General features: G+C 39.2%; 18 protein-coding genes, 2 long non-coding RNA genes and 14 other non-coding genes across 58 annotated transcripts; 12 read left to right on the forward strand and 22 right to left on the reverse strand.

Moving 5' to 3' along the window:
- Positions 1-408: 408 nt before the first annotated feature.
- On the reverse strand, positions 409-53566 carry st8sia1 (ST8 alpha-N-acetyl-neuraminide alpha-2,8-sialyltransferase 1). Of its 3 annotated transcripts, XR_005991564.1 has the most exons (7): positions 52974-53566; positions 47879-48023; positions 38503-38612; positions 35095-35187; positions 33261-33944; positions 1473-1607; positions 409-523 (listed from the first exon to the last, which is right to left on the reverse strand). XR_005991564.1 is itself a non-coding variant. In XM_041780795.1 (5 exons), the coding sequence occupies exons 1-5, from the start codon at positions 53150-53152 to the stop codon at positions 33479-33481; spliced, it is 993 nt and encodes a 330-aa protein (XP_041636729.1). In that variant the 5' UTR covers positions 53153-53566; the 3' UTR covers positions 25756-33478. The 3 variants fall into 3 exon arrangements, 1 of the variants encoding a protein (XP_041636729.1); XR_005991563.1 differs by lacking the exon at positions 409-523 and having other exon boundaries at positions 1404-1607; XM_041780795.1 differs by lacking the exons at positions 409-523; positions 1473-1607 and having other exon boundaries at positions 25756-33944.
- A 13554-nt stretch (positions 53567-67120) lies between these two features.
- Positions 67121-70901, forward strand: LOC121505479 (troponin I, slow skeletal muscle-like). Of its 2 annotated transcripts, none has more exons than XM_041780856.1 (8): positions 67121-67186; positions 67470-67474; positions 67647-67688; positions 68127-68168; positions 69808-69939; positions 70022-70111; positions 70302-70484; positions 70566-70901. In XM_041780856.1, exons 3-8 carry the CDS (start codon positions 67668-67670, stop codon positions 70665-70667), a joined length of 570 nt encoding a protein of 189 aa, XP_041636790.1. In that variant the 5' UTR covers positions 67121-67186; positions 67470-67474; positions 67647-67667; the 3' UTR covers positions 70668-70901. The 2 variants fall into 2 exon arrangements, with proteins under 2 accessions (XP_041636790.1, XP_041636789.1); XM_041780855.1 differs by having other exon boundaries at positions 67122-67186; positions 67470-67479.
- Positions 70902-74631: 3730 nt separating this feature from the next.
- Positions 74632-96630, reverse strand: LOC121505700 (proline-rich protein 5-like). Its single transcript, XM_041781213.1, is given in 11 exon segments — positions 74632-75130; positions 75133-75441; positions 75568-75882; positions 76011-76155; positions 81673-81813; positions 82074-82165; positions 84365-84471; positions 86243-86323; positions 87066-87239; positions 91630-91719; positions 96373-96630. Coding segments are annotated over 10 exon segments (1467 nt in total). The 5' UTR covers positions 91656-91719; positions 96373-96630; the 3' UTR covers positions 74632-75053.
- Positions 96631-109408: 12778 nt separating this feature from the next.
- wnk1b (WNK lysine deficient protein kinase 1b) lies at positions 109409-230253 on the reverse strand. Of its 3 annotated transcripts, XM_041780635.1 has the most exons (39): positions 229717-230253; positions 223574-225167; positions 175009-175181; positions 167017-167237; positions 166104-166261; positions 155578-155666; positions 154847-154986; positions 154609-154688; positions 154185-154391; positions 153803-153872; positions 151960-152153; positions 148919-149230; positions 144733-146151; positions 141905-141997; positions 141027-141101; positions 137791-138060; positions 136889-136959; positions 136611-136758; positions 136289-136405; positions 135978-136088; positions 135447-135498; positions 135049-135195; positions 133504-134410; positions 131945-132267; positions 131787-131857; positions 131406-131462; positions 130354-130437; positions 130216-130252; positions 130055-130137; positions 129112-129402; positions 128734-129011; positions 128284-128359; positions 128062-128191; positions 125529-125726; positions 125169-125261; positions 122307-122348; positions 120487-120659; positions 120343-120399; positions 109409-116972 (listed from the first exon to the last, which is right to left on the reverse strand). In XM_041780635.1, exons 2-39 carry the CDS (start codon positions 224480-224482, stop codon positions 116529-116531), a joined length of 8400 nt encoding a protein of 2799 aa, XP_041636569.1. In that variant the 5' UTR covers positions 224483-225167; positions 229717-230253; the 3' UTR covers positions 109409-116528. The 3 variants fall into 3 exon arrangements, with proteins under 3 accessions (XP_041636569.1, XP_041636568.1, XP_041636567.1); XM_041780634.1 differs by lacking the exons at positions 144733-146151; positions 148919-149230 and having other exon boundaries at positions 141905-141994; XM_041780633.1 differs by lacking the exons at positions 144733-146151; positions 148919-149230.
- A 22167-nt stretch (positions 230254-252420) lies between these two features.
- LOC121505273 (ninjurin-2-like) lies at positions 252421-300075 on the forward strand. Its single transcript, XM_041780431.1, has 4 exons — positions 252421-252784; positions 299404-299540; positions 299625-299704; positions 299921-300075. The coding sequence occupies exons 1-4, from the start codon at positions 252689-252691 to the stop codon at positions 300073-300075; spliced, it is 468 nt and encodes a 155-aa protein (XP_041636365.1). The 5' UTR covers positions 252421-252688.
- LOC121505274 lies at positions 255967-304289 on the reverse strand. 2 transcript variants are annotated; one of them, XR_005991549.1, is made up of 6 exons: positions 303791-304289; positions 302196-302311; positions 299902-300097; positions 271074-271160; positions 261527-261584; positions 255967-256051 (listed from the first exon to the last, which is right to left on the reverse strand). It is a non-coding gene; the product is annotated as an uncharacterized LOC121505274 (long non-coding RNA). The 2 variants fall into 2 exon arrangements; XR_005991550.1 differs by lacking the exon at positions 261527-261584 and having other exon boundaries at positions 255973-256051.
- A 1597-nt stretch (positions 304290-305886) lies between these two features.
- Positions 305887-311117, forward strand: LOC121505195 (E3 ubiquitin-protein ligase TRIM39-like). Its single transcript, XM_041780294.1, has 2 exons — positions 305887-305986; positions 307970-311117. The coding sequence occupies exon 2, from the start codon at positions 307972-307974 to the stop codon at positions 309805-309807; it is 1836 nt and encodes a 611-aa protein (XP_041636228.1). The 5' UTR covers positions 305887-305986; positions 307970-307971; the 3' UTR covers positions 309808-311117.
- A 106-nt stretch (positions 311118-311223) lies between these two features.
- Positions 311224-361749, reverse strand: adipor2 (adiponectin receptor 2). The gene is made up of 9 exons (XM_041780707.1): positions 361619-361749; positions 339269-339338; positions 338896-339170; positions 320878-321051; positions 317822-317993; positions 314952-315138; positions 314677-314864; positions 314368-314561; positions 311224-314266 (listed from the first exon to the last, which is right to left on the reverse strand). The coding sequence occupies exons 3-9, from the start codon at positions 338980-338982 to the stop codon at positions 314138-314140; spliced, it is 1131 nt and encodes a 376-aa protein (XP_041636641.1). The 5' UTR covers positions 338983-339170; positions 339269-339338; positions 361619-361749; the 3' UTR covers positions 311224-314137.
- Positions 361750-376441: 14692 nt separating this feature from the next.
- Positions 376442-504892, reverse strand: wnt5b (wingless-type MMTV integration site family, member 5b). 3 transcript variants are annotated; one of them, XM_041780640.1, is made up of 8 exons: positions 504283-504377; positions 432266-432362; positions 393882-394039; positions 392113-392200; positions 391765-391924; positions 386559-386851; positions 378112-378270; positions 376442-378020 (listed from the first exon to the last, which is right to left on the reverse strand). In XM_041780640.1, the coding sequence occupies exons 3-8, from the start codon at positions 393995-393997 to the stop codon at positions 377721-377723; spliced, it is 1116 nt and encodes a 371-aa protein (XP_041636574.1). In that variant the 5' UTR covers positions 393998-394039; positions 432266-432362; positions 504283-504377; the 3' UTR covers positions 376442-377720. The 3 variants fall into 3 exon arrangements, with proteins under 3 accessions (XP_041636574.1, XP_041636573.1, XP_041636572.1); XM_041780639.1 differs by having other exon boundaries at positions 393882-394042; XM_041780638.1 differs by lacking the exon at positions 432266-432362 and having other exon boundaries at positions 393882-394042; positions 504283-504892.
- trnak-cuu lies at positions 405029-405101 on the reverse strand. The gene has a single exon. It is a non-coding gene; the product is annotated as a tRNA-Lys (tRNA).
- On the forward strand, positions 419294-421368 carry fbxl14b (F-box and leucine-rich repeat protein 14b). Its single transcript, XM_041780642.1, has one exon. The coding sequence runs from the start codon at positions 419924-419926 to the stop codon at positions 421124-421126; it is 1203 nt and encodes a 400-aa protein (XP_041636576.1). The 5' UTR covers positions 419294-419923; the 3' UTR covers positions 421127-421368.
- On the reverse strand, positions 464029-464101 carry trnak-cuu. Its single transcript has one exon. It is a non-coding gene; the product is annotated as a tRNA-Lys (tRNA).
- On the reverse strand, positions 464791-464902 carry trnal-caa. Its single transcript has 2 exons — positions 464865-464902; positions 464791-464836 (listed from the first exon to the last, which is right to left on the reverse strand). It is a non-coding gene; the product is annotated as a tRNA-Leu (tRNA).
- Positions 465401-465512, reverse strand: trnal-caa. The gene is made up of 2 exons: positions 465475-465512; positions 465401-465446 (listed from the first exon to the last, which is right to left on the reverse strand). It is a non-coding gene; the product is annotated as a tRNA-Leu (tRNA).
- On the reverse strand, positions 465837-465948 carry trnal-caa. Its single transcript has 2 exons — positions 465911-465948; positions 465837-465882 (listed from the first exon to the last, which is right to left on the reverse strand). It is a non-coding gene; the product is annotated as a tRNA-Leu (tRNA).
- On the forward strand, positions 486726-486798 carry trnak-cuu. The gene has a single exon. It is a non-coding gene; the product is annotated as a tRNA-Lys (tRNA).
- On the forward strand, positions 487380-487452 carry trnak-cuu. Its single transcript has one exon. It is a non-coding gene; the product is annotated as a tRNA-Lys (tRNA).
- Positions 488219-488291, forward strand: trnak-cuu. Its single transcript has one exon. It is a non-coding gene; the product is annotated as a tRNA-Lys (tRNA).
- A 170-nt stretch (positions 504893-505062) lies between the features above and the next one.
- On the reverse strand, positions 505063-505174 carry trnal-caa. The gene is made up of 2 exons: positions 505137-505174; positions 505063-505108 (listed from the first exon to the last, which is right to left on the reverse strand). It is a non-coding gene; the product is annotated as a tRNA-Leu (tRNA).
- A 2535-nt stretch (positions 505175-507709) lies between these two features.
- Positions 507710-507821, forward strand: trnal-caa. The gene is made up of 2 exons: positions 507710-507747; positions 507776-507821. It is a non-coding gene; the product is annotated as a tRNA-Leu (tRNA).
- A 307-nt stretch (positions 507822-508128) lies between these two features.
- Positions 508129-508240, forward strand: trnal-caa. The gene is made up of 2 exons: positions 508129-508166; positions 508195-508240. It is a non-coding gene; the product is annotated as a tRNA-Leu (tRNA).
- A 693-nt stretch (positions 508241-508933) lies between these two features.
- trnal-caa lies at positions 508934-509045 on the reverse strand. The gene is made up of 2 exons: positions 509008-509045; positions 508934-508979 (listed from the first exon to the last, which is right to left on the reverse strand). It is a non-coding gene; the product is annotated as a tRNA-Leu (tRNA).
- Positions 509046-518284: 9239 nt separating this feature from the next.
- On the reverse strand, positions 518285-706754 carry LOC121505523 (ELKS/Rab6-interacting/CAST family member 1-like). Of its 4 annotated transcripts, XM_041780920.1 has the most exons (23): positions 706488-706754; positions 686398-687256; positions 683467-683544; positions 683090-683245; positions 660085-660341; positions 659829-660000; positions 652329-652403; positions 650026-650181; positions 649363-649455; positions 646977-647144; positions 646698-646865; positions 642128-642265; positions 639147-639287; positions 634905-635045; positions 630275-630468; positions 624766-624777; positions 611394-611529; positions 606956-607087; positions 599754-599914; positions 572099-572246; positions 557856-557963; positions 543356-543541; positions 518285-520260 (listed from the first exon to the last, which is right to left on the reverse strand). In XM_041780920.1, exons 2-23 carry the CDS (start codon positions 686908-686910, stop codon positions 520123-520125), a joined length of 3471 nt encoding a protein of 1156 aa, XP_041636854.1. In that variant the 5' UTR covers positions 686911-687256; positions 706488-706754; the 3' UTR covers positions 518285-520122. The 4 variants fall into 4 exon arrangements, with proteins under 4 accessions (XP_041636854.1, XP_041636856.1, XP_041636855.1 ...); XM_041780922.1 differs by lacking the exon at positions 649363-649455; XM_041780921.1 differs by lacking the exon at positions 624766-624777.
- Positions 561232-561304, reverse strand: trnak-cuu. Its single transcript has one exon. It is a non-coding gene; the product is annotated as a tRNA-Lys (tRNA).
- trnak-cuu lies at positions 562276-562348 on the reverse strand. The gene has a single exon. It is a non-coding gene; the product is annotated as a tRNA-Lys (tRNA).
- Positions 706755-712181: 5427 nt separating the features above from the next.
- LOC121505341 (protein PHTF2-like) lies at positions 712182-769534 on the reverse strand. Of its 8 annotated transcripts, none has more exons than XM_041780567.1 (22): positions 769368-769534; positions 763077-763139; positions 747645-747725; positions 733551-733607; positions 733198-733209; positions 726531-726600; positions 725918-726076; positions 724720-724885; positions 723536-723697; positions 721666-721813; positions 721323-721469; positions 719906-720062; positions 719709-719779; positions 718950-719078; positions 718775-718860; positions 718440-718632; positions 718221-718352; positions 718001-718087; positions 717575-717730; positions 717404-717499; positions 717163-717288; positions 712182-715204 (listed from the first exon to the last, which is right to left on the reverse strand). In XM_041780567.1, exons 3-22 carry the CDS (start codon positions 747687-747689, stop codon positions 715184-715186), a joined length of 2220 nt encoding a protein of 739 aa, XP_041636501.1. In that variant the 5' UTR covers positions 747690-747725; positions 763077-763139; positions 769368-769534; the 3' UTR covers positions 712182-715183. The 8 variants fall into 8 exon arrangements, with proteins under 8 accessions (XP_041636501.1, XP_041636495.1, XP_041636494.1 ...); XM_041780561.1 differs by having other exon boundaries at positions 721585-721813; positions 763077-763136; positions 769368-769533; XM_041780560.1 differs by having other exon boundaries at positions 721585-721813; positions 769368-769533.
- A 397-nt stretch (positions 769535-769931) lies between these two features.
- LOC121505496 (transmembrane protein 60-like) lies at positions 769932-772673 on the forward strand. Its single transcript, XM_041780885.1, has 3 exons — positions 769932-770073; positions 770365-770495; positions 771378-772673. The coding sequence occupies exons 2-3, from the start codon at positions 770412-770414 to the stop codon at positions 771693-771695; spliced, it is 402 nt and encodes a 133-aa protein (XP_041636819.1). The 5' UTR covers positions 769932-770073; positions 770365-770411; the 3' UTR covers positions 771696-772673.
- A 4590-nt stretch (positions 772674-777263) lies between these two features.
- Positions 777264-840786, reverse strand: LOC121505401 (lysine-specific demethylase RSBN1L-like). 2 transcript variants are annotated; one of them, XM_041780699.1, is made up of 10 exons: positions 839460-840786; positions 836637-836681; positions 827689-827838; positions 816694-817208; positions 816446-816604; positions 798076-798213; positions 795442-795584; positions 787433-787603; positions 787245-787353; positions 777264-783577 (listed from the first exon to the last, which is right to left on the reverse strand). In XM_041780699.1, exons 1-10 carry the CDS (start codon positions 840106-840108, stop codon positions 781955-781957), a joined length of 3702 nt encoding a protein of 1233 aa, XP_041636633.1. In that variant the 5' UTR covers positions 840109-840786; the 3' UTR covers positions 777264-781954. The 2 variants fall into 2 exon arrangements, with proteins under 2 accessions (XP_041636633.1, XP_041636634.1); XM_041780700.1 differs by lacking the exon at positions 836637-836681 and having other exon boundaries at positions 839460-840784.
- A 10484-nt stretch (positions 840787-851270) lies between these two features.
- Positions 851271-915628, reverse strand: ptpn12 (protein tyrosine phosphatase non-receptor type 12). 3 transcript variants are annotated; one of them, XM_041780509.1, is made up of 18 exons: positions 915084-915628; positions 889355-889463; positions 886321-886397; positions 886110-886205; positions 885598-885636; positions 883937-884008; positions 883722-883781; positions 882109-882251; positions 880926-880992; positions 880726-880803; positions 878242-878340; positions 872529-872614; positions 865729-865909; positions 863892-864837; positions 856639-856710; positions 854210-854263; positions 851786-851869; positions 851271-851448 (listed from the first exon to the last, which is right to left on the reverse strand). In XM_041780509.1, exons 1-18 carry the CDS (start codon positions 915183-915185, stop codon positions 851387-851389), a joined length of 2427 nt encoding a protein of 808 aa, XP_041636443.1. In that variant the 5' UTR covers positions 915186-915628; the 3' UTR covers positions 851271-851386. The 3 variants fall into 3 exon arrangements, with proteins under 3 accessions (XP_041636443.1, XP_041636444.1, XP_041636445.1); XM_041780510.1 differs by having other exon boundaries at positions 851782-851869; XM_041780511.1 differs by lacking the exon at positions 856639-856710.
- An 11584-nt stretch (positions 915629-927212) lies between these two features.
- Positions 927213-933705, forward strand: LOC121505265. Its single transcript, XM_041780405.1, has 10 exons — positions 927213-927378; positions 927539-927622; positions 928290-928415; positions 928507-928581; positions 929199-929324; positions 930607-930699; positions 930867-930899; positions 931102-931173; positions 932431-932505; positions 932611-933705. The coding sequence occupies exons 1-10, from the start codon at positions 927286-927288 to the stop codon at positions 933082-933084; spliced, it is 1251 nt and encodes a 416-aa protein (XP_041636339.1). The 5' UTR covers positions 927213-927285; the 3' UTR covers positions 933085-933705.
- A 17506-nt stretch (positions 933706-951211) lies between these two features.
- zgc:113263 (uncharacterized protein LOC503753 homolog) lies at positions 951212-968434 on the reverse strand. Of its 2 annotated transcripts, none has more exons than XM_041780264.1 (24): positions 968238-968434; positions 965700-965902; positions 962844-962948; positions 962588-962683; positions 961626-961736; positions 960696-960819; positions 960158-960521; positions 958603-958670; positions 958275-958521; positions 958000-958178; positions 957630-957852; positions 957401-957552; positions 956886-956977; positions 956472-956629; positions 956216-956358; positions 955385-955637; positions 955185-955300; positions 954861-955098; positions 954640-954776; positions 954264-954513; positions 953624-953754; positions 953160-953403; positions 952214-952320; positions 951212-951949 (listed from the first exon to the last, which is right to left on the reverse strand). In XM_041780264.1, the coding sequence occupies exons 1-24, from the start codon at positions 968257-968259 to the stop codon at positions 951942-951944; spliced, it is 3771 nt and encodes a 1256-aa protein (XP_041636198.1). In that variant the 5' UTR covers positions 968260-968434; the 3' UTR covers positions 951212-951941. The 2 variants fall into 2 exon arrangements, with proteins under 2 accessions (XP_041636198.1, XP_041636197.1); XM_041780263.1 differs by lacking the exon at positions 968238-968434 and adding an exon at positions 967697-967965.
- A 1893-nt stretch (positions 968435-970327) lies between these two features.
- LOC121505226 (zinc finger protein 436-like) lies at positions 970328-980568 on the forward strand. The gene is made up of 9 exons (XM_041780346.1): positions 970328-970530; positions 970853-971055; positions 971135-971239; positions 971321-971416; positions 971523-971633; positions 972997-973114; positions 973222-973443; positions 973638-974545; positions 980442-980568. The coding sequence occupies exons 1-8, from the start codon at positions 970515-970517 to the stop codon at positions 974510-974512; spliced, it is 1746 nt and encodes a 581-aa protein (XP_041636280.1). The 5' UTR covers positions 970328-970514; the 3' UTR covers positions 974513-974545; positions 980442-980568.
- A 20408-nt stretch (positions 980569-1000976) lies between these two features.
- LOC121505286 lies at positions 1000977-1087776 on the reverse strand. Its single transcript, XR_005991551.1, has 4 exons — positions 1087710-1087776; positions 1071210-1071287; positions 1037466-1037493; positions 1000977-1001726 (listed from the first exon to the last, which is right to left on the reverse strand). It is a non-coding gene; the product is annotated as an uncharacterized LOC121505286 (long non-coding RNA).
- Positions 1087777-1114186: 26410 nt separating this feature from the next.
- Positions 1114187-1146321, reverse strand: rassf8b (Ras association domain family member 8b). Of its 3 annotated transcripts, XM_041780792.1 has the most exons (10): positions 1145952-1146321; positions 1139324-1139424; positions 1128770-1128940; positions 1125985-1126335; positions 1125692-1125897; positions 1125360-1125563; positions 1125153-1125227; positions 1122926-1123048; positions 1122121-1122241; positions 1114187-1120643 (listed from the first exon to the last, which is right to left on the reverse strand). In XM_041780792.1, the coding sequence occupies exons 3-10, from the start codon at positions 1128879-1128881 to the stop codon at positions 1120528-1120530; spliced, it is 1308 nt and encodes a 435-aa protein (XP_041636726.1). In that variant the 5' UTR covers positions 1128882-1128940; positions 1139324-1139424; positions 1145952-1146321; the 3' UTR covers positions 1114187-1120527. The 3 variants fall into 3 exon arrangements, with proteins under 3 accessions (XP_041636726.1, XP_041636727.1, XP_041636728.1); XM_041780793.1 differs by lacking the exon at positions 1139324-1139424; XM_041780794.1 differs by lacking the exons at positions 1139324-1139424; positions 1145952-1146321 and adding an exon at positions 1134999-1135122.
- Positions 1146322-1153433: the final 7112 nt, after the last annotated feature.

Raw genomic sequence — 1153433 nt, forward strand, 5'->3', positions numbered from 1 at the left:
ACTGCTGAAAAGCTTAGTTTAAAATGTTCCTGGTATTCCCTTCAATATCCTCCTTCCTTCCCTTGCATTCTCTGTTGCAGCAATGGGAATAACTGCACGCATTTTTGTGTGAGTGTTTCTGTTTGTGTGTGCAGAGGTTGCAGTCTTGTGAGAGTGATCCAGGTCTGCTCCAGGATATTTATAGCTCTCATTAGACACATCCCGCTAGAGCCAGGGTCACAGTACAAAGAGGTGAGCACTACATTCACCAGCCAAACACAAACCAGTGCACTACACGCGTAGAGTCACCCTGTTTGAGTCTGTCACTCCTACAGGCACAAAGTAAGAGTTTTCACCAAAGTCCCTGCCTTTATATTTAGACTGTACTTCCTCCAAACCCATATTTAAAGCACATGTTAGCACAGCAGATGCACATATAACCCACTGTCTCTGCTCATCATCTGTCCAATCTGTCTGCTAGAGAGATCCCAGCATGCATTTGGTACAGCAGGTGGCCAGTGGGCGTAGGGATTGGTGTAGCCAGCTACGGTTGAAAAGACATGTTAGAATGAATGGGAGCGATTGCATTGTGCTCACAAATACACATCCAAACACCTATGCTTCTACACATGAAGAGATGGCGTAAATCCTGTGTAAAACCAGCACAAAGGGTGCTAATGACAACCCAAAAGAAGGGAATTATTTAACACTTGTATCACATTTTTTAGCGAACAGTCTGATATCAAAAAATATTCAGTGTAGCTCTTTCAAAGCTTTTCTGAAACGTAGCTATCACAACACATTTTTCAAGTATTTTCATGGAAATCTTAGGAATATGTTTGTACATTTTGAAGAGTTTCATTGGAAGTTTGGAGGACATTTTCTTTTAAATATTTTGGTAGAAGTTTGTTCTCTTTAAACCATATCTATGTAGCTTTTACTGTATGCTTCAGGTCATTGTCTTGCTGAAAAACAAGTCTACTTCCAAGCTGCATTTCTCTTGCAGTTTGGGTAAGATTGTACTCTCAGATTTTCCAATATGTTGCTGCATTCATTTTTCCCTCTACCTTTACAAGCCTTCCTGGGCCAGGTGCAGAGAAGCATCCCCATAGCATGATCCCGCCACCACTGTGCTTTATGGTGGGGTTGGTGTGTTTGTGGTAATGTGCACAAATCATTTTCAAATTTCATCATCAAATTTATGTCTTGGGGAGCTGGTCTCTAAATTGTTTTAAAAGTAGATTGAAGGCATTGGAGGAAGATGCATCAGGCTGTAGATGTTTTGACTGATGACTTTCTGATCCTTGTAATTCTGTTAATTGTTAAGCTGCCTGTCTTGTAAATGAGCTTCTCAATCTCAATGAGGCTTTTCTGGTCAAATAAATCTAAATAAATACAATTAAAAACACGAAACCTACCCTGATTTAATATCCCATGGATTTTAAAAGAATATTATCAGGATGATATTCATAATCAATGATGTCAGAGTGTACCCCATGGTTGACTTCGGAGGTGCCTGCCAGTGACGAGGGGATGCAGAGGGAAATGGACGGTGCTGTGAAGCAGAAGAAAGTGTTCCAGCTGGTGGCGTAGCGTTGCCGTCGCCAGCCAAGTGAGGTTACAGCTGTCTGTGGAAGAGCAAAGGATTGGGGGTTTACCAAATCAAGAACTATACCAAACTGTACTTAGTCAAACCAGACCACCAAGTGGAAACACAGTTTTTAAGAAAGACTGCAAATAGTCTGGCAGATTATGAACATCACTCAGTATGTAATTGTAAGGAATTAAAAGAGTTCATCAACTACAGTCCATAATATCATCATTGGATTCAAAAAACCAGGAGAAATCTCAGCACGTAAAGAGCCAACACTAGATGCCTGTAACCTTCATCCCTCAGGTGGCTCTGCATTACAAAGTGACATTGTTCTGTGATGGATATCATAGTGTTGGCTTGGAAACCTTTTGGAAAACTGTCATCACTGTGGATGGCATCATCTACAACTGTAAGTTAAGACTACCATGCAAAGCAAAAGCCACATAACATCAAGAAGCCCCACTAACTTCTCATTGGAGATGGGCTGACCTTAAGTGGAAAATAGTAAAAATAATGGCCGCTGGGGCTTCGAGGCTAGAGTGGAAAAGGACCATTCAGGTTTCTATAAACGCAAAGATCAAAAGCCACCATCTGTGAAGATGTGGGGGTGTATTAGTGCCCAAGGAATTGGTAACTTGCACATCTGTGAAGGCATCATTAATGCTTATGATAGTTATAGCAAGATAATTCAAAGCCACATGCTACATGGGTTGCAACCCCATGGCTTCACAGTGAAGACGTGTTGGTACTAGACTGGCCTGCATTTAGTCCAGACCTGTCCCCACTGAAATTATATGGGGCATTATTAAGCACAAAATATGAAATTAGTAACCCTGCACTGCTGAGCAACTTTAGATGTTCATCAAGCACAAATGGGAAACAATCAGTGTCCTTGGTCTCCAGATGCACACAGTGTTGTTAGAAGAAAAGGTGGCGAGCATTCAGAATGTGTATATTTTGAAAAATTATACTAATTAAGTGTATCAGTCAGAACGTTAAATATCTTGTTCTTGTGCTGTATTCAGTTAAATATAGTTTAAAAAAGGGTTTCACTGCCGTCTGGCCAAAACCTCGTGTCTTCGAAATCCCCACTTTATGCTTTCCCAATTAATTTTAATGCAGAATTGTGATGGTCAGCATTTGTTTGACACTTTTATTGGTTTAAAATTTGTAATGGCTCACTAATAGATGTAAAGGGTGACCAAGAAGTGATTTATGAAAATAAATATAAAATAATGAAAAACGGAGATACAAGGTTTTGGCTTGATGCTAATTGCAACACACAAATTTGTGTGAAATTTGTGTTTTCCCTGCTAATTTTCATCATTTTAATAACTTGTCATTAAATAAAGGATGTTTTTTTATTCTGCTATTTGGCTTATCGAGTAACACTGCCAAACCTCCACTGGTTCTATCTAGGTGCTCATACTCTGCAAACATCAGGCAGTTTTCATGAGAGGAAATGAGAAATGGTGCCCCAGACTTTCAGGGCAAGCATATCTTATAAATCATTCATTTTGATATTCAGATGACCTTTCTGGTCTGCAGATAAACAGGAGAGCTGTAGGCTCTGAGAATATAAGGAAGTGAGACATGATGGAGGCTTACAAAAAAACAAAACAGACTCACCCGTAAAAGAGAGTTGTCATATTTTAACAGTTTTATCATGTGGGACTTGATAATGTGTGACTTCATCTTGTGACATGTCAGACCAGATTGTCTAGTGTAACAGTAATTTCCTGTTTATTTTGGACCCTCACCCTTGCCTTCTTGATCCTACTCTCGTTGTTTCTCTTTGTGTCTCACCCTAATTGGCCTCACACTGTCTTTGGTTCGCCTTTTGCCTACCTCTTTTGGATAGGTGTGTTTTTGTGTATTTACCATGCACCAACCTGGACTGAATAAACACACCGCTCTTGTTTTCTTTCGTGTGTTGCATCTGAGTTCATTGCTCAATTACCACTGATCACGTCAACGCTGTTTCAAATGAAGGGCATCAAAAGTCAGAGCACAACTCCATATCTTGGATACACACATGCAAAGTCACATCAAATGATACACAGGCGCGCTTGATAAAGCTGCTGGTGGTTTGTGAGTGCAGTGAGTGATGTGTTTTTAGGGTGTGCAGTAGGGCGATTTAGCAGAGTGTCCTCTCTCTCCCTCGCTTGTCTGTCCTTCCCCCTCTCTTTCTCTCCCTCTCTCTTGTGCCCTCTCTCCTGAGCCTCTGCACTGCGGAGGAAACTTGAACTGTGCCCAGCTCCTGAGAATATCAGTCACATTCTGCTCCTTCACAAGCACATGCATCATACAAGCACCCTTTCCAACTACACTGTCACTTTCTAAATGATAGTTGGGAAAAACTGATTTACTGGAATTTTGCAATCATGTTTTAATTAGATGTTGAAATGTTTTCATTGGATTATGTGACATGACTTCAACATCAAGAAGAGGGAAAACTTACATAGAAGAGATTAATTCATCTCCCTATGACGTCTAAACATATTAAATAAATAACACAGCCATTTTCAGGTCTCTCCAGAGGTGTTTGATAGGGTTCAAGTCAGGGCTCTGGCAGAATTGTCCCTAAGCCACTTCTGTGCTGCTTTGGCTGTGTGCTAAGGCTTCCTGTCCCTGCTCTTGACAAGCACCCCCACAGCATGATGCTGCCATCACTTTTGGGATGGTATTAGGCCCTATCCACATGGAGACAAAAACTATATATTGCTGTTTCGTTTTGAAAAAGTTTTCCGTAAAGACGGGATTGTTTCAGGAAATGTCCGCGTAAACACAGAACCACTGAAGCGACTGAAAATGCTGTAGTGCATATGCCAAGCCTGTATGTGGCACTGTATTGCTGCCATGGAAATGCACCAGAAGAGAGAGAAGAAGATGACAGAAAACTGACACAAAGGCTGTTTTCAAATTCGCCTACTATACTAGCAGTGCGTACTGATTTGCCCAAAATGTAGTATGCAGTATGCGAACAAATGCAAAAGTTGCAGTATGCCAAAAATACCCGGATGACATACTGATTCGGGAAAATTTCACAGTGTGCATCGGACCAGTCTGCTTTGCCTACTGTTGCCCACAATGCAAAGCGCCGGGTCAGAGTTCATAATAGCGGAGAGTGGCAGAACTTTCATCAGAGCGACTGATGGCTATAAAAAGTGCCATTACCTTTTACCCTTACCTTTTTAATGTGTGCTATAGCGAAATAAGTTGTAATAAGGTCACTGTTGTTTTTGTTTTGCCGTTAAGGCTCATAATGGCTGGAAAGGTGGTGTCAGGTGTGTCCTTTCCCTGCACTATACATGCTAAGCTAAAAACAAAATTCCAAAAAATCAAATAAAAAATGCTTCCCAGATTCTGTATGCAAATGGATGGAAAACAATGTGTATACCGGAAACAAGCTAAACCGGGCCACGCATACTACACAATAACGTCTGACTGGCATTCATACTGCATACTACTGTTGAATGCAGTACACAGTGCGCAATACATACTGCATACTGCGTTTGGCAGGAGTATGCAGTAGGCCAATTTGAAAACAGCCAAACTGTCTTCTAGTTGCCTGTCTGGTTGTTCTCCACGTTGGATTTAAGAACATATGGTGTGTGCGTTTCGCGGTGGTGTAAAGGAGCATCAGATTTTGCTGTAAGAGCCATAACAAGCTCAGTAGCTTCTGCAGCACAGAAGCTACTGAGCTGCAACCGGGTTGCAACACAACCCTGTAATCAGCCATTATTGTTTTGGTTGGACCCGCGCAGGCGTTTTAAGAGAGCTACGCCATGTGTGATGTAATCGTTCAGAGGAAGATGCGGATAGCCGTCCAAACAGAGACGAAACGGTAGTCGTTTACGGGGTTATGCACCCTGGGATCCGTTTTCCAAAAGTATCATTTACAGTCACCCAAAATGCTGTTTCCGTGTGGATAAAATGCCGATACGAAAAAAAAACTTTTGCGTATACTCCTGAATTCATCTCCGTGTGGACGGGGCCTCGGGCTAGGGTTGTAAAGTTGCACGTATTTGTACCATACCGATTTGGTATGGTACAGACATGTACCAAACAAATACACGCGGAACGAAACTCACGTGCAGATGGGAAAACGAAAGCAAACCTACACTGTCCTGGTAACAACACAATCACGGGAAATGATAGCAACAGTTTTAATATTCCCAGATAAAAGTCTCCTGTTTGGCATCACTTTGTTTCCCAATGAAATACAGCAGTGCACAAGGCAACTGACAGCCCGTCTTAAATGCGGTGCCTTCGCCTGTTGGCGTCAGGGAGGGGGAGAGGGGGACTCCTCAGGTCTGCAGCTGGGTCATAACAAAGGTAACAGCTATTCTCAAACTCCACCTTTTCATCTGCTCAGGTGGGCTGTAAAAAGTGCTCCCAGACGTTGTAGTAGGTCCCATTGGTTAGAAAAGTAATCCAGTGCTGAAGTCCGTGTTGAAATTGGCAGGATAGATGTTGATTAGCATACTTAACAAGCTAACGGTTGTATTCAGGTCGGCTGGGCAATGTGAGAATTAGAAGAAAGGGTATAAATATATCAATAAAAATAATCTAGTATTTGGGAAAAAATATTTATTTATATGTATTCATTAAAGTCTTTTGGAAGGAGGTTGCAGCATTATTAATAATTTAAGTAAAATTTATTCAGCCTGTTTATTTTATTTGAATGTAATATATCACGGATGTCAAACTTAATCACAGCAGGGGCTGAATTCTGAGTTTGGGTCCAACTTGAGGGCCGAGCAGAGTCCACGTTTAACCATAAACTGTCAACCTCATTTTCACCAGCAATGAATTATGGGGGAAAAACCTTAGTACTGATGATAAAGGATTTTGAGATTGAAAAGGTCAAAATGATATGTTTAAAGGCTCAAAATCTGAGATAAAAATTCAAACTTATTAGCTCAAAAGGTTCAAAACATGGCATTTAAAGTCAAAATAATGTTTTCAAAAGGCAAATATGTGAGATAGAAAGTTGAAATCATGATTCTTAACAGTAAAATTAGGAGATAAATTCAAAATCATCAGTTTAAAATGTCAAAGCCTGACAAAAAAAAAAGTTTTAAACATCAAAATATTACTTAAAATTTGAAATTGAGGATCTTAAAGGTCAAATTATGAGACAAAAGTCCAAGTAGGGAGCTACAGACGTCAAAACGTTAGAAAAAAATCATAATCATGAATTTAAAAAGGTCAAAATATTATTTAAAAATTCAAAATTGAGGATCTCAAAGGTCAGAAAATAAGATAAAAAGTCAAAATTGTGAATTGAAAATGTCAGCATTTGGAATTAAAAGTAAAAACCATAACTGTGTCATAACTGTGAGATGCAAAATTAAGAATATGAAATGAAAACAAACGTATTTTACAACATTCCTGACTTTTTATCTAATTATTTTAACTTTTTCTAATGACTTAACAAGGATATTTTAAATCATCATGGTTAAGTTTACATTTTTAAAGTGGGGGAAATCTGCAGACTTCAAACCAGTGGGCCAATTATAATAAAAATATGATAGGATCTGGTGTGTGACTCTACCACAGGCTGGATTTGGCCCCCAGGCCTTAAGTTTGACACCCCTGTATTATATGTCTTAAAAAAGAAATTCTGTGTTTTGTTCACTTGTTGTCTTGTCTTGTTTCTTTCAGTCTGAGAGTCCTTCGTGGGCTTTTTTGCAAACTCTAAGTGGGCTTTCATGTGTTTTGCACTGAGGCTTCCCACAGATCAGTGGAGGGCTGAGAGCGACCATCAGTAATAGGCTCTGTTTTTTCAAACTAAAATAAAAGAGATGATTAAACTTGAATGCACTTTAGGCATGTGAAGTAAGTGAGTACGAATTCAAATTTTGTCCTAACTGGTTGAAATTCATGTAAAATAGTGAATCTGTCAGGGTTCAAAGGTTACAGAATCAAAGTTCATATGTCCACATGTGGAAACTTGTGAATCTAAGTGATTCATCAAAGTCATGCTGCTGATAACAACCACTGCTCTGCTTTTTAGTCACATGACAGTTATCGTTTGAGTCCCTCCCATTTAAATTGACACTACATTATCAAATATTTGATCAAGTTATGATGCTGTGTGTAAAGTTAAGATATCAAATCTGTATGCCGCAGCATTTCATTACATTTAACAGTGCCAAATTCTGATGTAAAATCAACTTTTCCGTTGCTGTGTTTTAAAATTTCTTTCTGGAGAAGGAGACGACATGTGACTGTGGTTTAAGGACAGATTTAAAGGCAGGGTATCAGGATTACATGCTTGTTACATGGTCCGTTCCTTTCCCAGATGAGCCATCAGATGCCCTTTTAACCCTGGTATGACTCACACTGATATAAAAAGGACGGTTTTTCAGGCAAGATCTCACATTAACAGAGAGAATCAATCTGTTTCTGCCAAGTCAAACATATGTCAACAAGGCAGCCCATCCTGCAAACAACATTTCAAGCTGGGAAGCCACTTTAAAACTACTTAACTTTGTATATGTTCTAGTGCTGAGTAATTTTATGCTGCTATGAAAAACCTTTGGTCTATGTTTATGTTGACTGGAAAATTTAAGAACCAAATGACTCATTCAGGAAGACAGTTGTTTCTTATGAAATGTGTAGAGATTAAAGTTTTTCACACTACCGTATAGTACTTAACTCATTCAAGTTGACTACATTTGCATCCCCACTATGCATGAACATTCATCTTTAGTGACAACATGCAATCAGAACTCACTCGCAGTCTCTTGTGCAAAAACCAGCCCATGTGTCATTTCCATGTCTCTCCAGCTTCCTGTGCTTTATTTAATTTTAGCCTCACTGGCTACTTGTCATCTTGAGCCAAGTCATCATATCAATCATACCAGCATTTTACACGGTTTATATTTTAAATACTATAGCACTGTTGCCTTCTAAAACATGCAAAAAGAGGGAAAACCTGTTGGAGAGGCTCCGCTAGCTTCTTAGCTGTAGGCCTGGCAGTAATAGGAGATTACTTAGCCATGAGATAAGAGGCTTATGGCACCAATTTAACAGCTTTTCTCCCTTGTTTTGTCAAAACCATCTTTGAGTCCTTGCTTTGTGCACTGAGGCACAGTCACGTTGGAAGAGAAAAGGGACTTCAGTCAAACCAGAAGTCAGAGAAGTCTGAAACCAGACTCAAACATTAGGAGAAACTCTCCTTATTCCATTTTTTTTTTCATTTTTGATCAAAAGTGGAAAAAAATAGAAAAACAAGCTGTTTGCTGTGTTTTTTTTTTCATTTTGGTCACAATAAAAGAAAAACAATTAATAGGTTTTCTTTAATATATAAAGGGCCCAATTTTTTTTCAATTCTGTTATTTTGTTTTGTTCATTAAATGAAAACTCGGGGCAAAGGAATCATGTGACCCATTGGGACAGGTGTGCGTTTCAAAATAAAAGCCTCCTGCTATGTATGGACCTGAAATGAGAATAAAAGATAAGAAAAGATAGTAAAATTACTGTCCATTAAATCACCAACACGTTTATAATTTACATAATTTATCATACATTGTATTAAAACCATTTAGGCCTATTATAATACTGTAAAACACAATGGATGGCTCTTGTTTTGACATTGAGGCTATTATTTTGAAATGCTCACCTTTCCCAATGGGTCACAGGATTCCCTTTTCCTCAAGTATTTTATTAAATGAAGAAAACAAAATAATGGACCTGAACATCAAAATTGGGCCCCTTCTTTTTATCTTATTTGTTTTTCCGTTATTGTGGCCAAAATTTAACAAAAAAAAAAAAAGAAAAACTTCCCTATACTGTTGCCACAAACTTGGAAGCATAGAGTTGTCCAAAATGTCTTGGTATGCTGAAGCATTAAGGTTGGCCTTCACTGTTAATAAGAGGCATAGCCCAAACCTTGAGAAAACAGCCCCAACAGATCATGTTGATGGTAATGGTTTAAGAATTCCTATGTGAAAAGAATGTAAGTTATGTGATGTTGTGGCTGCAACTAAACATAAGATTGCTCCTGTTTGGAATTTATGTAGCAGGTAGAAATTTGTAACCTGACACGCCAGATGCCACTCACAGACAGCATTTGGGAAAGTGTAGCGCCTTTGAAAAAAAATTTGGAGGGCGATTGGATGAATGTTCTGTCTGTCACATCTTTACGGGCCAATCAGAGCAACAAAACACGTGACATAGCTGCTAACAAGCTGCGCCTGCGCCCTTACCGAAAGATTAAACTCCATAAAGAACTACATAACGTGAACCATGGCGACTGTAGAAATGTCAGTACACAACTTTTGTTGTTTTTGAAAAGCACACAACTCACTGCTGTTCTCTGTTCTTCATTTAACAAAGAAATATCATCAAGTTCTGATAAAACTGGCACTTTAGCAGCATACATGATAATGTCTTTCGCCATAACTGCACCGACCTCTTGTTGCTGCTTGCTCACGTCACGACTCCACTGCGTCCGAAAGTACTGCCCCTCATTGCTGATTGGTCCTGTCACTTTTTAAGCAGGCCCAAATGGTTCAGATGGGAGCTTTGCAAGATGGATTCGCCAGTGATAAACATGGAAACGGACGTGTCCATCTGCTTTGAAAGGTTAAGAAATTTGTACAGCATATAGAAAAGAGGAAGATCTATGAGAAAGGAGTTGTGGGTAGATTGAACGGTGTAAATGAAGCGTGACTGGCAGACGGATTAATAACCGTAAGTATATGTTTGGCACACAAGACAGTCAAGGTGGCTGTTTTGTTCTAAAAAAAACTTTTGTGATTTGATGCATTAAAGCAGCCAAACAAGTAAAGTTAAATCTATTCAATTCATTTGCCGCACCTATTTCACAGACCTGGAAAACATTAAATATGTCACATGGTCTGATGCACGTGCCAGTTTCATGGATGTTAAGGGCATGTACTACAGGCACATCTCAAAAATTAGAATATCATGAAAAAGTTCAATATTTTTTGTCACTCTTTTCTGAAAGTGAAACCCATATATTATATTGACTTGTTACACATAGAGTGAAATATTTCAAGCCTTTATTTCTTGAAATTTTGATGATTATGGCTTACAGAAATAAAAACCCAAAATTCAGTATCTCAGAATATTGTGAAAAAGTTCAATATTGGAAAGTCATGGTGTCACACCCTAATCGGCTAATCAACTCAAAACTCCTGCAAAGGTTTCCTGAGCCGTTAAATGGTCTCTCAGTCGGGGTCAGTAGGCTACACAATCATGGGGAAGACTGCAGACTTGACAGATGTCCAGAATACAGTCATTGACACCCTCCACAATACATTACAATACAATTCAACAACTTTATAATCCCCGAAGGGAAATTCATTTGTCTGGAGTCTCATCTGTTTATGGTAGAACTATATAGTCTTATTGCTGATGGTATGAAAGATCTTCTAAACCTTTCTGTCCTGCAGCGAAGAGAGAGGAGCCGTCCACCACCACTGTTTCTTTGGTGATTTAGGGAGATATGAAGTGGATGATCCATGTTCCTCAGAATGGCCTCCACCTTCTTCATTGTGCGTCTCTCTACCACATACTCCAATAAGTTTAACTTGATCCCAACCACGGAGCCAGCTTTTTTCACCAGTTTGTTTAGACACCTTGCATCCTTGTGTTTTACACTGCCTCCCCAGCAGACTGTAGCATAAAACAGAACACTTGCCACCACAGACTGATAAAACATCTGCAGCATCTTACTGCAGATGTCTACTGATCAGAGTCTTCTCAGGCAAAAGAGGCGGCTCTGCCCCTTTTTGTAGATGAAGTCTACGTTTTTAGACCTGTCCAACTTATTATTCCGTAAAGACGGGATTGTTTCAGGAAATATCTGCGTAAACACGGAACCCCTGAAACGACTGAAAACGCTGTAGTGCATGTGCCAAGCCTGTACGTGGTGCTGTACTGCTGCCAGGAAAATGCACCAGAAGAGAGAGAAGATCACAGAAAACTGACACAAACTTTCTTCTAGTTGCCTGTCGGGTTGTTCTCCTCATTGGATTTAAGAACATATGGTGTGTGCATTTCACGGTGGTGTAAAGGAGCATCAGATTTTATTGTAAAAGCCATAACAAGCTCAATAGCTTCTGCAGCACAGAAGCTACTGAGCTTCAAACGGGTTGCAACACAACCCTGTAATCAGCCATTATTGTTTTTGACTGGCAGACGGATTAATAACTGTAAGTATGTGTTTGACACAAAAGACAGCCAAGGTTCAAACCTGATTTCCAAACATGACACATCAGGCAGGCTTTCTTTGTGCTGTTTGAATGAGGAGCAGGTGATGCTTTCAGCTTTGGGCATGTTGCCATAGCAGAGACAGGTGTGGCTGTTTTGTTCTAAAAAAAACCTTTTGTGATTTGATGCATTAAAGCAGCCAAACAAGTAAAGTTAAGTCCATTCAGTTCATTTGCCCCACCTATGTCACAAACCTGGAAAACATTAAATTTGTCACATGATCTGATGCAAGTGCCAGTTTCATGGATGTTAAGGGCATGTACTACAGGTACATCTCAAAAATTATAATATCATGAAGAAGATCAATATGCTGTTTGGCATTGGCAGAGAAGATTTGGCACATTTTTCATAGGCGCAACCCACATACTCAGCTCTGCTGCTCATCCCACAAATGCATGATCTTTACAAATGTGGCATCATTTAAAAGGTTATTAAACAGGCTTTCCAATGGTATAAGATTTATTACCAAGAAGCATTTTTACAACAAAGAAATAATGTACCAAACACAAATTGCCTTACTTTTTAAGTTTATGTTAAGTCACTTTTTCTTCCATTTTTTTCCATAAATATAAAAATAGTAAAGTAATATTCATATTAGCAGGAGTGTTGATATGTTTAATCACAGTACAGCTGTGAAACTTCATTTACAGCTTAACAAAACCACATCACTATTGCAGTACCCCTTCTATATTAGCATTAGCTTCCATACTAGCTCTACCTGATGTTATCTGTTGGATTTAAAAGCTTGAATGAAGCCAACTCTCTATCTCCCTCTTCCTCTGGCTCAGAGTGCTCATTGATTTAGAGATCTGAGACAGATGGCTGATATATTTCATTGGCTGTGTTGTATTGATCTCTATTACCAATGCTTTTAAACACATTGATTTTTCTGCTTGGCTCTATACGACTGCACTCCTCTCGGAATTAAATGAGCAATTCTTATTTCATGCCTAGCTTCTGTTATCAAGCCTACCCATATTCCATCAGTCTCGGTTATGAGGGGTTTCACTGTGCCAAAAAGTGCAGGACAAGTCCTCAGGCTGATCTGTCTTCCTGCTTAACACATCCCCCATTTTCTCCTGGCTCTCTTACTTGCTAAGGAAGCTACAAAAGCAACAACAGCACATATGTTTGGGCCTGAATGGTTACACAAGAGAAAAGTTGAGTGTCTGGGACTTTTGCGGATTAAAAATAAACAAAGTAAGACAAAGAATAGGAAGTTCGAGGTCACTCTCAGTAAAGGTTGACAGTCTGGAACTCTGGTTTGAGATTTGTGACATCAAGAACTGAATTACAGATATGGCTTTGTGCAAAGTTCCTTTTTGAGGCTACCCTTGTTAAAAGTATTACCCAAGAATCCAAATCTGCCAAATCAGCTCATTTCTAAAGTGGTCAAAGTTATACTGCACCCTTCAAGTCTAATTTACTTAAAGCCAATTCTAATGGGCAATCTCCAAATTACCCTCAGCTCTTTGGAAAACATCCCAGAGGCTTTCTGTTTCTCCCCCCTGTTGGCTATTTGATACATTATGGATTGGATGAAGGAAAAATGGCATGCCACGTGGGAGAGAGCTAGCTGACAGAAAATATTTCTTTTTGCTGTAATCAAATGATAACCTTTATTAATTGCAGCAGGGGGAAAAACATTTCATTTCACTGAAGAGCTCTCATTTGTCATGTAGAGACACTGAGGGCCTCAGCCAGTGACCCTCTTGTAAATAAACAAACTGGATACTAAAGTGAGTCTTTCTTTTGAATCAACTCTTGTGATTCCAGTGTAAAACAGAGCATCATACTCATACTTTGTACTTGTGTTTGAAGATTCATTTGAATAAAAAGCTTTTTGTGGTGACACTATTTCTTAGTTTCTTTTAAGCATTACTGTAACAGTTCAGTTTAAAGTTTGAATATATTTTGTGCTAAATATTCAAATATTGTCAAGATGTCACTCTTTGCTCAGGCTTCCGGGCATGTGCGGCCCATGCATTACCACTAGCCTGTGGCTGCCATGCTCAAGGAAAAGGAGGCGGGCCTTACCTGTTGCTGCTTCTCTTCACGTCCAGTGTGTAACGTCCCTTCACTCAGCTCACTCTGCTTTGGTCTGACGCTTCCCTCTCAGAAGGTTACGTGACAACTACGTTGTTTTATGACATAAATATGCAACAAAATCTCAAGGAAAGCAGTCAGCATTTCGTTCACTTAATCAATTCCTCATGAGGTAGCTCACAGTCCTGCTGCCACCCTCTTGCGCACCTGCATGCCTCGGCTAATCAGGACAGCAGCCCCTCTCTCCTCTCATTAGTCACTGGCTGTTTGAACAGGAATGCCCGCCCCCTCTCCAGCTTGACAGCCACACCATACCTATCAAGGATAACCATCAAAGTTATCATGCTAAAGTAAGAAGATATCGCAAGAGGGGGACCAATTTGAAATTGTTGCGAACATTTAACTTATTTTAAAGGAAAATAGTGTATTACCAATATGTCCACCACAGTGTATTACTGGGCTGGAATGCATGTTTTCTATAGGGATTTTGCTCTGATGTAATTCTAAGAAAGGTGGCAAAAGGGCCACAAGTCATGGTCAACCAATATTTATGCAAATTAGTAAAAATGAATCCAGAAACTCAGCTACATTTTTTAATCACCACAAACATTTGTTTTGTGCAGCATAAAATGATAAATTATAAAGAATTAGCAAATAAAAAAGTCTACATTTGCTATATGGACCGAGAGCGAATCAAGACCGAGACAAGACCAAGACTTTTGGGGGTCGAGACCGAGTCAAGACCAAGCCACCTGAGACTGAGACAAGACCATAAAAATCCATTTTAAAAAACCACGACAAGGTTGAACAGTAAAAGAGCATTCTCTCATTAACTTTAGTTTTCTTTAGAATAAATCTGACACATAAAAACAAGGTATCTGAAACTCTTTCACAGCACAACATGCAAAAATCTCAAATCTTAACACATTTGTTCAACTAACCATAAAAAAATAAATCCTTGTATGTATTTAAAAGTCCCTCACAAGTCTGGAATAATTTATTTTTTATCTAGATATGTTGGGTGAATGAGGCCTAAAGTAAGTGTTCAGAGGTATTTCTGTGTAGAAGTAAGATGAACTGATGTCCGGTTTTTGCAAGTGTAGCTATGTGTTGTTTTAGCAAGTGCATTTCTTTAGAGTTAGGGTTCAGGTTAGGGTACCAAGACAAGACAAAGACATTCAAAATGTGGTCTTGAGACTGGTCTCAGAACCAAGACTGTACCAGAGTAACCTTGCAAAGCAGATGGATACGCCCATTTCTGTGTCTCTCTCTGGCAAATACATCTTTCAATGTTTATCTGAAGAGATACAGCACTGCTAATAAACTGAGTTAGGCTGATATCAGCTGACAGTATCAGCCACATAATAGCTGCTGGAGTTCTACTAATGGTTACAGCATATAAAAAACTGTCAGCCTCTGAGATCTTGAGTTTAACAAAGCATCTTTACATGTGGATGGTATCTACATTTAAGAGATGTTCCATGTTTAAGAAGCTTACAGAGTTGCTCCACAAGCATGTTTGTTGCCTTGAAGTCTCTCCTGACACTAATTGAAACATTCCTGTCCACTCACCTCCCAACAGCCCCCCTTATTATTCCTCCATAATGTCAACACTAGGAGGGTACACAGTTCCTCATGAAGAGCCAATCCTGCAGCTCTTAGCAGTGCAGCCCCCTACCCTAATTGGCCCGCGGGGCCTACTGCTGGACGTAATGGGAGCTGACATTGGGCACCAGTGGGGAAACATGTTTTCATTTGCATGTCCCCACGGCCTCTCTTTGGGTTTCGCCGTCTCCCCCGAGCATTTACTGGCTGCCAGAGAGCTCAGGCTAGGCCACAGTGCATGTGTGCGAGGGTGAATGTGAAGGGCAAAAGTGGTGCTTCATATGAGCAAAGAATATTAAACATAGATGAGGAGGCATGAAAAATGAAAAGACTGCAAAGGCATTAAAGAGAAACCTTTTGTTTGATTCTTCCCTGTATTCCCTTTAGTGATATATCCCATTACCTACTGTAAACAAATGGACTGCTATAATTGAAACATGCAACCTGCTCCATCACTGATGCATCATATATCTGACATACAGTAAGAACTTTAAACTTTATGTCCCATCTGACTGAATAGGAAGCGCAGGCATCAATAGCAATGCTATGAGCAAATGTGTAAGGGCGTGTCTAATGGGTGGTCAGGGGGGGCCGTGGCCTCCCTTGAAACCAAACTGGCCGCCTCTATGGTCAACCTAAAACTCTCAAATATGACTGGCTATGTGTTATATCTGGAAAATATATACTTTTTTCAATTTTCAGGCTATGATGCAGATTGCTTGTGGTTGGATAGTTGAACGTTAATTGTCTGATTTAAATTTATTAAATGACAGTTGAGCAAATCAGACAAGGTACATGATATTTTTCATTCTTGAATGTGACATGCACACTCCATGCCAACCCTGCAAATGTCACGACTTTTTTTCACAACATTGATATGTTTCATAACAAGGCGCCTCACTGGTAATGGAGAGCATTTCAATACCTTGCCATTGAACTAGAGGTTGGTGCAACCGCCCTGTGAAACTTCTGATTTACTTCAGATTTCACATGTATGATAAAGGACCATCTCTATACCTTTAAATGTTAACTTCATTGTTTTGCTGCAACGCCACCTACTGGGAGAAATCAGTAATACCTCTAACATAAAACGTCCTATCTTCTTCCAAATTTACAATGCAAACATCAGTACTTTCTTGATCACATCTACGCACTAGCTAGCATCTTGCTCTGTCATACTGCCACCTACTGTTGACAGCCAGCACTAACCCATTTACAAACTGCAATATGCTCATTATTTTGCAGCACACTCCAGGGGTTGCCAACACCCAACTATTGCTACACAGTTGCAACACAACCTAACATGCACTGGGGTTCAAAGGTCCTAGTTTTTGTTTTGAATTAAAGACTGAACTGCATTTCAACAGTAAACTGCTAGTTTTGGTTCATAGATAAACCTTAGATAATAAGGGAGAAAAGCTGTGAGTGGTGGCCTTCTGATACAAGCTGCAAGCTTCTTGCAAAAAATTCTGGGATTGCCTCTACGTCTAAACCAGGGAGATCACCTTAAACATCCTTTTCCCCTTAAGTATGTGAGATAAATAGCACAAAAAGTGAAGAAATGTATGTTAGGTCAATTATTTCTTGTTTGTGGCGATGCTTCTTGGTGATAAATCTTATACTGTTGGAAAGCCTGTTTATTTCCCTTTTAAATGGTGCCAAATTTGAAAGGAACATGCATTTGTGGGATGAGCAGCAGAGCTGAGAATGTGGGTTGCGCCCATGAAAATGTGCCAAATCTTCTCTGCTAATCTCAAACAGCTTATGTTGCTGCTGCCAATGGCTCTTGATTTGAGCTTCTGGTACCCCAAGGTGGCACCTCATTGTGAGCACCTGGGCCTTGCTACAGTGGTCAGCAGGTGACTGACTGATCTGGGTAGAGCTTGAGTGATAGGGCAACTTCAAGCTGGTGTGTCACCACACCAAGTTGTGGCATTTTTTGGAGTGAGCCCTAGTACCATCTCCAAACTGGAGGCCAAGTTCTATATAATGGGGGATGTAAAAGACAGGCAGCAAAGTTGGCGTCCCAAGAAGACGACACCTAAGAAGACCATTTCCTCGCTCAAAACATGAATGAGGTACAGCAACAGAACGGCAGCTTCCAATAGCAGCTCATATCCTTATTATCAACAACCAGCATATCCACAGCAATGATAAATATGGACTTCAAGAACAAAAAAACATATTCAGCAGATCTAAAGACATTTAGACGTATCCTCTAGAGCAGGCTCAATACTAGAAAATTTTACTTTAACAGTCGAATAGGCACAGATGAAAATCTGAAAGATTTATAACTGCTGCTCAGTGTATATACTTTGGGCACATTGTTGCTGTATTTTTCTCCTCATGTCCACACAAAAAGGCAAAAGTCAACTTACAGCAGATAAAAGGGAAAGTAGAGTGCAGGTGGCTGTTGCAGGACTGTGATAGTGCATCTGCCTGTCTGCCAGTGTAATCATATAGTACAATGATAAGATAAAAGGTCGTCTATTTGTAAAATGACAGCTGCTCCCTTTATTCCGTTACAGAAACAGACCTTTGGTCTTAAAGCAATCCTAATCTCAGGTCAAAGTCAAGGTGTTATAAATGCATCACTTCCCAGTTTCTACATACATTTCTGAAATTCCCAAGACGCTCCACATTTTAGATAAAGACGAGGCTGCTTGCGTTTGGTTCTTTTTGAAAAGGGATAAATTTATATGAGCGAGAATGATGAGAAGACAGAGAGAGCTTTCCTGTGCCAACCCACTGATCTTGTATGCAGGAGAATGGAAAGATGATCATTTCAGCTCTGCAGCTTGAGCTTGTCTGTACAGAAATATGGTGCAATAAAAAAATAATATTAATACTGAAATACATCTTTGTGTGACATGTGCACCATCATCCAGAAAAGTCCAGCAGCTGGGATGTTCTGCTCAAAGGCACAGATGTCATGAACGCATGAACACACCAGTCAAAAACACACACAGATGGTTATCTGGCCTGCAGTCCTCAGTAGCCAGAACCGACTTTCAGATGACATTTAAGAGGAAGACTTCGGTTGTTTTTCTGAAACATAATTTTTAACTAGATATACACAGTCAAAGGAAGGAGACTTTGTGTATGCTGACAGCATCTGCTGGTTTAGAGCTAGCTGAGAAAAACAAGCTATTAATGTAATGTTTTTCAGACTTTCTGCTTTTGCAACCATAAAAAACCACAAATACGCACCTCTAAAAGATGAGACGTGAGGCATTGTTTTTAAGCGTTTATCAAATTTTGAAAAAAAAACATCCACTCTAGCCAAAAGTCCCAGTCGTTCTGCCGTATTTTAAGTTTTGTGTTAGTTCATGCAGGGCATGGTAGTCATACTTCCCAAAGCTGATCCCAATCATGCCAATTATCCCAGCTCTCACAGCCAATCACAGCTCTTTCTTTCAACACAGTGGATTATGCAAGTATGATGTACTTCTCACTAATCCCTGCTTGCATTAATGTTGATGCATCATACTGCTGCTGCTGCTGGTAAAGCTTATCCTCCTCCACCCCAGCCTCCTCCTTTATAGCATAAAGCATATTGCAGCCTCATATTCAGATTCATGCTACTATGGATCATTAGATTTTGGGGTCTGAAGTTGAGGTCATGAGGCCTCACGTGATACATCAAGAATGCTTTCAGGGATTTTCTTCACACTCTACACTAATATCTCACTTAAAGATCAACTGTCTCATTCATGCCTTGCTTGTAAGATTTTTACCAATCACCCTACCCCATAAACCACCCCAGCCCTTTGTCTTCACCCACCCCTGTACTTTCACTACATATCTAAGTAGGCAAATAACCACCAGACAGATATTTATTGTTTTACAGCGCAAAGTATCTGAGTTTCAACCTGTATTCAAATTAAGCCCCCTTGAGCCTGTTTTTGTTTGTGCATCTAATAATGTAAGTTTAAGAACAGCTTATGCAAATACTCAGGAATCTCATTCAAATAAGCCTGCTTGTAGACAAAAGGGGTTGCAACAGTCGAGGGCAGCAGAAGGACAGCTGTATGGTGAGATTTTTTCTGCGGTTATTTGAGGTCTGGAACCAGTGAGAGGGAAAAGGAGGGGTGGAATCCAGGGGAAATCCATGGGCTAACTTCCAAACCCAAATGTTTAAATGGTCAAATCCTTCATGGGCAGTTTGGTGCAGAAAAAGTGTGCATGCACCTCCTGTGAGATTGTAAATGCATCACTATACTTTCTAGCACAATGTGAGTAGTCCTCATAAAGTGCTATTAAAGGACTGATAAGATCTGAGAAACATAATCAAATGTGACCCAGGCACTGAAGGGCCACTCTGTATAACTGGAGGGTACTACACTGGCAATAAAGGAGGATATCAAATTATATTTATTTGATTATTGTGCCACAGAAAGCACTTTTAAATAATCAGGTGGTTTACTCAGACACCTAAAGGTGGTGATTTCCAGACAGCAAACTCTGGGACAGAAAAATGAGTCATGCATGAAGTTTGGTAATGCCAAGAGCTGCAATACCTTCAGTGGCCTCAAGAGGCTTGCCCCAAAATGAGTTCATTTCTGTTAGAGCCCAAAGTAACAACTCTACAGCCAAGGCTGCCTGTCAGGGGGCACAAAAGGGAGAGCTTTCTGGGGTCCAGCCTAACTGGGGGCCAATGGAGGTCAGCAAAATCATAGTTCATAGTTTTGATCTAACCTGAATGATAACAACTTTTTCAAACAAAACAAAAACTGTACCTTATCTATATTACATGCTGTAAAATATAGGTTTTTTCAAAATGTAAACCCCTTTTCTCAAAACATAATTATCTTCTATTGGTGAGTTTTCCAGTGTGGGCTGGGCACATTTGGAAAGTAATGTCAGACTTGTAGCTAATCCATATGTGCATAAATGCCGGGATGCCAGAGAATAAACGGACCTGAAACACTTTTGAGGGGAAGATCATAAATATTTGAAAAAAAGAGGGTGAAAAGGTAAAAAATAGGCCTGTTAATATTAACGTGTTAAAAAAATAACGCAATTTAATCATATGATTAAGTTTGGCCGCAACTTCCTCCCATAGTCCTCCTGTGCGGATGTTTACATTCCTGGGGTGAAAAGGTTAAAGGCGGGTCAAACGCAGCCAGCAGTGATGAGTGAGGAGACAGGCCCAGGTCTGCTTCACGGCAAATTTCGATTTAAAAAGCTGCCTAATGGAAGTCTGGATGAAACAAGCTGTGTGTACATACTGCGGCGGTGAACTGTCTCGAAGCACAGCGAGTCTGAAGTACCACCTCCAGGCAAAACACATCATTGCTAATGTTAGCAAAGACGCTAACAACAACACGGGATCAAGCCATATTGCAAGCTACATCGGCGCAGTCCAACAGACCCGGATTTGTCCCCAGAACGACAACATCTAAGCTGATTAATGCAATCGACATCATTGACGACATCAGGCTTCAATACATCATCCGGGTCGCCTCGGATGACCCTTACCAGAGAACACCTACAAGAGCTATTGTCACAAGAACCCGTGAACTGTATGACAGCTAAAAAGGCAACTAAAGTGGAGCAGCTTGCCCGAGCTACATTTATCACACTGGCAGGAGACCACTGGACATCAGTCAGCAACTTCAGCTACCTCGGGGTAACAGCACACCTGATCATTCACTTTACAGCAGAAGTTAATTTGTACCTGATGTGTTTGTCTTCTGGGCTTGTTTGCAGTTTATAACTAGAAAAGCACTCAGCACAGACCTCCACCATTAGCCCTATCGCCCAATAGTACAGAATCCTTTAAAAAATTCCTGGATCCAGACAGTGATCTGGATCAGTCCCAAAATCTAATCAGTTCTTCCTTATGCCATTTCTGACACTTCCTGAAAATTTCATCAAAATCCGTCCCCAACTTTTTGACCCACTTATGGAAGAGTGGGGTAGTAACACAAAATCTAGAATTTCATACAATCTATAAAGGTTAATAAAAAAAATCTAAATGATATGATATCAATAACATGTTTTGAGGAATAGCTGGAATATAAAATGATAACAACTTTTCATTACAAAGATATTGCAAGAGAACGACCCCCTCAGGTCATTTTTGACCCACTTATGCATCTAAGGGTTAATGTATGTAGCATCAGTTGGTAGAATCACAAGTATTTATCTAATGGAAGACTCTGGCACATGCAGGTTTAATCCATTGTTGAAGTGACAGTTATAATTAAACACTAAAACAGAAGTCTAAATTCTACAATAAACTACGGAGCAAAGTCAGCTACCACAGGAATGATGTAAACAGTCTGGGGTAGAAGAGTTCTGCACCAGTTGGAGTCACTGAAGGAAGCAGGCGCCTTTGATTTATGCAACTGCAAAAAACACCATATATAGAATCACCTGGTAAGATCATGATTTGATCTTAAATATCAAAAACAGGCCTTAGCTTTTACCTCTGTAGTTTATCATGATCAGGATCAAACAGGTCCTCCATTCCTGTGTCATCCTTTGTCTCCTTACTAGCTCATGTTCTGGGTTTTCTGAGCACATTTGTAGTGTATTCAGCCACACAACAGCTTTTAAGCACTTTTCTGTTGTTTGCCAGACTACAATGAGGAGGCGCTTCAATGCAGAACAAAATCAATGAAAAGCAAGGATTTGCTCTGACCTTTGGTGTCTGCCAGACTTAATTATGCTCTTTCCCAAAGACTCTGTGTAGTGGAATTAATGTGTGTGGAAAGGCAGACTGCAAAAGTACTTTCACTCTTTAAAGCTTGCTTTTATTGATAAAGGCAGTCTTGTAATATTTAAATAGTTTTAACCACACTTTAAGATCGCAATTGTGTATCTGGCTACAGACCCTTCAGACAACTACAGTGAAACACCGTCTTTGGCGGAACAGAAATACACACTAAAACTTTCAAAATAAAATCATTTTAAACTTCTGGTTAGGGACACAACATTATGAAATTACTAAACATTTAGTAAAGCTGAGTAAACGGTCTGCTAACAGGAAAAAGTTTGCCTTCCATGAGAACACTCTAACACAGCTAACATAGGCTAAAGCCAACAAAGCTATACTACCTAAGCAGATACTGTAGCTATGTAGCTAATATAGCCAGATCTAAAGCTATTAAAAGCTATATTAGCTACATAAGCTACATAGGTAATGTAGCTACATTGTTAGCATAGTTAAATCTAAAGCTCACAAAGCTATGCAAGCTACATAGATAACTAAGCTAATATATATATAAAGCTAATAAGACTACTTTAGCTAGAAACATAACATAGAATAGCAACATAACAAACAGCTAAAGCTTAACAATGTTATGTTAGCTACAATAGATAACGCTATGTTTGCTAAGTCTTATCCTGTTTTAGAGTATCAAAGTGTGGCTTAGCTTAGTTAGCTTTAGCCAGACCTAAAAAGTAGCATCACTGGCTTATGTGGTAACATTAACTACATAGCTAGCAAAGTTATGTTAGCTTTTGCTAAAGCTAATGAAGCTAAAGTGAGCCACTGTTTGCGTAACAGCTTCTAAAAAGGGTATTTACATGATTTCATGTTTGCAATGTGGTTTTTTCCATGGATGTAATTGCCAGAATTTGTTTATGAATAAAGCTGAATTTGAGAAAACGTCTTCTAAAACATTAAACCAGCACATAACGTCCCTTCCATTTTGGAAAAAAAAAAAAAAAAGTAGCTTCTGAGATCTGCGGTCCCTCTCTGATGTTCTATTTTGTTAGGTGCTCCTGTAAGTCCTCAACCTTTTGTTAGACAGGTGACCTGAGGGTTCTTTTTCATTGGTTTGTCTACAGTTTAGTTACTGTTAGCACCAGTCTAACCCCCCACCTGTCCATCAGTGGGAAACTGCCTCCTGCGCTACTGTTTATGTCAACAATGGTGACCATGTGGACAGAAGCTGTGTATCTTTGGGAATTTTGTCTCTATTGTGCTAAGTGTCAAATAAAAACATATTAAGAATGTAAAATTTGTGAAATGTAAATTTCACAAATACAAATACTCATTGGCTCAATATTCATGAAAATAAAGCTCCTATAATCAAATACAATAAGCTACATCCCTCACACGAAAGGCCAACAAGTACGTAAATATTGAATTACTGAATATCAAACAATGCATGATTCCTGCAGCTTGTGCAGGTGCTGGCTAAAGCAAATAATAACAAGACAAGGCCAGACAGCCGCTCACTCCCTCTTTCATTATCGCCTTACAGTCAATGATCTGACCCGCTAAAATAATGTTTACTGATCCTTCACTGTCCAGTCACAGATACACCAGATCATACTCTACTACTCTATATTTGTCCTGTACCTCATCTGCAACAAGAATTAACCGAGAAAATGAAGTAATTGAGTTTGTGACTAGAACAGCTAATAAGGACTAAAGAGTAACAACACAAACATTCATTCTTGCTTATTTAACGTAGACGTCACACATCATGTCAGGTTGTGCTGTGGAAAACGCTCACCCGTGTCCAAGGCTGCTATTATAAGCTTTAATAGGGCAGAGGCTGTGTGCAAGGGAGAGAGACGGATAGTTTCCTAATCCCCCTGAAGTTTGAACATTTGCTACTTTCTTTGGGTTGGTTGCTAGAAATAGAAATAAGAACTAAACAAGGCAGAGGGAGGTAAAAGGGAGACTTGACTGATATTTTTGTGAAATAACTAATGAATACAGCAGCTTAGGTTTAGGTTTATTTCATTAAATGTTGGTTTGGCAGTTTAAGATAATGACCACTAACACGTTACTACTTGTCAGACATAGCTGATTATGCTAATATGTTTTAATACATGCACTGGATTGGGAAATTTTCTGCCATTCTTCTTTGCAAATCCTCTAAAGCTGAATGGGGACTGTTAGTGCACAGCCATTTTCAGGTCTCTCCAGAGATTGTTTGATGGGGTTCAAGTCAGGGCTCTGGCTGGGCCACTCTGGGACTTTCATGGAGTCGCCCCTAAACCCCTCCTGTGCTGTCTTGTCTGTGTGGTCATTGTCATGTAGGATGGTGAACCCAGTCTGACGTCCTGAGCAGAACAGGTTTTCATTGAGGATATCGCTGTACTTTGTTCCAGTCCCTGCTGCTGAGACACACCCCACAGCATGATGCTGCCACCGCCATGCTTCACTGTTGGGATGGTAATGGGCAGGTGATGAGCGGTGCCTGGTTTCCCCCAGATGTAACCTTTAGAACCAAACAGTTCAATCTTGGTTTCATCAGACTAAAGAATCTTGTTTCTTACAGTCTAAGAGTCCTTCAGGTGCTTTTATTTTTGCAAACTCCAATTGGGCTTTTTATTTGTTTCTGCAGCTCCTTTGACCTCATGGCTTGGTTTTTGCTCTGATATGCATTGCCAGTTAAGAGGTCTTCTGTAGAGAGGTGCGTGCTTTGACAAATTACGTCCAGCCAATCTAATTTACCACAGGTGGACTCCAATCAAGGTGTAGAAACGTCCAAGCAACGATCAAGAGAAATGTGAGGAACATGAGCTAAATTCACAAAGATTTCTAAAATGTCTATCTTGATTGTCAGATTGACACTGCTGGCTGTGAAGCTATGCTCCTGGCATGGCAAAAAATCTCATCCTTGGTATCTAGGTCTGGTTTGATTAAATCAAGCTTCACCTCCTAATTTCCTTCTGACCCTTCATAAGTAAGGTAGCTCTCATTTTATGCCACAGCCCTCTAACACTCCTTCACTTTCTTTTAACCTCAATAAATAAATCCCTATCATCATTAATACACCCCGTCCTCTCAGCTATCTCTCCACACCAGATAGACAAATTAGGGCTTTGATCACAAATGTGAAGCTGAAAGGTCCGGTGGGGAACCAGAGGCCTGGGAGACAGCTGTGTAGCTTCTGCTGATGCATGTTTAAAAATTTATGGCCCAGAAAACAGGCCATGCAGACAGAGCTGTGGCAAAGCACGGGGCTGCTTTGATGCCGAGTAGCAGAAATGTTTCTAACCACTAAAACAAACTCTATGGGCAGCAGAATTCCTCTGCAGCCACACAGAGGGAATCACAGGAATGGTATGAAAAGCCTTGAAAGAATCTGTTTTCTGAGAAAACAAGTTATGAATTTTTAAAGCTGTAAAAGTAGAACGGTTTTCCTACGTCTGCGTTTACTCGTATCTGCTGTTTGACTTTACTGTAGCGTTTAATCAAAACCTTATCAACTACATATGAACACATCAGCTCATACCTTGAACATCTGTTTCTACATTGCAGGAAAGAAAACCACACTGCTGCACATGGTGTCATTTCCCTCATTTATTGGACGTGTTTGTCTAGGGATATGTTTTTTTTTTTTTAATCACTAATCCTCCACAGTTTCATCCAGGAGGCACATACAATTAGTCCATTTTGAACAGCACTTTTGATTTATTTTTGACATGCTCAGGCAGGGTTTTTCACAGTAGATGACTGAAATGAGCAGAAATGGTGACAGTTGAGGTGTCTGAAACAGCAAACAGAAAGTTTTATTTTTCCTTCAAATGTTTTCAACAAAAATTCAGCCTCTCAAGGACAAAATAGCACATTTATACATGTCTAAAATAACCAATCTACCAATCTGAGGATAACATCAAATCTTCAAATATATGTAAAGAGTCCTCTGGCGCGGCATGGATCATAAACGAATCAAACAGTCTTTGCAAATGTTTTTTGCATTTGTTTAAATAGAATATAAAGCAGGATCAATCATATCAATCATAAAAAGATGAAACTGGAAACAGGAGAAGGGGAGCGTACCATAAACTCATGGAGTGCTGCAGGAATGAGTCCTAAACAAAGCCTTAAACAAAGGAATGAGTTAGCAGTTTAGCATACTTGGTTTGTTATCTCGTACTCTATGAGCTTTTTGAATATTTGAATAAAGGTCTGAGGCATTAGAAACATCTGGAACTAGGACTACAGACATGCCTGTTAGGGGGTCTGTTCAAAGCCTGCATTTCTTAAAGATATCCAGATCCCATTTAAGAGCTTTTTTTGTTGTTAGAATTTGATTGACAGAGAAGAGATGATCTTTTCTCCACATCACAGTGTATAGTATGTTACTTTGTAAACTAATGTAGCTAAGTTAGCCTTAGCAAAGTGAGCTTTAGCCACATGAGCTCTAGCGACGTCAACTTTAGCCACATCAGCTTTAGCCACATCAGCTTTAGCGACGTCAGCTTTAGCCACATCAGGTTTAGCCACATCAGGTTTAGCCACATCAGCTTTAGCCACATCAGGTTTAGCCACATCAGCTTTAGAGACGTCAGCCTTAGCAAACGTAGCTACAGCTTACGTAGCTATATAGAGAACATAGCTATGTAGCTTATGTAGCTTAAATAGCTGCTTTGTGGGCTTAGCTTTAACTAGCCACATTATCTACCTAGCACAAAACAACGTAAGCTACGCTTGCTGTGTTAAAATATCTTCATGGAGAGCAAGAATTTCTTTTACAGAGGGAGTGAGAGCACAAAATAACAGTAAGGGACTTAGAGGGGACCTAACATTACATTTTTACCTTTGCCAACTAGTTCAAAAGCCATGAAATGTTGTTCTTTCATAAAGATTATGTGGAAAATGTGTAAGTGCCATGCATCTTTCTTAACAAAGAGCTAAGGTAGCTAAAGCTAATGTAGCAACGTAGAGAACATAGCTACATAGCTTATGTAGTGTATATAGCTTATGTAGATAACATAGCCACTTTGTGAGGTTAGCTTCAACTGTGTTAGCTACCCTGCTATGTTATCTACATAGCACAGAGCTACGTAAGCAATGCCTGCTGCACAAAAGAATGTCTTTTACGAAAGAGGTGAGGGCACAGAATAAAAGTTGAGGGCTCAGTGGTGCTGAGGTTTAAGTCAGTCAGCCACGGTGTAGCTCTTTTATGGCATTATATTAGAGTTTTATTTTTGAAAAGTCATGAAGATAGTGTTTATTCGTAAAGATTATCTTGAAAGTGCCATAAATATTTTCTCACCATACAACTTATTTTCACTGATGATCCAAAAACCCATCAAAAAGGATATTTGTCAAAGTATCCTGCACAATTCTAACTACAGGGTTGCCCTACAAAAATATATCATCCCTACAGCACTCTATTTAAGACTGGGATTCAGTTTTATTTTTTTTTTAAGACCTCAAGTGTTGGGATACAAAAACACAGCAATGTCCAACATTGGTCACCATCATGTACCAATTCAACTCAAGTTTACTAACTCAAATGAGCTAAAAGCAACACATAATAATAATAGTAATAATAATAATAATAAATAAATAAATAAAATCCCCCAAAAAAGAAAAGAGATGCAAAATCCTTTAGCAAGGAATAACTTGTTAATTTTAACCATTCTGCAGTTTTATCATGGTAAAACAAAAGCCAAAATATATTTATTTTTACTGTTTGACCCAGAAAACAGAAAACTTAAATTTGTAAATTGACATCTCTGTTGTTTTACACTATCAATAACTTGCCTTTTTTTGCAACAGTAAAAGCTGTTATTATGAGGTGAAAGGAAGCCGCAGTGCTAACACAGGGGCAGGTTTTAAACTGGAATCATGTTGGAGTCCAGTGTTTTGCCTACATTGAGGGCGCTCATATGGCTGCTACAGTTATTAGAGACGTGACCTTTCCATGTCTAAACTTTAACCAATAGGTCACCCTTCAGTCACATGATTTGAAGTTTGACAAATGAGGCCAGTGGGCAGGAATGATCAGGCAAATAGATGACAAGAACTGCCTTGGTGCATCTGTCGGAGTCAAGTTTGTTCTGCCATGTTCGGTTACTCCCAAAGTTTTCTTTAACTCTAGTAAGGACTCAGTATCTAAGAAATATTGTATGTTTAGGGAAATGTATTTATTTGCTTTCATTGCTCGTGTATGCCTAATATGACAGTTAGTTTAGCCTGTTGGCCCATCTTTAATAAACAGAAGACAAATAAAGAGGCAGTTAAACCGTTGTCACTTCCTGTTAGCGCTTAAGGGCAGTGCACAATTTGAATAAATACTAACCTACTGTGATAAAATGCTTTTTACTGCATTTAATTGTACTTTAATACAGTATAGAAACAGAAGTATGCAATTTGAGACACGCTGCTTGTTCCAGTCTTTTTTTAGGCTAATCTGCCAATAGCTGCAGCTTTTGTTAGCTTCATGCTCACCAGCTCCTGCACTGTGCTCATATCTTGTTTTTATATGAATTTGCATGACCTTTATATTAAATGCACATAAATTATGATATCTAAACTCAAAGGCATCACTTAGCATGCTGTATCCTTTGGTTTAGTCTTTCTGCTGAGCTAGGCTAACCCTATGCTAGCTGTAGCTTCATTTACAACTACCAGACATGTTTGGTATCAATCTTCCAATCTCATTTTTTCTATTTGCTTGTCATTCCCGAAATGTGACTCTCACAGTGTGTGATAATTTTATAATGAAAATTGCAGAGTAGGCTATATCTTGGAGTGAGGGTTTAATCTGAAGCCTGTAGTTTGAACCTAAGTATCACTGATGATGTGCTTTCCCTTCAATAAATCTGTTGTAATGGCAAATCAGTAACAAAAATGGTTGAAAATGTATGTCATTTTTAAATATTGTCTTGAAAAAGGAATGCTCAGAGGGTTTTGAGCCTCTTGAATATAAATGTAAGCTGTTTAGGTTATATCAGGAGGAACACAGTGCCAAGACATCCAACATGTTTTTTCAGCAATAAAAGCAGTTTATTTGAACCTGTGTAGCTATGAAGTCCATCAGAAGCTCCTGAAAAAAAACGAGTGTTTCTAAACTAATTTGTCTCAATGCTAACAGTCCATTATGTACATAAGTGATTCGTCTCCCTTTTGGTAAGAAATCTAAGCTTTGTAATGTTTTGTGTTTTTTTTTTTCAAATTGCTCAGATGGGATGGAATGAGGCCACTAATCAGAAGATAATGAAAATAGATACAAACCAGTGTACCAAAAGCACATACACATTAAAAATCATCATGCTTACTTACAACTCACACTATGTCACATCTCAGTCATTCACAATACTAGGCAGGAAAGCAGATAACAAAAAGGTGCAAATAAACATCAATTCCAAAAGCAAATTGGTCAACATACTTCAGGACAGTACTTGCAGAGCCAGATGTCCATTTGGAACAGGAATATTACAAATTTAACAGTCCAAAATTTTGTGTTTTTTAAGCTGATATCACTTGATGTAAGGGGTCATTTTCAGATATGGTCCAACAGAGCCAAGTTAGATACAAAAAAATCACAATTAAAAGACATTTAAGTCCTCAATCAGCATCGGAAAAACTGTTTGTTTCAGTTATCATTGTGCCTCCATTAGTTGCAAAGGCACTGGACCTTACTTAATTTAAAATAAAAGCAACAAGAATGACCTTAATGTCATGTTGGGTATCTGGAGTCAGAAGAGTATTTTGCAGGATTGTGGTACGCTCCATGCACATTCCATGCAGAGTCATCTGTTAGTTGTGGCATTGACAATATGGCACAGTCCCATGTATCACCCTTAAATAACATACAAAAACAACAATTTCTAATAAAGTATTGTCAAGGCCTTCAAGTACCAAAAATACACTAGAACAAAATGTTATGTTACACTGAGTGCATTTTTTCCCTTGTGCAAGAAAAAATGGAAAAAATTCATGAGCACAGAACAGAGGCTCAGTTCTTCCTGTGCTCTGATGCAAAATTTAACGCTGGAAATCACATTAACAAACCACAAATTATTCAATAAAATGTCCAACACCCTTAAATAAAAAATAAATCACTGTATTTACACAGTTGTCATTTTCCTGTGGCATCGCACTCAGAATGGCAAGCACTACAGTTTTTAACATGTTGTACTGCTACTGTTGTAAAATAAAACTAGGGAATTAGATTGATATCATTTGACTGCTATTGCATGGCTAAGCAACAGCAAAGTTATGAAAATATTATTTACTGGCTACGTTAGGCAACAGCCAAAGTAAGCAACCACTTCCAAGTCAACAGTACAGTTGGAAACACTGTAAGAAGTATGTTAAATCATCCCTAATGTTCTTAGCATATAGTCATGTAGGCTACAAATTGTCAAACCACGTTAAAAATAATCATTAACATATATTAAAGAATGTGTTGTTGTATTCCTTGAAATATTGCCAAATACCCCTCCATTAGGTACTTAACTGACATGAACAAGGGATTGTGCAGCTAGCTGGCTAAACAGTAAAATTCTGATCCCTTGCTTGTAAGCTCCAGACATAATAAAATAGTTTAACTAATTCTGTATATTTTCCATCAGTTAAGGCCTACATTCCTGCTCAAACACTATATTTAAACTCTAACACAGCCTCCAGCCACTAGTAGGCACTGTAGTTCTTAATGACTATTGCCATGTGCCACGGTGCTCTTTAATCCAATGTTAACAACAGAGAACTGATAGAATTGATAGCAACTCTTAGGAATATGCAGTTTAGCACTTGTTTGATCTGGAAAATGGGGATAAAATTATCCAAAGGCTGTGTCAGGTCATACTCACATACTGTTTAACCAAAGCAATGAGTGACAACATTCAGGAACAAGTATGTTAACCTGCAAAGAGGGTCGAAGGTCAGCATTAGCAGCGCTAAGTTTGGCCAAATTCTGTAAGCCAACTTTACACCGTTATGGTCTGAAGTTATTTTAATTTAGACTCGTCTTTGAAACACAATTTTGATTTGCAGTAATTGGATGAGAAAATGTTTGCCTAGAAACATTCCTCATTTAGACACATTTTAAGCTAACTTCACCATTTTGCCAACAAAAATTATGGAAGCTAAGTTAGCTTTAGCTACTTTTGTTACAGCTCACGTTGCTAAAGCTAACGTAACTAAAGATAACAGAGCAGGAAAGCTAAAGCTACGCTCACAAAGAAGCTATGTTAGGCAGCTAAAGCTAATGTAGCTTCGTGGCAACATTAGCTGTTGTCTGACTATATTTCACAACATACAACGACATGTGTTATAAGCCAAACAACAGCAGCAAATCTGTGCATTTAACTACTTCCTGACTAAACATGTTTTGTCACACAGTAAAACTAGTATGTTACCTTGGTATTGGTTAAATGCTAGAATTAGGTGTTCAACAATAATTTCTGTTAGCATTACATACTTAACAACCCCTTGGCTGAATTAAGATAACCGTTTGCTAGTAGCTTGTCAAAAACGTAGCTTGCCTAAGGAAGTCAAACTGGTCCCTAGCTGTCGGCTTTAGCTGAATTTTCCAGGGTAAGATGTAATGATGGCCAAGAATTTGGTGAAAGCTACCCTTGGCTTTTATCTGATCTTTAGGCTACATATTTTATAACCCATTGGCTACTGTAAAACTACAAAAAGTCTGCACTGGACTATTTCTTTCTAACAATTGAAAATCTTGTTTTGCTACAAAAACTGTTAGCTAGGTGTTGGGTGAATGCTAACATTATCTGTAGTCTTACAGTAACTTGAGTTACAACAGAAAATTCAGACAGTCACAGGCTAACATTAGACAGAAGCTAACAAGTCAGAAGTATGAAACAGAAGCAAACTATTTAGCTATAATTTAGCTGGGAATTATTGACTTAGTTCTTGGTTTAAATTAAAAACGGCCCAGGCTTCCTCAGTTTTGAGCTACCCATTGTGACTAAAACTTGCAGATCTACGGAGAAGAAATTAAACTATTACCCCTCTGTAAAGATTTACAAACATGGAACACAGAGGTTCAGCATTTAGGGCAGGCAAGCTTCCCATCCTGAGGGTGATACTCGGGAAAAATGAACAACTTGTGAATAAACTAAATCAGAATCCCATTTTGTGACATCAAGTCCTGAAGGGTTTTCTCGTCACTGTCTCTCTTAATATCTCGCCATTCATGAGCACAAGGACAGCGTAAGAGCTCGATCAAAGAGACCACTGTTCCCTCAGCTTGGCACTTGGCAAGTATAGAAACATTACTAAGAGATTTCTTTGTAACTGCACTCTCTACCGCAGTAAATCAGACTGTTTTCAACCTAAGAAGTCTGCTTGTGACCAAATTGTACCACATAGTCAGCCTGTGAGGTACCTATGTGAGATTTTTTTTCTTTTTTTTTTTTGCGCTGAATGCTTTAGTTTAGATTTCTCCCTTCTGTTCATGGCCACAGATGAACCCAAAAAAGAATTCACATTTTAGTCACATTTGGCAAATAAAAAAACATATGAAGACTTGAATGTTCTTATGTTCCCTTTTCAGTGAAGGGTCTAAGAATGCAACTTGGCTAAACATTCGACAGTATATAGTACTTAAGACGCCGTTTCTAATGGCTCCTGCTTTGAACTAAAGCTCCATTTGGCACCAGAGAATGCCAATCAAGCGCTTGGTTGGTTGAAGAAAAGCAGAGGAAATCCTTTCATACACAAACCAGCCAGCTTTCATTCTTTCTCCCCCCTGCCTATCTTTTCTTAATGTCCTATTCAAGCTACTAGGTACCAGGACGCCACTATCCCTCCCTCTTTCCTTGCATTTCGCCAGCCTTTCAGTGCGTTTTATCACCCCCTCTGGTCCTCTTCTCCTTCTGTCTCTGATTAACAAAGACCCAGAGGGGGAGGGGTTTGGTCCAGCTGCCATATATGTCAGTCAAATACAGTAGTCAGCATACAAAAAGAGAAGAACACATCCCCCACCCATCCAACCCTGCAGAATTTCACAATTTTTTAGTCTTTCCATAAACCACATCCATGCACACACAAATTTAAGAACAAAACAGAGAAGATATGGCATGTTTGGGGAATGTGTGAATATTTTACATTGTGTGTGTCCCTGATGCTGCTGGTCTGGGTGGAGGGCATTCTCATGGAAACCAGGGATTAGCTGCAGGAGCGTGAATGAACACAGATGCAGTGCTGTAGGATCCAGAGAGGAAATGTATGCTCAGGGTTTTCCCACAACTTCCTGTCCTTATCCGTTTCCTGCGGCCCAACTGAACTCCAAATGACTCCATAAACTGGCTTTAACCTCTTTCCTTCTACGAGTGGCAGCGTCCCACTCTGATGCGAAGCGTGCCACTTTTGTGCAGGTACCAAAGCTGGACGAACTCCTCTGGCATGGCGTGGAACCATTTATCTGGCAGGATGTCGTCGTAGTAATGGTGGCTGATCGGCTGCTCGTCCAGGTCGACAGAAAACGGCCAGAAGCCATATGCCGTCACTTCCTCGCACAGCCCCAAGGCCAGACTGACCTGGAAGAGCCCTGTTGAGAGGCGTTTGGCATGGACACCGCGGCTTTTCCAGAATCTACCCACTGTGCGGAGGAATTCAGGATTGGCAAAGAGCATGGTGAGGTTAGAGGAGGTGTCTGCCAGGGCGTAATATGCCCGCAATGACGGATCAGTGCCAGGCTTCATGGAGAATGCCGGCATGTAGATGTAGCTGGAGCCGTAGACTTTCATACTGTCTACAAAGGCCTTTCTGGACCACAAGAGGTTCTGAAATCTAAGAGAGACAAAGAAAAAAAGGGAATTAACACAAGTGTTGCTGAACTGTCTGCTCCCTCTTCCTTTTCAGTCTCTTACAGGAAGGAAGTTTCTGGTGCTTTCAAGGTAGGCTATGGAAGAGGTCACTGCTACTGGTTGGATTGCATCACTTGGTTTTTTTCAGCTTTATCAGATGGAACAGGCTTCCTGGTTCTTATAAATGAACTTAAACCCTTGTAAGTTAAATATACTATTATTCACATATAGCCCAGTTCACAGTGCTATTATTGCCCTTGTGATGTTTTGATTTCACTATAAATTTTGCAGAGGCATAATGGGAGGAATTGCTAGGAAAATTAAAGGTGAAAATTATCAGCAGAGGGCTGTGTTGTTCATGTGTGTGTGTCTCTCTGAGTGCTTGCTATGCTTGCTTCCCATCAGTAAAGCGGAAACGCACTTTGAATTGACAGAGACAGGCAAAGACATGGCAGTATCAATATGAATGTCATATCTGGTAATGATGGTAAAACTTCATTAAAGTACTGTTGTGAAGATGAAATGTGAATACCCCTTTTTCATACAGCAAGTAAACTTTGTTCACCTTTTATTGGCAAAATCATACTGTAATTATTATTTAAGGACTTTTACGCATTTTAACTGAGAGTTTTCATAACCAAACTCACACACACCACCCTACTCTTAGTTCTCACAGTGCTGTGGGTAATGTAATTCATCTGGTGCATAATATTGAAAGTCTTTCAACCTCTGCAGAGCAATTCAGAGGAAGTGGAATGGTTCTCTGCCATTCTTTTAAGTCGATTATTTTCTCTCAATCAGGGAGGTCAGAATTGTTTTTTATTTTTTTTGTGATGCAAGGAAAAATGTATCAATTTCTGAGTTAAAGTCTGGGTTTTGTTGGTTAATTTGGATCTTTGAGTTCCCTGAAGACATTGCCAATGACTGCTATTTTCTGTGTTAACTTTTCTTATTCTAATTTGAGTTCAACAAAATTTAGAATGTCACTCCTTTTCAGTTAACCCTGGGACACTTCAGGTCATAATTGCCCCTCCCTTGTCCCTCATAAACATCACTGTCTAAAAGATAAATGTGATGTGGTTAAACTAAGACCAGATTAGATTCAGGAGGTTCTGAGGAGACATGCTGATTACCTTTTCTCAATGATGCTGGGGTTGGCTGTTACAAGATGTGTTCTGGTTCCCACATCCTCCACATATTCTTTAGAAAGTGGAGGAAGGTTGCACCTAAATGAATAAAATTGAGACAAAATCAAATCAATATTCACATTCTCCACCAAAAACACTAGATTAGACTATGATAGCGCATGAGTCATTGTTGCTTTTACAATGAAAACGATTTGAGTCAATGATTATGATCTTAATATGGTTTTATGATTGCCAGTTCAGCTTTAACAGACAGAAGAAGCTTCCTGGTTAAAGCCTTCTAAGATAGTTTTATCACTTCTGATGAGAAAGGAATGGAGTGGGAGTTTATGATTTTATTACGGTCATCTGGAGAATGAGATTACCACACTGAGAACTGATTTACTGAACTCTAAAGGAGGCAGAGTAAAATCACTCATAATGTGTCACTTGGGCTCATTCATCAATAACTTCCAAAGATAATTCATGAATTTGTATTTATGAAGAGCCTCAGAAAAGTCTTAGGCAGATTTATGAGCTGCTCTTGAACTGATGAATACCCAGTCTTCTTGGTTTGAAGTTTTTTTTTTCCAAATTAACATGGAGAAATTCCCCTTCAATGTGACTGCAGGGCTATGTGCAAACACAGAAGATTTAAAAGAGGAGTAAAGAGACTTTGAGAATTAAACACAATTACCACAGAATAATGATAGTATCACTTATTTAGATAGCGCTGTCTTCAGGCATAGACATCTGGTACATCAGAACAGGATGTACCTGATAATGTGAACTGTTAAACCTTGAGGGGTAACAACCAGAAAAACAAGAGAGATGCTGATGATATCTTATTTGTTTTCATTTCATATCGATGGTGCATTTTTTCTATGAGCTGCTTCTGTAAAACAGGACATGCGACAGATTAGTCATTAATATATGTCTATGAGGGCAGGTTTTGTTGTTCTGAAAAAGTGTTTTACTTGATTTTCAACATATTTTTAAAACTTCGAAACCAAGCTTGATATTTTCATGATTTAACATGCTGTAGTTAAGTTCATAGACTTCACATGAAGCATGTATTTATTCATGATATTCAATTATCAAAATGTGCTTAGTGAAGAAAATGCAAAGACCCATCATTCCTGATCACATTGTGCCAACTGTAAAGTTCTGTGGAGGAGGGATAACGGTATGAGGCTGTTTTTCAGGGTTTGGGCTAGGCCCCTTATCTCCAGTGAAGGGCAATCTTAATACTTCAGCATAAAACATTTTGGACAATGCTATGCTTCCAACTTTGTGGCAACAGTTTGGGGAAGGTCTTTATCTATTCCAACATGACTGTACCCCAGTGCACAAAGCAAGGACTATAAGACATTGTTTGATGAGTTTGGTGTGGAAGAACTTGACTGGCCCGCAGAGTCCTGACCTCAGCTGGATCTAGCAGCTTTGAGATGAACTGAAACACAAATTGCTAGCCAGACCTTCTTGTCCAACATCAGTGCCTGACTTCATAAATGCTCTACAGAATGAATGGGCAAAAATCCCTACAACACCCAAAAATCTTGTGGAGTCTTGCAAGGATAGTGAAAGCTATCCCTGCAGTAATCTGTGTAGTGCACATTGTGTACAAGAAAAGTTCAGTAGTTTTCATTAAATACATGTAAGATGAACATATTTTGACATTTTAATGAAAAACTAAAAGAAATATTTGCATGGACAGCTACGTAGGCATCAAGGCTTTTATTTGCTTTAAGACCACTGCCTATGTACAGAGAAACACCTCTCTCAGCCCGGTCTTTGCAACTGTCTGTAGTCTGACCTACCACATATGACAAACTCACTGACATTTGAGTTAACTAGGCAAATTCTCTCATCTTATTTCTGTAACGTTTATACCCCCAAATAAAAATTCAAAGTAGCCACCAGTACTGTCGTCCACTGTAGTGAGTGGTGTCATGGTGAACCATGTGTCTATAAAAGGTCAGTGGTTCAGCTCATTCCTCTCATCAGTTGTCCTGCAGTCTTCAGAGTTTTTGACATATTTAACTGCACAGGCTGTTTCATTTCTTTGGCGTTTTGTATTCAGTAGAATAAAGAGTCCTGGCGCAGAGGGCTGGATGACCACTACAGAGCTGATGAGGTTGAATTGTATTCTTTTTCTCAAGCTAAAGTTTTGGGGAATGTGCAGTGGATAGTCTACAACTTTCAAACATAATAAAGTGATTTCTAAAAGTTTTATTGCTAAAAAAAATGTGGATGCATTAGGAATATTGTGTTTCCTGGGTCACCCTTAAACAATATAACCCACTATCCTTCATCCTGTTATGTGGGGGAGTTTAGGATAACATCCTGCACATACTTGTATTTAAGGAGGTTTCTGAATGACATGACTATCATTTGAACTGTGAGAGTAACCCAGAGCACTAATTAAAGAACCTATGCACATTCAGACTGAAAGTAAAGTTTATTGGTCCATAAGTATAAAAACACATACAGCCTGATTGTGAATGTTATTTACTATATCTCACCATTCTCCTGATGCTTTCCTTTATCCCCTCTGCTGCTGAAACAGTGCACATTTCCCCATGGTGGGATTAATAGTGGATTATTTTTTTCTTATTTTGTATGTTATCAGTGGATTTGTTTGGAGTTGAAGCAATCATGGCCACCCCAAAGTAATGCTCCCTGCAGAGTTATACTGACGGTGAAGAGAGTTTGTAAAGCTTGTTGCATGAATAACACAGAAAAATCTTTGTATAACACCTGCTCTGGATTGCCATGCATCTCTGTTCTTTTCTGTTTTGAACAGTTACTGGGTGGTAAGCTTTTGTTTTTGTTCTTTGTGTTTTTTTCTTTCAAGAAGCTGCATTAGTAAGGTAAACAAAAAGAAAAACCACAAAGACTGCCTAGCATGTTTCCTTGACATCAAGGTTTAATCTGCATCTCACTCCAACACATTTCGCATTAGCTCTACTTCAAATTGTTTTGTTGCAGCCCTGTGGCACAAGGGAGGCGCTAAAGGAGGCTTTCAGCTTTAGAAAAACACCTTTATTTACTGGTGATAATTAACATGGATGACTGATTCTCCGCATGTGACCTCTTTGTCACCTTGTAGGTTTTATCTACTTTCTTGTTTGCTTTACAAGTAAAGCTTTAAATGCTCTCCTGTATTTTGCAGTTTTTAGGTTGCATTCTGCTTTATCATTGTGTTTTCTGATTTTGCTTTCTCACGCCTAACCTCTTTTCTCCCTTGCCCTCACTGTGACCCATTTTTCCGTCTCCTGGCTTCAGTCCACACCAGCTTTCATTATCACTGATGGCTAATGGTGTTTGGCTGTCTCTCGGGTACTGCTGATTCACATTTGAAGGAGCAGTGAAGAAGCTCCACAGAGTGCCTTTTTGTTCTTTTTTTCTCCTCACCGCATGATGAAGTCGGCCTTGTCAATGTCCTGTCCACATTTGCTGTTTCTGAGAATGCCACCATTGCCCACCACGGCACACTTCTTCAGGGGCAGCGGCAGAGGGTTGTCCTGGAAAGACGGGAGGAAAAGTGCAGCTCAGTAAGTGTAAAAACAAACAGTCAGCCATCTGTTCATTATATATCAGAGCTGTTTACACATGCACAGATATAAATATTAATTTCCTCTGAGCTTAGATCCCTTAATTGAGGCATGTGCATGAGTCACCTTGTGCTTGGCTAAGTGCAGGAACCAGAACTAGTGTCAAGATCCTTTCACAGCTTTGTGGGCGCACCAGTTTAAAGGGTGAAAAGGTGTATAGAAGCAAACTAAGGTCAACCAAGGCTATCAATGATAAAAAAAAAATAACTTAAAAAATGTACCCATTAGCTTTAGCTCCATATTTCATCTTATTGTCTTTTTTCTTGAAGCTAAATATTTTAGGTGTCTATTTTTTTTTAGTTAATTCAATGAACTGTTTTTCAATAACATTTATCAAATTCGGCAATTATGATGTACACATTTAGCCTACTATTCATTCATTTTACTATTTAAACCATTGAGCTATTCTTCAAGCCACTTGTTTAAAAACTTAATTCAATACTTATGCTAACTTTTTTTTCTAATTGTAGCTAACTATTACACCGTTACACCCCATTTACAACTGTGGGTCTTCAGTGTTGGCTAGCGATGTCAACCATTTGCAACTTCCTTCATTCTATCTAACCACTAAGCCTCAACTAGCTATCTACCAGTTCATCCAAAACCTTAAATAATACAGCTTTTATTTAGCAAACAATTTAAACTTAATGATTTCAACATTTACCTCTAGCTAACTATCAACACTAAGCCATAATTTTAAGCTAGTTTTGTTACTTAAGACATTTAATAAATGTTAGTCTTCAGTTTTGACAAGCTAATTTAGACAAGCAATTTTTATTATTTATTGGTCATTTCAACAAATTATTTCAACTGTTATCACATAATACCTAATACTACCTGCTAACTTATTACAAAGTGTGTTCATTACCTCTCATTTACTCTTCAAGCTAACAGTTTTAATTATTTATTGATGAGTATAAGCCTGCCATGTCACCTGTTTGTTCCTTACTTTTACTTTCTTAAAAAGTTTAGAAATGACGTTTGGCTAACTACTTCAAATGTTGACCCACATTAAGTCTAACCTGTTACTTCACTGCTTTTAGATAATTACTACAGTAGTAAATTTTTAAAACTGTTCAACCATTTAGCCTTTTATTTTTTATCTTATAATTCATAGGCAGTTTTAAGATTACTGATTCAGCAATTTATCCTTCATTTTTAAGTAAACTTGGTATGTTTGTTTGCTTTAAAACTTTAGCTAATCAAGTCAAGCATCTTTTATGAGCCTCTTGTGCATTACTTGTTTTGAATTCTTCTTTTAGAAATCTTAATCACATTTTGCTTTACTATTCTGTACAGATGAGGCCTCCTCCTTATCCAATTGGGGAACCATGTTTCTTCCAAATCAAATGAATTGTTTTAAATCAATTGAACTACCAGCAGTCCTTCCACATAAATGCTGGCAAGAGAAGTCGTTTGTAGATGTTCACTGTCCTATCATCATCTAAATGAAAGCCTGGTATAAGACAGTATCACAGCAGTTTCTGAGAACACTATAATACCACGCTTCAAGAGGCAAGAGCCAAAAATGTCCTTTTTCTTTGCCCGGGCTGCATTTAAGTCAGAGGCATGGATTAGGGGAGATGGTGGAAACAATTGTGCCCATTATTCCCCTTTGAGTGCACAAAATTGGGAATACACACACACACTGCTTGCCTCAGGGTCTCTTTTAGAGCGTGACAGAGTTGAGGCAGAGGACAATACCCCTCTAACAGCACTTTAAGCTGGGGAGGGGTACCAGCACACCAGGCTAAAACTTAAGAGAAGGACACTTATTACAGTAGCATGTGGCCATTTTATTTCTGGCAAGTCATTAATCCAAAATTTTAACCGTTATTTTGAACAAAATTGACATAGTTTTTTAATGTAACAACAAATTTACATGTGTACTGCCTCCTTCGGTTATTTTCTTGCCTTATTCAATCTAACGTATTTGTGAAACAAGGCTCTAACACAATGCTTGTGCAGCCTCCAGCCAAAATATATCAACATTGCTGTGTTGTAAAACACAGAAAAAAGCTGCTTATCTCATATTTGAGAAGCTGGAAGCAGCTTCTCTTCTAATTATCGTTTGGTTGTTTATTGTGTTTAATAAGAGTCCTTTTTATTTCTTCAGCCTTCATCCCAGGCCATTTCTTTAGTATGGGGCAACAAATAGTCGCCTATATGAAGAATACATCAGGAAAAAGACGGGATCATAGGAATCTACTGCACAGTCCGGTGAACAGTACATATGGATGCTCTGTTTGAGCCACTGAACTAACCCACAATTAAACCGTCAAAGCCCAAATTGGCACATTCCCTGGCACATGCTCAAATACTGTAGCTGCTGCCAGACTGGAACAGAGAGGCCGGTTAAACCTATAATCACAGCAGTGGTAATTGAGAAGGCAGAGAATATGTTTGTGTGTGGGAGCTTATGATTCGTACACACCACCTAAGCACTGGTTACCTTATTTATGCAGACAACAGGCCACAAGATAACCTTGCAGAAAGGTTGCAATTCTACTATTGTAACAGGAAATGTATATGTGATGTAGAATATACCACAAGTGTGTCAAGTGCAGCTGCAACTCAAGCAAAAATCAGTGGAGCAAAAGTGGCGAATGTATCATAAAAAGAGATTTTACTGTGTAATAATTTGCTAACATTATCTGAAAACAAACAAAAAGTGTGTATTTAAGGAATATAAGTCCTTGCTGAGGTATCTCAACAAAGATATACATAAAAATGTGCATTTGTATGTTTTAAAATCAATATCAAAGGGTCTGTGATCAAAAACCATGAGAAAATAGTAAATAGTACCATGGATACCTGCAACAACAAATCAGTAGGTTGGTGTATGTGTGCTGATTATTTTCTCTGTCAGTATAAAGGTATATTTTCAATATTTCTAGTTTAAATTAAAAATGTAGTGATTCCTCACAATACAATTAAATATCCGCTACATAATAAATAGGGACAATTTAAATCCATTAGGCAACAATCTATAGTGCAGTTCTTTTTTTAACCAGCAGGGGGCTCTATGAGCTTTAGCTTCTCTTTTTCTATTGTTTGTTTTTGGTGTCTATCAGTACTGGATTTTCACGTCTGATATTGTAACCGATTAACCTTGCAAAGCAGATGGATCCGCCTGTTTCTGTGTTTCTCACTAGCGAATCCATCTTGCAAAGCTCCTGTCTGAACTGTTTGGGCCGGGTTAGAAAGTGACAGGACCAATCAGCAACGAAGGCCAGTACTTTCGGGGGCGGCGGAGTAGTGACGTAAGCAAGCAACAACAAGAGGTGGGTACAGTGTGGAAGACATTAGCGTGGATGCTGCTAAAGTTCCAGTTCTATCAGAACTTGACGACTTTTCCTGGTTAAAAGAAGAGGAAAGAACAGCATTGAGTTGTTTTCGTTTCAAAAACAACACAAGTTGTGTGACATGTCTACACTCGCCATGGTTTGTGTTATTCAATCCTTATGGAGTTTACTCCCTTGGTAGGGGCGCAGCTACGTCACGTGTTTTGTTGCTCTGATTGGCCCGTAACGATGTGGCAGACAGAACGTTCATCCAATCACGCTTGGAGTTTTTTTTCAAAGCATCTGCCCTTTACCAAATGCTGTGTGCTGTGTCAGACAAATTTCAATAACAAATTGTACTTTAATGCAGCGAAAGTAAAAATGCATGAAAAAATATAGCAAAATGAACAATTCAATTCTAGCCCCCAGGCCTCAACGCTGATTGGCTAGCACATGTGTGACATCAAGCTAATCGGGTGAGGCATATGGTGAGACTGTTAACAGAGCCAGGGGGAAGGACACCTCAAAGTAGTGCACTTTTTGATTGATGATTGTTTTTCTTGTCCCTCTTTCTGCATCCCCTCACCCCGTACCCCTTTCCAACTCCAGGATGGCTGTCAACATGAGTCTTGCTCTGGTAGAGGTCCCTGCCCATTAAAGGAAAGGTTTTTTTCTGCAATGAAACAATGATGATACTTCCTTCCCTAGCCCATGGCCCCAAATTGCCACCTCAAACAAGACGTGTCCTGGTACCAACATTACACATGAAGAGAAATGCCTGGAGGACACAGAAAGTATACATACATGGAGAACAGTCTAGAGAGGACGGGGTGAACAGAGCCAGGATTGGGTGCCCTAATTTGGGTGAGCACTCACCCCTGCTGGGATCAAACTGTTGTTCTACCTCCCACTACTCCCTGACTTTCACGAGCGGAGAAAAAAAGAGAAGAACAGAGATGAGTGTTTTTTGTCTTCCTTTATTGTGCCTCCAAACTGGCATTATTCCTCCTCATCCAAACCTACTGACTGATTTAACTGCTTCATCTGTCTTCTCTAAACCCAAAATTTATTTTTTTCAACAACAAAATAGGCAAAAAAAACCCAGAAAATATTTTGTTCCATTCATATAAAAGACAGACTGAAAGCCAAATTGCTGAATTCCAGAAGGTGGGACCAGCAAAAGTCTGGCTGTACTACTTTTCTATTGATAAATATTGTTCCATACTTGAAATAGTCAGAGTTTAGGGCGCTAACACTTCTAAATTTACCTATACAAAACCAATGGGATTGCGACAAATCACATGTTCATTTAACCAACAACCACAAATCTCCAGTTTTCACTTTTAATGAAACAAAAAGAAGAGAAATAGCAGATCTCTACTAGAAAGATCCAGGCGCCAGAAAATCTTTGGCATTGCTGCCTGAATAATGACCCAAATTATTAATTCAAATTGTAACAGATCCAATTCACTCTGAATTCAGAGCATCCAAGATCCTTAAAAATGTGTTAAGTCTACAAAAACACTTTTAAACTGTGAGTAAATCACTGCTGTATATGAATACGCATGAATGCACAATTTTGTTCAGCTTTCGCACATTTCTTAATTTATTCACCCTCACCTCCCCCCATCCCTCATGAATGAACATGCACAGCTCACGCCTGCAAATTAGGGTCAGATATTCATTGCTTTTACCGGCCAGGATATCAGACTGCAGATCAGTAATGGGGACCTAATCTTGATTATTAACAAGATGTACATCGCTCTTGGATACAAAAACCACCGCTACAGCACTCAGACCAGAGTTTCTCATTTTGTCTTGTTTCCAGGCACAAACACATACTCTCTTTAACACACATACAGGGCATGGAACCGTGTAAAAATAGCCCAACAGACCTTATCTCTATACAGAAACACACAAAGGCACAGAGGTTCATCTTTGGGCCTTGCTGCATCCTTTCCATGAAAAGGGAAGGGGATAAACTGACGGCACATCCTCCTGTTACTTCCTCCTGCTTTACACGTGGTAAAAACCCTATTATCTAGGATCAGTTGAAAATAACAAAATATGCTGTATTACATTAGGAAAAAACAGGAGCTAGTTCACCAATGTATTGGTTTTAAGGTGGGGTATCAAAAGTAAAAACTGCAAATCAAGTAAAGAGAAATATTTCACCGATGTTCCTGCGTTTCTATTTATCCCTACCAGGTCCCATCTATCTTATCTCTAAATACTACTATTTACTCCCATCTCTCTGCAGCACTTCTCCATTAATCCTCACTCTGTTAAGAATGTCTGTCTCTTCCACAGCATCCTTTATGGATCAGCGGGATGCTGCTGTTTCAAAAACCCCTGTTCCCTTGCAACAGTGTCATATTTCCCTGAGTCTGAGAAATATCAATTTCAATTATTTTGCTTTTGTTACATCTCAGAGTCACAATGCAAAAAAAAAAAAAACTTTAGAGAGACCACATAAAAAAGCTTCATTCTTATTGTACATGTGATGCCCAAACTAAGAGTTTTTTTGTCCTGTTGATAGCTTTCAGTCACATGACTGGTGAGGGGGCCCGAAGGACAAAAAGAATTTAAAGATGTAGCTACCGTTAAACACTCTTTACAGCTGCAGGACAGGCTTTTTAATGGTCCATCTCTCCAAAATGATGCATGTTTACATCACATGGAAGCATCAGGACACAATGAAACTGTTTCTATCAGGGAACTTTTGACCATTATATAGCACTCCTTCAAGCACTCAACACGGCACAGTACCTGCCAGAACTTCACTTCAATGATGTCTGATTTTTTCCTTTTTTCAAAAAAAGAAAATCTACATCATCCTAAACCTTTATCTTTGGGTTAAAAAAGGAAAAAATAACAAATAAAAAAAGTCAATTAACTTTTAATCAGTACACCTCTGGTTTAATAACTACAAAATGGATCCTCCTACAAGGTTAAACCCCCCCTCCTTTATTTTATAGCAGGATTTCATGGCAGGCTGTCTTTTGTTCCCGAAAGAGACACTAAACATATAGATAAGATAAGAGATATTATGAACAGTTGAACACAGGAAGTTGTAAATTGTATTTGTTTAAACTTCAAAGGGCTTTAAAGGATGTCACCGAGTAGTGTCTGTGCCCAATCTGTGCCTCTCCTCAGTGTAAAACACAGGAAAGCCCGCTCAGATTTTGCAAAAAACAAAAACCCTGAAGGCCCCTAAGATTGTGAGAAACAAGATGAAAGATGGTCTGATGAAACCAAGAGTGAACTGTTTGGCCTCAGTTCTCAACATTATGTCTCACCTGCCCATTACCATCCCAACAGTGAAGCATGATGGTGGTAGCATCATGCTGTGGGGGTGTTTTTCAGCAGCAGGGACTGGGAGGCTGGAGAAAAGTTCAGCGATATCCGCAATAAAACCCTGTTCCGTAGCACTCAGGACGTCAGACTGGGCTGAAGGTTCACCTCCCAACAAGACAATGATCCTAAACACATAGCCAAGACCACACTGGAGTAGGGACAACTCTGAGAGTGTCCTAGAGTGGCAGAGCCCTGACCTGAACCCTATCAAACATCCCTGGAGTGACCCGAAAATGGCCGTCCACTGACAGTCCCCACTGAACTTGAGAGGGTTTGCAAAGCAGAAAATTCCCCATCCAGGTGTGAAAAGCTTGTTGTGCATTATTCACATTATCATTATAGGGTACTGAGTGTAGACAAATGAGAAAATAATGAATTTAAATGATAGTGCCATCAGGCTGCAACATAAAACAGTGAAGGGGCTCTGAATGCACTCTATTTGTAATGGTGGAAGCTGTTCATGTGCAGCTCACAGTGCTTTACACATTAACAACAGACTGAAAGTCAGACAGGACCAGAGTGGACCATAATAATATTAACAACTAAGAAACATGAATTAAAGATAGAATGGATAGAAAGATAATAAAACCGGATGACTTTGTCATACAACTATGGTTAAAATAGGATATCTAAAAATTGTCATCAGGTTGTGCTAACTATACAGTAAGTTCTATTTAAGTGGGGTAAAACATTTCAGCTGTTCTAGATGTCACACTGCCTAAAAACAGCCTATGAGATGTAAAAACCTCAGTGAGCCCATATTTATCACTGAGGTTTTCACATTTCATTTGCTGCAATAGCATATGTTGTTGGCCTTCAACAGCAAACTGTAGTTTTTACAATACATAGCAAACACTAATCACATCAACAGATGTGATGCCAGAGTGCCAACAGATCTCCTTATCTCAGTTCTCGCTTCCTTTCCTCTTATTCACACCTTTCCTTGATTTGTTTTTTAATCCTATTTCAGGAGAAGTAGACAGTAAGGGACTTGGGGAGTAATTATCTGGACTTTTCAAACAGTCCCTTCATAAACAGCCCTACCACTGACTCATAGGCGATTAAAATTTAAGTGGTTGCATTAGCATTTTGGTATCCAGATACCAAGTGGCTGCATTTTAGTATGTATATCCATGCTATGCATTAACGATTCATATTCAGCGATGACCTGGAATCAGAATTCTTGTGTAAATAAAAGCTTCATACGTAATTTCAGCAGCTCTCTTACATGGCTCAGTGCCCCTGCATTCTGTGTACAGGGAATCTGCTGGCAATTCAAATGAACAGGGGCAAATTAGCAAGATGCTAGCCGGGCCTCTTTAACTGTTTTTTTGTCCTAAACTTGCTTTATAAGGACACAGTGATATATTTATACAGTGCTTAATAAATTTATGAGACCACCACCCAAAGTAAGGTTTATGCCACAGCTGCCCTAAATTAACAGCATTGGTAAAGATTGGTAAAACCAAAATCATTTTTTATCTTTCTGCAATGGTTAATACACCAATATGTAGAAGCTCTTTAACCCAAATGATATATGCTATATGAGACCACCTGTCATATTCATTATATGATAATGAATGCTAAAATAGAATTATTATCGTTATCCATGAACTTTCAAATTAACTGATTTACAAAAAAAACTGAAAAAATAGTAAAGCACATTATTATTTCTTGATTAATATGTCAAATTATAGTCATTTACTTGCATTCCTGAACAGAAAAGTTAGTTTTAGGGGTTGAATGTTATGCTTTATTAATTTCTGACTTCTCAGAGAAGCCCAGTGAGCCGGCTCAAATTTGGGTATAAAAAGGTGAATTCAGTTTGAAATTCCTCATTCTCGTTCAAAATGGTAAAACTTGGAGAGCTCACTGAAAATGAAAGAGTCCGCATAAAAGCACTTCATGATGCTGGATGGTCTCTGAGACAAATATGACAGGTGGTCTAATAAATTTGTTAAGCACTGTATATGTATTTATATTTATTTTTATACGCGTCTTGTTTGGTACTGGTTAGATTAAAATAACAACTCAACCAGCCTCTAAGCAAACGACTTACGTGGAAGTTGTGATTTGTCATTCACAGAAGAGCTAGCTTCTTTGTGAGCAATGGGAGCCGGCTCACAGTTTTAAGAAAAGACTCAAAGGTTTTGAAAAAGGCTGATAGGTAACAAATTAAAAGCTTTTTGGGAGCTGGCAGACTGGCTCTTATACTGACCCAAGCCAAAAAGTCCAGATTTATAAAAAGAGCCACAACTCTGATCAATCCAAGTGAGACTGAATGGACACAAATAAAGCCATGCTTTTTGTTTAGGGGTTGTCCTGAAAGCGTGTCTACACAACAAGTCGACTTCAAATAAAAGCATCCCAGACTTATCTGTATACAGTCTGAGGTACTGGATATAAAACCTTTTGCAGTACGCAATGAGGTGCCCACCAGAGAGGGGGTTCTACTATGTCACGTGAGATAAAACCCATGAAATGATAGCAACGTTTGTTTTAAAAGAATTCCTTCACTCCTGTGTCTTTCCATACCTGTACAAAAAGCGGGTAGGTTTCATTGTTGACTGTGCGCGAGTGGTAAAACTCTCCATCATACCACAGGACCTTGCCCATCGGCGAGTTCTCCTTGGTGACTGCAAACATCCTCTTCGGATCGCAGCACTCCGTCAGCAGCTTCCTGCGCAGAGAAGGTTATAAGAAGTCAGGTCTCTGCTCATGGTCTAAACAATCTGACACATATTGGATTAAGAAGGGCAGCTCGGGTCTGGAAAGAGACAGGCTACAATAACTGAGAAATTACTTGGCGAGAGAAGGCTCGAATAAGATGTGCTTTAGTGTGACAGGACAAAGAAATCCCTATATAACAATAAATGTACATAAGAGGAAACTATAATAGTTTAAGGTTATATACGCATGGAGCTTCAAGCGACAACCATCAAAAACAGGCAGACTTAAAGGATTGTCTGTCCTTAGCTTTAAAATCCTGAACATCCATTGAACTGAACCGAAGCTCTACAGAATAAAGAGCACAGCTCCAGTAAGCTCTGTCCACTGCTCTGCATGTGTCACCTTCCACCATGATCCTAATCGGCTTTGCCTCCGAGAATGGTCAGCACGTTTTCACAACTGAATAGCTCCTTAAATAGGAGTTAATTACTGTTTAGGTGGAAATTTCTCTATATAGACTTAAAACAGAGAGTTGCTATTTTGCAAGATTTAATCATATATCCACCATTTCTATTAGGTGTCTATCTCAGTCTGTCTTGAATGGTATGCTGTGCCTAGGAGTCTTATAAAGAAAAGAGAGGTCATAGGGGTATGGAGATGACAACTGCTCCTAAATTTGCAGATGACATTATGTTTTCCTTACTAGCAAGGGCAAAGGATGCACAGCTTTGCTAGATTTAAACAAACACAAAACATCTTTCATTTGCTTTATTTTGATAATTGTTTACATTGTTTCTTTGGTATCCATTTAATATTTCTGTAATGATGTATGCCCCTATGATTAAAGGTTTTTGATACCAGCAAAGAGTTCACAAGCCCTCAATTTGCTGTGTTACCTTGTTATAATAACGTGAAAAAAAAAGAGTAAAGCCAAAATGTTATGCTGCTTCCAACCACTATGTTTGCTTAGCTTTGGTTATATCCTTTTATTAATTATCCATTTAATCAATCTATATGATCTGTAAACATGCATGCTAATATGGTAAAAGGCCCCAATACAGACAAATGAGATCAATGGAACTCTAATGTGCTAATTAGTACCCAGAAGCCCAAATCATGATATGATCATGGCCGTTTATTAGTTTAAAAAAAATCCCAGTGAGTTTAAATGCTGGGCTGGCAGTCAGAACAATAATAATAGCTAGCAAGTAGCTCTGTTGAATCTGTTTGGAATTAAGGTATCTGGTCATGATTATATAAAAGTCATCTATGAAATGAAAATAGTGGTTTATTGTTACAGATACACCCTGTCAAGTGCAGCCCTTTTCATCAGTCCTTAGTTCAAAACAAGAGGCAAGCAATGGAGGTGGCCTGAGCTGGGCGGCATGTTTCTGCTTGGAAATATCTAGTGGGACCACAATGTTACAAGAGTCAGGAGTGGAGTGGGTTACGGGGGGCTCTAGGATGACAGATGTCTAGCATAGCTGAAGGCAGAGAATGATTGTGGTCTATCACAAAAGCATGAATAAGCTATAACAACAGAACAGTAGTTTGCATAGAAGTTCATACTTCCTTATGTGGCAGACTTTGAGGCAACAACCAGAGCCACCATGGCTGTGATAAATATGTTGTTAAATACTTTTACAACCAGAGCTGCCCACAGAATTGACTAGACCCCTGAAATACCCAGAGAACGGGCCCTCCCCATTTCTGAGTTATTGATGATATCAATTCATGTGTTTTGGACCAATAGTATTGATGCTAGTGTCCTTAACTCATTTTGGAGCTAAAAATATGAAAAACTACTATTGGGTTCTGATGTTGCAATTATAAATCCATGCTATTTATTGAACCCCTTTCTAATTTTCAGCCCATTTTTGCTACTTCTTTTTGCTGCATTTAACACATTTTGGCACTTGATGCAAATTTCTGTTACTTCTCACCTTTTTGTCACTGCTTCTCCTCTCCGTCAGCTATTTTTAATCAGATTTTTGCCACTTTGACCCAGTTTTAGGCCAATGGCTGCTCATGTTAGCTACTTATTTTAGACACTTTAAACCCATTTTTGCCCCTTCCTCTCTCTTTTTTGCCTCTTTTCAGAAGTTTATAATTCTTTCCATTGAAGTTGTCTGGCATCCTGATGTTTGTGCACATTTTGACTCAGCTGTAAAGTCTGCCATTACTTCCCTAATAGTTTAGTTCAATTTGCCCATCCACATTGTTAACATCACCAATAAAAGGTTCACATTTCGTTAAAGGTTATTGTACTACAGCATAAATAAGTTAAGTTCATTTTTGTTGCTTTGATAAGAGTGGTTATTATTAAGGTTAAAAATAAAATATGGTTGTCACAGCCAAACTTTACAGTGGACCATGATTTTGCTGATTTTGCATTTTGCTGGGCCCCAGAAAGCTCTCCCCTTTATCCCCTATATGGGCGGCCTTGGTTACAACTACATAAATGAAGAATGTCTCCAGCTCTGAAGACTGTTGGAAGGATTCGATTATTGCTGACATTTCAGTACAAAAAAACTAAACATTGTTCCTTTAAGGAACACCACTAAGGGGATTGCCAAAGATCTCAGAGGGGGTGCAGGGTCCTGTTTGTTCTGATTCAAAATTAGACATGCGTACATTTTTAAAAAATAATGATTAGACACATAATGTGTAATGGCGTCTTCGGGCCACCCTATAAAAGATTTTTTAAAATAAAGAGGATCTGTTTATTTTTGAGAAAAAGTTCAAGCTTTTGAGATTAAAAAGTCGTATAATTATAAGAAATCAAACTCAGAATTCTTGTGTAAAAATTCATATTTTTGACATTACAAGTCAAAAAATTCAACTGTTTAAAATATTTAATTTACAATATTGTAATAGAGTCCAGATGATAATAATAATGTGAGTTTTCTGTTCTAAAATCAAATACTCCTGTATTGATAAGTCCCAGTAAAAGAATCATTTGATTGGGATCTCATTTGCAGAACTTGTGCAAGGAAAGCTTAATCTAATACGATATGGATTTTTTTCCAACTTTATGATCTCAAAAGCTTTAATAGTTTTAAAGTACAATTTCAAGTTTTTTTTTCTTATAATTCGGGACTTTTTAAACGTGACTTTTTTTCCTTGAAAATTACAAGATCCTCTTTATTATTCTATTATTTGAAGTGGCCTTAAGTAAGTAAGCCTGTTACATATGGATTTTGACAATGAAAATAACTAAAACTGATGTTTAGTTATTTCAAGTGGGTCCTAGGGGGCCTTAGCTTTTCATATACAGTGCTTAACAAATTTATTAGACCACCCTAACCCTAGCCAAAGTAAGGTTTATGCCACAGCTGCCCTAAATTTACAGCATTGGTAATTACCAAAATCATTTTTTATATTTCTGCAATGGTTAATACACCAATATGTAGAAGCTCTTTAACCCAAATACTATTTTAATGCTAAAATAGAATTATTATCGTTATCCATGAACTTTCAAATTAACTGATTTACAAAAAAAACTGAAAAAATAGTAAAGCACATTATTATTTCTTGATTAATATGTCAAATTATAGTTATTTACTTGCATTCCTGAACAGAAAAATTAGTTTTAGGGGTTGAATGTTATGCTTTATTAATTTCTGACTTCTCAGAGAAGCCCAGTGAGCCAGCTCAAATTTGAGTGAATTCAGTTTGAAATTCCTCATTTCTGTTCAAAATGGTAAAACGTGGAGAGCTCACTGAAAATGAAAGAGTCCGCATTAAAGCACTTCATGATGCTGGATGGTCTCTGAGACAAATATGACAGGTGGTCTAATAAATTTGTTAAGCACTGTACATAAGTGGTGGGGGCCCTAAGGGAAAAGGGTTGAGAACCATCTTTTTAAAGGATAAGATCAAATATTTTTTTGGATTCAAATCACTTAAGAAATCTTTTTGCCACAATACAGTTTTTAGTTTGCTCCATTTTGATAGGCAATTACACTGTTTCTGATTGGGTCTCCTACTAACCCTTCTAATAATGACATATACACCTATAATAGGGGACCCGAATGCAGACAAAGGAGCTCTCAGGCACACTGGTGTGCAATTAGTGCCAAGAATCCCAAATTGCATGCTTGCTGCTTTACATCACATCAGTTTCAGGGGCAAAATTGCAAAGTTTTGTCTCCCAGCCACTAAAAATGTCTACATTTGAAAACAGGCTTTTAATTTGCTTTATGTGATAATAATTGACTGTTTTCAATCAGGTATACCCTCTTCTCTCTTATTACAAGCTGTACACCTCTGAGCACAGAACCACAATAAAACGCATCCAATCCTTATCATAAGGACTCCTTCATGACAGTAACTCTATTACATAACTAACTAATACAACAGTGAAGGTGTGTAAGCGCAAAGGTTAGATGGACTAACACTTTTATGTGCTGCTGCGGTTCTTTTTTATGCTACTTTGTTAATAATTTACACTTTTCTCTATTGGGCATCTCTTACAATCCCATGATAAAGACATATTCCCATATGGCAAAGGACCACAATGCAGACAAAGGAGGTCAAACACACTAAATGGTATAAATATCTTCCAGTAGCCATCATGTATAAAGAGTTATAAAGAGTTTTATAACGTCTTCTATGCAATTTTGTGATATAATTGGGGGATTCAGGTTAGGATATACATTAAAGAAACATTTGATTGAAAAGGGACTCTAATGCAGACATTTGTGAAAACAAAATAGTCCCAAGAAGCTTAACAAAACTTGAAAACCATTTAAAATGCCCCTTTAGTTTGCTCTCCTATATGGTTAAAATGATAAAGGGAGAGACACAAAGAGAGCAACCTAAACAATGTTTCCTTTGCATTCTGTAATTTACAGCTCCTTTACCCTGGAGACTTACAGGGACGCCCTGAAGGACAGCTGGGGGCCCCGGGCCGCACTTTGAAAAATCAATGGACAGAAATGTGATCCCTGAGACCAACCTGTACAAATCGATGCCGGTCTGGTTCTTCTCCCATGCCTCCCCCTGCCTCAGCACCTCCTCCACTATGTCTTTATCGCGTGGGAGTCTGTAGCCGGGGAAAATGTAGAACCAGCAGAGCACCAGCACGCACAGAGCGGCCCACACCGACAGCTTGCCCCGGTAGCATCGCCCCATCATCTTTCCTCGTGCTCAAAACAACCGGTGCATGCACATCGAAGCAGGTGCAGTAAAAATGTGCAGGCTCGGTTCAAAGCTGGGGTCTCCTTCCGCTGTAACCCTCCATCTCATCCAGCAGACAGGGTGGAGTATAAATGGAGCTACCGGATCGTCTGTTACCCGGTTGTTTGCTTCAAGCATCGGTATGGAAATCTGGTTTGGTGCAAGGGTAGCGTGCGTCCCTGTAGCGGGAGGCTCACACTCGGGTGCGGGGTTGTGATGCAGTGTGTCGGGCTCTGCAGGAATCCGCCGCTCTGCTGTCGGTGCATCACCACCATCATTACAGCCTACGGATCGAGAGGAATCATACGGGCCCCCTCCCCTCCCCGCCCGGTGTCCCGGTGTCTCCCAATCCGACAGGAGAGTCAAGGTGTCCACGCTTCTCCCGCCTTACAGGCACCCGTCCTCGGGCCTCCGCCGTCCTCGTCCTGCAGTAGGCTGTGAGCTGGAAATGAACCGGGCCAGTCCAATTCAGCCTCCCTCTACCTCCCCCTTTTTCCTCCTGTCAACACCCCCTCCTCACGAGACAAAGTGCTTCTTGTGCTGCTCTAGAAGCAGCAAGCTCGCGAGGAATACAACACGTGAGAACGGAAGTAAGCCTACAAAATAAATGCATGTACACAGAATGCACAAAAATGGTTCACATATATTTCCTCGCATGCATATGATCATTGATTCATCTGTAAATCTTTCTCTTCGAATTATAAAAAATATAATTCCCCTTAAATAATATTTTTTAGTAATAGTTCTTCATTGTCACATGAATGCTGATAGAGTTACTTTACATTTACACTGTGGATCTATCACAACAAACAACCATAGCTAGCTTAGCGTTATCTGATACAAAGCTGAACTTAAAAGTACACCATAAATAAATGAATATTTATCATAGTACTTCTTAACCAGTTTGTTTCTTTTTATCTCTTTATTTGTGTACTTGTGTATTAGTTTTTGATATTTCTCACCTTTTTACTGTAAATGCCTTGTTTACTTGGAGAAAGTCTAATATTGGCTTCAAGAACTGCAGCTTTTGAGCAGCTAGCCAGTAGAAAGTGCTGTAGCTAACACTTTTACTTTAAATATGCTTATTAATTAAAAAAAAAAAAATGATAAATTGGCAGTTTCAGGCCTGCACGGCATAGTTTGCATGTCTAGCCCATGCATGCTTGGGTTTTCTCCAGGTACGTCTGCCCACCACAGCCCAAAGACATGCTTGTTGGGCTTATTGGTTGTCTCGATATGTCAGCATTGCGATTGACTGGTCCCAGGACTCAGACATCCTCTCTTACTGACATTATTGTGACTTTACAGAATTGAGATGCCATGATTTGCTGTACAACGTATTTTCAGAATTAATTTGAAATTCAACTTAATTCAGAAACAAAGTCTGGCAGTCACGTTAATGAAATAACTAACCAGCAAACATTACAGACAAGGTAATACATTCTAAGAAAAGAAAGGCCAGAGGTCTCACCCAGGGGTAAATTAAGTAGATGTGGCTTGCTTTAGGGTCATTAGCTTTAGATAAAGCTAGTATAGCTCGGTTGGCTACATAGTTAATGTTCTACATTAGCCAATGTAGCTAAAACGAAGCTAAAGCTAACTATAAGATAGTGTAGCTACAAAGCTTACATAGCTAAAGTTAGCTTTGTAGTTTCAGCTTTGTAGCTTGAACTACATCAGCTTTGTAGTTACCTTATCTACATAGCCTGCACAACTAACAAAGCCATGTAAGCTACATTTACTATGTTAGATTTTTTCATGGAGGACAAGCTATGAAGCTTATATGGCTTATGTTACCTTAGTAACTTCAACTTTATCCATGAACTTCTCGAGCTTTAGCTTTTTCTACATTAGCTATAGCTTACATAGACGCCTAGACCCCTCTCACCAGTGCAGGGTATACCCTTCTTCTCTCTTAATGACAGCTGGGATTTGTTCCAGTCCCTGCAACCCCAAAAGTGGTGTAGATAATGGATGGCTGTTTTATTATCTTGAGAAAACGTAAAAGATTTTATGCTACAGTCATTTTTTATATAGTGTTTTCAAAAGAGACCAATATGCAGATTTCTACATTAAGAATTGAGGAAACTGTCTTAAAAATCACAATTATAGATAAATGAAGAAGGCGTGTCATTTTAATGTGATCACAAAGGCCATGGCCATGAAATCATCATGTTGCTATTGGACTATTTTAAAAGCTGTCCGTTCAAACAACCCTGCATTTTTATGTCATATAAGAAAAAGCTAAACATTTCTACAAATATCACTATTGTGAAGTTGCTGGATGAAGATCTTTAATTTTCTTAAATATAAGCTTATGATTCAAAGGAAATACTTGCTCCTGAACTTAGCACATTTGTGGTTTTGGAAAGTCTTATTTTAAATTATTTTTTTAAGATACCCCAAATAATGTGCTTGACTTATTAACAAAAGCATGGATGGATTGAATGTTGGTTTTATTTTGAAAATTCTGCCCCTATGTCTGGTTTTTATCCCTGCTGGCTTGACAGGCTGTTTAAGTCTGGCCTCAGCCTCCCGCTGAGATCTGCAATGTGAGGGGCTGCTGTCCTCTGCTGGACTTCTTGTGTAATGCATGAGAAAACTTGACAGACGATTTAGACACTAAGCTGACCTGTACCCTGTCCTTTAGTACAGAAAGCTGGACCACATTATTTTAGACTAGTCTTTTAGTTTTCCATGAAACAGAAATTACAGGACATTTGTAACTTGCACTTTTCCAACCTGCCTGTCAGCCGTGTCAGCAATTTTTCATGTGGGCACAGCAGTTCTGCATACAGAGCACATCACCCCAGTAAGACCAGCATGCAGCAGGCTACAGAATGACTTAAACCATAAATAGCTTGTAGAAAAAAATCACCAATCATTGCCATCATTTAAAGCGTTTTAATTACTATGGGAGTTTAGGGCCAAATGAGACATAAATGTAGACGTCATTGCAGATATTTGCATGTTTACTGAGGAGTAAAGTAGGGTGATAAAACTCTGCCGCCGTATTTATGAATAGACTGATCTGCCCCGCAACAGTCTCTATGAGGAAATTAAACACACACATGGTTACCCTCAGAGGTAAAAATGTCTTCGATTTTAAGATTCACTGCACTGTTCAAATTATGTTTACACAGCAGAAACTCCCCAAAGGTTTGGTATAATTAAAAAAAAAAAAAAAGTAGAAATGTATGCATCAAATTGAAGTAGACTTGTTTCTTAGCTCAGATGTTTGACAGTAAACAGACTTGCCAAAAAAAAGTTTAAAATACAAAAAATCCAAGTACACAGATATAAGTGTAAAACCATCCCACAGCTAGCTCCCAACCCCACCCACTCTTTTATCAGGATATAAAAGCTAATGGAACCACAGCCAGCTGAGAAATGTTGGCTTCTCACTTCGCCGTGTGCACCCTGTTGGGAAACTTGGAGGGCAGCATCAAGGTCGGAGCAGCGAGCAGAGGGATGCCATAGCAGTTTACTTGGCTGTCGTTATGTATCAGCTGCTCTCTCAGCGCCCTGTGTCCAAACTAAGATACAACAAACGAAGATACAACATAGAAGTCTGAAAGATCCAGAAAGTCAGAAGAGAGCTGGGGGAGAAGCCTTCTGATTTACTAGATATTCATATGGAAATGTTCTCATCTCATATTCTCAGTCTCTTTGAATATGCATAGGGGATATTACTGTCCTGGATCCACTCGGAGGTAGATTCAGTGAGATATTCAGTTAAAGTTAAAGAAGAAATCCTACTAACACAAAAAAACCTGCATGAATATTAGGCATGTAAAGCACTAAGAGTTTATCATGGGGACCAGTGTGCCACAACCTGGGGGTGGAGTGATGGCGGCCTGAGTCAAGCTCCTCAGGAACCCAGGTCAAGCTTGACAGCATCGCTTTTGTCTGGGCCTTTTCCCTCTGGCATTGCGTTTGAAGAGCGCCGGATGTTTTCAGGCCCTTGGGATATCCTTAGCATGACCAGGGGCTCGTAGAAACCCTATGACCACCCAGATGGTACCTTGGACCATTGTTTCCCCAACTTTTTTTCAGGATACCCACATGTTAGAAGGTACAAGCTCATTATTGCTCATCAGGTCTGCCTTCTGTGCCCCCCTCCGGCTGGTTGGTTGAGCTGATGGACAGTGCCAGCTTAGATTTTGTTAACTCTGGACTCAGTCTGGTCTTGATGTGGTCATTTCTGTTTTATGAGCCTAGAAGGCGCCACTTTATCTCACAGAGGCTCTCTTTGCATGCTTGGCCCCTTGGGCCTTCAGTGGCTGTCTGGTCTGGAACAATGCATTTCTTTTTTATAAGCCAAGCATCATTGACTGTGATTCTAGCTCTTTTGCCAGCAAGTGGCTGGTAGAGCCTTGTTTGGTGTTTTATTAGGGTGGATAGGTTGAGAGTTATAGGGTGGAGCGCCCCCATGTGGCTATGATGTGCAAATATAAATGTCCAATTAAATACTGTAGCAAAGAATTTCTAAAAACTGGAGTGCCTTAGACTGTCCTCACCCACCATATCCACCCTTTACTTTTCCCTAAAGGTGTGGACTTTGTTATTTATTCAACAATATTATTTTCCAAAGCAGCTGCACAGTGGCGCAGGGGTTAGCGCTGTTGCCTCACAGCAAAAAGGCCCCGGTTTACTTACCGGTCAGGGCCTTTCTGTGTGGAGTTTGCATGTTCTCCCCGTGCACGCATGGGCTCTCTCCATGTACTCTGGCTTCCTCCAACCACCAAAAACATGCTCGTTAGGTTAAGTGGTGACTCTAAATTGGTCTTGAGTGTGAGTGTGCCTGGTTGTCTGTCTCGCTATGTCAGCCCTGCGATTGACTGGCGACTTGTCCAGGGTCTACACCGCCTCTCGCCCAATGACAGTTGGGATAGGCACAAGTACAAGGAAAACTACAACTAAAATAAAATACAATTTAATGTTGTTCACTTCATTATGGTCCTTTTGATTTTGAATGGGCATTTTTTGAAAAAGCTCAAAGCAGAATTTTCTGTTAGTTTTGTTGTGCCTGTTGACATAGTGCTGTCAATGACTACTGATCATTTGTTCTATGTGGACAAAAGTATTCGACCACTTGACCAATATACCAACAGGGAGTGTAATGACATTGTTTTCAAATACATGTAATTTATATAGGGTTGGCCCTCCTTTAGTAGCTATGACAACCTTCACCATTCTTGCTTTCCACAAGATGTTGGGGTGTTTCTGTGGAAATTTGTGCCCATTCATTCTGTACAGTATTTATGAGATCAGGCACTGATGTTGGACAAGAAGGCCGGGCTCCCATTCCCCATTCTAGTCCATCTCTAAGGTGCTCGATGGGGTTGAGATCAGGGCTCTGTGTTGGCCAGTCAAGCTCTTCCACAATGAATTCATGAAACCATGTCTTTATAGTCTGTGCTTTGTGCACTGGAGCACAGTCATGTTGGAATAGAAAAGGGCCTTCTCCAAACTGTTGCCACAAAGTTGGAAGCATAGCATTGTCCAAAATGTCTTGATATGCTAAAGCATAAAGACTGTCCTTCACTGGGGCCTAGTCCAAACACCGAAAAGCAGCCTGCTCCACCAAACCCAGACTGACTGCTAAACAAAGAAGCATAAAAAGTGACTTTTGTCCATGTAATGTATGAGGAGCTTGAATGGTCATTCCATTTTGAATGGTATGGTTTTACCAATACTTAAAGGGGGCACTGGAAAACGAGGGTTAGGGCAAGGTGGCAGAGGCAAGTGTTACATTGTGATTTTGGACACGACTCTAAACACCTTCTGCCCAGTGTCAAGTAGGGCAGTCACAATCAGGGCTGTCCACTGAATTGGCTGGGCTCCTGAAAAATCAAGAGAGTGGCCCAACCCAGTTGGGATTTATTGATGTCAGCGCATTAGCCTACTTACTGAGGCTACTTTTAACGCCCTTTTAACACCTTTTCCACCCCATATTTGCTACTTGTTTTTACCATTTCTAACCATTTTGACTGTTTCTTTGGCCCTGTTTAGCCACTTTTGACCTATTTTTGTGTCCCTTCAAGCCAATTTGCCACATTTTTGGGTTTTTCACCCCTTATGCCACCTTTAACATATTTTTGCTGTTTTTCTACCTTTTATTCCACTCTTTTGACACTTTCGACCCATTTTTTGCCACTGCTTTTTGACATTCATATCCAATTTTTGCTTTTTATACATGCTTGCCACTTATTGAGCACTTTTGTTGATTCTTTTTTGCCAGTTTTTACCCATTTTAGCTGCTTTTTGGCAATTTTTGCTACCTTTTTTTTCCCACTTTTTGCCTATTTTTTGCATCTTTTCAAAATTATTTAATAATTTCCCATTAAAGTTGTCCCAGTTTTTTCTGGCATTCTGACTTTAATTGCATATCATGGCCTAGCTTTGAAACCTAACATTACTTTCCAAATGGTTTATTCCAAGTTTGTCCATCTACACTGTTAACTTTACCAATAAAAAGGTAATTTTGTGACGGCTTTGGTCAAAATACCAGATTTTAGAACTTTGATCTGAGTGGTAAAAATCAAGCACTATTCATGACTCTTTTGATACAAAATAGGTATCAAAATTTCGTTATTTCTTGATTTTTACTGCCACAAATGTCTGGCAAACTCTAATACACTGTTAAATGTAGACAGTGTGCAGGAGCCTGGAATTCTAGTCTGATTCATTCCTCTCTTTTGCACCTGCCCCACTGAATAGTTGTAAGTTATGGTACTTTTTGGTAATGTTTATAGCGGAGACTGCAGTTTTTAAACAAGTAGTAACAAAAATGAGCACAAAAGGCTCCTGTCCTAATGTGGACGGGTTAATTACTTTCTAAGTATAACATTAAATAGAATGAAAAATGGGAACCTAAAGGGAGGCCTAATGATCCAGAGTGTACTCCTTTTAGTTTGGCTATCCCTGAGACATTTTATAAACATGGTTTCAAATGATAAGTGTTGCTCCAAAGTCATCATGTAGTCACCTCATGGCTGAGCCTGCTGGGACATGATGACAGCGGGTCCAGATGGATTATGTGGTAGACTACTGACAGAACAAATAACCTTTCAGGCATCAACGGCTTGTCTTAAAGAATAAAACTGCTGAAACGGATGTTTGTTTTTCTTTCTTTTCATTCCACGGATTCAAAATGAGCACAATCGTTCAGGTTTATGACCACATAAGGAGAACGGCAAGGCGACACATTGAGCTGTCACTTATCTATTTGTTTAAGTAGAGAGTGCATTACAAGCACTTCCCCGATGCCAAGTACTCTGTGTTTTCCTCTTTGTGTGCGCGTGTGGGCGTTTGTGTGGAGACAGAGCGGAGTTAGGTTGCATCAGAAATAGCCCTCCCACCTGCCGAGGATCACTGATAAAAATGATGACAGAACATTTGTTGTCCCCTGCGTCTTCCGCCTTTTATTGCCTCTCATTGCTCACTGAGGTATTGTCTTTGCAGCTCCTGTTCCCCCTCTGTGATAGATAATATCAACTAAAGTTAGACACAGCCACGTATCTGAAAGTTTCATCTTTTTTGCCAAAAAATAAACATCTTCTGAAATAATGTATACAACATGATTGAACCTGAAACTTTTAAAAGGTGTGTAAACTTCAGACTGAGTGTACCGTAAAATCTTAAAGTCAGCTATTAGACACTTTTTAAAGAGACGTGAAAGTAAGGACTATCCTAGCTACATACTGCCATATCTAATGGGGGCAATATTGTATTATTTTCAAGTATATGCGTTCGTGTTTATCTGACTTGCAGATGCTGAAGGTGGGCGTCCTGAACCTAAATCAAACAGAACCCGTCTGACAAAGTGAAGAAGGACAAAAGATGCATGCCAACACATCATGCTGCAATCTAAAGAACTTCAAGAACAGATGAGAAACAAAGTCATTGACTTCTATCAGTCTGGAAAGGGCAACAAAGCAGCTTCTGAGGCTTTAGAACTCTAGCCATCCATTGTGGGAGCTGTTATCCACAAATGGAGAAAACTTTGACAAGTGGTTAATCTTCCCAGGAGTGGCCGGCCTTCCAAAATGACTCCAAGAGTGCATCAACAACTCATCCAGGAGATCACAAAAGAACCCAGAACAACATCTAAAGACCTGTAAGCCTTACTTGACTAGTTAGGGTCAGTGTTGATAATTCAACTAGACTAGACTAGGCAGCATGGGAGAGTTCCTAGGCTGAAACCACTGCTGACCAAAAAGAGCACAAAGGCTCGTCTCGACTCTTTGCCAAAAAACATCTTGATGATCACCAAGACTTTTGGGTAAATATTCTGTGGACTTATGAAACAAAAGTGGAATTTTTTGGAAGGTGTGTGTCCTGTTATGTCTGGCATAAAAGTTTTTTCTTTGTAATTTTTAGTCTAATATCAGAACTTGTTTGATGATCTGAATTATTTAAGTGTGACAAATATGCAAAAAAAAGAGAAAGAAACCAGAAACGGGGCAAATAGCTTTTTACAGCACTGTAAATGCACAAAAAGTGATGATAGACTAGATAGATGAAAACAGGAGATATCTGAGACAAAAAAACATGTGAAATCCCTCAACAATGATTTATCATACCAAGACAAACCTTCCAGTTCATCCTCATCCTTGCCTCTAATCTCTGAGAAGCCTTTATCACTCACTCAGAGGAAACATTTAACTTAAACTCTTCTCTGCTTCATTTGACTCTTCTGAAGATGTCCATGTAATCAAAGCCAGGTTTACCAAAAACATCTTAGCACTTAGGCCAGCTTTACTCCAGGATAAGCCAGTGGAAAGAATTGAAACGCGATGCTTGGGGGTTAAGGGATTAGCAGCAAGTGTCAGAGCTCAAATTGAGATTAGCATACACGCTCAGACATCTCAATAGTCAGGCCAAGACATAGTGGACTACAAACGCTAACACAAAAACACATGTAACGGGATAAACATGGAAACTGAGGTAACGAAGGCATGCTAATGATCAGCTGACATGTTTCCTTTATTAGAATAACTTATTAGCATGCAAACATTTTCTAATTAGCACTTACTAACTAAACATACAGCTCAGCAATGCTTTTTAAGAGGTATTTTGTCACGCAATGGACGATGACGCTTGATGAAAAGATGGAGAATCAAAAGGAGGAATAAAATACAATTGCAACATCTCATGTTAGCTACCTAGCTGTTTACATTTACCTTTAGTGTTGTGTCTAGCTAGCAGGTTGTCCAGAGTTGCTAATTTCAAGCAGCAGTTGTTTTACATAGGGGGTTGACAATTAATTTTCACAACCTGTGTTTTGTTTTTTGTTTATTTTTTTTTTGGCTCTGCTAACATGCAAAAGCTATCAGTTAGCTCTTCACCCAAGCTTTAGGACCATGTAAGACAAAGGTATGTGTTTTTGCTGTCTGATAATTATGATAAAGTTGGCATATAGTTTTGCAAGTCTGGCTGCTGACCATAGATCATAGACACCACCCTCTTGAAGACCACGATGTTGTCAGGACAGGAATACAAGCTAAAACTTTCAAAAGGGGTAGGGTAAGGGTTAATCCTTAAGGTAACAGTTGGACTACTATGAGTTAAAAGTCAAAAACCTGACCTGCAGAACTTGATTACAAAACATTTAATAAAGCTGAGTTAACAGTCTGCCTACAGGGAAAAAGCTAGTCCTCCATGAAAAAACTAATGCAGCTAACGCAGCTAAGGCTGTAGATTACCTAGTTATGTAGCCAACATAGCTAAATATAAAGTTAACAAAGCAACATAGCTACGTAACTGATTAGGGAAAAGCTAAAACAAAGCTTTGTCAGATTATGCTGCATTTGCTAATGCTAGACCTGTGTTAGAAGTAGCCTACTTGTGCAGACATTGGCTTGTTCTAGCTATGTTAGCTTTAGCTAGAGCTAACATAGCTACACTGGCTTACAAAGTAATGGTAACTACTTAGCAAGCAAAGCAATTTTAGTTTTAGCTAAAGCGAACAAAGCTAAAGCCAGCAACTGTTTGACTAACTACATCTCAAACAGGTCCACACATAATTAAATCCCATGTTAGACCCGTGACCTTTTGTCCTGTTTTATTTATAAAATGTTGTTTAGTCTGTAATGTTTGTAATGGGGTCATTTCATGAGTTTAACTGTCAGACTTTGTTTACGAATAAAATTGAATGGAAAAAAAAAACTTAAACATTGTACTGGCAAATTAAATCACCTTCATTCTGACAGATGTGGCGTCTCACCATAGTGATCTGCAAGAAGGAGCATCGGAAATCTACAGTCTGCAGCCAGACCCTTCTCAAGGAGGAAGTACAACAAACACAGCCATGGCAACGACACTAAACATGAGGCATAAAGTTAGATGGACATCAGAAATGGAGGAAACAACTTGATTTGTGGCAACAACCTGAGCGTTAAAACATGTACTCTAAAACAGGTAGCTAACAGCTAGCCACATTAGCTTGTTTAATCTAACATGAACAGAAAAAGTGCCAACACATCCAAATTATTTATTGTATACTGTGAAGTCATGTTTGAATGAGAATAAGAGTAGAGACTTTGAGAGTAGAGACTCTGGTGGTTGGGCAGTGAATCTGTTCATGTTTGGTGTGTTATGTTGGTCAGCTCGTTCAACACCACATGAATGAAACATTAAGTCAGTCATTATTTCTCGTCATGTGTAGTGCCTCCTACATTAAAAGTATTTATTGAATAATTCCTAGATGAGCTAACTGCTTTCTCTTTAGCCGAAGACTGGTGTGAGGTCTGGAGCTGTAAAACCATTTATTCTAGTGAGAGAATCACTCCTGCTGCCAAAGTTACATAGTGCTTAAAAAAGGAAATTGGGGAAAAGACTCACGGCATTTTCCTTGTTTAAAGTTATTGCATGACTTTAAAACTACTATTTTAATAGGTAAATGCCACATATTGTTGTTAAGTGGTCGAATCGAATTAAATGTGGCCAGAAAAGAGTATCTAAATTATTCTTTCTAAAATCTTGATCTTTCTTTGAACTTTTTCTTTGAAATATAATTAAAACTGGGATCATAACAGGCCATCTTTGCTTTTACTCCCCCTTCCCCATCTCCTCTCTTTCTCTCAGTCTATTCTCAGTCTGAGTTATATTGTACATCATCATGATGTATTATCAAACATGCTTTTCCACCTACTCCTCTTCTGACGAACTTGAAGCCACTATGGCAAAGAGGATCAGCCTCTTTGTTATTCTGGGGCTCTATATGATCACATCAACTGGTATTTTTATCATAATAACCATGATTAGATTAGATCCAGTGTCAGAGGAGCTAATTCCTGTTATTTAACCTTGATAATGTCACTCTACACGACATTTCCAACCCTGGATGAATCTGACCGTCTCTCTGTGGCTGACAGGTACGACTCATCAGTGTGATCAACCTTTACACTTTTTAAAAATCAACTGTAAGTCATAAAATGAATAATTTAAATGGATGATTTTGCGCAAATATGTTTTAGATGTTTTTGTGTTGCTAAATTTGTGTCACCACTATTAAAGGCAGCCTGTGATGGGTGGGGGACTTAGCCTATTCTTAGAAAGTGATTGTATGCATTTGATATGCATTGGGGGCTTCAATGAGCATTGTGCTCATGCACTGCATTATTCTTCAGCTAAACATTGTCCTTGTTTTGGGTCATTAGTCATCTTATTAATTTTATGTTACTTAAAGTCTTTTGCTGCATGTGAAGATGTTTGGTTGCTTCGTCTGATGCTATAGGTGTTGGTTATTTTAGCACTATAGCTATAAAGAGTGGAAAAGAAACAGATAATGTGTCCATTAAGAGTTGATTAAAATCCACCCAACAACACATCTAAAGGTAATGTATTAACTCCTTATGTCTAATTTGTTTTATAGATACAAAAACCTAAGTGAAAAAGACACAGCTAATCCTTCCAGTGTGCTAGCTACTGTCTTTGCTGCTAGCTGAAAACTAAACATTTATATGGTTTACATTTTTATTTTTGTTTTACAAACGTTTAAGTGTCTATTTAGTGTCTTCAAGATGATCTGGCTGCAGATCTTTAATTTCTGACAGCCATATCTCAGAACGGAAACACAAGCTAAAACTTTTTAAATAAAATCGGATTAAACTTCTGTTTAGGGTTAGGGTAAGGGTTAGGATACCGAAAGTTAGAAGTCAAAAACCTGGACCTGCAAAACCTGATCACAAAATGTTTAATAAAGCCCAGTAGGCAGTCTGCTTACGGGAAAAAAACGCTAGTCCTCCATGAAAACATTCTAATGCAGCAAGCACAGCTTACGTAGCTCCATTAGCTGTGTGAGCTACATAGATAACGGAGATTACTCGGCTAAAACTAAGCTCACAAAGCAGCTATGTAGGCTACGTAGTTATGTATCTACATAGCTACATTTTCTGTGTAGTTAAGTGAGCTTTAGCTATGTTTGCTTAAGCTCATGTTGCTAAAACCAACTTAGCTTTATAAAACAGAGCTACATAGCTAATGTAGCTAAAGCTAAGCTCACAAACTGCTGAGCAAGCTACATAGGTACATTATCAACTTAGCCATGTTAACTGTGTAGCTAAGTGATTTGCCACATTTGCCTAAACTTACATTGCTAAAGCCAACTTAGCTATATATAAAACAAAGCTATAGCTACATAGCTAACATAGCTAAAGCTAATCTTGCAAAGCAGCTGCATAAGCTACATAGGTACATTATCAACTTAGCTATGTTTGCTTTAGCCACACTTGCTTAAGCTTACATTGCTAAAGCCAAATTAGCTTTATATAACATAGCTACAAAGCTAACATAGCTAAAGCTAAGCTCACAACGCAGCTCAGTAAGCTACATAGGTACATTATCTACTTAGCTATGTTAGCTGTGTAGCTCACTTTAGCTACAGTTGCTTAAGCTTACATTGCTAAAGCCAACTTAACTTTATATAACATAGCTACATAGCCACATAGTTAACATAGCTAAAGCTAAGCTCTCAAAACAGCTGAGTAAGCTACATAGGTACGTTATCTACTTAGCCATGTAACCTGAGTAGCTAAGTGAGCTTTAGCTACAGTTGCTTACGCTGATGTTGCTAAAGCCAACTTAGCTTTACATAACATAGCTATATAGCTACATAGCTAACATAGCTAAAGCTAAGCTCTTAAAACAGCTGAGTAATCTACATAGTACATTATCTACATAGCTATGTAAGCTTTACCTATGTTGTCTTAAGCTCATATTTCTAAAACTAACTTAGCTACAATGGCTTATGTAGTAATATTAATTACATATGTTAACTTAAGCTAAAGCTAACAAAGCTAAAGCAAGCCACCCTTTGTGTAGTCACTTCTAAAACGGGTCTTTACAAAATTCAATCCAGGATAAGACCTCTAACCTGTTTCTGTGTTTTGTTTATTTTTTTTAGTCTGTAATGTTTGAAATTAGGTTATTTCATGAAAATAACTGCCAGACTGTTTATAAACAAAATTGCATTTTTAAAATATCTCAATTTGGAGATAATTTATACTGGAAAATTTCAGCACTGCCTTTCTGAGATATAAAGTGTCTCAGATAAACTGTGAGATTGAGAAGGAGCTAGCTAACTAGTTCTGATTATTTTGTATAAAGCCAGCTGTCTTCACTCCTTATACTAGCTTCAGATAGCTCCATCATTTAGTAGGGAAGGAAACGAGTGTGTCTTTTTATACTTTTCTTTGTCTTCTGTTCAAAGGTGCAACAATAAAACTATTTTAAGTATCAAGAGGCGATATCAGGACAACACCATTTAGGTAATACCCCTTGATTTACTACTGAACTCCTCTGGAGTCGTCTCAGCATCAGCCGTAGTGATATCTCAGTTTGGTCCTGTGCCAGCACATTCTTTGGACCAGACGTTATATCTGCTGTCCGCGCTCCACTCAGCTCTCATAAAAAGCTGCCCATTGTCTCCAGCAGAGACTGTTGAAGCTCTGCACCACTACAGCCACTACAGACACCAATTCACAGGTAAAGCCGATACTTTTATACCATTTTTAAGTTGTTGGTCTTTCTTTAACTATTTAAAAGTCAGAGGGAGTATTTTCAGAGATGTTTAAATGTAACTCTTCATCCTATTACAAATGATCATAAACAAGCTTTATTTCAGACAGTAGGACATTTTTGTGACTATCGTGGATGGATTTCCTAGGGTGTTAAGGACTGTCACATTAAAATGCCATTCATTTGGGTGTATTAATACTAAACTGTACTTATCCTGCTTCTCTTGTGTTTTTTCTGTTTGGGATTATAGCTGAGGTGAGGTAAGCAATATAAAATTAATCTCTGATCCTTAATGCCATTCTCATACTTCATATTTGTGTCATTAAATGCTTTTTAATAACAGATAGCTGCATAAAAAATTAAATATTCCTCTTTTCATGGTCTTATATAAACCCTCCCTCTCATTTTCATGACTTTGGGGTTTCAGGAGCCCTACCGACCTGCAGAGATGAATCCCAAAGGGAATAAGGTGAGCCAGCTACTTCCTGCGGTGTTAATCCTGCATGCATGTAGAGGGGACACATTGTCCTTATGCACACAAGGCGAAGGTCTGGCAGTGGTTATCTGCTAGAGTTATCAGCAGCACTGAGAGCTTTCCCCTTGACTTCATCCTAATAATAAAGCATTATCTTTTTACATGCAGCAGCTGTGAGTGTTGACTTTAACACTTAAGGCGCCTTCCATAAATATTTTACTGTATATGGAGCTGAATGCAGCTGTACAGATTTCAGATTTATTTTAAAGATTGGGATGCCACTTACCTATTTCTAATGGACACATGTAAACTAAAAGGGTTATTTTTGAACAGAAACTGTGTTCTGTAATCTTTGCAAGCTGAATAGTCTTTTTAAAAAATTTTGTTGAAATATAATAATTTATTTCTGACGGGAACCTCTTTTATCCACAGCCGAAGTGTAAGATTTCGGCTTCACGCAAGCTCTCCCTAAAGGTGAGTAGTTGATGAAATCTCTGTTGTCTGATACGACATACTGTCATTACAAACTTTGCACATTATGAGGCACTGCTGTGGTTTAAGGTTTCTCCGCCTCCAGGACCCTGCTGGTTTGTTGCCCCAAGCAGTTGTCTGCCTAACTTGTTGACAAGCATCACTTCTGACCCCGTTTATACAGTGCATTAACATAAATTGTTATCCGTTTTGGGGCATTCAAGTACTTGATGCTTTGTGTGGTCGCACCTCAATGAAACAGTTTGATATCTGATAGCTCCGACTGCTTACAGGGTCCCTGAAGATGACATCACACAGTAGCAGAGAACACCCCTTGGGGGGCAAGTAGTGATTTCTGCATAGAAGAATGATACTTAAAGTGGCCATGTTTCGAGCTGTTTGCAACTATGCCAAGCATTCAAAGTGAGAAAACAAAAACATTATACATTTTTAAGCTACTTTTGTGTCCAGAATAAGTAGTGAAACATTCCGGCTTTAAAAACAAAAAAGAGAGAAATGGCAGTAGCAGGAATTGAAAAAGCTTCCATCTAAAGCCTGGACGAGTGGTTTCAGACAAGCTTGAGTATGGGCTGCTTATACAAAGCAGTCCAGCTAGGTTTAGTGTGCTTTTACTACAGTTTAGCTCATGGTACTCTGATCTCGCCCATATTTTCTCAGCTTATGTCTGTCTCACCAGCGTCCAGCCTCGCTTGTTGTTATGGGAAATTTGTCTCTTTTTAGGGATCCAGATCATTTGGCTCAGCTCTGTAGAGCTGGTTGTTTTTTTTTTTTTCCTCTCCCAAAAGACTCTTTTATTTGATACTATTCGTCTTTTTAAATGTGGATTAATAATGGTGAAGAATGGTGGAAAGGAACCAGGCATTCAAAAGGGAGCTAGCTACTGTGGCTCAAATTAAAGAGTCGTTTCGTGGCACAGTCTTTTTTGTGAGCGGCACATTATTATTCAGTTGCTCACCCCACAAGGTTTTCTTTGTTGCTAGTCCATCACCATTTTCAATTAAACATGTTTGTGTCAGCCTCACTTGTAATGGGAATTCCAGCTTTACTTAAGGATCTGGACTTTTTGGCTCAGCTCAGTATTCGGAGCCAGCCTTTTTGTTACCAAACAGCTATTCATTTGGTATCATTTTGCCATTTTTAAAACAATAACAATGGTTGAAAAGAAATCTGTCCCTTAAAAGGGAGTTGGTGCCTATTGTTCACAAAAAGAGTTGCTCCTCCATGACTCCTCTAACTCATGGTCTTGAGTTGTCATTTCAATTTAACTAGTATCCCACACAGTTTATTTGCTAAATATGACAAAATGAGGGAGAAAAGCTGTTTAAAGTGCTGTTAGCCCCTTAGCTCGCCCTCATTCATTCTTAGTGCCAGTGGCTAAACAGTACACAAGGCATGCTGGAAACAAAGTCACAACAAGAGAGCCACAGAAATGAGGTATGGGCTCTTATTTTCATAGGAAGCAAGTTCTGATATCGTCTCTGAAGATGAAATGCATAGTGTGGATGCATGTAAAAGACCCTTAATGCACAATTACACACAGTGTCTAAACAAATCCCTTGACTCTGCGGTACTTTGACCTCAGACTACAGTGGGTTAAAGTTGTATGTTTTTTTGCAACCAGATGCTTCTCCTCACAAGAGCTTGTGAGGACTTGGAGAGGGAGACGCTGGAGAGAGAGGAGGAGAAGGTGCGCTATCTAGGAGAGAAGTTACCCCCTCTGCAGCTGTCTGGATTGCCACTTGAAGAGCTACAAGTAAGAGCCATTGAACAAAAACCTTTTAACAGCTGAAATATGTCTGAAATTTCTGGTTACAGACCATGTTTTTCCTCTTCAGAATCTATGCAAACAGCTTCATGCTAAAATAGATGTTGTGGATGAGGAGAGATACGACTGTGAATCCAAAGTCAACAAACACAACAAAGATGTAAGTGACACATTGCTGCACCAACTCTTTCTTTAGCAGTCAGTTTATCAATACAAAAGACATTTGCTTTGACTTTATTTAATGTTTTAAAGCATGCATATCCATGTGTATCTAATGCATGTGTCTTAGGGTTTTCCTACCTTTTAAAGCTTCCTAGAAGCACAACATGAATTTGTGTCCTATAATGTAGATTCATGAGCTGAAGCTGAAGGTTCAAGACCTCGGAGGAAAGTTTAAAAAGCCAGCTCTGAGGAAGGTGAGGGTGTCAGCAGACGAGATGATGCGAGCTCTCCTGGGCTCCAAACACAAGGGCTCCATGGATCTCCGAGCCAACCTCAAGTCTGTGAAGAAGGAGGATGTAAAACAAGACAAGGTATTACTATGTTTAATCGGGCAGTTTCTAAACTCTTTACATGACGATGTTTTTAATTTCTTGTTTCTTATTTAATCCCAGGTGCTCACTACTGAAGTTGGTGACTGGCGTAAAAACGTGGAGGCCATGTCCGGCATGGAGGGCCGCAAGAAGATGTTTGATACAGGCGGTGGAGCTCAGTGATTCTCCAAAGAAGAACTAGGAGCAGGAAAAGAAAGTGTCTAGACAGAAATATGGCGTACCAGAATGTTAGACTTAAAATCTTCGGGAATTACATAGGGCTTTAGCTGTGCCTCCATTTACCAGATGGTGCAATGACTCAAAGCACTTAAAGAAAAGTGTAGTTTGAGTAGAGATCTGTTGTTTTTTTTATTACTAAAGTGTTTTCTTATGGCATCTTTAGACAATTAAAGTGGATATGACTAAACAGCGTTTGAGTCTTTGATGTTCCAAATCTGTATTTGACTTTATCGTGTTTCATTGTGCTGGCAGCCGTTGGTTAATGTTTGGCATGTAAGAGGCTGGAGCAGCTTAGCTCATGATGGATTTATAAAAGGAAGATGGGAGTAACAGGTGTACCTAAAACTAACCACATAATGCTTAAATAAAGCTGGGACCTGAAAGTAGGCTCATGAAAATGTAATGATTAATACACTTTTGGTCTCTGAATCAGTGGTGAAGTTTCAGACATTATGACAATGAAAGGTTTAAAGAAACTGACGTTGAATAAGAATATAAATGGAAAGACTGGTGTATCTTCTGATTACATTTGAGACATAAAAAGGGAAAAAAAACTCCAAAGTCATAGCAAAAGTGGATCTTGACGGCACAACCCGCTGGTATTGTTGACTCGAACATTGCACACATGCATGAGCTGTGTGTCAGTGGGTTGTTTGGCTGCCGTTGCTGAAGCTATTGTTATTTCAAGTATGACAGTCTCTCCGACAATAGCTTCAAGATCCCTGGAAGCACAGGTCACTTGGTGTATTGTGTTCTTTTATTGGCTGTTTATGGAAAGGTGTGGATAGACAGCTGAGGCATTTCAAAGATGCCTATATAATCGTGCACTATGCAGGATAAAATGTCATCATGACAGGGTGAGTACTATAAAAGACTGAACCAAAACATGGCACTGTTATCAGCATTCAGTGGTTTGATTTTGTAATTTACCATAAGTGTAATGCCAAATGTTATTTTACCCAAGATGTAGATAAATCTGTGGATATGTAAGCACTATATTTCAGTGGGTACTAAGCTTAATAGGTGGTAATAACTAAATAATGAATTGGCATTTTACTGGTGATAACTTGGAAATATGGTAATATTAAGGAAGGATTTATATTATGGAATATTGTGGCAGTTCTCTGGTAATAGGTGGCGTTTACAACTACAGTGTTGTTGGCGGGGAAGTGGAAAGGAGATGAGATTTCCTCACCCTTACCCTTAAAATTATGTGAAAACAGTTCAGGAAGGACTCACTTCAAGTAAGTGGGGCAAAATTAAACAGCTTGTAAAGAAAATGATCACCTTCTTCCTGAGAAATTACTTTGTTAAATACCACCTAATTACCAGAGAACTGCCACAGTATTACAAGCATTAGGGTTAGCATTAGAGGAATAGGGTGAAATACCCCCAACTACTAGAAACTGCCTCAATATTACAATATTTAGGGTTAGAGTAAGGATAATATACCATCTAATTACCAGAGAATTGCCAAAATATTACCAGGGTTAGGGTTAGACGGTAAGGGTAAAATACCACCTAATTACTAGAGAATTGCCTCAATATTAAGAGGGTTAGGGTAAGATCCATACTAGGCAAATACTTCCTCAATATAATCATATTTCAGAGCCATTACTTGGTCAAGTGCTAGCTAATTACTGCCTTATTCTTGAGAAATTACAACATAATTACACTTATGATAGAATTATCCACTAAAATAAAGTGATATCATGGATATAACACTTTCTTTGCAGCACAAACATAATTCTGTCTGAATTCCTGGCTGGTGAGGCGATCTAAATTGTAATTAACTGTTGTTTAACTGTGTGTTGTGCTTCTTTCAGTGTTACTATCACCATGTGAAAGGCAATGTTTTACCCTGAAATGTTGATGGAAAAATGTGTAATATTTACTAGAGAGTAAAAGACAAGACAAATACTTGTTAACCACTTACTGACTAATGACTGACCCCTAATCGATCACTTAATTACCATTTGGGTACCAATGGTCAAATTCACCACTTATTTAAACTTATTTACCACTTGTTAATCACTGATTGGTTGCTTAAAACAAGGAGGTATGAACTGTGTGACAGCATTAAATACTGAAAGATTGTCAGAGGTGTGAAAAAGCAGAACAGAGTTGCTTTCACTGTGTCCAGTGAGGCATCAGCGCCCCCTGCTGTCTTTAAAGAGGAGAGGGGGAAAAAAACATCTTGTTCATTTCATGTATCTGCCTGTGTCTGTCATTTGCTGTCACAGACTTACCACACTGACAACAAGCTTAAAACACAGGCTCATTAATGACATATAGTAGGCTTTGTATGTAGTATATGCACAAACTTCAGGGTGCCAAAAAATAAAGTTGAGGAAACTGAGAAAACTTTTATGGAAAAATATTAAATAATTGTGAAAAAGGGGAAAAGAAGCAAACATGGATTAAAAGTGGCAAAAATGAGCAAAAAGTGGTAAAAAAAAAAAAAAATAGGTTAACAGTGGCAAAAAAAGTGGTAAAAACTGATGAAAAAGTGGCAAAAGCTGATTGAAAGATTTTTAAAAAGTGAGTTTAACCTGTAGAAGAAGAGTGGCAAAAAAGAGACAAGAAAAAGGGTTAAAAATGGCAAAAAGAAGTGGTAAAATGTGCAAAAAGTGTCATAAATGAGTTGAAACTGGCAAAAAGAAGTGGAAAAAACTGCTAAAAAAAAAAGGCAAAAATAAAATTAAAAGTTAATTCTATAAAGTGGCAAAATGGGTTAAACCTGTCAAGAGGAAGAGGCAAAACGGGCAGAAATTGGCAAAAACAGGACAAAAGAGGCAAGAAAAAGTGTTATGAATTGGCAAAGAAAGAAGCAAAATGGGCAAGAAGTAGCAAAAAAATGAGTAAAAGTGTCAAAAACAACTAACAAAAGTTGTCAAAAAAGGCAAAAAATGGAAAAAGACTCAAAATGGGCAAAAAGCAGCCAAAATGGATTAAAAGAGGCCAAAAATTGGCCAAAAATAGGTGTAGTTGCAAAAAGAAGTGGTAAAAAGAAGTGTCAAAAATGGGCTAAAGCTGGCAAAAATAAGTGAAAATGGGGGAAAAGCTGCATAAATTTGTTCATACTGGAAAAAATGGGCAAAAGTGGTTAGAATGGTATAAAAGTGGCAAAAACCTGTTTAAAATAGCAGAAATACACATCAACATCAGATCCCCAATAATAGAGTGGCAGACTTTTCAGGCCCACAATGAGATAACAGTCAGGACGCCAGCACCAATGCTACTGATCCAACACACATACATCGATCTCATCGATAAATCACAAGAGGAGGCCCTTTCTCTGAGTTTTTAAATTCTGTGGGCAGGCCTGCATGAAATCTATGAACTACCACCTTTCACATTGAGCTAAAAAACTAATGATTCATTCATACCTGCTTCAAGACATTCACACACAGCCGTGCTTCATTACTATGGCAGCTTAAGATCCAACTCTTCTGATAAAAATATATTCTGATAAAATACTGAAAACAAATCTACACGAGTGTCTAAAGCCACTTTCTTTAATGATTTTAGTCTTGTTTTCCTCTCTTCCTCCATGCTGTTTATCACGTTTGCCACAGGTGTCACTAATTAGCTTGAAGGGGAAGTCTGCACTTTTTCAGCTCCTGCTTTTGCTACTGTTGTACTTTGAGAGGATGGACACTAGATGGCAGAGTCAGCAAAAAAGTTTTATTAAGCTGTGATGACGCTGGTTTGATGCTCTTCATATGGAGGGATAATCTTAATAGAAATATAGATGAATGTTTCAATGTCAGCCTTTTGTTTGCCCCCCCCCCCCCCAAATAACATTTTCTTTTATTATTGAAGAAAAATTTTCATGCCAGACCAAGTGCAAAATTCAAATGAATATTTTAATGATCAAAAATTAACACAAGTTTAGGTTCAGCCAACAACACAAAAAGATGACTGGTCAAACTGGAGGGTGTGATAAACAATGAAATGTTAAAGTTTGATTTTGACAACCAAAGATAATCATAGCCCTTGTCTTTTCAAGGTACAAAACAATGCATGGTGCATTGTCATAACTGGCTCAGTGTTTCTCAAAAAGTTTTGATTCATTAAAATACTACGGGATTAAATCATGTGACCAATGTCACATGTGTCAAATGATTTATGATTGTAGATTCCCAGAGACGTCAGTGCTGATGTTTCCAAAGAGTTTACAAAATCCCTAATTGTTTTTTTAAGTACTCATAATGAGGTTAGACTTGTCTATATAAAAATAACTCCGTTTATAAGAATCCTTGATGGCTGATGATGGAGTCTGTATCAAACAGCAGGAGTGTCAGGAATGTGGTTCATGGCTCAGCATTATGCGTTTCTCCCTACAACCATGTGTCCAAGCATCACGCCACGCTCTGCCTGTTGCTGTCTCTGCTGTGTGTCGATCCTACAGAACAGCGTCGGGAGAAGTCCAAAAAGATGCCGTCGTGCTCGGGCTCAGAGTCCAGAGACTCCAGGGTGTGGTCCATTATGATCTCAGGGCTGGAGGCGGGACTGGGACCGGAGCTTGTGTCGTGAGCCAGAACCCTGGAAGACATGGGGGAGTCTGACACCAGAGAGCCTGTGCAGTGAGTGTCCTCAGCTGGGGACGGTTCAGGGAGGATGCAGGGGGAGTGATGCTGGGGCTGCAGGGGGAGGGGAGCTGCAGGACTGTCAGAGTCCCTGGGAGGGGGGTCCTGATTGGAGGTCGCAGTGTCTGCACAGAGACAGAAAAAGGTTTTGAATCAAACAAAATAATCATGTTCCTGTTTTATCTCTTTAAATCTTGAAGTTCCACTTGTCAGTGATAAATTCCATATTTTTATTAGCAGTGTATTTGTACCTGAAAGTGCAGCAGAGAACGATGAGGCTTGGGAGTGGTTTGCAAGGCTGGATGTGCTGGTGTTGCTTGTGTTGCTGGTGTTATTGTCAGCAGTGGTGGCGGACTCAGCCACAGAGCTGGCCTCCTCTAGACAGGAAGTCATCTCTGACACAGAGTGTCTTCTGATACCTGCACCGCTTCCTGTGGACGAGTCGACGTCATACTCTACCACAGGGGTCAGCATGGGGACGTTGTAACTCTTGGAGCGTACCACTGGGTTCTTAGCAGAGGGGGAACTGCCTGATTTGGAAGGCCAGGAGCGCTGCAAACGCTTTTCTGTAGAGATATGATGAAATAATATAACTTTGACTTTCTAAAACATTTTCTCTAAAAACAGTCAAAACACCACAAAAGTTAAGAGAGCACAGCACACACTGTATAGTAGTGTGTGTATAAACATGCACCTAAAAGGCAGGAGGAGCAGTGCAAGTTAGAGGATCCATCTCTGGAATATAAGCCATGAGTCCCGAGGTACGGAGAGACGACCTTCTGAATAAGAGACTCCAGACGAAGGTAGTCGTCTGTTACACCTTTAGACTCATGGACTCCCTGAAAAACACAAATAAACACACGTGTGTGTTAGCTAGTAATTGTGGTGTGTTGGATGGCGGTAGTGGAAACTTTAAAAGCCAAGAAAACATTTCCAGGAGTTGAAAGAAAGAAAGAAAATGATAAGTTTGCCAAATAAGCACACTGCCAACATCATCAAATGGTGAAGACAACACACTCTAATGATATGGAGCATTGCAAGAAAAGGTCAGCTTTAAAGGCTGCTGCACAGATGTAGGGAGCAGAGCTTTGTACTATCGAAACCGAGGATGAAACAAATGTTAAAATGTCAACGACTAATGAGATTTTATTTACATATAAGGAGGTAAAATCCCTTTAAGATATGATACAGAACATGTAGGTAATAATTTATGAGATGGTTGGAGACAGCCAGCAAAGAATCTGTTACAAAGGAAGGGCTTAATCTGACTCATCCCTTATTGATAAATGGAGAGGCGATGTCTGTGACATTATGTTATGAAAAGGCTGTTATTTTACCCCAAGTCTTAAAAGATTTTTAATATCAAATCTGGGCCAAATGGGCAGAGTTTGTCTGCTCCATAGCTCCCTCTTTATTTTTCATCTCACAATCCTGTACCCTTCTGAGGTGGTGGACTCCCTTGAAACAAATATGTTTATTGAGTTTATTAAAAACGCTGACGAGGTAAAAAGTGCATGACAGGGCTTTTTACTGGGATCCAATCCAAGGCTTCAGGTGAGTAAGAGCCTGTCACCAAACGCACAGTAACAAAGACAGGGACAAGATGAGACAGAGTAAACATGACAACATACAATCAGGGCACAGTGACTATTGTGGCGTTCTTTCCTTCTAGAAAAGATATATTTGTTGCATATCTTATCAAAAATAAACCTTGAACACAAATGTTAGTTTTCAAGGGCATGAGCATTTGTCAGACAAGAGAGCCTCACCCACAGGTCTACAGGACTTGGCTATTGTAAATAGAAACCTAACGTATTGATTTTTGAATCTCATAAACACCTATTTTATCCACAACAGAACATAAACAACATACCTGATGATGAGACATTTTACCATTTCATTTAAAATATTAGCTCAATCTGAATTTGATGGAAGTAACACATCTCAAAAAAGCAGGGACAAGGCCATGTTTACCATTGTGTAGCATCCCCTCTTCTTGTAACAACAGTCTATAAACATCTGGGAGTGAAGAGACCAGTTGTAGGAGTTTTGGGAGAGGAATGTTGTCCCATTCTTGTCAAATGTAGGATTCATGTTGCACACCAGTCTTGGGTTTTCTTGGCCAGATTTTCTTTGTATAATGTGCAAAATGTTTTGTATTGGTGAAAGGTCTAGATTGCAAGCAGGCCTGTTTAGCCACAGAACAGTTGTTTGTTTTTCCTAAGTCCATTTCAGAAGAGCTTTGGCCCAAAGAAGACGACATCATGTTCATGGCTTCTTCTTTGAGGGATAAAGCTTTAACTCGCATTTGTGGATGGCACGGTAAACCGTGTTGACCACCAATGATTGCTAGATGTGTTCCTGAGTCCATGCAGTGATTTATAGCACAGAATCATGCCTGTTTTAATTCAGTGCTGCCAAAGGGATGGAAGATTACGTGCATCCAATACTGACCTTTTCTCACACTGAACCCAGCAAGGACCCAAAAGCAGGACTCAAGACTCAAAGGCAAATTCAGTGTTTATTTAATCTCACATCTCAAAAAGTCAAATGTACTGCTCCTCTTTCTACCATCCTTCTCTGCTCAGGAATGCTCAAATGTACTCAAGCTTACTCAAGCGTACTTGAGTACTCTCAAAGGGGGATTTCCAATGCCATTTCAGTAGTTTTTTCCCTTTAAATTTCTCAAAAAGGATACAGTAAAATCATCTCAAGATTTACAAGGTAGGACACATTGACATGAGGAATAAAAAGCCATTGAAAGTCTCTTGTAACCTGTTGGGGAGTTTTAAATATAAAGGAGTTTTAATGCAATTTATGCAGGTTTTTCCTTTATTTTTCCACAGACATTTGAAAGTAAAATCCTCTCAAAATGAAGGATTTGAAAAATGAAAATTAGGGCCACTGACATAAGAAAAATGAGATCTACTGAAAGTTTTTGGTCATCCATTGGGAACGTTTCAATATAAGAAACTAAATGTCACTGCACTGAAAAGGAGATTCGATGAAATTGAGCAGGTTTTCTTCATAATTCTCTCGGTCTTGTAGTAACACTATTTGAACTGCTGAATGTAAATGGATTGGAAGTCCTCTTTAGACAACTTACTAAATCTCTGATAAAACTGTATAAAATGCCAATAATGTGAGCTAAATGAGCCCCAGACTAACTAAAACAGGTGAGAAGTGACAAATTGATACTATGCAACTTATTCTTTATAAAAAAACAAGCAAAGTAAAGCCAGGGCCATTGATTTCAATGAGGTTTAAAAGCTGCAACTTGATGCACTGCAGTTATTTGCAGTTCCTGGATTCAAATGTTAACAATTGGTGTATTGATACTTTCTCTACATAAAAGCACAATTATACTGCATGTTTTTTTCAGCATATGCTTAATGTTAGTGCCCAAATAATTGCCTCTTTTCTGTCTAAGGAAACACGAGGACATTAACCCAAAATGCACCTAATCTTTGTGTAGAACAGTGGTGAAAAATGTTCAGTAAAATCAATTATTACATGCGTTAATAAAGCAAAGCAATAAAGTTTAAGACACAAAATTGTTTCCGTTTAGAAGTCTGCTACGTTAAAAGGCACAAACTAAGTCTTTTTGAGTAATCCTTTTTTAATGATTTCAAAGTTTTGATACTTTTGAGACCAAATTTTCATGCTGGCTGTGATACATGAGCCTGTATTTTACTTAAAAGTGTTCACAAAACAAAGGAAAGATCACTGAGATCCAGATCTCTGAATCATTGAGCTCATGCATCAAAACCACAGCACAGAAACAAACCACATAAATAGACCAGACCTCGGTGTATTGGCGTCACAGAATGAGAAGGAAATTACTAACAGATGAAACAAGAAGTAGCAAAAATCTGAGCTAGGTTTGATCTCTCTTATGCTCTCTTTACACTGGCTCTGTTTTCTGATGATGAATTATTCTTGTTGGTGGAACAAAAACAGAACAAAACAGAATCATTTTGCAGAACACTGTGTATCTGTTCATATATGATTAATCAGAGAATATATACATTGTTGTCTTCTATTATTGTGTCATATTTACTCTCCATATCTTACTCTGTCTGCCTCACTTGTCCTGTCTCAATATGAGTCTGGAGGCAGCAGTTTTGGGTCACTGAGTCTCTACAATGACGTCCAAAGTTAGAGAAGAAAACAGACACAGTTGAGAGCACATTCACTCCACTTGTCTCCTCTCGTATTACATTTGAGCAATGAACACCTTACTTAAGAGGAAAATACATGGTTGTTTAAAGAGAAGCCTGCAGATTAACTCTATGATCTCTCAGGATCCACATTAGTTGATTTACATTTGGAAACAACCACTGATAATATAATTTGAGCATTGTTTCACTTCTCAGCTGGGAGTTCTAGATCAGGGCTTTCAGGTTAGCCTATAGTAGCAGCAGCAAATTTTATTCAGCTGCAGGGAAGAGCCATCGATGAGAGGAGGACTGTCATGTGCTGTACTGTTGTCTTTCTTTGGGACTACTCCAAAGAAACCACAATAGTTGGTTTTTACTGTTTTTGTGGAGGTTACAGTTGAGATCATCAGTTTACAAGGACTAATATGAGAGTAAATCTCAATTTCGTTTGTAATGCAGAGTTTTAAGGTGGTGTTTAGTTAACTGGATAGTGGTCCGTGATTTGTTTGGACAATTTGTTAGTGTTATCAGTGGAGGACGGTATTTAGCGGTCTAACTTAGAGTTAACAGTGCTAATGTGAAGCTAAGTGCTGTTGTTGTTTTACATGTTAAACGTAAGGGTAGGTTGTGCAAGTGGCTGCCTGACTGTAAGGAGCAGCTCAAAACTTTCATTATGCTTGATTAAACAACTCACACAAAGACAAATAAAATAATGTTTTTCTGCAGTTGTTTTTAAGGTCTGGTCATGTGTAATCTGTTTCAAGCAGGTTAATAAGAAGTCGGGCTTGGATCAAATTCAGACAGAAACACGTTTCCTTAGCAGTGACAAAAAGCCATCAGTGTTTTAATTTCTGTATGTTTTATTACTGTTAAATGTTGGTTATTGGTAACATGGCTCTCTAAAGCAAATGTTCAACAGTTGTTTTAAATGGCTAAAATTCTGGAGGATTGCTGGTCATTTTAGCTGGAGACTCTGGCTTAAATGTCAAGATGTGGACATGAAATGCTCATAACCATCCGTCTTTATCTGAAAAGTGTTCTGAGGGTTTAGTTACTCTTTAATATTTTCTACTTGTTCAAATTGAAATGATAAAATCACAATCATTATTTTGCATTGAAGAGGTTTAATTCCTCCTTTTTATTTCTCAATACTTTTGTTAATCCCCCTGCAGCCTGCTCAGGAATGGTCTATTTTGAAAAAGTGACATAGAATCATAAATTGTGAGTGTATACAATAACTACATGGTGTATAATACTTGATGTGAAATACTACTGGTGGTACATCTCTTATACAATAATGATCTTGGTGTATAAAGCTGAACGCAATAGTATTTAATGTGCAACAGCATTCTTGTGATTTGAAAATACCACCCAGAATTCCTTCATCACTGAATCATAAAAATGCACCCAATCTTTTTGAATGAATTTTGCCCATACCCTGTGTTATGACAATAACATTCTCTGTTCTTGATTGTAAAAACAGCCCCGATTGATGCACAACAACGATGTCGAGAAAGACAAAAAAATGCAGGAGATCCTGCATGTTGTCTGCATGAGGAGCAGACAACATCCCCATTAAATAATATGTAAACAACCGTTTTCCTGTTTCTAGAGAAAATGAAGGTGATGGATGGCTAACTGAATCTAAGAATAACTACAAAGGGTTGAGAAGATAAAACCAATAAACCTGGTTCATATGAAGATTATCAACACTTTTAAAAGGTGATTTCAGTTACCTGTTCCTGTTTCTCCCAGTACATCATGTTTAAATATTGACCAAGTAAACCAAAGTATCCACAGAGGATGTTTAAGTGTTTTAAGTCTTGTCAAATAAAATTTTATGTAGCCAAAAAGGCCAGAAAAATAATGAACCTTCTGTTTGTTTTTGCGAACACAGGGGTCTTATAGTGGAGTGTAAACATTGTTATTTCACACAGACAAACATAACACAACTTTTCAGACACAGGCGGGACGCAGAGGGCACTGAGTGGTCATGGGAAGATTACTGCGCTCTGTGTCCACACTGAGATTACTTCCTGTGAGATCCCTCTACAAGAAAAAACTGCAGCTCTGTGTACCCTCTGCTCCTCTTTCCCCATCTGTTGTCATTTACCCCCCACTCTCTGCTCTGGGACTATGCGGATGAAAGAGACTGTCAGGCAAACAGGGGAAAAACATGAAGAAAGAGGTGTGTACCTGTAGTATGAGCAGCATCTGTATGATAGACGGAGGGACTCTGGCTCGGGGTCGAGACAGAGCTTCGTCCAGTTTGAGGTTGAGGGTGATGATGTTTCTGAAGTGGAGCAGAGCTAGCTGACGCACCGACGGCTCCTTTCCCTGAGAATAGACACACAAAGAGGTGTCGACACAAAGTTTATAAGAGGAATAAAGGTATTAGAGTCGGTATGTTTACATGCAATTAGGACAAGTCAAATTATTGTCTTATTCTGACAAAAACTGGACTTTAAATTTAAACATGTCTCCCACTGTGCACACAGTATATACTGGAACAAGGATAATAGTACAGATAAACTGGCTAATCAAACTGTAACCACCCAAATTTATAATGCATGTAAATAAACTGTTTGTATCTCTACCTGTACGGGGTAGAAGATTGCCTGCAGCATGGAGAGAACATCACAGAAGAAGAAGTCCCATGTGTCGGCCAGAGAGTCCAGCAGCTTCTGACCTTTAATGGAAAAAGAGAGCAGAAAATCAGGCAGGGTTGTCAAAATAACAGATTTTTCAACATTCGGACACAATCAGAGCAAAAATCTAACAATATAGAGAGCTGTTTCAATTCCAAAATCACACAAATTGAAAATTAAGCATGATTTTTATGAGAATGGACAGTGAAACAATATCTCAGAAGAAGTCCAGCTCAAGATAAAGAATACAAAATAGCAAAACTTGATATTCTGGATGGATACCTAGCAGGCTGAAACAGCAAACATCCAGGAAATAATTCTTCATCAAGTTTTTTATCAACTATTTATATCCCTGCCATTGTATTTTCATCAGTGATGTTGTATTTATATTTTAGATGTTCATTTTCTCACATTTCTTTCCTACTTGTTGTCTTTCTTTTACAAAAGTTTGCACACTGACTTGTATTCACCACAGATGTTTGCAGCACATCTGCTGTAGTCTTGTTCGTCTTATGTTTTTTGTTTGGTTTTGCTTGTTGTTTTGTTATGCAAAATACTTTTCTTAGAATACAGTCCCAACAATAGTTTGTTTAGCTGTATACCCTGTAAATGTTGAGGTATTTTCATTCCATGTGACAGACATGTATTTTGAAGAAAGGGTCCCAAACTTTAAAATAAGAACTTAACAGGTATTTAAAGCTCTGAGAGTCACCATGTGCTCTTGAATCAGCTGTAATGAGACCTCAGTGTTTTGCCTTATCTTAAATTTCTCTCTAACTGTGGGTTAATTGACGTATGTAATCACTTCCTGTCTGGTTGCTGTGACGACAGCACAAAAAATCAGTCACAGTCTGAGTGTGTCAGAGAGTGTCAGAGAGTTTAATCATTTCAAAGGTGCCTTAAATAAAGGTCACACATAAACCACAGCACAGAAATTTCAGTGTCTTGTTCTCACCGCTCTAGTGGTTTGTTGTAACTCTGCCTGGCTGTGAGTGTGAAGAGATAAAGCCAGTTAATGTGTGTAGTTAAGGGTTAACAAGTATTCTTATCCCCCTCAGTACTTATTTTTCCATCTAGACCTTTGAATTTTTTCCTTTTGAGATAAAGAAGGCTTTACATTGAACTTTAACTTTTCTAGAAATGACACTCGGGGGTTGACATTCCTCATGAAAGCCCTGAGGCTGTAAACTGCGAACAAAGTTAAACTTTAATGTGGACACAGAAAATAACAGACATCATTGTACACCAGCTAGTGAAACATTCAGTTCCTTCATTCTGTTTTTTTTAGCACCAAATAACAGCAATACTAACTCATTATCGTTGTGCTAATCCTTTTTTAGTGGTGTTTAGAAAACAGAAGCATGCTTTTTATGGTAAACTAAGAGAAGTCAGTAACATGCATTCAGAAAAAGTTGAACTTTGTATCAGTTTGACTAAAAGTGGACTTTGTAGATGCATACAATCATGTTAGACCAGCTGAAATCATACTCAATCAGATTACTCAAAGATAAACAATGTGGTTGGAAAATAATTTTCTGCATGTAAACACTTCAAATGAAGCAGACTGAACTAGACATTTTGTATATTCTCCAAAGTCAAAAGTCTTTGACCCTTGACCCGGAAGGGAACAGCATAAAGACTATCATAACAGGAGTTCCATTGTCAAAGGTGGAAAGAGTACAAGAGTTTTGTACTCAGGTAAAAGAAAAGTTAGATAGCTTAAAACGTACTTAAACAGAAGTAGAAATACTGCTCTATAATGCTTCTCAAGTAAATGTAAAACGTTATTCATTTTAAGTTTACTTAGAGTACTGACTAGTTAAATTTGATACCTAAGGTAATCAAAAGTTAAAATATGATTTTTTTTCTTTACATAAAAACGCAAGAGAACATAAGACTTCTACTATTCTGTTTTTAGTAAAAGTACATATTTCTAATAAATAGCAGTGGAAGTGCTACTTATTAGGTCCACAGTAATTAGCTGAAAGGGTGTATATCAGCATCTAGGGTAATGGAGCTGGACATGTTTTCGTCAAAAACTCTATTATCTTGCTGTGCATGTAAACTGCGATCTTCAGTCTTGACTGAACTGCGCATGTAAACGTACTGAGTGTTAACATGAATAGCCGATCAAAACATTTGGGTTGTTGATCTAAAAACATCAATTCTGCATTCCTCATCTCTGTACTAGTGGTGTGTCTACAGGTTATTGTTTAACATTGATGTGTTTTTGTGTGTACCTTCATAGAAGCGGATCTTGTCTCTCAGTATGACCATCCCCTTAGTGAGCAGCTGGTTTTGAAGGTACTCGGTGAAGAAGGAGCCCAGCTCCGTCTTCAGCAGCTGCCTGCAGAGAACACGCACACTAATGAGAGCGTTTATACTGCATGTTGAAACAGACATGACACACAGTCTCTAACATGAAGCAGAACTAATGAGTTCTGGTGCACTGCAGAGCAACAGTGTTTGAACAGCAGCAGACTCAGGAAATGAGAAAATGTTGTACACAGTGAACTGAAAGAACGGCTGCAACATCAGAACTTTCAAACTGCAGGATCATCTGATTAACTGTTAACAAGGCTGCCGTTTAAAGAAACAGAATCTAAAATTGAATCTTTGTGGCACTGAGGAAAATCCCTGTGGAAAAAAAAGTGTTTTAACACATAAAAATAGAAATTCAAGAAGCTTGTGTCTCTAACTTTATGCAGAAAAGCCCCAGGCTATGTTAGTCTGATACTCCATGTGAAGATTGCTGTAATTTGTGTGCCTGCATGTGAAAACTGTTTATAGTATACATGTATGTACAGTATATCTGTGTTTATGTGCCGTGTAGCGTTTGCAGTACATGAGAGGAGATAGTTTTGACAGCTCTGTCACAACCGCCCTCAGCTACACTGTATTTACACACACAGTAGTGACCCCTCTGTAACCTGGCTTATTCCTCTTAAAGCAACTTTTAATGTGTTTGTGACTCAGTGGACAGTAAACTGTCAACAGCAATTACAGGGAATGTGTTGATGTTTCACAAAGACTAAATTTAGTGACTGTAGTTGCCATTAAAGCACACATACAGGGGACCAGAGGTTTTTCTGACAGCAAGTAAAATTGAATCTACAGGAGGAATATGTATGAAATTATAGACGAAAACACTACAATTTAGTGGTTCTTAATACCTTAAATGTATCTTCTGTTTTTGGCATTCAGATACCAAGTTGAATGCACTTACTTCCATCCACACTTTGCATTAACAAGACCTGTGCAGGAGCAACCTGTAATTGAGAATCACAAGTCCTCCTCTTCTGCAAACAACCGCCCATGCATCATTTCCATGGCTCTCAGGCTAACTATAGTTTATTTGAACTGGTAATAGCAATGAATCAGGAGGAAATAGCCATTAGCTAAGAGGCAAGTACTGCCTCTTCAACAACTTTTCTCCCTCAGAAACCATGATAAACATATTGGGGTACAGGTCAGGTTGACCAAGACAACAAGTAAGGACTGCTGTGTCATTTGTTAATGAGCTGGTCCTAAGAGCTGTCTCTCGTATGTGAATGACGGGAGCCAGCTCCCAATCAAGAGACAGTTTCTCTTTTTCCATTTTTGTTTCTTATTTGATAGAAATAGAAAGCCAAAATGGTAAGAAATAAAAAGCTGCTTAGGAGCTGAAAGACAGGATTTTATTAACTTGACACACCAGATAGACTGTTTCATAAATCCACTGCATGGATTTCACATCCATCTGGGAAACCTCCCATATAGAGCATTTGGGAAGGGCAGGACTTTTCATAAAATTCTCAGAAGCTGATTGGACAAAAGTGTCTGTCACATTTATGATGGGCCAATTGGAGCTACAAGACAAAAAGAGAAAAAAGGCATTTGCAGCTCCAGTGCTAACCTGAGCTCTGATAAAGCTACCGCTATACTATAGCTACATCCAAGCTAACCACTACACTGAAGGCAGCCATTGCTAACAGCTCACAGTACAACTTCTGTACGGGTTTTCATCTAAGTTAACGAAGTTATAAATGGTGACTTGGTCTTATCCTAAAATACAAACCAGCCCAAGTGCACAAACAATAAACAAAAAAAATAAAACAATTAAAACAAATGACACTAACCTGACACCTTCATTCAGAGTGTAGAGTTCATTTTCCCCCAGCTCCTTCTTCTGGAAAACTGAAATCACTGCACCGTGGATGCTGAGAAGCAAAACAAAAAACAGAGATTAGAGCACACACCTTCCTCCTTTAAACTGAGGTATAATTAGTGTCTTAAGTATCTTTATGTGAACACAAATCTTGGCTTGTATAAGAGGCAAAGTTTAGAAAGCAAAAGAAAACACTTGAGATGGAAGCATCCATCCACAGAGAGCTGGACTGATGGATGTCATATCATTTTCTTCTCTTGGCTGTTCCGGTTTGTCAGCTTGAGTGTTTGTGTCAAATCATATGATTTCAAGATGTTGAAAAATGAGCAAACTTCTCTAAAGCCACAACATTGAAAAATACAACAGTAAAACAAAGATTATGTATAAAAACAGTAAGATATGAAAAGGTCAGGGAGGACGTGAGCTTGTTCCAGTGAGGGCTCCTTGAATGTTTTGCTGTAAAATAAAACTGAAATGCTGTAAAAATAACCAGAGAAATAAAAGAGAGAGGAAAGAAAGAGAAGAAAGGATTCTGTGATGCAGAAAGAGATGAAAAGATGAATAAGAGAAAGATGGAGATCAAAAGAGACAGAGATTGACCCCCAGGGAAAAGAGATAGAATGTGTGTTAAAAAAAGGTCTGTATTCGTAGCATAAATAACGCCACTAACAGCTTTCTGCTGGTGATGTTTATTGAACAAGGTACAGCAAAGAGGTACATTTTTATTCATACAGTCTTACACTGAGGTTTTCATGCATCACTTTAAAAAACATGTCAGTCTTTCCCACACTGACCTGTTCCATGTGGCGTTGGCTCCAGCCCTCCTCTGCTGGGTGCCTTTATCCTTGCTGCTCTCCTCTGCTACTCCTCCTTTCTCCCCTCCTCCTCCTCCTGTAGTTTTCGCCTGCGAGAGGTCAGTGAGGCTGGAGGACGAGCCGCCTCCTAACCTAAGCTTACTGTGGAGGCTCCTCGAAATCCAAAAGACAGAAAAAAAAAAAAGAATAATATAAATACACGCAAAGAGCACCGAGACTTTCACCGAAGCTGAGTCCACACTTACTTGACACCTACGGAAAAATGAAACACAGTAAGGACAACTGAGGGCAGTGGATGCCAACATTAGCATTTATTGATGGGTAGTAGGTTTTTATTAGCCATCTGTTAATGTTTACACAGGCTAATGTACGATATGACTCTGGAATCAGCAGAGACAGACAGGTACATGGAGCGAGAAAAGTAAGGTTTAACCACAGAAGAACCAAACATATTTTTATCATTTAAAATTTACTCAACTTGGAAAACCTCATTGAGATTAAGAGTCTCATTTACAGTGTCCTATCCAGTCAGAACTCCTGCAACCCTTAACCTCTATCTACTTTTGGAAGATCTAAAGAGACCACCTCCCCAAGACACAAAGCTACCTGCAGGGCATCCTAAGCTGCAAAAACAGTATACCTGAAACTCTGTTTACCCATGTCCAACTGCACTTTTGGACAGGTATCAAACATCTCTGTAAGACCACAGAAATAAGACTGTAGCTTTCAACAGGTTTTACATGAATACAATCAATCCATTCTGATAGTAACAGGTTAAGGAATGGCCTTAGAAATGAAGATAAGCTAGTGATTTAGTCTACAAGTTGTCAGTGAAGGCCAACCAATGAATTAGGATCTTGAAATTTTTTGTGAACCTCAGTGAGCTCATACAGTATCCAAAGATATCAAATGATGAGGGAAAAGAAAGAAACAAGTAAAACAGAGTCTCACTTAAAATTAAAATAAAGTAGAAGAAACAGAGGTATGAACGACACTAATATGAACTGGAGGAAGTTAGAAGGGGCAGAATTCAATAGAAACGGTGAAGGTGATTTGAAGGAAGGGGATAAAAAGTGCTGAAATGTGATGAACATTTGTGTATATGGAGGCACAGACAAGAAAGAAAATGCATAAAAGAAACAAATATCAGGACTGAGTTTGTTTGCAGCAGTGACAGGCTAAGTGGAAGAGTTGAGACATGTTTCAATCTTACATTACCACCAAACCTGTCATACTTGTAGTTCTATTCATGTTTGTTGTTTCAGTTATACTCTACTATTTGCCATTTACTGTTTGTATCTGTGACAAGATTCCAGCCTTAAATGAGTAAAAACACAGTTTCTGGAAAGGTGAAAACAAGGCAGTACTGATCAGTATTGTGGGCAGTTCTAGGATTGAGTAATTTAGCTGTGACAGTGAAGAGTAGTGATCTTAGATCTGACTTTGTCAACCCAAAGACTTCAGAAGTAGAGGAGCAAAGTAATAATGTGTGGTTTGAAAGTCAGATTACAGGCAAAGAAAACAAAATGGAAAGTTTAAAACTCCAAAATGTAACAGGTTAAGTTCAGGCAAACATGTCTCTGCTATGTATGATACTGAATATTTACTGAATATTTACATATCTATGTGTTTGTTATGTATCTAGAAAGTCTATTCAGACTGCTAAGTTTTAGTACTCCATTGTTTATCAAGTTTTAAATCAAAATACAATTTTGGCTTCCAACGATCATAAAAACAATACAATTGAAATTGAGTGATTACAGTGCCACATGCTGTGTTATGCTAGAGCATGAAGTCTGCCCCTCCCACTGAAACAGCTCTCACTTTCAATTAAGTGATGAGCAGAGGGAGCCTCATGTACTCCAATTAATTTGAAAAACAAAAGAGCTGTAGAATATGACAGAAAGGTAGCTGTAGATCAGTCATATTTTCACTTCAGGCAGGCTATATCGTAACGTTCCTGAGTCACATTGCTACCCCTTTCCCTCACCCCTGCTAGCCTGCTTTTACATTAGAGACCCTGTTCAATGCCTGAGCACACTTGTGCATGTTCTCTGTCTAATACAGTAGGTCAGCCTTTCCCGAACCCGAGGACACTGTAGCCCAAAGTGAAACCTGAACATCTTCTGGGGCCCACCATAACCCTTGTACAACTGTAACAGGGGATTCAAAGTATTTACTTCCAAATTTTTGCTTCAGATACATCAAATTTATCTTAAGACATGAACATGCATATGCAGAGTCACAAAGTAACAAACCTAGAATTTCTTTTGATATGGGCAGGTATCTATAAAGTTACCTGTATTTGCTTTTCTAATTTATCTCTTTTATAGTATACACTCTGTGAACATACAAAGGCTTACCAAGAAACTTTGTCCACAAAGACACGGATAATTTCTTATTATAGTGATGTGGCACAGAAGAATACTAACAGTGTCATCAGTCAATCCAACACTAGTTAAGTCATGCCACCGGTTCTGTTTAACATACACAATAAAAAAAAGCGTTGGGACTTAAAATTATTGTATTATCATCTAAAATTAGTATTTCAATTTCTAAAATTAGGTTTGTTTGTTTTTTTTTTTTGTTTTTTTTTGCAAATGTCCTCTCGAGGCCGACCTGCAGTATCTCCACGGCCCACTAGAGGGCCTTTGCCCACACTTTAGGAAGCACTGCAGTAGGTGATGATTCGCAAAGTAGTTAGATTGCAAATCCATCAAGAAGAAGAAAGATGAAGAGACAACCATGGCAGCTGCCAATGTCTTGTTTTTATTCTCTGTGTGGATGATGAAGTCCATCCTGCTGGATACTGTGGAGGATTTTTATTATATTTAAGATTCCAACAGTGACACTCTTCCTACTTCTACATCTACTCTGCAGTTCAGAGGATGAAATAGATCTTTGCTGAGCTTATATGATGGCTTTTTAAGACACAGGAGACATTTAAAGTTGCCTTTACACCTGCACTTGGGCTTGGCTAAGCTCATGTCAATCTGTCTGAAACCAATCTTCAAGCAGACTTAGGCATGGCACAGCGTCTGGTACGATTCTGTTCACATTCATCTTTGCTGTATTCAGCAGCCATTCTTAGTTGTCTCTACAGTCAACATAAAAGAGAAGTTGATAAATATGTTTGAATAAAAAAGACTTCAAAATTAAGTAAACTTCTAATTTCTGCAGTTATAACAACATACTTCTCCCAAAGAAAAACTCAAACGCATGCATTTTGTTTACTTACTCTAGGAAATGAAAAGGTACCACATATCCCCACTCCATGAGTTTTTGTCTCCCCCTGACTCAAATATGAAAACCAGGATGAACATCCAAAAATAAATTAATAGTTTCTCTACCTCAAACTTTCACATGCCCTTTGAATAATGCTTCTCTTAAATTCTCTTACCCTCCTTTCCCTCTTTTACTTTTTATTCTACCTTCTTTTTTTCCCTTTTCTCTCTCTCTTTGGTGCCAACCGCTGACCATGTGACCCTGTGAGCTTTTGTGCCAGGCAAACAAAGGAACTCTTTGAGGTTCAAGGGCTGCCAAGAGGGCGGGGAAGGATTTAAAGGTGACACACAATTCACTTCCTCCTCTTCTTTTTTTTCTGTCTATGTGAGGCTGGGGAGAGATAAAGCTTTATTCAAGCTTTAAACAAATACTTTTCAACCTTTTTTCCTTTTTGTATTTATTATTCCTGAGTTTCTGTGTAATTCTGAACCTTTTAGCCTTGTTATCCCAACATTAATAATGATTCATTCCCATCAAATATTTACATTAACTGCTGTAAATTAACAGAAAGGAAACTGGACGCAAAGGGAGATAAAAGAGAAAAAGAGGCCAAAATATAGATAGAAAGTGGGGAAAAGGAAGAAATGGATGGTTATAGGTGCAGTATATGGGGGGAAATTGAGAAAAAATAAAGAAGGTGTATTTATGTGTGAGCATGTGTGTTTCAGGTCTGTCTGTCAACCTAGATCTGGACTCAACTCCTTATAAATAGGTCAGTGTGAGAAACAGGAGCCCTGGGCTCAAACGCACACTCACCAGGAGACACTCAGGCACTCACTTCATGGGTCAAAGTCAGAATGACTTTTCTGAAATCTTTCTGAAAAGAATAGCTGAAAACTTCTCTTTGCAAAAATAAAAACAGAAGAAGTGAAGACTCAAAAAAAAAGTTTCAGGAAGTGTAAGGGGGAAAACCCCTGGCTGATAAAAGGAAATACATTTCTACATCTGTGAGAGTTTGTGGATGTCGATGTAACACAGAGGATACACTTTTTGTTCTTGGCCCTGACACAACAGGAAGAGCTGAGAGAGAAAACGCTGTGGTCTAATTAATAAACAAAGGAGGATAAGGGGGATGTTTGCATGAATGAAAGAGTGAATGAGGTCATTGAGGAATGTGTGAGAGTGTTTGTGTGTGTTTTTCCACTTTCATCTACCTTTTTTGTGAGTCCCAAAAGGCCGGGACAAAGACAGATAAAGGGGCGGGGGGGGAACAAGTGTTGATGCTGGAGTGGTTTTGAGTGAGTCTCAGTGTGTTTACCTCCTAAATGAACCCTCTCGTTCCATGCCTGCCTGGACAGACAGCTGGGACCTAGCGAGCGCCCTGCAACCACCTCCACTGAATCAGCATCTGAATGAGGAAATGAAAATGATATGATCACTGGATGGGACAAACCTCGGGAACTGAGCTGAGTTTCTTGTTTAAACCCAACCCACTTGAAGAGGCTTTTTTTCCTGGAAGAGATTCCTGCATGTCACAGGAAAGGAAAAGGTGTAATGATCTTTTAAAAAGTGGTTTGATTGAGTCACACTTTCAGGGGCATGCTGGCTCTCTCTAACGGTGTGCTTGGGCACTTAGAAATCAAAGGGACATCATTAATGTTGGTATTAACACATATTCTGTCTGCTTTGAAAGCATGGAAAAGCACCTAAACTTAAACAGCTCTGCCTGTTTCATATGACAGGAGTGTAACTGATCAGAACTGCATTTAAATTCCTATCACTGTTTTTGGTGTATATGTAGACAGTGTGCAGTAGTAGTTTGCCTGCAATCTAACTACTATAATTAATGGCGTGCCTGTCTGTCTGTGTCGATTTGCACACCACACCGTTGCTCCAATTGTCCTTAATATCTCTCAGAAGACTTCTTGGGTGTACTGGTTTGAAACTGGTGCCAGATTTTCAATAAAATCCGAAATTGATGCGCCTTTTGCTTAAGTCACTTTCCCTGTAAAACACACATGCTCACTGCCACAATGCCTAAGAGGAGATGGCCTTTGCTCTCAAACAGAAGTGCACTTTACCATTAGGCAAAGGTAGGTGATCGCCTGGGACCCCATGAAGATTTATAGGCTGTTTCCACTGAGCACTTCAGTTCAGTTGGGTATGGCCAGGTATGTATTTTCTGCATTTTCATATACCAAAAGTTGTCAAGCGTCCCTTAAAACGACCTGTACTGTCCTACTTTTTTGGTACCTTTCCATAGGGGGTGCCACGCTTACCTATCTGTCCCAAAAAGGTGGAGGTGACTGTCTGATTTACATTTATCCTGCAAGTAGTTTGCCAGAATTTGATTCTGCATGTCTCAATACATGTCTGACAAATGCTGAAGGCTAACGCCACCAGGATTAGCCAGTGTAACTTGTCACTGTTTTAGCTTTCTAGTGTCTGACAATCATCTACCAAGCAGGCAATATTTTACAAAGACTGAGTCCTTGATGAAAAACAGCTATGAAAATAACAAATAAAACTGCAGTAATGATTTAACTGTGATAAACATGAGAAATGCAGTAAAATAGATCAAATAATTCAGGCAGCGTGCACATAAGATGAGATAGGGAGAGTCAATGTTGTTGCAATATTCACATTTGCACAGTCAACTTTTAAGGCAGAACCAAAAGTCTTTACAGTATTTCTATAACTGCTGCAGTACATTACCACAACACTGAGTCAGCATTTTCTGTAAACTCACTTAGACAGACAGACAGACAGACAGACAGACAGACAGACAGGTGTCTCTGCTCGCAGTCTATCTAACAAGACAGTATTATAATCTAATTACAGTAAAGTGGTTGAGACAGACATTTGATACGGCATGAACTCAAATGCCCCTACTCACACACACTCACTAGAACACACACACAGATAGAGTAACACATATTTCAAGACAGTTCGTTGCAGAGGGCCAAGCTTAGCCAAACACAGCCCTAAATAAAACAACATTTTTACAGGTTAATTTCATTGCTCTACTGCCTTGTAATGGCTCTGATAAAATCTGCAGCATTAAAGTGTCTGTGAATGCTTTAAAGTTCAAGTGATGGCTTTAGCCTTCTGGATGCAAAGCATGCTTAACTCAAAGCTTACTTTTGTTTTGAAATGTGGGGAAAGTGGTAAATTCCAGGTCAATATTAGGGTTGCTGCAGTCTGCTTAGTTCAAGGTGGAAAATATATTGGTCCCCGTATGCAACCTAATCTCATAACCCGTCAGCTCTCCTCTGACAATGCATCCTTTTGGAGCCAATTTTGGGGCTTCTGGTGTAGCCAGGCATAATCTAAATAAGCGTCAAAGAATATCCAGGCCAAGTCTTCCTTTCACATGTGCTGGCCATTGGCTGCAATCTGTGTCTGTTCAAGATGCAAAAACTGTGTTGAAGAAAAGAGATGAAATCTACAAAGAGGTTGTTAGCTGCATTTATACACAGATCTCTGTTTAGAGAGATTGATAAAATGCTAAATTGTCATCAGAAAAAAAGGAGATGGTTTCCTTGATTGCATTTCAAGAAACACTTGCATGTGTAACTATTCAGCTCAATGTGAAAACAGAGCATAAATAATGACTCCAAAAGTAGCGCACACAGCAGACTGTGCTGCTGTCCAGAGGAGGGATGAGGAACATCTGATGAAAATAAACTAGCTTTCAACATAATTTTAAGAACTTTAATGGTGTTCACATTTGTACTCATCAGCTAATACTCAAATCGCAGTACTTAAACTTGTCGGGAAAAAATGCTATCAGTAGATCCTTACACAAAGACATTGGCATCATTTTGGTAACAAAACTATGCTGATGGGGTTTTTTTTTTCTTTTTTTTTTTTTTTGTCTTTTTCAAAGTTTTTTTGGGGGGAGGGGGTTAAATAATGCTATAATAAGGTATACCTCAGGATTTTTTAAAGGTTTAACAGTATTAAAGAATACCCAATCCTAGCTGGGATCAGGAAGCGATTCCACAACCAGTGCATCGAGGACTCCAGTCTTTTGGATGTGGGCACCTGCTCTACCTACTGAGCTACACCAGTACTCTTTGCTGATGTATTTGTACAACATACACAACTTAAAGGACTTTGCCTGAGAGTTTTAGTGATTCAAATTGGGGATGCACGATATTGGATTTTTAGCCAATATCAAATATGCCGGTAGATGATCATTTTAGCCGGTGCTGGTATCGATACAAGTCCTGTGATCAACTAGTGACCAATCCAAGGTGCACCCTGCCTCGAGCCAATGACAGCTGGGATAGGCTTCAGCCCCTGCGACCCCGAACGGGATAAGTGAAGTAGAAATGGATGGATGAATTTTGATTGATACCGATATTTAAATGTAGTTCAGATGTAAAACTTCAATCATTAAAACACAATGTAAAGTTTTACGATGAACAAATTAACAAAGTTCAGTTTTTAAAACACACTTTAAAGTGTAAGAAATAATAGTGAATAAAGAAAAACAGACCAGCCTAAAACTCCACTAACTTATTTGTTCATACTGCCAATACTTACAGCTGATATAGGAAGATTTTTACAGTCAAAACATTAATTGTATTCAGAGAAATGTTCATATCTGCTGATACCAATATCATGCCGATAATATTTGGAATCCCTAATTTAAACAAGAAAGTACCATAGACTGGTTATCTAGGACAATAATTCATACATGGTCTAGCATCAGGACCTACCACCACCTTAATGTCAAATCTTGACCCAAATTTATTTACTTATTCAATCGTAACCTGATGTTTTAAAGGAAAAAGTGGCATTTTGGACATAAAATGGAATAGAAAATATAATGGGATAAAAAGATGAAGACTTTTCCTTCCAACTCAAAGCACATTATACACTTTTTGCTACAGCTTATATTTTTTCCTGAAAATTGCTCTGCGACCCACTTTTGGGACCCACCCCACTAGTTGAGAACCAAGAATCTATTTTTTCCCATGAAAGACAAATAATTATCACTTGATTTTTACTAAGATCAAACTGATGTTATTTTAGTAACGTGACATTCCTACACTACCGAGCCTATTTATTTTTCTTATTGCCAAGATATCTCATTTTTTCATAGTAGTCATACTGACTATAAAAAGACACTGATAAGACACTGATTTTCACCCTCTGACTATATGATGAACATGTAGAATTAATTCAGACACGAACAGCAGTACGAGTAAGAAAAGCATGGTGCAAATTTGCTTACAAATCAAGGGTGTCAAAGTTGTTTCTAGCTTTGCTAAACTCCCTGGAAATTCCTTTGGATTGAATGATAGACATGCAGCTTTAATCCTGGTGCTGCAGATCTGCCTAGAAGTCTCTGACCAACTCTGAAGTTTAGTCTGAGACAAAACTCTGGTTATGAGAACTTTCTCTCTCAGGCTCTGGATAGATATTCATGAGTGATCAAAACAAATGAAACCAGTGAGGTCAAACTCTGACTTTAAAGCCTCCTCCGCCTCTCTCTCAGCAGTACACAGTTTATATTGTAAGTAGATATCAGAGACTCCTCTGCTGAAAATTAACACCCATAATCTGCTTCAACTGGAACACACAACACACACTCCCAGCATACTGCAGACTGGCAGAGCAACAGGGAAATTACCACCCTGCACCAGACAAGTGCTAAACTAAGTGTTTGCAGCAGGTTTTTCTGCTCTACACCGACCAGCCTCTGGCTCACAACCAAACCACAAGCTGGAGATCCTGGTGTATAAATCACTGGTGTCGGTTTAAAGCGATTTCCAACCCTGACACCAGTCTACGAGTCTGGCTCTTGTCTACCTGAGGGCAGCTAGTGTGTCATATTTGAACTATGAATATATTAAATGCACCATAACACTGAACTATGGTGGTGAAAATATAAATGTACACTTCTAATACTAAGAAAAAGAGAACTTTTCGGGAACTTGTGGCTTTCTACGTTTACTCTTAGGGCAAAAATACGGATTCATACTGCCAAATAAAAAATATATGTTATTTAATTCGTGTAAAAGGGTAAATTTAAACACACAATACTCACTTTTATGAAGTCTTCCTCACGCCTTTTACTAGCAAGTGTTTTTGGTATCTAAATCCAGTAATAAAGCTAAAAATAACCCCCGTATCTCTCTGAAAACAGGAGGTTAACACGGCGATAGATAACAGCCCACGGTCGCTGCTTTAGCGCACGTTCTCCCGTGAAGATCCCAATATGTGGAGCTGACCGGCTCCGCGTGAGCTGCTGTCACTGCTGCTTTCAAGATCCTCCGCGAGCGTCAGAGACAGAGAGGGAGCAAGAGGGAGGGAGGAAGTGAGAAATGTGAAGCAGAGAGAGAGTCTGACATATCGTGGTGTATGTGGGTGTGTGCACGAGGCTGCATGAGGTTCGTGTGTGCAAGGGTCTTGTGGGTGATACATGATGCTGCCTATGGAAAGAGTTTGTGGTCATAAATGTGTCCTTTTCACTTGACACTTTTTATTCATGTTTTGCTACATATTGTGAAGCTGCTAATGCTAGGATGTTACTACTGTTTACCATGTACATAAAGAATAACCTACAACCATTTTCTAGAACAAAGTGCATAACAAAGTAGAACTTTATGTACTACTAATTTTCCCAATACAGCCCTTACCCCTATCCCTTAGCCACATTTTACATCTGGGGTCAAGGCAAATCTCCCAGTTGTTGGCAATGGCTGCTCAAGCAACACAATAAGCTCAGTCAGGAGAGACTTTAATACAAGTGTAATTTTTTTATTTTACAAATTTTGATGAAGGAGAAATGTACAATGTCCCCAGAGATTACACTCCATCATGATGACTTTATGTACTTCAAGGGGTAGTGAGGCCGATGGCAGGATGGGATGCCCCCTACGTAGTCCAGACACCGGTACCGGTGAGGGCAGGATCAGATGAGGAGTGGACTTCTGAGAAGCTGGCCTGGGACATCGATGACGTTGCTTGGAGGAGAAGATAGAGGTATGCAGGATTAGATGAGCAGGAGACTTGTGAATAACTGGGCTAGATGTTGATGAGCTGAAGTGGAGGTGGCTAGGGTGGAGGAGGGTTGTAGTATCCTCACTAAAACGACAAGCTGACTGTGGAAGAGACACGTCAGATTTAAAATATGATGACAGGTGCATGATGATCGGTCAGGCAGAATCTGATTAGCTTAGTGATGAAGAGAGTGAATGCCCCAAATCATTAGATGATTAGAGTGAGAAGAGAAAAGGAATGAAAGAAGGGAGTGATGTGAACAAGTGGTGACTAATAAATGAAAATGAAACTATGTTTCTTCAAGTTTTGAAAAGTATTTAGCAGTCTGACCATTACACCAACAAGGACTGTATGATATCATATACACATAAATGGACTTTAAAATGGAGTTGGTCTTCCTTTTGCAGCTTTAACAGCTTCCATTCTTGCAAGGCTTCACCCACAATTTTGGAGTTTTTTTGCAGGAATTTGTGCCCATTCATTCAGTAGAGCATTTATGAGGTCAGGCACTGATGATGGACGAGAAGGCCTGGTTCACAATCTCCCTCCCAGTTCATCCCAAAGGTGCTTGATGGGGTTGAGGTCAGGGCTCTGTGTGGGCCAGTCAAGTTCTTCCACACCAAACCATGTCTTTATAGTCCTTGCTTCGTGCACTGGGGCACAGTCATGTTGGAATAGAGAAGGGCTTTCCCCAAATTGTTGCCACAAAGCATAGCATTTCCCAAAATGTCTTGGTTTGCTGAAGCATTATGATTGGCCTTCACTGGCCTCCTCCACCCAAACCTCAACTTCATGGCTGGGTTGCTGTTATTCCTGAACACTTCCACTTTCTAATAATACCACTGACAGCTGACAAGAATATCCAGCAGGGATGAAATTTCACAATCTCTCTTATTGCAAAGATGGTATCCGTCACAGTACCAAGCTTGAAGCCACTGAGCTCTTCAGAACGACATATTTTACAACAGAAATGTTTGCAAATGCAGACAGCATGGCTAGGTGCTTGTTTTTATACACCTATGGCAACAGTTGTGTGATTGAAACACCTGAATTCCAGGTCCATATAGTGAATTTTAGTGGAGGCCAAAACAATGGATTGGCTGTAAAAGAAAGAAACGCCTGTTTCTTGGCTTTTTTTGTGTGCCATCAGATGCAGCTTTGTCAGCAGCTTGAAAACATTTGGTGTTTTTGTTGTCAGCAGATTGGAATCTCATTATGTTTAATTCATAGTGAGATAATTCATAGGCAAACTAGTGAAACAGCAGCCCACTCACAACACTGGACAGTGCTTTTACTGCCAGCAGAGGAGGCGACTCAGCAGCTACACACAACTACTGCTGTGTTTTCAATTCAGAGCCAACTAACATTTACGGAACATACTGTATCTAACGTCCAGATCTCTGCATTCACCACAGAGTGATGTGTCACATCAGACACTGTGTCACTCTGTTTGAGCACACATGTACCTGTGAGTGGCACACGAACACATGGTGCCTCTCCCAATGTAATAAGGAGCAGATTTATAACAGCAAAGTCTACTGGTCAAGGCTAGATCATATCTGCAAAATTCTCAGGGTCATAAAACAACCACAAACACACCTGGAAAAACACAGCCGGGGACTAATGTACATTCACACTAACATACGCTGAAAAAGAAAAGCACACATTTCATGAAGACTAACACACAACACTCCACAAATTAATCAGCTTCAACTCTGAGTAACTAAAACAGCACAAACCAGCAGTAAATGAGTGATATGAGTTATTCTTGCAGTCAGCGAGTGTTTTTTTTAGGGACGTTCTCCCACCCTTGTGACTTTGAGAAAAAGCTGCTTCTTACAGCTCAAAGTGTGTTTGTGTTTGTATATGCAAGTGTGTTTCTCTGTGTTACCAGGAAATACAGGATGAACCTGCATTCCTTCTCCAACCGAACTCCTCATTATCCTGAACATGCGTCATTTTGTGGTTTATTGTGTTGAATCCTATCATAACTGGCTGCTGAACCAGCTTTCCATTGATAATCTTGATCTGACAGTATTAATGACCTAATTGTTGCAATTATTCTGTTTAGTTGAGTCATTGCTTTTTATTCTTCAAGGTGTTAAGGCCAAAATTAAAACTGAACCTCGGTGGTGGGAAAAGTTGTTAATTTGTAGTCTTGTGGTCTGTTATTTTTGCAGCAACACTGCTTTTAAATCTCTCTTTAACAACCACATTCTGATAAGGTTTATGACAGGCTATTTGCACTTTTATAGCACATCTTCAAGTTGAATTTTACACCCACTCACTAAAAACTTTACACTACAAATCACACCTTAAAAGTGTGCAAGTGGGTTTATTTTTTTCTTAGCGAGGGACTTCAGGCCCTCAGAAAGAGTCTTACACAGGGCCCTGAAAACTGGCTAGCCAAGCAACAAATTTTGCATCATTTTTATAAATATCCATCCATTTCTATGTATTTTTTGAACCATAATTTCCCTGGTTATGCAATATTTTTTACAATGGTTAAATTAAATTTACTTCTGTTATCACAGTTCTGGACTATACCAATTTGGAATTTTTTTAAGAGAGGAGCAGGGGCCCCCTAGTTTCTTATTTCACTTTATTTGATACAAATTTTAGTCTGTTGACTGATTCATTTGGTTGCTTTTGATTCAATAATTACTTAGAAAAAATGAATAAAACACACTTTTCATTGCAGGCCCCAAGGACATATTTGAGTGTTAAAGATTTTTGTCAGGACACAGAGCCTAAAAATAGCATAGTCCCAGTAAAATTGAGACATGTGGACAGCCAAACATATTAGTCTGACTAGAATCATACTAAATCCAATTTCTCAAAGTCAGACTAACACACCTAGATGATGTTTCATATATCCATTGCATGTAAATAATTCGCATTCATCGCAGGTCCATGGTTACAAGCGGAAATGAGACACAGTGCCATCTACCCTATGATATTATGCCATATTACTCAAATCTGCATACTGGCTAGGAGAGGGATAGTAGTTCAGCTAAATTGCCTGGTCAAGTTCAAACTAAATCTTGGCATTACTTTGCATGTAAACTTACTGACTTATGCATCTGTACAGGCTAAAAAAGCTAATGAAAAGCTAATCTCGTACTCTGGACTCACCTATTTCAACAAAAATCAAGTTTTTGTTAAAGACAATCTTGCTCTGACCAACATTTTCCCACTTTAAGAGCAACTGAAGGTTTAATGCCTTGCTCAAGGTCACTTCAGCAGGACAAAGACTAAACCAGAGACATTCTAGTTGTTTGACAAATTGTCTGTATAGATAAAGACAATGTTTGCTTGTGTTGAGCTACACTCCATTTCCTCTGGTCTTTCTAAACACACAAACTCCCTTCAGCTGATGGAAACACACACACACACACACACAGGACAAAAACACACACTGTCACAACCACATGGTGACAGGAAGGTGCTGCAATCACAAGAGGATGCACTTTCAAAATCAAATGTTCAGAGACAAATCCAGAAAGAGCGTCTGCGGACTTAGTGCATGGTTTAAAACCAGTCTCCATGTTAATCAGGACCATGTAAACAGACAAGTGGAGAAAATGTGCTCTCCAGCCAAAGGAAACACCAGCAGAAAGCAGTAATGACTCAGGAGCCCTCATTGCCCAGATCAAACCTGCAGCCTCTGCTTACACAGCTACAAGATTACACCAAACACAGAGAGGTTGCAACATCATCACTGCTGTATAGGGAAAGGGTTTCCCTGAAAGTTGATCCAATACCATTGGCAATATGGTCATTAGTTTCTGATTTATGTTTATGTTGAAACACAGGGAAGGCTGTGTCTAATGTCAGTATTGCTCATGAATGTTTAATATGTAATTCTTCCCCCTGAACCCAGTGCCTTATGAATAAAATACTTAAAATCCTGTTGTACATCTGAAAAACACTCAAATCCAACATTCAAAATGAACCATCTTGTTTCTTTGAAATCAGAGGTGAAATATCATCAAACAGGATCTAAGAAGACTTTAAGACTGACACCAAACACTTCTTAGAAATGGGCTGAGGCTGAGTATTCATACAGTGATATATCATTGTCCTGACCTGTTTGATACAATCAATCAAATTATTGCCAAATAGAGATTAATTGCTTTTTTATGCCCGCTCTTAAGAGATTTCCCTGCTAAAATGACTCATCACATCACAGCTTATACTGTTGGAAAGTCTGTTTATTTTCTTTTTAAATGGTGCCACATTTGTAAGGAACATGCATTTGTGGGATGAGCAGCAGAGCTGAGTATCCAGATAAGTCAAACGTGGCATGCCGATTCTCAGAGCAGAAACCTACTGACCACTGTAGCAGGGCCCATGCTGACCTGGTTGTCAGCACCTGAGGGTAGCAGAAGCTCAAAGCAAGAGTCAATAGCAACAGCAAAATAAACTGCCATTGGCAGGGAAGACTGGGCATATTTTTCATGGGCACAACCCACATACTCAGCTCTGCTGCTCATCCTACAAATGCATGTTCCTTACAAATGTGGCACCATGTAAAAGGGAAATAAACCAGCTTTCCAAGTTGTCTTACTTTTTTTGCTAAGTTCAGTTTTTGTCATAACATAGAGTACTGTATTGAATAATCTTTATATCTTATCACATCGTGTTGTGACATATGATATGCCATAATATGGTTTTAAATTGTACTGGATCATGTTATATAAGGCAGTCCATTTCCCATTTCTAATTAGGAAAACTACTCCAGGGGTAATAAAGTGAAAAGTCTTTTCCTGGTGTTATATACAATCATGTTTCTTTTCGTTGCTACCTGCTGGCCATCAGAAGGATGCAGGGTTTAGGATTCACTTTTTAACACAGACCCTATTTCAACCTTTCTTTCTGCTCTAAATCAGTATAAAAATAGAGAAAAAAGTGTTGCTGGATGGTTTAACTAAAGGGCTACAACTACACTATGAGAGATCCTAAAATCAAATCAAACAATAACCTTGCCTTCCTGTTACCAGTGCTGCTGAGAAACGACCTAGCAAAGTGATTAGTAACCTGTATTTACCTTCACAAGTCAGCACAAGTGTTCCACTTCAGCTGCATTCTGGTCGCAGATCAGCGGCAGGTTAAGGTCAAACGCTCCTTTCAAGGACAGCTGGAGAGTAGACATTTAAATGAGTGCGTTAATGAGAAGAAAAGTAGAGATAGAGGAGTATACATCTAGAGATTTTACATTTAACCTAGCAAATTAAAAACATGATTCATGGATTAAAATTTAACAGGATATTGGATTTTCACTCACAACTACACAAACTATCAGTCACTTGACTGCAAACCCTTGCGAGTCCAGAGAGTCGCTGTGACAAAAAAATGCAAGGTTGACCACTGTTTAGTAAACATGCACACCAAAGTGCACACAGTTCTTCATAGACCACTATGGAAACTCGCTGAATAGGTTATGTAACGGGTATTTATCTTAAAGTATGCTTGTATATATACTTCAGATATCAGAGGTTGGCCTTGCTACATGATACCGATGTAGTGAAGATTGCCTTGTTATGATAATATCAGTTTTGCTATTCGCTAACAATGACATTAACAGATATACTGTGTTTAAAGGTTACACACACCATATAACACCATGGACCATTGGGGTTAAAACACCTATCTATGTATCTTTTATATAATTTATCCCATAAACACCTGCTCATCCCAAAGCTTAGATCTTTGCATGCTTGTCCTCGTCCTTCTTTTACAAAACTTCTTTTTATAACTGATTGTTTCTTTTATTTGATGTTTCACTTGATATTTGTGGGAATATTTGGCAATATTCAGCTCTGGTTAAAGCTGGAAGGTCACCACCACTTCCTGTTTTTGTGCTATAAAGCTTCACAGCAGTTTTGCCAAATGTGACCTGGATGGCTAAATGCTGTGTGAAAGTGATGGTGTTGAGATACTCAGGCTGATGTGTCGTCTACGGTCACAGCGGTTCACCTGCAGCTCTGATAAGTTGCTTTGTGAAAGGTTACTTTTAAAAGACAGTTGTTGGTTATAGAAGTTAAATGAACAATTAAAGAATGCTGTAATTGTAACAATAGCAGTGGTGTTTGCTTGTTTAATTTTACCCCTTTGGCCAAAACTGAAACATCACCGCTAGAGAGAGCGTTGACAGTAACTTTGGTTAAAATAACTAATGATAGTCAGAGATATTCATCATTTCAAGAGGATGAGCTGACCTTTCCTGTAGCACCACTATGAGGTCAACATGGTTCGTCTTAAGTCATATATCGTAACAAGTAAAGCCAGGCATGCAAACAGAGTTAGCTGAGCCTGAAAACCCCAGAGAATGGGTCCTCCCCAGTGATTTACTGATGAAGTCATCGAATGTGTGTTGGGTCAGTAGCATTGGTGCTAGTATTCTGGCTAACAGTAACCTCAATGTGGAGCTGAAAGAGTTTCAAACTATTATTGTGTCTGATGTAAAAATTGTTTGACTGTGCCACTTTTTAACACTTTTTCATCACTTTTTCTACCCTTTTTGGCAAATGTGAACACATTTTTGTCGCTCTTCCCCCCAGTTGTTTCTTTTTTCCTACCAAATTTTGTTGACTTATTGCCACTTTTAAATCATTTCTCCAACTCTAAATCTTAAATCTCTGTCATTTTTTTGCTACTACTTTTAAACTAATTTTCCCACTTTTTTGCCATGATTTGCTCCTTGTACTAATTTTTGCTACTTCAAGCTTCTTTTTGGCACCTCTGTGCCACTTTTCAAGCAATTTTAGCCACTTTTAACTGGTTTTTACATTTTTTGCCACTTTGAAACTAGTTTTGCCACTTTTGCCCATTTATCACATATTGCCTCATTAATTAATTTTTCCAACTTTAAATATCTTTTAGCCATTTTTTTGCCACATTTAACCAATTTTTAGCCATTTTCTTGTGACGACTAACCTATGTTCCTTTACTTTGAAAATCTTTTTGCCAGCTTTTAGCTACTTTTGACCGTTTTTGCCACTTTTTGCAACTTTAAACCTATTTTGTTGCTCCTATATTAGTCACTTTATTTGCCACTTTAAATGCATTTTTTCCCTTTACCCTTTAGCCACTTTGAACTCATTTTCACAATTTTTTGCCACTTTTAGCAAAGCTTTGTCACTTTTTTGGATCTTTAAACCTCTTTTTGTCACTCCTAACTCATTTTAGCCACTTTATTTGCCACGTTTAATGCATTTTTCACATTTTTTGCCACTATTAACCCATTATTGTGACTTTAAACCTTTTTTTATGCAACCTCCTTGTCACCCTTTTTTTTACCCTCCAGCCACTTTTAACTCATTTTCACAATTTTTGCCACTTTTAACAAAGCTTTGTCACTTTTTTTGCCACTTTAAACCAACTTTTATATGCACTAATTTTTGGATCAGTAGAAATAAGGACATTCTTAATCCCTGTATAGATGAATTTTAATCATTTTGGTGATCTTATTGTTTATCTTGTGCCATCAGGTCAAATATTCAATTGTTCCTGTCTTTCCTTTTAATTGTTTTTTTTTTTTTTTTTTTAAGATTTATTTTTTGAAAATGGAATGGAGGGCTGCATGTGGCCCCCAGGTCACCAGTTTCCCACCCCTGATATAGACCATTTGCATGTGACATCATAAAGTCTGTCCCACCTGAGGCTTGATGGAGAAGGGTTATATTTTTTACTGCATGCAAGTGCTGAATAAATATATTCTCCTTGGTTGTCAGTGTTGTGCACATTTTGTGCAAGGACAGCTTAGAAAGCTTGTAATGTCAGTGTTAGACAATGCAAATCAATTTATGCAATGTAAAGCACAGCATTTTCCAAGCGTCTCGATGGCAAAGGAAGCCTGACAGGGCTAATGGAGGAAAATGTCAGTGTCACGGTTTAAAATGTGACCATGTTTACTGGTAATTTTCAACATATCATGTGTTGAAACCACAAAATATTTGTGAAATCATCTTTGTGTAGTGTGTTGGATGTATTTTAACATTGTAATGAAACACCAGAGAGGTGTTTACACTGACAGCTACATAGACATCCAGGATTTCGTATGCTTTAAGATCACTGCCTGTGTGCAAAGAAGCACCTCTTTCAGTCCGATCTTCACACATCTCTGACTCTGAGCTCCTTTGAGGAGAATCACTTCATTTGACAGGCTCACTTACACTTACTTGCAGTAAGAAGGCTAAATCTATCATGTAACCCTCTGCTACTTTTATCGCTCTAAAATCCACATTTAATTTAATTATCAACTAGGATGCAGAAGAGCCTAGTAACAACACCTGTACTACTGCTGTCCACTGTAGTGAGAGATGTCACAGTAGTCACATGTCTTCAAGTGTCAATAAGTTTAATTGTAAGAGACAATTAAAATGTGCTCCTTATCACAGGACAATGGAGTAAAATTAAGCTTAGCGTAAGTTCAAGCAGGAAGGCTGTTTCATTTTCATTCATTAATAGTCAGTCATCCACGTGTCTCCCTTTCTGTTTGCCTGCTCTAGTAATCAGCGGGTATGGGCGTCTACTCAAATTCTGAGCCAATACCATGTTACCATGACCTCTCTTGATCCAATCACCCTGTGGCTGTCATATTTCAAAATCTGTTCGCTTTCCCCCGCAGTCTGTTTCAGTGTGACCGCTGCAACCCTCCTCCACCCCAGCTACCTCCGTTACATCTCATCAGTGTCCAGGTCAAGCACCTTAGTGCATCCCTCATCCCTTCATCACCACCTCCAAGTTATTTCATCAGTCTGGGTCCATTCCTCATCTTATCCCTATCCTTCTATCACCACTGCCAGTGTCTGGACACCATAGAGGGTTATCCTATCCTGCTCTCTGACTCACTACCCCATCAAGTGCATAGAGTCGTCATGATGGAGTCTATCTACCAAGGACATCTCATCATCTTTCAAACATTTCCAAACTTGTAAAATAATTAAATAATTGTTAAACTTGTATTAAGTCTCTGCTCATTGAAATAGAATTGATGCATTCATGTCCTTTTAATACTTGATGTTTTTACCATTTAGTGGTATATTATGATTATAAGTGATGACTATGTCAGAGTCAGCTTGCTGCCTTGTTTCACTAACAAACATTTCTACTGTGTCAACTAAAGGAGAACTGTGTTCTCTCTGTATTCATGGACATGTTAAACATGCTCTTAAATACTTTGAAAGTCAAAGATCAAACTCTGAATTTGAACATTTCAGATTTTTTTTCATAGATATTCTGAATCTCATGATTTTTCCTGCTCAGTTTTTACAGTTCATTCTTTTAACATGTATACATACACTGGAGCATCATCAGGCTGTTCTTTCTGTCTGCATTCTGTGCATTTGCACCACCACCCACACATGTGACATCTGGAGACCCCCCCCACGTCTTCCTCACCCTCTCTCCCTGGCGTCATCTCTCTCTGAGTGCCCTTTCATTTCATGCTGCCACAGTGAAAAGACCGTTGTCATGTAAGTTGAATAATTGGTCACGACAACAGGATGAATAAAAGGAGGCTGTACTTAATGTACACTAGTAAAATGACTATCAAAACAGATTTTATAACCTGATGCATTTCATGTTTATTACTCCATGTGCTTCTCTTTAATGTTAAAAATAGCTGCATCCATTTTTTTTATTACCATATCTGCTTGAATCAGTCCGTCCTTACATAAGTGGATTGTTATGTGCTGATTACTTCCTGTGTTTTTGTTCAGTGCTGTTGTACTTAAGGACTGTTTGGTGTAATTTCTATGAGTATGTTGTATTTCATTTCTCTAGATTACACTTGAATGTTACTTTGCATCTCTTTAACTCAACTTTCGCATAAATAATCATGCTTAGACTGAGTGTTCTTTAATTATTTACCTCTGTTTTTGGTGTAAGCAAGGTAGCACTTGTCCTCAGGCCAAAGTCAGTCTTTAAATCCATCCACCAAAAAGGACTCTGGGTGCTGGTAGTTTCCTGAAAGATTTGGAGTAAAACAGGTAAACTTTTTTGAATCTGAAAAGTATTATAATACATTTTTCATAAGTCACAGTTAATCTGAAATAGCAAGGATGTACAGTAAGATTTTTGCTCACTGTATAGGAGAATTCAAATGTGAAACACATCAGCTGTGATGAAAAAGAAAGCATGCATTTTGCCAATGAAGAAGTTCATATGAGCCAGATATAAAGTATGTGGGAGGTCAGTTATAAAAAGATGGATATGAGACCTCGTAAGTCACGCAGCAGGCAGTGTTGTGTTTAAAGTTCTGGGTTTGGTTTCACCTCATGGTTGTCACATTTCTCCGTGTCCTCTCTGATATTTTACCTTCTGAAGAACCTTGAACAGACACCTTTTTAACAGTCACTAAACACAGTAACAAGATAAATGAATAAAAGTGTACTGGGATGATCTAAAAGGCAATATTTGCAAGTCACACTTGATAAACAGCATCATGAGAACTTATACTTCACCTGATAACCCTGCACATGGCTGAGCTTCAGAGAAACATGCAGATCAAACATAACACTGTAAAAATGACTGTGTCAGAGGAAAACTTATATTCAGTCTCATCAATCTCACAAGCACTAAACATCACCGACTGTGCAGTAGCCAACATTTACATCACTTAATATCCTCATAAAGCTTTATGCAGATTAAAAATGATCAGCACAGTGTTCATATCATAGCAGGAAAACCTGCATGATGGAAATTTATTGTTACAGTATGCCGGTAAGTCTCATTTTCCTTGCCCCCTTCCTTCCTCAGGCCTCCTGTTGTCTGGGTTGACTGTTTATTTTCACTGTTACCATGGGGACAGATAGGAAGTGCAGATTCACACCTCACAACGAGCTGCTTCCTGATTGGTTTTGAAGCAAGAAGCTGTTTAAAATGGCCTGGATGACAGGAAAGAGTTTAGTAGGAGTAAAAGAGTTATTGAAGAGCAGTGCTGCAGCCTTGTGGAGAGGATGGGTACTGCAACAACAGGGAACAACTAGTACGATACTTAATATTGGCTGATCAGGATAAACTCGTGCACCATTTTATCTCACAGAGCCTTTTCTATCACTTTGAGATTTTATTTACCTCAAACAAAAACTGGCACTGCAATTTTTAAAACATGCAAAGCCACAATTTCTATGGTATGTGGAAATAAACACCTTTACGAATCACACTGTGCATTCTTAAGATCTTAATAATTATTTTCTGAATGCATTCTTTTACTGTTGTTTTAAGTACTTAACTATTGTGTCTTCTTAATGAGCCTTGTGGTGTGATGCATCTTGTCTAATAAAGTATATCCAATGAAAGGCTCTTGAAACCATTTAAACCCAAATATTAATGTAAAAGCTCAATGTATCAATTTAGTTTATTTCATACAAAACATTGTTCTCAAGAGAATACATTAAATGTTGTTTAGTTTATTTGCTGTAATCTCACCTATTTATTACAAAAAATCAAACTAAAACTTGTTGCCCAGTTCTGGGATAAGACAAAATCAGTGGTTCCCAAATTTCAGGCTTCAAAAGCCAAATCCTCCCAAGACTCAATATCAGTTTTAACCGTTAAATCCCTGAAAAAATACACCTACAGATGTTTATGCCTTGGTATAAGCTATTTGATTACAGACTTTTGCCATGATCTCAGTTTATATATGCCAATCTGATTTTGACAACCTCAGCGCCAAGACCAGGCATCGATTCTGCGACAAGTGCATCCAGGACTATAGCCTCTATATGGGTGCCTGCTCTACCCGCTGAGCTGAATTTGAAATGGATGTTTTACATTTTCACTTTCAGATAATTGGCATAAAAAGAATCTTATTTATTCATAAATTGTATAAGATAATTCTGACTTTAAAAATTTTACTAAAAAACAATAGATTTGTAATGTGATGTGTGAGCTGAATGTTTTATGTCCCGAATCATTACAATACATCTGACTGTCTGTGTGAGCGCTACCTGTCTGTCCATCTCTTTTTTGCTGCTGTCCTGGCTCATATCCTGTCCCTGTAAAAAAGACGAACACATAATCAACAGAAACATGACTTTGTCTCTCCTATTAAAAATCCAGTCCACTCAAAATCATTTAAACAACTTTTATTTATTAAGTTTTTACAAATAAAGTAACAAATTTCATTATGTTGTAGCGCAAAGCGCAAACTTTTTTAATATGAAGCTTGAACACTCTATACTTAGTGCAAAACATACCTTTAAAGGCTGCCGATGACTCCCTACATGTATTTCTTGATTTTCTTTCATTCATTCATCCATGTGTTTTTATTTTCAACCACTTTGTACAATGTCAAACAGAAACAAATGAAACCACTGAATTCAGTTAGGTGCCACTAAAGACATTAAAACTGCTGATAAAATGTGAGAAATAAAACATCAGTGAGAGCAGAAACATAATCAACATGTTTTCAGTAACAGTCTGTGGGAGAAACTGTCACTTTGCTCGAGACTCGACATCATCCACAGGAGCAAGCAGTGAAAAAACGGCAAAGAATGAAAGTCTGTGTTGATCTGAAAGGCATTTTGTACATGTGGGCACTTTAACAGTAAAAAGCAGAGAAGGAAAGTGAGTCCCAAACAGGCAAAAACTGTAAAACATGAAGTAAGAAAGAAAACAAGCACTGCTACACTGCATGAGTCCTTCCAATGTAACTTTAAATAATATTGCATTGCTTTATGTATCTTAAGTAACGACGTATAAACACTGCAAAACAGCATCAAACTTGTGGAAATCATAAGAGGCTCGAGCGTTTCAAAGTGAAAATCCAGGCGGTTACCTGTCAATCAAAGCAGCTCCAGTGAGAAAAAGCAGTTAAATACACTCTTTTTTAAAACTCTTCCTCTGATGTTTTCATTCCTCTGAAGTCAAATGGCACTGAGTTAAAGGTTTGACTTCTTATTACATCATGATAAACAGAATGCTCTCAACCAAAGCAAAGTGGCTCAATGATTATTCACAGCTTCAACCAAAGTTGCCTAGCAGTAAAAACGTTGCATTATTATTTAAATGGAAAATGCCAAAGAAAACAGGTGAAAGCTATGCTCTTGGTTCAAAGTAACACCTATTCCCAGCAAACAACAACAAACAAATAAGTGAATGTCTAGGTTTGTACCAGATATGCTTCATTCACACTGAAAATGAAAGAGGACAGGGTGTTAAAGGCCTTGAATCTAAACCCACCGTTATCACTTAACCATCATCACTATCAGTACAATCATAACCACCACCAACACCACCTCTAGCACTGTGACGCCCCATCTTAAAACACTTCTTTACATTCGCTCTGTGAGTGAAATCCCAATAGTGCAGCTGCAGAACAAAACAGCGGGAGCAGACTGAATAAGATTTGTCATACCTTCATGGTATGCCATGGTTTTTGTCCTAAAAGCAGAAGATGATCAGGCACTCCCTATGACATCTGTTAAAAGACAGTGTAGCCCTGCTGGTTTTAAATGCTTTTTGATATTAAAACATAAGACAGCAAATATATTTCTAACTCAGGTAAAAGTGGGTTATACCTAGCAAGATGACCCAAATCTCTTTTGCTGCTTTTGATGCAAAAAGCCCTAAAAACTTGTCAAACTTGTCAAACTACTCATCAACTTTTGACCATGAGTTAAGGGTCCACCATTGGCAAAAAAGGGACATTTGTTTGTTTTTATGTAAAAAGGCTGAAAAGGTTAATCCTGCATCCAAGCAGCAATCAGAACCTGGCAATCTTATTTTCTGACCAAAAAAAATATAAATGTATCATTAGTTGTGAATGTTTTCAGTGGAAAATGCAAAAAAGGCCATTTCTGCAGCATGTTGCTAAAAGCGCTCAACAGTGCTTGCCCATTTTTTGACAGCTGTTTCTGGAAGTAAATTTCCCATTCAAATCCTCCATAGATATTTTGAAATCTTAATATCAACATTTTAAAGTCCCTGTGAGGTGACTGAATAAAATATGTATTTTAGGTTTGTAGTATGACAGGCCACTGTGCTATGAACCACCAGGCCAAATTTCAGCCAGGAAAAACATCTCTGAGTATATAAAAATAAACTTCAAAATCAGGAAAAACAAGGCAGTAATTTTTTCTCTGGGATGGTGGGGGTGTGTTGCTTGTATGAGCTGAAGCACGACCGCTTGCAAGAAATACAATACTCTCAAATAAATAATAATAATTTAAAAAAAGCTATGACCTGACTGGAGAAATCGTCTGTCTGCTACGCCACAACTCTCCTTTTAAAGCCACCAGAGAAACAATCACATTTATGTCACGACAGACACAGTTCTCTCTCCATGTTATAAGACGTCTGCTGAAAACACTCCATTTCCTGATGCTGCTCTCCAAAAACAGAAGTCTTCAATGCATTGGAGACTTTTACTGTGACAGACTTGGCAGGAATAGACCGTGTTTATCATCAGATACTTTACTAAACTTTAGCATTGTGACGCTAAGAGACATGAGGGATTAAAATGTTTATGCTTTGAGAGAGACAAAGCCGCAGTCTGCTTCTTTTAATCGTCCAGGACCAAAGACAAGTATAACATGGATTAAAACATACCTTCAACAGGTAAGATGTTTTTTTCCTGCTGCATCTGGTTTAAGGAAAAATAGACTAGCACTCCAGCAATTAGCCTGCCCCCTAACCTTACAGTGAACTCTGATCAGGGTGCAGATGCCTGGCTCAGTGCCAGAGCAGACAGACAAAAGTTGGGGATTAGATTGACTGTTTTCTGGCACAAATCTCTCTGTTATGATACTTTTAATGAGCTGTAGGATGATAAATTTGGGAAATTTACCTCACGATGGAATGACGAGTCCCTAGACGAGAGGTGAAAAACTTTCTAAGGGACTAAATCAAAAATTCAGTCACAAACTGATCTCAGTGTTTTCACATGTTTACATCAACCTTGTTTCAACATATCTAGTATGTTAAGAAACAAATTTTGAATTTTACTTTATAAGGACTTTAATGCATGAGCCAAGCTAGCCAGCTACCTATGCACTCTATTGATTTTAAAACATTTAATTTGGCGCAAAACGGCATTCGAATTGGAGAAAAAAGGCAAAGGCACAACACCGTGCACACACTTGTTGATGAGGATAAATGAACTACATATCCCATAAACCATTGCAATTCCTTTTATTTGTTGTTAAGGATAGTTTTCAAACTTTCAAACCATATTTATAACTTGTCATGGGTGGCTTATATATTGCTTCATACTACTGAGACATAATTAGTCTAGGATTGTGGGTACTGTGGTTGTACTGAGATCAAGAATAAACTATGGCTGTGTCTGAAACCACACACTCACTCCCTATCCACTATATTTATGAGCAGCTAGTGGACTATATTGTGGACTCAACTGCAAAACACAAAAATGATTTTGGACACTACTCTGGCTGCGGGCGATGATGTCATCGTTGTCTTGCATTTAAAACATTTAGCAACAACAGCGTGTAGGTTTCCATGACAACAGCTGAGGATTGAAATTAACGGTTGAATTTCACTTAAAACTGGTATCAAACGTAATGTATTTTCAGAAAAAATAAAAATACTAATAGAAAAAAGTTTTGTGACTTGGAAAAATAGTAGAGATTGGGAAAATAGTATACATTTTTGTGTGTATTATCTCTTATTTTGGCATGTAGATGATGATCTCAATTCTTGTAATCATCATGGGGGAAAAAGTTACTTTGTTTTGAATCCTTAACACTTTCTTACAGATTGAATACTTTGGTTAAAACCAACTAAACAAAACTCGTTCGTCCGTCATGCTTGAGAGCAGCAACCTCGATGCATGATGGTAAATAGTGCTTGGCTAATGACCATCGGTTTTTCGCTACTTTACACAATGCATTGTGGGACAGAACGAGCGCACTTCATAGTGAATTGTGAGTGATTTCGGACACAGCATATGTTTCTCTTAAAGAGGTTGATATTTTGCAAACTTTTGTCTTCTACAGGAGAATAAAACAGTCTTCCAGACTCTAACTTGTGGTCACTTGGATACCTCTGACAATATGCCTAAAAATTAAATCAACTATGGAGAGAATGAACTGGATTTTACCAATTAGACCATGCTGTTGAACTTAATTGCTTCATCTGATGCCTACCCCGCCTTCAGCAATGTTTAGATGTGAATAACAACGACACAGAAATGTCCAGTCTTCTTCCTGATGGTCTTGTTTGCTTTAAAAGCTCATACTGAGGTCTCAGTATTAATTTTAGTCTGTTTCATAACCAGCAAAGACTTCTCTTAGGAGCTTTAAAATGTTTGTTACTGCACTGATTGGTGCCTACTGTCAATGTGTTAACATAGTACAGAAACTCAAAGTTTTCAGGGGTTTTTGGTTCAATTTCAAACTGCTGTGTTGTTGTGACTTTACTGTAAGGTTTGTGCCAAAGTCTGCACTCACTGTCACTCAATGGTAAAATTGTGCTCAAAGCAAGAGCAACCAATTCTAATCAGAGGCCACATCACTATTTTTTTGGTAAGAGAGAAACTCAACTAGAGAGACACACCAAACATAAAAAAGGGAGTAATTTCCAATGCGTCCTCTGTTGACTGAATCTTGCTCTTGTGCCTCTAAAGTACAGAGTTGTCCAAGCTTCAAATACAATCTTCAACAACTCCCTCCTGAAAAAATAAATGCATCTCTTTTCCTCCAATATCTACATTTAAAACCCTGAAAATGGCACTTATAAACTCCCACATTCCCTCCATCTCCATCTTTTAATCATGTAGGTGGTGTAACCGGGCCAAAGTCACAGTCATGCCTCTGCAGAGGTCAATCTCATTGGCTTAAATTGCAGCAGAGTTTTGAATCCAACTTGTGGAGCCATTCAGGCCTTTGAGTTAAAAAAAAAGAGAATTAACCAGAAGCCAGCTGTAGCACACACATTAGCAGCTAACAACAGATGGAATTACAGCATCTACAACCATCTACTGCAGGCTCAACTGACTTCAAAGTGACACCCCTAAAATCTCTCCACAAAGGCTGCCAAGTGTGCTTACGTTAACCTAAAGTCCTCGACCCCCTATGAAACAAGCAAAAGGAAAGATGCAAGGCACTAGTGATGCCTCCAGATTTCACCAGAGGCTCTAGGTGGTGGTGGGGGGTCGGGGGGAAGCAAAAGAAAAAAAAGACAGTTTTCAAGTACATTAAAATGGACACCATTGGTTTATACATTCACATTCATCTAACAGAACCAGGGGAGAAAGGGAAGAGGAGGGCTATTTAAAGTGTCTGATATATAAGTACTGTATTAAGAACAAAATAGCTAGCATTCCTTTATTATCTAAATATCAACTATCCTGCCGTTCACCCCGATTGTTTTTTTTTTTTCTTTCTTTTTTGATTGGGCGATGAGGTGCGTTAACCTTCGGTTCAATCAGTATTTCATAAACTGCAGTGAAGATGAAGTAAGGCATTTTTTTGAATAAATTCCTTGGAAACAGGGTGTCGGATCAGTTACTGATAAGAGGGATTCTTTTAGGGTTTTTCACATTTTTTTGTTTGCTGAATTTGCAGTGAACTGAAAGTGAATGCACCCCAACACCATTCTGTTTGCTTTGTTTTCTTTACACCCTAAAACTAATGTTGTCCAACAACATTGGCTAAGAATAGACAATAATCACAGTGTTTCCACATCGAACAACGATGTGTATTTGTATAACAGGTCCGTCGACAGAACACGTTCTTGTTTTTGTTTCTTTTTAAATAGAATAATAATCATAAACAACAATAATTATGACATTAATGTACATAGCGATCAATCCGCCACAATAATGAAAGAAAACTAACCCTAAAGAGAACTGAGTCTGTGTGAATGTGTTAAACTGCTGCTACGCCTCAAACAGTGTGCGTGTATTTACAGGAGTCTGAGTGAGTGTATGCAGGTGTTTTTCTCATGTTTTGTGTGAGTGCAGTGAGCCAAATAAACCCCAATGAAATGAAATAAAACAACAAAATGGAATCATAACAGCTAACGTTCTAAAAAAATAAACACAAACTGTACAAGGACTCGATATTACTCTGATAACAAGGCCACTGTTTCACGCCGAGTCCGCTCACGTTTTCTCTAAAAGGTTTCTGCTGTTATTGCTTCGAATGGCAACAGAGAGGCGGACAGAAGGAGGGAGGGGAGGGAGAGGTGGAGTCGTGATGGTGAAGAGGCGTTTGCTGTTTAGAAGCAGCTGTCACGTTCATTCAATACTTTAGCCAGAGAGAAAGAGAGCATCAAAAAACAGATGAGGTGTTTGACTGTCATCTGCTCTTGCTTTTCTTTCTCACCTCCATCTCTCACCATCTGCTTGAGCACTTTGCCAGAACACAGAAGGAGCAAGACAGAGATGGTAACAAGCTGTCATGACTTTTACTCAAGCTAACAGGTGCTGGACTACCTCTAACCACTTCAGGCAGCTCACATCCTTTACATTTCAATGCGTGTTTGGTTTGTTTTAGGGGTTTTGTTAATGCTTCAAATGGTTAAAAAATATATCCAAATCATGTATACTGAGGAAAAAGCTCTTTTTGAGCTTCTAAACACGTCCTGGAGACGTCCTCCAACTCTTTTAAGCAGCTTGCTCTGCCTATCACACCCATCTCTAAATCCACAAGTTGCCTCTATGTTTATACCAATTTCTCAAATTTGAATCACCAGCATCCTTTCTATCTTCTTTAAAGCTTAAGAATTTTTTAAAACATCCAGCCCATCAAGCAACTTCAGCCTGACAAGCTATTAAGAGCTGCTGTGTGGACACGAGAACTAAGTTTGGTTTCCTCCCCCTCAAAATGACCTAACATCTCCCCTACAGTATCTCAGAGGTCGACTGACCTGCTTCACACAGATTTGAGCATGAAATGGAACAAGTGCGATCGAGCAATAAGTGCCTCAACACAACAACAGTTACTAACACCGACACCGCACCCTGTCAATACCTCTTTGGCCTTTTTACATTGCACTCATGAGTCTTTTTAATTCATCTTTGAGCGTTTGGCTGGCTGTCACAGGCCGATCACATCAGGAGGGGAGATTATGTGACTGCATCTGTGACAGCTCCTCACACATATGGATGGATATTTCTCCTCTTCTGTTTCTGTTTCCTGCAGCCACTTCAGACTCTACGCTCATAACACTCTGCTGCTCTGTTCGGTCTAGCCGGGCCGTGATTCACTCCAGCCCTCTCCCCCAGCCCTACGTCGTCCTCAGATTGGGCCCTCCAGGGTTGCTGACAGACTTTTGCAAAGCGTTGGCAAGATGGAAAGCCTGGAGCGGACCCTGCCCTGGGATCTGGCCCTGACCTCCTACTGAGACTGCTGGGTAAGGGCCAATGGGCTGGGAGGTGCTGACCAGTAGGGGCCCGGGCTGTCCGGGGGCCTGATGTGGGGTGGGGAGGCTATGGGCAGGACCGGACCATTGTGCACTGTAGGCAGCAGTGGGGGTGTAGTGGATGAATTGGGGAGGCTGGGGTTGGGGTGGAGTGGAGGAGGCGGGTGGGTGGCACAGGGAGCCTTTACGGACAGCCAGAGAGGTAGCCGTGGTGGGGTTTGAGGGGAGGTGGGCGGAGCCCCCGATGCTGCTGGCACACAGCTGGCTGGGGGCAGAGAACTTCCTGCCCAGATTGGCGGACTGGATCACCTAGAGAGAAGAGTTTGTTTACCCTTAGTTTTGCATTTCTTTATTTTAATTCAATCAAGCATAAAAATATACATTTTCCTGCCTAGAAATACTTAACTTTGGTTTTAAAATTTGGAAAAAAAAAATCAACAGGAAAAATAATAATACCTTAGAAGAACTTTTTGAACAAATCAAAATAAAACATCAGATCATAAATAAAGTACAGTGTTACCCCCTTGGATGTTTTACTCTTTTATTGATTTGATAAATCAATCACGGTCAATATAATCTGGTTTATTTCACCAAAAAAAACCTCGGCAATTTCAAAGTGAAGTAGTATTATCAATTAAACTGCATACATATTCACTACCTTTAAATTGACTGACTTAATTCAACAAAGTCCAGCCAACTGGTGCTAGCATTCTCACACTAAGTGAAATAGGGATCACCTGAGTGCAGTGATTGTGTCTCAGGTGTCTGTAGTATGAAGACACCTGTGTCTGGAAGGTCCAGTTGCTGGTTAATCAGTATTCCTGGCAACCATTACATCATGACCACAAAAGAACACCCAAAGCAAGAGAAAAAGTTACTGAAAGGTATAAGTCAGTGGTGGATACAAAAAAAATCTCCAAGGCACTGGACATCCTCTGAAGTTCAGTTAAATCAATTATAACAAATAGAAGGAATATGGCACATGAAAATCTGCCAAGATCAGGTCATCCTAACAAATTGAGGGACCATGCAAGAAGGAGACTAGTGAGGGAAGCCACCAAGACACTTGTGACTACTGTGAAGGAGTTACAAGCTTCAGCAGCTGAGATGGGGGACACTTTGCAAACAATAACTGTTGCATTGGGAGAGTGGCAAAAAGAAAGCCTCCGTTGAAGAGAACTAATTTTAAATCCCAACCACAGTTCGCCAAAAGACATGTGGGTGAGTCCATGGTCAAGCAGAAGAAAGTTCTTTGGTCTGAGAAGACCAAAATGTTTCTTTAGGCCATCAGACAAGATACTATGTTTGGTGGACACAAAACACTGCATATCACCACAAACACACAATCTGCATGTGAAGCATAGTTGTGGAAGCATCATGCTGTGGGGATGCTTCTCAGCAGCTGGCCTTAAAGGTTTGTAAAGATAGAGGATAAAATGAATGCAGCAAAATATAGGAAAATCCTGGAGGAAAATCTTATTTAGTCTGCAGAAGAACTATGGCTTGGGAGAAGATTTATTTTCCAGCAAGACAATGAGCCAAAGCATACAGGGAAAGCTACAAAGAAATGGTTTAAAGACAACTAGATGAATGTTCTGGATTGGCTGAGTCAAAGCCCAGACCTCAATCCAGTAGAGAATTTGTGGCTGGACTTGAAAAGGGCTGTTCACACCTAATCCCTGTGCAACCTGACAGAGCTTGAGCAGTTTTGCAGAGAAGAATGGAGTAAAATTGCAGTGTCCAGATGTGCAAGACTGATTGAGACCTATCTACACAGACTCAGTACTGTGATTGCAGCCAAAGGTGCACCTACTAAATACTGACTTTGAGGGGGAGGTTTATTTATGCAGTCACTTCATTTTACATTACATATCTTCATTGTTATGTAAAAATCGGTTTTGTCTTTGACATGGAGGAGGTTTCTTAGTTAACAGTTTTGTCAAAAAAGCCCCAAAATATTGACCCTGATTGATTTATAAAATCAATAAAAGGGTAGAACATCCAAGGAGGTGAATACATTTTAAAGGCACTGTATATTTAAACCTGCAGCATATCTATCTATACCAGCCATCCCAAATGCTGGCCCACGGGCCACTTCAGGCCCGCCAGCAGGTGTCATCTGGCCCATGAGACATTTGGGAAAAAAGATGGAAATTTGAAAAAATATATTAATTTTTAATTTTTACCCTCTTCGGTGTTAAAAATATAAATTTTCACTAATTTATCATGATCTTTCTCTAATTATAGCAAGGAAAGGTCGTAATACTATGCAATAAATGAGTTAGATATGGTACATTGAACTCTCTTTAGAGCAGGGAGGAGCATCATAAAAAGACACATGACAGAGTGGCAGCAGCGCAACTTCATCACCTCAACTCTGCAAACATGCTGCCCAAAAAGAGGCTGATACAGACTGCATGATTTTTTAGACTGAAGGAGAAGGATTTATCGTGTAATTTAATATTGATTATTTTGCTGAAGATGAAGAATTTAACCCTGTGCACAGCTGCAGACTCTCACTGAGTCCAGCCCTTCCCGCACATCTGACTAGTTTTCTGTATCTCAGGCCTTAACAATGTTTTTGCGATGTAAAACCGAACTTCTATGCCTGTGGGGGATTAAAACAGCTGCTCTCAGGATAGCAACCACTTTCCCTGTATAACTATCCGTCAGCCACAAACGCAGCATATCTTTCTTTGGTGATTCAATTTAATGTCAGCCTGATTTAATCCCTCATAAAGAATATGTAATGCCAAATTAATATAAACTACATTTATTTACATACAATTCAATTTTATGTCAACAAGACGTGCAATTATGGTCTTGATCACTTACATTTAAAGAGGACACAGTTTATAAGTCCTACGTGTTTAACTCCAGGTCTCGTCAAAAAATGGTAAAAATTACTCTCATAACAATAAAACAAATTGTTTATAACTAAACATGTAATCCTAACCTGGACACAGGCTGTCCTGTGACATGAAAGATCAGCATTTTTGGTCTTGGTGCTGAGCTCACACACATAATTACGCACGGAGATGCGCCACTTCATGACGCGCGCAGGGAAGTCAGGGGGACTCAGAGAGAACGCGCATGCAGAAGAACAACTGTTGTGGCTCAGACATGTGCGTAAAAGTCAAGTTTTCACTCAGTAGGTGAGGGTTTGTAGCAATTGAAACAATCTCAGTGTCTAATCAGATATTGTGGACGACAGGTTGCCATTTTAAAGCCATAAACAGGCATGCTGAATAAATGTTTATAATCAATATTCCAGTCTTCCATATTCCAGCGGGTCCTAAAAATGTTAAAAATGTGTAAAAATTCCCACCTGATACAAGGACAGCATATTTATGACCGACCTGTTTAGATTACTTGCAAATAAATCCTCTGTCTAGAGTAGCTAATTAAGCCATACTCTGTGTGTGTATATATATGTGAAGAAATCAAGAAATCATGTCTGGCCCTCGGCTTTCTGTCCTTGAAAAATTTTGGCCCCAAGGAAAAACTAATTGGGGAACCCTGATCTATACATTGCAGATACACTTTTTGAACCATTATCTCAACTTGTTTCTCAAAGTGGTTATTTGGTAAACAGGCAAGTATTTCATAGTTGATTTTTGTCCTAGCCCTCCCTTTGATTAATCCAGTCACGTAGTGATATAAGCATTTTTAAACTGACCTCATAGCTGTGTCCTTGTGCTGGGGCCTGCTGCAGCTGTTTGGCACTCCTCTTCCCCTGAAAAGTGAAACATCTTAATCGGTTAAATGAACAAGGAATCAGACACTCCTAAGTAGTAAAATAGCTAATAAAATAACAGCAAACCTGTGAGAGGTTCATGGCATCTCTGGCCCAGTTGTCCACCAGTTTATGGAGGTCGTCTGTGAACGTTCCTTTTCTCTGGTGGGGGGCTGATATGTTAGGAGGCAGACTCTGAGATCCACTCTGACTCTGACCCAAAACGCCTGACCCGCTCACTGCATTGGTGCTGTTCGTCCCTGCAGAGCGGAAGAGAAGACGAAGAGCAAGACAATATGAGATTTTATTGAAAGAAGAAGATGCTGATGGTGTTTTATCTGAATTCATGAAATGTGATTTCTGTCCTAACTATGAGCGGGGCTGTTACATGGCGACAGAGGCTGCTCGGGGCTTTTTTTTTAAGTTGGGTCAGCATGATGGCATGGTCTAGTTGTTTAGTTGTAAAGATGGAGATAATGCTGAGTACCACTATGAAGAGTTATATTTTTGTAAACATAAACGGGCACTTTCAGAACCATTTTGCACACCCAGCAGCATTCATTCATGAAATGCTGCAACACTAGAGTTGTTGTTGTAATTATTCATTTGACCACAAGATGGCGATTAAGGTCTAAAAGAGCAGCTAGTTTGCTTTCTGCCAAAATTTAGGGTCAAAGTAAAAAATAAACAGCACAAATAGTTAGTTAATTACTGCTAATTTGTGTCGTTAGCTCTATTTCTGTTTTTCTCCCTTTGTTTTTGTCATTTTCTGTTGGTTTGTGTCATTTTGTTGTTTTTGTAATTACTGTTTACTACTTCATTTGTAAAAGTCATTCTGCATATTTTGTAGTTTGTTTATCTTTTGTAGGTCTTCTTGTAGTCCATTAGTGTCTTTTTATAATAAAGCTGTGCCTATATCTGGTATTTCTGTGTATTTATAACAGTAATTTTGTCTTTTTATTGATATTCATATCTTTTATTGTTTTATTTGAACCTGGCTTTCTGTTTGTTTGTGGCCTTTTGTCTCCAATATTTGTAATGTGTTTGTCCTTTGTATCTATTCCTCCAGAGGAAGAATATTAAATTATCTTACAGCGCTCTGTAATGTGTTCTGCTGGTTTCACTTTTCCACCTGAAATAAAGTTTCACCTCAATCAACCCCAAAACAACGGATATGGAGATGTTAAACATGAACTGTTAAACATATCCTTTAGCCCATGGTGAGAGAACATAAACCCTATCAATCAAGAATATTTTACCTTCATGAAAAATGCAGAATATTCATTTCCTGCCTGTACCATAATTTCTACATAATGAAATCATCAGTCACATTCTCTAAGGTCTGTTTGACACAAGAAAACAGAATTTGTAGGATAAGCCAACAGGCACTGATCATACAGCTGGTCTGATAAAAACTGTCATGTCATGCTAAATAAAATGGAGGAAAATAAGAATGGGGAGACGCTGAGTCATGACTGACTGCAGCAGCATGGAACTCTGGGAAATGAAGTCATGATGAAGGGTGAAATAAAAAGGGAAGGGTAAAGTGGGTAACAGGAGTTGAGGTATGTTAGAGTGTGTGCGTGTTTTTGCATATGCATGCACTGTGAGTTTCAGTCTGTTATGGCAGCCCAATTCAGTCATTCCAATCCTTAAATGTGGAGTTATTGATTATCCAGTGTCAATCATTGTGCCTTTAATTTAGAAAAATTTCACAAAGGGAAATTATTCAGTGTCTGTGCACTGAAACAACTGAATTGAACTGAAACCTGGCCCAGGATCAATGTTTAAACATTAAGGAGTGATAATTAAAAGAACAGGAGGAAGCGTGGGAGAGCAAGTGCAAGGATGGAGGACAGATGGATGGAGGGACGGAGGGAGGAAGGACCAAAAAGAGCGATAATTACTACAGAGCTGGTTGCAGGGGCAGACTTTTTTCACCATCTTCCCTGTGCGGCCGGAAGACAACGATCGGAGGATTGGGAGAGAGTCAGAGTTAAACCCCGCCCACAAACACCAGACAACCAAACACAATGCATCCCAGCACGGTAACTGGAGTTTAAAGTGACATTCTGGGGTCGAGTTGCCCAATAACATCCATGTTTGGCACTTTTTAACCAGTGCAAAGATTAATACTCTACATGTAAAGTGTGAGGAAGGTGTTAAATGTGTTTGAAGTGTTTAAAATTAAAAGTTAAAGGCAGAATAAATAAATATATGAATAAATAATGATTTTCTCTGACAAGGTATTTATAGATTTTCAACCCTCTTGGTTGACACCAACTGCAGCAGTACCAGAGAAGATTTGGACTTAATAGAGTCTTCACAGACTCCTTTAAAGTTCTGCCTGTGTTGTGTCTTTAAGTTTTTGGGTAACCAACCCCGGGTTCTGAGTCCTCTCCACAGCTCGCAGGGCCACACCAGAACTGGGTCTAAATTAAGATTCATGTTCAGTCTACATCAAAGTTTCCACATCTCTTTTTTGGCTCAAGGCCTGAATAGAGTTAGATGAAACTTGAGGGTAATCTTTTTCTGTATCATAAAAATAAATTCTGATCTATGAGACCCAGGTCTGTCTCTCTCCCCTCCTGGCTGTGCAGTGTTTAAGGGAACAGGTGAGAGAGACAAGAGGGGTGAGGAGAGGGAGTGAGGGAAGGAAGGGGGAGAAAGGCTTCGAGCTGCAGAGGGTTCAGAGGCATTCATAAACATCTCTACATCAGGCACAAAACATTCAACCAACTCTACATATCATGTTTTAATATGATCTGAGGAAAAAGTATTTTAACCATGAAAAAAATAAAACTAATAATGGATGCACAGTACTGAGCAGAACTGTGCTTGACTAAGGAATAAATGCTGTTAATTACATTTGAATAAAAAGAATAATGTTTTCTATAAAAACAAAAATATATAGTAGAAATCTCAAGTCATCAGGTCTTCACTTGTCTTCCTGTTCATTTTCTTCTTTTGACCAGAGATTGGAAGTGGCGACAGTGTCATGAATCTCTAACTTTTACAGACCAGACATGAAATTCACTGGAAGTTGTTCTGCTTGTAATGCAGCAGCTGCTTAAAACTCTACTTTAAGAGATGTTTGACAGTTAACAAGTCAGCAAAGAGGATAAGCACAACTGTTTGAAGATACACTATAAGGACAAAAGTATTTCGCCACACCTGTTAATTATTACATTCAGGAGTTTCAAACAGACCTGTTGCTGCATAAAGTCAAGCACCTAGCCATGCAGTCTCCATTTGGACACATTTGTGATACAAAATGGGTCGTTCTGAAGAGCTCAGTGACTCCAGTTGTGGTACTGTGATGGATGCAATAAGACAGCTCATCACATGTCATCACAGCTGGACATTCCACAGTCAGCTGAAAGTGAAATTATTAGAACTTGGAAGTTTTTAGGAAAAACAGCAACATAGCCACAAAGCAAAAAATCAGAGAGTGTGCCAACAACTGCTAAGAGACATGGTGCATAAAAGTCACCAATGCTCTGCTGATTCCATAGCTGAAGAGTTCTGAACTTCCTCTAGCATTAATGTCAGCAAAACCATGTAAGCCTCATATCATCAAGTCCAACGACAAGTGTCAGATGGAGTGGTATAAAGCAAACAATGGACTGTGGAGCAGTGGAGACATGTTCTTTGGAGTGGCGAATCACGCTTCTGTTTGGCAGTCAAATGGGCAAGTGTCGGTTTGGCAGGTAGGCCTGCTTATCTCTAGTGAAAGTCAATCTCAATTCTTCTGTATACCAAGACATTTTGGACAATGCTATGCTGCCAACTGTGTGGCAACAGTTTGGGGAAGTCTCTTTCCTATTCCAACATGTCTGTGCCCCAGTGCACAAAGCAAGGACAATAAAGACATGGTTTGATGAATCTGGTGTGGAAAAACATCCATGCCTGACCTCATAGATGCTCTACAGAATGAATGGGCACAAAACACTCCAAACTGTTTTGAAAGCCTTCCAAGAAAATATATCAAAGTACATGTATTTGAATACAATGTCATTACAGCCCCTGTTGGTGTAAGGCAGCTTTACTTTTGTCCATATAGAGTATGCACGCGAACAGGACTGGATTCTAGCATTAAATGTACTGTTACTCTCACTTTCCTGTCACAGATGTCCAGATTGAAATGAGACATTTTATTGGGCAGAATAAAAGAAAACTAGCCAGTGATTTGGGTCTTTACACTTCATGTTGAGCACTGAGAGGTACAGGCTTAAATGGTAGTGAAATGACTGTTAACAGCCTTTTAAAGTGTCACATTAGACAGTAACTGTGGCCTTTCTATCATCTTGATGATGCTACTATTTTATTTCTAGCAGTGCTGTTATCTCTCTGCCAAAATCACACCAAAGTTGGCACTGAAAGCAAAGTTATGTAAAGCATTAACTTTTTCAAAAGAGAAAGAGAGATTTAGGAGAGAAGTGAAAGATTTGTTAGAAAAAAGCGTCCTGAAGTTGGTGTTAATCTATTTCTTTAAACAACATTTTCAGCTTTAAAGGGGCCTAAAGTATACGTTTTAAAATTTGCAAAGGTGGTCAAAATTATTAACTGATTTCGTAAAGGTAACTGTTTGGAAGACAACAAATTGCTGTTGATCACAGGTGATATCCTCCTTTAATGTAGGAAGCTTATTGGAAGACAGGACGACCATGACTCGACAGATAAAGTAGAAAAAATTAAAGGAACAAAAGTTAACCAAAGTGAGTAAGGATGAGGAGTGAAAAGAGAAGAGCAAAGGAAGCGTTACACACAAAGAGCCAAGCAGGGCGTACTCAGAAAGCGCGTCCTCCTGCCGCCAGGCTTGAAGGCCAAACGCTCCGAACCCCAGCTGAACTTTACACAGCCTGAAGAGAGGGAGAAGGGGAGGAAGAGGAGGAGAGATGAAGAAACAGAGAGTAAAGAGAGAATAAGAGGAGAGAACAGGAACAAAGAGACAGAAAAAGAGACAGACAAGACAGAAGGAAGACACAAATTCAAGATGTGAGAAGTGTCTTGTGTGAGTGATAAAGACAAACAGACTGCATGCATTTGTGTTTGTTTGCATTCAAAGTGTTTTTCATATTGTGCGAAGGTGATGGGGCCTGCTGCAGACTGTATGGTCTCATGCCTACCTGGGGTGGGAGCACACAGGCTGGGCACAGACAGCGCCCCCTCGCTGGTGTATGCAGAACACAGGTTGTTGCTGGAGGGAGAGGGTTTGAGAGGCTGGAGCATTGTGCTGCCGCCCGAATCAGCTAATCCTCCCGGGGTTAACAGAGCCAGCTGGCCGGGGTACATGGTGGGAACGCTCTGGGCGGATAAAGTGCTGCCTGGAGATAGCACAAGGCATAGGCAGGAGAGGACAGGACAGGGAGGACACAACGCAGAGATCGACACACAGAAACACAAAAAATAACAGACACGTGAGACAACCGTCACCCCAGATATCACACAGACACCGATACACACACAGAGAGCACAGAGAGGGAGACAGACGGAGAAAGCAGTCAGAAATGTTTAAGCTCCGAGCCTGCTCCAGCACACACCAACATGCACATGTAACCAAGCAGATTAACACACACACATGTATGTGCACATAGATGCATAAACACAGAGACGGGGTAAAGTAAGAGTGAATGTTTTTTACAATCCTGACTACTATGTAGGGTTTTGCCATCATGCTGACGTTTTTTATTAGTAATGTTTTTGGTGCATGGTTCAAAATTCAGTCAACATATTACATATCACTTAAAAAACTGACAGTTTGCTGGTAGCCAAAACACTGAGGTTTAGAAAGTATTATTGACAACCCGAGTTAGCATGACTGCATTTGATGTTCGTCAAAGTTTTTTGATTTTGGACAATAGTAGTGTTAAAATTGTAACTCAACCCTCAGACCATTTTTTCTATAAAAATCTTTGTATATGGGGATTTAGTACTACTGGCTATAAAGACATAGCAATTTCCTACAAAATGGGAGATACGTTTATGGGTACGACACCCATATATTTGGTGTTTTGTTGTTTCTGTTGTCCCTCTCCTCTTCCTGCTTTTCACCCACCCCTACCCCTTCTACTAGTCCTTTCCAACACCAGCGCAACGTCAGCAGATGGCTATCAACATGAGTCTGGTCTACTCAACAGACCTGTCTGTTGATGGAAAGTTTTTGTTACCCCTTAACAGGGCTTAATACAGATAGGGATGTGCCCAGTGATTAACACTGGTCTATATTATAAAAGGCCACAACAGAGAGTACAGTGTAGACCTGCCCTCTTTGTAAAGTGTCTTGAGATAACTTTGGTTATGCATTGGGGCTATGCAAACAAAAACAGACTGATTGATACTGTTGATCAGTTGGGGTCCAAACTTTACATTTTAGCACAGTATTTAAATTCTAAATTTTGTGAGGAAATGTGCAAAGAGACTACCCTTCAAAGGCTGAAACTGCCTGCAGCAACTGAATTGTTTTTTGAAATATGCCTATTGGCAGCTGTGTAGCCTGTGATGCTCAACAGCTCACACTTTCCCTGATTGTTAACTTCACTTGTAGCAGACTGCTAAAATTCATGGCTACACAACCAGAGACTTTACTGAGACACAACAGGAGAGTGGGTAATATACTGCTGTTCCCCAAAATTGCAAATTAGGTAAACAGTGTTTTATTAAAGGTACAATGCATAAAAGTGGGAACTTTAGCAAACATCTAACAGTCAAGGTCTAGTTGCAAAGCTCACTTCTGGTGGTAACTGGTTGTTTTTTTGTGATTCTCAGGATTTACTGAGCTTTCTCAAAAATACCAATAAAACTACAGAGGAAACAATGAATAAAATATGTTATCACATCTTTCAGGACTTATAAATATTATGTTTGAATCTTATCAAGTTTGTTCCACTAAATGCCCCTAAGCTAGGTATTACAAACTGTACCTTTAAAACAAGTTTGATAATATACTTGCTTGTGTCCTCTACATGATCATATATTTTTGCCCCCCCATTCAAACTGTCTGTTGTTTCAAAGTTCTGTTAAATTTAATAGTTGCAGCAGAATGTGGAAGTTTCACAGGCAAAGGCAGGCTCAGCCAATCAGTGACGTCACTGTGACATTCTTGAATTGTGGGTATTGTAGTGCTGTAGCAGAAATAAACCATGTTATGCTAAGATGAAAGGAGGTTGATAACATACTAACATGAGTCGTCAGCATGACCATATATTATTGTTTCAGCTCATGGTTAGTCTACCTTGAATGGTTATGATGGTATGGCTTATTAAATGAAAAGCAGCATAGACTGAGTGATGTTGTGGCTGATAAGGGCAATGGGAAGAGGGGAGTGGGTGGGTCTTTCCTCCTGGTCTTTCCAGTCCTGTTCTTACTGTATTTCTTAAATTCCAGGGTAGATGCACCTCAACTGATTTTGAGGTGAAGTTACTCTTTAGAAGGACTTCTTCAGAAATTAGATACTGCTGCTGTTCTTCCTGACATGTGTTTTCTATAAGCAACATGAACATAATCTTACCTTCTACATTTGGGGAAGTTTTCCCATTTTTGTATCACAAATCCTGGACTAATTAAACCAACCACTGACTGACTACCTTTTCCTGGATATGAAGAAACTAGTGTTTGTTTGTGAAACAATTCTTTGATATGAATATTTTAAACGAAGCGTACCTGGCTGTAAAGGGCTCTTACTGCCATGCGTGGAGCTGGTTCTGGACGATTTGGAAGATTTGCTTTTGGTTGGTCGTCTCCGTCTGCCAGTCAGATTCATAACTGGAGGGAGCACTGCTGCTGGAGGAACCTGCACCAAGACCAAAAAAAAAGTCTTCAGCTATGCCCTGAATGTGTTATCTATGTCTGTGCTATCTACACTGGTGTAGTAGAGTAAGTTACCTTTCCAAGCTTGGTGAAGAGGTTTTCTATTTCCTCCCTCTGGCGAGAATGGAGCGCTTGAATCTCACGCATGTGCCTGTTGGTAGATAAAGAGAATTAAAAAAGAGGAAATGAAAAACTGATTGACTTCAGAAAGAAAGAGATAACAAGGGTAAGTAAGCAAAGAGAGAGGAGGGGCTCTGTTCTAAGAAGCCCTGAACATATCCTTTCAAGAAAAGAGGATAGAGAAAGAAATAATGAAGTAAAACTGGTGGTTAAGTTTGTTCTTCAAGGAAAAAGGAAGAAAGAGAAAGGAGAGGCAGAAGACAGCTTAGACATTTTGGGGGGCACAGAGGTAAAAATAATCTAGTTTTCCTCAGAAGTTAACCTGAGTTGAGAGAAATGTGTTGAGTGGACAGCAGTTTTTTTTTTTTTCTCTGAGAGTTCCTCTGAGATTGAGTGATTATTTACTTTTCTTTGAGACGGCTGACTTCCCGTTTGAAGTCCTCATCCTCAAATTCAGAATCATTATCACTGCTGATGTAAGAGTTGTTGAAGGAGTTGTTGAGGCTTGGCAGTGAGCTTTTATGGGTGGAGTCTGGGCTCAGAAGCTGCACAGGATCACTGGGTCCATTAGCAGCCTTTGCAGCTGGTGGAGGGGTTGGTCTGGACTCGGGGCTCTGGGGGCTCTGCTCCTGGGCTCGGCTGACTGAGAATCTACCAACACGGGCCTCGGTGCTAGTCGTGACCTTAGAAAAAAGAACCAAAAAATTGGTTATAATATGAAGGAGTGAAAGTTCTGAACCCTTCATTGCAATAAAAGATTAAACACAGTAAAGAGGAAAATACCTGGAAGCGTCCGATGGTGGTGGGCGGCTTAGGAGAGGGGCAAGGTGAAGCATGGGGGGATGGTTGGTGGGATCCTCCCACAGTCTTGTGCGGGAGTCCGTCCACAACATCCCCACCTTTTCCTCCTACTCCCACTCTCAGAGGAGATGAGGAGTCCTTGTGCAGCGTGTTCTCGGGGCTGGAGAGACTGGAGGAGGATGAGGAAGAAGAAGACGAGGAGGAAGAACTAGTGGAGGAGGACTCGGTGCAGGCGGGGGGTTTGGAGGGAGGTTCCTCTGCAGCCAGTGAAACCTGAAGAGAAATGAGTGGACAAACAGTTTTAAAAAGCTGTTTTATAGCATGAAACCCTTTCAAAAAAGACAAGAATAGAAATCAAAACTCAAGCATGTAGCATTAGTTCAGGCAGGCCAGGGAGTCAAGCATTGCCGTAACTGACAGCCAGTTGATTTGCTCTAAGCACACTATTGGCTAATCACTCTCATGCTGCCGTATTTACACTGCTCTTGCCTGGCTCCCCTTTGCTGCTCTCTCTGCATGCTGCTCTTGCAACACTCCTCCACCTCAGCTCCTCCTTAATTCTGCTTCTGACTTAATCAATGTCATTCTGTTATCATTGATGCCTGCTCTGCTCTGGGTTGTTGCTGCTTCTCTCCCTGACTTAGGCTTTCCTTCACAGCATAGGACGAGCAGAAATGTGTTCTGTTCCAGCTTGATGATTTCCACATAGGCTTGTGGAAGAGCAAAGGGGATCCCAGAACAGCCACACCACCAAATACAAGTAACAGCACAAGTGCTAATTAATAACTGCTTATAAAGAAATATTTATAGACGCAAATCATGTGTGTTTTTTGACAAAATGTTCCTGACTTAACTTGTATGATTGGCTTTTTTTTTTTTTTAGCATGTCTCTCTTTGTCAAGTGAGTATGGATGGGAAGTCTCACCTGAAATCTGCCCAATTTAACTCCACCTGAGGGAGGTGCAGGAACAGGAGAAGGTGCAGTTTCTTCCTCCAGGGAGAAGGGGACTGAAAGATTGATGGTTTAAACATTAGACAGAAAGAAAAAAAAAAACCCACAAATATATAAGTAATACTTATGCATACTTGGTTGTCCCACTGAAGGTATGCCACCATGAGATGCCTGGAGTTTGGAAAATAAGAGAGAGAAATTGGTTGTTTGACCAGTTTTGTTGAATTAGATTGGTATATTAACAGACTGATATTGAATATCTGTGTGTTCACCTGTGTATGTGTGCTGACAGGAACAGTCTCTGGGCTCAGTGCTCGCCTTAGCTGAGCATCAAGGTCCTCCAGAGGCTGCTGGGACTGTGGGAGGAGGATTAAATTTTAAAAACATGCAAAGAAAGCTGCATTGATTAGCATAGATAAGCTCAGTTACAAGCACGGAGGAGCCAAAAGCACAGAAGTATGGCTACTAGAGCTTGAGTGTATAAAAATATATGTTTAGCATCTAGGAGCATACCTTTCAAATCAAGTCATAATTCAGATAGTCAAAAAGTTTACTGGTTTAAATATTTATTTTTGCTACGTAAAGACCCTGGACTAATCGCGGACATTCATTACAACTAAATAGGATCTATCATTAAGAGGAAAAAAAACATGAGAAATCAAAATAGGAAAATGTCCTCTAGTGTTGAGGTACGTCTTTAAAAAAATTGCCAAGCTCAGGTAGCCACTTAAATAGTAAGCAAGAACTATCTCTGGATCCACATAGTGAAAAAATGCAAAAATTTGACATTAAACGGGACAAAAACAGTGAAACACAAAACACAGGTAGAGTGGTGTAGAGGTCACACATTTAGGGTAAACTAGTCTCTCTAATCCTGAAGATTGATCTTTAATAGTATGGTTGCATGATTCAAATTACATCACTAATGGAGAAGGAATTTCTTTCAAACATGACAGGCCATTTGGAAAAATTACATCTACACTGAATTTTAAATAATACTGACATAAAAGCATGTCTTTTAATTGCGTCTCTTTGGTGATCATGTCTTCACATGTTGTCTCATTATCTATTCTGATTTGTCAATGATGAACAATTCTTAATATTCATAAGATAGATTAGCCTAAATGGGAAGGAAAGTTATACAGCGTCCCCATGGTGTGTTTAGTTGGAAAGGAAGGTTAAATTATCTAGAAATACCACAGCAAAAGCACTGTTTATACAGAAACAGACAGGACATGGAGCTGTGCGTCCATAAGCATTAAAGGCACAGTTTGAATATAGCATTACATTTACAAATAAACTCTAAATAGGAGTGAAAAAACACCTGTATTATACAAGGTCCAGGGAAAGATGGCAGGAGTTCTGAAGTAGGAGAACTGGTCTGATCCCAGAGAAAGACAGAAAGAGAGATGATGAAAGAGACAAAGAGGGAGAGAAGATTTGGAGAAAGAAGTTATAAGTTAGAATGGTGGTCATTGTTGAGAATGTTAAAAGATAATTTCATGCCAGATGAGAACAAGGAAAGCAAGTGGAAACATCTAAAACATCTAAAACTTCTAAAGATTAAATAATCAAGGCCATCTACAGAAAGAACATTGAATTATTTGGAAAGTTTCCCCTTAAAATATGTGTCTGCTGTACAATGACAGAACAAAAAAGCTATTTTTTAACCACATCTAAAGATAAAAAGTAGTGGATCACTCACCGGGACCCTGGTTAAAGGGGGTTTGGATGGAGTGGTCTGGCTGAAGGATGAAGCCGGAATGACTGTAGAAACTGCAATAATAAAGCATGCATTAGCAGGATAATCAGCTGAAAAAAAAAAACTTTATGCAGATAACATAATGATATTAATCTACGTACCAATCTGTGCAGGGGTGGAGATGGGTGTCCCTGGGCCCTGAATCGGAGCAGGTGACCCCAGTGACCCCAGTGCTAAGCTAGAGGGGGGCTGAGGAGGATTGGTTGGCAGGCCTGAGCCAGGTGTGGTGACAGATGTGCTGGAGGTAGAGGGGGGTCCTATTGGGGATGAAGTGCCTGCTGCATGAGCTACAGAGGAGGGGTCAGATGCTAAGATGTCTGCTGATGGCACCCCACCACCAAGGTCCATGAAGAGAGAGCGCAGCTTCTTCTCCAGGGCTTGGATGTCATCTGGTTTGCCCTGGGACTCGGTGGACACCTCACACCTAAAAACGCATCAATGAATGATTCATACCTGTGGCTCATATACAGTCACTTTTCAGTTGTAATAGGATTACACACTGAAAGTCAAAGAAACTGAATACTTATGTAAGGCATTATAACATAAATAAAGAGGGGGCACTGTCCAGCAATGAGCATATAGGATGCACTCACTGGTGGCTCCTATATATTTTGAAGTTAAAACACCATTCAGACCAAAACAAAAGAGTAAAAGAAGTCAGATAGCTATCTGAGGATAAGGTAAAGTCCTCATCAGAATAAATTACCCAGGGAAAATGCTGAATTAAAGCCAACTTGACCGAAGAAGTAGGCAAAGGTGAGGCCTCCGGCTTGACTATGGAATTGAATGCTGGAAAGACTAACCAGCATGCATACTACAACATCGTGCTGTAGGCGACAGCATCACTTTGGTCTAAGCTAACACTTGTCAAGTCAGAGGTGAAAGGTGAAATATGTGAACACCTCTTACCCTAAAGCCAGACACTGTCTCATGCAATTTAAAATCTTACACAGGTTGCATTACTCAAAGGTAAAACTACATAAAATCTTCCCAGAAACTTCACTAATGTGTGACAAGTTTAATCAAGCAAAAGCAGACTTACTACATACTTGTGTTTTATGCTCCAAACTAGAGGAATTCTTGGCTACAATATTTTTTTTCTACTCAAAGTTCGTGAGGGTTAAAATAAACCCAGATCCAATTTTAGTTGTTCTGGGGGTATCAGAAAGTATTGGAAATCTTAATTGTGCACAGTGCCACCTCCTGTGTGCTAAGAAACTAATTCTTTTGCTCTGGAAGAAAACAGATACTCCAAAGTTTAAAGCCTAGATAACACTACTGACTGATAATCCCCACTTGGAGAAGATTAGAAACATACTCTGTGAAAGCTTGGGAGATTTTGATAAGATCTTGAATCCAATGATCTAATACATGGAAAAGCCAAGATTGTTAAGATGCACTATTCCTATTTGGCCTTGTGTCAGTCCTAAGTAGCACTACATTGGGTTGGGGTTGGGGGTTGGTAAGGGTGGCAATATAAATGTCTGATGGTGTTGTCTATGTTATTTTATTTTCTATGTTCATCTGGTGTGTAAGTTTTTCTATGGCTCATAACTAAAATGAAGCAATTTGCCCATTGTGTATGAAACTGCATACTGCTGTACAAATGCTTCACAATAAAGATATTGGAAACAATTAAGATATATTGGCTTCTTCTCACCTTGCATCACATTCTCCACAGTGTGTGTGCGTCTGCCCAGGTAGGGCAGTTGTTTGCGGCTGTGAGTGGACCAACGTTGACTGGACTGAAGGAACGTTGGTTGTCACTGGCTGCAGCCCCACAACAGAGGAGGAGGAAGAGGCAGGAGGTGGAGAGGGGTGAGAAGACACAGCAGCAGAGGGAGCGAGCTGTGGGCCTGGAATTGCAGTTGTGGGGATGACGGTAGAGGAGAGTGAGGGAGTGGAGGAGGTAATGGGGGAGCCTGACAAGTGATCAGAGGAGACCTCACTGGGTATAAAAGTGGAGGAGGGAGGGGAGAATACAAGGGGAGCAGTATGCCCAGTAGGAGGGGAGGTGAGCACCGCTGAAGGTACTGGAGCACCAATGACAGCAGTAACAGTTGGAATCGGAGGCTGGCTGAATGCTTGAGGCTGAATTTGTGTCTGCACCTGGACCTGTGCTGGTCCCTGGGGTTGAGACAAGGCCTGAATCCCCGCCTGTGAAGGTACCTGTGACTGAAGGACGGACTGATTCACCACAGTAGGAGGAGGGGAGGAGGAACAAGGAGGGCTGAGACACACAGCAGGCACAAAGGAGGGGACAGAGGAAGGGGTTTCTGGAACTCGCTCCTGTGTCTGGATCTGATTTGAAGGGACAAGCACAGCAGCAGCATCCACAGGAGGAGTGACAGAGCTGGGCTGTGAGGGGATGGGAGCTGCTGTGGGCTGCAAAGGAGGATGGGTGGAGTGGATAGATGCAGGAGCCGTGCTGGGTCCAGTATCAAACTGAGTCTGGTTCTGTCTGAGCTCAGAGAAGGCTTGTTGTAAGCTGATCGCACCGGCAGACTGGGACAACAGCAAACCCTGGGCTTGAGGCTGCGGCTGAGCTGGAGCTGGTGTTGGAGGAACTGGGGGAAAAACAGAGACTGTTTAAGTTGTGATCTCATACTTCCTGTTAATACTTTCATTATCTGCTTTTTTCTGATTTGAAGATTAAAATTGAGTTACTATTAAATCTTCTAGGGTGAATGGTTAAAATAATGGTTAAACTCATCAACCGTTTTAACCGTTCTTATTCAGGGCAACTAAATGAGTGAAGCACAGGAGTCCAAGACAAATTCTCCTACAGAGATGGCAAAATGTAGCATAGCATCACATTTAATTACACAGCATCACACCAAACTGCATTGTATGGTATGGCATCCCACTGCATCAACAATCTGTCTTTTCAGACAGCCAATCAATTCCAGGTTCATTATCCAAATGAAGATCACGTGCAGCTTTTGTACTCCAATATTCACCAGATGGTATCAACTTGAATAAATGTCAGTCTGATATTGCATTTGAGTGGATAACTTTTACAATTTCCTCTAAAAGCCACACAGTCTAATCAGATAAGTGCAGGGATGTGGCACAGTACACTGCCTTTTTTGAGCATGTTGTCTGCCTTTGAAGTTAAAAGGCAGTTCTGTTTTATTTCATCAACCTTGTTTATCATTTTGTATGTCCTTTTTTTATGCAAATATTGTGGTTTTCCCATTCTTACCCGTTTCAACAGGAGGTGCAGGGGCAGGAGAAGGAGATGGAGAGGGTGGAAACATTTGTTCCCTCAGCCTGGCTTCAGGCACGGGGCTGACGATAAACCTCCGTCCTGCTGAATGGACCACCTGTGCTGTAGCACTGGGAGGGATATCTGGGGAAAGATTCAAGCCACATGTTATTGTGACTTCTAAGGAAATACCAACTGATGTAATCTGCACTTTTCCTCTTACAACTAGCATCAGGAAGCTATGTTACAGCTACAAATAATTTCATAGATTAAATGGAGAAGATAAGGAGAATATGGTCTGAAAAATGTGCTCCAGTAGCATGAACATTTAAGGTCATGTTGCCCCATTAGCATTTAAACCCCTGCCCGTTCCTATACTCTGTTGTTGAGTTTACCTTGCATTGGAACAGATATAGCAGGAATCTGCTGCTGCATGTCACCTCCCATCTGCAGACCAAATAAACATTAATACATGCACAGAACTACTACAAAACACAAGTAAAACATGTCTTCAAAACAACAATGGCAGATGTGTGAGAAGATTCTCAGTCATCAAGGTCAGGCTATTTCACAGACAGAAGCCTCTAAGGGTCATTATTATGCTGTTAACCGTTTTACAATTCTAGCTCTGCTTACAGAGGAAGCTTTTTAAATGAAACACAGAATGTCTCCAAGAACTTAAAAGATATCAAGTGGCAATTTACAGTAGAGATATTTAAAGTGACAGGCACTGAAGCCTGGTGATTTTGTTGATCTCTGCGCGGATGGCCTTGGTTAAAGTCCAAAATGTGTCTCCTTTCCCATGTATCATTCCCCACACTCTCTCCCTGGTTTTTGACTCTACCCACTGTCCAATCTCTACAACAAAGTCATAAATGCCCCAAAATAATCTTCAATAAAAAGATATTTCAAGTGTTGTATTTTACCTTGCTGCTTGTGTCCCTCTCCAGACCCTTCTCATCAGCGTTCTCAATCACCTCTCTGACCTGCTCAATGAAAGACTCCCTCTCACTCTCCAGGATGAATTCACTCTGGACCTGGACACACACAAAAAAAAAACAGATGGAATGAGAGCATGTTTGCAATCTGTCACGGAAACAAAGGTACAGTGCGTGTCCAGAGTGCTGTTATTTTGCCTTGTGTGGGGATAATCCCTCAGTTATAGCTCAAAGACAGGAGCAACAATAATTCTGAGTACTCCAGTAGTTTTGGATATACAAGGTCTAGTTGTGTTTACCATGATCTGTGCGATCTCCTCAGGATTGTCTCCATCCAGGTCAAACCTAAAAGTCACCATCTTCCTGTTGTGGGTCTCAAGCTGACACTCTGCCACCCTGTCTCCACGGTTTGAAATCTACATACACAACCAAGGAAAACACAAACGTCAATAAAAAAACAATTAGAAAGAAGGCGACAGAATGCAAACACATGAGTACCCTGATTTGATGTTTCTCATTACTTTTACTGCCTCTCATAACTCTGTTACAACCAATAAATACCAACGATTAACTGCTCCAAGATTTAATGTGTGATTATGACTTTAAATTATGTGCTATTACATTGAGAACATTAAGTTTGGCCTTGGATATCTTCTCATGGCGTGATCGACTTCGCACAGAGCGTCTCTGATGCCGTTTTGTGGACCGGCCTTCATGGCGTCCTCCTCCTTCATTTCCGTCGCTCAGACCTGAAGCCTCAGAGTGACCACTGACGAACAGAAGAGACACAGACAGCACATTTAATAAGAGATCAACAAATTGAAAAACAGCATCATGAATGTAAAATATGAAATTTCAGGAATGTGGCACCAAATTAGTGGCTGCATTTCATTAATTACCTCTCAATTGATGAAAGAACCTGAGGTGGCTGAAGTTGGGAGTGGGACAGCTCTGAAGCCTGAGAGGCAGACTGAAACACAGAGGCACATGAATAACACATAAACACAGACAATCAGCATAGTTACAGTGCGTAAAGTAGGGGCACTCTCATGGGAAAGACAATACAACAGTAGAGTGAAATACAGCAAAGTGAGACAAAAGCAAAAAGGAAAAAAAACTTGATTGCAATAAATGATTTTATAGAAACTTGATTATACAGATTAAAACACATCCAAATGAGTTTGAATAAGGTTCCTAGTCATCAATAATTTTCAATGGAATAATAGACTATTTGTACGAGGGCAATGAGAAATCAACAATATTTATTAAAAATGCGGCTCTTATTTAGCTTAACTGTTATCTTAACCCAAATTGAGGCTGTGCAAGGTATGAGGCTCTCTGTTTAAACCCAGCATGAATTAACTTGTTCTTATTTTGAATATATGTTTCATTTTTGAGAACTACAAGTAGAAAGACATCAAAGTCTATCTTAAAAGATACTTAACTATGAAAAATGGCATCTCTTTCTAAAACAAACTCAAAGTTTTCTTTGTTTTCCGATAATTGTTGTTCTATTCCAGTGCAGTAACACAATGTGATGCTTCACAGATTACATATTGTTCTAAGACAGACTACCTTTTTCTTTTATTTCACTAATATAAAAACTCTCTGAAGCTTAATTAATTGTTTTTTGATTTGAGCTTGAAAAAAAAAGGATTTTATACTACAAAAAAAAAAAAACTAAACAATGAGGGATCCTAAAATGTAATCAATAATACATCTCAAGAGAGACTGCAATAAAAGCCTGCTACACTCGGCTACGGGACAAGGCATCCACTTGGTGGGTCTGACTGTCCAGTACCTGGGGAGGGGTTTCCATGGGGGTATCAGGCGGGGTGGTGACTACACTGATGATTGGCACCACAGTGGCCAACGGCTGAGGCACGGGTGTGGGCACAGGAGGAGGAGGAGGAGGAGGAGGAGAAGGGGAAACGACAGTAGTAGGCATCACTCTAACAGGGGCTGGCAGAGGAGAGGGAGGGGAGGCCACCGCCGCTGTCGGCATGGTGTTGGGGAGGGACGGTGGAGAGGGCGGGGTCACCAAGGGGACAGCAGATGGTGTTACACTGGGCTAAAAAGAGGAGGAGGAGGAGGAGGAGGAGGAGGAAGAGACAGGAGGAGCAAGAAAGGAGGGCAGGAAGGGAGAAAAAAAGGAAGAAATAAGAGGGAGAAGGGAAGATGGTAAAGGTGAGGAAAAAGGGAGGTGGTAAAGTCACAGAAAGGTGGAGGATGGAGGTAAACCTGGCAGGTGGTTAGATGTGATGAGCACTGCTTCAGTAACTGATCACTAGCTATGCTGCTTTTCTTTTACTATAAAATGACTTCATCTTAATTAATGCTTGAAAGAAAACCAGCCTGTGCTGTTATTACTCTTGACAACACCTGGAAGTTGATAAAAAAAACAACATAACTCACTGACCTATTACTGAAGCATGCAACTTTGATGTGCTCAACAACTTTCCAAAGACAATCAATATGATCATTCCAGTTAGCCACAACAATTTCACCACAAACTCTGGGACAGAACAAATGTGTAATAAACAAGACCGTACAGTGGAATCATGCAACCATGAACAGGTAAGACCTCTTCAGACAGAGCTCAGTAATGAACAGCAAAGAAAGTGTCTGGATACTAAAGAACAGAAATTCTTACAACATAAAATAAAATGTCGCCTCATTGTAATATATCAGAAAAATGTTAAGGGAAAGATGCCAAGACATACATACACCTCTACTGCTTTGAAAAATAAGCTATGAATTGATGCACTTAATGTACTGATTTAGAGGAAAAGGTAGGCGGAGTGTTCTCATGCATGGAACAGATCACCAAAATATACAAACATATGCACAAAGAAGTACTGGGAGTCAAAAAATTCTATTTCTTTTTCAACCTTCTTACACACAGTACTGTGCACAACTTTAGGGCATGTTTGGACCAAAAGTTGGGGCTGGATTAAAGCCTGTAATGGCGAGGAATCTGGTGAGGGGGGAAAAGAGTACTGACACAACCCCAGCCATACTCTAGATGTCCATGGATATTCCCAGGGGCATGGGAAAATAATCTGCTTACAAAAATGAAGTCCACGCCTTTAGTGCAAATTCAGGTGTGGATGTGGGTAATAAGCACAGCCTTGGGTACTGTTCAAGCAGGTGGTAGGGTTGCCATGAGCACCTGGTCATGTTGTGGATGTCCCAAGGGCCCGAAAATCACTAAAGGTCTCTAGGCCTATCACCAGGGGTGAAAAGGTCCAGACAAAAGAAATGCTGTTGAGCTTGACCCTGGCAGCCAAGCCACACACGCATGTGTCAACATTGGCTCTGCCATGCCCCCCTCCAGTTATCCAGTTATACATAAGTACAACTTGGTATTGTCAAATGTTTTGTAAAGCTCAATTTAGATTGGTTGTATGCAGCATGGATTAATTCATGAATTTTAAGATTGCTAAAATGAGTGCAAAAATGTCCTCTGTGTCAGCTGTATTTGTTGTTGATGCAATTTTTTGTTGTGCTTACAGCACATTCAGATCAACTTTTGGAAGAGCATCATGTTCATCCATTTCCATTCTCCCTTATACTGGCCACACAATTCATGATTTTAAGCCCAATTTGAGACCAGATTTGCCTTCCCCGATGACTGTTGCAAATGACTATTTGTCAGAATAATTCTCACGTGTGGTGTCAACACAGTTGGCCTCCCAGACCTTCAATAGTAAATATCTACAATTTTAGGTCATAGTTCCTCTGAGGGAATACCCACAACAACCAATGACAGTGAGTGGACCAGGCAACAACACCAGCTAGATGTCATGTACTTTCAAAGCTCACAAACTACAAACTTTTGCGTAGACTCCTGAATTCATGTTGTTGAGATTTACCTGTAAAAACATTCAATTCTGATTGAAATAGTACTGAAAATCTTTCATACAAATACGCATATGTGTTTTCAACCCAGGCTTTAACACCAAACTAGAAAGAACGTTGGGTTAACAAAGGACACTTAATATTTTATAACAGCAGGAAATACACTTTATACTAAACTCACTGAACTTCACACACACAAGCACAAACATTGGGTCAGACATTAAGAGACACCCACCAACATTCACTATAATATACAATAATACCTGAACCATAGCAAGCTGAGCAGCTTGGTACAGAAAATAAAGATGTTCTAAACTTGGAGAAGGACTGAGGTCACAAAACTGAACACATACAAACAGACAAACGTGCATTTAGACAGAAACGCAAAAACAAACCCAGTGATGCACACAGGCGGCATGCAAGTGAGAGAGACAAAGAACAGAAAGAAAAACTGAAGAAACTGAGCTGATACAGCAGTTCAGTTTACAGTCAGCTTATCATAAAAAACCATTGGAAGGAGAGAAAAACATGCCATAGTACAAAATATACCAAAATGACATTATGTCAGAACTATTGATTTAATCTAAAGTCCATAAAAATAACCTACGTGATGGCTTTGTAAAATATTAGCTAACCCGTGGCTAGCAGTCACTTGACTGGCAGATAACAGGATTGAAATGTCAAGGAAACATCAAATAAAATGAGCTCAAATGTGCAGTGCATGGTCTGTTTGGAAATGTAATTGTTTTCCAGATTAGTCATGGATAGAATTAACTTTAAATTCCAGTAGCTTCATCTTTGTTCTTCACAAAGACTTGACTTAAATGGTTGAACCACGTGAACTTCAAAGTTTAAATCTAATGGAGAGATTATTGCCACATTTACACTAGATGTGAGTACATGGAAAAACGAAACTCCCACAGATTTTTTAAGGTTAATCCAACCCTGAGGTGGATTCATGTATTATGTGATAAATAAGTATTTGCATGAATAAGGTTGTTGTAGGTGGGTGCAAAAGTTCATCCGTGTAATTACTGCATGTTAAAAGATGGATGCGCACATGTATGGGAACTTTTATCAACTCTTCCAAGAACAAGTGACAGTTTGCATGCATAACAAAGTATTTATGAAGAACTGTACTGCATATGAAATTGAATTTGTTGCTTCTTTGTGTACCTGTGCTGGCGCCTGCTGCAGGGTCGTGTGTGTGGGGCTCTGAACGGATGCTACACTCTGACTGGATGAAACCACCTGCAGAAAGAAAGAAAGGAGTGAGGGGCAAAGGAAAAGAGGGGAGAAGGAGTTACTTAATCTGTAAAATGTAAATATTTCACATGCCTGTTGTGATCCTTTAAAGGTTTGATACTTTTTTTAGCTTGTTCATTTCACAGTAATGTCTGGCTTGGGATAACCTGGATTAACTTTAAATCCCAGTTATGAGAAACCAGAATACATTGAAAAGTGAGCTGGGAAAATCTAGTTAACCTGAGTTTTACCTTATCTCATTGATTGTTAATTTCCTGAGTGTTTTTAACTCATACAACAACCTTTAATAAGCTAAAAACACATGACTGCATGCTTACAAAATAGTTTATCTAAAATGTGACAAAGGTTTCCAGCTTCAAAATGGTGTCTTACATAAAACATGATAAATGTAATTAGGAAAGAATGGCTGGTTCAAATAAGGAAACTGAATAAATTTCAAACATTTGATGTCTGATTATTAATTTCATGCTCAATCACATTGATTCAAGGCTGCAATTAGTTTCTGACAGTGTTTTTGTGCTGGGGGCAAACACAAAAATACTGTGGTATTACTGCGGGCAAAGTGCCAGCTCCCCAAGTGGGAGGGGTAACCTTCAAGCTAAAGCAACAACTTCAAAGAGAGAAGAGCCGACATAGGAGTTATTACTGTATAAGCATGAGAACAGGGTGCGGTTATTTTTGGTATTTTATCTTTATGGAGTTGGAACATCAAGGGGATGTGGTATGAATAAAAGTGTGAGAAAAAAAATGAAATAAAAGCAGAAGAAGATGTTTTATGAAAAGCTTACTTGTTGAGGGGTCCCAGGAGGAGCTTGCTGAGTGGTGGCAGGGACCAGAGGGGGTCCTGGAGAGGGCTGAGGAGTAGGTGCCTGAACCTGCTGCTGAAGACAGATTTAAGGAAAGATAGAGAGGAAGGAAGAGATGCAATGTTGTAGGATAAAAAAGAAGATGGGGGATGAGTCAAGAGAAGGAGAACAAGAATAATAATCAGAATATGTTTGCAGCTTAAAGACCAGAAAACGTGCATGACTGCAAACACAAGGTATATCTGCAGCTCTCTTGCTTCCTTTTGTCTTGTGTATGCACACATGCACTCGCAAATACAACAATCTGTACACAGGTATATAACAGATAAACACATGTACACAGCTAGAAGTGTAGCATGTAACAGTACAATACAGGCACAGCACTGGGGTTAGGCAGGGTGTAAGTACAGGGTTTTCACATGCAAGTCCTATCCTACGCAACTGGTAGTGATAAAACATCAATGAAGCACAAAGAAGTTGGAATATGGACTCCTAAAACTAAATAATTCACTTTAAGATTTTCAGCTGACTCACAACCTAACCTGAAGCTTACTGCTTAAGAGAAAAAGTAAAAGATACACAGTACAACAGTGCCTCTAGAAAGTATTTTATAGGATGTTTTACTCTTTTATGAACTTTATACATAAATCATAGTCAATATAACTTGTTTTATCTTTTTTTTTATTAAAAAAACATAACCAGACTTAATTCACCAGAGGTCCAGCCAATTGGTGCTATTAGTCCCAACCTTAGTGAAACGGGGATCAACTGAGTGCAGTGAATGTGTTTCAAATGACTGTAGTATAAAGACACTTGTGTCTGGAAGGTCCAGTCACTGGTCAATCAGTATTCCTGGCTACCATTACACCATGAAGACAAGAGAACACTCCAAGCAACTCAGACAACATTTTATTGGAAAGTATAAGGCAGGAGATGGATACTAAAAATTCCCACATTTTTCTTTTGTAAAAACAAAAAGGCCAAATTATATTGACCATGATTAGTTTATGAAATCAATAAAAGTGTAAAACATCCAAATGGGTTGAATACTTTTGATAGACACTGCCTGTGGTGACCAGCTTGTCCAGTTGCTAATGATAGGCATCAAGTATAATCTGCTGATTTAGAGAGCTTTGTGGAGCTTTACACACAATCACTTCAGCATTAGAGAAACTCAAGTAATATCTCAGAGTTTTCCTCTTGAAACAAAAAAATGTTGCAGATCCAAAGATTTATTTGCTTTTTGGATTTTTCTGATTCTATGAAAATTCAAGCAAGAAACAAAGACATGTTTTGCCATATCTTCCTTCCTGAATTATTTGATAAATCTGCAGAAGTTGTGACAACTGTTGACTGAATGACTGTTTTCTTAATTTGAACCCTTAGAAATCTGCTTTTATGTTCCTTCTTGTAACAAAGCCCACCTTTACAAAGTGTGGTGTGAGATTGCACAAGTATTCTTGCATCAAACACACTACTACCTACCTTGTTTTCTATTATGAAAGGCAACTACATAAACACAACAATTTCACAGCACATATATCTAAGAAATAAAAATAAGCAGAAAACTAAAGGGAAATAAAAATGAAAGAAAAACATAGGCAGTGAAGAAGACGACCGGTGATCATAAGTGGTTCAAAGTAAACAATAAAGAAAGTAAATGTGACACAAAATATCAGTACTCTAAGGGTTTAATGATTTTGGCATGTGAGCGTTGAACCTTGTGCAAGAAGTTGATTTTTTGGTCTAAACAGGAAATGACAACACAAAACACCATGATAAAGAACTGACTTAAAGCCAGTGTCTTTAGTGATTACAACATAAAACAGATTCTAAAAATACAACGGAAAAGTCTATCTGCATGGTTACACAGCTGGGTTTGTCTGAGCCTCCTCTGTTTGTTGTATGTTTCTGTGTGTTTGTCCACACAAATCAACAAAGTCCAACAAATTCATCTTTCAGACATTATTCTCTTAGATTCATAACACAATTTCTTTTGCACATATCCTGAAAATAAAGCTAATTCCTTTTTTAACAGAATATAATCTCTTTAGATCAAAAGGACTTTGGATTTGCATGAGCAAAAGTTAAAGTATACCATAAGTATAGTATACCCCCACAAACACACATTTTTCATATAAATTCATATATGAACATACAGACAAAATACTACTTACTGATATTGACAGAAAATAACAAATAAATAAATATACAACATTAAAAAAAGGAACAGGAGGCTCAGACTATTCGCTCAAAAAGCTTAGACACCAGAGTGTGTCTCAAAGAACACTTTCTGAATGATTCACTCTTCTCCTCATTAGACCCCGGTGTATTCTGGGATAAATCTTAACTAACTGAAGTTATGCCCTTGACTTACATTTTTCTAAAAGGTTACTGTGTCAAGAGAGGAGTAATGTAAGACATTCTGAAAGCAGAGCATGAGACTCACTTTGGAGGGGATTAAAATCACAACCAAAGACTATGTGACGACAAGTAAGCTTCAGCGGAGGCTCCTGGGTTGGCAGGGTAAACAAAAAAATAGGAATTGGTCAACCTCTGAGTCCAATTACTAATGCAAATACAACAAGATGCTTTTCATAGACAGATCCGCTATCCTTGACATTTCAATACACCTTCAATCATTAAAAACATGTTGATTTACTATTTCCAACTAAAGAATTGCTTTGAAATGTATAAGACATTATTACTATTACCATGCACCAGCAGGTTTATGGATCTTAACTACAAAAGCAACTGATGTAATTTCCACTAGTAATTGACCCGATGTGTAGGGGAACTAAACTTTGTACCAGAGTGGGGTTAGCGGCCTGCATGGCCAGCAATGACTCATGGTACGTCATATCAGGCTGAGCTGGAACCACCCCTCCATGCCGGGCCCAGGCACTCTGGATCAGAGACTCCAGCTGAGTCGATGGTGGTCCCCCCAGCGGAAGCTCAGAGGATGGAGTGGGAGGGAGAAAGCTCTGCATGGATGGTGGATGGCCCTGGGGGTCTAGGGGGTAAACTCCAGATGAGTCGTAGAGGGATGTGGATGAGGAGTGAGGGATGGATTGGGCAGCTGAAGAGTCATATGATGGGAGAAGCGGTGGGGGAGGAGGAGACTGGAATTCTCCTGCATCAGAGGAGGCCATGGAGTCACTAGAGGGTTCAGGACTTCTGTCTTTTGCTGATACACCTGGGTGGTGGAGAAGAAGACTTCCTGGTGGTAGGGGGAGCTCAGGACTGACATATGAATACAGTTCTTCCGTCACAGGTTGGAGTCGGCTGTAGGTGCCTGAACCTCCTGATCCAGTTCCAGTGTTCTCCTCTAGAGCAAGATCCATGGAGCTTCTCCGGGCCCGGTAGATTCTGGATGTGAGGATGCTCGGGTCTCCAGCAGCAGCTGCAGCAGCTGCAGCTAAATGGAACTCAAACACACTCCCTGTTGGCAGCGGAGTGTCAGACATCACTGGGGGTGCCGAATTGGAGAAAGCAGAGGGGGAAGCATACTGTGGTGGAGGATAACATCCATCAGATGATGAAGAAGTCACAGCTCCACCTGCAGGCGCACTCATTGGTGTTAAAGGTTGAGGAATGGGGCTATGTGCACTCATTCTTTGCATGAGATGTGGGTGCAAAAATGCTGGTTGTGGTGCAGGAACAGGTTCATATCCTAGACTAGCAGCTGCAACTGCTGCCTGCCTCTGCTGATGGAAGAGCTGGTGTGCAGTCATTGGGTATCCTCCATATGCCATCGCTTCATAATGGTCCAATAAGGCAGCTTGATTCAGACTTAATCTCCGCACTGCTTCCTCGTGCTCTGCTCTCATGTCTTTATAGCCGTACAAACTTGGATCAGACTGTCCTGGGAGATGCAGTGGCTCCCCAACGCCAAGTCTTTGAGCAGCTGCTGCAAAACTGGGATTAACCATAAAGAGAGAGGGGGTCTCAACTCCCTCCATCCCAGAAAAAGGATGCAGGCTGCTCCCGTAGCGAGGGTAGGCAGGCTGAAAGTGCCGTGTGTGTGCCTCAAGGATGGACGTGCTCTTGCGTCTCTGGGTGTTGTAGGCCTTCGGGGGCCCAATGGGGGGAGGTGAGAAGGAAATTGGGCGTTCTGGGATGGAGGGGAAGAAAATGGTAGAGGGGTCTGGGAGATTTGGCAGGGGGATGCTCCCTCCTGCTGATCCTCCTCCTGCTCCACCGCTGTAGGGGTGCTGCATTGAATGCTGCTGCGACAATGAAATATAATGGATTTGAAGATGAGACTCAGAGAACCGCAGCAACAACTCCAACATTAAATGAAGAAAAAGTGCATTAAATGCATTGTTTCTAAAACAAATCTAAGAGAAAAGAGACATAGTGACATAAAAAAGGGGGCTAAAAAGTCAGACTAAAACAAATCAGCTGTAAAAGGAAAGATGAGATGATAAGAGGAGGTAGAGTAAAGAGTACAGCAGTAAACAAAGACAAACATCTACAGCACAAAGACAAGCAGACAGCTAAAAGATAAGACAGTAGAGGTGCACAGTTGGGTCATAAATGTGATGGGAAAAAAGGTCAAATGCTTGTTCTGGCCTCAATAATATCACAATGAATATGCACTCAGGAAAACCATGCTTAAACTCATCTTTCTTATCAGTTAGCTGGGTTTCCTATGTAGATGCAACTTTACATTGCAAAATATAATTAAAGAGAACCAGGGAAAATCATTGAGATAAATGAATGTGCATTCTTGATTCAAGATGCTGGTTTGTTGAAATCCTACAGCATGTGATTGCTGTACAAACTGAAAAATACAGTAGGATTTTTTTCTCCCAACACAAATCTTTTGGGAGGGAAAGGGATTATTAATTTAGGGCTGATGTTCATGTACATTGTACCGTAGTTGCCTTAATTTCATCCCTAAGCGTGGCTTGTAGTTATTCTGTACCCTCGTTTCCTTTCAATCCTCTGACAGTGGTTTGAGGATAAGAGTTAACTATGATACAATCAGTATTCAATTCAAAGGTGTCTTTGTTTTGTACTCTGTATTTTACTGTTGTTGTTCTCATTATTACTGTCCCCTCTTAGTCTCCTATGAGGCATTCAGACCCCTCAGGTTTTCTGGGGCAGGATTAATAACCATCCCTAGAACAAGAACCAAGCAGGGTTGAGCAGCTTTAAGTTTCTCCTCAAACTAACAGAGAACTTAAGGCTTTCTACATCTGTTAGCCCTTAAAAACAGGTCTTAAATCATTTTTATTTACTGCTGCATTCCATATGTTTTAACTTGTCCAAGCTTCTTTTGAACAGCTCCTTAACTCATCTAAATGTGTATTTTTAACTGAGCTAAAATTTTTATCAACTTTGCAACTGATAATTTGTTTTTTCTTAACTTATTTTTGCTAAATGCAATTTTCTTTAATACATTTTTTTATCTTAATATTTATTATGTTTAATGTGTTTCTGCTGTGTTTTGATACTTTTAATGTTAAAAATGTTCTGTTTTCAACTCTACTAAGCACCTCAAATTATTCTGTGCATGAAACTTGCCTTGCCTCATTGTTATAATAAGTCTATTTTTTCATCTCAACGTTAATTTGATCTCATCAGCCCTTTGATTTTTAACAACACATCTTGGTGTTTTTTTTGTCATGTTTGCATGTGTGGACCCAGGAGGTGTAGTTCTTCCTTGATAGAGGCCAATGGGAATCCAAATAAATATAAAAATAGTAATAATATTAGGAGAATACACTACAAAACAATATAATCACTTATTTAATTTCGTCTGCCAACTGATCAGTTTTCCTGGAGGCAGTAACATGTGATAGACAATATATGTGTCATAGAGGAAGTTAAAGCTTAAGCCAGGCAAACTGTTCTTTATATAAACACATGGTGGTGTGACAAAGGGAAGACAGAGAGATCTAAAAGCATTAGATGGATAGAGAAATACGCTCACAGCAGTGTCTGAAAGCAAACTGAGTTCAACCCATTAGGACCTAATACAATGATGGAGCATATATATACACCTCTAGGATAAGATGTGATGTGTTTCTACCTGTAAGACCCGGATGCAACTTGGAAGATCTTATTGTTTAAGGATACGCCACTGGAGAACAGCATAACATAATATGCCAACATACAGGTTTAAGCCTCACATAAAGAGAAGATTTTCATTTTAAAAAATGCTGATATAATTCAGGGCAAAGGCAGTTATTTACAGTTAGAGCCAATGATTTTAGCTTTCATACAATCTTTTTTATTCCCTTATCTGCTGCCAAGGCTAAGAAATAAAGATTTTAGTAAACACTGAAATGTTTTTTCAGAAAACTGAGATTTTTGGAGGTTGGTTTCAGAGGGTGTTTTATGGCACTCTTTTGTCTAAAAGGGTAAACAAACTCTACAACCACAAAAATCTATTGAGAAGTAAAATACATTCAGCATATTTCTATAAACCTAACAATGTAACATGTGATTACAATGCTATGTACAGCATTGGCTTGGATTTCAACCCTTTATAAATACTTAGCTACTATTATATCATGGAATATTTATAAAACATTGACTTTAAGGATGGAAACTGTAAACCCATCTGTATTTATTAAGTAAAAACTGATGGAAAGGCCACAGAGGCCTGAAACTGTTCATGACATGTGAAGTATCAGATCACTAGCTAATGAATAACAGTCTGTGAATCACGTTTTGTTTAGTCATTTGTTTTTTGGCTCTAATTGTTTTTACAAAGCTGCAATCAAAACTGCAGCATCAGCATGAGTAATCCAAGCTGTTTCATTAATAATCCTCTAGATCAGTTAGAAGTCACGTGCATTTGTACGTTGACTTTTGCCACTGCCTCATCCATATTTAAGGAGGAAACTTGTCTTTAAAAACACAAAAGAATCCTTCATAAGTTTTATTTACTTTCAGACAGTGCAGCTCATCTCCTTCATCTCTCCCCCCTCTCTGGTTGTCATCAACCATGTGATCCCTTGAGATTAAGATTTGTGAACCTACGGGGCTGGAGAAAAGGGCAGGCAGGCTGGCCCTCCGCTGCCTGGCCCTGGGTGAGGAGGTGGTAGAGTGAAGGGGGAGGACTGTCTCCAGGGCCTTGGAGAGGCGCCCGGCGAATGTATCCCTCTCAGCTGTGAGAGGCATGCAGGGGGAGGCGGTGGTGTAGGAGGACAAGGAGGAGAAGGACAGGTCTGGAGGAGGGGTGGAGGGCGGCTTTGGACGAACAGCCAGGGGTGACGGAGCATGGGAGAAGGAGTAGGAGGAGGGGGGTACACAAACAGACATGCTACGATTTCGACGACGATGCAACGTAGGCTGAGGGCCGGGGAAGAGGGTGATGGAGGAGGGTGGGACCGACATGGAAAACAAACACAAAAAAATTAAAAAACAAGAAACAAAACTAAAACTTTGGATAAAGTGATGATAGCAATTCAAAACTGAGCTAAATGATGCAAAAAATATCAAACTGCAAACTTAATCAGAGTTTTGCATAGAAAGTATTAAGAAATATTAAAATTATTTCCATGAAGATAAATGAATTAAATAATTTGTGATTATTGGAAAGCCACTTAATCGAACAACATAAGCTTATACATCACACAAAGAAATATGAACTGCAGAGAAATAAATCTTGTGCAAACATTTGGTAAAAGCAAATGGAAATCAGACTAACAATAAATAATAAATACAGAAATCTTAAAATGTTGAATGACCTTAAAACAATAACAAAAAAAAATCAAAATGAAACAGAAAATGAGAATTTAATAGTATGAAGTTTTTTAAGATGATAAACCAAACCATAAAGTCCAGCAAATGACCTCTGGCAATAAATAAGTCAGCACTAGCTTAGCTTATCTAAAAGTTGTTTTTTTTTTTTTTAAAGGACACCTGACAGAAAAGTTTGCAGAAAAAATCTAACAGGAAATAGTTTCTATTGAGTCAGTAGGATTAATCCATTTGCTGATCTAAAGCTACTGGTGGAAAGATAATAAAGCTACCAGGGAGAAACAGTATCAACTAGGGGTGTAATGGTTCAGAGGGGTCCCGTTTTGTTTGTACCTTGGTTTTGGAGTCATGGTTCGTTATGGGTTATGTTCAAAGGCAAAAAAGGAACTTTTCTTTCTAGGTTTCCCTCATGTATTACTTTTAAGCTGACAGTAGTGAATCCTACAGTTTGATCCCTCTTATAATAATCAGGACTACCTTTGACAGTTTGTATAGCCTGTGTTGTGTTGAGCATAAAAAAAGGAAAAACAGGTATAAAAGATGAAAAATAAAAAGTACACAGAAATAAATAGTCTAATATCGCCTGAAAATGATAAACTTTATAAAATGTGATAATGAAAATAAAATATAGGTATTTTAGAGATTTTAAAGGGATCGTATTGAGGTTTTATGTAATGTGCCGTGATGCTGTTGCATAGTTTCTGGTAAACAGCACATTAAAGGCTACACTCAGACATGTATAAAGAGAGAGGACACTTGCTAAAGTGTGTATTACTCGTGCAAAATCATGTCTAAGCAGAGTGCCTAAACACATTTTTAGTCACTGTTCTCTACTTCTGCATATCTGTGTATGGCATTTAAAATTTAGTAGTGTCACTAAAGTCCATGATCCTCTCTCTTTTTATGGTTTTAAAAACACTGCAGAGTTGATGTGAAAAAGAGGCAAGTAGTCTCACCGGTCCTCTGCTACTGCACACGTATTTAACTTTTTTTCTTTATGTGTTTTGTACTGCCTGCTTCCTCCTCTTCTTCATTTGATGATTGTAAGAGCTTAGCAAAAAGTTATAAGAATTACTCTCCCCTATAGTGGCAGGTAATATTATCATCTATGATTGACGTTTTCAGAACTCAGAGCTGTGAACCCCAAACCCTGACTGTTTCGGACTAATACAAATACCGTTACACACCTAGCATCAACCCTAAGTCTGCTTTGTGATTATATGAAACACACAAGAACTGTAACTGTTTCAATAGACAAGCAAGTAAACTCAGGAATCAAATGTAGGTTTTCGACAATTACAGTTCACAATTTTAGTGTAAACTATATCTTATTACTGAGACTTTGAATGCACTTTGAGCTGCATCTTTAGAAAAATGTGCAAAAATGCTATTTAAAGGGAATGCACAAGATATGTATCCAACTAAAATTCATCTTCAATATACTGTTTTTTCTATGCCAAATATAGCTACTGTTTTATAATAAATTATCAAATTTAAGCAATATTTGTGAGGGATTAATGAATGCTATTCAAAGTTTTATCGGTAGTGTCTGAGGGGAAATGTCTTAAAGAAGAATTCTCATACATAACATACTTTTTTCTCCTTTTCTGATAAACCTTTTCCCTAAATAAGGTAAGACTGTGTAACTTTAGTAAGAAGTATTGTTTTTTTTTTGTTTCAAGGTCAGAGTGTTACACTAATAGCTACTAAAACAAACTGAAAAAATGAGAACAACACAATACAACAACTACAATGAAGGAACTGTTAACCAAATAAGAAACAAATGCACATGGTTGATAACTACAAAAATAGATTTATACAGAAATAATATAAAAGAGGGAGAAAGAAAAGCAGACATCTGAAATGCTGAAGACAAAGTTACTTACACAAATTGAAGATGAAATACAACATAAATAATTTTAGCCTAAACAATAAAAAGTAGGGGGTTGTATCAGACTAAAATAGACTGGCTGAGATGAAACTCTTCAGCTAATTGAGGTAATGATTGTAAGTTATGGAACTGCTCACTGTAACATGATGTGGCTTTACTCCTAAAGCCCTAATCTAGACAAAGAACCTTTAAACTGCCTTCTTCAAGTAGGAAAAGTTGTGTCCGCATGAGAAAAAACATTCATCAGCACCATGCTTCTATCCACTAGATTCAACAGGGACCTACTCAAAAACACAGCAAACTTCAATCCAAAGCAGTGCTCACTTCAAACTGTCTGTGTCTGTACAGCACTCCTGCAGACATGTTAAACATGAATTTGACTCACTTGTGCAGTAAAAGCTATGTATGTGTAATTTGGACCACTCACCATTGGCTGCGGTGGCTGGGCATAGCCTGGGTGCTGCTGTGGAGTTGCAGAAGGGGTTTGAGGGTAGGGGGTTTGGGGTTGAGAAGGGGGCTGGGAGGAGGGGGGGCAGCTGTAGGACATGGTCAGCTGAGCCAGGTGGGGGGAGTCTGAGGAGAAAACGGAGGAGCCCTGGCCACTGTCCAAACCTCCCTCAGCTGAGAGTGGAGAGAAAAAGGAATCAAGGTGTTAGATGTGTAACAAACTCTTTTTTAATGTAATGTCTCTAATAGAAGCTCACAAAAAACAGATTCACACAAACCATACTCTGACTTTGAAATCATTTTCTGTAAGAGGAGTTTAGCAGACTATAGCACCAACAGGGAGGATGCTTTGTTTATAAAAAGCATGACAACTTCTGACTGACTTCAGTAGCCGACAATTACAGGAAGGGAAAATTAATAGCTGCAGAGCAGAGTTTTCACCAAACAATAGGATAGGTAAAGCACAACAATGACTGCTGCTGCTTTCCAGGAAGACAATGACAATATGGTACCGGAATCACCCTCTTGGCTTAAGATGATAATGATGGGTGTCTACCAAGCAAATATTATGTAAGAGGTGTGCAATTTTGTGTCAGATTTTTGTAGATGAATGCGCTGAAAAAATATAATATCTCACAGTGATTTTGAGTAATACTTTACAGCTGATAAATGTGCAATATGTCAAATTTCTGCACAAAAATGTCTACATGAAATAAAAAATGACTTCCTACTCTGCCCTCTCTGATTCATTCAGTTCAGTTTGGCAGATAGAACTAAAGCACTATATACATAAAATTCATTAAAGCTTGTTTGGCAGCTAACTTCTCCTATGTTGTAAATACAATGCCTATAAAAATTGTCACCCCCTAGGATGTTTCATCCTTTTATTGATTTTATAAATCGACCATGGCTGACATAATTAGGCTGTGATATTAAAAAAAAAAACCCTCTTTATTGTCAAAGTGAAAACAAATTTCTACAAAGAAATGTCAATTAAATAAATAAATATTCCAGTCCAGTCACAAAAAACCCTGTTGGACTGAGGTCTGGACTTGGACTCTGCCAATCCAGAACATTCACTTTGTTGTCTTTAAACCACTTCTGTGTAGTCTTTGCTTTATATGTCATTGTCTTGCTGGAAAATAAATCTTCTCCCAAAGCTGTAGTTCTCCTGCAGACTGAACAAGACTGTCCTCCAGGATTTTCCAATATTTTGCCACATTCATTCTACCCTCTACCTTTACAAGCCCTCAGGGGCCGGCTGCTGAGAAGCATCCCCACAGCATGATGCTGCCACCACCATGCTTCACAGTGCGGATGGTGTGTTTGTGGTGATGTGTAGCATGGGATGAAGCTTGTCGTACCTATCCCCTGACTTTGCTTTTCCAAAACATTTTCTTTGAGTTGCTTACAGTGTTATTTTGTCTTCATGGTGTAATTGCAGCCAGGAATACTGATTCAACAGTGTCTGGACCTTCCAGAGTCAGGTGTCTACACCATTCGAGGCACATTCATAGTTAAATTTCAAATAATGAGGGAAAAGGGCTGCTACATGTGGCCCTCCTTTATGCCACTGAAGGCTACTGGCAAAGCAATCAAGGTTTGCATTCTGGAAAAAAAAAATTCATCCATAAATCCAAACAAAAAAAAAAACAGAAACTGGGTGAAGTCGAGCAGCATGTCTACTCATCATCTTTTGTTACTTTTTTTGAACAAGAGCCTCCGTGCGGCAGAATTTAGAGTTATACAGAGTTTTTTGGAGATTAAGCTGTACTCCAAAATACTTATATATATATATTTCTGTTGGGTGTAGTTTCTCTTACATGTGTGTGAGATGCCTGTCTGCTGATAATGATGCTGCTGTTGTTCCACTTCAGTCTCCTCTGTCTCTCCCTGCAGGAAACAAGCACAAGCTTGCTTTTAAAAAAGAAATATGAAAGTTAGGTGTACAATCATCAGTATGATCAATATTTAAATTGACTGAGAAAAGGTCCTCTGTTGAAATATCCTTTAACATAAAATATGAAGTGAGTTTAAAATGTTAAACACTTTTGTGTGATGAATACAAGGAAAGAACTGAAAAATTATCCTAAAGCGTCATATTGCTACAACTAATCAGAAACGAGAAAATACACTTCACATTGCCAGTGTTACATCATTTCTTGCAAGCTTCCACTATGCTAACTTGCTCCCTGCTCAACAGACCTGTGTGTGTGCTGATTTAAGTGCCTCTTGTTGTTGTTGTTGTTGTTGCTGCTGCTGCAGTTGTTGTTCGCTCTCCTGTTTTCTCTTCTCTTGCTCCTCTCGTACCAGCTGCCTCTGTTCTCTCTTCCTACGGATCATGGACGCTCGGTCTTTGATTGCTTTAGCCATCGTCTTGTGGTCGGCCTCTGCAACATAGCCGGACTCAACCTGGGAAATTAGGGGAAATCACAGTTATACTGTCAAAAACTTCTAACAACTTATCATTTAAAAAAAAATCCCTCCCTTTGTATGTCCTCTTAGTACGTTGCTCGTTCTCTCTAATATCCTCCCTTCTGTCTAATCTTTCTTCCCAAAACCCTAATTTTCACCCATATTTTACCATCCGTCAAGCCATAAAACACTTCTTTCTCTGCATTGTCCATACCATTTCCTGGGCAACATCTTCAGGGACGTCCTTGTTCAGGTCAAAGGAGAACTCGATGGCTTCGTTTTCTTTGTATTTGCCTGCAAAAAAGACCCAAATGACTAGTCAGGGAGCTGCTGACCCATTTGTCTTCAGTGAATAACGAAAGCTCAGTTCTTATAGTGGGTAAACAGGGATGTGTCAGTGAAATACTGTGAAGAGTAGTATTAATTAACAAAGTTTTCAAATGAATTTTTGCCTTTGAGCTTTTTCACATCTTCTATTCTAAGCCACAGCTTAATGGCGATCATTTCCCCATCATCCTCCTCTGCAAGTTCAACCCTGACGCCTGTGTCCTCCTGGAAGAATGCATGGTTCAGCAGGACCTTTATAGCATATCTGCAAGAAAAAAGAAATAAAATATATATACATAACTACTTCATAGTAGTGACTCATACAAATTTGCTGTAGCTCAGCAGTGCCTTGTGAGCTGGCCTGCAGCTGATAAGCTAATAGGACGGACGTGGTTTTTAATTTCTTTATTGGGTATCAACATGTGGACAACATTTAGCCCTGGTACAATCATTATCTATAAACATATTTCACATCATGCACTGGAGCCTTTTAATGGATCTTAAATTAGAATGAGATTAGGAAAGAAACATCGCTAATGCAATGAAAACTGATGTTCCAACTTAGGGGCTCTTCAATTAAATCCATGGAGAGAGAGGAAGAAAAAGCATACAAAGACAGATAGTCTTGATTTTTTTCCAAAGCAGGAGAGGGTACAGTGAATGTTTTGGCATAAGCACAGAGAGGACAGAGGACTTCTTCTTTCTGACCAAGAGGCTGTGAATCAGAACAGGATTAGATGAAGTCATACACATACTCTCTGTGGGTTTGCTTTTTAATGTTCTGGAATCTTTGATCAGATTGTTTGATCTGTTTCATTTGATCAAGTCAGAGGATTGAAGGAAAAAGATCATTCACCTCTCATCCTTGTTTGTCCTGATGCAGCCCTCTATGATTTCCTTCACCTCAGGAATGGCAACCTTGTCAAAACTGCCAGGCTTCACTCCCTGCACATACAAAGAAAAGAACAGTGAGAACCAAGAAGTCAATGAACTGCTTGGACAACACAGAAAAATACGCATGTACACACTCAGGGGGGTCATAAAAGCAAAGAGGAACCTGCTGGAGTTTCTAACTGACTCATGGTTTACCTTCGACTGTCATCCTTTACAACAGAAACAGACTGTAAATGCATTAGCTGTACCATCTTTATCTCTTCAAATTAAAGAACATTTGTTCCCAATAAAAGTCTTGAAATTGTGTCTTGTTTTGCCTCTTCAAGTAATGCAAATACTCTGAAAAGAGAAACAGAAAGTGGTTCACATTCAGCTGAAAAAAACCCAAGCTCATTACATTAAGACTGAAGAAAGACAAAGTGCAAATCATATTGAAAATTCAAATGTAGCTTTTTGAAAATGTTTTCAGAGGGTGATATATTCAAAGGCAAAGAAAGTCTAGCAGTAAAAGTCCCATAAACCTAGAAATCCTGTGAATAACACAAAATAGTAGATTAGTTCAGAGCTAGTCAAGACGACTACAGCTCATGTTGATGGTTAAGTCTCTTGAACGAATGAAGGGACCCTTTACAAAACTATGACTCACAATTTCCACATAGAATAGCTGCGCCCATTCTGCTGCGCCACAGTTTTGCCCCGAACGGAGGCAAGCGACCTCGCCCACTGGAAGTGTGTCTAGAGTGCTGCGCCATGGCACGCAGCCCTGATCGGAGGGCAGAGATCAGGGGAAGAACTCACGCAGGAATATTTTGTCAACGGCAAACTATTTTACCTTTTGGGAGTAATCTGTCATCCATTCTGGCATGAGTCCATGATATTGATGCTTCTGCCAGTGGGTGAGTATATTAGGAAGTTAAAAAGTTAAGGTTTGCTTAAAGTGTAAGTGAACCCCCAGCTCAGCGCTAACTCCACCCAATTCATATAAAATTCTTTGTCTAAATGTCCTCAAAAGTTAACTTTTCCTTATCAATGGCACCGTTGTAGCTCTGTGACCCACTGACCTCCCGAGGACCCTTTGCTCTCACTGCAAGTTGGGATGTAATGTTAATAAAGTGATGACTTACAACTGGGAGTCAGTGCATTGTGTTGTCTTTTGAAAAAGCCAGATTTTCTATGCTTTTGACTTCCTGTTCAGAGCTTTCTGATTGAAGGGAATTGACACAGTTAAGCAGTGGCTGGTGCTGAAAAACAGACTTACAGCGTATCCCCAATGAAGCACAGCAGAGAGGCGACTCAGGGACGTGTCAGTGCCAGACTGGAGCGTAGCAGAACCGCTAGGCTGAAGGTTTGACTTTTTAGTTTCATCCTCTTTCCTTAAACCATGAAGTGTCTTCTAAGAACTGAAGTTTTAGGTCTGAACAATAACTAGTTTAGTTTTCTGCTTTTCAGAACAATTCATTTTTGTGTTAAAACAAGCACTTTGTAAGGATTGTCCCACTGAAGCATCCAGCTGTATATCCTATTGTTTGATAAAGATAATTCATTTCAGTCTGAAAGCTTAAGCCCAATAAAAAGAAGGCCTATTTTTAATTTACTCCACAGATCTTAAAGCCTGTTGACAGGTTAGTAAAGTTCTATTTGTAGATCTCAAAGAGGTAGATTAAGCTACTGTTAAAAATACATTTTTCATATCATGTGCATGTAACCCAAAGAAATTATTTCAGTTGTTTCAATTCTGAATGGGGTTTGGTATTGTTTGAGTTTTTTCTGATACCGTTGTTAAAACAATATTTTCTATACAGTGCTGGTGCATAAACGGTGCAGGAATCAATACTTTTGAGAGAAAAAAGGGAAAAAAGTGTAGAAAGTCAGCGGAAGAATCAAAGCTGTCTGGGCATTGAAAATGATTTACAACAGTATCTTTATAAGATGACAATTGGACATGGGATAAGAAAAAAGAAACCGGTGTAATTTTACACATAAATCCATCAAATTCCCTAATCTACTTTGCTTTTCATTTGATAAAATCTGACAATATAGAAAGAAAAAAAGTGTTTAGTATTTGTTGTTGTAGCATGCAAATTCAACTTTCTGGGTGCAGTATAAAAAACACCTCAGTTTGAAACCATAAAGTAGCTGTCAATGGAAGGTCTGATTTCTGTACTCAAGCGGGCTTTGGAGTAGTTATAGTATAGTGGTAGTTGTAATATATGTCTAGATTGGCTGAGAATTCTCCCAGCATACAATACAGAGACACTGGCCCATCTAAATTCATTAATCATGTGTCTTAAGTAGGTATATATAAAAATAAAAGCAGGAAAAATAGCATACAACCTTGTTTAATAACTATTTAAACAAAAATGCTATAAATTTAAGACTTCACAGCCTTGCATGTAGGGATGCATGATATTGGACTTTTGCCAGTATCCAATATGCCGATATTCACAAAACATATTTAGCTGATACTGATATTTAGATATAGTTCAGACCAAAAACTTCAGTCCTTGAAACACACAATCATAGTTTAAGGATGAGAAATTAACATATTCTAGATTTTAAAACATCCTTTTAGTAATGAATGAAGACAAATTAAGAGAAAGACCTCAGCTGGTGTAGGTCTGATAGTCCAGCCTATCTAAGCCTATCTATCTAAGTCTAACTTAATTGTTTGTACAGCCAATATTTACAGCTGTTATAGGTAAATTTTTATAGCCTCAATATAAGTAGTAAATAGCAGAAATTTTCATACCAATCTGCCAACACCAATATCATACTGATAATATTGTACATCTCTACTTACATATAAGACTTTAAAATAATTTTTAAAAGCCTTGAGTTTCCCTAAATTAATTTAGCAGCTTAGACATCCTGCTCCCATTTATTGCTAAATCAGAAGTTGCTTGTCTAGATCTGGATCTGTTTCAAAATAAGTAGACGTCCTAGTACAAGTGAGACCCAATAATATACATTATTTTTCCAATAAAAAGTGTATATAATCGGTATCTATAAAAGTATTGTCTAAAAGGAATTCAGAACATCACTATATTTTCATTTCAGCAAAGATCCTAAATCATGCATCTGAATTAAAAACCCATCCGACGCTTAATGTTCAGAAAAAGGTCAGTGAAAAGGATATTTGCGCCCTCACGAGCCACCCAGAACAAGTAAACTCTTAAGGCCTAGGAAAAGTTTTCAAGGGGTCCAAAACTGAACAGAAGTTTAGTAAATGACTCTCCAGAAGGCGTTGTAATGACCAGGGCATTTGTTCAAATTCTGTCAGTGGAGGAACAGAATGAACTAAAGCACAGATGAGCAAGATGGGAGCTGAACCCACCATGAATAAATATCAGGCAGAAAAGAAAAGAATGTCAATCAGGAAATATGACATTTTCTCCATCAGCCTGAGACCTAAATGGATGACAATACAGCTTATAAAAAAACTTTCCTTTAAACAGTAAAGTCTAGTTGCTTAGCAGATTCCATCGAAATACAATTATTGAAATGGATACTATGATAACGATAAAAATAACAAAAATCAGTCATGTTACCTCATATAACATATGACTTTAGTGAAAATGTATAAACTTAAAATGCTTAAATTAGAAGCAATAAACAGAAAAACAAACAAGAAAGAAAAACCACAGAAAAGGATGTATTATCAAAGGTTAACCAGATAAAACCACTTACCTAAAAACAGAGTGGAGCAGACTAAGGGCCTGCTTGACTGACAAACAGCTTTACTTTCTGGCTAACTTTCTGACTGACTGCTTGCCAGACTCACTGAAATGTTTGTGTTCCTGTTTGTTCCGGCAAATGACCACCTCCTTCTGCTGCTGCCCTGTCCTCTCTTACTCCTGTCACTCTCTCTTTTTCTTTCTTCTCTAACTTACTTTCTTGGCTTGTTTCTGTCCTGCAGCCCCCCATTTCACCATTACGTAACAACCCCCCATATCTCTGCAACACACACACATGGACACGCACAATCGCTGTGAGATTCCAGGGCCAAACAAAGTTAGGACTGATGAAGGCAGTAATGGTATTAAGACTGACAGAAGAACAGAGGATGAAGGAGAAAGAGAGACACAGAGTTCAAGATTTCAGGTTTAACAAGGCTGATTGGACGTTAGGAATGTTCCAGAGGGAGACGGACCAAACCAACACTGTACATCAAAGTTTTAAAATACCCACTGTAAAGTATCTACAACATATGTGAAGGGTCCTAAAGGATTTGGAATTCATAAAGGAAGCAAACTGTGATACTAAGAAACTATTTTAAAGCATACCAGACAAATGGTTGGTAGTTGACTTCTAAAAATAAAGTTGTTTTGTGGTAATAAAATGGTACGACCACAGTGCATTTTCTTCCTTTCTTCCAGCAAAGCAGCTATTCAGACAAAAAAAATAACTGTAAAAGATAAAAAATATTAACCGTCATAAAGTTCTATTTTTATGCAACGTATAAAAGGGACCAGTAATGATCTGGAGAACATTTTGCTAATGTCAGTTTCTTTCGAGTTCAAGAGACAGATAAAGCAGCAGAAATCTACTGAAAAACAAAGCAAGTGTTTAATTTGTGAACAGTTATTTCCAAGCGGCAACTGTCAATGTTGCTTTTATGCAAGCCCTCATCAGCTGATGGCCAGCTGATTTGCTCAAAGCACTCTATTGGCTAATTGCACTCATAGGGCCAGATCCACAAAGAATGGATTGCTCCTGCTAATAGCGCCGTTATTTGCGTAGAATTAGCTTACGCAATCTGCCCTGTTTTAGCGCCTTATCCTCAAAAGAATTTGCTCTAATAATATGCAGGTGCTAACACGCCCACACAGTTTGGCAGCTAAGCGCTATTTGCGCCTCTGATTGCTATAAGCCGCATGGCATCTAGTAGCGCAAGGACCATGCGGCCTGGCAACCAGTATCTGCAGATGATTTCATTGTTGCTTAGATCAAAAAGTGATACTCTCCTCCGATAAATCCTTTCTTGTGTGCGCCTGCCATCTCGCCTGCCATGGTGCCTTCGCCTGGCTACAATCACTGCTCCCATGATTACCGCAGAGTCCTGGCATGACAGCCCTTATATAGGCTATGCTCCACAGTTACCACCAATTGAGAGCAATTTGCAATCATTTTGAGCGAGAGAGAGAGTGAGAGAGGGAGAAAGAGATATTGCGCGGATTTAATACACAGGTCTCACTGGCGGTAAATAGCACCGCTTTACTGCCTGTGGCAATTAGCGCTGGTCTTTGAGGATTAGGTGGTATTTGCAATGAGGCTCATTTGCATGGGAAGGGGGCAATTTTCGCCTTTTGAGGATCTGGCCCATAGTGCGATATTTAAACTGCTCTAGCCTGGCTACGCTTTGCTGCTCCCTCCACAATCTACTTTTCACAACACTCCTCCACCCCAGCTCCTCCTTTATGCTATATCTGTCTTAATGTCATCCTTGGCCATTGATACCTGCTCTGCTCTGGTTTTATTGCTGCATTTCCCCCTATCTCAGGCTTTACTTGTAGGCACAGGAAGAGCAGGAATGTGTGAGATTCTGAAAAAAAGAAGAACTGCAAATTATGCCTGTTTCACAAAAAAAAAAAAAAAAAACAAAAAAAAAACACAAGTGCCATGGTGCATTGGTTTCTTGGTATATTTGTTCCTCAATTTTAGCTCCAAAACTCAAGAAATTCCTTCAGGTTCCCATACCAAAACACCTGTCACTATCCCAGAAAAAACATTTTTACAACTTGGTCTAGTCTCTTCAGCACATTTCTTTATAAGCCAAAGCTGCAAAAGGTGCCTTTTAACACATCAGTTTTGATTAAATTATATTTGGAGGTGTGGCTGTTCTGGAATCCACATGTCCTTCCTCAAGCTGATATGAAAAGCATCAAGCAGAACCTCACACATAACTGCTCTTCCTGTGCATACAAGGAACGCCTGAGGCAGGGAGAGAAGCAGCAAAAAACCAAGAGTAGTGCAGGCATTAGTGACAATAGAATGACATTGTTTCAGTATAGCATAAAGTATATAGTAAGGCATAAAGGAGGAGCTGGGGTGGAGGTGGGATGCAAAAAGCAGCTTGTAGAGGGAGCAGCAAAGCATAGTCAGACAAGAGCAGTTTAAATATGGCCACGTGAGTGCAATTAGCCAACAGCGTGCTTAGAGCAAATCAGCTGGCTGTCAGTTGATCTGGATTGTGTGGCAACCCCATGGCTTGCCTGAACTCAGGCTATACACTCAATTTTTGCTCAATTCTGTTATTGACTTTAGGTTTTTGGCTTTGTTGGTATTATTTTCATAGTTTAAAATATGCCAGCTAGGTGATAGCTAGATGGGTGGGTTTCAGTGATAAAGATGTTTGTTTCGCCCACCTCAGCTCCACCTCTTTGCTTGTGTCTTCTTCATCTCAAGTTCAAGTTAGCATTTCCAACATGGCGACCACAATTTTGGACTTTATAATCCTCTTCAAACACCAGTAGGTGATGTTACTGAGTCTACATCCATGTTTTAAACAGTCCATCATCATGACCAAGATTAAATAAAAATCCTGTGAAGAGTACAGAAATGGATCAGCAGGAATGCATCAAAATTTACTTTTTCTATGTCATTTTTATGCCATGCGAGGTTAACTGAGGTTTCTAGCTCTGTGTGGACACAGAGGGAGCTGTAAGGGAGGATTAGGCAGTGAAATGAAAAGGGAGCAGGTGACTGGGGCACCCTGCGGTTGTCACAAGGTTGTGTGCATTTGTGTACACGTGTCACAGTAACAAACACGGACAACTTTAGCTGGTTGTTTAACTACATGTTTTTCTGTCACATAGCGGCCTAATGGCATTGTGCTCAGTGTACAAGATTAATGCCATCACTGAAAAACACAAATAGATATGTGAACCTAAAAACTGAGGTCAAAACATTAATCAAATTACATTCTATGTTATGGAGGATGTGAATCAAGTTTGTGTGAGAAAAGAAGGAAACGCAAAAGAAGGACTGAAATATACTGTGGATTTATTCTGTGCGTGAAGCTTCTTAAATTAAATTTGGAAATTCAGAGACAGAAAGACGACAGCAGACAGACAACTATTTCTCTCTCTCAGTGGTGATTGAAGCAGGGGAGGCCATCTTAATCCAAATCCTGTCAGTTTAAATTTGCTGGTCAAACTGGTAAAATAAAAACAACAACTCAGCCTAAAGAATATTTGAAAAATCTGCACTGTAACTGTCCAAAACACAGCAAGTGAAATGCAAAAAAGGCACACAAAATTATTTTTTCTGGAGGAAAAAAATAAAGTAAAAAGTACCTCCCATCACTGCCAGTGTGTTCCTGAAGTTTCAATTAAATTTTAATGTTCAGCAGAGGTAAGAGAAGCACTGTTTTTAGCTATCACTTATACATGAGCCACTGCATGTCTGTTGTACATCCAGACAGTAGGTGATGACAGAGATAATCAGATTTACTTGTTAAATTAATGTTACAACAAAAACTGCATTTTTAAAAAAAGTGACAAGTATTTCTACATTTTTAGGAATTCTTGTGCTAAATTTACATAAATATCTGCTGATGCTGAGAGAAGAGGGAGGTAATGTAAGAGAAATATGGGGATGGAGGGAGAAGGAGAAAAGGATTTCTAGTAAATTCCCCCAGTCCATTAAGCATCACTGTCAGCCTCCACAAAGCTGAGCTCATTCCTGTGAGGAGAAGAGGGAGACAGCACTCATCTACCTCTGTGAGTGTGTGTGTGTGTGTGTGTGTGTGTGTGTGTGTGAGTGAGTGTGAGTGTGAGTGTTTAAGAGTGTTTGGTGATGACCTCAGCAGCACTCAACTTAAAACCGCCTCTGATTGCATCCGTTATCCTCTCTGTCAGTCTGTGTCTGGGCTATGCCTCATTATTTTTACTTCCAAAGAAAATTCAGCCACCTGTCAGTTAAGGTTTTGTAAATGTTGGGTATTTCATCAGTAACTCCATTCCAGCTTTATAGGCATGCCCAATGTCTAAATGAAATAACAGACTAATAGATGTGCCTGTTTTGTCCAAATAAATTATGACTCATCTTGGTATAAATAGCATCTTATAAATATGCTTTTGAGGCAATTTTGCAACAAACTTATGGACTTTCAATCGATCAACTTAGTGTGTTTATAAAGACATTTAAGGTGGACTACTCCATCTTGCTGTGCTATTAGGGAGCAGCAACTTTCCAGCTAGCCTTTAAATCCTTTACTTACCAACAGCTCTAAAATGTTTAAAAATGAAACTTCATGAGCATGGGAGTAGTCCGAACAGTTTAACAATTCCAAAAAGGCAAAACCCAAGCTGAGCCGAGAGATTTGGTCAAACCGCTTGACAACAAATAACATGGCCACGAGTAAGTGTTCAACAGCTCTGGGTACATGCTGAAGTTGGGTTGTATAAGGTACATGGCAGTAGTTGAGCCATCAACCTCCAGTGACTTCAGAAAGCACTGTCCCTTTAAATATGGTAAGTTTGGAGAAGCTAGGCTATACAGCGTAACAAATGGAAGCAACTCAGTGTAATTTACAGAGTTTAAGGTAAAAATTGGCCAAAAAGCAACGCAGGCTCAATTGTATGCAAAGTATTGTATTAAATGAATTGTCAATGCCTATGCTTGGCACTATTTTAAAACCCGAACTTCGGCTACCGGCTATTTGGCTCGCAGTTCATTTTTGATTAGCCAACAGCAAATTCTAAAAATAAAATGAAATATTACCCATTAGATGGGAAGACAACACTGTGAATGGTAAACATATTGGCAACCAAAATAATAACAATATCTTGATTCATAATGCCCTGATTAATTACTGGATCAAATAGCAATGCCAATAGCGTTCCAGGAAGCCAGTGGTAGCCAGGGCCCATCAGGGCACCTTAAAATCTGACTGGCCTCCCCAAAATCCATATAATTCTTGGCTATTTGCCTTGTCAGCCATTAACTAGCCATTTTAGCGTACTCAATCGCAAGGCACATCTTGATTTACATCAAAAACTTAAATCGGTTTCATGAACTTAAAAATCCTTAAAGTGCGGAAGTGGCCCGACCATCCTTATATATCTCTGTGACCCTCAGTGGAAGAAGTGGGTAACAGCAAAATATGATTCTAGAAGGCGAAAAGTTTATTATGTGGTTTGTCTCTCATATTGCGAATGAGAAAATGGTTCAAAGAATAAAAAAGAGGGCATATGTCAGTAAGTGGACTACTGGCAAAACCTGACCAATCAGCTTAAACTTTAAAAATCATCAACTGGGGACACCCCCGGAAGTCAGATGCTGTACTTTTGACATTTAATTTTGTCTGTGTAAAAGTAAACCTACAGTGCTTAACTAATTTATTAGACCACCCTAACCCTAGCCAAAGTAAGGTTTATGCCACAGCTGCCCTAAATTAACAGCATTAGTAATTACCAAAATCCTTTTTTATGTTTCTGCAATGGTTAATACACTAATATGTAGAAGCTCTTTAACCCAAATGATATTTTTAATGCTAAAATATAATTATTATTGTTATCCATGAATTTTAAAATGCACTGATTTACAAAAAAAACTGAAAAAATAGTAAAGCACATTATTATTTCTTGATTAATATGTCAAATTGTAGCTATTTACTTGCATTCCTGAAGAGAAAAATTAGTTTAAGTGGTTGAATGTTATGCTTGGTTAATTTCTGACTTCTCAGAGAAGCCCAGTGAGCCAGCTCAAATTTGGGTGAATTCAGTTTGAAATCCCTCATTCCTGTTCAAAATTGTAAAACGTGGAGAGCTCACTGAAAATTAAAGAGTCTGCATTAAAGCACTTTATGATGCTGGATGGTCTTTGATACAAATATGACAGGTGGTCGAATAAATTTGTTAAGCACTGTATATAAAAATGGCACTGTCTCTTGCACAATTTTAGATGTACATGTAGCTTACAGTTGGAAATCCCTTTCCAACCTTTAGAAACATTAAAAAATATTCTATTTCTGTAATGTGAAATGTTGACAAAATGCGTGATACTCCAAGACATTTCAGACAGCACTGAGCAAAGCTACAGAATTTGCGAAATCTCAGTAACATCCCTCAAGGTAACATTTATTCTGCACTGATATGGCATTTTTGCTTTCTTGTGATAATGAAAAAAAACATTTCACAGAAAGCGTAATAATCTTCCTAAAGTGCTACTGCTTAATTCACTTATAGCTTACAGAGCGAAAGACAGAGAGAGAAAGTTGGGAGGGAGAGAGCAAAAACACAGTCATATGACTGGATCTCCTGCAGCTCATGCCAAACTTATTAATACAGTCAGTAAACAAGTGAGTGTGGAGAGGAGGAGGCAGAGAGAGCTACTGGAGGAGGATGGAGATTAAGAGGACAAACAATAATGTACGATGCAACACATAAATCTCACAGCTTGATGTCTCCACACTCTGGCATTAGATGATGCATTAAAAAAGACAGTCTCCCTCTGCCACACACACTGTAAGAAAGTCAGACTTACACTAGTGACCCGCCTATAGATCTGGGCAGCATTCTGACATTCAGAGTAGGGGTACTCTGAGGTCGCCATCTCCAGCATGCACATCCCGAAGGCGTAGACGTCTACTGATTCGTCATACTTTTCCTCGTACATTTCTGGAGCCATAAACTCAGGGGTTCCTGATGGAAAGAAGGGAAAAAACAACAAACATTTGGCTTATTTAGTTACCGTATTATATCTAATATCCACAAGCTTGTACAATGAAGAGTTTCTTTTTTCACATATTTGTCTGAGAAATAGCAACACATTAGTTTCAATGTTTATTTTTTATAGTGCCCTGTGATGTGGGTTTGTTTTTGAATTTCTGTAAGCATCCAAATACTTGAGGTCTGCCTAATTACTACAAAGCTGCAGTGTGATTTACAAAGCATAGCACTCTGGCCTCAAGTGCATGAGAAAATGCATTTTCATGTAATTGAGTGTGAGAATATGTGTGAATACCAGAGTATCTGCGGTCAGCTTTCAAACTAGACTACTGAGTGTCAGCCAAGTTGATATATGGAGCACAGCTTAAGTTTTGTGTGCATTACTGTACACGCAGGGTGTGTATTTCTTTATCGTGACTCCAGACAGCTTAATCCTAGCTTCCTAGCAGACTGGCTGGGGCACACTTCACTTTAGAAATACCTGTGGTTTGCTTTTACAAGCCGACACTTTAGGAGCAGTAAATTTAATGTACAGTAGGCGTGTGCTGTTGTACAAAATGTTCATGTCTGTGCTCTTATGAGCCAGCGTGCGTGGACCTGCGTTTGTGTGTAAAGTAGTTGTTATTATTGCTAACACATAAGTTATGTCAGTTCTTTCACTTTCTCCAATGTTCACAAGTTTGCAGGCCGGTATGTTTGCGTGCAAGAGTGTGATGCCGTTTTTGTACCTATGACACTCTTTGCAAACGAGGCCCTCTTAAGCGTGGCTAGACCCAGATCTCCTATCTTTACAGAGCCTGTGGGCCCTGTGATGAAGATGTTGTCACATTTCAGGTCCCTGTGAATGATGGGCGGGGCTCTGGTGTGCAGAAAGTGAAGGCCTTTGAGGATCTGTCTGCACCATGAACGCAGGACTTTGATTTTCATAACCTTGAAACGCTTCAGGTAGCTGCAAGACAGAGAAGAGGGCACAGAAAAGGAGGATTTCAGTCAAGCAGGATTAAGTGTACAATGGTATAAATACAGCAGCAGGTTCAACAAGAAAACTGCTTTTCAGCAGGCATGAATCAGGTCAAGTAGCCTTTTGTTTGACACTATTACTGCAACTAGTTTCCTTTTCACGCTACAAAAGATTCAAAGACAAATCTGTCATACCGGGGATCTCATATCTTGTTTGCATAAAACAGTTTTGTTTTTTGAGGTTGATGTGATACTCTGAACTGTTTTGATTGTACACAACCATACTGTTATTGCAGGAGGAACTCATTACAAAACAAGACAACACAAGACAGACAATAGCCAGACAACAGCCACACAAGCAGAAATAATGCCTTTAATTAAAACTGTAATTAAAGATGAAGGCCAACACAGCCTTAGTGGATTACCATGGGACAATTTTAGCTTATAGCGATGCCTCATAAATACTCAAATAACAATGAGCCCAGAAGAAAACTAAAGTAGACAGGTTGTCACAGACAGACAAATAGACAGAGATGGTCTCCATAAGATTAACAAGCAATACGGCAACTGGAATGCTGAAAAGCATCTTGAAAAAGACGTATGCAAAAGGCCAGCCTCTGGCCAAAGTGAGTCCCCAGGCACTATTGTTAAAGCTCTCCACTACTGCCCTCTAAATCACCATCACAGTCATGTGTGTGTCACCTTGGAGAGAGAGAGAGAGAGAGACAGAGACAGAGACAGAGTATGCAAGTGTGAACTTCTTTACTGATCACAGATTGCACCTGTTTTTAAAAATAAATAGCGCATTCATTTTCCAAGATGAGGCCCCCATTTTGCAGCTATAACAGCCTCCACTCTTCTTGGAAGGTTTTCCCCCCAAGATGTTGTAGTGTTTTTGTGGGAATTGTGCCCATTAATTCTATACAGCATTTATGAGGTCAGGCACTGATGTTGGACAGAAAGGCCTAGCTCACAATTCTAGTTTCAGTTCATCCAAAAGGTATGGGGGCTGAGGTCAGGGCTCTGTGAGGGCCATTCAAGCTCCTCCACACCAAACTCATCAAACAATGTCTTTGTGGGCATTAAGACTGGCCTTTACTGGAGATGACTGACTTAGACCAAACCCATCTGACTGCCAAACAGAGAAGCATGATTTGTCACTCCAGAGAACACGTTTCCACTGCTCCACAGTTCAGTGATGGTGTGCTTCACACCACTCCATCCAACGCTTGACATTGGACTTGGTGATGTGAGGCTTGCAAGCAGCTGCTCAGCCATGGAAACCCATTCCATGAAGCTTCTGTGCATACATTAATGCCTGTGGGAGTTCTGAACTTTTCAGGTATGGAATCAGCAGTGTTGGCAACTTTTATCCACCATGTGCCTTAGTAGTCATTGACCCCACTTTGTGATTTTATATGGTCTTCTGCTTCTGCTTCTGCTTGCAAAGGTGGCATCCATCACGCTTTAAGTCACTGAGCTCCTCAAAAAGACCCATATGTATCACAAATGTTTGCAAATGGAGACTACATGGCTAGATACTTGATTTCATACACCTGTGGCAACGGGTCTCAAGCAGCTGTATTAAATTATTAACAGGTATCGAAAAATACTTTTGTTAAGATTAATTCGAAGGAAATAATTGCTTTGACTAAAGTAAAGACAAAAATTTTACAACTTTCTATTAACTAAATGTTTTTAAGTTTCTGTCGACTAAATCTAGACTAAAAATATAGAGTGAAAATGACTAAAATGTGCCTGAAACTTGAAGGCATTTTAATCAAAGATTGAGAATAAATTCAAAAAGTGCCAAAATCAATACTGCAGCCAAGCATTCATATTTGTAATTTAAATAACCTTTAAGCATAAATAGCCAAATGACTCCCATTTAACTTGTAAAAATGAAATGTACAACTGTCTTGTTCATAATCGCTAGTGGAGATAACGTGTGTTCTGACTGGGAATGGTCCATTGAGCTCTTCCAACTCACTAGCTGAGTTATGAGTCTGGAATATTTCCCAGCATAACACAGGGTGAAAATCAGCAGGACCACTTTTGACCGGTGACACGCATATCCACACCTGTGGAAAGATCTCCAGCTCCAGTCCACCTGGTCTGTTTGACACTGGAATGTGAGGAGAAAGTGCAGGAAACTCTGTGACCTCAGGAACATAACTGTGTATGCTTTGTTTGGCTGGGTATCAATAATTCCTTACAGAACACCTCTGTCTCTTTCAGTCAATTAACCAGTAATGAGATAAGATGCAATCAGATAAAACAGGATTCAGTCAAAGTCTCTAATTACAAGCTTCAACTACTCAGTTAAATGATCTAGATGTGGTTTTTGCTTATTTAAACTCATTTTAAATCTTTGTTTGAATTCTTCAGAAAACGGTCTCAGCTGGAGTCATGTCTGCCTTTGTATACTCAGCTAAAGTCAAGTGCAGACTAAAATACAGGCAGAGTTGGTAGAATGTATTCCCTCTACTACATCCTCCCAACACCCTGATGATGAAAAGGATTCAAATGAGATTAAATACTTTATCAGCATCTTTATGATAAAATAAATTCTGCTTGTTTGTGCAAATTTGACTGCATCAAACATATCAGAGACATCAGAGTAGAGACCTTCTTTTTGTGATTATTTCTAAAAACTTCTCTGAGTTCAAAAATGAACTTGCCCTTTTATGTATAATGAATATAATTTAATTCATTTATTTCTAATTTGCCTAAATTCATTTAGGCACAATGCTGTCAGTATTCTGAACCCCACGGTGACCCTCTAGATTGTGGAAAACATTGGACGAAACCTGATTGTCAGCCATCAGGTTACTAAAGGTTTTTTTTTTAAAGCCAATCTGCAGCATTCACTATATTGAAAACACCGTCTTAAACTAACAAAAGGTAGATCCAGGCTATAAACATGTTTATTTCTAAATGGTCATTTTGACATGGAACATGTATGCAACTTCAGCTTTGCAGCCAGCCCCTAGTGTAAACTTAAGGAACTGCCGTTTTGCACTGGCTTCATCTTTCAACAACAGAGCTAGGATGACCATGCAGAAAATAATGTTATCTCCACCAGTGACTATCTCCAAGTCTAGACAGGTGACCTGGTGCAAAGCAGAATCAGTCAGTCTGCATCACTGAAAATTCCACTAATTGTATGCACAGATTATGAGTGTCAACAGCTGCTCTAACAGCACAGGAACTGTAGATCCGTCTGCTCTTAAAAAGGAGCTGCTTTAATAACTAGCCAGGACTGAGAGTCCCACGGAGCTGATCTGGGTCTGCTCTGATCCTGATCTCCACTGCTAGTATCTTACACTTCTGATGACCCTGTCTTTAGAAAAAGGCTTTAAAAATCAAGTATTGACCTTACAGTTAGTTTTATCATAAATAATTTGTACATCAGTGAAGCAGGCCTGCCCAAAGATCTCAGAATAAAGCCGCTGCTTCTTTGCATCAAAAGGAGCCAGTGAGGTGGTTTGGGCCTCTGATTAGGGTGACTCCTGGTCAACTCCCTTTAGGGGTCACCCGGGAAGGTCCAAGGGACCCCAGGGAAGACCTAGAACTTGCTGAAGGGATGATATATACCATCTGGCCTAGGAATCCCATGGGATCCCCCAGGAGGAGCTGGAAAACGTTGCTGGGAGAGGAATGTTTGGGTTGACTTGCTTCCTCTGCTGCTGTCACTATGACGCAACCCAGGATGGCAGGTTAACAGGCTGGCTGGATGAAGAGATGGCTGGTTTTCATGTTAAGAGATTGATGTAGGTTTTAGTGTTTAGTGTTGTGGTTTAAGTGTGATGACAATGATGAAACTATTACAGCCTTCCAAACAGTTTTGGCTCTCATTTTTCTATCCAAAATGAGAAAAAAATTAACATTTAGGGAGATCAAATCATTTGTTGATGTACATCAAAATGATTTACTTCACAGTTAAACTTTTTTTTTAAATGTATCTCTTAATTTCTAGTTATACAGAGAACCGACCAACTTAAACTATGAGCGTTTCTCTTGTAGGCTATTATTAATAGAAGAGTTTATCAGGCAGAAATATCTGTGTGGATTCACATATTTTAACAGGGAGTTTGCCTTCAGGGAACAGATCACATAACAGAATAAAAAAATCTTTAAGGGTCTCTATAAGTAAAGATATCTCAAAATGCTCAGCTTCATAATTCAATTTTTATGCAAAATAATTATACAACTGATTCCTTCCCCCTCATCTCCAGCCCTGTTATATCACTCACATCTTCTTCTCCTGTCTCTTAAGAAGCTGCAGTCTCTCCTTCTCTGTCTCCTGTCCTACCTTTCCTCACTTGAACTCAAAACACTCCTCTCCTTCGCCTGCCTCCTCTATTCTCTTCCCCTCTGTGTGTGAAGTCAGAGCAGTGCTGACAGGAAAGTTAAACCCTGTGGCATGCCATGTCGCAGTGATGCTGCACAAAGCACCTCTACAACACAAAGTCAGTCAACCATGCTCCCTTTTCAACACATAAACCTAAATACACATGTAGATATATATGAATGCACAGTGTGTGCAGAGTACATACAGTACACATTCATGCATGAATGGCAAGTATTTATACACAGAGACACAGGAGGAAAAGTACAATCACATGCCTCTGTGTCTCTTTGTCTGTCTCCACCACACATAGATAAGGGGCCCCTAATACTCTGAGCCCATGCTGGTCAGTGTTTCCATCCTCACTGTCTCCCTCCTTCCCTATCAGTCCTCCCTCTCATCATCTCGCTTTCATTTTTCCACCTCTTCAGTGCACAACTGCCCCTTCTCCTTTTACAGGCTTCATCTGGATGACAGCCAAATCCCTGCAGCTTTGACCCTTCTCATATATGTCCATGCATGCAATAGACACGTTTAAGCATGTGTGCCTGCATGGGAGAAAATTTTAATACCTAGATATGAACAGTTTTAAACTAGAAGGGTTGATTATTAAACAATAAGAATGTATGATTCAGGTTTACTCATGATTTTTTTTCTTACTGTCTGTTGTGCTACTCTGAGTATTTGTATAACAGTACTTTAATTCAAGTAAATGGAAGGCAGTGAATGCATTATCATAACTGATGCAAGGCTAGTTTTTTTCAAGCTTTTATTTTGGTGACTCATTTTTATCCAAGGTCTTATCTAAATATTTGAATTGCATGTTTTATTCCTCAGGGCTATTTTTATTTCCTGAACTGCCCTCCATTTTTTTTGAAAGAAAGGTTGCCAAAGCAGTGAAAATTTTGTGGTTAACAGTTTATAATTTTGTCTGGAAGGTTGAACAAATGAAGTATGACAGGGATTTGCTTAGATCCTGCATTTAAAACAAGTGTATATAGCTTTTTTGGTCCAGGGGAGGGCGCTACTGACCTTGGCAGAGCTGTGCTGATTGATTTATACCCACTCTATGGTTACAGGTGGTTGATTGGTTTATTAGCCTCCTTGTTTAGACATGATTTATCCATCTATGTATTTTTCTTTCATCTGGACATATGTCAGCATGTCTGGTTTTCTCTTCTTCTTTTTCTGTCTTTCTCTCTTTAATTTCTGAATAAAACCACAAGTCTTGCCATTTATCTGCCCCCCTCATGCCTGTTTCAGTCCCCCCACTGTCTATCTGTCTGTGGATCAGGAATGACAGGAATTTGCAGCAGAAGCAGCAGCTGGCAGGTGGGCCAATGTCCCCATGATGTGCTGCACGGGACGGGCCGTGCACCACATGCCGGACATTTACTGTAGCCTTTTATTGTTTCAGGAGCTCAACAATCACGCTCACAGACTGACACAGATCTATTCTGTAAAGACCGTCATGCAGTCACAGCGTGGACAATGACTGCCACTGATGCATCAGTTGTCAGCTAACAGATGCCTCTGGTACTGACATGTAAAACACACACGTGCACATAACAGCCTGTTAGCCACACATACCAAGAGAGAGATAGAAAGTAGACTTCCTCATTTGTTATGTATTTGGAGCTAAAGTCACAGTAGAACACCTTATTCTACAGCAGATAACATATTCACACATAGAAGCAGGCACTCAGTTGCTCACATACTGCACATAACACACACATAGACACATAGTGTACAGGTTATGAGTCAGAGGAACAAGCTGACCCACAAACAGCTGCACACAGTGCTGATCTCCTGCTGAGACAGAGGTCCTAACAATACTAAATAAAGGAAAACTGCATATTGGTTTGACATGAATAAAGAAAACTTGAATGGATTTTCAGATGTGTCATCATCTGTAATGACCAAGCGGCAACCTCCGGTCCTGAAAAATGAAGCCAAAGTGGAGGTGCAAAAAATTGCAATACCACGAGTGTCCACTTGAGGCTGGCTGCAGGAACACTGGAAGTCCCGTACTGGACACCTGTTGAACAGCCAGTTTTTACACTAGAAATAAACTGGTTTACAGCCTGGTTCAAAATACCAAACGTGTCTCATTAGCTAGTGTCTTAATGTGCTCTCACTATACGGTGGGTGAATTTTTTTGTACGGCGATTGTTTGGATTATATTTAGCATCAACCTTACTACACGCTGATTGGCACGTCTCATTTAATTGACAGATAGTTTGAAAGGCAGAGGCTACGTTTCTGTCAACCAGCATGCTAGCTAGCTAGCTAGCTGACAGGAAGTTGCGCTTAGTGGGCAGGCCGTTAAGTTGATCCAAAGTTCGATTGAGACCGTGATTTCAATATGGAAGCCTCCACGGATTGGCTTCAAAAGCCATTTGAGTCCGCCTATTGTAAGCAGACAGCTGACGTTTGTCCAATTCTTTGTCTATGGTAATGACAGAGCTTTTCAAAAGCAAAGATGTAGTAAGAGTCCCAGGTTAAGGTGTATGCATGTGTACTGTAAAAAGTGCAACCCATCATGAGACATAAATAACACCCCAACAAATTATTTAACTAAAGTATTGACAAATTTAGCATGCTTTAGCTGATATCTTTTTTATAACCATGGCTCTTTAAACATTTGTATCATTTTATAAAGAAGTTTAGCAGGGCTTTTGTTCACAAGTGCTACACACGAACAGCTTTGTATCCGAGTAAACTGGAGCAGTAGTTCCAGTTCTCCTGGTCTGGTCCGGTATAGGAGCCACAACCAGTCGGAATTAATGCAAACAGGCTCAACCTGCATCTGTCATTATGACACATTTTGGCTGGAAGAGTGGCTTTGATAGGCTTTAGTATGTGGAATAGGATAACAGCAGAATGCAACATATCACAACACATGGTGATATGGTGCCAAAATAACATAACAGGGTACAGTAGTCTGCGAAACTGATGTGACACAATACATTTCCTACTATTGAACTTGGTTTGTTTTAAAGCTGCCACTTCATGGTTGTTTCAAAGCATTGCTAGCATGCAAGGAGGGTGTTTTTATTTGTTGTTTTTTATGTGGCATGCAATTTGTGCTTTGCTGCAGTTTAACAAAATACTGTGCAAGTTTTCATGCTGACTATGTTGCTTTAAATTTCAGGAACTTGTTGTAAGGACAGTTTAGGTACGATACCAATTTACATGGTAAAGTACATTGTAAAATACTTGAGCTTGCCCTCAGGGATATTTGTCTTGGACTTCTTAAGTTCTGTTGTGTGTTGGCATCATAGAAAATCAGCTCTAAGATTTTACAAGCCACACTAGTGCAAAAGACACCATACGGGTAAATACAGCACCTTCTTCCCCAGAACACAAAACATACACCTTGAAAAATCATTTTATCTCGTGTACTCACGTTTTCAGTGTGCCAGATGTCATTAACTCAGTGACCAGAACAATGCATTTCTTTCCTTTGCACGGTCCCTCCCAGGAGTCATAGAAGCGGACAATGTTAGGATGCTGGAGACCCTTCAACATCCCTGCTTCCTCTTTGAAGCGCTGACGCTCTGATTTGGACAGCTTTCGATCCTAAAACCAGGACAGAAAGGACAATTAGTCATATAAACAGCTAAGAAAACATTGTTGGTCTGCAATCAACAGAGACAAGCATTACCTGAAACTAAACATGTTCTATTAATAGTATCCTTATAAGGTGAATGTGACTGCAATCAAATTAAGTGGACTAAACAGTAAAAAGACAAGAAAATTAAATAAGAAACAAACACGACAGGATATGCTGAAGGTAGAGGAGAAATGCGGAACACTTTCATATCATACAATCATGGTCAAACTGCTTGTAAAATGCCACTAAAAGACAAATGCAGCTCAAATATGAAACCAGGCACTTTCAGAGAATAGTGCTAGATGACGTTAAAAAACAGCACTGAGGAGGATACGGATAAAACTGAAGACTGTCCTTTCATCTTTAATCAAAGACGACACAAACATCCATTAGAGTCGGAGACTGAATTTTGATGTGGTTTCTTTTTATCACTACACTGCAGACTCTATCTCTCTGAGCTGTACCTTGTGACAAAGAGGTTTTAAAAGACATGTATAAATAAACTGATTTTGCATTGCGCAGGAGGTAAATTTAGGCAAGACAATAATGTGTCTGTTCTGCCATGTGTTTCCTCTGGTATAAATATGCCTCCAACAAATCTCTTCATGAAAATACAGTAAAGTGTATTTAATTTCAAAGTTTTGGACTTTGAAATAATGTCTTTAGGTTTACCTGTTCTACTGCTCATTAACACAATAATCTAAACAGCCAATCACATGGCAGCGACCAATGTATTTAGGCACATAGACATTGTCAAGACAATCAGTTTAAGTTTAAAACAAGCATCAGAATGGGGGAGAAAGATGATCTAAGGGACTGAATGTGCCATGGTTGTTAGCAGGCTTTTATGTTGCCTGACTCTACCATTCAAATGTCACAGCAGAAACAGAGAGTCATCAGACCAAGAAGAGTTTTTCCAATCTTCTATGGTTATATTTTGTTGAGCCCTGTGAACTGTAGCTGGAATTTCCTCTCCTAAGCTGACACCCAATTTGGTGTTCTGCTTCAAGGTTTGACATGTTGGGCATTCAAAGATGCTCATCTCTATACCATGGTTGTAACGAGTGGTTATTGTTGTCCTTCTATCAGCTGGAACCGGCCTGCTCATTCTCATCTGACCTCTCTGGGCCAGAGAACTGCTGCTCACTGGATGCTTTCTCTTTTTTTCCCCATTCTCCATAAACCCTTGAGATAGTTGTACCTGATAATCTCGGTAGTTCAGCAGTTTATGAAATACTCAGATCAGCCCATCGGGCACCAACAACCATGACAGTGCAAAGTCACTTCAGTCATCTTTCTTCTTCATGCCGATGCTCAGTTTAAACTTCAGCACATTGCTTTGGTCATGTTTACTTGCCTCATAAGCACTGGTTGCTGCTCACTCTGCTGGTAAGGAACTGCCAACTGGATTTAAATTGTCCATATTTTACTGAATTTCCATTTAGAGGATTATTGTGGAGCATGAAAGAAGATGAGAAGAGAATCATTCTTCTCCACTTAGATCACAACAAACTATGCCTGAGTAAAGACAAGATCCCTCACTATCATCCCACCAAGGGACAAAATCTCTTCTAAATATCAGCTTCTACTTCTAATGTCCTTCACAGTTGAGATGTTTGGTTGTCAGTCATATCCTATAACTTTGACACTAACTTTTAACTGAGTCTTTTTTACAGTAGCAGTGGCCATAGCCACCCAGTGAGAGTTACGATACACATTATTCCATTGTGCAGCTGACTTGGGTCTAAGAAAAGTCCTCTGCACCAAGTTTAACAGGCATTCCAGCTCCACCACTAATATGTCAATAAACATGCATGTAAAGGCCAGTGTGGGCGAGCCAGATCTTGTAAAGAAGTTTGAGTGTGGGGCTTGAGCATGTTTGGAAAAGGAGTCATGCTTTCAGAAATGTCAAGCCTGTGTGTTTGTTTTCATGTCACAGGTCATTATTTTGAAGAAAAGAAAAAAAGCAACACTTTTTGCATTCACTTGAACAATTAGCTCTGTGGTCAAACTTGTTAGCTTCAGTGAGAGTGTGAATATGTGCTTGCTCTTAGTAGCTGTTTCATTAGCTTTGTAACTGGCTGTAGTCAACACATTCAGAACGAGACTGGCCAGATCCCATGTCTACCCCCAGGCAAATACAGCTTGCAAAGTTCCTGCCTGAAATGACTGCGCCAGGTCTAAGAGCAAACCCAACCAATCGTCATCATTTGAGAATAAGACGTTAGCTACAGGTGGGGTTTAATTGTAATGGGAAATGGTAGCAATGCCTGCTGCCGGTGTAGCGTTTAGCTCAGATGTATCGTGGCAGTTTTATCAAATCAGGACCACATTTCTTTACACAACAAAGAGCACAGAGCAGCACCGAAAGCTTTTCATGACAGAAAAGATGTTTTCCATATTCTTCTGATCTGCTTTGACACAGTTCGCAATAGTTACAGGAGAGTTTCAGTTGTGCTGTAGGCCTGTATATACAATGTTTAGGGATGAGCATTAAAGTCCAGTACCAACCCATCCCATACCTACCGGACCGAATTACAACACAGATATTGATACTAAATTTCGATACCCTGACACCCCAAATAAAAGGCAAGAAAATCGTACAGAATTGGTGTGATTTAAGTGTTAAGTTACACCAGCTTCCTTTTCTTATCCCATTTTCGACTGGCATCTTATGAATATATATTTCTGTGATTCGTTTATGATACCAGTGTTAATTTTGAGAGCTAATTTTAGTTTTAGTCTCAGTCTCAGTCTTTAGATGAAATGTCTTTTAGTTTAAGTCACATTCTAGTCATTTCTACCCTTTATAGTTTTAGTCGACAAAAACTCAAAAAAATTTTAGTCCAGTTTTAGTCCATAAAAAGTTCTCACATTTAGTCTTAACTTTGAGTCCAAGCATTTATTCTTTTGCCTATAGTATATTCTATGCACCCTGCCAAACCTGGGATCCCTGCTTTCTACAGCTGAGAGGAATAGCTACAGATGCATCGTATTTTGATAGCTTACTCATAGTGGATAAATATCAAGGATTTCAAACACCTGACAAAACCTAAATTACATTTTAGTCTTGTTTTAGTCAACTTTATAAAAAGGTAACTACTTTTAGTCAGTTTTAGTCATCAAAGATCTATGTTTGGCTTGTCTTAGTCAAGTCTTTCTCATGAAAAAAATGGCTGTCAACAAACATTTTAAGTCATAGTTTTAGTCAACAAAATTAACAATGTATGATATCTAGACAGCTCCCACTGACTTACTACACAATTGTTTCCTCTTAAAAGTGCTGATTCAGGCACCCTTTATGCACTGGCACTGTATAAAAAGTATTAATTTAGCACCGGTATCAGAAAAAACGACACCATCCCTATCAATGGCTGCTGCTAGTGTAATGATTTACCCGGATGTAGCCATAGTATGGCAGCAGTTCTATCAGAACTGGGCCACATTTCTGTATTAGAATGAAAGCTTGGATATATGAAACAGTCTATCTCGTGTGCCAGGTTAGAAATTAACTGACAAAACCTCAATTTCAAAGGATTTAAGCCCAAATATGGTGGCAACTTCTCTGTGATTTGTAATTATTAAGTTGTTTGTGCAAATGATGATGGCTGCAAAGGATGACCAGTTACATCTAGGTTTCAAGGATAAAAACATAAATTTGTAACAGATATTCAAAATCAACCCGATAAATCAGAGCTGCGCGTTTTGAGAGTAAATCATGACACACATTTTGAGTGTTTCATAATGTCTGTGACCCTTTTAGAGGATGTAATTACAGTCTGCTCTGCAGTCACACACACAGGATGCAGCCCGATTGACACAGACGCTGCGAGTGTTTAAGGATTCATGACAGAATAACTGGATAAAACAATGGAAATTACAGAAACAGGGGACAAGAAACACAAGTTTGATATTAAAGAAGCATTTTAAAGAAGCAACAGGATTGTTAAATTGACGCAAGATTGGACATTGGAGGTTAAACACCTACTCCCTGGAATATTATCAGGATTATCACTATGGCAACCAGCTGCTATAAAAAAAAAGAGGACAAAATGAGGGGAACCTTGTTTTGAATTAAACTGAGCTGATGTTTCATTCTCTAAGACAAAAATGTTACACAGCTTTCACTCACAGTTAAATGTTTTGAATATGAGACAAAACTGAGATCTGCTATGTTAAAAACACAGTGCCAACAAATCCTAAAATTCAGGGATATTTTGGTATTATTATCAAAGATATGGGAGATACTCAAATCACCAGGTAGCATTCCTACTGTATAATCCAGACTTAACCAATCAAGTGAAGATCCTGCCATGTTAGGTCACGGTGTTCAAGTCTTTTGAAATGTTATAAATCTATTAGAAAACCTTGTGAGCAGCTTCGGAGATTAGGAAGACGATGATCTCATATTGTCGTATTGTATAACCCTGGGCCTCATCTATATCATATGACTTACACACACACATGCACGCACTCACAGACACGCAGAGAGTAAGAGTCTAAAAGCCTGAGTGCATTAATGTGTGTAGATGAGTGAGTATGTGAGAGCTTATCCCTTCATCCTGCACAAACCACTTCACTGATGATGGCCCATTAGCAACACTCAAACATCCTGGCATGTGCTCACCCACTTTTGTATTATGGTCACATGACTGTGTGGTCACATGATGTGGACTGGAGGTCACATGACTGACTGGAAACCAACAGTCGATTTCCCAGCAGCACTTAGAAAAGACCCTGACCACCCGCATCTCTGCAGACGCCTTCCTGGGGGAACAGATTACTCCTCCCTCTTACTGTGTGTATTTGTCTTTCTATGTTGAATCTTCATAGATGTGAGCAGACAGCAAGTCAAAAGGGACGTCCTAATACATTATTAATGTTTCCTTTTTCATTCTAGTGTTCAAAATGGGTGGTGTACACAACTGCAAGTTTAGAGGGGGCCCTGTAAGAGACAGCAAATGTGTATCTGAAGGAAAACAAAATAGCTGTTAAGATTTTAGGATTAATTTGAAGCATGACATCAGTTTTCTTCTTTTCTTTTCTGAGCTTCAAAACATCATGAGACTTGAGTTTATCATCCTCAAAAATAACCTCTCTCTCCTTCTCTCTCTGTTTCACGGAAACACCTCAGCAGGATGAGTATTTACACTCTAATCGGCTGCCTCTTTTCTGTCACACATACAGCTAGAGTACTTCTCATTATCTGAGCCCTGCTTCCTTTTTGCCCCATCTTCTTTTCCAGAGAAGCTAACTATACATCCCTGAGTGACTGACACCTCGTCAGCATGTCTGCCCTATTTCTGTTCTGCCAACCAAGGACACACACATGAACACACCAAACTGTACATACGCCCAGAGAGGCAGCCAGACAGGCAGGCAGGCAGAAACCCAATCAGTGGTGTTAAGGCATTATGCAGCTTCCTGCAGAGAAGTTGTAAGCTGATACCCTCAGATCGACTTGTCTAGTCTGGGCTTCACGCTGTGCTTTAATGCTCAGTGATCATCCACTCTGGTCTTCTTCTCTGGTTTTGGTTTCACCCCCAGTGAGCAAGCAGCACTAACAGCTCCAGATGGATGGAGGATGTAACAAAACAAATATATCTGGAACCTAAATGTGTACGCTTAGAGTTCCAGGGTGTTAAGCTCACCATATTGTATGGCTTGTCAAATCTCTTCTAGAGTAGTGGAAGCAAAAATGAATACATATAACTGTCTGCAACCACAGACTGTCTTTTTAAGGCTTTTTGTTATGTAACAGTGAATTAGATTTATTTATATAAGAGTAACGATTCACAACAGGGTGAAAGAGAGAGACAGATACTACAGCACCAGTAGGAAGAGAATGAACAAATTATTCCAACAAAAGTTCAATGCATAAAGCAAGCTTAGAGATAATGTAACAAAAACAACCTGATAAAGGGTTTGTAAAATGGTGTTTATTTGGCTATCTATGGGGATTTAATATGTCAGTTCCTGCTGGTAATCCTCACATAAATCAGTTCATGTTCAATAGGAAAAAAGAGACACATGTTTCAACAAATTTTAACATGCATGATTTTTTTTTTTTTACAAAATTCTGAATTGCATAAGGTATTCAATTCTTACTGAGCCAAGGATGCATTTTGCCCCTATAATTTTTCATGAAATGGTCATAGAAATTAGGGGTCGTAATTTATGAGACTTATGACTATTGACTAACGACTAATGACTATTTGGAACAGGTATGATTTTACTGGTATGTGGCAAAAGTTAAATTGCATGATCAAAATATGAAGGAAAATAAACAATGCTTTATCAGCATGAGAAATAACACAAAGCATGGGGACACAGGTTCATTGGCTACTCATGACATCTGACCAATCAGATTGTGTTGTATAAAAGACATTTGACAAAGACAAATTCAACACTGTCAGAAACGATGCTTCATTCTAACTGTGCTTGGCTATTAGCACCATTGCATGTCAATTTGATGTTTATAGCAACAAGGCCAATTTGGGGGCAATTTTTCCTCAAATATCTGGAAAAAAGCTGGTATCAGCAGGTCTGATCAGGAAAAATCAGACATGAATGTGTTATTTACTGCATTCAGGGAGAGGTGCTTGATGGAGAACTTATTTTGATCAGGATGATGAGGGAAAAAGGAGAATGTGATTCATCTTATCCCAGGCTAGCAACTTTTCAAAATCAAAGTCCTTGGTAGCTGGAGAGCCAAAAAAGTTAATGTCAAGCCCTGCAACCCAATATCCATGAAAATAATAATCTCAGTGATGATGTAACATGCAATAATAGCTACACCCTTTTATTTCAGTGCTACTTTAACACCAATAATGTAATGCCAACTGTTCAGAAAATCCTACAAGTGACTTCTATGATGTAAAACTGAATATTCGTGAATCAAACAGCTTTTCTGGTTGGCTTTGTGGTTTCCTCATCTAAAATAGTGCTTTGAAAAAAGGAGGGTGAGCTTAAAAACCTTTTATATGATCATATAATCCAATAAATAGATCTAGATGAATAATGGGAATATTACAGCAAGCTTTGTTTCAAGTGTAAACAGCATCTGGAGTGTTGTTTTGACATTCAAATGAGATTTCTGGAGATGGATTCCCCAAATCCACCAATGCAGTCTCAAATTTTCCTTTGTAACAGTAATGTTTGGGTTGAAAATAAAAATCATGGAAAAACTTCAACATAACTGTTCTGAGCATGTGATTTAAACAAGAACTAATGCTTCAGAGGACTAACTTTAATGGCACTAATTGTATAAAATTCAGCTTTATGCCAGTTTTCTATGAAAAAATGTTAAAGCCATGTGAAAAATTACACATACAAATAGTCATGTTTGAGAGCTTTTCAGAGCATTTCAAGGCAATTTGGTATAAAACCAGATGATGAAAAAGACACAAACTCTGTTCAAGTTCTGCAGTTGCACACAAAATAAAATTTTCTAAGTAGAATACAAATAAAGACTGTGAAATGATCTAAGATCCATTTGCACTTTAAAAAAATCCTGCAAATTTGTTCTTAAAAAACAAACACAACATAATATATTGCTAAAAAAATTAGTTAATTCAAAATAACCTGCAGCATTATTTTTCCTGCCATAATCCAGTAACTTTTTTGGATACCTCTGTGGCCCATAAACTCTTCATCCCAGTTCCTCTAAAAATGTGTGGTTGACCCACTTTGATTTCAATCTGATAAACCTTTGAGCCCCTGACCCAAATTTTGAAGAATGCTGCCCAGTAACAGGGAAGAAAATCAGGACCTGTAAATCTTTATTACATTACACTGGGCTGACTGAAAGAGCTGATTTGTTTCTATAGGCAGTAAAAGACCTACAGAGCAGCAGCAGCAGCGGAGGAGGATTGGGCCTCACGTGTGGAGTGTGAGTGCATGAAGAAGGCCCGGTGTGTTTTATTAGTAAGCATGTAGCAAATATGTCTCTTAGACCCCCTGGAGACTGGAAACACTCTCCTGCAAAGAACCACAAACCTCCTGCAAGCACACACAGAGACATGCACACCTTCATAAACCTGCACAAAAAGGCACACACATACATGAATTTTTTACTTGTGCACAAAAACCAAAATCTCTGCAAGACCTTTACTACAGCTTGTTATGGTTAACCAAAAAAGAGTGAGCGAGAGAGAGAAGGAGAAGGAGAGAGCATCTGTTATAAATAAGGCTGATTGAAAAGAGGATGAATTTACTCCAAAAAAGGGGGGAGAGAGAAAGTGACAGATGTCATCCTTTAATGTGATGTGTCGGCAAGGTGTGACAAAGATATGTATATATAATCCTTGTGTTTTTTATTTATATCTTTTGATCTTCTCCCTCTCTCCGTCCTGTTTCCTTTTCCAGCTGCCTCACTCGCTCTTTGTTCCTCCATCACTCGGCCCCTCCTTCCTTCTCTTCTCCTATTTAGGTGGTTTTTGGTTTCCCCATCAATCACTGCTCTACATATTGCAGTAACCAGGGCCATGTGTGTGCCTATTAATCTGACCTACTTGTGGCTGAAAAATTAGTTGTTTCTGAAGTAAATGTGGTGATATACATGCACTATGATTTCCCCTTTTTCACCTTTGGGAGAAATACTTTTACTGTATTGTCATTTTACTCACTTAAGCATAGGTCTGGAAACAAGAATTGTTCTCATTATCAAGTAATCTGCCAAGTGTTTCCTCTACTGGGTGCACTATGGTGCACTATTCTTGGCTTGACTCTGTGCCCATCAGTTTCCTCCACAATCCAATGAGGTTAAGTGGTGACTCTTAATTAGGTGTGAATGGGAGTGTGACTGGTTGTTTACCCCTGTTTTTCAGCCCAGGGATCGACTGCCTTGTCTCTCACCTAAGCTAGGATTGGATCCAGCCCCGATGTGACCCCTGAATATAATGAAGTGTATAGATAATGGATAGATGGATGCTTCCAAACTATACTGATTGTTTTCATCATGTCAAAAAAGAGAAATGCTCATGTCCAAGAGCCCAAAGGAATCAGTTCCTCAAAGACAACAGTGGAAAACCCTAAGACTCTTTATTATTCATATTTATTATTCATATTAAACTTATATATTTAACTTTTTTACTGTTTAAAAGTACAGTTTAACTGTATTTGTAGAAATTTCCGCCCCTTCTACTGGTGTAAGTAGCCTTTTTACATGAGGATTTGTTTCTAACTGCCCCGCAACTACTTTAAAAATCCTAACCTGGCCTTTTAACAAACACTGAACAAGATTTGTCAGCATTATCTAAAATATAAAAATGAACTGCATTTTAATAAAGTAAAAACATAATTCTGCATGCATGCTGTTGTATGCAGGAAATTCTAATTGACCAACTAAAATTTGGAATCTTTGGTATGAGGAGTATTTTGCTCTTCTTTTATTGTTTTTCTGATCAGTAACAGGCATCACAAATAAACCCATTCAACAAGACGGTTCAATAACAAGCCCAGTGTGTGCCTAAGTGTGCACATGTTGTGTACTCATGTGTGTGAACAATAGGTGCCATCTCAGCCTGCCACTCACTGCTCACCCTATTGTCCCATCGCTCTGTGCCTGGCTGTGCAACACACACCAACACACAAACACCATGTGCTTGTGCAGTCATTACCCTCTGCTCTGCCGGTCACGTCTCATCTCCTCCACTCCTCCCTGTCTCCCCTCTCATCCTCCTTTAACCCCCCCCCCCATCTTTTTTCATTCATTGGGTTTCACCTCCAAAATAAAAGCAGGATGTTTTTCTCTCTCTCCTACATCTCTCCTTCTCGTCTCAGCCGTCTTGATCCAAGGATAATTAGAGGAAATCTGAGGATAATGACTCAAACTTCTGCTGATTAAATCTGCCCCTCCAAAGTGTTAATCCTCTGCAGAATAGCGTGCCGTTCACAAAGACTCACATTATACAAGAAATTATCCAAAATCTGGAAGAGAATGGTAAAAATCATGACATGTCAGGATTTCAGGGTTTACAGAGACAACTTGAGGACATAAACACGCCTCAAATATCAGGCATTACATTTAAATCTCCTTTTAACCCACACAAGATAAGATTCAGTGATTTGGTAAGAGCATGTTTTTGAAGTTATGGTTTTTCCAAGGCCAATAAACGTCTAATCTAATGCCCCAATCCTGAGTCAGCTGAGGTAACCTGCTTCCAAGACTCCAATAAAGCTCTTTTTACTGATTGTGGTTTGGTTGAAATAATTAGCAACAAACAATAGCCTCCATTGTCCAGCAAACAGGAAACAAAGATCCAATGAAGTCACATGAAGAAAACAAGGATCCAAGTTTTCCGGTCAAAAGGTTGACAGCGATCACATTATAAACAATTTTTGTGTCAGCTTCATTGTGACGTTGGTATTAACGGAAAACAACTGGCAGAAATCTTATAGAAAAGGTTTTTTAAAAATGTAGAGGATTTAATGTTATAAATGGGCTCAATTTAAACATTTTCAACCTCTGACATCAATTTCTGAGCACTTAGTTCCAAGAAGAAGAGAACAAACAGATTCCAAGTATTTGTCTATAATTATATCTGTTCATACAAGATAAAGTGCATCTGGTGAAATCTGAAAGATAAGGAGAAATGCACAGGATGCCATTAAACTGAATTAAATTAGTTGGGAAGCCCGAAGAGAACAAGCATCTATACATTTTAAAGCATTGTTTGTCTGCAATAGTAAATAATGTACAGGTGTTTTAGTTTGTCATCTGTTTTTCCCTTGATAATGTTTTTTTTTTTTAAGTTTTTATAAACAACTAAACAATAAATCTTAATAACAAGAAAATCAGCAGCAAGATAATGAGAAAAATAAGGCAGATCTCGAGAAATCAATTTAAACTTACTTAATGTCACAAGAAAAAAAACTATATAAACATTTATGGATCATAATCTTTTTAGGGCTTCTGCAAAAAAAAAAGATTGAGAAATTTTCACATTAAAAAGCATTAAAAATGTATTCTAAACATACAGCTTTCTTGTCAAAGTCTTGAAATGCTAGTGGCATCTCCTTAAATTCCTATGTTTGTGTGTTGTGATTGATTAGCTAGCGAAATGCTCTTTGAACTGTAAGAAAGATTAATTTGAAACATGAGACATTCAGAGTAATGGCTGTCATATATCAGCAATCCAGTCTGCCTTGAGGGGACACAGAAGTCTTTGAACTTTCTAAGGATTCGACCCCCCCAGCAGAAGAGGCCTCGCAAGGCTTATGCATCTTGTATGTCAAGTGTGAATAAAGCATCTGTATGAGTAAAAATATATGAACTTCAGGCTTTTTAAGTGCCTGAAGGAGAGGGTGGGGGTTAAAAAATAGTTGTGTGCTAAAGGTTGCAGGCTTAATATAGTGCACATGCACCTGCCTCTGCATTAACACATCATAAACAAACAGATCGAATCTGATGTGTTAATGGACTAAAGTTATTCTAAAGAGTCGACTGCTACAACCTTTAAATCTCTTTTTTTACAACTACTTCATTTGAATGAAGTAAAAAGACAAAATGAAGGAAATGAAAAGAAGGATACTGGTCTAAATCCCCACCAAAGCTTTCTAAAATACAAACAGATGCTACTGATTTAATTAGAAAGAAACCTAATATATTCATATTCGCATGTTGCTGTGTGTCTGTGTGCACGTCGCTCTGGATTCCACAGGGTGTAAATGACGTCTTAAAGCGAGGCCCTGACACTGTAACACTAACTGGTGATCTGACAGAGGGTCAGGCTTGTGTGGAGAGAGGGCGAGGGCTGTTCCAGATAAAACTATTACATAATGAGTGAGGACTATCCCTTTACACTCCGTTTAAACGTAAGCCTCCGCTGTAAACGCCCAGGATGAACTTTAGCACTTCTAATGTTTCACTATAAAGAGCATGAACAGCAATCAGTGTCCAATCACGTCCCAGCATTCTGTTTTTCTAGGATGAGAATGATGTTGTTGTGGCCCCTCACCTTTGGATTTGTTATTCTCTATTTAGAAGGAGAAGAAATAAAACAGGCAGAACAGAAGATCATGATGGGTTTGATCCAAGAGACAGGCCACTGCAAAATAAAGAGCTACCTTCTCTACCGTTTCTGCTATTAATAGGAAATATTTCTGAATTAATATCATGCAGTTCCCATATTTTATGAGAGATGAATGATCACATAATGGATCTGAGTCTTATTTAAGTCTAGCCTGGATGTAAAGCAAATCTGAGGAGATCTAGATAATCTTTTTAAGCTAATAGCTAATGGAATGGTAATCCACAAACTAATGTTTGACATACTATCTACTTCTTTCATTCTAAATAACTCAAACTTCACAGATATAGAAATGAAAACAGAAAAGATGGCTAGAGAGGACAGTAATCTAGGTAATTACTCATATTCTAGTTCACAGTTACGGTTAAAGTTTCACGTTTTTGTCTATACTGTAATAGATGAAAATAGAGGCATACTAGAAAGAGCCTAAAGTACAAAAATAAACAGGGAAATCACTGCCACTGTTTGCTAGAGTTGTAACGATTCATTGATGCGTATTGATATATCAACTGGCCTGATGATGATCCAATCAGATCAATGGAAAGTCAAAACATCAATCTAAATCGATGCTTCAAACTACACTTTTATTTTGAACCCCCCCCCCGCACGCCTGTTGACAGTTCCCATGCCAGGCAGAGTCCTCAACAAGTTAGCTAGCTAACTTGCAGCAGTGGCTTAAAGTTTTGTGGCAGAGGGAAAGAGGCTATCCTCTCCTCTCTTGGCTTTGTGGACATATTTCAGACAGACGCTGCTGCAGAATGGGTCTCCCCCCTTAGCTCGCTGAATATGTCTACATCTTTATCCGTATATAACCGCCGTATGAGATCGTTCACAGATAAAAACACTCAATTCATTATGGCTGAGGCAGCACGAGTGCTGTCTGATGCTGCAGACACCAGATAAACAGAGAGAAAAAGTCCACTGCTGCATGTCTCCTTTGATACACTGATTTTATTTTGCTGTCTCATGTCAGATTTATAATGAAAATGTAAGCTGCCCAAACTTAACGTGGTTCAAGCAGGAGAGCTGTTGTCTTTATACCCCCACCCCCTCACTCTTGTTATGAGGCTGCTTATCATAGGAGCGTCTTTTGAAACAAAACTTTGCTGTTTTCTAAACTCTCCATTTATTAAAATCAAGGTTGCAATAAATAAAAAACAATGAGCCCCTTTCACACATAAAAAATTCCTGTGTTGTCACAAATATGCTTCTAATTGAAATGGTGATGTGTTATCAACCAAATAATCCTTGTGGGGTGAGTGACCAATCAATGACGAGCCTTTCACCTGTTCACCTGTCTGTTCTAGGACACTGTGGCTAGCTCCTGTTTGAGTGCCAGTTTTTTTCTCCACATCCTTTGTTGTTATTTAATCAACATATAAAAGCAAAACTGATACCAAACAAAGAGCCATTTGGGAGCCAAACAACCAGCTTTACTCAGCTGAGCTAAATGATCTGGATCTCTTAAAAGAGATGGATTTCCCATCACTACAAGTTAGACTGAATGGACAGCAGTTGAGCAAATACGGGCAGAATCAGAGGTAAATGTGCCGTAGCAAAACTGTACTGAACCAACCAGACCACTTTGTGGAAACAGACCACAGACAAGCACTGCGCGACACCACTTCTTATTTTTGGTCTTGATATTTCACTACTTGCAGGACACAAAAGTACCTTAACAGTAAGCAATGTTTTTAATTTTCGCACTTTGAACCCTTGGCATACTTGTAGATGTCAAAAAACATGGCTTTTTTTTAGTAGCATTTCTCTATGCAGAAATCACTGCTTGCCCCCCACCGGTAGCTCTCCACTGCTGCGTGACGTCATCTGATATCACAAACTGCAGATTATGTCTGACTTGTCCACTGAGATGTCTGGGAGATTATTTTTAAAGTGAAAGGAGACATTCAAAGGAGCAGTGTTGTCTTTATTTCCATCATTAAGAAACCACTGGAGAAGCTAAAGAAAGCAGCATCCAGCAGCAACTCTGCTGTCGCTTGACGATGGTGTGCCAAAAATGACCAAAAAAAGCACATGATTAAGTCAGTTGTAAAAACTAAAAGTCATAATTTAAGACTTCACTCTCATCACACTAAATGTGTTTACATTGACAGCCATACTCTGGATTGTTCTTTAATCACAGAAACACACAAAATTCAAAATTTTACAAAAAAAAAAAGGTTGACATTTTTAGGTCAGACAAGGAGAAGAAAATAAAAGCAGGCAATTAAAGCTATGTGCTGAATATTTTAAACATTCACATTTAAGCTCTGTCAGCTTAACAACCATTTCAGAGAGAGTAACCAGCTGTCTGTTTACATGTTTACTGTGTTGCTTTGGCGCAAACACACACTGACTCTAAGAATATTACACGCACTCATGATGGTGCTGTGTTTGTACTTAGACTGTGCTGTGGTCTCGTTTTTAGACTCCTCCACAAGCCCCCCTGAGGTTGTTAACGGATTAACAGAAACCCCCAAATGGCACACACACACGTACACAGACACTGTACAAAACACACACAAGTTTATCTATACAGTACACATAAAAGAGGGATTAGCTCATGGTGAGAAAAGACGAAAGGGTGGGAAGAGATGAGAGGAAATGAGACAAAAAGAGAGATGACTGGAGAAGTGGGTGAATCTGAAAAAGGGAGAAAAGATGAAAAACAAAATCTAAAATATATAATTATGCCCCCATTCTGGTTGTGCCTCCCTGCCCTTTTCCTCCCCTCATGCTGGCCTATATTTCCTCTGCAGCTGGTTAGTTGAGACGAGTGAAAGGAACTGATTTAGGCTGCAGCCCTGACAGGGTAGTCAGAGAAGTTCATCAGATATTTGCTACTGATAAAGCAGTGCACTAAAAACTCAAGCAGCCAAATGTGCAAGTGGTTTAGCATCATGTTTGTGCACGTTTCACTGAGGATCTATCTGAAGAGTCAGTGTGGGTTTGTTACATGCAGGTTTTGGGGTTAATTTGTTCCAGATGAGGATCCAGTACTGCCAAATCCTACACTGTTACAAGACATTAGCCTAGTTTTTCTCTTAGTTTTTCTCCATTCACACTCAAAGTTGATTTAGGGAGGCAAATTCTGACCAAGGAGGGCTTATGATATATATATTTTTTAACATAAGTAGTGTTTAGATTAGAAAGAAAATCAGAAAATTGAATTAAAAAATCCAGATTTTGGCACAATTTTCTTCGTTTTTACTAACAAGAACACAAAAAGTCAAAGTGCATAAAAAGCTATGCAGTTTATGTAGATGAAGACATTTTGCGTACGGACACAAAGGGCCAAGAAGCAAAGAGGAGGGGTTAGAGAGGAAGAGAAGATGGAAGTGAGGTTAGGGGAAAAGGAAATGGGCCCATTTGTCCTCTGATCACTTTTCCTGTTGGGATTACTAACAATGCAAAAGTATTCCATTGAGTGCCTGATCTTTTGCCATCAACCAAAAGCAAAGCTACAAAAATTCTGCAAATTCACATGGAAACATCTTGCAATAAAGCATAAAAAAACACTTTCCTCGACAGCAGAAGTGCAGCCAAGTGTAGCAGATCTAGAAGAACACAAAGGGAGAAAAAGAGGAGAGGAGAAAAGACAAAGGAGGCATAAACGGAGGTCGGATTAGGTGGCACAGTGATGCAATAACTGTGAGAACATCGATCACACACAAGCACACACACATACGGTGTAGGGTTACTGCAGAGGTGCCTGTCTGTCTCAGCAATGCCTCGCTAAGAGACAGAGATGTCAATGTCACAAGGACTGAGTCACTCAAACACTTACATCAACCAGAGACACACTGCCTTTGTGGAGAAAAACACTGGACTGGAGAATGAACAATCCTGGATGAAAACAGTCACAACAGTTATTTTCTGTTTCCTGGATTGGAGTTTTTCAATAGATCTGCTAAGATTTTATGGTGAGTTAGAAAGGAGGAGAGAGCAGAGTAGCAGGAGGTGGCAGAGTTTACAGCAGCAGGATGAAAGGGACAGAAATGAGGGAAATATGTTACTGAAGTATAAATAGGAGGGGACAGATGGAAGAAGCAGAAGAGGAGAGGAAGATGAGAAGAAAAGTAGTAAAGCAACAGATGTTTAAAACCAATCAGGAGTGGGCAAATGAGCACAGGTAGCAGGAAGGAAAAGGCCATATTTGTGGAGGAGAGAGGGGGAGATGGGAGGATGTGGGAGGAAGAATGATTCCGATAATGAGCTGTGGACTGAGACAAAAGCAGAACCTTCATAATGACTTTCGTTCAAGGTATATATAAAAGTTCATTATGACAGAGTCTCTGCTAATGAGAGTGTAAAACCGATTCAAACACAATGCAAAAACCATTTTTGCGCAGTAAGACTAAGATAACAAAGAGGTCTGTTTAAAGCTTTAATGACGCTTTGCAAAGGAGATAAAGGTTTATTCAAAAAGTTTAAACACCCAGGTTGGCTTTCATTGTTTGAAACAATAAGGCATGAAATTAGTTTCTCTTTTTTTGTACTTCAAATGATCTACTCTTATTTTAGGCCTGCTTCAGATCTCTTTCACCTCTTAGCGTGTATGTTTGTCAAAGTTTTTGTATTAATAAGGTATATCAGAAAAAGGGGTAATTTGGTGTGTTAAATGTGGCTCTTTTGCTTGCAGGCACCACAGATTATTCTGCAAAATCTTTCAGTGCTCAGGACATTAAACTTTTTATTTAAAGACTTCAGATTTACAGTGCTGTTAAAGTATTTGCCCTCTTACAGTTTTTTTGTCTGACTTAAATGTTTCAGATCATCAAACAAATCGAAATATAAAAGAAAGATAACCAGAGTAAATAAAAAAATGGTTTTACACAATGACTTCATACATTAAGAGAAAAAAAGCCATCCAAACCTACCAGGCCCAGTGTGAAAAACTAATAACCCCCCTTGTTAAATCATGAATTTACTGTTAATAACCATGTTTTTTAGAAAGCAGAGTTCGGTTTCACCAGCCACACTCTAAGAATGTCAAAAAGCAACACACCATGCTGCAATACAGAAATTCAAAACCAGTTGAGAAAAAAAGTCACTGACATCTATCAGTCTTGAAAGGGTTACAAAGCCATTTCTGAGGCTTTGGGACTACAGTCATCAAGGGTGAGAGCCGTTATCCAAAAATGGAGAAATTCCAAAAACTTGGAACAGTGGTAAACCAGAAGAAGTGGCCAGCCTACCAAAATTACTCAAAGAGTGCATCAACAACTCATCCAGGAGGTCACAAAAGAACCCAAAACAACATCTAAAAACCTGTAGACCTCACTTGACTCAGTTAAAGGGATACTTCAACATTTTGGCAAATTCACCCATTGCCATAATTCCTGTAGTCTTAGTAATAGGTTCGTTACCTTCACTTGTCGGTGCAAGCTATTTTTAGATCGGCGCTGCTGAGTTCGGACCCGCTGTACCAACTCAATGTAAGCAGACGGTATTCCAGCTTTCCCTCATCAAACTCATCAAATGCACAATCCAACAACTCCAAAACGCTCTTGTGGACAAGTTGTGACCTGCACATTCACCACGCTATGAAATAATCACGGAACGTTATGAGACAGATGTTTTGAAGCTAAATGCAAAGTTGGAACTACACTCCAGGCGCGGCTGCTGCACTGTGCTACTCTGCCCAGTGGTTTACTCAAGAAATAAAAAAAAAAAAAAAGTTTTGACCTGTACATTCACCACACTATGAAATAATAATGTATAATTATGTAACATTACGACACGTGAAGCAAATACTTGGAACTATTTCTTCATCTGCTTACATTGAGTTGGCACAGCAGGTCCGAACTCGGCAGCGCCGGTCTAAAAATAGCTTACACCGACAACTGAAGGTAACGAACCTATTACTAAGACTATAGGAATTATGGCAATGAGCGAATTTGCCAAAGTGTTGAAGTATCCCTTTAAGGTCAGTGCTGATGATTCAACAATATGAACATGATACCAGCAGTCAGACATGGTGGTGGTAGGATGATGGTCTGGGGCTGATTTGCTACTTCAGGACATGGGCGTTTATTTTTTCACAAACGGCTACATATATTTGGATAATTTTTCCCTAAATGAATGAAATGTTCATTTAAAAACTGCTTTTTGTATTTGCTTAGTAATCTTTGTCAAATATTTAAATTTGTTTGCTGGGCTCAAACATGTAAGTGTGAAAAATATGTGAAAAAAAAATCAGGAATTCACACATTATGAGCAACTTTTTTCAGAGTGTCTAAACAGAATTCAACCCATGACCCATTTTTGGTCCTGACCCCAAGTAAAAAATTGGGTTTCGCTTTTTCAGCTGCCTCTGATTCAGAGTAATGGGAGGCAGACTCTCTGAGATTCTGGATAATTACAATAATGTACAGCTCTGTTGCCTCTGAAAGAAACGCCTGTAATTAATCATGCCATACATCTGGCTACGATTAGCTTTACCATGAGCTGTATAATAGCTGTGCTGCTATCGCTGTCATGGCGCACACATAAAGCACACACAATCCTAAGGATCCACACAATGTGCTGTCTCACAAAGGCTGGGGTGCACACATGTCATCTGCAACAAAAAACTTTCATTGTGTTTATAACCTACTTTCCACATACCAGATTTATGGTGAAGGTATAAAATGTCTTTCTAAAGAAGAATGACAACAATGAATGATGACAACATGATTTCTATGCCTGCAATCTTAAAATATCCATTCGGTGAAGCAAATGGTGACAAAGGTGTCATGTAAAGACTTGTTTCTTCTTTATTCATGTGTCAGATTCCTTGAAGTACAGCAGCAAATGCCTGTGGGTAAAATGAGCAAGACCATGAATGCTGGTGGTTTAGAATTTCTAGCAGATGAGGTGAGGGAATCATGGGAGATCAAATCCAAGCTACAGTTTGAGCAGCTGCTGCAGGGGAGTTTCTGAGTGGCACATTATAAACTGCAGTTATAGTCAACATTCAGTCAGCAGTCTGACTGGGTGTAACCGTCCCTACCCCTTTAACCACCAAAACGAAAGCAAACGTTTATGTTGTTTATGAGCTGGTATTAAGTAATATAACTGACAGTTTAAAAAATTATATAGAAAATGGTTGTTTTATTATCTTTTAGCCACTGCTTGATGTAGCATACACATAAACATGAAAGCAATTTACTGGTATGACATTTGTACTGTTAAGATGTATTGTTTGCAGTTGGCTACACTCAACACCATTTGTCATAGTGCATCAGACAGGATTATGGATGAAGTTGAACTGTAAAGCAACTTCACAAGCTATCCAATTTTATCACTCAGAGAATTCTGTGTTTGTATAATGTTACCAAGAAATGACGACAATGTTAGTGAATTGATTAAACAAGGCTGTGGTCTGTGATGTTGCAATTAGTTTCTGAGGCACAGTCGAGAAGCCCAGGATAGCTGTCAAAATAATGGAAATGCTATTCCAACCTAGCTTTAATAAATCCTGGCAAAAAAAAACAGTATTTGAAGCTGTGGCACGGGATTTGGCCCCCTGGTAAAGAGCTAAATTGTGCCAGTTTGCCGATCATATCAGCCACGCCCCTTATCATGCATAACTCTGAGCCTTGGTAAAAAAAAAAAAAAAAAAAAAACATAACAGATAAGTAATACAATCATTACCTGGAAAATTGTTTTTACTGGCAAAAACAAGATCAAAACAAGCTATAAATGAGTGAGTTTTCTCTTTTTGCATCTTGGCATTGCAGTGTTTTACACAGACTGATACTATACTTGGAGGTAGGGGTTGTAGAGGGGCTCCTCCAATGTACTGTGTGTTGTGGGAGGAATAATGGTTAAAAATTTGCTAGAATTTCTCCCAGATGGCATTTAGAGGAGCTGTGTGATAAGCTGTCAAATATTTTTGATTTCCAGCAGAATTCTGCCAAATCTTTTATGTTAGACTAGGGGTGTGAAGGTATGTGTATTCGTACCGTATCCATTCTGTATGGGCCTCTCGGTAAAGTACAGACGTGTACCGAACAGATACATGTGGAACGAAGCTCATACACAGATGGAAAACCAGAGAACAACTCACTGTCACACTGTCCTGGCAACCACACAACCACAGCAAACAGCAGCAACAGCCTGAGTATTCCCAGATAGAAGTGTCCTGTTTAGGAACACTTACACCTGTAAAATACAACAGTGGGCAAAGACAACAACAGTAGCGCTGACATTACTCAGCAGGTGTGTCGCTGACAGCATGTCGTCCAGCGGATCAACCAAAGCATTTGAAAAAGCTCCACTGAAACAAGAACATCATTGTAATGAGGAGGAGCAACAAAACGTCTCACCAGCTGGTTATGAATTTCCTGTGATTTAAGAGCTTTTCATTTTAACAATGGTGCTCTGGTTTTGTGAATCAAAATAATTCTAAATGTGTTCCTTCAACTGTCAGCCTCAGAGCAAGGGGAGAGGGGCTCTAACCTCTTTATCCACCAAAATGGGCTGAGAAAAGTTCTCCCAAATTTTGTAGTAGGTCCCATTGGTTAAAAAAGTAATCCAGCGCTGAAGCCCGTGTTGAAATCGGCAGAATAGATGCTAATTAGCATATTTAACAAGCTAACTTACGGTTGTATGATGATGTGTTCAAGTTGGCTGGGAAATTTTACTGTTTGAAGAATGGGTATAAATATGTCAATGTATTGATCTAAATAACCTACTAATTCAAAAATGTATTCATTCGTTAATACTTTTATTCATACTTTTAGAAAGGAGGTTGCAGCATTATTAATCATTTAAATGTAATTTATTCAGCCTATTTATTTAAATGCAATTTCATTTTTTTTTTTTAAGTTTAAAAAATTTTGTTATTTATTCGCTTTAATTACCGTACCAAAAATAAGCAAAATAAAATAAAAAAAAATATTAACCCTGACAAGCTAAAAATCCTTAAAATGTATACCTATTCACTAATATAAAACTTTTGTTTATTTAACAGCCGGCAAAGTATCACTTTGTGTAACTTACATCATCTGGAGTCAGTTGTTAGTGCAAATGAGCTGGTGCTAAACGTTTTTATGGCAGAGGGAAGAGGTTACTCCCCTGTTTGAGATATACAAATATATCATTAACACACAATATATACAAGGCATAGATCGGTGTGATTCATATACACCCAGGAATGCACACACTGGGACACTGGAGGGCTGTGGAATAGTCTGGAAAACTTGTCCAGCAAGAGGGAGAGGAGGGGGGGATTGTAGAGAGGGAGGGGGGTAAAACGTCAACAGAAATGTTTCAACTAGGCTTTCTGACCGAGATCAAAACACACAAAAACACGTGTACACATACACAAACGCACGTTACATCACACTGCTGGAGTTTATGAGAGGTCAGAAAAACATGGTGGAGGTCTGAGAGGGGAAGAAAGATGGTAAGAAAGTTCCAGAGTTGGGCAGCATGTGAAGCTAACATGAACAGTACAAGGGCTATTTGGGCTAGTTTGTTCATCTGCAGCTTCTCTGTACTGGCTCTGTGTTCAAACAGTTTCTGACAGCACATCCATGTACAGTGTGTGATGACTGGCAGGGATACAGATTCATTCAGGTGCTAACCCTTACAGAGTAGAGGGGTGGTGTTGTGCTGTGATAGGATCCATCAGAGCTACAGCTTCAAAAGACTTCACACCTGTCCATACAGAGTGCTGTGCCAACGCATACAGCAGCATCAAAGCAGGTGATTTCTGTGTGTGGGTTTTAAGGTAAAACAGTAATTTCTCTGATAAAACTTAAAAAAACACACACTCTGTCTAATATATACACAAATAGTATCTGCATCATGAGCATGGAAAATCCCCACTCTTTAACTACGTTTCTACCGCTTTTAAATCTCTTTTATAGTACAATTCCTGACGCAAAGGGAATCAAACACCCAAACCTGTAGATCAAGTGCCAAGCTAGACTTCTGATCAAGAAAACTGCCTGAGTCATATGTTTTAATGTGACATTACTGTGATATGCTGAGTGAGAAATTGATAGAACCACAATGCAAAGAGGCGTGTAGCCAATCTTCATAAATCCATCACAATGTGCCGGTGAAAATGCTGCTACTGGGCACTGGCACGGTTCACTGATGGATGTTGCTGTGAGACTCTGCACTCTATCATTATCTGTCATTCATACCAATAAACAAACCAGTCATAAAAACGTCTTTCAGATGCTGAGGATTTTCAGGTGTGACCAGGCACGTGTCTGAATGTCTGTTTGTTGAATATATGTGATCGACTGTAACTGCTGCAGATACATAGAGTGTAAAGTGTCACAAATAACAAGTGTAGCTGCCAATAGCTGCCATGGTGGTGACAGCACTGTCAAAACAGAGGTTAAATATACAGAAGGAAGAGATGAAGAGCAGTGATGTGGAGCACGTGGAGTTCAAAGATACAGACTCAAATTTGTTTTTCTACATTGATGACTAATCTTGAAGTATGACAAAATGGAAAATGAAGACATTATTTCCAAAAAAGTTGGGACACTGCGTTTAATGTAAATAATAATGGACTTAGGTGATTTTCAAAACTCTCAGATGGCACATTACATTGAATATAGCTTAAAGAGAGCATGACAAATGTAAAAACAAAAATGCCATGGGCTTTTTAGATTGGATGCCAGCTAAAATTTAAAAAAGGTGGGACAGGGCCATGTTTACCTCCCAATTGCATTAACCCTCCTTTCAGTATCACTCTTTCAGAGCTTTAGAACTGAGGAGACAAATTGGCAATTGACATCAAATTGGCATCAAATACAAAATGTGAAAATGTTTCCTAAGATATTGACATTTATTAGTTCCAACATAAAATAGTTTTTTTTCCCTGTTTTCAAAAAGAAAGGGGATTTTAATGTTTTTTTTTCTTAAAACATAACTACAAGAGGAAGTAGTGGAACAGTGCAACTGGAAAAAAGACTATCAGTCAAACTCACAATGAAGACTTCAAGATGAAAATTTACATGCCAACCAACAAGAATATAAGTAAAACAGAATCACTAAAACTGTGGTTATTAAGCCTTTTAAAATAGTTCACCCCAATACTGATCATCTATTTAAAGCCAAGTTCCACTGACAACTGAAAATATTATGGTTAAGGGAAAAAGTAACAAGCTGCACTGTAAGTGCCTAACCTATGATAGGATAACAATTTTAAGATTATTTTCTGGCTTTTTTCCATTATTTGACAGGACAGCTGAAGAGAGACAGGAAGCATGAAGGGGGAGAGTGAGAAAGGACATAGACCAAACATGGGGAAGGATCAAGACTGGAACCTGTACCCAGTACCCCAAGGACTCCCTGCATTCGGGCGCCCACTCTACCAACCAAGCCAAACAAGTGCCCAGCAACTTTCTAACTGAACAATAAAGCACAGTGTGCAGTCTGTTGCAACTTTTAACTGTTCTTCTCCAACAAAAAAGCCAGAAGGAAGAATAAAAACTTTTCTTAATACTTGTGGTATTTATAGGCTGTGTTTTACCTTCCTTTCTATTGTTTTCCCACACAAACATTGAGGCTGGGAATAAGATGGAGTTTGTTGCAATGGTTGCCAGTGTTCTGCATTAATAAAGGAGACACTGCATTTGGTTTTGAAAATTTACTAAAAGTGGTTCATCCATTTCTTAATTTTTCTTAAGTATATTTCTTGCTGAATAATTAAGATTAATGTTTCCTTGAAACATATGAGATTATCTTAAGTTTTTATTCTGCACCATAAAGTATCTCCAGGAGTTTGAAAACACTGCCCTAAATAACACAGAAGGCTACAATAGATAAGGTCTGTTGCAGGACACTAATTTACTGATGCATTAACGTTCTCTTAATGAAAACCAAACCACCATTTACCTCATCAGGTCATCACAGGGCCAAACAGAGATAAAGAGTGATGAGGGACTGGCATGCATGCACACACACACAAACACACACACACACACACAGACTCACGTACCAGAAATGACTATGTGATTACACACACATCCTGTGAAGTCAGCACAGGACATCAGATATGATTCATGTGTTTTCTGACTTTTCCACCCTGTTTTCTTCTTCTCTTTTATTCTGTCTCTTCTAAGCTATCATCATTCAGAGAGTCTTCCCCAAAGTGGCCCAAATTTGACTTGAAATCTGACCTCAGGCCTCACTTCTACATGGGAACCTCAATCTTTCAAACCATATGGATGCCCATGTGTTCTTAAAAGCATGTCAGTGTTTGATGTACTGATAGGAGTGGTTGCACGTGCCTTTGACATGCTCTGTTTGCATGTGTTTTGAGCTGCATTCATGTGTATTTACACTTAAGTGTAAATATCTTTGAGTATCATCAGACACACTAAAAGTCATCTGTATTTGTCTATATCTTTTATCATAAGCATCTATTAATGACAAATGTAATGTCAGGCAGTCTGGAGTGCAAATACAGACAAGTATGAACATTAAAATTTATATAAAGGGGTTAATTAATTCTTTAAAAAGCCATATATGAAATGTTTTCAACCATGACAGACAACAATGTATTGATTTAAACATCCAAATAAAATGAACATTGCTTGGGGGTTTGAGTTAGGCTTCTGTTATTTAAATGTAATATCAATAACAATAACTGCACGGTGAAATAGGATTTATTACTAGTGGAAGTTTTTGGAAAATGTTAGGCAACAATTGGCTGTAGCAAAAAATGAGGTGCTGATGTGATTAAACAAAACACTCAACATACGTCCCTGATCAACCGTTGGCGATCAAGTGTCCAAACAAGCAACAATGTACCAGTGACACAAGGATGCAGAAGATAACTAGCATGAAAACATGATGGTGAACGACACAAGGCTGGCAATGCTTTTAAAAATCAACTTTGTAAATGTTTCTTTAAAGGGAGTGCATTTGTTGGAGCTCAACATGTTTTAAAGAATAAGACTGAAAGTAAACACTTCTTTAGATTGTTTACATGGACACTCGACAGGCACCTGTAACCATCATAACAAAGTACAGCAGGCACTCTTTGGTTTATATATTTAAAGTTCATTTAAAAAGGAAGACCAGCTGCTTTATTGGACAGGAGAGCAGCCAACACAGTTAGTCAAAACTTTTACTTGACTTTTTGAGAAGGTTTTTACCATTCATACAAGAAGGACCATTACATAACTCATTTCATGCTTTTAGAAGGTTTATCCAATTGTCTCCCAGAAATCTCCCACGCTTTGTTCTCATGTTGAAGTTGCCAAGTTTCTACAAAGTGTTACAAATGCAAGACTGCGAAGACAAAGCTCACTCCTGTAGCATGCAGACATACATTTAAAGCCTAGTCTGCATCTATTTTCTTCCTGGCCACATTATTGGCAGATTCCTCAGGTTTAATGTTGCTGACATGAACAGTGAGAGAAAATGTTAACTTCTGAATGGTTTAGAGGGACATACCGTTCTGCTGTATACCTCCTCTGTGTTTGTTTTTGGTCAGTGAGGTAGAATAGATAAACTTAACTCAGCTGTAAACACTGCTGACAGAAGTCTCTGTGTCCTTCTCTCTAAACCATACAGTCAACAACTTGCTGATATGTGCCTCACATTCACAAGTCAAACTTCAGTTTAACCACTTTCTTCCATGCTGTAGCAGAATGTCATATGAGAGCAGCCAGAGGTTATGGAGGAGTTTAAAGAGGAGATGCTTTGATGAATGGAGGCCATGATTGTTCACGGCCTCGATTCAGGAAGCACGCTTGCACATGCACTCATGAGTTTATTGGGGTGAAAGTAATTTGAATATGATCCAGATGCCTTCATGTGAGAGGAGACAAGATGAGAAGAAGGGAGGAGGAAATAGAAAAGAGAAAAGAAGAGAGAGGGAGAGTAGTGAGGAGACCAGCAAAGGTAAATAAAAAGGCAGAACTAAAATATGAATCATGCACTGCTGTTGCGGCTGCTAACACCTCAAGCCCACAAGACTGCTATTTATAGACAGAAAGAGAGAGGAGAAGATCAGAGACACAGCATAACACAGAGAGCAGACAGCAGGAAGGAATTGAGGAAAGAACAAGTCATAAAAATGAGAAATGGAGAGAGAAAGTTGGACATGGAGCAACAAAGATATGGACGAATGACTGTGCACCAGACTGAGAGAAAAGCAGGGTCCAGCTGCAGCCGTCAGAGAATGGACAGAGGGACAAAACCACAAGAAAGAGAGAGAGAAAGATAGGGAAAAGTTAAGTTTGTTCCTAAAGAAGAGACTGCACGTAATTCTCCGTGCTCAGACAGGTGTATGAACCTGTCTCAGTCTCAGCTGAGTCAGTGGGAGGAGGCAGAGCGCCAACACAAAACATGAAATAACAAGTTGTTTTGGAAGAGGAGCTTCTGTAGCATGAGTCAATATTAAACCTGTCAGATTAAATCTGATTGTGATCGCATGAAAAGTCAATTTCTTACCTAAAGAGTGAAATATTACTATCACACAACCCTCAACACCTAATTTTTTCTTGCGAGAAGAATTTTTTTTTCACTTAATTTTCTAATGCCTCTGGGTTAAAAAGGAATCAATGGCTAATTGTTTTTCAAGCAATTATCAAAACAAGTACTTGTGAAAGTAATTTATGATCAAATTATAAAAAACGTATTATTTTAAAATCCTTTAGTCTTTTGCCAAAAAATATCAGATAAACATCCATCATAACTTGAGCCAAACCTCACGATAAAGAAATCCAAGCAAATGAATTTGGCTTCAAAACAGTTGTTTATTAAAGCACTTTCTTTTGATTGGCTTAGCTGAACTAGTAATGACCTATTCACTGCAGGAGAACTTCTGATTCACACACTGAACAAACTATGGAGTTTGTCATTAAACTAGAGGTGATAGATCAATCAGGATTGATTGATTGATCTATCACTGATATAATGTATCAATACCTGCCTATATTCCATCAAGGCCGGCCACACATTTTAAAAATCAAAAAGTCTAGACACAATGGTTAAACAAGATAACATGTCTCAGAGAGTTAATATTATCATGTTACATGTGTATGTTAAAATAATACAATATCCTAATGTCATAACTTTCAATTAACAATGTTAGTCTGAAATACTGAACAATTTTCAGGCAGTAAACTCAACTTATCTCAAACACAAAGCAATAATTAATGCGTGAATGCTTTTCCTGATTGTCTTTCAGACACACAACACTTTTCCAAACACCCGATTATCCACTAATGCTGCATCCGTCTTTGAGTTACAACCATAATGAAAAACAAGTGTTCAGGTTTGCCAAACCTCCTTAACAAAGACAAGTGTGTGTTTGTGTGTGTGGCATTTAATGACAATATTACTAAAACATTTTATCGACAAGGCAGGAATACTTGCAGGCTGAGCCAGTCTTTGTTGAGAGAAACTTCTCACTGTGAAACACTGTATTTACAAGGATGATGAAGAATAGATTTGTACAACAAGAACTCATCAAAAATGCATCAAAACAAAGCGTCCAATAACTCTGAGAGTCTTTGGATAAGAGAAAGTCTTAGACTCAAGAGAAGATGGCAAATAAAAATACCAATTAATCAAAGGCATGTTGAGACACAGTGAGTGACAGGAGAATTTACAGTCACTCTGTTTTGGGCAATGGCACAAAAGGAAGTATTATGGGCTTTAAAACTCTGGAACAAACACAAACATTTCTCTGCACAGCAGACAGTGCAAAGATGTAAAAGGCACATTTGTAAGTGCTAAAATGTTGCACATGAGTAGAAAATGGATAAAACGTCCCTTTAAATGCTTTAATCCCACTGGTGTTTGAAGCAGTTTTTGTTAGATGTACTTCTTCACTGCTGTCTTCTTTTGTTCGGTCTTCTCCCTCTCTTCCTCCCCCTTTTCACCCCTGTCCCATCTCTGTATCCCCCCATCCCTTAGCCCGCTTCAAGCTACTGAGCTGAAACCGAGCTAATGTTTGGGCTAATTAAGGACATGACCCACTGCTGCAGTCAGAGCAGTTTTTCTGTTTTACCAAAAAGGAAGTCCTCTAAAGAGTTTAGAGTGAAATCCCCCCCCCCCCCCCCCAAATGTGCTGAAAGATACTTACCAGAAATGCCAGTGCAAAATTAGTTGCACAAGACCGTCAAAAAAACATGGAGTGATCTTCATATGCTGTTGTTCAAGTTAGGAATGAATTGAAAGCAGAAAAGTGGTTCAAGATATTTATCTCATGAGGAGAAGTTATGTATTTACATACAAAGTATTAAGGAGTTGGTTGATATTTCTGCAACACTTGTCAGATGACAGCCCATCTAATCTACTTAAAGTGCAGGGAAGCCTATTTTTCAACAGTTTAACCTGTTACCTCATGTTCTCTGGTACATAACATGCATCACCTGTCAGATAACATAAGAACATAATCCAACTTAAATTGATTTAATAACTTTATGGTTCAAATGTCAAGTTGCAAGCATTGTTGATTTACATATTTGGCTGAGAATGCTAGCATGTGTAGCTGGTACCTACAATATCTAGCAAGATCAATCAAACCCTCGCCAGGTCAGGAATGTCCCTAAGGTATTAATTTTCCATGACTGTGCCAGTTGCAGTAGGCAACTATGGTTGAATAGCCCCGAGTTAGTCTACAGGAAGGACACAGGGCACTGTAAAAGTAAACCTAGGCTATGAAGATAAGAAAAAAACTGGTAACAGATAGCTAAAAACTCACCACATTATCCAAGGTATACTCCTTAGCATACCAAAGTAGCCCTATGCAAAGTGACCACAACATGCAGATGTGACGCTATTCAAAGGCTATTCAAAGTTTTAATGCTACTTGAACATATTCTAGATTATGAAGAAAAAACTTTCAGTTTTAACAATAGTGGAATACTGAATATGTTTCTTTAAACCAGAAGCTGTTATTGGTTTGCATTTAAATATACATCAACACCCTAACCTGTTCTTCTGCAAACAGAGCCACATGGCTATGCACGAATGTTTGCATGCACAGCCAACCACATCATCATACACACCAACAGCACACACACAGGCTCAGTGAGGCATGTCACTATGACACACAGCAATGGCAACACCAGAATCTCTTTAGCATGACAGCTTGCAGAGTAACTTTTGCATTAAAATATGCTGAAAAACAAAACTTCACCCAAACATATCAAGTAGTTCCTTTCCAAACTGCAGCACTACCCTGGATGTGTGAGTGTGAGCTGTGCTGTACTCTTTGCAAAAAGCCCCAGGGCTGTGGAGCATCTGGATATTGAATATACAATGGAGCAGACAATGCCTAAAGTACACAGGTTTGAATGGGACGACCATCAGACCACAGGGGATCCACAGTCCATTACCTTCTTAAGCTCTCCATTAGCTTTCTGTCTCACCCTCTGCCTCTGCCTCTCCTGTCTCCCTCAGTCTGTCTATCTGCATTTATCCCTCTAACATCACACTCTCTTTCCAGGTTGATTTTCTGTCTCTCTCGATTGTCTGGCTGTCTCAGTCCTCGTCTGTGCTTGTATCTCTCTCTTGTATTGTGGTGCTTTCATTGTCTCCCTATGCACAGCTTTCACTGAGTTTTTGCTAGAGTCTTCATCTGATATTTTCCCCTCTCTGCAATTTGCGACAAACCATCATCAGCTTTCTTTGTGAGTATGTTGAGGTCTTTGGTCGCTTATTCACTTTTTACTTTAAGAATGGACAGATATTTACACTTCATACAGAACACACACAAACATACATATACAAGAAAAAAAGGGGGAATCTAGCATCTGGAATGTGGCATATTCTTGACATTTTGCACTTTTCTGATAACTTTTAGACCAAAATGAAGGAAATAACTAAAACTAAAATACACCCCTTTGCAACATTTTACCACAGCCCCCTGTGGTCCACATAACATCTGTGCCATGCTTAGGTAGATAATATGGATCAAGCACCAGAGGGGGTTTTTGACCCTGTATACACCAGCTTTTAATAGCTTTTCTCAGTTTTGGTGCGTGTTTCTTTAAATGCAGCTGAGCTCCTTCTCACTCTGTCCCTATCATGGGGTGTGCTGTCACGAGTACAACTGCATGTTTCCATGGCTATAGGTGGAGATCTATAAGTGGAGATACCAGGTGAGGGGCAGGTATTATTGTAACGACTCGCTGAGATGTCACAACCATCAGATTTTGTGTTTTCAGACTAAGACAGACTACGTACAAAGGGCTGGGTTAAATCATTACCATTGTGTAGTTCTCTATATACATATGAAAATACAAACAAAATGTTTTTTTTTAATGATGTATCCCCTTTAATACGGTTGGGGTGACCCTAATACTGACCTGATTTACAGACATGCATGCATGTTAAAGCATGCCTGCATGACTACTACATGTAACTCCATTAGCTGTAATCTGCAAAGACACATGCAAACACATACACTCTCAGTGCAAGACAAAGAACAGGAAAGATCAAATCAAATATTTATGAAGTGAAAATGAATGCAGACTTTCCAATGAAGTCACGGTAACACACTCACACCCAGGCACCACCACAAAATAGAAACAACTCAAGCAATCACTTCTCCAAAAAAAAGGTACAGCACAAAACAAAAGAGAAGCACGTGTCCCCCTTTTTATCCTTAACACATTTCCCTTTATCTTTCAGTTCTCGCTCGTCTTTCTCTTCTACACTTCCTCCATATTCCTTTCTATTCCCGCATTTGTGTCTCCTGCTCGCTCAGCACAGCCCTCTTAAGCCAGAGTCAACAACAGGGTGACAGAGGTGAGCTGTTTATCACCCATAACCAAATGAATAGACAACGCAACACAACCCACACACATTCGTGCAAACAAAGGAAGGACAACAGTAAACACAACAGTGCTGACCTCTCTGTCAACCCTGCTATGCTATAATTTGTGAGTGAGTGTGTGTGGTCGCACACATGTTTGTGTGAGCTGTAAAGATGGGTGGGACACTGCCCAACTTGTGGGCCTTTAGCTGTAAAATATGTGTATAGTGCTTTAGAGCTAAAATATGTTCATGCTATGATGTTTTGTGAGATACTTTAGTGATTAAAACCCCGGATTACTTTGCTGTATGACACCTGGAACAGGTATTCTAAAGTAGATCTTGTGAGGTTTATTCTTACGGAATGTCCCTATTTGGTAATGTAATGGTTATATAAAGGCATCAGGGGTCCCCTGAATATAGGCATTTCTGGCCAAGACTAAAAAAGAATGGAGCTGCCAAAGCATGGTTCCTGTTGACAAGAAATGCTAACAGTGAAGCTTTTGATGACCCTAGATCAGTAGTTCTCAACTGGTCTAACATCACAACCCACCAATATCTCCTTAACAACATATCGGAACCCAAATTTCTTTCATTTTGCAATCATAACCAAATGTATTTAATTAAAAATGTGGCATTTTGACTTGAAATGGACCAAAATGTATAATGGAAAAAGGGGATGGAGACAAATCCTTCAAAATAAGAGCACGTTTTAAATTTTTCTCCACATTTTTTTCAGGCACACAGCCACGACCCGCTAAAAATGGCTTCACAACCCACTTTTGTGTCCTGACCCACCAGTTGAGAACCACTGCTCTAGATGTGTCATGCCAGCCAAAAAGAGACTGATCACTATTTTGTTATTTATTCAAAGATATTTTCTGTGGCTCTCTGCCTTTATTAGATAGGACAACTGAAGAGGGGACAGAAAATAAAGGGGAATGGGTGCACAAAACAGTGCCAGGATCAGGCTGCAAATCTGCAACCAGTGCTTTGAGAACTGAAGCCTTATAGGAGCATCTGCTTTACCCACTAAGCTAAACTGATACCCATAATACACTATTTTGAAACCAGTTTATCATTGTCCCTGCCAAGCTTTAGTCCTCCAAACTGTAGTTGTTTTACCCTGGCTTGGGGCAAACAACAGGCTAACTTACTAACTAGTAAATGTACTTATTAACATGTCAGGTTTTAAAGTCAGCTAACTTTTTTAAAAGGGTCAACTTGTGCTAGTATCGCATAACTCTCATTTACACATTCAATGCACTCATGAATATTCTGCCATATTGTCCATGTGTGGTCCAAGTGTGAATGCAATTAGCTCACTCTGCACACCCTAGCTTTATCCTGGCTATCCACACAGTTGTGAAAAAGTTAATGGTCAACCACTAAGGAGAAGCAAGGGATGCAAGATATTGGATCAGATTTGTCGATATTTGCACATTTGTTTTAGCTGATATAGATATCGACACCTATATTTATCCATGTAGTTCAGACTCAAAACAGCAGTCTTTAATATGCTCTTTAAGGTTTAAGGAATGATGATGAACAAATACAAGGACTTCACTTGACACAGCTTTTCTGGTCCTGCATAAAATCCTTATTCATATACATGGCCACTATTTACAGTCAATATATCAGCTGTAAATATCTGCAAAAATCTTCATTCCTGCCGATATATTTATATTGTTTAGCTTTTATCTGCAGATACCAATATAATGCAAATAATATCGTGCATCACAAGGAGCAGCCTAACACAAGAGTGCTGTCCTGATGTTTACTGAAGAAATGACCCAGCCGACCCACTAACTGATAAATGTGTCCTAATGTTGTTCAGAGGCTCTCAACTCCTCCTTAGACTTAGAAAGCAACCACTCAAGTTATTATCAATCAACTGAATTTCTGAATATCTACTACAATGACTAAACTATTAGAAAAGATTTACATGTTTCACCCAGTGATCCATCTCTGGCTTCATAGCCAGTTTTAGTCAGTGACACTGCATTCTTATCTAGTTGTTATTGTTTGCCAGAAAAAATTACATCAAGGTTAAAAATACAGAGAATTTACCTTTTAAGGAAACTTTGACTGGCCATAGTGCCTGATGCAGGCATCAAACATTTGACCTTTGGGTTCTGGAATAACACAATCAGGCAATATTTCCACATCCTGTCTTATCTCATCACAGAAACTAATTTCTGAGATAAATGCAGCACCTTTGCAGGGGAATATAAAACCCTGTTATGAACTGAATCTGTCCAAACTCTTCCTCCATCTAGAATCTCCTTATATTACTGAAACGTTAAAAACTTCACTCTTTTAGACCACCTCATCACCTTCAGCAGTTCCAGGGCAGTAACTCATTAAAACCATTTGTGGCAGATGACAGATGCAAATCACGCAGCTGTTCATCCTCACACCATTAAAAGGACAGGGGGGGCTTTCCCATTTGATTCAAGCGGCATTGAGTGTTGCATACCATCCATGTGACCTCGCTCTGTGGTGATTACATCATTCAGACCATGGCTTATGAGGGATTGACTCCTAATCTGGTGAGGAGAACTTCCTACCTCACTGACCACAGTGCGTGTGATGTTGTGTGATTGTGTGTGCTGCTAACATTGACTCAGCATTTTGTCATGCAGACTCTCCAACCATGAAAGTGATCATAAAGATTTAAACTTAATTTAGCCTCATAAGGATGTGGTATAAACGGGACATTACTTAAGGAGAGAAGACTGATTTACCACTAAAAAATACATCAATCAACGCTAACTGTGATGAAGCATAATAATAGGTGTAACTGACACCAAAATTCAGTGAATAGATGCTTTAATCTCACTCTGTTTTTTCAAGGGGCTTTATTTTCTTCATTTTAAACAGATATCCTAATTTATCCTAAGATGACTGTTTTGCATTTTTCCTATTACCATACTGTGATATTTAGGGATGCACAGATGCATAGGTACAACATCGGCATCAGCCGATATCAGCCTTTTTAACAGACATTAGCGACTGGCAAATAATGCGGCATGAACAGACAGCAGCAGCCGTCTGTGCCCAATCAAATCAGTGCTCGGATCTTACTTAACTGCTGAATCAAGTAAGAGATGTTTTACTGGGCAGAACAAGTTACCTGCAAGACAAGCTGATCTGTTTTCATGGTAAAACATGGGAGAACAGGTTGGCAAAGTGACAGTGTCACACAAAAACAAGTGAGGAGGTTTTTTTTTTTCAGTATTAGAAATTGATTAAATTTCGAAATATCTGTATCCGCCCAATTTTTCTTATAACCAGGTGCATCTCCAGTAAGTGCTGCACAGATTAGTCGATTTTACTACCGTGTGATGAATCTTTTGGCTTGAGGATGAACAGTTGCTCTTTACATAATCAGGCATTTAGACACCAAGAAGAAGGCAGGTGCATCAGGTGTACAGAAATTCTTTATTATATAGCATATTAACCTGTTTGCACTTCGTCTGAAATAATGTCTGTAAGCTGCTTGTTGTTAGCAGTATATGTGTTATAACTTGGTGCTGGTTGTTGCAAACTATTCTCTTCTCCTGTGGAGTTATCCATGACGTCATCAAGGACTAGTCAAAGTTGACTCGAGGCCACATGTCAAATGGTATTGTATCACACATCATGTATCACATAGTAGATTATTCGGTCATATGTAATTCTCTGTAATTCTCGCCCTTAATATTAAAAACTATTGGCTATTTTTTAGTAAAATAAAACTTGGATCAACCTTATGAAATGTAACAATTATCTGCCATTATGATAAAAAATGATGCCCCATAGTATTTAGATTATTTTGCAATATGCATTAGCTCAGTTTAGCTCAGCTGGTATTGCAAGCACTCATATGGCAAGGCTGTGGTCCTTAATGTTTCTCAGTGCCAGCTAATATTTGGTGCATGTCTTCCCTGTTTTCTTTCCTGATATATCCTGTCTCTCTTTGGCTGTCCCATATAATAAAGGCAAAAAGCCCTCAAAATAATCTATATCTATTTATATATCTATCTATAAATATAATCTATATTAGAAAAGTATATTTTAGTCATTTTACTAACACTAAACCTGTAAAACAATAGCCAGTTCTCTGAGCAATAGGAGAACAATCAATAAGCCAAGTATTTGTAAGCAGCAGTAATCCTGAATATGACTGTTCATCTGAATATTGGATTTAAAGCTGCATGGTTTCTGCATAGCATCACAATTTTCTTCTTTTTCTCCTAATAGTATACTTTTTTGGGGTCATGCAAAAAGAGTTAATCACAGTATACATTTTACAACTTGATTGATCATAATTGATTTTTTCTTTACTTTTTAATGCAGCTATGTTTTACACTGCTGTAAAAAGAGGTTTTCGGTGAAGTATATCTTTAATCAAACTCTCTAACTTTCATACAAAATTGTACTAATAGCCCTTCAAAAATTTACTACACTATCAAAACTCATGAAAAGGCATGAATAATTTTAGGGAGGGAGAAACAAGTAGTGTGAATATTTTAGTAGGCAGATTTAAGCTCTTTAATCCTTTAGTGTAGGGATATTCTTTTTTTTTCTAAAGATTTATTTTTGGGCCTTTACTGGATAGAGAAAGGACAGTGGATAGACTCAGAAACAGGGTAGAGAGTGGGGAGAGATGCGGTGAAGGGCCACAGGCTGGATCCGAACCCGGGCTGCCCGTGTACACGGGTAGCACCTTAAACCACTCAATCATCTGTGCGCCCAGTGTGTAGGGTTATTCAAAGCATTTTTTTCAAACAGTAGAGGAGCATCTCTCCAGCCCCTAATCAGTAAAATCTTAAAGAGCGTGCTGAAAATAAACCCTTCACATCCAGACACAACAGTCTACGACACACATAGTATATCCACATTGACACAAGCAGCCACACACAGTCCCCACTCATTCTGCTCTAGTTATGGCTGAGCAGATGACAGTCTGTTTCTATTTATAGAACAGAAAGGAGAAAAAAGGAGAGGGAAAAATCTCATCTCTCTCTTTGCTCTTCATCTTTCTCTCTCTCTTTTCTTGCTCTCTCTGTCTTTCCTCTTCTCTCCAGGTCATGAGGGATGGAGAGGGAAAACAAGAGGGTGAGAGACAGCCATAGAGAGTGAGAAAGAAAGGGAGAGAGACACAAAATGAGGGGGGGCAGTGGCAGAGAAAAAACAGACAAAGAGACAAACACAGACACACAGCTGTACAGGCACATCAATATGACACTTTGTTCTTTCTGTCTCACCGTTCTTCAGTTCTATTTTCAGATGCAAATGAACTTGTTAAACCCAAAACTTCCTAAAATTCTTTTTTTACTCCCAAAACAAAGCAATCAGTCAACTTGTACATGCTGTATTTTCAGGAAGCAGACAGTCCAGTGAGAAAATATGGGAAGATTTTAAGTTATAACAAATGAAATCAGAGATTAAAATTGTCTCTTTAAATACGTGCAAGTCTTGGCCAGTTTTTAATGTCAAGCCAACAAGGGAGCAGCAGGGAAAGCATGAAACACAAGAGAAATATTTGATTAAAAAAAAAAAAAACCTGTGAAGCATTTCCACTCATGCATGCCAACATTTGATATATCAGATGCAGCCTTGTTTACATGACTCATGCATTCACACCACTTATCCAATGAGATAAGGCACCAGCTAGCCTGCAGCAACCCTCAGATTAATTATTGTCAATTTGTTGGCTACTGAAAGGTAAACTGGCAGGAATGCTGAGAAAAGAGCAAAAAGCAAGGGAAATGTGGAAGACAAAGTCTTTTCAAAAATATAGTGATTTCGTTATTTGGAATCATTTTGGACTTAGAAGAGACTGTTATGAATGTAGTATATTGTGGCTGTTTCTATGCTGTCTCTTCTGAGTTACGGTTTTTATGCATATTTCATACAAACAAGAGTTATATACAGTGCTTAACAAATTTATTAGACCACCTGTCATATTTGTCTCAAAGACTATCCAGCATCATGAAGGGCTTTAATGCGGACTCTTTCATTTTCAGTGAGCTCTTAACATTTTGAACAGGAATGAGGAATTTCAAACTAAAATTCACCCAAATTTGAGCCGGCTCACTGGGCTTCTCTGAGAAGTCAAAGATTAATCAAGAATAACATTTAACCACTAAAACTCATTTTTCTCTTCAGGAATGCAAGTAAATAACTATAATTTGACATATTAATCAAGAAATAATAATGTGCTTTACTATTTTTTCATTTTTTTTTTGTAAATCAGTAAATTTGAAATTTGATAAACCTTACTTTGGGTGGTGATCTCATAAATTTGTTTAGCACTGTATGTATGTATATATATATATATATATATATATATATATATATATATATATATATAGTATGATTACTGTACCACATGCCAGGTTATCAAAACAGTAGGGATGTACTGATTGTTAAAAATCAGGGCCTATAGTCAATACAGATGTCCATTTATTTAATTTTCATTTCTTCTTTTGGTGCAACACTAACACTAACAGCACTGAGTTCGTCCAACAGGTCAAATCTTCTGCCCAATAATAAATCTCCTCTCTGAATCAGCTGTTAGATGTGCAAAATACCCACATTAAATTGATTTGGCACAACAGATAAACATCTGCTACTGACATCTGCTCATGCCACATTATTTGTCAATGGCTAATGTTTGCAAAAAAGGGCTGATAGTGGCAGATAATGGTGTTAAACTGATGCACTTGTGCATCCCTAAAAGAGAACAAAATAAGATGAGAGAAAGGCAGCCATGGGCTACCAAAAAAGACTAACTAGCTCAGTTACAAGGAACTAGTGTTATTCAAGGAGCCACACCTGGAATGATGAGAAATAACTAGTGAAACATATGCGTCAAAACTCAATGGATAAGGGCAACCCTCTAGTTATGTCTCTGTCCTTTCTTTTCCTGCCTCCAACTATTATAAACAATGATAATGCAAGAATCCCTTTACCAGCTGGAAAATTTTACAGTACTAAAGAAACAGCTTGATTTAAAAAGTTGTCTCTGAAACAGCATAAGAAAATTTTTTTTTTAAAAATAACCATACACATACTATAACCCCTCTCTGCAGCACACACATTCATCAGGGAACCACATCATGATGCCCCCCTTCCTCATTCCTTAAAGAATGACATTTCATCATTGGAATGTGGGATACCCGAAACCGAGGAGGTGCTCCCCCCGAGATTACACACATACACAGACTTAGAAGTGAGCACAAAGGAGGAAACAGGAACTCACTTGCACGTGGACTCAGATTCCTAACACAGTCTAAGCAGCAAACACAAAGAAAAATAGCCGGGTGCAGTCAGTGCACAAACAAAAGCAAGGGCAGACTAAACACAAGCAGAAAGAAAAGACGGTTGAACAGACACACAAAGTTGTAGAGCAAGCAGACTAGATGAGCAGCGCAGGTCACTTTACGCTGATGCAGACGACCTGCAGTTCACATCTATTTTAGACCCAGGAAGCACACGCTCACACTGTCACCTATGCACCTCTTGCAGGCAGAAGTTGCGATGCTCTATTGAACACGCATTCATCCCTGCAGGCACTCGTCTGTCTGGGACAGTTCCCTTTTTTTTTGGATGTTTTTTTTTCACAAGTCAGTTTGATGTCATTACCATTACCATGATTACCATTTAATCAAAACCACTTCTAGACATTTTCCAGAGAATCAGTAGCTGAACAGCAGCAGGTCATGTTGGGGCAAATGACGTGTGCCCATCCTTTCTCATTATTACAGTGAATCTTTTATGGATGAACTGGGGATGACATCAGGATTTTGGACTGGAGATGTCAAACTTAGTCCTTCAATAAGACTTTTGGGTAGGGCATTTGATATAAAAATACATAGAATAAGCAAAGGAAAATATGCATTTATATAATGATCCAATAAATCAATCTGACTTGCCACTTAGAACTATCTTCTCAGTAGGAAGTAACCCAAAAAAAAAAAGACTAACTGCAGAGAGCACTGCTGCAGCTGTTTCACCTCAGCTCAGCAAACATGCTAATGCAGGGATGGAGGACAATTCAAGAGAGATGGAATCAGTTCTTTAGACTTATTTTCTTCAATACTTACAAGCTACAGCAAGGCTTTTTAGAGCCCTTGGGGCCCACTCACACCAGGCCCAAACCGTGCCAAAGCATGCTTGCCCCCCCTCCCAAGTTCCACTGCCCTGAACATACACTGCTCCTGGTTTAAGCAGGCCTGAATGCCATTACCTCTTATACATTTGTCATCACTTCCTACCTAATACAACTTAGTTTACCAGAATCACAGTCTCAGAAGAGGCACAATAGAGAACAACACAGAGAACATGACTAAAACTTTACTGACTCTGCGGCTTATCTTTGAGTCATTTTGAACAGATATGGCTCTCTAACCCTCCTGGATTTCAATTATGCAAGGCACAGCATCAATTTGCTTCAATTAAACTTGCATGTTATGTAACTCTACTGTGACGGAGCCACCTCTCCAATCTGTGCCGGGGCCAAGGAGAGGCACTGTGCTTGAGTATTGTACAGCGCACCCACACCTCATCTAACAAACTGGACTTAAAGGGTCAAATGTGCTTGGTCACTATATGGATTGCCTAGAGTGAGTGCACTCTTAGACATTCATTTAGGATACAGAAAGTCCTCAATAGGGGATTAAAAAAAGGAAAAACCTTGAGAAGGCAGAGGATGGACAGATATGCAATAAATGTATCTAGAGAGTGGACAGAACCATTTGAGTGAAAAATAGAGAAACGGATGAGCTGACAGGCAGATGAGAGTGAAATGGAAGCAACAGACTGAAAACCCCAGACATTTAATACGTCTGGCTTCTCCTCATTTCAGTAATGTTGAATGATGACAATATTTATCATAGTTAACTTTGTCTATGGTGCTTGGAAATGGGATCTTGATGTCATACGTTGTGCTTCTGCTGATGGATCATTATTGCAGCTGGAGAAGCAAGTCAGCAGCCACCCAGATGTTGTGTTGATGAAACACACATCATAAAAACATGGCCTTTTGTTAATGATTATGCATCTGGCACAAATTCTCTGTTATTTCATCTGTGTAAGTGTATAAATGTGTCATTCTCTTTCATTACAGTGGTTAGAGATTTGATATTTACCAGTACAACCTTTAACTTGTCAGAGGGAACAGTTTTAAGTTTTAAGCTACTGTTATACATGATTAACACCAAATTACTATCAATTAAGCTAAAAAAAATGAAGTAGTTTCATGCTAATTAGTAGATTTCCAGTGTAATAAGGTGCCTCAACTTTTGTTTGCTGAATCCACTGTAGTTTCAGTCTGTCTGGGGGCCTAAAGGCTTCCTATCTGATCCCAGATTTGTCATTTTCAGCTTAAAACAATGTGACCCAATCCCCTGCCTCTGTGCTGCAGCTGCCGGCCAATCATGGCTTGAGATTTCCAGGAAGTGATTAGTCTTTACAATGTCTGTATTGTTTTGCAGTTTCCTGGCAAATGATACATAAAAAGGGAGAACAAACTAAAAAGCTCTTTTCACTATGCACATGTACGTTTATGTGAGTGTTTTTTGATTTAAGGGTTGAAACAGCATGTCCAAACCCAAGGCTTTCTTGAGGACAGTGCTGGCTATAATAATTGATGCCATGCTTTTGTTGAGGGTTCAACTGCAGTTCCTGTTTTTCCACAAAATGACAAATAACAGATCAGAGGAGCCTTGGTAAAATCCTTCAAAGAGTAGACTACAAAAGATGATGAAGAGAATGAGTAAAAGGCAGTGGAGGAGTGGCCAGGCAAAAAGGTGTGAAGGATAGAGACTGATGTCAGGGGGAAGGGATTAAGATGTAGAGAAAACAGATGAGAAATGAGAAAATGAGAAGAGCAGGAATTGATGGAGGAGATTAAAAAAAGGAGTGAATGTGGTCAGAGAGGGCAGAAAAAAAAGCAAAAATGTGTGTGAGAGTAGAAAAACAGAGAGGGAGCATAAGCTATGTCATCATTACTAACTGTGCAAGTCATCTAACATCTGCCTGCTGCATTTAATGTCCCAGACTCACCCTGTACCTCACACAATCCCTACATCAGAATGCCTCTCTATGAGTCAACACACATACACACACCCTGCCTCTAATAAAACTGCATTGTTATTATCATAAAACACACAAACTTTTAACACATTCACAATCAATGTTATGTAACTGTCAGCTGCTTCTAATAGATCTTCTTTAGTCTTGAAGCTCTTTAATTTGTTGGATGGTTTTATCTAGAGAAAAGGTGCCAGAACACTTCAGCATTTCAAGTCTGATTTCACTTTTACCACACACTTCCTTTATTTCTAAACAAACACAGATGGGAGGAAGAGAGGGCCATCATTTTTCACTGTTGTTACACAGACACATCTAAGGCCTCGAAGCCATCAAGTGAGATTTACTGCGTGTGATAAAATGCCTCTCTCCCATGGGTGGCAGATTGTCTTGACTACATGCTGTATTTTTAACTGTATTTGAATAACTGCATGCTGTTAGCTTCTCTAAAATAGTATTTAATGGTATTATGCGCTCTAACCAGAAGCAGCACACAAGTCTTCTGATAAGTTCAACTGAAATCAATGAAATCAATGATGAAATTCTTAAAAGCAGGGTGGCCTTACCTAACAAATAAACATTTTGGGAAACTCATGGTCACATATTACACGGAAGGAAGTATGTGGATGGTTTGCATATGAGGAAGTATCAGCCTCTCTGTCTCTCTTCCTTTGTTGAACACAGCTGGTCACTGACACACATGACAGCAAGACAGAGCGAGCGAGGACACAGCGCGAGTTTGATCTGAGGCGGGACGAACAAAAGCAAGAGGTCGACCACGTGCTACTAGCGAGAGAATGAGCAATAAAATGAAGGGAAAGGAGATTTCCACTGCACCCTCTTCTTATCCTCAGTCATCTCCTGATTATGTGAAACACAGGGCATTTTATTTTTATATCACTCATAAATCCAGCAGGCAAGGCTTAAGGTTCTTTACATAACACTTCTTTATATTCTTGGATTTGCTTCAAACTGGCAGTTATATGGAAGGGAGCAAACTTGTCTGGCAACAATGATTGCTACATTCCCAAACTGAGACGCAACATTCCACTGTTATACAGTTTGAGATATTTAGGGACGGTAACAGATTTATGAGGGATGCCATCATAAAGGCTGATAACAGCATGTTTACTTGCAAGCCATATACTAACAACAGCAGAGCTACTGGAGGTGATTCTCAGTCCTGACTATAGCGGAGAAAATCCTGCAAGTGTAAAAAACATACCCACTTTAGGTTGTTTTATTATTTAACAGTTGAGCTCATGTGCAGTTCAGCTCAGCCAAATGAATAAGTTAACAATCCCTGAAGAAAGCTGCATGTGCACACACGGCGCCACACCCCCACTGCAAAGGCACATGAACTCATGTAAAGACATACAGTACATCTTTATGCAAATAGGTATTAGCTTTATGTTCACAAGAAAAAGAGTGGGAAAACTATATTAGCCTATGTTTTACAAGACCATGGGAAACCTGCAGACATAGTTTCTCTTCTTTTTAGGGTGTGTGGGGAGGAGGTTTGTGTGTTTGAAGAGGAGAGCAATTACGATTTAAAAGCAGCATCAGAATCAATCAGCACTGAGGACTGACGTTTGCAGACTGGAGGCTTGACACAGCTGTTTTTGGCTGTTTTGTCAGGGATATCTGAACCTCTGGAGAGGCCCAGCGTTTCACCTCTACTCTGCTACAGCGGAGAAATCTGGAGATATTTATCTTTCAGTAAAATGAAGGATGCCGCTTTAATCCCACATGTAATATTTTACTACTTTCATCAGTGTCATTTGACCTAAGAGGCTGCTTTATGCCTTAAAAACAATCATTTTTGGAAATGTTATTTTGTCAACATTTCTGGCGAATCCCCTATTCTGCACGGATTATAAATGCAACAGATAATCCATTGTGAAGTGAAACTGCCTTTGGGATCTGATACTTTTTCCAATACCTGATAAACAAACTCAGTATTCATCTCAGTATCTTTTCCTTCCTCCTCCTCTCCCTAATTTTCCTTCCACTACCCCCAGAAATGATCTCTGCCTTCCTCTGGCTTTTTTCCGGCACATGGACAGATTTCAGGCCATGCAGCAGGTTAAAATGGGTCATCGTTGTAAACAACTTGCTGCATTACTAAATTTGAACACTGTGAGCCACATTATCAGTCTCAATAGATGAACTTTTTCATTCAATGCCAGCAGAAAGTGGCATGACTTAAAGAAAATATTAGGTTGTATCAGTGAAACCTACATTGGGAACTCATGCGGTCTGTATCAGTATAAAACTTGCATTTTTGGGACCTTTTTCCCTCTAATGGCACTGATTGAATGACTGTTATTTAAGGACAGCCTTGAAGCCCCAGAGGAGAGTGTGTGTGTCCTTGCATGTGTGTGTGAGGTGGGGTCTAATCCTCCTCTGTTGAGAGAGAGAAATTTCAGGGTCTTTGATTGCCAGTGGAGCCAAGAGCCTAAGGTCACACACTCACACAGACACACACACACATAGGCTCCCTCTTATTTGCAGCCTTAGTTTCTATACTCCTCTCCCTCCCCCTTCTCTCCCCTTTTCATTTCCCTTTGTCTTTCTCCCCTTTCTCCCCCCTTTTCCTCCCTCCCTTGTCCCCATGTTTCCCATTTCTCTTCTCCTGTTGAATCTCTCCACAATCAGGCCCAGCTTTCCTAAACTCTTTTGTCCTACTACCTTTACACTTTTTTACCATCATCTCCTTCAACCGCCTGTCCTACATATATTCTCTAACCCTAATCTTTTCTGATTTTTTTGGCAAATTAATTTTCCACCTTTCCCTCCTTATGTCTCACTCTACCTCCTCTTCCAAAGGTAGCTGAACATAGAACAGCCTCGCCATGATCGCCTCGGACACAGGGGGGCAGAACTATTTGACCTTTTGATACCCCTCCTCCCTCCATTCCTGCCCTCTTAAAAGGACTTCACTTCTCTGCAGTCCTTCCAAACTCCTTGTCTTTTCTACCTCTTAAGATCAGTTCATATAGAAGCACTATTAGCTCCTGTTTCACACAGTTATACATATGTAAAACCAGATTACACTTATGACACTGACATTACATGCTAACTCTCTCTCTCTCTCTCTCTCTCTCTCTCTCTCTCTCTCTCACAATCAAAACACAAAAACCCTGTTTCAGCACTCAATATAATAATTTCCATTCTCAAAAGCAGGCTGAATATTACGTTAAAGAATTACCAAAAGTAACTGACTGTACATACAAGGGTTATAAGCAATCATAACTCTACCTAAATCAGTTCATTTCTGCACATAAACTTTCAGGAAGCTTATCATCACACACAGGTAAAACCACACAAAGATTAAATTCAGCATCACCACGTCTAACAACATTCACACAAAGCCAAAGTAGCCAGCTCAAGAGATAAAGCTAGTGTTGAAGTTGTTCCTTCATCATTTAGTTTCATTTAGTAGAGTTGTTAATTAAGAAAAACTCAAAATCTTCTGCCTCCACACTAATGTCGTTAATGGCAGTCTGAGGGCGGACTTCCACTTCTTAATTTCAGTCAGAAGCCAGAGGGCTTTGAGATTCCCTTGGCAGAGAGCTGACTAATCATAGTGTGACAGCATCATGACAATGGTCTCATCTGACCGGCTAATTCTCGAGTAGGGCTGACATAGGGCTCACAATATTGTGATTGCAATTTAATATGTGATTATTCCTCATCCTGGTTTTTTTTTCTTTACTTAAATCAGGAATAAATAATCCTATGTTATTACCAGCAATAGTAGACAGATTAAACTATGGCTGAATGATTTTGATATCTAATTGTGATTATTTTGATTCATATTGCAAATTTGATGTAAGTTGTATTGAAGGGAAAGACATTTTTTGATATTCTCCTTTTGATAAGGAAATTTGTCTACAAAAATAAGTTGTTTCCAGTGATGTTGTTTCCTAGGGGGTAATAATAATGAAAAACATTGCAACACCATGTTTTTCAAATAATTTTTTTATAAACAACTTTTCTCCAGAATTTTTATTAACATTCCAGATGTCAGCCTCTTCATCAACACCTATCATCCACCATAATGTCTAACAGAGCACCTCTAGATGAGCTATTAAGTGGACTTTCTCCTTCATTTGTCCTCTCTCCAACTATTCATCACGCTCTTTTCTCACTATGGCTTAAGCAAGCTATCCCTGTCATCTCTCTCTTTGCTCCCATCCATCTTTTAATTCCTGGAAACAGACATTAACATAATCATCAGATCGGATCAGATGCTGAAGAATCCAGATACAGCCTCCTCATATCCATCTCTGAAACACAGACACAAACAGACAGCCAAGTTTAAACAACTTGGGTTAAATATGCGCAAGCCCAAGTGATGGAAAGACACTCCAACCACCGCAAACACACATGTGCAAGGAAAACCGACAAGTTCCAGATGATCCTCCTCTCCCACAGATCTCCTGTTCCCGTGCCCACCCAGTGTGTGAATGTGATTGGCTGTCATGTGTGTCTCTGTGTGCATACATGTGTGTTTGTGTGTGTGTGTAACTTTACTCCGACCATTCTGCCACATGTCAGCAACTGCTCAGTCATCTTTGACACACACATACACACACTGGATTACAGCCCTGCTCTGTAAAGGAGTACTTGTCTCTGCATTCATGTAGTCTGGTCACCACAGGGTTTCAATACCCTTATATAACACATGCAGTATACAATGTGTATGGACAATTTTATCCCAGTAATCCAGTGTGTTTTAGATCAAATACTTATATCAAAGCAGCACCTATCAGCCAGTTCCCGATGATTTAACCAAATGACTACTATAAAATCCTCATCAAAATAAATCTGGAGTCGGAATCTGACCTGGGAAAGACCCCTTCAGCAAAGAACACAACCAACAATCTCAGCAAGAAAGAGAAGAAAGACCCATGTGTGACAAAGAGGAAAAGCTTGACACAGGCTTTTGTCGTTTGTTTTCTGATAAACAAATCAGCGTTTCCTAGACGCAGGGCATCAGGCGAAGCTGATTTTAGCTCCTGGGATTCAGGAAGCCTTGAGGAGCATCTTGTGATGGAGATGACAAAAAACAGAACACACTCACAGGAAAATAACCTTAACTGAGGAATTTTAACACATGCAAATCTGCAAGGGAAATGTTCAACTTTACAGCTTCACCTTATTTGACTTTTCTGGTTACAATTCATTAAGATATCAGCCAAAGAAGAAAATATACAGCCAAAAGAAACAATTCATTATTTAGATTTGATTTTAACAGTAAAATGCAAGGCTCCTACTCATTCATTTTTCATGTGAACTTAATAAAACAGATAATAAGACAATTTTTTATCTTTTTCACATAAACAAGCTTTTTTCATCAGTCCAAGCAGTTCCACGTGAGTCTATGTCAATGTTTTCTTCTCTCACTAAACCTTTAGCTAAGTCAGTCAGTGGCCTGATCATCATATGACCAGCTGAGACTGTTGTTCTACATCTCCAGCTACTGAACACACCTTTCGGTGTCACTGTGCTCACTTTTCAACAAGAAAAACTGCAAAAACAACCTTCTCTTCACTCTCTGTCTTCTTCATCTCCTTTTACACACTTTCTGTCTCTCTCTGCCTTTCTTTCTGATGCACTCGCTGCAGTAGTTGCATCAGTGCACCATAATTTAGCAAGAGCATCCTGTGGTGAACTGTATGCCATCCTGTCTCATGTTTCTGTAAACAGACTTCTTTGCAACCAGGAAGTCATCTGTCCTGCACAAGGGTACCAGAAGTAGGTGACAGATGCAATAGCGTTTCTTTTTCACAGTCTGTACCAGACAGTCAGGAGATTCAAATGAAGAAGTCTCTAGTCTGTGGTTACTTGTTTTAACTGCTGCCCTAAAAAGGCATCACACTCATTACTTGCAGATCAAACTGATGCAGCAAACAGGAAATCAAATCCCACATTTACACATATATTGATTGGTAGGCATCCTCTTAGTCAGTCATCGCCCATTTATGAAACTTGTGGTAGTGGTTATGCGAAGCATCACAGCATCCGTTCACACACATTAAAAGAACAACCGTTAATATCAGAGACTTACGAGTGTAAGAATGCAGCAATGAATAAGCATGAGTAACAGGAAGAGAATCCCCTGAGCCGCACAGACATTCAGGATTTGCACCCTGTTTCCTGAGTTTGTTTGATTTTTTATGTGCAAACACAGACTCCAAAAAATATTGGAGAAAATCTCAACGTCAAAACTGTGTAAGAGCATTTTGCTGACACAACAATTCCCCAGAAGAGATAAGTGTGGAGATCAAAACCGTAAAAAGGTTGTTAGCATATTCATGTGCCAGCAGCAACATAATTAACTACTTTATGAATTTAACATTTTATTTTGTGACTTTTTATGCCTTTATTTAGAGAGGAGGACAGTGTATAGAGTCAGAAACAGGGATGAGAGAGTGAAGAAAGACAGGTGGGAAAGGAGCCACAAGCCATCTGCATAAATGGGGAACAACCTGGCCAGGCCATCTGCACATCACTCAATCATTATTCTTAGTACATGGAGAAAGGCTGTAATATTTCTTTTAAAAAGCAAATAGCTTTCAGATGCTGTGCTCTTTCATTGATAGAATAGTGTGGTAGCTAGTAAAAGAACAGGCTAGAATAAATATCAAGTCTGCACAAAAACAAACATTTGCTGCTCAGTCTGCTTCATTGCTTTGTTCTTAAGGTTGAGAAGAGCGGTTTTGATAAAAACACCAGCAATGTAATGGCTGGCTGTAAAAATAGGCAATGATGTACTAGTAGTAAGACTAATTTACCTTGTTAGTGAAGCTGAGCTTGCTACATTTCTCTGAGGGGTAGCTTAGGTGTCGCAAAGCTTCATCTATCTAATATATAGTAACAGACAGCTTGACTTGGCTGACTTCACTTTCCGAGAACCTTGCCAACAAAGGTAGTAACCAGCCAACCAAAAACACTGAAGCAGTGTCCTCCACTGAGAGCAAGCTCATCATGCAATTTTAATGACTGACCTAGGGATAGAATCTATCTTTCATGGGGTAAACAACAGTTTGACAGCCATTGTGATGCCAGTTTAACACAACCTTAATTCAAGATGCACAGCTTAAGAGACAAATAACTTAAACAAATAACTAACTACTGAGACTGTGGTCCTTCCAGATAGGAGGATGCTTTACATAAGAAGCAACAAAAATCCAAGTACAAAGCACATGCAGCTGGAGTCGGGGTGTTATTTGCACCACTATTCAAAGCTTTGTCAAACTCTGATCTCATTTCATCAACATTTATCAGAGATGGTATCTAGGGGAGAGGGAAGTTATCAAATAACAGCTATCTCGAGGTTAGAGAGGAGAAGCAAGAAATTCAGCACCTGGATGGAATTTTGTCACCCTGAGGTCAACCGCAACTACAATATGGCTCTTCATTAGAGGCCTGGAGGAAGAGAGGAAGAGATAGATAGCCCACATGCAGAAGAGGTGAAACCTTTTAAGGCCTGTACTCACCTGGAGTTCACACCATGCCACTTCCACTGTAGTCTCCGTATCCAGGCCCTTGTACACGGTTTTAAAGGAGCCTCTTCCAATCTCGATGTCAAATTTTAGGAAACGTCCGTCTGGAGAAGTCCCCACAGCTTTTGTTTCAACCTCTTCTTTGTCCTCTTGCACTCGTTTCTCTGCCTCCCTCTGCTCTGCCCGGGCTTTTGCAAGCCCTTTCTCCTCCTCTAGCTCCCTCTCTTTTTCCTCTGTTGGGCTGCTGGCGCCTCCAGAGTCTGCCTCTTTTCCATCTTTTGCTATCTGTTGTGAGTCCTCAGGATGTAACAAGGCATCAGGTTGTTTACCAGCTGTTTTGTCTGTTACATCCAATGCTGTCGGGCTGGGCTCTTTAACCTCCCCATCTGCACTGTGCTCAACACTGCTGCAGGTGGAAACAGCGCTACTGCCTTCACCTAAATCTACCCCAGCAGTTCTTTTGTCCTCCTCTGAAACAGCCCCACTTATCCCAAGACCAGGCTGAAGGTTTGTGCTTTGGACCTCCCTGCCATCAGCTTCTCCTACACCAGGACCAGATGGTTGTGGAGGGAAGAAGGTAGGAGACCCCTCGCAGTCTGGAGGTGAAGTGAGTATAACTGCTGCCTTGCTGGGCAGGTCCAAAGCTGTGGCATTGGAGTCACAGATGACACTCCGGCGGAAGAAGCGGTGTTCGGCTGTTTTAGAGTCTCTATCCATTGTGTGGCGCCGACGTTGGACCTCAGCTTGCCCGCCAAGCTTCTCCACCACATGCGAGTCTGAACTGGCAGCACCATTCACATTTTTGTGGGTGGACTGGGGTGATGGACAGGGAGAGGAAGAGGCCGAAGGTGGGGCCGGGGCAATGAATTTCACTGCTTTGCTGCTGCTGTTGCTTTCAGACATTCCTCCTCAAGTCTCTGAACAACACAGAGAAATCTTGCGTACAAATAAGGACTTACTTTAAGAGGGGAATCTTCAATTTATCAATCATCGGTCAAATTAAAAGCTCTCCAACCTTGGACCAAACTCAGGGACAGAAAAAAGGGTGGGTAAGACAAAAGAACTCAATCAAATCTATTGAATACAGCAGTTTTCATGTTGTACTGTAGTTTTTTTGCAATAATTTTTAACTCTTCTTCCTCTTTACAGTGTCAGCAGTTTCAAAACAACAGCCCACAGTTCCTACAAGGCCCTTCCAAACAGGGCTCAGGGAAGCCCCCAGAGAGAGGAAGGGGCCTTCTCTTCAAGACTGGGGAAGGGCAGGATGAAAGGCAGTCAAAGAAAGGGGGGTGCAAACACTGCAATGAGGTGATAAATGTCAAATTAACACCCGAATCCATCCTGCTGCCAACATCCAGAGAGGGACGACCACGACATGGAAGGACTGAAGATCTTACAGACCAGTGCGGCCTCCTGAGGGTAAAAAAATGACTGAAATCCCAGTTTGTTATGGCTCCACTTTGAGTTGTGGTGAAGTCAGACACTGGTTGGAGTCTCTATGGAGGAGTCGCTGACCCATGTGCTAAGGCCAGACAGAGGGCTAGGTAGGCCCAGCCTGGCCCAGCTAAATCTTCTTCAACCCACTTCACTGCAAACAAAAAAGAGAATGAAGAGATATGTGAGATAAAGGCATATTTTTCTTCATATACATGACCACGCTCTGCAATGAAGGTTGTCTAAATTTTATATATGTCATGATACCACACAATGATATGAGCTCCACTGTTTTGATGCTGGATAGCATGGTAAAGTACTAAACCTTTTTTTTTTTAATAAAAAAAACACAGTTCCTCTGCCATATTTTTCCCAAAAGTGGTCAGAATGAAAAATAATGCAGATGTGGCTTATTCAATTTTACAGGTCTGAATGTAGATCACATGAAGTTTCTAATGTGATTTGGCATTTCATGGATATGCATCTATATCTCTTATAGATAGAGAGCAGAGTAGATGATTCGAAATATTTAAAAGCACAAATACATGTTTGCACTTGTGACAGTGTAAAAAGATTACCCACTAATTTTCTGAAGTTACAATTAACAAATAATCCAACATTGGATGCCTACAACTTTTTTGTTGTTGTTGCAATGCAACTGAAACAGGTCCTGATATAATTCATTCTCTGATACTATGGTACTAAAGTTTAAAATCTGGCACTGTGACATATCCTAAGCACATCTGCTTTCAATTGACTTATAACTGGCCCAACCAGCTACAAGGGGACCCCAAAATGACACTTGGCTTTCTGCCAAAGTAACTGGTGGTAGAAAACACAAGCTGCCAGATAAAGTGTTTTTACCACAATCTGGCCAGAGATGATTTGCATGAGTTACAGGAGCATGATGGGAAACGAACCCCAGCCAACATCTGCCACAAATCTGGTTGTAGTTGACAAATCTGTCATCTCCTCTGACCACTAAGCAAAGATCAAAGCCTCATTCAGACCTTATTTTTCTGGTTGGTTGGTAAAATCAAGAAACTAGGTCACCAGCAAAAGAGACCTTAACCATGCAACACACACTGATTATTTAACCCATGCAGAAGCATGGATTCAAATGAGCCCACTCCTTCACTCTTGTTGAGGGAGTGGGCTCAGTGATCATTGGACTGCAGTTGAACCCGTGCAGAAATCTTTAATCCCCGACTCAAGCTTGTTAGCATGAAAGAGATCTGCATCTCCATCTAACGCTTTCCCTCGCAATCACTGCTGTGTTGCTAATGCACTGGAGTGATGCAGAGGAGTGTGCGTCTAATTGCTCCACCATCCAAATTTAGCCCAAAGTCACCACAGCTCGGCTGACCTCGAGGTCCGGCTACCCTGTGGCAACTCAGCAGCTGAACATGAGAGGGAAGGGGGCACACTGATTAAACCACTGCAGTGAAACTGTATACATACCTGAGGACAGCATAGAAGTATTATACTCTGCATATATCCTTACAGAAAACCTACTAACTCGCAAGAAATATGAATATATGAAAGATGAATTTGCAACTTTCCCTCTTACAGATAGCTTTGATTCAATAACTATTGCTCTGCTGTGTTATGCTGTTAAAATGTGTTTTAAACAACCCATAACAAGTTATCACATCCTAATAACACAGACTAACAAACCACTCAGAATATTTGTCCTTGTATCGTTTGGTCATCTAAGGAGTGCCTAGTCATATGTATAGGTTAAACCAATATCAGATAAGGACAGCATTCCAGTGACATCAAACAGCATGGCTATGCATCTTAAAATCACAGCAACAAAAATACATATCCTACGCAACTAATATTTTTCTCTTTTTAATTCCAAAACTGGCAAGTGAACTCCTGCAAAAATGTCTAAACTGCACAAATATGTTAATTTTTGGCAGTGTTAACTTCTTTCATTTGCAGTAACTTTCGGTTAAATAGAGTTTTGTTTTCTATTAGTTTTGGTACTTTTCCAACATAACTGATCATTACAAATCCTTTAATTGTTTGTTAAAATATGCGACCTCCTTAAGTATCAGAATGAAGTGGAAAATACCAAAGTTATGAAGCTGCAAACCAGTCTTGTGTTTAGAAACCCTGACAGAGAATCACAAGACCAATTCAACGCAAAGGGCAGCTACAAAGTGCGCCAAAAAGATATACTGCAATTAAGTATCTCTGCATAACATGTCCAAAAAGGCCATTTCAATTCATTACATTTAAACCTACTGAGACCTTTTCAACATAGTGACCACCATACACGTAACAGGCACTCACTTTGCCCCACAGGCAACAGTATATTGTCTCAATTAAGGTAAGTAGGTGATGGATTAGTACGAGAGAGGTCACAGGAGGTATGTGCCTTAAGACCACCAGGTGGAATATGAATGCTTGTTTGTAGCTGTAATAACATAGGAGTCAGTCTTGGACCATTCCATTACTTGTACAACTACAACATGTGAACATGTTTTAAATATTCTTTGCCATGATCTTTCAGATTACAGAGCTATAGAGTAAGTAAGTACACATTAGAAGGCATCTAGCTACCCTACAGGTAAGAAGAGTCAACCAGATGTTTTTAGGTTCATGTCCAGGTGTAGAGAGCCCTACATGATCTGTGAGGAATGACAGTAAGCAGTATGAGGATGAGATCAGTGACAGTCTAGACTGATGACATAAGTATGAGACAGCTATCCATCTAGAGCTCATTGCTGGGTGTGTTTCATCCAATCAATATCCATCCATTAGCTAGAACACTTAACCTATTCAGGGTCACAGCGGTCACTGGGCGAGAGAAGGGGTACACCCTAGACTGGTCCCCAGTCAATCACAGGGCTTACATGAAGAGACTAACAACCAGGCACTCTCACATTCACATTTGGGGTTCCTACACGCTTTAAAAAAATCCAATTAAAGACATGAATTAAGAAAAATTAATGCTACATTTTGCACAATAAACTGTCATAAATGAGAGGCATTCAATTTATTGGTACACGAGACCAGGACTGAATATTATGATGTAATGAAATGTTAATGAAATGTCAAATGGTACAGGGTAAAATATTTTTTGGGTCATAAACACCCATCTTTGATTATTTCTGGTGCATTTCTGGGGCAGAGCATTTCTGGGGTCTTCCTCCAAGAAATTTAGACCATTCAACACTGAGTTCAGTGAATTATGGAGAATATTAATGCAACAATTTGTGGGGAAAGATGACTTAAAATCACACAAGGTTGGCTAGAAACAAAGACTGGATAAGGCCATGTCTTACTCAAAGTGCCTGCTAAAATTTAAGACCTCTTTCTGGTTTAAAAACAATAAACAAATAAAAAAGACTGTTTATGGCCATAAATTTCAAATGTGCAATTTCAGACCAGGATCTGCAGGAACCCTGACACTACAGACAAATTAGAGTCAACAATTAACCTATGGAGCTCATATTAGTCTGTGGGAGGAAGGCATACATGCACACAGAGAACGTGCACCTCTGCACAGAAAGACCATGTCTGACCAGAATTTGAACCAGGAAGCTTCTTGCTGTGGGGTGACAGGACTAACCACTGCCCCCATGCAACTCCAGTCATTATCTCATTCTCTTTACATGTGCAGACACGCCTTAACATGGATATATCCTTCTGTTTATAATTTGGGTTAACACTAACTAAAATCAAGCCTATAGGCAGTGGAAAATTGCCATTGTTTTTAACATGGCAGAGCATATTTATAAGAGCTTTTGAACCTTTTTGATAAAAACATGAAGATAAACTCTCTTGACATGTAAATTCAAATGTATAATTGCTGCAATACCAGCTTATTATGAGCTCAAAGCAAAGTGCGCCACCTTTAAAAACATACTAGCATAAATACTAACCAAGTGTCGCGTGACGGTTAAATTCATTACCACAGGTGCGAGCAATTAAGATTGTCCTGTACAGCCTAGCTAAAACTGGTTTGGCTAACGCAGAATATAGCGTATGTTTGCACATTTAATCTCATAAATGCTAAAATTTAGCACCGTAAATGTATTGTTTTGAAGTATTTATACAGTAATAACACCTAAGAACATTTCTGAATTCTACTTATGCTCCAACGTTCCCGTCAGTTAATTAACGGTCGTGTTTTCACTGTAATGCTAATATTAACATCAAAGCATAGCTAAACATAAATCAGCACAACTGACCGTTATAACATACATCATTTTTATTAAGGGTAGGTGGCTTCATTATCAGTAGTGTCAACAATTCTTAAGTCCACGCCAACAATTAAATGAAATCCATTTGTTGAATTCGGCTCGTTAAAGCCTAATGGAAAAAAAGATGTTCATCTTGTTAAAGTGAGTATTGAAGCAATTAAACTCCTGAGTAAGGAGCTTATAACTGACACGGGCTTATTCACGACCAGCTGCATCTTTAAATTCTGTTAAAGTGTTATTCTTGCATGAAAAATACAATCTTCAGGCCACTAACTAAGCCTGAAAGCGTGCAAAGCAGTGCTAAATGTCCTGAAGTGTTAGCCTCATATAAAAACTGTTGCAGAGAGGGGGTTCACTGCTGCCTGTTGAGGAACTCAAAAAACGAAGCAATGCAGCTAACTTTGTCTGCAGGCAAAAACAGACATAAGCAACAAGCAGTCACGATTTGGATACAGCATTGCAATAAAATCAAGAATGCACATTTACCTCTCACATCTGTGTGGGCTTTGTTGGCAGCGTAGAAATGTGAAGATAAAAACTTGATTTCAAAGCCTTTAACTCCTCTGCAGAGGGGGTCCGCTCCGACACACGGCACTAATGTCAGTGTGGTGCGTCACATTAAAGCCACAGTTGGTTGCCGAAAGCCCCCCCAAAAAGAAGCTATTTACAAAGACATAACTTAGCCAGACACACTACCGGCTTAATTCAAAAAGGTCCGAGTAATGGTTCTTGCAAGGAGCCACAGCCGACAGACGGACACCTCCCACTGGGCAGAGAAGCCAAGTTCGCTCGCTGGTGTCACGGAGGCTCTGGTACTTCTTTCTGCCTCCGTGTTGTCTGTGTCCGGGTCTGCAAACGGTAAAGTCTCACTTAAAGATGTTGTATCCTCATCCGCGTCAACGTCCAGTTCACTCCATTAACCACCGTTTCCCTCCTTTTGGCGTGTGAGTCAAAAATAAATTCAGTGTAATCCACAGTTATTCCCTGTTTTTGAGCCACCGGACGGCGGCTCCGTCTGCTCCGTGCTCTTCTCTGGCGATGACTCGACAAGGCGACGGGAGGGCTTTCACGCCGACGAGCCGTGTCAAGCTCACAATGGTGACCCGAGTGATACCGGAAAAGAAAGGCTCTAACAAAATAAAACACAAATACATTTTAATCACCTTTAAACAAATTTCATGAGATCTGCGTGTGTGTTGCGTAAGAACCAAAATTTAATTCAGATAAACCCTCCAAAGCCTTTTCAATCTCGTCAACAGGGCTTTTATATTTGGAGCATAATCCAATTTTTTAAGACTATGCGCGTTTAAATAAGGACACTCTACAGTTGCCACACCCAGCTGCCCTGCTGCACTAATTTCTGAAGTATTAGCTGTCTGGCAGCTTTAATGTTCTTATTTTTGCATCCATTACGAGCCCCATAATATGTAGGTTAGTTAAATTAAAGTGCAAGGAAGTAAAACGTGGCTCTAATTTATTGATGTGGGTAATTATGAGTTTCCTTTAATGTTATTGGATAGGTGAGCAAAACAATGTTTGATTTTAGTCTGCATTAAATTCACACATTTACAAGTTAAAGCCTGCCAATCCACAGTATGCAATAATCACCGCGGTGAGGTTTTTTTTTTAAAGTATAATAATTATATCTGTTTGAATGGCGATCTTTAAACATCAAGGTTAACCTGTTTGCTTTAATTTTGCAGCCTTTAAACAGCCTTTACTATTTTATTGCATCCTTATTACTTTCACGTTTACACCAAGGGTGCAATCAAGTTGTAATATCTTTGATATAATTTCAAACCCCCTGGCTCTGAGTCCAACTTGTTAGATCAGTGAATTCTGAAAGCATTTAAGTTTTGCTCCTTTACCTGCAACGCGTTCGTCAGAATGAATTTATACTGACAGGTCAGAGCGGAAGTTGTACTATTTTCGCCAGCGGTCTTGACGCTTCAAAGCAGAGGCAAACTCCGGTATCCCGAGCCAGTCAACAGCTGCAATGTAAACTGAGGCACGTCGTTCAGCGTGCTTTTATGTCATATCTCGGTCATGTTTGACGCCACAGCCGTCAGATTTTGTGATTGATGCTTTTTGACCTCGCGTCTGTCCGTAGAATCCCTCTGTTATGCTTGTATCAAGCTTTCATTGATTCATAAATGTATTTTCTGTTTGTACATCAGGCATAGTCTTAGCACTTTACGTAGGGTTTGATGTATTGAGCCAACCTTACGCTTTATTACGGATGTGCTTGATGAGAAAAAAAACCTGAATTTTGAAAACAGGCCCGTCATCCTAAGGGTCAACATGAGCTACTTTCAGCTGATTTACTATTATCTCATTTGGTTTGGTGCTCAAAATCTGTCAATAGTCCAAATATTTTTGTATTTAACCACAGTACAGAATTTTCATTTTTCATTTTTCTCTAGATCTACACACCTTGATATTGAACTTTGGGCATGAATAATTTAAACACCAGAACAGTTTTGACACTTATCTACCAACTTTATAAAAACAAGGGGAAAAGCTCCTGTTTTTTTTGCAGATTTAGGGCATAATGAAGGCCTATTTCCAAAGCCCTACCATCACACACACACTATTGTTCATTTTTCTCAGTGGGCCTTCCTGTTTGTTTTTGACAGCAGGGGCCCAATCTATTGAGAGCCAGTCCCTTTGAATGAAAACACTCTAAAGATTGTTCCCCTGATAAGAGTATTCATGTAATATTTTTCATTCATGTATAATGAAATAGGCTAATTAAATGTTTCTTGTAGCTCTTTTCTTTCTGTCATTTTCAAAATCCTTTAATTCAACTACTATTGAAGCTACTGTGAGGACATTTTAACTGGTTATGAAACAGACTGAATTGAATACCCTCTACTATATTGTTGTTTTTAATGCCTGAATGTTGAGGATGATGGCTAATGTCATCTAAAGGTTTTTACTTTTGCAGCTATTCAAATTAAGCACACACACACATTCTTACATAGACTCATCCTTCATATCTTAAGATAAAGTCTCCACTTACTCTGTATAGGCATGTAAAAGGTCTTTGACTCATTTAACCTTCAGGAAAATGCCATAAAAATCCCCACATGCCTTTTGGTTGTAAACCTCAGAGACTAAAGCAGGCTTTGTTGTCATCACCATATCTTATCAAATAAAGCCGTTATCTAAGCTCCACTGTTAATAGTGAGATAATTTGCTTAGTATTGCTTCTCAGTAATCAGCAAACACTTTAACATGATAAGGAGCCTCTGTGAATGTTTTCATACGTGTGACTGTCAGATAATCCAACGTTTGTTCCCACCGTCACCAGGTCATGGACATGCTGATCTTCACATGTCCCTCCAAGTTTAATATTAGCCTGTGTGTTGAAGCACTGACAAAATTACTGAGGTTAAGTTCTAATTTTTTTGTGTGAGTGTGTGCATTTGTGGTTTGCGGGGGGCTCCTCTGCCTGTTTCTGCACATTTTTACCCTACCTTCTGCTGAAGGCGGTCCAATGGTATCTACTGTAGGGGCTTCAGTGAGTGAATTTTATTGTGTTTTTTCTACCATTCAGACATCTAACAGGGCACTTTATCCTATTTTATTCATCATACAGGCATCTAACAAGGCCCTTTATATTTTTTTTGTCTACCATAAGTACAGCCAACAGGGCACTTCATCATACTTTAGCTACCATACAGATATCTTACAGGACACTTTATCCTATTTCAGCTACTTCATGTTTATCTTACAGGGCCCTTCATCATATTTTAGCCACTATACGGATATCTTCCAGGACACTTTATCATATTCTAGCTACCATACCGATATCTTGCAGGACACATTACCATATTTTAGCTGCCATAGGATGTCTTACAGAGCAAATTATCATATTTCAGCAACTATACGGATATCTTCCAGGACATTTTATCATTTTTTAGCTACTGTAAGGATATCTTACAGGGCACTTTATCATTTTTTTAGCTACCATACGGATATCTTGCAGTGCACTTTATTATATTTTAGCCACCATACAGATATCTTGCAGGGCACTTTATCATTTTTTTAGCTTCCACACAGATATCTTACAGGGCACCCTATCATATTTTAGCTACCATATAGATATCTTACAGGGCACTTCATCATGTTAATTCTACCATATGGGTATCTCACAGCAAATGGTGATTTAACAATTCAAATTAGCCGCAGAATTACATAAACCACCTTCTGCTTGACACGGTAGCAAAAATGTTCAAGTTAAGAGAAATAACATGAATTATTTTGCGCCATTTTACCTCTACTTTGCATGCATTTGCAGGGCAATTTAGCATATCTAATCTGCCATACAGGTATCTAACAGGACATTTCATCATGTTTTATTTATCATACGGGCATCTTCCAGGGCAATTTAGCATGTTTAATCTACCATACTGGCATCTGACAGGGCACTTTTGCATGTTTATTTATCATAGGGGCATCTAACGTGGCACTTCATCTTATTTTATTACCACAGGGGCATCTGACAGGGCACTGTATCATGTTTAATCTCGCATAAAGGCTCCCAAGAGGGCACCTTACAATGTTTTACTTACCGCATTGGCTTCTGAGAGGGATCTATTACTTTTAATTTACCGCACTGGCTTCAGCAAGGAGGGTGTTATATCATGTTTTTATCTACCGCTTTAGAGACAGCAAGTTATGTTTTATCTACTGCAGGAGCTCTCTAATAGGGCGTATAATTGTGTTGTCTGTACCATAGGGGCATTTGAGAGGGCACTGTGCCCAGGGAGGTCACTTTATCATGTTTTATCTACCACTGGGGCATCTGAAAAGGTTCTTTATCATTGTTCAACAGCCACCTACAGAGGTGCACTTTATCATGCTTATCAACCTTAGGGGCAGAACATTACAACAATAACAATAATTTCACTTAAGTTTTTTTGTATGAAAAATTAAAAACATATTGGTTGTTGCATACTGTCTTTAACATTTTAGTTAAAGGAAAAATAAAATAGCATTTATTTGTTGGTAATTGAACCAAATATTGCTGACTCTAAAATCTAAGTGTGGATAAGTCGATGTGGACATGGAGGGTTTTTCACCTGACAGTAAGAGTTTGCCCTCAGCAGTTCTTCTGTTCACACACTTTACATCTTGAGAAACCTTTCCTCTTCGTGTAGTTGTAAAACTGCCCCTGCTTGAAAATAACTCTGTCAGAACAATTGATTCATTCTTCTTTTTCTCTGTTCTGACCTGTTCATATACGGTTGACCTGTTGAGAGGGTGCTATCCTGCATGCTACAACTCATTTTTTAAAGGGGCACCATACTGACACAAAACTCCCTGGGGGGACTGCTATCAAAGAGGTTGCAAAGCGTGAGGCCTCAGTACAGTGACAAGACCTGAGGTGTATCTTGATAAATCATGTAGAAGACACCTAAAGCTCACTCTTTAGTATTATATTTTCATATTTTGTTAAATTTGTTTCTTGGCAAATATATGCGAAGACAAGCTTAGCAAAGCTAATCAGTCTTCAGTTGTAGCCTACTACTTAGCATACAGGCTTTAGAGAGTCTGTTTAAATCAGCAAATTAATTTTTTAAAATGTAGAACAAATTCTTTAACATTAAAATATCATATATTAGGGCGCGCTGGTGGTCAAGTGGTTAAGGGGCGAGCCATGTACGTGGGCAGCCGGGTTCGAATCCAGCCTGTGGCACCATTTCCCACGTCTCTCCCCGCTAACTTCCCTGTTTCTGAGTCTATCCACTGTCCTCCTCTATCAAATAAAGGCACAAAAATAAATAAATAAATATCATGTATTAAAATACTGCAAATCAGCAATAGAAGAATAGAAAAAGGTGGCTGGTAAAAATCATAGACTGTATAAAACTAATTGGTTTCTGAAGATACGTTTTAGAGCACAACAACGCTGTCACAAACTAACCCAGTCAACAGCCAGAGGTTGAGCCTGGCCTTTAGCCTCCAGGCTAACAGCTACAGTGTGCCTACCTGTCAGTCAGATCAGCCATGCCCCTAATTATGGATAGCTCTCAGCTTTAATATGATTAAAATTGGTGCATATAAATATTTGAAAAATGAATAGTTCCTGTAAGTGAAGTGTCAGCCAGAAGTTAGCATCTGTGATGTTTGCTTACAGGTATATCTGCCATTGGCCTAGTGGAGAATTCTTCTCCTTAACATGGCTGCCAGGATGAAAGTCTACAAAAGTATGCATGGTTTGTCTCTAACATGTGCTTGGATCAATATTGCTGCCAAGGAAGGGCAGCATTATTGATTTAGTTAATGTTAATTCGCAAAGATTAGCTAGTTCACATTACAGAGGATCACCGTCAGCTTTGAGTCGGTGTTCTGGCCTTTTAATGCTAGTTTAAAGACAGCTCAGGTTAACACAATAGGATATTTGATGGCAGGACTGGGAGAAGTTTGTTGTGCTACTAACAGTGGACAATCTTGCAGCATCAATGCCTTTGTTGCCCTTCTCTGGGTTTCTTTTCTCAGAGTGGCGCTCTGTAGAAGTAAAGCCATAGCTTGTCCCCTTATTGGTAAGTGGATCCAGTCGAAGCACTGTCTTTCACTTATCCATCCATCCATCCATCTTCTTTCATTTATCGGGGTCGGATGGCAGCCGGGGAGGTAAGTCAACCCAGACGCCCTTCTCCCCAGCAATGTTCTCCAGCCCCACATGAGGAATTCAGAGGTGCTCCGAGGCCAGATGAGATATGTTACCGTTCTAGCAAGTTCTGGGTCTGCCCTGGGGTCTCCAGGACCGGAAGACCTCCACAGGGCGGCGACCTGGACATATCCAGATCAGGTACCTGGACCACCTCAATTGTCTCCTTTCAATGCAAATAAGCAGCATCTCTACTTCCAGATCCTCCAGATGTCCAAGCTCCTTACTTTATCTCTAAGGCTGAGCCCAGACACCCTCTTGAGGAATCTCATTTGGACCGGGATCTCATTCTTTGGGTCATTACCCAGAGTTCATGACTGCCGGTGAGGATGAACATAGATTGACCAGAAAATGAAAAAAAGAGAAGGCCTGGCTCTCAGTCTCTGCTCTAATTCATCCCAAAGGTGTTCTACCGGGTTGAGGTCAGGACTCTGTGCAGGTCAGTCAAGTTCATCCACACCAAACTCTCTCATCCATGTCTTTATGGACTTTGCTTTGTGCACTGGTGCACAGTCATGTTGGACCAGGAAGGGGCCATCCCCAAACTGTTCCCACAAAGTTGGGAGCATGGAATTGTCCAAAATCTCTTGGCATGCTGAAGCATTTAGGGTTCCTTTCACTGGAACTAAGGGGTCAAGCCCAGCTCCTGAAAAACAACCCCACACCATAATCCCCCCTCCACCAAACTTTTTACACTTGTCACAATGCAGTCAGACAAGTACCATTCTCCTGGCAACCACCAAACCCAGACTTGTCCATCAGATAACCAGATGGAGAAGCGCGATTCGTCACTCCAGAGAATGCATCTCCACTGCTCTAGAGTCCAGTGGCAGCGTGCTTCACACCACTGCATCCAGCACTTTGCATTGCACTTGGTGATGTATGGCTTGGATGCAGCTGCTCGGCCATGGAAACCCATTCCATGAAGCTCTCTACACACTGTTCTTGAGCTAATCTGAAGGTCACATGAAGTTTGGAGGTCTGTAGCAATTGAGCCTGCAGAAAGTTGGCAACCTCTGCGCACTATGCACCCCAGCATCCGCTGACCCCGCTCCATCATTTTAAGTGGCCTACCACTTCATGGCTGAGTTGTTGTTGTTCCCAATCACTTCCACTTTGTTATAATACCACTGACAGTTGAATGTGGAATATTTAGGAGCGAGGAAATTTCACGACTGGACTTGTTGCACAGGTGGCATCCTATCACAGTTCCACACTGGAATTCACTGAGCTCCTGAGAGCGACCCATTCTTTCACAAATGTTTGTAGAAACAGTCTGCATGCCTAGGTGCTTGATTTTATACACCTGTGGCCATGGAAGTGGTTAAAACTCCTGATTTCAATTATTTGGATGGGTGAGTGAATACTTTTGGCAATATAGTGTAGGTTTTGACCACTGCCCACTTGCCTGTAGCAAACAGAAGAAGCAATTTTTGCTTGCCAAGGAGCATTTTAGTAAGTATATTAAATGTCATGTGAGAGTTTGAATGTTATTATCCAAACTCTCAACAGTTGAGCATCTTCCAGCTTTGTTTCCAAAGAAATCTATAACAGGTTCTACAGTTTCTAAGAACTAGCTATGTTGACATTTTGGAAAAATTATGTAATACAGGCTATGTAATGCAAGCTATGCTAACCTCAGGCAGTATTGCTTTTATTATCAGTTGCATTGTTAACTTGCACATTTGCTCATGTTTTAGAATCCTTCAGTAAAGAACTTCTAAAGCTATAAATTACATAGTTTTTCCCTAATTCTCCTCCCTTCTGGCTACAAAGAGCTGAGGACAAAAATAGTTTTAACTCTTTATCTTTGTGCCTCAGTAATAAGAATACAACACATTTTCTTTTTCAATTAGTTTCACTGGGACCTTTGTAGTGTGGAAACATGGTCCTCTTTCAAACACTGTTTCTAATTTGCATTTACAATCTGCAGTTATGTAAAGATCTGCAACATAGCTTGTGTCAACTCAGTTTTTCTTCCCTTTCTTGCCCTGTAGCTTCTCTATCAAGCATGCAAACCTTTGCTGCCATCAATCAACTGTGGATGGGTGAATTTCCATGTTGCGTAAAAAACACCTATTTATAGAAGCTAACTAAGTCAGGCTTAAACATAAAGATTTCTCCATTTTCACTAAAGGCCATGCTGCTATTGCCATTCCTCCGTCTCTGATTGTATGTAAAACCTGCCAGTGCACGCTGAACATGTTTCAGTTTCTGCACATTTCTGCAAACACAGATTTGAGCGTGCACGTCTATGTGTGCTGACAAATTGAGCTGACCTTTGCTGACCCCTGTCACAAACGTTTGAGGGAATCTGTCTATGTGAACGAGCAACAACAAGTCGGAGTGCTTGTCAAAACTTGGTGCAAGTAGACAAATTGGGCCCATGCTCTATGAAAAAAAGAGTCCTATTTCCCCAAAGATAAGGCAGCACTTTGAGAAATTTCAGCATTGTTTGAGGTACTTTCTTCAAAGACCAGAAGAGTTATCTCCCTAGAAATCAAAACGTTAAATGTCATGCACATAATTTATCTTGTGTCATTCTTTCTTCACAAATCAGTCATCTCTGCCTGTCATTTATTGTTCATCAACCTCATGCCTCAGTCCTACTGACATTAAATCACCTATGTAAGGAATGTTTGTGTCAACAAACGGAACTTTCTTGTGACTCTGACACGAGTTAGAAATCAGATGTGGCACGTAGGAGGAGATCAGCAATTGCATTCATTATTTCTAACACACAAAAACAACAAATGGTGATTTAACAATTCAAATTAGCCGCAGAATTACATAAACCACCTTCTGCTTGACACGGTAGCAAAAATGTTCAAGTTAAGAGAAATAACATGAATTATTTTGCACCATTTTACCTCTACTTTGCATGCATTTAAAAGATGAGGCTTCCCTTTTCTGCTTCTGCTCTGAATTATGACTGCTATGCCAGTAACTCGGCATATGTGCTGAACATATGCGGGTGCCTGTGTGTGTCAGAGGATGTGCTTTAAAAGATCTCATGTTGCAAAAGTGAACCTGTCACTTCCCTTCTCTGTAACACTGTATCAAGCTCACCAGATCTGTCTTACTCCGCTTGCTACAGCAAATTACACCAAGAAAGAGGGATATGCTTCACAAGATATGGATGTATAGTACTTTTTTTTGCAATATTCCAGGTCATATGACCATATATGGGCACTTTTATATGGGAATGTTCCTCTTTAAATTAAAAAAAGTAATCCAGAGTATGTGCAAGATATAAAAAGCAACTTATCATGTCAAATTGCGTTATGTTTTTAACTGTTGTAGCCTTGTGCAGCATGAAAATCATCCTAAAATCAAACTGCATTACCCTTGTTCACCAGATAGTGTCACTATTGTGCCCAATCTGCCCTTCTCTTTATCTAGTATGACTGATTTCACCTGATTTTACACTTATCTTTCATTTTTCACCTCGTCTCCCCCCAGGCACTTTAGGAGCCCTTACTCTGAACTAAATGTATCTACACATGTTCTCACTCCGCCTGGTTGTCGTCTAAATTAGAGGCAATTAACATAAATGAGGTCTCTCCCTCTCTCTGCCTCCCTGCGGGGTTAGAAGATGTTGAATACAGCACGGGGGTTCATGTCTGAACTGTGTCTAAGGAGAGGAGAGGAAAGACAAATGTGATTAAAAGTGGAGCATGAATATAGCAAAGGGAAAACCAAAGGCAATAATTACACAAACTAAAGTGGAAAATAGCTTTTTTAAATACTGGTTTCTTACAATGGCTTTTCACCACAAATTATTAGTCTCTGTTTGTTTTAATCTCCTAGAAATCCCACACGGGTGGGGTTAAACTGCTGCTTAAATGCTGTAATTGTAGTTAGCTGTAATGCAGAACTATTATCCAAACCAGGTAAAAGCCTAGTATTTGCAAATACTTTATGGTTTAGGGGGTTTAATCCAGAATTTACTGGGATTTCTCCCTAAATCCACTCCTTTTCCCTGAGCAAAGTAACAGCAGCATTACCTTCATGTGTGCAGCAGGGCAGTATGTGCTCTCTGAGCTACATTTTGCACTGATACAAAGACTCATTGTCCAAACCATAATGGTTGCAAGTACTGTATGAGCCTTGAAAAGTAGAGTAACAGGATATGCTTAACTCTTAAGCCAGCAGCTGTTTCTTCCAGCTCCTTTTCATGCTAAAACTGCAGCTTACTTTGAACCTGCTTGGCTAAATCCTGTTAAAACAAATGTGCAAAAAAGAAATCTGCATATGCACTAAATAATAAGAAATGTTAGCGTGTAATTTAATGAGAGAAAAAAGAGGTCAACATTTCCTTGTTATGTATAGTTCAACTGAAAAATCAAATTTCCTGTTTCTCAGGCATATAAGTGATGTATTCCTGGGAAGAAATTATTTTAAAACCAAAAGTAAACAACAACTTCAAACCCTGGTGTCTGTGTGGGAGTGTGGGAATGACTTAATTTGCTCTCGGGGACACTTTTCAGACTAAAGAGCAGATAATTGGGGACGCCTTGACCAATTGGAGACAAAAGCCGTGCCCTCATTTGGATAAAAAGCAGTTTTTTGGGTCAGTGGTTGAGGTTAGGCTAAGGGTAAAGTTAGACAAGAAGTGGCTGGGGTTAGGCTTTGTTTGCAGGAAACTAGTCGAGGTCAATGAGACTTACACAAATGTGACCTGAGTAGATGTGCACCCGAGAAAATAAAATACTTCCAGTTGATTAACCTTAGGGATCTCCTGGCTCTAAGTGCCCAAATTTAAACGGGTGAGTGGTGGGGGCCTATGGGTGCTGTTAGGTAGGATATGTAGGTCATACAGCGTTGTCACTACCTGAAGCTTGCATGTACAGCCGGGGTCTATTGAAGGTGGAGATGCTATGGCAGCTATGACCACGTACGGTAATGTAAGTACACTCAGACAGTATTCAGACCCCCTTTACTTTTTCAGTTTTATTTATACTGCAGCCTAATGCTACAATCCTTTATATTTTTTTGTTCTCATTAATCTGCGCTCAGTATCTCGTAATGAAAAAGTGAAAACACAATTTTAGAAGTTTTGCAAACCTATTAAAAACCCTGAAATATCACATTGACCTAAGTCTCCAGACCCTTGTTGAAGCACCTTTGGCAGCAAATACAGCCTCAACTCTTTTTGAATTTGACACAACAAGCTTTGCTCACCTGGATTGGGGGATTTTTTATGCCGTTCTTCTTTGCAAATCCTCTCAAGCTCAGTCAGGTTGGATACAGACGGTCAGTGGACCGCCATTTTCAGGTCTCCCCAGAGATATATCATAGGGTTCAAGTCAGGGCCCTGGCTTTTCCACCACAGGACATTGATAGAGTCATCCAGAAGTCACTCCTGTGTTGTCTTGGCTGTGTGTTTAGGGTCGTTGTCATGTTAGAACGTGAACCTTCGGCCTAGTTTGAGGTCCTGAGCACTGCAGAACAGGTTTTCATTAAGGATATCTCTGTACTTTGCTCCATTTAGCTTTCCCTCAACCCTGACCAGTCTCCCAGTGCCTGCTGCTGAAAAACTCCCCCACAGCATGATGCTGCCACTCCCATGCTTAAGTGCTGGGATGGTATTGGGCAGGTGATGAGGGGTGCCTGGTTTCCTCTAGACACAACCTTTAGAACTGGGGGAAAACAGTTCAATCTTGGTTTCCCCCTATCAGAGTTTCTTGTTTCACACAGTCTAAATACTTTCTGAATGAAGTGTATGTTTAGCCATAATGCCATAATGAAAAGGGGTCTCTTCCCTGAGCGCTAATCCTTTCTTATGGGCACAAGTGTCAGTGGTGTTAAGTTCAAAAACTGATGCTGAAATTCAAGTCACTTTAAGGACAACAAAGGAGTTTTTAAGCCAAGCTTCTCCTGCTTTGACTGTATCACTCAAATTCCACTTTCATCAACACCCAGCCTCCACAAATTGGTGCATCGACATAACTCATCTTACAAAAGAGTTTAACAGGAGCTGTGAGGATCCATTAGAGACACACAAACAGGTAAGAATCAGCTGCTGACCCACTTTGCCGCAGTCCTATTTTTCATGTCAAGGCACAGTAGGTTCCCTCCAGTGCTGTGATGACAATTTTACAGCCTTGACAAATATGAAGAGGGCATTTAAATTGTACCTTTGGGCAAAATGAGGTGGCATCTAAAAAGGGAATTTGGAATAATAATGAGGTGTCAATATGGATGCAATGGCACATTTAACTCACAATATAATATCTACAACCATACTGCTCACTATACAGTGTTATCACTGTTGGTACAGATTTTCCAATTTGAATAAAAAAACATGAAATTCAAGCACTTGTACCCTCCTGCTGTGAAATCATGCTGTTGTGATGGATGCTGCACCACAACGCTTTTTACTCTGACATAATCATCCACTAACTGCTCTAGCATTGATTGTATTTAGTAAGAACAGGGGGGTTTAGTAATATTTTGATCTAGAAAACAGGGGTAAAGGTGTCCAAAGTCTGTCAGGTTGCACTCACATGTAACCTAAGCATACTAAGCAGAGAGGGATGATAGTAAGCTCAGGAATGTGGAAGTTGACCTGCAAAGAGAAAGACCAGCAGTGCTAGTCCTGCTAACGTTAGAAACATTCTGCAATGCATTCTGTTTTACCGTTACACAAGGCCGCATGTAAGGGCTAAAGAGGAGAGCTTTCTGGGACCCAACCATTGGGGGGGGGTGGGGGGGTGGGGGGGGGGGGGGGTCTTTGTAAAGTTCGTCTGTCATAACCATATTTCTGTAATTAACCTGAGTAATAACCACTCTTAACAAAGCTGCAAAAAAATGAATTTCATTTATCTATGCTTTAGTAAAATATAGTCTTTCAAAATGTAAACCCCTTTTCCTAAAACAGAATACCTTTTTGATAATGATAACAATGTGGATGGGCATATTCAAAAAGTAATGTCAAGCTATGCTGAAAGAACATAAGGAAGCCGGGAAATAGAGAATAAGGAACTGAGACAACTTCAAGACAAAAATAACAATAATTGCAAAAGTTGGTAAAACGGGTTGAAAGTGGCAAAAATTGGCCAAACAGATTGGTAAAAAGAGGTTTACAGTGGCAAAAAATGGGTTAAAGATGAAACAGTGGACAAAAAGTGCCAAAATTGTGTGAAATATTGCAAAAAATAGCCAAAAAAGCAGTGAAAAGGAGTTCAAAGAGGAAAAAATGGGATGGATGTGGCAAAAATGGGTTACTAAAGTTCAAAAGCAATTTGGGTAGAAAATGGTGAAAAGCAGTTCAAGAATTCCAAAATTAGTACTGAGTGGCAAAAATTTGAAAAGTAGTGAAAAGGGGTTTAAAGAGGAAAGTATGGGATAGACGTGGCAGATATGGGTTATATTATATCAAAAAGGGGCAAAATGGGTGGAAAATGGTGAAAAGTAATTCAAACATGGCAAAATGGGTTAAAATAGGCAAAACCGGGCAATAAAGCAATAAAAATGGGTTAAAAGTGGCAAAAATGGGTACTGAGTAGCGAATGTTAAAAAAAAAAAGTGGTGAAAAGGGTTTGAAAAAGAAAAATGGGATAAAATGTGGAAATTGGGTTACAAAATAGTGAAAAACAGTTAGAAAGTGGCAGAAGTTGGTGAAAAACTGTCAAAAATTGGTTAAAATTAACAAAAAAATGGCAAAATGGAAAGATTAAGTAATAACAAGTAGATAAAAGTGGAAAAATGAGTTGAAAGTGTAAGAATGGGCTATAAGTTTAAAAAGTGGAAAAAATGAGTGTAAATAATGGTGAAAAGGGGTTAAAAAGTGCCAGAAATAAATAATGTACTATCAGAAGCCATTTATAGTTTGACACACTTTCAGCTCCAAAATGACATAACTGTTAGCCAGGATGCTAACACGAATGCTAATGATTGAACACTCATGCATTGATATCATCAATAAATCACAAATGGGAAGGGCCCATTCTCTGGGTTTTCAGTGGCCCAGATGATTCTGTGGGTAGGCCTGCCATTACAGTGGGAAGTTGGTTGACAGAATGTATTTACTTGACTTTAGGCTAGTCGAGGAAATTCAATTATATTTTGGATTTAATGGGACGGGAAACTACACCTCCAAGAACATCATTACTTTTTTTTTTCATGTTTCCAGTTCATATGGTCAGTGAAGCTAACCAGAATAGCAAGTACTTCAGGGATGGATATATAAATGTATGGAAATGCATACATACCCATTAAGCGTGTTTATCTCTACATGTAGGATATTTATTCTTAATGAACAGAGTAGTTGTTGGATCTTTGGTCTTAGTCGGAGTGGAAGCCCAACAAATGTACAAACTGTTAAGCACACGACGATTGCTCAGGCTGACTACATGACACGTGTGCACCTGCTCGTCTGTCAGATACAAACCAACACTTTGATGTGTGCTGCTGTTGAGACCCACATCCCTGCATGCTCCAGTTCTGCACTTGTGTTTGCATGTAAATTTGGGCGTCATCACACCACACGGACACACATGTCTGTTAGAGTGTGATGGCACGCGATTGTTTGGTCTGATAATCTACTGTTATCAGCTGACACCCTCAGCTTAGATGTGTAAAGTCGCCCCGTTTACTTTGAAGTGGGTTACCTGTTGAATGAGTGTGTGTTCCTGTGTGTGTGTTTGAATCACTGTGATGAAAATTCATGGAGTATAAAGGCCCTTTTATTGTCTCCAGAATGAGAGGCTGGCACTGTCTGGTTAGTGTGTGCTTGTATGTGCATGTGTGCATGACAGACGAGGTAGAGAGCGGGAGGTCAGCACGGCCTGGTACTCAACCACTGAAGCCTTATCATTGTGTGTCTGTGAGTATGAGAGAGAGAACAGCCGAGAGAGACAAAGTCTAACAGCACAACAACGAGACACACTGACAACAACGGCAGGAAAATTGCATATCTCCAAGTCAGTGTCATTACAGTGCATTGTCACAGCTGATTCTAAGCACTCAGGAGAAGGTCCAAGTCAAGCCTCGAGACATTCACATCAAGTCCAAGACTCTTAGCTGCTTTTCCACCAGCTGGTCCAGTTTCTTTGAGGAGGGTTTGGTTAAAAAAAAAAAAAAAGAAAAAAAAAAGAAAAAGAAAGAAAAAGAAAAAAAACAGTTTAGATATAACTACTTAGCATACTTAGCTCAAAGACTAGCTTTTCTGTATTTCAAAAAGGGAAAAAATGAAAAAATGTGCAAAAGTAGGGAAACATTTCACTATCTTAGGTTCATGCAGTGATACTCAACACGTGGCTCTTCAGCTACATGTGGCTCTGTTGTAATGATTTGTAGCTCTTTCATGTCTTAATTTGAAATATTATTCCACCAGAAAACCTAAAAATGGAGACTTTGACCTCAGAAATTATCCATTGCAAGTAACATTGATCAGTTTGTTCCCCACATTTACACATTAGGCTTTAATTGCCAAACTTTAATGTTAACCTTTATTTTTTGTCTGTATATTTCCAATGCCCTTAGTAGCTTATTCTCACCTCTTACCCATTTTACCACTTTTTGCCCATTTTTTCCACTTATCTCCCAGTGTTTGCTGCTTTTTGATCATTTTTGCCTCCTGTCACTCATTTTAATTGCCACTTTTCACCACTTAGATTGTGGCTCTTGCAAATGTATTTTTCGACAATTAAGCTCTTTGGTTGAGCAGGGTTGAGTAATACTGGGTTAGTGTAAGTACTATGAATATACTTTGGGCCAGTTCCACAAAATGATTGTGTCGCTTTTGCATCTGATGAACCTATGCAAATGTAAAAAAAAAAAAAAAAAAGTGTGCTAGCATGCACAAACTGCATTCAAACTGCTCTGTCAAACACAAAGAAAGAATATTCAGAACATTGTGAGCGAGCGTTGCAGCCCCAGCTTATGATTTTTGATATTGATCTGCAGAACCATGAGTTAGGCTCCTACTAGATCCCAAAAGATTCCTGAAGAAAAAGAAAATTTAAAGTAATTTAAGGTGGTAAAACTGCGACTGGACTGTAACAATTTGGGGGAGGAGTTCCAAACATACTGTCACTTTATTCTGACACGGAAATCAAACATCCAATAAATCTTAAATCACAGGGTACATAATGATAAAAATGTGCACGCTATAGCTTTAACTGCTTAATCACAGGGTCCACATTTTTTTCAGAAAATATGCAGTGTATATATTTTTATAAAGCAAACTGATAGTAGTCTTTAAAATGCCTTTGCCTTCCCATAATGGTCCTTAAGACATCTTCACCTCATTATCACCTCATAAGCAGTGCCATGCTTTCAGTTGCTGTGCAAGTAAATAGAAAACAGCACATAAGGATTCAAGTAACAACGTTTTGAAGTCCTGGAAGTATCCGCTTATTATGTAAGCTCCATCATTTTACTCTGTCTTCCCCAGCAGCTTTGTGGGAAAATAAATCCTGCAACTTCATAAAAATTACCACAGGCAATTCATTCATTCTCCACAAAGAGAGGCTATTAATAACTTAAATACACAAAAGAAAGTTATTCCCACTTTGGGAAAAAAAGAGAAGCACATGCCAAAAGCCTGTGTCGCTGGTTTGGTTAGTGTTTCGCAATACCCTCGCACAACTTTGTTTACAGTCAAGCAAAACTGTTACATGGAGAGAAAGAGCAGCACAAAACCCCTAAGGCCTCACTTAGAGAGATGAAATGTTATCAGTGATTAAAGAAAATTACAGGTTTGGGTTTACGGCTTCTGTTTGGACTTTCACGGATCCAAACATACAGAGAAACATGGCCAAGAATGTCCCTGATGAACTCCCTTTCAAAACCACAGCCTTTACCCTAAACTACCTGTTTATTTGCTGTTTACAGATGAGAAAAAAAGCATTTCTAAAGGAGGATAAGTTGAAACCATCACACTGCAAGTCTCTCTAAACCTGAAGTGGGAGTGAAATGTTTACAATATAGCTAAATCTTCACTGCAGTTATTCTTTCTAAGAAAAGCTGAAATTGGCATGTGCCAAAGGCTCTGTGATTCTAGGAACCAAAGAAAGACGAGGTCTGGCTCAACAAATGTCTCTCATGATGTTACTTTCAATTTCTAGGAATAGTTACAGAAAAAAAAGTCAGTGGGGAGGAAGGTTTGCTATTAGCCTCTCATTTTGGGATTAGCTTAGAATTTATAGCTCAAATAGTACAATAATCCAAGCAGGAGTCGGATAGGCCATTATGTGCCACTGTGTAGTATTACAATACAAACCACAACCCCTGAAAGAGAGCTGGGGTGTAATTCTGGAAAAACCACAAAAGGAAAAGTCAGCTGACTGCGGGGAGTTCCTGGAAACATATCAATGCAAATGTATTTAGAGACAAAAAGGGAAGTGAACGGACAGATGCTTCTGCTTTGACACCCCTGAGGAGAACAAACACATTAGCCATCAATGTGAGAAAAATGTTAGCTTAGACCTTGAGGCAATGGACTGGACCTCCATTATTATGTAATTTTGCTAAAATGTTGAAAACAAGGCTCCAAAGGAGGTTGTTCTGTACATTTCCCTGTTTGCTGTAGATGTTATATTTAATATGCCTATCATGTTGTTTATCTGGTGTGTTAGTGAGTACAGATAAGAGGGTACGACTATAGACCACCTGCAGACATCAATTACTACAGAAGACAGTGTAAGTACCGCCACTGAAGTAAACTTATTTTGCATTTTTGGTGTATATTATACAACTTCAACTCCAAAAAAGTTGGGGCACTGTGTAAAATTTAAATAAAAACAGAATGCAATGATTTGCAACTCTCATAAACCCATAATACATTCACAATAGAACATAATATCATATCAGATGTTGAAACTAAGACATTTCATCATTTTATGAAAAATATTAGCTCATTTTGAACTTGCTAGCAGCCACACATCTCAAAAAAGTAGGGACAGAGCAAAGAAGGCTGGAAAAGTAAGTGGTACAAATTCATTGTCATTGAAATCACTGTCTGTCTACACAGTTAGGTATCAGTGTTAATTTTGTTGACTAATTATTACCCACACCGATGAAATCGGCAGGGCGTTATGTAAAGGGTTCCGTGTCTTTGTTTGTTTGTTTGTTTGTTCATTTGTATGTGTACAAGATAACTCGCAAACGGAAAGTCGTATCTTCACCAAATTTTGAACACCATAGTAATCAGTGGGAGCGTGAGTTCCTCGGTGGCGCTGCTTAGGCATGGGTCTGCCGCCACAGACGGCCATGCTAGTTTTCGTTATAGTTTTCGTTAGTATCCTTTTCTCCCCTGACGAAAACGAGACAGTAACTAATAAAAACAAGTGCAAATGGACAAAAACTAAAACTAAATTAACTGACATTTTAGTCAACAAATAAAAACGAGACGAAAATGTTTGATTGAGACTTTATCCAATCAGACCTAATTTCATCGTGTAGAAAGTAGGGGCAAGTTAGGCATATATCCAATCACAGCTACTTTGGCTGTGTGGAGAAGTGGGATGAGATACGAGGGACATCAATCACAACTGCTATTGCTGCGTGGTGGTGGGGTAAGTTTAGGGAGAGATCCAGTCAGTCGACTAAATTTACTGTAAATTTCGTCGACTAAAATGTTGGGAAGTTTCGTCAACTAAAACTAGACTAAAACTAAAACAATTTAGATGACTAAATTATGACTAAAACTAAAAGATATTTTTGGTAAAAGACCATAACTAAAACTAAATTAAAAAGTGCTGTCAAAATTAACACTGTTAGGCATGCCATCCACAAACGCCAGTTAAAGCTGTATCGTGCAAATAAAAAAGCCATATGTGAACACGATCCAGAATCCCCACCATCTTCTCTGGGTCCATTCAAAATGGACTGTAGCAAAATGGAAAACTGTTCTGTGGTCAAATTAATCAAAAACTGGAATTCTCTTTGGGAACTACAGATGCCGTGTCCTGAGGACTAAAGAGGACAGGAACCAACCAGCTCATTGTCAGTGGACAGTTCAAAATCCTGCATCTCTGATGGTATGGGTTGCATTGGTGCCTATGGCATGGACAGCTTACACATTAAGAAAGGTACTCTCAATGCTGACAAGTATACTGAGGTTTTAGAGCAACATATGCTCCCATCCAGACAATGTCTCTTTCAAGGACTGCCCTGCATATTTTAGCAAGACAATGCTAAATCACATCAATGGAAAACAACTGGTCCATCATAAAACAAAAAATGGCAAACAACCAGGAATGCTGAGCAGCTATAATCCTATATCAGACAAGAATGGGACAACATTCTTCCCCTAAAACTTCAGCAACTGGTCTCCTCACTTCCCAGACATTTATGGACTGTTACTGAAAGATTGTTATCTATGTATGTTCTATTGAACTTTTTTGGAATTTGGGTTGTAATATCATGTCTTCATAAATTTCTTACTGCAATCTGGGAGAGGCCTTTATTATACCAAATATTAACTTTAGTACTTTATACTGTATGTAAAACCTCATCTTCATGCTAACAGACTTTTTAATGATGTATCACATTCTCAATCAAGGACAACAAGCATTTATATCTAAGCCCAAAGTAAATATTCAAGACCTCTTTACTAGTTAACTATGTCAGCTGGGGTTGCCACTGTCATGTATTTCTCTTTTCCTTTTATTGGAAAAAAAAAAATCACCTAACTCTCCAACATACAACCAATCAGTATATGCTGCATTATCAGAGAAATGTACAGCCAGTCCTATTGTGCAATGTCGCACACGGATAGTGACAAATGGATTAAAATGAAAAGAATGGGTGCATGCAGCGGCCTTTTGTACCATACTTATCATAGGAATCTTAACTATGGTATTTGGCTTAACGAGATACATGTTTGTTAAAAGAGAAAAACATGGATCTAGGCTCTGAAATCATTTTCTAGTCCTTAGAATGTATGAATAATTTAATGAAATTTAAGTAAACAGCAGCTAACCTGTTTACCAGTAGAAAACATCCTTTTTAACTCTCTCCATAGACTGGTCTAAATGTTTACTTTACTCTTTGTGCACCATTGTGTGAGAGAGAGGGTTATGTTATGTTCAGGTACACTTAAACAAATGAAATTCCAGCGATTGAGGTGATCATTTTTCGGAGGATTATGAGCTTTCATCAGAGTGTTTAATCCCTATTGACAACCCTCTTCACCCTGAGGACTCTCTGTGTGTTTGAGCAAGAAAAGGGAACAGAGTTGCCCTTTTTGGATGTTTATTCCACAATGTTGGTGGCCTGTTCTCCATTAGGAAATGCCAAAGAAAACAGCAAGGCAATGCCATTTTCGTAGGTGTTTATGGTTTACTGTTTAATTTTGGTGTCTCCAATATGAACCTTTTCGAAGTCCCCTGTACTTTCCACTCATGGTGACATGTTAATTCGGGGTTTGATGGGAGCCTGTCTGTCGACCCGCTTGTTTGTCTGTCTTCTCTTTTCTGTTTTTTCCCTTCAAAGTCAACAGCAGCACATTCCTGTGTCTCCTCAGTCTTACAAAAGGCCTGTCAGCCTTACATTTTAATAAACCACAATTTTTGCTTTCAAACATTTTTTGGTCTTCAAGCCTCACAAAGCAGCTTAGTGTCAATCAATCATTTTTATTAATAAAATCTTTCATGACCTTTTACATATAGAGCAGGTGTAGATCAGACATCAAACAACAAGTCTTTTATTTCACCTACAATTGAACACAGTCACAACTGTCTGCCTGAGCCTCTTTCAAAAGAAAGACAGTTCAGCTTTGAAGTTTACACCACACATTTTGAGTTTGTCTATCATAACCGTGACAATTCATTTGACATATCAGTGGACTGCAGTGAGTCTAGCTCCACTCTTTAGGGTTGGTACACTTGGTACCTCCACAGAATGGTGCCAGAAAAGTAGGACAATACATATCAGTTATTTTAGTACTTTTCCAAACTGTCCTCTAACACTCCATGTACATAAAACCTTTATCTTGTAAACACCATAAATCAATCATCTTAGTCCAATAATGGGCAAGAGGTGAGATATACATATGATATATATATATATATATATATATATATATATATATATATATATAACATAAATATGATAGCTTATATACACTATATGGACTAAAGTATTTGGCCACAACTTGGCCAGAGGTGTTTGAAATCAAGTATCTAGCATGCAGTCTCCATTTGCAAACATTTATGATATAAAATTGGTTGCTCTGAAGAGCTCATTGACCTTTGCACAAGGTTTGTGAAACTTCATCCATGCTGGATTTTTTTCCACAGTCAACTGTGGGTGATGTTCTTAGAAAGTGGACGTGTTTAGAAACAACATCAATTCAGCAGAATACCATGTAAAATCACAGAGCCAGATCAAACACGGTGTGTAAAAGATGCTAAGACTCTGCTGATTCCATCGCTGAAGAGCTTCAAACTTTCACTGGCATTAATATAAGCTGCACTCAAGCCTCATATCACCAAGTCCAATGTCAAGTGTGTTCTGTGAAGTTACAGAACACTGGGGTCATGGTATGGGGCTGTTTTTCAAGGTTTGACCCCTTATCACCAATGAAAGCCAATCTTAATGCTTCAGCATACCAAGACATTTTGGACAAAGCTATGCTTCCAACTTTGTGGGAACAGTTTAATGAAACCCTTTTTTCTGTTACAACATGACTGGGCCCCAGGGCACAATGTTAGGACTATAAAGACATGGTTTGATGAGTTACAATTGGAAGAACGTCACTGGCTCACATGTATTTGAATGACAGTCTCTGTTGGTGGAATGGTCAGGCGGGCAAATAATTTCACTGCATCTCATACTTTTTCTTGTCTGAGATCTTAGAGCGAGACATCTGTAAGACAATTCATAGAAAGACGATTGTGGACTGAACCTTAAGTTTACTATAAATATAAGTATTTAGTTTAGCCTCAGTTTCCCCTGATCAAAGATTAACTCCTGAAAGGTGCTGTTTTAATGGCTATTAGCTTAAGTTTCCTTACTTGAAATATCTATGCTATTATGCAGGCTTTTGTTAGAAAGTTTGCTTGTTACTGTTAATTAACTAGCATATAGAGGTTTATCTAGGAAAATAATTGTTAGCAAACACAGCTAGGCTAAATTAGATCAATCTTATGTTGTCAAACTTTTTATAGAAATGACTATTCAAGAATGTCACCCACCTCAATTGACAGCCATACAAATGGCTCAGAGATACCCAAATCAAACTCTCCTGATATCACTTAGCTTGTCCTTTGTGCTCAGAGTATCTTTGGAAGCCTGGGGTCCCCTGGTTTAGAGAGCAGTAAACTGCTAACAGTGGAGTCTTAGTGCTTTTATGAGAAAATGTCTGACCTCAGTTAACTTAACAGAAATACCACAGAATGTTTTTGTAGAGCAAACAAGCACAAATAGACTCAACTTGGTGAGCACTGTTTCCAGTGGTTTTTCAGCCAAATAGAGTCAAAAACTTGGGACATAACTAACTTTACATCTGGACAATATTTGCCAGGTTTCAGCATGATGCTTTATTTGGTATTCCAGTATCTTGACAAACTAGATTTGTTATATTGGGAGAACAGAAAGAGAGAGAGGCAGCAAGAGGGCAAAAGAGAGCAAGAGTGGGTGAATAGGTCGTTTGTTCATCTCTCTGCTGTCCTCCCTGGCCTTGCCTGGTGCTTGGTGCCTGGCATCCAGGGTCATTTCCTTTCATAACCACCACTGCCATCCTCGCATTAGCATTTTCACTCCTGTGGGGGCAAGACTTGAGTGTACGAGTGTGTGTGTGCTTGCTTGTTCGCTACGGCACGAATTATGCAGGGGCTCGGGAAGACAGAGAGAGGGGATCAAGGCCGAGACATCGACCTGACATCGCTGAGATCCACCATGCCAGCCAGCGGACCTTTGCAGGTCAGTGCAACCCCAAAAAAATCTGGTAAAAATCGAGTGAAACAGGACAAAAATAGCGTCAGGGGTATGTACAGACAGAGAGAAAGATGTTCAGCTTCCTGTCTGTTCTGCAGTGCTCTCTCACTTTTTCTTCCTCTTTCCTTTCCTCCACTCTTTCATCTCTCTTTCTGGTCTATCTGTGGCCCTGAATTTGCCACAGAGCTGTGGTATGTCTCGCCTACGTGAGAGTTAAGGATCAGAGGGATTCTGTGTAGTTAGGCTTTGAGTCTGTACTCTATTCTGGGACCAAGTTACGATCGCAACATCCATCAAATATCAATTAGGGCCTGGGTGCAAAGGCTAATAAAGTCCACTAATGTAGCAGCAGGTCAACAGAGCAGGTACTCATGAATGCCAAGAAAGAGGGGTCAAGGTAGGGTTAGGGACCTAATATGATAGTTTCCAAAAAACTTTGTTTTTGCTTGTACTCTTATTTTGAAAGAATCCCATAACTGGAGTTTGTTTGCACTGTTCAACTAAGTATTATTTTCTCTGAACCATTGCTTATCATGCTTATATGTATGTGGACAGCCTAATACTAATACTACAGACCCTCACAAACAACATGCTCTCTGATGTCTGTAGCGGCTCTTCTGTATCAGTGTCAGACCCAACAGTGTTCCTGCCTGTCAACCAGCAGAGCTATCAGTTACTAGTATATATTTAGCTACACAGTCTCCAGTGAACAAAGTGCTATTACTCAAGACACATAACTGTGAGTCCAAAAAAGATGAGAGGGCTGGTGTGTAAATACCGTTACAGGTTTCAGAAAAGGAATTGTGCCAAATACACTTTTTTTATCAAGGCCATCCACCCTAAATACAACTGGGTTTATCTATAAAACACTTTTATTTCAACTTTATTTTAATGCTTACACAAATTAAAGGCCATTTTAGACTGACAACGTGCCTAACTTACTAGCCATTGTGTAAGTGCTTTCACAGCTTGCTGTAACTCAGAAGTGTTGTGCTCATGTGAATTGTTTTTGACATTATAAAATAGTATACAGAGAATGTGGAGCCATGTGTGGTTTTGGGCTTCTTGCGCCATCTCTAAAGGATCATGCACAATCATGCTTGTTTTGTTTGACTAAAAAGGGCAACATAGTATGGGAGGACTGCGGCATTACAGAGTGTCAAAGCAGATTACAAAATCAAGCTGGGTAGAAGTGAATTTAAGATAGACAGACATGATTATCCTGTCTTTTACTGTGCTGTATACAGCATAAACCTAAATATTAATATGCCTATCCTGTGCAAGATTTGTTCGTAGAACTTAGTATTTTGTCTAGTTTAAGCTACAAAGAGTGTCACCTTAACTGTGTGAGGACAGCAAAGCGGCTGCAGTTTGCAGCAAACCTGTGAGTTTTACCGATCTCACACCCCTTCAGTGCAAAATTGCTCATGAATAGTTACATTTTAACAGCATTTAAACTCATGCAATGTGCATGAACACAGTTCAAACAGAGGTTGCATTGTCTCTATATGTGACCGGTTCATCATCAGGATCATTAAAAAAGTCCTGAGCTGCCAGCTCATATAGGTATATCATTTTTGACTCTCTCTGTGTTTGATGCTGAAATTCAGTTTACTGATAGATTCCTTTTCCCTTTTCGTCTTGTTTCTTCATGTCTTCCCTTTAAAATCACATAGAGTACAGATGAAAGGTCCCACGTAACCATACTCAACAAACTGAGGGCATTCCTTTAAAGATGGCACCTGTGACTGTGGCATGCTGCACGACATTATCTTTACTTTTTGTGTAGGATGTGATTGCGTTCTTACATGGTCACAGCAATGTCCAGATTTTTAGCTACATTTTGGAAGCCTGTAATTTGGAATTTTAGCCATCACTGTCTGTTTTTATTTATTTACCTATTTTTAAGTAAGTGGCCATATTTCAGGAGAGAGTGAAATTGGTATGTCTTGTCCTCTTTGATACTGTGCTCTGGTAGAGGCTTGACAATCACAGGTAGTGTTGTCCAAGCATATCCCACTTTAAGTGGCTGTAGTATGCAATACAAGTCAAATCCATATTCCAGCATTTAAAAATATCAGACATGCATTTCCTTATCCAAGTCTCTTTCACTGGCTGAGTGCAAAAAAATTATAGTCTTCTGCCTCACCTGATTCAGAGGTACTTTCCATCTCCTCTACGTCCTTTTTTTCCTTCACTGCAGTAACTGAAATTGAGAAACAAGCAAGAAATGAAGCAACAAGACAAGGAACTGGCATAAAAATTGCACTGTTGAGTAGCACAGATGTAGAAACCAGGTTTAATCCCTGCTACACCAGCACACACATAACTAGTTGCAGAACTTTGTCCCCATCACCCCAGTCTACTCCTTTCTAGCCTAAAACTTGTGTTGCACTTTCATATGGTGCATTAGAACTTCACTGCCTGGAAATCAAAACATGCTGCTTAGCTGACCAAAGGATCACCTTTAAGGAGAGATTTCATCACCAAGAAAAACTGTGTATCCATTTGGTATTAAGTATGGCTGAATGAGTTGCAAAAATAATGTAATTGTGATTTTTTGCCAAATATTGCGATTTAATACGCGATCATTCTAAAAATAAGACCATGTGTATTGAAAAGAATGAAATTATTTCTGAAGCAATTAATCCATATTAACATGAATCTGAATATGGGGGGTGCAACAAGTTTTAAGCTATAAAGGAGGCAGCTGGGGTAGAAGAGGTGAGGCTGGCTACCAGCTGATTGCAGCTGGGGTATGAGTTTCATGAGGTAATGCTAGGATTCATCAGTGTTTGCATAAGGTTTGCACAAGTTAAAGAAATATAGCAACTTCTGCAATTTGAAAATTGCAGCAGGCCATATTGCGATTCAATCTAATGTGCGATTAATTGCCCAGCCCAGTATTAAAAGGTTAAAACTATGATAAGTGTTCCTAAATGAATTCTATTTCTGCACAGTTTAGAAAGACTTCAAACTTGCAAGAGACCATTTACTTGAGTTTGTTTAAAGTTATGCAATTTGTTGTTCCAAACATCCAAGCAAAGTTGGGAAAGAAGGCTTTCAGTTCTCTGCACATTTTGCTTGGAAAAGTCTGCAGACTGATTTTAAACAGCAAAACTGTCCCTGTCTCTTGAGCTCATGTTTTGTTATCACTGTACTTACTGTCTATTGTGAAATGTGTGAATCTGAATGCTGCTGTTCTTGGCCAGGTCTCCCTTGGAAGACATCTTTGATCCCAGTGGGACTAACCTGGTTAAATAAAAAAAAACTTGCATGGATAAAAAGTGGGAATTAGGACTTTCTTATATCAACCTGTGTAGTCATCTCCTGTTAGTCATTAGAAAGAGTGCAGCTTCCAAATTGACATCATTTATGAAACCTAGAGGACACACTTGCTTCCTATTCTGGCTACTTGTTAATTTACCCAACAGTAAGCAGCCATTTACATTCTCGTCAGCAGGGCAACAGTTAAAGATGCATCTTGTACATATTTATAGTAGCACAAGTACATTTTTTTAGCAGCTTTCCAACCACCTCCATATTTACCACTTATAAATGCTGCTCCTGTTCATTAGACCCAACAGAAGTCAGTTTTCACTGGATGGAAATACACATTTATTGGCTGTTGGCAGAGCTGAAAGTCTACAGCAGCACCCTTAATCACAGATAAACTGAGAATGTATGGCTACATTTAGCCACCATCAGCCTCACCCTCTTACTTATATCATGTGGCTCAAGTCTAAATGTTTACATTAACAGATGCCAAGTCCTGACCACAACTACTCACTTCAACCATGGTGGTTTAATCATATGCTGACAGAAGTAAAGAAAGAAACGTGTGCTCCTGAGAAAAGCAGAATTGAGCATACACATGAACACATGCGGGTGTTTAAGTAAGCATGTGTGTGGAAGAAATTGCTCTCTCAGCATGATACACATCCTGTATGTCAATACCAGCTCATGCTAGTATGTATATGATTGATGCTATCACCCTAAACTGTGCATCTCATATGTCTTTGCCATGTTGTTTTAACAGACAGATGCATGGCTAGTCACCACTATATATGCAGACAGATGGATGGCTGTACTCATGGTCTAAAACACAGCAGGTGCAGTGGTGTAGAGTAGAATTATGTAATGGATATTCTCCTTTAGAGTGCCATCTATATTAAATATGGTTTTCCTTACAATCCTAGACCAGTAATGTAAAGCCTCTGTTGATACATACGGCTTATGAATATATTTGTACGGACACCTTGCTGGCAAATGCTGCCAGTAGCCTCCCCTTGAAACATATCTAAATTTTATTAATGCATTTAACCAAATTAAATAGGTTGTGTATTGACCGATATACAGTAAACACACAAAACAGGTCAAAATAAAGGCAACAAAATCAGGAGTTATAGGGGGTGGAGGGAGGTGAACTGGTGCCAGGCAGAGGTTCAAGGTGCCAGCAGGTAAGCAATCAGCATACACATGCAATTAAAAGTGTGACAAAATGATCTAAGAGTGTGGCGAAACTTTAGGTGTCTGAAAGCCACAGGGATCCACAAGTAAGTAAATAGGAAAACAAACAAAGTTGTGTTGTCTCAAGAACCAAAACAGCCAGAGGCAAAGGAATACAGAAACTATAAATGCTAAGGCAGAACGTCTTGGTCGGGAACAGAGATGAAGACGATTTCTGGGATACAGCAAAGAAGTTTGAGTCTGCGGTGGGGAATCAATCTGATGACGAGCCTTGCTTGAGATGGCGAAGAACAATCTGGCAATGAGTGAATGAGCAGGGGGGCTTGTATACCGAATGGTTTGCAGGTAGAAAGCAGCACCTTGCAAAGGTGAGTTGAGTCAGCTGATGAGGTAGAGTGGAGCAGTGGAAGAGTGGAAAATTACTGGAGCATCGAATCAGGATAGTCACGGAACCTCCCCCTTAAGGGACAGTTTCCGATGTCCCAACTACAAAACTGAATCATGTGGATTGAAGGAGCCTTGAGAAGGCCTATTACTCAATGGAAAATTCCATCAGCCTCTTCCTCCTCTGCCTGGGGTGGCACTTAAGGGAGGACAGTCCTGCTGGAGCTACCTGTGGGCCATACAGGGCAAAGCAAAGGCCTTCATGTGGATAGAAGGCAGACTCAGGGAGCACAGGGGGGCAGAAAGATAAAAAGGGCCTTTCCAGAGGTAAGGCAGGAGGTCAATCGATGGGTTGGAGTCTCTCTGAAGGAATGGCATGTGTCTCTCTGGAAGGGGACTGGGAGAATCTGGAACATGCATTAGGCCTAGCTCACTCACACAGAACCAGGTGTCAGCCCAAATGCTGAAAGGGGATCAGGAAAAGGTGAACCAGAGGGGGTGTCAAATGGTTGGGTCAAACGCTGACCAAAAACGGCCCAGTTGTCAAGTGGGGCCCCCAGATATGGGAATCATGACTAGCTACTTGGAATCCCCATCTCGGGATGTTACAAGTCATCGACCAGCACAATGGACTTCAGACACAAGTCATCGGCTAAGGCCCCAGACATTGGAGAAGACAAGTCATCAACTGGGACCCCTGACTCTTGGCACAACAAGTTTGATGGGACTTAAGACTCTGGACATGACTAGCCAGAGACCGAAACCTTTGACTCTGGACCTGACAAGTGGTCGGATAGGACTCGTGACTCTGGACATGACAAGTCATCAGCTGGGGCTACTAACCCTGGACAGGGCAAGTTGTCAGCAGGGACCTCGCGCTCTGGACCCCATGAGTCGTCAGCTGGGACCTTTAACTCCTGGTATGATGAGTTGTCAACTGGGATCTCTGACTCTAGATATGACAAGTCATAGGATGGGACCACAAACTCTTGACCTGACGAGTTGTAGGCAGGGACCTGGGACTCTGGACATGACAGGTCGTCAGCTGGAACCTCTAACTCTGGATAGGATACGTTGTCAGCAGGGACCTCAGACTCAGGACTCCATGGGTCTCCAACCAGGACTTCCAAATCCTGGCATGATGAGTCGTCAACTGGGAAACCTGACGGTAGACATGAAAAGTTGTAGGCTTGGACCCCGGACTCTTGACATGACAAGATGTAGGCTGAGACCTCCAACTCCTGGCAGGATAAGTCATCAACTGGGACCTCTGACTCTAGACATGACAAGTCATAGGATGGGACCCCCAGCTCTTGACCTAACGAGTCGTAAGCTGGGAGCCCAAACTCTCAACAGGACAAGTTTTCTGCAGGAAACTCAGACTCTGGACCCCATAAGTCATCAACTGGGACCTCTGACTCTAGACATGACAAGTCATAGGATGGGACCCCCAGCTCTTGACCTAACGAGTCGTAAGCTGGGAGCCCAAACTCTCAACAGGACAAGTTTTCTGCAGGAAACTCAGACTCTGGACCCCATAAGTCATCAACTGGGACCTCTGACTCTAGACATGACAAGTCATAGGATGGGACCCCCAGCTCTTGACCTGACGAGTCGTAGCCTGGGATCCCGAACTCTGGACATGACAAGTTGTCGGTTGGGACCTCAGATGATGAACATAACAAGTCATAGACATGGACCCCTAACTTTGGACCTAACAAGGGGTGGACTGAGAAGCAGGACTCTTGACCTAACAGCAAGGGTTGTTCAGCAGTAACTGTCCTGAAGCTGTTTAGGAAGAGGAAAATGTAACATCTTTTCTGGGTGATAGGTCAGCTGGGAGTGTTGGTGATTAGCAAAGATTATTTTTAATTGTGAATAAAATTCAATCACTGCAATCAATCATCAATCCACAAAAACCAATGGGAGTTTGGCTGGTTTAAGCAACAATTCAGTAAGGCATGTTAAGTGTGTTTTAGTGTTTTCTGAAGTACATGTTTTGGAAGAAGACTTAACAGGAGCTTTTGCTACTTAACAGTATCAGGAAATACAAACATAAAAATGTAAGTGTGCTTTTCTGATATGAAAATTATTACTGATTTGTATTTAATTTTCCCAGCTTTGAATGTGTTTCTAAGCAGAATCTGCAGTATTTTTCCACATCTGGGCATAATATATTTGAGTAGTTTCAAATGAAGTCCAGAAGGAAGCATGTAATTTGCAAGGATTAGATTTATGACTTTTTCACGCAGTGTCTCTGTGGAGCTGCCATGATGAATCTATTTCTATGGTGTGAAGTCTTTACACCTCTCAGTCACTCTCTATGTATAGAGCACAGCAGCAGGGCGTGGAGCTCTGTCACAGCACTCAGAGGAATCACACAGACTTTCTAAGCATGGCCGTCATGTTTCAAAGGCAGAGGTCATACTCTTAGTAGAGGTGGGGGGCAGCAGTAGTTTAATGGTAATTTAAAGGTAGGAACACTCCCTTTCTGTAACATATTTTCTGTACAGTTTTAAGGAACTGTTTAAAACTAATAAATCAAGAAGCCACAAAATGTAAAATAAAATGTATCATTCAACTCTTCACTCTAATATATTACAATGAATGGACAGCACTTCTCTGTCTCCCGCCATTAAACTGACTTGAAGCAATAATTCCCCTGTAACTGGTGCTGATATGTTGCACTCCTGAGACAATGTGGAGCCAAGTCATGCACAGAAGGGGGTTAGCTGATCAAACTGCAGTACTGACACCCCTGCCCCTTCCACTAACCAGAGCAAGCACTTTAAACTTAACAATACCTAAGCTGAATTACTGCAATATGAGTTTTTATTACATTTTCTCTGACTTTTCCTCCTCTACTTTTTAATTTCGTTGAGAATTCTGTAAAGCTAAATTTATTAAAAGGCCTGCTTATCATGACGTTGCAGGCAGTTTTTTGTTATATTAAAGTACTAATTTAAACGCAACTATATAGAAAGATTAACACTTGGACATTAATCATCGTGATATTAAGAAACCACCACAACAGCCTCCTTGATTAGGGAAAGATATGACATGTATATTAACCAAATGCAAGGTTTATAATTTATACTGCAGCCAGTCAGCAGGGGTGGGCGCTAAATATTTTGGCTTTACTACCAGACGGCAGTTGTTCAGTCCATTTTAATACAACTGCTGATTACAGTCCTTATAAAACTAAATTAAATGGATGGGTACAGAATGTAGAATTTCTATCTTGAAATGTTTGCAATAATTTGAATGATAATCTCATACAGTACAGCGCAGAACTTTGAGGCATGTTTGGGCCAAAAATTTTACTTAAATAACCCATGTAATGGTGAGTAAGCACCCTCAGCGTAATGACGGATTGACACAACCCAGGTCATGCTCTGATGTCCTTGCATATTACCAGGTGCATGGGAAAACAATCTGTTGAAAAAACTAAAGTCTACACTTTAGGGGTTGATGTGGCGAGTAAGCACAGCCTTGGGCAGTGGTTCTCAACTGTTGGGTTGGGACCCATAAATGGGTGGCAAAGCTATTTCCAAGTGTGTCATGAATATGTACCAGGGAAAAATAACAAAAACATCTACAATGTATATGATTCTATTGTTTTGTCTTTTTATTAAGTTGTGTTGTGTACAGAGTGTAGTTTTTTATTGAACTGAGTCCTGGATGTAAAACAAGACATAAGCCGCACAGATGGGCAGTGTATCCCCATACATTGTCTTTTACTGTTTTAATCAAGAGACCTTTGGTGTCAGAATTTACTTACTGTGTGTTTAAATGGTGAGAATGAATATGCTGTTAAACCCTTCTAAAGAAACTCAACAGTATGAACCTCCTTCCACTGGATAGTTAACTCACTCTGATGTGTCTCTTTGTGACACTTGACCTCAGCAGCTCCACAGTGATCCCACCGTGTCTATAAAGAAACACAGAGATCATGACTCAGTGTCAGGGCATGAGGTACAAAATGAAAGATGAAATCACAGCAACCCTACAAGCATGACAGATATATTCCAGAGATGTGTTAAGTCGTTTACTGCGTGTGAACAAGCCTGAACCGGCCAATCAGAGACTTTGGCAGTAAACAGAAGTGCAGAGTCACTCTAGGGCCGGTCTTATATGTCACGTAAACAAACATCATATAAATAGATGATGAAAATGATATGTGCTCAAACATGCCAACAACTGTATTATATTTGGTTCTCGTGTATGGTCCTTTATATCCCTCGTGGACCAGCGTCCCTCTCATCCCCTACCCACTTCTCTCACCTCCCAGAATACATTGCTGTCTCTCTTTGCCATTATGTGTGTATGTGTTTGTAACCCTTTCTTGGCCCCTACATGGCAAATGCCACATTCTAAGTGTGGGTGTGAAGTACGAGAAAGTGTGTGTCTGTCTGTGTAAGCATGTGTCTGATTCTGAGAACTTTCATCTGAGACCAAACTGAGTCTCATCTTTAAATGTTGGCTGTTGTGCAACAGGGGTGAGTACCAAAATCTGGTGCCAACATGGTATCAGTGCCAGCGCATCCGATACCAACAGAGCCAAATCAAAACAGATTTTGGTGCTCAATTTCAGTGCCTCATCACCCAAACATGACCTCCTGCTAATCCAAACGAAAGACACAAAATACCATATGGAATTAATTTGTGTGCAGTTATTTTATTTCAGCAGTTCTGGTTTTTAGTATCGATTTAGTACTGGTATCAGAAAAAATCCAAACAATACCCAGCCCAGGCAGGTGTGCAGTATTGTATTTGTTTTCTATGTTCAGGCTATGGTACTTATGGCTCTTTATGTGCAAGTGTGTCATCATTTTTATGTTTCATTATTTTGTACATGCCTTAAGGCTGAACCAACTGACTTTCTTTAGATTTCACTCATCTTCATACCTGAACGTACATTACTGAATGTTCTTTCATGCCACAGTAATGGTTCTGTTGCCAATCAAGCTCAGCTGATAATCCCATGTTGTAGCACCTTAGGGACTTTATGTCCCTAAGGTGCTACAACATGGGATCTTGTACTCTAATAAAGCAGCAACAACTCATGCTCAACTTGCTTGATCTGAAGCTTTCAATCAGCTTTGGATTGTAATTGCATGTGCCCCGATCTGTCCAATTCTCACATTTCTGCTCCACTTGAGACACGTGCCCACTATCTTCAGTGAAGCCTGCCTCCATTCTGCTGCTGTGCAAAGCAGAAGACCCAAACAGGAACAAAGGTGTAGGATAGCACAGGGCACCTGGTAAATTTCAAAATAACACTACATTTAGGAATGGCAATATTGACAGCTGATATATCAGCCATACATGGCAGTATACTGTATATCATATATCAGTCTTAAGTATCAGCAAAAAATACAAGATTACCATCAGGTAAAGGTAGTTGCCTTGGGTACTACACGCTCAAGGAGGCTCATCATGAGCCCATGACATTTTGAATGAAGCCTTGATCATAAAACAACTACCAAACTGTCTAATTCCTCTCTCCTCTCTCAGTGCAGCTTGAATCAGCCTCTCTTTGCAGATGAGACACTTGGAGTTCTTTACAATAAAAAAAAACAGAATGTAGATATATCGGTATCGGTTTTGGCTAAAATAAGTTCCCTGATCAGAATCAGTGGTGGGGGTCATCCGTTAATTTTTTGTTGTAACTGTAATCTGTAATGTGTTCATTTTGCAATTCAAGAAACCAGTTATTTGTAAACCACTCGTTTATTAAAAAAACCCTTACTGAGAAAAAAAAAGACTGAGTGCACTGTTTCTGTTTCTCTCCTATCTGGTGGCATGTTCATGCATGCCAGTGGAAGGTAACATCAGCAGTATTAGTGCACTTGCTTTACTAGCTTATTGAGCCAGTAGGATGGCAGTTCTTGTGCAGCTGTTCCAGTGAGGGAAAAAGTACTTCATTGTCTGAGACAGTGTAGGCCCCTGCCCAGTTCATAGTCAGATTTGTAGCATATTGATAAACTGTAATGGTTATGACAGGCCTTTAAACCCCTGGTAACACGCCCGAAACCACCTGTTGTTTTCGTGCCCTTGGGACATTTACAAGACCAGGGGCTTGTGACAACCCTACAACCTGCATGGACGGTGCCTAAGGCCGTGCTAACTCGCCACATCCACCACCTACTCCACCCTAAAGGTGTGGACTTGGTTATTTTTTTTCAACAGATTATTTTCCCATGTCCCTGGTTGCGTCAATTCTTCCCACTAGCTTACTCAACACATCTACGGCTTACTTCAGTCACAATTTTTGGCCTAAACATGCCTAAAAGTTCTGCAAAGCACTGTATAATGTTATCAGGCTACAGAGACACAGATCATGGGCTGTAAACTGGGATGTAAAATGACAGCAGAGTTAGCATACTCTAAGGCAGACGTGCTTCAGGGTACAGGCTGTTTTTACAACTAGAAAGTGGAACACGAGGTTTCAGGGTTTTAATCTTTGGGAACACAAAGTACTCTTTGGAGTTACTTTTCTGAGTATGAAACAATATTTACTGGAATGAAAAGGGACGGAGACAGAAAAACTGTAAGTTGAACGTATGAATATCTCCAGTGTGAGACCAAAACAGAGCTTGACTGTTTTTATATTTTTTTTTAATCAGTTTCGATTATAACTTTAACTTTTCATTTCTAACTTTAAAATCAAATTTATTCAATTCCACCTTTATAAACAGCTCTTGGCCAACGAAAAAAGCTGAAGTACTGTCATAATCTGTGGTTAAACATCCAATAAAACACGCCCAGTGACATATTGGACTCCTGCTGGTTTTCTTCTTAAATCACTGCTGTCTTATTCATGCATCCTGATGCAGAAACAAAAACACGTTTTTGTCAGTGACAACACAATACAATACAATACAATACAATCATTTTATTAATCCCCAAAGGAAAATTCATTTGTATGGAGTCTCATCTGTTTATGGTAGAACTATATAGTCTTATTGCTGATGGTATGAAAGATCCTCTGTATCTTTCTGTCCTGCAGCGAAGAGAGAGGAGCCGTCCACCATCGTTGTTTCTTAGGGAGATATGAAGTGGATGATCCATGTTCCCCAGAATGGCCTCCACCTTCTTCATTGTGCATCTCTCCACCTCATCCTCCAATGAGTTCAACTTGATTCCGACCACAGAGCCAGCTTTTTTTTCACCAGTTTGTTCAGACGCCTTGCATCCTTGTGTTTTACACTGCCTCCCCAGCAGACTGTAGCATAACACAGAACACTTGCCACCACAGACTGATAAAACATCTGCAGCATCTTACTGCAGATGTCTATTGATCGGAGTCTTCTCTGGCAAAAGAGGCGGCTCTGCCCCTTTTTGTAGATGAGGTCTATGCTTTTGGTCCAGTCCAAATTATTATCCAGGTTTACACCTAAATATTTATACGATGTCACCACCTCGATGTCCACGCCACAAGTGTTCACTGGCTGATTTGCGGAAATGCGGAAATTGTCCATTGCCAAGTCTTTTATCACATGCATCCTTATTTACTTGGAAAAGTGAGCTTCAGCTGAACAAATGTGGACAAAGCGTGGAAAATAGACCATGTTTTAAACATATCAGTACTTCTAAGGACAAGTTTTTGTGTAAGGTTATGTGCCCACTCTTATTTTGAAATGTAAATTTCCATATGTACCTCTCCATCTTCCTGTCTGTTTAAGCCCTTTTTCATCCCTGTGTTTCATGTTCTGTGTCCAAGTCGGACTCTATTTCTTCTCTCTTTTATCTTTTTTACCCCATTCTTCTTCCCACGTCTCTCTATTCCTCTCCTTCCCTTTTCGAGGAAATCGTTGTTTTCTTTTCATTTTGGGGAGGAAATGACAACTGACTCAGTCTGAATTTGAAAATAGCTTTACAGGAAAGGGGCTCAATCCGCCATACATGACTGCTTGGCAGACAAATGAAAAAATAATTTGCCGTGTGTGCGAAACAAAGCCAAGATGAGTGATACCAGACGTAACTTTAGATCCCAGCAGATATAAACAATTAGATTATCACACACAGACCAGTCTTTGTGTCTCCTGCTGTGTTTCCTTCACACATCCACAATTATTATGTCAGAGTGAAACACAGCAGATAAAAAGCACCAGCATTTCTATTATGGGCACACAAATCTTCACCTTTGTGTACACACAGGCAGGATTTTTTTTCATCCGACATCTACATAAGTCTTTTTCTGGCCTCTACAGATTTTTTTTAATAGACTCACTAAATAATCATACTTAAATTGAAGGCTGTTGTCACACTTTTGTTTCTCATTCACTTTCCTTCAGTTGAATCTGCCGTGAAGGAACAGGAAACCCACTCCACAGCACTAAGGCTAACTGCTCCCACACATACACTCACACAGACATGCATAAATCACAAAAGCACACCAGACCTATAGTTCTGAGTCAACTGTACATCAAGCTACTCACAGACTTGCACACGCCCTTCTCATTAAAAACATATGCAGCTTAGTTTGGTGTTTTTCTTGGAATTTGCAAAGATTTATTTTATTATCAGAAAATTGGGAACTGATATAAGCCACACGTGTTTTACTGCATTGGCTGGAGGTGCCGTATGCTATATTTTTACACCTAGAGGTGTTGGATCACAGCCAAACACATAGAGACACAGACATACACATGTGGCCACACATCTGTTGAAAAGCATGCCATAAAAATAGACATAAATGTGTACAATGTCGTAAATTTATACAATCCCTCAGAGACTCTGTGAGGTGAAGGAGTATAAATTAAGTATTCTGTCAAATTTCTGTACATTACCCCAATTCCAAAAAAGTTGGGACATCGTGTAAAACGGGGTGAAAAAATCAACCCATTGATTCGCAATTTTTTTCCAAAATATTTTCGCACTGAAAACAGCGCAAATAAAAAATAGTTCCTATTCAAACTGATTAAAGTTTGTTGTTTTGGGAAAATTCACACACATTGTAATTTGTAATTTGTTCCAAAATAGTTAGGACAGAGGCAAGAAAAGACTGGAAAAGCTGCTGAATGTGTAAAAAAAACAAACAAACAAAAGAAAAAAAAAAGATACCCAGAGCCTCCTCAGGTTCACAGGTGAACAGCATAATTATTAGATATTAAAGGAGCTCTCCTGAAAGACTCAGCTGTTCATTTAACAATGGCATGAGGTTCTTGACTTTGTGAAACACTGCATGAGCAAATAGTCCAACTGTTTTTGTGCATTTCTCAATATGCAGTTGCCAAGGATTTTGAGATTTCACCATCTTTTGTTTTTAAGATCATACACAGATTCAGAGGCTCTCTTTCTGAGCTCCCAGAGAAACAATCACATTCATGTCATGACAGTTTAGAGCAAAAAAGTCTGAGTTTCATTTTCTCATGCTTTTTGTTTTCCCACCCAACACTTCAGTTATCCCTAATATCTCATTTGAAGTTTAGTTTGATGTGTAGTTATGTCTCTCTCCTGTTTGAGGCGTCTTTGTTGTTAAGGTGCTGTTGATAACACTCAATTTCCTGTTGTTGCTCTTCAAAATAAAAGTCTTCAATGATGGTTATAATAAGAGGATTTTATGGTGACAGACTTGGCAGGAATAGATAAGTCTGTTGTTGGATACTTTACTGAATTATAGCACTAAGAGGGGGTTTAACTGTTGCTGCTTTGAGAGAGTCAAAGCCAAAGACCACTTCTTTTAATCATCCAGCACTAAAGATGAGTGAAATATGGATTAAAACACATCTTCAGCAGGTAAGATGTTTGCTTCTGCTGCCCCTGGTTTAAGTGCAAAAACAGACAAGCACTCCAGCGATTAGTCTTCCCCCTGACCTTATAGAGAACTATAGCCAAAGCGCAGCTACCTGCCTGTGTGCCTGAGCAGAGAAAGAAGTCTGGGATACTGTTTTCTGTCACAAATCACTCTGTTAAATCATTTTTACTGACCCACAGACCACTGTGGCTAATAGATTTGGCAAATTTACACAGTGGACAGGGACTTTAACACAGTATGTCGCTGCATCTACAAGTGTAAGTAAAGACTACCATGGAAAGCAAAAGCCATATAATAACAATATCCAGAAGCACTACTGACTTCTCTGGACCTCAGCTCATCTGAGACAGACTGACCCAAGGTGGAAAAGTGTGCTGTGGTCTGATGAGCCCACATTTCAAATTGTTTTTAGATTAATGACTGCTAAGACCTCTGTGCCTAAGAGGAAAAGGACCATTCAGATTATTATCGAGGTTCAAAAGTTAGCATCTGTGATGGTGTCTTTGGTTAAACAGCCAATAAAACACACCCAGTGACATATTTGGACTCCTGCTGGTTTTCCTTTTAAATCACTGCTGTCTTATTCGTGCATCCTGATGCAGAAACAAAAACAAATGTTTTTAGTCAGTGACAATTGTCCATTTCAATCTAAGCCTTTTTAATTTTCATAAACATCTTCCTTTACTTGGAAAAGAGAGCTTCAGCTGAACAAATGTGGACAAAGAGCAAAAAGTAGATCATATGTTTTTAACTTATTGATATTTTTAAGACCATGATGTTGTGTAACTTGCACATCTGTGAAGGCACCATTAATACTGACAAAAACATACAGGTTTCAGAGCAATCATTTTTAAGGACGTTACCGCTCATTTCAGTGAGACAATGCCAGGTCAAATTCTGCAACAACATGGCTTTGCAATAAAAGAGTGCTGTTACCAAAATGGCTAGCATGCTTTCCATTCCTATTGAAAATGTTATGATGAGAAAATATAACAATGGAAACCTTGTGCAACTTAAGATGAACATCAAGCAGGATTGGGAAAGAATTCCACTTTCAGTACTTCAGTAATCAGTGTCTTCAGCCCCAAGAAATCTACAGTGTCATTGGAAGAAAAGGTGATTTAACACAGGGGCAAACATGTTTTTGTCCTAACTTTTCTGGAACACGTTCAGGAAGCAAATTCAGAATGTGTGTATATTTGCAAATAATCTTTATTAACTTAAGACCTTGTCTGTTTGAAAATTAAATATCTTGTCTTCAGCTGACGACAGGTTGAAATGATTTAGTTCATTGTATGGTTTTTGTTTAGCTTTTACATAACGTCCCAGCTTTTTTGCAATAGGAGTTTCTACACTTGATTCTTGGAAATGAGGTGTAGTTACCACAATGTTGAGCCGTATTAAACATTACTATTTCGCCCTGAATCTGACCTCTTGTATTTGTTGATGATATGAGTTGCTATGCAGCGGGCTGCTGGCCAGTATAAAGTGTGCGTATATGTCTCTGTGTATACGTCAGATGAGGGTTGATCTGAATGTAAACACAGGCCTCGCTCTATCTGTGTTTTCCCTCTCACCACTGCGAGTGTTAGGTCATCGAATAATACGCTGTGTGTGAGTGTGAGAGGGAAAGATCCTCAACGTTTATGTTTCTTGTCAATCTAGTATGAGGGTGAACCACCATGTGTTTGTATTAACTGTCCATCTAACACATGTACAGTAGCATGTGTATAGTGGTGTGTCTGTTATGTGTGTGAAGGTCAGCAACAGAATTATTAAGTTTTTGTTTTGGCAGCTCAACAGAGCTGTACTTAATACTACCTACCTATCAACAAACAGTAAGCTAACAGCTTGTGGGCTTATATTTATTTATTTAACCTTTATTTAACCAGATAAAACCCATTGAGATCGAGATCTCTTTTACAAGGGCGACCTGGCCAAGAGGTCAGCAGCACACATCGTAATAAATAATACATTTCAGTGCTAGATTACAACAATAAGTTAAAACAAAGTACTTTTGAAAGTGCATAGGTATTTACAGATAAAGTGCTAGAAGCATTTCACTGGTAAAGAGCTAGCTTTACTTTAGTAAAAGGTAGAGACTCAAACTGGAATGTAAATCTGTGACAATACATCCAATAAAAGCTCATGTTTATGTCTTTTGACTGTAGAACTAGACATTGTGCAAACTAGTTAAAAGCAGAATCACGTACATAGTTGTTGGACATCACAGTTGATTCAAACAACCACACTATGATGACCCCAACTATGTGAAAGAGGTCAATAAAAGTTTAGAATGTAATGGAAAACAAAGTGCCTGGTACTACAACCTAGTACAGTCATGCAAAGTTGAGCCAATACCACATATGGAAAACACCTTAATGTATTAGGTGTTGACCAAACAGCCTTTAGCTTCTAAAGAGCTCGCTATTAGCTTGGGAAGTTGGTGGAGACCAAAACTGGAGCTCAAAATGAGATTTCAGCCATTTTCTTCCCCGGTTGTGGGACTTGCCAGCAATTTTCTTCACTTACAGAGCCAAGTAAGCTGACTACACATTCAGAAATGCTTTTGTTGCTTTATGCAACTACAGTTGTGCTTGTTAGCAAACTCTTCCAATCACAAACAGACAAGTTAACTGTTAGGCAGTGAAGGCACAGAGGCATTTAGCCAATAAGAGGCCATTCATACCCTTAGAGTTGGTAGGAACCAAAACCAGAGCTAAAAATCTGCTATCCGATGCAATTTCATGATTGCTAATGTTGCTTCATTTGGATTTACAACTAACTTGAGTTTGTTAACTGTAGCCCTCACTAAACAGCATTTAACTTCAGCTGCTGAACATGTTGGCACAATTAGTCACCATGGTGTCAGGTATTTTCTTGTCGATGGAGACCAAAAGCCAAGCTAAAAATAGTCCTATAGGACATTGGAGTTACAATAATGAATGCTAATTTTGCTACATATATCTCTGTCATTTAAACCAGGCTTGTTTATCCTAGAAAAATAACAGCAATTAATAAGCAGTTCAATTTGCCACTAGCTAGTCAACAGTTTGCCGTAGCCATTATATAGCCGCCAGAGTCACTTATTGCCTTCAAGAGTTGGTGGAAACTTAAATCAGAGCTGAAGAAAACTCTTTTAACTTTATGCAAAAGTGCTTAATGTCTAATGGGTTGGTAATTAGTTTTGGATTTTCAAAAAATGACCAAAACCAGAGTTTGAAAAATAGCATTTATAGCCAATCTAAAGGATATGAAACTACGACTGTGTTTGCTGACAAATGGCTGCTGTGGAAAAGTTGCAGAATTTAAGTAAATTCCAGATATTGCCTAACAAAGATGACGGAGGAGGAAGCTGTAATTTATAGATTGAATATTGGACTTACGTGTATAAATTCTGTGTATCTACTATATGTGTAACAAAACATCTTGTGCTAACAAATTCAACACATTACCAAAATAATGTCCCATAAAATGTTCACAGTAAGCTTATGCTGCCCCTGGTGGAAGAAAAAGACACAATAGCATTAGGTAAATGTAATAAAATGATGCAGCAAAGTGAGGTCATATGTGGCTTAATCTGTGTTAATGGGAAATCGAGGGAGGCTGGAAGGAGTGATGGAGCGAGAATGGGAGGTGGGTGAGGTTCTGTCTTACCTCATCCACTCTCAGTTGCTGATGTCCCGTGGTGCCTGCCGTGCTCATGGGACTATTGTTGATTGATTTCAGTGCCATGAGATCACGCTTAAAGTGAAACAAAGGGAAACTCTGTTATTAATACCCACTGTGTGAAAAGACAAACCAAGTCTTAATGGAAGTACTCTCTCTATTGTGGCAATCATTACTCAGACGAGGAGGATTTTTTCAATTATAGAGACACAAGTTGGTTATGTTGGGAAAATGTTATATTCAAAAAATGACATGATTCAGATAAATTATTGGTCAAAAGCAACTTTAACAAGGATGTAGCTCCAATCTTACATGCATGTTTTTAACATTTCCCATGACCCGACCCATGACATGTTGAACAGCATTTCTTTCTCAGTTTTCTGTCTACATAAGCCTGCTCTGTTCAAACACATACATCATGTTTAAGAGTCTCTATGGACCAAAATGAATGCCTTCTCTGAACTTAAGCCACCTTAACTGAGGGGTGGGGGGTAGAGAGTGTATGTTTCTCATTCAGAAATGTTCGTTTACACTTTTGACCTCATCATTTAAGATAAACAGCCATATTTTTTATGAGCCAGTCATTTATCTCGTCTTAGTGCCACACACACTGTCAGTGATGTCTATTTGAAATAAAAATAAGATAGGTGGAGGGTAGGACATAAGTAGGAAAAAGATACCTCCTTTTCTTTTTTGGTGAAAGTAGTATTTAACTAAAAATGCAAAAACGCACAGTCCACCCTGTGGGAGAGGAATGTTGTCCTGGATATCCTGGATTTTTTCATTTTATGATGCACCGAATGTTTCCTATTGGTGAAAAGTCTGGACTACAGTCAGGCCAGTTCAGCACCCGGACTCCTCCACTGTGAAGCTATGCTGTTGTGATGGATTTATCTGGTTTAGCATGTTGCTCTAATAAAGGCCTAACAAACTCAATCACAGCAGGGGCCGGATTCTGGATTCAAGACTAACCTGAGGGCCTAACAGGATCACCTTTTTAACCTTTCAACCTCATTTCACCAGTAATAAAAGATTTTTAAAAAACACAGCACTGATTATAAAGGACTCTGGCATTTAAAAAGTTGAAAAGATAAGTTTGAAGCCTCATAATCTGAGAAAAGTAATTTTTTTAGTTCAAAAAGGTCAAAACATAAAATTGAAATTGAAAAATAATGTTTTTTAATGGCAAATACATTAGGAAGAATCATGAGTTTAAAAGGTCAAAATACGAAATAAAATTTGCAATCATGAAATTTGAAGTCAAAATATGATTCAAAATGTAAAACTGTGAGTCTAAAAGGTCAAACTATGGGATTATGAAGTCAGTTTGGAGTTTAAAATATGAGGTAAAATACAAAATAACTGGTCAAAATATCACTCAAAAATTGAAATTTTAAATCTTAAAGCTCACAATATTATATGAGAAGTCAAAATTATGAGTTGAAATGCTCAAAGTATGAAATCAAAAGTCAAAATCCCAAGTTTGAGTCCTAATTGTGAGGTGCTACATTGAAAATATGAGATTAAAACACAAATATTTTTCCCCCCACCTTCCTGACTTCTTATCTCAATATTTTTACTCCTCACTTTTTCAGATTTTATGGCTTAACAAGGATATCTTAAATCATCAAGGATAAGTTCAATTTTTAAACTTGAGGAAATTTGCAGACCTCATACTGAGGGGCCAGTAATAAGATGAGATCATCTTGCGGGCCAGATTTAACTGTTCCACGGGCCGGATTTGGCCCCCGGGCCTTGAGTTTGACACCTGTGCTCTAATACCTCAATATACTTCTCAGCATTGATAGTGCCATTCCTGATGTGTAAGCTGCCCATGTGTCAGCACTAATGCAACCCCATACCATCAGAGATCCATACGTTTAGATAAAATTCTGTGCCTTTTGATGAATTAAAAGTAAAAAGTTCTAAAACAGTGATATGCTAACATTACCTTCATGGGTATGTTAGCTAATGTGATTGCCGATTTATTATGTCGAGATGTCTGGTGCCTTTTGAATGTTGGCCTTATGTTTTCTTGTATTTTACATCTATTAACGTCCACATGAGGTGTTGTAAATAAAGGGACAATGTATCACTGTTTTAGCCTCCATCTTAGAAACACCTAAAGTAAGCATAGAGTTCAATTAGTTCATTTGAGCTTAAAGCGAGCCTGTGCAGACGTGGCTCTGTTTGTTGAGGTCCGTCTCAGTGGAAAATTACCATCATGACGATTAAACACTTTAATTTCCAACAGCAGTCATACATCACAGCCTTGTGGTTATCTGAAATTACACGAGTGGTTGTTGCAGTAGCTTTGATCAGAGATGTCTTAGATCTGTGTTGATTATTACCACATTGCCACAGCAATGCAAACTTGGTATCTAGGAAACTCTACTGTTTTCTTCATGTATGACCTAATACTAGTCATAAAAATTCTGCAGAGGAAGCTTTCTACTGCTGTTACATAATTCCAGACAGAATATTATCATGGCTTTTATTACTGTAGTATAACTGTATGTGCACTCAGGCTTCTGGACCGAGGATGTGTTGTATTTTCTGTGTGTGAAATGAGGTAATTCACCTTCTCTCATCAAGTCGTGAGAGCTAACATGTGACGAGTGTGTTTACTGAGAGGAGTGCACAGTCGCATCATCAGGGCTTGTTTTGTGCAGGTAGGCAATGAGGAATATGAGTGAATGTTTGTTTCTGCATAATCTTTCTTTACATATACAGCAAGGTTTCACAACACTTCAAACAGTCACACTTCACCTCCTCTAGGTATGTGCCTACATGTACCTTTGACCCACATCTTGTCATATGAACACTAAAACTGACTAACATGCATGCTTTTACATGTTTTATGTTCTACATGATAAAAAAAGGCAGCTTGTGCTTCATTTGTTTCAGGTTACTAAGACATTAACATAAGAATACAGTCATGTCCAGGTTCATGAGTGTGTTGAAACGACAGGAAAAAGGACCTGACCTCCCTACATGGTTGGTCATATCTGACTGATTGAGCAGGTAGAAGTAGAGGTCTGTGTGCAGAGGTGTGTACTGCTGTCATAAACTGTTTGACTTCTGCCATCCATCACAGCATGGGTAAATAAAATATTAACAGGAATTACCCACACACATTACAGCACAATACTTTTCACACTTCTTATGCAACAATGTGGTTGAGAAGTAGTTGATCTCCAAATTTATGAATCTACCATTGGCTTTCTTCATCTTATTCACAGTGTAGTAACTATTTATGTCACTATCAATCATGTAAAGCTATTACTTACATTCTGTACTTTTAAAGACTTCTAGGTGGCGTTTTAAGGGATGTAAAGAGATATTCTGACATTCAAAAATGTTTATCACATCATTATAGCTTAACAGATGCATTTAACCTGATAAAAACAGGAAGAAGGATTGACAAAGACCCAGCTGTGCATGGGAAAATAATCTCCACCCTTAGGGAGGAGCATGATGTAGTAGTGGGGAATAAGCATGGCCAAGGATACCATCCAGGTGGGTAGTCGGGCTGCCATGAGCCCCTGGTTATGCTGCAAATGTCCCAAGGGTCTGAAAACCACCAGGGATGAAAATGGCCAGACCAAAGAGATGCTGTCGAGCTTAACCTTGGCTGCCCCCTCTCCAGCCCTGGGTTTGCAGGCCCAAGATGACCCTTAGCATCTTGCATGCCTAAAACTTGAGCACATTACTGTACATATTCAGACTTGCTCAATTGAGTCGTGAAGACTTTGAACTTAACTTAAAACACATTTGTCCCTGCAGTCAGTATAAATCAATGAAAACTCACCACTCCACTCTTGGATATGAGTGCTAATAACTATGCTCTGCTGTTCATTATCAGTTTGTTTTGTGTATGCTCTTTTTTGTTGTCAATGTTAAAGCTCCTTTTGCAGGGGCTTTTTTAAGAGTGGGGGTGACTAGGGGTGGCACTGCCCCAGATCAGATCAAATAGACCAGTACAAGAGCCAACATCAAACCCTAAACTTTAATTGATCTTTCTGCTTTTTCAGAGGCAAGACATAAAAATGTCTATGTGCATCTAACTGTTAGTGTCTTCTTTACCTTTACCTTCACCAATAATTCATGTCCAATTTAGAAATTTTATTAGAAAAGTCTGTACAAGACATCTTGCTCAAAGTAAGTTTTTAATCCAAGCCAAAAGGTTTGTTTTTTTTCCATTTGGTGTGATATTTACAAGATCTGTTAGACTCTTTCAAAGTCAAAGAAAATATTTAACAAACTGTCAGAGGCTTTGAAATGTAGTGATTGCATTTTTACTTAAGAACTGAACTCTATTCCTTTCCTTTTTCTTTAATTTGGCATCCGCATTCATACTTTTTTACAAAGTAAGCATTCAAACCTTTGGTAGTATCTCCCTTTACTGGTACTGGTCACTGTCCCTTTAAATGTCTGAAGTTTTGGGATGCAAACTTTGGCACAAACAGCAGCCTTCGTGGAACTTGGGAAGAGGGGGAATGCCCACCAACAGTCCACACATACAGAGGGAGGAAGGAAGCGTGTGCTGTGGGTAAGCGACGAAGGCCGAGCCATTAGAGACAGGAAGCCGCTTTGAGGAATGTCGTGTGATGTCACACACACACATATGTCATACAAGCCTGGACACCACATCCATGATAGTGTACAGTTTTTTACAGTATATAATATGTAAACACTCACATCCTGCCCCTCCCATTCTTATCTGGCTGAAAGTCAAAATAACACAGCTAGAAACTGACTTCTCAGGTCAGTGACTGAGAATGACACCACTGTCAGTCACTGTTAGTGCACATTGTGTAATCACAGTTATGTTATTCTACTCTAGAGGCAAGCATGACTCACATAAGAATTAAGCAATTCAAACAGTTTGTTGCCGTTTATGTTGCTTCACTCACACATGCTACACACGCTTATGCCAACAAACTGAAGCAAAAAATGTTACATAATTCCAACATGAGGGGTTAATACTGGTTTTAGTAGCTGTTAACTGTAGTATTAAACGTTGTGGTCCTCTTCCTGCATGAGTCATTGGTATTTCAACTTCCAACTGTTTGTTGCTTTTCAGATGAATTTCATTTTTATTATTTCAGCTTAAAGGGAAATAGGATTATTAAAAGGGTGGAAACAGAGAAAGGAGGGATATGTTCCCACCAAATATCAAAATATAACCGTCACCTTCTACAACTCTGAATGCAGCTTGGTTGACTTTTTTCACTCCTCATGAATGCATTAGAGTAGAATATGTTTGTAGTGCAAAAGTGTTAAAAATCATGTTTTGAACTGTTCAATTTCTGTTAAACAGTAAAAAAAAACGTTCAAACATTAAATTTAAATCCTTATACACTTTTTTAAAGTTTGCTTGAGGTTTTAAATAAGGATGTTAACATTAACACGTTAACACTAGTGGTTAATCTTGAAACCTTAACGTGGCAAAAAAAATAATAACACAATTCAATCATATGACTAAGTTTGACCACAACTTACTCCCATAGTCCTCTAGAGCGGATACTTATGTGCCTGGGTGTGAAGAGGTGAGAGGCGGGTCAGACAAAGCTACTTGTGATGAGTGAGGAGACAGACCCAGGTCTGCTTAATGGCAATTTTCTTTTTAAAAAGCTGGCGAATGTTAGTTAAGATAAAACCAAAATTGTGGGTAAATGCTGCAGTGATGAACTGACTTTACACCGAAGCACAATGAGTCTTAAGTACAACCTTCGGGCAAAGCACATCTTTGCTAATGTTAGCAGAGACGCAAACAACAACACGGGATCAAGCCATGGTCATACCACTCTCTTCAGATGCTTCAGGACAGTTTTCTTCTTCAGCTGCACAGATAAATACTGAAAAGTGCTCCAAAACTTTGAGTAAGTGAAATTGGCAAAATCCAAGTTAATTAGCAAACTTTACGAGCTGAAGACAGAAAATATGACGCATTCAGGTAACCTCAGTGAATCTGACTCTTGTACTCTCTATGTTATGATGTGTTCTATACAAACTATAGAAAGCATCAATAAGGACTTAGATCAGCACTTTTAATGTGCTGTACATACAGTCAGGCCCAGAAATATTTGGACAGTGACACAAGCTTCATGATTTTGACTCTGCATGCCACCACATTGAATTTGAAATTAAACAACTGAGATGCAATTGAAGTGCAGAATTTCAGGTTTAATTTAAGGGGTTGAACAAAAATATCCTATTAAACATTTAGGCATTGTGACCATTCTTATACAAATTCTCCTCATTTAAGGGGCTCAAAAGTAATTGGACAGATTAACATTACCATAAATAAAATGTTCGTTTCTAATATTTTGTTTAGAATCCTTTGCAGGCAATGACTTCCTGAAGTCTGGAACCCAAGGACATCACCAAACGCTGGGTCTCTTCCTTTGTGATGCTTTGCCAGGCCTTTACTGCAGCTGTCTTCAGTTGTTGCTTGTTTGTGGGCCTTTCTGCCTTAAGTTTTGTCTTAAGCAAGTCAAATGCATGCTCAGTTACTTCAGTTACTACTGAGATCTGGTGATTGACTCAGCCATTGCAGAATATGCCACTTCTTTGTCTTAAGAAACTCTTGGGTTGCTTTTGCAGTATGTTTTGGGTCATTGTCCATCTGTACTGTGAAGTTCTGTTCGAGCAACTTTGCTGCATTTGGCTGAATCTGAGCAGAAAGTATATCCCTATACACTTCAGAATTGATCTGACTGCTTCTGTCTTATCATCAATAAACACTATTGACCCAGTGCCAGTGGAAGCCATGCACTGCCTTGGACGTCCAGGCCTTTTTGAGTTCCCAAGCTCACCAGTGTGCTCTTTTTTATCTCAGAATGTACCAAACTGTTGATTTGGCCACTCCTAATATTTCCGCTATCTCTCAGATGGATTTCTTTTTTTTTTTGTTTTTTTTTTTTCTTTCAGCCTAAGGATAGTCTGTTTGACTTCCATTGAGAGCTCCTTTGACCGCATGTTGTGGGTTCACAGCAACAGCTTCCAAATGCAAATGCCACACCTGGAATCAAGTCCACACCTGTACCTGCTCAACTGATGATGTCTTAACGAGGGAACAGCTCATGCAGCCCATGAAATAGCTTTTGAGTTAATTGTCCAATTACTTTTGGTCCCTTAAAAAAAGAGGCGGCAGCACGCCGGTAGTCGAGTGGTTAGGGCGCGTGCCATATATGCAGGCGACCCAGGTTCGAATCCGGCCCGTGGCACTATTTCCTGCATGTCTCTCCCCATTCTCTTTCCTGTTTCCGACTCTATTTACTGTCCTATCAAATAAAGGCAAAAAGGCCAAAAATAAATCTTAAAAAAAAGAGGCAGCTACATAACCCTTCCTCCAACTTGGATGTGAATACCCTCAAATTACAGCTGAGGGTCTGCACTTTAAGCCCATATTAATCATATAACTATGTCTTGAATATGTTTCAGTAAACAGCTAAAGTAAAAAAAACTTGTGTCTCTGTCCAAAGATATATGGACCTAACTGTAGAATTAAAAGAATAAAAATAAAACACTTGACAATAACAACCTTTAAAAATCTAAAAAAAAAAATTCAACTATTTTAAAAAACGCTGTGATTATAAGATAAGATAAGATATTCCGTTATTAGTCCCACAAGGGGAAAAAGTATCTTAGACAAAGCAGGCCATTGGCGACAGAAACACAATAGAAATATAGTACAAATAAAAGCAGTATTGTAAGAGCACTAATAAATACAAAAATATGAAATATATATACATTGACTTATAAATTATATATAGTATTTACAAACAGTTATGTACAGAAGATGTGGTGTGCTTATAATCACAGCATAGTGATGTGATTGACTTGATTCATTTTTTTAATCGAGTAACAGCACTAGTTTTAATAGCATATAACAGGAAACATCATTGTTACTGCATAAAGGTCCTTAATAGCAGCGACAAAAAAAATCCGGTGACGAATGCCATCTATAGACATATATAATAAGAAAAAGTTGTGCTAATGCCTCATTAAATAAATGCATACATGCATATGAAAAAGGCATGAAAACAAGGATGAAGATAGCAGCAAGAAATGAAATTCTATATGGGATTTGCATATTGGTTTGAACTATGGGGGTTATCATCACAGGTAATAAACAACTCGATATGATGCCATACATATGATGGGAGACATTATGATAACATATGATATGATACGATGCGATGCGATGCTATGCAATAAAATACGATGTGATGTGTTCATGGCAACATGGTACAATAAAAAATGGTCAGGAATGTACAATACTATATGACACAGTGCAATACAATGCAACAGAATGCAACAGAATGCAATATAATATAATAGGATATGATGTTTTACGACAGGACACAATATGATACTCTTTGTTTCAATACAATATGATGCTGAGCTATATTACAGGAAAAGATACGACAGGACAGGACACAATATAACATACAATTCATTATGATATGATAGGGCACAATAGTACATGACAATATACGATAACTGGCAAATTAACATGAGCATGAGATTTTTTCACACATATTGATGTGCGGTTAACTGAAGAACTGTTCTTCTTTGGCCTGTTAAAGTCCATAATTGGTACCTTCATTTATTGCATAAGCTCAAGCATGAGGTGTCATGAAGTAGGGATGTGGTGACTGAAATTGTTAAGGACTGCCTTTAGAACTGTAGCCGCTATGTTGTTCAATATGTATTTTTTTCCCACCCCTAGCAAGAGCAAAATAGATATGAGGCCTGTAAATACGATAAGGGAACACAAATTCACAAATTCTGAGTGAAAAATTTTGTAGAAGAGAGGAAAATTCCTCCCCTCTCAAACCCAACACAGCTTCAGAATTAGGCTGATAGTCATGAGTCTGGTTCTGCTCGATGCCTAAGGAACGTTTTCCTCTGAGACGTTTGCTTTGCTACATGTTGCTGAGTGCTGTGCTCATGGTGGATTAATGTTGAGACTTTATAAATAATATAACAAACAGTACAGTTTAGACCTGCCCTCTTTGTACTGTGTCTTGAAATAACATTGGTTATGAACTGGCACTGTACAAAGGTTGATTGATTAACATTTTAAGCACCTTTGAACATTTGTGATTTCAGCATAACCTCCACTTCAACTCCACTCCTGCTTTTTCTCTCTCCTTTTGTCTCTCAGTCTGTTAAATCGGGCAGACTTTTGTTTAGCTGTAAAGCAAATGATGCATTAAGCCCTTCCTGGTGTCTGCACATGCATGTAATGGGTATGGAAAATGTATACATTGTGATACACTTCTGCAGACTCACCAACTATACTTTATGAAGCACATAAACACAAGCTGGGAAGAGATTTTACCATGTGTCCATTTATGAATGGAAAAATGGAGTTTGCCTCTTTTATTCTGAAAACAGCAAAAGAAGTAATGTTTTGCTACTTTGTTGGTCTGTGTTTTAGAGATCTGTCAATGAATGAAGGTGTTATACTAAGTTCTACATCTTTCTTTTTATTTGTTGCTGGGTTTATGCTTTTATTTAAAGTAGGATTGTAAAAGCAGTGTCTGAAACAATTCAAAAAAAATCTTTGGATTATCTTTAATTACTTTAATGCAAAACAAAACCAAAAACGTAACCCTAACCTTAACCTTTGACTTGTTAGGTTCTTTGGCAGGTGATTGCCCTCCGTCGTCATGTGCTAGAATGCAGCGCTGCCGCATTGCTGTAAAGACCACTGATAAACGGCAGTTTTACAAGTGCTGAGGGCAGTCTTCAGATTATTACCAGCATTTTTGACATTAAAAGGTCGAACTATCTCATTGTGTGAATGTGTTTTCATGCAGCTTTTCACGCTGACATGGCTGATTAGCTGCAGCAGGTGGATTCTGTGGTGTTAAGACAACATTCCTTCATAGGGAACGTCTTCTGCCAGCTCCCAGCAGAGCAAACTACTCCATCACTGATGGGTAAAGTGTTCAACAAGGTCCTATTTATTATGCAAAATAACTGGCATGCATTTTTCCTGTAATTCCCTCTTTTTGCTGAAACACCCCTGGCTTTTAATTAGAGCAGGCCAAACACAGCGAAGAAACAGGAGGAATCCCACCTATTTCTGCTGTCTTTGTCCTCACACAGCCTCTCTTTACAGCACTACGTCCACTCTCCAAACATGCCTTCCCTGTCATAAAAACTTCAAGCAAACACTCAACAATGAGTAGTATATTTTTACAACTCCACAAATCATACTCTGGAGACCAAGGTCCTTTTATATGTCATTGTGTGAAGTACATGTGTATTTCCTGTGGCAATTGCAGGGCCAGTGATTTGTGTTTGCTCTGAGGTTTGAGTTTTTGTTACGTCTTGTGGTTGAAAATAGAGCTGTACGTGAGGAAAACAGACAGGTTAAGGATTTAAAAATCGTGTCGGACAAGAAGGAACAAGAAAAAAAGTGTTTGGCTGCAATAAATTAAGCTAAAGTTAATATATTCAACCACATTTTTTTGTGAAACGTGCGGTGTAACAGGGAGGTTGGAGTATTTTTTGGTTTTATATAAGCAGAGAAAAAAACCTCCAAAGGACCAGGGACATCTCAATGTCATTTAGATCTTGAAAACAATTAAAAACAAAGAAGAAAGTTGTGCATAGTGGATGGAAATGTTTTAAAATCAAAAATTATTTTGTCTATTTTTCTTCCTTTGAAATATTTTTTGTGGAGCATTTTCTTAATTTAGAGTATTTAAAAAATCTGATCTTCTACAAGAGTTGCTGGCATGGTTGGATGAAGCGCCTACTTAGGATTTTTAAATATGCACTTGTTTTAATTGCTTTTATTATATAAAACTAGAAAAGTTGGCAGTTCCTATTTACATTAATAAATTAATGTAAATCCCCTCTTCTTTTAACAAGTCTGTAAATGTCTGGGAAGTGAGGAGACCAGTTGCTAGAGATTTGGGAAAGGAATGTTGTCCCGTTCTTGTCTGATGTAGGATTGATAGCGCCTTTCCAGATGTGTAAGCTACCCATGCCATAGGTAGAAATACAACCTCGTACCATCAGAGATGCAGGCTTTTAAACACCCAGTCTTGTTACTGACCTGTTGCTAGTTTATCTAATTAGTTGAAAAATGCTCCACAAGCTGTTTTCATTAGTGCCACATCCTTTTCTAGCCCTTTTGTACCCCATCCTTACTTTCTGAGATGCAATGCTGCCATAAAATTCAAAATGAGATAGTATTTTTCATGAAATAGTGAAATGTCTCATTTTAACATCTGATATGTTGTTTATGCTCTATTGTGAATGAAATATGCGATAATGATGTTTGCAAACCATGCTTTCTGTTTCTACTTATAATTTACAGTGTTCCAACTTTTTTTGGAAACAGGGTTGTAAATATACAAAAACAATACACACAACACAGCCATTAAAGTTTCATACCACTATAAGCATTAACTGCATCCATTAAGCAGTTCTTTTTACTGAACATTGCTACAAATCAACCCTTTTAAATGCAACCTGCAGCGTTACTGCACACCTGTGCTTTGGTTGAAAGAATGGCATACACTAAATCTATGAGTGAAAATATTCTACCATCGGAATTACTCCCATACTCCCATACTATGTTCAAGAGATTCAAACTCGCTCTGAGGCCGCGAGCTCACCAGGCTGTCCATGCTCGTCATACCTGCCTGTCAACAGAGAAGTTAACTCAAGTCACCACATCACACAAGTTCAGCCTCTGATCAGTAAGAAAATACCTGTTTATGTGTGTGTTCAATGTTGCCATGACAGCCAAGAGACTGTTAAAGTACACATTGAGGCTTCACACACACTTATGGCATGTCAATCACAACCATACCCACCTGACACTTAGACACATCTGGCACACATCTCTGTAAAGGTACTGTAACAGAACAGAACATACGTCAGCTTCTTATGCAACTTAGAAATCCATCAAGGCCGACGTCAGAGATGGCCAGGTGTTTATGAGATCCTCACACACACATTTACACACATTCATAGACTAATCTACTGACCTGCATGATTTTAACCAACTTAGTCCCATTACTGTCAAACGGTATTATTGGATAATTATCGATTTGGTCTTTAATTGATAGATAAGAACATCATTTCCACTGGTAATTACAACATAAAACACTAGAAACAAGATCAGCGTGATGTAACAGTAGGCTACTTGCTTATGCTGCTAGCTCTTACGGCTTATTAATACAGCTTTGTTTCAACATAATTCACAGACTTTCAGAAAAACATGATAAAGTAGTCAAAACAACTTAATTTTACCCACTAATAATTAAAAAACAAGTTCGACAAGGTTATGGAAGGTTGTGGGTTCGATCCCCTGCTCTTACAATTGGTTGACATTTGTCCTTTGGCAAAACACCCAACCCAAATTTGCTCCCACTGTTGCATCGGTGGCATGTAAATAAGTACGAATGTGTATGAGTGGAAATTAGCTATTTCTGATGGACAATTCTCAATAGCAACCTCTGCCATCAGTGTGTGAATGTGGAGTGAATAGGTGTGAATGGGTAGGTGTGACCTGCAGTGTAAAAGTAGTCTGACAATTAGAAAAGCGTTATACAAGCTCAAGTACATTTAGTAAGTCTCACAACCTGGGAAAGGAAATGAACCAAGGTGCACTTTGCTATGGTTTGGTTCGCATTCACATTACCATCGGTCAAACGAACCAAACCTTAGGTTTGAGGCGCTGTTGTCCCAAACAAAGAGCGGTGAAGAAGAAAAATAGATGTAGAAGAAGACAGGGTTTAATTTAAACTTGTGCACAGTTCAGATCAGCCACGCCCATAATTATGCATAACCCTATGCCTTCATATTGTCAATATGGATGAGTCATAAAAATTCATCTATGCTTGAACCAATAAAGACAAGAGCTATTCAGATCAAGCTTGTTATTCAAAATAGGTGGTAAAGATGTTATTTCTGTTGTGAATTGGGAATGCAAATGCTGGTGAGGATGGGTTTTTCTTGGCTTTGGGAGCCAGCCTCAAGTGGACACTTAAGGGACTGCAGCGTTTTCATTAATCTTTCAGGTTGACGCCTGGTTGAATGCCAGCTGCAGCCATCTTGATTGTTTATAAACTAACTTTACAATATCTGTAGTCATGTTTAAAACCTGCCTTAAGCTAGATAATAGGTTGTGTTTGCCACTTCCTTGGTGTAGATAGAGGTAAGAGAGTGCATGAAATAGCAGATTTATTAGTTTTTATGTTAATTTCAAACCCAATATTTGACATAAATTTGCTTGAAATTTGTGGCATAGTTGTTTAAAATGTGTAAGAAAATGTTTGACTCCTATGGTCCTTTAACTTATTTTTTCTGATACTGCTGCATCAGTTATTCCATGAATTTGCCTGAGGATCACTATTATATAGTATTAGTATTTTAGATATACTTTTAATGCCTAAAAAGGGAAAAAAATGATTTTTCAAAAATTCACATTAAAGATAAAAACAGAAGCCAGTGTTTTTTCTTAGTTTTAGCAGAAAATCTAGCAATAAAACTTTCTAATAACATGTTTAGACATTTGTGGGTTAGATATGCAACCCTTTGTCAGATTTGTTTAGGGGGTCCCTGCGGGTCTGGAGGGTCCAGTTGGCTGACTCTCTGATACCAGAGACCGTGCTACACCATGTGGTTACAGTCAGGAATGCAGAGTCAACTGATACCAGATCATTGCCCCTCTGTCACTCCTACACACAGATGGGAACCCAAATGCACACACAAACACACACACATGGACTCACAACTGCACATTCATGTGGTCAGATAGTAGCAGCCACTTTGTTTCTGTGTGAGTCAACTGGAATCAGAGTTATTGTCTGTGCTGGTGGCTGACATTTGGTGCTGTGTGGGTCGATGTGTGGGTGAATGTTTCATCAAAGAGGCAGGGGGTTCAAATGTCAACATGGTGGTGTGAGTTGTTAATTTTTCCCCCCTACCTCTGTCCCCTATCTAGACATATTAAACTCTACATTGTAAGTAGCTTATGATGATGTTTTTTGAATAAAAAACAAAACAATCCATCATAAGTCAAAGTCCCATGTTTTACATGTCTTTGTGCAGTTTTTATGATGTGTATAGCCTGTGTGGACTTCTGCTGCAAACTAAATTGCCCCTCAGGGACAATAAAAATCTCTGACAAGGGAAACAGACAGTCACAGGTTTAGGATTTGGGGAAGCCTCTGATCTTGATATCCCTCTTGGTTTGACATAGGCCCAACGCTGCAGCATTTTGTAATGTAACGGCTTAAACAACTGTTTGAAGGCATGTTTTTAAATCATGTCTTACTTGTTTTAAGCCCACGATGATTCACAGAGAGGAACAGTGGCATTAAAAGAGATCGGAGAAACAGCTGTAAACACGGTTGCTCTGTACACTCACAAGTATCCTAGCTGAAGCTATAAGTTAAATCAACGATAATTGTGCTATCTGTGACAAGTTCTTCACTATAAAAGTAGGTAGTTGTTACTTCACTCTACTGCTTTTATCGTAATGTGTCAGTGGCAGCTCAACACCTCAACAGGAGAGAAATGAAACAGAGAACTACAGGTGTCGTTACAAATTAATTAAAACAGAAAGGAAAAAAAATTCTATGATCTTGTGCACAGACATGAGTTGAGTTTTGCCATCAGATTTGTTTTAGGGGGTGAAGGGGGGTTGTAACACCTATATGCATTAAAATGTGTGTCTTTTAACTTTATAAAACAATGAAATACAATGAAATAAACTTTTAGGCTATATCATGCGGCTTTAGTTGACATGGTTTGTAGAAAACAAACCAAGAATATGATAGAACCAGACACATCTGACTGGCATTTTGTCGGAGTGTTGCAGAGCGCCGCAGATGCATCATCGCACAAGTAGTAGTAGTTTAGTTATGACATAGATTCAAAGCAGGCTTAAGAATAAGTACACATTTTTCTGTATAAACTTAGCTAAAAAAGTAAAGAAATTTGTGTTTGGTGGCTTATTTCTTGTTTGTAACCATGCTGGTTGGCAATAAATCTTATACTTTTGGAAAGCCTGTTTACTTCCCTTTTAAACTGTGCCACATTTGTAAGGAATATGCAACGGCAGAATAAGCAGTTTGGCATTGGCAGGGATTATTTGGCAAATTTTTCATAGGTGCAAAACACATACTCAGCTCTGCTGCTCATCCCATAAATGCATTTTCAAATATGGCACCATTTAAAAGGGACATAAAAAGGCTTTCCAACAGTGTAAGATTTATCGACAAGAAACGCTGTTACAACAAAGAAATCAGCTACCAAACATAAATTTCATTACTTTTTTGCGAAGTTTTGATTATTCATCGTCATTCTGATATCCATTCAAATGTTCTTCATTGCACAAATCTGAGTTAAGGGCACACGTTAATACTAAACCATCACCGACAAAATGTGGTTCCCTTCTTACCATAACAGCTACAGTTTAAGCCTACTCACGAATATATGACACATCCACATCTAATTTGACCTGCAATTTTCTCAAATGCATCTCTGAGGGAAGAGAACAAGACAAAACGTCTCAAACACCACACTCTCAAAGTATAGAACTTGAACTGGGGCTCATAAACACACTGCCTCTCACACACAAAAACAAACACACTGACGGGATTCCTTCTACGTCCTGCCAAGTAATTACTGAGGCGTCAGTCCTGCTGTGTTACTGCTCGCCCTCCAAAGGAAAACAAGAGGATGGCACTCTGATCACTGTCGTCACCATTACCAATTTTTGTTTAAAGAGCTGCTTTGGCATAAATGCAGTCCTGTCTTATTTACATTTCAGTTGCTGAGTTGATGTAAAACAGAGCTACTTTCACAGTATTATTATCCTCGTATTATAAGACATAGTATTTCCTCTGATACTTAGCTTCTCCCCTAATTAGCATGTTGGGTTTTTATGCGTCTCTTCATGCTTTTCTACTAGTCTGCTAAAAGTTAAATTTAGGAAGTCCAGTCAGGAAGAAAGTGATGTTTTATGTGACAGGAAATAGGAGAGGAAACAAGAGAAAGCAGCAAGAGAGGAAGGATCAAAAAAAGAAGAAGTGTGTTAAAATGACATGTGGGTTCACTTAGGTAGGAAACAACAGGGAACAAGTTTGTTAGAAAGACTCACAATAATGCTATGCAATATTTTGCTCATATTAACAAACAAGATCACAATTCCATCACCTTTATAGCTGATGTAAAAAAGAAGCTGTACTGTTAAATTATGCAGGATGTGTTTCATGAACAGAAAGACACAAAATCAGCAGGATGTTAAAGAGCCACAGGCCAAAGATCACGTTTCTGTAGCTCTTAATATGCAGGTATGGAAGTGATCCTAACAGCCTCCTCTATGTTTCTTTCCATGTCAAAGTTCACCCTCTACATGTTTAACGCTAGCTCAGTTTATGCAATGCTGTGTGCATATGTTGTTAACTGTTTGTCTCTAAATAGAAAGAGAGCATTCAGTGACCTCATCAGCAAACACGTTACACATTAAGAGACAAACAAATAACCTGAAGCAGGTTTTTTGCCACGACCACTTAACTGACAAACATAGAAGTCCAGAGATGATGTTAAGCTGGTATGTGATGTTCTCCAAAGGCTCAAATCTTTTTCTAATAGCTGACTAATAGTTTCTCTAATAGTTTACAGTGCTTAACCAATTTATTAGATCACCTGTCTCAGAGACCACCCAGCATCATGAAGGCTCTTTCATTTTCAGTGAGCTCTCCATGTTTTACCATTTTGAACAGGAATGAGGAATTTCAAACTGAATTCACCTTTTCATACCCAAATTTGAGCCAGCTCACTGGACTTCTCTGAGAAGTCAGAAATAAATCAAGCATAACATTCAACCACTAAAACTCATTTTTTCTGTTCAGGAATGCAAGTAAATAACTATAATTGGACACATTAATCAAGAATAATGTGCTTTACTATTTTTCAGGTTTTTTGTAAATCAGTAAATTTGAAAATTCATGGATAACAATAATAATTATATTTTAGCATTAAAAATGTCATTTGGGTTAAAGAGCTTTTACATACTGGTGTATTAACCATTGCAGAAACATAAAAATGATTTTGGTAATTACCAACGCTGTTAATTTAGGGCAGCTGTGGGATAAACCTTACTTTGGGTGGTGGTCTAATAAATTTGTTAAGCACTGTATATTTTTCTTGGTTGATGAAAAGTTTGCATGAGATAGCTTATTCAATATGGTGACCAACAGGAATTGGCTTCTTCTTCTGCAACAAATGTCTGACATTACTCAGACTCCATCTAATATTTTCTACAGTCTAAGAGACAGGATAGAAAAGTGAATAGTAGAGAATTAAGGAGAACGAGAGAGCAATGATATGCAGAAAAGGGGTAACAGGTCTGGCTTGAATTCTGGTTTTCTACTCAGGCCTAGCTTCTGTATAAGGGGCACAATCTAACCTCTAAGCCCTTGGCACCTTTATTTTTGAACAGTTTACATGGCAAATATTAACAAGTGGTACATATGAATGCTACTGAGAGGGCTGGATGAGTTTTCGCCACAAAAACCTACCTAAACATATTTTGTCCAAAAGCAACGGCAAAATCAAGACAAACTGGAAGTACCTCACAGTTTTAATGAAGACTGTCAGATATCATCTAATATAGAATTTACAGACTGGAGAGATAAAACGGACAAGAATGGAGGAGGCTGGGGTGGTGGAGGTGAAGCCTTGCCAGCATAAGTGTAGTGTATTGGCATTTGTGCAGCAGGGATTAGTGACAAAGACGTCATATTTAAATGGAGTACTGTATTGGGAGAACGAGCTGTGATTGGCTGTAAGAGCTGGGAGACTCAGCTGGGCAGCTGATTGCAGCTGGACATATTACTTCCATGTCCTGCATGAATTAGCGCTAAGCTTAATTAAAATCACAAACATAGACTATATAAAAATGAAAATAGCCGGTGCAAAACTGCCTAAAACTTTTCATGCCTCAAATGCCCAGCAGGGGGCGACTCCACTAATTGCAGAATAATTCTAGATGTAAAGAAAAAAATAATAATTACAGCACCTAACAGTGTGTTTGGAGATTTCATGTGGACGAAGATGTTTTTGAGAATGTAGCATTTTATGGATGAGATTATTTTTGCCTAAATTTGCACCCAAATATGTTCCTTCCATTCATCCATCCTCTTTCGCTTATCCAGGGTTAGGCTGTGGTGGCAGCAGACTAAGCAAGTCAACCCAGACATCTCTCTCCCCAGCAACGCTCCCTCCTCCTCGGGGATTCTGGGACATTCCCAGGCCAAATGGGATATGCAATCCCTCCAGATTGGTCTACCTCACAGTCTCCTCCCAGTTGAACATGCCTGAGGGACCTCCACCAGGAGTCCCCGACCCTGGCACTCAGCCACCCTCCTGATAAAATTCATTTTGAACACTTGTATCTGCAATCTAATTTTTCAGTCATCCTTGTCCAAAGCCCATGAGCATAGGTGAGGGTTAGAAGATCAGCTGCTTATGGTAAAAAAAAACAGGCATATGGGAGATGTCAAAAATGTAGAACTTAAGGCTTTAGAAACCATAAACGCATGTATGACATCATAGCAGCTACACCCAGTTCTTATATAACATCTATTTTCAAATGAATGCATGCACCAGACTTTGGTCTTTATATCATTTCATGTCTATACTTGCTTTTTTATCCAATTTGTTTGGGTGCATGCACTTTTTATAGGCCTGGATCGTTATTTTTACAACAAACTGATTAAATTCCAGAGAAATTTTAGGGAGTATATGCTCAAACAGCATAAAAACTGCCAAAGAAGACTGGCTGTTTGATGTATGGTTTGATCTGAAAAAATCCAAACTAAGTGAAAAAAAAGCTTCATCTGTAAACTTTTCTCTCAGGCCTGCTCCAAGTTTCAGACTTAAAACAGGGTAATTCTGTGCCAAAATCTTCACACTAAGTAATAACTCAGAGCTCTGCTGCCAGTATAAGCCAGAGAGTGAAGACACAACCCCTCTCTTTGTCGCTGCCTCTCTTCCCCTTGTCATGCTGACTCTTCTTCTTTGTGTCCCTATCTGTTTCTCTTCATCTGCTTTTTCTGCTTTCTTCCCACTCCTTCACCCTAAATGGCAGTTACATAAAAGCCTAACAGAAAGATGATGCCTCCAGGCACAGAGAGCAGAAGCCGTGGAAAAAATGCAGAAAAAAAAATCTGTGAAGCAGTGAGACAGACGGACAGAGCGATGGAAAGACAGACAGCTAAAATAAGATATTTAAAGAAAAGCAGAGCTCCACTCCTAGTTGGGCTTTCCCTTCTATTGGCTGAAAGTCATCCAATCAGAGTCCAGGGGTGGAGCACTTCCTGTCAGTTCCAGGGGGGGCCTCCCATGTGGTCCATATGTTTGTGTGTGTTTATATGAAGTTAGCAGTGTAAAGACGTGCACTTTTTCAAGCATTTAGTAAATAATGGTGACACGTGCACAGCTGTCCATGTGCTTATCTTGTGTGGGGCTTGTGCAGGTATACGTTGACTGTGTGCTTTGTGTATGGGCTGAAGGCTGCTGTGGATATGTGTACATTTTGTACCCTGGACCAGAGCCCATGCAGGACTGTGGAACAGTGAATTTCAGGAATGTGGGTTTTACAAGGACTCTGGCTTTCTAGGAAGAGTTTTCTATAGAAATACAATCCATAAAAAACAGAAATCTCTCTGTATGGATGTCAGTTTGACTAGTTTGGCTATTTATTACCCATTTTGTACAGACCTTCAGTCTCATTAGCAACCTTGACTGTTCTTGTTGATCAAACACAAGGCTATCATTTTCTTTAAAACCAAAATGTCCAAAAGATCACTGGACTAATTGTCATGACACTTTGCATTAATGGTGTTCAGAGGATCAACATATATGGCTCAAATCCTCCTCTACTTTGGAAAAACTCTAAGCTTTTCAGTTAACCACAAAATATGATGAAATATTCTGAAATACGTGGCAAGAATAGTTGGAAATCTTGTTCTGACCAATGTCTAGAGATCAAAAGAGACAGCGATTCTTAGCTTTTTTCCTTCCAATAAAATAAAACCAGAATACCTCTGCGACGGGCATTGACACACTGAACTAGTGACAGAAATGATAAGAGCAATCCACCCTGGTACTTTGCCCAAACAATGGCGGCCCCACTCCTTTTAGGTTCAAATTATGTTAGTGAATGTGAAAAAAAATCTGTTAACAGGAGAGCAGACTACAGCCCCTGCTGTCACAGAGTGATTGCTGGCTTTAAGTCAGTAGGAACACAACATCAGTCCAACATTTGACCCCTTTAATTCTCTCTAGCTTCAGCCCAAAGGTGTAAAGCTCCTCTTTTGCACTCTTTTGTCCTTAAGTGTGAAAGACTTAAAATGAAGTTTGTTCTTAAGATGATTTGAGGTACAAAACATAACACAATAGTGTTTAATTGTGCTGCTACCAGGGTTTTCTAATCTACCACTAATCAAGTTTATTGCATCCAGGCAGGCCATGGAGTCAAGCCCTGCCATATAATCAAGATTTCACAAAAATCCTCATCAGCTGACAGCCAGCTGACTTGCTTCTAGGCACACTAATCGCACAAATGCTGATAAATCTAGTCTTGCATTCTTTGCTGCTCTCACTTTTTGCAAACCTCCTCCACCCCAGCTCCTCCTTTATTCTGCATCTGACTTAATCAATGTCATTCTGTTGTAATTAATGACTGCCCTGCTCTGGGTTTTTGCTGCTTCTCTTCCTGCCTCAGGCTTTCCTTGTGGGCACAGGAAGGGCAGGAACGTGTGCTGTTCCTGCCTGATGCTTTCCACATAGGCTCATGGAAAGACAGGGGGATCCCAGAACAGCCAGAATTCTCTTCAAACTTTACACAAATGTCCACTCCAATTCAAGGACCAACTTCAAAGATATTGGAGGTCAAAGGTCATTGGACTTTGCAAACATTTCTACTATGCCGAACTCAGTCTAAATTTCAAGGTCAGGGGGCCCCTTATTTATTTCTTGAACATGACATCTCAAGAGAGCTTTGAGGGAATATCAAACTTTAAACTAACATCTACTCTGACTCAATGGAAATAATGACCTTTTGGAGGTCTGAGGCCAAGGTCATTGGGCTCAAATATGCTTTAAGAAATTTTCTTCAAACAAATGTTCACTTTGACTTTAGAATTAAATGATTAGATATTGGTGGGTAGGGCCAAAGCACAAGGTAACTGGGCTTCCTGTTCATCTCTTGCTTGTGAATGCTATATTTTTAGAATGTTTTGAGGATTTTTTTTTTTAACTTTGCATCAAGTTTAATTTTGACTTGAGAATAAAACAGTTAGGTTTTATTAAGTCAAGGTTACTGGGCCTCACGTTCATCCCTTGCCAACAACATTTCATACAAGCCTTTTTTGGCCACTTTTTATTCACTGTCAGGCAGTTGTATGTCTTACTGTAGCATTTAACCACCAGGGTGTAGTCCTATTTTAGTTCATATTTTCTGTAAAATGTCTCAACACGTTTGCATGATAAATCTCCCTTTCTAAATAGTGGATCTCATTCTGACTATCTGACCTACTTTCTCAAGAAATAAATGCACAGCTTTACATTTTTGGCAGCAGCTAACTGTCAGTTTCCCGTTCTTTATACCTCTTTTATTGTATAAGGAGTAAACAAGATTGTTCTTGGCACTTACATTTTTCATCTCTCAGAAACATGCAATGAAAACAAATTTGATGGTAGTTTTATGGACTGTTGCTTAGAATCAGTCCTCAGGGAAAATCCTCCAAATCTGCTGGAGACTATATGACTGGACAGCATCCAGCCGGCCCAGAATAATAAGACATCCCATGTTCTAGCTGTCTGCTGCTGGAAAGTTGTAATTGATGAGCTGACAAAACGAGAAAGAAACAGTTTCTCAGTCTTCAAAAGCAGAAACGGATCCAGGTAGTTAAAGAACTGTAAATCACAGCTTCTGAGGGTAAAATGTGCTTAACCCTCGACCTCTTGCAAAATTTTCTCAACACTAAAGCCGTAAATTATAATCCAATGTTGCCCTTTTCCTCTTTGGAAACAGAAGGTTAAATTCTAATGTATGCACACATTTTAATAAATCAGGATAAGTGCAGATTAAGCGTCTAAATCAGTACATTTAAGGAGACATTACACTAAGTGAACACACATGGCTCGTAAACTGTACATAGGCATTCTCTGTGTTTTCATTGTGGTGTGTGTGCACAAGTGTGTGTACATGTGTGTGTTTTGGCCGCCTGCCCAAGGCCGATGTTGATAAAGTGTGACCACATGAGTCCCTGGTGGAGAAAAAGATGGAGACGGGCCAGTGAATATATACGTACGCTTTCTCTCACTCTCCCCATGTCTCTGTATATCTGAGACAGCCTTTTTCTTTATTACTTCCTCACCTCCCTCTCTCTTTTTCTCCCCCCCGACTCTCCTCTTTCTCTCTTACACTCAGGAAAACACACAAAAAGTCGTGCTGCATGTGTTCATAGTGTACCGAGTCTTCAATTTCTAGGAATTGCTTCATACATTCTTGGAGGTTAACCCCAGTGTGGATCAAACTGTACTGTAGCAAGATTTCTAGCACAAATATATATCACACGTATGCTACTTTGATGGGCTTCACATCATCATGAGAGGTACAGAAAGATGTTTTATCAGAGGTAAACATTTGGATAAACTGCGAGGTGCACTTCATCTTTAAATACCACCAAAAACATGCCTTTCCTTTTACGCAGCCCCTTTTGGTTTGGGTTTGCAGTGCTCAGAGAGTCCAAAGCCTACATCCAAAAATTACAACATCAACATCTTGTTCATGAAATCACGCCACAGTTATGATAAGGCATCAACCTCATATGAGCTCTGAAACGGGGTACTCTTTGTTGCCAAAGTGCACTTGCTAAATCGCTGACACAAGAGGAAGAGAGGGACATCCTGGCTGAGCTGAACTGTAATTTTGTGGCACTGTTGGTTATCGCTGTTGGTTAGCTAGTTACAAGTTTGCAAAAGATGCAATGTTAGAGCATAAGAAGGACACAAAAACACATGACCTCAACCAAACGTTTTTGTAGACATGCACCACAGTGTTGGGCTTTTTCCATTAGTAGACTGCTTCTACTTATGCATGTACAAGAAATAGAAAAAACATGAATGTCGATTGCTAAGGATGAGTTTGTACAAGTTGCTAATGCTCTGCTGAAGAGTCCTGAACTTCCGCTGGCATTAATAAAATTGTGTGGCAGAGCCTACTTGGAATGTGTTTCCATGCAGCCGCACGCAAGCCTCACATCACCAAATTTTATGCTGTTGGGTGGAGTGGGGTTTTGGACAATGCAATGCTTCCACCTCTGTGGCAACAGTTTGGGGAAGTACTTTTTCTATTCCAACATGACCGTGCAGCAGTGCACAAAGCAAGGGCTATAAAAACATGGTTTGAGTTACAATTACAAGAACTTGACTGGTCTACACACAGCCATGACCTCAACCCCATTGAGCACATTTGGAATGAACTGGACTGGAGATTGCTAACCAGGCATTCTCATCCAACATCAGTGCCTGACCTCATAAACGCTCTACGGAATGAAAGGGCACAAATTCCCCAAAAAACACTCCAAAATCTTGTAAAAGCCTTTCAAGAAGAGTGGAGGCTGTTACAGCCGCAAAAGAGTGCTAACTCCATATTAAAGTTCATGTATGTAAGTACGATGTCTATAGTCCCTGTTGGTGTGATGGTTAGGTTACTGAATACTTTTGTCCATATAGCGTACAACTTCCAAAAACAAGATTTAAAAAGAAAGGTAAATATGTTACACATGGCTATACTTGAGGCCAAGGCAAAAAAGCCTGAGAAAAAAGTTGTCATCGTGATCGAAATTTTGCTGAATTTAGGAGGAAATGTTTCCAAGAATTTTTGATAAAAGTTGTATAGCAAGTTGCATTAGGGAGGAAAAAAAGTGCATCAGTTTATCACATAATTCTCTACTTTCAAACATTGGGGCAGTCCTTTAAAAAATGGCCATGGTGGGTGATTGCTAGAACGGGAAATCTTTTAAAATGTTCTTGGACCGGGTCCACAAATTCTGATGTTGGACAGCTGTGGTAGGAGGGACTTTAAGATGCAGTTGGTGGTTATGTAAGTCACTAATTGGAAGCATACTAATACCTTTCCTGTGTTTAAACAGGTCACACTTTTGTATAACTGCAGCAAAATACTCTAAAGCATAATTACAGGACAGTTGAAAAATATGACTGAAATCTATAACACTTAACCACACATTTTTAGCATTAACAACATACTTTGTCAGTACTTACCTTGTTATCTATTATGCATTATCCTAACCCTAACTTTTACCATACACCTTTACTAATGCAAACCTTGTGAAGTCACCTATTCATTCGCAACCATTGTTTCGAAGCCACAGATTTGGACATTGACTTGTGCCGTCTTTGTTTGTGGGAGGAACTGTTTTCGTTTCATGGACAAAAGTTCACATACAGTGCTTAACAAATATATTAGACCACCTGTCATAAAAACAAGAAAACATAAATATTTTAGAAATCTTTCAAAACCTTGGTTAAAACTAAAAATGTTATTGTTATTTATTTGACAAATAACAAACTGAACAACTAAATAGTCCTTTTTCACACATAATAACCAAAAAATTTCCGATTTGGTATGGCCTCCTTTGGCTTTGATAACAGCTTGCATTCTTGCTGCCATTGTTTTTATGTACTTTTCCACAGTCTCTTTTGTTATTGAGTTCCAAATAGTTTCTAGCTTTTCCCAAAGACTTGCTTTCGATGAAACTTTTGTGCCATCAATCTTTGAATCTACTAAATCCCAAATTTGTTCAATAGGATTCAAATCTGGACTTTGACTTGGCCAGTCCATCAGTTCTAGTACTCCAGGATCCTTTTTCTTGGTCAAATAGTCTCTGTACAGCTTTGAAGTATGCTTGGGGTCATTATCTTGTAGGTATATGAACCCACGACCAATCAGATTCAGTCTAGAAGGGATTCCATGATGCACTAAGATGTTGTGGTAGACGTTCTTGTTCATGATACCATCCATTTTCACTCATTTGCCCACGCTGTATCCACAAATGGAACCCCATACCATAATGGAATCTCCATCGTGTTTCACTGTGGGTGCAATGCTTCTGGCATCAAAACATTGTCCAGCTTTTCTGCGGACATAAACACAATCATGCTGACCCAAGAGTTCAAACTTGGAATCGTCCATCCAGTGTACCTTCTTCCAGTCATCAACAGTCCAGTGTTTGTGCTCCCTGGCAAATCTAAGGCGTTTCTGGATGTTTGCAGGCCTCAATAATGGCTTCTTAGCAGCTATTCTTCCCTTTAAGCCTTGTTTCGTCAGTCGTCTGCTTATGGTCATTCTGGAGACTTTCTCAGACTCTGATCTAGAAGCATTCATCTCTGCCTGAAGATCAGCAGTGGTCTTCCTTCTGTCTCTAGTACTTCAGATCTTGAGGTGTCTGACATCTGCTTCAGTTAACTTTCCTTTACTGCCTCTTCCTTGGCGCATTTTGTAAGCACCAGTCTCGGCAATTGACTCCAAAGCATACTTGACCACACTGTGAGAACACTTTATGTCTTTCCCTATTTGTCTCAGAGACCATCCAGCATCATGAAGTGCTTTAATGCGGACTATACTTTCAGTGAGCACTCCATGTTTTACCATTTTGAACAGGAGTGAAGAATTTCAAACTGAATTCACCTTTTTATACCCAAATTTGAGCCAGCTCACTGGACTTCTCTGAGAAGTCAGAAATTAATCAAGCATAACATTCAACCACTAAAACTCAGTTTTCTGTTCAGGAATGCAAGTAAATAACTATAATCTGACATATTAATCAAGAATTATTCATGTGCTTTAATATTTTTTCAGTTTTTTGTAAATCAGTAAATTTGAAAATTCATGGATAACATTAATAATTATATTTTAGCATTAAAAATATCATTTGGGTTAAAGAGCTTCTACACATTGGTGTATTAACCATTGCAGAAAAAATGATTTTGGTAATTACCAATGCTGTTGATTTAGGGCAGCTGCGGCATAAACCTTACTTTGGGTGGTGGTCTAATAAATTTGTGAAGTACTGAATGTAAGGAGAAAATGTTAGCAGTGGTAAGCAACAGAGCTGGACAGGACTGAGAAGTGGGTCTCAACCTGACTTTGAAATGTTAAGTGGGGCCACAGAATTATAGCTGTCAGGATGGGGAAGTGAAATGGGCAACAAACTAGAACACAACATGCATGAGATACAGCTACAGAACGGCTGCTTGCATAAGCTGGTCTCGCTTCCTTATGCAGCAGTTTTTGACATAACATTCAGCATTTCCACCTCAGGGATACACATGTGTTGTCATGATCTGTCCTTTAATTAATTGTGTCCTGACACTATAAGACTGTACGTTTTTTTGGCTTGCACAACCAGGACATGTGTTAAGATTTGGGTTAATTTGGTTACATATTTTGAAAACACAATGACAAAATCTGTGAAAACATCAGTACTGGGCCTAACAGGTTACCATACATATAAATAGAAGCTGCACACAAAGAGCCTCTGCAGTGTTCATAAATCAAAGTACCATGTGCAGTGTGGACATTGTTTATTTTGGAGCAGCAGAGCACATTGCTGCAGTCTGAGGTCATGCAGCACAATGTGTACTTAACATGCATGGAATTGACTTCATATATGTGATCTATGTCTTCCTTAAATACATGTAGTTCTGTGCAGTGCAAAGAAAAACAGACTGCACAGAGTCAAAGCAATTGGCCAAGGGAAAACCACCCATTTGTGGGCCAAATAGTTCAATCTAAAGCTCAGAATCAAGTAAAACAACTTGTGCACGTGCAGTCGGCACACTGCAGCAGAACAATAATTAGATCTAGAAAAGGTTGGACCTGACAGGTGCTATGAGTCATAGATTAAGGCTTTATATAATGATGGTTGAGGATGCACACCCACGCTGCCTGCCTTTAAAAGTAATACTTTCTTTGCTTCCTATTCACTTGTTAGGGAATAGGAATAACTCCTATTTCTTGCACAACAAATTGCAACTCTTTATCCACCACAAACAACTATTTCCAACACTGTCATTCAGCTGCTTCTATGTAATCAACCACAAGCAAAAACATGATGAAACTGTCTGTATTCAGGCTGCCAAAATAAGAGCACCACCTATCTATCCCTTGTGGAGGACAGTGAAGAGGCTCCTGAGACTCAATCTGGCATGATGAACTACTTCATTAGAATTCTGCATGTCATGTTCAATTACAAAGCTTTGACAAAAGTTAGATTTATGTGGCATACTGTCAGAGGAAATCAGTGTCTACTTGATTTGGACATAAAGGACCTCATTTACCACATTTCTGGTTTGGATTTGATGCTGGAAAAGAAAAATCGCACAATGAGCACATTTCATTATATCAGAGAGAACGTTCTGACAGATTCTTTGGTACTTTTCTTGATGTTTGCTGCCCTCTTCTGGTAACTTTTATCATGACTGGCAGAGAAAATTTGTAGCCCCACTAAATAACATTTAATTTATATACATGATTTCTGTTTTGAACTTTTCTTGTGTTGTCATAACTTGTTTTACTCTGCTTTTCATTGGTATTTTGTTCTACTTCTGTCCTCTCTGTTTTATCTCCTCTATCCAACATAACTTTGTAAAAAGAAGTGGGGATTTGATTTACTTGTAGCTGAAGTGACAACTCCAGCATCAACTCCCACTGGAATAAAATACACAAAGTCAGGGAAGGGGCTCATTTACATTCAAGTTTTTTTTATCCAATTAAAACAGCTGCGTATTGAATTTTCATACAATCCTAACCAAAAATAAACAATATTAATACCTGCTTGGATTCTATGGTAAAATAAATATTTTCTGAACATCTGAAACTGCATATTTTTTCTTTTTTGCAGTCTGCACATAAAGAACAATAAATGACTTGCTGGTACACTTCCACATAAAAAGCAAAATATTTTTCTAAAATGTAATCTATATGACCTACCGAAAATCCAATATTTCTTCTGAATTATCATTGATGACTAGAATACCTGTGATTCTGCTCTGTCTGTAAATTCTATTTTTTCATATTAAGGTCATTATATGGGTGTCAGTGTTTGTGCAGGGCTGTGGGGCTGTCATCAGTCTGAGGGTCGGAATGTAAAGGACAACTTTTAGAGCCAGGCAGACATTATCATTGCTTTCTTTTCTGTATTTACTAGAAATATGAATGTCTCTCTTCTAGGGAGGTTCAAACTCTAATCTGAACATGAACCTGTACGCCACCAAGAAGACAGCTGCTGAAGGCATGCTGGACATTGCTCTGTTCCTGGCTAACATCACACACATGAAGACGGTAATCGAGCAGGGTGCTGGTTACAGGTACAGTTATTGTGAGAGAGGAAAAGATGAAACCTGAATGATAACTTCAAACAATGTCTGAAAAGTTCTCTCTCTTTTCTTCAGGTACTATGCTGCCGTCCTGACACTCATCTCCTTCTCTCTGGCTCTCCAGATAGTAGCTGGAGTCTTGATCGTCATCATCGGTGAGCCAATCACCTCAAACATTAGTTGATATCAGAAACCCACCCTCCATGTTTGTAACCAATCATATTAACACACTAATACACTGATTTATTGTGAAAGTGCACAGTGCAGGTTGAGGTCCATCCAAAAAACATGATTTGTCTTGTAAAGTTCAGCTTTAGTGTGGTGTGTTACTGTCTTGTGTGTGTGTGTGTACCCGTGTGTCTTTGTTGCAGCTCGGCGAGATCTAAACGACGAGGCCAACCACAAGCGCCTGGACAGCCTGAACAACTACGCAACCATCCTCATCTTTCTCATTTTCGTCACCAACATCTTCATCTCCGTAATGGGGATGGAGCGCACCGGCCTCTTCGCCAGGATGCATTTCTGACTCTGTGACGTAGGGACTTCCTCTAAAACGTGGATATTTGCAGAAAAAAGGGCACACAAATTAAAAACAAACATGAGTCTAACTTATTTTTCTACTCAAAGTACTAATCAACTGCAGTAATTCTTTGATTTGATTCAGTATGAGTGGACCGAGCCCAAGGACCAACTCCATGTGTCTTTGTGTGTCTGTGTATCTCTGCATGCTTGTGCTCTTGATGTCTGGGTTTGTGTAATGTCTGTGTATGTATGAGTAGCTCGTTTTGAGATGACCCTCCTCCCCTCTTATCAGCGTTTGTTAAACTTCCTGAACAATCTGACCACGGGGCTCATCTTCCTCACCTTTATCGTCAACATAATCAAAGCCGCCTTTGGCACTCAACGTAGCTGCTTACTGCGGTGGCTGCTGCAGCGATTTATCCTATAAAACTGATTTAGCACAGACATCTGCACACTTAGGTACATTTAAAAACAATTAGAATTGTTTTCACAGTTACTGTCATGAAAATTTTATGTAGAAACTTTAAAAACTGCTTGCCTCTTTGTAAACTGTTGTTCTTAAAAACTTCCACCAGAGGGAGACAAATCCCAGCTGTTCAAAGTGTACACATATGCAGCTTCTATCTTTATTTTGCATTCAGCTACTGCTGAACAGTTGACTGCGATGGCTGAATTAGATTTTGATTGTTTCTTTCATACCACAGAGCTCCTTGTGGAGGTTTTCTTTACACTTACACAACTATTAGCCCTTTGGTTACATTAGCATCTCTTGTTACTTTATTCAGAGCATATATGAAGAGATTACTAGCATGCATACATCCAGGCAAAATACATCAAGTGCAGGGATAGGAAAATAAATAACTTTGGAAAAAAAGGAAAATAAGTTTCTATACTGTTCAGCTCCCAGTATTAAGCAATGAAGCAAAATAAAGCAATGTTTCAATTTACAAAATCATCCTAATAAAACAGATTTTTGAGTATAAATGTAGTTGGTATTTCAACTTTTTGAAAACATGAGGTTGAGCATTTTTTCAACTAAAAACTAGTTGGTAATTTAACAGTTATGACTTCTTGTGGACACACTACTCCATGCTGTTGTAGCTCTTTTTTGCGAGATCAATGTGTTTCAAATCGCTCCATTTATTTGTTTATTTTGCCTTAATTCAACAGGGAGACAAAATTGATTTAATCTAGCCAAAAAATAAGCAATAAACTAAAAATTCCACAGTGATAACAGTATTACATAAGTATTATCAGGGTTCTTACTGTATTCAAAGTTTAACTACAATAGATGGTTGATCCTTGTTGCTTGGGTGTGGTAATAACTCTTTGTTTCAATAACAGGCATTTATCCCTCATGGGGAATTTGTTTAAATTACATGCCCAATTCCAAAAAAGCTAGGACACTGTGTAAAATGTAAAGTTTTAACAGAATGCAATGATTTTCAAATCTTACAAACCCATATTTTTTTTACAATTGAAGATAAACAACATATCAGATACTGAAACTGAGACCTCTTACCATTTCATAAAACATGTTAGCTTATTAATGTGACGGCAGCAACTAAATTAGTTGTCAAATGCTCCTCCAGCTGTTTTTCATTACTATTTGCTTTTCAGGATTTTTGCAGCCCCATCTCTACTTTTTGAGATGTGTTGCTGCCATCATATTAAAAAGGAGCTGATATTGTTCATAAAATTGTAAAATGTCCCAGTTTCAACATCTGATATGTTTTTATGTTCTACTCTGAATAAAATACAGGTTTATGAGATTTGTAAATCATTGCATTCTGTTTTTATTTTGATTTTGCACAGCACCCCAACTTTTCGGAAGTGGGTTTTGCATATCAAACAGTAATTTTGTCATAATGATTTAGGTCAGGATGTCACAGAGTCAACACAGAAGCTAGAGGGGTCGTGACTGAAACTATGTTTCTTAGAGAAAATTCTGTTTGCGTGAGTGCATGGCTCATCTGTAATTGAGTGTATGTGTGTGGATGAGTCCGAAATGTTTGAAATTGTGTGTCTGTGTGTCTGTCTGCATGTGTTTGTGTGCCTGTACGTGTGCTTGTTAAAGCCCGCAGGGATCTGAACGTGGTGTCCAATCAGAAACGACTCGACTACCTGAACAACCTGGCCACAGGCATCATCTTCGTCACCACTGTGATCAACTTCTTCATCAGCTTCTTCGGATCCAAGAGGACCGGCTTCTTCCGCTGGCTGCTGGCTCGACTCCACTTCTGACCCACACAAAACCACACGGACACTCAGCTATCAAAAACATGTACACGATGGAAGATGCTGCAAACACTCACACATTTGCACAGTATATCATCAATACACTCGCTGACAAATATTGATTCAAGGTTGTAATTAAGTAAAAAGTGAGTGCCCACAAGTGCACAAACTTTTACATGTCAAAAATGCCATGTTTTTCATGATTTACGCTTTTCAGTTTCACAATGTAATCCAACTAAAACTCACTTTAACCGACTGAATATCCATCCAATTGTGCTTCATTTCATTTGCTTTAATAATGTGCCCAGACACAAGTTATTTTTGTTTCATTGTGTATCTTTCAAACTGTTTTCTCTTATGTTTTGCATGTTTTCTATCATTTAATTTAAAAAAAATGTTAGGAATTGTTTTGAAGATATTTTGTTGAAATAGCAGTTAAGATACAGGGTAAAAGTGATATAATCTTTTAATATGTGCATAAAAGTAGAATAAATGTATTAATTTAAGATGAATCAATGGTGTGCTTATTGTGTTTATTTTTGCTACTTGATTTAATGTAATTTAAAACAGTGGACATGAGTGTACAAGTGTAGCTTAGCATGGTCTGCATCCAGGCCAAACTAGCTGTTTCTCTCTTGGCTGTCAGTGCCAAGTGTAGTTTGAACCCTCTCTTTCTCTATTGTGTCTCAGGCCGTCGGAATCTGAATAACCCCACCCTGCAGCAACGCCTGGATTACCTGAACAATGTAACCACCATCATAGTCCTCGTCACCACAGGGCTCAACTTCTTCATCAGTATCTTCGGCATGCAGCGCACCGGACACTTCCCGTGGCTTATGATACGGGTTCACTGACATAATTACATAAAAGTACACAATACCTGCACTTCCTAGCACACTAACAGTATCACGAGGACTTTATGCCTTCATTTTTTACATTAAAAGGGGATAAACCAACTTAAACGTCTCCTGTAGCCATAAATTTGTGAGAAGAACTGCAGACGTCTTAAATGACAGTACTAACCCTCTGACGTGTATAAGCTAAAATGCACTCTTGTAAATGTTATGACGCACGACTTGTGCTCCTGGAAAACCAAGAACCGCTTCCATGTATTGCTCTTGTAAACAACAGCAACATCGAAAAACTGCTGCTAATAACATTTTGGTACTGCGCCTGCGCCAGACAAGACCAACAAACACTGCAAAATTCAAAGCTTACATAATTGGCTAGTAACGAAACCCCTCACAACACACACCAACCAAATGCTCTATCAAACCTGTAAAAAAACAAATTAATTAAGTAATAAAGTAAATAATGAAGCAGCCCCACGACACCAGTTAAAACCCACTAGCAACTAGCTTACTGCCACAATAGTCAACTGTTAGCACCAATAGCATCTCATATGAACAGCTACATTAAACATGATATGACTTAGAAAACAGGGATAGTGTTCTATGTAGAATTTGACAAATAATACTCACATATAACCGAAGCATTAAGCAACATTCAGCACTTGAATGTGGACGTTCACCTGCAAAGAGGGCAGAGTGACACCGTTAGTACTGCTGCTTCATTAGCCAACGTCAGTTAACCAATTTAACAGTTAATCCGCCTGTGACTCCGCCTCAAAAAATAGTGCGTCACCTTGACTGTTTTCACGACGTTTATTGGCTTTAAACAAATCGATGTAAAACAAAATTAGAATTTGCGTTTGATGGAACTATTTATGTAACTATTTTTTACAAAATGAAATCTGGCAACTGCAGTTTCCTATGAATAACAATACAATGTTGAACGGTGACTGTCCTCATTTTCTTCATATTTGCATGTTTGCTTTCTTCCTCATTTGTGACTAATGGCAATATCTGGTGTCTGAGAAATCCCAAGACAGCTAAAACATCCTTCAGGAAACATCAGCCTCATTTATTAAAACATCTGCTGTGTTCAGCCAATAAATAAAAAGAAGAAACACTGAGGATATGGGCTGTTTGGCGTTTTTAAATTTACACTGAGAAAGTTCCTGGCCTACTTTTCATTCTGGATTTGTTTAGCTGTAGGCCAATGGAACTTTATTGGTTAACTTTACAGCAGAGATAGAACCAAATAGGGATTTTTTTCATGTATTTTTAAGTATTATTTGAGATATGTATTGTGTATCTGTACATGTTTTAGAACTGAGGCATGAAATAAATGATTGTTTGAGTGTTTTGTAAAGAACGTCACCGAACTTTGAAGGCAAGTAACTTTATACCTTCCCTGCCCTTATGTTTCAAAAAGCACTGCAAAAGTACACTTTTGGATGCCCTTTCTGGAACCTATGACATGCTCAAGTAACTTCTAGGAAACCTCTCAGTGGACATCATGTGGTAAAGTTGCCGTCTGGGTCTCATTTCAGTGGACAAAATTTGGTTGAGTGTCCTTCAGGATACCTACAGGTACTGAAAATTACTGCATGGACTCAGGAAAACATATAAATCATTGTTTGTCAACACAGATTGCTGTGCTATCCACAATGCAGGTTAAAGCTTTATAATGCAAAGAAGAAGCCATAAACACTGCCATTTCTCTGAGCCAGATCTCATTCAAAATGGATTGAGGCAAAATGGAAAACTGTTCTGTGGTCAAAATTTAAAGTTGAGATCATAGACATGTGTACTATGAACTAAAAAGGAGAGGGACCATACAGTTTGTTATCAGTGCACAGTTCAAAAGCCTGCAACTCCGATCTTATGGCATTGCATTAGTGCCTGTGGCATGGGCAGCTTGAAACATCTGGAGAAGCACTATCATGCTATATAGAGGTTTGAGAGCAACATATGCTCCCCTCCAGACAAAGTCTCTTTTCGGGAACATACTACATCTATCACAACGGCATGGCTTCTCAATAGAAGAGTCCAGGTGCGGAACTGGCCTGCCTGCAGTCCAGACCTTTCACTGAGAGAAAACATTTGCCGCAACATAAAAAAAAAAAAAAAAACTCTTGCAAAGAAGGCCCAGAATCCTAAGAAGGCAGTTAGAGTCCTACATCAGACAAGAATGGGACAAAGCTCCAGGAACTGGTCTCCTCACTTCACAGACATTAAAAGAGTGAGGTTAAAAGAAGAGGGGATACTACACAATGGTAAACATGGCACTGTGCCTAATTTTTTGAAATGTGTTGCTGCCATAAAATTAGAAATGAGTCAATATTTTTCATGTAATGGTGGATAAGACTAAGTTTCAACATGTGATATGTTGTTTATGTTCTATTGTGAATAAAAATATGGAGTCATGAGTTTTATAAATTTAAAGTCTTTTCTTAATCTACATACATAGCACTCCAGTTTCTACATTGAACTCTAAGTTTTTATACCATTCTTGACCCTGTGCATTATATTAGTGTGAGTGATTTTGCAGCATCAATCTATGCTGTTTAAGCAAAGTTGGAGTCTTACAAAATATGTTAACTGTAGTGCTGTATCTAACAATAATTCAAAGATCAAACATTCAGCTGTTTTATATAAAAGAGGAAAAAAATGGCAGAAGGAAGTGCTCCATCCTGTTAGTCAGACTTAGTAACATTTTCCACAAAGAGGAGGGGACAGTGAGGCGAGATCATGTGTCTTTCTCAAGAAATCAAACTACAGCCCTAAAGAGAAGCTTTTATTTTTCTTCTGTCTGAAGAGAATACTCAGCAGGTAAAGTACTTTTATTCATCTTTTTACCACATCAAGACATTAAAGGACATTTCCTGATTTCTTTCTCTGAGAGAAAAGAAATCTAACAGGGTGTGTTCAGATGAAAAATGTTGGACTAAAAATAGATTTCTGGCACAGTCTGTGAAACAAACACGTAGCACAAAATACTTACTGCAATCTGGCATTAATCACACATGTTATGAACGCCTTTTATTTGGTAACTCTGCTGTTTTGAGTCGATTGTTTTCATAAAAGTAACCTAAAAATGTTTAACCAACCTTATCTGAAGACTATCTTGGGGCAAAAGCTACCAATAAGTATTGAATTCTAGATAAAGTGTCTGGAACTTTAGTACATCTTGGTCAGAAAATATGTTTACAAGTGGAACATCTCTGCAAAGCCAAGTGTTTTCTTTATAAATGCAGTCAAACATGTCCCTCACAGTGGATTTTCAACCACTATTTTTGGGCTAAGATTGAACTAATTCAGCCAAAACAGATGGACAAAACTAAGGTGAATATTCAGCATTTATTATTGGGCTAAACGTGGAAATAACAGAGCAAACAGCTTACAGTCCAGTTTTCAAAGACTATTTTTGGTCTAATTCTGGACCAAATAAGATGACTAAATACAGCCCAGATATCAACTATTTTTGGGCCTAATGTGGACCGTATCAGATGAACACAACAAAGCCCAGTTTTCAACAATTATGTTGGGGCTAAATTTGGACCTGTAGAAAAAACAAAACACAGCCCAGTTTTCAAAAGTCAGTATGTCTTAAATTGAATGCCTCTGTTGGTGTGATGTATTACAGTACACTTAATTGTGGTAAAGGCAATATACTCACAGCAGGTTGGTGTTGTCTCAAATTACACATTAGCGTTTTGCGCTAATGAGAACTGACAACACTTTGAATGTCGGTTTTCTTCTTTTATACAGCAACCTATAGCCGTTAGGGTGGTTATAATCAAAATTTTACAGCTATTTTCACTCACTATTAAATTCATATAATTTGTATTTTATGTTAACATTACTCGCTTAAGAAAAATGAACTTATTTTTCCTTAAATATTTTTATCTTGACTGAAATTTTCTGCTGTTACCAATTACCCAGCTAGCTAGCGAATGCTACAAATGTTTGCTAGTGTGCTAGCTTGCTAACGTTAGCTTGCACGATAGCTTGAGCGTGCGAGTAGTACACTGGATTTGAATATACTTCTCAGTGTGAACCCTCAAAGCGCATTTACGCACTCAAAATGTTTAGTATTTAGGACAGAAGTATGCAATTTGGAACACAGTGTATTTCTGGGCTAATTTGGACCATACCAGATGAACTAAATAGTTAGCCTAATCTTTGATAGCTATTTCAAAGTTGAATTGCTCAAATCAAATAGACTGCACCACCCGTATTTTCCAACCACTATTTTTGGCCTGAATTGAGTCTGGAGACTTAATAGAGACTGGAGACTGAGATATCTGCAGACCGGATATCTCTGGTGCCACGTCATGAAAAAAACTACATTGCAAAAATCACAGAAACATTTAGTGAACAAAGCAGGAAAAAACAGTCAGAGGTCTAATCCGGGATTAATTTTAGACCCCTTTTTAGAAGTAGTTATGCAAACAGTGGCTTCTTTTAGCTATGTTAACTTAAGCTAAAACTAAGATAGCTATGCTAACTATGTAGTTAATATTACTATGTAAGCAAATATAGCTACATTCGCTTTAGCGCTACCAACATGAGTTTGAGCAAACATAGCTCAAGCAAATGTAGCTACATGTGCTACACAGGTAACTTAGCTATGTAGCTAACATTGCTGTGTCAGTGTTGGAAAACGTAACATGCACTAATGAAGTTAACTTTTTTGTTTTCATAAAAAAAAAATACAATAGTAGGGGTAATCATACATAGATATTTTGATACATAGAACAAACACTTAAACAACTTCTTGTTTTAAACATTAAATTCTTCCCTCTTTTCCAGACATGGCCACAGCCAGCAGCCTCGCATTTGAGGAACAACTCTGTTGCTCTATCTGTCTCCACGAGTTCACAGATCCTGTCTCTACTCCATGTGGACACAACTACTGCATGGCTTGCATCACAGGATACTGGTCCACCAGTGACGTGACGCAGTGTCCCCTCTGTAAGAAAGAGTTCTGCAGCCCACCACAGCTTCAGGTCAACACAGAGTTCAGAGACATGGTTGAGCGTTTTCACAGCATGAGGCTGAGGGGTGAAGATGGCACCATTGCACAACCAGGGGAGGTTCCCTGTGATGTCTGCCGTGGACCGAAATTGAAGGCCCAGAAGACATGCCTGTTGTGTTTGTCCTCTTACTGTCAGAACCATCTTGAGGTGCATCAGGGAGTCACAGCACGTAAGAAGCACCAGCTCATCGACCCAGTGTGGAACCTGGAGGATAGGGTGTGTAAGAAACATGACAAGGTATTCGAGCTCTTCTGCCAGGATGACCAGACGTGTGTTTGTGTCATGTGCTTGAGAGATGACCATGTGACGCACAAAGCTGTCCCTCTGGAGCGTGAGATCACAGAGAGAAAGGCCCGCTTGGATGATGTAGCTTCAGAGATAAAGGCGATGGAAACTGCTAAATGCAGGAGCATTGAGGAAATTAAAAACTCACTGGCACAAATCAAGGAACAGTCAGAGAAAGAGATGGAAGAAATCGCTCAAGTTTTCACCGATCTGATTCTCTCCCTTCAAAGGTGCCAGGCTGAGCTGGTTGAGTTGATCAAAGGGAAGCAGGAAGCAGCAGAGAAGCAGGCTGAAGACCTTCTGAAAAAGCTGGAGCAGGATGTTGCTGACCTGAGGAGAAGTAGAACCAAAATGGAGGTGCTTTTAACAAAGGACGACCTTCAACTACTGCAGAGCAGTCCACCTCTAGATCTCCCTGGACATCAAGGGGACCAATTCGACCCTCTGATGGACTTAAACCCTCCATTAGCGCCTGAGGTTTCAGATATAAGTGGACAGAGTTATATGGGAATGGTGAGAACGGCTGTGGCTCAGATGGAGAAGATGTTTAGAAATGATATGGAGACGCTGATTCATGAGGTCAGGCTTTCTGATGGCACTGAAGTGACTGAACCAAGTGGTGCAGCTGGACAGATAATATTGGCTGGGTATATAAATGAACTTTGGGATCCGCCTCTGGATAAGATGATGATGATCCAACAGTGCGATGCAGTGGATGTGACTCTGGATGCCGACACAGCCCATTCACGTCTTGTGGTGTCAGAGAATGGGAAACAGCTGAGAGTTCATACTGGTCGACTGTTTTTTCCTGCTTTATTTGGGCACAGGTTTACACATCATAAATTTATTCTCGGAAAAGATGGATTCTCTTTAGGAAGGTTCTACTTTGAGGTGCAGGTCAGTGGCTGTAACAGCTGGCTCTTGGGAGTGGTCAAAGAGTCCTTTAATAGAGAGAGTCGGTCTTTTCCCCTCCGCATGGATGGGGGATGGATATTTCATGGATCAAACACCAAGTCTCACTTTGCCAAATACTGTGGTGATATCTCTGCTGGTTCTTTCTACCTGAGGGTAAAGCCCCAGAGAGTTGGCGTGTTTGTGGATTATGAAAAAGGAGAGGTTTCCTTCTATGACATGGACACGCGGGCTCAGATCTACTCCTACACAGGTTGTAACTTCACAGAGACAACACCACCACTGAAAGCCTTTCTCTATTCCATGGCTGGTGCTCCAGTAAACAAGCCTCTAAAGCTTTATCCTATTTTGGGTATCTTTGGAGAGAATCCTGATGACGTACTTGAAATCAATCCTTTTGACCCATTACACTGAAGGTTAGGGAGGATCTGAAACCTATTTGATCTTCAAGATACAGAGTCAAAAATAATAGTTTGTGTTTTAAACAGCACCTGGTGTTAACCAAATGCCTAGGTTATTTAAACTACTGCCAGCACTATAGGTCTGTGGAAATATCCAATTTCCAGACAGTAAAAGCACAGTGGCTGGTCAAAAAGAAGGGCAGTGTTGGCCCTTGACCTTGACCTTTTATCTAATAATGCAGTGAGTCAGTCTGTTAATCAGAGTGGACTGTAATGTTTGAAGAGAATATGTCAAAGCATTCTTGAGATAGTACACTCAAAAGCAAGGGATGAACATAGCCCAATGACTTGACTTTTTACGCTGGACATTCACAACACAATTTGAAACCCAATTTGAGGCCAGATTTGCCTCCCCCAATGATCCTGGGGGCGTATACCAAGTTGAGGTTCGTCCATCCATTTTCTATACCACTTATCCCGTTGGGGGTTGCGAGGGGGCTAGAGCCTATCCCAGCTGTCATTGGGCGAGAAGCAAGGTACACCCTGGACTGGTTGGCAGTCAGTCACAGGGCTGGAGGCTTATCCCCCAAATTATGATATTTACAGTTCTAGGTCATAGTGCCTCAGATGGAAAACCCACAACCAATGAAAGTGAGCAGAACGGGAAGCATCACCAACTGGATCTTACATACTTTCACCGCTCACAAACTTAAACACAACTAATTTTTGCTGCAGCTGTAAAATATGCCAGGACAGACTGTTGTGGAGGGACATGCCGAGGATATCAACAGACATCCATGTTTGTTTTTCTTCTGAAGTCTTCTGAAGCCAAGAACCCAATGGTCACCCTTACTCAGCTCCAGAGATCCCGTGTGGAGATGGGACAAAGGTTCAGATGGACAACCAACACCACAGCCCTCCACCATGGCACATAGTCCCAGGTTGTGGCACACTGGGCCCTGTATCAAATGGCTGTATATGTTCCAGTATGTATGCAGGATGTAATGGAAATTTAGTCAAGTAGAATTCTTTGCAACACAGTGCTGTTTTCTATGTCTCTACATCAGTGTTATAATCACATCATGTCTGGCTTTTCTCGGTTAATCCTGCTTATGTAGTTTTATTCAAATCTCAGCAGTTCTTTGTGAATATGTGCCTTTTTCAGCTGTTCTTTGGCAGACTGCTATTATACTGTTTTGCAAACTTTACAAAGGCTTCATTAAAAAAAAAACCTCAGAAAGATGACTCATTAATGTGGACATATCTATTTCAGATCTCTATAACATCTCTCCCAGTTGTTGTCTGTCCTCTTTCCAGAAACAAATTCCAGGTTTTGTGGCAGCTATAACATTTTCCATTAAAGAAAGATTACCCAGTTAGAAACATGGCTGAATGTTGTGCATTAATAAACCACCACTTACACCCAGAGTCAGATTCAAAAAACCTTTTTAATAGAACAATACAGCAGATATAAAGGTCTATTGCAATCAAACACTCCCATCCCGAACGTGTGCTTCAACAGACGGTAGCGCTCCCCAAGAGAAATAAATTAGATAAAATATAAACAGAAAAATGAAATAAAGAAAAGAAAATGAAAACCAAGATGCAAAGGAGAGTTGCTGATCACTCCAAAAGCAAATCAACTTCCTATTTAGGAAAAAGCTGCCAGCAATCAGAAACTTGCAAACCTTCATTCAATTAGACACACATGTTATGATCAGTTCAGAGAAGTGTATCCATTGTGCAGGTTTGAGGTTTTGGTATTGCCATGAAACACTTGAAAAGTTTTTATCTCCATGAAATCAGAGGATTTCACTTGAGTAGCTCTTTGTTTTTGCTGCTTTGATGATTTTAAAGAAACCACAGTAAACAAATAAGAAAGAAAAAGTGAAATTAAAGCTTGCAATTATAATAGTACTATCAAAAGAAACAGCAGTGGATAAAATAAAATACATCAAATCAAAAAGAACATTTTTTAGACGGAGTATTGTTGTTCTGTGTGGAGGTGAATCTTATCAAGTGTTACGGAGGAGGAAGACCACAATCAACTGCATCTTTTTCATGCAGTAATACTGCAGTTTTACCAGTAAGACAGCTCTCAAGTGTTTTAAGTTATTAAAGTGTAGGTCAAAGAAAAGAAATAAACCTACATATTGGAAAAAGCAGTTTGAGTTTTGGTTTTAAGCACAAATGTTAACATGTCCAGTTTTGAGATCTTTTCCACAAAATTAAAGAAAGATGAGTCGAAGAGGGTCTCCTCCATTTTTTCAGTGTTTAAGTCAAAAATGTGACTCAAGAAACGCCACTGGAGAAAAAATACCAGCAAGACTTAAGGCTGCTGTTTGATAAGATTTAGATGTTGTGCCTTAGTTTTCTTCCTCACCTCCACCTCTCATCTTTGCATAAAAATGGACTACATGAAGTTGTTTGAAGCACTTCCCTCCAACCAGTCTTATTGTATCACTGCACCTCCTGCTGGGTGCAAGCGTAGATAAAACACCTCTCTGCCCCCTCTTTCATTGATTTATTTTCTAACATATTTATTTATGCTTGCCATCATTTTTTTGTTCTTTTTCATATATATTTCATACAAATCTATAAACCAAAATTTAGAAATCTTATTTACATGGAAAAGTTCTTTTTTTTTTTTTTTTTTTTAAGTGGCTATTAACCCCTGACCCACCCCGGTTTCCCAACATCTTCCTCTGCTACTTTTACAACCATCAAACAAATCCAAGAATTAAATTTTTCTTTTTTCATTGTTGAATGTTCTCAGTCTGGAAAAAACAGCAAAAAACAAAATGTTTTTAAAGCTATAATTATTTAGGACAAATATAAGGGCAATAAATATCCAAGGTTTTGCGATAAAGGTCATATTGAGAGCTATTAAAATAGAATGTTATTAAAGTAGTAAATTTACAAGAAAAACTTAAATATCACAACATCAAGAGCATGAAATAAAGATAAAAGGATGTAATTGATCAAAGTCAATATGCTGGGATTAAAGTCATACATTTCAGAGAAAAAAAGTGGGAATTTGTGAGAAAAAAAAGCGTAAGAGATCATAGTAGTAATATTATGACAATAAGGTCAAATTTTAGTGAAAAAAGTCTGCAAAACTCAAAGTTGTAATACTGTCACATTAAAGTAGTAAAAAGAGAAATGTCATAAGAGATCAAAGTTGTAACATTATAACATTAAATACATAAAGTTAAGTTCACATCAGAAAGGATCAAAGTCGTAATGTTGTGACATTAAAGTTGTAAAGAGAAACATATTGCAAGAGATTAAAGTCATAATTTAACATTTAAGGTTCAACACTTGTCAGAAAAAGTTCTGTATTGATGGAAAATGTCAGAACTATTAAGTCATAATATTCTGACTTTAAAGTAGTATACTTCTGACACTGAAATTACAAATTTGATAGATTTTACGTTGTAAGTTTACAAAGTTATGTCATAAATACGCCTAAAATAAGCAAGCAAATTGTAAATTTATCAAAGCCACAGATTTACAAGAATGAAGTCTTGATTTTACAATACCAAAGTTGTAATTTAAATAAAACAAAGTTGTAATGGTTAAAGAGTTGATTGTGAGTTGTTCTCACCTGTTCTAAAGGTATTTTAAAAGGCGATATTATTGGGCAGGTGGTTTCTATTGAAAGTCCATTGACTGTATGACAGGCTTTTGTCATGGCAGATAATCTGGACAGATTAGGTAAATTGAGTATTATCTTGAGCCCCATTTATACTCTGTTCCATAGACCTTTCACATTAAATAATGGCCTTAGATTGTGACTTTAATCTCATAAATGTTCAACTTTATTCTCGTAAATTTCAAACTTTACTCTCCTAAAATTATGACTTTGATGCAAAATCTCAGATTGTTCTTTTTCTTTCACATTGCCCTTATACTTGTAGGTGATAATTATGCTTTGTTTTCAGCTCAAACCATCAAACTGTTAAATGTCAGAACTCAACACAGAAGAAATTCAGGAACAATTCGCCTCAGAAACTGCTTCATAAAACGCTGAAGTGTTTTATATTCGAAGTGACAGAGCCAGAGGCGATGGGGATGAACAGACAGACAGAGGGTCAGAAATAGAACAAAACAACCCTCATCAGTTGGTTTTAGTAGCGCCCCCTGGGAGGCCGTCCGGTGTATTACACACAGACACACACCAGACAAGCCACTTCGGTTTCCAGTCAGTGGGAGAGCGTTTTTTTATTTGCATGTGTTTCTAATTCTGTGCATAATATCAGAACCAGTGCCTCCCTGTAAAATGTGTGACTGCATGAGTGAGTCAGCATGAGTGAGTGCGTCTTTGTAGATTTATGCGTGGGTTAGAGAGTGCCATCTTCAGCACAGCCTGCTCCCACTGTGTAGCGAAACTCCTGCAGGTTGGAGACACCATGGAAGTGAACGAAGGCCCCTGCGACCACCAAGATATGGAACAGCTGGTGGGAGTGAAACTAGGAAAAAGAGCAAAAGAGGAGAAAGTAATAGTTAATTAAATGTAATGTGGTATGTGGGTGTCAGTGCTTTGTCCTGTGCGTGACTGTCAGTTGCTTACCCAGATGTCACACTTGCCAGGGAAAAACCTCTCAGGGATGCGAGCAGCGTACAAACAGGCTCCTGTGATGTAAAGTGTCGCCATGAGGAGCAGCCAGCCCATCTGACCGATGGTGGTCGCTTTGATCAGACCCTCGCTGATGACAAAGTGCAGGGTGGGAACCACGCCACTCAGACCGAGACCCACAAAAACTCCTAGACACAGAAAGGAAGAGAGAAACACTTACTACTTGACCATAAAATCTAGAGACAAAGCAAAGGTCAAATAATAAATAAAAAAAAATAATGTGACTTTGAAATAGCCCTCTACCTGCTCTAACTCCTCTGTATTGCGGTGTGGCAAAGAAGTCACACTGGGAGACGGTGATGGCAGCCAATCCCAATATACACACTACTATCAGGTAGATGAAGCAGGGCTGAGGGGAGCAGTAGAAAGAGTAGTATAACCAGGGGACGAAGGATCCCATGATCAGGAAGGCGATTCCACTGTAGTCCAACCTGAAAACAGGAGAACACAGTTTTAATTTGTTTCAAGGGTTTCACTCTACAACAGAACCTCGACTGTAAAATCTGTTTGTGTCGTACTTAGAGAAGACTCTGGAGACGCCCTCGGAGTGGCAGTAGACCGTGTGGAAGAGCCAGGAGAAGGAGAGGCAGAGGATGGCTCCGAGGAAAAACATCCCGATCACCACCTTCTCCTGGACGGGAGCCACGAATGACATGTTTGGTCTGAACATGTACATCAGGCCCAGACAGAGGAAAAACAAACAGCCTGCAGAGAGAGAGAAGGGAGGGAAATCAATCAAGATTAAAATCAGACATGATGCTCCCCACTGAGGTGATATCAGCCGGAGCATCAACGTGGATTAAGTTATACAGATTTTCAGTGCTTAACACCTAAAACTACTCAGAGTGTGAATTCTACCTCCAGGGAGCTCTCAATCACATAAATTCCAAAAGACAACACACAAGGCTTTGATGCATCATCCTGGGATTTTTTATGGCAATGATTAATGTGTCGTGTAGTTACAACTACAAACACATGGAAAAAAAAGATGGAATTTTGGGGGATTAATTCCCTGAAATTTTTAGGCTTTATTTAGTTAATTACACTGAAACAACTGGGAAAAATGAAGGTGTTTTTGGCTTCCTTTGTATGGGATACTTTAAAATACAAATAAACAGTAAGACAAACAATAAAAATATGTTTAAGAAGTTTCACTGGAGTGTTTGGTATTTTCCAGGAATTCATGTGGATTTTGGAAAGGAAAATTTCCAAAAAAATTCAGAACTTTTGGTGGAAAATTTGGCCTTAACAAATCCTTGAAATCCCTCATTAAAATGACTCCACTATCCCTCCTGTAATAACTGAAACCATTTCTTATTGACTGAAGAACCCCAACAACTGACCAACTGGCTGGCACTAGGCCAAAACATATCCTCTAAAACTGATCCAGTGCTGTATTTCTGCAGAAACAGGACCTTCAGGAGATTTGTGGATACCACTTTTGGTCAAAACTAATCCCTGTTCAAAGACCAGGCTGAGCTTTTTCACTAATCAGGTTCTACTTATCCCAAACAAGTGAAAGTAAAAATATATTCCAAACAAAACTCAGGTCTGATGAGATTAAATCTAACATAAGAAAAAACAATATGAACAGCATTTTTATACACATATTGGAATTTACATGCAGTATCTTGGTTTAACCACTAGATGGCATCAGAAACAAACATCTGGGCAGCCTCTGACCTCCTCATACTTTTACAAGACACTTTGGCTGTAACAAGCATAGAAACAACAAGCAGATTAAAAACTAGATTTGGATTGAATACAAGCTCTGTTCATTCTAATTAAAGTGCTCAGCCCAAATAAAGAAACAACAATAATACTGACCTGGAATTAGATGGATCTGAGGGCTTTCATTTTTTGCACAATGCTTATTTAGGTCAAAGTGGGATGTTTTTAGGTTTTATGTTGGGAAATTTCAATTAAGACTCTGTTTTTCAAGCTTCTGTAATGAGGATTAATGTAGGATTACATTACACAAACATCAAACAACAAACAAAGAGCTACCATCTTTGAACTTTTTCTTTCTTAAGACTTTTACCAGTCTGGCTTATAAGATGGTGTGAATGCTCCTATTTTCCATTTATACTTTTTAGTCAACTTACTTATTTGCACCTCTTGTTTGCTGATAGTCGGTTATTATTATTGTTAATTGTAACAATGTAATAGAGGTAGGGTTATTCGTGGAGTGGGAGTTTGTTGTATTGTTTTACATTAGGGATGCCCATCCCCTATCAGGTTTAATGCAACCAATCACAGATACGATACAGATCATATTTTACATTTTTGATATAAAAGAGCAAGTTTAGAGGTCAGTCACTCGACTTATCTCAGTGGTGAACAGAAGTGGTGAACAAGTGGGAGAGTAACCTGATAAAAGGAGCGTAAAAGTCATCTATATTCAGTCAACATGATTTTTAACTCTGTATAGCAGAGAAGCACAAAAACCTCCCAAAGAGGAATAAAACAAGTCTCCCACAGTAAGAACAACCGAATTACTCCAAGTGATCAAGGATCTAAATCTGCAGTGGGCAAATGGCGGCCCCAGGGCCACATGTGGCCCTCCATCTCACTGAATGCGGCCCATAAGTCTGTTCCAAATATCAGGAAACTTGTAAACATGAAGAAAACATTATCAAATGAAACATGACAATTGGAAAAAAAAACTGAAACTAAATTTGATTTTTCACACGTTAGGTTCTTAACATAAAACTAGAGATATAACTGGCTGTAGTTATTGCTGTAAAAATATTTTATAAGCATTATTAAATGCATTTGTACAAAAAAGTAGATATGCAAGTAAAAATAATAACATAAGCACAAAGTACTGTACTAAATGCATTTAAAAGCAGTTTATATTGGCTCAAGTTTTGTGTTAGATGATATAGATTATGATTAAGCTATAATTCTGTTCCTCATATCAAATTTTCTAAAGTGTGAGTTTCCTGCAATGTGTAAAATGTTGGTCCTCTGGCTGTAAGAGTAAAATAAATGTGGCCCTCTTACTTCCCTTTTCTCAGCTGAGCTGCTAACAGCTAATGTAGGTTAGTTAACAGGCTTTAATCCACTGATTTCAAAAAGGATTTCAACACTGGATTAAGGTTTATTTTACTAAAAGGATTTTAACAACAGCTGCTTCAAGTGGAGAGGAGCAGCAATAGTTGGAGCAGCAGAAGCCAGCCACATTGATGACTCTCAGCATTATTTTCAATGTTTTATTCTTTTTTTTTTTCATTAAAATCGTTCAGTGATCAGCTGCCGCTCAACATCCCAATTTCAATTATATTTTCTTAACATGAAAACATTCTTGGGTTAAAAAAAATAAAAATTAAAAATTAAAAGCTGGTCTTAAACTTTCCAGATTGAGGTAAAGTGGTGCATTAGCTACCTAGCAGATGTGTCCAAATGTTCCCCGTCTCCGTGTGGATTCTGAAGATGCTCTTGAAGCAAGCGCGGAATGAAGGCATGGGCGGCCTGTGGCCATGGAGCAGGAAGTCGTTGTCCTTCAGCCAATCTGGGAGCACATCGTGAGGTATGACTCGCCACCTGCCCTCCCATACCTGATTGATTAGTAAAAGAACCAGGACAGAAATAGTTAATTTTAATCAAATAAACTACTACCATATTTGGAAAGTGAAGGCTTGTGTGTGTGGAAAGACTTCAATAAAAATCTCTCCTAATTTAATCCAAATGTCCCTGATAAGAGGCAGCTGGTTGTTTACTGAAACTCCCGTGATCCATGTGGTGTTTTTGTGTGTGGTGTAGTACAGTATGTGATCACAAGTGTGTGTAGCATAGGTTATCAGTGTCAAATGATCAGTATCTGAGCCAAGTGATGTAAATAAATACACTGAAGCCTGATACAGTAAACACTCCTGATTGACAAGACAGAGAGCCAGTTTCTCTTCAGTGATTCATTTCCCTAATTTACTACCTGCTGGCTGCAATTTTAGCAGACTCTCAGTGGCTTGTGTGTCTGTGTGAGGCAATATGAGTCCAATCTATTGTAGTAGGCAATGTAATCTTACAAAAACGAAACCCTGTAAGAAGCCGCTTTAGTTTGGTTTGGTATGATATGAAATATTTGGGTTTCCTCTGTTACAAAATTGGGAGGGACACCAAATAACCAATCTATACTGTCCTACTTTTTTGGCACCCTTCTACCAATGTAACTAGTGGAGTTAGACTCACTGCACTTCACTGATTGGTTGAAACAATCTTCACTTCCTGTGTGACAGCGGCAATAATGGACAAAATCTGCCCAAACTCTTGGATAGAATCTATGACAACTATATTTTATTTTATTTTTTTATCTGAATAATGACCAATCTCATCAAAGCAACAAATATTTTATTAATTTGTGCAGTGAAATACAGCTTTCCTAAAAATGTACATCCTTTTTTTAAAGCAGAGCAAAAAGCTGTAAAAATTGCAAAAAAAAAAAAAAAAGTGGAAAATGTGGTGAAATGGGACTAAAAGTGGAAAAAATGTTTTAAAAGAGGACAAAAATCTGTTAAATGTGGCAAACATGGGTGTAACAAAGAGTGAAATGTGGTGAAAATTGGTAAAAATGGGCATAAAAAGTGGCAAAAGGTGTTAAAAGAGACAATATTGGGACAACAAAGGAGAGATGAGGCTGAAAGTGGCAAAATAGGCAAAAGAATAGGTGGACAGCATTTTAAAGTGGCAAAAAAAGACTTAAAATGGGCAGAAATGGGCAGAAAAAGTAACCTTGCAAAGCAGATGGATACGCCCGTTTCCTTGTTTTTCACTGTCGAATCCATCTTGCAAAGCTCCCATCTGAACCGTTTGGGCCCGGTTAGAAAATAACAGGACCAATCAGTATCGAGGGGCAGTATTTTCAGGCGCAGAAGAGTCGTGACGTTAACAAGCAGCAGCAAGAGCTGGTGCAGTTATGGAGGAAGAGATTAGTGTGGATGCTGCTAAAGCACCAGTTTTATCAGAGCTTGATGTCATTTCTTCATTAAAAGAAGAACAAAGAACAGCAGTGAGTTGTTTTCTTTTCAAAAACGACAGAAGTCGAGTACTTGCATGTCTATAGTCGCCATGTTTTGTGTTATTCCTCAGTAGCTGCACACGCGCAGCTTGATAGCGGCCATGTCACGTGTTTTGTTGCTCTGATTGCCCCATAGAGATGTGACAGACAGAACGTTCATCCAATCACACTCAGAGCTTTTTTTCAAACTCTGCTGTTTCTCAAACGTTTCCTATTGAAGCTTTCCCAGATGGATGTGTGAAACAAATCCATGTAGTGTGTCATGTTACAGAAAAGATGTTGAAATGGAATGAAAAAGTGGCAAAAGTGGGATTAAAAAGTGATGAAAAGGTGTAAAAAAAAAAACACAGCAAACAATGTCGTAGGAGGAAGTGGAAAAAAATAGCACTACAAATAGTGACGTGTTGAAAATTGGAATAAAAAGTTGTGAAAAGGCATTACAAGTAGCAATAAAGGGTAACAGGCAAGAAGAGGCAGCAAAAAAGTTGCAAAATAGGTTTAAAGTAGCAAAAACAGGCAGAAAAAGTGATGAAATAAGATTTGAAAATTGGCAAATGGGTTTACAAAGGCAAAAATGTGTTAAAAGTGGAAAATGTGAGTAAAAAGAAAGTGATGAAAAGGTTAGCATAAGGCAAAAACTGGTGTAAAGTAACAAAAACTGGTTAAAAGTGAAAAGTGGGTGAAAACTGCTCAAAATTGATGAAAAGTGGCATAATTGGGTGGTGAAATTGTGTTAAACAGTGGAAAAAAAATGTGTTAGAAGTGGAAAAAATAGGTTGGAAAAGAACTGACAAAAGGTGTCAGAACAAGGCAAAATATAGTGCAAAGTAGAAAAAATGTGAAAACGAGGCAAAAATTGGTGAAAATTGCACAAAGCTGATGAAAAGTAGAAAGTAACAGGGGCAAAAAATAGTGGCCCGGATGTTTATTTCTGGTCTACCTGACAAATAACAATCGTGACATATATTTAATAGGCCATTCAGCTCATAGACAGGCTTCTTAGAGTTAATTCTTAAGACTAGAATTTTGTCCTGAGAGTTTGTGGCAAAGAAAAAGGAAGCAGGAATCAGTAATGTGCTGTTTATTAACCAACTTTCTGCTCCAGAGCTACACTGTAAACAAGCCAAAATAAACCTGAACAATAAACTGGAGTATATAAGGCTTACTCAGTGTACAAAACGGTGTTTTCATATTGCTTTTATGGCTTTACAGGCTGCTTTTACTACATGGTTTTACTGAGTGTAGCTGTGTAGAAGCGCCTGTGTTAAACAAACATTGCTCGAGGGTAGATGAATAAATTTAGTAGTCGATGGGATTTAAGGTTTGTGTAGATAAGGGAGGAATATGTCTTTAAAAAAAGGGAAATAACATTCTTACAAATAGATAAGGCCTACAGCTGCTGAAGAGTGTGTGTTTTTGTTTATTACCTTGTGTACAAACTCCTCCATCCTCTCCATGGCGTGGTGAGCCTGCAGCAGCGGAGTCATCCCCATGAACCCTTCATCACTGCTTCTCTCATCATCCTCCTCCTTCTGCTCTCCTTCTCTTCCTCTTTCATCCTCTTCACTTTTTCTTCTATCCTCTTCACACTCGGGGACATCCTGAAGAGAAAAAGAAACAGACAACTATTACCATGTTTGCAAGCTTAAAAACTCAGAATTTTCATCCTTGAGCATTCCTTCCATGCAGAGTGAATAAAAGATTGAGAGTTTGACCTTTTTAGTTTGAGTCTGCTTCAACCACATGATGTCTACTTTAAAAATGTGCGTGACCCCATTGATCCAAGCTTACATTATCCTGCTCTCACATGCAAATGAAATTCCATGTGACAAGTGAACTTCCTTTACAGGTTCATCAATGATCACTTTGCATAACTCGCTGCTGACCAGTGATGTTCCTCACTATAGCAGGTTTGTCTTTATGACAACACAGTTGTTTTTTCCCTGTGCGTAGTAAACAGCTGCTGTTCTTTAGAGCAGTGAAGTAGATCAGTAAATCATCATGTCACATTTCATTTTGAAACCACAGCAAAGACACCTTCACAGTGACAGCAGCAGAGGTGTTTAATTATTTTTGAACTGAGATGAAAGCCGTTCAGGCTTTCAAGATAAAAACAATTACAGAAGGCATACACAATATCCTGAGTCTGCTAAATTTAGACCTGTTTATTGTCAGACACTTTTTTGAGACAAAGACATAGTAAAACCACTTAACAGCAAGTTTACACCAACCTTTACCAAGTCAGTTGTCTAAATTACAAGACAAAAGGGAGTACATCCAAAACCTCAGCATACTGTAGGGTTAAAAGCAAGTGGCAAACTCCATGGTGGACAAAGAATTCTAAAGTGCAACAAAACTGCAGTTCCCTCCTGTTTTACATCCTGTTTTACAGAGACACTATTCTCATCTGGGACAGTTTAATGCAATTGAGAGTTGGCTTTTTGTTGTGCATTTATAGTGTCATCATCCTTTTCTGTATTCAACCAATAAATGGAAAATCAATAAAAACATACTGTTAAAATGGCATTTTTTCTAGTGATGTACCTCGATGAATTTCAGATCTGGTTAAATGAAGATTATGTGTTTTGTTGACTGGTCTAAAGCTAAGAGAAATCTCATGAGAAATGGTCAACATTGCTCTGTTAATTGAAGACAGAATCCTTGCATCACTGAGTGAGCAATGCAAAGGTGGTTTGCAGAATGTGGCTATTGTTAGCAGTATTGGTGCTGCCGGCCCTCTGTGATCTTTATGGGTTAACATCTACATTCCTGTGCTGAAAATCATCACTCAGTTATACAAGAGTAAAATCTGACACACTCCACGTACAACTTTATCCTCATTTTGTAGATCAAAATAGTACTAAATCGCACTGTTCCTGTGAGGTGCTATCAATGCTGTCAACCACTGTTTACATTTAGGTTAAAGAGCATTAAGGCAGCAGCCTTTAATTGGAGATCTAGTGGCCACTAGTGGTGAGTCACTGCATTGCAATTTAGACAAGGCATTTAACAAGGAATGTGGGCCTGAACTGATAGAAATGACCAAGAGCTTCTAGTAATTCTGAAGGAATTAAAGTACACATATAGGGGTATGGTTGATATGACCATATTGTAGCTGTTTGTCTGGAGGTTTAAGACCTCTCCAACTCTTCCTCTTTGTCTGTTACTCAATCAATATTGTTTTTTTCTGGGCCCATTTGATAATAAGTTGTTCATGAGGCTAATAACTGATATCCGAAACAAATATGCGTTTATTATGACAAACAGAATATACTTAACGTGGCAAAAGAAAAGTTGCATGATCATAAAACTGAGCTAAAATAAAAAATTTAGTCAAAACTTTATCAGCATTAGAAACTGCACAAAGCAACACAATAGAAACAGGAACACAGGAAGTGATGCTGTATGCTCACTGTGTCAATGGCATCCAGGCTTAAGTGTTGATTGGCTAGTACTCACGTGACATCTAGCCTATCGGATTGTGTTGTACACAGGGCATTTTTTCATGTGGGGAGTGAAAATAAAGCTAGAGGAGAAGACACAATTTGCAGTGGAACCAAAGTAGTGCACCTTTTGCTTCATTAACTTTATTAATTATTGTTAAAATAAAATGCTGATACCAATAATCAAATATCGGCATAAATAAACAGTCAGGCCATTAACTGGTCAACCCGGACTTAATTGATTGATTGATTTTAGTCTGAGATAATGTTTTCAATAAGACCTGGCTGACATTACTCAGTTTTATCCATAGTGTATGGTCGGTACTGATTCAATTAAGTTAAATCATGCTTTAAAGGGTTCAAAAACAAACAAGTTCAAAAACTGAATAACAAAAGCAACATATTAAGTTGCTGCTTCCCAGCAAGGACATTAAGGCTTCATTATTGATCTAAAAGTTTGGCAAGAAAACCATCAATTTTACAGAAGAGTAATTCATGTGATCCTAATTAGTCTACATTTGTTACAGGTTACTGCTTCTGTATAACTGGTTCTCCAACTATCTAACCAATAGAACTCAAGCTATAGTTGTAGATAATGTCAAGTCATCTTTTATGTGAATCAGAAAAGGTGTACCACAGAGATCTATCCTTGGGCCACTTTTATTTACTTTCTATGTGAATGATATCCCAAATAAAATTAAAAAAATTCTAAAATTCATCTGTATGCTGATGACACAGTATTATACTCTATTGCATCCTCTAATGACCAAGCCCTGTTTCAGCTACAAACTGATTTTAATTCTTTCCAACAAGCCCTTATCCACCTCAAACACATGCTTAACCCCCCCCAAAAAACAAAATAGGCCTAAATGTTTTTCACTATACAAAACACTGAACCCTTTGCTGCACTGTCAACATTAGAAAATACAGACATTGAATGTGTTCAAAAATTTAAATACCTGGGTATCTGGTTGGATCAGGATTTGTCTTTTAGATCACACATTTCTTGCTTGATAAGGAAAATTAGGCCTCAACTTGGTTTTCTTTATAGGAAAAAATCTGTCTGACATTGTCAAACAGAAAAAAAAGATTGTCCAGGCTACTGTTCTGCCAGTTTTAGATTATGGTGGCACTCTCTATGCACATGTAACTGCTCTTGTCTTAAAGCCTTTGGATGCTTTGTATCACAGTGCTCTTCGATTTATCACTGGTGACAGACTTCAAACTCATCATTGTGACTTGTATCGTTCTGTTGGCTGGCCGTCACTGAGTCAGCATAGAAAGCAGCAGAGTATTCTATTTATTTAAAGAGTACTCATTGCTAAACTCCCTCCTTATCTGACTTCACTTCTGTCTAGAAACATTTCAACCCATGCAACAAGATCCCCCCCAAAAAAAACAGGTTTAGAACTGAATGGGGTAAGACTGCTTTTAGTGTTGCTGCATCTATGTGGAACAATTTCCAGTTGACAGTTAAGCTGCCCTCTCTTGTTTCTTACGGTGTTTTTGAAGCGCTAGAGTCTGAACTTCTCAAGGAAAATGACTGACTGTTTTAAAATGTTTTAACACCAAAACTGAATTTTTTTTTTTTTGTTTTTGTTTTATAAGTATAAATGTGTCTTTGTATGAGCTTGTATGTAATTGATATTGTTATTGCTGTGATATTGCTTTCATTCGATCTGATTCTGTGTAACTGCAGGGCACCCGTGGAAAAGAGGCCTCGGTCTCAGTGGGTCCTCCCTGTTAAAATAAAGGTTAAATAAAATACAAATAATGGCTGACTTTCCCTTCATATGGCAAACCTAACGAGGCAACTACAGGGAAGTCTATAAAATGGATATTGTTCTGTTTATTTTGATTGTTTTCTATAAAATAAGTTCTACACTCTGAGAGGAGCAGAAAGGACCGTGGACAAGTCAAGTTGAATAATTAATTTTATAAGAAATGTCGCCATTGTTTACTGGCTTGCAGTACGACTGAACTCCACCCATAGCTACCGCCTCCTTCTCCTCAAATGACACTGATTGCATCGTCTGTTTTCAGACCAGGTACAACTGTTTCAAGAATGAAATGTTGCAAGATGGATCTGCCTGATGACAGAGATGGAATCTGGTCAATCCATGGGCTTTACAAGGTTATTTCCATTCAAATGTGTCTAAAAATTTAAATGTGTTTTTGGAATTTCATCAAAAGATAATGTGAATTCATGCTTGTTTCCATCTTCTAATGTTATGTGAGGATGAGAAGTCAACAGGCTGAACTGTAGGTGGCACTACAGAAAAAAATTAAACACTGCAGAAAAAGAGGGCTCGACCCTGCATTGCATTATGGTCCAAAGACTATTATTTTGGAATCTGGTGAAAAGACACAAAACAAAGAAGGAGTTATATGGTGGAAATTGAATTTCGAACAACTTTTTTCTAAAGCTATGTGATCTGTGAAGAATTCTAGTAGATACGAGTAAAAAGGGACCTAGTATTCAATTGAGAAGATGTCAACACAGTCTGTCAAATTTAGAGTTTATAAATGGAACATCAAGCAGACTGTGTCAATTCAATCTAACACAATAGCTGTCACAGCTGGAGAGCTGGGCACGGTGTGATATGACGAGTGCTCTGTGATAAATACACAGTCATTTATCATAAGTGACATACACAGACCTACAAACAGAGAGGAGCGTACACTGATGCACTTAAAAGTATTGATAGTTGTGTGTGGAATGAAAATGATGTTCAGGGAGTCAACACAAAAAATGTGATATATAGTTGTTTCACACCATCAAGGGCACACAATCTTGGGGTTCTGCTGAAGGGAAAGATGTTTTTAGTTGACTCCCAAAAAGGAGCAAAAGATAGACAATAGTGAGGAAATTAAAAGAAAGCAGCAGGCAGAGATAGACCAAAGAAGAGCAGAAAGAGAGAGCGGGGAGTCCTTTTGTATATATAATGCATGACTAACCCATATTTTTAAATACCCAACAGAAAAATACACTCCAACTGCATGCACGATTTTCTGTTTTTGCTTGTGTGAGCTTATTCTCTTATTTGGACATATCTGAGTAAAACAGAGACTGAAATCTGCATCTGTGTGTCTCTTTAAAAGTGTGTAAATCACAATTATTCAGTCTGATATAGCTGGTTGCGGTAAGCACATAGTTGGTTTGCAAACCCACCACAGAGGACAAAGAAGAAGAAGGCAATCACTGTTGCATGTTTTATTCTGGCAAAGGAGTCCATTCTGACACCACAGATGTTTTTTAAAATCATTTTTTAAGCAGCCAGCAACGTCCCTCTTTCTTTACACATCTACATGCAGCTTAGAGGATTAAATGGGCTTGAGCTACACCTTTGAAACTTGTGGCCATCCATAAGATGAGTCATAACAGAGCACCTCTCTACTTGAACTTAAAATGTCTAGTAGGGCCACACTGTAATATGAGTAAAGTGGGTAAGGTCGGAAGATGGAGTCACATGTTATGGGGGCTGCTTGGGTGGCAGAACGCATAGCTGATGGCAGAGAATAACCATGGTCCGTCATAAGAATGGCAGCTTTTTGTAGCAGTTTCCACTTCCTGATACAGTCCTCTGTAATGACTACCATATTTATCAATTAATTTAGACATTTGGTGCAAAAACTCTACATACTGTACCTTTAAATCACATCTGCCTTATGAAATAAACACACGTTCAAAGCTGAGATAGCAGCGACACTTTCATCAATGGTTGTGCTTGTGTGATAGTATATGTGAGGTTAAGCGTCAGTGATGGAGTGCATGATGTGAGCAGAGGGTATGTGGGTGACTGCCAAGTAGTCACGTGTTCTCTGCGGTCTTTGTGTATGTGGCAGTAATAGCCTCTCATGTGTGTCCATGCATGCATGTAATGTAGTTGTAAGCTCTGATCCAGCTGTGACCGGCCTTGCTGTGTGACTGTGAGGTTATTCTTGAAGGGTGAGAATACTCCTTTATGTGTGTGTGTGTGTGTGTGTGTGTGTGTGTGTGTGTGTGTGTGGTTGGAGGAAGGGTAAGCAGGGTGTCCTCTAAGTGTACGACCACTGAATAGGCGCTCCCTCCCTGGAAAGCCGGCACATTCATACCTGCATGGATGAAACTACTTCACACATGGCATGCAGGAAGCAGTAAACGCATCAAGCACAGTGGGTAACACTTACCCAAGCTAACACTTTAAAAATATATATATTTAAATAGGAAGAGACAGCTGGAGATAAATAGGAGGTGTTTAGCTTACAACCTTGTACACTGAGGTGATTTATGACCAGTCACCTTTACAGTGGAAGCCCCCTTTTTTCCTAAACCCCTACAGCAAAAGCGCACTTTTACAGTAAGACTGTGTTTCCTTCTTTTAAGTCAGATTTGTAAGAAAAGAGATCAAGGATGGAGTGGGATTTTAAAGAGAACTCATGCCACACAACAGGTTAAGGATCAATTTAATTCATGCTTATCGGTTATATGCCTATAAAGTTTCCAGTTACAGTAGAGTGAGAGTAAGAGGAAGGGCAGGGATGTGCAAATGTGATAAGCAAGGGCCGACCATGAGGCCTATTAACCGTGACCTTTGACCTCCAAGATATAATCAGTTCATTATTTGGTCAGGGTGAGCTTTTGTGCAAAGTCTGATGAAAACTGTGCATTCTTGGGATGTTGAGATGACCCCGACAGATGAACAAACAACCTGAAAACAAAATGCTCTTGGCCTCAGCTATCATTGGTGTGATGACCCCATTGAAAAAGGTCACAGTGTTAAGGAAAGATTTATATATGAGGATAGGAAAAAGGAAATGTAGCGATAAAGGAATCCAATTCCACTTTCACTGGATGTTATGTTTGCCATGTGGGTCTGTTGTGTCAAAATGACAAAAATGATTAAGTGCAATAAATCAAAGAGTTTGTCAACAGAGCTGTTGATCACAACATTATATCTACCCTTTTTTGCATCAAATAACAAATTAAAACAAAACTACTCAGCGAGTAGAACACTTGGATTTAAATCCTCAGACTTCAGTATTGAGGAAGATGATTCAGTGTGTATTTTACCTTTAATGTTTGACCCATGTCCCATCTGTTAACATTGAGGAGGCGGGGTTTATGACCTATACTGCAGCCAGTCAGCAAGGGGAGCTCTAAATATTCTGGCTTCACTCCCAGGCTGCTACTCCATCTATCTTATATACAGTCCATGACCAGAAGCACAAGATATTGTGATTACAATGATTGCATTTCTTCTTTTTTGTCAAAGGTTAATGCCTACACTACCCACGATGCATCTCAACAGTCAGAGTTGTGAATGTGACAGTCTTGTAGTAATGTAACTGCAAGAGTGGATAAATGTAAAGTAGAGATGAGAGTCCAACGACAGTGGTCTGTTTTTTCTTCTTCTGTTTTTTAATCCCCCACCAAGCATTGACTTAAGTGACATCACTTAAGGCAGATGTCATATTGTTCGTAGCTTTAGAAGCAAAATAATTGTATTTTCTCTGGCGTTTTTAGACAGAAAAAGACAAAAAAAAATACAACTTGTTCAAGAAATTACCTGCTTTAAATAGTTCTGTAACGATTTAGTGGGAAAAGCATTCTCATACCCCCTCTAAACCACTACTGAATCAAATGACATCACTTAAGTCTTAGTATGTATACAAGCAGCCACCCAACCAAGATGATGTTTAAGCAAATATTTGTGCTTAATATGGATGGTAATATGTGTGCTAACTGCCTCCATATCACATGAAACACAGAGGTTTGAGCTGTGAAAAGGAAGCTGTGGGTGTTTGGTGGAAAATTATTCTGAAAACAACCAACTGGCAGCCTGAGAAACAGAAAAGAAACTGATTTTTCTGCTATGAAACATCTGTTCAGCTGCATTTAACTCAATCCTGATAGTGAAAACCGCGATGTTGAGGTTTCACAGCAGGTGAGCAGAGCAGTTTGGCCGGTTACCCCTAAGCCGCAGTTACTGAAATCATATCTAATATGGGGTGAAATTTCTTCTTGGAAACCAAGGCTATCCCTTACACACTAATATGCTTACACACACACACATACACACACTTCTTGGAGGAACGCTGTCTGTCCACCACACGTGACTGAACCTCAGCAGTCCACTCTTCCACAAGTCATTATGGCAGAGGTTATGGAGTCAAATTTCGCTCTGTGTCAAAGTGTCTGTGTGTGTGTGAGAGGATATAATCCCATTCCTCTGGGATGTGTCCATCGTCGGTTCAAAGAGCTGGGAGTAAAACAGCTCATCATGAATGACTAAAACAGTCCGGAGGTCAGCACAGCCCCGCTTATCTTAGGCGCACTAACAGCCATGTGTGTTTGTGCAATCATCATCCTAACTGTTGTCATACTTCAGCGGAGGTCTGTTTAGAATTTCCTAGAAAAAGAAAACCTGGGAAAACCCCTGAGGGAATCATTTCGACACCAAGATATTTATTTGGGAACATGGGGCTCCAGAGGGAGTTTGCAGTATCTTGCTGAAGATCTGCTGTAGGCCTGTAAACTCTTATGTTTGTTATGAATTAAATACCACACCCGTATTTAAATCTAGAGACTGCTGCACAATGAGCAGCAAAACAGGCAACTAGATCTGTAAATATTGGTTATTTCCACTGATAAATGGTTCCAAATGCTCAAGCTGATTTATTCTGATTTTCTATTTAATTACAAGGAACATCACTGATTTTATTATGTTAAATGATTAGTAAAAAAACACTTTTCTTATGAATTTTTCATAGCAAAGTACAACTAAATTAACTTGCATATGAGTTTAACTCCAAATAAGCACCGTTTTATTTATTTATTACTGTATGTATGTGAGGAGAGTGGTGTGCATGTTAGGGAGTTTTGTTTGGCCTTAGCAGTGTTCATCTGATAAAGAGGGTAAATAGCCTTATCACTGTGATGCAGGCACTCCCTCACTGACAGGATGATACCACTATAAAAGGTTAAGATTCTACTTATTATAGGGCGTCCACATGGGCAAGCTGATATGTGTTCTCAGTCTCGAAAGATAATACACTGGATTATTACATGAATAATCAATCTGACGACACTTTAAATATGAAGCAATGTTTTACCTGTAATGTATTATGATATTGTTAAAAATATGTGATTCAGTAGGGATAGGTTTTTATTTTCAAATATTATAATAATCATAAATTGGGGCCTAGTGATTAGGTCACATCCCATGTACCCGAGGAGCCTAGGTTCAAGTCTGGTTTGTGGCTCCTTTCCCACATATCATCCCCACTCTCCCATCGTTGTTTCTGACTAAATCCACTGTCCTCCTCTGAGAAAAAAAAAAAAAAGCATAGAAAGCCCCAAAAGGCGAGGCATTTTTGTGCCTCTATTTGATAGATGAGGACAGTGGATAGAGTTGGAATCCGCACATGGGGCGCGCCTCCAACCACTACTCCACCTGCGCCCCAATATCTAACTTTCTAAGCTAATATCTGCTGATATTAAGGACATTCCCAGGCCGCTATTTAACAAAACATGAATTTTAATTGCATTATCCTACTACTCTAAAGTAGAAAAAAAATGCTCAGAAACAGTCAAATTCATCACAGGGCCATTGTGTTAATGGGTATGGTGTGTGGCTGCCGTGTCGATTACAGTGAGGCTAAAGTTAGCAGCTAGCTCCGCCTGCCTTTGTTTGTCTTTGCAGATCAATATTTTGTTAATTGCAGTCACTCATCACTTCGGTTGAGTAATTGAGTGTAACCCTCAACAGCCTACATACAACTTTATTTCTATTTTCTACTTTTGTTCCTTCAACATGCTAACCACTGAGCTTCTCATGTTTGCATTTTTGGTAGAAAGACAGCAGCATCAACTGAAGCTACAGCGGCTACTAGTGGCAGGAGGCTTCATTACAGCTTTAAAAGAACATTTGACCGGGATTTCAGGCTGATGTTTTAAAAAGATGATGCATAACTAGTTTAACTGACTCATACATCTTGTGCCAGCGTATTTGTTTTCAAAATGTAGATGTTTAGCCTTCAACTGCACGCATTCCTAGCCAGTGCCTTATCATGTCGATAACATTGTGCACCCCTAGTCCTCAGCCTCACCTGTGCAAAGGTGAGTATGAAAGAAAGAGCCATTTTCCAGCCTATTACCACATCCTACCTCTCAGAGATGGGTTTTTCTGTGTAAATGTTTATATGTTGATGTATATGGTGAGGGATAAGGGGGCTGATTCTTTTCATCTACCAAAGAGGGACCCAGCAAAAACATTTGGGAATAATCTATTTTACTTAGAACTGTTAAGTAAATTACATTGTTTCTTGAGTTTGATGACTGAAATGTCCTTAAAAAATCCTGAAATATTCTGGGGCAATGATGATGACAGGATGGAATGGTTGTTTACTTTTAATATTTATAAGTCGGCCTCTTTTGTTGCAAAAGCCTGGAAGAAGCAGCAGGATGGTTTGTTTAACTAGTCTACTATATTATTGAACATCTACTTTTGGTTTCTGGTCTTTCTGTAAAGATAATGGTGTCTTGTACGCCCACTTGGGCTGGGCATATTGTTTATGCATGACACAATAAAATTTGATAAATCAAACAATCATATTAGCCCTTCAATGGCAATTTCCATCATGTGTTAGCATCAAGCTAATAAACATGTACAGTACATCACAATCTATCACTTAGAACTTATCTTTAACTTTAGAAGAAAGTCTGAATAAGAATGAATGGTGATCTTGAGTCAAACTGGGTTTCCTTTTCTAACATTTTTTGTGGTGTTGAAGTTTGGCATGATAACAAGCATTATACCAGAATGAATTTGCAAATAGATTAAGAAAAAAAATAAGTAAAAGTCCAGTATCTGTCCCTAGAAACCATTAAAAAAATGTGTTTTGCAGGACAAAGTCATGATAAACAACAACAGCACAGAGGTTTAGAGCGCTTCTTAAACATGCAGGAGCTTAGCAGCTAGACCTGCATGATGCACAGGAACAAGAACAACAGAGAGGTGAGGAAATCCTTTGAGAGCTCAGTCTGTTCAAGATTAAACAAGGCAGTTTTTCTGAAAGGCCCCTAAGGACCAATCTCTCTTGGTCTCATACAGTTACACAAAAACATATATCCCCTCAGACTCATTAACCACGCAGTATGTGGACCTTCCTAATGACTTTAAACTGACTAATGAATGTTTGAAGCACACAGAGGGAGACCATCGTTTGAGCAGGGCCATTTTAAGGAAAAAGTCGTATCTTTCAGAGAAACACTGAACTTCTAACTCAATGTAAACAGAGTCACATGCTGGCAGTTTGGTGGAGGGCAGATTCCAGGAAACAGGCAGCAGCCAATAGGAACTGAGCTGAAACTCTGTGGACCAATGAGAACAGAGTCTTGACTTCTAACTGACCAAAGAGGGACAAGCTCACCCTTGTACACGGTAACCCCTGCACAGCACAGATGGAAGGATTCAACATGTGACTCACAAATGCACAATGCTCTCTAGGGATGGTAACAATTCAGAAAAGATGCCAAGGCCTTCAAAAACAGACAGCACGTTCTAAACACGCACACATGGCAGACCTTTAAAATAAAGCAGATACTGTTGTCAGGCTGCCATGAGACAAAATGATCACTCTGTTCAACCCATGACCATGATGACGGCATGAAATATCTGTGTTAGCGTGGCAACAAAATAACTGATTTGGAAATCACGGGTTTCCTGGTAAAATGGCTATGTCAAGGTTTTTCATGAGGCATCTTAAAGTTCCTCTTTGTCTTTTTCTGGCATGGATAAGATAATGGAGCAGGGTATGACTGTGGGGGGAGATGTTTTGAGTCAAGAGACCATGAGAAAAATCTCGTAATTCTGTATCTTGGTTCAGTGATTTCCCTCAAACTACTGCTGATCACAAACTATCTGCTGATTTTCTTCAGTGAATATCCACTAAAAAAATATTTAAAGGTCCTTAATGGACTTTTAGTTTGTAATTAAAAAGGCTGGTTTTAATAGTGTCACTTCAAGGCCCACAAAAGCAAACTGACCATTGCAAAAGCACTTTTTAAAAATTATTATTTTAAATTTTTATTTTTTTTTTATAGATTTGTCACTGCTGCCACAGGGTAGGTTTCAGACTAAGTGACATAGTACCTGCTGATTAAACAGCTTTGTTTTGTGTGCAAGTTAAATGTTTGAAATTAAAATTAAACCAGGGTATGGATTTTTGACACAGAACATGTCTTCTGCATGCCAAAATTCAGGAAAAAAAAATCATAATTCATTTGCCCACAGGGGGCGCCAAAATCAACACAATCCCCAAAGTTCCTCAACAGGGCTTTAATAATTGTGTACCGTATCCTTAATAATTTCTTTCAAATTCTGGATAAAGAAACCCATAGCTGTCTAGCTGTGTGTGGTAAATATCAGACTTTATGCACCAGTCAGTTAGTATAGATTACCTTAATATTAGAGTGTTAAAAGGAGGGAAATGCTACTTTAGTTCTGCAAATGTTAGCAAAATCCCCCTTATAGCTCCTCAGAAACATTAATTAACACATTTTTACCTGTTCTTAAAGCTTACTTTAAAAAAAATTTTTTGGACTACTCTAAAAAATTGCTTCAAGGGCACAAGCATGGCTCAGTGGGTAGAACAGACACCCATACACAGAGGTTAAAGTCCTCAACACACTGGTCACAGGAACGATCCCCGGTCTCGGAGCTGTTTGGTGCTTGCCACATTTTCCCGTGTCTCAACCAGCCCACTAGGTCCTGGGCGCCCAGTATGTGGTGAGCTGGATAAGGCCTGGGAAAGTGCACCGGGTGCCCATAAAAGCGCAGCAGACCCTTTCCATCCCCACTCTCTTAAGTATGTCAGTCTTGCCAATAATACCAAAGATGCACCGAAGAGAAGTTGTTACAATTGAGTCCAGCCAGCGCCTTTGGCCATCAGTCAACATCCAGACATCACAAGAATATAGCAAGACTGGAAGGACCAAGGACTAAAAGCAAAGCCATTGCCCTATGTGCAAGTCCAAGTCTGTGTTTGTGCAAAACTTAGTTTAGTCGACTAGTCTAAAGTCAAGGAAATGCTCAATAAACTGAGCTCTATTTAAATAAGATGGCACAATGGTGGCAGTTGGTAAACAAGGTTTTGTTTACATCAGGCTAAAGAGCATTGGCTGCATGGCAGTTGTCTTAACCGGAGCTACACTGGCCACTAGTAGTGGGTGGATGCATTACAGTTTACACAGAGCATTCGACTGGGATTGTGGGCCTGATCTGATAAAAAGTATTAATAACTACTATAACTGACTCTGGTGCCACCTTTTATACTGCAGCATCTGTACGCTGAGAAAAAACAAGTAATGACAATTAGGATTTGTTGTGTTTTGGACAAAGCCCCACGTATTCAGATTTAATGAGATGTCTTTAATGTCAGAAATGTTCTATTAAGATAAAGGAAAAGGGGCTTACAGTCACATGATGTTATTAGGCTTTTGTTTGAGTGATTTCCTCAAAAGCTAACATATTTCCTTTTTTACTGTAGCTCTTAAAAGTTTGGCAGTATTAGGAGTTAAGATGTTTCTTCCTGAATGTCTCAGCATACTGTAACGACAAAAATAATGCAAGAATATCACCTGACAGGTACAATGGAAGGAAGAAGCACTGGATGTTAGATCCACCCAAATCTGAACATCAATGCTTGAAAGTATCTAAATAAAGATGAGAACTCTGTGGCACAAAGAGAGAGGATGTGCAGAGGCCTCATGCATTTTTCAGAGTTTTTTTTTTTTGCTTATTGATGTTTCCCTTGTTGTGTTTTTGGTGTAAAAAAAATTCCAAAGCTTGTGTTATTGGCTCGGTTTCTCCTCTTCATTCATCTGTTTCTTTGGCATGTATTGATCTTGTGTAAGAGATTAAGGTGCAGGATTAAAACAAAGAATCATTTGTCTGGGAAAAATTAGAAAACTCAGCAGTCAATTTATTCTCTTGAAGCAGAATAAAGTTAGTTAAAACTGGGGGCAACAGAACTAGACATTATTGGTTTTGGGAATATTCTTGGCGTGTTACCACTCACCTGAAAATCTAATTTGATTACTTGGAAAAGCACAAGCCTTGCAGCAATTTTTGTCAAATGTATCCAAGTTTAAAGGCTTAACTGAATTAAAATACCCCTACAAAACACAGAGTATTTTAGAGGCATCATTATGGCATATTTTTGCATCAAATTTCTATTAAAAATATCAAATATTTCCACTGTCTGACACTCAGTTTTCTCCAAGTAATCAGAAGTAGAAGTTAGGTGTAATCAGAAAAACTGGATTGCATAGGGAAAAGGTTAAAAAAGGGGAAAAAATAACTTTTAAAGACATGAAGAGAACAAAAACAAGCCATCCCTGCGGCTTTGAAAACAAATGTTAGAAAGAAAAAACCCTCAAACAGCCAGAATACGAGGCAGACTATCCAATCTGACAGCAAACAGGATGTGTGAGACTAACCCCAAAGCTAAACCGCACACTCACAAACACTAACACCCAACCATAACGCTAAAAAATTCAAAGGGGGCCCTGTGGGGTGTTAAGACAGCTCGGTGGCTCTGACTGGGGCAGGGGGCCTCAAAGCTTCCTCTCAGGTATCAGCGTTGTGTTTCAGCAGGTATAAAAGGCCCACACAATCAGGAACAATATGCACACGAACACTATTGTGTTGCAGCTCAACAGCTCCGTGCTGATTGCCTTTTACAGCGAACAACACAGCGGTTGCTTTGTCTGCACACGCACACAGAGTCAAAAGGTAAAACAAGAGTGTTGTTTGATCTGTTCGATAGGTTGTCTTCATGGGATGATCTTCACACAGAGCTTTTGGCAACGTGTTTGTTTTTCTTCCAGGAAGACGTCTGTATATAGACATAACACGGCTATTTTTAGGGGAACACATTCAATATCCACTTGTGTGTAGACAGGAGAGTGGATCTAAAACTGAACACAACCCTGATAATAATGCAACATTAATTAATGACGCTCAGAATGAGTCATCATCCAGTCTGAGCAGCCTTGAAGGGGGTGAGGGTGTCGATAATAATAAATGAAGCAGGTGGGGGTGAGAGAGCTATTCAATGCTATGTGAATTTCTGCTGCACTTATAAAGCCTAAAGCCTGACTGTATTTTGTGTCTGTAGATACAGAGCCTTGTTAAAGGGACAGTTGGGTATTTTTGACATGGGGTTCTACACATTCTCTCAGTAAGTATTAGCTACAGGAGTCTGGTCTGCATGAGCCTTTAACCCATTTAGTATGCAACAATCCTGTTCATAAACCTTTAAGACCTGATGCAACATCAGCACATTTTAGAGAAACTTGTTTTTAAGACATGAAACTGACAAACCGCAACATGATTAGTACAAATAAAAAAGGTTGAAGGTATGTAGGATAAAAATTGTTTTGTTTTAGCCTCTTTAGCCACCAAACAGGGAAGCTGAGGCAGAATACAGAAGTATTTCAGACATCGAGAACAACAACAAACTTGACGGATTGTGATGTGATAGGGCTATAAGGGCCAAGGCTAAGGGGATGAGAGACATGTTTTTCTAGAGGAGGATGGTGGCAAATTCGATTGCTCAGTGATGTTTTTTACATATTACAAATGTGACGATCTGTGGTCAGTGAACGGACCGTTAATTAGCATGCATGGGGACGAGGTGTCATTTGTAGCAGGAATCAATCACCTAGGATCTGCCTCATGTAACTTAGGATACGCCTGAATCATCAGGATGAGGATGCAGCATCACCTGCAGCCTGATGTGAGTAGAAGACTCACAGAATCTGAGACACAGAGTTCTGTTCCATGACTTCTGATGGTCATTTCAGAGAGACTTTGATGCACTTCTGTCATGGAAATGAATAAATGTACGATTTTGGCTAAATCATAAATCGCTAAACGTCACCTGACAATCGCACATCCTTCTGATGCAACTACTGCACATGCACACATCACCATTGTGATAGAAATACATTATATCATTCAGTTGTAGAACTATTTCTTATTCTAGCATGTGAATTAAGCCTTCATGGAGCATTTTGAGATTTGACTGAGAAAAAAGACTGATTTGACACCATGAAGCAGCGGACAAAGTAAGTAGTCATACCACAATCTAGAGCAGTGGTTCTCAACTGGTGTATTTGCCATGAGATTTCTACTTATTAACACACTTTTCTTTGGATAACACAGCTGTTTCTCCAAGACAAAAAGGAAATTCCTTGAGAAAGTACCTAATTACCTCCGCCAAGGAGGTTATGTGATCGGCAGGGTTTGTTAGTTAGTTAGTTTGTTTGTTAGCAACATAACTCAAAAAGTTATGGACAGATTTTCAGGGAATTTTCAGGAAATGTCAGAAATGGCATAAGGAAGAAGTGATTAGATTTTGGGAGTGATCCAGATCACCGTCTGGATTCAGGAATCATTTAAAGGATTCTTTACTATTGGGAGATAGAGCTAATGGCAGAGGTCTGTGCTCTCCAAGTGCTTTTGTCTTGTGTTGAAATAAAATGTATTAATGTACGCATGTCCTTCTGTAATGACATGTTTATTTTCTCCAGTCTCTTTGTGTTTTTTTTTTTTAATTTGGGGACCAAACTGCAACATTTTTCATTAAATGGTTGAACATTTTTTTAAATTTTTTGGTTTTAATTTTTTGGTCACAATTTCTCCTACGGGATTGGTGGTGGGTCCTGATGCCTGACCAGCTGAACCACTGATCTAGAGGTACCTTTTACAAGTTTTGCACTTCAACTTCAAAGTAGAACAGACTTCATAGTTTTGCATATTAGACTTTTTAAAAGCCTTAATTTTGCTAAATTAATGTACCAACTTTAATGCTTTCTATGACTGCACAGACATCCTGGGAAGATGGGGTCATTTTGCTCCACTTAATTAACTAATGTTTAGAAAAAACTAGCCAAAATATGTTAAGGTAGATGTACGCTATATTAGAAAACTTCACAGCGATTTACTTTTCAGAGAGAGCCACTTTAATGTCAGCACGTCACAAACTTGTTGCCTTGTTTTACCTTAAATTTCACTAAATTTCACAGAGCAAACAACCTCATCTGCATAGCTGTTCAGCCTAGCATCCACACAGGCCAGTCTCTCCTTAAAGGGGTTTGCTTGTTTGCTCAGATTGTCCATCTACCTTATCTTTTAAGCTCTTTAACTGTAAAATCTCACTGGTTTTCATGCCTGCTCTGGTGCTTATAATTCATCTGTTATTCTTTGCATTTCACTGCTGTTCCCTCCAAAGGGTGTCACCTGCACCTTTCCCTGTTTCTTACGCTTGTTTGGATTTATGTTTTTTGCTCAAGGCTCCAAGGATGACTAATCAGTTAAGAAATTAAAGTAAGACTGAGCAGCACCTTGCAGTTCTTTAAAAGGCGCACAAATTTGTTGTTTCAAAAACTTTTCTGAACAAACTCACAATCTAAAGCTCTATTTACTTTAAATAGCCCCTTTTCAAACAGAGGTTAAAGAACTTTTTATGTTTAATTAACTTTAGAGTTTAATCTGATGCACTGATTAGTGAAATTAGGTCTTCAGAGGGAAGCTGATGCTGAAACATGATGCATTCACACACTAGGGTACAGTAATTAACTGTTCTATTTACTGGTTTTAAATTAACACAAGTGTTTGTGTGGTGTTTGACTAACATCTACAAAGCTTTGTTTGTACATGTGTTTAGCAAGCTGCTTTGCAAATCAGAAATATAAATTCCTAATTATCTATTAAAGAATAAAAAAGATGTATGGATATGTTAGAAAAAGACTTAGTCGTTGATTAAATTAAGAGTAACTGGGGTAGGAGCTTAAATTCTCAACACTGCTTTAATAATTAATGTAAGGGTGTGAGTGTTTTGGTGGGGTAGTTTTACAGCGTGACCGGTCGACCCACGCCGTGCCACATGGCTCTGAACCAACCAGATGACAGCATGAGTGTCTGCGCCTGTTTCTGTGTGCTGGACACTCACCCCATTGTGTGCCGTGCACTCTGATGTGCTGAGGTGACTAGTTGAAGAACCTGAGGTGGGTGTGTCTTCCTTCTCCCGGGGACTCATTGGATCTGTAGGCGTGCCCTCTGGCGTGTGTTCGATGAGGTTGGAAGTTCTATGTCGCAGCACGAAGGCCGGGCCCTCGGCCGCACTCGTCTCCCCTCCGTCCAGCTTGGAACGCTGGACTAGCCTCGGCGGGCAAAAGAGTGAGAAGAGGAGAGAGCTGACTCAAGACAGATGAGATGAAGACAAACCTGTTAAAAAAAAGACACATTTTAGTTTATTTTAGTCATTTTCCCACCCACCGTTACTATATGATTTCTTAGCCAGCTCTTAATAAATATTGACCAACCTGTACTCCACTGAGGGGGCTCTAGTCCTTAGACTGGTCTAAGATCTTCAGCACTTAAATAGGATGAAATCTACAAGACACAGAAAGAAGGGAGGAAAAGGTAGAAAGGAGTGATAGAAGGAGAAAAAACAGGAGGGAGCAGGGAATGAGGAAATTAGTGGCCATGATTTAATTATTCCTTAAAATATGAAATTAAAGCAACAAAATGCAATCAAAACAAAACTGAAGACAAAAGCAAGACATAATCTAGTCAAACAGCTGCAGTGCTCTAAGTGGCTCATTTCTAAACAATGAAAAATAAAACCATTTCAAGTTGAACTTGGCTTTCTACCCAAGCAATTAAGTGTGGTATATATATCACAGCCAAGGCATTAAGGAAGTCTTCTATTTGGGTCTGACTGTCCAGACTAATATGTTATAGTAGAGGCATTATCCGGCAGTTAAAAGGCCACAAGTTCAATCCCCTTATAACAAACTACCCTGCAGAGTTAAATATATCACGGCTCCATGGCAGTCCATTCATACAAAGCTGCTCTGCATGGACCATAGATGACTCATGTTGTCTAAGGTTTATCTCCACTACTTCAAAAGTTACCCACGGTATCAAGGTCTTAACATGCTGGATCTACGCACACAGGCAGCCAATAAGGAGCTGCCAGCTCTCTGTCATCATGGGTTACTTAGCAATGAAAGGTGTCAAGGACAGGAACACGAGATTCACACACAGGAAGTAGATTTTTTTTTTCCCTGTTGAGATTTATCTTGGAACGTCTTTATCTTTGTTGTTTCTCTGCACAGCTTTGCAGGAAAACATGGCACAAAGACGTCAAACTCATGTTACATCCAAAACAACCAAAAAGCCAAGGCTGGAGGCTCTATATCCACAGGTAGTCAATCCAGATGCCCTTATGCACATATGGGCCATTCTTGTGAATGGGATATCTAAAGAACAGTTTGATGGATTTATTTCAAACTCAGCACAAGTGTTTGCCCTAACTGAAGGATGATCAGATTAGATTATGGAGGTCATAAGTGAAAGATAAATTTCATTGGACTCCATGTTTATCCTTTGCTTTCAAGGCCATTCTTGTGAACATCTCCTTAGAATACTCTGACCCTTGGAACCCCATGCCAATGCACAAGTGCATGTAGAATCTCAACTCTTTAAAGTACAATCAAGATATAGACATCTATTTTTCAGGATAGGATTTTTGATGGGATTTTTGATGGGATGGAACCGCCAGGAGCCATCTGTAGACTGGCAAAAAGGTAAGCTTCCAATCACAATTCACAGAAATACGTCTTACAGTTCCTGAGATATTGCAAACAGCATATCCGCAATACTTCTTAGGATCTTCACTGATCCAGCAGGGTTCAGAAGGTTAAGGGATAACTTTGCACAAATGTCCACTATGGCTCAGGGATAAACTGATTAGACTTTTAAAGTAAAAGTTTGAGGTTGCTGTGCTTCACAGTCGGCCCTTGCCTAGTGGGCCTGTGCTCAAAAAATCGATGTAGTAATATATTGTCACATGCATCTTGCTGATAAGCGTATCGGTACGGATTTTACAGAATCGATATGGCCATAGAGGCTGTCACCACAGTTTTGCAGTGCAGTTAACAAAAAAGCCACCAGATGGCAGCAGTCGCGAAACTGCATGATGATGGTAACATGGCTCATAGTATTTATCTACTGCTCGCAGGCTAAAAGCAAAGATACTGTATTATTTTGGGCTTCTTTCAAATACCAGAAAATCAGGAGTTTGATTGGAGTCATTCAAGCTGTAAGAAGGTAAAACACTGCAGAAACACTAATCTTCATCGACACATCACACCAGGCTAATTAGCAGTTAGAAGCAAAAGCTAGGCTCACCAGGCTAATCAACCAACTCTGACTGATACTGTATAGTCAAGGTCTCCCTCCTGTGAAAAGTAACAGCCTCTGTGGTGAATTCAGTGTAGAATATGTTTGTTATGACATGCTTATTATCACAAATCAACATGAATCGCAATACAAACCATATCGTGCGGCGAGGTGATCAGTAAGCCATTTTACCTATAATGTTTTTATGAATCCCTCTACCACAGAAGACCCCACAGCCCTTTTTCTTGACAAATGACTACACTGACTGGATACTGGATACCTCTCATACCTTAGGACTAGTCAACTAGTCTGAACTTAAACTTGCACTTAATCAACTATAAAATAAAACGCCAAGGTACATCCTTAGTTTAAATCAAAAATAGCTCGAATGAACAGATATAAGCACATAGATAATCTCATGAAACCAGGATTTAAAAACATGTGACACCTTTCACTATGACCTAAACATCGACCAGTTAATACAGGCCTCCTAAAAAACCTCCTTGGTGGTATTGAAGGTTGAATCATCTATCTTTGTGCAGACATTTAAGCCTTCATAAGGATGAATATGCTGATGTGTACTTGACCCAGAGACCTTCATATGTGAATGTTTATAGAGGCAGCTTGTTTCCAAACACTCATGCAACCGAGGCGTTTAATGTTCTGTAAATGATGAGAACTGCAGCTGCACATTTGTATCAGCATGTCTTACATTGCTGAGATCAGTTTTCTCCTTGTGTGCAGCGCTCCAGAGGGGCCCCTCGAGCACTGGACCACTTAATTTTAACCATCTACCACAAACATACATTAGGGGATTGAATACCCAGGGGGAGAGAAGTACCTGAGCATGGACTTGTAAACATGTACACGCTCAGACTGCTAACTACATCATTTGTTATAGTAAGCATGTAGGGAACAAAGAGCTGCAGTAGATCTAAAGTAAAGGGCAAGGTAACACAAACAGCAGTATACTGAGAGACCACATGATTCATCATAATCAAAGTTGAACACATGTAGTTCTGAGGAAGCATACTTGTAAAGCTCCATTCCTGTACCAAACACCAGAAAGCTTATACTCCCAGACTAGCATCTAACTGCGCATCAATAATACAAAAAAAATACCAACAGATCTTCAGTTATTATTAATAAAAATAAGCAGCCAGGAGTAGATGAGAAAAGCACTGTCTTAATAGTCCAAAAACATTGGCAACATTTCAGTACCAAAATGTTCCAGTGTGGTTTTGCAATCCAGACAGTGTTTGCCTGCATTTTTTGGTAACTAAAAACAAAACGTTACCCAATATTGGGCACCCAGAACTGCTGTTTTTGTTAACAGTGTCAAAATAGGTATCCCTATTGTTGGATTTTTTTCCCCAATTATATTAAAATTAAAAACCTGGTTTTGTAAAAACCAAGTAATGCAGTCAGGGGTTCCAAAACTTTGGCCATCAGGGACATCATACTGAAGGAGTCTCAGATAGGGACAAATATCCAACATCAAACATCCTTTTGAAATATATATTTCCTTTTTTCAGTTAGAGTGTAGAGTCAAGTTTGAGACATGTAGACAGACGTCACTCAGTAGCCATGGTCAAGCTCAATGGCATCTTTTTTGTCCGGGCCTTAACACCCCTGGTAATATGTCCAGAGACTGCAGATGGTTTTCAGGCCCTTGGGATATCTATAGCGCTACCAGAGGGCTAATGGCAACCCCCCAGGTAGTACCCTAGACCGTGCTTACTCCCCACATCCACCCCTTACTCGGCCCTAAAGGGGGAGACTTTGTTATCTTTTCAACAGGTAATTTTCCCATGCCGCTGGTAATATGCAAGGACATCCAGAGCAAGACCATGGTTGTGTTGATCCTCCTTCCCGCCCGAGTGTGCCCTCATTTGGGCTTACTCGCCATATCTCAGCCTCAATTTTTGCCCAAACATACCTAAAAGCTCTACACAGTACTGTATCTTTTATTTTTACATTGGTTTGTTTTTTAAAGGGTAAACAGATGTATAAGTTCTCCTGCCATGCCTCTGGCTTTATTAGCACAGAAAGCCGGCTTAAATCAACAACACCTGCTTTACGACAGCTATGTTAACTCCAATAGTATGCATGACTCAAAAGGCTAACAAACAGTCGCTCTGTTAGCAACTGTTTGCACACATTGTTCGTGATGAAACCAAAGTAGACAGGATTAGTCTGGAAGGAGAAGGCTTCTTTAAGCTATTGGCATTTGTCAAGCTGGAGTAAAAGCTGCCACCACGACAAAATGATTACATAAGGTGTCAACAAATGCAAATACAATGTATGTACAATGTTAATCCTGTAACTGTACTGATTTTGCAGGACTACAATTATAAACAGCATATCAATAAATGTTATATAAAGACCTCGAATTCGAGAGCAAAGAGAAAATAATATAACACCTAAAACTAGAAAAGCACTCAGAGAGCACAGACCTCTGCCATCAGCCCTATTTCCCAAAAATCAATAATCCTTTAAAAACATTCCTGGATCCAGACGGTGATCCGGATCACTCCCACTATCTAATTCGCCGATCACTCCCTCCCCGGTGGGGTGGAGGCAAAGCACTGGCTTCGCCACATGTGGACTGTCATGGCAAAAGCACCCATGGTCTCACCGGATGACTGGAAGTCATGGCAGAGGGTGAATATTCCTCTATTCCTCCCAGCATTGTGAGTACAATTTGCTGTCTTTCTCTCTGTTACGCTCTGACTCTCCTTGACCAGGTGTGCGTCTTTCAAACTCTATAAACTCCAAAACTTTGAATAGAAACACACCAAAAACATGCTGCTGGGATTGAAGTTAATCATGTTCACCATCTCCTGGTGTAAAGTGGTAACAGTTCAGACCTCTGCCATTAGCCTTATCTCCCAATAGTACAGAATCCTTTTAAAAATTCTTGGATATAGACGGTGATCCGGATCAGTCCCAAAATCTAATTACTTCTTCCTTGCCATTTCTGACATTTCCTGAAAATTTCATGAAAATCCGTCCATGACTTCTTGAGTTATGTTGCTAACAAACAAACAAACAAACCCACCTGATCACATAACCTCTTTGGCGGAGGTAATGATTCTATAGTAATAATTTAATCAATCTACAAATAATGAAAAGTTGCCAGTGTAGTCTGACATTAAGGGCTCACCTTAATGTAAGTGTTGTAAGAAATATGCCTCTGAGTAAAGTATAGAGGACAAGAAGAAGAAACAAAAGAAGTGAAAGACTTCACTAAGAGAAAGTAACAGAGAAAATCACTAAGAGAGCCAAAGGAAAAATACAGTTTCATAACCTGATGCCATTGACCGGCCAACAGTAGATCTTTTCTCCACTGTGAAGATTAGAAAGAAGACGGAGCTGAGCTGAGATGACTGGCCTGTGGGCACGAGCCCTCATCGAAATCAAACACTTCTACACTCGCAGACTGTCCGATCAATCTCCATGCTTCCCCTCCCTCTTTTCTCCCCAATCGACTATTTTTGAAAACGATATCGACACTCTTTCGGAGTAACTGCACCCTCATTTTCTGTCGTGATAAAAAGTGAGGTTTCATGCTGGCTCTATATTAGCTTGGGAATAACAGGAATGAAGTGCTTAAGATGTTTTTGGGCTCTTTTTGCTGCTGTAGTCGATTCCCAAGATAACAGTCTGGTGGCCTGATTGCTGCACAAGAACAAACAGCTCTCCTGACAGCTGAGAAAGCTGAGTAGTTTTGTTGTTTGGGTCTGGTAAGAGTCTGGAAGCAGGGGAAGAAGAAAAAAGAAAATGAAAGAAACTTGTGTGGATGACCTTATGGGTGATCTGCTTTCTTTAAATATCTACAGAAAGAGAGAAAAGCTGGCAGTTTCATTTGGTTCTCTATGAGAATTTGCTGTATGTTTTATTTTGTTTTATTCAATTCTGTATTTCTTTGTAATTTCTCCTTTTGCAAAAATAAATATCTCAAGTTAAAGACTTATGAAAGTCAAGGAAAGTCCAGTTACAATTATACAAACAAGCTTTGATCCTCTGAATCCCCTGATTTCAGCATGTTTTGGCAAGTTTTTTAGTTTGTTTTTTTGTATGTGATAATGATATGTGTCCCTGTCTATACATTTAAATTAAAACTTTTTCTTGCCCATGATGAAGGACCAACAGTCTTCAACTTAAGAGAAAAAACGCATATAACTACGGCTGGCCACACATGATTTTAAGGCAGACTTTTAGGACAGATTTGCCCACAGACTGCCCTCGACAGAATACCCACAACAGCCAATGACAGGGAGCAGACTGGGTAGCATCACCAATCAGATGTCGCGTATATTTATGGTTCACAAAAATAAGCAAAACTATACTTTGATCCCAGTGGCTGGAGTCAAGCTCGACACATGTGTCTCGACAGCCAAGGTCAAGCTCAACAGCATCTCTCTTGCTCAGGCCTTTTTACTCCTGGTACCCAGAGACCACCGCTGGTTTTTGGGGCCTTCAGACATCCACAGCCAACCAGGGGCTCACAGCAACCCCAATAATGGTACCCTAGGCCGTGCTTACTCGCCAAATCCACCCCTTATTCAACGGTAAGGTAAGGCCTTTGTTATTGTTTCCTATGTGCCTGGTAATATGCAAGGACATCCAGAGCACAATCAGGGTTGTGTTAATCTTCCTTCCCTCGCTAAGGTGCCCTCAGGCAGCTGATTCACCATATCTACACCTTACTTTGGCCTCAAATTTTGGCCCAAACATCCCTCAAAGTTCTGCACAGTACTGTACTTCTATCTGCTGAATCAAAAAGATTTTTTATTAAGTAGTGGAAATTATCTGTTGGATGAACTCCGATCTGTTTTATGGTCAAACATGAGAGACAATGTTGCCACAGTGGGAGTCTTACACCAAAAAAAAAGTGCTGAAAAAATTGGTTTGAATAGGGAGTCCTTTTTTACACAGTTACATCATCTGTTTAAAGAGTACACTATGTTGTTGAGCCCAGGATGTATAAAGCATGGACATAGTCCCACTGATGTCACCCATGTGACACGCCCAACATGTAGCCTGCATAGCTGCTTTGTGAGCTTAGCTTTAGCTACATTAGCTACATAGCTGTGTTATCTATACCTATGTTGGCTTTAGCAACATGCACTTCAGCAAATGTAGCTAATGCTAACTTAGCTAGGCAGATAACATATGCTTTGCGAGCTTAGCTTTAGCTACATTACCTACATAGCTCCGTTATCTATAGCTATGTTGGCTTTAGCAACATGAGCTTCATGAGCTTGTAACTAATGCTAACTTAGCTAGGCAGATAACATATGCTTTGTGAGCTTAGCTTTAGCTTCCCTAAGTGCGTAGTTCTTTTATCTATGTAGCTACATTCCCAACGTAGCTTAGGCAACCTTTATCTTTTATCAAATCAAACAGCTAAGTTATTTAAAATCCCACCACCCTACTCTGGAAAATGTGTGTCAATAGCAAAATTATCAATTGATGCCAAATTCCCATTTTCCTCCCTGTTTTAAAGGTTTTTTTTTCTATTGTCAAAATAGATTTCTTAAGGTATAGAATAATAACAAGCAATCCATGTAAAAAATAATAAACACATAAGACATAGTAAATCTTTTCTCTCTTTGCATTTGCAGATAACCTGGAGTAATTTTAAAGATTTACTTGAACATCTTAACTTATTCAACACTGTAGGAAAATATCACCTCCATTTTCAGACTGATAATGCAAAGACAGCTGTGAAATGTCTGCAACGTGCTTAGTTCTTTACTTTTACAAGCCATAATGCATTACTCTCAGTGCATTTTCACACTGAGTATTTAAAACATAAAGCTTGCACACATAAACACACAAACTCACTGGCACCATCTCTAAGCACTGCCCTGACAACCACAGAAGAAAAGGAGTCTGAACAGTACAGCCCGACCTCATATTGAGATAAAATAGACTCATTATGATGGAGTGAACAGATAAAACAGAGGGAAAAAAGAAAAAGAAGAAAGAATCTGATTCAAACACCCAAACCAAATGGGGCTTCCCGGGGTCCGAGCCAAAACCAAAATGTTCAACTCTGAGCTCTGAGAGAACAGCTGACACATTATGTGTGTCGACAACAGGATGTAAAATGACTCATAAAAGACTTTTCATGCAGGGTAACTGTATGATCGGTATTCACTTGGCACATAAAAGCCTCCACAACATTGTATACAACCCTATTTTCCCTTCGTTACAGCCCCTGTGTATGACAAAGTTACTCTAAACACTAAAACTCCAAGGAGCGAACCAATCAGAAAGACAGCTTTACCATCTGCTCAGTTTTCCTGCAGGTCAGAAAAACCCAGGAAATACAATCAAACTGCTGCAGAATGACACAGAGTCCAGATAAGACAGGATAAAAAGTAGGAGAGACTGGGGTTAAACAGGATTATTACAGTGATAACACACATTTTTTTCTTGTTACATAAATTCTATTACCACCACATGACGTCAGCATTGGCCAATATTGTACTAAACATTCCTGAGACATGTCAACAAGATTCCTTCAGTTTACAGGGAATGATTGCTGGAAATGCAGTTAAGCACTTGGGTTGTCAAAAGCTCTTACACGATTCTAGCAAAAACGTAAAAACGCTTTTACCTGTTTTGGTCTCGGTTGCAGTCTGCGCTACATTTGGTATCTTGAAATATCACCATCAATCTCACCTGCTCAAACAATGAGACTAACATCATCCTGAAATTTGATAGAGAACTTTACCATGTTGTATGAGTATGTGTGCACATGCTTAGGCTTTCTACTGACACCATTAAGTATTGTGCATATTTTGTCTTGAACTGCTGAGCAAATTCTTGTTTTTAATTTTTATTCACACTGTCTAAATTGTACAAACTGAACCATTTCCAACACATTGGCCACTGTCTCTCTTTTGTAGCCTCAGGTTTAAATATGACTTACATCAGTAGTCTATCTTTAAGCTAAAGTGTTGTTTGTTACTACCAGTCAATTTTACAACTGCCATTCACTTCTAATCTACTATCAACTAAGGTGTAATTAATATGCTTGACTACAAGGAAGGATTTAATGCAGACCGAATGAATAAAATATCATGGTTTAAATTATCTGATCCCATCCTTGGTGTTAAAGCATACAAGTTTCATGACTTAAAAGTTGATTTGTCATATCAAATGTACTTTCACTGCTGTTTAAGTAGGTGTTGATCATTTTATCTGTCTGATTAGTGGTGCCAACATCAGGCTTTTGGACGATTAAGCTATGTGTATCAGCATTTTACTGATTGCCACGACTTTGATTCCACTGCAAATTGTATATTCAGCTCAATGCTTATTTAAACTGAGTGTAAGAGACTAGTCTACAGCAGAGGAAAGGTTCAGAAAACAGTCAAATTAATCATAGGGTCACTGTGTCAGTGGGTATATGATGTGAGGCAAGTATGCCCAGTAGAGTGTGGCTAAAGTTAGCCGTTAGCTCCTCCAGTCTTTGTTCTTCTTTGCAGATTAATGTTTTGTTTTGTGGTTTATCATCACTTTGGTTAAACAGTTATACATGAACCCTCAACAGTCTATGTACAACCTTATTTCCATTCCTTGTTCAAAACAGTGTCATACTTCTTAGAAACGCTGAACCTGAAACCTTTCATGTTTACATGCAGTGAGTGCCAGGCTCTGATAGGAAGGCAGTGGCCATGAACTAGTAGCAGGCAGCATCAGAACAGCATTTGACCAGGATTTCAGCCCAGTTTATGTAAGAAATTATAGATAATTACTTAAACCAACTCTTAAATCTTGCGACAGCTATTTTGATATTCAAATTAGAACATTTAGCCGAATAACCAGGCACATCCATAGTTGTCACTCCTCCCAAATACTAATTCCATGTTATTTTCTAATATTTGTTTGACATTATGAACCAGCTCTGAAGCTCTAACAGCATACAGTCAATAGGTATTATTGTCCTTAAACTATGGATACTATTGAGCTTTTAATATCAATGGTATTGATTTGACCCAAAGGTCAATTCCACTAATACAGCCAGTGTGTGCACCCACTGCAGCAAGCGTGTTGGCTGTTTTTTAAAACCTTTGTGACTATGTAATGACACTGGGGGCATTATTGATCCTAAACTATTGATGTGAGCCTGCAGCTAACATGCGTCTTCGGGTGGAGTATGTAGAGTAAGGAGTGAGAAAAACAAGGACAGAGGAGGAAAGTGGATATATGTCGACCGCATTTACCCTTTAATGCTACACATGCAAAATTCTACAGCTCTATCTTCTACTCCTCGGTGTTCTTACACAACATGCAGTCTGTCTTCATGACACAGTACGTTCTCTGATGTACCGACTACAAGGACATCTGAGACAGAAAAGCAGCAGAGTTAAGGTTGCTTGAGTCACTGCATTACAGTCTGTACTTACATCTACAGTACCTGCAGTTTGTGACATTTGAAGGCTGCTCTTATCTAGAAGGCCAGTAATTGTTTTTTTTTTGTAGGATCAAACCCATAACCTTTAATTCAGAGAACAGCCTGTCTCACCCCTGAGATCAAGTTACAACAATGGGATTACCTGATGCTGTTTGATCTGTTTAAAATGAAGCTAAACAAGCAGTATTAGTCTGGTAACATGTACAACAGGTTCATAAATTAGTTACCAATTTTTTTTCTTATCCTAAATGAACAATTTGGAACACATTAAAAGCAGAAGTGTAGTTGGATGAAAAGCCCACTGTTTCACCATACTAATAATACTATCCATGTCTTTGTAGCTCTTAAGGAGGCTTTTCTAGCAAGCCTGGAACCTGGCTGACTTTCAGGGGCATATAAAAAACAAATCCACAACAGTAACTCTGACATTGAAAGTCTTTTTATCCATTTTTCAATCGTTTCTGCTGCTAGCTTCAGCATTAGCCACCATGTTGACTTCCCATGATGCATTGCGATGGGTTGTGACAACCAATGACAGGCTGTTCTGTCGTCATATCATGCTTTGCCAAAATGTGCATGCCTCCACACTTTGAAACTGGATGAGACAGCCTGGGAGCTCACAATGGAGAGAAAGAGACACAGAGAGGCCGTGAAGTGTCCCTCTGAGTCACTGTTGGCAGGAAATGCTTTGATCAAAGGCTCAAAAGAAAGCAAATCCCAAAAGCGCAAGGACTTTTTTTGTAAATATGTGAATATTTTGAAGACTTTTTGTCACTTTTTCTTCCAAAAGACACGGGACAAAAAGTGTTTCAAAAAAAGGTGTAAGTCATTATTGTTTACTGTGTAATAACATAAAAATACTTGAGTTTAATTTTCTATTTAGGTTTATTTGTCTTAATAGTCCCATAACTTTTTAAAAATTCAAGTGACATTACTGCAGCAAAATTATCTTTTGAAAAAAGGGTGTTTAGAGCTTGTCTTTGCACCACGGGGTTGATGTTTTACAAGCTTTTTAAGACAAAAAGTCCAGGTGAGACACAATGGTTAAAATAGCTTAGGGTTTAGAGGGTTAGTAAAAAAATAAGTCAGACGTGTCTTAAAACTGCCACTATGGCTACATCCAAATAAACTGACAGTCACCATTGTTTACCAGCTTATTATATAACTAAACAACATCTGTAGCTAATGCCTTGTTCCTCTCAAATGATGCTTATTGGTCAGGCCATTCTTAGACCAGGAACAATTATTTCAGACTGGAGCTTTGTCATAAGGCTCTGCCAAGTGACAAACATCAAATCTGGCCAATCAATCACCTTTGCAAAATTAATGTTCAACTAATTGGTCTCAATTTTGTCTGTATTCTGATGGTTTTCTTACCCTTATACCAGTAAACCAGTTTGATTTTAAACTTCAGTGTAATAGTAAATTAGTCGCTTCAGGTCACCCCTGAATTGAACCGTTAGCTTGTTATTTATTACTTTAATTACTTTGCTTTAGATGCTAGTTTGCAAATTTTACAGTCTTCAAGCTACTACAAGTGCATGCCCCAAAGATGAACTTTGACTTAAAGGTAGCAGAACATGCTAAAATTAGAATGCTTGCAACCTATAGGCTACACAAGGTCATTTATTTGTGCCTACAGTTCCTCATGCTTATTGTCACCATCTGTCTCTTCGTCCATCTCTCACTTCCTCTCATTCTCTCGCAAGCCGTCAGCTAACTTTACTCTAAAGAGATCATTTGTGCCATAGAACCACATGACACCTGCTTCAAGACTCAATCCTGTCAGCAAACAGGCAAACCCAACAGGAACACAGGAGGGGAAAAAACAAAGACTGAGGAAAGAAATAAAACATAATGACAACCAAAACTGAAAATCAATGTCACTGGAATTGATTTGTTCTCCCTTTTTTGTCCTCAAGGAAAAGATTGAGAGGCAACTTGGTAGAAGCTGTAAAAAGTGCAAGTGGAAAGAAAAAAGAAAAAGTACCCACTTCTGGTTCTTAAACCGGGGACTGGGGACCCACATCTGTCTAAGGGACCCATTTGTCATGACTGTGACTGCTCTGTAAAATCCACTCTGTGTATAAATCATGTGTAACAGAGGAGTGGGATTCAGTGGGTGAGCTAAATAATAGCGAGTGCTGCCTGAGTTGGAGGTAAATAGATTCAGTATAGGGAGCCAAGGGAGAAAACGTGCTTTATGAGGAAGTTAACTGCATGTGAAGGCAGCAGACAGAAGTAGGTGAAAGTAAAACTTCTCTATACTGAAGGAGAAAGAGACGGGGAGGTACACGAAAAGGGACAGAAGATCTGACTCATTAAACTCGCTCTGGAGCATCATGTGGTTGTGTCACTGTCAGGCAAATACTCCTTGGTGTATGATTGTGTGTGTGTTTGAGTTCTGACAGATTAAGTCATAAACTATAGGCTGTTTGCTGCTTAAGCAGTATTTACTTGAACAAATATAGGACACAGGCCAAACAGCTATGACATTTTTACAAGCGATGTCCCAATCCTGCTTAATAAGTAGAAAGGGGACAGATGATTCACTTTTAAGCATATCAGTACAGCCAAATGGACTCTTACGTTGGGCTAGTATCATTTTTCTTGGACAAGCATAGCCCAAAACTTTCTAGAGACCCAATAACAGGATTTGTTTTTGTTGTTACACTGGAAAAATCGCTTAAAAACTGAAACTGAAAAGAAATACCTGTTTCTAGCTGACTGCTACTGTGTCCTAAGTCTCCGGAAGTTGATTCAGATCAGCTGGCAGCACACTTGGATGAAGTAAAGAACTCTAACTTTTGCTTTATTAAAGTCATGTGTGCTACAAAGCACAAATAATCTAATTTAATACCATAACTACTTATGTAAGTATTTTGAGATATCTACATAAAAGTCACACAGAGACAAAGACAAAGTGTGCCTTCTTCTGAATTATTTTCAAACAGGTAATCTCATAGAAACTTGTAAGATCAAACATGTCTTTGGAGGAAAAAAAAACATGCAGGGCTCCAATGTTATCAGCTGTTTTGAACCAGAAAGTAAAAGAGAAAAACAATCTCACTCAAGTCATGGCTGAGGGGACAGAATCAGTGTGGCTATTACATTTTGCAGCATGACCTTTCCTTAGCCATTGTGGCTTTCTGCTGAATATTTCCTCGCTGTTCCTGCCAGGATTTCACTGATATCTTTTTATTCAAAATCAGGAAGACGAACAAAGATGACAACACCAGACTTTTGACTACAAGACCCTAATATCGGTTCTGAGCAGTTGGTAAAATACTCTCTGTTGTAAAATGCCTCAATTGTTATGCATATTTACACTAATTAATCTACCTACCCTAATAATAAATCAGTTTATCTATTTACTGTACTCCAGTGCTGCAAGTAATTCATCTATTCATGGTAAGAAAGCTCACTGTGGTATAATGCCTTACTTCTTAATCACACTTGGCCAATAAATCTGATTTCGATTCCTAAATGTTCTTTATAATGGGTCAAATACACATCATTATCCCGCACCAGTAAAGAACGAGTACTTCTCTTACCTTTTTATATTCATACTCTTACGACAATTATAAGATGTTTATCCACCACAAAGTGAGAGTATTAGTGTAAAAATCTGTTCATTAGAGACTGCCAGACTGCTGCTGCTGTGTGAATATCTGACAAGCAGCATGACATTTCCCCACAATGTGTGCTCACTGTCTGAGTCACTCTGTCAGATAAGGCCTGTGGCCTGTCTCCTGCTGTCATTACTCTCTCTAATAGACACACACATACAACACACACAGGGAAGTTACAAAACAAGCATTGTGTCACATACGGAAGAAATGCAGGCATGCCTCTTCCCTTTCTCTAATTCCATCACTTATCTAAACTAATTCTAATTTCTATTTATGGTTATTATAGTGATGGCATGAACTATATTGAACCATAACAGCAAAGATAACGACACATAATTATATTGAATGACTAAATATTTACATCTTCAGCAACTGATTTTTTGGACCCTTAGGGGCTGCAAACAGAATGATATCCATAAATAAACCAACTATGTTTCAAGTTGAGCATGCAAATTTGAAAGCAAACAGATGCTAATTTATTTCCACATCATTCTATTTCAGGGTGTCAGCATTCAGCATTTTTTTGCCATTTGAAGAACTTTTTTTCAGTTTCAACACGTTATAGCATAGTATCCTGCACTAAAGCAGCCAAACTTTGTTCAGTGGCTAACTGCTGACTCTGTCTGCTCAGTGGTGCTGTTCAGCTTGTTTATGGTGGGATTTAAACAGATAAAAATTGTCAACATGTTTTTTTTTTGTGTGCTGCACATGTGAATGTGAACTGTCAGTTTTAGCACCCTGATTTTACCCAGGATTTTTTCCTACTTGATCCCTGGTAAATGTTCTCCTCCCTGACAGGTAAAACATCTTAATCTAAGAGACAAGTGTGAAAGAGCAACTTGTAAATTCAGGGCAAAGCTCCTGAATTTTTCCTGCTAGCCTCCTTGAAAAGTTCCAGTGTGAAGTCAGGGTGATCTCATGAGTGAATATGGAAAGAAATATTCAAGAACATTCCCAGGGGTGACTGGCTGATGATGACTATATCCTGCTACTGCCTTTTCTGACATTTTTGTTATGTTCTCCTTACGTCACACACTACCTCCCTCTTGCTTTAAACACAGTTACCTGTTGTGAGGTGCATTTATGAATAACCAAGTCAGGAATGGAAAATTTCACAGGCAGTCTACCTTGAATATTCTAGGAGTACCTCAGTGAAAACAGCTGAGAAGAAATCTCCAACAGCGTTACTTGTGATATTCATTACAGCCAAAAAACAAGAGGTCAATCTGACTTGAATAACATTTTTTTCCTATGACCTTTCAGCAGATTAGATATATGGGTCATGATGTAAGTTATGTGTAATAGTCTACCACCCATCCTGATTACATATTTCCCTAGCGTTTCTTAATCAGTGAGGCTATCATGTGTCACAGGCTGTCACAGACTATCTCAGACCTACTAGGGCATGACTTTGAGTTTCTATCCTGGTTTTTCAGGTATGGCAGCACAGCATGCGTTTAAACAGGTTACTCAGGCCTGTCAGTTTAAAATGAGTCAGACAGGTTTACTCTCCTGTCTCTTTTGTTTACTCATTACATTATTTTGCTAACAAGTCATATCACAACCTGAGTGTTCGTGAGAGCATTTTACCGACATCTCTCAGATGAAACTGACTTTTAGTGCTTCCACTGAAGTACATCAGCTTTTCTGTAAGTGAAATCACTCTTTAATCCATAGACGCCACGTCAACCGGCTTGTCATACTTAAGAGCAGTCGATGTTTCAGAAGATAGCAGCTTCCCCTGACAACAAGTTTTGCACATTGCTCTTTAAACAGACTGCTGAAGTCACTTGTCTTCTGACCTTCTGTCTTCTCAGCCCCTCCTTTGGCTATCATTACAAGGCAAACATAAAGACCTGGAACAATCAAGGCCAGTATGGGGTGATAGTAGAACACCGGTCAAGACTTTTTCTTATTAATTGTCAGTATCATCTAAACTCCTGACCTTGCTATGTCAGGTAGAAAAAAGTGGCACTGACATCAGTAACTTATTTTTCCTTTGTGTGTGAATGATTTTGTCCCAGACAAAATCAATCTGAAACATTTTTAACCTAAAATTATGACGTGGAGACTTGCATTTTGTACTAAATGATAAATGTCAGCATGGGAAAGGATACAAGCCATTACATAACATTGTAAGATATGATTTTATATGATATTGTATGTGATGTTATGATGCAATGCAACACTATATGATGCAGTATTATATGGTACAGCATGACAACACAAAATGACACAATACAATAGAAAACAATACAGTTCAACATGACATGATATATGATGTGATGTGATATGATAAAATCCCATCCAATAAGATACCTTAGGATACGACAGGACACAATATAATGCGACAACACCATGCAATAGGATACAACACTATAGGATATGATACCACATGACACGACACTAAGGTTCAATACAATATATCTTTCCGCTGTTGAAATCTAACTTGTGCCCCAGTGCAAAATAAGAGCAAAAAAAAATTGCACTCGGACCAGTGACAATAATAGACAACATAAATTGCACAATACACCCAGTTGCTCAAGAGCTGCGTAAAAACACACAACATAAATTAGAGAACTTAATTTTAGAAAGGTAACACAATGACACTTTTGCACAACCCACTCAGCCTAAGAAGCATAATTTAAAATTTCAACTGGTAGAGAAAGCAGCAGCAGAATATGAAAAAGGCTGTAAGCAGGCTAGGGCCCCAAGAAACAGATGGGGCTGGGTAGGTCTATACATTTAAAAATATCTAAACAGCAATACTAATTCTACTTTATCGACTAGGTCACCTGCTATGCATGAACTATTAAGCAGAGTTTGACAACATTTTCTGTCCAAAAATTGGATTAGTCTGGAGTCAAACTTTTTTTTTTTAGTGGTGTGTTTGACTGTGTGTGTGACATGGGGTGGATAAATAGGCCTCCCTTTGTATTTAGGAGGGCTTTACAATGATGTAAACCTGCTGTCAAAGACCACATGACTGCTTTGACTGTTCACTGGAACTCTGTGGTCCAACTGAGACCTGCACTTAAACATAGCCACATATACACACACCCAGCCTAACATCATATTACTGAAACCTTTGACTGGCTTCAGTCAGAGCATATAGCTGTGTTTTCACATTAAGCTTGGAGGGGTTGCTTTATAAGCAAGCTGATCATTTCAGCTTCTATTTCATAAAAGTTTTGGGGGGTTTTTCAGTGCCAACAGTGCTCTTTGAACCCTATCCAGCTGCTGAAAATATTCTAACAATTGAAAGAACACAACCTAACTCACTGTAAAGTGAAATCCCAAATTTGTGCCTTAACACACTAGATATGTTGGAATATGGTGGTGTAAACGTGAAAACACCAAGATCTATGTTATCCACGAGACACTCAACTCATGATATAATACCTTCATGACACTAGATTCACAAAATATGATTAGGCACAACTGTTTCATACTGTGCCAGGGTGCGATTACTCCCCAGCCAAGGTAACCACTGCTCCATGCACACATAGGAGTCCATCCCACAGGCTAATATGTCTGTTTTTTTGTTGTTGATTTTTTTTGGCCATTTTCAGAATAACAACTCCTCCTTCACAACATTTAGAATTAGGTTTGCAACTCTATTTGCTGTCAAGTTCCTAGTAGTCGGACACAGTTGTGGTCACATCTCCAGCATATCATGCCTCAGTACACATGAATCATGCCGGAGACCACCTCCGGGACAGTGTCGAAGTACGGCACACTTGCGTTCACACTGACCAAATGGAAACAAACTTTAGGGCCAAGTGTGCTCTGATCTGAGTGCCTACAGTGAAACCCCCCTTAGCTATATCAATTTTAAACTGTACCTCAAGATATCTTTATGCCCCTTACTGAGAGTATCTAAAAGAAACAAAGGTTTGAAAAACCTTCAGATCATCAGCCATATTTTTAAGCCAACAAAAGAGAGAGTTGTCTAAATTGCACAAATACATTTGCAGCGTCAAAGTACCAAAAATGTTGTCAATGTATTGGTGCAATTCATCCAGTGTGCAGGATTCTGCCTGCACCTTTTGTTCACTGACAAACAAGAATCACCCATTACAGCCATTGTTTACCAGCTTGCAGCACAACTGAACCATGGTTTATCTACTACCTTGTTCTCAGACAACAACGCTGGTTACTCTAGTAATTTTTCATACAAATGTTTCAGACTGGAGCTTTGCAAGATGGATCTGCCTGATGACACGTGGCAAATCCATCAGCTTTGGTAGGTTTCTCTAACCAACCTGTCATATGAAGGTCATGGAGTTTTTTGGTGTTCTGCATATCAATCATTAAAATACACATTATTGAATAGTATGTACAAAACATTTTGACAACCTCAGTATCAAAGTAGGCATCTATCATTTGTAAAAAAAAATCTCATCAAAGTTTCAATGTCTGGTATCGTGACACTCCTGCAGGGGAAGTGGGTGTCCCCTGGTGACCACTCAGTCCTGGTACAGCACTGAGTTACTGATGTGTCTGCCAGCAGTCTTATGATGGAGAGGCAAAAACAAAGAGAGCCAGTGTGAGGGGAAGCACGCACACTCACAGACTTGTTCTCTCGCTCACCGTAACATGCAGCCACGTTGCAGTCACTACAGACTCCACACACAGGATTAACTGACAGGATTGAAGCGTTTTACCATAAAAATAAACCATTACTACTCTGTTACAGGCTTAAAGACCTGCACACAACACTGCTCTGAAGGAGGAGAAATCATCAGATTAATCATCAGATTAAATGCATGTTAGGTGACATATAAGTGTCATTTTCCCATTCATCCAAGTCTAGCTATACTGTCCCTTACTCTTACCAAAAATTGACCTTAACAGCTTCATATCTCAACAATATCTTCAACCTCCTGACCTCAGAATTGCAGTTTTATACAAAAGAATAATTTTGGAAAAGATCAAGTGAATTCATTGAGAAAAGAAGGTGCTAAAGTGCCAATAAAATAATAAAAAAATGGCCTGATTTTTAACCTACAATCCAAACTTTCCACACAGACACATTACCATCAGATCAATACGCAGAAGCAAAAAAAACATCCCAATGAAACATTCATGTAACAGACTTGCACTGCCTGCTACTTTTACCAAGTTTTCAACTCTTGTTTGTAGGTGGTGAAGGCTGAAAAAAATCAATCTGCTGAGTCTGTTTCTTTCCAGAGTTGCTCTTAAAAAAATCTGAAAATCTTTAAGGACTTAAAATGTACAGTTTAGTCCACATTACTGCCTGTATTTATTTTAAGAAGCTGCTTTTTGTGTCTGAACATAAAGCAGAGCAGACACAGACCACAACAAGGTCAGTGCGCTGTGGGCTCTGGTGGTGAGGCAATCGAATGCAGCGGTTTTCAAGCCCTGGGTGGTAATCCAAAGGTGGGTCACATGGAGATAAAAATAGGCCCCCGAAATGTTCTGATGAAAGGGAAACCTAAAGCTGCAAACTATATCAAGAAACTCGTGCCTTTGAGTTCTGCTGCACGAAATAGTGACTGTCTGATCACAAGATTCGCTTCAGCTTTTAACTCAAGTGTTCGATCAGTTTAGTGCCTTTAATAAAGACAGATTAACTGCAATTTTTCTTTTTATTTGACCTCTTTTTGACTCTAATCACACCTGTTTCTGAGTAAATATTATTATTATTCAATTATGCCTTTGCACTCAAGTACTCGCTATAAACACACATGTAAAAGTTATGAGTGTGCAAAAGCTGCAGAAGCAATTATGCTTACTTTACCACACAGAAGCAGACACAGCCTCTATGTAAACACTGTTTTAAGCTCAGAGTTTGAAGTGTTAAAAGCTTAGCGTTCCTATAGGCAAAGTAAGTAATTATTGACAGGATTATTTAGCTGGGCGTTTTACTAGTCTTGTTATGTGTCCACAATTAGGCATCAGCATCTAAGAGAGCATCAAGCTCTTGTTCTTTTTGTTCTATCCGCCTGTTTTTAAGATTTGTGAGGGGAGGAAAGAAATCACACACAGACCAGTCGAGGAAAATATAAAAGAAAGCAAGAGAGGCAGCTACTCTTTTCATATAATCAATCAATTTTGCACTGACAAGTTCTCCACTGTTCTTAGAGGCTATGTTTAGCTGCTCTCCTGCCTGGCACACAGTCAAAAATGACTTCATTATACATTAAAATCTCTAGAGTGCTGTACTTCCAGAAAAAATACATGACGTATAGCTCAATAGCGATGTCTACCAGGATGAAACTCCATGCATCTTTCAGCTAACGTAATGGAAGTTCTGAATTCATTCTTTGTATGATTGCAAATCGATATCTTGGAGCAGGAAATTGCTGCAAATTTCCTGGTTAGATGAAAATCAGATAAATGAACTGGGGGTACTGTGCTTTGTGCAAAAGCTGTTTTTTTCTGAAGAACATGGTGCATGTACACACACGATGCAAAAATCTGCTTTGCATCCTAGTGTAAATGGGCTTTGACGCACAAGTTATGCAAAGTGAGCAAAAATGTGCACTGCTTTCTGATGTATTTAAGTTGCACAAAATATAGCAACACTGTAAAGCTCTGCTGGATCAGACTGCACTGATATAATACAAACCAGGTTCACTAGCGGGGACACTGCCCCATGAAATATCCATGGACTAATCTCAAGCTCAGGGACAGCTGGGAGTGTTTTTGTACATATAAAGTTTTGGTTCAAGACAAATAGGCTATCAGCTACCCAAGCCCATAAAGTATTTATGAAATGACCTCATGCCTTGTGGCAAACTGAAGAGTCAGAACAACAGTGCACATGCAATCCTCTATGTGCTTCCAGTGTGGTTGAGAAGACAGGCTGAAACCAATAGTATCCAAATGCACTGAGCACCATAGATAGCCTTGGCATAAAGAAATGCATTATTTGGAGGAGGAAAAGTTCATATGAGGAGCTTGTTGTAAATGTACAAAACATTTTAAAATCATACAAAGAACTCCTAAAATAATAGCCATGGCATAACAGCGATACCCTGATAGTTTTTGTGTTTTAAATTGAAGCATTCTGTGTTATTTCAATGATCAATTGCATCCTGAAGTATCACAGCGTCCAACAAACCTAAGATCTCCAGTCATATTTCAAATTAAAAAAGAAAGAGAGAGCACTGTCTAACTTTCAAAGATATGCTGACAACATCTTGTACTTAAATCAGTCAAATGTATTTGTGCAATTTAGAAAAAGTGCAGGAGTTTGCCTGCTTTTTTGGTCATCAAAAGCAGGAAATGACCAAATAATGGGTACACAGGAGTTGTATTTTTGTTGCCAATCTGTGCCAAAGCTGTCATGAGTGAGAAAGACAGAGCAATGTTGCAATGTTATTGATGTCTCGGTATATGTTGCTAATGTATTTGTGCATTTTCTAAAGTGTTAAAAACTTTCCCTGCCATTTTTGTTAAAAAAAAAAAAATAGAAACTAACCAGTATTAGGTACCCCAGACTTCTATTTGCATTGCTATTATATAAAAATATGTATCAAAATTGTTTTATTTTTATTAGTTTAAATTCTAGTATTGTAACAGACCTAGTTAATAGAGTAGGTAATAGAAAAGGTACTGTCTTGCTCTCAGGAGTCATGTTGCAGCATACCTGTTGTAAGAAATAAGAACCAAGATGAGCCATAAAGGGACTGTCAGTGAATTCAAATGAATAATAATTCAAGGAATCTGCTTGAATCTTGCTGTTATTGAGATTTTAAAAGAGTCTCTACTCCATTTACTCTTAAATAAGCATGAATTGCATCCTAAAACTACACTCCAAACTCAGACACATACACTGAACAGAGGAGTCAAAACAACACTGGCGACCAGGCAGACAAAGAAACCCCAAACTCCTGCCTGAGTACCCTCTTGTTGACAGCGACAATTCCTCCACTTTCAACACAGGACACACAATTAAGCCTTTTAAAATTCTGACCCTCAAAATTTCCACCTCATATCTGAGCCAAGCTTTGTTGTCAAAGCCAAAACAAGAAACCCACTGCAGCCCCTCAGTGGACTGTGATGATGGGTTTGTTTACACCGAGCTAGCGAGCTGGCTGCTCCGCTAACAGCAGCAGCTACATCCGAATAAAAGCCTTATAACTCTTTAAATGAGCGTGTTTTTATCTTGACAGCTCCCCACGTTTAAAAAACTGCCTTTAAACATACCTAGCACTGTCTTTATATGGGGGATAATGACTCGTAGAGAGAAAGGGACCCCGTGCTAACAGATTATGCTTCTCTCTGTTGTTTTGACAGCTAGAATTAGCTGGATAGCAAAGCTGCTAGCTGGCAGGTTACATCCAGAGACGTTAGCGCTGAGAAAGTCCTGGGTGAATTCAACAGTCTCAAACAAGATACAACAACTACAGTAACATTCAACAGAGGCCAGCGTGGGTTTTATAACTCACCTGGTCCAGGTGTGTGAAAAGGAAACCGTCTTCTTGGTAGTGTAACACAGTTCACACAGAGTTGTAGTCGTTGCTCTGCTCCCTTCTACTCTGAACGATTTCTGACTGTCGCTAGACCAGACTGGACCCAGCGCCGTTGGAGGGAGGCAATCAGTGCGCGACGTCGCTCGCATGAGCACCTCATAGCCAATGAGAACTCACAATGATGAAAACAACAACCAATCACCGAAGAGCAGGAATAGGAAGAAAGTTTCTGTGGATTCGTTAACGTTGTTGTAGTTTTTAAAGTACTTCGGTAAATTTTACAAAGAAAGAGTCAGAAATTAGTACATTTAGCAAAGTTTCAGATTTGGAACAAATGCATAACATTGGTGATGATTATAAAAAGAGGTTTGCTGGTCTGTGTTAACTATAAATGCTTTCTTTTTCATAGTCGGTGTTATTCCATTCAGAAACGTGTTTAGCAGGTAGCAGCCATGTGGAAGTTGAGCAACTTTTAACAATGTGTGGTCAGTCAAAGATCCGTAGCCTTTATTATGCAATGTCCTTCAAGCCTTAAACTTGAAAGGACATTACATATTATTTACACACATGTTTGGGCTGGAGCTACTGACTACTTTTATAATTGATTAGTTTTTTATCAAGTACTTTTGCAATTCAAATGTTGTCTGTCCTAAAAATTTCAGGGGGAATTAAAAACAGAAATCAAACTAGTATTTTCATACTGTTTCTTATACAAAAGTATATTCAATTTTGGATTTGAATCCTGAAAATAACACTAAATCTTCACTTTTTAAATAAGTTATGATGTTGGATTACTTGACATACTTATTTCCTTGTCATTATATGAAAAATGTACATAACTAAATGCCTTCCCTGACAAGAAAATACTCTATTAATTTGTCCAAATGTTGGGGGGAGATCATAAATCTTAGTCAAATGTGATGAGTAAGTATCAGTTCAACAAAAACAGGTGCAGATGGTGTGACAGTTCAGCTCCACCCCTCTATCTCTGCTGGGAGTATGTGAAAATGACTTCACACTGAGAATCACCCCATTGGATCACCTGCTCTGTGGCCTCTCTGCTCTCTTGGCCTGGGGTGTACACGCACACACACACAGAAAAAAACACACCCTGCTGGGCTGAAATTGTGGCTGACTCTGATTGCATTATTGTGCAAATGGATTTATTGTGATGCAAGGCTCTGGCAGCGGGGTGTGTGTTGTTACCATCAGCTCGGTTCAGAGCAGTTTTCACAGTCTGGTTCATCAGGTCCACAAGGTTAGATGTTAACAAGTTCAGCCACTTTTTCAGCTGAAACCCCTGATTGTGACAAAGGGGGAGCACAATAGATACCACGTGAAAGACTTGAAAAGTTGAAACACTTTATAAGATAAGATAATACTTTTTTGATTCCCAGAGGGGAAATTCTTAATGCTGTTTTTGTGCTAAAAAATAGTTTGTATAAATCAATAATAGTCAATATAAGTTGGCTTTCTCTGACAAAAAGTTACAAAAAAACTCTTTAATGTCAAAGTGAAAACAGATTTCCACAAAGTAAGTTCAATTATACAAAAATATGTAATGTAAAATAAGCGACTGCATAAATATTCACCTCCTTCAAGTCAGAATTTAGTAGATGCACCTTTGGCTGCAATATTTATGTAGTCACTAATTTCACATTACATATTTTTGTTAAATTGACATGACTTCATAGAAATCTGTTTTCACTTTGACATTGAAGAGGATTTTTTTGGTCAAAATAGCCAACTTATATGATCCATGATTGATTTATAAAATCAATAAAAGGGTAAAACATCCAACAGTACAGTACAGTAATCAGCACTGTGTCCTGATTACTGTGCGTTCTCCTTGAGCGCCTATCACATCTTGCATCATTGATAAGATACATTGCAATGATAAGTTTGCACCTTTATTTCTTTTGCAATAAAAGTTTAAACTGTACTTTAGTTTATGGAGGGAAATCTAAAGCAAAGTTGTCAACAGGGTTCAAAAACCCAGTTATGTAATCATGAATATAAGTACAAAGTTAGGTTGAATCACTTTACAAAACAAGTCATTTAAAGTACTTTCTGCTTCCTCTCAGCATCTTACACAACTTAAATAATCTTGTAGGTGATTTTTACATATTTTTAAAATCCTCTTATATTGACAAAGCAAATCAGTAAAATAACCAGCTGACACCGAGTTCATCTCTCTCTCTGACTGTCTGTCAGACAAAGTCCATCCTCTCCATGCTTAATGTAAATGATGTTTTTTGAGACCTTTGCACCCACTGTATGCAGGGGCATTATGGGATGTCATTTTAACTTAGCCTGGTGCTAATACAGAGTTTTTTTCCTGACAAAAATAAAAAAACCTTACCACATGTATAAATAAGCCAGGTATTAGCACAGGAAACAATATAAGCAGTATTTTTTCATCCTTTTTAGTAGGTCAAATACAGGATATGCTTTAAAAAATATTTTTCTCTTTCCTCTTATGCTTTAAATATAAAGCGCAGCATTTTTAGGCTTATGTTTTCTCTTTCTCATTCTGTTTTTGTTAGCAGATGAACTGATCTGCCTCTAAACATCCGAAACTTGTGGATAACAGTCCTCCTGTGAAATCACAGTGGTGGCCTCATGCACTGCAGGTGGAAGTCTGTTTGCATAACCCTGATTCCTGATTGCACCATACTCTCATTGCTAATCCAACATTTTAATGTGCCTTTGTTGTTCTGTCTGAGTGCATGTGGGAACTCTAGTGAGGGCCCCTCCTTGGTTAACATGTCCATAAACATAATCTTTTGCTGCAGTACCAAGTTGAGCAACTAGCACACTTGGCTGCTTTAGAACTGTTATTTAAGACTTGGCTATATTTGGTTAGAGATTAAATCGACACTGTTAACCCTTGTTACTCTTCTCACTGAGGAAATTACAATAGGTATTAAATGCTGCGAAAGCTGCAATGCTACCTTTTCAAACACTTGGTATCTAACGTGCTGTTCAAAGAAAGGCACTAAAAAGAACTGCAGTGACAACAAAATCCATCTTTTGAAAGGTATTTTGAAAATATAAACAATGAACAAAAGAAAAAAACTTCTTTTAATTTGCATTTCACATTAAAAATATTAACTAGAACTATCGCCTGGTAGTTATACATCTCTGCAAGGTACACCATATCCAGACAGTGAAAGAACAGCAGTGGGTCAAAAAGAAAGAACTGGGGTGATTAACATGATGAACATGAGGCCCAATGATGCTGACCCTTGACCTATGGCTCTCAAAATCCAAACACTCCATTAATGTGCCAGAGTGGATGTTTATGCAAGTTTTAAAGAAAATTCCTTACAGCATTCATGAGATAGTGCATTCACAATCAAGGGATGAATATGAGGCCCAGTGATGCTGACCTTCAATCCAACCACTTCATTAATGAGTCAGAGTAGATATTTGTGAAAGTTTTAAAGGAAATTCCTTAAAGCATTCATGAGATATTGCATTCACAATCAAGGGGTGAATATGAGGCCAAATGATGCTGACCTTTGACCTTTGGCTCTCAAAATCCAACCACTTCATTGATGAGTCAGAGTAGATATTTGTGAAAGTTTTAAAGAAAATTCCTTAAAGCATTCATGAGATACTGCATTCACAATCAAAGGATAAATATGAGACCCATTGATGCTGACCTCTGACATATCTTTAAAATGTGATCACCGTATTCCTTAGTCAGAGTGGACATTTGTGTAAAGTTTAAAGAAAATCCCTCCTGGAATCCTTGAGATATGATGTTAACAGGCGAGGGATGAACATGAGGCTAATCGATGAGGCCTTTGACCTCCAAGTTTTGATCAGTTAAACCATGAGTCCGAGTGGACAACTGTGCAACATTTAAACAACAACACTCAAAACAAACTTGATATACTGTATGAACATAAGGCCCAATGACTTCAAGCCATGACCTCTGAAGTCCAAGATAAATTAATGCATTCTCATATCAGAGTGAACATTTGTGTGAAGTTTAAATAAAGGTCTTAAAGTAATTCTTGAGATATGTTTAATAATAAATAATAATAAACTTTATTTGTATAGCACCTTTAAAAACAGAGGTTTACAAAATGCTTTGACAATAAGCAGAATCACAGTTACAAAGCATCAAACACAAACAGCAAAACATCACAATAAAGACAAAACCCCCACAACAGAAGAACCCATGAAAAACTCAGCCAGCAATATAACTCCAACATCATAAAAAACTAGCAGAAAATTCTCAACATGAAAAAGATGTCAGTTTAGAAATGAAGACCATAATAAAGTAAAAGCCCAGAGTAACCTAGACCAGTCCAGGCAACACAGAAACCAACCATATAAAAGAGGCCTAAGGACCAGAAATGTAAAAGCATTTAAAATATTAGGAAGAGACGGAAAGGAAAATAAATGAAAAATGGTAAGGAGGAGAAAAAAAACAGTTAAAATGTGTAGCGATTTATACGTTATCATAAGAAAATTAAAATTCTAGACAGTAAAATAAATTAATCACAATCATAATAATGATAATAATCTGGTAAAACCAATATAGCAGCAAAAAGAGGGAGACACAGAAAAGGCAATAAAAGAAAGGGGGGCTCTAGAACCAAGAATCAGTAAGCATGAAATATAATGCAGAGACGAGCAGATATAGGGGCTTTAAGGTCAAATTTGACATAGAAGTATATCTAAGAGAGAAAGGTGATAAAAGACGGCCCCCGCCCGAAAGTTTTGTTAGGTAGTTTGGAGCCAGGCCCTTCAGTGCTTTAAAAGTGATAAGTAAATTTTTAAAATCAATTCTAAAACTAACAGGGAGCCAGTGTAGGGGTGCTAAAATGGGGTGATGTGATGCTGTCTGTTAAAACCAGTTAGAAGCCTAGCTGCTGCATTCTGAACTAACTGTAGGCAGAAGATAAAAATAGTCTTTCCTGTGTCCTTTAAAACGTTAAAAAGCAAGTTAAAATCCATTTTGGTGAGCTCTGATTCCCTGTGGGTGGTGTCATTCATGCCAGTGTGAATTACAATCTTTGTAACAGAGGGGGGGGGTGAGGGGAGGAGATGCAGGAGTTTGTCCAGGATGACGGGGACAGTGACTCTGGGGAAACAGTGAGTGATGGAGTTGAGAAATCGAATGTTCCTGGTTATTGAATCTCCAATGATTAAAGTGGTAGGGAGATGAGGGGGTGAGGGGATGTGTGGGGGCTTCCGTTGCACCTGGCTGACTGACTCTCGGTCCGTGCTGATGCAGGCTGAATCAGGTGGTTGGAGGGCAGGCAGGGGGTTAGCGGAGAGGGGTGTTTGCTCGAGGGGGACACCCCGAGCGTCTAGTGACTACCTCCTTCAGGATCCTGTGGCAAATCATCCCAGTTGCGGTAGGGAGCCCAGCGCTGGTAGCTCGCAGAGGAGCTTTACAGGCAAGGGATGAACATGAGGTCAAATGACGTGGCCTTTGATCTCCTAAATCTAGTCAGTTGATCCTTTAGTCAGAGTAGACAGTTATGCAATGTTTGAAGAACATCCCGTCATGCATTCTTTAGATATATATATAGAAACAAGGGATGAACATGAGGCCCAATGATGTTGACCTTTTACTTAATAACTCCATGAATGAGCCAGAGTGGACATTTATGAAAAATCTGAAGAGAATCTCTTAAGGCATTCTTGAGAAACTGCATTAACAAGCGATGAACATGAGGCCCGATAATGTTGACCTTTGAAATCCAATCACTCTATTGATGAGTCAGAGTGGAAAAACATCCCTTAAGGCACTCGTAAGATATCATTGATACACACAAGGAATAAACATGAGGCCAAATTATGTTGACCCTTGTCCTGTAAAATCTTCTAATTTCACCCTTAAGTTATCATTAGTGCAAAGTTGCAAGAAAATCTCACAGGGTATTCTTGTTATATCAACTTTTCAAAAAAGGGATGAACATGAGGCCCAAGGGCACTGACTGCTGACCAGTTATCTCCAAAATACAATGACTTTATTCTTAAGTAAAAGTTGAAATGTGTAAAGGTTAAAGAAAATCCCTCAATGAAATCTTTAGATTTAGTTTTTACAGGCAAGGAATAAACATGAGGCCCAATGATGTTGACCTTTGAACCATGACTGTTATTAGCCAATAACTCCATTAATGACTCGGAGTGAACTGTTGTGGGAAGTTTGAAGAAAATCCTTAGAGCATTCTTGAGATACTGCTTTCAGAATCAAGGGATGAGCATGAGGCCAAATGACCTTTGGACCTTTGGTCTTCAAAATTTGATAATGTCATTCCTGAGTCAAAGTGGACAATTGTGAGAAGTTTAAAGAAAATCCTTCAAGGGAATTTGAGGTTTCATATGCACAAGCAAAGGGTGAACATGAGGCTGAATTATGATGACCCTTGCTCCCTAAAACCGGATTGAATTATTTTATCCTTGAGCAACAATTGGTGAAACGTTTTAAGAAAATCCCTCAAAGTAACCTTAAGATTTTGTATTTACAAAAATATGGGAAGGACATGAGGCCCAATGATATTGATCTTTGAACTTGGAAAGCCAATCACTTTATTCAAAAGTCAGGATGGACATATGTGCAAATTTTAAAGAAAATCCATCCAGATATTTCTGAGACATTGTGTTTACAGGCAAGGAATTAGGCCCAGTAATTAAGCCTTAGACCTCAAAAACCTAATCTGTTGGTCCTTGATCTGACAGCTGTGCAGTGTTTGAAGATAATCCCTCAAAGCAATGTTGAGATATTAGTTTACAAACAAGGGCTGAGCATGAGTCCCACTGATGTTTACTTTTGACCTTTTATCTTTGAAATCCAATCACATTTTTCTTGGGTCAGAGTTGACATTTGTGTAGAGTTTGCATTCAATCCTTTGAAGAATTCTTGAGATATGGTGGTGAAGGCAAGGGATAAACATGAGACCAGATGACATTGACCTCTAACCTCCACTTTTTAATCAGTTCACCCTTAAGTGGACATGAGTGCAAAGTTTTAAGAAAATCCCTTGAAGTGTTTTTGAGATATCATGTTGCAAGAATGGCTGGATTAAAGGTTATTGCCAGCATAAAAACAATGTGTCTAGTTATAAAGGCCCCAAAAATATGACATATAAATATTTAAAGTTATTCAGGCAGGGTCTGAGGCCCTTCTATACCAAATGGAAGCAAGAGTCTTCATTGCATCTAACTATTCAAAGGGGGTAAAATCAGCTGTTGTTGGTCCTTTAACATCTTATTTTTGCTTGATAATGTTTTCAGTGCACTGTTTTAACAGTGTACATCAGTTTCACTTCCCTTGTCTTGCCATGCCTTAAAAGCAGCTTTCCATTAGCTGGCAGCATTGTGTGGTAAACAGGTTATGTGCGTTGCTGGGCATCCGTTGGCATCCACAAGTTCAGACAGGCAAACCACACCTGACATGTGAATTAAAAGGGTTTGCTCTTTCCACTGCTACCACTTTTGGGTGATAGTATTAGCTAAGGTTCAAAAAACAACTATGAATCTAACATGGGAGTTCAATCTGCACCAGTGACTTCAAGTCGGGGACTGTGGAACTTTATTTCAGCTCCGTTGCAGAAATGCACTGTGAAAACCTCATCAAAAGTCTTGATGTATCTTCGTCTATCTAAATTAGTCAGTATTTCTCTTTTGAAGACACTTTTTTTCACCTTACTGGTAGATTGGTTTTTACTTATCACTAGCAATTCAGGCCTTAAGAGCTTTCATTTAGCATGACAATGCAGAGCCCTATAGTGACTGCATGTGTTGGAACAAGCTTCACTGTTGCATACATGAGCTCACATAATAATTAAAAAAAACACCCTGATCTCACACACTTACACAAACGTGAATGAAGAGGGTGTGACAGAGAGAAAGATTACATGATGTTTCACACCCAGCACACCTCATTCTCTCAATCACAGGTCATGGAAAAAGAATCACAGTAGCAGATGGTGTGAAGCAGAACTCAATGCATGTCATATTTTACTTTCTGTGTGGTGATCCAATTAAAGCTTGACACCCTACAGCATGCATATTATTAACATTCACCCACTTAAATATGTAACTTGTCTAAAATAGTGAAGACTGAGTAAGGATGCCGAAGTGACTCCTTGCATATTTTCACACAATCAAATCTTTTCATTCTCTCTACTAGTGTCCAAAAACAGCCCTTGCATTCAAAACTGGCCTTGTTTTGTCAAAACTAACACCAACTCAACTGTGAGCATTAACAGATTGAGCTTAAGCTTTACAGCCTGAAACCGACAGAGAAATGTGCGACACAGCCCCATGCAAACAACATAAAATACAATCACTACAGTTGCTAGCGTGTAGAAACAATAATTAATTAAAATAAATGAGAAATGCAACATGATAGGCAACAATAAAGAGCCTCATTCAGCACAACACAAGGTGTTTGACAACAGTTTCATTGATATTTATTTATTTTCTAAGGCCAGTATAATATAGCCTCAATTCCAAAAAAGATGGGGCACTGTGTAAAAAGTAAATAAAAACAGAATGCAAGCATTTGCAAACCCCTGTTATCCATAATCAGCTGTAGAAACTGAGACATAACCATCTTAATGAAAATGATTAGCTCATTTTGAATTTGATGGCAGTAACACATCTCTAAAAAGTAGGGGCCAACAAAAAGCTGGAAAAGTAAGTGGTACCAATGAAAAACAGATGGAGGAGCATTTTGCAACTAATTAGGTCAATGGGTAACAGGTCAGTAATATGTCTGGGTACAAAAGGACACCATTTGGACAATGTCTCTTTCAGGGAAGGCCTTGCATATCTAAACAAGACAGTGCTAAACCACATACCATATCCATCACAACAGCATGGCTTCACAGTAGAAGAGTCTGGGTGCTGAATTGGCCCATGTGCAGCCCAGACCTTTCACAAATAGAAAACATCTGGTGCATTATGAAACAAAAAATCCAGCAAAGAATATCCAGGACTGCTGAGTAGCGAGAACGACTGTTTCAACATCTGATATGTTGTTATGTTCTATTGTGAATACAATATAGATTTATGAGATTTGAAAATAATTGCGTTCTCTTTTAATTTACATTTTCGCACAGAATAAAGGTGCCATGCATGCATAAAGGGATCTATTTTAAGCATGATACATCCTCCATGTGTAACAAGACAAGGTTTATGGACTTTACAGATACAAATAGGCTGACTCCCACTGAATCTGAAGCAGCACCTCACTGAGATTCTGGTTTTATGTCTACTTACCTGAATCCAGATCTTGTAGAAGCATGTGTATGAATGTGCTCTGAGGGTAAAACGACATAAAGAGAGCAATCACATTATGAATGTACATCTGTAGGCTGGTGTTTGTTTGAGACAGCAGAAATGAAGTGTTTGCATCCCTTAAGCTAATCCAGAACACAGAGTTCGCCTACGGATGTCTTAACAGCTGCTGGATAATGAACGCACAGACGCCATGTGCATGATCTCATCCTATAGCTTCCATCTGTTTGTGTGCAGTCAGAGCTCCAGCTTCAATGATTCACTCTAACCCAAACACATAGTTTTATTGTATTTTTTCAAATACTTAGAGGGTCTATGTGTAACAGCATGTCTGGCATGACTGGATGTCTTGGCTTCATTTATCTGCAGACATCAATGTTGCCTGTTTTACCCAGAATGCCCTCCAGGCTTGGCAGCTTCCCCCACTGGACACAAGAGGAGCAACAACCAGATCATCCTATTCCACCTCCCCTGCAATAAAACATAAAGAGAACAGGTTGTAGAGCAATAATCTTCATCCTTGCTGCCAAAAACATCACAGAAATAGGAAAAAGTGAAGATAAATTTCTTTCAAGCAGCAAAAGAAGAATTCATGCCTCTTAGCAGGTTTGGCTTCATTATTTGACATCTGGCAGTCAAATATTTGAAGTTCCTGCAGGTAGGCTCAGATGATGTGTCATTTATGCTATTTTAAACACTGTTCTCATGTTCCAGGGAAGTTTGCGTGCAGATGCATGCACAGAGACACTTTTTGGCCTTTTGAAAAGCCCCACAGCTAAGTTTGTGCGTCTCAGAGTCAAAGCTGGAGAGAGGAAGATAAGAGAGACGTGTATAATGAAGAGTAAGTTTCAGGAGAGCTCTACATCAGGGAACACCTGAGGGGACAGTCAAAAGGAAAGACGAATGAAAGAAGAGAAATTTGTCTTTTTAAGTGTCTCTTAAGGGATTCTGGCTCATACCGGGAAGAGGAAAAGTTAGTATTAACCCCATAAAGCCTGAAAACACAAATAATAGCCAGAAAATTCTACTTTTTTGGAACTGAAATGTTCATTTAACTTTCTACTGAAATTTAAAAAAATCCAAATTACCATTAAATTTAACAATTATATTTTTATCATCTCATTTTATTTATTAGAAGTTTTTGGTAACTGATAATCCATTTGAGGGCATTTTTTATCATTTATCAGATTGTATTCAGAAGTTTTTTGAGTAATTTATTGAGCATATTGATTAGATAGAGGTATCATAAATATATGCATCAAATATGTTACAACAGACTTTAAGGGGTTAAATACAAAATTTACAATATTGGCTGAAAGGACAGTATAAAGCTTTTTTACCCTAAAATAGTATGTAAAAGTACAAAAACCTCCATATGGAGGACACCAAAAATGAATCTTGGTCAAATTTTGTTCAACTAGACAGCACCAAAAAGACACTTTGTCCAATTTTGTCCATATGGACGGCACTAAAAAGGCACTTTGTCAGATTTGTCCATAAAGAATACAAAAAAATCAGACTTTGTCAGATTTTGTCCACATACAGGACACTTAAAAGGGCACTCTTTAAGATTTTGTCCTTAAATAGAAATCCAAAAAGGCACTTTGTCAAATTTTGTCTATATAGATGGCACCAAAAAAAAGGGGCACTTTGCAAAATTGTGTCCATATAGAGAGCACCAAAAGGGCACTTTGTCAAATTTGCCTCACAAAGAAGGTTCCAAATAGGGAACTTTGTTGGATTTTGCCTGCTTATATGGCATTTTATCAAATTTTGTTCACATTGAAGGCATCCTAAAGGGCACTTTATCATATTAACCTTCCACAGGAGCATCCATGAGAGCACTTTTGCAGCGTGCTTTCATACATTCAGGTACCAGAGATGGACATTGTCTCCTCTGTTCACCCCCTGAGTCCACCAGGGATTTATGGACCTTAATTACATCAGGATAAATGCAGATATTCTGACATCCCCCATTTAGCCAAATCTGAGCAATACAAAAGACAACATAAAACTACAGCAAAGAAGAGTTTTTACTTTAACCTTTACTGGATTTCTCAGGATCCAGCAGTAGCTACTGAATGAAAAACTGCACAGATTTCTGATATTTTTCAACCAGTAATATTTGAACAATAGTACAGTTTAGATCACATACATTACAAAGCATGTGATAAATCAAAGAGACAGAACAAAACAAGGATGTTTGAAAAGAGTGGACATTTTGGTGCATTTTGTTATTCCAAGAACACATTCCCACATATGACCCAGTGGTTCCAAGACTTGGTCCAGACCCACCAGTTGAGGATCACTGAACTAGATGACAGGATGTAACATCAAGGTACAACAAGTCAAGACACCTTTATACAAACAAACGACCTGCCATGAGAGCCATAGACACCTACAATTGAGTTTGTAATAGACTGAAAATAAGTCTGTCACAACCAAAAGTACTGTTAATTGTTTGATAGACTCGGAAAAAATGATTCAGTCACTTTAGAAACTTCAGAGAAACAGCCTATGCTTACTTTTTCCACTGCAAAAATGTTCAATAAGTTATGCACTTGACTTTTTCAAGACAGGGCTAGGTTTTTGGTCAGAAAATGTCTTAAAAATGAACAGACTGCAACCAGAGGTACAGCTTTGTCCACATGAGGCGCCAAATCAAAACATACCAAAGTTCTTCAAAAGCTTTTAAAAACTAGGACAAGAAAAAAGTCGAAGGCTGTCATTTAAAGGAGCTGAAGCTCAAATAAAAAGAAGCGATGATGGAGAAGAGGCAGATGGCCATCAGGTGACAGGGATTTCACAAACCACCAGTTACACTTTCACTGCTCTAATCTGCAGCAGTGCACACGCTCACACTGTAAGACACATTAAACATCATTGTAGACTTGTACTAAATTGTCTTTGAAGGAATAATCAGCAGCAGCTGGCTGTGTCTATAATGAGAAGGACCATCTGACTCAAACATGCATCAGGTGAGTAGGATTACACACATACACAGCGGTGTATGTCGGCCATGGCGCTCTGGTCAGTGGTCTAATTGAATTATCTGTGAAGAGCTCATAGTAATGGGATTGTTAGTTAGGTCGCTGAACCGACAGGCACGGTCGCTGTTGTCCGTTTAAGTGCTAAAAGTTGTTAAAGGCTGTTAAGCTGCCGGAGCTTTTTATAGAACTAAACTGTTGGTGCCTTTAAGAAACCCACAAGAGAGCCCAGAGAGGAGGATGTAGTTTGAGATGCAAAAAGGAGGAGTTAAAAGCAGCTGGGGAGCCACGGAGCAGAGGAGTAAAGCTGCTTCACCATCTGATGGGTTCAAAAGTCACGATGAAGTGTGAGAGATTACAGATGGAGGCACACAGGGTGAAGAGAATAAGAAAGAATGATCATGATTAATGAATACATCTTTAAAATGAATAATCACAACCTTTGGACATGCATCAGCAGTGTTATCTCCTAATAACTAGCCCATAGGCTGCTAGCTGAGGCTTCAGTCTAGAGGCCCCACGTGTGCTAGGACCCCTAGACTGTTAATAATTTAAAGTTACTTCAAAGGGATAAATAGTGTTGACCCATTTCGGTCCAGAAGGAATTTTCTTATTGAATTGGCACCTGATTGGTCAGATCTAATGGACCACATGTAGTCTACCAAATCAGCAGCTGGCTTCCAGTAACCATGCTCATTAAGTCAGTTTAGTTAAAATGATGTCACCACTTTCACATTCCCTATGTGTCAGAGAGAAAATAAAAGCTGAAAGCTGTTGCCAGCTTAAGGATGCACTTTAAATGGGGTTTTCCTGTTTGCACTGAAAGCCACCACACATTGTGTGATTCTATGCACAGTTACCTTTCAAGTTGGATCACAATGAGTAAGGTGGGTTCTACCAAAAGAATAGCACAGGGGTTAATGACCACCGTAATCCACCACTGCCCGTAGGTGGATTTACAGTGCTGTGATGCTCACGCTCCTATGACTTTTTACCTTTACTTTGAACATCATGGAGGTGTAATGCTGGAGAGGGATTCTCCTTCTGTGCCAGCATTGGAGGTTTAGGAAGTGAGAATTTAAATCTGTGTATGCATTTCTGACTGAGGTGTGTTTGAGAAACACACATATCATTCTGAGAAAGAGTGAGTTTTTCCAAGTGGAACAGTGTATTCTGGTTAAAACCCCATCACACTTAGCTTAGGGATCATCTTAATTTCTGAAGCCACAAGACAGCTGGTCCTCACTGTACCTTGGAAGGAAAGGATAGAGGAGGCTCAGGAGAAGAAGAAGGCGAAGAACCAGGAGTTGGTGGAGGACTGGAGGAATGGATGGAGGAGCGTATGCATGCCAGTTGAGGTGGGCTGCAGGGGCTCACCTGCCTCAGCAAGGCATGACTGGCACCAACAGAGGAGTCACCACTAACAACATGGAAGAAGAGAAAGCCTCCAGATGGCTCTGGCTGAGGGTGTTTTATAAGACCTTCAGCTTCAGAAAACAACACTGATGATACGTACAAGTATGCGAGATTAGATGTATGATAGCTAATGGATAATACAGTGTAGGCTCAGGAGCACATTAAAAAACACTGTCAGTTAACACTGTATGTCACTGTCTCTGCATCTGGATCTCTAAGTTATGACTCTGTCATGCAAAGTGAAAGTCATTAATCAACAACATCCAGAGGAGCTGCTTACTTCTCTGGGCCTGACCAAAAATGGAAAAGTGTGCTGTGGTCTAAAAAGTCCAAGATCCAGATTGTTTTAGAAAAAAATGGCACATGGGTAACTTGCACATCTGTAAAGGCACAATTATTACTGAGAGGTACATACAGACGTCTTTCAGAGACATCCCTGCTTATTTCAGCATAGCAATGCCAAGTCACATTCTGCATGAGTTACAACAGCATGGCTTCACAATAAATGAGGGCATCCTGTCAGCAGTCCGTACCTGTCTCCCACTGAAAATGTATAGAGCATTATAAAGAGAAAATACGACTACAGAAGTCCTGCACTGTTGAGCAACTTGGGATGTACATCTGGTTGCAGAATTGATTCCAGGTCTAGGCATTGTTTGTTGCATGTCTACCACTGAAAAAGGCAAAAAGCCCCAAAAAATTATCTTAAAAAAAGAGTGAAGAATGAGCTTTTAGTGTCCTCAGTCTCCTGATAGTTACAATGCTGTTAGAAGAAAAGGTGATTGTTTATTGTCGTCAGCATTGTGTATTTAAATTATGACTACATGATTAATGCTTGATTGTTAATGCCAACAACACTACTGTTCTTCTGTTTCTTGCACTAAATCACTTCCCTTATCAGCAACCGCAGCATCATTTCCCAAAACGTCCATTATAAGACAAGGGCTTCTCTGTGGTTGGAAGGATTTCAGGAAAGTTTCTTCCAAAAAACTGCATCAAAAACAGGACGACATGTTGTTGTTGTAGACTAGTTTATCAAAAGAATACACAATAATAGTCATGTATAAAACATACAAAACATCAAAATGATAACAATAATAAAATATACCTTATTTTCTGATCTGATAGCTCAAATTTACTGCAGTCCTTTCTGTTTTTTCACACTCGCACATTCACTTAATCCACAGCATGTTCAGTCCTCTTCATGATGGTTTTTGTTACATTTTACACTTAGAATAATCTCCAACAAATTGCTAAATTCATGGTACAACAGTATTATACGATGCTAATTTTTTACCACCACTTTTTAGGCTTTTTGTTGACTTAACAAGTTGCATAACATGAGACAGGGAGCTCCACTCTCAGCGTCTCTTAGTGCGGCTTCATTAAGGCAGATACGCCACATTAATCCCGCTAATGGAGGGTTCACTCACTTCACTGTCACATGAAGGTCGTAGAGTCGGACCTGCTGATGTGATCTGCTTGTTTAAACGGCCGCTGCTGTCAAGATGGCTGAAAACTGGCGAGCCTCATTAAGCGGAACAGACGCACTTGTCATCTCCCAGGTGCTGTAAATCTGCTCTAACAGGAGCAATTACACAAGAGACAAATGGAGAGAAAGGTCTGCTGGCCCTTTCTGACTGAGACATTAAGTGTTTTCACTTTTTTTTTTTTGAGCATTTACACCATTTTCCAATGCTTGAGTTTTCCAATAATTTGTTGCAAAATAAGCACAAAATACAACATCATTTTGTTGTTCGACAGTTCCCCTTTAACTCAATTATCCCCCTCTATTCGCTCACTCCTGTTCGTCTGTCCAGTCTGCATTTCTGGTCTTCTCTGTGCGTTGTATGAGCAATGTCAGCACAAATCATGCATGCGAGGGCTCCTCTTGCAGGGTCAGAAGTTCAAATGGCCTCAATCTCCAAAAGGGCTGTGATGATTTGCAAGGATTCCCCCGAATGCACGACTTTCATGGGCCCAACTGTGCTTTTAACTTTGTTTGAGCCTCTTTAAATAACAATCAGAGCTGTATGTTTATTTATTATTTATTTATATATTTATTTCATCTTTCATATTCTCACACTAGTCGTTGGAGTCCCCTTTTTTTTAGGATCCAGTTCTGGGTCCATTTGTCCTTTTAGTCCTTCTTAACACCCATTCTTGCTTCAGGGTTTTGATCAGCATATCATACAGGAATTGATGGGAAACTGGAACCAGAGTTCTCCAGTAACATGGAAAGAAAGAAATGGTTTGTTCATCTGTGGAGACCAGGAGCTTTAAAAGAAAAACGTGGCTGAAAACGGAGCTTAATGTGTCTTCATTTCTCCTGAACAAAACTCTGAAAATTCTCCATCCTCCCACTCTGTCTCTGTCATCTCCTTCTGTCATCTTTCGGCATGCTATTTACACACAAACTGGTCCACCAGCGACGTGCAGCGCTTGCACTTAACGTAGCAGCACCAGTGGAATTTGCAGTGGCAGCGCTCGTGCTTGTAGGTCTTGAATTGGTCGTACCCTCGGCCGCAGCACATGAGCTCGCAGCCGTCCATGCCCTCCGAGGTTTTGTTGCAGAGGCGACCCTGCGTGCCAAGTGAACCCGTGGTCTCGTTGCGGAGGCAGTAGTCCGGGCTTGGGTCGATGTAGACAAGGTCCTCTGGGGTCGGAGGGTTGAAGCGCTTGTCTACCTGCTCCAGCTTTCCCTAGAAACAGAAAAAATCAGTAAGAGTTAGACTCAGGGTTATTTTCAGGGTTTAGTATCTTGTTTGTGAAACTCGGTTAAGAGTTTAATACCTTGCGTCCAATACGCATTGCTGCCGCACTGTCGTACTTTTCTTTCAAGAACTCCCCGACACGTCTGAAGTCGGCCAGCTGGAGCCAACAGGTCTTCAGGCTGCAGGAACCCGAGACGCCATGACACTTACAGGCCACATTTGCCAGGTTGTACACCGCCTGGTAGAGAGAGGAAAAGGCAAAAAAGTTAGAAAGATTTATTCTAACTTAATGTCATCAGCTTTCAAGCCAGCAGCGGGCAACTGGAAGCACAGGGGCCACACGTGGCCCTCCACCTCACTTAAGTCAATTTCAAAAATCGAGAAATTGTAAATATGAAGCAAGCATGATAAAATCTTCCGTGAAAAAATAAAATTATTATTTGTGTTCAAGTTTACAAATATAAATGATGGCCAGAAGAATTCTGATGAAAGCTATCTATTTGTCCCAATTGCCAAATTGTAGGTTGTTATCCTTACTATCTTGAGGGTATCCTGAAATTTGTAAAGAATTGGCCCTCTAGTTGTGAGAATAAAAGGGGTAATAAATCATAACTGTTTCATACATAAAACATGCTTTACAATAGACTGACAGAGCAGAAATTGATGGAAATAGATAAGATGATAAGAAGGTAGCAAATGACTGAAAAAAATAAAGCTGAAATAAAAAGAACAAAATAAATAAATAAAAGCTGTAATATAAATGGTAGGTAAAACAAAATGTATTTACATGTTGAACATAGAAATCAATTGTCATTAAAATCACTCTTGTACTAGATATGACTTCAAGGCTAGACTGCTTTGCTGCTGGCTGACTTTATTTATATCCTGCTGCCATCTAGTGGTGAAAAGGTGTAACCGCACCCTCTCAACTGCAAGCAGGTAATGCAGAGTTAATGGGTGGAGTAGGGCTGAGTATTATTGGGGAAAAAATGATATTGACTTACTGTGGGTCTTAAAATCATTTTAATATTTCAAATATAATTCCCCTGAGCACACAGGAGAAGGAATATGGAAGGAGTAAGGGTGGTGAAACCTGATTCTTCATTAACTTTACAAATAAACTTGCTTTTTGTTCTTGTACAACTTTAACATCACCATCCATTTATAAAAACATCATTGTACTTAATCACCTCTTAAGTTAAACTTTTGTTTTTTAATCAAACTAAAGCTTAGCATCTTTAGCTGCTGAGACTGTCACACACTGCTGCACACATCTGGAACAGTAAAGTAAACAAACAGCAGCACTTCTGTTCCATTAATGGGCCTTATATTGTATGTGGCCTGAGCTTTAAGGAGCACCTGGGACGAGGTGCTGCTGATTGCAGGAATACGCTCATGCATATCAGAGTGTCTGCCTCAAGCATCATGCTGATGTATCTGTGAAAGCGACAGCGTAGCCTGTAGTCTGAACGTACATGTAAGGGTACACACACTCCGCATGCACAGTGCTTGGTTCTCCAACTACTGATGGTTATATTAGGCAGACTTTCAATGTTGATTAGTCATAGACACACGAATGTTTGTTCAGATGAAAGATGAACACCAATCTTACTTTTGACGTCTGCACTGACACAGCAAGTATGTTTTATAGGTCAGAGTCTCAGCGAAAACAGCCGTAAAACATTAAGTTCTCAGTAGTAAGTATGATGAAATAAATGGCTAGCTAGCTATCTGCAGTTGTCCCCATTGTGAGCTGGAAAAAACCCTGCTTCTCATACAAATGTGTGGTGAAATATTCAAAAAGAAAAGCTCAAAGAACAACCTAAAAAAGGTGAGTTTTGTGCCTTCTATGAGATGGCTGAAAAAATCACTCTACTAAAATAAAATCAACAGAAGACTGAGGAAACAAGGTTTACTGACAAGTAGAGAAAAGGGCTAAATGTTATTGAGTATCCAGTTTGCAACAGAGTTCCTATACAGGAGGTGGTTCTTACAAAGAGAGCAATAGCTATCAAGACATAAATCTTAATAGATCAATACAGGTGTCTTTTATTTATATGCTACACAAAGAACCTCATGACTTTTACACATTTTTGACGGTTTTTTTTATAGATAGATTCACACAGGCTGCCACTGTTGTGCAGTGTTCCCTGGTTAGTGGTATGAAAGGATTGTGTTGTTCTTTTTCCACATCTCACCTCAATCTACATTACAGTAACTTCTTCCTGCTCTTCACTGAAACTGCACTCAGGTTTAAATTGAAAAAGTTTTAAGGACTATACATAACGGGGAAGGTGCTTTTAAGAGATATATTATTTTAATTATGATATAGATTTAACATTTTGGATGCAGATTTTTATTATTTTTGTGATTTATGATAAAGAGACAAATCCTGTAATGTCAATGCATATTTTACGAGAGCATTCAGCCAACTCTTAACAGAAAATACTTCCATATTTCTAAAACTTAACTCACTGTTTTGGCCTAAAAAACTGATCCAACATCCAAACTATTGCCTCTCCAAGTAACTTGATCTTAGAAAAATGGACCACTTTATCTAAATGCATCTTTCCCCCTGAGTCTGCAATTTGTCTGACTTGGTCTAAACTTAACACTTTTTATTGCAGAGGTGTTTTAAAATGATTTTTGCCCTGTAGGGGGGGCCCTTGAGCCACATATTTTCACCCCTGCCTGTTGAGCAGCATTAAATAAACAAGTACAGTACACCAAATCCATGAATGAGTCCATGTTTTACAGCATTAATCAGGTATTGTGTTGTTGAGATAAATTCCCTCACACTGGCGTGCTGTTCTTGCTGAGCCAATTACTCCTGATTTCCTAATTTCCCCTCTCACAAATGAAAGCCACCGCTCCGTCTCCTCTCAGCCTGATCTCAATTACCTTCTCACCTCTGTTAACCCCTGCATCCCAAACACAACCCTGACCCCCACCTCCCACCTTCTGCTCCCCCAATCCTCTACTTTACTACCCAGCAGGCATAGCACTCGGCACCCTCCAATCCTGCGACTCGACCCCCCTGACCCCCACCGACTGACACAGGGCGTAGGGACAATGACATTCTGTGAAGGTAAAGCCTTGTTCTGAGGGGTTTCTAGTGAGTAATAATGATAGTATAAACAAAAAAGACAAAAGAGACAAATTGTTACCCTTTTTTTCTATCTCTCAAATTTTTCAACGAAAGCTGAGCTGATGGGACTTCAAGGATTAGTTTCACTTGACAACACCAGGAGGAAATTCTTATATTTTATGGCTCCTTGTGGTTTTACGAGCCTCTATGTTTACTCAGATCCCCCACTGTGGGACTTATTAACGGTTAAGAAACACGGTAATTAGAAAAATAGAGACAACTCCTCTTGAATCTATGGACATGGATATTTTAAAGGATTTTATTTCATATTCATGCTTCCTGTTCTTTATTTTTCCACTTTTACCAGCCCTGTTCTGTGAATTCCCATCCATTTATTCTTTGATTTTCACTTCATCCTTTAAATAGTGACTTAAAAAGCTCATTACTGTCATTAGAGTTAATATAATACTGCTTATACAGTGTTAGTCTTTGTGCATCCAGCATCCTACTGAGCTATCTGGTGGGTCTGAAGTGGCAAAACACACACAATCATACACTCACAGAAATACACACATGGTTAGTCATCCGTGGTGGAGACACGGTCTCTGTGTCAGGCACAATAGCTGCTGCTCAGACAGGGTTAGGGGTGAGGAGCCGCATGTGAGTGTGAGTGGGATTGAAGTTTGTAGTAAAAAGAGGAGAAATAGAGAAAATAGCCCACCCTTTGTCCAGAGAAAAGATAGCTAAGAGAATGGAAACATGGAATGATTAAAAAAATGTTTTCTTTTAATACATTTGCAAATCTAGATAACTTGTGTTGTTATAAATGCTGTATTAAAAGCTCCTGTGAGGAGCTCACAGCTTGTTAGCTTGCAAATTTGGGATTTTATCTGCTTAAAGTGAAAGTCTGTGTCTGCCTACAGTGGGCAGGGCTGATTATAGAGAAAGACTTAAAAGTTAAATGTTCAGAAAGGCTTAGAAAACACCTCTGAAAGTTCAAAACAGTTTGAAAAGGGTTATTTCCAAAAGTTGCATAGTAGTGTTTCACTGGAACAAACTGTGCACTAAAGACTGAAAAGACTGAATTGGGAAAACATGCTTTTAAATAATTTGCATGTAAACATCTAATACATAGCTGGTTTCTTTTATTACACATGGCATTTCCAATGAGTGTAATATTTGAGCCTAAGATGCTATATTGATTGCAACAATTATTATTGTACCCATTGTGATGACATTCATACACATCAAGAAGTGGAGTGTTGGTATTTCAGTGTTAAACATTTCAGAGTTGATTTTAACTCCCAAAGTATAATTTTAACTCCATTCTGAGTGAAACGGCTTTCAGTGTTGCTCTATCTAGCTCTGCAGCGAGTCAACTGATCTAAGGTCTGCCAGCTGCCGTTTCAAATCTGGAGATATGTAGGCAGGGTTTTCCCATCATGCCCCTGGGCAGAGGGTTTAGATGTGCTAAAATGTTGCCTGCTGTACAGTGATCATTACTAGGATTCATTTGCTCATGTTCCTTGTTCATTGTTGTAGTTTTTGATGTTAAACGCTTATGCACCATGAGTGAAGTTGTTCTCTGAGTTAGTGACATCTTCAGTGGAGGTGGGGTACATGTGTACAGACAATCACTGGCACTACATTAATAAACAACCTGTGATGAATTGCATGCCTGTCTGAACCATTCTTGCATGTGGACTTGGTATCCTCACTTCTGGGAACAATTAAGGATTTTTGAGATGCACTGTAATGCTTTAGATATGTTCAATACAACCAAAAATACCCCCAGTGATATCAACATCATAATTGAATGTGAAAAGAACTCTTAAATGTGTCAAAAAGAACTCTCTGAGCATTAGAAATGAACACTATTAGAGAATGAGCAAAATGGGGAGGGGGCATGCTTTGGCCTTGTGTGCCTGCACCCTTAACTGTCACCTCCTCTGCTTCAGGGCAGCTTTGGATTAAAATATGGCTGAAGGTGTGTAGTTTACTCAAAGCTTTAGTAATTTCTCATACTGTTACACTTTAAAATCATGCTGATTCAGCCTTTTTGTAGCATGGTTATCACAATGTATTGAAATGTCAACTTCACATCAGGTATCTTAGTGAGCTAAACTATATGCTGAAGTGTGAGGCTTTGATTTATTTGTTTCATTCTGGCTCTATTAAACTAAATATTAGCAGATGCAGCTAATATCATCATTTATTAAAGATTCTTTAAGACTTCTTTTTTCTGTTGTGACAGATTTTATTCTCCCACGTAAAAAGTGAAACTGTTTTTACTTCACGGGGTAAATGTGAAAGTTACTTCAGTGTGAGAGCAGAGGGAGTCTGTTATTGTCCTTAGACTGGGAATGTGCGTGTAGCTGTGTTGGGGTCTTTGTGATGAGCTCTGCCTCATTTGATTTGTGCGAGGTGAAGACAGTGGACCTAGGTGGCTGTGTACTTTTGTGTAAAAGTGTGTGCATTTGTGTGTGTGGGGCTTTCAAAGTCGCGGGACTGTGACGGAGGTCCATCCCTCACCCTGCGTCTCTGTCTCCAGACGCTTGTACACACAGACGAGCGCGTTATCCGCCTTGCACACAAATCAAATGAAGCTAAGCGCGCACACACAAACAGCGAGCGGCACGCCCCCGTCACCTCCACAAAAGCCCCGCGGTTTGCCTTGTGCAACCAGGCGAGACAAATCCCGCTTAGGACGAAGCGGCGTGTCCGCCAAAGAAAGCGAGAAGACGGGATAAAGAGGAAGAGAGAGAAACCGTCTTCCTCTGGCCTGCTCTCCTCCTTTTCATCTCTCTCTCCTCCTCTCTTCCGTTCGGATGGACAGGCGACAAAGAAACACCCGGATCAAACGAAGAGAGGTGGAAAAGTCATTCAGCAGCGTTTGTGTGTGTTCATACAAAGCCACAGGTCTGCCTCTCTCAAACGCTCTCCTACAGCCCCAACGGGACCCTCAGCAGAAACACAACCTCTCCAGACCCTGACCTTTAAACCCTGATACACAGGCACAAAAACCAGGCTCACTGTCTCACACAAATCAAATGCACACACAGAGCCAGTCTCTGTCTTACAAACAGCCAGAACAAAGCTCCTCTAACTGAAGATAAACACTCTCTTCTAATCCAGTGTGTACCAGCACAGCAAATGGACCTTTTACGAGCAAGGTGTGCGAGTGTCAGAGTGTATATGTGTGCGTCTGTTAACATACAGCTCAGTTTAAAGTTTCTTTTAAGTGCCTTTACTTGAAATCAGTAAAAACTGAAGGCGTTCTTAAAGCAGTTTAGCTTAAATGCCAGGCCTGGGGTGCCAGAATGTCATATGGGATTTTTGGTGGTATGCCGATATTTCCAGTGCAAAACAGTGTTAATTTTGTCGACTAAAAATGTTCGTCAACAGCTTTTGTTCCATGAGAAAGACAAGACTAGAACTAGCCAAAAATAAATCTTTGACTACCAAAACTGGCAAAAAGTAAGTTTAGTTTTCATCAAAATGACAAAAAAAGAGACTATTAGCATTGACCCATTAGATTAATCGATTATTTAAAGTATCCCGTCTTCTTTCCAAGGCTTTTGAGACAAAATTAACAAGTTCAGGGTTTTTACAAGTCATTTCATGAAAGGATAACTCTCTTTGGTCATCATATTTGGTACAGTGCAAAAGAATCACTTTCTACTTCTAAATCACACACCTCACAAAGTCTGTTTTCCCTGGAAATATTTTTGAATCAACCAATCTCAACGAGGATGGAATTATATCTTTGTTTTAAGACATGCGACTTGAAGAACTGCAAAATGATTTGCTAAAATACGCCTGTTGGAGGCAGAAAAATGATTAAGCTTTAGCCTCTTTAGTCTCACACAGAAATATAAATGCATAAAAAAGTTTCTAAAGTTGAGCAGAGATCCAAACGATGGCTGATGACCTGAGCTGACCTGAGCTGACCTGGCTAGCTGAGGCTTAGTGGATAGGGACATGGTGAGTTGGTTAATGCATTAATTGTAGCAAACTGAGAGCCATCATTTGAGCATTAACTTTTTAATTATTTTCTAAAGATTTATTTCTATTGCTTTTTATGCCCTTAATGATGAGTGAGGAGGAATGAGGAGTGACAGTGGATAGAATCCAGAGCAGGGACCAAAGAGTGGGGGAAAGACATGCAGGAAAGCAGCCACAGGCCGGACCCAAACCTGGGCCACTGCGCACATGGGAAGTGACCCAACCACTAGGCCATCTGCGCCCTAGAGCGTTTATTTTTCAATCGCAATTAATCGCATGCTTTATTGTCCCTTGAATTCTCTTTCATTGAACCACTGCAGCATCTCCCTGTAGTCACAGTGATGTAAAATAAGTCCACCACTGCTTCTTAATGTCTCATTTCACTGTAAAAATCCTTCAGGCAGCTCAGTTGACAAGTTAAAAGTCATCTGTTCTTTGTGCTTACTTTTTTCTTTTTCAATACATATCAGATCCTTTTTCTGAAGTTAAACTGATGTCATAGTCTTTGATCTTCCCTAAGTTCCTTATTTAATTTCAAAATAAAAGTGGGTCTGTATCCAAACAGTCAACAACCATTTGTCTACTACAGAACAAAAATCAAAAATTAAAGAAAAACAGTTTAAACGCCAAAAAGCGGAATTTACAAATGGGGAGATTAATCACAAGGAATTATAGATAGCCTAAGATTAACCACTATTAAAAAATAATTATTTGACAGCCCTTGAATTAGTCTATCATTTATGTATCCAACCTTTCCATTTGCTCAGTTCTTTCAGGTTTCAGATTTGAAATTTCTATTGTATAATTTCTCCGTTTTAGTGTGTGTGTGTGTGTCACTGTGTATTTTCACCCAACATAAAAGCAATTTGACACAACTTTAGTCCCAGTAGAAAAGTCTGAGCCTTTACAACTTACTGTATGGCTACTAGAAAGGGCCAAAAATCTTGGAAACCCTTAATTGTTGCATTTATCTTCCAACTGTCCATCCCTTACTCTCTTTATTTCTTGCACAGTTCAGGAGAGTTTACATCTTTAATTGGATTGTTTGGTCATGCATGTTACTGTATGTTACTGTGTTTGTGCTGCTGTATATTTTATGTGTTTGACCTTAAATGTGTGTGTGAGTGTGTGTGTGGCACAACACTGGAATGCACACTGACCTAGCGACCTAGCCAGACTCCAAGGGCGTTAGCAGTTATGCCATTTGGACCCTCCCAATAAATAACTTGCACACACACACTCGCAAATACTGCCAGGTCGGGCAGTCAGGGGCCACTTCACCTCACACACACACATTCCTCACACACACAGACATATTGAGATGTTAAGAAGATTAACACACTCACTTTTTCTTCGTAGGACTCTAAAAGTCAGATTTAAACTCCCAGACTGTTCTGGGTTTTTAATGAAAACATGTGTTTCTAGTCCTTTACCTGTCTCCCTGCTTCATTATTCTGCAGGTTCATCAGAGTGCGAGCATGCTCAGGAGAGCCTCGTGGGTAATTCTTCTCCCTCTCCCTGGCGTCCACAAACTCCCGGGCAAATCGGTAGCCGTAGTGCACGTTGTCGCCGCAGCCTCCCCACAGCCAATCACGCGGCAGGTCACGAGGCCGGGCGGCTCGGCTGCAGCCACAGGTGGAGAGCTCGCCCTCACGGCACGCTCGGCTGATGGCATTGACCACACCGGCGGCGCTGATGGAGTACGTGAAGGCTGTTTCTCTGGAGCCTAATGGAGAGAGGGATAGATATAAGCATTTCAGTCTTCTTTTTCACATCAAACTTACTACAGGGATATCAATTAATTCAAACATTAATGAATAAGTGCTTCTGTCATTGGGTTTTTTTTTTTTTTCAAGGTTAGAGTAAAGGTGCGTTCACTGACAGGAAACATGGCTAACTGCCCAGGTTAACACACCCCCTCCACCACCTCCACTCACAGCAAACAGCCCCACACCCACTTGACCCAACAATGGACAATAGAAGTGATTTTAGGCTCAAACTCAGTACCTGGTTAAACTCAACAACTTTAAATACCAGCTCAGTCATCCATGATACACGTGCAGCTTTTAATGAGGTAAACATATCAGTTTCCACTTTTGTCAGCCTCCAGGTGAACCTACATTTATTCTGCCCAGTCAGTCAGAAAGTTAAAAAGGGAATTCTAGACTAAAGGGGATTTTTCCAAAAATGTACAGGGTTAGGTCTTCACTAACGCTAGATAAAATGTCTTTGGTAGCTCTGTTTTCATCTTGCTACAACTTAACTGGAATCGGGAGTTTATTTAATGGTACATACAACATAAAAAGCAGTGTATTTACAGGACTTTCTACATCCTAAACAGTCCCCTTTTTTAATAGTTTCAAGCAAAAGTTCATTTCTTTTTCAACTTTCTATTCATGTTTTGTTGGCCTTTCTCTTAGACCTGTGAGAAAAACCCAAAACATACAAATGTAAACTGCACTGAAAAGTATTTTGCCAACAAAAAACACAAATTGAAATAATTTTTGTAAGGATATGTTGCTTCTAAATGGATTTTTCCCTGGAAAATAAAGTGATATAGAACTACAGACATAAATTATTTTCAAGCTTACGCTTGTAGAATGCATCAAATGACAACATTTGAGGGAGAAAAGCTGTTAAAAGTGGCGCTTTCAGGTGAATAGTACAGGTGAGCCCAGAATGCTTTGTGACTACCTTGCAACTTTAACTGGGAAGGCCAATTGTAACCACTTTTCTCCTACATAATCTGAAATTCATCTGTAATTTTATTTTATTTTATTTTTTTTAGCAAATACAACTTAAAGAGTGCAGATTTCTAATGAGAAGGTCTTCATTCAGTGACCACCAACTGACTAAAGAGGTGGGTGGAGATGATCAGGACAACTCTGCTTGACTTTGAAATTTCTAGTAGGGCCACAAAGTTGCAGATGTATTGGAGTAGGGGTAAGGATTTCTGTGTAAGGGGGCACTTAGATGTTAGGACACGTATCAGTGGTGAGAATGGTCATGGTTCATCACACGTCAGCAACACAAAACATGAATGAGATACAGCAACAGAACGGCAGCTTCCAGTAGTACTTCACACTTCCTTACACAACAGCCTTTGCTGCAACATCAGACAATTCCAGGGCTCTGTCATGACATCCACCACAATAAGAAACACAAATCTAAAAATCAACCACTTCTCTGGTTTTGAAAACTGTTGGAAATACTTCATGTGATTTAGGTACTAAACTAAGAAATCCTTATCACATTTAAATAGTAATTTTTGGCTAAAAGGGGATTTCAGAGCAAATCATCCTTTACATGTGACACGTAGTAGGGAAAAGCAACATTTTAAACGTTTAGGTTATCTTTAATGCTGATCATTATTTAGAATGTCTGGATCCGTTTCTAATAAACAACAGGAGAACAACTATCCTGAATTCAACCCACTGGTCCATATGCATTTCTAACACTGTTTTAAAACACAATTCACTGTGGAATACACACAACAAGCTTCAGGTCTATTCTGCATTAATACACAAACCATGGAAGGAAAAAAGAACAAAGACAGTAGATGGCCCAACAGGTAGGAGGTTAAGTGCTCTGAAACTGAACATTTACATGTGAACAACAAAGAGTCTTGTAGTAATTTTGGCTGAGACCGCATTACCAAAAACACAATCTACATATAGGTGAATTTCCCATATATAGGCGTTCTTAATCTATGTGGGTAGTGCCCTTACTCTATAATGACTTAATTGATATTGTGTATGATAGTAGTTTTTAAATAAACATTTTTTAAATAAACAAACAAAACGTAATAATATTAGTTGCTATGCATTATTTTGTGGAATTTAATAACTTTAAAATAACAGTGGTTTATAGTTCCATATCTAAGTTGAATGCTGAGTTATTTGCAGCCTTTAGTATCGCCCATACTTTCTCATAGTGGTCTGAATAAACACCGATCAGCCAGACAGGCAGGTATGCATACAAACGTGAGGCGTGTGATCTCCTCTATCAGGTTTTAGGAGCAGGGTCCTCGTCAGTCAGGATGCTCGTTCACATTATGCAGCAGAATAAAGAGACAGAGAGGAGGCCGAGTGCTTTATGAGACTGCCGAGCCCAGACTTCAAATAGCGGGTCCGGATCTGCCGGCTCCGTGTCAGCTCATCAGCGCATTTCAAAAGAAAGAGCCGCAGGACAATGGAGCCGCTAACACCTCGGTATAAACCTGGAGATAGACCGACTGTCAATAGAGAGACAGGCAGCCAGAGAGGAGCTGCAAACACTTCGTCTGACTGCCTGCAGCGGATTTGACACTTACTTGTTGATGAGAGGTTTCCCACATCGCCTGCTGGGAATTAGACGCACATGAAACTGATCCTGGACCTGAGCTACTTGTTGTCATTTCCAAAAATACCCTGCAAAGATGATTTTTACTCTAAACTGTCCCGTATTTTGAGCGCCTTCGTAACCGCTTCCCTCTGAAGTGCGACGAAAGTTTCAGGAGTTGCTGCGCCTGCGCAGAGTAACTGAAATGACTCATTAGCTAGCTTAACCTCCTGCGCTGTTAGCAACTACGCAATGAAAACGTTTTATCGGTTGTATTCAAACTTAAATCAATAAATAAATGTATCTATTGTTCAAAAATAACAGTTCTAATAAAGTTTGTGGGCATATCTTTGTTTTTTTGTGTGTTTTTAATTGAAAATGATGACTAAATTGCTAAGACAAAGATAGCCTAATTCTACTAGATGTTTTGATGAATTCAACATGCCACTTGTAAAATTAGCAAGTGTAGCCCTCAGTAACAAAAGATGCTTTGCATTTAGCTTTGTGCTGACAACTGAACTTTAATGTTGGACTTTTAAACCCTAAATACTGCAGCAAAGAACGACTGGGATAACAAATACAAGGAAACCACAACTTAGTTGAGCAAAGTGAACACTGGCCTTTTTTGACAGCTCTAACCTGAAATACCCACAGTTTAAGAGGACTGATAATACAAGAAAATGCTGAATTGTATTTTTCCTATCATGCCACACCTAACAGCTAGCCTACTGTAAATTAAACTCCCTAATAGTAGGCTTAAAGGTAATATAGCAACTTATAACAGTTGGATGGATGTGCTCTACAGATAATGTTGCCCTACATTAGTGGTTCTCAGTGGGAGGGTGGGGACCCAAAAGTGGGATATGGAGCTGTTGTCAGTGGGCTGCAAAAGTCTGCCTGGAAAAGAAATTGTGGCACAAAGTCTACAATGTATGGAAGCCTTAAGCAGACATACATCCATAAACTATATTTAATAATTTACTTGTTTTTTCATGATAACCAAGGGCACCAAGAAGGGGAGACAAAGGGAGCGTAGCCAAATGGGGGGGCTCATGAAGGTCAGCAAAATCCTGATCCACTGTGAAATTAATCTGTAATAATGATATTTTATATATAACCTAAATAATAACCACTTTTATCAAGGCTACAAAAATGACCTTTTTTGGTAATGATAATGTGGATGGGCACATTGACAAACAAATTGGAAAATAATGTCAGACTTCATGGCTAAGCCATGGTGTGAACAAACACCAGGAAATAAAGTAGAAGGACCTAAGACAATATTAAGGGAAAATTAATTTTAAAAAATGGGTTTCAAGTAACATAAAGGGGTTAAAAGTGGCAAAAATGAGCAGAAACAGTGGGGAAAAACAGTTACAAATGGCACGAATTAATAATTTAACATCAGAACTCAATAATAGCTTGACATACTTTTCAGCTCCAAAATGTTGCAACTTTTAGCCAGGACACTAGCACCAGTGCTACTGATCCAACAAACATTATCATCAATAAATCAAGAATGGGGAGGGGCAATTCCCTGGCTTTTTCAGGGGCTCAGGCAATTCTGTGGGCAGGCCTGATGACAACAGAAATTGTGGTTGTTCTTTAAGAAAGTTGCCTTATTAATCTCGTTATACTGGGATATCAAAGCTGTTTTTTCCAGGAAAATGTGCCAGCTCCTTCAGATCTCCAGAAAACTTCCTGAGTTTACACATTATCACAGGAAATGAGTAAATTGAAATGTAGCCTACGTATGCATAGCTTCTTAGGGCTTCTGTGAGCTTAAGTTTGTTTTCAGTGTTTCTTTTTCCTTTCTCTTGTATGTCTCTCACAAATCTTTTTTTTTCTCCATCCAAGGTCCAAACTGCAGCATTATCTCTGATCGAATTTGAATGGTTGAATACTTTTGGTAACTTGAGATAGTCCAGTTGAGAACTGCTGCCCTTCAAGTGTCTTTCAGACCCTGAGGCCATATGACCTGTCTACTCTTTGGATCACTAGTGTCTCTACCAACCCACCATTCAACTCATATTCCTGTCCAAGCAATGATATGTGGCACACTGTATTGTTATTCCAGCCAGATATATGACTGTCTGACCTCAGGTGACCCTTTCTGCTGGTCAAACCTCAACATTTGGATGTGCACATCCTGCTTAAACACTACTTGTGTTAAAAATGAGAATACTACTCTGGAGTGCATAGTCTGGGTTGACTACCATGATAACATGACTGAATACGCTGTTTGGTTTTCAGGGTTTTCTGTTCTTTTGCTGTTTTATACTTTAAAGCAGCTGCTCCTGATTTATCCTCCAAACTCACCTATCTGCATGACCCGTCCAAACACAGACGTGTTGTCCACCGTACTGCAGTTCCACCTCCTCTGTCTGAACTGATACTGGCACTCCTTGATGCCTGTCTTGGCTCCATCTCCGATGTAGATCATGTGGTCCTGGTAGAGCTGGCAAAGCTTCCTCTGGCCCTGCAGAGCAGCAAAGGTTTCATGTTGTGGTGCTTTTATTGACAGGGTTGAAATATCGGTAGTTCTAGTGGGAGAATACTTTCCCCTTTTTAACCCCCCCCTTCTCTGTTAATGGTGTTATAAATGTAAAAGTGATATAAAAGTGTGATGACATGTGTTTTTAATATTAGAAACAGACAGGGAGTTACCTGGGAGAGCCCAGACAGCTGACTGCAGAGAGGCTGAGCTCCGATGATGTACATCTCCGGCCGCTGGATCGGGGTCAGTGCTAGTGACCTGAGAGACAAAAGCCATATTAAGTCTAAATTTAAAACCAATAAACCCTATCTGCAAAGAGAAATGGGACAGACGAGGTTCTCTGTGATCTATGACTTTCTCTGAGAGAGAGGTGGCGGCTGCTGCAGAGGACAAAGTTCAGACACAAGTTTATTAGAACAACTGGCCTATAAAGTGCACATAAATGGACTCCTCTGGTGTTCATCACTCTGAGCACACTGCTTGTGTTTCCTTCCCTGTTTCCCTCGCTCCATAAAAAAGGAACTGTAATTAAAAAATTTGAGTCAAATTGCTTTTGAAACACGATCATCTGTAACCAAAATTAAAATTGGAGATGTTTGTCCTTAATGGTTCAGAAAAAGCTGCAAAACAAAGAGAGTTAAGGCTGATTCAGTCAGAAAAGTTTTGCCAAGGTATGGCATGCTTCATTTTACACACAAATCTTAAAGTATAAGCATGATGTAGGCTTTCAACTGGTGGTTTGGGACCCAAAAGCGGGTCATGGAGCTGTTTTCAGCGGAAAGTCTTGTAAGTGCTTTTGTTACTTTGTTAAAGTTTTTGTGAATAGAAAAGACAAAAATTGCTTTGCAGATTTTTTTTTCCACTGGACCATTCAAGAATTTTTTGTGACACTTAGGGTGATTTTCCCAAAAATGTTTGGGGATTTTTTTGCTGGAATATTTTTGGAGATTTCTTTGGAATCCTCTGAAACTTTTGTCACTCTTCTCTGGAACTTTCCCTCATAATCGAAGAGATCGTCACAGGCCTTTCAGGACTTTCCCCAGAAACTTTCAGCGATCTTCTCCAGAAGAATTTCAGCAATTTCCAACTGGAAATGTTTGGGAATTTTGGGATATTTTCCAGAAAGTGTTTGGATTTTATCCGTGATTTTTTTCCCATAAACTTTCAGAAATCTCTTATGATAATTTCCTTTGAACTTTCTCTCTTTATTCTTTATATAAAATAATTGTCTTCTTTTATTCACTCTTGTTGTTCTGTCCCATTTCTATCTGGGTTCCAAAAAGCATTATATTGTATTAAATAAACCCTCCTGATTGTCAAATATGTCAGAAATGTTGGTCATGATTTGTCATATTGGAACCTGCGGAGGGTCCCAAGATGAGACCAGTTGAAAGTCACTGATTTAGTCAACATGTCCTTTGTCTTCTGGTTGCAAATGGATAGCTAATTACAGGGAAAAGGCTAATCTTAGCCAAAATCACCTGCACAGTGTTCCTAAAATAGCCACACTTGCATCTAAGTCAAGAACAAGCTTGGCTACTTGTAAGGTCCAATATAAGCTCAGCAGCAGGCAGCCATGCAGTGCCATTTGGGGCTCAGCCAGGGTAAATATTGTGACAGAGCCCTCACATTTGTTCCACTCACTGTTTGGGCTCCTACACACAGACTGGACCATCACCCCCAAAACACACACACACCAACAATGGAGGCAACTAGAAGTTCACATTTTTCCAATTGCCATCATAATAAAGAAAAAAGTTAAAAAGAAGAAAAGAAACAAGTGTCAAGGCTGCTTTTCATGCTATTATTTACAAGCTATACAATGAAAATCTTAATCTGAAAAACTGTTTACAGCTGTTCTCCCAGAGCTGTCATTATATTTAGTTCATCAACTTTTCAAAAATAATCAGTGCGCCACATGGTTTGCTCATTTACTCACCACCACGAGTTTGCATCCACCAGCAGCAGCTGGGAGCTGCAGGCGAGGAAAGCGGCTGCCAGCAGCAGATGTTGCACAGCACCGGTTCTCCTTCTCCGGACAGGCCTGGTGTCCATGATCCGCCGCGTCAACGCCACAAAAAAGCTGGAGAAAGTGCTCTGCTGTGGAGACATGGGAGGAGGGCAGAAAGTCAGGGCGCGTCCGGCTTAAGATGTCCCACTCCTGCTGCTGCTTCTGGGTCTGGGTCTGGACGCAAAACCTGCAGTAGTGGGAGGTTCGAGCCCAGCACGCGTGCGTCTTGTGTGTTTTTGCACCACTTGAGCCACACTGTTTGCTCTGAGTCTTTCACACTCTCCTCTCCAGTCAACAGTGTTTAAACCACAGAAACTGAAAGTCCTCCAATAAAGGCAGATTTGTAAATCCTGTTAGCTTCACGGTGAGTGGCAGGGCTTAAACTACAGCAGCATATTCCCCAAAACGAGCCGAGGATTCCGTATTAACATGCTAGTCCAGTTTACCAGTTCAAACGTCGTGCGTAAAATGGGTTAGTTTGGCTTTACGCAAAGCGCGAGTTGACTTCCCCCTCTTCACCTTGCCTTAAAATAGGTTTCTTTTAAAAAAAAAAAATGTGACAAATTGGATTGTGTGATCCTGCTGCTGTCTTGTTGAAAGATTAACAAGGAGATTAAAACGCTAATTGAGCAGGAAAGCGACTGTTCCTTTCCCTTCCTGTCCCCTTACGACAACTCCGCATCTCCCTCATTCTCTCTCTAGACTACACTCCTCCTCTTCTCACCCCCACCTCACCTAGAAAGCCCCCCACCCCATTACCCATCCCTCTTTGGGCATATACATTTACGCATGAGGGTTGCAGAGTCAATCAAAAACGTTCACTGCCAACCCAAGACTACAGGCACCTGTGGTGCTGCTTTCAAAGTTTGGAATAAAAATCAGCAGTTTAGTGAAAAATCATAGAAAAAGATTCAGATTTTTTTTTACAAGACCTCACAAGTGATGCGTAAAATGTTCATTCAAGTAAAGTAACATTAAAAACCTCTGTACGTTTTTATTTAAAGCTTATCAAAGTCTCTAAAGTTGGTCAGATTTAAAAAGATATTACGTTCAAATATCATCGATCAAAGGGTGTCCATGTAAGTAAAAGAAACCACGGGTTCCAAGAGATTTACGCGCGTCAAATTCCTTTTATTAGCTCAAGTGAAAAATTTGTTTGACCAAAAGGTGAATGCCGCAAAATCGTCTAATCCCTTCTTCTTTGGTCTGCGAAAATAAAAGGCAACACACCACCCCTCTTCCACACAAACGCACCAAATACACACCGGAGTCCAGGGAGTTAAGAAAAGGCGTGTTGAAGCGAGCTCTCAATTCATTATCCGGTCACAGGCGATGGTGAACCTGCAGAGAGGTTCTCCAAACTTCCTTTTAAAAAAAGAAGTGCCTACAACAGCGAAGGTGGAAGGAGTAAAGTCCAGACCTCCCAGAAAACAATTGTTCAAGTTGGACTCTGGGATTTTAATGACATGAAATTAATAATTAAAAAAACGTTATTTTAAGATTAAATTAGAAGGTAGAATCCCACTCACTTCCAGAAAGACAACAAAACAATGGAAGTGATCAAGTTTGTTGCTTTAACAAACATTACGGCTTCAAATGACGAGTCTTTTGCGTGCGTAAAACCCACTCGAAGACCTTTTTAAAAACATGCAGAGCAAGGATCTATTTTATTCCGCGGAGGACGCATATTCATCACTTTACCATGATTTTAATACACTCTTAAACCACAAATGTGTTAACTTTATATCGATTTAATATTCTACTCAAACTCATCTTTGCAGGGTTTCCGTGTGTGTTTCTCGTCGTGTAAAGTCGGATGTCACTCGTCTCTGCATGATAATAGATCTCGTAGCAAAGGGGGCCCGCACACCTTTCATCTCCCGGGGGCCCTAAACTTCCCCTAGCGCACGCGCACACGCACGCACACAGAGTTCTGTGAAGTGATCTAACCGGCTGCCTTCAATATACATGTGACTGATATTTCACAGTGGGAGGGTGCTGGGTCAAAGTCAGGTTGAGCGAGTGAATCCACAGTGATACACTGAGATGTCTATTAGGAAACAGAGAGGTCGTTAGAATATAAAAAAGAGCTAGAGCTGGTCCGATCACCAAGTGACTCTAAGACTGAGTCAAATGATGTCAGTCTGATGTTCCTTTTTCTTCTTGTTCCTAACTGCTGCCAACAGAGAATTTAACACGCTTTGTTTGGCTAGAGCCACTGATGTTGAGGAGAATTCAACCGCAACAGCGCCCTCATCTGGTACATCACAGTTATTGATTCCTGTGAGCAAACCCCAAGTAGGTTTGTTGAAATGTTTGAAAAATCACCACAAAAGTGCCCCTCTGATGCCCCTAGAAGTAGAAAAACATGATTGTTCACCTGAGTGGACAAAATTTGACAAAGTGCCCCTTACTTTGCCCCAGTCGACTAAGTGCCTCCGAGGTGTCCACTTAGTGAACACATTTTGACAAAGTGCCCTCTTAAATGTCGTCTTAGTGGATCAATTGTGACAAAGTGCCCTGTTTCATGCCCTTATTCGGCCCCAATTAAAATATGGCCTCTAAGGTGTCCTCTTAGGACAAAATTTAACAAAGTGCCTTTTGTTTGGCCCAAGCTGACTAAGTGCCTCTGAGCTGTCCTCATAGTGGACCAAATTGTGACAAAGTGCTCCCTAAATGTGATCTGAGTGGACAAATTTTGACAAGGTACCAACTTAAGTGCCTTCTGGGTGGATAGAATTTGACAAAGTGCCCACTTAAGTGCAGTCTAAGTGGCCAAATTGTGATAAAGTGCCCTTTTAAGTACACTTTATTTTCACAATATTCAACCAAGTACCCTGCTTAGTGTCTTTCATGCAGACACATTTTGACAAAGTGCCTCTAAAGTGTCCTCTTAGGACAAAACCTGACTGAGTGCCACTGAAGTGCCTTCTGATTGGACAGAAATGTTATAAAGAGCCCTCTTAAATGCATGCTGTGTGTACAAAGTTTGAAAAATATCTTCTTGAGTTCACCTTCTTTTACCACACATCTCCCTTTTAGTCAACTTTCCATGAATATGCTTTGACTCAGCACGCTGTAAAACCCAATAAGGCAATCAAATACAATTAGCAGAAACTGGTTTCCTAAAAAATAAGTAATACTAACTGAAAGAAGAGTATTTTTAAAGTTACACCATAGGCACTTAGCCATTTTAAGTCAACTCAACTTTATTTGTACATTTATCTTAGTTCAACTTAACTTTTTAAGTTTAACTAAGCTTTGGAAACTCTTACTTAACGATTCTGTTTTCATTTAACTTTTAAACTGTTGAATTACTTACAATGTAGTCAAGTCAGCTTGGAATTCTACAGGCAACAATGGCTGGAGGTTGCGCCCTGAACCAGGACATTAAATTTGCTTCTCACCAATAGGACCTGCCTAAATGAGTGTGTAACTTCACTCAGGGTGCAAAGAGTGTAATGATAAAAGCGACATGTGTAAAAGAATCTTAACAGTGATTACTGCACAACAGGCAACATCAGAATACATTTAAACTGTTATCTTTGACTTTTAGTCCAAAATTACAATGCCCAAAGGCATTCTGGGAAAACTCTGCAGATTAAGGGATGATTATCAAACAATTTTAGTGTAATGATGGAAAATACTCAGTGATCAATTAATGTTTACTCCACCTCCTGACACCTGAGCTTTTTTTCAAAACATTTTTTGGTTTCTCTCACTTTTTTGGCATCAGTGGGATCTGATACCTTTACAGCTCAGCCTTATCTTTGAACAGGAAGCAGTTTTTGACCAAAATGACATCCACAAAAGCCCTGAATAGCCTGTTTCCGAAATAAAATCCAGCACTGGATCGCTTTTTAGGTGTATGCTTTGGCTGAGTGTGTGCCAGTGGGTCAGTTATTGGGGGCCTTTAGTCAGCAGGCCTAAAATAGGATTGAAATAACTGAAAAGAAAGTGGACTTTTCCACAATATTCTAATATTCTGAGATACAGTTTTTTATTTTCATGAGCTGTAAACATAATCATCAAGGTTAGAACAAAAATTCTTAAATACTGCACTTTGCGTGATACACCTAGGAGTATGTGACAATGAGTATACACAGTTTTTGCAAGATCTAATGCATCTGCAAAGTTCTTGACTTTTTGAGTATATTGAGGTTCCCAAAGTACAACAAAAAGGAGAAGAGTCATAACCCTTTGAACTTTAGAATTAAAGTTAAGTCCTCACACTCAGGTTGGTGTTTAGGCCCTAATAATCCTTGTTATATAGGGATCAAAAAGCCCCCCAAAAAAGCCTGCAGCTTATTCTAGTTCAAGGAGATCCAGAGATCCTCACTGCCTGAAGCAGCTTGTGCTAAGCCTGTCTGAACACTAGGAGGAGCAGTTGAGCCACAGTTGCACAAAGAGAGGGGCAAACTGAGAGAGGAGACGAGAGAGGGAGGGGGTAAGAGCAGAGGAACAAAACTTTGAGCAAGTGAGATGAAGAAAAGAAAGGAGGTGGGAGGGAAAACAAAGAGAGAGTGAAAGAGAGAGGGAGTGTCCAAGTAATGGATACACAGTACGAGCGAGAGAGGGAGCGAGAGAGGACTTGTCCCCAGAGGATATGAGCAATAGCCGTGCAACAGGGAGCAACGCTTGAGAAAGTCAGCAGCTCCTCTCTGGATTACCAGCAGCCTCCCTCTCCCTCTCTCTCTTTTTTTTTATAGCCCACAGTGGCAGAGTGGAGCGAGTGAAACACAGCCAGCTCTCTCCTGCAGGGAACGCAGCTGCAGCGGGCTGATCAGGTCTGAGCTGATCTCCTGGAAGCTGCTCGGGCCAAAATGCTAAATAACTATTACAAATGACTGCCACTTGAAAACCTATCGCCCTCTGGTTAAAATAAGGTAGAATAGAAAGAAGGGCATGCATGGCACTCCAGATACCTGACAGGACATTCAGAGCCTGTCCTACCTTAAGGGAGTGTGTTCTATTTCTGCTTGGATGTTAAAATTAAAGGTAGAATCAGGCTCTATCAGCTACGGCACATTGATTTATTTTAAGCTCCTTTTTTAGGGGGAGAGCATGCATGCAAATCATACTGCAGTTCATGGGCTTGTTTTCCAAAGATTCAGCATTGAAATAGACCATTTCTGTCTCTAAGGTTGGGAAACTGATACTAGAAATCAAAATACCATTCTTAAACTGTGATGCATACCACCTTTGCAAACAGTCTGTGAATTTTATTCCTGCTGGATATTCCACAGTCAGCTGTATGTGATATTCTTAGAAAGTGGAAGAGTTTAGGAACAACATCAGCTCAGCCACAAAGACATAAAATCACAGAGTGAGGTCAACGACTGCTAAGGTGCATGGTGCATAAAAGTCGCAATTGTTGTGCTGATTCCATGGCTGAAGGGTTCCACTGGCATTAATGTAAGCACAAAAATGTGAGTTTCCATGGCCGAGCAGCTGCATGCAAGCCTCCCATCACCAAGTCCAATGCCAAGCAGAAGATGGAGTGGTGTAAAGCAACCTTTTGTTGTGCCATGGACTGGTTTCATGAAAGACAACATTTTTATGGACCGGCCATCAATGTGTGGGGGATAAATATGCCGAAATAAAACTATACAAAGGGCATAAAAAAAAATAATTCCATCCATCTTCTTCTGCTTATCTGGGGCCAGGTCATGGTGGTAACCCAGACATCCTTATCCCAAGCCACACCTCCCAACTCCTCTTTGGGGATTCTGAGGTGTTCCCATTCCAGACAGGATATATAATCCCTCCACCGCATTCTGGGTCTCCTTCCAGCTGGACATGTCCAGAAAACCTCCAAAGGGAGGCGTTCAGGAGGCATCTTGATCAGATGCCCGAACCACCTCAACTGCCTCCTTTCCATGTGAAGGAGCAGCGGCTCTACTCCTATTTCCCTCTTTCCCTCATTTTGGCTGCTTGTATCCGCAATCTCATTCTTTCAGTCATTACCCAGAGTTCATGACCATAGGTGAGGGTTGGGAGGGAGATAAATTGAAAGCTTCCCCTTCCCTCTTCGCCACAACGGTCTGGTACAATGCCAGCAGTACTGCTGTCAATCTCACGCTTCCTTTTACCCTCACTCATGAACAAGACCCCAAGATACTTGAACTCCTTCACCTGAGGCAGGGACTCACTCCCCACCTGGAGGGGGCAATCAACCATAATCAACCAAAGAACCTCAGACTTGGAGGTGCTGACTCTAAAAGCAAAAAAACTGCTCTAAAAATACAACTCCACATAATGCTGAATCAGTGGACACATATGAATCACTTTTTACAATAAACTTGTATTACAGTAGGGCTCCTGGTTTTGTTTTTTAACTGTAGCTTTTTTCCTAAGCAGTCAAAGCATTATTCTGTTTGCAAAGAAACTCTCCATAAAGTTTGTATTATACTAATTTTAGTTAGCTTAGGCTTAATATTTGGGAGTCATGTGTCCAAGACAAGTGTCTTGACATATGCCAACAGAGGAGAATCCAACCATTTTTCAAAATAAAACAATCTTTTAGATTCTGATACTCACTAAAACCGAAATAAAATAAGTTATTTATTCTTTCTGTACCAATGACCACACCATCAGTGGATTGTGGAGCAGTAGAAACGTGTTCTGTGGAGTGATGATTCACACTTTCTATTTGGCAGTCAGATGGTAGAGTCTGGGTTCGGCCGATGCCAGGAGGTCATCACTAGCCTGACTGCACTGTGCTAACTGTGAAGTTTGGCTGAGGGATAATGGTATGGGGCTTTTTTCAGGGTTTGGGCTAGGCCTCTTATCTCCAGTGAAGGCCGATCTTAATGCTTCAACATACCAAGACATTTTTGACAATGCTATGCTTCCAACTATGTGGCAACGGTTTGGTGAGGGCCCTTTTCTATTCCAACATGACTGTGCACAAAGCAAGGACTATAAAGACATGGTTTGATGTGGAAGAACTTGACTGATCCACACACAGCCCTGACCTCAACCCCCTGGAGCATCTTTGGGATGAACTGGAAAGGAGATTGCAATCCATGGCCTTTTTTGTCCAACACCAGTGCCTGACCTCATAAATGCTCACCAGAATGAATGGGCAAAAATTTACACAAAAACACTCAGAAATCTTGTGGAAAGCAAGAGGAGTCGAGCTGCAAAAGTGGGGCCAACTCTATATAAAAGTGCTTATATTTGAATACAATATAATTACAGCCCCTGTTGGTGAAATGGTGTTATATTCCTCAAATTAGAGCCTAAGCACAGTCTTTGAAGTACTTGTTTGATCCCACCACCGCTGAAACATTTAAAATATGAGAGGTAAACATCACAGGTACATTAAGTGTTGTAAGTTTCCACTCAGCTCATCTTTTTCTGCCTCCACAAGGAGATTTAAGTTTGAAACACAAAGCCTGACGTTTGCAAGCACTCAAGGTGTTGCTCAAGGACACTTCACCACAACAGCTGTTAGTATGGAGAGGCGCCTCAACCACCAGCTAAAAAAACTGATCCCATACTTCTTTATAAACCAGAATCGTTTTTTCGAGAGGAAAAATAACATGCCATTTCTTCTTAATAAGCTGCTGTAAACTCTTAGAACTGTCCTGTTTGTTTCGCCCACTCTTCCTGTTATGTTGTACTTTAATGTGACAGCAATTAACACATTTTCCTATCAGTTTTCTCTTATCTTACAAACTGCTTTTACTTTGGATATTGTAAAGAAAAACAAGTCAGAACTGAGCAGACGAGGGAATATGTGCCAGCACTGTCGACACAGGGACACATTTGTAAGAACCAAAGAACTCAAAAACTACAAATGCAGTGAGAAAAAGCCCGAGGGATGAAAAACTACCTGCTCCACTTACTATAGATGCACTTCTATCTGCTCTTAACTCCACACACATGTATGACACTCCTCACATAAACACGTGTTCTAGTAGATGCCAAATGCAGCTGGTATCGTGCTCACTCACACAGAGGCTCTGGGGAAAATGCAGCGGGACTAGGACGCAGCTGAGAGGGGCTTCAGGGAGACCTTGGGTTTTATTTCTATCTTTTCCTGCATCCTCACTTCCTTCCTTCTTCTCTTTCCTCCCTATTTCTCTTCTCCTCTCCTCTTTTCCCCTCCCTGACTCCCTCTGTCTCCTCCCCTCTTCCCTCCATCCATCCTTCTGTCAGCTGGCAGAAGATGAGTCATGCCTCTCGCTTCGAGGCTCAAACTCTCCCTCTCTCTCCCCCCCTCTTTCTCTCTAAATATATCTCCTCTATACTCTTCCTCCCCTCTCTTTCTACATCTCCCTCCTCCTCCTCTCACACTTCCCTCTGCTCCGTACCGCCATCTGTTTCTCTACATCCCTCCGCTTTGTTCTGTTGCTCTTTCCTCCTCCTTCTTCTTCTACTCTCACTTCCATTTCTCTTTGAAAAATTCAGATTCATCAGCCGTTTATGTTTCTGTCTTTCTCTCCATTTCTCTCTTTCTCTCCCCCACGGTGCACACAGCTGTTCTCACGCTCCCTCGTCTCTTAACTCAGATGATGTGAACACACAATCCTGTTTCATTCTCCCCATGTTTTCTGTATACAGTCAATTATATAGCGTCTATATGCTCATATTTGTCTGGGTATGTCTGCTATCGTTTATACTACACTGAATCATTACATTCTAATTAGCATGAAGGCATAGTAAATACATAGATTGTCTTATTATACAGCCATATTTTATGCTTTCATGTTTATGCTTTTTATTGTATGCATGGCATAGATTTTTTTTTAAATAAATGAGTCAGTATTTGCCCTTTTAAGCGTGCGCAAAAGTCCTGAAAATGTACAGAAATTTCAGGAACCAGCAACCAGTATGAATGTAAAGCGACACAATTTTCACCCTTATGTTATCCAGACTTTCCCTGCCAGATTCCTAGTAAAACTTCAGCATAGGTCAGCAAAGTTAATATGTGACTTAAGCTCTCTGTTGCAGATCACTACTTAGAGACTTCGGCGCTGTTGGAACAGAAACACACGCTGAAACTTTCAAATTAAGAACAGATTAAACTACCAGTTAGGGTTAGGGTTAGGGTTGATGTTAGTATTAGAATTCTAAAAGTTAAAAACCCAACTTGAAAAACCTAATTGCAAAACAGTCAGTAAAGCTGAGTAAACAGTTTGCTTACAGAAAAAAAACCCTTGCCCTCCATGACTTATGCAGCTAATGAAGCTAAGATTAGAAGCTAACAACAATCATTATACACGTACATAATGTAGCAACATAGTGATTGTAGCTAAAGCTTACGTTAACTGAGTTATATTAGCTATGTTAGCTATGCAAACTATGTAAGCTAAGTAAATGTAGCTACATACACAACTTAGCTAAAGCTGAAACTAATGCAGCTCTGTTAGCTACATAAGCAATGTAAGCTACCTTGATTTTGCAGCTACATAGCCAATGTAGCTAAAGCTGAAGCTAATAGAGTTACTTTAGCTATGTAAGCTATATAAACTACATAGATAACAAAGCCAAGATATCTAAAGCTTTAGCTCACAGAGCTATGTTAGCTATGTAAGCTATATAAACTACATAGATAACAAAGCCAACATATCTAAAGCTTTAGCTAACAGAGCTATGTTAGCTATGTAAACTACGTAAGCTTCTTATATAATATAGCTACATAGCCAGTGTAGCCAAAGCTTAAACAAACAAAGCTACAACAGCTATATAAGCTACATAAGCAATGTAGATTACATGGCTACATAGACAATGTAGCAAAAGCTTTAGCTAACAGAACAATGTTGTCTTTGTTATCTTAAAAGGTTGATTTTCTTATGCAAATGTAGCAAAAGATAACATAGCTGACAAAGCTCTGATATCTTAAACTTATGTTTGCTAAATATGAGCTATGTAGAGAATGTTGGCTAATGCTAGCTCTGTCATCTATGTAGGTACCTACATAGCAAACATAGCTAGGTGAGCTTTAGCTACACTTGCTAAAGCTACACAGCTAATATAGCTGCACTGGCTTACATAGTAATGCAAAGTACATAGCTAGCATAGCTACCTTAGCTTTGGCTAAAGTTAGTGAAGATAAAGCGAGCCATCGTTTGTGTAGCTTTTTCTAAAATGGGTCTATCCATAATTTTATCTTTGATTCGACCTCTGATCTGTTTTGTTTGTTTGTTTTATGAATAAAATGTTGCTTTGTCAGTACACTCTAAAGAGCACATCACACACTGTGGATGTGTGGTCTTGAAGAGTAAACTGCAGATCTTGAGCTCAACATGTAGTCATTACTGCTGTTCACTATCAGTAGAGCCAGTAGGTGAATTAAACTCTTTCTGAAGCTGGTTGGGGGCAAAAACACCTTTTCCACTGTCACTGAGGTTCTCTGTTCTTCTTCTGATAAAGAAATGTTGCATTTTCCACTAAAATGGCACCAATGAGGTCACCTTAAAGACCAGGGCATCTTTTCAATGGAAAGGATTCTGTGTGCTCAAAAAAGATCTTCATCTGGTTGTTCTGCGACTGGGGCCAAGTGTTTCGGATGGAAGCTTTGTGGAACTGATCCCTCTGATGACTGACGTGGAATCTGGTCACCTGTTATATGAATGCAAACAGCTGAATACATTTACTCCAACTTGGGGTGAACTGATGTGTGAATACAGCAGGAAATGATCAGAAATACACTGTGGGTAAGCAGGAGGGGTGAGAAGTTTATATCCTGCTACCCAGGCACGACCATAAACTGTAGGCATGTGAGATCTCTGCACATGGAATGATTTTTTCTTAATGTTTTCTGTTTACGGGTTTGTTCTTTATTTCATGAAGCAAACATGTTGAACAGCAGGAAGCATAGATAAAAGAAAAACGTGTCATTAGAGGGTTGCACAGCAGACTCTTACATTGTCTGCCACTTCAATGTTACTCATCATATCTTGCCTCCTTGGATGCTCCTGATGCTGGTTATCATATCAATAGCCTGTAAGAACCTTGAGAGTGTCCATGACATGGAATAATGGAGCTAATTTACAGTAGGTGTCTTTCCTCTAGCAGGATTATAGTTGGACCCAGTGGTCACTACCTGCACCCCAAAACATCAACGCCCAACGTGGGGCTCGAACCCACGACCCTGAGATTAAGAGTCTCATGCTCTACCGACTGAGCTAGCCGGGCCTGCAAGAAAGAAAAACTGTCTCAGATTTCACACCGGCCCTGAGACGTCTTTGGGATCACATTACTTGGATGACTCTCCTCACACTCCACACCAAAAGATCTAACACTGAGGGCCCTTTCTCAGCATTACAGTAACAGTCTCTGTGACATTCAGTCAGATGTCTTCAAATTGATCTGAACATAACTTCAAACTCAAAGGAGAAGCAGTGGATTTAATTTCCTTGCTCCAGTCTGGTGGTAAGAGCGTTCATTGACAATGACCAGTGGAGTGGATTGTTTATGGGCTTGCAGTAACCTACAACTAAACTACTACTACTATTGGAGCTTTGCAAGATGGATCTGCTTTGCAAGATTAAAACTAAGGTGCATATAACCAAACTATAGGTGCAAAATCTGCCTTAAATTCCTGATCTATTTGTACTTACTGCAGTTTCATTTCATTACGTTGATTTAATGGTCTCTGACTGGCCTGATTTGGCATTTCTGTGGAAAATACCCAAGCTCTGTTGGACCCAGTTTGGCACTGGACAGATGCCTTCAGAGAGGCCAAATCCCTGATCAGGAAGCCCAGGGAGAAGCCACCGAGACTGGGCAAGATCCTATTGACTCCCCCCTGAAGCCCTGGAGCTCTGCTGGTCAAACTACACTGGGCTGCTGATCCCATCCATGGGGAAATTAGAAGGCACACACAAATTCAAACATGTATAAACACATTTGCGTGCATAGAGAAAGGCCCTGGCTCACTCACAATCACTCTGATTGGCTGAATAGCCCAGGAACAGACACACATTTCTGCTCTCTGCCTCACACACCATCCTACACATGCTTGCATGAACACATGCTTGCAGTAAGCAAACGAACATCACAATCAATTTCTTTGGCCTCAGGGGAGAAAAAACATTTTAACAACACACAAGCGCACAGTGTAAAATTGAAGTCTTAAAGAGATACAAGTAGAGAGGCACTCATAATTCTGCATGAGCTGTTTTCCTTTACCTTTGATTCTATTATTACAAACATCTTCCATATTTTCTTCAGGAAAAAGTGTGTACAAGTTTGTCTCTTTTCTTATAATCTTTTAAACACAAACAGTATGAACATGCAGGCATGGGTTTGAATATCTTAAACATTTAGCACTATGAGAAATATTTCAGGTGATTTGGTTTATATGAAGTACTCTGGCAAACAACCTTTATCATCTTCATCATTAATCTTTATTTGTAAAGAGTCAAGTCATGACCAGTGTTATCTTAAGACACTTTACTAAGTGGGCAGGTCTAGACTTTCGTCTTTGTTATACAAAGATCCAACCTTAATCCACCATGAGATCAGCTCAATGTAATATAAAATAAAGGTACAGTTGCAGAAAGAATTTTCCCTTTAAGAAACCTTGAGCAGAACCAGACTGGTGTTGAAGAGCCATCTGTGTTAATGCAATTTTAAAAAAAAAACCAAACATATATTTTAGTCAGGAACACTACTTTAACCATTTTATTGCAAATGGATGTGCAGTGTTACATGGTGGAGAAAGCTCTGCTGAAAAGATGCTCCCTGGGTTAGTCAGTGCTGTAGATAATGCTAATACACTATGTATCCCAACATGCCATTTCTGTTTATTCCACCTGGTATTAAAATGTCCCAGGTATGAGTGGTGCAAGAGCTATTTGCATAGCATCCTGGGATCACTTGCAGCACCAACGATAAACCACTTTTAACCACTTTTAAAAGGTAATCTCCATCATTAGAGGAAATTCAGCTTTGAATTCAAAAATGGTCGTTGACAGTCAAGTTATGGAGTGCAGTTTGTGTTAAAAGACTTCAATTAAGAATAAAAAGGAAGTCACAAAGGTTGGCTAAGCTTCTATACTTAGAAATGTGCAGCCACCACATAGAGTAGTCATTTTTAAAACTCTACATAAGGCACTTTTAAAGACAACTATATTTGAGAACACCACCATTATATTGATCTGAAACTTTTATGTTAAATTCACTACTTGCAGAACTTTCACGGTATAAAGGCACGCTCAACCAAAGGGAAACGCTGCATTGATGATTTAGAATTGTGGGTGATGTAGTGCCTTTGCTCAAGATTGTGAATTCAGTCAGTCAACTTACATTCATTGTTTATAGCTCCGGCTTCATGACTCCTCACAGATTTATTTTACATGCAGATTTTGAGGAGTGATGAGATGCTGGGGTGGAGGAGGGCTGGCCGCTGAATTAGGAGGATGGGTGTCATGTGATTAGATTATGATACATGTCAGGTTGGAATCATTAAGCTGGAGTTAAAGGATGTTGCTTCCAGGCTGAAATTCATTTAACCTGTTTGTCTTAAAACAAGGCAGAAAATATACACAGCCTTATATTTCACACTCACATTGCTCCTGGTAAGTCAGCCTTATCAGCTAAGTCTGCTAAGGAGAAGGAGTGGACCCAACCCTTAATTAATAAACAGGGACTTTTGCAGGGGTTGTACTGGATCAGCAAAATAGAGGACAAGCAGTGAGAGGGGACATATTAAACATTAACACAAGAGCCATTGAACTTTCCAAACTGGTGATTCTAAACAGCTGTGGGCCGTACCAACCTGAGCAACTGTCCCCATTTAATTTGAAGTTTAATGAGTGCTTTGATTGGAGGAGGCAGGTTGTCAAAATTGCAACATGGTCTTTTGTGTCGCTTCGGCTCCAGACACAACCAGCACTATAGATATAAACACCTATTGAGTTTAGGTGTAATTTGGCTTCATGTTTGTACAGAGGAAGGACGTGGAGATGCGATGTCCATCTTTATATAGAGTCAGTTATTCTGGCGTGTATGTCCTCGACAAAATCTACCCTTTCGAGCAATTTTTAAACTTGAAATGAGCTGTTTTCCACCTTCGTGCTTTGCCACACAAACAGACCAACAGGGAGTTACAACCTGCCAGATAACACACACACACACTTTTAAGCACACACACACACACCCCCACACACCCACGCACGCACACACACACACACACAACAATACACAGCCTATTCATGCCAACAGATGACAGAGCGCATTGAGAAAATGCCAAAATGCTGACTACTGAGGGAGAGAGAGCACGCGGCTGAAAAATCTCCCATGTCAGACTGCAGAGCTGGCAGAAAAGAGAAAGCATTGTTGAGGACACACACATACATGCACCTAGGCTGCCTGTGTGGTGAAAATCTGGAGCAAGGCAACAGCGCATAACACACATGTACACACACAACGCAGGCTATGAGGCGTTTCAGCGATACGGGAGAAAAAGCTGGAGAGGGAAGAAGAGGAAAGATGGGAAAATGGTGGAAGAGATAGACAGAGAAGGATAAGAGAGAGGGAGTGATGTGGAGAAATGGAGGCGTACATCTCCTGGCAGTGACCTCCTGTTATCTCCCTCTGAACACATGTGCTCCAATCCTTCATTTTTTCCCCTCTATCATCTACAATCTTTTCTTTTTTTCTCTTGTCCTTCATACTGTGTCTTCTCTTTTTCTTCTTCCTTCAAGCTGACTAATGCCTTAGCATTCAGCACCAATGTCATACTATTAATTGTTTCCTGCAGGCTAAGAGTTTGGGAGAATTTCAACAAAAAAAGGAAAAAGTGGGGGGAATGGACAGACGTGGTAAACAATGACTGTATACAGTACATGGGGAACTGGATGACATGACTTTACTTAAGTTAAATATAAAATGAGGCCCAGCCAACTGGTGCTTCTAGTCTCACAATTAGTGAAATGGGGATCACCCGAGTGAAGTGAATGTGTCTCAAGTGATTGTAGTATGAAGACACATGTGTCTGGAAGGTCCAGTCATTGGTTAATCAGTATTCCTGGCTATCATTACATCATGAAGACAAAAGAACACTCCAGGCAACTCAGAGCCTTGGAAATTTTTGTATCCATCCCTGACTTATATTGTTCAATAACCTTTTCTCTGAGTTATCAGGAGTGTTCTTTTGTCTTCGTGGTGTAATGGTAGCCAGGAAAACTGATTAACCAGCTACCGTGTCTAAAGTGATTGTGGTGTAAAGACACCTGTGTCTGGAAGGTCCAGTCACTGGTTCATCACTACTCCTGGATACCATTACACCATGAAGACAAAAGAACACTCCAAGCAACTCAGAGAAAAAGGTAATGAAAAGTATAAGTCTGGGATGGATAAAAAAATTATATGGCATAAACTCCATATAGAACTGCATAACGCAAACGATGGCAACTCTAGACATGTCAGTACACGACTTTTGTCGTTTTTGAAAATAAAACAACTTACTGCTGTTCTTTTTTTCTTCCTTTAATGAAGAATTGTCGTCAAGTTCTGATAAGACTGGCGCTTTAGCAGCATCCATGGTGATCTCTTCCGCCATAACGGAACCGGCCTCTTGTTGCTGCTTGCTTACGCCATGAGTCCGCCATGCCCAAACGTACTGCCCTTCGTCGCTGATTGGTCCTGTCACTTTCTAACTGGGCTCAAACAGTTCAGACGGGAGCTTTGCAAGATGGATTCACCAGCAAGAAACACAGAAACGGGCATATCCTTCTGCTTTGCAAGGTTAGCCGTCCTCACAAACGTTGCAAGAGGGAGACAAGTGAGAGAGGCTACCGAGACACCTTTGACTACCCTGAAGGAGTTACAAGCTTCAGAGGCTGAGATGGGAGACAACTTTTGCCTTGGTTCTTCACCAGTCAAAGCTTTATGGGAGAGTGGCAAAAAGAAAGTCATGGTTGAAGAAAACTCCTGACTAGAGTTTGCCAAAAGGTATGAGGAATACTCCATGGTCAAGTGGAAGAAAGTTCTGGTGAGACCAAAAATAGTGCTTTTTGGCCATCCAACAAGACGCTATGTTTGGCGGACACCACACACACCGCCACAAACACACCATCCTCACTGTAGAGCATGGTGGTGGCAGCATCATGCTGTGGGGATGCTTCTTGGCCGGCCCTGGAAGGCTTGTAAAGGTAGAGGGTAAAATGAATGTGGCGCAACAAGACTGCAATAGAAATAAGACTTTGGAAGAAGATTTACTGACGATGACCCCAAGCATACAGTGAAAGCTTCACAGAAATGGTTTAAAGACAACAAGGTGAATGTTCTGGAGTGGCCAAGTCAAGAACTTGTGACTGGACTTGAAAAGGGTTGTTCACGCCCTGCAAAGAAGAATGGAGTAAAATGGTCCAGATGTGCAAGCCTGATTAAAGAGTAAATTGATCCCAAGCTGTGTTATCTCGTTGTGTAAGTTTGGCTTTGAAAATTCAGTTGAACTAGCATATTAACATGTGTTTTATAGTGCAGATGAACACAATAAACCAACTTTTTTCAATCTGATCATACCGAGAGACAGAAAGAGGAGACAAGGGAGCTTTGAAGGCAGCCAAACACAGACCATGTTTCAGTGCTGAGCAGGTGAAGTCCCGGTGAAGCAAGGAAACACCTGAAGGAACATAAAAGATTCATCACTCACAGCGTACAGTGAGGGCCTGTGCTCTCATACTCCCATTCATTCATTACTGTCTGCGCTCTCTTCAGTTTTCTGTGTTTCTCACTGTTTTATGTGTACAAGGGGCAGAGAGAGAATCTACAGAGTCATGCTAATACCCGTCCAGGAAGGTGTCGTCTTTCAGAAAGAGGGATGTGTTGACACACGCCCACGTAACCTTGGCAACCGGCGATTGCTGTGGGTGCAGATGAAGCATGTTGTGGAGGCGAGCAATTATCCAGTAAGAGCCCTCCCCTGAATCATCAAATAGAGACGCACAAACACCCACACACGTGCACAGGAGGAGGCAAACGCATGGACACATGACTAGGGGGGGTTCATATCGGAGGAGAATCTTAGGAACATTCTAGAACATTCTTCCCCCTTTCCTTCGACCCATTTCTTCTATTTCCCCCCTCGTTTTCCTCTCCTCTCCTCCTCTCTTCCTCCTCTCTTGCACAGCTTGAGTGCTAGCTCGGGCCCAGCGGGTCTTCAAGAGGTACGACACATCTCACACACAAACACACACACTGTACACAGCTGTGATACGAGAGCGACAGAAAAACAGAAAAAAAAGCCTGCTGAGCAAGCACACGCACATATTGTGGCAGGTCATGCAGAGAGAAATTCAGCTACCGCTCCTCCCATCGCTTTTATTCATCTTTTTCTCTTCCACCTTGTCATTCTTTTTCTCTTTCTCTTGTCTGAGGTCACAGCGTTTTACAGGCAGCACTAAACAAGGACAAGAGAAGCACACTTTAGCTATTAGAAAGTTTGCTAATAACCACCCACACAACAGTCTGGCGGGCAGTTTTATAGCCAATTTGTCGAGTTTTTATTTTCTGTTTTGGAACCAACCCACTTAGATTTGTTAATAAAACTGCTGACAGAGCAGAGGATTTATACACAGCTTGGTTTCGCATGAATATTTGGGTGAGATGAAGGCCATAATGGTTTAGCACCATGCTTGTTTTAGAGGACTTGCTGGTTAAAATGTCTGGACTGTCACATATAAAAGTTACACACACTTCATAGGAGCAGGGTTGATCTGTACAGTACAGCATCAACAACACGGAGAGCCTGCACACAAACATCATACCATAAAGGTGTTGATCCAGTTTCAATCTTCATCAAGCAAAAGACAAAAAAAAGCTCAGCTTTTCTTAGGTATATGTAGGGAGATCATAATGTATCATATTATGTATTATAATGTAGTTGTAGTCTATGGTATGGTATGGTTTAGAATCTCTTTTGTGCTGTATGGTATTTTATAATTACCAATAGTATGGTATGGTAACTAAATGTAACGTACCATATCATAAAGTATCTTATCCTATAGGATCGTATTATATACTATTGTATGGTTATTTCATGTAACATATCATAATGTATCATATTGTTTTGTATTATATCCTATTTTATCGTATTGTATCCTGTCTTATCGTATTTTATTGGTTGAATCGTGTCATATCGTATCATTACCTATGGCAGGTGTGACCCCCAAAATAATGGTCTCAGAGATCGGGGACCCTGACCTTCTCTTTAGGGGGATAAAGTACACAATGTTGCACAAAGCATCATGTAGAAATTTGCATTTTATGCAGTTTTTATAACTTTTACTTAAATTTAAACACAAATATCACTTGATAACCAGGTTTCAATTTCAATTTTTAAAATTCATGATTTTAAATCATATTAGTTTTATCTTTGTTTCTGGAAAGCATCCCACGACCCCCCTTCACTGTCTTGCAACCCCCATGGGGGTCCTGACCCCCACTTTGGGAACCACTGACCAATGGAATGGTATGGTATTGTATGTTACCTAAATGTAATATATCGTATCATAATGTATCGTATTGAAACCTATGGTATGGCATGGAATCTCTTTCCATCCTATTCCATTGTATCCCGTCATACTGTCTCATCTAGTATTATATTGTCTCTAACATTTTGCGTCATATTATATTGTAACATATTTTATCATATCCTGACGTATTGTTTCCACAGTAACCTATAGTATGGTATATTATGGTATGGTAACTTAATGTACTGTATTGTATTATATCATACTGTATCCTATCTTGTCATTTTGGATCATATTGTATATAATAATAATAATAATAATAATGATAATAATAGCTTTATTTATATAGCACTTTTTAAAACACACAGTCACAAAGTGCTTCACAAAACCCAGAAGGGGCAGACAGATAAGCAAACAAACATATCAAACATACCCCCAATGGTGTGTGTCAACAATTAAGCAATCATGTGTTTGCGCCCCTGATGGCTGTGTTTAACCAATGACTCATAGGTGTGGTAATTTGAGAGTCAGTGCTTTGGAACTGCAAGGAAGCGACATCATGATATACTTCCGTGTCTAATGTATACAAGTGTGTGCTTATAGTGGTGCAAATCTGGGCCGACGTTTTGCTCCTTGAGTGTAAGGTTTTGATAATTGTGTAATACTTTTGATTTTAGTGTTTACACAGTCAAAAAAAACTGTAATGTACACATTAAAATATCTGTCAGACAGGTAGGAGGTGAACCATTTAAGAGCTGTACCTGAGATGCCAACCCACTTTGCTAAACAGTCAAGTAGAATTGCATGATCAATAGTGTTGAAGGCTGCTGATAGGTTTAACAGAACCAAGATGGAAACTTTACCTTTGTCAGTCTGCATTAAAATGTTTTTAGAGACTTTCAGGAGTGCCGTTTCAGTGCTATATTTTTGATGGAATGCTGATTGAAATTTATCAAAGATATTGTGACCTTCTACAACTTGGAGAAGCTGCTGAGAATCAATTGAGATAAATGGGAGTTTAGAGATCGGTCTATAGTTAGAAAAGTCTGAGGAATCTCCGGAGGGCTTTTTAAGGATAGAAGAAACACTGGCTGATTTGAAGTAATCAGAAACGCAGCCTAAAGAGAGAGACTGGTTAATGATGGAGAAATGACGGGGGTAAAGTGCAGGGAGGACATCTTTTAGAACTTTAATGGGGATTATGTCAACAGGGGTAGAAGACGGGCGCATGTGAGTGACAATGTTGGAGAGGTCACACATGGTGATTGGGCTGAACTCTGAAAGACGAACCAGGCAGATAACTCAGTTAGAGGAATTATGAATAGGGTTGAGATTTGCTCTGAGACCACTGATCTTATTAACAAAGAAGTCTAAAAACTTTTCACAGTTATCAGTGGAGGAAGCAGTGAAACCAGGAAGAGTGGGATTCAGTAGCTGATTAACAGTATGAAACAAAAATTTAGGATTGTGCTTAATTTTGTTGATTAGATTGGAAAAATAGGCAGATCTAGTATCTTTAATAAGCTGATTCAGCTTCATTAATAATTCCTTCATTTGAAGGTAATGAACAGTAAGGTTTGTTTTTCTCCATCTTCGCTCAGCTCTCCTACATTCTTCTCTGTGGCTTCTGATGGAGTCATCTATCCAGGGAGTTAAAGTGATGGGGAGCACTTGTTTGATTGATCATTAAACAGCTTCATTAATGTTTGAAAATGTTGGGATGGTAACTACCTTTTCCGTGAAGATGGCCGAGAATCGAGCTGCAGAGTGCTCACTGAAGATGCGCAACTGCCTTGTTTGTTTCTGGGAAGGTGTTGTGGACTGAAGTTCTGTATCAAAAATGATACATTTATGATCAGAAACTAAGTCTCTCATACGTAAGGAATTTAACAGAAGACCAGCTGTTAAAACAAGGTCCAGAGTGTGTCCATGGTTAAGGGTGGGACCTGAAACATGTTGCACCAAGTTAAAGGATGAACAGACATTTAAAAACTCACAGGCAGTTGAGTTACATCAATCATCAATGTGAAGGTTAAACTCACCTACAATAATAATTCTATCAAATTTAAGACCAACAGTGGAGAGCAAGAGTGTGAAACTCAGAAAACCTGAGGTAGAACTAGGAGGCCGGTAGACGACTATACAACACACTGGGACTTTCTATCAATCACTATCAATTTTAAAAGAGAGAAACTCAAAGGTAACAAAGAAACCAGAATTAAAAGGGACACACTTGAGGTGGGTCTTAGAAACTATCAGGTCAGATTAGATCTTATGGTATGGTGTGGTGTGGCACACTCATCATATAGTATTGTATCATACTGTACTGCATGGTATCATAGTGTATCATATCATATTTTATCTCATCCCATCCCATTATATCATGCCCTGCCTTATTGTATCATATCATATCGTATCACGTCATATCAAGTGTCCTGTTACAGTATTGTTTTATTTAGTATTATATTGTATAGTATTTCATCTTTTACATTGTATGGACTGTGATGCTTTTTCATTTGCTCCTGTTGATATAAAGCTTTTGTAATGTGATTTCTTCATCCTTTTCTGTGTAGAATGAATAATTATTTTTGTATGTTTACCGCCGTTAACAGTTAGGATGGTTAAACACGCCTTACATCACAGAGCTTATCAGCTTGTCTTTGTGCAGAGACAGCCACAGTCACCATTTAGCCACATTTAGCTGGAAGCTCTGTGTTATCACCCAAGGTGTTTGCACAATCATTATAAAACTTGGTATTCATGTCAGGATCTCTATTTTGAAAATGCATGACACACTCTTCAGCCTGGGTACCAAGGACGCAGGTTCTGGCAGCCACAGGGGACAGTGCAGCTAAATGCTTTGTTTTTGCCCTTGATGAATTTACAGGATATAAGTTAAGAAGCAGTGGGACATTAAAAATAGCCACCAGACATTATTAAGTGCTTTGCATTTATGAACACTGTGTTGGGCAGTTTTGGTAAGTTTAGATCTATTTGAATCATGTATATATACAAAATAAATGTATGCTGCTTAAAACTAATGCTATCTTATGGGACCCATGTGAGGAGCTGCTTTCATAATGACCCGAATTAGCAGTCATCTTATATTAACAGTTTAAAAATAGAGCTTAATACTTTGTAATTACATGCGATTAAAAATAGCTTTAATTAATTAAAGATTCCTATGAGATAGCACCGATACTTAAATAACTAATGTACTTTTTTATCCCTATTATTAAACATAGAAAGGACAAGATAGAGCAGAGATAAAGACCCAGGACAGGGTGGGGCGGGCAATGACACCAGGATCAAAAGAAGATCTGTGGTTATGTTATTGCATTTTGACTGACAAAATGCAATAACATAACCACATTTTGTGCAAATAGGACTCTGCTAGTATCTATAGAGCTTCACTGATGAATTTACTCAGCTGTCCAGTTGCAACATGTCCACCGCATGTTTCATAAAACTGCCATTAAACATATAAAATCCCATCAAATATTAGATAAATAATAGATAAATAAAGTATGGCTTCTTGCTTGGCCCCTCTTTATTCTTATAGCTCCATTTGTTACTATCCTCTTCTGTCTCTCATGTTTCACACTGGGTGCATGTTGGTTGTGTTACAGCTGTGGTGTGTCAACACAACACTGCACAACCAAACAGTTGGAGGTTGTTAAAAAAAATGAGTTGTGTTGACTTAAAAATCCAAAATTAAATCAACAGAACATTTTTAGTTTCAAGTAAACAGCGATAATCCATATGTTTTTCTGTATCTGACAATCATTCCTTAATCTGCAGGATTTCCCAGAATGCCTAAAGGCATTAGACACTTTGGCACCATGAGTGACGTTGCTGACTCTGTTAGAAGAGTCCCATCTGTTAGGAGAAACCAAAATACAAGATGAACTGAACATGATAGATGAAGAATTCCTGATTCAATGTGCAACTTTCAGCTATTGCCACTTTCAGTCACTTTAGCTGACTTACCTTGAGTGGTATAAATTTTCAAGATTAAAGTATGTGAAAGAAATAAGGGAAAATTGCAATGGGGGAAGAACAAAAGTACTGAAACATGTTGTTATGGGTTGGATTTAATCTGAATTTTTAAGTGTAGAAAAGTTTCCATGGTGTAGTTTGACTTAAAAAGTTGTTAGCCCAACATAAATCTATGAGTAAAATTGAGTTGCTATAACTTGTTTGTGCTACTTGTTTGCTACGTCTCCCTGCAGTCAAAGTCTTGTCTTTCTTCATAACTTTTATCTCAATAAATCTCCCTACAGGAGACTGTAAAGCCTAACAGAGTTCAACACATAAATGCCAAATGGCTTTTACTTTGAAAAGCACAAACTGGAGGTATAACCTGTATTTATCTTCCCTGTGACATGTTCAACTGACGTGGACACAAATAGCAGGTAAAACAAGGTAAATATGGTTCTTTGTTTAGAATTTTACTGTTTTGACAAACAAATGCACATGGCCTGAGGTAAAAAAAAAAAAAAAGGCAGGACTTCTACTTTCAAGATTTTCCAAGACAGGTGTTCAGGGTGAGGAGTTGGGACAGACAACATTCTCCCTGTTTAAAGTTCATGGACTATAAGACCAAAATTGACACTACTTTCTTAAGCTGGAAAAGTTATGTATTGTGGCTTTAAATTAAAACCAGAAATGAAAAGCTTGATAGGAAGATAAGGAGAGCTGCTGTCAGGTGTGCTGTGCTGCATCTTTTCTGCATCTCCTTTTCCTCTCTGTTATCCTCACCTGATCACTGATTCCTCTCTCCTCCTAACGCTCTCTCTCTCTCTCTTTCTCGTCCTTGCTCTATGCTTCTCGTCAGCTCTTCCCCTCTCTCTCTTTCTCAACCATTCGGCCACACTCCACTGGCTCCAGCAAACAGCTCCCCTGTCATATTATCTCACACGCACACACCAACCAGCAATGCACACACTCCCATGTTAGACACACAACCACCCTTGACACACAGATGCCTACAAACTCTGCAAGGGAGAGATACAAGATATAGAAAAGAAACTGTTTACTCACAAAGACACATGAACATATATATGCTCTCTTTTCTGTGCTCTGCATGCAGACATACATACACGTGTGCCAAACTTACACCAAGGCTACTCTGGTGTTTACAGAGGCCCACTGCAGGGGGTGAAACTTCCTCAGGACTTAAAAAAAGAAGAAGAAAAAGTCTTATCCCCTCTAGTTAGCTGCAATATTTGATCATTCTTAGGCTTTAAAACTTCAAAAAAGTAATCTTGAATATATCTACTGCATATAGATAGGTAATATTGTCGTAGTCTAATAGGCTCAAACTAAAATGAGTCAAAACATAAGCAGTACCAGATGTGAGACAAATGCTTCAAAGTGATTATTCTGGAACTTTATGGGAGACACATGACAGTAAAAGCCTTTAACAGATTATTTTAGTTTATCGCCGCAGTCATTTAAGGACAATACATTTATTTTTTTGTACACAATGTATTAAAACAGGCAGATGTAGCAGATGTAACACAGGCTGTTTTTTCTCTAACATATCCCAGATATTGTGTGCTTCGGGATTCATACACTCACAATGACTAAACAATGAATACAGAGGGTTTTGAACAGTTTTTGTACATTCAAACTGGCAGTTTTACTATTAGTCAAAGGCAGAAAAAAGGCCAGGGCCTTGTCTCCAAAAGGACTCAAGATAAAACTGATATAGCTGTGAATCTAATATAAAGTTTATGTCTAAAATTACTTTCAGTTAGTATCCTAAAAGGGTTTCTGGGAGGAACTTTAACCCCATAAGCAAGGTTTAACCCAGGGGTCGGCCAATAATAATCAACCAATGATAAAACTAATACATTAAAAGCAGCATCATTTTCACTCCACTATGATGTGCAGAACTTTAGGCGTGTTTGGGATAAAAATTGAGGCTGAAGTAAGACGCAGATGTGGTGAGTAAGCCTGTCAGAGGGTGGGAAGGAGGACCCACTTTTGAGTCCTGACCCACCACTTGTGAACCACTGTTCTAAGAACTAATGAGAAAGTCCTGTTGGGTATCTGGGCTATTCTTTTTCAGATTTATGTATGACCTATAGTCATAGGTTTTGTTCACTGAAAAGAGATGTTTTAAAATACTGTGTTCACTCCCTTAGCGCAATGGAGAGGGGCCTCTTTATTGCTCTTTGCCTGGGGCTTCCAAATGACTTAACCCACCCCTGATTGTTTACAAAAAAGAAAATATGACGTTTTTATTGTATGGTTTAGCATATTCCTTCCGCCATATAACCTAAATTTAGGATGCCATTTCCTTACATTAAACTTTAGATTTTTGTAATAAAGTGAGTAAAATAGGGGAAATGCTGTAGAAAGGGGTCGTTTAAGCTACAAGGGACTGAACAAAGCTCTATTCTGCTTTGTGTCCGTTACTCTACTGCCCTTTCCACATCAACAAAAACAACCACAAAATTGCAATAAAACTTCTAAATGTTGAAAACAAATGATCAGACTCAAAGGGCTTTCTCCAGTTTGGCTTGCCTGTGTTTCCTGTGTGGTCCGCTCAAAGGGTTAAAGCCCAAAGTGAACTGAATTGTAAGAAGTTGGTTTCCAAGGGAAACTGTTCGCACCGTTCCAGCTGAGGCGGAACAAACCAACTGCCTGACACGGCGGGGGTGTGGAGGACTCGCTACAAATTTGAATTTACTCCACTTCGCGTCGCTTATTAATTTTCCAGATACATTTACCCGCTGATTATAATATCAACACAACGTTAACAACACTATAGTTTATTATTAATCCTGGGTTTCGAAGCGTTCGTCGAATATCAATACGTGTTTGCACCCCTCCCGTACAGCTAAAGTGCTGGGGTCCCTGCCAAGTCGGTTTGAAAAGAGCAGACAAAGGCTTTGAGCTCAGGACGCCCCTCTCTCACACACACTCTGCCCACAAAAGCCAACCTAGCTCTATCTTCACCGCTTTTATACCATGGAAATGTTTCATAATAAGTGACGGTAAGAGTGCTGGCTTTATTTTAACTTTCTTTTTTTGAAATGTATGACCGTCTGGATCCCCGCTCGGCCGAGAGAGGACGGCTTTTTGTGGGTATAATACAAGGAAGCGTCGTCTGAGAGAGGGAGAGAGAGGGGGAAGGATTGACGCTTTTTCCTCCTCTCCTCCTCCTTCTTCCTTTCGCCCCCCTCTCCTCCTCTTTTTGGCGGAGAGAGGGGTTGAGGCAGGAATAAACGCTTTTTTTGTTTTTCTTTCTTTTTTGCCCCCTTTTTTAAATGCATTTGAATCCGACTGCGCAACCAGACCGGATCACGTGGGGTTGGAGAGAGTTGGATCGATTTTGCACAGTTCAATGTGAGAAAAAGAGAAAGAAAGACACAACTCCTGTTTCTTTTTATTCCACTTCTTTGGATAAGTTGGACTGTTGATACTTTTACAGAATTTGAGGAGAAGGGGGTGTTTGACTGGCCTCTTTTTTCAGCCTTGGAGGTGTGGAGTATTGAGTCTTATATGCCTGGGGTTTGAAAAACAATGGAGACGCACATTTCGTGCCTCTTCCCAGAAATTTTGGCCATGATTTTCAGCTATCTGGACGTGAGGGACAAAGGCAGGGTAGCCCAAGTGTGTATAGCTTGGAGGGATGCATCCTACCACAAGTCAGTGTGGAGGGGGGTGGAGGCCAAGCTGCACCTCCGCCGGGCCAATCCCTCCTTGTTCCCCAGCCTCCAGGCCAGGGGCATCCGGAGGGTCCAGATCTTATCCCTGCGCCGCAGTTTGAGCTACGTGATCCAGGGGATGCCCAACATCGAGTCCCTCAATCTGTCTGGCTGCTACAACCTCACTGACAACGGGCTGGGTCATGCATTTGTGCAGGAGATCCCATCACTGAGGGTTTTGAACCTGAGTCTCTGCAAGCAGATCACAGACTCCAGTCTGGGCAGGATAGCTCAGTATCTGAAGAACCTGGAGGTGCTGGAGCTCGGCGGCTGCAGCAACATCACCAACACTGGGCTCCTGTTGATAGCTTGGGGCCTCCACAGGCTCAAGAGCCTCAACCTGAGGTCCTGCCGGCATGTCTCGGACGTGGGGATTGGACATTTGGCGGGCATGACTCGCAGTGCAGCAGAGGGCTGCTTGAACTTGGAGTACCTGACCCTACAAGACTGTCAGAAACTCACAGACCTGTCACTCAAACACATTTCCAAGGGGCTGACCAAGCTGCGGGTGCTGAACCTCAGCTTCTGCGGGGGGATCTCGGACGCAGGGATGATCCACCTCTCCCACATGGCCTCCCTGTGGAGCCTCAACCTACGCTCCTGTGACAACATCAGCGACACAGGGACCATGCACCTCGCCATGGGCACCCTGAGGCTCTCAGGGCTGGACGTTTCGTTCTGCGACAAGATTGGGGACCAGACGTTGGCGTACATCGCCCAGGGGCTGTACCAGCTCAAGTCCCTGTCTCTGTGCTCGTGTCACATCTCGGACGACGGGATAAACCGCATGGTGAGGCAGATGCACGAGCTGAGGACCCTGAACATTGGACAGTGTGTGCGCATCACGGACAAAGGGCTGGAGCTCATAGCTGACCACCTGACCCAGCTGGCGGGCATCGACCTGTATGGATGTACCAAGATCACCAAGAGGGGACTGGAGAGGATCACGCAGCTCCCCTGCCTTAAAGTGTTGAACCTGGGACTCTGGCAGATGACAGAGAGTGAGAAAGTGAGGTGATTGGGAGTGATTTGTTGTGTTCTCTTTTTTAGGTTCTTTTTGTTTTAGTATGGGAAGGGGCATGAGTAGATGGGCAGGGGAAAACCTCCCTTTCCTTCTGCTATGTGCTTGTGTGACAAGAATTTTATGTTCAAATGTTAAATTTTTCTTTCAGTCGGCCTTGCAGGATTTAAATTAGTGTTTGATATGACTAAATATTCTGCCTGGTAGCAAGCAATTAAATCTTACTTTTTATGAACTCATGCACATCCCTGTTAACAATTGTTTTGATCTCATACTGAGTTTTAATGTCTCAAATTCTGATGTTAGACTGGAATAACTTCAACACGGATTAGCTGATTTCACACAAAACTTACTTAGCATCTCATGAAGGCAAAAACGAGGGTTTAAACTCTCAGTATGACTCTTTGATTTACAGTTTTACAGTGAGTCTGGATTTGATACATTTATGACTAATCTCCTGCTACAGCCATCACGCCTACAAAAACATTTGGCTACCTCGTATGTGGTTGTTTTCAAAGGGTGTATACTGTTAAAAAAAAAAACAGAAGGAAAGCGAGAACGAGAGACTGGGAGAAAATGTGCCTAAAGGGACTGTGTCTGCCCCCTCCCCCCATCCCTCTCCCCTTTCCCTCCCTCCCTACTCCATGAGCAGAGACTAGGACACAATCTGAACTACCTTTTGTTAATTTAGCTCCATAAACAGCAACTAATTCCCAGAGAGAAAAAGAGAGATTGCAAACAGGCGTATTTTAATAAATCATAAAGCTGCATATATGCAAAAGCCTTCTTTATTATTGTTTATTTAGGGAGATTAACCCAACTTAAAGACATGTTTTGCTCATGTTTAAAGAGGCGAAATCTTTAGAGGAAATTCCCACAGTCATGCTATGATGATATTACTGAAGAGATAGGATTATTGTGGCTGAAAAACACAGGCTGAGTGGATGTAAATAGGAAATATTTGTTATGGATCTGGTGGGAATAAACGTCAGTGGATGTTCAGAGCACCGTACTTCAAATTGAAGTGATTTCTACGTCTCGTTCCCTTTTTATTGATCGAAACGAATCAGGGTTTGTCTCATGGCTTTATTTTCCCACGTTGATGCCAACGCAGGTCACATTCATATTCATGCTGCTCTCGCCGGCAAGATAGGAAGAGAGAGGGGAGGAAGAAGAGGAGCGAGAGAGAGGGCAGGGATATCTGTTTTTCCTCCTCCTTTTCCTCCGTCTCTCTCTCTCTCTCTGAATAAAAATACCCCTGAATCCATATCAAGACATGCTTAGAATAAAGAGCGATCAATAATTTTTTTTTTCTCTCTTTTTCTCTCTCCGTCTCGGGTTACAAGCAGGAATGCTTCTCTCTCTCTTCCCTTTTCTCTCCCACACACATTAACACAGAACGCGCACAAACCCAGGAGCCTGCGTGCGCACACGTCTTAATGTAATGCAATGACCTGCTAGAAAAATTAATATACGGATGTGCGTCCTGCTGACAAAGCTGTGTGTGTTTTTGGAAATAAAAAAGATGTACTGTATATTATGTGTTTGTAAAGAAGAAGAAAAAATGCAGAATCCCAAAATTAAATTGTTTTATATTCTTACGGTTAAAACAATTAAAGATATTTATATAATGAACATAAAGAGCCGTGTGGACTACTTTTGTGTAGGTGTCTTCTGCATGTCTTCTCTATAACAATGTGAATTTTCCAGGTAATTTGAATGACATTTAACAGGCTTTTATTGTTTGCATTAGTCCTAATAACCACCCACATATTCTGTTCCTGATCAGCCCAGTCTAGCTGTTTAAAAAAATCTCTGTTGTGTTGTTTTATTATTTACGAGGAGAATCAAAATGGATGCTTGCCGTCTTGATTTGGCTGCAGTGCCTGTGTAATTAATTATCGCCAGGGCGTTTATTATAGGAAGCTGTTCTACCCTGCTGACTTTTTTAATCATCAGCGTCTGTTTTTGCATCCTCAAATGCAGCAAAAAAGAAGGTATAAAGCTCAACTGGTATCACGGTTTAAGCCTTTAAAGGTTTCCTAAAAGAGAGTTGAAATTCTGCTTCTTTTTCTGTGTCTATGTGGCTGCATGTGCAGGGTAATGAGATCTAAAGTTGCTCAGAGTAGATTTCCCTCTCTCTGCTTTCCATCAGGACGTGTCCTGTGAGTGAAGTGACACCACACACAGAGGGTTGCCAGACCAGTCAGTAGCCATTGTCTGTCTTTAGAAGTTAGGAAGGCAGGTTTTTGTGGGGGATTTTTTTCCCCTCTTTTCCTCCTTTTTTCTCCTCCTCTTGTTCAGTCACGCATACCAGATCCTAGACCAGTCAGGACACCCCCACCCTGACACCCACCTCCCCTGAATCCTGCATGCCCCCCCCCACCCCTCCTTGCAGCCACACACACTTTTTAGCATTCCACACCATCATTCAAAGCATTTAAGCATTCTCCCTCTCCCGACTCTCAGTCCATGGGGATTTCAGGGATAAAGGCCAGCGGAGGGATTGTTGACCACAGGGACAGAAGGACAGAAACAGGACACAGTGAAAGAGAGAGAGAGACGGAGAATGTCAGTGTTTGCTGTTTCTTGAGTTTGCTTTTGATGGCCTTTGGTCTTGCGCAACAAGACTGAAAGGAGAACTCACTGAGATGTTAGATTTGGAGCTGCTTTTGCCATTAAATCACAAAAAACTTAAAAACAAAAGGCAGAATAGACTTTAAAACAATGAGTCAGATAGTTTTACTTCAGTATTTCGCCTAAACAGTACAACTTTTGAGCCTTGGAACACTGACCAGAAAATGTGCCAAAACTCAACGGAGCTTGACTCTGGTTGCCTTCTGAACTAGACTGAAGCAGCAACACAAGAAGAGTTTTAAATTTTGAATTTTCGACATCACCCCCTTTGTGCCCTAAATGACAACCAAAACTGTAAAACATTCAGTTTAACCTAAATCTGAATGCAGCCAAAAAAGGAGCAAACCCAATAGGAAAGTGTTGTAACATTGTGGTAACTCATAGTTTAAATAGTGATTTGAAAAATACCTAACCCTGTCCTTAAACAGGGCCGCCCATTGGGGGGGAAAGGGGTAAAGCTTTCCTGGCCCAGTAAAAGAAGGGGGCCCATGGAGGTTAGTAAAACATGATCCACAAATGTTTAATGTATAATCTAAATATTCAGCTCTACTTAGTTAAGCAACAAAATAAACTTTCAATTAATTGTTGCCTTTTTAAATCTAGGGCAGCCTTGCCTTAAAAACAAGACTTTAAAGCCACAGTCTATTGCTAAACTTATTTTCTTAGATGGTACAACTTTTGAGCTTTGTCACACTGACCCAAAAATGTGCCAAAACTTAGATGGAGTTTGATTTTGGTTGTCTTCTGAACTTGACTGAAGCATCAGCACAAGAAGAGATGTAAAATTTCACATTCTGACACCAAAAACCCCCTCAAAAACAATGAAAAGAGCAGCACTTAGATTTCCAGCTACATTAATTCTTTGGATGTTTTTGTTCTTTTAAAGCACGACTATTATATGCATATATGACAACCAAAACTGTAAAAGGTTCAGTTTAGGCCTAGTCTGAATGCAGCTTAAGGGTGACAAAACAACAAAGGTGCAACCCCAATAGGAGACAGCTGTAAAAATGTGGTAATTTATGGCTTCAGTACTGATGTTAAAAATACCATAGCCTATGCTTCAACAGGGGCGCCCTTAAGGGGGGGAAGGGGGTAAGCTTTCTGGGGCCAAGCAAGCTAAGCGATTAGTAAAACATGACCCAACTCAACTTTCAGCAATGCTAACAAAATTAATTAGTCCTATAGTGTTGTTAAAAAATATTAATACAATAGTGCAATACTGTATCGATATTTTAGAATGCAGTATCGATATTTTTTTCAAATAATTTACTTTGTTGGTCTGGTAGTTTGTGGTGTAATTTCACCTCCTGACCGCTAGTTAGCGGTAGTTGACTCTTCCCTCTTCTCCTCTGCTTAGACAACAAGGTCACGTAAGACTTCTGATCTGAGCGAGCCGGTTGCTTATGCCTACCGCTGCAGTGCAGCTTCTGCTGAATTCGTATGTGGACTTGTTTTGGATTCCAAAACATTAAAGATGACACAGAATACTTGGACAACCTGACGAACCTGAGCATCATAGCGATAGCTTAGCAGCTAACAGCTAACGTGAAAGAAACCTGCTGAAGCTACTGCTGATTTTTACTCATGTTACCATAATTACCCAGTCAATACTTCGTTGTTTTTTTGTAAGGACCTGCGCCATTGTAGTGTCATTAAGAATGACAGCTTCCGTAATACGATTACAAAAAAAAAAAACACTGGCCTGTCACGTCATGCCCTCCTCACAACACAGTCCATCAATCCTTAAATCTGGACATGAAGATAAGTATTCCTCCGTCTTGTCGTTACGTTAAGACATACAAGCTGATGTACCATGAAATGTAAAGGATTTACTCTATATTGATTTATTTTTCCACTTCTCTTTTAAAAATCCTGAAAGCATTTCAATTCATTCAATTCAAAAATCCTTATCCTCAAATTGCACAAAAGAGTTAAAACTGTGGATGATGCAGGACCATATATTTTATAATACACCATATATTTTATATTTATATACTATGTATGTAATTTTAATACATTTTTATTTATGTCTTAATTCTGTTGTTATATTCCATATTAACTTAACATACAGTTGTTATTTATTTATATAAATAAACATAAATTTATATATAAACACTCACACACACACACACATATATATATATATATATCACGATATGTATTGTATTGCCAGATTCTTGCCAATACACACCCCTAATAACCTAAATATTCAGCTCTGCCTATTAAAGGTAAAGTACATCATATTTAGCCTAGTAGCACTGAACAAAACAACCTTGGTAAAAACTGAATTTATTTATAAGCAGGCCTCTCTTAAATAGATTTTAATCACATGGATATAGATAAAATTGTTTTATCTTTATTAACTTAGAATAATCCTGGTATTCATACATCGGGAGGGTCCTCTCTATGGACTCTTCCATCTTGGATTTTTGCATCTTGTATGTTTCTGCCGCACCAAAGAAGGGACCAAATAATAATAAAACAATAAAGTAATATCATTTTTTTGCCAAGTTTATTCCGCTAAATGCTACATGGCTTAATATTACACAATGTAGCTTTAAAACAAAATTTCAATTAATTATTGCCTATTTAAAAAAGTAAATCACTCAACTTCATCTTGCATTGGTAAGGGCCTTTATTTATATATTTAATAATGGGAAGGCCAATTAAATGTGACTTTTAGTCTAGTTGTGCCAGAGTGATAGCCATACCAAGACTTGCGCAAAAGTCTTACATCCCAAAAAAGAAATGAAAATAAATGTGTTAGCTAAGGCCTTGATTCCTCATGGTGGGCCGGGACCCAAAAGTGGGTTGTGAAGCTATTTTCAGTCAATCACTGATGTATGCCTGGATTAAAATATATGCCAAGAAGTCTATAGTATTCTTTATGGTGAAGGAAATGCCTCCATCTGTACCAATTTTTCATTAAAACATCTGGGTATGGTTAAAAAAAAAAAAAATCTGAAATTTGGGCTACAGCTGGTCAACAAGGAAGTGGTAGGGGGTCCTGACACCAGGCCAGCCGAGAACCAATGAGCTAGGCATTTGACCCCAACAATAACTTGATTACTATAAGCTTCAAAAGCTGAAAAAGAGATGGGCCAAAGAGTCAAATGAAAGCTATTTGCATGCAATGATTTCAGGGAGGGCCCCATTGACTGGGCGTTCAGGGGCCCAGCCAATTCTGTGGGCCCTACTGCATTGTAAAGAACTGATAGAACAGAGCTAAGACTTTAAGGCCACAATCCATTTTAAGTATTTTGCCTTAAGGATCCAAATTTTGTGTCTTATGACTACCAAAAATGGTAAAAGAACTGAATGGGGTTTGGTTTAAGCTGAATTTGAGTCTGACTGAAGCAGGAACACAACACTGGGATATAAAATCTGAAGTTTTAAGCTCCAAATCTTCTTTAAAAGAATGAAAGAAACATCATTTAAGACTTCATGTTTCACACTAGTTTTTACCTGTACAGTATGATTGATTTGCTTTATAATGACTGCCAATATCTTGCCTTAACTGAAGAGGGTTTAGTTGTTTGCTGCCAAAAGAAGAGAAAAGCAAAGTTGTGTAGCACCGTAGTAAATTGTAGCTTGAATACAGATAAATGATTAGCGAGATAGGAGGTGACATTTATGTCTGCCGACCTCTCTCAACACCTACAGGAGACGTACCATGACAAGGTCATATCACGCATTTCTAACTGAAAGGTCTGCAGGCTCACAAAGGTACAATCAGCCGCATTCACATGATAATGTGATACTTTATTAATCCCCATTGGGAAAATCTCTTTTTGTCTGCAGCCATCCACAGGGAGGTCAGGGATCAGCCTCTGCTCCAGAAACCCACTGCTGGAGCTCTCAGGGATTTGGGCGTCTTGCTCAAGGACACTTCAGCCGTGAGGAGGGTTGTCATATTTTTACATTAGGTCACCTTTCGTCTCTGTATGCCACCTGTGAAGCTACAGTTCTTCCTCTTTCTTTACTTTTTTCAAACAGCCTGTGAAGAGAATGCAAGCCTGTCCTGTATTGTACGAGTTGCAGTCTCAATTTGCATTTTGAATAGAAAGAGCTGAGTGTGAATTAAGCAATGGAGTGCTCAGCATTATATAGTTACAGAGTATAATATACCACTCCATTGTATAGCGTGCAAAGAGAAATGCATCATATGAAAAGAACTATGGGCTGTATAACAGTGCAGCCAAGGGTTGTGTTGCATAAAAAGAGAATTTGCAAGAAAATATAATGGCAGGTTTTTGGGGGGGCTTTTATGCCTTCATTCAGATGCTGAACTGTGAGAAAGATAGTTGGGAACGAGTGTGGGAAAAGACGGGCCAAATTTGAGCACACCTCCCAGCCTACAGCCTCTGTACATGAGGCGCGTGGACTAACCACTAAGCTACCAGCACCCTGCATATTCATAATTTTAAAAAGGGCACAGTCATTAGCACACAGTAGCTGCTTTGAGCATGCTGGTGCAAAACAAATTGTAATTTTACACTTCATGACTCCCTTTCCTACTTTGACACAGTTCTGCTTCCCTTTTTCAACATTTAAACCAATTATCACAGCTCAATAACCCTCTTTGTGAAGATGTTTTTCCATCTATACTGAAAAACTCATCTTAGTTTTTAGTTGAAATATTTCATAACACTTATTGTAACCTGATGAGTCCAGATATGCATCTTATTTAAAATACTAGATGTAAAAAAGCGTAAATTGCTTTATTTTCATTTTTGCAGGGGTAAAGATTTGTAGTTTTGACTTTCATGGAATTGGTTGTAGCCTAGCTTAACTTTTAGACTGAACACTGGGGGAAACAGCTAGCTTAACCTGTGGAAAAGTAAATCTTCTCCTAGCAGTTTGTTTGGTAACATCTGTTGATGTCAGAACTACACTATAAGTTAAAATCATCATAAAACTCCCTTGAGTAACAACAAATGTGTGCCTTTATTTGAAGAATTATTTAGAATAATTTGGTGTGCAAATTAGTGAGGTCTGGAGCTAACTGTTTCCATTATGTTTCTATTATTCATGCTAAGCTAAACTAACCAAGAAGGAACTGACTGCAGACCGCAGTTCTCAGACCACAACTGAGACGCTGCCTCTGTCAGAACGGAAGTGGAGTAATTTGCAAGTGCAATGTTTTAGAAGTATTTTTTAAAATTTAACTTTATTCATAAACACAGTCTGGCAGTTACATTCATAAAGTAACCACAATGCTAACATTGCGGACTAACAGCATTTAATTAATAATACAGAAAAAAAGGTCAAAGGTCTAATCCGGGATTAAATTATGTAACGACTAGTTTTAGAAGTAGATACATAAACGGTGGTTTTCTTAAGCTTCATTAATTTTAGCTAAAGCTAAAGTAGTTACGTTAGCTTTGTAGTTACTGTTACTACATAAGCCCATGTAGCTATGTAAGTATGTTAGCTTTAGCAATGAGATGTTCAGCAAATAAAGCTAAAGCTAACATACTTCCATAGGTAATGTGGCTACATAACTAACAAAGCTAATGCAAACTTAGCTTAAGCTAATGTAGCTTTGATAGCGTTACATTAAACTACATATAGTATATAGCTACATTAGCCACATAGCTTATGTAGCTAACATAGCTTTGTTAGCCATAGATTTAGCTACTTAAGGTATGTAGCTACATTATCATTGTAGCTAACATAGCTATCAAAACTTTGCCAGCTTGCGATTTAGCTACATAAGGTATGTAGCTACATCATCTACATAGCTTATGCAACTAATATAGCTTGTAGCCTTAGATTTAGCTATATAAGGTATACACTAGAATCAGGGATCATTTGACCAGTTTGTGCACATGTTTTTTTCTGCTGAAAGCTGCTGATTTTTTGATTGATGTAACCTTTCTTTTTGTGTCCTGTTTAATGTCATATGTGTGAAACTTATGCTGCTGTCTTGTAAAAGAGATATTTGTAACTCAATGGGAATATTCCTGGTTATATGAAGGTTAAATAAAAATAAATAAATAAATGTAGCTACATTGTCTACATAGCTTATATAGCTAACATAACTCTTTTAGCTTTAGATTTAGCTACATAAGCTATGTAACTACATTATCTATATAGCTTATATAGCTAACATAACTCTTTTAGCTTTAGATTTAGCTACATAAGCTACGTATCAACATTATCTATATAGTTTAAGTAGCTAACATAGCTCTGATACCTTAAAATTTAGCTATCTTACCTACATATCTGACCTAGCTTCTTGCCTTAGGCTACCTTAGCTACCTAAGCTACCTTAGAGTGTTTTCATGGAGGACAAGCTTTTCTGCTGTAAGCAGACTGTTTACTTGGCTTTATAAAACTTCTGTAATCATATTTTGCAGGTCAGGTTTTCTGTTTTTTTATCTTTTTGTATCCTAAACCATACCTTAACCCTAACCCTAAGCGGAAGTTTAATTCTACTTTGAAAGTTTTAGCATGTATATCCGTTCTGGCAGAGTCGTCGTCTCAGAGTAGTCATGGTTTGAGATCTGTAGTCTGCAGCCAGACTGTCTTGAGCTAACCAGTCCGTCATATTTACCAGTAAAATAGAGTCATCATACGTCCCATTTTACCTGGGACAGTCCCATTTTCAACCTCTGTGTCCAATGCCAATATTTCCAAATTTTGAACCACCCCTGCCCCATTTTTAGCCGATGGAAATCGGGAAATACGGGCAGATTATACCTACTTTAAAACTGATTTTCCAAACAACCCTTTGGTACCATTTATTGTTGTTAGTTTATTACATTCTTCAAGATCATATACCGTAAGCTTATACATGTGGGTTTGAAATGCATTTTAAGTGTCCCTATTTGGAGGATTGAAAATACAGTCAATGTGATGTTAGCTTGGCATTGATCATGTTAGTCTGCACTGACAACTCATCTCTTAAGACATACACAGACCGCAGGTTCCTTTAAGATAAAGTTTTTTGTACTATAAAAAGGCAGAATAAAAGGTCCATACTTGTTTCAATGTTTCCGAAACAAATGCAACTAAATGCTCTGACATAATACGGCCAACAAACATATACAACAACTTAAGGATCAGACTGAAAACTGTTGATGCTATTATCCTTCTTGGCCCACATTCATGTCGATAAACTCCCCAACAGATTGAGTAACAGGCACCAGTGCTGCCGGGTTTCGGGGGCTCATTTTTCCTGACTTAACTCAAAAGCTTTTCATTGTGGCAGCCATGCAAAAATGAGTGCACTCTTTGCACTGTAAGGCTGCGAGGATCAAAGCCCTCACCAAACGGCTTTATGTTAAGAATATATCTCGCTCTCGGTGTGATTCACTCTTCAAAACCTACACATGCTGCCTGTCTGGATGATTGACAGCCTCTAAACAAGCTAATTCAAAAAGCTTACAGGCACCTAAATTAGACAAAGAGCCCCGTTTCTGTGCCATATAGGTCACTGACAAGGTTTTCATCTTATAATCGCTGCTTTTTCAAATGAAGTTTGGCGTACTCTCGGCCTGTAAGTTGTAAAAGTTGAACTGCGACTCGTCACTTTGTGCTCTGAACTGCATTTCCTGTCAGGCTGAGAGGAAAAGTAGTGAGCGTGTGTTTTACTGCTATCATTAAAGGGATAGTTCACCATTAAAAGGGGAACTGGGGTTCTTCACAACAAAGCAGCAGGGATATTAGCAGCAGAGTGTTACTGCCCTCCCCCCACATGTCTCTGTCTTTGGCTGCGACTCCTTGTCTCCTTTGCTGTCTGCCTGCCTGTCTTTCTGGCCTGTTTTAGGTCTCTGGCCGTCTGGTTTGCTTTCATCCTTCTCTTTCTCTACTCATCTTGTTTCTTCCTATTTTTAAGCAGCTTCTCCCCTCTCTTTTTACCTTCTTCCCACCGCTTTCTTTCTGATTCCACTCAGTTGTCTTCAGCCTTCATCTTTGTCTCCCTCTCCTGCTTCTGTCTTCTTTCCCCCCTCCTAACACCATTTCCATTTCTTTCCCTTCTAACCACCCCTCCCTCCGTCCCCTCTGCGGCACCTGGTGTTGAGGTGCCGCTGAGGTACAGTAGACGGCTCTTTGAAGTCCCAGGGGCCCTCGGGGGGCTCTATGTATGTGTGGGTGAGTTTTGTGTCAAGAAACTTTTTTTTATCAGCAGCTCCAGTCAAGAACATTTGGTGTTGCTTTTGATTCGGACGTCTCTAACGCTGAAACGACCTTCTATGTGCAGGTGTTAGTACGTGTATTTCCTGGTAATAAAGCAGAGGAATTTTAATTGCTATCACCATTCCTGTAGGGCTTTAATCTGCCAATCAGAAAAGGGCAGCTGAAGGGATACGCCAGGGTGTTTTAGAGGAACATTACTTCATTTTTGTGGGAGTAAACTTTTGAGAAATTCAACCACAAGGATGTGTAAACTTTCAGATAAATAAGACAATAAAAGACCACATATTTGGGGTTGCATGACTTTTTTCCAGCACTAAGGAGAACTAAATGTTATGATCGTTTTTAACTTACTGGATTTTAAGCTGGCACAGTTGGGTGGAGTCGAGGAAAGAGCACCTCAGTCCTAGTCTGCAATAGTCAGCATACAACCTGGAGAGAGAGGAGGGCACTGAGGCAGAGAAAGAAAAGCCAAAAAAAAAGGAGAGAAAGGAAAAATAATCGAGGTTGAAACAAATGAGAAAAAAGGGGAGGTAGGTGAGAAAGAGGGGGAAAGAAAGAGAGAGAGAGAGGAATCTGTGAGTCACTGTTTAACTGTGGGCTGCTAGAAGTCGGCAAGCCATGTTAAAATACTGTCTGGGCACACATGCACGCAAACACTTGTGCATGCAAAACTCTTACAAAATGCAAAAATTGGCCTAAAATCCAACAATGGACGGTATTACACATGCACATTAAAAGTTTATGCAAAACTTCTGCCTGAGCCTCTCTCAGACTTCTCTGCCCAACAGACCAGCTAATTATTTTCAGTCAGACGTCAGGCGCGCACACACCTCCACTGCACATTCCTCACAAAGTAATGAGCTGCTTCTCTACAAAGGTAGGGATTCAGACGATGGTCAGAAACACAGTTTTCAGTCCCTTTTAAGTTTTTCCTTTGTGGGAAAAGGTAAGGTGATGTTATTTAATCCTAAAGCGATTACTTATTGAGGATTTCTCTGTTGATGGATTAGTTATAGCTCCTTTTTACTAGAACAAATAGTTACTGCTATGATTTTTATTTTTCTGGAAACATGAAGGACATTTAGCATGATCATTCTTTTAAAACTGCCTCTTGTCATATCACCCTTTACTCCATATGTAAATGCAACATTACTAATAAATCTGATTTTTATTCAATTGACAATTTATTCTATGTTAGAAAAAGGTCCAACAAGACTAGCCATTCTAGCATATCTGAAGCATCATAGGGTATTTAGTCATAATGATAGCATTAGTTTACCCTTTAACCTTTAATTTATGTAAACCTATGAGAGACAGTTCTAAATGCTACTTTTTGAGTTAGCCCTGTTTAGTATCATTTACCATTATTAAGGCAGGGTACTTTAGAGCTAATGCTAATGTCAGGTAAGCATGCTCACAATGCTAATATTAAAACTTTAACATTAAACTAGTAAGACTTTATTTCACATCATGCTGAGGCACAATGGTTCTGATGCTAACATCATTTGGATATTTTCAGAGTCAATGCTGCTAAAAATTTGCGTTATATACAGGCACAATGTTGTGTTGAGCTAATGCTAACATCATGTGGACATACAAGGTCAATCTACAATAGGCCCTATTTTTGCAGTGTAGCTAGCATTCTTTAGGGAAAACTGACCTGCAAAACCTGATCACAAAACATTTTATAAAGCCGAGTAAACAGTCTTCTTACAGGCAAAAAATGTGTGCTCCATGAAAACATTCTCATGTAGCAAATGTAGCTAACATAGCTGAGGTAGCTTTGTAGGTAGGTAACACAGCTAAAGCTAAAGCTCATGCAGGTCATGGTTGTCTATGCTAATGAAGCTATGAAGCCAACATTAGCAACTTAAGCTATGTGGCAAAATTATCTATGTAGCTATGTTATTTTTTGCTATGTTAGTGAAATGCTATGTGGCTACATAGCTGTGTAGCTAACATAGCTAAAGCTAAAGCTCAAGAATGTCATGATCACTATGCTAATAAAGCTACAAAACCAACATTAGCAGTGTTAGCTATATAGCAACATTATCAATGTAGCTAAAGTAGCTATGTAGGTTTAAGCTATGTTCGCTTTATGCTACATGGTTGTATTAGCTGCATAGCTAACAAAGTTAAAGCTTGTTAAGGTCATTCAAATCTGTACGAATGAATCTACGTGGCAACATTTGCTATGTAGCTTACATAGCTATGTTAGTTTTAACTATGTAAGCTGAAGGCTATGTTGCTTAAGCTCATGATGCTACAGCTAACTTTACTACACTGGCTGACATGTAATGTTAACTATGTAGCTAGAGTAGCTATGTTAGCGCCTAAAGCTAATGAAGCCACCATGGGTGTAACTACTTCTAAACGGGTCTACACAGTTTGATCACAGATTAGACCTCTGACCTTTTTCCTCTGTTTTATTTATGGAATGTTTTTTGTCTGTAATATTTGCATTAGTTTTATTCCATGAATGTAGCAGCCAGACTTTGTTAGTGAAAAAAACTGAATTTGAGAAAAAAAACAACAAACAAACAAATACTGCAAGTATTGAACATATTACAGCTCTTCCTGAAATAGATGGCGTCTCAGATTAATGGTCTGTGAGAGGGGCTATGAGCAATGTATGAACTGCAGCCAGACTTTCTTGCTACTTAAAGAACATGCTAATGTCATGTGGACATGCTTGCTAAGAGCCTTTTACTAAAATGTGTTTAGTTAGAAATGACATATGCATTTTATTTAGGTACAATGGTGCTTTGTGCTTATGCTTATGTATTTGGACAAGACAAAAAAGAAGGTACTAAATTGCTAATGTTAAACTAAGAGTCTGGAATCACTGAATGTGTTCCCCTTAATGGCGATGCCCAAAATAAGTCAAAAGATTAGTTACTGATCATAACATAATTGTTTGATCACTTCTTTGGCATTTTTTGCAGCATCAAGACTAGAAAGCCTATCACTCATTAGCTCATCTGGGTGTTCTTCTGCTTATTAATTTATCACATGCTGTTATCAGGTCATTCACTGCTGTAGGTCTTTTGCTCATTAGGCAACAAATGCATAAATTAAATCATTGTCGGCGTCTCATTCTGCAATCATGGCTGTATTAGTACCAGAGATAGCATAGCCATGCTGACAGTGATCCTCTTTTTCTTCAGTGCATCAGTACGTTACTCAAATAGTCCATTTTGTTGCATTTTAAACAGCTAAATTAGCAAGTCTCAGCAGTTTTGCAGCCATGTTATAAGTAACAGCTGTATGAGGAAAAAACATCCTAAATCTTTAATTTGAAACCATAAGACCTCACTTCATTCACAATCAAACCATGGACGATGTTGCTGAATCTTTTATAATAGCCTGAGAATTATAATGGGAGACTGAGAATTATGCAGCATGTGATGTTGACTTCTGCTCCATATTCCTGTTTCGTTCGACAGTACTCAGCGGAGAGAGACAGCGTAGAGGACGGACATAGAGAGAAAGAGACAAGGAGGGAGAGAGAGAAGGGGGATGATATGTGGGTTCATTTGGATTTCTTTGTCTCGATGTGAAACCACGTGAAGCCCTGACAGAAATGTGACAGATTCCTGCAATGTCAAACTCCGGCGGGCTCACACACATTCTAATTTGTCAGGTGAGAGAGTGTTTTGGTAGCGTGGGAGGTGTGCGCTGCGCTGGTGTGTGCTTCCTGTCTGTGCACATACAATTGAAAGTCTGTGTGCATAATGCATGTACGTAGACAGTCTTCAAATCTCTGCCGGCGCTCTACCTCTACCTGCCTGTCAGTTCAGCTTGTCATTCAAGCATCAGTGCAGAGAAACTTTTTCTTTTTCTTTACTCTGTTTAAAATTTGTCATGCTTTCCTCAAACAGAGGAAACGGGCAGGAGGGTAGACAAAAAAACTGCAGCAGCAGTGGAGTGGTGTGGTCTCACATGTTTGACAGGAAACACTGCAATGGAACAGGGATTTCATACAAGAGGATTTTATGGGTGGGTGTGAGGAGTATTTAGTGGACAACAGCAAGAAGGGAAGAAAGTAGATCGATCAAGTAGCATCCATGTAACCTGGCATGCTAGATAGACAGTTTCATATATCCATTGCATGGATATATTTCACATTCATCTGGGAAATACCTCATACAAAGCATTTGGGAAGGGCAGGACTTTTCAGCAGATTCTTGGAAGGTGACTGGACGAACATTCTGTCTGTAACAGTGATAGGCCAATCAGAGTGACAAGACAAAATTTCTTAGTAGACATACTCAGCTCTAGTAATAGCCTGAGCTTGACAGGCTGGCAGTGCCGTAGTTTAGTAATGGTGGAGCTTGTTGGTGGACTGTGACTAGGCTATGGCTACATCCAAGCTAATCACTTCAACAGCACAAGCCATTGTACATACCAGCTTACGGTACAACAAAACCCCATCTGTTATTACTGCAAACTTGTACCAAAGCAGGTCGGGAGACGAGCGAAAACATCTTTTCTGTCATGAAAAGCTTTCAGTGGTGTTCTTTGCTCTTTATTTGAGAAAGAAATGTGGTCCAGTTCTAATGAAACTGTGGCTAGATCTGAGCTAAATGCTACAGCGGAGGCAGCCATTCGTAGTTACCGCCTAGTTCTCTTCAAATGAAAAGGAAATTGGTCAGTTCCCTTTTCAGACCTGGCACAGTCGTTTCAGACTGGAGCTTTGCAAGATGGATTTTCTTGGAGGCAGACATTGAATCTGGCCAATCCTTCTACTTGGCAAGGTTAGCATATACGTGTACTTGAGCAGAGTCATAGACCACGAGTTGTGGACCAAACAGTTTTTAAAAATCTGGCTTCACATTGAGCTGTAACTGTTAGTTTCCTTGGCAAGAACCAGATGAAAAGTTTGATACCTCAGATGTTTATACTTAAAACTTGAAAATAAAGCTAAAAGATGGTTAGCTTAGTATAAAGTCTGAAAGTATGGGATAACAGTGTGCCTGGCTTATCTTACAAAGTTTACCTGTTTTGCAAATCAAGTTATAGAATTTAAACTGAATAGTAATTTGCAATTGCTCAAACTAGATTAAGTGAATGGTGACAGTTAGTGCTAACTAGCTAGCAAAGCCAGCTAACTTCTGATTTCTCACAGAACACAATCTTACCAACATTAAAGGACCTCGTGAGCTATACTTCTGTTTGTTTGTTTTTTGGCAAGAACTAAACAAGAAGATTGATACCTCATATGTTTGTACTTAAAACATTAAGCTTAAACTAAAAAGTTGTTAGCTTAGCATAAAAACAGGAAGTGTATATTAAAACTTGTGTGCCTTTGCTTACACCGTCTTCCCTGATTTGTGATTCCATTGATAAAATTTTAACTGAACGTGCCATTACTCAGACTAGATAAAGTGAGGAGGGACACTATGCTTTAACCAGTTAGCAAAGCTGGCTAACTATGGACTTGTCAGTGGAACTCAAACCTTAACAACATGATAGGACCCCATGAGTTGTACCTCAGTTTGTTTGTTTTTCTTTTTTTTTTTTGCAAGAACTGGACAAGAAGTTTGATACCTCACGTCTGTACTCTTAACATGAAGCTAAAGCATAAAGGTGGTTAGCTAAGCATAAAGATTGAAAGTATGTGATAACAGCCTGGCTTAGCTTACGTTGTTTACCCTGTTTTGTGATTCAAATTATAAAATCTCAACTCAATGGTCAATTGCTATAGTTAGCATAACTGCCAAACTACTGATTTCTCAATGGAACACACTTAAAGGGATATTTCTGTTATTTTTGAAGTTGGGTTGCATGAGGTACCTGACAATAGTAGTGGCATTAGCCACCAGAGATTCCGTTGAGCAATGCCCCTTTAAGCAAAGGGGGAAAGCTAGCCAATACAGCGCTACAGATGGGTTCAGTTTCTCCTTGTGATTTATTCAGTTTAAGGTTAAAATAGGACAAAAAAACAATGTTGACTAAATTTTACACTATATTGAAAACTTTTGAAGCATTTAATTTTTTACCCAGAAAGTCTCTGTTTGGCTCTGTTTTGCAATGAAAGCTTCAGCTAGAAGCTACACGTTTAAGGATGCTATAATTAGCATTCCTTTAACAATATTATAGGATATCATATCATAGATACTTGATGCTCTGAAAGGACAGATATATGAAATTCCTAAAGGTAAACAATGGAAAATATGTGGGGTTGTTGGAAAAAAGGGTAAAAACTGGAGCAATACTCCATCTGCTGTATGAGGCTATAGGTAGTTAGCCTTGAATATTTAAACATCTCAGCAGAAATTAAAGCACATTTTTAAAATCCCCAATAATGGGATTTATAAAAATTACATAAAAATACAATTGCCTATGGTAATTCTATTAAATGAGTGGATCTATGATATGATTTACCAAAATTACAAGTCCTTGTACAATACTGAAAAAAATGGAGAACGTTAAGGTAAAAAGAAATGAACTAGATATTTTTTCATTCTACACATTCAAGTACTTTCAGACTCTATGGATGAATAAAAAGGGATCCTGAAGTTCACTGAAACTTTGCCCATGAACTCATCGCCTGCAGTGAACCAGGTAGAGTTAAGAGCCAGATAACTTCTCATTCAATCCAATTAACCAGGAAGTGGACATTCAAACCATATGAAAATCCCCATCAGAACAGTTATTTAATATTCAATCTATAAAAGCATTATTGAGACAGAGTGGTGCTCTTATCTCCCAGTAAATGAATTACAGTTTCAATTTGCATGTTGAGTGAACTGAACTGAAAGTGCCTCATACCCAGAGCGCCAAGAGAAGTGTGGTGTGCCTGCTGATAACCAGGCTGCCAATTCAGGGTTTTTGCAAAAGATGGATTTTCACTTTTGTAAAAATTAAATGTTCTGTCTCATTTGTGACTGGCTCATGAGTGTGTAACTGTGGGATGTGTACCACAGAGGGTGAGCAGATAAGTTAGCTGACTGCATTATTCCTGTTTAAGATTCAGAAAAGGAGAGGTGTGTATAAAAGCAACAAATTGGTGTAACGTTTCATATCCTCTAAAAAATCTTTGAAAGGATCTTTTTAAAGTCAGAAATTTTGGGGTGTTTTTGACTAAGCCTTTTCATACAAAAATGATATCTCCACCAAGCAGTCCAGCAGTTTGGCACAGTTTGGTACAGTCAACTCTGATTCTACGTGTGTTTTACTGTGAAAGTCTGCCCAGTCTTGCTCACAGTGATGAGAATTCTGGCTCTATCTAGTGATCTAGAATGTTTGGGTTATATCATTGATAATTCTGCTCTTTCAGCTCCCAAACAGCTTCATTTGGTACCATTTCAGCTGTGAGACAAATGCCTTTGTATCCAGTTATCCATAGAAGTCGTTGTGGAGGACCCCTGGCCCTGACAGCAAGGTCGTAGCCACCCCAAAAAAGCTCCAAAATGCCCTTGTATCAAGCCAAATAATAGATGGATGTCTATAAATGATAACTGTGTGGTAAAATGAAATGCAACAGATAAAAATGTATGATTAGTAACAGAAGTTATGAGTTATAATGCTTATCTAAGAGCTGATGTTAGGAATTTGGATATCTATATTTCGAATTTGGTTATGTGTGGTAGTTTAAGGCTTTGGTACCTGAGGAGATGCTTGTTCAATGGCAATGATTCTTTTAGCTAAATAGAGAAAGGCCTCTCATTCGACTTTGCCTAAGGCCTCCAAATTCCTAAAACTGCCCCTGAACATGAGTTTTGATTTCCTTTAGGCACGTGCTGAGAGCTGCTCTCAGAGCTGTGCCAGTTAAACTTTCCTCCCTGCTTCTACAGATGTGATTGGACTTGAAAAAACCTGCAGTGTCTGGTTTGTTTCGCAGCTCGTCTCTTATATTAAATCATGGTTGGAAAGTCAGATAGGGTTTTGCTTTACAGAGCTGTTAAAAAGCATTTCCCCCTTCTTTATTACCCACGCCGATGAAATCGGCAGGGAGTTATGTAAAGGGTTCCATATCTTTGTTCATTTCTTTGTTTGTTTGTTTGTATTTGTACAAGATAACTCGAGAACGGAAAGTCAGATCTTCACCAAACTTTCAAGGAATATTGGGATAGTGACAGGGAAGAATCGATTAGATTTTGGTGATGATCCGTGCACCCGTTCGGTTTTTCTCGCACTTCGAATTTTGAACACCAAAACTTGTAACAGTGGTAAACATTCCCAGGAGTGGCTGGCCAACCAAAATTACTCCAAGAGCGCATCAACGACTCATCCAGGAGGTCACAAAAGAACCCAGAACATCTAAAGACCTGCAGGCCTCTCTTGACTCAGTTGAGGTCAGTGTTCAGTGTTCACAAAAATGGCATCCATGGGGGAGTTCCAAGGCAAAATTACTGCTGACCAAAAAGAACACAAAGTCTCGTCTCACATATGCCAAAAATATCTTTATGATTCCCAAGACTTTTGGGAAAATATTCTGTAGACTGATGAGACAAAAGTTGAACTTTTTGGAAGGTGAAATCCCCTTACACCCGGCGTGGAATTTACAAAGCATTTCATAAAAACAGTCAAACGTGGTGGTAGTGTGATGGTCTGGGTCTCCCGCTGTCTACCAGAAAATCCCGGAGGAAATGTCCCTCCATCGAATTGTGACCTCAAGCTCAAGCGCACTTGGGTTATGCAGCAAGACAATGCAAAACACACCAGCAAGTCCACCTCTGAATGGCTTGGAAGATAAAATGAAGATTTTGGAGTGACCTAGTCAAAGTCTGGACTTAAATCTGGTTGAGATACTGTGGCATGACCTTTAACAGACTGTTCAGGCACGAAAATCCTCCCATGTGGCTGAATTAAAACAATTCTGCAAAGAAGAGTGGGCAAAAATTCTGCCAGACTCACTGCTAGTCATCATAAATGCTTGCTTGCAGTTGTTGCCTTCAAGGGTGTTACAACCAGTTATTAGATATAGGGGAATAACTTTTTCACATAGAGCCAGGTAGGTTTGGGTGATTTTTAAAAATTAGTTTGATGATCTAAAACATTTAAGTGTGACAAAGTGCAAAAGAAGAGAAATCAGGAAGGGGAGGAATACTTTTTACAGCTCTGTGTTTTTTATACAACAAAGGAAAGAAGCATTAAATTGGTCCCTCGTGGACTAGATGCAACCAGTAAAACAAATTTGGTTTTAGATAGAGGCAAGAGAAGAATGAATTAAATGAGAAATAACAAGAAAATTAGGCAGTGAATAAAACTATGGTTTCTATTAGTCCGATAAAAAAAGAGAAATAATAAGTGTATCTGTACAGGAAATAGAAGTTAAAAACAGAAAAAGAGAGAACTAGTGAGAGGTTGGAGAAAGAGACATGAGAGGTGGAGAGAAACTGAGGCTAGAATACAAAGAAGGGCTGTGTGTGAGTGTGCGTACACCAGGTGTGTATCTGCCGTCCCCAAGGTCCTTCTAGCTGTCTTCTCCTATTGATTAGTTCATATTGATCGGCCTGGCACATACTCACAAGCACACACGCACTACTAGACGAGCACAGCATGGTTGACTTTATTTAGCCGGGCTCTGACATAGGGGGACATGAGGCTATATTGTTAACACACATGCAATCATGCACGCACAATCCTGCTATTATTCTGCCTCTTAAAATGACAACCATCTCCTCTCTGACACACACATAGCACACACACAGCACACACACTCGTCAAACAGCAAACAGTCAGTCTGCCTATTTGCTCATGTGCGCTGGCTGTCTGGCGAGCAGGCAGGACGAACAATGAGAATATATGAGACAGACTGTCAGTGGAAAACTCAGTGTCCTGTTCAAAACTGATAAATCTGCTGGTTTCACCATCTGCCACATGTAACACAGTACTGTAAGTTAGCAGAAACCAGTGGCATGAAAATTACAAACCCCAAATTCCAAAAAAGTGTGTGAAATTGTGTAAAATGTAGCCAAAAAGAATGCAGTAAGTTTGCCATCCTTTACAACCTATATTCAACTGAATACAGCACAGCAGACTTGATTTAGATGAAAGTATTTGGCCACAGCCGTTAATTATTGAATTCTAAATTTTTGTTACTGCTATCTAGCTCACTCTAATAAAGCCAGAGCTGTATCTGTAGAAGTCCAACATCAGTTTACAGTTAAATATTTTGGTAGTTTTTATTATAGTCAGTTAAACAAACCAGGAAAGTTCAGCTATGAATGTAACAGTGAATGGCTTGAAATATTGTAGCCTAAAAATCTGCGTGCATGAGACATTTTACCATTTCATGAAAAATAAAAGCTCATTTTTAATTTGATGGCAGCCCACGCCATAGACAGCCCCATACCATCAGAGATGCAGGCATTTGATCTGTGCACTGATAACAAGCTGGAGGGTCCTTCTCCTCTTAAGTCTGTAGAGCAGGGCATCCCCGGTTTCCAGAAAGAATTTAAAATTATGATTCATTTGACCACAGATCAGTTTTCCATTTGGCCTTTGTCCATTTTAAAGGTCACATATTATGCAAAATACACTTTTTCAGGCTTTTCTAACAAAAATATGTGCCCCTGGCCTGTCCACAAACCATGATGTCATGTGGGGAGTTAGCCCCGCCCCCAGGTTTGGTTGGCCCTCCCTGCTTGGAAGAAAGTTCCGCCCTCCTCTCCTGATCCCCCAGCTGAGAGGAGGATCAGGAGAGCAACATCCATTTCCTGAGAGGGGCGGAGTCAGACAGCTCATTAACATTTAAAGCCGTAGACACAGAAACAGCATGCAAAAATCTTTTTTTTCAGCAGAAACTTCACTGGCATGTTTTGGGGACCTCTAAGAACAATATATATTTGTCTTAAAATGGTACAATATGGGACCTTTAAATGAGCTTTGGCCGTTTCAGGATTGTCTTCACATACGGCTTCTTCTTTGCATGATACAGTTTTAATTTGCATCTGTGGTCGGCATAGCAAACTATGCTGACAAACAGTGATTTCTGGTGCCCATGCAGTGATTTCCAGGACAGAATCATGCCTGCTGTCTGAAATCGTTCCTCAATTTTTTTTTTGAAGATTGGTGAACCCCTGCCCATCTTTGCTTCTGAGAGACTCTGCCTCTCTTAAAATGCTCCTTCTATACCCCGTCATGTTACTGACCTGCTCTTAATTAGCCTTATTAATTGGAAAATGCTCCTTCAGCTGTTATTCATTAGTACCACTTACTTCTCCTGCCTTGTGCTGCCAGGTCCTGACTTTTTTTGAGACGTGTTGCCGCTATCCAATTCAAAATGAGCTAATATTTTTCATGAAATGGTAAACATCTCAGTTTCATCATCTGATACCTTCTTTATGTTCTATTGTGAATAGAATATGGGTTTATTAGATTTTCAAGTCATTGCATCCAGTTTTTATTTACATTTTACAAAGTGTCCCAACTTTTTAGGAGTTGGGGTTGCAGCTTAAAGCTTCTTGTGTCCTTATAAGGTTGTACTGTGGTTTTACCACCAAGATTAATGTCTCCATTCATGGCATATCATTATCTCTATGACCCTCTGACATTTTGCTTGTGGCTTGTGCTAAGATTGACTCAATAATACTGATACTCTCTAAATAACTGCTAACGCTGCATCAGCTCTGGTTGGTCAGTAAGTTTTTGCTAATAAGCTACCAATATCCATTCTCATTTGGGTGTTTTAGCTTATTCCCTGTCCCTAAGTGGTCACATGATGGACTTTTGCCACTCTAACATCCTCATCAAGCCTTTCCCTTAAAGATATTTTCGGTGTCCTTAAGCTGCTGTTCTGGGTCACAAAGCATTTTCAGCATGAGAAAGACAACACACAAGCTGTCAATTATAGACAAATGCTACTTGCAAGAGCAGCCTGGAGGCATTAGCCAAAAAAGTAGCAGGTTGTTGACTGGAGGGTCAATGGTGCAAATCCCCAGACTGGCTGGAAAAGTGCAGGTGAGGTGAGCGCGTCTCCCCTTCTCTCACATAAAAGGTGGAAACAACACAAAGGCGAGTCAAGGTGCCTTTGAGCAAAGACGCCTCACCTCCAACTGCTCCTGAGCTGCTCAGTGGCAGCTGCAGAGGAGCGTGTTTGTGCAGGGCAGCTCCCAGAGTGACTGCAGGGAGCTGAAGGTGAAGCAGGGCGGGGCTGATGAGGAGTAGGTAATCTTTATCTTTCTTTACAATGAGAAGGGTGAGGATATAAGGCAGAAAAAAAGACATTAACTTGACACATTTCTCATCAGCGAAGGAGTTTTTACATGTTGTGACCAGAATGATGCATGCTGGGACCTGACGCAAGGGGCCCTGACACATTTCAACATGTATACCACCAGCTTTTTACATTTATACACCACACACAGATACAGTCTCACACGCTCTCTTACTTGTCCTTCATCCAGGCTCTGTGAGAGACTTTCTTTCTTTTTCCCTCTTTGTCTCTAAAATCAGAAGAAACGTCACTGTCTGTCTCTGCCTTTAGTCTTTTGTGGGTGTGCAGACACATAGACACGTATACAGTGCGTGCACAGACACACAAACACCTGCAGACACACTCACACAGCCTGCCTTCTGCTGCTGTGATGGCTCCGAGCTGTCAAAACATCCCAGCTTTCTCTCGCTCTCTCTCACAAAGCAGCACGACTGAGCTTGTCTATGCAGGTTCACAGAGACTGCTGTCTATCCACCCTCACTCTTTCTTTCTTTCTTTCTTTCTTTGGACACATTTTTAAAAAGCCCTTATTGTGTGTTGTTTTAACATACATCTATCATTAGCTGTTTTCTATGGTTCAAAGTGGCTCTAAACCAAGGTTTTCACAAGAGGGAAGGTTAAATTCCAGAAAAATTAAGTTAAATCAAGCAGCAACCTCCATGGTTGAAACATGAAGCCAATCTGGAAATGATAAAAAAAAAAAAAACAACCAAACTACAGTTCCTTGATTGTCCACTAGTGGCTGGGTGCAGAAACCATAGACTGTAGAAAGAATTGGACAAAGCCTGCGTGACGTCAGCCGTCTGCTTACAATAGGTGGACTTGAACGGCTCTTGAAGCCAATTCGTGGCGGCATCCATATTGAAATTGCGGTCTCAACCGAACTTTGGATCAACCTAATGGCCTGCCCACCAAGCACGACTTCCTGTCAGCTAGCTGGCTAGCATTCTGGTAGCCTCTGCCTGACGAGCTTTCTGCCAATCAAATGAGACGCACCAATCAGCGTGAAGTGAGGTTTATCCAAAGTATAATCCAAACGATTGTGATACAAAAAAATTCACACCCTGTAAGAGTGGGAGCACAATAAGACACTAGCTAATGAGACACATTTGGTTTTTTGAACCAGGCTGTAAACCAGTTTAATTCTAGTGTAAAAACCGGCTGTTTAACAGGTGTCCAGACGGGACTTCTGTTATTCCTGCAGCCAGCCTCAAGTGAACACTCGCAGTATTGCTATTTTTTGCACTTCCGCACTGGCTTCATTTTTCAGGACCAGAGGTTGCCGCTTGGCAGAAACACTAGAAGTCACATACACACCCATGTTAAAATGGACAGTTTTACAGCAAAAATGCACACTTCTACAGTCTGGTTTAGGAAATGATTTTGGTTAAAGTAGTTCATGTCTTTACTGGCACAGACTGTACCAAGACAGTTTGGCTGCTCTCACATTACAGACCAGCACTGACTGACACCACTTTCAGGACAGAACACATGCTGAAACTTTTAAAATAAAATTAGATTGAATTTCTGGTTTTTGTCAGGGTTGAGGTTAAGGTGTTAGGACACAAAATGATAAAAGTAAAAAAAAAAATTAACAAAACAGAATTACTAAACATCTAATATAACTGACTAACCAGTCTGATTACAGGAAAAGAATATTGTCTTTCATGAAAACATGCTAATGCAACTAGCTAATGAAGCTACATTAGCTACATAAGCATATGTTACATTTGCCTAAGCGATGAAGCTGCATTAGCTACATTCAATACTGGGGTAACATAGTTTACGTAGCTAACGCTAATGAATCCACATATGCTAAAGCTAATGTAGCTATGTTAACTGTGTAGCTAACATAACTGCATTAGCTTTAGCTAAAGCCACGTTAGCTACATAGCTATATTACCTACATAACTAAGATAGCCAGGTAAGCTTATGTTAACTATGCTTGCTAAGCTCAAAGCTAAAGCTAACATAGTTACACTGGCTTATGCAAGAACCTTTACTGCATCGCTTGCATCAAAATAATTTATTTAAACAGACAGTTTGTAAATGTTTTGCTACCAGGGGGCTCTCAACCAAAACAACCGCTCAGCTCCGCCCAGCTTAGAAGGTTTTTGCTTCCTGTTTTGAATAGAGGACCCTCATCATAAGGTGTATTTACTAAACAGAAAACTGATGTTTTGTTTTTATTCATTTATTCTCATTTTTATAGTGAGGGAGAAACATGTGGAAATAAACATTTCCTTGTCGTGAGGATCCAGGATGTGCATGCACGCTTTTGTGTTTTTTTGGTAACAGAGTCCTCAATTCAAAACAAGAAGTAAACAGCAGAGCGTGGCAGAGTTAGGTAGTGAACTGGCAGGAAATACTGACTATAAGGGGAGCCATGATGCTGAGGTAGGTTTGGTCGATTGTACTAACAACCCATGGCAGTCTACATAAAAACACACGCCTCTTTCAATTATAAAAATTAATCCTTTCTCTGGCTACAAAAATCTTGATATACTGTAAGACCTCAATCAAAAAATATATATAACATGGTAACTTTTAAAATCTATGTAGATATTTCAGTGCAGAAATTCTACATATAATATCTTTAAGGTGACTGACACATTTGCTCAGGTCCAGGGAGGAGGAAGACAGAAACAGCCAAATAAAAAAGGACGTCTGTAGATACGTGGAGGTACACACACTACTTTAAATTTGTTGCACAAAATGACAAGAATGTGTCAGTAAAGTGTAGACTGTGCCCAAGCCTGAAACAACTCTCCAAAGCTATGATGATGATTGTTGATTTTCTGCGCTCACGTTTACTATCCTTTTTCCTTTTCCATCATCAAATCAGAGAAAGCTCAACACATATAGAATCACATGCCAGGGGACAAAAGAGCACAAAATTGCTCTGCCCAGAGTCAGTTTGCAGACTGGGTACAGTATTTTGGGGAACTCATCATTATTATAAGAGTAGTTTATGAGTGCAAACAATGTCACTTTTCTAACCAAAACATGATGTTCTGGTAAAATGTGTTTCTGATTTCTGCCCTCTCGTTCCCTCTCTCTCACACACAGAGTGCTGTGTGTTTGGCCTGCAGGGTGTGCACAGCGGGGAGGAATCAACCGTATGGCAGACATGAGGCGCTGCAGAGTCGTGACATAAACAAGCAGCACACATGGTGTTATGGAGGAACAGATTAGTGTGGATGCTTAAGGCAGCCTGCACTTAAATATATATATCAGGAGCATTTCTTCATTAAAAGAACAAAGAACAGTTGTGAGTTGGGTTTCACTGGAAGGCACAATGAATGATACTTACCACTCTGCTCCCCCTGCCAGCTCCTGTCAATGTGCCCCTGAGCAAGGCACTTCAGCTGCTACTGCTACATGAACATAAGGGTCTTTCTATGAATACAGGAGACACAATATATATGCAGAGCATTGCTAATCAGGAGGAAATATGTAGTATTACCCTTATTTTGGCTAACTTGCTAGGATTTGAAGAACAAATACTGATCTGATAACATTCAGGGAAGCTATTAACCTTGTAAAGCAGATGGATACGCCCATTTCCTTGTTTTTTACTGGCGAATCCATCTTGCAAAGCTCCCATCTGAACCGTTTGGGACAGTTAGAAAGTTACAGGACTAATCAGCGACGAGGGGTAGTACAGTCAGGCGCAGCAGAGTCGTGACATAAACAAGCAGCAGCAAGAGCTGGTGCAGTTATGGAGGAACAGATTAGTGTGGATGCTGCTAAAGCGCCAGTTTTATCAGAACTTCACAACATTTCTTCATTAAAAGAACAAAGAACAGCAGTGAGTTGTTTTCTTTTCAAAAACACAAGTCGAGTACTTACATGTCTAAAGTCGCCATGTTTCGCATTATTCCTCCTCAGTTACTGCACAAAGGGCATCATGTCTCAGGAAAAAGGACATCAGATCTCAGGAAGAAAGGGGTCAGGAAAAAAGGCATCAGTGTAACAGGCATCAGGTCTCAGGAAAAAGGCATCATGTGTCAGGACATAAAGGTGTCAGGAAAATGCCCTTTTGCCTGATGCCTTTTTTGCTGAAACCTTTTCTCCTGAGACCTGATGTTTTTTCATATGACACCTGACACTTTACTCTGAGACCTGAGGATGTCCTAAAATGTACACCATACTCACAGGCCATAAAACTAAGCAGATGAAACACAAGCTGTTTTTACACATGCACCCCTAAAAATTCTAGAAAAGTCAAAATCCTTGCTAACCAACCAACATTGAATCGGAGAGGACCTTTTGATCAGCTTTGTGAACAGCAATGGCAGAGGAAATGTTGATCTGACTCGACATTTTAAGGGAGTAATTCCTAGATCTACAGCTGCTGCAAATGTCAGGACATGATAGCTGCACTTATCTGTTCCTGTTTCCTGGTCATTTTTCCTCAAATTAAGAAAGATATCAAGTGCATGGATCTATTTATGAACACTGAGAGAAGGGAAGGCCAACTTTTATAAACTAACAATAATAAAAGCACTCTGAAACAGCATTTCTGGGCTCTGCAAGTGCAAACACAGCAGCTGTGGACTCAGTATGCCTAACATGCACAAGCTTGAGAATATCAGAGAATGTGAGGTAGCCTTTGAATCCACAACCTTCTGATTGGGTGGACGAGCAACTCTGCCTACTGAGCCATAGCCTACATAGTCAAGTCAGGTTGGGTCGCGTTCTGTAACTCACTAGCTCAGGCAGATCAGGGTATTAGATAGGGGGGTAAAACTGCAGGGTCTCAGTCCTGAGCTCTATGGGTGCAGGCAGATGTAGGTGTGGATTCAAGATCAATGCCTCTGCATTGACCTTGGGTAACAGAATGTGCAGCTAATGGCTGAGAATAATTAAGGTCCATCACAAGTAAGCAGCACAAAACATGAGCCAGGTACAGCAACAGGGCGGCACCTTCTGGTATGCCTTCTTAAGTAGAAGTCTTTGACATAACATCCAGATTTAACTTTAAAAATAAACAAATCATGCCCATCATGGCAACTCTCCAAAGACAAAACACAAACTATTACAACTTTAGAAACTAAGAATTCTCTGGCTTGAGTAAATTCAACATATTGTACCTTTAACATGTTGTCAACTGTATGTTTAAACCTCCTATATTGCAGTATTACCTTTTAAAAGCATGTCTAACCTCAGTTAGCAGCACAACCCATTTTTGTGCCTTATTTTCTTCAATGGTATGCGCTTCAATGACTAAAAAGTTGTGAATTTATAAATTTGTATGAAAGGTTACAGAGCTGATTAGCATTAGAACTAGCCTGAACATGGTGATGTTAAATCTGACTTTATTACATCCCCTTTTTATTCAGGTCATTTCATTTTGTGCTGTATATGCACGTGACATGTCTGCATGTCTGTATAATGTTATAACATCTCTCATGTCAGCTACAGGAGGAGTGTGTGCTCCTGTGAGCGTGTCCGTGTCATTGCATGCTGTCTGCATGGAAATGTGCATGTAATTTAATTGTACATGCATGTGCGTGTTGTGTTGTGTACTTCGCTTGCTGCCAGTACAGAGAGGGTCCTGGCTTGTGGTGGCTTTGTCAGTGCATGAAAATCATTTATTCATGTTTCATTCATTCTGAATGTGTTTGTGTGCGCTGCATACAGAGCCATTTGTCCCCTACACGCACGCTCTAATAGAAACTCTTAGCTAACATGTGTAGCTAAATGTTAAGCCTTTTCACTGATATTCTCAAACTTTTCTTTCTCTTCTTCTATAAAACCCTCTGTACCTTCTAACCTTGGCTGATCCGGCTCCCTTAAACATCCCCGTCTCCTCATCGTTTTCCTCCCCTGACTCTTGTGTGTAGCGGTTAACCCTCCGCGCAGCACTTCTCACTGCGTGTGTGCGAAGAAGGCTTTTTAAAAATGCATATATTCTATAAGAGGGAGGAGGAAACAGAGCGTGGTGAAAAGAAAAATACGGCCCTCTGTGTGCGTAGTGTCAGTTGGGTTGACATCTGATCTTGCTGAGTATGGTGAAGAAGAAAGTGCTGAAAGTACTCGTGTGTGTGTGTGTGTGTGGAGGGGGGATCCTGCGTATGTGAGTGTTTTGTGGCCTGTATGTGTCCTGGTTTCTGTGTGGGTGGTAAGAGGAGGAGAAAGGGAATAGGGTGAGTGTGAGTGCACTTAGTTTAAGTGTCAGCATGACTGGCTGTGTGTGTGACAGAAGGGAGAAAAGGGGTGATCCAGAGAGAGACAGAGGTGGAGGGACAGTCGGAAGGATGAGTGATAAGTAGTGATGCACCGATTGTGAAAATCAGGGCAGATACAGATGCTTTTCATGAACTGGTGTTATTTGTTTGATTTGTGTGAGCGTTAGCTTCCTCATTTAGTCCAGGGACTACATCTTATAAAGTAAAATGTGGTGTTCCCCATGTTCACTTTTAGGCCCTACACTTTTTAACCTTTACATGTTACCACAAGGAAAGTCATCAGGATGGATCAGTTTCCACAGCTACTGTATGCTGATGATACTCAACTTTACATCGCTGTGTCTCCTGATGACACAGGGCCACTTGTTGACCTTTTAACTGTATTTCAGATATGAAATCATGGTTGGCAGAGATATTTTTACAGCTCAACCAGGACAAAACTCAAGTTTTAGTCATTGGTGCAAGAGCCAAGGGAACACATTCAACCATAGACAGCTTCTTCCTTCAGCTCACTTCACAAATAAAGATACTTATTTCAAAAAATAACTGCAGCATAGCCTTTTTAACCCGAAATAATGGCTTGCTTTTTCAAATCAACCTTGACGTAAACTATACTGTCATAAACAAGCATGTTTATCCCTATATCTCATTTAAAAATACAGTGATATATAAATATAAAGAAATGGTACATTTTCCAGCTGTACTTCCAAGTCTAATTCTTAGTAAGATGCTGGTATAATACCCAGCAGGTCTGCCCACAGATTTGTCTGGGCCCCTGAAAAACCCAAAGAATGGGCCCGTCCCAGTCATGATTTATTGATTATGTCAATGCATGCCTGTTGGATCAGTAGCATTGGTGCTACTGTCCTGGCTGACAGTTATCTCATTTTGGAGCTGAAAGGTGTGTTAAGTTATTATTGGGTTCTGATGTTGGTATTATTTATAAACCCCCCACACACACACACACACACCCCAACATGCTCTTTAGATCAGTCTGTTTTCCATGTTTGACACAGATAACATCCTGGCATTAACAGGATAAACACTGGTCGATGCAATGGTGCATCATTAGTGATAAGGGAGTGTAAGTAGCCAAAAAAAGACCCAAAAAGGAAAAATTACGTTATTGGGAAGAAAAAGTAAAGAAAGAAAGAAATCCAAAACACTTTGAAGCAATAAAGGCCAGTTTTTCTTCTTCTCTTTCTTTCTTATTCAGATTTATGTTTCACATTCTTCACTGCGACATGAATGTTATATGAACAGCGTATGCTCAGAATAAATGTTAAATCAAAACTCTTCCTTCTGTCCCCCCTTTTCTCTGTCTCTTTCTGTCAGAAAAAGTGCTCTCTCCAGAGCTTTCCTGACAAATAGACCAGTTTGATCAACCTCACACACATTACACGTGACCACGCTCTCCTCCAGACTTCATCTAAGCAGAAAAACTCCTCCACCTCTTTCTTCCCTCTCCTTGTGTGTATTTTATGTTTCATGTTTTGTGTCCTTGGTGTACGGTTACATCAATACGGAAGTGTGTCCCTGAAGGAAATATATCAATATTTCATTCCATAACTGCTGAAAATGCAAGATCGACAAGCACGGAAAAGGCGAGGCGAGGGGAGCTCGGCTGGAACGACTGAATACAGATCCAAAGGCAGAGTCAGGAGAAAGAAGGAGAGAGAGCAGGTGTAGCAAAACTGATTTAACTTTGTCAAAGGGCATGTTTACAGTTGTCAGATTCAGAAGGGCAAAGCAGGATAGAGTTGGAAAGTGGGCTATTGGTCAATCAAAGCAGGTAGAACAAAACAGCAGCTCAAAACCAGGGAAAAAGGCAACTTTCAGACCACTTCCTGCCCCAGAAACATCTTCAAGAGGCCAAATAACTTCTCAGGTAACTTCCATTTTATTATCAGAAGGCATATCTTGTTCTAGCACTGGATTCTTGACCATGGGACACACCCACACCAAGTAATCTGCACCATTCCCAAGCATTTTTGACCCCCAGAGTCCAGTTTGTTTGTCCAGTGTGAACACTCATACCGTGCTCAAACCTGAAACACTTCTTTTGACTTGGCACAGATAGAAGAACGGGAGTACAGCAGGATTTATTTGCCCATGCACAAGCAAGGGTATGCAACACCACATCTGTATCATGCTGCTGAAACTGTCAAAGATGTAATAAGACGTTTTTACTGAAAAACCAAACACCAAATAGTTACATAAACATAGCAGTCCATTTTACATTGTCAGTTCAAGACAGGACTTTTTATGCCTTGTTGCAACCTGTGGCCAAAGTAAATATCACACCACATCTGTGGAGTCCAGTTCCCACAATGAATTTCAAATTTTGATTAATCTGACCACAGAAGAGTTTTCCATTTTGCCTCAGTCCATTTCAAATGAGCCGTGGCTCAGAGAGTATGGCGGCATTTCTGGATCATATTCACTTATGACTTCTTCTTTGCATGATACAGCTTTACTCGCATTTGTTGATGACAGACAATGATTACTGGAAGTGTTTCTGAGTCCATGCAGTGATTTCCAGTAAGAATCATGCCTCTTTTTAATGCAGTGCTGTCTGAGGGCCTGAAGATCACGAGCATCCAAAATTGACCTTTGACCTTGTCCCTCACGCACAGAGATTTCTCCAGATTTTCTGACTCATCTTATGATAATATGTACTGTAGATGGTTGGATATTCAAAGTTTTCGGAATTTTACGTTGAGGAAGATTTTCCTGAAATCGGCACAATAATCTTGTGTTTACCTCAAAACATAGTGGTAGGAGAACCTTTCACATTGTCACTTCATGACTGGCTTTTTATTCCATTACAGCCTGTCATCAAATATAATGTAAGGATCAAGTTGTAAAATCTGGGGTGGCTACAGAGGTGTAAAAAGAGTGAAACAGAATCTGGAACTGTGCGTCAGTTCAGGGGCTTCATGCTTATAAGACTGACTGTGTCAGAGATGTGTAGCAGAGAGCGTCCCATTTTGTGGGCTCCTTCATATGCATCTGACTAACGCATCCTACCTTTCATGAAGTATCAACCTAGTGCATCCTTCTCAACGATCCTTCTTGGATTACTTGCAGACTAATCCTAACAGCATAGTGGACTCTCAAGTAGCTGACCAAGTTTTCAAATGCAGACAATTGAGGTTAATTTGATCAAATAGTGAGCAACACTACTTCTAGGGAAGCTTGACATTTCAAGCATCTTTAAAATAGTTTATTAAGATACGTGAACTACTTATGTTAGCTAGTTTTGTTGTAAAGGTTGACAGACAACAGAAGCAGCACTTGGGGGATAAGGGCGGGAACGGCTAGTGAAGCAAAAATGCATCTGTTAACCATAAAGTTTCATTTCAGTTCAGCCTATGCACTCTTACAAAGGCTGTCAAGGCGTATCCTTCATAGGATGCTTCTCCTGCATTGGGACACAGCTGATGTCAAACAGTGATGGCAGCAAGGCGGAACAGACCTCTGATGATGTAATAGTTGTAAGAAAAACATCAAAGGCATTGATCATCTTAAGAGAAGATGTAAGCCAAAGAAAACATGCCAACTTTGAGGGCTAAAGAAGAAAAAGTTAAACAAGAGGGTGCTTGCTGCAGACATTGCTGAGGGAACCGTTCTTGATGATGCTCTGTAACAAGTCTCACACATGACCTCCCATCTTAAATCAGACTTCAATGTAACATTCATACATGTGTGACGTTCTGAAACCTAATCACAGCAGTCGCCACGTTGGAAATGCTGACTCTTCCTCACTTTCTCCATATCTAGTAAGAGACTAACAGGTGGAGTTGGGGCCAACCTTTAGCCTCCTGAAAAACAGCTACAATGTGCCCATCTGTCAGTCAATCTAGCCACACTCTTAATTATGCAAATTTATGATTCACTCTTGGATTAAAATCAAACAGCTGAGTTATACAAAAAAAAATCCCCCCTATTGTTTGTGTCGATACAGAAATGAGTCTTTGAGTTTCTTAAACTAGCCTGCACACCTTTTAAGAAAATTGTATGCTTCTATATTGGTTTTATTTGCTTTGTACAGTCACACACTGGCACACCATTATTACACCATTGTGGATTTTTGTTAAACTGCATAGAATACTGCATGACCACGTGTGAAAGGGCTTCAGAGGGAATGAAAGTACTGGTATTGTAAGAACAAATACTAATTCTATGGATGGGAATAGCTTGTAAAATGATGGTATTTTAGGTGTTTTGTAGCTTATTCCCAAAAGTAAAGTTAAAGGAATGAAAGCAGAAATTAAGCTTTATTTCTTTCTTTTTTTGCTTCAAGGCAGTATTATACCGAGGCAGGATATTAACCAAAACAATCAAAAGACAAGAGACAATAGCTAATTTGGAGACAAGCATGTTGACTCTCACATCAAGTTATAAAGACGGCCACATTGTGCTTCAAACAAAGCTGTCACTCACCAATCCATCATTAGTCTAATTTGCCTAATCCTCACCGTCCCTCAGATGCAGCGGTATTGTGGGAAAAAAGGGGGTTTTGTTCTTTTTGCTAGAGTCTGATCTAGTACATGCTCAAAAAGCAACATAGATGGAAATAGAGGACATGAAATTGTCAAAAATATTTGCCTCCTCATGTTTTAGAAATAAGGGGTTACCTTTTGGGGTTTGAGGAATGAACTTTGTTGTCTTTAAATCAAACTAAGGCCTAAAAGATGAATTTGTGTTTACAAAAGGTATTAAATTGATGTAATGACTGGGATTAAACACCTTCAAGGAAATGAAGCCTAGTGTTAGTTCATGCAGGACACAGTAGTCATACACCCTACCATGACCAGCTGATCCTAATCATTGCCTCCCAGCTGCCACAGCCAATCACAGCTCTTTCTCTCAGCACAGTGGCACATTTCTCACTAATCTCTGCTTGTATTAATACTGATGTACCATGTTGGGGAAGCTTAACCTCCTCCACCCCAGCCTCCTCCTTTATAGCACAAAGCTTGTTGCACCCTTATTCAGATTCATGCTACTATGGATTAATTGTTTTTGAACTAATTTTATTGTATTCAATACGCATTGTCATAAGTGTATCCATCCATATGGGAGTTTCTTCTTCAAACATCTGTTTAGAGTGCATTTTCAGTTCCTCTCACTTATGTGGGATAAGTAGGACCTGATAAATTCAAGCCCAGTCTTTGAACAGGAACTACTTTTGACCAATAATGAAATCCAAAAATCTCCTGAAAGTTCTGATTCTGCAAAAATACAGCAGTGGATACATGTTTTGGTGCAATGTTGGCCAGTTATTGGGGGTCTTCACTCAGTAAGAAATAGAGTCAGTCATTTAGAGAGGTATGGTGGAGTCATTTGGGTGACGGACCACAAAGAATTGTTAAGACCAGGCAGCAACAAAATTTACATTAAAAGTTACAATTAAACTGGAAATCTTCTCTACAAAATCCACACAGAAATTTCCTGAATGTCAAAGAAATTACCAAACATTTTTATGAAAATTCTTAAAGATATTTTTGAAGAATCCTGTTGGTAGCAACCTAACATTTCTTCAAGTATTCCCATAATGTTTCAGTGATACTTAATCATAAAGCCTAAAGAAAACTCCCACTTAAAATCTGAATTTGTCTTATAAAATTCACGAAAAATTACAAATACATTCCCCCAAATTCATTGAGAATTACAGAAATTCCCCCAAACATCATCACAAATTCCCTGAAATATCCAAAATCCAAGACGATTTAAGAGCTCCTGCCCCCAAATTCATAAAAAGATCTACAATTTCCCCAAAGTTTCATAAAAATATTTTTAAAAAATCAAAACATATTCCTTTAAAAAATTACAAATTAAATTCCATGAAAATGCCTGATTTTTTTAAATTCCCATAAACTTCCACAAAAATTTCCTAAAATGACAAAGAAATTATCTAACCTTTTTTTAATCCTTTGACATATAAAGTAAGAGATACCTCAAAATTTCTTCAAATATTCCCCAAAAAATCAGTTACAGAAAGCTTGCACATTTCAATAAAAAAATTTACTGAAAATGTTCAAGAGAAGTCCCACTCAAACTTTTTAATTAAATTCTTAAAAATATACAAAAATGATCCCCCAAATTCCAAAAATCCCCCCAAACATTTTCATGAACTCCAAAAGCTTCAAAGCAAATTCATAAAAATCACAAATATATTTCCCAAAAATCCATAAAAAAATCTTAAAAATTTCAAAGCCCCTTCTGCCAAATTCCCAGTCAAATTTACAAATAATTTCCCCAACTTTTCATGAAAATACCCCAAAACTTCAAAGTTAATTCACAAAATTTACAAAATGTTTTTTCAAATGTTCATGAAAATGTCTTAAAATTTCAGAATTCCCCCAAACAAAGAAACAAATGACCAAGAAATGCCAAAAAAAATCAAAGCAGTCCCCCCCCCCAAACTCCCAGTGAAACTCTCCAAATTACAAACATTAACCAGAAATTTCCATGAAAATATTAAAAAATTGTAAAGCCCTCTCACGTGGAATCCCCAATCAAATTCCCTAAATTTACGAATAATTTCCCCAAATTTTCATAAAAACTATCAAAAATCCTCCAAAATGTCCAGAAAATGTTTCATTTTCCCAAATACCCTTCACCCCACCACCAAAAAAATTAAGCAAATTTACCCCAAAACTGCCAATGAAACTCTCCAAAATAAACAGACATGGACCATAATTTTCCATGAAAATTCCTGAAAAATTCAAATTGATGCAAATTATCCCAATATTTCATATCAAATTATTCAACATGTAATGAACATCCTGGGCAATTATCTAAAAAATTCTAGTAGCAGAAATGATTGCTATATTGTAGAAAAGCTTAAATGTAATGACCTCATATGTTCATGAGGGGGTTAAAGTTGTTCAAGAGGAATATTTCTGTTTTTTATACAATCTTTAGTGAAAGCAGACAAAAGAGGAGGACCACCCAACTGTTCCACAGACACAAACACCATGGGGCCATAATCATGTATTAATTATTTAATGCAGCTCAGTCCTGTTTGACTGTGCTTTACTATCGTTCAGTTCAGTTTTTCTCTCCTAATCTCTACACATTTCTGCTTTCAGCTCGATCTTCACACTTCAGGCTAAAAATGGATAAAAATAATAAAGGAGGGAAACATGAACGGCAGTGAGAACAGAGTGCTCTGTGTTACAGAGGTGAAAGTTAATGTTAATACATCCACTGAACATCCCGTGGTCTGTGTTGCTATGACGCTGACACAAGACTTCAATTAAAGCTCTGACTCACTGGCCACACAAACACTGAGAGGCTTCTTGCAGACAGGCCTATTGATTTCTGTGGTAACACCGTCCTGTCACCACATATAGCGCCAGTCTACCTCCGTGACCTGCCCTCCCTCCCCCTCCTCCTCCCATACATGTGTAAATGTGACACTTGACACCTCCTCTCACCTCTCTGCCACCTCCCCCCTTTCTTATCGTCTCTCATTACTATCCTGACTTCCCATTCTCCTCCTTCTTCCCTTCATTTCAGCTTCAGCTCCCTCCTCTTCTCTTTCTTCGGCCTTTTCCTCACCTCCTTCCTTTGCTCCATCCCTACACCTTTGTCTTTCTTCTCCTAAAGTGTTTGTAGTCAGGATGAGAGACACGGTGATTGGAGGGAGACACTGGGGGGAACACAGGCTTTTTGTCTTGCCAGTACAGCAAAGGGAATTGCAGACACATTACAAAAAAACACATATAACACAGGAGCTGCTACATACGCAGATAAAAAAAGAGCAAATAACAGAATGTCTCACTGATCCCCAAGAGAGCGAGGTAGAGGAGAGAACAGAGGAACCCTGCTGTGTTCAGAAGATTTGGCTATAATGCTCCATAGTCATGCCAAGATAAGACAAGAATAAGAGAAAGCAATGATATTAAGACAACCAAAAGGAAGGAAAACATCTTAAAAATTCATTAGGGCTTAAAAAATGTTGACAACCTTTGGATCCTGTAGCTGCTTTATGTCTTTCTACACTGAAAGATCTTCAAGTTAAAGTACATTTATTTGCCTAACGCCTTAAAAACTTCAGGACAGCCTTAAACTGTCCACTCAAAATCGGAGCAAGTCAGTATTTTTGACCCTGTGTAATCACAGACATTTTTTCTCAGTTTTTTTTTTTACCACAGCTGCAGTGCAGAGCCCCTTTCACACATGCAGCTCATTCCTGAGAATTTAAGCGGGCTCTTGCTGTAAACTACAGCTCTTAAGGCCAAAGTACTCCGGCATTGGTCAACACAGGTCCAAACAATCTCTCACATTATTTTCTATGACTGGGGGGGTGTTTTCCTGAGAGAACAGCTGTCTTCCATCTTGGCTGCTGTAGTAGCAGCCCTGTCCGAGAGCACGGAAAAAAGGAATTAAGCACCATCTTTTGTTCAAGGTGAAGAAGTGGGAGGCCTCAGATGCTGATACCACTGCTTCTCGTCTTTTTTGTTTTTTTTTTCACCTAAGGACGGCAATACAGGTGCTTCATATGGTGCAACACAACAGTCCACCACCAGAGTGTTTTAGGCTAAAGAAACCCCCAGAAGTGACGTAATTTACCAGAACAACGCATTTCCTGTTTTAGAAGTAGCTTTAACAACATTAGCTTTAGCTAAAGCTTTAGCTACATTAGCTACATAGTTAACGTTACTACACAAGCAACATGAGCTTAAGCTAATGTAGCACATGAGCTTAACTACATGTTCAAAAAATTCACATTGCTTCATACCTAACATAGCTACATTAGCTTCAGCAAGTTGTTGTTATTATTTTATTGTATTAGTTGTTAAGGGACCATGCACAATAATAAATATGTTGCCATTTGACCAGAGTTAGCTTAAAGCTAATTTACATCTGCACAAAAATGTAGCATACTAATGTAGCTAATGAAACTTTGTTAGCTTCAGCCTAAACTATGTTGGCCAGGTAGCTACATTATAACATGGCTTGAGTGGCTAACATAGCTTCATACTCCTTAGCTACATTAGCTGTGTAGAGTGTTTTCATGTGTGTGTTGAAGCCTTTTCCTGTTAGCAGATTGTTCATGTTTACTCCATTTCATTAAGTGTTTTGTTGTTGAGTTTGGCTGGTCAGGTTTTTAACTTTTAACTGTTACCTTAAAGCTTATCCTAACCCTAATTGGAGGTTTAATCCGATTTTATTTTGAAAGTTTTAGCTTATGTTTCCATCCTAGCAGAGGGGGCATGCCACAGTAGTGGTCTGCAGGGGTGCTGACTGAGAGCTGATATTGCTTCATTATGTTCTCTATTGGATGGCATGCTCTCCTCTGCTGTTTTGTTAATATTGTACAGAGGTTTGATGACAGGATTCATTAATGTAAAGGAAAAAAATGCAATAAAGCAAAGGGTCCCCCAGTATGATTTCAGAGTCAGCCTGTACTTCATTTTCTACAAATTTTTGTGAGTGAATGTGATTTTAAAAGGGCCTCATTGTACTGAACACTTGTAAAGAAGAATTACATGAAATGATAAGTTTTGCCAGTATTTGTGATCTATCTGGGCACCTGGTGAGCAATTATTTTACACATTTGGATCTGTTGAATGTCTATAGCAATGCAAGAGTAAAGGAGTGCCTGATGGAAGGAGTAAATAAGTGGAGTGTTTAGCAGCTTCTCCAGGATCCCCTACCCTCCCAACTCTTTCTCCACCATCTCTCTCTCGCTCTCTTTCCACCCAGAGGGAAACTCTTCCATTCCCTGAATTCCTCTCACATTCCTGCTCCGGGTTTACCTCCTCTACCTCGATATCACCTCCTCCTCCTCTTCATCGCCCCATGGCTGTCTGTCTGTCTGCCTCTTAGGCCGTCTCCACCTCTTTACCTCTATTGCTTCTTCCTTTCCTTCTTTTCTCCTGGGCTCTCTCCCCTCTGTCTCACTATCCCTATCTTTCTGTCTCTATCTCCCCTCCTCCCCTCCCTCCCCCTTACCCAGCATGCTCCAGTAGGCCAGTGGAGGCAGGGGGCTCGCCTGAACCCTCCACCCCCAGCAGGGGCCCTCCAGCTCAGTCTTGCTGGCTGGCAGGCTCCTTGGCACACCTCCAGCACAGACATGCACACAAACACAGGCGCACGCACACACTGGCGTTTTTTTCCCTGCTTGCTTGCCGTCTCTTCTGGCTTCTTTCTCTCAGCTGTTGTTCAGTCTTTTCTTATTAACCCTTGTTCTTTTTGCATTCTTTCTGCTATCATCTAAATCTAAATTTAGAGATGTCTGCTGTTCATCTTTGTTATTTAGTGCTATTAAAGCGTCCACAAGGTTGACAAGTGCTTTACTGTGAAGGAGACAAGGGCGCTTTCTTTATAATCAAACCAATCTCACAATACTGCACACAAAGAAAGGCCTATGACTACTGGATTTTTGAACACCTGAAACACCTGAATTTAGCACAATCATAAACTCTTTTTCCAGGGTACATATAATCCAGTCATCTTTTTTTCATACCAGAATCACAAAAATGTGTTTCTGTGATTCTAAATCAATTTCAAAAGTCCCCAAATCAATTTCTTTGAATATATTTTCTTTCATCCTAAGTGCATTTTCAACAGCACACAATCTGAGCACAGTAAAACCACTCCATGCTCCATCCCCACCTTCCCTGATAAGCAGAAATGACCTCCTTACCTTTGCTGTTAGCTTTAGCAGCACTAGCTCGATAATGTCTACATTGCCATAACGGGCATACTGACAAACTGTCTACACTGTCTATGGAAAAGTGAATTGATCAACCCTAATGAAAAGTTTTAAAACTCAATAAAGCCTGACCTGACATGTATGCTAAGTGTGCTAAACTAAAATAATATAGCCTACTTCAGGAATGGCTTTTCATTTTACTTACAAATTCACCTGAAATTAAACAAAGTAAAAACATCAGTCAACAACAGACAACAAAGTATCAGGATCTATTGTCTGTTTCATGTCCAAGACAAGTGTTATGGTGAAACTAGTGACCATGTTAACTGTCGACCGCGTCAAATGCGTCTGCAGTGAGGGGGGTCTGGCTGCAGGCCGCATATCTCAGACGCCCCCTCATGCAGACCACTACTGTGAGACGCCACATCTGTCAGACCAGGAAGGACATAATTTTTCCATTCGTTTTAAGTTTTTTTTTATTTAGCAAATGTGCTTCACAAAGTTTACCAGTTACATTGCAAACATTACTGACCAAGTAACATTTTAAAAATGAGCAGAAAAAAGGTCAAGTGTCTGAGCTGGGATTAAAGTATGTACACAGTAATAGTAACAACGTAGCTAGCTTTAGCTAAAGTTAACAAAACTAACTACTTCTTAAGCTAGCTTTTGCAAAATTAGTATTGGCTAATGTAACTGACATGGTTTTGTTTGCTTTAGCTTTAGCTATGTTATTCATGTAGCCATGCTACCTACATAGTTTACTTAGCTAATGTAGCTTTGTTAGCTTTAGATTAAGCTAACTAAAGTTCTTTAGCTACGTAGTTAAGATGTTATGTAAGATGTAAGCGAATATAGTTATGATAGCTTTAGCTTAAATTTAAAAATCCAAAGCGAGCATCCATTCCCCATGCTATTTCTAAAAGGGCTCTAGCTTTATCAAACTTGTTCAAATCTAACGTAGCTAATGTAGCTTTGTTTACATTAGCAAGGGCTCAAAAAGCTGGAGCAAGCATAAATTTGTGTAACTACCTCTAAAAGGAGTCTAGCTTTAGCAAACATCACAAAATCCAATGTAGCCAATGTAGCTCTGTTTGCTCAAGCTTTAAGCTGTGTTCATTTTGTAGCTACGTTAGTTTACGTAGCTAGCGTAACTTTAGATTAGTTATGTTAGCTACCTACATAGCTAATGTAGCTTTGCTGGCTTTAACCTTAACCACATTAGCTGCGTTAGAGTGTTTCCATGGAGGACAAGCTTTCATCCTGTAAGCATACTGTTTACTGGATTTGAAAAAGAAATTATAATCAGGTTGAAGGTTAAACCAATTTTACTTTGAAAGTTTTAGCGGGTACTTAAATCCTGACAGACTGTCTTGTACGCAATGTTGTATCTTGTCTGTAAATTGTTGTCATATTAAAAGATATTTAAAAAAACTTTGACAGTCCTTTACTAAAGTTTTTCTTCAAATTCATACCCTCTAAGCATATTTAAGACAGAAATGTTCATTGTTTTAAAAATGTTGTAATACATCACCTACTGACACTTGCAGCTAACAAACACCAGTTTACACAGTAACTTACTGAACCACAACACCTCCTCTCCTACTGCAGGGTCAACTGTGAAAGCATTAGGTTTATGTTTTTTAAACTGACAAGTTTCTTCTACTTCTGTTGCTTCTGTTTATCTCAGAACATTTGTAGTTAAAAGTTTTTAATTGCAAACTTTTATCACATTTAAAAATACCACTGTTTTGTGTAATTTGGGATTTTTCCACTGTCTTAAACTAAGGGTCCCAGTTCTATGTGATTGAAAAATCCAGCATGTATGTTCATATACAGAAAACTTTTTTTTACATGCTTCAACTTTGAGATTCACAATGAAAAAATAATAGAGCAGACAAAATATTTAATTTGATATGTAACACTTTACATTCACAATGTATGAACTGAAGATTTTTCCTTTGACTGTTTTGACAAACCTGCCAAAAAGATCATATGACACGTTAATGAGAGAGAGAGAGAGAGAGAGAGAGAGAGAGAGAGAGAGGCCCTCAGTAATTTGGTATTTCCTTTTTAGCTTTTCGACAGGGGGGAATGGCTAGCGCCCTCGTTTCAGTAAATGCGTGCACACACAAGGAGCTCCTTTAATGACCCTTACATCCGGCCTTAGGCACTGGGGCCTACAAGAGAGCGAGCGAGCGAGCGAGAGAGAGAGAGAGAGAAAGAGAGAGAAAACAAAGCAGATAAAAAAAGAGAAAAATATAGAAAGATAGATAGATAGTGAGGGGGAGGGGGATAAGGTGGGAGTTGAGCAGTAAATTCAGACAGGTATGCAGTGAAAGGTCAAAGGTGAAGGTTCACAGCCCTCACAAACACACATACATGAACACACAAAGCTATGGGAGTTCAACTGGAGGTTAGACCTTCAGGCTCCGCAGCTCAAACAGAGAGAGAGAGAATTCATAAGTAGCCGATTCAGCGCGCTACTGACCGTGATTACTGCAGACGCAGAAGGAAAAGAGGAAGAGGGAACTTTCAGGAACACTGAGAATTTCCAGGAAAAACAGAACAAAATGAGAAACTTTTTTTTCCAGGGGAAGTTGTGAAGATGTTAGTAGAGTAGACCAGGAAGAAAGAAATCTCTGAGAGAGTGATAACGTCTCTTTTACAGCTGGAGCGACAGCTGAAGATGTTACTGTGTCTCCAGTCTGTCTCTCACTGTCTGCAGACTGTGGCCTTGCTGATGGCAGCTGTTGACGTCACTCTCTGCCCCATTCAAGAACCTAAACACCCAAACACAATCTGATAAAGAAACCACTTTGCCAAAACTATTAAAGACAAGGAATGCTATCAGTGGTGTAAGGAAAAGAATCTGCTTTGGGGTCTACTTCATCCTTAACCTGCTGGTTAGCGATTAACAGAGAGAGACATAAGCAGGGACATTGATCAGTATGTTTATGTGATATTGTTTAGGGAGCGTTCAAGTAACCTAGATATTTCATGGTGAGTCATTCCAATCTACTATAACCTGCATAACTAGCTTTTTCTTACTTACCCTATTGCATATATTTCAAAATCTCTGCGCCCAACGTGGGGCTCGAACCCACGACCCTGAGATTAAGAGTCTCATGCTCTACCGACTGAGCTAGCCGGGCTACAAACCCTTTTGAGAATGAGTATAAGAAACTCAGCACACAGAGTACATATCACCACTGTATTTGATTGTGTTATAACACTTAAGAGGGTTGTCAAAGACCAGGATTTCTGCTTTTGAAAATCTTTGATCTGAAATTTTATGCTGTAAAAATCAAAGACATCAATCAAGATGATGATTAGACAGTGAAGTTACCGTGATGGGTCAAATGAAAGCACTGTAGTGTTTTCTATGGTACAAATATAAGCTAGGGATGAACATGAGTCCTGATGACCTTTACCTTTGACCTCAAAAATCTTATTGGCTTATCCTTAAGTGAGAGTGGAAATTTGTGCAAAGTTTGTAGAAAATCCCTTAAAGCATTTCAAAGATTTTATGTTTAATAACTGACCTGGTAGGCAAGGGTTATGAAGCAAAGCGACCTTGACCTATTAGCTATGACCTTCAAAATCTAAACAGTTATTCTTGGGTCAGGGTGAACATTTGGGCAAGGTTTAATGAAAATCCATCCAAGCATTCTTGAGATGTCACATCCTAAGGACTAGCTCTGACTGATGGATGGACATCCTGAAAGCATAATACCTCCAGACTCTATTATTGTTGGAAAAAAAGCAAAAAAAATTCTCTCTGAAAGCTGAACGCATTTAAATCAACTTTAGTAATGGTAATGCTTCGTTTTAAAAAAGTATTTGTCAGGAGTGGGATTTGAACCCACGCATCCATTTGGAGACCAGAAGTCCCTTTAACTCAGGAAGGAGTCAGTCCTTGAGTCTGGCGCCTTAGACCGCTCGGCCATCCTGACTGCTGATGACCAACAAAGTCATAAAAGCTGTGTAGGTGCTACAGCATCTGGAAGGTGCTCCATGTCTAAAAGAATACTTTTGTTGCAAAAATTGGTAACTCTGAGGAGCAGAAAAGATCCAAACACAAAATCTTAAATCAAATCAGTTAGGAGGCTTAAAAAGTGTGTAAAAGTTTATCTTCATTGGGGTTTCAACCAGTTCTTTTAAATTAGTTGCTCTGAAAAAGTACAGTTCCAACAGTAATTTTCTCCCTTAAATCTGAGCTGGTTTCTAAGAGTCATTACTGCTTACAAGTTATGTGCAAAGAACTTATACAGGAACCCTTATTTTGACGAACCACTTCTAACCATTGCCATGTGGGACTTCAACCAACAAATCAGAAATCACGAACCACAAGTCCTATATATTTAACTATAATAAGGCCCACGACTGTATGAGTACATGAACAGGCCATAACAACAAAGAATCAACAAAAGGCATCTTCATAAAAAAATCTGTGTCAGGAGTGGGATTTGAACCCACGCCTCCATTTGGAGACCAGAAGTCCCTGTAACTCAGGAAGGAGTCAGTCCTTGAGTCTGGCGCCTTAGACCGCTCGGCCATCCTGACTGCTGACAACTGAGTGTTGGTAAAATGAGTGGAAGCAGTGTCAACATATTTTTGCTAGCTGGAGGCCTGTAATGATAATATCTGTGTCTATGTTCACTGATATGCACAGAATTATTTGGCCACACCTGTTCCAATCTTCTCAAACAGGTGCGGCCTTCTCAGTCAACATCAGCGCCTTACTTCATAAATGCTCTACAAAATTACTGGGCAAATCCGTACAGAAACACTACAACATTTTGTGGAAAGCCTTCCAGGAAGAGAGTGAGCGAATGAACGAGCCATAACAATGAAGAATCGACAAAAAGCATGTTCATATAAAATCTTTGTCAGAAGTGGGATTCGAACCCACGCCTCCATGTGGAGACCAGAAATCCCTTTAATCCAGGAAGGAGTGAGTCCTTGAGTCTGGCGCCTTAGACCGCTCGGCCATCCTGACAAGTAACCTTTGCAAATCTCTCTGGATTCACAAACCAACAGAGTCATACAACGTTACAAAGTCCTTTTAACTGTTCTAGAGAAGAAGAGCTTATCAAAACAAAACCAGATAAGAAACAGCTTTGCTGACAGACGAAGAGAGGAAAGTTAAATGTTAAAGACAATCAGATCTGGTGTCATTTTACTGCAAATATTTGTTACATCCCATGTGGCAGTCAATCCCATTAGAGGATCTCTTCATGTTCAGTGGCTTCAATAACCTGGAGGCCTCAGGTAAAGTCCAGAATGAGGTCTATCACACAGAGATTCATCTCTATAGGGATCGACCCAACTATAACTGCTTGATTTTGAATTTAGGACTTTAGGAACTTCCTGTTTGGGTCAGGAGTCCATCAAAACCTATTTTTAAGCTATTTGATTCACACTTAACCCATTTATTTACTTTAAAATGCACATCTTAAACAATGAAAGTCATCTTAGAGGCCTCCTGGAGCACAAAGCCCCCAGCAGTTGCTGGTGAAACTGCCTGTTTCCATGTGAAAAAATAGCCCCCTACTTCATGAATGGACACAGCAGTCACACATATGTATTTTCAAATGTTTCCTAACTCCTTATTCTTCCTGACCTTATCTGCCTCTGTCTTGTTGTTCAGATATGGAAATCAGAAAAATTTCTTTGTGGAGGCTGTAAAAGTCTCTGGAAATGATCAATCATGATACTAGTATTAACATATCCACCATAATCCTAGACCCCAATATACTTTGTGACATTTTGTGTGAAATGTGGGCTCAACTACCAGTCCCTTCTGTCAGACAGGGACTTTGTGTAGTAAAAGTCAGTCAATGTGTAAAAGTCACCTGTTACACCTGAAACAGGATGGTATTATTATTCCTCCACCTTCTACTGGACAGGACAAAATGAAGAAATGATCTCCATTAAGGTTCACTAGTAAATTTAGCTAACTTTATCAGCTTCATATCGGTATTTGACAGTAAGTGTCATGTGGGGAGTTAGCTGGGCTCAGTTTGCCCTCACTGCTTGGAAGAAAGCTCCGCCCTCCTCTCCTCTTAATGGAGGAGAGCTACTTCCATTAAGCCAAGGGGCGGGCTCAGGGGTGGAGTCAGACAGCTCACTAACATTTAAAGCCACAGACATGGAAACAGCTCGTTCTTAGCAGGGCGGTTTTTAGACATACAAAAATCCAATACTGGAGTGTTTATTCAGCAAAAAACTTCACAGGAATATTTCGGGGACCTCTGAGACCAATATAAAATTGTCTTAGAGGGTAAAATATGTGACATTTAATGCCAGGAAGGAGTCAGTCCTTGAGTCTGGCGCCTTACCTACTGATAGGTAAGGTTTGTTAAATTAGCAGAACCAATGTAAACATATTTTTGTTAGCTGGAGGCCTGTAATGATAATATCTGTATCTATGTTCACTGATATGCACAAAAGTATTTGGCCACACCTGTTTCAATATTCTGATAAAGATGCAGCCTTTCTTATCTATCTATCTATCTATCTATCTATCTGATGGATGGACGGTTGGAGTGCTGAGCAGACAGACAGGTGAAGGATGGATGGGTGGAGGATGAAGGAGGGGGCTTCGACGTCTTTGATCCTCCCAGCAGAAATAATCAACAAAGCCCTGAAGCAGGCCAGCTAGACCTAAATAAGCTTGTGCGTGTGCTCAGTGTGTACGTGAGCGTGTGTGTGCCGTGGGGTTTTCTGGCTGCATGCCAAGACCAGCTCCCACCAGGAGAGAGATCAAAGGCTCTCTCTCTCTCCCCCCTCCATCTCTATCGACCTCGCTCGCTCATATTTCTCACACTCGCCCCCCCCCACCCCTTGAAAACACTCGTTATTGCAGCTCTTGATTTCTTCGACATTCTTGCACTTCTTTCTTTTTCTTTTTACCTGAGGGCTGAGATGAGAACAGTTTCCTATGCAAAACAGGAAGAAAGAAGAAGCAAAACGTGATAAAAAGAGGGAAAAAATGAAAGAAAAAGGTAAAAAAATGGCTGGTTGCAAAGATGAAACACACTCACACAACACAAACGCACAAACACAAAACTAGTGACCTGGGCTTCAAAGCCGTCTTAGCTGCCAGGTAGTCATGGGAGTAATTGTTCTGGCAGGTGAGTGTTTGTGTGCAACAAATCTCATGACAACACTTAGGATTCATGTGCTTAGTTTAGATTAAATTTACAGATTAAAATATACTGAATGTCTGCTGTTTCAAATTAAAAGCCCTGCTCTAAATTATACATGTCTATCTAAAAGCCTACTCTCTTATCTTTGACATTTTCAGAATAAAGCACCATTGTACATGGAAATATTTGATCTGAGTCATCTACTTTTTTTAATCGGTTCACTTTCTGGACAAGCCATTATGTCCTCAAACTTTCCATCATCTATGGACCCAACTCTGTGTTTTAGGTGGACCCTTTCAAACAAAAAAATGACTTTTTTCTAGGCATCCTTTGGCAGAAACATCTCTTGTCAAAGAGCCAGTGGTTTATTTTCTGGTCAACTTTTGAGAATCTCTGCTATAAATAAAATGAAAAAAAATTTCCTGTTATGTTTAGAAAAATACTCCAGCAGATCCAACATTTCCCATCATGCTGCTCAATAATCAATACCCTGTTAACCCCTCATTTCAACATATTCTGATTCTATAAATCACTGTAAAGCACAATCCAGAGCAAATCGGTCTCTTTCCAGTCTACCATTGCAGTTCCAATGCATGCTCCAGTTCGTCTCAGGTGCGGGCCAGAAGCGCCACTCAGTTCTGCTCCTTTAACTTGTTTTTGCCACTTTTAATCAATTTTTGCCACTTTTTAACTGCTTTTCCCCATTTTCCCACTAATTTGGATTTTATGCCTCTCTTAGGCCGGCCACACACAACGATTTTTAAATCTGAAACGATTTTAAAACCGTGAGAAACCACAGACTTAAGGACAATTTCCAAAGATTTTTCATCTTTAATCCTCTGAACACACACACTAGACGACTCAGCCAGACTGTCAGATCACTGGAGACCACACACCTGCCGACCTGCCTATGACCTTGCGTGATCACGTGACTTCAGACAGAAAAACAAAACATGAGTGTCTGTCGATACTGTCTTGCTGTCTCTCCACAACGGGCTGTCCTGGCATGTGTTACAGGTGAAGCAAAAATCATAAAACAGGGGAAGACTCAGAATGAAATCATGGCTGAAATTAAGGTACAGTTGTGTTTATGGTGGTGAGCGGTGAAAGTACGTATGATCCGTCTGGTGACGCTACCCCGTCTGCTCACTCTCATTGGTTGTTGTGGGTACTATAACCAAGAATCGTAAATACAAAACGTGTTTTATCCCATTTTACTACTTTTAACCCATTTTTCTCACGTTTTAACTGATTTTCACCATTTCCTTACCACTGTTTGCCTTTTCTAGCCCATTTATGTGACTTCTGGGCCATTTTTTCCCCTCAACCACTTTTCACCACCGGTGCACCACCAGGTCTTTTTAAAACAAATGTTGCCACTTCTAACACCCATTTTTTGCCCCTTCTTAACTGCTTTCACCATTTTCCCACCCATTTTTGCCCTTTTGCCTGTCTTCTTCTTTCTTTTTTCTAATTTTTTTCCAACCCAATTTCCTTCTTTTAAGCCATTTTTGCCACTTTTTAACTGCTTTTCAGCCCTTCATAATTAAAGTTTCAAATAGATGACAATATGGTTACCTAAAGCCCTGAATTATCTCTTCAAAAATACACTTTTAACTCTCTCGGTTGTATGACAGCTGCTGTGACAAACTGCTTATTAAGAATTATAAAACGAGCCAGTATATAAACAAAATTTCTGCTCTGTGACGTTCATCAGAGCTCTTGAACGCTCTCCTGGAAATTATTCGCTCTTGGTTCCGACTGTTCTGGGAATTGAAGCTCATTTGCACTCTGTGTACGTCTGTTTCCTGCATAACAACGTGGGCTAAATGTCTAAAAATGTAAATGTAATTGAGAAGATGATGTTACTTTCCTTTTGAGACTCGGCACGACATGAGACAATCATGTCGCCGTTTGTCATTAAAGCTGTTCATGGGGGCTCGCTCAAATGCATTTACTCAACTTTCTCTCTTTTTCATGCATCCATCTTTGCGGTTTGTATCACGGTCATATTTTCTCTCTTCATTCTGTCATTCTTCGTATGCAAATAAGCAACTTAATCCCACTCCCACTATCCCAATCAGGCCCCTTCTCCGGCCTCTCTCCTCTCCTCTTTGTCCCATAATTTCTCTCAGACTCTGTCATTCACCTTCTCTCCCTCTTTCTCTCCCCTTTCTTTCCCCTCTTCTCCCTCTTTTTTCCTCCTGCTCTGTCGTGTTTTCTCTCCCTCCCTCCCTCATTCTACTTATAGCCTCGCCATAAATCAACCTGTCATTCTCCGTCATGCTCGCTGGATCTCACTGGGGCTTGTGGCAGACACACACAGCAAAGGATAGGGAAACGCACACAGCCAGGGACAGCGACGTGAGCCCACACATAAGCCCAAACACGGGCACAGACTCACAAATATAAAGACTCCAACACGCTAAAACAAATGCAAAAATGCAGAGACACACACAGAGCGAGTGTATCCTGTTTAAAACACACAAAAGCAGTCATGCAAACACACTTTTTGGTTCTAACACACAAACTCCTCTGTGCAAACTTCGATGATCTAAAGGCAAGATTGATGGAGGGAGGGAGACTGAGTGATTCAGAGAAACAGAGATGTAGGCAGGGATGACAGGAGCATGCACACCTGTCCCTTTAAAACATGCACAAACACAAAGATGAACGCACACAGCAGCTGAAATAATGTCTGCAGCTTTCAACGGCCCAAGCCTCCTCCAACGATCTCCTCAAACTGGTCTGCTCCTCCTGCTTTGATGCTGGCTTTTTGATTGACATCCAGGTCGTTATATCACAAGTACCCTGGGGGATTTTCTTAAAACGTTGTATGAATATCCACACAACAATGAAGTGGTTTATTTAGGAGGTAGAATACTTAAGTCAAGGTCCGCTTGTACATCTCTTGTTTGTGAACAAGGGGGATCAAGAACTGTCTGAGTCCAGGCCAAATGGGGGCCCACTGAGGTTGGCAAAAGCAGGGTTCATTGGAAAGTTTATCAGTGAAAAACCACATTTTACATTTAACCAGGGTAGAAACACATCCAAAAATTAAACTTTAGTCATTCATACAGACTTTTTCAAAATGTAAAAAAATCCCCTTTTTTTAAAACAGAATTACCTTTTTGGTAATGTTAACAAGGTGGATGGGCACACTGACTGGCCTAAGTGACCGAAATGCATTAGAAGTGGCAAAAACTGGCAGGAAAGGTGGTGGAAAGCTGTTAAAGAGTGGTAAAAATGTGTTTAAAAAGGCACAATAAGATTAAAGTAGCAAAATGGATCGTAATGCGGCAATGACATGCAAGAAATGGGTTAAATGGCAACACTGGACAGGAAGTATAAAAATGGGTTAAAAGTAAATGGGTTGGAAGGGGCAAAAACTGGCAGGAAAAGTAGTCTAAATGGGTAGGAAGCTGAAAAACTGTGTTGAACGACAGGAAATGGGATAAAAGTGCCAAATATTTGCTGCTACAAAGCAAAAAATGGTGTGAAAGTGGTGAAAAGGGGTTTTAAAAGTGGCAAAAATGTGTCACAAGTGGTAAAATGGGGAAAGGTATCAAAAAAAAGTGATGAAAGTATCAAAAATGGGTTAAAACTGGCAAAAATGGGAAAAAGTGTCAAAATGGATTACTAGAATGCAAAAAAGGGCAAAATTTGGTTGGAGAAAACTGGTTAAAAAGGGTTAAATAGTGGGCTAAAAGGGCAAGAAGTAGAAAAAAATGGAAGGAAAAAGGTGACCAGCAGTTAAAGAGTGGATAAAATGTTAAAAGAGGCAAAATGAAAAAGGTGGAAAAATGGATTACCATGAGGCAAAGAAATCCAAGAAATGGGTTAGAAGTAGCAACACTGGATAAAATGCATCGAAATGTGTTAAATGGTATAAAAGGGTAAGAATGGGCAAAAACTGGCAGCAAAAGTAGTCTAAATGTGTTAGAAATGAGAAAAATGGGCTGAAAGAGGCAAAATGGGATAAAAGCAAGAGCATGAGTTTGTTATTTTAACAATCGGATTGAAATTGGATTTTACAAAGTGGCAAATATGTGTTAGAAGTGGCGAAAATGGGCAAAAAGTATCAAAAATGTGGTAAAAGTATCAAAAATTGGCTAAAAGTGTCATTATGGGTAATAATAATGCAAAAGAGGGCATAAATGAGTTGAAAAATGGTTATAAAGTATTAAAATAAGGAGCAAAAAATAGTTAAAAGTGGTAAAAATGGACAGAAATTAACTAAATGGGTTAAAAGTGGAATCAAGTGTTATAAAAAACTACCAAAAATGGGTGGAAAATAAATGGCCAAATAGAGTAGTAAAAAGGGGTTGAAAATAGCCAAATGGAAATGTTTTAACAATGGGTTTAGGTTTAAATTGGCGAAACAGGGCAAAAAGTACCAAAAATGGGTTAAGAGTGGCAAAAAGAGGCAAAAAGTTATTTTTAAAAATGCTGTAAAAGTTGCCAAAAATGTAAAAAATGGCCAGATCAAGTAGGGAAAGGGGTTTCAAGCAGTAAAAATGGCCAAAAAGTGCCAAAAATGGGTTTAACATGGCAAAAATTTTAGCAGGAAGGGGTACCCAAAAATATCTTGAAACACTTTACAGCCCCAAGATGAAGCTACTGTTAGCCAGGACGCTAGCTCCAATGCTACTGATCCATCACACATGCATTAACATCATCAGTAGATCATGAGTGGTGGGGGGCATTCTCAGGGTTTGTCAGGGGCCCAGCCAATCCTGTGGGCACGCCTGCTTGTGAATGTCATGTCTCAAGAATACTTTTCCTCTAACTTCACAGAAAATGTCTGCTCTGACTCAAGGAAGAACTGATTAGATTTTGGGCGTCAAAGTCGGTGTGCCTCATGCTCATCCCTTCCTCGTTGAAGTCGTATCTCAAGCTTGCTTTGAGGGAGTTTCTTCAGACTCTGCACAAGTGTTCAGTCTGACTCTAGAATGAAACGACTTGTTTTTGGAGGTTGTAGGTCAAAGTTCTTTGAGCCTCATGTTAATGCCAAACCTGTGAATGCAGTATCTCAGGAATGCTTTCTTCATCCTTTCATAACCTCCACTCTTAAGCAGCATGAACTGATTAGATTTTAGAAGTTGTAGGGCAAAGGTCAGCATCATTAGGCCTCATGCTCAGCTCTTGCTTGTGAAAGCAATATCTATGTGGTTTTGAAAATTTAGACAAGATTTTTCTCTAAAAATCTTGTTCACATATGCACTCCTGGAAATGTTGAGACAATTTGAGGACAGGCTGCTCCTAAACTCTTCCTCCTGCTCAAACATGTACAGTATGTCACAGTGGGAGACTTTCACCATCAGAGTGGGGCTCTCAGGAGGCAGCATGACGTAAATAGGTTGACATGGTAAAGCTGGATGAACGAACACAGTTAATGGGAGTTTTAGTCTTTGAACCGATGCTGCATGTTATTGAGCGTAATCACAATATCAACAAATAAGTGGTATATAGAGAATGAAGCAGCTTCACTGCTTGCACATTTGCACTGGTTGCGTAATTTAACATCATCATCCCACCCGCTGCCTGCAGTGAATTTTCCTGAATACTTCCTGCTGCGTTCACACTTCAGCTCAACCCCACTTCACATGAAAAATTCACCAAGAGTCTGGCAGGAACAATTCTGGGTAAAGTTGGAGTGAAAACTCATTCATTTGACTTCACAGATTCAGCTGAAGGGTTTTTCTGGCATTGAAACACCACAGATAACCAAGTGAGATTTCACCCTTGGGTGGCATCTCTGAAGTTTAACTTCAGTGTGCAATAACTTTAAGTGAGCGCTAATTCAAAGCCTGCAAAGTTTTAGCTAAATGACACTGCTTACAGCAAAACAAGGCCGCCAATAAGGGGGGATAAAGGGAAGGGCTTCCTGGGGCCCAGCCATATGGGGGGCCCATGGCCCATATTGGCCCATATATTATTTATTTATGTAGTAGAATATAGACTTTGTAAATTCAAAACCCTTTCTCTTGAAACAGAATTACCTTTTTCCAGTAATGTTATCAATGTTGATGGACACACCGAACTAAATAAAGACAGCAATGTCAAACTTCAGAGCTAATCCATGATGTGCACAAACATCAGCATGCCAGAAATAGAGGAAACAGAGACATTAAAAGAAAATATTCAAATAATTGTGAAACAAGGGGAAAATGGGAATTAAAGTGGAAAATTGGTAATAAAAATGGCAAAAATGGCTTACAAGCAGCAAAAAGTGGAAAAAACTGGGCATAAAAAAGGCAAAAATTAGGTAAAAGTGGCAAAATAAGGTGGCAAAGATGTGTTAAAAAAACTAGAAAAGTGGCAGAAAATGTTAAAAGTGGCAAAATTGGGCATCAAAATTGCTATAATTGGTTAAAAGTTGGAAAAAGTTGAAAAATTAGGCATAAAACTGGGTGAACCTGGTAATAGCTTGACGCACTTTTCAGCTACAAAATGAACTAACTGTTAGCCAGGACGCTAGCACCAATGCTACTGATCCAACAGCCATGCACTGATATCATCAACAAATCAGAACTGTGGAGGGTGTTTTTACTGGGATTGTCAGGGGCCCAGCCATGCTTGTACCAGAAATATAAAACATTTAAAGTAAAACATGTTATTTTCTGTCAGTAAAAATAATATTCACTGCAGATGGATGTCAAGGTAAACCCCAACTTGGAGCACATTATACTAAAATCTTCAAAAGGACTTTACTAGACTGCACAAACCTGGTGATTAAAAACTTAAATATGGATATCAAACTTCCTAAATCTGATAAAAAAAAAAAAAAAGACTCCATTTAAGCAGCAACTCAAGCCAAGCAATAAAAACCCACCAATTCTGATTCTCTCCATCATATTTAACAAAACCTCTGAACAGCATGTAGATGTACTGTTAGGTAGGCATGGTTTCCCTCCACATTTCTGAAGCTTTCACCCTTCTCTTCCTGTCTTTTCTTTCCAGTATCAACATTTTCTCTCCTCTTGACCTCCTCCTCGTTTCCTCCCTTACACCTCCTCCTCCTTGCTCCCCATGACCAATGTGAGCGCCTCATGAAGACCCTCAGGAGTCCGAGGATTTCACGGGGCTTTGTGTTTGAGTGAGTTGGAAGACGGCACATGTGGCATGCAAGGTCACGTAATCCTGCGGCCTCCAGATACTGTTATTGACACACACTCGCACAAACATGCAGAGCACTCTTTGACCTGTGCTGCCCTCACACACTCAGAATCTAGTATGAACACACGCTCTGCAAAACACAGATGTCCTCGTACAACCCACAATGCCCTCTGTTATTAAGAATGTAAACAGTACAACAGATATTTTCTGGTTCACATGAGTGAAATGCACCATACGATATTTGTGCTGCTGACATCTTCCTTTAGAGACAACTAGTCTTATGAGATGATGAAAAATAAGATTAAATTATCTGTAAGGCCAATGTCACTGTTAAAGGCTGTTACTAACAGTTAGGGAAATGCTGACCAATCAGGGCACAGTGGGAGGGATTTTAAGGGTATTTTCACACCAACAGTAAGGTCCATAAGGATTTAGAAAGCGCCACAATTTTTATTTTGCCTCTACCAGCAAAATGTATTTGAAAAAACATAATTAATATGTGACTGAAGTGTAGACTTTCAGCTTTAATTTGTAGGGTTTTAGAACTTTATTCATTAACAATGTCTGGCAGTTACGTTCATGAAATAACCACATTGCAAACATTATAGATTAAGCAACATTTTATCAATAAAAAAGAATAAAGATACATTTCATGTAGCTACGCTTGCTTCATAAGCTACTACATAAGCCAATGTTGCTGCATAAACAAAGCTTTAGCAAAATGAGCTTTGGCAAATGTAGCTAAGGCTAACATAGCTATGTAAGTGTTGCAATGTAGCTAAAGCTAAAGAAAAAAGAATAAACTTACATTGCTAACATAGCTACATGCAGATATAGCTACATTAGCTATGTTATCTACATAGCTAACATAGCTGTTAGCTTTACATATAGCTACATTAGCTATGTAGCTCTGTTATCTACATAGCTAAAATAGCTTTGTTAGCTTTAGTAGTGTTTTTGTTAACCTGTAGTTTTTAGTGATATTATTGTGTCCAAACCCAACGTTCAACACATTTAGAAAGATTTAATCTATTAGCAAGGATATACTATAGCTTCATAGCTACGTTATATAAGTAGCTGATGTAGCTTTGTTATCTTTAGATTTAGCTACATTACCTATGTAGCTATGTTGTTGACATAGCTAACATAGCTTTGGAAGCTTTAGATTTTGCTACCTTAGCAACATCACTGCATTATCTACATAACTCACCTAGCAATGTTAGCTTTAGATTTAGCTATGTGAGCTGTGTTAGGGTTTTCATGGAGGACAACTTTGCTATCCTAACTCTTACCTTTACCTTTAGCATCCATCTGTTTGAAATTATGATGTCCAAACTCAACATTTGACACATTTAAAAAATGTATCTTTAAGCAAAAGCTATTTCGCTTTCAGATGGACAGGACAAAGGTGCTAGAAAAAGTGTTTGTACCTCCTTGTTAAACAATGTATTAACTGTGATCACCTATATTTTCTGGAATCACCACCACATCCAGGTCTGATTATTGCCAGAATTACTGTTGAATACAAAACTCACTTAAATCACCTGCCTGACAAAGTGAAGTAGTCTGAAAGATCTCAAAAACAACACAACATGCCATGATCCATTGAAATAATAGAACAGATAAGAACCAAAGTCACTAATATCAATAAGTCTGGAAAGGTTTACAACCCAGGTGAGAGCCATTATCCACAAATGGGGAAAATTTGGAACAGTGGTGAACCTTCCCAGGCATGGCCGACCTAGGAGCAAATCAAAATCTCATCCAGGCCACAAAATAACCCAGAACATCTAAAGACCTGCTGGACTCATGTGACTCAGTTAAGGTGTGTGTTCATGATTCAACAATAAGAAAGAGACTGAGCAAAAATGGCATCCATGGGAGAGTTCCAAGGCTAAAACCACTGCTGACCAAGAAGAACACAAAGGCTTGTTTGTGGACTGACAGGACGAAAGTTGAACTTTTTGGAAGTTCAGGATGCATCCTGTTACATCTGGTGTAAAACAAAATCAGCATTTCACAAAAAGAGCATCATACCAACAGTCAAGCATGGTGGTGGTAGTGTGATGGTCTAGGGTTGCTTGCTGCTTCAGGACTTGGACAACTTGTCGCCATTGATGGAACCATGAATTCTGCTCTCTACCAGAAAATCCTGAATGAATGTCCATCCATGAGAGCTCAAGCTCAAATGTGCTTGCAGCAGGTTTTGGAGAGGCCTAGTCAAAGTCTGGGCTTAAATCTGCTTGAGATGCTGTGGTAGTACCTTAACCATCTGTGCTCAAGAACACTCCAACATGTCTGAATTAAAACAATTCTGCAAAAGAGAGTGGGCCAAAAGTCTCATTGCTTGCAGTTGTTTCCCCCAAGGGTGACACAACCAGTTGTTATGTTTAGGTGGCACAGGGCCAGGTAGGTTTGGGTGGCTTTTTCCTTTAATAAGTGAAATCATTTTAAAACTGCATTTTCTATCATCTTGGGTTATATTTGTCTAATATTAAAATTGAGTTGACAAATATGCAAAAAAAGAAAGAAGAAAGGGGCATATACTTTTTCACAGCTCTGTAGAGTTTTATTGAAGAGACTAAAATGCCATTTTCTTCCTTAAAATGTAAAACACTGAGCATAAAAGCAAAAGCAGCGCATACATTCAGACTAAACTACACAGATATGGATTTCCAAGGTCGCATTTCAAGCATTCAGTCTGTTTCTTATACAAGTCCTCCTCTCTGTCTCTGCGCTCCACTGCTCCTCCTCTGTATTCTCCTCCTCCTCCCTTTATCTCTGCTGCTGTCTTTCACACAAACACACAGTCTCTCCAGAGATGTGTCCACTGCTCTGACCTCTCTCTCTTTCCTGGGAGCGCTGGCTGTCTGCCCGCCCGGCTCTCTCTTTTCCTCTCTTTCTGCCTCACACTTTCTGCTCCTATCGTATCTCTTCTTCTTCTTTCTCTCTGTCTATCGATCTATCTATTTTCTAATCTCCTTTGTCTCTCCCCCCTCGCTCTTATCCTCCGTTGCTCTTGCATCGTCTTATCTCTTCATCCTCTCTCCACTCGATTCCTCCACGTCTACCCTCTCTGCACCCTCTTCTTCCTTCCTTTCCTCCTACATCTCCTCTCCTCGTCTCCTTCCCTCCTTTATTATTTTTTCTAGACTCCCCAGGTGTTGGCACGGCTGCGGGGTTGTGCCTTGGGCTCATGCTGCCTCTCTGCGGGCACGGTGCCCACTGAGGGTGAAGCTGGAGGCGTCTGTGAGTGTACAGAGATGAGGGAGGGGTGGGGGTAAGAGAGTAAAACACAGAGAGGAAAGGGGAGGGGAGGGACTCAAAGTAGATGAGAAAGGGGTTTGCTGAAAGAGATGAAAAGAAAGGAGAAGAGAGACATTGATGGAGAGAAACAGATTTCTGTTGAGTCACTTTTTGTTGGCTACAGTGAGCGTGCGACTCAGCCAGTGTTTGCTTTTCTTCTATTACAGTAAACTTTGTGGTGACAGGCAGACAAAAGCATAATTGTTCTATTTCTTCCTCACATCTTGTACTTGCAGTGCTGTTCTTATTTATATTGGTAATGATATGAGCTGAAATGACAGATTTTTTATGTTTCTACAGCCAATGAGAACATCTTAAGGAGCCTTTTTCATCCAATCAGTTGACCCAAAGGGCGTTAAAATATTTTAAACCTTAAAGCTTTTACTCTGATCTTAGCTTTGGCTCTTACAGATCTGGGCTTTGACTCTAAAAAGATAAATTATATTGATCATGACTGGTTTATAAAATCAGTACAGAGGTAATTCATCAAAGTAGGTGAATACTTTTTACAGGCACTGCAAAAGTCATATACAAAGTTTTATAAACCCAAAATCATCATGTTCAGTTGTTGGAAATCAAAGCAGCAGTGTGTGTTTCTGTGTGAGTGTCGATACACACACACTCACATTAACACACACAGTGACAGAGACAGCATCATGCTGCTCACTGATGGTGCAGCCCTGCTGGAGGAGGACGAAACTGTCCATAACCAACCAAGCATGATGAGAGGGGGGGCCTAATGGTCCAACAGAGGGGGAGAGAAAAACAAGTAAGAGGGAAAAAGTTCAGACTTGAGTTCAAAATCCTGCCAGTCATCTCTAAATTCATCTTCCTTCTAAGTGTCTTCTTCCTCGTGAAGATTTTCTATTAAATCTTTTGTTCCTCTTCTTACCTCTCTGCTTTTATATCCCTGTCTTCTCCAGAACCCCTCACTCAGCCCTTCTTTCCCTCTCACTTTAGTGTCTCACTGTGTCACTGGTGAGTTTCAGTGATTCAGCGCCCCCTGTCTGTGTTTGCCTGTACTGCAGTGACACGGCTTAAAGCTCAGGAGAAAATAAAATAAAATAATGTCAGATTTTAGATAAAAAACAGAGCTAAAAGATCATTTTAAGAAAAATATTTCTTAATTCTTTTGGTCCATTTTGTCTTTACCAAATCTGTAACAAAGACAATTAAGACTTTCAACTCCACTGAACTTTGACCCCCTGAGACTCTGCATGTTCATATGAGGACATGACGTTTAGGCTTTCATACAAGAAATAAAAATCTCTGTAACAAGAATTTCTTTAAAAATACTCAGGAATGTTTATAGAGGTTAATGTAACTACCTTGGGATGTAATGGGATTTTTTGTTGGAGTATAAGGAGTGTTTTTGAATATTTTAGGGATGTGTTTGTATATTTTGAAGAATTTGTTTTAAATTTTTTTGGGAGGATTGGCTTTATACATTTTAAGGTCTTCAGTGGGAATTCGGGGATTTTATCTGCAATTTTGGGGGGAATCTGACTGAAATTTTGAGGGAATATCCTTTGAAATTTTACTGAATTTTCATGAAAATGTTGGGGAATTTGTTTGTTTGGAAGATTTTGTTGGAATTTTTCCATAATTTTCCATTAAATTTGGAGGCAATTTGAAAATGTTGGGGGGAATCTTCTGAGATATTTTGGGGAATTTGCTTGAAAATTGTTTTGGTAATTTTTTAAATCTAATTCTTCAAGGTTTTTTTTTTTCAGAAAGTTTCACTGAAGTTTTTGGGAAATATTTGAAGATTTATTGTTTATTTTGAAGAGTTTGATTTGAGGTTTTGGAGGGAATTTGCTTAGGAACTTCTGGGAGGAAAAAAAGGGAATTTATCAGCACATTTTTAGGAATTTGATTGGAAATTTTAGGGGGAATATCCTTGAAATTTTCCAGAATTTTCATGAAAATTTTAGAAAATTAATTTAGCTGTGTGGGGAAATTTGGATTTTTTTTCATAACTTTCATGGGGGTATTTATTTGTACAGTTTTTGGGAATTTTTGTGAGGAATTTCCTTTGATATTATGGGATATTTGCCTGTAAATTTTCATACAGATTTTTTTGGGAAAAACTTTATAGGAATCTTCAGCCTTTTTAGAAAGTTTTATTAGGAAATATTTGAGGATTTATTGTATATTTTGGAGCGTTCGCTTAAAGTTCTGGGGGTAATTTGCTTTAGAATTTTTGATTTATGGGGAATGTATTGGCACCTTCTTAGGAATTTTATTGGAAATTTTATGGGGAATATCCTTGTAAAAATTTTTCATGGAATTTCATTCAAAATTTGGGGTGAAATTTGCTTGAAAATTTTCATAGGTTTTTTTGGGGGGAAAACTTTATATGAATTTTAAGGCTTTTCCAGAGAGAAAGAAATCTTTCAGAGCTCCAAGTGAAAATGTATTTCTTGAATTTATTTATTTAGTTCTTAATTTTCTTTAATATGTACATAAATTAAACATGTTCTGGTGCATAAAATGACCCTCTAGAGCATAAAACTCCTTTTATGACCTTTGATGAAATAATCCTCAGTGTTTCACTTTAAAGACCTTTGTTGAAAATGTAATTTTTTAACCATAAAGTCATTAATCACACACTACTTAACTGGTATATTTAGATAAAAATACCCAAACTGAACAACCTGCTGTGTGATTTACATGAATATATTTAGAGTGACAGTCAAACGGCACAAGGTCCCTCTGTCACAGTCCCATGCGTCTCTGCTGCTTCTCCACACGTCCTCCTTGCTCCAGTGCCACGCAGAGAGACGTCTATACATTTACTGAATGTAATGAATAAAACTATTCTGATCTAGATTCAGATTCAGCACGTCGATGCCGCAGCAGCAGCAGACACTTGTGTGAAATATCTGCTGCTCCTTGTTTTAAATATGCAGAGAGAAATGCAGAAGTGTTTTTAACCCTTTCTGTCCAAACATCAGCGAAGTGTGAGAGCTTACAGAGCAGCTGTCCAGTGAAGACTCAGTCTGACAGAAGCTTCTGGAGGATTTGAGAGCATTGTTGATTCAGCGCTCAGATTTTGAATCCCTGACTCAAACAGATTTTGTTTCTGTGCAAACATCTCTCATTGATTCAAACACGGGCAGACAGAGAGAGTCAGCTGCTCCATGAAGAGACTGTTTGAGGCTCACAGAGACGCGGAACACTCTCTGGTGCTCACATGAAAACTGGTCAGACCAGACTGAATGAAGATTGTCTTCCTCAGTCAGGACTGATATACAAACCGTAATCTGTCTTGTAAAAGGCACAAGTGTTAGACCGATCCATATTGTTATCCAAAACAATCACTCATGAAAGAACAAACACAAAGAACGTTTCACCAACATGATTTTCTTTAAATCATCAAAAGTCGTATTATTCTGTAGATCCGTCTAAAGCTTTTATTACGCATGTTAGTCTGACTGAATTTGTGTTAATTCCAAGTTCTCAAAGTCAGACTGACACCTCGATGACGTAGTTGGACATCAATGTTCTCTCACGTGTGTTCACCTCAACACCAAGCATTCTGATCCACAGTCTCAATGTGGTGCTAAGATGAATATCATCTTTAAGTTATCCATATCAGCTGGCTTAGCTCAGTAAGAAGGACTGGCTCCTCTAGCTACTGCTCGGCTCTTCATTTGGTGTTATATTGGCTTCATTGACCTCCTAAGACCCTGCATGTACATAAGAGGACAAAGACTCTTGGATTTTCTACAACAGTCATCATTTCTGCTGTTAGAATTTTCCGATAATTGTATGTTTGTGTATTCTGGATAGTCTCTTGAAACTTTTTGAGGATATTTGCTTATTTCTAATTAAATTGTTTGGGGGAGTTTGTTTGGAAATTTTCAGGCATTGTTATGTTAATTTGTGAAATGTGTGTAATTTGGGGGAATTAGCTTTGAATCTTTCTAAGGTATCTCCCTGTACATTTTTGGAAATTTTTTCATAAATTTTGGGGAATTTAATTGGAAATTTGGAGGGTATCCTTTGAATTTTTCAAGGATAATTTAGGGAATTTGTTTGGATGTTTCTGGGTTTTGTACGAACATTTTTAGGCATTGTCATGTTAATTTGTGAAATATATTTAAAATTTTTGGGAATTTGATTTTTTTTTTTTTAAATCATACTTTTATTATATATGAGCATAGGCTTTGATCTTTTTAATATAAATTTTCTTCGAAATTTGATAGTCATTTGTGGGGAATTTTGTTTTCATTGGGGGGTCGTTGTCCTTAGAGATTGTCAAAAATTGTCATGGAAAATTTAGGGAATTTGTTTGTAAGTTTGGGGAATCTTAAATCATTTTAATGGTATTTTGGAAAAGTATTTGTACATTTTTGAGGATTTGCTAAGAAAATTTGGGGATGATTTTCTTTGAAATTTTGAGGTAATTTGTTTGCAAGTTCTCAGGAGTTTGCATGGAAGTGTTTTAATGAAAGCCCGCATAATTTCATTACAAGTTTTGGGGAAATTTTCACATTTTTATTCTTTGTATTTTCATGAGAATTTTGAAAATATTTTTGGTGTTTGTGGGGATATATTTGGAAAATTTCAAGCAAATTTATCTAAATTTGTGAAATGTTTTTGTTATTTTGAGTATTTTGGCGAAATTCTTTAGTTAAGAAGAAGATTACAACATTTTGGGGGGATTTAAATTGACACTTTTTGTAAATTTTTGTTTTTTAAAGGGAAGGGGATGTTTGGAAACTTTAAAGTATACTCATGTAAATTTGACTTTTTAATTTAGGGGAATCTGATTTAAATCTTTGTGGGGAACTGGTCTTTATTTTTATGTAGATTGGAAATTTGGGAAATGTATTGATATTGTATGAGGGAAATCAAGGGGGTGTCCTTTACAATTTTCAAAAATTGTCTTGGAATATTGCAGGAATTTCTTTGGATGTTTGAGGGAATTTTACATCATTTTCATGGATTTTTGGGTAATGTATTTGGAGATTTTCAAGAAATCTAAATTTGGGTGGATTTGCTTGAAAATGTCTTGATTTATACAGGAACTTTTTTACTGGAATATTGAGCTTTACGGTAAAGTTTCACTGTAAAACATCTGGGTAATAATTGAAGACATTTTTGAGATACTTTTTAAGGGAAACTAAATAATATGCCTTAGAACTTCCACACAATTGTAGATATTTTCTTAGAAATTTAAGTGACTTTTTGTGGATTTTGTAGAGAAAAATTTCCAACAAATTCAGAAGTATGAGTGGAAATTTTGTTCATTCTTGAAGCAGGAGGTTCACATCAGCTTACAGAGAGGAGAAATATTGTCTTCTAGCACCAGCAGAGTTTTCCTGCTGTGCATGTCTACTAAAACAAGCACAGTCCAGTTAAACTACAACCATAGCTCTAATTTCCATGCATGTGTTTCAAAATCCTCATCCAGCATAAATGAGCTTCTCATCCCAACAACAGGACAGTCAGAGGTGAAACTACGGCGTGTCCTTGTTATCCAGAAAGCTTCTTTGGCCCATAGCCAGCTTCCATCTTTATCACAGCTCAGCTTCACTCACTTCTCTTGTTAATAAATCACTGCAGCCAATCAGAGATGGAGGACTTTAAAAACAATAAAACATGTGAATCATGCTGTCTGCCTCTCTGACCACTGGCTAATGTTTGTCGATTCTTGTCACACATGAGATGAGGGATGGATAATAAAGAGAGGATGGTCAGATGGGAGGAGAGAGGATTGGAAATAAATGGTAGAAGAGTGGCTTGGTTGCAATCATAAACAAGAGATGTAGGGAAAAGATTTCATTTGATGCTCTTCTTTTCTGTGTGTGTTCAAGTTTGAGATTGGAAACACACTGAGTAATTATCTAGAAAGAGCACCTGGGCACTGAGAAACTCATTATCATATAAGCAGACCTCCAACTCACACGCAGCATGGGGAGAAAAGAAATGAGAGAAGACACATAAAAAGAGAGAAAAAAACTAAAGATTTATAGAAATATAAACCCCCAAAGAGCCTTTATAGTTAAATCTCTGCTTATATCTGACTGGGATTACATTCTTTATTAAACTGCCCCTATTTCTGAGGTCTTAATGTGATATTTTTCCTAATTTTCACAAAGTCTAGTGGAGTAAAAGCTAGCGGGAGTGATCAAAAGCCACGCAGCACTGATGACACTGAAGAACAAGCTGAATTTTCACTGACTTTCTCTCCTCACTATCTTTTTTCTTTGATGTACTGCAGTACCACACAGTGACCAGTAGGAGGCAGCGTTTCCTCTCAACTGACTGACCAAAAGTGATGTCTATCACTCTTTTATGACCTTTTTTTCTTTTCTTATCCTCCCCTTCACCCTCTCTTTCCCTCTTTCTTACACCACAGCATGTTATTCTCTGTTTTTGTCCAGCTGTTGTCTTTGCAGTGATCATGGTCACCCTGCACTCACCTGTGAGTCAGCAGGTACACCCATGCATGAGAGGGGACCACCCTGCTGATTTAAACAGCTTCACTCAATGCTGTGTTTTGTTATGTAGACTTACATGTGCAATATTTCGTCAATCTCATTAAAATCAGAGGAGGGGAAGGAGAGTGATTGCCCAACTGTGCCTTAATGTTTGGAAAATCCCCCTGAAAGTGCCCTCTTGTATGCCACTATGGTAGATAAACACAGTAAAGTGCCCTCTTTGGTGCCCTCTACGTGGACTAAATTTGACAAATTGCCATCTCAAGTGCTGTCTTAGTGAACAAATTTGACTAAGTGTGCTTGAAGTTGGACAAAATTTGTCTCATTACACTCTTAGTGGGCACATATTTGCCAGATGCCCTCTTAAGTTCCCCACACGTGGACAAAATGTGGTGTATTTGATTCTAAGTGGACAGAATTTGGTTTTGTGCTATCTAATTGAAAAAAAAATTGACAAATTGCCCTTTTTAAGTGGGAAAAATAGACTTTTTGTTCTCCAAGTGGACAGAAATTTGACTATGTTCCTCTTCAATTGCCCTCTGAAAAGGCAAAATTAGACCAAATGAGCTTTCAGGTACCCTTTATGTTGACCTAAGTGGACAGAAATTGGACAGATTGCCCTTATTGGTGCCCTTTAACTTGACAAAATTGGACAATGAGCACTCATTGATACCTTCTAAATGGACATAATTTGGCTAAATGTGCTTTATGAGGATAAAACTTGATAAACTGTCTCCAAGTGGACAAATTTTGCTTTCTGAGAGGACAAAAATGTGACCAAGTTCTCCTTAAAGTGTCCTCTGAAAGGACAAAATTTGACCAAGTACACTTCCCCTTTATGCTGACAAAATTTGGCTTCATGCTCCCTAAGTTGACCAGAATTTGACAGATTGCCCTTATTGGGCCATCCAAGTGTACGTTTGACAGATTACCCTTTTTGGTGCCTTCTAAGTTGACAACATTTGCAAAGTGCCCTCTTAAGTGGATGAAATTTGGCTTATTGCCTTCTCGAATATCCCTCAGGATTAATTATCTATTTAACTAGCCAAAATTTGCACTTATTCTCAAATTGAACAAAATTTGTCAAATTGGCCTCTTTGATGCCCTCAAGTTTTGGCAATCGCTCTCTCTCTAAAAGGACCAAATTTGGCTCATTTGGTCTTAGTGGACAAAAATTTGGAAAAGTGCTCTCCAAATAGACAAAATTTGACAGAGTGCTCTTTTAGGTGTCCTCTTTGAGGACAAAATTTGGCTTTGTGCTCTCTAAGCGGACAAAATATGACAAATTACCCACTTAAATGCCCTCATTGTGGACATTTGACTTATTACCTTCTAAGGGCAAAATTTGACAGATTGCCCTCTTCGGTGCTCTCTATGTAGACAAGATTTGGCTTAGTGCCCTCTACGTCACTAAGTGTCTCTAGGCTACCTTTCAATGGACAATGCATGCTGCCTCTCTCGTGGATAATAAGCGATAAAATGCCCTCAAGCTTGGTCTTCCAGAGGACAGAGAGCCAGTTCTCTCAGTGGATGAAACCACACGTCCAACAGTAGAGAAATTACAATGAAGTGCTATAAGCTCCTTGGTGTAAAATGAATTTCCACTGACACCCTCCTTCATATATCTTTGTAAAATCAACAGCAGTTTCTGTTTCCTTGTCTGTTTTTATAGACGTATAGCAGATATAAATGCAGGCTAATGAGAATTACTGCCGAGAAAAAATTTGATACATTTTTTCCATGAAGCAGCCCGGCTAGCTCATTCGGTAGAGCATGAGACTCTTAATCTCAGGGTCGTGGGTTCGAGCCCCACGTTGGGCGCAAGTGATTTTAAGAACAAACACAACAGATGAGGGGTTCACCTCCTGAAGTGTTCATCAGCAGAACTGCATTCAGCTAAATGTATGTTCTCGTCCTTCAAACAAGTCCAATATTCAAGAGGGTTTTCCTGTGATCACAGAGATGAATTAAGTTTAAACTGCAATTTAATGCAAATCCTGGTCTTTAACTGTTTCACTATAGATGTTTTACATTTTTTTAACAGTGGTGCCCCACTGCACACATGAGGTGCCCTTATAATCATTTTTGCCCCTGCCCCTCAAACATCCTGGGACTGCCACTGTTACAATCCTTCTGTCTAGGGATTCTGAACTCCCTGTTTACATGGATTCTGTGTAAAGGGATCTAACTATGATGTGTACAGATGCGTCAAGCATTTAATCAGAATAAAATTATTTCAGCAACAAAAACAGCTTTGCCCATAGGGGGCACCAAAATCAACACAAACCAAAAGTTTTCCACAGGAGCTGCAAAGGAGAAATCAAACCCTCCAACCTTTTGGACCTTTCCACTCCTGAGAGATACTCAACAAACCATTTTGGATCAAAATTCCTGGCCAGGCAGCCCGGCTAGCTCAGTCGGTAGAGCATGAGACTCTTAATCTCAGGGTCGTGGGTTCGAGCCCCACGTTGGGCGCAGTGGTTTTAAGGACAGAGACCACAGTTAAGGGATTCAACTTCAGCACTACATGCAGTTAAATATATGATCTTGTCTCTCAAACAAGAAAACATCATGGCTATCCAACATGCATGTATACTGTGTTCTCGTCCTTTCTGAGTTCAGACCGCAACAGACATGGAGCATGCACAAGTTCTCAGAAAGACTGGTTAAGTTGGATCATATCTGGTGAGAAAGTAAAATAACAATTTCTGACATCTACAACAGAGGCAAAAGACACTACTGCACCAAGTTAGACTCAAACTGTTCAAGTCTTCAGATATTTCGCAGGATTGTCATCTGATGATTCTGATCATGAATTTTAGGTTCGTCTGCAAACATGAGTCCAAACCCAACAATTCAACAGGACAGACTTGGAGAGTCCAGTAAATGATTGTAACCAACCAAATGTGCCGTCCAAGCTGCACAGAAGTGACTCTCTGCTCTTCTAAAAATAAGCGACTTGTCTATTTTTGATGTTGCCACAGTTTGGCTGCTGCCAGCTGCACAGAGCAGATGAGCTGGGCACAAAGTCAGACAGAGGAGGAAGAATCCAAATCGAGACATTATCTTAAAACTCTTAAACTCCCAAATCACAAGAGCAATGTAATGAAATCAAGCAGACCAGATGCTAGGACACTCAAAGACCTTTTGGCATGGGGCACGAAGAGAGTTAACCAAGTAATGTAACCCTGAAGTCTGATCCCTGCAGTGGTTAAATCAGAGCCACTTTCTACACTCATCAGCCCGGCTAGCTCAGTCGGTAGAGCATGAGACTCTTAATCTCAGGGTCGTGGGTTCGAGCCCCACGTTGGGCGCAATGGTTTTGGACTGAAGACGCTGGGTGCATATGAAGTCTCTTGTGGGTCCCTCTGTCAAACTGGTGTTGTTTCTGACTCCCCATGCTCTGAAACTGCTTGGAGGACAGAGGATCTGGATGAAAAGAGGGACATCTGAAGAGCAATGAGAACACACAGATGCAATTCATCACTGAACAAAAATCATTGATTAGATGCCGTAGCGCAATGTTCCTTCATAAACTTCACATCATCAGTTTCCAAATAGAGAATGGACTGATATTAAAACAGGCACCAGACAGATTATGAATACCATCAGTTTTTTAAAAAACAGTATTTGGTGAGCTGTGATTTAAGAAAAGTGCTTGAAATGATCGATAAGAATGAAATACTGAGATAAGACATCTCATGTTTTTTAAATTTCTCCGCACTTTGTTTCCTTGTGTCTCCTGTGAGCCTTTGGAGGGAGGGACTAAGACTCAAGAAAAAGACTCAAGTGAGAGACTCAACTTGAGAGACTTGGGATGCACCTTCTGTCCTCTGATATAGCACCAGCCCTTAAAACAAGAGAAAGGCCAGAAATATACTAGTTATTTCACCTTGTGTTCATCTATACTAATGAAGCTAAACAGTGGCTCCCTTTAACTTCATTAGATACGTAGTCAACGTTACTAGACCTAAGCCAATTTAGCTAAAGCTAAAGAAGCTAAAGTGAGCCACCGTTTGTGTAACTACTTCTAAACAAAGTCTATAACTTAAGCAAACATAGCATAGTCAAACGCAACTAATGTGGCTTTGTTTGCTATAGCTTTAGCTACGTTATTTATATAGCTAAGTAAGCTACATAGGCCTCATAGCTGACATTGCTTTGTTAGCTTTAAATTAAGCCACGTAGCCACATTATCTGTGCAGCTAACATAGCTTCATTAGCCTTATCTATGTAGCTAATGTAGCTGTGTTAGCTTTAGCCTTAGCTATGTTTGTTGCATTAGAGTGTTTTCAGGGAGGACAAGTTTTTTTTCCCTTATTGAACATTTTTTAATTAGTTTTGCAGGTCTGGTTGATGACTTGTAAGTTTTGGTACAATTACCCTAACTAGAAAATATTCTGATTTTATTTTGAAAGTTCTAGCGTGGACTTCTGCTCTGACAGAGGCGGCGTCTCACTGTTGTGGTCTGCAAATGGGGGCGTCTGCAGTCTGCTCTATCTACTCAAGTTATTTCTTATTCTTGGCATGTAACCGCTCCTTGATTTTAATTTGAGCTTTGATGTGTCTCTACTTCTCTTTTAAGTCCTGTGTGTGCACACAGCCCTGCAGCCTCACACCCTTATATGGGTGTTTCTCCATGCTGCACTACTTCAGAAGAAATCTGATAAAATCTTAGCAAATATTATTGAATGACGCCTTAGTAAAAGCATTTACATCAAATGGTTTGTCTCTATCATTTTTGTACACAATTTAGAATCACAACTTGTTTGTTCACTGATGAGAATTACACACACAGCTACATATAAAAAACAACCCAGACAGAAACAACTTATGTTACAGCAAGGCACCAACTTCTTTACATACGACAGGAAATCACTGCAGATGTAGTTTATTTTGATGACATTTTGAAGGTCTCGCCCTAGACTGCAGTACAAGCCCATAAACTGAACCTCAACTTTCTCTTCTGGATGTGTTGAAACATTTACAACTGAACCTCGCTGCAAAAACACTGAGTCTGAAATCTGTTAAAGTAAGAACAGGGAAATAAAGAGATGCAGACTCAACTGAACCAACACCCAGAGTTAAGTTTCTTATGCCACATTTGTAGGCAAAATTAGTCAGTCTTAGTATATCAATGATAACCATGCAAAGGGAAATTAACTGAATTTAATGTGAACAAAAGAAAAAGAGAGTTTGAAACAGCAGAGAAAGGGTTTGTTGTTGGGAGCACATGCTAAAAAATATTCCTGTCCCGTCAGTTTGGGTTTGTGTTCCTGAGAAGCCTGTACAGTTTGTGTGTGTATAAGACGGCTCCAGCCTGCTGCAGGTGTGCTGTTGATAGTTTTATCAGAGCTGGATCGGGGCAACTCAGAGGAGAGGAAAGGGAGGCACGAGAGGAGAAAAAGAGCATGAAGGACAGACAGAGAGGGGAAAAGAGAGAAATGGGAAAGAGTGGAATCGACTAAATATTAGAGTGCTTTTGGAAGAGCAAAAAGCCATTTGACATGATTAAAACGTAAAAACACTCAAGGAAAGAAAAAACAATATAAGCGTTACTTTCTGATTTGTAAATGAGGAATCACAACCCAAATTTCTCACCTTGGACAGAAAACATGACATAACAGAGAGGCTGAGGAGAAAAGCATGTTCTAAAAGAGATTTATATTATATTTGGTGCATTTTTATCTCCCAGGCACACATTCATGGCCAACTGAAAAGTGCTCCACGACCCACTTTTGGGTCTCAACCCACCAGCTGAGAACCACTGATGTAGAAAATCTTCCATAATTAAAGTTGAGTCCAAAATCCGGCATCCTTGATAGTATGGAGAATGCATTAGTGCACATGGCATTAGTAACATGCACGTTTGTGAAGGCTCCATCAATGAACCATCCATCTATTTCTCTTAATAAGGCTTTGCTTCTTTCAGCAACATAATTTCAGACCACATTCTGTGGTTTATGGCAGCAGGACTCTGTAGCAAGAGTCCAGATGCTAGACTGACCTTCCCGCAGCCCTTAAAAAAATGAGCACTGGGCTGGTTTAGCTCAGTGTGTAGCGCAGGCGTCCATATGCAGAGGCTGGAAAATCAACACATTGCACTGATTGTGCCGTCTCTAGTTAATGCTTCTTGTTCCACTGTGCAGACCCAGAAGTGCCACTCAGAATGCATGCAGAGTCTAGTCTCCACAGATTCTGGTGCCAGTGCGCATAAGGCTGAACAGACCAGACCGACCAGGACAGGAAGCACGAAAACAGGAATACATAGAACATCTGCTTGTTTTCAAAATAAAAGGCCCTGATCCCATTACTGTATAAACATTATTACTGTGTCCAAAATCACACTTTATTAACTGCATAGTACACTATTAACCTGACACACCAGATAGACTGTTTTATATAGGATATATTTCACATTCATCAGGGAAACCTCCCATACAAAGTTTTATGCATATAAGTCACTAAGGATTCATCACAGGGCCCGATGTGTGGAGACTTTGACCTTGGCCAGGCAGCCAAGGTCAAGCTCAGTGGCTTTTCTTTTCTCCAGGCTTTTTCATATAGCCACCCCTCAATCCATGCTTAACTCATTGAATGCCACTGACGTGTATATGCGTCATTTAAAAACCAACGTTTGAGTGCCATTGATGTATTTATACGTCAAAGTGTTTTTTCGGCGGCTGGCACAAGGGGGCGCTCTCACGCTCCCTGTGAGTAATTTTGGGGCTTCTGGGATACGTGGTCGGAACACTACAGTCGGAAGTGACGGTAGATCAAACGTCAGAGGTGGACACCCTGGGGTCAAAGAGCAGAGCGATCATTACGGAGGTAATCTAAGCTAAAAGTTGAACTTAGACGGTGGAAGAAACTTTAAACTTTTGCCTGAGAAATCGCTTACTCACTGAAACTGACACTGAACTTAATGACAGCGAATCCAGGGATCGGCGCTTTTACTGATCTGCCTCGGCCGGCAAAGAGACTAAAGAATACCACAAGGTTCGCCCCTGTGCGTTGGAGAAATAAGGCAGCCTCTCGCCACCTGGATGGATACATCGACAAGCAGGAGACGACGTGGGCGTATAGGGAAGTCCTGTGGAGGCCGTCCAGTTCCAGCGTGTGAATGGCATAGCAGTGACTGGAAGCACTGTTATTTATTTTACAATAAAATAACATTTGTTATATAATTTTCAGATGTCTTTTATGTCATTGAAGTCAAAATTATAACATTCAAATCACTGTTCTGTTTGACAGACTCTCTTTCACAAAAATGCATTTTTCTCAGCTTTCTAGAAAAAAAGTGTTTTTTTTTTCCGGTGAAACTAGGCTCTATTCAACTTCAGATAAATCAAGAACAGAACAAGCTACAAACAAACAGTTTTTCCATGATGAAAAAGAGAGTTACTTCTTTCATTTGAGCTATTTGATGTTTTCAGAATCATAGTACAAAATATTCTGTGGGTCTTGAAAGATGACTCAAAATGGCCAAAAACGCTGGCACAAGGCACTTTCCATTTTATAAAAGGGCTGGCAATCAATGAGTTAAGGTGTGTACTTTGTTATTTATTCAACAGATCATTTTACTATGCCTCTGGTAATTTGTAAGGACATCCAGAGCACCTATGGGGTTTTGTCAGTCCTCCTTACACCCGATGGTGCTCTCAGGTGGGCTTACTTGCTATTACATGCCTAAACTCAGCAGGAATTTTTGGCCAAACTGTGCATCAAAGTCCTGCAGAGTACTGTTTATACTAGTAAAATACCTAGCAAGAGATTGTACATGCCTAATTTTTGTACTTTTCAGTTTTTTTAATATTCATATCAAATGGTCAATTCCTAAACATTGAGAGCTCATCTGAGTCAAAGCCTTTGTTCCAAGGACAGCAACAACATCATTATCTTTAGCTGGAGCAGTGCCCTAAAGGGTTGTTTTTTTCATTTAGAATTGTACTGATGAGTCCACTATAAACAGGTCACTATAGAGGTAAAGCAAGTGGGGAATGCAAACGTGATCATGGACACAGCCCATGTCAAAACAGGCACCAATAGCAAATCAACACCATAGAAGCAATGTAATGCATTATTATGATATTCTCTTTAGTACAGAGCAGTCTTGTGAACTTGAGAATCCATCTGCTCTGGCCTGGGCTGCTCTGCTCTTTATAAATGGTGCCATTAGGGTAAGGCGCCCACCGTCAGATGGAGCAAAGCCATGACACAGATTAAACGTGGCGTACACAGAGACTGTGGGGTCTGCGGGTTACAGAGTGTCATTTAAAGAAAAAGTTTTGAGGAAATGTGGTTGTACTATGTAAAAAGCCCATAAAATGTTGAATTAAATAACTGCAGAACAAGTGATTTGAACTATTTAATGGTTTCAGACTGACATTACTGAGCTGGAATCACATGTTTCAAGTAAATTAAGTCAGTGTTCAGATGGAGTGTATTTTGTGGTGTCCTCTAACCAGCCTGTAGGATTTATAAAACTGCTCCAGGATCTATAAAGCGCCCAATAAACCACTTTTACTATTAGTGTAGGACACTGCTAGCATTAAGCTTCTGACCGCTACCACTGACCAAACACACACAGGCTCACACAACCCCACACACACCAGCAGGGACCATCACACACTTCCTGGTCGGCTGGAGTCAGGACCTCTGCCAAACTCTAACCCCATGTCACCCCACCCTGAAGCCCCGATGACATCACTGCATAGCCCCGAACCAGCGGCCCAGAAAGGCCTGAAACCCACACAGACCCACACATACATCCAGACTGCAGAGAGCAGAGCCGTTAGAACGAACGCCACAGGGTCGCATTTTAGAGCAGGAACACTCAGAGCACTTGACCATAATGACTACTGCACGGCCGCACTGCATTATAAACACTCACACAGTCACAGTGTAGCATAAGTGCAGGATGTTGACCCTGAGTTAAGTTGTCAGCTTGTGTTAAAGCTTGTTTTCAAGAAACATTCTAGTGAATATGGAGAGGAAAACAAAGAAATCTCAGTATTCAGCCATCTGTTTTTTAACAGTAGACATAAGGGTATCATCAGCATATTGTTGTAACTTTAGTTTGGAAAGTTAGCAGGTTCTCCTTTAATTTTACTCTTGTGAAATTAACTTAACTACGATTTTTCAGATGATTTTGTCCTTGTGCACAGCATCATTCTGCATGCCCATGGCCTGCTGCAAAATTAATGGAGCAATACTGAGAAACTAAAGTTAAAAATTAAGAAAGAAAAAGAACCTAAACATTGGGATGCAACACATTTGCCCATTTTTGCCTTTTTAAAGCCATTGTTGCAGGTTTAATTATTTTTTCCATATTTTAACCTCTTTTCATCACTATTTCCAGCCTTTTCTTAATGCCATTTCACCACCTTGTTCTTTTTCGTTTCCACCATTAACCCTTTTTACCACTTTCTTTGCACATTTTTTGCCAATTTCAACCTCTTTTTTGCCACTTGTCAATCCTTTTAACCAAATTTTCTACCTTGCCTATTTTTTGCCATTTTTACCTGTTTTGAAACTTTTTTTTATCCCATTGCACCACCTGCACTGCCAATTTCTGCCCTTTTAAACCATGCAAACCCTTTCCATTACAATTTCTGCCCATATTTTTTGCTACTTCAGCCTGTTGTTGCAACTGTCAACCTATTTTTGCCACCACTGACACCTTTTCACTCCTCTCTGCCAATTAAATCACAGTTCATTATTCTTCATGCCCTTTTATTGCCAGTGTAAACCTCTTGCTCCCACTCCTAAACCCTTTTCACCATCTTGTATTGTGGTTTAATGGCACATTCAACCTATGTTTGCCTCTTTAAACATATGTCACTTTTTACACACCTTTTTTTTGTACGTACACCACCTGTACAGTAACATTTTTGCCACTTGAAAGCCATGGTTGCCACTTTTAAACACTTTCCAACTATTTTTCTGGCCTTTCATACCACTTTCTGCCTATTGTTGCCAAAGTTGAGCCATTTTTGCAGGTATTAACCCCTTTTAAACCACTCCATTTAGACATATTTGCCTTGTTGACTACATTTCATGATTTATCATGCCCATTTTTGCCACTCTAAACCCCTTTAAGCCATTTGAACCCCTTTTGAGTTTTTTTGTTTTTCTTTCACTTTTAACCAAACTTTACACTTTAAACCCTTTTTTTGCACCTGTTTAAGCTGTTTTGCAACTTTTTACCAATTTTTGCCACTTTAAACCCTTTCTGCCTGTTTTTTCCACTTCTTACCCATTTTTGAGACTTTTAACCTCTTTTAAAATCTCAATTTGCCAATTCTGTCAATTTTAACCACATTTTAGTACCCATCACACCCATTTTGTCACTTTGAGATGCTTTTATGCTGCTTGTAACCAATTTTAACCATTTTTTTTTCTTTTGGTTTTTGCAACTTTTAGCCCATTTTTTGCAAATTTCCACCCATTTTTTGCCTCTGTTCACCCATTTTACCACTTTCAATAAATTTCCCCCACTTTTAATAATTTTCTGCATCTTTTAAAATCCCTTTTCACCACCTTTTCTGCCTATTCTTGCCATTTTGACCCATTTTGATACTGTTTTAGGAAAAGTAGTTTACTTTTCTCTGAAGGCTATATACTACAGCATAAATGAATAAATAAAGAAAATGATAAATGTTTGTTGCTTTGATAAGAGTGGTAGGTCTAATATGGTTATCACATCTTAACTTTACAATAGACCATGATTTTGCTGACCTCCATGCGCCCCCAATTTTTTTTTCAGGCCCCAAAGAGCTCTCCCCTTCACTCCTCTTATGGACGGCTTTGACCACAGAGATTACAGAGCTTACAAGCTTAAGTGTTAAAAAATACAGGATGAAATTTATGAACAAAAATTGATCCTAGGGCATGTAGAGGAAAAGACTCCCTGACCACAGAGGGCACCAAATTGACAGACTAAAATCTTCACTGGGGCTTTGACAGCAGAGCATCTTAGGGATTTTCATTAGTATGTCTGCAACATTGTCCAAAAGAGCAGACAGTTACAAACAAAGACTCAGACGTACACCAGGAGAGGACTTGGCCATTTCCTCTGTCTGGAAGGAATTCCCAGGGTTCGAGTCAGCCAACCAGAGACCAGCATTCATAATGCTCGCAATTCAACTTGAGAGCTCGAGAGGCCGTCCTCTTCACATGGACCACCATCTGTGAGTCCATGTTGAGCCATTAGTTCTCCCATTGGGCTAAAACCACAATCATGTCACACATTAAAGACCCCCAGCCCTCAGTGGGTAGAATGCAAATGCTCATTCTGACCATTTATATGCTGATTTTTCACTTTTTTAAAATGTGTTTTAGGGTAAAAAAAAAAACCCTTGTTTCCAGATCTATTGTGTCTGAACATGCGTAGCACACACTCAGACTTCACAAAAACACTCTTGAAGGACCTGAAGGGTCTATTGATGCTCGCAGACGCCCCATCTTCTCAAATATCTAGCATAGAAGAACGCTCATAGACACTTACTCCCCTTTTCCCTAATTACTGAGCCCTCAGGGACGAGACTCTCAGGCAGCTCCTCAGTGTGAGGGCAAAGAAAAGGTCTTTCTCAGCAGACAGACAGAAACAGACAGGGCAATGAAAGAGAGCAATGAAAAAAATGCTCAGAATGCAGATTTGATGACTGTTTTTACTCATTCTTGATGCATTTCCCTGGTTTCTGTTTGGTATAGGGCTACATTCTTATTAGAATTAATGATCGGAGTGGTGAAATAACAGAAAGGAGATAAGGATAAGGAAAAAGGAAGAGGTAAATAAAGTCATGAGTGAAACAGCCGGAGGGAGGAAAGAGAAAGAACAGAAGTTGACTTGGTGGACAGGCAGGGAAGAGGAAGAGAGATTATCGCTCTCTAATGGCTAACTTGTTGACAGCAACACTTTTCACCACCTCTATCTACAAATCTAACGTTACTATCTGCCCTCCACACACACTCTCATGCTTTATCTCATCTTACAGGCTTTATCAGCCCAGCTGTCAGTCTGCTCCACAGCTCAGGTGGGTTTCAGACTCGGAAAAGTGCAAAGCAGAGACGTCACGGCCGGAGACGACTGCAGCCTTCAGTCTGCCGCAGCCACATCAGGAATTTACAAGAAACTCGCTTTTCTTTGCTATGTGGGACTGATACAAGAATGTAGCAGAGGTTTACCACTCAAAAATGAATGAAATGTTATTTCATTTGTAAAAGTGTGCACATTAATTTCCACTTAATTCCCTTTGTCCCGCTCCCTAGAGAAAGATGTCAGCCTCAATGACAGTGCTTGATTAAATGAGGGATATGAGTTGAACTTAATAATTTGGGGACATTTTACTGATGACAGAGAGCAATTTGTGGTACATATAAGCAGAAGGAGCTTTTCTTAATAGACTAGCCATATTTTAGCCAATGGTTTTAACATTCAGTGTATAAAAAACATGGCTGTAGTCTCACTAACATCACCAAATGGTTCTTTAAGAAGCGTTTTCAGGTCCGATGATGGTGGTCCCCATACAGCTGACATCACAAGAACCCTACTGGGAAAGGAGATTTCTGTACAGAGAAGAGAAATCAAAATGCCCAGATTTTGTGCTGTTTCTTTGCCAATCTGTCAAATCAGAGGAAAAAAGCGCTACTTTTGAGTCCTGAAAGTAGTGACGCAAAAAAAGCTTTCAGAGAAACAGTGCTCTCTGTTTAAAGTCAGCAGGAGCAGAGTCAGACAATGCTAGAGTATACAGCAATCAATTCATGAAACGTAAGGCTACAGTCAAGTTTATCTGGCTGTAGTCTAAATAAATATGGACCAGAACGGAAGGGGTTTTTTAAGATAGGAAATACACCGGGATCAGGACATGATCCTGCAACCTATGTATTAAAGACTGCAGCCTCAGTGTATGGAAGTATGCACCTCCAACTGGGCTAAACCAGCACCAGAGTAGCCAGAAATATACTTTATCACTCAGTAGAATAGAGCTTCTTTTGCAGTTTGAGTTTTGAAGTTGGATAAGAAAATTAAAAATCATATCAATTCTTAAGCAAACAAACCCACACGAGCAAAAGTAAGACAGGTGACATGCAATACTGCTGTATGATCTGAGATAATGGATCCAGGCACATTTGAAACAGTTAAAAGTAGGGTATTCATATCTGTATCAGCTAAAATAATCTGTAAATATAGGTTAGGCATATCTGACATCAGCAAAAATCCAATATCTTGCATTTCTATTTTGTAATTCCTAGATTTGGACTGAGCCAAGCGTACACTGTGGGCATTTCATCTGATTAAAACCCATATGCTGAGTCGCAGGTTGCACCGACCTTAAGTTGGATCTTGTGCCGTTTGTCGTGCAGCATACATGTGGATACAATGGCAGACTACAAGCCGACTCCAGCCCGACCAGCTGCTCCCAAGTGATAGGATGGATTTCTGAGGAGTTTGATATTTTGGTCCAACAGTGAGAGCAGAGCCATGAGCAGAATCCTCAACTATGGGGGGTTTTAACCTTTGAAATACTGACAGACGACGTCCTGAATCGACATGACATCAGCAGGAATGACTCTACTGCCCTCCCCATGATAAAGTAAATACAAAAGCAGGAAATATGCCTACCCATGGACCTCCAGCTGACATGGGTGCTGATGCTATATAGAGAGATACTGTGAAAGATGCGACTTCACTCGTACAGTGTGAGCACTCAGGTTATGAATGACCATCAGATCATATAGCGTGAGCTCATAAATCAAGCACGATGGATGTGAGTTGTAAGCGACTCATACCCCTTTCCCACTGGCCAAAACCCCGTTTAAACACGCTAACAATCGGCTCCTGTCGGCAGTGGGAAAGGCTGTAATTGGCATTCAGACCAGCGTCGGGAACGTCAAACCTGGGTGAACGCGGGATGACTTTGGCGTAACATGCCCACGTCATAATAATGCGCCCCTAACGCCGGCAGCTGCCTGCATTGTTGTTTTTTGGACTTTGAAATTCCACCCACCTTCGTATCATCAGCACTTGAATGTCATTCAGTCTGTGCTGAGTTTGTATATTTTGAAAGAGTTACAAAAGTTCAAAGTACGGAAAACAGTTGACCACCGTGTCCATGCCTTCCATGCTCCTTTCCATTGTTTACCTTTTTTTTTTTTTTTTTTACAGAAATTTTATTGAATACTTTTTATAACAAGAACAGACAGGTGCTCAAACATAAATATACAAACAAAAAGAGGTATTAAACATAAAATAGGTCAGGATATACAAAAAAGTATAAATAAGCTTGTATAACTTCATTAAGTCCAGTTACAGTTCATTTCCAAGAGTCTCTCTTAGGGTGTCAACCATTTTGTTATTTTTTATGCTGTTGAGGCCTTTCCATTGTTTACCTAGCTGTGTTTCGGCGTGCTGATGATGTCATCAGCGTGATGACATCATCTTGACTCACCAGAGGAAAAAATAAAAAACAGCCACGTCTTGTCTGCTGGCGATTAGACCCGGGTCTGCTGGCAATGGGAAAGGAGTCACTTGCCAATTGTTAGCAGGTTTACCCGCGTTTTAAAAACCCGCTTTCACACACTAATTTTAGTGGGAAAGTGGTATCAGTCACACAGTATGAGCTGACCCGCCACTACGACTGTTGTAGCTCCATACTGCAGAGTGTACGTCTGGCTTTAGTAATCCGTGGTATCGATCGGCTCCATGCCTGGCAAACTGGTCAACCAAACGGAAAGAAGGGATGCCAGCTGGCTTTTCCACTTCCTACTCCTTAGCTGACTTTCATGTGTCATCAGGATACATGACTGCAAACATGCCAATTGGAAATTTTGCTACCATTTTATTTCATATATCAGTCTTGAAGCAGGAAAAAGGTGGAGCTGAGTCGGGCCTTGAGTCTCCTTGAGAATGCTACAACCAGTCAGCCTGTCGGCTCGGCTATGCCAACAATTATGCAGATTTTATCATAAATCTTGCTTTTTATCAGATCCAAATGTATGAATTAAATAAAAAATCACCCCTTTACAATAAAGACATTGTTTTTAACCTGATTAAGGCTGTAAACATGTTTATTCACCTGTTAAAATGGGCATTATAATATGGGCTCTGATGGGAATTCCTTTTTGTAGTCAGCTTCTACATGCATCCTCCATGTGGTCTAAAGCATCAAATCATCGACCTCTTCAATATCACCATTTTTGCAAAAATGTGCATTTTAATGCTCCTGTGAAGAACTTAACCTTTGAGTTATAGAGTCATTATTTACTGTGTCATAACCAGCTAAAATTCCACTGTAAACCATGAATTTTTACTGTTCTTTTATATGTCATTTTTGATGTTTTGTCTGGGCACAAAGTCTGAAACAACGCTTGAATTGAACTGGAATTTGAATATAATCATGCTATGTGTATAAATATATTAGCATGAACTTTGATGATGGTTTTTACAGAGTATGGCAACAGAAAATACCTCAACAGTCAACAGTTGAGTTCGCCAGAAACCATGTGAGTTATTGCATTTGACATTTCCTGTCATGTTTTAACAAATGTCATAACAAGACATATATTTTGGCATCACCAACGACAATACACTCTTTAACATTTGGGATTTCCATGTATTTCCCAGGCTTCAGACTGCTCTTTATCTATGGCTATGACTGTTATTGGTATAGAGGCCAATACGGTTGTATTGAGTCCCTTCCATCTGCAGTCCCTCTCTTCCAGCATCACTGAGACGATCATGATCGTGGTCAAATGTGGACTCGAGTATCAGAGTCTCAGTATTTGCAGACAGAGATGCCAGATAGAGCCTGTGGCCCAGATGAAGGCAAAGCAGTGACTTTCTCCACACTGAGAGAAACATTTGTGCAACATTTGGACCAAAATAGTCCTGGTCTGCACCGCAGAGCGAGAGAGGCTGCCTTCATTTAGGTCGATGGGGTTGGCAGATCACACACATGCACACACACACACACACACACTTTCACCACTGTCATATGGAAGCCAAAGTCATGAAATAAGCCCATTCTGCAAGTAGACTGTGACAACGGAAACATTGTGGGGACAAAATCGCCTACAAGTTCAAATCATGGGGGAAAGTCAAGAAAAAAGAACGTCAAGTTGACCAAGTTCAAACTAACTTTTCCAGATCTATTTAAACCCCACAACTCCTGCGAACTCATAAACTTATCACAACATAGAGGACGGAGAGTCTGAAAAGTACAGAAAATATTTAAAAGAGAAACAGCAGCAGCTATGAAATGAAATAAAGTCATAATAAATGTGAATAAGTGACAGTAAATCCCATGTCTCAGACTGTAAAACGTTTATATTTCTGATTAAAGACACAAACAGGGGCGGTTTTAGTCATTTGGAGGCCGAAGGCAAAGAGCAATATGAGACCCTTCTCATTTTTCTTCAAGCTTTCACAGCTAGAGAAGACAAATATTTTTGAAATATTCATTTTCAGTTAACAAAGCCACAGAGCTACAGAACGACTGGACACACCAAAATATGAGCAGGCAGTCCTCACTTATCAGCTCTTAGAGGAGTAGCAGTATAACTCAGTCATCTCAGTTGAACATGTCTGAAGGAATGAAACTCCTTCACATATGCACACTACAGATGTAGCATCAGTTCTGCTCAAATCATGATTCTTAATTGTATTTTATTCCATTTAACCAAACATTTCACTACTTTATGGAGTTGACATTTCTATATAGATCTACTTCGCTATAATTTGCTTGATAAGAAGACTGAAGACAAAGAGGGTCCTTTAAAGGGGTATGAGCTCTGTAGGGGGTCCTGGGGTCCTTCCCAGGGAATTTTTAAATCTCTATTTTTTAGCCTTTTTCTGCTAGATGTGCATCTTATCTACATTATTAACACTAATCTTATTCATTTAGCTGATAGCCAGAGTTTGATGCATCCCCATGTATACCTTCACTTTAAAGTAAGACTTATGGCAGGGGTGTCCGATTGGCCCAAAGCACGTTCTTAACATAAAATAAAATGTATCCCTGATTAAAGTTGAGGCTTGAGCTTGACTGTATCATACTTATCAGTTTCAACACTCAGCACAGCTACTGTAAACAAACATTTTGACCAAAAGAATCCAAAGAAATGCATTTTTTAATGACTAAATTGACTTAAAACACACTCACAACAAAAATGATATCTCAAGTCATAGCGCCCTGGTAACTAAAATCAAACAGACTATGGCAGCAAAAAGCAGCAGCACAAGTCACATTCATTTGTTTTGGTATCTGCTCTGTGGTAGCCGGGTAAACAAGGGCCCACTAGTACCTGCTTAGCCACCCTAAAAATCCTCAAACCACAAAATTATGCAAGCTAGATCTTCTTACTTAGGTTTGCTTTTGCTACAATGTAAGGTCGATCGAGTTTTCCAGAATGCACTTGGGCATTAGACACTTTTGCACCATGAGTGGAGTAACCCACTCAGTTAGAGAAGTTAGAGAAAATAGCAAAAATGGCACATTGATCTCTGCTGAAGAGCACTTTCTGGGTCAAAGTGCACCTTTTCTTTACTTGCAGTCAATCACAGTAGCTTACTTTGGGTGGCACGACTGTTAAAAATTAAAATGTAAGGGAAAATTGCAGTGGATGAGAAACATGTAAAATATACTTTTTGAACTTGCATCTAACTCAACAATGATTTCCATTACTTAAAAACTTTTTTTTAATCATCTTGAAAAATACTATGATTATTTCACAACTTGTTTGCATTTATAGTGTAATTTTAATTCAAAGGAGCTCAAAGGGGCTCTGTCTCCATTATACTTTTTCTTATACAGCCCTCAGCAAAAAGGGGGATTACTGATTTATAGCTACAAAAATAACTAATCTCCAATAAAATGTCAATGGAGGCTGAAGATTAAAAGCTTGTACAAAATAGTGAGTTGTGTTCACTTAAAAATTCTAAAAAGCTATAAGAGCTTTATTTTTCTGAGTTGATCGAAGATATTTTTAGTTTTTAGTTAAGTTTAGTCATTGTACTTAAATTATTTGACAATCATCCTTTAATCTGCAAAGTTTTTCCCAGCATGCCTTTGGCATGAGTGAAGTTACCCACTCAGTTAGAGAAGTCCCATATGAGGTCCAACACACAGCAAAGATGACAGTGGAAGAGCACTCTCTGGATCAAAGTTCACCTTTTAGTCTTTACTTGTAGTCAATCACATGATCTTACTCTGGTGGAACAACTGTTCAAAATTAAAAAAATGTTAAAGACAAAAGGGTAAACTCCAGTGGATGAGAAACATTCACATTAATTTTTAACTTGAGTCCTACTCATAAAAACTATCCCCACTGCTTTAAAAATGTTACATAATCAGTTAAGACAAACATTTTGAATATTTTCAACTTGAGTGGTTTTACAGTGTATCTTTACTACAAAGTAGATCAAAGTGGCCTTGTCTTTCTTAAATTTTTCCTTATAAGGTCATCTGCAGAAAAAGTTCTAATCATTTTCTATTTGACAAAAAAATAAAGAAATAAATCATGCTTCCAATGATCATAAAAACTGAAGATTGAACTGACGTCATTTTTGATCATTTATTCTGTCTGGAACCGGTGTCACATTTGAACTGGTGCTGGATTAACTGGTGACAGTCTAGTATGCCACTCACCCTGATTTTAGGAATTCATCAGCATCTTCTGAAAAATTTAAGAGACTTTGCAGTTGCGTTTTCAGAAACTAAATAAATGTCAGTGGCTCATTAAATGTATGTGATCCTAAAAACTGTTTTTGAGTGATGTAAGTGTATCTGAGAGCCAAGCAGCACCAGAAAAACGTTCAGGTCTCTGACTGGGGGCAGCACTGAAGTTTGGGAACGGCTGGTCTAGGTCATATGTTCCCAACCTGGGGTCCAGGCCCCCCTAGGAGGCAGACATTGCCTGCTCTGAGGTTGTCAAAATTCGGTTTGAATATTTTGAGTAAAATCAGTGTAACACACATACTGGATGGCTCGTGTAAAGTGGAAAGCAGTTGCAAGCAGTGTGTTGTCATGGGGGGCACCATCCTTTACGATGCAAGTAGGGGGTTCCCCAAGGAAAAAGGTTGGGAGTCACGGGTCTAGGTAGTTTTCCGTGTCTTAAATTATTTGACTTTTGTTGTGTAAGTTGGACGTAAGATGCGGTTGTAAAAGTCACGTGACTTTCAGATTTAACGTGTTTGGCTAGCTTAATTCAGAGCAGCTGTAGCCAGCTCTTTTTTAAATAAATTTGTGAGCTAGCTTGTGAAATCGTCATGCAAACTTCTCTACAAATGGATGTAGTTCCTACCTGGGTCCTTGCTGTTGCTCTGCTATGTAACAAAAGTTCCTCCTCCCACCATCCGACGCGCTCAAGACCGAAAAACGTGCCTCTTTCCCGGCTTGGATCCTGCATACGATGATTATATGGAGAAGGGGGGAAACCTCCAGGTACGTCCCAGACCAGGCTGCTGCAGTGATCCCACTGTGTAACACAGATGCAAACCTCAAATGTCCTGTCAGAGAGAAAACACGACAAGTCCTGCTTTGAGTCCAAAAAGGCGGTTTTATGGGAAAGTATCAAAGTATAACGCTGCCTCCAGCGAGCAGAGGAGCTGACAGTGCTCGAAAAAACTCCAAAGTTGTCACGCAGAAATGTGGAGACAAACGCACTCCTCGCTGTGTACGCCTGTGTCCTCAGCAACAGGTGTCAGAAATAAAGTGAGACTTCTTCACAGCCATCACAAGTTTCCAAAAGCTCTCCAAAGGCTAATTACGCACGCAAAGAAAAGGAGGGAGAAGAGGGGAGAGAGGGAGGAAGAGTGCTCACCAAAGTTTTTACGCGTCGAGAAACACGAGCGAGAAGTTTGAGAGGTTGAGACAGAGAGAGAGAGAGAGAGAGTGAAACAAAAGAGCTGCACAAGTTCAGAGTGTGTCTGAGCTGTGTGACGGGACTGCTCTGCTCTGATGTGGAAAAGTGCGCTCCAGCCTGCCCACCGCTGGAGACAGAGAGAGAGAGAGAGAAAGAGGGAGAGGTGTTTCCCTTGATCGTTTACCAGGCTATGGGGATTAATCTTGAGGTGAAAAGTCATGTCAGGAGTGGGATTTGAACCCACGCCTCCATGTGGAGACCAGAAGTCCCTTTAACTCAGGAAGGAGTCAGTCCTTGAGTCTGGCGCCTTAGACCGCTCGGCCATCCTGACAGCTGTCAGAAGGCCTTTCTAAATTAAACCAAAGATGAGGCTGATGAGGTTTGGAGTGCCTGGTTTCCTCTTTTTATAGTGGATATTATTTCCCCCTTTTCTCCAAGAGGATGAGAAGAAGATCTGTTAGGATCTGGACTTGATGCTGGTGAACCGAGGTGGCTGGGGTGGAGGAGGGTGGCACACTGAAACAGCAGGCTGACTGTGAAAGAGAGAATGGCAGATTTAAAGTATGACAGGTGCATGATGTTTGGACAAACAAGGTCGTGGCTCAATCTGAGTAAAAATGTATACAACCATCTAGACATGTTAAAGTTTTTTAGAAATATGGCTGATCGGGGTATCTCATTCTTTTTGGGCCCAAGATACAGCATGGTTACTTTACTCAGCTGCCTACTGTGTGTAGATTTTTCAGCAATCCCCTCTAATTTAAATATGTAATTGAAAAATCATGTCAGGAGTGGGATTTAAACCCACACCTCAATGTGGAGACCAGAAGTCCTTGTACTACAGGAAGGAGCTAGTCTTTGAGTCTGGTGCCTCAGACCCTCAGCAATCCTGACCATAAAGGGTCAGTCCCAAAAAATGAAAAAATAGCAAAAGTGAAATGTGCCATTCATGGCCTTTAACTGTGCTGAATATTTTTCAGTAAAGTTAGTTTGACATGAACATCTGCCATTCAACAAAAAGCAGTCACACTTCTCATATGTGTAGCAGCAAATGGCCAAGGAAGTACTTTCTGGGGCCCATGGAGGTCAGCAAAACCATGGCCTACTGTAAAGTTAAGCTATGATAATAACCAGTCTTATTAAAGCAACAAACCATGAGTGTTATTTTTTATGCTGCTGAACAATATAGCCTTTTTCAAAATGCAAACCCCTTTATTTAAAACAGAATTAACTTTATATTAGTGCTGTTAACAACGTGGACGTGTACACTAAACTAATTTATTACGAAAGGGATGTCAGACTTCATAGCTAAGCTAAAGAGTGCAAGAATGTCAGGATGCCAGAAATTAAAGAAACGGAGACAATTTCATATTTGGAGAAGAATACAATAATTATGGAAAGAGACCAAAAACAGGTTAAAATAGTCAAGAGCAACATATATGAATAAAAGGTGGCAAAAATGGATGGAAAGTAGCAAAAAGTGGCAAAAATAATAAGAAATGGTCAAGAAGCGGCAAAAAATGGCAGAACAAACGAAAAAATTACAAATATGGGCAAAAGATGTGGGGGGGTAGGTTAAAATAGTGTGAAAAGGGTTTAAATGAGTAAAAAAATGGTAAAAGTGCAAAAGGTGGCAAAAACAATTAAAAACTGTCAAGAAGTGCCAATTTTAGGTTAAAGGTGGCAAAACGGGCCAAAGATGGCAAAAAGAAGTAGTGAAAATGAGCAAAAAGTGGCAAAAATCAGTGAAAACAACAATGCAAAATGGGTGAAAAAAAAAGCAAAAATTGGTTTAAAGCTGCAAAAATGGGCAAAAAGTAGCAAAAGGCAGGGAAAATAGGTAAATAGTTGCAAAAAGATGATGCAGAAATGGGAAAAAAGTTGCCAAAATGACAAAAAATGGGTTAAACATATAATTTTGGGCAAAAGGTGGCCAGAAGAAGTTGTGAAAATAGGCCAAAAGTGTCAAAAAAAAAAAGAAAAAATTAAAACAAAAAGATTTAAAAAATGGTTAAAAGTTGCTAATATGGACAAAAAGCAGTAAAACTGGCAGAAAAAGGGACAACAAATTGGTGAAAAAAAGGGGAAGGGGGAAAAATATGTTAAAATAGTCAGAAATGGTATAAATGGGTTAAAAGTTAAAAGTTGTAAAAAGGGAAAAAAGTGGCAAAAAAAATGAAAAACTGACAAGAAGTGGCAATAATAAGTTTAAAGTGGCAAACGGGCCAAAGTTGTCAAAAAGAAGTTGTGAAAATGGGCAAAAGTGGCAAAAAATCAGTAGATATAAACAATGCAAAAATGGGAGGAAAAAAAGCAAAAATTGGTTGAAAGTTGCCTGAATGAGCAAAAAGTAGCAAAATGGGTGAAAGGGGCAAAAATGGCAAAAGGTAGCTAAATTTGCAAAAAGTTGCAAAATAGGGACAAAAAATACAAATATGGGTAAAAAAAAAAAAGTGGTTTGAATGAGTGAAAAAGGGGGGGAATGGGATAAACGTTGCATACAAAGTTCAAATAAAAGTGCCAAAAATTGATGAGAAGCTGTAAAAATGGGCTCAAAGTGGCAAAAAGAAATGGCAAAAATGGAGAAAAAAGAGATTAAACAGGTCAAAAAGTAGCAGAGATAAATAATTCCAACGTCAGAACTCAACAATAGGTTGACAGAGTTTTCAGCTCCAACATGAAGTAACTGTTAGCCAGGATGCTGCTCCAATGTTACAGATCCAACACTCATGTTTTGACATCATCAATAAATCACAACTGGTGAGGGCCAATTCTCTGAGATTTTCAGGGGCCCAGCCCACTCTGTGGGGGGGCCTGCCACTGCCGGTTGAAATTCTAATCCCTCTGTCAATTCAGGGGGCTACTGGTCAGGATGGCAGAGTGGTCTAAGGCGCCAGACTCAAGGACTGACTCCTTCCTGGATTAAAGGGACTTCTGGTCTCCAATTGGAGGCGTGGGTTCAAATCCCACTCCTGACAGAATAACTTTTGGATATATTCGTTACACTTCCAATTAAAAACTTTTGTATAAAACACATTTCTTTTTGAAATTGTTGTCTCAAATCTGCACCGCTGAGAAGCTGTTGAATGCGCCTTTACTGGTGCAAATATTTTTCTGGGCCAAGTATGAAAACTATCCTATGGTAACTAAATATAAAAAGGAAGACACAAACATACTTTCTAACCCTTAAGGAGAAGAAAAACTTCAATCTGAGATTGATCAAACTGTCAGTTAGCACATTTGAGTGACTCTTTTTATTACAACTCAATGCAAAATAGTGTATCAGTCAGGATGGCCGAGCGGTCTAAGGCGCCAGACTCAAGGACTGACTCCTTCCTGAGTTAAAGGGACTTCTGGTCTCCACATGGAGGCGTGGGTTCAAATCCCACTCCTGACATGAGTTTTAACCTCAGAATAAATCCCTATTAGCTTTTAAAATGACCTAGAGAAACATCTCTCTGAGTCTCCAGTGGTGGGAAGGCTGGAGAACACATTTCCACATCAGAGCAGAGCTGTCCCGCCACAGGACTCAGACACACGTACTCTGAACTTGAGCAGCTCTTTTGTTTCTGGTCTTTAGGCAAAATGACAAAACAAAGTTGTTACAAAACTTCTTCTTCCAACTCACCAGGAGCTGTGAAAACGTTGTGGGTTGCTTTAAAATCTGTTCAGAGTTCAACGAAATTACTGTTTTGGCCTTTACTCAGACAGGACAGCGGAGTAGAGACAGGAAATATGGGGAAGGAGAGTGGGGGAAGAGATGCACCAATCAGGGAAATTTCACGTTACATGACTAGAACCTTGGCTAGTTAGGAGTTAAGACAATGGAGAGCGTCCACATCAGTTTAAAGCCACCATTAAGGACAGTAATAATGAATTATTCACATTAGAATGATCTCCATTGGAATGTAAAATCAGGGAATATTTTTCATATGAATCAGGGGTTCCCAAACTTTTCAGCCAGAGTATTTTTTCTTACAAAATTGAATAAAATATAACAACTTTAATTTCTCATTAGTTTTTGAAAGCATCTGAAACAACCACTGCATTAAGCCATGCATGTACTCTGGAAGCTTCTGCTAAAAATCTGTGTCAGGAGTGGGATTTGAACCCACGCCTCCATGTGGAGACCAGAAGTCCCTTTAACTCAGGAAGGAGTCAGTCCTTGAGTCTGGCGCCTTAGACCGCTCGGCCATCCTGACATGGGACAAACATAGAGGGTTATAAAGTTTGTTGTTTGTTGACTTAAATGCACATCTGGCTTCCACTAAAGAGTCTTTTGTGTAGAGTTACCATGCAATGTATACTTGAAAATTATTTTGCACAAGTTGTGGAGCATCTAAAATGGATATCATACCACTGACAGAAAGAGCATAGGAGGTGTGCAGATTCGGGACAATTTTTTACAGGTGAAACTTGTTTTATACCTTATTTTTGAATCAAGTTCATAGAATACACCTGTAAAGCCATTGTCAGGACTGGGATTGGAGCCCTTGCCTTCATGTGGAGACCAGAAGTCCCTTTAATTCAGGAAGGAGTCGCTGCTTGAGTCTGGCGCCGTAGACCGCTCAGCCACCCTGACCACTCAATGTGAGAAAATGAGGAAAAGAGTCAAATTTCAGCCCTAATGGGTTGTTTTACAGTAAAGAGTCATATTAAGTGAATATATTCCCGAATCTTATCTGTCCTTGTCATTTGTCCACACAAAACATCATGGAAGAATTTTCCTGTGGAGGCAATAAAAGTCAGACGGAGTGGACAGACGGACGGATGAAAAGGAGATTAGGAAAAAGTCTTCAGTTTTGCTGTATGTTTGGACTGTCAGCGGCTAACAGCTTATTTTAGCAGCTCCACTCCTCTCACATTGTTTTTATTTCCTCTCCAAAGTTTTTCCTACCGCTCACTCTCTGCCTCCTCCTGTCCCTTCTGTCTCCCCTGTTCTCTCCATCTCTTCCCTCCGCCGTACCACCTACAGCTCATTTACTCTACAAACCCTGTATTACAGGGAAATAATGTCAGAGTTGTTTGCAAAAACCAAACATCCAAAACTAACAAGCAACAAGTTAAAGCCTTCAGACCACAAGTGAAATCATGAAACATGTGAGTGCGTTTCAAGTCTGTTTGTTTTGGTCTCCTCTCTCCCTCCCCCCTCCTGTCCTCTCTCTCTCTGTTTTCTCTCTCTCTCCATCACCCTCTCCCTCTTTTTTCTTCTCACTCATGTGTGATGTGATGTGTGATGATTGAAACCACATCTACCCGAAGCCAACGCAAGCCCTCCCTGCTTCCTCTGCAGTCACTCACTTTTTATTCGTCCTCCCGCTCTCTCATGTGTCTCACTGCTCCACTATACAGACTCTATATACAGTATATATGGAAAAGACTGTAAGTGGATCTGTGCTTTACTGCACACATGTTTAAACGTTATCTCAAGGACATCTGTGTTTTTGTGTGTGGTAAACCTGTGATATCAGGAGATCTTATCAACACCTATCTCAGCAAAGAAAGGTGTGTTTAAGAGATAGAGAGAGGGAAACCGTAACCTTTCAGGTTTAAACTGTGTCAGGCCAATCAACACCTTTCTGGATTCAAGGGGAATTACACTACTTTTGAAGCTGGGCTTTTATCCAGTATATTCTGGGTTCTACATATCTAAAATGTTTGCAGTTGAAGGAAGGGAACGGGCTGTCATGTCTGCAGTATCATCCTTTTGGATCATCCTAATGTGTTTAGTTATTTTAGGGTCTTAATGGGGTCTCAGGGTCGTGATTGGCCATGATGACTAAAAAGGTACTAAAGGTTTAAGTGCCGAATCAAAAGATTGCTTCTTAAAGTCAGAACAAACTGGGCTGTTATGGCTTCATTGCAATCCTTTTGGGCATTCAGTTGGATCACCATGTTGGGTTTACATATTTGGGATCTTAACACTTTTCTTGGAGTCTGGAAGGTAGAAAAGTTTCGAAACCAAAACAACAGATTTCCTCTGCCAACAGCCAGGAAATAGACAGTCATGCTGCAATGCAATCCTTTGGGGAAATCAATGGGATTAAAGCACTATGTTGATATGTTTTAGGGTCTTGAAGGGTTAATTGGGACTAAAGGTTAAAAAAGTAGTTCTGGTTCTGCAAGTAGTAACAAATCAGGCTGTCATGGCTGCAATGTAATCCTTTGGATCAGTGTGCTGACTGCCCAACCAGTAGATTTGTTCTGCCAGCAGCCTGGAAACAGGCCCTAATGGCTGCAGTGTAATCCTTTTGGGCATTCAGTTGAATCAGTGTGCTGTGCTTACATATTATGGGATCTTAATGGGGTCTGAGCGGCTAAAAAGTTCTGGTACCAAACCAGGAGGTTTCTACGCTGGCAGCCAGGAAACAGGCTGTGACAGCTGCAGCGTTGAGTTGGATCAATGTGCTGTCCTTACATGTTATAGAATATTAATGGGGTCTGAATGACTCAGGGCCGTCCACACGGTGACAAGTGTAGGAGTATTCACAAACATATTCTATCGTATCGGCATTTCATCCGTATGGAACAGGCATTTTAAGAGCCAGATAAGGCTAGTTTTTGAAACCGGGTCCCAGAGTGAACGAACGTCATACATCATAGCCCTCTTAACCTGCATGCGCAAGCCCAGCAATCAACAACTAGAATGACACATTACATGATTGTGTTTAATGCAGTTTTTGGGGTTATTCTGACAGAAGAAGGAAGAAAAAGATGTGTTCCAAACAGGAGACTTACTCTACCAGCAGCCAGGAAACAGGTTGTGGTGGCTGTAATGCAGTCCACTGGGGCATTCAGTTGGATAAATGTGCTAAGCTTTCATACTGTGGGATTTTAGTGAGATCTAAATGACTAGGGGTACTGAGAAGTTTTGGTATCAAACCAGTAGGTTCTTCACTGGCTGCCACAAAACAGGCTATAATGGCTGAAATGCATTTTTTGGGGGCAATCACTTGGATCGAGTATTCTGTACCACTGGTTCCCAACCTGGGGTCCAGGCACCCCTGGGGGAGGGCACCGGACCTTGCTTGTCTTGGGGTTGTCAAAATTAGATGTGCATATATATTTTTTATTGAATCCTGATTACCAACGTAATATATTAAGACCAACCTTAAAGTTTATTTTTATATGAAGAGAATCTGTTAATTTTTAAGCAAAAAAGTTAACATTTTAGGGGTATAAAGCTGTTTATTTACAAGAAAAAAACTCAGTATTCCAGAGTTTAAATAGTAGGATATTAACAAGAAAAACTTGAAATTTCTGATTTTCTTAAGTCTTAAATCTTTACGATAGAAACTCAAAATGTCAAATTTTTAAAATCCTATATTTACAGTAGTGTTAGGCCAAAAATGTACAAGAAACCAAACTGAAAATATTGGTTGGATTTTTTCCCTTTGTAATCTCAAAAACATTAAGTTTTGCTTCACTTACATTTACAACTTTTAAGGTAAAAAATGTCTACATGTTTCATGTAAATTATCAACTTTTTAAACTTCAGAAATTAGAGATTTTCCTTAAAATTAACAAATCCTCTTTATTGTAGTTTTCAAGAGTGGTCCTAATACACTAGTAATAATGCATAGTTTATACATTGATTTTTGTCAAGAACAAGTGTATGTGGGCTTATTATGTTCGGACTTTGTCAATGAAAAACAATTAAAAGTGGGTCCAAGTGGGTTCTGAGGTTTTCTCAGATCAGAGTAGGAGGGTCCCTTAGGAAAAAAGGTTGTGAACCACTGCTCTGTATATCTATTTTTAAAATACATAGCATAAATTGGGGTCTTAATGGGAGCAATCTGTGGCCGTAATGACTCAAAGGAGGAAAAGTTTTGGAACCAAACCAGTAAACCTTCTCTCCCATTAGTCAGGGAACAGACTATCACGGCTTTTCATCATTTTTTTATTTTCACGTTTATTGGGGGTCTAAATGTGGTCCTTTGATGATTTTAAACCAGGAAACAGCTGCAATATAAAGATCCACAAGACTACCAAACTCATTAAACAAAAAGTCATTTTTCCTTGCATAACCCAGGAGTTGTTGGTCAAATGTTGCCTCATTTGCGAGCTATTGTGTGCCTTTATTGTTTAAAATGGCTAACGCAACACATCTGTAAGACACGATAAGAGAAAAACACAACAAATCAAGGCCAAAGTGGAAGATTAGGTTTGTTTTAATAATAATGTCAGAATAGTCTGGTGTCGTTCAAGAGAGGTTTGTTACAGCTGTCCCTGCTTTCTGTAGGGGTCCTTTCCCTAATGATTTTAGACACTCAGAAATCTTTATCTCAGCATGCCAGTAGTAATAAAAAACATTTAGAACAGAAATACTTAATAAGGATGCAGTTTTCCCCATGTATTTAGATGCAGCCTGTTTTGTTGTTGCCGGCTGATGTAATCTACTGCACCTTTTGGTAATTTAGATCCAGGAACATGTAGAATTAGGTCAAAGGATTAAAATCCAGAAATCATTTTTATGTCCTCTGTTGATGGTAATAAAACATAATTGTCCATTTTGCACATAAATCTTTGAGATTTTTTATTATTCTAAAATCTGTGATACACTTTGTAAGAACTTGCACTGGGGCTGTGGATAAATTTTATTATTCAGGCATAATAACATAAACACATACTGCTGATATGTTAATTTATGTGCACTGGCTCTAATTCAATAAATAAATAAAATGAGTCTGGATGCAGTATAATACCATATGTGGAAATCTCCCATCTGGAGCGCCTCGCCAGATAAAACAAGTGCTGTCCTGATTCTACACTGGGATATGCGTCCTTATTTTCATAGTGAACTGTTTTGGCAGCTACTATACAAAGACATACATGTACTTTCCATTCTGTTTTCATACATTCATTGTTTTGAGTGTGAAGCAGGTCTGTCAATGATTAAACATGTAGGGCATTGGTACTTGTTGACAGCACCGGCACGTTTCAGACCATTTATTACACAAACAAAGTGAAAGAAAGGAAACGGGACATGGGAAGTGTACTTAGAGGAAATAAGAGGCACTTTATATTTGGACATATGCTAATGCTGTAACTGGAAATTTAGGATCAAGTACACTGCAAAAAAACATTTTTCTTTGTTTCAGTATGATCCACAGTTGGATTTGGAGTGTTCTCAGCTGGTGCATCAGGACCCAAAAGTGGGTCGTGGAGCTGTTTCAGTGGGTTGCAAATGTGTGTCTGGGGGAAAAAGAGGCAAAAAGTCTATGAAAAGTCCTTGGAGGACATGCATCTACACATGATTTTTACTCTAGGTAAATAACAAAACTGCTCTTCCCACTCTTGTGAGATAATTTTGTGAGATTTCTGAATATAGGCAAATGTTTACTGGTAATTGTGGGGAAATGGGGTGTGAAATGTGCAACATTATTCATTAAAATAAACATACAATGTTGAATATTTTTAGAAAATTGGGCTGCGATTTGTCATTGAAGAAACTGGTGGGTCCTGAGGCTGGACCAGCTGAGAACCAAGGGTTTAGATGATTTATGCTGCTCACACCCAGACAACATTTTCTTGAAATTTATTCATGTCAAATGTTCTTGTGATCGCTATTTTTGTACGTTCGAGCATCGTTGTTCTGTAGAAGGAAGTGTATATGAGTATGCACGCATAGTGTTGTAGTACTCAAGAACGGTCTTGATCTCGAGACCGCGTTTTGAATTTCTTGGGTTTGTCTCGGAATCAAGAGCATTCCTACACGGTCTTGCTTTGGTTTCAGATTGGCTGGACTCTGGATTTTCCATCAAGACCATTCTTCAATGGCATTAATGTGATAAGAAGGAAAAGCCCTTGCTAAAACAAATTGCTTCAATTCATGAGTCGCTCCAATCATCCTACTGCTGTCACGTTTAGAAATCAGTTCAGTGTGACTGTTGCAACTCTCCTCCACCCCAGCCACCTCAATTACATCCAATCTGTCCCTAGGTCCAGGTCCTCAGAAGTCCACTACATAACTCGTCGTCACCAATTCCAAGTCATCTCATCGAGGTCCAGGTCCAGCTTCTTTCAAGTGCATGAAGGCATCACAATTGAGTCTATTTGCCAAAGACACTTCCTGTTTTCAAACATTTCCAAATGAAAATTTTACTGGTATTAAAGCTCTTCTGATTGAACTAGCTACTGGAGAGCAATGACAACCAGTTATAAATTCCAGTTGCTGCATCAATTACGTTCTCACTGCAGACAAACCGTGCCAGAGTTTGACTGGTAGCATGCTGAGACCACCTATCCAAACACCCTTGGCTGGCTTGTTGTGTACATATGGCGTTGAATAGTCATGTTTACAAATGTCCAGACAAACCAGGCCAAAAAGGAGCACCCACTTGTTCTGGAATAACCTCTAAAAAATTCAGGTGTGAAAGCATCCTTAAAAAGTATCAAACGCGCTTATTTTACAGTATTTAAATACAAAGGACAACATTGGGACACTGAATATCATTGAAATGATGCAGCTGATTACAGTAATTGAAATCAAAGACTTGCACATCTTTTACATTGCTATTCTTTTTTGGACAAATTTGTAGTTCTTTAAATAAGTAGTATGCATATTTCATGCTTTTGCCAGAAACCTAAGATCTGTTTGAGTTATAGTCGAGACAGGAGGATGAAATGATGTCTGGTACTGGGTGAGTTGTAACCTCTACTTTTCCCTCTATCTCTCAGCCTCGCTCTCAGTCTCCATCACATAAATCAGGGAGTCATACATGCGTGTATCTTCCTCCTCCTCCGTTCTCACTCCGTCCATCCCCTCTTGTCTCCCTTCACTGGTTTTTATTGGGACGCTAGATGGAGAAAGCAGAGACAAACCCAGGTAGCGACACAAAGCGTTACCATATGTGATGTAAACACCAACGTACACTACATTTACAGACTAGCGAGGGGCTTTTTCTCACAGCATGTGTGATGTGTGTTTTTGTGTGCATGAAACTAACAGGATGACCTGAACGGCCTGATGATGTTTTCACTCTGTTTGGGAATTCTTCACAAAGGGGGTCAGGGTTAAGGGTTCAAGGTCAGTGCAGCTGGGTGGATCTGTTAGAGCCGATTTTACAGTTGAATGATCCAAAGTTTGAGAGTGGGCTGCTGACATATGCAGGATGCAAAGACTAAGTGAGTGATTGTGTATGTTTAGTTATTATCCTCTTTGTGCTGTTAATGTATTTGACTTTTACTAGACCACACCACAGAGGGAAACAGTCACCTTTCAAATTTGAAGGATTTTAAAATGCAGTTCTACTCATCTCTACTGTTTACTTCTTGTTTTGGAATCAGGACTGTTCAATAAAACTGCAATCCATCAGCTGTGTTTGGTTTCAGCTTTAGTTCCATGGCTTAATTTCACATAATGAAATAGAAAAGTGGTTAAAAGTGAGCTTCCTGGTTAATGTTGTGAGCGATGCAAGCCAACAGAACCACATCATCTGCAAAAAACAGAAATGGAATTCTGAGGTCCCCGAACCAGGGACCCTCCTCCCAGCAGCTGCACCTCGAGATCCTGTCCATGAAAATCACAAACAGAATCAGAAGGGGCAGCCCCATTGGAGGCCAACACGCACCGGGAACATGTCCAACTTTGTGCCAAGATTGTAGACACAAGTCTCACTTTGGCTGTACAGGGACCTGATGGCTTGCTGCAACGGCCCCGCAGGGTTCCATATTCCTGCAGTATCCCGCACATGACATGATCGTAAGCTTTCTCCAAGACTGCAAAACACATGTAGACTGGATGAGAAATTTCTCATACTCCCCCAAAATGTCTGCATAGTTCCTCCAGTACCCAAGGTTTGACAATCTGCTGGAGCCTCCTTTCTAGCACCCTGAAGTAAAATTTTCCCCTAGAGGCTGAGTTGTGTGATCCCAAGATAATCTGAGTACAAAAGAATTTGAAAAACTTTTTCTAGACTGTAATATTATTGTTAAAAAGGACAATTTTATTTCAAATTAGTTACATTTCCTTAAGTAAATTTTGCTGAACTTTCTCTAAAGCAATGCTTTGAATTATTGTAGTGAATGATTAACACACTATTAAGCACTTTTACTAACAGTCCTGTCACTGATATTTACTACCACTAGTTATCTAATAGGTCAAGTTCATATCAGTCCACACAATAATCTGACCTTACTCCAGGTTACTGTTAACAATGAACGTCTGGATGAGTTTTAGCCTCCCAGGACAATAGTGGTGGTGCGGCTAGGCGGTTTGTGTGTGGTGTATAAGTGGAACAGGATGAGGCCTGGGCTGTGGAATAATGTCACTATTGTGGGCGGATAGGAAAATAAACCAGAAGTGACAAGATAAGAGGCACAGTTTAGTCTGTGGGTGAGAGAGGGGGACAGAGCCAGAAGGATATAGACAGGACCAGGAGGGTCAGAAAAAGCTGGAAAACAAGACAAAATTGAACTTAAAATGGAAAAGTGGGCCAGTTTTGTGAAAATCACCAAATCATCCAAAGGTGTTACTACTCACACCTTAACATGAATGCAGAAGCTGAATGGTTGAAAGTATACAATTTCTCCGACCACAGCTGCAGCGCTCATCTGCCAAAATCTGACCTGAAATGACAGACACAGCCTCCCTTCTCACAATAAAATAAAGATAAATCCATATTTTATTCCATTCTCTTCATTCCCAAATATAATCCAGAACAAAGTGACATAAGCCCCGGTCATCACCATTCCAAATGACAAAACGTTATCAGTAACAATGAAATACAGAATTTCAAACACAAGTTCAAACTGGATGGAGTTTCACCAGGATAGTGCATTGTCAGGCAGTTCCATTTCCTGTTTGAAATGAGCCTCAAATATTGGGAGAAACTCCTGTTATTCTGGTTTGACAGAAAATGGAAAAAACAAAAAAACTGAGTCATTTTCCAGTGTTTCACCTTGTTTATCTCTCTGATTATTAATTACACACAATGATGAACCTTTCCATCAAACAACAAAATCACAGATTGAAAATTTGACTCCTGCTGTGTACATGGATAAATACCTGAAGAAGTCCAGGTTTGCTTATTAATGATGATTAATTTTCCTCCTTATATTAATAAAGTCCATTAAATCACCAGGATTATTACCACTGACATTTTTTATATATTGTTTAGAGCAAAAACTCCTATCATTAAACTGTAAAACACAGCCGATGGCTATGTAGGATTAAATTTTGACATGAGGGCTTTTACTTTGAAATGTTCACCTTTCCATTGGGTGAGGATTTTCCTTTTTCCCAAGTATTTCCTTAAAACAAGACTAAAATAAAAATGGAATTGAACAAAAAGAAAGAGAAAAATTGGACAAACCATTTTTAAAATTTGATTGCCCTCTTTGTCAATTTCTTCAAAAACAAAAAACAGCAAAAAATTGTTCTTTTTTTTTATTATTTCATTTTTTTCTGAAACAAAAACAGAAAAATGGCTCTGTTTTTTTGGTTTTGTCAATTTTTTTCAGAAACAAAAAACTGGGAAATAGTTTGTTTCTCAGTGTTTTTTTTCAGAAACAAAACAAAAACAAAAAACATCTCAGAAAAATGGCTTTTTTTCCTGAATTCTCTTAGAAACAATAGACAGGAAAGTGGTCTGCTTTTCTGTTTTTTTTTTCCAGAAACAAAAAACAAACAAACAGAAAAGATTTTTAACGCTTTAAATTTTTAGAATTAAAAAAAAAAAGAAAAACAACTCAGTTTTTTTGTTTTCCACCCATTATTTGAAAAAAAAAATGGAACTGTGAGAAAATACACTGTTAAATTCCAAAATCAGGACCTTTGAAATGTTTCAGGGACTTTAAATGATCGTTAAAGCTTTAAGAAACTTGAAACTGCTGACATTTGAAAAAGTGGCAAACAATGTTAATGTTTTAGACTGAAACTCCTCATTTACACCCATGTGGTATTTTAATGAACAGATAAAGTGCCTGTTAGAGTCTTATGAGAGGGTGAAACCAGTCTGCAGTGAGGACCTCCGTCTTTGTGTCCATCAGGTACGTCCAAGTCCGTGTTCACCCACTTCTGCTAAAATGAAGCATAAGAGGAGCTTTAAATTGAATTTGAAATCGTTGAACCTCAAGAGCTCAGAGCTGTTGGCGTTGAATTCATGCTAAGGCTGTCTGGGCATGCATCAGTGTCATTTCCACGGCAAAAAAACAAGAAAAAATGAGAAAAATGTGCATTGAAGTTCCCATGAACAGTCTGCCTGATAATGCAACAAAGTTGTGGTTACTCTAACTCACACAGACAAAGCCTTTGACACATTATGCAACAAAACAACCAATACATGACAATACTTTCAATTAAACAAGATTAGTGTTTTATATATATTACCAAAGGCAAAAATATATAGTTATCCTTTTTATTCCCTCCCTACCAAGAAAAAAAAGTTTTAAAACAGGAAAATCCAAAAAGTCAGGTTCCTCCACAAAATCTCTGAAGGGATTGTCACAAAAGCGGTAAGTGAGGGATTATCTGGAAAGCAAAACAGAGCAATTCCTGCTTTTAACACAAAACATCTACACCGGTGTGTGTTAATAAAGGGAGTATTGCGATTTGTGCCATTCATCAGAAAAGGAAAAAAAGGAGAGGTGCCGTGTTCCCCTGATGAGAGCTGTACAATTTACACAACTATGTAGAGATTAGGGAGAGAACGACAGGTGGGGACGTTTCATCAGATATCAGGCAGGAAAAAAAGAAACTAAAAGTTAAAAAGATAGCAGCAAATGATGTAAAGAATCAAAGGCAGCTGAAATAAACACACGCTTGTATCTGAACCAATCAAATAATGATGTGGTAACAGCATGTAAGTCTGGCATCAGAAACTACCTGGTGAGCTCAGAGTCACTTTCACTTTCTTTGTAAAGTTTGAACATCTTTCTGCTCTGTAAAATAAATGAAATAACGATGACAAGTCCAACTTCTGATGGCCTCAGTGGACTGAAGATGGCCATGGTAGCAAGTGCAGTGCAGGTTCCCTCTGTTTGAAAGTAGTAAAGAAAACAAGGTTTAATGTCTGACTAATCCCAATAAATCTGCATGCCAACAGAGCACTCTAAGCTGAAAACATGGACAATATTCCCCACAGCTGGAGTTGTTCAAAATGACAGGGATTAACAACACAGTGGGGGATTTTATTTTGATAATGTTGTGATTTTTTTCCCCACAGATGGCCGTCCTTTCTGAGGAAATGAAATGAGTGCATATGAGGAAGAAAGTCTTCATCCTCACGTCCAATACCATCAGGGTTTCATGTTGATGTATGTGTGTTCATCTGTGTGTCAGCAGCTGTCCTCCAGAGCATTGACGACTTGTTCCAAAATGTCGGGGCATCGGTCGGCGATCTGCTGCAGGACCTGGTTGGCATACTCCTGGAGCTCCGCCCCCTCCCTCTCGCACTGCGCCAACTCCGCTTCCAACTGAGAGAGATAAATAGAGAAGGAGAAGGCAGACTTTAGATAGCGTCTCAATATCTCCATTAAAATACTTGATGTTTTAAAGACAATTTGGGGCTTTTTCAATTGCTAGATCTGATGACAGAGACAGGAAGGTGGGAAGAATCAGACACAGGTGAGAAGGAGAGTCTTCACTGAAAGGGTCCAGTCTGCAGAAGACCCAGCCTCCATTTCAAATAAAACTGAAACCAGACAGCCTGGGCTTTGAAGGACTGGCCATCTACGTCATCAGCTGACCCCACCCTTACTGTTGCGCATCAAAGATCTGTCGATGCCACCTTGCAACCTCATCAGCTGAATTACATCAAACTATTTCAGTTTAAATGAGCCACAATCTCCATGAAAATCCAGAAATGTTTGTGATTTACAAAACTACTGGCTAATCATCGTGATTTCTGATTAGAAGTTAGATCTTTTCTTGCTCTCTGTAATATTTCTACCTCAATTTTGTCATGTTTTGTTTCTTTTATTAATTCAGACTAAGGTTATGCTCACACTTCTGGCATTAATTGTATCTAATTATAGTTTATCTGTTAGGGACAGATCCAGTATACACAGACAAATGAGAACAGCCAGCCCATGCAAGTATCGTAGTGTTTATAGTGAATGCTAATTTGCTCAACTCTGATATTTTGCTCAGATGTTTTTGGCTGTTCACACTGCAATTGAATTTCAAAAGATCAAGTAAGTGTCTGATTAGGTACCAGATATGAAAGTGGCCTGAATCTGATCTAAAATGTCAGATTCAATACAACTTGTGCTGTTTACACTGTCAGAAGAAATTGGAGTCAAATATGAATAAAAAAACATAAGTTTTGGGTCGCTTTTAACTGCAGTATTGACATAGCCTTAGTCTCTGACTGGGTTCTGTATGCTAGTTTGGTAACACTTTATTTCAGTGGGCCCTAATTACCTTGTAATTAGCTAATAATTGTAGAGTAATTACAAGTACAATTTTAATAGTAATAATCATAATTATCTAGTATTTTCTCAAAAATATGGTGGTGATATTTACCTAAAAATTACATGAATGGGGGAAGGACTCTCTTTTATTTAGTGGGCTGGTATGCAGTAATTGCTAGAAAAAAAATTAGAAATTATGAATGAAGGCATTCAGAAATTACCTAAAAGTTATATGAAAATTAGTCAGGAATGCCTCAATCTAGTGTGCCAAAATAAAGAAATTACCAAGAAATTAGCAAGCGGCTTATTAGAGAAAAGTATGATCTTTTTTCTAAGAAACTGCTAGGTAAAATACTGCCTAATTACAAGAAAATTGCATCAATATTATGAGGAATTGCTTAAAATTTAATGCATAATAACTAGAAAACACTTCCTTAATATTATCACATTTCTGAGTAATTACTTATAACACTCCAGAATTATCACTAGGTATTTACCACCTTATTTGTAAGAAATCACTAAATGATTATACATATTACTATACACTTACTATACAATTACTAGGTAATAACTCTGAAATTACAAGGTAATTACACTTATTACTATAAAGTTATTAGGTTAAAAAAAATTACAAGGTAATTACTCTGAAATTACTAGGTAATTACTCAGGAATTGCTAGGTAAATGTTAAGAAATTACTCAGAAATGACAAGGTAATTACTTGGTAGTTAGGGCCCAATAAAGTAAAATGTTACTACTTATTTGTAGCTGCAAAGTCAGACTTGATTATAAATAAGTTTACAAAAAAAAAAGAATTAAAAAACATTGAGAAAAATGCCATGTAATCAATTTTGGGATATTTAGCCATGGAAGATTCACCGAGTGGATCCTCTGCTGGACGGCGTAAGAAGCCACAATCGGCCACAAATGTAGGAACCATCGGAGTGGGACAGTCTCTGTTGGGATGTAATCAGCCTTCAAATGTGCACTACGTCATCTGCGGCCTCTTAAATGGGACATACCCAGAGTAGGGAAATGAGCCAAAGGCTGAATATGAACCACAGCTGCCCCCATCAAGGACTACAGCCACTGTACATACACAAGAGTGGCTATGACCATCCAGGAGACCTCTCACTCATTGAATGGTGGTTGGATGAAGCTAGTTCTTGACTTGCTTTTTGTTTAGTAGGACACCCATCGCAGAGCACCATCGTTTTTCAGTTTTATGTAAAGATAACTAGTCTCCACCTATCGTTTACCTGAAATGAGGAAACATTAGTCTGCATCAATCTTCTCATCTCACTCATGGGTAAAATAAACACATTCCTGCAAATGAACACATACTCCTTGAAATCCCCTCAGAAGAAGTAGTTCTCTCATGTTGACACACAGGAAAGAGAATTTAAATATAAATTTTAGTAAATCAAACAAAAACAAGCATATGGTAATAAAGAAACATGTCTTAATGGACACACACGCTGAAGCATATCAGACTAATCTGAAAACACCGCCGTGTCGTTCTTTCTGCTCGTACAAAGTGGAAAGTTTCTGTGAGAGCGCACTGATGTTATTTTCTTTGGCTGCAGTCGAGCTGAGCCGTCAAACCTAACTGACTTAATGACCAATACATCTGTATCAATAAGAGCCACGCTCAAACACTCGTGTAACACAAGCCCACACTGATGTGTGCGGAGGGCCCAGGTCAGATATTGGCAAAACAGTTCCTCGTTAAGTCTTAACCTCTTCCCTCTGCTCTCATCTCTACGCCAGCAAACCTCAGTGGCATTTTATGCTACAGAGGCTTTATTCATGTGCAAATCTCCAGTAAGGACTAATGCTGTAAAAGGATTAATGAAATATGCCTAATAAATCACACAACTGCAGCTTTAATCCATATATTATGATGTTGTTACTTTTATTGGAGTGTAGTGACCATTTTTTCTTCAGTGCTGTAAATATAAAAGAGGTTTTGGCCAATTCTAACACATTTACTCAGCAATATTACTTTTTCATGATGTTTAATAGAAATTTAGAGCATGAATATAACGGATCCATCCCAAAAAACTGTTTTTCAACCACTGAGTATGAAGTATGAAAGATTTCGATAATTGAGGCTAATTTCTCGTGTTCATGTGTGCAAAGACAGGCATAGTTTGGCCTAATCCCCTCTTCACATTTTTGTTAATTATACACACATATATGACACATTTCCCACATGTTGGTTTTTGTGTGTTTGCAGATAATTTAACTTAACGGCTTTGCATTTCAGCTGCAATCCCCCAGAAAAACATGGCTGTAAAGATAAGACTGGGAGACAACTGAAGAGGAGATAAATGGTTTAGTGTTTGTCTGCTCCTCTGCTCTCTGACTCATTCAGCCTTGACCTACACCAGACGCTCTAGAGGTGTTATAAAATCAGGAGCAAATGGGTCAAACTCAGGCCTCATAGACTCATGCCTAAATTATGATCTTAGAAAATAAAAACATGAAACATAATGTGTTATGGAAAGTTAAGCCACTGCCTGTATTAGGGCAGTAAATAAAATAAATAGGGCTGTAAAATCCAGTATGCAATCTGAACTTTTAATACAAATTTTTCATCTACAGTTGGCTGTGGCTTATATGCAGGGGCAATTCATACACCAGTATGAAATGCTAAGACATCCAATGTCATCATTGCAAGCACGTGCAGCTGCCTTTGTCACATGCTGCATGAGACCTAACTCAGTGAAAATGGGATAATTCCCTCCACAGAAGGTGCTGGAACAAATAACAACATTGACCAGACCGTCAGGGTTTGGCTTTCTTCCTCGTTAGGTCATAATTGTGCAATTAAAGAAAATGTGAATTATACTGTTAGTGTTACTGTTACTGCTGAGAGCTGTTTAGACTGGAAACACTCCTCAGTGAGGACAACAAGTGACAGAAGGAGGAAGGCAGTGGCAGGAAGTCCTCAACATGGCTGAGTTTATTTCACAGTAAGAGCTCAACTACCGTACAGAAGCTAGTAGATGCCCAAACAAACATACGGCACAAACCCATGTTACTAGATGAGGGACATGGCTGCACAGAGACTGCTCATTGTGGACCCTACTAAATGAAAGGGAAAACCCCACACAGGAGGACGGTTTAAACAGTTTTCTCCTTGGGAGATTAACAGACTGTGGCTTAAATACCTCAGCAACTTATACTGGGGATTTTACGGTATGTGACTCATAAGTGTGACCCCAGACCTTCAGTTTGGGAGACACCAAGCTCTACTGATGTGCTCTCTTTTGATGATTGATTGTTACGCCTCCTTAGAAATCTATTTAAGAGCCTTATGTGTCAGGCACCTGCAAAAACTCTGATCTTAACAAACTAGTCAGAAATACCTCTTAATGCTTATTTTAGGTCTAAATCATCTGACAAATCTAGATAAACATCTAATTTTCAAATACTTGAAACAATTCCAGACTTGTCAGTGGCTTTTTAATACATTCAAGGATTTATTTTTGACGAGACCTTAGTTGAACAAAATCTGCTAAGATTTGAGATTTTTGCCTTCTGGAGCTTTGAAAACAGAGTAGCAGACACCTTGTTTTTTGCTGTCAGATTTATTCAAAATCAAACTAAAATTAAAGAGGGAGTGCTCATTACTGTTCAACCTCGTGAAGATTTTTTTATAATTGATGTTTATAGCCATGGTCTCGATCATGACCCCCAAAAGTCTTGGTCTTGGTGCACTCTGGTCTCAGGCATGTCTGGGTCTTGGATATGTGGTCTGACTCCAACATTACTTTACCTATTAATTCATTTATCCTGTACATAATGCTATTCTATTCTTCTGTTACAGAATCTACAACTGCAATTGCAAAAACTGTATAAACCTGACAAGGTTAAAAGTTAACTAATCTTATCTAATCTAATTGCTGTGAACCTTGTCAGCCAGAAATATGACTCATTCAGACAAACTATTATGATTTTTATAAATGCAAGTTTACCATGCTGCCTTCCGATATTATGCACCTAGGGTGTCCTAACTATGGCCCGTGGGCCAAATTGATTGGCTATTTGCCTTTTCAACCACTAACTAGCCACGTGAGCACACTCAATCACTAAGAATATCGTAATCTACATTAGACTGGTTTATAACTTCAATAACCTCAAGGCGAGGTATGGAAATGGCCCCATCATTCTTATATATTTCAATGTGTGCCCCTCAGTGGAAAAAGTTTGGACACCCTTGTTATACACCCTTAAAGTAGCTATCTCTGTGCATCTAAATATATCTGTGCAGACCTAAAATCTACACCATTTCAACAAAACTATGATCATTTTGTAGTTTTATTATCATCAGTTCTTTAACTGATAATGAGTTCCAAATGTGTTTTTAAGGTGTTACTTATTGTTGTTTTTTTCTTAAACAGTGTATATGTAAATTTAGACGTTACTTTTATCATTTTGTAGGCCCCTTAATGTTGGTTTAAATGAAAATAATTTCTAAATGTATTTTAAGTATTTTAAATGTTATGTATTGACTTTTAATTATTTGCTTTTAAGGTAAATAAGAGATTATGCATGTTTGGAACATTTTAGTGGTGATAACCTCTTTCAAAATGTTAATGTACTTTTATTTTTAATATTTGCAGTCATGTTCTGTGTTAGTCATGTCATAATGAACGTCACAAGCAGCATTTCAAATCCTACCTCCTACCGTCAGACTAGTTGACTTGTCTAAGTATAAAACTATTTCTTATTGAACTGGAAATAAGTTACCAGGAACATCCCTTGACTTTCGTAAGTGGACTTTTACAGTGTAGTCAACTGTTTAAAGGAGATAAGGTATAATTGCTCCTGTCTGACTTACCTCATCATTATACACAATGTTAATATATCAGTCTCCCTTCATAATCCTCTCTAAAAGTAGTATAACTCTCCCATTTGCCAATAACTTTATGATTGTAAATTGAAAATGTTGGCAGTGGTACTGCTGTATCTGATGTTATTTCAGTGATGTGATACTAAAATATAAGCAGTAAAACAGTTTTTTGAACAGAATCTCTCAAACTGAAAAGGTCTGAATACCTCTAAATGTGGCCATTTAAAAGGAAATAGTACAGCAATGTAAAAAGAGTAAAAAGAAATCTATGCACTACAACTGTTGACAGTTTTTTCCAATGCTACTATTCATATCATGCCCCTTTTAAAAGGTCGAGACCCTTAGACTGACACACGGCAGATTAAAACCCCCTTCCTGTCAGAAGGAATGATGCTGAATGCATCTTGAGTTGCATGTGTAAAAACTTGTGCTGCAGTCAGTGGCCGGACCACAGAGTAATCTGCAAATTTTCCTTTAAAGGTTTTCATGTTTTGTGGTTGAGCCGAGGACATGTTTAAAAGCTGACGGCCTGTTTGCTTTAATAAAACCACATCCTTAAATCACTACAATTAACCTGCTCAGTAACAGAGGAAGGAGTCAGATTTAATCCTCCACAGGGGAAAGAAAAGTCTCCGTGTTTCTTTGGGAAAAATGTTCAACTCCTAGTGAGCGTGTCAGAGTTTCTCAGAGATGTTGCTGTCTGTTTATGGATGCTACCGTCTGATTGGATGTTTGACTCGGCAGTGGTTAAATGGCACAGCATGAGGCTAACGTGTGAGCTGCAATCTTAAGTTCTAATTTAGTGAGTGGCAGAGAGGATTGTGGGAACAAACAGAGAGGAGTTAAAAATGGCTGTGAGTGAGAAAAAGGTTTGTTGAAGATGATTTTTACTGCAGCCATTAAAGCTCCATTATCGTGATGGATCATTATCTGCCTTATCAGGAGGCCTGGAGACACACCAACATCCACACTCAAGCACACACACACAAAAAAACACATCGTTGCACATGTGTGCGAGCACACAGGTTATCAGCGTGAGAGTGAGGTGATGGTACAAGGTGTACGCGTGTGTCTGTGTGACCCCTTGACACACATTACAGGGCTTGAACCTCTTTGCAGAGGAATGCTAATGTTTTCTAAAGAAACCATAACTCAGCAGAGAGAGATAGAGACTCACAGATTAACACCCTGACTGCAGTAGATCAGTCGCTCTGCTGCAGACTCACATCTTCAAAGTTACATGAGATCAGTTTTTCTTTTTTTATGACAGATTTTTAAACAAATAACGCCCCCCCCACTGCAGTCTTAGTAATTAACTCCAATTTTATTTCAATAGTTTAAGGGGAATCATAATCTGTGTTACAGGAAATCTAAGCCAACATGATGATGGCTTATTACAGTCAGACCCTCTGGCTCACTTTACCTAAAAGAAGGGATCATGTGCTGAACAAATAAAGGAGAAACTTCTAGATTCGGTTTGTTTGACACAAAAATATCTAAGAGGAAAAAAACTTTTAGAAATGGGCTCATAGGGCTAAGCCCTCCTTTTCTGCACAAAAAGAGGAGAAATTTCTTCTTTAATTAGAGTGCAACAGATTGTTCAAATCTTAACATTTTTTGAGTAGCGAAAAAGCCTATACAAAAAAAAAGTAGCATCTCAATCAATAGTGATTTGCCATGATGTTGCATCTACTTGATTTGTCTAGACTATGCAATAGTAGAACAATGCAATATTTTTACACTGGAAGGAGTTGAAATAAACAAGCACATGAAGTGGTTTATTTACATCAAAGGCGCAGAAAATCTTTTCTTTTACAGCTAATTTGCGGTAGATTTGATTGGGGGGACGATACTGTGCACATCAGAGCAGATTTATTCAGATCAAATGTATGATACAAGACAAATCTGAATCAGATCACGTTTCATCGTCCATGTGAACAAAGAAGATTAAATCTCTTATCAGAATAAATGTAATCAGATTGTGAAAAAATTGCGTATTTTTGGACCGTGTTTCTAATGCCGACATGCTCAGGAGAGCGGGGATGGGAAAGGTCAGTTGCTTGATACGGGAACAGCAGCTGTGCTTTTACTGGCCTGATCCAGCTCACTGCATACAAGGTGCCCAGGACTTAGGGCTGGTCTAGATGTTGGAGGCAACTGCATGCGCTGTGGAGGGTGGAGCTGGGAGGATACCTGGAGAGATGGGGCATGGGCCTGGCGCAGGCCTGGAGTACAGGACCAAGACTGACATGGCGAAGTGCCGAACCTTCATATGTTCCCATACTGTCATAAAACTCATCTCTGGGTATTCATACATTTTCTTCTATCTTGGCTGCTTAAGATTGGATTCCTGGAGAAAATTTGATATAATTAGACTATGGAATCATTTTAAAATGTCCAATAACAGGATCAATAAGACAGTTTTCCTTTCAAGTGGAGCGGGGATTCTCCATGGGCTGCAGAGCTTCATGCTGGTTTTGTTGAAGCTGAGCTACATTCTCTCTCTCTCTCTCTCGCTCTCTCTCTCTCTCTCTCTCTCTCTCTCTCTGGTACTGTCAATGCATGGGAAACACTGGGGAATCAAACCATTGGCTTCATGTGGCAGTGTAACTTCCCAAGCTCTCCTGTATTTTTCAACAGTACTTTGCTTTGCTGTTTGCAACCGAGGCTGCATGGTGGCACTGGGGTTAGTGCTGTTACCTTGCAGCAAGAAGGTTCCTGGCTTAAATCCCCATTGGACAGGGCGTTTCTGTATAGAGTTTGCACGTTCCCTCCTGTGCCGGTCAAGGGTGTACCCTACCTCTTGCATAATGACAGCTGGATTTGGCTCCAAAAGCCCAAATGGGATAAGCAGTGAACCAGGTAGACCATCTTCTAGATGTCCTCCACAGTTTTTGTGTCAACATCACAGCAGTCTGACAACCTTGCCTATGTTGAGGAGGTACTATCAAAGTTAATACTGTCATTAAAAACTAAGCCTCATTTTTGAGTGACAACACAACTGTAAAACTGCAGGGTGCAGAGATCCTAAGAAACTATTTTATCATTTAAAGACTTCACTTGTTGATCTAGTTACCTACATTCAGATAAATAGATCATTTATTAAATAACCCTCCCCCACCCCACCCCAACCCATTTACAGGGAAGGTCATTATAAAACCTGAGATCTACTGTACTGTATTTAAAAGCATTTACAACTGATATTAAAACCAAAACAGCAGGTTAGTGTATGGGAAAGAGAAGGCGGACGTAGGATGCAGAATGAGTCTGGAGGGCAGAGTTTGTGCAGATACAATCAGGAGGTTTAAAAAGGCTCCAGACTCCTGAGCGATGGCATAAAAACACCATTAAGGGTTAGAGCAGTGGGATAAAGTAAAACAGTCCTATACTGTCTATGATAATCCCCGTCTCTCTGTCTGTCTCTTTTAAACCATAAGATTCCATATGAGCTTACACTGTGTGCACACTGCTTTGTATATTGGCTGCCTTAGCTGTGCCAAGCCCGAAAGCTTCCGAGCTGTGTGACAAAATGTGTGTATTGCAGTGTGGTACAGTTGTCGTCCAGACAGCTGAGCTAACGAGCTGCAGAGGGAATAGAGCTGGAGGACTTGTACCAAAAAACTGCTCCTGGAGGACTACAAACACGGCACTCCTTCAAGAAAGTGGTTCAACATCATTTGGTTATTTCATTTTAACTGGTTATTTAATCAGCCCAATTGACTGTAGGAACATATTCATATTTACAGGCTCGGCCTCTGGGAGGAGAAGGGAAGAGGATTTAACGCAGCCTCAAATCTGGAGGCCTCTCAATTGACTGCAACTCCCAATACAACATTTTATTAAGTCTGCAGACTTAAATCTGTTAGTTTAATCCTAAAAACATTCACTTTAGACTACTAATGCACTTGAAGCTACAAATAAAGGTGGAGTTGTAAATGTGAGTGCGGTATCCATAGTGGAATACCATCACAGGGTTTATTAAGCGTATAAAAAACCTTGAACTGGTCCTTTAGGAGTTACTATACAGGGCAGGACTTACAGCACTAATGGCTGCAGAAATAAACAGCAGAAACAGACTCCAGCATTGACTATGTGAAGGTGTGAACTCCCAGCAGGCCTGTCTGAAAAATACAAGTAATTTAATTCAAACTGATTCACAGTGTTAAGGCTGTCAGGGAGATTTTTAGGTCTGGTTTGCTTACTCGAATGGCAATGATGCTTTAAATTCAGTATAAGAGACATTCATTTGGCTTAAGCTGAATCAAACTACTTGTAGGGAGAGTCCAAAAGCTTTCACATAAGCATTACAATTAAACCTAGTTGTGTTTAACTTGGGCTAAACAAGCATGCTGCAGGCAGAGGAAATAATGCTAAAATTAGGTTGAATTTTGTTGGAAGAAAAGCACAGAGAATTTTTTACATTTACTCCTACATTGCTTTTTTCTGTCATTTTGTCTTCAAAACTGGTTAAATAACAAATGGGCCTATCTGTAGCCATGTTCAGCCCAACTTCCAAGCCTGCACCTCGGCTAGTGTCTCCTAAAAGGGGTCCCGCTGTCCTGCATTTCCTGTGGCTAATAAACCTGACATGTACCTCATATAATCTCACTTCAAAACTCAAACTATCCCTTTCATCAACACCAAGAAAAGTCAGTGCTTAAAGATGAAATTTAAGAGAAAAAGTGGAGTAACTGAGGGTAAATGAAGTACAGAAAACACCTCTACCTGCACAAAATAAAACAGATTTTGTGACATGCCCCTCACTTCTGCATGTATGCGGTGTCCAAATAACTGGAAAATTAGTCCAATCGCAGCAAAAAGTCATGAAAAAACTTTAAAGAGCAGGAGAAAAGTTTTTATTTTTACTTTATTACATTTTCACATTTGTTATTTTGTGCTCACACTATCAGAAGTTCCTATCATAGAGTATTTAGGAAAAAGGACCATATGAGGAGCATGCTACCATAGTGTTAATATATTTTCAGAACTGCCAACAGCAAACTATTGCTGAAGCTGGTCATTATTTTGCACTACACTATGCCTAGTTCAGCTGGTTTCAGGTTTTGAAAAACAGAAAAACAACAGCTGTGAAAATGGCTAACACTGCTAAAAGTGTTAGCATCCACTGCAAGAAGTTTATCAATGATTCCTTGGGATCTTTATGTATTTCATAGCAATGAAAATGTACCTGTGAGATGTGTAACATTTATGAAAAGACTTAAACAGCAACTCACTGATATTTGTTTCACATCACTGCCCTGTTTCTATTATATTAAAAATTTGCAATGTTGACATTGAACGAGTTCCAGACTAAATTCCATAGGGTATGTGAGACCATAAGTTAACATAGAAACTACACATTGCTGTTAGAATCATTCACAGAGAAATCCCAGTTTAATTGCTGTTTTGTCGGCTGTAGTCGCTGGTGCTGCGTAACACGAATATGGGTCTGTCTCCGCAGAGCCAGCCTCACATGGCAGTTGAGCTGTGCGATGCTTTGTTGAAGCTCCACAAAAAAGTGTGCGCTCTTAAACTTTGTAAAAAGTCAAAAGGTACAGCTTTAATGCCCCCCTTATTGTTGTTGGCCTATCACATACGCACAGGTGTGCAGAGACGCTGAGCCATTATGCAGTTTTTGGGGAGAAAAACACCCCTTTCCATGCAAACTGGCCTTATTGCAATAAGCTTCTAATGATGAGGACAGTAATAGCACAGCATAGAGTAAAGATTAGCCTACTATCTGTGAGAGTGGATGGAACTGCACTTCAGTTTTTATTACACATCAACTTTCCAGGGATCAGGAAACAATTTCAACTCTGTGTGACTTTAGAATAACTGATGATAAATGATGTGCCAATAAGGTTGGTAAAACCACTTTGACTATTTCTGAGCCATAACCAGGAGTTAAATCAGTCTAAGAATCCCAGCTGTTTTTTGGTATCTGTGTGTGGCCTCATTACACATGGATGGATAGCCAGAATCTGTGTTGGATATGGGCAGGATTTGACAAACCTGTTGCGGGGCGCAGAGGTAGAGGATTTTCAGTGCATTTGTGGTAGATGGTAGCTTGATTTGGTAAGCATGCTGCATAAACCTTTTCAGTCATGACTCAATACATGACTATTGATTTTATGCCTATACAGTGTTAGGAGATTTTTTATGACTGAGTTAAAAAGCACTGTAACAAAGTTAATGTTAGTAACACTAATGCTCTTGCCATACTGTAGATACATGCTATAACTGTCAGCCATTTCATCCTTTGACTGGCATTGGACCAGTATGCAAGGTAGACTGATCCAATGCATACTGGAGATTTTTAACAAATCAGTATTTGGCATATGGGAGGTCTTGCATTTGTTCACATACTGCATTCAGTACAACATACTGGCCCAATCAGTATGCACTGCCAGTATAATAGGCCGTTTTTAATACAACCCTAGTGTGTCTGTGTTGGTCTGAGTACTTGAGAAGATTCAGGTGTGCAGAGTTCAAAGTGAAGTACTGCCAGCAGTAAACTTTCCTGTAATCAAGACTCAACAAAGACTCTGCTCAGCAATACTGCCCATGCCAGATTGGTTTATGTTCGGACTGCATTTCACTTCTTGCCTCTCTAATTTGAATTTGCTTGTAGTTAATTTACCTAAAACTAATCCTGTTTCCCCTCTCCTTGTTCCTCTGCTTGGCTTTGTTTCATCCAGCTCAGCTGGCTCTTCCCTTTACATTTCCACTCCCTAAAATCCTGCAATAAATATTCACAAGTCAAGCTTCAGTCTCACTCTAAACATTTCCCATTCAATCTTGCAAAAACCAGACAAAATAAGACCCAATGCAGTTTTTTTAATTTAAATTTTCTTTCTTTTCAATGGTAAATGTCTGCTACACTAGAAAAGTTAAGCTTCTTTAGGATGAGGCAGACTGTTAAGCTATCTCCTTATATATAATTTACATATAATTTATGAATTGATGAGAAAGAGGCTTAATGCAAATGCTGTTTTGAATAATACAGTAATTATATAAGCAATGAATAATGAATGTTGTTATGGCTTAGGAGGCCTTAATCTCTTATACAATCATTAAAAATATATTTTCAAATAAATCTGTATTGAAAAATAATTATAAGAGAAGAAAATCAAAGACGACCAGCTAAATACAGTTGACCTAAAGTTAAAACAAGAGCCTATACCCTCAACATTTTCTCTGAATTCTTATTAAATTTCCCCGACATGCTGATTTTCTATCATTTCTCATCCCGTGCCACTAAACACAGTGTATGCAATATGCATGATATTTTTGCACATTATAATGTCCCATAAAAATTGATTCATTGAACTTTGCAGAGATGCAAGTGGGAGCAAGAGAAATAGAGGGATAAAGAGTGACTGATGAAAGCACAAGAGAAAGAAAATGTGTGAAAATTTAGAAAAACTGGTCAGGATAGAGAGATTTGTAAGAGTAAAGAAAATGACAAGAGAGTGGGAAAGGACAGAAATCCAATGGAGGGGAGTGAAGGAGTGATACCGCGAAACAGAAGGAAAAGGGGACAGAAAAGAAGACAAATTCATGTAAAATAAAGGTAGACTGTTAAAGCCATTAAGCCTGGGTTCAATAAATCTGCATAAATATTCTGCAGTTAGTCTGTAATGACCGGTGAAGGCCCCTGAGTGTGTGTCGGTACGTCTGACTGTCTCTCCTTTTGTCCGTGTTCGAGTGTCTAATGGCAGTTGAGGACCTCTGCGTCGTATTAAGAGAGAAAACAATCATCCTTGGAGCAGGAAGCAGGGCTGCCTAATGAAAGCCTGGAGAGACCGAAGCACAAAACAGAACAAATGGATGGGTCTGAATTCCCCCAAACCCCTCCACTCCACCTCCTCCACCCCCTGTTTTTACTTTGGTACACTTAAGTCTTTAAATTTCATTAGCACGCAAGCAAAAACCCGTTTTCACTTGCAATACTTTCAAGTGAAAGTAACAGATTTTTGGTTGTTTTGTGGCAAATATTAGCAAGTCTAATGTCTTTGCAAGTAATCTGCAAGTCACTACCTAACAGACAAAAAACGCTTCAATTCAGAGGCCCTATTAGTGAATACTCCGGCTAGGCAGACATGCAAGTCCTGCTGTAATTTACTAGCTGTAAAGGTTGTTTTCTGTCTAGTTTTAAGGGATTAAAGTAATCAAGAACAATCAGAATTCTGTCTGCAAGTCAAGTCTCGCTGAAGTCTGAGCACATGAGGGATTAGAAGTCGCTTAAATCACCTCTGTTTTCCATTCTTATGCTTGGTTTAAACTCCAGTGGATCATCTTGACCATTTCTTTATGCCTAAATTCATTGGTTGCTGTCATGTAATTGGCAGATTAGATAATGTGCTAATGAGCAATTAAATAGTATGCTTAATAAAGTGATGGGTGAGTGTAATTAACTGTGCTTTACTCTCTAAGGTGTTGCCGCCCAAGTATCGCCTATATGTGGGAAATATCACTAGATCAGCTCTGAAGAGAATCAAGATGTTATTATGTTGCATTATAATTAATTTGCTTTCCATACATTAACATCTGCTGAGATGTTACTGGTGGTTTTGGACTCCACCCAAACAATAACCAAGCGAATGGAAACCAAAAGACTTTGTATATAAAAATCCAGACTACCTGGGTACATAATAATAAAACAATCCCAAATAATAATGTTAATTGCAGAACTATTTGGTATTGAAAAATACATACATCATGAAATACATTTAGTAACACTCTAAATTTACTTTACAACTCAACTCTACTGAGGTTACCCCAGAAAGACACTGCCATTACATCCAGACAAGAAACCAGGTCAACATGCTGTTATCAAACGCAGTCAAAGCAATGACAGCTCCAGAATTTTTATCAATACTTTCTGTCACACACAGACTGTTAAAAAAACAAGAAAAACACTTTTTTAAAATCACTGGTCTAGTTCCACATACCCAGACACACACTAATACACACCATCACAGCTGACAACCAAATGGTGACATTTGCAATGCTTCAGTCAGCCTTTACATTATCAGCTCTGATGTTTTTGTTCCAGCTCCGCCCCTTCCTGTTTTTGTATCCCCTGTCAATCAATTTTCACCCAATCAGTGACCTTGAACCCACACACAGACATAAAAACACACCGAGTTGGACGCCCACATTTTTAACTGGCGTGCCAGTGTGTGCAGAGGGCATCAGTTCGTTATGGGGCATCAGGCTGCAGAGCTGAAACAACAATGATTGCCTGCATCAGAAAACTAAAGGGTTGCACAAAAGCTTTATTTGTGTATGATTTCTTGACGTTTTTGTGATTTTGTCAGTGCAGCAGTCACGGTAGCAATAAATGAAACAGTTGAATTTGCATGGAAAACAGAATGGTTAAACTTCGACTATTTTAGCTTCTATTACTGCTTTTTACCATTACAGTGGTACCATTTCCCAATATTATTCACCACTTCAAATGCTCCTTCAAGCTTTTTTATTTAACCTCTTTTTTTACCCATTGTGTCATATTTTAACCCCTTCCATCACTTTTTCCCTCCTATTTTTGCCACTGTAAATACATACTTGCCACTTTTGCTACTTTTAAAGTCACATTCATGACCTTTCCATAACTTTTTCTTCCTTTTTTGCCACCATAAATCAATTATTATTGCCACTTTCCACCTTCTGTTGTCTCGCCACTATTAACCCCTTGTTACTACTTCTTAAGCCCCATTTTTGACAATTTTAACATTTCTCTATTTGATACACCCATTTTTGCTTCTTAACATATTTTGCTTTCAATCATTTGTGCTACTTTAAAGTCACATTCACTACCTTTTCCACCCATCCTTGCCACTTCAAACTTTTTTTAGTCACTTTTAACACCTCATCACTTTTCACGCCCGTTTATTGCATCTTTTGACCCATTTCTACTACTTTCTGCTTTTTTTTTACCCTGGTTTTTGCCACTTTTAATGAATTTTTACCACATTTAAAACTCTTTCCATCCCTATTTTCTGCATTTTTGCCGCTTTCAGCCTATTTTTTGCCTTTCTTATACTACTATGCATTTTTGACACTTTAACCTATTTTCACTGTCTTAATAAAAAGGGGTTTATATCCGAGGAAGGCTATATACTATACCATAAATTAATACAAAAATACTTGTTACTTTGATAGGAGTGGTTACTATTCATGTAAAAAAAAAAAAAAAAAAAAAAAAAAAAGTTTTTAAATATGATTTTGCTGACCTCCATGGACCCCCCATTTGGCTGGGCCCCAGCCAGCTCCCCCATTTATCCACCCTTATGGGTGGTCTTGTCTGTATGCAAGGGCTGCAAATAAGTACTAGGACATCTGCCACCCCAGTATGCAGATTATTTTTAACTGAAATGTCCACATTAGTTAAAAATGACAGCTCCTATGTTAAATATATTAATTAGCTGAGTACTTAAATTATCTCCTTCATGTTTTGTGCTGCTTACTTGTGATAGACCATGATTATTCTCTTCCTTCTGCTGTGTATTCTATTTCCCCTAGCACCCCTCATAACACTTAACTGACCCCACCCCTGTAATTTTTGTCCCACCAGACATTTCCAAGGCACGTAGATAACTCTGCTTAACTCTGTTGCTTACTTCTTGTTTTGAACTGAGGATTTTGTTCAATGGAATCTACGCTTCATTAGGTTCATTTACAGAACAGTAAACTACTGTGTTTGTTTCATGGATGAATTTCATAATATGAGGGAGAGTGGCCTTGCAGGTTAATAATGTGAGCATATAACAATTTTTTGGGAAGATACATGCAGTGCTAACCAGGAGGGCACTTTTTACAGCTTTTCTCCCTCATAATGTGAAATTCATCTATGAAACAAAAACAGTGGCTCAGTCCTCAATTTGAAACAAGAAGTAAACAACAGAGGTGGGGTAAGCTGACATTATATACTGTTTGTTTAATGGTTTTTATAGTGTTATAGAGTGTTGCAGAGTTTTAGGAGGCTGGTGGTGCAGCAGCAGGAGCATACTGGTGTTGTTTTCCTGCACTGGAAGTTTGTTCTAAAGTCTATTTACTTTCCTTCATACGTCTTGAAAACAGGCCTCGGAAACCTCAAAAACATGTACTGTAAGCCAAGAAGAAACCTTGCCGATTACCATATAAAAACAAGGTTTTTTGAAGTCTGCAATTGTGCAGTATTTTCCTTTATTAAAGTGACCTGCCGAGTTGTAAATATGTGGACTGCGTTTTCTCTGAGGTTTCTCCAGTTTAAGTTGGATCAGAAACGCTCACAGTCACTCACTGGGAGCTGTTTTAGTTTCAGCAGATAGAGACTCATAGGCTTAGAAATCATAGCGGATTCATAAGAGCAGCGATATAATGTCACAGTCAGCCAATAACACTTCATACAATTTTGCTACATGAGCAAACGTACATGCATAAAAACTTAAATCGACTCATAGAAACACATTTTTCTGAGATAATGCGAAGAAACACAATGTTTAAAACAACCCTTATTACCTTTTCTATATAATGAAATATGAACAGATAGTCACACATATGCCTATTATTATGACTTCACACTTCAGGCCAATGAGAGAGAGACTTCCTGTGTGAGCATGTGCCAGTTCTCTTCAGTGCTCATTAGAGACATCATTGAGCCATAGAGGTTATTATTATGAGTATGGCACAGAAAATAGGTCTTTTAGTCAAACCTCACATTTGGAGTCAGTGTTACTTTTGTAGTTCAGCCGAGGTTAAACAGAGACATGGAAACAAACACACAGGAACTGAAGGGGAAAATAAGCTCAAGCAAATTTATTTTTGAAAGCGTTTGTACCTTTCGCTAATGATGCCAACACCGTGCTACAGTCCTGATCCGTCCTGGCCATGTAAAGGACGGCTGAATTGAATGCTATTCTAGTACTTTCTCTGAGGTCAATCTAGGTTAAAGTCAGTACAAAAAAAGAAGGATATTCAAATTTCAGACTGTTAGTTGATGACTAGTTAAATGTTATGTTGCCATAGCAGTAGCATCCAATGATGTCCACTAGTACAGTACAGTATGGACTGAAAATTCCCAACACAATGAGAATGTTTTAGAGCGTTGCAGAGGAAAGTTGCAGCTGTGTGAAATCAGCCATTGCAGCTCAAATCAGGCTGGCTGACATTGTTGCAATTCAGATAGTTTTAGGTCTCCGAACACCCGAGCTGTTTGGTCCACCTTAAACAAACTCTGTCCCTGGATAGACCAGTTCATTTGGAGTGGTGTGAAAGCTCATTCAAACTCTGGTGTGGGACAAACAAGTGAGCTCTGGTCTGCTTAAAAATGGGGGTCTCAGTTTGCTTCCAAATGAACCTGTTGTGGTTCGTTTGTGTTGTGAAAGCAAAGCAGAGCAACTTGTGAACCAAAGGTAGGAAGTGGCATAAAGCGTCATGGTTTAAGGATCTATTTATGTCATTTACTACCTTCAAATGCAGGTTGAGATCTCCCTCATCTGTACGGGATGAGAGTCAGCACCTTTAAGTCTGAGGCTTTGGATTGCTCTCTCTGGGTGGGAAGTGAGTCTCTGCTTCAGGTGAAGTTCAAGTATCTTTGGGTCTTGCTCTAGGGTAAAAGGGAGTGTGAGATTGACAGGCGGACTGGTGAAATGTCAGCAGTACTGCGGGCATTGTGCAAGACCAATGTGGTTGAGAGGAAACTGAGCCAAAAGGCAAAGCTCTCAATTTATTGATGGATCTATGTTCCAACCCTCACCGATGGTCATGAACTCTGGGTAATGACTGAAAGAATCAGATTGTAGAGGGTGGCTGGGCTCAGCCTTAGAGATAGGATGAGGAGTTCAGACATCAAGAGGGAACTAAGAGTAGAGCTGCTGCTCCTTCACATCAAAAGGAGACGTTGGGAAGGTTTGTGTATCTGATCAGGATGCCTCCTGGGCGCCTCCCTGTGGAGGTTTTCTGGGTACATGTGGCTGGGAGGAGACCCCAGGGAAGACCCAGAATGTGCTGGAGGGATTCTACATTCTGTCTGGTCTAGGAGCGCCTCGGGATCCCCCAGAAGGAGTTGGAAAGTATCGCTGGGGAAAGGGATGTCTGGGTTGACTTGCTTAGCCTGCTACCACGGAGACCCGACCCTGGATAAGCAGAAGAGGATGGACAGAAGGATTTCCCTCTGCATCTGTGTAACCATGGTAATGTGTTGAAGTCTCTAGCTCTTATTTTGACTTGCCAAAAGTACTGCTTTATTTGTCTCATGAAAGGAACGTCATGCTTCTTATAATGAAAACTGAAGCCAAAGCAGAAATCTCAAGACAGCATAAACTTGATGTTTTTTTATTGTTTATGTGGTAAAAAAAAACATTGAGAGGAGATGAGGAGGATATGGAATCTTCTTTTCTCCATCACTGCTGTCTGTTTGGGATGGTAGCGCCAAAAATGTATAGCTGCTTGACATTATCCAGACGGTTTGGTTTGTTGGACCAAGTGGAATGCGAAAGCAAACCAAACCACATGAGTGGCAACAATGTTGCCATTTCAGCCTCACACCAGTGGCGGGTAAGGAAGAAGGGCAGTGGTGGAATCTGCGGTAGAGTGATTTGTAGAATATGACACCTGATGACCTTATATGTGACCTTAGACTTCCAAAATCTTAGCAGATCACCCTTGGCTCAGAGTGGATATTTGTGCAAAGTTTGAGGAAGATCCCTCAAAGCGTTCTTGAGATATCGCACTCACAAGGATGGCTTGGACAGACAGTTGGACAGACCAACAACCCAACAAAATAACACTGCCAGCCTAAGTTAAAGAATATTAGCTTTTATGATAAAGGCACGTCATGTGTATCTTTTGGGATGTTTTTCTGTTTGAATTTTTGAATTATCTTCAGGACTTTCTGCTTTTTTTCCTATAAAGTAGCTAATTTGTTGAGCTTATCAGCACATAAAGCAGAGCTTTAGTTCTGTAAAACCAGAAAGAGGCTCCTTGTGGGTTTTTTTGCTCTTAATGGACCCCGTTATCTGAACTGGGAGCTGCCCAGTTGATAAACCCCTAAAGACTGAATTTTCTCACCCACCACCCTTTCCTCTTAAGTGCCAGCCAGGTTTCTTTTTTGGCTCTGAGTCCAGTTAAACAGAAGTGTGTCAGCAAAGTGTTAGAGCAGGTAACAGAAGCTGACTCCAGGAGTCATTCATGATTGTTGTGACCACATGTTAGTGAGAGTGTAGGCGTGATTTTGGTTTCTCTGTGTTTGTGTGTCTGCCCGTGTGTGTTTTACATGCTATTTTAGTATGATCCTAATGGCTTTACAGAGTGCCAGGCATTTTAACAGAGCCAGGAGGAGGCTTGTAAAACACACACACTCACCACAAGACAGAGCACCGAGGCTGGCACACTGGAACATGGTCGTCAGGGGGGAGAGCGTGTGAGCGCATTAAGAGGGTCAGCCAGGGTGATGGTGACACATGATGAAGGAAAACGAGAAACACGGGCCTCAATGAAAGACGGGCAGTGTGCGTCTGTCGATTGTGTGTAGGCAGGGTCGGGGTCTGATGCAGACTCGTGGCGCCAAGTGGCACAGCCCGGGTACGAGTGGGTTTGGACGGAGAGGCAGAAAGATTCAAACTGTGATGTTGTTAAGGGAAACATTTTACAAAAACAGGGAAGAGAAAGTGAAAAAACCTTGCATTTTAAAACTCCCTTGCCTGTACACTGTCACTGACATGGAGCAAGCAGGAGCAACAGTAAGAGACTTTCAAAGAAATGTAAGGTCGAAAAATGGCGCTCCTTCAGAAAAGAAGGTAAAACTAATCCCCCAACGAAGACAGAAGTTCAAGGAGAGATGTTAAAATGGGAAAGAAAAAAAAATTCAAAGAATGAAAAAATCTCACCCAAAAACCAAAGCCACATGATAAAAGAAGCATCCTCGCCCTTTCAAAGTATATAATTTTAAAGTAAAAATGTAATTAACAGCTTTTTATTCACCCCAACTTTGACCAAATACAAAATGAGTGTTCTCTGAAATTACTCTGTTGGTTTCATTTCTAATTTTGTACTTAGAGATGACTTCACATGAGCTAAAACTGGTTTAAGGCCAACTTTGGACATTAACCTACAAAAACCTTAAAGGAAGATAAAATGTTTTGTGCGTCTTTATATGCCAGCAGCATGACCTGTTTTGCCTTTGTTTCAATCAAATCAAACAATACTATTAAATCTTAAATGCCTCATCTTTTGATGAGAAAAAATTAAATTCACAGGAGTCTTCTCAAACTTTTAAGCCCGAAACTCCTAAAATTACGTTGTGAGACTGGGAAATAAAGAGTTGCATACAAGTGTGCGTATTCAAGAACAGTTGTGTGCAGATGTACATTTTTAAAAATTTTAAACACATTTATTTCAGTATAAATCACACCGGATGATAGTTTTATTTTAAATTGTACTCATTTTATGAATATATTTTTGAACAATGGGTAAAATATGCAATTTGAAAGCATTCACAAATGTTTTTTGCTTTTTGGAAGGCCTCTCTCATTAGAACGGCACAATTGAGGGCTTGCAGAGGGAAAAAAAGGAAGTTGCTATGATTTATGGTACAAAAGTAATTTGACTCTTTGTAACCAGTATCTCTTCAAATAAGTGGTTTGTTCGCACATAGTGATATGTGTCTTTAGCCTCTGCTGACATGTTTTAAAACATAGGCTTCTGCAACTGAATCAGTCCAAGAACACCTTTGCATGTTGTCAGAAGACATTTCTGGTCAAGGATGGAAGAGATGATAAATTTTAGTCACCATTAAAACTGTTTTTAATAACCAAGCTTTAATATTATGATAAATAATGATGAGATATCATGCAACATGGGTTTGTTACAGAGATTAATTGAAAATAAGTCTGCAAGTTAGAATATTACGTACTTAAAAATTTTTAAGGATGAGGAGACATCACTGTCTACCTCCTCTACTGCATCTGTCTGCACTGAACTGTCTGTATGTCTGTCAGACTAGTAGAAGGCTGGTTCAGTACAGGATGGTTCTGTTTTTTTGCATTTCCATTTAGCAAAAGTTGGAAAGGGTCTCAAAAAAAACACCCTGTACCGTCCCACTTTTTTGATTCCCTTCCAGAGGGGAACCAAACTTACTATCTGTCCCAAAAAGGTGGAGCTACACACACAACAATAAGAGTTTGCACTGACCTGGCCTTCAAAGAGTGTGTTCAGTCTGGTTGTATAGGATTTCACAGCAGCCTATAAAATCAGTTTTAAATGTAGACCAAGTTAAGGCCATTGAAAACAGGCTGATGGTGAAAAAAAATCATACAGTAATTGTCTGTCTTTGAAAGTAGCATGGACCATTTCTCTGTGACTTTAATGTACACACTGACTAAATAATTCGGTATATCTAAAGTTTATTTAAAGTGACACCACATCATGCTTTGCCATGCTATCTAAAGCACTCGAGCTAAACAGAGACATTTCCCTGCATTAAGAGGTACAATAGGGCTTTCATGAGGAAACTGGTCCTACTGTATGCTAACCACACACTCTGTCACTCTGCTCTGTAAATGTCTGTGTCTAGAGTTACCGTTTCTCAATGTATACCATATGTAGCAACTATCGCCTGATATGTTCTCAATATGGCGAAAAAGGCAGAAAGGAGATGGAGGAAGCTAGAGAGCTACAAAATAATTAAATTTAATAATATACTGTTTATATTCAGTGTCTGACAACAGTACTGGTTGCCATGACAGTAGAGCTGCAGAAAGGCAGTACCATTAGCCAATCTTTGTTAATCTTTTCCTAAGCCTCACCTTCTCTGTCTTTATCCTCATTTCCCTTTTCTTTGCTCTCCTCCCATTCTCAGATGACATCCCTCTCGACAGTTTAATAAATATAGTCTTTTCTCCACTTCTTGCTCCATTTTTGAACAACCTCTCCTCCTGCTGCCAAAAGCTCCAAGCTGAGTTTACTCCCCGTAAAATAAAACGTCTAAAAAGATTTTGTTTCGCAGCCAGGAGCTTGTCGTCAGGTGACCCGTTGGAGTAAATCTTTTTCATTAATGTCAAGGACGGCGCCAAAAAACTGCCAAGTGAACCAGTGTGTGCCCGACTCCTACACACACGTCCACACAGCTATAAAAAAAACACGCACAGGGAGAACAATCACACAAACTCACAGACGTCATCACTACAGCGAAGCAAGGGCACAGAAACACGCATTGAGCTGTCACTGAGGACTGACGAATGTCGCCACTTTAGTTGATGTTTTCCCACGTTTTTTCAGGACTGCTCACACATGTGTGTATGAATCATCTCACCTGTTCCTGCGTCATGCTGTGAAGCTGCGTATGCCAGGAGGCAGAGTCAGAGCGGTGATAGGCAGGGGGCGGGGCAAAGTCCTGCAATATGATTGGGTCTCGCTCCTGACACAGTGAGGTCAGGTGACTGATGTACAGCTTCAGTTTGCTGCGGTTCTGATTGAGATCCAGGAGAGGAGAGAGAATCTGGAGGAGAAAAAGGGAAATGGATAAATTATTTAAGTATTTAAGAAACAGAACAATGATGCATGCTATTGGAAAGAAAATAATTGTGATGCATGCCTAGCTTTTTTAAATATAAACTAATCAAGACAAGCTGTAATACAGATAAAAAAACATCAATAAAGAGGGTTTCTTTGGGCAATTAATGCAGTTACTCATTTCTTTTTCTTTGTTATTTTTAGTGATGAATGGACTGGATGTGAAGCAGAAAAATCGGCATATCCTATGTAAGCTCTCAGTCACATGCTGGCATAGAGAGCAAACAGAGATCGGAAGAATCCATCCATTATCCACACTGCTTCTCCCATTCAAGATCACTGGAGGCTGGTGCCAATCCCAGTTGTCACTGGGCGAGAGGCGAGGTACACCCTGGTCTGGCTGCCAGTCAATCGCAGGGCTGACAAACAACCAGGCACACTCATACCTGCAGGCAATTTAGAGCCACCAGATAACCTAACAAGCATGCTATAGGACTGTGGGAAAAAAGTTAGAGTTCCTGCATGCACGGGGAAAAACTGCAAACTACACACAAAACCACCCTGTACGACTGGGATTCAAACCAGGAACCTTCTTACTGTGAGGCTAACCCCTTGGCCATTATGCATCCCTCCATAAACATACAAAGACATTAAATACTGTAGAATCTGGAATAATGGAGAAAAGCTGTTAAAAGTGGCAATGATTACTTGCAGTCTGCCCTGTGCCTCTATATGTCCCAGCACTTTGAAAACACAAATGAGTTGGGAGGAAGTTTGAATCACATCAGTTTGTATTCAGTGGGTGATGCCGGTAATTGTGGTAATGATGGTACATGCCTTTTCTAATTATACACTACAGCATAGGTATGCAAGGCTGCATCTACGTAACAGGCCAAAGTGATCTGAATTTATTATTTTTCTTCAAGTCTATTCTTTTTTTCTGTTTTTTGTTTTTTTGTTTTTTTTTTAAAAATACATCCATATTGCTGACATCAGACCAAAACCTAGTATCTCCATTTTTCATGATTTTTTTCACCCATAAATCAGTGCTATTGGTCACCCTTTACATCTGTCAGTGGATTTCAACAAATTTTAAAGCAATACAAAGTAGGATTAGGGTTAGGGTTACAATACAAGGTGTCTAAAAGGGGCTGACTATGACCATTCATTATTATATTAATTGAAAAATGCTGTATTTTTTTCCCTGAGAAGTAGAGATCTTAAAAAAACAAGGTTTTGGCCCGATGCCACTGATATGTTGCTTTATTGAGGTGAATGGCTAAGTCCGATACAGGCCACATTTTGAAAAGAAGTGTGAATGTTAAAAAAACAACAAACATATCTGAGCAAAAAAAATTGAACTTCCGTGTGAACGCAGCTCAACACACGGCTAGCTTTTTAGAGGAAAATGCAGGTATAAAAGGTGCGTCTTGTACACTCGACCTTACAGGAATGTTGGGTAGTTTGCAACAACTTCAAAGCCATTCATTTGTTTAACCTCTGGTACCTTGTGAATTCAGCTTTTCAGATATTCAGATATTACCAGCTATTTACATCTTCACCCTAGACCAGTGGTTCTCAACTGGTGGGTTGGGAACCAAAAGTGAGGTGCGGGGCTGTTTTCAGTGGATCACCGGCTGGTGCATGGGGAAAAGATTATGACAAAATATCTAGGATGTACTGAAGCCTTAGGCATATATTCTATAATTCTCCATTTTGCAGAACAAAGAGTATATTGTGGTGGTTTTATCTTGGATAGAAATACTTCAAAGAGTGTGGTTTCCCTATGATAATGTCTGAATTTATTAAGACTTATAAAAAAACAAAAAAGAAAAAGAATTTTTAATGGTGAACAGAATTAAATTGAAGGTTGGCCTCTGTATTTAATCAAGTTTTGTTCCATCTAAAATCCAAACTGACATTTTTATGTGATTAATTTTAGTGCTTGAAAAATGTGGGTCAGGATTTTGTTTCATAGAGGTCGTTCCTATGGTTAGACCAGTTGAAAACCACTGCCCTACACTTTATAAACACGGACCTAGTCCTAAAGACATCATCCACTGGTTTTTGTAGATGCATTATGAAGCTCAACGATGGCGGTAGCCATATTGCAGACTCTAGCTAACCTTTAGATGTCAGAGAAATAGTTGGTGGAACTGAGGTGGGACTTAAGCTTCCTGGCAAATAGTTTCAATATTCCCACCTCTCAGTCAAACTGGAATAGACATTATTTATAGATTGTTTTTGAGGGTTTTCAGGCCTTTGATAGAGGAAGACAGTGAATAGAGTGGGAAATAGAGTCAGGGAGAGACATGAGGGAAAGGAGACCACAGACTGGACTTGAACCAGGTCATCCGCTTGCATGGAAGCGACCTAACTGCTAGGCTATCTGCGCCCCCAATGAAAAGACATTTTGTTTTAGGATCTAATGGGGATTCCTTGGCTGTTGCAGTCAGCATCAAGTGGACACTTGAGGAACTGCATTTTTTTCATGTCTGCTTTGGTTTTACTTTTCAACAGTGAGTTGCAACTTGGTCTTCACAGAAAATTGCAGCAATTTCAACTCAATAAAACACAAATAATTTCATTGTGAACTTGTGAGCAGAAAGTAGAGTACTCACGATAGCCACTGTATTCTTATATCCACCAACCTGACCTTAAAAAACTTAAATATAACAGAGGAAAGTAACTAAAGTAAATTAAATAGAAAAAAGGACACAATTTCAGACACTATCAGCGCATTTTTGTCCAGCAAAACATCTGCAAAGGTCTCTAAGCCTGGACAGCAATGCATATCAAACTCAACGTATAAAGAGCATGCAACATCACCGATGACATCTAAAGAAGGGCAGTGGTGATGAGAGACAGAAACACGCATGAAAACAGAAAGAGGTGTCGATGAGGACCAAAAATTAGTGTTTTTATAATTTCATGCGCATAGCAGACATCAAAACTGACAATTAAGTTTGATTAAACTAAAGCCTTAATAATGATCTTTTCTCTAATTATATAAGAAAGAATATTAAAAGCTGCCATTAGTTTTCGGAATAGTCTTGTTTTGTTGCGCTGTGCATAACTGCTTCATACTAAAGGCAAAATATATCACTGCTACACAAGCTGATTTATCCATTTTGTTTGTGCAGAATTTATCCAGATACAAGGCTATCAGTTTAGATCAACCAAAGTAGCATACAAATCTGATACGCTTGTTTAACAGCAACATTTGTTTCACGGTGGCTGTGACTAATGCGTCAGTGTGCGAGTGTGGGAATGAGGAGCCCAACACACATTTTAGGGGTACAAGACAAGACCCCCCAAGAGACGCATACACAAAGATACGCAGATAACCCACACAGACTCACTCTTCTCTTCAGGGAAAAGAAAGATTTAAGTGTAGAGGAAGCATGTTAAGAGGCCTGTTAGTGTGTGTGCTGGTGATGTGTATTCAATCCTAGTGGCGTCTGTCTTCACCTTACGCTGCATGCACATCATCACTCAGCAAACGGCGAGTTATCAAGTTTCAACAGCAGAATACTTTCACTGAGAAAAGTAACATCATTTTTCTCTCCATTTGTGCTCCATCTCAGCTTTTTCATATGGTTCTCTCTTAACCAATTAGAACAAGAATTGAAAATATTTATGTTATGTCTTCTCACATTGTGATTTATTCTCAGAGCGTTTAACTCAGACAAGATGTAGACTCGAATAAGCTGACACTGTGTTTAGGGTGACAACACATTTACACTCCCAGCTCATCAAATACAGAAGCTTAGCCCTCAGCTTCTGAACATGAACATCTAGGAAGCCTTTAAGTGTAATTTTAGCAGGTGTGATCTTCATTGGTCAAGAAAGCAACACAGAGTTCAAATTTATGACCTTTGGACATGCAACAACTATTAACATGTAGTTAAACATGCAGAACTGTAGCAGCTACTGAAAACACCACACTTCCTGATATGGCTATTTCATGATAAAAAGCATTTCAACAACAGAGGAAACAAGGATTATTGTTGGGAAGACTGACAGATAATAAAACTGTTTTACTGGCTTATGTGAGCTTTGGCAAATTACAATTAGCAGCAAGTATGGAGTTACAGTTCACAGACTTTGTACTCAGGCAGTGTAGAGCAATATGGCACTGTTTTGCATATAGAAAATATACCCAATTTGAAGATATTTTAATAAGTTTGGTATTTCTTATTGTTATTTTTGGTTGATCTGAAAGTTTCCCTATTTCTGTCTATCTTATTATTTCACTTGATCTTGTATCTTGATACATTTGGTTTTACAGTATCTATTTGTTAAATGCATAATGTCTTTTAACACTATTCATGCTACAAATGTTCTGTTGTTATCTCTGTAAAGCACATTGAATTGCTTCATGTATGAATGTGTGGATAAAACTAGTGACCACGGTATTAAATCAGTTTAAAATCTGTTGTTAACTAACTAACTAATACCAGTGATGGGATTTTCCACCTAGTGCTGCAGAATTAATCTAATTGCGATCACAATGTTAGGCTGTGCAATGACATAATCGTATAATAGGATGTGATTGTTTTTGTTCTAAGTAGTGATTGAAAGGTTTGCAAAACCTACAGGCCAGACTGCAGCATTAGATCCTCAGGCGGGGGGGGGGCTCCTGGTCAATCCAAAGTCAAGACTTAATTCAAAGGAGGCCGAGCATTTTCTGTCAGGGCCCTCTCGACTTTGGAACGACCTGCCAGAGGAGATAAGGCGTGAAGAACCAGTGACATCTTTTAAATCACTTCTTAAAACTAATTTTTATAGACTTGCTTTTATTTGATATCTTCTTATTTGGTTTTTATCTTCTATTTTCCAAGATTTTTAAGCATATTTTAAATACTCTTAATATTTCACTTGCTTTTATTCCTTGTTAATCTCAGTTTATTTCATTGCCATTTTGGCTGTTTTTAATTTTTAATTGTTATTGTAGTCTTACCCTAATATTTTTCTTCACTGTACCTTTGCTATTAAATTTATTATTGTTACTGATTTTATATTAATAGAGCTTATTTTATCTTGATTCTTCACTTCATATTTTCATGCTTTACTGACTTCCTTTGTCACATTTTATTGCCTATTATTATTTTTGTCTCTTTCTGGTTTTATTTCTCTGTGTTCCTCATTTAATTTCTCACATCTTAATTTTTGGTCCACTCTGTCTCAGCCTGTGTAGCTGGGCCCCTTTGTTACTTGGGTTCCTATGGTCTGTATAGTACCTATAATGTCAATGTGAAGCCGTGCTCTAATGATATCCTGTGATTTCTTAGTTTGTATGCAGTCTCATGACGTCTGGGTCTCGAAGTCTTATGAAGCAGATGAGTCATTATCTTGCTCACTTTTTTAGGTTCTTGGACTGTTTGGCCTCTGCTGATATTGGTGTCATTGTTCTCTTATGTTTGTCTTTGGGTTTTGTTGCTTTGTTCCTCTGATTGCTTCTGCACATCAAGGCACTTTATAAACTCTTGTTTTTAAAAGTGCTATACAAATAAATGTATTATTATTATTTTTCTTATTAAAATGCCTGCAGAAAGGCCTTTAAATTCACAACAGCACTACTGTTGCACTTTGTTAAGGTATCTTTATTTTCAAAAGAGGTAAAATTGTTTGGTTTTATTTTGAAAGCAGTACTATGAGACTTAAGGTTTTGTATATTTTCTATGCTACTTGATATTTGTAGGATCTGAGCTGAGAAATACCCTATTAAAAATTATTATTATTCGATCAAGCAAGACCACTCATGACATTATTTATGTATTTTATCATAATCACAATTGCAATATGTCCAGTAAAATCACAGTCACACATTATTACTAAATCAAGCAGCATCGAGCCCACCTGTGGTCTTCTCCCAGTTTTACATGCCTGGAAATCCTTCCAAAATAAAGTGACCAAGAGGCATCACATTCAGAAGCCCTCACCACCAAAGCTGTCTCCTTTCACTGTGAAAGAGTAGCTGCTCTCCTCTGAGCTCTCTCCTAATGTCTGAGCCGGTCACCCTACTGGCTCCCCTTTAAAGGAAATTCTCTTCAGCCATCCTATCTGTGATCTTATTCTTCAAGTGGTTACCAAAAGCCAAGGTGAGGGTTTGCAATGTAGATTTATTGGAAAAATCAAAAGTTTTTCCTTCAGACTTGGTCAATTTAGTGTAATGTGTCTTTTCTGTTTTGGAATACAACAAAATACAAAACCGCAAGAAACAATTCCACTCCATCTTTTCATCATCCATCTTTTCTAACAAGGGCGTCTTGTAATTTGACACTTCTGCATGAAATAAAGCTGTTTTGATGCCGTCTCCTTGCTTGCATGATGTTGTGTTTAAAACAAAACAAGAAAAGAACAAAACAAAAACTGAATATTTATCCGTCCCAGACAACACTGACATGTTGTCTAAATCTGATCCAGCCTCTGTCGTCAAAACAGTGAAAAACAAACTCCAGACAGGCAGATTTTGGGACACTGATAATGAATAAAACACATTATAAATAAAAAAAAAACTCTCCTCTATATATGCAACATTCATTATTCAATAACTTCATGTGTTTGAGCATCCTGGCAAACAAATCAAAGCACTAGATGTGGGTGTTTTTGTGGGATAAAAAAATCTCATTGCACGCTCTTTTCCAGCAGCATCACTGCAACAATGAAAGCTGACAGTAAATCAAAGTAACTGTCACTTCTGATTTGGAGTCCTCACCTTATTTACTACAAATACGACACAAACAAGGAGTTATTTTTGCTGTTTTTCCAGAGCTTTTCCATTTGTGTCTTCCAGATCCTCATAGTATACACGCTCTTTTAAGTACTATGCGTAACTATACACAGACGCACACTCATACATGGACGATATCAGAGTTGTAAATAGCAGCGCTTACAACATTTTCCAGTGAGGGCCTCCTTAAACAAGCTTAAAGTATTTTATAAAACACAAGAAAGACAAGCTAAGAGAAAATGATGGTGTTAAAAGCTGCAGGGATTCGACGCTTTCTGCGCTTCAAAAACATCACTGCTGTGTTTTGATGCAGCTCCAGGTCGTTTGTATCATATATGACAATATGTGAACAGATCTTGTAAAACTGCAGCCTTTTTGCCTTAAAAAAACAGACCCAACATGTGTTCAACAGCTGTTCACTTGCACTTTCTAATCTTGACTCTTCTGTCAGAAAGTTAGAAAAAAAAAAAAAAAAAAAAAAGAAGACTCGCCACACTTTCCAGACCTGCAGCAGAGCTCCGGGATCAAATACGAGACAAATGAGAAACAGGCTGTATGGATGGAAGGAATGGTGGTGATAAAAGGAAGATATTTAGAGAGAAATAACACAATTATTTTCAAGCATCTTAAGTATCTGTTTTACAAATATTGGACACTGTAATAAAATATGAAATACGAGCAGAATACTGATCTCTGAATGGCTGAAGCTCTTGAAGTCTCTAAATTTACTGATTTTATTTCAGTGTGCATGAGTCCCCATGGTTTTATTGTTTTACACAACCTATGCAGTGTGTGTGTTTAATGTCTCCACTGTGCTTTCCAGCGTCTTACCGTAGAAAGAAATAATCCCAGCAGAGCTATCGTTTTATACTGCACTGTCTGTGTTTGTTCCTTTTTCTTAACCTCTAATGCCTGCTGTCCAGTGTGTTACTGTGCTATGAAACAACTCCAAAGAGAGACATTCAGCTCACCTCACTCACTGGCTACAAGTTTGAAAAAACACCTTTGATCACGCTACACAGAGAAATCTCTCTGAGACACACATATATGGACACAAGCGCGATGACAATTATTTGATATGAAGTAGAAACTAATGAGGAGGTGGGTTATAATTTGAAGGATGGAAGAATGGCTTCCGTTGTTGGTATTGTTACAACTGTTTGATACAGCGCTTATAAAAACTATGTCCTCCTCGGATGTTTAACTCTTTAATTGACTTTTATAAATAAATCATGGTCAGTATAATTAGGCTTTTTGACAAAAAAAGGGCATAAAAATGGGGATCACCTAAGTGCAGTGAGCTCAAGTGACTGCAGTATAAAGACAACTGTGTCTGGAAGGTCCAGCCACTGGTTAATCACTATTCCTGGCTACCATTACACCATGAGGACAAAAGAACACTCCATACAACTCAGAGAAAAGGTTATTGAAAAGCATAAGTCAGGGGATGGATACAATAAAATTTCAAGGCACTAAACATTCCTGGGAGTTCAGATAATCCATCATCAATAGGGATGCACGACATTGGATTTTTTGCCGATTTGCCGATATTTACAGATTCATTTTAGCCGATTACCGATATCGATATCTAAAAATATTTTATTAACTAAAAATGCAGTCCTTTGAACACAACTTAAGTTTTGAGAATGAACAAGGAAACAAACACTTTTTCTTAAAACACACTTTAAAGTTTAAAGAAAGAGTATGAATAAAGAAAAAAAAGAATTTACATAGGTCTGTTGGTCCAGCCTAAAAATCCACTACTTTATTAGTACATATGTCCACATTTTACAAGTGATAAATGCTGATATTCATGGCAAAAATTTCAGATGTAAATATCGGCATAATTTTTGATAACTGCTGATACCGATATCAGGTTGATAATTTCGTACATCCCTAATCATCAAGAAACAGAAGGCTTATGTTACATATGTAAATCTGTCTAGATTAGGCCGTCCTCACAAAGTAGAAGGAGACTAGTGAGAGAGGCCACCAAGACACCTATTGGGGCTTTTCCATTACGCGCGGCTCAGCTTGACTCGGCTGACTCGGCACAGCAGCCCAGCGCAGCAAGGGGTTTGTTTTTCCACCACAACTGAGCTACCTGTTTGAGGATGCTTCTAGAGCTGATGACGCAGTGTTTTGAGCCCTCCTCGATCTCTCTACGATAGTCTGATCTGAATGACTTTACATCATTTAAAAGCAAAATTCAAACTGTAGACCTTTTTACTTTCTCTCCCTCTTTCTCTCTCCCCCTCTCCGTCTCTCTCTCTCTCTCTATCTGCATTTAGTAAACAAGCAATAATTCACGCTCATCATCAAAAGGAGAGGATTTTCCTGCATGTAAGTTAAAGAACAGTCTCCTTATTATTGATTTGTGGGTCTCTAAAGAGCAGAAAATGAATGCAATCATATTTTTGGATTGGGCGGTGAGAACGGCATGCTTTACTAGCGCCAGTTAATGAATTAAAGACGGACTCCGTCATTGGCGAAATGTTTTGAACATCTCCAGCAAATCTCAATCGTCATAAATATTTAGGCTAAGTCATACAGTGAACACTGACACCACTGTAACAGAGTTACAGGAAGCTGGAGCAGAGGCAGGGATGAAACCTATCTCCCCCGTCTCCCCGTGGGGTGAAAATTGATCATGGAGGGGTTATCAGTAGCAGGGGGGGTAATCCCCCCAGCAAATTGGATCTCGCGAAGCGCTTCGGCATCAGCTCGGCGCGCTTGAAGGTGGGGCTGGCCTGCTTTATGACTACTCTGAAGCAGTTTTAAGCTTCAGCAGCTAATATGGTAGACTCTGCAAACAACTGTTGCCAGCATCATGCTGTGGAGATGCTTCTTGGCAGCTGGCCCTGGAAGGTTTGTAAAGGGTTAAAAAAAAAAAAAACATGGAAAAATATAGGAAAACCCTATAGGACAATCTTATTCAGTCTGAAAGAGAACTACAGCTTGGGAGAAGATTTTTTTTTGGCCATAAAGCCTAATTATATTGACCATGATTGATTTATAAAATAAACAAAAGAATGAGAGTGAATACTTTTATAGGCACTGTAATTAGCTGAAGTGACTGAAGTTGAATCTGGAAATATTTCATCAAACTACTACTACTACTACTACTACTACTTAAAAAATGACAACTATGTGAATATGTGAATTAGTTGAGTCCTAACAATAACTCAGATATTTTCAACAGTTTTCAAAGCTGCAGAAATTCTATATTTTCAAGTTGTCCATGCCTTCAGCAACTGTGACATACAACACATGCAAGCTACTTCCAAAGCATTCTGTGACTGCTCACAGCATTAACCAGGAAAGGCCACCTTTGACAGCTTTTCTTCCTCATTATGTGAAATCCATGGAACCATTTGCGTAAAGACTTTCTATATCAATTTAGTTTTAATAAGGTCTTGAGAGTTTCCTCTATTTTGGGCAGTAATATATTGTCAAATTCAAATACTTTGTTTTTACTTCTCATCTTGGGATTTTAATATGTACAAACATAATTTTTCTGTGATATGAAACAAAGAACTTTGAATCATTTTCATTAAGAATTTTTTTAATAATTAAAAAGTTTTAAACCAAAACTCCTACCTACCTTATAGAAATAAACATTAACACATCCCCCTGTCTTTTGTCACTGATGCATCTTATTCCAATGAAGACCATAAAAATGAAAAATACCATTAAGATGTCCTTAACAATGCCTAGTGTGTTCAGAAGTCTCTCCTGAGTTTCTCTGCTTCAGCTGTTACGACGCATTTCACTCTCCAGCAGTAGTTCAGAATTCCCTTATTGATAGAGACACAATCACTCACTGTTCTGATGTAATGCGCTATGGCGAATTACCTGCCTTACACACTGAAAAGTGTGTACACACTGTACGTGTGTGTGTGTAACTGTTCATAGAGACAGACTGAGTTCCAGCAGTGTGCGTGCTGACTGGCCTGCCTCTCTCAGCAGGGAGGTGCTACCGCTAATTAATAACCAGGGTCAAAGTTAGATCCCTCACTGAACCTTTGGGCTTTTAGCATCCCAACGGGAAATCCCAACGGAGGAACTGAGTGGTGTTAAAGGAGCATGTGCTACTCATATGTGGTGCTGCCTTCACTGTACTGCTAGTAAGTCAAAGCAACACCACCTTTTACCAATGTGAGGGCAAACTCACCAAGACAGTCTTCAAAATAATTAACAATGCAACACAGCCTGACACGTATCACACATGTGATACAATGCAATGGAAAAAGGCAGCACACTCCAAACAACAACTTTTTAGGCATGGGACAAAATAAGACTAGCTATTCGGACTTAATGTATGTAACAAGGCTGACAAGGCTGTTTGGTATTGCTATATGATATCTAATATTCAAAAATATTCAAAATCTGTCCATCCATTTTCTTCAACTTTCCTCAACCAGGTCGCTGTGGCAGCAGGCTTAGCAAATCAGCCCAGACATCCCTCTCTTCAGCAACATTTTCCAGCGCTTCCTGGTGGATTCCCAGGCCAGATAAGACATATAATCCTTCGGGGTCTCCTCCCAGATGGACATGCCTGCAAGACCTCCACGGGGAGGCGACCAGGAGGCATCCTGTTTAGATGCCCAAACCACCTCAACCAGCTCCATTTGAGATGAAGGAGCAGCAGCTCTACTTCAAGCTCCTTCTGGATGTCTAAGCTCCTCGCCCTATCTCCAAGGCTGCCACCCTGCTGAGAAATCTCATTTTGACTGCTTGAAAATGTGATCTCATGCTCTTAATACTTTACCTAGAACTCATGACCACAGGTGAGGGTTGGAACGAAGACTGACTGGTAAATTAAGAACTTTGCCCTCCGGCTCAACTTCCTCTTCGGGACGGTCAGGTACAATGTCTGAAATACTACTGATGCTACACAAATCTGCCTGTTAATCTCACGGCCCATTCTACCCTGAATCAGGAACAAGACCCTGAAATACTAGAACTATCTATTATTTTAATCTATAATTAAAAACATGACCTCTTTTATTATTAGAGTATTAGAAAAAAAAATCTATCACAGCATTAAAATACACACGTAGATTTTCTAAAGGGGAAATTTTAGCAGCTGTGCTCAAATCAATCAGACACAATATATGATTCAAAACGATACAATATGGTACATATTGCTACATTATGATACAACTGATACAATACATTACAATATACAATAGGATATGCTAGGATACGATGTTACAGTATGTTACGGTATGTTACGGTATGTTACAATGCAAAAGCATATGTTACAATACGACATGTTGTTACAATACATTACGATCTGATATTTTACCAAATGTTAACAATATGATACATTATGTAACGGAACATGATACGATATGTTTCGATCTGTTGTGATACATTAGGATAGGATACGTTACAATACATTATGATACGCTACAAAACTACATGTAATTGTTTGTTGCGGTATGTTACAATGCACTACGATACAATACCTTATGTTATGACACATAATATGATAGGATACGTTTCAATATGTAATGACATGTTATGATATATTGCAATGCGAAACGTTACCATACGATATGTTACCATGCTATATGTAATGATAGGAAACATAATAAAAGGATATGTTACGAAAAACGATACGTTTTGTTACAATAAGTTATGATACTTTATGTTATGATACGATATGTTACGATACATTAGGATACACTACAAAACTGTATGCAATTGGATGTTACGATATGTTACATTACACGACGATACAACAGGATATGTTATGATGCATTACGGTAAGATAGGATAGATGTTATGACACATTATGATATGATAGGATACATTTAATTATGTAACGATATGTTACAATGCATTTTAATACATTACGATACGATGTGTTACAATACAATATGATGCAATACATTGCAACACGTTATGCTACCATACAGTATGTTACCATGCTATACGTTACGGTAGGATACATTAAGATAGGATATGAAACAATGTGTTATGATGCATTTCACTCTTCTTTCTTCTACCTGTTTTTCTTTTGTTTTATTTTCTTTATCCAGTTACTTTCGATTCATATTATCCTCACTCCCCGCACAATTGGCAACATGAGGATTTATGTACAGTAGTAGTGACAGAGTAAGTCAAATGGGCAAAAAATCAGTCAAAAGAGCCACTTTTGAACATTCTACACCTACGGCAGATCACTTATTTTACTTATATTACAAGATGCATTTTTGTTCATCAGATCTTTAGCAGGGGTTCACTTTGAATCATTAGAGAAAGCATGTGGGACTGTGTTTAAAAGGCAACAAGAAAGACTACTTTACACTAGATGTGTTAAAATACATGTGAAAAGATGTTTTTTAGTTCTTGTTTGACCTTAAGGTTTTCATTAATGAGCAATCAGTGACCCTTTAGCCTCAAAGAACCCAAACTGCCCTAGTGTAGGATTAAAAGGAGACATTACAAAGGCTAGAGCAAGGGAAAAAGGTTTCCTTTCAAAATTGCTACAAAGCTAAAACCTTCTATGGAGTATTCTGGCAAAGCAGCAGCTTTCATAGATCATGGACTACAACCCACACATAGAACAGGTTCCACTTAGAGACGGCTGTAACACAGCAGATGTTAATACACAAAGATAAATGCGTGATGCGTCGGAAAGAGTTTTATGCAGCATTGATCTAATAATCAATAGGAAATGTAGAAAATGATGGTAGAATGCCAAATGTAAGAGGAAATGCACATGCTCTGGGAGGAGAAGGTAGAAAGAAGCAATGATATCAAACGGTGATTCACAGACATCTGACAACAAGATGAAAATGAAGTTCAGAAAATTAAGAAAAGAAGAAATGATCATCACAAGACGAAGAAGAAAAATAAAAGGATGGAATGAGATGCTGGACAGATGAAAAGTAAATTTCAAGAGCAGATTTTTATTCAGGAATTAAATGGATTTCATTCCAGGTTAATAAAAGGCCGCACAAAATCAAAAAAATTAGTTGCGGTAAGAAAATCAGAGGGTAAAAGGAGAGATTGAAGAGCAAATGACGATGAAAGAATGGAAGAAATGAGCTCACAATAATGGATATGAATCAACAAATGAAGTGAAATGACAGAATCACAACACCAGAGCCAGATCACAAACTCATGGATGGAAAGAAGTAAGAATGATGAGAGATTAATGATTACATTCAAGTTTGATTCATATCCAGGTAAAGGAGACGCTCACCCTTCTGTACAAAATGGCGGACCGAGACTGAGAAAGAAGGCATGTGGTTTGCTAGGCCCAAATGCCCTCCTCATCGTCCTATCGGTTAGTTCAGTCCCATCGCAGCGTGAGTTTGGAGAAAGCAGAAGTTAGTTTGTCGAAGCAGAAAGTTTGAGGACAAACAAGGTGAACGCAAGCTCTAAGTTAAACTCTTGGGTTTGATCTAATTTGAAGTTTCCAAGCCGCTAGTATGCTTTTTACAGAAATGTGTTAATATTAATAATAGGAAGAAATAAAAATGTCATTTTAAAGCATGCATTCAGTTTAGCCCTGGTGTAAGAACCCTGTCCCAGGTGAAGATCTTACCTGGTCTGGGGAGGGCTTGTGATTGTTGGGCTGCTCTGAGTTTGGGGAGGCGACCTTCAGGTGGTCATCCTCATAGTTGTCGGCCATTAGCTTCATCCGGTTTTGAGTCTGCAAAAAGAGAAAGAAGGTCAGAATGTGTTAGACTTTTCAACCTAACAGCGTGTATTATGGATACTTACAGCCCAGAGATAGAATTATAAGGTTGGTAATGCAGAACAACCCCTGAGTTTAGATCTTTGCTTTTATGATCAAAAGACCTTTGAAGATTTAGTTTAAGTCTGCAAAAGAACTAAAGGTATCCAGCAAAGAAAAAATCCCCACACCTGGATGTTTAAGAGGTTTTATTCAGACAAGAATGATCTGGGTTTGGTTCTTTTGGCTTTTATTTGGTGATCCATTTTTCCACCAAAGGGCACGTAGTCCTGCTCACTTTTCCAGTTTTTCAACAATCAACCTAATCCAGGTATAGGCATTTAAGGATCACCAAATCTAGATTAAAAGTGCTTTTAAGGTAACTTTACATGACATACGTTGTCAATAGAATATGCACAAACAGAAAGATCTTCACAGCTGCTTGCTTATTCAACAGTCACTGAGTATTCATGTGCAAAACAAAACACTAAAATGTCTTGAAATATCAACTACCCTTCAAAATGTTATGGGACCAATAAAAGTTTTCTTACAATTTCCCTGTAATCCATTTTGAAACCAACCCTCTGCCTGGGTCAGAATAATCCTGACTTTTATGGATCAAAGTAATCCTAGTCCAACCCAAAAATCTGGATCAACACAACTGGAATTTTCATCCAAATAAAGACCAGGATTGAATTGCTGGCTATCTTATGTAATCCTTTTATCTGCTTTTGAACAATCTAGATAATTAGATTTTTATTGTTTTATTGTGTATTGATTTTATCGTTTATTGATAGCTGTAATCCTGTTGGATTATTTCAGTACACCCCAGACAACAAAATACATGGTCAGTCCAATAAACCAAGGTATCGTCTGCATACAATAACAGTTGATTTTCCACTCTATTACAAATGACACTATAAAAGGGAGGGCAAGACCCAAATGATATGGCTTTGTAGTTTCATAGCCCAGAAAAAGAAAAATGGTGATGAATGGCGGCCTTAATGGTAGTTCTGCAAGATTTACCCAAAATGATAATCATGAGCATTTGATCAATATTGAGATCACAAATATTGTCTAATTTTACAGGATTCTTTTTCACTACTTATTTTAATTATGACACCCTTATATCTTGCTACTAACCTCTTTCCAAGACTAGACTGAGAAAAAAATTTGCTATGGTATTTTAACCCCTAACATCTACCTTAAAACTTGTATTGTGGCACAGCAGCGGGCCTTAAATGCACCAGCTTCTTCACTGACAGTCTACACAATGTTTGTACTGAAAAGTAGATTAAGCAAGGAGTGAATGTCAAAGAATTAGACCTAATGCTCAGTATAAATACTCATCTAAATATGTTTTTTATCATAAAGGACTTAATATTTTAGCTTAACATGACTGGGAAGTAATTTAGTTAATGATGGTTAAATTGAGAGATTTTTCTTAGCAAACTATTCTTTGCTTGGCCTTTATTTGTCATTTATATGTTACAATGGTCTTTTACATGTATTATGCCATGTTTACTTATTTGGAAAATGCTCTTATTTTGAAAGACGAGAGAACTTCTGGTTTCCAGATAAACCACAACTTAATTACAGCAAGACAATCGAAAAAGTGAAAAGTTTTATCTGTTTTGGACCATGTTATAAAGGAATCATGAGTTGAACTGTTAAAACGTAAGCTGTGTTATTTCATTGTCTATAGAGATGAATTTTTTCCACAAAGTAGTTAAAAGTGAAGATGATTTGTAACATGATTCTGAGGAAAAATATAATCAGAGTAACACCACAAAGTAGTGCATGCACGTGTGATAAGAGGGTAACCATAGCCTCAAATTCCTTTAGGGAGTTAATTTGCAGAGAAGAAAAGGAGAAGACAGGGTTGGACGTCTGCCACGATCTTTGACTTTAACACTTTTTACATGTGAGTGTGTGTGCTAGAGAAAGACAGAGACAGAGGGAGTTAAAATGGAGAGGAAGGAACGGTTAAAGGGGGTAAACTTCAAAATCTGTCTTGGTGTTTGAGTTTTTGTTGCCTGTACAATGAAGAAATCCTGAACTTTGCTAATTTTAAACCGCCTGCACACACACTCCAACACAAATACAACCTTTGACATGCCACCTGTTGTGCAGCTTGTTAACTGTGGCAGAAAAAATAACAGGCTTTCTAATTTGCCACTTGGGCACACATCCATAAAAAGAATGAGACAAATTTTACACTCACAAGACGTCCTCTATGTAAAAATGCACATAATGCACTTTTGTTCAATTGTTTTTCCATTTTCCTTCTCTTTCTTTCCTACATCCTCTCATCTCTCTCACCCTTCTCTCTTAAATCTACTCCTCCTTTCCTCTCCTTCTTCCTCCTCCCTTGCTAATCCATCTCTTTCACATGTTACAGTTAAGACTTACAGTAGGCCCGGAAAAGAGCGAGGGAGTGAGAGAGAAAGCGAGGGAGGGAGTCAGTCTAAATCTGTCAGTCTTGTACAATCTAAATCCCCTTAGCCTCTCGCTGAGCCCCACAAGGAACAGGGGCTTAAGCAGGCCAGACTGAAGTTTGTGTGAAGTGTGTTAGTTTCTGTGTGCGTTCGACAGAAGCTGAAGAAATACGCAAACGCCAAATTTTGTGTGTGTTTGTTTGAAAGCTAAATGAAAGACTGCATTTTTTGAGTGTCTGTGTGAGAATAGGAGATAGTTGTGCTAAACTGTGCATGTGCAGGATGATATGAAACTATGTGAGTCTGCGTGCATAAGTCAAGTTGAAGACGTTCACCCCCGGTGTGTGCTCATATTATTCATTTCCTTGTTTTCTCAAGACTGCTTTAAAATAAACACACATATATTTAAAACAAACACAGAGAGTAAACAGTTCATCTTGAAACCACATAAGTGCTGAACAGAAGGTCTACACTTTACCTGTAGATGCTGTCATATATACACAGCACTGAAAGCTTGAGAGTGGTATTTATTTCCTTGTCTATCTCCTCTTCACAAACTCCTTAGGACTGCTAACTGGTGTCGAATTATATATCAAAAAGACACTTGGTATGTACAGAATTTTTTGGAGGATAGAGGATTTTTACATGCAGCATATTTTGTGGTGTATAAAACTTTCCTTGAAAGAACAAATCTCCAACATCATTCTTGGTTTTAACTGCACATCAATGTTAACACACTACAACAGTGTGCCCATGATGTGAAAGTAAACTTTGACCAAGCATTGGCCCTTAATACAAAACAACTTCGCCCAACGTGGGGCTCGAACCCACGACCCTGAGATTAAGAGTCTCATGCTCTACCGACTGAGCTAGCCGGGCAACATGGAAAGATGGGGGGGTCCTATTCGGACGATGCATGTATACCTTTGAACTCTAGAGTGTGGAGGCAGGGTACTTGTTGGACATGGGAGGATCATGATAGGTTATCATGGCTTTAAATTAGACCTTTTTTCTTGTGACAACACATTGCAGGTCAGACGTCAGCTACAAGTTTACATGGATGTCCCATGTGATATCTGCAGAGTCAGCAGTACAAAACCAATAAGTCCAATGTGGGATTCAAACCCACGACCCTAAGATTAAGGGTTTCATGCTTTACCGACTAAGCTAGCTGAGCTCCTTTCTCAAAGAAACAGGTCAGATTTCAGAGCTGCATTTAGACCAAGAGGGCCTGAGAATACCAAGAAAGCGTCAGCTGAATTTGTGCCCAACTGATAACGCACCTCACTTTAAAGCCTGGTTTGTACTTCTGCTTGAATCCATGCAAAGCCTACCAAGTTTTGAACACGACACACTTGTATGTTGGCGTGTCTGCTTTATTCTGCATTACTCTGCATAAACACTAGTCGGCAGTGCAGTTTTTATGCTAATGTCTGGTTCTACTGCCACATTTCCTGTTTGTTTTTATAGGGAACTATGACTATTAAAAAAAAAATGTTTTATGTTGGAGCTGATATTTACCAAGCCGTAGTTTGTTACTACTGTTTGTTATACTGTACTTACTGAAAAGAAGAAAAGAGGTGCTGAAAGTATGGCTGCTACATCAGGAGCTAGCTTGTCTGGCCACAGTAAGACAAAGAAAATGCACTTCTGATATCGTATTGTGTGTGCAGTCAGTTCTCTCACACAATATACCTGTAGACGGTCACTCATTCTACCAAGCAGACCAATCACAAGGCTTGTAGTCTACATTGTTTTGATTTATAGTTGCCATTTTAAGGAGATGCAGGTGGCTTCTGTGTAGGGTAGTCTAAGTAGAAACTGAAATATCCTGCAGTACAAAACCACTTCGCCCAACGTGGGGCTCGAACCCACGACCCTGAGATTAAGAGTCTCATGCTCTACCGACTGAGCTAGCCGGGCCTACCAAATAGAGAAAATTGGTCAAATTTCTGCGACTGCCTGTACTCTGGGTCTGAAGGGCAGGGATATGTCTCTCTCACACCAATATAAACAAATAAAGAAGACTAGAACTAGCTAACATCCATGCAATTCTTTTAAACCTTATTCCTCACTAACATGTTTTTTTTATTTCTTATGTCTTGCCTGTTTCTTTCCTCTGTTTATCTCCATTTATTAGTGATATTCTAATCCTTTTAATACCTCTCTTCTCTTGGTTTATGAATTCTGGTCGTCTCATTCTGTTCCTGCATGTTTTTATTGATCATTTTGATTCTGAGCGATTTACTTAAAGAAAAGGGTGGTGAGTTTACAAATGAACCTGCTTCTTCAACAATTGGAAAACAAAGACTTAGGTATCAACAAAGAAGAATGAAGGATGGGGAACTATACACTTTAATCGAACAGGATAAGCTGCCTTGAGAGGTCCCCTGATCTCTGTTCCCACTAAGGTTGGCTTCTTCGATGATCAAATCTTCTTACCTTTCTGCACATTGACTGTATCTTTCTTCACCCACCTCATTCTCTCTTCTTATCCTGCAACTTTCTGAACACAAGTAATCCCCAAAGTTTCTCCCATTCTACCTCTTTGCTCGTCTTTTATAGGTTGGGATTTTTAAAATTAGGTCTCTCTATCCTATCACAAAATGTACAGAGTACTTCCTCTGTTTCCTTCTTTGGTTAATGATCTTAGGGTTTTATTTAATTTATTAAACTCTTTCTTTCTGTAATAGACAGTTTCTTCCTCCTCTCACTTTTTCCCCCTCTTGGCTTTAAAAATCTTGGCATGCAGTTTTACCACAACTTATCTTCTTTCTGAAATGTGTCCTTTGTTGGGATTTTCTTTTCTTTTGATCGTCTCGCTTTTTTGCCTTCAATTTTGCACTGAAATCAACATTCTAAAACAAAGGCTCTTGGTTTGAATCAGAGCTGAAACAAGTGACTTTTTTTGGTTATACCAGAATTTAGATCGGTGAAATTTGGCAGCAAAACCAGTTCTTTCAAATGTAAACTCACCTGCAGCTTGACTGTTTTGAAAAGGTAATCAAAGTCTCAGTTTTCTTTATTTTTTTACTTCAAAATTCACATATCATTGCTATCACTCAGTTTTATTTAACCTCCCTTGTAGGAGTGTATTACAGTTGAAGTTATGTGACTGGATCATGCAAATAAACTTACTCAGTCATGATTATGTAGCTTTTTGTTAGCTAATTAGCTTGTGGTGATTTTATTCCATCTTTATAGAACTCTGAATTAGGTGATTCAAAAACCAGAGTGCAAAAAACTACTTTGTGGACAGCTAAAGACAGATAATACAGAGAGACTAGCATAAGTAGTGTCTGCATCACCACATGTGCATATCACCACAAACACATCATCCCCACTGTGAAGCATGGTGGTGTCAGCATCATGCTGTGGGGGTGCTTCTTGGTAGCTGGCCCTGGAAGGCTTGTAAAGATAGAGGGTGAAATTAATGCGTTAAATATTGGAAAATCGTTGAGGACAATCCTATTCAGTCTGCAAGAGAACTGGCTTTGGGGAAGATTCATATTCCAGAAAGACAGCTACACAGAAATGATTTCAAGACAACAAGAAGTTGATTGGCTGAGTCTAAGCCCAGACCTCAATCCAATAGAGAAGTTGTTGCAGGACTTAAAAAAGGGCTGTATGCAGAGCTGTGATTGCAGCCAAAGGTGCTCTACTAAATACTGACTTGAAGGGAGTGAATCACTGCAATAATTTATTTTACCTTTCATATTTTTATTCAATCATATCTACATTTAAATATTGTACCTTAACTCAGAGAAATAGAGTCAAGGCAAGAACAAAAAAGAAAGAGGACCGAGAAGGAAAAGGAGGTGTAAATTAGGTGAGAAAAGGGTGAGTAAAGGTGAGAGGGAAAGAGAGGGAAGGAGAACAAAGACCAATGCAGGAAAGAAGGAAATTAACACCCTCCCCATTACTCCTCTCGCCTTTTTTTTTAACATCTTCCCCTTTTCTCTAATTGTTAGGAATGCTGACCTCAGCTCACTTGTTTCTCGGCCAGCTCTCTTTCTCACTTTATCTAATCATCACTCCATTATTTCACTCCTCCTCTCCCCCTATTGTCCCGTCCTCCTCCCTTGTCTTCTGCTCCTTGCCTCTGTCTCCACTGTAACCTGCTGACCGTGAACAGAATGAGAAACAAATGAACATGAGTGAAGTGAGGGGAGAAATCTGCTGAGTCATGCTTGGCAGAAAATAAATTCATTGTGATAAGGCTCGGGGGAATATTAGATTGGATTATTGTTTCCCTGCTGCAGTGAAAGAAGAGCCTTTGTTGTTATCTTGGCAATTATCAAAAAATGAAAAGTTGCTGAGTCATGCTTGGATAAGAACTATTTCATCAAGATGAGAAAATAGATTATAATTTTCCTCTTCTCATTTCTCTATCAAGAAGAGAGAGTTGTTGATAAGTGGAAAATTACAAATGACAATGGAAAGTGGCCGAGTCAAGCACAAGGGAATAATTTCATTCTGATAAGTCTTTACGAAGGAATTAATTAGATTGGACACTCATTTTTCACTTTAGGCAGTAACAGAGAAGTCATGATTCATATAACTATGTCATACAGAAAGTTAAGTGAGAAACAGGCTGTTCACACCACTAGTAGGTGATTTCTTTTTTTCTCTTTTTTAGCTTTTATTTCCGTTTTTTAATTTTTTCTTTATATGATTTTGCCCTATCATCTCTTTTATCATCTATCTGTTATTGATCACTTTTACCCTTTTCCTTGTTTCTCTCTGCTACATCTAGCCATGTTGTAGAAATCTTTGGATGGTAGGAATCTTTTGCTTTTCTCAAGAAAAAAAATCTCTCCAACACCACATCAAAACAACATACATCTTACTTTCTAAGCTATTATATTCACATCAACATAAAGGTAACTGGTTTTAGTCTTCAGATTTGAACATGTTATTTGCTTTGGTTTGGATCTGTGATAAATCAAAGGTTTATCACTGTTAAACTATTGTTCTTTAAACTTAAGCTGTGTGAGTGTTTCTGCAATATCATTTAAGTTTAGGTCAAAAATATCACCTAATAAGAGCCCTGAATACCAAACCACTATCTTGGAGAGTGTCCCAAAGCCACTGATATGAAGAGCCAAAGTATGAAAAATGTACATAAAAGAAGGGAGTTTTAGCCACACAGAATGAGGACAATGGTGAAAGCTGGGGCCACACATAACCCACCTGTAAATGCTAACCACATGTGTCTCTCACAGGGGCAGATGGTGGTATATTCCTCACCTTCTCCCTCTTGTTCCATTTCATAAAATATTACGACCCCTCCCCTCTCCTCTTTGCCTTCACACACTCTTCATCATAACTTTTCCCTCTATATTTTTCTCATGGCCCACCACACCGCTAAAAGAAATAAAAAATGTGAATAAAAGTGAGAAGAAAAAAAAAAGACTGTGAGAAAGAGAGGAGGGGATGAATAGTGAAGAAAGCTGAGGTCACCTTGATCTACAGCCTCCTGCCTACACTGCAGCTGAAGGCCAAAGGGCAAAACAAAGGAAAAAACTTTCAGGGACACATGCATAAATCCTTTACTCAAACACGTGGTTTTTCTTTTCATCTTTTATATCTTTTTACCTTTTGTATCCATCAGATTTTATGTTTCATATTCTGACCTAATGTGGTCCTTTTCACTGTATTTCTTACCTTCAACAACATATCAAAGTCATAAGTTTTTCTCAGATAAAAAGATTTATACATCTAACTAAATATAATGTTATACAATTTATTATTGTAAAAATTTTTTGCTTTCATTTGTTTGATTAGTATAGATTTTGATGATTATAGACCCTGGAAGTACAGCAATGCTATTTCCCAGAAGGACTGTATGCTTTTTTCCCTTCTGCTCATCCAAGGCTGGGCCATAGTGGCTGGAAGCTAAGTAAGTTGCCCCAGACATCCTTCTCTCCAGCATCATTTTCCAAGTCCTACTGGGGGATCCTGAGGTGTTCACATGCCAGAAGGGATATTTAAGATTAGGAAGTGTCAGCAGTATTGTGAGAATTGTACCGGACCATCAGGCTGAACACAGAGCCGAGCCAAAGGCAAAGCTTTCAATATAACAGTACATCTATGTTCCAACCCTCACCTGTAGTCATGGGCTTCAGGTAATGGCTGAAAGAGTGAGATCTCAGATACACAGCAACTGAAATGAGTTTCCTCTTGAGGGTGTCTGGGCCTAGTCTTAGAAATAAGATGAGGAGTTCACACATCTGGAGTAGAGCTGCTGCTCCTTTGCATAGAAAGGAGCCAGTTGAGGGGGTAATGGCATTTAATCCCTTCTGGGCACATTCCCTTAAAAGTCTTCTGGGTACGTCGAACTGGGAGGAGACCCCAGAACAGATCCAGAATTACCCAGAGCCAGAGGACTATATCGAAGATTAAATTAAGATGGCTCACTATACACTTGGACCTTATTTTGTTAAACAGACAGGAATGGCCCCACGATTGTAAAACTGCTTTTGATTGCCAAGGAAAACCAGCGTACCTTTTCTATACTCTGCTCATATTGTTGGCATCCAAATCTTGGTCAAGGAGGCAACTGGTCTTGATTGAGGTTCTTGCCTCTCCTCCAAAAGGCTTCTTTAGTTCTAAAGTGACCTGGGCCAGAACCAGAAAAAATACAGCCTCTGTTGACCATTCATATGCTAATAATCTTGATGGTCACCTGAGAATCGTTAGAAGAATCATTGACCCAGTTTCATCTGAAGGCATGTCCACCCGGGCCTCTTCAGGTTTACCAGGGCGATGTTTGATCATGTGATCAGCTGTAAATGTGTTGTTTGAATTGCTGTTGAAGGGGATCCAAGGCTTCATCATAGGGGATAAGAAATGTCATAGTCCCCCACCTCTGTTCAAAGATGGGTTTTCCAGTTTGACATAGACACCTCCCTCAAACCAGCAATCCTCTCTGACCTCAAAGGAATGTCTTGTATCCTTCAGATATCAGTGAACAGCCAAGTCTTGACCAGATGATCCTGTGCTGGGCCATGCTTTCATGTAAGGGTTCTTTGGTTTCTCTAGTATCACAGTCCCTGCATTCCTCAGATCATTTTAAGGCATACACTACATTACTTTGTTTGTGCCTAGGTGTTTCGTCCTTAGGATGAACCAGCCTCTGTCTCAGCGTGTCGGTGAATCTGAAGTTTACTAGAATGTTGTGCTTTTGGAAAATCCTCTTGAGTTTTTCCAGCTACTCCAGACAAGTAGGGAATAACAATGCTGTGAGGCTTGTCGTCCTCTTCTCCTGTAAATATGGTGTTTCTCTGAGGACTTGATGAAGACCAAATTAGGGTACCTATAAGTTTTAAGGGCTTCCCTGAGATTTTGGTGGTCCTTCTTCTTACCTCTCATCTTTGTAGGTATATTCTCTGCCCTATGTTGTAGAGTTCTGATGACACCTAACTTATGTTCCAGTGGATGGTGGGAATCAAACAGTAGGTACTGGTCTGTATGGGTTGGTTTCCTGCATGCTTGACTCTGAGGCTTTTATCCTCCTTCATTGGGACTCTGATTGCCTTGATGCCTTCTACTGCTTCAGCTGTGGAGATGCAAGTCAGGGAAATGACACAGTAGCACACCATGGTCTCCTCGCTCAGGGGTGAGTTTGCTGAGCAAGACAGTGAGGCATTCCCAGTATCTGAGTTTGCAGACGTAAGTCAGAGTCTTTTGCTACTTGGTCCTTCCAAGAACAACAGCATTTTCCTTATTTTTTTTCTTGTTTTTGCTGCATTTTGATAATCAATTTCATAACATAAGTCCAAGGAAGATTGATGAACAAATCCTAACTAAAAAAGGCTTTTGAGAATGTCAGAAGCTTTTGGAGGACTGAATAAGTGAAATTTCTACATGAAAATGTTAAGTGAATGAAGGCCAGCCAACTCAAAGCTCTGACTGATGCCTGTCATAATCACTCATGCGAACTTCTCCATCACACAGATGAAAGTGAACCACACACTTCAGCCAAAGCCAAAGTTTATCGCAAACTTAGCTTGTTATTTTGAACCATATACAAGTTTAGAAATACTTTGTTTACACCTGCCAAAATTTCATCTCTCATCAAATCATTTCCATCATCTCAGATTGAGTCTAACTTCAAATTTCATGCAGCTGCTCGGTGTCTGTCCAATCTGTCAGGCAGGTTATCAGTGTCAAAGTGTGAGTCTGTGTGTGTGAAGGAGCGGGCTAAAAATACGACAGCCTTCCTTTACTGGATGGAAACACAGCTAACAGACGTATGGGAATGTTGAGGAAGTCTTGGCTGTGATCTGTCTTTGAGGGACTGAAAATTATGACACCACAAAGAGAAAGTGAGAGAGAGACCAGGAGGAGGTACAACCGCTCACACCATTGAGTAGACACTCACAGCACCAGACAGTGGAGTCTCTGTGTTGTCAGTAACCACCTTCAAGACCTCGAGGTGTCATAAATGACTTCAAATAGGACAGAGAGAGACGGAGGGATGAGGGAGGAAGAGAGGCGGGAGTGATGTGTGTGTTATAATGACTTCATTTGACACGGTGTCTCACACACTCCCTAACGTTCACTTTAACACCAATTCAAAAACTCTTTGACTCACATGCGTACAATTTTACTCCTTCTGCATAAAACATCCTTCTCTGTGAATCCTTTGAGCTCTTTTTATCCATAAAGTGGATTTTTGGCAATATTCAGTAGCTCTTGCAATGACTGAAATGTAAAATTGTGTCTATCTGAGCCATTTTTTGGATTATAACTCCATTAGTCCTCTGTATTGTAGTTTAGTGTCACAGTTTGTGAATCAAGAGAAATGGAGGGAAAAACAATACGCAACAATCTTGGTTTTGAGCTTATACGTAAGGTGTCTTCATCATTTGTGTGTGGTGAATGCTCAATGACCCATTTATGCAGAAACAGGTGGGTTAATTGTTTAAAAGCATCTCGTCAGCTACTGGGAAGGTGGGTGTATGGTTACTCTGACCCTTTCTCCTTTAGTATTACAGCTCAGAAGCAATGGAAGAGAAGCTTAAGAAAGAGAAGGCTCTTTTTTAAGAGGCAGCAGACAGCTTTAAAAATCACAGTGCTTTCAAACACTAAACATTTATAAAATGTCCAGTTAGCACTTTTTTCACCACCCTTGTGAAGCCAAGAAAAGCGCAAAGTCAAACTATCATGAGGCTTAAAGTTACATTATCATGACCAAATAATGGTACTATGAAAGAAAAAAAAAATCAAAGAAGCCACTGAAGATGCATCATGTACCTGAAGTAGCTTTTTGGTTAAAATAACTCATTTTGATTTTCTGTCTCACAGTGAACATGAATCCTACGGTCTCTGATTTAAAATCCAATAAAATGTGTTTCTCAGGTTGCTTATTTCTCACATTATCCATCAGTTTTAGGTATTGGATATTTATTTGACAGCGCTACAAATGTGCGCCCACGCAATGCATTGATAATACGTCTTTGGTGACGACCTGCAATCAGAACTCACTTGCCCGCCTCTTATGCAAATCTCAGCCCACACATGATTTTCATGGCTTTTAGGCTTACTGCTGTCACTGATGGCTATGTGAAAGAACAGGGGTGAATTAGCTATGAGCAAGAGGCCAGAAGTGCATCTTTATCAGCTTTTCTCACTAATTTTGTCTTTTTAAAGAATACCAAGAGGGCAAAAAAAGAAGCAAACTTGAACAAGTCAACTTCTTAAGGCACGACCAAAAAGGCTGACAAAAAACTGGAAAAGTGCCCTTTAAGGTTATCTAATTTCTTGGCAAAGCAGTTTACGGGCCACAACAGACAGTTCTGAGTCACAGACTTTTTCAGCTATGTGACACCACACTGGAGAAGATCGCGGGTTAAAATAAGCCAAAAGACAAGCTAGAAGCCAATAGTGATGTGCAAACAAGCCAGCTCCTTTCTGTGAATGATGAGAGCCAGCTCGTCCCTTTTTTTGTTACTTGATAGATGTAATAAAAGCCAAATGATACCAAATAAAGAGTCTTTGGCAGACAAAGGGCCAGTGCTTATTGCTAAGCTGAGCCAAATGATCCAGATCACTAAAAGGAGCTGGAATTCCAGTTACTACGAGTAAGACTGGATGGACTAAACAACACTGTATTTTTGTTAACTGGCAGACTACCGCAGATCATGTCAGTTAAGAGGAGGGATAAAGTGATGGAAATCAAAAGTTTGGTAAATCAAAAGCCCAGCTCTGTATTTTTTATCCGAAACCCAGGAATCCATAACATTTTAGATTATTGATACTGCTATGGAGTGTAATGTAAACTTATATTATCACTTGGGCAAAAACATACATCAGCTTAGTTTTTGCAAGGGGAAACATTAGCACAAAACAAAGCAGCATTGTGCATGAAATCTAACCAAAATGCTGTGAAAACTTTGAAGCAAGTAAAGTTAGTTAAAAGCATTAATCCAGTGTCGAAATTGGTGGTGAAATTGGCAGAGTAAAAGTTCATTAGTGGACTTAACAAGCAGAAGGATGGTTAAATTATGACATCCTAAAGGTCTGGCGTATGTAAATACAGTGTCATTAGTGCTCAAATGTCACATAAAGAAAAAAAAAACCTGTTTTTGATGACAAACTTGAATAAGGATTGATAGTTGTATTAATAAACACTTGGATTAATAAGGGTATTCCTTTCAATAAAATTAACTATTCCCGATTAATATGAGCCAGTTTACTAAACCAACTGGGATGAAGCCATCCCAGACCACCATGCAGTCTGAGCTATCTGATATTAAACGAGGTGTGCCCACACCTAGAATTAAGGTTTACCGTCTGGTATCCACATTCTCATAATGAACGTTAAAACCTAAATGCACATTAATGGCATTTTTGTGTGCCTTTATAGCCCACAAGGAGTTTTAATCACTTCAGCTATTGTGAAACTTCTCTACATGTGTTAATAAATATTATTGATTTGGAAAACTGTCTTCTATGGCACTCTAAGCTTTTGTGAATCAAAGCACAAAATTAATGCTTCATGGGCACAGAAACCAGTAGAAAGTATAAAGTGAAAAGATACCAGGCAGACAGATAAAACAGTGAAGAGGAAATCCATCAAACTCTCAGTAGGCACATCCACTGAGGAGTTGGTTAATTCACTAGACCCACGAGGACCTTTACTGTGTGGGAGTGTGCCTCTGAGTATGTGTGAATAGACCTCTGTGTGGAACCACAGAGGCATTTGGTCATGTTTATATCCTTGTTTTTGGCCCGGGTGACTGAGTACACTCGGTATGTGTCTAGATTTGTGTGTGTGAGCTCAGTGAAGGTGTATCCATACCAGAGAGGTGACGTGTACGGTTGTGTATCTGTGGAGGGAGAATGTAAATAAAAACAGATTTATATAAAGGTGTTGTCAGCAGAGATTTGCTGAGGATTTGAACTGTGTATGTGTTTGTGTGTGGTGAGTGAAGGAGGGGTCGGTTATTCCTAAATTTACCCAGGGTGGTCGGAGGACTGTGGTCACATCTGGACTCAGTTTCTCTCTGCATCTCCTTTTTTTCTTCTCTCCACTCGTCAGCACCACCTCACCTGTCCTTCCTTTTTTACACTCCATTCCTCGTCTCTCATTTAAATAAGCAACCACAAATATTTCCTGTTGTCAACTTGGATGTCAAAGCGTGTGTGCGTCTACAGTATTCCTACCTGCTGTTTGAGCTGGTGAACCAGACCGTCCTTCTCCCTCTTCAGTGCTGCCACCTCCTCCTGAGTTTTCTTCTTCTTGGACGAGGAGAGCTCCAGCAGGGCAATGTTGGCGTCTTTCTCACTTATGGCTGCCAGTAACGCCTCTTGCCTGCACAAAGAACAGTCATAAATTCTGTTAGAGACAGTAGAAATCATCTTAATAAATTATCATGGCTGATATTTTACACTGATGTCATAACAGGGAATTAAAGGTAACTTTAAGGCACAAGAGCAGTCTCTGCTTTCCCTTGGACAAATCATGAATATCAAAGTAATATTATGAAGGACTAGTGAGTCAGAATGGCAAAAAACACATTTTTTTACATGTTCTTTTAGCCATTTTAGCCAGAATTCCCCCTTCAACCTGGTAAAAATGGCATTTAAACTATTTAATAGTAACATCTTTATCCTGAAATCTACAAAAAAATGTTCTGTGGAATATTTCAAGTGACAAGGACGCAAGATGTTCCTGTAAAATATTTAAAAATGTCATTTGCACAGCTTTAAGAGCGCCGCAAAGAAGTTTCCAGTTGCCTCCCTTGTATTGAGGTAAAGACAAAAATCCCAAAGATGGAAAAGCAAAAATCTGAACAAAAGAACCCAAAACTATCTGCATGCCTAGATGCTAATTTAGGTGTACGCTAATGTCATAGTGAGCCCAAGGGATGTCAACAAGTGGGGGGAAGTTTTAGCTCAGTTGTTGCACCACTTTAGGATTAAGGAGGATGAGTTTAGGGTTGTTCAGCAAAAATATAGAGTTCTTTGGTTGTAAATCATGCAGTCTTACATAGGAGCGTGTTATCTTTGGCTCTTTTTTTGAAATGCTTCCAAAAGAGTGATTTTGGTTACACAGCAATTATCTAAAAATTGTCTCACTAACTTAAACATTATTAAGCGGTATTAACACATATTTTCAAATGGGAGTCTGGTCTCTGCCTATCTCTCCAGCCCTCTTGTCCCTCCTCTCTCCCTGTGTCCGGACAGTGGAGCTCACAGATAAATAACATTCCATGTGGCCGGGAAGCAACTAGCCCCATTCCATCCATCCCATCCGCCACAAATCTGCCCCAGACCCAATGGAGGACACCCAAGGGTCTGATTTCTTGGAAATCGAAATCATGAGTTTTCCGCAATCCCACATGTCTAAAAGAGTAGCCACATGCAATTACACATGCAAATGAGCACAAAGATGCAAACTTGCATGTGCATCTTAGATAAACTGTTTTTCTGTAATCACCCATGAGAGAATATGAAAATGATTAAGCTTCTGATTCTTCATCAAAATGTAAAATCCAGCCAAAAGATGCAGGAAAGAAACATTCAGGATAACAGATGGGCATATCGTCCCCCTGAGCAGAACCACAGTAACTCCAGATAAGCGTGTATGAGGTTATTTCTCTCCGACACACAGTCGAACACACTTTCACACACACTTAGAGAGATACAGCGGTGCACTGAGGAATGCAGTGATGAGTGTCTAAATGAAGACAGATTACATGTTTGGACTGTGAGAACACCCACAGATTCTTTGGGTAACCTCACAAACCGCACTGTCAGTGTACAAGTGTCCCATCATGCATCTGGGCTGCTGCAGTCTGACAGGAGCAGGAGCTCAAGGGGTTGAGGGGGACTGATTCCCAGGATATTTATAGTCATTAAAACACCTCAGTGTTTATCATATGAAGACTTCTAGAGGTTATGAATATGGAAGCAAGATTATTGGATCCATAATGATTATCATATAATTTAAAATGTATTCGAAACCACCGCCTTTTCACAATAAAGTACACAAAGTAGTGAATTTGGCATTTAGTAGAGCTTTCTAAAATAAGAGTGAAAATCTCATTACCAATATCATGAACTCATTTCATTACACAATGCATCATGAAGTGTGTGTACAACTGATGGTCATCAACCAAGCATTTAATTCCATGTACTGAGGAGTAAAGTTCTGCAGTTAGGAAGTGAATTGATTGCTCTCATTGATTGAGGACAGACAAAAGGAGTCAAACCAGTGTAAAAACAGAGAAGTTAGCATTCAGTGACATTGTTACCAACATCTAAAAGCTGTTTACAATAAAGAGAGGAGGAATTGGTGGATCCAGTGGTTCCTAAAGTGGGCCATGTTCCTAAAGTGATGACATGACATGGGGGGTGCGGCAAGGCTGGGCTAAGGAACACCAGCTGAAGACTTCAGCACTGCAGAAGAGGAGCAAATTATCGATGTCCCTTCAGATTCAGCATTTTAGTTGCAGATCAAGTCAGAGCCATGTCTGCATTTTGGATTGGAGTGGAATCCACTTTGCCACATCCTACCTGTGGGAGATAGTTTTTTTTTCTGTTGTTACCTCAATCAAAAGAAAAAAAAAACACAGAAAAGCTAGACATCTACAATAAACTGAGAGAAGCATTCTCACAAGTTCACCCAGGACCTGAGGAGATGTGTAGCACAAGACAAGCCAACAGTTGTCAATGAAATAACAGCAGGACTGGAAGCATGTTTCTTGAAAAATGTTTGCTAAGTTTTTATTTTCAGGTAATTCAAAACAGAGAGTTAGATTTTTAAAGCTCTGTTCTAATTTATAGTTGTTATTTCTACAAAATTTTGAGTTTTTATGCTGTGGTAAATGTAAATTAAAACAGGAATTTGATAGCAAAAAACGTAAGGGGTACAGGGACCTGAAAATACTTTTAACTGCTAAAGGGGGGCCCGGCAGAAAAAGTTTGCGATCCACTGTCTTAGTCAGTGTGCCTTCTAAACTCCAAGACCTCCAACTGGTAAAAATATGACCTTTAAAGCCCTTAAATATCAAATGAGCAATTGAAGACTCTAAGCCTTTCAAGGACCTGCAGGAACCATTTTCATACACCCATACAAACCCTTAATATTAGATACAAAATTGATGCATTCATATTTATTACTGATCCCCAGCAAACATTACTGCCTATTTCTATTGTGTTACAGCAATAATGCCATTACTGGACAGACACTGAGCAGCGTGCAGCAGTGTTTATTTAATTGTGCCAGTGATCCTACTTTGAAGCCCTCAACAGCTCTACAACTCCCTGTGTAGGAGGCAGGGAGTAGTGAATGACTGTGATTTCACACACAGCCAATTGCTCACATTTGTCCATGACTGATTTTATCTTTGGATCAATTGGAGAAGCTGATTTTTACAAGCCTAAAAACATGGATACATTCATACTGAGTCCTGGGAAGTTTTCAAAAAGTTTTATATTTCTGCCAAATTTTCAACAAAAACAAGCCTTATGCAACACTTTACATGGTTAACCTTAGCAACAATTCAAGTTTAAACAAATGATTGATTTTAAAAATCAGGATTAATCTCAGAATTTCTATAGGTAATCATAATTAATACTCTTTATTTTCTGCAATTTAAAACGCCACAATTTTGCACTTCAAACTGTTTTTGTTTTATTTTCTTACACAAAGGGTAATTGCCTTCCTGTTTGGATATGCTTTAATTTTGAAAGTACGTAAAGGACTTTGGGAAGATTTAAGATAACAACATGAACTTGAACATAGAAAGTATTTTTTAATGAAATGAGGGAGCGGTAAAAAAGTGAAATGCTTGATAACACAAGAAGCAGATGACTTTACACCACTGTGACTGCAGGAATACTAAACCAAAGTGAGATGAAAAGGACAATAAAGCAAGCAGTTATTGCAATTGAAAGAAATTAATGCAATCCTTATGGATACTAAAAGCATCTCGATCAATGCTTCAGTGCTAACAGCCCTAGTTTGGATATAATTTCAAACAGAATTCTCATACTATGACTATCCAGTCAAAGAATTAGGAGCAGTTATGTTCACAATATTCAATCAAAAAAGTCATTTTTGTTGCCTTGATGCAAGAGAGACATTTCAACTTCCCAAAAGGAACTTTCTAGTCAACTTTATTTATTATTAGTGTATTAATGGACTTTCATAAGGAGCGGCATTTTTGAGTAATGTAGTTTTAATTCATTTATATCTGCCACAAACCAGTGATCTCAATGCTCCGTCTTTTAAACTTTAACACTTTTTGGACTCTTTTATGCTATCAGAGAATTTTCTTTGTTCCACATTTTAAGACACTGGAACTCTGTCCCAGCCTTTCCGTTTATTAGCACCCACACACACTCACACACATGTGAAGGAGGCTAATGGAACATTAGTCTTGTTAAAGCTAACAGTGCGTTTAGTTTTATACCATATCTGAGGGTTACCTGCCAGCACATGGCACTTGTAAACCCTGGTGATAAAATGATATTTATTCCAGATGCACCCGTCTCATTCTTGGCCTCTGGGTCCTTCATCTCTCCCCCTCTCTCTCTCAAACACTCAGAGCTAAACACATGCTTGTGACAAGTGCTGGATGTGGTTGCTGCTGTTACCATGTGATCATTACAATCTGTTTCAAGAGCGGAGCTCTTTTTTCAATCTTTGGATAATTCTTCTGTCAGAGGGCGCTTTAAAAACACAGTATGATCTCCGCTCTGCTGGCAGTGTGTCTTTACTATTGGAACTTAAAAAGACGACAGCAGCCAGCGCGGTGAGGAGGAAAGGTTCCCAGTAGAGCTGCAGCCTCAGATCTGGAACTTTCCTTTCAAGTCTTTCCTCTCTGCAGCAATAAGGAGGGCACAGTGAGATAAAGGAAAGACGGAAGGGAAGAATCAGTTTGTCACAAAGGTTACTTCTCAAATATTCATACTTTCTCTCTCGGCAACTTCTGTCTTAAAAAGTTTTGGGACCTTTGCACTCCACATCCTTGTATCTTTTTGGTCTGAAATGAAGAAAAGTATGGGTCTAAATCTGTTCTTTGACTTATCAGCGATGACATCTGCTGTTAACTTGCATGTAAGCCAAAAACAACACTTAAAAAAACAAATGTGTGGCACAGATGGGTCTTAAAGCACAAGAATAAAAACTGCAGGATTGCCCAGCAAAACAATGTTGACCAAAATTGTGTCGTAGACATTACAACACTGTCCTGCACTGCAGAGCTGGGATGACTCAAACATGTGCAAGGCCACATTCCCACTGGATTATTTTTGAAAGTTTGCACAATAGATAGGATACATGAAGTAAATACTGCAGTGATTAAATTAAGGAGTTTTAAAATGCTGTTGTGTTGAATCATTTTACTTGGTCTATTTCAGTATTTTGTTGTCAAAAAGGTTTTTTAAAGCTTATCAAAAAGGCCATGTTTTCAGCTGGTTATGATTATGCCAAGTATGCCAAGTGTTAAAGTATAAATATACTTTTAATTATTAAGCTACTTTTGTGTCCTGAAAGCAAAATTCAGACAAAAAAAGGTTTAAAGAGCTCACAGAGAAACGGCAGCAGGTAGGAATTAAAAAGGCCTCCGTCTAAAGCCTGGACAAGTGGTGTCACACACCACTTGTAGATGATCTGTTTCCACAAGTACAGTTTTATCATGGTGTAGCACATTAAATTCTGATCTTACCTCTAGCTGGCTGATGTCTGTCTCACCAACCTCTCTTGCTGGGTAACTGGTCTCTCTTAAGAGATCCAGATCATTTGGCTCGGCTCAGAAGAGCTGGTTGTTTGGCTCCAAAATGGCTCTTCGAATTGGTTACAGTTTGGCTTTTTAAAATGTGGAATAAATACAGACAAAGGATGGAGGAAAGAAAACTGGCTGTCAGATGGAAGCTAGCTACCTTAGCTAACTTAAAAGGGCCATTTTGTTGCATAGGCTCATTCATGCACAGCTCATCATCTCTCTGTCTCTTACCCCACAAGGTTTATTTGGTTGATAGTCTATCCCCCTTTCTGTTTTAAGCATTTTTGTGACAAAAGACAATTTTTTGCATGTATTTTTTATATGTTAAAGGGGCTCAGCTAGCCTCTTAGCTCAGAACAAGCCTTGTCTGGCTAGACGATGCTAGACTCTAGAACAGGGGTCATCAGCTACATTTGAACAAAGGCAAGCTTTTTCCTCAATGGACATTTTTGGGCTAGACTTTCAAATAAACTAAAATAAAGACATTTTGTTCTAACTAACATGTTTTTGAAATATTTTTTCCTTTAAAATGCGTGCCATTTTTAGCTTTAAAAAGTGAGATCAGTTCCTATATCATAGCCAGCCACAAGGGGGCAGTTGAGATATTTTAGCTGAATATTCCTGGGGCTGTCATGTTCTCCATCACTGAGTTTGACGCTAATATGTGTCCTGATGTGAACAATCAATGCAAGAAGCAGGTCTTTGGTTTTGATTCTCAGATAGAAAAAGGTCTCAAGTAAAAAATGGATCAGCATTTAACCAATCCAGATATTTTTTCTACAATCTCAATTTTTTCAATTATTATTTTCAACAGCTTTACAACATTTTTTGTGAACTTCTTTTTTCCAGAATTTATTTCATATATATATATAAGATTTTTTGTCCTTTTTTTCCCAAAATCAATAATATTCTGGGGGTCTGGATGGGAAGACATGGAGGGCCTGATGTGGCCCTCCGCTGCCAGTTGATGATCACTGTTTTAGAAGGCCCACTTTGATTGCCTCCACAGCAGGTAAATCAGTTAAATTGAGGTAAAAATCTTATTGGTAAAGTGTAGGGATCATATTCAGTGTATGTAGAAACTTTCTGATGATAATTGCAGTGTACAGGTCCATTTAGAGCTGTTAAGTACTCACATTTCTCCATTCCCATTCACTCCTAATGGCTGTCCCCCACTTCCTAAACCTCAATGGACATCCTGGATCAAATGATTGCAAACAACCTATTTTCATGCTGATATGAACAGCTTCATATTATCCCTTTATTTCTGCATTTTTTATCTTCCTGTTTTAAATGTAATAAGAAAAACCTCTAAACAGTCTATCTAAATAGTTATTCAGAAATTTCTCTTCCCCCCTCTGGCACTTCTCCTCTCCTCCTCAGACCTTCATCACTCCTTCTCCTCTCCTCTCTCTCCGACTGTAAAGAAGACGGGAGGCATTCTTTCCGTCGTTTGGCGGTCGTGTGCCATGATGTCATCGCTGTGGCGACAAGGCAGACAGTAAGCAGATGCATGCAAACGCACCAGGCACCTGACCCCAACCCTGGCACACAGAGACGCACATGTGATCTCTCGCCTTCCTCAAACCACTTACGGCCCCTCACTTTATCACACACAAGAATGCCTGGTCTAAGATCACACGCATTTTTCTACACAAACACCAAAGCAGCATTTCTGTTTGTGCTGCATTATCTCCTCCATGCTGTCACCTTCTGCAGTCTGCATGCGCTGAAGAAACAGTTGTACGTCTCTGTTCATGACAGCATATCTTCCTGTATGTGGATAAACTATGGAGTATTCCAGCGTGTGCTCATGTTCGCAGGTTGTCTGTGTGCATGCAGGGCTTTAAGTGTGTATAAGAATGAAGTCTGATGTGACACTGTCCAGCCTCTGCCTAAGACAAACACAGAGCTATTTTAGAAATAATCCCCTCTCTCTGCTCTCTGTTTCCGAGTGAACAAAGCGGCTCTCCATTGTTTGGTGTGACTCTGTCTGCTCTGGTTACACAGCAGGCTGCTCAGAGGACGCCACAGCTCAAACTTTAACCCCTACACGACTTGGTGCGTGTCAAGCTCGACCTTGTTTCTGTGAGGGGAGGTTTCCTCTACATGCTGGGCCTCAGAGAATGACAAGATATGAGAAGACTTTTTGAAGCTAACTACACATTTCCAAAGATTTTTCCAAAACATACTCCCCCTTAATGACCAATTCTGAGAAACTGAAAGACTACCATGGCAAATTAAATCAGCACATTCTCCACGCTTGAGACCGAGGACTTAGAAAAATGTGATAATCATTTATGTAATTATGAGAAATACGTACCAAGGTTTATATGTCACATTTCACATTAAAATAATTAAAAACTGCCATTTTATGTTTTAAATATATTCCTTATACTGACGCAGGAGTCTCCTGCGTTTCAGCTGCATGATGGGAACCATTTACTGTTCCTGTCTATAAAAAGTTCATGCTACTTTTGATCAAAATGTTTATATATTTAGATTTTGAATCTTATTCACCATTTTTAACTGTTCTGTATGTTGTAAACACATCTAAACATATAGAAAAACTTACTTAGGATTTTAAAGAGGGAACAGCACAGAAGACAAATTGGAGGAATGTCTTACAGGAGGGCACAGCTGGTTTGGAGTGGTAGCTAATGCAGCCTTGGGGCACACGCACACACTCGCATCAAACCAAACACACCCGACTGTGGCTGGCTCCTGTGATCATGACTGTGCATAATGTTCCTCTACGCATGGACATAAAATTAAATCCACTTCTAATTTCTCCCTCTGTCTTTGCCTCTCCCTGTGCTTTCCTCTCTCTCCCTCTCTTTCCCGTACACACACAAACTCCGCACAGCTACTAGTTTAGTCTGTGAGTCTCCAGAGTGGGGCCCTGCAGTGTAGTATTTCTCTCCCAGCTGACAGCTTCTGTCCTGGGGCGGACAAGCGCTAGGCCTCCTATTCTCATCTGCTCCATGTTGACTCTATCCCTCTCTCTCTCTTTTACACACATACTCGGAGGTCTGAGGTATGAACTCCTGCATTTCATAGCAGCTGAAAGAACCGAAGAAAGAAAAAGTGAAGTAAGGAGAAAAAACGTGAAGCCAGAGGGCTCTTCTTTTAAGTTTCACACACATGCCTATAAGATACATACACGTAACTTATATACAGTCATGTGAGAAAGTTTTTGCTCCCTTTCTGATTGCTTTTTTCTGCACTTAAATGTTTTAGATCAAACAAATTTTATTACTAGACAAAGATAGCCAGTGTTTCGGATCACTGCCCTTCTGCAAGTGCGTTTGAGCTTGAGGTCTGATGGCCGGACATTCTCCTCCAGGATTTTCTGGCAGAGAGCAGAATTCATGGTTCCATCAATTATGGCAAGTCGTCTAGGTCCTGAAGCAACAAAGCAGCCTCAGACCATGTTTGACTGTTGGTATGTGGTTCTTTTCATGAAATGCTGTGGTAGTTTTACACCAGATGTGACAGGACGCCACCTTCGGAAAAGCTGAACTTTTGCCTCGTCAGTCCACAGAATATTTTCCCTAAAGTCTTGTGAAGATGGTTCTGGCAAATGTGAGATGAACCTTTGTGTTCTTTTTGGTCAGCAGTGGTTTTGGACTTGGAACTCTCTCATAGGGAGGCATTTTTACCCAGTGTCTTTCTAAATGTTGAATCACGAACACTGACCCTAAATGAGTCAAGTTATGCCTGCAGGTCTTAAGATGTTCTGGTTTCTTAAGTCATCTCCTGGACGAGTCTTCCATGTGCTTTTGGGAGTACTTTATGTAGGCTGGCCACTCCTGAGGGGTTCACCATTGTTCCAAGTTTTCCCCATTTGTGGATAATGGTTCTTAACACAGTTTGCTGTATTCCCAAAGCTTAGACAGGGCTTTTTAACCCTTTCCAGACTGACAGATAATTTATTTAGATCGCAACACGTGTTGCTTCTTGAGATCTATTTTAGCCTACTTCACTTTGCCACACAGGTTCTATTTAAGGGATTTCTTGATTCAACAGGTCTGGCAGTAATCCGGCCTGAGTGTGGCTAGTGAAATTGTACTCAGCTTTCCAAAAAATGTGGGTGATCACAGTTAATTCATTGTCTAATATCAACACTTGTTTGATGGTTTGAAACATGTAATTAAAAAAGTCAAATAAAATAAATCAGGAAGGGGGCAAATACTTTTTCACAGCTCTGTACGTCTGACATGTGATCCTTCACTATGATCTTGGTTTTAAGACTCTCCTGTCTATACACACACAATCCAAAAGCACACACTTGCTGTTTCATAGCCCTAAGAAAGAAAACACAGATGACAGACGCACACATCAGAGCAGTGCTATGAAATATTTGTTGGTGCTGGCCTGCCATGTGTGCAGCATCAAAGCTTAGACGGCCAATAAAGCTTTGGTTTATAGAAAGCCATTTACTGCTGCTTTCTCTCCAGCAAATCTGGCAACACAAATACTTTACTACATGATGACAGAAGTTATAAAAGAAAATGATCGACGCCAGTACGATTGTTTTTGCACTGAAAACTTTGAAATTGTTCCAGAGGAGCGACATTAAGCCAAACACATCAAAGGGATAATGGCAGGCAAAAAGACGAGTATAATGATAAAACTGATCATAGGGTATTACTTTTAAGGATGCCCTGCTTTTATTCAAGCTAAAAAACAAAAATGTGTTTACAGAAGAGATGCTCCAAGGTGGCTAATTTGAAAGTCTATCAAACGTAAATTCAAATTCAGACAAGGCAGCTAGAATAAAGGCAAGAAAACACAAAACAACGGTTAAAGTGAGTGCAATTTATCAAGCACATCTAAACAAAAGATTACAGCATCTTTGGGTAAACAACTGTCAGGTCTAAAATCACAAAATCATTCCTTTCTCCCTATAAATCAAGCAGTCTGATGTGGACTACAAAGTAAACTCACCAGCACAATAAACTATTTGGAGGGCAGTAGATGTGACCAGTTAGAATAGACAGACTTTTGTTTTAATGACAGAACACAGAGTTTAATTTGACATTTTAAAAGTGTCTACATTAGTCCACACTACATATAATTAGAAAGGTGGGTCTTCTCTGGCAAGAACAAAGCAGAGTCAACGGCAAAGTAAGGTAATGCACGCTGGTGAAGAATATGCACATGTCCTTTAGGAGCACCTAAAGTCACAGGCTGGAACTCTAACTCAGTGGATCACTTCCCTCATGGTGCAAATGTGTCTCACATTAAAAACAACGACAATCCACAAGAAACATGAGCAACAGAACACCAGCAGGGATCACTGTACAACAGGCAACATCTAAACACAACTGAAAACATATAAATCACATCAAAACACTGCCCAAGGGCATGATGGGGAACTCAGATTTGAAATGGCAGTGGGTAAACCTTAGTTCACCTGACCCTTTACTGATTTTAACAACACTGGTGGGGCAAAACTTCAAATATCTCCAACACTAAAGGTCATTTTACTCAGAATTAAGTTAAAATCAACTATGAATTGTTTAACACCGAGATATCAACACTCCAGTTTTTTGCAGTTTTAGGATGTGATGTGGAGCCAGTCTCTCGTTCTGTGCTACTGTGTAGCCAACAAAGTTGGAAAAGTGAAAGACTATTGTATTCAGGTAAAAGTGCAGTTCCTTAGCCTTAATTTACTTCAGTAGAAGTATAGATACTGATTTTATAAGTACCCAAAAACCTACTCAGATTAAGTAATTTGTGTAACTGTAATTAGTTACTTTCCACCCCTGCTGGAAAGATTACTTGTTAATTAAGGTTGTATTCACCAGAGGTGTGTAAAATTGAGTGCTGGAGGTGGTTAGGACAGAAAAAATATATATTTTGCTTTGATTAAAGCAGCCCTCTGTATAATGAACAACAACTCACTGAGACCAGCAGGATTTTCGGTGGGATCTTTTAGCAAGCTGTGTGTGTTAAACTATAGTGGAAGTGGGTCAGAGACACTGGATATGAATGATTTAGTGAAGAGAGAGAAGACAGGACGAGAGACCATCAGAGAGAATAAGAAAAAGTGAAAAAGAGCGAGAAAGAGAGCGTTCGGAAAATAGGTTAAAGCTGGTGCATAGGATAAGAAAGTGTGTGAGCGTGTGTGTTTGAGAGGGAGAGAAAATCTCCCCTCAAGGAGCTGTTGTACATCAGAGAGGCTTAAAGAAAGACAGCGAGAAGGCTTACACACTTACACCACACACACACACGCAGAGAGAAACATTGACAGGGAAGGGAATAAAATAACTGGAGGATTTGGAGGAAAAACAAATCAAAGAGATGTGGAGAGGGAGAGAGAGCGAAGAGAGGCGAGAGGGGAGGTAGAGAGACAAAGGCGAGAAGAGGGGGGGAAAGAGAGAGAGAGAGAAAGCGAGAGAAGGGCAGGTGGGACTATTGCATGACAGAATGAGGATCTGTTCTTGACACATTTCCCCTTTTTCCCGCTTCTTTTTTCTCTTTAAAATAAAAAAAAACACTTTCCCCTCTCTCTTCTCTGCCTCACACACTTTCTTTACACACACACTGTGACTAATAAGAAAGGTGTAAAAATGCATTATCCACGGTCTGCAGGAGTGTGCTCTTTTGATTGGACCACACACAAACACACACACAGGGTGAGAAGTGTGACTAAAGATGCAGCTTTGTCTTCACTCAGGTTTTTTTTTTTTTTTTTTTTTTTTTTTTTTTTTTTACAGTGAATCCATTTCTACGCTGTGCCACAGAGACCAAGACATCTGCTTACAATCTGTCAGCACTAACTCACTCCTGTAACACTAACCAGTCACAGTAACGGACACCTGCGACTCCTGCGTGTTTGAAAGAAGATTTTTATCTTTTTATGACTTTATTTGACAAGGTGAGACTGAAAAATACACCTCAGTGCCTCTGTTGTAACTATAGATGCTCCCTGAGGCTCAGCTGTACTCTAGCGCTACTGGTCAGATTGCGCCAGTATTATCTAAAGTGGAAGTGTCCTTAAGTGAAACACGATTTCAAAGAAGTATATGAGAAATTACCTTACCCAACACGATTTTTTTCTAAGCTCAGGAAATATTTTCCTTCACGAGAGAAACGAGGATGTAGATAGACTAGTTCGTCACACAAACTCATGCTGAAGCCAGTTGGAAGAAGAGCAAAAACATCTTCCCTGCCAAGAAATCTTTTCAATGTGTTCATTTGCTCTTCTTCTAATAAAGAAATGTTCTTTTCTGACAGAGCTGATGCTTTAGATCTTACAACTGTAACTGGCGGCATGTCTGTCCGTCTGTGTAGATTTCCACACCGCACTGTTGCTCAAATTGTCCTTGATTCCTATCAGAAGACTTCTTGGATGTACTGCTTTGAAACTGGTGCCAGGAAAAAAAAATCATAGATATGTACAAATTTTCTTTAAAATCCATAATGTTGCAGAGTCATCTTTCAGGGACTTCTGCTGCATTCCACTTACCTCCGAAGTCTGAGTTGGGAATTACATCACACCCAAGTTAAATATGTTCCATCTGCTACAAGCTCTAAAAGTAAGTGACAGAGGCAGAAACAACTGTACTTTCTTGAAACATGCTCACAAGGAAATGTATTTAGATGATAAACCCGCTCTGTGAACCCAAATCAAAGTTAGGTCTCTTTAAAGCACTTCTCTGCTCATATTATAGCAGCATGCAGAGACACTGGGCCATTATGCAGTTATCTGGGGAAAAACACCCCTTTCCATGCAAATTGGCCTCAATGCATTAAGCATCTAATGATGAGGATGACAATAGATCGGGATACACAGAGTAAGTTTTGGTTACTGTCTGTGAGAGCTGATGCAGGTGCACTGCATTTTTGTCAAACACAAACTTTTCAGAGATCAGGAAACAATTCCACATCTGTATGACTTTAAAATAAGCAATTCTTCTTGGTCATATTTAATGTGGTCAGACAGGAGATGTGTCACACATTGCTGTTAGAATCACTCACTCAGAAATAATGTATTAATTGCTACTTCGTTAGCTGTAGTCACCGGTGATGCATAAACTTGTTTAAATATGGGCCTGTCTCATATCCTAGCATCATCATATTGCTGGTAGGCCTTGTGATGCTTTGTAAAAGATCCACAAAAAAGTATGTGCATGAAAATTTTGTAAGTAAGTGCACTGCAGTCTTTCCAGAGATCAAGAAGCAATTTCACCTCTGTATGACACCTTTTGCTGATGCAGGTGGGGGAGGATGGTACGTGCTGTGGGAGCAGGCGGTAGCGGTCAGAAGTCCAGTGGAGGGGGTTTAGAAAAAGTCCCGCTCATGGCTCTTGTCCTTTGTATATTGGCTTGCTGTAAATCTAAACCACACCCATAGATACAGCAAAATCCTGTTGAGGCTGGTCAGGAGAAGAGCAAAAAAAAACATCTTTTCCACCCCAAAAAGCTTTCAGAGCAGTTCTGCTCTTCTTTAAATAAAGAAATGCTGCCCAGTTTTGATTAAAATCTGCCACCATGCCTGTGGCTATGGCCTCTTTCTCCTGTAATGATGCTGGAAGGTCTGTCTGATTTCAGATCGGTACAATAGTTTCAGATTGGAGCATTACAAGATAGCTCTGCCTGACGATATGACAGACATTGAATCTGGCCAATCTAACTAATTCCATCTTTAAGTTTAATCTTTAGAAAATTTTAGAATCATAAACAACAACAGCAGTTTTGGGGTTTTAAATGAAGACAGACACTAAAGGCTTGAATGCACTGTGAGCCAACTCCCCCATTAAGGAGGATAATGCCTTAAATGGGCTGTCATCTCGACGCTGTAAGCGTACATTTATTAATGACTGTGGTTGTACAGATTATGCCAGGTTATGGCTTTTCTTTTCTAACTTCATCTGTTTTGTTTTTCTTAATTTTGTCTTTCTTTAAAGAGCACTTAATTTTAACTCAGTGAATATCCTGTTCTGTTCTCTATTCCCTGTTCATCTACTACAGTTTTATTATTTCCAGAATAGAAATATAATCGTTTGGCTGTCCTAACATACAATCAGAGGCTTTTAAAAAGAAAGCATGTTTTGTTTTCTCCTTCTTGATATGTTTTTCCTCCTCGTTGCACCCTCTGCCTCTTTAATTGCTGTTTAATGATCTGTTCGATGGCCTGGCATGGACAACCTGTAATCAGCCAGAAAAACCAGCCAGTTTAGGTTCCTGCTACATCTTTTTCCCCCTTTATCTGTTTTCTTTCCCTCTACTTGCTTCTTTTTGTCAGATTTGTTTGGTTCTCTTCCATCCATCTCTTGTTCTCTGCCTCCTGTTCTTGTTTGAGTCCCTCTTTATTTCCACTTATATTTGACTTAATTCAGTGATTTTAAATGTGTTGGATCTCTACAACATAGATTATACGTAAAATTACATCAAGAAGCACTACAAAAACCTTACTTTTTCTCCACTGTATGTTCAGACAGAAATCACTGGCTTCCAAGACTTGCAGAAAACCCTTTTTCATTACAACCTCTAACTAACACATGCATTTTACTGCCTCTGTTTTCCAGTTTCAAGCTCATTTTCCCCTAAAATCAGGCAAAAAAGAAAGAATAAGAGAGATAAAGTAAAAGAGAAAAGGAAAAGAAAGGCAAGTACAGATAGTACAAGAAGAAAAATGGAGAGAAATGCAGAGCGCGGTGCCCTGATTTGAGCTTGTAAGACTAAGTGTCAGAACTGTGCGCCCCTTTTTGTCATACTAAGCTCTCAACATGTCTGTCACACACACACACACAGACACGCTTTGGCACACTCTGGATTAATCTCATTGCTGTCTGACAGGATCAAAGTGCTTGTCTCTGGCTTATGGCAGCGTACCATAAGCATGTGTACATGCATCTGTGTGGGAGGATGTATTTTTATGCATATGTGTGCATGCGTGTGGATGTGTGTACGTCTCAACACTCTGGGACTGAAAGCTTCTAAGCAGTCATGCTGTCTCATCTCATTTTGTATGTGACTCGTGTCCGTGTGTGTTTGTCTAATTTTTAAGTCAGCATGTCCTTCTTATTTCACTGATTGGATTGGTGGTGTTAGTGTGTGGGTTTGTGTGTTTTTACACATGCAGTCCTGTGGTAAGTTGAAGCTTTCTGGCAATGGGGAAAAACTGATGGAAGATTGGACATTTTATTTTCGAGGTGTTACTGGCTTCTCTCAGTAGGTGGTGTACCAGGGTGTGAGGATGCTACTTGCAGCCCTGTTTTTTTTTTAAAGTTCAGTCACATATCGCTCCCACTGAATTTTGAATGTTTTCTTAATTTTAGACTATGACGAGTCTGAATTTAAGTTTATGTTTGATCATCAGGGAAAATCCCTACAATAAATGAATTGAATCAAATATCATGATTGTTTTAATTCAAACAAACTCAACTAAGTTGCAGTACGTAGACAGACAGGTATAGAAAAACATACTGCCAGACAGAAATCAGGGAATAATGACTTTTCCAGACACTTAGAAAAAAAGAAATATATGCAAAGTGGTAAGGAGGAAGAGAAGACAGGAAGGATGCAAGGAATGAGGATTTTGGGAGGAATGATGGAGAGAAAGGAGGGATGTCAGGAATGAAGGGAGGGATGCAGGGAGTCCGGTTTGGAGGCTGTGTGGGAGATAAAACAAAGAGCAGAGCAGCAGAGGGGGAATAAATTGAATTTATAGCATTCACCTTGAGGCATCAGGCATACTTCTCTCTGCAGGAGGCTCAAGGCGGCTCACTGACTTTGCACACTTTCTTTATGGTCGTATTGTACATGTGGGCCAAAACAGGGTTTATGTGTAAACAGACTCTAATTCTAGATGCTAAATCCACTAAAAGATTAATTTTAAATTCTTTTTAGCAAACAGAAGATCATGTTCCAGTAAATCTTAATAGATTCTGGCATTGCTGGCAGTTTCACCCATAAAAATTTCAGTGAATCACTATTTAACACCTGATTTGTCACAGCCTGAAGCAGGCTCCTCCACATGGAGAGAGAAAACAACCAAAATATGTTTTATTTCTCTACTAAAGCAAATAGAGGTAAGTGGATTCATTGTGTTGCCTGTTTTTGGAAGCTTTGACTATTCTGCATGAAAAAAGTGTCTCAAGAGCATCACAACCCTTATTTTTCTGGGTCTTTACTGTGCAGTTGTATTGATTTATTATATTATGAATTGGCTTTTATAATTTTCATTAAAACATGCAAAGCAAGCCTGTAAATAAGCTGCAATAAGGTTTCATGCTGTTTGAAAAGATGCAAATGTGTCTAATTTGTCTCTCGTTCAGCTACAGTTAAGTGCACGCAGCAAGAAAGGTCTTCCAGCAATTGTTTGGGAAATAACATAAAAAATGCAGTGACACTCTTTGTACGTATACAGTGTAGTGTGAAACACTGATGGATGTCTTTTAGGATTGAAAGGGGCAGGCCTGAAGGAAATATAATTTGTCCAGGGTACCATACAGTTTTGTTGGCTCCACTCAGTTTTTGTTGGACAGCTGTCTTTCTCCTCTTCTTTTCTCTCTGCTGTAAAAACATTTCTTCCTCTGTCCTTTCATTTTATTATCCTACCTATTCCCCCCCAAACTGAAAAATAAAGATTTATAACTCCTTCCCTGACCTCTCTGACCACTTTCTTCTCTGTGTTTTGTTGGTTATTCACTCGTTTCCCTCTTGTCTCCTATTGTGTCCTCTCCTTTTCGGCGATGACTTGATACCACATTCAAACTTTAAATGATATTACACTAAATCAACCGACTATTCAAAAAGTGTGAAAGCTGTACATCATTTTGATTCAATGTATCAAAATAGTTTTGGATCTCATATGAATACCACTTTTAGAATAAGAAATTTTTTGCTTTTGCCGCCTATCCTTAAAGAACTTTTAGAACTGAAAACTTTTGAGTGCTGTTCAAGGACAGCCTCTGACAGTGCTGCTTTAACAAATCTTTCTAAAAATGTGAACTCAATTTCTGCAGACAAAACCATACCTTTGAAAACCTGTATGCTTTTATTACCTAGTGCACCTTCTTTAAAAGGGATCTTTATGCCCTGAGCTGTGGTTCTCAAGTGAAGCTACATGGCAAAGCTGCTATGAAGAGAGACTAGAACGACCACCTGGAGGTTACAGTCGCTAGAAAAAGTATGTGAACCCTTTGAGATTTCTTGGATTTCTGCATAAATTGGTCATCAAATGTGCTCCGATCTTCATCTAATTCACAACAACAGACAAACACAGCCTGCTTAAACTAATACTGCACAAAAATTATATGTTTTCATGTTTTTATTGAACAAAACATGTAAACATTCACAGTGCAGGGTGGAAAAAGTATGTGAACCCCTAGGCTAATGACTTCTCCAAGAGCTAACTGGAGCCAGGAGTCAGCCAACCTGGAGTCCAATCAATGTGATGAGATTGGCTGTGTTGGTTAAAGCTGCCCTGCCCTATAAAAAACACACACCAGTTTTGAGTTTGCTCTTCTCAAGAAGCATTGCCTGATGTGAACCATGTCTGGCACAAAAGAGCTCTCAGAAGACCTATGATCAAAAATTGTTAACTTGCATGAAGCTGGAAAGGGTTACAAAAGTATCTTTAAAAGCCTTGATGTTCATGTGTCCACGTTAAAGCAGACTGTCTACAAATGGAGAAGGTTCAGCACTGTTGCTACTCCCCCTAGGAGTGGTCGTGCTGTAAAGATGACTGCAAGAGCATAGCACAAAATGCTCAATGAGGTGAATGAGAAGAATCCTAGAGTGTCAGCTAAAGACTTACAGAAGTCTCTGGCACATGCCAACATTTGTGTTGACAAATCTACAATAAGTAAAACATTAAACAAGAATGGCGTTCATGGGAGGATACCACGGAGGAAGCCACTGCTGTCCAAACAAAACATTGCTGCACATTTGAAGTTTACAAGAGAGCACCTCCATGTTCCACAGCACTACTGGCAAAATATTCTGTCCATAGATGAAACCAAAATTGAGTTGTTTGGAAGGAACACACAACACTATGTGTGGACAGGCACTGAACACCAACATCAAAACCTCATCTCAACTGTGAAATATGGTGGAGGGGCCATCATGGTTTGGGGCTGCTTTGCTGCCTCAGGGCCTGGACGGATTGCTGTCATTGATGGAAAAATGAATTCCAAATTTTATCGAGACATTTTACAGGAAATCTTAAGACCATCTGTCCGCCAACTAAAGCTCAACAGAGGATGGGTGATGCAACAGGACAACGACCCAAAGCATAGAAGTAAATCAACAACAGAATGGATTGAACACAAGAAAATATGACTTCTGGAGTGGCCCAGTCAGAGTGCTGACCTCAACTTGACTGAGAAGCTGTGGCATGACCTCAAGAGAGCGATGCACACCAGACACCCAAATAATATTGCTGAACTGAAACAGTTTTGTAAAGAGGAATGGTCCAAAATTCCTCCTGACCGTTGTGCAGGTCTGATCTGCAACTACAGGAAACATTTGGTCGAGGTTATTGCTGCCAACAGAGGGTCAACAAGTTATAAGCCTAGGGGTTCACATACGTTTTCCACCCTGCACTGTGAATGTTTACATGGTTTGTTCAATAAAACATCATTTTTTTGTGCAGTATTAGTTTAAGCAGACTGTGTTTGTCTATTGTTGTGAATTAGATGAAGATCGGAGCACATTTGATGACCAATTCATGCAGAAATCCAAGAAATCTCAAAGGGTTCACATACTTTTTCTAGTGACTGTATATGCCTCTGCAGCCTCACAGTATGTATGGTGGCAGAGACTTTTGACCTTATCTCTTGTCTATCAAGTCCAAGTGTAGGTTTTTGGCAAATTTGATTCAGTGTGGACATTTGTGCAAAGTTTAGAAAAAATGCATGCAATTACATTTAAACAGACTCTGCCTATTAAGGCAATGTTTTTAGGAAAATGTTCAGTATGGCTTACTTGTATCAAATACTTTTGGACATGCATAGTGGGCAGTGTTACACCTTGATACTAGGGCTGGGCAATTTGGCCTAAAACTGATATTGCAATATTTTTAGACTACATCACCATACACAATACATATTGTAATGCATTGTAATCTCTGCTAAATTACTGTATAAATCTTTAATTCAGCCCTTTGATGCATGAAATGATACCATGAGGATCAAAGCAGACCTTTCTATTGGATCTTTCATAAAATTAAAGAAGGGGATCACGTGCTGGCTGCAGACTGTACATTTCTGACTGCCATTCTCACAGACCGTTCATCTGATACACCTTTTATCTCAAAGAGGAAGTGGTGTATTTGCTTTTACAATGTATTTCTAACTGATTTTTTAAAATTCAACTCCATTCATAAACAAAGACTTAGTTACGTTAACACAATACAAACATTGCAAACATAACACACTTGGCAACATTTAAAAAATAAAACATGTAGTTTACATAGTTTGCATAGCTGCTTTGTGAGCCTAGCTTTAGCTACATTAGCCACCTAACTCTATTATTTATAGCTAAGTTAGCTTTAGCAACATGAGCCTTAACAAACAGAGCAAACACTAACTTAGCTGCACCGATATAGTGGATGCATATCTACCATAGCTGCTTTGTGAGCTTCGTTTTAGCTACTTCAACTACGTAGCTACATTTTCTACATAGTTTACACAGCTAATGGAGCTACGTAAGTTGTGCTGGCCATGTTAAGACTGTTTTCATGGAGGATGAGCTTTTTTCCTGTAAGCAGACTGTTTTCTTGACCTTACTAAACATTTTGTTATCAGGTTTTACAAGGTCAGAGTTTTGATTTTTAACTTTACCCGTTACCCTAACCCTAGACAGAAGTTTAATCTGATTTTATTTTGAGATGTTTAACAGTGTATCTCCATTCTGAGATATACGGTGTCTATAAAAGCTACGTAGATATGTCTACTTGGCTTTAGCTATGTTAGCTATATAGCTCCTTTATCTATAGTTAAGTTAGCTTTAGCAACTTGAGCCTTGGCAAACACTGATAAAGCTTGCCTACGTAGGTATCAAATGTAGCTAATGTAGCTGCTTTGTGGGCTTAGTTTTGGCTGCATTAACTATAAAGCTCTGCTACCTACATAACTTATGCAGCTTACCGAACTATGTAAGCTTTGCTGGCTCTGTTGGTGTTTTCATGGAGGATGAGATTTTCTTCCAATAAGCAGATTGTTTCCTGGACCTTACTAAATGTTTTTAAATCAGGTTTTGCAGGTCAGGTTTCTGACTTTTAACTTTTGGTATCCTAACCGTTACCCTAACCCTAAACAGAAGTCTAATCTAGCCAAGATGAATGCTCTGTAGCCAGACCGTTCATCTCAAATGATCAAAGAGTCCCACCTTTTTTGGCCAACTGCAGCCTTATCTAAGATGCTTTACTGGTAGAAAACATCTTTGTGGACAGCCAACCGGAGGGTGTAAGCAACACAGCAAAGATTCAGATTGCCGTCTGTCATTACTTTTGTCATATTTTTAACATTATTGCTTTCAGCATCATGCACTTGGATTTGTCTATTTTCCATGTTTGATGTACATCGGCAACGGTCATCAGCGTATGATGCATTATTCACTGATGGGCCAGTAAAAGTTAACAGAATGACCATCAGCGGGTGCCATCAGCGATTCTTGAAACTGTCCAAAACTGAAATCTAAAGGAGCAAGACATATATGTATGAGCTAAGAGGAGAGTCTGAAAGCAGCAGAAAGAAGAAATGACTTGAACTCAAAACAGCACAACAGCAGAGAGAGTAAAATGGTCTAATTTATCCTGATAGAGATTTCAGACATGAAGCCCTGCTGCTCCACATACACTGTCAGCACATTCCTCACGCTGCCAGCCACACACACCTGCCTACTCTAAACTGCAGAAACACATGACAGCACACATGCCCACATGAGGCCGGGAAGAAAGAGAGCATGTGCATATTTAACGTGCATCACAAAGAAAATATGTGTGTCTCTGTGTGAAGGTCGTGGCGGATGATTTATCAGTGGAAAAGATGCATGAGGGAGCCCTGCAGGGCAGGTGTGTGTGTCTGTGTGGAGTTCACGTTGTGTGCTTTTTTTCTGGATTAGTTGTGTGTGCCCATGCCTGTACATTTTAAAAGAGTGTATTTTCAAGTTGCACATGGTTTTATTAGACATGAGAATGTGGTGTCCTTCTTCTTATATCAGGTTGTGTTTAAACAATATACATCGTGGAGGGAAGGTTAGCAAAGTGTTGGAGTAAAGAGGACATACACAAGCAGCTGGTGAAAACTGTGGCACAAAGACAGATAGGCACTCAAAGCATTAGAGTGAGTGTGTTTGTGTGTGTGTGTGTAAAAAAAATGAGTGGAGGGAGGAAACAGGAGAAGGTGAGAAAGCGAGACAGACTGTCATATTCCAGCTGTAGTTGGTATATTTCTGCATGTGTGCGTGTTAATATATTCCATGTCTGTCCCAGAAACCTCTGCAACATTCAGTATCATATATCATGTCTTACAGTCACATTAAACCGTACAGCGATGTAAAACTGGGCAACAAATCAGACATCAAACCCTGAAGAGTTACAGCGTCCTGTGCGTGCACGGACGGTTTCATGTGCATTACACTAAGATATATATGCACGTGGGACGTAGCCACCTTAAACAGCTCGTGTTTTACATGTGGGAGAAAGCCAGAATCAAATGACGTATACGCTGACCAAACCCTAATGTCTTGTGAAAAATACGAGCGGTGGCGTAATGTGAATAACTCAGAGAGAGACAACTAGCAGCTACCTGAAACATCTAAACTTTCCACAGATGGGGAAAACACAGAAATACATAATATCCCGAATATGTAGGAAGAGTGTGTCACTGCAGACAAAATAGTATCATGTATTACTAAAAAGAAAGGCTTGAAAATGTTGTGATTTTTCAATGAATAGTGAAAAAATCACACAAGAACACTACAATTCTTTATGAGGCCTACCAGCAATACTTGGACGGCTCTCAAGAAGGAATTTTCTGTTTGTTTTGGTGCATTTGATCCTGCAGAAAGAGTTTATATGCAGAAAAACACAGGTTTGGATGTGGTTGTGGAACTGAATAGAATTACAAACTCTGGCAGCAATGAAAATACTAAAACATAAATACTGTGGAAGAAATTATATAAGAGTTCAAACACGGGAGGAAGAAATGAGAACCAAGTCAAACTGTTGGGTTTTAACACTTCAACTGCAAAAGACAGTAGTGCTTATTTTTTTGTTGATGTCAATATTGAGTAAGTGCCTGCACAGGTGTGCACAAGTTTCTTTAGGCTACAGCAGTTCAACTTAGTTAGCCTTGCGTGCACCAAGTCAGCCACAAGCAGGAGTGATGTCTGGGAGAACTATAAGCTGCAGTGCAATGCATGTGGCTTTATTAAGCGTACTTATACAATTATCATCTCAGTGCTTAACCACATGGGCTCAAAGAACAGACGAGATGGGCAGAGAGAGAACAGACTTAAGTCAGTTTATATTCTAGCCCTGTAGGCACACGTCACTGTGATACTAGAACAGAGGAGATTAGTCAAGTGTAGGGTTGGGTATCGTTTGAGGTTTTTATGATATCGGTACTGAATTTGGGGCAACTGTGGCTCAGAAGGTAGAGTCAGTCGTCTCACAATCAGAGGGTTGGTGGTTTGATCCCCTGCTCCTGCAGTCACATGTCCTTGGGCAACCCCAATTTGCTCCCACTGCTGCATCAGTGGCATGTAAATGGGTATGAAAGTAAGTGAATGGCTAGCTAATACTAATACTAAAGTGAATACTGATGGCCAATTCTCCATAGCAACCTCTGCCATCAGTAAATGAATGAGTGTGAATGGGAAGACGTTTAAAGCACTTTGACTAGTAGGATGACTAGACAAGTACTAACCAGATTAAGTCCACTTACTCTTTTAAATTGCTACTTTTTAAACACTACCAGTGCCTAAAAGGTACCTGAATCTATACTTTTGGGAGGAAAGAAGATTATTATAGTGCATACTTTTATAACTGCAAAAGCACCTCTAAACTACAAATTGAGCAATACATTTAATCTTAAAATAAAAAATACAAACAAATTCACATTACTGATTAACAAAACCTTATCAAACACTGAAAATATCATATTTTCTACCTCCAACCCCAGTCTCCAGTCTTAACTAAATTTTCTAATGACTTAAGTTTTTTACTGAATTATAAATGTTAGTCCTAAAGGAATTAGAAACTTTTTCTTCATTTCTACAACCACTTATTATTTATGAATGTATTATTTTTGATCGTTCTTAAGTGAACATGTGAATTTTAAAGTTAAATATTTTAGTAGTTCACGATAATCCATTGTCTGTATGGACACAAACTTCATTTTCCAGACTGCACAAATCAGTGCCCAGGCCCCCCAACCAAAAGGTCGGGATTCACCCCTGCTCTGACACTAATGCACACAACTTAGGTAGAATAAATAAATATTACACCAATAATAAATCAATGATCATCCATCCAGCTCATCAAAAACAAGGAAACTCTGAAACATAATCGAGATGATTGGTGGGTCTGTTGACACCATGCCCACAGTATATTTTTCTCACAATAATAAAACAATGGCAAGTTATCAACAGGTCATTCAAACACCGAAATACTAAAAATTCCCGACCCTAGTTAATTCTCCAACCACTGTGTCAGTATGTGGGCCCAACATTTTTTATCATTAAGTGGTAAAAATTGGGTTTCAATGATGCCTAAAATGCAACTTCCATATTGAGATGGTGCAAAAAATCAAGAATAATTGCAAAAAATATGCCCAAGACACTGGTTTTTGCCACATGATCAAAAATGTGAATCACAGAGAGCCTTCAATCTTGTAGGATGAGCTCTGTTTGTATATTACTGTGCATCTGCTGCACGAGTGTACATACAGTACAGATGCATGTGTGTCTATGGGTGTCTACTGCATAAATATTCATAAATATTCAACATTCTCTAAAAGGAGCGTTGGACAAGTCAGACATCAATAAATCCATCACAGTATGCTTTCACAAGTGCACACTCACACATTCAAAATCACATGTGAAAACATGGCCATGCATTCTGGAGCGCTGATGCCTATAATAATCACACGGGTCGTTATTATGGCCATTAAACGGCCAATAACTCGCTCACCTGGCCTGTGAATGGACCTGTGGTTTGTTACACACAGAGACAAACACATACTCTTTCCTGTAAGCAGAAAAATGCAAAGTTGGTATGAAATTTTTGAAGCAGATTGCAGGGAAAGCTAAATCAGAGTGCATACCCTCATTTTCCCATGATGCCTCAGTAAAAGATAGTCCCTCAGCGTGTTTAAACTCGCAGGACACGCTAATACGGACATTATCCTTGGCTTCTATTTCAGCCCAAAGCGTCGTTCCACTAAATTAGAGCTGGTTGTAAGGTCTCAGTGAGGATGTAAAACAGCAGAAAATACAGAGAATCCTCCGTCTGCTGGACTCCTCTCAGCTGCTCTTAAAGTGCAAACCCATCTATTAAAACAACATCAGAATTTACACCGCGCTACAGCTCGAGCACCAGTGTGTGCGTGTATCTGTGTATGTAATCAATCATATGAAGAGCAGGGCAGCGGTACATGGTTATTGCATTAACATACCACTTAACTTCCATGGCTTTAGAGTGCAGAAAGAAAGAGAGGGGAGATAAAAGAAGAAAGGGAAGAGAGAGAAGTAAAGCTAGGAAGTTAAGAGGAAAAGAGAGAGCTGATGAGGTGTCAGGTGAAGTTCACGTCACTGTGACCCACGGCCACCTTCCTGGAATGCTGAAGCATCATGGGAACGACTGGAGATACCATAAGGGCTGCTAATTTCAGGGGAAGTGTTGAAGGTCGTTTTGGCGTTTTAAGAAAAGGAGTAACTGACAGCGGTAGGGAAACCTCATACTGTATGTGTAGTACAGTGAGAGGGGGTTAAACAGTTAAAACAGAAAAACACATAAGAGAGTTTTATGGGATAATTTGCTACTTTTGCTGTAAAATCTCATATTATTGTAAGCCAGGGTTGCAAAATGTCTCTAGAGAGCAAGACAAGTCTGTTGGTAGAGCTGCATTAAAACTTCATGCTTGCTAAAAAGAATAAATCCGATCTATTTTTGATCCCTATATCTTCCCTTTCAGACCACCATGATTTGGATTTATTTTTCTTTGTAATAGAGTGAAATATTTTAAAAATAATCAACGGATATTGTTACATTTTGCAAGAATGCATGCTCCCCATAGGTTAAAAACTGGTGAGTTACTTTTGCTAACTTCTCACAAATCTTCAGCTCCACCCTCTCAACCAAAATGTCACTCCTGATTTCTAAAAATCAACATTGTGGTCATCATTCACAACTTTTTTAAAACAGCTGATTCTGCATCAAGACTAATACTAATAGAAAGGACTAATCCTATCTGCCACACACATATGTCAACGAGCTTAATGGAAGAAATACTCATGTTAAAGGGATCTTTTGGTATTTTTGGAGATGGGTTGTATGAGGTCATGCTGTGGGAACCAGCCAGGAAGCTAGGCTATAGAGCCCTACAGATGGGTACAGTTGCTCTGTGCAAAAAAGTTTTGGGTAAAAATGGGCCAAAACACAATGTTGGCTCAACTGTATGCCATATCAAAAATGTTTGAAGCGGTTGACTTTTTATAGGGAAAGCCTCTGTGTTTAGCATTATTTTTAAATGCAAGCTTCAGCCATGTGTTCTTCCACCTCAGAGTAATGCTAACTGATCAGCTGTTTGGGTCTGCAGGCTTCAACAGAGAGGAAAATGGCAAATTATACTAAAAATAAAATACAGCTCATTTTCTACTGCAACTGATGATACTATGTTTCCATTAGGTAACCATTTTGCACTGACTGTCGCTTGTCTAGTTATCAGAGGAATAAAGCAACAGCTATAAACTTACTAGGAAAACAAATTTCCGTTCAGCTCTTCTGGTTTGGGCCAGTTTGTCCTAAAAGTTCAAGAAGCTTGTTAAAACACTGATGCTCATTAAGGCAGGGAACTCTGGATGGGGAGTGATGTAGGCTGCAGGTGTCTGTGAGCCGCTATCCCATGATCAGAAAGACAATGAGGAAGTTTTATGAGGTCCCACTTATGACAGCAGTTACTCTGAGTGTTTGTGGGCTCACAGTTTGCACCTGCACCATCAGGTAACTTAGGATCCTGCTCACCAGTTTCAACTAAAGTTTCTCCCCTCTCCTTCTTCCCGCTGAGTCTCCATCTGTAGCAGTTGTTCCTCTGTGAACTGCGGCTCATAAAAGCATCCCCTTGTGTCCACAGTAAACAGCACATCATATACACCTGAGTCAAAATCACTCATTTTGTTTTTGTTTTTTTTTTGGTTAGTTTGTTGTTGTTTGCTCTGACAGAGCTGCAGACCAAAATAGCTGATCAAGAGATGATGGTATGCTGAGGCAGAAGAACACTTGCATTGTAAAATAGTGCCAAACACAGAGGCCTTCTGGGGGAAAAATGAAACGCTTCTAAAATATTTCATATAGTGGACATTTGAGCCAACATTAGTTTTTGGCCTATTCTTACCTGAAATTTGCTAAATTACGCTGAGCAACTGTAGCCGTCTGTAGCACTGTAGCTTCCTGGTTGGTGCCCACAGTGCAGTCTGTTTAAAGGGGCAACACTCACTGAAATCTCCCGAGGCTAATGCTACTACTATTGCCAAGTACCTTATACAACCCAGCTTCAAAAATACTGAAGTATCCCTTCAAGCTGAAATTCAAAGTGACTTCAAAATCAGTACTGCAACTAAAAGACTGGCCAGAAATGTCCTCAGTTCACAAAATGTTGGGATAGACATGTAGCCTTGCTTTCATTTCTGCATATTTGTGTGTTTTTAATACAGAAAATATTGCCCAACAAATCAGGGACACTGTAGTATGCAGCAAGATCCTTAAGAAGGACATTTCTTACACATTGCTGGTAATGTGCCTGTGGAGAAATGACAAATGACGCAGGACTCCCACAGAGTTTGCATCATCCAGAGTAAACGTTGACCATAAATAAGAGTGATAAAATGAGTGCGCTTTCTTACTTCATCTCCAGGACCTCCTCCAGGTGTTTCCGCCTCTCAGCTCGCAGGGCGGTCAGGTGACCTTCCTTTTCAGCCAGTGAGAGTTGAGTCGACGACAGCTTGGCTTTCATCACCTCCAGTTCCTGCTTCACTTTCTCCATGGCGACGAGCAGGTCCTCCACCTGACATGCACAAACAGATGCACATTTTAAGACATTTAAACTCGTGTTGTTCCTGCTTTTCTGTCTCCATCTGATTTCTCTTTTCTATTAAACTTTTTTCATGTGCTTCTTTTCTCATATTTTATCCTTTATGTACGTGTGGGGTGGTGTTGCGCCTTTCTCACTCTATCTGTGCGTCTGACAGCCTCTGTGCTTTGATATGTCATATAATAATTTCTCAGTTTTAACATGAAAAGCTCTACTACAGAACTTCAAACATGTCACTGTTCTCAGTGTTTTCTTTTTCTCTCTTTATGTTGCTTCTTTCTCTTCTCTGATATATATTTAATCTGACTCTCTGTCTCTGGATGTACATCAGTTTGTCAGTCTGTGAGGTCCAAGTGTCTGTGCTCTTTTTCCCAGCAAGATGACATTTTAACCTTCTAGAATAAACATGTGCAAAAACACACGAATCAACCACTGAACAAATGTACCAACAAAAAACAGCAGCACATGTGTTTTCTCTTTACATACTTCTTTCTTTAAAAAGTGCTGAAGTAACAAGAAAGAAGAGAAAGAAAGACGGACAAAAGTAAGACAAGAAGATAAGATACATTTATTTCTGCCAGAAAACAGATGTTGTCAGCAGAAATAAAAGAAATAAGCTGAATCTGAATATAACTCTTGATCAAAAGGAAATAAGACAAAATCAAAATCTTTTTTTTTTTTCAACACTCCAGTGAATGACAAAAATGACAAAATGAGAAGTTTTCTGTCATGTTTTGTAGTTTATTTTTTTTGATGTCATTGTCAATATATTGGGCAACTTCACCTCCTTCTTTAGCACAGTTATCTTTAGAAATCTGGACTGTGAAATTACAAAAATGACACCTTCTGGCTGACTGGTATCTGCTGTCAAAACTCCCATCAGAGGTTATAAGAAACAGGCTGATTTATCTCTATAAACAGATATCTGCATTTCAGTGCAGACAAAAGCAAACCAGCACTTAAAAGTCACAATGGAGTCTCTTGCCTTACCTTTTGAAAAAAGATTGTAGCTATTTTCCGACTGGATTTTCTCTCAGTTAGAAAGTAAGACTAGTGAAAATTGTAATATGTAAACATAGATGAGGGAAGGGACGAAGATAATCAGTGGCTACTGTTACATTTTTCTGCAGGGGAGGAGCAGTTCCTCACAGATGGACTGGGGTGCATCTTGAAAGTTTCTGTTAACAGGCTAAACAGAAAAAGCATTGCAATGACTGAAATTTTAACTCAATAAATTCTATTTTTAAATAGAGTTATAATAGTATAAATTCCCATGGAACTTTTTTTTTTCATCTCTTCATTCTTTAATGTGACTTTTAAGCTATGGTCATAAGTCAGTGGCCTGTGGGTTAAATTCATTCGGCCAACATGAAAGCAAATCAGGGGGGCTGTGGAAGAGAATGCCACAATGCTTGGGCTGCAAAAAATAAGCTTAGATAGCCTATAGGATTGGTCAGTATTAATTTTCTAATGCGGTCAGATCTTCCCCTTATTTTAGCAGGGTACAAAGTCTAACCACCACGTGTTCATAAACCAGCATAATGTGTGCACTAATACTGTTGCCATATTTTCTGTCTGTATCCTGCAATGCATTGGGACTGGGCTGTGACAACCAATGGTTGGCTGTTCTGTTGTCACATCATGCTTTGCCGAATGATGGATGTCCAAACACCTTGAAACTGGAGAAGAGAGTCTGAATGACTCATATTGTAGGAAATGCAACAGAAGCTACACAATATTTTAGAGCCTAAAATAACCAACAAGCACTGATTAACTTCATCTACATTTCACATAAAAAGGGATTAAGATAAGTTTTAATGTTAAAAACTTTTGATGGTTTAATTGTTCTTGACTTTGCCACTGCAGCACAAAGCACCTGTGGTCATTAAAGCATAAACTTCATCCTTTGTCATCACTGATCTACATGCAGAAATAAGAATTACGGTATGTTTTAACTCACATTGTCGTGGATCACATTACAAATGGTGGTGGTAGTTTGATTTTAGAGAAGACCCAGCACCATGTGAGGCCATGCACTGCGTAAGTATATAGTATGCACCTGTATTTATGTGCACATTCATCGTTTGCCAAATTGGTCCAAAATTATTTGTAGGATTTCATTCATCACTTTAAAAGCATCTTAACCCTCTGAGACCAACAATGTTGTATATGACAAGAAAAGACACATTTTTCAAAGTTAAATAACTTTTGAACCATAAATCGTAACCACTTAATTGTTTTGTCTTCTGAAAGCCCTCTGCTGAGCTGTTCTAATGAAGCTATCCATGCCTTTGTAGCTTTTACAGAACGTTTTCTAGTTAACCTGGAACTCAGGTAACTTTCCAGGGTCTTTGAAGACTAAATCCACATCAGTAACTCTGATATTGAATGTCTTTTTATCCATTTTAGGATCCAGTTTTCGATCATCCCTGCTGTTAATACTGTTGCTGTACTGTGTCTGTATCCCGCAATGCATTGGGACTGCGCTGAGACAACCCATGGCGTGCTGTTCTGAAGTCACACCGTACTTTGGCAAACGGGGCATGTGCAGACACCTTGAAACTGGAGAAGAGAACCTGAATGACTCATAATGTACAGTCTTATTTTCCATTTAGTTTTATTCTGTTGTCATTGTAGTCCCATAACCTTTTAAAAATTCAGGTGACATTGCTTAAAAGAAAGGATGTTTAGAGCTTTACTTTGCACCACAGGGTTGATGTTTTACAAGCTTTCAAGACAAAAAGTCCAGGTGCGACACAATGGTTAAAAAAATATCAAAGGTCTCAGAGGGTTAACACACAGGCAGTGGTGCTGCTGGTGGATACAGACACATATTCTAAAGGTATTTATCATAAACATGCACTCATTACACAGCACCATCTTCAAGAGGGTAATTAAAGCAATACCGTAGCTATTTTTGAATACCCGGATACAGTATTGCCATATCACTACCCATTTCTACTTTGATAGCTTAGAGAAGGAGGCTCTTTGTTACTGTATGTGACACATTACAGAAGTAGTAAATACAGGTGTGCTTTTAATTTCCCAACATGCTGTTCACACAAGTGAAAAAACCCTAACTCTTGTGACAAAGCAGGAATAAAAAACAAGATTAATGGATGATGAGTTTCACATTACAACACAGGTGAGTGATGTTTGTGATGGTTGTTTGTTACCTTTGACCACCTAAAGCCGGCTGTGGTGAACTCATGCAGTGGAATATGAGAGAGCTGCGTACAAAAAGAGCAGAGAGAGAAAGAGAAAAAAGACATGGGATGGTAGAGAGAAAACAGAGAAAGTAAAGGGGGAAAGAATAAAATGAGGGATAAGGAAGAGAAGAAAAATTGGAGGGAAGAAAGCAAAAGGAAGAGAGGGCAGTATGAACGCAAGAGAGAGGAGTAGAAGAGGGAAATCAAGGGTTGGAAACAGTGTGGTACAAAAAAGGAATCAAAATGAATAAACAGGCATGTGAAAAGGGGGAGCAGAGAAGAGAGGGGAGAGAGAGGAGAGAGAAAAGTTGTAAAAACGCTGAAGTGAACAGGTAAACTGCAAAGCACACTGGGAGACGGAGGAAGCAAAAGAAACAAATGCGATACACATGAAAGTGAGATAAGATAAAAGAAAGTGCAGACAGAGCGCAAAATACCGAACAGTAAAGAGATGAAGGCGGCGTAAAAAATGCAGTTCAGACAGAAAAAGGAAAGAGGGAACAAATGACGGTAAAATAAGGACAGAAAAAGGAGCACAAAAGGAGGAGAAAGACCTTTGGCTGACATCAGATGCAGCGATTGAAGGATGCTGGGATGCAGGGATGCAGGGAGGGGTGAGGAGTGACAAGGCCCGGCTGTGTGAGAGCAAGGCAGGGATGAGGACAGCAACCCCTTCAAGTTTTAGATTTGCGTATTAAGTTGGAGAATAGGAATTGTATGGTTAATGTAAGACGTAAAAGTCAGGGGGAAGGACGTCTGTCTTCAGTTTTGGTGTCTGCAGGGACAGATTGAGTGTGTCATACTGCTGACTAATTTCCCTGTCTCTCTCTAAAACACACTTTTCTCCACACAAAAAAGTGACTCATGTCTTACAGAGAAGGTTAAGAAAAGTTTCATGTCGTTGATTCTGCTGCTTGAAATCCTTCTCCAAACACATTTACACGAGTTTTCAATGCAAGGCTGCGTGTTAAAGCTCAAGAGGTGTTTGTGCATTAACATATAGTCAGGGTTAGTGTGAAAATGTGGCTGCTTTGACAACGTTTGCATCAGCGTGTGCCCGAGCTTTAATAAGCAACATGTGCCTTTGAACAGGCTGTCCTCATTAAAGGAGGAAATTGTCTCCCTCTGTCATCGTTTTATAAATAACTATGTGAAAGGGTAATTGCAGTGACGCAGTTGTAAAACGGGAACACAAAAATATTTATTTACAATTTTCTCATGTATATAAAGACACATTTCCAGTAAGAAAACCAAAGTCTGGCTCCACATGAATGTAATGTTGTGCTGCTGTGCTGTTTAAATAGCAGTTAGCACTTCTTTTTTGCCATGTTTAGGTGTGCATGTTGTGTCTTACTATCCTGTTCGGTGTGTGTGAGCACTGAAAAGGCAGATTTAGTGCTGTTGATGTTGGGTGAGGACTGTACTGAGAGTTTGGCTTTCTTCTTCACTCATTCACCGCATGCTGAAGTTTTTCTTCTCAGTCTTCCTTCAAACTCGAGGACGTTCTCCAGCACCTGCTCCTGGCCTTAGTTCTGACTCACTAGACGTGCCACTTCAACGATTTTCATCTGAAGGCCCAGTCTCTGGTTAATCAGTATTCCTGGCTATCATTACACCATGAAGACAACAGAACACCCCAAGCAACTAAGATAAGTTATATTGAAAAGTACAAGTCAGGGGATTTGTACCAAAAAAATCTGCCTAGATCAGGCCATTCTCACAACCTGAGTGACCGTGCAAGAAGGAGACTAGTGAGATAGACCACCAAGACACCTATGACTACTCTGAAGGAGTTACAAGCTTCAGCAGCTGAGATGGGAGAGACTCTGCATACAACAACTGTTGTCTGGGCTCTCAGGTTGCCAAACACTGCACAACACCACAAACACACCATCCCCACTGTAGAACATGCTGGTGGCAGCATCATGCTGTGGGGATGCTTCTCGGCAGCTGGTCCTGGAAGGCTTGTAAAGGTAGACGGTAAAATGAATGCGGCAAAATATAGAAAAATCCTGGAGGACAATCTTGTTCTGACTGAAGCTTGGGAGAAGGTTTCTTTGCCTGCAAGACAATGAACCGAAGCATACAGCGAAAGCTACATGTAAATGGTTTAAAGACAACAAGGTGAATGTTTTGGGGTGGCCGAGTCAAAACTCAGACCTCAGTCTAATAGAGAGTATGCAGCTGGGCTTGAAAAGGGCTGTTCATGCCTGATCCCCTGACAGAGCTTGAGCAGTTTTACAAAGAAGATGTGCAAGCCTAAGATCCACAAAGACTCAGTGCTGTGATTACAGCCAAAGGAATATTTATGCAGTCACTGATTTTACTTTACATTTTATTATTTAATTTACATTACTTTGTAGAAATCTATTTTCACTTTGAGATTAATATAGAGACAATGTGGAAGCAGCTTTTACTAATTTGTGGCTTATTTTGAGTCGTTTTGGTCAGATATGGAAACCTAACAGTCTGCCATTTTTCAAAATGATGTCAAGAGGAACATTCGTATCAGTTTTACATCTGTTTCATGCTTGTACAGCTTGTGCGCATGCATGAGCAATCATAATCTGCTGAAGCCTAGGCTCTCCACCAATGCCAGAGAAGTGTACTGTGCCTGAACGTGGCATGAAGCACTCACAAAGTCAAAAAAAGCGGACAGGAGGGCTCAAGCATGCTTGGGCAAGGTATAGATTGCCTAGTCTGGATGTGCCCTTTTTTACTATACTAATAAAAATCAAACAATATTAATTCCCATTCAAATAACCTAGACAAAGTCCTAGACATGAAATTTCTGTCTATTTCTCCTTTTTTTGAAAATTAGTGTGAAGAATCCATCATCAAATGTCTGCCCATAACTGGTCTGTAAAATGGTCTGTTCCTCTTTGCTCATTTTCTATTTATTTCTGTCTCTCTCAAGCTGAGTTTTACCCATAAAGAACAACCTTCAATTAGGATGTCAGCAGTGAAATCTGTGTTAGCACGCCTGTCTCTACATGTCCATCCAGAAGCAGTCCGGTAAGAGAAGGTCAGAGAGAACGGCCTGCATTCAGACGTAGCAACAACAATAGAGTCCAGCCGTTTTGCCAACAGCTACAGCCGCTTCGTGTTTTCTCAAGGCAGTTTTCATCCTCACAGCCCACGCTGTTTTTTCCCTGCTTGTCAAAACCAATCCAAGCTCTGAGGAACATTTCCCATCTCTATGCCCTGGTTGAGTCATTGGTACCCAGGGAAACTTCACACACACTCCTCACACAGACACTCGGACTGGTTTGAGGTTGAATCCACTGAACCCTCCCCCTCTGAGCTTCCCTGCTGTCTCCTTAAAGATAAAAAAAAAAGTTTACAGATTGGAGTGGTCGCCTCCTGCTGCATTTGAGAAGAGGCTGTTAGTGTGTTTGCTGGCTGAAGCAGACAAAATAAACACTGTTCTTTAAATAAGGATGTATTTACCTCTCCACCAAATGAGCAGTGACTGGATAAACATAAACACATAGAGCCACACCTGAGTGAGCTCAGTTGGCACAGGGAAGAGTGTGCTGCCACTGCCATTAGCCACTATTAGCATGGGGATGTTTAGCCACGTCAGAAAGAATTTCTATGTTGGCTTATAAAGATCCCTGTGTGTTTTCTTGTGCGTCCAAAACAGAAAAATGAAGGAAATCCCCTGTGGTGAGGATGTTTGTGTAAATAACTGATAGGGGTTGATATTAGGGGGGAGGGTTGGGTCAAACATTCACTGGTTGGGGGTTTGGGTTACTCCTCAGACATGCAGGACGCTCTTTTGTTCGTATGAGAATGACGGTACCTGTTTCTCAGACTGTACACGTGCCTGCTCCTCCTGGGCGAGCACCACCTCCCTCTCAGCCGTGATCTGAACGCTTTCCCTCAGCGCCTCCTCCAGCTCCTCGATGCGCTCCTCCTTCTGACGGAGGGAGTCCTACAGAGAGAGAGCACTATTATAAAAAAAAAAACAACTGATGCAATGCTGGGAACATGAGCGATTATATTCACGCTTACAATAAGTTTCTCTCCTCTAAGAATAGTGTGTTGGCATGCTAAAATCTGCAGATTAGCACAGAAAACAAAGTATTTCGAAGGATGTTGAGAATGTTAGTGCACTAACAGGCATCTGGTAACACACCAAAATACACCACATGAAAAAAAATGGACTTTATGATGTCTTAATGTGGAAATTAAGGGAACCCAAGTGTTATAATAGGTCAGAGTGAGATGAATGTTAAAGTTTTCTGCAAACTGATCCAAAAGCTATGCAGACAAATCTACTCAAAACCACAAAGTAACCAGATGTCATGATACCAGGAAAATGAGGCTCTGCACACAATTTGTCTCCTCATAGTTGAAATATGACACTGTTTGGAAATAAGTGGTGGACATCCATCTCTAGAGCTGCAAGCCATCTGGATTTGTAAAGTCTGTAACATAGCAAGCAATTTAACAGAGGCAGACCCAGGCTTTCTCGCCTGGGGTGGCCTAACTAGAGCACTGACTGGTGAAGAGGTGGCCTGAAGTGTGAAGTACATGCAGAAATGAATAGCATCTATTTGCCCTTTCAGTCTCCATAAGCCATGTCACTTCAACCAGGGTTTTGCCTGCATATGAGTCGGTCACCTTCAGAAAATTTCATGCTGCCCCCAGCTCTCAAAGCTCTATTTTTTTTGTATTTGCTGACAATGTGGATAAACGCACTTTTTCCTCTCCACCTAATGCTGTAGGAACGGCATATATGCATGCTTCTCAGTCTGCCATGCAAGCCCAGGCTGGTTAGCATGCTACGTTTATTTTATAGATATTTCAGTAATATCCTTTGTCTTACAGGAGCAAAATTGGGAATATCAAATCTAACAGTCAGTTCTAGAATGTGACGCTCATTTCTCTGGACATAACTTTGCCAACCAGTGGAGTTAAAAAAAAAAAAGTGTATTTGGTTCCTTCTGTGGTGCTATAGAAGTTTGTTTAATGCTACTAGGCTAAATATTACACACTGTATCTTGATAGGCCTCTGTGTGAGTGTGTGATTACACAAACTCATTGCACCCACAAACCCTGTTTAAGGCAGAAAGGGAGAGGCAGTCAGGTAAATGAAGCAACAGCTGAATGAAATGGTTGCTGATTGAAGGTATTTAAGTTGGAATTTTTTTTATTCCTCCTGTCAGGAGCTACAGCTGCAGGAAACTTCTCAGTTTTATTTTATTGATTTTATTTCTCAGAGTTGTATTAAACAAAGATGGATAAAAAGAGTGTTAATCCATCTAGGATGTGAACTTAACCCAAAAATTAGATCACATATTATGCAAATATATGATCTTACACAATAGATAGCCAAATAAAATAAAGGGTGTGACACAATTTTCCCAAGAGGATCTGGCTGTAGACCTCTATGATGGGGTGTTTTGGGCTCATCTGTAGCAGGCCTCTACAACGGGCCCACCTCGACCGTGGGGTGGAAAAAGACGTACATTAAACATTACACAAGCCAGAGAGAATGACGTATTGAATAATGTATATTTTCTGCTGAAGTCAGAAGTTACAGTAAGAGGCTAGTTTCACAACAGCAGAATTTTATGAATAAAAATTGAAAATTTACTGAGGGGGATAAATTTCAATTTAACACACCACAAACTAAGGAAAATCCAAAGAAGGTTAGGGTTAGGTACCTGAACCCTACAGGTTAGGTTAACGGGGATAAAATTAAACAAAACACACCACAAACTAAGGAAAATCCAACAAGGGTTAGTGGGTCACTTCCTGGCCCACGGTTGAGGTCACCCCATTGTAGAGGTCTGCAACAGAGGAGCGCAAATCGCCCCACTTAGTTTTATTTTTTTACACTTGAAGAAAGAAAGCATTTTTGTGTCATTTCAAGCACTCTGTCAAGATTGCCTAAGTGAAACACTCTGCTGTTAAATATATTACAATGCATACTGTATATATCTCTGGGCATTTTATGCCTTTATTCATTGAGGACAACAGTGGATAGAGTTGGAAACAGGGATGAGAGAGCGGGGAAGAGACATCCAAGAATGTACCCACCGACTGGACTTCAGCATACATGAGGCGTGCCTATAACTAGGCCATCTGTGTTGCCAAATTGTTTTAAATTAAAAGTTTAAGGGCCATTTAAATGTGGCACATTTTTATTTTTACAGTGCTAAAAAGCTCACTGTCAAATAAACACTGACTGTACGTATAGTGTACAAGTAATCCAAAGCCATTGCTTTGAGTTTTTCATTTCTTAATGTGGAAAAAATATATTTAATTGTAAAAGTTAATGCTGTTACTCTTGTTTTATGGTCAATCTTTCCCAATAAGAGAAAAAGATCAGTTCTGCAACAGGAAACTTGATGTTCTTGACAGACAACAAAAACTTTATATATTTGTATCAGTATCAGCTAAAATCAAATTGAAAATATTGGTAAAAATCCAGAATCATGCATCTCTACTCAAAAAACAAGGATTGCTAGAAGCAGCCTGTGATAAAACAGGCCAAATATTTGGTTTTGACACAAGTTCGACCTCTGCCAAGGTCTCAAATAGTCAATCATGGTTAAGGATTCTGGGGTGGCCAATGGGTTTGCCGATCAGATTTCTAATTTGTCCGACTAACCCTCCAGGCTCTACTCCAGCAATTCATGTCTGGTTACATTTGATGACTAAACTAATTGTTTTCTACTACATTTGCAGATACTTCTGATTAGAATTGATCTGTTTTTTATTAGTTTTCTTCGCCTAATTCATCAAAGTCTCCCTTTGGGTCTTGCAGCTATTATTTTAGGGATGCTTCAATTAAAATTTATGCTGGCCAAAGTTTTAACTGCATACCCTCAGATAGTTCAGAATTGTCTTTGAATAAACATCCTTCATATCTGTCACATTACACCGTGTTTTACTTGATCACATCAGCTCCTCATTACAGCATATTTCCCTGTCAGATCCTGCTTATATCATGTCCACAGGAGGAAACCTTGGATGCTCTTTATTCCGCTTATTGGATTAAGCTGCAAAAGACTCACAAATAAGAAAATCTCCATCTGTCTCTGAGAATTCTTAAGAATTCTCGATCACACATGGAGCTGCTTAAACAATACCATGAGCCCACAAAAGAGCTATATTTCCCTTTCCAGAGCAGAATCAGTTCTTGGGTGAATTAAGCTGAATGAAAAACTGATGTAGAAAAGATGAGAAAGACAGAGTGACACATTACAGTGGCCGTGACCAAACCTCCCGGACATTTCAACCACGTGCTGTGAATCTGCACCCACTCTAGATCCAACATTACTGTGTGTCTGACTATGCAGACTAAGACTGGCTCTAATTGGCTTAAGATTGCTTATTGTATTGAATCGAATTTACGGTTACTGGCATTCCATCTGCAGGCCTCAAGGCTGGTTAAACTTCACAGAATGGCTTACATTCGACACACAATCTAGTTATGGTTGTAACCGCTGCGGTCTCTTAAGTCCCAGTGACTCACACAGCTCATCAGCTCATCTCCCAACCGCATGCTTTCACAGAAATGACAAGGTCTAAGCTCCGTAAACCAGAGATCAATCAAAGCGAGAGGGAGAATACACTTAAATGTGCACAAAGAAAGTTTTCATCTGCCTCTAATCAGAGAGGCCACTGAGGTTAACGATTACTGGAAGAGAAGAGAGACAAAGAAAATAAAAGGAGGAAAGTCAGGAAATTAGGGTCAAAAAGGGTGAAATTAAAGGTAGAAGTGAAAGATAGCTGCTAAAATGAAGGAATACAGAGAAAACCACACACTGTCGTTCGTCATGTGGTTACATGACACCCTAGTGGACAATTAGGAGATGCTCCCACGCCACAGGAAGCATTTTAAAACCCACAGCATTCACTTCATAGTTCACGTTTGGTTCCTTTACGTCTCCTCTAATTATCTCTCTTCTCTCCTTCACTTCTCCTACAATTTTTCTCCATCTTCCATCTGTGCTCCCTGCCAATCATCCTTTTTATTTTAACACTTTCACACACTCCCTGAATAAGATTTTCCTTTTGTGTGTGTGTGTGTGTGTGTGTGTGTGAAAGAGAGAGAGAGTGTGTTTGACATTGCCTGAGGCCGCTCCCTGTCACAATTGTCACGTTGCAATGAAGCATTGTTGTGATAGCAGACTAAATTCAAGGTAGGACACAATGGAGGAGGGAGACTTCTCCTTTCCTTATAGCCCTAACTTATGTTTTAGTAGCACCTTCCTCTTCCTCACCTTAAACTGCTGGGAGCTCTCGTTCATATTGTCCTCCCTCTTCTTGGCCTCTTCCATAAGCTGGGCGTTTCTGTTCTTCTCCAGCTGCTCTTTGTGCTTCATGTTGGCCACCTTCTTCGACTGGTCCTTCATTTGCCTGCACACAGAGAGACATGACACAAAAAGAGTCGATATGATGTTTAGTATGCAACTCAAGACGCTCCAGGAGTGCATGATGTATGCTAAATGATGCAAACATTCAGAAATCTTTCTTCCACTAGCTTTGTGTTGACAGCTTGTTATTCCCGAGTTAATGACAGAAATCTGGATGTCCAAGAAAAAAACAAACCTCTAGTTTCTTTAATGTATTTTTCAGCTGTATTTTCTCACATATTTGATTCATATAAACTTTGGTAGATCATTTCTTTGTTATAACAATGCTTCTTGGTAATAAATCTTATATCGTTAGAAAACCTGTTTATTTCACTTTTAAATGGTGCTACATTTGTAAGGAACATGCATTTGTGGGATGAGCAGCAGAGCCGAGTATATGGGTTGCGCTCATGAAAAATTTGACAAATCTTCTCTGCCAGTGCCAAACTCCTACCTTGACACCTGATTATGAGTACCTGTGAGCCCTGCTACAGTGGTCCTGCACTATAGGATGATGGCTGTGATACGTTATCTCATCATCAATACACCTTTAAAAGCAGCTCATCTGCTATGATAACTGAATATATAGCGAATTTTCAAAGGTGGGTGATGTCATTTAGGCTTCTTCTGGCATGGCATCAAAACTGCTCCAGTATGTCGGTGCCCAAGCCCATCACTGGTGTGTTTCTGCATCACTTTTGTTCAGTTGGAGGGGGTTGAGGTGCACTGTCCATCTTATTATGGGGGCTATCATCTAAACTGCTGGTGTCAGTGTTGGTAAATCATTCTGTTTCCCTTTCTTCTTCTTCTTCTTCTTCTAAGCCAAACTGTAGTCAGACTTGGAGAGGGTGCAACTATATCTTGAGTTAAAAGCCACATATCCCCAGTTTTGATAGATCTGCCATTTAATTGGCTATGACAAGCATTATGTTCCTGTTTTAACTACATTCATTCCCTTCACTGACCCCACATGAAGGCACAAAGCACAACTGAACATATTCAGGACACGCCGTCTGTTATTTCCATTAAGATGACAGTGAAATCTGATTAATAATGCTTTGCAACACACTGTGTAATGAAATCCTTCAGGGCTGACATAATGTAAAGATCGGTACAGGAATTCAATAAAAAGCAATGAATTAATGACTACATGACATTTGAGATTTTCTCCGTGGTGGGAGGTATGGGGGTCTTTTCACGGAGGGATTACTGAGTGTCGGGAAGCTGAGTCTAAATCATCACGTTGGGAATGAAGGAGGGAGAAAGAGAGAGGAAAAGAAGGACATAGAGAGAGATTCCTCATGAGAGCAGGAAGTTGGGGAAATGTTTTAATCCAAGTTTAAGCCGTCTGGAGGCCATCGAGTCTCTGTCACAGACCTATCAGCTATCACAGTGGCCTCACTTCAGCCGGACCTTTCATACCTCTAACACACGCACAGATGTCAGCTAACCCAAGCTAATGCCAGGAAGGTTTAACAGCGTCTACTGAATCATGACACAGATGAAAGATAAGCCAAACAAAAGGGATGAATGTGCATATACACATCCAACATAGACAAAACTAAACTCCTGACTAACATGTTAGAAATTAGGCTAACTTAATTAAAGTAATTCCTTTCACCTTGTGAGTCTGTGAGTCTTCTGTATGTTTGCATTTTTTAAAATACATTTACATTGTACATATGTGCAGGCATTCCTGTTTGCTTAGACTTTTACAGGCTTGCACACAATTCCATTTTCATGGCTTCTGTTACTGCAATTGCCAGTAAAAGAGATGACCTCCAGTGATGGGAAATAACGGCAAACTCCAGAGCATGTGCACTCATGGGAAAGCCTTTTTACGAGCCGCAGAGCTGCACGATTTGTTTCCTGATGTATAAACAGGTTCCTTTGAATCCTGACATTTGACCCTGGTCTGTATACTCAAAAGCTGAGTTTAAATCTATGCATCTGAAAAAGGGTTGCCCTTTAAAAGTCAGAGTATTGTTTTACATGCTACAAAGACCAAGAGTCAAGTGTATTTCTTCACTGTTTTGCTGAGTCATTACATGCAGAATGATACAGGGGAAAAGTAGAGGCATCAGTTTAATCATTTATTGATTATTGCAAGAGCTCAATTACCTGTAAGTCTTCATGACTTGATAGTAAACCAAACAGGCCACCAAGTGGGTTAGTGGATTTAAAGCGAGGCCTGCCCCATAAAAATATCCAGCCACTAGTCAAGAGTTAGGCTGCATTTTGTCAGAAAAAAGGCAATGTAGTTCCTATTAATGCATCTTTACTTTCAAAGCAATGCAAAAGCAGTATCACGCTAACTGATCACTGGTATCAAAATTACATCTTCTGCATAAGTCCAAAGTTTGACAGAAATCCCTCCAAGGATTCTTGGGGTTGTTTGCCACTAGGCAAGTAGGGGTGTGACAGTATGAAACATTAACCTGACACGCCAGATGGATTTGTTTCACACATCCATCTGGGAAAGCTTCAATAGGAAATGTTTGAGAAAAAGCAGAGGCTTTGAAAACAACTCAGGAGTGTGACTGGATAAACGTTCTGTCTGTCATATCTCTACAGGCCAATCAAAGCAACAAAACACGTGACAGAACTGCTATCGAGCTGCACGTGCGCAGCTATGGAGGAATAACGTGAAACATGGTGACAATAGACATGTAAGTACTTAACTTTTGTCATTTTTGAAAAGGAAGCAACTCACTGCTGTTCTTTGTTCTTCTTTAAACGAAGCATTGTTGTCAAATTCTGATAAAACTGGCGCTTTAGCAGCATCCACGCTAATCTCTTCCTCCATAACTGCATCGGCCTCTTCCTGTTGCTTGTTTACACCACGACTCTGCCATGCCTGATAGTACTGCCCCTCGTTGCTAATTGGTCCTGTCACTTTCTAACCAGGCCCAAACGGTTAAGATGAGAGCTTTGCAAGATGGATTTGCCAGTGAGAAACACGGAAACAGGCGTACCATCTGCTTTGCAAGGTTAATGAAACATTTAAACAAAAGAACAATAGTCAGGTAGGCTGTGGTGTTTAAACAATGCTTGATTAGTAGTAGGGGGCCCAAAGTGTGCCAAGAAAATATCCCCCACTGCATTACACCAGCATTAGCCTGAACCGTTGATACAAGGCAGGATGGATTAATGCTTTCATGTTGTGGGTGCCAAATTCTGACCCCACCATCTGAATGAAATTGAGACTCATCAGATCAGGCAATGTTTTTCCAATCTTCTATTGTCCAGTTTTGGTGAGCCAGTGTGAACTGTAGCCTCTGCTTCCTGTTCCTAGATGACAGGAGTGGCACCTGGTGTGGTCTTCTGCTGCTGTAGCCAACCTGCTTCAAGATTTGATGTGTTGTGCTTTCAGAGGTGGTATTCTGCATACCTTGGTTGAGTTACTGGTGCCTTTCATCTCAAACAAGTCTGCTCATTCTCCTCTGACATCAACAAGGCAGTTTTGTCCACACACTGGAGATTTTCCATTTTTCTGTCCATTCTCTGTAAACCCTAGAGATGGTTGTGCATGAGAATCCTAGTTGATCAGCAGTTTCTGAAATATTCAGACCAACAAGTCTGGCACCAACAACCATGCCACATCCAAAGTCACTTTTCATTTGAAGCCCCTTTCTTCCCCATTCTGATGCCCAGTTGAACTTCAGCGGGTCATCTTGACCATGTCTACACGCCTAAATGCATTGAGTTGCTGCCATGTGATTGGCTGATTAGCCATTTGTGTTAACAAGCAACTGAACAGGTGTACCTAATAAAGTGGCCAGTGAATGTATGATGAAAAATGCTGTTGATATAAAATGGCAAGATCTCATGTAAACATAGGACTCATGTAGGTATTTTCTTTATATTTATTCATCCTGAGGAGCCATATTCAATTTGACTGACTAATCCTAGTTTGAGTCCAGCCTTTATTTGAATTCCCACAATCTCAGCGCATGCTGTTTCACTTATTTTATTTCCACTGCTTCACTCCTTTGAGTGCTATTCTCTGTTGAAATTCACACAGGTATAAAGTTTATTGTTTACATATACTTATCTAGTGTTTCACTGTTTAATGACATTCTCCATCTCTCTTCTCCTGATGACCTGAGGCAACTAGCTGCTAGACTAACCTTTAAAAAATGTCCTTAAAGTGTTTTTAACATCAGTATCACCTCCAGAAAGTTGAGAAATGATATTGGCAGAGAATGGTAGAATAAAATCCTAAATGTGTTCGCTAAAAGGTCCAGGGGGCCCAATTCCAGAGCGTCCAGAGAAATATGGGAAGCTGGAAGAAAACTTGAAATGCAAAGAGGGAGCCAAAACCGCTCTGTAGCACCTGGCTGCTCAAAGCTTACAGAATAATAATCAGAGGGTTAAGATGCATGTGCACATGTTTGGTTTTTCAGCTGTATTGTACTGTGAATACAAAAAAAATCCTTACATATTGCATCATTTTCCGTTAAAATGGGGATCAAATGTGAAACAGGAAAGCAGATGAAGTAAGCGTTGAGTTAGATGCATCATTTTTTCAAATTTCCTTTGTTTGCACCCTGAATGTGGGAAAGTTGTTTGAATATTTGGGATTAATTTTGTGCTCCAAGCCCTGTGTGAGTGTGTAACAGGTCATAAACATGCAGGAATGTTCCTATTGGATGATATCCAGGAAGCATCTGGTAAGCTCTCTGAGGTTTCCCTCCTTCATGCTACATTTACTGAACGTATGTGCATTAAGAATAGGCTTTAAGATTGCCAAGCTTCCTTTAGACTCAACACTTACACTCCCCTTCCTCCATTCTTTGCTAACATTAGTTCAGCTCAAACCTGCTCTTTTTTTGCACAGTGCTTTATAAATGATGATACGACTGAAAAGTTATCATTTATCTCCAACTCAGGAGGACAAATGTACTTCGCCTCATCGCTCCCCTCCCATTTTTCCATACTCACTCTCTCTTCAAATGCAACATTACTCTTTCCTTTGGATGAAATATTCTCATCAGACCATGGCGCACTTCTTCTCTCATTTCCTCTCCCTGATTCCCTCCACTCCCTCTTTTGTCACTTCCATCTCCTCTGCTTAACTTTCCCCTGACTCCCCCAAACAATCACAAATGTTTTTAGGTGTTTTCCATCCCCTCCATAACAGTTTGTCATCTGCATATGAGTTCATTTTAACAAGATTGCAACCATCTGTGATACAGAAGTTAATTTAATCGACCCCTTCTGTAATTAACTGGTTTCATATAATGACAAAGCGTTGTCAGAAGTTATACTTTTTCATACCATGTTTAAAAATGATACAATCTCCATTATTTTAATGATCACCTCCGTCATATCTGTTGGCCTTTTGTTGACCAAAAGGTTGATAATGGATTTGTGTGATTTAGAAAATTTTGAAAATTTGCCACACTCTCCTAGAAAAGTGCTTGGGAGGAAGCTCTGGGGATAAATATGGATGAGGATGTTTGGGAGGAGAGCCTTAGCAGAATCTGATCATGCTCCATTAATGCTAGACATCAGCTGATTAATTAAAATGGATGCACAGGTTTCATTATTCAAAATCTAATTGCACAACATTTTTCCTACCATTTCTTCTTTATGTGATGAATGCTGTGCTGTAATTTCTACTTGGGGCTCTCTGTCCCATCTTTTTAACACATGTCCAAGATTGTATAATTATTGGTGTGAGATATTCAACTGGTTTTCTGGAATGTATGTTTGTGTGATCATAACTGACCCAGAGATAGTATTATTTGGATACTCTCCATCCAGTCATAAACTACCATGGGATACAGAGTATGGAGCAGTAATTGTGTACTACACATGGAGAAGATGAGGTATGTCATGATGGACTGCCTACACAAATTTTTCAGTATCTGGCAGACATTTTTCGATCATTTTGGTCTATATGACAGAGATCCTGGACAGTAACTGATGTTATAGTTAACTGCTTACTTTCTCTAAAAACCTTGGTCTTGAGATACACATTACTGTGCAAACAGGTTTTTGTTTTGTTTTTTTCTTACTTTTTTTTAAAAATATATATTTTATTTGCTCATCCTGTATAAAAATCTCAATAAAATATAATTCAAAAGAAATCAAAAAGTAACTAACATCTGATGACACCTGCCAGCAGACAGATGTGTAAAAGAGAAATGAATCAATTTAACCTTGTTCACTTTCAAAACTCTTCTTTAAACTGGCAGTAATGAACCATTGCCAGCATATTTGTGCAATACAGACCATGTGTAGGAGTTTGCCTGCAACTTTTCATTTATCAAATAACAAGAAAATGACCAAATATAGGGAGACGCAGACTTCTTTTACTTGCTGTGGCATGGAAACAGATATTATTGTTGATTTTGTTTTTATTAATTTCACATAAAAGTGTTAAAATCAGGTATTGTGACGGTTCTCTAATGATGTATGAACTTAAAGAAAAAAGTATGCTTTTTAGACTCTCTCTAACTGACTCTAAAACGTCAAGAAAAACATTCATTTGCCTATTTTGGATTAATTCTTACAGCCTGCACTCAGTATCATAACTTTATTTAATATTTCATTATTTAATTTGTTAAAAAAAAAATGTTATGTTTATCTCTTTTTGGCTGTTTCTCTTATTTGTATAAAGCACATAAAGCTGCCTTTGTGTATGAGATGAGCAGTACAAATAAACTCGCCTTGCCTTGACAGGAGGCTAGAAACTTTAAGCTCCTGAGAGGAACTTTGAGTTGTGTTGGTTTTGGTGCCCCCTGTGGGCAAAGTGAGGCTATCTACCTCTTTGATTAACTAGTTTTGTACACGTGTAACTACTGATGTATGACAAAAAAAAACCTCAGCTCTCTTTATTGTAAACGTCTAACTCACAATGAAAAAGGCTGTTTCAGTAATGTGCTGTTCGCCCCCTCGTCTGACACCTACCCCCACCCCCATAGTGTCTAATAGTAATAAAATCACTGTGTGGGAATAATCAGTCTTTTAGACGATTGTCTTATTTGCTTCTGTAGGTCATGAGGAGGCATCAGTATTAATTTCAGTCCCTTAAATTAACATCTAAAAAGTGCTGACAGGAGCTTTAAGCTACTGACAGCTGGAAACATCCTTGTTTATCTAAATTAATCAAAATTAGACATACATACACTTTTAAAAGTTTATGTTGCGTATATACACATATTTAATTAAATACTGAATCACTTTCTGTACAAGCTTCACTTAAAGGAGCATTAGTTGCTTGTTGAACTCGATGGCTCAGCTCAGCGCAGGCAAAGTGCCACTTGAAGCTGTTTAATATGTAAAATACTTCCTTCGTGATTCCTGCGAAATCACTTTCAACAACTGCTGCACAAACCACTGGAGGAAGCAGAATCACAGGAGAGTTCATGCTGTAAACACCACATTTAAAAGAGCAGTGAAACCACATCCAGGCAAAAAAAAACTACACACACTCATTGACACTTGGGATGAGTTCAACTAAAGGCAAAATTTGGCCAAAACTGTGATGAAAGCAAGGGACACACTCATAAAGAGAGCCAGTGCTGTCAGCTGTTTCAAACACAACCTGCTTTGTGTCAGAGTCGGACCACACACAACTAGTGTATGTGCGAATGCATCGGCACGTATCATAACATACAGCAAACATATGCTAACACGCTTTTGAACCTCCTAAACTTTGCAAAGCTTCAAAAATACCCTAACCTCAAACACGCTCCTATAAGTTATATATAGCACATTAAAAAGCTAAAACGTATGAACATAGGGCAGCGTTCATTAAATGTTAAAGATGCAAAAAAAGAGTTAAAACTGCTGGAAACTAGCAGTAAAAATGACACATAAACACAACCTAACACTCGACTTTTTAACCTCCCTCATTAGCATGCAGCTGATATTCCGGGAGCCACATTAAGGTAATATTAATATTACATTTGGAGTCCTGTATAAATATTTGATTAGAAATGCTCCAGGGCCTCATGTATGTTTACTGCACATAGTTCACCCAACATTAACATCAAGGATTTCTTCTAAAACAGTCGGAATTCAGTATTTCTTTTGAAAATACAGGAAATGTTACTTTTGGTTGACTAAGCCTATAACAGCTAATAAAAAAAAGTATCAAAATATTACTTTGGTGTTGCCGTTTGTTGGCCCTGAAAAGATTTCAGTCAAAAAAATGAATAGAAATCAAAAAAGGGCATCCCGACTGTGGAGAATTTTACAGCAATTAAAAGTAAATTTGTAAGGAAAAAGAAAAACAGCTTTAAGTGCATAAAACCAGTCATAAAAGCTCTGTAACACCAAGAGTAAAATACCTTATGGTGCTTGTCACTAGCATTTATGCATATGAAACAACAAGCTATTAAGCTATAGGTTAAGCTCTTTAGATTACAGTAAGAGAAGAAGCATGTGGCGGAGAGTTGGAGTTGAAATCGTGTCTGTTTAACATGGAAAACAGCAGCACTTGGTTCTTTTAGCCTCATTATCATCTCTGGATCAGATCTTGCTGCTCCCCATTCAAATCCTCCGTTGACATTTCACAAAATCCTTAAATCAACATTTTAAATCTAGGAATCAGGCCAAACAACTACCTGAATACTCGCTACAATCAAATGTTTAATATGGCACAAAAAGAGCTTTTAAAAACAGAGAAAGAAAAGAAAAACATGACAAGATTGTGTGCAGATTTGCAGATTCTTTCTTCAGTTTTACAAAATCTAGCCATGCATGCTGCATTTGCAGACATTTGTGATAAAAAACAGGTCTTTCTGAAGAGATCAGTCTCTAGCATGGTGCTGTGATGGATGCTACCGTTGCAATAAGACAGTTCATGAAATTCCACAGTTGACTGTAAGTCATATTATTAGAGAGTGGAAGTGTTTAGGAACAACAGCAAATCAGCCACGAAGCGGAAAATCCCAGAGCAGATCAAGTTGCCAAAGATCTGCTGATTCCATCCCTGAAGAGTCCTGAACTTCCACTGGCCTTAATGTAGCACAAAAACTGAGGCAGGAGCTTCATGAAAGGGGTTTCCATGGCCAAGCAGCTGCATGCAAGCCTCACATTACCAAGTCCAATGCCAAGCATTGGATGATGGTGTAAAGCATTGGTCTTCAACTGCTGAGTCGGGACCCAAGAGTTGGACGCAGATGTGTGCTTTGGAAAAATTGTGGCAAAAAGTCTATGATGTGTTTTATCTTATTTAGTTAGCTGTGATAATGAGCCAATAAAAAAGAAAAATGGTCCACCTCCTTTTCATGGTAGAAAAACTGTTCTTTCTTAGAATTTGTCCTTTTGTCCTTTTCTATTCCAACATGATTGAGTGCACTAAGCAAGGACTACAAAGATGTGGTTTGATGAGTTTGTTGTGGAAGAACCTGACTGGCCAGCATAGAGTCCTGACCTCAACCTCAATGAGCACCTTTGGGATGGACTGAGATTGCGTGCCAGGCCGTCTTGTCCAATATCAGTGCCTGACCTCATAAATAGTTTAGATTACCTGCATCTTGAAATATTTCCCTTGATATTCCATTATTGCCACCGTTGATTCACTTGAGTGGAGGCTTTTGATGATGGTGTGTATCACAACAATCATCAACTAAACTATGAGTGCTGGACAGCAGTGCTAGCTGCAGAAAAATGTTGAAACAAAGTCATGAGAAGCTTCAGTTTTAACATGAGACATTGCACCCCAATAGGTGCACATACTGGAGAGATGCTGCGGCAGACTTCTCTCTTGCTCTCAGGTGCAAACACATTGGTGGTAATATCAGATAAATAGATCTGTATTTATACTTGAGCAGACCACCAACTACTGACTGTTTGTAGGACTGATGTGACCTACAATTAATCATTTCTAGTAACACTGTTTTCCTTCTTTTCTATTTTTTTCAGACTTCAAAGAGCTACAAGTTGAGAAAAGGAGCAGCATGTGGCTCAGAAGCTACATGTTGAGCATCGCAGCTCTATTTATGAAATGTGTAGGCTCATTTTGTGGTAAAGCAAATGCTAACCAATTAATGCTTTTCTACTTATTTTGCCTTAATGAGGTTGGTGGATAGACAACAGCATTCAAAAAGAAAACAAATGGTTGCATTTGAAGCCAGAAATGCACATAATTAGGTGGTTAAGTTACATAAAGCAAGGATTAATGGAACAAAACAAAGCCAAATATCTATTGGTTATAGTGAAACTGTTCTGAAGATCTGTCTAAAAACTCTTCACTTAATGCTTAGTTCTCAGGATGTTTAGTTTTTATTTATGTGGGTGTTTTAATTAGAAAACTCTCTGCAGTGATTCTCATGGCAGCACTGTCACCTTTTAGCTGGAAAAGTCCTTCTCTATGTGTCTGCCTATGTGGGATACAGAAAAACAATGTGCATGAATGTGAGTCTATGCTTGTCTGCTTGTTGTCACCCATTAGCTGACAAATCCCTGCACCTCAATGCTCAAAGTCACACACAACCTCAAAGGAATAACACACACACAGTGAGAAACAATGCAATTCCCTTTAAAGCTACAGAAACCTTGATGTCAGACATTTGGCAGTGGATGAGGAGTTCCTAAGCTCAAGATCAAAACAACCAGAAAAAAAAAGCAAAGCAAGAAAAAAGGGGACTGAAGAAAAAGAAGTCTTCTGTCGCCTACCAGACGCCATTGCAGCGCTAACTTTTCCTTTCGTTTCTCCCCCTCTAGAGTTGAATCAAAAAATACCAGAACAACAGCGATGAAAAAGCTGACAAGACGACAGGGGAAACGGTGGCTCTGGATGTTAAAAGAGAAAGAAAGAGCAGAACGAGAGCTGGCACTGCCGAGACCTTTACAGCAAAGCCGAGCGCACAGAACACTCAGACCACCAGATTTATGCAGGAAACAGAAGAAATAAGTGGTTATTATGTGGTCGATTGTAATGTGTAGGTCAGAGAAATTTTAATATGACTGTGATATGTCTGTTATAAAAGAGCGATTTCAGGCCTTGCATGCTGAAATCTCATTACAGACTTACCTACTGGGTAGAGATAGGGATATTTTAAGTGGAAAAAGGGGAGAAGGTTTTTAATGCATGGGCATGTTTGATGCTCAGTTATGCCAGGAATAAAGTAATATCTTCTTTATTGAAGCTACAGCAGGGAGGTAGTTAGCTTAGCTTAGCTTAGCATAAAGAAAAAACTAGCCTGTTGAGGGTAAAAAAGTCTGCCTACCAACAACTGTAACTAACCAATATCCCCTTTCTAATCCATAAAAAAAGTTCAGTGTAGTACCTGCATGTTGTACTGCGGTAGTTGGTCATTTGTGACACTACTTCTTGACGAGGATATGCAACATCCTGAAGTGTCTGCAAACTGTCTTGCAACCTCATGGTGATGAGAATGGGATGTAACATATTTATGACTGAGCTGTAGTTGAGCAGGTAAATTGACCTGGACAGCTAAGTTCAGTTAAGCTCTGGCTGTAACGATATGAGGCAATTTAACTGGACTACCACCTTTGTAAAGCATTCAGGGAGAATCAACTTACTGATGGAAGTTTGTCCAACTCTGCTACATCAGACTGCAAAATTCTACCTTTCAGCTGGATGCTACTGGACCCTTTTCTCTGGTTGGTTGACCTTACTTACTAAACTTAACACAAACTTGACTCTTGTTTGGTAGATTGAAGATGAAATAAAGACATACTGGCAATTTAACAATTAATTAATTTGATAAACAGGAGCCTCAGTAGCATATGGGTGAACCATACAAAGCCACAACAGCTTTGCACCACCTCCTCATGCTGGTCACCAGCGTGGTCACACACAGCTGTGGGATGGCATCCCATTCCAGTGTTCAATGGGGTTGAGGTCAGGACAGCTGGCAGGCCATTCCATCCTCTCCACTCCCAAATTCTGGAGGTAGTCTCTGATAAACCCAATTCTGTGGGACAGGTGTCATCATCTTGGCAGATAGTTCGGTACCTGAATGTGGTGATATGGGATTGCAACTGGTTGCAGAATCTCATTTCGATATTTCTCTGCATTGAGATTGCCTCCAATGATGACAGTCAGGGACCTTATTGAGAGGACTTGGGGGTACCAGAAGCTCAAAACAAGAGTCAATAGCAACAGGAGAACAAGCTGGTTGCACTGTCAGAGAAGATCTGGAACGTTTTTCATGGGCGCAACCCACATGCTCAGCTCTGCTGCTCATCCTAAAAATGCATGTTCCTTACAAATGTGGCACCATTTACAAGGAAAAAACAGGCTTTCCAACTGTATGAGATTTATTTCCAAGATACACAAATGTCCTTACTTTTTGTGCTAAGTTTAGTTAGCAAGCAGTAAACTCACTGGGAATAGAGAAAACATGGACAAACTTTATAGCTTAGTGCATAGCGTCCATATTTAATGCTTCACTTTCAATGCTAATACGATCCACGTTACCTATCTCTCTAGCTTATGGAGATAACTGACATAAAAGATAAGATAAGTAAGATAAGATAAACTTTTTGTGAGGTATCTGTCTTAGGTTCTTCACCCACGCTGCAGCCATACCTGGCTGGGTTGGTGTTATCAATGCATCTATGCTATTCAATAACCGGATCAATAACTGGACATTGGAGCATGTGCAGAATGCCTTGTTTGGCTTGTGTCTGACTGATGCAGCTGACAAAGGGGGTGTTTGCACTAAATTTCTTTGGCTTTGTTTAGAAAATGAAAACTGTCGGTGCAAAAACAGCTTAAGTGGACACAGCTCCACTCCTAAAGTATGTGAGAGAGGCATCATTCCTTTTCCAAATATCCTCTAGGCAGTAAAGAAAATGCTCTTATTTACCAAAAGGCAAAACAAAATGTGGACTGATCTGGCAAAACCACAAAAGAGAAACTTAAGTTGGGGTGAATCTTGACAAAAATGCCCAGTTGTACAAGTTTACAGTACCAACTGTTCCTTAAACATTCTTCTTGTTTGCTGCATTAGCCTGAAATTTGAACGTAGTGCATATATTGTGACAAGAGTAGCACGGTAGACGCAAGAAGGCAACAGTGATGCTTCCTCTTCAAAGATGCAGCGATGTGTCAGAGAGAGAAAGAGTGAAAGTCAAGGTGTCTCCTTCAAAGACAGACGGACAGACACGACAGGAATGATTAAAAACAGAGTTTATGACAGAGCAGTGGAGATAAGAGAGCGCCTCGATGCAAGGACAAGAAGTGTGACAATGAAGGAGAGCGTGATGAGAGAGAGAGGAGGAAGAAGAAAAATAGACATGCAGTACTAACCTTGAGGCAAGACTGAGTAGAGCGGGAGACAGTGTTGCATTGTAAAGATAAAAGAAGGGAAAGGGAGACAGAGAAGGAGAGGGAAAGGTGAGAGAGTTTAATGCTAGCTAAGCCAGTTTGAGCACAATTCAAAGAGAGAAAGAAAGAATTGACGACAGAACAACACGCAGAGAGAGAGGCATTAGCAAGCATTGCAGGCAGGCAGACAGGCACATAGACAGGTTAAAAGCAGGCTTTTCAGTCCAGTCATAAGAGTTAAAAAAGGCCCCCCTCACCTCACATAACCTCTTTGGGAACATACACAAAGAAAACGGCACACAAACCATAGAAAATGAGCATTTAGCCAATCAAAGCATGAGCTGCAAGCCTGCTCATTATGAATTATTTCTTCTTCATTGGTTTTTGAAATCACAGACGACTTCCTTCACCTCCCGCCGGGGGACACTTGAGAAGCACACAGCTTGTTGGATTTGTGGAGAACCAAAAGGGCCTACAGCATGTTATCATAATGATATGAAATCTGAAGAAAATTTGCTTCCTAAATTGGTTGACCTCAAAAGTTTTTTCCACACAATCGCTCCTCGTATGTTTGGTTGAACTGGCAAAGCACGAAACTCCGGGGTGAGCTTATGCCTGGGAACGCACGCTAACGACACCGTGCCAAAGACAAATTGTCCATTGCAGAACAATATAACACGCAATAAACTTCTCTAATTTCCCATTACTCAGGTTTATACTCTTCATCTCTGTAAACCACCTTCATTTTTTCTCTCTGCTCCTTCCCTCTACAGTCTTTTCTGTCAGTTTCATTTTTCTGTTCTCCTCTCTCCACTCTGCTGTCTTTTCTTTCCTCTCTCTCTGTCTCCATCCGATGTTTGCTTTCTGTCTTGTTGTTTTTCCTCCCTCCACCACCTTCTTTTCCCCTTTTCCTCTTTCTCCGTTTTCCACTCCTCTGTCCAAATCCTTTATTTTGGCCATCATGGCAGATTTTCAGCTCCATTTCCCCTCAGTGTGAAGTCACAAAGTCTGCTCCAATTACTATCCTAGTTACAGAAATAAATAACCTGCTAACATAACAGCTGCATTTACACCAGAGGGGAAAGAGAGGGTTGATTTTTAAACCTTGTTTAACCTACACATGATCTTTTTAAGCGGGATGTTCCCTCTGTTCACTTGTCGCCCAAGGTTAGCCTTGTTGCAAAGCTAAGAGTTGGCCACAGGCTAATGTATCTCCCTCTGACGTACCTGTTAGCTCCAGGCTACGTATTATAATTCACAGCAGGGTGAGGTAGCCCTGGGATAAAGTCAGTGTTACTACAATTCATGTTACAGGGTCACTGCTGGCAGCTCTTTCTTGCTGGTTAGATTATGTTAATCCATAGAGGATGTGAGTTTATCTATGGATTTAAAACAGTTTATATTAGTTCTACAGTCTGTAGTTTGTTGAGGCAGGGAATAGAAATAAAACTTCATGTACAATAAAGACAACAAAATTCAGTATTTCTTACAAATATAACTCCGACATCAGTTGTTCCATTAAAGTTTAGCAAGCATAACGAGCAACTGTAGACTACTTACAACATAAACATGGGCTAAAGAGCTCTTTATTTGCATCTACAAATGTTAGTTTTATTTTCATTAAACTCAAATCATTAGAGTTACCTAACAGTTATATGTATTGTAAAATCTTGGGCATAAGATGCACATTTAATACCTATTTATTCATCTATAAAGCCACCTGCGTCCTACATACTGGTGCAACCAATATACTGCTGTAAAGTGCTGAGGTATGTCCTGACATTACAATTGCAGCTGCCACCATCCCACTTCTACCTGATCTGACATGATTGAAAATTCACCCCCAATCATTATTTATTTTAAACAGCCAGTTAGTGCAAATAATGTTGGCAAACATGTCAACGCGAACCAGGCTGGTGGTGCCACTTTTTAGCACTTTTTCTCCCTCATTATGTCATAATCCTGCTTTAAATGAAAACGGGTCTACTGTTCTGTTAACAAACTTTGTGGACTTCTGGTTTAACTGTGAAGTCTCCTCAATTTAAGACCAAAGAGTGGTCAGACTGAAGGCAAGCAACCCCACACACTAGAAGCTTGTCTTTACCCCAGAGCAGCTCTGATCAGTTTGAGACAAGAGTGCAGAGGTCATGGGGGGACTGTGAGTTCACACAAATAGAAAGTCAACAGCAGAATTATTTGTCTTTGCTGGGTTGATTTGGTGTACATTTCCACATGATTCCATGATTTTATTGCTTCTGCAATTGGTGAGCATCTACTACAAAGAATCTGTGGTTTTAATGAAAAATTCTGTGGCTTTTTACCTCAAAAGTTTACTTTCCCTTGTCAATGGCTTTGCCCTGTAATCAACTGACTTCCTGATGACTTTTTGCTTTCAAGGATGCGCCGAAGCTAGACCCACAGTGTAACTGCCAGTTCCCTATTCTGATGCCATCTTTCCTGCTTGTTCATGTACACGAAATCATAGCAACTGAAACCAACTGATCGTGTTGGAGTTGAAGCTGATAAATATTAAGCAGCAGTTGATTGAACTGGAAAGTACGGGTGCTGAGTGATGGGGATATATGTTTCACTCATTTGGCCGTGTATATATATTTTGAGGAGGTGCTGCACGTAAGCCTTTGCATGGGTTTGGACCTTCATTGTATGCTGTGGCATCCATTTGATGCAGAAGTATAAATCACGTTTGAGAGCTCAGTTTCCAAACCAGTCGCTATCAGAATTGCAAACTCCACATGTTGAATACAGGCGGCACCAATAAATGCTACACAGCAGCACAGAAGCTGCATATTGTGGACTCTGCAATAGAAATCAACACACAGGGAGACCCTTAAAACAAAGAGCATCTTACTTATCGGAGCAACTTGTACTCCAGATTTTACTTTGGGAGTGTTAAACCATTTATTGGTTTTATGAGGTTATTTTAGGAGCTAAGATTAACTTTATTAGCTATCAAGCTTATAAAATCTGTCAGCAACAGCTGTCTTTTTATCCTGTGAAATTAACAGTAGTCATGTAAAATTAAAAAAGGAAAAAGCCTGCTGTTTTCTACTGTTGGTTGAGACCCAGGATCTATGTGTATTTCTTTTGATTGATACTTTTTAAAACATTAACACTGATAGTGAGGACAGCCTGTAAGGCATTTATGGTTGCAAAGGAGGAGTGGCTTAACACTGTCCCTTTTTTTTTCTTCATCACTCTGCAAAAATTCAGCCAGAACTTGGAGTAAGGATGGGATTTTCCCTTCATTATAAATCTATCAGCCCAATGGAACCACAAAATGTGAAAACATAAAAAAGATCATACATCATGAAACTCTCTTATGTAACCATTTTCTTCACAGTAATGACTGCAAAGGAAAGTCCTAATAAAACATGCATTAGTCTTAATTTTACGGTTACAGGACGCTGTGGTCAAACGAACTGTAGTAAACAATGATCTGATAGCTCTGGATGGTACTGCTGTTAATTCACGGTTAAAATTCACCAGTTTGAAGTCAGCGGGTGCTAAATTATTAATTCTTTAGTCTATTTTTACTGGCCCGTGAGGAAATAGTGATTCTCCCAAAAATATCATTAACACCCATTAGTCTTTCAGTCAAACAACTAAAAACACAGATGCAAAGAGAGGGAGAAAAAGGGAGTGAAGAGAAAATAAATCAGAAATCAAAGGCGTCAAAAAGCATTCAGACAGACAGAGGGGGCAGTTTTCAGAAGAACAGACAGCTCTGATCCTTTTAATCCTCAAAGATAAATTTTACTCACACATTTTAGCTAAAATATCACATTTTTTACACTGCAAATGAATTTTAAACCCTGTTTTTCATGTTTTTCAAGAGCTAAATGTGCCTGACCCTGCTTCACTAACCTGAAACACCTTCAAGAATACTAAAAAACAGAAAAAACAGAGAGACAGGCAGGCTGGCATGCAGGTGACATAAATTTAAATGTATAGACAGAAAACACAGATTGAGATTAAAAGTAGTTAAGAGGTAGATAGAGAGTACATAAGTTAGCAGGTAGAGAAGTAGTTAGAAACAGACAAATCATTCCTATTAGCTTAAAGTGAAAATAAAAAGTGAGCTTTCCGGTATCCTAATGAAGGAATAAGACAGTGTTAAACTTTTGAGTCAGGCATCCTTGGCTGAAAGTAAAACAAAAGTGAAGACAGAGCCACTAAATGAAAGAGTTGCATCATTGACAGGAGCAGAGGCTCAAAGAGTCGTACAGCAGAGACTCGGGTGCCGTACTGAGTTCTTGTTTTACAAACTTTAGACAGCAGTTCAACTCGCCTCACTGCAGACTAACAAGAGGACAAACACTTCTCCAGAAGCATATACTATTAGCAACGATAACAGAACTGAAAAAGGGATTTTTTCCTTTATTCAGTCTGCAGACGGTCCTGAGAGGTCTTAAAAAACAGGCAAAACATGCTACTAATGCTGCAACTCTTTGATTGTGAATATTAGTGAACATACTCTGGTTCCATGTGAAAAAGGCTCGCAAACATGAGAAATCTCTGGAGCTTTTAATTGTTTTCTGTAGTGATACACTGCAAAAAAGGTACTCTTTTGTCTTTGCAGATGTCAGAAAGAACAAAATTTTGAAGAATCCAAGATGAGGTATTCAAAACACATTTTTAATGGAAATCTAGAATTATAAAAATTTAGTTCAAGACACTACTTCTTCATATTGGATGTGTCAGACAACAATTTCGCTTCAATGGAAGAACCTCTGACTCAACTTGTGGTTCTGAGGTTGCTTGACGTTTACTTCCGAATGAGAAAAACCGACCCACTTTGGATATAATGGTCCGTCAATTTATTTCTGAAGCATTTATTTCCACATCACTTTTCCACATGGGACCGGTTGCTTTCACAGTGCTTTAATATCCTGTCCTTGGGCAAGCAGAGTGAGTTTTTGTCGTGCATCTGACTGACAGGAGCCACCAGCCACTCACGTGCCCAGGTAGTCCCACACTAGCCCCCCCATTGGCTGCTGAGAAGCAGCGGAGGGAGGGGCTTCTTTTCGTGACTGCTGAGAATGCCAGAGATGAGGAGAAGAGGGGTTTCTGGGGTTTGATGGGCAAACGCAATGAAATAGACAAAAACGCTCTCACACAGATGAAGAACGAGTTAAAACAAAGAGGGATAAGAGGAAAGGACGAGGGAGTACAGATGAAAAAGCCAAAATGGAAAGAGGAAAGTGGGAAGGAAGGGGTAAGAAAAAGGGACAGCTAATGGATTAGTTCTGGAGGAAAGATTACAATAAACTCCAACAGTTTGTAGCTTGAAATTGAGTGGAAAATGAACAACACAGAGGTGAAAACTGGAAAATAAACCCTGTTGGGACAGTCTTAGATGTGTTTAAGTAGATTAGGTTAAAAGAATAAATAAATACAGACACAGATGTTGCAGAAAGTTAGAATTTTCATCTAAGTTCACCATTTATCTCAGCCCCCACTCTGTTCTCACCTCTCTAACTCGTGGATCTTTTTCTCCTTGTCATTCTTTTCGTTCTCCATCTCCCTCAGGATCTCCAGAAGTCTTTCGACCTCGGATTGAGCCTTCCCAGCATCCTCTTTGTGCTGGGACACTTCCTTCTCCAGACAGGAGATGCGTTCGGCGAGTTCAGCGCTGGCCTGGGAATCTGCTGCTGCGCTCTGAGCCTGCAAGAGAAAATTAATTATAAATAAACTGAGGGTGAGCTTTAAAATGAGGTGACCACCATATAGTCAAAATAAGGACATGCCAGAAACAACGATAACAAAGTATGATTAATCTACACTTGGCCTGTGGTTGATAAAATGACATGACCAGAAAAGCCCTACGGGTAGCAGCCAGTTATGACTTTAAGAGAATAATACTTAGGTCATGGGTTCCAGGACCCCTCGAGGAGGGCGCCACAGATCTCAGAGGAGGCATGAGGCTCTGTGGTTGTCAACTAGATTTGCTAAAAGTGACTAAAATCCAGATAAAACACCCCTTAAAGATGTAGCCCTCTCCCTTGGTCATCATTAGTGTGTGATCATAGGGTCCTGTCTGGTGGATGCAAGGAGGTAACATCTTGCAATATATTTAATACCCCCATTTCCATTTTTTTTTCCAAAGGTTGTAATTTGCTTTTGATCTTGTAAAACACAAAATAAGTTAATAACGTAAATGCATGTATGTAATAATGATCAAACAAATATTCATTAATCCTGGCTTATTTCAGCCAATTAAGAGGGGAAAACTCAGCAGCTCATTTTCTCAGTACAAAGCTAACAAGGCATCAGGCTAACAACCCTGAAAGCAGCAACATGAGTATTCCAGCACAATGGTTTTTGTGCAACAGTGCTGGGAAAATGTGCTCACTACCTTCCTGATTAAATATTTTTTTTGCATATTTGTCAGACTTAAATGTTTTAGATCATCAAACCAGAGTAAACAGAAGAATGTTTTAAATGTTTTAAAGTTTTAAATGATGATTTCATTTATTAAGGGAAAGAGCAATCCAAACCTACCTGGCCGGTCATGATAACTGGCAGTGACTCTTTCACATAACTATGGAGGAATTTTGTTCCTCTCCTCTTTACATAAGCACTTTGCTTATTTTTAAGCCATTCAAAAGTGGGCTTGCTGGTGTGTTTCAGATCATTATCCTGCCGTATAACCCAAGTGAGCTTGAGGTCACAAGCTGATGGCCTGACATTCTCCTACAGGATTTTCTTGTAGAAAGCAGAATGGTTCCATCATGGTGGCAAGTCATCCAGGTCCTGAAGCAGCAAAGCAGCTCCAGACCATCACACTACCACCACCATGTTTGACTGTTGGTATGATGGTTTTTTCATGAAATTCTTGGTTAGTTTTACACTGGGCCTAACAAAAAAGTTCAACTTTTGTCTTGTAAGTCCACAGAACTTTTTCCCAAAAGTCTTGGGGATCATTGAAGTTTTTTTCAAACATGAGAAAAGTCTTGGTGTTCTTTTTACGTCAGTAGTGATTTTTGCCTTGGAACTCTCCCATTGATGCCACTGTTGCCCGGTCTCTTTCTTATTGTTGAATCACAAAAACTGACCTTAACTGAGTCAAATGAGGCCTGTGAGTCTTTATATGTTGTTCTGGGTTCTTTTGTGACCTCCTGCATGAGTCGTCAATGCACTCTTGGGAGTCATTTTGGTAGGCCAGCCTCTCCTGGGAAGGTTCTCCACCGTTCAAAGTTTTCGCCATTTGTGGATAATGGCTCTCACCATGCTTCGCTGGAGTCCCAAAGCCTTAGAAATGGCTTTGTAATCCTTTCCAGACTTCAAGATGTCAGATGGTAGCATGCTGCATTGCTTTTGGAGATCTTTCAGCTTACTTAATCTGGGTCGCTTTTTTCTCTCAATGAAACAGATTGTAATTTAAAGATTGCATTTTTTATTTCCTTGAGCTATCTTTGTCTAACATTAAAATTTGTTTGATGATCTGAAACATTAAAACGTGACAAACATGCAAAATAAAAAAAAAGAAATCAGTAATAGGACCAATACATTTTCACAGCACTGTGATTCTGCTGTAATAATGAAAATATGCTAGATGGTAACCAAGGTAAACATATAAAAAAGCAAAAATGTGATGATCAGTGCAGAATAAGTACAGCTGAAGTTAATGGGAAAGTTTTTGAGGTAATCCTTTATTATATAGCTGCCAATGCGTGCTTTACACAGCTAAATCATGTTTTTAGGGAGTCTTAGCATTTAAGTCCAGCTCGCTGATGCTGCCTTTGGTTTGTTTTTCCTTCCACACACTCATTTATGATGATTTATGAAAAGATTAGCATGAGCATAAGCATATCAATAAAGTTAAATCAAATTAAAGTTAGAACAAGAGTCATCGGTCTTTCTGCTTCTATGCAAAGCAGTACAAAATTTGCCAATAACAAGAAAAAGACAGACATTTAAAAGGAGAGAAAACAGAGAAAAATAAACAAGGTATAATGATCTTAGAGGTTAGAACAGCTGTGTATGTTTCCCAGAAGCAAATGTTGCTCTTGGGTTGGATTGACTTTGAGTGTATGAGCGTGCACGCCTCGGTCAGAGAACACATAACCATATTAGTTTTGGAAGAGCAAAAGAGTTTTGTAAGTCTTTATGTGGAGAGGAAATGCTTGGGTGTCTCACAATATTATAAGAGGATCATAGGAGAGAAGAAAGGCGGCGAGGGAGAGAAAGACAAAAAAATGTCTTTTTTAAATCACACAGTGTCACACGCACAGTGTCAGTCCTTTCACACACACGCTGTCAAGTCTTTTTTTCCATTCAGTGGTAACAGAAAGAGACTCAGAAATAAACTCTGATGAGAGAAACACCAGAGATCCACTGACACCTTTATACACATTCACACGTTCAGGGAGAGGTGCTGCTGCTGTCTTCTCCACTATGTGAAAATGACTGCAAGACTGTCAGCAAGCCGTCACACTCACATATATGCAGCGTTTTATGGGCTGCTGTGTAGGAGAGAATATGTGATACACACTTTCTCCTTCACACTCACACACACTATCATCTGTCTTGAAAAACAGTTAAAGGAACACAAAAAGGAGAGAAAGAGACCTAAGGTTCTTAAGTTTAATATCCTTTATCTGTGTGATGGTTTGTTTACAAATTTTCTCATCCATGTGAACATTTCTTTTACTTGCCATACTTTAATGATTCCTTTTTAGGTTATTTCACACAATTTCTGCCTAACAAAACCCACCCTAACAGACCCATTTCGTATTAAAAGTCATCTTTGGGGGTGAGCGTTGTCATCCTGGAGGATGGAGTTAGGCCCCAGATTCTGGTGATACAGGAGTGCCACTGGCTCCAAAATCTCATTCTGATATCTTACTGCATTGAGATTGCCTTTATGATGACAACTTCTGTTTAGCCTGTGAGAGAGATACCACCCCACACCATCACACTGCCCCTATGAAAGATGTCACACGATCTGTGCAGCAATCTGCAAAACATTCTCCACACCATCTCCATACTTTGATCCTGCCATCCAACTTCCACAGACAGAACCTTGATTCATCCCTGAACATGACGTTTCCCCACATTCTTAAGTTCCACTGTAAACACCAGCGCAAACAGGCCTGATGGTGAAGGGCAGTCACTGAAGACTCCCTGGAAACCTTATAAGCATAAAGACTGGCCACGGGCAGTCTGTTCCTCACCGTCTGATCAGTGGTCTGTCTGTGAAACAGCTGTGCAAATCTTAAATCTTAAATCTCTTGAAAAAAGCCTATAGTTCCTCAGTGAAGCAAGGGTGAGAAACCAGTCTTCTTGGGGAGTTGTCTTCCTGGGACGCACACTTTACAGTCTGTCTTTTACTTCACCAGTCTTACAGAACTTAGTCCTAAGTTTGGAAATGGTACGAGGGCTGACACTAAATAATGCTGCCACTCTGCGTACCAGAACACCATTGCACAGGCCTTATCCTCAAGGGACAAACGTGGCATGTGGATGCTTGGATCACACACAAATTCCACAAAGATGCAGGACCCATGCACACAAGTGCTGTCAATTAGGTGCCAATCAGTGCCACCTGTGACTGGCACACACCTGGCAGCACTTAAAGCTCAAAACAAGAATGAATACCAACAGGAGAGGGGGATTGTCGCACATTTTTGGGGGGCACTGTTCTCTCATTTAGCTGGGTTGCTCATTCCACAAATGCACCATCCTTACAAATTACACTTCGTTGCCAATCAGGCTTTCCATCAATATAAAACACACTGAAATAATGATAATAATAATGTTTCCAAACTTTTAGGAGGAGTTCATTACCCACATCAGGATAGCAAGCCAAGGATTTTGATCATCCGCCATGTTTGTTTTTCTTCTAAAGTCACATTTGATCATGCAAAATTCTGCAAGATATCAAAGATCTTGAACATTGAGATAAAGATGACCGACTGATTGATTGTCTTCAGCGGTGATTATCTAAGTACCCATTTCACTTATTTTTACTTGTAATTTCAGTTCAATTTAGTCTTTTTTTAATTACCATTTGATGCTATTTTTATCTATCATCTTTCAGAATATATTTATAGTTCTAGTTCAGGGAGTTGCTTTGCTGCTTTGTTGTTGATTCTGACCTTCTTGAGCTGGTTCTCCAGTTTGATACACTCCTCTTTCTTCTGCTCGAGGCCGATCTCCAGACTCTTCAGCCGGTTATCCTTCTTCAGAGTGGACGATGCCAGAGAGGACGCCTTCTCCTTCAGATCCAACACTGCCGTCTAAAAAAATAAAACATTAAAAAAGAGAATTAAAATAGACAAGTATGTATAATGAACTTCTCCACTGACATGGAAGATTACTGACCTGTTCCACAACTACAATTATCATAAATCAATAAAACAAACATGATCACTTCAAAATAATTTGGACTTCAGGGAATTTTGACCTTCAGTTTAGTAGTTTGGCAATCTGTTCTACCAGTAAGAATAACAACGTAATGCAGGTCCTGTATGAGCATCAGCCCACAAGAAAATAAAGCTGCAAAACTACGAAATTTTCAACTAACTCTGGGCAATACTATAACTGTTCTCTTTCTTTTTGGGTTGCTGCAAAGTTTGTTTGTCACAGCTTTTAAAATAAAGACATTAAGCCATGCAAAAAAACATGAAACCATTCTGGCCCTGTTTAACCAAGCCACTATCTATTAAAAATGTAACAATCTGGGTGTATATTTTGCCCTCCAAACATTTTTCCCATGACTCGTCTCTCCTCTCACTCTTCCAGCTCTGTCCCTCCATCCGTGAAAAACTCTCCCCGTCTTTTCTCGTCTTTTCCTCTTTTGGTAGGGCCCGTGAAACCAGAGGGAGAGACACTCAGACGTGTAATTTCACCCATGACTGACAATACCAACTCCAGACTACAGATCCTCATGTTTGACTGGGCTTTGGTCAGAAAACCTTTCTGCTTACTCTGATTATATATAGAGACATATATATATTACTGTTGTCAGACAAAGCCCACATCTGTGTTTAGCAGTGTAGAAAGGAATGCGTGTTTTCTCCCTGAGGGTTCCCATGTAGTTTTTTAAATGATATAAAGAGACTCAAACAGGTTTTATGAGCCGACAATCACTGAGGAGCCCATGTCAAAAAAGACATGAAGGACGTTTTACTGCAGCGACATGTGTGCATTTTATTTTAGGCCGTTTTTCTTCTTTTAAATAAGTTCAGCCAAAAGTTAAAGGAGGGGATCAATACGTCTGTCATGTCTGTGCGCTGAATATAAACCGGGAGCGAGCAGGCACTTAGCTTAGAATAAAGATTGAGTGACGTACTGATTTCTGCACACCATGCTCTAAAACACTCAGAGATTAATAGACAATCTGCTCTGTTCTGTGTAAACCATTAAAACCCAAATGTGAAAAAGTCAATTTGTGGTTTTATGGGAAACTCCAGCAGGATCTAGCTTCAAATTTTCCATACAGAAATGACAGTAGCATCAATCTTTTTATCTAACTCTCTGAAAGACTGTTCCTCTTTATGATTTGAAGATTAAATGCACCTGAAACCACATTTTCTGTTTGTTTTTCTCTTGACACAGCAATTTATTTTCTTCCTGGAGACACTGTTTAATAAACGTTTTGTGTTTTATACTGCGTTGTGCAATAAAATTGAGTAAGTGGAAAATCTGCCTGAGTCAGTCAGTGGTCCTAATTCAAAGCGTGTCCGAAACGGTACAAAGACTCTCACAGTGATAATGTACCAGCCTTTTTCTTGTCTTCAACAATGGTTCTGGAGGCCACTACCTCACCTGCCTTAGACAGACTTTTCTAACATTTCTTCCTTATTTCCACTGAGAAATCAGCCACTCTGATTCAGGACACCTTGGCCTGGTGGTCTCAGGACACAAACCCCCATGTTGCTCGGTCTCTCACTTATTCAGGCCAGACATCACACTTTTGCCTGTTGTTTTGTTTTACTCCACAAATTTCAATATAGCACAAATCCACACTTATGAAACTGATCTGACTATGATGCACTCTAAATGTGATGCTGATCTTCCAATTATTCATTTGTTGTATGACAATTGAAATGTGCAGAAAAAGTTGGATACTCTCCATAATTTTTGTTGTCTTTGAGCAAAGTTATGACATGGGATAAAGTTTCTGGTAAGATGCTGAATCATCTGTCATGTGTCTCAATAAATGAATGTTTATTCAATCAATCCCTGTTCGTCCCTCTGTGTGTGCAAGAAATAGACTCGAAAAGTCAGCACTCACTGTGAGAAATCATTAGTTATTCCTTAGTATGGTCACATCTCGTTCAATTAAGTATTTACACTTTCATAACTTGAAATCTGGTATCTATTGTCTGGTAAAGGAGGCTTGCCTCCAATTTCCACATAAGTCGGTTAAGCAATGCTCAGACCAAAGGTGAGCAACCTTGTACTCTGGAAGCATGTCTAGAGCACTGCGCAATGCTACACAGCCCTGATCACCTTGGTATGAGAGGGCACAAGATCACAGGAGAACTATAAGTTCACTGGATAGTACTACGTCTACAGTGAATTATTTTTGCCTTTTTGGGGTCAATGTGTCATGCATTTCAACATGATTCTATGATTTTACTGATTCTGCCATGGGTGAGTACATTATGAAATTAAAAGGTTTATATTTGCTAGAAAGGATGTGCAGTTTCATCTAAAATCCTGTGGTTTTCCACTTCAAAAGTTACTTTTCCATGTCAACAGCACCGTTGTTGCTCTGTGACCACTGACCCTCCGCTGACTTGTTGCTCATGACACGGGATGAGATGTTACACTTATACAGGGATGATTTACAACGGGTAGTCTGTGCATTGTGTTGTATTTTGAAGTTGACAGGATACTTGACACGTTTTCTCCAGCTGTTTGTATTGATCTGCTCTAAATGGACTGCCACTTTTTGGCAGCACTGAATATAGGCCAGGCGCATAACTCCAGCAAAGCAGAATGGAGTGGCTCGTCTGGGACATGCTGGAGATGGACTATATTGGTGAATATCTTGCCAAAGACCTACTGCTGTAATATGGGTGGACAACGAAGGTTTTAGAGGGTTAGTTAACACACTGGAGCCAAAGAAGAAATACATATCTTTAAGCCTAGTGCACACCTGTTGCAGTTTTTTGCACATACTGTAATATTCAAAGTGCAACTGTTGTTTAATAAATGCCAATGTCACTTTTTCTTTCAAGTGTTCATTTGTTGTTGTTTTTTTTAATACCCCAATAAATCCAGAACTGTGGACTTGTTATTGAGGTATTATGGTACTGTGAGGTTTTGACGCTACTGGCTACCAGTCAGTTTTTAGAATTGATTTTCTCAGTTTTATAAAGCCTGAACTGGCCAGGCTTAGATTCTCTGTCTGGGATTTGCTAACGCCCTATGAGCCTGACGGCAGCCTGAAATCCTCCAGCAGGGGTCTGAAACATGACTGCTTACAAAACATGACTGAGCGTTTGCAGGTCTGCCCCCTCAGCTGTGGAACTCCCTGCCCCGAGATCTCAGACATGCAAACTAAATTCCAGTCAATAGCCATGTGTGACTACAAAGCAAAGAAGGACTCTTGAGTTCTGTTTTTTCTGCTCACTCCCAGGCAAAATTGTCTTGACATTTACTCCCTTTGTAGTTTTGGGTCACTTGGAGTAGCAACCACACCTTATCGTCCACAAATGTTTGTTTCTTAGCTATCTTTGTACGTTCATGTGCATGTTTTTTCATTACAAAGTTACGCCACCAACCACAGGCCTGGCATGTGTGCTACAGCATTTGTGTGGATCCATGTGCATGTCAGTTTTCATCAAAATGTCTCTTGAACACAGAACTTTTAGAAAACTGGAGAAAAAAATCTGACTTTAATTCAACATTTCCCTGTAAAAAATGGCATCAGTGTCATTTTTAACATCATTTCTAAAAACTAACTTCTATGAGTTGGTTTCTTCCAAACCCTTGGTGTTGTTGCATACTACATGAAGACTCTCTTGCAGGAATATTTTCTAGAAATTGTTTGTTTCCCTGAAAAGGTTAATTATGTTTTTTTCTAAATGTGCTGTCAAACCACTGCAGGATGACAGTGCTAAAAATGCTTCATCATGCTCTGTCTCTGCTGTTTAGTTCAGTATGAATCACACAGCTTAAAGAATTAATCTCCAGTCTCTGTTTTCATTGGTCGTGCAGCTTGTTGTTGTCAAGGAAATGTGCCTGTGTAACGCTGTTGTCCTTCAGAGCGAGGTCTGCTCTACAGTGACAGATCAATCAAAAGAACAGGGAGGGAGTGTGTGTGTGTGATTTTCTGACTTATAGCTCCGACATGGATGAGTGTGTCTGCGCGTGTGCGCTTCTACCTCACGGTCGGCGAGGTCAGCCTGCAGCTGCGAGACTTTCTCCCTCAACTCCTTCAGCTCCTTCTTGCTGGTCTCCACCTCCTCCCCCTTTTCTCTCTCCTCCCTCTCCCGCTGCTCCTTCAGCCGCTCGATGATTCGCTCCTGGGCATCGAGAAGAGGAGGAAAAAGGAAGAATAATGAAAGGATGAATGGAGAAAGGAAATAAAGAGGTAGACTATGTTCCAGCAGCTTTTCACAGTCACCCAATATCAAGTTTCTATACTAATAACAGCCACATTAAACTTTATGTACATGGCAGCTTTGACAGGATCTAACAGCCAACAGTGATTTTAGACACCTAGTATGTTCTGGCACAAGATGTAATATTCACATCTACTAAAACACTACAGACACTCTCCAGCCATGGATCAAAACAGCGGCCAGTTCAAGCAAAGGCATTAAAGTTCATACAAAAAACAAGAGGAAAATTCCACATGGCTAAGCTGTGTCTGTTCCTTCAGTTCTATCTGTGAAGATGGACTAGGGTCACTTCATTTAGAGTGATAACTTCATCAAAGTGAGGACATTTCAATCGGGGGATATATCATCCTACTAATTCATGTGATACATTTTGTTGAATTCCTGGTACCAAGAATATTAATTTCAGAATTATTAAAAATTAATGTTCTGAACAGATTTTCCAGCCGGAATGAGGAATTATGATTGTATCGTATTGTATTATGTCACCTCATAATGCCTTGCATCACGGTAAACTGGGTTGTATCATATCATATCGCTTCACATCATATTGTGAGTAAAGCTAGGGAAACACTGCGATTTTAAGCCAATTCAGACACCATTCACTTAGAAGTAGGCCTGGGTGATATGGCCTTGAAATGATATCACGTTGTTTTTCTTGCCTTTGACAGTAACAGTAATAACGTGGTATTACAAAAGAGATAATGCTTTAAAATCCAAATTCAAGTGTCATGAACTCTCTTCTACCCTTGAAACAAGCCTTTGGTTGTATATTTAATTCATATCTAAGAATTGGATATTAAAAAAAAAAAATGTTTTTTTAATGTCTCTCTATGTTTACTTCTTTCTAACAACGCTCCACTTTTTACGTTTTATCTCTCCTGCTAATGACTTGAGCACATTTCCTGATGAGGGTGTCCAAAATAAAGGCGTTTCAGAAAAATAACAGCCGTGGACTTTTATTGTGAAGAGACTGACAGAAGTAGTATGTTTAGAGTTGATTTAGCTCAGCTTCAGCTGCCGTACCGCCTAGTTTGAAGCTGTTTCTCTGACTTCATTTTAACGACGCAGCCTGAATCGTTGGCTCATCATGGACTTAGAAAAGAAAGTGATACGTTAAAACACACCTTTAAACAGGTTTTTAGCCGTCATAAGATGAAGAACTGCACCGCTGGACTCTAGCCAAATGGAGACCTGCCAAAGTGGTACGCAGCTTGTGTTTAAGCCCCAGGCAGGCTGACAGACAACGCACTCTGCTGCGGTTTACAACATGGCTGGCTTGTGGCACCAACAATCATGGTAAAATTTGGTCTATGTAGTTCTGTACTCAGCGCATAGCTTGCATTTATTTCAAATCATATGTTTATTAATATGTCTCTTGTAAAAAAAGCAAAACTAATGAAACTCACAGTTAAAATACAGGAAAAATTTTGTTACACCAAAGGTCAAAAGTATTTTCTTGAATACAGGACAAATGTGCTGGAGACTGTGTGGAGATATAAATGTAAACCATATTCATATTTTCTTAGAATGTATGAAAATTGAAAGGTACTGGGATGACATGGGAAGGAGCTGAGGGAAATGTTGGGTTATGAATTACCAAAGAAGTTTACTATGTTATATCTTGGTAATCTGACAATGACTAATGTGCAATGTGAGGACAGATATCTGGTTAAAATTTTACTGGCAGCAGCCAAAAAAAGCAGTTACAAGGAAATGGTGCAAAGAAGATCCTCCTTCTTTGAGACTCTGGATGAAATTCATAGATGAGATCTATGAAATGGAAAGATTCACATTTTATGCTGTTTTACTGTTTACTTCCAAACTAAAATAAAATATAAGTTGAAAAAATGCATTTAAAAATGTATCTTGTTAAAGACTCCTCACAAATACTTACAAACACAAAGAAGGGATTTAAAATGTTTAACTTCTAGGTATTTAGTGGTGTTTGATTGATCTGTTCTATTTGCAATAACAAAAAAGCTGCATACAACTCAGCTGGGGCTGGGGGTAAAGCTATTTTAAGGTAAAATTGTTTTTATTCTAATTTGAAATTAGGTCTAGAGGCAACACTAAAGAAAGTGAGAGATGGAAAAATAGGAAAAAGAAAAGTTATCCTAAGTCACAAAAACAGTAGAAGAAAAAGACACTGTGAAAGTCGTCGGCCACCTTCACCCGCCAACTCTAACACGTCTATTTGACACCCTGAATATTAGTCATGGGACAATTAATCGCCCCGTTTCTTGTGTGTGGAGGCAATTGAGACTGAAATAGAATCGCACTGAACAGCACAGAAATATTCTCATCAAACTCTTGAAGTGTTCGGCTGGTGAAAGTGTCACTGGTTCCTTTCCCGGAATCAGGGTCAAGTCCTCAATGTAGAAAAACAGATCAGAGAACGGGTGGTTGGTTGGTTGGTGGTTCGGTTCCTGTGATTGCTTGGCTTAGAACTGTTTTATGGCTATAATACCTGAATATTTAAACCTAAACTCTGATAGTGTAGCTGTTGGTTTTATTCCAAATTCTCCAAGTCATGCTGGTTGTTTCCTAACCTTTTATGAACACAGATGATTTAATGAAACAGCCAATGTGATTATTGGTTCATTTCCATCAATCCAGACTCATTTGGTCATGGCGTGGGTGGTCGGCAGCTTTATTCACAGCGGTTTTATTAGTGTAACCCGGCTCCAGAGCTGACCTGAGGTTGACCAGCTTCGTACAAATGCGTGTCCGCGTGTGCGTACCTTCTCAGCCAGAGCCTCCTCCAGTGTTCCCAGCGCTGTGTCTGTGTTCGACGTGTCTGTCTGTAAAGATTTGACTCGGTCTTTCAGGCCGCTCAGTTGCTTCTCTTTGTCCCTCAGCTGATCCTGGAGGTTCTCGATCTGGAAGAAAGAGAGAGAAACACATAAATGGTGCTGTTTTTTATGCAGAGTTATTGCTTCACTAATGTGATGGCAGCTCTCAGACTTGCCAAAAAAAAATTTGGGCAGCTGTTAGTAAATAGCTCAGACGATAATGAATTTTTGCATACTACTATCTTTCTGATAGCATCTTTGCTGATAGAATTTTAATCATTCAGTGTTTGTTAACAGAAAATGTTCAGTTATAACTACTTTAAACCTAAGTTATTAACACAATTTTTTTCCAATAGAAAAAAATATCCATTATACTAATTTCAGTTTAATTGTATGCAAATTTAGGCTTCCCTTGCTCCTCATCAATTCCCCCAATTTTTCTACCCATTTGTACAAAATAGATTGTACTCTCCCCCTATTGGTTAAAAACATGACTGAAGATCATCACGTTACTGTATCATCTGATACCACCAATCTTTAAAATAATGGAGATTTTATCACTTCTAATCACATTTTCCAAAGTAAGGAACATTTTTACAACCTCATTCTGCAGAAAAATTTAAAACAATTTCCCAATGTAAGGTTCCTAGCAGTTCACTGACATTCCTGAAGGAAAGTATGACGGTGATGCATGACAGCAGCAATGAAAATACATGATGATTTTTTACTTATATATTCCATACAAAAATGCAATGTATTACCCATCAGATTTTGCATGTAACATTGCCCTCATTTATCCTACACACACTATTAACTTGAGTTCCCAATAGACAACATGTGCAACAGTGTTTTTTGCTTTTTTGCACATTTTATAATTTGCAGCAAGCTGACTCTGATCAATAAATGAGTTATCAATCTCCCATTAAGCATCAAGGTTGAGTCCGGCATCTGTACGCATCAGACAGAGAGGAAGAGGAAAGAGAGATGAGCGCTGTTATGTCCCCTCCGAGTATTTAGGACCATAAGAAACGATGAGTCTTGACTGTCTCAGGTAAAAAATTCTTCTAAAGAAAGAAACAAAGAAATTCAATGAAATTCCTTCTTGTTTGTTAAAGTAATAAGCTTTGACTTTATTCTCAAAATTTTGACTTTTTTCCCTGAAATTGTGATTCAACTTTATTCTCGACATTTCAAACTTAATCTCAAAGTGCACACCGTTATCTTTTCTTTCACCTCCGGCCCTAATCCTTTCGTTTTTTCTTTTCTAGAAATGTAGGAATTGGAGGGGAGGCGATCAGTGTTCTTACTGACTGCCTGAATGTTCCATCTATCTTTGATAAATCTATAAATAAAGTATTAAAAAAAGCCTGAGCAGCACTGTGCTGTCAAATCTACACTTTCTTCCTAAGGTCTGCAACCTTTAACCCCTGCTTCTCTCTCTCCCCCTTTGTCCTGCCTCCTCCTCTCCCTCTCAGAGTGATTGGCTGCAGATTAATTTTTAGTTAAAACACAAAATCAGCAGAAATGACTCAACGACTCCTTCACTCCCAGAGCGAGCGTCCGTATCTGCATGTGTGAAATGTTCTGTGGATGTGTGTATTAGGGGAGATCACAGACAAAGATAAGGAGTTATGTCAACTTTGCGGTATTCATTAAAAAACGGATGGAACAAAAGGTTGACTGGCAAAGAAATAACAAATGGAGGATTAAAGAGCGGCCTGAGATGGAGAGCTTATGTAATGTGGTGTTAAGAAGGATTTGGGTGGTGAAAAATCATACATTTTCAGCTTTTGTTTGTAAGAGAGGAAGGAAATCAAACATCTGACAACCCGTCGTAGAATTAAAAAAACAGTCAGATTGGTATGTAACCTCTGACTCCGCTGCAGGTGAGTTCAGACAGTAAAACATTCCCATCGCCTCATTAATCAAGCGTTCAGCTGACAGCTTGACTGACACCTCCTCCTCACGCACACACGTGGACACACACGCTCGACACTGACAGGCAGAGAGGCTCTTTGATCCCGCCTGCACTTCCTGAAACTGACAGCTGACGCATGCACACGCACATACATTCACGCTGTTTACACACCCTCTCAGCTTGTCTCGTCTTATTTTAGCCTCGAAAATCTCACATCATGTGATAATGAGCGTGAATATGTTGACAAAACAATGAGCAGCTGGTGATTCTCCTCGTTGGCATTGCATCTTTGCCACATATTACAGGAAATTACGTTCATGAACAAAGAGCAGAGGATGTCGGGAGATCAGACGAATAGCTTCACAATTAATGCCATGCACTTGTGGTGAATCTCTTCTCTGCTAACATACAATGACAGGTTAAAAACACGAAGAGGAAGAAGAGAAAGACAGCATTTTTAGTGTTTTTCCACATGCAGAACATGAAGTAAAGATGAAATCAAAAGTGCAGATGAGACAAACGAGGAGTCAGCAGCGTCTCCCTCTCAGACGCCGGACTGTATTCTATTTGAAGGCGGCAGAGGTCATAATTTATTGAACAGGAGGAACTCATTAGTATGCATCTGATTTCAAACGCGCTCTGTCTCTCTCCTCCCCCCTCCCCGTCCTGCTTTATGTCTGTCTGCTTGATTGTCTCTATCAATTATCCGCTCACAATCTGCATCGACAACAGAAGGGACGAGGGGAAAGGAGAAGAGGTTGAGTTTCTAAGACAAGGGGTGAAAAAACTCTTAATTTGGTAAATTAGCTGTTAAAGAATTTTTGTTTTAACCCTTAATTAGTATGATTTTTGCTGCTCAAATTAGCCCAACCCTTTCTCGAAAAACTTGTGTGAATGTGCAACACATCAGAAACACAAGGTCATTGCTGCTGATCCATCTAAGTGACTACATTAACATAGAAAAACACACCATAACAGCAAAACCTCACATTATAGTTACATTGAGCTCAGACGTACAAAATCAATCAACACCTTGAATTTTTCATGTGGTTTAGATTTATGTCTCTGAAAAAGAAGCCTTTATGTCTGAGTATTGGTTTGTTTAAATGATTATTTTTCAGTCTTTGTTAGTGGACAGTTTTGTTCAATGGCAGCTTCCTTTTTGTTTTGTGATTAAACTATAAAAAAAATCAAATACATTGATGTAAAATATAACAGGAACTCATCGCTGACTATCTCTCTATCCTTGAGGCTCTTTCTCTCCGTTGATTTGTCTGAATCAGTACCTCAACTATTCACTTTCTCACAGCCCCATCTAGTGGCTCAAGTGATACATGAGAACTGCTTGTGCTGGAAATGTGCAGATCCCAGTAAAACAATGTTTACATGTAGTTTGTCCATCATTTTTTCCAAAATAACATAAATTTCTTCTCAATTAAAGCTCTGAAAGCTTCTATGAGATATTGATATTCAGTCTTTTATTTATAGACTGAAAAACAGAGGTTTTCACTGTTATACTGTTTGAAAAATCACTATTAGAAAAGACTTAAACTCTGGAATTGGAATGGAATCGTGAGATACTTTAAGATTCACAACTGTTAATTACCCTAAAATCCAAAATATAAGTCACATCGGTATACAAGACGCAGTTTCTGAGCAGCAGTGTTATCTACAGAGTCTTCACTCCCTATGGTTGAGCTTTCAGCCTGTGGTGATAGTTGTGAGGCACAGATCCAAAGTCTGTGAGCTGTGCTCCCCCACCTTTTTTCTTCTTTTTTTTAATCAAAGTATACCACTGTTTTCTTTGAATGCAGTATTACAACTTTATAAGGAAGCAAAGTTGCTCAAAAATTCTGCCATGTGAAGAGGCTACTTGAAATACAAAATAAATTGGATTGAATTTTCAATAATGAAAGTTTGCGTGAAATCTGTGTCGGCTGCACCTGCAGAAATTATGGTGTGTGCCATCACTGGCCTGTGTGCATTTTACACTAGTTTATTAGTTGCACAGGTAAGGAGGATGCAGCCAGATTGTCAGGATATAAAACTTGGTATTAGTAAGTTGTGTCTCATGCTCTACATTTTCTTAGTTGAAATAATATAATTTGATCACTAGATGCCCATAAAAATAATAAGATGAGTTGTTCTTTCAAATAGAAGTTTCTGATCTGCATCTCTGAGCAGCTTCTTTTATTCTTACTTCATTAAGAGTTATCAGGTGGGAATCAAACAACCAATCGGTGATACTTTCCTACTGGAAAAAAAACGCTGCTTCCTGCCACTTTGCCAAATAAAATGATGAGTTTAAAGTTTTCAACAGTGGTGATTTTGTTTTTTTTTTAAATAAAGATTAGAAGTACAGCTAGTTTGCTTCAGTAGCCCACCAAGCTGTATGTATATTCAAACGGGAAGAAGCTAAAATGTTGCTAAAAAAGAAACAAATTAGGATGGCAAATTGAAACATAAGCAGTACAGAGAAATTAAATTTGCCCTACACGCATCTGCCACCTCTGCTTGTTCCAAATCAGTTCATTTTCTCCTTGTGCATTTATATCAAGCTTTAATATCTGGAAATCTAATAATGATCTGCTGTTTTCGTACCTTTTTCTGCAGCACATTAACTTTGCGCTCCTTAACGTCCAGCATGTCTTTGAGGTCGGTGATCTCTCCATTCTGAGTGCTTTTCTCCTCTGTCAACTCTGATATCTGTTGAGTCTTTTTAGAAAGGAGCGACTCTTTTTCCTCTAGACGCAGACGCAGAGCATCCACCTGAGCACACACACAAATACCAACGTTAGTAGAACTCAGAAAATTTCCTTTCATATGTAATAGTGCCGTCATATATAGTGGCATCTACTAAGAGAGGAGTAGCTGCACTACCTCAGTCTGCAGTATAGCAGCTCTCTGTTCCTTGGCAGTGAGGGACTCCTTGAGGACGTCCACATGTTGTTTACTGTCAGAAAACTGATTGGCTAAAGTGTCCAGTTTGGTCCTGAAAGCCAGCAGCTCGCTGTCCTTACGGCTCAGCTCCTGCTTTGCCTGATCCATCTGAGAAACAAACATACGACATGCAGAGAGTGGGGGATAGACAGAAGAAAGACTGAGTTAAGAGTACATACTAAAGAAGATTACATGGTCAACTTTTTATAAAACAATCCACTACAAGCTTCACTAGCTGAGAACTCATTCTAGGTGCTAGTTTTGAGGAATGTGACTAGCAGAAGGAATAATGTGCATGGCTGGGGTGGGGGGGGGAGGGGGGAGGCTTCTACTGTGTTAGTTCATACTCGGGAACTTGATGAGGTATACTCTGGACACTTTGACTTTGTTTCTAATTTCTCTCATGGAAAGCAAAAAAAAAAACAGTAGAATACTAATTAAGGTCATTGCAAATAAACCACACAGGAAATGTAAAACCCCAGCAGACTAACTGAAGCCACTACTCGAAGGCAACCTTCATGCAAGAAGAAAAAGGAGCAGGTTAGATATGTGCATACAGCAGCACAGCACAGCTGGACTCTCAGTTCAAGTCTGTTAAAGTACAGTACAGACTGCTTCAAACAACTACATTTCCCAACAGCCATTGAGAGTTTGAAAAAGACCCAAACTCTTCATATTAAATTAATAAACCCATTGCAAGGTCCCTACATTCTGGATAGGCTCCAATTTTACTCCAGTTTTGGCTCATGACATAACATTCCACTTCTGTCTTTGAAGCCAACTAAAAATACAAAATATTAGCATTTTGGGGGAGACGTAGTTCTGTTTTTCATTTTTTGTGGTTGGGAGTATGGGAGAGGTAAATATTTTTGTGTACTGCTTTTGTCATGGCAAGACAAGGACCTTCAAAACTATAAAAATGGAGAACTTCTCTGGCTTTACTGTTGGAAATATCTGAGGTAATGTCACGATGCACTTGCATCATGCCACAAAAAAGCTTTATTTATAACTGAATAATTTTCTTGTAAAATTGGACAACTGTGTGGGCATATGTCTCTTTCTCCCGCTGCTGTCTTTAATTTGCTAACCTTGCAAAGCTGATGGATTGGCCAGATTCCATGACTGTCATCAGGCAAAGCTCTAGTTTGAAACAATTGTGCCAGGTCTGAAAACAGACCTAACCAATCAGCATCATTTAAGGAGAATGAGGCCATGGCTACAAGTGGGATTTAGTTGTACTGGGTGATGGCAGCAATGGCTGCCACTGGTGTAGCATTTAGCTTGATTGTGGCTATAGTATAGCGGCAGTTTTAACAAAACTAGACCACATTTCTTTATAAAATAAAGAGCAAACAGCACTGAAAGCTGTTCATGATGGAAAAGATGTTTTCACTCTTCTCCCGACCTGCTTTGCATGAGTTTGCAATAGTTACAGGAGGGGTTTAGTCGTACTGTAAGCTAGTACACAACATGGCTTGCTGCTAACATGTAGCGATTAGCTTAGATGTAGCTATATTATAGCAGCTGTTTTATCAGAACTGGCCCACATTTCTTTATTAAAAGAAGAACCAAAAAGAAAGCCTCTCTTTGCAGAGAAGATGTTTTTGCACCTCTCTCAACCAGCCTCGGCATGAGTTTTATCCACTGATAAGCTCCACTGTTCATAAACTACAGCAGCACCTGTCTGGTGAGCTCAGGTTACTACTGGAGCCTGACTATCTCATTTGGTCTTTCTGCTCTGATTGGCCTGTAATGCACGAGACAGACAGAACTTTTGTCCAATCACCTTCTAAGAACTTTTCAAGAAGTCCTGCTCTTTCAAAACACTTTGTATGGTAGGTTTCTATCCTATGCAATGGCTTTATGAAACAGTCTATCTGGCGTGTTAGGTTACCTTATACGTGATGTGCGTATAACCACCTTTCCTAAAGGTAATTTGAGTTGTCAACTGAAAATATATATAATAGGAGTGGTCGTTTATAATTAAAGTTGACAGTTCAGTGCAAAAATTCTATATATTGTACCTTTAACAAATAGATTAAGGCTGGGTAACCTGTAACTGAATTTCAAAAATCATGACTTAGGAATCAGATTTACCCATAACATTTTTCACCCTTGAAATGTTGGGGCATTTAGTGTCTATTGAGAGTTGTAGTTGTTAACTGCTGTCTGAACACACAGTACTGTAACACAGTAAGACTACTGGGAGTTGAATCTACTCATGCAGCAGCTTTTAGCCGACCTGTAGGGCAGAAACAGCGTGAGGTCAGGAAAGAGAGAAGTAAGAAAAGAAAAGCCCACACAGACACAGAGGCGTGTCTCTTACTGCAGACATCTCCTGCTGAAGCTCATTGGCTCGTTGCTTTAGCTCCTCGTTCTCTGATTGGCTTTGAGTTAGCTCTTCCTTCAGCTGCTCAACCTGGCAGGAGAGGAGGGCGTCACCATGACCACAACAAACCAGCTGCCACTTTCACTGGCCGCCCAGACAACACACATCTCACATGCTGAAATAATGCAAAGAAATCCCAGACTATACACTCATAGCTGCAGCATTACAGTGGTTGGTTACATAAACAACCAAACCAAACAAACTGATAATATTATTAGAGGGTGAAATTTTTTCTTAATAGCATTTTTTGGCTAATGGCTATTTTTAAAGATACTGTGTGAAAATATAAAATACAGGAAAGCCTAGCTCTTAGAGATATCAAACACACTTATGAAGTTGTAGATGATTAATGCTACAAACATCTAATGATGCAACCTAATAATGATGATAGGCAAGGGAACTTGTTAACTGTAGAAAACAGAAGAAAAACACAAAATTTCTAAACTGTCTCCTCTTCCCAAATAGGACTCAAACAGCAACCCTCTCAGTTCTTGTCTATAAAGTTGTTACATCACTTCTAAGATTTATTCTCCAGCAAGACAAAATCCGCAGAATATGAAAAGAAAGCCAGCAGAGAAAGTGTGTGCGTGAATGTTTCACCTTGTTCTTCATGAACTTGGAGTGGGATCTGTAGACCTCCATCTGTTTGATCTCCTCCTCCCTCTCCTCGCTGCTCAGAGCTCCGTTGGACTTGAGCATATTCACCTCCTCCTCCAGCTCTCTCATAGCACGCTCCAGTGAGCTGATCTTGGCATCCTGGCAGGACATCAACGCAACCACGTTAAGAGAAAAGACCAGGTGTGATGTAGTGGGCCGTGGCCATAAAATCATCCAAAAAGAAACAGAAATATCCTGGAATCTTTGACAGATAAGCTGAGCTAGTTCAGCTCAAGTCAAAGAAAAGGGAATATATGATGACACAGTAGGTAGCTTTGGCTCCTGGCAGTTGGAAAAGCGATTATATGGACTATTTATGCCAAATTCACTTATGACGCAGCTAAAAACAAACATTAACAACATGAAATCAATTTGTCTTAATAATTCATTCAATTCCTTCAGTATTTTAGGTGTAGCTTTATATTTGTCAGATTTGACCTGTCTGAACTCTCAGCACATTTAAGAGGGTGTCTTTCCATTAGAGGGAGCAATCTACAGTTTTATGAGCTACAAAGTGATTCTATAAAGACTACAAATTTCATACTCTTTTTAAGCCATCATTTAACTTGAGCTACACTTGTACTACGACAGAAAATTGTAGACTATAAGCAATATTGCTTGATGCAATTTCAAAGAAAAAAATACAGTTGTTGGCTTTGATTTGAAATTTCAAAAAGTTTGACTTTTTGCCTGAAGCTTTACAGCTGAGCAGATTATTTATCTGCACACTAAGAAAATACATGTGATCAAATATGCATGTATGAAGGTATTTAGGCAGGTAAAGGAAGATGGGAAAGACTACTGGAAGGACCACAAATAATCTATTATATCAAAAATATACAGAGTACAGCAGCAGAGCAGCTAACTGTTCAAGAAGATGGCTTGCTAGCATTTTCTTGTTGTATGTTCAATTTCTACTATGCTCAGGAAATCTAACCAGTTGATAAAATAACCTCTAATGTGTAGTTTGTGTTGAGCTTGTCATAGCAACCCCTCAAACAAACGAAAACCATCCAAAATACCCATAAGGAAACTCTGACTGGAATTCTACACATAGGCGGGTATTTTTGAAAACAGAGGTTTTCCTTCTCTATGTGTAAAAAGTAAAAATAGTAAAGTAACACCAGCACAAGTTTAGCATCTACCGTTGCCATGTAAACAGATGTAATAACGCTGCACACCATTGATATCAAATAGAGGAGAAACTGGCGCACAGTGTGATGTTACAAGCCAAAACCTCTGTTTTCCCTGTCTTCACATAAATGTAGCAAACAGAGATTCTAAAAATCTTCCCCCCCTGGAAGTTTTCCAAAAAGTGCATTTTCAGTGACCTGAAATGCTATATGAAAGGCACTGGGTGGGTTACTGTCTGCAGTCAGACAGAAGTGTAAAAGGAATCTAGATGAGCTCTATCATTACCACCTGCAAAACTGAAAGTTCCTGTAAAGTGCTAAAAAAATCTTTAGTATAACTTGTTTTCCTAAGATAATCTTATTCCCATATGACATAAACTTAAAACAAAAAGTAAGGCAATTTGTGTTTGGTACATTATTTCTTTGTTGTAACAATGCTTCTTGGTAATAAATCTTATACAGTTGGAAAGCCTGTTTTTTACCCTTTTAAATGATGCCACATTTGTAAGGATCATGCATTTGTGGGATGAGCAGCAGAGCAGAGTATGTGGGTTGCGCCCATGAAAAATGTGCCAAATCTTCTCTGCCAATGCCAAACAGCTGATTCTGCCATTAATTCTTGATGAGTGTTTGGTGACGTTGCCCAACCGACAGGCCCTATCCAGATCAGTCAAACGAGGCACGCCGATTCTTGAAGCAGACATCTACTGACCATTGTAGCAGGGCCCAAGCTCACAGGTGCTGCCTATTAGGCACCTGATTGGCAGCACCTGGGGGTACCAGAAGCTCAAAACAAGAGTCAATAGCAACAGCAAGATAAGCTGTTTGGCACTGGCAGAGAAGATTTGGCACATTTTTCATGGGCGCAACCCACATACTCAGCTCTGCTGTTCATCCCACAAATGCATGATCCTTACAAATGTGGCATCATTTAAAAGGGTAATAAACAGACTTTTCAACAGTATAAGATTTATTACCAAGAAGCATTGTTACAACAAAGAAATAATGTACCAAACACAAATTGCCTTACTTTTTGTTTTAAGTTTAGAAAGAGTATGTAGTGTTTAAGCTAAAGCAAAGATTATAACAAGAAGTAATAAACAAAACTTTTACCTTCATTTCGATGACGGTCTGCAGGGCCTTGGTCTTCGTTGACTCTGGAGCTGCTTCGTATCTCCGGTGCAGCTCCTGAGGGACACAGACACCACGGTGGTCAGCAGGCGGCAGAGACACAGGGACAGACGGATGAAAAGAGGGAGGAGGAGGTCGTGAGCTAGGACTGGAAGCTTTAGCAACTGGAGGAAAGGGATGGCGAGAAGGCTGGACGGCTGGTGTGGGCCGTGGAGCCGGAGCAGGGAAGGACGGAGAGTGATGGATAGAGGGATGGGCCGAGGAGGCGACGACGAAGGAGGGATGGTGAGGAGGGCAGGACGAAGGGAGAGCAGGGTGGACGGAGAGGCGATGGGAACGAGGGGATGGTGCAGGGAAAGAAGGAGAGGGACTAAGCTGGGGGCGGTGTGAGGGGGAACGAGGAGGACAGGGTTGAAATATGGGAGACACATGGAAAGTAGCTGGAATAGGGATGGAGGGAGACACAGGGAAAGAGGGAGAGATGGGGATAGAGGGGGAAGCAGGAATGAGGTGTTTTCCTCTTGTTGTGGAGCTGCTTGCTTTTATCCTCCTTGGGTCAATCCGTCCATCCCACATCCTGGGGACTGTGATGAAAGCTAAGCTAACAACTTTTTACCCTCAAAAGTAAATAAAAATGTCTGATCTGGAAGCCTGAAATGATGCTTCATCAGTTATTGTACTGAGCGTAGAAGCATCTTCATTCAAACATCAAAAATAATCTCAAAAATGAAACAAAAAAAATCAATATAAATCAAAGAAATCCAGTCTTCTTGCATAAAATTCTTGAAAATACAGCATGCAAATTTTCCTATTTTACTGTAATACATGCAAAAGGTTCCTATACACACAGCCCATGTCTCCACATCATAACTCACAAGTCAAATGGAGTAAGAGCAAAAGGGGGACACAAAGAAGGGGGAGTGTAGTTTTACTTGTAAAGGAACAATAAAGGTAAGAAAAAGGGGCAGAAAGAGAAGGAGAGAGAGAGGGAATGAAAGCAGAGGGCAGTTTATGCATCGCTGCCTTTCTTTGTAGGAAACACTCTCACAAAGACGGTTAATGCACGAGCCAGGGAGCACAAAAACACACACATGTGAAAAGAAAGGGCTGGTCGGGTGCCATGGCTCAGGGCGCTGGTATGAATGCTGTGAATGCTCATAGCAGCACCCACACACTCAATAAAAGACACACACATGCACTTAGATATTACTCTAGAATACATTTCTTGGCTGTTAATTTCCTTGGAGAAGCATCAGAGGTAATCTTAGAAGGGATGCAGAAAAGCTGTAATCCTTCTCCAAAGTGATCATTACTGAATATGATAAGCCTTTGTTGATTCTCAGAGGGGTTGCAAAGGTGAAGGTTAGATATAGAAGTGGGACATTCTCCAGCCAGGTGACTGAAATGTATACATAATGTTAATTTTTATACTAAAGCTTAGAGTTTTTAATATCAAAATTTATCACTTAGATTTTTTTTTCTTTTTAGAAATTCTTCTCTTCAAGTTCTCATGTATTTATTTATCAAGTCTCTCATCTAATCTTGTAGCTCATTATGGAACCAAACCAACCATAAAACTCACCTTTCTCCTTGCTGTAGTCCAGAGGATTGAACCAGATAAATGAAGCCAGCTATGAGACTAAAGCATCCAATAACAGGTCTCTACCATACAAAGTTTAGTCTTACAGTATAGTATTGTGGTTTTGGTTTTCATTCTATGCTGTTTAATTTATGTAGAAAAGTATACTCTTCCTCACTTAATTATTGGGTTGCGATTAGAGCCTGACAGATAAGTCAGCGGACTGATTTAATTGGTTGATTACAGCCTATTAAAAATAATCATTAAACAGCCAAAAGTTGGCCACTAGATGCCAATGTTAACACCAGGGATGTTCCTAAACACTCATTTAAATTACACTTTACCAACTAGTCTAAAGAAAGGAAAATACTGAGAAAACAGTCAAATTCATCACAGTGTCACTGTGTTAGCCACATTGTACAGAGCACATCACACTTGCAAACATTAGCAGCTAGCTCCGTCAGCCTTCGCTCCTCTTTGCAGGTTATTATCGTGCTATCATACGTGGCCTTTTCACTTTGGTTGATTTTTTATATGCGAGTTCAACCCTCGACGGTCTGCAAGTCTGCATACCACTTTATTTCCATTCATTACTCTAAAAAATGTCATACCGCGTTGTTTCTGCAACACTCTAACACTAGCTTCTCATATTAATTCCAGTGAAGAGCCAAGCGAAAGCTCAGACAGGAAGGCAGTAACCATTTATCGCAGCCACAGCAGCTTCTAGTTGCGGGAGGTTCATCAGTTTAAAAAAGCATTATTGACTGGGATTTCAAGCCCATGTTTATAAAAAATTATAGATGATTTAACCAACTTGTAAATCTTGCACTGGCTAATTTGATAAACGAATCTAACCATTAAATCCGCACATCCCTAGTTAACACTTGTATTTTCACAAATAAGGTGCAGAGAATATGACTTTGTTTTACCTAGGCCTGATGTCTGTGTTCTATAATTCATCCAGTAGAGGGCACTCTGACTAACCTTGCAAAGCAGATGGATACGCCCGTTTCCTTGTTTTTCACTAGTGAATCCATCTTCCAAAGCTCCCATCTGAACCGTTTAGGCCCAGTTCGAAAGTGACAGGACCAATCAGCAACGAGGGGAAGTACTTTCAGGCGCAGCAGAGTCGTGACGTAAACAAGCATCAGCAAGAGCTGGTGCAGTTATGGAGGAAGAGCTTAGCGAGGATGCTGCTAAAGCATAAGTTTAATCAGAGCTTGACAACATTTCTTTATTAAAAGAAGAACAAAGAACAGCAGTGAGTTGTTTTCTTTTCAAAAATGACAAAAGTCGAGTACTAACTTGTCTATAGTCGCCACGTTTCGCGTTATTCCTAAGTAGCCCAGCTCGATAGCTACTACGTCCTGTGTTCTGTTGCTCTGATTGGCCCATAGAAATGTGACAGACAGAATGTTCACCCAATCACACTTTTTTCAAAGCCTCTGTTTTTTTTCAGATGGATGTGTGAAACACATCCATCTGGCGTGTCAGGTTACACTCTGACTACTTTCACATTGAACGCTCCATATTTACCTCCTGACAGCAGAGTGAACTAGAGCCCCTCAAAGGTAAGTTTTAGGGCAGAAACGATTCCTCGAATTATTCAGGTAATTCGATTCAAAAGATTTCTCAAGGCAAATTATCTGCCTCGAGGCTTCGCTTAAATCAGTCCTGTATCCATATATGTCAAGTCAAGTCAAGTCAAGTCAAATTTATTTATAAAGCATCTTCAAGAAGACAGCAGTCCATCAAAGTGCTGTACATAGAATACATAAAAAGAAGTAGATAAATAGATAACAATAAAAACAATAAGAATTGAAGAAAAAAACAGTACAATGAAACAGTAAAAGTACAAAAAAAGACTACAGTGCCTGTGATTTGCATTTTATATGTCCAGCTGTAGCCTGGACATCACCTGTGTTTCGCACGGACAGCTATTTGTGTGGCACAAACCTTGTTTTCACTGTTACTATAACATAACATGCATGATATGTGGCGTGAAAATCACAAGGGAAGAGAAGTTGATGCAGTGATGTTTACAGGTAGGCTACTCGCCCTGCTTTTTTACGCAGCCGCTGGTTGTGGCTTCATGGCAGATGCAGCACTACGCCTGCACCTGTAAATCTGCGCAGACCTTTGAGTTTACGCGCTGCCTGCGTGACTGGCAGTGCTCCTTTTGTGTCTGCAGACTTCAGGGAATTTCATAAACTTCTCTGATTGACCCAACATCATACAGTCAGGATTCAACAGGTCATAGAGGCAGCTTTATCCCTTAAAATGTGTGTTCTCCATGTTAGTGGATGATCTTAAAAGGTCATATTTTTGTTTTATGGTGGATGAACTCACAAAAAAAAGTGCAAAAATTGAAAGTGAACACCCTTTTGAAAAATAGACTTTATTCCTGTAATCTAAAGGTTCACCTATTGGCCATCATCAGACCACTGTGTGAATGATGGAGCTTTATTCTAGCTATAATGTGAAATATTACATTCATGCATAAAATAGAGGATTTTAAAATGATTAAGTGTTCCTTTACTTTAATGACAACTTGGAGAATAGAAATAATCTACAATGAAAGAAATAAAGTGTTGGCACCAAACATTTCCTTGTAAAGGATCCCTAAATCCCTAAATATGGCCTAATCTAATGTAATTATTTAACTTCCTTGTAACTTTAAGAAATGTAAACTGTCATCAGAACTTCATTGCACTTTGCTAAATATATTTTCTTTAGAGAACCTGTTAATACCAATTTTTAATATAGAGGCAGTTCATTTAAGAGACCAAACTTCTTTTCTCATTTGTCTAGTACCACTTCTCTTGAAAAAAGCAAAAGTGAGTGATTAAAAAAATGCAATCTTTCTTATTAGAGTACTCGATTAATCATAAGAAGAATCTATAGAATACTCGACTACAAAAATAATCTATTGCTGCAGCCCTAGTAAGTTGATAGCTAGTTTGTGAAATAAACAATAACTCCGGAAGTTTCCTGTTTAATTTTGGAATCCCCTCTGTAGCAGTTTATACATTCCCGTATCCATACTCTACTCTTTTTATAAGATTTTGAAATGAAAACAGAATTCTACAAATTTAGGATTTCTATTAGCCCACAGTAAGCATCACATGTCCAGGCATGTTGGCAGCTTCATGGAATTTTTAAAGGAGATGTCCGGCTGTGTTGAAGTTTGTCCACTCACTTATTAAATGTCTCTTTCCAACCCAAAAGAACAGTACATAAAGTACACAGACAGTTTCAAGGAACATGGACACTGCAGTGTTTTTGTGCAGTTTTGTAGACATGCTACCAGACTTATACACAAGAAATAAGTCTATGATGTAAATTTATAATAGGTTACTTGAGTAGCCTCGATTTAAAAATCTTTCTATGCTTCCTTACAGAAGTTGCTCACTGAAGCACCTCATCTCCATCCTCACAAGGGACATGATTTAATAATCTTCAGACTCACAGCCTTTTTAGCAGGAGGAAGTAGCAGGGCTGGTCTATTAATTAGTAAAATTAAAATTAATGAACAAAAAAGAAATGTCAGCAGTGCAACAGGAAGTCTGCAAGCTATTGCAAGAAAGACACTTCTACATTATTTTCTGTTGTGACCTTTATTTTAACTGGGACTCAAACTACTTTCCAAAATCTATGTAATTTTGTTTCAAATGTAATTTTGTAATATGAACTTTAAAGTTCCTATAAAGTGATTACAAAACCCTGTTGTTTAAGTTTGTTGTGTGACAGGCATCTGTGTTATGAACCACCAGGCCAAATTTCAGTCATGAAAAACATCTCTGAGTTTAAAATTAAGCTTCAAAATCAGGAAATATCAGGCAGTAAAATCTGCTCTAGGATGGTGTGGGCGTGTTGGTTGAATGAGCTGAAGCCACGCCCACTCACAAGAAATACGATCTCATATTTTAAAAAATGCTTCTGATCACAGTGCAGCTGCCTGGCTCTGTACCAGAGCTGAGACACAGAAGTTTGGGATCATATTTACTGATTTCTGGTAGAAATCTCTCTGTAATGACACTTTTGATGAGCAGTAGGCCACCGTGACTGATGGGTTTAGGATTTTTACCTCACAAAGAAGAAAAACACAGCATAGAGCTGGCTGTTCACTTTCAATAAAGGTTGTGACATCAGCTAACATCAGTCTATACTGAGATGAACTGCTCGCTCTTTATATCATTGTAGCGTTAAGTGGTGGGATAATTCCTTGTAATAACTGGTGATGTCATGGGCTCCTATATTTGCCCTGCCCAAATAAAACCAAGCCAGGAAAGATATGACCAATTTTCTGATTGTCTAAATCAAAAATTAAGCCACAGAGTGTTTTAACATGTTTACAGCAACTTTATTCCAACATATCTAGTGTGTTAAGACACAAAGTTTGGATTTCACTTTACAGAGACTTTAATAATAACGTCTCATGTCAAGTGTTGTTGAAAAACAGACACTAATGTAATGAGAAGCATTATGGACAAGAAGACTTCATGTTTAAAACTGCTTCTTGACTCTAGCCCAATTCACAGTGCCTTTGAAAGTTAAGGGTATTTCTGTTTCTGACATTTCATGTTCAAAATGGATATCACGTAGGCATAAAGGGGGCCAAGTTAAGCCACCATTTTCAGAGGGAGCAACAAAGACTTAAAAGAGGTGATGTTCTCTTCCCCAGAATATCATGTTCGCAGATTACATTGTTTCTTTTAAACAGATCAGCACATTTATAAAACACGGCCAGTGCCTGTGTTATGAATGCATGCTGGTTGGAGATTTTTTTGTTTGCTTTTACGTGTACTGTTTGGATGTTTGTCTGTATAACCCTGGTATAAGTATGACTTTCATATGTTGATTTGCTTGCCTCTTTACTCTGTCTGTATGTGGAGCTCCTACTGTGCCATGCTTTCTTGCAATCCCACTAAACCAAAACCAACAATGAATGGAACAGATGGCAACAAGTCTTATCATGCCGTTGTGGTATTGGTATGACTGTCTAAAGGCATAATGACAGCAAAGCTTTGTTACAGCACTATCCCAGAAATGCACCTTCTGTTTCTTAGTCATCTGCCACCTGTGAAACAGGAAATGATGCATCATTGGATTTGGTTTGGTTTCCCACTCACAGCTGTGGCCCATGATGCATTTGGAGCTGATCATGATAGATTGATTTGAGATCTGTTGCTTTTTAATACGTTTTTTACTTTTCAGTCTAACTATGAACAGCTCTTAACCTGGAGGAAGACAACACGGAGGTTAAAGGTGAAAATCATTATCAGAAATACAATGTTTGTCCTTGAAAAACTTCTCTGTATCCGCAAAAAAGATCACGTTTCCCCTAAAAAAGTCATAAAAGTATTGTAAAGTAAAAGTAAAGCATTTGTATTTCTATCTTGTGCAATTTCAACTAGATTGTGAAAAGAATTCTTTCATTTTTGTTGATTTCCACACTAATCTGAAGTGCTTTTGCAGGGCAGTTCTGACTTTTTCAGTATTCCTCTTACATATTTGTTCATTCACAAGTCTTTTTTTAAGACAAAAAAAAAAGGTTACAACACCTAGAGACTGGCGAGTATGTTGTTCCTGAGCATTGTTCCCCCACTAGAGGGCGCTGTTGTATGACAAACTCACTCTATAAAAAGAGTGAGCTGTTAGAGAAGAGCCTAACTGTGCTGGAGAAAGCGGACAGAAAGGATTAAGTGTACCTCCCTGTGTATTTGTGCATTCTGGTGTTAATGTTTCTGACTTAAATTAAAGCTGAATTATGAGACAGAAGTCAAGGCAGCCAAGAAACGTGCTTGGCTATGACATGGCTTGATTTGCACACACTCACATCTGGCTGTAACCAAGCGCACACACACACCCACACACGTGGGAATAACTGAATGCTCACACACCTCTCTGAGTTGTAGCATCTCCTTGTCTTTTTGCTCCAGCAGACCCTCCAGCTGGTGGATCGTCATCTCAGCATCTGCGAGTCGCCTGGTTCTTTCGTGGTCTTCTTCGGTTTGTCTCGCTGACAGGCCTTTACTCTGTAACATTTCCAGCAACTTCTTTATCGATTCATCCCTGTTGGAAGAACAATACAGCATTAAAGCAATTTTCATGTCGACAGGTACGGTAAAAACTCTCATCTTTTAAAATAACAATTACCTTGCATTTAATGTGTGTTTCTGTGTGTCTATCCTCAGCTCCATTTCTTCCAGAGTCTTCCTCAGGAGAAACAGCTCCTTCACCTGTCGCTCATACTCGCCGTGCAGACGCAGGAAGTTCTCCTCCGTCATTTCCTGAGGGGTGATTGGCTGGTTTCCGAAGAGGCCGGTCTCGGAGTAATCGGACTGGAAAAGTTGGTTGAGATCTCGCTGGATTCGGAGCTCATCTTGTAGCGCCTGGATGGTGCACTGGAGATGCTGAAGGGGAGGAAAAAGTTTAATACAGAGTTAGAAATGAGAGAAATTAGAGGGGTTGAATGTTTTAATGGAGCGGTGGAAGGAGGAGAAAGTCAGAATTTTCCCTGTTCATTGCACAACAGAACTTTTTGCAGGGTTTGTATGGGGTTTTCAGTACTATTGTCTTAACCATTTGTGCCAGGAGCTGAGATTTGAACTTTTTGAAGTTTATGGCAGAGTGAAAGGAAGATTACTGGCCAGGTAATGGAAGAAACTGTCCAAAATTCTTTCTTTCTTCAAAAATGCTGGTTTAGTTTCAACAAGATGTTTCACAATCATGGCAAATCCATCATGTAGTGTGTACTATATTTCCTATATTTACATGGCAGCACATGGTGATAAGCAGAAGAAGCTTAAAGTCAGTAAGAGGTAAAATTTGAAAAACCTTGATAAGATAATGAGTACTTCTTTTTTTTTATTGAACGCTTGCAGTGGTTCAAGCAGTAGAACAAAGGTCCAGGATCAGTTGGTCAACCGCAAGCAGCAACCTCCATTGTTGAAAAATTAAATCTAGAGTGAACTGTACATAACCGCACTTTCCCAAACCTTCACTTGAGGCTGGTTTCAAAGACCCAGAAGTCTCATTAATAGTCTTATCAAAAGCTCCCTTTTTAACAGCCCAAATCCATCAATCCATTATCTATACCGCTTAACCCATTCAGAGTCAAAGGGCACCCCACTGTCATTGACGAGAGGTGGAATTTACTCTGGATTGAGCGCCAGTCAATCACATTGCTGACATCAAACAAACAACCAATCTTTATGTGTATAGCACTTATCATACAAAACAATGTAGCACAAATTGATTTACATAAGTAAAATAAATAAGTTATAATCCCATCCCTCTCCCCAGTTCCATAGTGCGTACACAACATTGGCAAATATGTCATAAATAAAATATTCTGTAAGAACAGGAACTTCTTCGTACTGAGGAAACACTGGGGGAACCTGATGTGATATCCGAAGTATGTTGGTACGTGGGCAAGTAGAGGGCAAGCATGCACCTAGGTGGGTTTATGTTTTTACCAAGAGTGACAGGAGCCATGAGTTTCTTCATTCTTATATTTCCTTGCTAGCCATCTGAAAGATAACTATCAAAAAGACAGAGCTTTTTCATGGAGAATGGATATTTTGTCTGCATAGACCATTTGGTTATCTTTGCTTTGTTTTAATTTGTTTGTATTTTGGTCAAATAGCCACCACACCTGCATCAACTCCATTTTTTTGCCAGACTGGTTTGAATGTTAGCTTGAGACATCATTTACAATAGCCTGCCATTGTTGGGCTTAAAACCTCCCATGAATCCAGTGAGTAATGTCTCTGAGATTGTGTCCATGTTTTAGAAATACCATGGTAAATCCCCTACATCGTTATTACACATATACGAGAGTCCTTAGGAAAGATGCTCAAGCTTTAATAATGTCTCAACGTTTTACTTGTGATGTAAAAAATGTGTGTGATAAATGTGCAAATTCCAGACAATGTGGAAGGTTACTCAATTGGCCAAATGCAGCATGGCTCCTTTAGTTGTTGGTAATGCTAAAGCTAACCTTGACCTCCTGTTACCTTTATAAAATGATTCCAATGTCCCAAGCTTCATGACCTGTAGATCAGTCCTACTGTTAAAAATAAGAGTCTGACCATTTGTACTGGGATGAATGTGTGAGTGAGTGACTGGCTAACTCAGACAGCATGCAGTAGGTGTATGTCGTCCTGAGAGAGTGAGCATGTTATAAAAGCGTTTTGGCAGGTATGTACCGCTACCTTCGTGGCTGAAGGAAGACAACATGACACGACTCCACCTGACTCAGACCAAAGAAGAGTTTAAACTGAGTGTATATACATATGTGTGTGCTTGTGTGTTGTCACTACGATGTCCCAGGGTTCTTATAAATGCGTCACATGTAGCCCTAACAACAGCCCGGTCATCGCTACATGAGTCACAGAGCATTCACAGTGATAGAAATAACACAGGTAGCGAAGAGGTGAGGGAGATGATGCTTGTAAACAAAAGACTGAAATGAAAGAGAAGAGAGCAAAGAAAGTCAGAAAGTAAAAAGAAAAAGACGCTATTTGAAGGAAGGAGAAGATTCAAATATGCACTGAAATATCCATATTCATTAAAAAATGAAATGACTGAACTAATATTCTGTACAGCATGCATAGCGTTGCAGTGGAAACCCTACTACTGCAAGTTGCCACTCTGTTGCTGTATCTCATTCATGTTTCATGTTTACCTGAGATAGACTGGCTTCATGTTATGCTGCCCAATCCTTTCCAATCAGTGCCTCTCAGAAATGTCTAGTGGCCCCACTAGACATTTCTGAGAGACACTGCTCACCTACATCCACTTCTGTTGCTTACAGATTGTTCTGGATTGACTTTGTTCAATAAAACCTGCAGTCCATAAGGTGCATTTACTAAACAGTGAAACACTGTTTATATCTAAAGGGTGAATTTCACTTAATGTAGGAGAAAAGCTGGTTAAAGTTTTGTGCATAGGCTACAGCACAAACCAGTTTGGCCACTTTTAACCGCTTTTCTGCAAATGAAATTCATCCATGAAACAAAAACATCGTAGTGAACAAGGAATCCTCTTGCTGTGAGGGAACGGTGTTGTGTGCTGTCCCCAGGTGGGGAGGGTGTCATTGGCCTAAGTAAAGGACTTCAAGTATTTCGGGGTCTTGTTCATGTGTAAGGGTAGAATGGACCGTGAAATTGACAGGCAGATTGGTCCAACATTAGCAGTATTGCAGACGTACTGTCTTGGTGAAGAGGGAGCTTAGCCACAAGGCAAAACTCTAAATTTATGGTTCAATCTTTATTCCAACCCTCATCTATGGTGATGAACTCTGGGTAATGACCAAAATAACGAGATTGCGGGTTCAAGCAGTTGAAATGAGATTCCTCAGGAGAGTGGCTGGGCTCAACCCTAGAGATAGGGTGAGGAGCTTGTACATTCGGAAGGAGCTCTAAGCTTAGCCACTGTTGAGGTGGTTTGCCATCTGATCATGATGCCTCCTGATCGCCTCCCTGTGGAAGAGCTGGAAAACGTGGCTGGGGTGAGAGATATCTAGGTGGACTTGCTTAGCCGGCTGCCACCGGGAAATGAACCCCAGATAAGCGGAAGAAAATGGATGGATTTATAGTAAATACACCTTATGGAGGGCAGTTTCTGTTGCAGAGTCCTCAGTTCGACCAAGAAGCAGGCAGTGGAGGATGACGGAGCTGAGCAGCATTTTTTTACATGCCATTTTTGGTTATTGTTTTGATTGAGAGCCCCCTGGTGGCGTATTCTGTGCTTTTCAAAAGAAACTAAAGAGGCAGACAGACATAGGGAAAGAAAAGCAAGTATAAGATATTAAATCTGAGAATATAAAAGAGAGTGCATGGAAACTCAGGAGGAACAGGATGACATTTTTAGGATAAATCAAAGCTGCTGTCTTTTATTAGTCTGTTTTATGTCTCTGAATAGCCACTATATCTTCTGCTTTGTCTTGTCAGAGTATTTCTATAAAGACAAATGAACAAAATGTAGAAAAAACATAACAAACATTACATTTTTATATCTAGTCTTTTTCATTCCTTATTGTATAACTGTGTGCCTGTGCGTGTCTGCTGGCTCATATAATAGCTCCTCATACACACATGCTGAAGGCTAACTGACATTTATAGGACTTTCCTGAAGAGGCAGCATCATTTCCCCTTTTAAATATTCTTTTTGTGGTCTAATCCCCCTGTCTCCATTCCAACTGTGATTCTTCTCTCAGACATTCAAACACTGATCCACCCATATGAGGAAATCATGAAAGAATCTGCATAAAAATCTCTAATGTCCCTTAGTTTGCATGATGCATTGTTGAAGTTTAAGGTGACAAGATGTATTCAAACAATTTCAATCACGTTTCTCAGATACTTCCTACATGGACAAAATGTAAACTTTAGTGAGAAAAACAAAAATCGGCCTTTAAAAACAAAGTTTCTATTTCTTTCTAAAACATCACAAGAATAGTGATAGTTATTGCTAGATGGATTGGGGCGATGTTTACAGACATACAGTAAAGCCTTCCCTTCAAAAGTTTCACTCATGATTCTGTTAACACGGCTGGTGAACTTCGTGTGAAGCAGTAAAGAAGCTTGTTAATGAGAGCAGAATGCCACTTGCAACAATTAAAACAACAGGATTAGATCTGCCCCTGCTGACGACAGTGAGGCTGATCTCCTCACAGTTTTACTCTCAGCATTCTGTTTAGGATTATGTCTCTGAAGGACATGAAGACGATTTGTTGTGTTGGCATCCAAAGTTTGAACTTCGACTGTGCAATTAACCAGTTTTTACTCCCTGCTGCTTTAGATAAATCCAGAACAGTTCTAAAACTCTGAGACAGAGTTCTTTGTGAGGACTAAGTCTTAAGTTTTGGGTGCCTATCATGAAGGTGTGAAACACATTAGCAGCCTCTACTCTTCTTTGAAGGTTTCTACAAGATTTTGGAGTGTTTTTATGGGTATTTGTGCCAATTCATTCTGTAGAGCATTTATGAGGTCAGGCACTGATGTTGGACAAGAAGGCCTGACTTGCCATCTCTGTTCCAGTTCATCTCAAAGATGCTCGATGTGGTTGAGGTCAGGGCCCTGTGAAGGCCAGGGAGTCAACAGACATAAAGGGCCTAGCCCAAACTCTGAAAAACAGTCCCATTATCCCTCCTCCACCAAACTTCACAGTTAGGGCAATGCAGTCTGGCCGGCAACATTTTCACTGCTCCGCAGTCTGTGTGCTTTACACCACTTCATCTGATGCTTTGCAAAAGACTTGGTGATGATAGGCTTGCACACAGTTGCTTGGCCAAGGAAACCCATTCCATGAAGCTCCCACCACAGTTTCCATGCTCATATTAATGCCAGTGGAAGTTTGAAACTCTTCAGCAGAGCATTGGTGACTTTTACTCACCATGCGCTTCAGTAATTGTTGACCCCGCTCTGTGATTTTATGTGGTCTTCTGTTTTGTTACTGAGTTGCTGTTGTTCCTAAACGCTTCCACTTTCTGATATCACTTAGAGTTGACTGTGGAAGAACTAGCAGGAGTGAAATTCCACTTAACATGTTATAGCAAAGGTGGCATCCCCCCCCCCCCCTTTAAAAATAACACATTCTGATGATTTTGACTTGTTTTGCCAATTGGATATTAATTGTTGCATTGAAGGGGTTTTGTCATTTTCATATTTAATACAAAAAAACTACAAAAATTAAGAAAGTAGGATTTTTTGTTTACTATTCTAAAAAAAAAACAGCACTTTAATGATTGTATATGTCATGAATAACATCTCTGCTGCAAAAAAAAATGTTTAAAACTGTTATTTGAACACAAATTTCAGGTTATAGAAATATTGCACCTTTTGTGAGGTGCAATTGCACCTTTGAAAATTGAAGCAGGCCATAATGCGATTTAATCTACTTTTCAATTAATTGCCCAGCCCTACCATAGAGTGTACGTGGTAGCATTTGGTAAAGTGGCAGCTTCCTAAAAAATGAAGGCAATACAGAAGTGGAAAAGCTGCCGCTCCTCGAGAGTCCACTCGAGGCTGGCTGCAGTAGCACCATAAGTCACATACACACCTTGTGTGAAAATGCCCAATTTTACTGTGGATATAAACATGTTTACAGGCTGGTTAAAAAAAAAAAGATTTTGATCAGAATGGCTTATGATCTTATCTGCACAAAATTTGCAGGGTGAGATGTTTTTTATAAATTGGTGGTTGTAAAAAGGACACAGGTTATGCCTTCTTAGAGACATGGCTGATATGACTACAAGCTAGCAGGTCTGACCATAGCACCACCTCTTTGCTTGTAGTCTAATCAAAAAAATAAGGACAGTGTCTTAAATATGGTAACTGCCACAGACTGGCTTCTAAAGATAGCTTCAGACACCAAATGGTCGATGTTATTTAGACTTCATCCAATTCTTTTTACAGTCTGCAGATTTGGCTGAAGAAAAAACCCTGGAAACATTCATTTAGAGGCATAGAGCTGAAAGGGATAGAGTTTGCATTGTGGCCTATTACTATGATCTCTCTGCTTTGGTGAATCACTGACATATTCTAATCCTTCATGATCTAAAGGATCTTTTGCACACCCTAATTCCATATGCAGATGTACCATACAATGACTAAGCTTGCCAAAAGACAAACAGTGGATTAACTGATATAAAGAACTCTGGTTTGTAGAATTGTGTGAGAGTGCACAAAGACAAATGCAGATTGTATGTGTGCAAAAAGAATACACATTAAGAAAAATACATTACTCATTAAACAAACATGCTTAGTATACTGCATGTTATTTATGCATTAAAGAAAAGAACATGCATGCAAGCATCCATCAGGAAACACACATATGCACACGTATGCTCACATCAAGCGTGCAGAAGTGTGTCAGGTTGCAGAAATCCTACACACATAAACACACACACATAAAGCTTCAAATAATGTTGCTCACAGAAACAGAACGTGTTCTTCTGCATGAGGTAAAGCAAATATAGTATGAATACATACACACATATGCAGCTTCAAAGGGTTACATAGAAAGAATTCAGCATCACTCACAGACATATGCGTGTGCCAGCACTCCGCACAACACACACACTCACACAAACACAGCTGGAATGTAGAGCAGAGAAATGCCAGACCACAAGAGAGAGGGAAGGAAAAGAGGGAGTGAATTTTAAAAAGGAAGACAGCAGGAGGAAACAAAAACAGAGAGGCAGATAAGGAGACGGCAGCGAGGAAAGTTTGAGAAAACAGAAAGTTAACTGTGCCAAGCAGAAAAAACAAGACGGGATGAAAAGAGAAGGTAAAAGGAGTAAAGAAGGTTAAGCCGTTATTTCTTTCCAGCTTCTGCTGCGTCATCTTTGACAACACCGTCATACACGTGTTTTTGCAGGGGGGCCTCAGAGGTGGGCCACAACTTCCATCAGAGGAATGCAAACCCACAAGCCTCCAGGAATGCACACTCAAATGTAGAGACATGCTAAGAAATAAAACTCCCAAAACTCATGCTACATTACTTAAAGTCAATTTAAAATCTTCATTTTCATTTTCTGCATTAGTATGAAAGTTTGCACTTCGTTTTCTGCACTTAAAGAGAGACAAATATGAGCGGAGTATGGCTGAGATGAACAAGATGACAAATCAGCATGACAAATATTTCCTAAGGCAAATTATTCATCAAGCAAGTGTGAGATGGGAAATTATCTGATTCCGCCAACATCAAACGAACCAGAACAGAAATACTGAATGAACCCTCCTCATTATTTCTAGTAAGAGCATGTTGAAATCATTTTCCTGCAAATGCATATCAAATTATGCTTTTGTATATGCAGACATTTCTGTACTGAATGATCAGTAAAGTAATATTTATCTACTTTATGCACTCAGCTGTGATTAAAAAATGCGATTGTGACATCAAATTGGCTGCATACCTTCTGTTCTCTCTCAGTCTCACTTGCAAATTCCAAAGTTAAAGGCCACTCTTGTTGTGAAATCATTTAATGCAAATTTTAAAAAGATGCAACAACAAGCCATTAATAACAGCCATTATAATCTGTATTTTTGTCAAACTGATTGGAGATGATGAATACATGTACTAGAGTTTTCACCAAGCTTATCTCAGCAGCAAAGGTAACCATGGACATAAATGATCATATAATTTTTCAGCATATCATTTTATCAAGCTGCACCCTCCTGGGTTTCTGTAGGTGGGGGACAAAGCAGAAAATGCTGGAAATAGAATCTGAAAATATAATGTAAAGAAAGCTCTAACCAGAAGCAGAAGCCTTAAAAGTGTTTATAAGGAGGCCCTGCATTAACTTTGTAAGAGCCAGAGTACAGTAACAACTGTAGTCATTTAAAATCACAAGGAGGATTTAAAAGTCCACGTATACTACAGCTTCAGAGACAGACACTATACAACAGGGGTCATCAACTACATTTGTACAAGGACCAGCTTATATCTTTGCAGACATTGTGACATTGACATCGGGCCAGCAGGTTAAATGAACTAAATAAAATACACAATTTGGCTAAATATCTGTTTTTTATTTGAAATGTATCTTAATTTTAGCCTTAAGCAGTGAATTCAGTCCCTCTTCACAGAGTTTAATCCCTATCCCGCAGCAAGCCACAAGGGGGCGTTTGAGATATTTAGGCAACATATTTCTGAGGCTGTCCTGTAGTTAGATGTGAAAATGCTGCATCTTCATGAAGGAAAAATACATTTTGTTTTAATTCTATTAATTACATTACATGGTAATATGATACAAATTGATAAGATATGTGGCCCACAGTAACAATAACAGCAATCCGCTGTCCAATACGATACATGGCGAAATATAACCAAAGCATCACAACTAGAGATGCACTGTTAACTTTGTTTATCAAATAAGCTGGCATGAGATTTACGAGGAGGTTAAACTAATAACCTATCATTTTTTTAATAAACATTGGCTTGAAATCCCGGTCTGTAATGCTCTTTTAAACTGTAATGAACCTCTCACCTCAGAGGCCACTGTAACTTCAGTGGATGGCTGCTGCCTTCCTGTCTGAGCTTTCCCACGGCACGTCAGCAGACATAATATGAGAAACTTGGTGATAGCTTACCGGTAGTAACAGCGCAGACAGTTTTATAAGCAGTAAATGGAAATAAAGTGGTATGTAGGCTGTCAAGGGTTGAACCCAGGAATAACTACTCAACCGAAGTGAATAGAGGGTTCAAATCAAAGCATAATATTGATCTGCAAAGAGGTACAAAGGCTGGCAGAGCTAGCCTGTAATGTTAGCCACGCTGTAGAGAGTATATCAGGCTCACATCATTTCCACTGACACAATGACCCTGTGAGGAATTTGACTGTTTTCTAAGTATTTTCTCCTCTTTAGACTAGTCGGTTAAACGAAATTTAAATGAGTGTTTAACCAAATGGGGAAATAGATGTTTAGGAACATCCTTAATCACAATAATGCAACACCATACAATATGATACGTAGTCTATGTAGCATTAACAATGCAATATAATATGATATGGGGTCCACATTACTTAGATTGCAATGATCTGATGCAATACAATTCAGTTATACTGGATGGATTTTGGATGTTTATTATGGATTTTTTCTTAATGAATAATTGGAAGTAGGATGTATTTCTGTTGTCCAATGATGAATAAAGGTTGTCAAAATATCCCATACTCTAACTGCTTTTGAAAAATATTTCCAACGGATATGTTAAAGATTAATAGCAAAGAAAAGTAATAAAGTAAAAACACATTTTCTAGAATGTCTTAGAAAATATTTTACTGATAACTTTTATAGCTCTCAAAATGGCCTGGTTCCCAACTACACTTTTTACCTTTTACCCCATAGAATTCTGGGTAAAATAAGTCAAAAATGCCTATCCAGGAATTAAACCGAATGCTGTGTTTGAACCATTTGGAGTCTAAGCACAAACAAGGTGTCTTTAGAAAGGTAACACTCTGAAGTTTCTTCCCAAACTCAGACTCACTGCAGCTGCGACTGTTTTTTTTAAGACATACAACAAAAAAACACCATTTCTTTCCCACCTGAATTTGTATGTGAAAGAGAGGCTTGTAGATGGCTGTAGCTGTAGATGACTGGATTAAACTATGAAGCCTTAGCTAGCTTAGGTTCAAACTTGGTAACAATAGAACAGAAAAAATTAGTATTTTAGATGCATTTCAGACTAAAGACATTTTTCTATATAGAGTTGTTAATGGCCTGGAACAAACACATTATTAGCAAATATACAGGACTAATGTGAACAACAATGGCAAATTTCAAAGACCAGTCCATGGATCTTTATGGATTTAATCCTGTTTTTTGATTAAAAAATTTGACCGGATTTAGATTGTGTGGACTCTTTTTGATGCAGGACTGTTTTTTAGGAATTATTATGATCAAGAGGGCTTCTAATGGTAAACTGTTTTTTTCCTGGAATGGTTAACATGGTCAATATCCTGAGAATCAGCACTTTCTAGTACCTATAACATGTTCTATGCTTGTAAACCGTTATCTTGTGAATAACTGAATAGTTATAATTTGCCAGCCCACCAGGTATTGGCAATACTTAATTTTTATCCACATCATACTGAAGTTTGGATTTCAGGTATCATGACAGCACTTAAGGATCCACACAGCTCTCCATATTTAGAAGAGAAAAAAACAAGAAAAAAGAGTAAATCTGCCATGAATAGTGTGACAATTTACCGTCTGCTTGTCATGCACCCTCCCTCAGGCCAGGCCTCATCTGTCCTTCAATATTAACCTTCGCTTCGTTATTATTCCTCTGTCTCATCCATCGTTTATTCTTTGCTCTCAGGGTGACTCACTTCCCCCTATAAACAGACACACTGTGACAGAAAATGCTGATGATGGACCATAGCATATGTGCTCACACATACTGCATGCTGGCTTAAATGTAAGTGGCAGTGATAATTCTGTATGTGCGTATGAAACGACCGCCAGCTCGGAAACCGTCGCCCACTCAGACATCAGACAACAAGCAGATTAACGGGCTGGCTCTTATTTCTCTGAGGATGAAACGCAATAAAGACGAGGAAATACAATAAAAACTAAACAAGAAATTCCCTTGTATTCCCGATGGGCTGACTGGAGAAAATAGCATCAGATTGTGTTGGAAAATAAAGAGGAAGACAAGAAAAAGGGAGGAAGAGGTGTGGAATTAAATGAGGGGAGGGATGAATACAAATAGCCGAGAGGGTCAGAGAGAAATGTTGACCTTAATCAGTCAGTTTGAGAAGTGACATCAGGGTCAAGGAGGGAAAACACGGCACTTTTAACATGTATTTAACATATTACACAATAGGGATGAAATGCTCTTTGAAACAGGATAAACTGTGCAGCGTATGGACAGATTTTAGAGACGTAGAGAGGGAGGAGGAGGAGGAGGGGGAGTGGACTACACTGTAATTCTGCTCATTCCTCACTAACTCTTCCCAAACGCTCTCCTTATAAGGACAGACATGGCTACCAGGCCTCAGCACAGAAAAGAGAAAGTGAGTGAAAGTGAGAGAAAGCTCACATATCACAGCCTGGTAGAAAAAGAGAGAACTCACTCTCTCTCTTTCTTTCCACTGTAAAATGTACACAGTGGCTCTGTAAGCATGGGGGAAAATTGAGCTTTCTTTGCACTGAAGTTAAACTTTTATAAGACACCAGAGAGTAGAAATTTCTCTCATTTTCTCTGATATCTCCCTTCAAATCTCCTTGCTCTTTCTAGTCCTCTCATTCTTCCTTCTTTTCCTCTGTCCATCTGCCTTTTTGCTCCCCTGCTATGATTCCCTGTATTTACCTTACCTTACCCCCTCCTCTAGCTCCCTCCCTCTCTCTCTCTCTCACCTATCCCTCTGTCCTGTCTAAATAAACACACAGGTCTGAGGACCATCTGTTAGCGATGAGCGTTCATGTGTAAAAAGCACGTGAATGCAGAGGTAACGTTGCAGTCTTCATGAGGTTTTTAACCTCTAGTTTTGATTTCTAAAGAGAAAGAGTGGCAAAAATGTACATTAACTCTGACACACATACAGTCCGCTGACATAAGCACACACACAGAGGAATAATGAGTCAGAGGTTGACGTGGTGCAGGCTGAAGAGAACAGACGGAGGAAGACAAGGTAGGCACAGCCAAGTGGAGAGATGATTGTGTTTTCTAAAGCGTTGAATCATGTATTAAACACCGTCTTTTTGATGAAATAGTCTTTAAAAACCTTGCTGACCCTGCATGCTGTCATGCCAAGGACCATCATGCATCAAAAGTCAAAGACATTTACAAGCCCAGTACAGCTTCACTTCTCTCCCCGCTGACTGTAGATCAGCAGGAATTGAAAGGAAAACTGGTGCATGTAAGCAGGTTCTTCTGTTTATTTGGTTATCTCTTTAAATTAGCTGAGTCTGCACAACCTGTCATATTATCCAATGTGCTTTTAAGGGATTGGATCCTGAATTTTCCTCGTTTCTGTCGAGGAAAGCCAATTAAGGTTGTGGTTTCAAATCTGACACGATATTTCAAGCCATTTTTAAGGGTTGGGAGCTGTGAATTTTTTTTTGTTTCAGGAAAACATCAAAATAAATGCTGTAAACAGGGAACATGATATTTCTCTTTGTTGATTCCATCCTCCCAGTCTTCTGCAGCAATTCATCAGTTTCCTGGCTCAGCAAATCACCAGTTGGCAAGTTGTTAGCTTAATGTGCAGAATGCTGAGAGTTTGAGTCGTATTTCCTCCTGTATTTTAAGAAGTCATGCCCCCAATAAACAGATAAATGTCAGATTTCAGGGGCTTCATCCACTAAAGATGGTTTATGTCTCAGCGATGCCTTAAGGGCTGTCCCATTACTAAGGCTCCTTTTGGTGCATCCTACATGGGCAAGGATTTACTGCATGTCAGTTCAACTAAGATCGATTCTTTCTACTCAATCAAATTGCTACTAGTGCTAATCTAAGGGGGCAAAAATTGAAAAGAGGGCCTCAAAACTCCAACTTATCTCCAAAATTATAGGCTAAGCTATGTGATGCTCTGTATGTTTGTGAAGCTAATGCTGCTGTTAGGCGACAGAGGCGAAACTTTTAAAATGAAGACTAGACTGCTTTATTTCATATCAGCCTGAGCAGTCTATGAAGGCTACAAAGGCTAAATTTGTCATAGGTTGGTCTATCAAAAAATGTCATCCCTGAATTGAGACACAGCTAGAGTCGCCCAAATCCACTATAATAGAAATCTGCCTCCTGAAAAGTGTCCTAATAATAGCTATCGGCTAAAGGTTTTCCCGAACTTTTCAGCCCCAAAATAACGGTGTCAGAGATTGGGGACTCCCACCATCCATGGGGGATAAAGTGCACAATGTTGCACAAAACCTGCATTTGAGGTAGTTTTTATAACTTTTACTTACATTTAAGCACAAATATTACTTGATAACTAGGATTTCAGTTGAAATCGAACTCTTTATAACAATATTTTTTACAATAATACAATAAAATTCATGATTTTAATTCATATTAAATTTCTTTTTGTTTTTGGAAAGCCTCCCATGACCCCCTTTCACTGTCTCAAGACCCTCCTCGGGGTCCTGACCCCCACTTTGGGAACCACAGTGCTAAAGGGTCATTATTACAACCTTCACTACTCTCATACTGATGTGCGTCTGTTATGTCACAGTGGACATTGAAAAACTGATACACCAGAGGTTGTCATCTCTCAGAGCTACTTTGATGCAGCTCCATCCGCCCTATAGAGTGAAGAAAGAACGGTCTGTCCTCTGCTAAACATCATTGATATGTTTGTATTTTTTTAATAACTCACCCACTTATTAATTTCTGTTTCCTCAGAAAGCTTGATATGTTCTTTTAAATGTTTCCTTTTGCTGTGTTTGCTATTCTGGGTTGAACTGGTGGTGGCATTGCTCAACAATGCCCCACAATTGGTGGCGGTATTGCAACATTTGATCCGTATCCATAAGTTTCGAGAGAATGGACAAAAAGAAACGACAAAATGAATGCAGAGTATGGACAGAAAGGTCCGTATGCAGTTCAAACGTAGAGTCTGCAGGAGCTCCCTCCACTTGAGTCTATGCCATTAACAGCTGTTTCAAACGTCTAAACATCATGATTCTAAGATAAAGTCATCAGGATATTTTTGTTATTTGTGCAATCATACATCTGGTCAGCCAGACAGACAAAAAGGATTTCAGCAAACATGGTGATTGTTTCATCATTGGTTCAGTATGAAGCCAGGTCAACTACACACATAACTATCCATCCAATGACTCTGATTTCATCAGAAAACAGAGAAAATACAGCAGAGTTTGCAGAGATCTGCAGCTGAGAAGCGTGACTCCGGAGAAATGCTCCAAATGTTTGCAGAATCTGTGTGAGCGTGTGCATGTGCAGCTTTTTCTCTTTGAGTCTCTTTCCATAAATCCTTCTCCTCCCCTTCCTCTGCAGCTCCCTTCCAAGAGATTTACATCCAAGACTTTTTTACACGAAAACCCAGAAGTAGCCTTGTTGAAAAATGCAGAATTTAAACCAGTATATTTAGATTAAACCTCTAAATTGTGATCTATCCTCTTTAATGTTATACCTGGTATCCGCCTGCTGTGGTTAGTACTCAAAAATGATTCCTAGAAAGAGAAGAAAGCATTTTAACCAAGCATCAAGTTAATATCTTCCTTCTTCATCTCTAATTTTCTTTTTTATACAATCTCTCATTTCTAAGTCTCCATCCGTCCTCCTTATTTTTTCATCCATCTCATCCCGGTCACATCAGCCTCCATCAGTTTTTTCATTTCTCTACTCTGCATCTGCTGGTTTCAGCTCAATCCATCCATCTCTCCTCCCTTCCTCGCCTCCTGGCCCTCTCCCGGTGCTCCGGCTCGATCCATCCTTCTTACCCACTTTCCAGATTTCCTCCATCTCCCACTCAACGTTTTACACATCTTTATGTATCAATCCGTCTTGGTGATCCATTTCACCCCTCACTCCCACTTTTTCTCTCACGTACACGCTGGGATTGCAGGGGGAAGTGGGTTTTTTGCAGCCAGCTGGCACAAAAACTCTTGCTTGCATTTTTTTACTCCTATACAGTAAATGAAAATCTCGCACAGGAAACACTTGGCACCGCACTTTTTTATTGGACTCTGACTAATCTCGACCCATCAGGACAGGGCTGACGCCAAGTTTGAGTAATGAAATTAGAAATGCATCAGTTGCTCAGTTGAATCCAGGTGTAATAACATTAAGTGCTGAGCGGTGATTATAATCCTTTACTCAGTCAGCACATCAACCGGTCCGAGCTGCATTTACAGAATATTTACAGTAAACGGTCTGTTGTGTGCTTCAGAGCTGTCTTTTGTCTTTAAAGCTGCTGTAGGGAGTCTTTAGCTGGTTATAAAACAGACTGAATTAAATGGATGTTTCTTTATGATGCACAACAGCAAACCAGACTATCAGAGGCAAGACTGGCTTTTTCTAAATCCACATCTTAATGCAGGTTACCTAAGCTATGAGGCAGGGTCAGATGACACGTTTTTTCTGTTGGAAGAAAGCGGAATGAGATTTTTTTTGTTCAAAAAACAGATACACAAAAGGCAAAATCAGCAAAGAGATACATAGCTTTGTCCACATGGTGCACCAAAATCAAAACAATCATAAAGATCCATATTTATCTAATGATGTTATTTTGAGCTGAGACATGTGCAAAAGGAAGCTCTCTGGTGGACTAGTGAAACTTGAGGTAAATTTCCCAATTCTATCAGCCCACAGGTCACTGAGATTTGTGCCAGAAAACAGTACATTTAATCCTAGACTTCTGAGCTACCTGGCACAGAGCCATGCAGCCGTAGTTCTACGTAGGTCAAGGAGACAGGCTAATTGCTGAAGAGCTTGTCTATATTTCACTTGAACCAGATGTGGCAGGAAATAACATCTTACCTGCTGAAGGTGTGTTTATTTCTGTTTATTTCATTCAATAAAACAAAACAATTCATATCCAATGCAAAGTCTTCCACTTTGAATGAAAAGGAGTAGAAAGAAGAATAACCTTATAATATCTTCCCCATTTTCTCAAAACATTAATCAACAAACCATATAAATGCATAAAAAATCTAAAATAGAACAAACAAGCTGCAGGCCAAAGCAGCTGCTCAAATCCTGGTATCAGTTCATAAGTTAAAATGCCAATCGCAAAATCAAGATTATGTCGCCACGGCCCAAAACAAATATTACCTTGTTTCTACGACTCTCTCATCATACTAGCTTTAATATTTCTTTTAAACACAATGTTTGACTTAGACTCTTTGGTTTCTCTGTCAAGATTATTCCATAAACTGATTCCTTTGTGATAGGATCGTATTTCTCGCGAGTGGGCGTGGCTTAGGCTCATTCAACAGACACACTCATCCTAGAGCAGATACTACTGCCTTATTTTCAATTGTTTTGAAGCCAGATTTTTTTTATCACTTTAAACTTTTCTGTGTTAACTTAAGGGCATTTTTATTTTATTTTGCAGGATGAATGATCCCCTGCATCTTTCACAGACCAAGAAAACATTTTGATAGCTTGGCATTAGTGCAGTGATTTATTTGAAAGGTTTGTTTTCATAGATATAGTGATAGTTCATTTTTAGTTCTTGGTATTCTGGTATATCTTTATGCTTTGGCATAGCTGCACAGAAAACTCAAAATTTAACTTGTGTTTTCTTTAATTCAAACTACATGTCATTGCCACTTTACTGTACGTACGTTTTTAAGATAAAACTGTATATCTGGGTTGACTTGAACGATCTAATTTAAGTGATAGCAACCTTTAAATAACCTTTAAATATTTTATTTATTTTCCTTTCCTTTTGTGGTTCTTTAACTTGTTTAAGATGTTTTGAACATTTCCACCCTTTTAAGAAGTTGCCCACTTTAAAACACAAACCTGAAGGCCTGATTTACTGCCGTGCTCATCGAGTGGAAAGTATTCAAGTGCCAGTCTGTGTCTCCCTCTCTCTGTCTCTCCAACTCTGATGCTCAGAGATGAGGAAAAAGGATGGTGGGATAAGGAGGAGAAGAAGAGAGGAGAGGAAATCTCTCCATCCCTGTCTCATCTTGTCATCTTTGTCATCCTACCTCTCCCCCTGAAAGGAAGAGCGGCACCCAGGTGTAACGGGAACTGTGTTTGTCTGTCTGTCTGTCTGGATTAAGATCCTTAAAAACACACAGACACAGTGAGAAAACAGCTGATGAATCTACAGACCGTCATTTAATACGGGTCTAAGTAGCTTGTAGGCATACTTCTTAAACTCTGCCTGAGAAGGTGACTCAGCAAACAAATATGAATGTAGGGAGCGCATGGCTAGAAACCCCCATATGGATGGATGCATTCATATCAATGCATACTGAATGCAATAAAATTAGTACAAAAGCAATTAATCCATAGTTGCATGAATCTGAATATGAGGATGCAACAAGCTTTATGCTATAAAGGAGGAGGCTGGGGTGGAGCAGCAGCAGCAGCCTGGTGCATCAGCATTAAAGCAAGCAGGGATGAGAAGTGCGTCATATTCGATTACGCTGCTGTGTTGAGAGAAAGCTGTGATTGGCTGTGGAAGCTTGGAGGCGATAATAGGAGTCAGCTGATCCCAGCTTGGCTTATGACTACCATGTCCTGCAAGAACTAATGCCAGGTCCTGGTCTTTCTTAGAGGAAATACGGTACATGTGTTGGAACAAGAAGTAATGTCTACTTCCTCTTAAGCTGGAACGTACAGACTCATACACCTCTAATGCAGCACCTTGAGTATCAGATTAAATAATTGAAGAGAATCAAAACAGTGCAGCAACAAAGGCACACCAACAACTGGCTGCTTCACTTTCTGTGCACACAGACACAAAACTTCTGACATCACAGCCCTGCAAAGTACTTTCTGTTTCAATGAAACAAATTGTCTTTGTCTTGATAAAAATAGAGACAATGCACAAAAGCCTGCATACATTTCTGTCTCTATGAGCACACAGTAACACACACATGCACTTAAATAAATAATAATAAACATGCAGGCGACTTCAGCTGACAGACTTGTGTTTACAAAAGGCCTGATTGTCCTGACACACACATAAGGCTGCCAACACGCAAGGACACAGACTCCCTCCTGGTACTGTGCTGTCCCTCTGTGTATGGCTCTCTCTGTCACAAACAAACACAACCACAGACACACAAACAAAACTGGCAACAGCTTCCTACAAAAATGCATACATGTCTAATGTCTAACAAGGAAACACGCATGTGCAGAGACACATGAGTACCTGTGAGTCTCAAACATACCTGCATGAGACTGCTGTCTACACTAGTCACCATACAACCCCCCTTTTCACACAGTCTCCATCTTTCTCTGGCACACACAGGCCGGTGCTGACGTCACACAGCTCGCCTGGAGTACAGTAGATGATAGATTGAACAAGCAGGCCCAGAAACAGACGGACAGAGTGGTTATTGTTCAGATGGTGAGATCCAGAGTTGGGACAGACCACGTAGAGGAGGGAGACTCAAGCTCACAGTATGCATGTCATATTACACCTTATTTAACAACTGCGTTAGCGTTTAGCGTTGCATTTTGCTTAACTAAACTGATCCATTTACATGAGAGTGAGCTGCCAAGCTAGTGCATATTTACTAATTGCTACTGGGAGGAGTGAGGAAGAGAAAATCAGGCCTGAAATGAGACTAAAGTGTATTATGTTTGACGTAGGAACTGTCAAAAGTAAAGCTTTTTTTTTTGCATTCCTGACATTCCTTCATCTTTTTTTTTCTTTGCTTCTCTTTTCCTCCTAGAAACATAATATGTACCTGCTGTGATCAAAGAGGCGAAACAAATTGGTTGAACACACTCTCACACACAACAAAGCAAGATGGTGGACTAAAAATGACAAAGGAGGCGAATAAAAGTGACAATTAGGCTGGAAAAGAAAGAAGGCATCCCTGTTCATATCATCAGATTTGTTAGACAAGGGTGTGTCCCTTCTATTGAATCCACTTCTGTGCAGCTCCACAGGCACAGATGGAGGGTGAGGAGAGGGAAAGGGAAGGAGGGAATCTGAAAGTGGGAGTGAAATGTTGACGCAGAGAAAAAAAAGAGAGAGAGAGAGAGGGCAGTGAGGAAGTGATGGAGAGCGCGGTGACAGAGTGGATGCTGTGGGAAGAGAAAATTAGTAGACGTGGGAAGCGAAACGAGAGAAAGCAAGTGGCAGAGAGGGAAAGGCAATACAACAAAAAAGCTTGAATCCAATCTGACAAATGAAGGTGTTTATTTTCAATTTTCTGGAGTTTATCTTTTCCAATCTGTGCGAGAGCTTTCCATGATGATAAAACTTCCATTTTCTCAATCTTAATTCTATCCTTAAAGAAATCATCAGACACCCACCAGGCTGCTAACAGGAACAAGCTGACTTTAACACGTAACGATATTTTTGTACTGAGTGGTCTCACTGCCTTCACAAGCAGCCTATTTGTACAGCTGATTGGTATAACAAGAAACGCTGCATTACTGACCATCTTTAAATAGGAAAATTACAATAAAAAACCATAGGTCATTATACAATAGGACATGGTAGCTGTTGCCCATGATAATGATATCATCACAGTACTGCAGAAACCAGTTGAAAGTGCTGTATTTTTCTTTTAAATATTTAGCACTTAATTCAATAATTGTATCAAATGTTTCAGGACAGCAATACTGTAGTTTTTACCACTCCAATATCAAATCAACTGTAAATTAAGCATCTGTATGCGTGAAACAACAACAAAGACCACTATCTTAACTCTGCAATCACCTTTAGCCTTTCACAACCTTTTAACACGTTTTAGCTCATATATCTTGCTTCTCTGGCTCACTATTTGATTTATTTTCATCACCCTCAAACCACACAGTGTTTTCAATAATAGCAAGCAGCTGTTTTCCACCTACTGTTTTCTATCAGGCCAGCAGCCCACAAGTGAATAACAAGCATACTGATCAGATAAGTTTGATACTATAAAACAATGCTTTGATAAATGCTTAGATAATTTTAGTCTTAAGACCAGGCACAGGACGTCTTAGCAGTAAGAATGTTCTGATACCTTTTTTCCTTCCTTCCTGATACGATTCCGGTACCAAGGTGTTGGGTACCGGCCAATACCAAGAACTGATCCGATACCAGTGTGAACTTTCTGAACTAGCTGCAGACTAGCAAACTATTTTACACCTATATTTGACTCAGAACATGGCTCAACAATTAGAATCATAATGTACAGCATCTCTGCAACAACCTAAAGTTGTTTTTCTGCTGATTATTGAGTTTTACTGCTAAATATTAAAATAGCAATAATACAGGGGGCTGCATCACAGGCTCTCTCTGTCTCTCTCTCCTTTATGCTCTACTCAGCATGATGTGATTATGGAACAGCCTGCTATTTGGCTGACAGACCCTCACAAAGGGTAAACAACATGGCAGTGAGCATTCAAGTTAGCATTTGAGCTAACCCTGGTGGGTGAATAAATAATCGTAATTTGATATTTCAATATCGGGTTTACTGGTGTGGATTTAATCATTAAAGTCCCCAAAAGTCACACGAGTTCCAGGCTCACTGAAAACGCTGTCTACAGGATTCAAAGGCATCAGTAGTGCAATGGGAAGGCACAACGGCTAGCTTCAACAGGAAGAACAAGTAAGAGGCAGGGATTTATAGGTCAAAAGTCATTTAACTTTTTAAACTGTGTCACTTCTTGACGTGTACGACAGCGCCAGTCTGGAAGGCCTTTTAACGATCACGTTCAGAGAAAAACTGTCACACAGCCCCCATTCTTTGCTGCTCTAAAAACAGTTGCCCGTGCATGCAGTGCTTTCTGGCAGCGAAGAAGAATGGATTTCTGGTTTATAGCGCTGACAGTTAGCATTGCTGAATGAAGCTAAATATAAAGCTAAACCAAACAGTATCGGAACGGTGCATAAACTCGTGTACTCGCTGATACCAGTACCTGCATTTTTAGCAGTATCGGATGTATTTCCGATACTGGTATCGGATTCAGAGCAACCCTGCTTAGCAGTGCTTACTTAATCTGTCGTAGTACTTGTAATGTTACTTTTTTAATACAAGCCATTTTTCATTTTTTCTTAATTAAAGTGAAAATGTAAGGTATTTTTCTTTATGCAAGCACATTTCTAAACAACAACAATATTATAGATTATTATTTATGGCATCGGTTCAACAGTTCTAGCCACAGGACCACCACCCACCTACCCCTATCCCCTTAATGAGCAACTGAGGTTTATATTTCCCACCATCCAAAGACAAATCAAACATATTAGAAAGCACATAATTACAGAAGCTCTGAAAGGCATGCAGTCATACAATTATTTGACTCAATTGTCCTGTGATGAGTTCTAGGTTTTGACTGCTTTCCAGAGATCTAAAAAGAATCCTGATTCATTATCATGGGAAAAACTAGCTTTGAAATTCCAAGATAATGTAATAAATAAGTCTAGACCTCAAGAAAACAACTAATATTCACTCATTATCACAGCAAAGCATCATGTTTCATATGTGGATGTCTGTGAACCCTTTAGGGTTTCATAAGTCATAAGCTCTTTGCCCATTTTTTACGAGGCACATTTCACAACAAACTAAAAACAGCTCTGAGACCCACTTCCGGGTCCAGCTCTACCAGCTGAGAACCAGCGACTTACAGGATCTAGTAACAGGTACACACATAGGATTGTAAACGTCTCTCATTTGAATTTACAGTGACACATTGTACAGTTAATATGAGAGGAGAGGATTAATGCAGGGTGAGAGCGAGGCAGAAGGAGGAGAGGTTGAAGGAGAGAGAGAGTGGGCCGAGCATGAAGCAGGAGGTGAATAAGTGAGGAAGTGTGGAGGAAAGAAGAAGGGAGGAGGGTGGGGACGAGATGTGCATTCCTCAGCAGGGGCGTGACACAGTGTGCATGTACACACATACCCGAGAAATTACTGGGGGGTGAGTTAATTCAATTTTTAACACAAAGATGATGGCAAAAAAAAGAGAAAGGGAGGAGTAAAGGTGGGAGGGAGGAAAGCAGGAGCTGACTCACCATGTGCAGAAATAGAAAGAGAGAAGAAGAAGAAGAAGAAGAGAAAATAGAGCAAAAGGAGAAGAAAAGAGAGAGAGAGAGGAAAAAGAAGGTGGCAGGATAATAGAACAGGAAATAAAAGGGCGACTCAGGTTAAATGGGTATGATTTGTCTGGAGGAAAGAAAGGGAATGAAAGTGGAAGAGCTTCAGAGAGAAATAGCGAGTACATCATGTATTTCCCAGCATAAGAGATCAGAACATATCCTTACATGTCACAACGTGTGTGTACACTCTCACTATAACAGCGCACACAAGTCAAGATGAGAGAGAGAAGTGTGAAAGCATGATAGATAGATCATCTGCTCCTTTGTTCTTTCTCTCACACAGCCTCACTTTGAACACAAGTCCACGTCCAGAGATTTATGGATGCTCAAACACAGGCACGCACTGCACATGCTCACACAAAAACCAAACTAAATCTATATTTCTTAGAGTGATAACTATCTTGTGATGTAATTTGACAAGCAAGAATCTTTAGATTAAAACTATTAGAGCAACAGTAGTGACCAATGCAGCGAGCGCTTTGTGCACTGCTTTCAAGATGACAGCGTGTGAAATGACTCACTGTTAGTAAGCGCATGACTGCCAGCCTGCATGTGTGCAAGTCATCTCTTGTATAATATCCCGGCCTCCTGCCAGACTTAGCTGCGTCTCATCCAGATGGCTCCTGAACCAACAGACAGCTGGGAGTCCCCAACCAGGCGGCCTGCTTCATCCGTTTACCCGTCTTCAAGGCCGTCTTACAGCAGCGAGACAAATCCACCAGAGCAAGCCAAGAAGTGATCACGGGGATGCCCCACTTTTTGCCAGAGCATACATTTTTACGTGTGAAAGAACCGAGTGTGATGACTTTATTGCAGACTTTTCAAGATTTTGGAGGAAATCTAGGTCGTCGTTTGCTGCAAATTTACCAAACTTTGCTCAGGAGGTTTGTACTGATGTTCTGATCTTTCCATCTCTGTTCATTTGTTACAGATTTTGCACACAAAGAAAGATGCTTCTTTTCCTACCTGTGTCTCCTCCTGCACCACTCTGTATTGCTCCTTCCACACTGTCATCTTTGTGGCTTCATCCTTCCTCAGTGCTCGCTCTTTCTTCAGCTCTGGACTCCAAAACGTCTTAATGGAGTTCATAGAGGAGCTCAGCTTGGACTCTTTGGCCTCCAGCTAGAAAAAATAAACATCATACATCATATCTTTGTTTACATTAAACTTGTTTATGGTTAAGAGGATGTTAAAAATCTGAGATTGCTAATGGATAATATATTCTAACCAGACAAAAAGCTTTAGTCATGCTTTTAAAAAAAATCAGCCAAATAAGATACCAAAAATGTCAATGCATGGATTTATCTTCAAAGAGGTAATTGCACGTCTGCAAGTGTCCTTACCTCTCTGCGTAGTAGTTCATTCTCTCTGAGCACTTCACGCAGTTGTGTCTGAAGGTCCGTCATTGCACCTTCTCTCACCTGGTAATAACAACAACATATAGTCCAATTTAAAAATGTATGACTCAGGCAACAATATTTGATTTTAAAATGACATGTATTTTTGCAGCTCCTCCCTAAAAGCAGAAAAAATGTGCTATTTTATGCAAATATGACAAATTGAATATAATAAGATAAACTCAAACACAGTTCTGATGCCTTTTTGTGCTGCTTTTGTGTTTCAGAACAACAGATGCCCTTACAGATTTCTAGATTTTATGCAAAGAGAGTATATAAAAGCAAACCATGTCTCTAAGCTGGGATTTAAATCGCTATTTTTTCATATGGTGCACATTAAGGTGAAAGAGTAACATTACCTAACACTTAATATTTAAGTTTTACAATTTGTGTTAGAAATACACAAAAATATTCTTCTTTCTGCTCCTTTACGTGTTAAGTTGAATATTTTATGTTGAATGGATTTTAATTTTGTTTGGTTTGGTTTATTGAATGACAAAAAAAGATTTATGCATAGCAACTGTCCTCGACAGATTGAACCCCAGCTCGTGCAAATGAATTTTGTAGTCACTAATTTGGTTGCAGGTGAGATAAAGGTGCCAGCTTTTGACACCAAAGAGATCAACAAGGATCGCCCACTGTTCCATGACCATTTACTTTAGTAGTATCTGGTGGGTAACAACAGGCTCCACCAATCAGAGACATTGCTGTGATACTCTAGGACTGTGGGTAGTGTAGTTCTACCCCCCGAGATCACAAATTAACCATGCTTTTCTTAAAACCGGGTGTCTTCTTGTGTCTTCTACAGCAGTGTTACCCACACTTTTTTCCAGTGACCCACTTTTTATAAAGTATAGGCCATCATGACCCAACAACGTTCTGTAGGTTTCTTCTTATCCAGACTGCTGAAAGCTGGTGCTAGCTTGGATAATCTCAATCTGATCTTGACTTGGCGCTTTGTGTTCTCCAGGCCTACAAGAAACCACTTCACCTCAGCCACGTATGCTTACTTTGAACGCTCAACCCTTTGGGCCGTCAGCAGCTGTCTGGTCTGGAATTATACGTTTCTCTTTTATTAGCCAGGCATCAATAACTGTGACTTTGGCTCTGACACCATCCAGTAGCTGGTAGAGCCTTTTTCCGTGTTTTATTATGGTGGAGAGGGTTAGCGTTACATGGTGGAGCCCCCGATGTGGCTCTAATGTGTACTGCAGACATAAATGTACGACATAAATATATGACAATATGGCTAATTACCAAACCGACAAAAGCAGCATAAACTTTAAGATGTTGTTGCCGATGGGAATGGTATGAGGGTTTGAGAGCTGATGTCTTATCCCTCCCCTCTCCCAGCCTTGTCCATAAAGTTCTAAAGGCATTTTTGAAATTTTAATGTAGATACACCTCAGCTGAAACTCTGATTATTCTTTTGAAAAAAGTGTATACAATATGATGTTGGAGCAGCAAAATATTACTTTCTTTATCTTTTTAGGTTCATCTTAAAAGAAAAACAGAAGCTTCTCTGATTGTAGAAAAACTAAGTCCAGGTATTTAACAGAAGAACGAGTCAAAGACATGAGTATGTTGATTATGTTACATATACAATGTTAATGATTTGCTATAACATCATCCTGAAAATGGACATGCACATGTATGAATGTTATTTACAATAAACGGAGGCATGAGGAAGTTAAAAGGAGATGAGCTGAAACAAGCAGAGGAGGGAGGCATTGGAGCGGAGGGAGGCTAATTCTTGGAAAGAAGAGCTTTGAGGTTCTGACTAATGTTGCAGAGGGAGTGGGAGGGCATTATTCAAACATAATGAATGAATACTGCACCTACAATATCTCCTTATTTTCTGTCTTGTATTGCACTGTTTCCCTGCCGAGGGCTGAGAGTTTCAAAAGTGTTTTTGTTCCAAGAAGGAGACTTAAAAATAATTTTGCAAGTAAAAGAGTTTCGACTAGCAATTAACCCCAAAAAACATAAAATACTTAAGACACTTTAACAAAATGACCAATAAAGTTTGATCATTATTGATCTGCTGATTTAACTCTTAGGATGACATTTATACAAGCTTTTTCTTAAAAAATACGAACTGTTCCTTTTCTTCTATTTATTTGGTGAATCTTGGGAGGCAAAAGTTATTTTGAGTTTAAGAGTTCAGACAAGTTCAGAATCTTCAAATAAGGACAAGCTGAGATGAGTTTATAGTGATTCTGCTGTACACCAAACTAAATCTTTAAGCAAAAATGTATTTTTTTCTTGCATTTTATGATTTAAAGTAAAGGTCCCAGACTTGTCTGTCCATTAAACTGTAGACAAATATGCACCATGGCTTTGCCGTCTAAATAATCAAAGCTCCTTACAGATGTGACACATAGATGATGTTTAAACCGCATGTTTATAGAAAGGTGTAACTTCATCTCACATTAAAAGGCCATTTCTTAAGTTGGATATCTTGCTAAATTCTCAAGCACAACATTGAAGAGCTTGGTACGATAAGAGAAAAACATTAGACCTACATGCAACACCTCACAGGGATGTTCATGCTTTCAAAATGCCAATTACAGCCTCCCCCAAAACTTCCAACATCTGTCCAAAACACCTGCGATATAATCATGCTGGGTAATTAGCATCTTGATATGCAACGGCAGTCAACTAGAGAACTGCAGCTTTTTGTGTGAATAGAAAAGAGCCTCAGATTCATCATTTTAGACTCTGAAAGAAGGGGAAAAGCTGAAGTGTTTGATATTTTCAGTCTACTGTTAACTGCATTTTAAATAACATTTTAAGAGAAAAGAACAATGCAAAATGTATACACAATGATAAACCACCAAACTCATCTATAAGAAAAAAAAAACCTCCATGTCTCACCTGTCTCATGGAGTGGGGCACAGTTGCCGCCTGTGGAGGCTGGTTCTGCATATCCCCACCAAATGCAATGGCATCACTTGGCATGAGCGCTCCGCTGACTCCCCCTCCCCCTCCCCCTCCACTGTTAATGTTAGGACTGCTACCCATAACGGCCGCTCTCACCCCATAGGGCACCCTGGCCCCAGCCCTGCCCAGTGTCATGGTGTTTTTGGGGATCGAGGGATTCAACCCGCTGCCCAGGCTCCCGATTCCAACCGGATCTTCAGCTGTGTCAGTGAAGTACATCGGACCGCCTGTAGCGTAGGCAGCATTAATAGACTGAATGTTTTCCATGGAGAGGGTTTTTCCGGAGCCGGTGAGTCCACCCGTGGAGCTGCTGCTGCTGTTTCGGCGGTGTCCGAGGCGCGGTGAGCGAGGAAGGCGAGGGGAGCGGCCGGGGCTTCCTGACATCGATCCATTTCCATTTGATCCAATAACATCGAGCTTGGAGACAGAGCGGGAGCTTCCGTACATGTTGAGACAATTTGCAGTGGATGCAGTAGAGCTGAAAGAGTGTCTGGTTCAGATGAGTTCATCAAAAATGCATGCTCAAAAATGCAGAAAAACTCAGACTAGAAAGAGCAAAAAAGAAAGGCTGAAGTTCCCCTGACGGTAACACCTGAAAATAAATCTGTCAGTCCGCTACTGTAGTCCTTCCTGAATTGAACTATCCTCATGAAGTGTTGACATAGCGGTGATCAAGGCCTTTTCAACATCTTCGCTGTAATCACCGAGCTTTGTTGGAAAGCACAAATCAATAGGGCATCCCTTCAGATAAAAGCAGCCAGATTATCCACACAGCCCAGGATGATGGGATCACCTAAAAAGACAGGGTGAAAGAGAACTTAGTAATCAGTGCCATACAGAAAACTGCACTTAAGGTACAAAGGAATACACTGGATTTTAACTAGATGATGGGTTTTATTACCCTACTTTGAGAAATAACTGGTCTCATCTACTAGTGGATGACATTTCAGTATTTATTCAACAAAAGGAATCAAACATTTGCTGCCAAAATGTGTCAGATTCAGAGATTTGGCTCATTTTCTTCTTTTAGATTGACTAAAATCAAATCATTATTATTGGCTGCCTGCTAATCTAATAGATATCAATATCAAAAGGTTGTACGCATGTACAGCTCTGCAAACTGACAGGCAAGCGCTGCCACTGTTCTTTGGTCTTTATTTAATAAAGAAATGTGGTCCAGTTCTGATAAATCTGCAAGCTAACTGCGACACTAAGCAGAAACCATTGTTTACGGCTTTGAGTCCAACTAAACCCCGCCCATAGCTACAGCCTCGTTCTGCTCAAACGATGCCGATTGGTCCAAACATTGTTCAGTTCAACACAAACGTCGTGATCGGAGCTTTTCAAGTAGGATTTGCCTGATGACAGAGATGAAGGCTGGCAAATCCATCTGCTTTGCAAGGTTATAAACGGTGCTTAGTTCAAGACTTTCAAGAGAAAACAAGTGTTTTGAAAGTCAGCATGGGAATAAAACTGTCTTGCTATTGCAAATAATTCTGAGAAATGTCTTTTAAAGATGCCACTAGAACATGGGATGAGAAAAGAAGCAGATGCAGATGCAAAGTCTCTCTGAAAAAGGCCCAAACAAAATTAATTTACTGGCATTGCATCAGAAACAATAAATTAAATCTGTCAGTAATTGTGACTGTGTTCTCAGTAGGAAAACACAAGTAGAGTAGAGCCATCCCTCCAGACAGCAAAACATAAAACACATTTATGCTCAGCTGAAATGAAGCATCGATATCTGTGTTGTATTCCAGTCTGGTAGGTATCGGATGTGTTGGTACTGGTACCATGTCACAACAGGTTTAGATACTTATGGTTTGATTATCAGGCCAACAAGTCGTTGTAAGTCCATATCACACAGGGCGAAAATACACAAGCAGCGTCCATCTACATCAATAAAGTGCTGCCTGTGCATCGATATAGAATCGCCCAAGTCTGCAGGTAAAGATTATTTTCAACACCCTTGAGAGAGATTTCAGTCACCCAGAGTAGTCTACAGCACTTGTATCACTTTTTAAATCACTCCCTGGGGGACTATTTAAAACTTCCAAACTATATCTGCCCTCATGTATGTATTTTCCGCTTATAAATACAGTAGATGAGATAAATGCATGGCTGATATGCTGACTGCAGACAAAGAGCTTTGGTATCATCAGCAACCTCTGCCACTGGCACAAGAAAGTGACTCCTAATCAGTCGGTTCATATGATCACACAGGCTGCTTTGTCTGTTCACCAGGCACCACACCACCATGTCTGACCTAACCCCTCTGGTTACATCAGGCATACAAAAACAGGGTGAAGGCAGATAACATGCAATCAGCTGATGTGGCATTTATTTAGGCATATAATTTGAGTTCCTGCTGGATAAATTACAAACATTAAGATAACAACAAAAGTCATATGTGCACACTGGGTTTTATGAGCTGCATTAGTTATTGGGCCAATACAGGGAGATGCCCAATCTGTAAACTGCTACATTTCAAATATAGCACAGTGAAATTGGGTTTAGACATGCTTTTACATCCTTGTAACAGTGTTTCTGTGTGTGTATTGGTGTGTGTTGGATAAGTAAATAACATAAATATTATAACCTGATTAAATCAGGTCTGCTGCAGATAGATTTAAATTTAAATGGGATTCCTTTCCCTCCTTGCTGTGAGAATATCCCACAACATTTAACTCATTTCAGCCAAAAATGTTATTAAACTTGGGCCGACACATGTTTCTAATAAATGCCCGTTCCAAATGCTTAAATACCCCAGGCCTTTTAATGAGCCCTCATTAAACAAGATCTTAATGTCAATTTGTTTTCATGTAAACATGCAAATCCCTTTAAATAGAAGAAGAAAAAATATGCAGAGGTGGAGAATTTAGAAACTTGTGGTGGATTTACTCAAATTCCTGTAATTTACCACTGTATGAGATAAAGGAAGTGAAGTTACAGCTGTAGAAAATTAACCCTGCTGGTCAACAGTCATCATTTTAGTCATCTGGGTATCCGTGGAGACAGTGATGTAATCCTCAGGTCAGTGGGCACATGACCCAGTGGACACACAGAGCTGAACATCTGATCCACACTCTCCCCTTACAGCAACAACCTAAGTGAACTAAACTACACTTCATTATGAGTCAATGATACCTGGCCACAAATCAAGTTTCCTGACGTTTATCTGGACCTGATTTTAAGAGCACAAAGCAGAGCCTGAAGGCTCACATCAGCCTGGTCTATCCGTGATGGATGTGAAACTAAATAAATGCTTAAGTTTTGTGGATACGAAGCGTTAGATCAGTTGATTCTCAGCACTGTAACTAGATATTCATCTACCTCTTACTTTAGGTAACTTCTGAAAAGATGGCTCTGTGCTCATTGAACGTATTTGTAAAACTTCAGGCTGCAGCCTATTATAAAACGAGATCAGCGTACCCAGGATTTCTGACTTAATCTAGTTTGTTTTTAACACCAGCTGAACTTTCACCTTATTTTTAATGTGGCGAACTGTAACAATACAGCTCTAAACTTTCTTATTTTGTCATATGAACTGTTCTAGGCTAGATATATTCACATATTAACATACCGTTATGACTCTAAACGTTTCTGTACATGTATTCTATCAGCTGAGGATCTTTACTGACAGCAGTTAACATAATTAAGATGTAGTTATTTTTTAAAAAGCAAAAATCTCAACCCTGTGGTGCATTGTCAAGCTCTAAACATCCATTTCTTCACAACGACCTGGGCCTTATGAATAAGTGCACTGCAGTAATTTCACTTGACTTTTAAAAAAGTTACGGGACTATAAAGAAAAAAGAAAAACTAAACAGAAATTAAAACTCAAAGCTTATCATGTATTACACACAGTAAACAATAATGACCAAGACTTTTTTGCACAAACGTGTTCTCCTATCTGTTGGGTACCAAAAAGTGAAAAAATAATTATTCTGTTACAAAAAGTCTTTAAAATATTCACATATTTGCAAAAAAAAAAAAAAAAAAAAAAAACAGTCCTTGTGCTTTATGGAAATGGCTTCTTCTGAGTCATTATTCGAAGCCATTCTTGTCTGCAGTGACACAGAGGGACACGTCACAGCCTTTCTGTGTCTCTTTCTCTTTCTCATTCAGGCAGTTTCAAAGTATTTGCACATGCGCTGTTTGGCAAAGCATGACGTGACTACGAAGCAGCCTGCCATTGGTTGTCACGTCTGTTTTGGGGACTCAAAATTGTGGCTAATGCAAAGCTAACTGCAGAGATGATTGGAAATTAATTAAATAATGGATAAAAAGACGTCCATTATGGGAGTTTCTAGTGCGGATTTAATCTTTAAAGTCCCTGAAAAGTCACCTGAGTTCCAGGCTCACTAGAAAAGCTTCCATGAGGGCTACAAAGACATCAATGGTATGGCTCAATGGCAAGCTTAAAGAGGGAAAACAGTGAGGGGCTATGATTTATGGTTCAAAAGTTATTTAACTTTGAATAGCACATCTATCTACTTGTCGCATACAACAACACCGGGCTCTGGGGTTAAGAAAAACTTGCTAATGCTGCACAGTACTGAAAGGTATCCATAATTGCTCGCAAAGTAAATGAGGTCAGAGTAGCAGCTGTAAACACAGTTGCTCCGTACACTCACTAGCAGCTCTACACAAGCAATAAGCAGTAATAATCTGCGGTTGTTATTTTGTTTGAGTACTTTTATTGTGAATTTCCATATCAGGAAATGTGATGTCTGGAGTGGAAACTTGACACCTCAGCAGGAGCGAAATGAAACTAAAAACTACTGGTGCAGTTACAAAGAAGTGAATGGAGTAACTTTAAGTATTTTTTCTATGATCTTATGAGTTGAGTAAGCCATCACAGGGTTATCTTAGGGGGAGAAGGGGGATTGTAACACCTGAGCACGCATTTAAAATTAGTTATCTCTTTTAATTTTATAATATCGAAATATAGGAGGGGTGAAAAATAAGGAGAAAAATACTCTTAGGCTATACCGCCCAGCCTATTATAGACTATAAATGTGCACGCTGCAAAAGAAAGATGCATTTAGCCAAGGTTTACTAGGAAATAGCATTTTAAACTGGTACTTTGCTTGCACAGCATTCTGCAGTCATTCTGAAATGTGTTTGCTTTGACATGTAGCATCCTGCAAATATCTGACTGTGCATTTTATGGTGGCTGTGATTAACCGTGCAGCCCTTTTGTCAACCCTTCTTTGTGTCCCGTCTCATGTCTTTAGCAGCCCTGCAGTAACTGCTGCTCTGTGAAGCACAAATCTTTGGCCGGGGAGATGAGACTGAAAACCATCCAGTTACAGCTACACATTCTCCCTCCAAAAGGGAACCATCTGCTTAAACTTCCCCCCAGGCCAAAAACACACACCTGGACAGAAACGGGCCAGGACCCCGCCTCAAGCACACACACTAGTGTAGCGTGGAAGTCCTTACACAAGCATGGAGAGCAAAAAGTGTGCACATGTGGAGATGTATGAAGCCAGTGAAAACGAACACAATCAGACTTTTCATATAAATCCACAAAATGCAAATATTTACAGATGAACACACAAGCACATCAGCTCAGTGGCCATGAGGGATCAGGTCAACAACACACTCACATCAAATGCCTCATTTGAGGCCAATGTGATGAGACTGCAGGGACAGAGTGAAGTGAGAGTGGGGCCTTTCTCCTCCTCCCCTCTGGACCTGCTGACCTGTAGATAATGTATATGCTCATGCCCTCATTCTGCCCGTAATGCAAAACATTTTCAGGGTCTAGCCTCTTTCTGATTCTCTATTTAAGCATTAACTGAACACACATTGTTCTTTTTTAGCAACAATCCAAGTCTGCTTGGTTATGTTTGGCACGTACCGAGGGTTAGGAGCCTTCCTGAGTTGCATTTCTGCTTTGCTGTAAAAACAATAAAAGCTACTTCCAACTGTCAAAGCAACAAATGGTCACACATTAGCAATATAAGCACTTTTCCTCCTTGTCATTTCTTTACTCTAAAACAGTGGCTCCCAACCTTTTTTCCTTTGAGCCTTTTTAAGAAAAGCCAAGTTCCCCCAATAAAACGGTGATAGATGGCTGACAAAACCAGCATCAGTCTAGGGTGTTTCATAGTCAAACCCTAAGGAAAGTTTCGCCATGACCCCAAAAGTATATTTCTAATAAATGCCAATCTAATTTTGACAAACTCAGAGCAGACAAAGCATTTGGCACACCCCCAACCCCAGGTCAAGAACCAATGTTCGAAAAGATATTCAGGAAAACATACCAAGGCACCTTTTGTCTCAATACGTTGTTTATGGTTGCAGGTAGGGAAGCATAATGCTGGATTTTTGCCGAAATGTAGGTCAGACCTAAAACTTCAGTGTTTAAAGTATATTTTAAAACTTAAGGAATGAGGATGAGCATCTAGCCTAAAACTCTACAAGTATCATTTGTACATATGAACAATATCTACTTCCGATATAGGCCGATAGTAACAGCCGACACAACATCAGAAATGTTCACATCTGCAGATACGATATTCAATTTTGGGGCAGAGGCCTGTTATTGCAAATCCTGCATAGGTTGTCAATCAATCAGACTCCTCCCACTAAGGGTAACATTTATTTTAATTATATTGGGACACACTATGTTGGGTTTATTGCAGTTCACGACCAAGGCAGCATGAATAAATGACTAAAACAATAAATAATAAAGTTTTTAATTCAACAACAGGTGTCAATTTCCATTTCTGCAGATTTTCCATAAAGAAACAATAATAACTGTACCATAGCAACGCTATTAAGACAAAGCAGATATCCAGGTACTGTCAGACTCAGCACATGACTGTCCGAGACCATCTGTTAATGAGCTGAGCAACCCCCCTGCCTTTATACACAAATGTGAGGAAGTGCTATGGTTGGTGTAACACTGAGAGTTGATAAATTCTTGACTTTAAGAGCTTTCAACCTAATTTGACAGATGTTATAAACTGACTGAAGCTCAGTTGCATTTCTAATTTTTACCTCTTTAAACAGATCAGAAGGAGTAGGGGTGAAATCTCCTAATGAAATGGGACATCCTTTAAACTTCCTAATACTTCATCAGTAGTCCACAACGGTGGTTGTAATGCAAGATATTCCAGCAAGCAATTTTTAAAGCTTGTCCTATTAATTTAATTGATCAAACAACATTAAATCAAGATACTAGTTGATGTGATTTGTATTTTGCTATTTACAAATAGGGTTAGATTTTTTTGTAGAATCTTTGGTGGAAGATTTTCCATAACATTCAGTTTGGAGTGTGCGTCTGAAAAATCTTTGAAGGGCCATGCACCCCTCGCATCTGCCCCTCCATTCCAACTAGAACCAGGACATCCAACCCCCTGTAAGTGATGAAGTGTTTCCTCTGTTATGTTAACTATTTATGATTGTAAAGTGAAGACTATTTTCCTCATTAAAGGTGAAGCAAACCAACACAAAATCTCACCAATCACAAGAAGCAGCCGATGTCCCAAACAGTGCAGTCTAGTCCGCACATTCAGGATCACAGCTTTGCTCACATTAGTCCTGTTATCTGTGCTGGTGCACACTGGACCAGTTTCTGACCAGTTCAATGACATAAGAGCGTCTTTAGACCTCGTTCAAGAGCTCTCCTGTGTGATTATCGGGACAAAAACTCATTTGGAGGCATGAACTTTTTAATTCTATACAATCATATGGCAAAAGCCCTGGTGCATCATATTGACTTATGATATATAATATATACGTTTGTTACCATGCAATTCCCACCCCATACAGAGCCATGTTAAACAAATGGAATAGAGAAAAAATAATCAATAATGTTCAGTAGATTTAACAATTGACCCTGAAAGATAGGCATGTACATTTTAAACCTGTAACGTGTAATATTTTTTTAGCTTTTATCCTAACAGCAGTCTTAAAACCTAATCTATAGTAATATATACAAAGTGCTACTGATTAAGTTTCCATCAGCCGGTGCTGTGAGAGTTACTCTAATCATTACTCAGACTCTTTGTCAGAACTGTAAACTTTTCACATCAGAACTTCTAGAATTGCAATCTCAGCCTAGCCACTTTTTACACTCCGGTGTAAAAATCCAGCCACAAAATGCCTTGCGAGAACCACAATACTTCCTGGAACAGATCCTGAAACAGCCCCGGGAGTGAACCTGAGAACTAAAATAACCCCATCCCCTTCATGTTCACAAAACACTCTACAGGAAACCCCCATACACACACACCCAAACACACACTGCCTGTGCTTCATCCTCTGCCTCCCTGTCCTGACTAACAGCACTTTCTGGATGTCTCATTTTTCTCCACACACTGCCTCCTCACACACTCACAGTGTTGTCTTAGGCCTCATAAAATCCAAGAATATCACACCAGGATACCAAGAGCGTCTCTGTGGTTGAATGCTAAGTGCTGTGCTTACTGTGCACAGCAAAGAACACACTGTGCATTTGTTTTCCCTATACTGCTACACATTAACGTTGTCATATTTGTAACTTTAAGAGCCAACTTGTTAGCAGAAAGCTATTATTTACATTTCAGGCAATAAGCAGCTAGGATTGGGATGATAGCAGAATTCCTAACTACCATAGTAAAGACTGAAAAATGCATAAATAACTGTTTCTTTACCATTCCAACAAAAATAGGAGTCCAGTCACTGCAGGTGGGATCAGGCTGACAAAAAAATGGCTGCAGATCCCAAAAATTCAATTTTTGTAAGAAAAGCAAGTGTTTAGTATGATTGAATAAAGCAATCGAAATAGAAAAGAGGATTAATATGATGTTCTTTTACAATAAAAACACAGCAATGCCAGTCTGTGAATAACTTTTCAAAAGAATAACTGTCAGAGCTGGGAAAAAAACTGGACTTTGTTGAAACACGCCCACAAGGAAACGTATTTGGCACGCCTGAAACGGTGTGATGCTGTTTTAAAGCTCCACAATAAAGTGCACACACTAAAACTTTGTAAATGAGTCAAAAGGCACAGCTTTAATGCTGAAGTGTGCACAAAAACAGAGCACTGGTGCTTTCCATGCAAACTGGCCTTACTGCATTAATCTTTAAACAATTAGGATGGTAAGGATGGCACAGTATTAATAGAGTAAAGATCAACCTGCTGTCTGCGAGAGCTGGTGGAAGTGCTGACACTTTGGTTTTTCCAGGGATTAAGAAACAATTCTGTATGACTTAAAAATAAATTATGTGTAAATAAGGTCTGTAAATATTCCTTTGACATTACTATAACTGAGCCATAACCAAGAGTGAAATCAGGCTGAGCTGCTCTTTTATTGATGTGTGACACCTTTACACATGACAAAGATGTTAGTGTTGCGGTTGTTTTCTCCTTCATTCAGGGGGGAAACTTGTAAAGCTGGTGTTTCAGTGAACACATTAATACACCCATATCTTTAGGTAAAAATACTGTAGGTTATTCTGAATATTTGACATGGACTGTCATAATCCATTCAGGATGCAAGCAGGATTGGACACGCCTGATGCAGGTGTGGGTGGGAGAGGACAGCATGCACTGCAGGAGTGGGCAGTTATGGTAAGAAATCCAGGGAGAGCAGGCAGGAGCCAACCTTGCAAAGCAGATGGATTCGCCCTTTTCCGTGTTTCTCACGGGCGAATCCATCTTGCAAAGCTCCCATCTGAACAGACTGGGCCCTGTAAGAAAGTGACAGGACCAATCAGGAGTAAGAGGCAGAACTTTCGGGTGCGGCGGAGTTGTGACGTAAGCAAGCAGCAACAAGAGGTCAGTGCAATTATGGTGGAGGAGATTAGCGTGGATGCTGCTATAGTGTTAGTTTTATCAGCACTCAGTGACATTTCTTCATAAAAGAAGAACAAAGAACAGCACTGAGGTCTTTTCTTTGTGGAAACGATGTTTCTGCCTTTCTCTCGACTGGATTTGGCAAGTCTAATCAGGTGTCATCATCACGTGTTTTGTTGCTCTGACACGCAGAACGTTCATCCAATCATCCTCCACCGTCTATGGAAGGTTTTCCAGATGGATGGTTGAAACAAATCCATCTGGCGTGTCAGGTTAGGTGAGGGCAAGATTAAGAAAAGAATCCCTTGCGGGGCTCTACTGTGCACACAGCGGTTTTGCACCCTCGCCCACAGGATCCATTTCTGAAGCCTAATGCAGCCCTGAGCTGCAAGTTCATGCAGGAATTGCAAGATAATGCTGCATCAGGTTAACAGCAGATTACTTTCTTCTATTCTGAGCTGTGCTTTTGTCTTCTTTTTATCTTCTTCTCTGTATTCGGCATCTACCTGCTTCTGAGAGAAGTATCGAGCTACACAGTTGCTGCTTAACTTTTAAACCTTTTATAGTTCCAGGCTTGTCAAGTGGCCTTTTCAGGGAATTTTAAGGGATTCCTTGCTGATGTAACTAAAATGACTGAGTTAAATGTTGCTGACTGGAAAGTTCAAGCAACAATAAGTGCTATGAAAGAACAGCATAGTAAGTTTGGGATTATATCTCTCTTCGTCCCTAAAAGAAAACCCTGATCTATTTTGTTGTGGCTGCAAGTTAGCGTCATCTTTCTTCTCCATCTAATCCCTCTCTCTCCCTCTCATCAATCCTTTCACTTCCTCATTTTCTCCACGGCATTCCTGAAGGTGTTCCTCATGTTCTATTTATGCTACCGCCACACACACATATGCATCTGTCACACTGCAAAATGCATCGCATACACCACTCAACCTATACTTAGCCAGCTGGTGTTTCAGCGTGGGAGCTGATTTAGACGAAGTTTGTCTCTGCCCGGGGATGGGGACTCATAAAAATCACATCGTGTTGAATATTATTATCCTCCTTTTACTCTCTGTTCCTGTCAGGCTCGCTGTGATATGATGAGGCTGGAGAGGACTCACTGGTGCAGTCTGGGTTTACACATCCTCCTCAAAGTTAACTCGACAGGCCGGCTGAGGGGGATAGTCGTACTCTTTCAGCACCTAATCTGAGCGGAGATTTAAGGGGATGACTGGGCATTCAGCACATTGGTTTTTTTTAACCTTCACAGCTTCTGTACAGTGAGTGTAACAGCATAAGTTCTCATAAAACGATCTAAAAAGTGTGTTAGTAATGTGAATTAGCATTACTATTAATTCTTAGTGATTAAGAATTCAAAGAACTACTAAAGGATGATTTAAAGAGCCAGATCTGGGTACTAAGCTGGAGCAACAGGACGTCAAAGATAACTTTCTGTAAGAGCTTTTATACAAGGAACTCTTAAATGACCAAGTAATTAACCAGGAAAAGCAAATCAGAGACGAGGATTCGATCTCTGTGTTTTTGAATGGTGAAAACAGACTTCTCTGCATTTTTTTGTTTTTAAAAGGTTAATTATTTTTCAATCATTTTTCTTTATTATGAAAACATGTAAAAAGAGGAAAATGCAAATATTTTTTCGGGCATAAAGCTACTTTTAGGAGCCCTTTTTCCTTTTCCTTAAAATCTTACTGTGCAAAGTGAATCTAATCCCAAACCAATGGAGCACTTCTCCAATCTGAGGGCAGGGAGGGTGAATAAATCTTCCAGAGAAGGTATATTTTTCGGAAAAAACTTGGTGAAACAGAAAGAAAAACTAATCTAGCAAAACTCACTGCTGCTTATGCTGCGTATGTGGCACATTAAAGTGACAGTCAGACATGGGACGCTGGTAACCTAGTGGTTATGTCTGCCGCGCCCCATGCACAGAGGCTGTTGTCTTCAGTGCGGGCAGCACGGGTTCAATTCCGGCCAGTGGCTCCTTTCCACTGAGTCAATCACAGCTTTTCAGTTTTAAACTCTACCCACTGTGCTGTCTACAATGATATATGTATTCTGCACTTAAAATATAAGTCAAAATGCTTTTAATATGCATGGCTTGCTACTAAATATTTCATTTCATTTATTCTAGTCATGGTAAAGTTTACATTTCTCCACAAAGAAACATTCAACCTCATTCCATTCCATGGCCAGAAAGGAGCAGGGAGAAGAAAATTATTATTTAGCCTGCCCCTCACTCAAACACCAATGTTCAACAGTTGGTCTGCCAAGTTTACAATACCTGAAAGAATGATATTACAGCAACATTCAAAAAAGATACAGTAACATTTCCAAAGACTCTAACAATACCTACCCTCGACAGAAAAATAGGAAAACAAAACAACACCCTATTCGCCATGCTCATAATGTCTTATGAGTCTCTCTTTAAACATTCTCTTGAACTGAAATATATTAAAACAGCTCTTCATATCACTCTGTAAAGAACTGCACATTTTGATTCCAACCACAGAAATACACATCTGTTTTAAGGTTGTCCGTGCATATTGATGTTTGAAATTAAATTTCCTTCTATGGTTCTCATCTTTTAAACTAAAAACAAACAACTTTTGTACATTTTCTGTTTAATAAAAATAATGAATTTATGTTGCTTATGTACGTATTTCCCCAGATTGCCACACAGTGACAAAGATATGGCAGAATAAGAGAGCAATACAGCATTCTCATGACCTTACAGTTTAACAGAAACTTTGCTTTGTTTAGAATAAAAATATTCTTAGACACCTTCTTTTTTACGTGAGCAATATGAGCTTTCCATGTCAGTATATCATCAATAATTACATCCATGAATGAAATTCAGACACTCTTTCAATGTTAACATCATCTATGGTCAGTGAGATATCTTCATCTTTTCTTTTATTTGTAAAAACCATAAACTTTTTTTTATTTTGATTTAAAGACAACTTGTTTTCATCAAACCATTTTTTCAGTTTGTCCATGTCATTTTCTACTCTTATTGCCAACGTCATTATTATGTCTTCACATAAATCATTTATATACAAGCTAAAATGTTTAGGTCCCAATACTGAACCTTGTGGAACTCCATATTCTATATGGAGACACTCAGAATTGAAACCAGAAAATGTATTGTTGTCTTTTAACTAAACTACCTAACCAGTGTTGGTGTCAAACGCTTTCTTTAAACCAATACATACACCAACAGTATATTTCTTTTTTTCTATTGCTGCAGTAATTTCTTCAATAATTTTCATTAATAATATTAATGAAAGGTGATACTCTCACCATTGAGTTCTGCAGCATGCATACTGCTTCTTTTTATAATGCAGTAGAAAAATCTGTGAATTCACTCAAAATCATGTATTTTCCTTACAAGTGATCTAGGATCAGCTTTGAACCTGCTTTAGAGACCTAAGGAGGCTGTTTTTAATGTCTTAGCTCGTCAAATTTTCTGATACTTGGATACTTTTTTTCACTTTTTTTCAAGGATACAATCTCTACATCTTTCTAAATGTCCCTATTTTATTGCAAAATGGCTGTACAGTTTTACTTGGCGCAGAGGGTTCTGCTCAAAAGAGACTCCCTGAGTTAGTCAAGCGTGCTTTGGCCTTTCAGGGAGTGCATGGCCCCATATGGATAGATAAATTTATGTCAATGCACACTGAATACAATAACATTTGTACAAAAGTAATTAATCCATAGTAGCATGAATCTGAATATGAAGGTGTCACAAGCTTTATGCTATAAAGGAGGAGGCTGGGGTGGAGGAGGTGAAGTGCTGCCAGCAGCAGCAGCGTGGTGCATCATCATTAATGCAAGTAGGGATTAGTGAGAAGTATATTGTATTTTTAAATACACCGCCGTGTTGAGAGAAAGAGCTGTGATTGGCTGTGGGAGCTGGGAGGCAATAATTGGCATCAGCTGGCCATCAGCTGATCATCACTAGGCATATGACTACCATGTCCTGCATGAACTAATGCTAAGCTTCATATCTCTAGTCAAATTCAAACAAAAAGCTGCTAGGAGCAAAAGAAAACTGTCTAATCTGCATGAATCTGTTAGCAACATTTTTGGAACTGTAACATTGCAAATAAGTTTGCACATTTCACACAGTGCAGAAGCAGCAGGATTATAACTGTAAACTACCCAATACTGGCTGGTGATGATATCTATTTTTTGTCAAACAGGCGCCAACTCAATTTCTCTCAGTAAGTTGGAGTTGAGGCATACATCTGTTACACTGTATAGCCTAGCTTCCTTGCCAGTACAAGCAGTGAGTCCTTCTTAAAGGAGCAATGCTCACTGAAACCCCTGGAGGCTAATGCCACTTCAACTGCTACATACCTCATATGACCCAACTTCAAAAACACTGAAATATTCCTTTAAATCAACAGTTAGGTGAACTAGATGCTGGCATTGACAACAGATAAAATCCGCCACCAGCATCTGTTCATGCCACATTATTTGCAAATGTGCAGACATGCAGATGTCCTTACACATGAATGTTATTGCTGATATAGATGTTGAATAGATGAATCAGTACATCTCTGCACTAAAGTGCAAACGCTTTACGTTCAGCTGTTAAAAAGATGTAAATAAGCATTAAACTATCTCTGAAGGGTTAGGGTTAGGGAAAACACAACACTTATACTGAATACTGTTCATGGTCCTACTAATAAATAAAGTCTCACTGCTTCATATTACACTTCATTTTAAGGTCACATTCAGCATTTATGTGCAATACATGCTTCATGTAATGCTGCGGCATGGTTTTAAGTAACGCATCATTAGTGGTTTGGCTCCTCACCACATACATGCACAGTACAGTCTTCACATAAGGGCACAAATGTTAACAACGATGGGTCAAGATGGCAGTTCTGTGATTTATGTGTTTTTAACTGAGCAGTAACTTCTCCAGAAAAGATTTACAAGATCTTGTGTAGAAAAATACAAGTGATTCAGGGAGTTTGGCTTTTTTTAGACTGTGTGTCTCACACTTAAATAGTAATGAATTAATCCTGCACAGACAGTACTGGAAAAGTCAAACTGAGAGAGACTTTTCAATTAACTGAACAGCCAAATTACACATGGGACTGAATGTAAGCCAGAAGATGTCTGGATATGATAGAGATTTTGGCACAGCAGAGTGACTGTGCTACTTGTAACTTCACCAGTCCTATCAGCGATAAGACACAGAGTATGGCTCAGACACTGGAAAGCACAACGCTGATAAAAGACAGATAACATCAGCTCTGGTCTATTGTGTGCCACAGGAAATTAATCCGTGATGCAGGCTGGGCAAACAAACCACCCATACACTTTGTGACTCACACACAATCGTTACGCACAAACCCACGGATGCAAGAAAAGAGCATTGATGTTGTGCTCACGTAGAAACCTATCTAATCTCTGCTGCTGCCTACTGTATGAATACGGAAAACTATTGATGAGATTTAGAAATTAACACAAAGGCAAGGAAGCAGCGCTAAACTGCGGTTGGAGTGCCGTGGAGGAGAAGGTGAGCGAGGAACTTCCCCAGGCTCGTCAGATAATGACAATGCTTGCATCCTAAATATTGACTGCAAATATTCATTTATAACTCAGAGAAATTGTTGCGTGCTTTCTTAGAAGTCACCATGCTCCTGAATGGAGCCCCCTATTATGGGCCTGTATTATGAAGCAAGTTCATCATAACTGAGTTGTGACCATGTCTGGTAAAGTAACACACTGTTTTTACCTCTATATGTGACTCCAGGGAAATATTGCATACATAAACACATGCATGTGTTCTTACCCTTTGCACAAATATGTTTATACATGCAAATTTCTGTACTGTAGGGCTATTTGCAATCACAACAGCACTTCAGCACTATACTTTCAGGGTCTGTGGCACCTTATGCACTTTATTTTTTTAGTGTCTCATGCACAGTTTTGCCATCTGTCCTATTTACACATCGAAGTTTATTAAAGTGCATTGTTCATATTTTAAGTTTAAAGATTTGTTTTTGGGCCTTTATTGTAGAGAGGAGGATAGTGGATCGACTCGGAAAGAGGGATGAGAGTGGGGGAGAGACATGCGGCAAAGAGGGTCGGGCCAGATTCGCACCCGGGCTGCCCGCGTACATGGTGCACGCCTTAAACACTCGACTACCGGTGCACCCCGTTCATATTTTAAGTTAATAAATAAATAGAAATAACCACACTTGCACCTTCGCACCTCTCTACCCACCCAACCGCACTATCATTTGACTATCTGACCTCACTAACCCTGAAGATTATCAACTGGATAAGTCAGTCAGAGGTTTCAACAGGTCACATAAAGGGATGTTGTTAGCATATTAGCAATCACAAACACTGATTATCCATAAACTAAGGTACATAGAAAAGACAGGACAAGTTTAACATATAATCAAGCTGCAACACAACTGCCAGACATAAGTATGTCATATCAGTTATAGGAAGAATATGTGACTCTTCTTTTAAGACTGATAAAATCCTTCATCGAGGAACGAGTCGCTCTGGCAGGACTACTTTCTGTTTATTCTCTCAATTTGGAAATGATCTCAGCTGCAGCCCCAGATGTTTCAAACTGACTCTGGAGAAAATTAAGAAAAAAACATTATTCAAAGCTGCCACAGCTGTGGACTTTAAAGCAATTCAAGAACTAATGAAAAACTAACACGATGAATAAAGTGGGCCTGCTATCGCATCTTAAATATTAAAGTACAAGACGTTACAGTCCGATGCTGGCATGAACAACTGGCTGCCCAGGGCCCATGTCTGGCTCTCTTCTTCACTCGATGTGACCTGCAAGTTGATTTAAACATCAGAAGATTGTGAATATGAAGAAAGCATGACCTGATCTTGAAGCATTTGTTTTTAACTTGTTATTCACAAGAAATTAGTAGATTAAATTTCTGTAACTTATTCTGTAAAATGAAACTGTACTTTAATATCCAGTCAATGCTTTGCTTGTTGTATTTTTAAACCATGACTATTTTAATTTCTAAAATGACAAAACTATTGATTTAGCTGTTTTATGACAGTGTAGCTGTTAAAGGAGACAAATGTAAAAGTAGCAGGAGTTTGGCCCTCTGGCAGTGACAAGTCAATGTGGTCCTCCTGTAAAAAAACGTTACCTGTTCCTGTCTAATGGATAGTGAAGGTCATGGGTCATCAACTACATTTGTACAAGGGCCAGTTTTTACTTGGAAGACACTGAAGGGGCATGACTTCCAAAAAAAAATAAATTCCACTAAATATTTTGGCCAAATTATCATATAATTCTTCATTATTTTATTTTCCTTTAAAAATGTAAATAATTTTTTGCCCCTGGCAGTGACATCAGTCAGTGCCAATGGCCTAAACTGCAGCTGCCACTAGGGGGCAATTGCAATATTTTGGCTAGCCTATACATTCCTGGAGCCGGCATGTTGTCATCACTGGTTTTGATGCGAAAATGCTGTGTTGTGATTGGTGGGGAAACCAGTCTACTGTGGTGGTCCTGTGGGAGGAAAAACTGAACACTCAAAGTACCTGAATTGAAAAGCTGACATGGAAAAAACAACCGCTCCAATCGACAACGAATTCATGAGTATGTCTTTATCATGCATCATGTTCACTACTAATGACTGACGAGTGACGAGTCTGTAAAATGGATCAAATATTAAGCCAACATTTAAGCCTATTGAGATTTTTTTAAATAACATAGCCTAAATACCACAACATATTTTTCCTCTGCACATTTACTGGTCTTAAAAATCTTCTGGGGGCCAGATGGGAAGCTGTGACGGGCCTGATGTGGCCCCCGGGCCACCGTTGGATGATCACTGGTGTAAAAAAAAAGAAAAAGCAGAGACAGCTCTGTTCAGTGTGTGACACCCTGGCAGGTGTCTTCTGAGGAGATGCACCACCTTGATGGTGCTTAAATTCAAGAGGTGTTTTGATTAAGCCAAATCATTCGACACGGTACAGATGAGACTCCAGACTCTTGATTCAGTAGACAGTTTCTGATACAGGTCAACCAAAACCACTAGGACTGGGTTCAAAAGATTGAGTCTCCGATCACAATCGATTCTCATTTTTTAATTATATTAATTCATCTAATCCAGAAATATACCTTTAAATAAAGGCCTGGCCAGTCTCTGCTTTATGTAGAGCTTGAAACTTGCCTCTAAAAGCCTATGGACTCAGACTTGAGGTTAGTATTTTCTGCCAAATTCTTTTATTTTGGATATCTATTGCATGTTCCCAATATGAGCTGGATATGCATATGCAAGATGTGACATATGGATGTAAAATATAATACTAATACTACAAGCATGGGGTCATTTTTTAATGCAAACCTTTATATATGGCTTAGCCATATTTTTAATAACATGTCTGGTTGAAACATTCGTTGTACTATTTCTGCCTTTTGTTCTCTGAGAATCTCTTTAATATTGAAGCAAAACAGGTTTGTATCGATACTGAATCGGATCGAATCATGACTCAAATTGAATCTGAATTTGGGACCATGTGAATCGAATTGATTCAGGCAATCAATGGCGATACCCAGCCCTAAAAACCACAGACGTCAGTAATAGGGTTCACTATCAGCAGCAATACACTGCTTTCAGTCTCTCCATCCATTTATTATCTTTCTATCTAAACAGGGTGGTTGGAATAAATACCTCTGACTCACAGATAATAGTCTGGAATTGGGGATGCGCAATATTGTCAATATCCAACATGCCATTATTTCCAAACTCACTGTAGGTGATAGAGATAGGACACAGATATATAAACACCATTTTTCATCATCAATTACAGAGTTTTCCCTGCACTATAACCGATTTGTTACTCTTAATGTGACAATATATGTTTTAGAAACTGGCATAAAATACGACAAACCATATCAAGTCCATCATGTGCGATAAATGAATCAAATATGGGCATTCAATATTGAAAAATGAAGAAAATATTTAGAAGAGTTGTACATAATGTGCCTTTTTAAGACCTATGATTGACTTTTAAGCTGCCAATACTGATATATTACATCAATAACATGGTGCATTACTATCTGAAATTAATAACAAAGAGGCATTATGGTGTTATGATAAACGAAAGTTCTATGAAATTACATGAAAAGGCTTAAAGAGTCTGGACATTTAAAAATGTCTCGTGTTTACAAAAGTCTGAGTCGAAGGAAGCTGCTCAGTTCCCTGACTCGGTGCTCCCGGAGGAGGGGCGGTGCAAAGAAATAGGGCTGTGGGCGGAACATAGAGGAAATCTCGGCGTTCCCTCTTCTACCCACCCCGATTTCTCCCTGGGACGTTGCAAAACACACACTTAGCTGATTTCACATCCCCACTTTCATTAAATCATAGTTTCCGTGGGATTTTCTCAGCTCTCTAAAGGTGTTATAACCCACTTCTGTGCAAGTTGCTCCATCTAGTCCACTCGGTGGCTTTGCATCTGTTCTGTCAGCTGACAAGGCATGGCTGTTGACAGTCCTGTGCAACTATGGCAGCAGTGAAAACATCGTTTTAGAGAAGGGCAGATTTCTACCTCGAAAGAGAGGAGGGAGGCCTTTAGAAAAACTTACAGCTCTCATGGGGACATTGTGGTAACTTAATATTGACTATCACAGGAGCACTTGGAGTCCCTAAGGGGATATTACAGATACTACTAGGGGCAATTCAAAGTGCAAAAAGGTGGCTGTAAGTGAATATTATAAGAAGAAAATAACAATTATGTGGTTTTATAAAGCTGTCAGCGGCTCTTCTTCTGCAGGGAGCGATACAGAGAACAGATTGATAATCGCATTTGGCGGTACAGAGAGGAGACAGTGTTATTAGCCTGATATTGTGCGGAAAGCCTCTGGCTATACAGCTACAATTGGTTTATTGAACCAAACGAGAGAAAGCCTTGTTGAACAAGCACAAAAAAATAACACGAAATGTATCACAATGACAGTGTGGGTGCTGCCTGTAGGTCTCACAGCTGACCTGAAACTGCTGCACCTCAAAGCTGCCATCAAATTTTAATCATGTTTCTTGCTAATGCAGCCACGTCGACTTAAATTAACACAGACGACACATATGTGAGGTTAACGGAAAGTGGCGAGTATTTCTACAATACACAGAGACATAGCCTACATTTAGGCCCGTGTAATAAAACATACATGTGCACACAGTCACACTGCCAGCTAACTTCCAGTACTCACTGCGGCTGTGTTTACGTTGCTTCCTTCGGTTGTGAAATACGCTCCGTGGAAGAAGAAAGGCCAGTAAAATATCCTCCTCAGTTACCCGGCTGCTTTTGTGTCTCGAAGTGACGTTTTCGTAACGTAACAGACGGTCAGCCGAGGTGAAACGCTCTTTTCGGGGGGACTGTCTCCCCTTCTTGCGTCTGTCTCCCTGCCTCCTGTCTTTCTCCACCGTCTATCTTTCCCTCCTTTCCGTCTTCGCCTGCTCCACCACTGGTGGCTTCCCCACCGCTCGGGCGCTCCCGTGACGTCAAGACGGTGGAGCGCGCGCCCCCGAGACGCACCCCCCCCTCTCTCTCTCCCAGCTGAGTCGCGTGCATGAAAATGTGTTCATTATAATGTGTCGTTTTTGTGCATGTGGATAAGGATGGATGGCTTTTTTTACTACTCAGCTGAATGTGTGGCAGTACTTAGAGTCCGAAGAGACAATAAAGGGAATCTCATCATGTCTATTTAAAAATATCAAATATTTTTGTACTGTTACTACCATCACTGTTCAGTGACAGTTAAAGCATACCAAGCTGAAAAAATACTTAGGTGTAACTGATTAATTGGCTATTTAAGGTTCAGAGAGGCACCAAGGGGCCTCAAGACATGTAGACAAAGATTTGCATCAAATGTGAGGTATCAAAATCATTTCAGGAATAATTAAGATGAGGATTAAGACTGCATAAAACATCCAAACAGAGTTTTAGAGTCCAAAAAAAAAAAAAAAAAAAAAACCACTAGGAAAGGATCTTCCATTCAAGCCCCTAAAAAGACCATCTATGCCTTTATAACAGGCAAATTATAGCAGATTGGATCATATAAAATCATCAAATAAATGTTTAAAAAAGCAGATTTTGTGTAGTAAATAAGCATCAATAAATACAATATTATTTTTTACCTGTTGTTTGTATATTGGCCTCATTAAAGTCCCTGTAAAGTGATAAAAGTATCTTTATTTTAGGTTTTTTGTATGATAGGCAATTCTGTTCAACCAGGACAAATTTCAGTAATTAAAAACATCTCTAAGTTGAAAAAATTAAGCTTCAAAATCATGGAAAATGAAGCAGTAAAATCTGCTTGTGTGGGCGTGTCGATTGAATGAGCTGAAGTCACACCCACTCTCAAGAAATAAAATCCTCTTACAGGTAAAAAATGCTTCTGGCTCTGTGCCAGAGCAGAGACATCATTTGGGGGTTAAATTTACTGTTTTCTGGCACAAATCTCTCTGTTATGATATTCATAGATTTGTGAAATTTACCACACAATGAACAAAAACACAGCATGCAGCTGTCTCAATAAAGGCAGTGACATCAGCTAACTGAGATACACTGTACTGAGATAAACTGCAGAGTTTTAAAATATCATTGTCGCAGGGAATGAGGTGAACAACTTTCTAATGGTCTAAATCAAAAATTCATTCACTCATAGATCTCAGTGTTTGTACAAGTTTACAGCAAACTTATTCCAACATAGCTAGTGTGTTAAGACACAGAGGTTGGATTACCTTTTACAGGGACTTTAATAGAAAAGAAATGTTTAAGAATACTGTTTTTCTCTAGTTATGATCGCTTTAAACAGAAAGCAGAAGTGTCTCATATTGCTCGTCACGTGGGCCTCCAAATGACTAACTCCACCGCCCGTGTGACTGCAACAATTATGAAACTATCTCTATAAATGAATATTTACAAGAAACATTTCACTGTTGTAAACGGTTAAGGTGGGGCTGATATTTGATATTTGATACTTATTTCTAAAACAGAAATAAGTACACAGGTATCCTGCATTTATAAGCATGGGCAGATCCAGATAGAATATTGTGTATTACACACAATTACACTGGAACTCAATAGTAATGATAATAACATTTCTCTCATATACTGGATTGTGCATTGTTATTCTGTTAACTTTCCAGCTAGATGGCCACAAGAAGAAGATGATGAGGCAGATTTCAGTCTTAACCAAGAAACTCTGGTTACCTTTGATGAGCAGTGTGCAGCTGTAGGGCTGCAATATTTATAATGTTCTATTAAGTGCCCCAGAAGAGAAGAAGCCTCAACTCTGAAGTTATTTTTAAAATAACTAAAAAATCCAAAATGTAATTCAATTTCCCTACTTTTTCAGAAGACAACCCTCATGTTTTCAGGACGATCACACCTACAAAGTGTTGTTTCATCCATGTATCAGGCCTGGCTTGTTGACACTCAGGAGTCCGTGTGCGTGTTGAGTGACTGACCTACATTCAGTGCGGCCTATCTGACTGAATATGTGGCATATTTTAAAACTGCTCAGCCTGACCCCACAAGTTTATTCCCCTGTCTGTCTCTTTCACATCATTACACATCACCCTACAGAAAACTCTCCAATAGACAATGTCCAATGATACACACACCCCCACACACACTGTCACAGTTCCCTGGGCGCCATGCAGTCAGACAGCTGAGGTATAAATAGTGTGCAGGCTAAAGTTCCCCTGGAGAGAAACGCTCCAGGAGCGATGGACCAGAGCTCTCTTCTGAATCGTCTCTACTGACCTGATCAGGTCAACTTTAAGGTGGCTATTAATCGAAAGGTAGAATGAATGGACCCCTGCTTTTCACATGAATAGCATAGGCCTGTATATCATGTTAATCTGAGGAAAGAGAAAAAAGAACAGAGGTATGATTTTAGAACATGAACTTCTATTTTAACCAAGGGTTGGATTAGCCAGATTTCATGTCTATCATCAGGTGGATCCATCCTGCAAAGCTTCAATCTGAAACTTAGCATCATTATAGGAGGACCACACTAGTTATAATTGTAGTTTAGTTGTTCTGCAAGCCTGTGAACTATGCTAATGGTGAAGAGATCAGTATGGATGCAGCTATAGCAGCAGCTTTATCAGACAAGTTTTTCTTCATGGAAAAGATCCTGACCAACTTCAGAGAGAGTTTGATTCACCAGTTTGCTCCACTGATGCACAACAGCTTAAATATGTAGTTTACTCTCTGGGGAAGCCCATGCTACATCATACACTCATCACTATGACTGGACAGGAATGTCTATTTTAGGTCTAGTCTCTAAATAATTTTGTGTATAAATGTAAAGTAACCCACAAAGGAATACTGTAAATGAAAAAAGTGTATTTTCCTTTCAAACAAGCAAATAAAAACTTGCTTGTTTTCCCCGTAAGCATCAATAAAGCACGTCTTCTTCACCTTACGGCGGAGGCAGTAAAAACAGATATAAACACTGGTAGAACAACACTGCCATCTCGTGGTTACACGTGGGCATTGCAACAAGTATAAATGCATTACTAATTCATTTATCCTACTTTTTCTCTCTGCTTAAAAATTGACCATTTGAAACGAAGTTACCTGCATTTATCAGTTAAATGTGATTCTAAAAATAAGCTGCATTTAAATCAAAGAATATTATGACGAGTTTTTCTGAACCCTCACTGATCTTGTTTGCAGCAAAAGCCCAGCAGCATGAACTGAGCCGTCACACTTGGTTGATAAGTTTGCCTGTGATTCAGTTTGTCAAATTGTATACATGTACATAAAAATCTCCTACTGATGAATTACTGAGGCCAACAAATATTTCTCAAAGCAGACTATATAATTTTAATAAAATCATGATGTGAACTTCAGCCTGATAAACTCTCCTGTCCCCTCCAGCAGATGTTTACATAAGCAGGATGTGTTCTGCTTTAAGTGCTAATGTGTAAGAAATAAAAGACTTTTGTAGCTAAATCTGTCGGGAGAAAAAAATAAACAGTAGATATGTAAAAAGATGAATATAAGACAACAGATCAACATTTCAGCTTTTATTTCCAGGAATTTACATCTGGATCTGATACACGACTTAGAAGATAGCTTTATAAATGGAACACAGCCTTTTTAGGTGAGCAAAAGTATTGGAACAGATAGACTTAACATGTTAAAGTGAACAAGACTTTATATTTAGTTAACAATCCTTTGCTTGCAGTAACTGCATCAAGCCTGTGACTCACTGACATCACCAAACTTTTACTTTCTTCTTTTGTGATGCTATTCCAGGCTTTCACCTCAGCCTCTTTCAGTTGTTGTTTGTTTTGGGGGTTTACTTCCTTCAGTCTCCTCTTCAGCAGGTTAAATGTCTGGAGACTGACTTGGCCAGTCTGAAACCTTTCACTTCTTGCCCCGATGAACTCCTTTGTTGTTTTGCAGTGTGTTTTGGGTCATTATCTTGGTGCATGATGAAGGATCTCCCAATCAGTTTGGTTGCATCTTTCTTTAAATTGGGAGACAAAATGTTTCTGTAGACTTTTGAGTTCATTTTGATGCTGCCATGATGTGTTACATCATCAGTGAATATTAAAGAGCCAGTCCTAGAAGAAGCCATGCAAGCCCAAGCCATGACGTTACCTCCACTGTGTTTCACAGATGAGCTTGTATGTTTGGGATCATGAGCGGATCCTTTCTTTCTCCAGACTTTAGTCTTTTCATCACTTTAGTAAAGGTTCATCTTTGTCTCATCAGTCCTTAGAACTTTGTCCCAGAATGTCTGAGGCTCATCTCAACATACTACTACTTTTGTTCTTCTTGTTAATGAGTGGTTTGCGTCTTCTGGTGTAGCCACTGTACTTTACTTCATGACGTCTTCTGTGAAGAGTAGATGGTGATATCTTCACTCCTGCCCTCTGGAGGTTTTTGCTGATGTCACTAACAGTTGTTTTACGGTCTTTCTTTACAGCTCTTACAATGTTTCTGTCATCAACTGATGCTGTTTTCCTTGGTCTAAGCATTAGACATCTGTTACTGTGTACACCAGTGGTTTCTTTCTTCTTCAGGTCATTCCTTATGGTTGTCCAATGTTTGTGCAATGGCTCAGATTGATTTTACATCTCTCAGCTTCACAATCGCTTGTATTTCTCCCATAGACACCTCTAACTATAAATGCATTCAGGCAAACCCAAATCTGAAACTGATTGTAGACATTCAGCGATATTTAGTGTGTGAATAATCAATGTAATAGGACACACCTGTGCAAAAAAAAAACACACGACAGTCGCATGATCCAATACTTTTGATCACATGAAAAATGGTTGGGTTTAAACAAAGAGTGCAATCTTCTAAGTTGTGTATCAGATCCAGATTTAAATAGCAGGAAATAAAAGCTGAAATGTTGATGTTGTCTCATATTCATCTTTTGATGTCACACCTAAACGTTTTCAGTGTACAGCAAAAATAAAAGAAGTGGCCTTGCTGTTCCAATATTTTTAGAGGGGAGAGTCTGTTGCTTTTAACTATTGTAATTAAACTTCTTAATACTGTGTGAGTTTTTCTTTGGTTTTCTCTAAACCTACAGGTTTAATATGGCATAAATAAGCTCTAACAAAAAAAGACGCTCTGACTTGCTAATAAAAAATCCAAATGTTCAGAAAAGTTGTGGATATCAATTTGAAAATCAGGCAAGTGAAAAAAGTAATTTTAGTGTAAATGGTCCTAGTTATGAGATTTATTATTTTTCCATGTCTATTGATTAATTTATATTCATTTGCTGTTGTATAACTCAACATTATTAACTTTACTCCCAAGTATGTGTTTTAAGCTTTATATCAATCATGGTATATTAAGTTTCTGAAGTATGACAGGAATGTACTTTTTAAAACATGCTGTATTGGTACAAAAAAGAATCAATACCTGAACATCAATTTCTTTTTATTTTTCTTATAAAAATGTAGACCTTGTGGACAGACCAGTTCACAAAAAAAATCTAAATCTAAATATTCAGACTCTTTGAAAACAGAATCACAAGATAGAGTCCTTTTTTCTCCAAACTTATGTTCATACATACAATTCAAAGTCCTTTGTTCTTTAAAAACAGTAAAACATGCCTCATCTTTCAAACAAACTTGAGAACAAACTTTACAAATGCACAATCAAAGAACAAAAATACATCTTAAAAGTATTTCCGAAGGGAAACAAATAGATTTAAAGCATAATGCTGCAAATACATTCTTTTTCCAGCAGAGTCAAACAAACAAACAAACAAACAGTAAAATAAGCACTTTGGTCTTCTTCCTCAGACACACTGAAGATGATTATGCTAGTATCTATATGAATGAGTTTAGTTCCCGTTAGCAACATGCTAACTCTTTTACAGCTTGTGTCACATCGAAGATGTTTTCAGTGGGCTTGATAACTTCATGTACCATGGATGGTTTACTTCAGAGAGTATTGTGTGATTTCAGAAACAGGAGCAAGAATCAGCTCGATCTGTAGCAGACACGCTGTACCAAACAGATGAGGTATGAAAAAAACCTTTTTACACTGATCTAAGATGGGACTTGTTTTCTTCAATTTAAACTCAAATTTTTAAAGTGCATATATTCACTCATGTTCAAAAAGTCTTAAGTTGTAGAGTTCATGAGATAACTTCATAAATGGATGAGTGGTGGAGTGGTCCTCACATAAACCATCAGAAAAAAAACAGTTCATGCAGTTGTGATATGTAGGTTAGAGTAATTATGCCTGCTGTAACATTTAATGAGTTAAATTTGAAGGTTTTCAACAAAACAAGGATGTTGCAAAGATGTCTAAAGATGCTAAAAATCCTCTCCGTTTTGTTATTTTTCTAAAGGAGAGCTCCAAAAACGGACCAATTACTATTCCTAAAATGCAGCACATTTCCAAAAACCAAAATTCTAGACGACACTCAGTCTGTATTGTTTCTTATTTACAGCTTTCTTTGTGACACTCGGATGTTCCTGCCAAGGTAAATTGAAGATTTTAAGAAATATTCCTGTGAATTTTTTCAAATTTCAGCGTGAACAGAAGTTCAGTGGCAGGCAACAGGCCGGGGTCCTGATCGTCGCTCTACCTTGTCAGATATTGCCGATAATACTGTCAAAGCAACTGAGAGGGGTTGATGGAAATTATTTCAAACTGGATGCCTGGACGCAAATTAAACTCCCCCCAAAACAAACAAACAAAAATGTTCTTTACAAGTCTACTGCCAGGTTGCTTTATCTTTGAGGACACACTTCCAGCAAACAGTCAGGTTTGGTTCACACTTTCTCATTTCTAAAGGAATCATCCAGATGTCTCTGCACATCTAAAGTCGTCAATGGAGCAGTGCAAGCTGGCATTATTTGCAAAAAGAAAAAAAAAACAGCCTTGAAATTAGTCTCATAATCCATGGGGTGCTTTCACAGGTTTTTTTTTCGTTTATCCTCACTAGTTGAGTCTAGCTTCACCCTTTAGGGTCGGATAGGTACTCTTTATATCCCAACAGAAGGGTGCCGAAAAAGTAGGGTGGTACAGATCGGTTATTACGGTACCTTTCTCAACTTTTGGAAAGGTAAATGTGTACCAAACTGAACTGAACTAGTAACTGCAGGATAGTTTCTTTTCAGTGCTGATGTTTTCCCTCCCAGTCAGACCAAAACCTGGAGGCCATTCCTTCAGGCTGGACAGCAATTTGCCAACCTTAATCTGTAGTGCTGACTTGATTAAACAGCTTTCTTTATGCAACTTTAACACATGTAGACAGGAGTCCACCTAAAAATAAACCAAAGTAAAGTAGCATTTGAAAACAGCCTCCAAAAACCTAAGGGTATCTGAAAAAACCTGCCCAGATTTTCAACCTGTGCTAAAATCTTTCTCAGCCTCTGAAGGAGACATGAAACATATACGCTTGGTTTAACTGAGAAAAACTGCCTTTGCCTTGAAGTTAGTTGACATTTTTTTAAAGTTGTCAATCAATCAAATCAGAATGCTCCGCATCCTTTCCTGGGTTTCATCTGAAATGCTGCAGTTGTCGGCCTCTATGTCACTTCCCTAAAGTGAGAAAGGCTAAGGAGGCCAAAACCAATGTTGTAGTTCATCAGCCACATCCCTTAAAAAAATAAGAGCTATGAAACATAAAGGTATACATGTGAAGGTTTTATCTGGTCTAAATAGGTTAAAATCTGCTGTAGTCTGGGAGCTGGAGAGAATAGAAGTTGTTTGAATATTGATTTTGTCACACTTAGATGCGTAGAAGCTAGAAATTCAGTTTGTTTACAATCTAATTTGATTGATTTTCATTTTATTGGAGCAAATCAGTCATTTCTAAGATAATATGTTATGCTTGTGTCTGTAGTTTGACCATAAAATACTACGAGATTTAAAGCATTTTCTGAACCTTACTTGAAAATGTTCAGGGTTTGAACCATCCCATAATTAGAAGAAAAACACTATTGTATACCATGTCTAAAGATGTAACATAGCTTAAATTTTGTTTTCAAACTTACTTTACATTTAAATAATGACAACTTTAAGTGAAACAAATTACAATAAAAAATTTTTTACCTCATCAATACTTTGCTTTCAGATTTATGAATCATTGCAAATGCAGCTGAGAACATGAACCATCCCGTTAAACATAATAATTTATGCTTTGAATAATAATACTAACACTTCTTGTAGACAGGTAAAATATAGCATCGCTTTGTGTCAAAGAACACAAAAATGAAACAAACTACAATTCAAAAAACCCTAAGTAAAAACACTGAGTGGGTAAATAAATAGTTTGTGAATTGCACAAAGTGTGAACGTTGGTAGCACTCTGATATGTCGAGGCCGACGTTCTTCTTTCAGTCAAACGGGTTTCAGTGAGTCAGTCAGTGAGGGTGGAGGTCCACGCCGTTTCCCAGTTTAATGTCACGATTTGATCTTCCACAGCTGTGAAGAGAAACACAGAGACACAGGATAAATACACAAAGCACTGGCTGTTCTCTAAAATGCAATGATTTTTCAGCATACTCATCAAAGTGCAATTTTCCTCTCACCGCTGCTTGCTTTGACTGAGATTATTTGGAAGTAAACACAAGATACCATTTAGTAAGGAGACCTCTGGAGCAAACTACAACCATGACCATGGCTGTAAGGAGGGAACATCTGCTCACCGATGTTTCACTCAAATGGTCACATGACACCCCGATGGTGAGCTTAGGTGCCGCAGAACCTGTGCCTCTCTCATTGCCCAAATATCCACACATGAATGTTCTTTATCTGACATATTCTGCCACATAGCCATCCTCAACAGACCCAGGCTCCGTACATGGCATCAGTACTTCCCATCTCTCCATATGGGTCCTCATGGCCCCCAACAAACAAAAGACCTTACTCCCGATGGAAAGATTACTCATGGCAAAGAGCGGGAAGATTGAAAAACACAGAGAAAAGTCTGAGAGCGCTTAGAAAGAGGGAGGGGGAAGTAGAGCCAATATGAGGTGCTCTAAATAGCAATTTCCCACACATACACTATATAGCCAAAGGTATTCACTCACCCATCCAAATAATTGAAATCAGGGGCTCCAATCACTTCCATGGCCACAGGTGTATAAAATCAAGCACCTAGGCGTGCAAACTGTTTCTACAAACATTTGTGAAAGAATGGGTCGCTCTCAGGAGCTCAGTGAATTCCAGCGTGGTACTGTGACAGGATGCCACCTGTGCAACAAGTCCAGTCGTGAAATTTCCTCATTCCTAAACATTCCACAGTCAACTGTCAGTGGTATCATAACAAAGTGGAAATGATTGGGAATGACAGCAACTCAGCCACAAAGTGGTAGGCCATGTAAAATGATGGAGCAGGGTCAGCAGATGCTGAGGCACATAGTGTGCAGAGGTCACCAACTTTCTGCAGAGTCAATCAGACCTCAGCTACAGACCTCCAAACTTCATGTGGCCTTCAGATTAGCTCAAGAACAGTGCGTAGAGAGCTTCATGGAATGGGTTTCCATGGCCGAGCAGCTGCATCCAAGCCATACATCACCAAGTGCAATGCAAAGCATCGGATGCAGTGGTGTAAAGTACACCGCCACTGGACTCTAGAGCAGTGGAGACGCGTTCTCTTGAGTAATGAATTGCGCTTCTCCATCTGGCAATCTGATGGACAAGTCTGGGTTTGTTGGTTGCCAGGAGAATGATACTTGTCTGACTGGATTGTGCCAAGTGTGAAGTTTGGTGGAAGTGCACAAAGCAAGGTCCATAAAGACATGGATGAAAGAGTTTGATGTGGATGAACTTGACTGGCCTGCACTGAGTCCTGACCTCAACCCGACTGAACACCTTTGGGATGAATTAGAGTGGTGACTGAGAGCCAGGCCTTCTCATCCAACATCAGTGCGTGACCTCACAAACACTCTACAGAATGAATGGGTCAACAGTTCTGGAAATGCTGATGTGAAATTAAGATATTTAAATATTCTTCCAGGACAGCACAAAATTGATCATTTTCTGTTTGTTTTATATGATTGGAAACTTTTTCAACTGTATTCCAGGAACCCTGTTTATTCCTCATTCACTTTGCTGCGGTTTTAAAAAGCAAAATTCTTAAAATGATCAGTTGTAGTGCAACATTTTGCTCAAGGAGGTGCAATAATGTACAGTATGCAGTTTAACTGCAGTGATTTAACACATAAATTTGTGCCATCAATCAACAGAAAACCAACTTGACATTGCTGACCTGGCAGAGGGAGTTAACTTCAATAGTGGCTGTTTTACACCACCTGTTTTTGTAACTCTGACATGGTTTTAAAAGCGTCTACAAATCAACCATCAGTCAGAAGACAGGGTTAGACAAAGCATGTGTTGCACCTATTGCAGACATGTGTCACACATACAGCAGCACTCACCTTGAGGTTAAATCCTAACAGGTCTGATATGACTCCTGACACAGCAGACAGGATGACCACCTGTGTGATGTTGTAGAGCAGGGGGTTCATCGTCAAACCGTACAGCCTGAAGGGAGTGTCCAACTCCTGCACAGAGAGAGTATGGGATAAGAAAAAGCTTAAGATTTTATCTAAATACTGTTAAATCAGGTCCAAAAGAGGCCTCAGAGTCCTGATATGGAGATAAGGCAACAGTTTTTACCTTGAGTAGTTTAGTCGCCAATTTTAAGACGTTGTTGACCAGCGTCAGCTCCTCTTTCTTGTTTGGCTTCTTCTCCATCTTCAGATACAGGTTAATCTGTGAAAAGGATCCATGTCTGTGTTAAAAACATGTCTACCTTATGTAGGTCCCTTATGTATTTTCACTGTCTACCTGTTCAGTGAGCAGGATGGAGGTGTTGCTGTACTTCTTGCTGGTCTCAGAGCCCAGAGTGACGAAGCGGAGCAGGAACAGAGACAGACTGGAACACCAGATCACCAGCTCCCAGTTATAGTGACACTCCAGGAACGTCTCATGGACGTGGAGCAGCTATACAGAGAGAGGTGAATACATTACATTACATTTTATTGAATCCTAAACATATAATAAGGGCTTTCTCATCTTAAGATAACACGAGAAAGAAATTCAAACATTCTAAAGTGCTTGTATAAACAAACTCCTAATTCACTCAGTTACTTTAATCTAAAATCTAGGCAACTGTTGTTAACATTATAATTTGGCTTATAGAGTTAGAGATCGAGTATAAACAGCTTGTCCCATGACTCTGTAACCCCTCCATATGTTAGTTTTTGTATCTACCTGGGCACAGCAGATGAAGACCACAGACAAAGTGAGCAGGAAGGCAGACGACACGATTACATCCACTGAACGTTGAGGACCCCGTCTCTGCAAACCACAGAACATTGATTAGGTTATTCTTTTTGGTTTGTTTCTAATTTAATCCTGAATTAATAACAGCGGTGAACTCAGAAGAAAAGAAGAGCAACAAACAAATAAAAGCAAACAAAGTGCATTTTACCTTGAGGTAGGAGCGTAGCGACAGCCACATCTTGATGTTTTGAACTTTCTTCAGTCTAAAATGAGGGACTTCAGATTTCCTTGCTCTGCGTGCTGAAGTCAGGTGACCAAACAGCTTGGCAAACAGCAGCCTCTGAAACACGCACAGAGGAACATATATGGTTAAAACTTCCATATGCTTCAGTTAACAAAACAATAATTCAGACCTGCAGTGTCTCACCTGTTTGTAGGTCCTCTCTGCTACGCTGAGCAGGAAGAAGAAGAGCCATATAAGGCAAACACGCACCAGGAAACTGAGTGTTACCATCGTGATGACCAAGGCATCTGAACCAGACCCGCCTCCTAGCGCCACAGACAGCAGCTCATTGGCTGAGAGCGTGGTCAGCTGATCCACGTCTCGGTACTGAGCCAGCCTGCAGAAAAAAAACTTGTTGGTAAAAACAGCTGTATCTACTTTTAATCATTTTTTCACAACTACTTAAAATGTTTTTTTTAAATATTAAAGCAAGTATTTTCAATGTTTACAAAGTGAGGAGTTTTGATAGTCAGTGTCACCTGTATGCAAAGGGAGTGAGGCCCAGCGTGACTGAAACCAGGTTCCCAAACACCTGATACCCAATACCAGGAGTGTAGAGATTCACCTGTGCACAACAAAACAAAGTTACACTTTCACTTTCTTTAATAACATTCTGGTAAATCTCAATGAGTATGCACTCCTTCAGCTGCTCACTCTGTTCATGATCATGCCACTGATCTCTAGGACGGACATGTCGGCCTTCTTACACTCATTCCCCTCCCACACGATGGCGCTCACTCTCTCCAGACCGGGGTTTGAGCTGTGCAGCCAGGGAACGTGACCCTGAGGTAGGGAGCATAAAAACATCACAAAATTACTGACTTCTGCATTTGTTGAAATCACTCTGATCTGTGTTAATACTTTAATGGACAAAACTAAACCCATATTTTCAGAGTATATAGAACATTTAACATTACATTTAATACTTTTAAAGACCTTTATAAAGAATCTCTTCAAAAGTTTCTAATTATGTAACATTTATTTACATGTTATTGTATATGCATAATGTGTATTTATGTATAGGAGTCATTCAAGTAGTTACAACACCATCAAGTAGTGCCATTTACAAGTTTTTCCTAGCTCAGTCTGCTAATGTTAGCACTGCTAGTATTTGTGCTAAAGCAGAAGGCAGCAGCCAGCTACTTTGTGATGAAGTATCAGAGCAATATAAGTCTACAGAAATCCCCAAAGGTGACAGCTTTTCAAGCCTAGAGGACCTGGTTATTCCCCCCACGCAACAGCAGACTTTCTCGGTATGTGCTACCACAGCTAAGCTCAGTTCAAACTTGATATAAATATTAATACAAAACCCGCAAAAGTTGCAAAACTTTGACAGATTCTTGTAAAGGTCTAAAAATACTTTTACACAAACACAAAAACTCAACTTCAAATCAGAAGGTTTGTGTCACTGACCTGATGAAAGGGGTCATCTCTGTATTCTTTTTTAGCAGGAGGACAAACAGGCGCCCCTCCTCCTTCTCCCTCTGTGAGGTAAAAGTGAAACAGTGTTAGTTTTGACCCAAACACATGAAATAAGTTGCAAATCCTCTTCTGCTTCTGGCTACATACCATACATTTGTTTCTATGCTAAACTTCTTTCTTTTTCTGACCTGTCTCTGAGGTGCAGGATGATCTGCACTCGGCACAGTGAAGGAAGTCCTCCCACATCAGGTCCTCCGTCTCTGACTCATGTCGAGTGCTCTCTGAGTCCTGAGTCCTCAGACTGGAACACCTGGAGCTGCAGCTGGTGCCGGACTTTGGGACATCCTGAGATACAGAAGAAAGGATTATAACTCTGTGGAAGAATAAATATTTACATCTATGTCTTGATTTCATTTTCTGATCTACAACCCCAGTACCAAAAACGTTGGGGCGTTATGCAAAATGTAAATAAAAACAGAATGTAATGATTTGCGAACCTCATAATCCTGTATCTTATTCACAATAGAACATCATCAACATATCAGATGTTGGAACTGAGACATTTCACCATTTCATGAAAAATATTAGCTCACTTTGAATTTGACTGCAGCAATACATCTCAAAAAAGTAGGGACAGGAGAATGTTTACTGTTGTGTCGCATCCCCTCTTCTTTTCACAACAGTCTGCAACCCCACACCATCAGAGATGCAGGCTTCTGAACTGTGCACTGATAACAAGCTGGATGGTCCCACTCCACTTTAGTCTGCAGGACACAGCATCCTTGGTTTTCAAAAAGAATTTCCGATTTGATTCATCTCACCACAGAACAGTTTTCCATTTTGCCTCAGTCCATTTAAAAGAGCTTGGGCCAAGAAAAGACAGCATTTCTGCAGCGTGTTTAAATATGGTCTCTTCTTTGCATGATAAAGCTTCAACTTGCATGTGTGGATGGCACAGCAAACTGTGACGACAATGATTTGTAGAAGTGTTCCTGACATCATGCAGTGATTTCCTGTACAGAATCAAGCCTGTTTTTAATGCAGATTTTCCAGATTCTCTGAATTTTTTGATGATATTATGTTTTGTAGATGGAGGGATATTCATAGCCTTGACTATTTTACATTGACGAACATTTTTCTGAAACTGTACCACATTTTTTCGATGCAACTTTTTGCAGATTGGTGAACTTCTGCCCAACTTTACTTCTGAAAGACTCTGCCTATCTGAAAATGCTCCTTTTATATACAGTCACGTTACTGACCTTTTGCCCATTAACCTAATTAGTTGCAAAATGCACATTCAGCTGTTTTTTTCTCACTAATACTACTTACTTCTCCAGCCTTTTGTTGCCCTGTCCCTACTTTTTTGAGATGTGTTGCTACTATCAAATTCAAAATGAGCTAATATTTTTCATGAAATAGTAAAATGTCTCTGTTTTATCATCTGATACGTTGTTTATGTTCTATTGTGAGTAAAATATGGGTTTGTGAGATTTGCAAATCATTGCATTCTCTTTTAATTTTACACTGCGCCCCAACTTTTTTGGAACTGTTTTTTTATACTGTGCAAACTGCTTTGAAGAGTTAAAGTACATGTGTACTCACCTCCACAGCGTAGTGTTTCTTGTAGTGGTGTGTATTTTTGCGGTTTCGAAGTATACAGTCACTGTTCATTCTCTCAACTCCCCTGCGGAGGGCGCTATAGGATGCTTCAGGGTCCTCCTCACTGGACGCCTCATCTGATGCCGGCTCCTAAAACACACAGACACATTTTATGACTCTGTCAGGCTAAATGATTGGGTGAAGCATCAATAAGTGTTTTGATAAACGAGTTCCCAGTCAGGCCGTCTCTGGTTTGATTGATCACCTTATTGCCGCCTGCCAGCATCAGTCCCGTGCTGCGGGGTGTGTGAGTGTGTGTGGGCTGGATGTGTGAGTTCCAGCACACCTCGTCAGCTCTGTTCAGCGAATCGCAGCGCTGCTCGTGGAGCTGAAGCCCCTCCTCGCTGCTGCGATTGGTCACCCGGCCGTCCAGAGACACGTAGCCGTTGTCGGTCTCTGTGGATTTGTCGATGGACAGCTTGGACTTCTTGGATCTGATGACAGAGGAGAGGAGCAGAAGAGAGTGACAAGAAAGAGTTTAAGACAGATTTTTTTGATAGAAATCAGAATCAGATTTAAAGTTTAGTGTTAGGAGGAAACATGCAGAGGAATAAACACACTAGAAAGACGCACTGAAGACAGCACTGTGGAACATTTACACAAATAAACACCCACTTTAGAGGGGGAAGTATCTGCTGCTGAACTGACACATTAATAAATAAATGGATTAGAATAAGGGGACAACCACGTTTTAAAAGGATGGATCAATTAGAGGAAATTTGCTTCCAATCCAGGCTGTACATAGGAGTTTAAATAGTCCTATGTGGAGGTTAGAGGTGTAAACAGGCAAATAGAAGACAGGAATAATGAATGCAGCACTGAAAATATTGTACTGACAGAGTTAGATGTGTTTATTGACTGTTGCAAGACAATCAATCAATTAAGTACCGAAATCTAAAGTCATTTAGTGCTCAAAATGTTCCACAATGTTGTAGAAGCTGCTAGAAAAACCTTGAGAAGTTTGAGACAGTAGAAGTGTAGTTTAAATAATCAATTTGTTTTCCACAGATCTTTCATAAAGTTGTGTGTGTAGAGGGGAAAATCTCTCCTCAAGGTTTTTTTTCAAGCAGCTTCTTAAGTCATGCATATTAGAGTCAGCTGCAACGTCCCTCCTCCCTCACAGGAAGCAGTGACCAAAGATTACTCTGAATGCTGTGTTTTCAAATGAGAAACCATTTGTGTTTGAACAAACTAGCTTTATGGATAACAGCAAACCACATGAGTGAATGCTGAGGTTTAAGCAGGGGTGGAAAAAGTACAAAAATGTTGATCTCAAGGACAAGAACAGTTACTCTGATTCAAATTTACTTTAGCACTCAGAGAGGGAGAGTCAAGTATGAGCTTTCCAAATACTACAAAAATTCCACAACCTTTAACTAGGGTATATACAAAATCTGACATTAAATGTGATACTTTTAAGACCTTTTCTAAGTCTCTTCATACATTCTAAGACACAATTGCTTCTTAAATTTCTTACACCTTAGTTTAATACCATAAAGTAGCTATCAATGGAAGGAGTAATTTTCGTCTTAAAGCAGCCTGAAAGTATTTATAGTCCCTTCACTGTTGCAGATGATAAGCTACAGCTCGCTAGATTGGCTGTGAATTCTTCCAACATACAATGAAGAAATACTGGTGCATCTAAATGCATTAATCATGTGTCATAAGTATGCATATAAAAAAACAAAACAATAGCTGAAAAACTACCATACAACCTCATTTGATGAATATACAAATTAAATGCTACAAATTGTAAGACCTTATAGACTTGCAGGTAAGACTTTAATTCTTTTAAAAAGCTTTAATTTTCCCTAAATTGATTCACCAACTTTAAACACCTTTTTAAGACCATGTGGACACCCTGTTTGACAAATGATTAATTTTGTGGAGAGACCAAAGGTAAAAGTGTGATGAAGGGAGGAAGTGATGTTGCAGCTGAAGAACGCAAAGGCTGGGATTCAGTTTCTGTCTTAGTGAAAACATTGCTGATGATAAAATCAATCACACAAGACAAATCTGTCAGATTAATCAAAGCTTCAGATTGGGATTTTATCAGTTTTACTTTGACAAAAACCTGAATGATTCAGTAAACTGAAGCCCAGCCCGTCTTTGAACATTGTCCAATCTTAGGAAGATGGAAAACAAAAAATACACACCCAGCTTTACAGATATCATGCCAGAAATCTTGGAAGAAAGTGCCCAGGCTGTATGTGGTGCTGGCTGAGTGGGAGTGTGGCGCCCCCTCCTGTGTGTTATCGGTAGTGCTAGACCCGTCGCCTTCCCTATGCACCTCCATCTGAGATGCTTTCCTCAACTTCCTTTAGTTTGGAAAGAATAGAGGGTGGAGAGAGACTTAGAGAGAGGACCTGCAGGCTAACAAGGTTTTAAACTACAGCAGTGCTTCACCTGGCTGCATTTGACCAAAGAAATGTTACTGAAAAAAGACTTCAAAAAAGGTCTTGTATAAATAAGGCAATGATTATTTACTGAAGGACTCTAAAAGTCTTCTGAACAAACTTCCCAGATTGTAAGGTGCATTTGTTTTCATCATTTATCCACTGTTTACAAAGAAAAAGAAGCATTTGGGTGTTAATTATTTTAGGATTATTCATTCAAATTTAGATTCTGCATAATTACATTTTGATAAGGTTTTAAAACAGGAACAATGCCTATATTTTTAAATATATACACTTTTTAAGCCCCTGAATATCATCAAAGTTTGTTTTCTCTCTTCTGAATAAAGTAAAAGGGCCACATGGCTGCACGTACCGCCCTAGAAACTGATGCTGCTTTGTGTCTATGAGATGAAATGTTAATCAGAAAAGAGAAAGAGAGGTGAGCTCAGAATAGGCCACTTTTTGTTTAATAAGAGATGTACCCTCGCCATGACTTCAAGTAAACCCTGAGAGAGAATCAAGGTAGATTCAGTTATCCCTCGCAGCCATCCCATCCCAAAACCCTTCTCATAAACCATAGTTTAGTGGGATATTACAGCAATTGTAAAATGTCTCTGTGTTTGAAGCACAAACAGCAGCCACACACTGAAAAACTTCAAACCAAAAATAAAAAAAACACACACAAGCTGCTTGTCTAAAAACTACAAGACACACTGATAGAGCTACTGTCTACTGTCATACACTGTGAATCCTTTCATTGAATTTATCGGAAGATTTACCCCGGACTCAGTTATCTTCTACTACTATTACTACTATTACTACTACAACTGTACTTCAGACTTAAGGTCCAGATAAAACACACCTAATATAGAAAGACAGCACGTTACTTCCCTGTTTCCTCTGTTTTCTGGCTTTCACTCCCTCTTGTTTTACCCTGTGCTTACCTGCGTCTCTTCCCCCCGCTGCTGGAGGCAGGTTTTGGTGTTCTGGTGGAGACGATCTGACAGTGGACGGTGCCCAGCAATAACATGAGCCAGATGGCTCCAAACACTTCAGTGGCTGGTATCCCATGAGGCTGAGGGATGCTCACATACAGGATTGCTGCTCCAACTGAGGATGAGAGAGAATAAACCATTTCATACAACAGCCTCAGCAGAGACTAAATATTAGCATTAGCTCACTGGTTCAATTTACAAACAGCTTTTCAGGAACTTTTCATACTGTTTTTTTTTTTGTCTGCAAAATTTGTTGTAAATTTCCCAAGCAATTTTAGAAAATCTTCTTTGGGAATTTTCAGATAGGTTATGTCAATTTTCTGATGGAATTTTTGAAAACTCTCTTAAGAAATACAGAGGCTATAGTCCTCGATACACTATTTTGATGCATGTCTTCCTCCCTCCTCTCTCCACATATCGCCTGTCTCTCTTCAGTTGTCCCATCAGAATAAAGGCAAAATAAGTATTTCTCAAACATGTCTGGAATTTGGAAAATTTCCAGGAATTTTGTTGGTAGCTTTTCCAGGAGTTCTTAGACACAAAGTCAGAATTTTTCCCCAGGGAATCTTGGAAAGTTTCTTGGATTTTTTTTTTTTTTTGGAAACTTTGCAGGGAATTTTCTAGAACTGACTCTACGATAAACTCTGAGAAACTTGAGAGAATTTCCAAGGAATTTCTCCAGCAATTCTAGGAAAATTTCCCAAGGAATTTTCAGACACTTTTCTTAAAATGTTTAGGGATATACTCTGGAAATTTAAGGGGAAACTTTGTGGGGAATTTTCAGGAGTTTTTTCCCCAACAGAATTTCAGGAGATTCTTGAGGAAATTCTCAGACCTTTTCTGGCAGAATTCTGTGAAACTTTTTTGATATGGGAGGTAAATTGTCCTGATTTTTATCATGTACTAAACAGGACTTTTTCCAGGAAACTTGGCAAAATTTCCTGGGAATTTTCACCAATAATTTTGGAAACATTTCCCAAAACCCTTTTTGAATTTTTTTGAAACTTGTGCTGGATTACCACAAATATTAAGTGTTTTTCCACGTCTTTTTCGAATGGGTGTTTGCAGGAATCTGGGCATTCAGCCTTGATCTATCATTGATGAATTTTTCTTGCTTCATTAAGAAAAAGTTTTACATAATGCCAACCTTGCAGCAAATAGAGAGCCAGGAGTAACAGGAAAATTGCTCTGGAGGTGACCTGGATCCACCATCTGTAAAAGAAAGGGAAGAAGACAACCCTGACGATGCCTTTTCTGGTGAGCGATGTCCACGGACTCTCTGGTTTGGCTTTGGCAAACGCCGAACCTAAAGGGAAGAGGGAAATACACACTATGAGGAAAACTCATTCACTTAAGACATACTGAAGTCACATTATATCAGCATTTTAAATCTTAATCTTATGCTTCTCCCTCTTCTGTTTTTGTTTTTTCATCTCAGTGTTTGATCCTCTACCTCCTGCCTCTGCCTTTTCTTGATTATCTCAGAGCTGTGCTGTAAATTAACAACGAGGATAAATTTGACTGATTTGATGAATTATTAAAAACCTGTTGAATGTGAGAGAGAAGTGGGAAGATAAGAGGGCTTGATAGAGACATGAGAAGAGAAAGAAAAGGACAGGCTGTGACAGGTTGGATACTGGTCCAGCGACACTGCCATCTCAGGTTTTACACTGACTGAGACAGGCTGTGTGATGGTTTTTGCCTGAACAAAAAACCTGTGTGAGAAGAAGTTCATTCAAGCGCACACACTTTTCTCTCACCTCTAACCAAGTCCACGTCAATCAGGTCTGGTTTGACATGTCCCGTCTTCTTTGGCTTGTTCCTCAAGCCCTGCAGGGGGGTGGAAAAGAGACGCATAATCATCAATGCAAAGTGAGAAACACAGCCAGAATTATTACCTAACAAAACTCAAACAAAAAGGATCAACTCGTCTACAGGAGGCTTCTCGTGCAGTTTATACCTTAAAAAGCACACACACAATCAGTGTTGGAGGAGACAAACTATGCTCTTGGGCTCACACAGCTACTGGCGCTGTTCTCTGGTTCACTACCAAAGCATCTAAACACATCACAAGATTTAAATACAACATGATACATTATGTTGTGTATAAGTGTGTGGGCAGCAAGATATCTTTTTTTCTTTTTTTTGCTTGGGCTGGTACTTCATCACTTCCTCTTTGCCCTCTTTAATAGGTCTACTCTCTAACTCTTACAGAGCTGGGTAGTAATTGCCAAAGATGCATTTTATGGTGTGTTTTCATTCTGTTTTCACCCTACGCTCACAGGTGAGCATGTTGGACAAAATATCCTTTCTCGAGTACAGAAAAAAGTAAAAAAGACCCTCTTTGCACTCATGATATGCTTCCTCTTCCCTGTCACAGACTTATCCTCTTCCACCTTTTGGCACATACAGAAATGGATGAAATTTTCTGCAGAGTCTGCAGTCTCTACTTTTTTAAGCACTCTGATCAAAATGGTTTTGATTCACTACTTTTTTGTCTGCTTCAACTGCTAGTGACCACACAAATGTTTCACTTCCTCCAGACACTCTTTTTCTAAAAAAGAGCAACAAGAAAGGGAAGGGCATTGGGTTTAGTTGGATCTGTATGAGACATGAGGGTAATAAAAGAAAACAACCAATGGGCTGCTGCTCCTGCTCTACGGGGGTGATTAGCAATTTAAGAAAAAAAAAAAAATCCCTGAAGACAAAATCAAACCAGCCCCAAAGAGTGTCAGGTGTTTTCCTGGTTGCAGATGCCATATTTTTAAGATTTTACTCATTACATAGAGTACCGTGCATAAGTTCTAGGCATGCAGGGCCCTAAGTATTAACTGCAGGGCTTGTTGCGCCATGACCCATGGCTGGGGACAAGGGAGGAGGGCAGCTAGAGTCAAGCCTGACAGATGTCAACACACGTGTCGCTCAGGAGCCAAAGTCAAGCTTGATGGCATCTCTTTTGTCCAGGCCTTTACACACTCGGTAATACACCCTGAGACTGCCAGCTGTTTTCAGGCCTTTGGAACATCCACGACACGACCAGAGGCTTGTGTTGACCCTACTGCCCGTGGCAACCTAGAGTACCCAAGGCTGTTCTTGCTCACCACATCCCTGACTGTTCCCTGTACTTCCTGTGTACTTCCTGCCTTGTCTTGTAAACAGGGCCTATGTTGTCTTTGTGCCATCCTACTTTGAGCGTGACATTTCCACATTTCACAGTTCATGCCACTTTGTTTGTATTAACATTTGTCCCAGGTTTTTTTAGAAGCAGGATTGCATTGTTGAATGTAGAAAGTCTACATAGTATGTTAAAAAATCACATGGTCTTAAAAAAATAACAAAACATTAACTTTGTAAACAACCTTATTGCAAAGGAAGACCAAACTTCTGTATGTATAAAACATTAAATACAACAAAACACAATATTTATAAGAGGGTATTTAAAGGATTGTGTGTCTGGCATTGCACACAACATTGCTGACATAGAATGACCAGATGACCAGCAGCTTAATGGAGGTTTGATTTAGTGACTCTGGGTAAACACCATATTGACCACAGTGAGCTGCTAAACACACATCTGAACAAAAGCCAACCACAGACTCCATTAACATTCTCCTATTCAAACTGTGTTTATGTGTGTGCAGTGTGTAACAGAGCAAAAAGAAAGTCACATGAAATAAATCTCAAACAAACACTTCATTGACAACATTGCAGTTTTGTAATGTTCCAAAATAATTCTATATTAAAGTTTTTAATGTATTATTTTGCAATTTATGTAACATTTTTGTACCTATTTCATAACTGGGCTATTGTTATGTGTAAAATCTGTCTTTTTTGATCTCATGTCACCTGGGTGTGATACATTTCCTGAATTATGTTTTCACTTTTGTCTGATCAAGGTATTTAAGTTTAACATGACTCTTTTGTTGCCAACCAAAGCATTTTTCTACCTTCAATTAAAGGTAGGTGTTTACATTTTTTCCTTTTTTCTGAGGTCCAATTATTTCATGAATAATTGATCTTTCCTTAGTTGTAACTCTTAATGGACAGCTATGAGCAAGTTCAGGAGGACAACTGAATTAGGGGTCTATTTAAATTTTGTCAGTCACACCTTCTGCATCAGTACTGCACTACTGCCTTCACCACCCAGGCATCCACCTGCAGGCTCAGGCGGAGAGTTTAAGATGCTATCTCATCGCTACTTAAGTTCTGTGTGTAAAATAAAACTGCAAGGAGTGCTGAGGTCGGAGCCTAGATACCAAACACAAACAACATTCTGCTGCAACAATAGCTGATGCAAGCAGATTTTAACAGCAGATTTTAACAGCTAAAACATCTGCCACAAAATACCGGCATCAATTTTCATATGTGTCGATACCAAATATTCACTTTTTAAGCTCATGTTGATATCATGCCAGTAGTATAGGGCATCCCTAGTTATCTTTAATGATTTATTTTTGTTAATCACCCTCTTTTATTTTACAGTTTGTATCATGCTAATGTGTCATGCATTTGTTTTAATAGCAATTAGTAATCATGTTTAATCATTGTGATCTTAACAAAAACCAAAGCAATTGTGATTATAAATGTTCTCATACTTCAGGAGCCTGAGAGGTCAGTCTACGTGATGTGACCAGCTAATATTTACATACAGGCCAATCCAATTCTGTTATCAGTCAGCAGTTTGATAAGAACGCTTGATGGGTGCTCTTATCTTCAAATACCACAACTAACAAGCTCATACGCTCTCTGTGTGTGAGACGGAGGGGAAAATGTGAGACAGTAGGCTAGATGTTACTGTGTGTGTGTTGCTGCAGAGCTGAGAGAAACTGATCGATTGCTTCCTGTTAGCAGTAGATTTACTGCAACAGTAAAGTCCTTCAGACCTCTCTCCAGGCCAGGGCTCTCTTATCTCTGTGCTATTCATAGCCCACATCTACATATACACTACCTCTTCATCTGACAAACCATCACTGCAGCCTTTTTACCAACTGGTCAAACATGTTTGAATGCCTTTCATTTACATGTGTGGCTTTCATCTTTGCTACACTATTTGCTAAACTGCAAATAACATAAATGTTTAAATGCATTTTTAAAAATGCAGTTTAAAACTAAAAATACAGCAGAATTTGTTGTAGCTCCCCTTTTACACCAGCAGGTGGAGACTGGTATTTCATTGCAGATCTTGTCCTTTACTGAAATCACTCTCCTACAGGAGTGATAGGGGTTATGTTTGGTTTGTTTTAGAGGTTAAATTCAAATATGCATATATTCTATAAACTACAATTCATTTTTGAACATCTTCAAAGTAGATGAGGTAGCAGCTAAAAAATACCGTCTTCATCCACATTACCCTTCAAAATCAGCTGATATAAAGGCTTTAGTGCTTAATGGCAAAATTAAACAGAGTATTATTGCTCCTTGTCTTTTCTGTTCTAAAATTTTAAAAATAGTTAAAAGGATGTGATGAGGATGTAGAGGAGCAGCTGTATTTCCTCTAAACAAAACAAATCTATAGGCTTAAAAGAAGTCACCACTACCATGCGAAAACAGGACTTTCTCATGCCTCATGTGAATTTATTCATTTCCTGATCTGACATGTTATGAGGCTATAAACTTTATAATTACCTGTAGGAGGATTGAGGCTGGGATGCCCCCTCTATCTATACTGCACAATAATAAACTCAGGGCTGTCTGCTGTAGATACAAACCCTGGGAAACCAATTATGTGACAGACAAGAAGCCAAGGTCTCAGTGCTCTGTGTGAGTGTGGACTTTGAGCTCATTAAAGAGAGTGACTCTCGCTTCTCTGTTTACAGGAGTATGAAGGAAGAAGGGACTGAGAGTGGAGGTGGGTCAGAGGAAGCTAATTAGACTTAGATGTCACACACTTTTTATGTCTTCTGTCACCAAAACAAATAAAGTTTATCTAGAATCAAATATAATCCTGCCTTTATAAACCTAACCAGGTCTTTGAACCCAACCACAGGAAGGTTTGATTTATAAACTATCTTTAAATCAGAGATGAAGCTGCTCTCATAAAGGGTCAAAGAGCGCAGAGGTCAAAGCCGACAGGTGCAGAGGCTCCTGTTATGGCAGCTCTCACCCACCAGCCTAACGCCCTCATTGACCTCTTATTTTGAACTGAGAAAGCAGAGCATGAAGCAATACTACAGAGACTGAGTTTTATGCAAATCTTCTCAATAATTTGTAAACTGTCTGTGATTATGTCAAAGTGGCACAAAACCTTTAGTGGCCACTAAAGCAGCTGATGATATGCCTCATGTAATGTCACTTGAGTCAGGCTTAGTTTGGGCAAAGTTTTACAATGAGAAATGTCAACAGGTGTGATGTCAGAGGTGATGAGTTTGCCAGATGGGCCGCTATACGAGCTAGCAGCTTGAGGCTACACTGGCTGTTAACTGAATGGTAGTGCTTCATGATTCGGTAATAATGTGCAATTATGCTGGACAAAACAACAATTCGTAATTTGTGATTACGATATAATACAGAAATAATAATATGAGTCTACTTGCTTGGTTATAATGGGAAATGCAGAGAATAATGATAGTTTTATAGTGTACATTTCTTAGCTCAAAACATACTAGTATTAAGTTGAAGGGAAAAATAGTTTTTACTGTACTGCTTTCAAAATAACATTTAAAAAAAAATAATAATTTTTTCCCTTTTTTTTAATGATAAAGGTACTTTTACAAAGTCAAACAGTGGCACTATTGTATCCCTAAAGGCCTTTCTGCAGGCAATTTTGTAAACCTTTCAAGTATTACTTGATATAAAAATAGTTGCCGACTTTTATGCAGTTATGTAATTGCACAGCCATCTCTCACACATCCTTGAGCAGATATTACTACCTCATTTTCATGATTTTGAAGCTTAATTTTATACACTCAGATGTTTTTCATAACTGACATTTGGCCTGGTGGTTCATAACACAGTGACCTGTCATACAACAAACCTAAATAAAGATTTTTTTATCACTTTACAGGGACTTTAAGTAAAGTTTTGCCATGACCTTAGGTAATACAGGCCAATCTAATTTGCCAACCTCAGAACAAAGTCTTGAGCACCCCCCCCCCAGGGACCCTTATCATCCAAATTAATATACTTTTTGTGTCACATACTCATATGTTTAAGCACATTTTATTGAGATGACAGAATATCAAGTAAAATACAATCTTAAAGAAGATACTGCAACAAAATTTAAAGTAATACCTTTGTTTATCAGTGCAAGCTTGAATATAACTGAAAAGTCCTAATTACTAAAAGAATTATAATTACATGCACCTCTGAGTTGCTAGCACTGGACCAGTTGCAGTAAACAGTGGTGCGTGGATGTTGGCAGTGCATGGGTGTTGGTCTTCCTGTGTGCATCAGTGTTATGTTTGTGTATTTGAGCTAAACCCCACAAACTCACATGTAGACAGCAGAGCAACAGAAGAAAGAAGCTGCAGCTTGAGCTTCACAAAAAGCAGAGAACACTCAGCATAGTTTAGTTGCTGTTGTTTTTAATTTCATGGCTATCTGGGTAAAAACATTCAACTGCCATGTGGCAGATAGCCCTCTAAGAGGAACTCTCAAATAGAAAATCTGTCTTTGGCTTTGGCAGGTTTGAGTATTGGATCGCTGATTGTGGGTAATGTTGGTCCAAGGTTTAACAGGGAAAAAAGGAGAAAATAAATGACTGGATCTCATATTCATCTTAAACTGCTTATCGTGAGTCTAGGAGGGTTAGCTAAGATGCTAACTCATTGGAGTGATTCCAGAGACTTTTTTTTCTTCTAACAATGCTAGAATTGCTGTTTTGTCTAAATCTACACACGATGAATGTGTTTTTCTAGCATAGTCATATGTTAAGAAGACAGACAGATGCTGTTGATGTCAAAATGAAATTCTGGGAAGATTTTGGGCACGATTTGCACATTTCTGATTGAACCAAAGGCTGAAACCGTATCATTCAACCTGAATGTTTTATTTCTATTCCCAGAGGGAAAAAAGAAGCTGACTGGTCTCAGAAATGCAGCTCTGACCTTAACACATGTGTTCGTTCGTTTGTGACTCTGACCTTCAAAAAGTCACTCTGAGTTAAGATTTCTGTTAGGAGTTCAAAAATTGCAAACCATCTACCAAACACTGATCACATGACTCATGCTAATCCAGCTGTTTGTTCACACCAAAGCGACTGCTGAGGCTACAGCTCATCTCTCTGTGTAATTGTTAAAAGACATTTCTTCCTGCAGCCAATCACGGAGCAGTGCTGCTTAAGTGTGAACACAGCGTGGGGTTAATAAACACACCAAGATCTGACACTGTCAACCCAGCCAATCACAGTCTAGCAGTCTACAGCTTGGGTGAGCAGACGTGCACTGTGGGATATGGAGAGGGGAATCCTCCCCTGCGCTGTGTACTTACCAGAGAAATAAACTGAAGAGGGGGAGGAAAGAGACGGATGAAAATGGAGAAGGAGAGGAGAAGATGGAGGAGGTGACACCCAGCCAGGAGGGCAGAGAGGAAAGAGTTAAAAAGAAAAATACTGGAAAAGAACTGGCAGCATGGTGAGAAACTGAATAAAACTGAATAAAAGGAGGGGAAAAGGAAAATGAAGAAGTGACAGTCAAGAGGAATAGAAGAAGATGCTTGACAAAAGGAACAAATGAGGAGAGACATTCGAGCTCAGCATGGAAAATCAAAAAGGAAAAAGCCTGAATGGTGAAATAACACAAGAAATTAAAGTGTGGTGCAAACAAAAAATAAAACAAACATACCTTTATTTCTCTCTGCTCCACTGATTTCTCCCATATCTGCTGGTCATAGGCGCCAATCTGGAAAATTAACAGAAAAAGGAAGAATGAATTATTATAGAGAGCAGAAAACAGTAACCAAGGGGCGACAGCAGCTTAGCTTATGTCCGTGCACCCAAACCCTATTTCCCGCTCTCTTCATTTCTACCCTATCAAGAATCCTGTGCACAATAAGGCATAAAAGAGAAAGAAAACAGGAGCTAGTCACAAGAATCTAGCTCCAAGATGCATTTAACTGAAAGAATCATAATGAAAAAACATCAGAATCACTCAAAAAGATTCCCTAACAATCATAATCTGCCCATTGAATGATTTATGAGGCTTAAATGAGGTAAAAATGCCTCCAGAAAAACAAAATGTACTGCCAACACTCCCTAATTTTCTCTTGTGCATCATTACCAGAACTGATTGTCAGGTCTGCTAAAACAGATCATCAATTTCTTTTGTTTTTGTTTTTTTAAAGCTGTTATATCACAAATGGAGCTGTCATGCACCCATAAATGTTAAACTATTAAAACAACTGCAAGATGTCTCATGCATGCTGATAAGACTTGTCAAGATAAATGAAGATTTCTAAAGCCTGAGGGTGTGAGGCCTGACGTCTGCATGGAAAAAAAACATGTCTGCAAACGTGTCAATCAAACACGTTCTGTCAATCACCTGTGGCCTAATCCTTTCTGTTTTTTCATCCTTTAGTCTACATGTTGAGCTATGAGAAAGTGTTAAAATGGGGTTACTGATTAACCAAAATGACAAGCCAAACAGGTTAACGAGAGCGCTCGAAGCTGACCCACATTGTAAGCCCTGCCCACCTGAAACCACAGATATCATTTTAAAGGTTGAAACTGCTTCATCAAACCAAAATGGTTAAACTTCTGTGAGAAAATGTGTTTGAATGATAACGATGGACTCAGAAAGTGCTCCAAATTAGAAGTAATGTTTAGCATTTTCCTTATGTCTCACCAAAAAACCAAATTACCACTAAACTATTAATCTAGCCAACACAACTTTGTACATGACCATTTCTTCTTCTGCTTTTATTTGCTTGTTTGTTGAAGCCTGAAATGACCTTTATTTTAACAGTTTAGAACTATGGATGTGCATTTCTAGAAAAAGTAGGTTGTTGGAGTAGTTTTAACATAAGAATGAGGACGAACAACATAAAGATCCCACTAACGTTGGTTTGTTGGTCCAGCCTAAAGCTCCACAAACTTAATAGTATATAAAGCTGAAATGTGCATTCGATACATGCTGATATTCACAGCCAAAATATTGGTTGTAAATATCAGCAGAAATGTTGCTATCTGCCAATACAGATAATTGCCTATTTAAGCAATGATCTACCAATAACGAAAATATTGTGCATCCTTAGGTTTTTTTCTTCTTCTTGTAACAGTAATATATTCTAACTTCTATTAGCCACAAGTGGAGTCGCCCCCTGCTGGATAAATACATCAATTAAGGTAAGTGAAAATGTATTTTTGAGGCCATATTGTTAGATGAGCAGAGGTTTGTTGATCTTGCTATTCATTATGTTTTAATGAGTTCAAAAGGGTGCTCTTCATGTCGTCAAATCCTCAAATAAAACAAATGAACATCACTGTTCTTTATTATGGGCCTCTTTCACTGCCTCCTTGTCTCTTATTTACTCTCTAAATCTCAGTCTTACTTGTTTCTTTGTTGTCTAAAGAGAGCCCATGAAACTGGTCCAATAGGGTCAGGTTTAACAGGAGAGGAATTTACAAGAAGTGTCCTGTGTCAGTATTATCTGGTACTATGGATACTATCAATCAATGTCACGACACAAAGGTGGAGAGGGTGTGACTCAGGGGAAATACATGCAAGCAGATGTAAAGATGTTTTTCCACCAAGCAGTCCAGTTCAGTCCAAGCTGGTTTTAAGAGCTGGCTCTTTTAGGTTTCCATTTGAGAGCCAGTTTCCTTTTTCCATATTTGCTGTTGTTTGTAAGCTACATCAGAAAGCAAAAAGGATACCAAAGAAGAGCTGCTTGGATGCTGAAAGACCTTTTCTTATGTCTGAGCTGAGACAAATGGTCCAAATCTCTTAAAAGAACTGGAATTCACATCATTTTGCACAAGGCCAGTCAGACAATATCAAGATCATGTTTAACTGTACCAGAATGTACTAAATCAAATGGGACAGCTTGGTGGGAAGGCAACTTCAGAAGAGCCATCATAACTGCATTGTGTGTTTGTTTGAATAAAATCTAACAGAGAGAACAGATGGATAAGGAGAGTTGTTACAGCAGGAACAAGATATTTTTTTATCCCCAGACATCTGACCTCAGGACGTTCATACAAACAAGACAAACAATCAATGAACTGTACCAGCTTCACCCTGAAACTATCATTTATGTCTCTGTATCTCCTTCCACAGATAAACTCAGCTTTGGCTGCTCACAGTGAAGGAGAAAAGGGACATATGGAGATTAGAAGTCACACTATTTGTCTCTTTTCAACCAGCATGTGTTTCAGAGACTTCAGAGCTGATAATTCCACCTCAGCACATCAGTGTATTCATGCCAGCGTGTGAGGCACAGAGTCTGGGTCACCTCGTGAGCTTGCCAGTGGAAACTCTGCATCTTTAATGAGACTTCATTAAACATGGATAGAGAGGGAGGAAGAGAGAGGTCAAAGAGAAGGAAAGAAGGGCTTAAGGAAGAGAAGACAGAGTAGAAAATCTCTAGCCACAATATTAAAAAGCCCCATTATTAGGACAGCAGACTGACATTTTTTACACTTCCTTTCCTTCTACATTTCTATTTCTGTTCCTTAAATTTGGCTTCTAGGCAGCCAAAAAAAAAAACTGCTGATTTTACAGAATAGTTCTCTGAATTTCTGCTCATTCTCGGCTCTCTGGCCCATTCCTGATATTCCAGTGCTGTCATCGGACACCAGCCGGAGATGTGGGTCATCAAGTGTGTCACATCATGCTCTTCCCACATTCAACACCAATGACTGACCCTGATCTGAAGATCAGGTCATCCTGCGTGACTACAGACTTTTATTCTAAACATTCAGTAACCTTTGGTGTTGAACAACAAAGCCCATGTGAAAGTCTAAAAAGTACCCTCAAGTGTCGAGCAACAGGAAAGACTAACAATTACCCATACCAGTGACAAAGTACCAATATTTATTTGAGAAATGAACATATTTACAGCTTGGTTCAAAAGTAATCTGGCTTTAATAATTAATTTCTTTGATGGTAAAAACTGCATGTGGGGTAAATACTTCATAATGCATCTGTTCTGATATCATTAAGCCTCAGCGTTATTCATTATTCATAAATATGCATAATTTGAGGCATGAGCTGAGCTGAGTTGACTCACAGGTGAGCATGTTGTAGCTGTTCATCAGGAGGTAAGGTCTGCCACCATTGTTTGACTTCAAAATTATATTAAAAAACAGAGGCTGACACTCTGTTTTCCTCTGTTTTTAAAAAGTTTAGGAGATTAGTTTTGATGATTATGAGCTCAATCTCTTTTGATAATGTAGTTACATTTCATTTAAGGATGCACAATGTTGTCAGCATGATATTGGTATAATCAGAGATGAAGATATCTAAAGATAGTTATAAATGATAAATTGGCTGAAAATATTAGCCTTCATCAGCTGTAAATATCAGCACATATCAGCTGTAAATATAGGCCAATATCAGCAGTAAGTATTTGCTTATATCAGCTGTAAATATTAGCTTATATTAGCTGAAAATATCAGCAAATATCAGCTGGAAAAATTGGCCTTTATCATCAGTAAATATTGGCCTGTAACCCCTGTAAATTCCCGCCTTTATAAGCTAGTAAATTTTGGCCTATATTAATCATAAATATCAGCCTTTTTCAGCTTAAATATCAGCCTAAATCAGCTGTATATATCAGCCTATATCATCTGAAAATATCAGCCTATATTCAATGTAAATTTAATCATATCCTGTGCTAATATCAGCTCATGTCAGCTAAAAATATCAGCCTACATCATCTGTAAATATCAACCTTTATCAGCTGTAAATACCTAGCCATATCAGCTGTAAATTTCAGCCTTTATTAACTATAAATACCAGCCTGTGAAAATCAGCCTATATCAGCTGTAACTAACAGCCTATATATCTGCCCATATCTGTAAATATTTTCTGCTAAAATTTGCAGCAAGGGAAAAGGAAAAGGAAATTCTCATGTAAATTTCATGAGAGTTTTAGCAGTATTATGGTCTACAACTGTTGCCAAAATGTGTGTATAATTGACAGTTTGCAGTGGCTTGCTTATAGTTTTGTTAATAAAGGCATGATCCTAACTAATCCTGATTGCCTTTGACTTCCATTTGTGTTGCTGTGGTGTTGAGCCATGAATCATTATTGTTTGATTCTTACTAATATTACTTCAAAGCTGAAAAATCAGGTATTGTGACAACCTAAAGAGTAATAAAACTAAACTAAAAAGGGGGTGATAAAAAAGAAAGCTGCCTTACTTGTTGCAACACAAAAAGTCACATTCTCCTTCTCAAAGTCAGAGATTTGTTTTGTTTTGTTGGAATCAGTTCTCTTAAAGGTCCTTTAAGATGAGTCTTTATTGATGAGTCTTCTGCTGATTGAGCAAAATAAATCACAATTCTGTACATGTGACTCAATGACTCAATTTATGACTAATGCAGACACTGCTGAGGCTCTACCAGTGGAGAACAAAAGCTTTAATCCAAGCAGTGGATAGCATTAAATCTGATGTCTGATTTACTGTGTGACATTGGGGCTGACAGCTAATTTTCCACATCACTCAACCTATTAAAAATACACGCACACAGAATGGAGAGGATGATGGGAGTGTGTGTGGAGGACGGCTAGAGGGCAAACACAACCAGACTACAGAGCAGAGCGATAAAGCAGGAGAGAGGTAGAGATAAGGAGGTGGGCAGGTATGGAAAGCAGGATAAATTTCACTCACACACCCGTTGTTACATCATGGAGTAATGAGGTGACTGAGAGGTGAAAGAGTGGAATTAACAGCAGTGGAAATCCTCTTATCTCCACACAGACTCATCTATAAATATGATCCTCTCCTATCAAATATAGGGGTTATTAGAAAAACACTACACAGAAAACAAATCACAGCTGATTTATCAAAATGCAGTACATGATAAATTGACATAAAATATACTTTTGCTCTTTTAACTGTTGAAGGTTTATTTGTTTTCATCAAACAGCTTCTGAACCTGCACTGATTTCACTAAGAAAAGTCACAGCCTTCAGTGATTTGACAAGCAAATCAAGTAAAGCGTTGAGAGAGCACCAGAAGGAGAGATGACTATGCCAAGTGTGCCGCTGCGGCAGTGCTGGGGTCACCATGACGACGGATGAAGGGAAAGGAGAGAAAGAGGGATGGGGATTATGTTGGCGAAGCAGTTATGTAACAACCGCCTCTGCAGTGGAGCGGGAGTCTGATAGATACAATAGATGCAGGTTTGAGGAGATGTGAGGGGGAGGTGTGTACAGTAGACAGATATTCACCAGGTTTAACACATTAACACACATACGAGCCGTGAATAATACAGCTTCTATTTGATGCTGTATAGAATCACTGGGCTCAGACAAGGCTTTAGGTTAACACCTGATGAACTGATACAAGAGGAGCAGAACACGCACAACTTACTAATATTTTTCCTCGAAAGGAGCCTTTGTTGATATTTTTATAACAGCAATAGATCAAATAACCTGGTTCTGTGGAAGATGTCACTTTAAAATAAAGGCTGGTTATATTTATTCATAGGTTATATTTACAGTATATGCTTTTTATCATTATGTATGTGTTCCTTTGCTGTTAAGCCTGATTTATACTTCAGTGAATCTATGCCATAGCATCACTGCAGTGACCTACACTGCTTAAAGATGATAAATATTGAGCTGCAGTTGATTTACCAATGATTATATTAAGAAAGAAAAGCTAGGAGACATGTATGGGGTCAGTGTATTTTCAGGCAGTTCCATGTCCTGGTTAAAACAAGGCTCCGAAATAAAGAGTAATTTTTTGTTGTCCCGTTTTTGCTTATGACAGAACAAGGAAAAACAAAAATAAAACTGAGCTGTTTTGAATAGTGGGCAGTGAATATCTATGAAGGCTTTAATTTTGATGCGAGGGCTTTAATTTTGAAATGTTCACCTGTCCCATTGGGTCACATGATTTCCCTTTTCCTCAAGTATTTCATTTTAACCTGAAACCAAAATTAAGGAATTGAAAAAAAAACAACAACAACAAAATGGACCATTTTTAAAAAATGTTTTCCTTGTTTATTTTTTATGACTTTGTATCTTTTTCTTCTTGATTGAAGGTCTTACAGTATCTCAAAACCATCCATCCATCCAGTTTCTACACTGCTTATCCTAGTTGGGGTTGCAGGGGGCTGGAACCTATCCCAGCTGTAGTAACCTAAGTGTTTCCTAAAATTTTCACAGACAGGAAAATTCTTAATTTCTTCTCTTACTAGACTGTCATTATTCCAGGTGACTGGAAAAAATGATTGAAAATTGTTTATTTTTTACATAAATTATAATTATATTATAATTATTATTTTTTATAATTATAATCATATTATAATTAAATTAAATTATATTTATAATACATAAAAAGGTTTAGAAAATCTTTCATACCATCAGCTATTAGACTTTATAATTCTACAGTAAACAGATGAGAATCCCAGACGATTGAATTTCCCTTCGGGGATAAATAAAGGTCTTGTATTATATTGTATTGTATTGTAAATGACATAGGGCATGATTCTTATAGCATTATTCTTCCATCACAAAAAGCTGGTGTAGAAAGTGTCTTTTACCACTGAATACTAAACCACTATATCTAATCAGCTTCTATTAATGCCTTTTATCACTCATGAAAACAAGTATTTGCTGCTTTTCTCATTGTTATTCATCTTTGCCACCTTGAAATCTGGGAACTTGTCATAGCTTTTGCTTCCAAACGTGGTGTTCCACCATCTTTCCTTCTGAATAATATTTACTGATTTACTCAAAATAAAAATGTTCTTAAAGTAGTATGGTGTTTTCAAGTTTGGCTGTGAGTTCTAATTAGGATCATCTGGAAAAACCTGCTAAAGGGGCTGTTTACGGGAAATAAACACAAGAATCCATTCATCTATATTTTCCTGCTTCGTTCAAGTACCTCAGTCATCTCCACTGAGAACCAGCTGTGTGAGAAAATCCCTCAGCTGTTTGAGGGAATCACCTGTTTACATATGACTGTGTGGGTGTGGACAGCTTTGACAAACACTGATTAACCACAGGTACAAACTCATACAGGCTCTGTGTTGTCTGTAAGAAGTTAGTTTAAAATAAAGAGTGGAGCTCAGCTAATGGAAAGTTTCAGACAGAACAGAATGAATGAATTAATATTTCCTAAACCAAAAACATTCTAAATGATATGATTGACCCAATTTAGGCCTGTAATGACCATCTTCATTATTTATCAACTGCCATTGTTTTAATATGAACCAGTCCATCCTGTTTAACTCAACCTCGTCTGACCAACCATCATGCATCTGTCATATTTTAAATATGTCATTGTCCCTTTCATTGTCAGCCAGTCATTTCAGTGTGGATGCTGCAACCCTCCTCCACCCCAGCCACCTCCATTCAGCTCATCAGCATTCAGTCAATCCTCACAGGTCTTTTTCCCCACATCAACCCCTCCACCAGTGTCTAGACTCCAAAGGGGGGTATCCTATTCCTGTCGTTTGCCTCACTACCTCCTCAAGAACATGAAGTCATCATGATGGAGTCTAACATTTCTCTCTCATTAAAATTTGTAAAATAAATTATTGTTAAACTCCTATTAAGTCGCTCCTGATTGAATTTAAATATAAGACCTTTTAAGGCCTTTTTAGGACTTAAAGTAAATTAATGCAAGTTTTACATAGTATTGGTGCCTCTTGGATTTCAAGTAGAACTCGATAGGTTTGATCCCATCGTTTTGATTTTGTGTATCTGAGACGCTGCAATCACAACAGCATTTTTCCTAAATTCAGGCTGATTTTTTCTTTCAATCCTGGAATTCAAGATATTCTTGATTCTTTAATACTCTTCATGACTTGTGGTATTAATAGATATTTTTCACTTTTATCCCCAATTCTAATTCTATTGCTATATGTCTTCTTCTGAACCATGTTTAAGAGCAATTAACAGTGATAACCCTCATCAGTGAGACTTAAAGCTAAATGTATATGTATTTGTTGTGTCATTCAAACGTAGTCGTGAACTTCATATGAGACCCAACCGACGTCTTGAAAATCCATAAATCTCGGCCACATACCAGACTAAGAACTGTGTCACTTGTCCTTAAATAAGCCTTAAAGCCAACACACAAATAGGCAGTAAGCTGATTTATAACAGTACAACTTTTTAAGCTCCAATATTTCACTGACATGCCAAAAGTAGCTGGCAGTTAGCCTCGTGCTGGGCAAAAGCAAGCTGAATGTGTCAGACATTACAGAAAATAAAACACGGAAGTGTGCCTGCTGCTGCTGCTGCTGTGACAGATATAGACTCCATGCTTACATGGGCTCTGGCATGGCACTGTGGTGAGACAGAAATGGCAGCTAGCTCACACAACAGTGAGTCTATTTGCAGCATGTCTGCAGACATGGTGCAGACAGAAATACAGCGTGTGTCATACAAGCTGCTGCCCGGGGGCGGCTGAGGCTGCAGAGGTGAGGGTGGCAATGAGAGGTTCAAGGACCTGTTTGGTAATCTGCACCTCTTTAAATCTGATTTTTTTTTCTAGTTTGAAAGATTTCCTCCACCTTATTTCTTTTAGAATGGTCCTTTACCCTTATGAGTAAAACATGAATAGAAATGCTACAAAGAGTAGCTGAAAAAAAGGGTCAAATCTTAAAAGAACAAAAAGTATGTTTTCTCGGGGTGCTGGGCAGCCTGATATTTAGGTTGTGCCCCATGTAAGGAGGCAAAAGTCCCCTTAACTGTGAGCCAGATCCTAGTTTGACCCGTGGCTCACATGTAATTCTATACTATCTCCCTCCATTTAAAAATAAAGACATAAAACTCCCCCAAAAAGAATTTAAAAAATGTTCTCGTGATTTTAAGTTAAATCTCATTCTGTAGATAGTTTATTTTTACTGTCAGTGTTTTATACCTTACTAAGAAAGAGGAGGTGAGTCAAATTATGTGCTTGATATACTGAATGATACAAAAAGATATAACCACAATACAAAGATACAATATGACAATGATACAGCATTTCTATCGATATGACGATATGTTACAATTTGACAACACTATATGATACAACATTATGATAGGATTAAAATGATGATACGATACAACATAACAAAACAACATCAAATAAAACAAATCAATACAATAGGAAACAATGAACTATACTATATGTGAAAAAATAAGATAAAAGAAAAGATCAATATGATCGATACCATACCACACCATATGATTGGCAACATCCAATACCAGACCATACAAGGGGATACAGCATGATACAAAAAGGTATCATATGATATGATATGATGCAGTTTGATACTGTCCTCTTGCGCAAATTCATTTTTAACTAAAGAGCTGCACACAATGAAACAATCAAAACAATCCACATGAGACAAACAAGCTTATGCCATAGAAAACCACTGACAACATTAACTGCACATTGCTTTCATTACAAATGTCAGGCATTGAAACATGAGTGATAGAGGTAAGAACAACAAGAAAACTTCTGCATAACTTCTGCATGGCTTCAACAAACATAATTCAAAGTCTTGACTGAAGCAGGGTTACTTTGAGTCAAGCCAAAGATAACACTATACTGAACATAGTAGCTAAAATCTCCCAGCAGTAACAGGGATGTTGTTTTTCCAAAGGACCAATGCTTTTGAATGTTTTAAAGATCATATGCTCTACACAACAACAATGCCAGCAGTGCTTCTGTAATGAGCTGGAAGCAATAAGTTCAGAGAATAACATCTAAAAAAGTTGGACAGTTAGAGGAAACTCACTGAAGCTGTATTCTAAACATAAACAAAAACAGAAAAAGTCTAAATTTGGCGATACGACACTTATAAAAGATGAGGCGACAAACACAGCAGGGTTTTTCCACCACGTGAGCCTTCTTAAGAGCTGCAGACTTACTTAGAAATACACACACACACACACACACACACCTTAATTCTCTCCTGAGGGCAGTGTTTGTTTGTTTGGCAGGATTTCAAAGTACTCTCTAAAAATACAAGGGAGGGCTGGAGATAGACTGTGGTTTGGCATCAATCAAAGCTGAATCTGATGGATTAAAATATCTGTGATAGCACAGTGTCTGACCTCCGAGACTCGCATAAGTGTTGTGTTACAAGTCAGCCTATGAATAGCAGAACTAATAGGGATATTTGAATCATTGGAGGTAAACGAACTCATCCTGTCGGGGTGACTCACAGACTATAAGAAAGCCTTTTTGTCATAACACTATCTGTATTATCTGTTGCATAAACTTGTTTACATTCAGGCAGTATGAAGAGAGAAAAACGCTTAACTTGTCTAAAAGTACTGTCAGTGATTAGGGAGCCCTGAAGGCAGCCAGACAGGTGTGATCTGCTCCTGCTTTATTCATTCATGACTCAGCGGCTGCAGTCACTGGTGCTCCTCTGCCCAGACAAGCTTGGCTACAGACACTCACCTATGTACGCTCAGAGACAGCAATAAAGCTTCAATTATTAACAGGAAGCAGTGATTTTTCTGCTCTTCCAGTTAAAGGACCCATAGTTTCAAAAAAGGCATAATTAGATGATTTAAACCTTTTTACAATAATTGCAGGGTTGGCACATTACCAGAATTTTCAACTTGAATGTTTTTAACATTTTCAATGTTCCTGTTTTTTGATGACACCGCAACAAAATCAAAAGCATCCAGTATTTGGTCATGTCTTAGTTCTAACTATCACAAATTGCAGGCAAACTTCTGCACACTGTCTAAATTGCAAAAGTCTATTGGCAGCATTTCAATATCACAACATTGCCAGTGTAATTGTGGAGTTTAGATATTGTAGTGCACTCTTCCTTCTTCTTTATCAGCTTTCTGTTGAGACTTTTGGATGCTATCAGTCCTTAATGTAACCTTTGATTGTTAATTTTACTAACCTTAGTAAAATGCAAATAAATTTATGATCAGTTTAAGGACTAAAATTTAAAAGCAACGCTGGGAAAGTGGCTCACTAATAATAGCCATTCATATAGCAGCTCTCAGACCTTTAATTAAAGCTTTAAACTTCTCATATGAGTCATCTTCAGTGTGATGTGATTCTAGTGAAAGCTCACGCTGGCGATACATCTGCCAGGTGTGAGCAGAACATCAGAGAGACACAGACAGGCTGTGTCGACATGAGAGACACATGAAAGACATAAAAAGACAGATAAGGAGACAGAAAGGTCGCGAGGGGGTAATGACAGGCCGAGGCGGTCAAAGGGGAGGAAGACAGGGTCGTAGTGACAGACAGGTTTGTGAAGACAGACAGCACTGAGAGGCAGATGGGTGTGTGTAAGCTGAGAGCTGCAGGAGGGGAGCAGAGCTGCTGTCCAGCAGAGGATCTGATATCTGAAACCATGGAACAAGAAGACACACAACACCGTGCAGTGATCACCGCCAAAACTGTGTGCATCAAAACAGTCATGGGCATTTTAATCTTACTCTTTATCTTCAGTGTCTTTAGTTAAGGGAGATTTGACATTCAGACCAAGAGGTTCACATTAGTTTTATGTCGGATCATTTACATAAACAAATAGAAACTAAAGGGTTTAAGTCATACTTGTTATAAATCCTTATCAAAATGACCATTGGCCCATACATACAGTGTAGCATCATCATCAGCTACAGTGTATTATAAAAGAATTAACAGTTAGGCGAGTTATTTGCTCTCAGATTTCCTTTAAATTCTTAAAAGAAAGGCTTTTTTTCCTCTTTTTATTTAACTTAAAGCTCCTGTAATCAGTTTTAAATTGGCAGGAAATGAAACTGAAATAAATACTGACGTGTCTTTGTAAGCTACAGAAGCAAACAGGACTGTATCAAGGTATATTATTCTTTAACCGTCAACTTTAATGCCTGTAAACACTTCTTTGGGTGGCAAGCGTTAGATGAAGTGATTAACCTCTGAAACCACCTTTTTGAGGATGGCAGAGATACTCAATGATTGACATATTTTAATATGGAAAAACAGCAGGGTGAGAGGTTTTAAAGGGGTTGTCTTTTGTTAATGAACACTACCTGCATGTACAGGACAAATCAGCAGAGAGGTAACTGCTATGTCCTAGGTGGCAACCAAATTAACACAAATGGTTTATTTTAGGGATGAGCGGTATGATCGGCATGATATAGGTATCAGCAGATACTAGCTTTCTTTGCTCATCTCTATTCCTTAAACTTTGGAGTAGGGATGCATGCTATTGGACTTTGCCGATATTCGATACACCGATATTTACAAAATAATTCTAGCCAATACCAATACTGACATTTAAATGTAGTTCAGACCTAAAATGTCAGTCCTTCAAGCACACAAATTAAAGTTTTTGGATGAACAAAATAACAAATTTCAGCCCTTTAAACACACTTATAAGTTTCATGAATCAGGATGAACAAAGAAACAGACTAGCTGTTGTTGATCCAGCCTAAAAACTCCATTAATTTTTATCCATAAGGCCAATATTTAAAGTTGATATAGGAAGATTTTTCTAGCCCCAATATTGTCTGTAATTATCAGCAGATATGAACATTTCTGGCAATATTTTGATTTTCATACCTGCCAATGTGGATATCATGCTGATAATATCATGCATCCCTACTTTAAAGTGTGTTTTAATGACTTAAATTTTGGTCTGAAATATATTTAAATATTTGTATGGTTTGGTTCCCACCTCCTCTTCTCTAATGATCCCTAGGGAGTTCTGCACCCCAAAGGTCTGCCTTGAAACAGTGCAGCACACTGAAGTTATTCCCAAAAAATGTAAAATTCCTTTCAAAATTCATGGGATATTTAAAAATGGCATATTTTGCATTTGTCCATTGTTAACACTGTTGCGCAGGAAGTGACGGTTCTTTCAACCAGTCACTGGGGGGAAACATGGATGGTACAGATTGGTTACTTTAGTACCTTTCCCCTTTATTATTTTGTAGCGATAGGACAGTGGATAGTCAGAAACAAGAATGAGAAAGCAGGTAATGACATGCAGTGAAAGAGCCATAGGCCGGACTTGAACCTGGGCTGCCTGAATGCATGGGGCGCATCTGACCCCACCTTCTCCAATTTTTGGCCACAGAAACAAACACTCTCATACCATACAAAACTGAACAAGACTGCTTGGTGAAAAGGCAGTGAAACTTAAAAGTTCCTCACTAATTCTTTACACAAGGAAACCAGGCAGGTCCTATATCACAAGGATAGATTCTGTATTGCATTTTCTTAAGGCAGGGGTTTATATTATTAACAGAAAGTAAAATCTGGACCAGATATACACTAATAAAAATGTTTCAATTGAACCCTCAATGCCCCCCTTTTTCACATAGTAAATCTTGAAACAGTTTTTGGATACTTTTTCTTTTACGTGCTTCTAAAATGATGCACATCTAAACATCCAACTATATCATGTAAAACAAATGCACAGACCGTTCATCTGAACATAGTTCACAGTTATGGACTGCCAGCAGGAAGAGACTGTTTATTGTATAAAATTAACTTAGGTTAAAAAGTAAACTTCACTTCCATCTAAGAGACAAGGCTCTCTCCTTGCTCTCTATTTGCCCTCTACTTCCCAAAGCCCTTCAGAAATGCTGAGCTAAAATATTAAAGAGCAAAAGCAGCCATAAGGACTCTACCATCTCCTGTTACCCAATTACATTTCTCATGGATAATGAATTTTTAAAGAATATCAACTTAAAAAAAATAAAAAAACATTGAAATAACAACACATTTAAATGAAGTTTTTGTCTTTTCTTTTTGTGGCATCCAACAAAATAAGCAGTAAAAAATAAAGAGTGACTTACCTTTTTCTGGTACCACACCACAGCATCTTTTACTTTGGAAGCCATTTACATTTCCTTGCTCTCCGCCTAGGGCATCTTAGACTGAAAACACAGAAGGACAGAGAGAGAGAGGAGCGTGAGTGACGGAGTAATGAAGAGAGAGAGAGGACAACTGAGGTCTATATACCTGACAGGAAGGTGTGCCATGACGGAGCAGAGAGGGCGGGGAAGACGTTCATACACTCATAAATACACCAACAGACGTCTCATTATGCAGGATTGGCTAAACATGTTCATTCTGCTATTAATACATAACAGACTCAAACTTTATTACACAAACAGACATTAAACATATGACCAGTCAAAACTCCATGTCACCGTCACTGGTTTCTACATCATGATTTTAAAAAAAGGAGTATTTCTACTTGTTGGCTGAAATAGTGCTGGCTAGAGCAGGATATTCCAAATGAATCATATTCTGACACGTACACAAACATTACTGGAAATATTTGGGATTGGCTGTTGGATTCCTTGCAGGAGTTTGGGCATGTGAGCAGTTGCAGATGATAGACAGGCTAATGCAACACAAAATAAAGCATGCATAAACACACCTTAAAATGACACAAGAGCTAGCTCAAGGTTAGCAGTGAAGTACCCAAACCCCCAAACAAACTATCAGTTTGTATTAAGGAGTGTGTTTGTCATCATTATAGCAACTAACTAGCGGCTAACAGTAATTGGCTTATGACTTGTAATTACATTGTATCATTGTATTGTATCATCATATTGTAATACCATATGGTATCGTCATGTTGTTTTGTATTGTATCATCATATTGCTCATATCTTTATTGTATTTAATCATAGTTTCATCATAGTCTGTTTTGAAAATTAGAGGGAACATTGGCTTATGACTGTGGAAACTGAAAACACTGGATTTCATTCATGTTGGATTCTGTGCTACTCCGATGCCAGACTCCAGGACCTTGATTTCCAAAAAAAATGCAAAAAGTACTTTAATTCAAAAACAGGACTTTGGATGACTAAGCAATGGTCCAGTTCTAGTGGCTCGACAGTAGGAACATGACACTTGTAGCCCATTTCATGGACACGTCTGTGCTTTGTTTGACAATCCTCTTAAGGTGGTGGCCATCCGTGTTGCTTGTGTACCTATTTCACCACACTTATGCTTCAACACATCCGGCCCTTCTAGCAATGACCTTCTGTGGCTCAGTAACCGTCCTTTTGACAACTTTCAAATCAGCAGTCTTCCTCAAGACTGTGGTTGTGTGTACTGAACCACAGTCGGAAAATAGAGGCTCAGGAAACATTTGCAGGTGTTTTGAGTTAATTATCTGATTAGTGCTCTTTTCAGGACTGAAATAACTGACAAGAAATTGGACTTTTATATTTTGAGATATTATTTGTGAGCTGTAAACCATAATAATCTAAATGAAAACAGCAAAAAAGTTGAAATATTTTAATCTGTGTGAATCTAGAAAATATGCAAGTTTAACTCATTTAATCAAATTACAGGAAAAAACGAACTTTGATTTTCTACTTTTTTAATATGCACCTGTTGTTTCATTATTATGTAAAAAAACAGAGACTCAAATATAGAATATTTCATAACAATATCATGAGTGGCCACAGCAAACTGTATTATTTATAACCATAATTATGAGTATAATGATGGGTAGCTGAAGAGACAGGGCGCCAGGGTTCATCCGTCATGTTGTTCAGCGTGTACACAGTGTAAATTACTCCTGCAGTGACGGTGTTACAGTCAGTGTGTTATTACAGTGAGTAGTGTTTGTAACAAAATCTAGAAGTGACGAAACCCTGTCTGACAAAAAAGGACTAGAAGAGGGCAGATTCTTAATGAATGTTTAAACTTAAAAGCAAACCTCTTCCAGTTGCTGCAGGGGGAGAGGAAGATGAAGACCCTCTCTACCGCTCTTCCTTCTTTCTCCTCCGTTTAGTGTCATTTTATCTCTTTTCTGTTTCTGTGTTACATAAGTGTAGTGTTTCCCTGCTGGCTGGGTGGGAGGAATGGAGGAGCGAAGAGATGGAGAGTGATGGTGGTGGCTGCAGGCCAGGCTGACTCAGGAGGCAGTGGGAGCTTTTCTGTTTTGTCCATCAAGGAGTATAACTCAATAAAAACAATTTAAAAACACATTAGTGCAAATACTAATAAGAATCTTAATTTGAACATGAAGCTTGTGCTTGAATGTAAGGCTCTTTTTAGTGTCAACACTCAGCTGCTGTGTTCATTCTATAAACAGACATTATAATGCAATACAAATAGTAGCACAAATCATACTCTCTGCTCCTCTATCTCTTTTATCTCAAGGTCAAGTTTAAAAAGCATATCACACAGAGCATTGTTCTCCTGACCAGGTGCCAAGCCCGTTGTAGTGGGGGTCAACAAGGGTATCCCTGAAATCTGATTGGCCACCACAAAATCCTTATCAATGATTGGCAATTCCCCTTGTCAGCCTCTAATGGAAAGCAGCAATAGATGCAATTTTAAAGCTTATTCACTTACTAAGCATATCAAAGTGGCCTCATCAACCTCCACCAGAAATAGAGGCCCAACTTTTTGATTTGTGTCATCAGCACAAGTGTTGATACAAAGTGCCCTGTAAAGCATAAAACAATCACACGGACAAAGGAGGAAGTTGGACCGAATTAACGACCAAAATTTATTTAGCAATTAGTTAAAAGCTAGCCACATTAGCTTGTTTACACTAAAGTAATAAAGGAGTTTTTGTCACACTTAAATGTTTTAGATCATAGAACAAATTTCAATAGTAGACAAAGATAACCTGAGTAAATACCAAAGGTCGTTTTTAAATGATGATTTCATTTATTAAGGGGAAAAGCCATCCAAACATACCTGGCCCTATGTGAAAGAGTAACTGACCCCTAACCTAATAGCGGGTTATGCAAACCTCTGCAGCAAGCATTTGTGATAACTGGCAATGAGTCTTTCACGTCACTGTAGAGGAATTTCGGCCCACTCTTTTTAGCAGAATTGCTATAATTCAGCCAAACTGGGGGGTTTTCGATTATGAATGGCCTGTTTAACGTTATGTCACAGGATCTCAATCAGCTTTAAGTCCAGACTTTGACTAGGCCACTCCAAAACCTTTATTTTGTGTTTTTAAAGCCATTCAGAGGCGGACTAGCTGGTGCTTTCCAGATCATTGTCCTGCTGCACTGACTTTAACTGAGTCAAGTGAGGCCTACAGGTCTTTAGATGTTGTGCATTCTTTTGTGACCTCCTGGATGGGTTTCTTATGCCCTCATAGAGTCATTTTGTTTGTCCAGCCACTCCTGGGAAGGACCACCACTGGTCCAAGTTTACTCTATTTGTGGATAATGGCTCTCATTGTGATTGGCTGGAGTTCAAAAGCCTGAGTCCCAAGGCTGTAACCCTTTCCAGACTTTGTTTCTCATCTATTCTTTAGATCGCGGCATAATGTGTTGCTTTTTTGAGATCTTTGTTTGAGCAAAGCAGCCCCGGACCACCACACTGCCACCACCATGTTTGACTGTTGGTGTGTTCTTCTCATGAAATGCTGTGTTAGTTTTATGCCAATGTACCAGGTTCAACACACACTTTCCAAAAAGTGCAACTTTTGTCTTGTCAGTCCACATAATATTTTCCCCAACGTCTATGTGATAACATAAGCCGTTGTGTTCTTTTAGGTGAGCTGTAGTTCTTGCCTTGGAACTCTCCTATGGATGCCACTGTTGCCCAGTCTCATTCTTATTGCTGAATCATGAACACTGACCTTAACTGAGTCAACTGAGGCAGGGGACAAATACTTTTTCACAGCACTGTATGTCATTACATTCAAAAATTTGGGTGAGATTTAAAATATCTTTTGGTGTATGCCAGGCTTAAGGCTGGTGTGTTGAACTTTGAGTTTGACAGTACTGTGGAAACACCCTGCTTTGCATGTGAAAGCTTGTTTGACTGTGCTGCATCTCCTCTGAGCTGTGTGTCATCCATTTCCAGTGAAGTTGCATTAGATGCTTCATTGTGTATACAAGAAATGTTGCTACTTGTAAGGATTAAAAAAAAATGTGTTGATTCAGTTTTGTTAGTCAGAGACAGAAATGTGCTGATGGGTCATACCACAGCTACAGTTTGACAGCTTCATAGTTTATGTGCCAACGACCCAACCACAGCTATTAGTATTTATATGTGTGGTAAAACCTCCACCTCAAACTGAGTGGTACTGATGTGTGGGTGTGTCAAAGTCCTTGTGTTCAAAGTGGTGTTAGAGCGAGTCGAAGCTCAGCGTGTCAAGAATGTGAAGTTTAAAAAAAGCAGGAAGGAGAAAATATGTTCATGCTTGTGCTAAATACAAGCAGCTTCTATCAGATATTCTGCTAGTAACATAGAGACAGACATAGCAACTGACTTATGCACAAGATTCAGTTCCTCTATAACCATAAATGCTGCATGCTGCCTGTAAAGCTGTAGATACGTGCACGTTTCTGCAGGTCTGTGCATCAGTGCACTTTTGCCCCAGAATGCCACAGACATTTATAGCAACAGGAAGAAAGGCTCTTGCTTGCTGTTGTCACAACTGCGATCTTTACTCCTCCCTCCATCTTTCAAGGCCGCACCACACTCACTCATCCTTACATACACTTAACTTCATCCATAATTTTAGATAGAAGCAACTTTTATTTGAAAAGCCTGTTTTATATGCAGTGTGTTCACCCATCAATGTGTTTACAGTTTCATTACAGGCCTTCATATTAAAACTAAAATGGTGAGACGGACAGAGAAGTGATAGAGGCAGTGAAAGAGAGAAATGATACATAGAAGAGAGGAGGAGTGTATGTAGAGCAAACACGGTATCAAGGGTGAGAGAAGAAGAAAGTATGTTCAGCTCCTCTGTTAACATAAACACAGTGACAAGAACTTTTTTTTCTCTTCACATGTGAGAGCTACACACCCGTCCTTTACTCACTTTCACACGTTTTTCTTGCTGCTCTGACAGCAAACTATTCAGCGCTTCACTGAGAATAAAGAGGAATTTAAATATTCCTCTCACAGGACATGTTGGCTTAGCATGCTACGAAGCCTAAAAGCCTAAAGTACACAAATGTACAGAAGTGAGGTAGAGAAATTCATCCAGTGCTATACCTCATTCTTGTGTGTTTACTATGTTTTAGATTTCACTCAATAACTTCTATTTTTAAAAACGGGGTGCAATAAAATATGTTAACACATCAAAATGGATATACACTCAACAGCCGCTACATTAGGTACACCTGTTCAACTGCTCATTAACAAAAATGTCGAACCAGCAAATCACATAGCAGCAGCCATAGTATTTATGCATTTAGACATGGTAGAGATGATCTACTGAAGTTTAATTTAAGCATCAGGATGTAGAGAAAGCGACTGAGCGTGCCGTGGTTGTTTGTGCCACACAGGCTGGCATGAGTAATCATAAACAGCTAATCTGCCCGGATTTTCATCCAGCCATCTCTGGGATTTAATGTCCAGTGATCAGCAGTTCTGGCAACTGAGGCTACAATTCACACAGACTGGAATAGAAAACATCCTGGTCTGATGAATCTTGATTTTTGCTGTGAGTCTGAATAATAGGGTCAGAATTTGAAAACCATGACAGCCAGCCATACAGCCATGGCATGTTCAATGTGAATTAAATCACAGGTTGAACTTATGCAGATCATCTTGACACTGTCTAAATGCTTGAATACACTGTTTGCAGCCATGTGATTGGCTGATTAGACATTTGCATTTATGAGAAGTGGATGAGGTATACCTTATGAAGGGCTGGTGATAAGTAATCCAATATTAGGGGCAGGAACTGCTGGGAACTCACAAACAAATATGAAATGATCCTAACAATATGATACTTCAAAACATGACACAATAGGGAAGGACAGAATAGGATATGATGCAATGATATGATGGGATTGAACATATGATACAATACACTGTGCAACATTACAACTTGTTACAACCAAGCATATTATATGTGACCCACAATACTGACAACACAATAAAGTGATTCCACAACAACTGATAAACAGCAGGACATTCATATCAGTATTTTGTCTCACAAATATTCAACATGATTGCAATGAGAACAGACCTATATTAGTGTTTTAGACCAGATTAAATTTTGTGGACCAAATGCTACATCCTAGCTCTTCTCTGATCTTGTTCTGTACTCGAGTGACAAGTAGTTAGAAAATCTCTTCCTGCTTCCTTTAACTGACTGAGATATTACTCACTGTTGCACTGATCATGTAAACAAAGGCTCTTTTCATGTTGTTCATTCAGAATCTGGCCTGAGTCGGGCATACAAATAATAACTACATAGAAAGCATTCACAATAAATCTGATTGTCTGGTTTTCTGTTCCAAGTCATAAAGAGCATCGGTATTGTATTGAGACTGTTTCCAGAAGTCATTACAGAAGGTTCCAGATCTGACAAGTTAGGTATCATTTCTATCTGGGGGAAAAAAATAAAAAGGTAATGAAAACATTTTTACAGTTTCCCAAGTGCTTCCAGTGTTACTAGTTGGGTTAAAGCTCCTGTGAGGAACTTTAAGATCGTGTTGATTTTGGTGCCCCCCAGAAACGAGTGGTACATCATTGTTTAAGAAGGGTTTTTTTTTTCATCTTCAGATTTATTTTTGGGCTTTTAATGTCTTTACTGACGGAGGAGCAAAGTGGACAGAATCAGAAACAAGGATGAGAGAGCTGGGAAGTGACATGTGGGAAAGAGCCATCGGCCAGATTTGAACCCGGACTGACTGTACACGGGACGCACCTTAAACCACTAGGCCACTCGGCCCCAAGACGTGTTTTTTTTTTTTTTTTTTTAAATAAAATATTCATCCTTAATTATTTCAGTAGTTCAACATATCAGTCAAAACCCTTTTTTTCTCCAGTTTGTAGTAAACCATATGGACTGACATCTACCTGGCTGCACAGATTTCACGTTTTACAAGAACTTTAGGGGAATATAAACCAATCATCTTCCTGATGCTTTTGTTTAGTACAGTGAGTCAGAAAGAGGCATCAGGAAGTCCTCACAGGAGCTTTAACTGGGCCTGGGATCTTGTAATGAGTCAAGTCTCTGAATTGAATCAGATCAAGGTTGTATCAGGACCAACTTTGCAAACCAACAAATTTTCCTTATAGAAGGCTGAAATGCCATGAATCTTGCAGTTTGGACCCCTAGGAACAGCTTTCGTAGAACATAACAGGTTGCTTGTTTTAGGGATTTATCTGAAAAACAGCACAAAAATGTACTTTTAATTCTCAGTAATAAATAACAAAGATTTGCAAATCCACATCTTGACGTAACTAGACCCAAGAAGTATTTTTTTAGAGTTAAAGTCAGTGGAATACTAAGTTTTTTTGGTTAAAGCTCCTGTGAGGAAAATTTTGGTAGTGTTGCTTTTGGAGCCCCCAGTGGACAAAGTAAGATGACTCATCTCTTTAGTGGTCTTGTCTTGTAAATGTAATTTGTGTTTTATGGTATAAATCTCATTGTTTTTTGTTACAAATACTTTAAATGCAACCAACAATGAATCTTTCTTAAAATAAGCTGATTAAGGAGAGTGCAGTTCATTGCCTCATCTAACACCCATATAAAATAAACCACTACTACAACTATAAAGCGACTTTGTTCAAAACAACAATCTCCTCTCAGATGCTCCTGTTTAATTTTGAATGCCGTAAAGAAGCATCAGGATTCATTCCAGTCTGTTTCATAACCAGCCAAAAAGTTCTCACAGAATCTTTAAATGGGCCTACTGTCTTGAACCGATTCAGGGCTCTAGATCTAATCTGACCAAAACTTAATCAGTGCTCACTTTAGAATATCAACAACTACTGTTTTGTAATAGAAAAAAACAGGTTACTGTTTTGTGATGAATCTTGTGATGAAACCCCCCCAAAAAAAACCTTTTTCAGAACATAATGTCCTACTTGTTTCATGGACCTATTTAAAAATGGCAAAAACAAATAGGGGCATCTGTGGGCTTATGTCATTTAAATTGCAATGCACACCACAAAATAAAGGCAAAAAGCCTGAAAATATTTTGAAAAAGCCAATAAACACTAGTTCAATGGTGCATTCCATCTACCTCATAAGTCCGATGCAAGGAAAGACACCACATCCCAGCTGAGAGCGTTCCAGTAATGAGGCTGTAACTAGGGGTTACTGAAGTCCCTCTGAGTTCACAAGTCAGAATTCGTAGTTCATGGAGGGCTTTGGGATCATGTTTCCGTCTGGTATCTTGGATTTTCTGACTTCAGAGATCAGATGGAACAATTCAGTTTTATAATAAAACAGAACAACAGAAAATCTGAAGACTAAAAGAGATAGTTCCAAAAAAGTGCAGTGTTTTTATAGAAGACAGACTGGTAATTAATGTGCTGCTGGGTAACTGATATGTCCCATTATTTTTTGCTAAAGGCATGTTTGTATATGAACATTAGAAAACTAATTTCTGATTAAACTGTTATATAATTTACTCTTGCAGGACTGATGCAACATCATGTTTTGAAATCAGCACCATCGCTGAAATGGCTTAGTGTCTAATTACTGCAGAGCAACAAGTGCTAATAACTCCTGCTGTGACTGAATGATTGTCAGAACAATCGCTCCACAAAAACAGCAAGCATGACGAAAGTTTTAAAACAGACAGAAACAACACCCTGTCATTATAGGACGGACCACAAAGAGTGGCGTTTCTGTTTTTAACTCGGTGACAGCTTTAGGACAAGAAATCCTCTCTATCCAGGGAAGAAAAACAGACAGATCCTCCCTGCTCAAAGCCTCAAAATCCCTCTGTGACACCCCAGTGTGATGCCAGCAGTGATTCACGCACACTTTATCAGACAGAAACACACACACAGACAGTGTTGCCTCATTCTGCTTCATAGGAAGTATTAACTGTCAACTGCTGGGTTTTTATTTACGCTGGAAGAAATGAGCTGGCACTTCTTTTTCCATAACCGCACATTCACAGAGTTCCTAAAACACACTGTGGTCCAGTTAGGGGTGTCTCAGGAAAAGAGCCCAGACAACAAACACATTTACGAATATGCTGCTCACAGGATTCATACAAAACGTCATACAAAAAATCTGTTTACAACACAGTCTTTTCAACAAGAAGCTTCATTCACAAACGCACCCCATTACAAAGCCCTCAAAGAATTCAACAACATGAATAACTCGCACACACATGCACACAGCAGAGACCCTTTGCCAAGTCAGTGTGACCCATTCGTCTGTCTGTACTGACCCATTTACAGACAGAGACAGAAAGAGAGAGGGTGGTCAAGTGAGGCTGTCTGTATTATGTAGGCCATAGTTTATATGAGGGCTCTTTTTGTGCGACTGTGTGAGCAGGAAATGGTTGAGTTAAATTTGCCGTGTGCCTCCTCCAGCTACTGTAAATGTTGATGTGAATGAACATCAGTAGAGGACGATATCTGAATGTTTTCTGTGTGATCATTTGATGTCCATGTGCCTTCCTGACTGAAACGCAGCAATGAAACATAGAACTTTATTTCAAAAAGGAGTGAATGTTGGGAATTTCATTTAAGAATCAAACTCTAAAATGTTTTTGTATCAGAAACTTACAGTGGAGGGAGCATCATGATTTGGGGCTGCTTTGTTGCCTCAGGGCCTGGGCCGCTTGCCATCATAGAGGGGAAAATTAATTCCCAGGTTTATCCCGGTATCCTACAGGACAATGTCAGGGTGGCTGTCCATCAGCTGAAGCTAAGAAGAAGTTGGTTGATGCAGCAGGACAATGACCCTAGAGCCCAGACCTAAATCCGATAGAGATGCTGTGGAAAGACCTCAAGAGAGCTGTTCACACCAGACAGCCTAAGAATATGGGTGAGCTGAAGCAGTTCTGTAAGGCAGAATGGTCAAAAATTCCTCCGTTGGTCTGATCAGCAGCTACAACAAACGCTTGGTAGAAGTCATCGCTGCCAAAGGAGGTTCAACCAGATATTAAATCCACTTACTCTTTCCAGCAGCACTGTGAATGTTTAATGGCTGTGTTCAACAAAAACTTTAAATCTACCAGATAAACTAGATCATCTCAAAGGGTTCCCCTGCTCTTTCTTGCCACTGTATGTCAGCATTAGTAGCTAAGACGATAATGAAATTGAGAGGACTGACAACTGCTGCAATGTAACCAGAACATCTACTCCTAACTTGTCTATTCATCACCATTCCTCATGTGTATTTAGAAATATATGTAATTTTGTTATCATGATTGTATACTGTAGTGTCGTGTCTTTTCTGTGCATGCAGCATTACTGCATCCCTGCTCTGTCACTCCTCCTGGGTGTCTTCTCTTTTGACCGTTCTAAGGGTTAACACTAGCCACACAGGCCACAAAGCCTCTACATATTTATAATTTACAGCTAAGAGTGGTCTGTTGATTTATGGTGTGGACAAAAACTTATTGTCTCATAAACAATAGCATCCTATGTTAAGTGTAGTCCAACTGACAGATGAAAATCCCTCGTAGAAATAGCATCTCGTACTGTCTTTCCATGATGATGTACAAAATGCTATTTCTTTAGAAAAATTTTGATTTTTCCTGGTTGGGTGATTCTGAAAAATTTAAGTTGTACTTAAAAAAGGGACTTTTTCTTGAGGAAGAAATTTTAAGGAACCTAAAGCTTCGTAGCGGCTTTTAATGAAATGAAATGTTTGACTGCTTCAACTCTATTACTTGTATTGTCTAAATCCTTGAGGACTCTGCTCTTTTTGTGCAGATATACAAATAAAATACAAGTCAATCAATGAATGTGGTGGCAGAGGGCAATTTTTGTAATTAATTTTCTACAAAAAAATAACCAATGCATAAAAAGCTATTTTACAAACTTTACACATTCTGTTCGAACCTTGATAGTGTAGCAAATGAAAACATTTACTTATTGTAAATGTATGTTTTTAAACAGTTAATATTTTTATGCTCCTGATGATAGCCCTCTGTCTATGTTTAATCAAAAGAAGCTGATAACACTGATGCAAAAACAGGTAAAAATGCAAGACAACTATTAATCTAAGCAGCTCATTGTTCAGCAATCAGATGTTTAAAGGAGAGTCACTTAGGGAATCTTGCATAGATTTATAAAGAATGTCTTTGTGTGTACATGTAGTCACAAAGTACACCGGCAACCTGGTAAACAAACAAACAAGCACAGCCACACACTAGTGCTGAGAGTGAGGGTGTGGTGCAGAGTGCATGTGTGTTTCTTCGTGTGTCTAATGGAAAGCGGGCGTGTATGTGGATGATTTTGATGAGTAGGAACATTTGTAATCACTCTCAGAACATTCATGTTGTTAGTTATGCAACAAGTGCCATCTTCAGATATTCTGAGTTGACTCCTTCCACGTAGGCCCACAGTGGTGCTGGGTAATTAATCCAGTTTCAAATTCAACCACGATTTTGACTTCTCACAACCAAGAAAGCAACATAATAAAGATCAAACCATTACTGTGCTGTTTGATACATTGTTTTGTCCACAAGTTATCTCATGTGTGGTAAAGGTTGCTACTCTGACACACCAGATAGACTGTTTCATATATCCATTGCATGGGGCATATTTGACCTTCATCTTGGAAACTCCCCATACAAAGTGTTTGGAAGGGTCGGACTTAAAAAGAAAATGCTTGGATAGTGATTGGACGGACATTCTGTCCGTCAGATTCATCAGAGCAACAAGACCAAATTAGGTAGTAGACATGCAGCGCTCCGGCCGTAACCCCAAGCTCACTGTAGAGCTTGTTGGTGCATAAAACTCATGGCAGTGCAAAAGCATCTCCTCAGCCTAGTGTTGCTCTCAGTATGGCTCTCTGCTCTCATTTCAATAAAGAAATGTGACCCAGTTCTGATAAAACTGCCACTATACTACAACTTTATCCAAGCCAACGGCAGCTACTGCTACCTACTTCCAGTGCAACTAAACCTCGTCCATAGCTACCACCTTTGGCTGATCTGGTCCGGTCTCAGACCTGGCACAGCTGTTTCAGATTGGAGCTTTGCAAGATGGACAGAGGTGGAATCTGATCAATCCATGTGCTTTGCAAGGTCAAAAGGTTTAAAAGTTTTTTGTTATTAATTCTAATAACATGTATTATTTTCTTAACATATATATATAGTTAACTCATTAACTTGAATTTATTGTTTGCTTTTTGATGTGTTAAGAGTGTTTAAGCTCACGTGTGTGAACTCAGATCTTGTGAAATCAGTGAGAAGGTAAGTTTAATACCTCAATCAAAGTAGATGTGATTATGATTTTTGCCATAATCAAGAACAGACATAGTATCTTTAGATGTGTGGCATAATTACAAGTAACTGACTGATTTACAGAAACTGGTACCATCATTTTGACTTCTGTTTATAACTAGCTCACGTATTAAGCTCTGACTCAAAGTTTTTAGAGGTTTTTCTTTCCCCTCAATAAATGCTTAACATTCTTTTCAAACTAGATTGTTAATTTACCCAATCTCAGCAAAGCTTTGCATAAAGTTGCAGCTTGTAGCAAAAGGCTATCTATTTTATGAATGAAGCAGCTGCTTAAATAGATGTCAACAAAATTAGATGCATCAGGATCTATCATGTGCCTGATTGATCACATCGTGCATTCACTTCACTTAATTTAATCTGAACAGGATGCCCTGATGCAGGGAGAGGAAAAACCATGTCTGGATTAACTGGTGTGTAATGAAAACCCTGTGCAAGAAAATTTCCTGCTGCAATCCTGTTGCAATTATTAAATGTTAAACTTTAAGATCTGATAAGAACTGCAGGGAGATAAGAGGATCTGCAGCAAGATTCTGATCTGATACAATTAAACAGCAGCCATGTGTGTGACTCTGAGTCACAAACATCAGCGTTCATGACCTTCAGATGTTTGACTGTACATTTTTGGTATTTTTCTTGCTTTGCCCTAATTTTACCTTAAAAGGTGAGATTGTGGGGCAGCAGAGCTGAGGAGAAGCTCATTAAGGTCAGACAGTGCAGCATGAGTCTCCCTTGACTCTGTGTTGTGTAACCTTATATATAGTTCATGCCTCCGTTGCTTGCAGAGGCATCAGATGTTTTACAAGGTGGATTAACTTTGAAATGTGTCAGATTATAAATTAAAGGTGCTCTGAGGGTAAGCATGACGTTATCTAAATCACAAACATGAACAGAATTTTGGCTTGTTTATGCATCATACCTAAGACAAAGCTGGTAGTTGTGGCCAGAAGGAATAGAAATTTTCCTTTCGAGGAGAGAAGTTGAAAAAATTAGGATAAAAGAAGCCCTCTTTCAGAATCCTATTGCTTTGATCTGCATCAAAGTTGACCACAAAGCTTGTTTAGATCACAAAATATTGAGTACAAATTTTAAATGGTGCAGCACAATCAAAGAACACAATAGAAAAGAGAAGATTTTCAAAGAAATGCTCCTGACCGCAGGTTTACACAGGCCTGTGTAAAGTGTCTCATGAAAACATGAGCACACGAGGAGACCTCCTTCATGAGTCGGGTAACTCGTGATGTGTAACCCTAGCTTCTCTCTCTCTCTCTCTCTTTGGGTGCTTTATATTTCATGACGGGTGCAGGTTACATCCCTGAGCAGGGCTGAGGGGGGCACGTGTGAGTTTAAGTAAGCGTGCAAGCCTACAGGAAACATGACGCTGCTGTGAGGGGATTCTGACAGTCTGTGGATGTGTTTGTGGATGTGAGTAACCGAGGGGCGTTGGGGGGTGCAGATCATGTTTTCCGTCATGTAGGGTGAATTCCTGACAATCTCAGGTGACAAAAAATGACACTACACTTGACCTATACAGGGCTTGATTATATAGCAACACACACTGTACAGTAAGAAGGCTTATTAGTTATTTAACAGGCCAAGCTCCATTGGAAAAAAAAAAAAGAGAACTACAAAATATTGTTGTAACAGAAAACCGTCCTAGAACAAGATAATGTGCCAATTACCATTTTCAAGAAAGTTTATCTCGAGAACATGACTGCATCCTTACAAACGGTGTTCGTTTGCGGAGGTTTACTTTGAACAAATTAGAGAAAATATGGAGTGGCAGATGGCTGCAAAGATGCACACAATATGGTGTCTGATTTGGAAAAAGCAAAGTTTTACAGCTTACAAATTTCTCCCTTTTAGACAGAAATAGAGACTGATCAGACCAAAACTCTTCACTCAGTAGTTTCAGCCTTTACCTGCTGGGTTCAGACCTGGATGAACCTCTATAAACATCCAGTTGTGCCCATGTACATTTAGATTTTGTATGAATGGTATTGCACGATGTACAGAGGGGTTGTGTAATATGTCACTGCCTTTACAAAGTGTGTATATATGCAATAAACTGTTAAATCATGTATAATAATGTGTTTTTTTTTATTTTTCTTTGTTGCTGTAGGACAGGGTCCAAGACAAATTTCTCTCGGAGGACAATAAAGTATACCTTACCTTATCTCATCTTATCACAACATGTAAAGTAATACTGCAACAATATTTGAGCAATCTCCCTGCTGCTTAAACTTACTTTAGGAAAGTGGCGAGGGAAATCACTGCCAAATTTAAAAAAATGCACAAAAATTCCCAAAAGGCTTTGGCAAGGAAGCAACCATCTCATTTTGTCTTGTTCTCTGATTGGCCCTCATGAATGTGACAGAACGGTTGTCAAGGCACCTTCCAAGGACCTTTTGAAAAGTCCTGCTCTTCCCAAAAGCTTTGTGTCAGGATTTTCAAGATGAATATGATGAATATATGAAGTTAGCTGGCCTGTACAACAGAACAGCTGGGTGAAGATCAGACAGGGCAGCAGTCTAGAAGAGGTATAGATCAGTGTGAAAGGGCAATCACAAGTGGATTCCATTTTTTTAATGTCCACTCAAATGTGTCAAATGCTCATGAGTTTGTACAAAACTTCTGTGAAACTATTTCTATACATAAAGGTAGCATAAATGAGCCTTTAACATGTATTTTTGCTCTAACTTTCCTTGCTTAAAAATACAGCTAAAATGCATAAAAATCACATCAGAAATGATCGGGCATTTTGAGACAGACTGAACAACGATCTGAGTCAGATAAATGCAAACTTTAGCACATACTATACTGCACTGCCTGCTGCATTTACACTACAAAGGCCCTGTGTTTGCCTCCTCAGACAGAAAAATGTGAAAAAGGCAGTACTTCCTATTTTTTCCATCTGTTGCTCTTTCAGAGCAAAACGAACAGTGCTCATGAACTACTAGTACTGTCTGACAGGGTTTGTGTCTGTGTGGACTGCGGACACCCTCACAGCAACAGAAAAGGGGTTGTTAAAGCATGCAGCACCAACACAAAAACAAGGGGTGTGTACACTAGTAAACACATGAAAATCCACAGCACTCACCTCTAGTGTGGCTGTGCAGCTGACTGGTGTTTGGTCCTCACAGCCAAATTAGGACAGGAGCTGCTGGACATTTATGAAGCAGAGACAGAGAGACAGAGAGACAGAGAGAGAGAGAGAGAGAGAGAGAGAGAGAGAGAGAGAGAGAGAGAGAGAGATGGTCAAGACTGCCTGGGATGATTTGAGATTCAAAGCAACAGAGTGCATGTGCATGTTAGTGTCTATGTGGTGGATAAAATCAGTCAAGAAAAAGAGGCTTCCTTTCTGCTGATCTGACTGAAAACGGCATCTTATTTCTGTTTCAAAGAGCAGTTCATCTGTGGTTGTATGTGTGTAATTCAGCCTTTCTCATGTTCACATGATGAAGCTTAAGAGCAGTGTGTCTCTTACTGATCTACAAACCCACACACAGCCTGCTTTGCCTCTGTACACACAAAGATTTCTTAGAAACAGTAATGAATAACAGGCAGGAGATTGTCCTTGCAGTCAACTTTAGCCAACAGTGGAGTTCTCTAGGAAAACACTATCATTATCTTCCCCTTTCATCTTCATAATCGTCCCAAAACATTGTGTCACCATCAGTTATCCTGACAGGCAACATGCTACTTAAACTTACAGTACATGCCACCTGTAAGTCAAGCCCCTGGGCAAACAAGCGCTAAATGATCCTCAGTTTGAAAAATCAGTTAAACACACAAGAAGTCACAAAACTAAATAAGAAAACAATAGTTCTACTTAAATGGATCTTCCTCTGGCATTCACGTCAGACTGCATTTTACCAGGAAAACCATGTTAAATGAAAAGTCTCTTTTTCAAGAGTTCTGGCCAAGACTGCAGCAGTTAATAGGGTTTGAAACAAAGAGCAGTCACAAGCAGCTAACATAACACAATATATGTAATCCAAATACATTAAGAGACACGAATAAAAAATGTAAAAAGCAAATATTTGCCTAAATCGACCATATTTGTATGTAATCAAAGCATCCACATGCATCTGCCTCCAAGTCATTTAGCTTCCTTTTAAAAGCGTCCAATGATATCAGCTCATTCATTTCAAGACTTTTTGTAATTTATTTCAAGCTTATGAGATATATACACTCCTCTGTGGCTGAATAAGCTTTGCATCACACAAATCAGATGAAGGCTGGCCTTTTTGTGCAGCTGGATGATCTAAATCAGTGTCAGATAGACAGCTAAAACAACCTTAAAAGATATGATACCATACCATACCACAATGGTATGATACAATACGATACATATGAATGCATATTAAACCCCCCCTCTCCCCCAAAACAAACCTGTGATGGCATGCTACCTGAGCACAAGATCAAAGAAAAATATTCATAAGTCTCTCTTTGTTCACTTCATTATAAATGAACCTGTAGTTTTAAGTTTCATTTCTCTGCTGCTGTCAAGCTGCCTCCCGATGTGGCCATTCACAATAAAAGTACTCGGGATCAACAAGTGCGACCTTTATTTTGAAGGATATGTCAGTGGTACCATGTTTATAAGTGATTTAAGTTTACTTTAGCAGCAGGAACAATGAGTTTACACTACTCCAGAGTCTACAAATTGCTTCTTTGGCCTTGTTTGGTGCCACAGCCTGCTTTTTTGAACAAGCTCATCGTCAGTTTAAATACATACTTTAACAGATATTTAAGCTGTTGTAGTATGAGTTGCTGCAGTGCTGGGGAAAGATGAACCATCTTGAGTCCAGCTCGTATTAAAGCCCCAGACAGACGCTGTGCAAAGCTAACACTCGCTTCATACTGCTGTTGTTACAGACATAAACCTTATTACTCTGCTTACTGTGAGATGGTGTTGCATCAAAAATCATTTTCAAGGTTGTAGTAAAGACATATATCTATTTAATCCAATTCAATAAGGAAAAAACATCTTTATGATAAGAGCTTGATAGACTTTGAGGGGGTGAACACCAGATAAATAAAGCTTTAATCAAAATGATGACTGCCTTATTTATTAAAGAATTAATGCTGTGCACATTCACAACTCGACTTAGAGGAGAACAAAAGATCAATATAGCAATATGACATCTTAACTTATGTGATATAATTATAGAATTGCCTGTCCCAAATGTTGATTTTTCAATTAAAAAAGGTTCTTTATAATTTAGCCTGCCAGTTTTACTCACAGCATCACCATCCCATCAATCCTTGCAGTGGAACCGTTCACAGCAGGATGATTTTACAATCCTTTGTAATTTTGGTCCATTTTGTATGAAATGTGCTATATAAATAAAATTAAAGTTATTACAATGTTAGACAGTGGTGACACTAAGTTAAAGAAGAGGCAAAGTAAGAGGTGAACTTGACACTGAAATGTATTGAATAGAGCCATAAATCCTGTACATTACCATCTTAGTTTCATTTTTTATTATTCAGTTCTTCGGCTATCTAAAGTATCATATGACTGTCTAGCAATAAATCATTTGTAGCAGAAGCGCTATATCCTGCTATCATTTTCATGGGCTGTGTATGATGTAGCAAATTATACTGAGTGACCAAACTTTGAGAGCATTTCAATGGAAAAAACTAAAGCAATAAGGCCTTAATTGAAGTGATAATCAACCAAAGATAAAGGGTCCTGAACACCCACGACGCAACAGAGGAGGGAGATTCATTTCAGCTAAATGAATTCTCTTCTCAGGACTTTGTAAGCACATGCAGGCTGTATGATTGACAAGGAGATAAACAAAATCATTACAAAGTCTTCATGCAGGTGCATCTACACCTACATACTTGTACTTGGCATTTAGGTGTACATCTACAAAATTGCAGCCAAAGGCTGTCTCAAAAGCAGGCATTTTAATTCAACACATTAGAAAGAATGCAGGCGTTTCTAATAACATCAAGGATGGCTGTGTGCTATTCAAGTCTCTGTAAGCCATGTGAAAATATCTTCAGAGGAAAAAGTCTAAGTCAGTTGGATCTCATGGGATATATTGGTATGAGTTTCTGATGCAATTCCTCGTTTAATATAGAAAGACTGTTCATTTCATAGATCAAAAAGCTGCGGGTGTATATTCCCTCACATCTATTATTTCAAAAACTCAACCTGAGCGCAATAGCTCATCCTAACCAAACATCTCCCACCTGATCATTAACATAACCTGTCACTCTCCTGCAGCACAGTCGAGCCCGTAACGACGCACTCCTCTGCAAAGCCACTTGACCTTTCCTCTCCAACCTTTTCTGCCCGCTCTCAATCCTGCAACGACTATTTCTACGAATTATATCACCGCCGCACAAGCCATTCTGCAGCTGTAATATAAGATGATGGGACAGTCTAGTGCGTGATGTAACTACATTGCAGCTGGTGATGTAACAGGCTCTGCAGGCAGGTTCATGCTGCACAATAGACACAGCATCGTCTGAGGGAGACAGACAGCCAGAGAGGGGGAGAAAAAGAATACAAAGAAACATGCTGGTTGGACAATGCACCACAGTGGGGGCCTGTGAGGATCCTGAAAATACACACAAACATCAACCAACTAAAATTCATAAAGTTTGACATAAAAACACACCGCACTCCAACCTGCTGCACAGCTGCATGGACTGACAGGTACTTTCCACCCTCCTGATTCTCAATGAATCAATATGCCAAGACACAAGGTGGTTTAAGCACTCTTTAGTCCCATCCACAGTGAATATGTGTATGTGCACGTTAGTGTTAAGAGTGTCCCGGGGATCCTAGGTGCGTAAGAAGTCAGCTGGGTGTGACACAATGATTTCATCGCTCCTTCTCAATCTGTCAACAAGTAATAAAGAAAAATATCTGTTTAAAAACTTCCTACTGTTTTGCATGTAAAGTGTCTTACTCAAGGCTTCTTCTACATGACTGAAAACACTGAACTCTGATAACAATTATTTTTTATATAAAATACTGACAGCTCAACTATTGTAACATGCTGTAATGTGGCTATAACGCATTCACAGTGCAATAAGCCTAAATCAAAAAAGGACTTCTATTGTTGTTACATAACATGGCACAAATGATTCAGAAACATTCAAGCACTTATTGCAAAATTCAAATTCCACATCACGCATGGGCATACATGTGTAGCCCTGTGTATCCGAGCACCTGCAGGTGTAACAAATGCTCTAAATGACTGGCAACAGTCCAAACAAGTTCATGTCTCACAGCTGCACCTGAAGGTGAAACTGCATCCTTTAATAACCGGATTTACTACTAAAAATATTCCGCCTGAAATGACCTGTTCTGATTTACAAGAAATGCATATTCATTTACAAGCTACAGGATGACTGATACAACTCCTAAATATGTTAGCAATGCAGAGCCTGTTTATTTATAATGGCTGCAGGTTAAAGTTATGGCTATATTAGTGGGGAAAGGGGGAATTTAAAGCTCCAGTGAGAAGTTTTAAAGCTGGTTATCGAACAAACTAAAATCAGTATCAAAGCTTTGTTGTGGACTAAAAAAGAAAACAAGAGCATTGGATAAAGACAGATTTTGTCTACATTGCTATTTCAATGCCTGAAACGGCTGCTACCGTGGGGTAGGTGTCAATTGCTAGGAGGCAAATCCTGATTGTTTTGGTAACGGATCACTAAAATAGCTTTCTAGCAAAAACAGCAGGCTTAAGAACTTCAAGAGGAGACATTTTCTAGGTCTCATATGGTTCACATTTTAGGGTGCAGTTGCAATCAAAGGACAAAAAGGATTTAACTGGCTGACATATGATCATGTGGAATAACTTAACAGTACATTAAAACTGCCTTTATAGAGTGCACTTAACATTTTTATAAGTTATTGTTTTGGAACCATATATCTGCACATTTCTTACACATCATATTTATTACTTAGGCTATTCCTCTCTCTACATATATGTTTTGTTATATATTTAGACTATGAAAAATTGACATATTTTATACATCAAATCAAATCTTAAGGCCCTAACTCATCATTATGACCTGTATTCTCGAGTTGGTTGGCCTGCGTTGTCTGTTCGCTGACAAAATCATTGGTATGTCCTCATTTATAAGGCTATTCTTAATCTGCTTCCCTCTTACTTATGTGATTATATCAAGTTGAGAAATGTTGGAACTTACAGTCTTCGCTCTGTCTCCCATTCTCAAGACCTATTCTTGCTGTCTGTTCCTTAAGTACGACTTGAAATGGGAAAAAGGAGTTTTAGATATGTGGCTCCTGCTACATGGAACCTCTTGCAGGAGGAGTCGGGCCTGAGGGAGCAGGTCTCTTTGAACCTTTTTAAAAGTAGACTGAAGTTGTTGGAGGAGGATGCATCAGTTTGTAAATGCTTTAATGGTTGATTTATTTCTCTTCTGATGTTAAACTGGATATGGTGATCTGCTTTTGTCATTGTTTTGTATCTTTGTCTGTAAATGTGTTCTTTGACGTGCTGCTGTCTTGGCCAGGACACTCTTGTAAAGGAGATTTTTAATCTCAATGAGGCTTTCCTGGTTAAATAACTTTTAAATACAATAAAATAAATAAAATACATGTCATGCCTATTGAATCCTGAAAAACCCACTAATATTCAGAAATATTTCTGATTTTGATAATGTAGGCTTTCCCAGATCCTAGCTGCTCTGTAAGAGCCAAGCAATGTGCAGAAACATCTTTAAACCGTGCAGTTTCTTATAACGGAACCCCAGGGAGTTACTCTAGTGTCCTGGTCAGTTTAGCTTTTGTTCGCAAGGGTTCAAAAATTCCTCGCTACTCTTAAGAACCACTTGCCCTTTGCCTTAAGATCAATGTTTGGTATTAGAGAAAACGTTACATTTACTGTCATGCTACAAAGCACTAGGGAAACCCATTACTGAAGGGTTATTTTCATCTCAAGTAGCATATAAGGTAGACAAAAATGTGCACTACAGATTCAAAAGAGGATAGGAGAGGACGCTAACTAAATATAGTATGTTATTATAAAGGGTTGAGTCCTATTTAAGTCGTAAACATTGGAGTAAATAAAGCAAACGCTGTTCTGTGTTTTCTCTCCTTCACAGGGCATGACCCGTGCAGCGTTGTAAATCAGTTTTAGTGTAGCTAATGTTGTGGCTAGCCTCCATGTAAATGTAGCCACGGTGTTTTCAGACAAGTCTTCGTGGTTCACTTCACACAGACTTGTCTTCCTCCTTCTCCTCCTCCTCCTCCTTTCTCTGCTGCTAGCTTATTTCATGCTACCTACTTAGCTAAGCTACCGGTAGGCACAAAGAGACCTCACAGCTGACCCTAATAACTGAAATCCTGATTGCTGCTGTCCAAACACAACATACACGAGCTCATTCTTACCTCCTTGACAGCGTCCAGTCCACTACACGCTGACTTGTACTGCGCGTTCAAGACGTTTTTTAACACTACACGGAGAGAGCTAACCTTCTCCACTGTCTACAGGAGATGCTGAGTGTCTGCTCATCGATGTTTGAAGCTGTAGCTTTTCCCTTTCAGCGTCTCACTGTAAAAATACAACTTCAGCCCTTTCCCGTAAACCACTATGTAAATGCGCCCTTACATTTTAAGCCACAAAACGTCACAACCAACGGTTCGCAATAAGAGAATAACAGCAGCCTTACAATTACTTCAGAAATAAACAGCAAAACAGAAAATTAATAACATAAGTGGTCGAATTTTATGTAACTGCACGATAAAAGACATGTCAACAAAACCACTCGGTGTTATAAAGAGAACTCTACTTACCTCTAGTGGACGTTAAACCTCCCTACAGGAAATGTTATAACATTCTTGCGCGTTTTTTAACACATTACGATTTGAAATCCACTGTGATAGACGTTGGACAAACGTGACGTAGCAAGACAAGAGCCAATCAGCTTCCAGTACAGGCGGGGGCAACAGAGATAACGGACCAGAATTTCCTCTATCTGTTTGTTATCGTTGAGGGGCACGCCTGCTAATAATTATATGAAATATCACTGCTAAATTTCAGTGTGTGCGTAAGAAGAGACGACAATGCTGCACACGAGTGTAGAAACACACTGAGGTAAGTTGGATTGTTCCCCAAATTAAAAACAACCGTGTGGCTAAGTGCTATTGCTATTAAAGCTAGCTGTCTCTGTAACGTTAGCTAAACACCGGTGCATTAAAATGTTATACAAAATCCACACTTGCTTATGTTTAAGGCATTTTCTTGGACTTGCTACAAATACTACTTTTATAATAGCTGCTGCAGCTTTTCTAACGGCGCTGTCTATCCAAACATGTCTGATTCAATGCTAAAACACATCACAGACGTAGATGTCCATCATAATCATGACTGCCTCCTGTCTTCTAGTGTGTATTTGTCTGTTTTTCACGTCTGAGCGGTCTCTAGTCACTGAGATGTCCCTGGCACAGAGGGTTTTGTTGACCTGGGTCTTCACCCTGGTCTTCCTCATCATGCTGGTACTCAAACTGGACGGGAAGGTAGAGATTTTATGTCTTGACAATAGTCAGTCTCTTCTTTCTAATACCACTGTCCTACTGTGTTGTGAATCTTATCAGCAACACTTCCAGTTACACAGGCTTAAATATTCAGGCCTATTTATGTTCTATGAAAACTTGAATTTGATCCTTCACAGTTGTGGAAATAATCAAATGAGGCCAAATTACCTGTATTTCTATTGTTATTTGTATAAAGGTGGAAATAGAAAAATACTAACCCCTTGTGAAGAAAGTGTGACAAAAATGTGTCATTCCCAAACAATACAAGGAGGAAAATCAAGTCTTAGCTATCACAGATGTTAGTGCTTGATTAAGTGTTACTTGGACATATTTAGTATTTCAAATAAACAAGCTTAATTTCTGTCTATAGCTTTTGCCGTTTTAGAAAACAAAACCAACAAAAAGATGCATAATTGAGGCATTGTTTGTATTAAAAAAAAACCTGAAATGATGTTTGTATAGATAAATGTCTGTACATTTATTGGAAATTGTGTTTTCTTCTCTAACATAGAGAATTAACTGTGATTTTCCATTGCATCCTTATAGAGCTTTTCCAGTCAGTATCAGTCAGTATTTATAATCTCATATAGCTCAGCCACACATAATTTTCCATGATCATTTTTTGTTTTTACTGCACTTTAACTATATTTGACATTTAGTACTGGTAGATTTTATAGAGCTCGGTTTATATATTTATTTCCTGTTGTAATCTTGTCGTCTAATTTTTATTCTATCTGTATAGATTGTTTCACAGATTTTACCCCCTGTGGACAAATAAAGTTAATGGAATTGAGTCCCACATCTTGTAATTATCAATGGGTTAATAATACAGTTAACACAATCTATGTCCTCTTCCCCCTCTAGGTGCAGTGGAACTGGTTCCTCATCTTCCTCCCCGTCTGGGTCTTTGACGGCATCCTCATCCTCATGCTGGCCATCAAGATGGCCGGCCGCTGCAAGCCTGGGTACGACCCTCGCAATGGCTCTCCAGACCTGCGCCTGCGTGCCTGGTACCTGACAGCCATGCTGCTCAAGCTGGGCTTCTGCCTGACACTGTGCGCCAAGCTGGAGAAGCTGGCGGATGTAAAGCTGACATTTGTGTGCATACCTTTGTGGACCATGTTGCTGGGGGCGCTGGTAGAGCTGGGGTTGAACATCTTTCCTGAAAGAAGGGAAGCATAAAAGGGATTCAAGAATTTATTGAGGAAAGATACGTCGCACTATTTCTTCTTGAAAACTTGAGCTTTTGTTTTCCAGAAAGGACTGACACTGACAAAGGAGTCAAATGATCATCTCAGACATTTGTGTAAAAATACTCATAAGGTAATCTGATTTTCCAAATGGCTAGAAAAGATGGCACCGTGTACATAAAATGTACAAGAATACTGTGAATTCTACACTGGAGAAAAAATTTAATATCCTCTGCTTTTCTTTTTAACTTTAGATATTCAGTATTGTTTTACTGAGTTTATTTCCACTGTAAATAAGCTAGCAGAAGAAGAACTGGCACATTCTGCTGCATTACTTTATCTACCCTTTATTAGTTCTAAAATAACAACGGTGGAAATTCTCCACGTTTTTGGACATCACACTGCTGTTTTAACACGCAAAGTCTTCTCATTTTCATTCCTTGACTGTGGAGAAACGATGGCAGACTATTATTTCACAAGCTAGAATTTAACTTTTACAAACAGTGTGGATTTTCTCCTGACAAATAAGGACAAAAACTAAAGATAATCTTAAAAACTTGCTGGTGACACAAAAGCATTTTCAAACAACTTGTGATGCTCATATTTTCCTCCACAGACTTCCTCCTCTGCTTCATACAAAGTTTCTTTTGTACCACGTAGCTCATCATGTGCCCTGTGTTAGCTGATATTAGGTACAAAGGTCTAAGGTTGATGGGAAACAAAACCTGGCATGCTTGTTGATCAAGGTGAGAAACAGGCAGGGAAGTATGGGAAGCTATGAAGGTGTACCTTGAGCCTATTAGAATGTTTTCTACCTGCACATTTTATGGTTTGATATTTCCTGTTCATGGTACTGCTGACACTGAGAAATTTGTTTTGTGCCATTTAATTGTAATAAGTATTTAATCTGCATTATTTTGCACTGTGTTGTAAATGAGTGGGCTATTTGAGGTCAAAAGTGTTTGATATTAAAAGCATGTCTTGTAAAAATAAGTTGTTCCTGTGCATTGAACTGTGGGGATAGTACTCATATTGATATAAGATGAAGTTTTAGATCATACCAGTACACATTCAAATGTTAAGAAAGGACTGCATGAGTCGTGACTGTGCAGAAGATGATGTTGCCAGGATAACTGTTAGAGAGGTTACCTGGAATGAACTATGAAGCAACTACAGAGCCAAAAGGAGTGTTTGTGTGGGGTCCTTAACTGGTTTGTATTCTGAATGTGTCCCTGAAAGAATGCTGAATAAGTCTGTCCAAATAGGAACAAAAAGCCATGGCTTAACATGGAGTTAATGGGGTCCGTGGTAAAGGTCAGGGAAGTTGTGTTGAGGGTTAGTATAGGTCTCCAGGAAATAAATGCAAGTCTATGTAAGTTTGTGTTTACTTTCTGCCTTTCTATGGATACTGAAACTCCTCTAAAAAAAGACACAGTATGCTGCAATATTTCATGCTACTTGTGTATTGGTGCATTTTTACACTGTTGATTTATTTAGGTGTATTTAGATTCATGTTTCCAGTTTTGAATCAAGTCTCTTGCATCTAGTGGAAAAGCACAGCACCAGGCACACTTTCAGAGGGCTTTGAGACCCTGTAGCCTGAGCCAGTTTTCAAATTAGATACACTTAGAGCCAGACACCGCACCTTTAACACCAGTAATCACTGGAGGTACAGATGTGAGAGTGTACAGTATTATGTGGGGAAATTGGTTTAAGGGTGGAGTAGGAAAATTTCTGCTGCAGGAAAGGAGGAAAAAGACGAAAGAGAACAGATTCAAAAAGCAAAGGAAAACACACACAGTGCTGTGAAAAAAGTATTTGCCCCCTTCTGGATTTTTTATTTCCATATTTGTCACACTTAAATGTTTCAGATCATCAAACACATTTGAAGAGTAAATACAAAACATAGTTTTAAATGATTTCATTTATTATGGGAAAAGCCATCCAAACCCATCACTTAAGTAGAACTTGTCCGACAGTGAAGTAGGCTAAAATATCTCAAAAAGCAACACATCATGCCACCATCTAAAGAAATTCAAGAACAGATGAGTAACAAAGTCACCGACATCTTATCCGTCTGGAATGGTCATTTCAAAGGCTTTGGGACTCCAGACAACCATGGTGAGAGCCATTAACCACAAATGGAGAGAACTAGCACCAACTTAAAAGTTGAGCTTTTTGGAAGGTGTGCATCCCATTACATCTGGTTTAAAACTAACAGCATTTCATAAAAAGAACATCATACCACCAGTCAAACATTGTGCTAGTGTCACTGTTACGGGCTGCTATGCAGCTTCAGGACCTGGACGATTCGCTGTAATTGATGGAACCATTAATTCTGCTCTCTACTAGAAAATCCTGAAGGAGAATGTTCAGCCATCAGTTCATGATCTCAAGCTCAAGCAACTGGGTTGTGCAGCAGGACAATGATCCAAAACTCACCAGCAAGTCCACCTCTGAATGGCTTAAAGAAAAACAGACCCTCTTGAAGGTTTTGGAGTGGCCTTGACCTAAATGTGATTGAGATGCTGTGGCATTATCTGTAGAGAAGAGTGGGTCAAAATTCCTCCACAGCAATTTGAAGCTTGTAAACCATGGCATGGCTTGTTCACAGTGCTTCTTATATCACCCTTCTCCTCTGTCCTGATGCTGAGGTTGAACTCCATCATGTCCTCTTGATTTTTGATCATGTCTACATACCTAAATGCATGGCTGCTGCCATGTAATTAGCTGATTAGATACTTGCAATAATGAGCAGCTGAACAGGTATACCTAATGAAGTAGGGTACAGTATAATATAAAAGTAGCTGTTTGTCCAGTCTTATTAGCCCTGTTAGTTTCAGGTATTCTTGAGTTTTAAGCAGATTGAAACTACTGGTTCTCAGTGTGCTTTGAGCCAAGTTTAGGTGTGCCCTGGGAATATGGACAACCATAAATCATAACTATAGCTTTGCAATAACTAAAAGCATACTTACATGAATCAAAGAGGCTATTTTGCATGGATTTTAACACGATGTACCTTGAGATTTTGGCTTGGTTTCAGTTTAACAACTGTCTGAGTCTCGCCAAAGAGGATTTGACCTATTTATTCTTGCAGTTTGAAAAAATTCCACCAAAAAATTCTTGAGATATTATAGTAACAAGCAAAGGATGATAATGAGGCCCGACAATGCTGACCCCCGAAAGTTCATCCTTGAGTCAGAATGGACATTTGTGCCAAAAATGATGTTGACCTTTCACCTCCAAAATTTGATCAGAGAAAATTTGGACAAAGTTTGAAGATGATTCCTTAGTAGAAAGACATAAAAGTTCTGCTTCGGAAGAGTTCTGATAATCTTGTTATCTGACACCTACCCTGTGGCAGCAGATTTTAGTATTGAAAATAATATCTAGAATTAATCAGTCTTTATGCTGATGATCTCGTTTGGTTTTGTAGGCCATAAAGTGGCATCAATATTAATTTACATCCCTGTAATAACAGGCCAAAAACTCCCACACAGAAGCTTGAACTAAAACTGTTTCTAACTGATCAGAAGCCTTGCACTTGACCTTGAGGAGTGACTAATGTAAGCTCAAACACTGTATGCTCTGTGTTAGCTACACTCACGCGGTTCAACAAGGTTTTTCCAAGTATTCCCTTCCAAAATCCCTTCTTTGTCTCAGCTCCAGCTTCCTGCCTCCCTCCTCCTCTCCGCCTCCACTCACTGTAAAGGTCAGCTGAGCTCTTCTGGCATTCCTGCTGTGTCTGAGAGAGCGTGAAAGGATGAGAAGAGGCTGTTTTGAATTATATTTGACCTGACACACACCAGCCCTGTAGTGTGGATGATGTTTCTTCTCAGATCTGGCCTGGTGAAAGTGCTGAGCTCATTTTTACAGGCTGCACTGAGTAGGTGGCTTTCATAACACTAATCTAGAGAGGACAAATAAAGGAAGGTGTACAGCAGACTAAAGTTGATGTTTGGTTTGTGAGAGGAAGAGTAAGTGGAAGAAAAGGGAGACTAGGACAGGTGAAGCCGGTATGGAAACAAGAACACAGTGGCAAATACATCTATAAATAATCCTAAAGTCTTCTGGGAATATTCAATACAATAGCAGCATAATTTCTACAATTTAAAACAGACTTTACACTCATATTCAAGTAGGAAAAAATGGCTATGTTTTTGTATTACTTACCTCCTCAGGGCTTTTACCAGTCTCATTTCCTGGCTTTGTTTTTGAAACTGCTTAATCACATCAAAAGGTGTTAATCTGTCATTGTTGCTTTCAGCTGCTCCCAGTTGCCAAAATCAACTCTTACACACTGCTGCACACTGTAGTTTTCCTGTAAACAAACAGTTACATAGTATTTCCAAGAAAATACTATCTGAGAGTGAACAACAAGAGCAAATTCTTTCACACATTTTGCACTGACCTGGATCTCAGCTTTCTGCAGTGTAACATAAAAAAAAAAATTCTAAGTGACTAGCTCACCTCTGTGCCATGAAACTATAAAACCCTCCCTCCCCCATTCAGGAGTACAATGGTTGGAAACTTGTTCGAGACTAGAGGACTCCTTCTCCTTGGGAATCAGGATTCTCACGCTCTACTCCAGGCTTGTGGGATGGTTTGTTTCTTCCATATTAACTAGAGAGACATGGCCCCACTGGGATTTCGTAGAACAACCCAACAAACATGAGATCAATATCTTAATCTGTTTTGCAATCATGTTTGCTTGCTAGTAATGTTTTTTATGCAGCATTTTCAAAGCATGGATACATTTCTCTGTAAATTTTGTGAACACTGGGCTTTATTCACCAGCATCTTACCAATTTGCTTAACGGCACTACTAGCAGTAAAAAATGAACGTAAGTAAACAAATAACAGTTATAAAGTGTGCTTTATAACCATTGTGTTTCTTGACATCTATCAAACAATGAAATGTTGGGAGAATTTTGGATGTTTGTTTGTTTGTTTGTTTTTTTTTGGTTAGAATTCTTATGGAAATTCTAGGAAATTTGTTTAGATTTTTTGGGGATTTTGCAGATATTTTTCTAGAATATTTAAGGAAATTTAAGGGATATGTTTGTATATTTTATGAGTTTCATTGAAGTTTTAGGAAAATATTGCTTTAAATTTTTTTGTCATTTTCATTTCAAATTATATACTTTTTTTTGGGGGGGGGGGGGGGGGGGGGTTAAGGGGTCCTGTGAAATATGCAAGAATTTCATGATAATTTCAGGGAATTTGACTGGAATGTTTTGGGGAAATTTTTCTAGGGAATGTTAAGGTATTTTATGGAAATTTATGAAACTGAATCATTACTGTTTAGGAATTTGGGTGGGAATTTTGTTGGGGGGGTGGAATTTGCAAAAATTTCATGGAAATTTTATGGAATTTGTTCAGGTGTTTGGGGAAATTTTCCAACATTTTCATAGAATTTTTGAGAAATGCATCAATATTTTTGGGGAAGTGAACACAGAAAAAATTAAGGGGAATGTGCCTCAAATTTTACAAAATATATGTGGAATTTTAGAGGAAACTTTTTATTGTAATGTTGAGGTTTTACGATCAAGTTTCACAGCTCAGGTCTCATTAGGTTACAAAACATTTGAAATAACAAAATTAACATCTTGACTCCAGCAAATTCAGCCAACAATTGGAATAATGAAAAAAAAACAAATTTTGAATTGCAAAGACTTTGTGCTCACAAAAAAGGCAAAAGAAAATCTTTAAAAACAGAAAATGCAGTGCTACTGGTTGCCAAACGTTCAGCAGAGCACCTTTAAACCTCAGACTTTCCTTGCCCCTTTTGGCACTTGATCACCAAAAGGTTTCATCAGTTTTCCTCATATTGTATGACATATATCTTCTTTTTACATTTACACACATTTTCTTATTTTTTTTCCATATTGTACATTAAAAGTTTTTAATCGACAGTTGAGAAAGCATCAGTTCAAACTCATTTCTTTCCATACATTGAACCTTTTATTAGCTAGGCTCATATTTAAAGTAGAAACCACACTACAATTTTTTTCCTCTTTACAAAATGTCTTATGTACACTACAGTGCTGACAGATAATCACAAAAACAAAATAGAAATAACAAAAAAACTTAAGATGAATAAAGGGATGAAAACAGCAGGAGCCCCTGAAGACTTGTGTTGTTTTCAACCATAATTTTCTCACATTTGTACAAAAAATATAGAAGTTCCTGTCAGTTTCTTTTGTAACATCTGAAACCCGAAAAAAAAAAAAAGCTTAAAAAGAGCTGCAGAGCCCCTCGTGACTGGCATCAAGTGCTTCATTATCACTTCGCTCTCCCAGAGCCACACAGAGAAGAGTTCTGTTGGTGAAATCATTTCCTGAAGAGAGCTGAAAGTTTATGTCTGCTTTAAAACTGTTTCCAAAATAAGGACAACCCACAAAGTTTGACTCATCCCAGATTCAGACCGCAGACGTTTGGAGAGTTTTCACAAGACCAATTTTAAGCTTTTCACTCTCTCTCCAGTGAAAACTTAAAACTGAGGCTCATAAAAACCTCCATGAAATGACAGAACTCCTCTCTACACAGCTCTGGACCATTTAGTAGTTCACAGTAAAGGACAGGCACTGGGGAAATGTTATGGGCTACATTAGCAAGTGGGCTTTACTCCAATATTCATATTAAAATCAAGACATCAAAAACAAATATTCTCAACACCACAATTCAACAGCTGCTGGGTGAGACAGAATATTTTTTATAGTTGCTTCTAAAACAGAATACTAATAATTTAATGTTCTTCTTACAACACAACAGGGCACTCCAGTCTCTGGTTGATAGATAAAACATTTTTAAGTGTAAAAAACCTCAGGTAAATCTTTAAATAGTGCTTTGGGAAAGAACTCTGTAACAGTGTACCTTTTGTTTGCCTTGGATAGTATAAAACAACTATCAAAGATGTTCTGAGTAACACAACGCCTTGGAAGAACCTTAAAATGCCCTGTTGGTAGTCTGGGATTTATTAGTTTAAGTAAGCATACTCAATAATGTCAAGTGTCTTAAAAAAGTGCTAAAATGAGTCACATATAGGAGGTCTTGAACAGCTGCATCTGTGGGATATTGCTCTGATTGTTCTATTACTCGTGTCTGGATGTTGTAAGAGCTGAAAGAAATGCATTGCAAGCACTTCTGGTGCCACCAAGCGGTCCAGTTTGGTTCGGTCCAGTTTGTACGATTTGGTACAGTAAGCTAGGAAGCTATTTCAGATTTAGTCTTAGTCTTTAGATTAAAATGTTCATTGGTTTTAGTCACATTAACATTTTAATATCATTCAGTCACCTTGACAAAAGCTAGTCTGAGTCTCATCTTCCTCATGGAAAAAGCTTGATGAAGAGCATTTTTTTGGTCATGTTTCAGTCAACAAAATTAACACCGCAGTAAACCCTGGGTCTGTTCAAAAAGACTAAAAATTACTTCCTAAGTCTTTCCATGTAAGTGAGCAACAATTAGCTGAATATTTTTGAATTTGTAACTGGTCAATAATAAGCTCTGTACACTTGTTGTATACACTCAGGTTGTTTGTGACCAAAAATCCCCCATTGAAACCCATTGAAAAAACAAAAAAAAAGATGATGGATTTTTTTTCTGCGAGATCTCGCAAATTGTTTCCAAAAATAAATTTCCCCATCATCATTAAAAAAAAAAAAAAAAAAGAAACATTTCCATCATCATTTTAAATTTTTTCCCCCATGTCCCTTAAGGGGCTCCATAGGCAATATTGTAACAATTTACAAAAAAACAATAAAACACAAAAATAGTGAAGAAAAACCAAAGTTGTTGCTCATTATTAACATATTCAAGGTTGTGATCGTCCCCTTCAAGGTAATAATATTTGCATGTAGTATTAGAAATAATGGCAATTTTTTTGTGAATTTTACTTTACAAACAACAGGTTTTGTTGCACTAAACTGGCATTGAAAGGGTTACATTTCTAAGAATTAATCAATACTGAGTATCTATGATCAGGACTTACCTTGACTGAAAAATTAATCTGTAAAATGTCATTTCTTTTTTATTTTGGTATTTTTATTGCTAATAATGTATGGTGTCCATTTTTGGTCATGAACGACCTGAATGTAACAATTTATTAAAACCTTAAAATATAAAATAAAGAACATTAAAAAAAAAAAAATCAAAGTGGGTGCTCATTACTAACACATTCGAGGCTTTGATGATCTCTTTCAAGGAAATCCAATTTGCATGTTGTATAAGAATGTTATTTCAGTTTTTTTGTGTTTTTAATATTACAAATTTTAGAGGTTTTTGCTTAGAAAGACAAAGGACTGGCAAACTCCTAAAACTGATGTTATATATGTATGCTGCCATTTTTGGTCACAAACACCCATAGTGTAATATTTTTTTTCTGCCATTTAAGAGCTTGTTTTTTTCCTGTTTCGAAAATGTTTTTATTCAAAGTCTACACTTATCAGACTTTCAGCTGGTTAAACTGCTAATAAAAGACTTCATACCGTACCGATCCAAACCAAACCTGCTTGGTGGAAACACCACTTTGGTGTATCTCTTACACTTTGAATATGTTTTACAAGTTTAACAATCCAGACAATAAATTTTATGTTCAATAAAATCAGATTAGAAAAAAAATCATCTGAATTACACGAAGAGTTTTGCTGCTGCCTCAGTTCAATTTAAAAGAAAATGTTAAATAATTCTTAGACATTTTCGGGAAATATGATCATTAGAAAAGGAATGCATTGATCCCACTCTGATCTCTTGTAGCAGCAAATTAGCTGATCTTAGCACAAAGCCTGAAAACAGAGACAAACAGCTAGCTTAGCCTTGTCACAGGCTAGCTAATCAATCATCATATGTAGTTTACAAGAAAAAAGGAAGTTAATAAGTGTGTTAACTAGCATAATGTCATTTTATTTCTTGGCCAGGAGTATTAACTTTTTGCTGGTTATCTGGCTGCTAAAAAAAGTTAAAGTATAGCTACTGTGTTTCCAGTCATTGTGCTAAAATATGCTAACTTGCTGCTAAATATTAAACATTTGGAGCACAATCCAATTTTGTAACAATCTTCTTCACAAGTAGTTGCCTCAAATGTGACACTTTTCCTTAAAATTATGGCAAAACATTGCCACTGTACACTGACTGTAAGTTGTCTTTGGGTTTTGTCTTTACTTTCTTGGCACAAATATCTTCACTAATAATATTCTTGGTCAGTTAAACTGGTTAGAGAGGATTTAAACACTCCTCACTGTGATTCATGATCCATCAGGATGCACTGGCTTTTATCAAGAGCTTTAAAATCAGTCTAAAAATCTGGATCCTTCCTGTCACCATGGCAATAATAAGGAAATGCATTTATATTCAGCAGATTATTGCAGAGCAAAATTGCTCTAAATACAATATTATGGAAAAGTCCTGTGATGTTAATTTAAGGTACAATAAAGTAGAGGAAATGTAGCAATATCAATACGAGAGTGTATCATATACTGTCACATTTTGACCCATGGTTATTCCAGATACAGTCTTGGGCACAAATAAAACACTAGAAAAAGCCACAAAAATGGAAGCAGTAGCTGCAAGTCTCATAAAGAAGTTTGTCATAAAGACAGTTTCCTGTAAATATCAGAGATACAGTGCCTATGAAAGTATTCACCCCTCGGATATTTTATCATTTTATTGATTTTATGAATCAATTCTGGTCAATATTATTTGACAATACAGAAACGCCTCTTTTATGTAGCCTTTTCTTTGAGTTGCTTGAAGTGTTCTTTTATCTTTATGGTGTAATGGTAGCAATGACTACTGGTTAACCTTCCCAACACAGGTGTCTTATTGACCATGACTGATTTATAAAATCAATAAAAGGGTAAAACATCCAATGGGGTAAATCTAGGCCCTGTAAATTCAGGAGAACTTGATCCTTTTTCCTTCCTATGCATGATAGATCGAGGATTTTTGGATATCTGAAGACAAAACAGAACCAGACAGTAGTTTTCTCAAACCTTGAGGCTGAAAATGTCTTCCATAAATTGGTGCAGCCATACAACAACGAAGGCCGAAACTACAAGTAAATCCAATCAGTACTCAATATGTTTGAACCCAAGCACAACTGGGATAAATAAAATCCAAATCTGTTAAAAACGACAACAACGTGTCCACACTGTCCTTGTCTTCTTCCTTGTTTCCTTATTACAACAACACAGCCCAAAGAAAACCGTGTTGTACATACAGAGTCGTTAAAAACAGCGTCATTATGTACAAAAACTATAAAATCTGCTCTTCATGCTTTGGGGGAGGAGGAGGGGGAGGAAGAGAAGGAGGCAGGGGAGGCGGCGTGGAGGTAGGAGGCGGAGGCGGGTGAGGGAAATGCTGCGCTGGTGGTGGCGTTTGGTATGGCGGTTGAAGCGGGTAAGGAGAAGGCGGCTGAGGGAGGAAAGACTGTGGGGGGAGGAAGGGGTGAGAGGGGAAGTGAGGGTAGTAGGGTTTGGCGTGCTGAGGGTACTGGTGATGGTGGGGGAGAGGAGGAGGAGGGAGAGACTGCGAAGTGGGGAGGGGAGGGTGGTAGTACGGCTGAGGCGGGGGGGCCGGGGGGAGGAAAGAGTTCATAGTTTGAGGCTGAGTGGGGTTTGGGGGTGGGTTTGGGGGGAGCATGAGTGGTCTGGGAGGAAGGTGAGGAGGGTAAGATGGAGGGAGCATGTGGGGGAGAGGGGGAGGAGGGGAGAGGTGCTTGGGGGTGTATTGCTGTAAATAGCTCCCCGGCCTCTGTGGATCCATAGTCGGCGTCCTGGAGTCAGAAGGGCGAGTCCATTTCTCCTGGAGCGTGTATGTCCGCGAATCCGCCGACGCTCGAGGCGCCGTGTGAGTCCGTGTGTCCGCCGCCAAACCGGAGGATGTTTGTGTTTGTTGTGAGTCCGCCACGGGTTTGTGAGTCCGAGTGTCTGAGGCAACGTCTGATATCAGGCGAGGGGAGTCTTTGTCTGTTTCCAGTTGAGAGGAGGAGAAGGATGAGGAGGAGGAGGCACTGGGAGAAACTGTGGGTTTAAGATGTATTTGGGAGGAAGTGGCGAAGGTCGATATTGAGGATGACGTAGCGGTAACAGAGGATGAAGACGATGAAGAAGAAGAGGAAGACTTTGACTTTGAGACGGGTGATTTAGAAGCTGAATGAGACACCGAAGAGGAGGAGGAGCTTTTACTGGAAGACGTCCTGCTGTCCGAGTGATGATGATGATGGTGGTGGTGATGAAGGTGCTTAGACGATGACGCTTTGGGTTTTGAGTCTTGATGAGGAGCAGAAGGAGGAGGAAGACATGCAGCTGGTTTATTTTTTAAAGGAGAAGGCGGTTCTGTTTTCTCTTTAGTGGGAGGTGAATCCTGATGTTTGGGTTTGATGCCTTTCACCTTCTTCGTCTCCTTCTCCTCCTCTTTTTCTCTACTTTTAGAGTCCATGGAAGGAGGAAGAGGAGGAGCGGACAGAACAGACGAAGGCTTAGGAGGCTCCCCCAACGTCCTTTTCTCCTCCAAGTCAACCTCCTCCTTTATCCTCTGCTTTGTGCATTTCTCACTTTTCTTTGCTCTTCTCAATTCCTCCTCCTCCTCCTTCTCCTCCTCTACTTCTTCTATCTCCTTCTCCTTCAGCTCCACCTCCTCCTCTTCCTCCTTCACCACCTCCTCTTCCTCCTCGACTTCCTCTTCTCCCTCTCCTCGGTGGTATTGTTGTAAGCGAACGTGCCAGGCCAGGCTGCAGACTGACGACACGGTCTTAAACTGATGGACCACGTTGCGAGGTATGAAGTAGATGTCGTTGTGGCACAGGCGGATACGGGCGTAGCGGATGCCCTCGCGGCGCAGCTGGTTAAGTTTGGCGTCGTCCACCCATTGCACACACTGTGAAGAGAGAGGACGGGAGGAGATCATGAACAAGTGGGCTCTAGAGTGAAACATACGTCTTTTAAAGTTGACATCAGGCTGATTTAGTTATCAGTTAAGGGCTAAACTTAATTTGCTAAGACAAAATAATTACCAAAAAGTTGATGCTCATAAAGGTTACAGAGCTTATTTCTTACACAATGCAAAAATTAGTCTGTTTATTGGACAAGGGCAAATATTGCTTATCATGTGGCGGATAATACAGAGTCTCCACTTCCCTCTCTGGACTGAACAATTAAAGCATCTAAGTTATTGCCATTTTTTGATCCCTGTTGTGCTTTATTTTGGAGGCAAGGATGGCGCACACACTTCATGGACATCTCTGCAGACAAAGAATATGTTTCCATAGTAATTCTCCTGTGCTCTCAGTAGTATTTTATCTTGCTTCTTGTAACTGTATCTGGAGCAAAACTTGCCTCCTTGTTGTGACAGAGATCCAGGTACATAATAACATAGAAATTCTCATTAGAGGGTTTGCACTGGCGTCACTTTCAGTGTGCGACACAACTGCTCAGCCGGGTTAAACTCTGAAACACAGCCGTTTGTTCAATGGGGAACAGATGTGAATGGAAGAAAAAACAGCTCAATACTCGCTTAAATTGGGGATATCTGGAGATCCATACTGTTTCCTGGACCAGGGTTATTGATATGTGGCTACAAATTGGGGTTCCTGACATTTCTGTAGACCTGATTTCAAGTACACAAAGCAGAGTCTGAAAGCACACATCAGCCCGGTTCATCAATGATGGGTGTGAAACGGAATTATTGTTCAAGTTTTGTTAATATATAGCTTTAGATCAGTTTTTTTGTTTCCTATGTATTTCAGGGATTAACTTCTTTTTACTACAGCTAATAGGTAAAAAGATTGATCTGTGGTTGATAAATCTGATTCTTAACGTGACAAATTCTCATGGTAGAACTCTCAACCCTTATCTTATATAAACTGTTAAAGCATCGGTTACATTCACTTCATGAAGCGTTCGCAGAAATAACGTCAGTATTAAACTAAATCCAGATCTGATTAATTTATAAAGGCTACTATATTTATTCTGTGATGAATATCAAATCTAATTTTGGTCTTTCCCCTATAAAACCAGCCAGACATCACAGGACTACATTTACAGTTATTAAGAAAAAATCTATTGTCCTTAGATGCCTCATCACTGGGGGGGGGGGGGTAAAAATATTGATTAATCACTGCATCGCTATACCCCCCCCAATTTCAATATCAATTCACCTCCTGGCCAGTGGGGGTCACTGTGCTGTGTGTAATTTGCGTTGTATGGACGGAGGCCGCACTCGACCAAACAACAACCAACCTTAACCATGTTATGTGAGGTTTATCACAATTTCCAAGAGGAAAGAATTATTATTTAAGTTAACATGCACTTAACTTTTTCAGTGTTTATACAGAAATGTCATGTTTTTTACTTTTGTACTTTGTATGCACAAATAATTATTGTGCAAATTTATGTCTTCAGATGTTTTATTGCTCAAAAATGTGAGGTGACTGGCCACATATGTTCACGTGGGCATGAAAATAATTATTAAAAAATTGTTAACAGGTTATTTGTGTATTTCTACATCTTACTGAATCGACATCGAAGCATTTAAATCAATATCGAATCGAATCATGAGGTTCTTAACAATACCCAGCCCTACTCATCACCTGAGATATTATTTCACCATAAGCTTGATCTCAAATCTTATTTAACATTACAGCCAAAAACATTTCTATAAGCATTTTACATCAGCTGAGGCTCACCAAGGTGAGCATCATTAAGATGTCATTATCAAAATGACGGCACTTTTCAGCTGAAATTTCCTGCTTACTCCCTCCTGATTCCCGTCACCAGAACGTGCTTCCTGCCACACAGCAGCTGGAACGGCTCCAGCTGTCTGTGTGGTCACATGAATACCCTCAACAGTTATGACTCACTTTTTCTGTACAATTTTAAATCAATTTTAACCTTCTATCAACTTTAATAAAGGAATCTTACATCCTTACCTAATCTTCTTATGTGACCAAATCACTCTGACATATTTTGTTTGGCTGATATAAAAGGAAATAACATAGGTTGTAAAATAAGGGTCAACTAATTATCAGCCTGACCATTACTGATTCCAATATTTGGCATTTGGCCAATTAACGGGATGTGCAATTTATTTTCCCAGAATCAAGGAAATAAATAAATCAATAAGTGCGATACTTTGATTCCACTGCGAGGTGTGTCTTTCCCTCTGGCTTAAATTTCACTCTCCAAAGTCTCCCAAAATAACATGCATACAACACAATCTGGTTGGCTAGATGTCACATTAGTAGCCAATCAGCACTCAGGCCTGGGTGCCACTGACACAGAAAGTGTATGGAATCACTTTCTGTTTTCCTGCTGCTGCTATGTTTCTTGTGCTGATACAGGCAGGGCTATACTGTTTATTCATTTCTTTATTTCTTTTGATCGAATTATACTTTTGCTGCATTCTGTGCATAAAATGCATAATCATATTAATGCATATCAGTTAAAAACATATCAGTTATTGGTCTCATGAATTATGAATAATCTGTATCAGGATTGGCCGTGAAAAGTGGTTTTAAACTAAATGGTTTATCATTGACATTATAAGGCACTGGTGAACTCAACAGATCAAATCTAGCAGCAACATGAACTGCATGCATGAAACAGCAGATCTCTTCTATTAATAAATGGTTAATAACCCTATGTTTTCCTTACATAAGTTAGTGCTTAAATATTTACCAGATTACAGGGAATGAAGTGCTGAAAGTTAATTTTTTTCCTGGAGGAAGACCCCCAGATTCCCTGTTGTTAGTTGTGCATCACTTTGTGTAATGGTGGCAGTGGTGGGGGTTGTTAATAGCTTTCAGACCCCCTTAAGCTGACGGGCTGACAACTCCATATGTCTGGGGAAAGCCTTCACTGAGGAAGTCTTATCACATGAACTGTAATGGAAAATGAAGCGCCTGGCACCAACGCTTAGTAGAGTTGATGCATGCAACCATAAAATGATTATTATTTACTTGCGACATGTGTCAAAGCCCTGATCTGAATAAGTTCTAAAAAACGTACAGACACATTGTGCAATATAGACAGTGCTTTAAAAACTCCCCCTCTACCTTACCTTCCTCTTTCTCTGCTATTTTCTATCTCTCTCAAACATGCACCCTGTTTGATCATTTCTTTAAGTATCTTGTTTACACAGATTTATTTCCTCGATAAGCAAAACAGCTCTTGAACAGAAGATTTCTCTGCAGCAGTTTAATTTGAGTTTGTGTGATAATGAGATCTAAAGCAGTAGATTCATGTTTGTGGCTATTTTTACATAAGTGATTGTCACAAATAATGCAAACAAATACAACATGACATAAATACCAATTATCCAGTGATCCCTGGGAAGCTATATTGCTGCAAGGTGGACTCCACTTGTTAAATAAGTAAAATAATTAAACAAATCACTTTTTATTCTTTCCTCCACCAGGTGGCAGCATACATCATGACATTATCTGATCCTCAGCTCATCCAGAGATGGACAGTATTCATGGTGTTAAGGTACACTGTGGACTGATTCAGGATATTTTTGTATTTATAAGTATGTTTGTGTGTCAAACCTGAGATAGTGGAGGTTCATGGAGATCCAGCTGCAGCCTCTGAACCACATGAGGGAAATCACCAGCATGGAAACACACGACGTCTTTGGTAACACGAGGAGGGTCCGAGCTGAAAACAGTAAAGGAAAATAAGTATGGAGTATTTTGTTGCTTTAAACACTAAATCATAAACTGTTGTTATAGCCTACCTGTCGATAGACCGAATGGCCTTCAGAACACCCACAGCCGCTGTGGTTTTACGCTCGAAGCCCTGCCCGATGTGATCTGCGTGAGCTCTGGTCCGATCCTCAAACAGCATCTCTCTGGGCTCGCTTGTCCTGGGCAGTGACTGCAGCAGGTTTTTCACCTCGTTGGTGGAGCTATGAGAGGACAGGAACAGAAAAGTGAGCACAAAAGAGTCCACAAAGAGACTTCTCTGCTGTCTAAATAAAGAAGAAAATGACTAAAGGCGAGTGGGCTGCCTTCGTCTCTTTGTGTTTCCTGTCTGCTGTGGAAAATAAAAGCACCAGACAGGCTTTATCTGCTGCTATTGTTGTCGGTATATTGTTTGACTTGCTCATTGATGAAATCCAGTGTGTGCACCGCAGTGTAACACAAGAAGCAGAGAGGATGTTAGAGAGCAGAAAACTGGCATCAGTTTGGGCACAATAAAGAACTGATGTGTACTTTCAATGGTGAAGCACCTTCAGTAGGGCTTCAGCTTGGTGTCATTATCAGATAAAGGTAAGAAGCTGTAAATAAAGAGTGAATAAAGTCAACAAAATAAGTTGAATTAGAACTACAGAGAGAAAACAGAAGGATTTAAGCTCTTTTTATTCAGAGCATCAGCTGCATAGTTCTACAGAAAGTAGGCGAACTGTACCTTTTATACACTGGAACATTTAAGTTTAGGTTAGATCATTCAATAATCTTAACAGTCATATAATTATTCAAGTTTTATTAATTTATCCCTGCTGTAAAGCAATCTTAACCAGATGTTTCACAGCACAGCAACACTGAAACTATGAATTTAAATGTAATAAAAAAAAACTTTAAACCTAAAAAAGCTTACAAGAACTATCCTTTATACATAAAAGACCAGAAAACAGAAGCACTCACTTGACAGTACTAACAAAATCAGACTAACATCCTGACATTTCTTGTGGGCGATCTATAGACACAAAGAGACAAAGCAAAGCAAAAGAAGACATGAAATGCAGGCATCTTGGGTTTTTTTTAAGATTATTTGGGGTCTTTTGAATTTAATTAGAAAGGATTGACAAAGATATAAGAAACAAGCAAAAACTAGGACTCAATTTATATTGTTTCCCATCACAAAATCACTCTGTGAGATGAAAAAATTATACTATATGGATTTGTCAATTATGGCATATTATGAAAACAAAGCAAATAACTAGAAGCCCTGAAACAAGGCGTCATTTCAGGTCTGAATCTTTAAATTTTCTTTTACCTCTTGGTGTTCTATCTAATGGATATGCTGTGGGACTCTTTGCTCTTTACTTAAATTGAAGTAAGAGCTGTTTTGGTGGGAGGAGCAAAGCATACACCGCTGTAAAGAAAGAAAGGGTGTGTTGTGTTTACAAAACATGACAGAATCTTTGGACACAACAAAGGCAGATGGTGACTGAAATCAGAATTTGATTAAATGGCCAGCACTAGAACAGTGTTGACAAGTTCAAAAATAGTGATGCTCACTTAGAAATATTTTCATGCCGTGAAAAACAAGTCACATTTTAGATAAAGTAAAAAATGGAGTGAATTTGTACGCACATACAGTATGTGCTCGGCTGGCTTTATACACTCAGACAGAAAAGCAGAGCAGTAAAAGCATAAAAATGAGCCGTGCTGCCAAACAATAGAAGTACTGCAGTCAGCTCACAACTGGATCAGTGACTCACACTGAAGCTGCAGTCTGATTCAAACAAGAAGAGTATAAACACGCACGCAGAGTCTGAGAGAGACTCCTTCGAGAGCAGCGCACACACCAGAGACTACGCAAGCTGAACACTTAATTGTGCCTTCATTCATTGGGAGATAAGAGGAGGGAGGAAGGAGATAGAGAAAGGGGAAGAAAGAAGCAGAGGAAAACACAGAAGTGAGAGTAGGGGGGTATGAAAACACACAGAGCTCAGTGCGTCTTAGCTGACTGCAGGCTGACAGTAATGAATGTAAAACCAGGAAAGCTGGTAAGTGAAACACTGAAAAGAGGAGAGCAGAAAGAGGAGGAGTGCTGAACATGCACATCCAGAGTGATCTGTGAAGTCGACCACAACTCCTTTACTGTCCTCGGTATAAAAGGTTCTGTTTGTACGTCAGCCTGCAGTGAGTAAGGGTGTGATACATAGAGCTGTCAGGTCAGATTCCTGTGTATTTATGGATAAACAAAGGAGGAAGAGGAGGAGAAGAGGACTGTCAGGGAGAGAGAGAAGATGATAAAAGATAAAGAAGAGGAGAGGTGGGGACTGGAGAAATAATGTACTAAAAAAAAAGAGCTCTTTAAAGTAGGGGTGCGCGATAAGACGATCTCAGATCGTGAAGAAATAGAATGTATTGGTGATCTGCTTAATCTGTTTTATCGTAGGATCGGCTCTACTACTTCTTGCTCTTTGCCCCCCCCCTTCTGCTCCCTGATTCAGCGGCGACTCACGCCACGAGTGAAAGTCACACTTAAGATTTAGTTCTCAAGACGATCTCTAACTCTTATACGAAGCTTTGTCTTGGTTTTCTGAACCATCAGTGTGCAAAAAAATATTTATTTGCACAATCTGCACAAAGCTTATCAATGTTTTTTGATGAGCTCTAAAGACAGCGTCCTCTGGTCTGCCGTCTGCATACCGCGGTTCAGCATGGTAAAGTGTGTCTGAGGTAGGTAGCTTACTGTTGTAACTGTTACAACCAACATTGTTTTGCTTTCAATTATTATTTTCAGAGTTATTTACAAGCCTTTCTATCTGGCAAGTAAACGTCAGGATAACGCAGTCACGGGTGAATATAATATCAGCAGAGGCGGTGATGTCCGCAACATCCAGACATGGATCATTATTAGAAAATGTTTTAAACAGTAAAATCATTGATTAAAATGCATTTCTTTTGCCTGCAGTCATAATAGCACGTAATCCTGCCTCCTCTTCTCTCCTTCATTGTAAGCAGCAGACAGGTGCCAGTGTGTCACCTTTATTTCACTGCTCATCATAGCCTTATTCAGAGCAGTAAATCAAAGTATACATAACCTTTTTAAAATTTAAATCAAAATTGCCAACAGGATGGTTCAGAAGAAATACAGAAAAAACAGAGAAAATGTTGTTTTTCTGGTCACTAACTTGCAAATTTGTCTTAGAAATTTAATGAAAAAAATCGTGATAAAATCGAGGTTGTCATCTGGCCATAAAAAAATCGATATTTAATTTTTTCCATATCGCCCACCCTTACTTTAAAGAAACATAAGAGGCACAATTAGAAAACAAACACAATCACCATACTTGTTAAAGCTGCAGCACATACATCTAAAGCAGATGTTACATCACTATGACATGTCAAGCTGAGGTCAGACGATGTTATGATGGCCACTATGTCAGATTAGGACACTGTAGAGCCATAAATTAAAGCCACATCTCGACTGACAGACACGATGGACCACACAGTGGTACACGACCAAACATCAAAATGACATGAAGACACTGGAAAGTAAAAGCCTATCCATCACTGATGAGTGATATGCTAACTTGAAGCTAATATCCCTCTAAGAAACCATAAAGGCAGGGATGCTAATCCAGAGTTAAACTTTTCCTGTCCTGTAGTTCCATCCCACAGCACCAACGTCTTTATTCTTTGATCACTGTGCTATTTGGTTTGTTTACATTTGTGACTTCAACTTCCATGTTGGAACAAGTCTTAGGAGGCAGAAAGAAAAATAAGCAAACATGCTAAACCCTCTGGGATGCCAATGGCCTGGCAGTTAGGTGGTGGCCTGTTAACGTGGGTGGCCTGGGTTCAAGGCCAGCCTGTGGTTTCTGTCCCACATATCACCCTATTCTCTTATCCTTGTTTGTGATTCCATCCACTGTCTTCCTCTATAAATGGAGGCATAAAAAGCCCAAAGATAAATCTTTTAAAGAAAGCTAGACATGCTTGACTTTCTGTTGAGAAATCATGATACTCATTAAGATGCCACTACATGGGATGTTTAGGGCCAACAGGTCAAAATTGTGGCTTTTACTGTGCTCAAAACAAAGTACCTAAAGTGCTAAAATACCCATAGGGATAACTCTAAGAGGTATATTAGATTTTTAAAGAGTGCTATTTGGATAAAAAAAAGTCAAGTGTAGTTCTCTTAATAATGACATTGAATACTCTTCAGTGTCAACTGCTGCAACAAGTGTTATTACATTCTGTTAAGTTATGGTTTTCACATGTTTTTAGTGTTTTGTTTTACTGTCAAGTTTTAGCCAGGACACTAGCTCCAATGCTACTGGTTCCACACACTTGAATTGATCTCATCAATAAATCTCAACTGGGACAGGGGCCCATTTGATGGTTTTTCAGGGGCTTAGCCACCTCTGTGGCCAGGTCTGTCTGGATAAAGACATCTTTATGCTTGTTTTTACACAGTGATGGCTCAAGACTGTACTATACGTCTTTATGTTTCTTTATCTTCTTTTGAAAACGACTGTATTGTCTTGCATGATTATGAAGACATTTATCTTGATGTATTTGAAAAAGAGGGTTTATTATCAAACTACATTGTTACACCAGCTATACAATATACTGCTTTGAATTCAAACAAAGTGTCCTAAATATACAGTATAAGCCTTGTTTAGTTGGCTCAAAACAAAAACATTGGTTGAAGGATAAAAAAAGAAAATGTTCCATTTTTAGTGGATTCAGTCGTCGTTCTTTCAGGGAAGTGAAAATATCTTAGTAAATAATAAGAAAAACAGGAAGTGGAAAGTAATTATCATGTCTAACCATCTAACCAGCAAAACCAACCTAAAATATCAAAGTATGTATGTAACTCTAAAAAATGAGAGTGGCTGAATGTCCTCCAGTGGAGAAGCTAAGATTTTGCTTTTGACTGATCATAGAGCAGCTGCTGAGTAGTTTCTCTGAACGATTAATAGCCTTATCATATTCACTCTCCTCGACATTTAGCAGGCACGGATTTGACATCTCACTGACAGATGCAGCTCTCTGCAGCCTCTGACAAGTGTTTTAGAGTCAGGCCTCAGTCCAGTTCGCTTCCTCTGCTGGACAGGGTTGTGTCTGTTACTCTGCAATTATTGTAAGCTTCTGCATAGCATGGCAATCTTCTACTAAAAGCTGAAATACTTTGGTTTGTTTTCATCGTCCGGCCACTATAATCAAACTGAATTCTCAGACTGAGAGTCTCACTGCTGTCAGAAATGTTTAACAGCTTGACCTTTTCTCTAAAACCACAGAAAAAAGAGGATGTTCCCTGTACACAATCATCACCACTCCTTTTAAAACACAGCTTTAACACTTCACAGTATTTCTCAGTTTCTTCATGTCTATTCTTTATGAAACCAAACCAAACAAAAACATTTTGTCCTTACTTAAATTACTTTTTGAGTCTCTGAAAATAACAGCATGGTAACTGCAATAAATCAACTTAAAGAAGCGAGGTCAAGAAGAGGAAACGGCGAACAGAAGATGGATTGTTAAAGAAATTTAGAAAGAGAGACGCGGCAGGAAGATAGAGGTTAGAGGGGGACAAGGACAGAGAAATGAGAGAGAAGAGGAAGGAGTAAGAGTCTGAAGAAAGAGACTGAGCAGCAATCAGAAGGAAAAAAATGAAGGAAAAGTTTCAGATTTGTTGATGTCATTTCGTTTCTTCTGTCGGTATCTTTAGTTAATTATGATAAAGTGAGGAAACAAGGAAGGACACAGAGAGGAGGAAAGATATACTTGAAGCTTAAAAACACCAAAGTTTAAAGCTGAATGGGGTAGGACTGTTTTAATGTTGCTGCAACTATGATGTGAAAACTTCCAAATGAAAAGTAGATAGTTTTATCCGGTATTACATGCCATTTTTAAAGAGGTTGTGCCTGAACTATATAACGAAGGTGATTGCAACTGCTTTAAAATGTGTTTTATTAACCAGGGCACGGGTTTTCAAATATGGATATGTGTTAATGAATGTAATTTTAATTATCTAAAACATGTTATAATGTTTTGTCCTGGTCTGTATTTTATAGTATTGGTGCAGGGCAACCACTGTAAAAGAGACCTTGGTCGAGGTAGGCTCTCCCTGCTAAAATAGAACAACAACAACAAAAAGAAAATGCAATGCAATATGTTTTTAGCCTAGCCAACACCCCCCCCCCCCCCCCCCATCCAAGGTGTCATGGGCCGTGAACAAGGCAGTAAACCAGTAAAATTTCTGCAACAGAATGGATTTTTTAACACCATTATCACCATTTTAATGCATGCTTTGTGTTGTAGTGCCCACACAGGGCTTAAAGTCCCTGTAAAGTGATTTAAAAAAAGGTTTGTTGAATGACAGGTGTTATAAACCACCAGGCCAAATTTCAGTCATAAAAAACATCTCTAAGTTAATAAAATTAAGCTTCAAAATCATGAAAAATGGGGCAGTAAAATCCGCTCTAGGATATTGTGGGTGTGAATGAGCTGAAGCCATGCCCACTAAGGAGAAATACAATCCTCTCAAATTCAAAAAAATGCTTCTGATCAGAGTGCAGCTGCCTGGCTCTGTGTCAGAGCAGAGAGACAGAAGTTGGGAATTAAATTTACTGTTTTCTGGCACAAATCTCTCTATGATACATTTAATGACCTGTAGGCCACCGTTGCTAATAGATGTGGGAAATTTACCCCACAATGAAAAAAATCAGCAAAATTAGGCGTTTCACTTTCAATGAAAGCAACAACATCAGCTAACAACAGACTGCACCGAGACGGACTGCTTGTTGATTTCATGTCATTGCAGCATTAAGGAGGCGGGGTAATTCCACATCAAGACTGGTGATGTCACGGCTCCTATATTTGCCCTGCTCAAATAAAACAAAGTCAGGAAAGTAGTAACAGTGACAAAGAAATGAACAATTTAATAAATTATTTTTCTGTGATCTTAAAATTAAACATGAGTTGAGTCTGCCATCACGGCTTTGTTTTAGGGGGAGGAGGGGGTCTGTAGCACCTGAAGATGCATTAAAATGTATCATCTATTTTAATTTTGTAACTATTGTAACTATTTTTATTCCCACCCCCAAAACTGTGCTTTCTCTATATAATCCATGATACACATCCTTAGAGTAAGACTAAAAAAGCTTATGTAAATGAATGACTTGGGGGAAAAATCTACTAGTCCTTCACTGACAACTATTCCTAATCATCGTTTTGTTTGTTTAGGCTATAATCTAAATGTGCTAAAAGCCAATTGGGGAGGCCTATTTCCTTGTGCCACCAGCAGTGCAATCCACAAAGAATTAATACTGCTAAATGTTCATTTAGATTCAGCAAATTTTTTACATTTATATCTTGGTTAATTTGGAGGCTGCTTTAATTAAATCAACTTACAGGATTTCTATGTGAAACAAATTATCTAGACCAAGAGCAAAGCAGAAAAAGATGCTAAATGGCTTGATTTTGTTAAATAATAAAGTAAGTTAAAAATAAATGTGTAGTTCTGTTGATGTGACCAACAATCAGCAGAGAAAGAGAGAAGTTACTGCTGCATTAAAGATGGTGAGCGTCTGTGTTTGGCCGGCTGCCATGTGAAGTAGTGTCTGATCTCCACTCTATTAGCATATTAGCGATGATCTCATGTGAGTGCGGGCCCACAAACTGCTCACATCACACACCAGTCTCCCTCATGGTCACAGGAATCATGCGTGTTTTTGTGTGAACAATGACACTGTGGCAGAGACAAACAGAGCGGCTGTAATTGCCTCGTCCTGCGGTGCTCGGCTATAACAAAGCTTCACGCTGCTAACACGGCTGCTGCTTCAAATGTGTGACTGTGTTTATGTTGTGTTTTTTTATAATCACATCCTTGTGGGCTGTGTGGGGGGTGCAGAGGCAAGCTGGTTCGATGAGAAACATGCACCGCTGAGACTTGAAGCCAGTATAAACACAGAAATCTGTGTTAATTCTGTGTCAATGTGGAGCTTAGGGAGGATGAATATCTACTAATTTCCTGTGTCCTGCTCATTCATGGACTCACCGTTTCCTTTTAAAAGGGGACTTTGGTATATCAGCAACAGGTATCATCTGCTCTCCGGGTCTGACCCACATAATAGGCCCGTCGTCGCTCTCTGTGGGACTCATGTGCCTCAGACTGGAGAACGTCCCCCACGGGAGAGTCCGCTGCAGACAAAGAGAAAAAGAAAAGGTGAGGGAAAACAATCAAAGCAGCATGTCCGCGGCAAATCCTTCAGCCAATTCTTGGTGAGTATTTCATTTTTTCATAGAGAGAGAGAGATCCTTGCCCCCGTGGCAAAACATGTCACTGGCACCCGAGCTGCTTTTGAGAGGGTGCTGAATCAGAGCCAGCCTCCCTCAACAGATAGGAATTGCCAGAGGATGCGTGCCTTTTAATATTCAGCGTACATCGCCGCTCCTCCACGCTGCATGCAGCAGAGATTTGAAGTGTCATCACAGAATAGCATACACAAAAAAAAGCTTGTCACTCTTTGAGGACAGAAGTAAACAGAAGTGTTTCGGTGGTCTGTTCCCACACAGGCTTTTTAAAAATAGAGAGCTAACACCCTGAACTGGAGCTAATCAGTCTGACACACCACTTAACGCCTCCTCTCTGCCAGCCACCACTGAGAATATTAGGTGTGTTGTTAATGTTTGTGTCTCTCAGTGTCTCTCCATCTGCTCAATTTGTAGCATTTCCAAATAATCAGTGGTGTAAATGCATCACAATGTTTGGGGAGGGGATCTGGTTTAAAGCTGCATTACAGGACATTTAGAATAAACAGACTTTTTATGAGGGGAAAGAGAGTAAATAAAGACTGGATTAGACATGGCACACTTGATATATCAGAAAAAATGATGGTGTGTGACATATCTGCAAGCTGAACACGTTCATATTAGTACTGAATCAGTCAGAGAGATAGTCTGTCTTATTTTTGCTAGACTTAAGTCTAATAAAAGAAACCAAGTACAGCAGAGGATGGTCAAAATTAGAAGCTAATCAGATCAATATTAGATATTTGGCCAATCATTTGTAACAGCATTTTATTTTACCAATCATCAACAGAATAATCAACCTGAGGCTGATTTGGCTCAGCTGGTGGAGCAGACACCCATGTGCAGAGGCTGTCAATCCTGCCACTAGAGCACTAAGGACCTCCACTGTTTTTCAGCTGAAAAATGTGCTTGTCTCCACTGCGAGGTAAGTCCACAGTATGATTCGTATCATATCATGGAATCTGTATAATGATGTGCTTCATAACGTAGCCTCTGTATCCCCCTAGGTATGATATTGTGACATTTGTTTCATGATATGTACGTATCATAGCCTCTGTATCCCGAAACTTATCATGTTGTAGCCTCTGTATTGAGACAGTTATCATGGCTTCAGCATCGCAATACATATTGTATCAGGGGCTCTGTATCACGATACCTATCGTTTCAGGGGATCTGTATCGTGATACCTACAGTGTCTTAGCTTCAGTATTGTGATACAAATAGTATCTAGGCCTCTGTACCAGGGAAAGGTATTGTATTGTAATGTAGCCTCTGTATTGTGATACGTATTGTATCGTGACATCTGTATCATGATACGTATCGTATCAGGGGCTCTGCATCATGATATTTATCGTGTTGTAGCCTCTGTATTGAGATAGCGATCATGGCTTCTGTATCATGATTCTTATTGCATTGTAGTCTAGTGTTCGACTAAAACTATGAACTAAAACTGACAAAAAGTAAGTTTAGTTTTCATCAAGCTGATCAAAACTAGACTAAAATGTAATTTAGTTTTCGTTAAACATACATTAAAAATCCATGACACTTCTCCACTGTGGGTAAATTTGTCAAAAAACAATGCACCTGTATTTCTTCTGCCTCTTAAAAGTAGAAGGCAGGGACCCCAGGTTTGGCAGGGTGCAGAGAACACACTACCATGGTTTGGTACCAGATATAGGCAAGAAAATAAATGCTTGGACTGAAAGTTGAGACTAAAATGTGAAGAGTCTTTGTCAACTAAAACTAGACTAAAACTAAAAAAGGTAGAAATGACTAAAATGTGACTAAAACTCAGATGTAATCAAAAGACTAAAATTTAAAATTACTGTCAAAATTAACACCGCTGTAGTCTTCGTATTGTGATACATATAGTTTAGTGGCCTATGTATTGCAATATGTATCATTTTAGGAAACACGCAGCTTATGTCAAGTTCTTCACAATAAAAGTCAGTTAATATTCTTTTTCTTAAATGCTTTCTTTTTGTGAACACCCACATCAGGAAATGTGCTTAACAGCTTAACAGTAACATCACAGATTTGTAGATCTGGGAGTTTTTTATTTTGAGACTCTGCTTCTTTAGATTTATGTGTCCTGCTCCAAGTCAAAAAACTCCAGTCCGAAAGCCACAGGATGGCTGCTAGCTTTCACAAGCTTTATTGACTATCACGAAAAAATATTTTCTAATCTAAGTCTAAGCACAGAGATATTCACTGCCTCATGGGCTTCTCCAGCTGTTTTTTTTTTTTCAATCTTCTTTGGACAGCTATAACTTCCTTTTATGCAAGATTTCGTTCTTCCATGAACGCCACACTTGATCGCTCTCTCTTCTATTCAGTCATTCTGTTCAGCGCTACTGTCATTCATTGTCTTCAGACTCACCTTCAAGAAGGGCGACTCCTCCAGCATGCCAAGGAACTCCGGAAAATAATCCCCGACCTCCTCGTCCACTGCTCCCACCAGGCTGATCTGTCTCATTGCCCCGGCTCTGTATGTGCCGTTACTGTATGTCCTCTTCACCTGCAGAGACACCAGGAGACAAAGAGACATTAGATAGTGACTTTAAATTTAACTATGATGTGTAGACGAGATGGTTCAGATACAGAAACACACCTTTATTACAACCTTTTTGTTAAGATAAGAACATTTAAACTGCTGTATTTCCATATCCTTAAATAACTGGAAACTCTGTAATACAACTTGCTTGCCAACAATAAGAGCCTAAATGATTGGCTTATTTTAAAGCCTATACAGTTATTTGAAGTCTATACAGTGTAGTATTGATTGTATTCTCATTCAGCTTTAATATTACTATGCAAAGGTAAGTTGCTTTATTAAAAAGAAAGCTTTATTGTATAACTTTAAATATATTATAATTTGTCAGACAAGTGAGACCACCAGTAGAGTGTCTGCTCAGCTGGAGCACCCTCTGGTGGCAAAAACTACATAATGGCACCATTATTTAAAGAACTCTCAGCATTGTTTCCTACAATTTTTGCTCAATGACAAAAGCTTTCAAGTCTAATTGGCACAGTTACATCCCACCAAAATGCTGTTCAGGCCCTACCTGACATGTCTAGATTTTTAACCCTAGATGCTGAATTTATTTTTAAGCAATTTTCTGAACTCTATTCAGGGGAACAAAATGTTTCATGTGTTTTAGGACCCTTTGTAGGAAACCCTGTTTCAACACCAAAAAGTTGGGGTGGACCTCTGAGTTAAAAAAAAAACCTTTAGTTTTCCTCCTGGAGTCACTGTAAAAGAGCTTTTATGAGAGAAAAAGTTCAGGCATTTTTTACGCCATATCTTAACAGCGATCCAAGCAAGCATCATAACAAAATCAGCATCATTACATTTACAGAGTCGATACACGTCAATACAAAACCCCACACTTCCTTTCTTCATCACCAAAATAAAATACATGCTAAAGAAGATTTCAATGAGATATGATCACAGAAGATCAAGAAGATATACTTTATTAACTGCCCTTTATGATTCACTGAAGGGACTTTAATTATTACACTCTTTTTAAAAAGATGCTACACACACATAGACCAGGAATACACACGCATGCATAAACAGGATCCTATGGTCAAGCACTAATCCAAATATGCCAGAGTGACAGAACTGCACACAGAAGAGGCCCCAGCAGTTGGGTGTTTAGTGCTTTGTCCAAGGTCATCTCATCTAAACCTCTCTGGTAACTTGAGCACTTCAATGCTTTGCGACTTGAACCAGTTTTCCACTCAAGTCCTCGAGCGACCCTAAAAGTTCATTAAAAACAGATGACATAAGGCAGTCATAAATCTATAATTCTGACTCATCAGTCTGACTGGTTATCAGGCATTTAAAGTTAGTCATACTTTATTAAACCCTGAAGGGAAATTCACAGTTTACACTCTATTGTTATTGATGCTACACACATATAGGCTGACTTACATGCAAATACACACACACACAAACAGGATCCCCATGTACATGCACTAATTGAGAGATGTCAGGCAACCCTCCGATTCCCAGCCAAGGTCCTTCCACACTGAGCTTCTGCCACAACAAAGCAACTGAATTTGCCTTTTAATTCACCAACCAGTGTTAAGATTAGTTAACTGAAAGGTTCACCACTTTGGCTTCGCTGCCATGTCTGAATGTTTGAGAGCTTTATCACACTTCTCTCTTTAACAGTCAACAACATGAGCTGGCATGTTGGATTCACTGGCTGCTGACACGATCCCCTCAGTAAGAGCCCTAAAACGACTTTAAAGCACGGAGGCAGCCACTTATCATGGTGGTAAAACAACAAAGACTACTTTATTAGTGGTTGTTAGTAAAACATTATAACAAATAGAGTTGGATAATTTTTTTTTTGCATCATACCTTATTAGATCCCAGTACAAGCTTCAAGTTCATCTTTCCGCACACCTGGTTGGCATGCCTGCCACTAGTGATGGAGATGGGGCTGCTTGAACTAGGGATGTTTCAATACCATTTTTTCCTTCCCAATACAGATTCCCAAACCAGAGTGTTGGGTATCACCGATACAAAGTACCGATACCGGTGTAAACTTCCTGGACTGACTGTGCTGTAGAAGACTAGCAAATCATCTTAGCTCTATATTTGACTCAGAACATGGCTCAACAAATACAATCATAATGTATAGCCTCTCTGTAACCTTTAAAATAGTTTTTCTGGTGATTATTGTGAGTTTTACTGCTAAATATCAAAATAACAGTAACACTGGGTTCACATCACAGGGTTTCTCTCCATCATGCTCTATTCAGGCAGCACGACATGATGATGGAAAAGCCTGCCGTTGGCCGACACTTTCAAAAATGGAAAACAACACGATGGTTAGCATTCAAGCTAGCCGTAATAAATGACTGAAAATGGATTATAAATTTTAATTCAATATCTGCTGCTGCAGTGGGTCCTTTGGTTCTTCTTCACTGCTCTGAAAACAGTAGCTCCTGCATGCGGTGTTTACAGGTGACGAAGAAGAGTTGATTTCTGGCTTATAACGCTAACATTTAGCATGGCTAAATGAAGCAAAATACAAAGTTAAATAAAATAGTATCAGATCAGTACATAAACATGTGTACTCGCCGATACAAATACCTGCGTCTTAAGCAGTATCGGACGTATTTCTGCTACTGGTATTGGATCAACTCTGATTTAAACACTGGTATCAGCAAACTCTGCATAGCCCAGTACATCACTGATACTAGTATATCAGCTACATCTATGTATGGTGAATGCTCATGAGTTGTGTGAATAGATGGTTTTATATGTCCTCAAACAGCCTGGACCAACAGGTTGCAGTGTAAAGAAAAATGCCATACAATATCAAGTTTATTTATTGAATGTTGTTTGACTGCAATACAAGCGATGAGAACACAAACTCCACACTGACATGGAAGCTGTTAATCACTAGAGGGTGTCAAACAGAACCTGAGAGTGTGTTGGCGGTTTAATTTGATGTTTCTGCTTCAGCGGTGTGACTCCACACACTGTTTGCTGCTCTTCACTTGGCTGACAGAGCGTGGCTTGTGTGTGAGTGTGCGCCTACCCCGTCTCCAGTACCCTTGGCCCTCAACAGCGTCTTTGTGTGTGAGAGAGTGTGTGCAGTACGTGCAGCATGTGGCTGCATGGTGTACTCTCTGCTGATCAGGATGTGTGTGTGTTTGAGCGTTTAAGTGTGTGTGTGTGTGTGCGCAGGCTAGATCCTTGGCTGCTCGCCTCCAGTGAGTCACCACTTGACAACCGGGGAGAGATAAAGAGGGAGCGAGAGAGAGAGAGGAGAAGGACCAGAAGGGGGAGGAAGAGAGTGAGGATTCATGGGAGAGAGAAAAAAGAGGTGGAGGGAGACAGATGGAGAGAAAGTTAAGAAAGACAAGCTGTGAGGGAGAGAAAAGAAATGAACGGAAGACTGAGAGAGCGTAAGAGAGGGTGAGGACAGAGAAACATGGAGAAGATAAGGACAGTAGGGAAGAATGATACTGGATAAGATTAAATAAAAGGTGAATATGTTAAAGAGGCAAGAAGGAGAGGAAAAGAAGAGGTGACTTCAGAGGAAGGTGCTCAGCAGCTCCCAGGGGTGCCCTTTAGCAAGGCACTGAATCTTCAAATAGCAGCTAAGAGGCAACATCATGCAAGAGAGGGCAGCTCTCAGGTGTTTATAGAGCAAATGTTGCAGATATACTTGCTGAAATGTGCTGCAGACTGAAATATTTGGAAAATGGTAGGGACGCACAATATAGGATTTTTGCAACCTTGATTTAATTGTTTTTAAATGGTAAATTATGACAATTTAGTTTTAAAGTTGTAAAGAATGTGATGGTAACTATCAGGAATTCTTTTCAACAATACATATTTATATTGGCCAGAGTGGCTAGTAAAGATCAAAACAGGGCCTTCAAATTTGTCGATGTATTTTCAAAGATACTTGTTATTTGTAGGGCTGATAGCCTCAAGTCGATTGGTCGATTAATTGGTCAAAGACCTCATGTTCGACCAAAATCCAATTGGTCAAACAATCGTACATGCTACTTTAATTGGCAGAATCCATTTTTTGCAGGGGTGAGAAGGGAGATGTAATGTGTTTTTATTTTTTCAGTTATCTGGTGTTACAAAAATATAATTTACAAAAAAAAAATTACTATGAATAGAAATATTCAAATTTAATTTACTCGTGCCCTTAAGGGTCATTTATTACAGGTTAAATACCCATAAAGTCAAAACAACGTCACTAGGACCCTCCCACCGAGCAAAGCCCGTGAAGCACGTTAATACTCAGTTTCCCATTAATTGATAACATGTCGAAAAAGTCAGCGGTGTGGCAACATTTTGTTAAAAAGGATGATTTTGGTCCGTCCCACAACCAATCGATTAATTGATGATCTGGTGCAATTTTAGTTGACCAAGTTTTTCTTTGGTTGACTTCAGCCCTAGATATTTGAATGCAATCTTCAGCCATTTTTACGAAACAAAAGTTAATAAGAGAGGAGACATAGCAATGTTTCTGTTCCAAAACTTTGCCAAATGTGTTACTTAAGACAGTGTAAAGAGTGTGTTTACTTGATAACTCATTATTTTTACTACTACCACTACTTTTACTTTACTTCTAACTTTCTAACATCATTCATTACTTATTTATTATGCTTTAAATATGTTTTACAAGTTGACTTATGAATGGATATTCGTTTTAAACAATTAGTATGTTTAGCAGGAGTCCACTGATAAATAAGCCAATTATAGCCTATTCAAAATAATCATTTATCTGCTAAAACTTGGCCGAAGATGCAAATGTTAACACTTGTATTTTCACCAATGAAGTGCAGGGATTATGACTTGGTTCTTGTTCTATTACTTATCCTGTAGAGGACGCCTTACAAGTCATAAGCTCTATATTTCCATATGTACCTCCTTACAGCAGAGTGAACTAGAGCCCCTCGATGGTAGGTTCATAACTAGTGTTTCAATTCAACCTGCTTGTCAGATGTGTCTCGTTTTGTCAGTCACGTTTATCTGTTTATGTTTGTAAGTTTAAGTTAGGGTAACCTAGCTCAACATTAGCTAGTGATAAACTTAAGCTGAGTCAGTAATGGCACAATAAACGTAATGGTGCAATATCTTGGTTAGGGCTGGATAATTAATCGAAATTTAGATGAAATTGCAATATGTCCTACTGCAATTTTCAAATTGCAGAAGGTGCAATATTTCTTTGAAATTAAAAATTTGTTAAATATCAGTTTATATTTTTTTCTTATGTAGCAGAGATATGTTCCACCCATCATGCAAACATCTAAGTGTCAGTATTTTTAGAATAGTTTGCAAAAATCCTACTTTCCTTATTTTTCTAAGTTTTTCTAACTCAAGATGAGAAAGACATGAAAGTGATCATTCCTTTCAACACAACAATTCATATTGAATTTGCAATATGAGTAAAAATAATTGCAATTAAATATTTTTTTTTCAGAATCATTCAGCCCTAGTTTCATCTATTTAATGTTGTGTTGGTTTAAACATAGCAGGATTTACAGCTCATGTTTGCTGACAATACATAAGATGTGGAACTTAAAAAATAATCGCACATTAAATCACCATTGCAATATTGGAAAAAATGATCACAATTCGATTATGTTTCCAAATTGTTCAGCCCTACCCTTGGTAATATTACGCTTACTCAGGCAGGTGCATGCTGCCAGATAAGACCAGAGCAAATCAGAGTAACACGACCGGTGTTTCTGGTCGGAGTTTGATTCATAATGACTTCACGGTTATTGCCTTTTTGCACAGCATTTTGGTCATGATGGTTATCTTTTTGATAATAAAGGTAATGGAAAATAGTAAATGTTCTGCCTTTACTTTATATCTTTATAAAACAAATTTACTTTGACCTATATTCATGGCTCAGAAGCAGCTTTTTGTTTAATTAATGAAAAACATTATGTTATAAAATTAAGCCACTGATATATTAGTAATTGAAATTTTTGGTATCAGCCTCCATATTGGTCAGGCCCTAATACTTAGCATTATGTTTTGCTTGTTTGTAATGCATTGTAGCTACCAAACTCACACGCCACTGTTGATGGCTCTATGGATGCTGAATGTGATGGGCATGCTTGTGTGCACAAATGAGGTTCCTAAAAGACAAATAAAGTTATTTTATGATGATAAAAGATGAAACTGACACCAAACTGCATAGCAGTCCCACATTTGATATTGTGAAATATCATTAAATGAAGATCTTGCAATACTGTACATCTATCATTGCCGAATCTCTGCGTCATGTTATAACTGTTATCACAGGCCGACATATCACAATGTAGTCTAAGTAATCCTGTTATTCCACTTCTAATGTCCATGCAGCAGGTTCAGGACACACAGTAGGTGACCTTTAAAGTCGACATATTGTAAACACTAAAAAGAATAATACCTGTGTGCTAATAGCTCTAATTTCATGCGTCAAAGCACAGCCTATTGGTGTTTTTTTAATCTATGATAAATTAACTAAATAAATTATCATGCATGGACAGGCTGAGCCACGTGGTCCTGCTTGTTTATTCGCTTCATTTCCCTGCAACGTTCCCCTGACACCGTGTAATATCCCACTAAGAAGATGACGATGACTAAAAGCCTGAAATACTCACTCCGCACACGTAAACACATCACAACTTTAAATAGTCGCACTGAGTCAATGACCTAGATACTGAGAGGAGGATGTGTTTGTGTGGATCCAAGAGCCTTACAAGCATGTGTGTGCTTCCACAGCCACCGTTTGTGTTTATGAGTATATGCATGTGTTCATCTTTCTGCTTGCTTTTAATTGTGCGTGCATTTATTTTCTGTGAGTGTGTTTACATGATGCATAATTTAACAGCAGAATAACCCCCCCCCTGCCCGCCCTGTGTTTCAACAAAGAGAACAGCCTCTCAGTATCACAGGAGGAAGACTCGAAAACACACCGCCACGAATAAAACGGATAAATTTAACAGTCAGTGACTCAAACACACACTCACACACTTTTAGCTCATCTAAGAGAAGGAAACCGGAAATGTGACACTTCCTCTAAGTGCTACTGTTTGAGATGCTCCTCTCAATCTAGGGTCTGAATGTGTTAAAAAAAACAGATTTTCTTGTCTTTTACTGCTGAATTTAAAAACAGACTTTTCAGTGAGCAATAATTGACACTAACATTAATATGGTTAAAAATATGGTGAAAACAACTAGCCTTTAGCTAACTTATCTTGGCCCCTAACTCCAGTGAAGACATTTTGGACAAAGCTATGTTTCCAACTTTGTGGCAACAGTTTGTAATAATGATAAAAGTAATGATAAAATGTTGGTTGTTTTCTTGAGATCTTCACCTTTAACTAATTTCTAAATATTATAATAATTTCTAATTTCTCCAGATATCTAAAAAAAAAATCACAATTTATGTACCATCATTGGAAGTGGAATAAAATAAATAGCACTCATGCATGTCTTCCAGTGCTTTTGTCATGATGCACTTTATTAAACCTGGGATGTTCCTAGGCAAATCATTTCCAATCTGATTAAATTAACTTGTGTTCAGCCGACTAGTCTTAAGCAAGTAAACTCATTTTGTAAAAAAAACTTCACACCATAACAGTGCAGAGCTGGCTTGCAGAATGTGGCTAATATTAGCTTAGCAACCTTTCGATCCTCTTTGCAGGTTAATGTCCACATCCCGCAGTACAGGAGGACACGCATGAACATTTGATCTTACTCCATTTCCATGAGACAGCATGGAAATTTGGTAATTTGTCAAGGATTGTTCTTGACAGCTTGGGAGGATCAACTTTGTTATGTGGGGGGAAGGATATAACTAAGTTGAAATCTTAAGTAAAAAGACAGCAAGTTACCCCTTATCACAGCAGACATTTGCGACTCACTGGAAACAGCTTTGCGACCCACATTTGGGTATGGTGGCGGGTGAGAACTACTGTTCTAGATAGTGCTAAACTACGCTGTTCCTCCAAGATGCTCTCAGTGCTACCAGTTAGCAGTTGTTTACATTGGATTAAAGAGCACTGTGGCAGCATGGCAGTAGTCATTGAGAAAAACTTCAGTGGGTACTAGTGGCTGCCATAAAGCATAGATGGAGTTTAACTGATTAAATTCCTTTCCTGACTACAAATGGATCTGACTTTACCTGTTGAGCTGGATAATCATGTTCATCCCTATTTTTTCTTATTTTTCTGTCCTGTTTCTTTGTGCCTTCTAAGTTAAAAACTGCAACATTTTTATTTAAAGAGGACAAATTATACTATTTTAAGACCTCAGAGGTCCCTAAATCATGCCTGTGAAGTTTGTTGCTGAAAAACACTCCAGTATTGGATTTTTGCATGTCTAAAGAGCCCTCTGTTTCAGCCCTTCTCAGAACGAGCCGTTTCTGTGTCTGTGGCTTTAAGTGTTAAAGAGCTGTCTGACTCCGCCCCTGACCACACCCCCTCTCAAGAAACAGATGTGGCACTCCTGATGTTACAAAGTTACAGACACTTTTATCCAAAGTCAAGGACCTAACTGGGATTCAAACCACCAATCTCCCAGACTAAAGCCAGCAGGGTAACACACTGAGCTATTTTCCCCATCTTCTTCTTCTCTCTTTTTTGTTGGTGGTTTTGTGAACGTGGAGAAACTGTGCTGCAGTAAACGGCAATAAATGCCACCTGGATGAGCCAAATTTGCAAAAGTGAAATATCATATAATGCTAAAAAGATGGTAAAATTTGAAAGGACGTTCTTCGGATATTTCAGACATCTTTAGTTCAATCATCAATCAGTCAGATCCCTGAGGGACAGCTTTATCCAAGGGTGCACCAAACTTCTAACAAAACAAAAGTTTAAGGAGGAGCTTTAAACATTGTTGAATGGAAAGTTTCTTGCTGGGTTATTGAAATAAAAACCATGGATGACAAATACAAATAAACCAACAAAACAATAAAATACCCCTTTACCTCTGAGTTTTGATACATAAAGTTACTGCATCTTATTTTGCATTCATGGTTCTTTTACATTCTTACACACTCAAGATCACTGTCATCTTCCCCTGCTATCTCTCTCTTCAGCTAAAAGCAGCAAATCTTTAAATCTAAAAGATCCTCTTTCTCTTTAAATTATCCATTATTTCATGTCTCTGTCTCCTGTCTCCTTCATAATACTCCATACCCTCGGGTGGGAAGTCTTTTTAATCTCTTTCCTGTGCTATTTTCCGTCTCTGTTCCAGCAGCTGTATCTACTTGTTAATTCTGTTGCAACTTCTCTCCCGCAACACATCTTTCACTCTCTCTGTCTGATTCCATGTCAGGAGGTCATGTAGCCGCCGCTCTATCTGACCTCTCCTCACCCTCGGCCTTCATCCTCTCTCTCTGAGTCATTAAGTCTGGTCAGTCTTCAGAGCTCTAAGTCTATTACAGCGCCTGCGTCACAACAAAGCTGCTGACTGGTGCCAAATTCACAAACGTTCCTTACATAATCTGTCCCCCGGCTCAGCCACAAACACACAGGCACACTTTGAGTTTAATGTAATCTTTGCTTTACAACTTTATGTAAGCCCAAGTTCACAGCGGCGATGTGCCACGGCTTTAGCTCTGAGGCTAGTGTGCACGCTTGTTTTGGCTACAGTAGATCAGATGGGTCAAGCTCGAAATCAACTTTCTATCTCACCTGATGACCTGAGCTGTAAAAAACATACGTTAAAACTACAGCTGTATTTGCATGAAAGTTTCAGTAACATTTTTTATTACCTACAGAAGAAAACCAGACCATTAACAAAAATGTTAAGTACAGCGTCTAGAAAAAATATTCACCCCCTTGGATGTTTTACCCTTTAACTGATTTTATAAATCAATTATAGTCAATGTAGCTCAGCTTTTTGGACAAAAAACCCATAAAAACCTCCTTAATGTCAAAGTGAAAACAGACTCCTACAAATAAATTTCAATTACATAAAAAATATGTAATGCAAATGCATAAATATTCACCCCTTTCAAGTCAGTATTTAGCAGAAGCACCTTTGGCTGCAATCAAAGCGCTGAGTCTGTGTGGATAGGTCTCATCCATGCTTGCACATCTGGACATTCCAATTTTACTCCATTCTTTCTCTGCAAAACTGCTCAAGCGCTGTCAGGTTGCATGTGGTTTTATTGGGCAGCTGCCAAAAAGCATCCCCACAGCATGATGCTGCCACCACACCAAGAAAAAATATCAGGTAGAGTCAGGGCTGGGCAATATGACCTAAAAATTTAAATCTCTGATTTTTTACACTAAATCTGATTTAGGATTTATTCAACTTCCTCTCCTGCTTTAGGTCTGCAACATGTATGAGAGGAATACATGTTTAGGAGAGAACTGATATTGTCATCTAGTATATTCATCACAGCTGACTTTTTTATGTGGATAATGAAAATAAAAATACTTAAATTGGCATACTGTTAAGTAAATGATAAACCAGTAGTTAGCAAACTTTTGGCCCACTTTGTCTGATGAAAATATGTTCCAGCCCACCTCAACACATAAACATGTACTGACATATACAAACAAACCTATCTCACACAGGTAGGATGTGGCAGAAGGAGGCTAGCCTTCTCATTAATACCAATCACTTACTGCTGCATTATTTGGTAATAATGTGTGACTGCAATTATACTGGACAATTCTGCAATTTGTGATTGCGATTATGATGTAACACATAAATGGTGTCATGAGTGTACTTGCTTGGTTATCAATGAAAATACACATAAAGATAGTTCTGAAGTGTGTATTTCTCAACCAAAAACATACAAATATTAAGTAGCAAAAAAAAAAAACAAAACAAAACAAACAAAAAAAAAAAAACTAAAAGGTTTTCCACAAATATCACCTTTTTGAAAACAATGGTACTTCAACAAAAAAACAACAGTGGCCCTTCTACAGGCATTTTCTGAACCTTTCAAGTATGACTTAAAGAAAAAATAATGCAGACTTTTATGTGATTATTTAACTGCACAGCTTGAAACTGTGATTGCAGTTGAAATTAGAGTAATTGTGCTGCACTACCATGACTGTACAGGTCACGCCGGCGTCGAGCTATAACCCTTTAAATTTTCTTGTCTCCGTTTTAGTCATGATGTCTCGTGTTGATTCATTGATTGCAATGTTTTCCTGGAAGCACTCACATAAAATTTCCCATGCTTTGCTGGCAGTGCAAAACATTGACATTTATTGTGTAGTCTTGCCGAGCCCCCTCCCACCAAAAATAAAACTTTAGTAATCTCTGAAATAATAAAAACTATCTTTCTACTTGGCATTTTTGGGTTAAAAGTGATTTTTTTCTTAAGCTAAAATTGCTAAGATCCAATGCTAAATTTGTTAGCCTGTTAATGGTAATTAAATTAGGTGCAAGAATCAAGTTTAAAAATTTACTGACCTTATTGGTCACACTTAAGTTTGATACTAGAGGGCTAATGGAGAAATTTCAGAGTAAAAGTTAGGGAGAAATCTCTGCCGTTTGTGTTCACACATGCAGCTCGCCCAGGAAAATTTCTGCCTTTTTGGCACTCATCCACATTAGAGTATTTCTCTTCTGTCTGTGCTGCTTCACATCTGTTATCATCATTTAGTGTTTTAAAAGACTAATTAAGGTCAATGAAGCTCTGGGTTTTTACATAAGAGGCAAGATAGTGTTTGTGTGGGAGTGTAATTGGATTTCTTTTTTAAATTGCCAGTGACAAATGAACATTAACTTAGCTTGAAATGTCCTTCCCTGCATCAAACCAAGTTGAATCATTGATGTAAGGGAAACTCGATAACTTTATCAAATCATTAAACAGATCAAAGATTAAACTGGCATCTAATTTCTCCTACTTCCTGTACTCTTGAACGTAGATCAACATGAAGAATCTGTTCAATATTTGCTTGTTTTTATCCTAATTTTCTGCCATTCAAACATATTAATACACTCTATGACTAAACAGGAAAGACCAAATTTACCTCACTGTGAGGCACATCATGTATCGACTGTCGGCTGTGCTTGCCCTGAGAAAATGGAGTGCTGTAATCTTCTATAATCCTTAGCACCACTGAAAATGCCTTCAGTCAGGTACTGAATACAAAATACTCTCAGAGCCTGAGCAGTGGCAAAGCAACTCTGATACCTGCACTCAAATCCCCATTTCTTTCTTTTTACAAATATAATATCCACATGGAGAAGTGTGAGGGGAAAAACAATACAAACATGAGAAACAAGACAAACAGCGGCAGTCAGAAGTGTTAGGGCTGGGATAAAAAAGAGAGAGAGGAAATCTGCTTGTGTGGCTGTGCACACCTGTGCTCTCTATATCAGAGAGCCTGCTCTAGAAGTGTGGACTGTATGTCTACTTCCCAAGGTCACTGCTGAGAGCTGGGAGGGAGGGAGAAAAAATTAACAAGACCAGTGGACAATGACGTTAGCCCTGTGAGGAATGCTACTCTTAAAGGGACAGCGCAGGAGAGACAGGTTTGCAAGGGGAAAAAACTCAATTAAGACAATGACCTGTGTAGAAGTTTAATTTACTCATAATAATTTGAGATTATGAATGTAATTTATTCAGAAAGATGTCGATATCAAGGATGCGTTTGTTATAGCAGGGCTGGACGAGACAAACACACAAGATCGCTTCATGAATATTTCATAACAAGGAGAAATAGCCAGGAGGAGAGCGATAGATAGAGAGCATAAACTATTCTACCCCCTGCAGTACCACACACACGCACTTTCACACAAGTGTGGTAGCTGGGGCTGAAAAGAGCAGGCGGTATCTCCACACAAAGCCACTCAGGAGGTTTGAGGCGACAAAGGCTTTTCATTCGTGAACTACAGACTGTAAATAAAGAGGTCTGACCGTGTCGCTGTGCTCAGAGAGAATCCACATAGGCAACACAAACACAAAGATTTAATGTTTTCAAGTTTTCTCAAAAGGTAGTTAGCATGCTGCAACATTTTATTCTCTATAACAGCCTTTCCCACCCTTGGGACCACCAAAATCATTTTACAACCATTACATGAGACTCAGATATTTATCTATTTAATTGTTTGTGGGGTCACCAAGTACAACTAAAGAGCTGCTGTCATTTATTTTGTCTTAATCAGGCATCTACACAGTAACTTAAATTTTATTTTCTAAAAATGTAAATCTGTAAATGTTATTTTTGGCCAAGCAAACTCTTTCCAGGTAATTCAAGTCTCTGAAGGCAAAGATAATCTTACTACTATAAATGGCAGCATGTCTGTGTTGATTTGCACACCACACCTTCCTCTCAGAAGACGTATTGTGTGTTCTGGTTCAAAACTGGTGGTGTGAAAAAAAAAAATTATAATGTTGTGCTGAGTCATCATTGTGGGACTTACGCATTCCATTTACCTCAGATGTCGAAGCTGGGAGTGATGTTAAAGCTCCACAGAAAAGTGTGTGCACTAAAACTTTGTAAGTAAGTCAAAAGGCAAAGCTTTAACACTCCCCTGACTGTGTTGTTGGCCTGTCACCACACATACGTACCTGCGTACAGAGACGCTGAGCCATTATGCAGATAACTGGGGAAAATACACCCCTTTCCGTGCAAATTAGCCTCACAATAATAATAATAATAATAATAATAATAATAATAACTAGAAAAGCACTCGGAGAGCGCAGACCTCTGCCGTTAGCCCTATCTCCCAATAGTAAAGAATCCTTAAAAAAAATTCCTGGATCCAGATGGTGATCTAGATCAGTCCCAAAATCCAATCAGTTCGTCCTCATGCCATTTCTGAAATTTCCTGAAAATTTCATCAAAATTCGTCCTTAACTTTTTGAGTTATATTGCTAACAAACAAACTAACAAACAAACAAACCCTGCCGATCACATAACCTCCTTGGCGGAGGTAATAATAAAAAAATCTATTTATAAAGTGCTTTCAGTCAAAGTGCTTATAGAGATAAACTCAACCTGACAATAAAAACATCAGAGAATCCCCAAACATATACAAATAAACTGAAACAATAAAAAGGACACCTGTAAAACAAACAATTTAAGACTCATATGCAGCAGTAAACAAGTGGGTCTTCAGCTTTGCTTTAAATACATCAATGGAAGATGCCTGGCTGATTTCAACAGGTAGACTGTGCCACAATGTCGGTGCATGGAAGGAGAAAGCCTGTTCCCCAACCGTCTTTTTATGGACCTTTGGGACGCTATAAGCCCAGTCCTCTGGGAACGCAGAACATGAGTAGGGACATACGGGTTCACCAAATTTGACAGGTACAATGGGGAAATGCCATTTACAATTTTATACATTAGCAGCAGCACCTTAAACTCTGCTCTATCCTGAACAGGAGTAATATGCTCATACTGGTGCGTTCTGGACCATCTACAGACCACAAAGACTCTTTTTTGGCAAACCTGTCAGAAGGACATTACAATAATCTAAACGTGACGAAACAGAAGCATGAATAAGGACCTCAGCATCCTGAAATGACGGAACTGGTCCAATCTTGGTGATATTACTGAGGTGAAAAAAGGCCACTCTTGTCACCTCCCTTACATGAAACTCGAACGCAAGAGTTTGATCAAAGAGCACACCAAGATTCTTGACTCTGTCTTTACAACAAATAACACAGTCACTCAGAGTGAAATTATCAAACAGATGATTAAGTCTCGCAGGTCCAATAACCATCATTTCTGTCTTAGCAGAGTTCAGAAGCAGGGAATTTGTTGATAACCAGCTCCTAATAGATGAAAGACAGGCCTGAAGTTTATTAGTGTCAGATCCACTTTGAAGGACCAAAGGCATGTATAGCTGTAGCTCATCTGTGTAACAGTAAAGAGAGATCCCAAAAGAACGCAAAATTTGACCCAAAGGTGTCAGACAGAAAGAAAACAACAGCGGACCCAGTACAGAACCCTGTGGTACCCCATGCCTAACAGCATAGGACTCTGAAAACACATTGTTAAAGAAAACACTTTGAGATCTCTCTGACAGGTTTTTAGCCTAATATACAGTCATAAACTCAATAGAAGACAGTTTTCAGAACCTACACATTCCTTCAAAAACACTTCACTGTTAAATGAAAACCAATTAAAATCAAATTGATTAGAAAAGCAGTAACTCTAAAATATAAATAATGCATCATTATAGATATAAATATGGTAATCATTTACCAGGATTTTGTAATTGAAAAAATTACATTTTTTCTTTAAAAAGCAAAAACCTTGCACAACTAAAACATGTGGCTAATCAACTTATGAGGCTACTGCATCTTTGATTGTTATCCTATAGTAGAAAATCCAATATCTGTCAATGGGGCAAGTATAAGCAGACACTGGAACATATCCGAGCATTCCTACTATCAACCTCTTTTTTCTTAATTCCTCCACTTCTTTGTAGTCACCCTTTTAGCCCTCCTTCCTTACTTTTAAAAGCCTTATCCTCTTTTCCCCCGACTTAAACTATGTAAGAAAAAGTCGCATGAGAATAAGAGCAGTCGCCACCTGCACACGACTCAGCCGTCTTTATTTCGTGGGAGAAATCAGGCATCTGTATCGACGCCAAAAGCTGTGTAACGCTGGACAGATGGAGGCAGATGCTTCAACCAGATGGTGAAAGTCTCAACAACACAACTTTTTTATCTGCATGCAGCAGTAAGCTAATCTTTTCTTCAAGAAATCTCTTACTTCCCTGTAGTTTCACTTTATTCCTCCCATAAATCTAAGTGTATCTTAGAGCGTTAAAGCCTCCATCCTGTGTCATCTGTCTCTTCATTCCTCTCCTGATTTTTAAAAATCATTTTATCCTCACTTCATGTCTCTCCCATTAGCCTTCTACTCTCATTAATCTTTGTCTTTGGGGAAATGAAGTGATGTGACAAGTGTGGAGGCTAGGAGGTGATGTATGACTTTCACAAGCAAATGTGAACTTTACATAAATGTTTCTTAAAAGCCCTTTGTTTTAAAGTAGTACTGAAAATCAATCTGCGTGATTTATATTCACTGTACAGATCCGAAATACAACATTTATAAGCTTAATGACCTCTCCATTTATTATATCACCTAGAATCTACAAACCAGCACAGTGTGGGTAAAACTTTTCATGCAGCCACCAAGAAAACACAATAAATAAGAGCTAATGTTCATGTGTTTAGGTTGCTGTCTTTGTGAAAGCACTAAAAAACACAAAATCTAATTTGTAGTTCTTGGTCTGTCTCCACCTTTCCCTGTGAGAACGTATAAAAACAAAGAAAGCATAGCTATCTCTGATATATTCCTGTTAAACTCCACTCACCCTTAAAACCACATGACTTCAAATTCAACTCAGTAAATCATGTGATTTTAACAGAAAAGGGCTAATCTTCTGGACAAACTTAGAGATCAGAAAACCTCCAGTGTGACGTTAACAGCGGAGGTTTTGTGTTAATGGACAGTTGTGTTGTTCTGTTGTTTCAGATCTCTTTACTTGCTCACATCTCCTATCACTGTTTCTATCTGAATGTGCTGGTCAGGTGTCAACACGATTGTTTTACTTCTCCAAATACTGTTGTAGCCTTCCTGACCCAGGTCGTAGTGCCTCAGACGGAGTATCCACAACAACCAATAAGAGCGAGCAGACCAGGTAGCGCCACTCTCACCTTTCACAACCATAAACACAACTGCAACTTAATTCCAGCCAGGATTTCATCCTGAGTCTTTTCCTTGTTTTATGATTTTTGCTGCACCTGTAAAGCATGCCAGGACAGCCTGTTGTGGCGGAACAGCAAGATGGTATCTACACACAACCTTGTATTTTTTTTCTGAAGTCACGTGATCATCCAAGGTCGCAGGAAGGTTGGCAGGTGTGTGGTCTCCAGAGATCTGACAGTCTGTCTTAGTTGGCTTGGGTGTGCATTCAGAGGATTAAAGATGAGAAATCATTTGAAATGTCCTAAAGTCTGTGGTCTCCTGCGTTTTTAAAATTGTTTCAGATTCAGAAATCGTCTAGTGTGTGGCCGGCCTTAGTATGAAATCACAGCCATTAGCAGGTAAATGATGCTAATTTGGTTTGCAGAAGGCGGCTAACTTTCACTAACAGAGCTAGCATCACTTGCCTTCAAACATTCCTGTGAAATATAATATAACCAACACAGCCTAGTACAACTTTATCCACATTCTGTAGATCAAATTAAAGCTAAACCATGCTGTTTTAAGGAGATGCTATCAGTGCTATCAGTTCACAGTTGTTTACATTCAGTTTAATGAGCATTACGGCGACATGGAAGTAAGGATATAACATATAAAATAACTTAGTTGACAAATGATTGAATCAGATCGCTAGAAAGACAAACACTGACCTAGTCGTCACCTTTAAGCTACACTTTTATTTTGAAATGTCTGCAATTTTACATCTGTACACAAATGCTTTATGAGATTGTTTACAGATAAACACCACCCTTCTGCCCCCTTTATACACAGATTATAAGGCCGCTCATAACCAGAGTAATCATCCGGTGAAATGGGCTAAAACTTTGTCTCAACTCCTCTATTTATCAAAATCAAGTTTGCAGTAAATCAAAAGTAACATCAGTTCATCACTGTAACATCAGCATCATATGCCAGATTTAATCTAATAAAATCTCATAATGTACTACAAAACTATAATTGAACTGTACGCCACATTAGTAGCCCACCTCTGTAAAGTATGAAGGGCCGAGAAGAGCAAAGAACTTTTCAAGTCTGCATGTGTGTAAATGTGTTCAAGCAACATTTAAGTCAGTTGCATAACCTGATAAAAACGCCTCACGGGAGCTTCAGTGTCCTTATTTTTGATGAATGTTTTGTTTTCTTTATGATTGTCAGCTCTGTAAAGTTCTTTGAATGTCTCTATGCATGAATAGTGCTTTCAATGAGCGTGCCATACCGGTTAAATGACATCTGATTATCTGTCAGCAATTCGTCTAACAGTGTTGTCAGACGTTTATTAACCAAAGGGAAAATTTCCTCTGATGAAACCCCTATTTAGAAGCACTTGGCTCGAGCTATTTTGGACTCCATACTTTTTATTTTTTCGCTTCTTCTGTCTGAGCTCACCATCTGCTCTAAGCTCTCTTCATTCCCCAGCTGAATAACCAAAAGAAAAAAACCTGTGTAATCAGTTTTTACGATGAGCAATAGTTGCAGCGTTGTGTGCACCTGTCCCACCAAAGACCCACACAGATTCTCCTCAAATCTAATATTTCTGAGTTTATGTGTGATTAATTCTGACTGACCTGAGAGTAGAAATTAGCCATCGTGGTTGTTTCTATGTCCTTCTTTCCCAGTATTTCCATTTTGACTGGAGCTGATGGAAACTTGGTTGAGAAGTAATCCAAAAAGTCAGGCAGGTATCCTGCTTCTCCGTGGATGATCCCCATGACGTAATGAGCTGCCTGGAAAACAGTTGAATAAAGTTTTTATCAAAGAGCACCAGCATTTAAAAAATAAACATGCAGAAATCTGACTAATAAGAGTGCTGTACCTGGGATGAGTCCTCGCTGAAAGACAGGGTAACAAACTCCTGGGCGAATCTCTGCCTCTGTCCCTCGGTGAGAGAGGAGAGCTGGGAGGTGTAGGCGTGAGCCACCAGGGCGCCTCCGTTAGGCTGGTTCTCGATGTGGATGTATGGGGCGAACTCCAGCCCTGCCATGCCAGGATAAGAGCACTGAGGCAGGTGTTTCGTCGGGGAAGGCTGTGCTGTCTTGAGAGAGTCGTGTAGAGAGGAGGCGTTCAGAGGGGACGAAGGCAGTGGGTGCGTTTTGTTGTTAGGTGGGGTGTAAACAGGGAGGGGGGACTTAAATGGAGACAGGGAGGAGTTGTTGGGAGGCGGGGAGGATGGAGGGCTGAGGAGCAGGCCGGCACAAATGGTCTGGCAGGAGCGGTGGTACATCTTCACTCGTTTGTGTTTCTCGCCTTCTTTGTGTTTCTTCTTCTTTTTCTTCTTCACTTTTTTGATTTGCAGCTCCTCAGAGTTTATCTTGGCTTTCTCTTTTTCATCTGGACAGGAAACACAGACAGAGAGGAAATCTTTATTACCATAAACCAGAACTACACAAGTGCATTTAAAAACGGGAATATTGTGGAACAGCTCACTTCCCCCCACAATCCAACTCAAAAGAAGTTTAATACACAAAGTTAAAGATTTCAAGAAGCTTTTCATGTTTTTATTTTGATGACTTAAGCATCCAGCTTTTCAAAATCAAATATCCAGTATCACAACTTTCAAATATTATGCAAGACAAATAAAATGGATGTCTGATTATGCAGTGAGGTGTTATAGAAGCCCTGGGGGCTTTGATAGCCTCTTCCTGACTCAAGTGTCACTCATTATATTTTCTTTAGCCACACTATTTTCTTTAAATGCATGATTAAGAGCTAATGAGGAAAAAAGCTGCAAAAAAGTGGTGCCACGAGAATGGTCTGTGTTGCAAAGCACCCCTGCATAATTTGTGCTAAAAGTGCATCTTAACCTCCTAAGACTCTGCACATACATATGAGGACATCACATTTTGGTTTTCCTATATTAATAATTTCTGCTGCTCGAATGTAAGTGTCCAGAATGTCCTTTGAAGTTTAAGTAATTTGCTTGAAATGTTGACAAAAATTGCTATTAATTTTCCAGAATTCCCATGGAAATGTTAGGAAATTTGAAAAAAATTTGCTTCATAAGTTTTAGTAATTTTCACAGGATTTGGGGAAATCTGAATTGAATTTTTTGATGATTAAGTTGCTAGATTCTTTTTGGGAATTTTACATTGTTTTAATGTAATTTAGTGGAGCTTATTTGTACATTTTGGGGGGGGATTTGATCAGAGAGTTTAGGGGAAATTTGCCTTGAAATTTTGTAGGATTTGACTGAAAATTTCAGGAATTCATATGTTATTTTAGGGGATTTTTTTAATCAGAATGTACAGGCTTTATGATAAGCTTCACTGAAATATTTGGGGAATACTTGAAGAAATTTGGGGTATTTGTATGGGGAAAATAGTTTGAGAATTTTCACAAGATTTTGTAAATTGGTTTTATTGTTTTAGGGAATTTATATGAACATTTTCAGGTATTCCCATGGAATCTGAAAAACATATTTGTAATTTTGGGGAAATTGTTCCTAATTTTTGGTGGGAAATTGATTTGAAATTGTTAGGTATTTTGATGGAAATTTGGGAAAATTTGATTGGGCATTTGGTAGGGAACTATCACTTGACATTTTTCATAATTTTCAGGAAATTTGGCTGGATCTTTTGGGGAACCTTACAGTACATTTTCATGGAATTTTGGAGAAGGAATTTATAATTTTTTTTAAATTTGATTAAAATTTTTAGGTGGGAATTTATTTTACATTTTTGAGAATTTACATGCAATTTGTGGAGATTTTTCTGTTGGAATGTTAAGGCTTTATGATGTAGTTTTACTTGAATATTTGGGGAATATTTAAAGAATTTTGGGGATACTACTTATGGCATACTTAAAAAAAATAGGTTAAAGAGTTTTCACATACATTTTAGAGAATTTCTTCGAATTTACTGGGAACTGGTGTGGATTTTGGAAATGGAAATTTCTGAGATACTAAGGGGAAATTTGGCCTTGTTTGGCCTTTTCCAGTCCTTGTGGTCCATCATCAAATTAACAGGAAAAATGACTCCACCAGCCCCCTCTTAATGACTGAAGACCCCTAATAACTGAACAGCCGACACTCAGCCAAAACATATGATTGATTCCGGGTCTCGGTGCATGTATGGAGCATGTCTTCCTCCTATCTCTTTCCCAATGTTATATAAAAAAAGCTCCAGTGCTTTATTTTCTGCAATTGCAGAATATTTATGGATTTATGGACACCATTTTTGGTAAAAACTAGTTCCTATTCAAAGACCAGGCAGAGTTTTTAAACTTATTTTTCTTCTGTTTATCCAAAATAAGTGGGAGCAATAAAAATGCATTCCAACAAAAGCTCTCATCTCAGGAGGTTGAATAACAAATATTACAACATTTTTGTGCACTCCTGGAAGACTTAAGAAAAGATCTATCTAAGTATGCTGTATAATGTCTGATGGATTAACAAATGCAGTCCCTTTTTTCCCCTGCTTTACGATGAATCATCTCATACTGGTGAAGCTCAGAAACAGCTGCAGCTGAAGGTAAAAAAAATGTAGGAAAATTGTAAACGAGGATAAAAATAAAAAGCTAAATCCAAACACAGGATCGCTCAGAATGTTGCATTATTTATTATCACTGTTTTTAATAGACAAAACAAACTGATAGCAAATTAATTCCCCGTTTAAAAAGCAACACAAGAGAAAATAATGAGTCCTAACTATTTTAAGGAGTTGTAGACAGATGACTCATAGCTTTCCCCAGATGGTGTGCTGCTCTCAGGGTGTATGCACAAAATAAATTCACCAGTCCTGCATTGAAATCCCTTGATAGCGGCAGAGATGACTCAAACAGGAAACAAGCTTTCAAGCAGCATTTTATCTAAACAGAGATGATAGTGTACCCCGTGGTCTCTACTCTGCTGCAGGCAGGACAAAGTGGAACATGCAAATTTATGCACACAGCTACTGTACGGACGTGTGAGAGCTCCTCACTTCTGTTTCCTAATGTGCTGTTCGCGGCTTCATCCCAGTCCAGCGGTTGTGTAAACAAGTGGACATTTATACATGGACTGTATGTGTGTGTCTTTCTGTGTGCGTGCACATGTGAGTCACTTTGATAGAGGTGCTGCTGCCTCAGCGTAATTCAAATATCAGCAATCATCTCATTCACACACTCACAACACACACATCCTTTTGGTGAGTTTGTTGCCCGTGCACGTTCAATGTCAGATAAGAAAAACAGCAAAGAAGGAGAGAGATAGAAACATTGTGTGTGCATGTTTGTGTATTAGAGTAACAGCAAGAAGGTATTTGCTCTACAATGCCCACACTACTAATCCAAAAGCTCTTTAACCCCTCCCCCCATTCTCTCTCTTACTCACACTCTCTTTAAACACACACACACCACTCCATTAACAGCAAACTGATACAGAGAAACTGTAAGGTGAGATAAATGTGTAGTAAATTGTGACAGTGAAGGGAAATAAAATGAGCAGATAAAGTAAACCGTTACATTGTCATGTTTGTTCAGATGTAAGATATGGATGCTGGGAATAAATGCTCTTATTTTTGAAGAAAGAAAGATGTCAAAGTCCTCTTTTAACAACAAAACGAAAATTTTGTGCTTATTAAAAAGCTCATTTGTCAGACCAAAAATTGTTCAGATTTGTCAAAGAGGTGAATGGCCAGGAGGGAAGAATTAAACCAAAATCTGCTGCTAAAGCCTCTGCAGGATTTAACCATGGAGCTAAACTGGTGCCTCAAACGCTGAGGACTAAAACAAAACATTTTTAAAATCTTCATGTAATCCGAATAAGAGAAGAAGTCCTCCCCTAGTCAAATGTGATCCAAACTCAGTATAAGAATGATAGTAGAAACGGTCTCCTCTGACAGACAGTTTGAGAAATTTTGCATGAACATTTAAATATGGAAACTTTTGGAAGAAACTGAATGAAACCCGGATGTTTTAGAAGGAACGATTACATGTGATGAAAAATTGATCTCCAACAAGATCCTGAGACAAATGCACTGGAAAACACCATCGTAACTGAGGATGAAGAAAGCACAACAAAGAAAGTCCAAATTCAAGACCATGTTGATATTTTCTTTCACATTGAGGGTGAAATTTTGGACTGGGTTCCACAAAAGTCAACAATGAATTAACACTATTAACAGGTTCTAGAAAATCTGAGTGAAAAAGTCTGAAGAAAGAGACAATAACTGTGGAAAAATAGTTTCATTCTTCATCAGGACAACACACTAGCTCACACTGTGCTCAGAAAGGCAGTTTCTGATCCAAAAACAAATCACAGTGCTTGATGACCCTCCCTATTCACCTGATGTAGCACTGTGTGACTTTTTCCTTTTTCTCTTAGATCAAATCTGTGCTCAGGGGAACACGTTTTGAATCTGTGTCAGAAGTTAAGAAAAGAACAACGGATTTCTGAAACAGGTGTCTGAAGACAGTGCTTCGATCAGTGGAAGACCGGAATGCAGCGGTGTGTTGATGCAGAAGGAAAACAACACTAAAATATGTTCAATAATTTGTAAAATTGTCTATTTTTTTAAAGGTCACATATTTTACTCCTTTACGATGAGGTTATACTGGTCTCAGAGGTCCCCGAAACATGCCTGTGAAGTCTGTTGGTGAAAAAAACTCCACTACTGGACTTTTGCATGTCTAAAAAAACCCCTCTGTTTCAGCCCTGCTCAGAATGAGCTGTTTCTGTGTCTGTGGCTTTAAATGTTAGTGGGCCGTCTGACTCCGCCCCTCTCAGCAAATGGATGTGGCTTAACAGATGTGGTTCTCCCAGCTGAGAGAAGGATCAGGAGAGGAGGGCAGAACTTTCTTGTAAGCAGGGAGGGCCAACCGAACCTGGGGGCGGGGCTAACTCCCCATATGACATCATGAGGGGAACATCTGAGAACGGCTGGTTTCAGCACACATTTTCTGAAAGCTGGAGGGGGGGGGGGGGTCAGATTATATTGATCCTTACAATGCCGTAAAAGAAAGATATCCAGGATTAGTAGATATTCAACTTAACCAAAATCAAAGAGAAGAAATGAGCTTTATTGTCAGAGAATGAAAAGAGTAATTCACTCCTTGCATTAAATGCTTGTTTTTTGGGCACCAAGTTGACTGCACACGGCACATCTGTCCCACACCATCAATTAACGATTCATCTTCACTGACTAACTGCATTTACACAGGGCCCAATAACCCTATTCTAATGGAGAGCCTTTAGCCCAAATAAAGCACCCTGGCTGTTGGTCGTCGTGAGTATTGAAAAAATATTAACTAGCACAGATGAGTGGCTGATCTAAGATCTCTGGCTTTTGCTTAAACATATTAAAATTGATGTAGTCCACTTTGCTCACCGGTCACGATCCGTTTAAGGTCAGATAAGCACAAACGCATCTACACACACAGGCTCAGAGGCAGTAAAGCAGCCTTGCTGTCAGTGGAGCTGTTTGCAGCTTATTGATTTCCAATCCACGCTTCCTCTGGCTGCCTCTCTCTCTTTTCAATTGTAAACATAACCGCTCTCTCACTGATTGCATTTCTAACTTCGTCTCCTTTACTCTGTCAGAACCAAACTTAACAAACCAGGATTAAATACAGAAACAAAAAACTCGATTTCTGGTGGGGTGGACGTCTCTCTCTCTCTCATTGACTCAGATTCAAAGCCCAGTCTTTTATCCCATTGTGTCTCCATTACTGTAAAAACACCCTAATAAAACCAGACTAAGGACATAATGGCTGTTTTTACTCTGTTTCAGTCATTTCACCTTCCTGGTGACTTTTCAGATTTAACTAAATTTACATCTGTAATTTTAAATGGAGACAATATCCCGTTAGGTTTTTGAGGCATCCTTTAAATGTCACAGTGTGGCCCCGTGGTCTGACTGGAGCTTTAGGACAAATTAAAGAACGAAAAAGGCAGCCATGAATACATGTCAGTGTGTGATGTGGTGTGTTTGTGTGTCAAAAAAGGTCAAGTTCACAGAGGCAGACGGATGTTACATAACACAGCTCTGCAATAATTCACTCATTCATAAAGAGAACACTGTCTAGTTCACACAGCAGACCTCAGATGACTCACACACCTTTAGGCTACTAGTAGACTTTTCAGACATGCTTTTGTTTTAGAGTTGAATTTAATATTTATAAGGCTACAGTTTATAGTTCTTTGAGCTTTATTTTCTGCAATGTTAAAAATCCTTTTCTGTAGTTATTATGAAGATTTAATACACAGCAGAGTCTGATATTTTAACAGGGAGACTATTTTTGTATTCTTAGCAATGTGCTCTCAGTTTCACCTCTTATACAGTTTTATCCTCTGGTGTAAATTTCCGATTTATTTGGCGTGGCGGTAATCAATATCATAATTTACTCAGTCCTGCAGACTTGCTAGTCTAGCGTTGTCTTGTCAGATGATGGGAGAGTCTAGAGGAGTCTTGTACTGATATAAGGGGTTTGCTGAGCCCCTTTAACATAGAGAAAATCCTGATTTTGTCACAAACACGCTTTTAATTGAAACAGCGATATATGATCAACAAAAATAGACCTCTTCATAATAATGTGCCGTTCAGGAACGAGCCTGTTCTTTGAAATTGCCCTTTAATGTGACATAGAGTGGCTAGCTCCTTTATTTTCCTCCATCCTTTGCTGTTATTCAATCCAGATTTTAAAAGCCAAACTGTTAAAAGATAAAGAGCAATTTGGGAGCCAAGCTACCGGCTCTACTGAGCCGAGTTGTCTTGATCGCTTAAAAGAGATGAATTTCCCACCACAAGGAGCGAGACTGGACAGACATCAGCTAAGGAAACACAGGGAAGAAAACTGTACAGAAAACTGTACTGAACTAAACTGAACCGCTTTGTGGAAACACACCATACGTGAGTGTTGTGTAACACCGTTCATCCAGGCTTTTAAGATATTTTAATCCATGCCTGCTGCCATTTCTCCTTGACTTTTTAAAATGTTGTGTGCCTTAATATTTCACTACTTTCAGGATAAATGTAGCTGAAGAATTAAGAACGTTTATATTTTTGCATTGTTGTAAACAGCACAAAACATGGCTGTTTAGGTAGCATTTTTCTCTGCAGAAATCCCCTCTTGCCCGGGCCAAATCGAAACCACTAAACGAGTTAGCATTGACTTAAAATGCCATGCACATGTGGGCGAGACCTAAGTCACATAATAAGACAGAGAAAAACATAAAACTGGTTGAAACTATTAGCCAAAATAAAATGGCGATGACCTATTCTGGATCGCAATTCACATGACCTTTGGCCTTAAAAGTAAAAAAATGTAGAGGCAACTTCCTATAGCCAAATGTTTTATGCATCAAAACTATATATATTATATTATATTAATAGAAAAAAGCTGATTTTGCTGTTGTTTTGCTTCTCTTGGACAAACTCAAAGTAAATTATTTTGTTGAATATTTGCACCTATCAACACTTTTTTATTAAAAGTCTACTTTAGTCTTTACCTAAGATCTTCCTATTCAATAATTTTCCTACTGTTAATCATACATTTTTGGTAAGAATCATATTAAAAAGTATTTAAAGACAACAAAGAGTAGAGAGAGAAGCCACAACACCTGTTTGGAGCTGCACCATAAAAGATAAACAAAATACCTGCGATCAAATTCACAACGAGAAAATAGAAACGTAATGCCTACAAGACATTAACTGTAATGTTAACTTAATATATCTGGCCTTTTATGACCCATGGTATTAACATTTTGAACACACGCTGGGGTACACAGCAGTGTGTGCAGCTTGAATGTTGGGACATAACGATGGTTTACTGTCGAGTGGCCAGTGAAAGTGGGTCAAAGCCAAATGCTGATGATGTGTAACAGCATATAAATAGTGAAAAACATCAGAGTATCGAAACATCTTTTGTTTTTTATTATAGAATTAGCAACACATCTGATTTCCCCTCATTCTCACACCAGCAAACTGAAACTAACCAATCAGTCTCTCTGTCTGGGAAAAAAAGAAACTTAAATCCCACGACACGATCTACTTCACAATCTTTATTATGTATTTTGTACTAAACATAACGGTGATCCTACAGGCTGACATTATTTAAGACTTTCAAGTCTTTTCTCATACCACAATAAAGCCATTTAACTAACTTTATAACAATCAAAATCATTAAATTGAAAACCATTTGGGACAATATGCCCTAGAAAAATGTATTATTACATCTATTTTTTGTACTCTCTGGCGATGTGTAACAGTAACGTTTGAATATCATAATTAAGTGACATTAAACCAAATGAGTGGCATAACATTTTAGATTAACCAGTCAAAAATGATTCTTTTTGAAAGTTTCCTTTTGACTGTAGCTATCAGAAAGGACAGTGGGAACTGTGGATTTGATGGTTATCTAAGTGAAATTATCACTAGCATGGCCATCCTACTTCTGATTTAAAATGTGAAAACCCTACAAAAACAACCCCAAACATATTGTGTAACAAACATAATGTCTTCCCAGACCTACAGATGCCCTGTCATACTGATGCCTTAAATAATTCAACATCAAGTTTTACCTCTACACGATCTAACTTCTATGTAATCCTATCAATGGGAAGTGTATACAACTTTATGGCAGTAGTCTGCATGCTAGCTTTGAGCTTCATCCTTAAAGGGGCTGACTGGTATTCGAACCATCAATCTCCCATATAAAAGTCATCAGGGTAACCCACTGAGCTGTCCAGCATCTCAGCTTATTTCAACTAGCATTTAATAAATTAGCCTCTCCAATGTAGCCATCTAGCCAGGGGCTACAGACGTCATGGCAACAGTTAAATAAACATACTCCACATGCAAACAGTTTGCAAGCAATGGCTGTAGACACTAGCAGAGTCATATTTACACAAAAACCTGCAATATCACCCTGTGAGAGTACTCATCAGTCAACATGGCTCTATGGCTTCACATGTCATCGAAGCTTCAAAAGCCTCAGGTCTTGAACAAATGTCAACAAGAAGACCACTGGATGGTGCCGATGACTACATCAAATTCCCGCGAGGTGTCGCTTTAACTCGGTTGCGAGGCGCTCTGGTGTGACTTAGGGCAAGTTTAGGTGAGGCATCAAACATTCTGAATTACTACGACTGTACTACTATCTAAAAATCGCAAGAGGATCTGGCAGCAGACCTCTATGGTATGGCGTACCAGCAGCAGACCTCTACACTGGGGCGATGACGTAGGCTACATTACCAAAGCTGAAATTTGAAGACTTGGTAGACTTTCAATCTTTTTTTTTTTTTTCATAAAACTGTGCTGTTGTGTAAAACAGCCACTTAACAGTTCTGTCCAAACCCACACACTCATTCCCTACTCCCTATCCACTACATAGTGAGCAGCATAAAGTAGACTATATAGTGGACTCAACTGCAAAACACAAAAATGATTTCAGACACTCCTCTGGCTGCGGGCGATGGCGTCATCGCCGTCTCACAATTAAAACATATAGCAACAACGACTCGTAGATTTCTATGACAATGGCTGAGAATCAAAATTAACGGTAGAATTTCACTGAAAACTGATTTTTGTGTCTTCAGTGGTAAAATAGTCTACATTTTTGTGTGTATTATCACTTATTTTTGCATAAAGACGATGGTCTCATGTCTTGTAATCCTCATAGGAGGAAAAGTTACTCCATTTTGAATCCTTATCATTTTCTTACATATTTAATACTTTGGTTAAAACCAACTTTTAAAAAGTTTTGATATGTGTTCCTGTGCTCCTCTCGTTCGTCCGTCAAATATGAGAGCAGCAACCGTCATCGTCCCAGTGTAGAGGTCCCTGGCTCGAGCAGTGTACGTCATCACCCCAGTGTAGAGGTCCGCTGCTGAACGCCCCACCATAGAGGGCTGCAGCCAGATGCCTCTCAAAAATTGGACAACCGCTTAGAAAAGTAAAGGTTGTGTAGTATTTGTGGTATTTTCTTACTACGCCTTGAGTTCATGTGCACATTTTTTGATAATTTAGCTTAAAAATGACAAATAAAAGGCACAAAATTTTGGGATCTGCTACAGCAGATTGCTTTGATCAACGGTTAATAAGGCTCCAATCCATACTGCGAAAATATACATTTTAGCATGCATTTTTAATTTAGTTGTTCCCAAATGGTGCAGCAGTGTCAATTTGAACAACCATGCATTATTACAATTACTCTACATCAACTGAAGACACTGTAAGACAATCTAAAGAGGCAGTTTTTCCATGGATATGTAGATGGAGTGCCATGAAATGTGGTTGAAGTCTTGTTCTCTTGAATGTTAGAGCTGTCAGACTCCATCTGCTCTAATTAACTTTATAATTAACATTATCACATCCATTTGAACGTCATTATAGTTGTAAATAATGGAATAAATGGTAGATTATCATACTTGGCAGCACCTGCTTATAACATGCATACTTTTAGCGTTATTACTGACAACATAGCTCTGTTTTATATGTTGTTTCTCTGTCTCTCAGGAGATGTCTGTTAAACACAAGTGTGCTTCTGCTCAGTTTCCGCCTGGTAAAGGGAGGTTTTTCCTTGCTATTGTTACTTTAAAAAATGTTGCTAAGAGCTCTGCTCATGTTGGATTAATGTTGGGTCTTTGTACTACAGAGTTTAGTTTAGATCTGCCCTTTTTAAAGGGGTCTTGAGATAGCATTTACTATTAAAAAAAGGATTTACTGAATATGCAGACATCTGCTTTCTCATTCAGTAGGATTAGACATTCATTGCTCTTCATCTTTTAACTGTTGATTTGGAAAAAAACAAAAAACAAAAAACAGACAGGAGTCCATGACAGCTGTTTTAATCGATCAAAGCCTTCACTTTCAAGTGTTGCACATGTTCCACCAACCTTTAATGGGCTGCTTGACTTCTCCGTTCTCCCGCTTGATCTCGTTGATCACTTTGTGCTTCTTCTTCTCCCTCTCTCTGTCTTTGACCTTCTTCTTCTCCCTCTCCTCTCGCTCCCTCTCCTTCGCCTTGTTGTCCTTGTTGGAGTGCTCTGTGAAGGCAGAAAAGAGGGTTTTCAAGACCTCAGTGGTAGCAAAATTAGGGCCCTATGATTTCTGCGTTGGCGGAATTGGCCGATTAAAACGGAATTTACAGTTTAACGTGGAAATTGAATGAATTTGACTGAAAATGCTATGTTTTTTTACAAAGAGAAACGTTTATGAGGAATATGTTCTGGGGGGGATCACTAAAGTGTGGCACAACTCGACCCCTCCTAAACAATAACAGCATGTCAAAGCAGCTGCTTGGAACACCGGTAAACATCATGCAGCTCAACATGGGGCACCACAGTGCGACAGTGTTGCACCTTAAAGAAAACTCATCCGTGCTTTGAGTTATTTTACCTCACCACACCAAAGAGTCATGGAGAGAGAGGAGTGTCTGAGTGCGAGGCACACAGCTGAAGTCACAACTTGAGGACCTGCTCACCTCTTGAAGGCTTCAAACTCGATTCAAATGGACTCGAGATTTTATGAGGTCCCGTTATCTAAATGATGACGAGACAATACGTGTCTGCATTAATGAACCAGTCTGATATGAGGCAGACAGACAGACAGCAATGTATGGAGAGAGATGAGGAGAGAACCGTTAGTTAGGAACAATGCAGCATCAAACTGCATGCACTGTTACAGACTGTGAGAGTAAAAAAAAGTTTAGGTAACTGTTTTTCTTTTAACCATTCATCTTAAATGTGACCTTCTTATTCAGTTACTATCACTCTGCGTTTGAGAGAACAGAAGGATTTCTTCATTTACATCACAAACATCAGTTACAACCCAGTGTGATTATACCTGTGGATGTGTCTTAAAATGTTGGAAATATCTGACTGTTACACTGATTATATTAATTTTATATCAGGGTTATCAAAACTGTGGCTCCTGGGCCAACTGTAGCCCCTTTTCCAATAAATTTAATGTTATTTGTATTGAATTAGTTAAGATTTGATTCATTTACATCAACAAGACACTCTTTTTTATGGTGAAATTTGTGGACATTTTAAAAAACGGAATTACAAAAAATTAAAATGGAATTTGGCAAAAACTAAAGCAGATTTCATAGGGCCCTACAAAAAATTAGCGTGTCAACCATATTGGCTTGCTCGAATCCGTGCCCTTCGATTTATTTTTTTATTTATTTTTTTGGTCTAGTCCTTTCATAAAACTCCTGCCAAGTGCCTCACCTCGGCCATCCTCTTTGACATTTTTGGCTTTTTTTCCTGCTGCAACAAATCCACCCCTCACCAAACCTCTTTTTTTTATCTCTCTTATGTTTTTCAGCGCTGTAATAACCTCACAATTCCCTTTAACACTGCAGTAAGTTCACTCCTAACCTTCCAGCAGCATCTCATTGAGATAAAGTTCACGTCTCTATCCCTTTACTCAGCCTTGCTTCAATATTCTCCTGTTTTAAAAGTCTTAAATCCTCCCTTCACGTTCTTGTTCGTTTTATTGCCTCTTCAGCTTGACAGAATCGTCTGAGGAATATTACACATCCAGGAATTGGACTGCGCTCGAACGCTGCAATCATTGCAGATCGATCTGAAAGAGAGTTTAAAATGTAAATATCATAGCAGCAAATGTGTCAAGTGTTGAAGTGTGCAAATAATGGCTAAGAAAACCTAACCTTTCTAAGAAAATCTGATCAAATCTTTTACACCTCTCCTTTTATCCTTTATTTTCTTTCAATTTTTCATTAAAAGAGAGCTGCTCTATTTATTCTACATCCATCTTCTGTTTATTCTTTCCCTTTTCACCAGAAGTTTCTCCTTTGAACTCAGCCGGAGCCGTTTTTTTAAAGGAAGCTGTGTTTTCAGACTCTCCTGTGGATGTGGGGAGTGGGAGAAAGTCAGCACGATGGGGTAGGGACTCACTGTTTGCAGGATCAAAAGAGAAAAAGCTTTGAAAGTTAAAAAAAGCAGCTTAAAGGTGCAGCTACATCCATACACTCCTTTTTAATGATTGTGTTTCAATAAATGCTGTGGCATTCTGCAGTTGTGTTTCTTTGCTGCTTAACATGCAGGTTGTCGTGCCCCTCGTATCCTGTGGTTGAATGGAGGAATGCCAAGAATGCTAACAAACCATGTAAAGAACGATGCAAAATAAATGCTGTAAAATTACCAGATGGGTGTTAAGCTGCATGCTGGAGAAAAAACAGTGTGTTTCAAAACATCAATTTAGCTCCACAGGAAGCTGCTGATAAAGAAGGGCTCGCTCAGATCTGCTGCCAGATTTATAAAAACATGTCGGGGCCATGCTGCAGCGTAACAATCATAAACTTTAAATTCAGTAGCAACAGGAGACAAATTAGCCCAGTAGGCTGACATGCTGTTTAAACACAGTTTGAGAGAACAGACTGCCCCTTTAAGTAGAGAGGAGGCCGTCACAGGGCTGCAGGGTCACAAGTTCAGTGTTTGGCGGTGCGACACGGCTCCAAACTGGAAATGTAAATGAATGAGAAATTAATGAGATACACGTAGCTGATCTTTTTTCCAGTTTTGTTTTCTGACTTTCCTGCAGCAGACGGGTTTGAAGGGGAAACAGCAGGTGGTTTTCAGTGAGGATGATCACAGGAGAGAAATCACTTTGAAAGATGGAGGGGCCAGAGGCAGCCGGTGAGGAAAACTCAAGTACACCCAGCTTTTCACCGACATTTAAAGATGGGCAGCAGAATCCAAAATTCAGAGGGTCAATGTTAGGACTGTCACAACTCCTACAGAAACAATATGATTATTTTTGTTTATAACAATAATACAGTAATAATGCTGTAATTGACACATGAGCAGAATGGGCAGCAATAATGCAGAGTGTAAACGGCATCTGCCCACTGGATAACTGGAATGATGTTTTTCAGTTATCGTTTAATTTTAGAAGCATTCTTTGAACATGTTTAGAAGTTGTTTGGTATTTTAGAGGGGCTTTCTAATGCTAAACCAGCAGAGAACCACATCTCTAATTACCTTTCCTGAAATTTAACTTTAGCTGGCTTCACACTAGATGGGTATCAAATTGTAACCACAACAAACATGGAGGAGCATCAACGTCTTCATCTTGCTCTGATCTGTTTCACAGTGAAAAAACTGAAAAAAAGGATATCAGAGAACCGCTGGCTAAGAAGACAACATGGTTGCGTTTATGTTTGTCAGCATTAACCTCCTGAAACCTGAGCTTTTCTTTGCATTTTTAGTTTCTCTTACTTATTTGGGATTAGTAGCAATGGTGTCAGTCATTGAGAGAGGCATGGTGATGGCATTTTGATGATGGATCACTAAGACTTGTTAAGCATTAACAAAATTTCTGCTAATGTTCTGAATTTCTTGAAAATTTTCCTTCTGAAAAAAAAAAAAATATATATATATATATATATCAACCTAAAAATAGGGATGCAGGATATTCTCAGCCTGATATTGGTACCGGCAGATATCAAAATTTCTGCAATGCTGTATTTACAATCGCTATTTTGGTCATGAATATCAGAACATTTTGATTATAAATTTTGGCCAAATAAACCAACAAGTTTGTGGAGTTTTAGGCTGGACCAACAGGCCAACAGCTCCTTTTCTTTGTCCTCATTCCTTACATTTTAAAGTGTGCCTTAAGGACTTAAACCTTCAACTTCAAACCTTGTTCAAAGGACTGAATTTCTAAATCTGAAATATTTATTTAAATATCAGTATCAGAATTTTGTACTTTTATTTTTTATTTTTTCCCTATAATCTGGATGGGAATAGGTTCCATGAGAGGGGGATTTGTTCTGTATGTTGTTGTTTGTCTAACTGTTTGACTGTTAGATGAACGATAAGTTGAACTATGGAACTGAGTCCTTTTGTTTTTATATGCTAAAAATAAATAAATAAATAAAAATCAATAAACAGAATGTTCAAAAAATATATCAATATCAGTATCAATATCACTACAGGCTTAAATGAATCTGTATATATTGGCATATGGATAACCACAAAAATCCAATATCCCTACTTAAAATTTCAGTGAAAATTCTTGAATACATTTTTAAAGTATCCCATTAAAAGTACCCCAAAATATCTTCAAATATTCCCTAAATGTTCCAGTGGAACTTCATCATTAAATCTAAAACATACTATAGCAATTGAAATTTACCCACAAAATTACCCCCCCCCCAAAAAAAAAACCCCAGACAATTTTCAAGCAAATTCCTCAGACTTTCAAAGCAAACTAATCCTAAATTTTCTCATCAAATTCGCAACAATGTACCTATGCGTTCTGGAAAATTCCATAAAATGACAAAAATTCCTCCAAACATTAAAACAAATATATAATTTCAAAGGACGCCCCCCAAAATTCCAAAACGTATTCCCCAAATTTACATCTTTCCTTAGTTTTTGTGGAAGTACCAAAGAATTTTCAAGGATATTCTCTTAAAAAAGGTAAATAAAATGCCCCAAAATATTTTCCGAATATCCATGAAAATGCCTGAAAATATCCAAATTCCTCTAGAACTCCAAACATTTTCCTAAATTTCATGAAAATGCAACAAAAAAAATCTATGCTAAATAAAAAAAATCAAGAAAATTTCCAATGAAACTCTTTAAAATATACTTACATATCCCAAAATTCTATGGCAAATTCTATTTAAAAATTCTAATTGCTGAAATTATTGCTGTTTTGCAGCAAAGTCAGAATGTAATGTCCTCATATGTACATGACGGGTCTTAGGAGGTTAAAAGTATGAAACTTCTAGCTGGTGACACTACTACTAATGTGGTTATTCCATCAGAGACTCGGGGGCTAAAATCATCTGGTGTGTTGCCAGCCTTCGTGTGATTGATCTATCCTTTAGAATATTATCAACTTTGTTTCTCCAGCAAGGTGTAAATGTGTTACGTAATGTGATTAAACGGGAACCCTGTCCAGGGCTTCCCCTGCCTCTCATCAAATGCATGCTGGGATATAATCCAGCCTCCTGTGACAGTGAACAGGATCTCCTCAACAAAAGATCTGAACAGTTTCTCAGTTAATAAAGATCTTCTTTGTCTAATTGATTGAATGGAACTTTATTGTAACATGATGATCAGTGGACAGCCATTTTTTTCAGCCATGATTAAACTCACTGAGGCAAACAGTGACAAAACAAAGCGATGACACAGGTGTGTGAATGTGACAGGTAAGGAAAGATGATGCTTGACAGAAAGCCTACAGCACAAAACGGCCTGAGGTATTTTCACGTCAGTGTTAATAAACTCTAAAACTACACGAGAATACCTCGCCCCAAAAAGAATTCTCCTGCTCTCCACACGGTCAGCCTGCCTGTTAGTGATTTAAACCCACACTTCACCAGCCCAGCTCCATACAAAATAATTACACAATATGATTCAGACCGTCTCTTATTCTCCTAAACAATTACAGACAGCAGAGTGAGGTATTTCATAGTTTTTAAGGAATGATCCTGCTGACAGCAATGTAGCATTACTGGGTGCTGACTGCAGCTAAGCTTCGTTTTCTCTCACAAACACTTGCACACAAAAATCCCTGCTTTTGCAAGAATAAAATTGTTTTTCTGACTTGTTTGATGGCCAGAATGATCTCCAGCACAACGCATGAGAAGTCATGTGCCATTTGAAAACTTGTACAATAAGTGGTTTTCCATCAGCAGCTCATATTTTGGGTGTTTTCTTTGAAGCAGGATCATCCAAAACAGCCTGCATTTAGCTGTTAGTATACTGTAATAGCAGACTATGTAAATACAGTGGGTAACAAGAGTAGGTCATTCAGCTGGGTTTTTGGCATCCTCTTAGTTGAAACATTTTCTTTCACACAAAACTATTGTGTATAATTCAGCTACGCTCCCTTGTCTACAGACTTTCTCATTTTAAAACCTAATGTAACCCAGAGTCACGCCCTCCAACCTCGCTCCAACAGCAGACCAAGCTCTAATAATATTACAGTGATGATGTGATACTCTTTTGATCCCAGCAGGAGAAGTCTCCTCTCCCGTGAAGGTCACACAAACCAGTCGGATTCAGAGCCAAGTTTCTGAAGCTGGCAGCAGGACCCGCTTTCTCTGGCTCAAGGACACTTTAAAGCACCGGGCCCAAAAACTCACGTCTCACTCACCAAAAAACACTTGGCCAGCTATTCAACACAAAGAGGGAAAAATCACCAGTTTCATCACAATACAATATGATAACGATATTTTGGACGATACAATATTTTCCCATATCACAAAATCTGCCACCATATTCTTTTGATTGGATTCAGTATAGGAGCCTACGATAGATGCCAGGTGATTTTAAGCACAAATTTCACAGAAAAAAACTGTTGCGGGGATACTTTCAAAATAAAAGAGTAGCTCGAAGCATCGATTTAGATCGATCTTTTCATCAATCTGATTGGGTTATTAATTGACTCAATCGATGTATCAATATACATCAATGGATGGTTACACCCCTATTCAGCACGTGTTAGAAAAAAGGGATTGGACATTGTTTTTGTGTCAAACTGAGACCGTGTAAACTGCAGCTTTGCAAAATTCAAGGAAGAAAAATTTTAAAAAACTTTTTACAGCTAGCGTGAATCAGACTGGCTTGAATTAAAGCTACCGTGAGAAACTTTCCCTTTTGTGTCAGTTTTTGTGACCCCTGTGGCCAGAGTGATGTAAATTCATTGCTGATCTTGATCTATTAATGCATCAGTAGTAGGGGTGTAAGATATAATATGTGGACTCCCTCCAAAAGCACCGTGTCATTACGTAAAGACATACAAGCTGATATACCGTGAAATATAAAAGATTTCAGTACATACACTCTATACTGGTTTATTTATTTCTCATAAAAATCCTGAAAGCATTTTAATTCACTACAAAAAATGGGAAAATCCTCATCTTCAGATTGCATGCAGGACCATATATTTTATAATACACTAGCCTATATATATATATTTATTTATATACTATACATATAATTTTAATACATCTTTGTTAATAGATTAATTCTGTTAAAGTCCATATTAACTTAAAATTGCATAGTTGTTACATATGTATATATACATATAAAAATAACGCACACACATATACATATAAATATTGCAATATATCAATATCGGTACCCCTGTATCGGGATACATACCGTATCTCCAGATTCTTGCCAAAACACCCCTAATTAGGAGTGCTTTTAACAACACCAAAAACCTTATTTTGCATTCATATGACATCTACCCCTTCCCCAGCAGCAGTTTCTGACATTTATAATGCTATCATAGTGATAATAAATCTTTGTACTGATGGTCTGGTTTGCTTTTGAGGGTCAGGCAGAAGCATCAGTGATAATTTCAGTCTGTTTTAAAACAAGTTAAAAACCCCTCACAGGAGCTTTAATGTCCCAGCAGTCACCTGCTCTACATACAGTCATTTCTCTTCCTTGTCTTTAAACTGCTTAAAATAATTACAGCATCCCACTGCTGGCCATACAGCAGCTAAATACAGCAACTAAGAGATTACGGCTCAAAAGCACCTCAGCGGGATTATCAAAGGAGATGATTGTTAACATTCCCTTGTTAAATACAAAGAGGAGTATAAAAAAGCATCAAATGAAGCTCTTACAAGTGTAATAAAGCCTTTCTGATTGCTCGTATAAAAGGTACTCATTAGTTTTGAGATTCCACTCTTGTGTTTTGCATCTCTCTCTCTCTCTCTCCACCCTTTTGTGTTCCCAGGACTCCAACAGCACGCAGTCACATCCGCCACTGCCTGTTTACGAGACTCTGTGTGTTTCTGAAAGCATGTTAGGGCGACAGGCCAGTGACACGTCTCGTCCTGGTGGCTGTTCAGAGTGTGTGACCTCTTAAACAACCCAACTGGAAAAGGGATGACATCATGCATCCACATATTTTTTCCTGTGTGTATCCATGCATTACCTGCATCAAAATTTGTTACCTTAGTAATGAACTGAATGTAATAATTTATCCTCATGGAGTCTCATGATTAGAATTTATGGAACAGAGTAGTTTAAAGAGCATATTGGTAGTTTTACTGGCTGACATTATTCATGTCTGTGATAGGGGTGTAATGGTTCAGAGGCCACAGCTCGATTTGTAGCTCAGTTATGGGGTCATGGTTTAGTACAGGGTCGGTTCATCAGTAGAAAAGAAACAGAGGCCTGAATTTAAAAGCATAATACTAATTTTCCCTCCTTTAAGTTGACAGTAGTGAGGCTTACAGTTTGATCCTTCTTGTGTTACTGAGAATTACCTGTGATAGTTGGTACAGCCTGCGGTGTATCAAACATGAAAAAAGAGGGAAAACAGGCAAAAAAGATGCAAAATAAAAGAAGGGATGCACAGAGCCGATACCAGGCCAGCTCATATTTATAAAACACAGCAGATTCTGTACTTAGTATCATTTTAAAGCACAATGTTAGCCTCTCATTATGTTATAACGCAGTCAAAGTTGGAGCCGATATGCATTTACTGCAATATGCAAAATAATGATAATAATGTGGCAAAAGTAAAACTGCATTATCAAAACGTTGTGGGAAATAACCATCTTGGCGCTAGCTCTTTCAGCATCGAAAACAGCACAGTAGCAACAGGTAATAAGGAAGCGATACGCTGTGTCAGTGGTACCAGTCTGAAGCGTTGATTGGCTGGACTTATATGACACCTAACCAATCAGACTGTGTTATATTTAGGACATTATGTGAGACAAGGAAGAGTGAAATAAAGCTAGAGGGGAATGCAGCCAAAGTAGAGCACTTTTTGATGAATTAGTGTTATTGATAAAATAAAAATGCCAATACTGATGATCGGCTAAATGCCTTACCTAAATGTAAGTAGATTTGCTCATACTTGTTGTATTGGTGCATCCCTAGTAAAAAGCAACATAGGAATGAATAGTCTAATATCTCATGAGAATGATAAAATTTGTAGAACATCATGATGAAAATAAAATATGTATTTCAGTCTTTTCATGGTATTACAGTTATGATTTATGTGCTTGTAGCTGCAATTCTCTACTTCTGCATGTCCATGTATTGCCTTTAAAAGTACTACGTCGCTAATGTCCTCTACCACCAGCTTTAATGTCCAGAGGTTCTTTTTATAAACAGCGCAGACAAGTTTGTGAGCAGAGGAAGCCAATGGGTCTTGTAGTTATTCTTCTTCGTGTTTTTGTTTTGCCTGCTTCTTCCTCTTCTTCAGTGCATGTTTAATAGTGGTTAGCAAACAGTCATGAGCGTTTCGCCACCTAGACTGGCGTGTAATACTGTCAACTGTGATTACCGTTTTACCCCATTTAGACCAAAGAAAGAATTCATACATATCAGTACCTGATGTATTCTGAAATTGCGCAAAAGCCTTGGTGAGCAACCAAAATGGAACTACACATCAAAACAATGCAAACTACAGGTCATGTGATTGGTCCACTGCAGAAATTTCTACAATCATATTGTGTGCACTCTAGTGGGATATAAGTGGCTGCAGACAGACAAACTAATGTGTCAGATAAACACACGCTTCCCTGAAAATACCCGACTCCTCCTCTGTCTCCTTTCTTTTCGTCTTTGCAACAGCTGCAATAGAATCAGTTCAATATTTATACACTTAATTTTCCTCTGCCATGGTTTCCTGTACACAAACGAGCAGAAAATATGTTGCAGGGCTAGAAGCCTTTGGTATAGCATAGCAATCACACTGCCAATAAGCATTAAGGCGGAGAATGGAGAATGAAGTGTTGCGTTATAGGTTGGGCTGCAGGCGCTATCTTCGGAAAATCGTGCACAAACCTAGACACAGTATAGCAGTACTGCTTCATTAAAGAGTAGGAGAACAGATCACATAAACAAGGAGAGGAAAACTGATGCCGAAATAATTATTCTTAGGGACACACAATATTTCATTTTTGCAGATATCCAATATGTCAATATTCAGAGATTAACTTAAGCTGATATCAATGCTGATATTTAAATGTAGTTCAGATCTAAGACTTCAGTTATTAAAATGCACAATTTAAAGCTTAAGAATGAACTAATTTACAAATTTTAGACTTTACAAAACACTTTAAAATGTAAGGAATGCTGACAAATGAGAAAAAGACTTAAACTGATGTAGGTCTGTGGGTCCAGCCAAAAACTCTAACTTATTTGTTTAATCTGCCAATATTTACAAGTGATATAGACTTTTTGCTATATCAGCAAAGCTATGGTATAGATTAAAGGTTGATTATAACCACTTTTTGAATGATGTAGTAAAAATAAAAATATGCTTTAGGTTTCAGCTATTTGAAGCTAATACAACCCATGAATGGTTTAAAGCAAAAATATAGCCTATGTGTACATTGTGCATTCATTACAAGCATTAATTTAAGCTAGATAATTTTAACACTATTATAAAGTAGTATAAAAAATTTTAATGTATTTTCAGTTTTTGGTACTGTACATTTTTTTTACTTTTACAAAGATATTTTTATATTTAGTTATTGTAAATTGGCGCTAACTCCAGTGTTTATATCTTTTATTTTGAAATCATTATCATGTAAACACATTAAAACAGCTGTGAAATCAACAGCTGATAATAGTTGTGTTATATTCTTCAGATATGTCGTTAAGAAACGGTTTAGTTTCTATTTTCTTTATTCAAATATCCACTAGAGTTAAATGTTGAAAGAATTCAAATTAAAAGCTGCCTGTACTCGTTTCCACACTTGGGTTCATTTAAGTGTATTTGCATCGGCGTAATATGACGTTTATAGCAGTAAAACTAGATTATTGGAGGATTGGGGGAATTATTACAGCATGTTCTGCTTGTACAACTGAAGAACATGGAGTAACAACAAGCTGTGGAGCTCCGTGTCTGTTTCCCATACAGCCGGAGGTTACAGAGGGGGGCGTGGTGCTCTACCAAAACAACACTTACCCCATAATGGCGGGCGGCTGTCATATTGTTATGACAGTAGCGTGTAGTTTAATACAACCCGCTTTCTGGAAAATACTATCAATACACACACATCACTGATGTTAGAGAATAAATAACAACTGACCTCAACGGTAACGCTGGCACGACCAGGATTATAGCTCGCCTATACGGTTTAAATTCGACTATTACATTACTGTTAAACGAATTAAACTGTTTATATTTAGTCAATACGACGTAACTACGTAACAATTCCGCAAGAGCACGAGAGCAGCTGGTTACAATCGAACAAACAGGTCGCGCGACTACTGCTCCTGGAACGCTGATGAAGAGCTCGAGGGTTCACGAGCGGGTGAACAAGCGACTAAAGCTGGCAGCCATAGCCCCTAGAAACATCGATTAAACTGGGCTTTACTGCCATTTACCTCGATGTTAACCTAGTTTATGACGCTCATTCGTAAGCAAGAGTAACTCTGGAGCACAGTACTGGTTCCTAATATCATTTAAAAGCGCTCTAGAGTGGTGGCGAGTCCGAAAACGGGACTGTCCAGACAAATTAGAAGGCAGTCAACTGCACACTCCGGGCCACATGTTCATATCCCAAGTGGCAGAATAAACGCTGAGCCAAGTAACTATAAAAGGGCAGAACTCAAGGCTGTTTAATGCATAAAAATAAAACTTTGTGGATTATCTTTAATCAAATTTCTACTAAAGAAATAAAATACTATTGGCCTACCTTTGGGTGGCAACGTGACCTCCCCATTTTCTCTCTTCACTGCTGAAGTGTTGTTAAATCTGCTGTTTTCGTTGTTGTTGTTGTTACTAACATTAGTCCCATGTCCGGAGGTCACCAACAGTTTATGTTTCTTTTTCTCCTCTCCGCCTCCTTTCTCCTTATCCCTCTCTTTCTCCCGCTGTTTATCTTTATTAGGTTTTTTGGGTTTGGAGGAGGAAGGCGCTTTGTGGAGGAAGAAATCGCTCTGTTTGAAGACTTTATGGATGTTTGTCGGTGGTTGGGATCCACCAGTAGCAGGCAGCGGAGGGTTGCTGCTGCCCGTCTTGACCGGGCTGAAGCTCCACGAACCCGGGCTGCTGCCATAACTCTGCTGCTTCGTGGGCTGCTGGACTTTCTCTTTGCCGCTACCGTCGCCTCCCACTCCCCCGTCCCTGCTGAGTTTCTTGGGTTTCACGGTCTTCTCCTCGACTCGGACCTTCTTGGGCGGCGGCGGATTGAAATCCCGGGAAGACTGAGAGCGGTTGTCAGGGGCTCCCTTCGCCTCGGTGGGCTTGACGAGCGGGCTTTTCGCGGAGGCGGCCACAGGGGCTACCGCAGTAGCAACAGCAGTGGCTCCGGTGAGGTGGACGGAGCCCAGCGAGTCAGCCATCTTGAGGCTTGTCTCTCTATTTACTCTCTTTCCCCAACGGCCGCCGCTCCGCTGCTGTTTTTTTGCACGACGTGCAAGCAGGCAGAGAGGGGGCGGGACTAAGCCGTGACTGACAGGCAGGGAGCGAGAAACTGGAGGCGGGACCTGGCTGAATCAACTGTGTTTTTATTGGTCAAAAATAATTTATTAATCACTCATTAACACGAACTGTCTTCCTCCTCATCTCCATTTAAAGCATCGAGTAGTTATTATGTAATTGATAAAAAAAATGTAAAGCGAATAATGAAATGGATATTTTAATTAAGAGTTAAAAATGGTTAAAGTAACCAGAATCCTAATTTTCATAAACTGATTTTTTTCCACTCTTGCTTTACTGAGGACCACGAAACAGATTGCAGTTATTAGATGAATAAATTCAAGTATTTGCCCCAAGAATTAACTTTTTTCCCTTTTTTGTTTTGCAACTTTAATGACATATACAAAAAAATACTTTGGCATAAAAAAAAATTAACAGAACCTCTTGTATGCAAATTTATACAATGAACAAAATTTCAGTTTTCTTAAGAACTGAAATATGTAAACTAATTTCTAAATTGTGTAGAAGTCAATTATATGGAAGGCCAAAGAGGACAAGCATACATTAATTTTACTTAGTACTTACTAGGTACATAGACTGTAATTAAGAGCATCAATGAGCCTCAAGTTTGCCTGAGGGCACCACAAGGCAGGAATGAGGACTGACACAAGCGTACTTGTGCTCTGGATGTCCTTGTATAACATCAGGGACATGGGAAAATAATCTGTATAAGAATGACTCCGTCCACATTTGAAGCAAAGGTTTGGATGTGGAGTAGGTACAGCTAGGTTGGGTGCCAGGGTTGTTACAAGCCCCTTGCCCCTTGTTGCGTATCTCTAGGGGTAAAAAAGCCCAGACAAAAGAGATGCTGACCAGCTTGACCTTGGCTGCCAAGCAACACACATGTCGACATGTGTCGAGCTTGACTCTGACCGTATTCTCTAGGGGTGGGAATCACTAGTGGCCCCACAATACGATATTATCAGGATATTTGGGTGACAAGACGATATTGTTGCGATTTTAAACATTTTGCAATACACAAAGTATTGTGATACCATATATTGTGATCCGTACCATTTTTTCAACTGTTTAGCTGATTTTGCATTAGTCTTTCCGTCATGTTTGTCATATTTCCACAGTATTTTATTCTCATGTAGCACTTCTTGCAAACCTCATGTGTCATGTCCATCTCATTTGTGCACTGCTTTCATTCCTAATGTCCTTTCCCTGGTGCTGCCATGTTTGTTGTTCTAACTTTCTCCTTGTCTATGACCGTCACCTCTGCTGACCTCACTGGACAAACAATTTTATTTTTCCATTATCATAGACTTCAGTTCATATTAGCAATTAATTTGAAAAAATCAATACTTGGTGGACGAGACGATAGAATATATCAACAGACAAAATATCACGATACTATGCTGTATCGATATTTTTTTTCTCACCCCTAGTATTCTCCTCCCTCCCCAGCCCCGGGTTGTGGCTCACCATGCCCCTTGAAGAATCCTATATGTCTAAAACTTATGCACAAATATTTTTTCTTCATTGTTTCATATACAGTGCTTAACAAATTTATTAGACCACCTGTCATATTTGTCTCAGAGACCATCCAGCATCATGAAGTGCTTTAATGCGGACTCTTTTATTTTCAGTGAACTCTCCACGTTTTACCGTTTTGAACAGGAATGAGGAATTTCAAACTGAATTCACCTTTTTATACCCAAATTTGAGCCGGCTCACTGGGCTTCTCTGAGAATTAAAAAATTAATCAAGCATAACATTCAACCACTAAAACTATTTTTTCTGTTCAGGAATGCAAGTAAATAACTGTAATTTGACATATTAATCAAGAAATAATAATGTGCTTTACTATTTTTTCAGTTTTTTTGTAAATCAGTAAATTTGAAAATTCATGGATAACAATAGTAATTATGTTTCAGCATTAAAAATATCATTTCGGTTAAAGAGCTTCTCCATATTGGTGTATTAACCACTGCAGAAACATAAAAAATGATTTTGGTAATTACCAATGCTGTTAATTTAGGGCAGCGGTGGCATAAACATTACTTTGGGTGGTGGTCTAATAAATTTGTTAAGCACTGTATATGATAAAATTAAAATAAAGATTCCTTTGTTGTAAATCTGAGTAAAACAAAATGCATGCTATGTCCTCTTTGGGCCTCCATATGATTGACACAAAATTATTGGCAACAGTTTTCAGCAAATTTTTGCCAATTAAAATTTTCCCTTCAAAAAAGAAAATTCAATATCCTAGTTCCAACTCCTTTTTTTTTTTGTTTACTCCTATTAAAAAATTGATGTTTGAAAACATCCCTTACAACTAAACAATTACTGAATTTAGACTATAATTATTAGACATAGTTTAAGTTATTTAAAAAGCTTGAAACTGTGCCCTCTTTTCTGAAGATAAACTCTAAAATATTGGGTTCATGAGGCTTAAGGTCTTGGTTTGAGGCTTGACGCTTGCAATTGGCTGTATAAAAACAGTTGAGATAAAAGTGCTTTAGTAATGGCTGAAAATGATCTTAGTGTCCGCTTGCTGATTGTGCATTTTACTCCAGTGTCCACTCCAAATGGATATCCACTTTCACCTGTTTGTTTAATCTTTTTTACATTTTCTCTGCAGAACACGACCCCTGAGAGTCAGCACACTGCCCATCACTAAAATGTATGAAGTTTACCAAGCATGCATTTTTCTTGTGATTGAAATGTTTGAATCAAAGGAATAAATTCGCTCCCTTTCATCTCCTCTTCATAACGAGTCTATGGCACTCAGACCGCATCATTACAGAGTGTCGTGAATCCTCCGGCGCCTGTTTTCACTTTGATTTATTGAGATGAAAACATTCTCCTCACACAGTCTGATTGGCAGAGCTCTTGGTTCGAGGCCTGCCAGTGTGTGACAGCAGAGCGTGAATACTAAACATGATTAGTGAGCTGTAAAGTTACAACTGGCCGTAAACATTGTGACAAGATTATTAGACGTTACAGGCTTGGAGTGGTAATCTGATGAATGTTGGTGTGCATTGTAACAGCTGGGGAGAACACCACGTCTTTAACATAATCTGAGTGGATACATTATACTGTACGTTTCAGGCTTCTGAACAGAGCTGACACAGTTTCAATGTCTTCCAATGGCAGCCTGCTGCTTCTGCTCACATATACTCAACACTGATTGGCTATATTTATAAGCCATTACATAACATGTTAAACTGCTCCATGGGAAAACTGAGGTGACCCAGTTAAGATAGCAACCTGGCTTAATTTATACAACAGAGAGAGAGAGAGAGAGACTGTGTGAAATCGAGTGTGTATTCATACTGTGCTACAAGTGTGCTACACTGTGGGAAACACTGCATTGATTATCAGCTGTGCAGGTTAGAAGAAAGGAGCTATGCAAGAGGATTGAGGAGAGCTCTGGAAGGTACTTACTTATTTCTTATGGTGCAGTGCATACATTTATAGTGAATGCAATAGGCATTAAGTGTGTCCATTAAAATAAAAGCAGCATTAGAAAGAAGATTTTTCTAAGATTTTGTCTTGTCCTGATTCAAAACACATTACAGAATATTTAATGACAGCATCACTCCAAGTATGCACCTTAATTTTCACGTAGAGCTCCTATAAGGAACTTTTGGATTGTGTTGAATTTGGCGCCCCCTCTGGACAAAGCAGATTTTTTCCCTCTTTGCTAATTTTGTGCTGCTCTAATCAAGCCACAACCTCAATTGTTGAAAAATGCTGAACAGGAGGGTGAACTTTAAAAAAAAAAAAACTTTAGCTGGTTCATCAGAAGGCTCAACCCTCAATTTACACATACTCCACCTGTGCCGCACTCCAGGTGGGCGTGCACCCTTGCCCACTGGGTGTGTTCCTTCAGTGAATCGCAGTGGAGCACAGCCCTGAGCAACTACATGTTCACACTAGAACCATATGTAAACAACAGATAACCTCACTTTTATGAAGTTCATCTGCTGTTCACTTTGATATTATTCTGTAATTAATTTGCTTCTATTATGGGACAGTACATTAGGAAATAATAATAATAATAATTTCTTCAACTAAGGATGTGAGGATTCATGTAAAATTCTGTGGTTTTTCCACCTCAAAAATTAATTTCCCTTTAATCCTAGTGTTGTACCTCTGTGACCCTCTGATTGACTGGTATATGAACTCTTGTGCCACAGAAAGAGACATATAGTCATGTGCATATGTTTAAAGCATGTAGGTCGCTAAACACGTGATGCTCAGCTGCCAAGGTCAAGCTCGACAGCTTTTCTTTAGTCCGAGCCTTTTCATCCCTGGTATTATGCAAGAGCCTGCCAGCAGTTTTTGGGTCCTTGAGGCATCCACAGCACAACCAGGATCTCATGGTAACCCTAGTATCCAAGTAGACAGTACCTTAGGCCATGCTTACTCACCACATCTACACTTTACTCAGCCCTACAAGTGCAGACTTAATTATTAGCCTCGAGTTTTGGCCCAAACATGCCTCAAAGTTCTGCACAGTACTGTAATGTTGATATAGTGATGTGATGATAATCCTGAGTCTGTGCTTTGTATTGTTTTAAAGTTGACTAGGTGCTTGCATGTTCTTCCTCCTGTTTAGGTCCATCTGCTCTACGTGGGTCGATGCGCTTCACATACGGATTGCTGTGCAAATGAAGTATGTGGAATTTGAGAGAAAGACCTGTTTGCTTCTCTGTTGATCAAAAATTAGCTTGAGACATTATTTTCAATATGGTGACTGCAATGGATTAGTTCCAAATGCCCTTAGTTCAGCAACCAAATGGCTGATGTACCTGAAGCTTCCTTCAATATTTTATTACATCTACAGATTCAATAGATTGTAATATTTTGGCAGTTCTCTGGTGTTAAGGTGGTATTTTACCTTAACCGTTACCTTTGTAATACTGTGGCAATTCTCTGGTAAGTAGGTGGCATTTTACCCTTACTGTAATGTTTATATTATTGTGTCAGTTCTCTGGTAATTAGGTGATATTTTACCCTTACCATAACCTTTGTAATATTGTGGCAATTCTCTGGTAATTAGATGGTATTTTATCCTAACTGTAACATTTGTAATATTATGGCAATTCTCTGGTAAGTAGGTGGCATTTTACCCTTACCATAACACTTATAATATTGTGGCAATTCTCTGGTAATTAGATGGTATTTTGCTATGTAATTTCTAGGAAATAAGATGCTATTTTTTAATACAAGGTAAACACTTCCAAAATATTTACAAACTTCTGAGACCTGCTGACCTCTTGGCCAGGTCACCCTTGTAAAAGAGATCTCGATCTCAATGGGTTTTTCATCTGGTTAAATAAAGATTAAATAAAATTAGTTATTACCTTGTAAAATACCAACTTAATACTTGGTAATTACCACTTATTTCTTGGGCCCGCTATAATGAAGTGTTACCATATTCTTTTGCTTATTTAAGATGTTGTCGAGGCAGTGTAAAGCTCTGAATTGGAAAGATTCTCCAAAATGTAACGGTAAATATTAGGTATAATATCCCTATTAGTACATCAAATTGCAAGGTAGTAATTATGTTTAACATGAGAGAGGAAAGTAGGCAGTTTTTATTTTCATAAAGTCATCTTTTCTGGTGCAAGAGTAAACTAAAATCCATCAAACACACATGACCAGTGCTTTAGTGTTACTTTGATCAAGGCTTACATGTGCTATACGGCTCTAACAAGTGTATTTATAAGCCATCAGAAGCCTGGATCAAAGCAGGCTGAATCTCTTCAGCTGTAACATGAAATAATGTAGTGTAATGTACTGTATAATTATTCTTAAATGAGCTTTGGCTGCACGGAGCAGGAGCAAATAATCACAGTATGTCCTCCCACCCGCTGAGCCTCAGTGTTTGTAAAGTGAATACAAATGTGCAGCCCTCAAGGTCTCCGTGCAAGACGCTGTTTATACCACCTGCTGTGATTAATTAATCGCTGTATTAGATCATGTGCGTGCGCATACATTCGTCTTGGCAGATCGTCCAGGTGTGAGCGAGGAGATCCTGCTGTGACTTTCCCCTAAACACACACAAAACAACACAATGATTGACATGATTGGATTATATCAGCAGTGATCAGACTGGAGGAGACATAACACAATACTGTAAATACAACTAACAAAAACAAGGAGACATTTTTACTTAATGTTCATTTTTACTGATTGATTTCTGCAACATACAAACATTTTGGGTGTATGTGTTCATGTGTTTGTGGTGGTGTTTGTGGTTGGGGGGTATTGAACGAGAGTCCCACAGGAGGCATGAGCAAGCAGCAGCGAATCACAATCGCTCAAGCTCAAGCCGTTAATTACGATTGGAGGAAAAAGGAGGAAAAGAAAAAGGAGAAGTGGGCGGGCTCTCACTTAAAGGCACAGGTGGGCTCTTGTCTGAGATCGAGGCTAGTGTGCATGGCTAACATGTGCTAAATGAAGACCAAGTAAAGGGGGGAGTTTGAAAAGCTGCTTCTCCACACGTCTTTTTGGCGTTTTCCTAATTTAATGCACCATTAAGCTGGAGATGCTTGAACTGATCAGCTGGGTGTGCAGACATGTTGAAAATGACAGCCTTTTAAAAATTAAAAAGGCGGAAACAGGGGTGTGAAGGAGGGGGATGAAAGGGGGGGAAACAGCAGGGGGAAGTACCAAGGAGGGGGAAGAAGAGAGAAATAATGAGACGCTCCTTGTCGGTCCATGTCTGCTGCATGTTTTACATTAAAGGAGCATTTCAAAAATGGTAGGAAATAAGAGAAGGAGGGGTTTTGGTGTGTGGCAGTGGACTTGTGATGCAACAAACAACAGCGTATACAAAAATAACTTTTAAAATACCATTTACAAAAAGAAAAAAAAAGAACAACCATTATTATTATTATCATCATTAATATTATTATTACAATCTTATTCGAAAGCCCGCTGTAGCTATCAGGAGGGGGCGCCACTTTTTCCTCTGCCAACCAATTTAACAAAAAAAAAAAAAAAGAAATCATATAATTCAAACATAGAAATAACCCTGAAATATTTGCCAGGAGCAAAACAAGAGGGCAGCAGAATAATTTACAGTATAAGGGGAAACATGGTGTAAGGGAGGAACCATCATTATCATTATGCATGGACTTTCTTACATCTTCTGTTAATAAGAATATTTAAGAGATAACAAAAATCTGAAATATTATATACCTAAACTGCCCTGTACAGTTCTTTATCTTTATAAAACAATGCATATACTGTAGAGTCGTGGTAGCAAACAAGGAGAAATTAGCAGAGTGCGCTAAAAATCAGGAGGAAATAAACAGTAGTCCTGGGTCCCCGGCTGCTATTGTTATTGGATATTCACAAACACAGAAGCAGCTACAGTATCGGTTTAAAATTCAGCCATCAGATAAGAAAACGCACAAGTCGTTTAGGAAAAGGAGACTTTATATTAAATCTGTCAAGGCTTGTAAGAGTTCAAGATGTGTAACATTCCTACTGAGGTTTATTGTAAGTAAAATGACGGAGAAAGAAGACGACTTGTGCGGCTGTTCTCATCTCAAGGCCTCGCCAGCAGGAGGAAAATGAGAACAGAAAACTGACAACACAAGACGAAGACGGCGCAGACAGAAAAGGGAATTTGAGTCCCAAATAAAGAACGAGAGAAGCTGGAAAGACAGAAACACTCACAGAGAAATGAAGAAAAGAGAGAAGACGAATAAAGGAGGACTGTCATTGGCTGTCTTCTCTGAGAGGCGGACTAAGGCAGGCTCATGGTCCCAGCAGTGAGGGCCAGAGTCATGGAGTGGACGAGTTTGGTCATTACAGGGTGGATTTTAATGTGGTTTAACTCTTGAGTGTCTGGAAATCTCACTTCCAATGTACTCTGACATACCTCTGCTTCCTTACAGACTAACTTTTGTACTTAATTGTGAATTTGTCTCTTCATTTAGCAAATCACAAACTCCCATCATAAATAGACAAGGCCAATTTCAATTGTTAGCAGTGATTCTCAACTGGGACCCAAAATGGGTGGCAAAGTAATGTTTCAGTGGGTCCTAGAAATTTGTCAGGCAAAAGACTGCATCAAGAAGTCCATGAGGCGTATTTGATTTGCTCTGAATCTTTGCTCCGTCATATATTTTGCTCTGTCTGAATCCTAACTACACTATAAAACATCACAGAGTTTGAATATCACTTTTTGAAACAGCACTAGGGCCATAAAGAAAGCTCCTAAAGACATTCATAGTGATTTCACAATGGCTTGATATTTCCTGACTCTGTCTGTTAATCAGCATTGCACTACAGTGTTGTGAAAGTGTGACAGAGCACAACACAGAGGGAGCTTCATGTACTTTATGCCCCCATCAAAGAGGCATTAATATCACAACCTGAAACGGCACTATAAATCAATCTTTTGTCAAATTGATTTTAATTTTCTACATATGTTTACATATTGGATTATTTTGCAAGGTATTGCCAGTTGTGCAGTACCACCCCTGGGGATATCTGTTAATTTATGTGCAAAATAGGTCAAAATTTATAGGGAAATAATAATAATATTAATCATTTTGAGATTATAAAGTTGTATATTTACAAGAAATCAAACTCAGAATTATAGAGTTTAGAAAGTCAGAAGTTTACGAGAAAAAATAGAAATTTTCAAGTCTGAAAAGTCTTACATTTTGTCACTAGAAACTAGAATTTATGAGGAACCAGACTGAAAACAGTGGTTTGAGCTTCGACTTTATAGTCCCGAAAATTTTACGATTTGGTTCACGCACACTTACAACTTTTGAGGTGAAAAAAAAGAAAATCCTCATAAATTAATGACCTTTTAACTTGAGATTTTTTCCTTGAAATTAACAGATACTCGTTACTATTATTTTCTCCAAAAGAGCCATAATACTCTGTTGTAATAATGGATAGTTTACACATGGCTCTTTTGTCAAGAACAAGTGTATGCAGGCCTATTATGTTGGGATTTTGTCAATGAAAACAATCAAAATTGATGTTTTAACATTTCCAGCTGGGTCCCAGGGGGGGCTTAGTGTTTCTTAGACATAAGTAAGGGGGCCCTAAGGAAAAAAGGTTGGGAACTACAGCTGTAGTGGGTGCTCTTCATTCATCCCCGACATTTTCCAAGCAGCCCAGGATAACTACCCTGTGGTATATGTAGGATCATAATAAAATAAACAGCCATATTTGGAGGAAACTATTCCATATTGCTCCAGAGAGCATGGGGTAATCTATTAAAAAGCAATGCACTAGAGGGCTCAAGATTACTTTTTTGCCTTTGCCATCCTAAGAAAGGGGATTTTGAGAAGGGAATACTCTAAGGCAGGGGTGTCCAAACTTTTTCCACTGAGGGCTACATACAGGAAAATATGGGATGGTGGGACCACTTCCTTATACTTCACCTCGAAGACATTAAAATTAGTAAGATCAATCAAATGAAGGTAAAGACATGCTTGGTGATTGTGTATGCTTGAATCAATAGTTTTAGGCTGATAAAGAAATAGAATATCATTTAAAGGATTTTGGGGAGGCCAATCAGATTTCAGGAAGCTCAGCCAGCCCTGAACGCCATGGTACTACCATTTGCTGCCATTAGACATCTGGGTGATGTAAATCATGATACTGTTAATATTTTGATTGCTAATATGTTTGCAATTTACATTGTTGTCTCAGTTAAGTCACAAATTTTTAAAAAAATCTATAAATTCTTCTTGTCAAATGTTTGTTTACTGAACAAGCATGGTAGCACTGCCTTGTGCTGAAACTAAGAGGTACATAATCAACCAATCACAAGCTTAACTTTCTAATGTTGACAATTTCACTTTATCTTTAGATTTTACTGCGGGCCATGCAAAAATGTACTGCATTCACACTATTCTCTTGTCTGTAGGTTACAGTCAAAGGTCGAGGATATGGGCTTGTTAGCACAGCTTAGCATCAAGGCTGCCTTGTTCAGTACACAGCATCTTTGTTTTAAGACTAAGTCTGTGTCTAGATTAAACAAATAAAACACCTGTTTACCAATACGCTTCAAAAGCATGGCTGAACTGACTGCAAGCATTTTCTGTAATAATGCCAAGCCAAGTTAAACTGCTTTCTCCATTATTTACTGCACAGACATGCAAGGTGAACGACGTAGCAAAGTGAAAAAGCATATTTCCAAATAATGTAGAATTCCTCTTCCAACAGCTGCAAAGCAGGACTCATCGACCACTGAAATGACCAAACTGTGTAAATCTCTGACTCTGGTAAACAGGAAGGTCAGCATGAAAGCATAAAGCACTCGAGCTAACATTACTGCAGCTAACAGGAGTAATCCTACAGGAAACGAGGATGCAAGTACGTAAACGAAGGTTGAGATCAGTCAGCTCGAGTGCTTCTGTTTCTATGCTGATCTTTTATAATGTAGCACCAGCACACGGAAAGAAAGAGGGAGAGGGAGAGAGAGAGAAAGAGAGAGAAAGAGCACCCTGGCAACCTGTACATACCCAACAGAAAAGGTTGCATCATGGGTAACAGATTATCTAGGTTCGCTTTGAAGATTGTTGTTCATTCAGTAGGAAGAAGCGAGACAGCTTCTGGGAGTTCAGTTAAACCTCAGGAATCAGCTCGCCCGATTAAGGATCAATCCTGATTCAAAAAAAAAAAAAAAAAAATCTTATTTGGTTTGGCAGAAAATCAGCTCCCTGTTATTTCAAGGTGACCACTTTTTTGTAGACACCTCAAAGTGTCTTTTCCTAGCCTCAGGATGATCAGATTTTCATGATGTGTCTACAGCTCAGAGAGGAAAACGATGATTCTACTCGCTAGTCATCAAAAACAGCAGAAAAAGCAGGAGTTATCCTTTAACCATTAACAGGACTGATCCCAAGCCATCTTTAAGCACGGTTACATTTCAAACAGGAAAGTATGGGCTTTGTTCAACGATGGACAAGCCACTGGACCGGTAAGTGTTCTGCTTTGAAAGAACAGCTCGAGTGGAGGATGTGTTTGCACAGTTACACAGAAGGTGCTTCTATGTAAAATGGGGATTTATGTCTTTCTATTATCTATGAACTTTTCTTTTTTTTTTTTTTTTTTTTTTGGACCAGCCAGGTGAGATCGATAGAGTCCATCTCCTGACGAAGAAGGAGGATGCTTGTTGGTGGACGGCACAGACGGACTGTTCCATCATGTCCACTCTACAGGGGGGTCTCGAGGGCCTTTGGGATGAAGGCAGCGGTTACCGAACCCTGAAAAGAGAGAGAGAAGAGGTTCTTAGCTTTGTTTGTTTCTCATTCAAAAAAAACCCATCTAAAAATATATTCCCTTGAGGAAAAAAAATCCCTGCCTGGTCTTAAAACCATCAAATATTTTCTGCACATGCAGCCCCTTAGCTAGCTTTCCAATCATCAACAGCAAATCAAAAAAATGATGACTTCATAGAAAGCAGGTTTGTCAGCACAGTTTGCAGCAGAGACTAGAAAATCTGTGCGAGTGCAAGAATTTTGGAGGGTTGAAAGGTGGAAACCACACAAACACTGCGGCTTTATTTCCTTAGAAGCATGTAAGGGCAGCAGACTTACCCACCAAGGTCTGCCTTGCTGTCTGCTGTTGTGCTTCCAGCTGATTCAGGGTCTGCTGGAGATGTCTTCTTAACACAATCTGACACATCTACACACAAACACAGACACATACAAGTTAATGAGGTGGACGGCTTGCGCAGATATCAGTGGTTTTATGTGCTCCAGAGGTGCTATTTATTACTATAGGCAGATCACGCACAGAACGCAGCCTCATCACCTGTCAGGTTTTTTTTTCCAGACTGGTGTTTGTATGATAAATAATATTACCAAGGTTCTCCTGTAAATCTACCATACAACTACTCGGTAAGAGTGTCAGAGTGGTGCTGACAACTGGGCTGCTGATTTTATATCCACACACAAAGATCAGCTGTTTTTGAATCAGTTAACTAGTTAAGCCCAAGTTTGTTTGTTTTTTAAGATTCAATTTATTTTATTTTTCATTACAGAGATAGGACAGTGGATAGAACTGACATGAAATAAATCTGAGACGCACCTTTAAACCTGGTATTCAATACCCGATGAACTGAAGAATATAAAAAACCCCTAAAAGGCGTTGTATATTATTTGTTTTTTCATTCATAAATTTTTGTTGTCAGTTTTATTTCTCATCACACTTCATTTATAAACTACAATTACCTCAGTCTAAGGCTGTGATCATCAACTGGAGGCCTATGGGCCACATCAGACCCCTCATGGCTTCCAATCTGGCCTCCAGGGGGTAATAATTCATAAAATTTCAGAAGGAAAAAATATGGCATGCTATTGTTTGACCTTCTTTCTCAACGTTTAAATAAAACCTTCAACTTAGCAGCTTTTCAAACAAGAAGCAAACAGGTATTGTATTTCTGTTATTTGGCATGGTAAAAAATACTTAGCATTCCTGTCATGATTAAAGTTTCTTTTTTAAAGATTTATTTTGGGCCTTTATTGACAGAGGAGGACAGTGGATAGAATTGGAAATGGGATGAGAGTGGGGAAAGACATGTAGCAAAGGGCCACAGGCTGAATTCAAACCCGGGCCACCTGCGTACATGGGTCATGCTGAACTTTTTAAGGCTGTTTAAGAGTGCAGTTTTCCTTTTTGAGAATATACAGAAAAGATCTGTTTCCTGCATGTGTATTTGACCAATCATGACACAGCTTATGTAAAATGTAATATATAATATAAAATAAATTCAAACTCAGTGATAGACATCAAGAGGGCTCCAGAAATATGCAGCTAAAATATCTCAATCGCCCCCTTGTGGCTGGCTTCAGTGTAAGTGATAAGTATATAAGAGGTGTTAGGAATATTGCCTCATAAAGTTCCATTCATTTTAAAAAAAAATGGCATTATAATTACAAGAATATGTTAATTTGACCAAAATATTGATTTTAGTTTAGTTTATTTCAATGTTTAGCTATTTCAAGTGTCTGTCAAGATAAAGCTGGCCCTTGTGTGAATGGAGTTGATGGCTCGTGGTCTAAAGTTATCCTGCTTTCACCTTCTTTTCTTTTAATGCTACTGTCAGCTACTACTTTAACCACTTAACTTCTGTTCAAATTCATGTCATTAGCAATAGGAGTACAAAGTATTGATGTACTACATGTTTAGAGTCAGGATCAAACAGACTAATTTGAGCTTGAATCGCAACTTTAACCAAGAGTGCACAAAAAATCTAGGAACAAGATACACCCAGGATTTTCTATAGATCGATTTAAGACATTTTCAAGACGAAGTAATGTGAAAGGCCCACGTCATGTCAATACTAGAGAAGGCAGTACTTATTCCTGTTGAATAATATTGGATTAAAACCTTTATCAAATCAAATTAAAGACTTTTAAGGTCATGATTGGAGAATATCAAAGAGTGTGGGAAATTTCTAATGAACAAATAATTATTATAAAAACATGAATATTTGCAAGCTTTTATTGTGACACTACCAAGACTCTTCACAGTTCCTGATATTTGAAGGGCGACTGACGAGTAGGAACTTAAATGAAATCACAGCCTTTCTACTCTTTCTTTTTGATAATATTCACTGCTATTAAATAAATCATAACAAAATTTATGTTGAATTTTTTTTCGTCTTTTCGGTTGTTCCTTCTGTCACACACTGAAACTACTGAAGCGATAAATTGGCAGTAACCATCATCATTCACTCCTCAAAGCGCCGATAAGGCGTACACACATTTTCCATTTCACTCTCCATGGACGGGTTTTTATCTTTTCTCCTCTTCTCTCTTTTTCTGTATCTCTTTCCCTCTTGTTATAACTCACTCTCACTGCTACAGCTGCCCTTTTGACAAATGCTGTCAGTCTTATCGTGCACTGACTAATTTGTAAAACATTGAAGGTCTGTTTTCTCTCCACTCTGTGACAAAACATAAACATGCAGAGACTCCTCTTCACTGATAAACAGACGAGTAACAATGTGTGGGTTCTTACCTTTGTGTGAACTGCTCCACTCTGCTGAGGCTGACGTCTTCACCTCCAGAGGGTCTGATGGAGAGAGCCACAGAGAGGGAGACTTTAAAAAGAGACACAGCTGATGACATTTTAATGAGAACATAAAGATTTACAGACACTAAGCACAAACTCACTCACATTCACACACATTTGATCTTTTCAAACTCACTATTCCTCAAAGTATATTCCTCAGTTTGAGCATCTAACCTTGATGTTGCAGCTTCTCAGTGTAAACACACAAAAGGCCTTTGGATCAACAATCACACATCACAAACTAAAGCTAGTACAACATCAAATCTCAAAGACACTGCTCTTACTTCCTACTGGACACTCTGCCCATACTACAACCTTCTATCTATATTCATCCATTTATTCCCCAATATAAAGGTACAGATAGTTCAGCTGAGAGCCAGGTGCTCTTGAAGATGAAGAAATAATTAAGAACAGGAAGGGAAACCAGGAAGACGGCTAACGGGTTTCAACCACAAAGGCCCCTCAGGGTGGTGTGAGAAACTGTCAAGAACTGAGGGCCACTGATTGTTTTGTAAGAATTCATGTAAACCAGTGGTTCTCAACTGGTGGGTTAGGACCCAGCAGTGGGTCGGTGAGCTCTTGTGAGTGGGTCACGAATGTTTGTTGGTGAAAAAAAAAAAACGGTGACAAAAACTCTATAAAGTCCTACGGAGACATCCTTAAATCAACATACACTATATGGACAAAAGTATTTGGCCATACCTGTTAATTGTTGAATATCACGTATTGCAATCACACCTGTTGCCACAGGTGGCATGGCACATAGCTATGCAGTATGCATGCGAGTTTAGTGGAGGAGGGATAATGGTACGGGGCTGTTTTTCAGGATTTGGCAAAAAGGGCTGAATAAAATGTATCTGTGCAAGTCATTCCAGGGCTTCTGTAATGATGTGTTTTTTTAAGACAGCTAAATCAGCTGAGAAGAACTGATTTCAAACTTTTTTGTTTTTACGGCATCTTGACACTTCCAAGTCCCACACTACAAAGGACCTTGTGTGATGAACATTTATTTATTTATTTTTTACAATCAATGCCCTGATTGAATAAAGGCATTTTAACAACACTCTCTGCTAAGAGTGGCTAAAAATAGCCCTGTGGCTTCCCACTTCAATAATACTGCTGTGTCCTAATCCACAACAGCTTTATAAGATATTTAAGATACCAGTGATTTTAAAAGTCTGAGTCATCAGGAGGTAGGGCTGCTAGTGGGGCTGTGGAAACATGAAGGGAAGAGGGAAAAAATAAACTAAAATCAATGAAATAAAATAGAAAAAAAATAATAAATGAAAAATATCTAACATTATCCACAGCTAAAAATGTCAACATCTTTTGTTATAAATCACTGCATAACAAAATCTATGCGCTCTTTTTCTCTGCTAAATAAAAACGACCAGACAAATAAATAATAAAAAAAAACACAAAAAGACATACTGAGCAATAGGAATAGTAAGAAGGAGGTACAGGGAATTAAAGGAATTTTGCAAAAGGAAGGAGCTATTGTCAAATTCTGATGCACTTTTTATAAATTTTTAATTTAAGTACACAAAATCCCCTCAAAAATCAAGTTCAAACTATTTACATAACTCACATAAAAACAAACACGACTTTTATTTTGTCATGTTTCTTGTGTAAATTGTTCAGACTAGGACACAGCTGCTCACTGAGCAGTCTGTTGCAGTAGTGGTCTAAAATACTGCAACACTGGTGCCCTCTAGTGTTGAGAAGTATTTAAGGCATTCACAACATTTAATGCTCTTCTCCTCTGATAACAGAGAATAACACAGGATAATAAAAACAGCAGGAGGCAGTGGCGTTAGCCCAGTTATTAAAGAGAGCATCCTGTGAGAGCAAAGCCAGACAAGCTGTGATACCTGCACATGTACCCTCCAGTGTTTACAGTAGAATTAGGCTATATAGAACAAAAATCATGTTTGGATAAATCTAAGCTGAATGAAGTAGGGCACAACAGTCTAGTGTTTATGTCATATCTAACATTAGCATAACCTAAATCAATATAACTGAAAATGTCTTACCCTATATTTCATTTTAAACCACATAAATAAGTCTTAACACTGCCCAGCCCCATGAGAGACTGAGGCTCAGCATGGTCATACAGACAATGTAAGGTAGCAGAAAATAGATACAGATGAAAGATGAAGAAGAAAAGAAAATCCGATCCCTTCCCTCTTTCAACCATAAGAGGCTCCCAGCACACTGCTTATCTGGATCACAAAAAAACCATTCCTACTTCACTGAACCCACCACTTATGTCCAGCTGTTATAAGAAACACAGCAGATCTATCAGGATGTTCTCAACCCAGTGGATTTCACAGCACCGCAGACAAACCTGTGAATCTTGACCAGTACAAACGCACCTGTGGCCAGTATGAAGGACTCGGGGGTTCTGGCAGGGAGAGGGGGAGGGGAGTCGTCGCTGTCCCAGCAGTCTGGGTTAAAAAGTTTAAATGAAAAGCAACATTAATAAGTTGCTGAGGAGACAGAGAAGATATCCAAAGTCATGTAAACAATGCAACACAAAAGCTGACTCATATTGTGTCCTTGATTCCTTGTATTTCTGAAATGCGATACAATTCTGTTCTCTGTTCAGCCAGTTTCCTGAGTCATCTTTTAAAATACAATTAAAATAACATAGATGGACACATTTGCTTAAAAGGTTTATTATTCCTGAGTTCTATGTTTAATTATTGTCATTATTCAGATTTCTTTGTTGTCTTTGTTTAAAATTGTGTCAATTTTTCCGTGTTGTGTTGTTGAAGCTAGATTTTCTGCTACTTTTATTTGGGGGCCAGGTACGCTCTAGTCTTGATATGCGGACAGAGCATTCTGTTGGTACTCAGTGACCCTTCTGTCAGTATTTCTGCACATTTTCTTCTCTGGAAGCTTACTAATACAGACCAAATATTGCGGTACCATTGGTATCATGGGGGCAGTGTTGAGCAGTGTAGCCAACAGCTCAAGCCAGGTGAGTGAAAAAACGGAGAAGAATACTTGGGAAGATACTGGAACTTTTTGTGGCGAGATTTTGCCATTTGGTTAGGAACTACAAACACAAGGAACTTCCCCAGGAAGGGGGCCTTTTGGGGAACTGTGCTTCTGACTGCAAGAACAAGGATCTAAATTTACAAAACCTATCTCAGGGGTTGGCACTTTCCAAAAGCACATGGACTATGAGTGATGGGGCGCTGCAGTGCTGAGGGCTACTTGGTCAGTAACTCTTCTACTGAGATTATTATCATTCTAGTGGTTGACTAACATCTCTTTTTGGACCTTTCAGAAATGTCTTCAACAACTAATCAAGTCCGGTTGCCTGAAACAGTTTACGCTTTGGAGAACCTGGATGACTGACACACTAGACAGACATTTAATTGAGCTACAGCGTTAGTTCAGTCAGGCCATGGAGTCGAGCACTGATATATTAATGAGATCACACAAGCCCTCATCAGCTGACGGTCAGCTGATTGCACTAAGCGCGCTCTTGGCTAACTGCACTCATGCTGACATATTTAGCATGGCTACGCTTTACTGCTCCCTCTGCAAGCTGCTTTTGCAACCCTCCTCCACCCCAGCTCCTCCTTTACGCTGCTTCTGACTTTATCAGTGTCATTCTGTAGTCACTGATGCCTGCTCTGCCCTACATTCTTTGCTGCTTCTCTACCTGATTTGCATAATCTCCCTGGTACTTTAGACCCTGGTGGACCACAGGATCCATCTAGTTCCTTGAAGAGAAGTTTCTGAATCTAAAAGTTCCAGATGTTTTTGGTCAAAAAGCACCAACATATGTGATGTTAGCATTTGTGGACAGAGATGGTTAACAGAAAAACTTGGCAGAGATCAGACGGTAACTGAATGTCAGTTGGACGGCAGTAAAGGAGACTGCTAGTCTGCGCCCTCTAGTGGATGAACCCACGCACGTGATTTTAGGGGGATTGACACAGTGAATCGTAAAAAGGGAGCATATAAATTAGCCTTAAAAATCAACAGTACATACTGGTAAAGTGAAGGTAAAATAAAAGGAAAAAGTTGGATAGTGCATGCTTAACTTTTTTATTTAGTTTTTCCTTTCTAATCCTATTTTTCATATTATTAATTGTTAAATTAATTCGTACAGCTAACTAATCTTACAGAACTCTAATTTTCTGCACAAAAGGTGTTAATTCTACAGGAAATGTTGCATGTCTGTTAAGACATTGTTATAAATACCCATCAATTGACACATGGAGTATTAAAATCTATGATAATCTACATCTTCTCAGTGTCATCGATTTTAATGTAAGACTGAACCACAAAGCCATAATGTGCTAAGGGTACTGGAAAATGTCACTGAGGCTTTTTATCTTTAGGACTGCATCAACTCTCATACTGGCACTTTAATTAGCAGTGGTTCACATCTGCTAGTTTCAGGTCTATGTAGCACAGTGCAAAAGTTTAAGTGTGAGAACTGCTTCACACTCTCTCTCACACTCTTTCGGGGGCTTTTCTGCTTGACATAAAACTATAACTGTCTGTCTGAAATAACTCTCTTATTAATTCAAGGCCAATATCCAAGAAGTCATTCAGTATTAATGGCTCTATTAGTGACTGAACAGTGGAGTGAGTGACTCTTTATAGTAGAATTAAGTTAGATTTTCAGAGAAGCATGACCTTTTAATTATACTGTGTCCTTTTCAACTGGAGGAGAGGAGGGTCACTGAAAATTACTCTTAGACTCTGGAGGGTCTCAGTATTAACTTTAAATAGTTTTTTACTTTAACATTCTTATTAAAACATATTGGCTTCATCTATGTATAAAAAGATGTGCTGACTGCAAAAATGCCTCATCTGTGGCTCCTTTACTGATCCTGAGTCAGTCAATCAAGCTGTGATGATTATATGCTGTTCTGGGATAATTATGTTAGCCCTTTTTTGTTCAGCTAAATTGAAAGCGGTCTAACACAAAAGTTGTGCAAAAACCCCTCCATTATGACCATGGTGAGTTCTGCATACTTGTGCTCTGGTGTGTCCCGTTGCTGTGCAATACTGTGACTGGTCCCCGGTCCTGCTGCCACATTTTCTGCTTGTTTGTTTACAGGATACTAGTAGTAATTTAACCAATAGCTTAACTTTAGTTGAACTAAAACGATAAGTAGGGCTACATAATAATGTTGTTCCTAGTCTAAATTTAGTATTTAGAAATATAAAGTTATAAACTCCACATCCAAAGACAAAATACTAAGACTTAAGTTCAGCTGGTTTGTTAGAATAACTTGTGATTTGATCTGTCACACTATTAAAGATCACATATTTTATTCATTTAAGACAACTTAATATTTGTCTCAGAGCCCCCCAAAACATGCCTGTGAAGTTTGTTGCTGAAAAAATCCTCCAGGATTGGATTTTTGCATGTCTAAAAACCCACACTGTTTCAGAACGAGCTGCTTCTGTGTCTGTAACTTTAAATGTTACTGAGCAGTCTGACTCCGCCCCTGACTCCACCCCTCTCAGGAAAAGGACACAGCTTAATGGATGCGGCTCTTCTGATCCTCGTCTCAGCTGGCAGCAGGGAGGAGGATCAGGGGAGTAGGGCGGGACTTTCTTCCAACCGAACCTGGGGGTGGCGCTAACCCCCCACATGACATCATGAGGGCAAAATCTGAGAACGGCTTGTTTCAGCACATATTTTCTGAAAGGTGGAGAGAGAGAAGGGGGCAGAGAATGGCCTTTTCTGATTCTTGGGGGAACTGTGGACAGGCAAGGGGCACATACTTTTGTTAGAAATACCTTAAGTGTATTTTACATAACATGTGACCTTTAATAATGAATGATCTCTGATCGTTAAAACATTAAATACACCAGAGAAAATCCTTTATTCATTCTTAAGTTTTATTCCTGTAGTATTTTGTGTCCATCATGTCTATTTCATATTTAATTCCAAGACCCCATTGTTGATTTTTTATTTCTTTGGTGTCATTAATTGTTACAGACTGCTAAAAAACTTTCAGTATCTTGTATAAAACATGCAGTAAGAATATAGTTTGTTCGATCCATTAATAGTGCACCCAGGAAACAAGCAGCCACCAGCTTCCTTTTTACCAACCTCAAAGCAGCCATTTGCACAATGCCGTTACATTCTTGCAACCCAAACAAACAGCAGCCATCAGAACCGATTACGAAGCGCTTTCACACAGCCCAAATAAACAAAGTGCCAAAAAGCCAAGCAGAACAAACTGCAAGTCAGTCCTCCGCAGAGCGGAGAGGCAAAGATCTCTGCATTAGGTTTAAAATATCAAGGATAACTTGGGAGTGCATGGTGTTTGGTGGCATACGTTTTAGAGAAATGAATTATAAGTAAAGAAGTAAAGAAAATGATACCAAGCATATTATCTGACTTAAAGAATTTAAAGTATGCTATTGTATCATGTTGTATCGTATTGTATCAGATGATGTTGTATTATAGTGTATCGTATCACATTGTATAGTACCTTATCGTATTAGATCCTGTTGTATTGTATTGTATCGTACTGTACTGTACACATTCCCCAGGTCTTACATAGTTTTTAATGGAGCATTTACAGTTTGATATCTAAGATAATTATCCACCTGCAAAAGGAATTCCATCATGCACTCTCACAGTTAAATCCTTATATTTAAAAATGCAGCCAGGTCTCAACTCATCAAGTCTTGAACCCATTCCAGCCAAAGTCCAGATCAAACCATTCAGTCAAAACCATCCCAGCAAGAATCTGATTTCAGAATCTCATGATTTTGAAATCAACAAAGAGGATGAGGCCAAGTATCTCATTCCTCTGAGGATTAAATTAATCACAACACACTGCGATCAAGACAGTGAGGCCGTACCGATGCACGGACAGCATGACATCGCTCTGTTCAACCCAACGTGCACAGCGTTGTGTGTTTATCAGCATCATGCAGTGTTGATCCACCATCCAACATGCACACACAGTTCCTCTGCCGAGGGAAACAAAAAAACACACACACAAAACACAGTTTCTTTCTCCCCTCGGTAAATTCACTCACACAGACAAACACAAGAGCTGAAAGAGACAGTGGAGATGTCGTGACAGATGTTGGCCTGTTAACATTTGCAGCATTCCTCACAAACCAACCAATTAGTCTTACAGCCATGCTTCATGTGGAACTATCTCACTCTGCTTGGTTTTTCTTGTTGTTCCTCTCTCTTCCTCTCAGAGAGAACAGTAGATTGCGGTGAAGATGTAGTACGTCTTATTAGCATGTGTGAAACATGCCTCCTATCTGACCCTGACAATGACTCAACCAGGTGTTTTCCCTGAGTGTGGGCTGTTATTATAAAGACAGGTTGTCAGAGTTACTCTAGGTGCCTTTGCTACTGTTGTTAGTCTTTTTTTTGCTACATTGAAAAAGGTCAAACTAAAGGGAAACTCCATTTGCTTGAAGTTTAAAGATTGTTCAATTAAACATTTCTGTAATAATGGTACAATACTAGCAGAGGGACATAACCCTTTAGAGGGCATTGATGCCAATTTGTAGCTTCCTTTTTTAAATTATTTTGAGTGTGTTAATACTTATAGCACATATTTTTTGTGGGGGAGACTTCATTTCAAATAGAACTTTAAAATTTTAACATCAGAACCAGCAGCAGGTCAATGATAAGCACTGTTCACATCTTGTATACACTCAGGGTGTTTGTGACCAAAAATGCTCAATTGAAACCCATTTAAAACCCAAGTTATGATTCCTCAGCCATCCTGGTAAAAACATGCATTTTATGATATTAGGCTTTTATTCTGGTGCCATTCAAATTTGCAGTTATTCCTATTAGTCACCAAATGTCAGCCATTTTCCCTTATTTGGCATGAGGGGCAATTGCATGCTTTTTTTCCTGGTTACCTATAAGGGCACGGTTGTGACAACTTTTAAAATTTAACAAAACAAATATGCATAGAAACCTGTTATTGCCCATTATTAACATATTCAAGGCAGTGACAAAGGAAATCCAATTTGCATGTAGCATATGAAATATACATATATATATATATTTTAATGTTTTTTACATTACAAACAGAGGTTTTTACACTTAAATGGGCATTGAAAAGGTTAAATTCCTAAAAATCAATCACTATGATTTTTATGAACAGGTCTGATCTTGATTGAAGAATGTATGCAAAAAATAGTGGACTGTTTTAGGTATAGTGTTTTTATTGATTTCTATGTGTGGTATCCATTTGTGGCAAAGAACACCATGAGAAAAAATTTACTCAAATCTTTAAATTTAAAAAAATGCACAAAAATTAAAGTTGTTCCTTATTATTAAAATACTCAAGGCTGTGAAAATCCCTTTCACGAAAATTAAATTTGCATGTAAACTAAGAAAAATATATATTTTTTTTGTTTTTCACATCGCAAACATCAGGATTTTTTTTTTTTTCTCTGAAACTGGCATTTTAAGCATTAAATTCCCCCAAATACATGTATGTCTGATATTTACGATCAGGTCTGGTCTTGATTTAAAAAAATCAAGGAGCAAAAGAAGTGGGATAAAATAAAATATCTATTATTTTTTTTGTTTTTGATGTATGCTGCCATTTTTTGGACACGAACACCAAGAGTGTAAGAATTTCTTTTACAACATCTTAGGGTTAAATAAAAACTAACAAATGCACCTGACTGATCAATTTTCCCATAATTCATTACAATACAGATATATGACTAAAAGGAACATATCTTCAGTATGACTAGCTTTTAAATGTGTTGCCCCAAATCCATCTGATTTAGTAAATTCCTGTAAAGGCACTAAATTTCTTTATTTTTTTTTCAGTTTTTCACTGGAAGCAGAGTTCTTTTTTTTATAAAGAGTTCTTTTTTTCTAATATAAATTATTTATGGAATTTGTTTTATATTTAAAGCTCCTTTTAGTTTTAAGATGTTATGAAAACAACACTGAAGCCTCGTTATGCCCTACAAAAGCAAAAGAGTAGGGATACATTGGTTTAATATCTGTAATAGTCGATTTCAGCCCTGTTAAAAAAGACTGCCAATAATGTGGCAAAAAACAGATTCCAGTGGCCAAATTTAATGTTTTTAATACACATTGGCTTTCATTAAATCAGGCAGAAGACACCTGTTGGACAAACTGATCTGTCTTCGTAGTCAAACATGAGAGAAAATGTTAGCCTCGTGGGAGTCTTACACCAAAAGCAGTAGTGGAATAAAACCTCAGCATCAACAAAATTGCTTTTTTCAAATCTGTAATGGTATGACCTCTGTTGGTATCTGTGTACAAATTGTGACCTCTACCCCATGGTGGCAATTTAAGGCATTAAAAATGACAACAAAGAAGTAGTAAAGCTTGTTTCTGTTGGTCATAATGAGGCATCAGAATTCATTTCCATCTGTAATTAAAAAAATTAAAGCAAACTCTTCCCAGGAACTTTCTATGGGTGAACAGTGAATTTGTAATATGATTAATTCCTTCACATTCAATATTTTCTTAGTGTCTGGTCTATATGTGAGGTAAGTTTTTTTCCCTGTGTTAACTAATATTATTGTTAATAGACTCTGAAGGAGGAGCAGCAGGTTAGTTACATACATCAGCTTCATTTATTCAATAGTGTCTGATTCATTGACGTACTTGCTGAGGGTGATGGAGTGCTCTGTCCTGCAATCGACATGGGCGACACCTTCCTCATTGGCTGCTGGTCTCCCTGTTGAAGCGAAGTGGTCACCACAGCGGTCGCTGTGGATACATTTGTACGATACCCCTCCTTCCCTCCGGACATCTCCCCATCCCCTTCTTCCTCTGAGTTATCAGAATGCAGGGGGTTGGTGAAGCTCAGAGCAGTCCTAACAGGGGTGGAGGAGGAGGAGGAAGAGGAGGAGGACAGGTGGGAGGAGGAGGAAGAGGATGGGGCGACGCGTTCTGAGGAAGAGGAGGAGGAGGAGGTGGTTTTCAGGAAGTGTTTCTCTGGGCTGTTGCAGGGTTGACTCCACGCCGCGTGGCCGCCTTTCGCCTCCGCTTTCTCCCCTCCCGTCGTCTCCACCTTCTCGCTCTTCACAGGGAGGTGGTTCGGCCTCGTAAGGACGCCCCCGTCTGTGTTACTCTCCCCGCTTGCTCCTCCCTCTGTGCCCGAGTCCTCTGACAGCGAGGAGCTCGACGTCAGCAGCGATTGGCCGGCTCTGGCTTTGAAGGCGTGGCTTCTCTGAAGCATTCCCACATTATTGGATGAGCTGCTGCTTATTCCTCCCGCTACACTCATGGAGGAGGAAGTGTCAAAACTACGAGGTCCCTCCTGCAGCGGGACCTTTTTGATCTCGATACTCAACTTCCTCTCAATCCGAGGAACGCCGGAACATTCAACAACTGGGGAGAGGGGCGAGGAGGGAGTTTGACTTTGGCCTGACTCTGTTTTTGTCGACGTAGATGACGTTTTGTTGTTATAGTTGTCGTTCAGATCTAGATTGGAGACTTGAGTTTGCTGTTTTAGACTTTGTAGATCCTGATCTTTCTGCTCTGCTGGACTCGTCTGCTTGTTTGGACTGGTTTCTGTCTGGTTCTGCTGCTTATCTGCTTCTTTATTCTGAAAGGACAGGAAATGAGGAGATGAAATATGTTTGCTACTTTCTAATAACACAACAGCATTTACAACGCTAAATCTGCAAGCTTAGCAATAAAGAAATGGCCCAGAAATACCTCAACAATAAAGTCGCATGATGCAGAAATGACAGACCTTTAAATATGATGGAACAGAAAACTAACCGTTAGCTTAGCACACAGGTCATCTGTCTGAATATGTAGTCACTGGTAGAAGCTGTTTCAATTAGCAACCTCTAATATCTTCCTAAAACACTGCATGCATGAGGACTTTACATTTTGGCTTAACTACAACATAGTTAGAGATTCTCTGTTAGAATGTTTGAGGTAGATGTCCACAATGTCTATTAAAGTTGTAAATTTTGAAGGGAATTTGTTTGGATATTTTGGGAAACTTGCTTGGAAATTTTGAAATATTAATACAATTTCCACTGAATTTTCTGGGGCATTTTCATGGGAATTTTTTAATTTTTCAAAATTAATACCTGTTCAAAGACAAGGCTGAGCTTTTAAACTCATCAGGTTTGACTTATTCCAAATAAGTAGGAGAAACTTCCAACCCACTCCAAACAAAAGTTCAGGCCTCAGAAGGATATAATCATTCGAAAGAAATCTCGCTGACATAGGGATGCATGATATTGGATTGTTTCTAGTAGCTGATACCGATATATTCACACCTTTTTTTATGGTAAAACACACCAATTACTCAAGTGCAAATGGAGGCTGAGTCAATTGGCTTTTTTTCTTATCTTTGAAAAAAATTCTGTGCATAAAACTGAAAATGGGCACAGTAATAGGAAGTGTTGTGCAGCTCAAGAGTGGAAATTCAAAATCCAGAAGACAGGAGTAAAGTCTTATTTTTTCTAAATAAGCTAACCTGTGTCTGTGTGGTGGCGAGCACGTGGATGACAGGTTTGGGGTGGTAGCGGTCGTTGTCCTGCCGTACGTTGGTGACAGTGGGAAAGGCTGAGGGGGGAGACGGGGTCAGGATGGGGGGTACAGGGTGAGGTTCTGGTGGCTGCAGGATCTCCTCTTTTACGTCACCTTCAGCCTGGGAACTAAAACAGAGAAAGAGGAAAAGGGAGAGATTATTCAACAGCCAGAAAGAGCTGGAACCAGACGGTTTTATTGGAAGGATGTTACGACATCTGATGTTCTTTAATGAGACATCTGCGTCCCACAGAGCCCAGAATGTAGCACTTTAATTAAAACATCAAGCTCAGAACCAGAGCTGTGCGTTCATAGCGAAGATCATTTAAACCCACATATTATACAAGAAACTTTAATGCTAATGTGAATGAAATGTGACCTATTTGCTTCAAATGAAAGAGTTTTATGAAGATTCATGGAGTGAAAATGATGAAAAGGCAAGAGTTTCATCATGCTGTTCAGACACTTCCAAGAGATTTAGACGTATGCACTTAAATTATTCTGTCTTACAAAAGTGGAATGAAAATGATGAAATTAGCTTGTAGAGGCTAGTTTCCACCACTAGATGGCAGAAATAAAACCAAAAACTCTACTAGTTCTTTAGGCTTGCACTGTCATATAGTTTTAATCTTGTTTTGTAGATTTTCAGCATCACAAAACGCTTTTAATTTTCTTTAAGGCCTCCAAAGTGTGCAATTAGTCATCAGCTAGCTAGTTAGGTGCATGTAAGAGTTAATGTAGCCCTGTATTTACTGTGTAATGCCCATCGACACACCTATAGATAAACTAAGTGTGGGTGTATGTGAATTATAAACAGGATGCTGAGGTTGGGAACAACTTTACCACACACCCACAGAAAGTTTAACATTAAGACATTGTTCCACTCCACATCATGTAATATATTGCATATGCATACAGCTATACACAGACACAAGAACAAAAAAGCAGTGAAAAGATGTGGTGCTGTGCTAAATGAGGAGCACATGACCGCAGCCAGAGCTAACATAGGACTGCATGTGATCGTGTGCAATGACTGAGAGAAGCTGCAACAAGAGGGGATTTTCTTTGTCTCAATAAACGTGGAGCTACATTTTATAGGTTTGCTTGATTATGTAGACATAACAAATGCATATTTTACCAATTTCCACTGACAAACTTTAGCATAGTTTCCTTATCAAAAACATTATTATTCCACTGGAGTTCACCCATTTCTTCTATACTGTCTTCTTCTCCCTGAGCGAGCAGATTAACTTCATAATAACAGATTATTCCCCCTGGTGCTGATTATTTCCACTGGGATATGAATCATTCAGCTGAATCAGGCCCCATCTCTCCCTGTGATAAAATAAGATGAAGCTTTAAATGATCCCTGAGGGTAAGCTGAGCTATTACAAGAGCAAACATTAAGGATAAATCATAACGAAACCAAATATCAAGGAGGGGAAAAAAGGAAATTGCAGTCAAAGGCAGAAAGAGACCTGCAGCATCATGTCATCCACCAAGACATTTCCTGTAATTTTAACAATCAATAATTGTAAAAACTACATCTCTGTATAGGACAGGCATGTAGGAGAAGAATCTTTACCAAAACACTCCAGAGGAATTTGGACAATTTGGACAATGTGTAAGAGTTTTACTGAGTTTTTTCTGAGATAAATGGCATGGAATTACTCAATATGGGTGAGTTGAGTTTAGTTTTAAACCAGGGATAGCAAAGCCAAGAGGTGTTATGGTTTTAGGATCTGTTAGGTCTGCTGGTCATCCATCTATTTCCATCTGGATTTTGGAGGTCAAAGATAAATGTTCAATGTTCATGTTCATCTCTGGCTTGTGGAATAGAGTGAATAATTTGAGGAGTTTTGTACTAACAAATGTCCACTCTGACTCAAGTTACCTTTAAGACTCTCGAGGTCAAATGTTGCTATAATGTTAATCTCTGGCTTAGGAATGGGATAACTCCAGAATGCTTTGAGAGATGTTCTACAAAGGTCAAGGTCATTTGACCTTGTGCTCAACCCTTTCTTGTGAATGCAATATCTCAAGAATGCTTGGAGGGATATTCTTTATACTCTGGCATGACATGATTTGATTTTGGAGGACAAAGGTCAAGGACATTTAGCCCTTACCTGTGAATATTGTATCTCCAGGTTGCCTTGAGAGATTTTCTCCTAAGTTTGCACAAATAACCACTCTGACTCAAGCATGATCTGAATAGATTTTGAGGCCACTGGTCAAAGGTGGAAGTCACTGGACCTCATGTTCACCCCTTGTTTGTGAATAGGATATCTCAGGAATGCCTTGAGAGATTTTCTCCTAACTTTGCACAAATGTCCACTCTGACTCAAGCATGAACTCAAGAAGATTTTAGAACATAAATTATCAGTGTAAAGTTGTTGGCCCTAAAGTTTACATGGCCTGTAAATGGGTTATCTCAAAAATGATTTTAAAGATTTTGCACAAATAGAAAAATGTCCATTCTTACTGATCTGATCTGATTCCGTGTAGCAAACGTGGAGGTTGTTCGACCTTGTGGTCACCCCTTCTTGTGAATAGAATATCTCGATATCACTTTGGATTCATTTTTACACAAATATACACTGACTCCAGCATAAACTGATTACATTTTAAAGGTCATAGGTCAAAGTTATTAGCCCTGGTGTTCATTCCTTGATTGTGACTGGGATATCAAGAATGCCTTGAGATATTTTCTCCAAACTTTGCACAAATGCCCACTCTGACTCTTGCGTGATCTGATTCGATTTTTAAGGTCAAAGTTGTTTGCCCCCATGTTCATGCCTGCCTTGTGAATGGGAATGATTTTAGCGATTTCTTCAAATTTGGCAGACATTTCCACTGTGATGCACAGATGGATTGATGACATTGTGGAGATTAAAGGACTAGGTAAATTAGCCTCATGACCATCCTTTGACTATAAGATTTCAATGTTTAACACTTCCACAGAAACCAAAAAGCCATTCTTTCTATTTTTCCTGTGAAAAAAATAGTCCTTTTTCATCTTTGTCAGTAAGTATATACAGATAGGTACACTGTACAAACTAAGTAAGACTTTTACTGTCTCACTTTGATAAGTATCACTAGTTGAGGCTTTGTCCAGTAAAGGTAATCAAAGGTAAACAGTCTCCCTAATCGCTTCAGATTCAGACAATAAAAGCATGTTTATACAAAATCATTCATCTCATCCCTGATGCTCTTGTTTGATTTGTTTGTCAGACAGATGCATCAGTATTTCCTTCAGTCTGGTGAAAACTAAGGCTGTAGCTTTTTAGTTCTCTAAATTTTTATCATATAATTAAAGTCTTGAAGAACTATTAAATTCAGTTGCAGCAATTTTGTATCTTTAGTTTTAATCTATCAGATTGGTCATCAATGGATTGCATATTTTATTTTACCCACTGATTTTGCAGTTTTAGTCATATTTTTCTTAATTTTGCTTCAGTGAGAAAAAAAGAGAAGCAAAAAAAGTCTATTTGAAAATCTCAAACATGCTTTAAAGAACATCTCGCTAACTAACCATGAACTCTGAAGTCCTCCACTTTTGCCCTGAAGGTTAAAACAATCTCATCATCCAGACTGTTTTAGAAATGCTGTTGACTCACTGAGGAGTTAACTTTGCTTACTGCATACATAGAAGCTAAACTCCTACACACAAACACACATGTAGGCACATGTCCTCATAAGAACTTTAAAACTCATGCATCAGTACCACCCACAACAGCAACACTGCGCCCTCCACACATATGTAGTCCAGGGGGAGCGTGGTGCATCCTTAATGAGAGTGCAGGTTGATTTGCATGGGTTAAAACAGAGGAATTTGATCATTTTTTAATAAACATTTCCAGGTTTTGCTGAGGATGGATTCATAAACGACAAAGAGAAGTAGTGCAGAACTACTATAGAACAACACATTGTTAGATCACAAATGAGGAGGGCATGACTCTTCAGGGTCCGTCTATAAATGTGTTGGTAGAAGCTCTGATTCAGGTTTTGTGCCAGCCTCACTGCAGGTCCTTCTATATTTTTCTCTTTCTCTCAAGCACACACAAGAAAATTTTCCCCCACACACTTGCACTGCTGAAGTGACCCAGGGGGAGTCAGTGTGGTCGGCAGAATGTGGACTATGTTGGTAAAAATAGCTCGAACCATCCCTGGAATACTCTCAGGCTTAAAGTAGGCCTTGGCGTTATTTCTTGATGAAATAGAGGGATGACACAGAGAGACTGAAAGACAGAAGCTGAGATTTAAGAGTAAGAGAGAAAAATGTATTCCTGATTATCGGGCTCTGCCCCACTTCCAGGAAAGCTTCCTAATTTGGCCACAGTTCAAGTTTGACTTTGAGCAGGAAAGAAAGTTTCAGTAAACATAGCACTTGCAGCTGAATCCAAAAATAAGGAGCTCTAAAAATGTTTGGTTTCCCATCAAACCGGCTTCTTCAGGAGACAGATTAAGACCAGAGAGAGTATTGACTGGAGTGCCTAAAAGCTACAATCTTTCTGATGGCTGTCAGGGGGTGAATGTGTAATGTATTATGTCCAGAAGTCTGAGAAAATGTCTACATTTTCTTACAGTCCTGATTCTCAAAACAGGAAATATTGCAGAACATTTCAAGGTCAAATGTGACTTATGAGTAGGAAACACTGTGGACCATGGACTGGGAGACTAGGCAGTAGTTTGTCGACTACTTTTTACTTGGAATTCACAAAGAAAAAGAAATTCCTGAAGATGGCACGAAAATTGGCTGCATGTTAAAAGCGCAACTTTGAGGTGAGTAAAAATGGACTTACTGAGGTTGTTTCACTGAAAACCCCCCTCAGTAAGGAAAGTAAGTGACAGGTGGATGAGGGCAACGCGACCAACGAGCTGTAAGTCTGTCCCACATCCTCAGGCTGAGAGCTAAATTACTGCTCTTTGGCTCATAGATACACAAACTCAATATAGTGAAAACAGGGTATTAAAAGAGCAACACAGCTGCACAGACACTACATTGCTGAGTAAATTGGAAATGTCATGCAATAGGACAGTTAAAGTCTTTCCTTTCTTAAGGAGAGTCCCAAAACACAGAAGCGATATATAGATCAGATTTTACAGTACTTTTTTACAAATCTGCATCATCATATTACTTTGGCAAAGTTAACCTTAAATAATTGCAAGTAAAGTGTCATGAAAAAGTATTTGCCCCCTTTCTGATTCCTGATTTTTTCGCATATATATCACACGTAAATGTTTCGGATTATCCAACCAATTTTAACATATCACAAAGACAAAGACAAAGACAGTCATGCATATCTTGAGTGGATAAGAGTGGAGTGGTGCTTCTGGCATGCACCGGACGGACCAGAGTGCAGTTGTGGAACTGCAAAGATTGACAAGGGAGTGATTTTCTCCAGAGTAAGCTTGTCTTCAAAAGGAGTATGCGTTAATTAGGGGTAAGATATTAAGACCCAAGAAAAGACACTTTTGAAGATGTGGACGTTAATGCCACACTAAAAAGGGAGTCATTAAACGCCAACTGCTGGTTTCACCTGAGTTATGCATATTATAATGTCAGACGGAGACAGACAATGATTGCTCAACAGTTGCGATATCAGGACCACAAAAAAATCTAGTATTTTTGGCATAGATAGCTTAGCATTTATGTCACTCCACATGTATACAAGGTCTGGTTTTTCAAGTGGGCAGCTTGGGTTCAAATCTGACCTGCAGTCCCTTTTCTAAAAGTCAACCCCCTCAACTCCCGCCACAGTTCTGTCTCTATCTGCTGTCCTATCTAAAATAAAGGCAAAGGCCCAAAAGTAAATCATTAGGTAAACCACTTTGAGGCTTCAAAAAGGCTAGCTTGCACTATACTTCTACGACAGGACGCCCTTTTTGCCATTGAAGCTGCAGCACTGAGGCAGCTCTATGAGCATCTATCATCATGACTGCTTCAAATGTTGTCAAGTGTCACTTTGTTATGAGAAAAGGAGAGCCATGCTGAGAGAGGATGCATAGTAAGAACAGAGAAAGATGGACTAAAAGATGAACGGGCCAAGAGAAAGCAGAGCACAAATGCTGCTCAGCACAGAGTAAAATTAAAAATGAGAGGAGAGGGAGGATGAGTTACAGTGAAGAGAGAGTGTCTCTATGTTTTTATGTATATTAAAGATACAGGGTGTGTTTGCGTTTAACCCACATGCCTTCAAGAGTAAAAGAGCATGTATTTGTTCTCAAAGAGGGTGAGATGAAAGATGTAACAGCTCTTCTGTAGCTCACCCTTGGGTGGTGGTACATGCAACACTACACAGTGTTGCAGAATAATGTTAAGTGGTGCAAAAACATCTATAAATACAGCGCGTCCTCGGGCCACAGCAGTTGTTAGCAGCGAAACAGAAGTTAACTTCAGTAAAGTGGAGGCCGGCTGGATCTGTGGGCTGAAACGGAGCTAACGTGTGAAAAAAGCTGTGGTGTGTTCAAGGTTAAGCCTTAACGCCTGCTGCCTTTGTTTGGTAAGTCTAATATGTTTCCATTGCGAGTTTCACACAAACTGTTGTAACCACTCCTCCTACAATACAACAAAACGCCCACTGTGATCAGTGATGGGCCACTTCACACCTACGGCTCACTCCTGTGGAGTCTGTTCATTCATCTGTGTGGAGGATGAGCGCAGGGTGTTTTAGTTTTCAACTTTTATACAATCTTTTGTGGAGTTTAAGGCAGCAAACTTGTAGGAAAGAGAAAGGGATCCCTTACCTTCGAATGCGGGGAGGTTTGGGAGGAGGCGTGTCCCATCTCTCATCATCTGATTGGTGGCTGGCTTTGTCTGGACTGCTTTCCTCCTGGTGGTACAAAGAGAAAAATAAATGGTAAATGGATTTGAGCTTGTGTAGCACTTTTCTGGTCATCTGTCAAAATCAAAGTGTTTCAATTTTTTTCAATATTCACATCTGTTTACTCCACATTCACACACTGATGGTGAAGGCTGCTATGTAGAGTGGCCATCAGTATTAACTGATATGAATCCAAAATGAAGGACGCTTTCTAGGAACGAGTCATGGGGAGATCAATGAAGGTTAGCAAAGACACGGTCCATCCTAAATTGAAGAAATTAATAACTTTATTTTAAACCTAAATAAAATACCCATAATTGCAACCCCAATTCCAAAAAAGTAGGGACACTGCGTAAAATGTAAATAAAAACAGATTGCAATGATTTTCAAACCTCGTAAAACCCATTTTATTGTCAGTAGAAAATAAACAAAAACTGAGAAAGAAACAGCAATGGCAGCAACACATCTCAAAAAAGTTGGGACAGGGCAACAAAAGGCTGGAAAAGTAATTACTAATGAAAAACAGTTGGATTTGCACTTTGCAACTAATTTGTTTAATTGACAACAGGTCAGTAACATGACGGGGTATAAAAGGAGCATTTTAGAGGGGCAGGGGCTCTCAGAAGTAAAGACAGACAGAAGTTCACCAATATGTGAAAACCTGCATCTAAAAGTTGTGGAACAATTTCAGAAAGCTGTTCCTAAATGCAAAATTGTGATGACTTTGAATATTCCTCCATTGACAGTACATAATATCATCAAAAGATTCAGAGAAATCTCTGTTTGCAAGGGACAATATTGGATGCTGGTGATCCTCAGGCCCTCAGGTGACACTGCTTTAAGAACAGGTATGACTCTGTACTGGAAATCACTGCATGAGCTCAGGAAAACTTTCTGAAATCAGCCTGTCAACACAGCTGCAGCGACATCCACAAATATAAGTCAAAGCTGCATCATCCAAAGCTATTTTTAAATGAACTGAGGCAAAATGGAAAACTGTTCTGTGGTCACATGAATGACATTTTTGAAATTCTGAGGGACCATCCAGCTTGTAATCAGCGCACAATTAGAAGCCTGTATCCCTGATTGTTGCATCAGTGCCTATATGGTATGCGCAGCTTACACGGATGGAAAGGCACTATCAATGCTGAAAAGTAAAGAGAGATTTTAGAGCAACATACGCTCCCATTCAGGGAAGGCCTTGCAATGCTAAACCACATACTGCATCCATCACAACAGCATGGCTTCACAGTAAAAGAGTCCGAGCGCTGAACTACTTTCACCGATACAAAACATTCATGAAACGAAAAATTCGGCAAAGAAGACCCAGGACTGTTGAGCAGCGAGAATCCTACATCAGACAAGAATGGGACAACACTCCTCTAACAAAACTCAAGCAAGTGGTCTCCTCACTTAGCAGATGTTTACAGAATTTTGTTAAAGGAAGAGGGGATGCTATACAATGGTAAACATGGCCCTGTCTATTTTATTATAATCTTTGTGCGAATGCAAACCTTGAAATGTTGGTGTGTATGTATATATATTAGCATACATGGATAATACTGCTAACCACATATATTGTTACTATTATTACTTGCATTGTAGCCATATAGAAGAAATAAAGACTGACTGATTGAATGGCATGCTCCTGTAGGTATACTGATCTTTTATATAATGAAGTAGCCTCATGACTGGTAACTCTAAACAACTATCAGACTGCTAAACAGAGATCTTATGGATTTAACAAATGCTGACTAACTTTAAAATACGTGCAGGCCACATTTACATAATCTCCATCCATAGTCTTATGTTAGCTCTGTGTTCAGCTGCAATAAAATTATCCTTTGAGACTACTCCTACTTTAGTGATCAGACTGGTATTTCTAGTCTGACAGAATTCCAAATACAATTTTCTTTTTGCTTTGAGCCGTATCTGCTTCTGTGCACCAAAACATGCACTAATACAGATTCACTAATTCAGTGGGTTTTTTATATATATCCTGGGATTTTCATGAACGCCAAAAAAAAAAAAAGCCAGTTTCAATGCAACATTATTTTCCATGTATGCTTTGAAGGCTCATCCCCCAAAAACTTGAGGCTCATCTTTCTCCGCTCTGCTAACCCTTTCTTCTCTCCTTCATAATTCTCCATCCACTGTTGCACCAGAACCTTCACTGAAGGATCTAAATCGTTTCTGAACGGAGCTCTCCTCCATCCTCTCTTCCTCTCGGCCCTCCTCCTCCTTCTCTCTCCCCCGTGACTCATTAATTCAACTCCCTCTCAACTCTGATAATGAGAAGATGACGGGACAGTTTCAGCTGTGAAGAGGGGGCGAATCAGGCCACTTCAGCTTCATGTATCCGTATAGGAAGCTAGCTTAAGCACACAGAGCTGTACATTGATGTGTATTGTGAGAAAAAAACTTGGTTGGGAAAACCTCAGACGAACAATGGCGCCTGCGTGTGAAGAGAACATGATGTGGGATGCGTGTATGTGGAGGTTTATTGTTCATTCTGCCATTGAGAGCACCTATGTGGGAGTTGGAGTCAGTAACAATGGCTGACTGGACGTGAGTCAGTGTATGGACTGAGTCAGAGCAGAAATCTGATCAGACTTTTCTGACAGATGATGACAAAAGCAAAAAGTTGTGTTCACTTTATCTCCTTCTACGTAATTCTGAGCGCTCAGGTTAACTGGAACAGAGCAGGATTTCTAGGTCTCTTCTGATGTAAACACGGTTGCGTGTGTTTGTGTGATTGACCCTCACTAGGGTCTCCCTATCCCAACGGATGCATGTCTATTCTCAGACTCCAAGTGCATTCTGGGAAAAATGGGGTGATGTCATCAGAGCTTCCTAAGCAGGAAGTCAACTCCTGGACTGCTGCCAATGGGCTCTCACATCATCCCTGTGTCCTTTGTGTCTTTGGGGTTAGTCAGATTGAAACACTATCTCATTGATCTCTCTCTTTTCTGCCTTTCTCATGTTTACAGAATAATGTTGAGGATTACAGCCGTTAAACTACCTTTCCAACAGAAAACACTTTTTCCTTTAGCAAGTAGGCAGGGAATACAAACCAACTGCAAGAATCTGCTAATTAATGCTATTTCTAAAGCTACTGTGAAGAAGTCTTGGCTTGTTTTTATTTTTGGCACCCCCTGTAGACAAAGCAGTACCATCTGATCTTGTTGTTTATTCAGTCCTTTCAATTAGTAAGTGGTGTTTCATAGCACAAATATTAATCTTTATCATTTTCTTTTTTTCTGCATGCTGGTAATTGCTTAAAGGGATATTTCTGTATTTTTTAAGTTAGGTTGTATAAGGCAGTAGTCGTGGCAGTATTCTCTGGAGTTTTCAGTGTACATCATCCCTTTGAGCAGATCGGGCAACACTGTAAAATTAAAATGTATTTTTTATGGTAAATTACTAACCGCTGTGGTTGCCAAAGCATTACAGCAAAAAATAATGATACATGTTTTCATACAATAACGATACGAAATCATCAGCACCACTGATGCAGTTAAGGTTTGTGTTTGCTAACAAATTTTACTCTATATGAATTTTTACAATAAAAAAAGGGTTTTTTTGTTTGTTGCAAACAATTAACAAGAATGTACCATAAAACAGCCGTACTAAAATGAGTTTTTTTTCCTTGTAATAAAGCTGTATTGTACTGTCCATACTGTTTGTTGCAAAATCTGTGTTTTTAATGTAAAACTCTTAATCAAACACCAAGCTTCACAAAATATTCAGTGGTACTGAAATCCCCTCACCGTATAGGGTCACCACCAAGGAAGGTAGGCTATACAGCACTACAGACAGGTACAGCTGCCCCTCATAATTTATTGAGTTTTAGGTAACAATGGGTCAAAAAATAATGTTAGCTCAATTGTATGCTACAAAAAACACATTTGAAGACTTGTATATTTCAACCTTAAAGCCCCTGAGTTTGGCACAGTTTTGTGAGGCAACCTCTTCTGAAGGTTGCCTCACAAAATCGTGCCAAACTCGGGGGCTTTCTGGTTAAAAAATAAACTGCTTCAACTTTTTTCAATATAGCGCACAATTAAGCAAACTAGTTTTCCCCCAAAAACTCACTAAATTATGCAGAGCAACTATACCCATACAAAGTTTGTGAATTTAACGGGGATCAAAGACTTTGGGGTGAAATGGCTTAACATGTATACAACAGTTGCATAAAATGAAAGGAAAACACTTGTAACATCACATAAAGTACTTCAAGGTAACTTTAAATTCCTGCCTATCAAAGTTGTGTCAACTCAAGCAACTTGTTTAATTGTAATGCTCATTCACTTTGCTAGCTGGTGCTGTTGTGAAAAACATGTCCTAGTTCTTTGGTCCTGAATCTGCAGTCCACCTGAAACTGCAGCAACTTGTTTGATATCAACGCTCCCCCACTTCGCTGGGTTGTGCTGTTGTGAAAAGCCATGGGTCCCAGTTCTATGGTCCTGAATCTGCAGTCCTGAAACTGCAGCCTACAAGCCTGCAGATTTGTAATATTGCCTGCTGCTGCCTCAGTACAGAGTGAATGTACAGTTAATTAGTAAATACTGATGAACACACTACAGAGCAGGCTCCACCATTAGTGTGTGAATGTGGTGTTAATGTCAAGCTGGAGTTACTTTTGTTTTAGGGGAACATTAATCAAGCAGACCAGTTAAAAAAGCAGCAGGCTGATAGCTGCTGTGAGAATCTTGGTTTCATTTTACCTATACATATGACATCTATAGAACATTATGGATATTTAATTTACTACATCAATAATATGCATCGTCCCACAACTGAAGGAAAACAGTTTTATAAGCTTCTTTCTTTTATAGTAGCCTGGATTGTAACTGTAACCAACAGTTTGAGCCTTTTAGCTTCAAAAGCAACGATTTACACATTTTTAACATCTGCCACCTGCTATTCAAGCACAAGACTGGATTTTTAAAAAAGGTGCTCTGTCTTTCATTTACAACTCCAGCAAGGGAGTACTCAAGCACCAAAAACTATTCTTTATCTCTGGGGTTTTCAAAATGTTTTTTGCCAGACCCACACCAAGGATCAAGCCAAAATTTCAACACACATCCACTTCATATCCATCCCAAAAAGCCTCTGGAACATAAGTTAGGGTGTCTTTAGTTGTACAATTCCCTCAAAACACACCAGTGTCCCCCAGCTGCTTTAACTGGGTCTCAGCTTTTCTGAATAGGTGGTTTGTGAATAGTGAGTTAACTTTTAGGACTTTTTTGCACTTGAAATGCACTAAACAGGAGAGCAGGGGTAATTAAGGACACTGTATGTGGTGCATTTGTAATTGTGTTTGGGGGCAAAGGAGGACAGTGTAAAGCAACTCAGAATGAGGACAGTGCTGACTGGCAGAGAAAAGGTTTTTAGGCTCTTTTTCAAACAGGTCTGACAGTATGTGGTCCACTGAGACGTCTCTGCTTAAGAGAGATCGCTCTCTTTTGGCTCAACCTCGTTGACTCTGTATAAAGTTTACTGAAGGCCTTTCCTCCTTCACCCTCCCCTGTGACTAATTATTTGTGTTTTTTTCCTCACTCTGAGCGTGTTACTCAGCGACATCCTGTCTTTCTTTAACACCAGGCGGCAAGCACAATATGTGTGTGTCATACCATGCCATCGTGTATCTGCGTGTTGGTGGGGCTCTCCAGTAGCTGCAGTTGCCTCTGAAAGAGCTGAGCGATCGCTTTGTGAACCAGCTCATACTGCTCCTGGAAGAGACGGACAGAAGGAGCAGAAAAAACACAGAGTTTTAGCAAATCAGTCAAACAGCTAAATTAAATTCAATGTCACCTAAAACACATTATTTCTACAAGGTTTGTAAGGTTCATGCTGATTAAAAACACTAGAAGGCTGATGTACCCGGATTTAATTAAAATGATTTTCCTGCAGTAAGTGTATTAGACCGTTCAGGAATAACATTACAGTTAATCTCTTCCAGCAGAATTTAAACCATGTCAGGTTAATTCTATGACTTATCTAACAGGCCTCTCAATGTCAGGGCATGTGCGTGGGAGGGAGCGCAAAAACAGCAACAAAAAGTCAGAGTATGCTGGCTGCTTTTTAAGCTAAGGCACTTTGATTTTTTTCAAAATGTATGCAAATGTGTCTGAAAATTAAAAGTAAAGCACAGAAGAAAATCATAAGGCAGCAAATTGAGAAAGAAAACACGCTCAAGAGAGAACTGCAGAGAAGCAAACTTAACCTGTTGTAAATAATGACAGGAATGTGAAGAGCTCTGCTAAATAGGCTCCATTTTTAACAAAGTGTACAGCAAGTTTAACAGGATTGCAGAGGTTTGAAATTTATACTAAGAAATATTCTAAAGGGGTGTCATGAAAAACTCAGGGTAGTCACAGATTTATAATTATGATTACGTAAACCTCATAAATTCTGTTGATTTACTCCCAAAACAAAGCTGAATAAATACATTGGTAGTAACTACATTGTTTACTAAGATGGATGACTTAAAAGGACTTCCCAAGAGCAATCAGTCATCTTAAATCTGTGAAAAATAAATTCAAATGTTCTTGTCGGCTTGGCAGGTAAAACAGGCACGGATACACAGAGGCTACAGTCCTACTCTCCTGTCCTGTCTAAAGCCATTTTCATAACTGCAACTCTAAAATTTCCAGGGAATTTCAGGTTTTCCTTACCAGAGAATTCCCTGACTTGACTCCACACTTATCCCTAATGGCAGCAACTTTTACTCATTTTACCTTTCAGTCAGCGGGAAGCAGGGAAGGGGGAAACACTAGAGGGCTAGCTTGGATATTTCAGGGAAAAGTCAGGGAGAAAAACTCTCAACACTTCAACTTTATTCTTAACATTTCAGCATCATTCTTGAAGTGACCAGTACTATTTTTTCCTTCATCATGGCTTTAATCCCGTTTTGTAGGGTTGTACAGTATATTTCCTTATTAGCAGTAACAACATGAGAATATGGAAGACAAACTTAAGAGACTATGGTTGAAAGAGGTCTGATACATTTCTTCACAGAGAATAGATTTGTTCTGTGATAAATGAATAAGTGTGACAACTTCTGATAATTTTTGCAGTTTATTTCAATAAAAATTAAAATTTTAAAGGTCTTAAATGTGCAGCGTGTACCCTGGATTTAAGGCTATAGCAAACAAATGCATTCTTCTCAATTGGAACCAGCAAAGCGCTCCAGCATTTAACTGGTTCAAATACATTTTTGAACAAACTTTACTTTTGGAACAGCAGATGTATTACTTCAAAGATAACTGGGATGTCTTTTTTGACAATATAGAAGCTTTTATAGATTTCTGACTGTACTAACTGCAGAGCTAGATGTATTTCAGACTTGTATAGAGAGAAAAAACATGTTGCAAGGACAATTTCATTTCCTTTTATTAACCCAATTAATGCAGTTCTTACCTTTTTATCTGTTTATTGACTTGGCCTGTTATATGTTAAAGTTTGAAACCAAAACAAAAATTTGAAAAAAGGAAAAACTTCACTGCAGCAAGTACACAAGGAAGCGGCTACAGGGCGTAGTCAAAACGAGCTTCAAAATTGCAGGCATCACCCTGAGTGATTTGACTGATTTGTTCACGCCAATTTGATCTTGGATGAACCAGAAAATCCACTTTCAAAAGACTTTTTTGGAGCATCCATCTAGTCGCAGATATGTCCTTATGTCATGGAAGACAGAAAAACAGAAAAATTCCTTTATCTGGACTGCCATTAGCTGTTTTTTAGCCTATGTACAATTCATTTATCAGGGATTTAATTATGCACTGTCATTATTATTGTGTCTTTGTGTTCATACTTTTTCTATTTATTCCTAAGGTTTGAGGAATGGTTTGTATGGTGCTGTTGGCTGTGAAGCAAATTACCCCTCTGGGATAATAAAGACATCCTCAGTCCTTTATTCAGTTTTGAGTAAGGAGAACGTTATTAACAGCAAAGACAGATCATTGGTAGTAAATTAGTTTATATCCTGTGGCCCAGGTTCCAATCTGGATTGTGGCTCCCTTCCTACATGACAGTCCTCACTCTTTCTCTCACTTTCCAACTTGATTAAAGGCATAAAAGCACAAAACAAAACTTTAAAAAAAAGCAAAGCGAACCTTGGTCTGTACTGCAGAGTGCCGTTGTGTCCTCATCTCTTGGATTAACCGAAAAACATTAAAATCTTCTGGTATTTTCTGAGAAAACAAAACAAACAATAGGGAATGATTAGTTCAAATGTACTTGAATATTAACATTAAATATGGCTGTATTAATAGGGATATATTTCAGAAAAAGGTAGGTGTTTGTGCTCACATACCCCAGCTTTGAGGAGGTTCCAGGTGTAGTCGATAGCACAGATAGCGCCCGTCCTCCCACAGCCTGCACTGTAACGTCAAACACAAGACTGAGCAGAAGCAAACAGGTAACGACACAGACACACACTGTGGCAAACCTATATGATCTAAAACACACTCCTTAATCACATGTATGAATGCTTGCATGCACAAAAAAACCTTGTTCCAGACAGGATGGAGACAGAAGCTACACAAACACCGGCATTATATGGCATCAGCTCTGACACATTCAATCATAAACTTTATCTCATGCTGTCAGAACTTCTGCTGCTCTAACAAGCACAGTTTCCTCACACACACACATACAGTACAGTGAGCACGCTACAACCCACACAAAGCTTCTTTACAGATGCACAGACACAGTTTTAAGTCCTGCTGTGTAACAGAGGAACCAGGAAGTGTCCTCGGGCTGCTCATTAGAGCTGATTACACACACATGGAGACCGTGTGTGTGTGACTGAGTGTGCAAAAACCCACGCAAGTGTACAGCAGGAGACTCAAATCTTTAGTCGAGTCAGTCCGTATGTTTTTTTTTTTTTGTTTTTTTTTGGTTATTTCTGCATTATTTTCCAACACAAGAAATTGGCTGTTATCTTTGGGATTCTTTCCTTTTTAACTACCTTATATCATCACTACAGCTGCAATAAACTGAGTGCATATAAACAGAGACTACAGGTGTTAAGAGATTCTTTAAAACCAAAGCTACAGTATATCATGAATGCCTTAATCCAGTGAGGTCTTAAAATATAGTAAAATAGACCTTAATTTCCATTTAAGCCTGTCTGATTGTAAGACTGTCTAAAGCAGAGCTTGAATAAAATTAGAGAAGAAACCCCATAAAATGTTAGACAAAAACTTTCATATAAATCCACCTGCATTATTAAAGATTAAACCTAGCTTCAGCAAGGAGTAGATGTTTATTTTCGCAACATTTCTCTGCTTTTTTGAAAGCTGATTTCAAAAACACACAAAACCAAACTGGCTTCCACCTGTTGCACAATCTTAACACCTTCTCACAGAGAAACCACCAACAGTCTCACAGCCCAAGTCAGAAAGCTATCATTTTAAGCATACACTGGAATCATTATGTCTCCTCCTAAATGCATGTTGCTGTAGTGATCACACATGGATCGATAGTATTAGTACCTGCAGTGTACACAAATAGGGACATCATCATGCTCTTGGTATTCTCTCATTAGTCCAATCATGTCCAATATGGAGTCAAACGAGGATGGGACGTCATGATCGGGCCAGTTTATATAATGGAACTGTGTTATTCTCCGGGTCTCCTGCAGAGAGAGAAGCAGAGATACATTTTTGGAGGGTTCAGTGAAAGCAATGCAGTTTAAAGTGTGTGTTTTATTTGTTATTTAACATACTCAAACAATCATACAAGATAAATCAATAGTCATGTAAAGAGATTTTAGATGTTGATAGAACCGACTAAAAATAATACTGATGCCCTCTATATTAGGGATGGGCCTCTTTGGTTACCAAGATGGCCATATTCATTTTATTCTCACTGCCAGAGGACCAGATTTGTACAAATTGTGAGATATTCTATAAAATGATAGAGGTAAAACTGATCTGAATCATCTAGTTGAGGTATACGTTTCTAAGTCTACAGCTGCTGCTAACGCCACAAGAGAATTATTTTGTAATGTCTTCATCAGTGGCTCTAAACTGGTCAGACATCAGGACCCACCACCTTCTCCTAAAGAGAGATCATGACCCAAATTTAAAAACAATCTTCATTTATTTCATGAATGTTGGTAGTCACTGGTTAATCGGTATTCTTGGCTACCATAACACCATGAAGACATAAGAACACCCCAAAAAATGTTGAAGTTTGGACTCTACATAGAAAAACTTATTTAACAAAGAAATGGGACAAAGCAAACACACTAAAAGCACATTATTACTGAAGGATTTGCCTGCACACGTCTTGTTTTAATCCATTTTCCCGAGATAGCATGGAAGTTTGGTAATCCTCGAAGAATTTCCTTGTTATCTTAGGTAAAGCAGCTTTATTTCTCAACAAAAAGGAGATAAAAAGGTAAAAATCTTGAAGAAAAACACTGAATTTCACTCGTAATCATAGTAAAACCTAAAAAAGACTGCAACTCCTAATTACTGTATGTCCACTTAGGGCTTCCATACATAGAGTTTTTGTCACCTTTTTCCCTGGCATACATTAGCTACCCACTAGAAAGAGCTTCGCGACCCACTTTTGGGTCCCTACCCACCACTTGAGAACCACTGGTTTTCTTGTTTTCTTGGTGCTTGCTCCTTGAAGGTAAATATTAAGTGTACAAAGATATTTCGGAACAACACTATGGAAACTACTAAGGTAAGCAGTCTAATTTAAAAACCTAGCATCAACAAGTGCTGATGGGAAGTGCCATGAAAGTTGGTAGTTTAACATTAGATGGAAGAATATGGATGGATATTTGGATGAACACAGAAAATATATGTGTACATATGCATTAAGACCATGCTTCTTGTTTTGTTCCCATGGTATCAAAAAAGAACTGGATCACACTTTGAGGTTTTGACAACTGTAGTTACACATTCATCCTGTATGTCTACAGGGAGCAACAAAACAGACAGAACTCAAAAGTTTTTCACAGAAAAACTAGAAAAAAGATTTTGGCTGGGAGCAGGAGAGGATATTTTTCTACATGAATAAAAAAACTAAGAAAACCCAAAATGCTAAAAGTCAAGAGAGAACACAGTGAGCAATAGATCAGAAAACTTACATTCTCATATTCCACCATCAGTGACCTGATAAAGTAGTCTGTCCTGGCCTGCTCTGAATCCTAGAAACACACACAAAAACAGAACTTCTTCACAATCCATGACTAAAATGGTCATAAGAACAAAATGTGAGAAATGCAGGAGTCTAAAAAAACAAGACTACCCCCCTTCATCCCCAATTACACACAGCTGTGATATTACGGATTTGTCTACTTACACAGGAGATTCGGAAAGGGCCAAAACTCATGGGCTCCTCCCCAAGCAGCGGGAAATAGCGCTCACACTTTTTCTGAGTAGAGAAGAAGAACAGGAGTTAGCTTTGGCTGCGATGAGAACACCAGAGAAACACCGCAGCTTCCTGTACACACATACACACCAACACACACACTTTCTGGATTGAAATAAACATTAAACTAATGTGAAATGACAAGGACTAAACATATTTCACTTATGGTTTACTTAATATCCAGTACATACAGTTCATGTCCCCCATCTGAATTTTCAATGCTTGTTTACATTTTTGATAAGGTTAAGGTCTAAGTTGATAGCTTTTTAATTTCTTTTTAATTTGTTCATCTCTTTAGATGAGGTTTTGAAATGAAGCCACAGTGGGTTGCTACCTCACATGTAGTTCATCATTATTCACTTTTTCTGCAGATGAATAAGACAAGTGTACAGTAGAGATGGGAATTATAAGAGAAATCACAATACAGTGCTTTACAGTGCAATGGGAAACATAGTGTGACGAAGTGCAGTGCAGTACAATAGAACAAGATATGGCACAATACAGTTAGTCATGACTAACCACTGCAATATGTTCAGATAAAATTTTATACGATATACGTTACAATAAGACACGACACCATGCAATATGATACGACACTGTATGATACAATGCCATTATGTACGAAACGATAAAACATGGTAACACAACATGATGTGATATGATTCGATGCAATGTGATAAGATACAACACAATGCAATATAATATTTTATGGTATAGTTTGGTACAATAGCAGTACGATGGGATATAAATTGATACTATGTGTTAAGGTTTGATACGATAGTATATAATTTGAAATGTAGTAATATAATATAATTTGATATGAAACACTGTGATGTGACAAAATACAATACTATCCATTGAGATGTTGTGATACAATCTGATACAACATACGTTAGAATAAAATAAGATACAGTCCAGTGCTGTGAGGTTGGTGTGGTGCAATACAATATGCTATGATACTGTATGTAACTGACCAACAAAAATGATTAAATCATGGTACAGCAATTCTGGAATAACTGATTTTTAATGTTAGCTTTAAGAATCAGGTTAAGAAGTTATGAGCATTTTACAGTACCACATCATATGCTACACTATGATACAACAGTGTTATGCAGTGTGATAGCATATAAAATGATGCATTATGAAATAATACCATGAGGTACTAACAATTGGCCTATGAAAACAATAATACTACAACACAGAAATTCTGTGATGCATTGCAAGACAATACTTAATAGCACGTCCTGATATCTAAGGAACTAAAGACTACAAAATTAGCCTTAGATGGTGATGTGCAGGATCAATTTATTTATTTCCTTCTACTTTATGTGCTTCATTCTTTAACTTTGCATCAATCATTCTGTCAAAGCCTTGGGCCTTTCATTTTAAAAGCACAACCATGAAAAGTTATGTTGGTGTGATGCTGTGAGTAAAACTGACTGGAAAATCTGTTCTGAGTGGCATATTTTCTTTTCGGACATCAACATTTGTTACCAGTATTTCAGTATTTTATTGTAGACAAAGAATTTCAATCACTTGTTATAGTACAAACAAGTAAAAATACGTGATGAAATTAAGTTTGTCAGCCTTACCCTTCCCATCTCAAACTCTCGACAAGCCATAACAATAACCTGCAAAGACAATGAGGAGGATTGAAATCAATATTTACGCTCTCATGACTAAAACATTTCCAGATCTACTGACTCATGGTTTCTGCTGTAGTAGAAAAAAGGCTCAAAGGATGAGGAGTAACCTGTCGAGTATGAACATTTCAAATTAAAACAAAAAGGCTCACTATCGTTGCTTGTGTTCTGACAGTAGCAGTCCCTTTACTCTTACATCCATATCTCATGTAAGTCTCTTTGATCCTACAAAAGTTATCATCCCAGCTGCAATCTCAAGCTTTGTAAGTGCTAGTTAAACCTAAGTACAGCTCTGTCGCTCCCTCCTCTTCATACATATACATCTGTTCAAGCATAAGCAGTCCCAATGCGCTTCTTAATTGCTTAAAACAATGTTAAATATTTATTTCAACTACTTTAGGTAACACTTTTGTTAAAGTTTGAGTATTCTCATTCGATTCATTCTCTTCTGTCATACTCACAGCTACATTGTACTCCCAGTTCATCCTCCAGAAGTCGATGACAGTGTTTGGCAGTGGACCCTGAGTGGCGATGTAGGCTTCTGGGCCATCCATACCCTGACAGGAGGAAGAATAAAGGAAGTAACGTGAAAATCTAGTCACTAATCTAGTGCATCAACGTTGCAGTCCAACCAAAAAACAAAGAAAATAAAAGGTTTTGTGGCAAATTTACCTTAATGAAGTTTGCATTGACATAATCAGTGTCTTGATTGGTCGTTTTTAACGTCAGCTTCACCCTGCTGTGATCAACTAGGGAGATAAAGAGGGTAAGGTTCAATTCATAGCTTTCAACATTTCCAGAATCATTTGGCGAAATAGGAGAAGGAAAAATAGTGGATAAAATGGTCAGAGTAGGATAAAGAGAGGAGCAAAGACTAAGGGCAAACAAGGACGTGCAAAGAGGTCAATGGACATGTTGCAAAACCCTTATTCCTATGCATGTATGCGTGTACACATCTGTCACGGATGAACCAGCTCTCCCTGTGCCTTATCAGCAGCTCATTCCCTAAAAGCCTTAATGAATGAAAGAATGAATGGATGGACAGACAGAAAAGAAAAAGAGGATAAAGGTATAAAAAAGTAGGACAGATGTCGGGTCATGGGAGCCTTGCCTGGGGTCATTAAGTACCGAGCGAGCTTTGTGCGTACATGAGACAGAGACTAAAACATGACCTATAATGACATACCGCCTTTGTGTTCTAAATCCACGTATGTACAGTTTCATACATACGTGATGTGAAAGTCTGAAGGGCTACTGAAGACGTGATATGACATGGAACAGAATGGCTGTCCCAACATCTTTGGGAATCGCAGGGTACTCCATGATACAATACAGTATCATACAGAAATAATACAGGAAAGCATGATGCAATATGTGGACTGTGGTTATGATGATATCACAACACTGGCTGCTGCAATGACTGATATAACACAAGACAGCCTGATGTTGACACATCATAATATCTGATTATCTGAAGAACATAAAATGAAAGTGCAAGTGCAATGTATTTATTCATCATCTTCATACTCAGCACAAACGCTCACCAATGACCACTGATCAACTGATCAGATTATTTAGGTCAAAGGTCAATGTTATTTGGTATCATATTCATCCCTTGCTCTCCAGACCATCCTTGAAAACTATTTTTAGAACACTTTGAGGGATTTCCTTCAGACTCTGCTCTAATATGTGTCAGCTAGCAGAAACCTCAGAGGACCAGGTCTGTGCTTTATTATATTTGTTCTAAATTTAAAAGATTTGGCCTAATTCTTGTCTGTGAGGTGATCAGAATGGTGGATGAGAAAGACTTAACAAGATGGAAAAATACGGTAGGAGTGGAACAAGATACCTGAGAGCTATACCGGCTCAAATAGTGCTACTGGATGGTATTTGAAACATGTCATAGATATCAAGACATGCAATGTGAGATTGTACACCCCTGCAGTTCCTCTGTATGTTACATTAAGCAGGCAAGTAGTAAGCAATATGTAGTGTGAGTTCAAATGAGAAGTTAAAATTGCAGCTGCGAGCTATTTTCAGGTACATCTCACAATAACTATAAAAAAAACATACTACTTTCATGAAGGTGATCATGTTCAACTTATTCATAAAAATGTCTGAGAGGTTTCAGGTTCATAAAAACAGACAAAATATAAGCATAGCCCAACAAATAAAGGTCAACAAAAGTTCAAATACCACCCTACAAATGAATCTGAAGTTCAATTAAAAACTTAAAAAGGAGTTACTTTAAGTTAAAACTTGGCAGGAGCACCTAAGCCTTGCATAATATTTGCAAACCTGCCAACAGTGTTGTTTAATATGAAGCTGTTCACGTTAAGGGTGGCATCATCAACAGAAACTCAAGAGGAGTCTAGCTGCAGACTGCACACCACTACTGTGAGACGCAGCATCTGTCAGAACGGAAAAGCCATTATTTGCTGGTACAAAGTTTGCGAAGGTTTTTTTTTTTTTTAAATTCAACTTTATGTAGTCTACCACTTACATTCATGACAGAAAAAACACTGCAAACATTACAGACCCTGTAACATTACATAAAACAGAAAAAAGGTCTCATGTGTAATCAGGGATTAAATTATGTCAAGACCCATTTTAGAACAAGTTACGCAAAGGGTGGCTCACTTCAGCTCTGTTAGCTTAAGCTAAAGCTACCATTGCTTCACTTGCTATGTAGCTGACGTTACTACTAGTGAGACAGACATAATACCTAAGCCAATGTAGCTACAATAGCTTTAGCTAAAGCAAATCAAGCTAATTGAGCCACAGTTTGTGTAACTACTTCTAAAAACAGGTCTAGTTTTAGCAACTAGGCATAGTCTAATGTAGCTTATGTAGTTTTGTTTGCTTTAGCTTAAGCTACATGAGTAAAGTAGTTAATGAAGCATCATTAGCTTCAGCTTTAGCTATGTAGCTACTTTTACCCACATAGCTTACACAGACAACATAGCTTTGTTGGCTTTTGATTCAGCAATTTAGCTACTTTGTCTACATAGCGAATGTAGTTTCATTAGCTTTAGCCTTATCTATATTAGTTGTGTACCTAACATTGCTTTGTTACCTTTAGCTATGTAGCTAAAAAACCTCTGTAGCTTAAGTAGCTAACATGGCTTTGTTAACTTTAGATTTAGCAATGTAGCTATTTTATCTAAAACGTTAATGTAGCTTCGTCAGCTTTAACCTTACCTACATTAGCTGTGTTAAGAGTGTTTTCATGGGGGGAACTGGTGTTGATTTTTGACAGCAATCTATCATTTTCTAACTTCATATGGGTCTGTTTGGGCTTCAGGTTTTTTTAGGTAAAAGTAGGGGGGCTCCAGAGAAAAAGGGTGACAACCACTGGCCTAACCTTTACCATAACCCAATTGATTTTATTTTGAAAATGTCAGTGTAGATTTCTGTTCTGACAGATTCCGTGTCTCACAGTCTGCAAGGGGGTGCATCTGAGATCCGCAGTCTGCAGCCAGGTTGTCTTGATAATATTGGACATTGCATCCCTTGTTTCTTATCCTTTGTTTCTTCATCTAACAGCTCAGTATGTAAATACTTTATAAGCATAAAAGCAGCAAAAATAATTCCCTTGATTCATCTGTATAGAAGCTGGACGTACCAAGCATGCACATCAATATGTAGACTGGACATCCTTTGTTGTCAAAGATAATGGAGAAAATATCTGAAGTGTGGAGCTTACATGGCAGTATGTCTTTGTATCTGTTCTTCTTCACATTCTCCTCCCGCTCTCCTACGTTGGTGGGGTAGATTTTTTCCGTCCGGTATTTGGTTGATAATCTTCGTAACCGCTGGAATAAAAAAAAGAGAAAAAACATTAATATAAAGTCATAGATTATGTTTCTTTCCTACTGTCTAACCCAAGGGGATGATATGGTTTGTTTGATCAAAAATGGGCCTAGAAACAAAAAAAAAAGAAAACATGATTGCTGTAAATGTAGGTAAAACATGGTCAAACCTGAGAGAGAGAGAGCTATATAATAGAATTTCACAGAATGGTGGAAGCTTTTAAGCTGAGGATCTACCATAAAGTATCGCAAACAATGGTTTAACTCTTTCAACACACATAACATATCCATCCTTCAACATTAACAACACAGCTACTTTCCTAACAGCCACATGGACTCAAACAATTACTCCCTTTCCTCTTTGGGAGACACTCAGTAGAGTTAAGTGGTCAAATGTAATAACAGCTGACACTAATGAAGACACATTCAGACGATGGGAAGAGAACAATTACAACATCTTTGTGTCAGAACCTTTACACTGTGATATAAACTAACATATACCAGTATACAAGCACAGAAATGTTATACTGAAACCAGGGAACACAAACATGTACCACTGCTTAAGTCATCAGTGAAAACTCTCTTTTTACAAGCATATAAAGGTACATCTCAAAAAATTAAAACATCGTGAAAAAATTCAATGTTTTTTGTCACTCATTTCAGAAAATGAAACCCATATATCATATAGACTCATTACACATAGTTAAATATTTTAAGCCTTTATTTTTGGAAAATTTGATGGTTATGGCTTACAGATAATGAAAACCCAAAATTCAGTGTCTCAGAAATTTAAATATTGTGAAAGAGTTCAATATTGGAAGGTCATGGTGTCACACCCTAATCAGCTAATCAACTCAAAACACCTGCAAAGGTTTCCCGAGCCTTTAAATGGTCTCTCAGTCTGGGTCAGTAGGCTATACAAGCATGGGGAAGACTGCAGACTTGACAGATGTCCAGAAGACACCCTCCACAAGGGGGGTAAGCCACAAAAGGTCATTGCTAAAGAAGCTGGCTGTTCACAGAGCGCTGTATCCAAGCATATTCAAAGAAAGTTGAGTGGAAGGAAAAAGTGTGGTAGTAAAAGGTGCACCAGCATAAGGGATAACCGCAGCCTTGAGAGGGCTGTCAAGCAAAATCCATTCAAGAATTTGGGGGAGCTTCACAAGGAGTGGACTGAGGCTGGAGTCGGTGCATCAAGAACCACTACACACAGACGAATCCTATGGGCTACAAATGTGGAATTCCTTGTGTCAAGCCACTCCTGCGCCAGAGACAACGTCAGAAGTGTCTTACCTGGGCTGTGGAGAAAAAGAACTGGACTGTTGCTCAGTGGTCCAAAGTCCTCATCTCAGATGAAAGTCTATTTGCATGTCATTTGGAAATCAAGGTCCCAGAGTCTGGAGGAAGAGTGGGGAGGCACAGAATCCACATTGCGTGAAGTCCAGTGTGAGGTTTCCACAGTCAGTGATGATTTGGGCTGCCATGGCATCTGCTGGTGTTGGTGCACTGTGTTTTCTGAAGTCTACAGTCAACGCAGCCATCTACCAGGACATTTTAGAGCATTTCATGCTTCCTTCTGCTGACAAACTCTATGGAGATGCTGATTTCATTTTCCAGCAGGACTTGGCACCTGCCCACACTGCCAAAGGTACCAAAAGCTGGTTCAATGACCATCAAACTGAACCCCATATAGAATCTATGGGGCGTTGTCCAGAGGAAGATGAGACACCAGACCCAGCAATGCAGATGACCTGGAGGCTGCTATAAAAGCAACCTGGGCTTCCATTAAATCTGAGCAGTGCCACAGGCTGATCGCCTCCACGCCACGCCGCAGTATTTCATGAAAAAGGAGGCCCAACCAAGTATTGAAGGCATAGAAATGAACATTCTTTTCAGAAGCCTAACATTTCTGTTTAAAACATCCTTTTTTTTATTGATCTTATGTAATATTCAAATTTTCTGAGACACTGAATTTTGGGTTTTCATAATCTGTAAGCCATAATCATCGATATTTCAAGAAATAAAGGCTTGAAATATTTCACTCTATGTGTAATGAGTCTATATAATATATGGGTTTTCACTTTCTGAAATGAGTGACAAAAAATATTGAATTTTTCATGATATTCTAATTTTTTTAGATGTACCTGTACGTGGTTTCATCTTAACATCACAAGCATCCTTTGGGAGTGAAAAGACTTGAGCTGGAGCTCTGAAAATCTGAATCTATATTGCTGAACAGTTCCCTCCACACTCCAATTCTTTATGAAAACATTAGATGTAAAGACAGTGACTAGTCTGACAGCAGCAGCATCACAAATGAGGGTATTTTCTGAGACTTCCACTGAATTTTACAGCACTTCTTTCTATAATTTGACTGTTGCCTCAAGTTTTACCATGACACTTTGAAGAAAACTTAAAAAGCACAGCAAGACTTCAGTAACTCCTGCTGTTTAACTCTGATAGCGTTCACATGATACCACTATCAAGGTCTTTCTCAGCTGGTTCGGAGACAGTGAGGAAATTAGGCATTACTCCACGGCTCCTCCCCCCCGTCTCTCTCTGTTTCACTCTGAGAAAGTCAGCGTGGGCGTTTAGGCTGCTGGATCCTCGTGTGGAAATTAAAAAGAAAAAAAAAGATCCTAACTCTTCTTTCTGGCTCTCACAGCAGACTTTCCTCATGTTAGGATGCACACTGAACATTCTGTTTTCCTGACAAACTCATACCTCAAGGCATCACTTCCTAAGCTTGCCTCACTTTGGTTGTTACATTTTTTCCTTAATACTGCAGACACGCTCATAAACAGTGTAGTCTAGCATCGCAGCAGCACCCTGAAGACAAAATGCATTTTTCTTCACCTTTCATTTTGCAAAACTCAACTTGGTAAACCGCAACGACTGACGATCAGAGACCAAAAAGGAGGAAACAAGGGAGAGAAAAGAGTCTTAGAGGTACACACAGTCTGTGGGCGGCAGCACAGCTGTGCTTGTGTCTGTATGTGTGGTAATAGCATTAGAGCTCCTCTGGCCTCATGTGAATTACATTTCCAACAGAGGTCTGCTCCTGTGTTGGGCCAGAGCCCGGGAACTAACACGCCAGCATACACATACACATGTGTACACATGCTCAGGCGCAGAATGAGCAGAGACGGCAGGAGATGGATATTTGAGATGGTTTGTGATCCCCCCTTCCCCTAACCACAAAACACATTAATGTGGAGACAAACATAAACACAACGCTGCCCCCCAACACTGCAATGATGATGGGGATTTTCTCTTAGTAGCCTATTTTACCTCACTCGTGGAAAACTGGTACAAGTACAGGCAGATTCTCCAACTATGACTGGTTTAACATTAAGGACCCAGGCATTAATCAGTGTGAACATGAGCGTACCAGACTTGTACACTATGCATAAGCTCGCTTAAAGAGGGCATGGCTCATGTGTACCTAGGCACAGTCCGTGGGAGGTGTGAACAAACCATGCTCAAGTATGAGGTACCCAACAGCAGCTAGAGTTATAAGGGCAGTTCAGAACCTCTCCTGTCTCTTCAAAAACTGTCGTATCTCAAATTGTGGAAGTAGGAAGAGGGTCATGAAGGGTAATGAAAACATCCTTGGTAGTCTGCAAGAGAGCCTCCATTGTGCATAAGGATTATAAACAAATATGGACGCAAGTAGCTGACATGGTTGCCTCTTTGTATTTCTTCTTCTTGGCGGCTTCGGAAACTACGTGCATACTGCCGCCCACTGTATCGAACTGTGTGCATCCAATAGTGTGCATAGGTAGAGCATTGTTAATAAGATGAAAGCAGACCAGCTGGGCAGAGGGGGAGTAATCATGCTTGGGTACATTAGGAAATAAAAAAATCTAAAGTGTAAACTCCCTGGAGCTTACACAGTTAGACATTGGGGGCCTAGCTTACCTTGCATCATTTGCCTTAATAGCAACATGATGAAAGTCATTTGCTACTTAGGAAAAAAGACCTAAAAGTCCCTTTACAGTGATAAAAAAATATTTATTTTAGGTTATTGTATGACAGGCCACAGTGTTCTGAACCACCAGGCCAAATTTCAGTTATGAAAAAACATCAAAGTTTTTAAAATTAATTATTCAAAATCATGGAAAATGAGGCAGTGAAATCTGCTCTAGGATGCTATAGGCGTGTTGCTTGAAAGAGAAGAAGCCCCGCCCACACAGGAAGATTCTAAAAAAAAACAAAACAAAAAAAAAAAAACTTCTGATCAGAGCCCAGCTGCCTGGATCTGTGCCAGAGCAGAAACACAAGTTGGAGATTAAATTTACTGTTTTCTGGCACAAATCTCTCCATTATGAAACTTTTAGTGACTCGTAGGCCACCGTGGCTGACCCATTTGAGAAATTTACCACACAATGAACAGAAACACAGAATGTAGATGGTTGTTAACTTTTAATGAAGGTAGTGACATCAGTTAACAACAGACTGTGTTGAGATGAACTAATTTTATATCATTGTAGCATTGGGGGGGCGGGGTAATTCCCCATCAACACTAGTGATGTCATGGGCTCAGATATTTACCCTGCTCAAATAAAACCAAGCCAGGGAAAGAGGTGAACAACTTTTGTTGACGTTCTAGATCAAAACTTGTGTCACACATTGATCTCAGTGCTTTCACACGTTTACAGCGACCTTATTCCAACAAATCTGGTGTGTTAAGACACAAATTTTGGATTCCACTTTATGATTTGTACAAGTGTGACCCACATTATGAGGGATAATATGAAGAACAAACACTCTACATTTCGTAGTTTGGCTTAAATTTAATTTCAGAGATCTACTATTAAGTCAAGTCAACCCAATGTTAGATATGGCATCAAACTGACTTAATTTCCACTCATCAAATTAGCATTTTCAATCCTTTAAAAAGTGCATGTAGCAGTTTTATATCTCAAAGATAACAAATATCTGCAAATCAATTCTTTCTATAGAAACAGACATCTCAAGCATTTATAATGACAATCTGCCACGCCAGATATAACAATGTTGAAAAACAACCAACCTCTTTGACAAACCCATACATTTAAACTTTGATAGAGGTGCAGCTACCATCTGTCTTTTGCCTTTTTCTCAGACTCTTCCATTGTCCCACGGACAGAGCCTGTTTCTAATTACCCATACTTCCTCTGTTACACAAAACACAAACTAGCACGTGTGTGTGCTCACAGATAATGTCAAAGCCTGAAGGATGCAAAAGAACTACAGTGAACATAGAGAGGAGTTCACCCCTGCTGCTCTGTACCGTCACTAAACAAGAGACAGAGAGTCTCAGGGACAGAGAAAGAGAGAGGAAGCAGTAGAGCAAGAAGAAAAGAGTATTTTAGATAAACAGGGAGAAAAAGAGAAAAATGGAGGCAGAAAAAATGAAAACAGAGGAAAACAAGGATGAAAACGGGAGTGCAGAAAAGCACGGGAGCCAAGGCTTTTAAGAGGCTCTTGGTAACGAAGCTAATGGGCTCTTTTATTTCTGTCTTTCATTCACACGCTCTCTTTACACACTCTGTCGCTTCCTACTAGCTTCTGAATAGAGGAGGGGGTTCGGAGCAAAGTAAATATCCTTCCTTATATTATTACTTGAGAGTAGCCTTATTCTTTTCTTTTATATGTTGCACAAGATTTGTTGTGCATCCTCAAAATAAGAGAATGTGTACAAGGAGAGGCATCAACAAAAAAACTCACTAGAAAAAAATGCACAGGAATGATAGAAAATATGAGCCAATAATTCTACTGAGAGAAAATATGCCTAAACTATCCTTATAGGGAATCAATTCCCTAGTCATTTTTTCTGATAAAATTGTGTCAACTTCAGGATTTATTTTGATATGCGGAAATCACTTCCTGTCCCTCATCTGGAGCAAAGAACCTATTAAAAAGTTTCCGACTGAAGAATTTCGGGGGAAATGTTTGGAAAAATGATAGAAAATCTTCCTCACCCTTATCTGGCTCCATGCTCATGGAATATTTACTTTTATTTTGACTATTTTCTCACTTCCTGTCAGTCAGGGGATTCAAACAGCATGACTGAGCTGTCCAGCTTCCTGTGAATGCTCTAACGTCCACTGCCCAACACGCACACTGAGGGCGTTGGCCCCAAAAAGCTCAGTGCCGCCGTCACGGACCCCTTCAGGGTGCGACCGAGTCATGTGTGCTCTCAGACACATTTCTTCACAATGAGTTGACTTGGCCTGAAATGACTGGAGGATGCCAGGGCAGTTACTGGGCAGAGAGAGAGAGAAAGGGAGCGAGAGCGAGAGAGAGAGAGAGAGAGAGAGAGAGGGGGACAGATGGAGAGACAATAAAAAAAAAGATTAAAGAAAGTAGGACTAGAATTAGAGGAAAGAGAGAGTGCAGGAGAGGTAGATGTATAAAGAGAGAGTGCTGTAGTTGTTAGCAGGTCTAACCTACTTTCTGTCTCTTGGCTGAATAAGTCAGCATCGCTGTACTTCCCTGGCACACTGAATTATTCACACACACACACTCACAAACACACACACATGCAGAGAAACACATTCTTTCTCTTGAGCTCGTCAATGATTGGCAGAAAATATGCTCTTCCAAGAGAAGCTGGGAAATAAAGGTTTGTGGTTGTAGCTGGGAAGTTCTAGCGCTTGTAGCAGAGAGGACGGTCACCTTCCATGCACACACGCACTAAAATAGGTCACCCTTTACAATGCTCTTAGAAAAATCCATCTCCTGCACTGTGAGCATGCCGGATAAAGATGCACCGCTACAGCACGGAGAGTAAAAGGCCTCTCTCTCTCTGCTGGTTTAATAATAATCCAGATTGGCATTCTTATTGGCTTTCTTTCTCTCTGTGTGGCATTAGTGTCCCAAATGAGCAAAGACGCTGCAAAGTCATATTGACTTCGACAGAAAAATGTCAGAACACTGAATATTTTGATGATGTTAGGAGTAAATGAAAGAGGTGGAAAAAACATTAAAGAGCATGGTGATGGTATAAACAGAAGCATCAACAACAGATCATGGAAAAGGAGGATATTAGTACCATTTAAAATGAGGAATTTCATTTCAACAGCTTGAACCTGCGATCTCATTCTTTTGGCCATTACCCAGAGTTCATAGCCATAGGTGAGGGTTGGAACAAAGCTTGACAAGTAAATTGAGAGTTTTGCCTTCCAGCTTAGCTCCCTGTCTATTTCCCTATTCCCCTAAACACCCATTAAATTGCATTGTGTCAGTGGGTATGATATGAGCCTAATGGGGCTTTTCCACTATGACTTTTGGCTACCCCAATCCAAACAGAGCCATGCTGATTTATCTATCCATCACAAGTTTGGCTGAGCTGTGCCAAGAATGGTCTCACTCTGAGGCACGCTTTCAAGCATGCTGCGGTGACGTCACAGCTGGTTGTCATCATCCCAGGACATTTTGCAGATGTGTTTCAGTAGCAATCGCTGAACCAAACTTTGAAGTGCCTCGGAACAACAGCATGGACAGGCATGATGTGACTGGACAGCTAGACCAAACACTGCTTCTTCTGGATGGACAAAACCATGCTAACTGAAGCTAGTAGAGCCAAGCAGCTCAATGAAATGGAAAAGCCAAATGTTATGCAGAGTAGAGCATGGCTAAAATTAGCAGCTAGCCCCGCCAGCCTTCTTTGCTCTTAGCGGAGTTATACTTGAGCATAACCCTCGACAGCCTACGTATCACTTTACTTAAATTTTCTAGTTAAAAAAAACCCAGACATAACGCGCTGTTCCTACGACATGATTATCACTAAGCCACATATTTACATCTGGCAAAGTGATGAAGACAGCTCTGACAGGCAGGTAGCGGCTATTAACTGAAGCAACAGTGGCCACTAGTGGAGAGAGGCTTCATTACAGCTTTAATTTGACCAGAGTTCAGACCCATGTTATAAAAGAATTATAGGTTATGGGGTTAACGGGCACATAGATCTAAGGCTAGTTATTTTGTTATATGAATTTAACCGTTTAGCTGGCTAACCACGTGCATCCTTGATATCAACTGTAAACATCCGCCATATGTATGTACAAATAAGTTTGTGGAAAGATTTACACCAGCTGAAGTCTTCCTCGTCATTCATTCACATTCCTTAAATTTAAAAGGGTCTTCTAAGGGCAAAAAAATGTAATTAAAACTGTGTTTTTTGTTATAGCTACAAATATATCTGCTGGAACCAGGCCCCAACCTACAAGGGTCGAATTAAGAGGAAACTATGCTAAATCTATGTGAAAATAAGTGGTTCTAACTACTATAAAACCTGAGATTTTCTATTTAGATGTTTCCACGAGGGAAGCCTTGCAGATCAGGCTGAAATTGGTGACATAACTGTGCATGCAAATGTACTGAGTATTTCAATTATTTCTTATATTTTTGACACTTATACTTATTAACACAGAACACTAAAGAACATATTAATGAGGCCATTTTTTAAGAAGCAACGGCTTGAGTTAACGCAGCTTTGCTCGGCAAAAAGACAAGACATCAGGAATGTGTGTTCCTACAAAATAAGAAAAAAAATTTAAAAGATTAACCATCTTTTTACAGTGATTTTAGGGTAAAACTGATACTAGTCACGTCGTCTTCACAGCTATAATTCAAGTCTCTATTCTGTGTTGTGGCTTTATATTTATGATAAAAGACTTCCCCTAGTGTTTCACTTTTCAATGAGGGTTTTCTCAACAAATTAAAAACAGAAACTATCATTTCACAGAGCAGGGCTGAGCTCAAAACCTCTGAGGAAGCGTTATGAAACCACACCCTGACCACTGGCATGACTCAGGGGTCCTTAAGATCCTGACTTAGATAATGTCCCATTGCCACCCCCACCACCACACTTTATGCACCACAAGCATGCACGTTCATGTGCTGCACAGCCATTTCCACTTTATGACTGCTGGCTAATATAGGTCAGTGGAGCGCTGATAGCATGAGCGGTGCAAACACTCACATGTATTAGTGGGACGGCCCACCACTCAGTGGCAAAAAGCTGATTTTGTATTCCTATAATTAGCCAACAGGCTTCCCTTTCCTTCTCTCTGTCACTTTCATTATTTTGAGCTCATAAATCATCTGACACAGGTATGTGACTGTTATGCGAGTCACACAGGCAGAGGTTCAATGTGAGAAAATGATGAAACAAGAAGCAGATGTTAAAAATAAGATTTCCCAAAAGGACTGAACAGGCTTTAATCACCAAAGCGGAAATCCTGGAAACCCATTTCTGCTCTATAACATAGACAGGAGTTAGTCATTAATGCATTAGGATGTGCAAACTGTGTATGAGTCATCTCTTTATCTTGTGCCTTTTGTATATGTGGTAGAGGATAGGAAGCACCTGCCTGCTTTGAACAGTCATCAAAAATCAGTGCTGCTTCTAACAAGCCAAATCCTTTGCGATTCTAAATCTCAGCCTTTTTTAACACTATACACACCAAACTAAAGCCAAGACTAAGGAAGATGGACACATTAAGCCCTTAGTAATGCTTGCTCTCTGTAGTGTTAGTGCCTTCATATTGTTGGAGTGGACAGGGAAAGTTGGCAGTGGTTTACATTAATGTACAAAAGAGTGACAAAGAGTTTCAAGCAGCTTCATAGCATGTGTGCATGGTGATCAAATTCATCCTGAATTTCCTGAATGATACAAGCTGTAATGTCAGGCGGTAACATGGTATCCTGGGGTATTTAAAAATATCACGGTAACCCTTTAATTATTGTCGTGAAAAAAATCTGCTGTGTAATGTGTGCATGCTTATAATGAATGCCTTAAGAGTGTGCATGGGTGTTTCTAGCAGTAGGCACCACTGCCTGTGTTCAAAGATGCTGTAAAAGGGAAAATAGAAGTCATGTTAGTGATGTCGCCTTCATTTGTTGAAAAATCAGCACTGTGATGCAACTAATGTACAACAAAATCGCTTTAGTTGGCACTTTTGAGCCAATCACTTTCTGCCTGATGAGTTTTGATTGTTACTTATAAAACAATAACTGTGCAAGAGAGGAAAAGGAGAGAAAAAGAGAGCAAATGTGCGCTATGTTGCAAAGAAGGAGAGGAAAAAAGAAACAAACTTTATCATAACCCAAAATGCCAGATGTATCCACTCCATTGCATGGGATACATTTCCCATCCATCAGGGTAACAGGTCATCCACAGTGTTTGGGAAGAGCAGAACCTTTCAAATGAATCCCACAGATGATTGGATGAAGACTGTCTCTTACATACATTACTGCCCAATCAAAGCAACAAGGAATAGGGCATTGCAGGCATCGCAACGCAACCACAATAGGCAGTTATCACTGTTCACCACCAGTGGAGCCAGTTGGTTAACCTTCCTTTGGCAGCAACTGGCTCCGGTTGTGAGAAAAACAGAAACACCTCTTCTAAAAAGAAATGCTTTCTTGGCCATGCTTTGCCCAATTTGTAATAAACGAATGTCCACTTCTGATTAAACTGCTGCTATAGCTACTGCTAAGCTAATCTACAAAGTCTTTCTCCGCAAATGATGCCAATGGCATTCTTAGGGTGCATTCCCACCAGAGCTGTTTGGTCCACTTTAAACAAACTCTGGCTCGGGACGTTTTCCCAGGTAGTCCGGTTCATTTGGAGACTCTGGTCCGCTTGAAAACAGGGGGTCTTGGTCCGCTTTAAAACCAACCCTGGTGTGGTTCGTTTGAGGCGTGATAGCAAAGCGGACCAACTTGTAAACCAAACGCAAGCAATGCCATAAAGCGTAATGATATACAGATTTATGTGTGATTTAATACGCTCAAATACGGATACATGTCGGTAGCTTGCTTGGCGTCTGTGTGGCCATAGCAAAACGTCGTAGTCGGTGCTGATTTATTCATCTCATGTAAAGAGTGACATGCTGGACAGCTAACCGCCTCACTGGCTGCTCGTAATGCCCCAATGCAAAGGTAGAAACCCCAAGACAGCGTAAACTGTTTTTTTTTTGTTTGTTTTTTTTTTGTGAAAGAAAAGACCAGCGAAAGGAGATAGATTTCTGGTTTCGTCTTCTTCTATGCAATCTTTTCTTCTTGGTTGCCTTCTGTTTATGATGACAGTGCCCCTAATGGGCAGAGGTTGTAGGTGTTCAGATGGTTTTGTCCATTTTACCACGAGCAATATGATGCGAACCAAACCAAAGAAAGGGTAAACAACGTCGCAATTTTCGTTCCAAAATGGACCGAGTCCCCTGGACTATAAGGTGTGACAATGACCTATGCCTGGGAATACGACTGAAGCTTTGTGAGTCACCATCATCCGCCTGGAAATCTCGCCAATCCACTTGCTTTGGAAGGTAAATTTGATCATCCACTCTTGCAGTGTTGGTGAAACACTGCAACTTTAAATCCCTCCTAGCCTTCCTGTAACAATGCCAAGTGTTTTTATTTTTCAAAATCATACTAGGTGGCATTCCCAAATGCACCCTGAAAATCATTCTGGAAGTTTAGGACCAAATTTTGATGTGGTGTTATCATTTGGCATCAGACAGACAAGAACTGTTAAAGGACACAAAGAAAGCCTTTAAGACAACAAAAGCTGTCTTAAATGTGTTGTATAGCTTCCATTCACAGTTGAAGTAGCCTTGGGCAAGACTGTGAATCCCCACTAGTTTATTCCTGCAGCTGACCACCATGTGACTCCCCCTGTGAACATCAGAATAACATAATTTCACCAGCATGACCTCCCCACTATCATTAGTGTCTCTAAAATGAGCTTGGGAAGAATCACAGTCTCTAAAAGTCATTGTTTAACCTCCAAAATACATGGATATTATTAAAGGGGAAGGCTGGAGCACAGACTCACCACCATGGAAATCAAACAAAGCTAACATTTATCTGTGTTTGCCGGGTGGTAATTTCCCGCTCTGGATGTAGGGCTGCAGCAGGAAGCAGATGTGGACAAACTCCGTATAATCCCAATCATCTGGGACAGGAACTCATTGTGTGCTTAGTGTTCGTGTTCATGTATTAATCACTCCCCTGCCCTGATATTCTCTGTCCTTATGGGGGGTCATACTGGTTCTGTGTGCTTCTGGGAATTAATATGAGATTTTTGTGTTTATTTACCGGTTTTAGAATAATTTAATACCCAAATGGAGGAGATTTTTGTCATCTGGTGACAAATCTCAGATGGCTTGTGTTAACGTGTATGCCCACGGTGACTCGTCCACACACACATTTCCTCTCACCTAACACATTACACACAAAGGGGCATTACTGCCTAATTTCCTGAGTGTTTGACTGTTTGGCCTCCTTATCTCGATCAATAAACTTCTTAGGCCTTGTTGGTGGGTCAGCCACGCTTTCATCATGTAAAGCCTCACACATGCTCTCACAATGACTCCAGAGCGGAAATATTGCATGGCGTCTCTTCTGTGAAACACCCGGCTTAGGGGGTGAAAAAAAAAGGTCTGGTTTCTGGGTTAAGCTGTGGGAGGGAGTGAGGTGGGCGAGAAAGAAGAAGGCTTGTTACACCAGAAGAAATTCGGAAGTCTTGTTACAGTAACATGAGGCAAGCTGATAATGGTTGACACACACACACACACACAAACTCAAACAGAAGCGGACGCCTGTATTGCCCCCCCCCCATGCACCCACGCACACAAACAAGCTAATAAAAGCAGTGCCAAAACATGCCCAGGCCCTCATTTTCGAGCTTGTGATAGAACAAGGCAAGGCAGAACCATAAAGTCAGATTTACCAGCTATAAGTCCAATTAAAGAAGAAGTCTGCTTTGAAGCTGCTGTTGAATTAGCTCAAAACTTTATTGCCAAAGCCAGCAGAGCCATCTGAAATTCTTTGAGTGGTTAAGATTAAAAATGAGGGCATAAACACTCAATAAACAGGCATTTTAGTAGCTTCAGAGCCAAACAGTAAAAAGTTAAAGACCCTGTCTTTTTTTCAATTAAAAGAAGAGCAAAGAACACATTGAAAGCTTTTCCTTGTGGAGAAGATGATGTTACTCAAGAGTTTAATTTACTGACTGGCTCTACTGATAGGAAAGAACTGTCAAGCCCACATTTTTTTAGTTCATAGGTCATATGATTGACCTGTAACGAATGTGACAGACAGAATGTTAGTCCGATCACCCTCTGCCCTTCCCAAACATCGTCTATCAGGTTTTGCACACATGGATGTGACATATATCCCATGTCATGGACACGTGGAACAGTCTCTTGGGCATGTCAATTACCCAAGATGAGTCTGTGTAGGAATGCAGCAGGAATGCTGAAAAAAATTACTTAAGGTTAAGGTTTAAGACAGTGATCATCCAGTCCCCCCCCCCCATCCATCCGGCCCCCAGAAGTTTAATAAATGTGGAAAATGTGGGGGAGAAAAAATATTTTGTTGTACTTTGGTTATCTTTTTTAATCCCACAGCTTTAAACCAGCCCCGAAACATCGGAAATTTGAACACTTTTACCAAGCATGACTCAATATTTGATATGTTTTACATAAATCCACCTATGAGTAGGGCTGAACAATTTGCAAAAATAATCTTATTACAATTTTTTTCCCAAATATTGCGATTGCGATTTTACATGAGATTATTCTTGGGTTAATCTTGTGTATTTTGCGGCAAATTCAGGCAATAAATAAGTCCATAAATAAGACCATGTGTATTGAAAACAGTGAAATTATTTCTGAAGAAATTAATCCATATTAGCATGAATCTGAATATGGGGGTGCATCAAGCTTTAAGCGATAAAGGAGGCGGCGGGGATGGGGGAGGTGAGGCTGGCTACCAGCTGATCACAGCTAGGGTATGACTTTCATGAAGTAACGCTAGGCTTCATCAGCTTTAGATGGAATGAGCTAACTATTTTTGCTCGTATAGCAAATGTGATGTCATTTACTTTGTTTAAGAGCGTTATCATTTTTATGCCACTCATTTAAATTAAGATGGTAAAGGCTAGATAGATTAAAAATAATAATACTATTCTGACAATATAATGTTAATGACACCAAAATGTTTTCATTAGTTCCTTTGAAAGTTCAGCCCCCAAAATGTCTGTCAAGGAAAAACACTGGTGTAAGACTGTTCAACCATGCAACCCCCTGTGCAACTGCTGCCAAACATCTTCAACCTTTATCACATTTTCATTGAACGTCCTTCTCATTTTTAATCATTAGGAAAGTGGGTTTTGGAGAAAATTATACTAAGGCTCCCTAGAAAAAGCCTTGTCAGGAATAAAACGGGTCATTCCAGAAGGTCTAGCAGAATGTGAATAGATTCAGGGTCTTCTTGAATAGCTGATGTTGAGGGTGAGTTTTTCCTTCCTTTTTCATCATTTCTTTGATATATTCTATGCAAACGGAAACCTCAGACTTCAGATTTAGTCATATAAATCATCTTGGCTCAGCTAAACGTAGCCATCCAAGCTCATTGGAATGGGGTCCTTGCCTCCCTGACCAGTGAGGTGTTTGTGGGCTTGTGTAATACAGCAGCATAAAGGCTTCCACATCATGTGCTGCAGGCTTAGATACTGTATGTGTGCAGGCACTTAAAATTCACACACACATCTCAGAGAGGAGAAGGGGAAGCCCCCCTGGTGATAGTGGAAATTGTTACTTCACGCAAACACAAACACGCTCACAGACACACACTGGTATATTAGGCATTGTCACGTCACATTTTCTTGCCCTCCCCCCCTCCTGAGTGTTTTATGTCTACCCGACAGGACGCATGCTTAGAGAGGTGTGTGTTTGCACTTTTTTGGGGGCTTTCTTTGATGTGCTGCTTGGGAGTAATCTGCTTTCAAAGGTGGGGCAGGCTCACACAAACACGATACAGAAGCAGATCTCCTGAGTAAAGCCAGTCCAGACTAATGTTCCTCAGAACAGCTACAGAAATAATGTTAACATTGTAGCAGTCACCCAGCTGAGGGTTCTAACATGCAGACCTCTTTCCCTTTCACACTAGTTTGTTTATTTCCTGTCTCTACATCAGGTTCTTCATGCATCTTCGCATTTCTAGCTTCAACCAAATCGCTACATTTCCTACACCTTTCAACGATTCTTTACACCTCCATTAGAGTGTCTCACCCTCACATGCACAGCCTACAGTAATAAGGCATCTGTTATATGCAAACGTCTGCTCATGTGCCACAAGGACCACCTGAAATAAGAGCAGCAGCTTAAGTTTGATATGGTGTCACTATCACAATGGCAGGGTTTAAATAAGCTGCTGCCACAGGAGAAAACTCTACTAACACGCCTGTGACGACACTGTGATGCATTTGAATCAGAGTGCGACAGTAATTGCTGTTTTTCTTTCAGGCCTGGTGCTGGCCTAGTGACACAGGGGTCACAAGCTCAATCACTATATGTCTATCAACAACCATGGGTTCAATCAAACTGGCCTTGAGCTAAACTCCATCCTGTTACTCCCTCACTTACTGACACCGCACCACCGTCACAGGTTTGAAAACTCACTCTCCAGCCCTTTCAAGACTGCAATCCCTGCAACAGCACCATGAAGAAGTTCTACTGTTATATTGCCTTTGCATTCACAAAAGCTTAATAATGGCATCACAGAGTGGAATAATGTCACGGTGTGTTACAGCGTCGCAATAGTGCAAGATGCACAGCAAACACAGCAGCTTTTTTCAAAAATAAAATCTTGAAATTTTCAAGAAAATTTCGTGAGCTTTTCTTGAAAACATCCTTTTTTCCCTCATATATGAACCTTAAAAGATACCACCAGCTTTACCCACCTGCTGAATGATGTAAACAATGCATCTCTGAATGCTCACCCTCTGTGAACTTCCCCTGATAAATCTGACTGTGGTGATCCATTAGTGTTAGTCCAACTCTGTAGAGAATGAATAGGTCTAAGCTTCACAATCCTGGAGGATATGTGGGCAGTTTCCCTATCATGCCCTTGGGTAGAGTGTTTAGTTGTGTTTTATAAAGTTTGGATGTTGCTTGTTGTACAGTGATCACTACTTGGATTCCCTTGCTCACGTTTCAGGTGGATTGTTGGTTTTGCACCATGAGTGCAGTTATCAACTGAGTTAGTACCTTACCACCTGCAGCAAAAGATGGCCTAGAGCAGTGGTGGGCCGGGCCCCTTACCCTAATCCTGTATTTATTTGAACTTGGATGTTGCTTGTATAGTCGGGATGCACCAAAAATTCGGCCACCGAAAATTTTCGGCCCCAAATGGCCCAATGCAGTGCATTTTCACACGACGCTGTGATGATGCAAGCAAAAACCACGGCCAGCACGCGCTTTGATCAGTGGTTCTCAAATAGGGGTACGCGTACGTGAAGGCACTCTAGGGGGTATGCAGGATTTTAAAATACATGCCGGCTATTTAAGAAAAATAGCGCCTTTCTTTGCACATCAGGAGTGACACGATTTTGCGAGTACATTACGTACATTCTAAAATCACATTCGTGCTGCGAACATCTGCTGTTTTCTCTGTCCTCTGATAAACAGTGATATTTACTGAAGCAGAAGATAAAAGGAGGTGTGTCCTCTCTGTCCTTCACTGCATGCGTAACGCGGCACTTTTACGCACAGCCAGGACGTCACTGCCGTTTTGTTTCACGGTTTCATTCACTGTGCCAGCCAAGTTTGTAAGAGGAGGGATTGACTTTTCATCCATTCTATGTCAAATATGATCAATCAGAGTTATAATATTGCATAGCTGAGGCTCGCGGTGAGAGGAGTTAACTCTCTCCACAGCGCACAGACTGGCTCACCTGTTTGTGTTCCAGACTGGTCAGAGGGGTCATTTAGCTGGTTGATCCGGAGCATTTATAAGTCGTTTGTCTGAGGTCAGAGGAGACTGTGTTGGTAAATATTTCATTGAAGTCCTGTTAGTTTAGAGACAGCTCCAGCTGTGTGAGTTTCGCTCCAAAGAGCGCACATAGTGGTGGTGCCGATTTTTAAGGCAGACAGAGGAACAGAAACGTCCTCCTCTCCAACACCACCTGATGTTTGATATCGCCTCATATCTGTCTGTATCAGTTCTTGTGTTTTTGCCTCTTTTTTTTAGCCTGGTAGAGAGGGAGACAGGCAACAGGCAGCCCCACATGTCCATATGAGCGCAAATGGGCTACTTGAACATCCGCAGCATTGTCGCGCTGCAAAATGATGTTGCAGGTGAGGAAACTTGCTTTGACTCGCTACAGGTTCTAAATGTAAATATTTTGTGTGAATAATTTGCACGAAAAAATTGCGTATAGCATGTAAGGACCTTAAGTTTATAAACTGGAGGTAATATTTTTTGTAGGCTCTTAAATTTAATCACCCTAAAACCCCCTGAGTCTCCCCCATGGCAGAATGGTTTGACCCACACTGGAGCATGCCTGTCAATCACTGTCTTCACAATTTCTCATTCATAAAAAGGTTTATAATTTATTTTTTGTAAAGAAATGCTGATCTATCACTAAGCTCTTGATTTCAGTTTGAGAAGAGAGAAGTCTTTTTATAATTAGTTTACTATTTACAGGTTTTTAGTTCTTTCTAGCTCTATGTTTTTATTTCCAAATTGTTCCAGAGAGACCACTGCAGCCAAGCAGAGTTTTGCACACTTCTGGGTTTAAAGCCTTTCCAGTCACTGTTTTCAACAGCTACATTCATTTGAATTCCCACATTTAGAGATGAGAGGATGTGCCATGACTTTAGTCATGGATTTTTAACATTTAAAATGTATGAAAAAAATCCAATATTTGTAATTTGAAAGTGTTTATCAGTTACAAAGTTTGATAAATCAGACGGCTGTCACAGCACTCTTTAACGTCTTTCTTTTTGGCCAAAAAGCTTTAAGCTGCTTAGGGGGTACTTGGCTGAAAAAATACTTCACAGGGGGGTTCATGACTGATAAAAGGTTGAGAACCACTGATTTAGTGTATACATGAGTGGGGTCAAGTTAAACATTTTAATTTTATATTTATTTTATTTTATATTGTGTATTGTTGAATGAAGTACTTAATAAATATTTACATAATTTTGTAACTGATTTATTCTTTTAAACATTAATATTAATTTTTGCAATTGCAATTGATTTTAGTGATGTTAGTACACAGTCATAGCCATAAATGCAATGGTACTAATAATTGGCATAATAATTTCTTTCAGTGTTTCGGTTTTGGTTTCCTCATTTTCGGTTTTCAGTTTCGGCCAAGAATTTTCATTTCGCAGCATCCCTGTTGTATAGTGATAAGTGCTGGGATTCCCTTGCTCAGGTTTCTGGTGGTTGTTGTTTTTGCATCATGAGTGAAGTTACTGACTGAGTTAGTGACTTCCCGCCTGCAGCAACAGATGGCACTAGAGCAGTGGTTCTCAACCGGTGGGTCGGGACCCAATAGTGGGTGCAGGGCAGTTTTCAGTGAGATCACAATGGGTTCCAGGAAAAAACTATGGCAAAAAATTTTGAATATAAGGAAGTCTATCCGTTACAGGCAGACTTGTATCCATATACTGTATTTTAATCTGATTTGCTGGGCAAGGAGTAAATTCTTGTTGGTTTCTTCAGACCTTGACTCAAGTATCCTGTCATCATGGATGAAAATGTCTTCAAGAAAGTTGTTTTTTCTAAGAAATGTTTTAAATTGTTGAGACCTTTAAAAAACAACCAAAATGTACGTTATAACGGCAAAACGGAGTGAAATAAAATGTTAGCATGTGTCCTCCTTAAGTCTCTTTTTTCAGTCAAATGTTTCCATCCAAGATCCTTACTGCAACATTTTTAATTAAATTCATTTGAATATATATATATATATATATATATTTTTTTTTTTATTTGGGATGCAGTTTCACATTACTGAGGCTGTGGTGGGTTCTATGGCTGGACAGTTTGCCTAAAGTTTTAGAAGCAGTTGCAAGAAAAGTGGCGTGCTTTAGCTCAGTCTGTGCTGGCTAAAGCTAACACATCTATGCTAGCTATGCAAACGTTACAACATAAGCCAATGTTATTTTTAGCAATGTGAGCTTTAGCAAACGTAGCAAAAGCTAATTTAGCTACACAGATGTGTAGTTTATTTTAGCTGCTTTGTTAGCTTAGCTTTAACTACGTTATCTTAAGGTGGAGGACTTAGACATACTGGTATAAAGTGCTTTAAAGCGGTGTATTGACAACAAAATCGGCCACCACCATCACACTCTGCACGTAACCTAACACTATTAAAAATCTGTTCCTATAGTTCGATTCATTGCATACTCCAGGCGACTGCTTCAGGGTTCACAACGTGCTGAGAAACATAAAAATGCAGACAAAACTGGCAGGGATTGGTGCCTCTTTTCGCCATCTTACCCCCTCATTAAGTCATGAAAAATTTGCTTTCTTCATTTCATACAGCTTCTCTCCAGAAAGCTAACAATAGTAGTGCCAAATCCTTGAAGATCACTCATGATCAGCACTCTGTAAATGTCACCGTTTGCTCTTAATTTTGCTTTTAGTTAGAAAGAAGAGAACATGCTGACTGACTTACAGGTATTCTGCTCTTTAAGACTGTCTTATTTTTTATCAAACAGCAGATAACTTTCAGTAATGTAATCCATGTAGGCTTCAATGAGGAGCTATTAATGTGCTACGATGTGGTCTTGACCAGCCTTCATAAGCTGATGCATTTTCTTTCACCTCTTGAGTCATTTATATTTGGCACTGCAGTGAGCAAATGTTCCTTTAATGTTTCTTTTTCATCTTCTCTAAATGCGTCCATAATGTAACATCTCTAAACTGCCAATTTGATGAAAAACTCTCTTACATAAGTGCTCTAATAGCTGGTTTAGAAAGTCGTGGGTTGACGGAGTCGGTTGATAACTACCCTTGTAAAACACACAAGATTGCCATTGTTTGGCTTAGTAAAAGAGAGACTGCATCATCGCAGATTGGTTTAAACAATTATAGTTTTTTTCTGATGGCATGCTGCATGACATCAGCACTGATGGGCAGACACTGTCAATAATGATCAATGTCTGTTGGTCTGTATGGTAACATGTAATTCAGTGCACCAAAATTTTGTCTTCCTTGCATACCTTTTCAATGATCTTTATTTTTTTCTGTGTGATATAAAAAGGAATTACTGAGTTTATTTTCAATATTATGTCATGCATTTGACCTTTTCTGATTTCCTCTTTTGAAATGTGTTTTCATCAAGTTGGTTTAATTTTTCTCGATCTGATGCTTTTAGTCTTTTTTTATTAACGTTTTCGCATTTATCATCAGTGGCATCATAAAATCCTTTGATATATAATCTCTGTATCATTGAGCACTATGAGCTTAATCATGCATACAAAAAGTGGAGTAGAGATGATCAGATTCTCCTTGTAAGCAGGTTATATGTAACTGAAAGGGCCAACGGACTGCCTTACTAGTATATAATCAGTCTGGAAGACATTAACATGACCCTTACCATGTCTTTAGCTGCCTTGAAGTCAGCTTACTTAGCATACTAGAAGGCATCTAGATGCCTATCAAATAAATAGGCTTCTCTTAATTTGCCGAGGTGATTCAACTGGGTTGATTTTGTTTGTTTTCATATTTGAGATTCAGATTTGACTTAACCATCAAGCCAACTAATCACAGTGTGGCAGCATCATGATCATGGTCTCATCTGATTGGCTGACTGTCAGTGTTTGTTTCACAAAGGGATGCAAACTTCAGCAGGCTTTCCCTTGAGATATGGAAAGAGTGAAATCAATCACAGCTGCTGCAGTTTCACCACACATCGACCATGTAACATTTAGAAGGGTGATGTCTTTTAATAGATTCTGCAAATGACTCAACATCACTGCAATCAAGGGCTGCCCCTTGATATTATCTCAAGTATAAATAAGAGTTAATGCTGATGATGCACTAGCACCAGTCATGTCTTCAGATGACTACTTGTATGAATGGAAAAAGTCCCATAAAGAAAATCCTGAAAGTAACAACCACCTTGGTTTATCCTGACATCCAAAACAGACAGACAAACATATTTAAAAAAGAACATGATTGAATATTCTGGTACCAGAGGGAGGGGAGATTTTTAAGTCTTCCTGTCTCATCAAACAGCTGAAAAGGGGACTGAACAGAGCATACGATCACTGACTCCCTGCCGTACAAGATCACTGTAATTATGCCCATAAAACACATTCTAAATAAACAACAATGGGCAGTTAAAGTGGGTGTTATGTCAGGGTGTTTTGGTGACTCAAGGAGCTAGGCAGCACATCCCATGGTCTTGTGGTGTTGTGAGGTCGACTCCAGCAATTGAACGCCTCATGACAGCCTGGAAAATGGTACAACAGAGCAGAGGTGGCTGAAGCACTTAGACGCAGCCTGTGCCTGAACCTGCACTTGGTCCTCTGGCTTCATTTGTGCAAAGTCAGAACAAGAATTGTGCTGTGTCTGCTAAATTATTCAGGCGAATCTCTTGACTCACGAAGAGAAATTTGGCTTGACGCTCCATTTACTTGCATGCCATAAAGCTGACATTTAGTGACTTTGCATGAGTACACAAATTACAGAAACTGCTCAAATTAAAGCACTTACAAGGACAGTTTATATGGGCTGTTTGATTGTAGAATTACCGTCTAGAGGGCTGCATGATAGCCAACAGGCTATCAGGAAATACAATTAATTGTCCTTCATGCCAAAAACGCTAGCTTAAGAGCAAATACATGAAGACTCAGGCTGTAAAAACTAGTCAGTGGTGTCCTGCATACTTCAGGAAAAGGATTTCCTGGGTGCTGTCTTCCACAGCCATAAGGACCACAGGGAAAAATACCAATGGATCATTCTTTTCTACCCCAAATCCTCTCAAGCACAGCAGCAGGGGGACTGTGGTTGTTTTAAGCAGCTTGAAAAGGCGTGGATGTGTGTAAAGTTATGAATGAGAAGTGTGGTGATGCTAAAAGAAGAGCCTTAATTTGCTCTGGTGGCTCTACACATGGAATTAAGGTAAAGACAAACCAGCATCCAATAAAATACACTCTGACAGAGCTATAACTGTTCAGATTATACTCAAAAACTGTTTAGACGATAATTTTATGGTAATGAAATGAATTGCTGGCAGCCTCAGCTTCATTTGCTCTCAAACTCATCCATAAAGCACTTCCTAAATGCCTCTCACATGGCCCAACGCCCCTTTTAGTCGGGATTTTGCGCAACATCCTCTACCTCTGTTTTCTGAAACACACACTCAAGGACAGGGCAGCAACAACATAGAGCACACAAGAGTTTTCCTGATTTCAGAATTTGTTATTCACCTATTCAACAAAAGAGAGGCACTATAAATTCTGTAGCTTTTATCCAGCTAGTGCCCAAGTGTTGATAAAGCTTCAGTTGTAAAGCCAGCACTAAATGTTATGAAATAGGCCAAGAAAGAATGTTGCAAGCTCCAGCAAGCAGCTTGCATGAAGTAGGGAAGTAAGGAGAATGTGTGTCTATGTGTATGCTTGTAGGCAAAAGGGGACAGGTTCTGACAGTGGGTAGCCTATTTGACAAACTTCGGTCAAATAGAAATAGAAACGTGACTTCAGCTGGGGCCTGTTCTACCTGAAAGCCTCTGTGCACTTTGTAACTTAAGGTAACATGAATTAAAACTATATCCTTTAGTGAGCACTGCATTCCCTGGCGTATCCTCATCAAAGCCAATAAGCTACAAAGCCCACATAATAACATGAGTGCTATCACAGATGTGTCTTTCCACTCGTGGCTATTTCACAAGACTGGGACAAGTCCTATTTGGAGTTAGTTGCAACACAATGGCATCAAGTGATGAAGTGAGGGCTAACATGACTGGGATGGGCAAGCAGAAAAACACTCAAACAAACTACCCTAAAATAAAGCTAAGACAAATATAAGATTTTACAATGGCACGCCTGGTTCAGATTGTGATTTATGGATATTGTCTATTGTCTTTATTATTACTTAATCATGTTGGAACATTGACTGTGAAACTTTAACCTTGCAAACCAGAAGGAATGGCTAGATTCCATGTCTGTCATTAGGCAAATCATCCCCGCTAAGGCCCAATCGGAGACAACTACGCCAATTGTGCATCATTTGAGGAAAATAAGGTGGTAGTCAAGGGCTGGGTTTAGTTATACAGGAAGCCAGTACGCTTGGGCGTAGCTATCATATAGAGGCAGTTTCATCAGAAATGCACCAAATTTCTTTATTAAATAAGAAGCAAAAAAAAAAAAAAAACTCACTGAAAATGTTTCATGACAGAAAGGGTGTTTTTGCTCTCCTCTCAATCTGCTTTAGAATAAGTTTGGAATAGTTACAGGAGGGGTTTGCTTGTATTGTAAGCCCGTACATACAATGGCTGCTGCTGGTGTAGCGATAAGCTTGGGTGTTGCTGTAGTACAGTGACAGTTTTATTAGAACTAGGTCACATTTCTTAATTAAAGCAAGAACAAAGAGCCAAACTGAAGGCCTCTCCCAACTGGCCTCAGGATTAGTTTATCCACCAGCAAGCTACGGAAACTACAGTAGAACCAGCCCGTCAAGCTTAGGTTACTCCCAAAGCAGTGCATGCTGACTACCTTTTTTTTTCTTGTCCTTTTGATTGGCCTGTAATAAATGTGAAAGACAGAATGTTTTTCTAGGATTGAGAATTTTTCACAATGAGTAGAAAAAAAATAGATCAGACTATGTGCTAGGTTAGAGTGTGTGGCATGTTACATTCTTAACTATGAATCCAAAAACACACCTGGCCATAATGGACTCAGTGCATGAAGGCCTTTAAAGCTCCTGTGAGGAAGTTACGGTTTGTAGTATTTTCGCTAATGTGGGGGATTTTGCCTTGTGCATGTGTGAGTGGAGTTATTAGGAAAATCCCACTCTGGATTGTCAGATATGTTGGTCATTAAGAATATTTGCAGATTCATTTTTAAAGGCTGTTTTCGCAACATGTAGCTCTACACCTTATCTGACACCTACCCCCTTGCAGCAGCCCCAGTCATTAAAAATTACTACATAGGAATACTTCACCCTGTAGCTGATGGCCTCTTTTGCTTTTGTAGGTTACAAAGAGATATCAGTATTAATCTCAATCTCTTCCACAGCAAGTTAAAAATGATGCATATTAGCTTTAACACACTAACAATCACCTTTTCCTGGTATTCTTTTACAGGTTGTAATGTTGCCAGATTTTTCAACTTCCTCACTGGTATTTCTTATGATCCTTTTTCATTTACCATTTCTATGAGAATCTTGTGCAATATGGGTATGTGCAATGCATGTGGGTTATGTGGTTGGCTCTTTCATTGATATGTGCAACTCTGTGTATGTGGATTATTGTTGCTACTGTTCTATTTATTACTTATGTGTTATTGTATGGCAGCTTATTGTGTGCAGCACTTACAGTCCGGGATGAATTTCCCTAAGGGGATGATGAAGTGTATCATATCACATTGTAAAAAGTGGGAAATAATTGCTTGTTTTTAATTAACCTAAACTGCAAGCAAAGCCTTTCACCCTGCCTAATTTCATCAAAATCATTGGTAACATTTCAATACCTAGAACTGTTTGTAAAAGACGTGACATAATAATTAGGTCTTCACTCAGACATATACCAACTTGTGATTTTTATTTCTCTTTTTTTCTTTCTGCAGCTTTGAGTAAAAATATGATCAAAGATCTGAAGTTTCTTTACTTTGATGTGCTATTAATCAGTAAAACAAGTGAAAATGTAGCATTTTGGAGCATGTGAGGTCAGAAACTATCTGGAATTTCGACAACCTTAACTCTTTTTAACCCCAAACCTCACATCACTGTCCTATGATGGGACTTGATTTCTCTAATTTAAATACCTACATTTGAGTGGCTGTATATCAGGCACACATAGCCAGAAACTAGTGCTGTTTAATTCAGTATTCTTTCATTTAATCCAGCGATCATGAAGGCTGTATAGTTCAGCTATGGTTGGTAATGATGTTAAATTATATTGGCTTTTATATTCTGGCCTCCCCTGTCCATATCAATAAGATTAAGCCAACTTATGACATTTGAATAAATAAACTGGCAAGCCATATTTAGGTGAGTATACACTAAAATGCATACTAACAAGGAGCTACAGTTATCCTCATTTTCCTACTAGCAAAGGCTATTTATTGCTCAGCTGTGTACTAGAGTCCTACAGGTACTCCTAAGATAACACATCCAATAAAGCCTGGTGTGGTAAGTGGCTATCCACTGGTTACTGAGTATCCTGTAATGAATCATTGTGCTGTATCCTAACAAGCATGCATGGTTTACAGGCAGGAGGCCAACATAACACTGCACTTCAGCCCAGCCTTTACCACCAAGCTAAAGCTAAGCTATGCCAACAATGCCATGAAAAAATTGGCCCAGGGCTAAAAAGTGACGTGAAAATGTCTTGTTCAGTTGTTGTGTCCCTATTTTAAAGAAACAGGAGCCTTTGTGGCATGGGAGACAATGCTAGGCCGCCATCTAAAGCCTGGAAATGGGAGGAAGAGGAAGAGGGCAGTGTGGCCGCCCCTACCTCACCTCCTGGGGGATACAGGGAACCAGGAGACGGGAAGGGGAGGGGGGTATGGGGGGTCAGCAGGGAGGAAAAGGTAGAAATTGTGAAGACAGACAGCAGTACACATGTGGTAAAAGAAGCTGGCAAGGCTCCTGTAAATTCTGACCCACCATAAAGTCGCTGCCGAAGTTGTCCTCTCCCCTCTCCTCGTCCCCCTCGCTCATGGCCTTCACCCCCTGGATAAACTTTCTAAGGATGCCGGCTTGGTCCATCCTTCAGTCCTCTTGTAACGTATCCTTTTCCTTTAAAAACAGCCTCCCCAAAGTAGCAAGGGAGGAGAAAATATAAAAATAAAACAAAAAAAGGGCAGGGAAAGGGAGGAATAAATAAAAATAAATAAGCTTCACGGATCCTCCCAAAGAGTCATCGTCGGTTCACAGCACAACACCTTCCTTTTCTATCATCGCCCCATGTTGTTTCTCCCTTTCCTTCTTTCTTCTGGGCTGTTTTCACAACGGTAACGGTTAGTCCCAAAGAAAAGCAGCGGCGGCCCGGTTTTCTGCTTCACACACAAGTTTACAACCGTGGCGGAACATAGGTTGTAAACACAGGCTTCGTCAGAAAAGAAGAATTAAGACAAAAGACAAAAAAAAGCCCCTGGTCTGGTCAGTCTATCTACCCCTCCCTGTCTACCTCGGTTGCCACATTCACACACTGCTGCTCGTTATTCGCTACTGGGGAACATCCGGACTGGGCAAAGCCAACAGAGGAAAAGCCCCGCCTCTTCCAGATTATAGCTCTCTGTGATTGGACGTCTGACACCAGAAGCGAGAAATTCATTGGGCGTTGTAGGTGTAACTCTACCAAGGCGACAGGTCTGATTCGACAAAGTTTGTGTCTATCTTACAGCCGTAGTCATTGGTATCATGAATGACCAATTCAATGTGAAAAAAGTAAATACGAAAATTAAAATCTTAAAAATGAGGTACAATGGCAACATGCGTTGTTATGTTGTTAACGTATTATTTCATAGCAAAAATTACTTGTCTTGAAGTATTCTTTTATTATTATTATCTGGGATTTTATACATGTGTTTTTTATGTCTTGCTGTCGCTTTATATCATGTTTGACTTGATGTTTTGATGTTTTAAATGTCTTCTTTTCTCTGTAAAGCACAATGAATTGCTGTAAAAAAGTATTTCAATTCTTTGACATATTTGTCATACCTAAAATGTTTGACATCCCCAAACGCATTTTAATATTAGACAAGGATAACCCAAATAAATACAAAATTCAGTTTTTAAATCATTATTTCATTTCTTAGGGGAAAAGTACATCTAATCCTACTTGGCCCTATTTGAAAAAGTAAGTGTCCCTCTTTTTAAACCATGAATTAACTGTGATTAACCACATTTTTTGGAAAGCTAAGATAATTTCAGTAGTAACACCTTGGCCAGATTCCTGCCAGACCCGTTGAATCAATAAACTCCTTAATAAAACCTGTCTGACTAAGTAAAGTCAATTAAAAGGTCTCAAAAAGAATCACTTCATGCTGCAACCTAAAGATGTAGAACAGATGAAAAACAAAGTCACTGACATGTATCAGTTTGGAAAGGGTCACAGGGCTATTGTCGAGGCTTTGAGACCCAGAAAAACCTGATGAGAGCCATTACCCACTAATGGAGAAAACTTGGAATAGTTGTGAATCTTCCAAGGAGTAGCAGGCCTAACAAAATGACACCAAGAGGGCATCAACAACTCATCCGGAGGTCATGAAAGAGCTGCAGGCCTCACTTGACTTAATTAAGGTCAGTCTTTATGATTCAGCAATAAGAAAAAGGCTGGGCAAAATGTCACCCATGGATTTGTGGCCAGTGAATTTGCATTGTGGTAAAATCTTATCTATTTTAATGGCACTGCATTGTCCTAATGTCTTTCTAAACATATTTATTTTCTATGAATAGACACAGACTGTTCTGTGTTCATTAAGATTCCAGGTTAGGTCATTCTATGAGAAGATAGCAAATACTGTTTTATAATCCTCTGTTAATTAGCTCCAGGGTGTACAAAGGTTTTAGCAGGCCTATCTGTTTGATTACATTATTCATATTTGGGGTTTTACCAAGCAGTTAGAGATGGTTGGATACTAACTCTAACTGTTACTTTTTTTAAGACCGGAGATGAAAAATTCCAAATGTTTACCGGGGTCCGCCCCCAGTTAAACCGCTAATGCTTCAATGTGACAGTATTTCTGTTACATAAGAGGTGCAGGTGGTGTTCAGTCTAATTCCTCTTACAGTGACAGTGGGAGGCACATGTGTACAGTCCCATATGGAAGATACTGAGATGCTCCACATATCCACTGTCATACATGTACCTTCAACTGTCAACTGTATGCACACTACGAGGGGGATAGAGAAGAGAGGAGATTATAGCAGGCTAATCTCTGTAAATGAATAGCTCTATTAATCCTGCCGTGCAGCCATACAGGCTGTTAATGTACAAAACCAACACACAGGAGAAACAGGCAGGACAAATGGATGGATAGATGATGGATTCATGCATGGATGGAAGATTATGAGTACAGATTGAAGATGCAGCTTACAGCCAACAGATTAATGGATCCAAAGTATATTACGGAACATTTTCAGCAACTTATGTAACTGCAGTGGTGGTAACAGGGTTTCTGAGGGATAGGGGGCGATCAAAATAGAAAGGGCGGCAACTGTAGGGTTGAGGGCACCAGCTCATGTAAGGGTTTTATGCATTCAACGGAACAAAAACCACTCTGTACTTGCAGGGCAGCCTTAAAGGCAGTATAAACTATATGGATAAAAGTATTTGGCCACACCTCCTGACTCTAAGCATGGTACTGTGATGGATGCCACCTTTTCAGTAAGACGGTTCATGAAATTGCATCCCTGCTGGATATTCCACAGTCGACTATAAGAGATGCTATAAGAAAGTGGAAGCGTTTAGGAACAACAGCAACACAGCCACTAAATGGAGGACCACATAAAATCACATATTTAGAATTCAAATCTGCATTCAAGTAGAAATGTTAAGTGCCTCACTAAATATTCATGTTTTTCATGTTCAGGGTCAAATATTTTGTTCTGACTCCACTATACTTGACAGATTAAGTACTGAGGTGTTTTTCATACGTTAAAATTAAACAAACTGAAGGCTATGGAAAGTAGATAAAGTGAGCACAACCTTTCACAAATAGGCAGTAAAATGCAACAGGAATTTTCATTCAGCACCTGTATTAAATGATTAAAGACTTAAAGAGACCATATTTTTGCAAATGCTGGGAGGCTCGGTAGTATTTTACTTTGAAGAGCAACACAAGTGGTGCTTGCAGGAGCAGTAATTGGATTATATGAGTGTTGCATAAGATTATTAAGGAATGCAAATTTTGAGGACCCAGTTCATTCATATTTAAAGTTTAAAAAAAATAAGAAATGGAGAGAAATTTGGAGGAGAGAAGAACAAAAGAGAGAAAATGGTGAATTTGTATTCTGGTGAGGGTTGTTGAGTTACTCAATAGACACTTATGCATGATTAACTGTCTTCACAGAAACACACAGCAGAGAGAAAGGGAATCAAGTGACTTTGTTTTCCTTTCGTTCTACTTGCGACAACAAACAAACCCGTCTATTCAGTGTGAGGGAGCGGGAGAAAGAGAAGGGACGCTGTGGCTCAGCCAACAAGCTTTCACGCACACAAACTGCTTTTTGTTGCCCCAGTCTTTAAACTTATTTGCCTGTTATCCACAGTAAATATTTAATGTTTTCTTTGCTTTCTTTTCTGTGTTTCTGTCCTCTTCTCCATCCCCCCACACATGAGGGATTAGCATTGAGTTTCATGTCTGATAACAGAGCCTGTGCTTTGTAGTTGTTTTTCTATTTTTTTACCCCGATCCAGTCCCTAGTTTTGTGTCAAACTGGAGTCAGTTTGTTGGCTGTGTGTTGAATGTAGCATGTTTGTTTGTGTGCATCGGATATGATTAAGGATAAGTTTTAGGGACCATTCATCTACCAACTAATATCTCAAATTAATAATTAAGTGTTTGGTCAAGGGGTGTAAAACTTAATACGATACGATATGCTATGCTATGCTGCAATCTGATTTAATAAAACATGACACAATTTAAAATGATACATGATTTGCAACACTACCCTTTGCCATGCTATGATAGAACAGGATAAGATATGATGCCCTGAGATCTAAACTGATCCAATTCAATCTAATCTGAAACAATATGACACATTTTTCTTTATAGAGAAATTTGTCTTGGACTCCAAGTTCCACATATTTTTCTCTCCCTACAAAATAAATTTAAAACACAGAAACGAACCCAAGCCCCATGTAAACAGAAAAGCACATACCAATGTAAACACAAGAGTTTTTTTTTTTTTTCTAAACTATGCATACCGCATGGACCTCAATAACACACTACATAATTAATAGAATATACAAGAATATGATAACATAAAATAGTGTTATAGTGCTATTGCTATTAAAATTGTCCTGGTCTTTAAATCATTGTGCACAAATCGATGTTTTTGACCACTCTAATACTGTTTGGACACCACTGTATAATCTATAATACAGGCCAGTATGAGATCTATTTTTGACAAAAGCATCATAACTTTGTTTTCTGCACATTACTGCTTATCAAGTCAGCCTTCTGTGCTGGTTGCTTCAGCTGATGGCTGGTGCAAGCTTTAATTCCCGACTCACTCTGGTCCTGACCTGGCTCTTTATATTTTATGAGCCTGGAAGGGGCCACTTCATCTCCATCACATGTTTTGGCCCCTTGGGCCTTCAGTAACTGTCTGGTCTGCAAAAATGTGTTGACTATCATGACTAGGTAAAGGAGCATTTTAGAGAGGCAGAGTACAGTGCTTAACAAATTTATTAGACCACCTGTCATAGTTGTCTCAAAGACCATCCAGCATCATGAAGTGCTTTAATGCGGACTCTTTCATTTTGTGTGAGCTCTCCACGTTTTACCATTTTCAACAGGAATGAGGAATTTCAAACTGATTTCACCCAAATTTGAGCCGGCTCACTGGGCTTCTCTGAGAAGTCAGAAATTAATCAAGCATGACATTCAAACACTAAAACTAATTTTTCTGTTTGACGTATTAATCAAGAAATATTAATGTGCTTTACTATTTTTTCAGTTTTTTTGTAAATCAGTACATTTGAAAATTCCTGGATAACAATAATAATTATATTTTAGCATTAAAAATATTTTTTGGGTTAAAGAGCTTCTACATATTGGTGTATTAACCATTGCAGAAACATAAAAAATGATTTTGATAATTACCAATGCTGTTAATTGAGGGCAGCTGTGGCATAAACCTTACTTTGGTTAGGGTTAGGGTGGTCTAATAAATTTTATTAAGCACTGTGTCTCAGAAGTAAAGATGGACTGAGGTTCACCAATGTGCAAAATGTGTCTAAAATATTGCTAATTAACCTAATTGGCTGCAAAATGTTTCTCCAGCTGCATGTTTTTTTTTTTTCATCAGAACCACTGATTTTCCCAGGCTTTAATATGCTGTCCCTACTTTTTGAGATGTGTTGCAGCCATCAAATTTATAATTAACTGTTATGTTTCATTAATTGGTGCAATGTCTCTGTTTTAACCTCTGATATCCATTTTCTCTTTGGAATTTGGGTTCTTGAAAATGAGGAGTTATTTTGCATGAAATGCATTAATTAAAATAATTCACATGTGGGCAGAATTCCACAAAGACTATCATTACGATGCAACTCTGCCAGTATATTGAGTAGTGATCGCTGTTTGCCTGTATTTCTGTTTCTGTGAAAGCCTAACTTTCAGACTAATTACAGAAGGTTCTCTTTCTGTCATAGGTATGATTATCTACTCCGTCTCTAGGGAGGAGTTTAATCATGTGGCTGATTCATTATGTGTGTCTGTGTTTGTGGTGGGATTGGTTTCTTTCCTGCACAGTTCAGTGAAAACAGGTCAGGCAGACTGAAGGAATGAACTCACACTACTCTGTGTGTGTTCAAGTGTGTGTTATGGTTATATGGGGAATAATATTTTAAGATTGTGGCCTCCTAAGCTCCCCTTTCTCTGCTGCTTCCTTTTCTCAGCACTGGTTCTAGTTACTCTGCACTGTATCTGACCCTGACCTTTGACTTCTGTATGGAATAGAGATGGATCTTCTTCACAAAAATGTCACAACAGACATCATTCACATATCATGTTGTACTCTCCTTTTTCTCCCTAATATACTTTCACTTTGTCCTCACTTTCTTTAGCCCCTCTCACATTTGTACTGCACTCCTGAAAATGTCATGAATGAGTAAAAATGTTCATCAACAACCTTTATCCATGATGAAGAGGAGGCTATAGCACGCTAAAAGAAAATGCATCGTTGACCCAAAAAAATGAAATCAGATAAAATAGGAGGGAAGTGGTGGCAGGCCACACATTTCTGATGGCAACTCTAATAGATCATTCATCCTAGACACCCTATATCTCAGCGAGGAAGTGCCTTAATAGCCAGTACAGTGTACTTCCAGTTTCAGAATGTTTTGAAATTCAACTTTATTCATAAACAAAGTCTGTCAGTAACATTCTCAAAATAACACATTGCAAGCATTACAGATGAAGAAGCATTTGTAGATAAAATAGACAAAAACGCCAGAGGTCTAATCCAGGATAAAATTATGTTTAGACCCGTTTTAGAAGTAGTTACATGAACAGTGTCTCGCTTTAGCTTTAGCTACAGCTAACATAGCTATGGTGGCTATGCTATTAAAACTACTACTTAAGCCTGTGTAGCTAAGTTAACTTTAGTAACGTGATGCTCAGCAAACACAGCTAAAGCTCATGTTCCTGTGTAGCTTACATTGCCTCTTTGTGAGCTTAGCTTTAGCTTTGTTAGCTGTGTTGACTACATAGTTCTATCTATAGCTAAGCTAGCTTTAGCAATGTGAGCTTTATATATCTAAAGCAAACTCAGCTACTAACTGCAGACCACAGCTCTCAAATGCCTCCCTTGCAGACCACTATGAGACACAGTCTCTGTCAGAATGGAAATACGTGCTGAAACTTTCAAAAATAGAATCAGATTAAACTTCCAGTTCGGGATAAGGGTTAGGAAACCAAAAGTTAAAAGTCCAAAATCAGACCTACAAAGCCTGATTACAAAACGTTAAATAAAGCAGAGTAAACACTTTACTTACAGGAAAAAAACACAAACCCAAAAACGCCCTCCATGGAAACATTTTTACTCACCTTGCATTGCTAAGGCTAAAGCTAATGAACTCATAGATATCTATAGAACACTAGACACGCCAGCGCGCTGTAGCAGCCCGCAAGGCGACGTGCCTACGTGGCGGCCATCTTGGCGGGGGCGACGTTCTAATTAGAGGCAATGCATACATTGAAAATAAATCATAACTTGCTCATTTCTCAACCGATTTTCATGCGGTTTGCTTTATTGTCAACATCAAAACATGTGATATTAATACAGAACATTTGATTTAAAAAAAAAAGGGAAAAAAAAACGGAAAAGGGCTTTCTACCAATGTAGCCTACAATTATAATTTTACTCTTTAAGTCCAGAGGTCTGGGAATCTTTTATGTTCAGCCATTATATATTTATAAATGTATATACATAGACATATAGTTGTATGTATAAAAATAGAAAGATAAAGATATACATATATAGAAAATATGTTTTTAGATCGAAAGATTTAATTGTAAAGGTAATCAAATAATCATTAATATTAATTTATTTGTCTCTCTCTCCCTCCTTATCTCTCTCTCTCTCTATATATATATATGTTTATAGAAACAAACACACTGTGGAGATAGAATAGAGTAGAGTCTATTGCCATTTGTACAAGTTAGAAACAGATACACTGAAAATGTTGTGCTGCCAAAAGCCACTTTTGGGATGCTGGCGCTTCTGGACCAACTACTACTGCTGATACTGGCACTGCTACTACAACTGGTAATGCTGTTACAAATGCTGATACTACTTCTACGACTTTAAAGGCTATTAATACTACTACTGCTGCTTGTACAACTATACTCCAGCTATTATTAATCATCTGGTATTTGGCTGTCAAGCTGCTAGCTCGCGTTAGTGTTTTGCTAGTAGCCAGGTAGTCACTGAAGCTCTCAACAAGATTTAATAATGAAAAAAGAGCCAAAAACTATTTTTAACTATGAAAGGTTATTTCCAGTTTCCTTGTTTCAACCATACAGTGTAGTGTGCAACCGTATGCAGCACAACATGCAGGCATCCTTGTTGTTTTAGTTTTTGTGCCATTTACAACCATGGATGGCCCTGACACTTTTGCCCCCACTAGCTTAGCCTCGCCGTAGGCACGCAGCTCAAAGGGGGCGTGTTGTATCTACTCTTCTATATATATCTATGAATGAACCTATGTTAGCTATGTAAGCTATGTACTGAAGATAGTAGATACAAGGCTAATGAAGTTAAATCTAAAGCTAATGAAGCTGCGTTAGCTTATGTAACACTTGCTTTAGTTTTAGTTGTTAGCCTTGTTCGCTCTATAGTTATGTTAGCTTTAGCTATGTTTACCAAAGTTCATGTTACTAAAGCTAAGTCTTATGTAGCTACATTGCCTGATGTACTAATGTAGTAGCTATGACATATGTAGCTTGCAGAGCTAAATTAGATCTCGCTAAAGCAAACAAAGCTAAAAATCAAAAACTAAACATGTTGTACCAGCAAATGATGTCACTTCTGATCTGACAGGTGGAATCTTGCAGTAGTGGACTGCAAAAGGGGGAGTCTGGGAGCTGCGGCCTGCAGCCAGAGCCTTCTCAAAATGTTGCAGGTGGTCTGCTGAAACTTAAAAAAAAACAACAACCTGAATTTCCTGCCAACTAGCGCATCAGTTTTGTGCATCAAATCAAGCTAAAATGCAATACATTTGTAATCATGCACAGCTAATTGGTAGGCCAGATTCCAGGTTTTTAATCTGCTTGCTTGTTAGCTTGTTGCAAATAAATGCTTGAAATGGGAGCTTCCCATTGTGCTGAGCTCTGCTTCTTTGCCTGCTTAGGCCCCATTCTTAGCTAGGAGGAGAAATCTCAAGTGGCGTATGACATGTATGAAAGGGCAACTCTGGAAAATGTCAGGGGCAGGCAGTCCTGACAAATTCAGGATGGGAGAGCATGTGTTAAAGAGGCTTCAGTCTTTATTCCCTTTGTCTTGCTCTCATTCTTCTCCACTCCTTGACTCCCACTTTTACTCTTTCACACACTATTTTCTCTTTTTCTATCTCTCCCTTCCCTCTTTTTCTGGTATGTGCTGCCCAGAAGCAGCTGAGTGGAGGAATGCTGCTGCAACAAGCCCGTACACAACCCCAAGGGAGGGAGGCTCCCTTCACAAACACACAGCGACACACATTATCTCTCTCTTCATGACGTTTGTTCTATGACTTTCGAACCTTACTGTTAATGATAACCTCCCTACTTGCTGCAGCAGAGGACAAAGCATGAAGATGCATGCTTGCAATCGCAGCAGGATGAGTATATGAGGTCTTGGTACACACAGAAACACGCACAGAACGTGAGCCTGCCTGTTGCAGTAATGAAGTAGGGGGAAAATGTCTGCCCTCAGGGTAGACGAATGACTCAGTAGCATGTTACACAACACTGCTATGCCTCCCTCTGTTTCAGGCATCAACTTTAACATAGAGACAAGCCTAAATAAATGAGGCATAACTAGTAGAAGAAATGAAAATTGTCCCATGCATGAGACTCTAACATCCTACTATGCTGCTGACCATCACAACCATCATTTATAGGCCTCTAAAGGATCGCTAAAAGGTTCCGTGAGTACGCTAGCAAGAAAGGCCACATGCTGAGCTTTGCAGTTAGTAGTTACAAAGTCAAACCAATCCAATAGCAAACTCAAAGGCAATGTACAGTAAAATTTGGGGAAATGACAGAGTTTAAAAGATTTATATAAGCGGTAAGACGACAGCTAATGCTAGCCTTTAGCCTCTTACTGTATATTTACCATTAGCTAGAAAGTGGCTAAAAGCTTCTGTCATGCTGGGTAGTGCAACACAATACAAAAGTAAAATCTGTGCTAACACAATGTTCACCATAGTAATTTATTTAACAGCTAAAGCAATAGTCAAGAAACATTCAAACTACTATTTACTTTTTAATAAGTTAAAAATGGGGCGCCTCAGGGCTCAGTCTTGGGACCACTGTTATATCAACAGTATTGGTCAAAATGTACCAAATGCAAATAAGGACTTCAGGATTTTTGCTACCATTTTTTCTCAGACATCTCATCATGACCCATGGAAAACTACTCCGCGACCCACTTTTGGGTTCTGGAGCAGTTGAGAACCACTGATCTAAAGTCCCTAAAACCTCTATTTATTTTTCAGCAACAATAGTACCTTTCCAGATGTGTACGCTGCCCATTCCAAGGTCCCTCATGCAACCCCATACCATCAGTGAGGCAGGCTTTTGAACTGTGTGCTTGTAACAAGCTGGATGGCCCCGTTTCTCTGAAGTAGTCAGGACATGGCATGCATGCTTTTCAAAAGGAATTTCATATTTTGATTCATCTGACCACAGAACAGTTTTCCATTTTGCTTCAGTGCATTTTAAATGAGCTTTCTCTCAGAGAAGATGGTAGCGTTTCTGGATGTTGCTGTAAAATGCCCCTCCAGTTGTTTTTCATAAGTACCACTTACTTTTCCAGCCTTTTGGTGCCCCATTCCTTTTTTTGTTTTTCTAACTTGTTGCTGCCATCAAATTAAGTTTTGTATGTTCTATTGTGACTAAAATATGGGTTTATGAGATTTGAAAATCATTGCATTCTTTATTTACATTTTTAAAAAGTGCTGCAACTTTTATAGGAAGTGGGTTCTACTTTTTTAATGTTACATTAAAAAGTCCTCTCTATGTAGCTGGAGTCATATATATTTGCTCAACAGCATGACACAGAATCAGTGCACTCAGGCCTACTACAAGTGTGGAAGGTGATGTGGCACTACTCTGCCTTCTCGTGTGTGGACTGCAGTAACACCCTCAGTATAACCCAAAACAGATTCCAGCCAGCCTGTCTCTGTCTTCACCAGTGTCACACACACGACGGCACAAGTGCATAAACACACACTCACACTGGCAGGCAGCCAGACATCGGCGGTTGGACGCTCTGTCAGATTTAGACGCGTAATTACTGTCCTAGCTTTTCAGAGCTGAGTGTGTTTGTGTCTGAGTACACTGTCTGTGTGTTTGACATGGAGTGTGTTGATGTCATTGACACTGTCAACTCTCCTGGTTGCGTATTGACATGCAGTTGTTAATTGACAACAGAGCATGATGTGCAGTCCAATGAGTCAGTAGCTAATTTCCAGACAGGACTGCAAACTACAGGCACAGGGACATTACAAAGAAAAACAATCACTGTTTGGAAACATGGTTTTAAAGCCAGTCACTATGGAGTTACAGATAATCCAATGGTGCCATCTAGTGGGCAATACTAAAAAGCAAGATACAGTGCCTATAAAAAGGCTGCTGAAGCTTGTAACTCCTTCAGAGTAGTCAGTGGTTTCTTGGTGGCCTCTCTCTCTATTTCCTTCTTGCGCAGTAATTCAGTTTGCGAAGATAGCCTGATCTAGGCAGATTTACACATGTGCCATATTCCTTCCATTTCTCGATGAACTAAAGGGGTTGTTCAGTGATGTGGCACTCTTGTTTCCACCCACTGACTTATATTTATCAAAAACCTTTTTCTCTGTGTTCTTTTGTCTTCATGGTGTAATGGTAGCCAGGATTAATCATCTGTTTATTTACAGAGTTGCACTGACAGAGTCCCATAACAAGTAAATGTTAATCTTTACCATGGTTTTTAACTGTTACACTATAAAAATATGACTTTTTGTGCTGGTGCCTCACAGAATACAGCAAGTACCTTTTTTTTTTTTCGCCCCTGCCGCTTAAATATCCTGAGTCCACCACTGTGTTTAGAACTTGCTAATCTTAAAATATACTCTGTTTTTTAATGCCTTTGTAAAATATATGACAAAATAACAAATACGGTGAAGCCACATATAAAGGGAGGGATGGGAAGACTCTAACTGACCTCCTATTTCTTCCAGGAATCCTTCAGCCACTCAAAGTATTATGAATCTTAACACCAGACCTTACAGGCAGACCTTTTAAGGCATTATTTACCCTCCATAACGAGGTGGAGTCTTGACAGTCAGAGATATCAGCTCCCTCCTCTTCTCTTTTCCCTCAGCAGAACATCTGTCCCAGGATCCTCCAGTGGTCCTTCTCCTTCTGAAGCAGCTGCAAATCTAATTTGTGCAGACATGACAGCTGAGACGGAAGAAAAGAAGAAAGGGGTTTTCAGGGAACCAGATCAGTGTTTTGGGATTGCAACATCTGTTGTAATATTAGGTTTGGTAAGTTTTAAAAACAGCACATTAGACTTGTGTTAACGTGACCTTTCAACTAGTTCTTATTCTAATTATTTTATATTAATCTTATAATTTTTGTTATTCATTTATTGATTTGTAGAGAGTGAAATTAGCTGTTGAACAGTAACGTTTCTGATATTTTCAGGTCTGGTGTTTATTGTTGGTCATCTTGACGGCAACAGGACATTTTTTAGACAGCCAAAACTTTGAATGTTTGGACAATGAAGAGGTAAATAAATACACACTCAGTATGTCAGTTTTTTTTCAGGTTACAAACAAATTATAATTAGTTTAAGCTAAAAATGTTTTGTAAGGTGCCATTGTGTGGCTCAAAGATGTGTGAGAACAAGGTTTTGATTCCCTTTAGCCATTCAGAGAGAGAGAGAGGTGGGTGGGAGGATGGAGTAATGTTGGTGGAAAGGTAAAGCTAGGTGTCATCTGCAAAGCGATGAAAGTCAATATTGACTTTACCAGAGATATAGCCAAGGGGAAATGATTACATGGTTAACAGAAGGGTGCAAAGGACAAAACCGGTAGTGTCTGGAAAAGGGTGGGATTAAACAGTTTGAGTTGGATGAACTGAGTAGGGCCAGAGAGAGAGAGAGAGGAACTGAAATTAACTTGAACTATAAAAATAAAAATCAATCGAGAATAATAAAATCTACAAAAATGTATACTACTTAGAATATATAAATAAAAGATAATAATATGATTGAGAAGTAAATCTGGTAACACCAAATAAAGGTGTATCATCTGCATAAAAGAGATTTAAGAAACAAAAAATACAATGCAAGATTTCAGCCCAATTTATAATACTGTCATTTAAAGGCAGCTCCAGTCACTATCACTATTTTGTTTTATTGACATTCATATGATTCTGATTTTTCTTCTTGTAGAATTTTGTTGCATCAAGGCTGACAAGCGAGGCAAGACTTGTGTATATATGGTCAGGACTCAGTCTGCCATTCTGTATCCTGCTGCTGGTGGAAATTTGGAGAAAGAAGGGCTTCTATTTTACAGCAGTAAGTGGCTTTCTTTGTGATTTAAGGTTAATTTGTAAAGAAAGCAAAAAATCAGCTAATCTCATATTTCTGCTCTGTTTTCTCTTCTTAGACAATGGCTACAGTCACTGTTCTGTTTGTGGTTATGATCTCAACTTTGATGGTATTGAAGAAAGAAGAGGCTCAGGTTGGCAAGTCCCCTGTTCATGCATCGCTGAATGCATTAATCATTACCAGACATGATCAAAAATTTAACTTGAGCTTCCTACTCCTGTAATCATATGTATGGTTCCAATTCAAAATACTTGTTTAAGAGTCCATCTGATAGTACGGTCATTTTCAACAGGAAGAATTTTGTCCATCCCATTTCCACAGAGTGCCCTGAGAGCCTGATTTTAGCACTATGTAATGTTTCCATTGGGCTATGGTTCTCCCAAGAAGTACATATGACATTTAAATCCTCACACACCCTCAGCTAAAAAGAAGCCAGATTACTCTTCTCTGTTCCGTTTGATGCAATGGCTGAGGCTAAGAGATGTTAATGTTTTGGTTTACCATTTTGACCCCTGAAAACCTTCTCCACCATAGCAATTTAGCAACAGACATTACAACAATGACTGAATTCACATACACATACTCAACATGCAAACATTTTAAAAACAATTGGCTGTAGACGCTAGCAAAATCATATTTGCACATTTTTTTATAGTCATGCAAGTAAACATGGTTCTTTGGGTCTTAACATCTAACTTGTATCGGTGTGCAACATAACTTACTTGTGTTTGTCTTTACTTTTCCCTCTAGGAGATAAAAAACTTAGAGGGACGCTACTTGCGCTTAATTCCTCTGGGAAATCAAAGTAACCCACAAACCTGGTTGGCTGACACATCCTGCCATGCACTAGACAATGTGTACCACTGGCAGGCTAAGGTAGGAAAAGTAGTTTGTCTTTCGGAGATTTTACCCTCTATCTTTACAAGCTTTCCAAGGTCAGCTGCTGAGAAGCATCCCCACAACATGATGCTGCCAGTAGCGTGCTTCATGGTGGAGATGGTGTGTTTGTAGCGATGTGCAGTTTTTGGTGTCTGCCAAACATAGAGTCTTGTCTGATGGCCATTTTAGTCCCATCAGATCAACAAAAACTTTCTTCCACTTGACCATGGAGTCTCCCACATGGCTTTTGGTGAACTATAGTCTAGTCTCTGGACCTTCCAGACACAGGTGCCTCCATACTACAGTCACTTGAGACACAGTCATAGCTCTCAGGTGATCACCATTTCACCAATTGTTAGACTACTAGCACCAATTTGCTGGACCTCTGCTGAAATAGGTAAAAATGTTGAAAGCATGTAAATACTTATACAGTGCCTTATCTTACATTATGCATTTCAATTTAACAGATATTACTTTAAAGAAATCTGTTTTTGCTTTGAAATTAATTAAAGATGATTTCTGTGGCTTTTTTTCTGTTAAAAAAGCCAAATACCAATGACCATTATAAATTTTTAAAATCAGTAATGGGTAAAACATCCAAGGGGTTAAAACGTTTAATAGGTACTTTATGACTTGAATTTTCAGCTTCCCACAGCTCTAAGGAGCTTCTTAGTGAGTATGTTCTGGGGCTAGAGAGATTTATGATTTAACAAAATAGTGCATTGAAGTGCTGAAATTCACCCAGGAGTTGGTAGAAACCAAAAACAGAGCTAAAAGAAAAAAATATTAGACTAGATAGCTAGCTAGCCAGGGTGCTAATTGTTACTAGCGATGGATGCTAATGTTACTCTGTAACTAAAGGATCTCCCAACATGCCATTTTTTTTGGCAGGTTGTCAAAATGTTTATCATTCCAATACTTGTAGACTCTTTGAGTCCATGTTTTCAAAATGATTCAACTGCTTTTTTAATGATCACCAGTATCAAAAAAGTACCAGAGCTTAAAAAAATAATATCTATTATGCCTACGCAGGTTTGACATGAAGGGATCCATCAGAATTGCAAGAAACTCCAGCACGCTGTCTAAATTGCTTAAAAACACTGGCAAAATAATAGCATGAAAACATTCCATGAAGACAGTGAGCCCCCCCCCCCAGGGTTAGGGTTAGGGTCTCCATAATGACTTGTATTTTCATAGCATCAGTATAAACAGGTATCAATGTTGTTTGATTTTATACTAGAATCATACTGAGGTTTACAACCTCATATCTTGCTTACAGTTTAAGTGTTGTGGACTCCAAGGCTACCAAGACTGGAAACCATCAATCCCAGAGTCCTGTTTGTGTGACACAGAGGCCAACAGCACAACATGTGTGAGTCAATAAATCATCATTAGACTGCAACACACATTTGTTAAGCAAATTAATTCAAGATAATAGAGACATAAAGAACTGTAGTGTAGTAGTGAATGCATTTTCATATTATATTGTCCACTTTATACTGGTGGGAACAAAAAATAATGTTTACCTGTCTGTTTTAGGTTGCAGTTGGAGATAGCCTGGTGTATGAAAAGGTAGAATATACATTTATCTTGGAAATCTTATAGAATTCAGAGTCTTAAACACAAATATTGATTTTAAATTTGTACTGAATAACAAAAAACAACTACAACCATTCATACTATATATAATGATAAAAGCTTTGCCAACAAGTTTTCAGTGACTTTGAATAGTAAAACACAATCTTTAACATATTCTCTGTATTTGTGTATGCAGCCTTGTCTCCCAATCGTCTTATCCATTGCAAAGAAACGCAGCTCAACCTTTTGGATCATCATGATATTTTGGGTAAGGCTTCCTAAGTCACAGTTCATACTTTACTTGTGAAACAATTATTGCATCCAGTGGTATCCTAACACAAATTGCCTTGCATTGCTTTCTCTATCAAATTATCTTGAAGTGAAAGTCAGATATTTTTGGTGTTGTCTCATAATGTCTAATTTTTATGAAAGCTGCTTATGTCGAAACAGCTGTTTTTTTCTTAGATATTGTACACAAGATGGGGAGGTATTCTACAAGGTCTGAAAAGTTCAGGAGCCCTTGGAGGACATCTCAGTTTCTTTTTGTTTTCCAAAGATCAACTTAATTTCCAGTGTTTTCCTGAGATCTTGAGACTCAACTTGTCACAAAAAAAAACAAAAAACAAAAAAACAAAAACAGATAACATAGATAAGTAATGTGAGCAGAATAACATGTATGGGTGTACTGTATGTACTAGAGAGGTGGGTGTTTAACCAGTTAAACAAGTAAGGATTGTCAGTCATATCAACTGGCATCAGAGTCAAATTACCAGTATTAGTACGAATTAATCCATCAGAGAAATCAATTTACTTTTTGTTCTAACAATGTAAAAGTAATATGTGAATGAGGAAAAAAAAAACAAAATTAAGGACAGTGGAAGGTGAATGCAGCTGTGTTATGTGTACACATATGTGCTAAAAGACTAAGCTACTGAGATGGCAGAGAAGTCAGCATTATACTTGGGAATGATTCTCATTATGGGGAATTTTTGGATGAAATGAATGAAAACATCAGAGCAAAGCATAAGTTTAAAAGTTTTTATTGAATTTCAACAGCTGAGCAATCATCTAAGTAAGGTATGCCGTATTACACACAGCCTGTATATAATACAGTATGCTTCTGCCCAGTCTGCATCAGATTGTAAACATGTTAAAGAGCTGTAAAGGTTATCACATATGCTGTTTTTTATTAGGCTGCAGAGTGACAGACTGTGGGTTTTAATTTAGGCTGGAGAAGGACAGAGTTCACACATTGAAAAGAGGATATAACGCAGTAACATAACAACTAACTTTAGCCAAACTGAGCAAACCAAAGCCCCTTGGACATTGAGTTTAGTTGTTGGTAATTCTGAATTTAGAGTAACTAGAGATACTTAGTCTGACAACTGTCCCCTCGGAAATTCCCTAGTATGATCAATTAAGTCTTTTGCAGAAAAATGAGTCAAGTGCCAACATTCCTTATACTCCTGCCTACCTAATTGTTCTTTAAGTGCCATAAATTTTGTTGCTTTCACAATATGTCCAGATTTGCTGTACTGCTTTACCTATTGCCTTCTTGGGGATGATGGTCATGGGCTTGTTTTGCTACATTTTTTATGAGGTAAGTGTTGTCATTGGGTAAGACTGTCATATGCTTTAATATTTCTTTAAAACATGATTATAGCCATATGTGTAACATAAAAACAATGTCTCTTTCTGTTTTTAGACTTGCATCAGTGAATGTTGCTATGATATAAACGACTGCATTTACAAAATGCGAGGAGGAGAGGAAATGGTTCCAGTCGTGTTCATTAGGAAAAACAATAACAATGACATAGAGGAGGAACAAGGCGATAAAGAAGAAGCTGAAACAAGAGGCACGGAGGAAAATGTAGTCTTGGAGATTGAATATGATGATAATCCAGTGAGAATGATTCCTGTGTCACAACTGAGGAAGCTACAGGAAGAGCTTGATCCCCCTCCTGTCCAACATCAGGTCCAATGCTTGTGTATAATTGCCAGTAAACCCAAGCCCTTCTACACGATTCTGATAGATGAAGATTCACCACTATTACCAGAGGGTGCTGTGCTGGTTGATGCAAACAAACCCACCAGAATATGTCTTTGGGCGGTGAGACATCATGTCTTCGATGTTGAAAAGTTTGTTTGGCCTAAAGAGGAAACCCCAGTTATCTCTTAATGACTTTGAGTAATTGATTCATGCTTTTAATTATACACTGATTTTTAATAGAGCTAAAACTCATTTTTAGGTTTTGACTTTTGATTCAGCGTGAGCATTGTGTGATCTTTGTCCTTATATGTCTTTATTTTCTTAATCCTTGTGTTTTTATGGCTCTCATTTGTTTACAAATTGTATTTTTTTATTCCTTTTATTGACTTTATGGTGTCCTTTATTTGCTTTTATATCTTCCTCCTGATGTTTTTATTTCTGCGTTTGTGTTCTATTTTTGTGTTTTTACTTTGGTAAACATTATTTCTAAAATGTGCTATAGAAATAAAGTGAATTGGATTGGGTTAAAGTCTTATTGGCTAATTTTTCATAGATTCATCTAAATGCTATTTTGATGTATGTCTGCCTACCAGTTTAGTTCCAACTGTCTCATTAAGTGCTGGTTGAGACTGCTGTGAATTGTCATATGGACTACACTTTGACCTTTTCCTCTTTCCTGAAGATGACATTTTTAATGTTAGCTGAGTTATCTCAACAGCTAAAAGGATTGTCCTGAATTTAGATACAGATGTTCTTGAACAATGGATTGTTTATTCTTCTTTATCCTTCTTGTTTATTTTACCTGAGGTCCTGGTACCATCATAGTTTTTATCTGAAGTGTATTTAACTCTATGGAAATGAAGTTGACGGCTTGATTTATGTGCTGTTTGCTTTTGGTCAGAAATGATAAAATGGAAATTGGATGAATAGATGGATAGATATCTGTTCATTTTATTTTAAGCTATAGTAAAAATAATTCAAATTTACCACAATTTTATTAAAGATAAGACAAACCTTAATAAATCCTCCACAGAGGTAAATATGGTTACTATAGCAGCTCAAAGCAAAGGGGCAAGTAATCAACAAATACAGAACAAAAACAAAATCGAAACTGAATGTTTGTAAAACTTGCCGTATTTAACTAAGAAATTAACACAAAAAAACCCAAAAGGTTTGGGAAAAATGTGCCAACAATACTTCAATACAAGATGAAAAAAGTAGTGGTAGAAAAGTCTCATTTACATTTACAAATGTACACTTTCACTTCTGGAAGGATCAAGACGAGAAAAATAGTGTGAATGGTATTGATTTGAAAGAGGGATCAAATATCCAGGTAACATTACACATCTAAAAATGATAAAATAGTATTACCAATAATTTAACTTGTAGTTTAGTTGCACTTTTGGATAGCTGGCTGTCACATCTGTGGGATAGTGGGAGACTTTACAAGCATTCATATTTGTACAAACAGACATAAAATCATAGTCACATCTATGTGCATCACATCTGGTTTAACAGAGTCTGGCTGCAGTAGGAATGATTCAGGCGTGGCAAACATGCACTTTGTGGCGTGAGACAATTTCTAGTATCAACAAATTGTTAACATGAAGAAAACATGAGATAATCAGCCAAGAAGTAAAACCCCCTGCACAACACCATGCACAGTTTAAAAAATATGGAATAGAAATAGTGTCATATGTTTGTTCTTTGCAAGACATTAACAAAGGGAACTGACAGTGTTTCTGTAAAACTCTTTTAAGAAGAATTACTAAATGCAATTTTGGGGAAAAGAGAGAAGCAATTAAAGTTTACTTTGTATATTGTAAAACTACAGACCATTTAAAAAGTCACTTAAATCCATTTTTATTTCATGTTAAGTTAAGATTTTCTATTTGCATTTGAGCTTTATAAACACAAATTCTGGCTTAATAAATTTCATGAAATATATTTGTTAAGTAGGGGCTGTCAAATGATCAACATTTTTAATTGTTAAAAATATCAGAATCCCTGTAGTTAATTGCAGTTTATTGCATCATTTCTAATTGCATTAATCACAATTTCAATCTATTAATTCCATTTAAACCTGGAAATAAGGTGAAGGTAAAGTAAATGCTTGATAACACAAGGTCCAGATGACTTCTGACTGGTACACTGAGCTGTCTGAGTTTTAAAAAGGAACGTAAAAAATTGAGGATCAGTGACGGACTTATATTTTATCACTGTGGCTGTAGGGAGAGGTTGAAGTGGCTCTACCAAAGTGTTGAAAGAGACAAAGTGTGAGATTAATCGGGATTAAAAAAAAATGCAACAATTATGGATCTAGATTAATGGCAATTAAACTTGACATCCCTGGGATGGCTGATGTCACACTTGCTCTTACAGGGTGAGTACAACAGTCTTAGGCTGAAGGAGCTGCTCAGGGCCCCAACAGTGTCATGCAGTAGGTGAGAGGGGTTGTCCGTGACGGATGCCAGCTTTGCCAACATCCTCCTATTGCCCGCTTCCTCCAGAGTCTAGAGTCCAGGGGATAGTCCAGGACAGACCTGCCCCTCCTGACCATCTTATTCAGTCTTTTCCTGTCGCCCTCTGCGCTCCAATTTCTCCACAGCCAACCACTGCACAAAAGAAAGCAGATGCCATCATGCCATTGTAAAATGTCCTTTACAGAGTCCTGCATGCTCCAAAGGACCTCAGCAGGTGCAGACAACTTTGCCCCTTTGGACACTTGTATCGTTTGACCTGTCCACTTTATTGTTGAGGTGAACACCCAGGTGTTTGTATATCTCTGCCCTCTTAATGTCCAGTCTCTGGATGTTCACCAGTGCAGTCTGGGTGCCAGCTGACAGCTTACAAAACTGATGATAATCTGCCTGTCCTGCACTGGAGAAGTAAAAGAACAGGACCCTCACAGTGCTGCCAGGGTTCTCCAGGTGAACCGCAGACCTGTACAGCAGGTAGATGTCGGCATTATCCACCCTGATCTCTGGTCTTCTCCATGGACTTCATCAGATAAAAGGTGAGAGCCACAGGTCTGAAGTCTTTGCGATCAGAACCACGCAGGAAGTCTTTCACAAAGACGGGATCCTCTCCAGACTCAAGCTCAGGTTAAAGATGAACAGAAGCACCTTGATTTTGCACAGTCCTTCAGGAGTCTGGGCTGATACCTTCAGGATCTGTTCAAGAATGTACATTATAGATTTATTGATCCCTTAAAAGGTTCCATTTAAAATTTACAGTTTACCAAACGACATTAATTGAAATCAATACTTCCAAAAAAGATTACAACCATTAATAAGGAAGGTTAAAATGTTAACAATCATTGAAAATAACGATGCGATTCTCAAGATTTGGTTATGATATTAAACTATGGCAGTATGACCTAAGAACATTTCAAGTTTCCCAACAAGAGTGAAATGTCACAACATTAAGAACATGATGTATTGGTTGGTGGCCTCACAATAAGACTTAAAAAATCAGAACTTGATGCTCACCTGTAAGTACTTGTTGCTGTGAAGAGCACGTCAGAGCAGCTCTGGCCTCCAATCGCTTCAGGTATCCAATGGTTAGTCGGTGACCCAGTCTGAATCCTGGCTCAGCTTCCATTTGGAGATGGAGGGCATCAAGGTCTTCTTATTGGATGAACACTGGGCGAGAGGAGAAGAAAATAGGTTCAGTTGTAGGCAAGGGTTCATACCCTCCTGCAGCCTATGGCCAGAGACAAGTCAAGAGTCACTAAAGGCTGACTTGTAGATGCAATCTTTCTCCCTGGAAGACCGTCATTATAGTAGCTATAGCTCCATCTAATTTTGCTTTGTTTCAACCTGTTAGCCGTTATTTGGAAACAATGGGATGTACGGACAGATGAAAATATTGGGATCCAGCTGAGAATTTTATATGATAGTTGTAAAATAGCCACAAGTATCAAAAGTATCTCAAAAAGTCATCCCTTTTCCTAATCTTTGGGAACTTTGGACCAGTAGTTTTCAACTGTTCTAACCTCAGGACCCGCCATCTCCAATTTTGACCACACATATAAATGCTGTAGTTTTGACCTTAGATTGGACAAAACAAGGAAATGGGGGAAAACAAAGATATTACAAAGTGCATCATTACAGCATCTGTACATCATGGTCCTAACCCATCCAAAGTTGGGCTTAAGTTAGAAATTATTTGGGTGAAAGATGGCATGGGTGTGTGTAGTTCCAACTTCCTCTTACCTTTGGTTGTGATTGCCAGCATGAGGGGCCTGGCTCAAATCCTCATGTGGACGGAGGAACCAAAGACCATCTCCTTGTAGAGGCCATGATGTACACCAGCAGCAGCGTGTCCCTGAAAATTTTGCCAAAATGCCTAATGCTGCAGCAATGGGCATTTTGGCAACTTCATAAGAACAGCAGAGATATACAAACACACAAAGGACTAAAACATGACCAGTACAGTACAAACATAAACAAGACAAGTTATCAGTTTACGCCATGGCTTCTGGGTCTCATCATAGTCTTCATCATCATCCAGGTTATCATCATTTGGTTATCTTCATATTGCTGGGTGACTGTGCAGGAGCAATAGAAACAAGGTCTGATGCCTCGCTGGTTGTCACAATTCTTCCTCAGTGTTGGGCTGTTGTTCATTCGAGAGCATGTGTGAACATTTTTGTTTCCTTGAAAAACTGAACTGAACTTTGTTTTCATGTTGTTGATCCAAGTGTACTTGGTGATGATAAATTTCATGCCCTTTTTCCATTGTTTCCTAAAAAGTACATCGTGAGCATTAATGATGATGTGACATTTTCCTGAGAGCACCTTGAATTTTGTTGTTCCATTGTTCGTCCAAGTTTCCTTGAAAGCACTTTGAGAATATTGTTTGTTTTGTTTGTTTTTTTTGCTGTTGGTCCATCGTTGGTCTAAGTTTCCTTGAAAGCACTTTGAGAATATTGGGACTTTTTTTGGTGTTGGTCCATTGTTGGTCCAAGTTTCCTCGAAAGCACTTTGAGAATATTGGGATTTTTTGCTGTTGGTCCAAGTTTCTTTGAAAGCACTATGAGAATATATATTTTTTTGTTATTTGTTTTTACCATTGGTCCATATTCTGTCCAAATTTCCTCGAAAGCACTTCGATAATATTGTTTTGCTGTTGTTCCATTGTGTCCTTAAAAGTATTTTGCCCACATGATTGACGTAGGAGCACTTTGAATGTTGTTGTTCAATTGTTGGTTTCTCTCAGAAGAACAGTTATCCCTTTGATGCTTTCTATAACTGTGTTGAAAACACTTTTTGTTTTGCATTGGACACATTTTTGTATCAGATGCATTTCTTGATATTGAGCAAGTCTGAATGGTTTTTCTTTCATTGAGGACAGCTATTTTCACTCATATTGAACACACCTTTTGAACTTTGAAAAAAGTTTGTTTTTTCATTTAGATGAGTTTTTTCATTTAAATTCAGTGGTTTTGTGACTTTTATTTTGCATTTTATTGAACAAACATTGCCTTTTCACTCATAGTGAACAACCGTTTTGAACCCAGTTTAATATTGTATTTAGGTATTTTCTGTGTTGCACTTTAATTTTTTTGGTTTTGTTGGTGATTATTGTGGTTGTAAGTGACCAACCATGCAGCATTTAGGAACTGAATAAACTTGACTCACCTGGTGATAGTGACCTACCTGGTGCATGAAAAAAGTCGGGGGGACCTGCTGAAGAGCGGAGGTCAACCCTCCTGACAAAAAAAGCCCTCAGTAGGGTGGAGGTATACTCGCAGGTCAAGGAACTCTCTTTAGGTTTGAAGTGGACCAACAGGTCAAGGAACCCTCTGAAGGGTAAAAGTGGACCAATAGGTCAAGGAAACCTCTGAAGGGAGGTAGTCGACCAACAGGCCAAGGAACCCTCTGAGGGGTGGAAGTGGACCCACAGGTCAGATGAAGCATCCACTTGGACACCAACACAAGGCCACACAAGGCTTTGTGGGTCAAAGTAACAATTAATCACGCTGTAAAGTCTAATTCACAGCCAAACACTATAAAAACATTACTATTAGCAAAGTGAAATAAAAAAAGCCCATTGCCATCATGAATGCTTGTTTTGAATTACCATTAGCAAAGTGAAATAAAAGGCCAATCGCCATCATGAATGCTTGTTTGGAATTACCATTAGCAAAGTGAAATAAAAGGGCCATTGCCATCATGAATGCTTGTTTTGTATTACCATTAGCAGTGAAATAAAAGGCCCATCTGCAAATAGAAAAACCAGAAACCCATCAATACTAGCATTAAAAATCACCAACCTCCAATACCTGGTCATTGGCCATCTAAGTGTTCAGTCTTGAGGGTCAGGTCCACATCTCAGGCTAAAGATGACCAGCAGCACCTTGCATTTTGCACAGTCCTTCAGGAGTCTGGGCTGATAACGTCAGGACCTGTTCAAGAATGTACATTGTAGATTTATTGATCAGAATTTGTGTTGCATTTGCTTTTAAGAGCACAGGCGGAGGGAGAAAGACCCAGAGGACAGAGGAACCCTTCTAAGGGTTTAGGAGGACCCGGAGGCCGGAGGAACTTTGGAGGGTGGAGGAGGACCCGAAGGCCAGAGAAACCCTTTTAAGGGTGGAGGAGGACCCGGAGGCCGGAGGAACTCTTTTTAGGAAGGAGGAGAGCCCAGAGGCCGGAGAAACCCTTCTTAGGGTAAGGGAGGACCTGGAGGCCGGAGAAAAGCTTTTTAGGTTGGAGGACAACCTGAAGGCCAGAGGAACTCTCTATGGGGTAGAGGTGGAGGAGGACCCGGAGGCCAGAGTAACCCTTTTTAGGGTGGAGGAGGACCCGGAGGCCGGAGAAACCCTTCTAAGTGTGTAGGAGGACCTGGAGGCCGGAGAAACCTTTTTTAGGTTGTAGGAGGACCCGAAGGTCGGAGGAACCCTTTGTAGGGTGTAGGAGGACCTAGAGGCCAGAGTAACCTTTTTAAGGGTGGAGGAGGACCCAGAGGCCAGAGAAACATTTTTTAGGGTGGAGGAGAATCCAGAGGCCGGAGAAACCCTTCTTAGGGTAAGGGAGGACCTGGAGGCCGGAGTAAACCTTTTTAGGGTGGAGGAGGACCCAGAGGCTGGAGAAACCCTTTTAAGGGTGTAGGAGGACCTTGAGGCCAGAGAAACCTTTTTAGGTTGGATGACAACCTGAAGGCCAAAGGAACCCTCTGTGGGGTGGAGGTGGACCCAGAGGCCAGGGTAACCCCCTTTAGGGTGGAGGAAGACCCGGAGGCCAGAGAAACCCTTTCAAGGGCGGAGGAGGACCCAGAGGCCGGAGAAACCCTTTTAAGGGTTGAGGAGGACCCGGAGAACGTAGGAACTCTTTTTAGGGTAAGGGAGGACCCGGAGGCCGGAGGAAACCTTTTTAGGTTGGATGACAACCTGAAGACCAATGGAACCCTCTGTTGGGTGGAGGTGGACCCGGAGGCCAGAGTTACCCTTTTAAGGGTGGAGGAGGACCCGGAGGCCAGATTAACCCTTTTTAGGGTGGAGGAGGACCCGGAGGCCGAAGGAACACTTTTAAGGGTTGAGGAGGACCCGGAGAACGTAGGAACTCTTTTTAGGGTAAGGGAGGACCCGGAGGCCGGAGGAAACCTTTTTAGGTTGGATGACAACCTGAAGACCAGTGGAACCCTCTGTGGGGTGGAGGTGGACCCAGAGGCCAGAGTTACCCTTTTAAGGGTGGAGGAGGACCCGGAGGCCAGATTAACCCTTTTTAGGGTGGAGGAGGACCCGGAGGCCGAAGGAACACTATTTTGGAAGGAGGAGAGCACAGAGGCCGGAGAAACCCTTCTTAGGGTAGAGGAGGACCCGGAGGCCGGAGGAAACCTTTTTAGGTTGGATGACAACTTGAAGGCCAAAGGAACCCTCTGTGGGGTGGAGGTGGACCCAGAGGCCAGAGTAACTCTTTTTAGGGTGGAGGAGGACCCGGAGGCCGGAGAAACCTTTTTAGGTTGGAGGACCCGGAGGCCGGAGGAACCCTCTGTGGGGTGGAGGTGGACCCAGAGGCCAGAGTAACCCTTTTTAGGGTGGAGGAGGACCCGGAGGCCAAAGTCACACTTTTACCGAGAGGAGGACTTGGAGTGTAGAGGAACCCGTTTTAGGGTGGCCCGGGGGGCCAGAGGAACCATCCACCTGAACACCAGAACACTGCCGGCCGGCAGGGGCCCTCCAATGGCGGGTCATAGTGCCAGTCGATCAGGAAGTGAATTTTAATGCACATCAAACAACTTCCTAAAGCTACACACCTTTGGACTTTTTTATTTTTGTTACACAGAATTCAATTTTTGCAGTTTTTTTGTTATCCATGCACTTGCATTTTGCACACTTTTAACTGATGCCATCAAAAACTTGTTTAACATTTTTATTTTGTCTTAAACACACTATTTTGTCTATCAAATGCATTTTGTGATGTTTGATATGTTTTTTGATTGAAACAGTTTGATTGTTAGATTAAAATGCTTTTAATTAGTTGTTGTAAACACATGTTGTGACATCATTGTTTGGCTTATTTGAACACAGTTTTTCATTTGAATTTAGTGAATTGTGATTTTTCTTTTGTGTTGTAACGAACACACTTTGCTTTTGTTACCCATAATGACCAACAACCTATTGAACTCTGCTTTATCTCATATTTTGTTGTGCTGTGTCATTAAAGCATGTTTGGTTTTTGTTGCTGTTGATTATTCTGGTTGTAAATGATCAACCATGCAGGATTTAGGAACTGATTAAACTTGACTCACCTGGTGATGGTGACCTACCTGCTGCAGGATGAAGGTGTAGCTGAAGGCTGGGGGACCCTCACCGGAGTGAAGGTGGACTTTCCAGTCAAGGAAACCTCCTGAGGGTGAAGGTGGACCAAAAGATCAAGGAACCCTCTCTAGGATGAAAGGTGGCCAACAGGCCAAGGAACCTCTATAGGGTGGAGTGGACCAACAAGCCAAAGAACCCTCCGAAGGGTAGAAGTAGACCCACAAATCAAGGAAACCTCTAAAGTGGGTAAGTGGACCAAAAGGCCAAGAAACCCTCTGAAGGGTGGAAGTGGACCCACAGGTCAAATGATCCACTTGGACACCAACACAAGGCTGGCCAGTGGGGGCCCTCCGATTGGGGGCAAATTAACAATCAAGTCACGAGCTTTAATTCTCAGAAAACACTATTAAACCTTAGCATTAGCAGAGTGAAATAAAAGACTCATTTTTAGCATGGACGCTTATTTTGTATTAGCATTAGCAGTGAAATATAAAAGGCCCATTGCCAGCAGGAATGCTTGTTTTGTTTTATCATTAGCATAGGGAAATAAAAAAGGCCCATTGCCAGCATGAATGCTTGTTCTATCATTAGCAGTGTGAAATAAAAAAGGCCCATTGCCAGCATGAATGCTTGTTTTGTTTTATCATTAGCAGAGTGAAATAAAAGGCCCATCTGCAAACAGAAAACAGTGAAACATTTTACACTAGCATTACAAATGTCTCCCTGAGGGCAAGCGCTGATACTCCTGATCAAGGACATGAGAAGGGTCCGTTGTGTTCTTGTCGGCCAGTCTGAGGGTTTGTTTGGTGCAGCTGCTAGGAAGACAGTTCTCAACAATATGCCCCACCATTTCTTTTTATTACCATTAGCAAAGTGAAATAAAAGGGCCCATTCCATCATATATACTTGTTTTGTTTTACCATTAGCAGAGTGAAATAAAAAGACCCATTCCATTATGATTGCTTGTTTTGTGTTACCATTAGCAAAGTGAAATAAAAGGACCATCGCCATCATGAATACTTGTTTTGTTTTAGCATTAGCAAAGTTAAAATCAAAAAGGCCCATTCCATCAAAAACACTTCTTTGGATTATTATTAGCAGAGTAAGTAAAGGGCTCATTTTCAGCATGGATGTTTTTTCTTGTTCTAGCATTAGCAAAGTGAAATGAATAAAGGCCCACTGCCATCATAAATACTTTTTTGTATTAGCATTAGCAAGGTGAAATCAAAAAATCCCATTTCATCAAAAAACCTTCTTTGGATTAGCATTAGCTGAGTGAAATCAAAAAGGGCCTATTTTTCAGCATGAATGCTTGTTTTGTATTACCATTAGCAGTGTGAAATAAAAAGGACAATTTTCAGCATGAACACTTGCCTTGTATTAGCATTAGCAGTGTGAAATAAAAAGGCCCATTTCCATTATATATTCTTGTCTTGTTATTACCGTTAGCAGGATGAAATAAAAAAGGCCTATTGCTAACATGGACGTTTTTCTTGTATTAGCATTAGCAGAGTGAAATAAAAAGGCCCATTTCCATCATGAACACTTGTTTTGTATTAGCATTAGCAGAGTGAAATAAAAAGGCCCATTTCCATCATGAACACTTGTTTTGTATTAGCATTAGCAGAGTGAAATAAAAAGGCCTATTTCCATCATGAACACTTGTTTTGTATTAGCATTAGCAGTGTGAAACAAAAGGGCCCATTTCCATCATGAATGGTCATTTTGTAATAGCATTAGCAGTGTGAAATAAAAAAGGCCCATGTTCAGCATGAATGCTTGTTTTGTTTAACCATCAGCAAGGAGCAAAAGGGACAAAAATCAGCTCTAGAAATAAAAATCAAAAACCATAAATTCTTGGTCAATGGTCATCTTGGTGTTCAGTGTTAGTGGACAGGTCCAGCTGGGGTCAGGGATGGTTGCCTTGGTCTTACAGATGCAAGTGTGTGAACTTCTGGTTTAAGGCGTTGAAAGTTGTTCCAAATTTGCGTTGCAAGTAAATAGATTTTGACCTTTTTTTTCACATCTTTGTGTAGAATATAAAACTTAAGGGTATACTGTTTTTGTTTTAGCTGTATTTTTTTCATCGCAAAATCATTTTTTTATTAAGCAGGTTTTTTTACTTTGATGTAGCAGTGTTTGTTTGTTTTAGCAGTATTTTACAGTTTGTTGTTTGTTTTTGCATTCTTTGTTTTATTGAGTTTATGTACTTTTTAATGTAAAGTTTGAACACACTGTTAGAAAGTTTAACTTGTTTTTGTAACATTGTTGTATTGAATCATTAAAAAAATCTTTTACATGGTTTTTGTTTTATATAGAACGGTTTGTTGATGTATTAAAGCACTTGTCAACCTTGTTGCTGATATGACTGCTCCAACGTGTTTCACAGCCAATGAATAAAAGGGACTTACCTGAGGTAGGGTCAGGACACTGATGAAGACAGCTGTCACATACCTTCCAGGCGATGAAGTCCATAGTCAGGTTGTTGGTGTCAAGAATAATTTCAAGACCGATGCTTTCACTTTGATGACTGGAGGCCCTAAGAAAAGAAGAGGGATGTCAATAAATGTAACCAGCTGACATACAAAAATTTGATAGGACATATTAAGGCTTTTTCACACTGAAAAGACATTTATTTCAGACCCAAGAGGCACAGTGCTAAGCACTAAAAGGCATGTTGGGTCTGAATAAAAGAAACTGGCGAGAAGTCAAGATGTATGGAAGCCTGAGGGACTACATCCATTTAGCTATTTTACCTCATTTCTTGTGACAAGTAAAATTTGTTTTCTCTGGCTCTCAGCACATGAAGGGAGCAGTACATTCACAGCAACACCAAAACACCAGTGGGAAAATAACACGCTCTTACCTGCAGGGCAACACGATCCAGACTGACTGAGCAGGCCAGAGCAGCCCTCCTTTATATCCTGTTACTCCTCCCACCGGAAGTTTCTTATTATATATTTTTTTTTGGTCAAAAACGGATTTTCTCATCATTTAAACACAGACACTGCTGAATCTGGAAGACTGGAACAATATGAAGAAGCTTCTGCAGTATCTGCACTCCATTGGAATATACAACAGAATATGATTAAGTATTAACAGAAATCGCATGGAAACAGTAGAGGGCAGCAATACGCCTTGGATGCGTCTAGTCTGCCAAAACCAAAGAAGAAGAAGATTTAAACACAGTTAAGCCTTTTAAACCCCTCAGCACTCTACAGAATCATTTAACACACTTTGTCTATCATTCTAAGTCCACAACAAAGTCATACTAGCGAAGAAAATGCACTGAACAAAAAAGAAGTAATTTTTTTCAAACCAGGAAGCTATCATTTCGCGCCTTCCCGCTTATTTACAATGCGGAAATGCCTTATCTCGGGTTTCCCAGATTCACCTGCAGACGGGACGAGGCAGGGTGAAAATGCAGCGCACCTCCAGGTAGGCACGTTGAGATAAACTTGTATTAAAGTACGAAAATAGAGCTTCGAGTTGTGCAGCTTTGTTCTTGCCTTCCAAAACGGAGACGAAGAGAAGGATAACGGCGAATTTTACTGGATGTTTGGAGAGCAGGGAAAAGTTTGGCACGTGTTATGGACGTTTCCCTCGCAGCCCGCTGGATCCCACACAGGTGTGCAACAAAGATAGTTTGAGTTTGATTAAGTTAAAAGTAATTGTGAAGGCGCTTTGTCTTACTTCTCTTCACTACTCTTAAAATATATTCAAAGTCAGTTAGAGGTAAATTATTAATAATCCCACATCAGTTTGGAGCTTTGTATCCCATTATATTCTCCAGACGAGGTCACATTACATTTATCTTAAAGATGTAGCTGATATATTGCTAAATTCCCACGGTCTAACTTTACTATCAACAGTCTGCTTCTTCCGTTGAGAAGTGTTTTTTTTAGCAGTGTGGAAGCCCCAGGCAAAGACAAACATGAGGAGTTTTCTCCTTTAGCTCAAAGTAATTATAGCAATAGCCTACAAAATATCAACAAGCATTTTTCAGGTAACAATGCCAAAACTACAAGACAAACCCAATTCAGAAATGTATAAAACCAATGACTCAAAAACACTTTCTCTTCACATCTTAAAATTGCGTCATAATTCAAACTCTGTATTGCTAATATTTTAACCTCGTAAGTCCCTGCATGCACATATTAGGGCATTTCATCTTCGCTTTGCTACAACATAGCAATAATTTCTATTGGGATTAAAAATAATTGAAGTTAAAGTTAATGAACTTTAACAGTTGGGAAAATTTGCTGTGTAAGTTTGATAAATATTTTTGAGAATTTGCTACAAATTTTTAAAAAATCTTCTTGGAGTTATTGGGTATATTTTGTATATTTAAATTGAGGTTTGAAGTTTCAAGGGAAATTTGCTTTGAAATTTTTAAGGTATTGTCAAAGGAATTAAGAAAATTGTTTGGATGTTCATGGGGTGGTTGTTTGGAAATTGTCAGGCATCTTCAAGTAAATTGGGAAATAAGTTTGTAATTTTTTAAAAAATTATTTGGATTTTTTGGAGGAATTTCTCCCTTTGTAATTTTCAAGAACCTTCATGGAATTGTTTTGCATGTTTAAGGGAATTCATGTCATTGAGGGATGTATTTTTATATTTGATGGGAATTTGATGAGAAATTTTACTGAAATTTGCTTTGAAATTTTGTGGAATTTGCCTAATTTTTTCTGGAATTTACATGGAATTTAGGAGTGAAATTTTATTGTAATGCTTTATGATAAAATTTCACAGAAAAACATTCAGGTGATATTTTAAGAAATCTTGGGTACTTTTTGTGGAATACCCTAAAATTGTTCAAAATGTTCCCCAAAATTTTAGGAAGGTTTTGGGATTTATTTATTTATTTATTTTTTGTATTTTCATGGGAATTTGCTCATTTCTTTTGTTTTGTTTTGTGAATTCTCACTCTTCAGGGCCTTTGGAGAACAAGACCCGAGGAAACTGCCCACCTTCTGATGACATCTTACCAGGGGCCCGTTGCACAAAACCAGGATAAGGGATTAAGCTGGGATATCTTGGTTATCCTGGCTTAACTGGTTGCACAAAAGTGGGATAGTGGAAAGCGGGATATGTTATGACATACGTTACCATGGAGATTTATTCTGTGGAGCTAGCCTGCTCCAGAACAGGCTTAGTTCCAGGATCTATTTAATCTCATCCCTTATCTCAGTCAGCAGTCACCACAAATGGAAACCAATAGTTATTCCACTGCCCATTACACAATGTTCTACCTCACATTCAACTAGACCCACTGTCATTATCTAAACATTTGTGATATTAAATTTCATGATGAAGTTCCTTTATTGGATAGGGATAAATCAAAGCAAGTAAACCATCAGCTCCTTTCAAAACTGAAGTCACACAGTGACTCTACAAGATAGAAAGCACGGAATCAAAACATATCATAAAACATAAGAATAAATACATATTCAAAGGTCTGTGTATAATACACCCCACATGTCTGCACACTGAAATAAGTGCAGGACAAATCCATACACAACAAATGAACAGACAAATGAATGGATGCAGTAGCCTCCTTGCAAGGTTGTATAAACACAGTATACAACACCAACAACATAAGAGGCCAAATCAATTTAAACTGAATTAAAAAAAAAACGTCCTTAGCCAATGCATGTCATATTTAACTAAAATTCACAGCATGCGTCTCTGCCACTGCAGAAGATATTTAACTTAAATTGCATGCATGTTAATTGAAATAGTTTAACATGTACTGTCCTTGACCAGTCAACCACTGTCGTCATCAGGGAAGATGGCAGGTTGTCCCAGTCCATGTGTGATGGCACTCTGGGGGCCCTCTCCTTCCTCAGGCAGGCCACATTGTGGAGGACAGCACGGGCCACAGGGATGTCACGTGCCCTCAGAGGGCTGACCCTTAAGTCTTGAAGACAGTGAAAGCGTGCTTTCAGGAGGCCAAAGATCATTTAAATCCTGGCATGGGCATGGTTGTAGGCCTGCTGTGCTTCCTGGGGGTCTGTGAATGGTGTCAGGAGAAAAGGCTAGCAGGCATACCCCCTGTCCCCCCAGCAATACACCAGAGAATTCACCTGTCAATACAAATTCTCATCATCACAACCTCATAACAGAGTGACATTCTTGATACAGCCATGATGTAAAAAGTGGTTATTATTAGAGGTTGTGTGGCTCACCTTGTGATAGGCGCTGATAGATTCCAGAGGTCCGAAAGACCTCCAGGCATCACCCGTGCCTTACTTGTGGGTTTTATTTTGACTGCTTAAACAGTACAGACAACGTGTGAGCAGGCACCCTCTGGGTACAACCTACGCTTGTGCATTAAGTATTAGTCAGGGCACTTACCATTCTGCAGGATGTTCTTGTATTTAATCTTGACTTGCTTTTGGCCCAGTCATGTTTAATCTGTACAAACACACAAACAAACACACTTTCATACATATAGGCTAATGAAACAGCAGAGGAGCATGGAGCATGATGAGCCAAGATAAGATTTTACAATCTGATGGAGTTACATTTACACAATTTCACTCACATCTGCAGTCAATTTCACTTACAATTTCAAATGTTTCATAACCAGAGTACAACTACATTTTTGGAGATGTTAATTAACTATTTGGATTGTAATAGTGAGGGTTTCAGCAGAGCAGTGAGTGTGTATTTGCGCACTACTTATGCATTCAGGTGGTCTGCAATACTTTGCCACGCTTTCTCTCGTTTCTCTCGTTTTTATTTGGTCCTTTCCCTCCTCGTAAGTCTACATGAGGATTTCCGCCTCCAACCGGGAAAAGTACGCCGCTCTCATTGTCATGGTGAATCTGTGATTGATGGCGGGGTCTATTTGATGAAGCCGCATGTGCGCACTAATCCAGGATTGGTTTCGCCTGGCTTGATGAATCTGTGTCTGCTCATCCTGGCTTGGTCTTTGTGCAACCAATTAAGCCTGGACGCTCTTGTTTTGGATTCGTTGAACCCAGCTCAGTCATTTCTCCTAGATGTCTGAATCCTACTTTTACTGCAACGGGCCCCAGGCTTTAGAAACTGCTACAAACATTTAGAGCCCTGTTTCAAGTCTTCTGTTACCTGCCAAGGTCACCTGCTGGTAATTGTCCCCCATGAGTTTGGACCAAAGTTTTACTGTGCTGTCTTAACTGAAGTGAGTTAATTTACTTTAAACTAACGGAATTAAATTCAAGTAACTCCATCCATCCATCTATGCTGTCCCTGCAAATCATTGCATTCTGTTTTTATTTACATGTAATGTACCAACTTATTTGGAATCAGGGTTGTAATAGAGGTGGAACAGCTCAAAAACAAATATCTCAAAAGCAAATAAAGGAGTAACACATAAAAAGGGGAATAAATGTTGGAGGCAAGCAAGAATTTGATGGGATTTATTAAGATGGGAATTAAAGCCACTGAGTCCCACATAAGGTTCAGAGGTTTAATATTTGGTTTGAAAAGTTTAGTATACACCGTGATCCAAAACAAGACTCAAACCACAAGGGCTCTTGTTTTCCCGCTTAGCTCCGCCTTCTGTTTGACATCCTTATTATCCGTAAATATGACGAAGGCTTGTACTTTCATGCTACAGTGTGAGAACGACTATGCTTGGGACTTCTTATCATTCCTTAACAATATCATGGCCAACTTATGACCCTATGACGGGAAACATTGACCTACTTAGAAAGTGTTGCTAAGCAATCCTCTTCTGATTTCCAGTAAGACTTTTTTATGATCCAACACACAGAGCAGGAAGCTCTGGCTGACTGTGAATGTAAACAGATGTAAATCATGCTAAGGCGGTCAGTGTTAGGGTTAGAGAGAAACAGATAGAGACTTGGGCACTGCAGCAAAACTATAAGTTTTAGTCGCAATGTAGAACACCTAGATTAATGCATCAAGCAGTATGTAACTTTGACACTAATCATTTGAATGGCTCTTCAACATCTGCATAGTTGAATGTCTCGACTGTTGCTAAAAATTACATGCACGAAAATTGTATTAATATATTAGCTTGACTAAAACTGGACTTTTAGGATACATGTAGCCTTTTAATAGTCTGACTGAAATTGTACTGACAAGTATTTCTCAAGTTGGACAAACACACCTAGATAATAAAGCTTAAGATCAGGTAGGGAGATGATTAGAGATGCTCCAAATGGCAGAAGTCATATTGCTGTCTGTCTTTGGATATCAACACAAGCTAAGGAGAGCGTTATCCTAGGAGATTAGAAGATTATAGGCAAGCATGTTAAAGGTAAAGGCTATACAACCATTTCAAGCCTGATGTTCCTATGACTACAGTTTCACATATTATTGAGAAGTTTACAGTAATGTAACCTGTTGGAGATGGCAAAAATTAATGTTTCTGCATCATGTTGGGTGATGAATGATCTGAGATTGGATATATTTTTCAAATAACAGTGCTGCTTTAGTGATACTGGATATATGGTTTTCAAAGTTCTGCATACAAAAGGATGCCAGGATTTCTGACATGCTCACTGCATTTTATAGACGTTGAATCCAGATGTGAGTGGTGTTCTTTGATTTTTAGGGCCATCAATTAATATTTCAGTTTTGTCTGAGTTCAATTTTAGGACATTTTTCGAAAACAATACAACAATACAAATGTTGATATCCTGCATGCAATGTAGAACTTTATTTACCAAACAGAAATCACCAGAGGAAAAAGAAATGAAAAGCTGTGTGTCATCAGTATATTAGTGGTAGGACATATATATTATGCACTTTATGGAATGGGAGCATTTTGTAAGTTATAAAGTAATGGTTTGAGAACAGACCCCTGTGGAACACCAGCCTGACACTCATTTTGGAATTACCCACCTGGACAGGTATTTTGTCTATAATTTCTACGATTATATAGCTAGGAAGCTCATGCTTACTTTTTTCTAATTTCGGTGATAAAGCTTGCAGTGATAAACCATTTATTAAGATTCTAATTACGATAAGTGAATGAGCAACCAATACTGGGTAAATTCTCATTTTTATGAGCAAAAATAAGAGGAAAACTCCTGCAAACTTTATATCACTCAAAAACATTAAATAGTTTGCTTGAAATCTCCAACTGATTCAGTGCTCTTATACACACTAGTCTCATGAAGTGGCTGTTGTTTTTAAGCTGTGGTGCTTTTTGATACTCTCAATCATAAAACTAATGGCATTTTTAAATCATGAAAAAATGATGACTTATCTAGTGTAAATATGTAGATGATATCCTGCTTTTTCAGGGTATACTGTACATTAAAGCCAGCTGTTACAGGGCTGTTGTGCAGAGTGATGTCTAGATATCTTCAAAAAGTATAAATTTTGAGTTTTTTTTTTTTTACAACAAAAATATAAAAGTGTCTAATAAGGTTGATATGTCTTAATGAACAGGGTTCCTTTTAACCCTTATGACTTGACCTGGTGATTGTAGTTTTAATGTCAATTTTGCTATATTGTCAAGCTTTTGTTTTAAATTAAGTTTTACTGTAAAGTCACCTTGTTAAAAAATAAAACAGACGATTGAAAAAATCACCCTTGATTCAACATTTGACTTTGCCTTTATGAAGCCTTGGCACTTTTGTACAAAAAATGTGCTTTAATAAAGTTTGAAATGTAACATATTCCAAATTATCTGCAACATTTTAATACATGTAACAAATTATAATTTAAATAAATAAACGTGGAAAAGAAACTCTTACAGAGCACAATAAAATTCAACCTTTCAAATCAAACAAAAGAATTCACAAGTGAGGCATAAATTAAGACGAAAAGCAAAATTACATCAGACATTGCACGTTTCTTTTCACTTGTGCTCCTCACTTTAAGTAAAAAATGGCTGAATACAAGTACAAACATTGTTTTTCTGGAGGAGAACAACATTTCACATGACCCCTTTTTTAAATCAATATAATCCCTCAAGCCCTGAGCTTCCTGGTTTAATGTCATGGCTCTTGTTTTAATTACAAAGACACTCTGGTGGAGGGAATAAAGACTCACATGAACATAAAAACACTGTAGCTAGCTCATGAACATAAAAAAACTGTAGCTAGCTCATGTCTATAAAGAAAGTAGAAGTATAAATCATACAGAGGCAAAGACTGGAGCAAGAATGAGCAGGCCCTCATCTGCAAACAACAACAGCCTTTAATGTAATAATTTCTACATGAGCATCCCTTTATTTCACTTTTCCTCTGGACACTTCTCTGGTAATCCACTGCTACTGCTTCCTCTTGATTTCACTCAGCAGTGAAGGACAGCTTCAGGTCTCTGATCAAACAAAGACAATTTTAAAAACTTGTGTGAGGTTTTATTTATTCACAGCACCAATTGCTTCTCTTTTTTCTTGTTTGATCACTTCTTTCTCTCACAAAATCTATCAGCAAAGTTACAGATGATCTAAGAAGTCTCTGCTTTTTTCAGGAATGATCTGGAGCTGTGTCCTTAATTTTACATGACATGAAATAATAAAAGCTAGCAGTAGCAAAGAATTAAATGTGTCATGGCTTAAGCTAAGGTTTTGTCACTTCTTACCTAAAACATCAGTCATGTCGTCAGCCAGCGGGTCGTTGTTTATGACATATTTGCTTCCAAATACCCGCACTAACTGGTCGAAGTACTTGCACTCCTGTTTGTCTCCTCTAGAAACACAAAACACAATCACAGACCCAAGGTTATAAGTTTGAAACATGGTAAGAAAATAATCAGAAACTTAATTCTTTCACTGGATTTGGGTTGAGTGGACCCTTTCAGGTGAATCCTGTTAAAATACGATCAGGAGAGAAGACTTCAGTAGAGCTTGAACTGTGAAAGGGATATTTTAGTACCTGGCGATCGTAGTGGAATTAGCCTACAGAGATTTCAGTGAGCGTTCCCCTTTGTAAATGACATGCTTGGAGATGCTTTCTTCCCGACCTTCTTTGACTTTCTGAAGATAAATGAAAGAAACCAACCCCAACCTCAAGAGCTAAATTCATGCGGAGTGACAGTAACCATCTGTAGTGCTGTTTAGCCTAGCTTCCCCAAGCGTGCCCTGTTTGAAGGAGCAATGCTCAATGAAATCCCTGGAAGCCAGTGCTACTACTGATGCCAAGTCCCTCATAAAACCAACTTCTAAAACAGAAATATCCCTTTAAGTTAAATGACTACAAATTGTTTTGTGTGCTGGTGGTCTGGTTGTTGTTTAGATCTTTTTCCCCCAATCCCAAGATTCTGAACTGTCCACTGATGTATGTCAAGATACTTGTACAAAGCAATTTCGTAAATAGTTGTGATGATGAAATAGACTTAAAACAGTTTCAATACTAACGTTAATGTTGACTTTGAACAGTATAATGAAATGGAATAAACTGATTAACTGCCCTTTGTGGATTTTATTAACAAAGACACATTTTTGACTGAATGTTCCCACTGCTGTAAACAAACTAGATTTAGAGTTTAAAGCATGGTTAAAACTCCAAATCACATCTGCCTTACTTACTTTCTGCCTTCGAGGAACTGTCTGAAGTTTGCCCTCAGTCTTTTAATCCTGGTCTGGCACTGCTCTGGAGTGCGCATGTAGCCCTGGCTGTTCATCACCTCAGAAATCTGGATGAAGATGTGTTTGTTCTTGGTGCAGCTCTTCAGGCCCTCCTGGATCTCTTCGCTCCCCCAGATGTCCAGGAGGGCCTCGGTCTCTCCGTCTCCCCAGACCAGCTTGGAACTTTCAGGTGTCCACTGAGTACCTGAAAATTAGTGGAAGAGTGAGACTGAACTAAACAGATATGAAGTGTCATTACAATGATGAGGAAGTTTATACCCATACACATATGATATTAGTAGGAGATGTGGATTATGTGGCATTAAAGTGGAAGAACGAGTCGATTTACTAATGCCATAGGTTATCTTGGATTGATCATGAATTTTTATTTAAATTCTATTTATAAAGTCAATCTTATTATATACCTTTCTTTTGACTAGAAACTGCTTCATAGTCCTCCATATCATCTGGGACTGACGTTTCAGCGAGTGGTTCATCCACCTCTGGCTCCTTTCTGAAGATTTTATCCATCTCTGGGAAGAATTTAAACTCCTCCCTGGTTTCAAAGGAGAAAAGTCATCAAATTACCACCAGACTTGTTTGAGCATTAAAAATTATAGCATCCTAAAAGCACATAAAACTTACATCATCCAAAAAAAAAAAAAAAAAAAAAAAAAATCAAGCTGTTTTTATAATGCAATGAACATGATAATTAAAAGTTATTTTAGTATCTCTTACTTGCATATCTAATTTTTAAACAAATGAATTTAATGGTGCATATAAAAGATTTACCAGTAAAAAACAAAATAATTACAGAAATGGTTCTATTTGATTTATTTTCCTTAATTGCTTGGTATTTGAAATCAGCTTGAGGGCCCCACTGAGTGAGGAAGAGGGATGTATGTGGCGCCCCGGCCACCACTTGGGTGTCACTGGTTTATGCCTTAAGATGTTGAGAATTAAAGGTTTCACAAGAATATCAGGGTTTTGGAGGCTGTTTTCAAACTATACTTAGGTTTAAGAGGAAGAATCTTTAGAAAATATTGGTGAAGGAGGCCCACTCACCTTTCATGCAGGAAGCCATGTTTAAGGCGTTTGATGCGGGTGTAACACTGCTCAGACGTGCGTATAAATCCTTGGTCGCTCATCTTCTCAGAGATGTACTCAAACACGTGACGGTTCTTCTGGCTGCCCCTCAGGGTGATCTGGACGCCGTCATCGCCCCAGATCTCCAGCAGGGTGCGAGTCTCCTTTTCCGACCATGGTGTCTTTTTGCTCAGGTCTGTCAGGAGTTGGCTGCTTGACGGCTGATCGTCTACGTGGAGGAACAGCTTATTAATGTTTTGGTATAATCACTGAAGTTTGATTTAGTATCTGCACCAAAAGAGAGAATAAAATTGCACAAAGGTGTTACACTTATATAAGAAACATTTGAACTAACATATATCTGGATCCATGTCCATGATGGGTGGCAAGATTGAGTCAGCAGGGGTCAAGTCCTGATCATTAAACATGGATCTATCTCCGAGCACGGGAGCAAGAAGGTGGAAGTATCGAAATGCAGATGGACGTCCACTTCTGAAAGGAAAACAAAATCAAGCTTAAAAGGATATCTTTTTTGGAATAATCCCTTGAAGAAGATCAATCATTATTTTCATCTACCTCCGGCTGTTGCAGAATCTCCTGTAAGCCTTTTTTAACCGTTTGATTCTAGACTGACACTGCTCTGCATTCCTCGGGTACCCCATGGAGGTCAATCTGTCAGCTATATCAGCAAATATGTGCCCGTTTCGTACACAGGCTTTCAGGCTATACTGCACGTCATCTGCAGCCCACACCTCCACCAGAGCGCAGGTCTCCTGCTCCGTCCATGCTGTGTTCACACCATCTGCACTGGACTCTGTTGGACACATCAATCAAAAAGATTTCATTTTTATTTGCACATCATTTCTCTAAAGTTATGTCGATAATTAAAACAATACATACCTGGATCCAGGTCTGGTTGTTCATCTCTTTCATCATACTCATCCATAGAAACTGCCTCCTGTCCGAGTATTTGCTCCATTTGGTTGTAGAATCTATAATCCACTTTTTTTCCACATCTAGAAAGAGTAAAAGAGCTGTAGTTGGCAAATGTCATTGTGTTAATGATGCTTAAAGAAAATCTGAGGTTATACAGATCTCACTTCTTCCTGTCATAGCACTGTCTGAAGTTGTTCCTCAGTGACTTGACTTTCCAGCGGCACTGCTCCGGTGTTTTAAAGTAGCCGAGCTCCTGCATCCTCTCAGAAATCTCAGCGTAAACGTGCCCGTTGTGGACAAAACCCCTGAGCGCCCTCTGAACGTCCTGAACGCCCCAGATCTCGATCAGTGTCAGGGTCTCGTCGTCCGACCACGAGCCTGTTGCTGGTTTCTCTGTGGACATGTTGATGTCTCCATCTTAGGAGAAACACAGCATATGTCAGTATCTGCACAGGTGAAAGTATGAATGGATTATGTTATAAAAGTGCCAGCCAACAAGTAAGACGTTCTATGTTAAGAGGTTATTCAATTGAATCGTTTCTCTTTTACTCTTGATGTCTTCCTGTTTTATTCCATTACTCATGCGTATTCTATTGCTGGGTTTTTTTCTGTTTTGAAAATGTCAATATTACATCACAAGAGTACTTATAAGTTATGCATCAAATTCCAGATGCTTTTCATGATGTAAGACCATAAATAAAGCCCCGGAAGAAATTAAGAAACTATTTCATTTTTTTCTGGAACTACTACTTAAAGGTTTGCTTTTGAGGCTTAAAAATAAAGAACCATTTTTGGTTGATTTTGTCCTGTGCATGTTTAAGTCTTTTTTCCCCAACAGAAAAATCTCATATTTCTTCAAAAGGCCAGTTTTGCTGCATACCTTTTATTTCTGTGTCTAAAACCTACCAAGACAAGGATTTTCTCATGGATGGTTGTATTTTCTTTTAGGTTAAATAATTTTGGATTAACCCTGGTAATACACAGAGAGCTTGTACCTGCTTCAGCCACTTCACTGTTAGAGTCCTCCGATATTTCAATGGAATCTGTTAACATCATGGAAGATGTTGACGGCTGCTTTTCCAGGATTTGTTCCAGCAGGTCATAGAATTTGAAGTCCACTCTGTCAGGCCCAGATGAGCTGCACAAGTACAAAGACAGTTTTATCAACAAACATCCAAACATCCTCTCCTGTGGGCTCCAGGTAAAGCCCACAGGAGAGGATTTAAATTAAATATCTGAACATTTTTATACCTCATATTTTCCCGACACTGCCGGTAGTTTGATTTCAGACGTTTGATCCTGGTGTGGCACTGTTCTGGAGTGCGGGAGTAGCCATTAGCATTAAGTTTCTCTGATATTTCGGTGAAAAGATGACCATTGTGTGGGTAGCGCCTTATGCTCTGCTGGACCTAAATGTAGATGATAATTTGTATTAATAACCTGAGAGGGGCGGATATTATGCACCTGTATCCTCAAAATACAAAGTTTACATTAGCAAGATGATGCAATGGTGTTCATGCTCCCTTAGCTTTTTATTCAAGAGTTTCTAATGATGCACTTTAGCATCTAATATGATAAAAGCCCCAATTATATTGAAAGACGAAGCATGGTTAGCATGTTCTGTAACTCCTGATTGCTTTTTTTAATGTTCTAGTCATAATCTACCTGTTGGTCTCCCCATAGCTCCAGAAGGATGATGGTCTCCTTGTCCGACCACGGGACTTTCTTTCTGTCTTCCTGACCGCCAACAGCAGACTCTGAAAAGGAACAAACAGAGAATGACAAAAGTGAATACTTTAAGTCCAGTCTTCATATAGCATGTTTCCAGCAACTCCTGGGATGGTTCACCATTGTTCCAAGTTTTCTCCATCTGTGGGTAATGGCTCTCAGTGAAATTCATGACTTTTTAAGGTGTGATCAGGGTGTCTGCAAGAGTCATTCAAGACATCCACTTTGTATCTGAATGTATTTTTTTACTTCCCTAAAGTGAAGGTTAATTATGAAAAATGCCTTCTTCAGATTTGACTCTGTTGGTGACCACACTGACAATTCGACTGCTGACACGGACAGTATGTAGTGTTGTGGCAATAATAAACAGCTAATCAGTGTTGTGGTAATGCAGTGTGATTTAAAAAATCCCTGAGCGCCTCCTGCTTCTACTTCTTAACATGAAGGTTTACCTGTATCTGGCTCTGAAAAGGAGGGGGTGTCGTTATCTTCAGGTTCTTCTGAAGGCATTTCCTCCATCTGCAGCACCGACTGGAAATCCTTCACCAGAACACTCCCCAGCTCGTTATAAAACTTGCACAAAACCGGCTCCTGTCCACTAATGCTAAGTGGAGAAGTGCAAAGATAGACAGTTAATGATAAACATCCACTGTTTAAATTTTTTCATTTGAGCATACATACTTGTTTTGGTAGCACTGCCTGAAACTCGATCTCAGCCTCTTCATCCGGGTTTGGCACTGGTCTGGTGTCCGGGAAAAGCCCTGGGCGGCCATCTTGTTGGAGATGACAGAGAAAATGTGACCAGTTCTGTGGATTCCTCTTAGCTGCTTCTGCATCCTATCTTCACTCCATGTGTTGATGAGGGTCAACGTCTCCAAGTCCGTCCATGGAACACTTCTGGTCCCTTAGATAGAAACACAGAGCAGTTTGTGAGCAGAATCATTCTTCTTTCTCATTTTTACTGCTTGTGTAGATCTACAGAAGTATTCAGTGACACCTGTACTTATTTAACAGTGTTTGACTTAAGAAGAAGAAAAACCTGACACAGTACCAATTTCCAGTCGGCTTGTCTGGCTGACATACTGCAAGTCATCGTTTCCATCTAGGGATCGCTCTTCATCATAGACCTCTTCAACATCGTAGGTCACCTCAGGAACAGCTGAGGGAGCCGTCGAGTCTAGTATTCTCTGCAGCTGCTCATAAAACTTAAACTCCAGCCTGGAGCTTCCCCTGGTGGTTAAAAAAAGAAACAGAAGTTTAGCTATGGCTTCCAAGGTCTAAGAAAAATCCTTTAAACTGCTAAGACCGGAGAGAAAAACGACCCACTTATTGTTCTGTCTGAAGCATTTCTTCAGCCGTTTGATCCTGGTCTGACACTGCTCCACTGATCTCATGTAGCCTCTCTCGGCCATCTTTTGTGCGATCTGTGTGAAGATGTGACGGTTTTTCAAGCAGCCCTTCAAAGCTCGCTGTATAGAGTCTTTGCCCCAGATGTCGAGCAGGTGGAGAGTCTCCTCGTCCGACCAGGGAACTTTTGAGTCGGTTAAGACTGGGAGAGAGCCTTCCTGAGAGTCTAAAGTCAAACAGCAGGAGTTATTCATCTGCTTTAGCGCTGACTTATGTATCCACAGATGTAAACAGAGACAGCACCAACCTGTATAATCTCCCCATATGGAGATTAGAGGAGATTCACCTGAATTCTCATCTTCCAAGGATGGATTTCTGTCAGATTAGAAAAAAATGCAAGAATGATCAAAACTATCTAATGGTGCACAAAGTTTTTGTTTGGAATGCCTTTTTTAGTTTCTCCCTTGTTTAGGGGCTGATAAGAATTAGACTTAAGCCTTGTCTTTGAATGGGAAGTAGTTTTCACATAAATTGATGTCTGCATATGAGGAAAAATGATTTATTTTACTTCAGAACACATTGTATGACAAAAAAAATACACAAAAATTTCTTTAAAGAATATTTAAGCTTTCATCAGAACCTAAAGACAAAAAGTCACCCCAAATTTACTAAAATATCTGTGAAAATTCCTTTATTTTCAAGAAAATCTTCAAGGAAATTACGCAAAATTTCTCAAATATTCCATATAATGCTAAGATTAAGATTTCTGAAATATAAACGTTTCAATACAGATTTTCCCCAAATTCAAAAGAGTTCCGAATATTTATGTGAAAATTCTTTAATATTTTCAAGAAAATTTCCACAAATATTCTCTAACTTTTTATCGAAAGTTTCTTGAAATACAACCCAAACATCTTACTGTTAAAGTAATAGTAATAGTGACACCAAATATTAAAGAACATTACAAAAATTTCAGAGGAGATTCTAAAAGATTTTCACCTAAATGTCCAAGAAATGCCCATAGTTTTTTTTTTTAAATATTCACAAACATTTCAGTGAAAATTTCTGAAATATTCCCTAAAATTCCTTCTTAGAGTGATCCAACTAGTTCTGTGACAATTCTTAGACATTTTAAAATTATTTCTGAACAGTTTACTCAAATATTCCCAGACTTTATAATGAACGTTTCAGAAGTAACCCAAAAATTTTCATTAAATTCCTACCAAAAAACAACCCCCCCAAAAATCAATAAACTACAAGATCCAATATTCCTAAATATTCTGTGAAAGTATCTAAAATATTCTTAAAATATCAGAAAAGATTCCCTAAAATTTCAATGAAAATTCTTCAAAAAGTCCTATAAAATTCTTCAAAAAAGTCAATGAAAATTCATTACAAAATTAAGAAAATTTTAAAGCAAAATCGTCCAAAATTGAAAACTCCTAAAATAAATCTCATTTCAATTTGTCAAAATTTGTGGGCAATTTCCAAACAAATTACCTAAAATTTCTCATAATTTTTCAATGAAAATTCTTAACAACTTGTAAACAAACTCCTAAATTAACTTAGGCATACTGCATTAAATTTTAATGAAAACTCCTGACAATTTCCACAAATTCCCCCCTAAAATACCTGATTGTTTCAGCAAGGTGTTTTGCAGATGGTTAGTCATGTATGTGTTGCCAGTAATTCTGGTTTGGTGACTTTTAAAAATGGAAGTTGTCATCATTGTTGAAGTCCCAATGTCCTCATACAAAGTGTGAGCCATCTTAAAGTGCACTGATCTTCAGAATTTTCTGTGATCAATAGAAAAACTGTACTCGTGTTTTTGTGTTTATTCAAAGAAAAAAGGTTAATCTTACAGAAAAGCTGCGGCATCCACTGGCTGTTTGCTGGGAATGTCCACACCCCCACTTGCTTTCCTCTTCCTGAGAACCCGCCCTCCTCTCAAGCTGTGGCTGTTGTCACTGGCTGCTGAGTCTGAGTCGACAGTCTCATTGGACGTAGTGAGGTCGATAGTTTCATCACATGTTCGTGAGTCCCTCTCCTGAGAATCGGGGGCTCTCGTCTCCTTCAGTTGTTGCCTTGTCAGATGCTCCTGGTGTTCTGGAGGGTTTGCGTCTTTGAACGCAGGTGAGCAGGAGCCGATGTCTGTGGGAGGTTTGGAGCCCGGAGGCAGAGACAGGGAGGAGAGGATGCAGTCATCCATAGGTAATAATCGGGGAACTACAGAAGAGAAAAAGTAGATTATTACACCACAGCTTTGCTCAAACATAAATGAACTAGGACCACTGACTCTGCAAGGTCTAAAATTGCCAAACAGAGAAAGCAAGCGATGGGTCAAGAGGAACGCCACAGGCACTATCAAAATAAAGGCAAAAAGCACATAAAATTGCGCACCTTTATCTTTAAAATGCCCAAGGTTTCTGTGGTGTTCGAGGACCGCCTTCATGTCTTCTGGCGTGTAAGAGGTTTGTAAACAGTCGTCGAGGAAAGATGGAGAGTCTCTGAGAAAAGCTGCCATCTGAGAATAGAGATCAAGTACAAAATAAGTGAAGTAATCCATGTACTTGTTTATTTTCATACTGCTAACTGACCCAAAGTAATTACGTGTGAAGCTGTTTACTGAAATAAAAACTTCTCAGCCTAATGACTCCTTTTAATACCATCATTTTTTCATTTTTTGCCCTTCTGCCACTGCCTGGTAGAGTAAAGAGGTGAAAGCAGTCCACTGGGACTGTGTGCTGCACCTGAGCCCAGTTACCCCTCCTCCAAATCTGTCTCTGGGTCAGCTGTGCAGACAGATGAGTCCCTGCACTAAGCCTGGGAGCAATATTCTGCTTTAAAAGCAGTGATCCACTTTGGAAAACGGCCACAGCTATTTCAGTGAGGTAGACTTCGTCCATGTGGCTTACTTTGATAATGAAATAAAAGGGAATGGATAAACAAGTTTGCATGCACCTCTCTGAGAGCACGGTAACCTCCCCTGGTACATTTTCATGACCTGTTACATAAACATGAAGGTCAGCTGCAGTGCGGCTGTGAAAGTACTCTGAAATTTGCCTGCTGGAAGCACTGGAGGAACGCTTGCAGGGGAAGCAAAATCAAATGTTATCCTGTTTTGAGTGTAAAAGCATCCAGCATATTTTTTACGTCATCACAGCAAGCTGTTTAACAGATCTATTAATGGGATTGAGATAAATAAATAAATAACAGATAAATGATTGCCTTCATCATAATCTTAAAGGAGAAACCATCCTCAAAGTAGGTGAAGTTAAGGCATAAATCTCTGCTCTGCAAAGCTTTCAACTGTTACAAAAAACACTGCACCTGGGTGAAGTCTGGAACCGGCAGCAGCTCCTCCAGTCGCGATATGAACTCCCACACCAACATCTCAAGTGCTGCATCATACTTGGGGCCAAAATACACAGGGAAGATTTCCTGCAGAGTAGAATGAGAGAAAGAGAAGCAGTTTTGGCACCAGATGACTTGCATACAGACAGGGCTGGCCACAGATTTGGCTGGACCCCTGTCAAACCCAGAGAATGGGCCCTCCCCAGGTGTGATTTATTGATAGTATCAGGGAGTGTTGGATCAGTAGCATTAGTGCTAACTATTGCTAAAAATGTCTTCATTTTGGAGTTAAAAATGTGTCAAGCTAGTATTACGTTCTAGTGTTGAAAATATCAGTTTTTGCAACTATTTACCCAATTTTAACCACTCTATCTGCCTATTTTTGCCACATTTATTTGCCACTTTTTATTATTTATTTGCCATGTTAATTACTGTGGGATGTTGTCTGCACAGCACAGTTTGTTTCCTACAGTTTGACTGTGTGTCTCATGTGGCCCCTACAGAGCTTGTACTGCTCCTCTGGTGCCGTTGAGATCAAAGACACAGAGACCAGATACAAGACACAGACTGGTTTACATCCAAGACCATAAAAGCTTCCTTGAACTGTTAATGCTTCTGTGACAGCTCAGCCTTGATGGTCCACAGACTCCTTTTGGCCCTCCTCTCTCTGTCTTTCCTGGATTCAGCGTCTCTGTTGTGTCAGACTTCTTTAATGCAATAGTAATCAGAAGTGCTTTGGATCGAATGAGGTCCAACTAACTTCTTGATTCTATAACAAATTCTTTTTGTTTCCTTGGAACAAAAAAAGGGTACTGATTGACACAACACTCCCAAAAAATTCATTCTGTCCCCTACGTTTGTATTATTAAACATGCATGATTTGAAGGAAAAAAAAAAGAAAAAAAGAAAAAGCAAACAGGGTGACAGCATCTTCTCACCTCAAAGAAATAATTTCTTTCAGAGGGATCCTCCAGCAATGAATGAACCAACTCTACAAAGTTCACCTCAGACTCCTCCACCTGGTTGATGGTTACCTGTTGTACACACGTAAAATTATCACTTTGATACACCCTCATCCATATCCAGACCAAAAAAGAAAAGCCTCTTTAGCTGACCTTCTCATTATTTTAATATTTATGATCTTTTCATGACAGTCAGTGACCCAGCTCACTCCCCTCATGCTAGTTTACTTACATGGTGATCCTTGGCGGTGCTGACCGGAGCTTTAATTCTGTCCAGATGAGGCTGGATGGTCTGCATGTCAGCTGGGTGCTCACCCCGACACATCTCCAGAACTAGCTGAGTATACACAAAAACAAAACAAAACTTTAGTCGTGCCACTTAAAGATCCTGGGAAGAACTCTGACATGATTTCAGCGCCCCCTGTGGACGAGAGATACATCTGGTCTCTTTGCTAATCTTGACCTACACATGTGTAGGCAGTGTTTTCTTCCAAAAAATCTTAAGGTTTCTCTAAACACCGGCCAAGACTGGCCCCTACATTTTACCACTTTAATCATTTTAGCATTTAATCTCCACAGCCGGGATTTTTTTTTTTAGTATTGTTCAGCTTTGTGATTTTGCAAGGACCCTCTCGCCCCCCCACTGACATAGATTTCTGTCCAAAACCTCCCCTAAGGGCCATATTTTCTTCCTCTATGGCCTTCTGTTTCCAATTTGTGCCAGACTCTCTTGTTCAGTTTCAAGTACTCCATTATATCAAAGATAAACTCTTCAAACTCTACCCAGACAGAACCAGAGAAGCATGTAGCAGATGTTCCCCGATCTTGTGTATCTGATGCACAAACTTTTTTCAAGTCATAAGGAGCAAGGCATATTAGGTTCAAATATCAGCCTGTCCCCACATATACACACCATATCAGACAAAGTATTTGGGAACACCAGTTAGTTACTGAATTCAGCTGTTTAAATCAGACCCATTGCCACAGATGTATAAAATCAAGCACCTGGCTATGCGGTCTGCATTTGCTAACATTTGTGACACTAAATGGATCGTTCTGAAGAGCTCAGAGACTTCACGTGTGGTACTGTGATAGATGCCACCTTTGCAATAAGACAGGTTGTGAAGTTTCATCCCTGCTGGATATTCCACAGTCCACTGTAAGTTATATTATTAGAAAGTGGAAGCGTTTAGGAACAACAGCAATCCAACCATGAAGCAGAAGCCCATGTAAAATCACAGAGCAGGGTCGCTAAGATGCGTGGCCCATAAAAGTCACACAACCTCTGCTGATTCCATAGCTGAAGAGTTCTTGACATCCACTAGCATTAATGTAAGCACAAAAACTGTGTGGCAGGATTTTCATGGAATGTTTTTCCATGGCCAAGCAGCTGCATGCACCCCTCATAACACCAACACTAGAATGTGGAGCAGTGGAAACCTGTCCTGTGGAGTGTTGAATTACACTTCTCTTGTTTGGCAGTCAGACGAACAAGTCTGGGATGGCAGATGCCAGAAGAATGTTCTTGTCTGACTGCATTGTGCCAGCTGTGAGGTTTGGTGGAGGAGGGGTAATGAGGCTGTTTTTCAGGGACTAGGCCAGGCCCCTTATCTCCAGTGAAAGCCAATCTTAATGCTTCAACATACCAAAACATTTTGAACAATGCTCTGCTTCCAACTTAGTGGCAACAGTTTGGGGAAGGCCCTTAATATTCCAACATGACTGTGCCCAGTGTACAAAGCCAGGTCTATAAAGACATGGTTTGATGAGTTTGGTGTAGGAGAACTTGACTGGCCCTACTCCTTGACTGTTTACAGGAATACAAGGCCCCATTTGTCAATATGATCATAAGATTTTCTTACATTAATTCTCAGCAAGATCCTAATGAAAGTCTTGAGCTGAGGTCAGGCTACACTTTTCCAGCACAATTTTAGCCTGAGCCTGACAGTCGTAGGGTTTCAGGACCTGTCAGTCCTGAAAGTCTGTTGTTTCATCTCATGTAGTCTGTCATGTCTGTTGGTCATGTCATGAATTTATGGCTCTGTGATCGCCTCGTCTGACATAGTGACCATTGTAACAGACTAAAATAATCTCTGGCTCTTTTCAAACAGCTGAGTTGCCTGTGTCTGTGTTCTTAAACTGATGAATGCTGTGTACTTCTAAGACCGAAGATTGCCTCCTTTTTATCTAGTTTGCATTCAAGGAAAAACGTCTTTTATGCCAAAATAAGGGCATGAGATTGCAGGGCTGTGTGTAAACACAGAGGGCACATAGGTTTAAACTAAGAGGTAGAGAACTGTTGAAATATAACACAATTGTGCTGGACTGCAAGTGTAACACTTAAAATAGTTCTAAAGAGGATGTCACTCTGCTAACAAGGTTTGATGTGACACAGTGAGTATGCAAATTGACTTCTCTAAAGAAAAAATGATGTAAATACAGGTTGAAATGCTGACTAGATTTTCAGCAACCAGGTTTCAATAAACTAAAAAAATGTATGAAAGAGTGCAGTGCTTTGATGCACTTCTATTTGTGGTACAAAAAAGAAGGAAAATATGCAGATTAGAAAAGCGCCACTGTCTCCTCTCCCCCTAAAATATCTGTTTTTTTGTTGATAGGGGAGTGTGTGTCAAAAGCTTTGATCTCTTGCTGCTTGGAGGCTCAGAGAGCCTGAAGTGCTAGTCTGTTTTTTCCATGTTAACTTGTACTCCACCCACACAAGTTTTCCTTCATTTTGACGAATGAAAATGGAACTAAAGTTGAAATTAAGGGATTGAGAAGAAAGTATTTTTCTTGCTTCTATGCACTCAAGTGACTCTGTCAGTAAAATCTGGCCCACAAACACTGATAGAAAAATAAAACATGAAGAGACTAAAATCTGGATGTAAGTGTAGGAAGCACTGGAGTATTGGCTTGTGTTGCACCAAAAATGAATCCAGTTCAAAAGCAAAACACTATCTTAAATGTTCCTCTCCTCATTAGCTACTTAAGATTGCTTTTAAATTTGGCATTTTAAACATTTTCGAACAAGAGGAAATGCTCTTAAATCTGTTATCACATCAGAATGATTCATAGAAATATTACAAACCCTGGCTCTGAGTCCCAGGATGAGCTGAGCCCTCTGACTGTAGCTCATCAGCTCTGGGACCAGCTCGGTCACCATGGTTACAAACTCCTCCAGCATCCCATAGTGGTCCACGAGTCCCTGCTGCACGACCTGCCACACTGCAGCGGATAAGAGCTGCAGGGGCGGGGCCAAGAGGCGTAGGTACTGGACTGGGGGATCATTACCTGAGGAGAGACACATAAAACATCCTGTTATCGCAACATGTGAGTGTTGTGGGATTCCCGTGGCACCAGAATATTTAACTCTGATATGATCGTATTAGAAATAGAAGGTTATTGATGTGTTTCAGTGCCATGGCAACAAAAGTAGAAGTGCTAGGCACCTAATGATGGGTAATTGTTCTTGAGTTTCATTTTCAATTTTAGCTATTTACCTTAAATACACTATATGGACATAAGTATTTGGCCACTTACCATCACACCAACAGGGATTGTAATGATATTATACTCAAATACTTGACTTTAGTATGGAGTTAGCCCCCCCTTTTGCAGCTATTACAGATGCCACTCTTCTTGGAGGGCTTTCCACAAGATTTTGAAGTGTTTTTTTGTGGGAATTTGGGCCTGTTCATTCTCTAGAGCTTTCATGAGGGGAGACACTGATGTTGGATGTGAAGGCTAGGCTTGCAATCTCCATTCCAGTTCATCTCAAGGGTGATGAAAAGATTGCCCTGCACTTCAGCCACATCCCTCCTCCACCAAAATTCACATTTGGCACAATGCAGTCATGCAGGAAATGTTCTCCTGGCATCTGCCAAACCCAAACTCTCCCATCTGACTGCCAAACAGAGAGGGATGATTCACCACTCCACAGAACATGTTTCCACTGCTTCACATTCCAGTGTTTGTTACACCACTACATTCGGCGCTTGGCATTCGACTTGGTGATGTGAGGCTTGCATGCAGCTGCTCAATGATGGAAACTCATTCCACGAACCTCCAGCTGCATAGTTTTTGTGCTTACAACGCCAGCGAAAGCAGTTGTTGACCCCGCTCTGTGATTTTATGTGGCCTTCTGCTTCCTGGCTGAGTTGCTGTTGTTCCTAAATGCTTCCAAATTCTAGTAATATCACTAAAAGTTGACTGTGGAGTATCCAGCAGGGAGGAAATTTCAAGAACCATCTTATTGCAAAGTTGGCATCCATTACAGTAGCACACTTGTATTCACTGAGGTCTTTAGAATGACCCTTTTAGTATCAGAAATGATTGCAAATCAAGACAGCATGGCTATGTGCTTGATTTTATACACCCGTGACAATATACCTGATTTAAATACCTGAATTCAATCATTTTGACCGTTGTGGCCAGATGTGTTTGTCCATGTTTCTGTACAATTAAGACCATGAGTAGGCTTTTGAGCAAATTCTTAGAAAAAAAAAACCCAAAATTGAGTGTCTAAGACTTCTATTTTTGTTGCTGTTTTAAACAGGTTTCAGTAGGTTTATCATTCTGGTCCATTACAGAAAAAAAAATGTTGTGAATTGCATGTAGCTTTAAAATGTTTAGATAGGATTTTTGGTCCACTTTGCCCAGCCCTAGCAGCATCACAAACAGCATCCACCTGACACTTGGCGTTGACATGCTGGAGAGGAGCACAGCCATGCATTTGGTGATTATGATTCATAGTGGCAATGTGCCGGCTGAGATAATGACATGACAGTGCAGCTGTCCAACAACAGCATCCATCAAACTCCAGATAAACTCAAACATCTTGTTGAATGCTGCAGGAGTATACTGAGTTTCTTTATAGACTCACAGTATGAGAAGCTACAGGAACCAAACAGCTATAATGATGACCTGATCAATAATGGAAGGAAGCTAGTCCCTGGTGGAGCTGCTGCTTGTAGAAACCCAACCGGCATATTACATAGAATAAAAGCAGATATTCTCGTTAAACTTGCATGAATCAGGACTGTTAAAACACCGATACTGTGATTTTTTTCATCAGGGTTCACGCACCTCGACTGCTTCCACTTTCATTTCCGTGTTTTATTTCCATTTAGCAGCTTACGGGAGAGAAACCAGTCCAGATGTCCCCGTTGGCTTGTAGCGATCGGTGTTGTACAAAAACGAAGCCCCTAATGAATGAATTCTGCTAATTTCTAATCAATAAAGCATCCTCAAAGATCGCGGATTCGTTAGTCGTGGTCGCTATTCGTTGGGAGGCATTGGACGGGTCTAGATTCCGTTTTCGGTTTTCAGAAGGAGAGGCAGAACAAAGGTTTCTGGTCTCATCCGCTTCAGTCCAGATCACGGCAAACCCTCTTCCCTGGTTGGCTGACGAAGACCGGATCAGGCTCGCAATGCCTACTTTCCAACGCCAGATGACGCCATTGGATTATACTCAGCAAACGTCTGCTGTGGCGAGAGAAGAGTCTCATTACCAGAGGAGGAATTTACACTTTTGAAATACTACAAGTAGAGAGCCCGTATTTGAATTGTAACGTAGGTCTTATGTTTAACATAAAGAAGCCCAACGCATTTTTTTTGCTTTACTTACGTGCTGTCTTCAAGTTGAACATCTAGATGACGAGTAGTGCTTGTACACAGATGTAATGGTTGTAGCTACGAGACGCCACGAGCCCTTAAAGTTCTACTTGAATACGAAACCTACAAATTAATTAACCAGCTGACTAAAATAACTAAATAACTAAATTAAACTAACTAATAAACCCACTGAAACGGACTAAACGAACCAATTAACTAACTTAAACCAACCAAATTAACAAAGGAAGAACTGCTAGCCTTCGGACAAGTCCTTCTCTTTTTGAACTAACTTTATTTAAACAAAGGATCAATGACGACGTCTCTGTTGTTTGTTAGCATTTATTTTGTTCAGAACAAATGTTATCTCCTTGGGGACAAATTACACTAGAAGTAGGACCATTACATTACAAGTAGGACCAATGTGAAGAAAAAGAGAACAAAATAGTCATACATACCTCAAAGAAAAGGATAACGGAATTCAGAAAACACAAAAGTAAACTAATAAATAGAAAATCAGTTTGAACAAAAATTTAGGTGATGAGCAAGGGGCTGAAATATATTCAAACATTAGTGCAGTGCTTCCCAAAGCGGGCTGGGGCCCACTGGTAGGTCCTGGGGCTACTGTACTTCAGGTGGGCCTCAAGAGGCCTTTTATCTCATGTAAAAACCATACACATCGTTTTGGAAAGTGAGATCAAGTTTTAAATTACCATAAAATACTTCATTACATGTTAATGTGATTCTTTTTTAAGTCCAATAAGTAACAAAAAAAAAAAAAAAGCTGGAACTGCATGTCACCTTCTCAACATTAGGGACCATTTATTGGGACCACTGTTATCATTCCATTAAACTTTCTACTATTCTGCATTAATTATTCTAGGAAAGGTTTTACAAAGTCATAACATCATCTTAAGAGATCAGTGTCAGAAAGACTATATGAACAGCACAAAAAATAAGGAACTTTGCATTGTGTAGATTATTTTTTGTTGTAAAAATGTCTCTTGGCACTAAATTTTATAATGTTGGGAAGTCTGTTTACTACCCTTTTAGATGGTGCCACTTTGTAAGGAATCTGCATTTTTGGGATGAGCAGCAGAGCTGAGTATGTGGGTTGCCACTGACTTTTGTTTTAAGCTTCTGGTACCCCTATGTTCTGAAAATAAAGCAATCTCAATGCAGAGAGAAATCAAGATGGTATTCTGCAACCAGTGACAATCCAACATTGCCACAGTCTAGGACTGAACTCTGTCCTCCAAGATGACAACACTTACCCCCACACTGCAGAGTTTATCAGAGACTGCCTCCAGAATTTGGGAGTGGAGAGGATGGACTGCTCTGCCAGCAGTCTCAACCTCAACCCCACTGAACACTTGTTGGATCAGCTTGGAGGCGCCAAGTGACCAACACAATCAAACTGACTGACTTGAAACACATGCTGGTTGAAGAATGGGATGCCGTCTCACAGCAGTGTGTGACCAGGAAAATTTGACTTTTACAAAACAAAGTCTGATAAAAAGAATTATATAGTCTGAAACACTTTTGCAAATACTGAAACAAATTTACAAAGTCTGATATGAATTACAAAGTTTGAAACACATTTACAAAACTTGGGTTATTTCTGGCATTTGGTACGTTTATTTCTATAAAATACTGTTGTTTATTCATTTGTTTGTAAAAGATAAATTTGTTTCGCCATTTGTAAGTGTTTTGCTAATGCAAATACGTATAATGAAATGTAAAAATGTTTTTGCTGACGTGAATTTGTTTCAAGCTTTGAAAAATGTTTCAAACTTTGTCATTTGGTATTGCACTTCCAGGCTACCGTACCTGAGCTTCAGCGTTGTTTGCCCAGAGTACAGTCAGATTCATTCTGCCGCTTGTGTTCACATAGTAAACGCCAGATTTCCGTCAGAAAGAAGGGCACATATATTATATTATCTTCTCCCAAAGTACTCAAATTTGGTGGGTGTCACACTGATAAAGCAAAACCACAAAATTTTTTAAAAGTAAATATTTTGAAAGATGGGGAATGTTCCCTTAAATTTGTTGTACAACAGTAACCACCGAAGAAGAAAACCCGGAAGTGTCGCTGTTGTTGTTGCTGTGGAAGCGAAAGTTCTCATAACCGTTAGCAAGCAAGTGCACGCTTATCTAAAATTGAATATTCATGATGGATATAATTGGTTGGCCGATGAATAGGTGGTCTTGCAAAATAATTTAGCACAACAGTGAGCTCGAGTCAGTTTTACATGTATAACTAGCACCCTAAGCGTATCGACGTACTACTAAAATGGCCAGATATAGAGGTTTGTACCTATTCATGTGTATTTTCATAATGTCATCAATAAAATGGCCAAAGACTCAGTGATCAGCTGTTATATCCACCCACTTCTAGCTCTTTATGGTGGGGGCGTAGCCAGGACTGTGCTGCTATGCACTGAACGCCTTTTATTTACTTAGATGTTACCTTAAAGTTGTAAAGTCCAAAAAATCTGAGATAATAAGATCAACAGTAACGCTGATCAAAAGACACTTTACATACTTTTTAAACGGCGTAAATGCTGGATTGTAGCTGTCAAAGCTGCTGAAAAATGTGAACTTCCTGAATTTACTGTAATTCTCTGTTAGACCCTCACCTCCCTCTGTCATCCCTGAACCTCCTGATTCCTCCTCTGAGGCTGATGTCAGCCTGTTTGTGGCAGGTGGCCCTGGAGCGAAATGTAGACAAGTATGACAAACTGGCTGAATTTGTTTCATTGGTGACGGAGATTGTGCCAGATCTTCTGAGCTACAAGCAAAGGACTCAGCTCATCTTGGGACTGCGAGCACGGGTGAGTAAATGTAGATAGTAGATCTTGCTATGACATAAAGATGAAGAACAAACATTGATTCAAATGTTGTGGTTTTCAGATCATTGTGGAATTAGTAACAAAAGTGGATCCCATTGACTGCAGTGCTGTCCAGGAACATCTCATCATTTTCCAAAAGAGTGAAACAAGCTGCAATCAAGAGGAGGTAACTGATATAATATAATAATATAAGACAGGGAGGAAAACCTGATGATACAAACTAAACATCTTCTTGGCTTCATGGCAGGATCAAGATCAAGAGGTAAAGATGTCAAAATCTGCATTTGTGAGGAAGATTCAAACGTTACTCAAGGACAAGTCTGAAAAGGATAAATTTATCAAAGTGAGTTTTACCTCACCCATGATATTTTTGGGTCCATCTATTTACAAATAATTTGTTTCTCCAGGCTGCAAGTTTGACTACCATCCATTTATGCTTTCTTTCCAAGGAGTTGTTTCCAGAACTATATGGAGCCCGCTTTGATACAGTGTTACAGATCCTGCTGTGGGAGTTCTTCTACCGACTGGAGGAGTTTCTCCCCGTGCCAAGTTTCTCAAAGGTAAACAGAAACAATCAAAGAACTTGATTACATGTCTTCTACTACTTACAAATAAATTCTATTGTGATGCATAGTTCTGTTAGATTCAAAGCTTAAGTCAGGGGTGTCACACTCAAGGCCCAGGGGCTAAATCTGGCCCATGGTACAATTATAACTGGCCAGCAAGATCATATCATACTTTTATTAAAACTGGCCCACCAGTATGAAGTCTGCAGGTTTCCTCCAGTATAAAAAGGAAAATTTATCCTTGATAATTTAAAATATCCTTGTTAAGTCAGAAAAATCTGAAAACATAAAGGGTAAAAATATTTAGATATTAGTCAGAATTTTTGGAAAAGAAATACATTTGTGTTTTTATTTCATATATTCAATTTTGCAATTCAAAATTGCCACTTAAGCTCATTATTTTGACTTTTTATTTCATATTTTGAACTTTAAGAGTCACAGTTTTAAATACTAATTCATATTTTGACATTAACACTCATGATTTCAAATTTTATTTCATTTTTTTACCTTTAAACTTGTGAATTTTATCCCATATTTTGATCTTTAAAACTCAGTATTTCATATTTTGACCTATAAAACTTCTGATTTTGACTTTTATCACCAATTTTGACCTTTCAGACTTATAATTTAAATTTGATCACATATTTCAACCATCTTAATTCATGATTTTGAATTTTATCTCACATTTTGAGCTTTAAAACTCAATATTTCACAATTTTACCTTTTAAATGCATGATTTTTGATTTTTTTCATATTTACATGTTATTCTTATGCTATTCTTTTTTAAATTTTAATTTATATTTTGACCTTTGAACTCCAACCTTTGACTTTGAATCCCTTATAAAAAAAAAGAAATTACACTCATAACTGAAAAATGTATCTCATGTTTTGTCCTTTAAATTCATAATTTTGACTTTTATACAAATTTAAACCTTTTAAACTCATGATTTCAAATTTTTATTTTATATTTTGACCTTTTAGAGTCAAAATTTTAAATATTAATATTTCGACATTTTAAACTCTTAGAGTCATAATTTACCATTTCATCTCATATGTATACCTTTAACTCATGGTTTCAGTGTTTATCTCATACTTTGACCTTTAAAACATAAGACTTCATATTTCAAGTATTTCATATTTGCAGAATGCAATGAAAACCATTACTTAGAAGGACATTTTAACAACCTTTTTCCCTTTTAAGACCATAAAATACAGACTGTGTATAATATATTTGTGCCACTTATGTTTTTGATTTGAAAATAATACACACTTAAATCCTGTCAAGAGTGATCATTTAAGTTGAGACTGAAATTCAGAGACAACACTGACAATGAAACTGATTTTTAAAATTTTACAGGTGTCCTCCTTTATCGACCTGTCCTCTTTTGACTACGGATATGAGCAGTTTCTCTGTGATCAAAACGATATCAAGACAATTCTGCAGCATCAAAAGCAGAGAAGAAAGCTGCCTAAAAGTAAAGGCCTGTTTCCATTTGGCAGTTGAATATGAATCCATCTTTAAATTAACTGCATAAAGATGCAGTTGTTAGATTTGACGTAACAGATGTATTCTACCCTTCAGGTGAATTCTCCTTCTTGTCGGACATTATCCTGTCCACATTAGCATCCGAGCAGACATCAGTGGATTCAGGAGATCCCACTGAAGGTGTAGGTGATGGTGAAGATGGAGACGACACAGATGAAGAGACAGATGACAGTTCAGACTCGCATTGGCAGGACAGAGGGCTGTCACCACTGACAAACTCTCCATGCTCTGAAAGGGGTGGGCCAGCAGGAGATAATGGTGAGCCTCTGTAATTTAAGAAAAAAAGTATTGACTACAAATTTAAGAACAGCTTTTGGGCATTTGTGGCTGGAACATTCACTTAAGAAAATGAAAAAACACTGAATTAACAAGATAATTATTTATTAGTATTACCAACTACTTACAGATGCACTCTAAAAAGACAAATATTTGTGCCTTGTTTTTACCCACAGATGATGGCAACAACTTAGTCCCTCAAGGCACCCTAAGTTCCCCACCAGTTGTGCATGAAACACAAGTGACACTCCAGGAGCAAAACTCATCAAATCCTGCAGTGAGCAGCACAGGAGTCCTGGAAAATGACAGTGGAGGGTTCAAGCTGAACTTAGCCTCCTCTTTAAAGGATATTGAAGACCGCACCTGTCCTGTGTGTTACAAGACTTTCAGCCGAGCAAACGCGGCAAGACGTCATATAAAAGATGCACATCCAACTCAGGTGTTCCGCTGCAACAAATGTGACAAAACTTTCCAAACAAACTGTCGCCTTGTCACACATCTTCAAGCTCACTCCAATGAAAGGCCGTATGTTTGTTCCTACTGTGGCAAAAGACTCTCATGTCCTAAAGTGCTGAAAACTCATATACGAGTTCACACTGGGGAGCGCCCGTATGCATGCAAGTTTTGCAATAAGAAATTTGACCAGAAGTACACGCTGACATCACACATCAGATTGCACAGAGGGGAGAAGCCGTTCTTGTGCAGCTATTGTGGTAAAACATTTTCATCCAAGGGTGGTTTGATGGTGCATACACGGCTCCACACTGGAGAAAGACCATATCGCTGCAAGGAATGTGGACAAGGTTACAGAACACTGCAAACACTCAAAGCCCATCAAACTCTTCACACTGGGGAGCGTCCATACTCCTGCCATCTGTGTGGAAAGCGTTTCCGCCTCAGTTCAGGACTGACAAAACACATGATCATTCACAGTGGGGAGAAGCCTTATCAGTGTGTTATCTGTGAAAAGAGATTTAACCTAGCAAGCAACCTGAAGATACATATGAGAAGTCACCAAACAACAAAAAAAGCCAAGGCACCAACAGAGTGATCTCATCAGTGTGGGCCCTCAAGATGACAACAGGTCAAGTTTGTGTTTGCATTTTTTTGTTGAAATTAGGGTTTTCATGATACCAGAGTTCACATGTTAATACAATTCTAGTTAAAAGAAAAAAATATATCAGTACCACAGCAATGTTAAGTCCTAAAACTGAATATTGGTAAAACTCTTCTTTTTAATGTCTTAAAAAGTAGGCAGACTCATGCACACTTTGTGACTTGTATTGAGAAGTGCTGTACAAACTAAGTACAATTACTGTTAATATACTAAGCCAAAGTTGTTTCAAATGTATCTGTAATTAAGGCTGGTCACATGATAGAAGATTTTTAAATCTTAGTATCAAAAATGTGGGAGACCATGAACAAGGACAGTTTCAAATGATTTTAAAGCTCAGAAGAAAACCAAACATTGAGGATGATTGAAATCTTCAGCTAAATGTCCGCAAGGAGTCTGGGTGCAGATCCCTGACACACCGTCTTCCAGACCACTACTGAGATGCTTGCTCTATCAGAAGTGATTTTCTGCTACAACATTATAAATATATATATTTTTTTATTCAACTTTATCCATTAACGAGTCTGGCAGGTACACAAAACTTTGTTAGTTTTAGCCTTAGCTATGTCAGCGGCATTAAAACAGAAATACACGCTAAAACTTTCAAAATATCAGATTAAACTTCCAGTTTAGGTTAAGGTAAGGGTTGGGGTACCAGAAGTCAAAAGTCAAAAACCTGATCTGCAAAACCTGATAAAGTGTGTAATAACGCAGAGTAAAGTTTTCTAATTACAGAAGAAGCGTATCCTCCATGAAAACATTTTTATGCAGCTAACATGGCTAAGGCCTAGGCTAATAAAGCTATGCTAGCTACGTATGCTATATAGATTGTAGCTACGTGGCTAGTTAAATCTAAAGCTACATTAGCTTATGCTATGCTTGCTTTAGAGTTAGGTTTGTTAGCTACATTGCTACGTTACCTGCATAGCTATGTGTTACCTTTAGCTATGTTTACAAAAGCTCATGTTCCTAAAGCTAAATCTAATGTTGCTAGTAAGGTAGTAGTAGCTAGTAATGTAGCTATGGCATTTTTAACTTTTGGTAGTCTAACCCTTACCCTAATCCTAACTGGAATATCAATGTGATTTTATTTAGAAAGTTTTAGCGTGTATTTCTGTTCTGCTGGAGGCGGCAGCTTACCGCAAAGGTCTGCAAGGGGGGGCGTCTAAGATGGGTGGTCTGCAGCCAGACAGTCTTGGGCTGTCCTGACATGCAATACAGTTGCAACAGAAATCAGAAAAGGGAGGGAAGTATCAGGTTGAAATCCTGGCTGAAATTAAAGTCAAGTTTAATGTTTGTGAGCTGTAAAAATTTACATCCCGGGTCGGTGAAGCTACCCGGAATTCTTACTTTTATCGGTTGTTTCTGGTTACATTAGGGGCAGTCTGAGCTGGAAGTATGACCAACAAAACATCCCCTATATAAAGATTAAAAGTCAAGGAGACCCCAGTGCAGTACGGAGTAGGAAAGTAATCATGTGGGGCACCACACACTTTAGGATTCCTTGGGCAAATAATAATGTGCAGTGAACCTTGACTTAGGAAACACAATCCCCCTTGATCGTCAGAGGGGGCCTAAAGTCAGGTTTAAAGTTATGTAGTGTGTAGTCAGTTAAAGGCAGACCTTTCTCCCTTTTGTAAACACAAGTGCTTTTTAGTACTACCAATTTATAAAATAACAGAGATCATATTCTAAATTACACAGGCAGTATTCTGGGATTACTCACTGTGTGAGCCAGTCAGGTAACCTTTAATACCCTTTTCCCCTCTTTATGTTAAATTTATCGATAGAACGAGAATGGTGGTTTACTTTTTAGTAGATACATCTTGTAGTGTCGCTACTTGACTTGGAAATATCCACAACAATTTGTGGGTGGTTGGAGCAACAAGGGGATCATAGCAGCTGACTGAAGAGAATAATTGTGGTTTGTGACAAATAAGCAGCACAAGACATGAATGAGATACAGCAACAGAACGGCAGCTTCCAGCTTTTTTTTGTTAGTAGCTTCTGACTAACATCCAGTGTTTCCACTGCAAAGATAAATGTGCCATGATGGCGGCCATCATCAAAGACATGTCTTGTTACAAGTACAAAAGTAACAAATTTCTTTGGCTTTGAAAACGGTTGGAAATATTTTAGGCCTTCTGAGTACTTGACTCAGAACAAAACATGGGTTTAATAATTTCTATTAAAGACATTTCAGTGCAAAAATTCTAAATATTGTTCCTAAAAATCTTGAATCTTTAGGTCTTCTTAATTATTTCACTAAATGTTTATGTTACTGTGCACGACTGCATGTTTATACAGTTTTGTTCACTTGTTTTAGAGTGCTATTGCATGTAGAACAAGAGTCCCTCAGAAAACCTTTATACTATTTTTAGTCTTTTTTTCAGTTAAATCTTCTTTGTATGTCCAGTAAGATTTACTGCACAGACTCTGCAAGAAAGTTGACTTTTTCCTTAATAAAAGTACTGTGAAGCATAGGAGTGTATGTATGATATATTTGCATGTAGGCTACAATGTACGATAATGAATTCTATTCTTATATTTTAGATTACAAACTGGTTAATTAACAAGCACAATAAGTACGGAAATTCCCCCTGTGGGACTAATAAAGGAATATCTTAAGGTTAAAAATTCTCAGGCTTAAGAATATTAAGGAAAAAAAGCCATCCAAACCTACCTAGCCCGTTGTGAAAATGCAACTAACCCCTTAATCTAATAACTGGTTGTGCCACCCTTAGCTGCAACAACTGCAAGCAAGCATTTACAATAACTGGCAATGAGTCTTTTACATCCCTGAAGGAATTTTTGACCACTTTTCTTTGCAGAATTGTTTATATTCAGCCACAATGAAAGGTTTTTTTTAAGAATGACTGCTAAAGGTCATGCCACAGCATCTTAATGAGGTAGCAGCAAAGCAGCCCCAGACCATCACACTACCACCGCCATGTTTGACTGTTAGGATGTTCTTTTTAATGAAATGCTGTGTTAGCTTTACACCAGATGTGCCAGGAAGTTCAACTCTAGATTTGTCAGTCTTGGGGATCATCAAGATGCTTTTAGGCAGTGTGAGTCGAGACTTTGTTGTTCTTTATGGTCAGCATCGGTTTTGACCTTGGAACTCTCCTATAGATGCCATTTTTGCCCAGTCTCTTTCTCATTGTTGAATCATGAACCCGTAACTGATTCAAGGTCTTTGGATGTTATTCTGGGTTCTTTTGTGACCACCTGGCCGAGTCATCGATGCGCTCTTGGAGTCATTTTGGTAGAATAGCCACTCCTGGGAAGGTTCCCCACTGTTTCAAGTTTTCTCTAGTTGTGGATAATGGCCCTCACTGTTCTTGAATTTCTTTGCATTCCTAATGCAACAATATATCAACAATAAAACAATGAGAAATGAAATATAGTATGAAACATGGCTAAACCAAGAGCCCAGCCAACAAGAGATAAGACGATGTGCTCCTTGTTGTGATGTGAATCCTGAGTGTAAGGACAATTCATGTTGAACACAATCCTGTTCACACTCAAGTAAACAAACCTCACTTTAGCAGGTGAATATCAAACTGATGGTATGATGGATGAGAACAAATGCAGCACTGAGAAATCCCTGTGAGGAGATAAAGAGGAGAGGGCGCTGTATGTGACAGCTGAGAGGAAGATGGAGGGGCTGATGACGGCTCCAATAAAAGTGCACCATCACTTTCTCTGCCACAGGAGAGTGGAAAATATGAATCTAAAAATAGGACATGTCACTGGTTGACATGTTGTACACAAAGGCATGACAATGCATTTGTATTGGACTTCATATTATACCTTTGTTGGTTTGTTCAGAGGGGTATTTTGATGGCTCTGGTTGTCTTTGTATAGGAATGTATGTCATTGATGCTCTGTTAAATAATGCACTATGACCCTGTGAGCAGAAGGTCACAGCCTGGCTCTCTCAGAGCAGACAATCATGCCTCTGTTTCCCAAGGCTAGACTGCAGCTACAGCTGTCCTGATAACGCTGATCTGGCTCAATCTCCAAGGAGACCGAGGTCAGAGACAGATAAGCTGAACTTCACCCCAGACTGTACAACCACTACTGTTTACTTTCACATGCATTTATGTAAGCTGATGTCTACTTAACTAGGACACAGGGCTGATCATTTACAGTTATCATTAACTGTCACAGAAATTAGCTGCTAAAATCAAGCATTCAGGAATATTCTGATCAATCTCAAACTGAGTTATGTCTAAAGAATTGCAGTTACAACTGGAGAAATGTTGAGGTGTAAAGACCATGAGTGGATTTTTCCACCACAGCACCCTGGGAAGGGGGTTCTGGGACAGCTTAGGGCTGTGCCCAGCAAACTGTGATGCTAAATCCTAGAGATGTTCCGGTGTGGGTCATCAAACAGAATTGAATTCGATTAGGTAAGACCATCAAGTGAATCTGTGGCTGTTGGGAAAGTATTGGTGCATTTCCACAAAGCTGTCCAGTTTGATTCAGTACAGTTTAGCACAGTATACCCTGATCTTGCTCATGTCTCTACATTCAGTGTCCTTCCAGTCTTGGTCATAGTGGTGGGAATCTCTCTTTTGAGAGATTCAGATGATTTGGTTCAGCACAGCAATGAGAGACAGTCATAAACGAACCTGCATACAAATGGCATATCACTTCACTCACAGCTTGTCTTGAATTCATTCCAACTTAACCAGCACGCCAAAAGGTTTATTTGCTAAATAGTAAGTCAACATTATGACAAAATGAGGGAGAAAAGAGCCTTATAGCTTTGTAGTGAGTCTTGTGTTTTTCCATTGTTACCACTGTCACATGGAAAGTGAAATTCTTTCAGCCAGTCAACGGACTGCAGTGATTCAAGCTCCATCTTTCAAGGCTTGACAGGTGCACCTGCTACCTCAACAGAAGGGTGCCAAAAAGTCAGACAGTTAGGATTGGTTCTTTTTTGTTACTGAGCATATCTTAACTTAGATTGGACTGGTTTAACTAACTGATACGCCAAACATAAGCTAGTAGCCAAAATCAAAGTGGCTTACACTTCTCTGATGTGGCCCTCAGTGAAAAAGAAATGCTAGACCTTATGATAATCTGTTAGTTTGTTGTTGAAATGTCTTTGGCTTACTGGTTTGGCTAAAATGCATCCAACACTACCAGAAGTAGTGGCAAACCCTCACATAAGGAGGCCAAAACAGGAAATTATCAGTAACTTTTCTAACTAGTTGACAAATCATCTAAGAAACAATCCATTGTCTGCTGCTTGTCCAGGGTGGTAGCAGGTTAAGCAAGTCCACCCAGACATCTCTTTCCCAAGCAACATTTTCCTCTCTTCCTGAGGGATTCCCTGGAGTTCCTAGGCTAGATGAGATATATAATCCCTCCACCGAGTCCTGGGTCTACCCTGGGGCATCCTGATCAGATGACAGAAACACCTCAGCTGGCTCCTTTCGACATAAAAGAGCAGCAGCTCTACCTCGAGCTCTATCCAGATGTCCGAAATCCTCACCCTATCTCTAAGGCTGAGCTCAGTCACCCTCATTTGACCACTTGAACTCACAATCTCATTCTTTCGGTCATTACCCAGAGTCCATGACCATACGTGAGGGCTGGAACAAAGATCGATCCATTCTACCCTCACTCATGAACAAGACCCTGAGATACTTAAAGTCCTTTACATGTGAGGCAAAGACTTATCCCTCATCCGGAGGGAGCAATCCGACGTTTTCAAGCAGAGATCTAAAAAACGTACTTGGTGTATTTTTCTGTCTATCCATCAGATATTTCAGCATTGTTTTTTCCTCGAAAGGATATGGCGTATTTGTTCAGTCAGCTCATCTCTAACTCTCCTTTTTCCTGTTTGCAGAAACAGCTGGTGAAGTCGCTTCAAACCGCACAGATGTTCGGAAAGCTCAGTGGGATGAGTGAAGAACATCTGGATCAGAAGAATAACAAGGGGACACTGAGAAAGGATGTGATTGGTTGTTTACAGCCCACTCAGGGCAGAACCACAATCTGGAACAACTATAAGACAACATGAAAAAACGAAAGCATCATCACCTTTTCATTCAATATTGACCTCCCATCCCCATGCAAAAACATGTCAGTGCCTTTATTGCCATAATACACTGATTGCAAAGTTAACTTCTGAGCCATTGTTATATCCCTTTTATACAAAAAAATCACCATAAAAGTATATATATGAAGCAGTTGTACCAGGAAGTAAGGTGTATGCCCATTCTTGGCATCTACATGTATCACAAAGGATAAAATGTGGGTGTTTTGTTTATTTCTTGAGTCACAAACATGTCGACTTTTTCCCTATTTCCCCCTTTACCATCTGAAATGTGCAATTCCCACCAGCAGAGGGAGACACACACCTTTCCATTTATAAACCAAACGTGGTCAAACACAACTACCAAGCGGCCTAAAAGTAATTCACTTGCTTAAACAGCCCCAATGGCATCCCTCCTAGGAAACAGAGCTCAATAATTCATAGCAGGCACTCATAAATTTCAATGAGTTTCTAATTAGGTGGGGCCCAGAGTAATTGTCTCCGAGGTGGTTTTAACAGGAGGAGGATCACGATGACAGATTGACAGAGTCCTTGTGGCAGATTGTTGCAAATCACCTAATTATAAGTGGAAATCAAACTTTTGGGCTTTTATAGATGAGTGTTTTGGATTTATTTTATGATCGGCAGAGAGTGTAGGGATGATGTGTGAGAGTGGATTATGTGTGGCAACTGTCCCTGGCATGAGTCTGTTTTTCTTTAAACTTATCCATATATTCATTCCTATCAGTTTGTATCTATGTTTTCATGCCAAGACGAGACCATTTTAATATCCCACATGAAGAGACCCTAAGTTCAAATATTGGACCACTAAGTTTAAAACTGAAATAGCTGTGCTGTGTGCTCTTCAGTGATTTTTCAGGATTTTGCTATGCTTTAGACTAGATACAAAAACTGTTATTACACTCAGCCATCATATTTTTTTTTCTGGTAGCATTTGTTTAAATCTAACATGTAGGTCCAATTTATGATAAAGTATAGTCTATGATTCCGCATATCTTTTAGTATACTGTCTTATAGCACACTAAAAATGCAGTACAAAGAACCTAAGCACAGCGGGTCAGTGTTGTCCCATTGTGCTGCCGTCGCACTTAATAGAAGCGTCATTGTCTCTGTTTTCTTCTACTTCAGCAAGTTGTAAAAAGACATTAGGTGTTTAAAACGTATGGCCATTTTCACTAACTATTAGATTAATGTAACATGTATTTTATGTTAACATTTTTTGTTCAAAGGAAATTAACTTATTTTGCCTTAAATGCCGATTTCTTAATTGAAATGTGCTTCTGTTGCTAATTACGCTAGCTAGCTAGTGGATGCTAACATTAGCTAGCGCGCTAGCATGCTAACGGTACAAGCTACGTCACTAATATGGCATTCACTGAGGGTGGGAAACGTCCACTGTACTGTACTGTACTGGACTTTAAAGTGAAGTAAATTTAACACACCTATGTCCAGCAAAAATGTTGACATTTCTGCTTAATTGTCAAGCATTAGTTAAGAAGACTACTCTATGTCATTTCAATATAAGACTCAAGCTGTGAGCATTAGCATAGCACAAAGAATAGAAACAAAAGCTAGCCTGACTGTCCATAGGTAGACATAAAATAGATTTTTTTTGTCACAGCTCAGGTTTTTGTACTTTATAAACTAGTATCATAACAATGGGCATGTTTTCTAGTTAGCTAGCTCTCTGCATGCTAGCTATCATTAACATCTGAGTGCAGCAGGCCTAAAGCAGACAGCGTAATGACCGTAAGCACTCAGTGGAGCTCATTTACAGCCGTAAAACAAAGGTCACTGACACCCCTGGTCTGGGACGTCTCATGGATATTAGGCACTATTTACTGATGGAGGATAATTTAGAGGGATAACCCTTAAGGACGCTGGATGGTGGCTGTGGAGGGACATCCAGAGGTATTTTGTATGTGTATGAGCGCCTGAGCTTTGACTTGGCAGGAGACACTGGACAGGTGGATGCTCAGCCAGCCAAAGTCCCATTACTTGCTCAGGGGGCAGCAAATGTGTGAGTGTATGACTGTGTGAGCGTGTGTGTGCTCGTGCATGTATGTGGTAATTACTTTTTCTCTCAGCGTGTGATTGTGTGCGTGCGTGCAGTGGGGTGATTAGAGATGGGTGGCGGGTGGAGGGCTTGTCAGAAGTTATCTCCCCATCTCATCTCATCATAGGCAGTCTGGCGGATTCCCTCGATGGCTCAACAACCCGACGCAGCGCTGCTTGCTGTCAATCGGGCCGTCAACGCCTGCAGAAATCGATGCCAATCTCCCTCAGTTTCTATTTTTAACAGCAGCTCAGCACCCGGGCCTTTGATAAGGATGCTGCCTCCTTTTGGCTCTCCTCTTCGCCTCGGATGAGCGGCCTCCCTCCTTTCCTCCCCTCCTCCCCCTCTCCCCCACTGATGAGCGGTGATAACAGACAGACGAGATAGAGCTAAAAGCACAGACCTGCCTGACACTCTGAAAGAGGCTTTCACGCTGGAGAAAATGATGATTGTTAGCACTATTACTCCTACTAAGAGCCATGCAGGTTGTAAAATTATTAGCCAGGCATGATTGCATTTAAATTGTAACTTTTATCAGAGCAAGTGCTATCACTGCAGCTACTTCTACATGACACAGCTACCAATGATGCACTACCACCTTTGCTTAAGACTTTCATTGACAGAAATGGGCAATACTCATCTGCAGTTTACCATTAGGTAAAGGTAGGCAACTTCCAGGGGTCTTATGCACCAAGGGGCTTCAACATATAGTCACTATATGGTGTGCATGACATAAAAGGTATAAGTGTAAAATTACTTGCAGTGATAAGGGCCCTAGAGTGAAAAAAAAAAATATAAACAGATTTTGATTGCCCTTTAAATCAACTCCCAGCTCCAACAGCAAAGCCCAAGCCTCACAAAACGCCCCATTACATAGGACATTACAGCCTGTTAGTATTAGCTTCTATGCGTTTACAGAGTTGCATGCAAGGGCGAAGGATTCTCGGTGCCCTGACCCCACTATGACCCAATGCAGACTGGATTCATGCCTTTAATTCAAGTTAATTATAGTGAGGTTGAGATAGAAGAATGAATATTGTGTCAATAGTGAGCATAAGATCCACCAGAACTAGAGACATGTTAAAACACTAAGATGTGGTGAGTTTAAGTTATAATGATACTCTCTGAAGAGCTGATGGTGCGTATTCCGCTATCTGTATTTCAAATTCTACTGTGTTTGGTGATTTCTGGCTTTAACTGGAAGAAAAGCTTCAAAATATTTTGCTCAGGATTTGTGGGGGAATGATCCAGTTAATGCAAAGCATGTAAATTCAGCAGCTGAAGGGCTCTCAGTCAAAACAAGTACCAAAGATGATAAGTAGAGACATGCTGCCCACCTCTTCTTTTAATAAAACTGCACTCCATAAGATGTATTTACTAAAAAGTCCTGCTTGTTTTTGTTTAACGGATAAACTTCATATCCTCTTGAGACCTGTGCATTTGTTTGGAATGCATTTTTAGTTTCTCCCACTTATTCGGAACAACTGGGACCAAAGTCCTGTCTCTGAACAGGAAGTGTTTTTACCTTTAAAAAAAACAAACATGATGCCTGCATATGAGGATGATAGACCTATCCTACTGCACCACACAAAACAATCATTCCTTAACTTGAAGGAAGTCATTTTGACAAAGACATTTCTTTTACCACTAAAGATGCTTTAAGGCTTGGAAAATTTACGTGAAAATAATTAGATTTCAAAACACAAAACATTGCAAAAATTTGGAGTGAATTCTGAAAAAAAATTCCTTTCAATAACAGAATTTTCTGAGAACGAATCCTCCAAACTTTCAGTGAAACTTTCAAAAAAGCCTAAAATCTTTCATAAAAGTTTTCCCAAAGATTCCAAAAACTCTCTATATTCTACAAATATACAAACCTTTCTTGATTCCTAATAAAGAACAAGACTATTTCTCTACAAATCATTATTTAACCAAAGTCTCTGAAAATTTCATGAAAAGTAGTTTGCATTTTCCCTTAAAGACATTATCACAATCGTTTAATGAAAGTTCGGAAACACATTTAAAAAAAAAAATTATAAATAAAATAAAATCCCCAATAAAACCAAGGCTTTCCCCAAAGATTCCTGAAAAATTCCCCAAATTTGATGTACAAATTCAAACAAATTTATAAATAAATTTCCTTAAAATCCTTGGAAAATAACGGAAAATGTCTAAACACATTTGCCTTAAAATCCAAACAATTATCCTAAAATGTCCATGAAAATTCAGGAAAATAATTTTCACATTTCCCAGAAAAGTAAAAAAAATTTCAAAGCCCCCACGAAACTAAATATCCCGAAATATCCTCCAACAATTACATGAAAATTCCTGTTTTGAAAGCATATTCTCCCAAAATTCCAACTTACTTAACCTTCTACGGAAATTCCAGCCAACTATCTCAAAAATTCTAAAAGCAAAATTTATAACTATGTTGTAGGATAGCTAAAATGAAACATCCCCTCTGAGGAGGATATTATGACCGAGAAAATCAGTTGAAAGTTGCCTTCCTAGTTTGCTGCTGCTCCTGGGATCAATCACAAAATTAACCAGGAAGAAAAATGTCAACATTTTTCTCATTCACTGTGTGAAATTCATCCCAGAAAAGTTGGTTTAATATTTGGTCAAAATGCCTTATGGAGTACTGTTGAACGAAGTCCTCCATTTCAAACAGGAAGTATGCAGCGGAGGTGGGCAGAGCTGAGAAACACATCTCTACTTGACTTTGAAAGGCCTGGGGTCATAACTTTATGGGAGTCAGGGGATGCTGTGGTCGACTTTGGCTATGGGTCGATGGCAGAGAATAATCATGGTTCATGGCAGGTAAGCTGCAAAAAACATAAACAGCAAGGCAGTTTTCAGTGGCAGCTCACACTTTATGTAGTCTTTGGCTTAACATTCATTGGCATTTTTAAGGGTGACAATAAACATGTCATGTCTGTCATGGTGGCACGGCCCATTACAACTATGAAAATTAAGGATTTACAGTTAAAATATATAAAGAACTCCAGAAAAAACATGTAGCACAGGAGTAGTCATATGAAATAATGTAGGCATTTCAGTGCAAAACTTTCACAGAATGAGACAAGTTAAAAAATTAAACAGTATAATCCAGCTTGGTGTGATTCACCACACTGGCAAATCTCAACAGCACATGTAGGGGATATTATGTCTCTACAATGATCCCCAAAACACCTAATAAAAGAATATCTTGCCTAAGAATTGTTTCACTCCTTCGAAAACAGACTTGCAAAATTCTTGCTTTTCTTGAATTTCTTACCCATCTGTGTATAATTCAGAAAAAGTAGTATACCCAAGGGAGAACAACTCAGAACTTGAGTGAAGACAAACTGTACTTTTTATTCCTCCTCTTCCTCCTACACTGCTGATGCTGGAGTTCCCTGTATGTTTTCTATCAGGAATAGGATTAACGCTCCTCTATGGATTCAGCGACTCTTTGTCAACATCCAATGTGTTTGAAAAGGCAATCCTAGAAAATGAGTTCCCTTCTCTTGAGTTTGACTTCAGATGTTGCTCATTCATAACAACTACATCCCTGTGTTGACAGCGATCATGCTGACGAGAGCTGGGAGTTGTTTTTAATGCATTTTCTATTCACTGCAGTTGACTCAGAGGTAACGGAGAAGAGAGACAAATGCTTTTAAAATGACTACGCTGCAATTCCAAGCATTAATTTTAAATAAATGTGTCATTGCTTTGATATTTCCTTTAAAGTGCTTCTCTGTCAGGAGATTTTTTTTGTTAATTTGACTTAAATTATACTGAGATGTATTTCAGTGTTTTACAGTAAGAACAAAAAGATGACTTGCTCTTAATTAGTGTTTTTTTTTTGCAGCTTCTTCGTGTCTGACTTTGATGCAGCCGTGAGTAGGCAGAGCAGCCTGCTGCTTACACAGAGCATTATGTAACAGAGAGGTCGCAGGTTAACGCTCAGTGTTCATCAACAGCTGTGTGAGTTGGCACTGTGCCCTTGAGCAAAGTAACTCAAACTTCTCTGAAGTTATGCAGCAGCAGTGTTACTGGACCTACAACTGAGAACAATGGCAGAGAGTCACTTGAGAAGACCTGAAGCTTGTTTGGTTTAACTGTGACTTGCTTGTATCACTTGAACTTTTGTAGGCGCCTACTGCTCATAATTGACCTTATTTAGCGGAGAAATCTGCTATAAAGGAGTACAAATTCGGAGTTTGCATGTAACCCTAACTCAGTGGCTTTATCTTTATAAATGGATGCAGCCTGTATCAGGATAAACTGGCTCAATAACTGGAACAACCAAATTACAGTGTTTATCTGCAAAACAAATTATAAATGTAAAAAAATATAATCATGATGTAAAAGACATAATCTTATCAAACTACTTAAGCTACTTAGATAATGTAATCACATGGCTAACTCAGCTAAATCTTAGGCTAACAAAACAATGCAAGTTACATGAGCTATGCAGATAATATAGCTAGCCAATGTTACCAAATATGAAGTTAATGAAGCTACATTAGCTTCGCTAGCTTATGCTACAATTGCTTTAGCTATGTAGCTACATTACCTACATATGCTAAAGTTCATGTTGCTAAAGCAAAAGCAAATGTAGCTACTTTGACTCACTTTGTAACATTAACTGTATAGCTGGCTACCTAGCTACATTGCCTACAAAGCTACATAAGATAAAGTTCATGTTGCTAAAGTAGAGACAACCATAGCTTTGGCTTACTGTGTAATATTCACTGTGTAGCTGGCGTACCTACATTAGCTTTAGCTAAAGCTAATGAAGCTAAAGAGAGCCACTACTTGCATAACTACTTCTTAAGTGGGTTTATACATAATCAAATCCCAGATTAGACCTTGTACCTTCTGTTTTATTTATGTAGAATCCTAAACAACCTTATATAAAACATGGTGAATAGTTACAATTCTAGGGCAGGAGGCTCCAGTGCGACAGAGAGTGGTAGAATTGACGTGGAAACCACAGACTTGAGAAGTTTTCAGACAAATAGTTGTTGCAATGAACCTCAACTCAGGACTCTGATCATCACAGGGAGCAGATCTGGCCTAAAGCGGGCTTAAAATTGTGTAGTGTGTTGCCAGCATTAGTCAGTCTGAACTGGAGAAAGAGGACATGACATGTAGCGAAGAAGCCACTGGTTGGACGTCAACGCAGGCCACCAACGTAAAGGGGGCACAGCCTTTCCACTAGACCACCTGTACCTCTGTTTACATGACAAAATTGTCCCCCATTATCCCCTTTTATCCTTGGCCATGTTGAAGAAAAATTAAGTGTAGCATTTTAAATAGAAAACTAGGAACTAGGACAGCTCAGTGCTTTCTGTATTTCAGTAATTATCATGTAACTGAGAAATTTTCCTTGAAATCAGATTTCCAGTCTTACATAAAAGCTCCATCCCTCTCGCCTAAGTGATAATAAATATTCATTTGTTTTCAGTGTAACACAGAAACAAATTGATCTTGAAGCTTCAGCTATCATCTGCATTCATTCTGATCAGTGGAGAACATAATGTTGCATTTCTTTTATTGCATGTCTATTTTGCTCTTAAGTTGTTGGCAGAACTTGGTTCAAACATTTTCCCTCTAATTGGGTGTTTTTGTGGATGCTGGATTAATCAGCCGCAGGGTATTTAATGTTGTTTGGGCAGCTGAGAGGTAATACAGCCAAGCCATTAACATATCATTAAAGAGTCCTAAGCACTGTAATTGCAGCCAGAACGCTGACGCTACACTCTCATTAAGTGGACTCTGTGAAAGGAGACGTCTCATTGTGATGGTTTTTAGTGAGATGTCGAGAAAAATTTGTGGAAGTCAGCACACTGGTGCAACAATGGGACGTCCACAGGTCATAGCGTGAGCAGAGATCGTTTCTGAAATGCCATGCAGGCTTCTGTTGAGGCGTCTGGAGTTGCAAAATCAAGGGTTTAAGTTTGTTAGCTGTGCAGGTTTTTAGCCATATTGGCAGCATGGCTCTGTGGATGGCAGTGTTGATGTGCAGGTGGTCGAATCACTGTGGTTCACTCTGAGATATCTCTACTACTACTGTGTGAACAGCCAAGAAGAGAACAGGACTCCATTCATGGCTGAGGTTTTTATGATACCAGATATTAAAACTGTGATATGATGGTAAAAATCAAACAATATCCATGCTTGTTTGATACCATGGCACCAAAAACAGTAGGGCATCCAATATGAGTAGTTTCTTGATTTCATCCATCCATAAATTGCAGTAAAACTCCTGTACACTGTTGTAACTGCACAAATACCAAAGCAGTGCACAAAGAGCTAAAGTTTTTGCACAGTTTGGCCAGTGTGCAGAAGTTTTCCTGACATTTGTGACTAATCAGTTACTTTCAGACATACGCATCTCATAAAATGACAGTAGTTTTTTGCAACACTTTCAATCATCAGTAACAGATAAGACAAATAAAGCTTGAACAAATGGGCTCTGTTTATATTCAGCATCAGCAATGGATACCAAGTGACTGCACTTTAGTACATCCATATTATTATTATTAGGCACGTTTAGCCAAGGCATGTTGTGAAGCCGGCAATACAAAAAGATGAATTAGCCGCAAGCTAAGGGGCTTGGAGTGCATCTTTAACAGCTTTTATCCCTCATGTTGTCTTGAACATGTGACACTGTGGTCTACTATTAATCATAAATGTTGTAGGGTACTGGTTAGATTGGAATTACAACTCAATTCAAGATGGGGAGGGACCAGGGAGTCATGATATGCCGTTTGTGGACAAACCGGTTCTGAGAGGTGGCTCCTTTTGAAAGTGATGAGAACAGAGAGGGTTTCATTTTCCCACTTTTGTTCTTGTTTTACAGGCATAAAAAGGCAAAATTATTTCAGATGAAGAGCCACAGGAGAACGGACAGACCGAGTCTTATTACTGAACTGAGCCGAATGATCCAGGTCTCTAAAAGAACCAAAAAACCACCACTACGATTGATATACAGCTCATCACATTAATGGGACAGTGTACAGTTATGCTAGATTTTAGCTAATCCATTGCTACTATTAGCATACCAAAGTCAGTGTTTAGTTTTGAGGATTACTTTTCCTTGGGTGCAGATGGCCTGGTGGTTTGGTGGCACACAGGTGGCCTGGGTTCAAGTTCAGCCCCTGGCTGTCATACCACACTCTTTCAGTTTCTGTTTACAACTCTAACCACTGTCCCCCTTTATAAATGAAGGCATAAAAACCCCAAAACTTAACCTTAAAAACCTTAAAACTTAACCTTAAAATATAAAAAAAAAAACAAGCCCTAGTGCAGCCTCACAAATCCTTATGTTCTCTTTGAATTTGAATCTTTTGATCTCTAGTATAGTATGCAACTATGTTTTGATGTGCTACTTTTTCACACATTATGGACGGTGCACATCCAAGAAAATAATGATGAAAAATGTGACATTTCCTAGAGATGTGAGAATGGAATATTAAACTCTAAGTAGTATAGTATAGCGGCAGTGTTTTTAGAGCTGGAGCACATTTCTTTATTAAATAAATAGCAAAGAACAGCACTGAAAGCTTTTCATGACAGAAATGATGTTTCCCGTCTTCTCTAGACCTGCATCGGCATGACTTTGCATCTGTTTCAGGGGGGTTGAGTTTGTACTGTCAGCTGGCAGCCATTAGCTTGGATGTAGCCGTAGAAAAGCAGCAGTTTAGTCAGACCTCGACAACATTTCTTTATTAAAACGAGGCAAAGCTTCTCTTAGCAAAGAAACCTGTCTCCTGATAGGCTTTAGCATGAATTTTAGCTCTGCACAGTCAAACACCACGGCAGCTCTAACCTGTATAGCTGAGATTAGATTAAAAATCATTTTGCACAAGCACAATCTACATGGATATTGGTAACGCATTTAGTAGTTTTGCAAAGATTTTTGCTAAGATTATTAGGCCCCTTTCTATTGGGGTCTTACCAATAAAATTAAAAATTTGTACCAGCTTTTGTTAGATACTATATTATGGTCCGGCCAAAATCTTGTATCTCCTAAATCCCCCCTTTTCAGGGGATGAAAAAATGTGGTTCTTATTACTTTAAAATTGGTTAAAACCCACTGACAGATTTAAGGGTAACAAAAAGTACTAATTTATGAAAAAAATAAAATAAAATCATGCAAGAGGGAGATACAAGGTTTTTGCCTGACACCAGCATTAAGCTGAGATGCACTGTTAATATCTGTATCAACTGATATTGGCCTTGTTGACAGCCATCACCAAATGATGTGACACAACAGATATCAGTAACCAAGTGTTATCTGTTATGTCCGATCATTTTAATGCTTGCACTTAACCACTAAATCAAATGAAATTTTTTACAGGGCAGAAGACGCCACCTTTTGAACAAAATCTGATCTGTTTTCATGGTCAAAAGTGGGAAAGGTCAGCATTATGGGAATGGTGACAAAGAAGTGGTGAAAAAAGCATCGGTGTCATCATCAACCATCTACATTATTTTCAATATCACACTGGCGCTAATTTTCACAATCTTCCTTTGGAGCATCACTCAAATAACCTTATTAATTTTAAACCAAGTGCAGTTTTACTGCCAGGCCATTAAGGATAAAGTTATGCGATGCACCCTGGGTACAGTCAGAAAAATTTGGGATGAACAATGCAGCTATTTGACACCACATCTATGTCATAAATTTGGAAAAAATTAGAAATGTGGTGTGTGTTTGTGCAACATTCTTCTAAAACATGCTAAGGTCAGTGTGTCTTTATATGCAGGGTTCTTTTTTATGCCTCTTCTTTTATGTCAAATCTAACAGCATAGAGACTTTTCGCCAAACTTTGCCTGTAATTTAGCCAGGTGGAAAGTGTGCCACAGTGTTCGCTGCTGTCGGGTCCTTTGTCTTTGCTTTGCAGCCAAAATGGCAGCCATTGAGGGTATGAGGGTTGCAGCACTCCATACTTCACTTCGGAGCTCACCATCTGGGCACTCAGTGTGGGTTACATTTTGCCGTTATTGTCACTAGAAAAGCTCTTGATTCTCAAAATGAAATGACACAGTAGTGTTGTTGGATCTATAGGTTCTAGGACCAGCTGTTGCTTTTGTCTGATCCATTTTGGAACCAAACCATGCAATCATATGCAATGAGACACTTGAAAAGTTGCTTTCTGAGCTTTGTCACCCTATCTGAAAGCTAAGAGAAGTTGTAAATCCACTGAGCTTATGAAGGGAGACATAAACGAACATGAGGATACAAGTTAAAGTTGGATTTAAAGCTAATTAAACAAAGGGATTATGCTAAAATAGTTCATATTAATATTCAGATGGTTTTGTCAATTTTTAAAAGAGAAGCTAAACTTTATCAGCAGTGTTGCCCTTGTGGATAAAACTCTGAGGAATTTTATACCGCCTTGTTTTGTTGACTCATTCTCTATATCTATACTTTGCAGGACTCATCTATGTCAATATTTGACAGACTTTCTGGTTTAATTACAGATTCCCTTTTGTGCACTTGCCCAAATTTCAGGGATTATCCAATTACCGCCTGCGTGCCGACAAACAAGAGGGCCTCTTTGCCTTTCACTAATTGGAATGAGGAGTGGTGCCAGCGCTCAAAGGAGAGGCCCATCACTGAGAATTATTGAATAGAGTAGGAGTTAAAAAAAAGAGAGAGGATATGTGGTCTGCCTTCGGCTGCTGTTGGATTTCCTCTGATTTCATCAGAAAAAAAGATGGCTGAGGCGATTCCCCCAGACAACAGCCAGCTGGTGTGTGTAGGCGAGCAAGCGAGTGAGGGAGCGCTGCTGCCCGAAATCTTGTCGAAAAAGAAAGTGAAAGACTCACGCTGTGCCTCTGTATTTCATCGTCTGCATCAGTCCTAAACAATCCTTCAGATCACACGCACATTTTGTGGGATAGCATGGTGCTAAAGTAAGACATGTTATTCTTTTCTTATCAGTATGCAATGGCATGTTATGTATGGCAATTTCATGCCTTATATCAGATTTAATACGGTCAATTATGAGAGTGATAGGCAGTTTTAATTGCACTTAATTGGTATTTCAGTACGTTGCTTCTATGACTGACAGACACAGCCCAATTACTACCTACTGAAGCTTATTTAATGTCTAATAATTTAGCATGCTTCCTGCTGTTTTCCTGCTGCTATCTTACTGCTTGTGTTGCGTCTTATTTAGCATCACGTCGTGCACAAAAACCCTTTGCTTTCGCTTGCTTGTTTTAACCAAATCTAATGAGAGATTTAAGTTAAACTGTACTAATCTGTATGTGTGGGAGTGCATGTGTGTGGCGTTCAAAGCTCCAACAACAAAAAAGTGTTTGACAGACAAATGAAACAAGAGATATGCAGCAGGTTGATTCATAATTTATTGAGCAGACGTTACAACAGGGGAACAAATGAAACGGAGAACACAAAAGAGCATTATTTATTACAGGAGGGGGAAAAAGTGTAGCCTGAGGGGGGTCGGATACAGTAGCACAACAAATGTACATTAAACCTACTGTACACCGCTGTCAGAAAATCCCATTCAATGGCTTTCAGCTGAACTTGACAGTTTTGTGACCTTGACAACCCGAGGATACACAAAAATTGCTGCTTTATTTGACAAAATGCGAAGAGGAAATGAGCACATGTAGGGTTTTTTAGCAGGGAAAATTCGTACGAAACCCTCAGGCAAAACAGAGCATGGCAAGAATCTATTCAAACACAACTCCCCCCTTCATGTGCTAGTGCTATCTTTAATAATTCAAACCTCTTGTTAGTTTATTCCCACCTTTAGATTCCCATGAACCCCTGCTGGCCCGTGGATCGAATCCTCTCTCAGCTTCCTCTAAATTGTCTCCGCTGCTCTGCTATTCTCTCAGACCGCCTCGTGTCTCTATAAAAATGAGAAAAAAACCTCCACGTAGGAGTGGGAACCTGAAAAATAAATTAAACCCATAATGCAAGCTAAAGAAACTTCCCATCCCGCCCACTGAATATTAGATCACAACAACTTACAGCCTTGAATTAATCATTAAACCCCAGCAGACCGTATCTATTCCAATTTCGACTTGAATAATTATCCGCCTCAGAAGTAATGTCACACAATTGCAAGCATGTGTCAAATTCTTGTAATATCCAGGGATTAATAATTCAGTTTTTGGTTTCTGATAACAGCACATTTAGGCTTTATTAAGATTCTATTTGGGAGGAGAGGAGTGAGCCGCTTACTTTACAGCAAACACAAACACAAGGTTGACATTTAAACCAAAACCCCCAGAGCGCCCAAAGTGGACCCAACAGGAGCCGCGTAATTTGAATGTCCTGCTTAATTGGTTGACACTGAGTTCACTTCAGGCAGAAAGTTACTGTTATTAAGCACTTTGAGATGGCCAAAATGTCCCAGACCTCATTTGTGAGTGAACGGGAATTTATGAGGGTAGCTCTGGGCTTAGATATGCTTTTCAGGTTTGGTGCAGAGAGGTTTAAAGGGACAGTTTCACTGCTTCTACAAAAAGAGCAAATTTATAATGAAAGGGATTTTTAAAGTAAAAACCACAGCTGTGGCAAAAACTGCATACTGTCACACTATTCAGACCTTCCTAATTCTTCCGTTGTAATGTTTGATTGTTCTATTTAGTTGACAGATAAAAGGAACATCATTGAGGCAGAATCTCAGAAGAAAAGAAGGGCGAAGGTTTAACAATCAAAAAACTAAGTCTTTCCACATAGTTGGTCACGATCCAGAAATGCCGTCATCTCCTCTGGGCCAAAGCTCCTTTAGGCAAAATGGAAAACTGTTCTGTGGTCATATTCTTAAAATTTGAAATTGTTTTTGGAAAACATGAACACAGCCCACAGTTCATAAACCTGCATCTCTGATGGTATGGGGTTGCATTAGTGCGTATGACATGGGCAGCTTACACATCTGGAAAGGCACTATCAATGCTGAAAAGGTTCTAGAAGTTTTAGAACAACAGCTCCATCTAGACAGTGGCTGTGTCCGAAACCACATTCCCCACTCCCTATCCACTTTATAGGGAACAGCGTACAGTGGACTATATAGTGGACTCAACTACAAAACACAAAAATGATTTCGGATGTCATCACCGTCTCACAATTAAAATGTTTAGCAACAACGGCGCGTAGATTTCGTTGACGACGACTGAGGATCAAAATTAATGGTAGAATTTCACCTGAAAACTGATACTAAATGTGATGTATCCCCCACCCCCCAAAATAAAAATACTGATACAAATAAAAGCTTGTGTCTTTTGTGGCAAAATAGTTTACATTTTGTGTGTAATGTAACTTATTTCTGCATAAAGATAGTGGTCTCATGTCATGTAATCCTCAGAGTGACTCTGTTTTAAATCCTTAACATTTTCTCACAGATTTGGCTAAAGCCAACAAACAAAAAAGTATTAGGCTAAATAAAGTTTTTATATGTGTGCCTGTGCTCCTCTCATTCGTCCGTCATGTTTGAGAGCAGCAGCCGCGATGCATGATGGTAAATATTGCTGGGCTAGTGAGCATCGCTTGTTCACTACTTTTAAAAATACATTGTGGGATAGAATGAGTGCATTTAATAGTGAATAAAAATGCTCACTCAAAATTCGGACACCACTACAAAATGGCGTATTTACTATATAGTGAATACGGAGTGATTTCGGACACAGCCAATGTCACTTTCAGAGAAGGCTTTGCATATTTCATCAAGACAATGCTAAACCACATACTGGATCCATCAACAGCACCATCAATGCATCGAATCACATAATACTAATGTAAGAGGAGTTGCTCATATTCAGGTGATATTCCAAAAAATAGCTGTCTCTTCTGAATTATTCTCTTTGTTTTAGCATCCATTAGCTTTTTGGTTTGATTTATCATCCACAGCTCAACTGTTTTTTTGTCACTCACACCACTCTTGGTGACCTTTTTTATCCATAAAACACAAAACATACTCAAATAGGAAAGGGTGCCAATAACAATCTGATAAACATGTTGAAATATTTTGAAGCTTATCAGTGAGATATTTTCTCAGATGTTGATAAAAATCAAAATGGGGGGAAAAGAAGAAACATGTTTGCTAACAAGAAATTATTCAAAAATTTCATATGGGAGTTGTTTAGAAATATCTACTTGAGCTAGTGGAGCTTGAAGCCACTTAAAATTGCAAGAGGACAAACAAAACAAGTGAATACCGAGCAAAAAAGCAAGAAATGGGCAACTTTATTCTTATTGGACAATTTCACATTTAAAATGGTCTATTCCACATATGAATTATGATGTATCCATGCTTCATCATACAATACACTACAAATAAGGGAGAATTCAAACCCTTAAAACAAAATATTTACTACAAAATGCCTTTTATCATTTTTATTAAGGAAAAAATGTATCATTTCATGAGTAACAACAACAGAGAACATTTTAATAAATGAGAATAAGTAATGGCATATTTTGTATTTCCGTTGTTGGAGAATTACCTACTCCAAAAAGGTTTAATAAAGCAGAGGAAATAGTCTGTGTACAAACCTTGTGTCCATTAAAAACACAAAAGTGGAGGTAATGTAGCTAAGGCTAAAGATAATGAAGATATGTATGCTACCTAAGCTATGTTAACTACGTAGACAACATAGCTAACATTCAAGCTAATAAAGCTGTTAGCTCCATGAGCTTCACAGATAATAAGGCTATGCAGCCAAAGCTAACAAAGTTACATTAGCTGTTTAAGCTTTATAAGCTACTTAGGTTTTTCATAAGCTAAGAAGGAAATGCTAACAAAGATCCCCTAACTACATAAGATGCATAGTTTTTTGTAAGCTATGAAGGAAACATAGGTGACATAGGTAATGAAGCTCACATAGCTAAAACTATTAAAGCTACCTTTGCTACGTGAGCATTGTAAACTACTTAGGTTTTGTTTCATAAACTACGTTGGTAATGCAGCTAATGTAGTTAAGGCTATAGCTAACAAAGGTACGTTAACTATGTTGGCTACACAGTTTTTTTCTTTAACTATCTGAAAAACAGGCAATGGATCTAACATAGCTAAAGATAAAGCAAATGTAACTACATTAGCTACATAAATCTCATAAGCTTTTTTAGGGTTTTTTCATAAGCTTGGTAAGTAATGTAGTGAAGGTTGTAGCTAACAAAGATATGTTAACTATGTAAGCTGCAGTTTTTTCAATGTAGAAACATAGGTAATAAAGGTTAAGAAAGCTAACAAAGCTGAAGCTTACAAAGCCTAGTTAGTTGCCTAATCATTGCAAGCTACTTAGGGTTTTTCATGAGCTATGTAGGTGATGTAGCTAAGGTTACGGTTAACAAAGATATTATTTATGTGAGCTTTGTATTTCTTTTTCTTAAACAATATAGGAAACTTAGGTAACAAAGGTAACAAAGCTAGTGTAGCTAAAGCAAATGAAGCTATGTTAGCTTATGCTATGTTGGATAAAGCTAGGACTATTTTAGAAGTAGATAAGCATGGTGGCTTGCTACATTGGCTAAGGAAGTAACTGCATAGCTAGCATTGCTACGTTAGATTTAGCTAACAAAGTTAAAGCGAGCCACCATTTGCGTAACTACTTCTAAAATGGGCCAATGCATAATTTGACCTCTGACCTTTTTAATGTTTTATCTATAAAATGTTTTTTGGTTGTATTTTGATGAATGTAACTTTGCTTATGAATAAAGTTAAATAATTTAAAAAAAAAAAAAAAGCGGGAAATCTGTGTACCAGTGTCACTTCTGTTCTGACAGAAGTAGCATCTCTATGTCCAAATCTGCAGACTGCAGCCAGACCCCTCTCATAAATCCTGATCAAATCACACTATGAATCCAGTACAAAGACATGCATCATATGTTAAGTTGTGTTTCGTTACATCCCTGCAGAATAACTGTTAAACTTTCCATGCAGTTTTTCAAATCTGGTCTTTTATAGGCTGTTAAAGTGTAAAAGTGACAGCCATTTTTATATTCTGACCCGTTACCTTGCAGTATTTTGCACATATTCTGCACATATTTCACCACACTGATGACCTTCCACTGAGAGTTATTTCATTTCCTCCCAATCTCTATTTTAAGAACTTTCCAGCTCCACTTTTGTGCTACGACCCCGGGGCAGAGGAGTGCAGAAATGAGGGTGAAATTCAGCGCAGCCAGCATGCTGGTGGGAAATGGTTGTGAAAAGCAGGTCTGTTCGAAATTTAGGACTTGCCAGCCCCAAGAAATGATGTCCATTCTGTTGTATTGTCCTGCAACCTATTGTTCAGTGAAGTAAAATAAGCATTTAATCAAGTCCTTTTAAAATGGTCTCTGAAAAGAAACAGTAGCCAACTCTGCAGTGATTACTCTGTGCTGCTTCTATTGTGGGCTTGTTCCTGATAACGGGCAGGACACTGATGTGAACATGGCAGCTGTCATATCCACAGGAGGGCTGGCCAGCACGTTGAGCACTTGCCGTGTGTTTAGTGGCTTCTACTCCTACATGAACCCATCTACCAATCACGTAGGAATAAAAAGCCATAAGACACAACAGCAATCTCACAAGGAGGAGGAGGAGGGGAAGTAGTGAAGAAGAAAAGGAGGCAGGGATATTAACAGAGAAGTCCCGTGCTGCATGGAAGTAAAGGAGAGGTTGTGCTCTCACCAGGAAGGAAAGGAGTGATCTCTGAGAGGGCGAGAAGCTAGGGAAAAGAGTGGAAGGAGAAAGAAAAAGGAGGTGATTTCACAGCCATTCACAAAGCAGAGGTAGCCCACAGGTGATACAAGTATTTATAAGACCATGCTCTCTGTTTGTCTTCCCCTCTGTTTGATTATGTGCTGCTGTGTGCAGCAGATGAATATGTATTGCAGGCATTGGCAGCCTCTGAAATCCCTCTGTGTGCAGAAAATATTTGATATGCTGGAAGCAAACTGCTCTGATGAACCTAACCAAACTCCATCTGCTCTGTCTCCAAACACGCACATATTTTAGTCGTACAGGCAGCCGTGCATGTTTCTAATGTGTAGTTTAAGGCAAATACAAGCTGCTCTTTCTTCAGATGTTGCACCAATAAATATCTAACCCTTTGAAATGAAACGAACTTCTGGTAAAATGGTGCTTTCTGCGATAGAAAGGCAGTCACGCCTTTGTGTAAAGGGGTTACAGTACAGGCATACGTACGCACAAGTCAGGCAGATAAATATGTATGACTCCGCCGCGGTAGGTTTCCTGCTTTGTATGCTAATGATCTTATGCAAGTTTAATAATGCAACTGTGGTGCACTGAGGGTGGGGAGGTGGAGGAGGAAGGTGGTGGGCTGACACAGACCTGCACATCCTCACAAATCCACCATGCAGCCTTGTGAGAGGAGGAAGCAGTGAGGTAACAGATTACATTTAATCGGACTAATTAGAAGGGAAAAGGTTGGATTTACATGCGCAGGTTGTGGTGACTGTTAATGTTTTGTTTAATCCTAGATATCTACACAGGAAGCCACACTTCAAGCCAGTTTTGGTCCTTTAAAATAGAAACCTAAAAAGCAGTGGAAGTCAGGGAGAGGATTTCTGCTTTCTTTGTTGTGTGTTATCAAAGGATGCAGATTAGGATGCCAGAATAATGCAGCTTAGATTAAGATTTTACCTTTTAAAATCACCCATTCATAGCCAGATGCTTCAGTTTCTTTAAAGCAGTAAAATCCTATAGTTGGACTGAGGTGCTCACAGCACCAAGAGGCTCCCTACACTCTCAGATTGTGCACTTAAGCAGAAAGAAGCACTCAACTGTGTCTGTGCTTCAACAGAAAGTTGCTCGAATCCAACTTCAGTGACCGGCTCCTCCGACCCTAAGGGAGGAGCTCACAGGTCAGGAGAGAAACACAAATCCACTATCTCAAGATGCCAAACTGAGAGATATATAGGATCTCTCCTGTGTATGGACTAATACGACAGCAGATTTCTTATGCCAAGAATGAGACAATAAAGAAGAGAATCTATCTCAGAATAACCTTTTTTCTCTTGTTTTCAGTTTCAGGTCTCATCAAAGTTTAAATAATTTGCCTCAAATGCTGGAAGAATTGGCTGTTTGGATATTTCAGGGAATTTACTTGGAAATTTTTAAGTATTTTCATAAAAATTTAGGGGATATGTTTTAATTTTTTCATTTCAAGTTTGGGGAAATTTGCTTTGAATGTTTTTTTGGCCTTTTAATGGGAATTTGGGACAGTTTTTTGGGATGTATGCCTGTCCATGAAAATTTTGGAAATTTTTGTGTAGATTTCTAGGTATTTGATTGGGAAATTTGGGGTGGGGTGATGATAAAATTTGTAAGAATTTTCATGGAAATTTCAGAGAATTTTTTGGATGTTTCCAACATTTTCACAGTAATTTGCTAAAAAATTGTAAAAAAAAAATTGGGTTGAAATTTGTGTTTTTTTCCATGGAGATTGTCAAGAATTTGTGTTTCTGGTAGTGTCAACTTTTCTTTGCAAAGCAAATGTTTCGGCCGGATTCCATGTCTGTCATCAGGCAAGTCTTTCTTGCAAAGCTCCAATCTGAAACAATTGTGCCAAGTCTGAAAATGGATCTGACCAATCAGGGTTATTTAAGGAGAACAAGGGGGTAGCTTGGTAGATTTTAGTTGTACTGGCAGCCAATAGCAATGGCTGCCACCAATGTGGCAATTACTTTGGAAGTAGCTTTGGTATAGCAGCAGTTTCAATATAACTGGACCACATTTCTTTACTGAATAAAGAGCACTGAAAGCTTTTCATGACGCTCTTCTTCTGACCTGCTTTGGCCTGAGTTTGCCATAGTTATGGGGGGTTTAGTTGTACTGTAAGACGATATAAAAAATGACGTCCGTGGGTGTAGTGATTACCTCAGATGTGGCTTTAGTATAGCAGTTTTATCAGAACTTGGTCACATTCATTTATTCATACAAGAGTAAAGAGCTGCACCTGACTGACCTCAACTTGAGTTATATCCACCAACAAGCTCCAGTGTTCATAAACTATGGCGGCTTTTTCCTGTTGAGCTCAGGTTACTACTGGAGCTGTGCATGCATACCACCTTATTTCGTCTGAATCACTCTTAATGAATTTGACAGACAGAATGTTTGTCCAGTCACCTTCTGAGAATTTTTTGATAAGTCCTGCCCTTCCTAAACACTGGGCGGTTTCCCAGATGAATGTGAAATATATTCATTTAATAGATATAAAAAGTGTCCGATTAGCCACCTATTGCTCAGTACTCACATAACAGTAGTGGACTGAAACACTCATGAATTTACTTTTTCTTTTACCTATTTAGGAAAAATGTTAATAATGTTTGAGACATTTGGATATAAGCCTCACTAATGATGCAGAATTAACAATATGAATAGTACCTACTTTAGTCCAGCATTTTCAATATGTGACTGTATTGTAATTATCACAAATATGTCAACTTTTTAAATTAAAAAAGAATGAAACAAAAATCCGTCCATGCAGCAATAAGCTTTAAAGGCACAATATGCAGAATGCTGTATCTCATATTTTGTATTCATATTTTGTGCTGCTTACTTGGGTTAGATCATGATTTTTACATGTTCATAAAAAAACATTTCAATCAATCAACTAAATTATTCTCTGCCATCTGGTGTACATTGTGTCACCCAAACTCTCCCTAAAAAGTATAACTCCACCCCAACATCCCAGATGGATGTGGCCCCACTAGACATTTGAGCAGAGACGCAGTTTTTTTCTCAGGTTTATGAGGTAATCTTACCTTCAAATGATTAAACTCAGAGGTTTTTATTGTTTAGTTTCCTTATACAATGATTCGGTGTGATGCATACACTTATGAAAGAGAGAAATGATGAAAAAGAGGTTTCCTTACAGAAACAAGTGTGATGAGCGAGCGTTTGTGCAATTGTGTGTGGGATCAAACGGGAATCTCGGCATCTTTTGTCTGCACTCTGAAACACATGGCGTGTCAGCTGAGGCAACTTTCAGACTCCTGGTGCTGCAGATCAGTCGGTGCATCCAGTCCTGTGAGGATCCTGCGACAAAAACAGAAGAGAAGAAGAGCGAGACATGAGGATGAATATTAAGAATCCAAACAAGCTGTTTAATGAGCCAATCGTATGGCTTTATTATTAATAAAGGGTGATTATCTTTTGTTTGTAGATTTCAAACTTCTTGCTGTCAATCTCAGAGAGGTGTCAGTCATACAAAAAGTTTTTACATGCAGCTTAAATTGGCCATTAACCTCACACCAATTATGTCTCATGTTGTGCAGCAGCTACTTGTGATGACTAGTGCGGTTTACTTTGCTTAATGAAAAGTTAATAGCGAGCTCATTTCTGCACCTGCTAACATCTCCGCTGAGGTGAAAATTGTTGACAGTAGGTGGAAAACCTAAATGAAGCACTCGGCTGTCGGCGTGGATTCTACACATTTTGGAAAGAGGATCAGCCACAACAAAATAAAGTTTAGCTTTTAATTCATCATCTGAAAGTGTTTGGGATAACTCTCCACACAATGAGCTGTGACATCTTCATTGAAAAGTGATTGATGGGGCCGCCGGGGAGAGAGGCGGTTTGAGAGACAGATCGCTCAAACAGTCAAGCTGTAAAAAGCCCAATAATATGATGAATGGTCTATTTACCCAACACATGAGGAGAGACTTGCATAAAGATTAAATGTGTGAGGGTTTTTCATATTTTCGACGTGTCCTGGTCGTAGAATAGATTAGATATCTGAATAATACGTCTGTGCTTCTCTGTCAGGGAGCATGCTGGAAATGAATTTAAGGTGCGAGGGGATTTTCGAGTGCGAATAATGCAGCTCAGGCTCGTTTATCATGTTTGATTGTCTCACAGCAGGATAAAAATTGGTTATCGATTATGAGGGTTGACACCTGTGTGGATTTCCACCTGCAAAATACACACTAAGGTCGTAAAAAGTTTGAGGAATTTGCTCTACTTGTGTGCACAAAGAAAGTCATTATCAAGAATTATATAATAATAATAATAATTCTTCTCTAATGGAGGGCTATGCTCATGTATCATAAATGGACCATTTAACACTTATAAAGCATGCACACTGTATCTAAACTAAAGCCACTAATCACTTAACTAAACAATGTCTCCAAGGATCCAGAGCTCTGTTGATATAGTGACCCAATTTTTTACACATAGCATCTATAATTGATGTGCGATAGATTAGTCTGCCTCAGATCTGATAAGGCCAGGCGGGGGGGGGGGGGGGGGCTCTGATGGATCCCCAGATATGCTTACATAGGGGGGGAACAGATGTAGAGGCGAGCATCAGAGAGGGATGGGGTTGCCTGTGATCGTTTCCACCCTGCAGCGAACAAAATAGCCCTCATATATCCCTGTAATCTGCATTAGCGCCGGAGCACAAGCCAGGAGACAGCGCAGAGGGGGATGAGTAATGGGGCTACCGCTGATTTGGCAGGCCCATATTACACCTCAAATCTGAGGCAATGGCCAACTGGTGAGAATATGAAATGAGGATGTCACAAATGAACATCATCCCCTCCTGGAACGCCGTATTTATCAGGCTACATTACCAGCAAAGTTAAACTTTAGCCATCTTTACTGCTGTTAATGTTCTTCCACCTGCTTGAGTAGCTGAAAAAGTCATCCCTCATTTGGTTATGGAAAGTTAAGTATATCAACTTGTATACTGCTCTCAAAATTCAAGGTCCATTTACTTTTTATAACCATTTTACACATCATAAGACTAAGCAGACATGAACTTACATGTTTTATTTGGTCTAATTTTTAACAAAGTGAGCAAAGTACACGCTTTTTTTGCTGATTATCAACATATTTTCTTGTTATTTCCAGCCAATAAAAAAATTTCCAATTTAATCACATTAATTTATCTTATTTTCTTAAGATCACAAAGCTTGCTTTCTTGTGAAAAGATAGTGATGTAGAAAACAAAACAACAGGCTGAGACATGTTAAAAAAGCAACCTGCTGTGCCTTCATTTTCTTTCAAGTCAAAAAGATTTCTGAAAATTTCCAATACCAGCAAAGATAAGGAGAAAAGCTCAACAATGAACAAGTTTTGGTTTATCTTTTAACCCTACTGTTGCAAAAGTTTCTGCTAGAGTGATAAAGATTCTACAAATGTGCACATGGATATACATATGTGCACCAGGATCTACAAATGTGCAAACGGCTCTGCAAATGTGTTCACAGATCTTTAAATGTGCAATGTAGTATTTCAATATGTACCACATTGTTGGTACTTTTTTGATCCCTTTATTGTAAACGTTCCGGTACTAGAATTTTCCAACCATTTGGTACTGTTTGTTGGCCAGCAAACAAGCAGCTCAAACATTAAGACCTCTACAAGGTTAACAAAACATGACAAGTTCTCCTGTGTCATAATTGGCATGGTAGACATATCACAACACACAACTTACAAAAACAAATGTATCATGTATGCCAAAGCTTATTGGTGTCTTGGTATATGCACTTTATGAAATGACTAAATAGCTAAATAGTATAGGGACACTAGCTATGTTACATGTCATTCATACTATGGTGGTGCTATAGCAACTGAATAAACAGATGGACAATCCCAACCCATGTGGACATCCTGTTTCTCATCAGTTAGATATGGAATATCAAACGTATCGTTTCAGTTTCAAGTACTGTTTCTGTGAATGTATTGCTAATAAACTTGGAATGTATTAAAGTTAAATATTGGTATTGTAACATCACAAGCGACATGAATCCACAACGCGTATGCAGGTGTACAAATGTGCACACAAATACTTAGGGAGAATTAGAAATGTAGCAACTGAACTACAAATCCATACCAGATCTACAAACGCTGGCAGAATACCACAAATGTGCAAACTGATTTATAAATGCACACAGATTTCTATAAATGTAAACACAGATCTTGAATGAACATACAAATCTTATAAATGTACACAGGGATGTTATAAATGTAAACAGAGATCATATAAATGCACACACGGATCTTATTAATGTGAACAAAAATCATATAAATATGCACACAGATCTAAATATGTGATCACAGAGCTTATGAAAGCACACAAAAATCTATAAATACACACAGTGATGTGTAAATATGAACAAAGATCATGTAAATCTGCAGACAAATCTAAAAATGTGCAAAACGATCTATAAATGTGAACACAGATCAATGTGCACACAGATTTTGAATGCACATACAGATGTTATAAATGTACACAGGGATGTTATAAATGTAAACAAAGATCATATAAATGCACACCAAGATTTTATTGATGTGAAAAAAGATTATATCAATGTGCACACAAATCTAGAAATGTGATCACAGATCTTATGAATGCACAAAAAAAGATCTGTAAATACACACAGTGGTTTATAAATATAAACACAGATCATATAAATCTGCACAAAATCTAAAAAATGTGCAAAGAGATCCATAAATGTGAACACAGGTCATATAAATTTGCACATAGATCTTTAAATTTACACACAGATCTTTAAATGTGAACATAGATTAGACAAATGTGCAGGCAGATCTATAAAATGTGCATAATTGATACATGTGCATGAAGTTTATAAATGTCAACACAGAAATTTGTGATGCACTCACAGATCTATAAATGCACATTGACAATTATGCATGTGCAAAGAGATCTATACATGCAAACATTGATCTTTTTGATGCGCACTTGATTCTTGATGTGCACACAGATTTATACTGTGCACACATATCAAGAAATGCAGACATAGATCTGTAAATGGGCAAATAAATATTTAAATGAGCACACAGAATAACGGATGTGCAAGCTGATGCTCAATCATGCACACAGATCTACAAGGAGTAAATGCCTACTTAATTATCAAAAGAGCTTCAATAAGAAACATGGGAATGATCTGTGTATTAATTTGTGAATAATTTTGTAACAATAATAGCTCCATGTAAACCTCTGGAGGACTAGATCCCCAAATTAGGAACCCCTCATAATAATCTAACTGCATTAAAACAGTTAACACTAACAAATGGTGCATTACTTGGTCAAAGCTGACTTTTTCCTATAAAACAGTGATGTTTATTTGGCAACAAATGTGTCAAAGCTTCCATAACATGTGCATTTTGCTGCATTTGGTCATTTTACTTGACTAAAAAGGTATTTTTTTCCACCCCTACCTTGTCTAAACAGGCACATTTCAGCTCCCTTTCTAATTCAGCCCAGCTCTCAGTGTGCTACAGCATGAGTAATGACTATGCATCAGTTTGGCACCTTCTGTCTGTATTACAACCACAAAACTCTGAGCCACAAGCAACTAGCTGAGTGGTGAGAAAGAATGAGCCCGGAGCCATGCAGGGCAGGAAACTGATGCTTCTGTCCAGCAGCCACAGTGGTGCGAGAGAAAGCATCCAAAAATACAGTTTAACACTTCAAGCAATTAGTTACATCTACATTATGTCTCTGGAACTTTTCTTCTAAATCATTGAATAAGCAGTGCGGTTATTTTTATCTGATTACTTTTAATTATGCGAGTAAATTTTGCAAGACATGAAACTCTTGCTGTAACCCAAATAGCAGAAATCTTTTCATCTCAACTTAAACAGAGCCAAATCCTGGGAAGCGAGGATGTAAAATGAGAGCATAACAAACACAGTGGCTGGCATTAAACTCTTGTAATGGCTTGTAACAGGATATGCTTACTTGCTATCTGAAATTAAAGCGTAGATATTACATCCCTGGAGGCCAATCAAGTAGTTATGCGTATATTCTGCTGGGACGTTAATGTACTCATAGGACTGTGTGCTCAGTCTGTTCATGTGTAGTTTAATTTCCTCTCTTAATTTTTTTCCCCCTCACATTAATAGATTGAGTTTCTATTTACAATTAAAATATCTCATAAGGAAAACACACAGCTCAGGGAAATAACACAGAATCTACACTGAGCTAATGTTATTTTTGCTCCCTTTTGAATAGAAACTCGATTATCAGTTTGAGCGAGAGAGTGCCGAGATAACAAATGGTGCAAAACTTTTGCTTCTTCATCAGACACAACGGAGTCACTTAATCAAGGCTGCAGCCTGAAAACATCAGCATATGGTGGCATTAAATTTACATCCCGGATGGATGTGCAGCAGGAGGGTGTGCACTTCAAACCATCAGTAATCTCTTCATGCATGCTACCATTGTTGCATGGTTTCTCATTATCTAAGAGACAAATCAGCAAAATGGAAATGCTGAAAATCAAACTGAGAAAGACAATAAGGACTGGAGGATGAATCAATGACCATTTCATACAATACTGTGCTCCTGATTTCCCTCCTATTAGCTTTGATTTAGCTGTATTTATGCAAGAGACACAATATATGGGTCCTGCTGCAATTTCTAAGTGTTCATGAGGTTATTCTTAAAGTATAAAATTTACTCCTTTTACTCCCCCAGTGTTTCTGCCTCTGCTGTTCTTCCAATGCAGCGGTATATTGGAAGATTGCTTTTTCCATTCCACACATCTCTATGAAGAAAAAAGTGCTTGTAGAAGCATTTTTGGAGCGAGTGGAAAATTAACTTCAAGCTCGCTTTCAAGTGCAACATGTGACTAATCTGAAAGGTGACGGGGGCTGTTAACAACACCAGATATTTGTGCTTTCTGCAAACTGTTGCACTTTTTTTTGTATATATTGCAAGTTTAAAATGATTATGATAGTTGTATTGTATGTATCCTGTTAATGACACCACTACTTGTTAATCTTAGAGTTTTATTCCACACTAAAATAGGTTTGACTCAGCTGAATGTGTACATAAATGATTGTGGTAAAAAAAAAAAAAAGCTAAAAAAAATCAGTATTTGAAAGAGGGAAATAACAAAAGAGTTGGATGTGAGAGACTGTAAAAGCAGAAGGAAGAGAAAAATCCAGCCCCTGCTAGAGTTGGCTCATACACGATGCAGCAAAAAGCTGAATCTTTTTCCGAATGTGCCAATCATTGTCGACCTATTATGCAGACAAGTATGCAAGGTTGAATATAGAAAATATGGTGGTTTGCTAGGGTATTGCAGGAATATAAAATATGGAATATGAGGAAAAACTCAGCCTATTTTCTGAATCAAAAGTTGTGCTTCTGGTTACAATAGTCAGGCCAGTGATCTTGAAAAACTAGCTGCCCAGAGGACCAGTGGCAAATTTACTTAACATCAAGTCCTGAGTGTTTACCTGTAATGCATCAGAAATGATCGATCCTTCCTGCATCTAATTACCTTTTTAAAAGGCTCCTCTTATCATGAGGACAGACTTTTAGTTTGTAGGCATCAAGATGTTATTTTGAGAGACTGTAGTCCTCTATGGTGGGGTGTTTTGGGCTCATCTGTTGCAGACTTCTCCAATGGGGTGGCCTTGACCGTGGGGCAGGAAGTGACAGACTAACTCTATTTGGGGTTTTCCTTAGTTTGCAATGTGTTATTTTTAATCTGATCCCTCTTTCCCTAACCTATAGGGTTCGGGTTCCCTCTTTGGGTTTTCCTTAGTTTGTGATGTGTTTTTTAAAATTTGATTCCCCTTCCCCTTATCCTAACCTTTAGGGTTCAGGTACCTAACCCTAACCCTCTTTGGGGTTGCCTTAGTTTGTGGTGTGATAAATCTACATTTTTCCCCTCTTATTCATAAAATTTCAGCTGTTGTGAGAAATAGCCACTTACTGTAACCTCTAACAGCAAGCAGAAACTATACTTCATTCAGAATGTCTTTCTAGCTTGGGTAATGCAGGTTACCTCCTGCCCCATGGTTGAGGTCGCCCCATTGTAGAGGCCTGCATCAGACGGGCCCAAACCACCCCACCCTAGAACTCTGCTACCAGATCGTCCCCCAAGTCATTCATGAAAAATCTGTTTTTTTCATGTTCATGCTGCATATGTGAGCCACAGTGCAGATCAAGCAAGAACGCCACTTAAACCTGAAAGGTGGAGATGGCTGGAAGTCATTCAGTTTTCAGCTTTGCTGAAATTACTGCAAAACTGGCATCAATTTTCAGAGGCATTTATCATTGTCTGACAAATGATTACTGCTGAGTCACCAGATTGTGCAGGAAATAATATCATTTTATAAGGAGGATCTCTGTTACATTAGATCCTGCTTCAAACTCTTTAAATCCAGGTTTTATTTTATTTGTAAGGGCTGATTGCAGCTCATTCCACATATCCATGCCTCCATATAGACCTGTGCATTTCCTTCAATCAGCATTATTACGTTGGGGTGTAAAACAATCACTAGAAGCCTGCCTAATATTGAAGTTATTGTCATTAGCATTAATCAACATGGTTTTTGCTAGGTCTGAAAATAGATCTGTCCATTTAGCGCCATTTAAAAAGAATGGGGTGGCAGCTATGGGCGGGGTTTAGTTGTGCTGGTAGCTGATTGCATAGCAACCCATTGAAGCGTTGCATCGGTCAGAGCAGAAGGGATGTAATGACAGACTAAGCAACATTTCATAAATAAAACAGAAAAAGGGGTCCGATGTCCTATCTCGGTTTAAATTATGCATAGACTCATTTTAAAAGTTGTACCCCACAGTGGCTTGCTTTAGCTTTGCTAGCTACATAGTTAATATTACTTCTTGTGAGATGTTAGGACGCAAACCAGTGTAACTATGATAGCTTTAGCAAAAGCTAACAAAGCCAAAGCAAGCCACTGTTCATGTAACATTTTTCTGAAATGGGTCCAGCTTTAGCACTGGCATAATCTAAGATAGCTAATGTAGCTATATGTAGCTGTATGTATTTTGCTTTAGCACATTGGTTATGTAGCTCTGTAACCTCAGAGTCAACAGAGCAAATGTAGCTTGGTTACTTTTAGCACATTAGTTATGTAGCTCCGTAACCTCAGCGTTAACATAGCAAACGTAGCTTAGTTAGCTTTAGCACATTAGTCATGTAGCTCTGTAACCTCAGAGTTAACATAGCAAACGTAGCTTAGTTAGCTTTAGTACATTAGTTATGTAGCTCTGTAACCTCAGCGTTAACTCAGCAAACGTAGCTTAGCTTTAGCAAATTAGTTATGTAGCTCTGTAACCTCAGAGTTAACATAGCAAACGTAGCTTAGTTAGCTTTAGTACATTAGTTATGTAGCTCTGTAACCTCAGAGTTAACATAGCAAACGTAGCTTAGTTAGCTTTAGCACATTAGTCATGTAGCTCTGTAACCTCAGAGTTAACATAGCAAACGTAGCTTAGTTAGCTTTAGTACATTAGTTATGTAGCTCTGTAACCTCAGCGTTAACATAGCAAACGTAGCTTAGCTTTAGCACATTAGTCATGTAGCTCTGTAACCTCAGAGTTAACTCAGCAAACGTAGCTTAGTTAGCTTTAGTACATTAGTTATGTAGCTCGGTAACCTCAGAGTTAGCATAGCAAACATAGCTTCATTAGCTTTAGCACATTAGTCATGTAGCTCTGTAACCTCAGCATTAACATAGCAAACGTAGCTTAGTTAGCTTTAGTACATTAGTTATGTAGCTCTGTAACCTCAGAGTTAAGATAGCAAACTTAGCTTAGTTAGCTTTAACACATTAGTTATGTAGCTCTGTAACCTCAGAGTTAACATAGCAAACATTGCTTATTTAGCTTTAGATTTAGTTAGCTTAGATACCTAAGTGGCATGACATTATCTATGTTGCTAACATAGCTTGTTAGCTTTAGCCTTAGCCTAGTTAGCCTCATTACAGTGTTTTCCTGCTGCAGATCGTTTACTCTGCTTAATTAAACATTGATTAGTCAGGTTTTGCAGGTCAAGTTTTTGACTTTAAGTTTTGGTAGCCTAACTATTTCCTTAAGCTGTACCGTAACCCTTACCAGAAGTTTAATCATATTTTATTTTGAAAGACCTAGCATGTACTTCTGTTGGCAGGGGCCTGAGGGTCTGTATGTAGAAGGTTTTTTTTTTAAAAAAAAATCCTGGTTAAATTTGTTCGAACTGCGAACACACTTAAATAATGAGATTTTAAAAAATATTTTCCAGTCTGTTTTAAAACAAACAAACAAACAAACAAACAAAAAAAAAAACCCAGTACCAACTAGAATCCTAGACCATTAAAGTTGTATATGTTTTGAAAGAATTTGCAACAAAAATTGTTAAAATGTTGCCCAAATGTGGTAAAAGTGCAGTAATGATCCACTGCACATGGTAAATATTGTTTTCCATGTCCCAGACTAGTATTTTTTAAAAGCCGGCTCCTGATTTCATGGCATTCAGAGAGATAAGAGTTTCACTTTCTTTTCTCCTGACTCCAGAACTTACATTACACGTCTGACATTGAACACTTTCTCAAAGCTGCTTATAATAAAGATTATATAATCTCTTTTTCAGGTCACTGAGCAAGATAAAGGCTCATTTTTTCCCCTTGCTTGTGTACATACTCGACTGTAAAGCAAGCTTGTTTATGTAGGGCAGTGAAGAAAAGAAATTATTAATCGTCTAAATATCGAAACCGTCCTCCCAAGTATGCAACCCATCACCCTTATCTCCTCTGTCCTTCCTCTTCCTCTCCTCCCCTGCTTTCATTACTCACCGAAGCCTTTCTCTCTCCCGTCGACTTCGAAGTGAGAACATTTTCATGAAGGCAATAAAACGCTCATCAGCAAAGGCCCTGAAATTATTTTTTAATATGACGACATTTTAATGAGGACTGAAGGAGATGGCTGGTTTGGCTGATGGCAGCGCCTCTTTATCAATGAGTGGCAGGGAGGAACTAATGGCACTAAAACAGACCGCACGCCACACTCTCTCTCGCTCTCTCACTGTGTATCTATGCCTCTCTCTCGCACACAATACAGGCTTTATACTCTTTATTGGAAGGGACTAAATTAAGTTTCAGGTATTAGAAAGACAAGAGCATTGTTTCTTCTGACAGGCCACCCATCACGTTTACTGGATAAACTGTGTGGGCCATTTTTGACCTTTTTTCTAAAACCTTTCTGTCCTTCTCTTTCTCCGTCCAAGTGTTAACGTGTCCTGCCATTGAATGGAACTTAATCTGCAGGGCTTTTCCAGTTTAGCTGCTTGAGAGAAACCTGTCAGATGGGAGTGCTCTGCCAAAGAAAAGGTCATGTTATTGGACTGGAGAGGTTATGATGAAATAACAGATAGAGCCAGACTTTGAAATAAACAAGTCAAGAGCAGCACTGGGCTGCTCTATCTATCCTATTTTCTCAGACCAGCCAGCTGCAGCAGATTGGCCATCCACAGCTGAGTCCAGTTTTGTTTGAGGTGTGCAGATACATTAGTGGCTTTTGTAAATAAGAGGGTGCAAAAAACTGGAGAAAAGGTGATACTGTGATATCTTTAAGTCAAACTCCAAAAGAGTGGACAGTCCCCTCAAAAAAACGTGAAAGGCATCTTGAGATATTGTGTTCCCCAGCAAAGGATGGCCATAAGACCCAGTGATCCTGACCTTTCACTTAAAACCTCCAAAATCTTTCTAATCCATCCTCAAATAAGTAGTGAAGCATGGTGGTGGCAGCATCATGTTGTGGGGGTGTTTTTTAGCAGCAGGGACTAGAAGACTGGTCAGGGTTACTGATGGAGCAAAGTCCGGATGTATCCTCAATGAAAACCTGTTCCACAGTGCTCAGGACCTCAGTCTGGGTCAAAGGTACACCTTCCAGCCTGACAAAGTGCACAGCCAAGAGCATAAGGCCCAGTGATCCTGACCTATCACTTAAGAACTCTAAAACCTAATAAATCCATCCTTGAATCAAAGTCTGAAGGGTAACAGTGTTCTAGAGATGTCCCAGGGTGAACATGACACCTGATAACCTTGACCTTACACCTATGACCCCAAAAATCCAACGAGTTTCTTCTTGAGTCAAAGTAGGACTTATTTTTTAGCAAGTCCCTAAAAATGCTCTTTACAAGCAAGGTATGAACATGATTTCTGAAGATTTTGACCTTTTAGCTCCAAATCTAATCAGCATCAGTTAAATTCAGCCACCTGACCATTACGCCAGCAGGGACTGTTATGACGTTGTATTCAAATGCATCTACTTTAATATGGAGGTGGCTACAACAGCGTCCACTCTTCTTGGAAGGCTTTCCACAAGATTTTGGAGTGTTTTTATGGGAATTTGTGCCCATTCAATCTGTAGAGCGTTAGTGAGGTAAGGTACTGATGTATGATGAGAAGGCCTGGCTCGCAGTCTTCATTCCAGTTTATGGAAGTGAGTTTGAGGTCAAGGCCAGCCAAGTTCTTCTAGACCAAACTCATCAAATCATGCCTTCATAGTCCTTGCCCTTGCTGCAGTCATGCTGGAAAAGGGCCCAGCCCAAACTGTTGCCACAAAGTTGGAAGCACAGCATTGTCCAAAATGTCTTGGTATGCCAAAGTATTAAGATTTCCCTTCAGTGGATAAGGGGGCAATTGGACTGCCTAACAGAGACGCGTGATTCGTCACTCTGCAGAACACGTTTCCACTGCTCCACAGTCCAGTGTCAGTGTGCTTTGCACCACTCCATCTTATGCTTGGCATTAGCCTTGGTGATGTAAGACTTGAAATGTTTGCAAATGGAGACTGCATAACCTTGCAAAGCAGATGGATACGCCCGTTTCCGTGTTGCTCACTGGTGAAACCATCTTGCAAAGCTCCCGTCTGAACCGTTTGGGCCTGGTTAGAAAGTGACAGGACCAATCAGTGATGAGGGGCAGTACTTTCGGGTGCGGTGGAGTCATGACGTAAGCAAGCAGCGCCAAGAGGCCGGTGCAACTGTGGCGGAAGACATTAGCGCAGATGCTGCTAAAGCGCCAGTTTTATCAGAACTTGACGACATTTCTTCGTAAAAGAAGAACAAAGAACAGCATTGAGTTGTTTTCTTTTCAAAAATGACAAAAGTCGTGTACTGACATGTCTACAGTTGCCATGGTTTGCAGCGTTAGTAGAGGCGCAGGCGCGCAGCTTGGTAGCGGTTATGTCACATATTTTGTTGCTCTGATTGGCCCGTTAACATGTGACAGACAGAGCGTTCATCCAGTCACCCTCCGAGTTTTTTTTCAAAGGCTCTGCCCTTTCCCAAACGCTGTGTATGAGTGGTTTTCCAGATGGATGTGTGAAACAAATTCATGTGGCGTGTGAGGTTGCATGGTTAGGTGCTTGATTTTATACACCTGTGGCAACAGGTCTGATTGAAACACCTGTGGTCTCTAATGAATGCATTTTTTTAAAGTCCACTGTAACCTAAAGGAAGTGTACGAGTATAAAAGCACTGTATTTTCCAGACTTTAGGTCGCACTTTTTTTCATAGTTTGGCTGGTCCTGCAACTTATAGTCAGGTGTGACTTATATATCAAAATATATATAATTTAACATGTTTTTGAATGTTAATTCATGCTGACTGACATACATAAGGAGTAAACATTACCATCTACAGCCGTGAGAGGGCGCTCTAGGCTTGTGACAACTATATGCTGCTCCTGTATCACTGAAAAAAATTAACGAAAAAGGGAATCGAGCAGCAGAAAGAAAGTTTGGAGTGAGTGAGAAACTTGTGAGGGACTGGCGAAAAGCAGAGGTTACTCTTACTGCAATGAGGAAAACAAAGAAAGCTAATCGCAGGCTGAAAGCAAGATGGCCAGAGCTGGAGGAACGAATCAACAGATGGGTGCTTGAACAACGTGCTGCCGGGAGAGGCTTGCCAACGGTGCAGTTACTTCTCCAAGCCCTGGTAGTTGCCAAGGAGATGAATATAAATGACTTTGCAGGTGGGCCTTCTTGGCGTTACTGCTTTATGCAACGCAGCCGCCTCTCTATCAGAGCACGGACAATGGTGTGTCATTTTCTAAATAAATGTGACTTATAGTCCAGTGCGACTTCATGACACATTTTTTGTCTGATGCAACTCATACTCCGGGGCGACTTATAGTCAGGAAAATACGGTACTATGGTTTTAAAACTATACATCTATTACCATACATGAATGGCATGTCAATGAGCCTTAAAAAAACGTCTCTAGCCCTGTGACAGCAACTTGTTTCGGACTAAAGCTCATCATCTTGTTTTGCCTGTGACTCACAGGATACTGCAGGTGTATGCATTCAAAACTTGAGTACGGTCATTTCACATACAGAATTTGAAAGCAAAGTGGTCAGTTCATGAAAGGAGAAAAACAGGAGATATTTTTGTTTCCCTCTCTGAACTAACAACATGCACCATGAAGTATATGAGGTGCTAGACAGTACACATTCTGGGATGTAACCGTTGCAAAGCACATTTTTTGGAGGCTTTTATGGTTTTATATGCAAAGGCAAGAGACGATAGAGTCAGAAACAGGGATGAGAGAAAGGGGAAAGATGTGATAAAGTGCAGAGGGTCAGAGTTTAATCTGGGTCGCTTGCTTCAAGGACTAAACTCTGTACATGCACTGGTGGACTCACCCCCCTTGGTGCCCTAATATTTTAAAAACATAGCAAAATGTGCCCTCTTGTATGCCCCTATGGTAGATAAACACAATTAAAGTGCCCTCTTTGGTGCTCACTCAGTGGACAAAATTTGGCTAAGTGTCCAAATTGGTGCTCTCTAAATGGACTAAATTTGGCAAATTGCCCTCTAAGTGGACAATTTATGACAAAGTGTGTCTGTGTTTCCTTATAAATGGCCACTTCATGATAACAGATCGTAACAGATTTCCTAACTATTTCACTACAACTTAAATTATAAATGACAATATTTTTGAACTATAGTGCCCCACTGCACACAACAGGTGCCCTTTTTATGATTTTTCGCCCCTGATCCTCAAACATCCTTTGTGTGCCACTGCAAAAATGATAAATTGTGCAGTTCTAGCCAAATGCAATGACAAAAATTACATATTAGACTTGTTTTGTATGTAAAATATCATGGTGCATTATAAAAGAAATGACTTGTGAGAAGCCTAGTAGCAGAAAAAAGCCTTCTATATCCTCTGTGTGATCCACTGTCTATAAAGTAGCTTCTTATGTCACTTAAATTGAGATAAGACGTCCTTTTAAAGTGTGACCAAGTCTTAACACCGTAACATAGCTGAGGGATGTTGTAAATTAATGTCACCAAAGGTGAAAGTGTATAAATTACAACCAAGATGGACTAAATTATGGTGAGAATGTTTCATAAATTTGACTTTTTCTTGAAGCTTTGAATCTAATGAGTTGTCAAGCAGGAAAACAAGCTTTGAAACTGTAGTAAATTTATGATAAGTGGCAAATTAATGTCACTCACTGAGATGCTTTATTCATTATAAGCTGTTATATAACAGTGCAATAAATGAATAGCTTACTTCTTGTTTCATTACAGCCTGCACCGCTTATGTTTTTTTAATGAGACGTTCAAATTTTGATCCTCCTCCAGTGAGTGGTCAGACTTGGCTGACTTTCCCGCACAAGGTCGGGACTAAAGAGGTTTGTGGAGCCGAGCACCCCTGCCCACCAGACGCTAAACACAACCACTTCCCTGCCTCCCTTCCTCTTTTTAACCATACAAGGTCGTTTCATGCCGGCTACGCCTCTGCAATTAGCATGCAGCCCATGGCGTGGCCTGTCTGGCGGCGAGTGCACGAGCACAGCACCCTGCTCGTCTAATGAGATGCCAGTCAGCGAGAGTGCCTGCAGAACTGTGAAAGTGGGGGGAAAGGAAACTCTCCTGGGGGGTTCGTGCATCACATCATGGGTGGTAGAGGAGACGATTGAAGTGCGTGCAGCTGGACCATGCAGGGCAGACGGCTAATTTAACATAGCACACACTATTTGCTGGACGTTTTCATCTAAATCTTGGGGCTCTGCTCTATCGTGAATTCATTTTTAGCATGAGTAGCCCCAGAAGGTGTTGTGTAGCCTGGTCTTAGCTAGTGCTTTCTTTAAACAGGACCCCACTGGAGGGGGAGATACTATTATTCACTGAATTGTGAAAGGGTTGGTGAATGAAGCGTCAGTAAGCACAGAGAGCAGCCAATAGAATTGTAAAGTTGGAAAAGCTGCTTCTTATTTCACCACTTTCAAATTTCAGGTCAAATTCTGATTTTTCAACTTTATATAAAGTCTTTGCACTGGTTCAGAAAAGCAGATTAATCAATCCTTTTTTGATAGTGTAAATCCATGACCAATGTTATTTCAAGACACTTTACGAAGGGGGCAGGGCTAGACTTTACTGTCTGTTGTGGCTTTTATGATAGATCAGTGCTAATTCTTGATATTACAATAAAGACCAGCGTCATCACCATGAGTACACCACTAGTAGGATTTAGACCTGTCACAGTGACAACACAAACTTTCCCTTTTATAGATCAGATCAATTATCTCTTCATCTAAACATCAATATGTCTTTTAGATCCAACTGCAACCAAGCTGGTTAAGACAGTTTTTCCTCTTGTTAGCACGTGCCACAGTCTCTTGAAGTAGCTGCAATTAAACCTCTTCTTAAAGCCAATGCCTGACTCAGGCATATATCTAGGACTTGTCCAACAAGAGACGAAAACGCTATATTTCCGTTTCCTTTTGAAAACGTTTTCCGCGTAAATGTCCGCGTAAGCATGGAACCACTGAAAATGTCAGAAAACTGTGTTTTCCGTGTGTGTTTTGAAATGCGGATACGACAAAAAACGTTTGCGTGTACTCCTGAATTCATCTCCGTGTGGACGGGGCCCTAATCTTTAGTTAGCTCTAGTTGCAACACTTCCCATGAGCCATGGGTGCAGTTGTTCCATAAAGATTGTTCAGTCCCAAATCAGGAGAAGCATCCTTCATTGCATCCAACCTTAAGGTCCTGTATGGACACATGAGCCAAAGTGAAATGGGATGGTCTGGTCGACATGGATTCATTTGGACAGTTGGAGCACTAATTCATGCTACAACTTCCTCAAGAAGTTAAAGTAAAAGAAAAAAGTGCAACATATAAAATGTGTTTTTAATGCCATCAACCCTCCCCAAATTTTAAAGAGGTATACAGTTATACCTCCAGGACTACTTTAGAGCCTAAAATAATCAACATGCACCAATTAATTTCATCTACATTTCACATAAAAAGGAGTTAATTCTGAGTCTTTTTTAAAAACTGTTGATGGTTTAATTGTGCTTGACTTTGGCGCCATAGCGCAAAGCACCTGTAGTTATTAATAGCATAAACATCATCATTTTTTAGCACTGATTTACACACAGAAAGAAGAATAAACATTTTTAACTCATATTGCTGTGGATCACAACCAGCAGTGCACATTTAACAGTTTAAAGCGATGTGCCAGACCATGACGCTCCACACGTAAGTCTATATGCACCAGTATAATAGGTATATCCAAAGTATATATGTATATACAAATTGGGCTGAAATCATTAGCAGGACTTCATTTATCATGTTTAAAGCACTACACACTGGCAGTGGTGCTGCTGGTGGAAACAGACACATTATTAGTTTATTTATTATAAACCTGCGCTCATTACGCAGCACCATCATCATGTATTTTCACTGTATTACTGTTCCAAAAAGGACATTTATCATCCATTTAGTGGATCGATGTGGGTGTTGGGGGGATGATTGGTGTCCTGACAACAAATATCATGGTATTTTGCGGTATCATTTTTGTACAGCCCTATTAATAACCAAAACACTTGATTATGGGCTATAGGAAACATAAAGGAAAGTAAACTTTCAAGGTGAATATTGTGGTGCTAATACCACCACCAAAATAGGCCCCATAATCCCACAAATTGTCCTTCCTTTGTTACATGGTGACATACATCTTTTCAATGTTATGATTGGATGTCGCAAGTCTTACTTTTACTCATATTGTTGAGGGGGGACTTTATTTTGATCTGATGCACAATTGCTGCAGCTGTGCATCCTGCCTCATTGTCTACAGGGAAATTAGGTTTCCCTGATAACTTTGGCTTTTGTTTTAGGTCCTCCAACATCTAACATCTAGTCGTTAATGAAGTCTTCCTCATAGACTAGAAGATTTGTTGGGCTTTTGGCCACAAAAACTAAATTAAATCAGTGAAACATGCAAAGTGAAATAGCTGTTCATTTGTAGGGAAGGTTGTGTTGTTTTATATCATTTGCACACATTGTCTCTGGTACTTTTCTACCACATCCCTGGAGATGAGCGTGAGCGTGCATCTGCTGTGGGAACGAGCTTGGGGAGCCTTTCAAGTGTTCAGATGTTTCACTTGTTTTCCAAAAGGTATGAACTCAGCATGTAAAATACAGTGTGTCAGAAGCAAACTGGAGCTGAGAAGGATTTTTCCCTCTCTTTCATTTTGACGGTGCAGCGAAGCACAAACCGATCAGAGCTGAGTGCTAGAAATGTGTTTCCATATCCTCCTTCCCTTATTTATTTGCATCTTATTTGAATTTACAATCAGATCCTGTTTATGCAGCGTGCTGTATTCCAGGTATGGGCTTTGACTTTCTCGGCTTACTAATGGTCTGATTTCATTCATATCCAATCAGCTTATTATTATTTCATTCATAAAGCTATAGCAGATGTGATGAGTTAATCAATGAGAGTATGACATTGGCATTAACACTTAAAAACACGTTCTCTGAAAGTGACCTTAGGCGTTTTGTGTTGATATCAAAACTAGAACATCTAGATTGCATTTGACAGCCTTTTCACCCCACAGGAGGAAGAAATATGGAGAGAAACATCTCCGCAACCCTGTGCTGATAAAAAATTCATCCCGGCACTGGTTAAGTTTCATTTTTGCTGCATATTAATAGCACAGATTCTGTGCAGATCCAGCAAACTTGCATAGAGAGCTCCTCCACGCTGTGTGAGGCATAAAAATCACAAAGCATTTTCTTTCTCTACAGTGAAGGAGTCATTATAATGCAGCTCAAGTTTTCATTGCTGCCTACAGCAACAGAATGCTTTAAAATCTTCATCTGAAATAGCTGCTATTAGGCTGCTAATAAACCATAATGTTAACAGTATATGAAACTGAAAGAGCAGCTTAAACTCCTTGTGTATGAAGGCAACATTAAGGTTTTGTGTGAGAGTCAGATCTGGGTCTGATCCTCAGAGATGATGTGTACAAACGTAGTTTGACCTAAATTGCTTCGTTTTGCTCTGGGATTTGCTGAACAAGGCCTGTGGAGGAATCTGCTACATGTTTTACCTTGTTACATGAATTTTTCTTACAGAACTAGGTTTTGTTAGATAAAAATCTCATATTCCCTAAATGCCAACCCTCCTTTAAAACACAGCAGCCCCTCAGCTGATCATACACATCTTTAAACCAGCCCTGGAGGGTTGAAGATGTGAAAGCAGCGACATGCCTCACAAAGCCTCGCCGCCTGCTAATGGCCCCCTGTTTGTAATGGCATCCGTATCGCAGCGCTTGACGAGCTGCCAAAGGGGGTGTTCTGTTATTGCGGAGCCAATCACCCACTAAGTATTTGCTGGCTCCTATTTCCTCTCTGCTAATGTGCGAGCCTCCCCGATGCCGCAGCTAAATCGACTCTTTACGCCTGACTCGTCACCCTGCAGCGACGCGCGGAGAATCCCAAAGATGCACCGTCGGAGGGCAGCCCGACGTCCCTGTTGCCATGGATACGTTTATGGGCAGGGATGTGGCTGGGCAGGCTGTGATGCTTTTACTGCAACCCTAAATCATGGGGAGCGATGGTGTTCGATGATTAGGATGATGAAGCTGACGTGACCTTTGCAAGGGTGTTGTTAGGCGGCGATTGCTCACTTTAATGTGTCTTTGAATCTAGTGTGTCAGGATGTAGACGTGTTTGTCAACTGTTCCAGGCACAGATAGAGTCAGTGGATCTTGACAAGAGTGATAGGTGGGCCCTAATAGCTTACTGAAGGTAAAAATGAAGAATAAAACTGAAATTTCTGGGTAAAAGCACCTGTGGATATAAAGATAAAAGGCAACCTGATACTCTGGGTTCATCTTTTACATGCATAGCAAAAATATGAACATTTAACTTTACTATTTTCAACTCTGCAATCACAAAAACCTTTAAGATGGATAAGATGAGACAATGAAGATATGCATGACAGTCTTTGATTTAGATGGCTAATAGACACAAAAATGCAACTTTAAATGATGAGGTCATTCCATAAGGGAAAGAAGCCATCCAAACTTTTGTTTTTAAGCCATTCAGAGGTGGACTTCCTGGTGTGTTTCAGATCATTGTCCTGCTGCATAACTGAAGTGTGCTTGAGCTTGAGGTCATTGACTTATAGCCGAACATTCCCCCTCTGAGTTTTCTGCTAGCCAGGAGAATTCATGGTTCCATTAATTACAGCGAGTAGTCCAGATCTTGAAGCCACCCCAGACCATCACTACTACTGTTAGTGTTATGCCAGATATAACGGGGCATCACCTTCCAAAAAGTTCAACATTTACCTTGTCAGTTTATGGAGTATTTCCCGAAAGTCTTCGGGATCATCAATGTTTTTTTTGGGGGGGGGCAATGTAAGACGAGCCTTTGTTTCATTTTGGTCAGCAGTGGTTTTCACGTTAGAACTCTCCCATGGATGCCATTTTTCGCCCAGTCGCTTTCTTATTGTTGAATAATGAACACTGACCTTAACTGAGTCGACTGAGGCCTGCAGGTCTTTAGATGTTGTTCTGGGTTCTTTTGCGACTTCATGGATGAGTCGTCAATGCGCTCTTGGAATCATTTTGGTAGGCCAGCCCCTCCTGGGAAGGTTCGTCACTGTTCCAATTTTTCCCCATTTGTGGATAATGGCCCTCACCATGGTTCATTGGAGTCCCAAAGCCTCAGAAATTGCTTTTAAACCCATTCCGACTTCAAGATTTCTTGATCCAACTGGTTTTGCAGTAGTCAGGCCTGGGTGTGGATAGTGAAATTGAACTCTAGCTCTCCGAAAAATGTGGGTAATCAAAGTTAATTCATGATTCAACAAGGAGGCCAACTACCTTTTCATATTGGGCCGGGTAGGTTTGTGTGGCTTTCTCCTTTAATAAATGAAATCATCTTTTAAAAACTGCATTTGCATTTTGTAAAGATAATACAGCTAAAAGAAATGCACTCCCTGTTCAGAAGTAAAGCATTCATCAGCCTGGCACAGTTTTGATGCTGATATTTGTTTTTTAGCTGATTATTGGTAAAAGCATTTCATTTTACTGATAATTGTCCAAAATCAGTTTATCCAAAGGTGTGCTACTTTGCCTCCACTGCAAGATGAGTCTTCCCCTCTGCTTTTGTTTTCACTCTCTTCAGTCTCAACACTATCTGACTGGCTTGATGTCAATCAACACTGGGTGGTGTTAACACTGGGAGTGTACTTCCTGTTTCTCACGTTGACAGAGCTAGTGTTAAACTGTTCCTTTTCTTTAATCTCTTAACTTGCAGTTTGTCTTTTTCCACATTAAGTACATTTTGTTTCTCAAAACAAATGCATACAAATTTGAGATATGGGTTATCGGTCACATGCTTCACTAACAATCGGTATTAATATCAGCTCTGAAAAATCAACATTTGTCGACCCTTAGTGTACTAATAAAAAGACGAAATGTAACAAAAAAATCCTGGGATCTTAAAAAAATCCCTTGCACAAAGAGAGCAACTAACCTGCAACTGCTATAGCATTATCTAGGGATCATTATACTATGTCATTTTGTACATGCGCTCCTTTCTTCATGTTTGATGGTGTTAAGCAGAATAAGCACTTTAAAACTTTTTCTAACTCATGGTTTCAGACATCACTGGTGTTGCAGTGTAATTCATTTGAATGTTAAAGCTAAAAGTCAGGATAATAAAACACATCTCATTGCATTCATTTGATTCCAGAATCAATACATTGGTAGAGATGGCTTCAAATAGTCAATATGGACAAGGATAAGGAAAAAATATTTGAAAAGCAGAATAATTTGTTTTAAGCAATTAAGGCTGCTATTAATCACAATCAAGTATTGAAATTCAGCAATAAATCACGATCAAGGATTTTTAATACGAAGGCCCTAGAAGCTTTACTACTACACTATTGTTTGTTCGAAGTTGTTGGCAACTTTGGACAGGTTTCTCAAAGTTTTCCTGTAAGCTAAGACTTTGTGAGGTGCCATAAGGCCCCTTGATGGCTACAGTTAATACAACTCTGTGATGATTAATCGCCCCTTCAATAATTTTTCAAAAAGGGTATCTCTTATACTTTTCCTGCCAGGTAGCAATGTCCAACTTAAAGGTGCACCTGCACGGTAAACAGAAAGGTGTCCTGCTGATAAGAGCAGCCAAAAGCAGCGCTCTGAAAGTGAGAGGCAAATAAACTCCGAAAGATTTGAGTCCTCAAGAGGGGTTTGTGCAGGAATGAGTAATATGAGAAAGTGAGTCCACGGCTAGAAAAGCCCAGACATACTTTGCCCCCCGTTATCGGCTGGCGCAGATGTGCCTCAGCCTTCTCCGCAGCGCTCCCATTCGCCACATCCATCACAGAAGTGCACCTTGGGAGATTGAGAGGATGGTGCAAGCGCCAAGCCCACCATCTGCCGTCGTTTAGAAATAAATGACAGGCCCCAAACCTAGTGGGAGCCCGTCTCATTCCGCTGCCAGCGTCGGTGCGGTGACGGGTCCGCCCAACCTTCCCGCTTTTTTTTCCCCCCTTCCTGAAATCTTTGTGTGAGACCCCTGCCAGTCATGCTGGAGCAGGCCTCGGAGAGAGACTTGGAGTGGATTTGGTCGGCGAAGCACGGCCCTTTACTCAGGGGAGCGGGCAGGTGGAACAGCGTGGTGAAAGCAGCTGTCTCCCTGCTGATTACAGCAGCCAACATGGAGAGCTGGAAGAATCGGCTGGAAGCACCTTCAAACTTTGGTTTATTTCATTAGAGGCTTACTGATGATCTCCAAATAAGACATTCTTATTTATAACAAGCTGGGAGTTTATGATCTGCCTCCAGGTAGCGCTTTTACTCCAACAGATTCTTTCTAATTGATATTTTACACGCATGCAAAGAAATGTGAGTGAAACAAAACAGTGTGATTTAGCAGTGCTCCCAAGGTGGAGATTAAGGAAAATTAAATACCTAACGGCACCAAATGGACAATCCGGCTACTGTGCGGATGATAAATGAAACCAGAGGAATCATAAAACTAACACGCAGACATAATCCTCATCAGGGAGAAAAAGTACAGGCGAAAAAATTTGCGTTAAACACAAAAAAGCCTTGTCTTCTAATCTCCTCGAGGATGATTTCCGGTAGCTTCTCTTCGCCAGCTGTAGGAAGCGGTGAAGCAGTACTTCATTGACTTCTCCTACGTGACAGCTCATATAAGTTTGGCCCCAGAACTGAGACAGGGAGGTAGACTTTATTAATTTCATGGATTTGGAAATGAGCCGTGGTGATAAGGCTATCACTCTCTTATCTGAGGATGGCGGGGGCGTAATTAAGCCGATAGCCGGCGATGATGATGAGGAAGTAGTGTGAAGAGGGGAAAAAAAGCCTTGGGGGATATGAGGGCGGAATCTTCAGGGCTCGTTTACTCGAGGCATGATTAGATTGGCACTTAATTGCCACTTTTTCTATTTTTAGGGTGGGAGGTTTTCTTACGAGGCTCCCCACCCCCACATCTTGGATTCTTTTTTTTCTTCTTCTGTGGTCAAGGTCAGTATGGAGAAGATTCGATTGTCAGACGGGCTGACGTCGAGTCAAAAGGTTTTTGTGGAAGGTTACATTGAGGATGGGTATCTGGGAGATTGGGGTCAAGAGTAGGTGGACTGCCGGGTAATAACAGGACAGAATGTTTCTAGAAATAGCCAAGTTTCGTCTCTTGAACTTTACAGATTGCTTCAAAGGCTGATAATTGTTTTGAAGCAGCATCAGTTTTTTATTGATTCCTCACCTTACTATCTCACTGTAGAAAGTGCCTGGACATCCTCTGATTCCACTGAGTCCTATTTCATGTCTGATAATGACCAGAGAGCCTGCTGAAATAGATTCAGTATTGTCCGTGCACTGGCTTAAATCTAACATGAAATAATCTTTTCTCCAATCAAACGCTGCAGATGGAGAGTGTTTAAACTACTCTCTCCTTCTCTCAGTAACTGACAGGGTTATTTAAACAGATATTACATCTCTGAAACTCTTCAAAAAGTGTGAATTTCTGACTTGAAAGTAAAAAGTTCTGACTGGTCTGGCAGTCAAACTGAGCCAGTAGTGGTGAAAAAAAAACATCAATAAATGTTAATCCCTGCAAAGTCCAGCGAATCCCTCTCACCTTTTGCATTTACACTTCAGTAATTGCATATTTCAGGCTGAATTCAAGGTCTGACTGGTCCTCTTGGAAGAATGTAAGGGTGCAGAGATCAGCCGTGTGGATGTAATTTACATCCACATCCCTCCATTACTAACTTTTCTAATTTTATCCATAAATTCAGCTGCTTTGCCCTGTTCTGACTAGAGAAGTTCCTAAACAGCTTATCTCACATCTGATTAAACGCAAATTTAAATGCACTCAACCGACTCGTCTAATGTTAAGAAAACACAAATGTGCACAACGGAGCACAATGACTGGACATGATGTTTTGCGTGGATCACGGCTCTGCAGGTAAGTTATGTGAAATAGCTTAGCTGGTTGTTGCTAATGAAAGTAGTAGCACTCTAGTCACATGATCTGGACTCAAGTCAGATTCTGTCACAGATTCGGTGATTTAGGGCGTTTTACTTTATCACTAGTGACTAATGCCGCCACTCCAGGATACGTGAGATTTAAGTGTATATGTCATTTCAAAAGAACCATGAATCAAGTCTTCTGAATCAATTTGTTGGATAGAACAAAAAGTCATGGCTAATATTTTCTGCGAGGTAATGCTTTAGATCAGGGGTTCCCAAACTTCTAAGCCCCTGAACCCAAAAATAACAGAGTCAGAGATCGGGGACCCCCACCTTCCCTTAAGGAGAATTAAGTGCACAATGTTGCTCAAAGCATCATGTACGAAACTTGCATATTAGGTAGTTTTTCTAACTCATACTGACATTTTATCACAAATATATCTAGATAACGGCGTTTATATTTAAATTGAACTCATTTTAACAATCTTTTTTCAATAAATAATGAAATGTATGATTTGGAATCAATCAAAATGTTCCACTTTGGGGGGATCCGCTGCTCTAGATGACAGCTAACTTAAGTAGGCTAATCTTAGATATTCGCTAGTTTAAACTATGAGGCTAGAACCTACGACTTTGTAGTTGTTAGCTAAAATAAAGGGGAAAGCTAAGGAGGCATAAGCAATGTTGACTTAATTTGGTGCTAGTGACCATTTAAAGACTTGAAATAAAGTTTAGGCCTTTGGACTTGAAATGTCTCTTTCCTGTCTTTCCTTGTGCAAAATACAACAAACAAGATGCTTTCAATGCTAACTGCTAACTGTTAGCATGTCTCAAATTGCATAATTCTAACTGGAATTTGACAGCTATTTTAACTCACCATAGAGTGGTGCAGTCATGACGTAATTTTGTAGGCAAAACAAGTTAGCGTTGCATGTGTTCCCTAGGCGGCAAACAACAGAAGTTTATGAAACTTAAGCATTTTGTTCATAAAGATAATCTTCACAGGTTAATAATATAAGCAACATATTTGGTCTGTAAATATAACTGAAGAAAGTAAAACGCTGATGTTGTGCTATACTGACCTAGCCTCAGGCTCAGTTGCCACCCTTGGGGTGATGATGTATATGGTCCACACAACGCTGTAGTCCTAGCTAGCTGTTCTTTAGCAACTGCCTTTAATAAGACATAAAAAGATACACAACTCAAAGGTGGGGCACTTTTCAAGTTTTTAATAAGGATTAAATTACGACAAAGAAAACTGGTGCTCAAACAGGAGCTAGTCACCGCGGCTAGTATCAAAGGGCGTTTTTTTTTTGGCCTTTAGGCCAGGTTAATCTGTTATTTGTGGAAACTATCAGTTGTTTAAAGTGCGAGGATTGTACTCTGTATGCAATTGTCATGTAGAGGTCCATTTAGAGCTGTATAGTACCGACTGTCCATTCATCCCTATTTCCTGTCCCCCAGTGGATGTTTAGAATCACGTGATTGGGACCTGCTCTTAATATCAACATAGTAGAGCATTGTGGAAGTAGTCATTAAACAGGGCCACAGTACCTTCTAGTGGCAGGCTGCTGTATTACAGTTTGGACACAACACTTGACCAGGATTGTGGGCTTTGTCACCCAACTGAACACCCAAAGGCAATTTGTTTACTACTTGGGATGTAAATATTGCAACAAAAAACATGAATACATACCTTATTTAACAAAAAAAAAAGGAAAAAAAAGTCTCAATAATCCTTTGAAACTATGGGGACTGTTAGTTATGGAAAATGTTTGAAACGAAAGAAAAAGGGTAGAAGAGAATATTTGGATGCTGACTGATACAAATTATTACAAGATGTATATTAAATCTATGTTTTTGAATTATTTCTAAATAAACTTTACGATGCATGCTCATTATAGAAAGAAAAAACATGTCTGCCAGTGCAACCCCAATTTAGAATAACTCTGGTTTATCCTTTAAATGTCACACCATAACATAACTGCAAGTAAATGTGAAACCTTGAACGTATTAGACAAACAAATCGAAACCTCATCTGAAATGCAGATACATTTCTTTAAAGGTATATTATACAACAATTTTATACAACAACATAAGAGATATCAAATAAATGCTCAATTTATCACTGAGAACAGACGTTCTAAAGAAAGAATGAAGGCAAAATCCCTCTGGTTTTATAGTTCTCAGATCTATGTTTACATAACCTGACACGCCAGATGGATGTGTTTCACACATCCATCTGGGAAGGCTTCAATAGGAAATGTTTGGGAAAGGCAGAGGCTTTGAAAAATCCTTGGAGTATGATTGGGTGAACGTTCTGTTCGTCACATCTCTACAGGCCAATCAGAGCAACAAAGCACGTGACGTAGCCGCTAGCAAGCTGCGCGTGCGCAGCTGCTGAGGAATAACGCGAAACATGGCGACTATAGACATGTAAGTGCTCAACTTTTGTCGTGTTTGAAAAGAAAACAACTCACTGCTGTTCTTTGTTCTTTTTTTAATGAAGAAATGTCGTCAAGTTCTGATAAAACTGGCGCTTTAGCAGCATCCACGCTAATCTCTACCTCCATAACTGTACCAGCTCTTGCTGCTGCTTGTTTACGTCACGACTCTGCTGCGCCTGAAAGTACTGCCCCTCGTTGCTGATTGGTCCTGTCACTTTCTAACCGGGCCCAAACGGTTCAGATGGGAGCTATGCAAGATGGATTCGCCAGTGAAAAACAAGGAAACGGGCATATCCATCTGCTTTGTAAGGTGAAAATTTAAACTGATGGGATAGAACTTCCTTCAGCTTGTTTATGTGTTTTTTTTCCTCCATGTGAACACCTCCCTGTCCAACAGTTATCCCTTTCCCCTCATTAGGGCCTCGCCCATTCATGGATGCTGTATGTACAGGCAAAGGGAGTGAGTTTGTTGCACGAGTACAATTCAAGGAGAACCAACAGACTTCCCAAACCAATAGCCAAACCATCTTTGGTTGGCACACCTGATTGGAGAATGGTCCTTAAAACAGCTGAGGCAGACAGACTGATGCTAAAGGGTCACATCTTCTGGACATCTGCTCTGAAAGTGGTGCAATCTACCTTTAACTAAGAGTGCAGGAAACTTTACTTTAAAATTAGCTGCCAAGAAAGCTGTGATCGTGCAACATGAAGCAATGCTCCAAACTAATGAAGACCTTTGTCTGAGACAGATGTGAAAATATCCCTTGGGTGCCCCGTGACACCTTCCAATGTAAACATCCCAGCCCGCAGAACAGGGGAGCTGCAAATCGGCAAAGCCTGTCTGTAAAACCATAATCCCTGTTCCTCCGACAGATGCAAGGGAGAATAAGAGTGTTATCACCCTGCTCGACACACTCCTGTGTTTTCTCCAGGCATCCTCGGGGGTTTATCATTCCAGCATTCATTCCATTATCCCGAGCACACCGCGGCTGTCCTCGGAGCAGGCGAACGAGACGACTTGTCAGGGTCGCAGAACAAAGAGGGAGCATGTCGAGCAGCGGATTAGACCGGCGGAGCAAGTGTGGGGCTTCAGGGGAGGGAAAATCAAGGAAACAGGGGGATGCAGGAGGACAGGGAACATGAGGGATGTGAGAAGTGAAGGAGACAGAGGGACAGCTTGTTTCTTTTTTTTTCACAGCTGTAATGTTTCTCCTTTGTTCCTTTTGGGTAACATTTAAATGTTACATACAAAACCCCGTGAGGAAAATTGGTGTTTTTCTTTCAATTCTCTTTGTCCTCAGTGGATACTGCTTGTTTTGATTTGTGCATCACAGGAGGATGGCTGACACTGAGCAAAGGAAGAAGATGTGCCGAACCATGAAAGGAAGAATAAAGAACGTACAGGGCAATTTATGAAGTGAAATGAGGAACTCTTTGTGATCTACCTCCTCTTTTTTCTGCCTTTTAGTCTAAAGAAGACTAAAGTGACAAAATATTTCTTACAAAGGCTTTCAAAGGGGCTTTGTTTATTGGCATTGTTCATAAATTGATTATCCTGCTGCTTATTTTCTTTTTTGTACAATGATAATTGGGTTTGAAGAAAAAAAAAAAAACATTTATTAGTTAGCTACAATTACAAGATGCCCTGAGGTCTGCTTCAGGTCATAAAATTAAATTATATTCAGTTTATTTCTGTTAAAAGTTATTTAAGAACATCAAATATTCACAGAAAATAAGCTGTTGCTAATTCATTTTTGTCAGACTGAAAATCACAAAATGAATGGCTATGTCTGAAAACAAAAAGAAGAAGAAGAAAAAAATGCTCTTTACAAAATGTCCAAAATCTTGGTCTCAGCTGTCTCAGTGCTTTCTGTTGAAAAAAGTTAAGCTTTTGAGATCTGGTCTTATAATGCATACAAAAACTAAAACTGTAAATTTCTACATGATGCTCCAAGGACAGTGGGGGTCCCTGGTCTCTGGCGCTGTCATTTTGGGGGTCACATGCTGAAAAGTTTGGGAACCACTGCCTTAGAGTTAACTTCCCTTGAAAAAAGTTTTCTCCATTTGTGGATAATGACTCTCACTGTGGTTCACTGGAGTCCCAGCTTCAACAGCTGCACTATAACTACCTGATTAAAAAAAGCCTTATTATTATTGTCAAACCATTCATCCACAAATGTAGATTTATGAGCAGCAGATTGCTGCTCTTTATCTTTATAAATAAAACCTCAAAAATCCTAAAATGTGTTCAAACTAAATGATTAAAAAAGATATGGTCTTAATATCTTGATTCGTGATCGGACTTTGACTTCATGGTAAGACTGAACTGGGGAAAAGGGTGAATAGTTTTGCTGCCCCCTCTGCATGGCATAATCTCCAGACTGATCTGAAACTGTCAGGACTTACTTCACTTGAGGCCGTTCGTTCAGTCTTGAATGACACGATACCAGTCTGTTTTTAAATTGTTACTGTGACTTCAGTTCCTGCACTTTAACTGCAAACTAGTTTTGCACTTTCTAAACCTATCTGTACTATCTGTCTTTTGACTATGTATCATGTGCTGCTGACCTCCTGGTCAGGTCACCCTTGTGAAAGAGAACCCAATTATCGCCTCTCAGCTCCCACAGCCAATCACAGCTCTTTCTCTCAACACAGCGGTCCATTTAAATATGACATACCTCTCACTAATCCCTGCTTGCCTTTAAACTGATGCACCACGCTGCTGCTGCTAGCAAAGCTTAACCTCCTCCACCCCAGCCTCCTCCTTCATAGCATAAAGCTTGTTGCACCTTCTTATTGAGATTTATGCTACTATGTATTTATTGGCTCTGATCTAATTTCATTGTGCTAACCCAGGGAGCATCTTTTGAGCAGAGCCTTCTCTGTCAAGTAAAACTGTATATTCATTTTGAAATAAAATGGTAAAAAGTATGACGAGAGTGTTCTTGACTGAATAATCAATAATCAGCTAAAAGTCAGCCGATAGATGCTGATGTTAACATTTGTATTTTCACCAATAAAGTGCAACGAGTATGACTTTGTTTTACTTGAACATGATGTCCTTGTTCTATTATTTATCCAGTAGAGGACGCTCTGACTCCTCCCATGTCACACGCCCCAAACTTACTCTGAAAAAACAATAACAACAATGTTGTTGTTGGATTGATGTAATTTTTTGTTTTAAACAGCCTTAAATCATTGATTTGTTCATTAAATCTAAATTATCTTAATGGTTGAACCTATATTTTTTTATTTAAACTGGCAGCTGGACACAAAATTAAATTCTGTCATCCGATCAATTTATTTTTATTGCATTAAGGCTGATGTGTGCATTCGTAACAACATCCCGTAGGTCCTGAGTGGATTCAAAAAACACTCGATGCAACAGCAAGCCGTCACTTTCTGAGTGGCTCTCCCTCTACACTCCAGCACAGGCATCCAGCGAACCGGCTTCGACTGAGAAGAAAGTGCCAAGTTGGTAACGGAAAGGAAAAACATGAGCTTTGTGTGCAGTTGAATTAATCCAAATATAATTTATCCTTAGACTTCATGGCTCCCTCTAAGAGACTGCACTTATTGCTGAGTTTTATCTCCAGAGGTTACAAATATGACAGCCAAAGCTCAGAGACCATCAGCTTCTCGTTTTCTGAGATGTTCTTGTTCTTACATGGTTGCAATTTCACTGCAGTGTTTTAAATGGGACTTAATATGCAAAAATCACTTTTTCAGGTTTTTCTAACAAAAATATGTGAAGTGTCTTGATCCCCCTCTCAGTAACAGGCAGTGATGCTGGATAGCTCAATGGGTTACCCTGCTGACTTTTGATTGAGAGATTGATGGTTCAAAACCCAGTCAGGACTTAAACTTTGGATAGAAATGCTTGAAACATCAGGAGAGTGACACTTATTTCCTTCAAGAATCCTATACTACTGTTTTTTCAGCAATAAACTTCTCAGGGATATTTTGGGGACCTCTGAGACCAAAATAAACTTGTCTTAAAGGGCAAAAGTATGTCCCCTCTAATACATTTCTGCTCTCCCAACGGGCCAAAGTAGCAGGAGTTTTCAGGAAAAATGTGCTGAGTTGACTTTCAGGACTTGCGGGAAGCACGGCGGCGCAGGGGTTTTCGCTATTTCCTCACAAGAAGGTTGCTGGTTCGCTTCCCAGTCAGGGCCTTTCTGTGCGGAGTTTGCATGTTCCCCCTGTGGACGTGTGGGTACTCCGGCCTCCTCCGACCTCCAAAAAAATGCTCATTAGGTTAATTGGTTAAGGGAAATTTTTATTTTTAGTTTAGGACAATCTAAAATAATTAGGTTTGCTAAACCTTTAAACAGTTTCTATGAACTTAAAAAATGTACTTTTACCTAATTAAAAAAATGTAATTGATTCAGTTCAAAATGTTTCATGTGATTGATTAATTCATTGTTTTTAAGTTCAACCAATGTTTTACTTTTTTCAGTGTACCTCGTCATAGAGTGAGCGGCTTGGCGGAGCATCAAATTTGTTGATCTGTTGACAACGGTTTCCCTCAATGTTAAGTTTATAACTAGTTTGCAAGATAAACAACTCCATAAGTTTTCTGTTTCAGTTCGACCCGCTTCTCCATGAGTGCAGTAAATCTTGAAATGTATTTGGCCATTGAGGACTCACAGGATGGATCCTCCATTGTTGGCTACAATTGGAGGAGCCTTTGGGATGGGACAGCCTTTAACACTTCGGCCTTCAAATGCAAACCCAGTTATGTTCAATTTATAATTGTTAATAATCAGGAAAAATATCAGATATGATAATGGAGCTAGAAGATAACTTCTGCCTATAACTTTTTTGGCATTTCAGCCAAAAAAATGATGAAGGACGGATAATGAAAACAGTTAATGTCAATTGAAAAGCAGGGCTATTCGGCTCTGTCTCTAGTAAGCTGAGCCTTTTAACTGATGTACTCCAGAGGGGGCAGATAGATTATGATTATACATTCCTTTTAATGATGAAGGCTCCACAAATGAGGGTTTTTTATTGGCTAATATTCAACCTGATGCTGACCAAGTGTGCAATCTGAATTTAAAATTGGACTTTGGGGATTTTTACTTTTTAATGTGCAGCATTCAAATTCAATTTGAGAATGTTCTTTGAGGTTTTTTATGAGTCGAGGTTAGAGGGCTACTCTGAATGTCTTTAGCATAATGCCAAGGTTACAGGACGAGTAAAGGCCGTACTACATGTGTAGGTGGAATTTTTAGCCTTTCATTCAGTCCATTAATTTAAGCAAAGCATCCACCTACTTTCATGTTTAACCACAGCAGGTTAGACCTCACCATCTGCATGTAAAACACAGGTGACACATCATCCCACAAGGCATCCAGAAGCTATAAGGCGCAGACGAGCGCACGTGGACACCCCCAGATCCCACACTTCATTACGCGTCCAGCCATCCCTGACTGGAGTAAATCGATGCAGGATAATAGGCAGCACCCGCATCCCTCCGCCTCTCCCTCCGCCATCCATCCCCACCCCCTCTTACCTCCATCTTCACCACCATTTTCCTTACGTCTACATCTGCAATCTTTTTTCTTTCTGTCCTCACATCACCCCTCTACCCGTCCCATCTTTCTTCTCCATCCCACCTGTCTGTTTTCATCACCCCTGTGGATCGGTCCTCCTATCAGGCACGGCCCTCATATTACCGCTGCGGTGTAAAACATGTCTGTTGTGATCACAGGCGGCTTGGCCGTGCAGCATTGACAGTAACACGGATAATAAGCCCCTTCTGCATGCGTTTCCATGTCACTTCTGTCTGTCTGGGCTGCTTCCTATAATTTAGGTCCCCTGCGTTCCCCCTGGGGAAGGTGGTGGCGTTATTAGTCCTCAGAGGATCGGCTGAAGTGTTTAAAGATTCCATTTGGTTAAGAGTGTCAGTTTATATCCAGGAACGTGCCGCTGTTACACTCAGTAATGGCTGCATTACCTTCATTTAACAGACTAAATTGATAGCCAGCAGAGGGGTATAAAAGTCGCTGGAGTGGTCAAAGTTTTTGCATTTCTTCAAACTAGCTTTGGAAATAATTTATTGTGCTTAATGGCCCACTTCAGGCTTGTTGCATACAATTAAAGCTGTGATCCATTACAGCTAAGAAACAACAAAATGGCCTGTCGTGCTTGCTCTATTCACATTCAAGAGGTTGAACTTGGTGCCCTTATTGCTATAAGCTGAAACTGTTAGAAAATTGATGACTTTTTTACTCAGACTTTTGTTTTAGGATATTTAACAACAGATTTAGCAGCACTAGTGCATCACTTTTACCCACAAAAGCCACAAAGCGTGGCTTTTAAAAGCACCAAAGCAGCCTATTTTCTGGTGAAACAGATGTATAACATAAGCACTTTAAGCTATAACAAAATATAAAAATGCTTACTTCATGTCTGCGTCTTTAACAGAAAGTAAGAAACTTCACTTTCCCCCGTCAGTCAAACCGCATACTCCAAAAAACATTAAATTATTAATAATTATGTTTCAAACAAGAGCCTGATTTGCAAGATTTTCTGGTTACAGTGGTGTCAAAAGCGAGAAAAAGATGCATGAAATATTCAAAGCAACTGTGATAACGTGAAGCTCGAGCGAGGGAGATAGCTCTCTGAGAAATATCTCAGATCAAAGGTGAGACAGACATGCAGAGGAGAGAGAGAGAGCGGGAATAGATAGCTCGCCTAATTGAAAAATTTGAGATGTTATCCAATATCTGGAAACCTGGACGTAAATGTCAATCTGGAGTTATTAATCACCTTTGCTCTGTAATAATAATTATGTGATAGAAATCTCGATAATGAACCGATGAGTGAAGATATTTTGAGTTTAAAGGAGGAGAGTTTCTGCTGCGACTTAAAAGCTGAGCAGCGTGCCTGTCTGAGAGAAATATTACCTCAATAATATGGTTAATCATCTTTTAATTGCCTTTGGTATTTAGAGCATGCCGCATTTTTAATATGAAATATATATTACATAAAAGGAAAATGAGCTCCTCAACATGAATGCTGCTGATTGTTACTCAAATGTGGAGAAAGAAGTTGCTCAGTTTCTTGGAGAAAGCCAAATTAAACCTCTGAGCCCTCGGATATTATTTTGTCTCTCCTGGACTTTTTGTCTTAAAAAGCTTGTAAAACATCAACCTTGTGCTGCACAGTCAAACTTAGGACAACCTGGGCTTTAAGAATATGTGTGCTGCAGCAATGTCACTTAAATTTTAAAAAAGGACTATAAAGCCAAAAGTAAAAAACTAAAAACATGGTATATATTAAAGTGTAAGTGAAGCCCCAGCTCAGAGCTAACTCCGCCCACTTCAAGGTTTAAAATAATGCACAGAAAGTGAGCAGCTTGGTACTGAGAGGAGGGAGGGGAAAGGACTTTTTTTTTTTTTTTTTTTTTTTTAAAGGACGGGGTTTCCCAGATGAAGCGGAAGTGACAGTGACCCCCCTTGCCAGAAAGTGACACAGAGTCCTGCAGCACTGCTGCCTCAGAGCGATCTTAAGAGGTGGAGGCTATAGTGTGGTGGTGGACGGTTGCGGTCCTGAGCATTACCTGTTTGGGCCATTTGCTCCAGCAGCGGCGTTAGTAAAGCCGGAGCTCTAGGAGCTGAAGCAGTACAGACGCAGGCAGGAGAGAATGGGAGTAGTCTCTGAATGGGAAAGTCAGTTAGAGGCAGTAATGTTCCACCTCTTATATACAGTTGTCACATAAGTACCACCATCTAAGAAAAGATTTTTCAGAGCAGATGTCCATTTGAGCTAATTAAAAGTCATACAATGCAGATTTTTGTTTGGCGCAAATGTCAGAAATAACACCAGCATTGATTTGTTTTATCATAATTCAGTCAGACACCTCAGTTTACAGCCGAAAAAAAAAATGTTCAAGTGTTCACTACTTTAATGACGAAGGATTTTTTTTGCACAAACTTGTTCTCCAGTATCTTTTGGACTGAGAGGTTAAAACAATCATTCTGTGGCAAAAAGCCTTCAAAATAGTCACATTTTCACAAAAGAAGTCCTTGCGCTTTTGTGAACTTGAGTCATTATTCAAAGCAGTTCCTGTCTGCAGTGACTCTGACTGACACATCACGGCCTCTCTGTGTCTCTTTCTCTCTATGATGAGAATTCAGGCTGTCTTCTCCAATTTCTAAGTTTGTGCACATGTGCTGTTCTGTAAAGCATTCTGTAATACATCCTGGGATACAAACAGACAATATGGCAATAGCCTTAGTTGCTAATTGTAAGATCGATCAGAAAAAGGATTATTGATGGATTAAAAAAAGTTCAGTATCTGTGTTACTGGTGTGGATTTAATCTTTAAAGAGTTCTAGGCTCACTTGAAAATGTTCTGTGAGAGCTACGAAGGAGCGGATAGCGTCATTAGAACGGCACACTGAATGGGCTTTCAGTGCAAAAGAAGTGGCTACAATTTATGGTTCAAAAGTTATTTAACAATGCATAACGTGTGTCATATATGACAACACTGGTCTCAGAGGGTTCAGAAGAACAGGGTTCAGTAACGTAAATTGAAATTAAGTATAAAAAAATTTGTGCACAGGACTCCTAGTAAAATATTCTTTTTCTGAAGTGAATGGTGACTATGACAAAAATTTTGCACCATTGGTTTGTTACATAAAGATTTACCAGCTTCAAAAACAAATTTCACCCCAGTGTAATCTTAAGACAGCCATATTCCTCTAGTGCCTTATTCAATAGGGGTAGTTCTACTTCTGTTATGATGTTATATTGCTTTAATTCTGGTTTCTACTCATTAAAGGAAGGGTATCTATGATACTGTAATAATTTCATAGCTTCACAAAGGCCTTATGTCTCTCCTTTTCTCAACTGTCTTTAATTTTGTTGTCACTTCTCAAAGAGGAATCTAGGAAATCATGAAAACATCTTATTTTTCTTACATTTATGAAGTGCAAATAGGGATGGGGTTGTTTTGTTTTGTTTTATTCTGATACCCGTGCTAAATCAATACTTTCTTATACAGCGCCAATGCCTAAATGGTGCCTGAATCAATACTTTTGACAGGAAAAAATTGTGTTGAAAGTCAGAGGGCGACTAAAAGCTGTCTGGGTATAAATGATTTGCAAAACATCTTTATAAGATGCCAGTTGAATATGGGATAAGAATAGGAAACCCGTGTAACTTACATAAATTTCCCAAATTCCATAGCGATTTTCTTGCTATTGGGGTATTGAAATGACATTATGATATCTGTACAATTAATTTCTGGCTTCAGTAATAGATTGATTGATAGAAATACAGATTTGTAAAGTACTACTTGTAATGAAACAGTGTAAGGTTGATCAGATTATATATTTAGTGCCGGAAAGTGATATTTAACAAGTGCTACAGACACATAAATTGAATAGCATCACTCATCCTGGTAGTGCTGGCTTCAGAAACGACATACATGGTGCTCTGTTATCTTAAACACATTTCCAGCATGATTTTAGCCAGAGTTGACACTTGTAGGGTTTTGGAACCTGTGGGCCCAGAAAAACATTCATTCTGTCATTTCATCCTTTGTGGTGTGTCATAGTGAGCAACAATCATTGACACGTCTGAGACACCTCAGAAAACCCCTGACAGAAACTGGAGCATGTTTTATTTTTGTTCCTGCCTTCTATGAGTTTTTTCTTGGCATGCACAGCTGTCACAAATGTAAACAAACCAAACAGCAAAGTGGAAGAGGGGTGATGAAGCTGAAACTGTGAGATGAAACTATGAGACAGTGAAAGTTTGTCATGCTTTGGAATAACATCCCTACCTTTATGTAGAGGGATGACCACGGCTGACTGAAAAAGAGAGAAATGTTGGTAAGAAAGAGTAGACACACTTCAGCAACCTGACAGTCATTTTTAGGATTTGGGGAAGCCAATCAGGTTCCAGGGGGACCTGTTTGGCCCTGGCAGCCATTGGCTCTGCCCTTGAAATGCTTTTGGTGCTGCCATTTGCTGCAATAATCTACCATAACTGTATTAATCAAGATATCTTCTTGTCAAAAGGTTTGTCTACAGGATCATGTGGCACAGCCAAGTGCCAAAACTAAAAGTACAATACAGTTGAGCACAAGCTTCTTCATCTTATGTGAGGCATATTTCATTTTATTCCTAGCTGCTGCGGGTCAATCAAAAATGAACAGCAGGCTGCATTTGACCCCCAGGCCATACTTTGGACACCCCTGAGATAGACAAACAAATATATAGAATATAATATAATAAATACAGCATGTTTGATGGTTAGTCTCCTTTGTCTAGCCTGTTGGTCAAGTCACGGCACAAATTTACAGCTCTGTAATTATCTAATCTGACAGGGACCAACCAATCAGACTGAAAAAATCATGTTGTCTTTTTGTGCTTTTTAATGTCAAGATAATTTTCAGCTGCTTAGTGCACGGTGGACTACAGTTAATCCTTAATAATCTCCTCCAAACAAATAGGAAATGTGTTGTTAATTGGTTTGAAACATAATCAAATTCCAGTCAACTCGTGACTTTTACTTGAGCACTATACTTACACTTTTCTAGCTTTTTCTGGAGTGCTGAATTATCAGAGTTTAATGCTTCAGAGCAGGTTTTAACTTTCAAAGTGTTTAACTCGAGCTCTGTAAAGAGCCAACTGATCAAAGCTCCACCCTCTGGGATTTCAAATCTGAGGTGATGTGTGGGCAGAGTTTCCCATCATGCCCTTGGGCAGAGGGTTTAGTTGTGCTTGGATGCTGCTTGGTGTACAGTGATTTTGCTCATGTTTCTGGTGGATTGTTGTTGATTTGAGACACATTTGCACCATGAGTGAAGTTATCCACCGAGTTAGACATCCCACCTGTGACTTTCAGTGCTCTTAAAGGAACATTGTAGTTTAACTATATGTAGTGTGGACCAATAGACACTTTTAAAGTGTTAAATTCAACTCTACATTAGTTTAATTAACACTGCCTTATTTTAAAATTTACTATAGAGGTGTTACTTTTCCTGAACAACCTGGTTGAATATTTATTCTTTTGTTCTTACCAATAAGGAAAGTTATTTTTCAATACACCTTCTTAGTACCTACTCTCTGTGTTTGTATTAGAAATAATGTAGCGTGTTTTTTAATCAGTATTACACTAGCATATAGGTTTGCCTTTGTGCAGACTGAATGAGTCAGAACTCCATTAAGAGTATCAGCATTCAGATATTTACAAACTTGTCTCATCAGGGTGAAAATGCCTGAACTTGAACCATCTGTTCATAAAACACACAGCTTCTACTCCTGCTGTCTGCTTCAATAATAAGAACAGAGTGGACCGTAGCAGCCTCTCTGTTCATCATGAGCCACGGCTTCTCCCATTAATTTCCTACTAGATAGTGGATGTTGAGTTATTACAGGTAGGAATCAGCTCTGGGAGAAAAGTTGTCTGCAGCTCAACTATTGAGCAGCACTTCCCATCAGTCCATCATGTGATGAGCAGCACGAACACATACACCAGCTCATTTACCGCCTGGAGTCTGCAGCAGCACTGACTTCTACAGTTGGCAGCTATCAGCTATACCTCCAATCAGCCAGCACATTATATAACAGCGTGAACACCGTAGCTGTCTGGAGGAGGAGGAGAAGTGTTCGAGTCTGCAGTGGAAGTTTGAGAAGAATAGCAGGTGGATAAAGAGACAAGAAAACTTCTGGAAATAAATGAAGGCAGATACGGATGCATACGGATGTTAACAACATGAATTTGAGGATTTATTTGGACTTTTTGGCAGCTCTGAAGCCAATATTTCAAAGCAAACAGACTACATGATGACACTGAAGTCCATTTTTTTCTAAATTTATGAGGCTCAGCTGTCGAAGGATTTAAAAGCAGCCGCCTTCTTGTCAAGAGTGAAAAGAGCAAAAATGAAAAACAGTCTTCATTTCAAGATTTCATCTTAACAATTGATGTAGTGAGAAAAGCCTGTGGGCGAGAAAGGATAAAACAAAAAAACCCCTAAAAGTATGAATCAATAACTATCCGGCTATCAATCAATCCAAAACAAACTTATCCCAAAACTTTAAATGAACCCGGGGAGTGAACCTGCACATTCAAACATACATAATCCAGAGCCATAAGAGCTACCTGATGCTAACAAGGGGGATATGAGGAGGATGTAACAGACGGAGGGCGAGGCAGAGCAAACGCAGCGGCGGCAGCTGCTCTCCGCAGTACAACCATTAAGATGGGAGGAGGCTTCGCTCTGAGGAGGAGGCGCGTAATGAATGTGAGCTGGTGTCGCGCCTAAACATCTGTTCAGCCTGGGGCCCTGAAATACCTCTACACCCATCTCAGCCTTATTTTAAGATTTTTTAACAATACTTCTAAAGAAAGAACAGTATTTCTTTGTATATCATCTGCTCAAAATCAATCATAATAGGTTCATTATAACTAACATCAATCTTCACACCATGTGGAATATAACTTATTTATCTTTATTATATTTACTGCATCTAAATAATTACATTTAATATCATAAACAGTGTAACTTTCCTGTGATGTGCATTATATTTTAGTCATATAATTCACAGTATTTAAGATAATCAGCATATCAGATTCATCATGATATAGATAACTTTCCATAACATGCAACATTACATGTAATATCTTGCAATGTCTTTTATTCATATAACATTCAGTATTTTAGTAAATCAGCATATTTTAGACTCATCATAATATGCAAAACAATTCATGTGAAAAATAACTTGTTTATCGCTATTTGTTGTCGAATGTGCAATATTACTTTTAATATCATAAACAGTGTAACTTTTCCTGTAATGTGCAAAAATATTTTAGTCATATAATTCACATTATTTAAGATAATCATATTATCTATATCATCTATATATTAGATTAATCCTAATAAAGATAACTTTCCATATCATGTGCAATATAACTTTGTCTATGTTATTATTTTAATGTCATGTGCAACATTATATGTAATATCATACAAGGTCTTTTATTCATGCAGTATTTTAGTAAATCGACATATATTAGACTCATCCTAATATGCAGAACTTTTCATTTCATGTGCAATATAACTTGTTTATCTTTTTTTTTTTGCTACACGTGCAACATTACATTTAATATCATTAACAGTGTTACTTTTCCTGTAATGTGCAATATATTTTAGTCATATAATTCAGAGTATTTAAGAGAATCAGGATTTTTTAGACTAATCAGAATAAATATAACTTTGCCTATTATGTGCAATATATTTATCTGTTTTTACTCTTAATGTCATGTGCAACATAACATTTAATATCATGCAATATATTTTAGTCATAGGAATGCAGTAGTAAAGTTAATCAGCATTTATTAGACTCATCATTATATAGATAACTTTCCCTTTTTCATTTGCAATATAACTTATTTATTTGTGTTTTTCTTTAAATGTCATGTGCAGCATTACATTCAATATCATGCAATGTGCAATATCTTTTATTCATATATTTACAGCATTTAAGTAAATCAGCATATACTAGAATAATCATAATATGCATAACTTTTTATTTCATGTGCAATATAACAATTTTATCTGTGATTTTACTTGTAATGTCATGTGCAACATTGCATCTAACATCATGTGAATAAGTGTTGGGGTTTATACAGGTGTAAATGCCGTCACCAGTAAAAGTTGTAGGAGGCACAAGGTTGTCCAAATTTGATAAACACATATTAAAAAACATTACAAAAGCTTGGTGGATAGTTCAAGGATTTTAGATAAATGTTGTTTCCATATCAGGCTCCTTGGTTAGCCCACTTGAAGTTTAGGTTATGATGAAACTGCTTGTCAAAAATTTAACTGGGATATCAGGTCCAATTGGAGGGGGCTCAGCTTTCTTTCAAAGTCCAGGAGAGCTCCAAAGGATAAGGTTGGGAAAAAACAACTTGAACATTGTGCAATCAACATTGTATTCAGTATCATATTCAATAATATTTTTCAAAGCATATAAAAATGAATAAGCTACCATTAAGGTCATTTAAATATGCAATGGTATGCTTTATGCCAAATGCAAGTTACCTTGTAATTTCCAGTATTACTTTAAATATGTGACACATTTCTACGTATTTCCTTCCGGTACCACTTTTAAAGTAATCATCCAACATCATATTAATTTCCCTGTACAATCTTACTGCATAAATAAATTGGCCTAATAAGGCTCATGGTCATCAGCAAAGTTATTTTTTATTTCACCAATAACTTTTGAATAAATTGTTCCAGACATTTTTCATAATTTTGTGTGCAGTTTTGCCCCAGTCATGTGCATACATATACATTTAAGTTTCTTTATAACAGAGATTTGTATACATCTGTTGGTTCTGTGGCTTTAAAAAATGTTTGAAATTTGTTGCTCACTTGCAAACTTGCTTTCGGAAAATTTGGCAAGGGCCTAGTATTGGTCTTTGCCCGGGGCCTCCAAATGACCAACACCGCTACTCAATTTCCTTTAGAATAAAAGTTCTAATGTTGAATCTTTATTTTTACATATTTGTACAATGTGATAGTTGTTGAAACTGAGCTCAAGAAAAAGAGACAGAATGGGAGACTTGTGGGGAGGAAGAGCACCCTCCCCCCCGGTTCTCCCCCCTCAGCAACCCCCCTTACAACTTTTCTTTGGGGGCTTCTTATAAACCAACCATCTATCTCCATTATGCCCCCGAAATTGCTATTTGTCGCTTTGCGGGGAAGAAATAATCAATATGTCTTGTGGGGGCAGCGAGCGCATTAGAGGAAGCAAATTGATGTCTCTCGCCCCAGCGCTCCTCACCCAGCACACTGCACCACGGCTAATGGGAAGCCTCGCTGGCTGGCAGACAGGGAGCCGGCATCTGTGTATGTGTATGTCAGTGCACATGAGTGAATGAATGAGCGAGTGGTCAGGCAATGGGGAATTTGTAAATGCAAAGTGAATGCCAGTGTTTGGCTGTGTGCTCATGTGTTGGTGGACCGGCCTGCACACAAACATGGACCGTGCGTGTGCGCGGATGGTGTGTTTGTGTGTGTCCAGTGCCGACAGAGCCTTATCTCCACCAGCCATCCGGTTTTAGGTCTTTGGGCTGTCAGAGGCAGATAGCCCTGTCACTACCGCAGCATCCCCCTTTCCCCGAGAGCCTTGAAGGCTTCGTACGCCGCCTGACACTTCCAGAAAATCCCCACCTGATAAGTGCAGCACGGACGGACGTGACTCAGCCAGCAGTCTATCTCCTCTGCCCGCATGGCTTTTATTTCATTAGACTTTTTTATCCCTTTCCATCTCAGGACTGAGACAATAAACCTCAGACATTTAAATGATTTAAAAAATTAAATGACTTTTTAAGATACAATACCTTCAACTTCTCAGGTATTTTATGTCTGTGTTGTTGCAGTCTGATTCTGTTAAATGCTTTCCTGCAATTTACAGGCAGACAAATGAGTAAAATTTCGATGATACAGTGTGCTATTAATAAACTGTTGGCATTTAAGATTCATTTTTCTCAATTAGCTGCATATCCACATTTAAAAACATGATTTAAAGCCAACAGTGAAAAACTCGCTGGCTTGGATTTGACTTTTTTTTGCTAGATTACATATAAGGGTGGTTGAAACTGTACAAATCAATGTTAATGTGCAGGGTTGCTGAACATCTTGTGACATTAAATGTAAGACAACAAGAGTAAATTAATGCAACTTTCACCCCATATGCATTTTGGATTTCCCTGCCAGCCATTCCCAGTCATTTTTATATGCAAGTTTCCGTAAAGTACATTTCTCTGTCTCTTTTCCGTTCATGGTTTATGACTGTGGACATAATACACTGCCTAAAAAGCCATGAATTGTCTAGTGAACAAGCAAATCTACAAAAAAGAGTATACAATTTTTGTATGATGCTAACAAGACCATGGATATTTCACAGACTCAGACATGTTTCAGCCAAATCTAATATCTAAGACCACTCAAATGCATAAGTAAGACTTTCACAGACCTCTGACTAGTATTGATCAACACTTTACATAGCAGCCATCAGAGGGAGACCAGGTAGATGTTTCACTCCAGATAGACAGTTTCATTTTTGCTTGGGATGTATTTCACATTTATCTGGGAAACCGTCCATAATCTGTGCCCTGGGAAGGGCAAAACCCTCGAAAAAGTTTTGGAAGGTTGATTGGAGGAACATTCTCCCATTCATCACGGATCCAATCAAAGCTACAAGACATATGATGTAGTGGGCAGTGGGTTGGGAAAAGAGCAAAAAATGTTCTGCCAAGACATGCTTTCAGTGCAGTCCTCTTCTCTTCTTTTAGTTCTGATAAAACTTTTGTCAGAGCTACATCCAAGCTAACTGCTTAATAGGTGTTGACAGACAGTAGAACTAATCCTCGACCATGATTACTGCAAACCTATGGCATCTGTAAAAGCTTTCAGAGTGGTTCTTTGCTCTTCTTTTGATAAAAACTGTTGCTGATTAAAACTTCTGCCATAGCAGCAGTAGAGCTGGTCTGTCACTGGCAGTGATTTTTCATCGGCTTGTAATTCTACTAGACTAGTCACTACCACCTCACTCTACTCAAAGGACATTGATTAGTACGTCAAATCTAAGACCACTCACAAGTGTTTCAGATCGGGGCTTTGCAAGATGGATCCACCTGATGATAGACGTGGAATCTGGCAAATCCACTGGCTTTGCAAGATTATAAAAACTCTTCAAGTAGTCACACAACTAAAAAGGGCTATACAAGCTTGAGTCCATTTTAACCATGCAACTGTGGGTCAGTGGCAGTCATCTCTCAACATTTAAAAAGAGATTTCATCTCTGCTGGATATTCCACTGCCACTAGTTAGTGATATTATTAGAAGGTGGAAGAGTTTAGGAACAACAGCCATGAAGTGGGGACCGCGTAAAATCACAGAGCAGGGTCAGTGACTGCTGATTCCACAACTGAGGAGTTCTGAACTTCAACTGGCAGCACAAAAACTGTGTGGCTGGAGCTTCATGGACAGGGTTTCCATGGCTATGTATGTATATATGGGGCTGTTTTCCAAGGTTTGGGCTCGGCCCCTTCTCTCGAGTGAAGGCCAATCTTAATGCCTCGGCATACCAAGACGTTTTGGACAATGCTGTGCTTCCAACTTTGTGGCAAAACTTTGGATAAAGTCCCTTTTCTGTTCCAACATGTCTGTGCCTCAGTGCACAAAGCAAGGACTACAAAAACATGGTTTGATGTTCTGTAGAAGAGCTTATTGAGCACCTTTGGGATGAACTGGAACAGATATTGCAGGTCAGGCCTTCTCATCCAACATCGGTGCCCGATCTCATCAATGCTCCACAGAATGACTGGGCACAAATTTCCAAAGAAATACTCAAAAATCTTATGGAAAGCCTTCCAAGATAAGTGGAGGCTGTTATAGCTGCAAAAGGGGGCCAACTCCATATTGAAGTACCTGTATTTGAATGTAATGTCATTACAGTCCTTGTTGGCGTAATTGTGAAGTAGGCAAACACTTTATTCCTTATTAAAATTTCCTGTTAACTGTAATTCACGTTAATCAGGAGTTGCCGCTCTGTTAAAGTTTGTCCTCAGGATATCAATCTTGTTTTGAGTGGGTGGGAGAGGAGAGATGACAGAAAGTGTAGCTGGAGCCACATCTCGTGACGTGTGTCGCTGCCTGCTCTTCACACGTCAACCGTAAACTAAAAAAAATAAACACACAAATGGAAAAGTGACACCATGGAGGCAGCAGCAGAATAACATCACTGTCACTGCATTATGTTATGAGGAATGAATATGTAAATAGCGTGACTGATACTATGAAAAGTCAGAGAATAAATTCATCTTTCTGTCACTCTCTCACACACAGAATCAATCTGCGGCTGTGTCATGGCGGTGCTCAGATGGCTGTGTGGCTCATCTCAGACACAGGACGGGGGGCGGCACAACAGGATTCTCGATTATCCATTTATTCGCTGCAGAGGGCATTAGGGGCCTGTCAATCCTCATTTACCCAGGCGGCGTTTGCACCAAAAAAATGCAGCCATGACCGCACACACATTTGGCGGTGGCTGTTTTTAGCAAGGCGACTCTGAAAGAGTAAGACTTTAAATGAGCCAGTTTGAGATTTGTTCAAGCAAAACTCGATATATTTCCTGCTTCTTTCCTCATGGTGATTTGTCTTAATCCAGCGACAGATATGCACCACTGATTAAGAGATTTAGGGATAAGATGGATGTTTTTCCAATTTTTTCAATGCCAACAACTGCTTAAAAATAAAGAAAACCATCAGTGTGAAAGCCTCAAGACTGTCTGATTTAAACTAAAGCAGACTTTTACTTCTAAAAATGGATGATCTCCAAGAAGTATAAATACATTCCTAAAATAGCCAGCACTGTATTTTGTATTAAACTTCACCCAGGCTGGAGAAAATATTCTTAGAGACTATTTTGCAGCGCATGAGAAAATGTACAACTCTGGAAAAAGCGAAGAAATGTCCATTGACTTCAACTAGAGTGCATGTTCACCACATGAAAAAGAATGTTCAAGTCCCAATTTTGTCTTCTGGCTCAGATTTGAATACTACACTTCAGGCATACCAGATAGCAAATACTCCTTCTAGTCTCAAATGTACATTTCTTTGTAGAAGAAACTGGTTGCATAGTAGAAAGATGGACAGCATAACTGCTCCCTGAAACTGAAGCCAAAATACGTCAATCTTTCCTGCTGCCTGGATAAAGTCCATGTCACAAGCTTCACTTTAACCGATGGAACATGTAACTTACCAGTGCTAAAAAAAAAACACTCTTTTGAAGCAGTTATACCAATTTCTTTTACTTGTACGGTCATGTGCGTGAGTTTTAGGCATGTAGAGCACTAAGGATTTATCATGGGGCTCGATGTGCCATGACTTGGGGCTGGAGATGGGTGGAAGGCGGCCAGAGTCAAGGTCAACTCATGTCAACTTAAACGTGTGCCGCTGGGCAGCCAAGGTCAAGCTTGACAGCATTGCTTTTGTCCACACCTGGTAATACACCCAGAGGCCATCAGCGGTCCCTTGGGAGATCTATCGCACGACCAGTAGGGATGAGTAACAAAATCTGGTACCAACATGGGATGGGTACCAACGCATTCAGATACCCACCGCACCAGATTACAACACTGATATTGATACTTCATTTCAATACCCCACCACCCCCAAATGAAAGGTTAAAAAAATCATTTCAGCACACTTTTTCTTCATCTCAAGAGTATGGATTCAGGCACCAGTTTGGCAACAGCACCATTTATAAAAAGTAACGATTTAGCACTGGTATAGGGAATAATTCAAATGATACCCATCCCTAACAGCCAGGGCCTCATGGAAACCCTACTACTTGCCCAGACGGTGCACTAAGCTGTGCTTACTCGCCACATCCATGCCTTACTCCGTGTGAAAGATGTGGACATATTTTTTCAACAGATTATTTCTCCATGCACCTGGTAATATCCAAAGGCATTTAGAGCATGACTTGGGTTGTGTTGGTCCTCCTCTCTACCTGATGGTTGCCTCAGGCAGGTTACTCACCACATAAACACCTTACATCAGCCTCAATTTTTAGCCAAAGTTCTGAACAGTAGAGTATGTTATATTGGCTTCTTATTTCTAAATCTTTCATGATACTGAGACAGCTTTTCGTCCCTTCTCTTAAAAGTATTGATTCAGGCACTGTTAAGGCACTGGCACCTTTAAAAAAGTAGCTTAAAGTCAATGTTGTGTGCTGTAACCTTTCTGTCTGTTCTGTTGAGGACTGTACTGACCTGCCGGATCTTCCATTTTATCAATAAGTTTCTTTAGCTGATGGGTGGTACAGTGATTCTGCAGCAGATCAACCACCTAACTCTAACCCATGACGGGGTTTTTTTAGCTTCATTATCATAATATGGTAGGAACTGAAGCATATAAACTATGTTAACTATGCCCTTTTCTTAAAGAATCTCATTTGAGGCATCATCAGAGGTTACAAACACATGCATCGGTATAAAACAGTTCTATATGAAAGGAACATGTCAACACAAGAGAAACTTAATGTGTCTTTTTCAATAGTTTTTGAAGTTAAATAGTTCAGGCTGTAGTTAAACAGGAAAAACTTGTTAGGACAAGATAATCCAGCTTTGGTTTTGGTCTTTTTTTAAGAATGACACCAAATGTATCCTGACAAAAATGAAACTGTTAGAGGCATATTTTTGGGACCATTAGCTTAGCATCATCCAGCATTTCTCTTTTGTTGTAGTCTCTTTGTTATGGTGTCTTTTTAACTCTCTTCCCGGAGAGCACCTGTCAATCAAACAGTGCCTCCATTATATCCTGTCTTTTTCCTTTTTGGATTTTTCCTTTTGATGAACTTTCCATGTGGAGTTTTCCTCCTGGTGCTGCTGTTTTTTTTCTCTCTAAGTTCAAAGATATAAAGGTGAGGTTATTTGGAGACTCTAAATTGCCTGCAGGTGTGAAGTTTCATGGCAGACATTTTGATTAGCCGTGGCAGGAAAAGCACAGGTGTTACTAATAACATCAATGATGGCTCGGCTCAATTCAAGTGTCCCAGTAAGACACGACAATGAAGCTGGAGCAGCTAAATGCAACCCAGCCATGATTCATTATCACTCACACCTGAGGATTTCAACCTGATTCTTTTTCTTCTGAAGGGCTTTGTTGCTCGCTTTTTGCCACTTTGTTATTCTACCTTCTTTTTCTGTCATCTCTCCAGTGAACTGTTTAAAATGGCATAAAGAACAACAAGAGAAAACTGAGACAGAACTAAATACTTAGACCACCTTTAAGATACTTATAACTGCTCTTGATCAATTAGGCTACAAATGTCTCCACTTGAGTACAAAGCACTCAAATCCTAGATTTTCTGTCACAAATCTGCATTGCAACTGCCCTCTACAGGTTGAAACCTGGCTACTGCAATAGAATTTTACTATTGGCTGATCTGGCAGTTAAATTATGTGGTGCCAACTTTCTCATAGGTTACCACTGACCTTTACAGTGACTGGTAACTGAAATAGTCTCACCCAAAATTTGTATGTAACAGTGAGCTTGAGGGTAGCGTAGTTCCTTTCCCCAAGGTTGCAAATAAACCTTTTTTTTTTTTTTTTAACAAACTTTTGCAATTTATGGTCTCAGTTGCTAATTTCAGGTGTCTTCCAAGACAGCATGATTTTATGTTGTGAATTATTGTGGTGTGTCTACCTGTAATCTGCAACCAGCTACCGAAAATGTAACAGAGACATAGCATTGTGTCACTTCTGGCTCCAAACAAGAAGATGGTGCCCTGCAAAATACATTGGTAAATTTTATGCAAAATGCATTTGTAAGTTTCGTGCAAAATGCATTGGTAAGTTTTGTGCAAAATGCATTTGTAAGTTTCGTGCAAAATGCATTTTTAAGTCTTGTGCAAAATGCATTTTTAAGACTTGTGCAAAATGCATTGGTAAGTTTTGTGCAAAATGCATTTGTAAGTTTCGTGTAAAATGCATTTTTAAGTCTTGTGCAAAATGCATTGGTAAGTTTTGTGCAAAATGCATTGGTAAGTCTTGCGCAAAATGCAATGGTAAGTTTTGTGCAAAATGCATTAGTAATTTCCACACAAAATGCATTGGTACGTTTTGTGCAAAATGCATTGGTAAGTTTTGTGCAAAATGCATTGGTAAGTTTTGTGCAAAATGCATTTGTATGTCTTGGGCAAAATGCATTTGTAAGTTTTGTGCAAAATGAATTTATAAGTCTTGTGCAAAACGCATTGGTAAGTTTCGTGCAAAATGCATTTGTATGTTTCGTAAAAAATTATCTAGTAAGTTTTGTGGAAAATAATTTGTCAAGTTTCCACCCTGTTGTCCAAATATAGCAGCATGAAGTCAAATGAAAACAGTGCCATATTAAGTGACTACTCTTTCTTTTTTTCCAGTCATGGTACCTGGCTCCAAGGAAATACAATGTCGCCCAGAGTGAAAGGCTTAAAATTAGGTAAAAGCTTGACACTTCAGACTTGAAGAAAACAAGAGAAAGGCATACAGAAGCTCTCACTTGAGGCTCCCAATCAGAAGTTGTAATCCAAAAGCATAACGGGATTTGCAAGTGACTTTAGAAACTTCAGTTAAAACCTAAGATGATGTAATTGACAAGTCACTACCATGGTGGCCTGTCAACCTGGAAAGAGCACTGGAATAAATGCCACATATCCCAGAAAGTAGGAAACACCATGCTTTAAAGAGACAATATGGCAGTGTCTGACAATGCTTGAGGTACAAATATGGTAACCACCAGCTTTATAACCACAGTGATTGAGGTTGGATGTAATTTTATCACCCTGTATTCCAGATACTGTAACTTCTGACTCAAACAAGATGACAGTCTTCAAAATGTCTCCCTTGAGTCTTCAAAGTGTTGGACTTCCAATGGGGCTTTCCATTCAAGGTAGAACTATCCAATGATCATTTACCCTGACTCCCAAATACACCTATGGGACAAAATACAAGATGGCAGCTTCTAAATGACCAGAAATTGATTATATATTATTAGTGTAGGCTGGCTTAACACTGCTATAATTGAGATCGGATGATCTCACGCAAGCCCTCATCAGCTGACCACCAGCTGGTTTGCTCTAAGTGCGCTATTGATCTGATCTGGATTTTGCTGCTTCTCGGCCCACCTTAAAAACAAAGCACAAGGGGCATAAAGGACATTCCCTTCCATGGTGATCTCATACCAGTGTGGCAGCCTTTGCTTTAGGAGACAAAATGGCTGCATGGAAAATGCCAGAATGGAGGATTTGAAACAAACCAAACCAAAGGAGAACAATTATTGAGGTCTTCTGGCCGAACAAAAACAAGATGGCAGCATCCAAAATAATTAATTCGAAGGCTCAGAACAGTTGAGGTAAACTGAGGGGTGGAAAAGGCGTAAAGTGCCTTCACACCAGAGTACACAGTGGTCATAAAAGCTTCTTTTACATAATATATGTGAGAATTTTGTTACATCTAGAGCAATGCTGCAGCCAGCATGTCAGAAAGCATAGATGCAACTTTAAAATTTTGCTTTCACAGATTTTGAGAGCTAAACATCCGTGTTGTGTTTGTGTCTGCAGGTGAAAGGATTCTGCACACTGTTCAGAAATTCTGTCCAATTTCAAAACTCTCTTCAGGGTCTCCCACTGCGTAACGCAACAGAGTTAGAGCAATAATTCCACTACCAGCTGCATGTGACAAACAGAACAATAGCGAGGTGCTGCAGGTTAATTTGCGGTTTTGATGGATGCCGAATCAAGGCTGTCGCTGTGAGCACAGAAGAGACCACGGCAATTAGAACAGCCCGGTGCGTCTGTGTATGTGTCTGTGAGAGAGAGAGAGCTGGCTGCTGCATGCACCGCTGGGCATAAATGAGTCTAGCAGCCCGGGCAACGTAGGCAGGGCTTTTACACAACACGGCAGACACGCCTAAGACTCCCATTGTGCCTCGCGTTAATCCATTTCCACCCTAACAAGCTGCTGCCTTCGAACCCAGCCATCCAACCGCAAGCCTGTCCACCGTCTGCTGGGCTTGGTTCGGCTCCAGTATTCTGACTTTCAGCAGCCATTTTAAGCTCTATCTGGCAACACAATTGCCCTCCTCTGAGCTGAAAACAAAGCTCTGATGTTGTAGCATTGAAGTGTTGCTACTGTACTTGTTTGAATGCATGTTTAGAAAGAGGGCTGTAGTTTTTAGTGGGTGTTGGTCTATTCATCTGGTTGTTTTTAGGCCCTGTTAACATTTTGCATTTTGGGGAATCAAGTGACTGCACTTTAGTTTATACTTGCATCCATACTACGCATTATTTCTGTTGCTCTGTTATTGTGACTTGGTATCCCTTCATGTTGTGTACATGGAAGCCAATGGAAATAAGAATAAACAGGGGCATCTAGCCATGAGCTAAGAGGCTAGTGCATCTTTAACAGCTTTTCTCTCCCATTTTATCATAAACATGCAGGGCAGGGTGATATTATTTACTTGTGGTTGACTAGTTAGTTTGAACTAACAACTCAGTTCTAAGAGCGGGCTCTTTTTATGAACAACAGTAGTCAGTTTCCTTTTTTTCCATTTTTGTTGTTTTAAAGATAAAGAATGGCAAAATTGTACCAAATGAAGAACCAAATGATCAGAATCTCTTAAAATACTGCAATTCCTTAACCTTGTAGAGCAGATGGATATGCCCGTTTCTGTGTTTCTTACTGGCGAATCCATCTTGCAAAGCTCCCGTCTGAACCATTTGGGTCCGGTTAGAAAGTGACAGGACCACTCAGCGACAAGGGGCAGTACTTTCAGGCGCTGCAGAGTGGTGACGTAAGCAAGCAGCAACAAGAGCCCGATGCAATTATGGCGGAAGAGCTTAGCGTAGATGCTGCTAAAGCGCCAGTTTTATCAGAACTTGATGACATTTCTTCATTAAAAGAACAAAGAAGCATTGAGTTGTTTTCTTTTCAGAAACGACAAAAGTCATGTACCGACATGTCTATGGTCGCCATGGTTCGAGTTATTCCTCGGTAGCTGCGCAGGCTACGTCACATGTTTTGTTGCTCTGATTGGCTCATAAATATGTGTGCTGAATGTCTTCAGTGTTTAAGTTATATGTAAGTGTAGCCTGATTCAACCTACATGCAACTTTATCCCTATTTCGTTGATGATTTTCTTCGTGGTACGTGCTTTTGTAGAAGACAGTAGTTTGCAATCTCAGCCAAAAATTAACCTTGCAATCAAATGGATTTTCCAGTCTCCACGTCTATTATCAGGTACATCCATCTTGAAAAGCTCCAATCTACAATGTTTCTGCCAAACTGGACAATGTTCAGACCGACCAACACCATTCGAGTCCATGGCTACCAGCAGGGTTTAGTTATATTGAAAGCCAGTCGCAATGGCTGCTGCTAGTGCAGTGATGAGCTGGGATATAGCTGTAGTACAGCTTTATCAGAACTGGACCACCTTTCTGTAAGAAATAAACACTGAAAGCTTTCCATGACAGAAAAGATGTTTCCATGACAGTTCAAACAGTGCTAGCCTGTAGAGCTAAGGTACCAGAGCTGGGAATGTCTACCACCTCATTTTGTCCTGTTGCTCTGATTGGCCCATAATGAATGTGACACACAGAACATCCGTCCAATCACCTTCCAGGTATTTTTGAAAAGTTCTGCCCTTCCCAAACACTTACGAATGGAAGTTTCCCCTGGAATGAATTTATAAAACAGTCTATCTGGTGTGACAGGTTGGCCAAAAATACTACAATACCCAAAATTCTAGAGGGTCACAGCAATGTCTTTGATAAGTGGGGCCTTTCTACTGTTTTTTGAATGCTGCTTTTATGCTTAAAATGTTTAATTGTCACACATATTGGGTGGCTTGTTGGTTTGATTAATGGATTGAATATGTAAAGAATTTAGAGATGTCAATGGGGGAGAAAGTGGGAAATTTACTTCTGGAACCAGAGCCATTTAACAAGTGGGCGGGCTCTGCTGAGCTCTTACTGGTAAAAATCTAAATTATTGCTTTGACTGACTAGTAAAAGCAATAATCGCTCATATTGCTAGCTTTTAATGTGTGCCATTTCTCGTTGGGTTTATAATCCGAAAACAACCTAGAAGAAGCCATCCCAGACGACCACTGAAAGCGGTCTGAAGGATCAGATACTTAACCATTTCCAGTTATACCTAGCGTTACTACTTGCTTATGCCCAAACTAAATATTCATCTTCTTTCAATAGAAGAAATCCAGTTTAACAAACACTGGATAAAAAACTAAAACTAGAAACACAAGTAAACAGCATTCTGCTTTCCTGCTGAAAGCCGTCCTCTGCATCACCTTAAAGTTTTCCTATTTTTCTCCCTTCTGGACTCCACGTTGATTACTTCTGTAACCCCCAGATGTTTCTTCTCAATATGGAACTCAGGAGACTCTGTTGCTTTCACCAACACGGTATAAACAAGAGGATAAAAAGCTCCTTTAGTTTCTGTGCTAATAAAGCAGCTGAGACACCGCAGAGAAATCAACTGTGCATTTCCTCTATTGAGCTGAAAATTGTGGAGGCACTTGAACAGCACTATTTATTGTCCTCGCTGCCGAGAATGCTACCTCTGGTGAAAAGAGCTGAGGAGCGGACAAATAAAGAAAATTAATAAGAGTATCCGACCTTATTCGGAGTGCGCCTGTTTCAAATAACATTTTATTGAAATCTCAGAAGAAATGAAGCGCTGTTGTGTTTAATTCCTTCTAAAACTTTGCTCTTTGGTAGCAGTTTTGTGTCTCTGCCTGGCTGCTCGTCGTATCCCACCTGTTTTCAAAGTGACAAACTTCCCGGTGGGCTTGAGCACTGGCGTACGCCCGCTCAGAGACACTGGATGTGATGAGATAAATTATGATAGGAAAGATGAAGCATAATGAATTCAGAGGCATGCAGAGGGGAGCAGCTTCAGGTGACTCGGCTTACTGAGGCGTCGAGTATGTAAATGTAGAGTTAGAGGAGCAGAACTTTTTATGTTGTTATCCCCTCTAAAAGAAGAGTGCCATCAAATAATCTCTTTAAAGGACAGCTTTTTCATAAAAATGTTAGTGTTTGGGGGATTTATACTTTCTACGGTGGATACTCTTTAAGATTTCTGCTGCTTTTCTGGCCACTTGCTAATTTTACGGCAACTCTATGTTAATGAGAATTTAAAAATTCACACGGATAAATGATATTTACATAAATACATGTAAAATGTGTTTTGAATTAAATTTTGTAATACAAATTACAAGGAAAGTTTATTCATACGGCCATTTTTAGCCTCACATTGAAGACTTAAAATGCCAGTATGTTAAATATTAATTTTAAAAGTGCTTTGGGGCATTTCTGGGTATAAGAGAAGCAGCAGAGCAAAAGTTTGGGCCTTTATTTTGTACTGATGATCGTATGGTAAAAAGGCTGAAAGGAAGGCAGAGGAATGATGCACAAAGACCCAGTTAAACCAGTCATTTACATGGTTTAAGCCTATAGGACACCAGAACCCTCTTAATTTAACGTCAGAAACAACATACTAAATGCATTTGAAGGCATCTGATGTTTGGTATTGGCCAGTTATATCTCAAAAAATTGCAAAATGATACACTTTCAGTTGAATTTGTGAGGTTTAACCTTAGGATGGAAGTAAATATTGATTTTACAAGCTGTTTGCAGTGAAATGTAATGTAGTACAAGGCTGTTTAAATGTGCTTCTGCACTGAAACTGCTCAATCCTTCTAATAGTCTTACATTGAGTTCTGAGCTTCTTCTGTTCATTTAAATGGTGCAAATAAAGTTAGATTCTAATGCTGGAAATTAGGAGGCAATCGCTATGATGACATCCCTGCATAAGAATTATATAGTTAACATGCGTGTCCATTCAACTGACTGGTGAATTTAACTTTTGGATGTCGGGGGACACAAGGAAAGAATGAAAGCTGACTGTTTTCCATGAAACCCTTTCAGCACAGCTGTGGTACCGTAAAAAGAGAAGAAGCGGAGGCTACATCAACATTTTTTTAACAAAGAAAAAACCTCAAGTGATTATCATTAGTGTAAGTAAAGAATTTTAGCCACATTTTTATTCAGCTTTTGAAATGCACCCAGATCATGTTGGTGCATTTGTGGTAAGACTGATCTTCAATGATCAGAAACTATGATGTACAATTTTAAGACTGTATCTGTTCCATTGTATCAAAAGTGGCATACGCTTTTGTCATGTCATCTTGTGTTGGATCATACTGTTTCATGTAGGGATTCACAGATGCATCGGTTCAACCACGGTTTCAGCCAATTTCGGCCCTTCATACACTTTGTACAAATCAACTATCTTACATCATGTTACCTAATGTAAATCTGGCCTCATCCTTACATATTGTGTATTTGTTATTGAAAGTCAGAATCCTTGCACCCTTTGCCAGCTTGCAATCAGTTTGATCAAAGTATAATTTTCAATTTTACATTTTAAGTATAACTCTAATTTGATACAAACTTCTCCCACTTCTGTGTAGAAGTTTGTGGGTTTTTCTGAGGGGGGGTTAAATGTAAGAGATGTCTCATGTCAGAGTTTAAAACAACCCTTTGGCCTGCTGTGCTCCACTGTCTTGATTTATGGAGTCTTTTCCATTAAATTTACACCCCACATGCTTATTTACTAAATAGTATGACACTATTTTTCTAAATGAAGGATTATGACACAGCTTACTGACAGAAAAAAGTTGGCACACACACAAGGAATCAGCACCTGCAGGGCGTGGACAGCTCCATTTCACGTCACCTCTGTGACACATCTCATAGTGTATTTAGGGTATATTAGGACTCATCTGTTATTCAAAGGGAGTTCATCTGCTCAGACCAAGCTTTCTATCAGCTGACTGTCCATGTAAACTTACTGGTTCACATACCCATCACAGATGACTCTGTCTCTTGTCTCCATGTCTTTTCATTGATAAATCCATTAACATTATATGCTTCAATTGTTCTTCTTACATTTTAAGACCATTGTGGTGCAGTTAACAATACACTGCTTAAGTCCAACCTCTTAGAGTTATGCCTGCTCCGTCCCAGGCGTAAAGTTAGACTCCAGCGTAACTCAAACAGAGCTTAAGTCCAGCTGACGTGAAGAGTAGAACTTTAAACCAGTCTAACATTCAGCTCTTAGTCTGGCGTAATGTTAGGCAAAGGTGTACGACCAGCTGGTGCACTCATCTCCAGATGTTTATCAGGTTGTGTCCTAACTCTTTAATGCTGGCTTTAACATCTTACTGCTGATTTAGAGAAAAGATTTATCATTGTCCAAAATGTTTGACCTCTGAAATGTTTTCATCATAAAACATGATTGATAATGTTAGAATTGTGGGAATTTTTCCCCAGCAAAGTCATGAAAGTATACCGGCTAATATGTTATTTTGAAACATCGGTATCTGCACTGTCCTGTATTTTTACAATCTGTGCATCTCTACATTGTACCATATCATGTTGTATTGTATCACATAATTTTGTGTTGTGTTGTATTGTGTCAGATCAGGTTATATCATATCATGTTGTTTTGTATGGTCTTGACTTTCAGTTCAGCATTATTGGAGAGTCTATCATGATATCATGATATTATATCATAAGGTATTGTATGTCATGTTGTCTTGTTTTGCATTATACTGTATCAATTCTGTTGTGTCATACTGTTATATTATATTATAATATACTGTGTCATATCCAGACCTACCCACAGAATTTGGCTGGGCCCCTGAAAAGCCCAGTGAATGGCCCTCCCCAGTTGTGTTTTTTTTATATCAATGCATGTACTGATTAGGTAGCACTGGTTCTCGCATCCTGGCTAACAGTTACTTCATTTCGGAGCTGAAAGATGTGTCAAGGTATTATTCGGTTCTGATGTTCATGCCACATTTTTTCAATTTTTGCCTCCTAAAAGCAAATTTTGCCACATTTATCCTATTTTTTTACTATTTTTTAACACCTCTTCACTACTTTGAACGCTGGTTTTTGCCACTTTATTGCCACTTTTAACCCATTTTGCCTTCCCTAGATGATTTTTGCCAACGGTATCCATTTTTTGTCTGTTTTTAACCCTCTTTTTAATTCACTTTTTAACCATTTTCCACCATTTTTACCTTTTCTTTGCCTTTCTTAGCCCATTTTTGCAGCTCTGATGTCATTATTGTCTTTCTGAACCTATTTTGCCTCTCTTTCACCACTTTTTTTCCTGCTGAACCCCCCCCCCCCCCCTTTTTTGGGTCAATTTTAAGCTTTTTTTCTTTTTTTTTTTTTGTGCAAATATTTCATTTATTTTCCCCGTTAAGCTGTTTTAGTTTGTGTCATTATTTTCCTAATGGTTTAGTTCAATGTGCCCATCCACATTGTTAACATTACAACAAAAGTAATTCTGCTTTAAGAAAAGGGGTTTACATTTTGAAAAGGCTTATTTGCATAGATAAACAAATAGAATTTTTTTTTTTTGTTATACACACATATAAACATATACACACAACTGTTTACAAGTCACACATTCTCCCGGTTTTATATATTACCTTTATTTCAACTTTGTGTCATTAGATGATAATAAAATAATACAGCCTTTTAGGTAACTGAATAACTTTCTTGCTAAACAGGTGTCAGAGCAATGATGACATTTCTTTGACATATTTTGCCTCAAATTCCTGGGCTGCTTTGTGTGTGAGTCCGACAGTGTCAGTGTGTTTAGAGTAGCTGTTTGTTGGCACAAAGGCAGCCTCAGTGAATATGAGCAGAATGAACTCCAGACAATAAAAAGGCAGCACATCAATAACTGCTAGGCTGGGCTTAGCAGGGGGGCTTATTGGTTTAATTCTCAAAATACACTGAGATGGCAGGCTGCATGAGAACAAACAACTGACGGGGGGTGTTTGTGTGTGTTTATGTGTGTAAGCTTGTGCTCCAAATCCAATCTACCATCTTTTTCAACACGTACAGCAGGCCTAGTGCAAATATTAGCGCAGCATCTATTGGGAGGCAATCTGGCTGTCACCATATTGTTGTGGGGGTTTTTGGGGAGCTTTTTTTTTTTTTTTTTGAAGAGGCATAAGTAAACAGAGCTGAACAGACTCTGGATGTTGCCTCTGTTGTTTTGCTGCTCTAGGAGAGGTTTCGGTAATGAGCGGTAAGTTCAGCAGCTTCCATCCACAGCCGCTGTGCCTCGGTCGGCTTGTGCAGCATACTGGAACAATAGCATCATTTGTGTGTTGTTTCAGTTGAATGTCATTTTGTTTGGAGTGTTGAACAGCATGGACGGTGGCATGTTGGACTAATCCCATTACTTCTGTGAGGCAGAATCCTTTCCCTTTTATCCTTTATGTTTGTTCTATTTCCTGCAATCTGTTCGTGGTTGCAGCTTTAAATTAGACGGCAATATCTGTAGATTTTTCACATTTTGCAAACGAAATGTACAGTTAAGAGAGATTACATCTGAAATTGGGTTAGATTAGGTTAGATTAGTGTCTGTCAGTAGCACCAAACAAAGAAAACATCAATAGTGTGAGATTTCAACACTTAAAAATCAATCATCAGGCTTTAAATTTTAAAATCATAGGCAATAGTCCCTACCATGAATGAAACCACAGCATGTCAGACAACATAGGGAACTTAAAAATGAATTATTGTCGATTTTTAAGAAAAATTGTGATATCTTTAGACATAATTTACCTGTTTTTTTTTCAAATGCAAAGCCAATCAAATTACCCCTCATGTGTCCCTTTGCACCATTTTGGGACATTTTTATTTTCGTCTCATTACCATTTTATGAGTTTTCGAGGCTCAGACATGAGCTTTGGCAGTTTTGGGTATTTTTATGGCATTTTAAAAAAAAAATTGTCCTAACTCATACACCATGCCTATAATGCACTGTGTACAAAAATGATGTTTGGGTCCCTTGTGTCCATTTTGGTCCAATTTACTCCCATTATAATTTCATTTTTTGATCCTGGAGCCATTAGAACATAAAAACATGCATGCAATAAATGCTGGGGATTTTTTCTTTCTAGTATTTTGTGAAATGTGAAATGTAACTGAATTTATGGCAGTTTTATAGCCTAATACAGTGGTTCCCAACCTTTTATTGCAAACAAAACTTCCCAAACCACAAGTGTTACTAGCAAAAGACCTCTGTATGAACTATTCAAAGGGGTTCATGACTTGGCTTGGGTTCAAGGGGGTCATCATGCCCCCACTGAAATCTCTGGTGCCCCCCAAGGGGGTCCTAAACCCCAGGTTGGGAACCAACCGCCTGAGATATGCAATGAGCCAGTTTGGTCAAAAGGGACACAGACATTTTCTTTGAACATTTTGAGGTGGTGCAAGTGTAAATCTGCCTAGATCAGGCCGTCCTCACAAACTAAACGACGATGCAACAAGGAGACTAGTGAGTGAGGCCAAGATGCCTATGACTACTTTGAAGGAGCTACAAGCTGTTGCAACCCAGTTGCCCGGATTCTTCATCAGTCAACTTTACAGGAGAGTGGTCTGATGAGACCAAAATGACAGGCTGCTATGTGCACCAAACACTGCACATCACCACAAACACACCATCCTCACTGTGAAGCACAGTGGTGGCAGCATCATGCTGTGGGGATACTTCTTGGCAGCCAGCCCTGGAAGGCTTGTAAAGGGTGGAATGAATGCAGCAAAATATTGGAAAATCCTGAAGGAAGATCTTATTCAGTCTGTAAGAGAACTACAGTTGGGAGATGATTTATCTTCTGGCATGATAATGACCTGAGGCAAACAGCAAAAGCCACACAGAAATGCTTTAAGGTCAACAAGGAGAATGATCTGGAGTGGCCGAGTCAAAGCCCAGACCTCAATCCAGAAGAGAATTTGTGACTAGACATACTGATATTCTCAACCTATCAAAGGATTTTATTGTAAATAATTCTTTTGTATTCTAAAGTAGCTTTCCACGAAATGAAATATTAAATGAAAATGCATAAATGGTGTCCATATTGTGAGCATGTAAAAGTTTCCGGCTCGTATTAAAGCCTGAACATAACCTGGCAGTGATATCTCTATCTCTGTATTCTGCCCTGTTGAGCCGATGACTTTCCCTCAGTGATAATGTGAAGCCTCTATCTGAGGCGGGAGCGATGACGTCTATTAGATCTATAAATCATGTTAGGAGAAGGGTGGGGGGCAGCGAAAGCTCAGGGTCGTAAATCTCATTACCTGAGACTGCTGCCGACCCCCCCCCCCCCACCGCCTCACCCTGTCCTCAATCTCTCCCATTATCAGCTGACCTTGACCGCCAACGCAGACACTTACACTCAATCAGGGCTGCAGAGTGTGCGTATGTGTGTTATACTTTTGTGTGTTTACTCGTCATATTTGTGATATTTGGAGCCCCCTCCTCTAGAAGAGGCTCAAGGATTTGAAAATGAAAATATCAGAGTATTTTTTCTCCTGTCATCTTGTTACAGGCTTGTTCCTTTGAGGATAAGCTCTTAAAGGTGAGCGCGCAGACTTTAATTTTAAACATAAGCACGTTATTTTTCATCTTTAGAGGCAATATGATGAGCCCCTCTGTTTTTACTCGATTTAGAATTAGCGGTACAAAATAAATGAGCGCACCTTTAAAGGTCAGTGGTCTGTGATTGATAAAGTGGTCATTAATAAACAGAAACGGCCTGTAAGGTGAACTTCAGGTAATAGGTTTATGGATTTAATCTTTAACAACAGCATAAAAGTGGGCTAAATCTCAGTCTGCTGGAAGTTTCAGTACTTTTTACTTTGAGCATAGCACTTCTGTTCTCAGTTCTGGTCCAGCTGAGTCATTTTCCAAACTGCTGTGAATGAGCTAATAAAGGCCCACCTGTAAGCACAGCATGGCTCATTTAAAGTCTAATGATCTCATGTTGAAACACAGGCCTGCAACTGTGTAACACTCTCCCTTCTAACCCAGAGCAGAAAACGAGGACACTAATTTTAAATTAGGATTTATTAATCATTAAAGGTGCATTTTGTAGAACTTTTGCACTAAAACGTCTATATTTATTTTAAAAATAACGGTCAATGCTTGCCATGGAAGCATTGGATGTTTTGTCAAAAGAGACATTTTACTAATTTGAGAATATTAGCTCGCTTTAATTTGATGGCAGCAACACAACTCAAAAAATAGGGACAGGGCCATGTTTACCACTATGCAGCATCCCCTTTTCTTTTCTATAAAAGTCTGGGAGGTAAGGAGACTTGTTGCTTGAGTTTTGGGGAGGAATGTTGTCTCATTCTTGTCTTATGTAGGATTCTAGCTGCTCATGGATCCTGGGTCATCTTCATTGAATTTTTTTTGTTTTATGATGCGCCCAGTGTTTTCTATTGGTGAAAGGTCTGGACTGCATACAGGCCAGTTCAGCACCTGACCTCTCCTATTGTGAAGCCATGCTGTTGTGAAGGATGTCGTGGTTTAGCATGAAATATGAAGAGCCTTCTCTGAAAGAGACGTCCGCTCTAAACCTCTATATACTTTTCAGCATTGATAGTGCCTTGCCAGATGTGTAAGCTGACCATGCCATGGACACTAATGCAATGGTTCTCAACCTGGGGGTCAGGTCCCCCTTGGGTGTCACGAGACACCAAGATGGGGTCACCAGATACCTTTTAAAAAACAGATATATAAATGATTTCAAATTGTATAGTTTACCTATTATTAACTAAAACATATGCAAAAATTAGTTAAGTGTTAAATAAAAACATGATCATTTGGTAAGATTTAGGCTAAAATCAGAATCATGCTAAAAAAATATCCATAAGGTCTGCACATGACTTTTTCTTGAATGTGCACAACTGTGTTCAATTATAGTTTAACCACCTCCAGGTACCATTGGGGTCCCCAGTCTCTTGCATTGTTATTTTGGTGGTTGCAAGCTGAAAAGCTGGAGAACCGCTACACTAATGCAACCCGTTACTATCAGAGATGCAGGCTTTTGAACTGAACAGAACAGTTTTGGGTTTTGCCACAGTTCGTTTTAAATGAGCTTTGGCCCAAAGAAGACACCAGCGTTTCTTGATTGTTTTTACGTATGGCTTCTTCTTTGCATGGTACAACTTTAACTTGCATTCGTGGATGGCACTTGACGGACGATTTTTGGAAGTGTTCCTGAGCCCATGCAGGGATTTCTAGTACAGAATCATGCCCTCTGAGGAACTGAAATAAACAAGCCTCCAATGTGGGCTTTGGCCTTGTCCCTGCTGCACAAAAATTTCTCAAGAATCTCACAATGTTTTAATGATTTTATGTACTGTAGATGGTGGGATATTCAAAGTCTTTGCATTTTTATATTGAGGAATGTTTTCTGAAATTGTTCCACAATCTTTTGACATAGCTTTTTGCAGATTGGTGAACTTCTGCCCATCTTTAAGTGGCTCTACCTCTCTAAAATGCTCCTTTTAAACCCAGTCATGCCACAGAACTGTAGCCAGTTAACCCAAAAAATTGCAAAATGCCCCTCCAGCTGATTTTCATTAGTACCACTTAGGCTTTTGTTGTCCTGTCCCTACTTTTCTGGGATGTGTTGCTGTCATCAGATTCAAAATGAGCACATATTGCTCATTTTTATCATCATCAGATATGTTGTTTACGTTTTATTGAGAATACAATGTGGGTTTATAAGATATTCAAATCACTGCATTCTATTTTCATTTACATTTACACAGTGCCCCAACTTTTTTGGAATTGGGGTTGTAGATGTTGAGGTTTACGTGACTTCCTGCTTTGAACGGAGCAGGAAGACATCATGACAATGTCCGTGCTTTTAGGGAAACTGACACTGTTAGAGTCCATTAGAGTTGTGCTGATAAAAATACGCCATTTTTGCTTTGTTTTTTTCTCCACTAATGCTCTAATTTGCTGCTATTTTCTGCTTTGCACAAGACTGGTTAAGAATTCTTCTTTTTTCAAACTCTAGACCTCAACTTTTCATTTCTGCTTTAGTTGAGCTCATAACTCCACACTTGTTGACATCACAAGTCGGTTCAAAACCAGCCAAGAAGCACTGAGCGATAAAGAGGGAGTTCATCGGCCAACAATCGCAGCGAGAACTGCAGGAAAACATTTCTTTTTGGCCGCGGGAGCTCTATAAACTTGGCAAAAGTTTGACAAACAGAGAAAAAGTCTTGCACAGGTCACATACGGTGAAATGTGTTTTTGTTGTGTAAATCAAGCCTCTGGCAGTGCCCTTGGTTTCTCTGCTGACTGGCTGAGATCTCCTACTGTGTTCTGACTAGCAGCAACAATGAAACAGACATAATGAATGTTAGACTTCAACACAGGGTATGCCGCTGCTCGCAGTCTCCATATTCCTCCCACTTTCACTTCCTCCTCTCTTGCTTTTTTATTTGTGTTTTTATGCTCCATCTCCCTGCACTGTCCTCTTCCATGTTAAAGCACATATTACTGCACACAGTGCTTTCAGTACCATTAAAATTTTATTCCACATAATTAAATCTGTCACATCAGGAACATGGCAGCATGTCCTTATGTAATCAAGCAGAGTCTTTCAAAGAAACGGAAATGATTTGACTGCTGACACAAAAACCGTTTAATTAGAATTCTTCAAATTAAAAGTAGCCTGGTGTAGAAGTGCTGATAATTCTGTCTGCACTCTCCCTCTCCTCCTTACATCATCTCCTCAGCTCTCCTCCAATGCATCTTAATGGATTTTTGTGCCTGAAGCAGATTCAAGGCCCGAGCAAGGAATCTGCAACATTGTGGTATATGTGGCTGGTTCAATAATAACTCATATGACAACACTCGCAGCGATCACACAACCTCCCCCCCCCCAACCACCAAACTGTCACTGCTCCACTGCTGTGCCTTTGGGTTGACGAGCTCGCCCTGAATAATTTAGCCACAGAAGTCAGTAAGGAAGTTTGTGCCCAGAGGAAGCTCTTGAAAAGTACTACTGCCCCGCGGCACGAATGGCTGGATGGTGACAGCTTCAGTCATGTTTTATAGTTGAGGAAACGTACTCTGCTGGTTACTATTAAATCCTGGTATATCTCTCTGTAATAGAGGACATGAACCAGCTGTGAGAGTCCCTTTGGGAACTCTAACATTTATGAGAAAATGGAGTCTGAAATGATCGCTACACCTGGATGGCAGGTGACGGACAGAGAAAATTCAAAGAAGATACACAAAATATCTCTGCAGGACTCTGTGAACACCGGGGTTAAAGATAAATGATTTTACTCATTGCAGCTGCACATCTGTCTACATAACAGGGATGGGAAATGAATTGTGAAATTCAAATAGTCTTTAATAAATGAAAAATCAAACTTTTCATGCAACTTTTATCTAATTAAAAATGTATAATTTTCATTTTTTTTAATCATGTCTGGCTGTAATGTGCTACTTCCACCAGACATAGACTAAAAGCTATTACCTAGCCAATACTGAATAATAAAAGAAGAAGAAGGCAGCAGTGCCAGGTGATGACTGTCATGTTACAGACTTGTAAGATGCTAAGAATGTAACTTTGCACCTGTAAACTCAAGAAATGACCTATTTTGCTCATCTTTACTTAAATAATCTATTTTCTGTGTACAAATGAGTTAAATAAATTGCTTAAATGCTAAATCTGTTAGCCCAGTAATGGAAATTACAGACTTACAAACTAAGACATACTGCCCATCCTGGTCCATCTGACAGATTTTCTTGAATAATTGTTCCTTTTCTCCCTTGATATGCACATCCCTACTTCATAAAGCCATGTTTTTAATCATGACCTTGTATTATTGTTGTTCAAGATGTTTTAGTGTCCATAGCTCCATTTTTTTTTGCATCAGTATAACACCAGTCTAGGCCAGCCATCTATTAGCTCAGCATCCTCTGAGATTTTCTTGCCTATAACACTGCTCACTCAGAATTCAGACACCACTACAAAATGGCGTATTTACTATATAGTGCACTAAATACTGAATAGGGAGTGATTTCGGACACAGCCAGTGTAATAGGTTGTTTGCAGTCACATGATCCCAATGATGTGGGAATGTCAAATAGGGGGCAGGAAGTGAAGAACACTAGTTGAATAAATGGGAAAGGGGAAAGTACTTTAAGCTCTAAATGGAGCTTCACAATGCCGTTGTCATCAGAAATTTTCTATATACATTGAGTATGACCCCTTTAATTACCTAAAAAGTGACTTTTCCCAAAAGATATCAAATATTGCCATAGCCACATGAAGAGAGACAAGGGTCTTGAGGAGCTAACTAGCTACATCCTTTAACAGTTATTTGTCATAAACATGCTTTTACTTGAAACGGTGATATACTATCAACCTAATAAAGCGTATGCCATAAGCGACAGAGTAATGATGTTCACGAACTAGTCTCACGTGTACCACAGTGGCAAGCTCCTATCTGATTACCAGTTTTCTTTCCTCCAATTTTTGTTATTATTTAATACAGATTTAAAAAGCCAAAGCGGTAAATAAGGAGCTGTTTGGTAGACAAAGGACCGGCTCTTTACTGAGCTAAGTCAAATCATCCAGATCTATAAAAAGAGACAGATTTCACAACAAGCAAGACTGGATGGACATCAGCTATGGAAACAGAAGCCAGATCAGGGTTTACCATGACAAACTGTACTTAACCAAACTTTTAATCTGGGCCTTTTTATTAATTTATTTTGCCTGAATGTGTCACTACTTTCTGGACTCAGTTTTGTTCTTGTGTTTTTTGTTTTTTTGTTTGTTTGTTTTTTTGCAGTTTGAATGATTGGCACAGCTGTAAACAGCACAACACTTTGGCATTTTGATACTGCTTCTCCATGCAGAAATCACTTTCTGCCCGCCATCTGGAGTTCTTTGCTGTGTCATTTAAACACAACCTATAGTCTGCAGTTCAGACGAATTCTTTCTCTGCCTCAGAGAGGCAGCGGTGAAGTACTGTGTCATCCTGTTTGCCACTGATCAGCCTGGCCAACTCATGCATGTGATGAGAAAGGCTAAAGGCTTCACTTTATCCTGTATAACTGAAGAGAACATCTATGAAATTGAATATTAGTATTTTTCAGTGAGAAGGTGCACTGTTCAGTACCCGTTTAGGGGATTTAATTAAGGATTTTCACAAGGTAAAATGAAATAGTGACTCTTTTATCCATAAACTGTGCCAGAGACAGAGAAAACAGTGATCACTGATAATGATAATTAAAATGGTAATGTCTTATCCCCCCCGTCTCTCTCTCTCACACTGACACTCACATTCCACCAGTGTCCTGTTCCGCTCTGCTTGGCTCTCAGGACCACCTGAGGGTACTACATCACAGCTTTGTTTTTCCTGTATCTGCTCCATCAGAGAGGAGCAGGCCTCATTAGTGTGTGGCCCCTGTAGTGTCCCAGGGCATCCCGGACCCGCACAGCCAACCTCCAGTGGCCCCCTGAGCCACGCGCCCCAAACACAACAAATCACTGAAACAAAAAAGCGTGCTAGCATCCCTAATGCCCGAATCTTTACACTTCAAAAACACAATTATGCTAATGCCAGGAATCATTTGCCATTCCAACTCTGATTTAATGCGGCCTTTTAGTGGGGAAAGCTAATTAGAGGCTTTAATTAACATGTGCGACACAAACTGGAGAGAAGTGCGAAGGAGCCTGTCGATCACGGAGGAGCGCGGCGAGAGCGCTGGAAGAGGGAGAGCGAGGGAAAGGGAAGTCTGAAAGCTATGCAAATGAGGTGAGGGAGCGCCACAGGGAGGCGTGGATCTCTGCTGCTACGACGCTTTCAGTAAATATCACCGTGACCCATAGACAGAGAGGAGTCATCTCATTAACACAGATTGGAAGGTGTCCCCGGAACCCAGTCCACGAGGGTCAGCGCTGGTACCGCTGTAACCTGAGCTAAGTGAGGACGCCATCATTAAAACGGTGACAAAACACACGATTTAAGGCCATTTTCTCGAATGCAAATACTATTTCGCACTGACATCATCCTTTTTCTGTATAACTACCTCAGGGCACTGCTGGACACTCTCAAGCCTCTGCAGATAGATACGCTGCCTGAATGCACACTGTGATTGCATTTTTAGCCTTCCCACAGCAGGTTTGCAGGTCTGCAGGTAAATTAAACGGCTACATGCGGACCCAGGAGTCATCTCATTAACACATATTGGAGGGTGAACTCTGCACAGCTCTGCATTTACTTCACGCAGCTCTGGATATCATCATTACCACAAGTAGATACAAACAGAAAGTGAAAGTAACAAACCCATTGTGCAAGTTTTGTTTTCTGCAGTGCTGCAAGTTTTCTCCCTAAAACAAAGTGGGCCAAGAAAATAGAAATGTGAGATGAGAGCTGAAAATGGAAAAGTCAATGAAACAGCACCTATTACTGTCTCTTCTCACTTACAATTTCCCCAAAGTTCAGCCATACTTTAATTTCTGCTATAAGGATATCTCATTTTTCATTTTTATTGGTTAAAGTGCCACCAGTTTAAAGAGATTAGTTTTGAAGTTTCATTAAAAGCCATTCGGTAGCTGGCTAGATGTAATTTTCATTCTTGATGTATGTGACAAAAGCGCTGTTTGAACTATTACCTCCTTATTAAAAGATTATATATTGTTCTGCTGGGTGTCAGCGGATTTAACCTTTTTATAAAATCTATCTAGTTATGGAGGCTTTTGATTTAATTTAATTCATTTTTTGCACATTGGATAATCCATCTTCCTTTTTTGCAGCTTATATTAAAGCTACATAATTGTTTAGTTTCTTCATTATGTTAAAGCTGCATCGTAAACTTTACTTGAAAATGCTTTATAAAGAACAGTTGGAAATGTCATTCTTTCCAGACAGAAACTACTCTGCTGAAGCTGCATTTAATCCTCTACATGCACTCAAGTTTTTTCTCTTGGGGATCAATGCAGCAGCAGGGGAGCAAAAAGAAGAGCATGTGTACCACTTTAAAATTCATAGAAAGAGGAGTCCAGCTAAGTCTTCTGGGAGGATTACAGTTTTGGAGTATTGATTGTCTGATTGTCAGTCTCTCCGTTTCTGTCCTTTCCCATTTAGTTGATGTTCTTTTGCCAGAAAAAAAAAAAAAACCCAAATGCTGCAGCAGTGATTCTCAGCCTTTTTCCTTGAAGCCCCCATCATTATAAAATAGCTGAGTCCTCCAAGGACCCAAATAGAAAAAAAAATGACGCAGTTCTGTCAGAAATTTTAGTTTACTTTTTCTAGAACATGAGTGGGTGTGGCCGATTGAAGTCTGATATTTTTGAGAGAGGAAGCATATTTGTACGCGTTATAATGAACAAACATCTCAATAAGATATCCAGTGAGTTGTTCTGGGTAACTAATCAAACTGCACAAAGCTCTATCTGCTCTCAGGTTATTAAAATCTTATTAGCACATATCTAAAATCATGATATAACATATAATTTAGTAATGGTGTTTGGGAAGGAACATTTGTGTTTAAGGCCTTTTCTTTGGGATTTAAACAACAAAAGAAATAAAGTTGAGGTTAATTTTGACCACAGTATATTACAAAAAATCTCATGTCCACTGGTCTAAACTGTAATGCAGTTTCCTATTGTATCTTATTGCATCACATTGGATCATTGCATATTGTGTCTTATCATATTGTTTTCTACGGTCTTGTATCATATCTTGTCTTACCGTATTGTATTGTATCATGTCTAATTGTATCTTAGAGTATCATAACGTAACATTGTTGTACTGTGTCTTACATCGTGTCATGGCATATTGTGTCTTATATCATATTATATAGTGTTATTTCATATCATGTCTAATCACATTGTAGTGTATCGTATCCTATCTTATCGTATCTTACTGTAGTGGTTCCCAAAGTTGGGGACCCGCTGAGGCGTAGTGAGATGCCTTCCAAGAAACAGAGTATTTATTAATAGTTTTAAATTGTATATTTTGCGCATTTCTGTAGAAATATATGCATAAAATTAGTTCAATTAAAAAAAGAAAAAAACATTTGTTGAGATTTATGCTGAAATCAAAGCATTGTTTAAAAAGTCCTGCACATGACGATTCTTGATGTGCATGGCTGTGTTCAACTATGCGACAACCAATCTTCGGGACAGTGGGGATCCCCGGTCTCTGTTATTTTGGTGGTGGTGGGCTGAAAAGTTTGGGAACCTCTGTGATGTTGTATCATATCATATCATGTCTACTCACATCTTACTGTATCATATCATAGCGTACCATTTCTTGTCATATTATTTTGTATCATGTCTTATTGTATCATTTTGTATCATACCGTATTGTGTCTTATCTTATTGTATTATATTATATTATAGCATATTGTGTCTTTAAGTATCATTTTGTATCATATGTTCAGTGTCTTATATCATGTTGTATGACCTTCTGTCTTATGGTATCATATTACATAGTATCTTATATCTTGCTGTATAGTACTGTGTCTTATATTGTTTGTCTCATGGTACCATTTTGTGTCATATCTTGTCAATTCATATCATATAGTTTAGTTTCGTGTCTTATTAAACCGTATCATACATATGGTATTGTCTTTTTGTATTGTGTCGTATAGTATCTTATGTCATGTTGTATAGCATCGTGTTGTATCGTATTATGTCTTATCAGATCGTACTGTATCATTTCTAAATGATCATACTCTATTGTGTTGTAGCTCATCATATCGTATTGTGTCTTTGTATCTTATCTTGTGTTTTCATATGGTCCTATTATTTTGGCATGGCCTTATTGTATCTAATTGTATTGAACTGTACCGTGTCTTATTGTTTCTTTTTTTATTGTATGTTATAGTATCATATCATATTGTGTCTTATACTATTGTTTCTTATCATGCCCTATCTTATCGTATTGTATCACATCATATTGTGGTATTATACTTTGTAGTGCCGTGTTGTATGACATTGCATCCCAACACAACCCTGTATCGTAGCTTTGTTACTCTGCTATCTCAAACTCCAAAACCTTAGAAAAATATGGCGGGCACTGTTGGGATACATGATAGAGAGCATGAGCCTTACTATTGTCATATCATTTTAGCCAGCGTGATGGAACAAAAGTTGGCATCTTTTTGGTTGAAATGAAAACTGCTTTCCTTTAAGATTTTAGCATCTAAGTTTACATTTTAGAGAATCTAGACCTTTTACATTCACAGCAGCATTTCTCCTGCTTGGCATAATTCAGTCCATACACTTTCCAGCATAAAAAAAAAAATCATTGCAACACTTTCTACAGGTAAAGCTGAAAGATTGATGTAGTTGGCTGATGAGGAAAACACTTTAAGGGCTGCAAGTGGAAATTTTAGCTGCAATACCATAACTTGCCACCAGGAATCATGATTGAGAAGGACATATCTGTTTAATGGTCTTAATACATGTTTGAGTGTAATGTATGAGCTAATTGCTGTTTCTGTCATTGTTCTGTAAGATAGTCAGTTCATATATTTAAAATGGAAATAAGAAAAGAAGTAACCATTGCAGACTCCTCAGCGAGGTAACCAAATTTTCTGTTTCCTGCTGGTGGAATGAGAAATTTCACCTGCCGGGTGCAGCATGAAATCAGATTGTGGTTGCCGCTTTTATTGACTGACCTCTTTATCAAAACCACATGAGTTTCCCTAGCTGGGTTGTTAACAGAAGCACCAGCTGCTTTCCTGGTTTAAGTAGCTGCTCAACACTTAACACTGACTGATGTAGTGTCACACTAGATTTACTCTCACTAAATCAAACAAGGAGTGAAGTCTTTTAAGTTTATAACTTTGACCACTGACTCATTTTTCTGCAGTAGCTGGAGTTAGTTGTGAGTTGAAACCTTGAAATTCTGATGTGAACACTGCTGTCATAAAACACCAAAAATACACTGAGGGAACTTGTCATTCCCAACAAATCACATAAAGGCTGCTCTACACTTGAAGCCTTACATCCATCATCTCAAGGATCTTTGATATTAATCTTTGGCAGGAGACAGAAAGAAAAAGTGACACTCACCTCTGTGATCAGTCTTCTGAAAAGTTTTCAGGTTCAGTCACCGCTAACAATCTTCACAGCACATCATGTCGTCTCAACCTGATAAGATGTTCAGGAGAAAACAGTGAGAAATGTTGTGGTGAAGCAACATCCTTCTATTCAGATGAATCATGTAAGAACACAATTTTCATAGTTTTAGCAAATATTTATGGGCTATACGGTGAGCTACTACCCCAGCTGAAAAACAACTCATTCAGAAAAACCCTTCATAGCATCAACAATAATACACAGCAGTGGGACACTCAACAGGTGGGTCAGGGCCCAAAAGTGAGTCGTGGAGCTGTTGTCAGTGGGTCGCCTGGAAATAATGGTGGCAAAAGTATATAAATGTATGGAAGCCCAATGCAGTCACATCTACATAGCTTATTTAAGTCAATTATAACAGATACATTTTGGTTGTTTTCCCAAGATCTTGACTTAAAGACCCTGTAAAGTGAAAATAAATCTTTATTTAGGTTTCTTGTATGATAGCTCACTGTGTTATGAACCCCCAGGTTAAATTTCGGTCAAATAAAACATTTCTAAGTTTTTAAAATTAATCCTCAAAATCATGAAAAAGGAGGCAGTAAAATCTGCTCCAGGATGGTGTGGGTGTGTCCATTCAATGAGCTGAAGCCACACCCATTCGGGGGAAATGTGAGAAATATGATCTCTCAAATTAAAAAAATGCTACAATCTGAATGGAGGAAAGTACTCACGCCATTAGCCTGCCACTTGACCTTTAGTTGAGCTTAGTGACATCACGAGCCCACATGTTTGCCCCGTCTAAATTAAACCAAGCCAGGAAAGAGGGGAAAAACTTTTGATGGTCTCAATCCAGAATTCAGTCACATGTAGAGCTCAGTGTTTTTACATGTTTACAGCAGCCATGTTCCAACATATCTAGAGTGTTAAGACAAATTATGGATTTCACTTTACAGGGTCTTTAATAATTTTTTCCTCTGGCAGTTTTTTCCCAATATTTCTGTTAGTTCCTCAAGACCTCCAGACAACAATTTACATGTGTTTGTTGACATTTTAATCATTTCTTTTTGGCATTCCCATCGTAAAGTTTGATGCCATCTTCATTGTCATTTTGACTGTTGCTTTTTGGCATTGTTTTTGTGTCAATTTCACAGTTGTTTTCGTCATTGTACTTGTTGTCATTTTGTCAGTGTTTTTATCATTTTTTTCTTTGTCTTTTTAGTTGTGGACAATCTCCTCATTGTTTTTGTCAGCTTTTCCAAAAGCTTTTTTGTTGTTGTACAGCCGTCATACTGTTGTGGTATTGTTATCAATGACAATAGAATAACATTGACTGAGTCAGGTAAAGCATAAAGGAGGAGCTGGGGTGGAGGAGGGTTGCAAAAAGCAGCTTGAAGAGGGTGCAGCAAAGCATAGCCAGGCTAACGCGAGACATGGCGACTATAGACATGTAACTACTTGACTTTTGTCGTTTTTGAAAAGAAAACAACTCACTGCTGTTCTTTGTTCTTCTTTAAATGAAGGAATGTCAAGTTCTGATAAAACTGGCGCTTTAGCAGCATCCATGCTAATTTCTTCCTCCATAACTGCACCAGCTCTTTCTGCTGCTTGTTTACGTCACGACTCTGCTGCACCTGAAAGTACTGTCCCTCATCGCTGATTGGTCCTGTCACTTTCTAACCGGGCCCAAACGGTTCAGACGGGAGCTTTGCAAGATAGATTCACCAGTGAAAAACAAGGAAACGGGGGTATCCATCTGCTTTGCAAGGTTACTGGTAAACTGTACAGTGAAAGTAATATTAGATATGCTTCATTCTTACTTTCCTACAGTTAGATTTAACCTTGTGACCTACACTTATGAGAGATTTAATGTGACCTCAGTGGCTTTGCTTGATCACAGCTAGGATAATTCTGGTCTTTAAGCGGAAAGGGCTTATTGCTGCTTGGTGGGAACTGTGCAAGAATCACATATAAAGGATATCATTTCATGCCACATTTCCCACCCTTGGTATGAGACATCTTCCAGCCTCACTGCAGCACTATTAGATAAAGTCTGCAGCCACAAACTATCAAACAAGGTGATCTTATTTAAACACTTCCTGAATTAAAAATGCAGCAGAACAACATTCATATCCACTTTGGAGCATCACTCCAAGGTCGCTGACTATTAAGTGGTTATAAAAAATGTCCTTCATTAATATGATACAGCAGAAACTTCTTTGCCTGAGGACATCGATGGGAATAGATATCAGCGCAGGAGGTGAGCTCATACTGAGCCAGGGAAAAAAAAAAAAACCTTATAACACCTGTCTGCAAAGGACAGGGTTTTAACAAGTGCTCCAGCTCAAGCACTCTTACACAGCCGAGTTCTGAAGTTTAGATTCCGAACTTAAATATTTTCATTATGAGCTTTTCAGCACATTTCACAGGGTATTACCAGTACTTACATTTTTTCTGACAGCCAGAACTACCACAGAGTGCTTAAAAGAATAACATTTGACATTGAAAACCCACGGAGAACTTTAAAATAATAAAGTGCTCTCCGAACTTAATGACTTCTTTCAAAGATCAGTGCAGAACTCCTCATCACTTTGCAGATTTCATAGCTCGTAGTAATTTCTGAGGTCTATTAAATCAATTTGGCAGCTGATATATGGTTTATACTTCCAGCCATTCATTATCTTTACCGCTTGTCCTTTTTGGGGGTACAAGGACAGTCACAGCCATCACTGGTACACCCAAAACTTGTCATGCAATAAAAAACTGTTCAACAGCATTTATGCAAACAGGCACAACGGGGGAGCAGATATATTCTCTAGGAGTGATTTCTGTAATGCCAGTAAGAACTACAAAGGACAGGAATGCATTGAAGCAACGTTAAATGAAGATATAAGATGGTTGTCAGAATTTAAAATCTTACTTATGAAAAAACAACTTTATGTCTTTGATGCAGCCATCTTGCTGATGATACGGGACATTTCCCATAACACTTGGTCTGGATTGCGCCTTTGGAAAATCCTGAAGGGCCATGTATTGCCAACACTTCTTCCTATCCCGACAAGAATTGGGACACTCTATTCCTCTTTGTGAAAGCCCAAAATGTAGAAATAGGGCTAAGCCATAGGGGAAAATGTTGACAAGGAATCTCCATTTAGTCCCATTTTAAAATACAGATTTTTACAGCAGAAGTAAGCACAAGCCACATCATTGCACAAAACATTGGTAGCAGTAGTTAATCTCTTTAGTCGTTAACTCTCTTCAAAGGGTGGATTTACTCGGTACTGTGCAGAGCTTTTAGGCATGTTGGGGCCAAAAATTAAGGCTGTAAGGCAGCGATGTGGCAAGTAAGCTGCCTTAGGGTACCATCAGGCAGGAAGGAGGATCAACACAACCCCTGTCGTGCTCTGGGTGACCTTGCACATTACCAAAGGCATGGAAAAATAATCTGGTCAAAAAATATCAAAGTCCACACCTTTAGGCTGGAGTAAAGGGTGGATGTGGCGAATAACCACAGCCTAGGATACTAGCTGGGCAACTGCACATATATATATATATATATATATATGTATCTATATATGAAACTTTCCCTACTGTGGAATATTTCGTACATGTCAATTCCAGAAAAGTTGGGGCACTGTGTTAAATACAAACAAAAATGGAATGCAAGTATTTTTAAATCTCATAAACCCATATTTTATTCACAATCAAAAAAAGCATATCAAATGTTGAAACTGAGGCCATTTCATAAGAAACAAAAGATCTAATTTTTTTTATCCACCCACAGAACAGTTTTCCATTTTGCTCAGTCCATTTTAAATGAGCTTTGGCTCAGAGAAAATGGTAGTATTTCTAGATGGTGTTCACATACGACTTCTTCCTTGCATGATATAGCTTTGATTTGCATTTGTATGTTGAACTTTGTTCACAGACAGTGATTTTTTTAAAGTGTTCCTTAACCCATGCAGTGATTTCCTACACAGAATTGTGCCTGAGGGCCTGAAGATCATGGCCATCCGATTTGACCTTTGGCCTTGTTCCCTGTGCAGAGATTTCTCCAGATTCTCTGAATCTTATGATGATATGTACTGTAGATGGATATACCCTGTCATGTTACTGACCTGTTGCTAATTAACCTAATTAGTTGCAAAATGCTCCTCCAGCTGTTTTTCATTGGTACTACTTACTTTTCCAGCCTTCTGTTACCCTGTCCCTACTTTTGTGTTGCTGCAATCAGATTAGGAGTGAGCTAATACATTTGATGAAATGGTAAAATGCCTCAGTTTCAACATCTGCTTTGTTTATGTTCTGTTGTGAATAAAATATGGGTTTATGAGGTTTGAAAATCATTGCATTCTGTTTTCAGTTGTTTACACAGCGTCCCAACTTATTTGGAATTGGGTTTGTAGTTATATTGATGTTTTTGCTGAGTAAAGTTCTGTATCTTTCTTTATATTTGAGTTAAAATCGTATTCATTTTCGAGGCATGGCCTTTTGTCTGAAATGTTTGTTGAGCTGCTGCAGATATTTGAAAAATTACATCTCGACTTAAGAGCGCTCTGATATTTGTGCCTGTCCTGAAAGAGCAATAAACTCCAGTAGAATTCTCATTATGTCAGTAAACACTATTTCATAGTGCTCATGAAGAAATCAATATAATGCAGAGAGAGCGGGCGCTGAAAAAATAAAAAAAACAAAATGGTAGTGTTGCTGAGGTTGGCATCAGAGGGGCCTTTATAGTGAACTTGATTAAAAGAAAATTGCTTTCAAGTGCTCTCAGCAGGCTGGGAGGTTGAGTGGGAGTGCTCTTGTGTGGAGTTTCACAAACTAGGCTCTCAGGGTGAGGAAACAAGATGAAGAAATGCAGTGAAACCGCCGGAGGACAAAGAGTGTGGAGGCACTGGTGACATGGTGCCGCAATATTACCACGATTATCATTTTCAATACGATTTCATTTGCATACACTTCTGAGAGCGGCGAGATGAAATTCATTTCTGTTTCAGAAATGATTGTTCTTATTTTCACTGTCGCCGTGTGATGAAAGGCGCAAGGGTTGCTGTGTAACATAACTCTTTAGTTGGATGATTAAACCATACTTTAATTTTTTGTTTACATAATCAAAATAAATCTTTTGAGTAATTTGAATACGTTACATCTCATTGAAACAAAAGAGGAAAGAATATGCCCAATAAAATCACCCTAAAGGCATGGAAAAGAGTGAAAATTCTAAACACACAATTGTGGATTTAAGCTTGTTAAGTATTCACCTGACAGCAGTGTCAGATGGATGGGGTCTTTAATTTTGGAGCTGTCAAATTTGTGTAATTTATTCCCCTCTTGAATTGAAAATGACATCAGGAGATCAAATGCAGTCCCTGATTTCCATGAAGTGTTCACCTAATTGGCTTTTAAAGGGTGGGGTGAGTGCTAGTGAATAATTTAAAATCTTGGTTTTTAAAACAGTCTGACTTTGGGGAGAATAATATTGGAAATCCATTTCCGCACAGGGTTAAACTTTGTTTTAACAGGCGCTATGTTGAAATTTAATTTTCATTTGATTTTAATTTACTTCCTCATCTAGGAACTCATTAAACGATAGTATCAGTCTGGTCATGTGTAACATACAGATGCTGCAATAATGGTGCAGCTACTCTCGAAATTCTTGAAATGATGATATGTTCAATAAAATCCGATTGTTCAATGTTGTCTTCCAGCATGTTATTCTTGGTGTGTCTGCCTAAGCAGGTCAAACAAACTGCTAAGAATCTCCTACTAATTGGACTTACTTTCATGCACACTAATCTTTTAGAACACTGTGTAAACATGTTTGCTCATAATAGCTCATCACTGCATATTCATTCGTACGTGTTCTACATTGTAGTGAAGTAAACAACAGACCCAGAGTGATGAAACTACTTCTAAATTAGTTATATAAAGAGATAATGAGTTGGAAAGTGCCTCAGATTTGTATTGTTACTTTTTGCAGATGATGTAGTTCTGTTCTTGGCTTCTGCTGGACCTGCAACTGGCACTGAGTACAAGGCAGCTGCGACAAGGGTCAGCACTTCCAAACCTGAGGCCATGTTTTCTGGGGAGTCTAAGTGACGAAAGGATCTAGCTGCAGACCTCTATGGTGGGGCGTTTTGGGCTCATCTGTCGCAGACCTCTAAGATGGGGTGATCCCAACCACAGGGCAGAAAGTGACCTAAGCCGGTACCAGAATGACGCACTAATGACGTCTATTTTCTTATCGCTGTCAGAGGTTAAGTGGCTATTTTTCACAACAGCAGAATTTTATGTAAAAAAAAATGAAAAGTTACAAAGGGGGATAAGTTTGAATTCAACACACTATAAAAAAGGGAAACCCAAAGAGGGCTAGGGTTAGGCACCTGAACCCTAAAGTTCAGGGTAAGAGGATAAAATTGAGAATAATACACTACAAACCAAGGAAAAACCCAAGATAGTCTGCCACTTGCCCCATGGTTGAGGTCACCCCATTGTAGAGGTCTGCAACAGATGAGCCCAAAATGCCCCACCATAGAGGTCTGCAGGGCAGAATGGACTGTGAGATTGACAGGCAGATTGGTGCAGAATCAGCATGGTCTTCACAATTGTAGTTAAGAGGGAGCCAACTTTAAATCCACCAGTGGATCCTCATTCGAAACCACTCCTATGGTCATGAGTTTGGGTAGTGACCAACAGAAGGAAATCATGGATACAAGTGGTCCTCAGTTTGCATTGGTCAGGAGGGAGGGTGGCTGGACTCAGCCTCAGGGACAGGGTGAGAAGCTTGGACAGCAGGCAGGAGCAAAAGAGAAGAGTTGCTGCTCCTTTACATTGAAAAGAGTCAGTTAAGGTGGTTCCAGCATTTCATCAAGATGCCTACAGCTGGCCTCCTGGTGGAGTTCCTCCAGGGAGAAGACCTCGGGGCAGGCCCAGAACTCGCTTGAGGGATCAGATATCCCACTTGGCCAGGGAATGCCCCAGGCTCCCCCAGGAGGAGCTGGAAAACGTGATGCAAAGAGTGATGACTAGGTGGACTTGCTTTGGCTGCTACTGCAACCAGGCCCCAGGTATGTGGAAGAAAATGGATGGATGGACAGAGTGAAAGCGTGTTTCGTTTCTTGCCATTGCTTTAGCCTGCTTTGTCTTATTTGCACTTGCAGATATCGCAAATGGTCAGCAGTAGAAATTCTTTAATAAATTTATTGATATTCAATATGAAACGATCTTTGTCTGTTTCTCAAACTTGTTTTTGTGATTGTGATATTCTGTAATTAGTCCCTGGGAGTACGTCTTTCAAACTGCTGATCTTTGCCTCAGATTGTTGTAAACTTGAAAAGAAATCAGTTTGTCCAGCTTCTTCTTCCCGATATTAACTCTCTCACTGAATCTGTATTTAGATAAACTAGCTTACCTTTACTGAAATCAGTATTCATTTCACTGACAAAACTCTGACTGCACACGTTTGACATCAACCTTTTTATGACAAAGACAAGGCAATGACCAGTTAAAAGTAGACTGTTGATAACATGAACTCACACAAACTGGACATTTAGTTTTCATTAATAAAAAAAGAGATAAGACTAAGATGCTAGTGGTAGGAACTCAGTCATTCAACACCCGTGATATTTTACCTCTGTGCTGTAATAATGAGTCCAAAAACCCACAAATGAATTAGCATTTTAGCAAGTCCAGTTCTGTCATCTAAGTCTATTGGAATTTCGAATTAGTTTTGGGTTAGATATCCCAATAAGGCCTTAAAACATGCTTATGAAATTTTCTACAATATAAAACAAGATCTTTGCAGTCATGTGATTCTAATGATGTGCACATGTCCCTTAGATGATGGGAAGTGGGGGAGAGGAAAGTAAGCGCTTTAAAGCTCTACATGGACCTGTACACTGCACTTACACTCAGAAAATTTCTACATTAAATATGAGCCATACAAGTGTTGAGTCGGGACCAAATAGTGGTTTGCAAACCCATCTCTGTGGGTCGTGGATGGTGGTACTTCACTTTTCACATCTTTTGTTGTAGCTCAAGCTCCTTACAGCCAGTTTTCATTTAAAAATGTTGATTATGATTGAAAATTTTAAGATTTAGATCTGGATTTGGATTGGAAATTTAGTTCTTGATATGCATTAAGGAGGTAATGGTGGGCCCTGTTACTATAGCAGTTGAGAACCACTCTTCTAAACCATGGATAGACTGTACTGAACCAAGCTGGACCACTTTTAGGAAACAGACCATTAATCCAGGCTTTAGACAGAGGCTTTTTAATTCCTGCTTGCTGCTGTTTTCCTGCGAATTTTTTTTTTTTTTTTTTTTTTTGCTAGAATACTTCACTATTTTTGGGACACAAAAGTAACTTTATAACAAAGCATCTTCATATTTTCCCACTTTGAACATTTGGCATAGTTATAAAAAGCTCAAAACATGTCATTTTGTTGGCATTTCTCTATGCAGAAATCACGACTTGCCCCCCATGAAGAGTTCTCTGCTGCCACGTGACGTCATCTGCAAAGAACCTATACCCCTGGTTGCTTACAAAAGGCTACGTAGGACTACTGACTTGGCAGTGGATACAAAACGAAATCACACCAGACACGTAAACCTAATCTACCACTACCTTTCACTCGCTTACCTACTCTGACTCAAGCTTTGCAATTTGTTGGTCACACTAAGAGGACAATCTTAAAAAGAGATGCGCCAAATAAAGTTGGGAGCTCAGTGTTGGTGTTGTTGAAGTCCTAACATGAGCTTTTTTATTGCATTTTCACTTCGAAAATTATACAAATATTGTTCTTTTTGAAGATAATCTTGATAAACAGAACATACACGTGTCAAACTGTTTTACAGGCTAATTTTTAACAGTATTCTCCAGAATTAAGTTTGCAATTTATCTAACTGAGTTGGTTTAAGGCGAGGAAATTGTAATGAAAAATAATAGCTAAAAGTAATGACTTTCATTGACTAAGATGGACTAAAATGTTCTGGAAAAAAAGGTGAACACCAGTAACAAACAGTGGTACATTGCATAATGCGCCACAATCTTTCACAGGGCCAATAATGATGTTTGACTGATTTATCAGTCTGTTTCTTTAGCTTAATATCTAGAAGAAGAAAAAAATGTCTACCCTTGATCTGATTGACGTGAATAAACATCCTACCAGCAACTGTAAGGACTTATACCATATTATATTGTCTTTGTATGGCACTAAAGCTGTAAAAAAATGGGGATTCTGGGCTAACAAATACTCCAATAAAAAATTGCCAACATATTTTATTTGCTCCTGAAATAAACAAACCTAGCTTGAGCAATAACAATGAAAAGATCGAGGCCAGCCATCTCCCTATTTGTAAAACGTATGCTAAGCTATGCTAACCAGCAAACAGGAATTGCTTCCAAAAAACATGAGTTTAGTTTCAGTGTACTTCTCTGTAATTTTTCCCAGATTTTCCCCTTAAATGTTCACCATTTCATGCATTTTATTTCTGTTTAGTGCCAGTTGGGTCTGGAACTAATCCCAGCATGCTCTGTTTGATGGGAACATCCAGTACCAGTTGCCAGTATTCGCACTTCTAACAAACACAAGTCATTACATTTTAAATAGATCCAGTTTCACTAATATTTATTGTGCTTTAATCATTCTAAGAAGTATTTCCACATTCAGACAGCCAACAACACTTCTTTGAAGTTCTAGAAAGACTTTTTGGAGTCCCTGAGATCTTTTTTTGGGAGGGAAACTATGTGATATATGGAGCTGACAGCAGCTGGTAGCAACTTGGCATTCGACAGAACATGTAGCCCGCAGACAGACACCGAGACAAGATGGGACACTTCAGTGACCACGCTCAGATGGGTGAAATCCCCCAGCCCGACAAACTCATCCCACACGATCGATAGCTCCTATGACAACAGCCCCTCTCGTCACAGGCTGCAGAACAAGCTGTTGTGAAGGTCTGAGGATGGAAGATAGGCCCCGCAGGGGAGGCTTGATTTACGAGCCCGAGTCAAGACAGAGGCACGGTCGCCCACGCGCTGGAGACGGCCTTCCTGAAGCATCCATCTCCCTCTCCCTGCCTGCCTGCCTGCCGCTGCCTCGCTTGACTCGTGCTCCTTCCAGCATCTATTTGCCCGCCTGTTGACAGCAGGACTGAGCGGAGATGACATACCACCCAGAGAAACATTTCATTGTGTTCTTTACCTTCAGTTGAATCTCCTGGTTGGTGAAATGCTAAATGTCACCTTTAGCTTGTCTAAGTCATTTTTTACAAACTTTACCAGAGGGAGGATGATGCTGGAGGTCTGATGTTTAGATGACTAATTCAAAAATAGAGTTAATTCTGACATATCATGCCATCGACTAGTGAAAGAACAAACCGCTGAAATACAGAAGGTAAACTTTGCTGCGAGACATTACAACCACCCTGAGGTAAGAGACGCAACGCATTATTTTGTGGAGGGAGCATCCCCTAAAGACATCGTGCACAGAGAGATCTGTCACACAAGACGAATGTCGAACTAGTCTCCTCCTGATGGTACAGATTGTTAAAAAGTGTTGTAGAGATTCTGTTACTTGTTTGCTTACAAAAATGGCGAAATGTGCCCTGACATTTATTTGTGTCATCTTCGCTAGTTTTTGGGAGGATGGAATCACATTGAAACAGAAGAGGGAATACTTTTCATGATTGAGTTCAACAATTTATGAGTAAAAGTAGAGTAATAAAGACTATCAATATCAGTGATGCATTGATTTGCATTGTTTTCTAAGTGGCGTAGCGACCTAACGTGAGTCTATGCTTGGAGCTATTGGGCATAGAAGACAAATATCTAACAAGCTTTATTGTGATGATACAAAATCATGACGGGCTGAAGTGTAACTGCTGGAGCAGGTAAAGTGGCGAAGCTCGCTGTGGAAATGTTTCTTGTGCTCTTATTTCCGTTGATTAAAGAGAAAAGCTGAATTCAAAAGGAGAGAAAGATAGTTTAGTATTTACATGACAAAATGCCTTCAGTAAAGTATGAACTGATAGGTGGCAACTAGCTATTATTTTCTATATCAGTTATTCGCGAATTAGTCCTGATTTTTTAAATTCACTTATTGAAACTTATATAAACTGATATACAATCCTCAAATTCAAGGATATTCTATTTCCAACAATCTAAAACTATAACTACATATAAAACAAAAGCAGAACGCATATTTTTTTTTTTAAGTTAACAGAAAGGATGAACATATTTTATCAAATAACATTCTACATTTAGCGATGCTACAAAACACGAAACTCCAAGTTCCTGACAATGTTTTGTCAGTTTAGGCTGTTCTACGCAAAATTTTGAATTTTTATTTCCTCCTAGTATAAAAGTGGGCGGGGCTCTGCTATGAAAGGGGATTTTACGTCAGGATTTAGCACCAATCGGGAACAATCAATCTGATTAACAGTGAATTCGTCTAGTAAGATGATTAGTAATGAGTGGTAATTATCTAATAATTTGTCAAGATAAGGTGGTAATTACCATGTAATAAGTTTGCATTTTACCAAGTAATAACTTTGAATATTAAGGAAGTATCTACCCAGTAATGACAAATCAATTGTCATGTAATTCCTTGTGTAATAGAAAAAAATGTTTTTTTAGTAACAACTTAACCTGAAAATTAGTATAGAATATTAGGGAAAGTGATGTTAAACACATTGATCTCAGAAAGGTTTAAAAAGAGCTTCATTTATTCATAAATGTGTTTCTTTCTTATTTAAAATAATTAAATTTTGAAAAAAAAAAAAAAAAAAAATATATATATATATATATATATATATATAAACTTTTAATAAATTCTATTGTGATACCAATTGAATGTTGGATTGAGTGCAAACTTACACCACAGTCAAAACTGTTATAAAGACTCCCTCACCAAAAACAACCAAGTCTACAAATTAACAGGGGCTTTGAAAAGATCCACGTCAAGATCTTAAACTTATTAATGAAACCTCTGATAACTGGTGTCATCTTTTCAACAAAATATCAGAAGGCCCTGAAATTTAAATTGTTTCAACAGACAATGTTTAGTAAAAAGTTCAACAATTTATATTAAAGCTGGACAACAAAACTTTCCTGAGTATATTGTTCCCCTTAAACTTAGATGTAATTTTTGATAGCACTTAATTTGAGTGGGTATTAATTACTGGGTAATTTCACAGTAAAAAGTGGTAATTATCTAGTAATTTATTGAGAGCAAGGTGGTAATTACCCAGTAATGACATTTTACCAAGTTATGACTCATTTATTTTAAGTATTTATCCAGCAATGATTAATTTGCAATTAAAGTCTTGTAATATTGGGGTGATTCTCTGATAATTAGGTGGTATTTTGCCCTAACCCCTAACCCTAACCATAATCCTCACCCCTAACCCTAAAAATACCTCAGAATTATTCAGGAATGACTCGCTTTAATTTAGTGGGCCAGCATGAAAACTTTACCTTGGAATTATCAAGCAATTTGTATTGAAAATTATCATCTTATTTCTAAACCAACAAATATTGGTATTACCAATTACCAACAAATCACCACAGAATTGCTACAATATTACAAGGATTAGGTTTGGGGTAGGGTTTAAAGAGTTAGGGCAAAAACTACCCAATTACCAGAGAACTGCCACAATATTACAAGGATTGGGGTCAGAGGGTTAGGGTTAAATACCACATAATGTCCAGAGAATTTCCACAGTACTATGAGGAACTACTTGATAATTTATTCATTATTACTGGGTAAAAGCATCCTAATATTTCTGAGTTATAACTTGGTAAAGAGCCAACTTATTACCAGGTAATTACCACCTTATTCTTGAGAAATTACTAGGTAGTTACAGCTAGTACTATAAAGTTACTGGGTAATCAGCCCACTAAAATAAAGTGTTACCAAAGATTACAGATGTTTTTAATGGATACAACCTACAGAAATCTACAAAAGTATTTTTTTTTCATTTTTGACATAAATTGTTGATTTTTATCACTGAATTGTCGGTTGAAGAGAAACCAAGTTACATTTTAGGGCCTTCTGGTATTTCGTTGAATAGATGATGCCAGTTATCATAAAGAGTTGCGATAAATACATTTTAGAGCTTGACTTGGACTTTTTAAAAGCCCCCTGTAAGCTTTATGTTTTTGGTGAAGGAGTCTTTGTTACAGTTTTGAATGGGATGTAATTTTTTGCTCAATCCACTGTATATATATATATATATATATATACACAGTGCTTAGCAAATTTATTAGACCACCACCAGAAATAAGGTTTATGCCACAGCTGCCCTAAATTAACAGCATTGGTAATTACCAAAATCATTTTTTATGTTTCTGCAATGGTTAATACACCAATATGTAGAAGCTCTTTAACCCAAATGATATTTTTAATGCTGAACTATAATTAGTATTGTTATCCATGAATTTTAAAATGTGCTGATTTACCAAAAAAAAAAAAAAAAAAAAATTGTAGAGCACATTAATATTTCTCAATTAATATGTCAAATTATAGTTATTTACTTGCATCCCTGAACAGAAAAATGAGTTAGTTAGTGGTTGAATGTTATGCTTGATTAATTTCTGTGATCTCAGAGAAGCCCAGTGAGCCGGCTCAAATTTGGGTGAATTCAGTTTGAAATTCCTCATTCCTGTTCAAAATGGTAAAACGTGGAGAGCTCAGTGAAAATGAAAGAGTGTGCATTAAAGCACTTCATGATGCTGGATGGTCTCTGAGACAAATATGACAGGTGGTCTAATGAATTTGTTAAGCACTGTAGGCTATATACTATAAAGGCCTGTTTGAAATCAAATTTTAAAATCGTAAAACAAATCCTAAAGCAAAGAAATACATCCATAGCATTAGGGGACTGCAGTAACCAAATGGTCAGATTAGTTTGATTCTCCATTTGTGTATCAGTTTAAATTGTGTATCGGTATTCCCCTAGTTTTGATGTAGGCTAACACTCTCCATTAATGTTGCACTGACTGTTGTCGACGTTTACTGAGTAATTTGAATCACAGTGTCAACATCAGAGAAGTATCTAAATCTGTATTATGGAAGAAAATTGGTGTTTGAAGCACATTATGAGGTAAAACTGAAATCTGTGATCAGCCCAGTGTTTTGAGCTCCTGTCCACATTCTGGTGATACTTTAGAGTCCCCCCGTCGTACAGCCCCCCCCTCCATTTTTTTTTAAATTTATCAGGCTGCAGTTGAGCGAGTGAAGACACCCTGCCTCCATCTCTCTCCCTCTCAGTATCAATATTCATAGGTCTGCCGGGTGCGTTTGTGCGATGGCTGTCTCATTAGCCTTTGATCCCCTTGCGCGAGGCCTGTCGGAGCGTTGATGCGCCAACAACAGAGCTGCGTTTGAAGTGCAGAGAGAACAGCTGCTTGCATTGATCTCCATATACTTTCTTTGCCATCCTCACGCTGGTCCACACAAACACAGATGCTGCCCACAGGCACATGAATACATGCATCTACTGTAGGACTGATGTGAGCGCGGTGTGACCCCGACGCTGTGACTGCTACAAGAGGATCAGGATGGATACGGCTGGATAGCATGTCAGAGAAAAAGTAGAGCTGAATACAGACATTGGGTAACTGAGCATTGCAAATTCAACTATCTTAAATATCAGTCTTATGTAGCCTTTTATAATACTGATATTTTCATTTTTCACATAAAAACATGAATGATAAGTGGATAATTGGGAAAAATAATTATATTGTGTTGCTTTAAATGTGGTGTTTCCAGCATCCCAAATTTCCATATTTGCTGCTTTTTTGGCACCTTTGATAGTAAACATCTGAGATAAAGCCTTGAAATATTTTTTTCTTTCTCAGATGTGACACTAAAAGATTCATTAATCAATTAAAGAGATAATCAGCAGATAATGGATGATGAAAATCATGATTAGTTGCAGCCATAGAAATACAAATTAAAATGTAAATGGCTCTATGTGATAATCCTCACCAGACGATTAATAATTAGCAAGATAATGAGACAGATCCGTTCAATGACGGGGGAAATATTACAACCATACGTCATCAGGATGAAAGAATGTATGAGGATTGTCTTTTGCTCCATCTACATATTCAACAGGTATTGTGAAAATCGACCAATTATGACTTTTTCATTGGATAAATCTTCAGATTAGGACCTTTTTAGCTTAATTTTTCCAAAGACGTGAGATGCAGAACCCCTGTGACCAGAACAAAGCAGAAAACCCTTCAGAAACTGCTCCCCTTTAGTGAAAAGCTGAGATTTATTTTGGGAAAATCCAATTTTTTTAGGCAATGAATGTTTTGTCCTTCTTTTTAGCATGCTCATATTACAAATTCTCACCAGTTTGACATGAAAAATGAGGGAAATCAACCGAAATGACATGACATCATAGTTATGCAGCCACAATTGTTGCATTTTTATGTGAATTTTATGCAAAAATGACATTTTTTACCGCTGGTCTTTCAAAACTAAGACCTCAATTACCACCATTCCTGTATGATCTATTTTTTCACAATCGGAGAGTTCTGTTACTTTCTAATGTTAAGACATTTTCCTCTGTGCAGCCTCTCGGTATGACATCATGACATCTGCACAAAGACCGTCCCTGCGCTAGTGCACTCAATAATTCTCCACTCTGCTCTGAAACACTGTCTCCTAAAGAGCACAGCTACAAATTAAGACTATAGGTGAGCTTGTCTGGGCTATAGCACCCTGGGGAGAAGGTTAGGAGATCGATACAGCCGATGTGCCTGATAACATTAAAGTGTCCTTAATGGCACTAATGAAGAGAGTGGTTGACGGATACTCAGGGGGGACTTAGGTCAGAGAAAGAGTGTTAACCACAGAGTCACTGCAGCATGGAAAATGTTTTTTTTGTCACATTCTAGTGCATGATGAAGTGGGTTTATTTGTCAATTCTCACTGTGTAGGAATGTTTTAAGACATTTCATTTCATAGATTGCAATCAGAAGAGCTGATTTATAAAATAAACCAAGTTTTCAGTGTGAGCTTTTGCAAACTGAATATGAAATCTTGAGAATTTGCATGAATCTGTGTTGAAAAAGTCGAATGCATGTGAGAAATTTTGAAGTCTGGATGATGTGTTCTGCAAAAAAAGTGAGTAAAAGAAAAAAAAAAATCAAGATTTTCAGCACCTTTACAGCATCAGGTCACACTTTGCTGAAGATCAGTCTGATTGCAGGAAATGTTTTCAGTCTTCAAATGTCAAAGAAACTACATCTCAGCAGAATCTCCGCTGACATTTTGATAAATCAGACCTATCTCCTCACACACACCAACACACACAGGGAAAGCAACCTGCTGCTGAAAAAAAAAAGCCCCAGACTTGGCAGGATCTTACACTTTTACCCCCCCTCCCTCAGTGTGTCTGCTGCTGCTTCACAGTCCGGATCAGCACCAAAAGGGACATGAAAGGAGGCAAAACAAGAGACGGTGACACACAACGTACCTCACAGCAGACGTCTTCAACTTCAGGGTGCACCGCGCGGGCTGGACAGTGGATCTCTTCTTCCTTGCCGTCTTCTTCGGGATGGAGACTCGGGAGGAGAGCTGCTCCTCCGCTGCCGCCTCCTCCTCCTCCTCTTCCTCTCCGCCTCTGGCTCGCTCTGCTACTGTCTCAGCCCCTCTCACTATCATACCTCCCTCCCTCCCCTCCCTCTTCTTCTTTTCCCCTCCTCTTTTTTACTCCTCCTCCTTTTATAAACTGCTCCCCACTGACTCTCCTTCCTCCTACACCACCCTACTCTTCAAACTCATTGATGACAAAGAGAATTAAGCCTTTATGGCTCATTTTTCAGCTGTTTGCTTACTGTTGTGCTTAAAGTAATCCCAAATGTCATTGTCTAATCACCTTCAAAGGTGTGTTGGGAAATTCGCAATCTTTGGAATACATGTATAGACTATATCTTTTTTGAGTGATGTTTTATTATTTTTGTCTGGATAAGATAAAAAAGAAGAAATTAACATGTTTACTTAAAAGATCATATAAGGATGCATCCACATTGATTGTTTTTTAGTGGAAAACCATCCTAGAACACTTTGGGTTAGGATTAGGTTAAGAGGAAAGTCGTTTGGATGAGGGAAAGGGGATGGGGTTAGGATTAAAGTGAAAGGGTATGGGTTAGGAATTAGGGTAAAGAGATAGGGGTGGTAATTAGGGTTAGAGGATAGGGGTTAGCACAAAGGTACATGGATTGGGGTTGGGATTTGTGTTAAGGGGGTTAGGATTAGGATTAGAGGATAGGGGTTAGGATAAAGATAAAATGATTGGGGTTGGGATGAGGGTAAAGGGATAGGAGTTTGGATTAAGGTAAAGGGAAAGGGGTTAGGATTAGGATAGTGGTTTGGATGAGGGTAAGGGGATAGGGTTTAGGATTGAGATAAGAGGATGATCAGGTAAGGAGATCAGGGGTAGGAGTAGGGTAAGGGAATATGGGCTAAGGTAAGGGCATAGGGGTTAGGATTAGGGTTGGGGGTTATGGGCTATGGGTTAAGGTTACCCTAACCCTCACTGTGTGATAAAACAAAGCATCAAACTGAGACATTTGCAAACCCTGGAACCTTTCAATTTGTGTCATTTTGACATAAACGTGATGACCAAATTGACTGGAATGGGTTTAAAAAAAAAAAAAAAAAAAAAAACCTTGTAAATCAGTTTATTTAATATTTAGAGACTTCTCATTTAAATTGATTAGCTGCATAATGTACAGGAGCATTCACTTTTACTGGGGCTCAAATAATGGTCAAGTGTGGCTCGTTTTTTTGCATAAAAATGTATTCAATACAGGGAAAATCTATCCAATCTACTGCTTTTACATTATTAAAATGATAACGATCTCAGAAGAGGAGATATAGATAGGATAGATGCTGAAACTTGATATCAGAGGGATGTTGTACATTCAGTTATTGAATCATTTGCTGCTTTAGTCATAGGTTTCTAGCTATCTTAGAAACTGCAAAGATAAAGCCAGGATGATAAGACACAGGCACTTATGATTCATTCAGGTGCCGTTAAAGGGAATACATAATCCAGCTTTTAAGGTAAACTACTATTTATGCTTTCAGTACCTGGTTTCCCTTGCATCAGACCTGTGTCCGATAACCACTCATGGATTCCTCAGCACTGGCCAGTTCTCAGGCTTTTTTCCTCCCCCCCACCTCCACTCCCACAGAGAGCCCTCCGCTGCTGCCTCTGCCCCTGTTTCCATAGTGACACTTTCCCCGACTCCGGCTCCACATAATCAAATGAACGGGATGGGGTGGGGGTTGGGGGCGAGAGAGGAAACTGGGAATGTGGAGGGGAGAGGGGGGTATTGAAGGAATGGCCAAGATGAGAATGATAAAAAGGGGCAAACAGCGAGGGATAAACTGGCAAATAATGAATAAAGAGAATGTCAATAACGATGGTTTGTCGATGGCAAACAGCGCCTTAGGCTCCAGTCCATCTCTGCCGGATGTTTGGTACAAGCAGGTGCTTTAGAAAGCTTTGGCATATGGCTGAAATAATTATCATGCTTATCAAACAACTGGATGGCCACTTGTGCTTTGTGACAATGCTCCCACCAGTGCAGAAATGAATTATGGGAAAGAGTTGATCAATCTGAATTTTAATGGAAGTGGTGCTTAACAACGGTCTGCTGTACAATGCCAGACTAAGATGGTGTAAGCCAGTGGTTCCAAGGGGGCACCAAAGACCTCGAGGGGGGCGTGAGGCTTGGTCTTCTTTGGGGCTGTCAACATTAGATTTGCACATAAAAACCACAGTGAATGCAAGATTTTATCTTGCAACAAGTCTGCAGTAACTATTTAGCAACTGTTAACAGCACAGCTATCTGCAACTCAGTCGACAAATTTGGTCCAAAACAAATCTCAACACCTTTGACACTATTGTCAGGAAAATTTTTACAAACATTTTTTCATTTTGAAGAGCTCAGTGACTTCAAGTGTGGTACTGGGATTATGATGGATGCCATTTTTGCAATAAGACAGTTCGTGAAATGTCATTCAGTTAGGTTAAGGCGGGATAATGGGCTAGGCCACACCCCCTCTCTAGTGATCTCCAGTGAAGGCCAATGTGAGGGCCAGTTTTGGGAAGGTTCTTTTCTATTCCAACATGACTGTACCCCAGTGCACAAAGCAAGGACTATAAAGACGTGGTTTGACGAGTTTGGTGTGGAAGAACTTCCCTGGCCTGCACAGAGCCCTGACCTCAACACCATAGGGCACCTTTGGGATGAAATGGAATGGAGGTTGTGAGCCAGGCCATCTCATCCAACATCAGTGTCTGACCTCATAAATGATCTGCAGAATGAATGGGCACAGATTAAAAGAAAAAATTGTTTCTGGAATACACAAAATCTTGTATCTTCTATTTGGGTGCAGTAGAGAATATGTGCAATATAACCCTCTTTTCACACCCAATATTAGCACATAATTTTTTTCTGGATTACACGTAAAAAGCAATAGGTACATTGCAGTTACCCAGATTTGATGTTTTTCTTCATATGACATCGTGATGAGGAATATTGAGTGTATTGGTAGCCGACTCTTAATGGAGGGCAAAAATGACAACCAGAAATAAATGAAGAACCAGCGTGAGACCCAATGAGTCACAGGAATGATGGTGCTGCTGCAGATCATTGTTTTGCCGTATTGATCCATGTTGAATGGGATCACCATCGACTGCTGTCCTTCTTGTGTGATCAACGAATGGAGGCAAAATGGCTGGTGAACTTTCTGATTCTTTATTGATTGTCGAGCTGTTGTGTTGCCGCCCGACTCTCCACAACCACCAGCAGCACCATCAGGAAGGTCAGATTGCAGGGTCAGCGGCTCGAGGACCCGGTGCAGATTTAGAGCTGTGATTAAAAGGACGTTTCTGCTGGGTGGATGCTGGGGGTTATGAGGATCGAATATAGGCTTTTATGGCTTTGAGGATGGATTCTCTGACCACAAGGATGCTGCTGTTTCGCTCGAGGAAACAGAAGATGCATTCACACCTGCAGCGCCAAATGAAAATAAATATCTTTTTATTAATGCTCTGAGGAGATGAGCGGGGTGGTGTGCTACCACTTTGGAGAATATCTTAGTCCCTTTATGGTCTGACCAAGAAAAAAATCATTCATTTTGTTTTATTGCTTGCATGTCGCTTTCGGTGTCTCTACCCAGGTTCTTGCTGGAATGTAAAGATAATCCTTCCAATCATTTTTTAATCCAACAACAGCAATTTGGAGAACTAAAGCATCTTACACGGCCACAAAAACATACACTTATTACAAAATTAGTACTAGATTTAAGACTTTAAAGAGGCTAAACCTTCAGAACACTTAATGTTTATGGGGATTGGGTACAAAATACCATTACTTTACAGTGATGTAGCTCATGGTAAGTCTACCTTGAAGAGTTATAACCAGGCTTCCTCAGGACTGAGTTGGACTCTGTCTGCCTATATTTATTTGATTGTTATTCATTCGTTATATGCTTTTTGTATATAATTATCAGTATGCCGTAAATTGACAAAAAAGAGGCAAGTTATGTGCTACAAATCATAGGATTTTGATGTCTATGTATTAAAAAACCTCTTCATTCTATATCAATTGACATTTCATTGACAGTGAATTAAACTGGATAATTCAGCTTCAGCCAGTATACCAAGAAATCTCACATGCCTTTAATTTTTGACTTTTTAAAAAAAAAAAAATTATTTAACCTTTATTTAACCAGGAGAAAACCTCATTAAGATTAAAAATCTCTTTTTCAAGCGTGTCCTGGCCAAGACGGCAGCAGTGAACAGAGTTTCAGACATACTTAAAAACAGTCATACAACATAATACAAGGTATGTAGTCCATATGCAAAAAAAAAAAAAAAAAAAAACACAAGAATTTAAGCAGCAGCTATTTACCAGAATCAGCCAGAATGAATCAAAGCATATGCGTCCAGAAGTGTCTGCTTCCAAATCTTTCAACCTTCTCTTAAAAGTGTCCAATGAGATCAGTTCATTGACTTTCACCTGTTTTTGTAAACCATTCCAGGCAGAGGGAGCAGCAAATTTAAATGCCTTTTTTCCCAGATCAGTTCTGGCCTTTGGGATGGACAGCAAGTAAAAATCCTGGGAACGAAGATTATAAGATCCTGCACTCTTCTGAATGATGTAGGTCTGAGGGTAGGAGGGTAGAAGGCCAAGAATAACCTTGTAGATAAGAATGTGCTGGTGTTTTAGTCTACGTATAGACAGTGAAGACCATCCCACACGATCATAGAACAAACAGTGATGAGTGAGGGATTTAAAGTTGGTTATGAACCTCAGAGCTCCATGATACACTGTGTCTAGATGTAAACTCTCAGACGAAGCTTGCTGTACAAAACATCAACATAATCCAACACTGACATAAAAGTGGCACTAACAAGTTTCTTTTTTGATTCAAAAGACAGGCAGGATTTGATCCTAAAGTAAAATCCCAGCTTCAGTTTTAGCCTTTTTACCAGCTCCTGAATATGAAGAGTAAGTGACAGGGACTCATCAATCAAAATACCAAGGTATCTGTAGCTCGAAACAAACTCAATCTTAGAACCCTGAGAAGTAATGATCGAAGGCAGGTTTAGGGACTTAGATTTAGTGTTTGAGAACAGCATGACCTTAGTCTTGTCGGCATTCAACACAAGTTTTACATCATAAAAATTCTGCTGAACACAGTCAATAGCAAGTTGTAACTGCGTAAGAGCTTGGTCTGGGGTGGGTGCTGAGCAATACATGACAGCGTCGTCAGCATTGAAATGAAAATCTGCGTTGGTAACATTCTGATCAATACCACTGATATAAAGAATGAACAGGAGTGGCCCCAAAACCGAGCCTTGAGGCACTTCTTTGGTTACAGGAAGAGAGGCAGAGGTGCAACCATCTGCTTGGACACATTGAGTTCTGTCTGTAAGGTAGTTGATTTGCTTCAATACAATACAATACAATACAACCCATAACTTTGTTTATCCCCGAAGGGAAATTCATTTGTCTGGAGTCTCATCTGTTTACGGTAGAATTATATAGTCTTATTGCTGATGGTATGAAAGATCTTCTAAATCTTTCTGTCCTGCAGCGAAGAGAGAGGAGCCGTCCACCACCGTTGTTTCTTTGGTCTTTTAGGGAGATATGAAGTGGATGATCCGTGTTCCTCAGAATGGCCTCCACCTTCTTCATTGTGTATCTCTCCACCTCATCCTCCAATGAGCTCAACTTGATTCTGACCACTGTTTTTTTTTTTTTTCAATTTCAATTTTCAAAAAATTTCAAAACTTTTAAATTTTTTTTCAATTCACATATTAATTTCTCTCAGCTTCAGCCTTAAGAAAGTCTTAAAAGTCTTACGTTTGAGTCTTAAAAGTGTGTACGAACCATGTCAAACAACATGGATCATCATCTAATTGGAAAAGCAGTGTAAACTAAATGATGTTGTGGCTGATTAGGGACAGCAGGATGGAGGAGACTGGTCTTCTCCTCACTCCTCCGAGGTCTTTAATTCAGGGTAGATGCACCTCAGCTGAAACTATGGGGTGTAGTTTCTTGTAATTATACAGAACAATTAAATATAGATCCATATTTTTTTGTCACAAATGTAACTGTGTTTGTGCCTTAAGAAAATCAAATTAAATTCTTCACTATCCACATTAACTACTCATGCTTTTATTCATATATGTACTACTTTTGACAATTTTGGCTTCAGCTTCTGAATTAATGGAACTCTTGATATAAAAAGGCAAAGTCCTGAGCTGACCTTTTTTTGTTTTGTTTTGCTATGCTTTAATGGCCAGATATATTAATTGGTACTCTCTTCTCACATGCAGAAACCTCCATGGTTAAAAAATGAAGCCAGTGTGGAAGTGTAAAAACTGCATTCTTCAAGTGAAGCCCATGTTAATATCCATTTAACAGCATAAATACAGGTTTACTGTCTGGTTTCATAATAATTTTGGGGGTTGTAAAGCTCATGTCTTCATGGGTACTAAAGCTGGATGGGAAAGCCTTAAATTCAAATCATTGTATTTTTATTTTAACCCTTTACGGTAATATTGTTATATCACTGTAGGGTGATACAACCCTCCTTCTAACCTTGAAAAGCCAATGGACTGGCCAGATGCCATTTCTGTCATCAGGCAATCCATCTTGAGTAGCTCCAATTCACATAGTTTGTGCCAGAACTTTTCTGACCAATCAGCGCAATCTGAGGAAGACGAGGCAGGAGCTACAAGGCAGGGTTTTGCCGAACTGTGATCTGATAGCAATGGCTGCCTTCAGTGATGAGTTTAGCTTGGATGTAGCTAAGTAAAGCACCAGTTTTATCACTGAACCACATTTCTTTATTAAACAAGCAGTGGGGGTGAGTTGTACTGTAAGGTGGTAGCCATTAGCTTGGCTGTACAGTAGCTGTTGAAAAGTAGCAGTGTTATCAGACCTGGACCACGTTTTGTTATTAAAACAAGAGCAAAGAGCAACACTTAAAGCTTCTCCTAGCAGAGAAGATGTTTTTGCATGTCTCCTGATAGGCTTCGGCATGAATTTTAGCTACCAATAAGCTCCACCATTCAAACACTACAGCAGGACTAGCCTGATAATAATCAAAAGAGACAGTGTTTTTTAAATATGGCAGATGTCGCAGATTGCCCTCGTAAGCCCCCTTAACCAAACAGCCGACACCACTCAGGCTTTATCCAGTATTTTCTATGAATACATGCAGAAAATACAGGAGAATAATCTTGAAGAAAATGTCTTCTTCAGGCAAAAGTCAGCATTCACTGTGACCTCCATTTGGCCTGAGCACATCTTGAACTCTTTTGGTGTGATTTTCTTAAATTTTTATGAGGCAATTTTTTGGTATCGCATCCCAGAATTCATTTAGCACTTTCCACAGCTCCTCTTTAGATTCAGGCTTCTTTCTCTGTCCAGGTGATCCCACACTGCCTCTTAAATATTCATCTCAGGCCTCTGACCTGACTGTCAGTATTTTATCAGCACTTTTTCTCTCCAAATATGAGTTCACTGTACTGCCTGGTATAAATGTCATGCTAAAAACAGTCTGCTCTCTACTTATTATAATCAATTGGCATGGCATTGGCATTCAAGTATTTGCCATCCATCCATTTTTATACTGCTTATCCTGTTGGGGGGGTTGGAGTATTGGTCCCCTTCCCAATTTCATTTTCCCCATATTTGTCACACTTATCTGGACTTGTGTGAAAAGTTATAGCCCCCTAAACCCAATAACTGGTTGTGCCACCCTTGACACTAGCAACTGCAAGCAAGCATTTAATCACCGTGGAGGAATTTTGTCCCACTCTTCTTTACAGAATTGTTTCATTTCAGCCACATTGGAGGGTTTTGGAGCATGACTGGCCTGTTTAAGGTCATGCCACAACATCTCAACTGGACTAAGTCCAGACTTTGACTAGGCCACCCCAGACATGTTATGTTGTGTTGTTTTCAGCCATTCAGAGGTGGACTTGCTGGTGTGTTTTGGATCATTGTCCTGCTGCATAACCCAAGTGTGCTTAAGCTTAAAGTCATGAACTGATGGTCAGACATTTTCCTTAAAGATTTTCTGGTAGAGAGCAGAAATCATGGTTCAATCAAGTATAAAGTGTCGTCCAGGTCCTGAAGCAGCACTGGAGCACCACACTACCACCACCATGTTTGACTGTTGGTTTGATGCTCTTTCAATGAATGCTGTAACTTCAACTTTTGTCTCATCAGTCCACAGAATATTTCCCCGAAAGTCTTGGGGACCATCAAAATTTTTGGCAAATGTGAGATGATTCTTTGTGCTCTTTTTGATCAGCAGTGGTTTTGGCCTTGGGACTCTCCCACAGAGGCCATTTTTGCCCAGTCTCTTTCTTCTTGTTGAATCATGAACACTTAATTGAGGCCAGTAAGGCCTGCAGGTCTTTAGATGTCCTTGGTTCTTTTGTGACCTCCTGGGTGAGTCATCAATGTGCTCTTGAAGTAATTTTGGTAGACTAGCCACTCCTGGGAAGGTTCACCATTGTTCCAAGTTTTCCCCATTTGTGGATAATGGCCCTCACTATGGTTCACTGGAGTCCCGATGATTTTTGAGATCTTTTAGCTTACTTCACTTTTTTGGATAGGTTGTATTTAAGGGATTGATTTGAGATTCAATATCAATTCTATTTTTAACCAGGGAAATATACAATTTTCTGTTTTTGACTCTTTCTTGTTTGTGGACAGTAATTACAACGTCAGATATCATTTCACACTATTCTGTTCATTAAACTCCCATGGAGCATAAACAAGACTTATGCCAAGAGTGATCTATCTGCCACTAACTTCCTGGAAGAAAGCCACCCGAAGTGTTAAAAAAAACTTCAGATGAATGCCAAGGATGGCTCAGTCAGATTCAGTTTAGGCCAACAAAGATATCACAGTTTTAAAGAGTTGTCTAACAAACCATTGAAGGGTTAACTGTGGTATGTGAATCTCTACATTTTCATTGATTACCTGTGTCATAGCCATGTCAGTATTGCCCCTTTTAAATATATGTACAGGAAAGCTGCACATCCTCTCCCTGGCTGCGAAAGCTAAATTGGATGTTAGGCTTCATTCTAACCACCATGTTGGCAACATCGCTATCATTCAGTTTGGCGATGGCCTACCTGGCCAAGAACAAACTTGTCTGAAAGATTTATGTCTCTCTAACTCTAAATTCCAATCTCAGCCTGTTAGTTATCCCCGGCTTTAGTTTAGTTGGCAGAATGATTGACAGCCGGCTGATTGGGGAGCTGTGGATTTCTGTGCCCTCAAGTCAGATTCTGCAGGGATTCCACCAATTACCGCTCAAGGGCATCAAGACAAGGTGCAGAGGGGTTGACGCCAGAGCAGGTTGTACTCTAACCCCTCGCGGCACTTGTGCAATGCCAGAGGGTACGGCAGGATGCAGGAGGAAAGGAGCAGCAGAGATTAGGAGAACACAATCAGACCTGGCAGGTTATGTTTCTTGTAATTGGAAGAAAAAAAGCGTTCTCTCATGAGCGATAGAAACAAAAGAAGAAGAAGGAGGAGGATGACAAGAACGTGTCATTGTCAGTTATTGTCTGTATACTTAAAGCTAGATAATGGGCTTTCTCTGAGCGGCTCTTAGAGATTCCTCTTTCCATGATACAACTCACTTCCTCCTAGAGATTTTATCCCAGTATGGCCCACAAATCATCTATTCTTACATTTCAGTAGAAGTCAATAACTTTAAATATCCAGAATCTTATCAGATGGTTCCTTGAGAGATTGATTTTCCTCTGTTGTGGTTTTTTTCTTTCCATTTATATTTCATGCTGCTGCCTATCTTGATCACAGCATTCTTGAAAAAGGAGATTTTTAATTTCACCAAGCTTTTCCTGGTAGATAAAGGTCATAAAAAGCATAAATGGATGAAGGCCTTGAGATGAATTTCAAATCTATCTGTGGGTTTTGCTCTACCAGAAACAAAACAGGCATGCTTTTAAGAGTAAATTTAAGTGAGTTTGATTCATTTTGCATTAAATTGAGTAGCTACTGTTATGGACAGTTAGATTTGTACTTGATTTTCCCCACAAAAACTCAGTGAAAATGCACCCTGCTCGTTTAGGCAAACTTGGTGCACCTGAGGTGGCTGCTCCCAGCTGAGAGCTGTTGGTAATCAGCAGGGCTGGGAGGCTATACAGGGAGCAGGTTGCTGCTCAGTTGGGTTGTGAGTGTGTGAGGGTCAACACCATCAGTTGGTTCTCTCTTTGTGTTTGAGTAAAAAGAAAATTTGTTTTGAGTGCCTTTGTGTGTGTGGGAGAAAGAACAAAAATATTATTTCACTTTCCCCTTACTTCAATGATTCCCACCTTTTTTGTTTATGGGTCATATTTTGAGTTCTTCTATCATTTTGATAGACTTATTGGGTGGCAGTGTGGAGACATAATCCCCTGCCACCTTTCAGAAACCCAAGACCCATTTTTGGTTTGTTCATGCAGTTTGTTTTGTTTCCCCAGTAGCACCCTTTGTTATAAAAATTGTGTTTTCTTGGGTGGGAAACGTAACACAACTGAAATCAAATGGTGTGTATTGGAAACAGGACAAATATTGTTTAGGTGTCAATCACTGGTGCCAAATATCAATATATTAACCCTTTATTAGGTGCTCATTGCAATATTTGGAAATTCTAAATTTTGACCCTAGAGCATGATTGGTGGACATCTCAAGACAGTGGTGTCCAAACTATGGCCCGGGGCCCATTTTTGACTAGCCCCCCAACATTTTTTAAACTAAATTAAATAAAAAATGGCCCTCAATAGAGAATGAAGCTTGTGCTACACTGTATTATTCTTATTAGTTTCAGCACAAGGCAGTGCTACCATGCAAATATGGTTACAAACATTCTGACAAGAAGGGTTTACTGCTGTTTTGTTAGGACTAAATTTAGATGACACTACAGTAAAAATATAAAAATAATGGGAACTAAAATAATAAAAAATACCTTGATTTATAACACCCTAATGCATAGGTTCTCAAAGTGCAGCCTGCGAGCCAATGGTGGCCCACAGAAACATTTCTGGTGGCCCGCAATTAAAACAGGAAGCAAGGCACACTGAGACGGACTCCCAAAAGCCTTAAAATGATTGGCTGTTCGGCTTGTCAGCCATCAACTAGCTGTTTAAGCATTCCCAATCACTGAGCATATTTTAACCAACATTAGATTGGTTTTACTAACTCTAAAAGTGGCCCCACCATCCTTATATATTTCTGCATGTTGCCCCCTAAAGGAAAAAGTTTGGATAACCCTGTCCCAAGACTTCTGAACTTTTGTCACTTATACATTTTTCATTAACGTAGTGAAAGCCAAGTTTAATGATGTGACCGTATATGGTTTCTTGCCTATAGTGGAAAAAAATGAAGCGTTTGCATATTAAAATGTGAATGTAATAGTCCCATTCTTGTCCCATGACGTCCCAGACTCTTCTACTGTGAAGCCATGCTGTTGTTATGGATATGGTTTAGCATTGTCTCATTGAAACATGCAAGGCCCTCCCTGAAATAGACATTGCCTGTATGGGAGCATGATGCTCTAAAATCTCTACACTTTTCAGCATTGATAGTGCCTTCCCAGGTGTGTAAGCTGCCCACGCCATAGGCACTAACGCAACCCCATACCATCAGAGATGCAGGCTTTTGAACTGTGTGCTGATAACAAGCTACATAGTCCTTCTGCTCTTTAGTTCACAAGTTCAAATTTGGATTTGTGACCACAGAACAGTTTTCCGTTTTGACTCGGTTTATTCTTGAAGATGGCGCCGTTTCAGTATTGTTTTCACATATGGTGTCTTCTTTGCTCGATACAGCTTTAGATTGCATTTATGGATGGCACGGTGAACTGTGTTGACAGGCGGTGATTTCCTGAAGTGTTCCTGAGCCCATGCAGTGATTCAGAGGACAGAATCATGCCTGTTTTTAATACAGGGCCACCTTCAGGCCTCAGGATCATGACCATCTTATACTGACATTCGTTCTTGTCCCTTGTGCACAGAGATTTCTCCAGATTCTCTGAATCGTTTGATGATATCATGTACTGTAGATGGTGGGTTATTCAAACTATTAGTAATTTTATATTTAGGAACATTTTTCTGAAATGGTCCTACCTCTGCTAATCTTTACAAGGCTCTTTCTCTCTAAAATGTTCCTTTTATACCCAGTCATGTTACTGACCTGTTTCCAGTTAACGTAATTGGTTGCAAAACGCTCCTCCAGCTGTTTTTCTTTTATACCAATTTTCCTTTCCAAACATTTGTTGTTCTGTCCCTACTTTATTGAGATGTGGATGCCATCAAATTCAAAGTGAGCTCATATTTTTCATGAAATGGTAAATGTCTCAGTCTCAATGTCTGATATATTGTTTTTGCTCTATGGGAATATATTATGGGTTTATGAGATTTTACAAATCACTGCATTCTGTTTTTACTTACATTTTACACAGACTCCTGACTTTTTGGAATTATGGTTGTAATATTGTGGGAAACACTGCATTTATTGCATTCAATATCGCCAATATTGCATTTATTTAACATACATGTCCATGTTCATTAATGTGCATTGTCCCTTGTAATAAATAAATAAAATTCTACATGTTTTTTGTAGCCATTGCTCCTATCCTAAAACCAATAAAATTGTAAAATTATAACTAACCCTTATTTAACACAGCCAGATTTAGCAGAAAGAAACTTTTTCTTCTGAATAATAATTCTGTGATCTGTTGCTTAATACACCGTGCAGAATAGTGAGTGTATGTGTGTACGTTTGTGCAAGAAAGACACACAGAGGGGAGCAGACACCTACTTGTAAATGATGTCTTTCATCTTTTGATTTCAGATGTGACTGTCACACACTTCCATTATACGGTGAGATGAAGTGGGACGCACAAGATAGAGAGTTAGACGGGAGAGTGAGAACAAAGGAAGCTGAGAGAAACGCCTCACACACACACTAATGCACGCAGACACGCACGCGTTGGGCCAGTAAGGCTCACATAATCACAGAAACACAGAAAGAAATAATTCTGGACTGTTAGATCTGAGGACAGATTATCTTGGGGGATATGAAGGTGTGGAAAATGAACGAGCAACGCTCTCAGCTCCCTCCACAAACACGCTGTGGTGCCCTTGAGGAAGCCACTTAAACCTCAGCTCGCTCCACTGAAGCCGCTCAGCGGCCGACAGCAGCAGACTGTGGCCACAAGCCTGCATGAATCTGCAGCACAAAAAAGCAGCCGGCAAAGCCCTCTGAGGATATATATGAAAAAAATCTGAATCCAAGCAGCACTCAGGGGAATATCAATTCATTTTAGCCAAGGCTACGTGGTGTAAAATAAAAGTCCCTCAGAGGAATTAAAGTGTGATAAAACAGGACGTTCACACATTACAGTAATACAGCTAACCGTGTTGACCTTGGAGACCCCAGACCGCGGTGTAATACCCTTCACTCTCTCCTATCAAATTCACTTCTTATGTTTTTAGTGACAGCTCAGACAGCAGCAGCAGAGAGGAGAGGAATCTGAAATAGCTTTTCACTTTCTGCAAAACTCCCATTTCCAGGTAGATTCTCTCTCAAGGGCTGAATTTAATCAGGAATTCTGATTTGTCAGATGCAGAAAGTGTCCAATTTACCTTGCAGACATATTGACTTAAAAAACAAATAAACTGATTATACAGCACTACCCACCCACTGATTTAGTGAGCGTGACAGGCTATTAAACACTGTGTACTTAGAAGAAGTAGAGCACAGAGAGCTCCAGTTTTGTTTTAGAAACCTTATGGTTATGGAAAGTTATGGAAAGTAGACTGAAATACGCCAATAATTGAAAAATGTAATGCCAGTTTTTAACTCCAGACTTCATTAGTGTTAAGGTACCGACTCTCCATAAAGAGTCAGATCGACCCCCTTTATGACCTCCTTATGCCCCCTCCTAGGGGTCCTGCACCCCATATTGGGAACCAGTGCACTTCAAAGAGACTGAACTCCTCTATCACTGTGCATTAACTGTATCAACTGAACATCTAGGTTAGATGCTTTTTAAAGAACAAAATCTTGTTAATGAGAAGTGAGGAAATTTGGTTTTTCATGTGTTTGTCTAACTTTTTTTTAATCTCAGACCTCATTGGTTGATGCCTGAGGCAGTCCCTGCTCCTCCTCACAGTGAGCTAAGCTAAAAACCACAATTAGATAAACCTATAGCTCTGAAACAATTCACATAGCATTAGGGCTGCAGTGTTAAATAAGTTTAACAGATATTTGCTCGAGGACAAAGAAAGAAGACAAGTGGAGGTTGTTACTATTCACTGCTAAAACGGATCTTAATGAGAGCTGCATGCAGAGGAGGATAAGCAGCACTCTTCACCTTACATACCCAGACCCTGGCCGCTGCGACGGCTTCATTAAGCTCGGCAGACTATGGGCTGTCACTCCTGGAAATGGGCAAGGTGGCCAAAGGAATGGGAAACAACAACACAGTAATAACGTTGACATTTACAATAGGCGTCGGATATCATATCCAATTCCTCCCTGCACACCCTTAATTCCTTTTTAATTGCTTTCCCGTGTTGGTTCCGGGATAAGGCTGTCTCTCTTCATTTATGAAAGTGAGGAGACGAGGACAGTGGTGTGTTTGGGGGAGAGGGGGAGCATTTAGTAAAGGTGTCAGAGGAGGTGGGGGGGGGGGGAGGTTGGCTGTAAGGCCAATACTGGGATAATTGGAGCCTGTTTCACACAAATCCAATAATTCTAAAAAGAGCTTTGATCAAAACTTTAGAAATCTGACTCTGATGAAAATCACAGTAGAAATGTATTCATTATGATAAAGCCACATGATTAATTATCCTGCAGTGCTGCCGAATGAATGCATTCATCAGTTTTAAATAATTAAACTGTGGATTGCTGTGCAACTGAGAAACAAGAAGCCTGATTTACTGATGACACTCATGTCAGCTAAAGCCAGGAGTCAGTTAGCTTAGCATGAAGAAGTGGGAGGCAGATGGAAAAAGCTGTCCTGAGAGTTTCCTTTAGGCATGCTTTGAGTATAACTTTCAATAAAAAAACACATGTATGCTTTTGTAACTTTAAGCCTCACAGACAAGGCTGAGGTTGTCAACATTTTTAAAACAAAGGGGATTAAAAAATAATTTCTATGATTAATTTTATATTATTTTCTAATTAGGTTTCACCGATCTTTTAATATAAGCCTACTCCTTTTTACTGTGACTTTTCTCGGACTCCTACTGCTGCTTGAGACTCAATCTGCACTTGTCCTTTAGACTTGGACTCAAAGTTTGAAATTAAGGCCAGTCATTTTATTCTGGATATCTGCAGCATTATCAAAATGAGCTGAATGTCTCCCTCAAATCATGCATCACCCTCTGCAGCTGCAACATGAGCAGCCACACTCCACAGGTGATTGGATGGTGAGCTCATTACCTGCAGCTGCCACAGCCTGGGCTGATTCAGAATCCAGGTATCCACCTGGGATGCTACCTTCAAGAGGAGTGCTGCCACAAACACTAAGTGCTTAGTTAAAACCCTGTAAACAACGTCCCTTACAGTATGCTGAATTCTACTTCCTTTAGTTCTCCAAGACAGTCTGACCGCAGACCACAGATTTCTGATTTTAGATCCCTTTCAGGCTGAGACGCTACATCTGTCAGAATGAAAATACACAATAAAACTTTCAAAATAAAATAGAATCAAACTTCTGATCAGGGTAAGTGTAAGGGTTAGGATACCGAAAAGTTAGCAGTGAAAACCTGACCTACAAAACATTTTATTAAGCATAAAGAGTAAACAGTCTGCTCACAGGAAAAAACATACTCCATAAAAACCCTCCAACACAGCTAATGTAGCTAGGCTAAAGCGATTGAAGCTACATTAGCTCTGTAAGCTACATAGATAACATAGCTACGTAGTTAAATCTAGAGCTAACCAAGTGATGATAGCCCCCCCAAAAAACCACATAAGTAGCATAACTACGCAAAATAAGCTACATCGGCTTCACTAGATTATGCTACATTTGCTAAAAGTAGACTCATTGGCTTAAGCTCACATCTTACACCTCACCAGTAAAGTTAACTATTTAGCTAGTGAAGCTAGCTTATGTGGTCATTTTATTAATGTATCTGTCAGTTTGTCTTTGAATAAAGTTGATTTACAAAAAAAAACCTCCACAACATCGTACCAGCAAATTACATCCCTTCCATTCTGAATGTGGTGGCCTCACTTAGCAGCTGTCTGCGAAAGGGGGTGTCTGAGAAATGCAGTCTGCAGCCAGACCCCTCTCTCTTTTCAAAGATTTATCTTTATTCATGAGCAGAGTCTGAAAGTTACATTCATTAAATTACTGCATTGCAAACATTACAGGCAACATCACTAGGCAACATTTCATTATAAAAAAGAAAAAGGTCAGTGATCGACCCTGGGGTAAATTATGCATAGACCTGTCTTCAGAAGTAGATACGCGAACGGTGGCTTGTTTTGGCTTCTTTAGCTTTAGATAATGCCAACATAGCTAAGCTAGCTATGTAGTTAACGTTACTACAGACGCATATGTAGCTAAGTTAGCTTAAGCAATGTGAGCTTTTGCTAAAACTAACATAATAATGTAACTTATGCAGATAACATAGCCATCATAGCTAATGTTAGCTTTGTAGCTTAGTGTAGATCCATGAGCTTTGTGAGCTTTAGTAGCTATGTTAGCTACAATAGCTTACATGGCTTACGGAGCTGTGTAAGCTACATTTGCTAAGTAAGAATGTTTCCATGAAGGGTGAGCTTTCTTCCTGTAAGCAGACTGTTTACTGAGCTTTATTTAACTTTTTGTATTTAGGCTTTGTAGCTCAGATTTTTAACTTTAGGTATCCCTACCCTTACCTTCGTCCTTTACCTAACCTAACTGAAAAATTAATCTGACTTTTTTTTTTGAAAGTTTTAGTAGTTCAGCTCAGACAGATGCTGCCTCTCACAATAATGGTCTTTGTTCATGTTCTCAGCCAAAAACAATACAATACCCACAATCCTAAAGTGTAACAGGGATGTCTCTGATTGGTCGGGCCTCCAGTAACAAATGTCTACCATGCCCACGAACAAATACTGCCAACTGTTGATGGGTACATTACAGTGCCATTGTAGCATGAAACAATAAATATAGAAATTAAAATATATTATAACATTATCATTTAAAATGCAAACACTACAATAAAAAAAGCACTGATAAAGGTAGTGTTATCCAACACAGCTAATGTAGCTAGGCTAAAGCGAATGAGGCTACATTAGCTCCAATAACATAGCTACATAGCTAAATCTAGAGCTAACAAAGCGACAATAGCCACAAAAAACTACATAGGTAACATAGCTACATAACTGCAAAATAAGCTACGGTGGCTTCGCTAGATTATGCTACATTTGCTAAAAGTAAACATTACAGTAAAGATAAGCAGTGATAGAGGTACTGTTAGCCGACACAGCTAATGTAGCAAGACTAAAATGAATGATGCTACATTAGCTAATGCTATGGATGAAAAACTATCCTAAGAGATGAACAAAGTGAGTCGCAGTGGATTGTGGGACACGTAGTTCCCTCTGCCTCATAGAGAAATAATATGTACAGTCTTGTAGCTTTTGCCTTTTTCTCTGTCTTTGAAGACTTGCTGAATGAAATATTTTATAGTCATGAGTATGCGGGTAGCTGGTTTGCTTGCTTCATGCTATGAAAGTGTTGTAAAAAGGAGTTTAAGAAACATCTATGGGGGATTTGAGTGGCAAATTTTACATCCGGAACCAGAGCTGCAGAAAAATTGTGCCGGCACTGTTGAGCCCTACTTGCACAGTGATGACCAAACGTTGCTGATCCTAAGGCAACAAAATTGCAGAATAAATGCTGAACTTTATTCAGCTATTTTTGTACAGATTTCCCTAACATGATTAAAAATGTTTTGGATGAGTTTAAGAGGTTGTGGTGAATGTTTTTATGTTAATTTTAACACACTGACTCAGGCAAGCTGTTACCCCGTTTTTCAGTATTTATGCTACGCGGCTGTTGGCTGCAGCTTCAGATTCAATACAGAGACCTGGGAGTTTAATTATCATTTCATCCGAGTGTTGGCAAAACTGTGGATAAAGCTTTTTCCCACAATGACCAGATAATCCTCACTTTACAAAGAAAATGAGACAGAAATTAAGAGTTTATGTCAAATTGCTTTTAAAAGTTGTTAACCATGGACCAAAATGTCCATGGAGGTAGAGACAACTGTTTTGTTGTTGGTTTTTTAATGGCTGAGCTGTAAACAACATCAATCAAGCATCAGGTCCATCCCAGCGCTGACTAACTGACTGACGGCACAGCCCGGTGCACCACAGAACTTGGCAACCCTGGAGTTACTTTTATCCAGCAGAGTGTGTGGTGGTTAATCAAAGCCCATCATTTCCATAATTCATGGATGCCCATCTGTTTGCCACCTACTCCCATGCCCAGTGTAGAATAAACAAATTCCGGAAAGGGGCCAAGGGGCTATTTAATGACAGCATCAGCCATGGCTTCTGCAAATATCAACGCATACACACAGCAGAGTGCACAGAAACATAGTGTAATCAATCACCCAACCTTACTATAACTCATCCTTAACACAATTGTTTAATCCATCTAAGGTGCAACATTTGCATCATGATTTGCAAATTGAGGTTAACTAATTAGGCAACATAAGAGTCAGACTATAACTCATCCCTATCACACTGCTTCTGATAACTCGCATAAAATTTCTGATCTTAATGCAGACTCTCACTAAAGGCTCGTCACGCCGCAGCACTGTACAGCTTTTCTTCTGATAACATCAAACTACTAGGATGTTATTGCAAGCACTGAGGTGGCTGTTTGATTGAATCAGCCAGGCTCAGGATAGAGAAAGAAGCCAATATTGCTTAAAGAGAAGTGGATTTGTTGGTTGAATCGAGGATAAATTCTCATTTTACAAACAGTTCAGCTCTACAGGAGGCAATAAAAAACCAAATCTCTCTCCTCCTCTGACGTGGTCTGGTGTAGAAGCAGTAAAAAGATGTTTGTTCCCTGTTTCAGGATCATTTAGGTACATTTAAAATGTTTTCAGTGGTAATATTTGGGATCAATAAAAGACTTGCAGCTGTTTTAATGTGACGGTAAAACGAGTAGGCGAGATGTAAGGGAGTAGGAGTGTGGGAAGACGTGGGAAGAGGTTGTTTCAATTCTCTGGCTATTAATTATTAAAACATCAAATGAGAAATATAATTACAAGGCAAAAGACATGAAAAATGTAGGGACTTGCAGTGTTTGTATTGTAATGAAATCATTTGTTGAATCATTTATGTTAAAACTATTGCATATTCTTAGTTTGGATCCAATGTTGTGACCAAAGCTGACATTGGAGATGAAACTAGATCAGCTTTTATGTCCTTAGATAATCATCAGCTGCAGTCATGTCCCTTATTGGCAGTTGTCAAGTGCAAAAAAAAAAACAAAAAAACAAAACAATTTAACTAGTTGTGTTAGTGGCAGACTCAGGATGAGGGGTGAAAATGATTTAAAAAAAAAAAAAAAAAAGAAGAAGGCCCTAGCGGTGCACCAGCGCACGAAAGTCTTCATGCATTTACAGTGAAATAGTTAGCAACCCCATTTTCATTATAATTTTATCTACTACTGTATTAAAACAGACAATATTAACTATCTTACCATTTATTTCACAAAAATACATGGACATCAGTAAAAATTAACTTTACAGCACTTAATTGCATTTTCCCTGCTTCTTGGCTAGAGGCCACTTCATCAGATTTCATCATCAGAGAGAGAACTTTATCTTCTGTTGCCCACAAATAGAGCACCAAAGAGGACCATCCATTTCTACACCGCTGATCCTTTTTGTGGTGGGGCTGGGGCCTATCCCAGCTGTCACTGGGTGGGGGGCAGAGTTCTCTCTGGACTGGTCCCCAATCAATCACAGACCAAAGAGGACTCTGTCAAATGTTATCCACACCTGGAATACTGTACAGCAAGCACTAAAACTAAGTTCAGTAATTAGCATAGGACAGTTTCAAGACATGATAAGGAACTACTATGTACATGATTGTAACTGCTTATTTATTGTCTTGTATTTATTGTTTTAATGTACCCTCGACGTCATTACAAATGAGAGCATGCTCTCAGTGGCATCTTGAGATTATATAAAGGTTGAATGAATGAAGAGCACACCCAAGGTGGCACTTTGTCAACTTTGTCCACTTTCACTGCACCCTAAAGGACACTTTGTTCAATTTTGTCCACTTGGACGAAGACCCTTTGCAAGATTTTTCCTCTGAGGAGGCACCAAAGCGGAAGCTTTGTCCAATTTTGCTTTCTTACAGAGCACCAGAGAGGTTCCCTTGTCAGATTTTGACAACTTGAAAAGCATCCTAGAATGCACTTCATTGTGCCCAAAAGGGAACTTTGTCCATTTTTGTCCACTTTGTCAGCATCCTGAAAGGAACATTTCGAATTTTGCCAACTAAGATGGCACCCTACAATGCAGTTTGTCAAATTTTCAGATTGGACATCGCCCTAAAGGACACTTTACCTGTTTCCAAACTAAAGGGGCACCAGGGTGGTCCAATTTTGCCCATTTAGAGGGCAGCCTTTAAAGCACTTTGTCCATTTTTCCCCACTAAGAGGGCACACTAGCAGGCACTTTTTGTTTTTTTACTTACATACAAAACATCAAATAGAGTCCTTTTTCAAATTCTGCCCCCTTGAAGTGCACCTTAGAATGCACTTTGTCAAATTTTGCCTATTAGGACCATATCTTCAAGGGCCCTTTGTCAGTTTTTTCCTAATAAGTTCGCACCAAAAGGGTGCTTTGTCAATTTTTTCTTACTTCAGAGGCACCCTGTAGGGCGCATTATCATGTTTATCTACTGTAAGAGCATCCAAGAGGGATTTTGTGGTGTTTTTTTTAAACATTAGGGCATCAAGAGGGGCTTCTGAGTCACTAGTTAGTCTTATTTTTAAATCAACAGTTAATGAAAAAAATCAAAAACAATGTTTTTTCTGTTGTTTTAACTGTCATCTTGTGGTGCTCATACCAGATGGTTGCTTTAGCACATCTGAGAGCTGTTTGCTAAGCGCTACTAGGGCTGCACAATAAATCACAATGGCATCATTATCACTAAATGAGTAATCACAATTAACAGATTGCTTCAGTTTGAAGCAGAAAACTATAATATTTACTTTATCTAACAAAGACATTATCTATCACTCAGTATGAGCATGTTATCTGCTGGATGGTCCAGGTGTAACGGCTGCTTTCACACCAGTGGTGTGTCAATGAATAACACTCTGGCTAACCTCATATTAATTGGTGCCAATTTTGTGGTTAAAAGAATTTTTTTTTTTTGGCTTCACGAGAGACATGCTGCAAACCATAAGAAACATGAGAAACTGACTTAGAGTTACCTTAATATATTTTTTAATTTACTGCATGTTATTTTATCGACAGATTATTAAAGTTATCACACATTGTACATTTTTGTCATAACTCGCAGACCTGAAATATGAGTAAAAACACAGCAGAATATATCACAGGAGGAAGAGATATCCCAATGGCAGCTTTGCCAATATTGTGCAGCCCCTACTGCTGTTGAATAATAGAAGAAGAAAGCTTCAGTTCCAGGTGCTGCTGAGGTGCCTTAAAATTCAGAGACTTCTGCAGCAGTCAAACAGTTCTGTATTGAACTGAAGAAATTCAGGGAAATGAGATCAAGTGAAAACTTTACCAGTTAAAACTTAAATAGTTCTACCAGAGTGTTGAAGGCTGTCTTTCTGATATTACTGGCCAATTAATCACATTATAAAGTGAATTTGCGAGAATAGTTGCAGCATTTTTGGTGTTCTTAAAGCTACATGAAATGGCTCATTTTCATATTAAGGTTTAAAGAGAAGATGTTGGTAATGATGGCAAATCTTCTCTAATAGTAGGGATGCATGGTACCGGGATTTGCAGATATGGTAATATTCTTCCTGATTTTTTTCCTGATACTGATGCTTATACACCTGTCTTATATTTTACCAACCTAATGCTTTCCCTTAACGAAAGTGAGTTAAGTTTCTGTGACTTATTGCCTTCTATTTATCAGAGTATTTGAGAGGGGTCTGGCTACAGACCACCAGTCACCTCTTACAGACCACTACTTTAAGACACCGCACCTATCAGGACAGAAGTGACGTAATTTGGCGGTAGGTTTTTATTTCTAAAAAAACCCATTCTGTTTCATTCATGAACAAAGTCTGGCAGTTACATTCATGAAAACAGAAGTAGTAACAAAAACTGTGGCTAGCTTTAACTTCATTAGCTTCTCTAATGCAAAAAATAGCAATGGCAGCTATGTAGTTAATGTGACTACATAAGCCAATGTAGCTATGGTAGCTTTGGCAATTTGAGTTTAGGCAAACACAGGTAAAGCTAACTTAGCTATATAGGTTAGAGGCTGAAAGTAAAAATAAAGTGCTGTATTAGCTTTAGCAGACATAGCTAAAGCTAACATAGCTACATAGGTAACATAGCTAAAACTAAAGATATAGTGCTCTTTTAGCTTTAGCAAACACAGCTAAAATCAACATAGCTACATGAGTATCATAGCTAAAACTAAAGATACGGCGCTATATTAGCTTAAGCAAAAATAGCTACGTAGGTAACATGGCTAAAACAAAAGATACAGCACTACATTAGCTTTAGCTGACATAGCTTAAGCTAACATAGCTAAATAGGTAACATGGTTAAAAATAAATATACAGTACTACATTAGCTTTAGCAGACATAGCTAAAGCTAACAGCTACATAGGTAACATAGCTAAAGCTAAAGATACAGTGCTACATTAGCTTAAGCAAACATAGCCAGAGCTAACTAGCTTCTTTATCTTTAGCTACATCAGCTATCTAGCTGCAATACCTACATACCCTTCACAGCTGATGTAGCTTCATTAGCTTTAGCTTTAGCCGCAGTAGTTGTGTTAGTGTTTTCATGGAGGACAAGCTTTTCACCTGTTTATTCAGCTTTATTAAACATATTCTGATCCAGTTTTGCATGTCTGCCTTTGACTTATTTATTTTGATATAACCTAACCTTAACCCTAACCCTAATTGTAAGTTTAATCAGCTTTTAATTTGACAGTTTTACTATGTTTTCCTGTCTGACAGAGGTGACATCTCAGTAGTGGTCTGCAAGACTTGCAAGTCTTGGAGTGTTTGTATTATTTATCTTATTGAACAGGCTTAGAAATTTACACATTTAGTTTAAGAACCATCTTATGTAATTCAGTCGTCCTTTCTGTAGAATACTTGTTACATTGCTTTTGTGCTGCTCTGTTGAACAAAGTAAATAAAAGCATGTTGTTGACTGAATAATGGTGACTTGTACTCTTTTTTTCATATCAGCATCATCAAACATAGAATGTGGTTTGCATCTGTATCAGATGGGAACTTTTTTTTTTTTTCCAAAATTACCGTCCCTAGCTACAAGTACATTAAAGATTCTCACAATGTATAATGTTTATCATAACACTGTTATGGACTAAAAAATCCAATCATTCTCCCTCCACCTAAAAATGGTCTAATTGTATAAAAAACAACTGTTTAAAGTGAATTTAAGCTACAGTAGACTTGTAATGGCTAGAGGTGTCTCTGTTTCTGCATACTGAGAGCATCAATCACTTATGTTTACTATATTTACTCCCTAATGAGCTACACTGTAGACGCCTTCAAACGTGATGCTGAGAATTACAAATGGTTAAATAGAATGACAAGAGAAAAAAGTGGTTAAAACAATGAAGGTTGGATGAATTTAAGAGCATTTAAGGTGACAAATCTTCAAGAATCCTCTGGTGTGAGAGGGTCACAGATGTAATAAGAGCCCCTCTGACCCAGCTGTTGAGCTCCATTTAAAGTATTAAAGCAGTAATACACAAGGGAGGCGCTGAGGGACAATGACATTTCCCACAAAAAAAACCTGGTGATAACCCTAGTTTCAAAACTCTGCGAAGTATCAAAAGTGTTCCTCCAGAGATGAAAGAGTTGAAAATGAATTTAGAATCGGTTGGTATTTGGAGAAACTTTTTCTCCAGTCGCTCTCTGCAGATTCAAACACAGAACCAACCGGCCGGAGAGCTGCAAGTGATTCTGACAGCTACTTGACTTCTGAAGTGCAGGTAAAAGAGGCTGCTGCAACTCCACTTCCTGCTATTCAGAAAACATATTAAAAATTAAGTTGTTTTTATCCTTGGCAGATTTATGGAAGGTCATCGGCGCTTTTATCTCGCCACATTTAGACAACTGCAGAAGTCAGCCACACGTCTCCAGCTCGCTCAGGATTCAGCTGCAGCTGTTTCTGCTGTAAAGAATCTAAAAAAAAATAACCTTTTATTGTCAGATGAATGGCACCTAGATTTTCTGATATTACCAGTAGTTGAATTGTTATAGTATTTTGATTTGGGTGATATAATGGGACTGTCTGCTCAGGAACAGTTTCCTTTTCTCTGTCATTTACTCCTCTGGCAGACCAACAATGAGGGGAATCTAAGCGGCGACTCGATGGTTGAAAAATGAAGCTACAGCAGAGCTGCAAAGAAAAAAACAGCAGTTCCTTGAGACTGTCTGCTGAGGCACCCTTTTTTTCCTTTTATGAAGGCTATGAGTTGTGCATAAATAAGGGTAAGGCCGATATGACTACAAACAAGCATGTTATAGCCTCTCAGCAGGGAGCCGAAGGCCCATCTCAGGTCCATCTTTCTGTCTTTTTCTAGGTAGTTAGAGACAGTGTTTAAAATCCTCTCAACAACTGAATCTGCAATATCCCAAGTGGGAAGGATTGACTAGCCTTGGATGTAAACAAATATGTATTGTTAGCATGACCTTGACTACCTTTGCTCAGCAGCCAAGGTCAAGCTCTTTTGTCTGGGCCTCTGGTAAAATGCCCAGAGACAGCCTGTGTTTATCAGGTCACTAGGACATCCAGAACGATACCAGGGGCTTGTGGCAACCCTACTACCAAGCCAGGCAGTAGCTTAGGCCAGTGGTTCTCAACGTGGGGGTCAGGACCCCCCGGAGGTCTTGAGATACTGAGAAGTGGTCAGGTCACCAGATGCCTCCCCAAATATGAAGAATATTTTAGAATGATTTCAAATTGTGTATTTTACCCATTTTTAAAATGAAAAATATATGCATACGGTTTGATGAAGTCGGGCCAAAACCTTGTATCTCTCTCTTTCTTTCTTTTTGCCTGATTTTCACCAATTTTAAAGCAAAAAGTGTTGAAAGATGCTGACTATGACCATTTGGTATTAAATCAATTAATCATTCCCTGAAAAGGAGGGATTTTGGAGATACAAGGTTTTGGCTCGATGCCAGCAAAATATAAAATAACGGTCATTTGGGGAGATTTATGCTGAAATCAAAGTAATGTAAGTCTAAACATGACTGTTCTTAAAAACATGGCTGTGTTCAACTATGCTTCAACCACCTTAAGGTACAGTGGGGTCCCCAGTCTTTGACATCTTTATTTTTGGGGTCACGGGCTGGAAAGTTTGAGAGGCTCTGCCCTACGTCATTCTTCACATTCAACACATTAAGGTGTGGACTTTTAACCGATTATTTTCCCAAGCCCCTGGTAATCTACAAGGACATCCAGAGCACAACCAGGGTTGTGTGAATCCTCCTTACTGCCAAATAGTGCCCTCAGGTGGCCTTCTTCATCTACACCTTATATCAGCCTCAATTTTTGGCTCAAACATGCCTAAAAGTTCTGCCCAGTACTGTATGTGTCTGAAAGTCATCAGGACTTTGGAAAGACCAGGGCGGGCTAAAATAACAGCTGGTCAGGGTGCCAGTGGTTTTGTCCTCCAATAATGGCATAAAAGCCCCAAAATACAGTTTGTTGGCAAGAGAATGCCAGTTTTGCCTAGTCTCTTTCTGAGGCCTGCAGTTCTCCAGATGTTGTTCTGGGTTCTTTTGTGACCTCCTGGATGAGTCATCAATGTGCTCTTGGAGTAATTTTGGTAGGCAGGCCACTCTTAGGAAGATTCAGCACTGTTACAAGTTCCATTTGTGGGCAGTAGCTCTCACCATGGCTTTGTAACCCTTCCCAGACTGATAGATGTCAATGGCTTTATTTCTCATATGTTCTTGAATTTCTTTAGATGTTGTGTGACTTTGAGATCTTTAAGCCTACTTGACTTTGTCAGGCTCTATTTAGGGGATTTCTGGATTCAACAGTTCTAGCAGTAGTCAGACCTGAGTGTGGATAGTGAAAATGAAGTCAGCTATCCAAAAAATGAAGTCAACAAAATTCAGCTCAAAATCAAACTTCTTCACATTTGCTTTAAATATATTTTATTCATTTATTTGTTAATTTACATTGCTCTTTGATGGTATTTTCCCCTCTTTTATACATAATGGCTGACTCAAAGAATAAAATCTGTTACATTCTGAAAGCTAAAAACAAAGTAGGTACATTTGTAAGTAAACAATACAAAACCATAACATTTTCATACACAATCATTTCTCTCGTCTAAGTGTTGAGTTAATAGAAGTCAGTGATGTTAGCCTAGCACAGAGTACTAACCAGCAGGCTGTGTGAAGTGTAACGTCATGTAAACAAGTTTAATGAGGATTGCCATTCAATATTTTCTCTCTTTATCCATGGAAGGCAAAAAATGCGTGATCACGAGCCAACAGAAACACTTTCCTTTTCAGACAAAAGCTACAATTCTCCCAGAGCCAAATTATGACTTCACTCAACGCTTGTTGTGTTGTTTCAGAGCCAATGCTACATGTTAAACTTGTCAAACAGCCGCTCAAGTTCCTGTGTGAGGAAATAAAGGATTTAACTTGTCAAATGGCTTGAGACATCATGAACAGCATTTATCCATAATTACTTTCAGCCCATTCTTGTCTGGATAATATTCCATTTTGTAACATCCCTGAGCCACACATTTCTGAAATTACTTTCAAAACCACTTCATGGCTCTTTTCACAATTGCTCCATTATTGCATTTGTATGTTAAAAAAAAATGTCATTGATGGCACAACAGAAATTGGCAATGTCTCAAAGACAAAAGCAGGAGTAAGATGTAGCTAAAAATGTCTGTAAACTTTTGCTAGGTTAAAAGCCACATGGATGTCTTTAACATCCACTTAAAGACCAATTTATTAGATACACTTACTCAGCTGGTCCATTAGCATTAGTTCACTTAAATCAACTTTTTTCTCCGTTCTGATGCTCAGTTTGAACTTCAGCACATTGTCTTGACCATTTCTACATGCCTAAATGCATTGGTTGCTGCCATGTGATTGGCTGGATAGTGAGCCTTTGAACAGGTGTACCTAATGAAATGACCTGTAAGTGTACATTGCCCAAAGCAAACTTAAAGCTCCTGTGAAGGGTTTCAGCTGTCTGTGAATCAGACTGAAATTTATAATAATGTGCCTTTATGACCTACAAAAACAAACAAGCCACTTCATATGCAGACTGATTATTTCTGTGAGGCTTTTCCTGAAGCCCTGAAACTGCTGCCAGGGGGTAGGTGTCAAACGCCACTAAAGAAAAGGACTGCATATTTTATAAGAAGGAGAGATTCACAGAAAGAGGACACATGCAGGTCAAGATAAGTAAAGTAACAAGAGGCATTACTTCGTCCACAGGGGGCGCCAAACATCACAAACCAAAAGTTCCACACAGGAGCTTTAAATTAAAAAAAAAAAAAAAAACATCTAGACAATGATATGCTGCTTTTGCTAAAATGTTAATGCCATACACTGACCTGTTGGCCTGCTCTTTACCAAAGCTCAAATCCCCATCAGTGTAAATGTCAACAAGGCAGAAAGGGACACAACAAACCCAAAATAAAATTAATCTCCACACCCTCAGTGGCCTCTAATTGGGAGTCAAAATAAGACCAGTCACACATTACTGCATGCACACTGAGCTACCTATTGAACGGCAACATTAAAATCTATCCTCTCTAGCACTCTGCATATTTCAGGCTCCAATCTACTTAAAAAAATAACGTCCATAGACTGATGTGATATGTAGACCGTATTTACATGATCAGTAATGCATGCCATGACTCAAACGTCTCAGTCAGACAGAGAAACATCAAGACTCCAGATGTCGAAATGACTGTTATAGAGCAACTTCTGTCTCAAAAACATATCTGATGATAGTTTGCACAGTTATGTGAATTCCTCTGGTCATCCTTGAACTGCAGAGCAAATATGGAAGAAAGATCCCACAGTACTGATTCCCGTGGACTCAAAAAGGGTCAATAAGGTTACCTTGACAATCATTTAAAAGCTCTGGTTCATCTGTCTGTCTCCTGTTTTTGTTACTGTCTAAAAGCCAGCCTGTGACACCTTTACTTTGAAAACAGAAATAGTAGGACAAAATTAGCAAATGCGGAAGAAAATAAGTGTCAAAGTTGGAGAAATGACAGTGCTAAAGTAAATAAATAAGTAGAAATGCATCAATTAATTAATACTTAGTAAAAAAAAATACTTGAGGGAAAAAAACAGGTATAAAAAGTTAAAGTACCCTCTTGATAAAACAATTTTATTCAGAATGTGATTGAATGAAAATACTGGTGTATTTTAATGTTGGCCAAAGCATTATTTAAACTGATGTAAGTGTAAGACTTCTTATAATTACACATTCTGATTTCTTCACAAATCATGTAGTAATTGACTCTTTAAAGCTCTAATAAGGAGTTTTCAGTTATGGAACAGACTGAAAATAACTCTTTATGGTGCCAGAATCAACACACTTAACACTTATTGTTCCACACAGGAGACTGAGAGTAACTGCAGCTATAGTAAATAATGTGGAGTGATTGGTACAATGTGACTGTATTCAAAATTGCCTCCTATGCTAGAAGTATGTACTAATTTGGCCAAAATGCCATCTTCTGTTTGCAGAATGGGAAAAAATGTGAGATCCACAGTTTGCCAAAAATACCCCAAAACAATCTCCAGTATGCACAGGGCCAATCTACCTGTTTGCCAAAATTCAAAGTGCCAACTGGTCAGGAGTTGAAATGCCAGGCAGTAAGTGTGTACACATAACAACAGTATTATCATTATTAGCATTAGCTTTTACTCTGTTATATTTACATTTATAGTGTAGTGACACGTAATATGCCAGTGAATTTACTTTATCTGAGTTGTTAAAAGGTTGAACATGTAAGTGTTTAACTCTTTGAAAAAAAACATGAAAATCCAAATGAATGACTTGTAAGCTATTGACAGATCATGCATGGATGCCACACTGTAGCAGTGTGACTTCCATTTCAGACTGGGTGTGTGTTTGCAGCGTGACGCTGTGGTGTCCAGACATGTAGGATGTGTCTCCCTAATAGTGAATAAACCACTATATAAGTAACTTGAGTCATCGTATAGCCTAACTGTGCCTGGAAAATTTCAGAATAAAAGCATTCTATCCGAGGCTTTTACTTTTTAAAGTACAAACCAGAAATGTAATCTGACAATTTTTGATCCACCATGACACATTCTACCTAGGTGAAGGGGTGGAAAAAATACAGAACATCTTCATCAGACTCCTTGGCTTGTGGCTTCATTAAGGTCGTCACTTTTTCATGTTGCTCTGAAAAAGGATTTTCTCAGATTCTCCAAGACAGTCTGGCTGCAGAAAACTTGCACACCTTTACTGGAGAAGCTGCATTTGTCAGAACCAAAATAGATGCTAAAAATTTCAAAATAAAATCGGAAAATACCTCCTGCTAGGGTTTGGGTTACGGCTTCAGTAAGTATTAGGATACCAAAAGTTAACTGTCAAAACCCTCACCTGAAGAACCTACTTACAAAACATTTAACAAAGCTGAGTAAACATTCTGCTTACAGGAAAAAAGGTTGTCCTCCATCAGAACACTCTAATATAGCTAATGTAGCTAAGGCTAAAATTAACAAAGCTGTGTTAGCTATGTAGATAATGTAGCTACATAAATAAGGTAGCTCAATCTAACACTAATGAAGCTACGTAAGCTACGTAGATTACATAGCTAAAAGGCTAAATGTAAAGCTGAGAAGCTACGTAAACTAAATTGGTAACTTAGTTACATAAACTGTCAGATTATGCGATGTTTGCTAAAGCTAGACCTGTTTATGTGTATGCAAATCTGGCTTGCTTTAGCGTCGTTAGCTTTAGAAGAAGCTTCACTGGCTTACATAGTAACGTAAACTACATACCTGGCAAAGCTATGTTAGCTTTAGCTAAAGCTAATGAAGCTTAAGTGGGTCATCATTTGTGTAACTACTAAAACGGGTCTACTTTATTTAATCCCAGATTAGACCAGACCAGATTAGCTTTTATTTTATTTATGAAAGGTTGCTTAGCCTGTAATGTTTGTGATGTGGTTGTTACATGAATGTCAGGCTTTGTTAATGGATGAAGTAGAATTTTGAAAAACTCTAAAACATAGTACCAACAAATTACATCCTCTCTGTTCTGACAGATGCAGCATCTCACAGTGGTGGCATGCGAGAGGGCGTCTGAGATTCGTGGTCTGCAGCCAGACCCCACTTGGATCTCATGAGAGGCGGGGTGCTCACTTGGGCAGTCTGAAAGCCTTGACTTGTTAATGCATTGTAATGGATGCTGAAATGAAAATCAAGCTGTGACCCAACTGTTCTGTAGTCGCCACACCCAGTCTGAAATGGCTGTTGGCCATTACTTCTTTACTTCCATACAGGAGCAGTCATACTGTATACTACTATTTCACAATAGTGTGTATTAGGCAGTTCTGAATACAGCCATGAAACACAAAAGAGATAATAGTAAATAAAAGCACAGAGGTGTTTAAAATTACACCAATTCTTCATCTGTATTCAAAAGTTTTCTGGTGTCAAAGCAGAAATTGCTCCTAAAATTGAGTTGAATTTTAGGATCAATCATTTTAACAACCGGCTATGGTTAGATATGGTTAAAAAAAAAGGCTGCAAATCCTAGTTTGACTAAACACAATATCCAAATACTTGTGGAATCGTAGTAAAAAAATATAAACTGTGAAGAAAAAGGTGTCTTATATTTGCCTTTAACTCCCTCTTTGTCACATTTTATCCTTTCATATGAAACTTCCTGTTCCATCTTAAACCATCTCAACATTCATGATTACCATTTTAGTTCATGGGTGTGAGCTGGAAACACATGAAAGGTACATTCATCTCACTATGTATATTTTTAACACTAGCTTTGGTTCATATGAGACATCTTCAGTTTGTTATATCAAAAAGATGATGGATGAAGACAGTGAAACATGTCAGGCCTACAATCTCAGCGGAACCTCGGATTAAAAAGTCAAGTCCCCTTTTTTGGAGGCATTGTTACAAAATCATATGCAAAGACATATTTCAGCCATGAAGAGAGATAAAACAAGGCAGGAGTAACTTTCACAAAGTTAACTTTCTGGATAATATAGGATTTGCTGCCACCTAGTGGTCAGATTGAGAATAAAACGTTACTGTTGGCATGCCTTCTAGGCTGGATGTGGTTTTAGGGAAGTTATCAGATAAAACAAAGACAAAACTGATTGCTCTTCATCAGAAAAAAAATAAAATTAACCACAAATATTCAAAGAAAATGTCATTTTTCTCAAGCTGCTCCATTTATCTTTCATTTCTTCATAATCATTTCCTTAACCAATTTTTGAACAACACAAAAAGCCCATATCTCTCAAGTAGGATTAACAATGCCTTCAAATGAGGTCCTGTTCACAAGACGTGACCCTTTGAACGTCCCCTTTTTCTGATACGCAGCTTAACTTTCTGAAATCATCAGTGTCACAAGCTGTGACATTTTTAGACATGATGGAGCCCATGGACTTCAGTTTTTATAGGCCCATACGGAGATATGACAAGTATGCCATCAGTATGACATGATCTTTGCCCTCATGTCTTACGCCTCCTTGTGTTGTTTACAAGAAAATAAATAAAGTATTAGGAGCATTTCCATGTAGAAAGTCAGGAGTAGCCATCTTCTTCTTGTCCAGCAACAATGTTCCCATTCAGTAACCACTTTTAGGACAGTCTCTCCTCTACTCAACTTCACCATTTGAAGGCAGCATAAACTGAATTAAACCTTGTGTGAAAGAAAAGGAGCCAGTGCTGAGTAATGCTGACATCAGTTACAATGACAACCTGAATAGGTGCTTGGAAGTATTCCATCTATCTAATATGGCGCATAGTTCAGTATCTTCCTTGAGTTCTTTTTAACATTATTGACACCTGGCTTTACAACACCAGAGTAAGGCAATCAGATATGGCAATGCTTATAGCACAGGTGTGGTGTCTGTGTTTGTGCATGCTCGTGCAATGGAGTACATTTACAAATGTCGACATTTTGATTCCTTGAATGATGATTCACAACATAAAAATAAAGTCTATCAACAAAAATACATCTGCTGGCTGGTAGTTCTTTCTTCACTCTGAAAATGGAGATTTGTAGACTTGAACAGTACATTTGCAAATGGATGCTGACATCACTTTGAGTCTTCGAGGATGGAAGAGGATGCAAAATGTGGTAAAGTTTTCTCTCAGATTGGTTTTCATCCTCTGTGTGATGTCTTTTGCAACATCTTCCTGCTGTTTCAGCAGTTAATTTTCAGGTCCTGGTAACATCTGTGGTGGGCAAAGAAGCAATTTTTGAAGGTTTTTGGAGTCAAACATAGATGCCCTCAGGGTTCAGGCTGGAGGAGACGGTGTTTTGAAGAGCGCGGAGGTCGCTGGGTAAGAGACGGGAAGAGCCAAGCCGTTTCAGTGAGCCAGATTCAACTTCTGTGGACAGAAACAGGAGAAAAATGTTAAAGCTAGAGAATGCTGCATGCTGAATGGCTGAACTGCTAATGCTATGACTAAAAATGTTCGAATCATATTATCAACAAAAGAAGCTGATTTCAGTGGGATTTCACTTGAAGACAGCCTGGAAAACTTCTGTCAGTGTGCAAACGCCATAACAGCTGTCATAAACAGATTACTCCCTGAGCATCACAAGGCTTTGATGAAGCAGTTGGGTTAATTTCATGCAAATAGTGTGAGAAATGAAGCCAGGGAGACAATTTTAAAAAGTCTTGTCTTCTGGTGTCCCTCCGAACTCTCGTACGAAATTTGACATCAGAGTATATAGTGAAGCTGGTGGTTTTCTTGTGATAGTTGGATGTCTACTGGCTAAAGGGTACATTTTATGGCTTTGGTTACTAGTTATAAACAAGAAAGACAACATCAGCTTTGTTATGATGTATTTTTTTATGTTTGTGGCGTTAAATTTGTGGTTTGGTCGCAATTTCTTGAGGAAGGTTACTGATTACTCACAGCAGCCTCCTCACTCTAACATCTGAACATATGCCATTGAAATGAATGGAAGATAGTTTAAATAGCTGAAAAACGTGAGCCGACTTTGAAAGGTCGCTGTGAGGAAATGCTGTAAGATATGAAATAGCGGAAAAACACTGACATAACCTTATTTCTTGTGAAGATTTTAAAGGTCGAATGAAGTTTCTCAGTGGAGCTAAAAAAGAGTTCTAAGGGCTGAGGGTCAAGCAATGTTAGAAAAAGACAGTTTTTAACATTCTACCAGTTTGTTTTTATAGTCCGAACTGTTCTGGAAATAGTGAAACATCTTTGGAGGTTTGGATGACATGTCTACAAAAATTCATTACAATAATGTCCTAATTGGCGGAATATTTTGACATTTGAATGGTTTAAATGGGTTGAATTTTGTAAAAGAAGAAACAAAAAACAAAAAAAAAAAGGGGAAAAAAGGCAGACGAGAAAAACACTGGGAATACTGACTCAGCACTCACAACAATTAAGGACACAACCCACAATTTGATTTAACCCTAAACTCTTCTCTGGTATAAACTCACTCACTCCCAGCATTGGAAAGCATAGTTCCCTGAAGGTTTAATCTTTTGAGTACACAAAAAGGATTTTCCTTCTGACTCATTGTTATACTTCTGCAGCATTTTTGGGACTGCTATTGATTCAGTCCGTGTAATGGGGTTAAAGACTTAAGCTGCTATGGCACAGCAGTCTCGCTTCAGCTGCGCAAATGCACTATCTTATGTGTCATTTCAAGGATGACCACATGGCGGCACTGTGCACAAACAAATGTGGAAACAACTTTGTTTATAAATGATGTCTTTAGGCATGAAATTGGACTTTTTGGGCATTTTAACGCAGTGATTTAGGGAGTAATGGAGTCTCTGTTAGTGTGTGCATGCTTGGTTATGTTTCTAGGAGTGTCTAGACGTGCCGTTGTTGTTGTTTTCTCCTGCAGGCAGCACAGTGACCTTGGTGCCGGTCTGCTGGATGAACTGCTGCAGGTTGACCTGTCGGAGCTCTTTCGTCAGCTGCTCCAGCTCCTGCTCTTTCTCCTGTCATGGAAAAAAACATCACAGTGACTAATGTGCATTAAAACATGGACACACTGGTGTGGAAAGACAGACTTGGACACAACTTTAATGCAAAATGTTCATCTTTTTCCTTTCTTACCTCTGATTTTATGTATTTCCTTTATAATCTGCTTGAAAAACAATAGATCAGACCCTGCTCAGTATCTCTCCAGAAGTCATAACCAAATGACGCAGCTAAAAAGAAGCTCCCAGATGATTACACAACTACAGGCGAGGGATTGTGTTCTTATTGAGGCCCCTCTCTAATCAGACGAAGAATGCTGTAATACCCTCCCTCCCTTCCCCTTCTCATTACTTCATGCTACCCACACCCTGCTGGACCTTGCCTGTGCAGAGAGTATTTGCTGCATGCGAGGATTCATTCAGCCAAAGATCCACTGTGAATCTCTGCAAAGCTAGAGATTAAAACTTGCTTTGCACAGCTAAAGAAGCATAGATTTCTATGATTCCACCTGTGTGCATCGGGTGCCAAAAACGGCAACTTTTTAATGAGTATTTTCAAAAACATACCCTCAAATAAAACTCCCACAGCACCCTCCTGATATACTCAAGTGCACACTGCCAATCGTGCTTCAAATATTTGAACATGTTGAAGCTATAGAGTTAAAAAATAGACAAGAAAAAAAAAGTAGGAGCTGATCTGACCTGTAATCTCTTGCTGGACTGGCCAAGTGAACGTTCCAATGCCTTGCAACTGCTTTCCAGCAGAGCGGTGTGTTGGCTTTGCTTTTCAAGTTCTGCACTCATTTTCTCCAGCTGCTCCTGCACCTGAAAATCAGAGAGAAAGCCAGAGAACTCATCAGAAGAGATGGGCAAAAGTCATTCATCCTCATAGAAAAGGAGTAGAAGGTTTCATCAAGTGTACGGATAGCAAAGTCAGAAATTGGTTGGTGCTGTGAACACATGAAAAGACAGCCTTCTTTCTTACTGATACAGGGGTTTGGACAGTTAAAATGTTTCTAATCTCTTCTAGATTCTAGCTTTTTTGGGCAGGGCCAAATGAAAACTCTTGAACATAATCCTACCCAGAATTTAAAGGTGGCACATCATACCCCATTTCACCTTTTAACACAGCCCCCTGTTGTCTAGATGAAACATCTGTGTCATTTTAGGTCAAAATACTCATCAAGTACCAGAGAAGGGGTTTTGACACTGTGTGAGCGATCTCTTTCTCAGAATGCCTAGTTTTGGCGTGAGTCTCATCAAATCCAAATCCGCGCCTTCTTCACCCCACCCCTCTCTCCTGTGGAGTTGCTGATATGAGCATAGCTGTCTACTTCCATGGCACTGGGTGGAGACACCAGGTGTGAGGCCAAAGCCAATTTCAGCTGTCATATTTTATGCTCAGACAGTGGAGGATCACTGTGAAACTTCATGGTCTTGATTTCACCTTCAGAGGTTCGGCAGATACTCCGGACAGTCAAACAAATGTTGAAAATACTAAAAAATTTAGTTTTTCTTGACATGTCCACTTCGAATTGCAATTTTTCAGGGTTGTGAGAGGTGTCACTCGTAAAAGTGGGTGTGGTTTTAAAGCACTTTCTACAGATGTCTAAAAAACCCTCTCTGTTTCAGCCCTTCTCAGAACGAGGTGTTTCTGTGTCTGTGGCTTTAAATGTTAATGAGCTGTCTGACTCCACACCTGACGCCACCCCTCCCAGAAAATGGATGTGGCTCCCCTGAGAGGACGATCAGGAGAGGAGGGCAGAACTTTCTTCCAAGCGGGGAGGGCCAACCGAACCTGGGGGTGGTGCTAACTCCCCACATAAGGTCATGAGGGGATAATCTGAGAGCTGCTTGTTTTAGCGCACAGTTTCTGAAAGGTGGAGGCGGGGGGAGTTCTGGTACTTGGAGGGATTGTGGACAGGCCAGGGGCACATATTTTTGTTAGAAAAGCCTGAAAAAGTTATTTTTGCATAATACGACCCCTCTAACAACATATAAAATAAATTGCAAAGGATTGTGGGACACGTAGATCCTTCCTCCTTGTAAAGAATTATGTACCTGTGTTGCCGTTCTTGAAGACCAGTCTTGCATCAAATCAAGTGTTTTATAGTCATGAGTACTCAGGTGGCTAAATAGCTTGGTTGATTCATTAATCGCTGTAATAAGGATTTGTGAAATGTCTACAAGGGATTTGAAAAACAAATTTTACTTCCTACTCCAAAGGGTTACTCATCACTGAATAAAATGGACAATATTTTAACAGGAGAGATAAACGCTAAAGCCAAACAAATCTTATGATCTACAGCTACGCCCTGAAGTCCAATGTCTGAAGGGATTTTGTTAAGTAGCATAAGTGATGATGTCCACCATCTTACTTCAAAAATGCTAACTGTAACTGATATGTTACAGTTGAGACTGAATAAATTTCGGTTTTGGGGTTATTTGGCCATAAGGTGGGGATAAAAGCTCATGTTAGGAAATGACAGTTTGTGAAACCTTTAATCTACAAAGTGGTATCTTTAGCTGACGTTGCCTTTCATCTTTTTTCTTCATTTTTGAAACAAATATCATCACGCTGCTTTATTTGAACAGTTAGACGTATAAAAGATATATTTGCTTTGGAAAATGTCAAAAAGTGACTTTTTTTGCAGCATGCTTACATAATAATGCTGTCTGACATCTAATCTGCCACAGCAGCAGTTTAAGATATTAAACAACAATGTAGAAAAAATGATCTTAATCCAGCTGCTCTTGTTTGCTTTTGTGGTCCACAAAAAGTTACCCGTTTATTTCAGTCTGTTTTATAACCAGCTAAAAACTCCTCTTTAAATGCAGTATTTCGCCATGATACTTCCTGCTCTCTCAAACTCTCTGTTTGTATACTGCCTTGTTATTACTTTAAAAACTAAATTTGACCAGACTTTACCTCCTCCTCATTGACCTTCTGGTTGAGCTCAGCCTCCTGCTGCTGTCGCTCCTGCTCCAGGCTTGCTTCCATAATCTACATGACATTATGATAGTAAATAAAATGCAAACAGTCCTCAAGTCAGCTATAACTGACAGCAAAGACAAAAATACTTTATATGCTGTTCAAAAATGCAATCTTAATGGATTCTTATGATCTGTAGCTGACCTGTATGCGTGATAAGTACTCTGAAAGCTTGGCCTCACAGTCACGTACGCCACCCTGCAGCTCCACTAGCTGCTGCCGGAGTTGCCGCTCACTCTCTTGCTCAATCTGAAGCTCGTTCTGCCAGAATTCTTCCTCCTCCATCTCTGCATCGTTCCTCCTCACCTGCTGCTCTAAAAGCAGCAGCTCTTCCTCTAAATTTGCCTCCTGGTAAGAGAAAATGAAACAGAATATAGCACCCAAATCAATGTAAATGGAGAAAAAGATGCTGGAAGGAGTAAATAGCCTTTCAGCACACATCTTTTGAAGTTAGGTAACAGTGTGGTTTTACTCACTTCACTGGTCTCGCCAGCAGCCTCCTCCCAGTCTTGCAGCTCAGCCTTGCAGCCCAGCAGACGGCTCTCTAGGGCTTGGAGTTTGTCTCTCTGCAGCTGCACTAGCCGGCCCAGCTCTCTGGCTGGACTCCCAGGTACAGATGATGCTCCAACACCACAAACCCTGTTCAGATTCAGGCTCACACCTCGCTGCTGAGTCTGTTTGGCTGGATGGGTGATAAGATATAAAAGCATAAAAAGAGGAAAAAATCTACATTTTCAGAGTGTACACACCTATAACAATAAAAATGTACCTTCAGCATCTCTGCTCCTCCCAAATATGTCCCTCAGACCCTTTGCCCCTCCAGTGAAGGTCAGAGATTTGCGTTTGGGTTCCCTTCTTTTGAGCGAGCGGTCAGTCCCTGACGGGCGGAGCTTGGCCAGAGGGGGCAGGCTCTGCCGGTAGAAGCCCCGCTCTGGAACACGAGCCTGCCCGTCAGATGTTGGCCGCTCGCTAATAGACGGGCCGGTTCGTTGGAGGATGAGCTGGACGTCGCTGGCATACTGACCCCACTTGTTGAGGGATACCACAGGGTTCTCATGGGGGGCCAGGTGACGTTCTGTTTCACGCCATTTTTCGATCAGGGTGTACCTGCCAGTGCGTCCTAGAATAAATAACACATTTAATACATGTGAGACCAAATTACAGAAATTTCTGATAAAATGTTCTCAACAGGTTTCCAATTATGAATGATAGAACCCTGATGAACACAAACTAACTTTCAAAAATCTAATCAGACTCAGTAATTTTACATCTTCTTCTTGTTTTAGGAGGCTCAGGCTTAGTTGAAAACAACTGCATCAGTTAATTTACACAACATTTAAATCAACACAATCAAAGGGATAAACTGTTTTTTCTGCCAGGCCACTGTGCTATGTATCATATCATATCAGTGCATGTTATCATTTCATATTTCCTTGTATCGTAGTGCATTGTATTGTATATGTCGCATCACATTGTTTCGGAGCGCAATGTTTCGCATCGCATCGTATTGTATTCTCTCATTATAACGCATTAGATTGCATCGCATCATATCATAGTGCATCCAATCAAATCATATTAAATCCCATTGTATCATATCAAATTGCATTGCATATGTATTGTGTATTGTGTCGCAGTATATATTGCATCATAACACATCATACTGCACCATATTGCATCATATTGGATAGCATCTTACATCATCGCATCATATCGCTTGCATTGTATCATATCACAACTTACTGCATCATATCTTAATGCATAGTTTCGAATTTAATCGAATTGCATCATATCATATCACATCTAAGCGTATCATATGGAATCATACAGTCTCACATCGTATCGTATCATAGCTTATATTATATCAAACTGTATCAGAGGGTATCTCGTGTATCTCATTATACTGCATTGTATCGTATTGTATTGCATAACAATGTATTGCATCATATCCCATCATATCGGGCTGTATCACAATGAATCATATCATATATCATTTAGTTTTGCATTAAATCACATTGAATTGTATTGCATAATATTGTATCTTAGTGTATCACATCGTTTCCCATCGTATTATGTTGTCATTTCATATTGTTTTGTATCGAATCATATTGTATCGTATCTTGTTGTAGTGTATCGCATTGTAACGTATTGTCATTTGTATTACACTTTAAAAATACTAATTCTGCTGTCAATTGTCTCTCTACAGCTACCCTGTCTAAATAAAGGCAAAAAAGCCCAATAAGTAGTTGAAAAATACAACTTTAAATGCTAAAAGGTATGGGTTTAAACAGGGATGACAACCTTAAAATAGTTCCACTGATGTTTGTAGCTTTTTGTTGCTAGAATTGTTATTGCTTTCCCCCTGGGAGGTCTGTTTGGCCCGAGGTGTTCCCCAGAGACCTATTCTTGGCCCCCAATACAACTCAGCAATAGTCAACATGATTGACTTTCTTTGTACAGCCCATGAAAAAAACTTTGAGCATTTTAACACCAAGCATGGTCTGATTTACAATCCAGTACAATGCCTTTGAGAAATTAAACTGGAGGGGGTAATGAACGTTTCACTGAATTCTTCCTGCATCCTGAAATGATTTTGTGCTTTACGATGATAACATTGAGCTAAACAGATAAGTAACTGTGTTGTGAAAAGGATAACATGGATTGGTTTGTGTCTCCCCTTAGAAACTGTTATATCCAGAGCAGTTTGGCACCCACGTTTTATCCTCTGCCATCAGTGTGTGAAAGTTTGTGCCGATGTCTAAATGGTAGATGGAGTAAAATCTTGTGAGTGGGAAGACTGGAAATGTGCTATAAAAGTTCTGTCCATTTACCAACCCTCACTCTCTTCCTACACAGTTAGGGTCCTTGTAAAAGAAGTGCATTCATCACTACAGCCATTCACTTCAAAGTACCCCGGCCTGGACAAAAAGCACAAAGGACACAAAAGACAGTGAACGCCATAACTCCTGCTACTCTGACACTGTCAAAGACATCCATGCTGTAACTAAAAATCTATTGAGGTTGGTGAGAAATTCCAGAAAAGATCGTTTCTTTTTGAAAACAGCACATGGATCTCAAGTAAAAGAAATCATTATAATGGATTCACAAAGCTAGATGTCCAATAGAATCCATGCAATGACAAACAAAGACAAAGTGCCAACTAACTTCTCTGCAAGTGTTCGGCGCGTCAATAAAACCAGTCTGCAGCATGACTCATCTTGCTTTGTGCAGCCCATTTATGGTGAAAATCTCTTTGTGCCCTCAAGTCACTTCTCATTGTGCTGCAATTTATCATCTCCAGTGAGTCTGACATCCTGCCTGGCCATTATTGGACGCAACCCACATCACATATAATGCCCATGGGGATTTGGGTTAGACATCAACACCTCTTTCAGGTTTTCAGCAAGAGGTTAAATTTGCTCTTCTGGGTCTAGTTTGTTTTCTTTGCCATGTTTCATGTAGTCTTTGTGTATTTATAATCATCTTGTGTAAGATCCATCTGCAAACCAAAGATTAGCACACTTTCCTCATATTGTTCTAGGTAGTTTTGAGCTTACCGATGGCCTGAGCCAAAGCAATGACCACCTCCTGGCATGTGGTGAACTCTGTGACCCCGCACACGATGCGCTGCACTCCGTCCACCCACACTTTCAGCTCCATGGCCTTCATCCAGAGTCCTTCATTCCTCCACACCACACGGGGGCAGTAGCAAGGTTTTTACTGTCCATCTAGTAGAGAGAGAGAGAGAGAGAGAGAGAGAGAGAGAGAGAAATAAAAAACCTGTTACTTTCTCTGCAACAAAACTTGGGCCAGGCTGCCAAAGTTGAAAAACCCACATTAGCTCCTTAAATGGTGTTAGTCTATAAATCATTTCTAATCTTACAGTAACAGTTCAGGGAGTGAATTTGTGTGAAATTTATTTGTTCAAATCAAATCACACCATGTTACGGGGTGAGATCCTTCTGACTGTTTGCTGAAACATATCACAGCAATTTCAGTTTCTGAAGTCAGCTTTTTCGCCATGCTTGTGTTGTGTCTGGGGTCAATGACAGACATGAGATTGTATAAGACTAAATTGGACTGGATTAGATTGGACTGCACTGGACTGGATAGGATTTCATTAGAATAGACTAGAATGGACTGTACTGGATTAGATTACACTGAATTGGAGTGATCTGGATTTAAATAGATTAGACTAGATTGGATTTGACTAGATGGAACTGCACTGGATTGCATGGGATCAAATAAAACTGGATTCGACTGGACTATATTATATTAGAGTGGATTGGATTGGTTTGGATCAGAATGGAAAGGACTGGATTGGATTTGAATGGAGTGGAATGCACTGGACTTGATTGGATTGAACTGGAGTAGATTTAACTGGATTGGATTAGATTACATTAGATTGGACTGTATTCCATATTTCGTTCAGATTGGATTAGAATTGATTGGACTGGACTGGTTTGGATTAGATTAGACTGAATTGGAGTGGTTGGTCTGGAATAGATCAGACTGATTGGATTTGACTGGATTGGATTGCACTTGATTGGACTGTATTAGATTGGATTGGACTGAAGTAGATCTGATTAGACTAGATTGGACTGGGACAGACAGGACTGGATTGGTTTTGACTGGATTTGATTGGATTTGAGTTGACTGGACAGAATTTAATTGGATAAGAGACAATTAGACTGAACTACTTTGACTGGACTGGATTACTGACTGGAGTGGAATGTGCTGGATTTGATTGGATTACACTGGACTGGATAGGACTACATTTGATTGGACTGGATATGACTGAAGTGGATTAGTTTGAATTGGAGAGGACTGAATTTAATTGGACTGAAGTGAGTTAGATATGGTTGCATTTAATTGGACTCTCAGATTTTCTGTTGCATGCAGCTGTTTTAAGTGAAAGAAATCTTACTGTTTTTTTGGCCTTTATAATTTCCTTTTTTAAAGTTTAGTAACCTGTGGATTTCATCTCAGATTTTCTGCTGCATTCAGCTGTTTTAAGTGAAAGGCTGTTAGAAAAACTGTCTCTGTATATTACCTGCCAGGCAGCCTTATCAACTTTAAATGGTGGCAACATGTCAGTTATGTGTTTCTATCTTGTTGCGCTTTTCCCTGGTGGCATAAAAAAAAAAAAAAAAAAATGCAAATTAAAAAAAAAAAAAAACATTGATGTTTGCTTGACACCATCACTGTGGCTGACATTTGTAGAATAATTACTCAACAAGATTACATTAAAGCTCAGTTGTCCTTGTCTTTTCTTGCCGCCCCTTTATGTGTCCATATATTGTCCCTACACTTCTTAACATGACTTTAAAATGACACTCTAATTGTAATATGCAGGAAAGACCTATTCAATCAATGGAACAAGCCCTGCATGGTTGTTCAGAGTGATACCGGCCTTCTCTGAGCAGACAGCTGCAACATACAACACCTGTTCTTTTAAGTAGTTTCCTGTAAGGCTGCTGATAAATTGCTGCAAGAACACACTTGTGGTGCAGCAATTGTGACCGTCTAACAGGCCTCCTCCAATATATTTTTCATTTGCCAGTGTCGGTGCAGGAAAGCTTTCAGCGGCCGCATGCACGCAGAACGAAAGCCATTTGAAACTGCTGACACAAGCGCCTCGGCAGCGAGTCAGTCATTAGAAACCTGGCAAGGCCACGACAGCAGGCCGGTGCAGCGGAGCAGTGAAGGAGCTGCTGCCTAATGCTCAGAGTTCTGCAGCCCCACTGTGCAGCAGCCCTCCTTTTTTCCTGACTGGGCCATCAACTCAGCTCTAATCTCTGACTTCCCAATCGCTTGAGGCTTCCTTTTACAATTTAGACACCTTCCATCTTCATCGCAGCTGGAGTGGGACCCCCATTCCTCCTGCTACTTAGCTACTGGTCCCCTTAGAGGTCTTTTCTGCCGAGACATCACATGCACACATCTCTGCACTGAGGGCATTTGGTAAAGGTAGAGCCTGCCTCTGGTAGAAGGCAGGATGATTTGTAACTGCAGACAGACACTGCATCTGAACCCAGCCAAGTAAATGAGGCTTGAGCACAGCTCAGCGGAATAGGAAATACAGCAAAAGGGAGCAGTAAAAGTAAGAAAATGAGAGGAGTGAAGGTGTGGAAGTAAGGCAACAGATGGACAAATAAAGCAAAGAAGCTGAAGAAAAATAAAAACAAAAGAGGAAGATTTGTGGCTGTAATAAAAGAGTGCAAACAGTTTTGGGGTGATAATTAAGAGCAACACAAGCTTGAAGACAATTTGGTTACAGGTGGTTGTGTTCGCACATGTGCAGAGGCCTGGGTTCAAACATGTACTGCATGCCCCCCCCCATTCTCTTTTCCAAGTATCCAACTCTATCCACTGTCCTATCTAATACTGTGTATGGCAAGCACATGGTGTGCAACATCACTGTAGCATGGAGGAAACTAACAACAAAAGCTAACCAGTTAGGATGTATTTCATGCTTGTTACACCATCAACTTCTAAGATTAGAAGCAATTTCAGCACAGTCATGTGGAAGTTTTACCACGTTTAAAGAACCAAGGAATGAAGATTAAACAACATGAAACAAAGCCATTAAGCTGGGGGAACTTCCAGTGATGGGTTGAAAGTGACACAACACTTGAAACCATGGTAAAATTCAACACATAAATACTCTCTAAAGGCCTAGCATCTACACGGATGTATTTTGAGCAGAGTTAATGCGAGAAAAGCTGGAGCTATGGCGTCCAGTACGGTGCAGTGCTACAGGTCACATGCCAGTGACTCAATTTTAACTACAGTACCTATTATTTTATTGAAATGATTGGTTTTATAAATCAGTCATGGTGAATTTAAGTTGGATTTTTTGACCAGAAAATGTCAACAAAAATTATCTTTAATATCAAATCGAAAACAGATTTCTACAAAGTCATGTCAATTAAATAAAAATATGTGATGTAAAATAATGGTTGGCCTAATTCAACAAAGGTCCAACCAACTAGTGCTTGTAGTCTCAGAATAAGTGAAATAGGGATCACCTGAGTAGAGTGAATGTGTCTCAAGTGATTTTAGTATAAAGACACCTGTGTCTGGAAGGCCCAGTCACTGGTTCATCAGTATTAATGGCTAACATTACACCATAAAGACAAAAGAACACTCCAAGCAATGCAGAGAAAAGGTTAATGAAAAGTAGAAGTCAGGGGATGTATGCAAAAAAAAAAAAAAAATCCCAAGGCACTGGACATTCACCAGAGTTCAGTTAAATATATCATCAAGAAATGGAAGGAATATGCCACATGTGTAAATCTGCCTAGATCAGGCCATCCTCACAAACTGAGTGACTGTGCAAGAAGGAGACTAGTGAGAGAGGCCACCAAGACACCTATGACTACTCTGATGGAGTTACAAGCTTCAGCAGCTGAGCTGAGAGAGACTCTGCATACAACAACTGTTGCCCAGGTCATTCACCAGTCAAAGCTTTATGGGAGAGTGGAAAGAGAAAGCCACTGTTGAAGAAAACTCCATAAATCTGGAATAGAGTTTGCCAAAAGGCATGTGGGAGACTCCATGGTCAAGTGGAAGAAAGTTCTTTGGTCTGAGGAGACCAAAATGGTTCTTTTTGTCCATTAGACAAAGTACAGCACATCACCACAAACATTATGACCATGGTGATGCATGGTGGTGGCAGCATCATGCTGTGGGGATGCTTCTCACCAGCATTATTTTACATTACATGTTTTTATCTAATTGACATCCCTTTGTAAAAATCTGTTTTCACTTTGACGTTAGTTATTTTTTGTCAAAAAAGTCAAATTATATTGACCATTATTGATTTATAAAATGAATAAAGGGGAAAACATCCAAGTGCGAGTAATTTTTATTGGGACTGTATTTACTATTGATAAGCTATCCCTTTGATTTTGGAGGTATTATGCATAAACAGCAAAACATTTCTCTAATAAACAAACTAAGAAAGTATTGCTTTTTTTAGGTTGAGATTTAAAAAAAAGGTTTAAACTGCTGCATTAATCTTAGAAAATGTATCTGAGATGGTTGCATAACAAACAGTTGAGTTAAAAATTATGTGATTTGTGTCCTAAACTTTTCACAGCTGAGTTTCAAATCTTGTCATACAACGCTAATGCAAGGAGGGATGATGCTGAAATCACACGGAAGTTTAATCCTGGAGGAAGAGCCAGTTCACACAAGCTTGTAAACCCCTGTGTGAAAAGTCCTGCTGGAGTCTCTCTCACATATGTGTTACAATTATCATAAAGCTTCCATCTAAACAGAGAGTAAAAACAGCTGCAGAGAACTCATTATTTCATTCAAGGTGGAATAAAAAGGTATAATGAGGGCCTGAACATGCTGATTATTGCAACTTAAAGGTGATAGAACAAGGTATGAAAAACTGGATATTTTAAAACAAGACCTCCTGCTGTTAAAGGAAAGAGCAAAACTAACAGATGAGTGGTGGTGGGGCAGAGTGCCACATGAGGACAGCCTGTCATTTCAGGACTAGAAGTCAAATTTCAGACTGAAGTAACAGTTATATTTAATTAAAACGATGATTCAAATTCTTGGAGATATTTTTGACTTGAAGTACAGGCAGGCTGCGGCCCACTTAGACCGAGGTTACCAAACCTTTCAGCCCTCCATGAACCAATTTTGTCAAGTACCTTACCTTGCAGAACTTTGTGACAATGAAGAGCAGCATCCATGAAATAGTAATAGGAGTCAAAATGGATTTAAAGTTTCTGTGAGGAGTGTTAGCTGCTTATTAAACAGAGAGACATTAAAGTTAAAGCATCTATGTGAGCTACAAAGCAAACAGGAGCTTTAGCATAAAGATTATGACTAGATTGTCATTTTTAACACCTGAAGCTGCTGTTGAGGGTACAAGATGAAAAAATAAAGATGATTTCTTTATTAAAGAGAAGTCAAGAAGTGATGAGCATTATAGCTGACTGTCAATAAAGTAGATTGAGTCTTTTTTACAAAAATTCAACAATACCAAAAGTTCCTCATAGGAGCTTTGATGAGATTAACTTCTACATTTTGGATTATTCTTAGAATATTTTGCACAAGATGCATTCATAGGACCAGCATCAGTCTTGTTTTGAAAATATCTTTAGTCCTTAAAGCCATTTCAAAATTTCAGCTATCCTGCTTTTTTTTAAGACTTATGATTCCCAATTCATTTGTTTATTTATTTATCCATTTATTTGGCAGGGACAATACATAGGCATTGCTGCATTTAATCACAGTGCAACTGATGCAATGTTTAAAAGACTTCTAGCCATGGCTTATTTGTAGTCTTTGTCCCTGGTTAGGCTTTTAAGAAATGATACACATGATACAACAGTATAAAATCCAAGAGGATTACGCTAACGTGTCTTCAAACAGGCTAACAGCTTTTCAGCTGTATCTTCAGTTAACAGCCATTAATCCACAAATAAAATGTCTGTAAAACATGTCAAAGATATCAGGTTATAACAACAGAAACAACTTTTAAAAAAGGTCATTCATCTGTACTTTATATTTATATTCTTTTTTTTTTATTTTTTTTTTTTTATTTTACATTATATTTATTTTTGGACCTTATATGCCTTTATCAAACCCAGGATGCCTGCTTAGAGGGTGTTAGCCTCCACACATGGGGCACAACCTAGCCTGCAGCACCACCACACCCCATGTGCTCTGCTATTAATATGCTACATGGACAATAGTATTTGTCCACCTGGCCATTACACCAACAGGGATTCTACTGACATTGTATTCAAATACACGTACTTTAACATGGAGTTGTCCTCTTATGTAGCTATAACAGCCTCCTCTCTTCTTGGAGGCTTTCCACAAGATTTTGGAGTGTTTTTATGGGAATCTGTGTCCATTCATTCTGTAGAGCAGTAGTTCTCAACGTTGGGGTTGGGACCCCCTTGAGGGTCGCAAGACACTTAGAGGGGGTCACCAGATGCCCTAAAAAAAAAAAAAAAACAAAGAATTCTTTTCAAAAATTTTCTTCCCATCCAATTTTGTTACTATTTGCCACTTTTCTTTAATTCCTGCCACTTTTCTTTAATTCCTGCACAATTTGGACCTATTTTTGCCACAGTACAGCAACTTTGCAAAATTTTTAACCCATTTTCATCACTTTTTCCCACCAATTTTAACACATTTTTGCCACTCTTCAACAATTTTTGTCCATTTTTACTACATTTCACTGTCTTCTATGCCCGTTTTTTGCCAATTTACCCCAATTCCTGCCTGAGTCAGCCCATTTTTGCCAGTTTGAACCACTTTTTCTCACTTTAAAATCCCATTTCGCCAGATTTTCCACACATTTTTGCCACTTCAACCTATTTCTGACGTTTTTTGCTTTTGAAGCAAAAAGAAGTCAGAATGTTTAACAACCTTCAAGTACAGTGGGGGTCCCTGTTCACTGGCACCTATATTTTGGGAGTCGAAGGCTGAAAAGGTCAAGAACCCCTGCTGTAGCTGCTGTAAAAAATAAGGACTGAAGGCCAGTAGTTTCATTAAAGCTGTAGATTTTTTTTCATTATAAGCAATCATTTAAAAATAACAGACTGCTTTATTTTTTATAACAAGTTAGCTATGAAAATGCAAGTAAAATCAGGGTATACCATACAAAACTGTGCTGAACCAAACTCGTCAAATTATTAAATGTTACCACCAAAACTAGAACCAATCAAAAGCTGACCAAACAACATGTTTTTCTTGTTGTTTTTTGGTTGAAAATGCTCTCAACATACAGTATGAGCTCCTGCTGGCCCTCTGACACAAATATCTCATCACACTCAGCCAGGTGTTTGCTTTTATCTTCAGCAGCACAGGAGCAAGCAGCTGTGCCAAAACAGATGTTCAGGTGTTTTTTTTCCGTCCACCTGAGTGGGCCTCTACTTTGATCCTTCAAGATGAAACTTTTCATCACCACTCAGATGAACTCAAAATCTCCTACTCTAGAGCTGAAGCGCACTGAATTTGGAGGCTTCGACCTGGAAATGGAACGCTGCACCAGCTCCAGACTCATCAATAGCAAACTAATCGAATGCTTTGCACACCACTTCTAACAGTAAGACCGCCGCAGACCTTTGATTTTCCTCTCTCTGCTAATAACTTCCAACACTTGAATCGCCAAATCTATGATTCTCTCTCAGCAGCTGTTACTTTTATGATTTTTTTTGTGTGAAACTTTTTCTATTTTCTCTCTGGTTAAGCCTTTGAAGTAAATTATAGTCGCTTTGAAGCCCCACTCTGCCAGAGCGAGAATAAATTAATCATACAGGCTGCATGGTGAGAGTATACAAATTAGCATGCTGCAACGCCTTTGTTTCTATTTTTGCTTCAGCTTTGGTTGTAAATATATTCGTCTTTTTTTAGCATCACACTGAGCTCTAGGTTAAACAGACATGTATGGATCCTCAGGGAGAAACCTCAGGACCTGTGGGAAAGGTGCTTCCACAGATGCTGGAATTTCCTCTTCCATTGGTCACAGTTTAATAAACAATCAGACTGAATGCTCCACATTCCAACTGTGTGACAAATCCTTCACATATAAACCAGCTGGAGCATCACTGCACAGTTAAGTTTCATAATTTATCCCAAAGCACCGGGAAAAGCAGAGTCCCTACGTGTGGATCCAGCCTCTTTCACCACCAAATATGCTGTTAAACTCTTTATTCAAACACTTATTGTCTGGGCTTTGAAAACGTCAGTCCTCATGTCGCACATGAAGTGTAGTTTTGTTTGTGAATAGCTCAGTGTGCAACTATGGATGGTGTGCATGGAATATCTTTCCATCCTTATGCAGACCACACTCAAACTTACCTGTCTATAAAAATTAATTATGGGCAGCTCTGTGAAACCCTGAGTTTTATACATTTTAATTAAAACAAACTAAACTGATAGTTATTGGCCCCATTGGAGACTGGGATGCACCCCTCTGGGACCTGGACCCCCTGCTTAATTCAACATGTTTGGGCAACTAGAGCCCGACTGATATGGGATTTTGGGGCGGATGCTGATACTGACATAGGGGGCTAAAAAAGGCGATATCCAATATATTGGCCAATAACTGATATATCTGTTATATATCATGCGAATTAACAGATGCATTTATCTTTGTTGATTTCACAAAGATGCAACTTAGACGACGTTGAAACGCTACAATACACGCTCTAAAACTTATGTGAAAAAACTAACATGCTCTCCGTGCCCTAACAGCGTGTTTCTGCGAGGACGTTTTTGTCACGGGGCACTAAAGTGTAGCGTGATATTGTTTTATAACGTCACGGCTTACCATGGAGTAAAAAAATGCAGTTTCTCTTGCCATTTCTCTGGTCTTAGTCCTCTTCTCTGCTGCAGCCGAGTGACTGAGTGGGGGAGAGCTGCTGCTGCTTGAGTGTGAGGGGGAGGGGCCAGGCTGAGTTCAGCAGGGACACACAGGAGCAGAGCAACAGGAGCACAGCAACAGAATTCCCGCGCAGCACAAAGCTAATATATCGGCTACATATTGGCCGATGTTGATTAATCTGTGATACACTATAATCGGCCTGCTGATCAATCAGTTGAGCTCTATGGGCAACTGTAACACACTTTCAGTTGGAGTTAATCAGGCCTCTCTGGAACATTTACAGTCAGTCCAAAATGTTGCTATTACATCAAAGATCCTGTCTTCCTTCCACTGCCTTCCCATTTACTTTAGAATTCATCTTGCTTGTTTAATGAAGCCTAGCTTAGAGGATGTTAGCCTTAGTTCATGCAGGTGATCAGCTGACGGCTAGCTGATCCCAATTATTATCTCCCAGCTCCCACAGCCAATCACAGCACTTTCTCTCAACACAGCGGTGTATTTAAATATGATGTACTTCTCACTAATCCCTGCTTGCATTAATGCTGATGCACCACACTGCTGCTGCTGCTGGCAAAGCTTAACCTCCTCCACCCCAGCCTCCTCCTTTATAGCATAAAGCTTGTTGCACCCTCATTCAGATTTATACTACTATGGATTGCTTATGAAGTAATTTTATGTTATTTAATACGTATTGCCATAAATCCATATCCTTATTCATTTATATGGAGGTTTCTAGCCATTTGTTCCCTGGAAAGTCAGAGCATGCTGCTTGACTAACCCCGAGTCTTCTCCACCAAGTAAAACTGTCAATCCATTTTGCAATAAAATGGTTAAATTTAAGAGTGTTCCTGACTGAACTACAGGAAATATGATGTTAACTGCAATAAAAAAATTTCAATCATTAGAGACCTCTTTTTCTTTTGCTAAATGTAAAAACAGACCTTTCTTACAAAGCAAAGTAAGCATATTAGCATGTTTAACATAGCTTTCATGCAAACTCAATTGCGCATACCCTTTTGCTCATAAATCTCCACTGAAGATCTTGTAAACACATTGGTTTCAAAAAGTCTCAGTGTTTTAAATAACTGACAAGGAAGAGAGAACATCATGAAGAAAGGATGTGGGTTTTTTTGTGCTATTGCTGCAGCCGTTTGGTTTCAGACATGAAGAATACCGTGTCGTCTGGACTGTGAACCGTTGGGCTAAACTTAGTAGTGACTTCAGCCAGCCTCCGCTGAAGTTTCATTCTCAGGATGCCACAAGAAGGCAGAGTCTGGGAGGGACTCAGAGGAGCAGATCAGTCCTTCTTACATGTATTTCCTTAAACATGGAAGGTAATTCATAAGCTGGATCAGCACAAAAAGACACTGAAAGCTCCTTTAATATCCCTGAAATGTGCGTTAAAGGTTAAAATACACTATTTAATGTCTCACAGACAAGTTTGGGTTTAATTTTAAAATTCCAACCAAAGAGTTCATTTCCTCTCCTGTTTGAGCCCGGTGCTGTCTCGGTCCATCTTTTAATTAAACTTTAACAAACTCATTGATTAGGTCTGAACTCCTGACCCTCGTGAATTTCCCTGCCAACAACAAGCACAACAGAGTCATTTTCTCATTAGTTACAATTAAACTGTTTTTTTAACCCTGCAGAAAGTTTATAATAGCACACGTAACTGTAAAACTGGATTTAAGGGGAAAAACTTGTGAAAATGACTCTCGATTAATCTTAATTTAACTTTACTTACTATTCTCGCATCGGCACTTATGATGATACACTGATCAATAGGCTCCCGATCATGATGGACGGATGGATGAATGGATGGATGGACGGATGGATGGATGGAGTCTGTGGAAGAAATGACAGTATTTCCCTCATACTTTTCAGTCCTGGTGAGAAACAAACTCATTGATATCAGTCTGGAAAAGGTTACAAAGCCATTTCTTAGGCTTTTGGACTTGAGCGAACCACAGTTAGAGCCATTACCCACAAATGGAGAAAACTTGGAACAGTGGCAAACCTTCCCACGATTGCAAAATTACTCCAAGAGCCATCAGTGACTCATCCATTATCGTCACTCATAGATGATCGGTCAGTGGCAAAATAAAATAAACATCCCTTGAGCATCCCTAATTTCAAGGTCTGATTATATTTTTGCATAATGCTGATTCTGGGTCTCTAAATATAATGTTAGCATGTTAAAAACAGCTCAGTTGTAATGGTACAGAAGTTACAGCACATCACAGTACCATTATTTTTCATCTAATATCCTGACGTGATCTGTAGTTGCAGTAAGACGTAACATTTAAAGGCTGCAGCTGTACTGAGTAGATCAACAACAAGCAATGACGCAATCAGGAACCAATTTTTAAAGCGACAAGGAGGCTTGAGGCTGCAGGAGGGGGTCCGCGGAAACAAGTGGTGCACAGACAAAAGAGCATGCTGCACAGTGTGGTGTGTGTTTGTGGGAGCCCACATGGCTCAGGGGCATGACTGGATGCAAACAATCCCTCACCATGGAGACACAGCTCCGGCTTTGTCCGGGCCTTACACAGATGACTGGATTGATTGGAGGGCACGGACTGGGAAAGTAGACCAAACAATCAGTAACAATTAAGAAAGCAGCCCGTGCTTTCCTGTCACTTCCTCTTTGTTTTTCTTTCTACTGCGGGCTGCGAGAAAACATGGAGGTGTGTGTTGCAGCACAGGGTTCTCGAACTCAGGGTTTAAAAAGGCTGACACTGAAAGGTCTCAACTGTTCTGCTGGTGGACAGAGAGCACACAGATTTAACTAGACCAACGACACACCGTTTATACAAAAACATCACTCTACAGAGGCCTGGTGTAGGTACAATACAAATGTTCTTCTTTCTACAAAAGTTAATGCTTAGCATTTAGAGCAAGTCTTTCAAAGTCAGTCATACACAAGTCTAACTCATTAAATATACTCTTATAAGGCCATGCTTTAGCTTCACAGCAGCAACAGTCTACTATAAGGCTAAAAGCTTTGTTAACCCTTCTGAGACCTGAGCTTTTGTTTGGAATGCATTTTACTCTCTTATTCGGGATAAGTAGGACCTGATAAGTTAAAACATCAGCCTTGTCTTTAAACAGGAATTTCTTTGAAACGTTCCTGTCCAAAAATACACACAAATTCCAAAGGATTTCAAAGAAACTACCAACGATATGTGACAATTACTGAATAGAAATTAAGGTATCTCATAAAGGTACCCCAAAATCTCTGTAAATAGCCCCCAAATGTTTGAGTGAAATGTTATCATACAGCCAAAACATTCCAATAAAATTTTCCCCCAAATTCCAAGCAAATTCCCTAAAATTTTCAAGAAAATTCCCCAATTTAATGTGAATTCTCTTAAAAGTTATTGGCAGATTCCCAAAAATGTATTCTCCTAAGTAACATGAACGATGGAAAAATCAAAACAAATTATCAAAATTTCCATTAACCACCAAATTTCCACGGCAATATTTAAAATCCCCAGTCAAATTCCCCAGAAACATCAACATTTCTCAAATTTCCATGAAAATCTAATAAATAAATACATTCAAAGCAAATGCCCCAAAGATTTTCAATTAAACCCTCCAAGATAAAGAAATCCATCCCCTAAATTTCCATGACACTGCTTTAAATTTCCCAGTCAAACTACCAAAACATCCAAATTTCTCAAATTTCCATGAAAACAGAAAATAAAGAAAATTTCCCCCAAATATTTAATGAAACTCTTAAAAACATAGAAACCTATCCCTTAATTTACATTAGAATACTTTAAAAATTCCCCAAAACATCCAAACAAATTTCCCTATTTCGTTTGAAAATAATTTTTACAAAATTCAAAGCAAATTTCCCCAAAAACTTCAAATGAAGTGCTTCAAAATTTACTTAATATCCTCTCAATTTCCATGACAATACCTGAAAGTTCCCAATCGAATTCCCCAAACCATCCAACAAATTTCCCACTTTCACAAAAAAGCAAATTTCCACAGAAGCTTCCAATTAAATTCTCCAAAAATCTGCTTCTGTCCAGATGGCGTCAGCACGTCCTTGCTTATTTCAGCAAGACAATCTTAAGCCACAGTCTGCGTACGTTACAACAGCATGGCTTCACAACGAATATTTCTCTCTGGATTTAAAAGGAAGATGAGCCTCATTGCCAAAACCATCACTTAAATCTCTTTGCTACATGACGCATTGTTCTTAAATGCTTTTTAGAGATGACATCTACATGAATTTTGTCAGCTAAGGGGACAGCAGGTCCTGCAGGTGTCACACATGCTGGAATGAAGGGAAACGCTTCAGACAGAAATAATCTTTCCTGTTAGGAACTAGAAAAGCTTTGGTGTTTTACTGCACATGGGTGCAATGATTCCATGTGGTGGCAGACTGAATCTAAGTAGAACACATGAAGAAGCAATGAGCATGTTATGTGGTTCTTCTGCATCCTTTCTTTTAATAGTAGCAACATTTTATTTCCCCTAGTTTTTCTCATGTTGAAGTATGGTTTAAAGAAATGCCACGGTGCAGTTTGAAAAGTTCAAACTAATCAGCTTGGTAGTGACATTAAACCTTTGACCCTGTAAGACTGAGAGCTAAGCTGAACATGAAGTGGTTGGAGGGTCTGTTCAAATAAACTTGACTGAATGAGCATGGAAAGTTAAATTAGAGGTTTCTTTCTGCTTATAAAACCCAAGTGTCTAATAAAAAGCGACTGAAGGATATTTTTACTTGTGGGGTTGACACTATACCAGGATTATAAACATTATTATGGCATTAGTAAAAATCAACCAATACTGATTTCTGTTTTTGATACCATGGCAAAGAAAATAGAAGTCAAAGGCACCCAATATTGAGTAATTTGTTGTTTTTATTTAGAGAAAATGCAGGAAAACTCCAAAATATGTGTTCAGTTTAAACAAAGTTTAGTAGAGGAGTTTACTTGGGATACACTGGTGGATTTAGACAGGGGCAAGGGGTGCAATCGCCCCTTCTGATGCAGTAAAGTTTGAAAAAAAAATCACCAAAAGTGCCCTTTTGATGCCTTTTGGCTTCCCTCTATATGTTCAAAAAATGGTTTCTTTGAGGCTTTCTAAGGCCCTGTCCACATGGAGACCAAAACGATATATTGCCGTTTTGTTTTGAAAAAGTTTTCCGTAAAGACGGGATAGTTTCAGGAAATATCAGCGTAAACGCGGAGCCACTGAAAACGACTGAAAACGCTGTAGTGTATATGCCAAGCCTGTATGTGGCGCTGTATTGCTGCCACGGAAATGCACCAGAAGAGAAGAAGAAGATTACAGAAAACTGACACAAACTTTCTTCTAGTTGCCCTTCTGGTTATTCTCCGCGTTGAATTTAAGAACATATAGTGTATGTGTTTTGCAGTGGTTGTAAAGGAGCGTCAGATTTTGCAGTAAAATCCATAACAAGCTCAGCTTCTGCAGCACGAACACCACCCTGTAATCAGCCATCAGTGTTTTGATCGGACCCACGCAGGCATCTGAAGAGAGCTACACTGTGTGTTACGCAGTTATTTCAAGAAAGATGCAGATAGCCGTCCACACGTAGGCGAAACGGTAGTCGTTTACAGATTTATGCACTCTGGGACCCATTTTCAAAAAGTATCATTTACAGTCACCCAAAGCGCCGTTTCCGTGTGGATGAAACGCCGATACAACAAAAAACTTTTGCGTATACTCCTGAATTCGTCTCCGTGTGGACGGGGCCTAAATGGACAAATTTGACAGTTTGCCTTCTTTGGTGTCCTCTCCTTGGTTCTTAACTGGTTGGTCAGGACCCAAAAGAGAGACAGGAAGCCATTTTCAGTGGATTGCGAATGTATGTGTGGAAAAAAGACACAGTGGCAAAAAACTTTATTTTGAAGGAAACGTCTCCATCTTTGTTTTGTCGCATTGTTTTTTTTCCAAGTCCAAAATACCACGTTAAAACATTTGGGTATGGTTTAAAAAAACTCTGAAATTTGGGGCACAATTGGTCAACAAAGAGGTGTCAGTTTGTCCTGACCACTGTTAATTTTGTCAGCTATTTCTAATTTAGTCTCAGTCTTACTCTTTCAATTAAATTATGTTATTATGCATTTCAGTCATTTCTACCCTTTATAATTTTAGTCTAGTTTTAGTCGACGAAAACTCAAAAACATTTCAGTTCAGATTTGGTCCTTAAAAAGTCCTCACATTTTAATCTTAACTTTTAGTCCAAGCATTTAATCTCTTGTATGAAGCTGGTACCAAATTATGGTAGTGTGCTCTAAGCACTCTACCAAACCTGGGGTCCCTGCTTTCTACAGCTGAGAGGCACAATAGCTACAGATGTATTTTTACAGATTTACCCACAGTGGAGAAATATAATAGATTTTGAATTTCTGATGCAAACTAAATTACATTTTAGTCTATCTTAAGTCATCAAAGATCTATTTTTGGCAAGTCTTAAGGCTCGGCTATGCTTTCCGCATGGACAGCGGCACGGACAAAAACTAATTCGGAATCATGATGCGGAAACGTCTGGTGCATTTATACCTAGTGCCGACTTCCTCTTCGCCGCAAACTGATACTCCCAAAAGCTCAGGGGCAGTGTCTTCAAGAAACACGTCTGTAGTGTGTTTAATGCAAGTCATAGAGGAAGATTTGTTGTTTACATCATGGAGAACCGCGAAGAGGAGCTTTACTGCTGTTGTTACAGCATCAAAGACAGAAGAGATGGTCCATACGGCCACTCAATCAAGAGAGGAAGGACTAGGGGGAGTACAATAGTCTTGTACGGCTAATACGAGAGATAGGTGAGAAAGTACATGGCAGTCTCTGTGATCTTTCAAAGAAGAATCATACAGGTGTTTATATTTTCTGACTTCTGTCACCGAAAGCTCCACAAAATCGTCCATTCTGACATCTGCTGCGCATGTAAAAATGTCGGGGATGTGCACGGCCAGACAAAAATTGGACGCATGGGACCCCCACGAAGGGGCGTGTCTTAATATATGACGTCACATTTGACATGTGGACTCTCGCAACCTTGCGGCTGTGTCAAGCATAAAACAGGCTTTAGTCTAGTCTTTCTCATGGAGAAAAGGCTGTCGATTAACATTTGTAGTCATAGTTTTAGTCGACGAAATCAACACTGGTCTTGACCCCAGGCCAATTAAGAACCACTGTTCTAAATGGACAAAATTTGATGAGTTGCCCACTTTTAGGCCCTCTAGGCACAGGTGGCTTAGTGGTTGGGTCATGGCTCAAGTATGCGGGCGGCCTGTGGCTCTTTCACTGCATGTCTCCATTTATCTATCCACTGTCCCATCTCTGAAATAAAGGCAAAAAAGCCCAAAAATCCTTCTTAAAAAGCAGTCCCCCTGGGAACTACTTGCAAGCATTTTGAGCGTGAATCACGAAGGCCACTTTTAACAACTTTTCTCCACAGAGTTCCACATTACAGGGGGGATTGTGGACAGCAGCACACAGAGGACAATCGTGGTCGATCATAAGTAGCCAACCCATGTCTCCACAGCAACAATTAACATGTCATAGCTGTCACAGAGGATCTGTCATGGTGGTTACCACAAGACACAGACCTAAACAACTATGAAAGACTGCTATCGCTTTGAAACTTGAAGTATTTGAGGTGATACAAGTACTGAAGAAAATATCTGATGGACAGCTATCTGCTGCATTCATAACTTTTGAGACTACTGCAACAAAGCCTTCCTTCTGCAGCCAATTTTCCAGTCCACAGGCAAAGAAAGCGTCATTGTTTTTGTGTTGCATAGATCCCTACTTCAAACACAACAAATAACTGAATGAGTTTTGCCCTTGCTTTATCCCGCGTGCTCTTCAAGGACTTATTTCCAGTCTTGACTGTAGCTGTACAGTTGAAGGAGCTCTGATTAAAACCTCTGCTGAGTGGGCGCTTATAGCCAAACTCTATTAAGAGATTCATCATTGCAGGGCTCAGCACACAAACACTTAGACCCTCACTTATTTCCTGCTGGCTCATGCATCAGGCATGTTAGCATGAGGTAAAACCAGCGTCACTCAACTTAAGGGTGATTTCTAATATGGAATATAACGCGGGATAAACAAACTAATTCATGTAGGCTAACAGAGGGCTTTAAATGGATTATATGGAGGGAGGAATGTGAGTAAATCTGGTCAGTAAAGTTGTGGAACTACAGCTTAACAGTCTCTATTAGCTCTTTAGTGAGCTTTGCTGTTGTCTGTGTATAATGTGATGCCATATTAATCTCGTTTATGTAGCGGCAGCTTTTAAATGTTGGCTCCGTGATTGACGCATTCAGCCTAGTGAGGAGACAGACGGTGGACGCCTCAGGCAGCTCCGTGTAGACTAAACATACCTCTTTTCCGCAGCGAATCACTCCGCTTCTTGGCATCTGAAGCTCTCCTGTCGAATTGTTGCCTCGGTACGTCTGTCAGGAACACAATCCGGTACTTTCCGCTGCATGTTTAGCGGGCCACTTGCTGGAGGATCCCGTTTTATCCCGAGCTGCTCACGCGCCCGCAGCAGAGTGAACGGCGCGCGCACATCCCCGCCTCTGAAAGCCGCGTGGATGTAAACATGCGTCCTGTCCCGTCCGGTTATTGGACACTCGACACGGGAGCCTTTTACAGCATCTGCTGCTCTGTTTGCTAGCCTGCTGCTCTGCCTGTCACTGAAGAGGGGGAGAGACAGACCTCAGAACGGGCTGTAAATTACGTCTGAACTGAACTGAACTGGGACACCGCAAGGCATCATGGAACGTTAAAGCCGCAATGCACTAGCGACGCAAACGGACCCGCTCAGCTCCGACGTATTTCTTTCACGTGAGAACCGGAGCTGCTTTAATATAATGAGAAATAGTCAGCGTTTTAATGCGATGGACAGTAACGTAAGAAAGACTAGTCTGTTAGGATAAGATATAAGAAAACTGAAGTGAGGTGTTTTTATTATTTACGTCTAAAAAGTGGATTAGAGGAAACTTAATAGGTCGAGAATAAAGTAGAAAAACAATTTCAAGTTGACTTCATTGACAACTTTTTTCAACTTTTACGTTTTTCTTCCCGACAATTCCACATTTCTGCTATTTGTCAACATCTGGACTTTTTCCCTCAACTTTTGGACCTTTTTATGATATTTCGGCTTGTCTCTCAACTTTTTCTGACGTTTCCTCTAAATTCACATTTTGATTTGTTGTCAGAACCTTTTATTTCCCCCCTCAATGTACGTTGTCTTCATTTTGAAATTGTTCTTGACTTTTCTTCACATTTAGATTTTTTTAGTCAAATTTTCGTTACATTTCAGCTTTTTTCATTTTGCATTTTTTTGATATTTCAACTTTTTCCTCGTCATTTTTTCTTACTGACATTTGGGATGTTTTTTTTTTAAGAATTTGACTTTTTGATTTGTATCTTGACTTTGTTTCAGGACATTTTGATTTTTTTTATTTTATTTTTTATCTACACATTTGAGTTTTTTTTTTCTGACATTTAGATTGTTTTCATTTCATTAGAACATTTTAATTTGTTTGTTTTTTTCAATATTATGACTTTTCAGTTCAACATTTGGTTGACATTTGAAATCTTTTCTTGACCTCCTTGAATATTTCCAATTTCTCTATATATATTTCAATTATTTTCTGAACATTTGCTATATTCTGTTTTTTTATTTTGCTTTGTCAGCATTTTGACTTTTTCCAAAGATTTGGACCTTTTGTGTTTTTTTAGCTGGTCTGTCAACTTTTTTATTTCAAAATTTGCATCATTTTGACTTTTTTTTGTCTACACTTCATTTTTTTCTAGCCATTTCAATATTATTTAAATTTATATTTTGGAATTTTTTACTTTCATTATTTTGATTTGTTTTCAGAACAATTTGATTTTTTTCTTGATGCTTTAAATACTTTGTCAAATTTTGTTTCTCTATATTTTTACTTTCTTAACCTTTAGATTTTTTGGTAGACATTTTCTTGACAAATTAACTTTTTAAGAATTATGAAGTTTTTGTTGACATTTCAACTTTTTTCATTATATCAACTATTTCTTACAAACAGAGGTTTTATTCTGAGCAAATTGTCTTTTATTTATATTTTGCTTTCTTTCAGCAATTAGATTTTTTCCAAAATACTTTTTTTTAACAAAATGTTATTATTATTATTTTTTTTTTTTTTTAAATATTTTGACTTTTTTTTTTAAAGTTCAACTTACGGTCGACATTTTTAATCTTTTTTGACCTTTTGACTCTGGGACTTTTTTTTTTTTTTTTGAAATATTCAAATTTCTTTATTAATTTTTAAAATTTTGGAATATTGTACTTTTTTCATTTTTTTCTTTTTTGTCAGTATTTTGAGTTATTTTGCTAACATTTAAAAAAATATTTATTTATATGTTTTATTAAATTTTTCAAAGATCGTATCACACAATTACATTAACCCAAAGATAAATTGACACATTAACTAAAGCGATTAAGATTTAAAAAAAAAAAAAAAAAAAAAGAGGAAAAAAGAAAAAACTGCATGTCCTTAGTGTGTTGGTGTCGTAGATTTTCAGTCTGCTGGTGGCCATTCATTTTTAGATAGACTGAGTTCAACTGTAATTAATCTGAGGGTTTCCAGTCCACATGAGAAAATCCTTTTGACAGCAGACAGATACATACAGGTTTTGGAAAACATTTGAAACTTGTCATCTTTTTTCTTATTTAAACATTTGGATACTCACATGAGTTTTAAAAAGCTGAAGACCAGGCCATGTTTTCATGAAAACCATCCACTGAAATTAGAAATGTTGTTCATTTTCATTTTCAAGCAGATCAGCAGTAGAAAACATCATTTTGATAACAACCACCGTGCACATGGATCCACAGACACAGACAAAAGTATATTAGTATACTGTAGCTGGCAGTGTGACTTTGTGGTGTAACAACATGCTCATGAGTAAGAAGATGTCCCTTGACAGAGCAGGGGGTATACACATACAGTAATGATGTCTGTGGGGATGGATGAAATTAGAGTGGACTAATTCCAAGAAAATATCATCTGGGAGTGAACAGCACAAACAAAACTTAGGAATCCACCATTGCTGTTGTAGTCCGGCTGCTTGTGAAACAATTTCAGAGAAATGTTCCTCAATTTAAAATTGCAAAGACTCTGAATATCCCAACATCTACACAATATCAGTACATAATATCATCAAAACACTCAGAGAGACTTGAGATATCTCTGCTCATGCTCGTGATCTTCAGGCCCTCAGGTAGCACTGCATTAAAAACAAGCATGATTCTGTACTAGAAATCACTGCATGGGCTCAGGAACTCTTCCAGATGTGAGTTAAAGCTGTATAATCCAAATAAGAAGCCATACGTGAACAGGAGCCACTTCTCTGGGCCTACGTTCATTTAAAATGCACTAAGGCAACATGGAAAACTGTTCTGTGGTCAAATTGACCAAAAATGTTCTAGATAAATAAAATGTGGGTTTATAAGATTTGCAAATAATTAAATTTTGTTTTTATTTACATTTTCCACAGTAGCCCAGCTTCTTTTGGAATTGGGGTTGTACATCCACATCCTCAGACTGAGAACTTAAAGGTCAGACCAGACTTAACATAGCAAATGAGTGTTATAACAGCATCTATCTGTGGTGTCAAGCCACGTATAAACATATTTCTGCACATCAATGCTCAAACATCAAGTAGCAACAAAAAAAAACCATCTCCTTAAGGGAGTGTGAATATAGGTCATGTTTATGCACAAGTAAAATTTGTTCTTTGAAATTTGACTTTGACATGGAGTCACAAAAACAACATCTCTCTCATCACCAAGTATAAAAAACATTTCTAAGTATATCAGAGGAGCACTGGTGCTTTGAGTGTGAGAAACATGTAGCATAAGTGCCCTCTTGATAACCTCTACAGCAGATCTAACATGATTAAGTGCCCTCTACAACGCCCCAAAGTCAAAGAAAATGTGATAAAGGGGCTGAAAGGGTGCCCTTGAGGTGGAGAAAACATGAAGCACTGCCAAATAAGACCTTCATAATAAATAGCTCACTCATACCTCTGTTGTTTTTTTACTATTGTTGTCAAAATGGTGCTCAACTCTGCAAGAAATTTCCTCTTTTTAACTTTTTATCTTCTTAAGATTCAGCAAAAGTGCGTCCCAATTCTTCTGATAGTTTTTGGGTGTCTCATCTTTTCATAGCAGTGAACTTTTCAACCAGAAGACGGTTTGTTTTGATGGAGATAGTCTGGATGTCCTGAACATCATTTCACACACAAGTCTCCTAAAATAGAGTTTGACATAATAGGTATCTTGGGGATCTCCACTATAATTTAAGCACACTTCAGTGGCTTTGAGCAGCACATAGATGGACACACAGGTTTAGGCAGAGTTTAAGAAGAAATGAGTGAGCTGCAGCATTAGACAGATATGTTTGAATTGTGGAAATTCTACTTTTATAAAGGACTGTGTCCTTATTTAAATTCCAGTCAACACTCTGATGTCTTCATGTCCTACACTATTAATCATGACAGCTTCCTATGTTGCTGATCAGGCAGAATCACAAATGACCTTCAGCTTTTCACTCTACTGTAAATTCAGCCCTGATGTTCTGGTGCACAACCGCTGAAACTAAAGCAATGATTTTGTGTTGACCCTATCTTGTATAGTGTATTCCTTAGTCAGTTGAGCTGTCTCTCAATCATCCATTCTGTCAGAATATGTCTTAACATGAGCACAAACCATGCTGAAGCCAACAAATCATGGTTCTCCTTTTTCCTCTTTTGGTTTTAAACAGCACTCATTCGCTCCAGTGTTGTAGGGCTACGCACTGCAATTAATCCTGAGCATATGGTTCAGCTGTTGTGACAATCAAGCCATGTGTGATTGATGTTTTTTTGCTGACAGAGATGATGAGGTTTGACAGATGCTTTCAGGATTTAGAGTCAATCTGCCAACTTTAAAGCTTTTCACAGTCAGGCCTCTGAAAGCCTGGGGAAGACTCATTGTCAGCATCTATAAGCACTTTTGTTGTGAAGGTTAAGATACCGTTAGAAATGTGTATGATGTGAAAACACAAAAACGCTTCAATAAAGCTAAACTGACACAGGTTTCACTGCAAAGTGCTTTTTTTTGAACCAAAGGATTTGGCAAATCACTGTAAACAATGAACTGGTATAACTGCACTAGCAAGCTCAGCCTACAGACAAATCTAACATTAGCTCATCAATATGTTTTTTTTTTTTTCACTTAAAGGAAAAAAAAAACAACCAAAAAAAGGTATATTACAGGTATCACCACAAACTGCTTTTTTCCCCAAGCATTTTGTGGTTTACTTTAAATAACTGTCTGGTATTACTCTATGCAGTTTAGCTAGCTCAGCTAACAGACAAATCTAACCTTAGCTCACCAATATAGTTTTTTCCACTTAAGGAAAAGAAACAAACAAAAAACAAAACAAAAATAAGGAAAAACAAAAAGGTGGCATATCACAGGTATCACCACAAACTGCTTTTTTACTAAAGGATTTGGCGTACCACTGTAAATACCTGCCTGGTATAACTGTACGCAGTTTAGCTAGGTTAGCTAACAGACAAATCTAACATTAACTCAACAATATCTGTTTTTTTCTACTTGAAGGAAAGACAAACAAAGAAAAGAAAGGCATATCACCATCACAAAGTGCTTTATTACCAAAGGATTTGGTTTATCACTGTAAACAATGACCCAGTGCAATTGTATGCAGTTTAGCTAGCTCAGCTAACAGACAAATCTAACATTAGCTCTCCAGTATCTGTTTTTTCACTTAAAGGAAAAAAAGAACCAAACAAAAAGATAGCATATTAGAGGTTTCACCACAAAGTGCTTTTTTTTACCACATGATTTGGTGTATGACTGTAAATAACTGCCCAGTATAACTTTATTAGTTTAGCTAGGTTTGCTCACAGACTATTCTAAAAATAAGCTCACCAATATCTATTTTTACCACTCGAAGGTAAAATAACAAACAAACAAAAAGAAGGCATATTACAGGTATCACCACACACTGCTTTTTTACCAAAGGATTTGGCATATCACTGTAAATAACGGCCTGGTATAACTGTACTCAGTACTTTAGCTAGGTTAGCTCATAGACAAATCTAACATTAGCTTTCCAGTATCTGTTTTTTTTTTTTTTCACTTAAAGGAGGAAAAATCAAACAAACAAAAAGAAGGCATTTTGTGCCTCCAGATGGGTTGTGTTTACCTTTTTCAAACCTCAATTCCAAAAAAGTTGAGACAACATAAAATGTGAATAAAAACAGAATACAGATCCCTTTTTACTTGAACACAGCACTTAGACAAGACGTTTAATGTTCAACCTGATTAACCATATTGTTTTTCAAGATACACACATTCTGAATTTGATGCCTGTAACTCACTCCAAAAAAGTTAGGGCAGGGGCAAGAAAAGGTTTAAAAAACACCAGGTATTTTCCACAGGTACATTACGTTTTGATCCATGATTAAGGCAATGTTTGAGTATGCACAGACTCAGTGAGCACAACCTCACTATTGAGAGGAGACACCACAGATAAAGCTGGATCCCAAAAGACTGTGCACCCACTGCAGCAAACAGGAGGTGGAAACAGAGTTGCACTTTCTAACTACCTGTCCTTTACACAAGGCCTCAGTGTCAAGTTCAGAATATGTGTGTGTTTCCAAAAAAATATCGGCTTGAATAATGAATAAAGTGGTTGAAAAGGATTTGCAAATCACTGTTTTCTGTTAAGTTGATATTTTACTCAACATTTTTTTGATTGGGGGATCTGTAGATTATCATTTGTTTTGTCTCATGTTCTCCTGTGTGGTGTTTAAACACAAAGGAGCAATCATGTAAAAGTATTTTCCTGAAGCCAGGAGAGGAAACTTGGCCTTTTGGCATCAGTGTTGTTACAGTGAGTCAGGGCTGTTGAACTGTATGAGGATGCCAAACCAGCAGGGGGGTTTCTGTTTTATGTCAGCCTCACCATAACCCTGCACAGCCTCTTGTTTTCTTCAGATTTGAAACTGCATCAGGTCAAGATGCCTGCATGCGGTGCATCTGTTGTCAGATCCTACAGTCTAAATAACTCTTTTAATCCTTTTCTCAAATTACTCAACAAGCCTCCTCTAACCAGCTTTCTCTGCACTTGTCACAACACGACCTCCTTGACCCCGTGATCAGCCACAAGTCCAGCAAAGCTCTGTGAATTTCTAAAGGACTCTACACTCATGCTCTCTTCTTGACCTGCCTGCTGAGTTTGGCACGGTCAGCCACCAGGTGCTCCTTTTCATCACTGCAGACCCTCAGATCTGAGAATCTATGTAGTCTCTTTCTACCTGCTGACTACATCTATCATTTAATTTCAGGCATCCCACTAAAGTGCTCTCCAAGACTCGCTCCTCTTCATGCTTTCCAAGTAGCAGACTAATATTCTCTCCTTAAGTAGAATTTAAGATTGGATTCCCCTCTCTCTAACTCAACATTCACTCATTATTTTATGTCACAGGCTAAATCTTTGAACACCATTGATTTCACTCCTAGCCATGGGCAAAGTCATTGGAGGGGAAGTGGGACTGGTCAGCTTGGGTCATACGTTTGTGTAAAAAAATACAAAGCCATAAAGATAGACAGGTCTAGACTTTACTTTGACCAGTCTAGTCTAAAGGGGTTTTACTACAGACCACAGATCTCAGACCACCACTGTCAAAATGGAAATGACATAATTTGCTAGTAAAGAGTAAATCCCATTTTAGATTGTTTTTTCTTAATTCAACTTTATTCATGAACAAAGTCTGGCAGTGACATTCATGAAATAGCGACACTA

Source organism: Cheilinus undulatus, linkage group 23 (assembly GCF_018320785.1).
Source record: "Cheilinus undulatus linkage group 23, ASM1832078v1, whole genome shotgun sequence".
Classification (NCBI taxonomy): Eukaryota; Metazoa; Chordata; class Actinopteri; order Labriformes; family Labridae; genus Cheilinus; species Cheilinus undulatus.

What these genes read in the sequence shown, in the direction of transcription:
- st8sia1 (XM_041780795.1), bottom strand. Translation starts at nt 53,152, where the DNA reads ATGATGGGGCGATGCTACCGGGGCAAGCTGTCGGTGTGGGCCGCTCTG. An exon ending in ACCGGCATCGATTTGTACAG is followed by an intron (nt 48,024 to 52,973) that starts GTTGGTCTCAGG and finishes TTCTCTGCGCAG; the next exon opens with GAAGCTGCTGACGGAGTGCT. An exon ending in AAGGCCGACTTCATCATGCG is followed by an intron (nt 35,188 to 38,502) that starts GTGAGGAGAAAA and finishes TTATTCATTTAG; the next exon opens with GTGCAACCTTCCTCCACTTT.
- LOC121505479 (XM_041780856.1), top strand. Translation starts at nt 67,668, where the DNA reads ATGAATCCCAAAGGGAATAAG. An exon ending in TCAACAAACACAACAAAGAT is followed by an intron (nt 70,112 to 70,301) that starts GTAAGTGACACA and finishes CCTATAATGTAG; the next exon opens with ATTCATGAGCTGAAGCTGAA. An exon ending in AGGATGTAAAACAAGACAAG is followed by an intron (nt 70,485 to 70,565) that starts GTATTACTATGT and finishes ATTTAATCCCAG; the next exon opens with GTGCTCACTACTGAAGTTGG.
- wnk1b (XM_041780635.1), bottom strand. Translation starts at nt 224,482, where the DNA reads ATGTCTGAAAGCAACAGCAGCAGCAAAGCAGTGAAATTCATTGCCCCG. An exon ending in CCACCATCGGACGCTTCCAG is followed by an intron (nt 129,012 to 129,111) that starts GTATTTTCCTCT and finishes CTTTTTTCTAAG; the next exon opens with GTCACGACTAGCACCGAGGC. An exon ending in TAAGAGCCCTTTACAGCCAG is followed by an intron (nt 125,727 to 128,061) that starts GTACGCTTCGTT and finishes TGCTATCTCCAG; the next exon opens with GCAGCACTTTATCCGCCCAG.
- LOC121505273 (XM_041780431.1), top strand. Translation starts at nt 252,689, where the DNA reads ATGCAGGGGCTCGGGAAGACAGAGAGAGGGGATCAAGGCCGAGACATC. An exon ending in CAGCCAGCGGACCTTTGCAG is followed by an intron (nt 252,785 to 299,403) that starts GTCAGTGCAACC and finishes TCTCTCTTCTAG; the next exon opens with GGAGGTTCAAACTCTAATCT. An exon ending in GAGCAGGGTGCTGGTTACAG is followed by an intron (nt 299,541 to 299,624) that starts GTACAGTTATTG and finishes TCTTTTCTTCAG; the next exon opens with GTACTATGCTGCCGTCCTGA.
- LOC121505195 (XM_041780294.1), top strand. Translation starts at nt 307,972, where the DNA reads ATGGCCACAGCCAGCAGCCTCGCATTTGAGGAACAACTCTGTTGCTCT.
- adipor2 (XM_041780707.1), bottom strand. Translation starts at nt 338,982, where the DNA reads ATGAGTCCCCGGGAGAAGGAAGACACACCCACCTCAGGTTCTTCAACT. An exon ending in AGTGCACGGCACACAATGGG is followed by an intron (nt 321,052 to 338,895) that starts GTGAGTGTCCAG and finishes TTTTCTCTTCAG; the next exon opens with GATGTCCCCGAGTGTGAAGA. An exon ending in CTGGCAAGTGTGACATCTGG is followed by an intron (nt 314,267 to 314,367) that starts GTAAGCAACTGA and finishes TCTTTTTCCTAG; the next exon opens with TTTCACTCCCACCAGCTGTT.
- fbxl14b (XM_041780642.1), top strand. Translation starts at nt 419,924, where the DNA reads ATGGAGACGCACATTTCGTGCCTCTTCCCAGAAATTTTGGCCATGATT.
- wnt5b (XM_041780638.1), bottom strand. Translation starts at nt 504,387, where the DNA reads ATGCAGGATCCAAGCCGGGAAAGAGGCACGTTTTTCGGTCTTGAGCGC. An exon ending in AGCTGTCTGGGCTCTCCCAG is followed by an intron (nt 391,925 to 392,112) that starts GTAACTCCCTGT and finishes GCTGCTCTGCAG; the next exon opens with GGCCAGAGGAAGCTTTGCCA. An exon ending in TGGACGGGTCATGCAGATAG is followed by an intron (nt 386,852 to 391,764) that starts GTGAGTTTGGAG and finishes TCTCTCCATTAG; the next exon opens with GCTCCAGAGAAACAGCCTTC.
- LOC121505523 (XM_041780920.1), bottom strand. Translation starts at nt 686,910, where the DNA reads ATGTACGGAAGCTCCCGCTCTGTCTCCAAGCTCGATGTTATTGGATCA. An exon ending in CTGCTATACTGCAGACTGAG is followed by an intron (nt 646,866 to 646,976) that starts GTAGTGCAGCTA and finishes GTGTGTGCTCAG; the next exon opens with GTGGATGCTCTGCGTCTGCG. An exon ending in AGGAGGCTCTGGCTGAGAAG is followed by an intron (nt 639,288 to 642,127) that starts GTACGCACACGC and finishes CTCGATGCCCAG; the next exon opens with GAGCGAATCATCGAGCGGCT.
- LOC121505341 (XM_041780563.1), bottom strand. Translation starts at nt 747,689, where the DNA reads ATGGCTTCCAAAGTAAAAGATGCTGTGGTGTGGTACCAGAAAAAG. An exon ending in GGCTCTCTATTTGCTGCAAG is followed by an intron (nt 724,886 to 725,917) that starts GTTGGCATTATG and finishes TCTCATCCTCAG; the next exon opens with TTGGAGCAGCAATCCTGTAT. An exon ending in CAGAGAGGACCTACAAACAG is followed by an intron (nt 718,353 to 718,439) that starts GTGAGACACTGC and finishes TGCGTGTTTCAG; the next exon opens with AGGCTGCTGTTTGCCAAGCT.
- LOC121505496 (XM_041780885.1), top strand. Translation starts at nt 770,412, where the DNA reads ATGTCCCTGGCACAGAGGGTTTTGTTGACCTGGGTCTTCACCCTGGTC. An exon ending in TACTCAAACTGGACGGGAAG is followed by an intron (nt 770,496 to 771,377) that starts GTAGAGATTTTA and finishes TTCCCCCTCTAG; the next exon opens with GTGCAGTGGAACTGGTTCCT.
- LOC121505401 (XM_041780699.1), bottom strand. Translation starts at nt 840,108, where the DNA reads ATGGCTGACTCGCTGGGCTCCGTCCACCTCACCGGAGCCACTGCTGTT. An exon ending in GCAAATCTACTTACATTTAG is followed by an intron (nt 827,839 to 836,636) that starts GTAAGGCATTTA and finishes CTGCCTTCACAG; the next exon opens with AGCACTCCAACAAGGACAAC. An exon ending in TCCCCTTTTAAAAGGAAACG is followed by an intron (nt 787,604 to 795,441) that starts GTGAGTCCATGA and finishes GTCCTCTCATAG; the next exon opens with CTCCACCAACGAGGTGAAAA.
- ptpn12 (XM_041780509.1), bottom strand. Translation starts at nt 915,185, where the DNA reads ATGGACCAAGCCGGCATCCTTAGAAAGTTTATCCAGGGGGTGAAGGCC. An exon ending in GTCCTTCATACTGGCCACAG is followed by an intron (nt 854,264 to 856,638) that starts GTGCGTTTGTAC and finishes TCTCTCCATCAG; the next exon opens with ACCCTCTGGAGGTGAAGACG. An exon ending in AGACAGCAAGGCAGACCTTG is followed by an intron (nt 851,449 to 851,785) that starts GTGGGTAAGTCT and finishes CTCTCTTTTCAG; the next exon opens with GGTTCGGTAACCGCTGCCTT.
- LOC121505265 (XM_041780405.1), top strand. Translation starts at nt 927,286, where the DNA reads ATGACAGCTGAGACGGAAGAAAAGAAGAAAGGGGTTTTCAGGGAACCA. An exon ending in CTGTTGTAATATTAGGTTTG is followed by an intron (nt 927,379 to 927,538) that starts GTAAGTTTTAAA and finishes TGATATTTTCAG; the next exon opens with GTCTGGTGTTTATTGTTGGT. An exon ending in AGGGCTTCTATTTTACAGCA is followed by an intron (nt 928,416 to 928,506) that starts GTAAGTGGCTTT and finishes TTCTCTTCTTAG; the next exon opens with ACAATGGCTACAGTCACTGT.
- zgc:113263 (XM_041780263.1), bottom strand. Translation starts at nt 967,736, where the DNA reads ATGGAAATAAAACACGGAAATGAAAGTGGAAGCAGTCGAG. An exon ending in AAAGAAATTATTTCTTTGAG is followed by an intron (nt 961,737 to 962,587) that starts GTGAGAAGATGC and finishes TCTACTCTGCAG; the next exon opens with GAAATCTTCCCTGTGTATTT. An exon ending in ACAACCAGACCTGGATCCAG is followed by an intron (nt 955,099 to 955,184) that starts GTATGTATTGTT and finishes TGTGTCCAACAG; the next exon opens with AGTCCAGTGCAGATGGTGTG.
- LOC121505226 (XM_041780346.1), top strand. An exon ending in GAGAAGAAAGCTGCCTAAAA is followed by an intron (nt 973,115 to 973,221) that starts GTAAAGGCCTGT and finishes TCTACCCTTCAG; the next exon opens with GTGAATTCTCCTTCTTGTCG. An exon ending in TGGGCCAGCAGGAGATAATG is followed by an intron (nt 973,444 to 973,637) that starts GTGAGCCTCTGT and finishes TTTTACCCACAG; the next exon opens with ATGATGGCAACAACTTAGTC.
- rassf8b (XM_041780793.1), bottom strand. Translation starts at nt 1,128,881, where the DNA reads ATGAAGGCCATGGAGCTGAAAGTGTGGGTGGACGGAGTGCAGCGCATC. An exon ending in TGCTTTGGCTCAGGCCATCG is followed by an intron (nt 1,126,336 to 1,128,769) that starts GTAAGCTCAAAA and finishes TATTTATTCTAG; the next exon opens with GACGCACTGGCAGGTACACC. An exon ending in CTGCTGGCGAGACCAGTGAA is followed by an intron (nt 1,125,564 to 1,125,691) that starts GTGAGTAAAACC and finishes TTCTCTTACCAG; the next exon opens with GAGGCAAATTTAGAGGAAGA.